A 1153433-nucleotide genomic window follows, 5' to 3' on the forward strand; every position below is an offset into this window, starting at 1 on the left:
GGAAAGACAGAATTGTCCTCAGGCAGTCGCTCAGAACCACTGTGTGTATAACACAGCTGATGATAGCAGCAGGACTCATGGACCTTGGTGAGAAATGACAGCTGACAGCAGAGGGAGGGGACAGAAGAACTCTTGAAAGCAGAATTATTTCTTTTGAATTCTCTCTGGTTCTTCAGCACAATGGTTTGAGGCCATTTCGTTCTGAGCAGTGCTGCATTAAATAGCACAATAATTAATAGCTGTAATGCCACTAGCTCCTATTTGCATAGCTTTAAAAAAATGCAATTCTTTACATTATATCATCTTATTGAATCAATGCAAAGTCCCTATGGCAGCATTCATCAGAATCACCTGAAAGTTGTTAAAACACTCATTGCTGCTTCCTTGTCCCTAACTCCCTCCAACTGGCGTTTCTAGTTCAGTAGGTCTGATGTGGGGCTCTGAATCAGTCTTCCTGACAATTTCCCACATGACTCTGCTGCTGCTCGCTAGGGCCACACTTTGAGAACCACTGCCCTTCGAGGTATGTGTGGCTTCCTGTATTATTATTGTCACTATTTTACATTGGAAAAATGAAGTTTCAGAGAAGTTGAATTACTTAACCAAAGTCACACAGGTGGCAGATTTTAGACTTCAGTTTGTCTTTGAAGAATAAGCCATATGTTTTTTCAACTATGTGCTGTTGTCTTCGATTTTTTTTCCTAAAAAAAGAGCGTTTAATACACACTAGATTTTCTTCAAAATACTTGAAATTAAAACCTTGTCATTCTAGTTTATTAGAAAATTTATGTATATAACATATATTCTTCCTCGACAATACTGGATGGGGTTCTTGCTATGGGGTCTAGGTTCTGGAGCACTTAAAACATTTAAATAAATGCTAAGACATTAGGGTGACTGGGTAGAAAAGGAACACATGGAGGAAGTAGGATTTGAAGTGACTGGGGCAGGTGCAAATCCTTTGGAAAAGAGCTATGAAGTGGAAAGGCATGACAGTTAGGAGATCAGAAGGAAGCTGGTATTCTAGGAGCATTTCCCTGCATGGATAATTTACCTAACCCAGGTATTGACTTTGATTTGATGTTGCTCTTCTCTAGAGGGAGTCTGTAAGGGTTTTCTCCAACTAAACAAGCATTCTGCTTCCATGTTTAGAATGCCTAAGAAAATATCCTATTATGTTTATGAAAAATATCCTATTATGTTCAAGGAAATATCCCTTATGTTCATGTTTATGTGTCTATTTTTCTTCTCTGTGAGTGATTTCCCGAGTCCTTTCTAAACCAATTACAGAATTATGAAGAAGCCTCTTAAAAAGCATCTCTAAAGGTATTTTAAAGAAAATTCTGAGATCACTATGTCCTTTCAAGACTGTGATAGATGCCATTAGTGCAGAGATGTGACATTTGTCTTTCATGATGTAACAAGGCTGGGTCATGTGGGGTTCAGTCAGGAAAACAAAACCCCTGTAATCATTTTAAATATGGAGAGATTTAATATAGGTATTGAGGTGCTTACAAAACTATGGGAAAGACTCAAAGAGTGAAAATTGTAGGGACTGCCATTGGCTTTGGGTTTACGGCCACAGAAAAGCAGAGGGTTATTGCCGCTCAGAATCAGGAACCTGCAGGAATGCTGACGGTGGCCTCACAGCTTTCCTTAGCCCTAAGGGGCTGAAATGGGAAAAAACAAAGAGGCCACTGAATAAACATTATCTGTGAAATTCACATATTTGTCTGCCAGTGCTGCCGGAGGAAGAAAAAATGTCTTCTTCATCTCTTTCACCTTACGAATCTTGCAGGAGTACAGTTTTAATGATGAAATCTAAGGCATTTCGTTTGCAGGATGGAGTAAAATTTATGTCACTGCACTGATGTGACTTTTTCTTCAAATTATCAAGTAGGGGTGGACACATGGAATTTTGCTGGAAGTAGATTTGTTCACATCTCATTACCAAACCTCTTGAAGAGGGAGACCCATGCTTCTCAGATCAACTTCCCCTTTGTCTATCCTGCTGCATTTCAATAGAAGAAAATGTTGACTGACTGGCACCTCTGGTTTTACCTTTCTATAGGTGACTGGTTGGGCCTTGGGGAAACTCTCCAGAAGGCACTATTTTTACTTAAAACAAGATCAAACCAGAAACCTTTCCACATGTGAGTCCTAAAACTGTAAACCAGAACCCTTTCATATGTGATTCCTGAAACTGTAAACCAAAACCTTTTCACATGTGAGTCCTAAAACTATGAACCTAAGATTCTTTCACCTGTAATATCTAAAGTATAAGCCTATATAAAGGTTGAACCTCCCTTTGTTAGACAAACTGGGTTTTGGACAAATTATTGCCCAGTCTCCTGGTTGTAATAATAAACATCTCTTCCTCCTGTGTTTGGCGTTCGAGAGATCTGTTTCCCATGGTTGCTTCTGCTACATTTTTGGTGCGTTGGCCGGGAAGTGAGCCTCGGATAGTGGATGGTGGGAAAAAGTCTCTTAGGTGGTTTGCCCAGCCCTGTGAAGCATCCCTGCAGGGGGACTCCTGCTCACTGGGGTGACACATCCTGAGAGTGCTCCTAGGAAGGTATTTACCTGGTGGAAGAGCCTTGCTGGAGCAGAGCAGGGAGGCCCTGCAGTGTGTATCCACCCAGTGACTGAACACCAAGGAGGAACAAGGATTTGGGGAAGTCTGGACACTGAATTTGGTAAGATTGAACCCGGAAAAGTAGCCCACCCCATTTTGGGTGGAAGCATGGCCTGATCACCCGCGGGTGCCAGATCGGCACTTTTGAAGGTAGCTGTCTCTGTAACTAACCTTGGAAGCTTTTTGCTTATAGTTTTGAATTGGAAGGAGAGCGATTGGATGTGTGTCTGTGTGTGTAGATGTGTCCAACTGGACTCATCAGTCGTAAAAGTTATCAGGCCCATTGGGAGGGGCCTCATGCATTGAGCAATTCTTAAGAATTAGAGACAGCCACATAAGCCTGCGTGGAGATGCCTCTGTCATCTGGGCATTGTGAAAGGATTGAAGTGAATGTAAATTGGAGAGTGTTCCGAGCTGCATTTTGCTGGGCGGGATCTGCTGTGAGTGAACTAGCACTCTTCTAGCTGTAGGAATTGTTTCTTTGAAGTGTTAATATGGGTCACTCCCATAGCAAGCCCATCCCTTTAGAAACCATGCTGAAAAATTTCAAGAAGGGATTTAGTGGAAACTATAAAGTAACTATGATACCAGAGAAATTTAGGGCTTTATGTAGGGAAGATTGGCCAGGATTTGGGGTCGGTTGGCCCCCAGAGGGGACCCTAGACAGGTCCTTTGTCTCCAAAATAAGGCATGAGGTTATATATAGCAAGCTAGAACACCTCAACAATTTCCATACATAAACTCATGGTTGCAGTTAGTTTTCTTTTATTTTTTATTTTTTTTTTATTTTTTATTTTTATTTTTATTTTTGGGGGGGAGGAAGGCAGGAAGGAAGGGAATAAGGACGGTAGGGAGGAAGGAAGGGATGAAGGAAGGAAGGAAGGGAGGAAGCGGGGAGGGAGGGAGGGAGGGAGGGAGGGAAGGGAAGAAAGGAAATCAAGCAATGAAGGAGACATTGCCGACCTGGATCTAGGGGTTTACAAGTTGATTTCTTTTTTTTTTTGAGAGAAGTAAAGAAAAAAAAATAAGTAAAGGAGAGGAAGAAAGAGGAAGAGAAAGAGGGAGAGTAAATGGAAATATTGCTTTATTTTGGAAAAAAATTGGGTATTAATAATGGCCAATGAATGTTTCATTTAAACTAATGGGTAGGTGTGATGTGGTATTGACAAGAATGTATATTTTGTGTATTTGAAGTGGAGAGCTCTATAAATATTTATTAAGTTTACTTGTTCTGGATCTGAGTTCAAGTCCTTGATATCCTTATTAATTTTCTGTCTCATTGAATATAAGTCTCCTATCTGGGTGTTAGGATCGTTAGCTCTTGTTGTTGCATTGATCCTTTTACCACTATATCTTTGTTGCTTTAAAATCTATTTTATCCGATACAAGAATTGCAACTCCTGCTTTTTATTTATTTATTATTTATTTTTGCTCTCCATTTGGTTGGTAAATCTTTCTCCATCCCTTTGTTTTGAGTCTTTGTGTATCCTTGCATGTGAAACAGGTCTGGATGTAACATGCCGTTGGGTTTTGGCTGTGTCTTTTGATTGGGAATTCAGTCAATTTAAATTTAGGGTTACTGCCATTTGATGTTGACTGGCTGTTTTATCCATTTGTTGGTGTAAATTCTTTATGTTGGTGCTCTTTACTTTTTGGTGTATTTTTAGAAAGGCTAATACTGGTTGTTTCTTTCTGTGTGTAATGCTTCTTTCAGAAGCTCTTGTAAAGCAGGCCTGGTGGTAATAAAATCTCTGAGTTCTTGCTTGTTCATAAAAGATTTTATTTTTCCTTCAGTTGTGAAGCTTAGTTTGGCTGGATATGAAATTCTGGGCTGAAGGTTCTGTTCTTTGAGGATGTTGAATATTGGCCCCCACTCTCTTCTGGCCTGTAGAGTTTCTGCCGAGAGATCTGCTGTAAGTCTGATAGGCTTGCCTTTGTGGGTAATCTGACCTTTCTCTCTGGCTGCCCTTAGTATCCTCTCCTTCATTTCAACCCTGGTGAATCTAACGATTATGTGCCTTGGGGTTGCTCTTCTTGAGGAATATCTTTGTGGTGTTCTCTGTATTACCTGGGGTTGAATTTTGACCTGCTTTGCTAGTTTAGGAAAATTTTCCTGAATAATATCCTGAAGGGTATTTTCCAGCTTGGATTCATTCTCTCCGTCGCATTCAGGTACACCTATCAAACGTAAATTTGGTCTTTTCACATAGTCCCACATTTCTTGGAGACTTTGCTCATTCCTATTTATCCTTTTTTCTCTAATCTTTTCTTCACGTTTTATTTCATTAAGTTGGACTTTGACCTCTGATATCCCTTCTTCTACTTGAACAATTCGAGTGTTTAAACCTGTGCATACTTCTCGGAGTTCCTGTATTGTATTCTTCAGTTCCATTAATTCACTCATACTCCTCTCTAAGTTGTCTATTCTCAATAGGATTTCATCAAACCTTTTTTCAAAGTTCCTAGTTTCTTTACGTTGGGCTACAACATGTTCTTTTAACTCACCGAAGTTTGTTATTATCCATTCCTTGAAGAGTGATTCTGTCATCAGGAGGCGCTCGTTCTCCATCAAGCCTTGTTCCATTGTTGATGTGGAACTGTGATCATCTTTAGAGGGAGAGGCGTTCTGACTTTGAGTATTCTCAGCTTTTTTACGCTGGTTTCTTCCCGTCATTGTAAATTTGTCCTCCTGTCGTCTTTGAAATTACCAACTTTCAGATTAGGTCTCTTGAGTGGACGTCCAGGTTGTTAGTTCCCAGGGCCAGAGCAGCGGCATTAAAACTGATGGTGCTTTTCTGCCCAGGATTCTCCTGTCGGGCTTCCTTCTTGTTTCCGTAGTAGGCGACTCTGCCTTCCCGGGGCTCCAAACCTCGGTCAGAAGGGGAACCGGTCCTGTTTACTCTGCGCCGAGCGCTGCCGCGTCAAGGTGCCGGCGGAACCGCTGCGCCGACCACGAGAGTCGCTCTGGCGACTCGTGTGTTTCCACCACTGGGGGATCTTCTGCTCCGTGAGCGACCAGACTTTGTCTGAAAGTGTGGCGTCCTCTAGTTCTCCGCACCTTCCCTGAGAGCTGCAATCCCGGGATGTTAGCGATCGGCCATCTTGGATCGTTCTCCTGCAGTTAGTTTTCAACCCTCCAGAGTGGCTAAGAGAGCAGGCAGCAACTGTTTTATTGGCCAAGGGACAGATTGCTAGAAACCACCATCCCCCTTGCCACCGAGAAATGTGGAATCTCAAGGTCCAGGCAGATTCAGTGGCAGAGACAACTCCCAAGGTATTGGTTAACCCAGCAGCAGAAGAGTTTTTGTCAATAAGTCCTCCTCCCCCTCAAGGATTCCCTGCCCTGGGCCGGAGGCCTTGGCATCCCCACCAGAGTGCACACCCCTAAATCCCCCAGAACAGACAAAAGAGAATGTGGAAAAACTCCACCCATTGCTGCCCACTTCCCAGAGGGAACTGCCCTTCTGGAAGCTCATCTGCAACCCAAGGCCGGGGTGCAGATGCCTTTGAGAGAGCAGAGGTACACGGGAGTGGACGAGGATGGCCACATGGTAGAAAAGCGTGTTTTCATTTACCTGCCATTCACTCGGCTGATCTTATCAATTGGAAAAATAACAACCCGTCTTATACTGAGAAACCCCAAGCTCTCACTGATCTACTGCAAACTATTATTCAGACTCATAACCCCATTTAAGCTGATTGCCATCAGCTGCTTATGCATCTTTTTAACATGGATGAAAGGTGGAGAATACTCCAAGCCACTTCTAATTGGCTGGAGAAGCATGTTCCCGCAGATTACCAGAACCCCCAAGAGTACATCAGGGTCCAGTTACTGGGAACTGACCCCCAGTGGGATCAAAACATCCTGGAGGGCATGCAAAGGCTAATTTGATACAGAGAAGCCTTGCTGGAAGGTTTTAAAAAAGGGGCCCAGAGAGTTACAAACATTAATAAAGTCTCAGGTTCTTCAAGGAAAAGAGGAAAGTGCTACCCAATTCTATGAAAGACTGTGTTAAGTTTACCGCATGTACACTCCTTTTGATCCTGAGAGCCCAGAAAATCAGCGTATGATAAATATGGCATTAGTCAGTCAGTGTGCAGAAGACATTAGATGAAAATTGCAGAAACAGGCAGGATTTGCATGCATGAATACCTCACGGTTATTGGAAATAGCTAACCAGGTGTTTGTAAACTGAGAAGCAGTGAGCCAGAGGGAAGGTCATAAAGAGGGAGCGCCAGGCTCAGAGGAATGCCGACCTGATAGCTGCCACTATTAAAGGAGCGCCCCCAAGAGGGCGGGAAAAGAGGGGTGCCCGGAAGGCCTACCGGTCTGCGCGCCCGCGCCTGCAACGTGACCAGTGTGCTTTTGTCAGGAAATAGGACACTGGAAGGAAAAATGTCCATGGTTAATGGGAAAACAGGGAGACCCTGAGCACAAGGCTTCAGACAAAAGTGAAGGGGCTCTGTTCAATCTAATGGAAGGACCACTGGACTGAAGGGGACTGGGCCCCATTGCCCCCAAGGAGCCCAAGTCAGTAGGGGCAAGGCCATTGACTTCCTCATTGACACAGGCTCTGAATATTCGGTGGTAACCACCTCTGTGGCCCCCCTATCAAAGAAGACAACTGATATTGTTGGAGCTACTGGGGTGTCAGAAAAACAGTCTTTCTGTTTGCCTCGGAGTTGTGATCTGGGGAGGCATGAGGTGATTCACCAGTTCCTATACATGCCTGATTGCCCTTTGCCCCTGCTAGGAAGGGATCTGCTCAGTAAACTATGGGCGACCCTAACCTTCACAAAGAATGGCAAATTACAGTTGGCACTGCCTAAAACTGGGGTCATAATTGCCCTCAGGGTGCCTTGTGAGGAAGAGTGGAGACTCTTCTTAACCAAGCCAGATCAGGAAATAGAGCCTGAGTTAGCAAAACAATGGCCTAATGTCTGGGCAGAGGACAATCTATCTGGATGGCAATTAACTTCCTGTGCTCATTGAAGTCAAGCCTGGGGCTCAACCAGTTAGACAAAAGAAATATCCAGTTCCATGAGAGGCGCTAGAAGGCATTCAGGTCCATCTAAAACCCTTAGAGGACTATGGAATTATAGTTCCTTGCCAGTCTCCATGGAAAACCCCCCTCTTGAACTTAAACCAGGGACCAAAAACTACAGGCCAGCACAAGACTTGCTCCTGGTCAATTAGGCCACGGTGACTTTACACCCAACTGTGCCTAATCCATACACACTGCTGAGATTGTTGCCAGCAGAGGATGGTTGGTTCACCTGCCTGGACTTAAAGGATGCTTTCTTTAGCATCAGGCTGGCTTTTGAAAGTCAGAAGCTATTTGCTTTTCAATGGGAGAATCCAGGAACAGGTGGGACCACCCAGTACACCTGGACCCAGCTCCCCCAATGGTTCAAGAACTCTCCTACCATCTTTGGGGAGGCACTGGCCTGTGACCTCCAATTCTGGCTAAAGACTTAGGCTGTGTCCTGCTTCAATATGCTGATGATCTTTTATTGGGGCACCCCATGGCAGTCAGGTGCGCAAAAGGAACCGATGTCTTACTTAGGCACCTGGAGGACTGTGGGTATAAAGTGTCTAAAAAGAAAGCCCAGATTTGCTGGCAGCAATGAAGTATCTGGGGTTTAACATCCAGAAGGGGGAATGCAGCCTAGGAACAGAAAGGAAGCAAGTAATTTGCGACCTGCCGGAACCCAAAACTAGAAGGCAGGTGTGGGAGTTCCTGGGAGCCATGGGCTTCTGTAGATTGTGGATTCCAAGCTTTGCAGTACTAGCCAAACCCTTCTATGATGTGACAAAGTGGGGAGACAAGGAGCCCTTTGAATGGGGATCCCAGCAGCGTCAGGCTTATCAGGAACTGATAATGAAACTAATGTCAGCTCCAGCTTTGGGGCTGCCTGATTTAACAAGGCCCTTTAAATTATATGTGGCAGAAAGAGAAAAAGTGGCAGTTAGGGTCCTAGTCCAAACAGTAGGACCTTGGCCCAGGTCTGTAGCTTACCTCTCCAAGCAGCTGGATGGAGTTTCCAAGGGATGGCCTCTGTGCTTAAGGGCCCTGGCAGCAACTGCTCTGCTAGCACAAGAAGCAGATAAGCTAACTCTGGGACAGAACCTAAATATCAAGGCACTCCATGCAGTAGTGACTCTAATGAATACCAGAGGGCATCACTGGTTATCAAATGTTAGGCTGACCAGATACCAGGGCCTGCTATGTGAAAATCCCCATATGGCCATTGAAGTCTGCAATACCTTAAACCCTGCCACTTTGCTCCCAATGTCAGAGGGTCCCGTTGAACACAACTGTGTTGAAGTCCTGGACACAGTCTATTCCAGCAGGCCTGATCTTTGGGATAAGCCATGGACAGTAGTAGACTGGGAGTTGTATGTGGATGGGAGCAGCTTTGTCAATTCATGAGGGGAAAGATGTGCAGGCTACGCCGTGGTAATTCTGGACACTGTAATCAAGGCCAAATCCCTGCCTCAGGGTACCTCGCTGAACTCATTGCTTCAGAGCCCTAGAGCTGAGTAAAGATAAGGTTGTAAACATTTACACTGACTCAATATGCCTTCCCGACTCTCCAAGTACATGGAGCACTGTACAAAGAGAGAGGCCTGTGAACTTCAGGGGGAAAAGAAATAAAGTATCAACATGAGATTTTGCAATTGCTAGAAGCAGTCTGGATGCCCCAGAAGGTAGCGGTCATGCATTGCCGAGGACATCAGCAGGCCCACACCTCTGTGGCCCTGGGAAATTCCCGAGCTGATTCAGTAGCTCGCAAGGCAGCATCTGCCCCCTACTGAACAGTAATTACAGCCCTGCTGATTCCCCAGATCCCTGATCTAATACCTACTTACTCGAAGGAGGAAAGAGACTTTCTCCAGACAGAAGGGGGCAACTGATTAAAGAAGGATGGATCCAACGGCCAGATGGAAGCATAGCAGTACCACAGCTGCTGGGGGCAGCAGATGTGCAAGCCATACATGAGGCCACTCATTTAGGTCAAGAGTCACTTGAAAAGATGCTGGGCCAGTACTTTTACACTTCACACTTATCAGCCTTGACCAAAACTGTGGCACAGCGATGCATTACATGTCGGCAACACAACGCGAGGCAGGGTCCAACTATTCCCCTTGGAATTCAAGCTTATGGAGCAGCTCCATTTGAAGATCTCCAGGTAGACTTTACTGAAATGCCCAAGTGTGGGGCACATATATATTTGTTGGTCCTGGTGTGCACATACTCTGGGTGGGTTGAGGGCTTCCCAACTAGGACTGAAAATGCCCATGAAGTAACCTGTGTGCTGCTTCGAGATCTTATCCCTAGGTTTGGACTGCCACTGTACATCGGATTAGATAATGGACCAGCATTTGTGGCGGATTTAGTCCAGAAAACAGCAACAGCCTTAGGTATCACCTGGAAACTGCATGCTGCCTACCAACCTCAGAGTTCCAGAAAAGTGGAAAGAATGAACCAGATCATCAAAAACAGCTTAGGGAAAGTGTGTCAGGAAACAAGATTAAAGTGAGTGCAGGCACTTCCCTTGGTGTTATTCAAAATTAGATGCACCCCCTCTATGAAGACCGGATATTCCCCTTATGAAATCTTATATCATAGGCCCCCTCCCATACTCCAGGCACTCCCAGGAACTCCCCGGGAGTCGGGGGAGATCGAGTTAGGACACCAATTATGAGCTCTAGGGAAAATCGCCCAAGATATTTCAATCTGGGTATATGACAGATGTCCTGTAAGCTTATTCTTACCAGGTGATTGTGTGTGGATAAAGAATTGGAGTGCAGCCCCTCTGAAACCACAGTGGAAAGGACCCCAAACCGTGATCCTGACCACCACCACGGCTGTGAAGGTAGAGGGAATCCCAGCCTGGATCCACCAAAACCATGTGAAACCAGCAGCTGCCAAGACTTGGAGAGCCATACAAACACAGATAACAACTGCAGAATCACCTTAAAAAGGACAATAAGCTCTGCTCCAGCCATATCCCGGAAGCTCGCTGGTCCATACACAGCCGAAGCATGAGGGAATTTATCGTGGGACTTGCTGTTCTTAAAATTTGGACTTGTACAATAGGGACGTTAACTGATTTTGAAGAATGCTCTCAATGTGTCCACCAGGTTACAAAGGTAGGGCAAAATGTCACTGCCATTCTTTTGTTTTACAGTTATTATGAGTGTACAGGGACACGAAAGGGAACCTGTTTATACAATCGTACTCAGTATAAGATATGTAGACTGGGGGATGGACAGCCTGATGTATGTTACAACCCATCAGAGCCCCCTATACATACCACTTTTGAAATTAGACTCCTGACAGGGCGATGGAATAGCCCTACTAAATTAATAGCCAGGACAGAAGAGAGAGGAAGCCTAAAACAGGTCACTCTAAAGTTTGATGTCTGTGCAGCCATCAATGCCTATCCTTCTGGTGGTGGGGGCTGTGGTTCCCTTGGGTGGGAGCAAAGTTATGCAACAGGGCATAAGTATCTCTGCCAGAAAACCTACTGGTGCTATGACTGCACTTATTGGTCCTGTGTCACCTGGGCCACTTGGAAAAATGATAAAAATGACCCTGTTTGCCTTGTGAAAGGGAGAGATACCAATCTAGGATGTAATGTCCCCTGTATCTCAGGACACTGTAACCCAGTAGAATTAATTATCACGAACCCCCAAGACCTCAAATGGGAAAAAGAGGAGAGTGTAGTGCTAGGAATTGATGGAAGAGGACATGACCTTGAAGTTAGTATCCAAATTTGGGAAAAGTCCAGAAACTCTCAGCCCGGCCAGTGTACCAACACTTTTATGATGTATTAAATGAACCGATACCAGAGCTTCCAAAAAGGATGAATAACTTATTCCTCCAACTGGCTGAAAATGTAGCCCATTCCCTCAATGTCACTTCTTGCTATGTATGTGGAGTTAACGACCATGGGTGACAGGTGGCTATGGGAAGCCTGTGAGTTATTACCTTCTTACCCTGTCCTGGACCTGACCTCAGTTCAAAGGGTTCAAACCAACAGTTTCTGGATTTTAAAGGTCTCAATTATTGGAAAATACTGTTTGGCCAGAGAGGGAGCAGGCTTCACTCTTCCAGTAGGGAAGCTTAGCTGCTTAGGGCAGCAATTGCATAATGGAACCATGGGCACAGTAACCTGGTGGAGCTCAAATTATACAGAGAAGAACCCCCTCCTAAAATTTCCAAAATTACAAGATGCTTGGGATCATCCTGAGTACCAGAGAGATTGGACAGCCCCACCTGGGTTGTACTGGGTATGTGGACATAGGGCATACATACAGCTGCCTAACAGGTGGACAGGTAGCTGTGTCATAGGCATCATTAAGCCCTCTTTCTTCCTATTATCTGTTAAGACAGGTGAGCTATTAGGGTATCCCGTCTACTCCACTAAGGAGAAAAGAGACCTAAAAATAGGGGATTGGACAGATGATGAATGGCCACCAGAGAGAATTATTGAGTATTATGGGCTGGCCACATGGGCTGAAGATGACTCATGGGGATACCGGACCCCTATTTACATGCTCAACTGGACCATCCAGTTGCAGGCTGTTTTGGAAATACTCACTAATGAAATGGGTAAAGTTCTGTCCTTCTTGGCCTGACAAGAAACTCAAATGAGAAACACAATTTGTCAGAACCTGCTGGCCCTAGATTATTTGCTAACAGCCAAAGGAGGAGTCTATGGAAAATTCAATCTATCCAACTGCTGTCTACACATAGATGACCAGGGGCAAGCAGTGGAAGATATTGTGTGAGACATGACCAAACTGGCACACGTGACTGTACAGGTGTGGCACAGATTTAACCCTGAGTCCTTATTTGGAGTTTGGTTTTCATCCTTGGGAGGATTCAAAACCCTCATTATAAGTGCTATAATAATAATAGGTGTGGGGGAATGATCCAAGATGGCCGATTGCTAACATCTCAGGATTGCAGCTCTCAGTGAAAGCGCAGAAAACTAGAGGATGCCACACTTTCAGACAAATTCTGGTCGCTCATGGAGCAGAAGATCGCCAGTGGAGGAGTCACATGGGTCGCCAGCACGACTTTTGTGGCCGGCGCAGCAGTTTCACTGGCACCTCAGCGCGGCAGCTCTCGGATCAGAGTAAATAGGGCTGGCTCCCCTTCCGACCGAAGTTTGGAGGACCCACACGGGTCCCCAGCATGACTCCTGAGGCTGGCACAGCGGCTGTGACGGCACCTCAGTGCGGCAGCTCTCGGCACAGAGTAAACGAGACTGGCTCCCCTTCTGACCAAGGTTTGGAGCCCTGGGAAGGCAGAGTCGTCTATTATGGACACAAGAAGGAAGCCAGACAGGAGAATCCTGGGAAGAAAAGCACCATCAGTCTTAACGCCACTGTTCTGGCCCTGGGAACTAACAACTTGGATGTCCACTCAAGAGACCTAATCTGAAAGTTGGTAATTTCAAAGACGACAGGAGGATAAATTTACAATGATGGGAAGAAACCAGCATAAAAAGGCTGAGAATACTCTAAATCAGAATGCCTCTCCCTCTAAAGATGATCACAGTTCCACATCAACAATGGAACAAGGCTTGATGGAGAACAAGCCCATCCCAATAACACAATCATGCTTCAGGGAATGGATAATAAGAAACTTCTGTGAGTTAAAAGAACATGTTGTAGTCCAACGTAAAGAAACTAAGAACTTTGAAAAAAGGTCTGATGAAATCCTATTGAGAATAGACAATTTAGAGAGAAATATAAGTGAATTAATGAGACTGAAGAATACAATACAGGAACTCTGAGAAGTATGCACAGGTTTAAACACTCGAATTGTTCAAGCAGGAGAAAGGATATCAGAGGTCAAAGTCCAACTTAAATAAAACAAGAAGAAAACAACAATGAAATGAAACAAGAAGACAAGATTAGAGAAAAAAGGATAAAAAGGAATGAGCAAAGTCTCCAAGAAATGTGGGACTATGTGAAAAGACCAAATTTACGTTTGATAGGTATACCTGAATGCGACAGAGAGAATGAATCCAAGCTGGAAAATACCCTTCAGGATATTATTCAGGAAAATTTTCCTAAACTAGCAAAGCAGGTCAACATTCAACCCCAGGTAATACAGAGAACACCACAAAGATGTTCCTCAAGAAGAGCAACCCCAAGGCACATAATCATTAGATTCACTGGGGTTGAAATGAAGGAGAAAATACTAAGGGCAGCCAGAGAGAATGGTCAGGTTACCCACAAAGGGAAGCCTATCAGACTTACAGCAGATCTCTCAGCAGAAACTCTACAAGCCAGAAGAGAGTGGGGGCCAATATTCAACATCCTCAAAGAACAGAACCTTCAGCCCAGAATTTCATATCCAGCCAAACTAAGCTTCACAACTGAAGGAAAAATAAAATCTTTTATGAACAAGCAAGTACTCAGAGATTTTATTACCCCTAGGCTTGCTTTACAAGAGCTTCTGAAAGAAGCATTACACACAGAAAGAAACAACCAGTATTAGCCTTTCTAAAAATATACCAAAAAGTAAATAAAGAGCACCAACATAAAGAAGAATCTACATCAGTGAATGGATAAAACAGCCAGTCAACATCAAATGGCAGTAACCCTAAATTTAAATCGACTAAATCCCTCAATCAAAAGACACAGCCAAAACCCAATGGCATGTTACATCCAGACGTGTTTCACATGCAAGGATACACAAAGACTCAAAACAAAGGGATGGAGAAAGATTTACCAACAAAATGGAGAGCAAAAATAAATAAATAAATAAAAAGCAGGAGTTGCAATTCTCGTATCGGATAAAATAGATTTTAAAGCAACAAAGATATAGTGGTAAAAGAATCAATGCAACAACAAGAGCTAACGATCCTAACACCCAGATACATAGAGACTTAGATTCAATGAGACAGAAAATTAATAAGAATATCAAGGACTCGAACTCAGATCCAGAAGAAGTAAACTTAATAAATATTTATAGAGCTCTCCACTTCAAATACACAAAATATACATTCTTGTCAATACCACATCACACCTACTCATTAGGTTTAAATGAAACATTGATTGGCCATTATTAATACCCTTTTTTTTTTTCAGAATAAAGCAATATTTCTGTTCATCCTCTTCTCTTCCTCTTTCTTCCTTTCCTTTACTCATTTTTTTTTTCTGTCCTTCTCTCAAAAAAAAGAAAAAAAAAAAAAAGAAATCAACTTGTAAACCTCTAGATCCAGGTTGGCAATGTCTCTCTCATTGCTTGATTTCCTTCCTTCCCTTCCCTCCCTCCCTCCCTCCCTCCCTTCCCTTCCTTCCTTTCTTCATCCCTTCCCTCCTCCCTCCCTTCCTCCTTCCCTCCCTTCCTGGCTTCCTCCCTTCCTCCTTCCCTCCCTTCCTGGCTTCCTCCCTTCCTCCCCCCCCCAAAAAAAATAACAATAATAATAACTGTTTGTTTGTTGCTCCCTTGTCTACTCCCCCTGTTCCTTCAGATGATTAGGGGCTTTATCACTACTGTAGTTAGCCAAAAAATGACATCACAAGTATATTATATGAAACATTATCAGTCGGTTTCTTCAGAAAGTCGGGAAAGTGAGAATGAAAGTGAGACCTCTCACTAATTATAAAGTGGTGAGGGTCTCAAAGCGGGGTGGGGGGGTGGGGGGGGTGAAGAGGGAGACCCAGGCTTCTCAGATCAACTTCCCCTTTGGCTATCATGCTGCATTTCAATAGAAGAAAAGGTTGACCGACTGGTGCCTCCGGTGTTACCTTCCTATAGATGACAGGCTAGGCCTTGGGGAAACTCTCCAGAAGGCACTATTTTTACTTAAAACAAGATCAAACCAGAAACCTTTTTACATGTGAGTCCTAAAACTGTAAACCAGAACCCTTTCATATGTGATTCCTGAAACTGTAAACCAAAACCTTTTCACATGTGAGTCCTAAAACTATGAACCTAAGATTCTTTCACCTGTAATATCTAAAGTATAAGCCTATATAAAGGCTGAACCTCCCTTTGTTAGATGAGCTGGGTTTTGGACAAATTATCACCCAGTCTCCCGGCCATAATAATAAACCCCTCTTCCTCCTGCATTCCATGTTCGAGAGATCCGTTTCCCATGGCTGCTGCTGCTACACTCTGAGCTATGAAGTTTCACTGCATTTGCAGTTTCTGTATTTGGTTTTGCTTCACAGGTATTAATGACTTACTAATTGTATTTTTATTTATAATAAAACTTTAATTCTTAGGAATCATGCTGAAGCAGAAGCTCTCATTAATTAGATTCCCTCTCCCATAGGCCTTCTTTGGAAAGAAGTTTTATCACTGGAAAACAGGAAAGTTTTAAAATTTACCCCCCAAATTTAACAATATATCGAATTACTCAATTAATACAAACCTGCCATGGTTTAAATGTGTCCCCCAAAGTTCATGTATTGGAAACAATCCCTAATGCAACAGTGTTGAGAAATGGGACCTTTAAGAAGTGATTAGGTCCTGAGGGCTCTGCCCTCATCAATGAATTAATGTCATTATTGCAGGAATGGGTTAATTATTGTGAGAGAGGCTTTATTGTGATGGCAAGTTTGGCCCCCTCTCACTCTTTGGCTCTTGAGCATGCTCTCTTGCTCTCCACCTGCTGCCCTGGGATGATACAGCAAGAAGGCCCTCACCAGCTGCAGGCCCCTCGACCTTGGACTTCTCAGACTCCAGAAATGTAAGAAACAAATTTCTTTTCTTTATAAATTACTCTTTGCCATTCTGTTATAGCCACATAAAATGGACCAAGACAATGTCTATTATACAAAAGTGGGAAAAAATAATATTTTATATATATATTTTTTTTATATAGTTATATATTTATATAACTAATATATATTTGTTTAATCTGTGCTCCTTTAGTGGAATTCTAATTGGTTTCAGGTTTTGTTTTTCACTTTAATTACCAAAGCTGATATAAATGCTCTGATTTATGTATCCTACAATAAGCAATATCCTTTGATAAATTCCTAGGAGATTTTTAGCATCTAAAATAATATACTTTTAGAAGATTTAAAAATACATATTTACAAGTTGACTCCCAGGGAGATTAGAACACTTTTAATCTACTAGCTGTGAATAATAGTTCCTGGTTCTCTGAACTCTTACCAATATTGGGTCTTATATTTTAAAAAGTTTTGCTAATCTTATATTTAAAATGTATTTAATTGTTTTAACTTGATTTTCTTTGGTAACTAGAGAGGATGAAGATTTGTTTATATGTTATTATTTTTTACATGTATTCTCCTAATAAAATTACATCTTTAGCCTAGTTTTCTATTGGGTTGTTAGACTTCTTTAAAAATTGACTTGTAGTAGCTCTTTATTAATTAAGGATAAAGTCACTTATTCCTTATTTATGTTGGAAATATTTTTCTCAAACTGCTGTTTCCCTTTTTATTTCATTTTTTTATTTCTGAAAAATTTAAATTTTTTAGTTAATCAAAATTTCTGTCTTTCAAGTAAATGTTGTCTACTCTTGGGTCACGCTTTGAAAGTCTTTCAGCACTCCAATGTTACGTAAATATTCAACTATATTTTCCCATGCTTTTAGAATGTTAGTATTTATTTTTATTTATTTATTTTTGAGAAGAGTCTCACTCTGTTGCCCAGGCTGGAATACAATGGCATGATCTCAGCTCATTGCAACCTCCACCTCCAGGGTTCAAGTGATTCATGCCTCAGCCTCCCTAGTAGCTAGAATTACAGGCATGCACCACCATGCCCAGCTTATTTTTATATTTTTAATAGAGATGGGGTTTTACCATATTGGCCAGGCTGGTCTTGAACTCCTGACCTCAAGTGATCTGCCACCCTCAGCCTCCCAAAGTGCTAGTAAATCAGACATGAGCCACCACGCCCAGCCTAGAATTTTATTTTTAACATTTACACTTTAATTTCATGAGGAATTTCTTTCATTATGGAGAGATCACACCAGGGACAATGTTCAAAGTATTTAACAACCATATGCTGTAGGTACTGGCCAGTCAGAATGAATGCCAGCCATAGAATCTGGGTGTGGCCAGATTTGTAGATCTTACCAAATATTAGCCCTGGATGAGATTTTTTTTTTCCCCAAATGGTCAGGGGTTACCCTGATACAGATTTCATCCTTTCCCCATTGACTAAAAATGTCTTCTTTATCCTATATTAAATATTTTTGTATTTGGATTTCTTTCTAGACTTCATGATTGACTTCTATTTGTAAAGTCAACACTGATTATTGTAGCTTTAGAATATATTTGAATATACGGTGCAACAATTCATTAATTCCAGGGTGGCAGGGAGACCATCAGAAAAAATAGCTAATGCATGCTGGGCTTAATACCTAGGTGATGGGTTGATAGGTGCAGCAAACCTCCATGGCACATGTTTCCCTATGTAAAAAACCTGCACATCCTGCAAATGTATCCCAGAACTTAAAATAGAATAAAAGAACATAATGTAATAACCAAGCAAGTTAGAAGGAAATGCCATGCTCTGAGTTCAAATTATGAGTCCTTTATTCAGCTGGCGACGGAGAGTCAGCTAACGCTCAAAATCTCTCGGCCCTGAGGAAGGGGCTTGATTTCCTTTTATACCTTGATTTAGGTAGGGGAGGGGGCAGCCTAGCTGAAGTGGAATTTTACAGAAACAGAACAAGCAAGTTAGTAGGAAAAGGCTGGTAACCAGGGGGCAGGAGGTTCCCAGGATTGTTGGTTGCTAAGGGTATTTCCATGCAATCACTCTGAGGGGTAGCAGGGGGAACTTTCCATACAATCAATCACAAGGAAGGTATTCACAATAGCAGGTAGACTTGCCAAGCAGTAGGCGGCTACAGTGGTTACAGGTGCTGTGAACAGTGTGAACCACTCAAGGGTTCAAAGCATTGAGTGCAGCGTGACCCAGTAATGCACTTGAGGGGCTGCAGCAGGGAGGGAGAGGCTCAAAAGAGCTTGACAGGTTTGTAGCTAAGATGGAGTCAATTAGGCTAACCCAGGTTAGGTTATCACAATAACATAAAAATTAAAACTGATAAAAGACAAACCAACATGCAAACAATTCATTAACCTTCTTTTCAAATCACTATGACTAGCAGGCAGGGAACAGTGTCGCCATACTGGTGACACCTAATCTTCAGGAGGTAATGGGGCTTCTGTGACACAATGAAGGCAAGAAAGAACATGTTTTGCTCTCCAGTGTCCCACTGGCACACCTTTTGATGCTGTCATCACCAGTGTCAAAGGTAAGTGGACAAATACAACAGCTATAGTCTTAGATGGACACCATAACAAAGGGCTTAGAGCCACAAGAGTGTGGATGTGAGCCACCTCACCAAGCAAGTGCCCAGACCAGAGGAGTTGCTAGTCTGTCCTCCCTCCCTCCCTCCCTCCCTCCCTTTTTCCTTCCTTCCTTCCTTCCTTCCTTCCTTCCTTCCTTCCTTCCTTCCTTCCTTCCTTCCTTCCTTCTGTCTGTATTTTTATCTCTCTCCTCTCCCTCCCTCTCTCTCACCCCTTCTCTCTTTCTCAAAAAAAGGCGAGATACTGGTTAAGTGGGCTCATACATTTTAGAAAGGCCCAAACAGAATTGCCAAGAATTGCATAAGAACATTCTGTTTCATAAAACCCACAGTTCTGTAAGAAGCTTCCACCTAGATAATGACATAATTAGGGATGATTATGTCATTAGGGATGATGTAGGCAAATATAAGCTCAGCAACCAAAGTCTACAATAAAACATGTGTGAAATGTTTAAAAATTACTGAACAAATGCCATGAAGGAATTGCTTCCTGTCTTTTGGAAGTTAAAAATAAACTAGATGTACGTTTCTCACCTATGAAAGTAATAACATAATTTTCGTAAAAAATTAAGAAAGTCATACAGAGGCCTTCTCACACAGCGAGACTTCTTCCAAATAGTTTCTTGTGTATTCTTTTAGAAAGTTTCTACATGTGCACAAAAATAAAGAATATCCCTTAAAATACCTCCAACATACAGACATGAGATAATGCTGAATGTAATATTCTGCAGTTAATTAACATCAAATTTTAGACCTCTTTTTACATCCCTATATAAAGACCTATTAGTCTTTATTGTATACAGTAGTATGCTCTATAAATAAATCATAGTTTATTTTACTAGGTGTTTTTAGATGCTCATTTGACAGGTTCCAGAATTTAAAATTTTATTATTATTTTTTACAGAGATGGGGTCTTGCTGTGTTGCTCAGGCTGGTCTTGAATTCCTGGCCTCAAGTGATCCTCCCACTTTGGCCTTCCAAAGTGCTAGTATTACAGCCATGAGCCACCACACCTGGCCCTGGTTCCATATTTTTGTTCTGAGAAAAGCTGCTGCAATGTGATTATTGTACAGTTAACCTTTTTTTTTTGAGATGAGGTGTCACTCTGTCACCCAGTTGGAGTATGGTGGCATGATCTCGATTGACTGCAACTTCTGTCTCCCAGGCTCAAGAGATCCTCCCACCTCAGCCTCTGAGTAGCTGAGACCACAAGCGTGTGCCACCATATCCTGCTAATTTTTTGTATTTTTTGGTAGGTGTGGGGTTTTGCCATGTTGCCCAAGCTGGTCTCAAATTCCTGAGCTCAAGCAATACACCTGCCTTGGCCTCCCAAAGTGCTGGGATTACAGGCATGAGCCACGACGCCTGGTCTATTGTATAGTTAACTCTTAAATAACACAGGTTTGAACACTGTGGGTCCACTTATAGGTAGATTGTCATCTACTTTTGCCACCTGTGAGACAGTAGACCTCCTCACCTTCCTTAGCCTACTCAACACGAAGATGATGATGATGAAGACCTTTATGATGATCCATTTCTACTTAATAAACAGTAAATATATTTTCTCTTTTTATGATTTTCTTAGTATTTTCTTTTCTCTAGCTTACTTTATTGTAAAAACATAGTGTATAATACATGTAAGAATCAAAATATGTTTTAATTAATTGTTAATGTTATCAGTAAGGCTCTGGTCAACAGTAGGCTTTATGGCAAGTCAAAACTTATGTATGAATTTTTGCATGGGGGAGTCAGCACCCCTAACTGCAAGGAGCAGTCAGCATTGCACTGTTCAAGGGTCAACTGTATTTATATTTATTGCGTATTCATCAAGAAATTTGTGGATAAAGTCTCTGAAGTAAATTCCTGCAATAGAAAGTATGTGCATGTAAAACTTTAGTAGATAGTGCCAAGAACCCTCAAAATATGGTGCCAATTCATTTCCTTACTGATAGTGTATACAAATATAGAGGAAAGGTTAACATACATATTTCAATTAAAAATTATTCACAGAATACATTGGATTTGCCTAGTTTCAAACAAGAGTACTACACCAGGCTCCTAGAGGCAGAGGTCTATGAGATGCTAATTCAGAAATTACTAAAAATCAGAATTATTTCAGAAAATAGGCTAAGTAGACATTAAGTCCCTCTGTTTTCCATTTTGGAGTCATAGTTCTTATATAATTTTCCTTAGGAGGTTATTAATATTTCTCTTTTTAATAATTTCAGCTTTTATTTTAGATTCAGGGAGGTACATGTTCAGGTTGTTACCTGGGTATATTGCATGATGCTGAGGTTTAGGGCACACTTGATCCCGTTGCCCAGGCACTGAGCATAGTACCCAATAGTTAGTCTTCCCATCCTTGCCTCCCTTCCCTTCCTTTCTGCTCTAGTAGTCCCCAGTGTTTATGGTTGCCATCTTTAAGTCCATGTATACTCAATGTTTATAACTTATAGGTGAGAACCTGTGGTATTTGATTTGCTCTGTTCCTGTGTGTATTCGCTTTGTTTCTAGTATTTTAATCACATATTTTGTTGGCTATTCATTTCCCTTCCTTTGAGTTCCTTCTGATTTCCCTGATTTAATTCCCTTTTAATCATATGGAATACTTTCTCTCATTTCCTTTAGAAGTTATTTGTTTTCTCCACTTCTCAGGTACTGCCTAATTATTTGCTGTGTGGATTGTGGGTGCCTGCATGCCTGCATGCTTTCGTATTTGCCTACTTTAGTTCAGTGATAGTGTCACTGATGTTATCTTCAAATGTTTCAGTATTTTCCTTGATCAGTAGAGCTTTATCCATGTGCGAGATTAGTGGTCAAAGTAATAATTATTTATAAGACAATGTGATTAATTTTATTATTTCTGTTATGAATGTAAATAATGTATCTCAAGTCAGATGTGATCTTATGTAACTCTTTTGTTTAATAAAACATAATCTGTATAAGTAATTAATATTCACATTATTTTTAAAAAATCACTTTATAAGAATACAGCTGTGGGGCCAGGGGCGATGGCTCATGTCTGTAGTCCCAGCACTTTGGGAGGTGAGGGTGGATCACTTGAAGTCGGGAGTTTGACACCAGCCTGGGCAACATGGTGAAACCCTGTCTCTACTGAAAAATACAAAAATTAGCTGGGCGTGGTGGTGCACGCCTGTAGTCACAGCTACTGGGGAGACTGAGGCACAAGAATTACATGAACCTGGGAGGTGGAGGTCATGTCAAGATCACATCACTGCACTCCAGCCTGGGTGACAGAGCGAGACTCTGTCTCATAAATAAATAAATAAATACACCTATGATATCATCACCACAATTTATGCCATATACATACCCATAACATACCCATATGTATCACCTCAAAAAGTTTCTTCCTACCCTCTTTATTATTTTTTTGTGATAAGAATACTTAATATAAGATCTACTCTCTTAGCAAATTTGTAAGTAGAAAATATAGTATTGTTAGTTTATATTCTTTATGAACATTCACCAATGATTTCTCAAAATAATTCTGACAGCTTTACATTTCATATATTATTGAGCAATCTGTATAATGAGCTTGTTTATTTGGATAAGACAGGTTCAAATTATGATTCATAGTTTTGTGGAAAATATTATATTGAGATCTGAGAGCAATGAAAATATGGTAACAAATATTAACAATCATTACCTCTGGATAGTGGGGAGTTCTTTATATTTTTTTGCTTACCTATATTTAAAAATTTATTAATAACCATGTATGGCTTTGTTTAAAAAATAAATAATATTTTAAACACAGTGTGTTTTTCAACTGAGCTCAGAGAATACCCATGGAAAGAGAAAGAAAAGAGTGCAGAGTGTATGAGATGCTGGCTCACAATTTATGATTCTGTTCCTTCACTTATTCTTAAGGGAGTTGGACAAAATTAATTGTATGTCCTTTATTCTTACTAGAAATGGATTATTTAAGCTGGCGAATATACTTAATTTTTCAAATTTTATGACCTTGTATATGAAAAAAAATCCTGTGAACACTGGAGACTTTCTACTTGCAAATAGTCTTTTCAGTTTTTCCTGAGCAGAATTCTTTGCATTCCAAAATGAATATATTAAGAATCTGTATTAATTTGCTGGGCTGCCATAATAAAGTACTACAAACTGAGTTGCTTATATGACAAATTTATTTTCTAACAGTTCTGGAGGCTAGAAGTCCAAGATCACGGTGTTGGCAGATTTGTTCTGAAGGCCATCTTCTTTTTAATTATTTCAGTAGTTTTTGGGGTACAGATAGTTTCTGATTACATGGATGAGTTCTTTAGTGGTGATTTCTGAGATTTTAGTGCACCCATAACCTTAGCAATGTACACTGTACCTAATATGGAGTCTCTTCTCACCCTCTTTAAACTTCTCCCTCCCCCAAGTTTCCAAAGTCCATATCATTCTTATGCTTTGTGTTCTCATAGCTTAGCTCCCATTTATAAGTGAGAACATACAATAATTTGGCTTTCCATTCCTGAGTTACTTCACTTAGAATAATGGCCTCCAGCTCCATCCAAGTTGCTGCAAAAGACATTATTTCATTCCTTTTTATGGCTGAGTAGTATTCCTTGGTGTATATATACCATATTTTCTTTATCTACTTTTTGGTCAATGGGCACTTAGTGGGTTCCATATTTCTGCAATTGTGAATTGTACTGCTATAAACCTGCATATACAGGAGTCTTTTTCATATAGTGACTTCTGTTCCTTTGGGTAGATACCCAGTAGTGGGATTGCTGGACTGAATGGTAGTTCTACTTTTAGTTCTTTAAAGAATCTCCATACTGTTTTCCATAGTGGTTGTACTAATTTACATTCCCATCAGCAGTGTAAAAGTGTTGCCTTTTCACCACAGCCACACCAGCATGTATTGTTTTTTGACTTTTTAATTATGGCCACTATGGCCAGGAGTAAGGTGGTATCTAATTGTGGGTTTAATTTGCATTTCCCTGATGATTAGTAATGTTGAGCATTTTTTTATATGATTGTTGGCTGTTTGTATATTGAAAGCCATCTTCTCTTTGTGTCTGTGTCTGTGTCAAATTTCCTCTTCTTAAAGAAACATTAGTCATACTGGGTTAGGACCCACCATAATGATCTAATTTTAGCTTAATTCTGTAAAGACCCTGTCTCCATATAAGGTCACATTCTGAAATACCGGGGTTAGTACTTCAATCTAGGAATTTGGGACTGGGGGAACACAATTCAACCCATAACAACATCTGAAAAACTTTCCTCTCTGTTGAGAAGCCTTTTGGTTCTATAACTACATAGTGGTTGTTATATAGTAGTATTTAACATTTTTTGAATTGGAAATTTTTTTGAAAATGAAAAGTAGGGGCATGGCACCCAGAAAAAAGCACATATATATTAAGTTTCACATCAAGGAGTTTGATAAACAGCTATCCCCATCCTCAACCTCTTTCTCTCTGTGGATCCCTAGGATCAAGAATCCTTGTACAAATGCTATTAAAACCATGGAGTCAGGGAATTCAATAATCAAATTTATCAACTAGCTCTTCGTAAGTCACACAACTTAGCAAGCAAAGTTCATTGGTACTAAGTTACAATTTTATATCTTTCACTTGAATATTGATAATTGAAGAAACTGAAAGCAGTCCTGTAAAACTCATCCTCAGTCCAGCAAAACCGAAGTCTAAGCACAGGTCAGCAGCTCTTCAAAATGACTGGAGCAGTTCTCTCAGTTTCTAAAGATGTCTCCTGTTGCCAGATTTTAAGCACAGATCAATTGTAAGGGATGACACTCCTGCTTTTAGGCATTCCCTGGATTTGAGCCTATTAAGAGTGAGATGCAGCTATGTGTGGCTACATCTGGAACTCCAATGAGGTGTGGTCCTGCTTTGGTTAGTAGTAGATAAGAGAAATGTTGGCTAACTGGGTAGATATTCCACTTGAGGCTTTTTTCCATATAGAACCCATCAATGCATGAGGCTCAAAAGGAATTTAATGTTACTTGAAGCTGCATCAGATTTCCTGGGGCTGGACCTCCAATCAGTTCCTGAAAATGAGAAGGATTAAGATATCGTTAGCTTTGCTATCATTTGTAAATAAAGAAGATGGAAAAATTAAAGTTAGCATTTATAGAAGTGAGCTTGAGATGGGCCCTGTACCATATCCATAGAGCTTTCTATAGAATATGTGGACTTGAATTAATGTTTGGACCTGGTGCCAAAAATATTTGAATGATTCTGTTTTTTTTTCTGGTACATTATATGACTGTGTCCATCTGAGGCCAGTTCCTCACTTTTTGTTTTGTTAGTACAACACCTTGGAAGGGTTTGCAAGGAAAAGTAATTAATATTTGGGTTCATTTTATTTCAGTGTTTTGAGACATTATGTAGTTCTAACTTTTGCTTTATAATTCATTTAGATTTGATTTAAGTCTATTGTCAAAACAAAATTTAAAATGCTTAGTCAAGAATACAGTGAAACTGGAAATCATATAAAATTCTGCAGTATATAGCTACATCAAAATTCTGTACACAGGCCAGAAATACAGTAAAACAAAAAAAGCTTGCAAATATACCAGAAAATTTTAAATTGAATTATAAACTTTTAATGGATCTGTAGTTTTATACCAACGTATTTCATTTTCTTTGTCTTTTTATTCATATGAAAATTTATGTACTTTTGAACCTATGTTGTTCTAATTTTTTTTTCTGGAAATTAATTGCTCACTAAAAATTATTAACAAAATCGAATTTTACTTAAAACAAATTGATTCATTATGTATGAAATAAACGAATGTATGTAATGCATAAAACGAACTTATTTAAAGAAGGGAATTATAGATCCTATACTGGATAAATTAAATCAGTATCAATATATTAATATTTTTATTTCTTTTCTTAAAAATGAAAACTCTTTCAATGTACTGGTTGATTTTTTTTTTTTACTTAATTAGCCTGCAATTGTCTGTGCTATTTAAGTTAAAAAAAACTCACAAATATACAAAATTAATGCTTTTCTCTTCCTAACAAGACTCTTAGGAAAAGGTTTATGGGTTTGACATTACATGAAATACTCAAAACAATGCTAAAAGACTAAACAATTATCAACTTTTAACCTTACTAATGGAAATAGTATTTACAGTTTTGCATAAAGATGTCAAGAGTTCCTTAGAATTAATTTTTTAAAAAAATCTGACTTAGAGTTTATTCAGATTTCCTCAGTTTTCCTAATGTCTTCTTTCTGTTCCAGGAGTTAAGCCAAGATACCTCATTGCATTTACAGTGCATTTTATTTTAGTCATTTGTATATTTCAGTCATTTCTATTGTTCCCATATTTTATTATAATTGCCAAGCAGCAGAAATCTTGACTGGGGTATGTGTGTGTGTGTGTGCATGCACGCATGCTTGGATTTTTTTTTCTTTCCTCCTGTATGGAACAATAGTAAAAGTCATCTTTTGGGATTTATGGGATTTAGAATCAAAGTGACCTAAATTTTTCTTAAGTGACCAGAATTTTAATCCCAATTTTGCTACTGAATTTTGGGGCATTGATTAAATCCCCCAAGCTCTCTAAATTTCAGTTTCTTTTCTGTAAAATAGAAATAAAAATGATAATACTTATCTCAGTGAGTTGTAAGGACTAAATATGAATATACAGTAAACTACAATAGTGATTGTTGCTATTATTATTACTTATTGTCTAGTAAAGATACTCAAGGAAAGAGAATTATCTAGCGAACAGATTGTCAAGGATGATTTTTAAAAATGGGGGTGGGGGAATGGTGCAGAAAAGCCACAACTTGAAAAATCAACTCTGAAATAATCAAGAATCAATTGCTTGGTAAAATTAAGAAGGTTTCCTATTTCCTGCCAGCATATTTATATCAGAGTGTATAACATGGAGCCTGTTTTGTTACTTGGCATGTTCCCGGCCATTTGTAAAGAAAATGTTCAGCAGCTGTTGCTCTGGGAGGCAGATGGATGGATGACATTTATGAATTGTATTTTTCTGATGGAAAAACTGAGGTACCAAGTGGTTAATTGTTTTTCCCAACCTTCCACATCCATGAAACATCAAATTTGAAATTATAGTTCATGAATATCTTCTGCCTTCCAGCTATGTGCTGCAGAAAGGAATTACCAGTGGATGAGATGGGAAACGTGGAGGGGCTTGCTCTCAGGGAGGCCAGCTGAAGAGTGGTGCTTTTGTGTTTGGTACAGATGGCCAACTGGTAGTGCTTACCAGGGCCTCCCTCCCCTGAAGCCCCCACCCTCAAGTGACAGCTTTCTGCATCTTCTTGTCTAATTAAACTACCAACAGAGAATGCCAGTTATCTGCTTGTGTGACACCTCTGAATATTAAGTAGCTTTTGTAATTAATTATTTTTTGAAAGCCTTGATCCTCCATAATTAAATAAATCTTTGAGAATTAATAATTAAATAAATCTTTGAGGTTAGCACAGAATATGGACTGAAAACCGCCATGAGTGACAACTTGGCTGCTAGGGAAGAATTTTGCATCCAATATAGTGTCTCTATTGATCAATCTTTGAGGCTCTGAAGGCTCCCAATACTAACATCACAATGTTTTGTCTTTCTCTATATTCCTGTGCACCCAAGTGGAACCAATAGTTCTGCACAGGATAAGATATAAAAATGCAGATTGGCTTAAATAACTTACTGCCCAACAAGGCAGGCTGTATAGTACATGAGAATATGCCATAAGCAGCTGTCTGGTTCATGTCACCCTTAGAGTTGTGACTGTGATGCTGTTCAGTAACGTTTGTGTCCTTTTGTACTGGCAGTGACATAGAGACCAGATAATGGATGCTGGCAAGATCTGGAAATCAAAGCCATGGAAATGATGCTGTTAGTCAGGTGGCTGTGTTCTCTGAAGAGCTTGTGGGGTTTTGCAGACAGGGCTGGCTCACCCCAGAGGGCAATCTAGTATGTCACCACTAGTAGATCTAGTTGGGGAGTTTGCTTTCTTTTTTTGCCTTGGTGGAGTCAGACAGCTGGGGAAGCAGGACAGACCTGCTGCTGCAGGGATATTCTGTCTCCAGGACCTGGCATCATATGATTCGGTTTGTTTGATGAATCTTACCCTTTAGGGGTCTAGGCTCTTTGCTGCTTAAATTGTATAGTGCACATGTTTAACCAGAAGCAGTGTGGTGGAAGGAACTGTGAGTGGAGTTAAGTGAGCAAAAGTGGAAAACAGGTCATACCCATGCATACATTTACGGACTATTTCCTGTCCGTTCCCTTCATCCTGTCTCCTTCTCTTTCTTCCTTCCTGCTTTCCAGTTCCCCATCTTTCCCCTTGTCTGTGTGTTCTGAGTTTGTATTCTTGTTTGGTTGGCATCTAATCATGTGCTTAGATTTCATCTTTGAGAGTAGTGGTGTAGCAGGAGCGGCAGCGGGAAAGGCTCTCTTGGACACCGAATGCAGGAGGAAGGAATTTATTTCAGCTGGGAGCAAGGTGGCATAGGTGCCTAACAGCCAAGCTCCTCTAACAAAGGGAGGTTCAGCCTTTATATAGACTTATACTTTAGATGTTACAGGTGGAAGAATCTTAGGTTTATGGTTTTAGGACTCACATGTGAAAAGGTTTTAGTTTACAGTTTCAGGAATTACATATGAAAGGGTTCCAGTTTACAGTTTTAGGACTCACATGTGAAAAGGTCTCTGTTTACAGTTTCAGAAATCACATATGAAAGGGTTCTGGTTTACAGTTGTAGGACTCACATGTGAAAAGGTTTCTGGTTTGATCTCTTTTTAAGTAAAAATAGTGCCTTTTGGAGAGTTTCCTCAAGGCCTAGCCTGTTGTTTTCAGGAAGGAGATTCAGGAGGTGCCAGCTGGCCTGCTCTCTCTTTTATTGAGATGCACAGTGGATGACAGAGGGGGAGGGAATCCCAAACGCCTGGGTCTCCCTCCTCAGTGGTATTGTACCTTAACATTACAGAATTTTACATGTAGATGATGTCTTAGGGGTTCTGGATAAGCCATGGAGACTCTTGAATCTTACATATTCTGAAAAGATTCCAGGGTTCCTCCTAGGGGTTTGACTTTTTGTTAGATAAACGAAGAGAACCTGTACAAATGCAAATCAGCAAGAACCTGGGAATTTCTTACCTGCTTAAGGGAGGCAGGATAGCCTAAAGACAAAGATCACAGCTGATTAAGTTAGAGGGGGATCAAAGCAGAGCTCCACCATCCTGCTTTGTTGCCCTGAATAAATTACTCAGCTAGAGCTGAATTCTAGTTGTAAAATGAGGTAATAACAACTATTCTACATAGGGCTGCTATTTACAATAGCAAAACCATAAAACCAACCTGAGTGTCCATATTTAAAAAAAATATGATGTGTGTATATTTATATGTATATACCATGGAATATTACACAACCACAAAAAAATGAAATCATGACCTTTGCAGCAGTGTGGATGGAGCTGGAGGCCATTATCCTGGTGAACTAACACCGAAGCAGAAAATCACATATCACATGTTTTCACTTATAAATGGGAGCTAAATAAGGGGTGCACATGGACATAAAGATGACAAAAATAGACTCTGAGGACTCCGAAAGGGGTAGAGTGGGAAGAAGGTAAGGGTTGAAAAATTACCTACTGGGTACAATGTTCAATATTTGGGTGATGGATACACTAGGAGCCCAACCCCCATCATTACACATGTGATATCCATGTAACAAAAAAGCACATGTGCCCCCCGAATCTAAAATTAAAACAAAAACCTAGGAGTGCTATCTGGCTCAGAAATTTAGGTGTAAGGATAATGGTTCTAATGATAATTATCATTATAATAATATACATTGAATGATATGTGCTCCCATATATCTTGTCTTTTGACATAGTTGTTTATTTTGAATAAGTACTTTATCTGTATGGCTTAAAATTAAAAAATTTTAAGAGATATTTAGTAAAAGTTTTCCTCCTTCCATCTATTAAGTTACCATCTCCCAGAGAAATAAGTAATGGCTGCTTTTCATTTCTTGTATAAACTCCCAGAGGTGTTTTATACATAGACAAGAAAATATTAATACACACACACACACACACACACACACACACACACACATCTATATCTTTTTCCCCTGCTTCATGGCACAAATAGTAACACATTCTATATTGTTCTCCACTTTGTGCTTTGTCTTTAGTTAATCCTCACAGCAGTCCTATGTGGAATAGCTGTTATTACCTCATTTTACAATTAGAATTCAGCTCTAGCTGAGTAATTTGCTCAGGGCAACATAGCAGGATGGTGGAGCTGGGATCACCCCTGCTGTCTAACTTGATCAGCTGTGATCTTCCTGCCTCACTCAGGCTGGTACAGGCTCCCTCGGGTTCCTCCTAATTTGCACAAGTTCTCCGGGGAACCCGTGCAGTACTGAGTCTAACCATATACTCCCGCCAATAGTTAGGAGCAGAAAGACTCATTCAGCTCTGCACCCATTGGCAGTTTTTCCCATGAAGTAATGATTTTTTAAAATTGCAGTGAAATACACATATCAAACATAAAATTTACCATTTTAACCATGTTTAAATGCACAGTTTTGTGTTAAGTACATTCCCATTGTGGTGAAACCTATCTCCAGAACCCTTTTCGTTTTGTGACACTGAATTTCTATACCCATTAAACAACTCCATTCTACCCTTCATCAACCCCTAGTAACCACTCTACTACTCTGTGTCACTAAGAATTTGACTACACTAGGTACTTCTTGTAAGTGGATTAACACTGCATTGTCTTTTTGTGACTGGCTTATTTCACTTAGTGTAATGTCTTTCAGATTCATCCATGCTGTAGAATGTGTGAGATTTTTCCTTTTAAAGACTGAATGCGATTTCAGTGTATATACCACATTCTCTTTATCCATTCATTCATTGATTACACTTGGGTAGATTTCACCTTTTGACTGTTGTGAATAATGCTGCTGTGAACATGGATATACTAATATCTGGGTCCCTGACTTCAATTCTTTTGGTTATATATACAGAAGTGGAATTTCTAGATCAGGTGACAATTCTCTTTTTACTTTTTGAGGAACAACCATACTGTTTCCACAGTGCCCACACTAGTTATATTCCTACTGTCAGTGCCTAAGGGTTCCAACTTCTCTATATCCTTGCTCACACTGTTATTTTCTATGTGTGTATGTGTGCTTGTGTATGTGTATTTTTTTGATAGCAATCATCCTAATGGGTATAAGGTGGCATTTTTACAGCATGCCATTAAACATACTTCTTAATTCTTGTATTGGGCACACCTGCCACAGAATTCAAAGTTCTTCTCATCTCCCCAAACTTTTTTTTTTTTTTTGTAGAGATGGGATCTCACCACATTGCCCAGGCTGGTCTTAAACTTCTGGGGTCAAGTGGTCCTCCTGCCTCAGCCTCCCAAAGCCTTGGGATTACAGGTATGAGCCACCGCACCTTCAAGAGGGAGCCTGGCCAGGCCCTCCATAGGAAAGGGCCTATGGTGGAACATCCAGGTCAAGGCCAGGCGAGGCTGGCAGCTCAGCCCCACATACCTGCTCAGACCCCTCCACCCACCTGGGGCCCTTGGTGGCCTCACAGTGACTTAGTGTGGTTGCATCTTTTTGCTTGTGATTCCCCAGCAGAAAGACTTTCCTGAGCTTTGCCAAAAAGAGATGGGCTTTCAAATGCAGAGGAGACTTTCCTGTCTCATAGGTAACCCACATTCTCCATCCTTCCTGGATGATTACTTGCTTTGTTAAATTTTTCATTCAGTAAGCAAAGTCATTGTGAGATATGTCCACACTCCACTTCACGGTGCCCTTTTTTGCTTTGAGACAGAGTCTCACTGTTGTCACCTAGGCTGGAGTGCAATGGTTCGATCTCAGCTCACTGCAACCTCTGCTTTCTGGGTTCAAGCAATTCTCCTGCCTCAGCCTCCCATGTAGCTGGGATTACAGGTGCCTGCCACCATGCCCAGCTCATTTTGTTATTTTTAGTAGAGACAGGGTCTCACCATGTTGGGCAGGCTGGTCTCGAACTACTGACCTCAGGTCATCCACTTGCCTTGGCCCCCCAAAGTGCTGGGATTACACACGTGAACCACCACAGTGGTTCTTTTAAAAAACCCTCCATGAAAGAAGATGGCAATATTTTTCTCCTTCTGGGTATGTCGAGTCTTATGCAGACTCCCTAGGTCAGTAACTCAGTTGGACAATTTATTTATTTGTTTTAAATTTATTTTATATTCCAATAGGTTTTTAGGGATTAGCTGGTGTTTGGTTGCTTGAATAACTTTTTTAATGGTGATTTCTGAGATTTTGGTGCACCCATTGCCTGAACACGATATACTGTACCCAATATGTAGTCTTTTTTTTTTATTTTTTATTTTTTATTGCATTTTAGGTTTGGGGGTACATGTGCAGAACATGCAAGACAGTTGCATAGGTACACACATGGCAGTGTGTTTTGCTTCCTTTCTCCCCTTCACCCACATTTGGCATTTCTCCCCAGGCGATCCCTCCCCACCACGCCCTCCTGCTGGCCTTCCCCTTTTCCCCCCAATAGACCCCAGTGTTTAGTACTCCCCTCCCTGTGTCCATATGTTCTCATTTTTCATCACCCGCCTATGAGTGAGAATATGCGGTGTTTCATTTTCTGTTCTTGTGTCAGTTTGCTGAGGATGATGTTCTCCAGATTCATCCATGTCCCTACAAAGGACATGAACTCATCGTTTCTGATTGCTGCATCATATTTCATAGTGTATATGTGCCACATTTTCTCAATCCAGTCTATCATCGATGGGCATTTTGGTTGATTCCAGGTCTTTGCTATTGTAAACAGTGCTGCAATGAACATTCGTGTGCATGTGTCCTTATAGTAGAACGATTTATAGTCCTTTGGATATATACCCAGTAATGGGATTGCTGGGTCAAATGGAATTTCTATTTCTAAGGCCTTGAGGAATCGCCACACTGTCTTCCACAATGGTTGAACTAATTTACACTCCCACCAACAGTGTAAAAGTGTTCCTATTTCTCCACATCCTCTCCAGCATCTGTTGTCTCCAGATTTTTTAATGATCGCCATTCTAACTGGCATGAGATGGTATCTCAGTGTGGTTTTGATTTGCATCTCTCTGATGACCAGTGACGATGAGCAGTTTTTCATATGATTGTTGGCCTCATTTATGTCTTTTTTCGTAAAGTGTCTGTTCATATCCTTTGCCCAATTTTGAATGGGCTTGTTTGTTTTTCTCCTGTAAATCTGTTTGAGTCCTTTGTAAATTCTGGATATCAGCCCTTTGTCAAATGGGTAAACTGCAAAAATTTTTTCCCATTCTGTTGGTTGCCGATTCACTCTAGTGACTGTTTCTTTTGCCATGCAGAAGCTGTGGAGTTTGATTAGGTCCCGTTTGTCTATTTTGGCCTTTGTTGCCAATGCTTTTGGTGTTTTGGTCATGAAGTCCTTGCCTACTCCTATGTCTTGGATGGTTTTACCTAGATTTTCCCCTAGGGTTTTTATGGTGCCAGGTCTTATGTTTAAGTCTTCAATCCATCTGGAGTTAATTTTAGTGTAAGGTGTGAGGAAGGGGTCCAGTTTCTGCTTTCTGCACATGGCTAGCCAGTTTTCCCAACACCATTTGTTGAACAGGGAATTTTTTCCCCATTGCTTGTTTTTGTCAAGTTTGTCAAAGATTGTATGGTTGTAGATTTGTTGTGTTGCCTCCAATGCCTCTGTTCTGTTCCATTGGTCTCTATCTCTGTTTTTGTACCAGTACCATGCTGTTTTGATTACTGTAGCCTTGTAGTATAGTTTGAAATCCAGTAGTGTGATGCCCCCCGCTGTGTTCTTTTTGCTTAGAATTGACTTGGCTATGCGGGCTCTCTTTTGGTTCCATATGAAGTTCATGGTGGTTTTTTCCAGTTCTGTGAAGAAAGTCAGTGGTAGCGTGATGGGTATAGCATTGATTCTGTAAATTACTTTGGGCAGTATAGCCATTTTCATGATATTAATTCTTCCTAACCATGAACATGGAATGTTTCTCCATCTGTTTGTGTCCTCTCTAATTTCGTTGAGAAGTGTAGTTTTCCTTGAAGAGGTCCCTTACGTTCCTTGTGAGTTGTATTCCAAGGTATTTTATTCTTTTTGTAGCAATTGTGAATGGCAGTTCGTTCTAGGTTTGGCTTTCTTTAAGTCTGTTATTGGTGTAGAGGAAGGCTTGTGATTTTTGCACATTGATTTTATATTCTGAGACTTTGCTGAAGTTGCTTATCAGTTTCAGGAGTTTTTGGGCTGAGGCGATGGGGTCTTCTAGGTATACTATCATGTCGTCTGCAAATAGAGACAATTTGGCTTCCTCCTTTCCTACTTGAATACCCTTTATTTCTTCTTCTTGCCTGATTGCTCTGGCTAGAACTTCCAGTACTATATTGAATAGGAGTGGTGAAAGAGGGCATCCTTGTCTAGTGCTGGATTTCAAAGGGAATGCTTCCAGTTTTTGCCCATTCAGTATGATATTGGCTGTAGGTTTGTCATAAATAGCTTTTATTATTTTGAGATAAGTTCCATCGATACCGAGTTTATTGAGGGTTTTTAGCATAAAGGGCTTTTGAATTTTGTCAAATGCCTTCTCTGCATCAATTGAGATAATCATGTGGTTTTTGTTTTTGGTTCTGTTTATGTGGTGAATTACGTTTATAGACTTGCGTATGTTGAACCAGCCTTGCATACCCGGGATGAATCCTACTTGATCATGATGAATAATTTTTTTGATTTGCTGTTGCAATCGGCTTCCCAATATTTTATTGAAGATTTTTGCATCTATGTTCATCATGGATATTGGCCTGAAGTTTTCTTTTCTTGTTGGGTCTCTGCCGGGTTTTGGTATCAGGATGATATTCGTCTCATAGAATGATTTGGGAAGGATTCCTTCTTTTTGGATTATTTGGAATAGTTTCAGAAGAAATGGTACCAGCTCCTCGTTGTGTGTCTGGTAGAATTCGGCTGTGAACCCGTCTGGACCTGGGCTTCTTTTGTGTGGTAGGCTCTTAAATGCTGCCTTGACTTCTGCCCTTGTTATTGGTCTATTCTTAGTTTCAACTTCCTCCTGGTTTTAGGCTTGGAAGGACACAGGAATCCAGGAATTTATCCATTTCTTCCAGGTTTACTAGTTTATGTGCATAGAGTTGTTTGTAATATTCTCTGATGATGGTTTGAATTTCTATGGAATCTGTGGTGATTTCCCCTTTATCATTTTTTATTGCATCTATTTGGTTGTTCTCTATTTTCTTTTTAATCAATCTGGCTAGTGGTCTGTCTATTTTGTTGATCTTTTCAAAAAACCAGCTCTTGGATTTATTGATTTTTTGGAGGGTTTTTTGTGTCTCAATCTTCTTCAGTTCAGCTCTGATCTTAGTTATTTCTTGTCTTCTGCTGGGTTTTGAGTTTTTTTTTATCTTGCTCTTCTAGCTCTTTCAATTTTGATGATAGGGTGTCAATTTTGGATCTCTCCATTCTTCTCATATGGGCACTTATTGCTATATACTTTCCTCTAGAGACTGCTTTAAATGTGTCCCAGAGATTCTGGCATGTTGTGTCTTCTTTCTCATTGGTTTCGAAGAACTTCTTTATTTCTGCCTTCATTTCGTTGTTTATCCAGTCAACATTCAAGAGCCAGTTGTTCAGTTTCCATGAAGCTGTGCGGTTCTGGGTTGGTTTCTGGATTCTGAGTTCTAACTTGATTGCACTATGGTTTGAGAGGCTGTTTGTTATGATTTCAGTTGTTTTGCATTTGCTGAGCAGTGCTTTACTTCCAATTATGTGGTCAATTTTAGAGTAGGTGTGATGTGGTGCTGAGAAGAATGTGTATTCTGTGGATTTGGGGTGGAGAGTTCTGTAAATGTCTATCAGGTTTGCTTGTTCCAGGTCTGAGTTCAAGCCCTGGATATTCTTGTTGATTTTCTGTCTGGTTGATCTGTCTAATATTGACAGTGGAGTGTTAAAGTCTGCCACTATTATTGTGTGGGAGTCTAAGTCTCTTTGTAAGTCATTAAGAACTTGCCTTATGTATCTGGGTGCTCCTGCATTGGGTCCATATATGTTTAGGATCGTTAGCTTTTCTTGTTGTATCGATCTTTTTACCATTATGTAATGGCCTTCTTTGTCTCTTTTGATCTCTGTTGCTTTAAAGTCTATTTTATCAGAGATGAGAATTGCAACTCCTGCTTTCTTTTGCTCTCCATTTGCTTGGCAAATCTTCCTCCATTCCTTTTTTTTCAGCCTTGGTGTATCCTTGCATGTGAGATGGGTTTCCTGGATACAGCACACTGATGGGTTTTGGCTTTTTATCCAATTTGCCAGTGTGTGTCTTTTGATTGGTGCATTTAGTCCATTTACATTTAGGGTTAATATTGTTATGTGTAAATTTGATACTGCCATTTTAATGCTAGCTGGCTGTTTTGCCCGTTAGTTGTTGTAGATTCTTCATTATGTTAATGCTCTTTAGCATTTAGTGTGATTTTGGAATGGCTGGTACTGGTTGTTTTTTTCTATGTGTAGTGCCTCTTTCAGGAGCTCTTGTAAAGCAGGCCTGGTGGTGACAAAATCTCTGAGTACTTGCTTGTTCGCAAAGGATTTTATTTTTCATTCAATTATGAAGCTCAGTTTGGCTGGATATGAAATTCTGGGTTGAAAGTTCTTTTCTTTAAGGATGTTGAATATTGGCGCCCACTCACTTCTGGCTTGTAGTGTTTCTGCTGAGAGATCTGCTGTGAGTCTGATGGGCTTCCCTTTGTAGGTGACCCGACCTTTCTCTCTGGCTGCCCTTAGTATTTTCTCCTTTATTTCAACCTTGTTGAATCTGATGATTATGTGCCTTGGGGTTGCTCTTCTTGCAGAATATCTTTGTGGTGTTCTCTGTATTTTGTGCATTTGAGTGTTGGTCTGTCTTTCTAGGTGGGGGAAATTTTCCTGGATAATGTCCTGAAGAGTATTTTCCAGCTTGGATTCATTCTCTTCGTCACATTCTGGTACGCCTATGAAACGTAGGTTAGGTCTCTTCACATAGTCCCACATTTCTTGGAGACTTTTTTCATTCCTTTTTGCGCTTTTTTCTCTGATCTTGGTTTCTCGTTTTATTTCATTGAGTTGATCTTTGACTTCTGATATTCTTTCTTCTGCTTGGTCAATTTGGCTATTGAAACTTGTGCATGCTTCGCGAAGTTCTCGTATTGTGTTTTTTAGCTCCTTTAATTCCTTCATATTCGTCTCTAAGGTATCCATTCTTGTTATCATTTCCTCAAATCTTTTTTCAAGGTTCTTAGTTTCTTTGCATTGATTTAAAACATGTTCTTTTAGCTCACAAAAGTTTCTCATTATCCACCTTCTGAAGTCTAATTTTGTCATTTCGTCACAGTCATTCTCCATCCAGCTTTGTTCCCTTGCTGGTGAGGAGTTTTGGTCCTTTCTAGGTGGCTAGGTGTTCTCGTTTTGGGTGTTTTCCTCCTTTTTGTACTGGTTTCTTCCCATCTTTGTGGATTTATCCACCTGTCATCTGTGTACTTTCTGACTTTTCAATTGGGTCTCTGAGTGGACATCCAGATTGTTGATGATGAAGTATTTCTGTTACTTGGTTTTCCTTCTACCAGTCTAGCCCCTTCGCTGTACGACTGCTGAGGTCCACTTCAGGCCCTGCTTGTCTGGGGTGCACCTATAGCAGCTGCGGAACAGTGAGGGATGCTAACAGTTTCTTTTTCTGCTATCTTTGTCCCAGAATGATGCCTGCCAAATGTCAGTCTTTTGGATATAGAGGGGTCAGGGAGCTGCTTGAGGAGACAGTCTGTACTTTATAGGAGCTCAATTGCTGAGCTGTGAGCTCTGTTGTTCATTCAGGGCTGTTAGGCTGCTATGTTTAATTCTGCTGCAACATAACTCATAAAAAAACCCTTTTTTTCTCAGATGCTCTGTCTGAGGGGGTTGGGGCTTTCCTTGTGAGTGTCTGCAGTGCTGTCCTTCCCAGCTAGGAGGCAGTCTAGTCACTATTTGCCTGCCTAGGCTCCGCCCTGCTGGTGTGAGGTTCTCCCTGTTGCTGCAGGCTCTGCCCTTCTGCTGCGGTCTCCGCCCTGCTGCCACTAGCTATGCCCTATGGTGGAGTCTCTCTGTTGTAGCGGGTTGCCTAGGCAACAGCAGGCTGCGTCAGCAATGGGTGTACCTCAGTAGGGGCGGTTTGCCTTGGTAATGGCGGATGCCCCTCCCTCACGGAGCTGAGGCCTCAGGGAACCCCTCCACGGGGAGCGTTTGGAATCACCATTTTGTTCGTCCCACTGTGCTACCCCAAACGCTGTGACCCTGAAATCTCCTGGGCTGGCTCACTGTCCAAGTCCTGTTCAGTCTCAAGTTCAGCCCTCCCAAGTCTCAGGTTGCTGGCCCAGCAGGGCACTTGGACGAGCGCACTTTGTGCAGAGTGCTGTGTAGCGCCGCCACAGCACAGACCGCCGCGGCACTGGCCGCCGGCTGCACCAGCCAAAACCTCTGCCTGGCGTCCCGTGTCTCCTCTATACCTAGGAATTTCCCCGTTCTGTGGGCAACAAAGATCCGTCTGGAAATGCGGCCCTGACTCACCCCCTCTGCGCAGTGACTGCGAGTTTCAATCCTGGGTTGTTCTCCCCCAGTATGTAGTCTTTTATCCCTCACACCTTTCCTACCCTTTCTCCTGAGTCCCCAAAGTCCATTGTATCATTTTTAAGCCTTTGTGTCTTCATAGATGAGCTCCCTCTTATGAGTGAGAACATACAATATTTGGTTTTTCTTCCTGAGTTACTTCACTTTGAATAATAGTCTTCAATTCCATTGAGTTGCTAAGAATGCCATCATTTCATTCCTTTATTAAGGCTGAGTAGTAGTTCATGGTATATGACACTTTCTTTACCAGCTCATTGATTGATGGGCATTTGGGTTGGTTTTATATTTTTGCAATTACAAATTGTGCTGCTATAAACAGACATGTGCAAGTATCTTTTTCATAGAATGATTTCTTTTCCTCTGGGTAGATAGCCAGGATTGCTGGATCAAATAGTAGATCTACTTTAAGTTCTTTAAGGAATCTCCATGCTGTTTTCATAGTGGTTGTACTAGTTTACATTCTCACCAGCAGTGTAAAAGTGTTCTCTTTCACTACATTCATGCCGTCAGTGGGGCAATTGAAGTGAGCCATTTTTTCTCATCTCTGGAGATGTTTCTTGGAATTGAGTAGGTGGCTTGAATCACTCAGGGACCAAGTGTGGCCTGTGCTCAGTACCACAGTGAGGTATTTGTCTGTATTCTGAGCCCTCGCCTCTACATCTCCTCCAAGACTGGAGGTTACTAGGAAGGAGGTGGGGCATGTTAGTATGTGGTGCAATCTATTCTCAATCTATCTCCTATATGTCCCTAAAAATGGCAATTAAAAATATATGACAATATCGAGATAAATGTTGGTAAGAGGTAGTGAAAAGAGAAAACCTTCCCTTTGAGTTAAAGTAAACAGTACCTGGGCACTGACACTAACTCCAGAGAACTCAACATCACTATTGCTTTGCCAATTTCATTTGTTACCCAGAGTTCTAAGATGTTTAAAATCCTCTGATTTCTCCTTCTCTGCTGTTGACAGTTCTGATTAGTGGAAGCCTTGGAAATATCTAAGAAATCCAAAAGCCTTTATATATTTTGTGAGATGGTAGATGATCTTAGCAGCCTGTTTTCTGAAGTAGACTGTGTTTCCTCTAGATGTCCCTTTAGTTCTTATTGTACTGACAAAGAGCATGATATTATTGTTATTCTCATCGTTACTCTGGCTGTGTCCTCTTCATTGGTAATGTACTACCAGAAGTTCTGGCTTTTTCCCCACAACATGTTCATGGACACTGTGTGCTCAAAAAGATTTAAGAAACTCCTAATTTCTAATGGAGTAACACCACAATTGAAGACCTATATATTCCTACCAATTGTCTTAAAATCAAATATATTGAAGGTATGATAAATAATATGTCATTAAAACAAGAAATATCTTTCTACAAATTTTTCCTTTGAATGCCCCCAAGTGGCTCCACTAATTCAGGTCATATAAAGTAAGCATAAATGTATGGCATGTGTTATTTATTTAAAAGGCCCCAAATATGCATAGGAAGTATAAATAGAGACTATAAAAACACATCTCTACAGTGTGAGAAATTTGGCCACATCTATACCTTTAGGGTTGAAGAAACTTGAGAAAGATCTATCCTGCCTCGTTTGATAGATAAGGGAAATGACCCTATAGCCTTAAGGTCACCATGCTTACATTAATTCAGAGGTAATTAATAACAGTTTTTTTTGGAGATGGAGTTTCGCTCTTGTTGCCCAGGCTAGAACCTCCACCTCCCGGGTTCAAGCGATTCTCCTGTCTCAGCCTCCCGAGTAGCTGGGATTACAGACATGTGCCATCAAGCCCAGCTAATTTTGTATTTTTAGTAGAGACAGGGTTTCTCCATGTTGGTCATTCTGGTCTCAAACTCCCAAACTCAGGTGATCCTCCCTCCTCGGCCTCCCAAAGTGCTGGGATTGCAGGCATGGGCCACTGCGCCTGGCCTAATTAATGACAGTTTTGCTACCTTTCTTAGAACTTAAGTGCAGTGTGGTATGCTTATCAGAAACCTTCTGTTATTATGTTATTATGGAGGGACTCATTACAGAAGAACTTATTACCCCAGCTGTAGGAGTCGTGGCCTTGGACAGCACCCAGCCAAGTCCCTCCCTGGGACTTGCCCTTGGCTGCAGACCCTTGCTGAACTTGTTGATTCTTTACTCAACGTCACCCTCCTATCCCCAAGGCAGTTTGTGTCTAATGACTAGGGTGTCTGGTTGATGCGGTGGTATAAATGCCTGGTGTCTTCAGCCCTAACAGGAACAACTCTGAAAAGTCAGTAGGATCAGCTGAAGCTGTAGTTGTCCCTGCATTGTGACCCAACTCCTCCTTCTGCCCAATGCTGCTCTCCTCCCTCCCCTCCAGGCATTGGTCCTGAGAGCACTGCCCAATAAATGTCCTGCATGCAACTTCCATTTCAGCCTGCTTCTCAGGGAGCTGAACTGGGGCATTAGACAAACCTTTGAAGGATATTCTGGATTAATTGGGTGTTTTAAAAATTGTACCAAGAAGTTTGAACTGATGTGTTAAACTCTTTGTAAATTTTCTTGGAGAGTAAACATGAAAGTGATAAGTTAACTCAAGTTTCAATATATATGTATATGAATAAATGTATTATATATATATATATATATATATATATATATATATATATATATATATATATATTACTATTGTTATTGCTTCTTTTTAGAGACAGGGTTCTGCTCTGCTACCCAGGGTGGACTGCAGTGGCTTGATCATAGCTCTCTGTAGCCTCTAACTCCTGGGCTCAAGCAATCCTTCTACTTCAGCCTCCCCAGTCACTAGGACTGCAGGTATGTGCCACTACACTCAGCTATTTTTGTTGTTGTTGTTGTTTTTGTAGAGACAGGGTCTCCCTGTATTGCACAGGCTGGTCTCAAACTCCTGGTCTCAAAAGGTCCTCCCATCTTGTCCTCCCAAAGCACTGGGATTACAGATATATGCCACTGCACCCAGCCTATAACATATTGTATACAAGATATGTTATCTACAAGTTTATATGCACACACATTTCTAGTAATACTGTAACATCTCAATAAGAACTTTAATTGGGACAGTTTAGAAATGATACATTCTCTAAATTTACTAGGTTTTTATTTTTTGGCAGTTTCCTTTCCTTATGCAACAAATTTACAGTAATCAAAGGGAGCAGGAAACTCCCCGGGTTTTGTGTTTGAGAGAAGGGCAGGATGATTGGTGGAAATAAGGAGATGGAAGATATTTATGAGCTGATTTTGTGAAAATTAAACCTGAGGATTAAAAAAAGAAATATAAAGAAAATAAATATTTGTGGATCCTATTATCTAGAATTAACAGTTTTAAAAAATTGTCATATTTGATCTTTAAACATGAAATAAGATATTACAGACACAATACTTAAGGTTTTCTCTTAACAACCCTTTGAAGCCCGTGTCCCTTCTGCTCCCAGAGCTTGGCTGAATCACTGGCCAGCACAGTAGCAGATCCTTGACATGAAGAGCACTGATGGGGAAATGCGGGCAGGAGCCAAGGCTGGGGGTTTACTATTTAGCATCAAATGAGCAGAGTGATGAAATCAGTGTTGAAAGCAAAACACACCTTTTCTGAATATGGACATTCAATAATAATGGAGTTAGGAAGGTACAAATCAAATTCCAGACAATGAAACTTCAGTGAACAAACCCTTTGGGAAAATAGCTCTTATATGATACTGCCGGCAACATTTTTAAAGTCGTCAAAATTTGCGGGGATTGCTTGGCTTGTGTAAAGGGGTTTGGAGTTCATAATGAATTCATGCATAACACATCCCCGAGTAAATACGTTCTCCTCTTTCCCTGTTCCAGTAAACCCACTGCTGAGTCACATGAGTCAGAAACCTGGGACTCTTCCTAGAATTCTTCTCTGGTATGCCCAATTGACTTAGCCTCTAAAGAGTTGTTCAAATTCCTTTCTTCATCTTTATGCTCACTTCTGTCTATTTGGACCCTCATTAGTTCTGGATTGTTCTATTGCAGAAGCTTCCAGATGGCCTTGATACTTTGGATCTTCCTCCCCTGCCATCTACCCCACCCCACCTCCACCTTACATGCAGGGTTTACACCCTCACCGTAGGTGCTTCCCAAAATGCAAATCTGGCAGAGCATACCTTAAACAAAACACTCCTTGGCAGTTCTCCACTGCTCATAAATTAAATCCTAGCCCTCCCCCATCCCCCCCAGGGAGGGCTCCAGCCCTCTGTCTCTGGTCTCCGCCTGGTCTTCAGGTTCATGCATCATCTATCCAGGCTCATACTTTATATTCCTGTAATGCTGAACTGATTGTATACCCCCACCCTCAAATATTTTACAGCTCCATGCTTTTCATCAGGCCTCTTTTTTTGTCTTGTAATATAACCCTAGATTTGACCACTTCAGTTGGCTAGCTCATGCTTCAAGACTCAATGCTGGTGATTCAGGAAATCTTCCATCATCTCTTTCAGTGGGGCTCTCTATTTGTTTTTATGTTTGTCCCTCCTACTCTACTGTAAGCTCTGAATCTTATTAAACTCTGCATCCCAGCATCAAAAACAGTACCTACATTTAGTTGTCCTTATAAGTGTTTATTGAGTGCCAGGTCAGGGTGGGTGGGAGAGAGGTTGAATCGCTCTTTAGAAACCATGAGTGTGGCCAGATCTAAGCAGTGTGTGAACTCCCTGTTGCTGGATGGAGCATCAGTGAGACAAGGGGAGCATGCCCAACATGGGCATGAGCAGAAGCCTTTGCCTTACCTGCAGTGGCCTCCTCTCTAAGAAGAAGGTGGATGGCTGGGCTCCAGATATGTCTGAGTATTTGCTAAATCTCTGAGAGCCTCTTGGAATCACATGGGCTAGATCACTGGAGTTGGGAGAGATAGTATGGACTTCATGTCATGGGGCAAGTGGAAGGGAAGTGTGAAGGTGGTAGATGGGACAAGATGTTATTGAGCGCTGATGGGGTACAGTTAGCAAATTTTGCATGGAAGGGACTGCTCAGATGACATATTCCTCCCTTTCTTTTTCTTCTTCCTCTTCTTTTCCCTTTTATTATTCTTTTCACTTCATCTTCCTCTGCCCTTTTCCTTTAGTTTTGCAGACATACTACATTTTGTGTTTCAAATGACCCTTTAATGGTAATGATATATAAAAAATGTAGAGAACATCCGTAGAAGTACAGAACAAATTTGGGCTCAAAAGGAGGTTTGAAATTAAAATGAAGGGAAATAAAGTAGTTCATTAAGTTTGGCATCGCCAGCTTTAAAATCAACTGTAAATTAAGTACTGTATTACACAAAGCACATTGCCTTGATGCATAAATCTAGTATTATTCTTGCTGCTAAAACAAAGTACATGTTCAAGATGATGAGTTATGAACCCAATGGGAAAATACATGTGGTTAGGTGATATGGTACAATGTTTAATTTCCCGCAGCCTCTGTCCCTCATATGTAAGGTATTGAGTTCCTTTGGTCATTTGTGGATCACAATTTGCATAAAATAGTTATGAATTTTTGTCAATGGTTTGAGAAGCTCAAGATGAATACTAGACTTTAGAACATTTATATTGCAGATCAAACCACCAGTGATCAGAGCACATAAATATCTGATGAAATTGAATTTATGGCAGTTTTTGCACTTTCTGTGTTTAGTTTAAAATATGTCCAAAGGCCAGGATATCATTTCAGACTCTTCACGGTATGGTCTTTTGACCTGCATTAGAATAACCTGAAATGTTGTTTTGATCCCTGGGCCCCACCTCAGAGCTACAAGATCAGAATAGCAGGGAGCAGGTCCTGGGCTCTGTGGTTTCTTTGAAAGCCCATCAGGGCCCATTTTCCACATATGCTCACTTAGAGTCTTCTGATTGTGCAGTATGAAAGTGGTGGCTGGTATCAGAGTAGCATGGACTGAAGCAATGAAACATACCTTAAGCTCCAAATGATTTTGGATGGAAGATACAGTTTGCTGCCAGAAATAGCTGAATTGGAGTTAGAAAGTATAAATGTGATACTCTTTGTGCCAGACAAATGGCAAAACTAGTGAGCTTTGAGGAGGTTGACTTAGTGGTGGGGAAGGGTTCCTGGGTGGCCCTGGGAAACTCTTAATATAGTGAGATGGCAAAGCAGTGGCTAAAACAGTGTCATAACCCAGAAGGTCAAGGTCTTAACCACTGTCAGAAAGTCTTAGCCACAGTTGTATTTGGTTGCCTGAATCATACACAGGAGGTTTTTTTCTGAGCACAGTCCTGACCTTCAACAAAACCGCACAGGGAAGAGGGCTGTTTTGTAGGCTGTGAATTGTATCTGAGCCACAGCCAATTTCATCTGCTGTTCTGTACAGCTCCTGGGCCTTCAGCTAGCCAGCCCTTCTGCCACTGTGGTGAGGCAAGCCTGCAGTAAAACTGCGGTGCCAGATGCATATGTAGTCGTCCCCTTTTTCTTTGTGCATGACACAGAAAGTCATATAATGATCCATGTTCATGGCTTCCAACCCATTTGGGGATATCTCAGAAGCATTTAAACACATTTTCCTGCTCTGATCCATTTCTTCTTCTGACAACTTGAACAGCACACTTTTATATAACTCCTGTATCTAGCAACATAATTCCTAATAAAGTCTATCAGTAAAAAGGGACACTCTATTTTATTTAATAGAAGCATCACTGTCCATGATATACTTATATGACATCTTAGAAAAAGATATTAGATTTATTGCAAAAATTTTTCAGGCTACTCTAGCATTGGGAGTATGTGAACACTCACTACTAACTTAGAAGCTGTTACTTCTCCACTGCTCTGCCCAGATTCATCATGAGCAGATCGAGAGGGTTCTGGCTCACTTGTTTAAGCTCTGGGTGTTTCTTTCTGGCTACAAGAGAAAACGTTTGGGCACCATGAGGTCTTGGACATGCCACCATCCTGATCTCATAGAGAACCCAGAAGCTCTGCTTCTGTGCCAATCAAAGCTAGAACATTCTTGCAGACCTCCAGATTGTGGTGCTTACAAAACTTTTAGGGGACACAGCAAAGCTGCCTACACTGAGCTGAGACGGAGGACAAAATAAGGCAGAGAGTAAAGGGCTTTTACCTTCAGGGTCTGTGACAGTGTTGCCCACTGGTTCCTGCCTTCTTGCTGAATCTCTCTGATAATTCTAGACTGTGGGCCTTGTCTGTCTAGAGCTATGACACCTATTAGTGCCTCCCAGCTTACCTGATCTCCCTAGGATGCACTTGTTTTTTAATTTAATTTTTAATTTTATGTATACATAGTAGGTGTATGTATTTATGGGGTATAAGTTGTTTTGATACAGGAATGCAATGAGTAATAATTGCATCATGGAAGGTAGAGTATCCATTCCTTCAAGGGTTTATCCTTTGTGTTACCAACAATCCGATTATACTCTTTCAGTTATTTTTAAAGGTACAATAAAATTATTATTGACTATAGTCACCTGGTTGTGCCATCAAACAGGAGACCTTATTAATTCTTTCTAACTAACTTTTTGTACCCATTAGCCATTCCCACTTCCTCTTCACCCCTCCCACTCCCCTTACCTGCCTCTGGTAACCATACTTCTACTCTCTGCCTCCATGGGTTCAATTGTTTTGATTTTTAGAACCCACAAATAAGTGTAGTGTTTGTCTTTCTGTGCCTGGCTTTTTTCATTTCACATAATGACCTCCAGTTCTATCCACATTGTCACAAATGACTGAATCGAGTTCTTTTTATGGCTGAATAGTACTCCATTGTGTATAAGCACCACATTGTCTTTATCCAATCATCTGTTGACAGACACTTAGGTTACTTCTAAATTTTGGTTATTGTGAATAGTACTGCAATAAACATGGGAGTACAGGCATCTCTTCCATATACTGATTTCCTTTCTTTTTAGCATATACTCAGACGTGGGATTGCTGGATTGTATGGCAGCTCTGTTTTTAGTTTTTTGAGGAACCTCCATACTATTCTGTATAGTGTTGTATTACTTTAAATTCCCACCATCAACGTATGAAGGTTCCCTTTTTTTTTTCCTCCATATTCTCGCAATTGTTATTGCCTGTCTTTTGGATAAAAGCCATTTTGATTGGGTGAAATGATATCTCACTGTAGGTTTGATTTACATTTCTCTGGCAACCAGTGGTATTGAGTACCTTTCATATATACCTGCTTGCCATTTGTATGTCTTCTTTTGAGAAATGTCTATTCAGATCTTTTGCCCACTTTTTTTTTTATTGCACTTTAGGTTCTGGGGTACATGTGTCAATCATGCAGGATTGTTGCACAGGTACATACATGGCAAGGTGGTTTGCTGCCTCTGTCCCCCTGTCACCTATATCTGGCATTTTTCCCCATGATATCTCTCCTCAACATCCCCACCCCCCACTGTCCCTCCCCTAGCCCCCCCAGTAGACCCCAGTGTGTGATGCTCACTTCACTGTGTCCATGTGTTCTCATTGTTCAACACCTGCTTACGAGTGTAACATGCGGTGTTTGATTTTCTGTTCTTGTGTCAGTTTGATGAGAATGGTGGTTTCCAGATTAATCCATGTGCCTACAAATGACACAAACTCATCATTTTTTATGGCTGCATAGTATTCCATGGTGTATATGTGCCACATTTTCCTTTTCCGGTCTATCATTGGTGGGCATTTGGGTTGGTTCCAGGTCTTTGCTATTATAAACAATGCCACAGTGAACATATGTGTGCTCGTGTCTTTACAATAGAATGATTTATAACCTTTTGGATATATACCCAGTAATGGGATTCCTGGGTCAAATGGAATTTCTATTTCTAGATCCTTGGGGAACCACCACACTGTCTTCCACAATGGTTGAACTAATATATACTCCCACCAACAGTGTAAAAGTGTTCCTATTTCTCCACATCCTCTCCAGCATCTGTTGTCTCCAGATTTTTTAATGATTGCCATCTAACTGGTGTGAGACAGTATCTCAGTGTGGTTTTGATTTGTGTTTCTCTAATGACCACAAATGATGAAAATTTTTTCATATGTTTGTTGGCTTCATAAATGTCTTCTTTTGAAAAGTGTCTGTTCATATCCTTTGCCCACTTTTGAATGTGTTTGTTTGTTTGTTTTCTTGTAAATCAGTTTTAGTTCTTTGTAGATTCTGGATATCAGCCCTTTGTCAGATAGGTAGATTACAAAAATGTTTTCCCATTCTGTTGGTTGCTGGTTCACTCTAATAATTATTTCTTTTTCTGTACAGGAGCTCTGGAGTTTAATTAGATCCCATTTGTCTATTTTGGATTTTGTTGCCATTGCTTTTGGTGTTTTAGTCATGAAGTCCTTGCCTATGCCTATGTCCTGAATGGTATTGCCGAGGGTTTCTTCTAGGGTTTTTATGGTATCAGGTCTTATGTTTAAGTCTTTAATCCATCTGGAGTTAATTTTAGTGTAAGTGTCAGGAAGGGGTCCAATTTCTGCTTTCTGCACATGGCTAGCCAGTTATCCCAACACGATTTATTAAATAGGGAATACTTTTCCCATTGCTTGTTTTTGTCAGGTTTGTCAAAGATCAGATGGTTGTAGATGTGTGGCATTGCCTCTGAGGCCTCTGTTCTGTTCCATTGGTGTATATCTCTGTTTTGGTACAAGTACCATGCTGTTTTGATTACTGTAGCCTTGTGGTATTGTTTGAAGTCAGGTAGTGTGATGCCTCCAGCTTTGTTCTTTTTCTTAGGATTGTCTTGGCTATGCAGGCTCTCTTTTGGTTCCATATGAAGTTTAATGTGGTTTTGTTCCAGTTCTGTGAAGAAGGTCATTGGTAGCTTGATGGGGATAGCATTGAATCTATGAACTTCTTAGGGCAGTATGGCCATTTTCAAGATATTGATTCTTTTTTCTTTTTTCTTGCTTTGTTGTCCAGTCTGGAGTGCAATGGTCTGATCTTGATTCACTGCAACCTCTGCCTCCTGGGTTCAGGCAATTCTTGTGCCTCAGCCTCCTGAGTAGCTGGGATTATAGGCATGCACTGCCACCATGCCTGGCTTTTTTTTTTTTCTTTTTTTTTTTTTTAAAGTATAGGTGGGGTTTTACCATATTGGCCAGGCTGGTCTTGAACTCCTCACCTCAAGTGATCCACCCTCCTCGGCCTCCCAAATTACTGAGATTATAGGCATGAGCCACGATGCCCAGTCTGGACTTTTTTTTTTTGAGACAGAGTTTCGCTCTTGTTACCCAGGCTGGAGTGCAATGGTGCGATCTCGGCTCACTGCAACCTCCGCCTCCTGGGTTCAAGCAATTCTCCTGCCTCAGCCTCCTGAGTAGCTGGGATTACAGGCATGCACCACCATGCCCAGCTGATTTTTTGTATTTTTAGTAAAGATGGGGTTTCACCATGTTGACCAGGATGGTTTCAATCTCTGGACCTCGTGATCCACCCGCCTCGGCCTCCAAAGTGCTAGGATTGCAGGCTTGAGCCACCGTGCCTGACCCCAGCCTGGACTTCTTATTTATTCTGGTTATTAATCTCTTGTCCGATGGGCTGTTTGCAAATATTTTTTCCCATTCCGTGGGTTGTCTCTTCACTTTTTTGACTGTTTCCTTTGCTCATGGGATGCCCTTTGTATTAAGGCTGAATCTTGCAGCCTTGCTCACCTGCCCTCACCTCTCTTGCTGGCAGTATCTATCAGATCCCCACCTAGGAAACCAGGCCTTGGGTACTGACTCCTCCTGGCTCTCCAGCTTCCATTTCCATCAGAACCTAGATCCTACTGAGACCTTGACTTAGGCCCTATGTGGGCAGGCATTATGTTGATTTGCTCATTCTCATATTTCCTGTGTAGTAGCTACTCAATTATTGTTGGTCAAGTGTGGAATGAAGCTGTGTACAGACTATGGCATTTTAAAAAGGAAATCTACATTTTAGGGTTTGGATCCTTGAAGGAAAACCATTTGAATAAAAGAACATGAAAGCAATGATTCAATTTCTGTACACAGTAATTCCTGTAGTTCCCTGCAGTCATCAAGAGATAGTTCCTACATCCTTTTCAGCTCTTAGGACTCACAAATAAAAATAGCTTTGCCCTTCCAAAATACTGACTTAATAGCATGATCCTTTCCACACCCTCTGTAATATGAACGTACACAGAAGGGTAAAAAAAACTCTCTAAATCAGAGACTTAAGTTGAATAGTACTGAAACTTAAAATCTAGAAGAGGCCACTGTAATTGATGATTCTGACTCCTAAAAAATCACTCTCATCCCTCCCCCCAGCTCAAATATTGTAAGAGCCACCTTTCCACCTAAAACTTCTTGGTAAATAAGATTGAAGAATGAAACCAGTGATACATGTTTTTTTAATCCCAGTTCTTATATATTGTAAAATGAGAGGAAAAATCACTTATCACCCTGCTGCCTTAACTCAATCCACTTCTTGCCACTATGTTCCTAATACTGGGATGTTAGTATCTCTTCTGAATTAAAGCCTGAGCTGAACTAACATAATTCATCCTTTTTTCTTTTGTGTTTTAAATTGATTGGATTTGACTTCTTGTTGGTTGTCACTGCAGCATGGCAAATGAACTGATGCTGATATCACAACCAAGTTTTTCATGAAATAAATTAGAAATTTTATTCTTCTTAAACAGAAGGAACTAAAGAAAGCAAACAGACTCTTCAGACAAACCAAACCTCAATAAGAACATATGGTTTTTACATCAATTTTAAAGGAGCAGAATGTACCTTAAGATAAGAGGAGCCCAGTGAATCCTTAAGTAGGTCTCTGTATGTGTTTATGTGGGAGAAAGATGGACAGAAAAGGGATTCTACTATCTTTCCCATGACAGTTTCAAGGAGCAACCATCGTCATAGTGATTAGTACTTGTAGGAAGCTGTAAGTTTGCAAATGTTTTCCCATCCCAGCCTCTCAACAATCTTGTGATGTAGTAGGATAGGCAATCTTGTTTCCTAATCTCATCTTATATGTAAGAAATGGGTGCTCAGGATGGAATAAATCTTAGCAGTAAGTAAGCAGTGGGATTGCGAATCATACATCTTGCTCATTTCCACACACCACCTCCTGAGATAGTGACTGCTATAGTTCTCTGGAGGCTAATTTCATTAGCTATGGTTGGCCTGAAGATTGGGGTTGGTATGAGGTATTTACTTTTCATGCAGTTTTTGGGGGAGTTTCTGTTTTCTTTGTTTTTGTTTTTTTTTTGTTTTTTTTGTTTTTTTTTGAGACTGAGTCTTGCTGTATCACCCAGGCTGGAGTGCAGTGGTGTGATCTCAGCTCAGTGCAATCTCCGCCTCCCAGGTTGAAGTGAGTCTCCTGCCTCAACCTCCCGAGTAGCTGGGATTACTAGGCACCCACCACCATATCCAGATCATTTTTTTGGTATTTTTAGTAGATGTAGGGTTTTACCATATTGGCCAGGCTGGTCTCGAACTCCTGGCCTCAAATGATCCACCCACCTTGGCCTCCCAAAGAGTTGGGATTACAGATGTGAGTCACTGTGCCTGGCTCTGAGTGGGCTTTTAAGGTGTAATTTTGTCAGGCTGCTTTCTACCCAGACCCCTTCCTGAGCTTCCCTTGCCTCAGGAATGATGACACTATACCATGTGGCCCCTGCTCCAGCCTCTGACCCTCCACCTTGGCTCCCTGCTCACAGCATGCACCTGCCTCGTTGAGTTTCTGGAGCAGGGTGATCTCTGCTGCCCAGCTGGTCATTCCTACTGAAAGCACAAAAGTCTGCTCCAGGAGAGACATCCTAACCATCCTTTCCTGAGCATGGGTTTTCACCATATTGACCAGGCTTGTCTCAAACTCCTGATCTAAAGTGATCTGCCAGTTTTGGCCTCCCAAAGTGCTGGGATTACAGGCATGAACCACTGCACCTGGCCAGGTTTCTTCTTTTAACATGTATTTAGGATGATTATCCTAGCATACCATTGCTTATTTGGTCCATATTCTGGAATGAACATTGGAATTTTGTCTACCTGGAGTTTATTCAAATAAACTATTATCTTTGTTATAAATTATGTAAAACCTACAATAAAAATAACTTTGAAGGATGTTCAAATTTGGTTTGATTTCCTTTGGATGCTTTGTTGTTGGGTTTAAGTGATGACATAATTCACAGTTCCTGACGGGAAGTATAATGAAAGTCTCATGGCACTGCCAAAATATGTCATTTTCCTTTAAAATTCCTTACTCACTTGAGTTTTGCTTTTTTTTCCTGTTGGAGAAAGAGACATTAAAGCAGATTTACTCTATAGCTAATTCTTGGTTATATTTGCCCTCAGTCCATTACCTGCAATTCTGAATTCCTGAAAGCATTGAAAATCCTCAATTTTTCTATAAGTTTGGTACAAACTTATTTGGTGGAAATATCAGACCTAAACTAAAATGAGGCTATTTCTAGTTACTATTTATTTCATTAATGTGGATATTTATGTATATTGCTACAGAAATACTAGTGCGAGGTGCTGTTCAAATCTTGTTTAGAGTATACCTAATTATGATTGTACCATAAAACCAAAAAATTCTGAATTCTGAAATGCATCTAGCCCCGAGGTTTTTGGGTAAGAGATTCTAGACTGGTTCTGAAGAAGAAGAGGGAGAATAGGTGTGGATAACACAGAACAGTGGAGAAGTGCAATAGGGTAGACTATGTTACCTTTCATCCACATGAGTGCCTTCCATTGTGGAAGATCACACATCTATGCCCTGTTGGACTCAGGTACACCCATATGACTTTCTTTGGCAAATAAATATGAACAGAAGAACCACTGCCATACAAATTTTTAAGAGGCAATACATAGCTCTCCATTCTCTCTTTTCCTTCTGCCAGGAGCTCAGCAGTGCTCCAGATGAAGGCTGGAGTCCTGCCTCCTGGGTCCCCAGTGATGCCTGACATGGAGCTCTGGCTGATCTGCACTGGAGATGTAGCAGGAATGAGAAAAACACCTGTGTTGTTTAAGTCTCCACAGAATAACTTAGACCATCTTCACTGACACATACAAAATCACATGCCCTGGGATGGAGACATTAATTCATGTAACATCTGTGGGTACTGACACAGTTAAGGTGACCAATGCAGTCATTGTCCTCTAGGGGTCTGCCACCTTGCTACACAAATGAATGGTTAAGAAGGAGATGCCGTATCAGGCCTGACCTGCAACACAGTCTTTTTTCTTTCCCAACCCCAGTTCTGGTTTCCATATGTAGGCCCAAGGCCAAATGCCCCCTAAGTATCCAAACACGTGCTTAGATTTTTTCTTTTTCTTTTTTTTTTTTTTGAGATGGAGTTTCACTCTTGTTACCCAGGCTGGAGTGCAATGGCACGATCTTGGCTCACCGCAACCTCCACCTCCTGGGTTCAGGCAATTCTCCCCCCTCAGCCTCCTGAGTAGCTGGGATTACAGGCATATGCCACCATGCCCAGCTAGTTTTTTGTATTTTTAATAGAGATGGGGTTTCACCACGTTGACCAGGATGGTCTCGTTCTCTTGACCTCGTGATTCACCCGCCTTGGCCTCCCAAAGTGCTGGGATTATAGGTGTGAGCCACCGTGCCCGGCCCCCTTTCATCTTCTTCGAAGGCAACCCCTAAGGTAACCAATGTTAATAATTTGTTGTGTACTGTTCCATACCTTTTTCTGTACAAGGCAAATATATGTAGATACATAGGGTTAGTTTTTCATATTATTCTACTTGGAACATTACTTTGCCAAGGACATCCATCCAATTCACTTATTGGATCTAATTAGGCTTAATTAAATCTTTTAATTATTAATAGCTTCCTTTATTGAATGTTTAGGCTGTCCAAATTACTCTTATAAAGACTTACATATATGGAATCCTTTCAGCAACTCTGTGAAGTAGATACTATTATTATTGGCATTTTCAGTTTGAGAATGAAAATTGAATAATTTGTGAGTCACCTAGCTTAGAAAGTGGTAGAGTGAGAAACAGGCAGTCTGGCTCTTAACCTCTGAGTTATGTTGCTTCTCTAATTGCATAATAATCCATGAATGAGGGGAAAATAATTTATTCAATCATTTCCCTACTGATTGGAGATTGAGGTGATTTCCTCTTTTTTTTTTTTTTTGCCACTGTCATTGATGTTGAAATAAACCACACTGAAATAAACAATGCCAAAATACATACTGATACCCTTATTTCTGTTGAAAAGAATATCACATTGATTTCTTCTTGTGCCTAAGTTGAGAGTATTCTACGCACTCTGGCAGTCTCAGTCCTGGTTAGGCAAGGGGTCCTGTTTCTCATAATTCCTACTCCAAGGACCAGTTAAGAATTCTTGTTTCACCAGATCCTCTGAACACTCTCTCCGATACAGGACAGAATAGAGTACACTGTTTAAGCCAATCCAGCCTACATTTAGAAGCAGGAAGTGAACTGTAAGGGATTATCTTCTCCTAGATGTGTCAGATGCAATCACACGACATGAATTTATGAAGTGAAGTGAAATATTTGTTTTGATTGTTCACTGATTAAGAATACACTCTAATGCACAATCTTGACAGACATCTAGGGCAGCTACTCTTACTGTAAGAATCTGGGTCAGGGTTGCCTAACTTCTAGTGTAGCAGTCTCATTTCATTAAGGAATTATGCAAAGAAACCTCAGTTGGGTCTGCACAATTGGCTGCTTCATCTTCAGTATTTAATATTGTGGAAGCCCCAGCAATTGCCATTGTTATTGTCCATTGATTTGTAATGTGTTCAGTATAGAGTTTGGAAAAGCAATTAGCTGGGTACTTTAAAAAAATGGACATACTATATTGAAAGTGGACAAATAATTTAATATTAAATAATTATTGAAGATATTTATGTCAGACAAACCCCACATGTTGAAGATGCTTAAATTGGGGTTTTGCAGAAACCTGAAAATGATTTAAATGGAAATCACTAAAAATTTCTAGAGGTATGTTTTAAAAATTTAATCTAGAAGCACTGCAGGGTAGGTATTTATCAACAGATTGCTACAATGTGTTACCATATGAAAATTGGACAGTGAAACAGACTCAGTTACTTTAAGGTAAATTATTCAGTGCAATGCAGAGAACAAAGTCATAGCATAAATTGAGAGATCTTCTATTTGTGGTTGGAAAGTGTATTTTTGTGTTGGATAGGGGTTGGGGGTAACATGTGTTCTCCTTTAAATTGGTTCTTTTAGTACGATGTAGGCGTTAGGATAACCAATAGTCTCTCCTACTGTATGTATTTGAAAGAAAATGCATTCAAAATCTTAAAAATTAAAGATTGCATAGTTAAGAAATTCTGCTGTCAAAAGCAAAGCAACACAGCATCTCTGTCCTGGAATGCCAGTTTGTTCATTTCTCCCCTCAGCACTTCCTTCCATTCTGTTTGCATTTCTATTAATATAGGGGAAGGGAACAGGACCATTTAGGTATGAAGCCTCACACAAGCATTCAGAATGGAGGCCTCAATCAGTTCTTCTCCTCTGTTCATGTGAGGGTAGGGAAGGTGATAAATATTTTAACCAATCTTACATTATCTTGAATACCACTATTTTCACTAGCAGGAGCCTATTTCTACATTCATGGTGCTGATTAAGATGCCCCCTAATTTAACCAAAAGAACTCTCTTTCTGGAATTCTTTATTGTAATTAGCAAAGGCCAGGTGATGGCCAAGATATGAATACATAAAGTGCAAGCAGTAGTCCCTCTGGTGTGTGGACTTTTATCCCATTAATGTGGGTTCCTGATTGGGACAACTACTGTCTTTGAGTAGAGCTTAAGTTAACTGATATGGTTTGGCTCTGTGTCCCTACCCAAATCTCATCTCAAGTTGTAATCTGCACATGTCAAGGGAATGACCTGGTGGGAGGTGACTGGATCATAGGGGCAGTTTCCCCCATGCTGTTCTCATGGAAGTGAGGTTCTCACAAGACCTGGTGGTTTTAAAAGTAGCAGTTTCCCTTGTGCTCTCTCTGTCTCCTGCTGCCCTGTGAAGAGGTGTCTGCTTCCTTTTCATATTCTGCCATGATTGTAAGTTTCCTGAGGCCTCCCCAGTCATATGGAACTGTGAGTCAATTAAACTTCTTTTCTTTATAAATTGCCCAGCCTCAGGTAATATCTTTATAGCAGTATTAAAACAGGCTAACACAGTAACACATTCTTGTGTTCCATTGCCTGCGCTGAAGACTTTTAAAGTAAATGATGGATACTGAACCATGATGGACTTATGCAAGCCCATAAACTCAGCTGCTCTCCATGTTGTTGCTATCTTTCCATATTCATGCAGATTTTGCCTTTGGCCACATACTCATTTCCATTTCTAGCACAGCTCCTGCCCCAGTTTTACTCATGACAACAGTTTTCCTTTTACACCTAAGTGGATGAAGAGCGGTAATCTGGTTACTTTTCTGAGTGATCATTTAAGTTACTTTATTTACTATTGCCATCATGCTAAATGTGGTTAGTTTTGGCCTGAAAGACTTAAAGATGTGCCAGAACAACAAAAATATTTACAAGTTTCCCTTTGGTGTGGAAAGGTTTCCGCCTAAGTATTTTGGGGTTCTTCTTCCTTTCACCTCTAAAATGAGGGGTTTGGACCAGAGCAGCTCTTCCTTCCCTGTAGCTTTGATAATCTGAGGAGGTCGTCCTTGCCCCAGCAGAGGCTTTCTTAGGCTAAGCTTGCAGCTGCCTGAGTAGTAAAGCCATGGAATGGGGCTTGCATTTTAAAAGGCCTGTTCACTTGGGTATGGGTCTTCTCCCTCACGATGGTGAATCAGAGAATTCTTGTCATCACTATTTGATAATTCAGCCAGCTCTGTTCTGGTAGTGACAAATGGATGTGTGCGGTAATAGCACCAAGACTCTGCTATTGGTGGGGCATCCTTTAGACTAGGAAGTACATGAAAGGGGAAATCTGTGGGATTCAACTCCCTTCCTTCAGTTTTTATGCAGCCATCAATCAAAAAAACACAAGTGTAGCACATCTCTCCATCTTTGCTTTTAAATAGAGTTCTGCTCTCTTAGCAGGTTGCATAATTTGTTCAAGGCAGCCAAATCTCTTTGCTTTTGAATATTGAGAGTGGTCTTAAAGGAATAATGGGGTTGGCATTGATGTCTGTATTTAATCTCAATTTAAATATTTTATAGTAAGCTTCTGCTTCAATGTCCATTTATTCTTTAATGATAGAGTTATTGCTCATTATACAGAAATTCATCATAGTGAAAATGGAAAGAAGAACTTATAGATATAGATATTTATTTGATACACAGTATCTGTTGATTAAATTCAAGGAATGTGCAGATTCCTTGTCTGATGTTCTAATAAAAGGACTCCATTTGTTCATTTGTTCTGTACTTTCTTTGTTGCTTTCCTGTCTGTTGTTTCTTCTTCAGTTCCTGAGATTTTGCTCATTTCAAAAAAGGGAGCAGCTTAGACCATGTGGTTGGGCATTGTCTGAGCCTACTAGTCATTAGAAAATATAGAAAAGAGAATTGGCAGAAATTGGCTACTTTCCAGTCCATTTTTTTTTCCTAGAGAGTTTAGTTTAACTCTCTCTGCCTTTCCTTTAAGTCATCAAGCCATGAGGTTAAGCAAGGACAAACCATATACACTAAAAGTCATATTTTGATTATTCTTAATTTATCAGATATTTACAATTCAAGGATGTAATATATTTTTTCTAGAATCTTAAATTGTAATTTTTATTATGTTTTAATGCAAACTTTCTCTCTCTCCACCTCCTGCTTGTATCTTTTGGAATAATATACTTTTCTTTGCCTTTTGTTGCTGACTCTGAAGACATTTCATGACACCCCAATTCTTACTTCAATTCATGTTTGGTCAATCTGTTTGCTTTCTCAGGCCTACTTTTTGTATTTTCCCAACATGTTCTGTACCCTGACAGTTGGACAATTTCAATAGGCTAACCTCACACCTTGGCTTTAGGTTGGCTTGGCCAATGGGAGTGTTGGCAGGGATTAGAGGGAGGAAGGAGCCTGAGGCCTGAAGGTGACCTCCCTTCTCTCTCTTTGTAGTGTTCCATGGGTTGGCTGTATTTCTGGACTGGGTTACAGTTTCTGAAAAATGCCCCTAGACACACACCTTCTTTGTCTCCAAATTATAGTAGCCACATTGCCCCTTTAGGTTTATGGGTATTAACAGGGACCACTGATACTAACTCTGCATTGTCTCTTAAGGGTTCCCTACCTGCTGGCAACCCTATTGTAGACAGGCCCTTTATTACACTTTCCAAATGGTGTTTGCCATCAGTTTCTTGCAGGGGTACTGATATGGTTTGGCTGTGTCCCCATCCAAATCTCACCTTGAATTGTAATAATCCCCATGTGTCAAGGGTGGGCCAGGTCAAGATAATTGATTCATGGGGGCAGTTTCTCCATGCTTTTCTCATAGGAGTGAATAAGTCTCATGAGATATGATGGTTTTATAAATGGGAGTTCCCTTGCACAAGCTCTCTTGCCTGTCTCCATGTAAGTCATGACTTTGTTCCTCATTCTATTTCTGCCATGATTGTGAGGCCTCCCCAGCCATGTGAAACTGTGAGTCAGTTAAACCTGCTTCCTGTATAAATTACCCAGTCTCAGGTATGTCTTTATTAGCAGCATGAGAACAGACTGATACAGGTCCTGATAGATAAGCTAATTCAATGATACTCATATTACTGAGAATTAGTAGGCTGTAGTGGTTACTTCCATTTGGAGAAAGACTCATCTAGGTTTGACTACATTCTCATCACTTACTAAGTACGAGCAGAAATCACTTAACCACCCTGAGCCTCAGTTTTCTCAAATTTAGAATGGGGATAATATTACCAACGTTGCAGAATTGTTACAAAAATATGTATGAGTTATCAAAAATGTTATTATATTAGTTTGGATATAATATATATAACATAGTGTAATTAATATAATATAGTATACTATAATAATATAATGGTTAATTTCCCCCTTAATATACACTGAATACCTTCCTACTGGTAAGGTCTGGTAAATTACCAAGCAGTTATTTATTTTTTTGATGGAGTCTCGCTCTGTCTTGCTCAGGCTAAAGTGCAGTGGCACGATCTCAGCTCATTGCAGTCTCCACCTCCTGGATTCAAGCAATTCTTCTGCCTCAGCCTCCCAAGTAGCTGGGACTACAGGCGTGTGCCAACACACCTGGCTAATTTTGTATTTTTATTACAGACAGGGTTTCATCATGCTGGCTGGGCTGGTTTGAACTCCTGACCTCAGGTAATCCACACATCTCAGCCTCCCAAAGTGCTGGGATTAGAGGCATGAGCCACCATGCCAGGCCCAAGCAGTCATTTTTATTTTTCTTTTTTAGCTCCCCCACACTTTGTGCTGCTGATGTTTGTGTTTCACATTATGTGGACCCCCTCCACCCACCATGCCCCACAAGTTCCTGCTTATCTAAATGGCACTATGTTTCCCATGGGTGGTGGCAACTGCTCTGATGATTTTACCTTAAGTCTGTGGGATTTTCAGATGAGTCTTCTTCAGATGGTGAGTGGTAGAAGCAGGGGTCCCTGGTGAAGTAGATGTCATTTACTGGTGTCTTCATTCTGAGCATTGGCTGCTGCTGACTGTTCAGATACTATGCATTATTGGGCAATCCAACTGCTTTAGAGGATAGCTTTTTTTTTCTCTCTGTCTCTAAAAAAAAAAATCTCTAAAATATTATGACACTGTTTGCCAAACCCTGAGAGGTGTTGCAAGGATCAGCTAACTGATGATTTTAAATGTTTGAAACTGGCAGAGTGTTAGTAAGAAAGGCGGGCTAAATAATTTTAGTAGGCTCAATGGGAGTACAAACTGTACAAAACAACTCTCTTAATTTGCTTTGGTATCTAATAGAATTTGCTTATTGTATAACATGCCCCATTAAAATGAGTTATGTGTGTTATTACATTAAAACATGACCTGGGAAAATGCTTTAAGATAAAAAAAGGTATTTGGGAAATATACAAAGCTTTTGTCAAAGGGAGTTGCAGCTTCAAAAACCACTTGGGTTTTTCTGACTCAAGGGAGGCTCTGTGAAGCATGATTCATTTGTTAAGAGCCTATTGTGTGTCAGGTGCTGGAGATCTGTTACCATAGTTCCCAGTCTCAAAGGCCCATGGAGTAGAAGAAGAGGCAGATACGCAAATAGTCAAAACTCTTTAAGTATGTGATTGGGTTACCATGGATGAATATACAAGGTACAGAGTGATAAAATCAAGTGGTAATTAGCTCAATCTAGGGGGAAATCAGGAAGGATTCATAAGAAAGAAAAAGCTTGAGTTGATCTTTAGGAATAAGAAAAGATTTGCCACCTGATAGAGGGGTGAAGAACATTCCAGACAGAGGGAACAACATATGAAACAAATTTCTCTTTGTGTCATTCAAATATCTTAAAGAATTTCAACTTCCTTTATATCCAGCTTCTATCTTATTCTTTGCACAAAGTAGATATTCAATTAATACTTGTAAATGAATGGTAGTGGGTGGTAGGATTATACATAGTGATTTCAATTTTATTCATTGAGTTGTCTATATTTTCTAGATTTTCTGCAATGAATATGTCTTTCTTTCATAATTAGAATATTTAAAAATATTTGGGGTAGGGTTGTCAGAGCCGGGCTGCAGTGGAGGTGAAGGTTATTGTGGTGAAAGAAGTCAGTAGATTTTGGGCTTTGGTGTTTGGGTACAGCGGTGGGGCAGAGGCTCGACTGTCAAGCATATTGTTGGAAATGATGCTAGAAGGATGGGTCAGGGCTCATATTTTTGGACTTTATGTTATAGATGGAAAACCATTGAAATTATTAGGCAGAGGGATCATAATAAGTGTACTCTGGCAACACTGAAAAGCATAATTTGGTTATGGGAAAGATTTGAGGGAGGAGGACCATTTGTGAAACTTTTATAATCCAGGTGAGAAGTATGGAAAGTTCCGTTTGGGTAGGGAAAGAAGATGATAATGCATTTGGTTTTAGACAGGATAAAGTTAAAGTGTTGGTGAGATCATCTGCAGGAAGGCTAAAAGGTCCTCAGAACTGCTTGAGGAGACAGATCAGCACCTAAAACATCACTGAGGCTGGAGACCTGGGAGAACTGGGGGAGGAGGACATCTGGGATGCCACAAAGGCAATCCTGCTTTTCTAAGCAGGATAAAACGGTCCTGTAAAAGCTGGGGGAAAGGAGGGGAAGGTGGTTTGGAAATGAGCAACTTTGTCAGGAATGAGGTTATTTTCTTTTCTTCAGACATTCCTCTTCCTCTCTGCTTTCAGGTTTCTGCTCAAAAGACCTTGCTTCAGAGATGTCTTCCCAGACCACCTACCTAAAACAGCACCTTCATTACTTCCTATCACCTTCCCTGAGCACTGTTTTAAGATGTAGATTTTAGTATTATTCAGATATGATGAGATCAACAGATTAGGAGAGAGCTGCCCTCAAAAAGGTAGTTTGTTACTCACAGTTCTGAAGAAGACAGGGCATGGCATGCCATGGGAGGCTGATGGCAGCAGGGTGTCACTCAGGGAAGGACCCAGAGTCAGTCAGGAGGAAGAGGGGAGTGAGCAACAAACATCAGCAGGAGACTTTATTGTGGTTTTTGTGGGAAGGAACAGGAGAAGCAGGGTAAGGAGATTTAGGATTGCCTAGTTTGAATAATTTCACTGCTTTGGGGAATAGGGCTTGTCCCTAGCTGTTTGGTACCTGGTTCTGGGATGACTAGGGCAGGGAAATAGTGACCTGAGTGTGAGAGCCCAATAAAGGAGGTAATTGGGATATGGGCTTCCAGTTGGCTGGTTTGCACATGAAAGACACACTCTAAGAATTGGCCAGCTCTAGGAGGAGCAGTCTCTCCAGATTCAGTACAGCCCCAGATGTCAAAGCATCACAATAAAAAGACAAACTTTCTGTTCCTGAATTAATTCATTTAGGTTGTTGGCCTCCAGCTATATCCATATTGCTGCTAAAGACATGATTTTGTTCTTTGTTTATGGCTGCATAGTATTCCATGGTGTATTATGAACCACATTTTCTTTATCTAATCCATCATTGATGGGCACCTAGGTTGATTCCATGTCTTTGTAGAAGCTAAACATTGAAAACATATTGACATAAGCATGGGAACAAGAAACACTGTAGACTACTAGAGGCAGCAGGGTAAGAGGGGAGTGTGGGTTGAAAAACTACTTATTGGGTACTATGCTTACTACATGGGTGACAGATTCTGTACCTCATATCAGCATCATGCAATATACCAATGTAACAAACCTGCATGTGTACCCCTTGTATCTAAGACAAAAGTCAAAATTAAGAAAAAATGAATAAAATAAAAAATCATGCTAAGTATGATCACCAGCTGTCATTATACTGCACGTTTATTTGCTTATATTAAGTGGTGCCAAGACTGGAACTAGGATAACTGAGTAAGGCACTCCCCTTGGGCACAAAATGTAAGGAGGGCCCCAAAACAATAGTCAAGATTAAAAAAAATCTATTTATTATAAGAAGCACAATTAACACAAAAATATGATAAACAAAATATTAAAATTTTATGTATGTATGTATTTATTTTTGAGTTGGAGTTTTGCTCTAGTTGCCCGGGCTGGAGTGCAGTGGTGTGATCTCAGCTCACTGTAACCTCCACCTCCTTGGTTCAAGCGATTCTCTTGCCTCAGCTACCCAAGTAGCTGGGACCATAGGTGTGTGCTACTATGCCTGGCTAATTTTATTTTTAGTAGAGATGGGGTTTTACTATGTTGGCCAGGCTTGTCTTAAACTCCTGACCTCAAGTGATCTGCCTGCCTCTGCCTCCCAAAGTGCTGGGATTACAGGCGTGAGTCTTCATGCCTGGCCAAAATATTAAAATTTTAAATAAACACAGGATTAGTAGCAGTGTTGTTCTGAGCCATGAAACAAAAGAGCCTGAAATAAAAAGAGAAATCATTATCTTTTGTTTTATAAGAACTATGGTGTTAAAATAGTGTTTATCTTGGTTACTGAGTTTTTCTTTGGCACACCCTTACCTTTTGCATGATGGGCAAGTGCCTTGCTTGCCTCACCCTCCTCCTGGGTCTGGGAAAGACCGTGGGAGACCCTGGGATGGGGTAGAAGGTGGGAGAGAAATCAGGAGCTGAGGTTTGGCTGTTCTTCAGAGGAGGTGTGCCTTTTACAATTATCATTGGTTTAGATCCATTTAGTTTTAATTAGAAGAACCATGTTAAGAATATGTTTGGCAGCAAATAACATAACACTTTGGCTTAAGCAAGTGATGATTTATTTTTCTCACATTGCAAAAAATCTGGAGGTGACCGCTGATGGCGTTGTTTCAGTGGCAGTATGGTCGGATCTGATGTCTTTCTGGGTTTAGTTTTTGTTTTTACAAGAAGGAGTACGGTCCACCTCTGTCCTTCACATCAAGAAAGCTCAATTCTTATAAGGAACATGATTGGGAAAAAAAAAATCAAAGAAAAACTAAAAGAGAAGTCAGTCCTTTTCAGAAACATTGTTCTTCTTCTTCTTTTTTTTTAAAATAGTACTTTAGGTTCTGGGGTACATGTACAGATCATGCAGGATTGTTGCATAGGTACATACATGGCAAGGTGGTTTGCTGCCTCCATCCCCCCATCACCTATATCTGGCATTTCTCCCCATGTTATCTCTCCCCAATGTCCCCACCCCCCGCTGTCCCTCCCCTAACCCTCCAACAGACCCCAGTGTGTGATGCTCCCCTCCCTGTGTCCATGTGTTCTCATTGTTCAACACCCGCCTATGAGTGAGAACATGCGGTGTTTGATTTTCTGTTCTTGGGTCAGTTTGCTGAGAATGACAGTTTCCAGATTCATCCAAGTCCCTACAAAGGACATGAACTCATTGTTTTTTATGGCTGCACAGTATTCCATGGTGTATATGTGCCACATTTTCCTTGTCCAGTCTATCATCGATGGGTATTTGGGTTGGTTCCAGGTCTTTGCTATTGTAAACAGTGCCACTATGAACATATGGTGCATGTGTTTTTATTATAGAATGATTTATAATCCTTTGGATATATACCCAGTAATGGAATTGCTGGGTCAAATGGAATTTCTGTTTCTAGATCCTTGAAGAATTGCCACACTGTCCTCCACAATGGTAGAACTAATGTACACTCACACCAACAGTGTAAAAGTGTTCCTATTTCTCCACATCCTCTCCAGCATCTGTTGTCTCCAGATTTTTTAATGATCGCCATTCTAACTGGCATGAGGTGGTATCTCAATGTGGTTTTGATTTGCATTTCTCTAATAATCAGCGATGATGAGCATTTTTTTCCTAAGTTTTTTGGCCTCATATATGTCTTCGTTTGAAAAGTGTCTGTTCATATCCTTTGCCCACTTTTGAAAGGGTTTGTTTTTTTCTTGTAAATCTGTTTTAGTTCTTTTTTTTTTTCTTTCTTTCTTTTTTTTTTAGGTAAGAGTTGGTGGCTTTATTCTTCCTGCTCTGTAAGCAGATCCAGGCCCTAGAAAGATGGGACCAGGGTATATAATTGTTTTTGAAAAGTGTGCTACAAAAATGGATGGCCTGTTATAAGCCAGGATACAAAGTAAGGACGGGGGTAATGGATGGACGTTTTCTTCCAGCAAAAAGACAGAATTTCTGAAGAGTCCCAGTCCATCATTTTCCCAAAATGGTTGGAAGAGGGGATAAAAATCTCAACATGAGTTTCAAAGTACTGTGTCTGTGAGGAGCCGGTAGGTGCCCTGCTGAGAAGAGTGACTGCCAAGGAGGGGATGGCTAAGTTTGACCATGCCCCATCCCCAGCTGGGAGAATGGAAATAGAAAATTTATTGCCCAGTGGGTGAGAAAGTGGGCTGAAGCTTGGTTGGTACTGAATTCTCTAAGAGGTTTCTTCTGGAAACAGACAACTCAGACTCTTCCTCTCACTTCAGCAAAGAAGTTATTTTTAAAAGCACTTGGGAAGTTCCTTCTCCACCCCACAGGTGGGAAGGCTCAGAGAAGGGTGTCATCAGTACAGCCACCTTCTAGGCCATAATGGAATTCCTGAAGATTGGAGACCCCATAGAAGTGGACCTAACTTCTGGTGGCTGCTGCCACCACCAGGACATGGAAAATCTGATGAGACTGGAACCATATGTCTAATTTTCCAGGAAAGAAGTGCTCAGGAATTCGAGTAGCATAAAGGCCAGCTCCAGTGATGTACATCACAGCCATGAGGAAGAACCAGCCCATCTGGCCCAGTGTGGTGGCCTTGACAAAGCCCTCAGCAATAGTAAAGTGTATGGTGGGCACGACACCACTCAAGCCAAGTCCCAGGAACACCCCTGCTCTTGTCAGCCGGTGCTTAGGAGTGGCAAACTGGTCCCACTGTGCCACAATGATGGCAGAAATGCCCAGGATGCAGATGATGGAGAAGTAGATGAGCCGTGGCTATGGGGAGCAGTAGAAGGAATAATAGAGCCAGGGGACAAAGCTCCTGATAATTAGAAGAGCAATCCCTGAATAGTTCAGTTTGGAAAAAGTCTGAGACACTTTCTCTAATGAGAATAAATGGAATGAAAGAGGCAGGAGAAACTGAGGCAGAGCACTACACCCAAGAAGAACATCCCAAAAAACACCTTCTCCTGTAGAGGGGCCACGAAGTACATATTTGGTCTGAGCATGGTCAAGATTCCTAAAAAGAGAAACAGCACAAAACCAAGCAGATGGGTCCAGATGTTGCCAGTTTCTATATGGATGCGGAAGATACTCTTGAAGCAAGCCCGAAAAGAGGGCATGGGTGGTCTATGGCCATGGAGCAGATAGTCATTGTCCTTTAGCCAGTCAGGGAGCACATTCTATGGGATGACCTTCCAACGTCCCTCCCAGAGCTTGTACACAAACTCTTCCATCTTCTCCATGGCGTGGTGGGCTTGCAGTGGAAGTGTCAGTACCCGCACCTCCTCCTCCTCTTCCTGGGGCACTGGGCATGTTTGCTCTTCTTCAGCTGTGGTAGTGTTGGAGATTACCCGTTTGCCCTTCTCTTCTAGCAGGGGTCTCAGTTCAGCCAGTTCCACCGTGTCAGTTTCCCTGTTACTGGCTGGAGCCCCATTCCCCTGCGCCACCACAGATCCTTTGTGGGAAGACATCTGGCTGGTACCTCAATACCCTGCAGCTTCAGCTTGGGGAAACGTTGGGGTCTCTCAGCCCCAGGGGGCAGAGATCTCCCTGTGATGGTTGACAAGAACTGCCGGGAGTCGGGGAACAGCCGGGGACAGCCGGTACGGGCGCCCACCGCGCCTAGGCCGCCTCGGAGGCTGCACGCAGTGGGAGGGGCCGGAAATGTTTACAACCTCCACCGCCTGGACGCCCGGAGGCCGGAGGCTCCGGCGCTGGGGCCTGGGACCTCGGCACGTCGGGGCGGGTTCCGCCAGTGGCTGTCCCCTCCGCAGGCCTGGGCGGGTTCCCCAGGGTCCCGCGCTCCCGCCGAGTCCCCGCCCACAGGGGGCCGGGGTCCCCCGCGCTTTGGAGGCGGCCTGCGGCCGAGCGGCCCCCTGTTTTAGTTCTTTACAGATTCTGGATATTAGCCGTTTGTCAGATGGATAAATTGCAAAATTTTTTTCTTATTCTGTTGGTTGCTGGTTCACTCTAATGATTGTTTCTTTTGCTGTACAGAAGCTCTGGAGTTTAATGAGATCCCATTGTCTGTTTTGGCTTTTGTTGCCAATGATTTTGGTGTTTTAGTCACGAAGTCCTTGCCTCTGCCTATGTTCGGGAAGGTTTTGCCTAGGTTTTCTTGTAGAGTTTTTATGGTGTTAGGTCTTATGTTTAAGTCTTTAATCCATCTGGAGTTAATTTGAGAGTAAGGTGTCAAGAAGGGGTCCAGTTTCTGCTTTCTGCACATGGCTAGCCAGTTTTCCCAACACCATTTATTAAACAGGGAATCCTTTCCCCATTGCTTGTTTTTGTCAGGTTTGTCAAAGATCAGATGGTTGTAGATGTGTGACATTGCATCCGAGGCCTCTGTTCTGTTCCATTGGTGTATATCTCTGTTTTGGTACCAGTACCATGCTGTTTTGATTACTGTAGCCGTCTAGTACAGTTTGAAGACAGGTAGTGTGATGCCTCCAGCTTTGTTCTTTTTGTTTAGGATTGTCTTGGCTATGCAGGCTCTCTTTTGGTTCCACATAAAGTTTAAGGTGGTTTTTTCCAGTTCTGTAATAAGGTCATTGGTAGCTTGATGGGGATAGCATTGAATCTATAAATTACTTTGGGCAGTATGGCCATTTTCACAATATTGATTCTTCCTAATCCTGAGCATGGAATATTTTGTGTCCTCTCTTATTTCCTTGAGCAGTGGTTTGTAGTTCTCCATGAAGAGGTCCTTTATGTCCTTTGTTAGTTGTATTCCAAAGTATTTTATTCTCTTAGTAGCAATTGGGAATGGGAGTTCACTCTTGATTTGCCTCTCTGTGAGTCTTATTGGTATATAGGAATGCTTGTGATTTTTGCACATTGATTTTGTATCCTGAGACTTTGCTGAAGTTGCTCATCAGTTTCAGGAGATTTTGGGCTGAGACAATGGGGTCTTCTAGATATACAATCATGTCATCTGCAAATAGAGACAATTTGACTTCCTCCTTTCCTAATTGAATATACTTTATTTCTTTTTCTTGCCCAATTGCTCTGGCTAGAACTTCCAGTACTATATTGAAAAGGCGTGGTGAGAGAGGGAATCCTTGTCTACTGCCAGATTTCAAAGGGAGTGCTTCCAGTTTTTGCCCATTCAGTATTATATTGGCTGTTGGTTTGTCATAAATAGCTTTTATTATTTTGAGATATGTTCCATTGATACCTAGTTTATTGAGATTTTAGCATGAAGGGCTGTTGAATTTTCTCAAAGGCATTCTCTGCATCTATTGAGATAATCAAGTGGTTTTTGTCTTTGGTTCTGTTTATGTGGTAGATTATGTTTATAGACTTTTGTATGTTGAACCAGCCTTGCATCCCCATGGAGAAGCCTACTTGATCATGATGGATAAGTTTCTTGATGTGCTGTTGCAATTGGTTTGCCAGTATCTTATTGTAGATTTTTGCATCTATGTTCATCACAGATATTGGCCTGAAGTTTTCTTTTTTTGTTGAGTCTATGCTTGGTTTTGGTATCAGGATGATGTTGGTCTCATAGAATGATTTGGGAAGGATTCCCCCTTTTTGTACTGTTTGGAATAGTTTCAGAAGGGATGGTACCAGCTCCTCTTTGTATATCTGGTAGAATTTGGCTGTGAACTCATCTCTACCTGGACTTTTTTTGGTTGGTAGGCTATTAATTGCTGCCTCAACTTCAGCCCTTGTTATTGGTCTATTCAGGGTTTCAACTTCTTCCTGGTTTAGCCTTGGGAGGGTGCAAGTGTCCAGGAATTTATCCATTTCTTTCAGGTTTACTGGTTTATGTGCATAGAGTTGTTTGTAGTAATCTCTGATGGTAGTTTGTATTTCTGTGGAATCTTTGTGATATTCCCTTTATCATTTTTTATTGCATCTAATTGGTTCTTCTTTCTTTTCTTTTTTACTAATCTGACTAGTAGTATGTCTGTGTTGTTGATCTTTTCAAAAAACCATCTCCTGGATTTATTGATTTTTTGACGGTTTTTTTATGTCTCTATCTCCTTCAGTCCTGCTCTGATCTAAGTTATTTCTTGTCTTCTGCTAGCTTTTGAGGTTTTTTTTGATCTTGCGCCTCTATCTCTTTCAATTTTGATGATTGGGTGTCAAATTTAGATCTTTCCTTGCTTCTCATATGGGCATTTATTGCTATAAATTTTCCTCTGGACACTGCTTTAAATGTGTCCCAGCTGAACGCGGTGGCTCACACCTGTAATCCCAGCACTTTGGGAGGCCAAGGCAGGTGGATCATGAGGTCAAGAGATCGAGACCATCCTGGTCAACATGGTGAAACCCCGTCTCCACTAAAAATACAAAAAATTAGCTGGGAATGGTGGCACGAGCCTGTAATCCCAGCTACTCAGGAGGCTGAGGCAGGGGAATTGCCTGAACCCAGGAGGTAGAACTTGCGGTGAACCGAGATTGCGCCATTGCACTCCAGCCTGGGTAAAAAGAGCGAAACTCCATCTCAAAAAAAAAAAAAATGTGTCCCAGATATTCTGATATGTTGTGTCTTCATTCTTGTTGGTTTTGAAGAACATCTTTATTTCTGCCTTCATTTCATTGTATATCCAGTTGACACTCAGGAGCCAGTTTTTCAGTTTCCATGAAGTTGTGCAGTTCTGAGTTAGTTTCTTAATCCTGCACTGTGGTCTGAGGGACTGTTTGTTATTATTTTCATTCTTTTGCATTTTCTGAGGAATGATTTACTTCCAGTTATGTGGTCACTTTTAGAGTAGGTATGATGTGGTGCTGAGAATAATGTATATTCTGTGGATTTGGGATGGAGAGGTTTGTAGATGTCTATTAGGTCTGCTTGGCCCAGATCTGAGTTGAAGTCCTGGATATCCTTGTTAATTTTCTGTCTCCTTGATGTGTCTAATATTGACAGTGGAGTGTTAAAGTCTCCCACTATTATTGTATGGGAGTATAAGTCTCTTTGTAGATCATTAAGAACTTGCTTTATGTATCTGGGTGCTCCTGTATTGGGTACATATATATTTAGGATCATTAGCTCTTCTTGTTGGATTGATCCTTTTACCATTATGTAATGCCCTTCTTTGTCCCTTTTGATCTTTGTTGGTTCAAAGTCCATTTTATTGGAGGCTGGGATTGCAACTCTGCTTTTTTTTGCTCTCCATTTGCTTGGTAAATCTTCCTCCATCCCTTTATTTTGAGCCTATGTGTGTCCTTGCATGTGAGATGGGTTTCCTGAATACAGCACACTGATGGTTCTTGACTTTTTATCCAATTTGCCAATCCGTGTCTTTTGTTTGGGGCATTTAAGCCATTAACATTTAAGGTTGATATTGTTATGTGCAAATTTGATCCTGCCATTTTGATTCTAGCTTGTCAGAAACATTCTTTTAAAACAAGTTCTTCTTAAACCTCTTGCTCAATGCTGAGTCAGATGATACCCTCACCTCTTCCCTCCAGCCACAAAGGAGGCTGAGAAAGTGAGGAACAGGACTGTCAAGACTGACTAGGACCAATCTTGCTCTGTTGCCTGTGGTTGGGCATTTTGTCCTTTTTACAGGGTTGGAATTCTTAGCCTGAAAGATTGTGAAAGCAATTAACGGTGTCTGCCACTGGACCTTTGACTGCTGACATCCTTCCACAAAAACAGGAATATTGGTACCTTGGCATAGTCACATATTTGTCTCCTTTCACGTATAGTAAACATCTTCCTTACTGTCCTGCATGGTATCCAGCCTACTGATTTTTATGGACTTAGAACCCTGTGGTATTAAAGGGTCAGTGTGTTGTACCCCTGGGGATCAAGCCCTCTGGCCCCGAGGAGAGGTGAACATGGAAAGCATTACAATCATGGCCTGCTTTCTCACAAATGACTCTGAATTGGCTGTGTGTTTAAATCTTTACTCCTGCTGGGCCTTCTGTCCAGGATCCTTACCTCAGCACTAGAGACAGATGCTGTTCCTGGGGTGAAGACCCAGGGAAATGGATCATTACTTTTTTCTCTTTAGCTGTACACTAAATAAGCAATCGCTATTTATTGATTTAGAAAAGTTCCTGTCTGGAATTTAAGATCCAGTAGAATGTGATAGAGGTATCTAGGATTCTTACAGCCTCTCATTAAAAAAAGAAGAGTATGCAAATTCTATGGTCTAGATGTCCAAAAGTCAAACCGATGTCTATCTACTCCCTATGTGGGAGTATTTTAATATGGAAGAAATGAGTTTTCTAACACTGTTTGGAAGGAGAAAATAAATGGAGAACACATCTGAAGAAGTAGCAACGAAGTTTAGATGTGTGTATGGAAAGCAGATCCTGCCTGGGTGAGTGTGGAAGAATCTGTGTTGATGATGGACGTGCACTGTGAGTCTCCGAATCAGCTTTGACTGCTACTTGCTTCTTTACCTTTTTTCTCTGCTCCCTGAGCCACGGTAAATCCATTGCTTGTTCACATGATTGCCTCCTCTGGTATATTTGCCGAGGAAAGTCTTCGTTTTATGCATACATAGCATACTTTTAAGTTGAACCATGTTTTACTCTAGATCCCCAAAGTTAGATGAGTCCTAACTGAGTAACTCAGTCTAGAATTTCTTTCCTTGCCCTTTGAAAGACTTTTCCAGAGATAGTGTCTTCATAGGAACAGTGAAAAAGACTTTGGCAGGGCCGATCCTAACTGCATTAGTTGCAAACCAAATGTGAAAGCCTTGATAAATATGTAACTGCACTTGGTTGTTTTCTAGGTAGTGTTCAAAGAAAGAGGCCCCTGTCCTGTCTTTTGGATACGTATTATCTAAAATTTTTTTAAAGTGTAGAATAATTGATGGAGGTGATTGTTCTACTTCTCTATCTATAGTGCAAGACTTTGTTATCTTTATTATTATTATTATTTTTCAATAGTGAGGATCAGAGGAACTGTCCTATCACCTCTAATTATAACCTTAGATTGCCTTGCTTCTTGCTCAGAACCTTTCCTTGCTTGCATTGACTCACTTTAAGAAATCAACCTTCCAAAGATGCACCTGCTTTTCATACCCTGTCTAAAAACTCTGAGCCTAATCTGTAAGCTGTGAAAAATGGACACTCACTTCCCCTAATGAGACAGTATTTCAGAACCTGTGTGGTGTTCTCTCTTGCTTTAGTAATTCAATAACATTCAAAATAATACTAAAAAAAATAAAACCCCAAATAAAAGTTAGTGTGTATTCTCATCAGGGATTTTCTATATAGCTAAAATAAATACATCTTTTGAGTTTGAGGGTGAAGACTGAGGAGCAAGTGCACTGAAGCTCAAATCCAGTCTAGATCTGCTGACTAGACAGTGTGATTGGGTGCTTTTGACTATTCCAGCCTTCCTCAGTAGGGGTACTAACTTTTCTAGGTTCTCTCTGATATCCCCAAGGGAGGTTCTTCCAGAATATTTTCAGTACAGTTTTATAATTCCTGTCTGAAAACCATGCCTTTCTGATCCTACAACGGACCCTTGACATTTCTGGTGACCGTCCCTGGAGACATTCAAGAATCCCCAGATTCGTGCATACCAAACGCTTCTGTGGCATATAATTACCTCACAAAAAGGATATTTTTCCCACTGGCTAGAGCAGTCACTGAAATTTCAGGATTTTCTACCCTATCTTCTTACAGAGCATACTGATTCTTTTAAGTCCTAGATCCAAGTCCATTGCCAAATTTGACTGTCTACTCTTTATTGTGTTAAAAATTCTAGTGGGAACTCAAACCTGGATTTCAATTTGAAATGCCCCTGAGATTTCCTCATTATGCTGCAGGTACTAGGTCTCTTTCATTCGTCTGGTGACATTTACTCTGGTATTACAAGATGGCACCTTGTCTGTCTCACAGCGATTACTCTGTCCCACTGTGGCAATGTTTCTGTTTGCTGTTTGTCCTGAGAGTGGTTCCTACATGGCTGATGCCACTGAAGGTGCTGCTGAAGCTGATGCCTCTGTTGCTAATGCCAGCCAGGTCCTGTGCCCAGGAAGCACAGGATGCCAATGTCTGATGTCAGGGCCCTGCTATCTGTCCTAGGAGCACTGGTTTCTGGGCCACAGAGCTGCCAGCATGAGGGCCTGGAGGCCCTGTGATGTTCTATCTCATAAAGGGCAAAAGATTATAATTTTGCTATTTTTCTGCTTCTTAGGCACCCATTCCTTCCTTATCCAAGCCAAAGTACAAAATAATTCAAGTTATAATTCAGAACTCCTTATAGTGTAAGAGTGTATAGGAGAAATGCAATTTTAAAAAGGTCAATTTAGGTAATGTGAAAAGTCTGGTAGTCTTTCTAATCACTGTGTCTGTAATATGCCAAACTTGGGAGTTTATTCTTTTTTTGATTCTGGGAAGGAATTGTATCCTGTATGTGACTAAATTCTCAAGTCAACATATGAAGAAAAATAATGAAAATAAGCAAGGAGTGCTCAAAATTCTCTTAAATTGCTCATAGACAAATATAGATGGCCATATTTAATGTCACAATGATGACTGACATACTATCTTTTAGTAAATCTAACATGGCTGGATTTTCCACCAGCATTGAAACAAACTACTATTTATTTGACTGCTAAAAGTAGTTATGTTTAGGGGCCATGTTATATCAGAAATATAGCTTTAGATTCTATAATCCTATGGAATCTAGCAAGATGTTCCTGCTGTGAGAGGTGAAAAACAGAAGCCAACTAAGGGAAAAAATGGGGCGTATTCACTCCTTCCATGAAATAAGAGTAAAAGTAATAAAATAAAATTAACATTTATCAGATACTTTAAAGCACATTACATACACAATCACTTAATCCTTATAAAAAACTAGAAAATGTCATCATTCTACCCATTTTATAGAAAGTAAAATTGAGGCACAGAGAGTTAGAGAAGTCAAGTGACTTGCATGATGAGAAGGTGGCAGAGGTGGAGCTCAAACTCAGGCCGTCTAGCTCCAGTGCTTTTGTTCTTAGCTGCTTTGCTCTACACTTTTCACCACGATTGCACTAGTTCACTGATCTTTTTCCCTTTTCTCTCTAGGGAGGATGGAATTTAACAACTTAAACTTTTTTAATGATGAGATTTTCTTGTTGTAGCAAAAATTCAAATGATACTAAAAGGCATAGAGTATACCATAAAGAGATGATCGCCCATATTCTTGTCCCCACATATAACAAATGTTAGTGATTTGTGTATTCTTCCCCCTGGGATTTCTTTTAGCATGCACTCAAACATATATTGTTGTTCAGTACATACTTTAATTTCTCTTTTCACTTATCACTGTCATAGGCCCCTTTTTGCATCTGCATATAGAATTCCACCTCCCCCTTTTAAAGAGCTATTTTTAGTCACACTATTCCACTAAGTGAATAAACTATCATTTATGTTTGTGTTTCCCTATTGATGAACAGTCAGGATTTACAATTTTTTGCCAGGATTTTACTATTATAAACTCTGTGGCAAACATGCTCATTTGTTCTCATAGTCTTCTGTGAATTTATTTTTTAGCTTCAAATCTTTAATCCACATGGAATTTATTTTGTGCAGGAGGTGAGGTGGGGATTACAGTGATTTCTTGATTTTCCTCATTCTAATGATTACTCACCTGAAGAGATCCAGTCTCCAGGCACCCAAGTAAACACATTGCATCTGTTACAAAAATACATCAAAAATTTTAATAAGGGGGAATCTCTGTGGTGGAAAATAGTAGGTAGTGTTTAGGGAAGAGACAGCAGAAACAGCAGGCTTGGCCAATATAGAACTGAGCAGAGAGCTCTGCTTTCAGGTTGGAATGCTGCATTCTAATTAGCAATATTACTCCCAAATGTTTAACTGCAATGGTGGGGGGATTAGAGACCCCTGCTTGCTCATCATAATTCAGAACCTGAACATCACAGTGTCTAATTAGATCTTCTCTCTTTTGAAAGGTCAGCCAATAAAATCGTCATGTTGTGTCATTCAAGGTCTAGAAGTTACTCTGCTAGAAGCTTGATGGATTTTTTTTTAAGTTAAACATTGTCCTGTTCCTGTCTAGTGTCTTTTAGTAACCTTTGCTAGGCTAAGATTCTGGCAGGCTATCATGCAAAAGATAACCGAAATCCTTCAGCCACTTAGAACAATTCTAGTCCTATACGTATTTTTTCTTTATCACTTTGGACATTATGCCAGAGAGAGCCTCTCTACCTTAAGCCTCGTGGTATGTTTTCCTGGGTGTTTACTCACAAATCGACATTCAATTCACTCTTTGTTTTGGATCTTGGATACTGTAATTGAATATTACTTTCAATTAATTTCCATGGGAAAAAAATTCTAAGAAAACTATGCTCTTCTGGAAGCATTATCTTTGTACAGAAATTAATGAAGCCAGATTTTTTCCCAATTTTATTGCTTGGCTGTGTCTAAGTTGGGGAGATACCTTGATTCTTTTACATCACAAGATTCTTAGTTAGAATTCTGTATGGGGTGACAAGTTCAGAGGAAAAAAACTGCAATTATGGACAACCCTTCTGTATGGCAGTTGCTGCTGCCTGGCTCCACTGACTTAGCCCCTCCTGTAGAGGCATCCTCTTGGTTCATTGGACCGCCCATCTCAGTGCTCAGAGCTGTTGAGCTAAAAAGTCTAAGGAGCTGATATATGGAGAGGGGTATTCAGGGCTGACATTATTACTATTTTACTACTTGTGATTGTCATCTAGACCACTAATTTCACACACAGGTAAGACCCAACTTTACATTCTAGGTTAAGTTTTGTGGGGTTATGAAGGAAATCTCATCACTACAAATACCAATATTTTCTAAAGTGCGGCTGCATCAGATTACCTGGGGATTTAGTCAAAATGCTGGTTGTTGCATTCTATCCCAGAACCAGAATCTGGTGGTAGACCTCAGGAATTTATTTATTTATTTATTTTTTTGAGACGGAGTTTCACTCGTTACCCAGGCTGGAGTGCAATGACGCGATCTCAGCTCACCGCAACCTCCGCCTCCTGGGTTCAGGCAATTCTCCTGCCTCAGCCTCCTGAGTAGCTGGGATTACAGGCACCCGCTACCATGCCCAGCTAATTTTTTTTGTATTTTTAGTAGAGACTGGGTTTCACCAGGTTGACCAAGATGGTCTCGATCTTTTGACCTCGTGATCCACCCGCCTCGGCCTCCCAAAGTGCTGGGATTACAGGCTTGAGCCACTGCGCCCGGCCAGGAATTTATTTTTAACAAGTCTCCTATGCTATGTACATTAACGTTTGAGTATCTGATTTATAACATTTCTTCTACAGGAAAAATGTACTCCTGGTTCTAACCAACTGGCTTCAAAGTATACCTTTGTGATTTTGTGTGTGGGTATGTTGGGTTTTGCCTGCATGTGAAATCAGTGGTCTGAATGACAATCACATTTCTAAAGTGTACAGTAAACAACTGGTGAATAGATTATGGCTCAGGATGTTTAAGATTTAGTTCTAAGGTAAGGTGCTGGGGACTACACTGAGAATTACCATGAGAATTAAAGCACAAAATGAATATTCAGCTGGAAGTTGAAACTGCAAGATTTTTGCAAATCCTGTGAGACTTAACCTTCCCAGGGTTACTTTTGGGGGATCCCTTTTTTTGTGCTCTGTGTCTAGAGATGACCCTTTATTTTCTCTTTCCCAGTGTGGTAGACTCCTTCTTCTCGATCTTTCCAGCCATAAACAGAATTTTTATAGAGGATTGAGGAATCAAAGGGAAGTAGTTGGTCACACTGCCGTATCACACAGTGTAGAATTCAACTTACAATCACGTACTAAACATTCCTGGACTTGACAGTGTTTTTGGCCATCTCATCACAGGATATGTCTCACTAGTCAAAGCCACTTCATATCATATCCTGGCTATTCTCTTTCTGGCTCCTTGGTCTCCTTCATTTCTGTCACCTCTCCAGGCTTGGTCTCAGGACTGCCAAGTCCTTATCATTCTTTAATTCAGAAAAGGTCAACTCATACTTGCTTGAGCTCCTACTTCCAAACTCCCCCCAGAGCAAACACCAAACAAGGTGCTTTGTTGCATAAAAGGGCTGCCTACCTTGTCTTTTCTTTAACAGAATCCATCCTCTTTAGAATATAATTTTGGGATTAAATGGCATTTTCCTAAGGTCTGTTATATATTTCTGTATAATATGTAGAATATATAATACATTTCTATATAACAAGGTCTACTTTATGTTTCTTCTGTGGAAAAATTAATTCTATGTTGGCTTTCCCAAATGCATAAAAGCTAAGAAGGAGTTTTTCCTTCCTACATTATCAAAGAATCTTTTTGCTGGGAGATGGTCATCTAGAAAAAGTTAAGCAGAATTTTTGTAAGGTTTTAAAAGGCTAGTACACATCAGGGCCTCTCAATTAATCTCATCAGCCTTTATGACACTTTTGCTAACATATTAAAAAATACATCATTTATATTTGTGGCTAAATAAAGGAAATAAGAATTCTTTCCCACTTGCTAGCAAAAAGAGTTCTTGTGATGCCAGGTCAGTGGCATCTACAAGGTCACTCAGTTCGTTCTGTGTGACAAATCACATTTTGAGAATAAAGCAACAGAATTAAATTGTTTTCAGTAGGATTTGCTTTCTTGCAATCTTCTCTTTTGTATCTGAGAGCTTTCTGTTTTGCCTGGAAAGTCATTTTCCAGACGAGAGATCATTTTATTTAGTGCTCTTATTTTCTTGGTAAGTATTCTAAATTTTTCCTAGTAATTCCTATTTTTATGCACAGTGATTCTCAATTGGTGAGAAAATTATGATCTCATAATCTCTTTCCTTGTACTTGCTGAATGATTAGCCTCATTTGCTGTGTGGGTTCCACTTCACGGTTTTGAAATGATGAGTCTCCCTGACTCTGGCTGAGCATGTTGTCTTGATGGCTTTGACCTTTTTCACGAAAACAAGGGAGATGAAAAGATGTGACATGTGTGTAAATTGTCACTCAAATGGGGTTATTTTGGCCAACAGTTCAAAATATATGCTTTGCTAAACTCCCAGAAGGTACCAGTAGGCATATTTTGTGTTTGGGGTTTCTAAGGCATATAAGAGTCTCATTATTTTTAAGCAATAAGGCTTTTAAAAAATCTGAATTGATCATTAAAAATAAACAGTGAATTTATATCCTGAATCACAAGATGTGTGAATAAATGCATTACAGATTCCCAAGGAAAATTCTGCTCTTGAGTGGTATGGTTAAATTTGCTTCATCTGGACTGTAATGGATATTACTTCCACTGCATTTAATTGGGGTAACTGATAAGTTTAGATTCAGAGCGTTTTGATGACTTCAAGGGGTGTATAAATATCTTACCAAATCCATCAAATGGTATTCTCGATTTGGTTAGGGGGCCTCACTGTAGTAATTTGCAGGTATGACTGATATTAACGTATAAATTTCCTATGACTAGTCCTTTATTGATTTCAGGCTTCCCCACATTCGGTAATGATTGCTCAGCAAGCATATTTCACCTTCCATCCCTGCAGGCCCTTTATTGCTTTGAGATTTGCCTCTGTGTGTGTATGTTTGTGTGTGTGTGCACTTATGTTTTTAATAGTGACACATGAGACAGTATTTCCCACCAGAGCATATTAATAGGAGCTTTTGAAACCACTTCTTACCTGACACATTTCTCTCTTCACTTGGCTGTGCTTTTAGTTAAGGGGACTTGGACTGTGTTTGACTGGCTGGCGATGACAAAACAATAATGACAGTGTTGAAATATACACATGCTCTAATAATCTGTTTAATATCACACCTGGTGGATGGTCCAGTACTGTGATATTATTTTTAGGAATCCCCATCAGGGTGGGTTTAAAGTCCAGCATCATAACTCTAATATGTTGCTGTCATGGAGTTGATAAATTAACATATGGGTGAAGTGATTAATCTTAAATTTTGTTTTTCATTTTCATAACTGAAAATGAGATTGTCATTCCCTGACATTAGAACATGATCTTTTTAAGTCATTTGCTCTTCTTTTCTATCACTAAAAATTTAACCCTATGCCATTATATTGCATAGGGTTAAATTTATCACCAGTTTTTGACTCATTTTGGAGACTTTAGAAATAACTGAAATTGTGCTACAAAGACGAGTATAAATTTATTTAATCATCATAGCAATTCTATGAGGTTGGTACTTTTGTTTTCCTCACTTTAAGAATGAGAGACTTAAGTACAGAGAGATGATCTAACTCGTCTGAGGTCAAACAATCAGGAAACTGCAGAACCGAGAATTGAACCTAGGAATGGTTTTGATGCTGGGGAAAAACACACAAAAACAGAACACTCATGTGGTACTTGTCCTCTTTTTGTAATATTTCAGACATACTAACACTAAAAAAGTTCATTGTTTATCTGACATTCCAATTTCAACATAAATGAGTTCCCTGTACTTTATCTGTAAATTCAAACCTAAGTTGTTTAAAATTCCATGTTCTTAACCTTTGTGCTAATTCTGCCTAAGACCCAGGCTTAATTGATTGGTGTTGACTTTGTACATCTTACGTAATGTTTTTCTGTATCTACCTAAGGTTTTTGGTTGTTGTTGTTGTTTGTTTTAGTTTTCTTTTTCCTATCCAAGTTTTTATTGTTCAAGAAGATTCTCCTTTAGAGGTATAGCTCACTATCCATGGTAGTGAGAAAGTTAGCAAAGCCTTTAATTTGCTCTATGACCAGCATTGTGTCAAAGATTAATGAGGGTTTGTTTTTACCCTAATGGAGCTCATAATCTAGGAGAAAAGATGGATATGTAAAAAGCTCATTCTATTAAAATAGAATAATAGTTTTTCTGTGTTATGAGCTGTTAACTTCCCTTAACAGCTTTGGGGATAGCATCAGAGAGTAGGGAACATTTGAAGTGAGCCTTGAAGGATGAATAGGAGTTCATCAGAGAAAGACATTACAGGTAGAAAGAAAACAATGTGAAAAAAGGCAAATATCTGTGAATGTGCATGGTGGAAACATGTTTTTGGTTTTGTTTTTGGTTTATTTTGAGACAGAGTCTCACTCTGTTGCCCAGGCTGGAGTGCAGTGGTACAATCTCAGTTCACTGCAACCTCCCCCTCTTAAGGTCAAGCGATTCTTGTTCCCCAGCCACCTAAGTAGCTGGAATTACAGGTGGTCATCCTCATGCCTGGCTAATTTTTGTACTTTTTGTAGAGATGAGGTTTCGCCACGTTGGCTGGACTGGTCTCAAACTCCTGGCCTCAAGTGATCCATCTGCTTCGGCCTCCCAAAGTGCTGGGATTATAAGTGTGAGCCAGTGTGCCTGGCCTGAGACTTTTTTTTTTTTTTTAACATAGGTATATGTGATCTGCTTAGTAGTGGATAATGAGAATTAGAGAGTGGGCTATGGATATGACTTCAAGGACTTCAACACTATACACAGAAACTTTATGCTAGACAATTGGGAGCCATTAAAGACTTTTAAACAGAGAAGTGATGTGATCATATATCTGCTTTAAAAATATAACTGTAGTAGCAGTGTGGCAGATAGGAAAAAGACTGTGGGTAGATTGGACAACTGAGCCATTTTAAAAGCTCTGTTGATCACTTCTTCTTTGTGGTGGGTTGGATGTTGCTATGAACTGAATTATGCCCCCCAAATTCATATGTTGAAGCTCTACCCCTCAAGGTATTTGAAGATGGTGCCTTTGGGGGATAGGCTTAGATGAGGGAATAAGGCAGGGTCCTCACAATGGAATTAGTGCCTTTTAAGAGAAGACATCAAAGATTGCTATCCCTAACCCCTCTCTGCCATCTGAGGACACAGTGAAAAGATGGCTATCTTCAAGCCAGGAAGAGAACCCTCTATGGAAACTGACCATACTGGCACCTTGATGTTGGACTTCTAGGCTCCAGAGCCATGAGAAGTAAATTTCTGCGGTTTAACCCACTCAGTCTATGGTATTTTGTTATGACAGGTCAAGCAGACTAAAACAGATGTACAATTTGTTACAGGCAAAACTTAAGTCAAATGCTCCAAAGTTGACTTTGAGGACATACTCTATAAGAATCCATTCATTTTATTTCTATGATGTCCCAACTTCTAAAATTCTTAATTATTGCATAGAAAACAAGAGAATAGTTTACATGGGAAAGTAATATGGTCCAATACTAATGCAGAGTATTAGTATAAAATAATTTGTCTAATTTTTAGTGCCATTAGAGAAAACATGCTATTTACCATTGATGAAATTTTGTTGGCTAATCCACTTTGTTGGCTAATCCACTTTTTGGCTCTCTTCCTGTTTGCCCTAAAGACAGGTTCTTGCTTTTTCTTCAACCTGATGAGTGACTGGGGAAGCTTGCCTATCAGGACTAGAGATCACTTGCCTTCTGGCTTCTGGTTGGGTTTTGCCAATGCAGGGAACTGAGAGGACATCTAAGAGAGGCAGGAGTATGCAGTCCTGTTCTTACTCTGCTGGACCACAGAGATTGGCTGCTTCTGTCTCTTGAAAGGCACAGCCTCAGACTCAGGCATGCCCCCTTTGAAAAAATTCTTCTCTCTGGCTTCTGATACTGCACGTCCTATTCAGGTCTTGGGTGGTAATCTTTTCCTTCCCACCCACCATCATCTTACTAGCCCCAGGTATGGTTCTGTTCCTTGCTGATTTCCTTCTTTTTTTCCCATTGAGAGGAGAGAGAAAATTGTCCTAAATCATGAAAGGAGCCCTGTTGGCTTCTAGATATTATATTGGAGAGGAGAACAGCTCTGTGCCAAGGTGCAAGTCCTTGGCTATTCCTGGAGTCTGCAAGAGGATGTGGCAGACCAAAAGCACGGTATTGGTCAAATTAACCAAATGCATAACACAGTTCCATGTGTCTTGGTCATACTACATTAGCTTGTAAATTTTATTTTTTTAGAGGTAAAGTAAAATTAGGGAAAAATTGAGAAACAAATGTACAGTTGCCTGGGCATGTATACTTCAGGGTATTACAAGTCTTGGAAGGAAAAACAAATTGCCTAGGCATGAATATGGAAGAAAGAGATCTGGATGTATGTTATCAAAAATGTAAAGGCATTTGGCTGGGTGCAGTGGCTCATGCCGATAATCCCAGCACTTTGGGAGGCCGGGGCAGGCAGATCACCTGGAGGCAGGCAGATCACCTAAGATCGGGAGTTCGGGACCAGTCTGGCCAAAATGGTGAAACCCTGTCTCTACTAAAAAGACAAAAAAATTAGCTGGGTGTAGTGGCACATGCCTGTAGTCCCAGCTACTAGGAAGGCTGAGGCAAAAGAGTTGCTTGAACCCAGGAGGCAGAGGTTGCTGTGAGCCAAGATCATGCCATCGTACTCCAGCCTGGGCAACAAGAGTGAAAGTTCATCTCACAATAAGTAAGTAAATAAATAAATTATATGAAAAGCAAAAACTCATTCATTTTATCATATGACATTAGAATATGCAGAGGGATTACATAAGATAGGCACTGAGTAGGAAACAAATATACAGTAAACACTTTGCAAATTGTACCATGCTACATAAATGAAAGTTACTACAATAGTAATCCTATTTTTCAATATTCTACCATTATTAGGATATTCTGTCCAGACCTACTACAGGACCATTGTTTTTTGTAAAGATGGCTTTAATTTAATCTCATCTGCTGCAAGTAATTTATGATCTCCTTAGTTATCTTACAACCTTGTGCATCTGTGAGATGTAAGACATAATGGGGGAAGATGCTTTAGCTCTCAAAAGGAAATCTGAAATGTATTCTACACATCACACTTTGATGATGATAATGTTAATCATTGAACGTTCTCATAAGAGGATCTGAATGCATTGTGAATAGAATAAGCAACAGGAAGTCTGAGCTAGGTAAAGATGGGAAGTGCAAATCATTCCACTAATGTCTTAAATCCATGTAGGTCTCAAAGGCATACAGGTTCCACTCCTGTGCATGGTCTTAATGGAGCTTCCACCTATTTTGTGGAAAAGGAAGTAGAAGCTGTTTGAATTTGGGACCCAAAGTGAATATGTACAAAACTGAGACTATAATCTAGGCCTTCTAACTTTTACGTTTATGATAGGTTGCCCCAGCTTCCACTCTTTAAAATGCTACAATTTTGATGGGAAATTTGTGAGCACATTGAGGGAGAATGAAACCAAACAGCCCTGTCAGTCTCTTAAAAATATGTGACTTGCCACCATAAGGTTCTATTCATCTGAACACTACATGGTTGGAATGCACCTTGTTATAATTAACAAGTCCTGCAGGACCTTGATAACAGAGGATAGACATTTAATTCAGAGAATAAATGCTGGTTCTTGGTAACTTTTGACATTGATTTGACTGTATCTGTATTTGATAAAGTTGCTTTTACTACTTTAAATACTTCAAATAGGAAAACATTTATTTTGACCTCCTTGGAAACCTTTTGTAAATAAACAGAACTCAAAGTCCCAAATGAATAATAGTGCTCAACTGTAAATTTAATGCAGCAAGACTTATAATTATATCAGTGCTGCCACCCAACTCAAGTAAATCAATAGCTTCCTAACTGCATTTGTACTTGAGGATTGTTGTGGCAGTGGCAAATTTATTGCTGCAAACTTGAACTGTGAGTAATTAATACCAATGGTGTAGTATCCTATCGAAGCAGCTCTGGTTGCCCAGTTGGAGTAGGGAAGGATGCTCTGGTGCACTTTTTATGGCTAATGCAAATTACCAGATACTTGTGGGAATAAAGTTCTCTCCTTGATCTATGGAAGGAGATAGCTAGTGTGCAGGAGTTCATTTCAGACTGTAATTAGTTTATTCATTAAGGTTTGGGAATTTAATGACACAGCTGCATGAGGTACCATTGAAAGCTACCTGAACATATGGCAGAAGGGTAATGCAAATTCAGTTCCTGAAAGAAAAAGGCAAAATGGTGCAGCTCTGTGCTCTTATTTTACATCCTGCAGTGATTCCTTGAAGCAGGGGTAGTGATTTGATTACATTCCAAATCTTCTAATATACATTGATTTTAGATGGGGGTGATATTTATTTTCCTTGACTGCTACACCAAGTACATATAAATGTATATAACACATCCCCACATGCATCCTTAGACATCTAGATACATAGACAAAAGACTGAACACTGTTCTTTGATTCCCAGCAAGAAAGGCTAACATCTATATCTACTAATAATAATTGTTGCCCTTTCCGTTTTTTAGATTTCATTATTAGTCTAACAAGATTTTATGTTTGATTAGAGGTGTTTATACGCAGGTGAGATAAAACTATTAGTTGTGTCTGACCTTTGTAAGACTTATAGGTATTCATACATATATGTAAAATTCAACCTTGCTTGTGCAATATAAGCATTTGGATAGAGAGCTTATCTGAAATCTGTTTGTATTGTAAAGACTAATCTAACTTCAGACTTAGCCATATTTATGTAAAGTTTAAAATCCATAGAGCACTTGACTTACAAAAACCAAGGATTGTAATTCACGTAGGTTATAGAAGGAATCAAATTTTCATTGTTAGGAAAGAAGCCCAGTAGGTTGAAAACATTGATTGAAAGGAAGCAGAACTCGATTTGAACCATTATGCCAAGCCATTCTTATGCCTCTCTCTATTCTTCGTATATCTCCTATAAACATTCTAAATGAAAATGTTATGAGCATCCAACCAGAGAAACGAACAGGTGCTGAATTGTGACAGATCCCTCATACTTTTGTTCTTGGCAATTGATTTACTCTACAATTAATGCCAAAAGCTATTTATTGACTACATTGTGTGCTTATAACACTGTGGTGTCTTCCTCTTGTGAGTCTCAATCCATATTGATGGATCATACAAATGAAACAAAATTCTTCTCCCATAACTAAGATGTTGAAACAGGAAGGATTTTGCAAGAATGCACAGTAAGATGATACTAGCGGCCATTCCTGAGAGTCTCAGTATAAGGAAGCTTTATATCCTATTTTGTGGTTTTCTGTATTGTCTAAGTTGTGTGTGTGCATGTTACTTTCATAATAATTCAAAGGTTTTCATTTTCAGAAATAGAGTTGTTCCTTTTTTTCTGGACAGAACTTAATATTTGTAGCTGTGGGAGGCAGGTGGTTGCAGGTACAACCACAGCTATAAGTGGTAGGCTACAGAGATGTTAGGCTTCAGAGTGAGAATGAGGTCTGAAACTATCCATATCAGAACAAGACTAGCAGCAAATTCAGCCAAGCAATGGGTTGAATTAAATGAACATAAAATTCTTTTAAGTGGTGATAAAATCAAGGACTCAGGCAGGTAGCATAATCCAAGATCTAGTCTGATGGTGGTCATGGAGCTGAAACAAAAGGAATCAGTAGTCAGATGAGACAGTGCTAGGATCAAGAGACTTTCCTAGATGTGGCAGCTTTTTACCTCATTCCCCCAAACTTTCATATCTGTAGGAAAAATAATCCCCATGACAGAGAAATAGCTACCCAACTGTATATAAGAAGAGGCCTGAGGACATACGTGATGGATGAGGGAGTGCGGGCAGACCTTTACTTCAATTGTATTCACATCCCTGGTGTTAACCTCATGATTATATTACCACAGAGAATAACAAGATATTTTTTCTTACAGTCTGTGAACAATTCTGCTATTAAAAAAGACAAAACAAAAACCTTTCACTGAGGCATGGCAAAGCTGCTTTGTAATCTCAAAGCAGCTTGTAATCAAAGCACTTGTAATCTCAGCATTTTGGGAGGCCCAGGCAGGCGGCTCACTTGAGGCCAGAAGTTCAAGACCAGCCTGGCCAACATGGCGAAACCCCGTCTCTATTAAAAATACAAAAATAACTGAGTGTGGTGGCACACTCCTGTAATCCCAGCTACTCAGGAGGCTGAGGCACAAGATCTCTTTATCCTGGAAGGCAGAGGTTGCAGTGAGCCAAGATTGCACTACTGCACTCCATTTTGGGCAACAGTGAGACTCTGACCCAAAACAAAACAAAACAAAAACCAACTTCCCTGTGTGAGTGAGGGGAGGAGCAGCAGAGTTACACTTCTAGGATCACACAAATTTGGCTGGATTATGTTTAGACTGTTTTGTTTTTTGCAAAGAGGGTTATTGAAAGCGGTTCCTCCCCAGAATATGTGTTTTCTAAGGAGTATCTGTTGAGACTAATTCCTAATTACTCAAACTTTTGCTGATGTTTTATGTGTGAAGAAGAAATAAAAGTTAAAATCTGCCATTGTGAATTTTATAATACTTTTGAGGAGACAAGAGGAACAATCATTTTTTCATTTTTATATTCCATCATTCAGCAATTATTAACTATACTAGATGTGATATCCAAAACAACAGAGTAGACACATTTATGCCTTCATGGACATTACAGTTAAATGAATTACTGAAATGTTGCAAAACTTCTGTTTTACTTGTCTGCTCCTAATGCCCTACCTTCTCACTTGAATCACTTTATTTTTTCTTTATTGCAAATGAAGAATAGTACAAAAATTAAACAAGGCCTTGTAATGTTAAAGCTTTGCTAATTTTACAAGATGATTTCAGCATATTTACTAGTAGCTGGTGAAGAATTGTGATAATTAAAATTCAGCTATACTAATTAAAACAAATGAAAAAAGTCTGTTTAATGTCCTTTTCCTTATAATTTTTAATTTCTGCTTTGCTTATCCTGACTTTGCAGAATTCTGTAGTTCTCACTGGGGTTTTCCTGCCATAAGGGAAATTTATGAAATTATGCAGCCCAGGAAACATGAAGGACTTCTACAACATAACATCTGAATAAATGTAGGGTCAGCTCCTTGAGACCAATAAATTTAAACTGATAAATATTCTAAAAGTCAACCTTTATGCAGTATGTTTATATGGTATGTTTTAAAATTCTGATCAATGTTTATTGTTTTAATATGCTGAAGTTAAAACTGAGTTCCTGTATGTTTACATTCCCCAAATCTCCTTGGGAATTAAAAGCTATATTTGTGATATGAAATCAACTAAATAAAAGCTACATAGAAAACAGACAGGAAGCAAGAAATTATAACAAAATGTTAACAAGTTTGCCTCTGGGTACTGGGGTCATGAGGTTTGTGTTTGTTTACATCTTTTCTATATTTCTAAGTTTTCAAAAATGAGCACATAAAATGTTTTAGAAACTAAGGTAATAGAAAATGCTAAGTAATTTCATGGGTTGAGATGTTTTCCATAGAGGATTTTTCTTTCAAAGCAGGTCTCAACTCTCTCTTTAAACAACCCATTCACATTCAAGATGGAGATATCTTTGGCTCATTTTATTCTATACGTTGGTGTTTCATATATTTCTTTAGAACCCTAACTCTTTAGGTCCTTTTAAGTGAGTTTAATCCAGTGGAAAACTTAGCTTGATCCTTTCCATTTAATCCAACTTTGACAGTATAGTGCTGCCCTGTCATTTAGTGTAATATCAACAATAATAATAATAACAATATCTTTGCAAAGTGCTAGATCAGAGTCATGAAGACTTATGAGGGAAATCAGATTCCCATCTGCAAATATGATTTCCACCCCAACTCCAGATCCCCAGAATAGGAGAAACTTAGTAAGTGGTTCCAAATAAAATGACAGAAAGTTGAGACTGGCTTCATGAGAGTGGGGTGAGGTTTTAGGATATATGTTTTACACCCAATAAAGATATGGGCTTTGAAGTCCAAGCGTTCATTTCAGTTCCTAACTCTGCCACTGGATAGCTGTATGAGCTTTGACAAATTAGTTAGCCTGTCTGAGTTTCTCATCTAAGAAGTATACTAACCTGGAAGGTAACTTCTACCTTTCAAGGTTATTGTAAATAGGTGATGTACATAAAACATTTACCCTCGTGCTTGGGACATGTAGTTATTATTCTAACAGGAGAAAGTTGCCTATGGGTGGAAAAGTCCTCAGATAAGTTAATATCCCTGACTACCTAATTTAGGAAAGCCAATCCTTTCCAAGAATAATTCCCAGCTCTGACAAGAAGTTATGAATTTCTGTGGCTGAACACTATTGGGGTTTAGAACCTTGTTAATGGCACTGAATGGTTCTGCAAGGAATCAGTATCATGGCCACATACCAATTAACTTCATCCCTCATTAGCAATGTGTGCCTGCAGACATTACGTCTTTGCTTATCTTACCTCACTAGGATGCCATCCAGGAGAACATGTACATAAAAATCCAGTTGTTGTGTCTTGCTGTTAGTGGAGCAAGTGTAGGGTAAGCACCATTAAGGTTAAATGTATTACACTAACCTCAGTTGAATGAGCCACAAAAAGTACTCCATATAGCTTGAGGAACAGCCAATTTTGAATGACAAAATGGCACTTTCTAAACTTAGACCTGAATTTTACTGGAGGTGTTAGGCATTCTTTCTTCATATCACAAGAGGAACACAGTTTAAAATTGAGCCTGCACTGGAGCCTGTTTGTTGCCTCTTCAAGATTACAGTTGAGCATATTTTACATCTCCTCCTTTTCCTTTTCATTCTTATCAAGAATTATTTACTGAGCTGCTATTATGGCCAACACACTAAGCCAAATTTAGAAATATCCAAAGATGTAAGACAGAATCTCTGCCCTCCATATCTGCTTGGGCAGTTTAGTTATATACAGGGGCTGGAAGAGCCATAATAGAAGGTAGTTTTTGATGATGAATGCCAGATGAATTTTTGTATAAAATATCCTGTATTGACAGTTTGGTAAAAGTAGAGACCATGCCTTTTGGTCCTCCAATAACAGTAGTTGAAAACATTTTCCTTGCCTTCAATTTTCTCAGATCACAGCAGGTGCTGCTGCCTGATCTACCTTTTCTGTGGGCAGTAAAAGTCTAAGGTGTCACTTGGAATTTGAGAGTCACGCTCCATTAACACTAATAAGTGACTTATGGTTAAATCTTCATGGATCAGCCTGAACATCTCCCTGTAGGTATTGGTTCACATTTCATTTCAATGGGCATCACATCAGCCTGCACTAAAATTGCTTGCATCATTTAACCTGTAAGGTTGTCCAACAAACCCATGATTTATAGTTGGGAAAGTATTCAGCTTAGTCCAGGCTGTTACTGAAAATTTCCTGATTTCTTGATTATAGTTTCATGTTCAGGTCAAATACAATTATAAATTTTCAGGACCTAATTGTTTCCTGTAGGACTTGGGTCAAGATACTCTATATGTGGAATAGTAGGACTTTTAAATGACTGTGCTAACAATATGGAATCATATAAATTTAGTTCTAAAAGCTAGAGGTTTAAGCTACACATCCTTGACAACTGAGTTGCCAAACTACATATATGTAATAAACTATACATAGTTGACTTTCTAATGATTTATAAAGTAATTTTCAAATTCACAGGCATGTAGGTGAGTAATTTTTAAAAATGCTTTCATGAACAAGATAAGAGACCCCCAAAATCCTATTTCTATTTCCTACACAACTCTGAATAGTGCTTATATTAATTGTATTTACATTGATTGCAAATTTAATGTCAGGACACATTGTTTGGATATATAATTCAAGGTCAATAAGAAGGTGTTTTGTTATATGATTTAGTCATGAGCCACAGCTTGAGGCATCACCCTCCTACCACTAATGAGTTGCCTCCAGATTTTCCTCTATTTCCTCAAGATTCTGAACCTTTGAACTGCTCCAGGGATGGGGGTGTCTTTGTGCCTGTGTGTTTGCTCTTTCGTTTGGGGAACTGGTTGTCTACAACCTTTTTGTAACAAATCAAGTGAGTCCCTGTTGCAGTCTGGCTATTACATTGGGAGCATTAATAATTGGCAATTTGTAGCTGTCATAATGATGCTGGGGATTTTCCAGATGGCTTTTCCCTTTCTCTTGAGAAGGACTAAGACTTGTGCTTATTCTCTTTGATGGGGTTTTAATCAACAGACATTGGTCATGGCCCTTGACTCACAGTAGAGACAGGAGTCACATGCTTGCCAGAACTTTGCTTTTCTGATGAAGGAACAAGGCTATAGGAGCTCAGGCGTGGAGTGTTTTAGGATAAAGATGGTGGAAATATTGGAGCCAGTGGGAGTGAGAATTTAAAAAACAATTGGCCAGTGGGTATAGTTAGTGGGTACAAAATATGTTTAGAAAGAACAAGACCTACTGTTTGATAGCACAACAGGATGACTATAGTGAATAAAAACTTAATTTTACATTTTAAATAACTAAAATGTACAAATAATTGGATTGTTTATAACACTGAAGATAAATGCTTGAGGAGTTGGATACCTCATTCTCCATGATGTGATTATTACACATTGCATGCCTGTATCAGAACATCTTATGTACTCCATAAATGGTACACGTATTTTATACCAACAGAAGTAAAAAATAAAAAAATTGCCTAATTAAACTTTAATAATAACTAAGTCAGTTTTAAAGGGAATAGAAACAGGAAGTTGAGAGCATTGCGTATCCTTTGGGCCTTGGTGCAAGTTGAGGTAGACACTTAAGTTTAAATTAGGAACAATATGGTAGTTTCTACTATTTTTATAGCAAAGAATTTTCTCACATTCAACTTCGTTCACCTTCTTGTCCCTCCACATCTCTCACCCAATCTTAAGAAGAAGAGGAAACAAAGTATTCTGTATGAAGTTTCACAGTTTAATGTTCCCTGAGGAACATTCTGCTTCAGCATAGGGACAGCGGTGGTTGGAAAGTCTCTTTCCTGTGGAGCAGATGCATGTCCCAGCATCAAGCTGCTTTCTGCCTTACAGTCATTGTGAACAGGCTTCCCTTGGTCTAAACTCCTGTTCCTAGACTGTCCTTTAGGACTCTGCTTAGACATTACCTCCTTACCTACATTCCTTGACCTGTCTATACAGCTCCCCTCCCTGTGTGACACCCTCAGCCTCCTGACTCTGCTCCATACTTCTTTGTGGTGCTCATTCCTCCTCTGTAACTGTGCATTGTCTGCCTCTCTCACCACAAAGGAAGCTCCATGAGGACAGGCACTGTGTCTCTTACTGCTGTACCCCTGGGTATTAGTACCTTATAGAGATTAAAAAACCATAAATTGGATGAGTGTATTCACTTTCCACCTTAGCCTCAGAATGTAGAACCTGAGCCTCTAAAACATGCAGCTCTCCTCTGCTTGTTGCATTATCATGGATCCTCCATTCACAGATGTGCAGTTTCCCACACTTTAACATTTCTAAAATCAGGGTACACATTAAAAACACACATTTAATGTGGCAGTGGTTCCCACCCCTCAAATCTGCTACAAAACTGTTATACAATTAAATGTGTCTTAGAATCAAGAACATTGTGGTAGATAGAAAAATTACTGCCTTTCCCCAAGATATTCATGTCCTAATCCCTGAAACCTGTAAATATGTCACCTTACATGTCAAAAGAGACTCTGCAGATGTGACTAAATTAAGGATCTTAAGAGAGTGAGCTTATCCTGGATTGTTCTAGTTGGCCCATGTATTCACAAAGGTCTTTATAAGAAGGAGGTCGGAAGGTCAGACTAGAGAAGATTTGATTACTGAAGTAGAATTTGGAGATATGTGGGGCCTCAAGCCAAGGAATATAGGCCTCTGGATGCCAGAAATAGCAAGAAAAAGATTTCTTTCTCCCTTAGTGTCTACATTAGGAACACAGCCCTGCTGATCCATTTTAGATTTCTGACCTCCAGAGCTATCAGATCACAAATCTGTAGTGTTTTAAGTTTGTAGAAATTTGTAACAGCAGCAATAGGAAATTAACACAAACATGCTATTACAAGCAATAGGATATATTGCATTCTGGAAATTTTAATGTCCAGTTTTATAATCTTTTTGTACATTGATAAGTTATTGATTTTATCTCTCTGGTAACAAAATGTCATTGATGTTTTAGGATCTAGACAGGTTATAATTGTGGAATCTTTTGATGCCATTTTGCAGATGCTGAAAATGCCCCATTCATATCCTCTTGATCTACATCAGAGGTCACCTGTAGTTATTTCCTATAATAGGGTGAACAATCATCTCAGTTTGCCTGGGACTTAAGAGTTCTCAGGATGCAGAACTTTCCGAACTAAAATTATGAAATTCCTGGGCAGACAGAGATGGGTTGTTCACTCTACTTGAACATGGGGTGGCTCATACATATGATGAGGATGTTCTTTGGCTGTAGCCCCTCCCCTTCAGATAGACATGGTGGGAGTTAACACTGCAGAAACATTTATCAAACAATGAAGAGTGAGAGTTGGTGCATATGTATCCAGTTTCCCTGCTGCCCAGTGGGAACATTCTGAGGCATGTTTCCTGTAATCTTCCAGACCGAACCCAATTGCCCATAGCACTCATCAGTGACCCTCTTATTGGCTCACCTTCCTTCCTTGTCTTACTTCTTCAAAACTCACCATGCTTCCTGGATTACTTCTCAAGTAAAGCATTTGCACTCAATCCTTGTCTCATGGTCTGTTTTTGGATGAACCCAAACTAGGACATCACCATACCCTCAAGAGTCTTACATAATGAAGTGCAAAATCCTTAACATAAGCCCAAACATATGAACCTTGTTTTCCCCTTGAGCTTCCCTCCTGCTACCCTTTTTCTTGCTCACCAGCATCAACTACACCAGCCACGATTCAGAAACTAATCTGTTCCCCATTCTTTCTTTGACATAGGCATTTTCACTTGTTGCCAGAATGCTCCTGTCACGGTCATCCTTTAGGTCCCCACTTGAATGTCACTTCCTCATAGAGACTTCCTCCCACCCTCCAGACTATGAATAACTTTCCATGATTCTCCTGTGCTCTCCTTCATGGTACATGCTCAAAATGACATGAGTCAACTAATTATAAGGATGATTATCTCTTTACATATGGGTCTTGCAAAGGGCCTGAACACACTGGTATCACATGGTTTAAAATAAGGTTTATTGGAAAAGTACAGGCAAAAGAATTATCATGGTGAATGTGTTCTTATGATCTGTACTCTGGCTGACTAGCTGAGATGCAAGCTGGGCTAGGCACATCTGGACATACTGTGGGAAGTGCTCCAAGAGAGGGATCCTGCTGTGTACCATTGTACAGATTTATAAGGAAACTGGAAGAGGCAGGGACATCTAGTCAATACGTAATAGTAGAAGCTTCCTGAACAGAGAGATGATGGCCTGATTAGATAAGTGCTTAGCCAGGAGATGTATCATCCCACATTTTTTTTTTTTTTTTTTTTTTTGGTGTGACAGAGTCTCACTCTGTTGCCCAGGCTGGAGAGAAGTGGCATGATCTCAGCTCACTGCAACCACGGCCTCCTGGGTTCAGGCTGAGGCCTCCTGCCTCAGCCTCCTGAGTAGCTGGGACTATAGTTTTGTGCCACCATGCCCAGCTAATATTTTGTATTTTTAGTAGAGACAAGGTTTCAGCATATTGGCCAGGCTGGTCTCAAATTCCTGACCTTTTGATACGCTGGTCTTGGCCTCCCAAAGTGCTGGGATTACAGACGTGAGCTACTGCACCCCGCCCATCCCAACTTTTAATGGAAAGTTCCATTAGTTAAAAAAATTTGAGTTTGTACTTCCAGTGTATGTATATTTATTTGTAAGTTTATACATGCACCACTATTAAGCTAAATGTTAAATTGCAGAGAAGGTGAATTTTTTTCTTCTTGAAGATAATAATAAAAATAAATAAATAAAAATAAATAGAAGTTGAACAATGTCTTTCCATACGGTAATAGACCACATATCACACTTTGAAGATTATTGCCCTCGAGCAGTGCTTTCATGAGCAGACAAATCACCTGGGGAGCTTGTAGTTTGTGAACCGGACTTTCAGTAGTCAGCCTTTAAAGCATCTTGCTTTCCAAATATTTATAAGCCACCGAGATGTGGATGCTCAGGTTAGACAGGCTGAAACGGTCTTTTCAGTTATTTTGGAATGATTTTCTTCTGTCTCATGCCTTGCTCTTACCTGGCCAAATCAGTGACATGTGTGCGACCTTCACTGTGTTGCCCACTGGAAAATACACAAAGTGAAGAGCAACTGGGCAGGGTGAAAGTTTGTTGACTCTTCATTTCTCCTGGCCTTTGAAATTGAATTATCTATTTTTATTCCTCTGAAGAGATTGCAAGAACACATGGACTCCCACAAACAGGCTCTACACTGGGTGCTTTTCCTGCTCCACTTCATTTCATATCTGGCCATAACAGCAGAAACCAGTCGGAATATAAAGAGATGCTATGTGTGTGTGTAAAGCTTGGCTTTCCCTTCTGACCCTCTATTTGACCTGCTGTGAGGGATGGGGCAAACCACTCAAGCTCCCTGTGCTTTGGGATGTGGGGAGGATTTCCCAGTCAGTGACAGAGTCTGAGTGATTTGTAGGCATTTGTGTGCTCATTGTCTTGCCCTCTAGGCATCAGCAGTGTTGTATCAGGAGGGCAACAGGGTTCCAAATAGATTTAATATTCCTTGTATGAGCTTCAACCATCTGCCCACCAGCTCACAGTGTGAGCATAATATATGTTTCCAGAATCAAACACAAAGAGCCTATTTTTTCCCTTTCATTTTCATTTTTTTTCAAAGCCTTTTAGTTGAGATCATTTGTGTTTTCTTTGTCTTTTGTAATAGGTTACTAGGGTCACCCTTTCTGCAATCATATTTACTCTCACTTTGTTTTCTGATGCCTCTGGCATATTTAAATAAAACATTTCCTTTTTCCTGATTTCCATCTTGCTCCTACAGAGTATATCCCTGAAATAAACATGTATAAAAATCTTGTGATGAGCCCATGAGGTGATTGGGATTAAATGACAGGTATTCCCGGTGGGGACAGATTAGACCATGGATACCTGAAAATTCTTCCCAGGCTAAATCTGAGTGCTGTTTTCCTGAGGGATGAAACTTTAGCTTTTTTCCTCCTTTGAGAGAAATCTTGTGATTGTTGATGGGCCTATTCTAGTAGCTGTAGCTCATTGTACGACTCCAGTTATTTGGTTATTGGGTCTTTGAACTAGAATCCTTCTCTCATTTTTTTAAAAAGGTAATTGACATGAGTGATCTTGAGCTCCTAAAGAGAAGAATATAAGCTGAACTAATCAAATGGAGTTCTTTTTTTTTTTTCACATTCAGTTCTTTTATTTAATTTTCTAGTGGACAATTTACATATCTCCCTTACCCTGTCTTTTAAGTTAGTGTGACAATTTTCCATAATAAACTACTTAAAGAAAAGCTTTGGTCAAGAATGGAATGAAACTGCAAAAAAAAAACAAAACAAAACAAAACAAAACAAAATCACTGCTTTTAAAAAACCAACACTTTCACCAATTTTATATTCAAACAAAACCACAAGGTATTGGCGTGATATGTGTTTTCAGTGTTTCCTCGGGGCTGGCTTCCTCACCATCGTGCCACGGCACAGCTGCGGTCAGCCACAGTTTGTCATGCTGGACGGCGGAGGCTCACTCAGCTTCACATTATCTGGAGGCCCTGGATGAAAGACTCGAGGGTCTTGAAATCCCAAATTGTCATGGCTCCATCGATGCCAGTAGTGCAAAATTTGCGACAATCTTGCTTGTCCACCTCATAAATAGAGATTTGAGTGATGCTATTCTGGTGCAGCGTTTCCAAGGCCGTGTTGCGGTCCTCAGTTGTGGCCCTCTTGTCCATGTGGCGGAAGCGTTCCATGGCAGACATGTTGCGTTGGATGCTCTGTTTTGGAATGTCTAACTTAGAGACGAAGGTCGGGCAGCCACGGTCATCATAGTTAAAGAGCATTGGGCAGCAGTCATGGCCAGCAGCCACAACACTGTTTTCCGAGACAAATGACACGCTCAGGAGTGGCAGGAACTCAGTCTTCAGAGTTGAGACCTGCACACTTTTTGAGGCATCAGCAACAGACACGGTGCTGTCGTGGCTGACCCAGGCCAGGCAGCTCCCACTGGCAGAGAAGTTGACCCCGTGGACCCAGCCGCCAGTGCCACTGCCACCAAACTCTGACATCAGCTGCCCAAAAGGCATTTTGCTACCCCAGGGCGTGCTGGCTGGCTTTTCATCCACTTCTTTAATGTACGCAGAAAACACTCTGCATTTGAAGTCACATGATCCTGCTGCCAGCAAAACGTTGTTGGTATGCCAATCCAAGCTGAGGACTGTGGAGCGAATCGGGTTTTTAATGTGCTTGCTCACCCACCAGTCATTTTCAGACTCAAAGTAACAAACGGAAATGAGTCGTGCTCCACTTCCCACAGCAAATTTGTTCTCTAGAGGGGACCACTTCACAAAAGTAGCTGCACGATTAATTCTCAGGATCACGAGGGTTGGCTTCCAGATACCATCTTTCTGACTCCAGACATAGGCATTTCGGTCTGCCGCACAAGTGACGATGCGGTCGCTCTTGGGAGCCCAGTCAATACCTGTGATGTGTCCATTGTGTTCCCTGAGTTCATGAGCTTTTACCCACTGGCTCCCGTTCTTCTTATAGATGTGTACTTCGTGATTATTGGGACTGAGGGCAATCTGGGTACGATCCTTGTTACAGGCATGACAGGTGATTGGCTCTAGTAAAAACTGATGCAGTGACATTATTCTTAGTGTTTTCAAAGGAGAAAAAGCTGGGGTCGGGAGAGTCCAGACAGGCTCGGAGCGGAGGATTCGCGGACTCTGGGCAGTTGACGCGAACAGGCTCCGGTGGGCGCGGGCGGAGGACCTCAAATGGAGTTATCTTAAAACCTCACTTAGGTTAGAAAAATGTGGTAGCAGAATTTGGAAAACTCTTTAATTTACATGAAAGTTGGGTGGGGATACCACTGCAACTCTCCCAGCATTATTCAGCAAGTGTGGGTAAAGTAAACTTGGAATGCTTTCTTGTGCAAGCTTAAAAGCATAGGGATCAAAATTCTTCAGGTCTGCTCATTTTTATTCTGTCAGCAAAATTGGCATTGTTTTGCATTAGACAGTGCATAATTAAAACTGCTTCCTCTTTAAACTCATTCCACATTCCCTTTTCACTCTATGGTGAGGCTTAGCAGGCCCAATCCTTGCTGCTCTTCTAGTTTAAGGATGATGGGATGCCAGGTGAGGATGTGGGTATGGAGGGCTGCCTGAATGCTTATTCAGGCTCCATCTCTTCCTAGCTCTGTGACCCTGGGAAGGTAATCAGCATCTCATGCAGTGTTTTCCTCAGTTGTAAAGGAGGGATTATGAAGGTGTCACCCAAAGGAGTTGATGACATGATCACATGTAATAATGCATAATAATATATGTAAAGGGCTTAGCACACGGCCTCCCAAATAGTAACATGCTGGCTATTGTTACTGTTATTATACTACAGAAATGAAACATGGAGAAAAATGGACCTGTTGATTCCAGATCATGACTTGTTCTGTTCAGCTCTGGAAGATGACTGAAACACACCTCGGTCCATGAAGAATTGAGAGGTTCTGAAGAACAAGAAAATAGAAATGGCATAAAAGAAAAAGCTTTGGTTTAAGTATGTGGCTGCTATAGAACTCATGGAGGTATGTGATTGGATGGAAACTGTCTCTCCTTTTCAGGCTGGTGCTGGATTAACCTTGCTTACTCCCCAATACCTTCAGGTGTTTAGATTTGGTCTGTCTCCAGTCATTTTTGACCTATATTGATTGTAAGACTGCAAGAGCCCTCTATCAATGGTGACAAAGGGGTGACCTTGTCTAGAACTTTTTAACCAAGTATCAAACACAGAGCAGATCTGGACCTTGGCAGATATGGAGAACTGAGCCAAAGTTTAGGGAATGGGGTGGATCTGGCCAGAGGCAAGAGTCTGTGCAGCACTTGCCCCAGTTGTCTCTCTTGTGGACTTCCACTGACACAGGCCACACCAATTAGGTGATGGACCAGTCCAAGAAGGGGTGGAAGCAATGAAATGCAAATAAAAATGATACTTGCCTCAAGTCCCTTTTGGGTGATTTTTTTGACCTTTAGGTTTCTGGCTCTGTTTCCCATAGAGGACCCAGGCTGGCTCACTGTTCAACACAATACCTCCTTCACCTCTGCTGTGTAACAGCTGGCTCCCTCTCTCTGTTCCATTGCCTGTGACCTTTATGCTCTTTGATCTCTGCAGCCACCATTACTGACTTGGCAGTGCACAGTCCTGGCTCAGATGCTTCCTTACCTGCTATCTAGCTATGATCCTACTTACTGCTGCCTACTGGGCTCCAGGGGCTCCAGACTGATGCTTCACTTCCCGCTCAAGTGAACACTGGCTCTCCACTCTTGAGCTGTGGGTCCTAAGGGGTGGCATAGCCTTGATGCCATTGTGGGTTTTGTGGTTGTCACACAGTACCAGTCTCCTCATTGTCATTAGTGTTGGCCCAGGCACTCCCATTATCACCATGGTGAACCGGGTCCTTTGCCACAGCACAATGACTCTTACATCAAATCCCATACTGAGGAGAGGGGTGGCTTATTCTTGTAGTTTATTATCACAGCTGTACTATTGTAAGTTTTCAATTTTCTCCAGGCTGTGCCTCTCCTGTGAGTCATAATACAAGTTCCCTTTAGGGCTGGATTAGGAGGGAACTGGCATCACATTGAATGGCTTAAGTCCTTAAACAGCCTAACCTCCGTTGGTGCTGACCATTAGCTGATTAGACTGACCTGAATCTTGAATCTTTCCCATGTTAGAGAATGTGTCCTTACCATCCAGGACAGCCAGGGCATGGGTTGGAAGGTTATGTGTATCTGTTTGCTCATTAAAGAATCTCTGGTCATCAGTTTCAAGATATAGTGCACAGATTCTTCCAGGGAGTCCCATTATAGTGTTTCAAATAAGGAATCGTAGGCTCACTGTGCCTGGACCTCAAATTGTTATATAAGAGGAGTAAACTTGGCTGTGATGTGGGAGTGGTACCCCAAATCCATGATGCTGAGTTCTCCCTTCCTTCATCTGTCATTCCCTTCCTTCTTCTTTTTTTTTCACCTTGCTCAGAGAAAAGTTCATTTTTCAGTCAAAGTCTCAGTCCAACATTGTGTTGGGGCAATGACTCAATGGAAACAGTATGTGCTATCTATCAGGAGATTTAGAATCTGGCCCAGCTCTACCAATATAATAGCCATGTAAACTTGGGCAGAAACCGTAACCTCTCTGTGCCTCTGATTCTTTAATTGTAAACTGGGATTTGAGAGAGACGGGGGGGGGGGGGGGGAGAGAGAGAGAGAGAGAATATGTATATGTAGTGAGGATGGGATGAAAGACTCTTTTGAATGGATATTGGCTTCTAACAACTAGTGATGGAAAATGCCTGGTATACACAGGCTTTGCCACTCCAGAATGGGGGCCCAGACAGACAGCACATGCTTGCTTACTGTACCAAGAAAGAAATGAAGCAAATATTAAATTCAAATCAATAGCATTATGTGAACACAGAAGACAAAACTATTTCCCCCCAAATTGTTTTGATTGCTGCTAGTAGCTGCTATTTGGTATGCAATCCATTCAGATCATCAAAAGCCAAAGCAACATACAGTGCATGAAAAGCTGTTTAATTGGCACCATTGTAACTCTATACGGTGTGTGATCTTAGCTGGGAGGAGGGAGAGTTGTAGGATAACTTGTAATCTAATTTTCTTTGTTGTAAAATAGAATGTTACCATTGAATTTCTGTAGAATAATAATTATAACATCTCACACAAATAGAGTGTCTTTCTCAGAAGGTGCTTAAAGAGCTCAATAGACATTCATTCAACCTTGTAAACATAGTAAAACCTGGCTTGCTTGCATTTCTCTCAACTGAAAATTCCTATTAACCAGCGTCTCTCCTCATCCATCCTACTAGGATAAATGATTGTTATGCTGGTGAACCTGACACCCTGAGAAACACTGAGGTGCCTTCTGAATCATCAAATAATTATGAAACCTTCAGTAGACTTTCAATGTTAATTGCAATTTAAGACAGCCTGATTTTTTGAAAAGTAGTAATTAATATGTTGCAGAGACAGTAATTGGTCAGAATAGTTGGTTAATCAGACTGCTCTATTTCCTGACCATACTGAAGCACAGAGTTTACAATAACTGTAACACAGGATCACCCTTTAAGAACCACAAAGGAAGTAGGGTAAATGAAAGTGTTCTTTGTGACTTGACAGGCATAAATTACCCAGAATTAATCATTCTGGAAAATGACAGTTTCCAAAGGTTGATTCTTCAACTTCAACATTTTCTTGTAAACTAAATGAGAAGAGAAAATAAGTATGTTTTAAACATAGATTATATTTACCTCTTAAGACTTTCACATTTCTAGTTATTAAGGCTATTGTTGATAACTGTTGGCTCTTAGCAGCAATGGTGAGTGTCTTTAAAATAAAATTTTGGATGATATTTAGTAGAGCCATTTCACAAACACTAGAGATTTCTTCAAGAGACTGTCAGTGCAGTAGATTTAGTTGTGTTAATTGGTCCATCCTAAATGATTTATTAAAGTGATAAGATCTTAATTAAGTTAAACTTGATTACTTAAAAAAAGTCTAAGTTCTTAATTATGAGATTGTAAAAAGTATTTAAATTGGTGTTACACTCAAGTTCATGGCAGAGAATCTAGAAAATTAAAGAATGTGTAAAGAAGAAAATAAAAATAATCCATAATTTCATCACTCACAGAGAACTACTATTGCCTTTTGGTGTATTTCCTTCTATTTTGCCCCTAATTTATACATATACGTGTAAGTACACATATACAAATTTAGGATATGCTTCATATATTGTATGCTGTCCCCTCTTGACATTACATAAAGACATTTTCTAGGTTATTATTCTTTTAAAACACACTGAGTTTTGACTATATGTACCACACTCTATTAAGCCACTAACCTGTTGTTTTTATGGTTTACAAATTTTAGCTTTATAATGCTGTAACAAGTCTCCTTGTTCATATGTTTGTTCACATATTCATTTATTTAATCAATTTTTATTGAGTATTGCATGCCAGGCTTTGGGCCATCAGCTGAGGATATATCATTAATCATCACCCTAGTAAGAGTTAACATATTACTATTATGTTAGGTCCCTCATTAGTATTAGTATAATAATTATATGAATATAATCATTCTAATAACTGAGTATAATAGTATTACCTAATTAAGTTCTTATGAGGTATTATTATCCCTGTTTTCCAGATGAGGAAATGGAAGCTTAGAAAATGGAAGTAACTTGCCCAAGATCACTCAGCTGGCAATTGGGAGAGCCAGAATTCAAGCCCATGAAGCCTGAGTTCAGTCCCAGTCTTTTAGCCATGGTGATTACTGTGTCAGTAGAAAAGATACTCACTTGCCCTTACAGACATGAAACAATTTTAAATGCCAAAATTTTTGAGTTATTCTCAGATTATTTTCTTAAGATAAACTCTAGAAATAGAAATACTGGGTAAAAGAGTATGAACAACACTTCTAGCAAACAATACTGCAGTCACAGTCCTAAATGGGGAAAGACTGTAGATGATAAGGTTATTTTTTGGTGTGCTTTCCTTCCTTTTCTTTTTTTGTCCTGGGTATCTGTCCTTGCTCTACCAGTGACAGGAAGAAATAGGCATGGTAGTGATTCAGGCCTGGGCATGCCCTGGAGAAAGTCTGGGCAATGCTTTTGCTGTTGAGGCAGGGTCAGTGGGTTGCTGCCTTTCATACATGTTTATTTCCTCTACAAGATGTGAGACATCACAGAGGAGGGGGCATAGGGAGGAAGAAGCCATCAAAGGAATGAGTCTAGATTACAAGTAATGTACACCCTCTTAAGATGAATGTCACCACAAGAAAATGCATCTGCTCAGTAAAAATCACCAGGTTCAGTTAAAGATTTTTTTTTTTTTAATAGCTGCTCCTTGTAGAGGAGGGCTGACTCCTAGGCAGTGTGCCCAGAGTCAGCCTAAAGACTTAAAAAATTTCAGTTAGGCTTTAGTACAGTCTCCCTTGCACCCACACCAAAGATTATTCATATACAGCAAGTGACTATTTGTAAATATTCCCTGTGCTCCTCATTATTGCACTCCCCTTCTCAAGTCCCTCTCTCTCAAATGAACATCATCTGTCCTTTGCCCTATCTCCTAGTGCTCAGCACAGACTTGATTGATGGCTGTTCTAGGTTTCATTCTGGGCTCTGCCATTAACCCTCTGTGTGGTCTTGGATTGGTTCTCAGTTTCTCCCCTTTAAAATAATACAGAATTATGTCAATCAAATGAAATTGCCATGTGTAGACAAATGCCATGTGTAGACAAATGAAATATTGAATTTTTATTGAGTTCTTATTATCAGTATCACAAAATAAAACACTGTTCTAAATGTTTTACATATACACCTTTACTTATTCCTCAAGATAATCATGCAGGAAGCAGGAGTCTATGTAGCTCTCATGATCTTCACCCTGGAATTACTTCTGTGATATTACATGGCAAAAGCAACTTTGAAGATGCAACTAAGGTGACTAATCGCTGACTTTAGATTAGAACAATTATCCAGGGAATCACATGAGACCTTTAAACGGTAAACGTTTTCTCTGGCTGTTGGCAAAAGAGGAAGTCAGAGATATTTGAAGCATGAGAAGGACTCAATGCGGTTTCTTCTTGAAGATGAAGGGGACTGCATAAGGAGGCCAGGCAGCTTCTAGAAGCAGAGAGTGGCTTTTGGGTGATAGCCAGCAAGGAAACAAGGACCTCAGACTTACAGCTGCAAGGAACTAGATTCTCCCAACAACCTGAATGAGTTTGGAAGTGGCTTCTTCCAGGAGACTCTAGATAAGAGCCCAGCCTGGTTGGCTTTAACCTTGTGAGACTCTAAGCACAGAACCCACTGGAACCCACAGACTTCTAATCTACAGAACTATGAGATAATAAATGGGCATTATCCTAAGCTGCTAAATAGTGGTGATTTGTTATGACAGCAATAGAAAACTAATATAAACCACTTGTGGTAGTGCCTTTTATTATTCAACCCATTTTGCAGATGAGAAAAGTGAAGTGCAGAGAAGCAAAGTCACTTTTCTAAGTGTCACATTTATTAATTATATCTTAGACAATTTTGTGCTGCTATAAAAGAATACCACAGACTGAGTAATTTCTTTTTTTTTTTTGAGACAGAGTTTCGCTCTTGTTACCCAGGCTGGAGTGCAATGGCGCCATCTCGGCTCACCGCAACCTCCACCTCCTGGGTTCAGGCAATTCTCCTGCCTCAACCTCCTGAGTAGCTGGGATTACAGGCATGCACCACTGTGACCAGCTAATTTTTTGTATTTTTAGTAGAGATGGGGTTTCACCATGTTGACCAGGATGGTCTCGATCTCTTGACCTCATTATCCACCCGCCTCGGCCTCCCAAAGTGCCGGGATGACAGGCGTGAGCCACCGCGCCCAGCCTTTTCTAAAAACAAACATTTATTTCTTACATTTCTAGAGGCTGGGAAGTCCAAGATCAAGGTTGGCATCTGGTGAGGGCTGCTATCTGCTTCCAAGATGGTGCCTTGAATGCTGTATGCTCTGGAAGGGAAAAATGCCACTGCATCCTTACATGGCAGAAGACGGGACAAGAGGGGTGAACTCCCTTCATGAACCCCTTTTATAAGGGCACCCAATCTCATTCATGAGGGTGGAGCCACCATGACTCACAAAGGCCACACCTCCAATACTGTTGCATTGGGGATTACATTTCAACATGAATTTTGGAGGGAATGAAAATGTTCAATCCATAGCAGTATCAGAAATGGGATTTAAATGGAGGTAGTCTGCACCCAGAGCCCATGACACAGTGCCTGAGACATTCATAGGTACTTATTACACATTAGTTTTCTTCTCTTTCCATTTTAGTATAGTCTGGAGGTACCTTGCTGCCACATTTCTTGATTTTGCTGCTGGGGGTTAGCTGGTGTTGTGGCAGTGTTCTGGAAAACAGAGAATAAATTAACATACTTAGAGCATTAGTTTTACTCATGGGGGGTAGGTCTTTTTGTTTCATAATAAGCCTGAATATTTCATAGGGTAGAATGCAGAAGATAAAACCAGATAGCCAAAAACGTTTGAGAAGCACTGAGATGGCATATTCAAATTAATTTAGTTTGACATCTTTCCTTCCTCTTTTATCCCTTAAATTCACAGTGAATTTGCCGCACCAGCTAGAATCCTGGAATGGCAATCAATGAAATCGGGACCCAGCTATTTATCAGCATCCATCTTCTGTTCATCCTGTCCAACAGGCATTTATAGAGTGTCCACTCCATGCCCTGGGTGTCACTGATACAGTATGACTTGGAGTAGTAAAAACTTTTCTAGTTCTGTTTCCTTGCAAATAAAATCAGGTGATTTGACACAACTATCTCTAGGGTCTTATCTGTCACCAAATCTAGTGTTTTCTCAGTCCTCATAAGTTTACGTCAGCATTTTTTTTTACACAGTAGGGCCATGTTTCTTAAAGTACAGCCTGGGGTACCATCTATATCCGAATCTCCTGAGATGGCCCAGGATCAGAATCAGAATCACTGGATCAGAAACATAGGTTGGGGGCCCAGAACCTCTCATTTTAAACATGCTCTATAGGTCATGTCATTCTTATGCGCGTTAAAGCTTGCGATGTACAGCTATGGGGGTGCAGAATAAATACATAATAGAGACCTGGCCCTAAAAATGTCTTTTTAAATGAAAAGACAAGACTTACACGTTTGAGACAAGCTCAGGAGCTGGGATTCTCGCTCCTGAACTTCAGTGAATCTTTTTCGGGTTTTTTTTCCCTCCCCAGTTTGGAGGGAAAAACAGGGCCACACCTGTCTGGGTCACCTGGCTGTGCCGGTCCTTGGCTTTTCTGGCCGGAGCTAAGGACAGGGAGGGAGCTGTGATCTTGGAGCATATCCGGCCCAGGCCTACAGTCACCTTTCCCTTTTGGGGGCTTACCTGGGCCTGCCAGATTTACAGGCTTAGGATAATGTGAGAACAGGAGGGGGAGTTCCTCCTCTGAGGCTTCGGGAGCCTTTTCCCTTTCCCAAAGGAAGGGCGGGGCGGCGCCGGCCGGTGCGGGAGCCCCTGCGGGCGGCTTGCTCCCCGCTGCAGCGACTCTCCCGGGTCAGTCAGCGGAGTGAGGCGGCCGCCTTTCCATCTCCGTGAGCGCTGCCGAGGGGAAAACTGGGGAAGTGGGTCAGCCCGGCGGCTCCCATCCACAGACCGTACCCTGCCCCGGCCGCCCGCTCTCCCCTGGAGCTTCAGGCGTCTGCTCCCGCCTGGCGGAGTCGCCCGAGTGGCCCTGCCCAGGGGCGGGGCAGGCCGGTCCCAGCGCCACGGCGCTGCGGCCGCCGGCGGCCCTTGCCCTTGCGCGCCGCCAGTCCTGCGGCGCGGTCGGCCCGCCCGCCACCCCCTCGGCGGGGCCCTTCTCTTTACTATGGTAATAGTGACATTCAGCGGGAAAGGCTAGCGAGGCGGCGGCGGCGCCTGGGTTCCCGCAGCGCGGAGGCTCTGGCTGCGGACCCGGCTGCTCGCACTCGCACCGTTGGACGCCGGGGGCGGGCGGCCGCGGCTCTCTCCCCGCCCCGCCCGGCCCCTCAGCCGCCGCTGCGGGGCAGCCCCCGAGCCACGGCCCCGGCGGGCTTGCGGACTGCGGGCAGGATCCCGGCGCTCGGGCTCTGGCGCGGGGATAGGACAGAAGCGGCGCGTCGGGAGGGACCCTGCCTCACCGCTCGTATATGGCAAAGTTTCTCGCCGAGCTCCTGGGCTGCACGTTGCCGAGCAAGGGCGCCTCTCCCATGTTTGAGGTAGGTGGAGGGTGTGTCCCCTGAGGGACCCCTGGCCGGCCAGGGGTCCCCGCGAGTTGACACGTGTACAGGTTCACCTGCCTGGTTTCTACCTGGCCATGGGGGCGGGGCGAGCAGGGGAGGAGGGCTAGGAGGAGACCCGGAGCTTAGGAGCCCGGATTCTGGCTCCTGAACCTCAGTGAATCTTTTTCGGGTTTTGTTTTTTTCCCCTCCCCAGTTGACAGGTGAACACGTTTTCTGTCAATCTGGCTGAGTTCTGCCAGTTGCTCTTTACCTAAAATGCCAGGATGTCTAAAAATGAGCAGTATCCTGCAGTCCTCTTTGCTGCCTACTTTGTTTTTTCCTTTTAGTCTGAAAAATAACAGAAAAATCTTCCGGTCAAAAAGGTTTCCACCTTACCTCCTCCAACTGCTCCCCTCCCCCAATCTCCCGCACAGCGCAAACTCCATTTAAGTTAACTTGTGTCTTCTGTGAGTGAGATACACTCACAGAAGTGAGGAGGGTTAAAAAGAGATTTGCCAAATCAGGTGAACAAACGGCAATTCCTAAGGCAGGTTCGTTTAATTGCTCACACCTGCTTGCGGTGGCAGTGCTGCTGCGGTGAGGCGACTCCGCCCGGAATCATTTAGGAGAGGGCTGGCTGGCTGGCTTTCCTATACTGACCACTCAGTAGGGAGAGTTTCATGCTGTGGAACCCCTCCCCGGCCTCCTTATCTCTGCGGTGAGAACAGAGGGTGTCCTTTGTCTCTTTACCCTGCCCTTCCTCAAGAGACTGCCTGACACGCTGGCCTGACGGACTCGGCCAGGTTAACCAGTGCTGCAGGCCGCGTTGCACTGTGCTCCTCTCTCAGTCACAGTCACGGTAGCCTGACGACTTTCCCGGCCAGCCACTCCAGGAGCTGCCCCAGCCTTCCATGTCTGCAGTTTCCTGACTGGCCAGAGAAACACAACTTGGTCTCTTCTCTGGTGAACGCAGCAGTTTGTCCTTCAGTAAGGCACCTCTTCAGGTTCCAGACTCTTAATATGTTCCCTGGCTGCTAGTGAGTCTCTTCTCACCTTTAGCACCTGTAGCTGTTCTTACCTTCTGAGATTTTATGGTCACATACCTTTGATTTTGAAGCTCAAATTACCCAACCCATAACCTCCACTGTGTGACAGAATGGCTTTTAAGCAGGGAGATCCCAATAGTAGGTAATAAGGAGGAGCTGGGAAAACAAGAGTAGGGTGGGAGAAACCAGGCTGAAAGGCCTGGGCAGTTGGTAGCCTGAAACCTATAAAATAATGAAGAACCTGGAAAAGTTGTTTTCCAGACCTGCTGGGAAAATTAGCTGTCACCTTTGGCATGCAACATCACTGCCCATTTGCTGGTCTGTGAAGTGTTATGTAGCATTTGGGGGTCACTCTGGAGACCTGAGATACTCCCTTAAATTGCTTTTCTCTTTGGCTTTCTCTTCACTTGTGTTTGGATTTTTGTTCTTAAATCACCAAACATGCCAAGCGATTTTGGTTGTGTATACTGCCTTTTGGTTATATATTTGGTTGTATATTCCTGCTGCTTTTATCCTCCAGCCAATAGATGCCCCATCTTGATTTTTCAGAATGATTGGCTCCCAATCATTTCAGAGAGGAGGCAGCCTATAAAAACTAGCCACAGACATATTTAGACAATTAAAAAAATTAGTGGCTGTTTTGTCTTTGAAGAGTTCCCAGGAAAGGGAATTCCCTCAGTCCTTTGTCACCCCTCATGTCTTGTTCTGTTATTTTCCACCATCTAGAGGCAGGAGCTATTTGTAGCATTTGCCCTCTCTGTCTTTCTACAAAGGATTGAGTCATTATTGGCTGACTTGACCTAACACATCCCACCTAGGTATTGTTCTTAATCGGTATTGCTGGACAATCTAGGTAATCATCCCTTTTCCACCTCTGGGGAAAATCAGTGGCCAGAGATGAAGAACTGAGTTAGGAATGTGCTTGAGGATGCTGGGTTCTCAGGCAATAGCACCTTCAACACACTCTGGCTTATACATGAAGAGGCAGTCATTTGGGAAGGAAGGAGAGAGAAATGTGTAAGAAAGATATTCTTAAACCTTTCTAAATATTCATTTCCAAAAGTGAAAGTGCTAGGACACTTGAGAGAAATTTAGGCAGTTTTTCATTTTCACCAAATGCTCCAATTCTAACTTTGGTTATCTTTAATTTCAGAGAGATCAGGAGAAGAGGGATGATTTTCTAATGAATGGCCTTTGGTTTCATTTTGGTTAGAATGTGGACAAGAATGTAGTTTCTTCCCACTCAGGCCACTTAGGTTTGCACAGAGGATATTCACCCTGAGAAGTGAATCTGGGACCTCTTACTGTGTTTGCAGTTGTCTGGCAAGAGGGAACGAATGACAGGTTATAGAGAAAACAGGGCCAAAAAAGTCACTGTGGTTGAAAAGCAGCTCCAGTGTGTGCCCTGCGGCACAGAGCATGTATACTGGAAACACAAAGTGTCTTAATGATCATTTTATTACCCTTTTGCTTTGTTTTATCTTAGTAAAGTATTTCAGTTTGCACACGAAGTTGTTGAGAACAATTAAATTTCTAGAAAAAAGCAAAGGATCTTAAGTTTACCCCAGGACCATGGATGGCTGTGCCCTGAGCACTGGTCTGGATATTTGGAATAATGATTGTGCTACACCAACGCAGAGCACCTACAGAAAGAGTGGGCTTGCTGTGTATTCTGATGTCCAGAAGCATGCAGGCAGGTGGGTTTCAGACCTCGCAGGTGCCTGTGTGCTTGAATGGATGGATAGATGTCTGGCCCTGGCATCCATTCCTCCCCCATGAAGTTCTGAATTATGAACCTGACCTCCCCCTTGAGCGAGCCCCAGTCTTGCTTTTCATGGTGCCTTAGTAGCATTTGGGGTGGTAGTTAGTCAGTGATGGGGTTTGAGTTCCAGGACAGGAAGTGGTGGGAAAATAATATAGTCAGAGGCTGTTACTTTTTAATCTTTTGTGCCCTTCTTCCCCCCAATCCACAAATCTGCATTTTTATTTTCTTGTGTGTGTGTGTGTGTTTTTTTTTTAGACAGAGTCTTGCTCTTTGCCATGCTGGAGTGCAGTGGCACAATCGTGGCTCACTGCAACCTCTGCCTCCCAGGTTCAAGTGATTCTCCTGCCTCAGACTCCCAAGTAGCTGGGACTACAGGTGTTTGCCACCACATCCAGCTGATTTATATATTTTTAGTAGAGACTTCTGACCTCATGATCTGCCTGCCTCGGCCTCCCAAAGTGCTGGGATTATAGGCGTGAGCCACCACGCCTGGCCAATTCTGCATTTTAAAATCCCTGTTATTCTTCATCATCTTACCTGGTGGTACACCTTTAAGAAGCCAAATTCATTGGGCTGAACACGTAGAAAAGGGATGTTTAATGTCATACCATCATTCATGATTATGGTCTCCAGAATTGACAAACTCATGTATACTGTATGTGTTTTTGCATTGTTTTCTGTCTCTACTTGTACTACTGCCTAACTGTGACAATACATAGTAACTATCAGTTATTGCCTACTCTAGGCTAGGCATTGTTCTGAAGGCATACTATACATGATCGCAGCTATCCTTTACATAGTCTTACAATAACAACCATGTGTTAACAACCGTGTGTTACAGATGAGAATATTAAGGTTTAGAGAGCTTCGTTTGCTTAAGATCACTCTTGTAATGTATGCTGGGGAGAGGATGCAAACGTAAGTCTGCTTTATCGCAAAGTTCACTCACCTTCTTCAACTATAGTTACTTGATATTCTGGAGTTTGTTTTGTTTTGCCTTTTGTTTTTTGGCTTCATTCTTATATATAATCTTTTTGGAAGAAGGAAAGTAATCCCCCATTCTCTCACTGCCCTGACTATGTTACCATTGAGATGTGTATTAGTCAGTTTTCACACTGCTATAAAGAAGTACCCAAAAACAAACAAAAAAAAAGAAAAAAAAAAAAAGGGAAAAGGAAAAACAAAAAGAAGTACTAAAAACTGGCAATTAATGAACAAAAATGTTTTAATTGACTCTGCATGGTTTGGGAGGCCTTAGGAAACTTACAATCATAGCAGAGGAGGAAGGGGAAGCAGGAAACTTCTTCACAAGGCGGCAGGAAAGAGAGAGAGACAGCAAAGAGGGAAGAGCCCCTTATAAAACTATCAGATCTCCTGAGAACTCACTATCATGAGAACAGCATGGGGGAAACTGCCCCCATGATCCAATCACCTCCCACCAGGACCCTCCCTTGACATGTAGGGATTACAATTTGAGATGAGATTTGAGTTGGGACACAGAGCCAAATCATATTAGGATGGCACAAATGTCTTATTCCCAGAGACATTTAATCAAAGGCTGATCGAACTTGAAGGGCAGTTTCAAGTTCAGTTGCCATGATGATTTATAGATAACTTCTATTTATTGAGCATTTCTGTGTATTGGCTTGTTTTATTGCCCCAATAATGTGGTAAGTGGTATTGTCATCCCTGTTTTGGAAATGAAGAAGTCAAGGCTCAGAGTGACTACATGAATTGTCCAAGGTCACTCACCTACTAAGTGTCTGATCTGGAAGGTAAATCCTGGATTCTGGTGCCACAGTGCTTTGCCAGCTATCTGTATTGACTTACCTGGTTTTGTAACCTCTGATTTGTTGTCTCATCTACTCTATCTTTAGTACTATTACTAAAATCATCTTTCTAAAAGCCCAACTCAACATGGTGTCCATATACTTTCCACAAATACTTAATTTTTTTAAGTCTGGCATGGTGGCTCATGCCTACAATTCTAGCACTTTGGGAGGCCAAGGCAGGAGGATTGCTTGAGGCCAGGCTGGGCAACATAGTGAGACCCTGTCTCTACCAAAAAAAAAAAATTAGCCAAGCATAGTGGCGTGTGCTTGTAGTCCTAGCTACTTGGGAGGCTAAGGCAGGAATATCGCTTGAATCCACGAGTTATTGAGCTTGCAGTGAGCTATGATAATGCAACTGCGCTGCACTTCAGCCTGGTGACATAGTGAGACCCTGCCTCAAACCCAGTTTTTTAAAGTTTTCTTTATTTATTTTTTAGGATGGGATCCAGCTATGTTGTTCAGGCTAGACTTAACCCGCTGGACTTAAGGGTTCCTCAAGCCTCAGTCTTTAGAGTAGCTGGGACTACAGGCATGCACCACTGTACCAGTTACTTACCCCAGTTCCATTAGTGGTTCACCACATGTGCAGATTCAACAGGGTGTGTAGATTTCCTCCAAAGTATGGTCACTGCCTGGTTAACTTGCCTAATCTTTCCCTCCTATCACTATATTCCTAATATTCCAGCAAATTTACTCCCATTTCTTGATTATGTTCTCTCGCGTACAAGCTGTTACTCTGCCCAGAATATTCTTCCCCTAATAGTCATCTATTGAAGTTGTATCTTTCTTCAAGGTTCAGCTCAAATCTTACTTCCAGATCCACCCATCTTGAACAATATCCAGCCTCTACCAGAGGCCCACTGAATATTATATGTGTGTGTGTGTGTGTGTTTTCTGGGACCTTGGACAACTTCCTCTTTGAATTTCTCTAAGCTCCAGTTATGTCTGCAATGGGGATAACAGTAGTGCTTAATGCAGGGTGGTGACTGTTAAACGAGTTATTGCCTGTGAAGCACTTACTTAGAATAGTGCTCAATACGTGTTAATTGTTGAGACTGTTGCATGTGTCTCTGTCCTCTTCAGTGTCAGGAACCATGTATTTCCTAGTCCTCTAGTACCTGCCATGTATTTTGGACACAGATTTGCATCAAATAAATGTCTGATGGATCAAAGTGATTTTCTAACCCTCAACGTTCATATTTTTTTTGCCTTTACATTATTTACTGTTTATCTGAAATCCAGATTTAACTGGGTACCCTGTATTTTTATTTGCCAAATCTGGGGACCCCATCTTATCTTCTCCCTCTTTCCTCTAGAACCCTGCTCCTAGAGTCCAATCCCACTTACCTGTGGAATCCTTGTTCTTATCCTTCTCTCTTTATAGCTCCTACTCTGCTCTAGATCTTGTCCCAAGCCAAGGGATCCACTTAGAGGGAATTGCAGCTGGGTCAACTGTCTGTTCACACTAGTATGAAAATGCGGGAGTGAGCAAGCCTCCTATTGCAGTGTCAGGGCTGTGACTGAGAAGTGTGTAACTAGCATTCTATTTATTCATTCTTAATGTGTTCACCAATTCAGTCATTCATTTATTCAACGAATCTTAAATGCTTTCTTTGTGCTAGGCACCCTACGGAAGCCTTGTTAAGAGACACTCAAACTGTTTTGACTGTGACTTATGGTAAGAAATATATTTTACATTGCAATCCTGGATGCACATAGCTATTTATAACAATGAAATTAATTTTCAAGAATAATACTTTTCCTTATGACATGGGATATCCTCTGATCTTTGCAGTTTTATTCTTTCGTTTTCATTCTATTAAAAAATAAACTGATAAAGACCCACTAAATTGATTTCATGGGTTATGACCCACAATTTGAAGAGCTCTACTATATAGAATAAGATTCTATTTTTACCAAACAATTTGTATTACCCCATTATCCCAGTACTACATTTATACATCATTACACTATACATTGGGAGATTCTTGTTGTCTGTCTTGGGAAACCAGTCACCATGGAATACCATTATTTTTTGGGGGAGAAAATGTTTTCAGAGTTTCAAACTACTGACTTGCCAAACAGCATTTGATAAATATCCTGTCTCTAAATGGGGGAGCATTTGGGTAAAAGATTTGGCATGTTACCCAAACATATTTTATGGTATGGTTTTAAAGTTAAACAATGTGCCTGAATTTCAATGATTTCTCTTTTAGCACCCACTAATGACAAACGTGTTCCACTGGTTGGATTGATTTCCAGGGCTACATTTTATAAATCTTTCAATTTTTATATTTCAGTTAACTCCATCCCTTCTCTCCTTAAAATGGATATACTTTCAAGCAGTTTTTTTCTTTCACTCTCATTTGCCTGTTAAAGACCTTAATTTTGCCCATTACAATTATAGCTGAGTTCCTTTGTCTAAGTGAATCTTGTACACTTTCATCCACTTGGTCATTCTGATGGGCTTCAAGCATCTAGAGGATGAAACATGTGATCAGACTGTTTTGAAAGCAAATAACTTGGACAAGTATGGCTGTAGCTTCTCTGATTAAATGCTTGTGGATGATCAGAAGAGAGAAGTTTACTTCGAGAATAATAGCTCCTATTGCCACAGCTGGGCTTTCTGTGAGGGTCATTTGAATTTTAAGCTAATAGATACTGGGTTTGTCTTGTAAATTCAGAATTCAGTTTGTTTGAGGGCCAATTGGATTGCTCTACCACATCTGAGCCATTGTATATGCAGGGACAACTCTACTTACCTTTTGTGTTAGCTGCTTTTAAACTCCACATGTGGTCCTAAATGCTCGCATTTCATTTATAAGAATATTTGGTCCCATTATGATTACATCTGTCTAATGGTTTCTTGCTGAGAAACTGTTACATGATTTTTTTTTCTTTTTATAGTTTGATAAGGAAAGGCTGGTGTTTCAAATCTGCCAAATGGCCAGTGCTGACAGGATGTCATGGGGGGAAGGAATAGGAGTTTAATTCTTTGATGTATTTCCCTTTGCTTAGTTCTTTTCAGTTTATAATGGTGTTCTTGTATATTATGAATTTCTTTACTTTGCATGTGTTTGATAAGATATAGTAGGTCCAGTAGTGACATTCACATTAGGAAAGTTCTACCTACCTAGAGTTGCCTACTGAGGTAGCCCATAAATAAAATGGGAACTTTTATTTATCTCAATTTGTGATGAGTAGAATCTGTGCTTTCTGCCCTTCGAGATTCTTAAATGTAGTCTAGGCTTCATTCTCCAAATACCTATAATATATCTAAGAGTATCTTATATTCCTTTCAAGCCCCTACATTTTCAAACCAAAATGGAAGCCTCATTTTCTTCCTGGCATCCACCTGAAACCCAGTTCTCCTTTCCAACTCCATTGTCAGCCAAAAGTGCCCATTTTCTTTTTGCCTTAAGTAGCACTTTGGTGCCATCTTTGCTTTTTCTTCCTTTTCCTCCATGGACAATTTGTCAGTGACTCCTGCAGATTCTTTCTTGGATTTATACCTTTCTTTTTATCCATATAACTCTCCATTCACTGATCTGACAAATGTTTATTGAATGTCTGCTATGACCTAGGAGCAGTAGGGCCCAGAGAGGATTTCACAATAAGTGACTAATTGTTTTTCTTTCCTCAAGTCTCACTTCTCTCGACTCTTCCTGAATAAACTGCTATTATACCACTGTGCCTTTTCATCATCAGTTTCCTACATAAGAGTCTACGTGACTTCCTATTTCCAAAGGGTCAAGTCCCTAAATTCTGCCTAGATTATTTCTAAGGTGTTCTAGTAAACGTCTCACCCTGCCTAGCCAACTTTATTTCCTGCCATTGATTTTCTTCAAGGATCCTCACATGTTCAAATACAGATTCTTGCCTTTGTTTATGCTATTTGGCAGTCCTCTAACACGAGTTATGTCTGTTCTTTCTGCTCTTCCTTAACTGAACCCTATGTAATCTTCAGGGCCATATCCAAGAGGCAACCCTCCATGAAGCATTCCCCAATATAGCAAAGAAACTCAGAACAGGCTGAGGAACATATATTTGCCTTCCAATCCTGTCTCCTCTACTTCTTAGCTATGTGAGCTTAATAAAGTAAGTTACTTCTTTGTGCCTCAGTTTTACTTTCTGAATAATAATAATAATAATAATGATAACTACTTCATTGAGTTGTCGTAAGAATTAAAGTAGTTCAAATAAATACTTAGCATAGTGTGTGGAATATAGTAATTGACAAATAATATGTATAATAATTATTATAAAATTTCCCCTTGACCCCAACCTCTGAATTATCCTCTTCTTTGACTATCTTAGAACATATTGTATACTTTTCTGAATGTTCTGAACTGCTGAGCAAAATGTAGGTGCTAAATCAATGCTTATTAATTTTGAAAACATTCCCTGTGCTGCTTTAGCAGAATCTAGGAACCAGTTTATTTCTGAATATATTTAATTGTCCTTCATGAAAATGTGACAGCCACTGTCCTTTAGTGATCCCATCTCTGATCTATGGGTTGTGTATTAATATTAACTTAGGCAGCAGTTGTGCAAATGATGATAATGTACTTTTACATACAACTGTGGCAGAAGCAGTACTTGAAAAATGTGCCAATTATAAATGCCACTTAAATGAAATTCAACCATAGATTGCAATATAATTAAATACAGAGTGTTTTTTATTTTTCAATTGGGTTGCAAACATGTATCCTCAATATAGGTCAAGTGAAGCGAATCCATGCCATAAGTCAAGAATTTATTAATCAGACTTTTATTTTCCATGCTGTTGGTGGAACATTCTGGGTGGAAGTCAGGTTAGATTACTCCAAAAGTAATTTGCTCCAAAGAATACTTTCCCAGTGGGTTTCCTTATCATATTTCCAGTGGGAAAGTAATGATGCCCTACTTCTCTGGAAGCTCTGTTGGGTGCCTAGAAACATGGGAATTTACTTTCATGGAGATTATCTGAACTTGACTGTAAGTCAAGTGAGGGTACCTACAGGGAGGCACAAGGGGCTGAAAACTAAAGAATGACAGTGTTACCAATTGCAAAGAACCTGCATGGGGAGTCCTAAGACCTGGACTCGGAGTCTAGACCATCTCCTCACTAGTTGTGAGCTATTGGGGGAAATCTCCTTACCTCTCTAGTGTCAACTTTCATAGCTTGAAAATCAAAGTATCAATATTCGATTTGCTTCACTCACAGAAATGATGTGAGGCTCTAGTGTGGTAATAAATGCAAACATCCTTTATAAAATATCAGGCATTATACAAATGTAAATTGTCATTACTGATTCAGTAATGATGAGAACAGAAACATAAGGTGTATATTTGGCATCCTGGGCATACAGGAGCTTGCTGGGGAATGGACTGTTAGGGGTGGTATAAAAGATGAAAGATGGAAATGTTTCTATTTGAAGGGTAGAGAAGGAAAGATGAAGCAGTCAGAATTTTCAACTAGAGCTCAAGGTTTATGAATCCAATGCTTAGGTCACCAAATAGGCGTCTTATCTTTCTTTGAAAAGGTATTTTGGAATGCTTGGGAACTTTGATGACAGGCTTCATTTCAGGCAGCCTTAAGATACTATGGTTTTATTTTATGGAGATTTCTTTTCCAGAATTATGTTATTCAGTTTAGAATATGATTGTGAAAGGATATGGTGGGAATTAATCTGACCATGATTAAGACCTCAGAGGAAGGCTGCAGGCTTGAATGCACTCCTAATGGTCAGTGGAGTTTATAGTTTGCCTTGGGCAGAGTCTAATTTTCTAGAGAAAGTACTTGATTTATTTTTAGTTTCTCACCATATCTAGTATATTTTACCTTAAGCAGTGTGTCCTGCCTTGGGGGAGCCCTGTGGAAGATACAAAGTAGGGTAAGATTAGCCCAGCCTTAAGCTCATAGACAGATGGGGAAGAGTGACTGCTTGAGTGTTTCCTTCCCCTTTTATATGTAGGTCCCCACAATGGCTGTAACCACTGAGGCATATGACAGGTTCATATGTCTCTTACTTTTTCCCTGAGAATCTTCATACTTAGCTTTTGTGAAACTGGGTTAGGCATAGACATCTCTGGGATTTAATTTCCTCTCTGTAAAGTTGATGTTTTAATAGATCCTACCTTAAGAGGTAGTAAGGTAGTGTACATAATATACTTAGCTCAGTGTCTGTGACATAGTTATTCATAACAACAATAATTTGTCTACTAAACTAGTCCTTGGTTTTAATTTTTTAAGCATCCCATGGTTTTAATTTTTAAAATTCTTATTAGTAATTATCTAGAATTGTGCTATTTACTTGCAATGGGCATGATTGTATTGTAGCCAGGGGGAAGGGAGGGAATAGAGAGTATAGAGAAAAGGAATAGTGAGCATTAAAAAAAAATCTGAATTGTTGGGTCAGAAATTCTATTTTTATTCTTTGTTCCAAGTGTAATGCCAACTTTGTTATTAGAACCATGTTAAAACTTAGTCTTCTAAGAGTTCAAAATACTTTCGCACTTACCCTTTTATATCTGTGACTACTGATGTCTAGAAGGAAAAATAACACACTCGACATTCTCCAGGCAGTCCCTATCTGGTAAATGAGAACTGTCTCAAGGATCAGTAAGTAGAAGTAACAGAGGCAATGTTCCTAGAAGGTATTAAAAAATTTCCCAGGGGTATATAATGCATTTATAATGGAGCCCCCCTTGCCGTGTCAGAGCTGAGATTTGGCTATGTCCATTGTGTGTCAACCTCTGGAGTCTATATGTAGCCAGGTAGGTACATAGATATTAAAGTACTTTCTGAGATCTCAACTTTAACTAGGTTTAAGAATAAAATTCTATCAACATAGGGGAGGAGAGATATCAGTGACAGAAGACCAATTGGAAGGGCTGCTGGGCTAGATTCAGAAAGAGGGTCTGAGGGTCTAGGATTATAGACTGCAGAAACAGATTGTGGCTGGTGTTTGAACTCCCTCCTCTTTCTCTTTGCCCCCTGAGTCTAGTGCCCTGTGCCAGGAAAAACAGCTTAACATATCATGACCCAAGCAACCCTGCCACAGTGTCCTTTCAGAGAGCAGAATCAAAGGAAGTAGCTTTTTCAATGCAAGGGAGCATTGGTGGCCTGGGCAGAGCAGTCATGGGTAGTTTGCTGCAGGGGTGGTAGGAGTGCACATACCATCTGGAGCCAGCCTGGTCCAGTGGACGCCTGGATTGTTTCAAGTGCTTACATGACATAATTCCCCCAGAGGACACCTCCTGACACCAGAGGAAGGAGGGATCCTTGGAAGAGAATTTTATATTCTTAGGGTGGGAGTGGGATTACGTGGCTAACAATATTTGGGTGTAAGTAATAAGGTGACTTCCTTTGTAATTGTATTTGTGTACATAAAATGGGTCCATATAATCCTGTCAACTTCCTTCTTTCCTGTTCCATTCTTGAATCAGTGTTTCCCACAGGTTACAGGTTGGTCTTTTGTGAAACTGAATCCTCCACTGATATGGTTTGGCTGTGTCCCAACCTAAGTCTCATCTTAAATTCAATTCTAGTTCCCACAATCCCCACATGTTGGGAGAAGGACCCCGTGGGGGGTAATTGAATCGTGGGGCTGTTACTGCTATGCTGTTCTCATGATAGTGGGTGAGTTCTCACAAGATCTGATAGTTTTATAAGGGGGGCTCCGCACCCCCACACCCCTATCCCTGCTCATTCTTCTTCCTGCTGCCATGTGAAGAAGGACTTGTTTGCTTCCCCTTCCACCATGATTATAAGCTTCCTGAGGCCTCCCTAGTCCTTGGAACTGTGAGTCATTTAAACCTCTTTCCTTTATAAATTACCCAGTTTGGGTATGTCCTTATAGCAGCAGGAGAACAGACTAATACATCCACCAAGCCATTTTGTTCTCACAGTGAGCTTTTGATGTTCATTTTAACCACAATTTATATGTGTTAAAAAGTATTGTTTGTCTGTTAGGAGAAAGTGGGGTGGTATGGAGAGGTCAGTCACACACACAGCCACATGCAGACAGGACAGACAGACAGACACACAATGATTTGCACCTGAAATGGCCATGATGATTAAACCACATCATGACCAGTAAAGTGACTCAAGACGTCTCACTGATTTTATTTACTAACTTTGCTCCAGACCTTAAACATGCTTGTATACCTGAGGCCAACCTCACAGGATACTTCTCAGAGGTTAACAAACTGAACTTACTTTCCTTTAGAAAGGGAGTTTCTCTTATGCCTTTTTCCTGTCCTCCAGCTTAGGGAGTTCCTTTCTAAGAATCTGTGACATAGCTATGTGCAACTTCATTTTTTCCATCTTACTCTGCAAATAGAAACTGATTTCATTTTTTCTCATGTCTAAAAAAATAGTGCATTTGATTTCACAGGCCAGAAAGAAATGATTGGAAAGCATCCAGTCAAGCCCTGGGGAACTCCCTAAAATTATCCTCTACCTTATGGACTATCCAGATTGTTTGTATGTGTGGTTGGAGAAGATGGAGGCAGGGAAGAGGGACTTGGGAAATACAATTTTCTCATGCCCAGATGCTGTGAGTATGTCAGATGGCTGGGTGAGCACTCCTGGTGCCTCCTGTGATTTTTAGGAGTCTATTTGCTTGGTGCCAGGTTTGCATGTCCAAGCAGCTGGGCAGACCCTTGGGATTTCTAGTCAATGCAGCTCCATCTCTCTGCATGTTGTGTGGACTTTCCTTACATGTGAATACTTCCTAGACGAATGGGGGGACTTTTCTTGGCCTACCTTAGGTTGCATTTTTGATTTGGAATTGCTGTGGGTTGGAGTGACTAAGAAATGCTCTCATTTTGCAGAGTTGATGGGCAATAAACAATATTAATGGTTCTTTAGAATTTACCAAAGCATCTTACATATATTATTTTACTAGAAACAGAAATATCAGGGAGCTATTTTATCCTATGTACAGATGGAAAATAAAAGAACAAGGAATCAAGAAATATTAGCAATTGGAAAAGAGCTTAAGTCTAAAATTGTTTGACCAGTTTTGCAGATAATTAATTTACCACCTTTTTCCATGTAAGCTTTCCTTCTTAATAGGGTAATGCTTATCAGGGATTGGAGTGGGAGTAGGAAATGGGAAGATGTAGGACAAAGGATGCAAACTTGCAGATATGTAGGATAAGTAAGTCTAGAGACTGAGTGTACAACATGCCATTATAGTTAATAATGGCATTTTTGTGAAGAGAGTAGATTTTACATGCTCTTACCCCCCTCCCCCCACACACAAAGGGTAACTGTATGAGATGATTGATATATTAATTTGATTGAAAGCAGTAACCATTTCACTATGTATATATACATCTAAACATCACGTTTTATACCTTACATATATTCAGTAAAAAGATAGCACTAGAAAATCATCACCAATTGAAATCATTAATATGAAATTTTTGAAAATCATGAAGTATTAAAATATATAAGGTTTTCATCTCAAATAGAGTTTAGGACAATGCAGGGTGCATCTAAATGCCATAAAATGTCATTGTTATGTAAATGAAAATTTTCATCATTAGTAAAGGGCCTTTACATTTCTGGCCTTACATATTTATGTGAATACAAATAGGAGCAGCTTTAATGATATGTTTCCAAAATCATTCCCAAGGCTTTTCTGTCTCACAACATTAGTATAAATCACATCTGTCGTTTCTGACCATCCGCATCTCTTCCTTTGATTTCATTATATCACTGGATAAAGAGTACCCAAGCTATGAACTGTAAAGAATAGTTATATTTTTCTCTCTGGACAAATCATTCCTAAGGTGCAGCTGGTTGGGGTGATGACCCAGGATTTTATGTTATGGAATCATCTGTTCTGCTGACTGAGAGGATTATCAGTGGTAGAGAATAATCAACACATTTCATGGCACATTGCTTTGTGGATTTTGAAGCACTTTCACCAAATCTCTCTTAACAGCTTTTGATACTTTATTATTCCCATTTGATAGATTTAGAAGCTGAGATCCAGAGAGGTAAGGTGAATGTACGGACATAACGACAGGCAGAAACTAATGGAGCTAGGACTTGAGCTCTAGGTCTTCTGATTCCAAGTTCTTCATTCCTTCCAGGGTAACCTAGGTGTTAACTGTGTTCTCTCACCAATATAAGGAGGCAAGCAAGACTCATATACATTAATCATCTCAGTGATGACTTCAACATCACCAAAGCAAAAAGGTGACACTTCCCACTTCTGTATCTAAGGCTGCCCTTTAGTGATTATCCTCTAGAGTTTAAGTTTGAATCATTATTCTCACCTGACACTTACTATCTTTGTGACCATAGGCAAGCTACCTAACATCTCTAAGCTTCAGTGTCTTCATCTGTAAGGTGAGGACAGTGGTTATTATGAGGGTTTAATGAAGAAATATATGCAAAGTGTTAAGCACTATGCTTGGCATGTTATTAACATTAGATGCTACCTCTCTTCTTATTTTTCTTGTTTTCTACTTTATGACTGGGCTTGATTTACAGTTTAGCCAGATTCCTAGTGTATTAGCATTTTTGGAGGGGCAGGTATTCAGTGGACATGTGATGGGAGTGAGAAAGGCCTAGGAGAAGACACCTACTATAGACTTTGTCCTCAGCCCACATGGAAACCAAATTAGACTCCAGAGCACTTGTGGTGATAGAAGATTGGTTTGATTTTCTTTTTCTTGGTAAATAAACCAGTGTTTGTTTTTCTTTGTGAAGTCTCTTGCCCACCACATACAATGTGCTATGCTGATTGTTCGTTGAACAAGTTTTACTTAATCCCAATTATGTGTTCCATATGTGTGCTTGTTGCTGTAAGGATTACAAATAGAACAAGATGCGGTTTCTGCCCCAAGTTTGCTTGAGGAGGCTTGATTTCTAAGCACAAAAATAGCATTCTATTCTGAGCTGAGGTGTGGTAGAAAACCACTATGTATGTTCTAGGGTAAAGATTTCATGAGCTAACTCTTCCCAACATACTTCCAAGTGCTGTGACACCACTTAAAATATTTCTTCAAAAGGAGTTCATTACAGAAGAAACAATGCTTTTCCAAATTGATGCTATAAATAGGCAGAATATATTATCATTTGTATCTCGCTACTTTACTTTCTAAGACACAAGTGATGAAAAATGGTAAAAAATCGAGATTATGTCTGAGGTTGTATCTGATTGTAAAACCTTTTTCAAATAACGGTTCTTTATTGGATTTTCTGATTTTGTTTTGTAGTGCCTTAGGCAAATTACTTTCCTCATATGTAAAATGCTCTAAATGAAAACACTCACTGGACTGTGCTGCACATTAAATGAGATATGATGTGAAAACACAGCTTTCACTCAGCCCCTGGCACATAGCAGCAATATGCAGTTAGCAATATTTTTCTTTCTATATTGATGAATGTGCTCCTTGTCTTTCCTAGACTAGAGGTTTAAATGAAACCTGCTTTTGGAGTCCCTCCTCCTATTGTTCACTTTTATTCTGCTATCCCCTAGAGCATTTTGATGTTGTTTACAGCTTGGCATGGCTCCTCATGCATAGCTCATCAAAGAGTTAATAATGCTGTGCTTCAAACTTTCTGGTTTGCTGGAGCTACTTAAACAGAGAAATCATTATAGCTCATTTTGTGCAACCCATTGATGTCCAGAGCAACTAATTAGAGACAGAGTATAGAAAATCAATCTTTACTATAGCGTTGACATTTCTTCCAACTTAAGCAGTTGGTATGCTTACATTCTTTGTGCAAACCTGTGGAGATCTAAAATTATCCCAGATGACTACCTTAAAGGGTTCTAATAGGCTCTTGGTGTTAGAATAAAGATTATTTGAACATTAAATACATAGTCAGAATTTGGAAGGGATCTAACACATTACATGAGCTCACTGGACAAGTAGTTTGCACTTATGACATCATTAAAGAAGCTCTTGGAGAATCTAGCCCATTTATAAGTAGAGGGAAGAGGATTGTGTTAGGTATTTCCTTTAGCACTGCAGTTCTTGACCTTCCCCACCACAAGTTCCAGGATGCTAACCTGCATGAAATACAGCAGTAGAGTTCTCTTGGCCTCAGTTTCTAATTGGGTTTGGCCAATGAGGAGTTTTGCTGAGAGAGACTGGAGGCAGTGAAGACTGGGCAGGCAAGACATTTGTTACCACTACTCCCTACATGTGGGATCTCCTTAGGCTGGCTGTGTCCCTCTACCTAAGATCACATCTCTTGTAAAGTGGTCCTCATCACATAGCCTCTCTCCAGTTTCCTGTTATTCTCCCTTCTCTTGCTACTTTAGGGTTGGTAAGCATGTTACTTGCCTTAAAATACTGCACGATGTCTTATGGTTTTCCTATGCCTTTCCTGTATCTTTGTAAAGAGTCAAAGTTTCATTGAATTTTCCTTAAGCTACCTAATTCAAATATAACATCTGTTTCCTACCAGAATACTGAATGATAGAGGAACAGTAGCAACTTCCTGAAAGATCTAAGTGACCATCTGAATGACTGGTTTGTCATCAATTCTGTCAATTCATTAAAATGCTGTGTGCTTCATTATATATGCATGTAAAAGTAGATAAATTCACAACATGAATTCACAAGAATGATATATAATGATGTAACTTGTTTGGGTTGCCGTTCGTAGTTAAATGAAAAGTGATTTGGGTTGAATGAATATATTATTAGAGCTTCTGTAAATGTCAGTTTTAAAACAGTAGAGTGTTTACAGATGTAGTAGAACACAAAATCATTGCATCCCTACTTCTTAACTTGCAAGTGAGGAATTTGAATCCCCAAGAAGTTAGATCTGAGTTGCCCAAGGTCAGACAACCAGTATATTGGTTCATTGTACTGCTACCACAAAATATACCATAACTTAGCATTATAATTAACTGAAATTTATTTCTCTCAGCTCTGGAGGCTGGGAAGTTCAAAATCAAGGTGCCAACAGATTCTGTGGGTCCTCACAGAAGCTGTCTTTCAGTTTAACCTCACTTGATGGAAAAGTTAAGGAGACTCTCTTAGGCCTTTTTTGTAAAAGCACAAATGCCACTCCTGAGAGCTCTGATCCCATGACCCAGTCACCTCCCAAAGTCCCAATTTCCTAACTCAATCAACTTGGGGTTGAAGATTTTAATGTATGAATTTCAGAAGGACTTACATATTCAGACCATAGTAACTAGTGTGTGGCAAATATGGGTCTTAAATCTCATCTCATGACTCTAAAGCTAGTGGTTATGGATTTCGATTTGTTTTTGAAAGGGGAATTAAGTGCAAGTGAGGAATTTAAGTTTACAATAAATCACCTGTCATGTCAACTTGGCCAAACAAAACAATGTTATGATGATATTGACACTGTTTAAATTTGTTTATTCATAAGAGAATTTTTTCCTGCATAGTACTTTTTGCTTTAGAAAATGTAACTTATACTTGTGGTGAGTGATAAATTATAAAAACATTTAGAAAGGAATCCCAGTTCCCAAATAGATTTTATTATTTAAAGAGTTTCCAGGGAACTAGTCTCACTTCACTCTTTCATATTAGAAAAATACTGTATTTTCTATTGTGTATGTGGTATGTGCACCCTGATAATTAGAGTGGCTATTACACAGAAAGTGTCAGTGTTTCTGCCCTTAACATAACAGCCTAATGCGAGGGAGATAGGGTAGAGACAATACTCAAAACTGATACAAGAACAGAAAACCAAACACCGCATGTTCTCACTCATAAGTGGATGTTGAACAATGAGAACACATGGACATAGGGAGGGGAGCATCACACATCAGGGCATGCTGGGGGATGGGAGAGCTAGGGGAGGGATAGCAGGGGGTGGGGGAATTGGGGAGAGATAACATTAGGAAAAATACCTAATGTAGATGACAGGGGCATGGATGCAGCAAACCACCCATGGCATGTGTATACCTATATAACAATCCTGCACAATCTGCACATGTACCCCAGAACTTAGAGTATAATAATAAAAAAAGATAAAAGAAAAGTAAACAGGGTAAAATTTTCTGTGTAAGCCAACTGTTAGGTCCTATAGATAACCCCTTCAATTAAAGGGTAGGGCCCTGAAGTCGAGGATGAAAATTTACATTTTTTAAACAGTCTCTTCTACCTTTTACATGTAGGCAGGGAAAATGATAATTGTTTAGTAAATGTTTGGCAAATAAATAAATGAAACCACAGTAAGTGTTATATCAGTATTTCAGGAATAAGAAAGGGAGTTTGGGCTGGGTATGGTGGCTCATGTCTGTAATCTTAGCACTTATGGAGGCTAAGGCAGGAGAACTGCTTGAGTCCAGGAGTGTGAGACCAGCCTGGGCAATGTAGTGAGACCCTATCTCTAAAAAAAAAAAATGTATATATATATATATATATATGTATATATATATATATAGTAAAAAAAATTAGCTGGACCTGGTGGTGCATGCCTGTAGCCCCAGCTATTCAGATGGCTGAGGTAATAGGATTGCTTGAGGCTGGGAGGTTGAGGCTGCAGTGAACCACTGCACCACTGCATTGCAGCCTGGGCAACAGGGTAAGAGAGACCCCGTGTCAAAAAAAAAAGGAAGGAAGGAAGGAGGAAAGGAGGGAGGGAGGGAGGGAAGGAAGGAAGGAAGTAGGAAAAAAGGATTTAGGAAGGAAGGAAGGAAGGAAGGAAGGAGAAAGTAGATTGGTAGGTAGGTTTGGTCTAATCTGTGTTTTATCCATCTCATAGTTGCTAGGCTAGATGGCTTATGCATCGGGACTATTATTTTGCTATATATTGTGTGAGAGTGTGGTGACAATTTTTTCTATTTGGGTTTGTATCTAGAAAACCCAATTGGATTATCAATTCAATATTATCTCTTTAATAAATTAAAAAGTGAAACTGTTTACATAAACAAATCGATAATATGATGATTTGAATCAATTTTACTATGAAACAATCACTTTTGTTGTGCATAAAACCTCAAAAATTAATTAACATAATCTGTATATTGGATTTAGTTTTTATACTTTTATACTGATGCATAACAACAGTCACTCACACCAGTCGATGTGCTAGTTTTCTCGCATTTTTATAATGTACTAAGATGAACTTTGCTCTAATTCTGCTTTCTATTGCAGAATTATATAGTAACATTAGAGTACACATTACTATATTAAATGCATATGTTAGAATTTTAAACTCTAAAGTTTGCTTCTGTGTAATGCAAATATATTCTATTTCCTTTAAAACATCATATATGAGTTCTTGTCTTTTTAATATCAGCACTGACTTGATTATATTTTGAATGGTGAAGCTTTCTAAGAAAGATCTGTAGAAAAGATAATGGGCAAGCATATGTTTACTCAAATGTAAAAATTATATTGTGATCATGGCATTTCCTTTAAAAAGAAAGTTGAATAGAAAGTTATACCATTATCCTGTAGGGAGGGTGACCAATGCCATTTCATCTTATCAAATTAGTTCTCTTCCCCCACTGGACCCAAAGGTGGAAGAACACAGACCTAACAGGTTGCAGGACTCAGACTGGGCCATATGTGAGAGTAGGTGAAGTCACTATATGCATATGTTTGTCTCTCTTTCTTCTTCCTTTCTTCCTTCTAAACTGATAAGGGCCAGGAAAAACTCCCACCTGTAAAAATGCACAGGTATTTCTTTTTCTTTTTTTACTCTTTTTCCTTTCTGTCTTTTAAGAGTAGAAAGCTCTTTCTCAGAAAAGATGTTGCAAGCTTTCTTGCTATCCCTAGATTCACTTTCTTCCTTCCACACTTCAACAAATGTGAAGTTACTGTCCAAGCAAAAATTTCAATGTTACAAAGTCATAACTGTATCTATTTTTTCATTGTTGGATCCCCAGCACATAGCAGTGTTTTCCAGAGAGCAAGCTTGTAAAATGAATGTATGAATGAATGAATGCATAAAACCATACCTTCTTTTTTCCACATGTCTTCCCTTCCACTGTCTCTTTCATCATCACTAAGAAAACTTGAATGATATTCTATTTCATGAGTGTACATACTTAAGGATATAAGAGTTTTTTTTTTTTGAGACAATCTTGCTTTGTTGCCTAGGCTGGAGTGTGATCTCAGCCCACTGCAACCTCTGCCTTCGAGGTTCCAGCGATTCTCCTGCCTCAGCCTTCCAAGTAGCTGAGATTACAGCGTGCACCACCACTCCTGGCTAATTTTTAGCAGAGACTGGGTTTCACCACATTGGCCAGGCTGGTCTTGAACTCCTGACCTAAAGTAATCTGCCCGCCTCAACGTCCCAAAGTGTTGGGATTACAGGTGTGAGGCACCAAGATGCTTTTTTTTTTTTTTTTTTTGATAGGCTCCTTCCCTCTTCCTCTTTGGCCTTGGAGGTTTTCAGATTTGACTCTCATGTTAACCTGATTACATTTGCTTTAAATATTGAGGGTGGATAGGAAGGAATGCTAGTATCCCTAATGTGATTTCCCCTTCTCTGGAGAAGCACTGGGCCCTCAAATAGTTTAGGGTGACAATGATTGTAAATTCTAAGATATATTGTGATAGCAACTTTAACATTGTTTAAATTGATTAAAAATATTTGTGTATATCTGACTTTTTAAGTTGATACAGTTAAAACTGATCAAGTTACTAGTAACATTCAACCAAGGAGTACAGAAACAAAATTTAATGCATTTACTTCACTTTTTTTGGGGAATTTTTTGTGTGTTCATTTTTATTTCCTGAGGCATTTTCTGTACAAATCTTTAATCATCATTAATTGAAACAGTTAGATAGTAAATACAGGAGGTTTTCTTCTCAAGGCAAATAGTTTGTTTTATTCCAATATGTTGATTATTTTGAAAGGTGTTACAAACAATCAAAATAGAAAAATTTTCTTATTACCATAAACATCACATTAAATTGAAATATTAGAGCTATCGGCCAGGTGTGGCTCATGCTTATAATCCCAGCACTTTGGGAGGCCGAGGTGGGTGGATCACTTGAGCCCAGGAGTTTGAGATCAGACTGGACAACATGGTGAAACTCTATCTCTACAAAAAATACAAAAAATAAGCTGAGTGTGGTGATGTGTGCCTGTAGTCCTAACTACTCCAGAGGCTGAGGTGGGAGGATCACTTGAGCCTGGGAGGCAGAAGTTTCAGTGAGCTGAGATCTTGCCTTTGCATTTCACCTGGATGACAGAGTTAGACCCTGTCTCAAAAAACAAAACCAAAGGCAAAACTATCCATAAACTTTTGCTACAATAACTTTTTAAACAACCCTTTTAGCTTTTCTCCTTTTCAGTGGCCTTTCCTACCCATGGTGACTGTCCATGGTGCTGAAATTACACTGTCTTTTTAGACATACTCACAAAATGATGGTGACATTAGAACATTTTATTCTAAGTCCCTCATTTTCAATGAATATTATGGAGTGCTTAACCTACAGCTTGTAATGCTTATCAGAAGAAGATTACATGTGCTTTTCCCGTTACTCAAGGCTGGCAAACTTGCCTTCAAACCTGGAGGATCCCAACTAGAGTTAGTTAAATGTGTAAAACTCTAGGGTTCAATTAAAAAATGAGTTGCTGAATTATGAGTCTTCATAAACTATTTGGATACAAGAAAATACAGAGAGACTTTTTTCTCTATTGGGTACACTGATGAAATATCACCAGCTTGTAACAATCATTTTGAGGGCTATAAATGCTGTTTGAATTAAAAAAAAAATCTGAATTATTTCTCACCTTTGAGTTTTTTGAAGGCCTTCTTAAAATTCTGATGGACTTTGAGGTACATTTCTTTTTTTTATTGCATTTTAGGTTTTCGGGTGCATGCGAAGAATGTGCAAGATTGTTGCATAGGTACACACATGGCAGTGTGATTTGTTGCCTTCCTCCCCATCACTTATATCTGGCATTTCTCCCCATGCTATATCTCCCCAACTCCCCACCCCCTGCTGTTACTCCCCTATTTCCCCCCTACAGACCCCAGTGTGAGATGCTCCCTTCCCTGGGTCCATGTGTTCTCATTGTTCAACACCCGCCTATGAGTGAGAACATGCAATGTTTGGTTTTCTGTCCTTATGTCAGTTTGCCGAGAATGATGGTTTCCAGGTTCATCCATGTTCCTACAAAGGACGTGAACTCATTGTTTTTGATGGCTGCATAGTATTCCATGGTGTATATGTGCCACATTTTCCCTAACCAGTCTATCATCGATGGGCATTTGGGTTGGTTCCAGGTCTTTGCGATTGTGAACAGTGCTGCAATAAACATTTGTGTGCATGTGTCCTTATAGTAGAAGAATTTATAATCCTTTGGATATATACCCAGTAATGGGATTGCTGGGTCAAATGGAATTTCTATATCTAGGCCCTTGAGGAATCGCCACACTGTCTTGCACAATGGTTCAACTAATTTACACTCCCATCAACAGTGTAAATGTGTTCCTATTCCTCCACATCCTCTCCAGCATCTGCTGTCTCCAGATTTTTTAATGATTGCATTCTAACTGGCGTGAGATGGTATCTCAATGTAGTTTTGATTTGCATTTCTTTAATGACCAGTGATGATGAGCATTTTTTCATATGTTTGTTGGCTTCATGTATGCCTTCTTTTGTAAAGTGTCTGTCCATATCCTTCACCCACTTTTGAATGGACTTGTTTTTTCTTGTAAATCTGTTTGAGTTCTTTGTAGATTCTGGATACCAGCCCTTTTTCAGATGGGTAGACTACAAAATTTTTTCACATTCTGTTTGTTGCTGATTCACACTAATGACTGTTTCTTTTGCTGTGCAGAAGCTGTGGAGTTTGATTAGGTTCCATTTGTCTATTTTGGCTTTTGTTGCCAATGCTTTTGGTGTTTTGGTCATGAAGTCCTTGCCTATGCCTATGTCCTGAATGGTTTTGCCTAGATTTTCTTCTAGGGTTTTTATGGTGTTAGGTCTTATGTTTAAGTCTTTAATCCACCTGGAGTTAATTTTAGTGTAAGGTGTCAGGAAGAGGTCCAGTTTCTGCTTTCTGCACATGGCCAGCCAGTTTTCCCAACACCATTTATTAAACAGGGAATCCTTTCCCCATTGCTTGTTTTTGTGAGGTTTGTCAAAGATCGAATGGTTGTAGATATGTTGTGTTGCCTCTGAGGCCTCTGTTCTGTTCCATTGGTCTATATCTCTGTTTTGGTACCAATACCATGCTGTTTTGATTACTGTAGACTTGTAGTATAATTTGAAGTCCTATAGAGTGATGCGTCCCACTTTGTTCTTTTTGCTTAGAATTGACTTGACTATGTGGGCTCCCTTTTGGTTGCTTATGAAGTTTAAGGTGGTTTTTTCCAATTCTGTGAAGGTCATTGTAGCTTGATGGGGATAGCATTGAATCTGTAAATTACGTTGGGAAATATGGACATTTTCACGATATTGATTCTTCCTAACCATGAACATGGAATGTTTCTCCATCTGTTTGTGTCCTCTCTTATTTTGTTGAGTAGTGGTTCGTAGTTCTCCTTGAAGAGGTCCTTTACTTTCCTTGTTACTTGTATTCCTAGGTATTTTATTCTCTTTGTAGCAATTGTGAATGGCAGTTCATTCTTGATTTGGCTCTCTTTAAGTCTGTTATTGGTGTATAGGAATGCTTGTGATTTTCGCACATTGATTTTTGTATCCTGAGACTGCTGAAGTTGCTTATTAGTTTCAGGAAATTTTGGGCTGAGACGATGGGGTCTTCTAGATATACAATCATGTTATCTGCAAATAGAGACAATTTGACTTCCTCCTTTCCTATTCGAATACCCTTTATTTCTCTCAATCCAGAACACTTCTGATTGCTGTTTTTTTGTGGGGGGTGTGACCAGCAAGCCTGATTACCTGGCTCCCTGCCTCAGAGCCCTTTTGTGATTGTTTTAGTGGAACAGTTGACTCTGTCTCCCAGGTGTTCCAGTTGCCTGTTGAAAAGGCACCGGGATCTGTGTGATTTTCCATGTGGCAATCCATTGCACCGGCTGAAACAGCCACACTCAGATTCATTGTGATTTTTTGCCTGGAACCTCCTGGCCTGGCTCTCTGTTTCAGTCCCCTTTTTAATCAGATGAATGGGGGACTCTGTCTCGCAGGAGCTCCAGTTGCCAGCTAATACGGCGCCCGGACCCTTGGATTTTGTTTGGAGAACTGCTGCGCTGGGGTGCTGGCAAAACAGCCACACCAGCCAAACAGCCACACCAGCCAAACCAGCCACAGTGGTGACCCGTGGGGCTTCTCTGCCTGGGAATCTCCTGGTCTGTGGGCAATAAAAATCCATCTGGAAATGCGGCATCCACTCACCCTCCATGCTTTCAGTGGGAGCTGTAATCCTGAGCTGCTCCTAATTGGCCATCTTGGATCCCTCCTCGAGGTATGTTTCAAATATAAACAATCACTTCATTATCTTGGAACCAGTATTTAATGTTGTCCCTGTCCACTCATGATTAAAAAAAAATTCGGGAAAGGATAAGATTTAGAAAAGTAAACCTTGAGACTCTTAGGTAAAAACTCTGAGATAAAATATAAATCATCCTTCTGAATTATGTTTAGCAAAATTTTATCTGGTAAAGCTTTATTTCACTTCAGGATTATTTGAAATACTATTTAGCTTATTCTTGCAAATAGAGTGCTAATTTTATTTTCTCTATTATTTTTGTCTCAGTTTGACTGTCTTTTGGAAACACTTGAAATCTCTTTTGGTACTGCCTTTTAAAAATTAAGATTACTTGTACCTTATTTAGAATATGAATCAAATTTTAGAAAAATGAAAACATTATGCCTTTCAAATGTATCTATTGGAAAAATAGCAAAAATCATCCCTTCAATTAAATCCATGTGTTCACTATACTATGTAAGTGCATACTATTTGTTTATAACTGTGGTAGGAAAAAATTAATTTATGACCTAGTCCTAGCTTTTTCTTCTTAGTTTGTTTTAACATCAACACTCATTATTTTATAAAAGCTTTATTGGAGCATAATTGACATACAATAAATTGCTGTAAAAGTATAAAATTGCTGGGAATTGTGCAACTTGATAGATTTTAATATTGGCGTATACATATAAATCTGTTACCACAATCAAGAAAATGAACTTGCCCATCACCCTCAGAAGTTTCCCCGGCTCAGTTATAATCTTTCCATGGGTACCTCAACTTTACCACCAAGAAGTCACTGATTTGTCCTCTGTCACTAGGAGTTTGTATTTTCCAGAATTTTCTATCAATGAAACCATGCAATTTATAGTCATTTTTTCTCGTTTCTTTCCCTCATTAGTTATTATTCACCCATGTTGTAATGTGTATAAGTATTTTATTCTTTATTTTGCTGAGAGTATTTTATTGTGTGAATGTGCCATAGTTGGCTTATCCATTTACCTACTGATGAACATTGGGTTATATATAGCTTTAGCTCTTACAAATAAAGTTGCTGTGAATATTCATGTACAAATGGACATATACTTTCATTTCTCTTTGGTAATACCTAGAAGTGGAATGGCCAGCTCATGTAATAGGTGTATGTTTGCTGTTTAAGATATCATCAAATTGTTTTCCAAAGTGGTAGTTTCATTATATATTTCTATTAGCAGTGTGTGAGCATTCCAGTTCCTTCGCATGCTTGGTAGCACTTGGGATGGTCAGATTTAAAAATTTTAGCCATTCTAATACGTATAGAGAGATATCTCATTGTGACTTTAATTTGTATTTCCTTAATGACTAATGATGTTGAGCATCCTATCGTGAGCTTATTTGTCATCCATCACTTCTTTGGTGAAGTACCTGTTCAAATTATTTGCCAAATTATTTCCCTGATTATTATTTTGAGAGTTAAAAAAATATGGCTAGGCACAGTGGCTCACGCCTGTAATCCCAACACTTTGGGGGGCCGAGGCTGGCAGATCACAAGGTCAAGAGATTGAGACCATCCTAGCCAATATGGTGAAACCTGTCTCTACTAAAAATACAAAAAATTAGCTGGGTGTGCCGGTGTGCATCTTTAGTACCAGCTATTCAGGAGGCTGAGAAAGGAGGATCGCTTGAACCTGGGAGGTGGAAATTGCAGTGAGCTGAGGTTGCGTCCCTTCACTCCAGCCTGGGTGACAGAGCGAGACTGTTTCAAAAAACCAAACCAAACCAAACCAAAACAAAACAAAACAAAACAAAACAAACCAACCCAAACCCTGAATACAAGTACTTTATCAGATAAGTGATTTGCAAGTATTTTTCCCAGTCTGTGGTTTGTCTTAATTCATTCTCTTAACAGAGTGTTTTGACAAATAAAAGTTTTGAGTTTTGATGAGGTTCAATTTATCGTTTTTTCTTTTTATATAATATCTAAGAAATTATTATTTAACCCAAGGCCTCAAAGATTTTCTCCTGTATTTTCTCATAAAAATTTCTCAGCTTTACATTTAGGTCAATGATCCATTTTGAGTTAATTATTACAGGCTATGTGAGGTATGAACTACTCCTCCTCCCTGTCCCCCCTCCCACTCCTCTTCCTCCTCCTTCTTTTTCTTCCTGCTCCTCCTCCTCTTCCTTAATCTGCTTTCTCCTCCTTTCTCCTTCTGCTCCTCCTCTTCTTCCTTCTTCTGCTCTTCCTTCTCCTCCTTCTCTTTCTTCTTCTGTCTTCTTTCTCATCTTTATTCTCCTTTTTCTTCTTCCTTCTTTCTCCTTTATTAAGCATAGCTGTTGGAATTAAGTAGAAGTAATTTCCAGATGATAGGAGAAAGATACATGAAAGAAGGAAATGAACTGAGGTTTGAAAGTTAAGTAGAGTCTGGATACACACAGCAGAGGTATCATATCCCTGTAGTGAGAAATAGTCCCCCTCCTGCCACAAAAGATCTATGGAGACATGAATGAAGACCTTTGTTGTCAACTATCTTATGGGACCAATTTACATATTTACTTCAAGGAATTTTGTTTGTTTAACCATGTCTTTTAGATAGAAACTATTAAGAGAGTCAGTGAAATGTAAAGTTTAGCCATTTGGGATATATTGTTTGTTAATACCAGGTTTTAGTTTTCAATTTGATGTTGTTTTATGACATGAATTTTTACTGAAAATAATAAATGAGTTTTGGAATCAAACAGATCTGGATTTGAATCTGGCTCTGACTTTATTAGCTGTGTTGCCTTAGACTAGTTACTTCTCTTAGTTTCAGTTTCCTCATCTTTAAAATCAGGATAATGATGGTATGATGATTAAATGAGATCACTCATATGAAGTAATGAACAGAGCCTGATACAGACTGAATGCTCAATAAATGTTAGTTGCCATTTATCTTAGTCTGTTTGTGCTGCAATAACAGAATACCACATATTAATTTCTAATGAATAGAAATTTATTTTCTCACAGTTCTGGAGGATGGGAAGTCCAAGATCAAGACACTGATGTTTGGTGAGGGCCTTCTTGCTGTGTCATCACATGGCAAAAGGTGGAAAGGCAAAGAGGCCAAAAGAGGACTGAATTTGTTTTTGCCCTTTTATAATGGCATTACTCTTACCCATAACATCAGAGGCTTCCTGTCCCTATCACTTCCCAAAGGTCCCGTTTCCTAACATTGCCACAATGACAGCCAAATTTTAACATGAGTTTTGGAGGACAAACATTCAGACCATAGCACTGTTATATGTTATACTATGAAGGTCGAAAGGCATACCTTGTTGTCGTCCTTGTGTGATTCCATCCTATGTGGCTGTTCTCTGGAACAGTTTTTATCGCTGTCTGCTTTCTCTCCCACCTGAGTGTATGCCATCACCAAGTGGACATGGCCACGACCCCACTGAGGCCCTACAACTATATTTTTGTCATGAGCTATAGGTCCACAAAGATTAGTACTTTAAAGTGGACAAGGAAGAAAATGAGCACCGGTTATCTTTAAGAATAGTCAGTTTACAATATCAGAAATTATTTTTCCTAACTGTAACTTTGTACCTTTTGACTAATCTCTCCCTATCCTGCCGTGCTCTCCTCTCCCCAGCTTCTGGTAACCATTACACTACTTTCTACCATTTTTATCATGAGTAATTAGATTATTTTTCTATTGTTCACTTCTAAATTTTTATTATTTATATTTTAAAAATATATTTTATTACACTTTAGGTTCTAGGGTACATGTGCAGAACATGCAGGATTGTTGCATAGATACATACATGGCAAAGTGGTTTGGTTTGCTGCCTCCATCCCCCAGTCACCTATATCTGGCATTTCTCCCCATGTTATCCCTCCCCAACCTCCCTACCCAACACTGTACCTCCCCTGTTCCCCCCATCAGACCCCAGTCTGTCATGCTTCCCTCCCTGTGTCCATGTATTCTCATTGTTCAAAGCCCATCTGTGAGTGAGAACATGCGGTGTTTGATTTTCTGTTCTTGTGTCAGTTTGCTGAGAATGACGGTTTCCAGATTCATCAATGTTCCTACAAAGGACATGAACTAATCGTTTTTGATGGCTGCATAGTATTCCATGGTGTATATGTGCCACATTCTCCCTGTCCAGTCTATTACTGATGGGCATTTGGGTTGGTTCCAGGTCTTTGCTATTGTGAACAGTGCTGCAATGAACATATGTGTGCATGTGTCTTTATAATAGAACAATTTATAATCTTCTGGATATATACCTAGTAATGGGATTGCTGGGTCACATGGAATTTCTGTTTCTAGGTTCTTGAGGAATGGCCACACTGCTTTCAACAGTGGTTGAACTAATTTACGCACCCACCAACAGTGTAAAAGTGTTCCTATTTCTCCACATCCTCTCCAGCATCTGTTGTCTCCAGATTTTTTAATGAAAGCCATCTAACTGGCATGAGGTGGTATCCCAATGTGGTTTTTATTTGCATTTCTCTAATGACCAGTGATGATGAGAATTTTTTCATATGTTCTTGGCTTCATATATGTCTTCTTTTGAAAAGTGTCTGTTCATATCCTTTGCCCACTTTTGAATGTGTTTCTTTGTTTTTTTTATTTTCTTGTAAATCTGTTTTAGTTCTTCATAGATATGGATATTAGCCCTTTGTCAGATGGGTAGATTGCAAACATTTTTTTCCATTCTGTTGGTTGCTGGTTCACTCTAATGATTATTTCTTTTGCTGTGCAGAAGCTCTTGAGTTTAATTAGATCCCATTTGTCTATTTTGGCTTTTGTTGCCAATACTTTTGGTGTTTTAGTCATGAAGTCCTTGTGTACTCCTATGTCCTGAATGGTTTTGCCTAGATTTACTTCGATGGTTTTTATGGTGTTAGGTCTTATGTTTAAGTCTTTAATCCATCTGGAGTTAATTTTAGTGTAAGGTGTCAGGATGAGGTCCAGTTTCTGCTTTCTGCACATAGCTAGCCAGTTTTCCCAGCATGATTTATTAAACAGGAAATCCTTTCCCCATTGCTTGTTTTTGTCAGGTTTGTCAAAGATCTGATGGTTGTAGATGTGTTGTGTTGCCTCCGAGGCCTCTGTTCTGTTCCATTGGTCAATATCTCTGTTTTGGTACCAGTCCCATGCTGTTTTGATTACTGTAGTCTTATAGTATAGTTTGAAGTCAAGTAGTGTGATGGCTCCAGCTTTGTTCTTTTTGCTTAGGATTGTCTTGGGTATGTGGGCTCTGTTTTGGTTTCATATGAAGTTTAAGTTGATTTTTTCCAGTTCTGTGAAGAGGGTCATAGCTTGATGGGGATAGCGTTGAATCTGTAAATTACTTTGGGTACTATGGTCATTTTCCCAATATTGATTCTTCCTAACCATCAGCATGGAATGTTTTTCCATCTCTTTGTTTCCTCTCTTATTTCCTTGAGCAGTGGTTTGTAGTTCTCATTGAAGAGGTCCTACACGTTCCTTGTTAGTTGTATTCCTAGGTATTTTATTCTCTTTGTAACAATCGTGAATGGCAGTTCATCCTTGATTTGTCTCTCTTTCAGTCTGTTTTTGGTGTATAGGAGTGGTTGTGATTTCTGCACATTGTTTTTGTTCCCTGAGACTTTGCTGAAGTTGCTTATCAGTTTCAGGATATTTTGGGCTGAGACGATGGGGTCTTCTAAATATACAATCATGTTGTCTGTAAATAGAGACAATTTGACTTCCTCCTTTCCTAACTGAATACCCTTCATTTCTTTTTCTTGCCTGATTGCTTTGGCTAGAACTTCCAATACTATATTGAATAGGAGTGGTGAGAGAGGGCATTCTTGTCTAGTGCCAGATTTCAAAGGGAATGCTTCCAGTTTTTGCCCATTCAGGATGATATTGGCTGTTGGTTTCTCATAAATAGCTTGTATCATTTTGAGAAACATTCTGTTGATACCTAGTTTATTGAGAATTTTAGCATAAAATGCTGTTGAATTTTGTCAAAGGCCTTCTCTGCATCAATTGAGATAATCATGTGGTTTTTGTCTTTGGTTCTGTTTATGTGGTGGATCATGTTTATATACTTGTGTATGTTGAACAAGCCTTGCATTCCTGGAATGAAGCCTACTTGATTGTGATGAATAACCTTCTTGATGTGTTGTTGCAGTCAGTTTGCCAGTATTTTATTGAAGATTTTTGCATCTTTGTTCTTCATGGATATTGGCCTGAAGTTTTCTGTTTTTTTTTTTTTGAGTCTCTCCCGGGTTTTGGTATCAGGATGATGTTGGTCTCATAAAATGATTTGGGAAGGATTCCCTGTTTTTGGATTGTTTGGAATAGTTTCAGAAGGAGTTATACCAACTCCTCTTTGTTTGTCTAGTAGAATTTGGCTATGAACCCATTTGGACCTGGGCTTTTTTTGGTTGGTAAGCTATTATTTCCTGCCTCAACTTCAGCCCTTGTTATTCATCTATTCAGGGTTTCAAATTCTTTCTGCTTTAGGCTTGGGAGGGTGCAAGTGTTCAGGAATTTTTCCATTTCTTCCAGGTTTACTGGTTTGTGTGCATAGAGTTGTTTGTAGCAATCTCTGCTAGTAGTTTGTATATCTGCGGAATCAGCGGTGATGTACACTTTATCATTTTTTTATTGCATCTATTTGATTATTCTCCTTTTAAAAAATTAATCTGGCTAATCGTCATCTATTTTGTTGATCCTTTCCAAAAACCAGCTCCTGAATTTATTGATTTTTTGAAGGGCTTTTTTTTTTTGTGTCTCTAGCTCCTTCGGTTCTGTTCTGATCTTAGTTATTTCTTGTCTTCTGCTAACTTTTGAGTTTTTTTGATTTTGCTCCTCTAGCTCTTTCAATTTTGATGATAGGGTGCCACATTTACATCTTTCCTTGCTGCTCATGTGAACTTTTTTTGCTATAAAATTTCCTGTAGACACTGCTTTAAATGTGTCCCAGAGATTCTGGTATGTTGTGTCTTCATTCTTCTTGGTTTTGAAGAACATCTTTATTTCTGCCTTCATTTCATTGTTTATACAGTCGACATTCAAGAGCCAGTTGTTCAGTTTCCATGAAGTTGTTCAGTTCTGAGTTAGTTTCTTAATCCTGATTTCTAATTTGATTGCATTGTGGTCTGAGAGACTGTTTGTTATGATTTCTATTCTTTTGCATTTGCTGAGGAGTGATTTACTTTCAATTATGTGATCAATTTTAGAGAAGGTGTGATGTGGTGCTGAGAAGAATGTATATCTGTGGATTTGGGGTGGAGAGTTCTGTATATGTCTTTTAGATTTGCTTGGTCCAGATCTGAGTTCAAGTCCTTGATATTCTTGTTAATATTCTATCTTGTTGATCTGTCTAATATTGGCAGTGGAGTTTTAAAGTCTCCCACTATTATTGTGTGGGAGTCTAAGTCCCTTTGTAGGTCATTAAGAACTTGCTTTATGTATCTGGTTGCTCCTGTATTGGGTGCATATATATTTAGGATCATTAGCTTTTCTTGTTGCATTGATCCTTTTACCATTATGTAATGCCCTTCTTTGTCTCTTTTGATCTTTATTGGTTTAAAATCTATTTTATCAGAGACTAGGATTGCAACTCCTGCTTTTTTTTTGCTCTCCATTTGCTTGGTAAATTTTTCTCCATCCCTTTATTTTGAACCTATGTGTGTCCTTGCATGTGAGATGGGTTTCCTGGATACAGCACACTTATGGGTTTTGACTTTTTATCCTGTTTGCTAGTCTATGACTTTTGATTGGGGCATTTTGCCCATTTACATTTAATGTTACTATTGTTATGTATGAATTTGATCCTGCTATTTTGATGCTAGCTGGTTGTTTTATCCATTACTTGATGCGGTTTCTTCATTATGTCGATGCTCTTTACCATTGGTACATTTTTGGAGTGGCTGGTTTTGGTTGTTCCTTTCTAGGGTTAGTGCTTCTTTCAGGAGCTCTTGTAAGGCATGTCTGGTGGTGACAAGATCTCTCAGCAATTGCTTTTTCATAAAGGATTTTATTTCTCCTTCGCTTATGAAGCTTAGTTCGGCTGGATATGAAATTCTAGGTTGAAAGTTTTTTTCTTTAAGGATGTTGAATATTGGCTCCCCCGCTCCCCCTTCTGGCTTGTAAGGTTTCTGCTGAGAGATCCAGTGTGTCTGATGGGTTTCCCTTTATGGGTAACCCGACCTTTCTCTCTGACTGACCTTAGCTTTTTTTTTCTTCATTTCAACCCTGGCGAATCTGACGATTATGTGCCTTGGGGTTGCTCTTCTTGAGGAATATCTTTGTGGTGTTCTGTGTATTTCCTGGACATGAGTATTGGTCTACCTTGCTAGGTTGGGGAAGATTTCCTGGATAATATCCTAAAGAATGTTTTTCAGCTTGGATTCATTCTCTCCATCACATTCAGGTACACTGATCAAATATAGACTAGGTGTTTTCACATAATCCCATATTTCTTGGAGGCTTTGTTTATTTCTTTTTACTCTTTTTTCCTCTAACCTTTCCTTCTCATTTTATTTCATTAAGTTGATTGTCAATCTCTGATATCCTTTCTTCTGCTTGTTCAGTTGTGCTATTGAAACTTGTGTATGCTTCACGAAGTTCTCATGTTGTGTTTTTCAGCTCCATCAATTCATTTATATTCTTCTCTAAGTTGTTTATTCTCATTAGCATTTCATCAAACCTTTTTTCAAGGTTCTTAGTTTCTTTGCATTGGGTTAGAATATGATCTTTTAGCTCCAAGAAGTTTGTTCTTACCCACCTTTTGAAGCCTGTTTCTGTCAATACATCAGACTCATTCTCCATGTGGCTTTGTTCCCTTGCTGGTGAGGTGTTGTGATCCCTTGGAGAAGGAGAAGCATTCTGTTTTTTTAGGTGTTTTCTTCCTTTTTGCACTGATTTCTTTCCATCTTTGTGGATTTATCTACCTGTGGTCTTTGTAGTTCGTGACTTTTGGTTGGGGTCGCTTAGTGGACATCCTTTTTCTTGATGATGAAGTAATTTCTTTCTGTTTTTTAGTTTTCATTCTAACAGGCCCCTCTGCTGCAGGACTGCTGGAGGTCCACTCCAGATCCTACTTGACTGGGGATCACCTGCAGTGTCTACAGAACAGTAAGGCTTGCTGCCAGTTTCTTCCTTGTTATCTTCATCCCAGAAGGATACCCACCAGATTTCAGCCTGAGCTCTCCTTTATGAGGTGTCTCTTTGGATATACGGGGGCCAGGGAGCTGCTTGAGGAGATAGTCTGCCCCTTATAGTAGCTTAAGTGCTGAGCTGTGAGCTCAGTTGTTCTGTTCAGAGCTGCTGGGCAGGTATGTTTAAGTTTGCTGCAGCAAAACTCATAACTGCCTTTTTTTCCCAGGTGCTCTGTCCTGGGAAGGTCAGGCTTTATTTATAAGTTCCTGATGTGCTGCTGCCTTTTTTCAGAGATACCCTGACCAGCACAGAGTTAGCCTATTCACAGTCTGCCAGCAGAGGTGTTGCTGAGCTGCCATGGGCTCTACCTGGCTGCTGGGTGAACTTCCTTGTGGTTTTGTTTATAGACGTTTAGTTAGAAGTGACTTGGTAATGGCAGTCTGCCTCAGTAATGGTGGACTGTCTCTGTGATGGTGGACAGCCTCAGTAATGGTGGACTGCCTTGGTAACGGCAGACTGCCTCTGTAATGATGGATTGCCTTGGTAATGATGGACTGCTTTGGTAATGGTGGACCCCCTTTCCCCCACAGAGCTGGACTGTCCTGGGTACAGCTGGGCTTGCTGTGAAACTCTCAGTCTAGAGCATTTCAGATAGCTGGTCTTTGTGGAGGTGGGGCTCACTGAGCCAGATTACCTGGCTCCCTGTTTCAGCCCCCTTTTTTTCAGTTGAATGGGTGACTCTTTCTCCCAGGCCTTCCAGACGCCAGTTGAAATGGCCACCCAGATTTGTGTGACTTTTGTGTAGAGACCTGTAGCTCTGGCTGAAACAGCCATGCTGGAAACTTGTGGCACTTTTCAGCCTGGGACTCTCCTGGTCTGTGGGCAGTAATAACTCGTTTGGAAACGCAGTGATCACTCACCCTCTATGTTATTCTCACTGGGAACTGCAGTCCGGAGCTGTTCCTATTCGACCATCTTGCTCCTTTCCATCTCCATATTTTTTAATGATCGCCATTCTAACTGGCATGAGGTGGTATCTCAATGTGGTTTTTATTTGCATTTCTCTAATGACCAGTGATGATGAGCATTTTTTCAGATTTGATTTTATTTTAAGTTCTGGGATACATGTGCAGAATGTATAGGTTTGTTACAGAGACTATAGCTAGTAGTGATGTATTGTATATTTCTGAGTAGCTAGAAGAAAGGAGTTTAATGTTATCACCACAAAGAAACAATAAATGATTAAAATAATAGATATGCTAAATACTTTGAGCATTTAGCATATATGATCATTTTACAATGTACGCATGCATTGAAACACACTGTACCCTATACATATGTACAATTATTATGTGAAAATTCCAAATAAAATAAAACTTTAAAAACTGGGTTGTTCACTTATTCACAAATTTGTCTGTAAATTAATATCAAATTTAATATTATAAACATATATTTGGATTCTAAAAAAAAAGAATAGTCAGTTTAGAGGCTGGTGCAAAGGATTAATTGTATGTTGTTGAAGCAGAGGCAATGAATGACGAAGGCTGGTTAATTAAAATAACATAGGCAACTTTGAAAATGTCTTCAGAGCCAATGGTTTCCTTTAAGGGCTTTTAAAATTTTTTATTTTAAGTTCTGGGGTACATGTGCAGGATGTGCAGGTTTGTTATATAGGTAAATGTGTTCCATGACAGTTTGCTGCACCTATCAATAAATCACCTATGTACTGAGCCTAGTATGTATGCCTTAGCTATTTTTCCTGATGCTGTTCCTCCCCCTGCCACCTCCACCCCTGGCAGGTCCCAGTGTGTGTTGTTTCCCTTCCTGTGTCCATGTTTTCTCATTGTTCAGCTCCCACTTATGAGTGAGAACATGTAGTGTTTGGTTTTCTGTTCCTGTGTTTGCTGAGAATGATGGTTTCCAGCTTCATCCATGTCCCTGCAGAGGACATGATCTAATTCCTTTCTATGACTGCATAGTATTCCATGGTGTATATTTACCACATTTTTCTTTATCCAGTCTATTGCTGATGAGTATTTGGGTTGATTTCATGTCTTTGCTATCGTGAATAGTCCTTTAGTGAACATACACATGCGTATATCTTTATAATAGAATGATTTATGTTTTTTTAGGTATGTACCCAGTAATGGGATTGCTGAATTAAATGGTATTTCTGAATCTAAGTCTTTGAGGAATCGTCACACTGTCTTCCACAATGGTTGAACTAATTTACATTTCCACCAACAGTGTAAAAGCATTCCTATCTCTCCACAGCCTTGCTAGCATCTGTTGTTTCTTGACTTTTTAATAATTGCCGTTCTGACTGGTGTGAGATGGTAACTCATTGTGTTTTTGATTTACATTTCTCTAATGATCAGTGATGTTGAACTTTTTTTTCATGTTCATTGGCTGCATAAATGTCTTCTTTTAAGAACTGTCTGATCCTGTCCTTTGGCCCCTTTTACTGGGTTGTTTGTTTTTCCTTGTAAACTTGTTTAAGTTCCTTGTAGACTCTGGATATTAGACCTTAGTAAGATAAATAGGTGGCAAAATTTTCCTCTCATTCTGTAGGTTGTCTATTCACTCTGATGATAGTTTCTTTTTCTGTGCAGAAGCTCTTTAATTTAATTAGATCCTTTTTGTCAGTTTTTGCTTTTGCCCCTTGAGGGCTTTGAAATACACCACCTGTGGTCTTCTGGTTGAAGTATAGTTCAGGGCCAGTGCCTATTAGTGGACAGCACTTAGTAGCTATGGAGGAAGATGCAGAGTCAGAAGATGAAGAGGAGGAGGATGTAAAACTTTTAAGTATATCTAGAAGGCAATTCACCTATGGAGGTGATAGCAAGCTTCCACAGAGAAAAGTAAAACTTGCTGCTGATGAAGATGAAGATGATGATTTTAATAATGAGGAAACTGAAGAAAAAGCTCCAGTAAGCAAATCTGTATGAGAAACTCCTGCCAAAATCAAACCAGAATGGAAAAAGACTAAAAACCATTAACTAGAAGATCTAAAGGTCAAGAATTCTTCAAAAAACAGGAAAAAAAACTTCCCCCTATTTTTCTTTTGTTTTTTGAGTTCTCATGAGATCTGAAGGAAAAAACTCTCAAAACCAAAAGGACATAGTTCTGTGGAAGACACCAAAGCCAAAATGCGAGTATAGAAAAAGGTGGTTCTCTTCCTAAAGTGGGAGCCCCATTCATCCGTTATGTAAATAATTGCTTCTTGATGAGTAACCAGGAAGCTATTCAAGATCTCTGGCAGTAGAGAAAGTCTCCTTAAGAAAATAGTTTAAACAGTTTGTTAAAAATTTCCCTTCTTAGGCTGGGTGTGGTGGCTCATACCTGTAATCCCAGCACTTTGGGAGGCTGAGGTGGGTGGATCACGAGGTCAGGAGTTCAAGACCAGCCTGACCAAGATGGTGAAGCCCCATCTCTACTAAAAATCCAAAAATTAGCAGGGTACAGTGGCAAGTGCCTGTAATCCCAGATACTTAGGAGGTCAAAACAGGAGAATTGCTTGAACCTGGGTGGCAGAGGTCGCAGTGAGCTGAGATCTTGCCACTGTACTCCAACCTGGGGGAAAGAGTGAGACTCTCTCTCAAAAAACAAAATTTTCCCTTTTTATTTGATTTCTATAACAGTTGATCTCTGGATGACTGTTTGATAACAAAGATTAAGAACTTTCCCTAGTATGTTTCATAAATGTCCAGGTTCCACTGCTAAGAATGTGTTTTCCAAAATGCCTGTTTGGTTTTTAAAGATGAAACTCCACCCTTTGCTTCGTTTTAAGTATGTATGAAATATATGCTAGGATATAGTAGTTGCAGTGGCCAGACATGGAAATGGTGGGAGACAAATATGTACATGTGAAATAAATTTATTGTTTTAATAAAGTAAGAAAAGAATTGTAATACTCAGCATTCTGACATCAAACTATTCATTTGTTTTTCTCACAGAATCTTATAACTGAAAAAACTATATTCGAGTATAATATTCCTGTATTCATTTATTTTGTAAGCTTTATTTTGTTTCATATTCTCAGTCTTTGCCCATATGATAACAAACTTCTTAATAAAAAAATGGAAAAAGCATTAGCTTTGGATGACTGTGTTCATTTTAATGGTCATGCTGAATTGACCAGACAACTTTGGCTAAATTAACTGTATTTATGTGTACTTCCATTCACAGTTTTTAATCTGGGTCTCCTCTCTCAACCTCTCTCCTTTTTTATCCCTGTTATTCCTGTCCTGCTCAAGTTGGCATCCACACCTAGCAGTTTCTCCATGGATTTTTGTCCTGGAAGGAAGCTTTTGTTTCTTAATTTTGAGATTTTATAAGAGCCACCCTCCTTCAGCCCCTTCAGCCCTTCCTTACCGAGAACCTTTTGCACTATAAATTGGAATGTGCACTTCTTTCAAGTCTCAGCCACTGTCCTCATTTGGCCTGCTGTGCCTCCCAGTGACCACTGGTTGATAATTTTTTAGTTTTCCTGTTCTCAGATCCCTTAGATATTCTGCTTCTTTCTCTTATCTTTTACATGGTAGCTGATACCCTATAGGTCTTGCAGCTGGCTGGTGGTTTATCTGCTCATATTTTCAGATTGCTGGGGAAATTTTAGCCCCTCATTGTTACCATGATGTAAATATTGGCTACGAGTTTTTGGTTTTAATATTATACTTGCTTTGTCTGTTTTTATGGAGTGGGGGTGGTGGGTTGGGGAGATTTAAAAACTATATTGTGGTTGCCATCATGTTCCCAGAATTACTCCCTGAGCAATCCCTTTTACACATTTATCTCTCTATTTGAGATATTGCCAACAGTTTTCTGGAAGTGCTGACCCACAGGTTAATTAAATGGAAACTAGATTGTGATAAAAGAAACTAGCCTCGCTGGAGGAGCCTTGCTGGTACAATTCTTTTAATGCAGGAGTTTAATTTTTCTGTTTGTGTCTGTCTGGGGCTTGGGATACATTACTTCCTTATTACTTAATTTGCAAATATGATGGCAGTGTATATATCATTTTTATGCATTTCAGATATGCCATGAGTCAATTTCTGTTCTCCTGTTCTATAAACATGAGAATTACTTTTAAAAAAAGATTTAGCACCATTAGCTTAAGATTCAGGTATTGGTTCTATTCTCCATCACCAGAATTGTAAAGGGATTTTACTTTTTGCCATGTTGAGTGCTTTTTAAAGTACAACATGAGAGAGGGTTGCTTTCTTTTCTTTCCCTGACCTCATGTTTTTCGTGGTCTTAAAAACCATTCAGGTTGGGAATAAAGGAGGTGAAAACGTTCTTAGGGTTTTCATTGGCTTCAAACATAGTGTCAATAATTTCTTTGGGAGCTTTGCCTCCTTTTTAAGGAAATTAGTCATTGCAGAAATAAACATGTCTTTTGATCATTTGAAACCTTATGAATTTTTATTCAAGTTTAAAATTGATGAGAAGTGGTGCTGGTAGTGATCTGGGGTGAGTGAGAAAGGAAGGAAGCAGAATTCATTATCCCCCCAGGTCTATCACACTCCAAGGGCATTTCCTGAAGAATGATTATTGTGAGTGTGTTGTTAGACTTTAGCATGAAAGGTGAGTATATTAGCAATTTTACCTAATTCACAGGAGAGGAAAATGGGAGTCTGAGAAATTTCCAAAAGACCAAGAAGATATAATTAATTCTCAAACTTCTTCCTTGTGTCAGCTATAGAAATGCCTGAATTTTCAATAGCAATAATTATTGATTACCTACAGTTTCTCTTATAATACCAATTTTTACTTAATTTTCAGAGAGCTGCAGAAAATCCTCATTTTGGGAACTATAGAAATTACTACTGGTTAGACACATTTTTGGGGGGTGCATAAATGGACTTTGAAGTACTGGAGTTGGATGATTTACAACAGGAGAGGTTTTCTCCTTATTTGACCTCACTTCTTGTCCCAGCACAGCCCATCTGCTCTGCTCTGGAGTCTTGCTGTGTGTGCCCAGTTCATGACTACTTAATGCCCAGTTCTTCACCCTTGCCAGGCTATTTTCCACCATCTGAAAAGCCTCCCACATCAACTATATTACTAAGGGTTAATGTGTCGATTCTTATCTCGATCAAAACTCTATTCCTGCAGGAAATCTTCTATAAATGCTATTATTCCCTCTGAGTGTGCCACTGGGGCAACATCCCTCTGGCACGTGTATATTCAGTTTGAATAATAATGCTTCTTACTGCATTTAATGTAGCTTTCAGTGCAAGCTGAGATCTTAATAAATAATTCTTAACTAACTAACCTATCACCTTTCCTTGTGGGAAAACCAGTAGGTTAGCTTCATGTATCAAAAGTTTTTATTCCAGATTTGAGTGTTTTATCACAAAACAAATATTCTATGAAAACTAGAGAAGGATGAGTTTAGGTGAATTAGGCTTCATAGTAGAACTTAGTTATTTGCATCTCTCAACTTAAATATAGCATGTCGTAATAACTCTATAAATGTTTTTTGAATTATAAAAGTAACAATTATATATTACTGTGTGCCAGGCACTCTGCCAAGGAATCTAGACCATCCTGTTTAATCCTCACAATACTTGGAACTATGTACTATTGCACTTACTTTATAAATGGTGATCTTGATACTTAAAGAAGTTGGGTAACTTGTGGAAGATTACTCAGGGAATAAATGGTATGTGTTTTCTTTATAGGCAATCTGAATTTAGAGTTTACATTAACTACTTCATTCAATTTTAATTCCAAGAATAAGAACACCATGATAAATCATCTCTTTTTCCTGCCCATTTTACCATACCTAGGCAGATTTCAATAGCCCAGAACAGTGTTTCACAAAAACTTTCTCTTGATAAATAGCATCAGAATCACTATATTGTATAACTCATTCATTGAATAAACATTGCCAAGTGGGATGGAATCTAAGTGCAGCTTTGGTTTTACTCTCTCACTATCCTAGTTTTGTTTGAAGATCCACTCCACACTGACTCGTGCTTTAGGAAGTTCTCTGCAGCAGAATCTACAACAATTTAAGTCCTGCTCACTGTTCTATAACACCGATCTGGTATAGAGTAAACATGCATATATCCATTACCCCCATAAATTCTGGGAGCACAGACTAAGCTGGTGGGGCTGCGTTCAGTCTGTGTTCCCTGAATTTATGGGGGTAAGGGATATATTCAAGTTTTCATATGTATATATCCTCAGACATTGTCACTTTTTTAGCAGTAAGTTGAGCCTGCTGTCTTTCAATAGCCAGGAACACATTTCAGGCTCTATGAATGATCTTGTGGAGATCCCCTCTCTTTTCATACTCTGACCCTTTTTTATATCCTCGTTTAGATGAAGCATCCAATGTTATTGAACTAGTTTTAATAATTTCTTTTATGGATTCTGCACATGGGAGGAGTGAGTGAGGGGTGTGAGTCACACTTACTTTGGTATCTGCCATATTGGTGCCAGTGCAGGACATTTAATTTTGTCCCTCCAGAATCTCCCTCAAGTCCTCTCTGTCCTCTTGTGCAGCCCAAGAGGCTGAGCTGCATAGACTGTATCAATGTGCTCCCAAGGGAACCCTCTGACTTCCTGTTGAGATTTGTCAATTGAGAGTATTAGAAGAAGCAGGAAGAATTGGGGAGAGTAAGGTGGGGGTGTTCTTTCCCTGGGTTCCCTCTCTGGGTTTCCTTGGGCTGCCTGGCTCCCTCAACAAACAACACAGCTTTTGTCAAGTAGTTCTCTTCACCCACTGCCTGTACCCTCTGATTATGGTAACCAGTCTCTTTCCTTGCCCTTTTGGGTCTAAGGAAGTTAATAGATGCCTTACTGTTACTAGTCTTAGGGTGCTGCATTACCCCTTGTGGTTTCCCTATATCCTGCTCACACCTTTCGTGAATTCTGCCTTCGTGAAACATCCCTCAGTTATGTTGTTTCAGTGTGTCATCTCTTTCCTGATGGGGTCCTATTTGATATGACATCTCAGTTGACACTGACAGAGAGATGCTGCCCTTTTAGCATCCTGTTACACATGTTAAAAATATGGTTTCCTTAGATCCCCATCAGACCTACCTGAACACAATCTCTGGTGGTGGCATTTGGGATCCTGCATTTTAAATAAGCATCTGAGATGATTCTAATGCTCACTAGAGATTCAGATTTAATAGAAGCTATATTAATCTGGCCTTGCACTGCTGTAAAGAAATACCTGAGACTGGGTAATTCATAAAGAAAATAGGTTTAATTGGCTCATGGTTCCACAGGCTGTACAGGAAGCATGGCTGGGGAGTCCTCAGGAAACTTTCAACCATGGCAGAAGATGAAGGAGAAACAGACACATCTTACATGGCTGGATCAGGAGGAAAACAGTGAAGGTGCTACACACTTTTAAACAACCAGATCTCATGAGATCTCACTGTTATAAAGAACAGCAAAAAGGAAATCTGGCCCCATGATCCAGTCACCTCCGACCAGGCCTCTCCTACTACATTGGGGATGACAATTTGACATGAGATTTGGGTTGTGGACACAAATCTAAACCATATAATTCCGTATCTGAACCTCTCCCAAATCTTATGCCCTCCCACATTGCAAAATACAATAATCAACTGGGTGCAGTGGCTCATGTCTGTACTCCCAGCACTTGGGAGGGTGAAGCAGGTGGATCACCTGAGGCCAGGAGTTTGAGACCAGCCTGGCCCACATGGTGAAACACCATCTCTACTAAAAATAAACAAAAATTAGCTGAATGTGGTGGCACGTGCCTGTAGTTCCGGCTACTCAGGAGGCTGAGGCAGGAGAATTGCTTGAATCCAGGAAGTGGAAGTTGCAGTGAGCCAAGATCACGCCACTGTACTCCAGCCTGGATGACAGTGAGATTCTGTCTCAAGGAAAATAAAACTAATCATCTGTTTTCAGTAGCTTCCCAAATCTTAACTCATTTCAGCACTACACTAACTCAAAAGTCTACAGTCCAAAGTCTCATCTGAGACAAAGCAAGTTTCTTCTGCTTATAAGCCTGTAAAATGAAAAACAAGTTAGTTACTTTCAAGATACAGTGGGGGTACAGGCATTGGATAAATATGCCCATCCCAAAAGGGAGAAATCAGCTAAAAGAGAGGGGCTATGGGCCCTGTGCAAGTCCAAAACCCAGCAGGGCAGTCATTAAATCTTCAAGCTCCCAAATAATCTCCTTTGACTCCATGTCCCATATCCAGGCCACACTAATGCAAGGGGTGGGTTCCCAAGGCCTTGTGCAGTTCCATGGCTATGGCTCTGCAGAGCTCAGCTCCCATGGCTGCTCTCACAGCTGGCATTGAGTGCCTGCGGCTTTTCTAGATGCACAGTGCAAGCTGTCAGATTTAACATTCTGGGGTCTGGAAGACAGTAGCCCTCTTCTCACAGTAGCTATTTCATGGTAGCTGTGAGAAGAGGACTACCATGCATGGTAGCTCTGTGTGGGGCTCCAACCCCACATTTCCCCTCTGTACTGGCCTAGTAGATTCTCCATGAGGGCTCTGCCCCTGCAGCAGACTTTTGCCTGGACATCCAGGTGTTTTCACACAACCTCTGAAAGCTCCAAGTGTCAGAGGCTCCCAAGTGTCAACTCTTACCCTCTGTGTACCTGCAGGCTTAACACAGTGTGGAAGTGCCAAGAGTTAGGGCTTGCACACTGTGGAACAGAAGCCTGAGGCATATCTGGGGCCCTTTTATCCATGGCTGGAGCTGAAGTAACTTGGATGCAGGGAGAAGTGTCCTGAGGTTGTGCAGGGCAGTGGGGCCCTGGGACTGGTCCATGAAATCACTCTTTCCTCCAAGACCTCTGGGCCTATGATGGGAAGGGCTACCAGGAAGGTCTCTGAAGTGCCTTGGAGGTATTTTCCCATTTTCTTGGCTATTAACATTTGGATTCTCTTTGCTTATGGAAGTTTCTGCAGCAGGCTTAAATTCCTCACCAGAAAATGGGTTTTTGTTTTTTACCACATGGTTAAGTTGCAAAGTTTTCAAGAGCTTCTTGAAAACTTTTATGTCTTTTATGTTCTACTTCCATTTTAAATAGAAGTTCCAGTTTTGAAACATCTCTTTGCTCACACATACACTACTGGAAGCAGCTAGGCTATATCTTGAAAGCTTTGCTGCTTAGAAATTTCTTTTGCCAGATACCTTGAATCATTGTTCTCAAGTTCAAAGTTCCACAGATCCCTAGAGCAGGGATACACTGCTGCCAGTCTCTTTGCTAAAGCATAGCAAGAGTGACTTTTACTTCAATTCCCAATAAGTTTCTCATTTCCATCTGAGATTACTTCAGAGTGGACTTTATTGTCCATATCACTATCAGCATTTTGGTCATAAAAATTAAGTCCTTAGGAAGTTCCAAACTTTCCCTTATCTTCCTGTATTCTTCTGAGCCCTCCATGCTGTTGGGAGGGTGTATGTGTCCAGGAATTTATCTGTTTCTTCTAGATTTTTTAGTTTATTTGCATAGAGGTGTTTATAGTATTCTCTGATGGTAGTTTGTATTTCTGTGGGATCAGTGGTGATATTCCCTTTATCATTTTTTATTGTCTGTTTGAGTCTTCTCTCTTTTATTCTTTATTAGTCTAGCTATCAATTTTGTTGATTTTTTTCAGAAACCCAGCTCCTGGATTCATTGATTTTTGAAGGGTTTTTTTTTTTTTTGGTGTCTTTGTCTCCTTCAGATCTGTTCTGATCTGAGTTATTTCTTGTCTTCCGCTAGCTTTTGAATTTGTTTGCTCTTGCTTTTCTAGTTCTCTTAATTGTGACATTAGGGTGTTGATTTTAGATCTTTCTTGCTTTCCCTGGGCATTTAGTGCTATAAATTTCCCTCTAGACATTCCTTTATATGTGTCCCAGAGATTCTGGCATGTTGTGTCTTTGTTCTCATTGGTTTCAAAGAACTTCTTTATTTCTACCTTAATTTTGTTATTTACCTAGTAGTCATTCAGGAGCAAGTTGTTTAGTTTCCGTGTAGTTGTGTGGCTTTGAGTGAGTTTCTTAGTTCCAAGTTCTAATTTGATTGCACTGTGGTCTGAAAGATGGTTTGCTATGATTTCTGTTCTTTTGCATTTGCTGAGGAGTGTTTTACGTTCATTTATGTGGTCAATTTTAGAATAAGTATGACACAGTTCTGAGAAGAATGTATATTCTGTTCATTTGGGGTGGAGAGTTCTGTTGATGTCTATTAGGTCCACTTGATTCAGAGCTGAGTTTCAGTCCTGAATATCCTTGTTAATATTCTGTCTCATTGATCTGTCTAATATTGACAGTGGGATGTTAAAGTCTCCCAGTATTACTGTGTGGGAGTCTAAGTCTCTTTGTAGGTGTCTAAGAACTTGCTTTATGAATCTGGGTGCCCTTGTATTAGGTGCATATATATTTAGGATAGTTAGCTCTTCTTGTTGAATTGATCCCTTTACCATTATGTAATATCCTTTTTTGTCTCTTCTGATCGTTGTTGTCTGTCTTATCAGAGAGCAGGATTGCAACCTCTGCTTTTTTTTTTTTTGCTTTAAATTTGCTTGGTACACATTCCTCCATCCCTTTATTTTGAGCCTATGTGTGTCTTTGCATGTGACATGGGTCTCCTGAATACAGCACAGCATTGGGTCTTGACTCTTTGTCCAATTTGCCAGTGTGTGTCTTTTAATTGGGGCATTTAGCCTGTTTACATTTAAGGTTAATATTGTTATATGTGAATTTGATCTGTCATTATGATGCTAGCTGGTTATTTTGCCCATTAGTTGATGCAGTTTTTTCATAATGTCAATGGGCTTTTCAATTTGGTATGTTTTTGCAGTGGCTGGTACCTGTTTTTTCTTTCCATGTTTAGTGCTTCCTTTAGAACTTGTAAGATAGGCCTGGTGGTGACAAAATCTGTCAGCATTTGCTTGTCTGTAAAAGATTTTGTTTCTCCTTGGCTTATGAAGCTTAGTTTGGCTGGATATGAAATTCTGGGTTGAAAATTCTTTTCTTTAAGAATGTTGAATATTGGTTCCCAATCTCTTTTGGCTTGTATGGTTTCTGCTGAGAGATCTGCTGTGAGTCTGATGGGCTTCCCTTTGTAGGTAACCCAACCTTTCTCTCTGGCTTCCCTTAACATTTTTTCCTTCATTTCAACCTTGGTGAATCTGACAATTATGTGTCTTGGGGTTGCTCTTCTCAAGGAGTATCTTTGTGGTGGTCTCTGTATTTCCTGAATTTGAATGTTGGCCTACCTTGCTGGGTTGGGGAAATTCTCCTGGATAATATTTTAAAGAGGGTTTTCCAACTTGGTTTCTTTCTCCCCGTCACTTTCAGCTACACCAATCAAACATAGATTTGATCTTTTTGCATAGTCCCATATTTCTTGGAGGCTTTGTTTCTTTTCACTCTTTTTTCTCTAATCTTGTCTTCTCTCTTTATTTCATTGAGTTGATCTTCAATCTCTGTTATCTTTTCATCCATTTGATCAATTCAGCTATTGATATTTGTGTATGCTTCACAAAGTTCTCATGCTATGTTTCCCAGCTTCATCAGGTCATTTATATTCGGATGGAGCTCTAGCAATTCATCTAACTTATTCTAGTTAGCAATTCATCTAACCTTTTTTTAAGGCTCTTAGCTTCCTTGCATTGGGTTAGAACATGCTCCTTTAGCTTGGAGGAGTTTGTTATTACCCACCTTCTGAAGCCTGCTTCTGTCAATTCATCAAACACATTCTTCGTCCAGTTTTATTCCCTTGCTGGTGAGGAGTTGTGATCGGAGAAGAGGCATTCTGGTTTCAGCCTTTTTGCACTGGTTTCTCCCCATCTTCATGACTTTATCTACCTTTGGTCTATGATGTTTGTGGCCTCCTGATGCAGTCTCTGAGTGGACGTCCTTTTTGTTGACATTGATGCTCTTTTTTTCTGTTTATTAGTTTTCCTTCTATAGTCAAGCCCCTCTGCTGCAGGTCTGCTGGAGTTTGCTGGAGGTTCACTCTAGACCCTGTTTTCCTGGGTATCACCAGTGCAAGCTGCAGAACAGCAAAGATTGCTGCCTGTTCCTTCCTTTGGAAGCTTTGTCCCAGAGTGGCACCCACCAGATGCCAGCCAGAGCTCTCCTATATGAGGTTCCTGTCAGCTCCTATTGGGAGATGTCTCCCAATCAGGATTCATGGGGGCCAGGAACCTACTTGAGGAGGCAGTCTGACCCTTAGCAGAGCTTGACCTCTGTGCTGGGAGATCCACTGCTCTCTTCAGAGCTATCAGGCAGGGATGTTTAAGTTTGCTGGAGGTGCACCCACAGCCACCTCTTTCCTCAGGTGCTCTGTCCTAGGAGAAGGGGGTTTTATCTATAAGCCCTTGACTGGGGCTGCTGCATTTTTTTTCAGAGATGCCCTGCCCAGAGAGGAGGCATCTAGAGAGACAGTCCGGCCACAGTGGCCTTGCTGAGCTGCAGTAGGCTCCACTCAGTTTGATCTTCCAGGTGCATTTGTTTACACTATCAGGTTAAATGCCTACTTAAGCCTCAGAATTGGCAGTTGCCCCTTCCCCACACCAAGTGTGCCAGGTTAAACTGAGACTGCCTTGTTGGCAGTGAGAATTTCAAGCCAGTGGATTTTAGCTTGCTGGGTTTGTGTGTGTGGGACCCACAAAGCCAGACCACTTGGCTTCCTGGCTTTAGTCCCTTTCCAGGGGAGTGAACAGTTCTGTCTTGCTGGTGTTCCAGGCACCACTGGGTTATGAAAAAACAAACAAACAAACTTCTACAGTTACCTTGGTGTCTGCCCAAATGGCCGCTCAGTTTTGTGTTTGAAACCCAGGGCCCTGGTGGTGTAGGCACCAGAGGGAATCTCCTGGTCTGCAGGTTGTGAAGACTGTATGAAAAGTGCCATATCTGGGCTGGAATGTACCATTCCTCATGACACAGCCCCTCATGGCTTCCCTTATCTAAGAGAGGGAGCTCCCCAACCCCTTATCTTCCTTGGTGAGGTGACACTCCACCATGCTTTGGCTTGCCCTCTGTGGGCTGCGCCCAGTGTCCAATCAGTCCCAGTGAGAGGAACCAGTACTTCAGGTGGAAATGCAGACATCACCCACCTTCTGCATTGATCTCACTGGGAGCTGCAGACCGGAGCTGTTGCTATTTGACCATCTTGCCAGCAACCCTCCCCTCAACCCACCACAGCATTCTTAATATCCAATCAAGTTCCTCATTCTCCCAGGCTTGATTCCCAACAAAGTTTCTCTTAGTCATTTTCCATCCAATGACTCACTCATTCTGCCCATTGGATATACATCTCCAACTGTCTTTGTTGTATTTAGAGTTGAGTTCAACCTGTTTCTTCTAAAATAGTCTTGACCCTATTGCAATGATCTTGAATAAAGTCTTTCTTGTTGCTTAACTAGTCTGGCGCAATTTCTCTTTGATGGTGTTTCTTTGTATAAATTCTTTTTCTTATTTTTGTCATTGTAGTATCTTCTTCTATGAACCAGACAATATTAGTGGCTTTTAAAAAACTTTTTTCTGCTTTGTTTCTACAGATTTGGAGAGGTTTTTTTTAATCCCTAGGAAATGTCTTTTTCTCTGCTTTTTATATTTAAGAATGGGGCAATATTCGGATTGGAACTTCTATGCGTGAATACTTATCAGTTGGTAGCCTTTACTTCAGGATGATTGGGCTAAGCCATTTCATTGCCTCTGCCTCCTTCTTCATTCCTCCATGAATACTTGCTCCTACTTTCTGAGGGTCTGTTTAGTTTCTCCAGAAATAAATTTCCCAACCTTCTGCTTGTTGGGGGAGACAAGTGCAAAGTTAAGTGAGTTCTGGAAGCAAGGGTGGATAAGAATCTGGGAATCACACTTTTAAATGTGTGGTTTTGTATAATAGCCCTATTATAGTAGTCTCCCTGTACCCATAGGAGATACATTCTGGGACCCCCCCCCCACCCCGCCCAGTGTATGCCTGAAACTGCACATCATGCCAAACTCCACATATACTGTTTTTTCTTCTACATGCATACCTTGATAAAGTTTAATACACAGTAAGAGATTAATAAGGACTAATACTAAAATTGGACATAAAACATACTATAATAAAAGTTATGTAGGTATGATCTCACTATCTTTTTCTCTCAAAATATCTTATTGTATCTTACTTATTTTTGGACCTGTTTGACAGCAGGTAACTGAAACCACAGAAAGTGAAATTTCTGATAAGAGGAGACTACTGTATCAGTTCACATATTCCTTACTTTCTGTGCCCCTGGCATCCCCAGCCCACAATGCCTCCTATTCACTAGATTTAGTGAATCTAGTCTCCTGCAGGTTGGGAAGGATGTTTAGAGGTCAAAGGGCTTTTCATGCAGATGCCCAGTCAGTCTTCCTGTTTTCAGCCCTGCACAATTTTCTACTCTATGTAGAGTAGAAAGTACAGAGTAATTCTAATTACTGAACATTTTCATGATTCTGAAGGCATAATCAACTGGTTTCTTTCACTGCTGATTTAGGATTAAACTTTCTTAGGTCTGCTCAATCAAGATCACCTGTCTGTCTGTTGTCTCCTTTCCCTCCTCCAATACTTTGTTTCTGTCTTCTAATTTTTTTGGTTGGCCTTTCCCAAAAGTGGAGTATCAGAGGTGTTCAATGTATCATGTTTAACAGGACGTAAATGCATACATTTTAGAAAGTTTTTCAAGATCTTTCTTAGCTTATTATCTTCTCATTTCCTTTCAGTCAATGAGAAATTCAATTCACCTTAACATCCCAGTCCCTCCCAACAAACTTAGAATTAATAAATGATGATGGAACTATTGATTTATTATGTAAATAGATACACTGTGTTTCCTTAGTACTTTTTAAAGGTTGTTAAGCAGTACTATATTAAATAAATCCAATGAAGGAAAATATTTCACAATATAGAGAATAAATTACCTAAGTGAAAAACTACCTCACCCATCATATTGCATTTAGGCTGAGAATTGTCTTAGTAATCACCTAACAATAGGGATCCATATTGATTTTTACTGCAAATTACATCAGGGCTGTGCCCTGGAGTTAGATTTTAAATCTAATTCAACATTGTCTGAAAGTGCTTTCTGAACTATAAGTGAGTTGCAATTTAAACAGAAAAAAATTACAGACCATGGCAAAACAACATAAGTGATTAGCTTATCCCACATGAACTGAGTTGAGAGCTTTTTCATCATCCTTTATCATAGCATGGTCTGACCTTGCATTTTGGATCAAGGAGTTATAAATTGGAATATTTAAGACCAACCCCAGTGGAATAAAACTTCCAACAAATTAAGAATTAATAAATGATGATGGAACTATTCAGACATCAAGATTGGATATTTCTTTTGTTTGTCAAAGCCATTTCAGTGAAAAATGAAAATCTGATTAGAATTTAAAGAGATGTAAATGAAGTAAAGAAGTAGCAGGATTAAACTCCTGTTTGCAAAAATCCAGGCCTTATCTTTCTTTGGGCTAATGCCTCAAATATCTACCTTCCTTTTAAAGGATATAGAAGTAAACACTGACAACAGCTTTTTCTAAAAGTTAAGAATAATTCTTGGATCAACTTGATCATGTTTATCATTTATGAAAATTACATTTGATAATGTCTGAGATTTTTGAGAAATGTTTTAATTCATTGATCAATTCAGCCACCCAAAGGACCCTGTTTAGAGTAGGGTCCTGAAGTGTCCACAAAGAGTACATTTTCTTGGATGTTTGGATCCAACACAGCGTTTTAAATACCTTGTAAGTAGACAGATATGAATTTTTGGTTGTGAAGGAAAGGATGTAGAAGATTAGCTCAATTGACTCCCTCTACATTCTATTCCAAACTCATGATATAATGTTACAGAACACTCTCCCACATTTAAAAATACTTGACACCTGGTGTTGAGGCAAATCAATTACTGAAGAATCCTCTGGCATGTTTCTGTTTTGATAAGTAATCCTTAACAATATCCTTGCAATAAACCTCTTTTACCAGTAAAATGAGATTTATTTTCAGATACTCTTTCAACAAAGTCAAATGGTCTTCCATATAAGGAAAGATATAGTTAGACTATTGTCAATAGTCTACAGATATATGTTAATTATATATCTTAATATGTCCTGGACTATAAAAAAACAAGTTTTCTTGTTTAATTTTATGAATGCACCTACCATAGTGCCAGTCATATATTAGATAACTAATAAACTTTTTTTGTATTTCATTAATGATTGCCTACCATAAAATAAGTCTTAAGAAATAAAATATCAAATAAGACTTCAGCCTTTTAGGCAAATGAAGAGATAGTCAAATAATAATCTTAAAGTAGATAATAGTTACCTATCACTTTTAGGCAGGGTTGATATTTAATTAGTATTGCACATAAACTATATCAGTTGGTGTATAGCCACTGCTCTGAACACCTACCCATTCCACTGCCCTCAGTACCCTGGCTGTCTACAGTCCAGCAAGTAAATAATGGAAGCCTGGCACAACAGGATGTCTGCAGGGCTGAGGGTCCATTTTGATTAGTCAATGTCTAGGATATATTGTTGTTAAATATCTTGACTATTGCCCCTGTCAGTATCACCTTTCCCCACTCACCAGGTGATAATTGCTTAGGGAATGTAAATAAATTTTAACAGTAGCTGGATGTAGATTTTTTTTTTTTCAAGATGGGGTTTCACCATGTTGGTCAGGCTGGTCTTGAACTCCTGACCTCAGGTGATCCGCCCCCCCTTGGCCTCCAAAGTGCTTGGATTACAGGTGTGAGCCATCACGCCTGGCCCAGATGTAGATTTTATTAATGTGCAAATCAGGTCTTTTTGGGTGGGGAGAATAGAATGCATTATTTCCCAAGATCTCTTTCTTGGAAATGTTGATGATTTGCTTGAAAAATGCTGGATCTCAGAGCCTCTAACACGTGACTTTACATTTAAAATCTTTAGGAAGGGATATCATATCTCTGTTTCCCAAACTTACTCAATTGTGGAGCCCTTTTTTGCCTTGAACACCAATTAATATCAATGGATATAATGCTAACTAAAATTCTAAATATTTAGGATACTTCTTTGCTTATCCTCATATGTGTAAAAGATTAGGCTTATTTTTCAATCATCATTTTTTGTTGTTGTCGTATTAAGAGAAAGAAAAGTTGTCGAATGTTGTTTTAGTTCAGCTACGCTAGTTCATTTTGTGGGAACACGTAATCCCTAAATGTTAGTGTTTTGACATAAAAGAAGCTGATTAACACAAAAGTTGCTGTGAGTGGGGACACTGTTCTTCAAGTAGTGACCCAGTGATGGGGCAGTTTTTTCTTATGTTGGGGAGCAGTGGGAATGTTTGGTGAGCCCTACTGTCTCTACCACGAATATATTGAAAAGTCCGGAATATTGTCTAATATGTTGATTGTCCTTTGGTTTTATTTTAATAAATAAATAACAAGATACGTATTTTTGTCTCCCTCCAAAAGATTTTTACAATTCTGCAAATTAGCCATTGAAAACTATCAGTAGGCTCTGCCTAGCTCATTCTTAGAATGTATGTCAGTACTACATGTTCAGACATTTCGTTCAATCTGTGCTATAGGCAGACAGGGTTGAGTTGGGTTATCAGATTTCTGTGCTTTTTGGCATCTTGTTTACATATCATTGTTGTTCATTTCAGTGTTTCTTATTCTTTGTGTCCATTTGGTTAATGTGTATCTAGATACTCAAAGAACAACTCTATTTTTTTTCTACACATCTAAAATACTGTATTTTACCATGATTATTTTCCTAAGAGGTAAGAAATCTTCCCTAATTTTGGCACAACTGACTGTCTCTGTTGAAGAGATATGCTTGTCTTTGTTATCAAGGAGATAGTGCAAAAGGATATGAATATTGACAGAAGTTGAACACATTAATTCCTGCAGTGCCTGGTCTAACCTAATTGCTGTTAATTTTTCAGTTTTTTAAGTAGTACATTCACTCACATTTATTCAGATGTTGGTAAAGCCTCCATTATTACCTCCCACCTCTCAGGCTCTTGGATGTCGTCTACCTGAGTCTGAACATTTTTATTGGGAGGAAAGAAGCTACCTTAATGTGGTGTAGACCAATGCTGAAGGATGCTTTAGTAATGCAAAGGATGAGTCCCTTCTTCTGATGACTTAAAATTTTTCCAAAGTGATTTGGACTTAACAAGGTTCACTAGTATAGTTTTGGTGTTTTGTTTTGTTTTTTGCTTTTTTGAGACAGTATCTTGCTGTGTCACCCAGGCTGGAGTACAGTGGCATGATTTCAACTCACTGCAATCTTCACCTCCCCGGTTCAAGTGATTCTAGTGCCTCAGCCTCCTGAGTAGTTGAGATTACAGGTGAACACCACCATGCCCGGCTAATTTTTGGTATTATTAGTAGAGACAGGTTTCACTGTGTTGGCCAGGCTGGTTCAAACTCCTGGCCCATTAGTGTAAGTTTTCATCATGATGCTGTGAGTAAATATTCAGGAAAGCTCAGCGGCCACCACTGTACCTGACACTTTCCTTCTTGGGTTCTCTTACTCTTTCTTTTTCTTCCTAAATTCTCCTGAGTGGGTATGGCCTTTGTTTTAAAAATTCATAATTTAAAAAATTCTGCATGTACTGGTTTGCAGCCATATTATACTAAGCCCCTATTGGCAGTCTTTTCTCCTGGCTTTGAGAATTCAGTGTTTTGAGAAAATAGTTTTCTTTACCAAAAATTTTGGGACCCAGTTTAGAGTATAGAAAAGGAGAAATAATTTCCCTTCTACCCTCTGTAGTTCTCAGTTGGAATAGACCACTGTAATGACAGACAGATTAACAAGAGAAAACAAGCAGAAGTTTAATAACGTGTATGCCTCCTGTCTGCATGGGGGGTAACCAAGAGAAATAAGTAAATGTCTAGAGTAGATCTTAAAGAGTTGTCAGGCTTAAATACCATTATTTTCTTTTTCTTTCTTTCTTTCTTTCTTTTTTTCTTGAGATGGAGACTCTCTCTATCACCCAGGCTGGAGTGCAGTGGCATGATCTCGGCTCACTGCAACCTCTGCCTCCCGGGTTCAAGCGATTCTTCTTCCTCAGCCTCCTGAGTAGCTGGATTACAGGCGTATGCCACTATGCCTGGCTAATTTTTGTATTTTTAGTAGAGATGGGGTTTCACCATCTTGATAAGGCTGGGCTCGAATTCCTGACTTTGTGATCCACCCACCTTGGCCTCTCAAAGTGCTGGGATTACAGGTGTGAGCCAGTGTGCCCGGCCAAATACCATTATTTTCTGAACTCATCATCAGAGAGGGAAATGGCCTTACAAATGAAGATTTCCTTTTGTAAGATGTAAAGTTTTTTTTTTTAAATCAAATAAAAAGACAACTGTTTAGAGATATGCCTATGTCTGTAGTTTCTCAAAATAACCAGCCCAACATAATCGTTATATAAAAGAGGCATATTTTGGGGTGGCATATTCTGGTCTACAGTCATATTTTGGGGCGGAGTTTTCTTGAAACCCATCAAGAGTTTTCAGCCTCTTGGATCTTTTTTTATTTTTTTCTGAGACAGAGTTTCGCTTTTTTTGCCCAGGCTAGAGTGCAATGGCATGATCTCGGCTCACTGCAATCTCTGCTTCCCGGGTTCAAGTGATTCTCCTGCCTTAGCCTCCTGAGTGGCTGGGATTACAGGCATCTTCTACCACGCCCGGCTAATTTTGTATTTTTAGTAGAGATGGTATTTCACCATGTTGATCAGGCAGGTTTCAAACTCCTGACCTCAGGTGATTGCCTGCCTTGGCCTCCCAAAGTGCTGGAATTACAGGTGTGAACTGCCATGCCTGGCTGGATCTTTAAAATAAAAAACAGAATTTAAATTTAAATTAAGAAGCAATATATGCTTACTGTAAAATATTAGAAATAGCAGGAAAATAAAAAGAAAAAAATTTGCCCTTAACTACCACTCTGCCCCAAAAATAACTATTGTCATCATATTTGTGTATAATGTGGTTTTTGTGAACTTCTATTGGTATAATTTCTCATAGTTGCAATAATAGCATAAATACATTCCATGTTTTTTTATTTGCATTTTGTAGACTCTTTTTTTTTGCATAGTCTTCCTATTTATCATTTTAGTGGCTGTTTACTGCTTTACTAGGATGAAGTGATGATGGCAAAATGAGTTACAGTTAGAAGAAATTGATTCTTTGAGAAGCATTTCTGCTTTTGTTTTGTTTGTGGTTTGAGCAGGGTTCTGGGATACAAAGGTCATTCTTCTCTTCATCTGGGCCATGTGCACACCTATTTCTTTATTGCTCTTATTTTCCCCTTTTTGCTAATACTTGGAATAATTTTTCATGTATACATGAATAATATTGGAAACTTATTTAGAATGAAATAATGAGTGAAAGAAGTGGTCTCTGAAGATGATCTTTTTGGATAGTGTCAAAGGTAGAGGTTTTCATTTTTATCTGACATTTCATTCCAAGTGAAAATAAGACACTGAAGCTGTATTTTGTTAACTGCAAGATTATGCATATATGTCTGAGGAACTTTATCAAACATCTTATCAAATGATCATCAATGCTTCTAATTGATTGATTACAAGATGTGTACGTATTTGAGCATATTCTTAGGTCCTCTGCATTCAGATGGCCTGATTTGTAATATATGCCATTCTTTTCCATGGTTTGCACATCACAGATAATGCTTCCCCCTGTCCCGCCCCCACTACTGCTGCTGCCTCTACCTGGGATTATGCAGATTCTGGTTTAAACCTCTTTATTCTTTTCTGCGAGTGCACAGCATGATGGACTTCATTTCTGCGAGTAAATGATAATGGATTTCAGTTCTTACCAGTGACATTTGGAAACTACATATCTTAAATGGTATGTGTGCCACATAATAAAAATGATTACCCCGTTCTAACAATGTGAAAATGTAAATAAAAATGAATGCTGTAAATATGTAGAGGCTAAATCTTAAAATGAAAGTAAGGAGTCCTAATTATTTTAATGGAGCCAATTTTATGATTTTTTTTCAAGCTGGATGTAAAATACAATCTTATCTATAGTGGGTACTTTGGATAATCAAGGGAAGGCCGCTAGGAAGGGCTTAATTTATTCTGTCAGATGTTCAGGGCTCTAAAACATTTCAACAAATCAAAGCCATTACTTGAGAAATAACAAAGATTAAAAGCCAGCGTTGGATACCACAAGCCTGCATCCTTCCTGCCCTTTAATAGCAGTTTTACATTAAATAAAGCATACTTATCATTGATTAGCACTTATTTTGATTTCACTGGGTGTACAGTGCTTTTTGAAGCTCTAGATGTCAGAAGATTCAGTTTCTTGCCTAGAGTAACTGGGTTTCTTTTGTTTATAAAGATAAGCATAATGTGTGAAGGGTGCTGAAAGAGTTCTAATAAATTTGTCAGACCTGGGCTTTACGGCTGGGATCTAGAGGAGGAGGAGAATCGGAGCAACAGGAAAGGGCCGGTGGAGCAAGGGTATTTGGAAAGAGCAGGGGTGTTTCCCTAAAGAGTGGTGACCTTGAGAGATGAGATTATTGGAACCTCAGATTCCAGTGATGCTTCTTGAGGCAAAGAAACCTTTGCCTTCTTCCTTTATTCCCATTTACTACTAGCAGAGAGTGGGAATCAGTTTCTTGCCTTTACGAAAACATTGTAATGAGCTTCTTTTTCTCATGCTGCTATTCTGTAAGAGGAAGAGGAGGCTTTTCTGTTCCAAATGCCTGGGGAGGACCCTTCCTCATTTTATATTCCTGAATCATCTGGGCCTTTGCACTTGGAGTATTGACTTGTAGCAGTGACACCTCTACCTCTGCGTGATATGTCTTTCAAGTGAGAAGGGTTTCCTGATCAATACTGAATCAATTTGTGCTGGCAGTCTAATTGAATGCCTACCTCAGACAAATAGGTCACTGGGGGAAAGGGTAAAACCTTGATATGCAGATCCGAATCGAAGCCCCCAGAGAAAGATGTTTTAAAAATATATATCCCTCTTGACAAGTAGACTATGTAACAAATGTAGTGCTAGTTATTTGCTCAGCAAAATGAGCGTAAGTCAATCTTTTATATCCTTGTTTTTATTTGATTACTCTTCTACTTTAACTTCATCTCTGCAGAGAGAGTGCATAAAACTCTAGAACGACCCCTAGGATGAGAAATTGCTTGCCTTAAAGTTTTGGGTATGTGGGTATCTCTTTATTAAATGGCATACCATTTCCATTTAGCAAATTATTTTGATGATATTTAAATTATTTGACATTTTTAATGTTCACAAATTACAGCTTTTCTAAAGATGAGCTTGGTTTTTGTCAGTGTTCTCTTGGGAACTGATGACAAGAAAGGGTCAGGAGACTCTCAGCTGAGTGCTCAGCATTGTGTTTGCTTCTTCCTGAAACCTCTCTTTTAGTCCTTCTGTAGCACTATATCCAGTTTACAGCAGGAAACACAGAAAGCTTGACTAACTTACTGGTATGAACCAAACTCTGGTGTTTCCAAGGCCCAAATACTTTTTTTCCCTACGGGGTTAAATAAATTTTGATATCACTTATTAAGATGGTATTGGGGATAACCCATTTTATTAATCTTTCATCTACTGAAGGAAGCCAGAATATATTACTTCAAAGATGCCTCTTTGACATAAAACTCATTTTGAGCTGAGGGCTAATGGAAGGGTGCAGTCATAGGAAAGGCTCTCTGCTCTTCCTCCACCCCATCAACCCCCTTTTTGCCCTTGTATGTATGTTTACAGCAGGACCTATATTTGCAAAGGCAAAAGTGTCTGGCCTCCCTTCTTTACCAGGGAGAACAAAGGTTAACTGCTGAAGACAACTGTAGACCCTTATCAGCCTGGAGAGGACACCAGAGTTATCTATATAACACACTTTACTAACTAGTCTTTACCATTTATTTGCCTTACCACAATTAGCTGCCCCTAGAGACTCAAATGTTCTTTTCCTTTGTCTTGACACTTTTCTAAAAATTTGCTGTTCTTTTTTGAAGATGCTATATAAGCTGGAATTCAAAACCTCCTCTTAGATAATTACTCATTCCCTGAGTGTCTCCCATGTATGCATATGAAAGATGCATTTTAATAAACTGCTTGTTTTTCTCTTGTTAATCTGTCTTTTGTTATGGGGTCTGTCCCACCAGTGAACGTAAAAAGTGAGCTGAGACTGTGGCCACAGCACTCCAGGCTGGGTGACAGAGTGTGACTCTGTCTCAAACACCACCACCATCACCACCAAAACAAATTTATTATTTTTCACTGTTGAGGTCAGAAGTTCAAAAATGGGTCTCACTGGGCTAAAATTAAGGTGCCAGCATGCCTGCATTCTTTTTTAGAGGATGTAGTGTAGAATCTGTTTTCTTGCCTTTTCCAGCTTCTAGAAGCTGCCCCAGTTCCCTGGCTCATGGTCCCTTTCTTCATCTTCAAAGCCAGCCACGACTGGTTTAGTCTTTTACACATTGTATCACCCTGACCTCTGCTTCTGCCATCATGTCTCTTGTCTCTGACTCTGTCTGTTTCTTCTACTTTTTGCCCACTTTATAATCCAGGATAATTTTCTCATCTCAAGGTTGGCTGATTAACAACCTTAATTCTTTCTGCCACCTGAATTCCCCCTTGCCACGTAATCTGACATATACACAAGTGCAGGAAACTAGGACGTGTACATCTTTGGGGGGATAATTATTCTACTTCCCATACTCTGTGAAGTCTTTTAGCCAATAATACAGTGGCAAGAGGCTCACTGAAGTCACACTGCCTGAGTTCAAGTCCTAACCTTCTGTTTCCTGACTGTATGATTTGGGGCAAGTCAATTAAATTACCTGCCTCTTGGCATCTGTGTCTGTAATATGGAAATAATAATTTATGGTGGATGTTGAGATACTGTATACAAAGTGCTCAGCATATGCCAGTTTATGACATAGGGTAGATGTTCAATAAATATCAAACATGGGGCTCTGTGCTCCATAAGGTTTCACAGATATTATAATGTTTATATTCACAGTATGGCTCTTACTATTAATACATCTCTAGTTGATTTTAAACTTCTTTTAAATCAAAGTTGTAATTGTAGAAAACAATATGGCTTACAGTTAAAGGAAACCTAATGGAGGAATCTACCATACTAATTTTAACATAATCATTTGATTTGTAAATACTTCTAAGTCTTTGCCTACAAACATTCTAGAGTTATTTGCAAGTTTCTAGAGAGTAGGGACAACGTCTTTGTTCATTTTGTAGGCACTGGATAGAACATAAATAGCAGGCATTGATTGTAGGTGAATTACTGAATGAATCCAAGGAGGCTGAAGTGGCCAGGGGTGAGGGCAGAGGCTGGGAAGTGGTAAGGCTTTGCATTCTCACAGTCCTTTTGCTGCACCAAAAGTACTCTGGCAGGCCACTTAACCTTGCTGTGTTTAAATCTTCTTAACCCAGCAAAGACATAGCAACTTTTTTAGAGCAGCCTTGATCAATTCAGTCAATTTGGCTTTAGTCATGTGCAAGTAACAGAAAACTGGGCTCAAATAGGCTAAAGCAATAAGATGTTTATCAGCTTTTGTAACTGAGAAGTCATGGAGGTAGGTCAGGCTTGGGGCCAGCAGTTCACCAGTGCCATCATTTTGTCTCTACGTTTCTCTTCTCTGTTTTCACTATGTCTGCTTTAGTCTAAGGCTGGCCTCTCTTAGACTAGCAGTTTCTAGGGCTCTTTTCTTCCTTGCTTCTGTCCTGCAGGAGAAAAAAAACTCAGTGGAAGTCACAGAGGAGTAAAGAACTAGCTTTCCTAAAAACTAAGAAGCATCTCTTCACATCTCATTAGGTTGAGTCTCAGACTCTGACATCCCTGGACCAATCATAGTGGTCAAGGAAAAGTGGTTGCTGAACAACTTAAGTCAATTAGAGTTCACCTTTGGCTGTGTGTGTGTGTGTGTGTGTGTGTGTGTCCGCACGCACATGTACGTGTTCAGTTTTTTCCTAAAGTGAAGTTACCAAATAAAATGTAGGATGGCCAAAATACTCAAGCTGCATGGCGGGAGAGGTTTATTCCGAGCATCAAACCCAACAAAAATGTAAACAGCTCAGCCCGTCTTGGGTATAAAAGAGGAAACTTCTCCCAGGCAATGAGATCTGGCAGAGTGGAGTCAGGGTTTCTTACACCTTTATAAGCAAGTTCCTTTAATCATCCTTCTTGCTCATCATCTTGTTAATTTATGGAGTATTTCCTAAGGCTTTCAGTGCAGAGATTTGCTTTTAAAGCGTCAAGCACTTCATTTATTCACTTGCAAGGATTTATTAAACACCTTCTCATGCAGGCTGTTCTGCTGAGCACTGGGGATTCAGAACTGAATAAAAGAACAGCCCCCAAGTTTAAAGATCCTACTATCAAATAGAGCCCCTGAAATGCTAGGATTCTTGGTTGGTTTCAAGGATAAATTCTTGTCAGATTCTCAGTCAGACTGTAATTGGGTCAAGAAAGTGAAGTCTTTGTGTCTGTACCTGAGTAGAAAGAACTCACCCACTTATATCAGAGAGATCAATGTTGGGGGACAGAGCTGATGCATTTTGGAAAGGTCTCAAGTAGTTTGGAAGACAGGTCCATAATTAGTAACAGAGATTGACACAACTTAAACTTCTTGTGTTAAGGTCGTAAACATAGGACAGCAGGGAGATGGGACAGAGCAATTGAAATTGGGATATAGAATGTTGTTGCTACCTGAAATGCATTCCACAGGGATCTAGGGTGAACTGAATTGAAAGTGGTTTGAAACTAGGCAGTTGCATCACAGTTCATGACCTCTACTGGGAAGCCCTTGGGAGGAACCTGGGATCGAATCTGTCAATTAGAATCCTTCTTTCTATCCTAGAAGTAGGCCATCTGGGTCATCCTGAGAGTTTCTACTGTTGATGAACTTCACATCCTAACTGCTTTCTCTTTAAATTACTACCTCCCTAGGGTAGAAGTTCTAGATCCCTAGATACATATGAAACTTACTTAAGCAATGAAGTGACTTCCTGCAGGTCACCACAGGAAATCCTGAAGGATAAGGGTCTAGGCTGGTGGCAAAACCTAGGGTTAAGCCAAGTTACTTAAACTGTATTCACTCATGTGGTTGCCATTCCCTCTCAATTTTGTAATGTTTGAGTGCTAGATGGATAGAGGAAGCCTAAGTATATTAAGACACATTTAGTCTTATAATCAAATAAAATTTCAAAGAAAACTAAGAAGACCCACATTTATTACATTTTTGTCATTATTATGTGACAGTAGTCATGGTGATATTTTCTGCCAGTTATTCTAGTTCGTATTACTTTGATATCGCCAGACCAGTTTTAAGTTCTCCATTCTTTTTGGTAGTTTTCCAGAATCCATAAAACCAATTAAGACAAATTGTCAAGATCCCTAAAGGAGGCCTGTCAGATAAAACCTGCTGTTCAACTGAGTGCTAAGGAAGGTAAGAATTAAAGCAAGAAAGTAAAGATGAGAGTTCAAAATGCCAACTTTATGACTCCTAAAGGATCACTTGGAGTATGTGTTTAATCAGAAATTCCTATCTAGACATGGGCTGTGCTAGACCAAGACCCATTCTCTTTGGGTTGGGTGACAGATGTCAGTGTTGCTCTTAGAAGACTACAAAAGAACCAGGAGATAAAAGAGAAGAGCTGAGCATGTCCAGTTTACTCCTTTAAATTTATTCTTTTTTTAAAATTTATTTATTTTTTTTTCTTTTTAAGGCTAGTCAAGTGAAGCAGTGGGAGTGTAGAAGGAACAAAGAAATCTGTAACTGGTTGTGATCCTTTAGGCAAGTCACTCCCTTAGCTCATGGGTGTTACATTAAATAAGCTCCCTCCATGTGGAAAACTTCATCAAAAGCAGAGGACTGTTCCTTTTAATGCATAAACAGTTCTTTTCATATTTTATACAGTTTAATCATCTGTTTATATGCTGATTTAACCACACTATCATCCAAGGACATGATCTTAGATTTAAAACAACTGTGGACCTCCTCTATCCACTATTATCCCCTCTTCTACCTCTGTTCCTCCTCCGCATGCACTAAATCTGGTCACTGGGCTCATGCTTCTGGAGGTTTTCTTCTGTATTTATTTTAAATTATTTGATTATATTAAATCTCATTATTTAATGCTACTCATTGGGATTATAGCTTGTCATATGCTAGTCATTTTATATACATTATCCCAATTCATCCATAACAAGCATTAGGAGAAGGATTTATTCTCATTTATAGAAGCCAAAATTGTCTTTTAGAGAGGGTAATTTATCCACAGTTAAAGAGATAGTAAGTAGTAAAAATAGAATTCTAACTTGTGTTTCTTCACTCCAAAAGCCTATACAAGGGCTGTGACCAAAAGAAGCTGGTAACCGCAAGTACTTATTTCTGTGGTTTTGGTAATGTTGAAGGCTGGGTCTGAAACAGGTGAAATGCATCTGCCATGTTCTATAAAGTGAGCAAGGCTACGTCAGTTATTCTTTCCTAGGAGAGGAATGGTGAAGAGCATAGTTGGGTATTGAGCTCTCTGGAAAGGGAGAGGAAAGGTAAGAGAAAAGGCACTTAATATAGGCATCTGTCCTTCTAATCCCACACTCTACATAGAGAGAAGTTAAAAGCTAGAAGGCTACAGAGTTAAGTTTTCTAGCTTTCCTGCGCATAGTAGGATGTGGACTTGGAAGAGGCTTGATTTACCTTTGGGTGGGAGCCCTGAGGCAGAGAGAGTTAGGTGTGTAAACAGTGAGTTGCGTAGCTTCTTGACCTACTGTTTTCAGGCGTGGTTCTCAGTCACTGACTCCAAAAGGCCTCCTCCCTTTTAGGCTCCTCTTTCCTTTCCATCCTCCAGGAAGGACAGAGGGTTTTATTTAACAGGCCCCCTTCAAGGATCCTGACAACTTATCTTAACGGTATTTATGGATGCTGGAAAACAAACAGAGTGGAGAACTTAAAACTGGTCTGGCTATATCTAAGTAATACTAATTAGAATAACTGGCAGAAAATATCACCATGACTACTGTCACATGTATAATAATGACCAAAAATGTCATAAATGTGGATCCTCTTAGTTTTCTTTGAAATTTTATTTGATTATAAGAGTAAATGTGTGTGTTTTTTTTTTTTTTTTTTTGAGACAGAGTCTCATTCTGTCACCAGGCACCAGGCTGCAGTGCAGTGGTGCAATCTCGGCTCACTGCAAACTTCGCCTCCCGGGTTCAAGCAATTCTCCTGCCTCAGCCTCCTGGGTAGCTGGGACTACAGGTGCACGCCACCATGCCCAGCTAATTTTTTTTGTATTTTTAGTAGAGATGGGGTTTCACCATGTTGGCCAGGATGGTCTTGATGTCTTGACCTCATGATCTGCCCGCCTCAGCCTCCCAAAGTGCTGGGATTACACGCTTGAGCCACTGCGCACGAATATACTTGGGCTTCCTCTGTCCATCTAGTACTTAAACATTATGAAATTGTGAGGGAATGGCAACCTCATGAATGGATAAAGTTTAAGCAACTTGGCTTAATTCTAGGTTTTGCCATCAGCCTAGACCCTTGCCCTGTGAGATTTCCTAAGCTGACCTGCAGGAAGTTACTTCATTGCTTAAGTAAGTTTCATATGCTTCAAGGGATCTGAACTTGCACTGCTAAGAACCCATCGCCCCATGGTCAACAAGGGATTCTCTGGTGTTACTGAAGGAGGAGAAGGACAATAAAGTGAGTATTCTATGTTTCTTTCTGGGGAGTAGACAGCTGTGCACATGTATATCTGTTTCTGAGGATACATGATTTCCTGATTATCTTTGTCTCTGGAGCAGAATGCTTTCCTTCACTTTCTTCCTGGTGAATAATGCTATAAACATCTATTACTTTCATCTCTGGAAGCCTTGTGTGTTCCACTCCATCTACGGCCGTGTCCCAAACCTCTAATCAAAATATTAAGGCAACCTGTCATTCAAATCCCATCTACCTGCCGCAATGCCCTAGACAAAGTCATCATGTTGACTACCATGTGCACAGCAAGTTGCTTTTTTATTTAAGAGACACTTAAAATTATTATAGCTCAGGAATAGTGTGCTGGTAATGACTACTTTTCTTCTTTTCTGATTATCTGGATGTCTAAGAAGAATAATGAACATCTCACCCAGAACTATAGGCAAAAACCTACACCTCTGGTGTGTGACTAAATATTTGCTGGAGACTTGTGGGATACAGTGGTGAGTTATTGGCTTGTTCTGTATGGGCCTGCGTTACACAATCAAATTCTGAATTGAAGAGAGATGGCAAAAGGAGATTTTAGAATATTATTAACAATGTTTCTGAAACACTTAGGATTTCTCATGACAGGGAAATATTCCCAGGTTTCACATTCATTGGTAATTTGAGTTTGCCTTTATAGATTTGCTCATTTTTAAAAATTAACACTAAAAAGTAAAATAAAATTAAGGCTGCAAAACTCATTATCTTTGTTTCTGTACTGCCCAAGAATGCTATGGAGTAAAAACTCCAGGAACCTAAACTTGATTTTAAATTCTATCAATAAATGTAAAAAAGGAAAAGAGAACCATGTTTATTCATTTTTCTCACTCTCTGTCCATCTTGTTTAAAACAAAAGTGGAACTGCTGACAAGATTTTGTTCCACTGGTTTCATTCTTAGTTGGGGGAAAGAAGGAGTCTATCAGTCCTTTCTTTAAAATTGTACCTTTGAGACACTCATGTTGTTCATGAAGTACTTAAGAGTTTTGCCCTTGAACTGATTCCAAAGCAGGAACTCATTTACAGGCTTCAGTATGAATATGTAATCCACATGTCCTTGAGTTTGGGAGGACTATTGAAAAAGAACCAACATGTTATCTGTGATATATTTTTTATAAGATACATTAGTGCCATGTATTAGATTGAAATGGGCAGGTGATTCCAGCCTAAAATATACTGTTTGATGAATCTTGCTAATCAAATGTGGCAATTTGGTTTGTGTTTAAGTTTCCCTATCACTAAAGAATCGTTTGACTCAATTTTCTTTGTGTAATTGCAAAGAATTGTTTGTGGTAGGGGAAAATCCTTGAACTTGCCAGAGGGTTTTTTTTACCTTTTCTATTAATAGCTCACATTTCTTGAGAGCTAATATTGGCCAGCCCTTGTGCTACATACATTGGTGCACTGGTAAATGTTTAGGAACTGGCTCTCAAAAATAGTTCCAATCTGTGGCCTTTGCCAGTTTCTGTGGTGTAAATACTCCCACCATCGTCAGTTTCAAGCCACAAATGTGCTGTCACTGAAGGGAGTTGGGAAGTTAGGAAGACATGCTACCAGAAGGCTCTGTGGACAAATAGGAGTCAACTTCAAAACAACACTGGCTAGATGGGTACATGTGCTAACTCTCAATGCAGCTCTATGATTTAGATACTGTAACTGCCACATTTCAAAGATGAGAAAGCTGAAGCACTGAGAGAATGAACTTATCCAAGTGACAAAACTGGTAAGTGGGGCATCCAGGATGGGCACACAAATAAACTGGCTTCAGAGTTCATGCTGGTAAACACTTCACAATCACCTTCAGCCTTAGTAGTGGTTTCACCTCCAGTTCAGAAGTTCGGTGGACATATTGTTTATTGATATGAGGTCAATGAGTGTGGAAATTATAAAGTAGAAAATTGTATTAATCTGTAATTCATCTATATTTTTATATCTTTGTATGTAAGTTCATCTTTGTAAATTATTTAAGATAATGGTTATAAGTGGTCCTCATATGGGGGCTAAGATTGTGTCCATTTGGGGAATGTGTCTTAGGGTAAGTAAAAACCATCTCAAGAGTGAGAGTTCTAGTAAAGAATGGAGGGTGGAGAGCCCCTGTGGACAGATGAGGGATGATGGGTAGGGTCTGCCAGCAGGGACTGAGAGCCCAGGTTCCTGGCTGTGAGTCACATGTTACCTAACTGGAGCAGCTTTCTGGACCACTTCTACCTCGATTTCCTAGGAGTGCCTCTATGTGTCTGCTCATCTGCCCATGAGCCCCAGAGAGTAGCTTGAACTCAGCATCTCATAAGTGTGGGTGTCTCCATCATTTGAGCTATGAACCCCAAGTAAAGGTAATATGCCCCTCAGTAACCTCTTGATGTTGAAATTTTGTTCTTTGGGTAGAGACTTAAGTATATAGGAATGAATGATCTTTTTTAAGGAAGCCTTGACTCTGATTTAGGTATAAGATTCTGTTACCAAGAAAATTATAACTAACTGTAATTACTATTTATTTAACATTCAAACTCAGGGCACCCACAATGGTATCTATTAGGTTGCTGCAAAAGTAATTGCAGTTTGCCATTACTTATTTCTATTCTCTATTGCTTTCTTTCTTTTTTATCTTTTTTTTGGTCGTTTTTTTTGCCATTCCTTTTACTGACAAAAACCATGACCACTTTTGGACCAACCTAAATATATATTTATGTAAATATATATTAATATATAAGTATAATTCATATGTAATGTATGTAATATGTAATTCATATATGCCCTGAAGGAATTTGCTTCCCATCACCTCTAGTACTGTTTATAAATCATCACACTATTTCATATGTGCTATTCGAGCATTGCATAGTCTACACAAACAGAAAAAAATAACCTTTTCTTGATAGCTCCACACCTCTACTGCTGTGCGCCTTCCCTCCTTCACCTCATGCCAAACAAACACCCAAACCACTCACCTAAGATCTTTCTGTTTGGATCAGACTTCATTGTGAGTCAAAGGGACTTACATTCTTCAATAACATTAGTAACTTGAAATTGAAATTTAATTTTTGGTATTATCATTCACAAAACAGGCTTGTTGAAATTTCCTCCAACCTAAACTCTAGTTTACTTTCATTTTCTTTCAGTTTCTCTTTTCTGTCCCCAGAAAGTTCTTCTATTTCATTGTCTGTTTTTCTCTATTCAACTGCTGCCAAAGTCAGCTCCAGGCACCATTCTCTTCAAACTAAAGTCCCATTAATGTGTTCTGAAAAATACTGACCTTTTCCACCCTCCTCCACTTGCGTTTAAAGGGGGAAGGGCCATGCAGAGCATTCGTCCTCACTGATGTGAGATATGCCCATGTGCACACACCCCCAACCTGTGCTCACTTTGATTCTGGTAACAATTTGATTTGATTTTTCCTTTTCACACAGGAAACATGTAATTCTAGGATTTTCTCAAATGCAGTGTGGTTATAGATGTAGTGATGATATAGCATGTGAAATTATTGCTTAGTATGATTGTTCGACCATGCAGTCTGTTTTGTCCTTCAGAGGTTCCATCTTGTTTATATCTTTTAATTTCAATATCAGTTTTATTGCTTAAATTAATCCCATTAGTGTAAGGATGGATTTTATGGAATAGAGATTATAAAATTATCTGGTAACAAGAACCTGTGTTCAGAGGGTGGGTGCCTTTTGTAAACAGGCCCAAACAAACTTGGATAGGCTTTTGGGTAGATCTTAGTAGCCCCCTAATAATTAGAGGGAATAATGATTAGCTATCCACTCCTCACCCCCAAACATGCACATCCTTGGCACCAGGTTGTAATGAAAGCAAGTCTTAGATTAAATTTTTCCACTCATGCAGGTGCTTATTAGCAAGCAGTTATAACACTTGTTCTGCAGTGAATGAAGCCACAATTCTGTCCTTTTTGGTCTCCCAAAATGTCTTGCAGGTAAGGTTTACTTGAGTCAGTGCAGCCCTATTTCAGTGTCAGGATCAGTAAACTATTGGGAAACCAAAAATCTGCCAACCCACTGGCTGGGCACAAGATGTTTAATGATTAAACTATAGCTATAAGGCTCATTATATTTTGATACTGTTTTCATGTAGGGGAGTATCCCAATCCACCTGTTTGGAATCCCTCTAATTTCATCTATGGTAACCCATTTCTAGAATCTGTTATACTAATTACAGGCCACTAATTGCACCCTGAAAACCCTTTTCAGCCTTTATTAAGCCACTTGTCAAAGCCTCTGGTGTTGATCAGAGGTAACAATAGCTGAAGGCTTGGAGTAGTTGCCTGTGATTACATGGTGGTTAACTATCCCTGGAGTATAAATTTCCAATAATGGTAAATATAGTTAGATTGTAGTTTAACAGTTATATAATACCATGTTGTAACCAAACAGGAGTTTAGAAGAAAATATCCTTTGTCCCAAGATATTTAAGATTTTGAATGTTCTTTTTAATCATAGGATATCATTATTCCTCCCCTCCAAAGGATGTCTCCAAGACTGCAGAGACAACATGATAGTGTTCCTTTTTCTGCAGCACCAGATTATAAACAGAAATAGAATGCACAGTTGGAAATGAACATGAATGAAGCCAGTCTGCTTTTATAGAGATATTTCTTGGATTCATTGTGATGGGTTAGATCTTAGAACTTTCTAAAGGGATAGATACTCACTTTTTTGGTCTATTAACTTTGTTTCCCTAAAAAATGAACTAAAAAGAATGCTAAAAAAAAATGTAGAAAATGAATCCCTAGAAACTTCTATGTGGTTCCTCTGTATTTTATTTCTTTTAAATTCAGTGTGGTAAATACTGTTTATGACATGCAGACCAAATAAAATTCACAGCAATTTGAAACTCTGCCCACCATTAAGTGTGGATTTTTTTTTTCCTGGTAATTTTGTGTCTTAATTCAGACAAACTGATGGCTTTTTCCATTAAGGAGAAAAAGACAAATAAGGGGAGTAGGCAATTAACCCTCCTAACCAACCTGCAAAATAAAATATACATGGAAACTATGGTTCTTAATTAGCCAAGGACAATGCGAAAACAAGTTTATGCGAGGCCACTTGAAAATTGGTTACAAATATGTCTGCATTTTTACATTATTTAAGTTAGGTGGCAAATTAATATTTCTAATTAGGAGCTCAGCTCAATGGTAAAAATCTTATATTGAATTCCTTTGGATGAGTTAGAAATGAGTTAATTTTGTTGATACTTGTGTTCTAGAGAAGTGAGTTCAAATTGTGATGTATAATATTTTAAAGGTAGATTTGAATAAATGGCTTCTTGTCAGTCATGGTGGACTGCTTATGCTTGCATTTTCTGGCTGCCACATCTTTGAACATAATTCCCCTTGTCCTCATTGTCCTTTTTTCTTACTGCTCTTTCCCTGACCTCTCCAATCAGAACTATACAACTTTTATTGTGCTGAGCCTGTGATTGCTTCAGCAATAGGATGGTGAAGCCAGGGAGGGTATTTGCATTTGGATCTGGATTCATTTGGGATCTTGGTAGTAGGATGGGAAGGACATACCCAGTTGCTAGTGCTGGGAAGTCAGTAAGTATGGCATGGTAAATGTGGTACCTAGTAAGGGGGGAATTTAAAGTAACTCATGATGTAGGGCTAGAAAGGATATAGCCTTTGTGCTCACCAGCCCTAGCCTTCTACACCATTGAAAGGCATCACTAATTGATCATGATATTCCTTTTTTTTTGAACCTGAACGTGGCCTTGGACTTCTTTTCAACAAAGTGCTCTAGTCAGCCAGTACACTTAAATGAATTGATCCTTGTAGTTTAATTGGACAACTGAGATAGCAGACAGATCTAGGTGTTAAGAAATCACAGAGCAGGCAATATCTGGAACAGCAGTCAGACAGTTAATAGGCATCATTGCTAAGAGCAAGCTCTTAGTCACTAACTAGCCTGGAATTCTAGTCTTTTGGAGAGTGACAAGCAAAAGCAAGACATGATGTACCTGTTAAGGTAACAGGATGTGGGAAGGTTACCAAGACGGGAAGCAGGACAGAGTTCCAGAAATGGGCTATCAAGTGGAGACTGGCACTCAAGAAGAAAGAAAAGTCATCTTTATCAGGCCTGGGGACGGTAGCTGCAAGGAAAGCTTGATGTTATTCCCTAGAGTGATTGGGGCAAAGAGGGAAGGGAGGGAAAACAGTCTTCACTGGGTATCTGCTGCATGCCAGAGACTGTTTAGTGCTTTACAGACTTGATCTGATTTCAGAGGCAGCTTCTGTAACCCCTTCTGCCTAGAGTAGGTTCATTCCTGGTCTAGATCCAGGCCAACCTGTAGAGACATAGCACCAGGCCAGAGCCATCACCTGCCACTTACTCTCTTATTAGTTGTCTTTTAAAATCCTCAACTGTATTTTAAGCTCTCAAGGAAAGACACCAGGCCTGCTGCTTCTTTGTATTCTCCTTAGGGCCTTACTTGTCTTAGGTACTTGATAAATATTTAATTGATTGCTATTTCCTGGTACATGTGGCATCTGCTTTAGAAGAAAAGTATTTCTGAGGATTGTGTCTCAAAGCATATCTTTGCGAGATGAAATCCTGACTGTCCTTGCACATCAGTCTCATATAGTCATTGTCTAAGTAGATAACACCAGTAAGAAGTAAACTGCAGATCTCAATATGTCATATGTAATTAGACAGAATTCAACCAATGGGATGTTTTTCATACTGAAACTCTACGTGAAGAAGAGTCTGGGCTGCCAGCTATGAGGCCTAAGAAAGGAAACACAGTACCAAATTCTCACTACCTCTGTAGGATGAGATGCCAAGAATCCCAGGTATGTCCCCACAAACCCCCCGTTCACCTCAATGTGCCTTTTGTTTTGTCTGAAACTCCTGTAGTACTTACCTGCACCTTTGAGCTAAGTCCATAAGGGTATATGTTAAAATATAGTTATCCTCTGGAGGATTTACATTAGACCATTATCAGTCTTCTGTTTTGCAAGATAAAAATGATGATTCTTGGCCAGTTGTAGTGGCTCACGCCAGTAATTTCAGCATTTTGGGAGGCTAAGGTGGGTGAACTGCTTGAGCCCAGGAGTTCAAGACCAACCTGGGCAACATGGCGAAACCCCATCTCTACAAAAAAATACAAATATTAGTTGGGTGTAGTGGTGTGCACCTGTGGTCCCAGCCTCTCAGCAGGCTGAACTAGGAGGATCTCTTGAGCTTAGGAGGTGGAGATTGCAGTGAGCCAAGATTGTACCACTACACTCCAACCCAGGTAACAGAGTGAGACCCCATCTTGAAAAAAAAAAAAGTGACACTCTTTCTCTAAGGTCTGTCCAGTTAAGCTTTGCATTGCAAAATAATTTGAGAGGAGAATTGTGTCCAAATGAAAAATGTTAACCCTAAAAAGTCAAGCCCAATTGTAACTGGGTTTTTTCTTGGGTGCTGATGAGGCACAGCTTCCCCAAGAGAATGCTGTGGGTTCTTGGCCTCCAATCTCTTAAAGAATAAGTAATGGAACCACTGCAGGCATGCTATATGCTTATAAAAGTAAATGTCGGACCCAAGAAGTGTTGCAGAAAGGTGATTTTATTTAGGTAGAGAAAAGAGAAGGAAAGGAGAAGAAGACAAAGACTTCCACGAAGAGTGTGGAAGGGGATTCCAGAGGGGAAATCCCAGAGGGGAAAGGGAGTTCCCACCATGTGGGAGGGGATTCCAGAGAGCTGGAAATCCAGTGTGGGTGAAGGAGCAGGGGGATTTATCCTGGGAGACATTCCCACCTTCCCAAGTTCCTCTGGCCAATGAAAGGAGTTCCTTTAAACTTCTGCTGGGGTGACTGACTCTTAGTTTCTTCCTGCAACCGTGAAATTCAAACATAAACCGTTAAATTTCCAGGATGGAGACAGATGGGAGGGGGCCATGGCACTGGGAAATCCTTGCCCTTAAAACCATGCCCCCTCTTGGACCTGAAGAGAGAACACATTCTCTCACAATCGCCATTTATCCATAGGGCCATCACCCTTCAGATATTCATGTTGGATGCTGACACATGCAAGTGAAATAGCATGTGCTTTGGAGTTAAATGGTATGTTTACTAGGTCACTGACTTCTTTGGACAAGGTCATAAACCTCTTTAATTCTCAGTTTATTCATCTCTAAAATGAAAATAACAATGCCTGCATACATGTTTTCATAGGGATCTAAGACAATGCTTATAAACTACATAGTATGTAGTAGATGCCCAGTGAAATATGGATGTTATTACTACATTTTTAAATTTGTTTTTGGGGAGTAGGAGATGAACTGTTTCTTACCCATCTTTATTATTTTCTGACCTTTTCGTTATCCAAATAAAAAAAAAAAAAGAACCAACAAACAGAACATAAAATGAAACATAAAATCACTGTGATGCATTATATTTTTAGTATCTTTATTCATTGATTATGCAAGTATTTATTATTTATTATTTTATCACTGAGGTAACATATACTATCAGCGTAAATGCAAATATTGAGGCATATGCTATAGGGGTTACAGCATTTTACCCAAGCTGTCAGGGAATTTAGTTGATAGACAAGGGCAAAATTAGCCTTTGATGGACAGATGCTATTGAAAGAAGCAAACCTGTGTCTTACGAGACACAAGAAATCCAAAATGCAAATATTGAGGATGTCTTCCTACAACACCCCCATCCCTGCCATGTTCTTCAACATTATAGTTTTAAGTATTTGTTCTAGCTTTCAGTGACCTTTCAATCCTAACTGATATTCTTATTTAGATATTTAAATATTCTTATTTATCTCATATCTGTTACACAGCCATGACCAATCACAGTGAGAGGTACAAAGACAATCCTAATCCAACAGTATCTTGGCACAATTAGCTTCAGGAAAGATACTAATTCATGATAAAAGCCTGCTGTGTTGTATGTAAGTGTGTGTGGCCCTAGTCACTACAGAACTGATTAATATTCTGCAAAAATATTTTTACAAGCTCAGTTTCAGTTACTATAATCATGGCAATAATTTTTCACACTCTGGCATCTATTGAATTAGCAACCAAGTTCTTTTCTTGAGCCATTATTCAAATGGATTCCATCTGCATTCAAATTAATCTTAAGATCATAGAAATTAACAATGGGAAAGGTACATTAAATCACGTCCATTTCTCTGCTATGGGAGAATTGATCTGTTCATTATAGTCTCTAGTGCTTTGTCTGGTGTGTTTTAAATGTCTCAAATAAGTGTTATTCTGATTCTGGGTGGTCATCTCATAAAATTTCAGGGGAAATTCTTTTTCGTAGCCTACTGGTGTGTGTGTGTGTGTGTGTGTGTGTGTGTGTGTGTGTGTGTGTGTAGTATATATGCATGCAATGAAGGGGTTTAGGTGAATCATGGTGAGAGGGAGAGAAAGAAAAAAATCAGGGCAACTTGAGAAGGATGGTATGTTTGATTGTATTTGAGATTGGATAGTTTTTGCTTTCATTTAGAAATACCCTGGGTGGTTTGGGGAAGGGAAGGGGAAAAGTAGGCATAGTAACTAAGCCAAGAGAGGGGCACTGAAAAATGTGGATGAGTCTGACGCCAATTTGAGTAGTAATTATGACATTTTTAATGAGGTCAGATATCTAGAAGCCAAGTGAAAAATTCTTTAGCTTAGGGTATATATTCTTAATCTTACATATGGATGCTGTGTAAGTTATTGACTCTGAAGTAAAAAGTCAGAGTCTAGGCATTCTAATGTTAGTTGTTTTTCTTTCTAATTCAGTTGCAGCCTTTCAGTTAGATAGTCAGATAAAGAGATAGATAGACAGAATAGTCATCCATACTTACCGTAAAGCTTGAGAATCAAAGCATTATTAGCATAGTATAAACTCCGCCTTGATTGTTGTTTAACAAATGTTCTCAGTTTTCTTATTTATAAAATAAGATCAACAGAAGTGAACCAAACACTTCAAAAATGTTAGGGCATAGCACAAATGTTAGGGCATAAAATATAAATAACAGCAAAAATGTTAGGAGATAACCCAAATTATATGATTAATAACATTCATTATTAAAATTAAATGAATTTAATAGAAGAGGGAGAAAGAATTGTCCCTAGAAGTGACATGAAAAGCACAAGGATTCCTTCTTTCAGAATCTCATGGAATATAAAGATCATAAAGGACTTTAAATTTGTTCACCATCTGTTGTTGTTGCTTGAATTTCAACTTTAACATCCAGGACAAGTAGCTGTTCAACTCTTGCTTGAACACCTTCTGTGATGAAAAAGTTATTAGTACTCAAAGCTTCAGTTAATAGTGGTTTGAAAGTTCTTATTTCGATTGAGACTCAAACTCTGCCTCCTCAACACTTTCACCCGTGGTCCTATACTTAAGGGTCATACAAAACTAATTGAATCTCTTAGAACAACTCTTCACGTTGTTGAACACAGTTGTCATTGCTCCTTGCCTCCACTCTCTGAGTGCTTCCATCTCCAGTTTCTTAAACTGATTCACTCTTTCCCAGACACCATTGCTCCCTCTGCTTGTTTTGCACATGACTGTCTTAAGTGGTGGTTCCAGGCAAGCCTATTCTTCACAGTCTTTATGAAATGCATTCCTTCAGTGTCTGGAACATAGCAGAGACTTGATATATATTTATTACATAGAAGAGCATATTCTAGCTAACCCCATAGAATATGCATCTAGTATTATAAACCTCAGTTTAGAAAAGCAATTTCTTCAATACCTCTCATGTCATTTTCTTCCCAAGTCTCAGTCCTCATTAGAAGAGGTGAACACATCACTTTTGCTTCTAACTCCTTCAGTCTCTCACAAAGTGATCTACCTTTTTTGATAAGTCAAAAGCACATCAAGAATTACTTCAATTAATTCCTCTCCTCCTACTCTTCCAAAAAGGGAAACCAGTTTGCATTTCATACATACAGAACTCTCTCAATTGCTAACTAAAATGTATTGAGCCTTTACTTTGCACCGACTACACAGCCCTCCTGTGACCTCTGAGAGGCCATGAGCTGCTGCGTCATCTATATAAAGTCTTTGTGCAAAGTATGAAAATGTTCCCTTTGTGGTAGACTCCTAGAAAAGTCCTCTCTGCTCTCCAGGAAGCCCTTGCCCTTCTCTATCAAATGCCTTAGTGGAATCACTCTTAGACAAGCCAGCAAACCAGGCCTGATAACAGAAAAGCTCTTGGAAATGCTTGTTGGTTTAAGAATGATGCTATGAAAAGAAACAAACCAAAGGCTAACTAGCTACTTCAAGGGGAATAAGCCAAAATAAATTTAGCCCTGCCTGCAAAGTAAGGCAACTTTGCTCAGGCATGTACAATTTTACATAGAAAAATATTAACAAAGTCCTCAAGGGTGAGGAAGGTTAGTAATTTGAAACTGGACCTGCTGTGGTTCCTGATGCTGTTGAGTCCGCTGACTACAGATTGCTAACCTTGCCTTTTCAGTTAAGTGTTGTTGTGCAGACAGAAGGTGGAGAAACCACCCCAGCAGGTTGCCTGCTGCATGATGGTCCCAGCTCTCCATCCCAGATATTTGTTTGGTGATGAAAAGCTGAGCTCGTAAAGAAGTGGGGAGTGCTGGAAGAAAGAGTTAACACATCCCTCCTAGGGAGGGCAAATATTAGATCAATCATGTCTTCCAGCCACTGCAGTGATTGCAGGGAATGAGATGTTAATTTATGCACAGTGCCATCAGGAGCCTGGGAAGCAAGTTCTATAATCTGTCTGATTCTTCAGCCAATGTAGCTGCCTCTCTGTAACCTTTGGGCTCTTGGCAACTGTAGCCCCCATGACTACAGTGGCCACCTATAGGATCTGCAGACCATCTCTTAACTTTCTTGTCCCTTTCCACACTCTCCAATGTTTCTTCCTCCTTCCCTGTCCAAGTCTGAGGTGCTCTGGTGGTAGGACAATAAGGAAAACTTTACAGTGACATGGAACAATTGCTGACCAACTGAAATACATTTCTACAACCTGCAGGGAAACACTGGTATGTATAAAAATGAAATAGGTTTATTTCATGTGGTTTTGAAGAGGCTGTTTGGAGCTATGGAAAATAGTACCCAGTTTTGCAGTACTGGGAAGTTGACCTTGCAGTTTGTATATGGCTATCTAACCCCTCCCCAACCCACCCCCAAAAGTCTACAATCTGTCTTTTTTTGTGAAGGCGGATGGGGAAGAGGTAATGGAACCATCAGCAAGAAAGCCAGAATTCACCCCCTAGCAATATGAATAATTGGATGTTCTTAAATGGAAATTGGCATGGTTACAGATAATGTAACATTTGTTGGTGTAAAATGGAATGTCCCCAGCAGCATAGATAGCTTTAATTATTCCTATCCCAGAGCTTTTATAAAGCCAGTGATAAACTATATTTTGTAGTATTTTTGTGGCAGATGCCCTGGATGGCTAAAAAAAATATGTAAAGTTACCTTTCTAGACAGAGTGAGAAGGCTCAAAGAGCAGTGCTTTGTGCTCCATTGCAAGTGTAATAAGCCAAAGGTAATTTTCATTTGCTTTTTGTTTGTGTTCTAATTCACAAGATATAGGACATTTTGTAGGACTGAGCCCTGTGCTTGATCTTGATGAAGTGCCCTCTTCATTTTGTTACTCATTTCCTCATCTCTGCAGTGTCTCTTATTCAGAGGGACTGGGAGGGAGGATGACCTGATAGGAGTTTGGAGAAGAGGATGAGAGAGTTTCTTGGTCTGGTGTGTGGAAAGGTCAGATTGAATGAGGGGACCTTTCTGGTAGACCTCTTATGCTGATGGCTCCTGTCACCCTATGAGAGCTTGGACAAGTGTCATGGCTCTGGGTCATGGAGATGTTTGTGCCATTGTTTCCAAGGCTGGTTGATTCTTGATGTGAACCTGCCATCATGGTTCAGTGATTATTCACAGACTCACAGATGGAAAAGCCCAACTTCCAGGGGCCGTCTCTGCAATGTGTCCAAGTTCATATTCTCTAATTTCTAAGCCACATTTCAGTAGAAGCTATCTTTGAACATACCTAATCCATTTTAATGCACTACACTCACTTGTCTTCTCACTAAGGAGTTTTACACAGTACTCTGGTACAGCAGTACAAACATCTGTGGATTGTAAGAAGTACAACCCACTTCCAAGGCTCCAACCTGGCTGCAGCTAGGACTGGTTCATCACTGAGGCCTAGACACTGTGCATTTCAGTTTCACTCTCTTCCTTTGTGTTGCTCTAAATCTCCTTGTATTGCCTCTCTGTCTCACTGTGGTGTCTATGCTCTGGACTTTCCTCTGGGTCTTTCTACCACTCTGGTCTCCACTGCTTGTGCATTTCATGGCTTATCCCTTCATTCGACCCTGTTCTAAAAACAGGAAAAGAAATCCTTGTCTTATGGAGCTTACATTCTAGTTAGAGAGAGCAAGTTAAAAAGAAAATAAGTGAAAAGCCCCCAAAACATACATATCTGTATATAGAGGAGAGTGCTGGTGGCAGGGTTAACTTTGTGATACAGTCAGTGCTGCTCCTGTTTCCATGCTGAAAAACTCTTCTAGGTACCTACCACCTTCTTTCTGGGTAGCCATGGAGTCCACCTTCCTCATCATTTTTGGGTTTACTATTTATTTTTATTTTTTGATGTCTTTATTGAGCTATCACGGACACACACACACAAATACACACACAGATATCAGTTTATCATATAAATCATTTTTATATATGCTATATCATATATATTATTTTTATATATGCTATATCATGATATATATCATATATATTTTATATTCCTATCATATATATCATTTATATATGGTGTGCAACTTGATGTTTTGATAGACATATACATTGTAAAATGTTCACTGCACTCTAATTAATATATCTATCACATCTAGTTACCATCTAGGTACCATTAGTGTGTGTATGTGTGTCAAGAAAATTGAAGATCTCTTCTTTAAGCAAATTTCAAGTATGCACTATAGTATTTTTAACTATTGTCCCTGTGTTGTTTATTAGACCTCCAGAACTTATTCCTCCTGTCTGACTGAACCTTTGTACTCTCTGGCCAACATCGTCCCATTTCCCCTTGTCCCCTAACCCCTCTCTTCTCTTTCTGTGCCTTTTTAATTTCACTTAGCATAAATCCTCCAGCTCCATCCATGTTGTCACAAATGGCAGGATTTTCTTCTTTTTTAAGGCTGAATAATATTCCACTGTATAAATAAATAAATAAATATATGGATGTATGTATACTAGATTTTCTTTATCCATTTGTCTGTCAAAGGACATTTAAATTGTTTCTTTATCTTGGCGATTGTGAATACTGCTGCAGTGAACATGGGAGTGCAGATATCTCTTTGACACAGTGATTTCATTTCCTTTTGGATATATACCCAGAAGTGAGATTGCTGGATCATATGGTAGTCTATTTTTGATTTTTTAAAAGAAGCTTCATACTGTTTTTCATAATGGCTCTACTAATTTACATTCCCACCAACAGGGTACAAAGGTTTCTTTTTCTCCACATCTTCACCAACACTTGTTTTCTTTTGTCTTTTTTGATAATAGACATCCTAATAGGTATGAGGTGATAGCTTGTGGTTTTAATTTGCATTTCGCTGATGGTTAGAGATACTGAGCACCTTGTTGTATGCTGTTGAACATCTGATTTGTTTTTTTCAGAGAAGTGTCTATTTAGGTCCTTTGCCCATTTTTAAATTGGGTTTTTGTGTTTGTTGACACTGAGTTGTGTGAGTTCCTTATATGTATTGAATGTTAATCTTTTATTAGATATGTGGCTTGCAAATATTTTTTTCCATACTATGGGTTGCCTTTCATTTTGTTGATTGTTTCGTTTGCGGTGCTGAAGCTTTCCCCATTTGCCTATTTTTGCTTTTGTTGCCTGTGCTTTTGGTGGATGTTCAAAATGTTATTGCTAAGACTAACATCAAGAAGGGTTTTCTCTATGTTTTCAGTTATAGTTTCAAGTTTTATGCTTAAGTCTTTAATTCATTTTGAGTTGATTTTGTGTGTGGTGTGAGATAAGGTTCAATTTCATTTCTTTTTTTTTGAAGAGATAATTTCCCTATTATGTGTTCTTGGAATTCATGTTAAAGATCAGTTGACTGTAAATGCATCTGTTTATTTCTGGGTTCTCTATTCTATTGCATTGGTCTGTATGCCTGTTTTTATGCCAGAACTATATTGTTTTTATTACTATATCTTTGTAAGGAATTTTCAGAAAGTGTGATGCTGGCAGCTTTGTTATTTGCTCAAGATTGCTTTGACTGGGGTCTTTTGGGGTTCCATATCCTTCTTGGATTTCTATTGCCTACCTCATTGAAATGTGATAAAAGGGGAAATTTTGCTGAAGATGGAGAGCTGCTTCATTAACACTGTGGAAATAGACTCAGTGTAATAATCTGAAAATCTAGGCTTTTTCCTTTGTCAGAATCTAGGTATTTGATTTGGGCTGATTGAATTAATTAATTGCAGCACTGAAACGTTTTGCTCATTACTTGTCACTTCCAAATGGATATACATTTCATACTTATGGTGCTTTTCCATTTTAGTAAAATTTCTTTACAAACACAGTTTCATTTCAGTTTCACAACAGTTTAGGGAGGCAGGCAGATCAGATAGCATCTTCCCCATGACAATATCACACCCATGAATTCTGGTCCTACTGTGTTTCCCTGAGCATATTACTTAAATTCATAAAGCTTGTTTCTTTACCTCCAAAGAGTAGGGATACTAATACTTACCTTGCACAGTTCTGGGTGAGGGTTGAATGAAAAAATATAGATAGAGGTACCTGTTAATAGATAGTGCCTGACACATCATAGGAATGCTAAATGACAGCTATTGTTATAATCATTATTATTTGCAGTTGAGAAACAGGCTCACAGAGGGAAGCAACTTGGCTGCTATGGACCAAATGTGTGAGTTCCCCCAAAATGCATACTGAAAGCCCTATTCTCTACTGCAATGATATTTGTAAGTGGGCTTTGGGAAGTAATTAGGCTTAGAGGAGATTGTGAGGTGAAATCCCAATGATGGAATCAGTGCCTTTATGAAAAGAGGAAGTGTCCAGAACAAGAGGCGGCTCTCTGCAAACCAGGGAGAGGACCCTCACCTGATACAGAATCTGCCACTACTTTGATCTTAGACCTCCCAGCCTCTAGAACTGTGAGAAGTAAGTGTTTGTTACTTAAACCTCCCAGTCTACAGTATTCTTGTTATAGCAGCCCAACCTGAGGTTTTTAATGATGGACTAAAACCCAGATTCAGAGTTTGTTGCTTTTTCCATGGCAACACCAAGTTTCTGTGACACTGTTGTGTTGTTGTTAATAAACTCTGTGAGACATCCTTATTACATTTTAGACACGTAGCCTTTTAATACTATAAAAGTATTAAGGCTCAACAAATAATTAATGTAACATCGTGTGATGTGGTGCTCATTTCACAGAGAAATGAAAACTATAATCAGAGACCAAATGATTTTTTTAGTATTTGGATAGTCTCTTCAGATCCCAAAATGTTATCTATGAACTGGAGAGAAGAAAACACTGGGATAATGTAAAAGAGTGAGAAAGCTTCTGGTGAACCTGGGCAGATGAGTAAAGAGGTATCAATGCCTTTCTAATTCACTGGGGAGCTTCATTTTCCTGCTCTCAGAGGATATTTTTCTAAGCGATAGATAGGATTTTCCCACCCTGAGGCATCTAGATGAATTAATTTCCTAATTGTGAATGATTGAGACATATTCCCTGGGTTCCTCCCTGAAAGGATTATTGGGATGGATATATTGCTTGAACAAAATTGGCACTAAGAAGTGTTTAAAAACAACTACAGCACCCACCAGCTTTCATGTACCTTCAATCAAGACTATTTTCTACAATATAGAAATGTAATGCTGAAAATGTCCTGCGTTTCAAATAAGCAGCCCCATTTGCGTAGTGCTTTATGATGATGAAGTACTTTTACATACATAATCTCATTTTAGCCAAATGACAATTTTGCTAAGTAGAAGAGCAGGTGTTCTCCCTGTTTTCGTGGTTGGGAATGAAACCCGTGGAGGGTGATCAGTGTTGCAAACTCAAACCCTATCAGTTATGAGACAATAGGGAGTGGGAGATAATTGCAAAGAAACTGCCTGGTCTGAAAATGCTTAGATCTAAAAATGTGAAAAACCTTGAGCTGGCCTCTGAAAACATGTCTGTGGGTCAGCATGGCCTCTTATTTATAATGTTTCTAAAGTCATAAAGCTTGTAAGTGGCAGAGTCAGGCCTAGCTCCCAGGTTTCTGTCTCTATATTCAGTACTCTTTCAACAACATTTTTACATTAAGTCCCTTGGATTTCTATGAATAATAACAACAGCTAATATTTATTGATCAGTTTACCATTGTCACTTTGTTCTTCCACACCCTAAGTCTTGCAACAACCCAATGAGGTGGGTACTGTATTGCACCCATAATGCAGATGAGGATAGTGAAGCCTCAAGAGAGGAAGTGGCCTGCCCATCAATATGTCACATAGTTCAGAAGCAGAGGAGCCAGCATTGGAAGGTGTGCAAGCTGGTTCTAGAATGTATGACATATGCATAGTATTAGAGTAATGATTTATTCTCTGAAAAATAAAAATTAAAAAAAATCTGTCAGCCAGAATCACAGATGCATTGTCTTCTTGATAAAAATATTGTTTTTCTACTCCGAAGATTTCTCAAAAAACTAAAATTAGGATCACCATATGATCCAGCAATCCCACTACTATTTATTTATCCAAAGGAAAGGAAACCAGCATGTAAAAGGGATACCTGCACCCCCATGTTTGTTGTAGCACTATTCGCAAAGATGGGGAATCAACCTAAGTGACCATCAACAAATGAATGGATAAAGAAAACGTGGTACTTATATACAATTCAGCCACAGAAAATAATGAAATCCTGTCATTTGCAGCAATGTGAATGGAACTAGAAGTCATTATATTAAGTGAAATAACAAATATCACATGTTTTCATATGTGGAGGCTGAAAACATTGATCTCATGGAGGCAGAGAATAGAATGATAGTTACCAGAGGCTGGGAAGGGCATTTACGTGTGTGAGGGTGGTGAAGAGAGGTAGATTGATGAACATAAACATACAGTTAGATAGAATCAATACGTTCTAGTGTTCAATAGCATAGTAGTTAATACACTGTATATATTGTATACTTTGGGGTAGATAGAAGATTTAAAATGATCCCAACACAAAGAAATGATAAATGTTCAAGGTGTTGGATATCCTAAATACCCCAACTTGATCATTATACATTCTGTGCATGTATCAAAATGTCACATATACCCCATAAATAAGTACGAATATTATCTATCAATAAAATATACTGTTTTTGAGAAATATCTTTATGATCTAAAAAGCAAAGACTAAACAAGCACGTTTTTTTAGAGTACCAGCTGATTCTTCCAGCATTGTCAAGGCTGGTGCCTGGAATTCAGGGCCCTGCAACAGCCAGAGAAGCCTTAACAGTAGCAGGGATGGAAGGAAAATCAACAGCCCTGGGAGGGGCATGCTTCTCTCTGTGGAAGGAGATGTGATGAGAGTATAAAGAATATGTGTCCTCAAAGTAATTTGAATATTTTTTCATATCTTTTCTCTCCTGATCAAATTTTCTACTTTGCTTTTTAAATAAAAATTATAAGAAACGCTTCCATTGCTTATGAGCTATAAGACTTTGGAAGTGTGGTTGAACTTCCCTGCACTCTCATTTCCTCAACTATAATAATAGACCTATTATTATAATGTGAGGAATACATGTGTATATTTAAAGCACTTAGCATAGTTCCTGGCATCTCCTTTATAAATGCTCAGAAAGTGTTAGCTGCCATCATTGTTAGTTATTTAAAAAGTGATGGTAAAATCTTAGGACTGGTATATTTCATCATTGTCCAAATTAGAAACACACAAGCTGATCACCTGGGTTAGTGATTTATTTTGTGCTAACTTAAAAATACAAGCAAAACATTTTATTGCATTTCACTGTACATCAGGCCCTCTGCTGAGAGTTTACATAACCCATGACTGATTTGATCCTAATGCCAAGTTTAAGAGATAGCTTGGGCAGAAACTAATATTATTTCCGTTTGATACATGTGGAAACTGAGGCTGGAGAGGATAAATGATTCTCAAAATCACTTAGCTAATAAAAGGAAAATCAAGACTGTTAATGAAATCCAGGCTTTCTGACTTAAAACCCAATACTTTCTCCCAGTTCCCACCCTGTAACTCCCCTCTGCCTCACTTTAATTTTCTCTGCTGATTACCCTGCTGTTCCAGAATTCTGGCTGAACACAATGGCAATCCAAATGCCTTTGCCTGAGGCCTTCAGGCTCTGCTTTTAGCTTTCTTGCTTTACAAATATCTTTTTTAATGCTTAAAAAAGTTTTTCTTTCACATTTAAAATTTTCTGTCTTGCAATTTTCCAAATCGGTGAATTCAATGTCCTACATTCTGTATCTCATTAAAGAGCTGAATGATGGCTATATTGAATACTCTTTAAGGTTTATACTGAGTAACTTGAAAAATGATCATATTCAAAGGCAGATAAATTGAGAACTGGTGGCTATTCAATCTATGAGAAAGACTTACAGCACCATGGTATCTATGTGTGTGTCTCAATTAGTGAATGAAAATTTGCCAAATTATGCAGTTGATTAAAAGAGTCAATGGGGTAATTTTTCTTTATGAAAAGAGTCAATGGGGTAATTTTTCTTTATGAAAAGAAAAATTCACTTATTTTTAAAAGTAACTTTTGCTTAATCTTTGGACTCCTTTTAGTTTTGTCTTTGCCTTGCCCCTCTCCGGGATATGTCGCCCCTCTCCGGGATATGTCTCCCTTCTCCAGTCATCCCATTGTCTTAGTCTGACAGTCCACTTGATGGACACTGCAGACCACTGAACAGATCTAGCAATAGTCGAGGCTTGTGTGCACTGGGCTAGTGCTTTGTGCTGCATACTTAGCTGCTGCAAAATAAGTGTGGCAGCTCAGAAGGAAGTCCATGTCAACTGGGTCCAGAGTGGGATGGGGTTAACCTGTTTACATCCTCTTGGTGTAGGCTAAAGTAATTTTGCCTATTATTTAGTAATGTGCATGTTTTCTTATCTGTTCCAGTGGGGAGAAAATGCTAAGGATCAGATATATGGGTGAGTCACTCATATACATACATTCGTCAGAAAGTTATCAAGGCCTCCTGTGTGTTTCTCTCTAGAATGTAAGCTCTCAAAACCTAGCACAGTGCCTTCTACAGTTTTCTGCTGAATGGATTAATTAATGACCAAGGAGAGGAAAAACACTGCTATATGGGAGCATGTAATAGGGAGGCTTGATTGCTCAGAGAAGACTCCAGGAGGAAGAGACATGTAAGAGGGAACTCGATGGATGAGTATGTGTTAGTTATGAAGTAAAGAGGTATGTGAGGATCTGACACTAACAGGACAGTATTCTCTAGAATCCTCACCATAAGGGCCTCTGAAGGAGGTCAGGATGGGCACAGACAAGCACAGGGAGACAATCCAGAATAGGAGCTACTGGCTACATGAGAATAGAGCTGGACATGGGTAAGAGGTGACTTGATCTGTTTGTTATGTGCTTGTTTATTTAACAAATACTAGTTATGTAGTGGACACTATACCATATGTTTTATATGTTCATTCTCATAACAAAACTCTTTTTACTTCCATGGGAAACTGAAGCACAAATAAATAACTTACCCAAGGACCCATGGTAAGTGGTAGATAGGGCCAGAATGGAAACCCAGACAGCTCAGTTGCATTTTCTTAATCCCTTCACTGTGCTAACTCTTGTTGATGAGCAAAAGAGAGGATGAGGGACTTGGGCTTTCAAGATAGGAAAGGCACAGCTACACCTGGACTCCTAGGGGCTATCTTTATACAAACGCAAGGAAGCTTCTACAAAAGCAGATAGGCACCTTGCTTTGTGATAATACAGTAACTTATGTTCCTGTTGCATTTACATAAAGAGAAAAAGGTTCATTTTAACTTTTTCTGACCTTTACTGTTGTGTCTGAAAAGGGGGGGGGAGAGAGAGAGAGAGAGAAACTGGGTATATAAATGGGAATTTTTGTTGAGTGTTATGGGAATTCAGCCAGCTTTTTGTTCATTCCTGGAGGGTGATCACTGCCAAAGCCTGGTCCTGTGTTCCTGAAGCTGCCCATTATGAAATCTGGAGTGTTACTTTTGATTTCTATTGCTTCAGACACAATTAGAAACCCCAAGTAAACCTTGAAATGGTGGTAGACGAAATTGTGGTAGACAGAGAGCCTGGTACAGAGATTAATTCGAGACTCCCTTCCCCAAATTACCTAGATGAAATCTGGATGGACATATCTGGAAAGTTTTAACAAATACAGTTGTAATTATTACCCCAAATAAAGAGTTTGTCTACTTCTGAAATTTCTGGAAATATTTTAAAACCATTTGTGTTTAGATTTAAAAACTGACCTCTTATTTTTCTTATAATCTTTACATGGAGCTCTTCTGCTGTCGGTGAATATGATCATATGATGGAGTCAGGAGGAATTCCATGAAAGGCCAATTTCATAAAATTCATGAAATGAGCCAGTTGATGGAGCATCGGTAATTCAGATTTGCTAGGCTGGATTGATAGAATGACCTTTGGTGAAAACAGCATGTAGCTATTGTTTACAATAGATTTTGCTTCTAACCAGTATTTAGTGAGTAGTCCCCACAGCCAATTGTATATTGGCTGCTGAACCCAGGAACTCAAGCTCATTTTTCTCTCCCTAAAAGCACTATCATTTCCAGAGGCCAATGTGTGTTAGAAACCTATTCCTGGGGTTGCTTTGTCGGGAGAGGGAGATACAGTAAGAGGTTGTCGGGAACAAACAAAGACATCCTTGACAATAGTGATTTATCTTGCTACCTGCAACATGCCCTTTGGTTTGATAGCTGCATGGGCTGGCTGGGATTATTTATCTTGAGCTTACATTGATATATGGAAGTGTGCTCCTGGCAGGCTTCCTTCCTTTCTTCCTCTGCCTGGCCAGTTTCCTTCGTTCATTCTGCCATATCAGAGGGCTGTCTGCCAGTGTTGTCCTGGGGAATTAGAGGGGAGGGCAAATGCCTAGAAATATCTTAGGAGAAATGATCTTCTTTGCAAGAAGGACTTTATCTAGTTTCTTTTTCCCTGTCAGTTAAGCCTTAGGAAATCAGAGATACCTAGGAGCATATCCAGCATGTGCAAGGAAAGCTGGACTGTGCTTCTCTCTAGCAGTGGATCTCCTTCAAGCAGACTGTCTCTCATCTTTTACATTCTCAAAAAACAGCTTCCTTTATGTTTCCTTCTGCTGCCTGGGCTTGTTCCAGGTGATGTTAACATGTGACAGGTACAAGAAAACCTTGGGCAGCAGCTCTTCTATGTTTGAGCCTAGGAAAATGCTGCTCCCTCTCTTAAGAATCTTGTCTCCAGCTTACTCCGGACTTCCCCTGGCTATCTCTTGCTGGCTATTTACACATTCAACTCAGGGATGACTTTTTCTCAACAGCCCTTGCCTGGCTTCCCATCTTAGACTGTGAGTTTAAAGTCTTAGAGTTTTTCAGGGTAGTTGAAGGCTGGAGAAAGTTATCGTTCACAGGTCCCTGGGCACTGACTCTGATATCTTCTGCCCCATTTCAACACAAATACACGTGAGTGTACACACACACACACACACACACACACACACACACTTGCACCCTATCCCAAAAGAGAATGTGACCATATCCTTGCTGGTTTAGTCCACAAATCAGGTGAGCCCAGTGTTTGTAAATCGAATCAGGTTGGCAAGACTGGATGTTGTTCTTTGAAGACTTACCTGGCAAGAGTTTAATGAAGGGACAATTTCTGGCAGTGTGGGTGAGTTTAAGAACCATCAGGAGGAATATGCAGGGACTGTTGATGGCAAGAATGGGCAAGGCCCAGGAACAGAGCTACTGATGCTTTGAGAGAGATGTCACTGAGAGAGAGAGAGCTGTCAAAATGCAGCTGTCTACTGGAAGCCCAGAGAGTTAGGGAATTTCGTCCAACTGCCATTTTTCTGCTATTGTATCTCCCCAGGGCCACTCCCAACCAGAAGCTGAGGCAAGGGGCAAGAAAGCTCAGGTGATGATTCCATCAGGGTCACACTCTGGAACACAGAGCAAGGCAGAGAAGCATAGAGTGTGCATGGCCCAAGGGCAGGGATGCAGGGTGGGCAGTGGTGAGGACAAATAGAAAATAGCATATAAACATCTATTTTGTTGTTCCATGAACCCCCTTTGGGCAGTCTGGAAAACTCTCAGGTCCATTTTCAAAATAATCTTAATAAATATTTAAAAAAATAGGACACAGAGGATTACAAAGGAAACCAATTACATTGAAATAGTTATCAAAATACTAAAAATATGAAATTGGGATTAAGTAGTATAGATGCTTGTTTATTAACACATGAAACTGTAAAATCTAACAATGACAAAATGTCCTAAATAACTGTAAGTGATATTTCAAGATACCTGCAATGCGGAAATGCCTGTGAAAATATCTCCTGTGTTTATTGGTGATAAAGTCTTAGGTGCTTCTGGCACTATTATGTTTTGTTGCCTACATTCCTAACTGAAGTAAATTCTAATTTGCGGTTAGGGTTTATGATGTAAAGACATAACTTCCCCTCATCTAGGTACAGGGACCACTGAATTCTATCCAGGGGCTCAATAGGAGTCTGAGAATCTCACATTAAGAATGCTCGCTTTAAATATAAGTGCAGGGATTGTTAAATTGTAGGGCAATGGTAATATAAGCTTGAGTATGAAGGGACAGAAGTGTAGCCAGAGTACAGTTTAACAGTGGTAGGATGCTTGCTGTGCATGTCCCAGGAACCTGGAAAATTCAGGTTAGGAAATGATACATTTGCCCAATTCAGTGGTAACCCTCTGCTTCCATTAAGTACAATATCATTGGCTGTGCTAGAATATAAACTTCATGAGGACATGATTTTAAAAACATTTGTTTTGAGGTTTTTTATGCATATATCCTACATTTATGGCTTGATGAATTTTCATGAACTGAACTCATTGGTGGAAGCAGAACACAGATCATTACCAGCATTCCTGGAGCCTCCCTCAGGTCTCTTTCCTGCAAGGGTAGGCACCCCATCTCCCCCAAGGGTAGCTAGTATTCTGATTTCTATCAACACAATGAAGTTATGCCTGTTTTTGTTATTTATTTAAATAGAACAATGCAGTCTGTATTCTTTTGTGTCTGGCTTCTTCCTCTCAAATTATATTCATGAGATTTGTCCATATTGTTCCATGTAGTTGTGGGTTAATCATTCTCATTGCTGTATAGCATCCCATTGTATGAATGTACCATGATTTATCTGTTCTGGTATTAATACAAATTTGGGTTGTTTTGAGTTTTGGGCTATTATAAGTAATAATTTTTATAAACATTCTAGTATATGATTTTATATTGACTTATTTTTGTTGAATACATGCTTGGGAGTAGAATTGCAAGGTCATAGGGTCTGAATATATATATTAAACCTCAGAAGATACTGTCAGTTTTCCAAAGAGGTTGCATTGATTTATACTTTCACCAGTTCCAGTTACTCGAAATCTTCACCAACACATAGCATTTGCTATCTTTTAAATTCTAGTCATTCTGATGGTTGTGTAGTCATAGTTCCTTGTGGTTTTCTTTTAAAAATGTATTATTAATATTATTTTTGATTGCTAAATAATATATATTTATGGGGTATTTTGTTATGTTTTGATGTATTAGATCAAGCTAACTCATATCCATTGCCTCACTTACCTATCTTTTTTATGGTGTGACATTTAAAATTTACTCAATTATTTTGAAATACATAATACATTACTATTGACTGTAGTTACCCTGCTATGCAATGTATCTCAAAACCTGTTCTTCCTGTCAGTCTGAAACTTTTTACCCTTTGATCAGGAACTCCTCCATTCCCTTTCTTTCTACCCTCCCAGCCTCCTGTAACTATCTTTCTACCCTCTACTTTCATGAGTTTAACTTTATTAGGTTCCACATATGAGTGAGATCATGTGGTATTTGTCTTTCTGTGCCTGGCACATTTTGCTTAGCATAATACCCTCCAGATTCATCCATGTTGTTGTAAATGACAGGATTTCTTTCTTTTTGAGACTGAATAACTTTGGGAGGCTGAGGTGGGTGGATTGCCTGAGATCAGGAGTTTGAGAACAGCCTGACCAATGTGGTGAAACCCCCTCTCTACTAAAAATATAAAAATTAGCTGGGTATGATGGCGGGCGCCTGTATTCCTAGCTCCTCGGAAGGCTGAAGCAGGAGAATTGCTTGAACTGGGGGCGCAAATGTTGCAGTGAGCTGAGATCACGTTACTTTACTCCCACCTGGGCATAAGAGTGAAACTTCATCTAGAAAAAAAAAAAGACTGAATAATATTCCATTTTATATATCACACTTTCTTATCCATCTGTTGAAGAGCCCTTAGATTGTTTCCATATTTTGGCTTTTGTGAATAATTCTGCAATGAACATGGAAGTACAGATATCTCTTCAACATATGGATTTCAATTCCTATGGATATCTTACCCAGAAGTGGAATTACTGGATCATATGGTAATTCTACTTTTAGTTTTTTAAAGAAACTCTATACCATTTTCCATAAAGACTTACTAATTTACAATCTCACCAACAGTGTACAAGAGTTTCCTCTTCTCCATATCCCCTCTAACACTTGTTATCTGTCATCTTTTTGATAAAAGCCATTTTAACAAGTGTGAAGTGATACCTTATAGCGGAAAATTTTAATTTGTGTTTTCCTAATGATTAGTGAGGCTGAGCATTTTTTCACGTACCCATTGGCCATTTGTGTGTCTTGTTTTGAGGAATGTCTGTTTAGATCCTTTGCCCATTTTTTAATTGAGTTGTTTGAGTTCCTTATATATTTTGGATATATAATTGCTTATCAAATGTATAGTTTTAACATATTTTGTCTAATTCTTTGAGTTGTATTTTTACTTTGTTAATAGTTTTCTTTGCTGTGCACTTTTTTAGTTTGATACTATGTAATTTGTTTATTTTCATTGTTGCTGCCTGTGTCCTTGTGGTTTTAATTGGAATCTTTCTGATATCTAGGGAAGTTGAGCACCTCTGAGTTCATGCAGGTATTGGCTATTTGGATATCCTCTTTTATGAAATGCTGTGTAAGTCTGTTGCCTATTTTCCTAATAAATTTTTTGTGAATTTATGTTGTTTTTATCCAAGGTAAGCCACCTTTGAGCAATCCAGAAGGAGAAAAATTATTATATTATTATTAACAATAATGGTCATAAATATGTAATGCTTTATGAAGCTTACCAAGTGCTATTCAATGTATGCTCTGATTTGCCCTTCACACTATCTCCTGAGAAGAATAGATATTGCCATCTATGTATCATAGGTGCAAGACCTGAGGCTCAGAGGGGCTAAGGGAAACAAGTCAGGAGTAGACACTAGTTTATTGCTGGGAAAAATTCAAAGCATCGTCTATATGATGACTATTACATCTGTGCTACTTACGAGATGGAGATGAAAAGGAGTGTTGATGAGATGTTTGAATGAAAAATAATGAATGGAGATGTTTGGAATGGAGAGTCCAGTTGTGGCCACCACCCTCTGGCTGGCACACCATGACAGGCAGTCTTATGATTTGCCTCTAGATTGTGTCAATTTTGAGTTCTGATGAGGTCCTAAGACACCTAAGACAGGAACTTGGTATCAGTATTCAATGTAATGACTTTTAAAATGATTATATATGCTGTATAGATAGTATTTTTGAGTGTGTTGTTATTCTTTAAATCCACCATTTTAATCACTGCATATCCTGGAATCTTCTGTTTCTTTTGAATTCCTTCAATTATAACTTCTCCCATTAAAAGAGCACCATATTCCATACCACTTGATTCCTGAGACCATTTACTTAGATTCATTGAATGGTAGACTTGGGAAACTATATCAAGGTGACCAAAACAACCCTCTCAGAATTTTGCAAATAAGGGATTTCATTAGACCCCGAGAGGCAAAGTGATGTTTTCGACATCAAAGAGCCAGTTAATGTGGAGGATGATGTAAAATAAGCTTGGGGAGAGTGGAACGGCAGAGATAACTTTAAATAGGAAAGATTTTTAACAGGAATTGATTTTTTAAAGGTTTTTTGAGGTATATATTTAATATACATGATTTGATGAGTTTGGACACATGCATACACCTATGATAAAGTTGATTAAGCTGAGTTTTAAGGGAGGTGAAAAATTCTGGTAGTTCTATGGACAGAGGATTGTTTTCAGAACCAACAAGAATTTTATGTATCTGGATACTGCTTTCCTGGAATGTCCCCACGTTCAGGAGCATAAATTTAGGCAAGAACAAGCCCTTTGAGGATTTCTAGTTTCCTCTTGGGGTTCCTGGCTGATATGTTTATTCGTAGTCTAACCAATGAATTATGCAGGCTGCAAGCAGCAGCATTTTCAGAGGACTGGCTCACAATCTATGTGAGTTATTTTGCAGAGAATTAATTTTCCAGTGAGTCAAATCAAGCTTTATTAGAAGCTTTACTTGAGGGAAGATAATATTCGTGGAAACCTCTCAGAGATTCAAGGTAGATCTTCCTGTACTGGATTGAATACTTTTTATTTTAAGCAAAGTCTTTGCTTGCTTGAAGAAAAAATAAGCCTTTCTGATATATAAGGGAGCACACTGGTGTTTTCCTGCTTTGTTACAATGTTTTCCGGGCTATCTCTTAATTCTTTCCTGATCAGATGTACTGAAAAAACAGCATTCCTTTTTGTTTGGAGAGGAGGACTTAGACCTTTGAAAGGGGCAAGGCTTTTTCTTCTCTAATGACCTTGTCCCTTTGTGGAGTGGGGAAGTGGTACTTCTTAACTGCATTTCTGGTGGCTCCCCTGCTGCAAACCTCTGCTCCATAGTGCTGAGCCCTCTCATTGTGTGGGGGGAAAAGTGGGGTTGGCAAAATTCTAGCTCAGGAAAACAGCTGGTGGCTTTTATTTGTGACATTTTTAGTATACAAATTCAGAAATGTAATTATTTATTTCAACCCTCAGTCACGGAGGAACACTTCGTAAAGAAACAGTTGTTCTACTAATCCTCAGCTATATCCTCCTGATTAATCTAGATTTTGTGCATATTTAGCCCAAATCAAAATGATTGACAAACTCTGACTTTGTGGGTGGCATAGAATTGTGCTTTCAGAACTCATGTCTAATCAAGGTGCCCTAAGAGGTGGGAGCATAATAGGTTTCCATGGTGCAGTGTCCAGGTTCACTTGCTAGCTGTAACCCAGGAGGAGGAAAGGGATGAAATGAGAACAGTGCCTTCGGGGAAACATCCGAGATCAGGGCAAGTACATTCAAATTTAGAAAGAAATCTGTAACTGAGAGTTACTACAAGTGACTCCATTCTTTATTACCAATCAATTGTGTAACCTCTGCCAATACATAGAACTGTTTGAGCCTCAGTGTTCTCATGTGAAAAAGAGGGTATTTCTGTTAGAGTTTGTCTCTAAGCAGCACAAACTAACTCTCACCACCTTAAGTAGAAGAGCATGTTTTGGAAATTGCTGCAATGCCCATAGAATATGCAGGAGGCTTAAGATTCAGGCTTGAGAAAGGGCAAGAAACCCAGCAGATCCAGGAGCTGGGAACAGAACACCTGCCTTGGTAATGAATGGGCTCACCTTCTCAGGCTCTTAGTTAGAGGTGTACTTCTGTTCTATGTAAATATAGAGAGACCATGGCTGGTACAGTCTTCACAATCATTGGGGATCCTGCTGATTGAGTCCCTGGTTTTTGATTTCTCAGTGAAGAGCTGTGGATTTGTAATACCAGTACTTAAGTTTACAAGAAAAAAAGTGATGGACATTTCCAGTCTTTTCACTTCTGATACAGTTTCTCTTCTGGAATATATGTATTTATTCAGCAGAATTTTGATTTCCTTGAGGATAGTATACTTACTACCAAGCTGAAGCTTGAAACATTTGATACAATTTTAATTTTATTATGTAATTACATAAATAAGATGGAGAAGGCTCTGGAGTCTAACATACTTGGCATTTAAATCTAACTTTGCAAAACCATTTACTGGGCTGGAAAACAATTCACTGTGCTTTCTCAGCTCTACCTGGAGATGCTGTCATAGGAAATAAAGGGCATCCCTAGAACGGGCAAAAGGTATAATTGAAGTTGATTTTTATTTTCTTTTCATTGAAATAGATTATCTCGGTTAGGCCTTTCTTTGTGCTGGCCATACATTTAGCAGTAGTTACCATAACCATTACATCCTTGGGAAATATTTTTGTGAAAATACACTGTCATTGAATACATCAAAGCCTTTTTTCCTGCTATTCTGAAAGTCATTTGGAGCTCAATTTAGGGAATTGCTGGTTTTAAGGAGCTGAAATTCATGCTATTTGTTTAGTTTAGTGTGTTTTAATCACTTAAGAGTTTATTTCAGGTCTTTTTCTTCATCTAAAAAATACTGAGGATATTTGTATATTGCTGCCAGATATTTTCAATCAGCAAGAGTTATGTAAACACAGGTATTGATTTCCGCTTTTTTTCTTTCATACTAGGGGATGGGTAGGGATTACAAGAAAGAGCCTCAATCTTGGTTTTACAGTCATATTTAGGAAAGGTGGTCTGTCTATGTATCTAGCATTCTCAAGGAGCACTGCCCTTGCAGCCATCAGTGACATGGATGAGCTGTGGAAATAGTGTCCTATTATTTTCCCATCAGTTTCCCTGGTAGAGTCCCCCATAGGCATAGACTGTTGTGTATATCTGAGTGGTAGAGTCCACACAATCTCCATGGGATGAATGTGGCAGAGGTGGCCAGACATACCCCCAAATTCATCCTCCATTTTATAGTAGACAGTCATCTCTGATAAGTAGCTACCCAGCAGGAGCTAAACTTCCCAATCTTTCTTACATCTAGGTGTGGCCATGTAACTTTTTCTCACTAATGGAACAGTCATGGAAATGATGTGTGTTGTATCTAGGCCATAGCATTTAAGAGGCAGGGATGCCACTGTTTTGTTCTGTTTCCTCTTCTACTGGCTGCACACAGATGATTCCACCTGGGCATGGTGGGGCTATTGTGAATGCCACCTGTCAATTCATAACACCCACCTTTTATTCTTACCTGAGCAAGAAATAAATTTTTATTATGTTTAAACTGTTACACATTTGTAGGTCTATTTGTTGCAGCAGCTAACATTACCCTATCGTAGAGAAGGAAATAGACTCCCTTGAGTCTCCTCTGACCTTGTTACTCTATATTTACTGTGTCTGAAAAATCATTTGTCCATCTGAACTCATAGTAAAAAGGGAAGACTAGGCTAAATTTCCTGTGCTTGTAACATCTATAGGTGGGCACAGATGTATGAATGAAACTAGTGTTCCTTAGATTTATAAGTCCCAAATTATTCTCTCAAATGCTTAGGTCATTGAGAGAAAGCATGGCATAGTGGTTGTGTGTAGTCTATGGAGCCGGATGGGTGTAAATCTTGCCTCTGCTGTTTACTGTCTTTGTGAACTTGGGCAAGTTGCTTAACCTTTCGATGTCTTTGTCTCTCCACCTACAAAATACTGGTGATAACACTACCTATCTCAGAGGAATGTTAGGAGATTTACATGAAATAATAAATCTAAGTGCTTAAGATGTTTTTGGCTTGCAGTAAGCACATAATAAATGTCATTTCTTGAAATTATTCAAGGGCTTTGTTGAGATTTAGCTTAGGACTTCTAAAGACCTTTGCATTTGTGCTTATTTTCACATAGCATAAGAATGCAGCAAAGCTCTTTTTTTGATATTTATTTTTTTTTACTGCATTTTAGATTTTGGGGTACATGTGAAGAACATGCAAGATTGTTGCATAGGGACACAGATGGCAGTGTGATTTGCTGGCTTCCTCCTCATCTATATCTGGCATTTCTCCCCATGCTATCTCTCCCCAACTCCCCACCCCCTGTTGTCCCTCCCCTATTCCCCCTCTACAGACCCCAGTGTGTGATGCTCCCCTCCCTGTGTCCATGTGTTCTCCTTGTTCAACACCCACCTATGAGTGAGAACATGTGGTATTTGATTTTCTGTTCTTGTGTCAGTTTGCTGAGAATGTTGGTTTCTAGGTTCATCCATGTCCCCACAAAGGACACAAACTCATCGTTGTTGATGGCTACATAATATTCCATGGTGTATATGAGCCACATTTTCCCTGTCCAGTCTATCACCGATGGGCATTTGGGTTGGTTCCAGGTCTTTGCTATTGTAAACTGTGCTGCAGTGAACATTCGTGTGCATGTGTCCTTATAGTAGAACGATTTATAATCCCTTGGATATATACTCAGTAATGGGATTGCTGGATCAAATGGAATTTCTATGTTTAGGTCCTTGAGGAATCACCACACTGTCTTCCACAATGGTTGAACTAATTTACACACCCACCAACAGTGTAAAAGAGTTCCTATTTCTCCACATCCTCTCCAGCATCTGTTGTCTCCAGATTTTTTAATGATTGCCATTCTAACTGGTGTGAGATGGTATCTCAATGTAGTTTTGATTTGCATTTCCTTAATGACCAGTGATGATGAGCATTTTTTCATGTTTGTTGGCCTCATGTATGTCTTCTTTTGTAAAGTGTATGTTCATATCCTTTGCCCACTTTTGAATGGGCTTGTTTATTTTTTTCTTGTAAATCTGTTTTAGTTCTTTGTAGATTCTGTATATCAGCCCTTTGTCAGATGGGTAGATTGCAGAAGTTTTTTCCCATTCTGTTGGTTGCTGATTCACTCTAATGACTGTTTCTTTAGCCATGCAGAATCTGTGGAGTTTGATTAGGTCCCTTTGGTCTATTTTGGCTTTTGTTGCTAATGCTTTTGGGGTTTTGGTCATGAAGTCCTTGCCTACTCTTATGTCCTGAATGGTTTTGACTAGATTGTCTTCTAGAGTTTTTTATGGTGCCAGGTCTTATGTTTAAGTCTTTAATCCATCTGGAGTTAATTTTAGTATAAGGTGTCAGGAAGGGGTCCAGTTTCTGCTTTCTGCACATGGCTAGCCAGTCTTCCCAACACTAATTATTAAATAGGGACTCCTTTCCCCAATGCTTATTTTTGTCAGGTTTGTCAAAGATTGGATGGTTGTAGATGTGTTGTGTTGCCTCTGAGGCCTCTGTTCTATCCCATTGGTTTGTATCTCTGTTTTGGTACCAGTACCATGCTGTTTTGATTACTGTAGCCTTGTATAGTTTGAAGTCCAGTACTGTGATGCCTCCCGCTTTGTTCTTTTTGCTTAGAATTGACTTGGCTATGCAGGCTCTCTTTTGGTTCCGTATGAATTTTAAGGTGGTTTTTCCAATTCTGTGAAGAAGGTCATTGGTATCTTGATAGGGACAGTATTGAAGCTGTAAATTACTTTGGGCAGTATGGCCATTTTCATGATATTGATTCTTCCTGACCATGAACATGGAATGTTCTGTTTGTGTCCTCTCTTATTTCCTTGAGCAGTGGTTTGTAGATCTCCTTGAAGAGGTCCTTTACATTCCTTGTTAGTTGTATTCCTAGGTATTTTATTCTCTTTGTAGCAATTGTGAATGGCAGTTCGTTCTTGATTTGGCTCTCTTTAAGTCTGTTATTGGTGTATAGGAATACTTGTTATTTTTCCACATTGATTTTGTATCCTGAGACTTTGCTGAAGTTGCTTATCAGTTTCAGGAGATTTTGGGCTGAGGCGATGGGGTCTTTGAGATAATCAATCATGTCATCTGCAAATAGAGACAATTTGACTTCCTCCTTTCCTATTTGAATACCCTTTATTTCTTTTTCTTGCCTGATTGCTCTGGCTAGAACTTCCAATACTATATTGAATAGAAGTGGTGAGAGAGGGCATCCTTGTGTAGTGCCGGATTTCAAAGGGAATGCTTACAGTTCTTACTCATTCAAGATGATATTGGCTGTGGATTTGTCGTAAATAGCTTTTAATATTTTGAAATACGTTCCGTCAATACCTAGTTTATTGAGGGTTTTTAGCATAAAGGGCTGTTGAATTTTGTCAAAGGTCTTCTCTGCATCAATTGAGATAATCATGTGGTTTTTGTCTTTGGTTCTGTTTATGTGGTGAACTACGTTTTTAGACTTGCGTATGTTGAACCAGCCTTGCATCCCGGGGATGAATCCCACTTGATCATGGTGGATAAGCTTTTTGATGTGCTGTTGCTATCGGTTTGCCAATATTTTAATGCAGATTTTTGCATCTTTGTTCATCATGGATATTGGACTGAAGTTTTCTTTTCTTGCTGAGTCTCTGCCGGGTTTTGCTATCAGGATGATGTTGGTCTTGTAAAATGATTTGGGAAGGATTCCATCTTTTTGGATTGTTTGGAATAGTTTCAGAAGAAATGGTACCAGCTCCTCTTTGTATGTCTGGTAGAATTCGGCTGTGAACCCATTTGGATCTGGGCTTTTTTTTGGGTGGTAGGCTCTTAATTGCTGCCTCAACTTCAGACCTTGTTATTGGTCTATTCAGGGTTTTGACTTCTTCCTGGTTTAGGCTTGAGAGGATGCAAGTCTCCAGGAATTTATCCATTTCTTCCAGGTTTACTAGTTTATGTGCATAGAAATGTTTCTAATAATCTCTGATGATGGTTTGTATTTCTGTGGATCTGTGGTGATATCCCCTTTATTATTTTTTATTGCATCTATTTCTTTTCTCTCTGTTTTTTTTAATTAATCTGGCTAGTGGTCTATTTTGTTGATCTTTTTGAAAAACCAGCTGCTGGATTTATTGATTTTTTGAAGGGTTTTTTTTGTATCTCTATCTCCTTCAGTTCTGTTCTGATCTTAGTTATTTCTTGTCTTCTGCTAGCTTTTGAGTGTTTTTGATCTTGCTCCTCTAGCTTTTTAAATTTTGACAATAGGGTATCGATTTTAGATCTTTCCTTGCTTCTCATGTGGGCATCAATCGCTCTATATTTTCCTCTAGACACTGCTTTAAATGTGTCCCAGAGATTCTGGTATGTTGTGTCTTCGTTCTCATTGATTTTGAAGAACATCTTTATTTCTGCCTTCATTTCATTGTTTAACCAGTCAATATTCAAGAGCCAGTTGTTCAGTTTCCATGAGGCTGTGTGGTTCTGGGTTAGTTTCTGAATTCTGAGTTCTAGCTTGATTGCACTGTGGTCTGAGACTGTTTATTATGATTTCTATTCTTTTGCATTTGCTGAGGAGTGATTTACTTCCAATTATGTGGACAATTTTAGAGTAGGTGCAATGTGGTGCTGAGAAGAATGTATATTCTGTGTATTTCGGGTGGAGAGTTCTGTAGATGGCTATTAGGTTTGCTTGTTCCAAGTCTGAGTTCAAGTCCTGGATATCCTTGTTAATTATCTGTCTAATACGGACAACAGGGTGTTAAAGTGTCCCACTATTATTGTGTGGGAGTTTAAGTTTCTTTGTAAGTCATTAAGAACTTGCCTTATGTATCTGGGTGCTCCTGTATTTGGTGCGTATATATTTAGGATCATTAGCTCTTCTTGTTGCATCGATCCTTTTACCATTATGTAATGTCCTTCTTTATCTCTTTTGATCTTTGTTGGTTTGAAATCTATTTTATCAGAGATGAGAATTGCAACTCCTGCTTTTTGTTGCTCTCCATTTGCTTGGTAAATCTTCCTCCTTTCCTTTATTTTGAGCCTTTGTGTATCCTTGGATGTGAGATGGGTTTCCTGGATAAAGCACACCGATGGGTTTTGGCTTTTTATCCAATTTGCCCATCTGTGTCTTTTGATTGGGGCATTTAGCCCATGTATATTTAGGGTTCATATTGTTATGTGTGAATTTGATCCTGCCATTTTGATGCTAGCTGGCTGTTTTGCCCATTAGTTGATGCAGTTTTTTCATTGTGTCGATGCTCTTTACCATTTGGTTTGTTTTTGGAGTGGCTGGTGCTGGTTGTTCCTTTCTATGTGTAGTGCTTCTTTCAGGAGCTCTTGTAAAGCAGGCCTCATGGTGATGAAATCTCTGAGTATTTGCTTGTTCGCAAAGGATTTTATTTTTACTTCACTTATGAAGCTTAGTTTGGCTGGATATGATATTCTAGGTTGAAAGTCCTTTTCTTTAAGGATTTTGAATATTGCCCCCACTCTCTTCTGGCTTGTAGGGTTTCTGCCAAGAGATCTTCTGTGAGTCTGATGGGCTTCCCTTTGTGGGTGACCCAACCTTTCTCTCTGGCTGCCCTTAGCATTTTCTCCTTCATTTCACCCTGGTGAATCTGACAATTATGTGCCTTGGGGTTGCTCTTCTTGAGGAATGTCTTCGTGGTGTTCTCTGCATCCTGGACTTGAATATTGGCCTGTCTTGCTAGGTTGGGGAAGTTTCCTGAATAATATCCTGAAGAGTATTTTCCAGCTTGGATTCGTTCTCTCTGTCACATTCAAACGTAGATTAGGTCTTTTCACATAGTCCCATATTTCTTGGAGACTTTGTTCATTTCTTTTTATGCTTTTTTTCCTCATCTTCCCTTCTCGTTTTATTTCAGTGAGGTGATCTTCGACCTCTGATATCCTTCCTTCTGCTTGGTCAATTTGGCTGTTGAAACTTGTGTATGCTTTGCAAAGTTCTTGTGTTGTGATTTTTAGCTCCATCAATTCACTTATATTCTGCTCTAAGTTGTTTATTCTTGTTATCATTTCCTCAAATCTTTTTTTCAAGGTTCTTAGTTTCTTTGCATTGGGTTAGAACATGTTCTTTTAGCTCACAGAAGTTACTTATTACCCACTTTCTAAAGCCTGATTCTGTCAATTCATCACATGCATCCTCCATCTAACCTTGTTCCCTTGCTGGTGAGGAGTTGTGATCCCTTGTAGAAGGAGAGGCGTTCTGGTTTTGGGTGTTTTCATCCTTTTTGCTCTGGTTTCTTCCCATCTTTGTGGGTTTATCCACTTGTCATCTTTGCTGTTGTTGACTTTCAGATTGGGTCTCTGAGTGGACTTCTAGTTTGTTGATTATTAAGTTATTCCTTTCTGTTTCTTAGTTTTCCTTCTAACACTCAGGCCCCTCTGTTGTAGGACTGCTGAGGTCCACCCCAGTCCCTGCTTGCCTGGGGAATCACCTGCAGCAGCTGCAGAACATTAAGGGTTGCTGCCAGTTTCTTCTTCTGCTATCTTTGTCCCAAAGGGATACCTGCCAGATGTCAGTCAGAGCTCTCCTTTTTGGGGTGACTCTTTGGATATACAGGGGTCAGGGAGCTGCTTGAGGAGACAGTCTGTCCTTTATAGGAGCTCAAGTGCTGAACTGTGAGCTCCATTGTTCATTCAGAGCTGCTGGGCAGGTACGTTTGAGTCTGCTGCAGCAGACCTCATAAACCCCGTTTTTTTTCACCAGGTGCTCTGTCACAGGGAGTTAGGGCTTTATTTATGAGTTTCTATTGTGCTGCTACCTTTTTTCATGGCTTCCCTGCCCAGCGAGGAGGCAGACTGGTCACTGCCTGCAGAGGCTTTGTTGAGTTGCCATGGGCTCCACCCAGCTGCTCTGTGAAATTTCCTGCCGTCCTGTTCATACGGGTGTAGTTAGAACTCCCTCTGCAATGGTGGCCCACCTCTGTAATGGTGGACTGTCTCTGTAATGGTGTGCTTCCTCGGCAATGGCAGGCTTCCTCAGCAATGGCGGGCTTCCTCAGCAATGGCGGGCTTCCTCAGCAATGGCGGACTACTTCTGTAGTGGTGTACTGCCTCAGTAATGGCAGACGCCCCTCCCCCACAGAGCTGGACCATCCCGGCTTCTGCTGTGCTTGCTGTGAAACTCTCAATCCAGAGCGTTTCTGACTGCTGTTTTTTTCATGAGGGCAAGACTAGCTGAGCCTGATCACCTGGCTCCCTGCCTCAGAGCCCTTTTGTTTATTTATTTTTTTAGTTGAACAGTTGACTCTGTCTCCCAGGTGTTCCAATCACCTGTTGAAAAGGCACTGGTATCTGTATGATTTCCTATATGGTGACCCACTGTGCTGGCTGAAACAGCCGTGCTGAGATTCCTGGCACTTTTTTGCCCAGGAATCTCCTGGCCTGGCTACCTGTTTCAGTCCCCCTTTTATCAGTTGAATGGGTGACTCTGTCTCCTTGGAGCTCCAATCGCCAGCTAAAATGGTGCCCGGACCTGCGTATTTTGTATGGGGAACCACTGCACCGGGGCGCTTGCCAAAACAGCCACATCAGTGAAAACAGCCGTGCCAGCCAAAACAGCTGCACTGTCGACCCTTGGGGCTTCTCTGCCTGGGAATCTCCTGTTCTGTGGGCAATAAAAGTCCATCTGGAAATGCGGTGTCCACTCACCCTCCGTGCTTTTGCTGGGAGCCACAATCCTGAGCTGCTCCTAATTGGCCATCTTGTATCCGTCTCCAGCAAAGCTCTTACATGAAGGGGAATGCCATTGTTAGTGGGTCAGAAGCAAATCTAACATAAAAAAACAAATTAGAAGCACTAACTTCTGGTGGATTAGAAGACAGTGGTGATAATAGTTTATAGTGCTTAGTATGTGTCAGGCATTGTTTTAATTTTACATATGTTAGCTTATGTAATCATCACAATAATCCTATATATTAGACATTACTATTTCCTTCATTTTACAGATGGGAAAATTGAGGCACAGTGAGTTTCAATTGCCCTGGCCACACAGCTAGTAAAGTGGCAGAGTTACTGCTTCATGTCCAGACAGTCTGGCTGCAGAGGCTGTACATGGGCAACCCCTGCTCTTTTTTAGCACCTACCTGAGGGGCCTCTCTTTTGTGGTATCTTCTGTGAAGTCTTTTGTGCTATGTTTGGGTTGGTTCTGTTTCTCTAGATAGCCCTAATCTAGTAGGTCTGGAGTGGGGCCTGAGATTGAACATTTCTAACCAGTTTCCAGGTGATGCTGATGCTCCTCTGCCATGGGCCACATTATAAGGAGGGAGGACGAGACTGTCTCATTCACCTTCATATCCTTGGTCTCTAGCAGAGTGGGCACCCTGGCACTTTCTATTGAAGATTTTGGATAAAGTTTTGTTTTGTTCTTTTTTTTTTTGCCAAGTGAAAGATTCCTTTAAAAAAAACTCAAGGAAATAATAATAAGAATAAATAATTCTGAATACTGGAACTCCACCTTTAATATAGTCCAAATTTGACCTAAATAAAGGAAAGAAAAGAGAATGTTAAATCAGAAAAGTGACAGACTGTAAGAGCTAAACACAGCAAATGGAAAGCAAGATTAATGGGAATGATTGGGATGTACTGAAATCTACCCATGGTTAAGCATAGAAAAGATGAAATTAGCTTTAGTATTTGTGGTTTTAATAGCATGGATTTGAAACTAGCACTGATGTTGTATCTTAATATTATGTAAAACTTGGTTTCATGCATTCATGCATTGAAAAGTCATTTTAATCATTGGTAAGTATGATAAGGTATCCATAAAGTTTAAGCCTGATAACCTTCAGTTAGTTTCATGGGTCATTATTTTCTCTGCTGTGGAAATGGTGCAGCTCACTTGCTGTGTTTTCTCTTGAAACTTTGTTCCTCAAGTTTGGTTACACTATAATAAGCTTAACAAATTCAAGCTTTAATTTCTCTGTGGTGAGTGTTGATGTGCTGTTTCATCATTGGCTTTACTCATTTTCTCTTAGTAACTAGTGTTTATTTACCAGATTTATAAACCTGTGAGTTTAAGCTTAAAATTAATATAGGAAACACATAAAAGATGAAATGCCAAAATAATAACAGAAGACATCAATAAGAGTAAGACATATACACAGACCACACACACATACAATCCAAGATGCCATTGATTATAAGATGGTGTCATCTTTCAATGCATATGTCCTATAATATATACTGCTGCTAAAATTGAAAACATGCAGCACCAAAATACATTATTATGATTATATAATATATATTATGTATTACATATATATGATGCATCCCATTTTCAGAGATATTAACATGTGAAAAAAATATTGCACTTTAGAATTGCTGAAATACATTGTATGTTTATTTATACATGTATGTGTGTGTAAATATGTGACTAAATTAATGCATAGATTTATTTGTACATACCCATTCAGATGCACAGACAATGTTAAAAGCTATTTTTCTATATATTAGAAGTCAGACTCTGTCTGGAAGGCTGTAGATACTCTATATAGAATAAAGTACAGAAAATTGTTTTTCTTCTGGCACTGTACAGCTGGAATCTGAGACTGCTATACTTTTAGACTTACTTTAAATGTTGGAAATTACTGAAACAGAAGTCCATTGTAATGTTCTTAGTGCTTAAGCTATTTCAGGCTTTAAAAAAAATACTTATTTTGACTTCTGAAATTGAGGCTCTTTAGTAAAATAAATAATTTTAGTAAAAGTGATTTGGTTTTTCTTGCAAAATATGTGTTCTGTGATATGTCCTTCTGTTACCTTTTTTTTTTTTTGTAGACATTTTAGTACAGATCTGCCACTTTAACAAAATCTTTTTTAATCTGGGGTCTCACTTAAATTGACCCTGTTAATCAAACCAAATTGCCAAGGCTTTCACTTGTATGACCTGGTTAAAATTGCAGGGCAAGTTCAGAATTGCTTTGTACATACAGATCTCCCAAAAGTTCAAGAATGATTTTTAGTATATGTGGACTTTCTGACAAGTAGCAGTGGACTTTATGTGAGAAACAATTAAAATAGCATCAATACTCAATAATGCTGTGCACCAAGGTACTGGAATTGTGAAAAGGCTATGGTCTCCAGGAGCGTGATGGATACGGTAGGCAAAACACAATTGTCATGGAAAAGCTAATGATCATTATTTTTCATGGATGGAATTTTTACACTGCCAATAAAACCTTTCAAATGGGTGGGCATGTGTCCCTCAGGAAACATGTTTAGGCATTGTTAAAATCTTTTTTCTCCTTTCCTTATTCCCAGAGCATCTTTAACAGATAGATTATTTAATGTTGAACCTTGTTTTATTTCTTGTTGTTTTCTGTTTATATCTTGTATTTGGACTAAAAAGTCTAGTTTATTCACTACAAAAAGCAGGAGATAAAAGATGAACATTAAGGGGCTACCAAGATAGCAAGACTACAGCAATCAATAGCAATAAAAATCTGATTTTTAAACAGAAGAATCATGGACATTTTGCAAAATAGTATTATTAGGCAAAATAAATTGCATTTCTCCCTTGATAAAAAATCCACACTGTTTGAATAATGACAGGAGATGTAATATACTTGGAGTAAGTGAGTAATTGCTGTGTGCTAGGCACCTACAACAACCGTAAAAGCAGTACTCTGACTAGACTGATTTTATGGATGCAGACACCAAAGCTCAAAGAAGTTAGATAACTTGATCAGTCAAGGTCCTATGAAGAAACAGATTCAAATTGAGTATTTGGAGGAGAGTTTACTTAAGAGATTATTTATGAGGGTGTTAGCAAGGTTTAAGGAACAGCAAGGAGTTAGCAACATCGTGAGTAAGTTCTACCCATACAGTTAAGGGGACAAGGAGAATGAACAGTTCCTGGATCCAAAGCTCTACAAAGAGGACTCCCTGATGGGGTCTGTGGATTTGGAGAGAGGTATGCTGCCATGCTTAGAGACTCTGCAGGGAGCTGGAGTAATAATAAATATCTAGCCTCACTCTCCTACCCTCTGGCATCCTGCTGGTGCCTTTCGTTGGCAGAATCCCACTGGAAGTTAAAGGGCAAAAGAACCACTGATGCAGTCACTATGGTTTAGCCTCCAGGACACAGAATAAAGTGGCACATGGATGTGGAGGAACATCAGGGCGACAACGAACTGCCAGCTGTCTAGGTGTTAAGAGTTAGTAATTGGCAGGGAATAAATGCAGGTAGTGCTGGTTGCTCTTAACTGCCTGCTGCCAGATGCCTTCAGTTTTCCTTCAGAGTTAATCTACGATTCACAAACATTCAGTGAAATGTCTTAGCAACCCCAAACATTGGTTATTTATTCTTTATTACTCACTTCAAATGTAATCGAACCTTCATTTCTAGTATTACTGGAAGAACATCTTGTCTTTCTTCCCTGGGTTCCATGAATGCAGGTCTGTTTCTGGCTCTTGACTGTTTTGTTACTTCACCATCCCTCTCTGGGGTGTTCTTTTAGTTTTGGGAGTGCTTTTCCAATAATTATTATAGTTGAGAAGAAATCAGTCCTAATCTTAAGCCAGGTAGATTTGGGAGTATTTTGCAGTGTCAAGAAAGTAACTGTTTCCAAAAAAAAAAAAAAGACAAGAAAATTGCCTTTTAGTGTATGTGTCAAGGAGCCAAAATTCTTGAAGAAAAATGAATCTCTTTGTGAACAGGGAGTTAAATGAATAAATGATGGTCTTTTTATGTTAAAATGTAGTTATTTCCATAGATACCTGATTCATAAGGAATAGTTATGTGGTAATATTTGTCAAAAAGACTCATACACTCACGTATTCATCAAAGCACTATTCACAGTAGCAAAGACATGGAATCAACTCAGGTGCCCATCAAAGGTGGATTGGTTAAGAAAATATAGTGTATATACATCATGGAATACTATGCAGCCATACAAAAGAAAGGAATTATGTCCTTTGCAGCAACATAGATACAGTTGGAAGCCAGTGTCCTAAGCAAATTAATGCAGGAACAGAGAACCAAATACTATATATTTTCACTTATAAGTGAAAGCTAAACATTGAGTATTCATGGACATAAAGATGGGAATAATAGAAACTGGGGGCTACTGGAGGGAGGTGGGATGGGGGCAAGCATCAAAAAACTATCGGGTACTATGCTTACTATGAAATCATTCCTAATCCAAATTCAGCATCACATAATATACCCAAGAATAAACCTGCATTTGTACCCTTTGAGTCTAAAATAAAAGTTGAAAAAAAAAGAGAAAAGAAGTATCAAAACTCTTAGAACTCCTCATCTTGCTGTTTCTACCAATCCTGAATTGTTATGTTGCCATTCTTTTTTTTTTTTTAAAATGTAGTCTTGCTCTGTTGCCCAGGCAGGAGTGCAGTGGTGCGATCTTGGCTCACTGCAACCTCCACCTCCTGGGTTCAAGTGATTCTCCTGCCTCAGCCTTGCGGGTAGCTAGGATTGCAGGTGTATACCAACACGCCCAGATAATTTTTGTATTTTTAGTAGAGATGAAGTTTCATCATGTTAACCAGGCTAGTCTCAAACTCCTGACCTCAAGTGATCCACCTGCCTTGGCCTCCCAGACTGTTGGGATTACAGGCATGAACCACTGTGCTTGGCCTTGTGTAACCTTAATTACCTCCTTAAAGGTCCCGTCTCCAAATACAACCTCATTGGAGGTTAGGGCTCCAATATATGAATTTGAAGGGGGAACACAATTCACTTCCTAATATCTTCTATTTCTAGTTTGTTGTGTGTATTTGTTTTTATCAGGGAAGAGTATTGTATTTTGTCAAGTGCTTTTTCTGTATCTGTTAAGGTTAGCATGTGTTTTTTTTTTATATTAATATGATGTGGTATATTTGTTTTCAGACGTTAAACAAACTTTGCATTCCTGGGATAAATCCCATCTGATCATAGTGTATAAACCTTTTCATATGTTGCTGGATTCAGTTTCCTAAGTTTTAGGGTTTTTTTCTTTTGTTTTTGTTGAGACAGAGTCTCACTCTGTCACCTAGACTGGAGGGCAGTGGCACGATTTTGGCTCACTGCAACTTCCACCTCCTGGGTTTAAACAATTATTGTTTCTCAGCCTTCTGAGTAGCTGGGATTACAGGCATGCACCGACATGCCTGGCTAACTTTTGTATATTTAGTAGAGACATGAGTTTTATCATGTTGGCCAGGCTGGTCTCGAACTGCTGACCTCAAGTAATCCACCTGCCTCAGCCTCCCAAAGTGCTAAAATTACAGTGTTGATACTTCTTATTGAAGAGTTAATGGTCTTTTGGGAAATTCTCGTGATGAACAATCAAGTACATTCCTCAGCAAGAGTGTTCTGGAGTGGCAAAGTAATGCAAATTACAGTCATGTTGATGTAGACAGTTAGCTCTGTGTGTGTGTGTGTGTGTGTGTGTGTGTGTGTGTGTGAGAGAGAGAGAGAGAGAGAGAGAGAGGGAGAGAGAGAGAGAGAGAGAGAGAGAGAGAGAAGGTGGTTCCAGGGTAGATCCTTGTTGTCTAAGCTATGTATGGAGGTAGATGGTCTAGGTTCCCAGTGTCCCCCAATGGCCCCACGTGTGCTGAATGATAGATCATTTATATTCAGGGGTGTGATAGGTCAATCCAGATCTTCACCAGTGTCTGAGGTGTCACAATTGCATGTAAGTGTCTAGGTGTGGTTGTTTCTACCTCTGTAAGTTCAAATTTTCTTGCTCTTTCTGTTTGATGATAATTTGTTAGATCACATCACGGGACAGAGACTACACAGCAGCATTTAAAACTCTAGAGATCCCGCATCTGAACATTGTGATAAAAATACTAAGAGAAGGATTATGATCAGAGTTTGTAGTGACCTCCTCAGCTAGGAGTCAAGACAGCCCATATTAAACTAAGAGATGAGATCTCATACCAAATGGAAAGCTCCCACAGCATTACATGTGGGGTTATTAGCCACATTACCCAATTTTCTTTATTTGCTTCTGAGTCTTGTTCAGGCTATTAAAGATCCAAGACAGGCCAGCATGGATGTAACTAAAATATTCTTTCTCTAAAATTGCACATCCCCCCTCGAGAGGCCAATATTATATCTGAAGCAGCTCTATTTGGAACCACTGTCTGACCAATTTGGTCTATACTCTTGGTGTCATGGTCTGACTCAACTAGGAGTCTTTGAACCATGGCATCTGGGATTCTTCCTACTTAAAAAAATAATTAATTAATTTCATTATCCATAATAGATATACATATTTTGGGGGTACATGTGATATTTTGACATGTTTATATAATGCATATTAATCAGATCAGGGTATTTGGAATATCTAACATCTTAAACAATTTTGTTTATGTTGGGAACATTTGAATTAATATCGTCTAGCTATTGAGCAATATAAAATAGATTATTGTTTAGTGCTGCTACTTATTTATTGAACAGTAGTCTTATTTGTTCTATCTAACTGTATTTCTGTAACCATTAACCAACCTCTCTTCATACTCACCTCACCCCTACCCTCCAAGCCTCTGTTAACCACCAGTGTAATCTCTGTTTTCATGAGGTCCATTTCTTAACTCCCAAATCTGAGTTAGAGCATGTGAAACTTAGCTTTCTGTGCCTGTCTAATTTCACTTAACATAATCACCTCAGTTGCATGGAAATGACAGGATTTCATTCTTTTTATCGCTGAATAACATTCACTGTTCACATATATCACATTTCAAAATTTTTCATTCATCTATTGATAGGCACTTTCATTTATCTATTGATGGGCACTTAGATATAAAAAGTACACACACAGACACACACACCATTTAAAAATTTTTCATTTATCTATTAATGGGCACTTAAGTCCATATTTTGGCTATTGTGAGTAGTGCTAAACACTGGAGTGCAGATATCTCTTCAATATATTAATTTCCTGCTTGAGGGGATAAGTCCTCACTAGAGGGATTGCTAGTCATAGAGTAATAATATTTTTAGTTTTGAAGGAACCTCTGTAATGTTCTTCATAATGGCTGTACTAATTTACATTGCCACCAACAATGTATGAGTGTTCTTTCTCTCCATCCACACCAGCGTCCGATTTTCCCTGTCTTTTTGATAAAAGTCGTTTTAACTGGGGTGAGATGATATCTGTGTGTGTATGTGTGTATATGTGTGTATGTGCATGTCTGTGTGTGTATGTGTGTCTCACCCTGTCACCCAGGCTGGAGTGCAGTGGCATGATCACAGCCTACTGCAACCTTGACCTCCTGGGATCAAGAGATACTCTTGCCTCAGCTTCCAGACAGACTGGCTGAGATAGACATGAGCTACCACACCCAGCTAATTTTTAATTTTTTTTGTAAAGATGGAGTTCCGCTCTATTGCCTAGGCTAATCTTGAGCTCCTGGGCTCAAGCAGTCCTCCCGCTTTGGTTTCCCAAAGTGCTAGGATTATAGGCATGAAGCACTATACCTGGCCTCATGTTGGTTTTGATTTGCATTTCCTTGATGATTAGTGATATTGAACATTTTTTGTTACTTGTTGGTCACTTATATGTCTTTTGAGAAATGTCTATTCAGATCTTTCCCCCATTTTTAAATTAGTTTCTCTCTCTCTCTTTCTTTTGCTATTGGGTTGTTTGTATATTCTGATTATTAATCCCTTGTTAGATGGATAATTTACAAATAGTGTCTTCCATTTGGTGGCTTGTTTCTTCATTTTCTTGATTGTTTCCTTTGCCATGCAGGAGCTTTTTAGTTGGATGTAATGCCATTTGTCCATTCTTCCTTTGGTTCCCTATGCTTTTGAAGTGTTACTAAAAAATTCCTTGCCCAGACCAATGCTGTGGAGCATTTTCCCAATGTTTCCTTGTAGTAGTTTCAGAGTTTGAGGTATTTTAATTAAGTCTTTAATCCATGTTTATTTGATTTTCGTAAATGGTGTGAGATAGGGTCTAGTTTAATTCCTCTTCATATGGTTATCTTGTTTTCCCAGCACCATTTTTTGAAAAGACTGTCTTTTTCCCAATGTATGTTCTTGGTGTCTTTGTTGAAAATCAGTTCACTATAAATGCACGTATTTATTTCTGGATTCTCTATCCTGTTCCATTGGTCCACATACCTATTTTTATACTAATATTGTGCTGTTTCAGTTACTATAACTCTGTAATATATTTTGAAGTCAGGTAGTGTGATATGTCCAGCTTTGTTATTTTTTGTCAGGATTGCTTTAGCTATTCAGAGTTTTTGTAAGTCTATATAAATTTTAGGATTGTCTTTTCTATTTCTGTGAAGAATGTCATTGTTATTTTGTTAGGTAGTGCATTGAGACTATAGATCAGTTTGGGTATTACAGACATTTTAACAATACTTATTCTTCCTATTCATGAACATGGAATGGCTTTCCCATTTTTCATGTCGTCTTCAGTTTCTTTCATCAGAGTTTTATAGTTTTTCTTATAAAGATATTTTACTTATTTGGTTAACTTTATTCCTAGGTATTTTATATGTCTTGTACCTATTTTAAATGGAATTTCTTTCTTGATTTGTTTTTAAAATTGCTAATTGCTGGCATATATAAATGCTATTAGTTTTTGTATGTTGATTTTGTATCCTGAAACTTTACTGAATTTATTTGTCAGTTCTAAGAATTTTTTGGTGGATTCTTTACGGTTTTCTAAATATAAGATCATATCATCTGCTAACAAGGGTGATTTGACTTCCTTCTTATTTGGATCCCTTTTATTTTTTTCTCTTGTCTGGTTATTCTGGCATAAACGTCCAGTGTTATGTTGAATAAAAGAGAAAGTAAGCATTGTTTTCTTGTTCCAGATCTTAGAGAAAAGGCTTTCAGGTTCTTCTTGTTCAGTATGGCTTTACATTAGGTCCATCATATATGGCCTTTGTTGTTTTGAGGTTATGTTTTTTCTTTACCCAATGTATGAACATTTTGATCATAAAGGGATACAAAATTTTATTAAATTTCTTTTCAGCATTTATGAAAATGATAATATGGTTTCTGTTCTTGGTTCTGTTAATGTTATGTATCATTTTAATTGATTTATGTATGTTGAATCATCCTTACATCCTAGGGATGAATCCTACTGGATCAAGGTGAGTGATCTTTTTAATGTGTTGTTGAATTTGGTTTGCTAGTATTTTGTTGAGGATTTTTACATCTGTGTTGTTTAGGAATTTGCCCTGTAGTTTTTTTTGTTGTTGTGTCCCTTTTTTTTTGCTTTGGTATCAGGGTGATGCTGAACTCATAAAATGAGTTTGGAAGTATTCTCACCTCTGCAATTTTTTTGCAGAGTTTGAGTAGAATTGGTGTTCGTTCTTTAAATGTTTGGTAGAATTCAGCAGTGAAGCCATCAGGCCCTGTGCTTTTCTTTGATGAGAGACTTTAAATTACGGTTTTGTTCTCATTACTCATTATTGGTTTGTTCTGATTTTTTATTTCTTCAAGACTCAATCTTAGTAAGTTGTATTTGTCCAGGAATTTATCCATTTCTTCGAGGTTTTCCAATTTTTTGCCCTATAGTTGTTCATAATAGTCTCTAACGATTATTTGGACTTCTGTGGTATCAGTTGTTCTGTCTCCATTTTTGCTTCTGATTTTATTTATTTGAGTTTTCTTACCTTTCTCTTAGCCTAGCTAAAGGTTTTGCATTTTGTTTATTTTTTCAAAAAGCCAATTTTTTGTTTTGTTGATCTTTCATATTTTTAAAGTCTCAATTTGACTTATATTTGCTCTAATCTTTATTATTCCTTTCCTTCCACTAAATTTGGGTTTAGTTTGTTCTTGTTTTTCTAGTTCTTTAAGGTCCATAATTAGGTTGGCAAGTTGAAATCTTTCTGCTTTTTTTTTTGATGTAGGCATTTATTGCTATAAACTTCCCCCTCATTAGTGCTTTTGCTGTATCTTATAAATTTTAGTATGTTGTATTTCTACTTTATTTGTTTCAAGATATTTTTTAATTCCCTTCTTAATTTCTTTGTTGACTCATTAACCATTCAGGAGCATGTTGTTTAATTTCCATGTGTTCGTGTAGTTTCTAAGGTGCCTCTTATTGTAATTTTCAGTTTTATTCCATTGTGGTCAGAAAAGGTACTTCATATAATTTCATATATTTTTTTGAATTTTTTGAGACTTGTTTGGTGACTTGACATGTGGTCCATTATGGAGAAAAAGATTCCATGTGCTGATGAGAAAAATGTATATTCTGCAGCAGTTGGGTGAAATGTTCTGTAAATGTGAGTTAGGCCCATATCTGTAGTATAGTGTGTAGTTTAACTTTGTTATTTCTTTGTTGATTTTCTGAGCAGGTGAGATCACCTGCTCTATTACTGAGAGTGTGTGTTGAAGTCCCCTATTATTAAATTGCAGTGTATCTCTCCCATTAGATACATTAGTGTTTGCTTTATATACTTGGGTGCTCCTATGTTGGGTGCATAGATATTTAAAATTGTTTTATCCTACTGCCAGATGGACTGCATTATCATTCTATAGTGATCCTCTTTGGTACTTTATAGTCTTTGACTTGTAGTCTATCTTATCTTATATAAGTATAGCTACTTCTACTCTTTTTTGGTTTCTGTTTGCATGGAATATCTTCACCTTCAGTCTATATGTATCTTTATAGATGAAGTGAATTTCTTGTAGGTAGCATATAGTTGGGTCTTTTTTCTTCATTCAGCGACACTATTTTTTTAATTGGATAATCTAGTTCATTTAATTCAATGTTACTATTGATAGGTAAGGACTTACTAATGCCATTTTGTTACTTGTCTTCTGCTTATTTTGTAACTCCTCTCTTTCTTCCTGTCTCCTTTTGTGGTTAAGTGATTTTCTCTGGTAGTATGTTTTAATGTGTTTCTTTTCATTTTTAGCATGTGTATTACAGGTTTTTACTCTGTGGTTGAAATTTAGAAAAAACATCTTACAACAAGCTATTTTAAAGAGATAACAATTTATCTTTGACCATAAAGAATATAAACAAGCAGGCCGGGTGCACTGGCTCAAGCCTGTAATCCCAGCACTTTGAGAGGCCGAGGCAGGTGGATCACGAGGTCAAGAGATCAAGACCATCCTGGTCAACATGGTGAAACCCCGTCTCTACTAAACATACAAAAAGTTAGCTGGGCATGGTGGTGCGCACCTGTAATCCCAGCTACTTAGGAGGCTGAGGCAGGAGAATTGCCTGAACCCAGGAAGTGGAGGTTACGGTGAGCCGAGATCACGCCATTGCACTCCAGTCTGGGTAACAACAGCGAAACTCCGTCTCAAAAGAAAAGAATATAAACAAGCAAACAGGAAAAACTAAAAAGACTCTACAGTTTAACTTCACCCCTTCCACATTTTTAAGTTTTTTGTTGTCTCAGTTAACATATTTTTTTATATTGCCTATCTCTTAACAGGCTGCTGCTATGGCTATTGCTATTTTTGATAGCTTTGTCATTTAGTCTTCATGGTAGAGTTATGAGTGGATTGTATATCACAATTCTAGTGATAGAGTATTCTGAGTTTGCCTGTTTACTTATTTTTACCAGTGGTTTTTATACTTTCAGATATTTTCTTTTTGCAAGTTAGTGTTGTTTTTCCTTCCAGATTGAGCAGTTCTCTTTAGAGCTTCTTGTAAGATGGGTCTGGTGGTGATGAATTCCCTGAGCTTATTTATTTATTTATTTGAGAGGTGGACGTGTGCTTTCAGGTAGTTTTGTTGAGTATAGAATATTCGATAAACAGTTTGGTACCTGCCACCAACTCCCTACCCCAGCGCTTTGGATATGTCATCCTGGCCTGCATGATTTTTGTTGAGAAGTCTATTGTTTGACAAATTGAAGCTCCTTTATATATTATTTGTTTATTTTTTCTTGTGGCTTTTCTCTTTGCTTTTGACCTTGAAAGTTTTGTTATTATATGCCTTGGAATAGTTTTTATCTGGGTTTCATCTATTTAATGATCTCTGACCTAAATGTATGTGAATATTTATGTCTTTCTTATGTGTTGGAAAGTTTTTTGTTATTGTTTATTTGAATAAGCTTTCTATCCCTTGCTTAGCTCCCTCTTGAACACCAGTGATTCTTGGATTTGGTCTTTTGAGGTAATTTTCTATATCTTGTAGGTATTATTTATTCTTTTTTATTCTATTTTTTCCTTTGATGTATATTTTCAGACAGTCTATTTTCAAGCTCATTGATCTTTCCTCTGCTTGGTTCAGTCTGCTCTTGAGAGCCTCTAATAAAATTTTCAGTTCAGAAAATATATTTTTTGGTTCTAGGATTTCTGTTTGATTTTTATAAATTATTTTAATCTCTGTTAAAATTATCTGATAAATTTTTGAGTTGCCTTCTGTCCCATTTTGAAGATCACTGAGTTTTCTTATAACTGCTATTTTGAAGCTTTTATCAGAGAGCTCACCTATTATTGTCTCATTTGGGCTGATCACTGATTCCTGGCTTTTTCTTTTTGGTGTGGTCATGTTTCCCTGTTTGCTATTGTTTCTTGTGAATGTACATCTTGGTATTCACATTTAAGGATTAGTTATTTCAGTCTTCCCTACATGGCTTGTTTTGTTTTTTATTTATTATGTTTGCTTAGAGTTTTCTTTGCAACATATCTGTTTAATAGCTTTTTGGCTAGGTCACTGCCTCCTTTTAAGAACTTGATGGTGCCTTAGGCCCAGGTTTGTTTTGGCTCTGGCAAACTTTGGAGCCCTGTCTGTCCCGGATGGGGGATGTCCCAAAAGTTATATCCCTGCATTGTAGGAAGAATAGGTAGGGGTTCATACCCAGAGAATCCACAGAATGACTCCCTACAGTGTGCTGCTAAACAGCCACTCTGATGTGATGTCTCATTTGGTCCAGATACAGAGTAGCATTTTCTGGGCTGGTGATGGTGTACCACTTCCCTCTCTTGGTCTCTGGCTGTCCTCAGAAGTTTTTCTCCTTTCAGGCACTCATGATGTTTTCTACTGGTTGATGCAGGAGCAGGTCTCATACATCAACCATCAAAATGGTGGGGAAACTGGTTGACCACTGCAATCTCATTTTTCCGTATAGTAACCATGATCCAAAACAATTCTGAAGGTAGGTATTAGTTTACCAAAGTAAGAAGTTTCTGTTCAGTTATGGGTAGTAATCAGTATGCTTTTCTTCCATAAATACAGTATATTCATTAGGGGTTACATAATACTCAACTTTTGGTGAAAATACTTCTATTTAATTGTCAAATAGCACTGCAACATTTTGGCGCCATTGGAAGTGTTTAGCATCACACAATGAAACTTGTGTTGAGATCATTAGATAGGTATAAAGCAAAAAACTAACAAAACACAAACAAAAAACTAAAACCAAAAACCAAAACTCAAAAAACTCCACAAAAGCAAGCTAACAAACAACCCCCACAAAGTAATGTGTCAAAATTGTGTGAAAAGAAGACGGCTTCCATATACTCACCATATTAATAAACCACAACTACCTGTTCAAATAGTGAATACTTTCTTAGAAATGAAATAATTTTTCTCTTGAGAATTCATTAATGTTTCCAATTAATTAAGGGTTTTTTGAAATGTGTCAAGGGGTTGCATATGCTGCAAAAATAATTGTCTAAAACCTTTTTCCTTTTTATCATACTGGAGACAAGTTGTATATCTAGTGAAGATTGTACCTAATGCAAGGTCCCTCATGGTTTCTTCTCTTGTTTCTGTGCCCTTGATGCAAGCACCTTTCCCAAATCTTTTTGTTTCCCATGGCAGGAGTGGCAGTCCAGGTACTCCAGAATCTTGCAAAATATTTGTATTGGCCTGTGACATCTGAAGCTGTGTGGATTTTCATATGCCCATTGATAGTAATTTAGAAAATTTAGTTGACAGTTGGGGAAAGAGCAGAGAAATCAAATGAAGAGCAAAGAAAGGTATATGATGTCTTCACAATGCAACGTTGAATTATACAAAATTAACTAATGTCTTGGGACAGCATTTCTGTCATTTAGAACATAGCACACATGAGTTACGATTGTGGAACCTTGTGTCTTCAAGAACTGGCTAAAGAAACAACGCAATGGCATGTGAAAATTACACCTTAGCTAACCATTACTGCCACCACCACCACTACTATCACTGCTATAACACTATACCGTCTCCTCTGTTTTTTACTGGGTCAGAAATTGTGCTAAATGATTTATGCCATTTTCTCATAACCTTATGGAAACTTTCTGAAGTAGCTATTATTAGTACTCCCATTTCATAGCCAAAGAAACCAAGGCTTAGAAAGCTTATGTAGTGGCCAGGCATGGTGGCTCATGCTTGCAATCCCAGCACTTTAGGAGACCGAGGTGGGTGGATCATGAGGTCAGGAGTTGAAGACCAGCCTGGCCAAGATGGTGAAAGCCCGTCTCTACTAAAAATATAAAAATTAGCTGGGCATGGCAGCAGGTGCCTGTAATCCTAGCTACTTAGGAGGCTGAGCAGAGAATTGCTTGAACCTGGGAGGCGGAGGTTGCAGTGAGCTGAGATTGCATACTGCACTCCAGCCTGGGTGACAGAGCTAGACTCTGTCTCAAAAAAAAAAAAAAAAAAAAATTAAGTGTATGTGGGAACAGCCCGTATAAGACCTAAAAGCAAATGAGCATCACTAAACTTATAACCTGTCTACAGTGGTGTCGTGGAAGTACCAAGTGGGATGTCTGGGAAAAGGGAGCATATAAATATGCAATTGGGAAAATTTCTGGTTAGTGGCTACAGTTCCTCTAAGAGCCTAGGTCTTAGATAGGGATGGATAAGGGACAGTTGTGACCCTAGAACCAAGTCAAAGTATTTTTAATCCAGGAAAAGTAGAATAATCTTTTAGGCCTTTGTAATAGACTAACAAACAGAATTTGGAGGGAGTGGTGGATATACATCAGACTCTCAGAAATTGCCTTTTGGGTAGGAGTGTTGGTCTCTTGACACTGAGACTTATGATTGGAGAACTCCAATTTGAAGTTCTATAACAGAGTAGGTAATGTGGAGGGGGTATACTTCATATCAAGAGGAATTTATTCTACTTCTGGGTCTCTAAGACTTTCTTGTGAAGTAATGGGGACTACTCTAACTTAGGAAAAGAACCTCTTGTAAATGATAGATATATGATGTATAATAGAATGTTGTAAAGAACAACACAGCTTTTACTAGATACTTTTAAAGTGTAGGCTTTCTGCATATTTTTCTCCATTATCTTGAAAGTTGAAAGGAGGGACTAATAATAGTGAGAGCATGGAAATAATGGCCATAGCCTTTATGTCTTCTTACATTTTAAGAAAACATAGGGTCTTTTTTTGCTATTCATATTACATTGTCCAACTAAATGTTTTAAACTTAAATTTTGGATTCTTCTTTGGAGGAAAGCAGGCTCTTCGCTGTTTACAAGGTTGGTTTTGAGTTGCAAAATTCTGTTTCTTCCCCATATTCCCACATTCAGTTTTGGCTGTCACAATCAGAAAGGTTGAGGACACTCTTTTCTTTCTTTCTCTCTCTCTTTTTTTTATTGTACTTTAGGTTCTGGGGTACATGTGCTGATAATGCAGAATTGTTGCATAGGTACAAACATGACAATGTGATTTGCTGCCTCTATCCCCCCGTCACATACATCTGGCATTTCTCCTTATGTTATCTCTCCCGACCTTCCCACTCCCTACACTGTCCCTCCCTTGGCTCCCCACAGCAGACCCCAGTGTGTGATGCTCCCTTCTCTGTGTCCATGTGTTCTCATTGTTCAACACCCACCTATGAGTGAGAACATGTGGTGTTTTGATTTTCTGTTCTTATATCAGTTTGCTGGGAATGATGGTTTCTAGATTCATCCATGTCCCCACGAAGGACACAAACTCATCGCTTTTTTTTGTTGGGGGGGGAGGAAGGCAGGAAGGGAGGGAAGAAGGACGGTAGGGAGGAAGGAAGGGATGAAGGAAGGAAGGAAGGAAGAAAGGGAGGAAGCGGGGAGGGAGGGAGTGACGGAGGGAAGGGAAAGAAGGAAATCAAGCAATGAGAGAGACATTGCCGACCTGGATCTAGAGGTTTACAAGTTGATTTCTTTTTTTTTGAGAGAAGGAAAGAAAAAAAATAATAAGTAAAGGAGAGAAAGAAAGAGGAAGAGAAAGAGGGAGAGTAAATGGAAATATTGCTTTATTTTGAAAAAAACTGGGTATTAATGATGGCCAATCAATGTTCATTTAAGCTTATGGGTAGGTGTGATGTGGTATTGACAAGAATGTATATTTTGTGTATTTGAAGTGGAGAGCTCTATAAATATTTATTAAGTTTACTTGTTCCGGATCTGAGTTCGAGTCCTTGATATCCTTATTAATTTTCTGTCTCATTGAATCTAAGTCTCGTATCTGGGTGTTAGGATCGTTAGCTCTTGTTGTTGCATTGATCCTTTTACCACTATATCTTTGTTGCTTTAAAATCTATTTTCTCCGATACGAGAATTGCAACTCCTGCTTTTTATTTATTTATTATTTATTTTTGCTCTCCATTTGGTTGGTAAATCTTTCTCCATCCCTTTGAGTCTTTGTATATCCTTGCATGTGAAACAGGTCTGGATGTAACATGCCATTGGGTTTTGGCTGTGTTTTTTGATTGGGGGATTTAGTCAATTTAAATTTAGGGTTACTGCCATTTGATGTTGACTGGCTGTTTTATCCATTCGTTGGTTGTAAATTCTTCTTTATGTTGGTGCTCTTTACTTTTTGGTGTATTTTTAGAAAGGCTAATACTGGTTGTTTCTTTCTGTGTGTAATGCTTCTTTCAGAAGCTCTTGTAAAGCAGGCCTGGTGCTAATAAAATCTCTGAGTTCTTGCTTGTTCATAAAAGATTTTATTTTTTCTTCAGTTGTGAAGCTTAGTTTGGCTGGATATGAAATTCTGGGCTGAAGGTTCTGTTCTTTGAGGATGTTGAATATTGGCCGCCACTCTCTTCTGGCTTGTAGAGTTTCTGCTGAGACATCTGCTGTAAGTCTGATAGGCTTGCCTTTGTGGGTAACCTGACCTTTCTCTCTGGCTGCCCTTAGTATTTTCTCCTTCATTTCAACCCTGGTGAATCTAACGATTATGTGCCTTGGGGTTACTCTTCTTGAGGATTATCTTTGTGGTGTTCTCTGTATTACCTGGGGTTGAATGTTGACCTGCTTTGCTAGTTTAGGAAAATTTTCCTGAATAATATCCTGAAGGGTATTTTCCAGCTTGGATTCATTCTCTCCGTCGCATTCAGGTACACCTATCAAACATAAATTTGGTCTTTTCACATAGTCTCACATTTCTTGGAGACTTTGCTCATTCCTTTTTATCCTTTTTTCTCTAATCTTTTCTTCAAGTTTTATTTCATTAAGTTGGACTTTGACCTCTGATATCCCTTCTTCTGCTTGAACAATTTGAGTGTTTAAACCTGTGCATACTTCTCGGAGTTCCGGTATTGTATTCTTCAGTTCCATTAATTCACTCATACTCCGCTCTAAGTTGTCTATTCTCAATAGGATTTCATCAAACCTTTTTTCAAAGTTCCTAGTTTCTTTATGTTGGGCTACAACATGGTCTTTTAACTCACCGAAGTTTGTTATTATCCATTCCTTGAAGAGTGATTCTGTCATCAGGATGTGCTCATTCTCCATCAAGCCTTGTTCCATTGTTGATGTGGAACTGTGATCATCTTTGGAGGGAGAGGCGTTCTGACTTTGAGTATTCTCAGCTTTTTTACGCTGGTTTCTTCCTGTCATTGTAAATTTATCGTCCTGTAGTCTTTGAAATTACCAACTTTCAGATTAGGTCTCTTGAGTGGATGTCCAGGTTGTTAGTTCCCAGGGCCAGAGCAGCGGCGTTAAAACTGATGGTGCTTTTCTGCCCAGGATTCTCCTGTCTGGCTTCCTTCTTGTGTCCGTAGTAGGCGACTCTGCCTTCCCGGGGCTCCAAACCTCGGTCAGAAGGGGAACCAGTCCTGTTTACTCTGCGCCGAGTGCTGCCGCACCGAGGTGCCGTCACAGCCGCTGCGCTGGGCTGCTGGGGACCCGTGCGGGTCCTCTGAACCTGTTTACTCTGCTCAGAGAGCTGCCGCGCTGAGGTGCCGGCGGGACCGCTGTGCCTGCCACGAGAGTCGCGCTGGCCACCCATGTGTTTCCTCCATTGGGGGATCTTCTGCTCCGTGAGCGACCAGAATTTGTCTGAAAGTGTGGTATCCTCTAGTTCTCTGCGCCTTCCCTGAGAGCTGCAATCCTGGGATGTTAGTGATCGGCCATCTTGGATCGTTCCAAAACTCATCATTTTTTATGGCTGCATGGTATTCCATGTGTATATGTGCCACATTTTCCTTGTCTAGTCTATTGTTGATGGGCCTTTGGGTTGGTTCCAGGTCTTTACTATTGTAAACAGTGCCACTATGAACATACGTGTGCATACTTCTTTATAATAGAATGATCTATAATCCTTTGGATATATACCCAGTAATGGGATTGCTGGGTCAAATGGAATTTCTATTTCTAGGTCCTTGAGGAATTGCCACACTGTCTTCCACAATGGTTGAACTAGTTTACACTCCCCTGAACAGTGTAAAAATGTTCCTATTTCTCCACATCTTCTCCAGCATCTCGTCTCCAGATTTTTTAATCATCACCATTCTAACTGGCATGAGGTGGTATCTCAATGTGGTTTTGATTTGCATTTCTCTAATAATCAGTGATGATGAGCATTTTTTCATACGTTTGTTGGCCTCATGTATGTCTTCTTTTGAAAAGGGGAGGTCACTTTTTTCTTGCATCTGTAATGGAAACCATAGTAGTAGATAATAACTGCCCCAGGTCTCTCAAATAGATGCATTCTCTAATCGATATTTTTATTTCAAAGAATCTTGCATTTTAAGGAAAAGATTTACTGTAGAATTTTTAAGTACAGTTATTAAAGTATACATTTATACATCACAAATTATTTTGAAGTGGGTAAAGATAAAAGGGATATACATGTTAAGAGTTAGAAGCCACTTTAATTGGCTGTCAATTGGAGAGCAATCAGAAATATGAGTCAATTGGAAAACTGGATTTGTTTTATAAATGTTCTCACAGACATAACATATCAAGCATACTCCTGTTGTGTAATGTTGTTGATCACTTCTCTTTGTCTTGGTGTTTTTACGTAGTTGATTCCACAGCTATTGTTGTCAACAGTGGGAAGGCAGCTTTCGGTGACAATTCATATGATGAGGATCCCCTCCTTGGGTAAGAAGGCTGCCCCAAAGATAGTCATCTAGCATTTGTTTTTGTAATTTCAAATCAGTGTTCAATATTGGCAATCTATCAAGTAGAAAAATAATGGTAACTTACCTTTATATAATGTATGTTTTATGAAATTTTTACGTGTTTCTTTATAGGTGAGTTCAGTGTTGTATTTGGAACTTTGTGTTTCTTATATTTTAGTCATTTATAAATAATACAGAGGCTATCCATGACCTTATTTTTTAAATTACAAGTATCCCTGTTTAGACTGGTATAATATGTATTTGGCTATGGAATGAGAAATGGGATTTAGTTTCCACACTTTTTGAACATTGTTTGTTATTAAGTGAAAGAAAAAAGAAATAAAAGATGAAAGAAAGATAAAGGCCCCAACTTAAAGCCTGCTTTCATGATCCATAGGTTCCTACTCTTTATGTCTAGTCAAAACCCTTTACATAAATGGAGTGGTATGATCCTCATGTGTCTGGAACTGTGCTAGTCACTTAAGATACAAAATGGAATAGAATATGGTCCCTACTTTTAGGGAGTTTGCTATCTAGTTCAGGAGATGGACCAGTTCACCATCAATTATTTTTCAGTTTGCTCAATGCTGTTACAGATTGGTTTAGATGAAGTGCATTTTCAGAGTCTAGTAGTGTGGGTGAGCAATTCTGCTTGAGTAGAAAGAGAGAGCTGGATAATACTTCACAGAAGCCCTAACCTTGGAGGTGGGTTCGGAAGGTGAACTGGTGTTGAAAAGGGGATGAAGAAATTAGTAAAGCCTACATTGGACCTATAAGCCACAGCCTATCAGACAACTGCTATGCCTGGCACATGAAGTAGGTGGGAGCCAGCCTTCTGCTGATATGCCGTCTGCAAAGTTAGAGTGGAACTTACTTATTAATCATGGGGCAGCCATAGGTGGACAGAAATTCATGCAATAATGGAGGAAAGGTGTGTGAGAGAGAGACATGGGAGAGATGACCTAGACAGAGACACATTCCCTGTACAGTCTAATTTAATTTCATATTAGAAGCACATAACTGTTTTTTTTTGTTATATTCAACTTCACAGTTATTTGCTGAGCGTTTAGCATGTGTTGAAAAAAGAGGTAATACAGGGCTATATTTATGTGGCATCACCATGGATGTGAATGATATCTCTCAGGAAGACCATGCAGAGAAAAAACAAACTGTATCAGGGTGGGGAGGGGAGGAACTGACATAAGAGATGGCCAAAATAGCATGATTGACAAGGTAGGAAGAGACCCAGGGGAGAATAGCTGTGGAGGTCAAGGGTAGAGATTGAGGAAACTAGGAGTGGTTAACAGTGTCAAAAGCTGCAAAGCAGTCAAATAAGAAGAAAACTGCAAGTTGACACTTAGATAGTTATGAATGCAATACAGAGCAAGGAGGCAGTGAGGGTTCGAAGGGTGGAGGGTAGCAAATAGCCATCTCCCAATTTCACCTAGAGCTGACCCTGTCCAGAGGAGTCTTACTTAAGGCAATTTGAATACTTTGTTAACAGCTCTTAGAAAAGGTTGGTTGAGGAAGGAGATTGAAGCTCTTGGCTTAAATTAAGGTTCTGGATTATTTATGGATTTAATTTATCCCTGTGATCCATGTCCCCAGTTGACACAAGCTATCAAGAGTTGGCTGCGTTCTTTCTTCTTGAAAAAGTAGAAAGACTATTTAATCATAACTGAGTTGCACTAATAGAAATTTTAATAAAACTGGGCTGAGCTAGGACTGGGAGGTTGCATAAGCAATCAGAGAGTGTTAATGTTCCTCTGGGTGCACTTTGTGCACTGGCATAATTCTTAGGACTGAAATATAGTATTTAATCCAAAAAGCTCACAGGGTTTTTATAAATGCAGTTTAATTTAAAGTCTGTGCAAGCACATGCAGTACATAAAGCACAATTTTCTGGGACTTTTAAGCCTCTCTACAACTTAGATAAAACTTAAAAGAATAAAATCTTTGATAAATTTGATAGCACTCTCATTTAAACTGTTTACCTTCAATAAAAGTCAAAGTAAAGTTGAAACTACACCTACCTTTCTTTCTACATACTCAGTTTTTCCTTGATGATAAGGAAGAAGGCCTGAAGAATTATTGCCATCTGGAGCTTAGAGGTTATCTAGTACAGTGTCTTCATTTCGCAGTGAGGAAACTTAGAGCCACAGAGGAGAAATGACTTTTCCAAGGTGCATTACTGTTAGTGTCAGTGCTGGGAAAAGAACTAAAGTACTTGCAACAGGGTGAAACCCCACATTGCTACTATTGCTTGCAATAAAAAAAAGCAATATGACTAAAATACTACCAATTTGTCTAACTCCTCCTTCAGATCTCTTTAATCCTGCTAGAGTTTTCTTTCTAAAAGCAAATCTGATTGCATCATTCCTTCCATGTTAAAGTCTTCAATGACTCCTCTGAATAGTAGCCAGACCCCTACCTATTTCTCTGGTCATATGTACCCAACCACTGATCCTCATGCTCTACTTGACCATGTGCAGTATTGGGACCCATCTTTCATGACTTTTTATGATCTCTTCTTGGGATTCATGTTCACCTCCCTGGTGCTTAACTCCTGTTTATCCTCCAAAATTTAGCCTCATACTGCCGCCTCCCAGAAGCCTTCCTGCACCTTCTCCCTTTGTGTTCCCATATTCTATGCAGTTGCATTTCTGTTATAATACCTGAGACACTGCTTGACAGTCACTTGCTTATATGTTTGACTATTCAACTAGGAGATCCTTGAGTACAGAGAGAGGTTTTACCCATTTTGGTATCCTGAGTGTACGATGCCTGGTATGTATAGTATTTAGTAAGTGCTTATAGAATTGAATTGACCACTAATAACAAATCCAGAGAACTGCGAGTCTCTAATAGAATATTTAGATAAGAGTATATCCTATAAGCCCTTACCAGTTTGAAATGAGCCTAGTTTGTCCACCTCTTCTGCCTGTTTTCCATAACCTTTTGAGAAGCTGGTCAACTTGTTATTCCCTAGGGGCATCATAGGCATTTATTCTTTCCACTATGCCTTTGTCCATGGCATTGCTTCTGTCTGGCAAGCCTCTCCTTGTTTATTTAGCAGTTATTGATTACCTTTGTGTCTGACATTGTGTTGGGCTCTTATCTTTTCCTTCCTAAACAGGACTCCACTGTTTGAGGCCTCCTCAAGTCCTACTGACACTTGCATCTTCTAATTAATGGTCTCAGTTCTCATCACTTTAGTACTTCCTATAGGTATGGCACATTTGATATTTAATAAATGTTACCTTTATGGTTATTTTTCCTTCTGGGCATATTAGATACCTATTCAACTAAATTATTAAGTATCTTAAGGGCAGAGCTATATTTTCAGCTCTAAACTTTATGTAGCGTCTTAATGCATGTTGGTCTATGATTGAGAGGATGTGGGGGACACATTTTTATGCTGAGGCTCTGTCATTGTGCGGCGGGTTTGTGAGAATCCTATTCATGTAGACAGGTCAGGATGGCTGTGGTCAGGGATTCTGGAATTGAAGGGCAACTTTGGGAAGCGTAATTGTCCAAGTTCATTAAAAGTAAATATCTCCCAGATGGAAAGATTAGATCATGTAGAGATTTCCCCAAATTGCAGTGATTTGTAGGCTTAATATAATAGCAATTAAAATCTGATTCGGATGGGGAGAAATTTATCAGAAAAAATAAATAGGATTTACAGAGGAAATTCTGAAAAAGTATACTGTGAGAGGCTACTTTATTTGGACTTTAAAAAGCTACAATTATTAAAATATTTTAGTACTCATTCACAAATAAAAAATATATATTTCTTTTATGTATGCATGCATGTTTTATATTATACTATAATGCAAGTTTAAAAAATGCCTGTAAACAATCTCATCTTGATCTGAGTCTTCATTTGAAGCAATGGCAGAAAAAAGCTTTATTATGCTTTCCCTGCCTTCCCAAACACAACAGGACAAGAAGCTGGATTACTCTGAAAGAAAAGGCATTGGGAAGTATTTTTTTGAAAAATTATGGTCCCTTCACATAAAAAATAATTATATTATTCCAGACATAACACAAAACAGAGACAAAGGGCAGAATTTTTCTATAGATATTGTTAGGATGTCTGGTTAGCATTTTTGGGGGCAGATGGGGGAATCTAGTAAAATAAATACCAAATAGATTAAGTAATTAAGTGTAAAAATCAAACACAGCCCAGTGTGAAAAAAAACAAATTGAAGATTTGTCAAACTCTGGAGGGGGTACGCTTTATATATGTGGGGTTCAGAAAGGGCTTAGTGATGGCTTCATTGCATATGAAGGTCTACAGTACTTGTACTGACCCTGTCCAGCACTGCGTCCCCAACAGCAACTGGCATAGATCGGGTTCCATGGTTACTTGTAAGAACGTGGGGATGGGCCGGGCGCGGTGGCTCAAGCCTGTAATCCCAGCACTTTGGGAGGCCGAGGCGGGTGGATCACGAGGTCAAGAGATCGAGACCATCCTGGTCAAAATGGTGAAACCCCATCTCTACTAAAGATACAAAAAATTAGCTGGGCATGGTGGCGCGTACCTGTAATCCCAGCTACTCAGGAGGCTGAGGCAGGAGAATTGCCTGAACCCAGGAGGCAGAGGTTGCGGTGAGCCGAGATCGCGCCATTGCACTCCAGCCTGGGTAACAAGAGCGAAACTCTGTCTCAAAAAAAAAAAAAAAAGAACGTGGGGATGCATGGATGTGTAAATGAACGTGTAGACCTTCAGACTGACCAGCTTTGAGTGTTCGCCGTGTGCATGTGTATGTTTTGGTTCCCTCTGAACTCTAGAAAGAGGAGAGAAGAGGAAAAGGCCTTGACTCTGCTTCTGACACTTCTGGGCTGTGTCATTCTTCATGTGTTGCAAGGAGGTGCAAAGGAGGACAAGATCTCAGAACCAAAAGAGAGAGAGAGAAAAAAATGAAGTTCTTTTAAGGATGTAAGATGGGGAGTGGGGCATGGTGGGAGTGTATTTCTAAATGCTTTTTAATCAATTTTAATAATCTTTCTATTTCTGTAGTGGCAAATAAAATGTCTGCCTCTCAGGCTTTGTGTCTTTTTCTCTAGCTAAAAAGTAGTTGAAAAGTAATAAGGTGGAAAAGAAGCTCCTTCATCTGGATTTTTGTTAATTTCATAACTGCTTTGTTACAGGCATCAACATGCCTATCACACTGAGTCATAGCTGGCTTATTTGGCTTTCTGAGGGCAGGGCTGTATCTACCTGGCTCATCATTGCATCCTCTGCATTTATCTGTCACCTGTTTTAGAGTAGAAACTTGAAAACATTTGTGGAATGAATAAATAAATAAGTACCTATTAAGTGTCTTCAGAGAGTGGTAGAGACCTCTAAGACATAACCCTTGATTTGGAGTTTATCATGTGAAAATATCTGGTCTTTATTAATACTTTCTTTGTGGCACTGTGTTTTGAGAGAACACTCAGTATTAGACTTTCCTACATTAATTAGCCTTAGAGACATATGAATCCAGAATACATTGTAGTCATTTGTCTTGGACTTGTTCATGTATTGAGTTCATTGTTTTATTTTGAGCACAGCTCCTTCTTGCCCTCTGTACTATAGAGTTATTAATAGAAATGGGAGCTTCCCAGCTTCAGTGACATGCCTGAGAGGGATGTTCAAAAGAGATAGATGGATTCATCTCCTAAGTAATTTGTATGCTTGGAGTACCACTCCTTAGAAACCCTGCTCTTTGTTGCTGACGTGTTCATGATATGGCTGGCATTCAGGAATGAATCAAGGCAACCAGGGAAGACAGGGAGAAACTGGAGCCTAGAACTAAAGCCCTCCTATCCACACCCCAGGGTTAGACAGAGGCTAAGGGTGGGTCAGGCAGAGGCATGAGCTGGTGGTGAGAAGAAAGAACAAGGCAAGTAGGCAGACCACAGCACCCAAGCAGTCATGAGGCAGTTACAGAAGAGGGTGTAAATGTAGACAGCAGGCAGAAAGGCATCTGGGAGATGATTAAGTGTAGTGGTTAAGAACAGCAGGTTTTGGAAGCAACTCAAGTGTCCATCACTAGATGAACTACAGACCGTAACTCCTTCGTCCTCTGTCTTCCACTTTGGTTTGGCCAGTGGGCACTGGCAGCAGGTGATAGGAGGATGACAGGAGAGAATCCTCCAGCTCCTTGCCTGCTGGGCTGCATCCTGGCAGCCACTGTGCCCCTGCAGTACTTTCTCCTATGGCTAAAGCTCTCTCAGAGATTGCCTGTGTGGGGTTAGCGATGATAATCAATTTCTACTGTTGTTAGCCTGGAGTGCCTCCCCATCTCTTACTGGTTTCATTAAACCTATTTGGACCTCTGTACAACATTGCTTGATTAAACTCTCTCCAGAGAGCCCTGTGTTTCCTGCTGGGTTCCTGGCTGTTGCAGTGATACAGTGCTGTTACCAGAAAGAAGGGGATGGATGCAGGGTAAGTGTTAACAACAGATGTCTGGCAGCAACGGATGCTGACCCACCATGGCTCCCTGGATTATAACTCTCCAGTCATCCCCTGAAGACAAGATTGCGTCCACAGCTGTCCAGTTACCCCAGATGTGGAAAGAGGACAAAATTGGAAAAAGAGAATCTAGAAGGGCCTGATAGCAGCCCAGAATGACCAGAGAGGAGTTTTTCCCTAAACATTTATACAGATAATCCTCTAAAAGGAAGAACTCCTTACATTTCTGTTGGTAAGTCAGATACTTTCTCTTTCCCTAGTGTGGACAAGGAGATGGTGGTCTTACATTCTAAAAGAATTGCAGTTCAGAGTGTCATAGGACTTTTTAATTTAAAGTATCTTCAAGATTTCTTTTAAAGAAGACTGGATTGAAAAACAACTACCAAATCAAAGGAGTATCTTCTGTCAATGCTGTATAGTCAGTCTTGACTGCATTGTTAGTATCCTGCAAATCCTTAAGTGGCAAACACTCTTGTTTTTGAACTTTCCATTTTAGCCATTTCTTCTTGTATCATTCTAGAAAACAAGCAACACATGGATGTGAAGTGGGAGGCTTTCTTAATGTCCTATCAGCTCAGAGGTGTCCCTTGTGCTACTCTCTGAGCATGGGGTGACACTTTAAAACAGGGTATCACTCCCATGAGTAATTGGGTTGCTAATCACCCCATTTACAGAGCGATCCCATTACATTACCCTGCAGTGTTCAATTAAGGGAGCTTAGACCAAAGCCCATATTTAAGAGTGCTGGCTTGTCTGTTTCATCTTGGAGTTTGAATTGAATAATGTTGGTAGAGCAACCTGAATCATTTCCTAATTCAGCTAAAAATAGCAGAGGGATCAGAAAGGTGGGCCACTTTCTCCATGTGAGTATCACTGGTGGGGAAAATGCGTGGTATTTGCTGGCAGAGGCCACTTAAATTCCCTTTTGGTTTCCATTAAAGACTGCATGCATTACACTCAAACACAGCTGCAGGTTTAGATGTCAGAATACTCATTTTCATAAAGAAGCCTGGAAAACATAATCACATTCAACCCTTGCTGTTTTAAACTCTGGAGTAACCTTAGAGAACACAGTATTTTAATTAATACTTATAAAAGTTAAGGTCAAAATTCTAGACAGCTTGTTATGATTCAATTATAGAAGGAAATCGGGAATTTCTTTTATAAGGTTCTCTTCTGCTGCTGTTCCTTCCTCTTTTGAGTATGTGTGTGTATGTGGGAGTCAAGGTAAGCTTTGTTAGATAGGCTACGTTTATTTAAATGTGTTAAAGTCTGCAATAAAACATTACACAGACATTCCGCAAGTTGCCTTCAAGGTTACTTTGCGGAGCTAGAGCACTGGCCGTGCAGGCCCTGAGGGCCTGTGGTCCCAATGGGGAGGCTGTGGTGTGCTCCATGACATCTGGAGGTGGCATTTCTAGTGATGATGAGCAGATGACTGGATTGGAGAGGGAGGTCATGATGGTTGCAAGGAAGGGACTGAATCTATATATTACCTCCAAAGACAGTTTTAGGCAGCAAGGAAGACCCTAATTTAGTTTCCTCCATCATCAACAAGAGTATAGTGGGCTGCATGTGTGAAGAGGACAATGGTACTGTCATCTGGCTTCAGCTAAACGAAGGCAGGACCCATCAGTGCCCTAGCTGTGAACCCATTATAAGCTGGTACCCCACCAGGTGGCCCACTGAGCCCATGCACTAAGTTTCTCAAAATGTGCCATAGGGTTTCTTCTTTCCAATTAAGACTAGCTGTTGCATAGGCTCCTTCTCCCATAAAAAGTTTTTTACATATGTGGTGCCAGTTACCACATAATAACTCCTCCTACTTTCCCCACTGCCAAGCTATTCTGCTCTCCTTTACTTCTTGACATTCACTGGTTCCAGAGAGCAATCTTGGGGTTCTTGGCTACTAATGCCAGTTAAAGTCTGACTTAGACAGATTTCTGACCTACTTACCTCTTCTTCATGACTTTCCTTCTTTCTTTTGAGGCGGTTATTCATGTAGCATAGTTTTTGTTGCCTTATCTTTCCTTTCTTTTCAAATTTTTACTCAATTTCTTGAGAAAAGCAAATTGTTTTTCTTTTCATGTCCTCTTCCCATTTCTGCATTTTCCAAGCTAGGGCACCAGTGAAAGCAGGCAATAGTCCACTTCTGGTGAGAGCTGGCCTGGGCCAGTGTGCCTGCCTCAGGGAACCATCTAATAGCCTTTTGAGTTCCCTTGCTGCTCCTTACCACTAGGCTTCCTGAGTGACCATATTCATTGCTGCTAAAGATCACAGCAATGCTGGTGATGCACTTGAATGGGGAAAAGCAAAACCATCTACTTGGGAGGGGAGGGCCAGGGACATCGGACACATTACTGTGAATACCGTGTCTTCAAATTTCTATAAAGGCCTCTACAGAATTTCAGAATTTCTACCTGGGTTTTCATCTTCTTCAAATTAAATATACATTTTGATTTACACTATTGTTCAAGATATATGGAAAAAGTTAAACAGGTTCGTGATTGATTTTTATTATTTTCTGCTTTAATTGTCAGTAGTGTGGTAGTTTACTGCTTTTTACTGCAATCATATAGCATTTCAGTTATGTTAGTGATTAAAGAGACCTTTGTGGTGTAGCCTATAAAATTATCTCTATGGAGAAAATAAACTCTAGTCTTTAACACCTAACTTATGAAAGAAATATTTAGAAGGCCACCAGATTGTAAATAGGAAACACATTCTATAGCATGATATGTGCAACGTGGGTGATCTTTATTAAGTCCACCCTCCATTCTGTCAAGACCCAAGAGCTCATTTAATGTCAAATAAAAAAAGGTATTTCTTTAGAACTAAATTGGCTTTTAATCCCCTATAGAAATTGAGGGCTTTTCCTTTAAGTCTTGGTGACTGTCATGACTTTCAGTTGTATACAAAGGCCATATTCATAGATATTTGTGGGATTTAATATGGTATAGAAGCCCAGCTAAATTTCTAAAAAATATAAATAAACACACAATTTGTGTGCTTATTATTTTTTTTTAATTGGAGAGGTTAAAGAACTGTCGTAGATCTGCTTTTGGGGTAGTGTGAATAATTTGCCAACATTTACCCTGTTTCAATTCTCCTAGCCCAAGTTACCACTGTCCTTGGCAGGCAAGTAGTTCTCAAATTGTTCTTTGTAGACCATATATCTATTTCAGTTCTCTGGGGTGCTTGTTAAAATGCACATTCCAGGGAGACAGCCTACACCTGCATCTTCTTACTTGGAATTTTTGGAGTTGGAGTTGGGGAAATTGAATGGTTGACAGCCCCCTAACTGATCTTTATGAACTCTAGAGTTTGAGAAGCATTGATCTAGACTTTCTTTCTCAGGATTTACAGTTGACAATGAATGTAATGATAACAGTCTATTTTGATTCAGGGCTTAGTTTTGCTGGACCTCCATTTTCTGGATTTTTGACTTCTTCTTTGGACTAGATTTGTTAGGGTCTATGTATTAGTTTTCTAGGGCTACCATAACAAAATACCACAGGTTATATAGCTTAAATAGCAGAAATTAATTTTCTCACAGTTCTCAGAGAGACTAGAAGTCCAAGAACAAGCTGTCAGCAGGGTTGCTTTCCTTTGGAGGCCTCCTCTGTGTATTGTCTGTGTCTTAATCTCCTCCTCTTATAAGGATGCCGGTCTTATAAGGATGCTAGATCATATGACCTCATTTTACCTTATTCATCTCGAAAGCCTCTATCTCCAAATACAATTGCATTGTCAGGTACTGGGGTTAGAACTTCCACATAGAAATTTTAGTAGGAAATACTTCACCTCATAACAGTCTAGATGGATCTCAAAACGTGATATGAATAAGTAAAAGATGAACACTTGATATCATCTCAAGTTTCTTTCCCCATCCTGGCTTCTGTCCATTAGAAGGAAATCTACTACTGATTTGTTTCTCTTGTCTAAGGCAGCAGAAGGGAAGTAGGGACAATAATAACTTGCTTTTCATTGGCCTGTTTCTCAAAAGTTTTATTTCTTTGCTTTAGGCTCAACTGTTAGGACTCAGGGTGGCAATTCTCAAAGGGAATCTCAGAAGTAAAAACTCTTGTCAAGGCCAGGCTTGGTGGCTCATGCCTATAATTCCAGCACTTTGGGAGGCTGAGGAGGGCAGATCACCTGAGGTTAGGAGTTTAAGACTAGCCTCACTAACATGGTGAAACCCTGTCTCTAAAATAAAAATAAGAATTAAAAAAACTCGTAGCATTAAGAGGACATTCTTTGCCTTTTTTACTGGGTGACATTTGCACTGACTGTGTAGAAGCAATGGCAGCTAAAACTGTTGGTGCTTTAGCATGACCTAATGGAGTAGCACCAAACTGTATAGTAATCTTTATAATTTCACCTCTGGCATTTGCACTGCAGGAAAAAAAATTGCCTCTTTCATTTAAGACTGTCCTTGATGAAATACCAAAAATTATTAAGTTTGTTAAATCTCAACCCTTGAGTACATATCTCTTTAGTATTCTGTGTGATAAAATGGACAGTATGCATATAGCACTTTTGCCGCTTTCAAAGGTTCAGTGACTGTTTTGAGGAGGAGCACTGTGCAATTGAATTGTGAGCTGAACTAGCCTCTTTTTTCATAAAATTTCTTTTTCTTTTTCTTTTTTTTTTTTTTTGAGACGGAGTTTCACTATTGTTACCCAGGCTGGAGTGCAATGGCGCCACCTCGGCTCACCACAACCTCTGCCTCCTGGGTTCAAGCTATTCTCCTACCTCAGCCTCCTGAGTAACTGGGACTACAGGCACGTGCCACCATGCCCAGCTAATTTTTTTTTGTATTTTTAGTAGAGACAGGGTTTCACCATTTTATCTTAAAAGAACAAGAGATGAACTACGATTATTTAGATTCAGTTGGCTGGCAGACATGTTTGCAAAAATGAATGAAATAAGTGTATTACTTCAAGGAAGCAACTAAAAGTATTTGTTGTCTGTGATAAAATTCAAGCTTTCCAGAGAAAATTAGAATTTTAGAAAGCTTGTATCTGTTACTATGAGCTTAATAGCTTACAAGGAGTTGAAGATTTTTTCAGGGAGGTTGGTTAACAAATGTGATTTTTGGGATCTTATGTAATGAAATGGGTCAACATTTGTAAATTCTGCATAAGCCACTGAAATGTTTTCAAAATGACCAATACAGGATGCTACAAAAGATCTATTCAAAGTGTAAGATAGAGCAACACATTTTAATGTAACGGAGTATAAAATGTTCATGATATGATTTCAGATTATATATTGCAACTAACCCTTAAGAAATGACGACTTGTCAAATTTTGCTATATTATCAGAGAAGAATATTCACAGTTTTCTGAAAGGATCATTACAAATACTTGTTCCTTTTCCAACCTCACATCTGAGTGAAGCTGGATTTTCTTCATTTACTGAAAGCAAAAACCTACCAAAATAGATGAAATCAAAAGCAAGTGTGAGAATCTAGCTATCTTCTTTTAAAACTAAACATTAAATAAATTTGCAAAAATGTTAAGTGTCATCTTCTCACTAGTTTTTTCTGTTTTGGTGTATACATAAATATGTTTTTTTTAACATGTAATGAACTTATTTTTGCTATTTTAAGATGAATTAATAAATATATGTTTAAAAATTTCTCAACTCCAATTACTAATGAGGTGAATATCAGTAGATATAACTCATATAAACAAAACCTCTTTGGGAACTTCAGTATTTTTAAACAGTATAAATGGACTCTAAGACCAAAACATTTGAGGACTGCTGACTTAGGAAGACATTTTTCTTTTTCTTTTTTTTTTTTTTTGGAGACGGAGTTTCACTATTGTTACCCAGGCTGGAGTGCAATGGCGCAACCTCGGCTCACCGCAACCTCCGACTCCTGGGTTCAAGCTATTCTCCTACCTCAGCCTCCTGAATAGCTGGGACTACAGGCACGTGTCACCATGCCCAGCTAATTTTTTTTTGTATTTTTAGTAGAGACAGGGTTTCACCGTTTTGACCAGGATGGTCTCGATCTCTTGACCTTGTGATCCACCTGCCTCGGCCTCCCAAAGTGCTGGGATTATAGGAGTGAGCCACCACGCCCAGCCAGGAAGACATTTTTCTAGCTATGTTGCCACAAATGGTTTAGAGTTAACTTTGATTCATATTATGCTTAAAAATGTATATATTCACTATGTGAATACTAAATATAGTAAGCTTGACTTGCATTTTTTCTCATTGGGAGAAAAATCATAATGCTCTACATAGAAATAATCTCATGTATGGCTTAATGCCAGGTTTACCTTTGCTAATCCCAGATCAGTTTAGAGAATCATGAACAAACTGGGGGAAACAAAGCCCTGTATAAGAACTAATGTTTTTGAGAGCTTTTTTCAATGTAACGAAAATTTATTTGAATTAACAGATTAAAATCTGCCCTTGGAAATCTTGCATAAGCATGCTGTTTTCTTCACTCTGCCTGTTTTATTGTGTTCCAATTTATGGGACATTTGTTTCTTTCATTTCCTTCTCTTTTTTCTTTCTTGCCTCTCTTTTCACCCATTTTATTCCTTCTTTCCCTTTCCTTTATTAGAGCTGTGGGCATTTCTTCATGTGCTGCAGTTTTTAGTTTCTGCCAATGTCCTCTAAGAAAAGATGCTGACTTGGTAAATATGAACAAGGAATTGCCAAAGTGTAGGTCAGTCTTTGCATTTTCAGCTCTAGGACTTAAATAGTATGTAAATTTCAAGTTTTAACACTGGAGCCTGTGCTGTGTTTCTAGTCTTAGATTTATAGAGGCTGTTAAGGAAGTTTAGGGGAAAGGATTTTAACTTAAAACTTACACCTATAATAGAAGAAATGACTTCAAAATAAGTTCTACTGTTATACTGTGTTTTTCATAGATTTCTTTCTCATTCTTTCTTATAGTCCAAAAGTCATTCCCGAGTTGGCCTGAAATCAAGCACCAAGCAAAAGGTATGTTTTTTCTTCCGTATTGTTCATTATTTTTGGTTTTTCTGCTGAAAAGAATGACTTGTCTTTGGGTGGCCGGGACATACCCAGAAACAAAGTCATTCTTATTCTCATCTGCTTTGCCTTCATAATAGCAAAACTGAAATTGGAGAGAAATCCTTGAAATGAAATATAATTTGAGGGAGACTCTTGAAACCCAGTGACAGAACCTGAGAATTTTCCCATGGCTTACAAGCAATTCTGAAAGCAAGGTCAGAAGATACAGTACTATATTCAGCTCTTTTATTTTCTAAGCACTTCACAGCGAAGGAATGTGTTCCTATCTCAGTTCATATTTTTACTCAACTTTATTGTCTCAGCATCTGTTGTGGAGAATGACCCTCACTTAATGACCTGTGATGAATTGGTTAAAACATGAACTCTGTGAGTCAGAAAGAATTGGTTTCAATTCTTGGTTCTGCCACAACCTTGCTATGTGACCTTGAACGTATTTGTACAGAGAAGATGATCATGCCCACTAGGGTAGTATATATTAATAATAAAATGAGATAATATATGTGAAAATACTTATATTCCAGTACCTGGTACAAAGTAGCCTTTTAATAATTTTTAGATTTTATATTTCATTGATAGTTTAGAAATTCAAACAACAGAAAATTTGAAATTTCAAGATATTCTCAAACACACATGAATACACACATACACACTTAAATTATGTTAATTCCTGGTGATACATGGGGCAAGTTTGGAGAAGTTCATGTTTAATTTTAGAGAGGTTCATGTTTGCATATTATTCTTCCAGTAGAAGTTTGCACTGATGGGAGTACTTGCCTAGCCTTTCAGGATAATAGACATAGTAACTCAGAATACCTTTCTTGATGCCACTTTGTCAGAGAAAGAAACACTGCAGAAATTCAAAGCATCTAAGAGTTGATGAAGAGAATTAAGAGAGGCAACATATGTGGAAGCACTAAACCTGTGCCTGTGTAAACAGTAGCTGTTTTTGTTCAAGAAACATATTGATTAGGAATATGGACAGACCCAGGTACCCACCCAGCTCCAACACTTATCGCATAATAAGAGCTAACATTGATATAGCAAGCCCTATGCTCCAGGTACAATAGGAGCATTTTTCTCAGTGACCTAATGAGGTAGTTGTTCTTGTTTCTCAGGGCTTATCATGAGAATATTACACCAATAATTGGAACAGGGAATCTAACTGGTTAACTGGTTGTAATGTTTTAACTAGGTAATGAAAAGGAAAGAAAGAGAGCTGTAAGGTGTCAGGTAGGTAGCAAGCAATTCCAGGGAGAGCTGCCATCTCCAGGGCTGAGGGAGCAAAGGAAAGAGCTTGGATTACTAACACTTTCTGGACACTTAGAGGAAGGGCCCTACACAGCTGAAAGTCAGACCTCTGAGGAGGAGGCAGGTGCCAGTGTCCCAGGGGCACATAATGAAGCTGATTCTGGAAAAACCAGAAACTGGTTAGTGGCACCGTAGGAAGGAAAGGATAGTATTGCTAAGGGGAAGCTCACAGGAAGCACACAGGAACGAGCAAGTCCCATCTTCCTCCCTCAGGCTTTGCCCCTCTAGCTAGCACCCCCCACTCGCAGATATAAGAAGAAACAGCTGACTCTGGAAATTTGGTTATGTGGTTCACAGAGTTCCAGACCCAGCATCACAAAGCCGATTATAGAAAGGTGGGCTTGGAGATGAGTGACTAATTTAGTAACCAGCACAATTATTAGCTCCATTTTTTTAGATGCAGAAACCAAGGCACACATGTGTTAAGCTGTGTTTGCCCAGAGTCACACTGCTAGGAAGAGGCAGAAGCCGAATTTAAATCTAGTCAGTCTGGATCCAAAAGTTTATGCCTTTAACCCCTTAAACAAGTGACTGTGGACAGAAACAGTGACTGTCTGAGTCTTTTTAAAAATCTGCAAAATGGAAATAGTACTTAATGTGTAGGGCTGTTGTAAGGGTTAAACAAAACAATATACATGATGTACCGATTATACCGCTTGGCATGTAGTAGGTTCTCAGTAAATACTAATTCTTGTTAAATATATTTTTCTTGTTTTAAGTGTGAGAAGTTCATTTTGCCTTGGTGACTTCATGGGTATTTATGAAAGTATATTGCCTTTGCCTTAGAGTGGTTCCATCACCAGTGGGCTGTTTATTTAGCTGATTATTATTCCTCCAGCTTAACATATTTTAAAGTTTTTTGTGTTGGAAAGTAAACAGCAGAGAGAAGTTAATCCTGGAGCTTGGTCAATGGAGGCTTTGTTGAGGATGTCTTTAAAAACTCAAAATTTATCAGGGGCTATGTCAGAGCACAGAATTAGTCTTTCACTTCAGATTTTAAGCAGTGGGAGAAATCATTAAACTTATTCATTATTTAATGCAACGATTATTTATTGTGTGCTAATTGTACTGGATGCCCTGCTGGCCATCGGGGTGATATAAACACTGACAGACGGACCCTGCTTTCAAGACTGTTTCTTACAATTTAGTGGTGAATATGATGCAACACCTCAGCTGCATATAATCTCTCACTCTTTTTCATCTTGGCAGGTGTGTTATGTGTGTGTATGTCTCAGTACATAGATGTAATGCTCTCTTGTGAGTAAAATACTATTAGGCCTATGACTGAGTTGACTTATGTCCAAGGGAGATTAATGGGTGTAGGGAGGTATGAGGGGAGGGCAGCTGCCTCCGCTGAAGGACAGTGATCATTAACTGGGGAAGAGACAAGTGTCAAACTAGACACAGGGAATTAGTGGGAAGGGCTGGGAGGCCAGGCACACTGGAAATCTCTTGGGTCCCTGGTGGTAAGTGATAAGAAGTTTGTATGCAGGGATGTGAGAGTTAAAGGATCCAGGCTAGATGCCATGATGCTTAATGGGCCTTTTTGCTCTAATGTGGTTGATAGCTTGGAGACAGGGCCTAGGATAGCCAAGATCTTAGAGTCCTGGTATTAGGTAAATGTGATAAGCTCAGGAACCTCTTTTATGTAACTCAGACTTCTTAAAAACTGTTTATTCCCCTCTACGTTTACTTTTCTTTTGTCTAAAAGTGCCAGCTGCTTGAGTAGCCCTAAGTAAATTAATGGAAAAGCTTTGTGTAGGCACTTCGGTCAGAACTTTAAGGTGAAGCTGGCCTTGGAGGCCAGCAAGGTGTAATGGTGGTGTCCAGGATCATCATGAGAAAATTCCAAGGTCATAGTCATGTGTTCAAGGTCTTGTAGTGTTTTCTGGAAATGCTGGGAAAATTAAAGAGATTAGATTTTTGTGGAGATATAGTCTGTAGGATACGGTAATATCCAAAACCAGTTCTTGATCCCTGTGGCTCAAGATAATCAGAAGAAAATAAATAAATACAGGACAAAAACTTGCACATGAATATTGCCTTCTTAATGTAGAACTTCAGTGAGCTAGCCTGAGAGAAAGAGAAGACTCTTTGTCTCCTTTCCATAAAATCTACTCACTGCTCCCTAAGTATCTTTTCAAGAGTAATAACAATAGTAAAATAATATTCAGTCAATGCTCTGGTTGCTTTGCATTGAGTGGTTGCATTGTTTTCATTAAAAAAATTTTCAGATTATACTTTATTTTTTAAGAGCAGTTTTAGATTCACAGTAAAATTGAGTGGAAGGTACAGAGATTTTCTGTACACCCTCTGCTCCTTACCTATGCAAAACCTCCTGCATTGTCAGTATCCTCTACCAGAGTAGTACCATTTATTACAATTGATGGGCCTGCATGGACACATCATTATCACTCAAAGACTATACCTTACATTAAGGTTCATTCTTGGTGTGTTAGGTCATTCTTGTGTTGCTATGAAGAAATACCTGAGACTGGATAATTTATAAGGAAAAAGGTTTTAATTGGCTTATAGTTTTGCAGGCTGTACTAGTGTGGTGCTGGTATCTGCTTGACTTCTGGGGAGGTCTTAGTGAGCTTGGCAGAAGGCAAAGTGGGTCAGGCATGTCACATGGTAACAGCAGGAGCAAGAGAGAGAGCAAGGGGGAAGATGTCACACACTTTTCATTAGTTCTTGTGAGAACTCACTTTTATGAGAACAGCACCAACATGCTGGGGCTTAACCATTCATGAGAAATCTGCCCCCATGATGCAGTAGCCTCCTGCCAGACCTCACCACCAACACTAGGGATTACAATTCAACATGAGATTTAAAGGGGATAACATCCAATCTATATAATGTGGTGCATTACATTATATTGTTTTGACAAATGCATAATGATGTGTGTTATTACAGTATTGCATAGAATAGTTTCATTGTCCTAAAATCCTCTGTGCTCTGCCTTTCATCCTTCTCTTCCCTCCACCACTGGCAACCACTGATCGTTTCACTGTCTTCATAGTTTGCTTTTCCTAGAGTGTCACATAGTTGGAATGATACAGTATGTAGCCTTCTCAGATTGCTTTCTTTCACTAAGTAATATGCATTGAAGTTTCCTTCATGTCTTTTCATGGCTTGATAGCTCTGACCCTTTCAGCACTGAATAATATTCCATTGTCTGGATGTACCACAGTTTATCTATCGATCCAATGAAGGACATCTTGGTTGTTTTCAAGTTTTGGCAGTTATGTCCATTCCTGTTGGATGGACATAAGTTTTCAACTCTTTTTTGGTAAATACGAAGGAGTGTAATTGCTGGGTTGTATGGTAAGAGTATGTTTAATTTTGTTAGAAACTGCCAACTGTCTTTTGCATTGTCACCAGACAATTGTTCTGGACATTGACAATATGGGCATTTTGATAGGTATACTGTGGTAACTCATTGTTTTAATTTGCATTTGCCTGATAACATGTAATATGGAACATCTTTTCATATGATTATTTGCCATCTATATATCCTTTTTGGTGAGGTGTCCACTAATGTCTTTGGCCAATTTTTAATCTGGTTGTTTTCTTTCTCATTGTTGAGTTTTGAGAGTTCTTTGTATATTCTGGATAATAGTTTTTTTAAATCAGATCTATCTTTTGCAAGTTCTTTCTCCCTGTCTGTGGCTTATCTTTGGATTCTTTTGAAGTGTCTTTTACAGAGGAGAAAATTTTATTTGTAATCAAGTCCAGCTTATCAATTCTTTCATGGACCATGCCTTCGTGTTTTCATTCCATTTTTTTCTGAAAGAAAATTGATTTGCTAAAGCCTATAGTTAATAGAGTGTTTTGAATATCCTCAGTCCCCCAGTCAAACATTTCACCATGCCATGGTGTTCAGTGATCTTGAATTTACTATATCCTTTTTCCTATCAAAGCCATCTTCTCAGATCAAGTAAATACACTCACAGTAAGTTACACTTGGTTTATATGACCTCAAGTCTAGTACTTCCTAAGGGTATTTGCATTTTAATAGGTTGCAGAAGGGTACATGTTAGTAAGCAGGATACATGTTTTGGTTGGTAGAAAGGCCTTATCTTTCTACCTGCTCTTAAAATTACATTGTTTACCTTCAAGATTAATTTGGCAGGAAACATTAACTGGTTATATGACCTAGGGTCACAATACATATCATTTGTAGGGAGCCAATACTCCAGTTTGGAGCACTGAGGCTAGCACTTTCGGATGCAGTCCATGATCTTCCTCCCACCCTAATTCCCCATGAACCTCCTCACTTAGGAGTGTAGTGTCTTTCATACCCACTCAACTGCAAGCTCTCCTCCAAAGAGAGGTTGTATTTTGTTAATATTTGTAATTTTCCCCAACTTCCTTCTCTCTAGTATCTGAGAGCTTCATAAATTGTGATAAGAACACCCTGTGCCCCACTTTACAGCAGAGCAAACCATGCCATGGACAGTGGTGATGCCTAATGTTAGTCCCAGGTCCCTGGAGAAGTAGCTTTTGATTTTTCCTGCTAAGGACTAAAAAAGGCTCTTGAACATTTCTAATGTTATTCTTGTTTTCTCATTTGATTCTAATGCTCCAATAGCAGTGTTCTTTTGCCCTTCTAATCCCTCCACTCATTTCTCCCTCCCTTGCCACCATGCACAGCCTCCTTCACTTTCAGCATCCTGCACCAGAGTGGTACGTTTGTTATCATCAATTAAGTCATGGTGATGCTTCATTATCACCCAGAGTCCATAGTAGTTTACATTAGAATTCACTTTTAGTGAACATTCCAGGGTTTTAATAAATGTATAATGGCATGTATCTATCTAATATTATAGTATCAAACAGAGTAGTTTCACTGCCCAAATACTCTTGTGCTCTGCTTATTAATCTCCCCTCCCCTCAACTCCTGACAACCACTGAACTTTTTACTGTCTCCATCGTTTTTTTTTTTTCTTTGAGATGAAGTCTTGCACTGTTACTCAGGCTGGAGTGAAGTGGTGTGGTATTGGCTCACTGCACCTACCACCTCCTGGGTTCAAGTGATTCTTCTGCCTCAGCCTCCTGAGTAGCTGGCATTACAGGCACCTGCCACCACTCGTGGCTAATTTTTGTATTTTTAATAGAGACAGCATTTCACCTTGATGGCCAGGCTGTTCTTGAACTCCCAACCTCAAATGATCTGCCTGCCTTAGCCTCCCAAAGTGCTAACATTACAGGTGTGAGCCACTGCACCCAGCTGTCTCCATTGTTTGGTCTGCTCCAGAATGTCACATAGTTGGAATAATGCAGTATATAGCCTTTTCAGATTGGCTTCTTTTTTTTAGTAATATACATTTAAATTTCCTCCATGTATTTTCAAGGATTAATGGCTCATTTGTTTATAGCACTGAATAATGTTCTGTTTTCTGGATGCATCACACTTTATTCATTCACCTACTGAAGGACGTCTCAGTGTCTTTCAAGTTTTGGCAGTTATGAATAAAGCTACTATAAACATCTATGTGCAGGTTTTTGTGTGGATGTGTTTTAAACTCATTTGGGTAAAAACCAAGGAGCACAATTACCGAATCAATTTTCATTTACCTTTCCTGCCCACAAATGACTCAGAGCCTTAGCTCTAATTCTAAGTATCTGATCTAACTTTCATGCTTTCTCACTTGTGCTTCCTTGTCTTTGGCCATGTGTTCCTTGCATTAAGCCTCCAGAGTCCCCAAGAATAATCTATGTTCCCTTGGAGGAATGTAAGAAAGAGTCAGATGCTATATAACAGTAAGGCAGGCAAGTATTTTTGTTTTTGTTTTTGAGATGGAGTCTCACTCCTGGAGACACTGTCTCCAGGCTGGAGTGCAGTGTCGTGATATTGGCTGACTGCAGCCTCTGCCTCCTGGGTTCAAGCGATTGTCCTGCCTCAGACTCCTGAGTAGCTGGGACTACAGGCATGTACCATCACACCTAGCTATTTTTTTTGTATTTTTAGTAGAGACAGGGTTTCACCATGTTGGCCAGGATGGTCTCTATCTCTTGACCTCGTGATCCGCCCGCCTCAGCCTCCCAAAGTGCTGGGATTATAGGGATGAACCACTATGTCTGGCCCATGCAGGGAAGTTTTTAATGTGGCAACTAGATTTGGACAAGTCAAGAAGTAGAAACCAGAGGATGAATTTATAGCACCCAAGAGTTAAATTCCAGTCCTGCCTTAGAGTTCCTACTGGCATCAGAAAGAATGATTTGGGTCTTTTACATCACTATGAGGGTCTGAACACTGAATCTACCTTAAGGGAAAATAAAAGTCACAGCTTACTGGTGATGACAATCGCTCTTGAAGGTCCTGACAGGAGATGGAAAGGGAAACAGGCTCCCTAGAGCAGAGCCTGTATTATCTTTAGAACAATGTTATCTTTCCCCGGCTTGTGAAAGGTGCCCAGTGGCTTTCTGGAAGATGCTGCCTGAATAAAAGGACAAAACAAGCAAGCTGAATTTAAAAGTTAGAGATTCTCTCTACAGACTCACAACAATAGGGACCTTAGGAGAGTCTATGATTTCTATTTTTTTTCCAGAAAAAATGCTGACTTAATGTTAATATTTTTGTTAATTAAAAAATACTAATTAACTTTTCTAGATAGAGGGAAATTTTTGAGGCAAGTATTATTCAAAAGATCAAAGGCTATGTGTTAGATAGACTGACACTAACTTTTACAGTCATCTCCTCGAATTTTAGCCATAAAAAGACCCAAAAGGACAAACTTGGCATTTTAGCAATGTAGGTCAAATTCTATTGCCATGAGCTCCAGGGGACAGGCTGTCCAGTGCTTTTATTCTTCTTGAACTTGTGTTATACTGGCTAGTGTTTGGAGACTATGAGCCTGGGTCTGAGGCTTTGAGAGTACATCACAGATTTTTAAATAATTTCGTTTGTAATTGACAAATAATAATTGTATATCTTTATAGGGTCCAATGTGCCATAGATTTTTAATGTGATAGCATGTGTTAAATGGGAATTGAAGTCATTTCACTTTTTGTCTTATACCTTTTCTCTTCCCTTTCCTTGGTAAAGAGCAACCTACGTCTTACCGAGGTGTGTATTCCCCCCGTATCCCACTGGCTCCCGTCAAGGATCTCCTTCACTTCGGTCTTCTCTCCCTTAATTTTCAAATATCCTGAGACTTCCCAAAGATAGACTGCATGCTCAGATTTGCTTAAGTTACAGTGAGGCATCTCAAGCTCAGAAGAGTGGGCTTCAGGAAGGGTGTAGGCCAGTGGCTTTAGGAGCCCTCTTCTGCAAAAAACAGGCGTATTCTCGTCAATTCTGTGAGAAGGCCCAAGTTGGATTGCTCAAAGCATTTACCTTGTGTTTCTGGAGTAAAGGAAAAATAATAGTACCTCAGAGTACAGCTCACCTTGTTAAATGTTCAGCATGGTCCCCTGTGGTTCCCTGAGTTTCAGCAGGTTTCTTCAAGCTCATCCTCTAGAATGCATTTCTAACCTGTAAGTTAAACCCAGTGTTTTGGAATGACGGTCACTCTTGGAGGTGGAGCTAGGTGAGGTTTTGCTGGGAAATGTTGGAAAGGAGCTGCAAAGCCACCCAAATGTGATACAACCTTTTTCTCTTCTTGAAGGGACTAACAACTGGAAAACTCATGGCACAACTCAGAAAAGCTAGTCAGACTGTTATGAGGTCAAAATTTTAATTTTGTGTCTCTACGTTCTTTATTTTAAGTTAATTAAGACAAAGGTTTTCATAAAGAAAGTCTTCAATTCTTCATAAATGTTCAAGATAAGATTTAAGAAATAAAGAATGAAAATCCATCTAATTTCTCCCACTTCTTATAACAAATATCATTTTCTGTGCAGAGATTAGAAAATCAGCCTGGGCGCAGTGGCTCACGTTTGTAATCTCAGCACTTTGGATAGCCAAAGTGGGAAGACTACTAGACTACTTGAGGTCAGGAGCTCAAGATTAGCCTAGGCAACATAGCCAAGACCCCTTTTCTACAATAAAACTTAAAAAATTAGTCAGGCACACCTATAGTCCTAGCTACTTGAGAGACTGAGGTGGGAGGATTGCTTGAGTCCAAGAGTTAGAGGTTACAGTAAGCTGTGATCATGCCACTGCACTCTAGCCTGGGTGACAGAGTGAGACCCTGTCTCAGAAAAAAAAAAAATTCACAAGTTAGTTATGTTTTATTTTGCCCATTTGAGTGATTTTAAAAAATACTGAGCCAATATTTTAAATGTGAGTGTTTTCACATTAATACCTGTATTTCTGGCTTGTTTAAAAAAATTGGAATATCTGAAAAGTTATCATGGATTTTCAAATGCTAATGATCAACCATGATGAGGGACACCCACTCCCTCTAAACAGGGCAAGGCACCTGCAGTTAACCACGGTCCTCACATTTTCCTGTTATGTTCCTGATCCTCTCCAACTCAAGCCTTTCACTACCTTCCCAGTCCTTCGTAGCACTGAAGTCTTTGACTTCTAATCTATGGGATACGATGCTACTATTTTCCCTAAGGAGTTTGAAGTCCTTATGTTTTACCTGAGCTCAACCCTGGGCTGTCTTGCAAACATATTGTATTTGGCAAGTTCATTAATTATGGTTCAGATTTTCTTTGAAACATGTTAGGCTCCAACAAAATTAATTTGAACAAATATTCTTTGTTTTAAACTTATTTTCTTGCAATGCATTATGACACTAATACTTTTTAGTAAATGATAATTCCATTTCATACAATCTTGCATTTCCGAAGAGTCCCTGGACTTACAGAATGACAGTTCTACATTCTATTTAAGCTAAGAATAATTTTCTATTAAGATGAAATTAAGGATAGATATTAACACATGAATATGTTGGCTTCCTACATAATTACATTAGTCCAAGTTCATATATTATTCCAAACATGAATCTTTCAGGCCAAAATATATTCTCTAACATCCATACCTAATCATAAAACAACCAATGTATGGATTAAATAGGAGGGAGAAATATTAATATATTCACAAAAGGGAGAACTAGCAAGGAAAATCTGGACTTTAAAATGCAAATGACAGGATTCTGTATTGATGGGTCCAGACCATGACCAGGTCCAAGTTTAAGGTAAGGTGAGTGAGGAAGGCACAGAATTTCAGAGGGTTCCAGCAATCTCAGTTACCTCCGTAAATAGTTTATTAATAAGATCTATTATTTCCCATCCTCCCCATTTTACAGCTGAACAAACTAAGGCTTAAAGATATTGAATAACTTGTCCAAGGTAACAGCTAATAATCAACAGAGGCAGGATCCAAACAGCTTGACTCCAGAACCATGAACTATAAAATCTAATACTGCTTGGCTGACTCAGCCCACAGTTAGATCGTCACGCTCATTGGATGTTGACATGACTCCACCATCCTGATGGTACTTATAAGGTTCATGACCTCAGCGCAGCTGTACATAGACTGGCTGGGGAGCTGAATTAATTTAGTGGGAAGATGTGACCTGTTGGTTTGCTTGTACGTCACGCCTTCTGTTCAATGCAGTGTTAGGGAGGAGAGGGAGGAGAAGGATGCAGGGAGAGAAGGAATGGGAAAGAATCAGGAAATACATAGACACAGAGAGAGACTGGAACCTAAAGACCAAAATGATGAACAGATACCTGTGGTTGCTGGAGGCAAGCGCAGTGAAGGGACTGTTTCACCATAAACTTTGAGCCCAGAATGGAGAGTACAGGGGCATCCTGCAGCTGAAGAAAATTCACATAACTCATACTAGAGCTGTATTGAAATGACCTCCAGTCTCTGGGAGTGTGTCTGAGGTCACTTGAGGTTGTTTTCTGGCTTCCTTGCTCTGTTCTCCTATCCTTCCCTAAACATCCATTTTGAATTAAAAAATTTTTTTAATTGACAGTCCATATATATTAATAAAAATAGCCTAAGGTGTTTAATGCAACTCCGAAGAGCCCAGTGGGCCCCATTCTTGCTTTCAGTACTCCCTATTCCCCATCTGAGGTATCTGTCCTCCTGTCTTTTCACTGACCTCCCCTTTTTCCTGGCCTCTGCCTCCCTAGCCATCATTACGCTAATGTAAGAGCCTTTATCAGTGGAACCATGTTTTTCCTTTGCCATGCTTCATGAAATAGTAAAGAACCTAGTTAGTTGTCTGTGCTCCTGCAGCTGGGAGTGCTTCATTATCTGTCAGTTTCTCCATGCCTTCAGGGCCTGAAGCAGAGGGTGAGGAGGAGAGGGATGGCAGTGTCTAAGAGGGAGGGCATGCAGAGTTAAGACGGAAGTTCTGTTACATGCAGTACACTGGAAGCATGTCTGTCTATTTTACAGGAATATTTCCTATAGAATATTTACCTTCAATTTCAGACTTGCTGCTACTACCATAACCAGATTTAAAATACATTTGGTATTTTCCAGCACCACTTAGCTAATTAAAAATATTTAACTCTCTAACTCAGTGATTCTCAGTCCTGTCACACTCAATAACCCATTTGGCAATAAATATTTAACATTTTGTAATGATGACTCCTTTATTACTTGTATGGATAATATAACCTATTTATGCATATTTTTAAAAATTCTCTAACTGTACAAGAAACAATAAGAGGAAATTAAGTAAATATCAATATTGGGCAGGACTCTACCAGAGAAACATAAGTCCTTCAGGTACTTTTACCTCTTTTTAGCTGGGACTGTGAATAATGCAGTCTGATAAGGTGTTTTATAGTAGCCCCTCAGAGCAACATGAGTAGTTAATATGTGAGTACTGTTATATTCCATGACATGGTTGCCTGAAAGGGTGACTGTGGCAAGCGGAATAATGGTTCCTCTCAAAATGTCCATGTCCCAAATACTGGAACCTGTGAATACATTGCCTTACATGGTCAAAGGTACTTTTCGGATATGATTAAGTTAAGGATCTTCAGATAGGGAGGTTATACTGCATTGTCTCATGGGCCTAATGAATCACAAGGGTCCTTATAAGAGAGAGGCAGGAGTGTTAGAGACAGAGAAGGGAGTGCGACAGCAGAAAGAGGCTGGAGTGAACCAGGGCCATGAGCCAGTGTATGCCAGCAGCCACTAGAAGCTACAAAAGGCAAGAGAAGGGGTTATCCTTAAAAGTTCCTGAAGGACAGCCCAGTAGGTCACTTTAGACTTCTGATCTCTAAAATTGTAAGAGAATAAATTTGTGTTGTTTGAAGCCCCTACGTTTGTGGTGATGGTGATTTCTTACAGCAACAATAGGATGCTAATACAGCCATGAACTCTGGGAAAATTCTGAACTATCGAAGTACAGTCTTTATAAAATTTATATGATAGCTTCCTTCTTGAAAATTCATTATGTATTCAAAGTATGCAAAAATATGTTGTAATTATATGTAAAACAGAGCTTGATTCTAGACTCAAATAATTATCAGGTGTTTCCTTCCATTGCCTACCAAGTCTTCTGTTTTCTCATTCTTGTGTCCCCTCTCTTCTCTACTCTCACCCACTTGCAGTTTTTGGTTTATATTTCATGCCAAGCAATTTAGCTTTTTTTTGAGGTCTTCTTGCAGACAATGGCCTTGTGGCTTTGCCTTGCCTTTGCAGAGCAGCCCTTTAAGATGTTTTCCACAAGCATGGTTCCTTCCTCAAGGATGCCAGCTGCTAAAATTATTGTATGAGGAAGTTGTTCTTCCTTCAGCCTAAAATGATCTTCAGCTTCCAGTTCCCGAGTTTGGCTGATGCTCAGTGGTCCTTCAAAACTCACCTCAAGTGCCTTATTTTCCAAGTAGCATCTTCCACCTCCGTTTTATGGAGGTGAAACTTACATATCTTTTATCTACTTTGTTTTTTCTGTGTGCAAACACTATGCTAAGTGCTTTAGATATATTTTGTCATTTATCTTCTTTATCAATCCTATGAATTATTATTTATCTTCATTTTATAATGAAGAAACTGGGACCCAAAGAGTAAATATTTAAGATTTATGGATTAAAAAATAAAGGAATCTTGTTATTAGAATCCTTGATGTTTATAAAAGATTAGGTTTCAAAGGATTTCCTTTAAAAGGATTAGATGTTTACAATCTTTACCCATTAGTTATCATTTATTATGTTTGTATATACATAGAGAAAAGTTTTCAGAGTATGCCCCAAACTCTTCAGGATGGCTGGGCTTACTTTATGCCTTTGTATCATTTGAACTTTTTACAATAGTCAGTTAGTGGGGTCTAACTTATTTGACCTTCATGTATAAAATTTAAAGAAAATAATTAAAGGTTTTAGTGGTATTTTAAATATTTTCTAGGCCAATTCCTTGCTTTTATGTTTTCAAATATAATTTTTCATGTGCAAATAACAAATTTCATTCATTCACATACTGATTTGCTCCATACATACTTATTTGAGTGTCACTATGAACAAGGTTCGGTTCTAGGCATAGGATATGACAGTGAATAAGAAAGATGAGGGCTTTGGCTCTGTGATCTCATATTCCAATGGGGAATGTGTTCAACACTCTAGCAGGCAGCCATAGTATTATGAAGAGAAAGAAAGCAAGGTAAGGGCTGGAGAATGGTGGGGAGTTCTCTGATATATAGCCAAAGGAGGTCTCTCCAGGGATCTGGTGTGTAAGCATGGGCCTGGGTAAAATCAGGAAAAAAGCCATGTAAACATCCAGTGAAGTGTGTTGCAGAGTGTCATTTGTAATTTTTATGTAATAATTTGGGTTTTATTTTGAAATTAGAGTTACTCATATCAAAGGTCTCTATTGAGCATGTACTGGGTGCTTGGTGGGTGGGGTCGGGGTGGACAACAGGGGAATCTGAGACCTGACCTTGGCCACCTTGTTTATAGTCTTGATGAGAATTGAGAAAAAATACGCATGTAAAAACAGAATAGTAAAACATTATGGAATTATTTGACACTAAATTATATGACATGGATTCTAGGTTTTGAGGGACCCCTTTGAGTCTTTCATGTTTTAGAAGTAATTTTGTTAGATTCAAACATTTTTAAGGACAAGGCAGGAGAACTAAAGTAAGAAGGTGAGAAAGATTTTCTTTAATGGAACTTTAGTTCTCATTCCCGTAGGGATCTCCTTCTCTTAGGAGGCTACTTAGGGAGCTTGTGAAGTCTGATTCTGATTGGAGATAGGAATCTCTGTTGGAAACCAGACAGTTGATTTACAGTATATGGCATCCACAGATGTGGTAGGTTTTCTTGGACCCAGACTCTTGTGTCACTGAAGTATGGTGGGAAGGGGAGCAAATATGTTTTTCTTGCTTCTCTTCCCTATGGCTCCCATGTGCCATCAACAACTGAGATTTTAATTTAGACTTAAAATCAAATTGAGACTATGCATTGTCTTGCACCAGACCTAGTTCATTTGGAGATGTCAATAAATGATTTGTGACTAGAACATGAATATGCTACAGTATTTGTGCTAGTGGGATTATGACAGTTGCTGTATTTTTCAGGTTTTCTGCTTTCCACAAATCCTGATTGTTCATAACACAGTTTCTAATTACACTTCTGTTTCTGATTATATTACCTATGAAATAAAAACAGGTAAAATTAATTTGAAAAAGTATTAGATTTATTATGCTAATGAGTACATTTCCAGTTTGCACAATAGACTTTTCCCTACTAAATTTAATCTTTTACTTCAAAGATTGATACTTGAAGCAACTCTCTTTTATTTTAATAAGGAGCATCATTGTAAGCATTAATTATAATATGTAGTGTTCACACTATGATTTTCACCCAAAAAATGTAGAAACGTATTTTTAAGATCAGTAATCCTTTAAATAAGCCTACCATAGCAGATAGGCAGCAAATATTTACATTTTTATGGAAGGGCTTGGAGGTTAGCTGACAAGAAAAAGAACGCAGTGATATAAAAAAACTGGTTAAGTTTTTCTTCTGCTTGATAGGAAATACACCTTTATGCGAAGCTGCCTAGACTGTTCCTCAGGCTGATCCTAATGATGCTGGTGAGGTTTCCTGAAATACTCATGAGTGCTGCTACAAACCTGAGTAGGAAGGCTTGCCCTGTGGTTTTGATTTATAATTTCATTAGCTGCAAAGTCAAAGACAAGACTCCCCCTTGTTTTGTTCTCTGGTGCTAGAATTCCAGGCAATGATCTCTACGTATGCTGCTTCTCCCATGGGGGCCTTTTATTGTTTCTGATGTTCTTTCTTGCAATTGCACCTTGGCAATGTGCTAATCCTGGTCCTGTTTGCCTGCACATGCCTGCCTTGCCTTTCCTCTTCTCTGCCCCTGTAACAGTAGGATCAAACCTTGCAGGTTAGATTGATTCTCACGCTCCTCCTTGTCAGTTGATTTCTGGCAAGAGTTAACCAATAGAAGGTTCTGGAAGGTTGGAGGGTGACAGAAGCCAGGGCCCCCCAGCTTCCTCCAGGTGACCTCAATGTCTGCCACCTCCCTTTATGCCTGTAGCTTGGGAGGAGGGTAGGGGCTTTCTGCTACTGATACTCTCTAGCTGACTTTCCTATTTGGCTCTCAGCAGCTCTCCCATTGCCTGTACCACCAATTCTCTGTTGTTAAAGTCTTTGTTTTAGATGTAAACTGGTTTCTGATTTCCTACTTAGACCTTGGCTGATATACGTATTATTTCCCAGGGATACTTGCTAACAGAATAAACTGTGGTTTTTGTGAAAATATTTGGAAAATTAAAGTTTATAAAATTTATTTCATTTTAGACCTGAAGGAAGAGAATAGTATGGGAAAACTACTAATAATGATATCATTTTGTAGGCAGCTATTTCTGAGCTGATGAATTATTTTATATACTGCCATAAAATGAGACATTAATTTCAGAGACCTTTGAGTTTCTTTAATATGCACTTTGGATTTATAACATTTTTTGTAATTAGCAAATGATCTAATGTGAAATAAAATGATCCCACTACAACATATTAATTGAAATACTTAAATGTTTATATATAACAGCATAACATCATTGTCCTTATTTGAGACAGACATAACCATAAGATAGACTGAGAAACACGTTTACATGATTTTTCTGTGGTAGAGAAAAAATGTCTATCCTGAATCAGGTTACCAGCATTGATAATTAAGGGACTAGTATCCAGCATCTTCCACATCTTGTTAGCCACACAGCACTCTGCAGTGGGAAAGCCACTGGACTTGGAATCATAAAATGTAGTTCTTATCTGAGGTTAGGATTGATAGAGACAGAAATGTGCAAGAACTTGTAAGGAAGTGAGGGAACAGGATGGGGAGGGAACCAAGATAAGCAATGATGTGTTTCAGCTGAAGTCTAGTCTCAGACTGATTGCACAGGGAACTTCAGTGCTTGATTGTCACCAAGGTGGCTGGGCTTTGGTACCCCTGTATCAGCCAGTCATTCACTGTGGGAGGCCCCTGGGGTAGATGTATATAATCTCCAAGCATTAACATAGAGGGAAATTCTCTGGAGAAAGGTGCAGCTATGAGCTGTTAGCAGCAACAGCCACAGGTTGCTGAGAGAAGGATAAACTGACCTCATAAAGGAGAGATGTGTGAGACAGCCACAGCATCTGCTGTAGATACCAAGAAACATAGTGCCATGCACTATCACTTACAAAGCTCTTGGTACCAGTCAACCCCTCCAAGCCTCAGGTTTTTAATCTGTTTTAAAAATAAAAAAGTCGGAGAATGGTGAAGATGGCGCTGTTAGGAGCAGCTCAGGATTGCAGCTACCAGTGAAAGTGCAGAGGGTGAGTGGATGCCATATTTCCAGATGGATCTTCATTGCCCACATATCAGGAGATTCCCAGGTGGAGGAGCCCCACGGGTCACCAGAGCGGCTATATCAGCTGGCGCTGCAGCGCAGCGGCTCTCCGTACAAAACACACTGGTCTGGTTGCCCTGTTAAATTGGCAATTCGAGATCCGGGAAGGCAGATTAGCCCATTCATCTGATTAAATGGGACTCAAACATAAAGCAGGCCAGGAAATTCCTGGGCAGCCACGTTGTTTCAGCCGGCGCAGTGGGTTGCCGCACAAGAAATCACACAGATCCCGGTGCCCTTTCAGCAGGTGACTGGAACATCTGGGAGAGAGCCAACCATTCAGCTTTAAAAAAAGGGGGCTCTGAGGCAGGGAGCCAGGTGATCAGGCTCGGCAGGTCCGACGCCCACAAAAACAAACAAACAGCAATTGGAAACGCTCGGAGTTGAGAGCTTCACGGCAAGCACAGCTAAAACCGGGATGACCCAACTCTGTGGGGGAGGGGTGTCTGCCATTACTGATGCACTCCACCCCTACGGAGGTAGTCTGCCGTTGCTGACGCAGCCTGCTGTTGCCGAGGCAACCGGCCATAACAGAGAGAGTCTGCCATTACAGAGGTGGGCCAACATTACCTTGGCAGTTCTAACCACACCCATATAAACAGGACTGCAGCGAAATACAAAACAGCAGCAGGGCAGAGCCAGCCTACCACACAAAAAAAGTCCAGGTCCAGATGGGTTCACAGCCAAATTCTACCAGACACACAAAGAGGAACTGTTACCATTGCTCCTGAAACTATTCCAAATAATCCAAAAAGAGGGAATCCTTCCCAAATCATTTTACGAGACCAACATCATCCTGATACCAAAACCCGGCAGAGACACAAGGAAAGAAAACTTCAGGCCAATATCCATGATGAACATAGATGCAAAAATTTTCAATAAAATACTGGCAAGCTGATTGCAACAGCACATCCAAAAGCTTATCCACCATGATCAAGTAGGATTCATCCTGGGGATGCAAGGTGGGTTCAACATATGCAAGTCTATAAATGTAATTCACCACATAAACAGAACCAAAAACAAAAATCACATGATTATCTCAATTGATGCAGAGAAGGCCTTTGACAAAATTCAACAGCCCTTTATGCTAAAAACCCTCAATAAACTCGGTATTGATGGAACGTATCTCAAAATAATAAAAGCTATTTACAACAAACCAACAGCCATTATCATACTGAATGGGCAAAAACTGGAAGCATTCCCTTTGAAATCTGGCACTAGACAAGGATGCCCTCTCTCACCACTCCTATTCAATATAGTACTGGAAGTTCTAGCCAGAGCAATCAGGCAAGAAAAAGAAATAAAGGGTATTCAGATAGGAAAGGAGGAAGCCAAACTGTCTCTATTTGCAGACAACATGATAGTATATCTAGAAGACCCCATCGCCTCAGCCCAAAAACTCCTGAAACTGATAAGCAACTTCAGCAAAGTCTCAGGATACAAAAGCAATGTGTAAAAATCACAAGCATTCCTATACAACAATAACAGACGTAAAGAGAGCCAAATCAAGAACAAACAGCCATTTGCAATTGCTACAGAGAGAATAAAATACCTAGGACTACAACTAACAAGGAATGTAAAGGACCTCTTCAAGGTCAATGAAATAAGAGAGTACACAAACAGATGGAGAAACATTCCATGTTCATGCTTAGGAAGAATCAATATCGTGAAAATGACCATACTGCCCAAAGCAATTTACAGATTCAATGCTATCTCCATCACGCTACCAATGACCTTCTTCACAGAACTGGAAAAAACCACCTTAAACTTCATATGGAACCAAAAGAGAGCCTGCATAGCCAAGTCAATTCTAAGCAAAAAGAACACAGCAGGAGGCATCACACTACCAGATTTCAAACTATACTACAAGGCTACAGTAATCAAAACAGCATGGTACTGGTACCAAAACAGATATAGATCAATGGAACAGAACAGAGGCATCGGAGGCAACACAACATATCTACAACCATACAATCTTTGATAAACCTGACAAAAACAAGCAGTAGGGAAAGGATTCCCTGTTTAATAAATGGTGTTGGGAAAACTGGCTAGCCATGTGCAGAAAGCAGAAACTGAACCCCTTCCTGACACCTTACACCAAAATTAACTCCAGATGGATTAAAGACTTAAACATAAGACCTGGCACCATAAAAACCTTAGAAGAAAATCTAGGCAAAACCATTCAGGACATAGGAGTAGGCAAGGACTTCATGACTAAAACACCAAAAGCATTGGCAACAAAGGCCAAAATAGACAAATGGGACCTAATCAAACTCCACAGCTTCTGCACGGCAACAGAAACAGTCACTAGAGTGAATCGGCAACCAACAGAATGGGAAAAAATTTTTGCAATTTACCCATCTGACAAAGGGCTGATATCCAGAATTTACAAAGAACTCAAACAGATTTACAAGAAAAAAACAAACAAGCCCATTCAAAAATGGGCATCGGATATGAACAGACACTTTACAAAAGAAGACATACATGAGGCCAGCAAACATATAAAAAAATGCTCATCATCACTGGCCATTAGAGAAATGCAAATCAAAACTATGTTGAGATACCAGCTCATGTCAGTTAGAATGGAGATCATTAAAAAATCTGGAGACAGCAGATGCTGGAGAGGATGTGGAGAAATAGGAACACTTTTACACTGCTGGTGGGAGTGTAAACTAGTTCAACCATTGTGGAAGATAGTGTGGCGATTCCTCAAGGACCTAGAAATAGAAATTCCATTTGACCCAGCAATCCCATTACTGGGTATATATCCAAAGGACTATAAATTGTTCTACTATAAGGACACATGCACACGAATGTTCATTGCAGCACTGTTTACAATAGCAAAGACCTGGAACCAACCCAAATGCCCATCAATGATAGACTGGACTGGGAAATTGTGGCACATATACACCATGGAATATTATGCAGCAATCAAAAACAATGAGTTTGTGTCCTTTGTAGGGACATGGATGAATCTGGAGAACATCATTCTCAGCAAACTGACACAAGAGCAGAAAATGAAATACTGCATGTTCTCACTCATAGGCGGGTGATGAACAATGAGAACACATGGACACAAGGAGGGGAACACTACACACTGGGGTCTGCTCGGGGGAATAGGGGATGGACAGCGGCAGGGGGAGGTTGGGGAGGGATAGCATGGGGAGAAATGTCAGATGTGGATGAAGGGGAGGAAGGCAGCAAATCACACTGCCACGTGTGTGTACCTATGCAACTGTCTTGCATGTTCTGCACATGTACCCCAAAACCTAAAACGCAATAAAAAAAAAAGTCAGGGAGTTGGTAGTAATAACTACTTTGATTATCACTCATAAATATGCTTTGAAGCTGGAGACTGTTAACCTAAGTGAATTAAAGTAGAAACAAAATCAAATACTTCATATTCTCACTTGTAAGTGGGAGCTGAACATGAGGTACTCATGAATATAAAGATGGGAACAATAGATGCTGGGGACTGGTAGAAGCAGGGAGAGAAAGAGGAAGGGGCACAAGGACTGAAAACTACCTACTGGTACTGGGTTCACTACCTGGATGATGGGACCCTAGGTGATGACATCAAACCTCAGCATCATGGAATCTACCCATGTAACAAACCTTCCCACGTACTCCCCGAATCTAAATTAGAATAGGAAATAGATATATAAGCAGTGAACTATGTTTTATAATTGATTTTAGTATAGAGAGTACAAAAACAAGAGTAATTAATTCTGCCAGGAGAAATCAGAAAAGTCTTCATATATAGGAAGTGATATTTGGGTTGACCATTAAAAGATGAGTATGTTTTCAAAATGGACATTGGTAGCCGGAAGGCATGCTGAGTAGAAAAAAACAGCATCAGCAGAGGCATAGAGACATGAAATAACCTGGAATGATGAGCTAATGCCAGGTGCTTTAGTGACTAATGCAAAGGGTATGTTGTGAGGTGGGGTGGGGATAATTAGATGGGGTAGAATGTGCAGAGAAAGGTTGAACCAGGCTGGATAGCAATGCCCTGTATTATATTCTAAGGAATCAGAGCAGACAGACATCTCTAACATAGACGTAAGTGTATAGACCATGCAGTAGCCTAGGGGAAACATTAAGCCAAGGGGTGACTGGTTGACAAGCAGTGTTGGAGTGAAGGTCTTGCTGGAGTTGAAAGGCTCCTTACCTGCCATTTTCAAGGGCATTTCAGATGCAGTCTTACAGTGGAAGTTAGTATGGTCTAAAAGTCAGTTATTCTGATGGAATCATTGAGGGTAAAGGGTAAGAAGGGGCCTGTAGAGAAGGGGGCCAGAGACCTATCTGAGTATCCCTTTGCTATTTTTGTTTTGCAGGTGAAAAAACAAAAAGCTATGTGAAATTGTGTATGATTTACCTTAGGCTAGAACACGAATCTGTGAAAGTGTTGGAAAACCTTTCACCTTATGTTTGTGTTCTTCATATATCTAAATGTTATGAACAAAATCTCAAATGACATGTGAAATTTTGTTTCACAAAATGTTGAGTCGTAGTAAGAGTCTAGTCAATGTTGGCTTTTATTATTACTATTTTAATAATTAACCAAAGCACTCAAGTATGTTTAGGAAGCAGGTATGGGAGGGGTGAGGGGGAGAGAGTGAGAAAGTGCTGAGTTCCTTGTTGGATCCGGGCTGGGGAAGGGAAATGGAAGTCCTGTGTCTGGGCTGATGATGGGACAACTGTCAGAAGTTGTCTCCTGCAGGCTACAGTCCCTCTTTTTGTAATCATTCCATGGTCTCAACATCATTCTTGGCATGAGGTGGTGGAGGCGGGTTGTAAAATGTTTTGTGTCCTAGTTGCTCTGAGCTCTTATCTTCTGCTCTGTGGTGACACATACCTTCTTCTTAATTTGATTTCTAAATGAGTTATCTCAGTTGGATGACAGGAGCAAAGTGCAGAGGGAAGGTGAGCAAAGGAAACACAGCTATGAGTGGAGGGCAGCAAGACACAGGGCCTGCTAGAATTACCTGTGGGGGGTTTTTCAAGCTACTTAGCTCTCTTCTTCCGCTAGAAGAGAGGCTGTTATGCCCCACTTGGGTAAGGGGAGGTGACTGGTGAGTCTCTGAGTCATGGAGAGTGCTCTATCCCTTAGCCATACTGGGGAGAAAAGTGGTTCAGGACCCCCGATTTAAACTTTACTTTTTTTTTTGTCCTTCTGATAAATTCTTGGGAGAATCCTTTCTAACTTCATGTTAGCCCTGATACCTAGCAAATTGCTAGCTCCCAGTATTTATTTGTCACAGTTCTTAAGGTGTATAATTAATCCTAATGATAGTATGATAAAAATGATAAGCATCACTGCTGAAAGTTTTAAGGTCATATGGTAGATGGTTCTGGACAAATGCCGACATTTCTTTCCTGATTTAGCAATGGGGAGTGGAATAAGAGGAAGGAGATTTCATATGTGATTTCTGTGATCCTCTGTCTTAAAGATACTCTGTATTCTGTGTCACTTCTAAACACCTAGAGTCATGAGTGAATAATAATGATATAAAAAATAAAGATGGCTGTAAAGAGCTTTGGACTTTGGTAATTTATAGGTAGAAAGGATAGGTGAGGGGAGGAATTAATAATTTATAACTAAATCTTTTAAATGAAGTAAGCTTAGTACAAATGCATAGCTTAGTTCCAATGGAGAGTGTTTCAAAAAATTTCCCCAGTGCATTTTAGAAATTTTCAAGTAGCAGAAAAGAAATGGTACAAGGTTTAACTATACTATAATTTTATCCAATTTTTTTACTTAAATTTAAAAATTTATCACACAAAGACATGCACATGGTTATAAAAGCCAAAAAGTATTAAAAAATATATATACAAAAATAGCAGTCACCTTCTTCCTTGCCCCAACTCAAGACCATTCTCCAACAGTAATAAACTGCTTGCAGCCTATTTCTTGTTCTTTGACTTCCTGTATTATGCAGTTGGAATCTTTAGTGTCATACCCTATCCCTCACCTCCTATATCCTTTAAATATAGTTATTTTATAATATTTGGTTAAATCCATATTCATTGGGATTTTGTTTTGTTTTGTTTTTGCTAGGTAAATAATAGGCTATAATCTCATAGCTTTATTTTATAACGTTCTGTTTTTTCTGGATGTAATAACTGCCTTATTTTTTTAAATCTGCTTCACTGCCTTTAAATCTCTGGCCCAACTCTTCCCATACCCTACAACAGCTTTGTCAAATGTCTTTCTTAAAATTTTTCTGATAATCAAACCTGTCAAATAATCTATCATATCCACTTTTTTTTGAGACACCTGTACCTTTCAGCTACTCTTTCATCCTAGATTGGTTTCTCCTGGATCCTGTTACAGACTGGTGTTTGCCTAATTCACTTTGCTTCTCTCTCTTGTGTTGCCACGCTGAGTTTTTAGGGTTTTTTTTTTTTTTTTTAGTATGTATGTATGTGTGTACTGTATTCATCCTTCTTTAGCTTCCTGAGAAGTCATGAGAGGTAAATGTTCCGAGACTCCAGTGTTTGAAAGAGTATTTATTCTACCTTTATACCTGATTAATAGTTTGGTTAAATTGAGAATCCTTGGTTGCACGTAATTTTCTCTCAGAATTTTGAAGATATGACTGCATTGACATCTAGCTTGTAATGTTGCCTTTAAGAAGACGGATGTTTTTCTTATTCCTGGTCCTTTGCTTGTGACCTGTTTTTCCTTGCTGGAAAGCTTTAAGGTCTCTTTATCTCTGATAATCCTGAATTTCACAATGCTATCCTAAGTATGGATTACCTTTTCATTCATTTGTTTCATCTTTTAATCAAGAAGTTAATGTCTTTCAGTTCTGTAAATTGCCTTGGATTGTTTATTTCAGAATTTTTCCATCAATGATTTCTCTGTTCTCTCTTCTGGAACTTTTATTAGTTGGATTGAACCTCTAACTTTCTTAAGTTTTCTGCCCTATTTTCTATTACTTTGTCATTTTGTTGTTCTTTCTGGGTAAATTCCTTGACCTAATCTTGCTCCCTTTTTGCTATTTATTTTTAAATTTTAGCACTATTTTAAAGACAGTACCTAAAATAACTTGATTAAAAATGTTTTTTTATAGCATCATGTTTTAATTTCATAGATGCAAGTTTTAAAAAAATTACTTTTAAACTACTTACTTTTTTCCTTTCCCAGTAGACATGCTAATACATCCTCCATGCAGGAGTGGACTAGTACCAAGAGTGTGTCTATCCCTACACATGATGGGGAGAAAGTCAGAATTCCTGAGACTTCTGATTAGAGTGTCTTGGAAGTTTTCTTTTTTTCTTGCATTGTATCTGTTTCTTGTGAGTTTCTTTTATTTTCTCAATTATCGATTTGCTTGTCTCACTTTAATATTGCTGACTTTACCAATATCTGGAGTCCTTGACTGTCTATTCATATTTAAGAAAAAGTCTTTGGAAAGCTGAGGGGGAGGTTTTGTGTCTATTCATTGAACTTTTCACCTGGCGGGCTTCACTGTAGGGCCATTAGGATGACATGGCTTTTTCAGCGGGGACCTTCAAATGTCAGAATCTGTAGTATTTTGGCTGAAGGGTGCTCTGTGTTGCTAGAGAAGTTTCCTCCAATCATCTGGCAGTTCATTCTTTGCAGTCTGCTGACTTTCATTTCATCTCCCTGTTTTCACTCATATGTGTCACCTCCACTTGACCTTCTACCTCTTGTCTCTGAGTTTGGACCCTTACCTCCTCCTGCAGGGCTAAGAGAGCAGGAGCCAGACCCAGCCTCTTCCCGCCTTCAGAGGCATTTGTGCTCCTAGCCTGTCTGGATTCAGTGGGCATTTCCACAGCTCACTTCTCCTCAGTGCCTCCCTTTGCAAACACTTAACTGTGTCTCTACTCCTCTCTGGTGAGCCATCTATTTTTCTATTGCTTTCTGCCACGTTATGATTTAGTTCACAATTAAAACTGTCTCCAAAATGGATGAAAGTTGACTTTCTATTTCTGATTCTTATTTCCTTAAGTGTTTGGGTGATGTTTAAGATGAGAGAGGTTGGGCTGGGTGGAGTGCCTCATGCCTGAAGTCTCAGCACTTTGAGGAGCCTAGACAGGAGAATGGCTGGAACCCAGGAGTCCGAGGCCAACTTGGGAACCATAGCGAGATCCTGTCTCCACAAAAACATTTAAAAATTAGCTGGGTTTGATGGTACACACCTGTAGTCCCAGTTACTCAGGAGGCTGAAGTGGGAAGATGGCTTGTGCCTAGAAGATTGAGGCTATGGAGAGTCATGATCATACCACTGCACTCTAGCCTGGGCAACAGAGCAAGACTGTCTTGAAATGAAATATATTAGAAATATCTATTGTTTTGAAACTGTAAATCCAGTAGTTATCACTTTAATTATAATGGGAATTAATTGGTAGTGGCTAAGTAAATTGCTGTGTAGAAGGAAATTTTTTTCTTCTTAAATTTTGTTTCTGCTAAAAGCAGATGAAAGTATCCTTTTTTCTTAAATTTGTGAAGACAGGTGGGAAACAATGGAATTGATTGATTGTGGCTGCAAATTGCATTGCAGCATTTTTTCCCCCATCATTTATAGAGTGGGGATTTTTTCCCTGATTTTCATACAAATTTATACTTTCAGATCACATCAAGGTTAGAATACAATGGAAGGTAGTGAATTTTCCAAGTGGTCTGTAGTACTCTGAATTTTTGCACAAAAGTCCCAACTACAATCTTGACCTGTGGAAAGAGTGCTCAGTATTCGAGTGTCATGTAAATTGATACCTCATGGTTAAAAGCAGCAGAGGGAATAGGAGAAGGGTCAAATGGTAGGATTAGGATGGGAAGAGGATATGGAAGTATTTTCTGAGAGAGAATGGTTTTATGGGATTGTTATGAACAGAAACCAGATTATAGGTGATCAAAGAGGATAGTTGATGATACTAAGTACTTATTTTACATGGCAGGGCCTGTGCTTGGAAGTGCTTTACATATATTACGTTATTTAATTATCATAATAACCCTGTGTGGAAGATGCTGTTACTTTGGATTTATAGGTCAGGAGGCAGAAAATGCAGTAACTTGCCCAAATTTACACAGGACCAGGGTTCAATTCTTGGCAGGCTTACTCTGGAGCTTCTGTTACTAACCCACTCTGCAGTGATGAAGAGACCATGGAGATACTGAATATAAAAGGAGGCAGCCAGTATTAATGCACATCCAAGGAAACTGTGCCCTAGGGGTCTTGTGTGCATTGCTGAGAAGAGGGGTAAGGAAAGGAACTATGTCAACATTTGCTTCTGCTTGAATGTGTACCTCCCAGCGCTCCTCCATCAATTAGAACTGTCTTGAAGAATGCTGCCTCAGCTTCTGAAGAGAAGACCCCAGGACATGCATTAATGAGAGGAGGGGGACTCACAGATGACAGAAGAATAAAGCTCTCTGAGGGAGCCTAGGGCCCCCAGTGAGGCCTGGAGCTTGTTGACAGAGCAGCAGGAGACCCCTGCTACTGGGCTCCCCCTGCCTCTGTAGCCTCCCTGCTGCATCTTGGAAGAGCTCACTCTTCCCCCCATGACTCCCCTTATATGGGACAATTAATGAGCAATGCCGTGGCAGGAGATACTTCTCCATGTTGTTCGTAGCTTGGGCTTGTGACCAGACAATTCACCATTGCCCTCCTGGTTCCCTTAGAGGGGTGCCTTTTCAGCAGTTTGCAGAATCAGGTTGCAAAAGCAAAGGGCACAAATTTAAATGCATCACATCTTTCATTTATTTAGTCAATTGCTTTTGGGAGAAATACAGATTTAGAAGGGAGTGCTCTTTTGTTCTGAGAGGTAATCCCTCTTTGGTCATTCATTACTAGTATGCTTATTAGAATTATTTTGGACAAGAATGACTGGATTCTGTTACTCACTAATTCAATGCAGAAGGAAATCCCTTAAACAAAGCCAAAGTTTTGAAGGGCTTTCCTCTGTTAAACCTGTTTTGATTCTCAGAGGAAGGTATTATTATTCCCTTTTTAAAGACTAAGAAACTGAGGCTCAGAGATTTTTATGTAAATTCTATACCCAAGACCACACAGGTGTTGAAATGGAAGTAGAAGTAAGATTGCCTTGCTCTTAATTAGCATGGTGCTCTTTCTTCAGCCCTTGTCATCATCATTGGTCCTGTTGCTAAACATTTGCTAAAAACAGCATATTATTTAAACACTTCTTTTCACATGGCCCCATGAGATCACTGAGGAATGGTCAGTTAATCAGCTGGTTGCTCATTAGGCATTTCTTTTTTGGTTATATATTGCTCAGTATATTCCTAGGCACATGGAGAAAAAAAGTCAGGTCACATTTTCTGTCTTTAAGGAGTCTGCAGTCACGTTGGAAGATGTAAATGTAAAAAAAAAAAAAATGCTTAGAGAACAATTAAGTTCTTAATCACAGCTGTGTGGTAAATGTAGAACTGCCAGGAATAAAAGAAAAAGAAAACATAGCACAGGCTGGAATACTTGGAGCATAGGCAGAGTTGTATGCAGGTGGATGTAGAGGGTTGGATAGAGGTAGAAAGATGGATGAGACATAGGAGGATGAAAAAGGGTTTTCTATCAGTGGCAACAATTAGAACAGGAAAGGGGAGTATTCTGGGCCAGCTTCAGAGATTGGAGAAGTGGTGAAATGGTGGAGGGAGTGAGGAATGCATTCATAAATATATATACATTTCTTTTGTCTCTTTTGTTCTATTTGGCTTTTCCCTTTGACAAGAAGGTATAATTTAAAGTGAGATTAAGAAAAAAAATGCCGCTTTTTCTTGAGCCTACACTTAATGTATTTTTTAACCTATTTATTTTACCACCAGTTTTTGAAGGCATAGGATGAAAGTAACCAACTCTCAAAATATTATTTTTAGGACAGTTACTAATAATTACTGAATACACTGCCTGACTTTACATTTTAAGCAAAACCTCTCCAGAACTGATTTCAGGGATTTTTTTTTTCTTAAATAGGTCTTTCTGTCAGAAAATCCACATGAGAAGAATTTGTATTAATACAATAAATTTAGAAAAATAAGTACAAATAAGATTACTACATGAATGTCAGCCGATGAATGTCTACATAGGGGAGAAATGAGACCAAATGTTTCCATAATGTTGTGAATAATCTCTTTCCTTTACTATTTCGTGAACCTCTAGAAGAAAGTGACTATGTTATTATGTGCATTTTTACATCCCCAATGTTGAATATATACTTAATTGGTAGAGGTTACTCAAATAATGTTTAGTTGAATTGTGACATGGTAAAAGCCCCATAAAACTGCATACCTCAACTATACCTTTCTGTTGAAACTGCTCTCTATAACCCAAATGTGAATAAGTAATTAAGGACTGTAATTTCCCCCCTACCCAGACAATGTGTAGACAAATGCTAATCTTGACTTTTGTGAGTCACTTAAGTAACAATCAGAATGTCAAAAAGTCCCCTGGCCCTCGGAAAGTCCAGAGCCCCTCACCCTCATCTCCTCCCAGCAGGTGATTTACAGAATCCACTAGCCCTCAGAAAGTCTGAAGCCCCTCACCCCCACCCCTTCCCCTCACCCTCACTCCCGAGGTGGTTTTATGGTATAAAAGGTCTTGACACCCTCCTTTCAGGGCCATGGGTTGGAGAGAGGCAAGTCCTTCATGGCTGCTGGCAATAAAGACCCTGCAATTTGGCATACTTTTGTCTTGGTGTTGACTTCCTATGCTCGGGCCAGTACAACAGAATGAATAAATGACTATATAGATGGAAGTCTAGGCTTCATCCTGTACTAATTAGGGTAATTCTAGTTGCTACAACAAGTAAGCCGCAAAATTAAAGTGACTTTGCATAGCAAAAGTATAGTTATCACTTTAAATAGTCTAATGTAATGTTCATGGTTGATGCTGGCTTTCCTCTACTTGGCGATTCACAGATCTGGACTCCTGTCTCATGGCTGTGCCTTCCCCTAAGTCTTGAGACCACTGCATATGGTTCGCAGGCAGAGAATGGAGAATGCTGATTGCCCAAGTGACATATATCACTTCTGTTCACATTCATTTAACTGGAACTAGCCGCATGACCTACCTAGGAACAAAGATGACAGGAACATATGGCCCTTGACTGGACAGTTTTCTCAAAGAGATCACTCAACATATGGATGAGATAAATGGATCTTAGTGACAGCTAATCATTTCTTCCATATCCAGCCTTTAGCACTTCCTACCTGTGTCATCTCAGGCAAGTTCTTAGCATCTCTAAGTTTCTGTTTCCTTACTTATAAATGGGGATAATATAATCCTGTTAAGGATATTGTAAATATTAGATGATACAGTATATTAGGAGTATCCAGCAATAGAGCTTAGCATATGCTTAATATATAAGACCTGTTATAATATTGTTACTTTTCATATTTTGATTTAGTTAAGATACTTAAGACACTTAATGTGTTAACACTTATTTTTCTTCAACCACGATCATGGCACATGCAAAGTTAGGGCAACTCAAAGAGGACATGTAGTTTCTTGTCTTAAGGTGGAAGAATTGGAGACTTTGAGATTAATAACTCCTACTGGGCCCATGGCACATACTAAGGCTAAGGTAATGTATGGTACCCATTTGGTAGTGTGGACTTTAGATAAAAATTACAGTTTTCTTTTTAAAACATTTTTAAAATAAATTAAAAAATTTAGTTTGATGAGGTACATGTGCAGGTTAGTTACGTGGGTATATTGTATAGCATTGAGGGTTGGGGTACAAATGATCCCCTCAGCCAGGTAGTGAGCTTACTACACAATGGATAGTTTTTCAGCCCTTCCATCTCCTCCTTCTCTCTCCCATCTAGTAGTCCCCCCTGTCTATTATTCCCATCTTTATGCTAATGAGTACCTAGTGTTTAGCTTCCACTCCTAAGTGATAACATGCAGTATTTTTTTTTTTGATGCTGCATTAATTTTCTTAGAATAATGGCCTCTAGCTGCATCCAAATTGCGTAAAGGACATGATTTTATTCTTTTTTGTGACTATATAGTATTCCATGGTTATATGTACCATATTTTCTTTATCCAGTTTATCACTGATGGGCACCTAGGTTGATTCCATCCATGTCTGCCATTATGAATACTGCTTGATGAACATACAAGAGCATAGTCTTCTAGGTAGAATGATTTATTTTCTTTTGGATATTTACTCAGTAATGGGATTGCTGGGCCAAATGGTAGTTCTGTTTTAAGTACTTTGAAAAATCTCCAAACTTCTTTCCACAGTGGATAAACTAATTTACATAACTGCCATTCTGACCGGTGTGAGATGGCATCTCATTGTGTTTTTGCTTTACATTTCTTTGATGGTTACTGATGTGGATCATTTTGTCATATGATTGTTAGTAGCTTGTATGTCTTCTATTGAGATATGTTTGTTACTGTCTTTTGTCCATATTTTAATGGGGTTGTTTGTTTTTTGCTTGTTGAATTAAGTCCCTTATAGGTTATGGATATTAGATCTTTGTCAGATGTATAGTTTGCTACAATTTTCTCCCATTTTGTAGGTTGTCTGTTTATACCGTTGGTAGGTTTTTTGTTTTTTTGTTATGTTTTGTTTTGTTTTTTCTGTGCAGAAACTCTTTAGTTTAATTAGGTACCAGTTGTCTGTTTTTGTTTCTGTTGCAATTGCTTTGGAGGACTGAGTCATAAGTTCCTTCCCAAGGCCAATGTCAGAATGATGTTTTCTATGTTTTCTTCTAGGATTCATACAGTTTGAGATTTTACATTTAACTCTTCAATTCATCTTGAGTTAATTTCTGTTTGTGGTAAAAGGTTGGGGTCCAGTTTCATTCTTCTGCATATGGCTAGCCAGGCATCCCAGCACCATTTATAAATTATGAAGTTCTTTCTCCATTGCTTATTTATTTTTGTTGATGTTGTTAAAGATCAGATGGGTGTAGGTGTGCAGCTTTAATTCTGGGTTCTCTATTCTATTCCATTGGTCTATGTGTCTATTTTTTTAACCAGTACTCTGCTGTTTTGTTTACTGTAGCCTTATAGTGTAGTTTGAAGTCAGATAATGTGATTCCTCCAGCCTTGTTCTTTTTGCTTAGAAATTCTTTGGCTATTCGGGCTCTCTTTTGTTCTGTATGAATTTTAGAATTTTTTTTTTCTAATTCTTTGAAAATTGACGTTGATAGTTTGGTAAGAAGGGCATTGAATGTGTTGATTGCTTTGGGCAGCAGGGACATTTTAATGATATTGGTTCTTCTAGTCTATGAGCATATAATGGTTTTCCATTATGTCGTCTATGATTTCTTTCAGCAGTGATTTGTAGTTTTTGTAGAGGTCTTTCACTTCCTTGGTTAAATGTATTCTTAGATATTTTATTTTTTGTGTGCCTATTATAAATTGGATTACATTCTTGATTTGGCTCTCAGCTTCAACATTATTGATGTATAGAAATGCTGCTGATTTTTGTACATTGTTTTTGTATCCTGAAATTTTATAGAAGTCAGCTTTCAGTTCAAGGAGGCTTTTGGTAGAGTCGTTAGAGTTTTTTTAGGTATAGAATCATACTGTCAGTGAAGAGAAATAGTTTGACTTCATTTTTGTATTCGGATGCCTTTTATTTCCTTCTCTTGCATGATTGCTCTGGCTGGAACTTCTAAGATCATGTCAAATAGGAGTTATGAGAGTGAATATTCTTGTAAAAAGAGAAATTACATATTATCACTGTGAAAGGTTGATTGTGCTGTAGGCTTACTCCATCCTAGTGGAGCTAGATGGATTGGAATTATTACAAACTTGTCCCATAAACCAAAGGGAATAAGAACCAGGACACTGGGGAAAGGAGATCAAAGGAATGCAAGGGCTCAAGATCATGGGAAAAAGAAGAGAAGGGAAGAAAAGGGAAGGGAAAAGTAAAGAAAGCAAATGGAGCTGTTATGGGCCACTGAGTTTTTCCCTTCAGAATGGAATTATTCTGTCTCTAGCTGCTGAAGGCTCACAGCTGAGTCCTCTCTTAGAAGTTGCCCTTACTTGAAGGGAGCGGCTTAGCCCAAGGTTACAACCCTTCTCTAATCAAGTTGGCACTGCCAGGACTCACTGGAGGCATTACTGAAGGGCCATCTGGCTTGGTAGTTCCTTGTGGAGTTGTCTGAGGCTTCTGTCGCTCGAGTTCAACTTCTCCTTCTGCCAAGGCCTGTTTCTCTTACCCTTTACAGCTGTGATTCTTCAAGCACTTCCCAATAAAGTTCCTGAATGCAAATCTCCATCTTAGAGTCTTTTTCCTGGAGAGCTGGACCTATGAGAATAGAGGAGGGAAGGGAAAGGAAGAGAAGGGAAAGTAAGGAAAGTGAAAGGAAAGGGTGAGAACCCAAAGGAGAGGGAGTTTTTCCCTGTGAACCATCATATGCCGTCATTCTTGAAGGCCTCTAAATTGAAAGACCCCTTTCTGTTAACCTCCAGAAAAACTCAGTATAGTTAGGCAAATGACTCAAACTTGAAGTAAAGGGCTCTTTGTACCTTCTTCTGGATTCCCTTGATGTGCTTGCTCAGCAAACGCTGAGATTATTTAATAATGGATTATTCTGCTCACCTTCCACTATAATGGCCAGTACTGGGGTTAGGTAGTAATTCCGTATACAGAGTCTGTTTTATTACAAAACCTGGTTTCTCTATTCTCTCCCTGCTCTGCATCACCATCTTCAAACTTAACCAGCTCTTCTCTGAACAGAAAAACATTGGATGCACAGAAGAAAATGTATGTGTTAGAAGAAAAGGGGAAAATCTACTTACGGCTTCTATAGTGAGGACCTTTCACCAAGAGAGCTATGCTTCTCTTTCCTGCTAGTAGGATATGGAAGTGGGTTTCATGGTCTTTTATGCCAAGTATGCAGTGGGCCTGCAAAGGTTACTTTTTAAAACAAATTATATTGGCACTGTAATCAGTGTGGTCTTACTAGCTGGGGTGGGAGGGATTTGTCAGAAACACGACTCTGAGATGGCTGTTCCCCTTTAGGCATTATCAGTTAGCTTTATCTATTTGCTGCCATTTATGGACTTGTTTCCTAACAAGAGGTCCCACTTGAAGTATACCATTCATATTCTATGATTTCCTTCTATTTCAAGAAGTTCTGTTTTCTTTGTGGCTTTGCCACTGTGAGATTCAATTTCCCTGATAGATGTGTGTTTTCTGGCCTCCCTTGTGTGATTAATTCAGAGGAAGCATTTATCTGTTGTGATCTAAATGTGTATTTGTTTTACCCTGAGCCAACAAGACAATTACAAATGTTGTCTTGCCTGCAACCCTAGGCTTAGAAATGCAGTTGTTAAATGAAAGCCACGAAGCATATGACTTCTGGGCTCTATGCTGACACGTGACTAGCTGAATACATGCAGAAGCCAGAAAGTAGGAAATTTTTTACAGGCGATGATGAATGATTTTCTGCCCTGAAGAATTGGCAATGGACTTTGCTTGAACCTTAATTTGACCCAGAGTTGTTCCTATAAGTATGTAGAGTAACATGACTGCCTCATGTCCCTACAATACTGTATGCTTGAGGAAACTCCAGTAATACAGTTGTGTGGAAATACCCTGACTTCTTCCACCTGCCTCAGGGTTCTCACAGACTCTAAAAGCTCTCATTAGCCCCAGAATCTGGGACAGACTCTGACACTGAATGGAACTTGAGCAAGTAGCTCATCCTGTGTTCAAGAACTGGGATAGGGCTGTTGCTTACACAGGAAAATTCAGGGATGGAGCAGCTCCATTGGTATCTCGGAGGAGGTGGGGCTCCATGGACTGCAAATCCATGTCCTCATATGTATCTGCTTGAAACCCAGTAGTCCTCTACTATCATGTGCTTAACATTCATAACAGATTCTTTTCTGCTCTCAGGGCCAGGCCAAATAAAGTTCTGAAGGCAAAGATGATAATGAAAAATACTGGTAACTGTGCCATCTTTGTTACTAAAGCTGAAAAAAATATGACTTAGATGGTACCCTTCATAGTGACAACCCTGAGAATCTAATGCTGTCTTGAGATGGTTCCTCAGGGAGCAGTTTTATGTCATTTTCTTGTAACTGTCACTCTAATGTGCAGAAGGGAAGTTTTATTGTCATTTGCATATTCTGAAAGTTTACTGAATTTTAAAAATGTGTGCCTGAGAAATAACTTGTCTTGATTATATTTAGGAATTTGGAGTTTTTTTTCCCCTGGTTGGAAATGCCACAAACCTGGCTGGTACTCTGATAATTTATTTAGTATAGCTTTATGTGGAGTTAGTCCAAAGACTTACGATTCAAAAAGGTATGCTTTTAAAAGTCATGATTCCCATTTACAGTGAAATGAAGGAGTCATACGTGCAAGAAAATACTTGGAGTCTAGAATTCCCAGTACAACACTAAGTATTAAGTGCTCTAAGAGTAGGGAAGAAAGTGAAAGGGAGCCTTAAGCATGTCAACTTGAGGTACTTTAACAGTGGGAGTGGCATTTAAAGTACTTTTTGAAAAATAAGTAGGAGTTTGGAAAATGAAGAAGATAGCAAAGATCACTCCAGACAAGGGACAAAGTATGAAAAGGCAGGAGATGCAACACAGAGGGGGATGTTTGTGGATTTGAAAAGTGTTCTGTAGCCAAGAAGTATATAGAGATTGTATAGAAGCTGTAAATGATTGCCTAAGGAATTTACAACAGGCATGTGGGGCCATCGGAGGCTTTTAGGCAGGAGAACGACAGTGGGCAATAGTCAGAACTACAAATAATAAGATGACTGCTCCTATAAGAACCACCAGTCAGGGACTTGATCTATTACTGGAGCTAGAAGGGAGGTGAGAGGTCCTAACTTCCTGATTTGCTGGCTCCCTGCAGTCTCCAGTGCTCTTCCTGTCCTGATGCAGGAGATATGGTTCTACTTTCAGCATTGGAGAGAGGAGGTTTTTAGATCACAGGAAAGGATGTATGATAATGGGAGCTGTTCCTGGAAGCTTAGCTTAGTTTATTCCGCCTTTTTCTTGAGTGATTGTTTTAAGCACTTAATACCTGGCAATAAAATATTGTTTTGCTTAAACCAGCTACTATAGTGTCTGTCATTTACAAGTGGACCCAAACTGATATAGCATCCTGCCAGGCCTGCAGGCTGAGCTAGGAAGTCAAGAAAGAGACAACTGAGTTTTGTCAGACTTGATGAGTAGGAGAGTAGATTCAATGGGGAGTAGGAACCAGGGCACAAATGCAAGTGGAGATGGCTCATAGGCAGGCAGGAAGACACGTGAAACTAGGTGGAGACAGAACTGGGGAGGGTGGAAATGCTTCCTGGCACTGGGAGTCTTTGTGAAGATAAGGATTGCTTTCACGGAATGCCAATAGGTGAGGTATACCTTGGCTTAATAAGGAAAACATGCGAATAATTTTGTGAATCCCCCAATATGCTATTACTGTGGTAAAATTTAAATCTGATCACAGAGGGCAGTAAAGCATGACAGAAAAATTTAATGAACCTGTTTTATTTTGAGACAGGGTCTCACTCTGTCACCCAGGCTGGGGTATAGTGGCACAATCATGGCTCACCGCAGCCTAGAGCTGCCCAGACTCAGGTGATCCTCCCACCTTAGCATCCCGAGTAGCTGGGAGTACAGGTGCATGTCATCATGCCCGGATAATTTTTTTTTTAAGTTTTAAAATTTTTTCTAGAGACAGGGTTTTGCCATGTTGCCCAGCTGTTCTTCAACTCTTGAACTTAAGTGATCTGCCTACCTTGGCCTCCTAATCCAAAATGCTAGGATTGCAGGCATGAGCCACGATGCTTGGCCCCTCTTTTAGACATTTAGTAAAAAAATTTTTGATATGTGATGAGGAATAGAAAACAACAAAGCTGCAGAGAGATGCTAGTTTGCTAGCATGCTAGGCAGTTGCTAGATTCACTCACCAAGTCCATCCTCAACAAGCTGAGTGATCTTTGCAAGATAAGGCCCTTTAGGGTTCACTTGCATTTGAAAGCACAGATGTTAAATTCATCAATACTAATGGTCTGTGATTTGTATGTTAATTGTAGGCTTGTTTTTTAGTTAAACTAATAGATTAGAAAGTAAATCTGCCAGACAAATATTTGCTTTTCTTTTTAAGTACTTCATGTGTTGATTGAAAGCTTGTTATTTAACAAATACCTGATAACTAAATTATCAGTCATGTAACCTTAGTAGTCTATGCACAAAATTGAAGCCATTTCGTTATTAATTTTCATTTATAAAGCCCTTAATGGCTATCTTTTGCCTTGAGTATTTCAGATTTTCCTCAGTTTGCCTCATTTAAAGCTAACAAAGATCTGGATTTGTGTAGATAGCAAATATTTTTTTCTGGAATTTGGTCAGATAATTAGAAAGTAGATATACTGCTTCTGGCGTTCCAGTTGGATTTTATATTTGAGCAGTTTATCAGAAATTACAAACTGAAGACTAGGTGGCTGCAAATGTGTTTTGTTTGTATGGCTTCTCTAAAATGCTTGAATTCGCTGCCAACAGTAAAAATTGAGAGATCTTACCAGAAAGCCCAGTTTTCCCAGCAATGCGAGTGCTCATCTGGCTGGAGCTGAGTAGCCTTGATACCACTGGAAGGGACATGGCACACCACCTCCAGGTGGCCTCAGCCTGTGCGCTGGCCATTTCTCTCATTTACATTGCCTGCCTGACTGCTATGGGGATTAAAGTTTATGACCCAAGTTATGGCTTATAATTGAATAAATAAAAATTATCACCTATAACTGGAAATACAGGGTCCTCTGAAAAATCATGATGTTAATATCCAACTATTGGTTATTAAAATTATATTTATAATGTAATCTTCCTTTTGAAAAAAAATTTTTTTCAATTTATGGTCTGAGCTATACAGAGTTTGAAGATTCACCAAGTATAACCTATACTACATTATCATTACCCTCTTTATTCAGCATTTATTGAGCACCAACGTGGAAAATAATTTTGTAATTAGGGCATTTATTTGTCTCGTCCCTCCTGTGATCATCCAAATTGTTTATTTACTCCATCATGTAGGCTTCTTTATCTTCTCCTTGTTCTTGGGGGACCTGGTTCTGCTCTAGTTCCTTCTTTTCCTCCAGTGTGTTGTTTGATGCACTAATATCTGTATCATCTTTTTTCTCTCTCTTTTGGCTTGAAAATGTATCCTTTAGTAACAAAGTGCATGCCTACAAAATAAACATAAACCTATAGTCACTATTTTTGTAAAATATTCAAAGAAAGCCAACATAGCTCCTCTAATTTATATTAAAAAATTATATGTGTCTATGTATTCATTTGTTCAGCAGGTACTTGTTGAACACCTAATGTGGGCCTGATGTTTTTAGTCTGAAGGGTGCCATGATGAATAAAAGAGAACAAGATCCAGCCACATCCTAGTGGGGTGACAGGCACTGAATGAGCATATTGCAGTGTCATTTCAGGCAGTGGCAGTGCCATGAAGAACCATGATGCAGGATAAGGTGGTGGAGTCACATGGGTGCCCCGCTAGCTGGGCTAGGGAAGTAAGGTAACATTTGAGCAGAGACCTGAGTAAGGTATGGGGATGAAGCATGTGGATGTTTGTTGGATGCTTTCCTGGTTGTGGGAACAGATCTTACAAGGGCCCTGAGAAAGGATGTTCATGGTGTTTTCTGGAAGATCCTGAAGGTCATTGTGGCTGGAATGGAGTAACAGAAGTCAAGTAGGATATGTAGGCTTTGTAGGCCATGAAAATGACTGGATTTTACTTTAATTGTGATGAAAAATCATATAGAGTATGTTTGTTTGTTCATTTAAAAAGTAGGATATGTTGAGGAGCAGAGCAGGCCATGGAGAATGCCTGACCAATGGTGGGGTTATTCCTGAAATCATGTTGAGGTCCCATATGATTGAGGTGGTACACAGCTTGACTGTAACTATGGCCAGTTGTTCTGCTCTTGCCCTGCCAGTGCCTCCAAGCTCCTTCCCTTCTCCTTGACCACCCTTAACTCCCTCCTGCTGGTGCAGGGTATTCCTTAGAGAGCGTAACACAGTGCAAAAGCATTGTATGCAGCCTTGTCATAAACTTGTGATTTGTGGTCTACTTGCATTGGTGCTCATTTGAAGCTTCTGAGAGAACATGGCTTCTAGGAACAATGAATGCGTAATCTAAGCAATATGACTATCTGAATATTCACTCAGGGACGCATCTGCATTTATTGGAACTGACAGCAGAAGTCCTGGCTTGGCAGCATTCTGTTTAAAATCCTCTAGGTGCACATTTGGATGGGTATGCATTTATTTAGGTGCATCCATTAGGAAAGGTAATTTTGATAGAAAAACTAATTTGTGATACCCCATTGACCAAATGGCAAAGCATTTACTTTCCTGTACTCTAACGCATCTCAGTAATGATGTAACTGTTTGGAATGATCATTGTCATGTTAAGGACATTATTATTTTTTCTCTTGTAATGCCTTATCAGAAGGACACTGATTTACCTGTTTTTCTAGTAGAGAAGGTGGTCCACCGTGAATTTCTAACTAAAGCCCAGTGATAAGTGTTCCCATGTCAAGTGTTCATTTTCATCTTGTTAGATTATCTGATTTGTTCCTGTTTTCACTTTGGCATGATTTTAACTCCAAGTAATTCTGCAGCACAGTTCAGAACGTTACCTCATCTCCTGTTTCTCTGCCCCTTAGTCACAGGACTCCACGCATCCTGGCTTTCTTGTTCCCAGTCTCCATTTTTGAACTTGGTGTTTGCCTTGAACACTCTTTTACAACATGTCCGCATGGTTCTGTCCCTCACTTCCTACAAGTTTCTGACCATGTTTTGTTAAATACTCCACTTATCTCAAATCCAAGGCCTGATGCTGACCTCTTTTATTCTGCATTACTTTTCTCCGTAGCATTTATCACCCCCAGCATGCTGTTTATCTGCTTGGTTACTTGCTTATTGCCTCCTTCAGTGGAGTATAAGCTTCATGAGAGCAAGAACTTTGTTGTGATCATTGCTCTCTCCCTAGTTCCTAGAACACTGTTGCTCACAGAGGAGTCACTCAACAGTCTTAAAAATGAACTATGAGGCCGGGTGCAATGGCCAACACCTGTAACCCTAGCACTTTGGGAAGCCAAGCTGGGTGGATCAACTGAGATCAGGAGTTCGAGACCATCCTGGTCAACATGGTGAAATCTGGTCTCTACTAAAAATACAAAAATTAGCCAGGTGTGGTGGTGCATGCCTGTAATCCCAGCTTCTTGGGAGGCTGAGGCAGGGGAATCACTTGAACCCAGGAGACAGAGGTTGCAGTGAGCTGAGATCGTGCCATTGCACTCCAGCCTGGGTGATAGAGCAAGACTCTGTCTCAAAAATAAAATAAAATAAAATAAGTAAGTCAATAAATAATGAACTATGCTGATAAATGGCTGATGAAGTCAAGGCCAAGTTCTAGATCTCTGTTAGTAGCATATTTTTACCAAATGAGCTACTTTCCATGGAATATCTCCATCAAAAGCCCAAAGTAAGTAATCCTTCTAGCCAGTGTTTGTACAGGCCAATTTTCTTTGGATATTGGGCTGATTTTTCTTAGAAAAGAGGAATTTGCAAGTGTTGTTCTTTACTAACAGACTGTATTGGAGTGGGTCTCTGAATCCTTGTTCTTCAATGTGTGGTCCATGGGAGCCATCTAATTGCCATTGCCTGGGAACAGAATTTCAAGCCCACCCAACCTACTTAATCTGAAATTGCACTTTAATGCAGGTGATTTCTATGTATAAAGTTTGAGAAGGACAGCACTAAATCACCTGACTTTTACCTAGCAATCAGAAGAGATCTTCTTTTTCACTTAATTCTGTTTTGGAAATCATCATTAGTAAATGGGCTTACGTACTTGATGATATTCTTTTTTTTTTTTTTTTTTTTTTTTTTTGCTTTTTAAGTTGAAAGTGAATATGGATTTTGAGTTAGCCACTTAATCTCTCCTTAAATTCCATTTCTCTATGAGGAGGCAGTGGTCTAAAGTATTTGTATGTGCATGTATGTGTGGGGTGTGCCTTCTAGACCCAAGCCAGAGCAGATCTGTGGATATCTTCAGTCCTACTTTCCCTTCCATTTCCTAACCAGAGTTTTCCAGTACCCTGTAGAGCCACAGATGGAGAAATTGACCTTCTCAGGAAGATGGTGATAACATTCTATTTGAAGAAAGTCGTCCATTGCCCTCATTCCCAGAAGGAATCTCAACTGATATGTTGGTTGGATTGGGAAAAAAATTTAATTTTTAAGCCCCTACTCTTGTGTCAGATACTATTCTATGTGGTTATAAATTTTTCTAACAATAATTTGGTAAGATGAAAGCGATGCTATTTTCATCCTTGTTTAAAAGTTATGGAGCTCTTAAAAGGGATCAATCATTTGTCAAGTTCACACAGTTACTAAGTAAAGAAGCTGAGATTGCAACCCAGGTGGTCTGGTCCCAGAGCCTGAGGCTTCACTATTTTTGAGGGAGGATCTTGCAATTTTACTGCTACCTGTTAGAGAAAAGTATGGATTAAATGTTGGTAAAAGGCAATTGCAGGCACTTCAGTGGGACTCAATTTGAAAGGCAAAAGTATAAAATACTGAATTTTGATCTGAATTATCAAGCATTATTCCCTTCAAGGCTCATAGTTTAATCTTTTGTTATGCAAAGCTGCCAGTGTGATTTTTCCAATGCAGAAACTGTCCAGAATGATTAACAAGTTGTATTTATTATTCACTGTAACTACACTAACAAGTAGAATAACTTGAGATTGTTAAAATTGCTCTCAAACCACCTTCAGGCAATCATTAGCATGCATGCAAGAGGAGGCCGCCCAAAATAGTAATTCCAGTGACTTGATGAGGGGAAGGGGAGGAGGGTGGGAAAAGGAACCAATGTGTGTTTAACACCTTTTATGTGTGAGGCCTGTGCTGTGTGTCTTACATACATTATCTTATTTAATTTTCACAACACATGAATTAGGTAGTATTTCCTCTGCTTTACAAAAGAGGAAAGAACAAGGTTTGGAGCTAAATACTAACCGATGGAGGCAGGATTCTATATGGGATTACCTAATCTTAAAGCCCATCCTTTTCCCAATTTAGCATTTTGAAGAAAAACAGGGAGGGACAGATGGTGATATTCAAAAAATATTAGAAATATTTTAATAGAAAGAGATAAACATATTTATTTTTAAAGTAAATATTTCCCCACCCTAGTTAAAATAATGCTATTCTCTTTCTCTCCAAGCTCAGGTTAGTTGACAGTGGTAAATAGAAGTTAAAAAAAGAGAAAAAGATTATTGGTTTCCAAAGATATCACTGGCTTTCTAAAAAATAAAAGAGTAGTGAAAAATTGATCTATCTGTATTCAGATACATTATCTATTACGTGTCCAGGTTTAAGAAATTACCTGTTTGTCCACTTTATTTGAAGGAGGGGTTGGCTTTGCTTGGAGGTATAAATATATACATGGCTTTGGCTGCTTCCCTAGCTTCGTACTCCATGGCTTGTGTGCATTGATCTGTGTGGTAAACACAGGTGGCAAGAAGTCTACCCTGTCTTCATTGTAGTGATTTCCTTTGCTGGATGCAAATGCCCTAATGCTGGTGAATTCTCCAAATTAAAAACCCATGCTGATTTTACCTGTCCTTGTTCTCATTTCCTACGAAGACAAAACAGACTTTGATTCAAATAGCCTAGTCATCCCTATAAGGCAGAATTTTTTGACATTATTTCCAGGCGTGTTGAAAGTCTGCAAAGGAGAGGAGAATCTCTTTTCATTTCAAAATGCATACTGTTTTTCACATTCCAAAAGGAAGGCAGCTGGGCCTCTCAGTCACCGTGGAAGCAGGCTGGCTTTCTGCATTTTTGCAAAGTGGCTTTTATTGCCTTTAATGAGGCAGCAGCCCCAGAAATTGCTAGAGAATCAGCATATTGAATGTCTTTCCCCTGTTCCCAGTTCAAGTGGCTTCTCCACTTTAAAATTAAGGACTTCCTGAAAGTCCTCAAGACAACTCATTCTTATGCTGCATTTTGTGTGGACTTTCTTATATAGAGATCTTACATTCTAGTAATTTGGGGCATCATTTTTGAATGTGGAGTTATCAAAGCTTACAGACTGATCATTTTAATTTGAATAACCCTTGCAGTGTCTGGTGCAGAATGAAAAGGAAGGGCAATCATGTCTCCTGTGCCTTTTCCCTATCCTGGGCTTCTTAAAATCTGTCCAGTTATTCTCTAGTGATAGTATTTTTTAGCTTCCCGAGGCAGCCAGCAAAACTCTGATGTGAAAGAATTTGTCATTTTGATTCTAGTCGAAATGAAGCATTTTGTACAGTACATGAAAAAATATAGAAGTCTTTTCAGTGGATAAACAGCCTATTATCCATAGCAAAACTACAGTGTTTTATGTCTGCCTGAGAATTACTGATTATAGCAACAGCCCAGGCAGGAAGCAACTAAGCTGCTGCTGAATTGTTGTGGCCTGAAATTAGATGGGAGCTTTATTTATTTTTTTTTTTTTAGGACACTTTCAATTGGTGCCATGGTCTTCATTTTCTAAAGTATGAATAAGATAATTTGGTTAGAAATCCTGAGGGTAAAAGGCAGCTACATAAATGCAGGAGACATTCTCTGACTGCCTGGTCAGTTTTGGGGTTGGAAGAGAATGGTGGATAACTGATTCATTTCACTAATGACAAAGCTTGCCTCTTTGAAACCTGTTTACCTTCATAGGATGATCTATCAGCATTTCCCAGCTGTGTCTGTGACAACCAGTTTGAAAGGAAGATCAATGCCATTTATGACTAATATGTCTTGATTTGGGGGAAGGAAGAAAACAAACACGTCTTTTACGGAGACTTACTACAGCTTTGGTATTCAGACATCATGACCACCAAGGTTCGAGCTTGGTCTTTTTGTTTCTTGGTACAAAAATGCTAAGTATAGGAGAGGAAGACAAGAAAAAAGATGTAATCACAGAAAGGGTTGTTTGATATTCTGAGAAATTTGTGGTAATCATAAGCACATGGAGCACTTCATGTTCTTGAATTCAGGATCTGCTTCATGGGCTTATGACCTGTGTGGTCACACAGAGCTGGCTGTCAGAAGGTTGCACTTGGTTTAATGCTCTACTGTTGTCTTCTTACAATAGTTGATCATTTTTGAACAAGGGATGCTCCATGTTTATTTTGCACTAAGCTCCACAGATTATGTAGATAGTCCTTCTTGTAGTTTAGAATTAAAAGATGGGTGATGTGAGGACTCTGACCAAATATTCCAGTCTCTAGTTTATTACCAATTGAGATTACTTTCCTATTTCATTCTTATTCTGTTTTTCTCCTTTTGTTCTTTCCATACAGATAGAAAATTTGTATAATGTATAGTTGAGACAGTCTGAGCTGAGGTCATTCCTCATTTACTTGCTGTGTGACTTGAGCAAGTAACTTTATTTCCCCAAGCCTTTGCTCAATTACTAATAAACTGGAATGATAATAGCATCTGACTCACAGCCTGGTTGTGAGGAGTAAATTAGGCAATGCTTATAAAACGTTTAGGATAGTACCTGACCATGGTAAGCACTCACTCAGTAAGTAAGAGCTATGAATTTTCTTCTACTCCAATATTTGGAGACATTCACATACCTCTAACATTTTAATATAAAAATTTTCAAATATACAGAAAAATTGAAGAATTTTATAATGAACACTAATACCCATGTCCTAGATTCTGCCATGAACATTATACTATACTTGCTTTATTGATACTTGTTCATCTACTCATCTCCCTGTCCATACACAAATTCATCTTATTTTTTGATATAGTTCAAAGTAAATTGCAGACATGAGTACATTTCCCCTAACCATTTAAGCATGAAAATCTTTAAAGTTCAATTTTTTTTTTTAATTTTTTTGAGACAGAGTTTCACTTGCATTGCCCAGGCTGTAGTGCAATGGCATGATCTTAGCTCACCATGATCTCTGCCTCCCGGGTTCAAGTGAGTCTCCTGCCTCAGCCTCCCGAGCAGCTGGGATTATAGGCATGCGCTACCACGGCTGGCTAATTTCATATTTTTTAGTAGAGACAGGGTTTCTTCATGTTGGTCAGGCTGGTCTCCAACTCCTGACCTCAGGTGATCCATCTGCCTCGGGCTCCCAAAGTGCTGGGATTACAGGCATGAGCCACCACACCAAGCAATATTTATTACAATTTTTTCTTTTGTGGTAAGGCAGTGAAATCCCCAAATCTTAAGTGTATTTTTTTTGAGCTTGGACAAATGCTCGTACTCATTTAACCCAAATTCCTGTTAACTTACAGTCTTAGCTTGGGGTGCTATCACAAAGTATCATAGACTAGGAGGCTGATAAACAACCGAAATTTATTTCTCACAGTTGTGGAGGCTGGAAATCTGAGATCAGGGTGTCAGCATGGTCAGATGCTGGTGAGGGCTCATTTCCTGGTTGCAGACTGCAGATTCCTTGTTTCATCTTCAAATGATAGAGAGAGAGAAAATTAGCTACCTTTCTTCTTATAAGGCCACTAATCCCATTCATGAGTGCTTCACCCTCATGACTTAATTACTTCCCAAATTACCACCTCCAAATGCCATCTGTTAATGAAACCACTGAACAGGATTTTTTTTTTAAAGAGTCGTTATTCCAGCAAGCAGTTTATAAACCAGGGAGAGGCCACCTTTGGTACAAAACAAAGACAAAGAGAAGAGTTGTCCTTTATGGAAAGAGTTCCCACCCAGTTTCTTGTTCCAGTTGGCTATGCAAATGAGAGATGCGAACTTGCTTAGTTCTGATTGGTTGACATTAAGATTGAATGCAGGTAATAGTCTATTGATTAAGTTAAGGTGGCCAAATGAGACTTTCCAGCAGCTATTGTGTCACAGGATCCTTAGGGTGTCACTTTCACAGCAAGAAACCTCTGTGGCTGGTCCTCTGCTTTTCAGGTTCAAGTAAGTCTCATGCCTCAGCCTTCCAAGTAGCTGGGATTACAGGTGCTCACCAGCACGCCTGGCTAATTTTTGTATTTTTAGTAGAGACAGGATTTCACCATACTGGCCAGGCTGGTCTTGAACTCCTGACCTCAAGTAATCTACCTGCCTTAGCCTCCCAAAGTGCTGGGATCACAGGTGTGAACCACCATGCCTGGCCTGTCTTTGCCTGAGTTTTGCTTGGGCCTGGTGGGCTCGTTCCACTGCTTGGCTCATACTACTTGTACGGATCCCATGCCTGCCAAGGGTGAGCCAGGCATGGAGTAGCAAGGGGTGCGTAATTGAGTGAGTATGGGGTCTAGCCACTGCATACAGCCAGGTGCACCAGCTAGACCTGGGAGGGCAGCTCCAGCTGCCAGCACAGGGGCTGGCTCCCTGCAAGGCTGTAGCTGGACCAGATGTATTGCAAGTGGCTTCCGCTGCAGATACCAATGTCTGGACAAGGACACTGGTGGTATTCAAAAGCTTGGAGACACCAGGAATCACAGAGTCCCAAAGAGAGTGTTTCAAAATGTCACAGCCCTGGTCCCAGACCTTGGGGCTCCTAGAAGGACCATAGCTCTTCTCTCCTTCTTGTGCCTGCAATGTGGTGAGCAGCAGCTGTGTTTCAGCCCTGTTTGTGTTACACCTCTTTCAGTCCTGCCATTTGGCAGCTCCTGAGTTCATGTCTCATGTCCAAGAAGAATGAGATAAGTGGATAACTGAAGGGTGGGAGAGGAGCTTCACTGAGCAATGAAACAGCTTTCAGGAGACCTGAAGTTGATAGCTTCTTTCTGCAGGCAGGTTGTTCTGACAAGTGTCCAGTTCTCAGTGGAGTGGAGACCCATGGTGGGCACCTCCTTTCTGTGAGCACATTGTCCTGAAGAGTTAAGGAGACCGAAAGTGTTAGCTCCTTCCTGTAGCTGGTAGTCCTGACATCTGTCCAAGCCTGGCTGTGACCAGAGTTTTTATGGGCTCACAAGGAGGAGGTGCATGGGCGGCATGGGCATGCCTGGAGAAAGCACTATAAGTTTTCAGTCCAGGCTGTGGACTCCACCCAGAACTGGCAGCCTGTCCCTCAGGCTTCAGGCCATCCCTGGCTAGAAGGTAGAGTTTCACCAGGGACCCGTCCCTTTTCACCCAGGAACCTGTCTGCCTCCTGCCATAAACATGCTGTCCATGGCCCTCAGGCTGTTTGTCCTGAGTGTGCCTGCAGGCCTGCACTGTGCTGCCCTCAGCATGCCCTATCTGGCCTCCCTCCCATGCTCACTGGTGCCCAAGGTCTGGAGGGGGCTATGGTGCCAGGGGGCTGGTGTGTCAGTGCTGCCCTGAGTGTATGCACACCTGGCTGGATTGTGACACTTCCTGGTTCTGGCCACAACCTTGTTCCATACCAGAATGGGCACTGGAAGCAGGCATCTCTGAGCCTGCAGGGGCCAGGGGCTTCCTGGGCCCCCAAGAAAGCAGGGATGCCCAGGTCTGGAGCTGGGGCTGGGCAGCTGCAGCTGCACCCAGGAGCATGGGGCTCCCACTCCACCAACTCAGTAGGTGGTGGGGCTCCCATCTGTTCCCGGTCCGTACCAGCTCCATGGAGTGCATAGCCCTGGCTGTACCTCCCCTGCTACAGCTGGCATCCCTGTAGCAGCTGCTCCATGTGGGCCACCACCACCATCAATTGGTTCAGGTGGTATAAACAGGAACACACAGCTATAAAAGTTCTTAAGTTACACAAGTGTGTGGTTTTCTGAGGAATGCAGAGAATGCGTATGACATCTAGTCAGCAGATGGCCACTTGCTTCCATTCTGAATTTAGGCCAGGTTAGCCACTCAGGGTTCATCTGGAAGAACGGCCATTTCAGGATTCATATATCACATTGGGGATTAGATTTCAACGTACAAATTCTGGGAAGACAGAGACACACAGTTCCTAACAGTTACAGAGCTTTATTATTACCCCCAGATACCCTCATGCTCCTTCCCAGTCAGTCCCACCCCCACTCTTCACCCACAGAGGCACTTTTTTGTTTTAACTTAGGTTAGTTGCTTGGTCTATGACTTCATATAAATGTAACCATATACTATATACTCTTGTGTGCAGCTTGTTTTACTCAGCATGTTTTTGAGATTCATTCTTATTAGTGAGTGTTCAGCAGTACATTTGGCTTTATGTCTGAAAACTACTTCATGCATAACAATGCCATGGTATGTTTTATCATTCCTCTATTGATGGACACCTGGACTCTTAAGATTTCAGCTATTAGGAATAAAACTGCTATGAACATTCTTGCAGAATTCTTTCTGCAAAAATCCTGGATGAGAGAGTATGTAGTTTTAAAGAAACAATCACAAATTGTCCCAAAGTGGCTGTGTCCAGTGGTGTATTAGTAAATGCTTATCAACAGACTCCCCCCAAAAGAAGACCAAGAAGGAGGAGGAGGAGGCAGTGGTGTCAATAATGATCACCATCAGCAATGCCAAATGCCAAATTGCCAATTCTATCATGTAACTCCCACCATGGACAATTTCAAACTTCCAGTGTGGAGTCATTGAGGGCTGAGATGGGAAAACATGTATGCAATTTTCTCTTGTAAACCAGGTGGATTCTGCACACCACTGCTTGTACTAATTTATATTCCTACTGACAGTATGTGAGAGTTCCAATTGCTCTACATTCTTGCCAACACTTGGTTCTGCCAGTGTTTTTCATTTTAGCTATCTTGGTAGATGTTAGTAAATTTTAGATTTGGATTTCTATGGTCACTAGTGATGTTGAGCACTTTTTCATGTGAGCATTGGCCATTCATAGCTCTTTGATAGTGAAAAGATCTGTTGAAATCTTGCCCATTTTTTACTGGGCAGGTTTGTCTAAGAAACATTTGTCTATCTCCAAGTACTGAAGATATTCTCCTCTCCTACCTTTTCTTCTAAAAGCCTTATTATTTAACTTTTAAGATATATGTATAATCCATTTCAAATTAATATTTGTATTTGGTGTGAAGTAGAGGTCAAAGTTGATTTTCTGGCCTATGGATGACCAATTTTTATAGCAACATTTGTTGTGACTTTTCTGTACCTGTTGGATTATCTTTGTTGAAAACTAAAGTCATGGGAGTGTAAATTAGTTCAATTGTGGAAGACAGTGTGGTGATTCCTCAAGGACCTAGATATAGAAATTCCGTTTGACCCAGCAATCCCATTACTGGGTATATATGCAAAGGATTATAAATCATTCTGTTACAAGGACACATGCACACGAATGTTCACTGGGGCACTATTTACAATGGAAAAAACCTGGAACCAACCCAAATGCCCATTGATGATAGACTGGATAAAGAAAATGTGGCACATATACACCATGGAGTACTATGCAGCCATAAAAAAACGATGAGTTTGTGTCCTTTGCAGGGACATGGATGAACCTGGAAACCATCATTCTCAGCAAACTGACACAAGAACAGAAAATCAAACACTGCATGTTCTCACTCATAGATGGGTGTGGAACAGTGAGAACACATGGACACAGGGACGGGAGCATCACACACTGGGGTTTGTGAGGGGGAAATAGGGGAGGGACAGTAGGGGGTGGGGAGTTAGGGAGGGATAACATGGGGAGAAATGCCAGATATAGGTGATGGGAAGGAAGGCAGCAAATCACACTGTTATGTATGTACCTATGCAACAATCTTACATGTTCTTCACATGTGCCCCAAAACCTAAAATGCAATTAAAAAAAAGAAAACTAAAGTTGCGTTTGTCTTTTTTTTTGTATTTTTTGTCTCCCTACTCTGTTGTATTGACTTTTTTGTTGTTGATAATAGCAACACATTATCTTGATTACTGCAGCTTAATAGTTTTGAAGTCAGGTAGTGTGAGTCCTCTCGCTTTGTTCTTTTCCAAGAATGCTTTGGATATTCTAGGTCCATTGCTTGCAGTTTCCCATATTTTCTACTAATTTTGGTCTGAGAATGTAGCAGATCTTGTAATGACATGTCTACTTTTGAAAGTTAAAAGTTCTTTTTAGCATTTAGCATATTATGAATACTTTATAAATACTAAGAAAATTTCCAACATTGTGGCAAAATCTTATTTTATTTTATACAAAGAGTAACTGGATCAGACGGGTTAATTGGTAGATGCCATGTGATTATTTGGTGAAGTAGGAATTGGGTTTTCTGCTTTTAGGGACAGTGAATTCCATTAGAAAATGCTGCCTGAGGCAATCGGTATCAGTTCTCAATACAAGCAGGGTGCTAGATTTTCTAGTGGTTTGCCATCAGGTGAAAATCTCAGGTTATTTCTGAAGTGTGAATATGTGCCAATAGTAACCGGCTGTTGTCAGTGGTCTTTGTTGCTTTATCTAACTTGTATCATAGGTTGGGAAGAATGTTAGTGGACTATTCCAAACAACATTTCCATTCCAAACATGCTGTTTGTATTCCCATGTTGGAATTCCTTCTAAAAAATGTTCGTGCCTAAGGAAGCCAATTAATCACTATCTCTCTTCCTTTTAAATTGTGATCCACTTGGGATATACATAGACAAGTTAGGTCAGAATGAAACATTGACTGTAATGCAGGCAAAGTTGATTTAGAATCTTATGTTCAAAGTGGGCTTCTGGTTTCTTATGTCCTAGATTGAGCCCACTCACTTAGGTGTAGGCTATACAGCTAAATAATGACAAGTTTTTCTATGCCTGTAAGACCAGGACCTGTCCTGAGGAGCATTCCTACAAAGAGGAGACACAAATGGGGGAGAATGGATGTGATCTGTGTGCAGGCAGCTCTGAAAAGGAGCCTCAAGATAACCTTGTCTAAACATGGTATGGAATCTCTCCCCTTCCCATAGGGTGGAGCATATAAGGGTGAGAAGAGAAGGCAGAGGAGAAGGTCTCCTCTTAAAATGAGAGAGGTGGGTGCAAGGCAGAAGTGTTGAAAGAAGAATCTCTGCTTTCAGTCATGGGGAACTGACACCTTGCCAGGGCAACCTATTTATTTTCAAACATCTCCTTTTGTGATAAAGTTCTTTCTTGTTGTAAGTTGAAGCTGCTTTTTAAATATTCTACCTTTGGTCCTAGTTCTGTTTTTCTGACACTCATGGAATAAATCTACAAATTATTCTGGCAGAGTTGAAGTACTTGAGTATGTTGTTGTATCTTTATTCTCTGGCCTACATTTAGCAGTTCCTAACTTTCTTGCATCTGAAATATAAAGTTTATATTTTTATCTGCCCAGGGTCCATTCCCTGATTCTTGAACTCCTGAGCTCAGGTAATCTGCTGCCTCAGCCTCCCAAAGTGCTGGGATTATAGGCATAAACCACAATGCCCACCCCATTCCCCCATTCTCTTTTATTTTAACAGCATCCAATTTTTCTTTAGGGAATCTCTTCTTTCATTCCTGAACTGTTCAATTGGCTGGTGCTATGGTTTTAATGTTTACATTCACTCCAAAATTCATGTTGAAACTTAATCCTCAATACAACAATACTGTGAGGTGAGGCCTTTAGGAAGTGATTAGGCCATCGAGGGTTCCAATTCAAGAATGGGATTAACACTTGATAGAAGGACGAGGGAGACCTAGGTCAACCTCTTTTTTGTCTTCTCACCACTTCTCCTATGTGAGGATAAAGTGTTCAAGGTGCCATCTTGGAAGCAAAGACTGGGCCCTCACTAGACACTAAATCTGCCAGTGCCTCGGACCTTAGACTTCCCAGCCTCCATACTGTGAGAGATAAATTTGTGTTGTTTATAAATTACCCCGTGTCAGGTATTTTTAAATTATAGCAGCACAAACAGACTAAGACAAGATTAAACATTGCCTTTCTCATCTCCCTTTTCTCTGCCTCTGGGAGCAGGTACTTGATTTCATAGCCAGTCAGTAGATTTGAAACACCAGGGTCAGGAACTCACATGAACTTTGACTTCCAGGGAACGATTTGCATGCTTAGAATATTTATCTTCTGCCACACTGCAACATCAAAGCCTTAAGGAAACTCCAAATATTTTATTGATGCCAGGTTTAGCATTCAGTCAATTTTCAGGAAGAATTAGACACTAGCCAAATAATTTTTTAGTTGTATCGACTTGCTATCATTGGAATGACCTCTAGAATTACTGGAGAGAAATTTCTTGGCAGTTTATATCTGGATCCTCTGCCCCTTGGTTGCACACATACTGCTATGAACAAACAGGCGGTCCTTTCTGCTGGGTGTGATTGCCTCAGTGAAGCTGAACTGTTCTACTCAATAAAATAAAATGAAGTAATCTATACTCCCCTTTGGATTCCTACAAATTACAATGAATAATGAAGTTTTTATTTTGCTGTCCTTATTTTCTATAATTAAGAATGAAATTTATTTAGTGAACTGTACTGGCTACTTAGCGTTTCTGCATTACCCAAGGTAATTGTTACTTAGAGCCAGTTCTTTATTGCCTGCATTTAAAGGTTTATTTTTCTTTTGTTGTGGTTTCTTGGCTTTGCTCCTGGCAAGGCTGACAATTTAATAGGCATAAGTTACTAAAAGTATTTGCAATTAAAGCAAAGTGGTAATAAAGGTCACCTGTTCCAAGAAAGCTTTTCTTTCAAAAATCCTGCTGAAATCAATGCACATTGTGTATAGATTGTTCTCTGTGCTGCAGCTCCTTTTCCAAAATCAGGTTCAAACATTTTTCTGCTATTTCCAAATAAGTAATAATTGCAAGTGGTAATCTTTCAGTTTAGTGCATTTCTTTGATTGTTGTCAACTGTATTTTGAAGCGATCTCTCTCATATAAACAAAGGGAGACAGAAATAACTGCAGTTTTAGCTCCCACCCACTCATTTAATTCAACAGATATTTACTGAATACTTCTTATGTGGTCAAAGCTGGTAATGTAGAGACGTAAAGCTAGACTTCAAGAGTCACAGTCTAATAGACAGAGATAGAGATAGTTGCTGAGTGATGTGATTAGTTAACAGCAGAGCAATGTTGAACGTACAAGGGAAGCTGCGATTAATTTCATCCTGAAAGGTAGAATGGGGAAGGTACTTTGGGAAAGTACTTCTTCACTGAATTGAAGTTCTTTCTGAAAATAAGTGGGAGAATAGTTTGTCAGGTGGAGGGAGGAAACTGCAAAGCAAGACAGTGTCAAACCATCTCATTTTGGAAACTTCAAGCAGTGTGGTGTTCCTGGAATGTAAGATATGAAGTGGAAGATCTTGAAGTCTAGGCTGAGTGATTATGTTAATAAAGAACCTGTGTTGGAATTTATCTGCAGGGAATGAAAGGATTTTTAAAGCAGACAAGTGACATGATTACCAATATATTTGGGAAGACTGGTCTGGAAGTAATCTATGAGTAGATATTACTTGCTAATTTTAAGGGTATGGGAATATGTGGTCAGTAGCCAATTATTTGTAAATTGGGTCTAGGAAAGCATAAATAATTGGAATCCTTGGATGAAAATTGTTTGGCATAATAAGTAAAAAATTGGTATCAGGTTGGGTCCCTATTCCATTGTCTCAGGTAACTGACAAAAATAACTTCTGTTGGCCTCCTTCCTCTTGTTTCCTTATCTGACCAATAAGGCAGTTGAATAAATTATATGAAGTCTCTTACAATGGTAATTTTTTTTTTTTTTTGAGACGGAGTTTTGCTCTTGTTACCCAGGCTGGAGTGCAATGGTGCAATCTCGGCTCACCGCAACCTCTGCCTCCTGGGTTCAGGCAATTCTCCTGCCTCAGCCTCCTGAGTAGCTGGGATTACAGGCACATGCCACTACGCCCAGCTAATTTTCTTGTATTTTTAGTAGAGACGGGGTTTCACCATGTTGACCAGGATGGTCTCGATCTCTTGACCTCGTGATCCACCTGCCTTGGCCTCCCAAAGTGCTGGGATTACAGGCTTGAGCCACCACGCCCGGCCACAATGGTAATATTTTATAGATGTCATCCAGTGGATTCAGTTTCCTTCCCTACCATATATATATATATATATATATTGAGACAGATTCTTGCTCTGTCACCAGGCACCAGGCTGGAGTGCAGTGGTTGGCTCACTGCAACCACTGCCTCCTGGGTTCAGGCAATTCTCCTGCCTCAAGTCCCAAGTAGCTGGGACTACAGGCGTGCACCACCACATCCAGCTAATTTTTGTATTTTTTTAGCAGAGTTGGGGTTTCACCATGTTGGGGTTTCACCTCATGGTCCGCCCACCTTGGCCTCTTCAAAGTGCTGGGATTACAGGTGTGAGCCACCGTGTCTGGCCTCCCTACCATATTTTTTAAGAGAGCTTGACGGGAAAGCAGGATTTTCTCCTGTCGATAAAGAATAGGACATATTATATTCCCTAAGAATAGGATAGTTTATTTACTCTGATTAATAAAGAATTGCTGGGCCTCTTTTAAGTATCTCCCTCCCTACTCCTCACCCCCAACTGATACTATTATGCTTTGATAAATCTAAAATTTCCTGTCTTGGATTCCAACTGAAAGTTTAAAAATCTGAGAAGATTTAAGGCAGAAATCATATTTTATTTATCTATGCAGCTTCATTATCCTTAGTAGATTTTCTTTCTAAAGAGGTAAGTAGCAGATATCTTTTTAGACCCTTTTAATTGGCTTTCTCCATGCTTACCATATTTTCTATGCATCTACTTTTCTACTTAGTTTGAGGAGTTCTTTTTCATTTATCTCAAGGACTACAGGCTCAACAGAAATGGCAGTGAAACAGCTGTTCTGTGTTACCAGAATAGGTTGAAGAGTGGGCTTTTTCCTATAATGGTTTTCATCTGAAGTAAGAATAAAGTAGTGTCGAAATAGTTGTTCCTCAGTAAAGGAGTTAGTCAATGCAAATTAACTCAGATAATCAAATACTTGGAAATTTTTTTATCCTGTGCACTAGAGTTTGTTGTAAATCAGAGATTAGTATATGCTCATGGTTAGACTGAGTCTTTTGAATTTAATGATACCAATTCTGATATAACATGCTTAACTTTTGATGTAAATAATACTTTTGCCTTTTAGCACCAATGCAAAAGAGCAATGGCATATTGTATAAGGACTGGAGATTTGGAAGTAGAGAGTCCTAGAAGGCACATAAAACCCATTTTTAAATTACCATAGTGATAAAGGGATTACAAAGTCTTTTTTAAAATTTAATTTAAATTTTATGGGTACATAGTTGTACATATTTATATAGTACATGAGCTATTTTGATGCAGACATATAATATATAATGATCACATCAGGGTAAATGGGGTGTCCATCAGCTCAAGCATTTTTCCTTTCCTTGTGTTACACTCCAATTATACTCTTTTAGTTATTTTAAAATGTACAATAAATTATTTACTGTAGTCACCCTATTGTGCTATCAAATAGTAGATCTTACTTATTTTATCTAACTATTTTCATACCCATTAACCATCTTCACTTCCCCTGCCCAGCTCCCATTATCCTTTCCAGCCTCCTCCCACTCTCTACTCCATGAGTTCAGTTGTTTTCATTTTTGCCTCCCATGGATGAGTGAGAATATGTGAAGTTTGTCTTTCTGTGCCTGGCTTATTTCACTTAACATAATGCCCTCTAATTCCATCCATGTTGTTGCAAATGACAGGATCTCAGTTTTTTATGGCTAAGTAGGACTCCACTGTGTTTATCACATTTTCTTTATCCATTCTTTTGTTGATGAATGCTTAGGTTGCTTCCAAATCTTGGCTATTGTAAATAGTACTGCAATAAACATGGGAGTGCTGATATCTCTTCCATATACTGATTTCTTTTGGGTTTATACCTAGCAGTGGGATTGCTGGATCATATGATAGCTCTGTTTTTAGTTTTTTGAGGAACCTCCAAACTCCTCTTCATAGTGCTTTTACTAATTTACATTCCCAGCAACAGTGTACAAGGGCTCCCTTTTCTCCCATTCTCGCCAGCATTCATTATATCCTGTCTTTTGGACATTTTAACTGGGGTGAGATGATATCTAATTATAGTTTTGGTTTGCATTTATCTGATGATTCATTATGTTGAGCATTTTTTTCAGGTACCCATTGAACATTCATGTGTCTTCTTTTGAGAAATGACTATTCAGGTGTCCATTAAAAAATTGGATTATTAGATTTTTTTTCTATGGAGTTGTTTGAGCTCTTTATATATTTTGGTTATTAATCCCTTGTCATGGATAGTTTGCACATATTCTCTCCTATTCTGTGGGTTTTCTCTTTGTTTATTCTTTCCTTTGTTGTACAGAAGCTTTTTAACTAGATATAATCCCATTTGTCTCTTTGTGCTTTGGTTGTCTGTGCTTATGGGGTATTATTCAAGAAATCTTTGCCCAGACCAATGTCCTGGAGAGTTTCCCCAATGTATTCTTGTAATAGTTTCATAGTTTGAGGTCTTAGATTTAAGTCTTTAATCCATTTTGATTTGATTTTTATATATGATGAGAGATATTGGGTCTAGTTTCATTCTACATATGGATATACAGTTTTCCCCAGCATCGTTTATTAGAGACTGTCTTTTTTCCAATGTATGTTCTTGGCTTATTTGTCCAAAATAAGTTGACTGTAAATGTATGTATTTATTTCTTGGTTTTCTATTATGTTCCATTGGTCTACGTGTCTGTTTTTATGCCAGCCAGTACCATGCTGTCTTGTTACTGTAGTTCAAATTATACTATAGTATAATTTGAATCCAGGCAATGTGATTCCTCTAATTTTGTTCTTTTTGCTCAGGATAGTTTTGGTTATTGTGAGTGTTTTGTGGTTTCATATAAATTTTAGTATTGTTCTTCTATTTATTTGAAAAATGTCGTTGGTATTTTGATAGGAATTGCATTGAATCTGTAAATTGCTTTGGGTAGTATGGATATTTTAATAATACTGTTTCTTCTAACCCATGAACATGGAATACCTTTCCCTTTTTTTGGTGTGTCCTCTTCAGTTTCTTTCATGGATGTTTTATAGTTTTTACTGTAGAGATCTGTCACTGTTTTTTTTTTTTTTGAGACGGAGTTTCACTGTTGTTGTCCAGACTGGAGTGCAATGGCAGGATCTTGGCTCACTGCAACCTCCGCCTTCTGGGTTCAAGCAATTCTCCTGCCTCAGCCTCCCAAGTAGCTGGGAACTACAAGTGTGCACCACCATGCCCAGCTAATTTTTGTATTTTTAGTAGAGACGGGGTTTCACCTTGTTGTCCAGGATGGTCTCGATCTCTTGACCTCGTGATCCACCCGCCTTGGCCTCCCAAAGTGCTGGGATTATAGGTGTAAGCCACAGCGCCCGGCGATCTGTCACTTCTTTAAGCTTATTCCTAGGTATTTTATTTTATTCGTAGCTATTGTAAATTGAATTACTTACTTGGTTTATTTTTCACATTGTTTGCTGCTGGCATATAGAAATGCTGCTGATTTATGTACATTGATTTTTGTATTCTGCAACTTTACTAAATTTTTTTTACCTGGAATAATAGTTTTTTTGTGTGGAATCTTTAGTTTTTTCCAAATATAAGATTATATTATCTACAAAGAAGGATAATTTGATTTCTTCCTTTTCAATTTAAATGTGCTTTATTTATTTTTCTTGTCTGATTGCTCTAGCTAGGGCTTCCAGTACTGTGTTGAGTAACAGTGATGCAAGTGAGGATCCTTGCCTTGTTCCAGATCTTAGAGGAAAGACTTTCAGTTTTCTCCCATTCAATATGATACTAGTTAGGGGATCTGTAATATATGACTTTTATTATGTTGAAGTATATTCCTTGTATACTCAGTTTTTTTTTTTTTTTTGAGATGGAGTCTCACTCTGTTGCTCAGGCTGGAGTGCAGTGGCATGATCTTGGCTCACTGCAATATCTGCTGCTTCAGTTCAAGTGATTCTCCTGCATCAGCCTCCCGAGTAGCTGGGATTACAGGCACCTGTCACTGTGCCTGACTAATTTTTGTATTTTTAGTAGAGATGGGGTTTCACCAACTTGACTGATCAAGTTGACTGATCAAGTTGACTCCTGACCTCATGATCCACCCACTTCAGCCTCCCAAAGTGCTGGGATTACAGGTGTGAGCCACTGTGCCCAGCCCTTTTAGGGTTTTTGTCATAAAGGGATGTTGAATTTTATCAAATGCTTTTTCAGCATCAATTGAAATGAATTTTTTATCCTTTATTCTGTCAATATATCACATTGATTTGCATATGTTGAACCATCTTTACATTGTTGGGATAAATCCCACTTGGTCATAATGAATAATCTTTCTAATGTGTTGCTGAATTCTGTTTGCTATTATTTGTTGAGGATTTTTTATATCAATGTTCAGCAGGAATATTGGCCTGTAGTTTTCTTTTTTTGATGTGTTTTTGATTTTCGTATCAGGGCAATACTAGCCTTGTAGAATGAGTTTGGGAGTATTCTGTCCTACTTTCTCTCTCTATATATATATTTTAATAGTTTGAGTAGGATTGGTATTAGTTCTTTAAATATTTGCTAACATTCAGCCATGAAGTCATTGGGTCCTAGACTTTTCTTTGCTGGGAAACTTTATATTACAGCTTTGATATTGGTCTCTTGCTTGTCATTGGTCTATTCAGGTTTTGGATTTCTTCATGGTTCAATCTTAGTAGCTTGTATGTGTTTAGGAATTCATCTGCTTCTTGTAGGTTTCCCACTTTATTAGCATGTAGTTGCTCATAGTAACCTCTAATGACCCTTTGAATTTCTGTTTCAGTTGTAATATTTCCTTTTTATCTCTGATTTTATATTTTTGTATTGTTCCCCCTCCCTTATTCTTTTGCTAGTCTGGTTAAAGGTTTGTCAGTTTTCCTTCTTAGATGCCAAACTGCTCTGGATGAATATCAGCATGGGGACATCCCTATCGGTTGGTAATCTCTAGCTAACTTATCAGTAGTGTACGGACTCCATGTTCAGTCAAAATGGCTGGTGTCTGTTCCCAACCAACAGAAAACCAGTCCTGAGTTTCTCCCTTCAGGGAAGTGTGTTCCCCTCTAGCCCAGGACAGGACCAAAAATGGTGTCCAGGAGCTAAGGCCTGGAATCAGGGACCCCAGAGCCCCCTTGGTACTCTTTTCCTCTGTGGCTGAGCTGGTTCCAAAGGTATAAACAGAGTCCCTTTTATTCGGCCTTCTTCTTTGCTCAAGATGAAGGGACCTCTCCCATAGTCATTAGTGGGAGTGTGCTGGGTCACGCCTGAAGCCAGCACAGCTCTGAGTCTTACCCAAGGCCCATAACAAGTACTGTCTGGCTACCACTGCTGATTATTCAGAACTTAAGGGCTCTTTAGTTAGCAGGTGATAGATTCTGCCAAAACTGAGTCCTTCCCTTCAAGGCAGTGGGTTCCCTTCTGAGCCAGGGTGTCTAGAAATATTGTTCAAGAACTGGGGCCTGGAATGGGGGCCACAGGACACAACCCTATTCTGTGCCCTATTCTACTGTAACTGAGCTGGTATCCAAGTTGCAAAACCAAGTCTTCTTTACTTCACCCTCTCTTCTCATCAAGTGGATGGAAGGAATCGTTCCCAGAGCTGTAAGCTGCACTGCCTGGAGCTGGGGGAAGAGTGGTGCAGGCACTCCCTTGGCCACCCAATCTGGTGTCTCAGTAGGTCATATGCATCCCAAATCTACTGGCTCTGAGACCATGACAGCACCAGAACTTGCCCAGGAATTGCAGTTTGTGTGGCCTAGACTGCCGTCTGAGTTTATTTAGGACCCCAGAGTACATTAGGCTCTAGTGGTGGGGCTTGCCAGAACTCAGGTTCCAACTGCTAGGATGGATGATTCACCTCTGGGTAGGGCTGATCTAAATGCTTCCTTTGTTGGTGCCAGTTGAGTTCTGCCTCATGTTGCTTTTGGCTGTGACAGGGCAGCACTGAGTTCCAGTGCAAAGTCCCACAATTACTGCACTTTCCCTACCCCAAGTACACAGATTCTCTCTGCACCACACTGCTACAGCAGAAGGTAGTGGGGAGGGGAGGTGTTGGCAATTCAAGACTGTCTTTCCTACCCTCTTCAATGCCCCTTTAATGTAATGTTAAGGCCAGGCACTGTGATTCCTCACCTTATTTGTGGTTCTTACGAAGGTGCTCTTTTGTGTGGATAGTTGTTCAGTGTGGTGTTCCTGTGAAGGGGGTGATCGCTGGAGACCTTTATATGGCCATCTTGCTCTGCCTTCCCCTTAAAGTTTTCTATAGCATTTACATTTTTTGACTATGTAGCTATTTCAGTTTTCTATGGGCTAGATTTTAATGTACCTGGAACATCATGTCATTGTGAAATTCATATTCAGTACCCTCACTCTTCATTTTGGAAGGTGTTTACATAAGGCTTAATGAAAGAAAAAACAATCACAGATTCTTCCTATTTTCATGCAGATTTGCATAGTTTGCATGTGATTTGCATAATTTAATGTCAAAATGAAGAGAATCTTCAGTCTTTGCAACTTTCTTACCGGTGTCTTTTAGTCTTTATTTTTTCCTCCAAATAAATTGAAATGTGCTTCTTGATTTACTTGCTCTTTAGTTTCTAGGATAACACAACTATAATTGCAGGAAATCCCATCTTGACTTTGTCTAATAATATTCTTTTTATCTGTGCATATTTCAATGATCAGTTGGCTTAAAAGTTGCTGTTTTTCTTATTACACTAGGCTTTTGGGTGTATACCTGCTTACAGAAGTATAATGGCATAAAGTCATAGTACGATTGACTTTATTTACGTGGAAGAGGATTAAGTGGCTTCCTTTTAGGGAAAATGTGCTGCATTTTAAAAGTGTGAGTCAGTAGAATATGGCAATGAAGAACATGAACACTAGATCCAGAATAACTGGATATGAACCCCAGGTTTGTCCCTTATTGGTTATATAAGTTTGGGCAATTACTCAGCTCTCTATGTTCAATAGTGATAATTAAGTCGATCTTTTTACAGAGTTCTTGTAAAAATTAAATGAGCTTATTAATTAAAAAAATTTTAAAGTTTTTTTTTTTAAATTTTTTATTGCATTTTAGGTTGTGGGGTACATGTGCAGAATGTGCAAGACAGTTGCATAGGTACACACATGGCAGTGTGTTTTGTTTCCTTTCTCCCATCACCCACATTTGTCATTTTTCTCCAGGCTATCCCTCCCCAGCTCCCCCCGCCACTGGCCCTCCTGTTTTCCCCCCAATAGACCCCAGTGTTTAGTACTCCCCTCCCAGTGTCCATGTGTTCTCATTTTTCATCACCTGCCTATGAGTGAGAATATGCGGTATTTCATTTTCTGTTCTTGTGTCAGTTTGCTGAGAATGATGTTCTCCAGATTCATCCATGTCCCTACAAACGACACAAACTCATCATTTCTGATTGCTGCATAATATTCCATGGTGTATATGTGCCACATTTTCCCAGTCTATCATCGATGGGCATTTGGATTGGTTCCAGGTCTTTGCTATTGTAAACAGTGCTGCAATGAACATTCGTGTGCATGTGTCCTTATAGTAGAACGATTTATAGTCCTTTGGATATATACCCAGTAATGGGATTGCTGGGTCAAATGGAATTTCTATTTCTAAGGCCTTGAGGAATCGCCACACTGTCTTCCACAATGGCTGAACTAATTTACACTCCCACCAACAGTGTAAAAGTGTTCCTTTTTCTCCACATCCTCTCCAGCATCTGTTGTCTGATTTTTTAATGACTGCCATTCTAACTGGCGTGAGATGGTATCTCAATGTGGTTTTGATTTGCATCTCCCTAATGACCAGTGACGATGAGCATTTTTTCATATGATTGTTGGCCTCATAAATATCTTCTTTTGTAAAGTATCTGTTCATATCCTTTGCCCATTTTTGAATGGGCTTGTTTTTTTCCTGTAAATCTGTTTGAGTTCTTTGTAAATTCTGGATATCAGTCCTTTGTCAGATAGGTAAACTGCAAAAATTTTTTCCCATTCTGTTGGTTGCCGATTCACTCTAGTGACTGTCTCTTTTGCCGTGAAGAAGCTGTGGAGTTTCATTAGGTCCCATTTGTCCATTTTGGCTTTTGTTGCCAATGCTTTTGGTGTTTTGGTCATGAAGTCCTTGCCTACTCCTATGTCCTGGATAGTTTTGCCTAGATTTTCTTCTAGAGTTTTTATGGTGCCAGGTCTTATGTTTAAATCTTTAATCCATCTGGAGTTAATTTTAGTGTCAGGTGTCAGGAAGGGGTCCAGTTTCTCCTTTCTGCACATGGCTAGCCAGTTTTCCCAACACCATTTATTAAACAGGGAATCCTTTCCCCATTGCTTGTTTTTGTCAGGTTTACCAAAGATTGTATGGTTGTAGATATGTTGTGTTGCCTCCGATGCCTGTGTTTTGTTCCATTGGTCTATATCTCTGTTTTGGTACCAGTAGCATGCTGTTTTGATTACTGTAGCCTTGTAGTATAGTTTGAAATCTGGTAGTGTGATGCCCCCCGCTGTGTACTTTTTGCTTAGAATTGACTTGGCTATGCGGGCTCTCTTTTGGTTCCATATGTAAGTTCATGTTGGTTTTTTCCAATTCTGTGAAGAAAGTTAATGGTAGCTTGATGGGGATAGCATTGATTCTGTTAATTACTTTGGGCAGTATAGCCATTTTCACCATGTTAATTCTTCCTAACCATGAACATGGAATGTTTCTTCATCTGTTTGTGTCCTCTCTGATTTCATTGAGCAGTGGTTTGTAGTTCTCCTTGAAGAGGTCCCTTACGTTCCTTGTGAGTTGTATTCCTAAGTATTTTATTCTTTTTGTAGCAATTGTGAAGCGCAGTTCGTTCTTGATTTGGCTTTCTTTAAGTCTGTTATTGGTGTAGAGGAATGCTTGTGATTTTTACACATTGATTTTATATCCTGAGACTTTGCTGAAGTTGTTTATCAGTTTCAGGAGTTTTTGGGCTGAGGCGATGGGGTCTTCTAGGTATACTATCATGTCGTCTGCAAATAGAGACAATTTGGCTTCCACCTTTCCTATTTGAATACCCTTTATTTCTTTTTCTTGCCTGATTGCTCTGGCTAGAACTTCCAGTACTATATTGAATAGGAGTGGTGACAGAGGGCATCCTTGTCTAGTGCCGGATTTCAAAGGGAATGCTTCCAGTTTTTGCCCATTCAGTATGATATTGGCTGTTGGTTTGTCGTAAATAGCTTTTATTACTTTGAGATATGTTCCATCGATACCGAGTTTATTGAGGGTTTTTAGCATAAAGGGCTGTTGAATTTTGTCGAACGCCTTCTCTGCATCAATTGAGATAATCATGTGGTTTTTGTTTTTGGTTCTGTTTATGTGGTGAATTAGGTTTATAGACTTGCGTATGTTGAACCAGCCTTGCATCCCCGGGATGAATCCTACTTGATCATGATGGATAAGTTTTTTGATTTGCTGTTGCAATCGGCTTGCCAATATTTTATTGAAGATTTTTGCATCTATGTTCATTATGGATATTGGCCTGAAGTTTTCTTTTCCTGTTGGGTCTCTGCTGGGTTTTGGTATCAGAATGATGTTGGTCTCATAAAATGATTTGGAAAGGATTCCCTCATTTTGGATTATTTGGAATAGTTTCAGAAGGAATGGTACCAGCTCCTCTTTGTGTGTCTGGTAGAATTTGGCTGTGAACCCATATGGACCTGGGTTTTTTTGTGTGGTAGGCTCTTAATTGCTGCCTCGACTTCTGCCCTTGTTATTGGTCTATTCATAGATTCAGCTTCCTCCTGGTTTAGGCTTGGGAGGACACAGGAGTCCAGGAATTTATCCATTCCTTCCAGGTTTACTAGTTTATGTGCATAGAGTTGTTTGTAATATTCTCTGATGATAGTTTGAATTTCTGTGGAATCTGTGGTGATTTCCCCTTTATCATTTTTTATTGCATCTATTTGGTTGTTCTCTCTTTTCTTTTTAATCAATCTGGCTAGTGGTCTGTCTATTTTGTTGATCTTTTCAAAAAACCAGCTCTTGGATTTATTGATTTTTTGAAGGGTTTTTTATGTCTCTATCTCCTTCAGTTCAGCTCTGATCTTAGTTATTTCTTGTCTTCTGCTAGGTTTTGCGTTTTTTTCATCTTGCTCCTCTAGCTCTTTCAATTTTGACAATAGGGTGTCAATTTTGGATCTCTCCATTCTCCTCATATGGGCACTTATTGCTATATATTTTCCTCTAGAGACTGCTTTAAATGTGTCCCAGAGATTCTGGCATGTTGTGTCTTCGTTCTCATTGGTTTTGAATAACTTCTTTATTTCTGCCTTCATTTCATTGTTTATTCAGTCAACATTCCAGTTGTTCAGTTTCCATGAAGCTGTGCGGTTCTGCGTTGGTTTCTGAATTCTGAGTTCTAACTTGATTGCACTATGGTTTGAGAGGCTGTTTGTTATGATTTCAGTTGTTTTGTATTTGCTGAGCAGTGCTTTACTTCCAATTATGTGGTCAATTTTAGAGTAGGTGTGATGTAGTGCTGAGAAGAATGTATATTCTGTTGATTTGGGGTGGAGAGTTCTGTAAATGTTTATCAGGTTTGCTTGTTCCAGGTCTGAGTTCAAGCCCTGGATATCTTTGTTGATTTTCTGTCTGGTTGATCTAACATTGACAGTGGAGTGTTAAGGTATCCCACTATTATTGTGTGGGAGTCTAAGTCTCTTTGTAAGTAATTAAGAACTTGCCTTATGTATCTGGGTACTCCTGTATTGGGTCCATATATGTTTAGGGTCGTTAGCTCTTCTTGTTGTATCGATCCTTTTACCATTATGTAATGACCTTCTTTGTCTCTTTTGATCTTTGTTGCCTTAAAGTCTATTTTATCAGAGATGAGAATTTCAAGTCCTGCTTTTTTTTGCTCACCATTTGCTTGGTAAATCTTCCTCCATCTCTTTATTTTTAGCCTTTGTGTATCCTTACATGTGAGATGGGTTTCCTGGATATAGCACCCTGATGGGTTTTGTTTTTTTATCCAGTTTGCCAGTCTGTGTCTTTTGATTGGTGCATTTAGCCCATTTATATTTAGGGTTAATATTGTTATGTGTGAATTGGATACTTTTTTTTGATTCTAGCTGGCTGTTTTGCCCATTAGTTGATCTAGATTCTTCATTATGTTGATGCTCTTTAGCATTTAGTGTGATTTTGGAATGGCTGGTACTGGTTGTTCCTTTCTATGTGTAGTGCCTCTTTCAGGAGCTCTTGTAAAGCAGGCCTGGTGGTGACAAAATCTCTGAGTACTTGCTTGTTCGCAAAGGATTTTATTTTTCCTTCACTTATGAAGCTTAGTTTGACTGGATATGAATTTCTTGGTTGAAAGTTCTTTTCTTTAAGGATGTTGAATATTGGCCCCCACTTTATTCTGGCTTGTAGAGTTTCTGCCGAGAGATCTGCTGTGGGTCTGATGGGCTTCCCTTTGTGGGTGACCCAACCTTTCTCTCTGGCTGCCCTTAGTATTTTCTCCTTTATTTCAACCTTGTTGAATCTGACGATTATGTGCCTTGGGGTTGCTCTTCTTGCGGAATATCTTTGTGGTGTTCTCTGTATTTCCTGAATTTGAGAGTTGGCCTGCCTTGCTAGGTGGGGGAAATTTTCCTTGATAATATCCTGAAGAGTATTTTCCAGCTTGGATTCATTCTTTTCGTCCCCTTCTGGTACACCTATCAAACATAGGTTAGGTCTCTTCACATAGTCCCACATTTCTTGGAGACTTTGTTCATTCCTTTTTGCGCTTTTTTCTCTAATCTTGGTTTCTTGTTTTATTTCATTGAGTTGATCTTCGACTTCTGATATTCTTTCTTCTGCTTGGTCAATTCGGCTATTGAAACTTGTGCATGCTTCGCGAAGTTCTCGTATTGTGTTTTTCAGCTCCTTTAATTCATTCATATTCTTCTCTAAATTATCCATTCTTGTTATCATTTCCTCGAATCTTTTTTTAAGGTTCTTAGTTTCTTTGCATTGATTTAGAACATGTTCTTTTAGCTCACAGAAGTTTCTCATTACCTACTTTCTGAAGTCTAATTCCGTCATTTTGTCACAGTCATTCTTTGTCCAGCTTTCTTCCCTTGCTGGTGAGGAGTTTTGGTTTTTTGTAGGAGCCGAGGTGTTCTGGTTTTGGGTGTTTTCCTCCTTTTTGCGCTGTTTCTTCCCATCTTTGTGGATTTATCCACCTGTCATCTGAGTAGTTGCTGACTTTTCGATTGGGTCTCTGAGTAGACACCCAGATTCTTGATGATGAGGTCTTTCTGTCACTTGGTTTTCCTTCTACCAGTCTAGCCCCTCTGCTGTATGACTGCTGAGGTCCACTCCAGGCCCTGCTTGTCTGGGGTACACCTGTAGCAGCTGTAGAACGGTGAGGGATGCTACCAGTTTCTTCTTCTGCTATCTTTGTCCCAGTATGATGCCCGCCAAATGTCAGTTTGATCAGTTCTTTCAGAGGTGACTCTGGATATACAGGGGTCAGGGAGCTGCTTGAGGAGACAGTCTGTACTTTATAGGAGCTCAAGTGATGAGCTGTGAGCTCTATTGTTCATTCAGGGCTGTTAGGCAGGTGCGTTTAATTTTGTTGCAGCACAACTCTTAGAACCCCTTTTTTTCCTCAGATGCTCTGTCTTGGGGGGGGTTGGGCTTTCTTTATGAGTGTCCGTGGCACTATCCTGCCCAGCTAGGAGGCAGTCTAGTCACTATTTGCCTGCCGAGGCTCTGCCCTGCTGATGTGGTGTGGGCCCTGTTGCTGCCGGGTCTGCCCTGAAGTTGCGGGCTCTGCGGCAGGCTCCGCCCTGCTGCCACCAGCTCCGCCCTGCAGTGGAGTCTCTCTGTTATGGCGTGTTGCCTTGGCAATGGCAGGCTGCGTCAGCAATGGGAGTGTACCTCCGTAGGGGCGGATATCCTCGGTAATGGCGAACGCTCCTTTCCCACCGAGCTGCACCATCCTGGGTTCAGCTGTGCTGGTAGTGAAACTCTCCACCCGGAGCGTTTCGAGTTGCCATTTTGTTTGTCCCTGTGGGTGTGAAACCTGCCGAGCCCACTCACCTGGCTCCCTGCCTCAGAGCGCCTTTCTACCTTTTTTTTTTTTTTTTAAGTTGAACGGATGGCTCTCTCCCAGGTGTGTCGGTCGCCCGTTGTTATAGCACCGGGATCTGTGTGATTTCCCGTGCAGCTAGCCACTGCGCTGGCTCAAACGCCACTTCCCAGGAATCTTCTGGTATGGTTCACTGTCCAAGTCCTGTTTAATTAGTTGGATATGCTAATCTGCCCTCCCAAATCTCAGATTGCCAGTTTAGCAGGGCGCCCGGGCCCGTGTGTTTTGTGCGGATTGTTGGGGAGTGCCTGCCCTGTGGCGGTGCGGCCTAAGCGGCTGCAACAGCCAAACTGGCTGTGCTTGCGTCCCCTGTCTTTCCTACACCTAGGACTTTCCCCATGTTGTGGGCAACAAAGATCCATTTGGAAATGCGGCTTTGACTCACCCTCTGAGCATTCGCTGAGACTGCGATCCTGAGTTGTTCTTACTGCGCAATCTTGAAAACCCCCCTTCAAAATCTTAAAGTTTTAAAAAATTATAGGTATTATCATTATTGGGGTCCCCACCAATGCTTTTTCAACTTGATACCAGAAAGGGAGATAGGGTGAGGCATCTGAAAAATCTGTATTTTTTAATGTTGAAAAAAGCTCTAGAGAGTTAAATAGAACTATGTAAAATTGAACTGCCTTTAAGTTAACCTCTGCACTTAGTCACTTAAAAACAAGCAAAAAACACAAAGCAAAACCCTGAAACACCTGTCTAATATCCCATTAAAAAGTGCTACAAGTAATAAAAAAATTACAAGTTTCTTAAAAATTCCTTTAAAATGCCTGTAGTGTAGCCTCTTCTATGCAGTACAAAGCAGGAAATAAAAAGCTTTTCCCCATCACTTTTTGTCTCAATTCTGTATTTTATCAATAAATAAAATAATAATGTCCCTTATGAGAAATGGCATCCTAGATTCAGTGAAATAGGATATGTCATGTGACACACTGAGGGGGACTTCTCACATGCCCTGCTCATGAAGGGCACTGAGGAATTGCAAAGCATCCACCTCAAAGGACTCCTCCACCACCAAATGTCCCAACTGGCTCTTGTCTCTCACACTGTCTTCTCTGCATTTCTGGATCTCTTTTCTCCTTTTTTTTACCTACCTCCTGTTCTTTTTTCTTCTCCTAGTACAGATCACATTAGATGTTACGAGTCTTCTTGTTCTTCAACTCATCCTGTACCTCAAATCAATGCAACATAAGATCCAGGCCTGGTGACTGTCCTAGTCACAAAGACCTATTTCTCTGGCAAAGTAGAAGGAGGAGGAAAGCTGTGATTACATTAATGTGGGGGTCACTGTTTTGCAAGGATAGCTGCAGAGGCATATTTTCAATACAATGCTCACCTCTCTACCTTATTTATCTGAGCCCGACATTACCATCTTTACTCCCACATTTCCTAGGCCTCACCAAATTAGAGACTGTATGTATATTTCCATTTACTATTGATGGGCAGGGTGACTCAAGAGGTTAATTTGATGATAGACCTCAGAGTTCCTGAGATTTCTTTTGAAGTTGAAAATGGCTTGTGGTTTTCTAAAGTCTTTTAACCCATATAGGTATAATAATAACCTCTGCTTCATTGCAGAAGTGTTTGGAACATGTAGAAATCAGTGGAAACTCAAAAGAAAAGCAGCCAAGCTACCTTGGTGTGGAAGGGATTGAAATATAATCATGAAGAGCTAGTAAGAAGTAATACTTGAAATGTGTCTTAAGAGAGAGTAAGTGTTGAGTAGGCATGTTTCTGGGGTAGAACTGGGAAGGAATTGGATAGAAATGTGGGATATAAGTTCAGGAAAAGATATTAGCAAATACATAGGAGACATTCAGAAGAACCCATTCAGTGGACACTAGTTTGGTCTGTGTGAAGCACGGGGTTCAAGGAGAAGGCAGCGTTTGTAGGAAGATATAAATTTAATTTAGACATACTGAGTTTGTATGTCTGTAAATCATTCTAATGAAGAGATCTAAGAGGATTGTGTATGGGTTTGGAATAATAGGAAGTTTATGAATGGAAATATGAATTTGGGAGTTTAAAATATAGAACAGGAACAGTTAGGAGAAATGGAATACCAAAGCTGGAAGGGTAGATGGTAGTCGACTATTATATTACAATTTAGGGTTTTAGAAGTAGAGCAGTCCTGAGTTATAACAAAGTGTAGCATAAAAAGTTCATATTAAGGTGATGCAAAATTGTATACATTGTAGCATTTATAATCACATTTAAAAATGACTTTGGGCTGGTGTGGTAGCTCATGCCTATAATCCTACCACTTCAGGAAGGCAAGGCAAAAAGATTGCTTAAGCCCAGGAGTTCGAGATTAGCCTGGGCAACATAATGAGACCCCATCTTTGTGAAAAATTTAAAAATTAGCCTGGAATGGCGGCATGTGCCTGTACTAGCTATTTGGTGGGCTGAGGCAGGAGGATCACTTAAGCCCAGGAATTAGAGGTTGCAGTGAGCTATGATTGCAACAGTGCACTCCAGCCTGGGTGACAGCAAGGCCTTATCTCAAAAAAAGAAAAAAAAAAAAGAGAGAGAAGAAAGAAAATGACTTTACTGTTAGCAGAATTCTTTTCAAATAAAATAATAATGAAGTGCATCATGAGAACATGATTAGTAGTTTGATTGTCTTCACTTCCATCTCCCCTGTCTAATTTCACATGTAGCTTAGACTGTGATGGAAAGGAACCACTACTGGATTCTATAAGCTTTGACTTTTCTTAGACTTCTCCAAAAGATGGAATAGAGTTAAATAATTTGGCAACTATAAATCTTCTTTACATGGAAAGTTAGTTGCCAGTAGTGTTATAATGAAAATATTAGAGATTAGCTGTTATAATAAATACTAATTTATCCCCAAGAAAGAAGGATAATAATGAACCAAGGGAGGTCTGAAGGGGCTGTAGCTATAGATGAGGTTGAGGCATTTTGAGGACAGCTTCTAGACTGTTCTCCTACTTATAGGTCACTTGGATATGTTTTTATCATTCTACTGAGCATGCGAATGAACTTTATGTTATTGCTTCTTCAGAGGCTATATGTGTTACTGTTTTGTTCTTGGCCTTTGAGAGGGACTGAATCCTGCCCTCTCCCCCATTTCACCCCATATAGTTTTACAGTGATGCCCTATAGATATTATATTGTATATACCACTCTGAAATCTTTGGGGGAGGTCATGGATTAATTTCATTTATTGAAGGCAGTTCTTGCTGATCTATTTATGTGTTGATTATGTCAAGATGATTTTTACTATGATCAAGCTCTATACATTTAACCAGCCATTTACCAAAAATTAAGCTTTTGTTTTCTAAAGTGATACATGTATAAAAGGCAAGGTCTTTTTGGAACAGTTTGGAAGGCTCAGGAGAAGACAGGAAAATGTGGGACAGTTTGGAACTTCCTAGAGACTTGTTGAATGGCTTTGACCAAAATGCTGATGATATGGACAATAAAATCCAGGCTGAGATGGTGTCAGATAGAGATGAAGAACTTGTTGGGAACTGGAGCAAAGGTGACTCTTGTTACGTTTTAGCAAAGCAACTGGCAGCACTTTGCCCCTTCCCTAGAGATTTGTGGAACTTTAAACTTGAGGGGGATGATTTAGGATATCGAGTAGAAGAAATTTCTAAGCAACAAAGCATTCAAGAGGTGATTTGGGTGCTGTTACAGGCATTTAATTTTAAAAGGGAAAGAGAGCATAGAAGTTTGAAAATTTTGCAGGCTGACAATGTGATAGAAAAGAAAATCTCATTTTTTGAGGCGAAATTAAAGCTGGCTGCAGAAATTTGCATAAGTAACGAGGAGCTGAATGTTAATCACTAAGACAAGGGAGGAAATGTCTTCAGGGCTTGTCAGAGGCCTTTGTGGCAAGCCCTGTTATCACAGGCTTAGAGGTTTAGGAGGAAAAAATGGTTTTGTGAGCTGGGTCCAGGGTCCCTCTGCTGTGTACAGTCTAGGGACTTGGTGGCCTGCATCCCAGCTGCTCTAGCCATGACTAAAAGGGGTCAAGGTACAGCTTGGTCTGTTGCTTCAGATGTGGAAGCCCCACGCCTTGGCAGCTTCCATATAATGTTGAGCCTGTGGGGGCACAGAAGTTAAGAACTGAGGTTTGAGAACCTCCACCTATATTTCAGAGGATGTATGGAAATGCCCTGGATGCCTAGGCAGAAGTTTGCTGCAGGGGCAGGGCCCTCATGGAGAACCTCTGCTAGGGCAGTGTGGAAGGGAAATGTGGGGTTGGAGCCCCCACACAGAGTCCCTACTAGGGCCCTGCCTACTGGAGCTGTGAGAAGAGGGCCACAGTCCTCCAGACACCAGAATGGTAGATCCACCATGCTTGCACCATGCACCTGGAATGTAGCAGACATTCAACACCAGCCTGTGAAAGCAGCCAGGAGGGCTGCTATACCCTGCAAAGCCATGAGGGAGAAGATACCCAAGGCCCTGGGAGCTCACCTCTTACATGAATGTGAGACATGAAGTCAATGGAGCTTTAAGATTTGACTGCCCCACTGGATTTTGGACTTGCATGGGGTCTATAGTCCCTTTGTTTTGGCTAATTTCTCCCATTTGGAATGGCTATATTTACCCAATGCTTGCACCCCTATTGTATCCAGGAAGTAACTAATTTGCTTTTGATTTTACAGGCTCATAGGCTGAAGGGACTTGCTTTGTCTCAGATGAGACTTTGGACTATGGATTTTTGAGTTAATGCTGAAATGAGTTAGGATTTTGGGGGACTGTTGGGAAGGCATTATTGGTTTTGAAATGGGAGGACATGAAATTTGGGAGGGGCTGGGGCAGAATGATATGTTTTGCATATGTCCCCATTCAAATCTCATCTTGAATTACCATGTCTTGTGCCGGGGGGGACCTGGAGGGAGGTAATTGAGTCATGGGGGCAGGTGTTTCCCACACTGTTCTCATGAAAATGAATAAGTCTCCTGAGATCTGATGGTTTTAAAAATGGGAGTTTCCCTGCACAGGCTCTCTCTCTTCTCTTGTCTGCCGCCATGTGAGATGTGCCTTTCACCTTCTGCCATGATTGTGAGACCTCCCAACCAAGTGGTACTTTAAGAACATTAAACCTTTTTTGTAAATTGCCAAGTTTAGGATATGTCTTTATCAGCAGTGTGAAGAGGGACTAATACACCTGGTTTCTGCTTGCCTTTCTATGGAGGCAGTGAAGGAAAGGAGAAAAATGAGAAGGAGAATGACAGTGGCATTTTCTCCTGCTGTGGGTAGGGCAGGAGTTGGGGGAGTGGAGTACAGGGGAGATAATTCAAAAGGAAGTCAAGATTCCAATGATTAAACCCAAAATAAATGCTATGGCCCCAGATCTTTAATCTTTATCACACCAAAAATGTGACCCAATATTTTTCTTGTTCCCATGATACCCACCATATACATTCTCCTTAGGAGTGGGTATAGGAGAATGGTGGAGAGCCTTGAGCTCCTTCTAGAGATTAATGTTTGTGTTTTTTTGCTTATTTAATATATATTCATATGTATTGAGTATTGTTTAGATATTGTTCTAGTCACTGTGTACAAATATATGAAATGTGAGAGGGAGAAATTTAGAGAGAAACTGAAATTTTTGTGGTTAGATCTGGATTTAAACAGAATAAAAACACTCTTTATACTCTGATATATATAATCTACCTTAAGAACACCTGTCATAGAGCATATGGGTGGGCAGTTTCTACACCGTCACCTGAGAGATTTTTAACTTTTTCACTCCTTGCCTTCAATATATTTGTTAAAAATGTGATATTACTGAAGATTGAGAAATTATCCAAGTCCACTTTCATCTTGAGTGAAGAAATTGTTTGGGAGATGTACCAATTTATTGTCTTGGCAGGTTGCTTACCATGGCTTTATAGTTTTGGGTCTTCCGAAAGTCAGAATGAAGAGTTCCAGGTTATTTGGCAAGATTTCTGTCCCACTGTGCAGTCAGACAGACATATGCTGAAGTGTGGAATAAACCCAAACCTTTTTTTGAACTAGGGACCAATCAACTTTCTGCAGATGTGGGTCATGATCATTTATGTATAACTTTACATTGAAGACTTTCCTGGAGATAAAGAAGATGGTATGTTTGTGACTCTCTGTTGGTTGGAATCAGACATGAGCCATTTTGACTGAATATGGAGTCTCTGGCTGCTGGTAAATTAGTTAGAGATTACCAACATGTAAGGATGTCCTCATGCTGATACTTGGCCTGAGAAGCTTGGCACCTAAGAAGGCTTTCCTAGCCAACTCCTATGAAGAAACTGGCCCTGAGTCTGGCATTGGGAGTTGAAAATAATCCCAAATCCAAGGCTAAGGTACATCTTTTGTAGAAGGTATAAAGTTCTGTTTTTACCCATCTTGTTCTTATATATTTTTGTAATTAATTTCTCTATAAATAGGTACAACCAAAAGCTAATTTGAATTCAGCCAAACTGCTCTTCTGTAATACTTTGCAAGTGAATTTCAGTTATTTCTAAAGAAAGAATTGGTAGAGTCTCTCTATGTTTTCAGTTAAGTTTAAGAAGTTAAAGTCTGGCCATGTGTGGTGGTGGCTCACACCTGTAATCCCAGCACTTTGGGAGGTGGAGGTGGGCAGTCATGAGGTCAAGAGATCAAGATCCTTCTGGCCAACGTGGTTGAAACCCATCTGTAGTAAAACTACAAAAAAAAATTATTAGTTTGGTGTGATGACGTGTGCCTGTAGTCCCAGCTATTTGCGAGGCAGAAGCAGGAGAATTGCCTGAACTCAGGAGGTGGAGGTTGCAGTTAGCTGAGATCAAGTGACTGCACTCCAGCCTGGTGACCTGGCAAGACTCCGTCTCAAAAAAAAAAAAAGTTAAGCTCTGTATTTTGGGGGCAATTTAGAAGGTTCTATGCACTTCTGATGATGGGGTTTGGAAACTTCTTCCTAAGTATTGGGAGTAAAGAGTCTGATAGGAATAACTGGATGTGAAAATATAAAATTAATGAGCATTTTATCGTCTCATAAATTTCTTACTCCCAATGGGAACCTCTGTAAAGTCAGAAAACTTGAACAGCAGCAGGTTGTTCTCTTCACTTGCACAATTAATTAAAAGCCCTTGATTCTTCCTTGGTGAAAAATGAGGAAGATTTCCTTCAGGAGAGCAAATTTTGTAATGTTGGCATGGAGTGCTGTAAGCTGAATAGCTCTGTCATTCAGACCAAATCTGGTCCAATCTTTGTGCTATCTGCTTCATGTTTTGAATGGATTAGTGCCCCTCTTGAGTGCATATCTTGAGTGTGTATGTATTTAATCATTCACTCACATTTGACTTTCTTTCTCTAGGTCCTCATTTTTTCTTGATTATTTCAGGTTTTCATAGAACTGCATTATATGGAGGCATGATTCATATGTCTTGTTTATTTTTCCTCCAGTTATAAAATTCTGTTTAGCAGAGATAATGAATCTGCTCTAAGTTTCAAATAATGTAGCTTTTGTTTTTTGGTAATTAGTTATGAGCTGTATAACATAGATGTTTTCTTATAAATAATGTCCTTATTTGAATACCTGCCTACACTGCTATGTTGAAATAAGATTAGCTCTGAATTAGCATGTTTGCCAATTTCCAGGAAATCTTGAAAATGTGCATGAAAGGTGAATGCATAAGAGATGATCAACAGATTGAAAATTTCAAGGTGCCATAGGGTGGGATAGAGAGCTAGTGCCAGAGAGCTAAAAATATATTCTAAAATCCTAATTACTCCTTTTAGATATCTTCTTCATTGATATATTTGCCTCATTTCATACACATTCTTTAATTTTTTTCTTTCCAATTAAACACATAATTGACAAGCTTAAGTTCCATCATGTCTTGATTGAAAGTTAGAAGTTTCCACTTTTGGGAGAGCTAAGAATTTGCTTCTTTGTCTCTCTTTTGTATGATTTTGATGAGATCCTTATTTCTTATCATTAATTTTGCATGTGAATTTATTTTTGTCTCATTTTGGTTTTACGAAAAAAGGACAAAAGAAAATAAAATATCCAAAAAATTGCCCACAGAAGGTATTGTGACACAGGCAAAGAAGGCATCACTGCTGGAACTGAACAGTTAGCCAGTGGGTAGCATTACTATGCAGTGGTCTGAAATGCTCACTGGGCAGTTTATGTTCAGAAGTTTAGGATGAAAAAATTTTGTTTCAGGTATATTTATGCAAGTGTGAATTTATCTAAGCCTAAAATTATAAAACTATGACGTCTTCATATAATAAATATGGCTGTGATTTAAAAATGGTCAGATATCTAAGAAAAATGTAGAACACTGATTGATTGCTAATTAGACCACTAATTATCAGGAAGGGAAGAGAGTCTGACTCCCTCCTCCACACTGCCTGGTAAATAAAAGGTGGAACGTGTTTTTCCTATAGTGGGTGGATTTGGGCTGAAGTTGATAGAAGTGTAAAATTAAAAGGAGGGCACTGAATGAGAAGAATATTCATTAACAGTGAATTAAACAGCTTTTGTTTAGTTAAATTACAGAGATCTTTACAAAAGAGTGCATTTAGAAATATAGATAATCAAGCATCAAAATATTCTAAGAGAAAATTATCTTATGATAGCAGGTACTAAAAGGTACTTTGTCGAAATTTGGCTGATGAAGTTTAAAACTTTTTTTTTTTTTTCCTGGAGAGGTGTTGTGTTTAACAACTATTAACCTCAATAGGAAAGGCACCAGGTTCAAGAGGCTGAAGAAGAGACCTGGAAACAGCAAAGGAGACATGGAGTTTTGCTAAGGGATGACATACAGGGGAGAGAGTTCAGTGGTGGCGGGCTGGACAGGAGAATCTCCCTTACACACAGAAACAGTCCAATGGTGGTGGACTGGACAACATATCCACTTGACCCAATGGTAGTGGGCTGGATAGGAAAACCACGACACTTGAAAACAGCATGCCATTCATATAGCATTTTCACTGATCACTCCTGCTAATGACCTCCACCTGGCAACTTTCATCAAGCCCAAAATTCAGGGCCTCAATTCTCTGTATGGTCTGTGTTACACAGAATGGGGTTTGGGGGCTGCAGTGTTCTTCATAGACAGGAACCTAATGTCCAGGATGGCCACTCCCTAATTCCCTAATTCCCTAGCTTGGAACACACATTCAGGTGCATCTATCATACACGGTCATTCTAAAAGTATGCTTCAGTTATTGCTGTCAGGTGCATTTACCCTACAAGAGGCTCTAGTTTTAAAATTATAATGTAATAGGCCGGGCACGGTGGCTCAAGCCTGTAATCCCAGCACTTTGGGAGGCCGAGGCGGGTGGATCACGAGGTCAAGAGAATGAGACCATCCTGGTCAACATGGTGAAACCCCGTCTCTACTAAAAATACAAAAAATTAGCTGGGCATGGTGGCACGTGCCTGTAATCCCAGCTACTTGGGAGGCTGAGGCAGGAGAATTGCCTGAACCCAGGAGGCGGAGGTTGCGGTGAGCTGAGATCGCGCCATTGCACTCCAGCCTGGGTAGTAAAAGCGAAACTCCATCTCAAAAAAAAAAAAAAAAAAAAAAAAAAAAAAAGGGCAATTATTTGTAAATGAATTGAAAATCCCTCTCTTTGAATGAGAATCCCCCTGGGACTTCACCAGTGGCTCCATGGAAAAGCAAATGCATCTGTAGTAGGCAGGGGCCTCTTGGCTGCTCAGTTGACCTGGAGCCCAGAGGGCAGTCCCCATCATTCCTAATGACACATGAAATGTGATGATCTTTGGCTTGGCCACTGGTCCTGTCCTAGAGTGTCTAATTGGCTGGGTACGACAGAAGTGTTGTCTGATTTGGTGGGTGTAACAGAAGAATAGGATGCATTTCTGGGCAGATTCTCCCTTCTAGCATTCACTGCACTTATCTGTTTTGTACCTACAGTGCTCCAGTCAAATTCTGTTGTATAATAGTTACTCCCTAAACACCACCACCTTTTATACCTCTGAGGCTTTACACGTGTCTGTTACATCTGCCTCAAATCACTTTCCTACCTTTTCATCCACCAAACGCCAATCCAGTGTTGAAAGTCTAGTTGATGTCAAGTAGGTTAAGAAGGGAAATTATGGCTGGGAGCAGTGGCTTATGCCTGTAATCCCAGCATTTTGGGAGGCTGAGGCGGGTGGATCACCTGAGGTCAGGCGTTCGAGACCAGCGGGGCCAACATGGCGAAACCCTGTCTCTACTAAAAAAAATACAAAAATTAGCCGGGCGTGGTGGCAGGCATCTGTAATTTCAGCTACTCAGGAGGCTGAGGCAGGAGAATTGCTTGAACCTGGGAAGCAGAAGTTGCAGTGAGCCAAGATGGCACCACTGGACAACAGAGCCAGACTCCGTCTCAAAAAAAAAAAAAAAAAAGGAAAAGAAGTTTTAACAACACTTCACTTCTCCCACCCCAACCAAATACAAAACTAACAAAATTATTTTCTCTCTGAACATCTATAGCACTTTTTACTTCTTTGTTACATTCCAGTGATTACAGTTATTAGTGTACATTTTAATCTTTTCTACCAAATTATAAACTCATCAAGGAGGAAAAGAACCCACATTTGAGTTATTTGCCTACTAATTATGGATTCTCTTCTGCCCTCCCCCTCCTCACTTTTCACTATATTTGGTTTAAAGTAGACATTCAAATAATTATCTTAAATATTAAATAAGGTTAATATTTATTAATATTTAATAAATATTAAATAAGTTTAATATTTATCTTAAACATTAAAGATAAATTTCACTCTGCTATGTAAGATAAGATTAATGCACATGGCATGTGCCATTTTAAACTCTCTGAAAAGGGAAGTTAAAGAAAGGTAAACAAGTCAAGAGACTTTGTCTTTAGTATCTCTTAAACTAAAATAATGATATTATTGTACCTAGTGGAACAGTAAAAAGGCTCTTACTGGACTATCTTACTTCAGATTTCCTGAAAACACACACTGACATGGGGATTTGTGTGCAAGAAGTTTCTAGGGGAGTGCTCTGAGGCTGGGATCAACACCTGTAGAAGAGAGGGAGCGGGAAGCAGGCAGAACAGCTCCAACATAGGTCCCAGCTGATCTGTGGGAGAGTTCTGAAACTGGCCGGCACCTCAGAGTTGCTCTGCCTTGGGTCAAGAAGACCAAGTCATTATACTACCACATTGACTATTATTGGAAAGGCCTGATGACCTTGGGCGAGGCAGCACTCTGGCTAAGGGCAATCACTGGAGAATAACTCAGCTGAGAGCCATCTTCTGCTAACAGTCCCAGCAGCTGGAGAAGTGAGTGCTCCAGTCCTTAGGAGGAGATGTGGGCAGGGCACCGCAGCAGCCAAAACTACACTAATGCCACTGGGGTGTTGGTAGTTGAATTCAAAAAGTCAAAGAGGAGAACCATAAAAAAATATATACAGCCACAAATGCTCTATTTCAACTTAAAATATAGGAATATGAATTGATTCTTCTTTTACTTATAGGAAGAAGGGCTTCAAGTATGGGCCACTGGTTGATGTTTTACATCTTGTGCAGATAACATAAGTAGATCATTGTGTAAAATGTTCTATTTCAGCTTACAAAACATCGTTGTCTTCTTACACATAATTTGAAAGCAGTATTTTTATTGCTTTCAGTTATTCAATATAAACAATATTATTGCTTTTTACACATAATTTGAAAGCAATATTTTTATTGGTTTCAATTATTGAATATAAACAATATTATTGTTTCTTACACATAATTAGAAAGCAGTATTTTTAGTGATTTGCCTGTATTATGTTTTAGTTTTTAAATTTGATTTTATATTTTCTCATATTATAAAAGTACATATTTTAAAGCATCAAACAGTCCTACAAACCTTATAATTAAAAACAGTCATTTTTAATTTCTCCCTGCTCTTAATACTTGCTATTCTCTGTAGGCAATCACGTCAACTCCCTTTTCCATTTTTCATTTGGATTCATCTCTATACAAATGTCTCTATGCTTATATGTCAGTTTTTTAATTTTGGACATTTTCTTATTTTGAGACAGAGTCTTGCTCTGTCACACAGGCTGGAGTATGTGGCACGAGCATGGCTCACTGCAGCCTCAACCTCCTGGGCTTAAACAATCCTCTCACCTCAGCCTCCTGAGTAGTTGGGATTACATATGTGCCACAATGCCTGGCTAAGTTTTTAGTTTTTTATTGAGTTGAGGGTCTTGCTGTGTGGCCCAGGCTGGTTTCAAACTCCTGGGCTCAAGTGATTCTTCCACCTGGACCTCCTAAAGTGCTGGGATTACAGGGATGAGCCACCATGTCCAGCTAATATTAGATGTGTATTCATGCCTTCTACAGAAACTGCTGAGTTTTTTTACATCCCCTGACTCTGTCCTCCTCACCCAGTTCTTCAACACACACTTCCTTCCTGTCTTCCAAATAAGATTGAAAGCTGTGGCTTCTATCATTGAGCCTGTGTTACTATCATTTACAGCTGAGCCACATAGTATAATATGATTGCATTTACTTTTCTATGTAAAGTTTATAGTTTTTTTTTTTTTGAACTTAGTAATTACCAAGAATTATTTGTCTCAATTTCTTGAACTGTAAAATAAGCATAATAACTGTACCTATCTCATAGGGTAGTCAAAATTATATACGTTTAATTGTTAGTTATCATGGACTTTGTTTCTTATGTACCAATCTCTAATTCATCTCAAACTTTCTCATAGAGCTGTAAATATTTTTTTAATATACTTGATTTTATATTAAGTGCTCAATGAATAAGTGTTGAAAACAGTAGCCAATACTCTAATCTGCACTGTATGAATAACAAAGCCATTTAATTGCAAGAGCAATGCATTTAGAATTCTTGGCAAGGCCTGGAACTGCCCCTGCCTGGCTTGGATATGCTGAACTAGCATATTTAAGTCACAGCTTTAACATCTGCAAATGGGTGAATTGGATTAGATAGTCACTAGCATCTCTTCCAGCACTATGATTCTATTATGAAGAAAAGCATATGCAGAATATACCAAACGATATAAAATATGTCAATGAAAAGAGTCAGACTCTAAAATATTTTGAAGGAATTTATTCTGAACCAAATATCCAAGACCAATGACACAGCCCTCAGGAGATCCTGAGAACATGTACAGTTCTCAGGTCAGTATACAGTTTGGTTTTATACATTTTAGGGAGACATAAGGCATCAGCCAATATATGTAAGATGTACATTGGTTTGGTCTGGAAAGGCAGGACAACTGGAAGGGAGGGCTTCCAGGTCATAAGTAGATTCAAAGATTTTCTGATTGGCAATTTCTACCTATGACCTGGAAGCCCTCCCTTCCAGTTGTCCTGCCTTGATGAAACAAACCAATATGGGAGGCCGAGATGGGTGGATCATGAGGTCAGGAGTTCGAGTCCAGCCTGACCAACATGGTGAAACCCCAGTCTCTACTAAAAATATAAAAATTAGCTGGGCATGATGGTGCATACCTGTAATCCCAGCAATTTAGGAGGCTGAGGCAGAAGAATCACTTGAACCCAGGAGGCAGAGGTTGTGGTGAGCTGAGATCATGCCCTTGCATTCCAGCCTGGGTGACAGAGCAAGACTCCATCTAAAAATAAAAATAATAATTAAAAAAAAAAGAGTTAAATTATTGCCTGAAGACCTTGACTCAATAGAAAGGAATGTCTGGGTGAGATAAGGGGTTGTGGAGACCAGGGTTCCCATTATGCAGATAAAATCAATAGAAGGGGATGTCTGGGTTAAGATAAGGGGTTGTGGAGACCAACCAACACTTATCTTATGCAGAGGAGGTCTCCAGGTAGCAGATTTCAGAGAGAATAGATTGTAAATATTTATGAGAGTGATTACTTTCTCCTAGACTAGAAAAGGGAAGGAAAAGGAAGGGGATACACTTCAGAATGTAGCTTTTTCCCACAATAGTCAGCTTTGCAGGACTATTTCAGGACATGACAAAGAAAACATACTTGGGCTTAAACTATTTTGATTTCTTTCTTTATCTGTCACGTGATGTTATGCCAGAGTCAGGTTGGAAAGTGAACCACATTATATAGGGTTAAATAAAACCCCTTTTGATGGGACATTTTGGATTGTAGGGTGTAACTTCCCAGGCCCCTTAGATATGGATTTGGGCAAGAAAAGAAAAGGTCAGAGTTTAGTTCTCAATGTAAGATTGCGATGACATTAGCTGCTACCACCTCTGGCACCACCTCCAAAAGACTGGATTCTGTCATATCACACTATGATAAAGGAAAATTTTGCTGAGTCATTTTATCCAAACCATTGTCCTACCCCTTTGGGACACCTAGTTGTAATTTGCGGGCACCACCACTAAATGTCGCTATAGATTACATAACTAAGTGGTCAGGAGTGCTCTATGTTAGTGTCTACAAGCTTTGAAAACTACCATTTAATCTCCTTATAGATTTAGAAATACATACCTTAGGTACTTAAACTCAAGTATTAAAAAACCTTAAAATTGAAATTAAGATTTTTACAGAAGGCTGTAAAACACAAAATGCTCTTTATTTCTTCCTTCCTTATGCCTTTTCCCCCAAATTCTGTTTCTACATATCTAGTCACTGATATAAACCAAGTAAACTGGTATTTAAAGGAACTCTCAAGTGAGCAATTGCTTGACTCTCAGGCCTGGACCTTAATGATTTTTTTTTCCTCCAAACATAAGAGATTAAGCAATAGGGGGAAAATGGGTCTCTTTGTTTTCTGTTTCTTGTGTCTATTTCCAAGCTTATCTAGAATCCTAGACATTTTATTTTATTGATTTTATAAAAATATGCACTTATTTTCATATTTTAACATTTCTGAAATTATGCTTTATATAATTAATAGCAACATACAATTATTGGTAGCACTTCTCTTTCTTAATATCTTATAATCAACTTTTAATTTGATAAAATATTGCATCTGATATTATAATGTATTCATCTAAATTAGAGCTCAGGGATGTCTTAAAGAATTGTTTGACAGATGAACTTCCTTTTCTAATCAATTATTAAAAATTATTTTATTTTTAGATAGAGTCTCACTCTGTTACGCAGGCTGGAATGCATTGGTGTGATCTCAGCTTACTGCAACCTCGATCTCCTGGGTTCAAGTGATTCTTGTGCCTCAGCCTCCTGAGTAGCTAGGATTACAGCTGTGTGTCATCACTAATGATATATTTTTTGTATTTTTAGTAAAACAGGGTTTTGTCATGTTGGCCAGGCTGGTTTTGAACTCCTGGCCTCAAGTGATGTACCTGTCTCAGCCTCCCAAAGTGCTGGTATTACAGACATGACCTAACATGCCTGACCTCTAATAAAATTTTTTAGGGAGTTAAGAATGGAAGAGAGTAACATTTATTGAATGTTCAATAGATGTCTGACCTATACACTTTGCTAATATGTTATATTTAATACTCATGTGCTGGAAAATGGGCTTTTTTTGTTTCTATTTTATGGATGAGAAAATCAAGTCCTAGAAAGGTCAGTAACTTGTACAATTTGTAACTTGTGATACTACTAGTGTGGGTCACTGTTTGGAATGGTGTATTTCTGACTACAAATCTCACATTTTTCCTACTGTGTTCCATTGATATTTTAGGATATACTACTTCCCTTTAACATCAGAACATTTTTCTAACGTAGAACTCAGCCCTCTATGAATAATGTAGTTTTCTGACAATCCTTTAAAAATGTCAATTAAAAATCTTTGATTAAACAACCTAGAAATGATTTTTCTGAATTCCAGTTGCAATCTTTGTGATCAAAAAGATGGAACAAGACTCGATGTCTCTGAGAGGTGAATTGCTTTTCCAGAGAGTAAATGGTGCTTTGCAAGAGACAGCATGGGGTGTGTCAAACTCATGTAGAGCGTTTGGATCCCTTTAATCTTTTGGTAGACCACTTTAGGAAACAGTTTTCAAAATGCCTTGAATTGAAACATACAAACACCCCCCACCCCCATCCCCTAACCAGAAAAAAAAAAGAGTCCAAGAAGTATTTCCTCCAGGTCTCTTCCTTACAGAAAGCTAGTTTATCAGCTCTATGGTACGGTTTCCATAAGAGTCCATAAGTGTCCTGGAGATCTAGCCTATAGGCCAGATGCAGTTGATAGGAAACACTTAGTCAATGTCCCTTTACTTTCCAAGGGGCAAGGCTGAGAAGAAATGAAGAGCAACTTCCTTTTGTACATCTTCTTTGCTTTGACAGTTCTCTGTGTGCAAATGGCACTGACTGGTAAAGACAAGAAGGGCAGAGAGAGAAGAAAGCAGTTTACTGATCATCAGTATGTTTGCACAGGCCAGAGGTAGCTCAATTTCAATTCCCAGCAACTCTGAGAAATTGCTGAAATGCATTGCCTTTTAATTCCCTACCACATGTTCTGAAGGGCATTTGTTGTCTACAGGATGTACTGATGTTTTCCATTTTCAATCCTCCTCTTTCAAGTTCCCCTCATTTGTAAATCTAAAAATGAAACATTAGCAATCTGTCAGAGGTTCTGTTCCATTCATTTGTCTAGGGATTTATTATCAAAATACTTTTTATATCAGCAACTTGGGATTTTATGATGATAAATATTCTGTTGTCCCATTTCACAATTATTTCTCAAATAGTGGGCATATGATTACAACACATATGGGAAATAATAGCTAAAAATTCAAGATCACTAAGGCATGAGTTGATTGCCATTGTTTAAAGTTTCTTTGGCTTAAAGATGATACTATATATGCTGAAGGAATTTTGAAATGATATATTTAACTTTCAGTCACTTAAGGGACATAATGACTCTATTATGTGTTATCTGGTTGAAAACGATTGAATGAAAACTGCTTGAACCTATTCAGAGCCATCCATCCCTCTTCAAAGTGATCACTCTGGGAAGGATGGCCAAGTGACAAGCCCTGAGGCTTTTTATTTCATTTTAAATTGTTGTACATTCCAGTGTGAAACCAATGAGAGTATGGGTATATGTGGCAAAACGTAAGACCAGAGTTACCCAATATTTTTCTGAATACTAAAATTGGGGACCTCTTTTAGTTCTTACCTTATGCGATTTCTTAGTTGCATCTCATTTATTTAATAATTTATCCCTTCAATCATTCTACAAATATTTATTGAACACTGGCTATGTGTCATGTATTTATTTATATGTCAAATATTATTTATATGAACACTGGCTATGTGTCATGTACTATGCAAGTACGGAATATATTCTGTGAATATGACAGAGTCCCTGTCTTTGAGCAACTAATATTCTATCAGAGTTACACATAAATAGGCAGTTAAATATATGGTGATAAACACTATGATAGGGATAAGTATGGTGTGAGGTGAGAAGAGATAGAAGATTTTAGTCCTGATATGGGAGACTGGGAGGGATTGTTTCTGCAAGTACTCTCCTGGGCTTGTTCTGTGATAAGATTCTCGTCTGGCTCTTCTCCTACTCCTCCAACTACTTTTTCTCAATTTCCTCGGCTGGTTCTTTTTTCTCTTCGTCTTAATAAATATCAGTGCTTTCTGGGGCTTGCTTCAGTTCCTTATTTCTTAAAATTAAAACACTTTCCTAGGCATTCTCAGTCATATCTGTGGCTTTGACTATCCTTATACACATAACTCTATCTCTAATCAGCTTTACACTATTAAACTATTACAGTGATTTATTCAGTGTTTGATCAAACATCCATTGGCTATATATCATGTACTTGGAGTGACAGAGATGAATAAAGTTGCCTTCATTAGCACTCACTGAGTTTTCAGTCTAGCTAGCAAGAACTGCATAAGATATTACAAAATATATGAGAATGAAGGACTTTAGGAACACGGAGAGGGAAACCACTAACTAACTACTCTTGGGGGAATCAGAGAAATTCAGAGGGAAATGGCCGTTGACCAGTTGATTAGGGGAAGGGATTTTTAGGGAGAGGAAATGCAATAGTATGTGCAAGGAGTTGGCAGTCTCCTTGGCTTGTCCAGAGAACAGTCTATGGGTTTGTGGCTAGTTTATAGGATTCTTACACTGTAAAGATCTAGTGTAAGAATATAGCCTGACAAAATAAGGTGTAGTTAGATTGTCAACAGATACCATCTTTAGATGCAAGTACATTAGGCATCGTGAAGCCAGCAGAGATAGTTAAACTGGCAAAGTGCAGAATCACATTTGATTTAGGTAGACATTGCGGTAGGTATATAGAGGATGGACTGGTAGCATGGAAATCTGGTAGAAAATTAAATAGGAGGTGACTAGGGTCCAAACTAGGGCAGTGGCAAGGGCAATGAGAAAAGAAAGCTTTATGATTTGAGAATCTTCTATGGTAGCATTATTAGGATGTGATGATTTGAGAGAAAGGTAAGGAAAGGAGAAGAGTCAAAAAAGACACTGGTTGAAAGAGTGAATAGATGGTCTCACCAGTAACCAAGATATGAGCAATTGGAGACAGATTTGGAGTAGAGGACTATAATATGTTCAGTTCTGGATAAACTGACTTATAGATGCTTATGGGACATTTGAGTGGAGATATGTAATAGGCAATAAGAAATAATAAATTTGAAGCTTGGGAGGGGGACCAGGGATGGACAAACACATTTAAAATGAATATTATTTAGTGAGTAATGGAAGCCATAAAAGTGGATGGTTATGTTTATATTCAACAAATCTTTAGAAATATCTACTATTTAAATATATTTTAAAAATATCAGTTGTAGGGCTATGGGCCCCACAGGGTCGTGGGATATCCCTTATGCTATGCAGAGGCACAGGATCCTAGAAATAACGAGGCAGGACACAGAAGTATAAGGAGAATGCAGCTGGGCTTGGTGGGGGGGAGGGGGGGAGCATGCCACCTATAAGCAGAGTCAGGTGAGGCCCTGAATATTCAGAAGTGCCTGTATTTATTGGGTATAGGTCAGGAGGCAGGGTAGTGAATGAAGTCATCTTTAAGGATAGTGATAGGGTCATGAGCAATAAAACAAGGGGTCCACCCCCCATTAGGTCACCTAGGCTAGGAGGTGGACAGTGCGCAGCAACGGGTTCACCCTCATTAGGTCATCGAGGCAAGGAGGTGGGCTGTGTGTAGTAAGGGATCCACCCCCATTAGGTCACCGAGGCATGGAGGTGAGCCGTGCACAGTGAAGAGGGTGCAGTGTGCAATCCCGCTATCTATGGACATGCTACTCCTAAGAAGATCTGTAGGAGGATGCTTAAGTCACACAGCAGTGACAGAGCTGTCAGGGTCTACCGCCACCTGCTGGCAGCTTCCAGTGAGTTCTATAGGAGGATGTTTTTGAGCTAGCACAGTAGCAAGAGCTGATAAAGTTCACAGTCACCAAGGTGCAATTATCCGGAGGGGTTTTGAGCCCTCGGATGCTCCAGAGATTGCCGGTCTGAGGGCAGCCTTCCACAAGAACTGGAGCAAGGTCCTACAACTCCTTTATCAAGAGGAGTGACTCTTGTCCCACGCCTGCCATACAGTGGATATCTTTACAATACTGAACGCTGCTGCCTGGGCCGTGGATTCTCATCCTGGTATAACTGTTTTCCCCTTAAACCATACTCTGCACTGTGTCTGCTCCAGACATTCCTCTGACTATAAGCTGCTTATTCCTTAATTCATGCTCTGTACCGTGTCTACTCTAGTCATTCCTCCGATTATGAACTAAGATATAGTTATGTATATATAAAGGGAAATAACTGAGTGGTATGATATTCTTTAGGGACTCATTCTATGAACTAATATATGATTATGTAGAAAGGATTATATAAAGGAAAATAACTGAGTAGTAACACTATAAACTGAGATATTCTTCAAGCCCTAATTCTATAAACTAACATATGATTATATATAAAGGATTATATCAAAGGAAATAACTGAGTAGTAACACTATAAATGGAGATGTTCTTCGGGCACGAATTGTGCCAGGATTCTGCTTAGCTCTCCTTCCTCAGTACCTATATGGGGGTGTTACCCACAATCAACACATTTTAAAAAATCTATAGCCATTGTGTCATTTAGAGTAGAAGAGTATGGTTGGGTATAGTAGCTCACGCTTGTAATCCCAGCACTTTGGGAGGCTGAGGTGGGCAGATTGCTTGAGTCCAGGAATTTCAGACTAGCCTGGCCAACATGGCAAGACCCAATCTCTACAAAAAATACAAACAAATTAGCTGGGTGAAGTGGTGTGCGCCTATAGTCCAGCTACTTGGGAGGCTGTGGTAAAAGGATCACCTGAGCCCAGGGAGGTTAAGGCTACAGTGAGGTGGGATCATGCCACTGCCAATCCTTCCTGAGTGACAGAGTGAGACCCAGTCTCAAAAAGAAAAAAACAAAAAGAATAGGAGAGTATGGTGTATGGCATGGTCACTGATTCCAAAGAGTTCTATTGAGACAAGGAACATAACAAATGCAATATAAAATGAAATGGTTATTATAAAAGTGTGTACAAGTATAGAATTGGCACAAAGAAAAATGAGATCACAGGAAGGACGGGGAAGATAAGGAAGAGAAAAGGGAAGAATACCAAAAGAGAACCTAGTCAGACTTCTCAAAGAATAAGCTTCACAGCTTCCTCATCTCTTGAAGGCACACATGTATCTCATTCGTCTCTATCCTCCCAGCAGTACCCAGCCTAATCCTGGAATATGAATGCTCAGTATTGTTTGCTTAATAAATGGGCCCAGGGTAGTTAGAAGAGAATGAAAAAGACAAAAAGAAGCATGGGATTTCCCCAAGCCCTGGGGAACACGTGAATCATGTCTTGTTAGCCTTTCATTTGGAAAGCTTGTGCAGGTGGAACTCAAAATGAACTCTGAAGAAATGAAGATTCAGCAATTTAGAACCAGAATAAGGACTGCATCTGTCAGAGCTCTAATTATGAAATGTGCTTATGGCAAACAAAACCTTTTTATTTTTATTTCTGGTGTGCAGTAAAATTGTGTAGCCATCGATTTTCTGTCAAACCATCACTTAGAAAGTCTGAGATAATGCCACATCACCATTCATTTACTAATGACAGTGCCGAGCTTTTAAACAGCAACCCATCATACTGGGCCTTGCAACGTCCATTCTTGTTGTTTAAATGATTTCTAATAGCTAGTAATTATGAAAATGTCTTTCTTTCTTGACCTTCTCCCTCCTTTCTTCTCCACCTGCCAAATTTGCACATTAGTATTTCATCAGCTTGGATTACAAATGAACATGGTTTGGTGTTTTTGTTTTTTTTTAAAGATGGATCTATTTAGGTATATGTTAATATGCAGAATTACTATGAAAAAGAAAAAGGAAGAAAACCATTGTGGTAAAAACCTTATGATAAAATATATTCCCCTACTCCACTCCCTCACTCCAACATCAAGGATCTTTCTCAGGGTTTAGCACCTTCAACTTCATTACCTGAGGTTGGTCATCTGTTTCATTCTCATTTTTTTTTTTTTTGAGAATTTTGAAGGAAGAAATCTTATCATCAAGCACACACAGCTAGGTTTGAGACTAATGTACGTTTTAACCTTCCCACCCCCAACCCCACAAATAACTGCGATTATTGTATAATGTTTTTCATTTTTTCTATCTAGTTGACATTTAGTTTTTCAAGTTAAAAAGTATATTTTTCTGATTATATTCTATTTCTTGCTGCAGAAAAGATCATGGCTTTCTGGAGGGTGAGCTGTGGGAGGTCCTTGAGTGTTTTTCACAATAACTCAAACTTGCAAGCATAACCACATGTGCATGGGTATATGTGTATGTGTGTGAATGCACAGGTATGTGTTGAAAATGATCATCCACAGCACTTTTCTTTCCTCTCAGGCACTGCATGGTATTCACTGTTATTCAGGTAGCTTAACCAAGAGCTGAGAATTTACCAGTATATACTAATTCAAAGATCAGGCTGGGCAAGATGGCTTACACTTCTAATCCCAGCACTTTGGGAGGCTGAGGTGGGTGGATCACTTGAGGTCAGGAGTTCAAGACCAGCCTGGTCAACATGGTGAAACCCCGTCTCTACTAAAAATATGAAAATTAGCATGGTGTGGTGGTGTATGCCTGTAACCCCAGCTACTTGAGTGGTTGAGGCATGATAATCACTTGAATCTGGGAGGCAGAAGTTGCAGTGAGCCAAGATCACTCCACTGCACTCCTGCCTGGAAGATAGAGTGAGACCTCGTCTCAAACACACACACGCAAAAACCCCCACAAAGATCATTTGAGGAAGAGAATGATCCTGCTGTCATCTGGTTGCTCTAGAGCTTGAGCTTTAAGTAAGTATGTAGCTGTTTCCTTGCTTCCCAAGCCACCATTGTGTGCTTTAGTGGCACAGATATATCCCTATAAATAGGCATTTGTGAACTCTGTAGGGCAAATATGGTTGGAGATGGAGATGTAGAAGATATCCAGAATTCTGAGAAATTCTTATTATGAGAATCACTATTATTTATATAATACACATCATCTTAAACTCTTACAAAATACTCTAAAGTAGATGATCTTGTTCCTATTTTACAGACAGTAAATTCAGGCTCAGAGATTTCAATGATAAATCCCAGTCCATATAACAAGCAGCAGAGCTGGGCTTGCTCCATTTCCCTTTCATTAGAGGGACTGTTCCCTAGAGGGACTCTGCCCACCCCACACTTTTATGTGAGCATCTTTGAGAAGGATGTCAAATTGCTAAGAGACATTCAGCATCCATGGCTTTTTTCTCAGTTCTTTGAAAGTAGGTGGTGGTGATGTGCTAGGGTGGAGGGAATGGGGAAGTAGGTGATGGAGGATGAGACTCTGGAGAGAGTAGCAGCCAAGATTTGGGTAAGACTGTGGATTTTCCCTGTTCACTTAAAACTTGACTATGAAGAGTCAGGAATTGAGAATAAGGTTAGTGCGACACTTCTGTGTACATCAAAGAAACACAGTCTTAAGGATGAAGGGGAATTGGGATAATTAATTTGGAGAAAAAGCCCTTTTTTCTAAGAACTTATGACCATGGTGGATTATACCAGTAATTTGGAAGAATCTACTCTCCTCAGGGGCATTAACTTTAGTTCCAGGGAGTCTATAACCCCAAGCAGTGTTAGCAAATGAGTTTTTCCTGTGAACCATTTTCTTTATTCCTTGCTGCTTTCTTTGGCTTTACCTTGTGCCAGACCTGAACATCTGGAGCTGTTCCAATTCCTTATGGCGGTGAGTGTGAAGACGTTTCTGCATGCAGGGTAATATTTATGGCTTTATCAGCTGTTGGCACTATAGACATGAGCTCAAGATGGTCGAAGAAGCTTTAGCGGAAGATGAATGTTTATTTAGAATGATGATCTAAGGACCCAAGTTACAGTACAGCCTCTGGGAAGTAGTCCCCTTCTAGTCCGGAACATTGCCTGAGAGAAGGAATGTTTGGTTCAGCAGGACCCAAGGGCCAAATGTGACCAAAGATAGTGACCATTTGCCCTTGTTTACCTCAGAAGGCCCTCTGGCTGCTCACAGTTTTGTGTGCAGTATGCATCTTCTTGTCCTCTTTACTGATTCCATCTGAAGATGTGATTGTCAGGCTTAGGTGTTTGTTTCCACCCCATCACGGATTCCATGACTCAGAGTCAGTTGATCATCATCCTGGCCTTAGTGTTAATATTTATTTCTGGAAGAGTAAGAGCTAAATCTTTCAAGTTTTCAATACTATTACTTTATGCAATGTATTTAAAATTTATGATATTTATCTCATCCTCATAATAAACTTCCAGATGGGCAGAAAAAAAAATATTATGCCCCTTTGAAGACCAAATGTGGTGATTCAATCAAATTTGTGAGAATAGTTGGTGGAGCCAGGACTATAGCGAGGTTTTTCTGCTTCCTAAATCTGTACCCAGGGGTAGACAAACTAAAGCTTGCAGGCCAAATCTGGCCCATTGCCTGTGTGTTTTTTTTTTTTTTTTTTTAGTGGTCTGTCAGCTAAGAGTGGTTTTCTCATTTTTAAATAGTTGTAAAAGAAAACAAAAAAAAGTGTATAATATTTCATTACACATGAAAATTATATGAAATTCAAATATCAGTGTCTGTAAGGCTTTATCAGAACATGACCAAGATTATTCATTCACATATTGTCTATACATCCTTTCAAGCTACAGAGACAGAGTTGAGTAGTTGTGACAGAGACCTTATGGACCTCAAAGTCTAAATTATTTACTACCTGGCCCTTTACAGCAAAGGTTTACCAACCACTGAAATAGATCAATAGAGAACTCAGTACTGTACTCTCTGTATTAGTTTGCTAGGATTGCTGGAAAATGTACTGCAAACTGGGTGGCTTAAAATACCAGAAACTTATCATCTCATAGTTCTGGGGTCTAGATGTCCAAAATCAAGGTGCCAGCAGGGCTGGGCTTTCTCTGAGACCCTGGACATATTCTCCCTTGCCTCCGTCCTGGCTCCTGGTGGTGGCCACAGTCCTTGGCCTCCTTTGTTTGTAGTTGCATCTGTCTAATCTCTGCTTCTGTCCCAACATGGTTGTCTTCACCTCATTTTCCCTCTGTGTGTGTGTGTGTTCAAGTTCCCCCTTTCTGTAAGGATGCCAGTGTTATTGAATTAGGACTCACCCTAATTACTTTAACTGGGTCGTCTGCCAAGATCCTGTTTCCCTATAAGGTCACATTCATAGGTTCCAGGGGTTAGGACATCGGCTTCTGTTTTTTAGGGGACACAAATCAACCATAAGACCTTTTCCACTGCAGTGTGTTGTCCCCTTGTTATCATTTGTCTTTTTCTGCCTTCCTTCCTCTGTTCCTCCTTTTTCCTTCTCACTTTCTCCTTCCTCTTGCCTCCCTTGCCCTATTCACTGTACATTTGACAAATGTTTATGACATCCCTACTGTGTTCTCATTCCTATGCCCAACACTGTGCTGAATGAGGTAGAGGGTAGAAAGATGACTAACAGTTGGTCTCTGGTCCTGGTGAGCTTATAGTGCAGTGCACAAGATAAATCACCTGTGGTGAGTTTTGTAAAAGGGGTTTGTATAAAGTACATTGGAAATTTGAAGGGATCTTAAAGATTTAAGTTCCTAAATATTGAGTATTAATATTTTGAAATCATTGATAATCCTATTATTTAATGTACCACAGCTGTGACTTAAAAAATTATAGATGCTAATATACATTGAATTTTAATTTTTATAGATTTAGGGGGTGTAAGTGCAGTTTTCTTATGTGTATGTATTGCACAGTGGTGATGTCTGAGGTTTTATTGTATACCCATCACCCAAATTGTGTGCATGGTACTAATAGGTAGTATTTCATCCTTTAACCCCATCCCTCCCACATTTTGGAGTCTCCAGTGTCTATTATTTCACTCTGTATGTCTAAATGTACCTATTGTTTAGCTCCCACTTGTAGGTGGGAACATGCAGTTTTTGGCTGTTTTTGAGTCATTTCACTTGGGATAATGGCCTCCAGTTCCAGTACAGTTTCCTTACTATTCTTTTAAAGTCAAAATGCATAGAAATGTTCTACTCTCTTCTTAGCTTCAATTCTTTCAACCCTTCTTCCTTGCAGCATTTACAGTGTCAGACTAGGATACCCTGCATTGAGATAAGAGCCTGAGTAGAGGTCTTGTGCCTGGCTTGTTATATTAATGTTGATGGCTTTAGAGAGACTTGGTCTGCAGCTTTGTGAGATAGAGCCTATTACCATTCAGTGCCTTTTGTTCAATATGTTGCTTTTTACTGTGTCTTCTTTGAGGATCTTTGTTGCTCTGCTCTCTCCTCCTGGCACTAATTGGCCACATTCAAACACTGTTGTGAAGTGCAAGAAATGTGTTTTGACAGCTTCCCGTCTTCTAGCCCCAGAGCTTGGTGTCCTGCTGGTCTCACAGGAACCTCCTTGCCAGGGTCAGGGATACTTATTAGTTAAGAAAATGTGGGCAAGTCACTTAATCTGTTTCTTAGTGTCCTAAAATGAGATTAATAACTACTTTATAAGATTTTTTGGAAGTTCAAGTTTAACAATGTGTGTTTGGCTGGCATGGTGGCTCATGCCTGTAATCTCAACACATTGGGAAGCTGAGGTGGTTAGATCACCTGAGGTCAGGAGTTCGAGACCAGCCTGGACAATATAGTGAAACCCATCTCTACTAAAAATACAAAAATTAGCCAGACATGGTGGCTGGCGGCTGTAATTCCAACTACTCCAGAGGCTGAGGCAAAAGAAGTGCTTGAACCTAGGAGGCAGAGGTTACAGTGAGCCAAGATCACGCCATTGCACTCCAGACTGGGTGACAAGAGCAAGACTCTGTCTCACAAAAAAAAGGGGGGTGTCAAGGGGCTTTAGAAATGGAAATTATTATAAAAATGTCAGGAGGTGTCATTGGGATTGTTACTAATTAAAAGTATGCTCTGGAAATTCCAGAGACATTTTCTTGTTTTGTGAGTCATAAAAAGCATAGTTATCATCAGTGTTAACTTGCTTTAGGTATAGCTTAGACTACTGGCTCTCAAAGTAAGGTTCCAAGACTGGAAGTATCAGCCATACCTAGGAATGTGTTAGAAACACATATTCTTTGGCCTCACCCCATTCCTTCTAAGTTGAAACCTCCAGGGGAGGAGCTTAGCAATCTGATTTAATAAGCTCTCCAGGTGATTCTTATGCCTCTAAAGTTTGAGCTCCATTGGCTTAGATAAAGCTGTGCCCAGTTGGGTATGGGTAGGCTCTGATGTGCTGATGTTTTTCCAAGTGAGCTTCCTTTCCTATAAGGAAGGAGTTCTGTAGGCATAAATGTGTGCCCCTAGGATTGAGCTGTCATAACATGCCTGCCACCGATGTTTGGCATTTTTCAGCATAGGAATAGATTCTAGGATTGTAGGTTCTTGAAGCAACACCTTTGCTAAACATAAATGAATCAGAGATTATGATAGGGTTTTAGAGAGGGGGTTTTAAGGTGCTCCCTAAGTGAGAAAATAACAGTTGGATGAGATGGCTCATAAACTATTCTGTGAAATTCAACAGAGCTGCTCTGAGCTTGGTTCCTGTTCTGGCTACTTCTGAACACCAGGCTTTTGTCTTTTTTTTTTTTTTAAACACCTTTAGTCTTCCTCACATGAACACCCATCTATTAATCAGACTGGGGCCTGCCCCTGCTCTGCCAGGTCTGTGAAAAAGCTGGGTGTTCACTGCACATGCTGTATTTCCCATCATGCCCCTGGATTGCAGCCATGCCATGTCTGTTATGATAGGTGGACAGTAGTTACTAGATGAAGTGAAAACCAGAGTGGTACATTTAATGAAGGTGGAAAGGGGAAGTTGTGGGAAAAACAGTAGGAGGATCATGGTGCTGTCATGTTGATTCATAAGGGCAGGGACGTGGTAGGCATTCAATAGTTGGGTATGGAATGAATGAAGGAGGAATGAATTTGGAGTTTGGGGAGCTAACCAAGCTACTTAACTTCTGAACATCTATCTTATCCCAGATGAACAGACATTATGCCTTGATTGAGTGAACTATTAGATATGTTAAGTTTTAAATGCAGACATAAATAGATTTGATCTTTCCGTAGTTTGAATTTCCTCCCATCAGCTTGTCCTTAATTATCCACAAGTGTTCCAAGCCTTCATTAGCTAAATAGGATGCAGATGATGGTCATTAGTCTGGGATATAAATCCTGTTGGCACATTCAATGGCTTTTCACTTGGTTAATTGAAATTTTCAGTATTGATGGACCACAAGAAAACACTGTAATTTTATCATTTATTTGGTGGTATGTTTTTTCTTTTGGCTGGTGTTTTATAATTATGCATATTTTTTTTTTTTTAAATGTGAGGCTGGGTGATGTGGCTCATGCCTGTAATCCCAGCACTTTGGGAGGCTAAGGTGGGCCGATCACGAGGTCAGGAGATCAACACGATCCTGGCCAACATGGTGAAACCCCGTCTCTACTAAAAACAAAAAAAAAATCAGCTGGGCGTGGTGGCACATGCCTGTAGTCCCAGCTCCTCGGGAGGCTGAGGCGGGAGAGTTGCTTGAACCCAGGAGGCAGAGATTTCAGTGAGCCAAGATTGCCCCATTGCACTACAGCCTGGGCGACAGCGTGAGACTGTCTCAAAAAAAAAAAAAAAAAAGTGAATGCCACACTTTGCCTGCAGGGAATACCACTGTATCCAGTGTATATATATTAATACTAGTCTACTAAAGCATGAAGACCTAATGGAAATTCATATTTTGTCTAGAAATCCTACAGTTGGCTGGCTAAACTAAGAAAGCATCCAAGTAGTGTGCACTTTGGAAACTCACTGATTCAAGTGTAAGAGACTTCCAAATTGTTAGTAAAGTGATAGATCTAGTCTTGACATCTACCAATGAGTAAGAAATCATCCATTGCGTCTGTGAGGTGCAAGTGGCAGGTATCAAGTGGAGATGCTTTATGCAGACATCATTCCTTTAAATAGCTCTTAGCTTTCAACTGTATTTGACCTTTCATCAGACCTGCTGGGCCTCTGTCTGGTGGTATATGGCTGAGAGTGAAAAACACAGCCAAACACATACATACATAAAGGAACAAATAATACTTGAGATACATACCTTGAAATAAAATTTCATAATATTGCTGTCTTAGAGATTCAATTTCTGAATTTCTTAAATTTTATAATTCAATACTTAAGCAATTCTCTTGCACATGGCTGTTCCAGTTTAATCAAGTGTCAGATATTTGTTTTAAAAATGTAAATCTTAGTTATAAGTATTACATAACAGAAATTGACTCAGTCGAGATAGATTTATTTCTGTTTCTTTCTCTAAATAGAATTTAATGGGAATAAACAGCATTATAATAACTCTCAGAGGTAAACTCTCCCCTAGAAAGGAGTATGGGACATATGAATTTGGCTGGTTGCAGTGGCTCACACTGGCAATCAAAAGTGCTCAGCACTTTGGAAGTCTGAGCTGAGAGGATCACTTAGCCCAGGAGTTGTAGACTAGCCTGGGCAACATAGTGAGACTCCATCTCTACAAAAAAATTTTTTTTTTTAATTAGCCAGGCATGGTGCTGCATGCCTCTGGTTTCAGCTACTTGGGAGGCTGAGGTGGGAGGATTGCTTGAGCTTGGGAGATCAAGGGTGCAGTGAGCCATGATTGAGCCGCTGCACTTCATTCTGGATGACAGAATGAGACTCTGTCTCAAAATAAACAAATTAATTAATTCATATTTAGAAAGAATATATGAGATCTCTTTTCAGTGCTCAATCACTTTGCAAAAACATTCCTATCAGTGAGAATTGGGTAAGCAGTACACCTTCTGGAAGTCTCTTTTTGTAGGCTGGACTAAATGAACCACCAATTGCTGATCTCCTATCTGTGGGCTCTCTGGCCAAGGACTTATTAGGGACAGTTTTTTTGTTTGTTTGTTTTTAATCCAAGTTCACTTTTTGTTTTAGGTCAGTTTTCCCTTTCAGCCCACTTGGAATATTTCTACAAACAGATATTAATGTTAATTTAGGGAAGATATGTTGAAGTACCTGCCTTCTAAATTAACCACTAATGTGTCTCAAAGTCAAAGATAAAGGCATTTTATAAATTAGCCTTTTGTGAATCACCGGTTGTGATGGTTAACTTTATGTGTCAACCTAACTGGGCTAAGGGATGCCCTGATAGCTGGTAAAATGTTATTTCTAGCTGTATCTGTGAAGTTGTTTCTGGAAGATATGAACATTTGAATCAGAAGATTGCATGAAGAAGGTGAGTGGGCATCCTTCAATCCATTGAAGGCCCAAATAGAATACAAATGGAGAGGAAGGGGGAATTGGTTTCTGTTTGGGCTGGGACATCTGTCTTCTCCAGCCCTCAGACATTGGAGCTCTTGATTTTGGGCCTTCAGACTTTATGCCAGTGGTTTGTCTCCCTCTGTCTCTGGGTTCTCAGGCCTCCAGGCTGGGGCTGAATTACACCACTGACTTTCCTGTGTCTCTAGCCTGCAGATGGCAGATTGTAGGACTTCTCAGCTGCCCTGATCACACAAAAAAATTCTCATAATAAATCTCCTCTTATATATCTCTATATATATCCTATTGGTTCCGTTTCTCTGGAGAACCCAAATACATCTGTGAAATTCTCTTCACCTCTGTAGATAATCAGGAGACGACCATGTTATTTAGTCAGATATGTTCTTTTATCAGAGGACGGAGGAAGTAGGTAGTATGATCATTGATTTCCAGACAATGTGTCTGATAAAATCAGGCCCATTTTCTTCAAATTAGCTGAGGCTCTCATGACCTAAAAGGAAGTGAATATGGGTTTTCTCATTTCATGGTGAAGAATTCAAGACCCCAGTGCCAGTGATCCACCTTAAGCTCACAAGGAGGTCTGTTAAGAAGGGATAGGAATTAGGTCCTAGACTCCTGAGCAAATTTGCTTTTCTGTCCAAAGGTTCTGTCATAAAAGGCCAGCAAGATTTTAGCTATAATATGGGGTCATGTTCAACTAGCGTAAATCAGCCACAGCCAGGATCTGCCCTTGGTAAAATTGTGTCAAAGTAAAGTAGACTATAGTAGGCTTGGTGATGCTGTGCACAGAGCTCCCTGCTACCAGGAGTCCTGCCAGCTCCTGCCCTCAGTTCTCAGCCCTCCCAGGAAATTGCTCTTGGTTGGAAACAGTCATGTTGCCCAGGAACATGCTGCTTTCCCAGGGCAGCCCTCTGTCTCACTCCAGCTTGGGATGAGTTTACCCAGCTTCTGAGCTCTCCATTTTGTTGGATGAGATCTTTGTTGAGTCTGCACCATGGTCCAACTTGTTTATCTTCTCCATCCCACATCCTTTCGTATCCTTCTATAAACAGTGATCCCAGGAATACTTTCTAATAAACCTTCTGCTTGCTAATTTCCAACTTACAGTCTGCTTTTTAGGGAACCTAACCTGTGACCTGTGTTAGATCGCTTACCATCACTATGAGTGTCCAATATCCTCATGACCTAAATCTTCATTTCTCACCTATCAAAATCTGCTTTTGAAATTATTTAAAAAACAGGCTGGGTGTGGTGGCTCACGCCTGTAATCCCAATACTGGGGAGGCCTAGGCAGGCGGGTCACCTGAGGTCAGGAGTTCAAGACCAGCCTGACCAACATAGTGAAACCCTGTCTGTACTAAAAATACAAACATTAGCCAGACATGGTGGCAGGTGCCTGTAATCCCAGCTATGTGAGAGGCTGAGGCAGAAGAATCACTTGAACCCAGGAGATGGAGGTTGCAGTGAGCCAAGATCATGCCCCTGCACTCCAGCCTGGGCAACAGAGCGAGACTCCATCTAAAATAAAAAATAAAAAAAATCATTTAAAAAACCCTCAAAAAACTCCAAGGTATAAAAATATGCTTTTGGGAGCATTTTTGATTTGATAAACTCATTTACTTTCAGGTGTAATAGACCAATGAACTATAATACGTGAAGTAACCAATTTTCCTTCCCCTCAATATACCTTAACATCCCTCATGAGTTTGTCTATTATGAATCAAAGTCTTATGCTAAAAACAGAGCTCTAATAGGTGAAATTCCAGGTATTAGTATATAAATGGTCAAAAGAGAGGTCTCACCTATCTAAATTCTTTTTGGGAAATTGCTAAACTGTCTGTATATAATACTGTTCACTTCATGCTAGTCACTCCACTAACAGGGTTAGGAGTCAATGCTCTAAAAAAGTCACTGTGCTTTATTGTGTTTGTGCTCCTGTGACAAACCCAGCATCATGCCAACTTTGGTGGAGGTAACTCATTAGGAGTTTCCTCTTTAGTAGAAAAATATTGATGCAATCATCAAGAAAGTCACATCATGGCCAAGTCACCGTGTTTTGAGTCTTTCATTTTCAGTAATTAAAGTGAACATGTTATTGGAAGGTTTAGAAAGCCCACCCAGAGTCACTCACAATAGCTGCAATTAGTAAACTGGAGTGCCAGTTAAAGTCTTTTGAAGCAGAGAATGAAATGAGACTGACCAAGCGTATACGTAAATTCCCCTTAGAAAATGGCTCAAATAAGGAGATGGACTCTCATTGACCTGTACCATCCCTCTTTCACATTCATTCCAAGTATTGAGATTTTGCATATTTTGCCCTTTGGTTAAAGTGTTTTCTCTCTACAAATGTAACATTTAAAATTACTTACACTAATTTTTTTTTAACTGACGCTAATTTCACCCATCTCTGACTCTAAATTTTCCTCCAAACATGTTTCTTACGTTACCTGAGACTGTTCTCAAAGGTTGAATGGTACTGTTTAATTGAAGATCATTTCCCCTGGGGCTATGGCACTGTCTGAATTTTTAGACATGTTCCTTAATTTACTCTCCCCAGGGTGGCAGTGCTGGTGTGTTTAAGCTTACTTAAAAATGCAGTTATGGTCTTTTGAGTTGCCCCCACATGGAGTCTTCAGTAGCTGGAGATTGGGTCCTACCTATGTTCTGAGTCCCATTTCAGACAGAGAACGAAATTTGAATTCGGGGTTGAGAAGATAAATTTTCACCACTGGACTTGTGTTTTCTAGAAAAAATTTTAGTTGCATTAGCCAGGGAATCAGGGTCATTTCTATGACTAGCCCCATATAAACTATAACGGGTTTAGACCAGTTTCCTCAAATGTGGGCAGTTTTACCCCCTAGAGAACATTTAGCAAGGTCTGGAGACATTTTTGTTTGTCACAGCTGAGGTAGGTGGAGATTGTCACTAGCAATCTCAATGGGTCTTTACCTTCCTGGAGAAGAAACCTGGGAATTAGCACTGAGGCCTCTCTCATGACACAGCGCTCATGTGTACAAATGAGTAAAGATGATGAAAAGTCATCTGATGGGAAGGTTATGGATGGGGTGGTTCATGGTGGCATGTGGAGAGCTGCCTGGTTCTTTGGCTTTTCCTCTTCATCCTGGCCTAATCTGTGAACAGTCAGCAAGAATACTACTTCTTACATCCCCATGCAATACAGAAATGAGAGAAACTAAGATATGCCTGGCAGCACAAAGAGCAAGAGGATGTGAAATTTGCAGGGCTATGCCTGTCCTTTCACCACCTGTGTGTCAGGGCTGAAATTAGGTCAACAGGATAGATCATAATAACAAGAATGCGTCATGTGCCTTCATTTTCTTTCAGCGAAGATGACTGCCTCTTGATGGAAACCATTTTCTTCTTTTTAATTTTTTTGACAATTCTGCTATTTGTGCCTGTTTTTTGTGGACTTTTCGTCTTGTCCTTTTTGCCTTTTGCCTTTGCTCTTTTCTTCTGTCACCAGAATTCTTCCCTTCTGTTTTTCCTTTTTAATTCAAACTTTCTCAGTAACATTTATCCCTTCCTCTCAAATGAAATAAAAATGATCAGCAAACCAAACTTGAGGATTACATTTGAACCTAATTTTTTAAATTAAAGATCCTTTTTTGTATCTGTGTTCACATTCTGTCTTTTCTGTCAACTGCATGTTGTTTTGAACCGGAATATGTGCTGACTTAGATTCTTAGCTTTCTCATATGCTGATTGCAAAGCAAACTAACTAACTAACAAAAACCAAAGCAAACCAAACCCTAGGTGAGGTGGTAAATATTTTTAAGATGTTATATGAGCAGAGAGTGGGAGAAAGTTTATATACATTAGATTTTTCCAGCCATATGCTAGCATGTTTATTGCAGCATACTTTGTAATAGCAAACAAAAGAAAACAAACAAAAAACAGCAACATAAAAGAACCAAAACCTGTTGATCAATAAAGGAAAGCATAAAAATATGATATATTATGAAATGTTGTATAGGTATTAACAAGAATGAGTCAATCTGCACGGGCTGAACTGGAAAGATGTTAATGTATTCTTAATTAAGATTGTATGATCATAAGAATGAGACTTCTATGAAGTATGTACACACATATTTGCATGGGAATAGAGAAAGTGTGGAAGGATGAATACAAATGTGTATTATTGGTTACCTCAGGAGGATAAGGGTATAAAAGAGACTAACTCATTAAGAATAAGTATTTGTTTTATAATTAAAGGAAATGTAGAAAAGGTTTATTGAAAAAAATCTCAATACTGTTTGTATGGCTGACCATGGCTATGGATTTATTCATAGGATTGTCCAAAGGGAACACATTTGCATATAAATCCCTATAGCCTTGAATGCTGAAGTGCCTTTTGAGTAGTTCATCAGGCCAAGCAAGTATACATAGAAATGTGCAAGAAGTCAACCACAGGGAGAGTGAGTGCATTAAAGAAGGTAAAAAGGAGATAGCAAGCCCTGGTATTGTTCAGACTCACAAATCTCTTACTTAGGCAGAAGCTCCACTCTCCCACTTGGGCTCATAACAGGTGTCATTTGAAAGACTGGGCACAGCTGACTCTAACATTATGCACATATCTCTTCAAGATAGAAGATCATGTGTGGTTGGAGGTGGGTTCTGGAGCCAGATGGCTTTGCTTCCTGACCTAACTATGTCCAAGGTATATAGCGATTAACCTAATTGCGCTTTCATTACGTTGTTTGTAAAATGAAGATAACTAAGAGTCCTTACCTCACTGAATGCTTGTTGGTCCATAATGAATGTTTCAAGTTGCATGGAGTAGCTTTGGAAATAGTAAAGTGCAGACAGATTTTAAAATTCAGAGAAATCAGCTGGGGGCACAGAAGGTAGTGCCTACCTTGGATTGGAAATGAACAGGGAAGGGTCAATATCATTATATGTTGACAATTCTAAAGTGTTTTCCATCTTCCTGTTTTGTAGACCACCATTTTCAGTGCATTGGCCAGTGAGAAGTCCTTATCTGACTGCAAAAAGGTAAGTCAGCATCCAAGAATTCCAGCATGCTGTCAGAGTAATAAAGGCTTCACAGTTGGTGATACTTGAATGAAAAGCTGTGATATCAGTGGGAATGTTCTGATGGAATATTATGGCTCTCATTTTTTAGAGATGGAAATGTGAATGATTCACTTTAAGGATGTGAGAAACTCCATTATTGTTCGACACCATTTGTTATAGAGGAGCTCTGATTCCGTATATTTCTATCTCACTATTATCTGACATTTTATCCTGCCAGACGAACATCAGGGGAGTTCAGGGAATGCTGTATAAACTGCATTGCAGGCTTTTATATATTTGTTTGCAAGCTTAAATCTAATAAATGTAAACCTAATAACAATGTAAAAATAATTTTGTATTTTGAAACCTGATCATATAGCATAAAAATCTGGTTTGGATTCACCACAGTTAAGCTTGAGAAGCTGTCATGCTTTGCAAAAGGATTAGCTTCACTAGCATTTGATGGAAGACATCCCTGTAATAGATCAGGTTTGAAGACTGCCTGCTATAGCCTCATGTCTAGTTCCTGGCTTTTGCAGGCCAGGGGTCATGTTTATCCACGTCTTTAATCTCAGATTTAGCTAGATATTCTCCTTTTGAGGTGAAGAGAAGTAGTTTCATAGTCCAAACAACTCAAATTCTTTAACACTATCTATTGATACAGAAAACCAGGTGCATATAGAGTTGACCTGTGCATAATATATGATTCCTTGGCATTTATTAGAATTTTACATTATGGCACTGTCTGCTATGCAGTTTCTGTTTCTAATGTTGCTTGATATGGAAGTAGGTAGCAGGGTTACCTTTAAAGGTAGCGTGAGGGCCTATTGCTCTAAGTACCATTCATTTCATTATTTTGATCATTTTAAAATCTGTTTTATTAAATCTCCATCTTAGTTGAATTATGCTACATTTGCCTTGTTCTATGAAATGGGTTGTGTGCTGCCTGAGAATGGAGACCGTGTATTTTTTTTAGAATTATAGATCTTAAAGAATGAAGGAATTCTCTGGGATCTCTAAACTCACCTTTCTACTGGGGTGGGATTGCCGTTGACATTATTTACAGATGGACCCCTACCCCTCAACTGAATATTCTACTGACAGAGAACCCAATGACACATAGTCAATCTCACTATGTGCACTAGTGAGACAATCCAAAGTATCAGAAAGTTCTTAATTCTACTGAACCAATAGCTGCCTCCTTTAGATTTCTTCCTATATATTTAAGTATGAAGCCAGTTAAAATATTTTTCTGAATCTCCTTTTCACCTCATCTCTAGGCTAACAATTTTCCTTTTTTCACTTCAATGGGACATTGATATGATTGATTTCCAAAGAACATGGACTATGAGATCATGTTGTCTGGTTTTGAAACCTGGCTCTGCCACTCACTACTTATGTGATTTTGGGTTGGTTGTATAGCCTATTGTTTCCTTATTTTTATCATCTGCAAAATGGGCATAATAACTGTGCCTGTCTTATATAGTATATAAATTTATATATATATATATAATGATTACAGAATTATCTGACACATAGTAAATGTTACATTGCCAATATTATTATTGCTTCTAGACAAGGTTATCCTTTTTGTTTTGTTTTTTTGCTCACATAATCTTTGTTATTGATGTCAAGAATTGTGTGTTATCTCTGGATGGGGTCTGTCTGGCATAAAGCATCATGGGACCTCTCACTCTACATTCGGCGAGCTCTGTTTACTCACCTGGTGTATGCCAGGTACATTGTAAGGTATGGGCTATGATGCGAAGCAAGCTATAGCTTTTCTTAAGTGAGCACTACTGCAGTGTAAGATGGCATCAGTTTCTACAATATGAGTCATATCTTTCTCTTGACTATGTGAAGTTTGAAGTCCTTGCCTTAAGGCATTTTCACACAAGGTGCTTTCTTTTATATTTTAACAGGACTTTTTTATATTTATGTAAATGATTCCTTGAATATGAACATAGGACATTTAGCTATTCCTATTAGTTTTTAAAATTTTGATCAGGGGGCTGGGCATGGTGGCTTACTTCTGTAATCCCAGTACTTTTGGAGGCCAAGGTGGGCAGATCACCTGATGTTGGGAGTTTGAGACCAGCCTGACCAACATGGAGAAACCCAGTCTCTACTAAAAATGCAAAATTAGTTGGGCATAGTGGTGCATGCCTGTAATCCCAGCTACTCAGAAGGCTGAGATAGGAGAATCATTTGAACCTGGGAGGCAGAGGTTGTGGTGAGCTGGGATAGTGCCTTCGCACTCCAGCCTGGGCAACAAGAGCCAAACTCCGTCTTAAAAAAAGAACATTTTTTTTGATCAATCAGTTTTCTGAATTACCTAGAAATTTTTACCCAAATTATTCACTATTTCTCCCAGTTCGATATCATGCACAAATCAGCATAGCATAGTCAGTTTCTATGACTTCAATTTTATCCATCTATTCAGTTAACAAGTATTCACAGAACATCTGCTATGTGACATGCATCAGACTATCATGATGAACAAGTCTCATATGCATGATCTTTACCTGCATAGAACTTATTGGTATTCATTAATAAAGTTGAGAGTTCATGGGATCCCAGGAGACCCTAATCTAGGGGTCAGGGAAAATCTCCCTGAAGAAATGATGATCAAGCAGTGATCCAAAGAATAAATGAGATTTGGCTGCATGAGCACAAAATGGTGACAGAACAGCAGGTGTGAATATCTACAGGTGAGGGGAAGAACTATACAAAGTTCAGAGTGCCTGAAAAATTACAACTTGAATTGAAAAGATGAGCAATCAAGGCCTGATACAACAATATTAAGAGTCTAAATTATTCTAAGGGTAATGAGACATTTTTTAAGGGCTTGAATTTGGGAAAGTAGGTGTGTGTGACATATGATTTTTAAGATCACTTGGTTACTGAAGGACAGAAGAAGCAGGATTTAGACGTGATGTCTAAGTATAAGGCTGTGCTATAATCTAGGCAAGAGATGGTAGTAGCCAGACCAGAATAATAGCGGAGGGGAATCAACAAACATTTGAATGTTTCTTAAAATCAATAGTATATGATAGTTTGGATATATGGGAGAGGAAGTAGCTAAGGTCAGTTCTTAGATTTCTGTCATGGGCCAGTGTGAGAATATTGGTGCTATTTTCTGAGACAGGAACTACTAGCAGAGGACCATATTTAGGGAAGAAGTTGAGAGTTCACATTGGTATATATCAATTTGTTGGTGTGTGTAAGATCTAGTAAGGATGACTAGCAGACAGCTGGACACTTTGATTTATAATTGAGGAAAGCATTATGGGCTGGACATATGGCCATGAGAGGAATATGCATAGAGAGAATGATTGAAAGAGTGGAAATGGATGAGATTTCTCAGAGAGGGTATGTAAAGTGGAAAGGAGGAGTGTTTTCAAGAGTATTGAGGAAAGTTAACATGTAAGAGCTGGGAGAAAACTATGGATATTGGAGGGAAGAAAGAAGCTGAGAAGCTACAGAGGTTGGAAGACGCCAAGAATGTGATGTCTGAGAAATCAAGTCAATAGTTGTCAATAAAAAAAGAGGTAGTCGTAAGTCTCAAAACTGTTGCTAAGTGATTAAGTAAAATAAAGACTGAAAAGTAGCCACTGGCTTTCTTAATACCATAGGCTTGATGGTTTTACTGAGATGGAAGTGATGGATGCAAGCCAGATTGTAGTAGGATTGGGACTTAGCTGGGATAAACAAATAAAAATGTCTCCCTGCTTTGATAACTTTCACCCACATGAATTCTATCCCTTCTTTCTTCCTTCCTATTTCAGGGAAAGATGGACTCAGTGGGGATAAAGAAATAATAATGGTAAAATAGAGTCTTCTAAAAGCAATTTGTTATAAGAGGAAGGAGAGAATTGAGTATTTGGGTAGGTTTATGGGTCGAGGTAGAGTATTTTACAGTGATGAGGCATTTGAGTGTGTTTAAATGCTCTTAGAAAGAAAACAATAGGAAGGGAAAGGGGGTTAAGGATCCACAAGGAAGGAGGGGAATATTCTTTGACTGAGATCATTGAGAACATTGAAGACTTCAGATTCTAAAGCACAGAATTACCCCTTTGATGGGGGGACATATTTTGCCCTGCAATAGGAAAGAAGGAAAAAGGGCTAGAATTTATGTGTTAAGAGTTATGAAAAAGGCCAGGTGCGGTGGCTCATGCCTGTAATCCCAGCACTTTGGGAGGCCAAGGTGGGCAGATCACCTGAGGTCGGGAGTTCAAGACCAGCCTGACTGACATGGAGAAACCCCGTCTCTACTAAAAATACAAAATTAGCTGGGTGTGGTGGTGCATGCCTGTAATTCCAGCTACTCGGGAGGCTGAGGCTTGAACCTGGGAGGCGGAGGTGGCAGTAAGCCAAGATGGCACCATTGCACCCCAGCCTGGGAAACAAGAGCAAAACTCCATCTCAAAAAAACAAACAAAAAAAAGGAGTTATGGAAACAGGAAGCTAGAATGTGGCCATACCATCAGATAACTTTGGTCACTTATTCTTTTTTTCCAGGGAAGTAGGATATTGTTCAACTTCTTTGAGTCTGTACAACTATATTATCCATTCATGAGGTAGAACATTTACAAAAGAAACATTTAAAGGTGTTTACAGAAATATTATTTGTCTATTTTATGGGCAGAAAAATAAAGAGGGACTTTGGTAAATATATTATTAATGTCAAGTTATACTATTTTCACAGTATTTATTTAGTCTATAGCTACTCTCCCATAATATTTTACATAGATAGCATCATTCACATAATCAACAATCTCTGGGCAATCTAGTTTGTTCAGATGAGATCTATCTTAAGAAAATTGTTATTGAAACTGTGTCCTAGATAATGAAATATCTTTTGAGCCAAGGATCCATGCTGCTGACTAACTAGAGGTCTTTTCCACTTGATATCCCACAGACCATGTCCAATGTACATGATTTTTTTCTACATTCTGAACACACTTCTCTTATATTCACCACCTTGGTTAAGTTGGAATTTATTTTGAATAAAATTGAAATCCCTCAGATGTTTGTTAAGTACAGGTTTGTAAACACAGAAAATCTGAGAGAGGTCTTAGTTAACTTAGAAAGCTAATTTTCCCAAGGTTGAGGAAGTGCACCTGTGAAGTATGGCTTCACCATACTTCAATATCATTCCTGGTCTCTCCCTTTCCCTTGCTTCTCACATCCAGCTAACTATCAAATCCTGTAAATTCCATTTTGAAACACTCCTGGAATCTCCCTGTCATCTCTTCCCTTTCCTCCTTACCCCCCATTTAGAAGGTTCCGACAACTCTCTCCTCACTCTTTCCTTATACCAAGTTTCCTATATCCACTCCATTTTCCAAAACACTATGAAGGTTACTTTCTGGAAAACAAATAAACAACAAACACATCTGTTTATATCAAATCTGTAAACGAAAAATAAAATTCTAAGGCCTTCCAACCATCTAAAGGGACTTCCTCCTCAGCCAGGGCTTTTAAAACTTAACCTGAAAGAGTGGTTCAGGCCACGAAGGGAAGTGGTGTGGGACAGGCCTCATTATACCTCTCTGCATTAATATCAACACAGACTTTAAGTCTGATAAGAAACATTTTACAGCATGTTTCCTCTGAAGCCTGCTAGCCTAAAAGCTTCATCTGGATGATAAAACTTTGGCCTCTGCCACCTCTTATCGCAACCCAAACATTCCTTTCTATTGATCCCAGGTCTTCAGACAAACTCAACCAATTTTCTGTCAACCAGAAAATGTTTAAATATAAATTTAATCATTTTATTATAGATAACTATAACCTGGAAGCCCTCCTACCCCTTAAATTGTCCCAGCCTTTCTGGATCAAACCAATGTGTTTCTTAAATGTACTTGACTGAGGTCTCATGTCTCCCTGACATGTATAAAATCAAGCTGCATCCCAACCACCTTGGGCACATGTCTTTAGGACTTCCTGAGGCTGTGTGTCACAGGTGCACTTCCTCAACCTTGGGAAAATAAGCTTTCTAAGTTAACTAAGCCCTCTCTCAGATTTTCTGTGTTTACAAACCTGTACTTAACAAATATCTGAAGGATTTCAATTTTATTCAAAATAAATTCCAACTCCTCTTGCAAAGTTGTTCCTATTCCTGTTTTCTCCAGTCTCAACTTAACTTGAGAAGTCATTCCCATTCTCTCCACCCTCATCTCCTGGTGCAATCCTGGATGTTGAAGTCTAAAGGCCTTGGGCAGACTGCTCCAGAATGTGAAACTCTTGGATAACTGTGCCTGGTGCATAAACTGTTTATGCTTTCCTCTTCCTCTTGTCTGTCTGGAAAACTTTAATTTTTTCTGGAGAGGTTCCTTACGTTGTCACTTTCTTTGCAAAGACTATTTCTTCAGGAAAGACTAGAGGTTTTACCTACTGGATTCATAATATTTTTCACTTAATATAAAATCTAACAACAATCACATACCTTGTCCAAAGTTTACCAGGTCCCCAGCCCTGTGAGAAGTGCTTTACATGGATGATTTCGTTTGATTTTTATCACAACCCTTTAAGGTAGGCAATTACTATTGCTATTTTACAGATAAAGCAGTTGGGGCTTCCAAACATTAAGGAACTTGCTTGAGGACACTCCAGTGTAAGTGTTGGTGCTACCATGTGAATTCAGAGTCTGACGCCAGAAACATTGCTTTTAGTGTTTTATTATTTCCTTTCTCATTGGATTTTAATGCTTATTTATGAGTCTGGCCTCCCCCTAAACTATCAACTCTTAGAGGAAAGGAACAATGACTGGTTCTGTTAGGTATAGTAAAACAATACCTCACAGGTAGTAAGAACTCAGTTAACATTTATTCAATGAATGGCTTTGCTATACACATGATTATCAATTGGTGGGAGATTATTCTAGTGTCATTTTGTTTGTTATTAGAAATAATTTTTATTCCCTTTTTTATAGGAGTTGAGAAAAGAATATTTATACTCTGGATTTACTCATGAAGAGAATTTCCACACTAACATAAGTGGTTAATGGATAGCTGGGAAGATAGAAGTGTTTTCTTTAGCCTGAGGTAGCAAATCCCCCAAGGCCTACCTCCAAACACCACTTTATAGAGTTATAAGAACCTTGTTGTTATTTTCAGCCAAAGACCAGTTTATTCCTTAATTTGGAAAACCTAGGAACATCTAAGGGACATTAATGAATTCACTCCTTCATTAAGAATCATTTACTGAATGCCTTCTATTGCAAGACAGTTACTGTTAACAGGTTGCAAAGGAAAAAACTAATGTGCTGAAACATGAAATGACTTACTCCAGGGCACATATTAAGCTTCAGTCAGACTCTTAGAGGACAGGCCTAATGCATATTTTCTCATTTATTCCCTGTACAACCTCTGCATCTTACACTATTTAAAGTTCCCATCTAGGAGATGCATGTTGCTTTGATGAGCCACCAGAGAATGCTCATCAAGCCTACTCCATAGTGTCTCATGCCCTGTTCTATTACTGATGTTTATATCTTTGTATCTTGATATTTTTACATCTCTTGGTGCGGGATGTTTGGACCTAGTTATTTTGATTTGGCGATTTTTGTGCAGGGACATTCTAACATAGCACTATTAAACCTCCAACGTTTTAATTATTTGAAAGTACAGGGAAGCTGCAAAAGGGATATCCTCACCCCTTCTCCGAGGTCTTGTGACTGCCACCCCAGGGGCATAGGTTAGAGGTAGGATAGGATTGATAGACAGGTATGTGTGATAGATGGGGTGAGGGTCATGGAAAAGTGAATCCCAGGGATGGGTTAAAGTTTAGGGATATCTGATTCACAAATTACTCGAAATAAAAAAATAGTGATGTTTCCAGTTTGGCATCAAAATGCCGTGCTTCATCCTGCTATAATTTCTATCTACATATGGTAACCTAGAATTCCATCTGGAGTCCTGTATGTAGTCATAGAAATAGGTTCCTGATGTTGGAAGCTTATTTTTAAAATTCAGCTACCATTTTGATGGTTTATTATATCTTTTCTGGGGGGAGAGGGGTCTGTTTCTCTCTCTGTGTGTCTACCCCTGCTGTCTCTCCCTGGACTTCTGGTATCTTAATCCGTATAAATGACAACTTTTTAAAAATAGCTTAAAATTTTATTTAAAAGCCTATTTTAAAAAATAGTTGAAAAACAACATTTAGAAAATGTATTCCTATCATATAAAAAAGTATTGGTTTTAGAATATCTGGGACTTCCTAAAGGAAATCTGTCCATTGGCCATGGTAATTTTGTGGAATTATTGGTGATTGTGTTATCTCTTCCTTTCAACTGTTGGCTTTCACTTGGGTTCTCTTCGATATTACTAATGATGCGAGTGTGTGAGTTTGTGGAGAATGTGCTCATGTGGTCCCTTGGCCCATTGGATGAAGTTTTTATTTTTACTAGACATCAGTAATGCTTCGTTCACATAGACAAAGTAATTTTCCTTCAGGAAGAGATAACTAAGAGTAAAGAATGTAATGGGCTGTTGAAAGATTCAACCTTTTCATCAATGTTGATGAATAGGTCTCTAGGTAATCACAACTCAAGGTAATAATATCAGTGATTAAGACATTTACTCTCGTAGTCCTTTGAAACTGTATTGCGTCTGACTTCCTATTTTAATGTCTAGATGGTGTTCAGTGACCTCCACAAAGCTGGTTGGTCAGATTCCCATGACTCCCAGCCTCTTGGCAGAATTTTCATGCTGGTAGGTCACAGAGGCTTCTTCCCATGCCCTGAGAAAAGGCATGAAGACAAAGTCAACCCTGTCAGCGTGGAGGAAATTCCTCAGTTCTCCTCTGGAATGACAGAATGCCATGTTCTGGAGCAGTCACAGCAAAGAATATCATTTCCAACAAATTTAAACACTATTTACTTCTAAAATAGATTTTTGGAAGCAGTGAAGTTTCATTTTTGGCAGAGTGCTGTTTTTGCTGACTTGCTGTAAAGCTCTCTGTTAGATACAGGATGATATATACACATTGCAAAGTTCCTATCTTTTTTCATATGTGCCAACACAGGCCACTAATTTATGGGAAGCTGCATCACTGTTGAAAGAAGGGAGTTGCTGCAATCTTCTCCCCTTCCCTCACCCCCCGCCACATCCCTCCTTCTCTCTCTCTTTTGCTGTCACTCTTCCTGCAAAGAAAGAGCTCCCAGCAGTGTTCTGGAAAAGAATTTGTGGTTTTGGATTCCATGCACTGTCCTTTTAGGCCTTATTGCCTGGCTTTGGTTTTTATCATTGCACTTCTCCATCCTCCTCTCCTGAGAGGGGTTAAGAGCGCAGGCTTGAGGGCTTTATTTCTGTGACTCTACTATTGATGAGCTCTACAACTTCTTCCAAATTACTTCTGTATTCCTCACTTGTTTCATCTATAAAATGAGACAAAGAATGATATTGACCTGTAGAATTGTTGTAAGAATTGAATTTTTTTTGGATCCATATAGTACTCTTGGAACAGTCTCAGTAGGTGTTGGTTGTTATTATTTCATCTCTGCTCACAGAGAATAATTTGAGCCTTGGTAGCTTTGAGGGTCCCACTGTCTTTTTTGCTTGAACAGAGCAACAATATCAAGGAAAGTACATCAGTAGACTTGGCCCAACATTAGCACTTGGAAAACCTTGGACCACAGTTGCACTGGAGAAATACCCTTAAATCTTAAGATAATTCTAAATAATTGAAATAGACTCAAGTTCAGTATTGTTATAAGTTCCAGTTCTGTAGAAGCAATGCATTTCTTAATAAATGAAGCATAAAACCTTCCAAACAGTGCTATAAATGAATGTACATTTCTGTATCTCCAACACCGAACACAATTTTGAGCACATAGTAGACATTCAATAATGCTTGTTAATTTTAAACTTTGGCATGATATTATTTCACTGAAGTCTTCCAGAGTAAGGTTTGAGGTAGAAGAGAAAGGAAGCGGAAGAGTCCCCTTTTGGCATGTCTTTGTGTGCCAGCACCTGGAACATTCACAGGTAGGAAAAAAGTACCTTATTACCTGCTTAGAAATATAGAATAAATTACAAAATATCTCTTCCACAAATAAATAAATATTCATTGCTTTTTCTAAATGTTAATCTCTTTTGACCATTGGTATTATAATATGTTAGAGGAGGTATTATTTATTAATGTGGAATGGGCCAGGTAGAGTCAATACTGTGGGTGGAGTGGACTTGTGGGCTTTTCTTTTCATTGAAAGGAAGCATTTCAACATATGGAGGATTTGGGTTGATAAATATGAAGTACTATGGAAATGTGCACTTCTTTGCTTGCAGTGTAGTAGCTATGGAGATAATTGAGTACAGTGAATACTGGTGAGTTCCTCCATGTTATAGTGTTATCCCTAGGCTAAGAATTTTTTATTCCTAGGCTTATGATAATGAAATTTTCATATGGAAAGTCACATATACCCAAGGTCAAACCAAGTAGTCATAGTTTATAGGATTAAAATTGGTTGTGGAAAATAGTCTCATAGCCAGAAAAAATGCAATGCCTGCTTTTGTTTAACACCCTGAGCAAGAATTAAGAAATAAAAAATAATCCTATTTTTGTTAAGGTAAAATTTACATCGAGTAAAATGTAGTGATCTTAAGTTTACAGTTTAACAACTTCAATTTTTAAAATTTAGCCACAGAATCACATCAGCAGCATTACCTGGTGCCTTTTGGGGCGTGGTTTTTTTTGTGAATTGGCCTTACTGCTAACCATATCACTGCCAATGCTCGGTATACCCGTTATTCCTTCCTGGCAGCTGCTATAGCTGTCACTGTCACTTCAGAATTAACAGCATATTTACATCTATGGATGTATAATATAGTCATTGTCTGTAGCAGTATCATTGCTAATAAGAAGAAAGGTAGTTAAGGGCGAATGTCATGGAATATGTTGCTCTGATCCTCTTTGAGCTATAATTATTGTGGCTGCATCTGCATGAAAACAAGTTTCAAGATTATGACCTTTGTAGTCTCTGGTTCAGGGATATACTGGAAACAGTAATAATTAGCAGTACAACCCCCTCTTCCCCACACATGAGCTACAAATAAAACATGGATTTTTCTCATAGCAATTCCAGACAGCCAAATAGTTTAAAGGGGGAGCAGAAATAAAGGAGTGTTGCTAATCTTGCAAACAGTGCATGAAAAGGGCACTTAACAATAGTACTTTTTCTTGCAATTTTTTGTGAGCAAATGCTACAAACTGTTTAGTTCAGCTGCATAATCACTAACTTGATTTCCCTAATTTCTTTGTTAAGTGCTAAAGATATTATGCTGTGCTTTGGCTGTAAATTGTGTTTCCCTTGAGTTTTTCTGCTTGGTTGCTGTATTATTGAGCTTCAAGGGCACTGTAGCAACTTTTTCTCCTTCCTTTCACCTATTTTTTTTTTTTTTTAGACTTTCCAGAATCTTACATAATCAAGACTGGGCAGTAGTTATTAAAGTGCATGTACATATACACACACATGCATTTAATTTAACATAATGTATTCTGGAGGATGAGCTTTCATAGACATACAGTCATCCCGCAGTATTGGTTCCAGGACCTCCGTAGATGTCAAAATTCACTGAGGTTCAAGTCCCACAGTCTACCCTGAAGAAACCATGGCTATGAAAATTGATCCTTAGCATCCAGGGTTCTACATCCCTCAGATACTGTGTTTTCAATCCACTGTTAGTAAAATCTGTGGATGCAGAACCCATGGAGGAGGCCCAACTGTATTTTATCTTATTTTCTTAGTCTACAGCAAAATGTGCTAGATGTGAAAAGAAGCAGAAAAAAATTAAAATATGAGTCAATATGAGAAATGGAGTAGAGTTCATGTAAATTGGATCTCTGTACTGGCTCACAACTCTTTTCGTAAAAGAGTAGTCGGAATACTTAATTTACCTCAATTAAGAGTGATCACTCTAGCTATTGTTGCTCAAAAATTAACTCTTCTACAATTAAGCTAATTGCAACCTCTGATTCAGTGGCTTAGCTTTGTGATTTTTCTTTTGTTTACCTAGATGATCTATAGAGTCAAAAGCAATCTCTCCTTCTCTCCTCCTGTTTACTGTTTTTCTTTATTATTTCAATTCCACCCTTTTTGATTGCTATAATCTCCTCAATCATTGCTCAAGCCAACCACTAGATAGAACAGTTATGTAATGGTGACCTCAGAGATGCTAGACTAAGGAGCCAGTATGGTGGCTGCACCATGTAACCCGGGCATACCTGCCACGGACTGTGCACCTGGACCCGTGAATTCTCCTGCAGGCTCAGGCAAGGCAGAGTCAACAGAATGCAGTGTCTCAGAGAGAGGGCTATTTCTGTGTTTACAAAAGGAGTTGTCCTAGAGATGACCTCTGTGGTCATGTCTAGTTCTAAAACTCTATGGTTTCATTAACTTGCTGTGATGGAAAATAGTGGCGGTGGTAACAATAGTGCCAGTAATTCCTTTAACAGTGTGTGTGTGTGTGTGTGTGTGTGTGTGTTTAAGAGATGGAGTATGTTGTCCAGGCTGGCCTCAAACTCCTTGGCTTAAGCCATCCTCCAGTCTTAGCTTCCTGAGTAGCTGAGTCTACAAGCATGACACCGAGCTGGCTTTCAGTGTGTATTTTTTGAGGAGCTACTGTGTTCAAGTACCAGTTTACATCAGTGACTAAAATAGATACCAAAAGTCCTGTCACCTCAGCATAAATTCTACTGGCAGGAGAGACATAATTTACAAAACACAAATTAATTAATTGCATAGTATCTTTGAATGTAAAGGAAAGAAATAGGAGATTTGGAGGCTCTTCGTGAGGCACATGTTACAATTTTAAATAGGATGGTTGTTCAGAAGCTTTCATTTGACCAAATGAGATGTGGGAGTTAGTTACACAGATCTTTGGAGGAAGAGCACTCCAGGCAGTGGGAACAGCCAGTGCAGAACACTAAGATCAGAATGTGCCTGGGGCATATACAGAAGGGTAAGGAGGCCAGTGTGACTGGGTGGATAAAAATAATAAAGGCTTACATTTATTGAAGGTTTATTATGTGCCACTGACTATAATAAACCCTTTTTTGGGATGAATGCATTTCATACTCACAACAGCCTTATGAGGCATGTTCTGTTCCCATCTTTATTTTCTGATAATGGAATGGAGGCACAGAGAGGTTAATTAACCTGTTAACGGTCACCCAGTAGTCAGATGCAGATTGCCCAGATTCAAATCTATGCTCTCTGACTCTAGAGTTCAAGTTATTTTTTAAACCACTTATAAAGAACACAAGAGAGTAACAAAAGTAGTTTTCACTTATGGTTAATAGCATTCCAGGTCAATGTGAGAGCTCTTCGTTATTGATCAACTCATTAATGAATGCTAATTAATTATATTAATATTCTTTATTAATTCATTTTGAAATATGTATTATGTGGCAGGAGTTGAATTAAACACCACCTGGCAGAGGTTTCCTCAGGTTATTCTCTTTTCTTTTTTCTTTTGCTCAGACAAATTGAGGGAAGTGCCTGCTATTGGGAGACAGGATTTGCTTACTGGAAACCAAATGTCCAGCTTCATGGCTGAATCTGGTGAAAGTGGTGAGGGCTGAGATTTTTGCCTGTCATGGCATTATTTTATTTCGTTGGTTCATGCATTTTATGTGGAGTTTTAACTTTCCTCTTGAATGGAAAGACAATGTAGGCAAATTGAATGGGCCAAGCACTGTGACCCTTAAAGGTGGCTTAGCCCTTGCCCAAGAAATGGCTTTTAATTTTATTTATTTGTTACCAGTGAAATGGAGCTACACATACTTGCTCTTTTTCAGAAGGGTTGGTATGAATCTACTCACATGGGGGCACTTGCACTGTGGGAATTTCAACTCTATGTTGTTGAAATGGCGTAAGCCAACTCAACCTGGCCTAAGAAAAGTGACCTAAATAATTGAAAAACTCCAGGAATAATTGACTCAGGTATGATTGGATCCAGATTCTTAAGTGATGTCATTTGGAATCTCTCTGCCTTTCTTTGGTTTTATACTTTATACTTTTGTCACATTCTGTTCTCCAATAGGATCTTTCCATGAAGTAGTAAAATAGCTACTGATTGGAAGGAGAACTTATAATTCAAAGCAAAATCTCGGAATTGACCCTTGTTGCCCTGATTTGGGCAAATCAGCACTGATGAATAAATCACAATATCTGGAGAGTTGGAATATATTGATTGACTAGGCCTGGGTTACGTATCCACCTCTGAGTTGCGGTTCTGGTCAGGGCCACTCAAACCTCTGGACCGAAAGTAGGAATTGCTGGTTCTCCAGAGGAAAATCAAGGGAGATGAACTGACACTAAGCAGGCAAAAGCAACAGCTGTCCACTACTTGCCATAGGAATGGCATTTTGTCACCCTGTTTCCTTTCTAATTTTTTCTTATGTCCTTTGATTCTTAACCTTTACATTTTCTCATATATTCTTAGTTTTTCTTCTTTTACTTGATAAGGCAAGAATTATAAGCATGAAAAAAAAGTCACAAGTGATATTAGAGTTGAGATGGTAGAAAACAATTTTTTTTTTTTTTTTTTTTTTAGACGGAGTCTTGCTCTGTCTCCCAGGCTGGACTGCAGTGGAGCAATCTCGGCTCACTGCAACCTCTACCTCCAGGGCTCAAGCGATTCTCCTGCCTCAGCCTCCTGAGTAGCTGGGATTACAGGCATGTGTCACCACACCTGGCTAATTTTTTGTATTTTTAGTAGAGACGGGGTTTTGCCATGTTGGCCAGGCTAGTCTTGAACTTCTGGCCTCAAATGATCCACCCGTCTTGGCCTCCCAAAGTGTTGGGATTATAGGTGTCTGGCACTGCGCCTGGCCTGAAAACAATTTTTGAAGAAAAATATACAGTATTTTATAGATTGCCATTTCAACATATCGTCTTTCAAAACTCCAATAGAGACTGGGCCTTTGCTATGGAAAAGCATGAAAAGTATTTAACATAGATTGCATTCTGCGTACTGTTGGTCTTCAAATATTGATAATAAATTGGGTAAGGGGCAATTGCAAAGTGCTTGAGAATATGGGATTGCTGAAATATGTATAGAAAATGGGCCCTGTTAGATTCCATAATGATATTTTAAAAGTGTTATTTGACTCTGGTAAAAGGCATTGGTGAAAGTGTACTCTGAACTGAATCCGTGATGTTTCCCACTTGGGCTATGTTTCATGTTGCCTTTTCTTAATTCTGTCAGTAACATTAACGGTATCAAAAAGGTAGAGGATTTCAGGACATACCCTAAAGTCACAAAAGTATTGCTAATTTTACTATTTTATTTTAAACGTATGGGCGTCTAGAGGTATATTTTGTGACATTTCATGAAGTTTGAAGCCTCCAGAGATCCTGAAGTTCTACCCTTTGTTTGGACAAGCTCCAAACCTATTACCAAATTCTTAAACTGTTTTTGATAGTTTAAGGTTTATGTTTCTACTCAGCCCAAGCAAATGTAAGTGTCAGATTAGGCAAATTTAGTGTGATGCCAGAAGTCTGCTTATATTTATGGGGATTGTAGTTGCTTAAATACATTCATTTCAAGGATTAATAAAAAGATTCAGCATTTTATCATTTCACTATTACTGAGGCTTTGACCACAAAATGTTCATTATGTTGGGGAAAGAGCCTCTATTTGGCTTTTTAAAATAGGTATAACCTACTATAAGGTATTTGTGCAATTATGATTTCTAGGTTGTGCATCTCAATAGCTTTAATCTCTTTTTTCTCCTTTGCTTTTTTTCATTTCTCTATTGAGCTTTTTCTACTTGCTCCTTCCTTTCTTCTTTTGTTTTTGATTTAATACATCAAGTAATAAAGTATAAGTTGTTTTCATGTCCCCACCCTACCTTTACCCTCACAGATACACCAAATTTATTAGGCCTTGGCTGAGAGAATGGTTTGGATTCACCTAGACTCAATAAATTAATTATTTAATACATATTCAAGGCCTCTCATGGATTATTTGGAAGACAAAAGACGAATGACTCCCTGTCATAAATGAGCTCATGGTTTAGTTTGGGGGAGATAAAATTACTTGGATCAATGTATCACAATAGGGTAAACTCTATAATAGATGTACAAATGAAATACTTTGATAGCAGAGAAAAAGTTGTGAATAACCCTCCCTGGGAGAGTCACTAACTTGTTCTACCTGTTTCATTTTATACTCTTACTGGGGCAACATCTAAATGCATTTCTGGGTTACTGAGTAAGTTTTGGCTGCTTGGTGGACTATTTCTGAGCCAGGGGCTTGAGGGAGGTCTTCTTAAAGCCTTGCCTGCCCCATGGAAATGTGTGGAATAATTTCCCGAGTTGCTAGTGCTTTAAATATTGTCACAAAAGCTCTTGAGCTGTGTCCTGCTCTGTTTGGGGTTGAGCCTCAATTTAATGCTTTCTTTTAAAACCACAGACCATGCAGACTTGCAGAACTCCCTATGTATGTTGAAAAAAAAATGGTGCTGTTGGTATAGAATTGCAAGATAAGCAGAGAACCCAGTAAATGACTCAGTGGGAGTTTTCCTCAAGGGAAGGATAAAGAAAAGAGTGCACTGTTTTTTTGGCAAAGGAAACTGGTACTTAACATGATTATTGCAACTCTGGGCACTTAGCTTTTCCCACTGGGGAGATCAAACGTGATAAAGGCAGAGCTGCTCTTCCAAAGCTGAGCCTTTGTGAGCTCAAGTGTCAAACTGAGATGTCAAAATGGCCACTATCTCTGGCAATGAGAGCCCTTCAATTAATTAGCCCTTTGGGCTGGCAGCTTGCCACAAAAGCACCTGAACACAGTTGCCTGTGAAAAGAACTGCAAAGGCCCTTGCCAGCAACCTGCTGCTTCCCCAAATCCTGCCACAAGCATCCACCTGACTCCATGGGAAAGACAGGTGCCATGTTCTTTTGATGAGGAATCTGTTTCCAGTTGGTGTTCTTTTGCAAAGATGTTCCTGGCACAGTCTTTTCTTCCACGCAATCCTAGAGGAGGAGCAAGGATGAAAAGAAAAGTACTGTTTTCTTTTGGAGAGTCACGAAAGTCAGCACCTAGAGCAAGCAGAAGGTGTTTAACAAGGCAGCACTCCTTGCTGAATCAGAGTTTGTTATTGTGCATTGGCTCTGGAAATCTCAAGATTGTTCAAGTGTTATCAAGGTGATCTGGTGTTTTGAGGGAGATCTCCTCTTGTTACCTCTTAAGGTGATTGGGGACTGAGTTGTGACAAGTGCTGTTGCCGGGTGTCTCAGAGGAAGCATCCTGTAGATTTGCAATGTTTTGTGTGCCCTTGTTGTGCTTCCATACAGCACCCTCTGCTCATGTTGCTGTAAAGAATGCCCTTTGCAAGATGTGCTTTGGTTTACTCAGAAAGGACAGAGAACATGCCCACTTTCCTTTACAGAGTCATACTGGGAAAGAAGTCATATAACTGCAAGGAGGGCGATCGCCTGTGAAGTTTCTAGTCCTACCACCCCAGGGCATCTGGCTTCCTTCCTCTGGCTTTAATCCTGGACCACTCTTCATCTTGATGGACAAAATTCTTTTTATGATTATTTCCTCAATGATCCTCCTGGCTCTCTCAAGTATTTCTAAAAATTTTTGATGTGTCTTAAGAACACGATGATATACTTTCACACATCAAATGGGGTTATTAGTTATGTACTTACTGATGAACATGAGCTATGTAATATTTATTAATATTATTTAATGGTCATAACATGTAATATTTATTAAATAATTTAATATTATTTGTTATTAAATATGTAATATTTATTAAATAATCTTATTTAAAGCACCAGATGGTAGAATTTCCAGTTCATCAATAACCACTAGATGACCCTGCAGCCAAATTGTCTGTATCAAATTCTGCCTCCAGCACTCATTAGCTCTGTAATGCTGGGTGAAATTGCTAAACCTCTCTGAGCCTCCATCTCTTCATTTTTAAAATGGAGATAATAACAGTATTCACTTCATAGAGTTACTATCCAGTCATGACATTGAATCCAAAGATGAGGACCTTATGAGAGTATCTACATCATTTCTGGATGTAGCTTCTCTTGATTTGGAGATAGATCTACCTAACCTCTCCATGGTAAATTATCTAACCTGCATACATGCCACATATAATGGTGGAATTACTCCCATCAGAAAGGGGAAATTTAGACACTTGCAGCAGCTACTGGTTGTACAGTCCTGATAACCTGTGCAGGCCATTGACCCTTGATTAGGTCTCACTTCTGTTTCCAGGGGACAATTTCCCAGGCCACTCATTCTTCCTCTGAGAGGGTTTGCTCTCATTGTTCTTCTCCTTGGCCACATGTGAAGATGGCACTGGAGAATATGCCCTTTCTAGGGGAGGAGCTACTCTCCCAGCCTACTACCTGCTCACTGAACAGCCACAGTCCCTTTTTGTCTTAGGCTGTCTAGTGCTCTCAAAAACTTAGTTGGTATTCTCCTTTGGTCTCCAATCAGTTTCATATGTTAATAAGCATACTCATAATTGCCTTGTTTTAAAAAATTACTTCTCTTTTTTATTTAAAGTATAACCTACATATCGAAAATACACACCTTTTAAATATACTAGTTCAATACATTTTGTATATTCCCATGCATCTACCATCCATATCTGATCTAGAACTTTCCAAGTACCCTGGCAGACTCTTTCATGCCCTCCAGTAAGACAACCACTTTTCAGACCTCTATCACCATAGATTAGTTTTGCCTGTTTTCGAACTTTAAATAAATGGAATCATGCCATATATACTTTTTTGCTTCTGACTTCTTTTGCCTAACATTGTGCCTGTGGGAGTCTCTGTGGCATTGCATGCAGCAATGGTTCTTTTCTTTCTGGGCTGTTCAGTATTCTTTTGCCAGAACATACCACAATTATTAATCCATTCAACTGTTGGTGCACTTTTTAGTTGCTACTCATGTTGGACTATTGTGAATAACACCACTATTATTATTCTTGTACTTTTTTTGTGTGGCCACAAGCACTCTTTCACTTGGGCATTTGTACAGGAGTGGAATTTCTAGGCCATAGGTGTAGATATTTATTTTTAGCTTTAGTACAGCCTTTCTAATTTTTTCATGATACTGTTTTACTTCTTTTCATAGCCTGTAAGAGATAAGTACTATAATCTAGAGCTCTATGAGGTTGCAAGCTCTATACCAGTTATAATAAGTTTTGCCCCATTCTCCACTGTGGTTCATAGAACCTGAATAAAGAATGTTTTTGACCAGAGCCCCTTGTTGGCATGAGCTATTTCCATTTCTAGGATACTCTCCTCCCTTCAGGGAAGGGGAAAGCAAAGTCTGCTGACGGTTCTGTGAGGTGTGTTGGCTCCCTGGTCCTTTTTCTTGGGGATTTTGATTGAGCTGCCCCTCTTCAATGGCTACTAGTACCTCTTGGACTGGATCTGCCCTCAGCTCTTTGAAGGACCACCAGCTCCCCTTGCATTCCCTAGACATTACCAGTGACAGCCTTGGAGTCCCTGCCCTAACTGAACAGTGATTCTAGAACTTCTACAAGAACACTCCTGACAGATAAGCTCCCTCTTTGTTCAGAGACCCCTTGGGAGAAAGCAGGTCACTGCATTCCCTCTTCTTTGGAGCTGGCTTCTTCATAAGTTCTAGGAGCCAGCAACACTGTCCTTGTGCCCAGGCAGGGTGGCTGGAATTTCACCTCATCCTTTGACTCATTCAAGGATTTCTTTGGGGAAGGAAGCAGTCAGAGCATCATATCTGTCTTCCAGTTTATTCTCATTAAGCACTGGATTGATTGGATTTGCTCCAAGGTCAAAGTATCTGAGGAATCATGGCTGGGATTCTCATCTTCTTCCTGTGCCAAGGGCCTGGGAGTCCTGGGGATGGAGCTATACAAGGGAAGGAAGCAGATGGTACTGGTCTATCAAGTGACTTCTGCTGAAGTGTGGTCTACCTGGAGCTTTTACAAATGCAGCTTCAGTTTTGTATGCTACAGTTGGGTTGATCTTACTTAAAGGCAGAAAGGGTGGACACATGTGTCCAAGGAAATTTTGAGGAGTGACTTTAATTTCTTAAGGCAGCCTGGTTGAGAGGAAGGTTGGAACCCAGAATCTTTGTGCTATTAAGCAGGACTACATTTACTTCTTTCATTTGCTGTTCTTTTATTTGAGCTGAATTCTTCCTATTAAATTGTAGAAAAATCATCTATGGAATTTCTGGCTTTATCCAGTGTGTTTTGCCTGCGTGCCCCAAGTCTCTTCAGGCTGTGAAGAATGAATACTATCTTTTGCCAATTCCTAGCGCCCACCTGCTGATGTAATCAACTTAGTTCTTGGCCAGTTTTCTCACATCATGTATTTCTGGAAGTCTCCAAGAGTTTTTCATAGATACTTCTCAGGTTTCCTTATGAAAATCTGCCAACTAGAATTACTTGAAGGAAGATTGTCACTGCCTTGGCCTTCAGAGTTCTGTGAAAATACTGCTCCCCTGTTGGTCTGGTGGGTGGTGCCACACTGCTGCTTGGCTGTGCTCTGTAATCCTGCAAAGTGCTGCTGTCCTTCAGTGATGAGATGGGAGAACGTGTTGCTCCCCCAAGCCCTACCAAGAACTTGGGCCTTTAGGCCTCAAACCAGCTTGTGCTCAAGAGTTTCACAAACTCCTTCATGAACACAGTGCTGTCAGCATCTGTTCTTATCATCCATCCCAGTGGGTCTCAAGACACATTTTCAAATCTAAGAGGAAGGATTTTTGCTACAGTATTCCCCTCTATTGTGCTTGTCTACCCCTTCTTTGTCTATATTGTTCTTTGCTCTTGAACTCTCTTGCACCAAAATTTCTACCTTCTCTTTCATCCAAGAACAGCTGTTAGGTATCTTAGTTTATAAATATATATACTCAGATGGTCAGTGGTCCAGTTTCATAAACAGGGAGCCTGGGAATCCTAATCTTGACTAGCTAGGATGTTCTGATAACCTGTCCAAAGTCGGTGCTCACAAGACTTCTAGTTCTAGAAAAGGGTGAGGGTAAATTAAGTAAAATTTTGGTCTTTTTGTTCCTCTAGACACTAATGAGTTGGTAGAGGAAATCATTCTATGTTTTCAGTGCTCTTTATCTCTGTTCAGTTGTTCATTTCAACAGTGTCTGGATTGAAAGGATCGAGAGAGCCAGAGTGTCTATAGATTCTTATCTTTACCTCCATTCATAAAAAAGGAAGCTAGTTCACTTATCGAACAATCCTTGAAACCAAGCTTGCTACCTCAGGATTGAAAAAGTTGCCTTTTGTCTGCAAATTCCTTCTAGTGGAATCAGCAAATACCAGGTAAATTCATGACCTGGTCAGGAAAACCTGCCAGTTTGGCTTAATGTTTTACTGCTATTTGTAGCAGAATTTTAAAAATATATATACTTTATGTGAAGGAATAGGGAAAACACAGAGAAAAAGAAAAACTGAAATCAGGTTGGTCCTATGAAAATTAGCAACTTATAACTATGTATGCTCTCTCAAACTAATATTGATTGATTCAAAGGAAATCATGTTCCAGTCATCATGATGTAGTTAAAAGATCAAGATCAAGACCTTGGGTCTAGTTTCATCATGGACTTGTGTGGTTTGGAGGAAGTATCTTAATTTCAGGATCTATTTTCTTATTTGACAAATGATTGTAATAGTATTAAGGCCCAATGTACAGTTTTCCTCTAGTAAGGTTGGGAAAGAGGAGAAAAAAAAGGAGGCTAAAAGGTCTATGGGAGGACAGGACAGGAAGATTTAAAAGTTTCTGGTTTTGTGAAGGGAGAAACAGAGCAGAAAGAGTGAATTGGGGAAAATTTATTGTGCTGTTCCATTCCTTTCTAATGAGGCAAGCTGGGGCAGTGTCCATCTTCACAAATTACACTATGATGAACCCTATATACTGCTAACTCTTCAACAGCAGGAATGGCAATACTGTTATTTCTGTCTTCCCAGCACACCCAGACCAGACCCTGGAACAGAGCAGGTTTTTGATGAATGCTTGTTAAATGATGAATAAACGAATGAATGGATCCAAGGTATGAAATAACCATGTGGGGATACAAAGCAATCTCTAGATGAATGATTGCTGAATGAATAAGTGAGTGCACAATTTCTATCAGATGATTGTACAGTTTAGATTAATTTGAAGACCATAGGGTACACCAATAGGAGGGTTCAAAATACAAAGTGCAAAACACTGGTGAAACAGCAGGCAGACTGTTTTGAACCCCTGCTGCTGCAGCTGCAACGGATGGTTAGGAATTTGTTTATGTGATAAAGTAAATGACCATGTAAATACAGTTTTGGGACTTCCAAGTAATAAAGGTATCTCTTACATTTTTAGTCTCAAGATTTGTGTTCCAAAAACGAGGCAATGGAAAACCCCGTTGCTGCCATACAGACAATGTTATGCAAAATGTGCATTGGAAAAGAAGAGCAGCCCCTGTAAAAGTGGGTGAATTTGTGGAAATACAGCTGTGTTAATAAATTATTTAAAAGTCTGACTTTGAAGCATTTGCTGAAAATTTAGACACTAAAGAACTGTAAACCCACTGGGGCCTTCTTTGCACGCTGTCAACACTCTGTTTATGTTTGTTGCATGCATGAGTGAATCAAGGGAAATTGGATCAGGACTTTTAGAACCTTCTATTCTATTCTTCTGTTTTGCTTACTAAAATACTAGCTTCTAGAGAGACTGGAAAAATAGTGGGTCACATAGATGGAAGAAAATGTGTTGTTTAAACAGATTTATTCACAGATAGGGTTAGGACTTGGCATGGGAGAATGAGGTTATCTGTAGGCCTATATTTTTCATTTAAGAACAAAGAATTGTATCAGGCGTAGGAAACAGCCAAAGATAAACAAGATATAAAAATGACTCTGAAAATTATTTAAGCAAGAATATTCAGTCATGAAATGTGTTTTAGGGGTAAAGAATGAGAATAGTTGAATTTCTTGAATCACCTCTGGGGGAGGATATTTTTATGCAAAAAAAGTTTGACACTGTAAGGTAGACAAATACAAAAACTTAGCTAGTTTTAGGAGATTAGAGTAAAGGAGCAAGAGGAGCCCTAATACTGGTAATGCCAAGCCACTTGAATTAGTTGAGATCTCTTACCGCTCTGTGTCTTTCAATATGCGGTTTCTTCTACCTTTCCCTCCTACTTTGCCAGGAAGCGCTTCAGCAGGCCCCTATCACACGTTACCTCAGTGGCAGAGACTTCCACCACTTGCCGAGCTGCTTTCTGTCCTTTGTTTCCCAGAACACTGGATATGTACTTCATTTCTGCAGCACTGATTCACTGGACATGTACTCCGTTTCTGCAGCACTCATTCACTGGACATGTACTTCATTTCTGCAGCACTCATTCACTGGACATGTACTCTGTTTCTGCAGCACTCATTCACTGGACATGTACTTCATTTCTGCAGCACTCATTCACTGGACATGTACTCTGTTTCTGCAGCACTCATTCACTGGACATGTACTCCGTTTCTGCAGCACTCATTCATTGGACATGTACTCTGTTTCTGCAGCACTCATTCACTGGACATGTACTCCGTTTCTGCAGCACTCATTCACTGGACATGTACTCCGTTTCTGCAGCACTCATTCACTGGACATGTACTCTGTTTCTGCAGCACTCATTCACTGGACATGTACTCTGTTTCTGCAGCACTCATTCACTGGACATGTACTCCGTTTCTGCAGCACTCATTCGCTGGACATGTATTCTGTTTCTGCAGCACTCATTCCCTGGACATGTATTCCGTTTCTGCAGCGCTCATTCACTGGACATGTACTCCGTTTCTGTAGCACTCATTCACTGGACATGTATTCTGTTTCTGCAGCACTCATTCACTGGCCATGTACTCCGTTTCTGTAGCACTCATTCACTGGACATGTATTCTGTTTCTGCAACACTCATTCACTGGACATGTACTCCGTTTCTGTAGCACTCATTCACTGGACATGTACTCCGTTTCTGCAGCACTCATTCACTGGACATGTACTCCGTTTCTGCAGCACTCATTCACTGGACATGTATTCCGTTTCTGCAGCGCTCATTCACTGGACACGTACTCCGTTTCTGCAGCGCTCATTCACTGGACATGTACTCCGTTTCTGCAGCGCTCATTCACTGGACACGTACTCCGTTTCTGCAGCGCTCATTCACTGGACATGTATTCCGTTTCTGCAGCGCTCATTCACTGGACATGTACTCCGTTTCTGCAGCGCTCATTCACTGGACATGTACTCCGTTTCTGCAGCGCTCATTCACTGGACATGTATTCCATTTCTGCAGCACTCATTCACTGGACATGTACTCCGTTTCTGCAGCGCTCATTCACTGGACATGTACTCCGTTTCTGTAGCGCTCATTCACTGGACATGTATTCCGTTTCTGCAGCACTCATTCACTGGACATGTATTCTGTTTCTGCAGCACTCATTCACTGGATATGTACTCCGTTTCTGCAGCACTCATTCACTGGACATGTACTCTGTTTCTGCAGCGCTCATTCACTGGACATGTATTCCGTTTCTGCAGCGCTCATTCACTGGACATGTACTCCGTTTCTGCAGCACTCATTCACTGGACATGTACTCCGTTTCTGCAGCACTCATTCACTGGACATGTACTCCGTTTCTGCAGCACTCATTCACATATACTTCATGAGCAATGGTCATGTACCAAGCACTGTGAACTCAAATATGCATAAGACAAAATTGCTGTCTGCAAGGGTCTCACAGTCCAGTAAAGGAAGTAACGTTTGCAGCAAATAAACTACCCAAAGGGTGTGGAAGATGTTCTGTGGAAGGTGACTTGGTGGAGAGAGGAAATACTGACCATTTCACATGGAAAGAACAGCTCAGGTAAGCCTGAGGTGACTTGAGATGCCTGTGGATGCATTTCTAGAATCACTGGTGGTTCAATGTGTAACTGTCAACCTCATTTTCAGTTCTTGGAATTAAACTGATTCATCTGTAATATAAACCAGGGGTCCTGAACCCCCAGGCCATGGACTGGTATTGATCTGTGGCCTGTTAGGAACTGGACCACAAAGTAGGAAGTAGCAATGGGTGAGTGAATGAAGCTTCATCTGTATTATAGCTAATCCCTGCTCAGGTTACCACCTAAGCACTGCCTTCTGTTACATCAGCAGCAGCATTACATTCTTAGAGTGTTACATTCTTACAAACCCTGTTCTGAACTGTGCATGCGAGGGATCTAGGTTGTGAGCTCCTTAGGAGAATCTAAGGGTATGAAAGATGTTCTGTGGAGAGTGACTTGGTGGGGAGAGGAAATACTATTTATTTATTTATTTATTTATTATACTTTAAGTTCTGAGTTACATGTGCAGAACACGCCGGTTTGTTACATAGGTAAACACATGCCGTGGTGTTTTGCTGCACCCATCAACCCATCATCTACGTTAGGTATTTGTCCTAATGATATCCGTCCCCCAGTCCCTGACCCCCAACAGGTCCCAGTATGTGATGTTCCCCTCTTGTGTCCATGTGTTCTCATTGTTCAACTCCCACTTATGAGTGAGAACATATGCTGTTTGGTTTTCTGTTCCTGTGTTAGTTTGCTGAGTATGATGTTTTCCAGGTTTGTCCATGTCCCTGCAAAGGACATGGACTCATCCTTTTTATGGCTGCATAGTATTCCATGGTGTATATGTGACAAATTTTCTTTATCCAGTCTATCACTGATGGACATTTGGGTTGGTACCAAGTCTTTGCTATTGTGAACAGTGCCGCAGTAAACATTTATGTACATGTATCTTTATACTAGAATGATTTATAATCCTTTGGGTACATATCCAGTGATGGGATTGCTGAGTCAAATGGAATTTCTATTTCTAGGTCCTTGAGGAATTGCCACACTGTCTTCCACAACGGTTGAACTAGTTTACACTTCCACCAACAGTGTAAAAGCGTTCCTGTTTCTCCACATTCTCTCCAGCATTTGTTGTTTCCTGAGTTTTTAATGATGGCCATTCTAACTAACGTGAGCTGGTATCTCATTGTAGTTCTGATTTGCATTTCTCTAATGACCAGTGATGATGAGCTTTATTTGAATATGTTTGTTGGCCACGTAAATGTCTTCTTTTGAGACATTTATTTTTTTGAGACCAGCTCAGGTAAGCCTGGGGAGACTTGGTTTGCATTTCTAGCATCACTGGGAGTTCAGTGTGTCAACCTCATTTTCAGTTCTTGGAATTAAACTGATTCATCTGTAATATAAACCAGGGATCTCCCAGCCCCCAGGCCATGGACTGGTATTGGTCTGTGGCCTGTTAGGAACCGGGCCATGTGGTAGGAAGTGAGCAGTGGGTAAGCGAATGAAGCTTCATCTGATGATCTGAGATAAAGCTGAGGTGGTGATGCTAGCACTGGGGAGTGGCTGCAAATACAGACTAACATTAGCAAAGAGGTTTGACTGTACAGAGACCATCATAAATCAAGCACTTGCAAACTCATATCAAAATGCTATCAGTGAGTGGCAAATGACAATTAAGTTGGTGGCAGGCTTTATAGTGGCAAGTAAGTTGATGCATTTCAACTGTAGAGCTGCATTTGGTGACTTAAAAGTATGTTTGAGACAGTTTCAAATCTCCATACATTCTGAATTAAAGTCAAGGTGGAATATCTTGAGATTGCCACAAAAAGTACTGAAAAGGCTGCTTCCATTTTCAACATTCTATCTTTGTAAAGCAGGGTTTTCTGCAGGGAGAGCAACCAAAATGAGTTTAGAGAGTAGACTGGACATAAGCAACACACGTCGGGTGCCACTGTCTCCCGTCACCTCCAGATGGGACCATCTAGTTGCAGGAAAACAAGCTCAGGGCTCCCACCGATTCTATATGATGGTGAGTTGTGTAACTATTTCATTTTATATTACCATACAATAAATGTAATGCACTTGAATCATCCTGAAATCATTCCTCCTCATGCCCTGGTCCATGGAAAAATTGTCCTCCATGAAACTGGTCCCTGGTGCCAAAGAGGTTGGAGACTGCTGATCTAAACCATACATACTAAATGGCATTCAAGAAAATCATGTGGAACCCTGGCCAACCCTGTCCCAACTCAGTTCTGTTTGATCCAGATCCATTTGCTTTACTCATTGCTCTCATCTTCTAGATTTAAATTCCTGACTCTGTATCCACTAAAATAAATGTCCTCCTCTGGTGTCTCTCTTGGATCATCAGCACTTCCTGACCCTCCTTTCATATGCTGCTACTGGCTTTGCTTTCTCTTCAGGCCCTGGTCTCTTTCAGGTGAACTGATTCCCCTTTAGGTCCTAACATGACAGGTGGCCACCCTTGCCTTGTTCCTCAGGTGGCATCACAATCCTCCTAAGAGATTGGGCTTCCCATCACCTACTTGGATGGAGCTCCTGCCACCATCTTTTACGGCCCGGACCTGGGAAACACAGACCTGGGCGAGAACACAGACTTAGGCACAGAGCAGCATATGGCTCTGCTGATGGCCGTGGAGGCTGAGAGGTCAAGTAAAGAGGCAGAATGGTATGTGTTTCTGCTCCTGAGGTTAGAAGCTAAGGCAACGGTTTAAAGTCCTTATTGTGCCTCAGAAACACCTGAGGAAATTGAATAAACTGGAGATTCCCAAGTTTACACCTTCTCCCTGAGATTCTAATTTGTTTATTCTGACATGAGGTTTGGGCAGTGGCAAATTTGAGAGCTCTTTGGAGGATTCTCACTTGCAGCCAGAGTTGAGAACCAGTGAACTAAAGGGAGTGAGTGGTTTCCCATTATGAAGTACATTTTCTGATGCACTGACCCTGCTTAAGTGGATCCAGTTTGCTACCAACCTGATCTGCTCCATGGCATCAGTACTGCTTCCAGGCCCTCACTGCTGAGGGATCTGGAAAGCTGTGGCACTTCCCTCATTGATCTTTGTTTGACACCACCTCTAATATGGCCTCACTGTTGTAACTGTCTGAGATTCTTTAAACTAGACTCACATCTCTTAGATCTGCTCATTAGAAAGCTCAAGTCATGAAGTTGTCTCTCTCAAACTAGCTCATTTGGGCTTCAGAGACTGCCAACTTGAAGTCATCTATTTGGTTCACAATACCCTGGGGAATACTGTCTAAATGCACATCAAAATACACATATCCATCCTTACTTAAACTCTCAAGAAAAATATAGGGTCTGTCATTGTATCTGGTCAGATTCGTGCATTTGTGGTTAGGAAGAACTTCCCAAATGATTGTAATAGGTCAGACTCTGATTGAGATCCATTGCTAAATGATCTGAATTTTACCTGGAGGACATCAGTAAGTATTTGAACTTCTGTCATGTATTCAGTCTGTGATAGAAACTGCTAGGCTATCTGCCCACCAAACCTCTTCATCCCTTTTTCCATAGAATTGGGTATGCTGGGTACATGTCTACCTAGACAGGAGTTGAATTTCCACTCCTCCTGCAATTAGCTGTGGTTCACGAGACTAAGCTTTCACTAATAAAAAGTAGAAGTGGGCCGGGCGCGGTGCCTCACACCTGTAATCCCAGCACTTTGGGAGGCTGAGGCGGGCAGATCATGAGGTCAAGAGATTGAGACCATCCTGGCCAACATGGTGAAACCCCCGTCTCTACTAAAAATACAAAAATTAGCTGGGCATGGTGGCATGTGCCTGTAGTCCCAGCTACTCGGGAGGCTGAGGCAGGAGAATTGCTTGAACCTGGGAGGTGGAGGTTGCAGTGAGCCGTTATCGCACCACTGCACTCCAGCCTGGTGCCTGGTGCCTGGCAACAGAGCAAGACTCTGTCTCATAAAAGAAAAAAAAAAAAAAAAGTAGAAGTGATGTTTACTGCTTTTGGACTGGGACTCTCAGGGTAGTGAACAGCCTTCTCTGTGGCCTCCCTACACCCTTCCTGCTAGCTGACCAGGGCAGCTTTGGTAACCACATGTTGAAGCTGTCAGCCCAGGGATCTGAAAGAACACACGAAGCACAGCTGACAGCCAACCTGAAACACTCACCCCAGACTGGTACACGAGAGAAAAATGACCTTCTGTTCCTAAATAATATACAATTTTTTTCTGATCTTGTTTTACCTTGATTGTTTTGATTGAGGTTCATGCTGCCAACAATGCAGTGCCAACATTTTTGTCCCCAAAGCAAATAGTTCCAGGTTGTGTTAACAGTCCCAAAGGTTGTAGACACTACCTTAGAGAAGCCTATCTAATATGACTATTCCAGGATACCAATAGAGCATGGAGCAGACAGGTGACTTGACTAAGCTGGGCCAGAAGGGCTTCAGTCATCCAGCATGGAGCTTTACATCCATTCTATATCTGACACTGGAGTAGTCAACTACCTTTGCTCATAAACCAGAATATCAGGGAGTGTCAGAAGTTTCAAACTCGGAGTAAGCCACTGAAGATCAAAAATGTAACTTACGTCTTTGAATTCATTAGGCAGCTGCAAAATCTACCATTAATCATATATTTATTATGTGTAACATGATGTTTTGAAGTATATATACATTGAAGAATAGTTAAATCTAGCTAACAAATGCATTACCTTACATACTCATTACTAACTCTGCTTTTTTATTCAAGAATTCAATATATAATCAACTTATCATCACCAGGCTTTACAATACAGCTCTTGAACTTATTCCTCCTATCTAACTGTAATTATATGTCCCTTGACCAACATCTCCCCATTCTCCTCTCCTGAAGTACCCTGGCCTGTGATAACCACCATTCTGCTCTCCACTTCCATGAGACCAACTTTTTCAGATTCCACATATGAGTGAGATCATGTAGTAGTTGTCTTTCTGTATGTATCTGGCTTAGTTCCCTTACCAGAATGTACTCCAGGCTCATTCATGTTGTTGAAAATGACAAGATTTTGTTCTTTATTATGGTGGAGTAGTATTCTATATATGTGTGTGTGTATATATATATATATACCACATTTTCAGTATCCATTCATCTGCTGATGGACTCTTAGGTTGATTCCATATTTTGGCTATTGTGAATAGTTCGACAATAAATGCGGGAGTGCAGCTGTCTCTTCAACATATTGATTTCATTCATTTCCTTTGGTTATATACCCAGAAATAGGATTGCTAGATCATATGGTAGTTCTATTTTTAATATTTTGAGGAACCTCCATACTGTTTTCTGTAATGGCTGTACTAATTTACATTCCCACTAACAAGAATGTGCAAGAGTTCCCTTTCTCCACATCCTCACCAACACTTGTTATCTTTTCTGTTTTTCATAGTAGCCATTCTGACAGGAGTGTGTAATATCTCATTGTGGTTTAGATTTGCATTTCCCTGATGGTTATTGATGCTGAGCAGTTTTTTCACAAACCTATTGGCTATTTGTGTGTCTTCTTTTAAGAAGTATCTGTTTGGGCCTTTTGCACATTTTAAAATTGGGTTGTTTTCTTATTGAGTTGTTTGAGTTCCTTATATATTTGCATATTAATCCCTTATCAGATATATGGTTTGCAAATACTTTCTTTCATTCTGTAGTTGTCTCTTCACTCTGCTGATTGTTTCCTTTTGCTGTACAAAAGCTTTTTAGTTTGATGTAATCCCATTTGTCTATTTTTGCTTTTGTTGTCTGTGCTTTTGGAGTTATAGCCCCAAAATCATTGCCCAGATCAATGTTATTTCCCCTATATTTTCTTCTAGTAGTTTCATGGTTTCAGTTCTTATGTTTAAGTCTTTAATCTATGTTAAGTTGATTTTTGTATGTGATGAGAAATGAGGGTCTAATTTCATTTTCCTGCCTGGGGATATCTAATTTTCTTAATACTGTTTATTGAAGAGACTGTCCTTTTTCCCATTGTATTTTCTTGGTGTCCTTGTTGAAAATCAGTTGACTGTAAATGCATGGATCTACTTTTGTGGTCTCTATTCTGTTCCCTGGGTGTGTGTGTTTGTTTTTATAGCAGATTTTTGTTTTTAGAGGAAATGGGGTAGATTTTCCAGCAGCCAGAAGATGCATAGAATTTGTTGAAATTCAAACTTACCCAAGAATTGCCCCCAAAAGATATTAAATACAGAAATGGGAGGATCTTGTCTAATGAATTATTTTTCACTTAGTTATTTGTACATATGAGCAGGAAACTCAAATACTACAGGTCTGCCTTGTTGCCCTATTACCATTGGCTGACCTTTAATAGCCATTCAAGACCCTGAGCATACTATAGGGACTTTTGATAGCCCTATTAATGATAAGACCAATTCCTACACACCAGTTATTGGAACAAATATGCATGAACCAGATACACCCAAAATCCCAAAGTGGAGAATAGATTTGCCCTTAATCCACAAGGACTGATAGATTGCCATTATGATGGACACCATGAACCTGACCCTATCCTACAGCTACGGTGGGTCTGCCCTTACTAAGATGGCAGAACACAGAGGAAAATATAATAGTTACAGAGTTTTCCTACTCTGTTCTTTAGGGAAATTCCTCCCTTGATAATTAATGTTTGAACTCTGATTCCAGGTATCAATTTATATGGTGAATCTAGAAGGCATGGTTCAAAATTTTGTGTGTCCATAATCACCCATCTTGGGATCCTCATCTTCATGCTGATGATCCAAAGTAACATATTAGTGGAATCCTGGCCCCTTCTACATACAAACTGCCATTCCATGTATCTCAACACTGCTAAACCTAACATATAATGATTTAAAACCCTCCTCAATGAAGAAAACCCTACAGTTTCTCTCTCTATTTTTTATTGCACTTCTAAATACTACAACTTCAATATCTGGCAAATACCTGGAAAAACTGCCAGTTACTCAAGAAGATCTGCAAGATACCCTTTTTATATCAAGAGGCAGTTTGGTGATAATTCTTATAGACCTGATTATTAGGAAAGCAGTCTGAATAGAAGAAACCTTTTTTTCCAAGCCCAAATACCAGAATCTGTCCCATAAAAGAATCTGGGACCTCTCTTTTGAGCCATTTTAAAACAAGCAAACAAAAATGATGGCATTCCGTTTCTAATATCTGGTGCTTTTTTGCTCATTCTGGCTTTCACTGCTCGCTATCACATCCACCCCTCAGAAATTCTGCCCTCACATCCATTCTCAGCCTAGCTCTCAGAGCCTTAGGCAGACACAGAGTATATAGAAGTAGACTTCACCATCCCAGAGGGCAAAAATCCTTTCCAACACCTGATTCAAGGGAAACTATGGGCCTCAGCCTACCCCTCACCTGAACGATTATTTGGCTATGTTGGTGTCTACCATCTGATAAATCCAGAATAGCCTTGAGACCCACTGTCCAGGGAAGGATTACAGCAGAAGGCCATGTACCGACCTTCACCTTATTCTAGTCTTTTAAAATGAAGACAATTGTGAACACAAGCTGCCAAGGTTAGCTGATAGAGTTCAGGGCTTCTACTTGTACTCTACTCTTTGATTCTGACCCAATTGCCTTCACTCTGTCTCCAAAATCTGACTCATACTTGATTTCAAAAACCACCTGCACCCATTTCTAAATTTGGTCATGTTTTCTACCTCTCTCACTAGGCTTTCAGACTTGTATTTTCCTTTGAGTCTTCTGGCCTAGCTCTCCCACCCCACTTCCCACCTGTACCTGAACATGCAGGCACAGATATGCACATGTATACACAGAGACACAGGCCAATGGAAGTATGATGCAAGATGAGGCACATGTAGTAGTCGAAGACCGGATGATGAATGACCTCCTAAGTAGTTTGAATTCCATCCTTCAGACTGAATATTCACTGAAGAATTTTAAGCAGGGGAATGACATTTGAAAAAGATATTTTCTCTAATAAATGCCGCATGCAATATATTTAGAACTGGTTAGCACCAAAAGCAAGATGCTACTCTATTAGCTCAAGCCAGAACTGAAAGCATGCTTTGTAACTTAGCTGTTTTTAGGCCTTTCCTTTCTCTTGGCTCTTTAACTAACGAGACACTCTTTATCTACCTCTGTGTTCTGTCTGCCATATACTGATTACTTGATCAACATTTCAAAAATTAAGCTAAGCCGGCAAGCTGGATCTGCACAATAAGTGCAAACTGAAACTACTAGAAGAGGCAGCAAAAGGGAACCAAGGAAGAGAGAGGCAAAATATAATAGTAGAAAAGTAAGCTTTTACCTAGGACATGGAGAGATGTGAGTGGATAAAACATGTTCTTAGGAAAAAATATATATGCACTAGTAACAGTAGGCACATATCACACAAAAATAATAAAGTATGTGGCTTTTCTAGAATGTAAGGGGGGAAAAGAATAGATTGTAGAAGACTAACAGTGTAGTTTATGTGGCTGCAGAGAAAATGACATAGTTTGGATATTTGTTCCTGCCCAAATCTCATGTTGAATTGTAATTCCCAGTGTTGGAGGTGGGGCCTGGTGGAAGGTGGTTGGTCATGGGAGCAGACCCCTCATAGCTTGGTGCTAAACACATGATAGTGAGTTCTCATGAGATCTGCTTATTTAAAAGTGTGCAGCAATTTCCTGCCACCCACCTCACCATGTGATGTGTCTGCTCCCCCTTCGTCTTCCACCATGATTATAAGATCCTTGAGGTTTTCACCACAAGTGGATGCTGGCACGATGCTTCTTGGACTGTCTGCAGAACCATAAGCCAATTAAAACTCTTCATTATAAATTACTCAGCCTCAGGTATTTCTTTATAACAATGCAAGAATGGCCTAATACAGAAGAGCAACGATATAATTTTAGTTCCAACAATGAAGCTGGATACAAAGTTGAAACCCACCGTCATGAAGGAGGAAAGGAGAGCTGTACACAGGTGAGATTTCTCTTGCATGGAATCTGAGTTGGAAGATGTTCATAAAAAAGTGTGAATGCGCATCCTCCTCAAAAGATATGTGGAATGGAAAAATTATTTAAGAATATACATCTTACTGCATTATAAGAATGACAGTTTGAGGGAATAATTTAATTTATATTTTGAGAAAAAATGGTTGAGCCCACAGCAACCGATTTCTGATATATGAAGCCAGCTACTTGAAATAAATCAGCCAGAAGATAAGATTGAAGCACAACATGCAGATCAAGTTTACAATATGGATATAGAATGAGGAAGCTGGTAAATGGTATTAACAATAGTTAAGTACCACAAAAGTGACAATATATGTGAAGTGTAATGTGAATAAAATACCCGTTGAAAATTCAGCTACAGCAACAACTGAGTGGTCTAACCTTCTTGCAATAAATCTCTTAATCTGAGTCTCCTACTAATTCTGCTTTCTTTAGGTAAACCCTGACTGATACAGAGATTAGCAGTAGGCTATATATAGAATCAAGCATTGTCTTGCCTGCTATGTTCTATTCCTTATACATTCACGGGTCTGCCTGGTCAATTCTGAAATCCATAGGTCAGGCTGTCCAGAAAGGAAAGCTAGAACTCTCATGCATGGGGTGAAGCTGCTACCCACAGTAGGAATCTCTTCTTTTTTTCAGTCCTGCTCTTAAAGACTTTCAGCAGATTGAATTGGTCCTACCCAGATCATCTGGAAAAATCGCTGTTAAAGTCAACTGATTATGACCTTTAATCACAACTACAAAATACCTTCACAGCAACAACTAGATTAATGTTAATTGAATGACTGGGACTGTGGCCTGGCCAGATTGACACATCAAAAGATCATCATACTTTCTTAAGAAAACTTGGAGTGTTAATGAAAAAGGATATAATTATACAATCTCAGTCAGAGAGCATGCTGGTCATTTATTCTGATAAAAAAGAAAGGGAGAAGACATTTAAAATATAGGACTGGACTATTAGAAATGTTAGATGGAGCAAAGCCATTTTTTCATTCACTTATGCATACACTCATCCATTCATCAAACATGTTTCTAGTCAATGTATGAGATAGTGAAATTATAGCAATTAAGGCACAGCCTTTTCTAGTAAGTAGCTCCCAGCCTGGTGGGAGAGATAAGGGAATTAAAAATACATACAAACTTGTGTGTTTTAGAATCCAATATCATAGAAGTATATATATTGTGGGAACAGTAAGGAAGAGCCATGACGATGGTAGAAAAATGGAAATGAGCCATTTATTAAAGGTATAGAAACAGATGATGGATCAATGAGAATTTTTGGCATGTATGAGAAGATTGACAAAGACAAGAAGAATAAAAATAAAGTTTAGAAGTAGGCAAGCATGGGAGGGTAACCTTTTCTATGCTTGTTTCCTCTTCCATATTCATGATGGGTGGCTTCCCTCAGGAGTATATGTGATCCCACCATCAGTAATGAATATTTTGTTATGATCTATAAAAAATAGCACAGTCTCAGAGGGAAACTGTGCATCTACTAGGCTAAAGGAAAAAGAACATGCTGTATCGAATTTATGCACACTTCCGGGTTACTGTATTCCAGCTTTAAGAAGCCTGAAGATGACAGTGATGGGTTGGGTATATGGTTAACTAAAGTACCAGATGCCTGAGTTGGCTCAGAAGGCTCCACTGAAAAGAAATAATTTTTATTATAAATTTATCTGTCCAAAAACGTACTAGGTTATGTTTTCTGTTTTCTTCTTTTCCCCTTTGCCTTCCAGAGTCGATCCCCATTATATTAACTTGGACTCTTGGTTGTAATAAACAGAAATCAATACAAACTGACTGAACAAAAAGTAATGTATTTGTAAAAAGGCTTGAATGAATCATAGGCCCAAAGGCTGGAAGGTAAGCAGAACTCAGAAAGGGGCTGAGCCTAGGCACAAGGATTTTCATCATATCTCTCCTTTTCTCCTTTCTGCCCAGTAGCTTCATTCTCACTGGGACCAGCTTTCTTTGCTCACCAATACACCTGGAGGAATATCTGCTGCATTGTGGAATGTTGGTCTCAGAGTTAATTATTGCTGCAGACATACAGAGAGACCATCCCAGTTTCAAATCTGATTGCCTATTTTAAATCAAGTGTCTTCCCTATTCACTTGGCTATGGCTCAGGGCTTGGGGTAGAAGGCTTTCAAGTCCTTAGTGGGAGAGATGGGTCGTGGGCTAGTTAGAGCGCCCCATGGAAGCGCACAGAAAGAGAAGGGGGATGTGGAGCATATCATAAACCTGTGGCCGCACATGTGAAATTCTCAATTGTCTTCCTTTTTTTCCTAACCTGTGAAGTGGGTGTTAGAATATTATGATGGCTGAGGTCCATAGTGAAATATTCGATAAAAAACAGGCAGTATGCTTCATTGGTTTTTCCACTTTAGTAAAACCACCCAGCCTCTTGGGAGGCTGAGGCAGGAGAATTACTTGAGCTCGGGAGTTTGAAACTAGCCTGAGCAACATAGCAAGATATCATCTCTACTAAACATAAAAAAATAAAAAATTAGACAGTGATGGTGGCTTGCACCTACAGTTCCAGCTACTTGGGAGGCTGGGGTGAAAGGATTGCTTGAGCTCAGGTGGTCAAGGTGCAGTAAGCGGCGACTGTGCCACTGCACTCCAGCATGGGTGACAGAGTGAGACCCCAGCTCTAAAAACAATTCCAAGAAACCCCAAACCAATCAACCATACAAAAACCATAATAACACATTGAATTAAGCATCCACCTTTCCTCTTTCACTTCAATCTGCCTACCCCAGAAATTTAGAAAACAAAAAACAAGTTATTACATGTTCATTTAGTTCTCCTGTGTGCTCAGCTTTGTGGAAATCAATATTGAGGAAACAAAGGAAGCATAAGGATCAAAAGTGCTTGTTATCTGTTGCCAGAATTAAATGCAAGATTGAAGATAAGACTATATCAGGTTAGTTTTTTAATGCAACATATCAGTGTGATACATATAGTATCACAAGGTTCCTGATGAGTAAAATACTTGGGGTGCTGTTCTCTCCTGGGCCTCTTGTGCACCTGCTGAGTCAGTCCTCCAGATGTGGAGGGGGGACAAGATTCACACTATATAACTCCTCTCCTTCCCCAGAGAGACAGGAGAAAGGCCAGTGAGACTGGTGCAGAAACCCTAAGAAATGCCTGGCTGGGAGGAAGGTGGATGTGGTTTTTGAAATCAAATTTATTGTACTTCTTTCTCCATTATGCCATACTGCTCTCCATGAATCTATGAGTGATGATAATTGCTCTATTTTTCTGAGCTTTAGCCTTTGTAATAGTCCTATAATGATAATATATTTTACATGTTAATACCCTAATAAGACTACTACATATAAGATTAGGCGAATTGTATTTGACAAATTTAATTTTAAAAAGCCAACAGGAAAAACCACATCCCAATGAGATTAAATGCTGACTTAAGTCCTCAAACGGGAAATTGCTAGAAGGTTAATTTTGCCTTTATCTCTGCCCTGCTCCCTACTCCCGGAGGGCTTTGTGGCTGCTCTTAGAGCCTCCACCCTCTGAAGCACTGTGAGCTCCAGGGTGAGGGCAGATGAACTTCAAAGTGAGTTTTTTCCTAGTTACTGTTATTACTCATCTCTCAATGGGCCCTATAAAGATCAGTTAAGCAGATGGAATCTAAATGAATGAGTTTAGAGGTTTGTGGGGAAAGCTGATCAATAGGTTTAAAAATAATTTCGTGTTTCCTGGCTCTGGATCATTGTCTCCTTCTTTTATATGTAGCTCAACAGAGTAAAATCTCTATTGGTTTTTGACAGGAAGAGGCTGTGTGATTTTTTTCAGTGTATTGGTGGTTTCCAAGCTTCGTTATGTAAGAAAACTTATCTCAAGATGTTTGATACAATTCTCAAAGCTGAATTTGAATGTTGAAGGTAAACACCTCACATCCAGCTTTTGAGGAGGTGGAATGGAGTCTCCTTCAGAAATATTACCAGAATGGGTGATAATTCTGCTTGCTGTCTGCCTGCAATACTTCTTAAGAGTGTGAATGAAGTAACTTCTGTTTTAAAGATTCATTGAAAAAACAGCCATAATTTTATTATATAATAAGGTACATATAAAATATAAATTTAATGCTAATAGGAAATATATTATTATTTTAGCCTGTATTATACAAAGAATATCTTGTCTGTAATTTTAGCCTGTATTGTACATAGAATATCCTGTCTGAGGTTAGAATGATTAATTTTATGTGTCAATTTGTCTGGGCCATCATGCCCATATATTTGGTTAAATACTACTCTGGATGTTTCTGTGAGGGTGCATTTGAATAAGATAAAAATTTAAATTAGTGGGATCTTGAGTAAATCAGATTGTCTTCCATAATGTGGGTGGGCCTTAGCCAAGCAATGAAGAACTGAGTAGAACAAAAGACTGACTTCTTCCAAACAGGAGGGAATTCTAGAGCAAAGGGCCTCTGGGCTTGAACTTCAGTTCCTCCTTGGGACTCCAGCAGGATGGCCTCCCTTGCAGATTCTGGACATGCCAGCCTCCATAATAGAATAACCAATTAATGAAATCTCTCTCTCTCTCTCCCTATCCCTCTTTCTGTCTCTGTCTCTGTGTGTGTGTGTTTGGAAAAAGAGATATTTAATATATATATATTTATATAGAGAGATTTCATTTCACATATATATTGACATGTGTGTGTATATATATATGTGTGTGTGTGTATATATATATGTGTGTACATACACACACCTCCTATTGGTGGGTGTGTGTGTGTGTGTGTATACCTCCTATTGGTCTGTTTCTCTGGAGAACCCTGACAAATAGAAAGATTGAGTTCCATTATTTAAAGGAAAATATGTAGAAGGAGAAAATGAAAAAAAAGAGGCAGCTTCCTTTAAGATAGCTTCCTGTAAAAATTTATTTAAATGGTAGAGACTGTATTTTTTTAAAATACTGTCTTGAGTGTACAAGTTTATAAATAATTTAAAAGGTGCTTTATTTAAGCAAGCACTTAATGACTTAGAACAAAAGCTGTGATAAGAAGTAGATTATATGGGACATATTTTAATAAGTATTAGATTGTAAATTTGTGGAAGACAAGGTCCCTTGTACCATATTTAGTTCAATCTCTGATCTGTCAGACTGAACCATATGAAATTGCTGGTATTTGAGTGTGTATGACTTATTAAAAAGGGCCATTTTCATATGGTTCAATCTAATAGGAATATATTGCATTTTTATAATAGTCAAGAAAGGGCATTTTAAGATTATTTCCCACACAAATAGTTTCCTTGATCTGGAATCAGTCATTCTAGGCCCAGTAAGGTAACTATAAGTTGGCGGTAATAAAATACTTTATGTGAAGGATATACACACTTGGGCAGGGTGATTGATTTTATTTTTCATCAAATCTTGAAGTTTCAACTCTTCTTTTGAGCACAAGGAAACAACCCGAAATCACAGACACCCTCTCTTTTCCATTTTAATTCCATGCTGTGGCTATGGGCCAAGTGTTTACATTGATTCCATTGAGGTGCCAGTTGATGTTCAGTATGTCTCTGAGGTGGTATTGATAAACCTGCATAAGAACAATTTATGACATCCCTAGTGATTCATAGTAGAGTAAGATCTATAACTATGTAACAGTTCCTGACATTTGGATAGCATTTCACTGTTTAGAAAACTCATTCTCCTTTCATCTTTGCACAAACACCATAGAATACATTGTCTTTCCCATATTTATAATGGAGAAGATTCAGTCCAGAGAGCTGAACTTACTTGCTAAGATAACGTAACTTAATGGCGGGGGCCAGAACTAGAAACCTCTCCAGAAATTGCTGCTTACCCCCTTGGAATTGATTGCCAGCTTTCCTACAACTTGCCCTTCTTCTTCCAATTCAGCTCTACCCATTATGTGGATCAATTCATTACCGGGCCACAAGTTGCGGAGGTTACCAGGATTCTGTGAATGTTTTCAGGGCTGTGTTTCTAAAGAAAATTTCAGCAGCTCACTGCTGTGTTCTAGTGAATGAGCTTGGCTGACTCTGGGCTTGTTCTTTTTCCAAAACACAGTGCTGACTTTGCAAACTGCCCATAACATATAGGCACTTTGAAAACCCAGCCATCTGCACGCATCTGAGCTGGCACCAGGGCATCACCACAGCCAGCTGTTTGTGATGCCACCTCACTTGCCAAGTGCATTCAAAGAGGAAGCAACATCAGGACACCCCTGTAGCTGTTGTATAGAAAGCTGTATTTGGAAACCGGAAAATGTGAGATTTGTGAGGGCCTTCCTAAAGCTCTGCCTCAAGTGCTGAAGAACTACAGAGAGTAAGTGGGCAATATGTGGCCATTGACCAGCCTGGCTCTTAACTAATAGGGATGGAAGAGGCCTTTACCTGCAAAGGTGCAGACTGACTCTAAGTCTCAGAGAACAAGCAGTGGAGTGCAAGGGCTGTTTCTGATTCTGCTATGTGCCTGCCTGAGGGCTATGCATAGAGCTCAGCACATAGATGAGAGGAAAAGAGAGGAAAAATGGTCAATGTCAGCAGAATGTTCTTTGTGGTCACAGAATAACATTTCCTCTATAGTTAAAGAAAAATTACTAACCTCTTCCTTTCAGTATGATTCAGCACTCTTCCTGGTGTCTTTCTTTGAAGGAAAAAAACGCAATTCTTCTTTGCTATTTGGTATCTGAATCTCTCTTCATACTGCAAACACTCACAGAGCTTGTGAATATCTTCAAATTTTAAGTTTCCTACTTGTATATTTTCTTTCTTGTTATTTATTTTTTAGGCTTCTGCCTAGACATTTATAGCTGCTTCATTCTTTTTGGCTCAATGCCACAGGGACAATTCTGGCAGAGAAGAAACATTAGCAGACTAGAATACAAGATCAATCTCTTATCTTACTAATTACCACCCATATCTGCTGACAGAATCTTCAGGTCTTAAAGAGAAAACAAACAATTTACCTGAAAAGCAGAGGAAAGATATGTGTGTAATTTTTCCTCGCTGGGTTTGCACTATCAGGAGAATTTTTAGCACTAACTGTTTGGTGTACACTTTAACCAGCAGTTGTGATAACAAAGTTATCTCTGGACTTCTGTCTCTTAGCTAATGCACTAAGCTTTGATTTCCCCATCTGTAAGGTTGGAATAATCATAGCTACCTCAGTGTTAAAAGATCAACTGAGATAATATATGAGAACACGCTTTATAAGCTGCAAAGTGCCATATGAGCTTTAGCTATGATGATGGTGAGTATAATTTTTTTTTTTTTTTTTTTTTTTTAATTTTTTATTGGATTATAGGTTTTGGGGTACATGAGCAGAGCATGCAAGACAGTTGCGTAGGTACACACATGGCAGTGTGCTTTGCTTTTCTTCTCCCCTTCACCCACATTTGGCATTTCTCCCCAGGCTATCCCTCCCCACCTCCCCCTCCCACTGGCCCTCCCCTTTTCCCCCCAATAGACCCCACTGTTTAGTACTCCCCTTTCTGTGTCCATGTGTTCTCATTTTTCATCACCCACCTATGAGAGAGTATATGCAGTGTTTCATTTTCTGTTCTTGTGTCAGTTTGCTGAGGATGATGTTTTCCAGATTCATCCATGTCCCTACAAACGACACGAACTCATCATTTCTGATTGCTGCATAATATTCCATGGTGTATATGTGCCACATTTTTCCAATCCAGTCTATTATCAATGGGCATTTGGGTTGATTCCAGGTCTTTGCTATTGTAAACAGTGCTGCAATGAACATTCGTGTACATGTGTCCTTATAGTAGAACGATTTATAGTCTTTTGGATATATACCCAGTAATGGGATTGCTGGGTCAAATGGAATTTCTATTTCTAAGGCCTTGAGGAATCGCCACACTGTCTTCCACAATGGTTGAACTAATTTACACTCCCACCAACAGTGTAAAAGTGTTCCTTTTTCTCCACATCCTCTCCAGCATCTGTTGTCTCCAGATTTTTTAATGATCGCCATTCTAACTGGCGTGAGATGGTATCTCAATGTGGTTTTGATTTGCATCTCTCTGATGACCAGTGACGATGAGCATTTTTTCATATGATTGTTGGCCTCATATATGTCTTCTTTCGTAAAGTATCTGTTCATATCCTTTGCCCACTTTTGAATGGGCTTGTTTGTTTTTTTCCTGTAAATCTGCTTGAGTTGTTTGTAAATTCTGGATATCAGCCCTTTGTCAGATGGGTAGACTGCGAAAATTTTTTCCCATTCTGTTGGTTGCCGATCCACTCTAGTGACTGTTTCTTTTGCCGTGCAGAAGCTGTGGAGTTTCATTAGGTCCCATTTGTCTATTTTGGCTTTTGTTGCCAATGCTCTTGGTGTTTTGTTCATGAAGTCCTTACCTACTCCTATGTCCTGGATAGTTTTGCCTAGATTTCCTTCTAGGGTTTTTATGGTGCCAGGTCTTATGTTTAAGTCTTTAATCCATCTGGAGTTAATTTTAGTGTAAGGTGTCAGGAAGGGGTCCAGTTTCTGCTTTCTGCACATGGCTAGCCAGTTTTCCCAACACCATTTGTTAAACATGGAATCCTTGCCCCATTGCTTGTTTTTGTCAGGTTTATCAAAGATTGTATAGTTGTATGTATGTTGTGTTGCCTCCGGTGCCTCTGTTTTGTTCCATTGGTCTATATCTCTGTTTTGGTACCAGTACCATGCTGTTTTGATTACTGTAGCCTTGTAGTATAGTTTGAAATCCGGTAGTGTGATGCCCCCCGCTGTGTTCTTTTTGCTTAGAATTGACTTGGCTATGCGGGCTCTCTTTTGGTTCCATATGAAGTTCATGGTGGTTTTTTCCAGTTCTGTGAAGAAAGTCAATGGTAGCTTGATGGGGATAGCGTTGATTCTGTAAAGTACTTTGGGCAGTATAGCCATTTTCACGATATTAATTCTTCCTAACCATGAACATGGAATGTTTCTCCATCTGTTTGTGTCCTCTCTGATTTCGTTGAGCAGTGGTTTGTAGTTCTCCTTGAAGAGGTCCCTTACGTTCCTTGTGAGTTGTATTCCAAGGTATTTTATTCTTTTTGTAGCAATTGCGAATGGCAGTTCGCTCTTGATTTGGCTTTCTTTAAGTCTGTTATTGGTGTAGACGAATGCTTGTGATTTTTGCACATTGATTTTATATCCTGAGACTTTGCTGAAGTTGCTTATCAGTTTCAGGAGTTTTTGGGCTGAGGCGATGGGGTCTTCTAGGTATACTATCATGTCGTCTGCAAATAGAGACAATTTGGCTTCCTCCTTTCCTATTTGAATACCCTTTATTTCTTTTTCTTGCCTGATTGCTCTGGCTAGAACTTCCAGTACCATATTGAATAGGAGAGGTGAGAGAGGGCATCCTTGTCTAGTACCAGATTTCAAAGGGAATGCTTCCAGTTTTTGCCCATTCAGTATGATATTGGCTGTTGGTTTGTCATAAATAGCTTTTATTACTTTGAGATACGTTCCATCGATACCGAGTTTATGGAGGGTTTTTAGCATAAAGGGCTGTTGAATTTTGTCAAATGCCTTCTCTGCGTCAATTGAGATAATCATGTGGTTTTTGTTTTTGGTTCTGTTTATGTGGTGAATTACGTTGATAGACTTGCGTATGTTGAACCGGCCTTGCATCCCTGGGATGAATCCTACTTGATCATGATGAATAAGTTTTTTGATTTGCTGTTGCAATCGGCTTGCCAATATTTTATTGAAGATTTTTGCATCTATGTTCATCATGGATATTGGCCTGAAGTTTTCTTTTCTCGTTGGGTCTCTGCCGGGTTTTGGTATCAGGATGATGTTGGTCTCATAAAATGATTTGGGAAGGATTCCCTCTTTTTGGATTGTTTGAAATAGTTTTAGAAGGAATGGTACCAGCTCCTCCTTGTGTGTCTGGTAGAATTCGGCTGTGAACCCATCTGGACCTGGGCTTTTTTTGTGAGGTAGGCTCTTAATTGCTGCCTCAACTTCAGACCTTGTTATTGGTCTATTCATAGTTTCAGCTTCCTTCTGGTTTAGGCTTGGGAGGACACAGGAGTCCAGGAATTTATCCATTTCTTCCAGGTTTACTAGTTTATGTGCATAGAGTTGTTTGTAATATTCTCTGATGATGGTTTGAATTTCTGTGGAATCTGTGGTGATTTCCCCTTTATCATTTTTTATTGCATCTATTTGGTTGTTCTCTCTTTTATTTTTAATCAATCTGGCTAGTGGTCTGTCTATTTTGTTGATCTTTTCAAAAAACCAGCTCTTGGATTTATTGATTTTTAGAAGGGTTTTTCGTGTCTCAATCTCCTTCAGCTCAGCTCTGATCTTAGTAATTTCTTGTCTTCTGCTGGGTTTTGAGTTTTGTTGATCTTGCTCCTCTAGCTCTTTCAATTTTGACGATAGGGTGTCAATTTTGGATCTCTCCATTCTCCTCATATGGGCACTTATTGCTATATACTTTCCTCTAGAGACTGCTTTAAATGTGTCCCAGAGGTTCTGGCACGTTGTGTCTTCATTCTCATTGGTTTCGAAGAACTTCTTTATTTCTGCCTTCATTTCGTTGTTTACCCAGTCAACATTCAAGAGCCAGTTGTTCAGTTTCCATGAAGCTGTGCGGTTCTGGGTCGGTTTCTGAATTCTGAGTTCTAACTTGATTGCACTATGGTCTGAGAGGCTGTTTGTTATGATTTCAGTTGTTTTGCATTTGTTGAGCAGTGCTTTACTTCCAATTATGTGGTCAATTTTAGAGTAGGTGTGATGTGGTGCTGAGAAGAATGTGTAATCTGTGGATTTGGGGTGGAGAGTTCTGTAAATGTCCACCAGGTTTGCTTGCTCCAGGTCTGAGTTCAAGCCCTGGGTATCCTTGTTGATTTTCTGTCTGGTTGATCTGTCTAGTATTGACAGTGGAGTGTTAAAGTCTCCCGCTATTATTGTGTGGGAGTCTAAGTCCTTCTGTAAGTCATTAAGAACTTGCCTTATGTATCTGGGTGCTCCTGTGTTGGGTCCATATATGTTTAGGATCGTTAGCTCTTCTTGTTGTATCGATCCTTTTACCATTATGTAATGGCCTTCTTTGTCTCTTTTGATCTTTGTTGCTTTAAAGTCTATTTTATCAGAGATGAGAATTGCAACTCCTGCTTTTTTTTGCTTTCCATTAGCTTGGTAAATCTTCCTCCATCCCTTTATTTTGAGCCTTTGTGTATCCTTGCATGTGAGATGGGTTTCCTGGATACAGCACACTGATGGGTTTTGGCTTTTTATCCAATTTGCCAGTCTGTGTCTTTTGATTGGTGCATTTAGTCCATTTACATTTAGGGTTAATATTGTTATGTGTGAATTTGATACTGCCATTTTGATTCTAAGTGGCTGTTTTGCCTGTTAGTTGTTGTAGATTCTTCATTATGTTGAAGCTCTTTAGCATTCAGTGTGATTTTGGAATGGCTGGTACTGATTGATCCTTTCTATGTGTAGTGCCTCTTTTAGGAGCTCTTGTAAAGCAGGCCTGGTGGTGACAAAATCTCTGAGTACTTGCTTGTTCACAAAGGATTTTATTCTTCCTTCACTTCTGAAGCTCAGTTTGGCTGGATATGAAATTCTGGGTTGAAAGTTCTTTTCTTTAAGAATGTTGAATATTGGCCCCCACTCTCTTCTGGCTTGTAGTGTTTCTGCCGAGAGATCTGCTGTGAGTCTGATGGGCTTCCCTTTGTGGGTGACCTGACCTTTCTCTCTGGCTGCCCTTAGTATTCTCTCCTTTATTTCAACCCTGTTGAATCTGACGATTATGTGCCTTGGGGTTGCTCTTCTTGCGGAATATCTTTGTGGTGTTCTCTGTATTTCCTGCAATTGAGTGTTGGCTTGTCTTGCTAGGTGGGGGAAATTTTCCTGGATGATGTCCTGAAGAGTATTTTCCAGCTGGGATTCATTCTCTTCGTCCCCTTCTGGTACACCTATCAAACATAGGTTAGGTCTTTTCACATAGTCCCACATTTCTTGGAGACTTTGTTCATTTCTTTTTGCGCTTTTTTCTCTGATCTTGGTTTCTCGTTTTATTTCATTGAGTTGGTCTTCGACTTCAGATATTCTTTCTTCTGCTTGGTCAATTCGGCTATTGAAACTTGTGTTTGCTTCGCGAAGTTCTCGTATTGTGTTTTTCAGCTCCTTTAATTCATTCATATTCCTCTCTAAGGTATCCATTCTTGTTATCATTTCCTCGAATCTTTTTTCAAATCTTTTTTCAAGGTTCTTAGTTTCTTTGCATTGATTTAATACATGATCTTTTAGCTCACAAAAGTTTCTCATTATCCATCTTCTGAAGTCTAATTCCGTCATTTCGTCACAGTCATTCTCCGTCCAGCTTTGTTCCCTTGCTGGTGAGGAGTTTTGGTCCTTTCTAGGAGGCGATGTGTTCTGGTTTCGGGTGTTTTCCTCCTTTTTGCGCTGGTTTCTTCCCATCTTTGTGGATTTGTCCGCTGGTCGTCTGCGTAGTTGCTGACTTTTCGTTTGGGTCTCTGAGTGGACACCCAGAATGTTGATGATGAAGTATTTCTGTTGCTTGGTTTTCCTTCTACCAGTCTAGCCCCTTCACTGTACGACTGTTGAGGTCCGCTCCAGACCCTGCTTGTCTGGGGTGCACCTCTAGTAGCCGTGGCACAGCGAGGGATGCTACCAGTTTCTTTTTTTGCTCTCTTTGTCCCAGGATGATGCCTGCCTAATGACAGTCTTTTGGATATAGAGGGGTCAGGGAGCTGCTTGAGGAGACAGTTTGTACTTTATAGGGGTTTAATTGCTGAGCTGTGCACTCTGTTGTTCATTCAGGGCTGTTAGGCTGCTATGTTTGATTCTGCTGCAACACAGCTCATTAAACAACCCTTTTTTTTTCTCAAATGCTCTGTGTTGAGGGGTTTGGGCTTTATTTTTGGATGTCCGATCAGGTGTCCTGCCCAGCTCAAAGGCAGACTAGCCACTGTTTGGCTGCCGAGGCTCCGCCCTGCTGTTGTGTGATTCGCGCTGTTCCTGCCGGCTCTGCTGTGGTCTCCGCCACGCCCTGCGGCGGAGTCTCTTCGTTGTAGCGTGTTGCCTCAGCAACGGCAGGCTGCGTCAGCAGTGGGCGTGTATCTCAGTAGGGACGGGTTGCCTCGGCAACGGCTGGCTGCGTCAGCAGTGGGCGTGTATCTCAGTTGGGGCGGGTTGCCTCGGTAACGGCTGGCTGCCTCAGCAGTGGGCGTGTATATCAGTTGGGGTAGGTTGCCTCCGTAGTGGTGGACGCCCCTCCCCCACAGAGCGTCTCGGACCGTCTGCCCGGGATAGTTTGAAATCGCGGTTTTGTTCGTCCCACTGGGTATCCCAAGCGATCTGTCCCTGCAATCCCCTGGGCTGGGCTTCTGTGCAAGTCTCGTTCAGTCTCAAGTCCAGCCCTCTCAAGTCTCAGGTTGCCAGTTCAACAAGGCACCCGGACAGGCGCGCCCTGTGGGGATTGCTGGGTAGGGCCGGCCGCCGCCGCCCCGGCTGCCGGCTTCGCCAGGCAGACCTACTGCCTGGCGTCCCGTGTCTTTTTATACTTGGGAGTTTCCCCGTTCTGTGGGCAACAAAGATCAGTCTGGAAATGCAGCACTGACTCACCGTTTGCGAATTCAACGCGGGCTCCAATCCTGGGTTGTTCTCACAGCGCCATCTTGAGTCCCCTCCGGTGAGTATAATTTTTAAAGAGTCTCTGTACTGTCAGTTTTAAGTTGCCCTTTCCTTTTTTGCTCACTTTTAATGCATAAATTTGTTTGCAGGTTTTACAACAAGAACACACACATGATTCTTTGTAGATTTCTAAGAATGTGAAAATATTCATTTTTAAAATTGTAAGATTATATAGTCCTGAGAGGTTTTGGCAAACTATAGCCCATGGACAAAATGTGACCAGCTGCCTGTTTTTATAAATAAAGTTTTATTAGAACACAGTTTTTTGAATAAGTATACCCACTTGTTTACTTCTTGTCTATAGCTGCTTTCAATGTGCAGTGGCAAGATTTGATTACTTGCAATAAAAACTGGCTGGTGGTTGGGTGCAGTGGCGCATGCTGTAATCCCAGCACTTTCAGAGGCCAAGGTGGGCAGATTGCTTGAGCTCAGGAGTTCAAGACCAGCCTGGGCAACATGGTAAAACCCCATCTCCACAAAAAATAAAAATAAAAAATTAGCCAGACATGTTGATATGCGCCACCAGCTACTTGGGAGGTGGAAGGATCACTTAAGCCAGGGAGGTTGAGGCTGCAGTGAGCTGCGATCTTATCACTGTACCTCAGCCTGAGAGACAGACAGAAGGAGACCCTGTCTTAAAAAAAAAAAAATTAGATCAAAGGATTTTGGTAAACTAAAAGGGTTCAATGAAATGGACATTTTGACACACTGGCAGTATGAAAGGTATAGCCTTTCTAAAGGGCAATGTGGAAATATGTGTCAAGAGTTTGGAACATTTATAACCATTTTTAGTCACTAAATACAAGTACAATGAATGTTAACAGTGTTTACTTCTGAGATATAGACTTCAAATGCTTTTGAAACACACACACTCACACACACACACACACACGCACACCAGCACACTTCCCATAGACTCAAAAGGACAATTCAATAATAGTACCAATTTTTTTTTAAATCTGTACTGTCAACTTTCTTTTTCTGGAGCAATTCATTTCATGTTGAAAGTCCTGATGTTTAACTAACAGTCTTTTCTTTGGTAGACAGGAATTATGGTGGCTGGATGAGGTATTTTAAAGAATCAGCAAAATTGTTTCTGATAAACAGCTACAATTGCAATAGCAAAACTTTGCCCTCAAAAGGAAAAAAGAAATTAGAAAAAGAAATAGAATGAAAAAAGAAATGAAAGTTAAGAGCCCTTGCTATGGCTTAAAAATGACTTCACACTGGAATCTATTTGCATGTATTATTCTTTTGTAGTCAGTATACACTATAGTCAGTGTAGTCAGTGATAGATCCCTTCGTTGGTATCTTACATTCTTCCTCCAGAGATAAATGCATCTGGGAAGGTGGTAACCCATAGCAACCAGGCACTATGTGAGAGTGGCAAACTAACTTGGAGGTGTGCTTAATATTTTCTTGGTGAGGAAACCTTATGTAAATGACTTCTAATTTTTTTTTTTAAATAATTCTCTGGGAATGCACTGTGTCAAGTATCATAATGAATGCACTGTGAGAAATGCTACTAGTTGATGGCACTTAACAACCTTTGAAGTTCAGTTTCAAGTCTGCACAACTGTGTTAGAAGGTCTGGGGGCTTCTAAATACAAAATGTGAAGTGAGTGCTATGCAAAAACTGTGTTTTTCTCACATTTAGAGGGGCAATTTTTGTGATTACGAAGTGACTTTTGGTTCAAGAGTCAGGAACTAGGCTCATTAAAAAAACTTTGTGTATGTACTGATGGAGATAAGCACACATGCATAACATGATTTATAAACAAATATGACCTGAATAGTGACTGAGTGTTACTTTCTTGGCAGGATTGGATATCTTAATGAAAAATTTTGAGAAAGGCCTGTCTTTCTCACATACAACAAAAGCACAGCACAAGATGTTATTTGCCTCCGTATAGACATGTAATGGGTATTGTTTCTTTTTTGACTGTTAAATTTTTCTGCAAAATAGGAAAGTTCACTAAACGAATGATTAAATCAGAGAATATAGACAAAGCATGAAATAATTAGGATGTAGGAGAAAGGTCTCATTGTACTTCATTCTCTAGAACAAAACTCAGTGGCAGTTCTTCTCAAATAAAATAAAACCATTTGATTTTTAAAGGATAAAACATTAATGGTGACTCTTCCCATTTGCAAAATGTACCACCTTCATTCCAAGGATCATAACACATGGTGCCTTTTTGTTAATTATACCTTGCCCTGTGAATTAAATAACAGCAGATTTTACCAGATGGGGGAAAATGTCATTATAATACCTAAAAGATATTATACAAAAGGGTGTACTTGGTGTGTGTGTGTGTGAGAGAGAGAGATGTAGATACTTATACTTGTGTGTGTGGTTGTGATATACATATATGTGTGTATTTTGAGATCTCTGTGTATGTGTGCTTGTAATATATATGTATGTTTACATATATGCATATATATCATACACATGTAAACATACATGCTACATAATTATTTGCAATAGTAGAAAACCCTAGATACAAATGTTTATTACTAAGAAATGGGCTGAATAAATGATGAGACTATATAGCTTTTAAAAAGAATAAAATCCTTGTGTTAATATGAATATTTTATAAGATACAAAATTAAGTAAAAAGAAAAATTACTGAATAGTATGAATGATTCCATTGATATCGATAAAAAGATATATACACAGACACACATATACTAGCCAATTTCAGCTTCTTGGTTTTGGAAGGATACATAAAAATTTTTGTTCATAGTTAAATGTGGAGAGAGGGAGTGGGGTTTGGAGAAGAGAGAAATCTACATTTCATCTTATGTCTTTCTAAATACATGGGTTTCTATGATGTGGTGTAAGTATTTTGTCATTTAAGAACGTTAAGGCTTATCTAAGGGTAGAACTCACGTTTTGCTCTATACACTTCTCAGCATTTGAAAATAACGTGTTATTAAAAACCAAGTTTGTGAGGTATAGTGACAATTGATAGCCTTTTTAGCTGTATGGAATAGGAAGAGAATTTTAGTTTTTGTCCCTTTTTGTTCTACAGTTAATAATGAAGTCAAGGGAAATGTAGTACCATCCTGAGCCATGCAGTCATTTCTGTTATCCATGCTGCCTGCCTGTAGAGAGTAAATCCAGTGGAGAATGCTCTCTGCAGTTATATTGACAAATGTATTTAACCACCACAGTCTCTGGTTATAATTTCACATCCTGACAATGCACAAAGTTGAACAGATCTAATACCCAGTAGTCTGATAATTGAAGGCTTATAGTTCAGGGCTTAAATTTTCTAGTGGCTTCAAATTCCATAATTAAGATAGCCCAGATTTCTAAGCTGTGACTTCTGTCACAATAGAAGAAAACCTAGGCAAAACCATTCAGGACATAGGTATAGGCAAGGACTTCATGGCCAAAACACCAAAAGCATTGGCAACAAAAGCCAAAATAGACAGATGGGATCTAATTAAACTCCAGAGCTTCTATACAGCAAAATAAGCAATCATTAGAGTGAACCAGCAACCAACAGAATGGGAAAAAATTTTTGCAATCTACCCACTGACAAAAGGTTAATATCCAGAATCTACAAAGAACTAAAACAGATTTACAAGAAAAAAACAAACCCATTCAAAAGTGGGCGAAGGACATGAACAGACACTTTTCAATAGAAGACATATATGATGCCAACAAACATATGAAAAAATGCTCATCAAAATGCAAATCAAAACCACATTGAATACCATCTCATGCCAGTTAGAATGGCGATCATTAAAAAGTCTGGAGACAACAGATGCTGGAGAGGATGTGGAGAAATAGGAACACTTTTACACTGCTGGTGGGAGTGTAAATTAGTTCAACCATTGTGGAAGGCAATTCATCAAGGACCTAGAAATAGAAATTTCATTTGACCTAGCAATCCCCCTCCTGGGTATATACCCAAAGGATTATAAATCATTCTATTATAAAGACACATGCACATGTATGTTCACTGTGGCACTGTTTACAATAGCAAAGACCTGGAACCAACCCAAATGCTCATTGATGATAGACTGGACAAGGAAAACATGGCATATATACACCATGGAATACTATGCAGCCATACCAAACGATGAGTTCATATCCTTTGTAGGGACATGGATGAATCTGGAAACCATCATTCTCAGCAAACTGACACAAGAACAGAAAATCAAATACCACATGTTCTCACTCATAGGTGGGTGTTGAACAATGAGAACACATGGACACAGGGAGGGGAGCATCACACACGGGGGTCTACTGGGGGGGAACTAAGGGAGGGACAGCAGAGGGTAGGGAGGTTGGGGAGGGATAACATGGGAGAAATGCCAGATATAGGTAACAGGGGGATGGAGGCAGCAAACCACATTGCCATATATGTACCTATGCAGCAATCCTACATGATCTGCACATGTACCCCAGAACCTAAAGTACGATAATAAATACACACACACACACACACACACACACACACACACACACATATATATGAAGGAATGAAAAGATTGATGTAAGATCCAGTTTCAAGTAGGGAGCATATAGTACTATTGTCACCTATAACATTGGATTTCCAAATTTCATGTAGATAGTATATCTCTAATAAGTATATCAGTACAGGACTAACCAATATACAAATGTTTATTTTAAGTCATGTTGTGAGACCAATCAGAAGAAAATATTACTAATACTGCTAACTTAGGGGCTTGTGATTTAGATAACTTTGGTGTTAGCTTATGTTTAGCTTATCCATAGAATCAATATTTTGAGAGAATTTAACCCCAAATCCACTTACATTAAACAAAAGGAGGGAAATTTTTGAACTCCCCTATCTGGGAATGCAGTGGTGGACTGGAGATATGTCAAATGGCTAAAACTAGAGGCCCAAACAATATTGTCTTTATTGACTTATTTCTTTCTCACTTTGCATATTTGTGTAATTCTCTCTTAGAGCAGACATGCCTTTTTTCTATGTAATATAAAATATAGTTCCTGCAAAGTCTCAGCTCATAGAGTTATACTTTTCTGTCAAATAGGTGAGGAGAGCCTTTTCCACAATGGGCATTATTAGAATGCTCCAGGGAGGACTCCTTTTGGGTTCCTGAGGATCATGCGCCAGTTCCATAGCCAATCATCGGTTTTAGAGCACATGGTTCTGTAACTAGCCTGTCTTGGCTGCCCTCACTGTAACTGAGACTAGTGACTGAGACTAGTGAGTGCCAATCATGATTGGCAGCCCAATCAAGTTCTGGGGAAACAAGAATAACTATCTCTGTGAAGAAACAGTGTTTAGGAAATGAAAAAACTACAGCTTGATAGTCTAATATTGGTGACATCAGGAGCCATTGTTTTCCTGTCATGCTTATCTTACATGTAACTCTGTCCAATCCTGCTTATATCTACAAGTGGACTGAGGCAAGGATTAACAGGGAATTTGACAACTCCAGTTTTCTAGTATCTCTTGTTAATATAATACATTCTTAAATATGTTGCCTACTCTGAGAAGTTTCTCTCATATTTTGAAGTATTGATAATCTTCAAAGCCATGACTATTCTGTAGTAATTATTTATAAAAGGTCTTCGTTCTCCTAACCCTGATATTAATAAAGTTTGTTAAGAAACCTAATTAAAACAAAAAGAGGTTTAATAAGTTACTTAGATGGCACATCAAGCAAAAGCCAGAGCTTATATCATGAACATAGAATTTATATCTTACAGGTGTACTTTTATTATTTTAAGAAGGTGAAGGGAAACCTCAAACTCAAGTAGAACAAATCCCAGTGGGAGATTTGGCTTTTATGACCAATTGTTATATAATCAGAGACCGCCATTACTTTGTGGCATGACATTGGTTAGAGATGAATGGAAGACATCTGAAAAGTCTATTTCTTTTCTTTTTTGAGGCGGTCTCACTCTGCTGCTCAGGCTGGAATGCAGTGGCACAATCTCAGCTCACTGCAATCTCTACCTCCTGGGTTCAACAATTCTTCTGTCTCAGCCTCCTAAGTAGCTGGGACTACAGGTCTGTGCCACCACTTCCAGCTCATTTTTGTATTTTTAGTCAAGATGGGGTTTCACTATGTTGACCAGGCTGGTCTTGAACTCCTGGCCTCAAGTGATCCACTCATCTTGGCCTCCCAGTGTGCTGGGAATACAGGCATGAGCCACCACACCCAGCCTGAAAGTCTTTTTCTTATCAGCGAAATTATTAAAATTTTAGCAACACTGAGTTCTCTTTTGAATGAGATATTGTAATCAACCCTTTGTGTAGCAATTCAGCTAATAATACTGCCTAGAACTCTAGATGCATATTTGCTATTTCCAGAATTGTTTCAAGGATCATTCTAACTAGAAAGCTCGGATACAGGAAAAATTCCTTGAAGTCATTCTTCAGGTACAGTGCCATCTAAATGGCCTCAAAGCATAGGTTAGTCAATAAATTATAGAATATCAAAGCTATAGAATCATCATTTTTTAAAATATACTTTCAATAGTTTATTTTATCTTTCTTCTAAAAAAATGCATATTTGAGTCTCTTGGTCCAATATTTACGAGAAGAAACAAATGGGTTTCAGGCATCATTATGCTACTTCAGGACGTAGTGGTTAAGATCATACTAGTTAGAAGTTAGAGAATCCTACCATTTAATTCTGACTTCGCTGTGTGACATGATTATCTCAATAGATGCAGAAAAGGCCTTTGATAAAATTCAACATTTCTTCATGCTGAAAACTCTCATTAAACTAGGTATTGATGGAACATATCTCAAAATAATAAGAGCTGTTTATGACAAACCCACAGGCAGTATCATACTGAATGGGCAAAAGCTGGAAGCATTCCCTTTGAAAACCGGCACAAGATAAGGATGCCCTCTCTCACCACTCCTAGTTAATGTAGTATTGGAAGTTCTGGCCAGGGCAATCAGGCAAGATAAATAAATAAAGGGAATTCACATAGGAAGAGGGGAAGTCGAATTGTCTCTGTTTGCAGATGACATGATTCTATATTTAGAAAAACCCATCGTTTCAGCCCAAAAACTCCTTAAGCTGATAAGCAACTTCAGCAAATTCTCAGGATACAAAATCAGTGTGCAAAAATCACAAGCATTCCTAAACACCAACAACAGACAAGCAGAGAGCCAAATCATGAGTGAACCCCCATTCACAACTGCTACAAAGAGAATTAAATACTTACGAATACAGCTAACAAGGGACTTGAAGAACCTCTTAAGGATAACTACAAACCACTGATCAAGGAAATAAGAGAAGACACAAACAAATGGAAGAACCTTCCATCCTCATGGATAGGAAGAATCAATATTGTGAAAATGGCCATATTGCCCAAAGTAATGTATAGATTCAATGCCATTCCCATCAAACTACCATTGACATTCTTCACAGAATTAGTAAAAAAAAAAGAAAAAAAAACTACTTTAAATTTCATATGGAACTAAGAAAGAGCCCATATATCCAAGACAGTCCTAAGCAAAAAGAACAAAGCTGGAGGCATCATTCTACCTGATTTCATTCCTACAAGGCTGCAGTAACCAAAACAGCATGTCACTGGTACCAAAACAGACATATAGACTAATGGAACAGAACACATGCCTCAGAAATAACTCCACACATCTACCATTATCTGATCTTTGACAAACCTGACAAAAACAAGCAACAGGGAAAGGATTCCCTGTTTAATAAATGGTGTTGGGACAACTGGCTAGCCCTATGCAGAAAACTGAAACTGGACCCTTCCTTATACTTTATACAAAAGTTAACTCAAGATAGATTAAAGACTTAAATGTAAAACACCAAACCATAAAAATCCTAGAAGAAAACCTAGGCAATACCATTCAGGACACAGGCATGGCAAAGATCTCATGATAAAAGTGTCAAAAGCTATTGCAACAAAAGCTAAAATTGACAAATGGGATCGAATTAAGCTAAAGAGCTTCCGCACAGCAAAAGAAACTATCATCAGAGTGAGTAGGCAACCTACACAATGAGAAAAAATTTTTGCAATCTACACATCTGACAAAGGTCTAATATCTAGAATCTACAAGGACCTTAAATTCGAAAGAAAAAAACAACCTCATCAAAAAGTGGGCAAAGGATATAAACAGACGCTTCTCAAAAGAAGACATTTATGTGACCAATAAATATATGAAAAAAAAGCTCAACATCACTGATCATTAGAGAAATGCAAATTGAAACCACAATGTGATACCATCTCATGCAGTTAGAATGGCGATTATTAAAAAGTCAAGAAACCACAGTTACTGGTGAGGCTGTGGAAAAATAGGAACACTTGTACATTGTTGGTGGGAATGTAAATTAGTTCAATCATTGTGGAAGACAGTGTGGTGATTCCTCAAGGATCTAGAACCAGAAATACCATTTGACCCAGCATTCCCATTACTGGATATATGCCCAAAGAAATATAAATCATTCTACTATAAAGACACATGCACATGTATGTTTATTGCAGCACTATTCACAAAGAATTGGAATCAACACAAGTGTCCATCAATGATAGACTGGATAAAGAAAATGGGGGACAAAAACATGGTGGAATACCATGCAGCCATAAAAAAGAATAAGTTCATGTTCTTTGCAGCGACATGGATGAAGCTAGAAGCCATCATCCTCAGCCAACTAATAGGAACAGGAAACCAAACATTGGCATGTTTCCACTCATAAGTGGAAGTTGAACAATGAGAACACATGGACACAGAGAGGGTAACAACACATACCTGGGCCTATCGGATGGGAGGAGGGGAGGGAGAGCACCAGTATAAATAGCTAACACATGCAGAACTTAAAACCTAGATGATGGGTTGATAGGTGCAGCAAATAACCGTGGCACATATATACCTATGCAGCCAACTTGCATGTTCTACACATGTATCCCGGAACTTAAACAAACAAAAAAATAATAAAAGATTATACTAGTTAGAAGTCAGAGAATCCTATGATTTATTTCTGACTTTGCTGTGTGATAAGTTTCTTGGACAAAGTTTCTTTACCTTTCTGAGTCTGTTTAGTTTTCAGTAAACAACAGATGATACTGCTTAGATAGTATTGTTGCAAATGCTAATGAGTAATATTTGTAAAGGAATTATGTAAGAACCAGGTAAATGCTCATATATGTACATTTGTTTAAATTGTTACTTTGGCCATTATTATACGTTTTTATGTTGTAGGAAAAAAATCTTTGAAAAATCTATGTAGGATTGTGTTGTCTTCTTTATTAACTTCTCGTTCTATATACTTATTTATGGAACAAACTATGTGAACCTGTCTGGACTCACTAATTATAGAAAATTTTTCTTGGTATGTAAGGTGACCACTCTGTTGTTTAAACCTCATCAGGTATCATCTTTTCATATGTTTCGGTACTTTCTCTGAAATTGTAAATATGTTGTCATTATGTCATTGTGTGATCCCTGCTACCCCCTCGCCTGGGAAATTTTTATCAGAGCTTAGTTCTAGGAAAAGCTTTATCTCCCTTGGGAAGGTAGTGGGTTTCCTCTTCTCAGATCAAAATGACTTATACAGCTTATCACATTTTACATAGTCTTGCTTGTCAGGAATATTGTAGTTGGTCTTTTCAATCAATCACCAACCACCTGACTCGTTATATTTTGAATATTTACCTTTTTCTTCTTCTTTCCAATTAAAAATCTTATTATAATAATTTATTTTTCCTTACTTTTTCTGTGCCTCATATAGTTTTGGGAAAGAGGTGAGGCAGAAAAAAATATGTGTATGCATATGCATACACATCCTCAAATAGAACTGTTTTGTTAATTTTTATTTGAAATTTTGACCCACAACTTTAAATTTTGATGTCGGCAACCCCCTTAACCCAACTAGCTCTCTTTTGCCTTTGTTCATTTCTTTCACATTTGTTCAACAAATTTTTATTGTGTCCAAATTGATGGCCTATTTATTTTTATTTTTAAATTTTGTTTTATTGTTTAAGTGACACATAAAAATTTTTATGGGGTAAATAGTCATACTTCAATACCTATAATGAATAGTGATCCACTGGGGTAATTAGCATATTACCCTGGATTTCACCACCTGGCACATGTATTATTTCTTTGTGTTGGGAACATTCAGTATGCTGCTTCTAGCTGTTTGAAACTATATAATACGTTCTTGTTAACTATAGTCATCTCACAGTACGATAAAACACTAGAACTTATTCCTCCTATCTGGCTATGGTTTTGTATCCTTTAACAAATCTCTTCCCATCCTCACCTTCTCCCTTCCCTTCCCAGACTCTAGTATCCTCTGTTCATTTTACTTCTATGTGATCAACTTTCCTTTTTAGCTTTTACATATGAGTGAGAACATGTGATGTTTAACTTTCTGTTGTTGGCTTGTTTTACTTAACAAAATGTCTGCCACGTCTATCCATGTTGCTGCAAATGACAGCATTTCAGTCTTTTTAGTGGATGAATAGTTTCCTTTGTAAATACATACCACATTTTCTTCATCATTCATCTATTCTTGGACACCCAGGTTGATTCTGTATGTTGGCTATTGTGAATAGTATTGCAGTAAATATGGGGGTGCAGATGTCTCTTCCATGTATTGATTTCTTCCTTTTCTTTAGAGAAATACTTAGTAGTGGGAAAGCTTCTGGACAGCAAAGTAAATAATCAATGGAGTGAAAAGGGAACCTGAGGCTGGGCATGGTGGCTCACGCCTGTAATCCCAACACTTTGGGAGGCTGAGGTGGGCAGATCACCTGAGGGTGGGAGTTCGAGACCAGCCTGACCAACATGGTGAAAAAACCCTGTCTCTACTAAAAAAATACAAAATTATCTGTGTGTGGTGATGCATGGCTGTAATTCCAGCTACTCAGGAGGCTGAGGCAGGAGAATCTCTTGAACCCAGGAGGCGAAGGTTTCGGTGAGCCAAGATCACACTGTTGCATTCCAGCCTGGAGCAAAACTCCATCTCAAACAAAACAAAACAGAACAAACAAACAAACAAACAAAAAAAAAAAAAGAAAAGAAAAGAAAAAAGAAAAGGCAACCTATGGAATGGGAGAAAATGTTTGTAAACGATTCATCCAACAGGGAATTAATATCCAGAAGATACTAGGAACTCAAAAGTCTCAACAGCAAAAAACCAAACAGCTTGATTAAAACATGGGGAAAAAATCTAAACAGAAAATTCTTGAAAGAAGACATACAAATGGCCAACAAATGTTTGAAAAAAATTCTGAATATTTTAATTCTAATCATTAGGGAAATGCAAATCAAAACCACAGTGAGATATTATCTGACTCCAGCTGAGGATGGCTAATATCAAAAAAGACAAAAAGTCACAAGTTCTGGCTAGGCTGGGGAGAAAGGGCGGCTCTTACACACAATTGGTGGGAATGTAAACTAGTACGGCCATCGTGAGAACAGTATGAAGTTTCCTCAAAAAAGCTACAAATGAGCTGGATTTTAGGTAGGCAAGGTTTCCATAAAAATGAATCAAGTTATCATCAGTAAGCTTATGCCCTCTTGGGGGATATAGACTCTTGAGAGGAAGTACAGACCTAATGAGATCAGAGTTGCTTTCCATTTAAAAAGTTTAAAATTTGATAACTATGCTGTTAATTTTGATGGAAACATGATAGCTTAGGAGAAAGATCTGGGCTTTGTTGTTGACATTATTGCTAAATCTGATGGGATTCCACTAGCCTGCCCACAGCCTCAGGCGCAATTAGTTTTTCTGTTTGTTATCTTGGTGCCTTTTCTACAATAGGTACAAATAAGATATCCTTTCATATCTGTGAGGAAAGAGATTGAATTTTATCTTGTCACATCCCTGATTATGCTCTTAAAGACAGGGAGTCAATATAGCTTAAGAACCTCTGGTTGCTGAATCCCATTTTCTTGTCATTTTGTACCACACTTTTGGGATGTTTCTCAGGGCAACTTACAATCAGTGCTTAATGTTGTCCAGTTTTCCTCCCTGTGTTTTTTTTAAAGACAGCATGAGGCCTTTTATCCTATTTCATGAGAAAATGCAATGTATTATTAATCATGATTATTTTATTTGTAAGCCAACACTGCTTTGGAAGGGCCTGGGCTCCGCTAAGGATAACTCTTGCTGCTTTCAGATCAGGAGCCTCTTCAGAGATGTTCCTTTCACTTCAGAGAACGTTTCTTTACTTGAACATAATAGTATATTTCATTTAGGAAAACTGTTCTTTTTATGTTAAGGATAATGGTACTCATTTGGATTATTTTCTCAATGTCTGTTGAACTACCACTGTGAATTTTATGCCATGTTAGGCCCTGGACTGAATATAGCTGCCTTAGTCTGTGCAGCAAAGTCTAGAAGAAAGACTATATGGTAGTTAAGGAAGTTATATCATTTTTGTTGATCTCTCAAACTTTGAGTCTAAGAACAGGTACTACATATGGGAGGGAATTTAGCATTTGGTATTGATCCTGATTATTAAAGTTGGGGTGACAAGTGATCTTGGTTTTAACACAGAAAGTCCTTGGTCCCAGGAAACTGCTCTGTCTTGGACAGACTAGAATATTTAGTCACCCTAACTTCAAAGCTTAAACAGAACCTGTGTAATCAAATAGCCATAATGTGGTTTTAGATGATAGGATCTTAATTTCTAGTGAGGCTATATTAAGCATAGCATTTTACTTGCAAGAAATAGGCGCCTACTTATTAGCTTAAGAAAAGAGAGTTTATTATAAGAAGTCTTACAGAAACCAAAGAAAAATTGAGCAATCACACTCTAGGAAAGGTGAAACTCAGGGTGACTCTGAGGATCTCAGCAGCTCAAATTCAAGGAATTTTAATATAGTATTCTGTCATTAATATGAGCTAGCTCCAAACTTTCTCAGGTTCTATGTCCCTTAGTTCAGATTTTAGAAAACAAGAATCTCATTGACTCAAATGTGCCTGTGGGTTGGTTCCTCTGAAGTTTTTATCCAAATTTCGTTTATTGGGCTGGGGGCCCAAGTAGGAATCATTGCAATTGACTGCCCAGCATCTAACTACCCCAGGTATCGTGGTAATTCCATTCCCTTTGCCTGTAGTTGGTTTGGGAATGGACCTGTGACCCAATTCTGGCCAATGACGCCTGAGGGGGGATTTTCTGGAAAACTTCTGGAAATAGTTCCTCAGTTCTCAGATTGAGACACAATGTCCTCTTGGATACTGCTATGTCTACTTGTATTGTCTGGAATTATGGCACCTGTTGGCTATTGTGAATAGTGCTGCAGCCTGAGGATGCAAGCAACACCGGAAGGGCAGAACAGAGAGAGAAAGAGAGAGAGAGAGAGAGAGAGAGAGAGAGAGAGAGAAAAATCTTGAGTCCTGAATGATATCTTTGAGCCACTGAATCAACCCAGTCTGCCTCATCTCTGGATTCCTTGTAATTAGAAAAATTTAGAAAATTTATTATTTAAGTCATTTTAAGACATGTTTAATGTATCCTGTGTCCTAAAATATATAATGCATCCTAACAAGCACCAGCTGGATCATGGATTGTTATGGCTCCTCCTTTGGATGGAATGTATTTGTTAGGAAAGCAGGAGAAGAAAGAAAATGAGAGGTACAATTTCTACATGGATATACCAGAGATGTACTACAACTCTTCTTCTCAATCTCTGCTTTAATGACTTAATGCTTTTTTTGAATGTGCTGGGTACATCCCCTCTCTCCCTAAAGAGAGCAGAAGATCCTATGTCCTTTTACCACAAATATCTTGGCTCTAGTAATAACCTAAGAAGGACCTAATAGGCAATGAGCCCTGCTACCTGTTAGCTGCTAAAAGGAAAGACCTCAAAAATATGATAGATTTGACATCTAATATTTACTGAATTATAATTAACCCCATTCAGGAATGTAACTTATCTGGTTACATTCCTGATACACTTAGCAAGCAGTTCATTTTGGCACATATACAAATAAGTTTGTTAATCAAGGGTAAGTATTTTGCTGGTGTTTTACTGATATATATATATTTAAATGGCCAAGTCGTCATTTGATAATATCTATTTTTATAACTGTCCAGGCTTAAAATACTGGGGCTATGTTTTCATGTTTGTGTCATTGAGATTGTTGATTCATCTGTGAGTTAGAATGGGAGAATCTTGGACTTCCCCAAGGGAGCAGGGAAGCTCTATCTAAGGAGGATATTCTTTCCAGATCATCCAAGAGCATGTCTAAGAAAACTATGACTGGCTGTTAAAGCATATGATCAATGCTGGCTTCACAGATGTGTGATCTATGCAGTCATGCACACCCCCACTCTCAGAGGGTCCTCTCTGGGTTAAATATTCTTCTATAGCCATTTTGAAATTCTTCATGACTTTGAGCAAGGAGTCCCACAGTTTCATTTTACACAAGATCCCACACATTGTATAGCTGGTTCTGTGTAAGATTCTGTAGTTTTCTGGATCTGGTGTCATCAAGTAGTTATATTCTTGGTCCAGATCAAGAAATCGAATTTTGAACATATGAGTTCTTATCAAAAGCTCATACAAAGCATTTGAAGAGACTGTCTGAAGGATTTGTGGCTTCTCCAAACTCTTCTAAACATGCTAAAATCAATTTCTGGATTAAGCCAGACTGGGTACTGATAGTGTTAGGACCTCATCATTTGCTGCTCTCATTCTCTATTTCCCATTGCTTCATTGAATTGCTTTTGGCAAGCAGCCCTCATATTGAAGGATATCTAAAAAAGACTGTGTGACACTCGTAAGTATATTTGGAAAGATCTTGAGGGTATTGTTTATAAAATTATCCACTATTCTGACTATGAAGGTCAATAGAAGATATTTTTGTTTGTTCTTGTACCAAACATGGCTGTGTTTTCTTGACTAGTTTACCTGGTTTATCTCTCAGAATCATTTGATTGTGTCACCCTCTTTGTCCTGGTTGTAGGAAGCTTGGGAACATGACTAACTACTGAACCTCAATTTTGTATTTTGAGTAATAACTTAACTTTGCTTTCATCTTCTACACCTCATTTCCCTCCACCTTCAGTTTCTCACCCACTTATTGTTTTTAAATAGCATTCTATTTTTTGTCCTAATGTACAATTTTGTAAGCTTCCTTAAGTTTTTTTCTGGAATATAGTAATACCCATATATTACCTAATTAAAAAGTTACTTCTTCTTTATATCATGTTCCCACCTGGGAACATATAAGGGAGGCATTTTTAAAGTAATGGCAAGATTGGAGAAATGAAGAACAATGATGGTGTTTTCATTATGCAGAGATACAAAAGAGTACTTTTACCATTGTGGAATACAATGTGGCGATTCCTCAAGGACCTAGAAATAGAAATTCCATTTGACCCAGCAATCCCATACTGGGTATATATCCAAAGGATTATAAATCGTTCTACTATAAGGACATATACACGCAAATGTTCATTGCAGCACTGTTTACAATAGCAAAGACCTGGAACGAACCCAAATGCCCATCGATGATAGACTGGACTGGGAAAATGTGGCACATATCTACCATGGAATATTATACAGCCATCAAAAACAAGGAGTTCGTGTCTTTGTAGGGACTTGGATGAACCTAGAGACCATCATTCTCAGCAAACTGACACAAGAACAGAAAATGAAATACTGTATGTTCTCACTCATAGGTGGTGTTGAACAATGAGAACACACGGACACAGGGAGGGGAGCACTACACACTGGGGTCTGTTAGGGGGAATAGGGGAGGGACAGCGGGGGGTGGGGAGTTGGGGAGAGATAGCATGGGAGAAATACCAGATATAGGTGAAGGGGAGGAAGGCAGCAAATCACACTGCCACGTGTGTACTTATGCAACTATCTTGCATGTTCTTCACATGTACCCCAAAACCTAAAATGCAATTAAAAAAAATATATATATATATACACACACATATATATGAGTACTTTTACAATGGTGTTAATGTGAAATATGAGAAGGAAAATATTTTGTAATAATAAAATATGACTTGAAATGGATAGATTCTTACTCTGTATAATCAATTGTATTTGAGTTTCAATTCTCAATGACTCTAGAAAAAAGTTCTCCACCTCTTTGTGTCTCCTTCTCATCTCTGGAGTGGATTTTGACATAAGATATGTCTCCAAATATTTATGAGAGGGTGTTTAATATTACTACCGTTAAAAACAGAATTGCCTTCAGTTCTGTTAGCTGTTTCTGTTAACACAAATAATTAGTTGATTTTTAATATGGCTATTATTTCAATGTTTCTTCTATTTTTTTGGGTAAAGAATGGAAGATTTTTAGCATAGTGAATATAGAATAACTTTAGGAAGAAATACATGAAATTGTGATATGTAGCTGTGTTTTCTTAGTTTGAAACCTGCATTATCTTGTTTTTCTCATGACATTTTTGTTCTTATAATTCATTCAGTATTCATTGAAAAATATTTATTCAGTATTATGTTCCAGACATTGTTCTAGGTAATAGAAATACATCAGTAAACAAAAAACACCCTGCCTTCATAGTGCTCACATTCTAATAATTTCCTCCCAAGTCATCTCCATTTATTTGAGTGTATATCCTTTTTTCAGTGCTATAGTTTCTTATTAGTCTGTTAAAATCATCATGACCTGAGATAAAACAGTTGTCTATGTTTGGGGTTTTCCTCCTCCTCCTTTACTCACCAGATAGTTAGAAGTTTCACCTAATTTGCTAGTGAACTACATATTTTACTGATTATGGGGGTTATGTGATGTGCTTTATTTATGCTAATTAACATAAATTTCTGATTAATCTACATATTAGCCTTTTGACCTTTGCACTTCAAATGTAGAGGATAATTAGCCTGTGCAATTTTATAGAAAGAATCCACATCTGCTATTTTTTTACTTTTGCCTCAATTAACACACTTCTGATAATACATAGATTTTCTTCCAGGCAAAAATAGGAATAAGTTATTTTCATTCTGGTAGGCACTATACCATGGAGCATTGTCCATATTAAAACTATGCCACTTTTTGTTCAAAGCAAGTACAAAAATATTTCAAGGAGTCTGTTAAGGGAAGATAGAAATTTCTTAGCCACAATAGCTTCCTTGTTTAACTATTTAAAGGGAAACAAGAGGGTGATGCAATTTGCAAAAACTCATGAGTTTGCAGTTAGGGCTCAAATGAATATGTAGCACAATGCCTGGTTAGATGAGGATTTGAAATTTCTTTCCTTGGAGCAATGCTATTTAACTATGTAAGTCACTTCTCTGACTAGATGGAGAAAAGCCACCTGGAAATAGCTTTCTTTGAGGATAATTATGCTGGAGGAAAGGAATTACGACCTTTCTTTGGATGGCCTGACAAAGGCCAAGGAGATGTTAAGCTTCAACTCTGTACTTTCTGAGGCTCACTGTTCTGGGAAGCTCTCTGGTGGATTAAGATGGCCTAGGATGCCACTTTCTTTTCCCAGCCTAAAGGAAACTCATGAGTAAAAGAGAAGTCTTAGTTGGCAAAATGGGCTCAACAGCTGGACTTTTAGGTCTGGGTGGAGAGCTGACATTAACTAACAGGTTTACTCTACCTATTACCCTGACATTGCTTTAGGAACAATGGCTGGCTGCGTTACTGTAGCTAGAGAACAAAGACCCTGGACTTCAAGGAGTTAACCTGAATGGAGCAGAATCTCATTCCTTGGGAAAACTGGCTTGGCCTGTGCAAGGATCTGAGCTAGCTGGTGTAGCCCTCAAACAATGGGGAAGGGCCTGTGGGCTGTGAGAATTTTCAATATCAATGTCGTGTGGTCACCACTATAGCAACTTTAACTGAGAAATGAAAATGACTACTGGGCTGAATGGACTGAGCAGAGTTTCGGATTTTCTTGAAGCAAGACATTTAGAATATGAATTTTTAGTAAACTGTTTGAGTGGGTGGTGGGTGCTAGAGATAGATGTTTTTAAATTTGAAAAAGAAAAGAAATGAAGTCATTTAATCTGATTATATGTATATTAGTGCATGTCAAGATGTTTGCAAGTGCATTGGCTGCAACAGGTTTTCTCAGGCAGCAAAACATAGTGGTGGAGACTGTAACAAGGAACATTTCATCTAAGCAGCATTTGCAGATCAATTGGTAAAATAGCTAATCAGGTCTTCCCATAATTAATGTGAGTGGTATCATTTTGAATTAAATTGTTACCACTGATTGTGTCTATAAATCTTTGTGTAGTTCTCCTTATTGTCAGAGAATGTCTGTGTATAGTTTTAAATCCAAACAGTTCTATAATTTTACAATTCCTCATGAGCTGTGGGAAAAAATATTTGGTCTCTTCAAAAACTACCTCAAACCATTTCAGTCTATGACCTTTTCCTATTCTTTTCTGTACATAGAAATAGTTTCCTTAGAATCTAAGAAGGGCTTTATTTGGTTCTCTTGGCCTAAGTCATCTCATCATAGGGCTTAAGTGTAGAGCTCTTGTTTTTCTGTGCCCTTAATGCTCCATTAGACATTATGAATTTTTTTTTTTAATCTTCGTTAAGATTGGTTGTAATGCCCACGGGCCCAGCAAACTTCCCAAGGATATGTTACACATTAGTGGTTCAGCAGAGTGTGAGAACTGGTTTCCTATGGAGCTGAAGGGTGAACTAGAACACATTTCTCTTTTCTGTTTCAAGAAATATATAAAATATTTTTAAAACTAAACATTTAATGGCCTTAAGAAATTCTGGTGATAGGGTAGATTAGATTATCAGAAAAAACTTCCCTGAAACACATTTAAAAATATGAAATAAGATATTAAAACTTACATACATTTATGTTATATATGTAATTGAGTTAGAAGAAGAATAATGGAATCCTTTGGATTAAGGTATGATACAGAAGTTTGACTCCATACAATTAAGCCAAGTTTCAATGCTGTCCCTGATCCGGGGTATATGCTGATCACAGGTGGTCCAAATCTTGGGGTTTTTTTTTTTTTTTCCAGTGGAAAATAACTTTTGTTGAGACCCCACCGGCTGCAAAATCTGTTCCTGGCATTAAGCTCCTTCTTCCTAACAATTCAGTCTTTCTTAAGTGGTCCCATGAATGCTTTCTTCTCCTCCATGGTCTGGAAGCGGCCATGGCCAAACTTGGAGGTGGTGTCAGTGAATTTAAGGTCAATCTTCTCCAGAGCCCGCCACTTGGTCTGCACCAGCAAGGACTTGTGGAGGGTGAGCACTCACTTCTTGGTTCCCGCCACACAGCCTTTCAGCATGACAAAGTCATTGGTCACTTCACCATAGTGGAAAAAGCCACCCAAAGGGTTGATCCTCTTGTCAGACAGGTCATAGTCAGTGGAAGCATTGTTCTTGATCAGCTTGCTATCCTTGATAAAGTAGCCCTGGCCAACCTTACAGATCTTCTTGTTGACCTCAGTGTGGTGATTGTAGCCTTTCTGCCCAGCATGTGCCACAGGGAAGGCCACACGGGCAGGATGCCATACCCCAATACAGGCCACCTTGCTAAGGCCTTGGTGGGTCTTGTGGGGCAGTTTCTTGGTGTGCCAATGACTGGTGACTCCTTTCTAGCCTTTGCTCTTGGTCACCCCAATGATGTTGATCATCTCGTCCTCCCCAAACACTTGGTTTACAGGTACCTGCTGCTCCAGCCTCTCACGAGCCCAGTCCAGCTTCTCGGCCACAGTGCCTCCATTCACCTGGATCTCCATCAGATGGGCCTTCTTCTGTGTAGAGGAAGCAGGCACACCTGGGTGTGGGCAATGATGTGGGTGACTTGGCAGTACTTCTTCATGCTGCTGAAAGTCCTTCTCCAGCTGCTTCTTGCCATCCTCATCCTGCCATTTATTGCAGTACTTGGTGAAGGCCTTCTTCTTAGATTTACACCAGTTCTTATAGAAACACCTCTTGCACTCATCACTGATGTGCTCAGCAAAGATGGTCTCGAAGGTCTGGAGGCCTCGAGGGGTTTCCACGTAGCCCACAATGCCCACAACCACCATAGGTGCTGTCTCCACAATGGTCACAGACTCCACCACCTCCTTGTTCATCTTGGATCCTGGCCAGTCGACTTCCTGCACGGTATGGGTCATGCCAGCCTTGTATCCCATGAAGGCTGTGAGGTGGACTGGCTTGGAAGGGTCATCCTTGGGGAAGCTTTTCACCTTCCCACGATGTCTGCTGCTGCGCTTCCAAGGCAGGAAGCCGAGGGACCCATGCCTGGGAGTGGAGAACTTTCTATGAGACATCATGCCATCAAATCCAGCTGGTCAAAGCTTGGGTTTTAATAGGCCACACGTACATTGAAGTGGGAAGCAGCCTAGGGGCCCAGGCAGTTTGGAAGGTAAGATCAGAGTTTGAATATAAACCCACAACGCCCCAAAGGCAATATGCTTAGTGGATGTGCCAGAAATTTTTCTGCCCCAGAGATGATGTGAATATGCACCTGTTTTAGTTTTGGCTCGGGTTTGGAACAAAAAAATAAAAATTGCCTCCTCTGATAATTCCTTAGCACAAGCTTCCACTCACATAGGATTGGGACTTGAATACACAGTATCTTAGAGGTGCCAAAACACTCCAAACTGTGTATTTAATGTGAGATGGCCCTGGCTGGTATGGCCTCTGGATGGCAAGTAGAAGCAAAATGAATTCTCCCTGAAGGTATGCACTTTAAACAGGGCCTCAAGTATTCCCACAGATGATGTTCCAAGTAAGATGAACTCATTCATAATATAAAAAATCCTTATAGACATGAGAAAATAAGCCACTGTGCCCTGAAATGATCAGATGTTAAATATATATATAATTTAAAAGTTGAGGATATTCATTTTACTCTCAACAGTAAGACAAAGATGACCACTATCATGGCTTTGTATTCTCCCCTGGGGCAAGAATGAATCAATCAACAGTGGTGTATGTTTGTATATCTCTAACTAATAAATAATTTAAAACACAATATGTCTGCATTTGTTTTTAGGGCCTCCATGACAAAGTACCAGAGAATTGGTGGCTTAAAGAACAGAAATCTATTTCCCCATGGTTCTGAAGGCTAAGTCTGAGATCAAGGTATTGACAGGGTTGGTTTCTTCTGAGGCCTTTCTGCTTGTCAGATGGTCATTTTCTTTCTGTGTCTTCACATGATTTCCCTCTGTGGGTCTCTGTCCAAATGTCTTCTTATAAGGACATCAGTCAATTGGATTAGGGCCTACCCTATTAACCTCATTTTTATCTAATTATCTTTAAAAAGAACTTGCCTACAAGTACGGTCACATTCTGAATCATGAGGAATGAGGGCTTCAATACGTAAATTTGGGGGCTGGGTGGTCATAACTCATCCCATAACAATGTCCAAAGGTGATAAGAGCTGTAGGAAAAATAAAGTGAGAAAGGGGATTAGAAATATCTAGGGGCTGCAATTTTAATTTGGGTTGTTAGGAAAGATCTCAGTGAGAAAGTGACACAAGCACAGACTTCAGGGAGGTGAAGAAGCAGTCCCTACAGAGGTCAGGGGGTTTCTGGTGTGTTCCAGAAAAGCAACAAGATACATTTCACATCCACAATACCAGCAATAACTAACAGATCTGAGGATACCAATTTTTGGCAAGAATATGAAGAAATGGGAACTCATACACTGTTGGTGGGATGGTTATAAACTGCTATAAATGCTTTGGAAATATTTAGGCATTTCTAAGTCAGATTGAAGATGATAACATAACAGTTCCATTTTTAGGTATACAAACAAGGAAATTGTATCTAAATATCAGGAGAAAAGTATAAGAATATTCATGGCAACCTGGCAACAATTCACAGCAGCAAAAAATTGAAAACAACCCAAATGTCAATCAATAGAAGAATAAATAAATAAATTTGGTAATTAATAAACTACCATATAGCAGTAGAGGTAAGTGAAATATACTTACATATATCAACATGGATGATGATCAAAAACATGTCAAGCATATATACTATGAGGTTCTAGTAAGTAAAGCTCAAAAACAAGCCAAGCTAAACAATGTCATTTAGGGACACACACACACACACACACACACACACACACACACGTACATATACACACACACGTACATACACACACACACACACACACACCCCTCTCTGTGGCAAAAGCCCCCTCAAAAGCAAGGGAATGATTAACAAAATTCAAGATGGAGTTCTCTCTAATGAGGAGGGAGGGAGGTGGGTTGAGAAAGAGTATACAGGGAAACTTAAAGGGGTTCTTATTCTATTTCTTAAGCTGGTTCGTTACTAAGTAGTTACTTAGCTATTCAAATATGAAAATCTTTGGCATGTTAAAGTTAGTATAGCTAAGGTATATCAATCAAGAATTACAGGAATCAACACGTAGAAGATGAGTAAAGAACAGATTTTTGTTTTCTACATCTGGTGTTTGGGAAAGTACATCCTCTTTAAATCAGTGTGAGAAAATAGTGTTTTCTTTAAATACAGTCTGATGTCTGCATGGTATTTTGTTTTGTTTTTTTATTTAAGCAGATATTTTCTATGAGAATTGGGGAAATAGTACATAATTCCCTTTTGCAATATTAATGCTATATTTATTAGTGTACTTTTTCATACATTAAAATAAACTAATATTTTATGTCTGAAAAATGGAGAAGCAGATTCAGCACTAGGCAGAATCCAGAGCACAGCCTATTTCAATGCAGATAAAGTCTCAAGCACTGGGCGAGCATGATGAACCCTTATTTAGACATTAGTTTCTTTCTTTTTTTTTTTTTTTTGAGACAGAGTCTCGCTTAGTCAGCTCACCAGGCTGGAGGGCACTGGCAGGATCTTGACTCACTGTAACCTCTGCCTCCCGGGTTCAAATGATTCTCCTGCCTCAGACTCCTGAGTAGCTGGGATTACAGGCATGCACCACCATGCCCAGCTAATTTTTGTATTTTTAGTAGAGATGGAGTTTCGACATATTAGCCAGGCTGGTCTTGAACTCCTGACCCCAGATGATTCACCTGCGTAGGTCTCCCAAAGTGCTGGGGTTACAGGAATGAACTATTGTGCCTAGCAGACATCCATTTCTTTTCTTTCAGCTAACAGGGATGTTTAGCTTCTCTGACTAGCTGTACCTGTTGAAGACCCAATAATACGCTACCAAAAAAAGATGAAATAAATGCATATTTCCTCACAACAGAGTATTGCAAATGTGTGATTAAAAATTGAAATCCTTTTCCTTGGTGGCATGTGTTCAATCATAGTTCTACATAAGCTTTATACTTCATCTGTGAGCATATTCACATTTGTTTCCTGACTTGAGTCTTAAATAACCCTTAGAGGTAGGTAAACACTTGGAATGAAGAGGAGGCAAATGATCTTAATGCCATTAAGTCCTCTTGTTGATAAATGGAAGGGTCAGAGTTTGAGTTCAGATCTTTTCATGTCTAGTCCTGCACCCTTTCTCTTACAACGTGTTGCCTTTCCCTAGTTCCCCAGTTTGCTGTTTTGGGAATACATCATTTAGGAAGGATTTTTGTTAGAAGTAAGTAAGAAAAAACACAAACAGTGGCTTATATAAAGAGTGGTTTATTCTTCACACATCAAGTCCAGGGCAGAGGTAGGCACTGCTGGTGTTGGTTTAGATTAAAGGCTCTGAATGATTCTGACTGATGTCTCTGTTCTCTTGTGATCACTATAGTTGTGGCAGCTTGATATACTGTGTCTGTATTCAGGGCAAAAAGATAAGAATTGGAAAGGTGATGCCAATAGCTTTTCATTTGCATCCTTTTGTCCAGAATTGTGACATATAAATATATCTTATTCAAAGAGATGCTGGAAAATTATATTGTGTTGTTTGTTTTCTATTCTCTATAGCAAAGGCAGGAAAAGGAGAATAAAATTGAAATGAAGCTGAGGTTTATGTGATCCAGCCTACAGTGTGCACCAGAAGAAACTGGAGACACAGCTGAGATGCTGATGTTGAAGGCTTTGATTAGTTAATATCTGTGTAACCATTTTGTTTTTGAGCTTCAGAAATTCTTTGTAAACCCTTTTTCTATGGGTTGTTCCACCAGTGGACCATAAGTAATTACCGCGATTCTGTCAATTTAAAACACGGATTGCTAGGATCGTTAACACAACCATCAGCAGTTCCTCTGTGTCAGGTGACTTCCTGATCAGCCTTGTGTAGGTGTAGCAGCTCCTCTTATCTTTGGCACTTTTGCTCTTACGTAACGTCAGACAACTTGAGGCCTAAGAGATCAAACCAGGGTTCAGATGCTAAGGTCTATATGTAGGGTTTCTGTTGGTTTGTTTTTAAATTCAGCAAGACATAAAGAGCCATCTTTGCTCTCTTTATATATACATCAATATAAACTTCTGGGATATACTATAAAACAATGGTTGGCAAACCTTTTCTGTAAAGTGACACATAGTACACATTTTAAGTACTACTGTTGTCTTTCTGTTTCAATAAAATTCTTTTTTTTTTTTTTTTTGAGACAAGGTTTCACTATGTTGGCCAGGGCTCAAATGATTCTTCCACCCCAGCCTCCCAAGTAGCTGGTCCTAGGCGTGCACCATCATGCCCAGCCTATCAACTCTGCTATTATCAAGAAAAAATAACCATGAAAATTATATAAATGAATGAATGTGACTGTAATCCAACAACATTTTATTTACAAAAACAGGTGGAGGGCCGGATTTGACACCTGGGTAATAATTTACCCACTCCTGCTCTAGAGAGGGACTCTGGAATAATAATCAGAGAATATGAAAAAATAGTAAAACCTAGACAGTGTTCGTTGTGTGCTAGACCTTGCTCTAAGGCCCTCTGAAATATTATTTCACTTAGTTCTCATAGTAATTCTGTGAGGTAGATGCTATTAGTAATTCAGTTCACAGATGAGAAGTAGACACAGGAAAGTTGTTTTGTCCACAGCCCCCGACTGGTAGAATCCTAGTGGGTCTTCCAACTCAGAGAGTCAGCTCCACTGTGTGCGTGCTTCTAAGATGGTTTTTGTAAATGTCTTTCAGCAAAATTAAAGAGTTAATAAAGCCAAAGAGTGCTTCTCCATAAGCCATCTGTCCACCCGTAGATCCGTTCATTCATTCATTCAACCAAGTTAACAAATATTTACTTATCGCCTCCCCTGTGGTAAGCAGTGCTCTAGGAAGTGGTGACTCAGCAGTAAACAAGGCTGATATGACCCTGCCCTCGTGGGACTTGTCATCTAGTGAGCACAGCCAGCTGGGTAAGTAAGAAAGTAAACAAAGGCCACACCAGCAAGTGAAGGAGGTCAGATGAGACAATGAGACAATGACTGGGTTGGCCCATGAAGGACTCCCTGAAGAGGTGATGCTCAATTTGAGATACAAATAATGGGAGAAACCAGCCAAAGAAAGTTTTGGAAGGACGGGAGTTCCTGGCAGTGAGGAAAACAAGTGTGGCACCCTGAGGTGGGAATGAGCCTGGCCGGAGGGATATGCAGCCCAGTGCAGAGAGAGCCAAGCAGGCAGCTGCAGAGTCAGCCAATATGCTGAGCACAGAGAACCTTTTAGGCCAAGACCTAGGATTTAAGTCTTATTCTAGGTTTGGTGAGAGATGCTTGGGGGTTTTAAACAGGAAAGCTAGTAATCTGTTTGACATAATTACTCCAGCTGCTCTGAGGAGATTACAGGAGGGACTAGAGGGGAGGCAGGAGGGTGGTTTGAAGGCCAATGCATGAGTCCAAGTGAGAGAACGTGGTAGTTTGGCCTGGAAGTTAAGAGTAGAGAGAAAAGGAGTGTGAAGTTGTGGGTTTTTATTTTTGTAGGTAGGGTAGACAGAAGTGGTGGGTAGCTTGAATATGGCTGAAAGGAAGAGGGTAGTCAAGAGAACCCCCATGGCTTGGCTTGAGCATATGGTAACATTTACAGAGATGGGGAAGTACAGGAGCGAAGCAGATTTGGGAGGAAAAGGGGCAATCAGGGGCTCTTTTTTGGAAAAGTTAGTTTTGCCTGAACATTATATAATCAGGTGGAGATGTCAAGTAGACAGATATCTAAATCTGGATTATAAGGTGGAAGTTACAACTGAGATAAAAATTTCGGTTACATGCATGTAGGTAATTATGTCAATTAGGTTATTTCCTGCTACATGTAACAGGAAGCCCAAGTTGAACTAGGTTAAATGATAAGGGCATTTATTATTTCATGTAAGAGGAAATCTGGACATACGTAAGCTTCTGGATGAGTTCATCTACTCCTTTTTTTTTTTTTGAAACATAGTCTTGCTTTGTCACCCAGGCTGGAGTGGAGTACAGTGACATGATCTCAGCTCACTGCAACCTCTGCCTCCCAGGTTGAAGTGATTCTCCTGCCTCAGCCTCCAGAGTAGCTGGGATTACAGGCACACACCATCAAGCCCAGCTAATTTTTATATTTTTAGTAGAGACAGGGTTTCACCATGTTGGCCAGGCTGGTCCCAAACTCCTCACCTCAAGTGATCCATCCGCCTCAGCCTCCCAAAGTACTAGGATTTACGGGCATGAGCCACTGCACCCAGCCTCATGCAGTACTTCAATGAGATCTTCAAAGACCCAAATATTCCCTCTCTTCAATATACTGCAGTAGTGTCTTCTGTATCCCAAAGTTTGTTGCTTCATAGCTGAAGTCAGAGCTACAGAGTTCCTTATTCATATTGGAAGGGAGGGAGAGGAGGAGGAGGAAAAGAGAAAGAGAGAGAGACGGGCTAACTATGACTTTCTCTTAAGAACAAAAAAGGCTAACCATGGACTTCCTCATTCAGATCAAAAGGGAGGGAGAAGAGGAGGAATAAGGGGGTGAACTGGCTAACTAGGGCTCTCCTTTAAGATCAAGAAAAGCTGATTTTCCAAAAACCCCCAGCAAGCCTTTGCTCATGTCTTATTGATCCAAATTGGTTTAGGCCTGACCACTCCTGAATCAGTCACTGACAATGATCATAGGATTTCCACTATTGACGTAGATAATGTATTTTGTACCTGGAGTACAACCAATTTGGGAAGCCAACCTCAATGTCCATTATGTAAACCCATGAAATCATATGGGGAAAGGTAGAGATACAGAATAAGAAAAAGCCCAGGCCTGTGCCCTAAAGAATTCTAATAAAGCAAAATTAAAATCTGATCTTTTTATCCTTCTTCTTGGATTCTTTTTTATACCCACAGGCTGAGTAGAGCACAGCTGTACAGAGCACAGGTGGGTCAAAATCTATCCATGACTATACATGTGAAATTTGCATAGTCACCAATGACAATTCCATATTCCATATGCTGAGAAATAAAATCATGGATGATGGATGGATAGAATGCTGAATTTTCAAAACTTCTGAATAGTCCGAAGTTTAGGTTGGTACCCAAAGGGAAGCAATATGGAGGAATGATAACAGAGCAAGTTTGGCAGGGCACTTGGGCCTTCTTGTATTTATTTGTTTAGAATTCTGTTTCTTCCTCGAATTTCTGAACTCCTTTGGTGAAGGGATTGTATTTTATTCACTTTTCTGTTCTCAGGGCTTAAATGGCATGCTCTGTCTATAAAAACGTTAAGTAAATGTAAGAAGGAAAGGTAGGGAGGAACATTAGATGGAATGAAATAGGTTGACCTAGGACTGTAGTTATATAAGGGAAATGAATAGTTTTGTATTTTTGTTTGAGCCTGTTAGCTATGTTATAAAACCTGGCTAGAGGAACCCTATGTTAAAAAATAAAAAAGTTTCCTAAAAGGCCGCAGTAGTCTTCTTAAGCCAGTGGTTCAAGGAGGGGTGATTTTGCTTCCAGGGTATATTTGACAACATCTAGAGACATTTGGGGTTGTCACAACTTGGGTATGGGGGTGTGCTATTGGCATCTAGTGTGTAGAAGCCAGGGATGTTACAGAAACATCCTGCAATGCATGGGACAGCCCCAACAACCAAATATTATCCAGCCCCCAAAATGTTAACAGGGCTAAGGCTGAGAAACCCTGTCTCAATTACGCATTGATTTTTGCTTAATAATTGTGCATTTACTTTCCATTTCCTTTTAGAATAGAGCTTATAGTCATCCAGGGAATGATCCCTGGAGAAGAGCAGAACCAATCCTGAATTTCAGGGTCATGTGGAACTTTTAATCAGCCCTCTATATCTATGGGTTCCACATTCGAGGATTCAACCAAGTGAGGATGGAAGATATTCAATCAATCAATTAATCAATCAAATAAAAATAAAAATAATACATATAAAAAGCAATAGAGTATAACAATTATTTACATAGCATTGACATTGTAGTAGGTATTCTAAGATGATTTAAAGTGTGCCAGGGGATGTGCATAGGTTATATGCAAATACTACATCATTTTATATGAGGGACTTGAGTATCTGCAGATTTTGTTATCTGTGTGGTCCTGGAGCCAATCACTTATGGATGCTGAGGGACTACTCACTTGTGGTGTGTTTGTGTAGAATTTACAAAGACACCTTTGTTATAAATAAGTTGAGCTCTACCTGCTTATATCCATTTCTCTCGATAGAGACTTCACCATTCTTTCTGTGAGGGCCTAATGGGGCACACCCAGAGTGCACAGCATATATTAAGCAATAAGCAGGCGAATGAAAAGCTGTGTAATGAAATGTGCCCTGTTTTCCATCTCCCCACTCCCCAAATGAGGAGTACTCAATGGCACAGCACTAAAGCGTGTAACAATGCTGTCCTGTCCACTAGAGTTTTCTATTTGGAAATGATTAGTAGGCTGGTGTCCCACCAGCTGAAGGATGCTTAAAGAGGGCTCCACACAGCTGTAAATATTCTGGGAGATCCCCAGGATAAGGCAGGGAGTGTTTGGATAGTTCCAAATCTGGCAGACTTCTGTGCAATCACATCTGCGTGCATACTTGTGATGTCTCTCATTACAATTTTAAATGATGAGCTTGTTTTTTAATGAACATAAATTGCCTTCAATAGACTTGGTGATTGAACACAGTAAATATTTTTCTGTGACACTAAAAATAGTAATAACTCTAGAAAGCACTTCTCCTTTCTGTTCTTTGAATGCTTATCTTTCTATAGCACATAACCTCTTGACTGTGGTCACTTACACACATACATCCTTCTCACTGCCTCTGTGGCCATCTTCTTTGTTAGAGAGAGTTCTTTCTGGGCCTAGTCAGATCCCACTGCCTTTAGTAAGGCTGAGCTGGCCAGGGGGATCTGTTGCCCTTGGTGTGTGCCAGCATGTTGGGGGTTGAAGAATGCCTTTGGGAAAAGCTGCTGGATTTGGGACAGAAAGGGCCCTTTTATAACAGCCTGCCTTGTCACATGTCTGGGCTCCTGCACCTCTGTTCCTTATAGCAAACAAACAGCTTGTTCTTTCCACACATTTTCCAGAGCCTACCATCCCCTCAGGAGCTGCTCATGCAAATTATGTGTGGCAAAGGTTGCCCTTCTCTGTCTTATTGTCCTTCTCTGTCATATTTTCTGTGAGCTCTGCATTGCTGTGTCAGCAGTCTTGGCATAAGAAATAAAGATTCCCCACCATCTAGGCAGCAAGAATGTATTCCTGTACCATGCCCTTGGTGGGGGAGAGGGGACTTATGTTTAAAAAAAAAAAATCTATGCTTGTGGTTCCAGGTGTGATGATCTGTAGTAGCACTGAAAAAGTAACTTTTTTTTTTTTTCAAATTCATATTGAGGACAAGTGGATTAGAAATGGAAAACAAAAATCAACAGCTCAGAATAAAGTTCACAGATATTCAAAAGGACAGCTTTTAGACTTTTTCCTTTAAGGTCACTCCATATTTCCAGAATACTAGTGCATTTCTATCTTGCCTGATTGTTTCAGAAAAATAAAGTGTTATTGTGCAGGAAGAACGGGTTTCTGTTGATCCCGCCACTTCGTTTTCTCACATTATCCCCTTAAAGTCAGTATGTTCGTATTTTGGTAATCTCAAAGAGAAAATGTAGAAAATATTGCTAACGTCTTTCCTTACCATTAAAGGTAGTTTTCATGATATAGATAAATCTCCCTTTGTGGGAGTGTGGTAGGAAGGGGGCTGAAGCAGGAAAAGGGCTTCAGGGCTTCCTAGCTCTAAGATATGGCTTTCTTCACTGCTGTTACAGTGTCACAGGAAAGGGCTTACCCTCAAATAGGCTGCTTAGGAGCAAAGAGAGTTCTTGTCAGAGAGGCTGCTGCTGCTTTGGAAGAAAAGGAGAAGAGCTGTGAGTCCATCAGCCTGTTGGCAGTGAGCCTGGTGGTTACAAAGGGGAAGGCTCCATACACAAAGCACAGGGGCTACACTTTGATTTCTGAATGGAACACTTCTGGCAGCTCTTCCCTGAAGCTAGATCCTCAGGAGCTAATGACATAGACTTTCAAGTGTTTTGTGAAAACAGGCATGCTATTAATGCATTCAAGTAAAATAAATTTATTATTCAGATTGCTAAGAAAATGACATCCCCATAATTATCTTTCATTTTCCTGTAAATGTGCAAAACACTCTATGGTGTTTTAAAAATTTTCAACCTTTGTATAATGCTAAATGAAGGCCCCAGGCTTACTAACTAGCTCATTGAAAAATGTGTTCTTCAGGCATTATTGTGAGGAATGCAAATAAGGATGCATCTCAAGGAAAAGAAAAGGATGGAATAGACCAAATCCTACTACACAGCTCTGCTACATATTTACCTACCAGTTCGGTGAGAGTGATAGGAACTGGACTAACAATAAACCTAAAGAGTCTCCTCTCACCCGGTATGTGGAAGAAAACATGATTAGAGTGGGTTCTTTCCAACTACATCCAACCAGAACAGTAAAGAAGCAGGTCTGAGAAATACTAGCCAAAGATAGTATAGTATTTACTCTCAGTAAAGAACAGAATCTAAAGGAGAGTTTCACAAGGAAGGAGATACAAACTGTTGTGACACTGGGTGCAGCAAGGCCCCATGAAATTAGGGCTTAGAAATGTCATTGGATTGGTTGATGAAGAGGCCCTTGGTTGACCTTGGAAAGACTGTTTCAGGAAAGTGGTTAAAGTACTAGAAGAGTTTTAAGTGAATGGAGAAATGAATTTGTGATAAAGGTATAGAGATAGTACCTATGGATTATTCTATTTCTAGTGGTTGCTCAGGAGAAGAGGAGCAAGCTAGGGAAATTGGCCGGAGGAAGACATTGAATTAAAGGAAAGTTTTTATTAATTGAAAAGAAATGAGAAAATGTGGAGGTTGAGAGGAAGGAGCTATTGAAAAATAATGGTTCAAATACAGGAAGAAAATGTATGGAGAAGCCCCAAAGAATATGGGAAAAGATGAAAATTGATGCACAGAAAGAGAATGCCTAGTCCTTAGTGATGACAGGGAATGAGGTTGGGAAGAAGCAGTACTATGGATAAATTTGGTGATGGTGAGGAGGAGGAAGTTGAGAATAGTCATTATGGATTATCTCTATTTTTCTGTTATGTCAGAGGCAAACTCATCTCCTGAAAGCAGCAAATAAGGAGTGGGGTAAAGGGCTCTAAGATAGGGTTGAAATATCCCCTTTGTGAAATACAAGAGGAAATTCACCAGCTCAGGACAAGGAATTGATAGGTGGTCTAGCACTTGATATGATAGTAAACTTTTGCAAAGGTGATTTATGATCTGGCAAGAGGAACACAGAAAGTAGGTGGAGAAGGGGTTAAAGAATTTGAAAAATAGATATCAGCAAAAAGGTTAAGTGGGTGAAGAAGTTAAATATTCCAGCTGGCGAGGAGTTGAAGTAATGACTTTTTGGCTTAGTCCTGGAAGAAGGAGCTGATGCTAAGAGGAGAAAAATCACAAGTCAAGCCACATGAGATCTGAAAGAAATAGAAAAGCAAAAGGATTCAGATTTAGGAATTTGAGAGCTGGTGAGATCACATTTTGTGTTTAGAAAGTAAAAGTTTTGCATTTAAGATTTTGGAAATGAAGCATTCCAGGTGAAGAAAAGATCATGGCCACAAGAAATGCCTACTCCAGCCAAATGTGGGTAAAAGCAATTGATTTTTTTTTAAAGGCAAAGTTTCATTTTTATCACAATTTATGTGGAAAATGAAGTGAAATCTCTATGAGAAGTGACCAGCCAGGACTGAAGTTGCAGAAGATCTGCTTAATGATGATTAATTATGAAAGGCTTTTCCAATAGGAAAGAGTGTTTTCTTATTTGCTTATTTTTGTCATGGTTACTTAAATAAAGGAAATAGAGAGTCTGGTTTTTCTTTCACTTTTAATATCAAATCTGTAGGAGCTGAAGAAAAAGCAACACTCATGTGATTGCTGCTCTGAATAATAAATTCTCCCTCAGTGCTACCAAATTTCAAATAAGTCATGTTGTACTTAGGATTATTCTTTTAATAAAAATGTGTTTATTAACATATTCTCGTCAACATAGTAAATGTTTGTTTGCTGATATACCAGGCCTTTTATTAGCCTCTTCATGCATGTCATAGGATCCATTTTCTGCTCATCAAAGCTTTATGCTTGAATCCCTCATAAATGTCATAAGATATGACATTTATATTTATAATACATTTAGAGAGTTTTGCCTTCCAGCACTGAGGGAAGAGAGTAGGAGGCTCTACCTTTCAGTTCTACAAGCACCAAAGCCACTAAAAGCAAGATTGATGACTAGAACAAATTGAAATTTTGGATGACAGTTGTCATGGAAAATTTTAAAATCTGTAAAGAGGTCTCTCAGTGAAATGCTGTTACCTAACTAGCTCAGATTTAGTCTTCGTTGTAGTCTGTTTCGTGCTGCTATAATAGAAAACCTGAAATGGGGTCATTTGTAAAGAATAGAAATTTATTTCTTACAGTTCTGGGGGCTGGGAAGTCCATGATCAAGGCACTGGCAGATTAGGGCCTGGTCTGTCTGCTTCCAAAATGGAGCCTTGAATGGTAGATCTTCCAGAGGGGAGGAACATGTCCTTACATGGCAGAAGAGCAGATGAACAGAAGAAGGGGATCCCACTCCCACAAGCCCTTTTTATAGCAGCATTAATCCATTCATGAGGGCAGAGCCCTTGTGACCTAAACACCTCTACCATCTACCAACACCATTGCATTGGAGATTAAGTTTCTAACACATGAATTTTTAAATTTTACATTCAAACCATAGCAGTCTTTACATTTTGTGTTACTTTCTATTTACTTAGTTTGAGAACAAAGTTGATAGGAACATAGAAAAGAGATAAGACAGCTTACAACATAATTTATGTAAGTTAAAAAAAGTCTGTAAGGCTGATCTATTTGGTTTCTAAGACTCAGTTACTTCACTTTTAAGTGATTTGTTAAGCATGTTAGGTCTTAGATTGTGCCCTAGAAATCGTGCATTAAGAACTTTCCAAATTATTTATGGTGCAGTTTTATTCCTCATAGTTTTGTCTTAAACGCTGTATGGAAAAAGCCATAGCAACTTTACCTGAGCATGGCTTAGGTTGGCTGATGAGGAAATGAGACTGCCAGAGTACCATGAAACATCAGTGTCTCAGAGTTAACTTTAAAGGGCTAGAAAATAGCCTGCTATTGTTTACTTTTGCCTGATTTCATGTTATACATTGCCAATGATGCCACTGTCAGAATTTTTTTTTTTCTTTCCTGAGACAGAGTCTCGTTCTATTGCCCAGGCTGGAGTGCAATGGCACGATCCTTCAGCTCACTGCAACTTTCTCCTTCCGGGTTCAGGTGATTCTCATATACTGGTCTAGATTACAGAGTTTAGTCAAACAGGATGCACAGAGGAAACACTGGAAAGCCTATGCAATGTTGTTCGATGGAGCCAGAAATGAGTGGTGAGCAGCAAGCGTGACTGTGCAGCAAGCATGATTGTGCAGCTGACTCATGGGCTGCCAAGGGGACAAGTTGGGCCAGCACATGTTGGCCTGCAAGCTGTGTGGTACTCTCTTCCCTCTAATCCTGCAGGTATCTTGGAATCTGGAATCTTTTCAAATAGATTGATATTCCATATGGCTGATGCTATGGTCTGAATGTTTGCATCCCTGCAAAATTCGTATGTTGAAATACTAACCACTGAGGTGATAGAATTTGGAGGTGGGGTCTTTGGGAGCGGTTTCTGCCTCCATGAATGGGATTAGGGCCTTTATAAAAGGGAACCCAGAGAGCCTGCTAGACCCTTCCACCAAGGGAAGACATAGTGAGAAGGTGCCTTGTATGTTTCTCACCAGTTGCTGAACCTGCCTGCCTTTTAATCTTGGATTTTTCAGTTTCCAAACCTGGGAGAAAGAAATTTCTGTTGGTTTTAATGTCCTCAGTTATGGTATTTTATTATAGCAGCCCAAACAGACCAAGACAGGTGCACCAATATTTCTTAAAACTGGCTATTCTCACCTCTCCCGCAGACCACCGTTCAATATCAAAGCATATGAATCTGCTCTTAACCAACAATACTGATGATCTAATCTCTAGTCCCTGATTTCTTTCCATCCAATCCCTATCAAAATCTTCATTGCAAAAATAATTATGAAGTAGCATTTGTGAATGTTACAGTCCATACACTCCTCTAGATAGAAAAGTTTTTCTGTTGGATTAAGAAGACCATCAGAGAACTGTCTACCTCTATGGAAGTGCTTTAGCTTCATTGCACTTTGAACTGCTCTTGGTTTTTAGCACAGGCTTTCCTAAACAACCTGGGCATCCTTTGCAATTGATTTTACTGTGGGATGTGTTTAATGGCTTTGTCCACCACACCCCTAATGTCCCACAAGAGATATTGGTCTGATATCTCAGTACCATGTTACTGTTAGGAACACCCATGTTACTGTTAGTGGTTGGTTTGTCTTCCTTTTAAGGATATGATGTATCTTTGTAACATTTTTTTTTTCCAGCTTTGCTTTAGCCATTAGAAAGTTAGAGCTGAACTGGGGACATAGCTCTAAAAACCCTAATGCGAATTTTACCCTTTATTATATTCTCATCCACTTTAACTTTTACACCAACTCCTTTAAGGATTGCATGTCCTTTTGTGATCCATATAGTAAGAAACCAATAACATTTCTCTCTAACATAAAAAAATTATGATACAAAGTCTCAAAGCTTTGCAAGTAAAATAGTGAAAATACAGCTCCTGGTGCTCAAAGACAATGAAAGTAATGAGCTCATGACTAAGGAACCCCTGAGTGGCACTGGCTCAGTTCAAAGTATATGTACATGGCAAAAAATGTCAGCTGTGAAGCTTTGTGCCATTTATTTTAAGCCAAAAAGACATGGCTAAAATCAGTGTTCCCTGGAGTGTGCTCTACGGAACATTAGTTCTTTGTAAAGGGTTCTATGATCAAATACGTTTGAGATATTCGAGGAATATATGTAGTTTTTTTTTCAAACCTAAACTGCAGGATATCTAGAACTTTTTTAACATACTTGCATTATGAATTTCCAGGACACAGACTCTATGGTACAGGGTTTCCAAATTTATTTGACCATTTATTTTTCCTGGAGCATCCCCAAGAGCTAGTTTTCTTTGAGAAATGCTGGGGTAGAATAATGCCATAATAATATTTATTATTATTAGAAAGGACTATTTCCTCTTAAAATATACAGGGCAAAGACCTCGATATTTATTGTTGGTTTTTTTTTTTTTTTTTTTTTTTTTTTGCCCAGGCTAGAATGCAGTCTAAAAATGGGTATTAAAACCCTCTTTTATTCCAATAAATGTGCTTAACAATGGAGACAGGAAGGAATAAGGGAGGAAAATAACAAACAAGCAGCCAAGCAATATTTCATTTAAACCTGTGAAATGCTGTGCTGTTACTGAGGAGTGATTTACTTCCAATTTTGTGATCACTTTTAGAATAGATGTGATGTGATACTGAGAAAAATGTATGTTTTGTGGATTTGGGGTGGAGAGTTCTGTAAATGTTTATTAAGTTTACTTATTTCAGGTCTGAGTTCAAGTCCTGGATATCCTTGTTAATTTTCTGTCTCGTTGATCTGTCTAATATTGACAATGTGATGTTAAAGTCTCCTACTATTATTGTGTGGGAGTCTAAGTCTCTTTGTAAGTCATCAAGAACTTGCCTTATGTATCCGGGTGCTCCTGTATTGGGTACATATATTTTTAGGATTGTTAGCTCTTCTTGTTGCATTGATACTTTTACCATTATGTAATGTCCTTTGTCTCTCTTGATCTTTGTTACTTTAAAGTCTATTTTATCAGAGACTAGAATTGCAACTCCTGCTTTTTTTTGGTCTCCATTTGCATGGTAAATCTTCCTCCATCCCTTTGTTTTGAGTCTTTGTGTATCCTTGCATGTGATATGGGTCTGGATACAGCATACAGATGGATTTTGGCTTTTTATCCAATTTGCCTGTCTGTGTCTTTTGATTGGGGCATTTAGTCCATTTAAATTTGGGATTGATATTGATATGTATGAGTTTAATACTGCCATTTAATGCTGGCTGGCTGTTTGCCCATTAGTTGATGTAAATTCTTCATTATGCTGATGATCTTTACTTTTTGGTGTGTTTTTGGAATGGCTGATACTAGTTGTTCCTTTCTATGTGTAATGCTTCTTTCAGAAGTTCTTGTAAAGCAGGCCTGGTGGTGATGAAATCTCTGAATACTTGCTTGTTTGTAAAAAAATTTATTTTTTTTCACTTATGAAGCTTAGTTTGACTGGATATGAAATTCTGGGTTGAAAGTTCTTTTCTTTAAGGATATTGAATATTGGCCCCACTCTCTTCTGGCTTGTAGGATTTCTGCTGAGAGATCTGCTGTGAGTCTGATAGGCTTCCCTTTGTGGGTAACCTGACCTTTTTCTCTGGCTGCCCTTAGTATTTTCTCCTTCATTTCAGCTCTGGTGAATCTAACAATTATGTGCCTTGGGGTGGCTCTTCTTGAGGAATATCTTTGTGGTGTTCTCTGTGTTACCTGGAGTTGAGTATTGTCCTGCCTTGCTAGGTTGGGAAAGTTTTCCTGGATAATATCCTGAAGAATACTTTCCAGCTTGATTGGAGGAAGACTCACCAATCAAATGGAGAGAAGAAAAGTAAAAACAGGAGTTGTAACTTTCATCTCTGACAAAATAGACTTTAATAGTAACAAAGACTAAAAGAAACAAAGAAGGACATTACATAATGATAAAAGGATCAATGCAAGAATAGGAGTCAATGATCATAAATATATATGCACCCAATATAGGAGCACCCAGATACATAAGACAAGTTTTCAATAACTTATAAAGAGACTTGGACTCCCACACAATAATAGCGGGAAACTTTGACACCACATTGTTAATATTCGATGGATCAATGAGATAGAAAATTAACAGGGACATTTATGATTTGCACTCAGACCTGTAACAAGTAAACTCAGTGAATATTTATAGAATTCTTCAACCCAGGTCCACAGAATATACATTTTTTTAGTATCACATTACACCTATTTTGAAAGTGACCACATAAATGGAAGTAAATCACTCTTCAGCATTTGCTTAGCATTTCACAGACTTAAATGAAATATTGGTTGGCTGTGTGCTTGTTATTTTCTTTCCTTATTCCTTCCTGTCTCTGCTGTTAAGCACAATTATTGGCATAAAAGAGGTTTTTAATACCTACTTTTAGATTGCATTCCAGCCTGGGCAATAGAACAAGACTCCTGTTCTCTCTCCCCCTTTTCTCTTTCTGTTTCTTTCTTTCTTTCTTTCATGGAAAAAAAATGCCCATACCTATGGACTGCATACACTGCATGTACTTAAAAAAAAAAAAGAAGTTAATACCTTGTGGGACATTGAGGGTGACAGCTGAAAGGCAAACATATAATAATAATAATGATGATGTCCATACAATTCAGTCCAGAAATATTTATCAAGTTCCCAGTATGTGTTAGACACTGCACTAGTTGCAGGGGATAGTTCCTCTTCTCTTGGTACTTATCATCTAATAGGAATGTCAGACATTCATCAAATATTATACATGCTTAAAATTGTAAAAAGAAGAAATATCCTGAAGAATATTTTCCAGCTTGGATTCATTCTCTTTGTCACATTCAGGTACACCTATCAAATGTAGATTAGGTCTTTTTACATAGTCCCATATTTCTTGGAGACTTTGCTCATTCCTTTTTAGCCTTTTTTCTCTAACCTTGTCTTCTTGTTTTATTTCATTAAGTTGGTCTTCAACCTTCTCATTTTATTTCATTAAGTTGGTCTTCAACCTTCTCGTTTTATTTCATTAAGTTGGTCTTCAACTTTCTTCTGCTTGATCAATTCAACTGTTAAAACTTGTGCATACTACGCGAAGTTCTCGTGTTGTGTTTTTCAGCTCTATTAATTCATTTATATTCCTCTCTAAATTGTCTATTCTCATTAGCATTTTGTCAAACCTTTTTTCAAGGTTCTTAGTTTCTTTGCATTGGGTTAGAACATGTTCTTTTAGCTCATAGAAGTTTTTTATTCTCCACCTTCTGAAGCCTGATGCTGTCAATTCATCATGCTCATTCTCCATCAGGCCTTGTTCCGTTGCTGATGAGGAGCTGCGATCCCCTGTAGGAGTAGAGACATTCTGATTTTGGGTATTTTTAGCCTTTTTGTGCTGGTTTCTTCCCATCTTTATGGATTTACCCACCTTTCATCTTTGTAATTGCTGGCTTTCAGATTGAGTGTCTAAGTGGACATCCAGCTTGTTGGTGATGAAGGTTTTTCTGTTTCTTAGTTTTCCTTCGGCGGATGCCCCTCCTTCACAGAGCTGGACCTTCCTGGGTTCAGCTGTGCTTGCTGTGAAACTCTCAATCTTCAGTGCTTTCAATTGCTGGGTTTTTTTGTGGGGGCACTGGGCTGGCTGAAACAGCGGCGCTGAGATTTGTGGCTCTTTTCTGCCTGGGAATCTCCCGGTCTGGCTCCCCACCTCAGTCCTCCCTTCAATCAGCTGAATGGGCGACTCTGCCTTCCTGGAGCTCCAAACGCCAACCAAAAGGGCCCCCAGTCCCGTACACCCTGCACTGAGAACTGCCATGCTGGGGCACCAGCAAAACAGCCACACAGGCCAAAAGAGTCATGCTGGTGACCCATGGGGCTCCTCCACCAGGAATTTCCTGGTCCGTGGGCAACAAAAATTCATCTGGAGGTGTGGTGTCCACTCACTCTCTGAGCTTTCACTGGGAGCTACAATCCTGAGCTGCTGCTAATCAGCCATCTTGGATCTCTCTCCTATTGCTGGTGTTCTTAATTTCTTATTTTAAAATCCAAAGTGTCAATGCACTAGGAACAAAAGCAATGAATGTTTTCATAAGCCAATGCAATGGTGTTTTATGGATTTATTTAGTGGAGTCTTCTATGCTTTGATTATTTCTTCTTAATTTAATGTTTAAGGTTCTTAACTATAGAACAATATGTTGCCAAGGTGGAATCCTTGGCAGCATGCTGATTTGATGACCTAGTTGCACTTTAGGAGGGCATAGTGTTGAAGTGATTGGAGTCTAAAATCAGATGACTTTAATTTATGGCTCTATTACTTACTAGATATGTGATTTACTAGATATGTGCCTTCCAGAAAAGTTTCTTAAATTCTAGAAGCCTTGATTTACTTTCCTGTAACATGGGGATTATAATATATGTACTCCTAAAGTTGTCGTGAGGATTAAATGAATTTATATGTATATATTATGTGTGTATAAGTATGTACAGTGTTTAGCACAGTGATTTTCATATTGTAAATACCTAATGAATTTGTATCTATGATGATATTTGTTCATTCAGCATTTGAGCACCTGCTAGGTAAAGGGTACTACATTGTGTATGCAGATACAAATATGAATGAGTTATAATCCTGTCCTTGAATAGCATGTAGTTTCCAAGTAGACAAATAGCAGACAGTTACATAAGTGTGTAAAGTGAAGTATTTATGGATTAATAATAAATATATATATAAGTACTCAAATAGTGCAATTGCAAAAAAGAGGATTGTCAGTTTTAGGGGGATGAAGCTGGGAGGTGGCTTACACAAGGATTCACTGTGGATGCTATTTTTGAAGTGAGTTTGAAAAGGTGATTAGATATTTGCCAGGAAGAGGACAGTGAGGCCAGGGGTGCTGGCAAGAGATTTATGAGCATGAACAAAGGCAGCTTCCTAAATTTAGGAAGCTGCACGTAGCTCAGAAGAGCTGCAAATGGCACATGCAGGTCAGGGGCGTGATGAGAAATCCTGTGGCAGGGCTTGGCAGTGGCTAGATAATGGAGGGTCTTAAATCCCAGTCAAGCCTTTGAAGTTCACTAAGCAACAGAGAATGATTGAGGAATTTAAGCAGTAGAGTAACTGTATCAGATTGTTTTAGATCAGCACTGCTCCAGGTGTGGCTTGTGTATTTGCTGTGTTGGCATCTCCTGGGAGTTCTATTAGAAGTATAAATTCTCAGAGCCCACCCAGAGATACTGAATAAGAGTCTCCAGGAAAGGGGCCCATGTTTTCACAAATCAGGTGACCTTTTTGAGTAGTATTAAGGTTGAAGAAGCACTGTTTTAGAATCATCACTCAGTGCATTTTATAGAGGGTAGACTGGAGGCTCTCCAGTTACATGCAGGGAGATTAATTAGTAAAGGGCCATTGTCCAGGTGAGGAATGATGACAGAATCCAAAATAAATTAGCATAAGTGAAGGAAAAAAGGAGACATAATAAAAATATAATAAAGTTTACTTTATAGAAACTTAGTCCCCACCTGGATATTGTATTAGATAAAGGGATGATTCTCAGGTTTCTTGCTTTAGTAATATAATGCAGTATATGCATTAAAATAGGGAATACAGAAAGAGTACAAGGCATTTTGTTTTGTTTTTAGACAGTGGGAGAGCTAGATTATGAATTTTGTTTCTAACATATTAGAAGTTCCTGTGGGACATCCAGATGGAAATGTGCTTATTATTGACTGCTGGACCTATGGACCCAGTGCTCGGCAATGACGTCCTGACCAGTGTTATGGATTCAGTAGTCATGAACATCCAGCAGGGAGGTGAAGCTGCCAAAATGGATGAAATTGGAAAGAGATCTGAGTATAGAAATGTGGGTAACAGCAGATATTTTCATGGGCCTTTATTATTGTCATCTCTTCGATCTTACCTTATACCATTTCCTCTCAGCAGTACATACACCAGTCAACCTAACCCACTTGAGATTCTCTGGATACATGTTCTGTCTTAACCGCCAGCTTTTCCCCAAGATTTTGTTCTGCCAGAAACATTCCTTGTTTACTCTGAGCCTAGCAGACTCCTGTTGATCCTTCAAAACCCACCTCTAAAGCAATCCCCTCCTTAGGAATAGCACCGCTTCTGGACGCTTTCTTAGAGTTATCGTATTAAATAAAATGGACTGTTTGTCTTTCTGTTCCCTTTGTGCTTAGTTCCTGCTGGTAAGGTCTGTGTCTAGTTCAACCTTTCACCTCCATCCTGGAAAGGTGCTTGACACATAGCAGATGATCAATTACTAATTGCTGAATGAATGGTCAGAGGAAGAAGGGTTGCTAAAGGAGCAATTAGAAAGCATGGTAGTAGAAGTAGAAGGAATATAAAGAGAGAGGGGTAGTATGGAAACCAGTAAAGGAAGTTTCTAGAAAGAAACAGTAATATTGAGAGCTTCCAAGCAATCCTGTGAGATAAAGAATTAAAATACTTATAGGATTTGAATATTAGGTCAGTGATGCCTTTTATCAGGGTGGCTTCAGTGGAGTGAGCTCAAAATAGAAATCAGACTGTAGAGTTTGAAGAACACCTGGGAGGTGAAAGAGTGGAACCTAAAACTATGAGGAACTGTCCCATGACAGGATGGTTGGAAGAAGGAGATGTCATTCAGGAGAGCGTTCTCTGAAGTGAGAGATGACTTAAAATGCATGTGCTATGCTGTTTAATATAATAAAAAATCCAATGTAAAGAAGGAGGGAGAAGCAATGATAACTGAACAAGCTTCCAGCATAGAGGAAATGGATCAAGCTTCACGAAGAAGGATTAAGCTTGAAATGGAAGAGGGCCTGGAAGGGGCAGAGTTGAGTTGGATATAGACAAGTTTGTAGGGGTGGGAGGAGGAAGCTTATTTAGGGAGTTGAATATTGATAGCTTAATTTTCTGAGTGAAATAGTGAGCATGTTTACCTGAAATGAAGCTGTGTGTGTAGCAGGTGGCTCAGACAGGGAGAGAGGTCTGGGGAATTTACACCTGGAGGGGAGTGACGTGACTTGGAAGACCCAGCAGATGGAGCTGAGGAAAAATACATTATTATTTTTCTAAAGGAAGTCCCATCATTTTAAAATTAGTGTCCCTTATGAATTGTAAAGGTATATTGATTTTGATGAGAACTTTTTATTGAATATATAGGAAGTGCTATGAGGTCATTATTGATTTATAGTATTATGCTTCAGTATCTCTCACTGAGGACAAATTATTTTTAAAGGACAGTCCTTCCAGAATTCAATGAATGTTATTTGTCTCATCTTCTAGCTATTTATACACTATGTAAACAACCTGAACTTCTAATAACAATGCAATCCATGTGAGATGCCCATATTACAGAAAGAAGGGAGAAGAACCCAACCATGTTATTACTTTGGTTGAGTGTGTTACATTGTTTAGTTAAATGCTCGAGCAAACCATGCTGTGCTGTCTTGAATTAACTATTAATCAGTATTACATATAAAGATATGCACCTTAAAATTATGGTTTTATGTCTCAAGTGGCACCACAGTATTAAACACTAACACTTACTGAGTTCTTGTAAAATAGTATAATATTTTGCTGCAAGCTTTTCTAATATAATCTAATTTAATCTTTACAATAATTCTTGGAAGTAGTAAATATTTAGATCTTATTTATAGATGAAGAAATTGAGGCTTAAACTGTGTACTTTAATAGAACTGGAAGACTTTATGTTAAGTGAAATAAGTAAGTCACAGAAGACAAACTTCACAGATTATCACTTATTTGTGGGAGATAAAATTAAAATAATTAAACTCAGGGAGATAGAGAGTAGGATGATGGTTACCAGAGACTGGGAAGGGTGGTGGTGGTGGTGGGGTGGAGATGGGGGAAGTGGGGATGGTTAATAGGTACAAAAATATATTATACCTAAATAGAATGAGTAAGATCTAGTATTTGATAGCACAACAGGGTGACTGCAATAAACAATAATTATAAAAATAACAGAGTGTAACTGGATTGTTTATAACACAAAGAAATCATAAATGCTTGAGGTGATGGATATCCATTTACCTTGATGTGATTATTATACATTGTATGCCTGTATCAAAATTCTACTGTGTACCCACAAAATTAAAAAATAAAAAAGAATAACATGTATCTTGCTTTACTTTTAGCTTGCCATTCAAAAAGATGTCAAGTTTAGAGGTGCTGATATTTAGCTTAGGGTTCTGCATTTTAACAGCAATTTTACAACGTTTTGAGTTTTAAAATTTAACAACACTGAATAACTAGATAGGAAGGTTAAAAGTCTAGGCTAGCATGGCCTACTACTGTGTTCATGATGGACCAAAAAAAGGCATGTGTGCTTTTCTATTCCCTTCTATGCCCATTGTAGACATTGATAATCAATTGTAGCACACATTCTCAGAGACTTTCACAAGAGAGTGCTCCAGGCAGTCACTACCAATTGATTTTCCACTCAGAGGCTAATATACCCAATTATTTCACGAATCACATCTGGTGGACAGAATGCCACTTCAAATCCTCCAAGAAGCAGCCAAGATGGGATAAGACTTACAAGAGTTTTATTGGAGGAAATGCCTGGGAAGATAAAGAGGAAGGGAGCAATTATAGGCACAGAGAGTTTTCAGACTACAAGGCAGATCTGACACCTATAAAAGGAGAGAGAGAAGGAAGAATTGGGAAGATAGGGTCCCAGACTATAGCACAGCTCTAAGAAAGTTTCAACTAGGATGATGGGTTCCCTGAGCAAAAGTGTCTCTTAGAAGAATTCTCACTGGGCAACAATGGGCTGGTGCTCATATCTGCCCTCTTACCATGCTCACTTGCTGGCTGTGAGTAGTCTGGGGGAAGCATGGCTTTAGAGCGGTAAATTCAAAGGATGGCAGCTGGAACCTACACGCCAGTCATGTTCCCCCTGAAGACAATTTGACCTTACACTTCCATGATAACCACAAGAATCCTTGGAAGTGTCTTCATGGATCTGCTAAAGATCAAATATGAATTGTGATTGTGCTATCAAAGCTGGCCATTCACAGAGCCACTGAATATTCCTCAGCAGCTAGAAGATTGGAATGACAGTTCTCTTTCCTAGAATTGTGGCTCACTTTCCTGAGTGGTTTGTGGAGGACTTGATCTTCTTATCATCAATCCCTGAGGAAGAGGAGGAAGTACCAGCCACCCTTTTTTTGTTTGCCAGCTGACCCCTGCTCTTATCTCTTCATCTAGTAGGAAACTGTTTCACTTTCACTTAGTAAGATCTGTCCTCTTTGTTACAAGGATTGTAAAAATAAAATATGATTAAAACAATAGTATCTACAAGAAATACATTCAAGATGTTCAAATATTCCTTGAAATTATAAATATAGAAATGTCTATACAGCTGACTGGCATTCTCCTAAATCATATCTCCATTTATCTTTTTCATGTGATGCATTTTTTTCTTAATAAAGAAACAAAGATTTTGCCACTCAAGGGTTACTAAAAATAAGTAGCAACTCAGAAAAGTTGTTTGAGCTGGTAACTAAATTTATTTACTAACTGAGTTCCTCCTGTACACCCCTCTCAGAGCATGTGCAATTCAAAATGTACTTGGGTAAGATGACATGTCATCACACATTGTAATGATGACAACAGTCACAGCTACTAACTACCTCTAGTGATTGCCCAGTGAGTGCCAGGGCACTGTATCTGAAAAATATTAATATCAGATATTTATAATGACTCTGTAATTCCTTTTTTTTCCCTTCTCTCTGAAAGGCACTATTGCACTATTGCCTTTCAGAGAGAAGGAATAAAAGAGGAATTAGAGAGATTAATAAGGAATAAGTTTGCCAAAGTCAGCAAGTGTCAAAAGAAGGATTTAAAGCCACACACGGTTTGGCTCCAACTCCTAAGTTGTTAATTACTATTTGGAGTTACTCAAAGAGTCAAAAGCTGTAGGTCCAATCAGTTTACACCAGGTGTCTGTTGGATGTAATATTATGCCTCATAAATTTGAAGCATCAGATTTGCCTTTTAGGCTAGACACATATATAATTCAATACACATAGTACACATATGGCTAAGGCAACCCTTACCTAAAATTGTAGTTGTGCTCCACACCTCAAGGCTAGCCTCAGAAAAAAAAGTGTTTTTTTTTTAAACGAGACTTATCTAATGCAGGTTAGAAATAGAGAACAATTTCTTCTCCTCCTCCGCCTTCTTCTTCTTCTTCTTCTTCTTCTTCTTCTTCTTCTTCTTCTTCTTCTTCTTCTTCTTTTTTTTTTTGAGGCGGAGTCTTGCTCTGTCACCAGGCTGGAGCGCAGTGGCATGATCTCAGCTCACTGCCTGCAATCTCTGCTTCCCAGGTTTAAGCAGTTTGTAGAGAACAATTTCCATATTTATCTCTTATCAAAGTTATCCTTAGGCCAAAGATAGTGTTCTAAGTTACAGGTATGCAGAGACTGTGTCTAGGTTATCTCCAGCTCCTAGGTACCATTCCTGGAACATACAGGAAGCTCCATGTTGACATTGCATGAGAGATTGCTGGCACATTCAACAGCTGAGAAAAATGTGATATTCATTTAATTGGTGATCATAGGCAAGAAATAATGTAGCAACTTCACTTAAATTAAGCTGGAAAAAAATCTAGAATGTCATGTGTCCCAAATCTTCTCAGTAGTCTGCTCGTTTGGGGTTGAGGGTTGTTCTTTGTGGATCTGATTTTCCTAAAAACAGCAAGAGGCAATGGGCTTAGCCACTGAGAAGAGGAAATGAAAAGGAACATTTGACCGCTATTTTTTTTTTTTTAAGCTTTACTGTAAGGCCTGGAAAAATGTGTGTGGCAGATCAAAACAGAGTTTGGGTAACAGCCCTCTGTGGCCACCTGGCTGTGGGCAGCTGGTCATCAGATTAGATGAGAAAAACATCTTCCAAAAAATGAAGAGTTAGCCTACAGCAGGTCACAGGAAAGTACTCGATGTGTGGGAGGCTGCAGACAGACCATAAATTATGTGCATGAAGAAAGAATTAAAGGAGCACATTTTAAATGTTGTCAGGGTCTAATGAAAGATCTCTTTAATCAAGAAAGGCAGACATCCCTCTAGGGATTCAGTTGACCCTTCAGACACTGGTAGCTCAGAAAACACATTAAGCATTAAAGATATGGAGAAACCTACTTCAATGCATAACCTGATGACATTGAGCACCTCCAGAAAATGAAACACCAAACTTAGGGGGTTGAGTTACAAGGCAAGTCTCTCCAGATTAAGTGTAAGGAGTGAAAGCTGCTAAAATTTGGATAAATACAATGTAATGGCCCTTTGGGAAAGTAATCTAAAATATATGATATGGTTTGGATTTGTGTCCCCACCCAAATCTCATGTTGAATTCAAGGAGGGGCCTGGTGGGAGGTGATTGGATCCTGGGGGCAGATTTTCCCTTTGGTGTTCTTGTGTTAGTGACTTCCCCCTTCTCTGTCTCTCTCCTGCTCTGCCATGGTAACATGTGCTTGCTTCCCCTCTACCTTCCCCCATGATTGTAAATTTCCTGAAGCCTCCCAGTCATGCTTTCTCTTAAGCCTGCACAACTGTGAGTCAGTTAAAACTATTTTCTTCATAAAGTACACGGTCTCAGGTAGTTTTTATAGCAGTGTGAAAAGAGTCTAATAATGTGTCTTGAATTTTGAACTTCTTATCCAGTAAAATTACATAAGAATCACTATGGACTATATTTATCAGGTAGACATTCAAAGTGTTCCTGTTTGCTCCTTATTTTCCACTCCTTCCACTCACCCCCGACCCCTCCTTGTATTTCCAAGCCAACAACTTACTGTAAATAACAATGCCAACAGCAAACGTTGTTTGGCACTTACTGCATACAGGCACTGTTCTAAGTGTCTTACAAAAGTTAACTTGTTCATCCTTACGATAGCTCTTTATTATTATCCCTATTTTACAGATAAGGAAACTGAGTCGCAGAGAGGGAATTGACGAATAAAAAATAAAAAGAACAACAACAATAAAGTACCCAGCACCTAACACCTAATAGGGGAACAAGGAAATAGCACCACTGTTGTGAAAATACTGCTGATGGTTACAATAACCAAGAGCTGGAGACAAAAGGTAGGAAGGGAAACAGAAGTGGGAAGAAACTAGACTAGAGGAACAAATTAAAGGGGATTAAAAGAGACGAGTCTTGAAAGAAGATAAGAACTGGACCTAAAGTTTGTCAAATTCGGTGAAGATTTGCTTACCAAAGGGTCTTTAGAACAGAAGACACTCTCTAAATCCTGAAAATAAAATAAAATACCTTTGTGCTACATAGCCTGATTATTATAAACCTTGAACAAGCCCTGGGAATAAAAGGAAGGAAAGACAGGGGGAAGAGACCACAGATGAGGAGGCACAGGAGGACACAGAATGTTGCTGCGGACTGACTGTATGGGGATGGCCATCTGTCATGGTCCATAGACCCTCAGGGCTTTGGCTCCCAAACCATCTTCTGTGGGGCACTTAGAGAAAAATTAACCAGGCTCCCACTCCCCTGGCACAGCAGTCTGTTGTTACACATATGTTCAAATTGAGACCCTGTTTTCCATGGGAAGCTGTTTTTCATTTCTGCATATGCAAGCTGAATCAGCCAACCACAAGAGGCCCAAGACCACTCCTAGCCTGTCCCTTTCCTTGTCACTGCATTTGCTTGTCTCTCTCCCCAGCTCTGCTTGCTGCCTCTGAAGCAGGTGCCTTCACCTGGAAGTCCGTGTGCCAGGCAAAAGGCTTTTTCTGCTTCACTGTTCTCAACCCCAGTCACGGAGGAGACTCTGTTACCAAGCACTGGGCCAGAGAAAATACAAAGATGGTTTTCAACCAGGCAAAAATATGCAAACAAACTGGTTTGAAGGGAGGTGTCAAGCAAATCCACAGTCTTAGTTTCTGAACTAGAGCAGAGACAGGGAAGTCAGGGATTATCTGTGGTTGTCCATGGCTTGGAAATGGAAGTGAAGGGGATTTATTGCTTTCTGTGTCCTTGCTAAGTCTGAAAGCTGGAAAACAAAACATGAATATTCTCAACTTTATCTAGCTGGATTCCTTAAAATACAAGTTAGGTTAAAATTTATCTTCTCTCTTATGAAATATAAGATGGCTGATGTAGCTTATCTTTTGAGCGCTTTGCATAGCAAATACAGAAGGTGGGGTTATTGCTGCTAATTTCCTCTCTGCTCTGATGTGACTTTGAAACTACCCAGATCTGCTTATTCTACCCCTCATCTACAGGAGGAAGGAAAAAAGGTCCTTACCTGCTTATTTTCCTGTATCTCAAAGGTTATCATCTCTTTAGTGAGGAGTTAGTCTCCTAAATCATCATGTTGAGGGTATGAGATGTGTACAGACAGTAATCTTGCTGAGAAGAAAGAGGGGCAGAAATACCTCTCCCAGATGGTAATCATAGCAAACTGGGGCAGGCAGAAGGAAGGGTGTGTGTGTGTGTGTGTGTGTGTGTGTGTGTGTGCCCATCAACTTGATTGACAGCAACATCTGACTTGTCAATTTATTGGATAAATCTTCAGCATTAACTGATTACCAACCTCTATTTGGGCTTGTCTTTGTTTTCTCAATGTATTGTGAGACATAATGATATCTACATTGTTTAGCTTAACTGTGGTTCTCAATATTGTCTGCACACTGTTATTATCTGGGGAGCTTTACAACTTCCGGATGGGTGGATTCCTCCTCCAGAGAGTCAGGTTCGATTGGTCTGGGTGTGGCCTGTGCATCAGGAATTTCAAAAGCTCCTCAGGTGATTTTAATTTGCAGATGGGGCTAAGAACCAGGGCTAAGAACTGAAGGTTTAGCTGGGCGCAGTGGCTCAAGCCTGTAATCCCAGCACTTTGGGAGGCCGAGGCGGGTGGATCACGAGGTCAAGAGATTGAGACCATCCTGGTCAACATGGTGAAACCCCATCTCTACTAAAAATACAAAAAATTAGCTGGGCATGGTGGCACATGCCTGTAATCCCAGCTACTCAGGAGGCTGAGGCAGGAGAATTGCCTAAACCCAGGAGGCGGAGGTTGCAGTGAGCTGAGATCTCGCCATTGCACTCCAGCCTGGGTAGCAAGAGCGAAACTCCACCTCAAAACAAAACAAACAAACAAACAAACAAAAAACCAAAAAACAGAACTGAAGGTTTAGAGTTACTTTCTAATGAGAAATTTAGGAAGATTCCTCAGACTATTGGGTCAGATGAAAGGATATGTTATAGGGACATCATTAGTTAAAAGGAGAAGACACTGAAAATAAATATCTAAATGTAAGTATTTCTGTTTACAAAACAGTAGCATCCATGGCTAGGAGTCTGTTAGAGGAGGCCAGAGAAAACACTTGATCTCTCCCAAGTTTTCATCTTGTCATTAATCTGTTTGTATCCATGAAAGTTATAGTCCCCTTCTCTTAAACTTTAATACCCATTGATACTCAGGAAGCCTGCAGGCCAGAGGTACAGCTTTATTAGCAATGTGTCCATTGGTTTTCCCTGGAGTTCAAGCAACAAAATAATCTCTACAAACAAAAACTCACTGTTTTCAGTAAACAGCAAATAGACACCAAAGCCAAGAGTTTAGATCGGTCACCTCCAATCTCCAGGTGAATATACTGGGAAGCCAGAAAATTATGACACTGGGGACTTGGAAGAGAGAATGTCGGTCAGATTCACATTGTGTTTCAGCATCTTAGGACACTCAGGTAACTGTCAAGTCATCTCTTGATTGTAGTTAAAAAATTCCCTTCCTTGTAAATCTATCAAATGCTATCAGCGGTAATACATAGCCTTTGCTGAGCACTTGCTATGTACTAGGCATTCTACTGAGGGTTATGTGTAGATTATTTTATTTAATCCTCACATTAATTGTAGGAATTAGATGCTGTTTTCTCTGTTTTACAGGTGAAGAAATTGAGGCTTTGTGTGGCCCTATGATGTGGTTATTATGTTGCTATTGGTAAATGTAAGGGCGATGATTTAAGCTTAGATCTGTGACTTCAAAATTCAAATTCTTATTACTGTTCCCCTTGCTTTGTAGACCTCCAGGATAAGATAATTCAATTTTGCTTATTTCTCAGACCCTAAGATTATCCCTCCCTAAAAATTTAATTGAATTTTAATACAATTTTTTGGTTGATTTATTTAAAAATTACGGTTTTTTTGTAAGAGTTTGCCAGAGCATACATGACCCTCAAACAGAAGCTGAGTTTATGACTGGGGACTGAGATGTTTCTTTATGCAATTTAATAAATCCCAAGAAGGAAACAACAACAATAAAATCCAGAGTAATAAACAGTTCTGGGGCTGGGCACAGTGGCACACGCTAGTAATCCCAGCATTTTGGGAGGTTAAGGCAGGATTGCTTGACGCCAGGAGTTTGAGACCAGCTTGGACAACGAAGTGAGATCCTGTCTCTACCAAAAAAAACAAAACAAAACAAACAAACAAAAAAACTAAAAGAATTGCTCAATATGCTCATGTGTTGACTCATATTATTGGTGCTGTTCTTTTGTCCACATCAAAGACCAAATTTAATACTTTATAAAATTTATTTTTCTGCTTTAGTTAATGGTTGTTATAACATTTTGCTCATGTGCCAGAGATACCTGAAAATCTTCCCAAAGCTATCATTAGCAAGCAATATAAAACAGGGCCAGGGTTTCTCTGCCTATTAATATTTGGGTATATTGGATGAAGACATGAGACATGATGGTGTGAGGTTTTTTAACACTGACTATGTTGCTACAACGCAAATAAACAGTTACAGAGGACAGGAAGTCAGTAAATGAAGGTTTTGTTAATCTGCATTTGGCTGTGTGTGTGTGTGTATGTATGTATAGAGAGGTCCCAGTGTACATGGCTTTCACTAATTTCTGTCCTGCACATTTAGTGTGATGCTCTTACCTCTGAGAAGTCCTGTCATTTCAGCGCACTCTGAGTGCATGGCTTGCACTTCACTGCTGTCTGAGCTTCCTGTTCTTCTGAGGGTCCTGATTTGACAGGGATGTTTATCTGGCCACTATAGAGCTATCAGGGGCTTTTCTTGCTTGGGGCTCTGCACTTGAACTCAGTGTTAGTGGGTAAAGGCCATTCATGTGGATTTATGGAATCTCTAGCACCTCTCAAATATGTTGCAGCTTCTCAGTCTTATGAGACCAGTAAGCCTAGAGTAAATCAATGTCAAGGATAGGTTTATTTTCTTTTAAAGCTTTTTCTCCTCTGAGGCCAAGACTGCATTTTCACTTCTCCAAATAGAGCATTCAGCAACCTATCTTTTAATGCCGTGGGTTCCTCTGACTTCTGATCTCAAGGACAGAACAGAGTTGAGGAGATGATGGGAGGAGGAGATGCTCCTCCTCCTTTGTTGGCAGAGCAGCCCATGAATTCACTGTCCTTGAACTTCGGGAAGATGCACGTGGCAGAATGCTGGGAATGTCCTTTGATGGTGGGACCAGGTTTTGTTTCTTTCTGATTATAATATATATTATAATTTATATCATTGCATATGTATAATTATATATAGGTGTACTATAGTATAAACTATAACTAAAATAAACTTCATCAAAGTGCAATGATAGGTATAAAACCTAGAGAGAGGCTAGAGTGGTCAGAAAGACATTGTGGGATTCACAAGGGCACGCCACAGCTCGCTCTCCTTCCAGGTGTGCAGTGCAATGTAGAACTGCATCCCACACTCCCTTGAATTAGGTGTGGCCTTATGACTGTTGGGCCAATGAAGTAAGCATGGAAAAGAAACAGGGCTTTTCTGGGCAGAAGCTTTAAGAACCAGTGTGCTTTGCAACACTCTCCTTTTCTGCTAGCATGATGAATGGGGCTGCTCCATCAGCCCAGGTCCCTGATAGAATTTCCTTGGTGACCTGCCATGGACATGTAGAGAGAGAACAAGAAATAATCTGTTATTTGAAGCTAGTGAATTTTGGGGTTATCCACATAGTCTGATTGGTAAGGAAATCATGTTAAAACTCCTGTATTGAAGTGTAATAGCAATGTTGACAAAGGAAATCCCTCAAGAGGAAAGGACTTGAAGATTTCTTGTATGTTTGTTTGAATCTTAACAACTGTTGGGGCCAGTAAATGTATAGGACCTTTAAAAAAGTGTTAAAATGCCCAGGACAAGCTCCATAAAGCCTCTGTTTTATTTTGTTTTTAATTATGGTAAATGTACGTAACATAACATTTACTATTTAAACTATTGTATTTTAAACTTTTACTTAATGCTCAGTGGCATTAAGTACATTCACACTGTTGTGCAATCACCATCACCACCCATCTCCAAAACAGAACAATGCCTCATTCCCTCTTCGCACTCTCTACCCCAACCCTGCCCCTGGCTCTTCTTTCAGTCTGTACGATTTTGACTACTCTATATAACTCATATAAGTGGAATGATACAATATTTGTTCTTTTGTGTCTGGCTAATTTAAATCCTCTTTTTTTCATTTTTGGTATAAAAGATTAGATTTCAGTTTTTGCTGGCAACTCCTATATCTATCTAACTATTTCAAAGACAGTCTTTGCTCTAAGAAGAGGGATGACAAGAATCATAAGGACTGACTCTGGCTGTGGGTTGAGGTGGCTTCATGCTTTCCAGGCCAGAGGTCAGCAACCCTTCCCAGCTAAAATGCAAGTTCCAAGCCCTGTGCTTTCCTTGGGTCAGGGATTAAGGGTGCTTTCAAACCCAGCATGATGAGGTTCTGCCTTCTGCTCATATGAGGAAAGGATTGCGATAGTCTTCAAATTGAGGGAGAGAGGCAGTTTTGATTTCTTTTAGTAGCAAAGGTTGGCCCAGTGTCAGCAGATAGTTCTAGCTTTCAGAAGGGGTTGTGACAATGGGCACAGATTCTGAAGTCATATTCAGTCATCCTGTGGACCATCAAAGACAGAGGGAGTCTTGTTTATCATTCTTTTTGCTTGAAGAAAAGTAACTTGTCAGAAGTTGTCTGGGGTGTTATTACCCTTTTTGGTGACTTCTTTTCTTTCCCTTTCTTTTCTATTCTATGGAAATATCATATCAATAGATACACCAGGATTAACATGCACAAAGCTATGAAAACCAGTGATGCCACATGGCACTAACTTTTGTTTTTCTTTTCTTTTCTTTAGAATTGCACTTGTTAGAAGCACATGTGTAGTCTAAGATGGACATCAAAGAGGTGAAGGATGGTGGTGGGAGTGGGATCAGAGGATGACAGGTAGAGGTACAAACCCAACTGCACTGATGTAGTCCTTGAATTCCTGTTCAGGAAGGTAGGCAGCCTGTGGAGGAGAAGGGTGAGTCCTGGAGGTCCCTGCTGAAATCTAGCTTTTGCGTGTTCTGTCAGATTTGGCCACCTGGAGATAATGTTGAAATCCCTGCCTTCTGTTCATATGGGAGTTTTTGTTTGGCAATGAAAAGAATCAAAGTTTATTTTTTTAAAGTGTCCTGAGAAATAATTCTCATCCAGGTAACAAAACTGTGCTCTGCTTTAGACATTTACTCAATAGATATTATGTTATGTGTCAGGCGTTTTACTGGGTGCTGAGAACACAGTGAAAGAATAAACATGGTTTCCTTCTTCATGAGGTTCATAGTTCAATGAGGTGACAAGTATTATTTACTCAATCAATAAGTCAATCAATAAGTATTTATTGAATGATAATTATGTTCTAGGCACAGGGGATACTACAGGAAGCTAATTAGACACGAGTTATGTAAAACAAATGTCAAATTGTAACTGTAATGAGGGCTAGGAAAGAAAGGTGCCCTGGACCACAAGAGCTATTATGAGGGTTCACCATGGCCAGGGAGAGCTTGTTCGGTGATCTGGGGGACAGAAGAGTTCAACCAGGCGAGGGGGGATTAGAGCATTCCAGGCAGAGGGAGCAGCTTGTGCAAAGGCCCTGTAGAAGAATGGATATTGGTGATAATGAGGGATGAATGGAGACCTTTGTGGTTCAAGTGGGGAGAGAGGGGATTGGAAGACAAGTTAATTTTGGAGGAGTAGGCAGTGGTCAATCATAAAAGCCATCCTTATGAAAATGAGAGGAGCCTGGCTTATCATTGTCTTTGTTAGAATGTATACATCCTCTTTTCCTCCTCAGCTTATTACCATAGTTAAGAGCCTGAATTCTGGAGTCAGGCTGCCGGGGTTAAATACCAGCTCTCCCACTTGCAAGCGTTGTGACCATAAGCAAGTTACTTAACCTCTCTGTGGCTCAGTTGCCTTATCTGTAAAATAAGGACTATAATAGTACCTATCTCATAAACTTGAAATTAAATGAGTTTATATATGTAAAGTATAAGCACCATATAAATATGATGTAGTGTGATGATGTTTTTGATAATAAAGAGCATCACTATTCAGGAGATATTTCCCAATTAGTTTATGAATAAGAAATCCATACCAAATCATATACAGAATATATAAATGTTTGCATTATGAGCAGAGAAAACCTAAAACAAATTGTAGATCTCTTTGGTGTTCATTTATGGTATAGAAAAATGTGTTTATCAAGTAAATAATCTTGGAAAAGTCCTCTCCAAAGCTGAGAACATTAAAATAAATTCTACTCTGCCTCGCGTGTATTTGAGATATTTGAAAGACAATGTATTGTTGATACTGATGCAGATAATACTCTGGACTGAGGAATGGCAGAACTCAAAACCTTTCATCATTTTATCATTGACACAACTGAACAATCAGAGTGGTAGAGCCAGAAGCAGCCTTAGAGATCAGTTAGTCATTTGTTCTGATTTAATTGGTTTTTGGTTTCTGCATGAAGTGATCACATTAGACAAAAAGAGCTGCCAGCTTAAACACTTAATAGATAAGTAATTAATTTAACTGAGACAATTTTGTGAAAGTCACAAATACCATCTGCAGCTTCTTTGGAAGCTGGTAATGTGTTTTTGCTAAAGGGCTTTTTGTTTTTATTTTTCACTATTCCTGAAAAAGTAATAGCAGCCTTACTTTGTACCAACAGATTTGGTAACATTGTGACTTATCAGTTCTCCATTTGGGTGGCACTATATAATCAAATGAACAACATTTTATTGGAAGCTCACTATGCATGAGGCCTTGTGGTGGATACTTTTATATGATGTCATCTTTAATTCTCACAGTAATTTTATGGAGTCTTGGACAGGCCTTGGGCCCACTATTCTTGTATCCCACCTCACCCTCCCTCTGCTCTGTCAGTGTTGCAGGGAGACTGCAGCCTCTCCTGACCACTGGTTCCAGGCTGGGTCTGGGCATTCAGGCACTGTTGGAGGTAAGGGTGGAGAGAGGAGCCAGTCTATTTCTCTGCTTCCTCTCTGCCTTGGGCTGCATCTTCTCTATGGCTTCAGCTCCCATAGGACTGGCAGGCCATGGTTCAAGCTTCTACTTCATGGTTCCAGTGGAGGTTCCAAAATAACTAAGGTTATCTCTTCCCTTAATCTCTCCATTCAAGGGATGGTGAAACTTCCTGCTCTTGCTCATGACTGGATTAGCTCACTGTCTGCTATTTGGCTTATAATCTCCATCACCGGTATAACCAGTTTCCTGCACTACCCTCCCTCTATTAAAAATATTCAAGTAATGTCTGTGTTCTTGTTCAGACCCTAATTTATAAAGTTTCATATACTTAATTATAGCTGCTTTTTTAATGGAAGAGGAAACTGAGGATTATACTGGCTACATGTCACAATATTAAGCCCAATATCACAAATCTACCATTTAAATCAAAGTCCTCATACTCCTAAACTCGAACATACTTTTTCTACATGCTTTAGTGTCTTTATAACTATCTAGAAAGGAGAAATCTTATTATAGGGAAATCCCTCTTGGATCATTAGTATCATGATGGGTTTTCCTACAGTCCTGTGTTAGTCCCACAGGATTGAAGACCTGGAGGATGGATTTGAAGGTCAATATCTGACATGACTCCGGAGAAAGAATTATTAGACCCTCAGGCAGCAGATCAGTAAGGTGCTCTTTTGTATGTCTACTGAAATTTGATCTTTCAGGAAATCCTCCACAGATCCATGGAGCCACCAAGTTCTGGCCACTCATTTAGGACAGATGATGAATTTCTGATAAAGTTTGGATGTTTGTCCCCTCCAAATCTTATGATAAACCCCCAGTGTTGGAGCTGGGGCTTGGTGATAGGTATTTTGGTCATGGGAGTGTTCCGCTTGTGAATGGCTTGGTGCTGTCCTTGTGATTTTGAGTTCCTGTGAGATCTGGTTGTTTAAAAGTGTATGGCACTTCCTTCCTTCCTCCCTTGCTTCCACTTTCACCACGTGACATTCTGGCACCCCTTCACCCTCTACCTTGATTGTAAACTTCTTGAGGCCTCACCAGAAGCAGATGCCAGCAGTATGCTTTGTGTACAGCCTGCAGGACCATGAGCCAATTAAACCTCTTTATAAATTACCCAGCCTCAGTATTTCTTTTTAGGAATGCAAAAATGGCTGGATGCAATTCCCTTTGTTCCAATGTGAATAGAAAATTGAGATGTTTCTGACCGTGAATTTACTCAAAATCTGGACAGAGATACTTTTTTGTGGTGGGGGTGGGGGGTAGGGGGGAGTCTCACCCAGTTGCCCAGGCTGGAGTGCAATGGCGTGATCTCGGCTCACTGCAACCTCCACCTCCTGGATTCAAATGATTCCTCTGCCTCAGCCTCCTGAGTAGCTGGGATTACAGGTGCCTACTACCACACTCAGCTAATTTTTGTAATTTTAGTAGAGACTGGGTTTTATCATGTTGACCAGGCTGGTCTCAAACTCCTGACCTTGTGATCTGCCCACCTCAGTCTCCCAAGGTGCTGGGATTACAGACATGAGCCACGGCGGCTGGTGAGATACTCTTAAATTATCATTAAATCCCACCCACGATCAAATATTTTGGACTTTAACATAATTTTAGGCTTAATTTTTAGACTCCTCTTATAAGAATAAATCATAGGCTAAAATGTTTTTGGACTACACAAGTGAAGCAATCCAACATAGCATTAATTTACTTATAGGGACTCTTGTGAAGAAGTTGGCAGTCGAAGAAGAACAAATAAAATGTTGAACCAGAAGTAAAAGAATAATCTCCATTTCTCTCTTTTTGTTAAGTAGCAAGAATAACAGTGGAGAGTGTTGAGGTTTAGGTGAAGGGGTGTGTGTTTGTGTGTGTGTGTGTGTGTATGTGTGTGTACATGTGTGCAGGGGGAGGGATGCAATCAGAATCCATCGAAGAGTGAAGGACTTAATCATGTGTTAGGGAACATAGGTAAAAATGTGTTGGTGGAATATAGCGATAAGGAAGAGGGTCTGGATGAAGGATGCTTTTATTATGCTATTATATATTTTGTATACATAGCATATATAATATACAATATATATATTGTAATGCTATTATACGGTCCAGAAGAAAAGTAACAAAAAGTTAAACTACCTGACTTTGGAATAGCAGCTACAATTGGATGCACAAGGTGATGAAGATGTAGGATTGGTAAGATTTGATAATGGATTGGGATAGGAACGAGGGAGGACAAAAAAATTGAAGATGATTCTGAGGCTTGAAGCCTTCATGACTTTTCTTTTTTTATACAGTTTTCAATCCAAGTAACTTTTTATACTGTTATGGAATTTTCATATTGCTTTGGGAACCTGGTTGGTATTCAGTCTTCCTTTTGTTGAGCAAAGAGCCCAGTGCTGTAGTTTCATGTGTAGTAAAAAGGGTACCCAAGAACTTCTGAAGTCATCAGGATACTGACCCTGTGCGGAGACCACAGGATGGCAAGTAAATGGGGTGTTTTACCTGGTATATTCCTCCACTTCAGTCAGACTCGTCCATGCACCACCCTGAGGGCAGACCATACTCTTTCTGCCCTTTGAGTCTTTTCCTCAGTCACACACGTCTGTCAGGATATAAACTATGGCTAAATAATTTGGTATCTGTATGCCAACGAGGCTTCAATATCCTTTATCTGCCTATGTTTACATGTAGAATGAAGTCTATATTATGGATCCTACACCTTCCTAGAAACTTGAAACATTGATAACATTCTAAGAGCAACAGTGTTCATAGGTTTTGTCCTTCCATGGGGTGAAATATCTTTCTGAGAAACAACAGTAATTACAAACCTGCTATCAGCTATTCTGTACGTTGGAACCAACCTAGTACAATGGATCTGGGATGGCTTTTCAGTGACAAAGCCACCCTCACACAATTCTTCATTTTCCATTGTATTCTACCTTTCCATTATTACAGCCCTAGTGGCTGTTCACCTCCCACTCCTACATGAATGGGATCCAACAACCCTTTGGAAATTTCATCAGACTCTGATAAAACCCCATTCACCCTTATTGCATGATTAAAGATATTTTAGGCCTAGTCCTACTTCTCCTGCCCCTCCTAATACTAGTGTATTATCACCCGACCTCCTAGGAGACCCAGGCAACTGCATCCCAGCAAACCCTCTCAACACTCCACCCCATCTTAAACCAGAATAATACTTCTTATTTGCTTACTTATCACACAGTGAATGGCTACAAATCCATGGGAGCTTACAGATATATTTAGATTTCTGGTACATCCTTATAAGGTAAGAATTTTCTACAGGGTCAGGCAAGGGATGAGGAAATTGCCTACCTCAGAGTCACCTTAGGTGATGGCTAAGCCTTGAAGGATGGTATTCATACCTAGCATACTCCTCCACTTCAGTCAGACTGGGCTGTGCACCACCACCCTGAGGGCAGATCATGCTCTTTCTGTCATTTGAGTCTTAGTCCTATCACCTGCTCCTCCCTGCCAATCAAATCTCCCCAAGCCTGCAGAGCCTGAGTGCCTCCTACTTGCTGCCCCACACCCTCTTAAATAATTTATTTTCCTTTAAACAATCACAGTGTACATATTTCACATTGTTTTATGCTTTATGGTATATTACATTTTATTATCCTTTAATTTCTCCAATTGTGTTAGTCTTATCTTTCAAACTAGATCACAAACTCTTTGAAGGAAGAACTATTTCTTACTCTTCATTGTCCTCCTTGATGCCTTGTATGGAGTGAATACTTGTTGAATAATTAAGTTAGTGTGAAAAATTTGCCCCATCTTCTCCTAGCCCCTTGATCTATTTGTTGGTTACCTTTCTTCTTTAGCTTTTGGATTGCCATCAAGAATATGGACATGCAGTACAGGTTCTGAATACTGAAACATTTCTTCCAGGCAAAAGAATGCTGTGACCAAAAAGAATTCCAGATATGCAGTAAGGAGGGAGGGGAAAGAAAGAAAACTGCATTTAGAAACACAGCTTCTTCTTTGACCTGGGTGAACCTGTTTGCTAGAAGTCACTGAAACCACAATGCAATACCATTCTGAAAGGTATTCAGAACAACGATCAGTTCATCTTCAGATTCTGGGTTTTAGAACAGTAGAAAATGACTTAGGCCAAGAAATTATTGGTGGGACATTTGGGTAAAAAGTGTTTTCTGCTTTAAGAATTTAGATTTAAGAATGTTAGTTTCTGTATTAGTACAAGAGACCAGCAGATTTATTGATCTGGAAATGTTAGGGCAACTTCTACCTACATGTTGAATTTTTTCATCATAAATGTAGATGTAGGTATTTTTAAATTATACTACAAAAATGGTGAAACTGAGACCTACAGAGTTTAAGTAACTTAACATCAATAAATAACATCCTTCAAGAAGTCTTCTCTAAACTTCAGGATAAATTAAGCATTGTTATATCTCCCATAGCAATTTGTGACTATCTTTATTATACTACATTGTATATTTTAAAATTATTTTTAATATAGATAAATAGTAGCTATACATACTGATGAGATACATGTTATTTTGATACAAGCATATAAGGTGTAATGATCAGATCAGAGTTATTGGGGTATCTATCACCTCAAGTATTTGGCATTTCTTTGGATTAGGAACATTCCAATTCTATACTTTTTGTTATTTTGAAATATACAATGAATTATTAACCTGTAATAATTCATTGTATATTATTATTGTAGTCATCCTATTGTGCTACCTAACACTAGATATATCTTCTATCTAACTATATTTTTGTACTTATTAACCAACTCCTTTTTACAACACCTCCCTTCCAACTACCCTTCCCAGACTCTGGTAAGCATTATTCTACTCTCTATTTCCATGAGTTTAATTTGTTTTTTAGCACCCACATACTAGTGAGAACATGGGATATTTGTCTTTTAGTGCCTGGCTTATTTCACCTAACATAATGTCTCTAGTTCCATCCATGTTGTTACAAATGACAAGATTTTATTCTCTCCAGCAACTGCAAAATATTAGATTGTGTATATATAACAGATTTTTTCTATCCATTCATCTGTCAATGTACACTTAGATTGATTATGTACCTTGACTATTGTGAATAGTGTGCAATAAACATAAGAGTACAAATATCTCTTCCATATAATAATTTTCTTTCTTTTGGATGTATACCTAGTAGTGGAATTGCTGGGTCACATGATAGTTATATTTTTAGCTTTTTGAGGAACCTGCATACAGTTCTCTATAGTGGCTCTACGAATTTATGTTTCCAACAGTATATGAGGGTTCTCCTTTCTCTACATCCTCACAAGTATTCATTATTGCCTATGTTTTGGATAAAAGCCATTTAAACTGGGATGAGATGATATCTCAGTATAGTTTTAATTTGCATTTCTCTGATAAGTAGTGCTATTGAATATTTTTTTCATATAACAGTTGGTCATGTGTATGTCTGCTTTTGAGAAATATCTATTCAGATCTTTTGCCGATTTTTTTAAAATGTGGCAAAAGAATCTTCGTTTTTTATCTTCAATTTTTATTTCAAGGTCAGGGGTACTTGTGCAGGATGTGAAGGTTTGTTCCATAGGTAAACGTGTGCTATGGTGGTTTGCTGCACAAATCATCCCATCAGCTAGGTATTAAGTTCCACATGCATTAGCTATTGTTCCTGATGCTCTCTTTCTTCTTTGACCAACTGTATGTTGTTCTCCTACATGTGTTCTCATCATTCATCTTCCACTTATAAGTGAGAACATATGGTGTTTAGTTTCTGTTCCTGCATTAGTTTGCTGAGGACAATGGCTTCCAGCTACAAGCACATCTCTGCAAGGACATGATCTTATTTTGTTTTATGACTGTGTAGTATTCCATGGTGTATATGTGCTATATTCTCTTTATCCAGTATATTATTGATGGGCATTTGAGTTGAGACCATGTCTTTGCTATTTTAAATAGTGTCACAGTGAATATACACATGCATGTATCTTTTTAATAGAATGATTCATATCCTTTGGGGTATATACCCAATAGTGGGATTGCTGGGTCAAATGGTATTTCTGCCTCTAGATACTTGAGGAATTGCCACACTGCCTTCCATGATGATTGAACTAATTTAGACTCCCACCAACAGTGTAAAAGTATTCCTTTTTCTTCACAACCTCACCAGCATCTATTGTTTTTTGACTTTTGATAATTGCCATTCTGACTGGTATGAGATGGTATCACATTGTGATTTTGATTTGCATTTCTCTAATGATCAGTGGTGTTAAGCTTTTTATTACATGTGTGTTGGCTGCATAAAAGTCTTCCTTTGATAAGTGTCTGTTCATGTCCTTTGCCCACTTTTTTATGGGGTTGGATTTTTGGAAATCCATTTGAGTTCCTTGAGGACTCCGCTTAGACCTTTGTCAGATGGATAGACTGCAAAAATTTTCTCCCATTCTGTAGGTTGTCTGTTTACTCTGATGATAGTTTCTTTTGCTGTGCAGAAGCTCTTTACTTTAATTAGATCCTATTCAACAGTTTTTGCTTTTGTTGCCATTGCTTTTGGTGTTTTCATCATGAAATCTTTGCCCATGCCTATGTCCTGAATGGTATTGCCTGGATTTTCTTCTGAGGTTTTTATAGTTTTGGATTTTACATTTAAGTCTTTAGTCCATTTTGAGTTAATTTTTATATAAGGTGTGAGGAAGAGGTCCATCTTCAATTTTCTGTATATTTGCCCATGTTTCATTGGATTTTTTTCTATTGAGTTCTTTATATATTCTGCTTATTAATCCCTTGTCAGATGGGTAGTTTGCAAATATTAATATTTTCTCCCATTCTGTAGGTTGTCTCCTCACCTCACTGATGTCTTCTTTTGCTGCATAAAAGCTTTTTAGCTTGATGTAATCTCATTTGTCCATTTTTTGCTTTGGTTGCCTGTGCTTTTGAGTTCTCATTTCAGTAATCTCTGAACAGAGTAGTGTCCTGGAAAGTTTCCCCAATGTTTTCTTTTAGTAGTTTTATAGTTTGAGGTCTTAGATTAAGATATTTACTCCACTTCTATTTGCTTTTTGTAAATGGTGAGGGATAAGGATCTAGTTTTATTCTTCTACATATGGATATTCAATTTTCTCAGCATCATTTATTATGAGGCTGTCCTTTCCCCAGTGTATGTTCTTTGTCAAAAATTAATTGACAGTAATGCATGGATTTACTTCTGGATTCTCTATTCTGTTCCATTTGTCTGCATGTCTGTTTTTATGCCAGTACCATGCTATTTTGGTTACTATAGCTTTATAATAGTATTTGAAGTGTGGAAATTGATGTGATTCCCCCAGTTTTGTTCTTTTTGCTCAGATTGCTTTGGCTGTTCTGGATCTTTATGGTTCTATATACATTTTAGGATTTTTTCCCTTCTATTTCTGTGAATAATGTGATTGATATTTTGATAGGGATTGCATTGAATCAGTAGATTATGTTGGGTAGTATGGACATTTTAACAATATTGATTCTTCCAATCGATGAACATGGAATATCTTTCCTATTTTGTGCCTTCATTAATTTATTTCATCGAGGTTTCTAGTTTTTGTTGTAGAGAACTTACTTCTTTGGTTAAATTTATTCCTAGGTATAGCCGGGCACAGTGGCTGATACCTGTAATCCCAGCACTTTCGGAGGCTAAGGTGGGTGGATCACCTGAGGTCAGGAGTTCACTAGCCTGGCCAACATGATAAACACTGTCTCTTCTAAAATTACAAAAAATTAGCCAGGCATGGTGGCAGGCACCTGTAATCCCAGCTACTCAGGAGGCTAAGGCAGGAGAATAGCTTGAACCTGGGAAGGTGGAGGTTAGAGTGAGCCAGATTGTGCTACTGCTCTCCAGCCTGGGCAACTAGAGTGAAACTCTGTCTCAAAAAAAAAAAAATTAATTATTTTTTTTGATGATTTTAATTAATCATCAAAAAAATAATTTTTTGATGTGCCATCATGCCTGGCTAATTTTTGTAGTATTATTATTTTTTTTTTCTAGAGACAAAGTTTCACTGTGTTTTCCAAGCTGGTTTCTGACTCCTGGTCTCAAATGATCTGCCCAATTTGGATCCCCTAGAGTGCTGATACTATAGGCATGAGTCATCACACCTGGTAGATCATATGGTGTTTGTTCATTATCATGTTGATTTTATGTATCACATTGATTGATTTGCTTATGTTGAACCATCCTTACATCCGTGGCATGAATCCCACTTGATTATGATGAATGCTGTTTTTACTGTCTTGTTCAATAGTTTGCTAGTACTTTGTTGAGGATATTTACATCTATGTTCATCAGGTTTATTGGCCTCTAGTTTTCTTTTATTGTTGTGCTTTGGTCTGGTTTTGGTATTAAGGTAATATCAACCTCATAGGATGAGTTTGGATGGATTCCCTCTTCTTCAATTTTTTTTTTTTTTAATAGTTTGAGTAGTACTGGTATAAGCATTTCTTTAAATGTTTGTTAAATTCAGTGGTGAAGCCATCAGGTCTTGGGCTTTACTTTGATGGGAGACTTTTTATTATTGCTTGCTATTTGTCTATTCAGGTTTTGGATTTCTTTACGGTTCAATCTTGGTAGGTTGTATGTGTCTAGGAATCTATCCATTTCTTATAGGCTTTCCCATGTAATAGCATATAGTTACTCATAATAGTCTGTAATGATCCTTTAAATTTCTGAGGTATCAGTTGTAATGTCTTCTTTTTCATCTTATTTTTATTTACTTGGGTCTGCTCTCTTTTTTTTTCTTAGTAAATCTTGCTAGAGGTTTGTCAAGTTTGGTTATGCTTTCAGAAAAACAATTTTTCATTTTGTGGGTGTTTAGTATTTTTTTAGTCTCAATTTTATTTATTTGTACTTTGATCTTTATTTCTAATAATTTTGAATTTGGTTTGCACTTGCTTTTCTATTTCTTTATTAAGGTGCATTATTAGGTTGTTTATTTAAAGCTTTTCTCCCTTTTTGATGTAGATGTTTATTATTATAAACTTCCCTCTTACCATTGCTTTTGCTGTATCCCATAGATTTTGGTACATTGTGTTTTCATTTTCATTTGATTCCAAACATTTTCTAAATTTTTATTTTAATGTCTTCATTGACCTAATGGTTGTTCAGGAGCACATTGATTGATTTCCATGTGTTTATACAGTTTCCAAAGTTCCTCTTATTATTGATTTCTAGTTTTATTTTATCATGTTCAGAAAAGATACCTGATGTGATTTTCTTTGTTTTGGATTTTTTGAGACTTATTTTATGGCTTAACATATGATCTATACTTGAGAATGTTCAATGCACCAAAGAGAAGAATGCATATTTTGTAGCTATTGGATGAAATATTCTGTAGATATCTATTAGGTAAATTTGGTCAATAGTGTAGATAAAGTTCAATGTTTCTTTATTGATTTTCTGTGTATATGATCTGCCCAATGCTGAAAGTGGGGTGTTGAAATTCCCAGCTAATTTTGTATTGGGGTATATGTCTCTATTTAGCTCTAATAATATTTGCTTTATGTATCTGAGTGCTCCAGCATTAGGCTCATATATAATTATAATTGTTATATCTTCTTGCTGAATTGACCCCTTTATCACTTAATAATGACCTTATTTGTCTTTTTTTTTAACAGCTTTTGTCTTGAAATATATTTTATCTGATATAAATGCAGAGCTACTCATGATCTGTTTTGGTTTACATTTGTATGAAATATTTTTTCCCACCTTTTATTTTCAGTCTATGCATGACTTTATAGGTGGAGTGAGTTTCTTGTAGGCAATAGATGATTGAGTCTTGTTTTTATCCATTCAGGCACTCTGTCTTTAGATGGGAAAATTTACTTAATTTACATTCAGTGTTATCATTGAGGGTAAGGACTTCACTACTGCCATTTTCTTTTCTGTTTGTTGGTTTTTGGGTTTTTTTTGGTCCTCTTTCCTTTCTCTCTCTCTCCTTCCTTCCTTCCTTCCTTCCTTCCTTCCTTCCTTCTTTCTCTCTCTTTCTCTCTCTTTCTTGCTTTCTTTCCCTTTGTGTAAAACTGATTTTTCTCTGGTAGTAGTTTTTCAATTTCTTGCATTTTATTTTCTGTGTATCTACTATAGGTTTCCGTCTTGTGGTTACCATGAGGCTTACAAATAACATCTTATAATCAATTATTTATTTATTTATTTATTTTGAGATGCAGTCTTGCTCTGTTGCCCAGGCTAGAGTACAGTGGGGTGATCTTAGCTCACTGCAATCTCTGCTTCCTGAGTTCAAACAATTCTCCTGCCTTGGCCTCCAGAGTAGTTGGGATTACAGGTGTGTGCCACAACGCCTGGCTAAATTTTTTTTTTTAGTAGAGATGAGGTTTCACCGTGTTGGCAAGGCTGGTCTCAAACTCTTGACCTCGTGATCCACCCGCCTTGGCCTCCCAAAGTGCTGAGATTATAGGTGTGAGCCAATGCACCTGACCAACTAATCAATTATTTTAAAATGATGACAACTTAACTCTGGTTACAAATGAGCAAAGAGAAAACTGAAATACTCTCCATTTTAATTCCTATCCTGCTTTTAGACTTTTTCTTGTCTCTTTTAATGTCTTTTAAATTGTCTGTCTCTTAAAAAGCAGTCATAATTATTATTTTTGGTAGGGTTATCTTTTAGTCTTTTTGCTAAAGTGCTTTCTTGTATGGATAATTTTTCAATTTGGTGTTTTTGTGTGAAGACAATTGCTAAAGAGTATTATTCAGTCATCATGTTCCACCCTTACATATTATTTTATATAATAAATATAATAATATAATTGCTTTAATTTTTGCCTCATCTGTTTGATCACAGCCTCCCTGGGGTAAGTTTTGTAAGTCTAGTGGTTTTTTCTATATTACATTTGTACTACCATTTCACATATATCATGGACCTTGGATTTTAAAACACAGACTGTCCTCAGTTATTGATAATAATTACCAGCTTTATTATATAGTAAATGTTACTTTATATTTCCTTCTTCTCTATGAAAGGGAATATTTATAGTTTTTTTTTTAATGAGATACCCGCCTCATTCCATTTTAGTTGCCAGGGATCCTTTGTTTGTAGAAGTCAACATCAAAAGAAGCTTGCTTATGGTTGTAATTCCTCCTTGGCAGAAAGGTTACCACGGATGCTGAAGAACATTCATGGTTAATTTTGTAAAACCATGGCTAATGGGACAAATCACCCAGCCACGGAGACTTTGCAAGCTGAAAGAGTATAAAGAGATGCAAAGGGAGAAGCAGGTCATGGGCTCTGTTCCTGGGTTTTTGAGAGGTTCATGTCAAAGAAAAAGCAGGCAGATGTGACTCACTCAGTCAGCTGTGGGTCGTGGTGGCCTCAGCTGTCACAGCTAGGCTGACATCAGCAACATGTGATTGATAATCAGTGCAAAGACAGCTCCCAGCCAGGAGTATGTGGCAGGGGAAACCAGGGCTTGAATCCTATAACAAGAAAATCTTCTGTTGGGGACACCCAGTAGCAGCAGTGAGCCCTCTCTTGCCACCCAAAGTGTAACTAGCCATAGGGACTTGGAGAGTTCATCTCAGACGTGTTGTGACTTGTCTTAGATCACACAGAACATTAGAGGTCAGGCTGGGACTAGTGGCTGGATCATCAAACTCCCAGGCCACTGCTGTCTTCAGAGACTGCACAGAAAAGGGAGACGTGAGCAGATTTTTAAGAAGTTGTAAAATCAGGTTAAAATCAACCTGACACTTGAACAGCTTGCTTCTTCAAAACAAAAAAGGTCTTTCAGGTATTCAGTAACTGCAGTGATTTGACACAGCAGCTTGTCATTATTTCCTAGAGGTGATTCTTACAGTTTAACCCAGAGAAATATTTCAGTAGTGCAGTCATCATGTATTTGCTGATCTTTATTGATGTATAAGAAACAACAGTGATGCATGCAAAAAGGAGATTTAATTGGGGAATCTTTTCCCATGTAGGCAACACTGTGCCATTCAAACAAGAAGCAGTAGTGCATAATTAAATCTATAATCATTAAAAGAATCATTTTAAAAGATAATTAACTGCTTGAACTTACTAAACACTTAGCTTATTCCAAGTATTTTAATGAATCCTATCTCATTTGATCTTCACAGCTACTTCTGCTTAACTTAGGAGAAAGCAGTAGTCACCCATTTTGTAGATGACGAATCTAAAACAAGAGCAGCTTGGCAACTTGCCCATGCTACACAGTGGTTCCTACCAGAGAGGGGACTAGAATCTCAGTTCTTTAATTAGTGATTTTGTGTGATAAAGTTCACAATGTCCTATCTGAAAGTCTGAAATATAAACAATAGCTTAAGTTTATTTTTCTTTTCTTTCCTAACTCATTTGATGGCAAAACTACCTGTTCTGAATGACTTTTGGTAACAAAACCTGTTTTGAGTTGACAGGAAGCTCTTTGTTGTCCTCTTGAGGGAGAAGATTCATGTTTTAGAGTAGAGATGTTAATGTGTTCAATTACAGGATGCTGCCCCAGACCAGTGTGTTCTATTTGTTATATGAACCATATTGTCTTTCTAAAGTCCAAAAATTTTATGTATTCAAAATCACATCTGAATCAAAGAGTTTTGGATAAAAATTGAGGTAGACTGCCTGTGTCTTCTTTTAGCCAGGAAGTGAGGTATTTACATTAATCAGAAATTCTCGTTTATAGTCACCATAGGTACAATATATGCATTGCTAATATTGAAAAAATTAAATGTGATGAAATGCCTTTAATATTGACTCAGCAGTTGTTGTGAAGGTTGAATAAAATAATTCAGGCAAATCAATTGGCATAGTGTCTGGTTCATAGGACATATTTCATAACTAGAGTGTTAACCATTATCTTTCTTAATAGATTTTATATCCCTGTATCACAGATGAGGAAATGGTAATAGGCAGAGAGGTTAAATAACCTGCCTGAAACCACATGGCTAGGAAGTGGCACCACCAGAACTGGACATCCAGACTACCTCTCACACTCAAAGCATATGTATAACCAGTAGGGTATATATATTCTTGGATCTTTCAAAAGGCTCTAGAAATCCTTCCAGATCATCATTATGAAAATTAATTACTGAATCATTGGACTGTAGCATGTGGAAGTGCTGTTTAATAGCCTGCTGGTTAGGCCAGATTTTGCTGGCTAAGGAGAGAGAGGGGGAGAGGAAGAGAGGAGAAAAGGAAGAGTAAGGGAGAAAGAGAGAATGATTAAACTACTAGAAAATACGTTACAAATTAACAAGTTGAATGAGCATAGAGCAATTGAGAAACCTCTATTCTAGAGAATTATTACCAGTTCAGCCACTCCCTTGGATGGACTGGATGAAGTATTTCTGGGAATTAAAGAGGAAGCACTCTCAGGGCTTTCCCCAAAGTTCTGTGGATCAAGTTGATGAAACTTATGGTTGGGGAAAAATAATTTTGTGTTTAGATAATAAGAATTTCCTCCACTCCCACATACTCCTGGCTTCTCTCCCCATGGTTTTTTATGCCTACTTGGTTTTCTTACTCTGAACCTACGAGCTCTTATTTTTTAACCATGCCTTTGGAGGGGAGTATCTGCTCCCTGAAGGTGGGGGAGGCAGGTGGACCCAGAGAGGAGAGGGCAAGCACAGAAGGCAGCAACACGGGAGATGAGAGGATGGCAACATTTGCCTCAGAAATGGATTCTGATCCTGAAGCTGCTTTCCTGCCACAACCCCCCTCCCAGATGGTGAGAGGAGAACTGGAACACGTGGTGCTTGTGGTCTGTCAGAACAGGCTGGCAAGAAAGTGAGCCCCTGGGAAGCTAAGCCTGAGATTAGGAAGACTTGGTGCCATCCTGTTGGCAGCTGCTCCAGCTCACCCTGTGCGGTGCGGCCTCAGCGCATGTCTGGCTTTATTTGTTATTTGGGGCGCGGCACTTGAAAGGTGCCCCCTCCCCCAGACTCCTTGACATTTGTCCAGAGATTAATTGAGCTAATCCCCTTCTTGGAAGAATAGGTTGGGAAGTTTGTGTTCAGGGAGGGGAGGGAGGCGGGCTGGGATTGAAGAGGCATGCATTAATGAGGGTGCTGGGGCTTGCTGGACCCTTTGAAGAAAGAAAAGAGCAAATTTCTCTGCTGTTCCTGGACGAGGCTGACAGGTGGGCAGGGAGACTGCAGTTTCTCTGTTGCGCCTGGCTTTGCCAGAAGGTCTGTGCACACCAGCAATAACGACTCTTGACAGCACCAGCTGTCACTCAGGGATGAAGTACTCCCAGGACACCTTGGCCTGCCATTCTCGTCTCTTGTACTAAGGGCAGAAGGTGAGAGCCCCAAGACAGGCGGTCCTGACAGGGGAGACACATATTACTTGAATACTTGTCTGGGATACTTAGAAAAAGTGGATTTAAATTTTGTTTTGAATTAGGCATTAAAATTAAACATCATTTATTATTTTAGATTTTTGATGGAGGGATGAAAACAGGGGAACATGGACATTATTTTTTTAAGTTGTGTGCAACTGTGCATATTTTGGGAGGGGACACAAAGCTTTTCAGCTTACCATCTAACAATCATGGCTAGAATTGGCAGGGAATAGTGGCTTCTGCCTATAATCACAGCACTTTGGGAGGCCAAGGAAGAAGGATCATTGAAAGCCAGGCGTTTAAGACCAACATGGGCAACATAGTGAGAGTCTGTCTCTACAAAAAATGAAATAAAATAAAATTAGCCAGTTATGGTGGCATGCGCTTATAGTCCTAGTTACTTGGAAGGCTGAGGTGAGAGGTTCACTTAAGCACAGGAATTCGAGGCTGCAGTGAGCAGAGATTGTGTTACTACACTCTGGCCTGGGTGACAGAGTGAGAGTTTGTCTCCACAAAATAATAGTAACAACTAGCATTTATTGGGTTATGGTGTTCTAAGCATTTTATTTGTATTCTTTTTTTATTATACTTTAAGTTCTGGGGTACATGTGCAGAATGTGCAGGTTTGTTACATAGGTATACAAGTGCCATGGTGTTTTGCTGCACCCATCAACCCATCATCTACATTAGATATTTCTCCTAATGCTGTCCCTCTGCAGCCCCTCACCCCCTGACAGGCCCCAGTGTACGATGTTCCCCTCCCTGGGTCCCTGTGTTTTCATTGTTCAACTCCTACTTATGAGTGAGAACATGCAGTGTTTGGTTTCTTCTTCCTGTGTTAGTTTGCTGAGAATGATAGTTTCCAGCTTCACTCATGTCCCTGCAAAGGACATCATTTCATCCTTTTTTTATGGCTCCATAGTATTCCATAGTGTATATGTGCCACATTTTCTTTATGGAGTCTATCATTGATGAGCATTTGGGCTGGCTCCAGTCTTTGCTATTGTGAACAGTGCTGCAGTAAACATGTGTGTGCATGTGTCTTTATAGTAGAATGATTTATAATCATTTGGGTATATACCCAGTAATGGGATTACTGGGTCAAATGGTATTTCTGGTTCTAGATCCTTGAGGAATCATCAGACTGTCTTCCACAATGGTTGAACTAGTATACACTCCCACCAATTGTGTAAAAGCTTTCCTATTTCTCTACATCCTCTCCAGCATCTGTTGTTTCCTGATTTTTTAATGATCGCCATTCTAACTGGTGTGAAATGGTATCTTATTGTGTTTTTGATTTGCATTTCTCTGACCAGTGATGATGAGCTTTTCTTCATATGTTTGTTGGCCACATAAATGTCTTCTTTTGAGAAGTGTCTGTTCATATCCTTCACCTATTTTTTGATGGGGTTGTTTTTTTCTTGTATATTTATTTAAGTTCCTTTTAGATTCTGGATATTAGCCCTTTGTCAGATGAATAGATTAAAAAAATTTTCTTCCATTCTGTAGGTTGCCTTTTCACTCTGATGAGAGTTTCTTTTCCTGCTTAGAAGCTCTTTAGTTTTAATTAGATCCCATTAGTCAATTTTGGCTTCTGTTGCCATTGCTTTCGGTGTTTTAGTCATGGAGTCTTTGCCCATGACTATGTCCTGAATGGTATTGCCTAGGTTTTCTTCTAGGTTTTTTTTATGGTTTTAGGTTTTATGTTTAAGCCTTTACTCCATCTGGAGTTAATTTTTGTATAAGGTGTAAGGAAGGGGTCCAGTTTCAGTTTTCTGCATATAGCTAGCCAGTTTTCCCAACATTGTTTATTAAATAGGGAATCCTTTTCCTATTGCTTGTTTTTGTCAAGTTTGTCAAAGATCAGATGATTGTAGATGTGTGGTGTTATTTCTGAGGCCTCTGTTCTGTTTCATTGGTCTATATGTTGGTTTTGGTACCAGTACCATGCTGTTTTGGTTACGGTAGCCTGTAGGTTTGAAGTCAGGTAGCGTGATGCCTCCAGCTTTGTTCTTTTGCTTAAGACTGTCTTGACTATATGGGTTCTTTATGAAATTTAAAGTAGTTTTTTTCTAGATCTGTGAAGAATGTCAATGGTAGTTTGATGAGGGTAGCATTGAATCTATAAATTGCTTTGGGCAGTATGGCCATTTTCATGATATTGATTCTTCCTATACATGAGAATGGAAAGTTTTTCTATTCGTTTGTGTCATCTCTTATTTTTTTGAGTGGTGGTTTGTAATTATCATCAAAGAGGTTCTTCAAGTCCCTTGTTAGTTATATTTCTAGGTATTTTATTCTCTTTGCAGCAGTTGTGAATGGGAGTTCATTCATGATTTGGCTCTCTGCTTGTCTGTTGGCATATAGGAATGTTTGTGATTTTTGCACATTGATTTTATATCCTGAGACTGGGGAAGTTGCTTATCAGGTTAAGGAGTTTTGGGGCTGAGATGATGGGGTTTTCTAAACATAGAATCATGTCGTCTGCAAACAGAGACAATTTGACTTTCTGTCTTCCTATGTGAATACCCTTTATTTTTTTCTCTTGCCTGATTGCCCTGGCCAGAACTTCCAATACTATGTTGAGTAGAAGTGGTAAGAGAGGGCATCCTTATCTTGTACCAGTTTTCAAAGGGAATGTTTCCAGCTTTTGCCCATTCACTATGATATTGGCTGTGTGTTTGTCATAAAGAATTATTATTTTGAGGTACGTTCCATGAATACCTAGTTTATTGAGAGTTTTTAGCATGAAGGGATGTTGAATATTATTGAAGGCCTTACTGCATCTATTGAGATAATCATGTAGTTTTTGTCATTGGTTCTGTTTGTGTGATGGATTATGTTTATTGATTTGCATATGTTAAACAAGCCTTGCATCCTAGGGATGAAGATGACTTGGTCATGGTAAATAAGCTTTTTCATGTGCTGCTGGGTTTGGTTTGCCAATATTTCACTGAGGATTTTTCTATGATGTTCATCAGGGATATTGGCCCGAAATTTATTTTTTTAGTTGTGTCTCTGCCAGGTTTTGTATCAGGATGATGCTGGCCTTATTAAATTAGTAAGGGAGGATTCCCTGTTTTTTATTGTTTGGAATAGTTTCATAAGGAATGGTACCAGCTCCTCCTGGTACCTCTGGTAGAATCTGGCTCTGAATCCTTCTGGTCCTGGGCTTTTTTTGGTTGGTAGGCTATTAATTACTGCCTCAATTTCAGAACTTGTTATTGGTCTATTCAGGGATTCGGCTTCTTCTTGGTTTAGTCTTGGGAGGATGTATTTGTCTAGGAATTTGTCAATTTCTTCTAGATTTTCTGGTTTATTTGTGTAGAGGTGTTTATAGTATTCTCTGATGGTATTTTGTATTGTATGGGATCAGTGGTGATACCCTCTTTATCATTTTTTATTGTGTCTATTTGATTCTTCTGTCTTTTCTTCTCTGTTAGTCTGGCCAGCAGTCTCTTTATTCTGTTAATATTTTCAAAAAACCAGCTTCTGGATTCATTGACTTTTTTGAAGGGTTTTTCATGACTCTATCACCTTCAGTCCTTCTCTGATCTGAATTATTTCTTGACTTCTGCTAGCTTTTGAATTTGTTTGCTCTTGCCTCTCTAGTTGCTTTAATTGTAATGTTAGGGTGTCAGTTTTAGACCTTTTTCACTTTCTCCTGTGGGCATTTACTGCTATAAATTTCCCTCTAAACACTGCTATAGCTGTGTCCCAGAGATTCTGGTGTGTTGTATCTTTGCTTTCATTGGTTTCAAATTATTTATTTCTACCTTCATTTTGTTATTTCCCGAGTAGTCATTCAGGAGCAGTCTGTTCAGTTTCCATTTAGTTTTGAGTGAGTTTCTTAATCCTGAGTTCTAATGTGATTGCACTGTGGCCTGAGAGAAGGTTATGATTATCATTTTTTGTTATGATTATCATTATTTTGCATTTGCTCAGGAGTGTTTTACTTCCAATTTTGTGGTCAATTTTTGAATAAGTATGACTTGGTGCAGAAAAGAATGTATATTCTGTTGTTTTTGGGTGGCAAGTTCTATAGATTTCTATTATGTTCACTTGATCCAGAGCTGAGTTCAAGTCCTGAATATAATTTTAATTATCTGTCTCATTGATCTGTCTAATGTTGACAGTGGGGTGTTAAAGTCTCCCACTATTATTGTGTGGGAGTCTAAGACTCTTTATAGGTCTCTAAAAACTTGCTTTATGAATCTGGGTGCTCCTGTATTGGGTACATATATATTTAGGATAGTTAGTTTTTCTTGTTGCATTGATCCCTTTACCATTATGTAATGGCTGTGTCTCTTTTGATCTTTGTTGGTTTAAAGTCTGAGTTTTATTGGTGTATCAGAGACTAGGATTGCAACGTCTGCTTTTTTTTTTGTTTTGTTTTCATTTGCTTGGTAAATCTTCCTCCATCCCTTTATTTTGAGCCTATGTGTGTCTTTCCATGTGACATGGGTCTCCTGAATACAGCACACCAATGGGTCTTGACTCTTTATCCAATTTGGCCACCTGTGCTTTTTAACTGGGGCACTTAGCCAACTTACCTTTAAGGTTAATATTGTTATGTGTGAATTTGAGCCTGTCATTATGATTCTAGCTGGTTATTTTGCCCATTAGTTGATGCAGTTTCTTCATAGTGCTTATGTACTTTATAATTTGGTATGTTTTTGCAGGGGCTGGTACTGGTTTTTCCTTTCCACATTTAGTGCTTCCTTTAGGAGCTCTTGTGCAGCAGGCCTGGTGGTGACAAAATCTCTCAGCATTTGCTTGTCTAAAAAGAATTTTATTTCTCCTTTACTTATGGAGCTTAGTTTGGCTGGATATGAAATTTGGGGTTGACAATTCTTGTCTTTAAGAATGTGAATATTGACCCCCACTCTCTTCTAGCTTATAGAGTTTCTGCTGAGAGATCCACTGTGAGTCTGATGGGTTTCCCTTTGTGGATAACCCAACCTTTCTCTTTGGCTGTCTTTAATATTTACCCCTTCATTTCAACCTTGGTGAATCTGACAATTATGTGTCTTGATATTGCTCTTCTCGAGGAGTATCTTTGTGGTGTTTTTTGTATTTCCTGAATTGGAATGTTGGCCTGTCTTTCTTGGTTGCAGAAGTTCTCCTGAATAATATCCTGAAAAGTGTTTTCCAAGTTGGTTCCATTCTCCCCATCAGTTTCAGGTACACCAATCAAAAGTAGATTTGGTCCCTTTATATAGTCCCATATTTCTTAGAGGCTTTGTTAGTTCCTTTTCATTCTTTTTTCTCTAATCTTGTCTTTCTGCTTTATTTAATTAAGTTGATTTTTAATCTCTGATATTCTTTCTTCTGCTTGATTGACTCAGCTATTGATACTTGTATATGCTTCACGAAGTTCTTGTGCTGTGTTTTTCAACTCCCATCACATCATTTATGTTCTTCTCTACACTGGTTATTCTAGTTAGCAATTCCTCTAACCCATTTTCCAGGTTCTTAGCTTCCTTGCATTGGATTAGAACATGCTCCTTTAGCTCAGAGGAATTTGTTATTACCCACCTTCTGAAGTCTGCTTCTGTCAGTTTGTCAAACTCATTCTTTGTTCAGTTTTGTTCCCTTGCTGGCAAGAAGTTGTGATCCTTTAGAGGAGAAGAGGCATTCTGGTTTTTGGAATTTTCAGCCTTTTTTTGTGCTGGTTTTTCCTCATCTTTGTGGATTTGTCTAGCTTTGGTCTCTGATGTCGGCGACCTTTGGATAGAGTTTTTTGTTGATATTGGTGCTATTCCTTTCTGTTTTTTAGTTTTCCTTCTAACAGTCAGGCCTCTCCACTGCAGGTCTGCTGGAGTTTGCTGGGGTTCCACTCCAGACCCTGTTTGCCTGGTTATCTCCAGTGGAGGCTGCAGAGCAATGAAGATTGCTGCCTGTTTCTTCCTCGAGAAGTTTTGTCCTAGAGAGGTACTTGCCAGATGACAGCCAGAGCTCCTGTATGAGATGTCTATCGACCCCTACTGGGAGGTGTCTCCCAGTCAGGAGGCATCGGGGTCAGGGACCCATTTGCTCAGGCAGTTTGTCCCTTAACAGAGCTCAAGCACTGTGCTGGGAAATCTGCTGCTCTCTTCAGAGACAGCAGGCAGGAACATTTAAGTCTGCTGAAGCTGCTCCCATAGCTGCCCCTTCCCCCAGGTTCTTTGTTCCAGGGAGATGGGAGTTTTATCTATAAGCCCCTGACTGGGCTGCTTTTCTTTTAGAGATGCTCTGCCCAGAGAGGAGGAATCTAGAGAGGGAGTCTGATTACAGTGGCTTTGCCAAGCTGTGGTAGGCTCTGCCCAGTTCGAACTTATTGATGGCTGTGTTTATACTACGAGAGGAAAACCTCCTACTCAAGCCTCATTTATGGTGGATGCCAATTCTCCCACCAAGCTTGAGCATCCCAGGTTGATTTCACACTGCTGTGCTTGAGAGAATTTCAAGCCAGCAGATGTTAGCTTGCTGGGCTCCGTGAGGGTGGCATCCTGTGAGCTAGACCACTTGGCTTCCTGGTTTCAGCCCTTTTTCCAGGTGAGTGAACAGTTCTGTCTTGCTGGCATTCCAGGCACCACTGGGGTATTAAAAAAAAAAAACTCCTGCAGCTAACTTGGTGGCTGTCTAAAGGGTCGCCCAGTTTTGTGCTTAAACCCAGGGCCCTGGTGGTATAGGCACCTGAGCGAATCTTCTGTTATGCAGGTTGCGAAGACCATGGGAAAGGCATAGTATCTGGGCTGGAATGCACCATTCCTCATGGCACAGTCTCTCATGGCTTCCCTTGGCTAAGGAAGGGAGTTCCCTGACCCCTTGCTCTTCCTGGGTGAGGTGATGCCCCACCCTCCTTCAGCTTGCCCTCCAATGACTGCACCTATTGTCTAACCAGATCCATTGAGATGAGCCAGGTACCTCAGTTGGAAATGCACAAATCACCCGCCTTCTGCATTGATCTTGCTGGGAGCTGCAGACTGGCGCTGTTCTTATTTGGCCATCTTTCCGGTCACCAGTTATTCTTCTTAACCCACAGAGTAGGTTAAAATTGTCTCCATTTTACAGAGTTAGTAAAAATCTCCCAATAAATGCTACCTGTTGTTGTTATTATTATTACTGGAGATAAGGTCTCACTCTGCCCCCCAGGCCAGAGAGCAGTGGCACAATCTCAGCTCACGGCAGCCTCAAACTCCTGGGCTTAGTTGATCTCCCCATTTCAGCCTCCTGAGCACCTAGGAATATATGCATATGACCTGCCTAATGTCATTTGTAAATGTGGTACCAAGACTCAAACTCAGTCAGTTCAGTTTGTGGCTCTACCCTCTTAACCATTGTTCTAGGCTGTATCACTAGCAGAGAGAAGAGAATAGGCATTTTGCCTGGGCTGATCCCAGGTTAGAACATGATTTCAGTTAGATTGAAAAATTAATTGAAGATAGTGCATCCCAAGGGTACTGATGATAAAGAGCCACAGTAATACTTTGAGGCCCCTGGGAACCTCTGAAAGTTATGTGCCTAATTGTACATATCTTTGTGGAAAACGTAGACAATGTCCTCAAGCTCACAGAATTCCAATCTTGTGCTGTGTTTCCTTGTGAATTATAGTAGATACTATTATAAGAAATATGGAAGGACTGGTGGCCAATGAAATAAACTTATCAGAAGGGAGTTCTTACAAGTGGAGTTTCTATTGATGCCTGCTATAAAAACTATTAATAACTAGGAGTTTAAAAACTGTCATTGCAAGGTGAAAGGAAATCTGCAAAAGTGTGACTATCAGTTCATTCTTTGTCAGAGGTAAGAGAACTAGGTCACAGAGATTGCTTTGCGGGAGGGGCTGAAATGACAGATGCTAATGTCAGAACAATGACTGGAGAGTTTTTGGCATATCTTTATGGATTTTGAACACAGTGAGCAATCTTTGATTTTGGAGCAGCTGACTTGTCCCTTCTTTGTAACCACTGTTCCAGCAGGAAACACACATGCAGCCTCTCTTCTAGCCATTTTTTTCCTGTTGTGAGGATGGGTCTCTCCCAGTTTGAGACACCGATAGCTGTTTTCAAGTGGGTTAATTAAAAGAAGGGAGAGTAGATGAAGAATCAACTCACTTCCTGTTTGATTTCAAAACAATCCTAAGTAGGAGTTTTATTTTCACTTTATTATGGGGAAACAAACTAAAGTTCTAAAAAGTTGGTAACTCAGGAGCGCACAACAAGTGTCAAAACTGGATTTATAGACAAGCTGTGACATCCAGAGTGGTGTTTTCCACAGTGCATTTCCATTGTCACTATATCTCTAGCACCAGGTGGCAATGAAGATGAAGAAAGGGAAGGAAAACCTTCATCCCTCTGCCTGGCTAAAGCCCCCTTCCCTCCTTTGCTTTTCTGCCGTACTCAGTGCCAGTCTCTTTGACACAGGAGGGGGTGAGGGCAGCAGGGTGGGTGGAGGGGGTGGGTACCCTTGTTTCCAAATTCCCTATTCTAGATCCTTATCTTATGACACAGTTCCCTCTCTTACCTCCTTCCTGTGCTTTTCATCCTGCAGAGATCCTTATTGCTCACTTGAACCTGAAAGCACCTACGCCACTGTTGACTCCTTAAGATCGAAAATGCCTTTGGTAATCTGCATTAAGCTCCACAGCATGACAGACCTGAGGGGTAAATTTTCCTAAGTACTAAGGGAGGTGTTTTTGTTTTTGTTTTTTTCCTGGTATCCCAGTTGAGACATCACTACACCCAGAGAAACTTGATCCTAGAATTTGTCTGAAGAAAACGTATTCTAAACCAAAGACTTCTGATTTACCTGTTGAAATAGGCTCTTTTTATAAACTAGGGATCACTAGCAAAATCTCATGTTTCTCCATAGATAGTCTTCAGTTTCTGATCAAATATTCAGTGGTTTTCCAGTTGTACCGTATTTTTTGCATGAAGATCAATCAACATCTTAATTATACCAGGTAAAGTCATCTACATACATCTGACTTTATTTTAACATGGTTTCATTTGATAGGTGGAAGGAGATCAAACCAAGTTGTCCCTTCTTTGTACTACCCTGGTGCCTGGAGCACATGCACTCCGCTGCACACATCCCACTACAGTCACGTATTCACTCACCTGTCTCACATCAGACTGTGAACGTCTCTGTTGCATGGACCATGTTTTAACTCATTTTGACTCTTAGTGCAATATTCTTCTATTCTTACCCCATCCAATCCATTTTCCACAGAGCAACCAAAGAGAGCTTTTGAAAACATAAATCAGATTTTGTCATTTTCTTGCTTAAAATCCTTCAAAGCCTTCCCACTGTCTTAAAATAAACTGGGGTGCATGCCTGACCAGGGCTCACTACCCTCTGTAGGCTCTGGCTCCCATCTGCTCTCAGCCTTGCTCCAGGCCTGCTGGCCTTTGCTCAGTGCCCAGTGCCGTGCTGCCCCAGGGCCTTGAGCTTGTTCCTCCCTTTGTCTGGAATGCACCTCTCTTGGCTTTTACATGGTTGGCGTCTTCTCATGCCCCAAGTCTTAGATGCTTAAATGTCACCTTTAATGTCAGAGAGATCTTTCCCTGAACACTCCATATGAACTATGTCTACCCTGTTACTTTTTGTCTCTGTACCCTGCTTCATTCCTTTAAAGAAAGTCTTCATTTAACATGTCATGAAAACTACATCTTTAAGCAAAACAATGTATAATGAAACCAGTTTTACCATAGGCTAATTGATGGAAACAAGAGTTAAGTTCCCACAATGTATTTCTAGTTACAAAAACATCACTAAACTCCTAAAGACCCAAAACACTTCTAATATTGAATATTGAAATATACACGAGCTATACATATGATTTTAAAAATTAATCAAAACAGCTAAGATAGTTATTTATCCGAATTTGGTTCAGCATTGCGAGTGGCCAGAGCTGATCCTGCAGATCAGCTGGAAACGAGCCCGTTGTAGGGCACACTCATGCACACCCACATTCACTCACACTGGGACCATGTAGTCATGCCCATTCACCTAATATGCACATCTCTGGGATGTGGGAGGAAACCTGAGTACCTGGAGAAAACATACGCAGACATGGAGAGAATGTGTAAACCCCACACAGACAGTGGTCCTGACAAGAATTGATTTTTTTCCCCTCAATGTTATAATGAAACAACGTTGAATAAAATGATGTTATTCAAGGGTCTGCTGTACGTATCACAATCAGCAAGTACTTTGTTCATTGACTTTGGGGGTTCTCAATTTCTCTTACTGAAATGTAAGCACCATGAGGACAGGGTCCTCATCTGTTCACAGCTGTATCCTTGGCACAGAGTGGTGCTTAGCATTTCACATGTGGCTGTGCTCCATATGCATATGCTGACTAAATGAATACATGAATGAACATATAAACAATCACAGAGATTTCCTTGTAATCATTACCTAATAGAAACGATGTATCAACAAGATTCTACCAATGGTTTATAGCTTTTCTGTTTACCCAAGTGAATAGTGTGGCCCCTCACATTGGCAAACACACCAGCCACCAGTTCCCAAGAGAAAGACAGTTCTTATTTGTAAGAGAGCCCTGCCTGAGAGCAGAGGTGAGGTCTAAAGGTCCCAATGCTACTCTACATATGCTGCCACCTCCACCCAGTCTGCCTCCCCTTTACTGCCAAGTTCTATAGCTTTTCCAAGCCGGAGATGGCTAGACTAACTTTGAATGCTCTAAGTATAATGAGAATGAGCTTGGGAGATTCTCACTCCTGAATCTGGAGATTGTCATTCATAGCTTTTTTTAAAATCTGCTCTTACAAGAGGCTTGTGAATGAATAGGGGTGGATAATTGGGATGTAGCCCTTCTTAAGGCTGTCACCCAGATGGCAGCATCACTGTTTCCCAGACCCGACCATATTTAGAAACATATCACCATATCTAAAGCCCTTTTGGGGGGCTCATTTCTAGATTTTGTCGTAGTAACCTTAGAAGCAAAGGAGTAGTCTCACCAAGTCTACAAACATTTAGGATAACTTATAGTTTGGCTTAGCCTGATAATCCTCCAATTCCCCTTAAAACAAAGGAAAGATGATCAAGATGCCAACCGACTAGGTGTTCCCAGTACCTTGATTTCCCCTCGGTTTATGCAATAATGCCATGGGAGCACACTATGGAAAATAACCCCTCCAAAATATTCATGTTCTATTGATCACTTAAAATGTGTTTTCTTAGGCTAATGTGCTACTTTGTTTCTAATTTTGTATGTATTTATATTCAAAAAGCTTGCTAGAATTTCCAGTGTGGCCCTTTAGTTAAGTTCTTTTAGCACCGTGTTACTAAAAACCAACATGGAATCAGAATAGAAAATGGCAGAAAATTTTCTAATAATATTAAGGAAAGTTTTGTATTACCTTTACATTATTAGCTTTTTTGGGATTAGAAAATAATTTTCGAAATTGTAGCCTAAGGTGATAATCTTCTAACTACAGTCTCCTTTCTCAGTGAAAGGGTTGGAGTCTTTGTTTTGTTTATTGCTTTTGAATCATTTATAGATTTAAAGCCACCCCACTGAGCACCGACTCATCTGCCAGATGCACTGGGCCTCAATGGGTTGGAAGTGAAATGAGGGGTCCCAAGCAGGGAAAAAGATGGAAACCATATTCACAGTTTATTTGCTCACAGATGTTCACATAATAGAAGCTGAAATTTAAGAAGTAGTTTCTTTGTATTTGACAAGAGACAAAGGAAAACAGTTGTGTGTGTGTTGGGGGGTGGAGAGGTGGGAAAGCAATGAAATCCTGAGAAGAATTGGGAATATCCATGTTCACCAACCCAGGAAGGGGAAGCTCATTGACAAGGGTACAGATCTTCATTCCCAGGAACACTGACTGGCATGTGACTCTTGACGAAGTCTCAGTGAATGACTTTTATGCAAGGAAGGGACCAGGGTTTGATCCTGGATGAAGACTCAAAGACCTGCCCATTGATTCCTTCCCTCTCCCCATATCCTGAGGGGATATGTAAGGAAACCATGTAAGGAAACCATGATGCGGTGGCAGGGTCCTGACAACTCCTGATGCTTTGTGATACTGCTAAGATGGTGCCTACAGACTTTCTCTCTGCTGGTGTCAGTACAGTCAGTTTTTGTCTGTGTTTACCACAGTGACCTGTCACCCTTGTGGTATTGACATCTCTGTTCACTCATGCAAGATAGGGTAGGACAATATAAGTGAAAAAGGGACATTGCTGTGGGGACATTATAGGTTTAGACTTTTTAGACTAGAAGGTTAGGAGCTGTGTTATTTCCTCCCTGTGTTGTGTTCCCATAATCATCGTCAATGACCAAATGAATAACGGGGTCTGAATTACGATCTTTATGGCCTGAACAGCTGGATTTCTTTTAGGCTTGGCTAACTGAGTAAAAGATTAAGATGCTTTTCCAATATACTGATGATTCTTCTAAAAATTACATGTATAACATAGATGTAAATATAACATATGTAAATATACATACATATTTATGTTACTATATAACATATGTGTAAATTAATATAATTAATTATATTTCAAGTTAATGTTACCCTGAGTTCTCAGATCGGGAAGTATCTCCCTTCTCCCTTGCCCTGGCAAACAGTGACTGTCTCTATTAAAACTGCAATACAGACAGGTCCATGCCAGATTTTCCAGACATTGTTCTATTAATATCTACAAATATCTTATTTTCACTGGAATGAAACTTAAAGTAAACATATATTTATAATTTAAATCCCATTCCTTACGTTATTAAAACTTTGGTTTTGGGTGGTGATAATAATACTCATTAGCCAAGCAGGCTAACTACAGTATAAAAAACCTCTACATTTTAGTAGCTTGATACAATACAAATTTATATTCTTGTTCAGATGGGAGGGAGAGATGTTTCATTCAGAGACCCAAGTTCCTTCCATCTTATGGTTCTACCCTCTTTTAAATCCTTAGTGTCTTGTCCATTCAGCTGGAGAATGAAAAAACAGAGAATTTTTGTTTTTAAGTTCAAAAACTCTTGGGGTGTAAGTGGTTTTTGGCTAACTGGATGAATTGAATAGTAATGAAGTCTGATATTTTAGTATACTGGTCACCCAAGCAGTATACATTGTATCCAATATGTAGTTTTTTCTCTCCTACCCTCTTCCACCCTCCACTTCTGAGTCTTCAAAGTCCATTATACCATTCTGTCTGCCTTTGCATATCCATAGCTTAGCTCCCACTTAAATGGGAGAACTTATGGTATTAGGTTTTTCATTCCTGAGTTTCTTCACTTAGAGTCATGGTCTCCAACTCCATGCAAGTTTCTGCAAAAGACATTATTTTATTCTTTTATTATGGCTGAGTAGTATTCCACATGTATATATGCTACATTTTCTTTATCCACTGGTATGATGGGCGGGCACTTAGGTTGGTTACCTGTCTTTGTAATTATGAATTGTGAATTGTGCTGCAATAAATGTATGTGTGCAGGTTTTTAAAAAATATATATTTACTTCATTTTCCTTTATCAAATGGTATTTCAACTTTTAATTCTTTAAGAAATTTCCATGCTGTTTTTCATAAATATTATATTAGTTTACATTCCCACCAGTGGTGTATCAGCATTCAAAAAGGAGAGAATTTTATGCACCGAGATTTTTATGGGTCAGGCCAGGAGGAGCCCACTTACATCCACTTAACTTTATTGATTATAATTTGGTCACACAAACACACCCTTGTAAGAGGGAAGTGTAGTTTAGGCATCATGGCCAGAAGGAAAAGGAGAACCCATATACTGGTATATCATAGCAAACTTTAAACTAGTCAGCTACATAGGCCATTAGAACATTAGTTGCAAGGTCAAATAGTGTAGAGTAAATATCTGTTGAATGACTGAATGCTTGTGAGCACACTCATCAACATTGTCTTCAACAATATCTTCATCAAGGTTGACACAGGAGCATCTGAAGTTGAAGCAGTAGCTGGTACAGATGTAGGAGGGGGTTTGATGCCTTCTTGATCATGTTTCTGATATTTTATTTCCGGCATAGAGTAACGGCTGACTCATAACATTGAGTAATTCTGTTTTATAACAGTAGTTGGTGACAGATTAATTTACTTAGGGTTTTCTTCTTACTTTTCTATTTTTTAGAAGATATCTGAGTTAATAATAGATTCACTTGTCCAGTTAAGGAAATTCGCCCTAACAATCTGCATGTGTGATCATCAAGATTGTAAAACATAAAGATATTCTAATAACTTTACCTCTGACTGAAGTTGAACTGTTGGAGTATCTGGGGTACTGAATACTAGATCATCAGACATCTACTGCAGATTAAAATGAGCTTGTGACATGTCTTCTTTGCCCATTAGGCTTTCAAGGCTATTAGCTCCTGGAGCCCTGGGACTTGTTTTACACATTTTGCTCCACTGGTGCCTACCTTGTTGTTTCTGATGTGATAGGCCCTCAGATATGTTACCTGCAGTGGTTCCCAGAGTTTGGCCTCAGGACAGCCACATTAGCTAACACTGCATGGAAACTTGTTGAATATGTACTTTTGGGCACATCACAGACCTACTGAATTAAAAATCTCTGAGGGTAAAGCCGAGCAACCTGTGTATTAACAATCCCTATAGGGATTGAAATGTGTAAAAGTCCGAGAACCACTCCTTTCACAAACTGAAATGGACAGATCTTAACTGCAGACTTCAACACTATTTTGTAATTCATTGTTGTTCATTGTTCTCATCTGTTTAATCTTAGGTTTTAACTCAAGTTTAAATAAAGCATATTGAGAAGTTTTTGTAGAATCAGATATTTTTAGGATTTACCCATAATAATGAAACTTTCTTCAATTTCACCATATGTCCCATAAAATCTCTGTTAATATCAAAGCCCAGCTTTAAGAACCACTTTTAAACATTCAAGATAATTAGAGATTTGGAGGGAGATATTTTTATAGTTTTAAATACCATTTTCATACTGTACTGAAACTTCATTTGGAAGACTCTTAAAACAGGTAACAAAAGTTAAGAAGTGTGGTTTTTAAGATGGTAAAATAGCTTTTTGGCCAGTGAAGACAGACACTGGTGCAAATTTAGACTCTTAGGATATGTAGCTATGTGACCCGGGACAAATTGTTTAACACTAGGTGCTTCAGTTTCCTCTGTAAAATGGGAATAATAATAGTGACTACTTCACCGGGTGATTAGGAGAATTAAATGAGTTAATATTTGTAAGTAACTCAGAATAGTGCCATGGTAAGAGCTATGTAAGTGTGTGTTAGGGGAAATAATCATCTTTTTTAAGAAATTAAAAGCACATTATGAATACCTTATTATTCCAAATGTGGTGAATTGAGAGACAGTTAAGAATGGGGAACAGTGTACTTTTAAAGGACTATTTCTCTCACCTCAAAATTTTTCACCAAAATCGGCTGGTGTTTCAAAAATGCAATTTATTAGATGCATCCACACTCCCAGTCTTACTCAGAATCTCTCAGTGAGCCACACTTATCTATATTTTTAGCAAGCTTCTCAGGTGATTCTTATTTCTAGTAGAGCTTGAGGAACTTTGCAATAAAGCTGCGAGGCAGGCTGAAAAAATGGCTTCCCCCTCAAAGATATTTACATCCTAATCTTGAAACCAGTGACTGTTAACTTATGTGGCAAAGAAAAAAAGCTGAGGGAAGGAGTCTTTGCAGAAGTGACTAATATAAGACTCTTGAAATGGGGAGGTTTACTTTGATTGCCTGCCTGGGCCCTATTGAAATTACTTGTATTCTTATTAGAAGGAAGTCGGGGGGGATTTTCTTTTCTCTTAATTTTTATTTTTATTTTAAGTTCCAGAGTACATGTGCTAGGTGTGCAGGCTTGTTACACATATAAACATGTGCCATAGTGGCAGATTTTCACACACACTGAGAAGCAAATAGGAGATGGAGCAGAGGGAAATTTAAAGATACTGGCCTTGAAGATTGGAATGATGCAGTGGAAAGCCAAGGAATGCCACTAAAGGCTGAAAGAGGTGGGGGGGAGGGGCAGGCAGTTCTCCCCAGAGACTCTGGGAGGAGCGAGTTCTTGTCAATGCCTGGATTTTGGGCTGGTGATACTGATTTTGCACTTTTGGCCTTTAGAACTGTGAAAGAATAAATTTCTGTTATTTAATGTCACCAAATAATGATAATTTGTTGCAGCAGCCCCAGGCAACTAATACAAGCAGCATGCTTCAAATTGTTTGGTTTTAAAAATATAAATGGAATATTTTGAGCACATTATCCAAAATATGCTGAATCATAAATATTTTTACATAACATTGTACCAATTTATACATTATAAGACACAAAACAAAAATTTTAAATGAAGCACTAAGAGGGGAAATTAATATCTAAAGATAATTTTATATTGCTAATGGTATAAAAAATCTTTTACTCCTAAAAATTATTGTTTTACAGTGAAAGCAGTGTGATCAAATATGCTACATAGTTTGAAAATCTTTGTTTAACACTTTCTTAAAGATATGCTTCAAAGTTTGGCTCATTTAGATATTTCATTCTAATGATTATGTGACTAAAAAAGATACATTATGAGGATATGCAGATTCAAAAAGAAGTAGTTACATCTTTGACTATCTTTACTAAATCAGGAAATTATTTTATTTTCTAATTCCATTTGCAAATTATGCAGATAAATTTTAAAATCACAGTCAGCTAATAAATTTTCACCTTAACCATCTTGTCAATCAGTTGCTTTTATGAACTAATCAGATGATATTAAGTCAATAAACTTTTTTTTTGAGACAGGGTCTCACTCTGTTGCCCAGGATGAAGTGCAGTGGCATGGCCACGGCTGGCTGCAACCTCACCCTCCCAGGCTCCAGTGATCCTCCCACCTCAACCCTTGCCAAGTAGCTGGGATGACAAATGCGTGCCACCATGCTCAGCTAATTTTTAAACTTTTGTAGAGACAGAGTTTTGCCATATTGCCCAGGCTAAGTCCATATGCTTTTAACAAATAGATTCAAACCCCATTGAATGTCTTTATCTGAAATATTTAAAAATAGCTCCAAGTGTCTAAAGAAAGCAGATAAGAGAATATTTTCAGTGAGACATAGTGTTTTCTGGCAACAAGATCACATAATCATGGAAATATTTGCAGACATCTGTTTTCAAAATGTTCTCCTTTTTAAGTGATTTTTAAAATTCATTGTAAAAAATACTCCCCTCTCATGGAAGAATATATTAAAAAGGAAAAAAAGAATCAAATCTTTAGAAAGTTAATCAGTGGATTTATTGTTTCCAAAAATATATATTCTAGATACCTTCTAGCGTTGGTAATCTGTTATATTACATAAAGCTTCATAAAATTTGAACATATGTATTTTTGTAAAACAATATGAAACTCATCTTTAAGTTTGACAGCTCTTCAATACTGTCATGAGATAGCCGATGAAACTCTTTGGAGTACATGAGTTTCGTATTTCATATTTCATGCAACCATTCCATTATACTATAAGTATTCTATTACTTAAGATAAAATAATTTATAAATCTACTTAATGTGATAGATACTTGCAGTATGTTGAAAGAAAATCAGTGATTAAAGATGCCACTGTCAGCTCCTCTGAGCCTGGGACTTCCTTGATTCTTGAGATACCTCATGCACCATGCCCCATATTTAACTTTTGGATATGCAGCCAATTGTGAGACTATGCTACAGCCATTCTGTATATATAGTATCCAACAAGCTTAATTTCTTTTTTTGTGTTTGGATAAAAATGAATAGACATTGAAATTCTAATATTTTTCTTTCATAAAGTGATGAATACTTTTCAAACTTTCTGGGATGCTGACTACTTTGAAGACTATAGCTTTAAAATGAGAAGAGTTTGATTTATAGATTATAGAAAATAGAATGGGATTTGGCAGGATGGGACAGAAAAGAAGGACCTGAGAAAATAAAGGGAAAGGCTCAGGAGAATGGATGACAGAAAGGGATGTGAACTAACATGGGAAAATAGAAGTGGCTGTGCAAATGTCCTGGTTAGCTTTCCCCAAAAATACTCTGAGATGGAGATTGGTATGCAGCAAGTTTATTAGGAAGGGCTCTTGAGGTAAAAACCTTGGACAGTGGGAAAAGTTGGGTGGTTGCTTGGCCTCAGCAAACCACATAGGGTTCTCTGGAAATGGGATAGTTCTTGAGACTTGTTTCAAGTTGGTATGGCAGGGGGTGAGCTTTTATAGCCCACATTGACCAGTCATTGGATACAGGCTGCCTTGGAAAGAATGTGGCCTTGGGTGAGGCAGCAGTTCTCTGCGAGTGTTGGGAGATGAAGGCATCCAGAGCCAAGAGCATCAATGAACACCCTTCCCTGTTGCTAGAACAGTGAGCCCTTCAGTTCTCTAGCACAGGCTTTCCTGCAGCAAATGTTCATTCTACCAACAAAGACTCTGAGTCTGAGGGAACTGAATAACATTCTAATAAATCAAATAAATATTGAATTAAGATATGCAAAAAGTAAAATTTAGTTTTAAAATATTACATTGATTAATTGCCCTCTCTAGGCCATAAAATCTCACTGAGGGCCATATCACCTTCTAGAGGCTGAAAATTGTTTCTAAGGAGTAAAATATATACACACACACACATACACATATGTATATATATACATACCCATATATATACACACATATAGATGTATAAAACACAGGCATGCAGTGTATAACAGTACCACCATGTCTTTGTGGAATTAAAATGGCTGAGAAACACTGCTTTAGACAATTAATGGATAGTAATTGTGTGAGTGTATGTGTTGGGGAGGGAGGAGGGAACTCTGAGTATTTTAAATAAAATATTTAGAACTCCGGTCAAGAAAGACATATGTAGGAAGAGGAGGATCCTTCTTTCCCCACAGAAAACCAAGAGGTCTTTACAGAAAAGCCATTTTTCTCTCATAATCTTTAGATCCTTTCAAAGTCCTGGGCATTTGTAAACCAAGCCCTTGAATCTTCTCCCTGATGCAAGTGATTGGTCTAAAGGGCAGGTGGCCCCTTGTTTGTAGCCCTGGGGTGGGAATATCAATTACCTATTAGGGAGAAGGCCCAGAGGAGACACTTGATCCAGCAAAGGTCACAGGAGTCAATGACAGCTTAGGACCTAGAACATCAACTGAAGCTTTATTCACTTGAAAACTCAATTTTCCAGGACAGAAGGCAAGCTGGTTTTCCCTCAAAGATGGATACTTCTCTGTGGCATCTGACGCTTTATTTTTCTTAATTACCTAGTTGTGGTGCTCAGGAAGATATGATTGTCTTTGTGGGACTGAAACAGAAAAGTCAGACTGTTCAATATGAAGCATTGTGTGATATATTATGAAAGGGATGTATTATGATCAACAAACTGTTAGAAGAAATAACAAGGAAAAATTCCATTTGAAGAAAACAAATTCTTTATCAGAAAGAACCAGAGTTTCCAAATACCATGCTGTGCTGTGTGTAAACGAGACTGAGCTTTAACCCATACCTTCCACAGGGGTATAAATGGCACCCCCTTGAGCTGTACAGTGCAGAAGTCCTGATCTCCCGTGACAGCAGTGCCAGGTGATAGCAGGTGTTAAATAAATATTTTCTGATTGGGTAAATGTGCTGGCAACTCCCTTCAGCTTCCATAATCATTTCCTTGCTAGACTCTAGCAAACCTTCCTCTAGTTGTCCTGGTTGTGACATTGAAACAGGGGTGGAGTTGTGTGACCTAATGTTACATGATAGGTGCAATTATTATCCTCCTTTTACACAGAGGGTATGAATGAACAGTATATGGAAGCTTTAGGAACCAAATATCTCTGGTTTAATTTTTGCCCTCTGGCCTAATTTGCTCTGTTGTCAGAATATAGTGAATTGGCCTGGACCTACAGAATGCATAGTGGCCATCCAAGTAGCTGTTCAAGAAGCATTTTTTGAAAGCCTCCTACATGCCAGGCCCTGAGCTATATTGGAGAGGTACAAAGATAAATGATACAGATTCTGCCCTTAGTTAGTTCATTGTTTAGTAGATGGCAGCCCCTAGAAGATTGGGGTTGTGAGAAGAGGGCAAATTCACTAGTACAGAAGTATCCCAAGATATCTGTACTTGAAAGAAGGCTATGCTGTTGGCATGTTTTGTGAGCCTCTTGGGATACCCCCATCCTGGGACCTATGCTTGAAGATACCCCCACCCCTGTTCCCCAAGCATAAGCCCAGGGCAGTACCCAGTTTCGCTACCTAGGGATGCTCCTAGACAGATCACTGTGGCAGCAATCTGAGAACAACAAGGAGGAAGATGCGGTTGAAGTTTGAATTTTGAAAGACGGGCTTGGAGGCTATGGAGTAGTGGTAGTGAGGCTGGAGAGGAAAAGCTGTGTGTAAATGATGCAGTTCATAGTAACCAATGTTTATTGAGTGCTCACAATTTGTTAGGCACAGTTCTCAGCACTCTGCACGTGCAGATTTCATTGAATCTTCACAACCATATGTGGTTGATATTTATTATTGTTATTATTATTATTATTGTGTTTTTCAGATGAAGAAAATGTGGCATAGAATAATTAAGCTACTTGCCCAAGGACACACAGTAAGTGGCAGAGATAGTTTTTGAATTCTTAACCACCACTCTATCCTGTACTGTACTTGATAGACTGGAGGTGAGAAGTGCATTGAAGGGAGGAAACAAACCACTCCTTATGATGTACTCACTATGGTGGGGAACACCAGAGGGAGAAAAAAAATCAGGAGGTTAGGAAGAGTGTGGTTTAGGACAATTTGGGATTTGTAGGTAGAGATGTTCAGTTAGCTGATGGTATGTGGTTCTGGAATTTAGGAGAGAAATCTGAGCCTAAAAGAAATTAAACTAGATTGAAACCAGTCAATCCACATGTAGCAGGGAACTAAACAGTTTAAATAATATTTGAAAACCTGATCTTATACTTTGAGAAGCTGATATCTAGAGTCACCAGATATTCTCATCCCTAGCATTTATACAAAATAAGCTTTTATACATAAAGTTGATTTCTCTGGCCTTTCTCATTGAGAGGCCAAGCTCTGAATAGTAGCAGTGATGGATTTACAACTATTCATTTACAGTCTTTCACCCAGAATTTGTGACATCACTGATTGGCATTGTTGGTTTAGTTTGTGTCCATGGGACAATTTTCTGTGTGAAACTAATTGACATACATGGAACGTCAGATGGACGGCATTGGTCCCATTGGCATCATGTACCAATCAAAGGAGCTGACTGATAGTGACATCAAGAGAGAGGGGAGATGCTGCTGACATTTTTACGAGTCTACAGAACGAATGTTTCAAAGCTTATGTATTAAGTAAATCTACTTGCAGAACTGATGGGGAAGATAAATTATGCCTGTGCAGTTCTTTGTTCCCTGTTCACCAAAAGGGGGCTACCCACATGCAGCTGCTCTCAACAGGAAATTGCTCTTCAGTCTTTAATGAAGGATGTTCTTCAAGTGAAACAGGTGCACCCTCTCCAACCCCAAATCAGAATAGGCCCCCATTTTCTGCCCTTTCATGGAATGGGCAGAAATGCCTATCATGGAATCTGTTATATGGAGATCTTAGGTGATGAGTGGTTTAAAACCAAAGATCTTTAGGTTTAGTTTAGTGATGGCTTCCTGGGGCAGAAGTTATTCCTGTAAATTCACAAAGCTTCTTCTCTCTATCCTGTCCCACTTCTGGGGATGGTAGTGGGACAGGGTGCTAGTGCTACTGCACAGGGGAACTTGGAGTCTGCTGGGTTCTCACTAGTCAGAAAACGGACAGAAACTTGAAAAGGAGAAAGAAAAATAGCAACCAATGCACAGTCACTCTAAAGAAAAGATGGGCCTGCAGTTTTCTGAATAAGCAGAATGATCGGTGCCTCTAATTTTCTGTCTCTAATAGCAATTGCCTAAAGGATTGTTCCTTCTCTTCTCTGTGTAGCCAGTACTAAGTGAGTCCCCTATGTGAGAAATGAGTGTTTCTTAAAACAAGTTAGCATTATTCTCACACTCTCTTGTTAAACCACTAGTCTTTAAACTTTCAAAATTGTTTTCCCCTACCAATACTTAAAAACCTCAGTAAGACTCTTAATAAATGCATGTATTCTTAAATTATGTGTATGCACATGTATGTAATAACTCTGCTTATAATAAAAACATTATAAAATTCTATCCCTTGCCATGCAATTTAAGCATACTGGAATGCACTTGCTTGCAAATAGCATTATTTCCATAATTGGTTATTAGTAATTACTGGTAAAAAGAAAAATTGCTTGTGCTACAATATGTCCACATGTGCCTCACTATCCAAGCCAAGAAAGAGGAAAAGACTGAAGAGAGTTCTGCTAGAATCTAGCAGGGAAGGGATTATAAAAGTCAGGATGTTTGTTTAATAAATATCCACTGAATACCTATTTTGTGCCTTTAAACAAGACAGGCCCCTGCCCTAACAAGCCAGTGTTTTCCTGAGAGAGTCCAGCTGCCCCATTACATGACTCAAGAGGGTACATTTACAAAGGCTTCATGGCTGCCCTGTGAGATGAGGTGTTGATGAGAGAAACTGGTGAACATATGCTGTATCAGATAGAGGTAAATACTATGAGGAAGAACCAGGCAGGGTGAAGGGATAAAGTATGAGAGAGGCTGATCTTTCCCTTGGGGGAAATCTTCTGAGAAAGGGGATTTGAGCCTTGACCTGAATGCAGGGAGGCAGCTAGTCCTGTGAATACTGGAGGCAGAGCATTCTGGGCATTTATTTTGGGTCTCATCCTTGCATCTTCGGTTATAGGTGACCCAAGCAGCAGGCCTGCGAATGACCTCTTGAAGGCCTGGCTGGCTCCTGGGGAACAGGAGGGCCCATCCTTGGCAGCTGTGAACTGCCACATAAATAAGGCACAGGGCTTTGTTACATCCAGTCTGCTCCCTGTCAGGCCTGACAAGGCAGCACCCTTTGTGTTTGCTAATAATGGATTTCCTTTCTGAGGCGCCATCGGGCTCTGAAAACACTAACCGAGTTGGTAAGCTGGGCTCCTCTTTTCCTACTTCTCCCTGTAGAAGGCTGCATCCTTAGAAGCTCTTGAAGCCATTTATGAACATAGATAGCCATTGTCTTGTGCAAAATGAGTTTCTAAGCTATGCAAGCAGTTAAATTACCAGCTGGCTAGACCCTAGACTTCAGTTACCAAGTATTTTAGAAAAATGGCCTTTTATGGCACCACATGTAGGGAAGTATGAAGTTTTGATGTAAAGGCAATGGGGAGTTTTGGGAGTCTCTTTTCCCAGTATTTCTACTGAATATCTTTTTAATTATAGAAGTAACACATTTTAAAAACAAGTCCAATAAGACAATGATTTTTAAAAAATTGACTATCCCCAATCCTGCTTTTCTCTAGTAACATGTATGGCAGAGGCCAAGCGTGCAAGCTCTATGCCAGACTGCCTGATATAAATCCTGCTTGCCACTTGCTGCCTGTGTGACTTTGCACAAGTTATTTAACCAATTTTGTTCTCAATTTCCTTATCTGTAAAATGAGACTGTAAAATGGAACATTCTTTTACTCCCCTTATGCAGTTGTTATAGTAAATGGGTAGTACATAATACACTTAAAATATTATCTGGTACAAAGTTAGTACTATTCTCATATTAACTATTACTAACATAGCTATAATGAGATGCTATATTTTTCTTTGTTTTCTCTTATATCATTTATAGAACTTGGCAACTTATTTTTTTTCCCCCACTGTATCCTTCAACAGGCATCCTTCTAGATTCAAATCCAAGTATATGTAGGTATCATTAATTTTTAACAGCTGCCTAATGCTGCTTAATATGGATCACCAGTTGTTTGAATACTACATTTTTAGTAGGCATTTGATTGTGTCTAAGCTTTTACTCTTACAAATAATATAGCAATAGACCATTGTACATATATTCTTTTTTATGTTGCTCTGTTTCTAAATGATACATTCTTAAAAGTGGGATTGCTGGATCAAAAGTCAGGAGATTTTAAAATGGTAGTAGATATCCTGAAATATCATAGCAATTTGCACTCATACCAGAACTATATGAGTGTTCATTTCCCCATGTGCTTACCAGAAGTGGATATTTTTAATCTTCAATTTTTTTCCAGTCCAACAGGCAAAAAATAGAATCTCATTGTCCTTTCAATTGACATTTCTCTGACTGCCAGCGAGCTTGGGTACATTGAAAAGTTCTGAGTAGGGGCATTAAATAGCAAAATTTCTAGTTTGAAAGATCAGTAGGGCTACAACAGGGAAAGCTGAGAAGGGTGGGAGTGAGAAGGTTGATCTGGAACTAGGGAGGATCCTTAGGAGACTGTTTCTGTTCTTCTGCCTTTACCACTATTTTGAAAATGACCTCTATTCCCGAATGTCAACCTCTAACCCTTGATCTTTGTCCTGGATTTCAGCATCATGTTTATTTTTCTGTATTAGAAATGGAAAGTCAGTTGTGGAGGCAGCTCAAACTCCACATGCCCTGAATTCCTATTTTTTATGTCCTCTGTCTCCCAAATCTACCCTTTCTCTTATTTACTGTATTTATTTAACGACCTCACTAAATATAGGGATGTTTAGTTAATCTTGCCTATACTACAAAACTTGGGGTTACTTTTCAGTCCTTTGCTTTCTACAACCAATCAATCCCTAAGTCCTGTGATTTTACCACTTGCCATTCAAGTCCTCCCTGCCTGTCATTCTTTCTTTTGCTGTTATTGATCACAGCCTCATCTTTTTCTAGATTACTATAGTAGCCTGATCTTGTTTTTTTCTTCTATTCTCTCTGCTTAGAATTTTCTTCCCACTTTCGTCCCCTGATAGTGAAATAAACTTTCTCCTAAGCTCAGCCTTGAGTGTTCATTTTTCCAGTACATCTCCTGTTATTCACATTCTTGCTCCAGGAAGAGCTAATACTTCCTTCTCTTTTGCTCCTGTTGCATTCTGCACATTCTTAGGTTTCAAAACGCTTATTATCATCACTTGAATGCATAGCACTTCTTTTTCCTTCAAGTATCTGTGACTTCCTTGTGAACATGGCCCATTTTATTTTTAATTGACACATAATAATTATACATATTTATGGAGTACAAAGTGATATTTTAATATATTGATATTTAATATATACAGCATATAATGATCAAATCAGAGTAATTAACATATCTATCACCTCAAACATTTATCACTTTTTTGGGCTGTTGGGAACATTGAAGGTCCCTCATCTTTTATCCAGCACAGTACCTGCTGATTAACAGTTTGTTGAAACAAGAAAAGCAGATTGTCTTAAATTTTTGCTACTAAGAATTAGATTAATTAAAAATGTATTTTCTTCTAAATTTTAAAAATTGTAAAATAGCACTGTCTCCTTATAGAAAATTTGGGAAATAAAATTGAAAAGTAAATATAAAAAAAGATAAAGAGTCATCCATGTTCCCATTTATAATTTTATCTTGATTTTTCCTTCTCAGTTTAATGACCACATAACAATCTGTAGTGGGATGAGTTTATTCCCCTCTCTTACTAGTTCTCCTTCCTATAATTTGGGAACCCTATATTAAACTAAAAAGAAAGGAGCCTGCTGTAATGTCAATTAATAGTGAGAAAGAGAGGGGTAATCCGTTAATATAAGAAAACATGAAAATATCTTAACAGAAGGTTATCCCTTACTGCGTTTTGATAGATGTAATATTTTTCCCCACTGAAGCCGGTATGGTGTCCCAGGGGTCTACAGTTAAGTCTTTGTGGGGATTGAATTTGAGGGTGAATGGAATAGACTGTGAGCACTCATCTCGAATCCCACCACTTGATATGTGTGCTTTGTCACTCACTCATCGTGTATTTTTTTTCCTTAATAGTAAAGTTTCTCTCATGAGATTCTGCTTCTCTACCTTATTCATTTTCACTGACCACCTAAAGCAATCAACAAACCAGTATTTGTTGTCTACTTTGTGTTAGAGCTTGAAAAAGATGAGGTGGAATAAATCTTATCCCACTGTATCTTTATATCATTAGAGTCACAAAAATCCTTTGGGATTTCAGATGTGTGCTTCATCAACTAGGACAGTAAATCTGTTTTGCATACTGACTCTTCTTCTCTTTTCTATGATAAGAGATGTGGTTACAATTTTCCTCTGTTACTTATAACAGCATACTTTACATACTCAGTTCTATGCTGAGTTTATATATTGAACATATAAATTTTGGGGGAGGACTCAAGATGGCGCTGTGAGAACAACCCAGGATTGAAGCTCTCACTGGATGCGCGGAGAGGGTGAGTCGGGGACGCATTTCCAGATGGATCTTAGTTGCCCACAGAACAGGGAAATTCCCAGGTATAAAAGAGACACGGGACACCAGGCAGAGGTCTCGGCTGGTGTAGCTGGCAGCCGGTGCGGCTCCGGCCCGTGCCTGAGCGCAGAGGCGCTCCACAGCGCTCCATACAAAAGCGCACTGTTACGGGTGCCCTGTTGAACCAGCAAACTGAGACCTGGGAGGGCTAAACTTGAGACTGAATGGAACTTGGGCAGTGAGCCAGCCCAGGAAATCCCAGGGACAAAGCGTTTGGGCTAGCGCAGTGCGACAAACAAAACAGCGATTCCAAACACTCCCGGTGAGGAGGTTTTCTTAAAGCGCAGTTGCGTGGGGGAGGGACTTCCGCCATTACCGAGGCAATCAGCCCCCACTGAGGTACACGCCCATTGCTGATGTAGCCTGCCGTTGCCGAAGCAACCCGGTACAACAGAGAGACTCCGCTACAGGGCGTAGCCAGTGGCAACAGGGCGGAGACCGTGGCAACAGGGCAGAGACTGCAGCAGAAGGGCAGAGCCTGCAGCAACAGGGTGAACCTCACACCAGCAGGGTGGAGCCTCGGCAGGCAAATAGTGATTTGACTGCCTCCTAGCTGGGCAGGACAGCAAGGCGGACACTCACAAGGAAAGCCTCAACACCCCCCCCCCACCGCCAGACAGAGTATCTGAGAAAAAAAGGGGTTTTTTCAGCCTATCAGCCCTGAATGAACAACAGAGATCACAGCTCAGCAATTGAGCTCCTACAAAGTACAGACTGTCTCCTCAAGCAGCTCCTTGACCCCTCTATATCCAAAAGACTAACATTTGGCAGGCATCATTCTGGGACAAAGATAGCAGAAAAAGAAACTGGTAGCATCCCTCGCTTTTCTGCAGCTACTATAGGTGCACCCCAGACAAGCAGGGCCTGGAGTGGACCTCAGCAGTCATACAGCAAAGGGGATAGACTGGTAGAAGGAAAACCAAGTAACAGAAATACTTCATCACCAACAATCTGGGTGTCCACTCAGAGACCCAATCGAAAAGTCAGCAACTACGCAGACCACAAGTGGATAAATCCACAAAGATGGGAAGAAACCAGCACAAAAAGGAGGAAAACACCCAAAACCAGAACACCTCGCCTCCTACAAAGGACCAAAACTCCTCACCAGCAAGGGAACAAAGCTGGACGGAGAATGACTGTGATGAAATGATGGAATTAGACTTCAGAAGGTGGATAATGAGAAACTTTTGTGAGCAAAAAGAACATGTATTAAATCAATGCAAAGAAACTAAGAACCTTGAAAAAAGATTTGAAAAAAGATTTGAGGAAATGAAACAAGAATGGATAACTTAGAGAGGAATATGAATGAATTAAAGGAGCTGAAAAACACAATACGAGAACTTCACGAAGCATGCACAAGTTTCAATAGCCGAATTGACCAAGCAGAAGAAAGAATATCTGAAGTCGAAGATCAACTCAATGAAATAAAACGAGAAACCAAGATCAGAGAAAAAAGCGCAAAAAGGAATGAACAAAGTCTCCAAGAAATGTGGGACTATGTGAAAAGACCTAACCTACATTTGATAGGTGTACCAGAAGGGGACGAAGAGAATGAATCCAAGCAGGAAAATACTCTTCAGGACATCATCCAGGAAAATTTCCCCCACCTAGCAAGACAGGCCAACACTCAAATGCAGGAAATACAGAGAACATCACAAAGATATTCTGCAAGAAGAGCAACCCCAAGGCACATAATCGTCAGATTCAACAAGGTTGAAATAAAGGATAAAATAGTAAGGGCAGCCAGAGAGAAAGGTCGGGTCACCCACAAAGGGAAGCCCATCAGACTCACAGCAGATCTCTCGGCAGAAACACTACAAGCCAGAAGAGAGTGGGGGCCAATATTCAAAGAACTTTCAACCCAGAATTTCATATCCAGCCAAACTGAGCTTCATAAGTGAAGGAAAAATAAAATCCTTTGCAAACAAGCAAGTACTCAGAGATTTTGTCACCACCAGGCCTGCTTTACAAGAGCTCCTGAAAGAGGCACTACACATAGAAAGGAACAACCAGCACCAGCCATTCCAAAATCACACTAAATGCTAAAGAGCATCAACATAATGAAGAATCTACAACAACTAAAGAGCAAAACAGCCACTTAGCATCAAAATGGCAGTATCAAATTCACACATAACAATATTAACCCTAAATGTAAATGGACTAAATGCACCAATCAAAAGACACAGACTGGCAAATTGGATAAAAAGCCAAAACCCATCAGTGTGCTGTATCCAGGAAACCCATCTCACATGCAAGGATACACAAAGGCTCAAAATAAAGGGTTGGAGGAAGATTTACCAAGCAAATGGAGAGCAAAAAAAGCAGGAGTTGCAATTCTCATCTCTGATAAAATAGACTTTAAAGCAACAAAGATCAAAAGAGACAAAGAAGGCCATTACATAATGGTAAAAGGATCGATACAACAAGAAGAGCTAACGATCCTGAACATATATGGGCCCAATGCAGGAGCACCGAGATACATAAGGCAAGTTCTTAATGACTTACAAAGAGACTTAGACTCCCACACAATAATAGTGGGAGACTTTAACACTCCACTGTCAATATTAGACAGATCAACCAGACAGAAAATCAACAAGGATATCCAGGGCTTGAACTCAGACCTGGAGCAAGCAAACCTGATAGACATTTACAGAACTCTCCACCCCAAATCCACAGAATATACATTCTTCTCAGCACCACATCACACCTACTCTAAAATTGACCACATAATTGGAAGTAAAGCACTGCTCAGCAAATGCAAAACAACTGAAATCATAAAAAACAGCCTCTCAGACCACAGTGCAATCAAGTTAGAACTCAGAATTCAGAAACCAACCCAGAACCACACAGCTTCATGGAAACTGAACAACTGGCTCTTGAACGTTGACTGGGTAAACAATGAAATGAAGGCAGAAATAAAGAAGTTCTTCGAAACCAATGAGAATGAAGACACAACATGCCAGAATCTCTGGGACACATTTAAAGCAGTCTCTAGAGGAAAGTATATAGCAATAAGTGCCCATATGAGGAGAATGAAGAGATCCAAAATTGACACCCTATCGTCAAAATTGAAAGAGCTAGAGGAGCAAGATCAAAAAAACTCAAAACCCAGCAGAAGACAAGAAATAACTAAGCTCAGAGCTGAACTGAAGGAGATTGAGACACGAAAAACCCTTCAAAAAATCAATAAATCCAAGAGCTGGTTTTTTGAAAAGATCAACAAAATAGACAGACCACTAGCCAGATTGATTATAAAGAAAAGAGAGAACAACCAAATAGATGCAATAAAAAATGATAAAGGGGAAATCACCACAGATTCCACAGAAATTCAAACCATCATCAGAGAATATTACAAACAACTCTATGCACATAAACTAGTAAACCTGGAAGAAATGGATAAATTCCTGGACTCCTGTGTCCTCCCAAGCCTAAACCAAGAGGAAGCTGAAACTATGAATAGACCAATAACAAGGGCAGAAGTCGAGGCAGCAATTAAGAGCCTACCACACAAAAAAAGCCCAGGTCCAGACGGGTTCACAGCTGAATTCTACCAGACACACAAAGAGGAGCTGGTACCATTTTTTCTAAAAGTATTCCAAATAATCCAAAAAGAGGGAATCCTTCCCAAATCATTTTATGAGACCAACATCATCCTGATACCAAAACCCGGCAGAGACCCAACAAGAAAAGAAAACTTCAGGCCAATATCCATGATGAACGTAGATGCAAAAATTTTCAATAAAATATTGGCAGGCCGATTGCAACAGCAAATCAAAAAACTTATTCATCATGATCAAGTAGGATTCATCCCGGGGATGCAAGGCTGGTTCAACATACACAAGTCTATAAACGTAATTCACCACATAAACAGAACCACCACATGATTATCTCAATTGATGCAGAGAAGGCATTCGACAAAATTCAACAGCCCTTTATGCTAAAAACCCTCAATAAACTCGGTATCGATGGAACATATCTCAAAGTAATAAAAGCTATTTACGACAAACCAACAGCCAATATCATACTGAATGGGCAAAAACTGGAAGCATTCCCTTTGAAATCCGGCACTAGACAAGGATGCCCTCTTTCACCACTCCTATTCAATATAGTACTGGAAGTTCTAGCCATAGCAATTAGGCAAGAAAAAGAAATAAAGGGTATTCAAATAGGAAAGGTGGACGCCAAATTGTCTCTATTTGCAGACAACATGATAGTATACCTAGAAGACCCCATTGCCTCAGCCCAAAAACTCCTGAAACTGATAAGCAACTTCAGCAAAATCTCAGGATATAAAATCAATGTGCAAAAATCACAAGCATTCCTCTACACCAATAACAGACTTAAAGAAAGCCAAATCAAGAACGAACTGCCATTCACAATTGCTACAAAAAGAATAAAATACCTCGGAATACAACTCACAAGCAACCTCTTCAAGGAGAACTACAAACCACTGCTCAATGAAATCAGAGAGGACACAAACAGATGGAGAAATATTCCATGTTCATGGTTAGGAAGAATTAATATCGTGAAAATGGCTATACTGCCCAAAGTAATTTACAGAATCAACGCTATCCCCATCAAGCTACCATTGACTTTCTTCACAGAACTGGAAAAAAACCACTATGAACTTCATATGGAACCAAAAGAGAGCCCACATAGCCAAGTCAATTCTAAGCAAAAAGAACACAGCAGGGGGCATCACACTACCGGATTTCAACCTATACTACAAGGCTACAGTAATAAAAACAGCATGGTACGGGTACCAAAACAGAGATATAGACCAATGGAACAAAACAGAGGCACCGGAGGCAACACAACATATCTACAACTGTACAATCTTTGATAGATCTGACAAAAACAAGCAATGGGGAAAGGATTCCCTGTTTAACAAATGGTGTTGGGAAAACTGGCTAGCCATGTGCAGAAAGCAGAAACTGGACCCCTTCCTGACACCTTACACTAAAATTAACTCCAGATGGATTAAAGACTTAAACATAAGACCTGGCACCATAAAAACCCTAGAAGGAAATCTAGGCAAAACTATCCAGGACATAGGAGTAGGCAAGGACTTCATGAACAAAACACCAAAAGCATTGGCAACAAAAGCCAAAATAGACAAATGGGACCTAATGAAACTCCACAGCTTCTGCACGGCAAAAGAAACAGTCACTAGAGTGAATCGGCAACCAACAGAATGGGAAAAAAATTTTGCAGTTTACCCATCTGACAAAGGGCTGATATCCAGAATTTACAGAGAACTCAAACAGATTTACAGGAAAAAAACAAGCCCATTCAAAAGTGAGCAAAGGATATGAACAGACACTTTACGAAAGAAGACATATATGAGGCCAACAGTCCATATGAAAAAATGCTCATCGTCACTGGTCATCAGAGAGATGCAAATCAAAACCACATTGAGATACCATCTCACGCCAGTTAGAATGGCGATCATTAAAACATCTGAAGACAACAGATGCTGGAGAGGATGTGGAGAAAAAGCGACACTTTTACACTGTTGGTGGGAGTGTAAATTAGTTCAACCATTGTGGAAGACAGTGTGGCGATTCCTCAGGGCCTTAGAAATAGAAATTCCATTTGACCCAGCAATCCCATTACTGGGTATATATACAAAGGACTATAAATCGTTCTACTATAAGGACACATGTACACGAATGTTCATTGCAGCACTGTTTACAATAGCAAAGACCTGGAATCAACCCAAATGCCCATTGATAATAGAGTGGATTGGAAAAATGTGGCACATATACACCATGGAATATTATGCCGCAATCAGAAATGATGAGTTTGTGTCGTTTGTAGGGACATGGATGAATCTGGAGAACATCATTCTCAGCAAACTGACACAAGAACAGAAATGAAACACCGCATATTCTCACTCATAGGCGGGTGATGAAAAATGAGAACACATGGACACAGGGAGGGGAGTACTAAACATTGGGGTCTATTGGGGGGAAAAGTGGAGGGCCAGTGGGAGGGGGAGGTGGGGAGGGATAGCCTGAGGAGAGATGCCAAATGTGGGTGAAGGGGAGAAAGGAAGCAAAACACACTGCCATGTGTGTACCTACGCAACTGTCTTGCATGTTCTGCTCATGTACCCCAAAACCTAAAATGCAATAAAAAATTAGAAAAAAAATTTTTTTTTAATTTTTAACTGTTATAATTATTGTAATTAATAAATATTTGCAGCATTAAACATCTGTCCTCTTCCTTTTGGACAAAGCATGAAAAAAAAGAAAAAAAAAACAACAACATTTTTCCTGTATTTTAGTTCTATATCCTTAAGCCATTTCTAGATGTAGAATTCAAAGTATACGAATAATTGGAGGCTCTTCAAATATTTTGCCAAGAGTTTTGCAAATTTATACTCCTTCCTGTTATGTATGAAAGTGACCATTTTATTACACCATTTCCAACAGTGAAGATTAACAAAAAATAAGTCCCGACTAATTTGCTAAGGTGATAGGCAGTTATAGAAGTTTTGCAAATTGTTTCCTCACATCTTTACGAAATCAAGACTGACAGAGACTTCATCTGCTTGGAAAGGTTCTAAGTGTATTAAAGTCTGTTATGAATGGCTTTAAATGTTCTGATAGTTCTGTAATTCTAGGCTACCCTGAGTATTATTCCCATCTACAAGGTGCAGGATTGTGTTTCAAAAATGGACAGTTATAAATAATATGGGATGTGTCATCTTTATGTGGAAGGAATGACAGACATCTTAGAAGAGAGATGGCAGTAGCGTGCCCCAGGGAGAAAGGAAAGGAAAGATTTAATTAAGGAGCAGGTTGGGTGGTCTAGAGAAGGAGGCGTTCACTGAAGTTTGCTAACTATGCATTATAGTTTTATGAGCAAAGGACTGTTAGAGAGTGTTGCTAGGAGCTTACTCTCTTTTTCAGCTAACACACACACACAAACGCAGAGAGAGAGAGAGAGAGGTGTGCATACTCCTCTAGGTTAAGGCAGAAGATCAAAAACATATGGAAAGGTGCAACAAAAACTTTAGGAGTCTCAACTACCTTTAAATCAGAACATTCTGCCCATTGAGAGTTCCTGTCTTTCATGACATTTTGTTGCCTGTGTATAACCATGTGCCTTTCTTGAGCTTATAAACTGCAAAATGCAAGATTTGGATTTCAAATAACTATTTGGAAATCATAATTTCAAATGCTCCTCGAACTATTTCTAGCACTTCACAGATATTTTCTCACTAGTCATCATATATTTTTATTGTTGTTCCTTAATAGAGAAATGGGACTGGTGAGATGAGCTTCTGCTGTCACCCTTATTCATTCTCAATGCTCAACTAAAGAAACTGACAAATATATATTTGTCATCTACTTCATATAGAGTCTTGAAAAAGACAAAGAAAGGTAGCTAAATCTCATCCCACCAAATATTTCTGTTTAGAAAAAAAGGCTTGAGGTGATTAGTGATGAAATGTAGATATGTTTTCAAATATATTGCAGTCAGGTTTGGTGGAGATACATGTTTATCAATAGTTGAATGATTTCAGTGGGTAGTGATTGGGGTGAATGCAAGACCAAGGTTAATAAATAGCTGAACTTCTTTAGAGTCTAACAATTTAGAAAGAACTTGCAAATGAGTTATTCTTCCTTGAGCCTCACCAAAGCCCCATTTAGGACCAGAGCCCTCATTTTATAGCTAAGGAAATTGAGGCCCTGAAATGTTAGATAAATAACTTAAGCAGAACTGTTTATGTTGGTCAGAACATAACCAGTGAAAGACATCACAATTCATGATTTGATGAGGAGATTCGCCTGCTTGGATCAGAAGATTCTACAAAATAATTTGCAAGTAATAAGATTTCAGAGGTAGCATAGAGCCTTTGGAACAAAATTAGATGATTTGATTTTTTTAAGTTGTGAGCAACAATGTGATACATTAAAAGTGATGCCTGGCCTAGGATGGATGTTGAACTGGGATTGAGAGTTTAGAGAGGCTGACTAAATTGTGTTGTAATAGCCAATGTGTGAATTTAAATGTTGGGTAAGAGGATGATGTACAAGGAAAGATAAGGGTCCAAATGAAGGACATATCAATAATCCCAGCAAGTGGGGAGGCTGAGGCAGGAAGATCACTTGACCCAGGAATTTAAGACCAGCGTTGACAAGATGGTAAAACCCCGTCTGTACAGAATAATCTTTAAAAGTTTAGCTGAGCATGGTGGTACATGCTTGTAGTCCTAGCTACTCAGGAAGCTAAGGCAGGAAAATAACTTGAGCCCAGGAGTTTGAGGCTGCAGTGGGTTGTGATCATGCCATTGCACTCCAGCCTGGGAGACAGAGTGAGACCCCATCTCTTTCTTTTTTTCAATTGTACTTTAAGTTCTGGGGTACATGTGCAGATCTTGCAGGATTGTTGCTTAGGTACACACATGCCATGGTGGTTTGCTTTCTCCATCCCTCCATCACCTACCTCCATCACCTACATCAGGCATTTCTCCCAATGTTATCCCTTCTCAACCTCCCTGACCCCCGCTGTCCCTCCCCTAACCCCCTACCCCTCAACAGACCCTGGTGTGTGATGTTCCCCTCCCTGTGCCCATGTGTTCTCATTGTTCATCACCCACCTATGAGTGAGAACATGTGGTGTTTGGTTTTCTCTTCTTGTGTCAGTTGCTGAAAATGATGGTTTCCAGATTCATCTTTGTTCCTACAAATGAAACAAACTCATCGTTTTTGATGGCTGCATAATATTCCATGGTGTTTATGTGCCACATTTCTTTGTCCAGTCTATCATTGATGGGCATTTGGGTTGGTTCCAGGTCTTTGCTATTGTAAACAGTGCTGCAGTGGACATTCATGTGCATGTGTCTTTATAATAGAACGATTTATAATCCTTTGGGCATATACCCAGTAATGGGATTGCTGGGTCAAATGGAATTTCTATTTCTAGGTCCTTGAGGAATCGCCACACTGTCTTCCACAATGGTTGAACTAATTTACACTCCCACCAGCAGTGTAAAATTGTTCCTTTTTCTCCACATCCTTTCCAGCATCTGTTGTCTCCAGATTTTTTAGTGACAGCCATTCATTCTAACTGGTGTGAGATGGTATCTCAATGTGGTTTTGATTTGCATTTCTCTAATGACCAGCGATGATGAGCATTTTTTCATATGTTTTTTGACCTCGTATATGTCTTCTTTTGAAAAGTGTCTGTTCACATCCTTTGCCCACTTTTGAATGGGTTTGCTTGTTTGTTTTTCTTGTAAATTTGCTTTAGTTCTTTGTGGATTCTGGATATTAGCCCTTTGTCTGATGGGTGCAAGTGTCCAGGAGTTTATCCATTTATTCCAGGTTTACTGGTTTATGCGCATAGAGTTGTGTGTAGTAATCTCGGATGGTAGTTTGTATTTCTGTGGAATCGGTAGTGATATCCCCTTTATCATTTTTTATTACATCTCTTTGATTCTTCTCTCTTTTCTTTTTTATTAATCTGGCTAGTGGTCTATTTTGTTGATCTTTTAAAAAAAAACAGCTCCTGGATTTATTGATTTTCTGAAGGGTTTTTTGTGTCTCTATCTCCTTCAGTTCTGCTCTGATCTTAGTTATTTCTTGTCTTCTGCTAGCTTTTGAGTTTTTTTGATCTTGCTCCTCTGGCTCTTTCAATTCTGACAATAGGGTGTCGATTTTAGATGTTTCCTCACTTCTCATATGGGTATTTATTCCTATAAATTTTCCTCTAGACCCTGCTTTAAATGTGTCCCAGAGATTCTGGTATGTTGTGCCTTCGTTCCATTGGCTTTGAAGAACGTCTTTATTTCTGCCTTGATTTAATTGTTTATCCAGTGGTCATTCAGGAGCAAGTTGTTCAGTTTCCATGTAGTTGTGCAGAGACCCCGTCTTTAAAAAACAACAACAACAAAAAAGAAAAACACAGAGTTCTTAGTAATGAAATGGACATGGCTGATGATAAAGAAAGGGAGAATGCAAAGTGATTCAGTTTTGAGGCTGGATGGCAGTTTAGTTAACACAGATTTGGCTCCTTGAATTTTCAGACAGCCAGATAATTCTCTGAAGGCATTTGCAATGCTGGAGGAACACAGAACTAGAGGGTAGTCACATAGTAGACGTTTTCTGGCTTGTGTATAATCATCCAGTTAATTTGATGAGGTGAGCTATTAAATAAGAGATAGGGAGACTACACACCTGATGAGTGGCTTTTATCTAAGTGATATTTCCAGTGTTGATCAGTGTGTTTCTCTGCTATAAGAATAGCAGCACCAAACCACTCGATCTAGTTTTCTGCCTTGTTTGGTGATGGTATTTTTTCAAGCCATGGCGTGGGATAGGTAGGGACTAGAGTTCTTTAGTCATGGAGGTTTCTATTATGAGGATGTATAAAGTTTTCAATCATTTTGCAGAAAAATAGATATCACTATTATGACAATTTGTACTGCTCCATCATAGCCTGACTAGCACCATTTCTGAAGGTACCTCACAAACCTATTACTGCTATTGTAGAAATGCAAGGTTTGACTGTGTGTGTGTGTGTGTGTGTGTGTGTGTGTCTCACACACACTGTTAAAGAGACAGAGACAGGATGTAGTGAAGGGTCCTGAACTTTGGATTTCCACCAGGATTTTCCCAGCCTACTATGAGGCTTTGTCCTGGTTGTTTGACTTTGGGCAAATCTTTTGGTTTCTCTATACCTATTTTCCCATCTATGAATTAACACATTGGGCTAGAGACTGCTTATAAGCTATGCCCTTCCCCCCGGTTCCAGCATTCTATTGTTATATTCTATTTAACTTTTGCTAGGAAAACATGGTAACTCCTATATCTTCAGTGTGCATAATACATTGATGTAACTATATTAAATTTACTTGCTTGCCATTCAGAAACACACTTTTCCCCATCATTGGAAAATAAATAAACTTGAATAGATTATTTGTGTAATATTCCCTTCATACCTCTTTTATCTTGGGAGTTTCATGTGTGGAAAATAAGCGTAACTTTTTTCAAAAGGAATGAAACTCCAGAGTTTGACTGTTTTATTGCCTCTGCTATCTGGAGGCAAAAGAATTTTTTAAAAAAAGTTTTATGGAAAAATGATGTCTTTTATTCAATAGGTTAATATGGGCACCAAATTTTCCATGATGGGAATGGGGTGGTTAGGTTGGGCTGCAGAGTTGAAGGAATACAGTGCAGAGAGAACCAAGTAAAAGCAAAAAGGATACTAATCAAGTCCATGTTTCTTTTAGGGGGAAAAAAAGACGCAGTTGCTCTTATGAATCTGAAGTTAATAAAGAATTGTTTAATTATTCAGCTACAGTCTCCCTGTAAGTGATCAGAGTGAAGGGAACTGCATAATCTATGTCAATTACACTGTCACCCTGCATTTTTGGGGGCCTTGGCTACTTCATCTCACCCTGGAAAGTTTACTTTCTGGATTGGCATCAGTCCACTCCTCAGGATCACATTGTCCTTGATGGTGTAGTACACTTCAGGGGTAGGCAGTGAGTGTGGGGTGGCGAGGGATAGAGGAAGACTTGAGATACCTGTGTGTATCCTCCCAGACTCCATCAGGGAAGCACATGCCTTCCCCTGTAATATATTGTGCGCCGTAATTCTAGGGCAAAATCACAACTCCTTTGGTTAATTTTGAGACCTGAGCTTTTGAGACAAATTCGGACTGTTCCGTAAGATTCCCTACCCAGAGTTTAAAGCTCGCTCTGATCTATCCCCAGTTCCCTGCAATCTTTTGTTCCATTGCTTGGTTCTGTAGCCTTCAGTTACAGGATGCAGGTGCAATTTTGCTAGCAGCTAAATCTGGTCCCTTGATAACTACCAAAGGCAGTGGCTTACAACAGGGGCCGTAATTGGCCTTGGGCATGCTGCGTGGTCATACTGCTAATTACTGCATCTAATATTTGTCACAAATGCCCAGGAATGAAGATATTCTAGCCTAACCTTCTTTTTTTACCTCTCATGTGAATTTGAAGTTGTTCATAGCTGGTATAAAGAAGAACAAATGAGTTGCCTGCTGTTAAGCCGGTTGCAGTTCCTCCCTGGTCTCACTTTCCTTATCTGATAAATGAGAGTTGTCTGAGGTCATTGTCAACTCTGACACACCAAGATATCACAATATCCACATTTTATTACTGTTTTCCTATCAGGTTCCTGCTGAAATCCTATCCACTGCAAGAGACCTCTGTGGTCAGACTACCCTGCCCCCATAAACATTAATTTCTTTGTGATACTGTCTCATTTTGTGTCCTATGGTAACCCTTACCACAGCCTGCTTTGTATTTTAGGCCTTGGATCTCCCTGACTAGACTGTTAACTCCTGGGTGTCAGGGCTGCTCATGTCTTATTTATCTTTTCACTTCTCATAGTGCTTTCTGCATTGCAGGCAGGCACTCAGGAAGTGTCTGAGTCAAACAGAACTCCTCACTTGCAGTCATAAAGAAACAATATGTAATCAAGTCCTTGGGAATACAACAGGTAGAATCTCAATTCCTATTAACCTCTTTAGATGCTTAGCAATAGAGGAGGTCGTTAGTTTCTTCTCCCAGACCAAAGTTAATTAAAAGGACAGCTGGCTCCAAGAATTCTAGTTCCCTAATGCATTTTTAAAGTTCTTTAGCAAACAAGGTTATTTCAATTCCTGCCAGATTAATGACCCTACAGAGAAGCAGCCTATACAAATATGCTAGAGATGGCAAGTCTTGGGCTCCATTGAGAACAGAGACCAATTTGTGCTCTTTTTCTGCCCTGTTGGGCCGGAAATTCAAAATGGTATCATTTAGTTTATTCATCAAGTGTTTATTGAACTCGTAGGATGTTCATGGTATGGCAGGACATACCAAGCTGATGAGAACACAGCCACAGCTATTAAGAAGCTTGGGGTTTTGTAGGTTCTAAGAATTCACTTAGATGACTCTAATGTGAGGCTGAGTTTAGTAAGTGCCATTAGCAAATGAGAAAATGCCTGTTTGGGGTTCAGAGAAGAAAAAGCTCCCATCCAACAGAAAAAAGCCAAAAAAACTTCTTGGACAATGTAGATTTTGAGAATGGCATTGAAGGATAAACAAGATTTTAGTAGATAGAGGAACTGCGTGAACAAAGGTAAAGAAATAGGAAATCCTGGAGCATAGCTGTAAGAGTCCAGTTTATTCAGAGTAGAGATTACCTATGTGGTTATGAGAAATAAGAGGGGAGGTGGGGAGGGCTCAGGCCGTGGAGAATATTGGATTCCAAATGTGTGGCTTGTCCTGAAATCTGTAGGCATTAGGGTGCTAGGAAAAGGTTTTGATCAAGGGAGTGAATATTTTAAACCAGGGGTTGGCAAACTATGGTAGGTGGCCCAAATTTGAATTGCCATAAAGTTTTACTGGAGTGCAGCATGGCCTATTCATGTATGTATTGTCTATGGCTTCTTTTGGACCACATGAGACAGTTGAGTAGTTGTGACAGAAACATCTGTCCAAATGGCCTGCAAAGCTTTAACTATTTACTCTCTGACCTTTTTACCAAAAAATATTTACAGCCCCTGATATAAACATCATTCATTCATATAACCATTTATTCATTTATTCCTGATTAATTTAACAAACATTCAGCATTTGCAAAATGTTAGCAATATGTTCTGGTTTTCTTTTGCCTGTTATTTAAAGTGGTGTGTTTATTCAAATTATCCTAGAATCATTAAGAAAATTTATATCTTATGTAATTTGTTGTTTGACAGGTAGCTTCTTCAAATGGTATGGGAAATGTTCCTTTTTCTAACACTCTTGGCTAATCGTATTAGGGCTAAAGTTCCTATATAAAGTAATGTTTATATCAATGATTCAGGTACAAGGTGAAGTTCCTATATTGTCAATTAAAGACAGAGAGATCAATTATGCTGTATACGTAAAAGTTAACTTGGCCTCTTTATCAATAATTGCTTGCCTTACCTTTCATAAGATAAGATGACAACATCAGAGACGAGTGTGGGCAGGTCTTCCCACACCCTATCCCCACCATCACCTCTACCACTGCTCCCATTCCTGTGGTGTTCAGCTATGGAGCATAAAAGTTTTCCTTATTATGACTATATTAGATTGTTAGGGCTGCCAAGACAAATATCACAGACTGGGGCTTAAACATAGAAATTAATTTTCTTGCAGTTTTGGAGGCTGGTGATCTGAGATCAATGTGTGGGCAGGGCTGGTTTCTTCTGAAGCTTCACTCCTTGTCTCGTAAATGACCATCTTCTCCATTTGTCTTCACATGGTCTTTCCTCTGTGCATCTGTGGAGTCAGCTCTTTTCACAAGGACACCAATCATATTGGATTAGGACACCCCCATATGACTATATTTTACCTTAATTACTCCTTTAAAGGTTCTATTTCCAAATACAGAAGTGTGTATTTAAAGTGGTGTGTTGATTCAAATTATCCTAGAATCATTAAGAAAATTTATATTTTATGTAATTTGTTGTTTGACAGGTAGCTTCTTCAAATGGTATGGGAAACTTTCCCATACCGTTTGAAGTACCAAGGGTTCTGAAGTACCAAGGGTTGGACTTAGACATACAGATTCGGCACAGGTAACAGAATTTAGCTCAAAACAATAAACAATTTGTAGAATATGTGTTTTATTTTTTTATTTGAATTTAATTTAAATGATATCTCTTTATGAGAACCTCTCACATTTTAAGAACCACACTTATCTTAGTCGCATTTATGAGCAAAAAATTGTGACACTGTGGCTATGAAACAGAGAGCAAGCAGTCCACATATATATCAGGCTAGGGCTTCCATCTGTTTACCACCATCCTCTATCCAGCAGAGGGAGATCTCCAATCTCCTCACATTAGTGCTGTTGAATTCATCTTTCTGAAGCATAACTCATCATGTCTCTTCTACTATGATGGACATTTTAAGGGAAGGGACTGTGTTTGATTTACCTATAAACCTTAGGAGCCTAGCTCATTGCCTGGTGAAGAGCAGATATTCATTAAATGTTTATGGAAATGAGAGTGAGATGCCTATACATAAAGCTGGTGCTATTTCAGTTAATAACTTTCATAATAAATGATCTCCAAATGTAGTCATGCAAAGCAATAACTATTTTCTTATTCACGAGTTCTGTGGGTCAGAAATCCCAGCAAGGCACAAAGAAGATGCTTTACATTTGCTGCACATACCCAGAACTATGGCTGAAAAGATTTGCAAGGTTGGAATGACTTGACAGTTGGAATTTTTTCACTCACATACCTTGCAGCTGGTCAAGGCTGCCTCAGCAATACCAACTGGAGCACCTATGTGCAGGGTCATTAGATTTCTTTGCATCTGTCTTAAGGCTCCATCCATGACTATTCCAATGAACAGAGCAGAAGCTGCATCACATTTTATTACCCAGCCTCAGACATAACACCGCATAAAAACCTATTGTATAGGCTCTAACAGCATATTATACTGATCAAGGTTTCACAGCCCTGCCCAAATCCAAGAAGAAAAGAATTAAATTCCTTCACTTGATGAGGAGTGGTACCCATACCTATTATGTGAAAAGTGTGGGATGGGAGTTATTGTTGTGGCTCTCTCTGAAGAATAAAAGCTGCCATTAAAAAAATCAAACCAACCCAATCAATAGATATTATACAGAATTATTTTTGGTCATGGAGTGTCAAAGAGGCTTGAAGATGAATACTATTATTCATCTGATGCCAACAGAGAAATGGTTAAATAAACTCTCTTCTTGGTCTTATCCAGCCATTGAAAAAGCTATTTACAATGATGTGTAATAACATGGAAATGTCAGTTACATTACTGTTTAAGCTAGATTAGAGGAAGCAGCTTGATGTATGGGCTACCATCAGGCTTCCTATTAATTCCCTTCCTAAATTAAACTATACTACCTGGAATTATAGGCCATCCTCTTCCAGCAGGCTTTCTTCAGAGAGGAGCCAGCATGCATGCTTATGTAGGCAAATAGACCCCAGAGAAAGGCCACTGTGTGATAAGGTTATTAACCGATTAATTTTACCCAAATGGATATGTGGACCAGTGAAACAGTGGATGTCAGATTCACAATCTCCACAATCATATATATTACCCTTTCTGCCTCAGAAATGTAGAGTGATGCTAGAAGTGTTTCTCCTATATTCTCCCATCAGGAAGAACTTCTCTCTTAAGAGAAGTATGAGTGGTGTAAGTATGTTCCTCAACCTTTTGTGAAAAAGCATGTTACAAAAATATGTGATTATAACTATATACACGTATAACACACACACACACACACACACACGCTTAAACCTTATGTATAGAAAAAAAGAGACTGAAAGAAAATATGCCAAAATAAATAATGCTACTTATCTTTTGGTTGTGGGATTATGGATATCTTTTTCTTTTCTCTATATTTAATATTTATTGAAAAGTAATTAACATGAATTACCCTTTAATGAAAAAACTGGGCTTACTAAAATTAAAAAAATAAATTATTAAATTATTTATCTACAAATGATTCGTTACAGATAAGTGGACACTTCCTCATACCTCTTTTGGAATAAGCCCTGCCATAGGATTACAAGATTTAGTAAAGCACTTTGAGAAGAAACATCCTAAGAACAGATTTCTCTTTCTGGAAACTGGAAAAAAAAGTCAAAATCTAAAACTTAACTAGTTCATGAAGAAGTGAAAGAAAGATGGTAGTATAAACCAAAAATAAAATTCTTTCTTTCTTTCTTTTTTTTTTAATTGAGACGGAGTTTCACTCTTGTTACCCAGGCTGGAGTGCAATGGCGCGATCTTGGCTCACCGCAAGCTCCGCCTCCTGGGTTCAAGCAATTCTCCTGCCTCAGCCTCCTGAGTAGCTGGGATTACAGGTACATGCCACCGTGCCCAGCTAATTTTTTGTATTTTTAGTAGAGATGGGTTTTCACCATGTTGACCAGGATGGTCTCAATCTTTTGCCCTTGTAATCCACCTGCCTCGGCCTCCCAAAGTGCTGGGATTACAGACATGAGCCACCGTGCCCGGCCCCAAAAATAAAATTCGAAGGCCCCTCCAACCATTTAAATGGACCCCTCCTGTCAGCCAAGGGCATTCCAAAGTTAACCTGAAAAACTTGTTCAGGCCTTAATAGAAGCAGGTGTGAACATTCCTCATTATACTTTCCTCCCTTTCAGAACGCAGAGAAATACAACCAGTATTAACATCAACACAGATCCTGAGTCTGATAAGAAACATTGACAGGCTATTGTCTCTGATGCCTGATACATGGAGGCTTCATCTGTGTGATAAAACCTAGATCTCCACAACCCCTTATTGTAATCCAGACAGCCCTTTCTATTGATAATAATTCTTTCAACCATTTGCCAACCAGAAAACATTAAAACCTACCTATGAACCAGACCTCTGCTCCTTTGAGTTGTCCTGCCCTTCCAGATCAAACCCATATAAATCTTATTTGTATTTTATTGATGTCTCATGTCTTCTTACATATATAAAACTAGGCTATCCCCAAACCACCTTGGGCACATGTTCTCAGGATCTCCTGAGGCCTGTGTCATGGGTCATTGGTCATTCATATTTGGCTTAGAATAAATCTCTTCAAATATTTTACAGAGTTTGACCCTTTTTGCAGACAGCAATAAAAATATCAGAGTTCTAAGCATAAATATATTTCAAATGTTATTTATTACCAGAAGGATTATGCTAATATGGCAACATAAATTGTCTTTGGGTCATGGACTTATATGAGTATTTTTTGTTCTTTTATTAACACTTTGCTGGATTTTCAGTTGTGGGTATGAATTACTTTAATAATCTGATAAAAGAGAGACAGAGGGAGTTAAAGAGCTGGTAAGTCAGTGAAACTAACAGACATGTCAGATCAGGGTATTGACTTGACTTGGGCTTGGAAAGCTTCATTTTTGCTGGCAAGGTAAGGACATTTCTTCCAGAAGAAGAGAGGCACTGACAATTTTTCCTCAGCTTTGAGTTTTGTTCTGGTCTGGATTTTGGCTCAACCATCTAGAGCTTCTTGAAAGTGGGTGACAGTCATTGTCCCCACAAAGGTATAAAGCAAGGTTCACCAGCAGATGCCTGTGGAATGCAGACAGTGGGCCTGAGCAATGAATTCAGCCCACTTGTGTTTTCTTTGGCATGGATAGTAGGAGACTTAGAATAAAAATCTTCAATTTTGGCTACTAAAAAATGTGAAAACATTTGATATTCATTCCAGTATGGACACCAGATACCAGAAATGGGTTGTAGCTGCCCTTGGTCCCGATTATTTCCCCAACACTGGTATAGAGTTGTGTTAACAATTCATTGCCACACCTGTGCTGCTCCTTTGACTAGAAGAGAATGCCAGGTCACAAGGACCTAGTGTTTCAAGAAAGGTATATTCTTGAGGAAGAGGTGAGAAGTTAAGAAGTGTCTGATATGCAAGCATTGGTCTGCGTATTCATTTAGGTCACCTGCCTGGGCTGGTCATCATTTGAAGTGGTGACCTTGCTAGGGACTTAAGAGAGTAGTACTGAGAGTCTCTCTGGGGGTCACAGAGTGCAAAGGAAATGGATCTCACAGCCTAGGACCAGTCTGTGTGAGTCTGAGGGGAGGGTGCAATTTTAAGAATAACATGCACCCTTTGACATCCTCCTAGAAGTTCTAAGGGGATCTTTACCCTGGTAAAAATCTGAATCAAAGAAGCTTAGTTATATAATAGTTTCCATAACAGACCCCAAATCTCAGTGTCTTAAGGCAGTGGGTTTTATTTCTTCCTTACACTATGTGTATGTCCATTGTGTGTGAGCCAGGAGCCCTGCTTCATGGTATTATCACTGTAGCACTTCAGCCAACAAAGTAGATGCCACCTGGAACATTGCCAGTAGCTGTAGTATAGCAAAAGAACCATGGCACACCGCTCACTGGCTCTTCAAACTTGTGTTCAGAAATAGCATACGTTATTTCTGCTCACATTTTGTTGGACGAAGCAAGTCACAGGGCCATGCCTAACTACAAAGATTATACTTTTTATAATTAAATCATGCCCAGATGTCAGAGTTGGAAATGTTTGGTAGATGGCTCTAAGGACTACAATATAAACTTCTAGAATCTCTCTTAATTTATTGGTCCTATAGAAGGAATTTGAATCAGTCTGCCTTGAATTGAGCTCATACTAACTTGACTGTTCATGTTAGCTGTATTAGGGTTCTCCAGAGAACAGAGTCAACAGGAGAGAGAGAGAGATGTGTGTGTGTGTGTGTGTGTGTGTGTGTGTGTGTGTGTGTATGACATAATAAATCTCTTTATATGTGCGTATATTCTATATACATCACTAACTCAGCACACTTGACTGGTTTGTATTTTCCTAAGGGAATGCATCAGTATTGTTCCCTGAAAGATTTTAATGGTTACTCAAAGGTATTCAAACAGACATTTTAGTCTTTCAGGGGAATTTTAGCTACTGAAAAGTCACATCTGTTGTCAACAAAAATTTACACTGCTTTTTATTTTTAAAGTACCTCTATATGACTTGTCTTTGTGGAGAGAAGAAGGTTATTTATTAAAATTTTTTATACAGATACTTCCATGTTTGTATTGCCCCAAAATGTGACCTGCAGCTTGGAGTTGTCTGGTCTGACTGGATATTTATTTACTTTTATTGAAATGGAGTAGGGTGGTAAGAAATATTTCTATATTTTACTTAAATGTCTGTATCTCAGCCCTTTGGGAGGCTGAGGTGGGCAGATCATTTGAGGCCAGGAGTTTGAAACTAGTCTGGCCAATATGGAGAATCCCCGTCTCTACTAGAATTACAAAAATTAGCTGGACATGGTGGTGCATACCTGCAATTCCAGCTACTTGAGGGGGTGAGGCACAAGAATCACTGGAACCTGGGATGCAGAAGTTGCAGTGAGCCAAGATCACACCACTACACTCCTGCATGACACAGTAAGACTGTCTCAAAAAAAAAGATACACATTACTAAAGTCCACATGTTGGGGGGAAAAATGCTAGAAAAGCTCTATATTGTTAATTAATCTATGATTTGAAGTTTTTAAAAATTTTCATCAAGAAATTCAAAACCTTTTTGTGGGTCTCTTTATGTTTTAGACTGTTAAGTAGGAGAAATGAAAAATATTGTTGGAATTTCTTCCTTACAAGTGCCTTCTGTTCTAAAATATGGAATCCATAGTGACATAATTGTTTGCTCTCTCCAAGTCAGGATCCATAAAAGACCCCAGGCTCAGGGCTTAGAAAAGCAAGATCACAGCTCAATTTGGTTGGTCATCTCATAATACAAGAAGGGTATTTGTATTATGTACTTACCAGTGGATTTCTAATGTCTAGTTTTGTGTACATATAAACTGTTTGGATTAAGAGTATAAATAAAGATAGCCTCAGCAAAAGAGAAGGTAGAATCAACTGTCTCTGAGAAAATAAAATATAACCCCCGAATGCCACAAACTGTCTTCCAAAAGTCCAAGGCTGTTCTCAGCCTTGCCTTCTGTGGGGCCATCCTTCAGCGGCCTCTATGCAGGACAGCTGGCACTTTATTTCTCCCCAGAGAAAAGCAATTCCATTCTCCCCAGGTGGGAGGAGGCTTCATTTCTTCTTGTACCAGTACATGCCTTGTTTTTAACTAAGGATCACTTAATGGTTTGCAAAGAATGAAGAAATACTTGTAGATAACAGAAAGCATGTTACCCCATTTTACAGATAGAGAAGCCAAGAAAGAAAGACTTAAAAAGCAAATGAACAAAAAGCCATTTCTCAAGCATAGCAGGTGATATTTTCAGTCAGAAGACAGAAATTATGGCCGTAGTTCTAATGGAGTGATCAGATTAAATTACTATTCATAGGCACATTTTATTGGCGTCTTCAAAATTAGACCTGCAATTAAAACATAATTATACTTTGCTCTTTAGAGGTACCTTTCACCCAGGGAACAGAAAGTGCTTTACAAACATTAATTAAGCAGCGCAACACCCTATGAGAAAGGTAGGAATTATCCTGCTCTTAGATATGGTTTCATTGAAACTGAAGAATTTAGTAATTTATCTATGATCGCCATGGGAAGTGTCATTCAGTATTCCATATGGCTGAAGTCTTTCTGTGGTCTTATCCTTCATTTGGAGTCTTTTAAATGCCTTGATAACCTTTGATGAAAAGTATTTTCAACAACTTATCAGCATTTTGTGTTTTTAAAATTTTTTTATCTGTGCTTTTGTGAATCTTTTTCATTATATGTCTGTTGTAAATTTTAAGTCAGAGCTTAAACATAGGGAACTTTTTGATATTTGTATTCATTAGTGTCCTCTAAATATCTTAAGATCTCTATGTTATCTTTTAAATTTTTTATTGAACTATATTAAAGTAATACAGAAAAGTGCACAAATCACAAATAGAAGGCCTGATACATATTCACAAAGTGAACTCTCCTATGTACCAGCACAGAGCATTACAAGCACCTAGAACGCTTTCATCCTGTGTCCCCACTTCCAGTCAGTGCCCTCTCAAAGGTAATCACTAGTCTGCATTCTAGCAGCGTAGATTAGTTTTGCCTGGTTTTTACTTTAGATACATGGAATTACACTATAGATAATGGTTTTCGTCTCTCTTCTTTCATTGAGCATTGTTTATGAGATTCATTCATGTTGTTGTCTGCAGTTTTACTAAGTTCATTCTCATTGCTATAGAGTAGTCAATTGCTTAAATATTTCACATCTTTTTCTTCTACTGTAGATGAACAACTGGGTTGTTTCCAATTTGGGGCAATTTAAATATCATTTTTAATGGTATGTTGCTACACACGCTCTTCATCAATTAGGTTGAAATAAATCAAGGGTATCCTTTTTTACATGCATTATCATTAAAACCAAAGTCTCAATTGTTCACTGAGAAAAATGAATGATGTATAATAAGAGGTTACTAGATGTCATTTATGCTTCTTTTTTTTTTTGAGACGGAGTTTTGCTCTTGTTACCCAGCCTGGAGTGCAATGGTGTGATCTCGGCTCACCGCAACCTCTGCCTCCTGGGTTCAGGCAATTCTCCTGCCTCAGCCTCCTGAGGAGCTGGGATTACAGGCATGTGCCACCATGCCCAGCTAATTTTTTTGTATTTTTAGTAGAGATGGTGTTTCACCATGTTGACCAGGATGGTCTCGATCTCTTGAGCTCGTGATCCACCTGCCTCAGCCTCCCAAAGTGCTGGGATTACAGGCTTGAACCACTGCGCCCGGCCCATTTATGCTTCTAATAAAGAGGACTAAGTCTTAAGAACCTGTTTCCCAATTGCAGGTTTGGGAAGAATCCCAAACATTTTTCTCAAAACCTGAAAATATCATCTGACTTTATTGGTTGGTTCAATTCACAAAAGACAGCTCTGAGAAGTGGGAAGAGAACAGGCACCAGGTAGGCCTGGGTATGAATTCAGCTCCAAAACCTGCTAGCTGTGTGACCTTGGGCAGCTCAGCCTTACCCAACTCCACTTTTCACAACCATCAAATGTTCTCTAGGGTTGTTGAAAGACATGAAACTAAACACATTGCACTAAATAGAAACTCAGTACATAGCATATATTACTAGATATTTTCTGACTCAGTTTAACTCGAAATCCTACTGGATTATAGTTTGGATTATTAAGAATATTTATTTGAAAAATCCAATGAATATCTATACAGTAAGTGTAGAAATATTTATATTCAAAGAGACCCCCAATAGTAAAGGGACCTCCAATAGTGTTTTCCTTATTTCTTTTTGAGATATTTTAATGATGAGTATACAGTGGTCAATTAATTCAATTTTGGCCTCTCTGAAAGAGTTTATCATAGATGGAATAAAAATGCAATCAAGTATCATTACAGACAGGCTCCTTAAACCATTTGACTTAAAGTATGGTTTAGCTTAGAAAATTGTTGGTTTAAAGCTCAGAATTCTGTGTAAGTGAAAGATTGGGCAGGAAATTGCTGTGAGACTTTCATTTATTGGATGTTACATCAAGAGCTTCATCTTAAATGACATTTTAGAGATGATAATGATTGGAGTAAACTGAATAGGAGGGGTGGATATTCTTTTGTTTGATTCTCATGGGGCTACTTACCAATTAACTACATTTCCCATATTCCTGAATTGACATTACAGAGTAATTTGTCTAAATGATCCCTTTGTCACCATCTTTTCCTATTCTGCCTTCGCCTATCTCAGGAAATGGTATACAATTGCTCAGACTGATGAACAACACTCAGGCCTAAGCATTCTTGACTCTATTTTCCCCACATCCAATCTCTCCAAAAATTTCTGCTGATTCTGTCTCCTAAATATTGTGTGACTCCACCTGTTTCTTCCCATCCCATTGCCACTATCATGCTTGTGTCCACCAATATTATCCACTGGATCACTTCAGGAGCCTTTGACCTGATCTGGTCAAAGATCTGGACAAAGGACTGGACAGGAGTTTTTGCCCAGTGTGTTGTAGCTGAAAGTTTTAGAATCTTCTAAAACAGCCAATCAGATCTATTTTGTTTTGCTTAGAACCCTTCAATGGTTTCACATTGAATTTGAGGTAAAGTCTATAACCCTTAACCGAACCTTAATAATGACCCTTTTCTCTTTTGTCTCTGCCTTGATGGTTTCATGCTTTACCACTCAGAGCTCCTTGCTGGTCCTTGAGTGCATATTTCTTTTTATCACACGATTTTCTCTTTACCTTCTCTTCCCTAACAAACTCTTTCTAATTCTTCAAGTCTCCAATTTAACATATATTTTTTTTTTGAGATGGAGTTTCACTCTTGTTGCCCAGGCTGGAGTGCAATGGTGCGATCTCGGCTCTCTGCAACCTCCGCCTCCCAGGTTCAAGCAATTCTTCTGTCTCAGCCTCCTGAGTGGCTGAGATTACAGGCATGCACCACCACATCCAGCTAAGTTTTTGTAATTTTAGTAGTCTCGAACTCCCGACCTCAGATGATCTGCCTGCCTCGGCCTCCCAAAGTACTGGGATTACAGGCAAGGTTTAACGTATTTCTTCAGGAAAACATGATCTCATGAGTTCATACATTGGATAGTTGGGTTTCACCACTGTATCCTCTCATCACATCATCTCCTTATATTTATAATACTGTTCATACTTCACATTTTACATTTAATGATTACTTTCTCTAGTAGTCTGCAAGCTTTATGAGAGCAGTGCTTTTGTCTCTTTTGTTAACTTATATATCTCTACTACTAAGTGATCAATAAATATTGTTGACTGATTGAATCATATATTTCTACAGGATAGGATTAAGTTAACATATCTCCAAAAGAAACAGTGGACAAATTTTATCTCTTGAGAAATGCTAACATAGTATTTTAAAATAGTGAAGTCAGTGAAGGAAATTGTATGTTGTTTGTAAAACTAAGGATGACAAGCCTCTCAAAAGAGACTATAAAAGTTTCATGCTGATACTTATTTATTACATTTATTTGATTTATTTTGTTATCAATAAATAGAGCTTAACTTCACAATATATTTTAAGAAAAAGCAACAACAGAATACAATATATGTGGTCTTTGATAACTTAGTAATGACATCCAGCAGAAAAATATACCCAAAGGAACTCCTTTCCCATACTACCTATTCTAACCTCATAATGACTTTTCTTCTTTATATATTGAGCAGTTGCAAGATGAGAGCTTTCACTCCTCTGCTACATCAGCTGTGTGCAATGTTTGTTCCTTATAGTAGTACACAGGAACCACTTCATTTAGAATCTCCAGGGGTTTTTAGTACAAGTGCAGATTCCTGCTCCCATCAAACATTTAGTGAATTAAAATCTCTCAGGGATGAGGACTAGGAAACCATGTTTTTAATGAGAACCCAACGTTTGAAAGTTGTCAGCTTAGTGCCTGATATTTACAGGTATAGGACCTGACAACAGGCAAAATTATGTTAACTTTGGGGAATACAGAATTACAACATTCTCATGCCTTCATCTGTAAAATCACAGTGTCAGCCCTAACCTTGGAATAAGCCTACATCTCTCGCATGGTAGGAGTCATAGAAATAATGCTAAAAGGACTTTGAAAGATCATTTGGTTAAGCTTTGAGCTTCAGACACATTTATACCCAAACCACACATGACTGCTAACGGTCTGTTTCCTTACTGAAGATGTTTGAGGACAGAAAACCCATTAATATATCTGGATTTTATCACTGAGACAGTCAGATAATCCCTAGCTGATCTTCTTTCAAGTCAACTAAAACCTTTGGGCTTTACATAGGATCTATTTCTTTTGCTTGGTACTTAGTAAACATGGAGGACAACTAACACAGTCATGATCTAAAAATACTTATGTGTAGACGTCCTATCCTCTCTCAGGACTGATGGCAAACAGTACTTCCAAACTCACACTCTCTGAATTAGAAGAAACCTTAGACACTACTTAAATTGAACTTTCTCATTTTACAGATAACTAAACAAATACATGGATTAGCATCATTCAGTTATAAATCGGATAGATTTATAGGTATATTTCAACACCCCAAATTAAGTTTAATCCTGGGTTATAGTTTTTCCATGGTGCAGTTGGAAAGCATTTGGTTCAAATTCTTCTCTACCACTTACTGCCAGTATGATTTCAACACGATTGGATACACTTGAGCTTCATTTTATCATATGGTAGATGAAGATAAAATCTATTTGGTACAACTGTATTGAGAATAAAGTGAGATATAGCACAGTGCTCAGAACATAATGGGTGCTCAGTTGAAAAATGCATGTGTTTGTTGTTGGTATAATTTTTTGGAAGGCAGTTTGGCAACATATATCAAAATGTACGATATGCATTCCCTCTGACTTGGCAATTTCACTTATTGTAAACCAGATTACACATACAAAGTTCAGAAGCCACCTATAGAGTAGCTCACTATTAGTTACATGTGGGACAGAACTTATTTACTCAGGAAGAACACAGAGCAATGTCTTGATATAACCTAAATATTGTAGAACAGTGATACTGTCCTTTGACAACCTTCTAGCAGAATTTAGCTACATCTAATTTAGTCATAAGAAGAAAAGTAGTAATGATAAATAGTGACAGGTAGGTAATAGTTTATTTAATGCATATTATGTGCCAACCATAAGCTTATTAATCTCTACAGTAACTCTTTGATGCAAGTATATTAAACATATTTTAATGAAGCAACTTGTACATCTTGTGGGGAACAGTGGAGTGGCAGGGATTGTTGTAATTAGTGATTGAACAGATGTTGGTTTGATTCTGCAGCCAAGTTCTCAAATTTGTAACTCTATTCTGTGGGGATTTAAAATAAATATGTTTGTGCCAAGGCCCGATCCCAGACTTTCTGAGCTAAAAAGGTGAAAGACAAGCAGGGTTGAGAACAGCTGTCACAACTATGAACTTCCTCTCTCTCTGTGCCCTTATTGTGGCTTGTTTATTAAAAAGATACAGTCAGCCCTCCACATTCATAGGTTCTTTCTTCATCAAGTCAACCAATGGCAAATTGAAAATTTGCCACATGCCATCTACTACACTGAAGCCACAGAAATGAATTCATGCATAGACATTGTATAAGGCATTATCAGTAATGTAGAGATTATTTAAAGTGTGTGGAAGGGCTAGACATGGTTGCTTACTTCTGTAATCCCAGCACTTTGGGAGGCTGAGGCAGGTGGATTACATGAGGCCCAAAGTTTGAGACTAGCCTGGCCAACATGGTGAAACCCCATCTCTACTAAAAATACAAAAATTAGCCAGGTGTGCACATCTATAATCCCAGCTTCTCAGGCAGCTGAGGCACAAGAATTGCTTGAACCTGGGAGGTGGAGGTTGCAGTGAGCCAAGATTATACCACCACACTCCAGCCTGGGTGACAGAGCAAGACTCTGTTTTGATCAATCGATCAATCAATCAATAAAGTATATGGAAAGATGTACATAGGTTATATGCAAATACTACGCCATTTTATATAACGACTTGAGCATCCATGGGTTTTGGTATCTGCAAGGGGTCTTGGAACCAGTTCCCCATGAATAGCATGAGAGTAGTGTACACTACTATACACATGATGACCATCAGTTATTCTTGCTCTATTTTCACCCATTGAATACAGCATCTTCGAATTGCCTCAGAGAGTGAGGTCCCCATGTGAAAGACCTTGATGAAGAGACCTAATTAAGTACAAATGCACTTGAATATTTGTTTTACTTACTAATGATTGGGTATAGGTTTTCTTTTTTCTCCTCTTCAAGAAAGCTGGGGTTTTGAGGCAGCCACAGACTGCAATATAAATGCAAGGAGGAAGGGAGGGAAAATCTTGGAAAACTCAAAGGCCTGACATTTCCCAGACATGTCATAATCTGCTTTTGACCTTGCTCCAAAAGGCGTGGTTTCCATAACAGAATGTGCGTAACATAATGTGACCCTATTGGTGCAGTTCTGCATTAGGCTTCAGCCTTTCCTTTTTTACCGCCTGGGACTGTATCTGTTAGTTCTACCTTGCTGACTGCTAAGAGAGGATCTGGGATCTGGTGCCTGGACCCTGCAGTCTCCACATACTACCTGTCTTCATGACAGCTCTGAGTCTCAACGCTGCATCCTTCTCTACCATCAGATTGGGTGGAAATAATGTGTGCCCCAGGTTATATGTGTAGATTACAAAATGTTCATGAATTATATCCTTCTCCTTCTAACCAGTTCTGGCCGGTAAGGAATCAGGGACCTAGAATAGTTTCTTTACATTTGGTAGCAGAAAAGATTGAGCAAGATTTGGGAGGTGAAAGAATCACCCAAAGCAGCATGGGGATGCTCACAAAGCTAGACAGAACTCAACTCTAAACTTTTCCAATCTTTCAGGCATGATTACCTCCCTGTTTGCCTGGCAGGCAGTCTCACTCCACATGTGTCTTCTGACCTGAGCTTCCCTCCTAAAACAGACAACAAGGTTGGAAGTGGGGTCAGTCGTCTGGGTGACTTGGCAGTGGCTTCCATTAGGACTGCGTCTTTCTCCATAATGATGAAATTTAATCTCACAGTTTAAATGCTTGTTCCAAAATATTTCAAAATGTGAAATACATATGAGCCAAATGACAAAAATGTTTTTTTAAAAAACAAAAACATGGGCTTCCTGTCACCCACCACACTAGCTGTTTCAGTGTCTGTTCAGTCAGTACATTATTCTTTCTGATCTTCATTTGTGATGATATCCAGATGGTCTAAAAGTCTATCTTTTCTGTGAGAGAGAAATTCTCTGTGAATTTAAAAGTGAATAGCCGTCATGTTCAGAGGGTATGGATAGGAATTAAGTGGAATGACACAAAGATTGTCTGTATTCAATTAATAGTAATTGATATTTAAATAATTACAGTGACTATATATTCACGTTGGAGTTAGGCTTTATCATTAATGTTCTTAACCCTTAAATGGAAACTATATCTTCCTCTTTAAATTATAGGATACTTGTAAAAGCTAAAATTGCTAATGTTAACATTTCTTCCTATTTCCCCTAAATCTTTTAGAATTAAAATATTGTTTCGACGGGTTTGAAGACATTTTGTAGGAAGCCTACCACAGGTGGATTCTGAGGGCTTGAAATGCGTCACATTGTCAATTATGGTGTTTAAGGTTTATTCTGTTTTCTTTTAAATGTAACATTAAAATGGCTAATTAATAATAATTTATAATAATTTTTGTTTGTCATCACATCAATTTTTTAAAAGAAAATGACTTTCATTTTTAAAATGAAAATATCAATGTTAGCCTCTATCTGTTCAGCGTCTATCCTGTGCTAGGCACTATAATAGACACTTTCATGTATTATTTCATTTAGTTTTTTTTAGAACCTATAAGATGGAACATAATTATCTATATTTTATAGATGCAAAAGTAGAGGCTGAGAGAGTTTCAGTAATTTTCCTAAAGCTACACAAATTGTGAGGGTGGAAACCCAGAAAAGTTGGACTTCAAATCCAGGCTCTTTCCACTTTGTTGCATAGCTTACCAGATTAAAAAATTTCCATGACTACGTTCATGTGCAGTGAATGAAAGGTAAGAAACTTTCTTACACCAGTTGCTCCTTAACTGCTAGAAGCCAAATGGAAATAGCTGCTGCTGCACTTCCCCTTCCCATACACAGATACGTTCACACCATGTTCTAGAGGGGGATCCCCAACCCCGGGCCATGGACCAGTCCTTGGCCCATGAGGAACCATGCCACACAGCAGGAGGTGAGCAGCAGGCGAGTGAGTATTCCCACCTGAGCTCTGTCTCCTGTCAGATCAGTGGCAGCATTAGATCCTCATAGGAGCATGAATCCTGTTGTGAACTGCACATGTGAGGGATCTAGGCTGCACGCTCCTTATGGGAACCTAATGCCTGTTGATCTGTCACTGCCTCCCATCACCTCCAGATGGGACTGTCTAGTTGCAGACAAACAAGCTCACGACTCCTACAGATTCTACATTATGATGAGTTGTATAATTATTTCATTATATATTGCAATGTAATAATAATAGAAATAAAGTACAAAATAATTGTAGTGCATTTGAATTGCAACCTCAGGGAAAAATTGTCTTCCATGAAACCAGTCCCTGCTGCCAAAAAAGGTTGGGGACCACAGTTCTACAGAACAGGTATTAAATAAAATGCTAGGAGGTGTTTTTTTTTTTTTTTTTAATTTTACTGAGCTCCTGTACCATGGCCCAAAGACCAAACCAAATGGAGTCACTCATGCTAAGTGCTATATGACTAAACTGAAATTTCAAGGAAGAAGGAAAATCCTTCAACAGACTAGTTTTTCCTAAAAACAGGAGATTCACAGGAAACAATTGGAAACGGCCCAGTTAACCTGAGCCAGCAGAGTATGGATGTCCTCTCTGCTTTAACCCTTATAAGAAAGTAACCTGCTATTAACCAGTCCCCTTTTACTATTAGTCTGTTTCTTTGTTCCTGCTTAAACTGTCTTGTAAAAACCAACTGTTCTGCCATGCTCAATGGAGCACTGACTTTTTTATGGATGAAGTGTTGCCCATAAAAACAAATTAGATCTTTAATCTCAGTTTGTTGAAATTTTATCTTGATATAGGTTAGTAGTTGTTGATTTTCTTAGTGGCTAGGGTTTGGGGAGAGAACCTTATATAATTGTCTATTGTATGACGGATACTTAGAAACAGAATTTCAGAAATGCACTTAGTTACGAAAATTGTAATATCAGGATTTGAAAAATACTTTTGGGGGAAGAAAACTGCAAAACAGATGTTGTCGTATAAGAACTGACTATGAATGCCTCTAAAGACCTAAAAAGTTGCACTTTCCCTTTGCTATCTTCCTTCTTCTACTCTCCTCTTTTCTCCCTCTCTCCTGTTTTTATTTCTCACTCCAACTCTATGCCTTTCTCAATATAAGTAATTTTCTTTTCTAACTTGCCAGAAGGATTTAACACACTCCACCGGTATGAGAACTCATGACTGCAGGGAAAGGAGGTGGCCTTGGGCAGCAATACAGAGTTTGCAGTTGCTTCCTAGATCCTTGCTGCAGTACTCACAGTGTGGTCTATGAACCAGCAGCATTTGTCATTATGTGGAAGCCAGTTAGAAATGCAGAATCTCAGACCCCATCTTAGACCTAAAAAATTAGAACTTGCCTTTTCACAACACCCTCAAGGAATTTACATGCATATTAAGTTTGTAAATTACTTAATTTACTGAGTCTAATGGGTCTTTCCCTCCAGAGAAGAATCACTACTCTAAAGGGAGAGGGGATTTCTCTGATGACATTGGTTCCAAGGTCCTTCTATAGTTTTCTATGGTTAGAACTGGGGCTGGTCTGTGAGTGGGGAGACTTGTGTTACTACAGGTTCTAGAACAGGACTGACAACACACAAGGAAAGTGTCTGATTCGGATTCTGGTTACCATTTTACTACAGCCACTGATAGGGTAGCCGTAAGGTAGTTCCTTTGGGGTCTGGGCTTTTGTGGCAGCCATATCGTTAATTCTCCATCAGTAGATACACACCCATACACATGCACATGTACATACTATCATACACACATGCTCCTGCCTGTGTCAAAAATAGCCATGTGTGCTATTAAGGGAAAAGGAAGAGAGAAATCCAAATCCATTATGTGTCTGCTACATGCCAAGCATTGCAGTAGGTGCTTTCACTATAAAACTGCAGAGAAAATATAAGGTTATTGTGAGCATGCACTCAATTACTAGACAAACTTCATTAACCAGAACCTCTGCATATTTAATAGATCTATAACTGGTATTTTTAATGATACCCTCATTAAATGATTAAATTAAATGATGAGATCCTAAAAATCTAAGTCATAAAAAAGTAATTAAATTATATTAATTAGAACATTCACATTTATAATGTCATCTTAAAAGTCAGTTTCTAAGCAACTTCAAATGCAAAAAATATATTCTAGCCTAAACATTATACATTTAACCCAGTATTAGTGGCTTGAAAGGGACCCTCTTTCCCAAGAGTGGTTTTCTGGAGTTGGAGACTGTGCTCTGTGCTCTGAGTACTATAATTTAAACAGTTGTTCCCTTATCAATCTCTAGGAAGTCTATCTTTTACAGTATTTTTTTCTTTCATAACAAGTAGAAGTTTCCCAGAACTTACCCTCTACAAGGACCAGTGTTCCTAGCATGGGATTGAGTAATTCTCATCCTCTAGTTCTTTTACTGCTCTGACTGGCTAGGTGATTGGGGCTGTCACTGAAATCCCTTTGGGTCTCAGTTTTGCTTTCTGTAAAATGTTAAAGCAGTGGGTTTGACAGGGCTCTAACTTTCTTTTCATCTCACACATATATTCTGGAGTATGTGGACAGAATATTTTAAAATAGAATATGTTAAAGATTTAAATGGATTCAACTGGGTCTTCCCACATGCTTCCAGGCCTTCCATGCACCCAGAGTCTTCATTTCCTATACCCCTTCTCTTAGAGGCTTGGCTTGTGTTAAACATCAGCTTAGCTACTGGACAGGAGCAAATCAGCCAGCGGGTGGTGAGGTACTAATTGGTGATCACTGAATAAAGAATCCTGTTCTCCTGATGACACCATGGCTTCATACACAGATTTGAGTCTTTGTAGTCAATGAATAGGTGGTGCATTTAACATATATTTTTGCTTTTAGAATGCTTACCATATATTCAGGATACAGTGTGTTCTAATTATTTGAAAATTATAAACCCATTGATGATATAGGAGGTAACTCTCTGCAATACCAAAGTTTTGATTGGTGACATATGCAAGAGAAAGAACATAAGCGTTGAAGTTAGGATTTGTGTTTAGATAGCACTGCTTACTAGGTGGACAGCACTGGTCATTATCATTAAATTCTCTGAAGAACAGATTCCCAATCTCTTAAGCGGATTTTGTAGAGTTATGATAGGGATTCATCATAATGTATACAATGCTCCTGTTATGTGGAAGCTGGGGTTTGCAATTAGAACCATGGTTCTCAATCATGAGTTTGTGAGCCAGTGCGATCTTTGGTATCATCTTCACCATTCCAATAGTGTAAAATAATTGCAGGGTAAGTAGTTTTTCACAAATTTAAATTTGTGTTATGTTTCATTTATAAAATGATATTGAGAGTAGCAATTATTGTTTTTAACTTATTTAGCAAAAAACGGTAGTTTTTAAGACAGCTACCCATATTTTGCTTGTCTAATTTGTGTGATGTATGAATCCAAAATAATAAGACTCGTTGTATTAAAACATCTTAATCATAGTGAATATTAAGGTCTACTGAGTCACATGATTTTTCACAATGGAATCATTTTAATGAAGGCAATAGAATTCCCTAGCTACTTCATGCTGCAGTCAGTTACTGTCTTCTGATTTCCTATTATACCTATCATCAGGATAACAGTCCACACTCCATGTGTGCCTGCGTGCGTGTGTGTGTGTGTGTGTGTGTGTGTGTGTGTGTGTGTTGTTAGCACCAATGCTCAGTGTAGTCTCAGCATCTTGTTCTCAAAAATACTTTGGAGTCAGACACAACAATGCCAAAAAGGCAGATACTGTTATGATAGAGTATGAGCCCTGCAATTAAACTGCCTGGACTCAAGTCATAGATCCACCACTGGCTAGCTGTGTGACCTCTCATAAGTAACGCACCTTTTCTATGCCTCAGTTCTATCATCTATCAAGTTCTGAAATAAACAGTACCTATGTAATAGGGTTTTTGTGAAGGTTTACTAATATAATCCATGTAAGCATTTAGTATTGTTGAGAACTGACTTGCCCCACGTTGGGCGCCAGCTGTTGTGTTTATCAAAGATTGTATGGTCGTAGATATGTTGTGTTGCCTCTGAGGCCTCTGTTCTGTTCCATTGGTCTATGTCTCTGTTTTGGTAACAGTACCATCCTCTTTTAATTACTGTAGCTTTGTAGTATAGTTTGAAGTCCGGTAGTGTGATGTCTCCTGCTGTGTTCTTTTTTCTTAGAATTGACTTGGCTATGCAGCTCTCTTTTGGTTCCATATGAAGTTTAAGGTAGTTTTTTCCAGTTCCATGAAGAAGGTCATTGGTAGCTTGATGGGGATACTGTTGAATCTATAAATTACTTTGGGCAGTATGGCCATTTTCACAATATTGATTCTTCCTAACCATGAACATGGAATGTTTCTCCATCTGTTTATGTCCTCTCTTATTTCGTTGAGCAGTGGTTTGTAGTTCTCCTTGAAGAGGTCCTTTACATTCCTTGTGAGTTATATTCCTAGGTATTTTATTGACTTTGTAGCAATTGTGAATGGCAGTTCATTCTTGATTTGGCTCTCTTTAAGTCTGTTATTGGTGTATAGGAATGCTTGTGATTTTTGCACATTGATTTTGTATCCTGAGACTTTGCTGAAGTTGCTTATCAGTTTCAAAAGATTTTGGGCTGAGACGATGGGATCTTCTAGATATACAATCATGTCGTCTGCAAATAGAGAGAATTTGGCTTCCTCCTTTCCTATTTGAATACCCTTTATTTCTTTTTCTTGCCTGATTGCTCTGGCTAGAACTTCCAGTACTATATTGAATAGGAGTGGTGAGAGAGGGCATCCTTGTCTAGTGCCAGATTTCAAAGGGAATGCTTCCAGTTTTTGCCCATTCAGTATGATATTGGCTGTTGGTTTGTCATAAATAGCTTTTATTATTTTGAGATACATTCCATCGATATTGAGTTTATTGAGGGTTTTTAGCATAAAGAGCTTTTGAATTTTGTCAAAGGCCTTCTCTGCATCAATTGAGATAATCATGTGGTTTTTGGTTTTGGTTCTTTTTATCTGATGAATTACGTTTATAGACTTGCATATGTTGAACCAGCCTTGCATCCCCAGGGTGAATCCTACTTGATCATGGTGGATAAGCTTTTTGATTTGCTGTTGCAATCGGCTTGCCAGTATTTTATTGAAGATTTTTGCGTCTATGTTAATCATGGATATTGGCCTGAAGTTTTCTTTTCTTGTTGAGTCTCTGCCGATCTTTGGTATCAGGATGATGTTGGTCTCATAAAATGATTTGGGAAAAATTCCCTCTTTTTGGATTATTTGGAATAGTTTCTGGAGGAATGGTAACAGTTCCTCTTTGTGTGTCTGGTAGAATTCGGCTGTGAACCCATCTGGACCAGGGCTTTTTCTGTATGGTAGACTCTTAATTGCTGCCTCAACATCAGATCTTTTTATTGGTCTATTCCTGGTTTTGACTTCTTCCTGTTTTAAGCTTGGGAGAATGCAAGTGTCCAGAAATTCATCCATTTCTTTCAGGTTTACTAGTTTATGTGCATAGAGTTGTTGGTAATATTCTCTGATGATGGTTTTAATTTCTGTGGAATCTGTGATGATTTCCCCTTTATCGTTTTTTATTGCATCTATTTGGTTATTCTCTCTTTTCTTTTTACATTAATCTGGCTAGTGGTCTGTCTATTTTGTTGATCTTATTGAAAAACCAGCTCCTGGATTTATTGATTTTTTTGAAGGGGTTTTCGTGTCTCTGTCTCCTTCAGTTCTGCTCTGATCTTAGTTATTTCTTGTCTTCTGCTAGGTTTTGAGTTTTTTTGATCTTGCTCCTCTAGCTCTTTCAATTTTGATGATATGGTGTCAATTTTGGGTCTCTCCACTCTTCTCATGTGGGCACTTATTGCTATTTATTTTCCTCTAGAGACTGCTTTAAATGTGTCCCAGACATTCTGGTATATTGTGTCTTCATTCTCATTGGTTTCAAAGAATTTCTTTATTTCTGCCTTCATTTCATTGTTTATCCAGTCAACATTCAAGAGCCAGTTGTTCAGTTTCCATGAAGCTGTGTGATTCTGAGTTAGTTTCTGAATTCTGAGTTGTAACTTCATTGCCGTATTGTCTGAGAGATGGTTTGTTATGATTTCAGTTGTTTTGCATTTGCTGAGGAGTGATTTACTTTGAATTATGTGGTCAATTTTAGAGTAGGTGTGATGTGGTGCTGAGAAGAATGTATATTCTGTGGATTTCGGGTGGAGAGTTCTGTAAATGTCTATCATGTTTGCTTGTTCCAGGTCTGAGTTCAAGTCCTGGATATCCTTGTTAATTTTCTGTCTGGTTGATCTGTCTAACACTGACAGTGGAGTGTTAAAGTCTCCCACTATTACTGTGTGGGAGTCTAAGTCTCTTTGTAAGTCATTAAGAACCTGCCTTATGTATCTGGGTGCTCCTGTATTGGGTCCATATATATTTAGGATCGTTAGCTCTTCTTGTTATATTGATCCTTTTACCATTATATAATGTCCTTCTTTGTCTCTTTTGATCTTTGTTGCTTTAAAGTCTATTTTATCAGAGGCGAGAATTGCAACTCCTGCTTTTTTTTGCTCTCCATTTGCTTGGTATATCTTCCTCCATTTCTTTATTTTGAGCCTTTGTGTGTCCTTGCATGTGAGATGGGTTTCCTGGATACAGCACACTGATGGGTTTTGGCTTTTTATCCAATTTGCCAGTCTGTGTCTTTTGATTGGTGCATTTAGCCTATTTACATTTAGGGTTAATATTGTTATGTGTGAATTTGATACTGCCATTTTGATGCCAGCTGGCTTTTGCCCCTTAGTTGATGCAGATTCTTCATTTTGTTGATGCTCTTTACCATTGGTATGTTTTTGGAGTGGCTGGTACTGGTTGTTCCTATCTGTAGTGCCTCTTCCAGGAGCTCTTATAAAGCAGGCCTCGTGGTGACAAAATCTCAAAATTACTTGCTTGTTCGCAAAGGATTTTATTTTTCCTTCACTTATGAAGCTTAGTTTGGCTGGACATGAAATTCTGGGTTGAAAGTTCTTTTCTTTAAGAATGTTGAATATTGGCCCCCACTCTCTTCTGGCTTGTAGGGTTTCTGCTGAGAGATCTGCTGTGAGTCTGATGGGCTTCCCTTTGTGGGTGACCCGACCTTTCTCTCTGGCTGCCCTTAGCATTTTCTCCTTCATTTCAACCCTGGTGAATCTGACATTATGTGCCTTGGGATTGCTCTTCTTGAAGAATATCTTTGTGGTGTTCTCTGTATTTCCTGGACTTGAATATTGGCCTACCTTGCTAGGTTTGGGAAGTTTTCCTGGATAATATTCTGAAGAGTATTTTCCAGCTTGGATCCATTCTCTTCGTCACATTCAGGTACACCTATCAAACGTAGATTAGGTCTCTTCACATAGTCCCACATTTCTTGGAGACTTTGTTCATTCCTTTTTGCGCTTTTTTTCTCTAATCTTGCCTTCTCATTTTATTTCATTGAGTTGATTTTCGACCTCTGATATCCTTTCTTCTGCTTGGTCAATTTGGCTGTTGAAACTTGTGCATGCTTCGCGAAGTTCTCGTGTTGTTGTTTCAGCTCTATCAATTCACTCATATTCCTCTCTAAGTTGTCCATTCTTGTTATCATTTCATCAAATATTTTTTCAAGGTTCTTAGTTTCTTTGCATTGAGTTAGAACATGTTCTTTTAGCTCACAGAAGTTTCTCATTACCTACCTTCTGAAGTCTGATTCTGTCATTTCATCACACTCATTCTCCGTCCAGCTTTGTTCCCTTGCCAGTGAGGAGTTGTGATCCCTTGTAGGAGGAGAGGTGTTCTGGTTTCGGGTGTTTTCCTCCTTTTTGCACTGGTTTCTTTCCATCTTTGTGGATTTATCCACCTGTCGTCTGTGTAGTTTCTGATTTTCAGATTGGGTCTCTGAGTGGATGTCCAGATTGTTGATGATGAAGTTATTTCTGTTTCTTAGTTTTCCTTCTAACAGTCTGGCCCCTCTGCTGTAGGACTGCTGAGGTCCACTCCAGGTCCTGCTTGCCTGGGGATCACCTGCTGCACCTGCAAAACAGTAAGGGTTGCTACCAGTTTCTTCTTCGGCTATTTTTGTCCCAGAATGCTGCCTGCCAAATGTCAGTCTGATCAGTCCTTTGTGAGGTGACTCTTTGGATATACAGGGGTCAGGGAGCTGCTTGAGGAGACTGTCTGTTTTTTATAGGAGCTCAAGTGCTGAGCTGTGAGCTCCATTTTTGATTCAGAGCTGCTATGCAGGTACGTTTAAGTCTGCTGCAGCAGAACTCATAAACCCTCTTTTTTTCCCCAGGTGCTCTGTCCCAGGGAATTAGGGCTTTATTTATGAATATCCGTTGTGCTGCTGCCCCCTTTTTTTTTTCAGGGCTGCCCTGCCCAGCAAGGAGGCAGCCTAGTCACTGTCTGCCTGCAGAGGCTTTGCTGAGCTGCTATGGGCTCTGCCCACTGCCCTGTGAACTTCCCTGCAGTCCTGTTTGTATGGGAGTGGTTAGAACTGCCTTGACAATGGTGGCCCACCTCTATAATGGCGGACTCTCTCTGTTATGGGAGGTTGCCTCGCCAACGGCAGGCTGCATCAGCAGTGGCGGACTACCTCCTTAGGGGTGGAGTGCCTCGGTAATGGCAGACGCCCCTCCCTCACTGAGCTGCACTGTCCTGGGTTTAGCTGTGCTTGCCGTGAAACTCTCAACCCCGAGCATTTCCAATTGCTGGGTTTTTTTTTTGTTTGTTTGTTTTTGTGGGGGTAGGACCCGCTGAGCCTGATCACCTGGCTCCCTGCCTCAGAGCCTTTTTTTTTTTTTAAGTTGAACGGTTGACTCTCTCCCAGGTGTTCCAGTCGCCTGCTGAAAGGGTGCTGGGATTTGTGTGATTTCCTGTGTGGCGACCCACTGCGCCAGGTGAAACAGCAGCACTGCCTGGGAATCTCCAGGCCTGGCTCCCTGTTTCAGAGCCGTTTAATCAGATGAATGAGTGAATCTACCTTCTTGGAGCTCCAATTGCCAGCTTAAAAGGGCAACCAGACCAGTGTATTTTGTACGGAGAGCCCCTGCACCGGGGCACCGGCAAAACAGCCACTCTGGTGACCTGTGGGACTCCTCCACCTGGGAATCTCCCAGTCTGTGGGCAATAAAGATCCGTCTGGAAATGTGGCGTTTACTCATCCTCTGTGTTTTCACTGGGAGCTGCAATCCTGAGTTGCTCCTAAAGGGCCATCTTGGATCTTCTCTCACAGCAATTATTTCTTACTCACTCCCAACTTTCCTCACTCCAGGCATTATTCTTTTTTGTTTAGCTCTCCTACCACTGTTGGTTAAGAGTCATCAGTTTGAAGCCAAACCTGGACATGTGTAGCTGACTCTGATTGGAATATAGAAGCCATGTTAAGGGCAACAGCATTTCTAACGATGTTTCCCAATGTCAACCCAGGTGTCCAGAGAAGATCCTGCCAATGCCAATCTTACTGTTTTCACCTTTTCCTTTTCTTAACCTCTTGTAACTTGGTACCTGTTTCTTTTCCTTTTTCTTTTTAATGAAAGCAGCATTTTAGGAGAGATTCTTTCCAAATACAAGAATGTGAAGGAACAGTTCTCTGAGTCTTTGTGAATTATACTATAAATTCTTGACTCTCTACTATAAAAATTATGGGCTGAAAAAGTAGAAAACATTTTCTGTAGAGGGGCAAAGCAGTGGTGAGCTTCCAATCAGGCAGCAGATGACATCTTGCCAGAAACAGGAAAGGAGCAAGCACTTGTGACTCCCATATTCTCTTGGGCACTTTTGCTGCAGTGTGTCACACCTCAGGATCCCTGCTCAGAATAGAACATAGAGACACAAAGAGGAGCAAGAAAAAAAACATTTGTTAATATCAGCCACACGACCTCAGCTTTTCTCAAATCTAACTTACTCCAAGACCATTTATGATTTGTTTCTGTGTCTATATACTACCTCTTCTATTACTTCCAGGATTTCTTCTTTAAATGAATGTACCTTAAAAAAACATATTGTAGTTTTGTCTTAAAAAAGAAGTTACAGGTTTTATGTTCTACTCTTTTTTTCTTTTCCGATTCGGAGTTTCGCTCGTTACCCAGGCTAGAGTGCAATGGCATGATCTTGGCTCACTGCAACCTCTGCCTCCTGGGTTCAGGCAATTCTCCTGCCTCAGCCTCCTGAGTAGCTGGGATTACAGGCACGTGCCACCATGCCCAGCTAGTTTTTTGTACTTTTAGTAGAGACGGGGTTTCACCATGTTGACCAGGATGGTCTCGATCTCTTGACCTCGTGATCCACCCGCCTCGGCCTCCCAAAATGCTGGGATTACAGGCTTGAGCCACTGCGCCCGGCTTGTTCTACTCTTCTAACACATAAAAAAGAAACCCATGACAACCAAAATTAAAATTTTAAATATGTGTATTACTTAAAATCATCTTGTGTAACACTAGTGATAAGCATACTGAACTTTGGGAAACATTGAACTGGATTGTCCTGCTGTTGAAGTTGCAATCAGGAATCTTGGCACTGTTTTTTTGGACAGAGTCTCGCTCCATCACTAAGGCTGGAGTGCAGTAGCGTGATCTTGGCTCACTGCAACTGCCACCTACCGGGTTCAAGCAATTCTTATGCCTCTGACTCCCATTAGCTGAGACTACAGGCACATGCCACCATGCCCAGCTAATTTTTGTATTTTTTTTTAGAGACAGGGTTTTACCATGTTGGCCAGGCTGGTCTCCAGCTCCTGACCTCAGTTGATCGTCCAGGCTTGGCTTCCCAAAATGTTGGGATTACAGGGGTGAGCCAGTGTGCCCAGTCTGGCCACATTTCTAATGTGGTATTAGGAATGTAGAAGATAGGTTGCAAAGTCAAGATTGGTAGAAATATCTGTAGATGTGCCCAGACATTCAAACCCTCCTTCCCTTTATGTCTGCTTTCAACTCCTCCATTCTAATCAGCTATGCCTGAAAGTCAGGACTTCTCTGTCATTTGCTTTCTTGATCTTCATTCTTAATTGCCACTTCTGCTTCATACCGATTGTGGTCTGGGGGTTGTCAACCTCAGGCTGATGATGCCCTCAGGTAGAGATTTTCTTTGCATTGGTTTCCTTTTAGCATTTTTGACTGTGGGCATTTCCTAATTTTTATTACTATAAAACTAGTAACAGTAAATTAGTACAAAGGGGCTAAATAGCTCTTGGAAGAACATTGTTTAGAAGGATTTTTTGTCACCAGGAATGAAGCTATTATCAGTTAAAAAGAAATCTTGTAAGAAGACAATTTCTGAGAAGTTTGAAATAAAACACTGTGTCTGCCTATATTCCTCATAAACATTTGATGTCTTAAATGTGAAAAATGCGGACCACCCTCACTGGTCCTCTTATTATCTTCTGAGCCAAAGTAGTGTTCAATGTTGTAAGAGAGTAATTATTTCCAAATATTCTTAAACATGATTTCACTATTCTTCACATGCATCCCCAGAGGTCATGGACAGTTTTAGGACTGGGTAAATATAAGTTCAAAGACACTGAGGAAGTTTACTAGTCTAAAACTCAATCTTCTGCCTCCTGGTTTAGTACTGTCTGTGGTGATCTGTGTTCTCTCTCTCTCTCTCTCTCTCTCTCTCTCTCTCTCTCTCTCTCTCCCCCCCCCCTCCCCCGCCTCTGTCTTTTTGGAGATGAAGTTTCACTCTTGTCGCCCAGGCTGCAGTGCAACAGCATGATCCTGGCTCATTGCAACCTCTGCCTCCCAGGTTCAAGTGATTCTCCTTCCTCAGCCTTCCGAGTTGTGACTACAGGCATGTGCTACTACACCTGCTAATTTTGTATTTTTGGTAGAGAGGGGGTTTCACCATGTCGGCCAGGCTAGTGTAGAACTCCTGACCTCTGGTTATTTGCCCCCCTCAGCCTCAGAAAGTGCTGGATTACAGGTGTGAGCCACTGTGCCTGGACTCATTTTTTTTTAGCTGAAAATAATATACATAATCTGACACAAAATAAAAATATCTAAGATAGAAGGAGACAATGAGAAGGCCAGAGAGGCTGATCCACCTTTACCAAAATATTCTATGAATGAAATGTGGATATTTTTTTTAGGGACAAGATTTGTAAAATAGCACTAGTAAGTTATACTACTACCATAGTTGGTTTATAAAATTCACAATAATTTAATTGATAAAAATATCAACTGAATGTTGTATTTCTAATAAACGAGATTAATCTGGGGCCATGAGGCTGTATGTCTACATTCATAGTTTTAACCAAGAGTCTAATACAACTCTTCAAGTCACCTGTTGGGTAAAGAAGGTCACACCATCTGCTAAAGTATTAAAATGGAAGAACATGTAGAGACCTCAATGCTTTTGAATTCTTCTTGGTCTAGAATGTCTCAATTTCAACTAGGTTTTAGAAATATGAAATTTCTAAGTCATATTTACCCACATAAGCAAGTATCAAACCAAAATGGCACTTTCAAAATAGGTTTATTGCCAAGGGTGGAGGTAGAAACCAGATCAGTCAGTGTCTCTGAGGCTGAACAGGATATTATTTACATTGTGTAGGCAGCTGTTATATTGAAACTCTTCTCAGAGTATTGCTGTGCCTGCAATACTGACTCCTTGTCTCTGTCCCAATCACTTAGTTGAATGCATCTGGTAGTTGCAAACCTTTTACAATGATATCTAAAATTATTGCTCTTGGATTTGCTGGATGCATGGAACTAGTCCCTCCTTGTCACATATGCATGTCTTGAAACCTAAAACAGGCAAAAAAAAAACATGTTACAGGAGAAGTAGAAATAGTAATTTCACACCAAGTGTTTCTAATGATTGTTTTAGAATTGTTAGACATATTGAAAGTGTTTACTAACATAGCTGAATCTCAACTTTAGACTGAGAATAACAGAAAAACAGAGGCCTGAACTTTGCTGATGAAACCTACCCCAAACTGAACACAGATAGTGCTTCCAACAAAAGCAAGGCCAAATTTCCCTCTTTACTACTCTGCATTTCTATATCCTATGATTTCTTCCAATTCTCTATGTATCTACCTTGTGTCTTCACAACTTGTAAGGCAAGGATAAGCCTGTAAGATGTAAAATGATTTTTTATTTGTGATTAAATTCATAGCTCTTCTTAAGTAAGTACACTAACAAATAATTGCAGAGTTTCTTAATTCTAGAGCTCTGTCTTTGGCACATTTAATTTCTCCACTTGACTTTTATATCATAAACACTGATAATTCATGTATGGAAGGAAAAGGATGTTGTTTGACTCAAGTTTTTTGCTGAGCAGCAACTCATTACCAGTTCCATCTACTAGATATCTGGCATTGCCTTTCAGAAAGAGTCTGCCCTGGTATTTTCCACAGATACTTAGATCTATGGCTGGGAATTCAACTTGCATCAGCCCACAGACCAAACCTACTGTGCCATAAATAAGGTAGTGCATTATAATAGAAAGAGCACTGGAAACCTTATTTTTCAAATCTTGATTTGCCACTGTGACATGAAGCAAACTATTTAACCTCTCTTGCCCTCATTTTCAATGGTATAAAATCAGATCAGATCTGGACTTGTGTCAAGTGCCAATTCAGATTCATTGATGGTGGTATGCTGGAGAGTGTGGAGAAAGATTATAAGACTGAATGCAGGCACAGTAGGAATGAAGAGCCCAATCTATTGATTCAGATCCAGGCTTATCCTAATTGATTAGCTATGTCTGTGCTGGATAGGCAGTGACAGGAATGCCTTTTCTTAACCTTAGCTAGAAATATACTCTATGGTGCATTTCATCTCTATTTTCGAGAAGTGTAATGCATCTTTCTGAAGAAGCTGCAAGAGTATTCGGTAATTTTCAAAAGCAGAAATAGAAGTTCTCTTGACCAAGGTAGGTTTTTAGAAACTTGATTCTTTCTAATGCTTTGGCCCAGCCTCTCATGATCTGCTTTTGATTATCCATAACCATTTGGAACAAATGGCCAGAGAATGTACCCTGCCTGGGGAATGAATGAAAGTACCCAGACATTTCTTCCTCATTCTCATTAGACAGGACTTGGAAGTTTTACTTTGTTTACTAGTCAATCAACTTGTAATACATTGGTATGAAGGGCTTAGATCTAGCTGTAAGCTGGAAACTTTATAATTTTCATTTGATGGAATGAGCTCTGAGAGTTCCTTAAATCAGACAGAAGTCATACAATTATTCAAGGCTATACAATCTTAAGGAGAAAGTTTGCCATATAAGTATAATGTTGACTTCTATGCCTTGGGATTTGTAAGTGCCCTGAAGAGCTTCAGATATACAAATCTGTCTTTTGTCTGCTAACTTAATAAAGAATTCCAAGGTCCTAAGAACCTCAGAAGGTTCTTTGAAGATTTGAACCATTGTCTACCTACCTGTGAGGCTAATTTGCTTGAATTAAAGCTGGGGCTTTGGAATCACTGTTCATTACCATCTGGCAGTGTACTTTATATTTGAGTAGGAGTTGAAATTTGGGGTTCTGGACCTATTTTACTTAACTGGATCTATTCCTAAATTTAGACAAGTTGCTAAAGCATCATATATCTAATTTGCTTCTCAAACAATGGGATATTTAGTTCTGCCCTTTGACTCTACCTCAAGAATATTCCAGGAATCATAGACATTCCAGGAGGTCCTTCAAGGCTATCTGGTGAAACTCACTCATGTTATTAGCATTTCTGATGTCAGCGAGGTTGTTACCTAACCTGTGCTTTTATGTTAAAGAGCCCTAGGTATTCTCTTAAGCTCAAAGATATCAGTAATAGTGCCCAAAATCAGAGGAAGTCATTTTGGATGTAAAATACTAATGTGATTTTTACATAAATCCACAAAACAAGTTCATCCATTTTGGGATTTCTCAAGTATCTGGAATAATTTAAGCAACAAAAGCTGCTGCCAGGGCATAAGCATGTGCTGGCAGGTGACCAAAGCAGACTTTATATCCTTCGGCCTTCTGTATTCTCTTCTCCGACATTCACTTGTTTTGTAAAAGGCAAAAACAAACAAAAACAGGAGTCATGTGTCATGGTTGCACTATCCTGAAAATCTGTTAACTTTCACAGGCCAGATCCGCACATCTTCAGAGAGAATACGATTTTATTTTAACTGATCCTCTCCTGAACTATGAACTTAGTGGACTTTCTTCATATTACTGGAACTGGTTACTGTTTTTTTGCCAATGTCTGTTTTTTCTCCTTCTCAACCAATTTTCCTTCCTTTTTTTCATAAGAGCAAAGGTGTGAAGGTATAGCTTTAACAATTAGATCTCTAAAGAAAAAAAGAGCCCGAATTTGTGGGATTTTCCAGTTTTTGCGGGGTGAATACTCCCACCATGGCTGTTTTTAAGGTAGCAACATGGCATCATTAAATACAAGGTTGAGAAGAGAAGTCCAGCAGCACACCATTCTGTGGTGTTACCATCACACAAAAGCAGTACATGTAAGTAAACTTAAGAAAATAGATAATGGTCAGGTGCAGTAGCTCACGCCTGTAATCCCAGCACTTTGGGAGGCCACGGCGGGAGGATCATGAAGTTAGGAGTTTGAGACCAGCCTGGCTAAGATGGTGAAGCCCCATCTCTACTAAAAATACAAAAATTAGCTGGACATGGTGGCACACGCCTATAATCCCAGCTACTGAGGAGGCTGAGGCAGAAGAATTTCTTGAACCTAGAGGTGGAGGTTGCAGTGAGCTGAGATCATTCAACTGGACTCCAGCCTGGGTGACAAAGTGAGACTCTGTTTCAAAAAAAAAAGAAAATAGATAATAGATCATAGTAAAATGTAGCAAAATAACTAGAAAGTGATGAGTTTTGAGTATATGTTACCTGTTTTACACATAATTCATTTGTTCATTCATATAGTTTAATTTTTAGTAACAGTTATGTTTAGCAACTGGGTCACAAAATTTCTGAAAATTTAACAGTTGGTTCTTATGAGCTAGTATGGACTGGTTCCAGCACACCATTACACAAGATTTTCAGGACTAAAGTTTATTAATTCCCTGGGAACTCTTGAAAAAGTAGACAGGGAAATGTAAGTGATTATAAACTCATACCCTGTGCAAAATAAATTAAAGAGCATGGATATGTCCATTTAACGTGCTTTATTTAGTGCCAGGTGAAAGCCCTGGCATTTGAGCACTTAATGCTTAGATCATATCAAGAGCAAAGAGTGAGGAGACCAGGCTTGCCAGATAGGCCACTCCTGAAAACATCGAATAGATTCTAAAATGTTTGAAAAGAAAATAAACACAAGTGAATATGAAACCAGAAGAATTTGGAGAGATACATTTTTACAAAGTTAATCTAGACAATGTAAACACAGAGAGATAGTATTAAGTCTATCTGGGAAGGCAATACTGTAGGTATCATTGTTCATTGTGTGTGAAATGAAAGAAGTAAAGAAGAAAGGCCAAATGGAAACAGAGCCTTAGGGTTTGATATATGTAGGTAGATTAAGAAAATATAATTTGTATTTACCTTGGCTGCAAGTAAATGAATCCAAGACTACCATAAGTCAGTCTTCAAAGCTTGACTGATTGATGGGAACAGCTCGAGGTGCCAGGAAGGAATATGAATTTTACTGTGTCTAGCAACAGTGGGATAAAAAAGTAAAAACCTTTTTCCATTCTACAGATCTTTCTTCTGTTTCTGCAGAAAATGCCTCCAATCGGTATACTTCCTTACTTCCCATGTCTTTGTTGATCCTACTTTCTCTATTATAAGCAAGCATTTACCTGGAAATATCCTTTTCCATTTCTTACATAATCCCCTTCACTGTGTCCTCTCAACTTCTGCTACCCTTGGAATTATAGCTTATCAGTTCCAGGAAACCTTCCTTAACCCCCACGTCCTACCTGGAAGACATACTGAGTTGAAATTACTAGCTCACTAGTTTGTCTCAGTAGACTTAAACTCATTGTAGATGGAAGTGTCTTATTCTGTTGCATTCTGTGTGCCTAGGAAAATCCCAGTTATGTAAAAGGTGCTCGATAAATGCTTTTTCTAAATTAGTAAAATAATGAATTTATGCCCACATTGACAACAGGATCTAATACAAGCCCAAGATGTAACATTTAAATTTATAGTGCACCTGGTAACTGGGCAGAACAACTTGGGTGCTTCTGCTAGATCTTTCTGAAACAGACCTCAAGGAACCTGAGCGTCTTTCCATTGCTTAATGTACATGGTAACATTTACATTACTAGATGATAATATTGCCTTTGCTGCTCTTTTTGAATAAATTAGAGGGACAAAGTCAATTGAGGACATTCTTTTGATGAACATACCTTCTGTTGGCCTTCTTTATGCCAGTCCCTGTTATTCTTTTATTAGCTACATTAATATCCTTTTTTCTCCTTTCTCTAATTGGCTTTTGGGGATTCTTGCTTACCATACCAACTATAATAGATAGTCGTTAATTATCTGGGGTGAAATGAAGAAGGACAGTTGATCCCAATGCTAGCACTCACCACCTTTGAGCACCTCCCTTCACCTCCACCTAAATAATTAAATGCATGTTGATTTGTACTGCACTTTAGCACTCTGGCAATCACTGTGATCTGCATATTCATGGAGACAAAATAAAATGGAGTAAGAAAAAATAACAGGTTAGACAGCTGTCTGGCAAGAGCCTAAATTATTATCTGTGCAGAAAGCAAAATGTTGACATAGGCCTCTTATACATTTCCAAAGACGTGAAATTCAGGTTCTAAATTAGAGGCAGAATTCCATTATGTAGCTTAATAATGCATTCTCGGGTGTGTGGGAAGTGTTTGGAACAAAATGGCTTTAGTACCTATAGAGTGGAGCTATTTAAGTTGAAAGATGTGTCACATGTATGATTTTAAATGAGCAGTATGCCTCGTGCTTTGAGTTTTCAGAGCTTTACTCCCTTCAGTCTATTAAACTTATTAAACTAAACATGGGTGTTCGTCATTGCCCTCTTGAAGCAATTCAGGCACAACTGATGACAGTCTGTCAAGAGTGAGAACTTCTGCTTCTTCTGTGACTCCACATTCCATATGGAATGTCCCATTGGCATGGGTGAGATGATCGTCTTGACTGCACTTTCTCTGCTTAACCTTATTACCTCTACCAAGTATGAGACTCTCAGGTGCCCTCATTACTCCTTCAAAGCCTTTCAGAACAACACGAGCAAGCCTTCAGTATTATATTATGTGTTATGTCCTTAGTCATTGGAAATGGCCATTTTGGAGGCCCAGGTATTTGTTAATGGTGTCTTCTTTCTTTGTTGAATTAAATAGCAACTTTTATAATAGTCAATAATTTAATACCTTGAGGTTCCAAAAGAAATTTATATCCAAATTCTTAAAAATATAAAAAATCTTAACTCTCTCTCCTATTTTGCTTAATGTAGAATTCTATCTCTGTCCGTCCTTTAGGACTCCACTGAGAAGTTCAAAACAGTTTACACATATTGTGTCCACTTAAATCTCAGGAGTGTTGGTTCAAAATATTTTATTTGAATGAAAGTCATTAAGAAAATCTGTGGTAATTATTTTCATTGTAAACTTAAAACATTGTTTCCCAAAGCATGGGCCAGTCTTTTTGTATCTTACCTGGAGAACTTGCTGAAAATGCAGATCCTTGGACCTCATACTAGATATTCTGAATAAAATATGTAAAGGTAGGATCCAGGAATCTACATATTTAATAGGTTCCTAGATGACACTGATATACTTTGTAGAATAAGGACCACACATTTAGAACATTAAAAAAAAGTAAAATGCAAGAAATACCCTGTCATTCCTCTGTAAACAGCATAGAAACACGGCTTTCCCCATTGCTGCTATGAGTTGTGAAAAGTGTATTATTGGGCAGCCATGTAGGTGGCTATGTGTGGCAGAACGTGGGATGTGGTACAGAAATTTGGTACAATCTCTGAACATTGGCAGACTTATGAATCAATAGCAGAATGGCCTAAAATTGAACCTTTGTATTGTATAGGAAATGACCTATTGTGGAATAATCAGACTCAATAATAGAGATGGGACTGAACAAATAAGTTTCCTGGGCCCCAAGTAATGTGTGCATTTCTTCTCATGATGTCTGTTGAGTAGGTAATCTAAGGACCAGAATTTCTCAGGCCCATCCATACATTCATTAATTAACAGATAGTTATTGGCCACTTACTTTGTCTCAGGTGCTATGCTAGAATTTGGTAATATAGATGTGAACAAAACATATGTGTTTCTTGCCTTTATGGGGCTTACAGAAGCATGAGGAGGAAGATATTACATTATAATCTTCGAGCCCTGGAATCCTAATAGACAATCTATCTACTAAATAGATAATCTTAGAATAAGTGACAACTTGTGGTAAATGCTTTGAAGGAAAAGTACATGGTGCTAAGAGCTTATGACAACCTGATCTAATACAAACCAAGATATAACATGTAAATTTATAGTGCAACTAAAAGCTCAGCAGAATAACTTAGATGCTTCTCCTACATCTCTTTTTATATATAATAATGTCATCAAAATAATAGCCACCATTATTGAGTGCCAAATATCTGTCATGGTACCATGGAAGATTTTTACAAATGTTTTCTCAGTTATCCTTCGCAATGAACTTATAAGGCTTCTAGGGCTATTAAATGCCTCAACTGGGATTCAAATTGCTGTCTATCTGATTCCAGTGCCTGTATTCTATTCACTGTAATACGTTAGACAAATATCATAGATTCATAGAGTGTTCACATTGGATTGCACATTGGAAATCATCTAGCCCACTACTCAACCCATTTTATAGAAACCAAAACAAGGGTTATGTAAATGGACTGACTCTTCAGTCAAAAGACATAGACTGGCTGAAGGGATGAAAAAACAAAACCCATGATCTTTTGCCTACAAGAAGCACACTTTACCTATAAAGACACTCATAGAATGAAAATAAAGGGATGGAAAAAGATATTCCATGCCAATAGAAGACAGAAAAGAGCAGGAGTCACTATAGTTATATCAGAAAAAATAGATTTTAATATAAAAACTATAAGAAGGGACAAAGAAGGTAACTATATAATGATAAAGGGGTCAATTCAGCAAGAGGGTATAACAATTTAAATACACATGCACTCCATACTGGCATAACCAGACATATAGAGGAAATATTACTAGAGCTAAAAAGAGAGATAGGCCCTAATAAAGTAATAGCTGAAGTCTTTAAAATCCCACTCTCAGCACTGGACAGATCTTCCAGATAGAAAATCAACAAAGAAACATCAGACTTAATTTGCACTGTACATCAAATGGATCTAATAGATATTTACAGAATGTTTCATCTAAGAGCTGCAGATACTCATTCTTTTCCTTGACACATAGATCATTCTCAAGGATAGACTGCATGTTACATCACAAAAAAAATAAAACATTCAAAAAAAACTTAAATAATATCAAGTATTTTCTCTGACCACAAGGGAATAAAGCTAGAAATTAATACCAAGAGGAATTTTGGAAAATATACAAATACATGTAAACTAAACAATATGCCCCTGAATGACCAGTGGGTCAATTAAGAAATTAAGGAAACTGAAAAAGTTCTTCAAACAAATGATAATGGAAACACAACATACTAAAACCTATAGGATATAGCAAAAGCCATACTAAGAGGGAAGCTGGTAGGGAACCAGTGCCTGTATCAAAAAAGAGGAGAAACTTCAAATAAACAATCTAGCAGTGCATCTTAAAGAACTGGAACATCAAGAGTAAACTGAACCCAAGATTAGTAGAAGAAAAATAATAAAGATCAGAACAGAAATAAATGACATTGAAATAAAAAAAAACAAAATAATCAATGAAACAAAAAGTTGGTTTTTTGAAAAGTTAAACAAAATGGACAAACCTTTCGCTAGACTAAGAAAAAAAGAAGATCCAAATAAAATAAAAAATGAAAAAGGAGACATTACAACTGAGAACTGCAGGCATTCACAGGATCATTAGTAGCTAGTATGAGCAACTATATGCCAATAAATTGGAAAATCTAGAAGAAATGGACAAATTCCTAGACACATACAACCTTCCAAACTTGAATCAGGAAGCAATCCAAAACCTGAACGACCAATCATAAGTAATGAGATTGAAGCCATAATAAAAAGTCTTCCAGTAAAGAAAAGCCCAGGACCTGATAACTTCATTGCTAAATTTCACAAAACATTTAAAGAACAAATGCCAGTCCTACTCAAACTATTTCAAAAGATAGAGGAGGAAGGAATCCCTCCAAACTCATTCTATGAAGCCTGTATTACCATGATACCAAAACCAGACCAAAGACACATCAAAAAAGAAAACTAGGCCAGGTGTGGTGGATCCCACCTGTAATCCCAGCACTTTGGAAGACCGATGTGGGTCACCTTGAGGTCAGGAGTTTGAGACCAGCCTGGCCAACATATTGAAATTCCATCTATACTAAAAACACAAAAATTAACTGCGTGTGGTGGCACACGTCTGTAATCCTAGCTAGTCAGGAAGCTGAGGCATGAGAATCACTTGAACCTGAAAGGAGGAGGTTGCATTGAGCTGAGATCATGCCACTGGACTCCAGCCTGGGTAAGACAGAAAGACTCTGTCTCATCAGTATCTCTGATGAATATTGATGCAAAAATCCTAAACAAAATACTAGCAAACCAGATTCTACAATGCATTAGAAAGATAATTCATCATGACCAAGTAGGATTTATCACTGGAATGCAAGAATGGTTCAACATAGGCAAATAAATCAACATGATACATTATATGAACAGAATGAAGGATAACTCTATGATCATTTCAATAGATGTTGAAAAATAACCTTCAACATTCCTTCATGATGAAAAAAAGATTACCCTCAAAAAACTGGGTATAGGTTGAGTGCAATGGCTCATGCCTGTAAATATCAGCTCTTTGGGAGGCCAAGGTGGGCAGATCACTTGAGGTCAGGAGTTTGAGACCAGCATGAGTAACATGGTGAAACCCTATTTGCCTCTATTAAAAATACAAAAATTAGCTGGGTGTGGTGGTGCATGCCTGCAATCCCAGATATTTAGAAGGCTGAGGCTAGAGAATCACTTGAACCCAGGAGACAAAGGTTGCAGTGAGCTGAGATAATGCCACTGCACTCCAGCCTGAGTCGAGTGAGAGTTTGTCTTAGAAAAATAACTGGGTATAGAAGGAACATATGTCCACATAATAAAAGCTATATATGACAGCTAATATACTGAATGGGGAAAAGCTGAAAGCCTTTCCTCTATGATCTGGTACATGACAGGATGTCCACTGTCACCATTGTTATCCAACATAGTATTGAATGACCTAGCTAAAGCAGTCAGACAAGAGAAAGATATAAAGGGACATCTTGGAAAGGATGAAGCTAAATTATTGTTATTTGCTGATATGATCTTATATTTGGAGAAAATCTAAAGAATCCAAAAGAAAAATAATAGAACTGAAAAACAAATTCAGTAAAGTTGTAGTATACAAAATAAACATGCAAAAATCAGTAGCATTTTTTTTAAATTTTTTAATTTTTTTTTTGAGATGGAGTTTCGCTCATTACCCAGGCTGGAGTGCAATGGCGTGATCTCGACTCACCGCAACCTCCGCCTCCTGGGTTCAGCCAATTCTCCTGCCTCCGCCTCCTGAGTAGCTGGGATTATAGGCATGCACCACCATGCCCAGCTAATTTTTTGTATTTTTAGTAGAGATGGGGTTTCACCATGTTGACCAGGATGGTCTCAATCTCTTGACCTCATGATCCACCCTCCTCGGCCTCCCAAAGTGCTGGGATTACAGGCTTGAGCCACTGTGCCCAGCCAAATCAGTAGCATTTTTATATGCTAGCAGCAAACAATGTAAAAAAGAAATTTAAAAAGTAATCCTATATACAATAGCTACACATAAAATTAAATACCTAGGAATTAATCAAAGAAGTGAAAGATCTCTATAATGGAAACTATAAAACACTAATGAAGGAAATTGAAGAGGACACCAAAAACGGAAAGATATTTTCAACCTATAGATTCAATACAATCTCTATCAAAATACCAATGACATTCACCGGAATGGAGAAAACAATTCTAAAATGTATATGGAACCACAAAACACCCAGAATAACCAATGCTGCCCTAAGCAAAAAGAACAAAACTGGAAGAGTGACATTGCCAGCCTTCAGATTATACTATAGAGCTATAGTAACCAAAACCGCAGGGTACTGGCATAACAACAGACATAGAGACCAATTGAACAGAATCTAGAACCCAGAAATAAATCAGCACACCTACAGTGAAGACATTTTTGACAAAGGTGCCAAGAACATACACTGACAAAAGACAGTCTCTTCAATAAATGGTGCTGGGAAAACTGGATATCCATATTCAGAAGAATGAAACTAGACCCCTATCTTTCGTTATATACAAAAATCAAATCAAAACAGATTAAAAACTTTAAGGTCTCAAATTGTGAAACTACTACTAAAAAAACCATTGTGGAAAATCTCTAGGACACTGGTCTGGGCAAAGATTTCTTGAGCAATACCCCACAAGCACAGGCAACCAAAGCAAACCTGGACAAATGGGGTCACATCAAGTTCTGCACATCAAAGGAAACAATCAATAGATTTAAGAGACAAATCACAGAATGGAAGAAAACATTTGCAAACTATCCCTCAGATAAGGAATGAATAACCGGAGTATACAAGGAGTTCAAACAACTCTACAGGAAAAAAATCTAATAATCTAATCAAACAATTAGCAAAAGATTTGAATATGAAAGAAGACATACAAATGGCAAACAGGCATATGAAAAGGTGCTTAACATCACGATCATCAGAGAAATGCAGACCAAAACTACAATGAGATATCATCTCACCTGAGTTAAAATGGCTTATATCCAAAAGATAGGCAATAAGGAATACTAGCGAGAGTATGAGGAAAAAAGGAACCTTTGTACACTATTGGTGGGAATGTAAATTAATACAACCACTACAGGGAATGGTATGGAGGTTCCTCAAAAAACTAAAACTAGAGCTACCATATGATCCAGCAATCTTACTGCAGGGTATGTACCCCAAAGAAAGGAAATCAGTATATTGAAGAGATAACTGTACTCCTATGTTTGTTGCAGCACTGTTTACAATAACTAAGGTTTGGAAGCAACCTAAGTATTCACAAACAGATGAATGGATAAAGAAAATATGGCACATATACACAATGACGTACATTCAGCCATAAAAAAGAATGAGATCCAGTCATTTGCAACAACAGGGATGGAACTGGAGATCATTAAGTGAAATAAGCCAGGCACAGAAAGACAAATATTGCATGTTCTTACTTATTTGTGGGATCTGAAAGGCGAGTTGATTGAATTCATGGACATATAGAGTAGAAGAATGTTTACCAGAGGCTGGGAAGGAGAGTGGGGGTTTCAGGGAGGGTGGTGGGGATGGTTAATGGATACAAAATAAAGAAAGAATGAATAAGACCTACTGTTTGATAGCACAATAGGGTAACTATAGTCAATAATAACATAATTGTATATTTTTAAATAACTTAGAGTGTAATTGGATTGTTCGTAACTCAAAGGATAAATGCTTGAGGAGACAGATACTCCATTCTCCAGGATGTGCTTATTTCACATTGCATGCTTGTATGAAAACATCTCATGTACCCCATACATATACACACCTACTATTTACCCACAAATATTTAAAAAAACAAATACTGTTAATATATAATGAGGGAAAAAGCATAAGGGCTAAGCACCTACCAAAATGCATATCCAGACTAGCTGGTAGCACATCTGGGTCTAGAACTCAGGTCTCGAGTTCCATTCCAGTTCCCCTCCCCTGCTACCTTGTTGCCTCTGTATATCTTAATTATTTGTGTCTTGCTGGGAATTGAACATTTAACTGAGTCTCTGTCCTAGGTTTTAAAAACTGATTTAAGTTGCAGAAATAATTCTCTGTCATCAACATTTTTGCTCTACTGCTCTTATTTACCATTGTATCTAGTCACCTTCTAAGTATTCAAAATCTACCTTATGATCCTAATAGTCATGAACTGCATTTTAGGTGCAAATATTACCCTATTGGCACACCTGTTATAAGGAAGGTACTTTTTAGTTATATTTTCCTTAGTGGAAATGGATTTATTTTTTCTCTTTTTCACCCTGGCGTACTGTAATCCCAAGGGCAATGGCAAGGTGCCTAGCACCCATAGACTAGCAGGATAAACATGACACATCTTCCTAGACCACTAATTTAGTCAGTGGCAAGCATTTTTAACCTTTTTTTTAAACGTTATAGCAAACATCAATATTTATAGAGTAGAATGCAAAATTAGAATAAAATTGTTAAAGAGAAGTCTTCAAAGAAATCATGTGCTTGCAACCGAGTGCTTCAGACTAACATCCTCAAAATCATGCTATATCTTTTCCATTTCCAACATATTCATTCACCCACTCTACCACATACATTCACTCTTCTCTGCCATTACAGATAACTTGATGAAAACAGTTAGATAAAATGTGCCTTAATGTTACAGTCTCAGGCCTTTTCTCTTCCTAAAGGTGTCATGTAGAGGAAACATCTTGGAGTTTGGAATCACTGAGACATGAGTTTGACAACTTAAAACCAAATCTTTCTAGATGCAGGACTTCCATACTGTGATCCTCAGGTTGTTTAGCTGTATAATGGAGATGTTATTGTGTATACCATAAGCCTACATTTATGATTAAATGGGTGACATGTAAAGTACCAAGTGCAGTATCAGGGGCATAGGCAGCACTCGAGACACTACAGTCGATTATGATCACATAAATCATAGTTACTCATTTGTGAGATGGCAGGCAGAAGGCAGGGGAATGGGGGCTGGCCAGGGAAAAGAGAAATTTATTGGTTCAAGAAGGGTTGCCACAATGTCTTGGCTTCTGGAACACTGAAATAAGAGTGAAGGACACATATGTACACACACACAAACACATGCATGCACACGCACTCACATACCTGCACTTGTGGGAAGAGGAGAGAAGCAAATAATAGGTGGGAAAGATTGGATCGTGGGAAAGAGGCTAGAGAAGCTTGAAGCTTTTGAGATGAGGGAAGTATGAATCAACCTGTCATAAGAAGACCAAGAGTCACCTTTCCATCTTGTTTTTTCCCATCAAACACTAGTTTATGTATAAAAACGTTAAGAAAACAATTGAGATATGATGTTTTTCTCCCACAGACATTTTTATTTTGACTCTAGCCTTTATTTCTTCTCAAAACAACTGCTGCAGAGCTAATATTATTCATGATGTCAAGATCAGAAAATACATAGTGCCAGAATTTTCATGACTCTTGGATTTTGCCCTAAATTTGAATTTTTTTATTTTCCAGTTTGGTTTCCCACTTCCTGTTTCCATGACCATGATCTTTAAAAAGCTCAGAAAATAATTATCACATAATATTAAGCTCATAGAAAAAGTGATTTTGTGAGTCAGGTGCAAATTAATCAGAATTATATGTCTTAAAATATTTTCAGGAGCTATATATAAACTTTCAGGCAAAAAAAATTGGATTCGTTCATCTGAGCTGTAGAAACTACTGTCAGTTGATGAAACCAGCCAACTAATTCCTATAATCTGTGTGCATTATGTTTGTAAGTGCCTCCCACACACACCCACAGTACATGGAGGCCCAAACAACAGTTCTATGTGGATCCCCCTTCAGTCTGCCTCTTTCAGGGAAGAATTGAAGAGAGGCCAATTGTTCTGAAGATCAGAAGAGGGTTGTGCTTGGCTGCTGGCTTGTGGAGGAGAAAGCATGAATTCCATACCCTCCTCCAGAGAAGATATTCCACCCACCTCTCTTCAGCTGCCCCCTGCAGCTCATGCCACTGACCTCACCACACTTTAGGAATGCGAAGATAAACGTCCCAGTATCACCTCCTCTAACTATGGAGAAAATGACTTCATTCTATCTTTTGGTAACATCTTCATGTGTTTCTTGATTAAGCCTATAAGGAGTTTTAACATCTTTATACTTAAAACAATTTTAATGTTATTTCTAAAAATAAAAATATCAAAGATAAATGAACCTCCCTGAACTGCATTCCCTCATGGCTGTATCCTACTTTTCACTCAAATATACTTCTCTGGGCCTCTCTTCATTGTACTTTTTGAGAATATTCAGAGATATCTACCCCTTTAAGCAACTGTAACTGGGTGGAGGTGACAAACCTCCCAGAAATGCTTACTTTTGATCTTCCCTGCTAAACATCTCTGAACATTGCATCACACCCAGACCCGCCATCGTACATTCTTACCTAGTTAAAGGCATCATTGCTGGTCTGCCTTGGGGAGAAGACCCACTGATCTTCTCTACAGAGTGTGACTAACGCATAGAGGAAGGAAAATGCTGACAGTTGTGATCAAAGACAGGGGTGGTCTAAATGGGATGCGGGTAATTGTCAGGGCTAAAACGTTAGGCCCAATGAATCATGCTTGCCCCAAAGAGAAATCATGAATTATGGGCCTTTTTCTACTTTGTGGCACCAGGATAAGGTGAAAAGAGAGGTATGGAAGGGAAACCAGTAAGTACCTTTTAAGCATTAGCTTACAAAGAAACTGGGTATTTGGTTTTGCAGAGTAAAGAGGTTAGATAAATTTGCTTCTCAACTGAATTGACTGTCATTTTATAGATACAACCGTAATGAGGAACATTTGTTTTCATAATATGTACTTTTAGATGACGGTTGTCAGTGCAGAGGGTCAATAACTGAGGCCAAGAGCACTTGGCATGTCGAATGAGTCATTGGTGCCTGTCTCCTTTTTAGCAGGATAGTTAAGTTGAGGATTTGAGGCTAAGTTCAGGACTTCCCAAAACTCTTCGTAGCCATGGGCAGTTGCTTACAGAATGTGCTAAGTAGAGCGTTTCCCCATTCAACAAGTATTTACCAAGTTGGGCACTGTGCTAGATGCTGGGAGTAAACAGAAGAGGCAAATCTCTGACCTCATAGAGTCTATAGATCAGCAGGAGGGCGGCACAACAAATATTTACCCTGGCAGCTGGACACCAGACTTTCCATGGTCCCCCACCAGCTTCAGTAAGAACTCTGGTTTCTCAACTGTCTGTCAAGAGTGTGTTCAAAGTCTGGCCCACTGGCAGGCTGTATCATTATCTCCTGGGAAACTTGTTTACAATGCATGTTTCTAGGACTAATCCCAGTTTTAAAGAATAAAAATCTCTGGATTTTTAGAAGGCTTCCCAAAATATTTCTGATGCCATAAATTCTATCTTTGCACATTTTAATGGTGATATGGCTTTACAATGTTTCTGCAAGAGGAAACTCATGAGAAAGCATGTTGGTTTGTGGTGAACACCAGATTTGTGGTTTTCAAACACAGCTTTAAATGTTGGTTCCTCTAGTTACAACTTTGTTTTTGAGTCTTAATTTTTTCATCTTTTAGCTTATTGAAGGATTCATGTGATAGTGCCAAGTCCAGAGCCTGTGCTCACTACGTTTCCCTTCTGTAATTAGCAACTAGTTACTCATAAACGATGTTAAAACGCAAGCCATTGACAGGGAGAAGAAATTTGTAATACTTATAAATAATAGATAAAGTACTGTAGTTCACAATATATTTTAAAAGAATTTCTACAAATCAGTAAGCAAAGACAACCACCTAGAAAAATGTGCAAAGGATGTGAACAGGCAAGTCATAAAGAAGGCAATCTGAACCAGGACGAACTCAATAATTTACAAGGAGATGAAAATTAAAACAACACAGGACATCTTTTATTGTAATATGTCAGGTTGGCAAAAATTAAGACGTCAGACAATATTGAGAGTTTTCGGGATGTGGGCACAATGGTAGTCACCTGCATTACTCTTGGGAATGTAATTTGATAGACCCACTTTCAAGATATATTGAACATCATCTAGTAAAAATCAAGATTTAATATTAAAGTCTCCATAATTCTACTTCTATGTACATATCCAACAGAAACTCTGGTGTATGTGCACATAGTCATATAATACAATGGGTATTGTAGCATTGTTTGTAAGAATAAAGAATTGGAAACAATCTAAGTGTCCATTTTTAGAGGAGTGGTTAAATAAAATGAGCAGTTGAAAGTAAAGACCTACATCAACTGATTACATTTCAAGAATATTATATTGAGTGAAAATAAGGTGAAAAAACACTCAGAATGAATCATTTATAGAAACAAAAAAGAATAAAAATAACATTGTTTTCTGATGCATGTTATAGATGTATAATTTTTAAAACATAGAATTATACAAAGTTTATGATATTTGTTGTCAGAGAAAGATAATGGAAAAGGGATGGGCTAAAAATGTTGTTGGACTATATCTGTCATTCATTCCATTTAAAAAAAATACCAAAACCTGGAGTAAATGCAATCAAATGTTAACAGTTGTTATATATGGACCACAGAACTACAACTGTTTGTTATATTTTTCTTTATAGTTTTCTGCAACATTCATGCTTTTGAAAATTTTAAAAAGGAAATCAATGACCCTTCATTGCTGCATACCTGAAGAAACCCTATTTGGGTAGATGAGGTGGTGGTTGCTAACAGGAGTGCAATGAGTGGTACTGGTATATCTACTGGCTGGGGGTTCTGGGGTTGGCTGGGGAGTATTGGAGGTTCTCAAAAGACTTTCAGGACTCACCCATGGAGAGGAGACCCCAAGAATATGAACCATGTTGGTAGTATAATTGTATTTGTTTTTAATGCTCTCAGCTACTGTTTATGTAGACAGTGAAATTACCAGTCAGAGACTGAGAGAATAAATAGCTCTTTTTCTTCTCTTCCACATCCCCCTTCTCACCCTACGCCTGCCTGTGGTTTGGCAGCAACACTTGACTGCTTTACAGTTGGCTGCTCCTCTCGGTTTCTATTTTATCTTCCTGTCTGGTAGGTGGTTGCCGTGGGAGTATGAAGGAGGCAAGCAAAGAAGAAAAGAAAGAAAATGTAATTGATTCTAGATAAAGAAGAGTATTTCTTGGCTTTTTGTTCAAAAGATCAAGTTTTATGATCTGAAGGAAACGTGATTTTAGAGATGAAGGTACTGGGCATTCTAACTTCCAGGAGCCTGAGCAGTTTTGTAGAGATCTTTAAGTTCTTTGCAGCCCGTCCTCCAGAAATGCTGTGCATGCACGCACACACACGCACACACACACACACGCACACACACACGCACACACATGCACACACACAGACACACGCACGCACGCACACACACGAACACACAGACACACGCACGCACGCATGCAAAATTCCACTCCTGCCTCCTACACTTTGGTAAAGCCCCCAGCTAGTTTGAACAGCATCTCTATCTGTGAATAGAAACCAATGTGTTCAAGAGAGTGAAGTAGAGGCACCACATTCATTTCAAAGTGCTTCCTCACGTGTGCATTTAACTTCCAAACTCCAAATAATACCACTCAAAGAAAAAAAAGGGCTTAGCTATTTGTCTTGACAATTAATGTGTTGTCAAAAGACTTTGGCATTGATATACTACATAGGTTTTTCTTTTCTTCCAAAGACGGTAGGTGTTTCTAAATTCTGTCCTGCTAGGAAATAGATGCCTTGGTATAGTAGAAAGCCGTGGTTTCCAAAAAGCGTGGTTCTAGGACCAGCAGCATCCATATCACCTGTAAACTTGTAAGAAATGCATATTATTGGGCCCTGTCTCATACTACTCCTAGTTGAAGGTACAATAATCTGTATTTTTAACAAGTCCTGTGGGTGATTCTGATGCATATTAAAGTTTAAGAACCTCTGCTATTAAGAACCAGCAGTAAGCCAGAAACCAGAAGAGAAAAATTCAGGTCTCCTATACTTAGTGGAGAAAGTGCCACCTTGAACAAATAGCTTGTTAGGATTAAGTGTCTTTTATTCAGCATAAGCCCAGCAACTGTTTAGTGAATAATTAATGCCAATGAATGTTCTCTGAAAATTGGCTGGACGTGTTGTAATCCCAGCACTTTGGGAGGCCAAGAGGGGGCAGATCACGAGGTCAGGAGATCGAGACCATCCTGCCCAACATGGTGAAACCCTGTCTCTACTAAAAATACAAAAAATTAGCCGTGTGTGGTGGATCAAGACCATCCTGGCCAACATGGTGAAACCCCATCTCTACTCAAGCTACAAAAAATTAGCTGGTGTAGTCCCAGCTACTCAGGAGGCTAAGGCAGGAGAGTTGCTTGAAACTGGAAAATGGAAGTTGAAGTGAGACAGGATTGCTCCACTGCACTCCAGCCTGGTGATACCTTTGTCTCAAAAAAAAAAAAAAGGTTTTCTGAAAATCATTGAGTCCAATACAATTTAAGTTATTATTGTTGTTATCTCATCTGGAAAGCAGTTTTGTTTGCCAAATCATATGTTCCAATTGAAGCCTCTTTTCTGCTTCTCTTAGAAGGTGTCTTTTTTAACATCCAGGAAGAGTTGCCAGCTTTAGTAAATACAAATAAAGGATATATAATTAAATTTATATTTTAGATATAACGTTAAGTATTGGTTTAAACATACATGTCCCAAATATTGAATGGACATTGTTGTTCTAAGAAAAACAATGACTTGTTGTTTTGATAAATCCTATATTTAATCTGGAAAGTGTATCTCTGAGGTCTTTTGTTAAGGTTAGGGACCAGGTTTTATTGATTTCAAAATGCTTAAGCAACCAGCAACAAGAAATCTCACAGCGGTTTTAACGAACAGAATTTCTTTGTCTTACACAGCAGGTAGTCTTGCAGAGAGGTGATTCTAGGAAGGACTCAGTGGCTCAAAGACAACAAGGATCTTGTCTTGGGTTCCTGTGATTCTCTTGGTCTTTCTTTCATTGTTACAAAATGGCTGCAGTGACTCTAAGCATCAAATTATAACAGAACTTTCTTGTCAAACAACTTATAATTTAGTTAGAAAGAATAGTTTATTTCCAAGAGTCTTTCCAGCAAACTGGAAAAATACCCAGTTTTCCCAGTCTCTAGATTGGAGTTAACCAAGGTGGGAAGGCTTGGAAAGCATCTGGAGTAGCTAATTGAAAATGTCTTTCAGTGTTGAGCAAGCATCTATTAAATGCCTACTTTATGCCAACCCCTGTGCTTAGTGTTAGAGGGATAGAGATGTGTAAGACAAAGTTCTTATCCTTTAGGAGCTTATATTCTATTCAGGGAGGCAGATATGAGTCAAATGAATTGATATTACTAGGCACATGTTTTGTTAGAAATAAGCTCCCTGTTTAATGGAAACTCTCAGGAGACCACTTTTCTTAAAGGAGTTTAGGAAAGATCCCTTGAAGAAATGCTACCTAGCATGCAGTTTATGCTTCAGATTCTGTGATAATTAAATCAGCTTATGTGTAGTTTCTGGCACATAGTAAAGAGCAATGGATGTTAGCTCTTGTAATGATTAGTATCCTTATGGGAGTCAGTGGTTGATGTGTCACATGGGTGTTCATGTTTTATTGGCTGATCTAAATTAGGGAGTATAACCACTGTTACCTGTCACAAGATTAGGAAGTTGGAAAAGGAGTAGTGAAAATGAGTAGAAAATAATCAGATGGCAGAACCAGGGAAACTAAAATCCATAGATCTAAAGAGCCATGGAATCAGTGCTTCTCAATACTTGTATAGCCTATGTTCCTTTACATATATGTGTGTGATCCTCATATGATTGTTAATGCATTAATGCTAGTTGAAATCTAAAATAAAAGCAAGAGTGTAACTAAAACAAATTAAAACAATGGGAAAATATGCTGCTTTGTTTTCAACCTGTAACACATCTTTTTTCTCTCCCTTCACAAAACCCATTTAGATACCCTCCCTTCTGCCTACTCTATACATAAATTATTGCTTTGGTTATCAGGTGAATTAGTAGTTTTTTATTCTGTGATTTTCCAGGTCCCTGGAGGGTGCCATAAAGTCCACTGAAAGGAAGGCCTAATTTTCTGTAATGTGGTGTCTAAACAACCTCATACGCCTCCTCCCCAAGTACACACACACACACACACCCACACACACACACACACCCTGAAACAGGACTTTTATTTAGCCAAGGCAAGAGAGTCAGATTATCTGTCGTCTTCTAGCTGTGTGGCCTTGGCCAAGATTCTTAACTTCTTTGTGCCTCAGTATATTTATTTGTAAAGTGGGAATGACAATAAGATGTCCTATTTTATAATATTATTAAGAATAACAATTAAATGAGGTAATTCACCTAGAGCACTTAGCACAAAGCCTGGCAGATTCTATTTATATAACAGCTTTGAATCATTAGTAGTACCATTTTTATTATTAGATATTAGAGGTTTGAGTATGATTTATCTCAACAATGAAGAGTTCCACTGTGGGGGGAAAATTAAAGGCTCTGGTTGTAGTCAAATTTCCTTCTATTGCCGAAGCCATTGAGGTTAGAGACGTGAAATGACTTGTCTAAGGTCTTTGGTTAGTGGTAGATTTAGGCCCAGACATCAGATCCCAGACTATCACTGCAAAGCTTGTATAAACTCATAGTTCCCAATGCTTCACTGAATTATTGAATTATTATAAACTAGCACCAGATAGCAACAGCTCATAAAAATATATTTCTAGCACTCATTTCTATGCTTTGGGGTCTGATGTAAACAATAGATATACCTACTTTAACAGCATATATTAATATCTACCTAACAGGCCCACTGATAGGATACCCATCCAAGTCTCTTTTCAATTGCTAACCCATTCTCAGTTTCACTGTCATCATCTTAGAGATAATCTCTCCTCCCAATAGACCAAACTCTTGCTAATAAACACATTTTGAGAAGTGGATAATATGGTTTGGCTGTGTCCCCACCCAAATCTCATGTTGAATTGTAGCTCCCATAATTCCCATGTATTGTGGCAGGGACCTGGTAGGACGTAATTGAATCATGAGGGCAGTTTTTTCTCATGCTTTTCTAGTGATAGTGAATAAGCCTCACAAGATCTGATGGTTTTATAAATGGGAGTTCCCCTGCACAAGCTCTCTTGCCTGCCACCGTGTAAGATGTGACTTTGCTCCTCAGTTGCCTTCCCACTTGATTATGAGGCCTCTCCAGCCACTTGTAACTGTGAGTCAATTAAACCTCTTTCCTTTATGAATTACCCAGTCTTGGATATGTCTTTATTGGCAATATGAGAGCAGATTAATACAATGGGCTTATAAAACTAATAAATTCTCTCCAAAGGAGAAAGTCACCATACTCCTCATAGGTCTTTCCATTCTCATCGGCTCCAAGTTTAGAAACCCAGAATTTATTTTCAACTCTTCTTTCTCTTGCCCACATTCCTGTATTACTTTCTGTAGAATGTTCAAAGATTATTTTCTAGACCTGGCTCTACTCAGTTTTACTAACTTAATCTCTTCCATTAGTCAGGTCATTCTTCTTGCTGGACCTAGCATGTAATAAATCCATCCAAACTGGGCTTTGACAATATGCACTATTGTGTCACATGACAGGAATCCCAAGGAAGGCAGTTATAGAGTTGATTCAATGGTTCAATATCATTAATGGTACTGGGGCAGCTTCTCTATAATTTTTGTGTATCTCCTTCATGATACAAAGTGGCTACCATAACTCCAAGGATTATATCCTTTCAGAATAGGGACCTAGTCCTAGGGAGGACAGATCCATATATGTCATTTCTTATTCATGATGGAGGAAAACCTTTCCCAGAATCCATCAGTAGCCTTACCCTTTTGTGTCAGGATGGGTGCAGTTGGTTATGCCCTGGCTTCAAAGGCAATTGGGAGACTTTGTGGTAGGGAAGGGGCTTTGCCAGGTAGAATAAAGGAAGGGAGGAATGGTTGTTTGGTAGGTATATTAGTTTACTAGGGCTACCCTAGCAAAATGGCTTAAACAACAGAAATGTATTTTCTCACAGTTCTGGAGGCTGAAAGTCCAAGATCAAGATGCCAGCAGGGTTGGTTTCTTCTGAGACTTTTCTCCTTGGCTTGTGGGTGTTCCTCATTTCATGTGGTCTTTTCTTTTTATACAGACACAAGTCATATTGAATTAGGGCTCATGGCCTCATTTTAACTTAATCACCCATTTAAAGACAATATCTTCATGCAAAGCCACATTCTGAGGTATCAAGCATTAGAACTTCAGTGTATGAATTTTGAGAGGAGACATATCAGCCCATAACAATAGACAAACAGCTTTGCTTGTCATACAGAGGCAGGTTTCCTTCTACCCACCCTTGAACTCTTGTGTGTGCTTTCCTTCCTGTAGGGAATCTTCATCTCCTCTCTAGGCATTTAAAATACATTCACTGTCCAAAATGGATCCAAATGGGACTCCGAGAGTCTTCACCATAACCTTTCCTCATCTTCCCCACCCACTTCAGTTGAACTCTGCCTCCATTCATATGCATGCATCTTAATCATTGAAGATTTTTCAGCCTAGGAAAACTTGATTAGAGCTGGACAAATATTATAGACAAATCACACAGTATGAATGCTTATTTAGACAAAACTGGGTTTTTAATTTTAATGAACTTTGGCTGAAGTGGGGGAAAGCTTCATCATGCTGAGATGGGAATGTGATCTGAAGTCTACTAAAACCTTCACGTTAATTCATCCATGTTACATGTCAAAGGGGGAACTTGAGGAGAACTTTGAGTTCAGTCTGGGATCTCCTAAGGGGACTTTAGAATATGAAGCTGGAAAATGAGTCTTTAGTTCAAAGGAAGAATTGATTGGACACTTTTTTGTATAATGTTGGATTCCTGATCAGGGAATTCTCAACAGGCTGGGCTTGGTGGCTCATGCCTGTAATATCAGCATTTTGAGAGGCTGAGGTGCAGGGATCACTTAAGCTCAGGAATTTGACACCAGCCTGGGCAACATGATGAAACCCCATCTCTACAAAAAATAAAAAATAAACTGGGCTTGGTGGCACCCGCCTGTAGTCCCAGCTACTTGGGAGGCTAAGGCAGGAGGATCACCTGAACCCAGGAGGTTGAGGCTACAGTGAGCCATGTTTGCACCACTGCAATCTAGCTTGGGTAGCAGAGCAAGACCTTATCTAAACAAGAAAATAGAAAAATATTTTCAACAGAATTATGGTCACATGCTATGTGTTTTCTCGTCTCTGCCTATCATCCTTATATTGTGCTAGTATGGAGATGGAAGAGTGGCAAATTCAAGATTAAAAAAAGCTCTTTTACTTTTATAGTGGCAGCCATGCCTCAATTTGATTTTGAACTGTGTATTTAACTTCTTAGTCTTCTATAAAAAAAGTATATTTCTCAGAGGCAAGATCTAGAGTCCCTTATTGATATAATCCTCTTGAGTATGGAATTCTTATTTTTCACAGCTTCTCTTGTTGACTTTTAAAAATTGACTATTGCAAGGTTATTTTGAATCTGGAATTTAAAAAAAAATAATAAGAGACTGTGACTATGTGAACCTGCTTATTAAGGCATCATGGTTTCAGGTCTCCTCTGCCGTACAAAGGGTTTTTTTAATCTCTTATCAGTGGTGAACTTCAAAGAGAGGGACACATTTCGCACATCTTCCTTTTCTGCCAGTTCCTTTCTATGTATGTTTCAGTGAAAGGAAGCCAGCACACACCTACACACACGAAATGAACACAACATAACAGGCTTCCTGGACCAGAGCCTTCCAAAGGCTAGCCCCAACCCAGTGATGTTCTGATTTGTGAAAATGGTCCACATCAACAGCACTTTGTTGTCAGGCTGATAAGGAAAACAAAGTGTCAGAAGTTGTTTTTTTATGTTTGAATGATCCACTATTTTATAACATGCACATTTATGCTTTTTAAATTTAAAATCAGCACGGAGGCCTATCAACTCTAATACATTGTGATAAGCTCTAAATGACTGGTATGAATAATGGGTAATAGAAGCATGAAGTGAGACACCATCAGTTCTACCTGATAAGGGAATAATCATAGATGAGGGTGAGAAAGAAGGAAGCCTTGAAAGATGAATAGAGCAGAATCTTGCCAGATTGAAGGGTAGGGAAATCGGGGCAAAGGCAACAACACAGAGGAGTGAAAATGAAAGTCTGTTGAAAGAATGACCTGTCTAGTGGCAACAAGTTAGAGGCACCAGGACAAAGGTGAGTAGACAAGATTTCAGAGAAAGGAAACACACTCACAAGTTAGGTCTTACAGGTTGCAAGGTACTGAGAAGTCAGAAATGGGAACATATATGGGATAACAAAGTATACAGGAAAAGATCTTGGCACTAATACTTTATACAATTGGAGGAACTGTAGACCAATACTTGTAAAGTAGTTAGAGAACAAGAAAAAGTATTGTAATATCATGTGCCCAGCTCAACTGTCTGGACTGTAAATGCATACTTAGTTGCAGAGTTTGTTTTGAGGTTGGCATGTTTAAAGAAGTCTTCCTGGAGTAGGGAGAGATGGGGCAAGATCTGACAGGTTAGGAGACTTAACTAGTAGAGGAAAGGAGAAGGCATTCTCCCTGAGCAAAATCTTAACAGAAGGATTAACATTGTGGAAAGAGAGGTGGTAGATATGAAGGACAATAGAGATTAGCCCAGTAGTTATGAGAAAGGTTTAAGTTGTAGTCAGTTGGTTTATTTCAGTGCTTCTCAATCTTGACTGCACATTGGAATCATTTAGGGAGGTTTAAAAAATACTGATGCCTGGGTCCCACCCCTAAGGATTCTAACTTAACTTATTTGGAATGTGGCTTGGCAATGGGATTTTCAAAAGCTCTAGTGTACAGCTAGATTTATAGGGTATATTGGGGAGACCCACATATTCAAAGCTGAGGAATTTAGATTTGGTTCCATAGGCATTGCATATTCTTAAGTGATGGAGACATAGAATGGAAGTGATCTGTAAGAGAGAGCAAGCAGGTAATGGAAAGTGGATTGGAGAAAGGGTGGAGCTCCTGGAAATGAGTGGGAATAGAAATCCATAGAGAAATCCTGGCATGAGTTTTCAGAGCAACAGGATAACATTTTGCCCATGATAAAGGAAAAAGGAGGGCAGGTCCCAGAGATGCATTAAAGAATCATCCCAAGATCCTGATAAAACAGACAGCAAGATTTAGCAGGAAGAATGGGGATTCTGGAGGTGGATAGAATTGGGTTTGAATTTCAGCTCTGCCCAGCTTCCAGCATTATAACCTGGGCAAGCACTCTAACTCCTTCTTTAAATGGCATCTCCATGCTGGAAATAGAGATAATAATCCTGACCTTGCAGAGGTATGGTGAAGAATAAATGAGATTATGTATAAAAGTACCGAATGGCACGGAGCAAGTATTCAGCAAAAGCAATCTATGTTTTCATTCCTATAGAAATTTTTAAAAAGCTGACTGATTAATAACATCCTCTTTGCAGACTGACTAGTGATCTAAGCCTAGCTCAGCTCCTTGATAATTACAGACTTTGGATAAGGGGCACAATTTCTCTAAACGTAAATTTTCCCATGGGAGTAATATTCTCTACCTCATGGGGCTCCTAGGATTGTGCTTGGTACATAATACAGGCTCCTTAAATGTTTGTCAAACAAAATATTTAATGAATTAAGAGTTTTGAGAATAATAGAAAACATGCAGTGCTTATTATATGCCAGCCAATGTTCTTAGTGGTCTCCATATATTAGCTCCTTTAATCATCACAAACCCATTAATATGGTTCTCCAACCATCCCCATTTTATAGATACAGAAACTGGTTCAGTAACTTGTGCAAGGTCACACAACTGGTTTATAGCAGGCCAAGACTGTTTGGCTTCACTTCCTCCTGTTAACCACTGCTTTACACATAGTGTCTAGCTTATAGTAAGCACTAAATTTGTTATTAACACATTTCATATACAGAATTACTATTATTGCTCTTTAGGGAACAAAGGAGAAACAGAAGCCTGGTGGTGCCATCTATAGAAATAGGAGAAAGAGATTACAGGACAGAAAATCATAATTCTTCAGGAAATTTTCCCATATTAGGCCTTGCTCAAGAGCATTCTTATTTCCCTTAAGCCCATTCTAGAACTAGACTTCAAAGTCAAAGAACTCCTCAGACTCCGGATTTTCTAAGCTAGAGTTCCCCTTGAGAATCTGTGTTAACCTAACCTCAGTAGGACAGAGTCACTGAGATAGGGCTGTCATGTGTAGCTGTTCATATTGTTCACTATGCAACTCTACGCACCATCCACATTATGATCTCTGGCAAACCCTGAAGTTTTGCTGTGGGCAATTTGCAAGATCATACTCTCCTTGGGCAGGGCCAACTACATAATTTGGACCCTCACAGGTGCCCAGGGATCCCACCCTGCAACTCTGCTCACCAGCTTCAAGGTTTCTTCTCTTTCCAGATGCCAGGCCTGCCAACAGCTGTGCCCTGGCAGGAGGCCAGGGGTTGAGGGGTGGGAGGAGTCAATCTTCCCTTCCCATGGGCCTGCTATCTCAAGGTACAGTGACTGGTGGCCCAAGGGAATTGCATCCTCCAAACCAGGTACGTGGATCCAGGTGGGTGAGAGACTTACCTACCCTCCCCTCTCCTCACTTCCTGGCCCATCCCCACCCCACCCCCTGCAGCCACCCACTAAGCATGCATGGTCCTGCCAGTCTGGAGAGGAGACAGCAATAGCCATGCCCTGTCCTGAGATGCCAAGGCCTGCATGCTCGATCTGGATCCTCCCTATACCCATGCCTAGTCCCTGCAGGAACAAATGGTGGCAGCAGTCACTGGGCAAGGTGGGGAGAGGCAGCCAGAATGGCTTGCGCAGAGATTGACATTGGCAGTTAGTTTGGAGTCCCTTTAAAATAACATGTATATATACAGCCAGCCTGTATGCTCTCCCAATATAAACCTATAATTGATATGTTCAAGTTTGCATATATTTTCAAACTAAGATCCTGGTACATTAGCAATCCCTTCCTATTTTCCCAGCAGTCTCCCCCAATCCCAGCCCTAGGAAACCTTGAAGCCAGTTTCCATTTCTATGAATTTTTCTATTCTGGACATTTCATATAAATGGAGTCATATAGTATGTGGTCGGTTGTGTCTTATGTCTTTCTGGCAGCGTGTTTGCAAGGTTCATCCATGTTATCGCATGTGTCAGTGCTGCCTTCATTTTTATAGTGGAGTATTCCACTGAATATACAACATTTCATTATCCATTCCTCAGCCGATGGATATTTGGGTTGTTTCCACTTTTTGGCTCCTAAAATTATACTGCCATGAACAGTTGTGTTTAAGTTTTTGAGTGCTATTTGTCAATTAAAAATTAACTGGTAAATTTTTTAAAGATGGTAATCTCCTTAATGGTGGAGGCTATGGTGTTTCATCCTTCCCTTGCAGGAAGGAGCAGGGTGGACTTTGGAAATGGACCCAGGAGGGGCACTGAATAGACAAAACAAAATCTGATCAGACTTGAATCATTTTTGTGAGATGATGTAAGAAATTAGGTGTTGTTTTTTTCTGACACTAGGTCTGAAAAACTTTAAATTGCCAGAGAAATTTATGTATAGGCATTTCTGAAAGACCTATAATTATTCCGTGTACATAATTTGTGTCAGCTTCTGCTTCATTCTGGGTATGTGCCAGAGATGTAGAATGGGCTTATCCCTACTTCGAAAATCAGAACTTCCTATCCTTATGGAGGTTACTTCTTTACAATTGAATATAGGATAGAAGGCACAAGTAACATGAGGATTGTCTATTTAGGATTTTCCTTTGAAGAACTGTGTATGTATCAATTTGAACTTGTAATGTGGATGTATTCTAGAGCACTTATCATCACTGGAGCCTAGTACTTTGAGGTTCTAGATCCCTTTCCACCTGCTAGGCTGAGAGTTTGCAATCTTCCTAGGAGATGCTTTCAAATTCAAAATATATGTGGATAAAAAGCTGTTGTAGTGGTTCCTAATGATGAGCAGAATTACACCTGGAGGATGTTTAGAACGGTGTTGCTGTCACAAAGACTGAGGGGACTACTGGTATCTGATGGATGTGCAAGAGATGCTAAATGGCTTTCAACGTGAGACACTGCACAACAAAGAGTTTTCCCACCCAGAATGTGAAGAGGACCCCCTGCACTGAGAAACTGATCATTTGCCTGAGCCTGAGTCTCATCTCTGTGCTCTTGAGAGGGTCTGGTAACCAATAATGAGGAATCACAGGATGGTCTAATGCAGTCATATTATCACCTGGGTCTTTGGTGCTCATTTCCCTTCCTGCTTCCCTGAGGATCTACATTCAGCTTAGCTCTGTCTCTTGATGTCATCTTCTTCCCATAGCCTCATTCCTGCCAGCTGAACCTAATGTCCATCTGGTTGTTCCTATGAATAATTCCTATTAATATAATAATTGATCCCTCATCCCCGACTGCTTTGCCTGGCTAACTCCTACTACATCTTTCACCTCACTTCCTTGGGAAACCCATTCTGGGTTAGGAGACTCATCTCGGTGCACCCTCTCTTTCCTCAATCACTAGGAATAATGACAATGTTATAAGTACTGTTTATGTGTCTATGCCCCTGATAAGGTGCTAAGGGACTGTGACTTATTGGGCACTGTGTCCTTGATGCCTAGCTGTGGCCTGGCATTATTCAGTTGTTATACAGATGCTTCTGGGTGTGGAGAAGGCACCTGGTCTCACCCCTCTGGCTCTCCCCATTCCAAGAGTGGCTCCTGTGGATACCTTCCTCTAGCCCCAGCCCTCTGGTTACAACCCGCCTTCTTGATTTAGACCCTCTGCCAGGCCAGCTCTCAGTGGGGAACTTGAGCAGAGCCTGAAGGGGGGAACAGCACTAGTGGAGAAAGGAGGCAGGAGTTTCCATGAGAAAGCCGGCAGGAAATTTGTGATCCCACAGCAGGATCTATAGGACACGATGAGCTGTGGTGGTGTGGACTTCCTGGGGCCACATATGGAATTAGAAATAGCTTCCTAAATCATTTATTCTTTTCTAGCCTTAATGCAATTAAATTAGAACAAAACCTGGATCCAGTGGGGTTCCCAACTTTGAAAACCCTCCAGCCAACTTGATAGGAAAGAATGTTGTGGGTTTTATGAGAAAAAAAAACAAACAAGAAAGAATATGTCTTGAGTAATGCTTTTGGCATTTAACATTAAAGAAAACTAGTTTATTACTTCAAATTCAACAGCTCGGGCAAATTTTTATAGGATTTTATGGATTCTCCACATAATCATTACATTGTAATGGTGCCTACAATATGCCAGGGACACTAAACATGTGCATGCCTGGATCCATGTATTTACATATTAATTTTCCCCTCCAACCCTTACCACAATCCTAAGAAGTGAATATTCTTTTTCCTTTCTTTATACATAAGGAAACAAATGTTATGTAGCTTTCCCACGGTCATGCACCTTGTAAGTAGCTGAGATGGATTTGAACTCAGATCTGTCCAAATTTCAAGTTTAATGCATTGTGGTTTGCCTCCTGCAGACCTAGCACCAGCCTTTTTATGTATCAGCCTTTCTTTTGCACAGTCCTTTTACCTCCTCATTCTTACAGAGGCTGTGTTCTTTGTTATGCGGGGTGAGCTAATGGGCTAAAGAAGCATGAGGAAAAGGAGACTCAGGTATAGTGGGTGGCTATGTGGACAGGAGGACACTTGGTAAGACCGCTGCCAAGTTGCAGGTGTAAATGATCTGTGAGATAAATGAGAAACCTTCCCCTGAATGACTGCTTTTCATCAAGCAGAAATGATTGAAAAGATTCTGGGTCAAATAATTTACCTAAGTTTATTTTTATAGAAATTTTGTTTTAGATCCTGAAAAATATTTAATCTGACTCAACTAGGAAACCTGTACTCACAAATACATTCTCCTGAACATAATCAAAATGATAATTTCCTCCTCTGGGCTCGGCCAGCCCTGGTTGCCCCACTGCAATTATCATCTCTCTCTCAGTCTACTATGCTATTTCATTTTGTCAATCCATACTAATTTTCAGGCAGTGCAAGGAGTTGGGTGTTTTTTTTTTCCCCTGCAGCTCAAATCCTCTCAGTCTCCAGAGGCAAGCATGACTGCTGTAAGTCAAATCGAATTTGCAATTCCCATGGTAGCCTTTATCACTGTTGTGCAAACACTGTCCTCTTTAAAACCTGTCTGAGGAATAGTACTTGATACCTGTGCATCACCTGACTCCATGAGGCCAGTGTTGAAAAGCTTGCTGTCCTTCTCATCAGACAAGTGCAGATATGGCCTAGTCATAGGGTAAAATGGCTGTTCTTTTCCTCTGGAGCATTTCCTACATACTGCTTATCAATAGGAGTGGGCCATCATTAAGCAAAAGAAATGAGCAGGTAGAGGGAGGAGATTGTCAGTGTTCCCTGGAGGTTAAACATTTTAAGTGTGTATGTAAGTTATGATAGAGTCACTTCCTGTCCTGAATTCCCTCCACAAACACAGGACAATGTCACGAGGCATACAAGGTAGATAATCACATGGTGTGTTGCAGCAACATATTTAGATCTTGTCATCAAGAGGACTTTTGAAATAGGCAGGTGAAGACTCCATTTCCATTGTCCAGAGAGAGCTGAGAGTGAAATTTCAGCATTATAGCCTATGTGCCGTCAACATGGATGCAATCAGCTTTTGATAATTTATAGGCTGTTTTTCTGCTCAGTGAATGATTTAGGGCTTTTTATTCTGTGACTGCCAGCACTTCTTTCAAAGGGTGGGCATGGGGAGGGGAAATGAGATAAAACTCAAACATGACCATTTTCCAACTCATTTCCAGTGTTGCTGAAAAACTTCCTGTGGGGTGTAGCATCTAATCCCTAATAGCTGGGATGCCCTGGGATGATTTTGGATGAAATTGTATTTAAAGTGTCAGTATTTCCCTATTCCTTACAGCTGGCACAGATAGATTTTTTTAAAAAAATATGAAATAGGAATTTCCATTTCTGTGCCCTAAATATGAGATATAGTAGCGACATCCAGGTCAGTGTGATTAAAGATCTCACCCCACGTTAGATGCCATAGTCCATGCTCTGCTTTTTGAGACTGGCTCTTCTTCTGTTTCCCTTAGTTTGCACTCTTTCTGCTTCCTTCGACCTCTCAGACACACCCACAGCCTCCTTTGCTAATTCTGAATTTTTCCACTCAGCTTCATTATGGAGGAGTTACCTTAAGATCTGTAGTCACCCTGCTTCTCTTCTCTATTCTCTTCCTTAGAGCTATTCCATCCACTCCTTTGCCCTCACTTACATGTAAATCCATTAGTGCCAGAGCTGAATAGCTCACTGCCTACTGGTTATGAACCTATAAACACCTAGCAGACATCTTAGACGTAGCTAGTTGAAAATAAAACTAAATACTGTTCCCTTCTTTTTTCTGCTGTACTCAGGACTCCAGTTCTCAGAGTTGCTCATCATCAGTGAGAATTTCCATTTATCACATAAATTGCTTCACCTTCTTTGAAAAGAAATCTGAAAGACTTAGTTATAATTAAAAGTACATATACTGTCTGGGCACAGTAACTCATACCTGTAATTCCAGCACTTTGGGAAGCCGAAGTAGGTTGATCATTTGATCAGGAGTTTGAGACCAGCCTGGCCAACATGGTGAACGCTGTCTCTACTAAAAATACAAAAATTAGCTGGGCATGGTGGCAGGCACCTATAATCACAGTTAGTCGGGAGACTAAGGCAGGAAAATCATTTGAACCCAGGAGGCAGGGATTGCAGTGAGCTGAGATCATGCCACTGCACTCCAGCCTGGGCGACGGAGTGAGACTGTCTCAAAAAAAAAAAAATAGGTATACCTTTTAACCCAGCAATCTCACTTTTAGACACTATCTTATAAAATTCAAAACACCTCTCTATATAAGGCTATATTTTTAAGGATGTTCATTGTTAGTAGTAATAGAAAACTGGGAACAAGCTGAATTCCCATCAGAAAAGAATAGATGACAATTATGGCCATTTTGTAGCTCTTCAGAGTGAAAACGTATCTATATGTTCTGAACTGAAAAAGCAGCTTGCAAATTAATATGTACATCATCTCATTATCATAAAACCAAAAATAACAAAAAACTCTGCCTGCATATATGTGTTTGTGTGTCTGAATGGACATGGGATGTGGAAGGATAGTCATCTGACTTAATGTTGTTTCCTGGAGTGGGGTGTGGTGGGGATGAATGAGTATGTGTTGTCTTTGTAATATTTGAAAAAAATGTTTCATTGCTCATCCTTCCATATTTCTTGCTAGTCATTCAAGTAGGAACCTTAGCATAGTGTTAGACTTCCCCTTCCCCTTCCTTTTGACAATGATTCATTGTTTCTGTGTCTCAATCCTCCACTGGACTGTAAAGGCATTGAGGGCAAGGCCTGTGTATGGTAATGTTGTCTCCTGCATAGTACCTTGCACATTTCTTTCAACATATGGTTATTGACTTGAAAGAAAGATTTTAGTGTGTGATTTATCCAGCTTTCTATATGCATGTCTCTTAGTTTTTATTTATAATACAGAAGGATGCCTTTGCTTTTGCCAAAATCCTTAAATCATATACCACCCTCACCCACCTGCCATACGTCATGTACTCACTCTTCCATCCCAGGTTTAGCTGCTTAGTTTTCTTCTACAGATATTTTTACCTACCTCTGCATCCTGCTTTCAGTATGACTTAGAATCCTTTGGATAAGAGGCAGGCAAATGGGGTAAATGGGGTAACCGGTCTCTGAAGGACTGTGTGGCTATATGCTCTGAAGTAAACATAGAACAGTACCTATGTCAAATATGGGATGAAGGTTGGTCAAACATCCAGGTATTTCCTGATGTCAAATATTTGGCAGTGTGAAACATTTAGACATTTTAAAACCAATTTCTAAATTTTATTTCCTTTATATTAGAGATTGAATAGAGAACCCAATCTAGGGAAACTTTCCTCACATCTGTGGCCTTCTTCATACACGTATACCCACACACATGCACAAACATGCTGCTTCATTGCACTTTACTTCAACCTCAGTTTGCTGAATCGTGATTTAACTGGCTTTGCTCCCATGGCTACCCAGGACTGGTAGTTAATGTCTGAGTTGACTAAAAGGGGAGTGGCAGCTGTTTGGTCAGAATTGAAGGATTAATTGCTCCACCAATCTTTCTACCAGTTCTGCATGCACTATTTCGTCCTGCATTCCAGACCTTTGACCAAAATCTGATGCAACGATCTGTGATTGGCCATCCTCAGTTTGTTGGATTGCATAGCACATTGAATAACCAGGCATGATGTCATTTTCATGCAAAGTAACAGCAACACATGATCTCTTAAACCAGAGTGAGTTAAATCATCAAGGTGCTATTTATATTCCTAACACTTCTCAGGCTGAGAGTACAGCAGCCTAACAGCAGGTATCAATCACAATCCTCATTTGTTCTTGGAAGTTGCTAATAGGGGAAGTAAGACACTGTTCCTTATCCACAAGATCCCTGCTTATAAGAGAATTTTCCATCCCATTAGGGAATATAAACTTCACAAACAGTGAGAAATGAGTAGTTAAAAATAATTGATTGGAAACATATTGTGGTTCCTAAAAAATGGAAACCTTTGGGATGATCCCTAAACATAGTTATGAGGTTCCAGGCTGAAATAGTCAACAGATAGAATTTTATGCAGGAGTTATGCTTCTTGCTTGAAACTGCTCTCTGTGTATTTTGCATTTTTAAGAGTTGATGTCAAGATAGTAACTCTTAAGGGGCTTCCTTTTCCTATATTGGAAGTGAGTTCTGAATATGGGCTTCTCACTTCAATCAGTTGGCTATTCTGATTTAAGTCAAACCATTGGAAAGGTATTCATATTACATCTTTCCTCTTTACCCTTCTCTCCTACCACCCTTCTCTCCAAATAAACAGGAAATGCAACCCCAAGCAACAACATCTCTTTTGAATGAGCATCAGAAGTTACTGGTAGCTTTGCCCAGGGAGAGGAATTAGAAATCAGCCCATAAAAATAAATGAATCTGTTTCCATAGCGACAGGAATCTTTCTCTCCATAGTTTTTATCCTGTGTTCCCCCACAGATCCCTTAGGCGGAATAACAATAAAGTCGAAGACAACATTTTATTATCTTAATGGATTCTTAATTTAGAGCCAAAAGTCTTTAAATTTTCTTCCCAAAGATACCATTGGCCATAACTTTTGGAATTGAATACCTGAACATAGTTGCAGGAGAAATATCATCTCCTAGAACCCTAGCCTAGCAGGAGGGATGAGATGAGGAAGACCTCGTGGGTTACACATGCATTTTGTATGCAGCCTTTCCTGATGAGTAACACACCTGTCATGTTTAATATTTCATTGGTGAAGAAAATGTGCATCTGTCTGTGTTCATCTGCTGAGTGAAATTTCACACTGATGAAGCCTATGTGTGGCAAACACGACAGGGTTCCCTCATTACTTCCCTAAATTGTATTCCACAGTAAACAGGAGAAATCTATACCAGCAACAAAGCCTAAGCCACTGCTCTTTACCCAGCAGCCAGCAGCCAGCTTCAGGGGGTCTTTTACCTTTGTTTCTGCAGCTGCGACTAGGCCTCCCTCTGCCATCACATGAAGGAGTCTCAGAGAGGCCCAGCAGCTATAGTTTCAGAAGCATGGATGTAGAGACAAAGGACCCGGAAGAATAAACTCCTGGGCAGAATTGTCCTAGGATGCAGGTGAGGAACTGGGAGCCCCATTAGGAAGACTGAGCTGGCAGAAATGTCCTGTAAATACATGGCAAACTCTTTTTTTTCTTTTTAATTAATTTATTTTTTTATTGTACTTTAGGTTCTGGGGTACATGTGCAGACCATGCAGGATTTTTGCATAGGTACACATAAGGCAATATGGTTTGCTGCCTCCATCCCCCCATCACCCACATCTGGCATTTCTCCCCATGTTATCCTCCCCAACCTCCCTACACTCCCCAATGTGTAGTGCTCCCCTCCCTGTGTCCATGTGTTCTCGTTGTTCATCACCTGCCTATGAGTGAGAACATTTGGTGTTTCATTTTCTGTTCTTGTTTCAGTTTTTTGAGAATTATGGTTTCCAAATTTATCTGTGTTCCTACAAAGGACACAAACTCATCATTTTTTATGGCTACATAGTATTCCATGGTGTATATTTGCCATATTTTCCTTGTCCAGTCTATTATCGATGGGTGTTTGGGTTGGTTCCAGGTCTTTGCTATCATAAACTGTCACAATGAACATACATGTGCATGTATCTTTATAATAGAATGATTTATAATCCTTTATAAATCTTTATTAAGGTTTATAAAGATTTATAAAGGGATTGCTGGGTCAAATGGAATTTCTATTTCTAGGTCCTTGAAGAAGTGCCACACTGTCTTCCACAATGGTTGAACTAGTTTACACTCCTACCAACAGTGTAAAAGTGTTCCTATATCTCCAGATCCTCTCCAGCATCTGGTGTCTTCAGATTTTTTAATGATCACCATTCTAACTGGCATGAGGTGGTATTCATTGTGGTTTTGATTTGCATTTCTCTAATAATCAGTGATGATGAGCATTTTTTTATATGTTTGCTAGTCTCATATATCTCTTCTTTTGAAAAGTATCTGTTAATATCCTTTGCCCACTTTTGGATGGGTTTGTTTGTTTTTTTCTTGTAAATCTGTTTTAGTTCTTTGTAGATTCTGGATATTAGCCCTTTGTCAGATGGGTAGATTGCAAATATTTTTTCTCATTCTGTTGGTTGTCAGTTCATTCTGATGATTGTTTCTTTTGCTGTGCAGGAGCTCTGGAGTTTAATTATATCCCGTTTGTCTATTTTGGCTTTTGCTGCCAATGTTTTTGGTGTTTTAGTCATGAAGTCCTTGCCTATGCCTATGTCCTGAATGGTTTTGCCTAGATTTTCTTCTAGGGTTTTTATGGTGTTAGGTTTTGTGTTTAAGTCTTTAATCCATCTGGAGTTAATTTTAGTGTAAGCTATGATAGGAAGGGGTCCAGTTTCTGCTTTCTGCACACTGCTAGCCAGTTTGCCCAACACCATTTATTAAACAGGGAATCCTTTCCCCATAGCTTGTTTTTGTCAATTTTGTCAAAGAGGAGATGGTTATAGATGTGTGGTTTTGGCTCCAGGGACTCTGTTCTGTTCCATTGGTCTATATTTCTGTTTTGGTACCAGTACCATACTGTTTTGATTACTGTAGCCCTGTAGTATAGTTTCAAGTCAGGTAACGTGATGCCTCCAGCTTTGTTCTTTTGGCTTAGGATTATCTTGGCTTTGTGGGCTGTCTTTTGGTTCCATATGAGGTTCAAGGTGGCTTTTTTCCAGTTCTATGAAGAGGGTCATGGGTAGCTTGATGGGGATAACATTGAATCTATAAATTACTTTGGGCAGTATGGCCATTTTCACAATGTTGATTTTTCCTAACCATGAGCATGGAATGTTTTTCCATCTGTTTGTGTCCTCTCTTATTTCCTTGAGCAGTGGTTTGTAGTTCCTTGAAGAAGTCCTTATACACTGTATTAGTTGTATTCCTAGGTATTTTATTCTCTTTGTAGCAATTGTGAATGGAAGTTCACTCATTTGGCTTTCTGTTAGTCTGTTATTGGTGTATAGAAATGCTTGTGGTTTCTGCACATTGATTTTGTATCCTGAGACTTTGCTGAAGTTGCTTATCAGTTTAAGGAGATTTTGGGCTGAGATGATAGGGTCTTCTAAGTATACAACCATGTCATCTGCAAATAGAGACAATTTGACTTCCTCTTTTCCTAATTGAATACCTTTTATTTTTTTCTTCTTGCCTAATTGCTCTGGCTAGAACTTCCAATACTGTATTGAATAGGAGTAGTGAGAGAGGGCATTCTTTAGTGCCAGATTTCAAAGGGAATGCTTCCAGTTTTTGCCCATTCAGTATATTTTCTATAGGTTTGTAATAAATAGCTTTTATTGTTTTGAGATATGTTCCTTTGATACCTAGTTTATTGAGAGTTTTTTTTTTTAGCATAATGGGCTGATGAATTTTGTTGAAGGCCTTCTTTGCATCTATTGAGATAATCATGTGGTTTTTGTCTTTGGTTCTGTTTATGTGGTGGATTACATTTATACACTTGCATATGTTGAACCAGCCTTGCATTCCTGAGATAAAGTCTACTTGATTGTGATAGATAGGCTCTTTGATGTGTTGTTGCAATCGGTTTGGCAATATTTTATTAAAGATTTTTGCATCTATGTTCATCATGGATATTGGCCTGATGTTTTATTTTTTTGTTGAGTCTCTGCTGGGTTTTGGTATCAGGATGATGTTGGTTTCATAAAATGATTTGGGAAGGATTCCCTTTTTTTGTATTGTTTGGAATAGTTTCAGAAGGAATGGTACCAGTTCCTCTTTGTACGTCTGGTATAATTCAGCTGTGAACCCATCTGCACCTGGACTTTTTTTGGTTGGTAGACTAGTAACTGCTGCCTCAACTTCAGCCCAAACTCTTAAAGCAGGTGGTCCAAGTGTGGAATGAGGCAAATGATATGAATGGGAATTATCTCAGGATTGCTGCAAAACTAAATGTGAAAGGGCTAGTAAATGTCCTTGACTTTCCACAAGAAGTCACCTCAATGGGGAGGAAACAAAAGGCTTGACTCTCTTAATCCTTTATAAGCATGAATTTATGCCCCAGTTTTCTTGGAAAAATTGAGAGTTTGATGCCGGTTTCTGAGGATAACTTTGTTTTTTGAGATGGAGTCTTACTCTGTCACCCAGGCTGGAGAACAATGGTACAATCTCAGCTTACTGAAACCTCTGACCCCCAGGTTCATATGATTCTCCTGCCTCAGCCTCCTGAGTAGCTGGCATTACAGGCATGTACTACAATGCCTGGCTTTTTTTTTTTTTTTTTTTTTTTTGGAACAGAGTCTCTCTCTGTTGCCCAGACTAGAGTACAGTAGCATGATTTGGCTCACTGCAACCTCTGCCTTCCAGATTCATGCAATTTTCCTGCCTCAGCCTCCTGAGTAGCTGGGATTACATGTACGTACCACCACACCAGCTAATTTTCATATTTTTAGTAGAGACAGGATTTCACCATGTTGGCCAGACTAGTCTTGAACTCCTGACTTCAGATGATCTACCCACTGTGGCCTCCCAAAGTGCTGTGATTACAGATGTGAGCCACCACACTCAGACTATGTTTCGCATTTTTTAGTAGAGATGAAGTTTTATAATGTTGGCCAAATTTGTCTGGAGCTCCTTACCTCAAGTGATCTGCCCACCTTGGCCTCCGAAAGTGCTGAGATTACAGGTGTGAGCCACCATGTCTAGCCCCCAGGATAACTCGTAATGCCACCCTTTTCCATTCTCACAAGCATCTCAAAGGTTTGAATGATAAATGCTAAGGCACCCTACTTAGAGTCCAGATTGTAGGTCTAGTCTTCCATCACTGATATTTTCTCTTTCTGTGTCTTTCTATAAATACACATGCTGTTTCTAGGCTGATTTGTATGACTTTCCGATAATGGAGCTGCTGCCAGGTATAGATCCTTTCAAACTAAAGATAAGTGGAACCATGAAGACATTTTTCTCAAGATGAAAAGTAGAGAATGAAGGAGTTTCTTCTTTCTTATAGTGTAATACTGAAGTTATGTAATAATAACCCATCAATTTCTTGGCCACCCTAGATGTGAGGTTCTTGTGGACAAAGGGAGAATATGTATCTTTCTAGTGCCATGGGCAGTATATAAGTACTCAGCAGTAAGTGTAGCTGCAATTGAAAGTGAATGAATATAGCAATATATAAGGAGAGAGTTAATTGAGCCTAATACCAAATAAACTTTGGGGGAAGGGGGTTAGGTACTAATACATAGCAATGGGATGGATGAGGCAGGAAAAAGGAATTTTGGAGACTCATTTTTTTCTCTTCTTATCATTTAACTCTTTCCTAATTACAAAATGTTACATTTTCATTGTGAAAACTTTAGAAAGAGAAATGGAAGAAGAAGAGGAGGAGGAGAAGGGAGAGGGAGAAGAAAGAGAAAGTGAAGGAAAAACATTGCTCACTTCCTAGAATAATCATGATTCACTTTCTGTGGCATAGATGTCTTGTGTTTCTCACTCATATTCACATATGTGTAAATGTGTGACTGTATGGTCACATGATTTTTAGAATATAGTGTCTTATTAGGATCACTGTAATCATCAGCAAGCTTTTTCTTTTTTTTTCTTTTTTTTTTTTTTTTTTGAGACGGAGTTTCGCGCTTATTACCCAGGCTGGAGTGCAATGGTGCAATCTCGGCTCACGGCAACCTCCGCCTCCTGGGTTCAGGCAATTCTCCTGCCTCAGCCTCCTGAGTAGCTGGGATTACAGGCACGCACCACCATGCCCAGCTAATTTTTTGTATATTTTTTAGTAGAGACAGGGTTTCACCATGTTGACCAGGATGGTCTCGATCTCCTGACCTCGTGTTCCACCCGCCTCGGCCTCCCAAAGTGCTGGGATTACAGGCTTGAGCCACCGCACCCAGCCAGCAAGCTTTTTCATAAAGCACAGTCTTAGAATCAAGTGGAGATTTATGTGAGTACCCCAAGTGGTGGGGGAGAAATGTGAAGAAATAGTAGGGATTATTTTCATTTTATTTGGGCTGAAGAGTGTTCTTTCCAAGGATATTCTGCCTTTGCCAAAGTGGTTCGTCTCTAGGATCAAGTGAGTACAGTAGGAACAGTGAACTTGGAATCAGAAGGTTGGTATGTATATTCTGAATTAATCATTCCATTGTTGTCTGACCCTGAGTTAGTTCTTTAACCACTTCACACCTCAGTTTTATCACCATGGAAGTATTTATTCTCACCACATAACATCAATGTGAGAATCAAATGAAATCTAAAACATACTTGACAGTATCTAGATGGTGGCTGATATAAAGAGAGATCTATCTGTTCTTTACAGTTCTTTATGGAATGGTGTTGGTGGGGAAAACATAGGGTTGGGGACATGAAGATGGTTTGAGATTGGGCTTAGCCCACAAATGATGTGATTGGGCAATTCATTTAACTTTTTTTGAGCCTTAGTTTCCTTATCAACTGCTCGAAATCATTTCTATAATAAAATGTTAATTTAACAAATTTTACGTAATAATGATGATGATAGTTTTCTTACTGGGAAATTTGGAAGCAGAAGGAAGAAGAGAAGAGGGAGGAGAAAAGAGAATATCTATTCTATAATGCTATTCTGAAGATAGATGAGAAAATGACATTTTATTATTAAATATTATTTCTCAAATCCTGTACCTTCAAATTGAAGCTATATTTCAGTTGTTTCCAACCAGGACTAAACACTACAATCACTGAAAGAGTTAAAACAAATGAACAAACAAACAAACAATGCCTGAGACCCAGTTGAATGAGAATCTCTGAGGGATTGGGCTGGATATCATGTTTTTAAAACCTCTCAAGATCATTTTCATGGGCTACCAAGGTTGAAAATTGCTATGTGTCCATGCCGCCAAAGGATGCTATTGGTGAGAAGCATGACTGATATTCATAACTCAGGGGTCTTGGACAGGAAACTTGTTGATACCCAGTACTGCATGTTGGCAGGAAGATGGAAAAGCTGGGAGTAGACTGATTAGAGCTGGTGGAGCCAACCTATCAATGGAAAGTAGCTTCCTCCAAAGTTACAAGCTGCTTTAAAGTGTAGAGTTCAAAGGCAGTGATGCGCTCACTTCACCAGGGAAGGAAGGCCCCTATGAATTTCGGAGGTATATGTTCATTGCAATTCTGGGCATTCCTCTTGTGTCTGGATGACTGCAGCACCCCCCTCCCTGACTCCATCTCCAGTTTTAACCCTTTCCAAGCTGTTTTCCACACAGCCTAGCAGTTTTTCTATTCTATTCTAGTATAACGAATTACCACAAGCACAGTGTCATAAAGAAATACCCATTTATTAGCTCACATTTCTGTAGGCAAAGAGTCACTGGATCTCTGCTAGGGTCTCACTAGGTTGAAATCATGGTGTTGCTTGACTGTGTTCTATCTGGAACTTGGGATTCACTTCCAGGCTTATTCAGGCTGCTGGCAGAATTCAATTTCTTTCCATTGTAGGACTGAGGTGCCATTTCCTTGCTGGCTGTTAACCAAGGGCCCTCTCATTTCTTACAGGCCATTCCCATTCCTTGTCACATGGCCCCAGCCAGCAATGGTGAATCGTCCTTACATCCAACTTATCAAAAGAGCTCAGGCTGGGTGCAGTGGCTCACACCTGGAATTCCAGGACTTTTGGAGGCCAAGGCAGGTGGATCCCTTGAGATCAGGAGCTTGAGACCAGCCTGGCCAACATGTTGAAACTCCGTCTCTACTAAAAACACAAAAATTAACTGGGTGTGGTGGCACACATCTGTAACCCCAGCATCCCAGCTACTCAGGAGGCTGAAGCAGAAGACTCACTTGAACCCAGGAGGTGAGGTGGAGATTGCAGTGAGCTGAGATTGTGCCACTGCACTCCAGCTTGGGTGATACAGAGTGAGACTCCATCTCAAAAAAAAAAACAAAAAAGAAAAAAGAAAAAGAAAGCTGAGCCCCTTTTAAGGGCTCACCTGATTAGGTCAGGCTCACCAAGAATAATCTCCCTATCTTAAAGTCATCTGATTTGTGACCTTAATTACATCTGCAAAATCTCTTTACTATATGCATATATATATATATATATATATCAATTATATAATATATACTAATATGTACTATATGTAATATACACTAATATATAATGTGTATTAATATCCTTATATATGATATATATACTAATATACTATACTAATTGATATATATTACATATATCAATTTTAATATATCATTATATATGTTATGTTATATATTAGTGTTTACTTCAACAACAGAGAAAATATGGATGCCACTTGGGCTGGGAATTTGGGGAACCATCTTAGAATTTTGCCTACCATATAATCCTAATATATGCTTAAAATATTTCAGTGGCTACACTTCGCCTACTGGATGAAGCCCATGTTTCTTAGCATGGCATCTAAGACTGCATAATCTGGCCTATCTATCTAGACTTGTCTCTAACTACTGTGTCCCTGCACCTATTTCAATTATGCTGCATCTGCACAAATTTATTCATATTTTTGTGGCTTTGTATACTATTGTGTTTCTTGATTCTGAGCTTTAGTTAAGGCTATTTCCTGTGCTTAGAATGCCTTTCCTATCTATATTCACATGAAAAACTGTTTGTGACCCAGCACAGCTTCATCTTCTCTAGCACCTATCTCTGGATGGATTAATTCACTAAGTGAATATTTATTGAGCCCCTACTATGTACTGTCCTAGGCACTGGAGATACAGTAGTTAATCTGACAGCGTTACTCTGTCTTGTTGAGTTCACCTTTTCCTTGGGGAAACAGGTGAAACACAAAAATAACTATACAATTTTTCAAGTGGGATAGTGCTATGAAAAAGAATAAAACAAAACGAAGACAGAGGGAAAAAGTGACAGGCAAGATGTCATTTTCTAAACCATCAACTTGTAAGGCTTCTGTCATAGGTGACATTTAAGCAGAGACCTGAAGGAAGGCAGGGAGGAAACAGCACAGAAACAGGAGGCACAGCCTCAGGGGCTTTAACCTTGCTGTTTCTTTGTGTCTCCATTATTTGCTGAAGGGATGAATGGGAAAGGGGGTGCGAGAATGTTCTAGGCAGAAGGAACAGGAAGGGCAAAGGCTCTGAGGTAGGAAGTTCTTCGATGCTCACCTAATAAACATTAGGGACATATATTGATTTAGTATCATAATTAGAAAGCTCTTGTGATACAACTCTAGGGAATAATAAAGTACACTCATCCATCATCTTTCTCTCTTTTCTTTTCTTTCTGGTTCTAACACCCAGTGTCAGATTTGTTTTCCTTTCTTTGCTTTGAGGCTTTTTCTGCTGTTGCTTCATGATTTTGGATTTCATGTGCCTGGCTGTGAACCCAATTCTGCTTCATGGTGCTTTTCCTTCAGCTCTAATTTATACCAGCAAGTGGTATAGTCTGCTTGCATAATTTAATTCAAATTTAGGAGATAGAGAACTTAGTTGTCCAAGCTCTTCTTTTTTTTTTTTTTTTTGAGATGGAGTTTTGCTCTTGTTGCCCACTGCCCAGGCTGGAGTGCAATGGCATGATCTTGGCTCACTGCAACCTCCACCTGCCAGGTTGAAGCGATTCTCCTGCCTCAGCCTCCCAAGTAGACGGAATTACAGGCATGTGCCACCACACCTGGCTAATTTTGTATTTTTAGTAGATATGGGGTTTCACTATGTTGGTCAGGCTCAAATTTAGGTGATCCGTCTGCCTCAACTGCCCCAAAGTGCTGGGATTACAGGCCTGAGCCACCATGCCTGATCCTTATCTTTTTTCAATACCAGCAAGCCAAGGATTAGCTAGGCTCAGATGGTGACATTAGTGTAATTACCTGAAGCCTGGATGAGTGTGGGAAGAGGGAAGAAAGGAAAAGGATTGTGTGTTTAAAATGTGGCTGCTTAGCTATTGGGAGTTAGAGTGGACAAAAGTTATCTCAAAAGACAGCCTGGGTTAGCAGATACCAAATGACTTCTCTAATTTGGGAAATGAGACACATTCTTGAGGGAGAGTGAAAATTAATTGAGGAGTTTTACTATCAGCACTAAGTTCAAAGAATCAACAGTAGCTTGGGAAACAAAAATGGAACCAATATTCAAGAGTGCAGCAAAGACAAGTTTGGAAGACAGGAGGAGGCAGGGAGCGGTAGGGGAAGGAGTCTAAGAAACATCGCCAATGGAGGCTGATCTGTTTATTTTCAGAGACTAGTATCTGCCACTACTTTACTGGGCAATGAAGGAAATAGGGAAATTCTCAAGGTCATGTACTTATGAAGAGATGTGTTAGACGAATCCTAGAGAAAAACTGCAAAGAAGCCAAGCATTTGCACAAAGACAGTATGTTCTAGCCCTCATTCTCTGAAGACTTGGTGCCAGGCACTGTCATAGATATCAGGAATATGGCAACCCTTCTCTGCCCTTGACATTCCCTCTCCCCCTTGCCTGATTTATCTTTGTTGCTAGCACTTTTAACTTTCTGAAATGCTACCGATTACACTTACTGATGTTTCATTTCACCCACAGAATCTAAGTTCCATGGACTCTAAGCTCAATGAGGGCAAAACGTTTTCTGTTTTGTTCAGTGTTGTATTTGCAGCATCTAGAGAATGCCTAGTTCAGTAATTACTTGTTGAACAAATGAATGAATTGCATAATTTATTTGAGCTACTTGGACAGGAATGAAGAGTGATCACATGTACGTCAAAGCTGTCTGAAAACTAAATAATGATAATTACATGAATGTTACTGCACATGTATGAACAGTACTTAAGGCAATTTTTTTTCGGTAAATTAAAGGAAAACAACTGCACTCAAAGGTAAAGATGTAGTCACTGGCCCACTCAGGTGATTCCGTCAAGACTTACTGGCCTACCATGAAAATTTGTACCTGAACCAATACCTTTCAGTACTCATCTCCTTTTCCCTTATTGAAAGGGAATTTGTTTTTAGCCCTAAAATCTCAGTGGCTTAAGTCAGTACAACATATGCAATGCTGGGTTGCAGGAGGTCCTGTTTCTGTGAAGTTGCTCCAGCAGAGTCCATCTTTCGAATAGAGATGTCCATGAGGACCTGACCCGCTAAGTCCCATTAAGGAAGACAAGCAAGTGTCCCTATCTTCTAAAGACAACAGATTCTGGCTTTTTTATCTTATTGTGAAGGGAATTCTATCATATCAGCCCAGTCACTGACCTTGAACACCCAGGCCTGGCAGGAGAAGCTGTGCACAGTGTCAACAAGCCCAGTTTTTATCATGGTGAATTTATAAATTCCTCATGGAACAGATTGAATTTATAAAATGTTTGCAGGCAGTGGTTGTAAAAGTAGGCAGTGCCAGGAAACAATTAGACATTTTCTATTTCTCTCAAATTTTTAAAATTGTAATTTCTGGTTAGACTAATAGACAAATTGCTCATATAAGGAAAAGAAGTTTACTTATAGGAGAATATTAAGAAAGAATGTTAAGCATTATGAAATACCATTCTTTTCATTTTTAAAATATAGGTTATAAATTTTTTAAAGAAAATACAGAAATAAATTTATTTTTATCTTCCTAAGTATACACATATGTGTATATAATTTTAAATGAGCACAAGTTTATACTACATAATCTTTCATTTTTTAGCATGGCAGTGCATATGGCACTACTTTAATTTTTTTTTTCAATGGATAACATTTTATTGTATCTTCTAAACCTTTTATTGGAATTTTTAAATATTATCTGGCTAATTTTATTATAAATACTTTATTATGTCTTTACAAATCTTCTTTTTTTAAAGCTACATGTGCCTCTGAAATAGTGGGCACCTTAGTTTATTTAAAGAAAAATATGTTAAGATGCCCTAATTTGGGATTTTGATCCAAGATGGCCGATCGCTAACATTCCAGGATTGCAGCTCTCAAGGAAGGCGCGGAGAACTAGAGGACGCCACACTTTCAGACAAATTCTGGTCGCTCACGGAGCAGGAGATCCCCCAGTGGAGGAAACACACGGGTGGCCAGCGCGGCTCTCGTGGCTGGTGCAGCAGTTCCGCCGGCACCTCAGCACGGCAGCTCTCGGAGCAGAGTAAACACCAGAGCCCGGCGCAGCCGCTGTGACAGCACCTTGGTGCGAGAGCGCTCGGCGCAGAGTAAACAGGACCGGTTTCTCGTCTGACCGAGGTTTGGAGCCCCGGGAAGGCAGAGTCGCCTACTAACGACACAACAAGGAAGCCCGACAGGAGAATCCTGGGCAGAAAAGCACCATCAGTTTTAACGCCGCTGCTCTGGCCCTGGGAACTAACAACCTGGATGCCCACTCAAGAGACCTAATCTGAAAGTTGGTAATTTCAAAGAGACAGGAGGATAAATTTACAATGACAGGAAGAAACCAGCGTAAAAAACTGAGAATACTCAAAATCAGAATGCCTCTCCCTCTAAAGATGATCACAGTTCCACATCAACAATGGAACAAGGCTTGATGGAGAACAAGTGCATCCCAATGACAGAATCACTCTTCAAGGAATGGATAACAAGAAACTTCGGTGAGTTAAAAGACCATGTTGTAGCCCAACGTAAAGAAACTAGGAACTTTGAAAAAAGGTTTGATGAAATCCTATTGAGAATAGACAACTTAGAGCGGAGTATGAGTGAATTAATGGAACTAAAGAATACAATACAGGAACTCCGAGAAGTATGCATAGGTTTAAACACTCGAATTGTTCAAGCAGAAGAAGGGATATCAGAGGTCAAAGTCCAACTTAATGAAATAAAATGTGAAGAAAAGATTAGAGAAAAAAGGATAAAAAGGAATGAGCAAAGTCTCCAAGAAATGTGGGACTATGTGAAAAGACCAAATTTACGTTTGATAGGTGTACCTGAATGCAACGGAGAGAATGAATCCAAGCTGGAAAATACCCTTCAGGATATTATTCAGGAAAATTTTCCTAAACTAGCAAAGCAGGTCAAAATTCAACCCCAGGAAATACAGAGAACACCACAAAGATATTCCTCAAGAAGAGCAACCCCAAGGCACATAATCATTAGATTCACCAGGGTTGAAACGAAGGAGAAAATACTAAGGGCAGCCAGAGAGAAAGGTCATGTTACCCACAAAGGCAAGCTTATCAGACTTACAGCAGATCTCTCAGCAGAAACTCTACAAGCCAGAAGAGAGTGGGGGCCAATATTCAACATCCTCAAAGAACAGAACCTTCAGCCCAGAATTTCATATCCAGCCAAACTAAGCTTCACAACTGAAGGAAAAATAAAATCTTTTATGAACAAGCAAGAACTCAGAGATTTTATTACCACCAGGCCTGCTTTACAAGAGCTTCTGAAAGAAGCATTACACACAGAAAGAAACAACCGGTATTAGCCTCTCTAAAAATACACCAAAAAGTAAAGACCACCAACATAAAGAAGAATTTACACCAACAAATGGATAAAACAGCCAGTCAACATCAAATGGCAGTAACCCTAAATTTAAATTGACTAAATCCCCCAATCAAAAGACACAGCCAAAACCCAATGGCATGTTACATCCAGACCTGTTTCACATGCAAGGATACACAAAGACTCAAAACAAAGGGATGGAGAAAGATTTACCAACCAAATGGAGAGCAAAAATAAATAATAAATAAATAAAAAGCAGGAGTTGCAATTCTCGTAGCAGAGAAAATAGATTTTAAAGCAACAATGATATAGTGGTAAAAGGATCAATGCAACAACAAGAGCTAACGATCCTAACACCCAGATAGGAGACTTAGATTCAATGAGACAGAAAATTAATAAGGATATCAAGGACTCGAACTCAGATCCAGAACAAGTAAACTTAATAAATATTCATAGAGCTCTCCACTTCAAATACACAAAATATACATTCTTGTCAATACCACATCACACCTACCCATAAGTTTAAATGAAACATTGATTGGCCATTATTAATACTCAATTTTTTTTCAAAATAAAGCAATATTTCCATTTACTCTCCCTCTTTCTCTTCCTCTTTCTTCCTCTCCTTTACTTATTTTTTTTTCTTTCCTTCTCTCAAAAAAAAAAAAAAGAAATCAACTTGTAAACCTATAGATCCAGGTCGGCAATGTCTCTCTCATTGCTTGATTTCCTTCCTTCCCTTCCCTCCCTCCCTCCCTCCCTCCCCGCTTCCTCCCTTCCTTTCTTCCTTCCTCCCTAACGTCCTTCTTCCCTCCCTCCCCGCTTCCTCCCTTCCTTCCTTCCTTCATCCCTTCCTTCCTCCCTACCATCCTTCTTCCCTCCCTTCCTGCCTTCCTCCCCCCCCCAAAAAAAAAGATGCCCTAAGTTATATTTATATTTTACTGTATTTTAGGTTTTTGGGGTACATGTGCAGATCATGCAGGATTGTTGCACAGGTACATACATGGGAAGGTAGTTTGCTGCCTCCATCACCCCATCACCTATATCTGGCATTTCTCCCCATGTTATCCCTCCCCAACCTTCCTACCCCCTGCTGCCCCTCCCTTAGTCCACCCCCTACAGATCCCAGTGTGTGATGCTCCCCTCCCTGTGCCCATGTGTTCTCATTGTTCAATACCTGCCTGTGAGTGAGAACATGCGGTGTTTGATTTTCTGCTCTTGTGTCTGTTTGCTGAGAATGATGGTTTCCAGGTTCATCCATGTCCCTACAAAGGACGCAAACTTATCTTTTTTATGGCTGCATAGTATTCCATGGTGTATATGTGCCACATTTTCCTATCCAGTCTATTGTCTATGAGCATTTGGGTTCATTCCAGGTCTTTGCTATTGTAAACAGTGCCACAATGAACATACATGTTCATGTGTCTTTATAGTAGAATGATTTATAATCCTTTAGATCTATATGTAGTAATGGGATTGCTGGGTCAAATGGAATTTCTATTTCTAGGTCCTTGGGGAAGTGCCACACTGTCTTCCACAAGGTTTGAACTGATTTATACTCCCACCAACAGTGTAAAAGTGTTCCTATTTCTCTTCATCTTCTCCAGCATCTGTTGTCTATAGATTTTTTAATGATCGCCATTCTAAGTGGCGTGAGAAATGCACACAGAACACAACTCACCAACAAGGACTCAAAAAATATTTTCACTGCCACTTGTGTTTTGCAAGGCAGACTAGTAGGTGCGAGGGATATAGCAGTGAGGAAAGCAGACTTCTTGCCCCCATGGCATACTATTCAGAGATAATAACTTAAACACTTAAAGATGAAATTGAAATCAGTGTTTTTTGACTTGACTCCTGATTGTAAAGAAGAGGGACCTTCTTTTATTTGCAAACACATTTACCTTTAAGACACTGAAGCAAATGGGCACAGCCATAGCCTACGGCTGCTTTGGGTGTAGCCTATTCTCTAATCAAAGTCCCTCTCAGAGTGCATCAGACCTTCCAAATCAAGACACATGCATTAGTCTGATATCATAGGTTATGAAAAGCAAATAAACAGCTGCTTCTGCACCATAATTTTTACTAAATTAACAAAATCCATAGCTACATTTCAAATGTGTGGATGACACCCATAGAAAATAAGCAGGCAAGTGAATCCTCTCAGTTTATTATAAAATTTAATATTAAGCTTAATTCTTGACTAATGGTAAAGCTAACATTGACATTAGCTAGATTCCAACTTTCAGCCAAAACAAATAGGTTTCACAGAGACCAGAGTTCAAGTTCTGTCAAAAGCAGGGACATCTCCTATATAAAAGTTGGTAAAGTAACTTTTTCTTACTCTATGAATTCTGTCATAATGCTTTCTGTTACACTTTCATTTATTTTGTGATTGGTACTAGAACTTCTCAATTCTTATCAGGTCAAGTAGAGTCCAGATAGAGACCAAATGTGATAATAAAGTGGATCAACTCATGTTTTTGTTTTTTTAATTATTTATACGCACATACTATTATTAACAGATAAATTGTAAAGTTAGAAAGAGAATGCTAAGAAGAATATAATGGCTGTGTTGTCATGTCTTATTTGTATTTTTACCTTTCTCTAAGAGTTTAAGACAAGAAAATCACTAAATATGTTGGGGAATGGGAATTAAAAGGTAGGTGATTCAGAGAAACTAAATACCAGGTTGGGGACACCTTTGGCGGTAAGGACACCTAAATACTAGGTTCCAGATCTGCAGTGTTGACTTGTCCTCGGAGTTCCTTAGCTGAGTTCTTGAAAAAATTTCAGGACCAAAATGGATTGTTCTCCATCAAAGCTGAATTATACCTCAGTCTGTCTTTAGCTATCAAGTGAATTTTCATGGTTCAGAAATCATCTTTTAAAAATTATGATTATAAATTAAATGCTAGGGACACTCAAAAAGAGTAGACTGTCCATTCAGAACTTGAATTACTGGGATGTCCATTTTCCTGGTGTTGCACAACGGGGCTTTGCATCCGATGAGTGTCTGCCCTTCTCCAGAAGAGGCTGCATTTCTCTGACAGTAGGAAGACATTTCCTTGCCTGTGAATGTGACTGAGGATGAAGTATATTAAAATGTTGAGGCTCACCTGGTGTTATTCCTGAAGGAGTCAGCTGCCCACATTGGGAATACTTAAAGTGGCACTCCTTGAAGTAGCAGCTGGTATACATGTGGCTGCTAAACACTCACATCAGCCTAAACTGCAAAACTAGAAAGTACCAACACTGAAAGTTAGCTTTGCATTTGAATGGGGGACACAGACATCACTTCTCTTTAAGGCTGATTAATTGTACAATTTACATGTAGCAATCACTTGTAAATTATAAGCAGCAGGCAACAGATGATACTGTAACTGTCTGTTCAATAGTAATTTTTAGAGAGAGGCTTTCAAAATAGAATTGGTTTATCAAACAATGTAATTAAATAGACTTCAAAGAGAAAATATTTAAACTCTTCTTCTTGCCCTACTTTACCCTTTCCTATTTGGCCAAGGGAAGTCCTTTCTTAGGGGTTGTAATTATTGATTTCCAAGTAGATTCCAATGCTGCCCTTTGATGTAACTTGACTTTATAGGTGCTACATGATATGCAAAATTGACCTTAGTGTGCTAAATCTAGTCAGTTTTTAAATTTTTCTTTTTTATGTCACATGTGTTTTAAAAACCCTAGAAACTTAAAAAGAGAATTGAGGGAAATCTCATCCAACAAAGGGAACCTCTTTATTTGAATAAAGTGTCCCTGAGGCATTTTTCAGGGGTCATGTACCAGTAAAACTTCATGCCAATCACACATCAAATAACATTACCAACATAACAACAACAAGGTCAAGCACCTTTCCGCATCAGCCAACCAACCAAAACGCGTCAATACTATAACATGTAAAATTCCTACAGGTGAAACGTATACAGTATTTTGATAAGCTGATTCAAATTTTGTATTTCACTATGAGAATGAAATAAAAACATAACAGTAAACAAAATTATATTTCCTCTCTACATTCACCCTCTGAAAAGCAGCATCTTTTAAAAAAAGACTTGAGTGTAGAGAGTAAAGAAATGTATGTTTTTTTGTGACTTAGCAGTATTCTGACCTGTAATGTGTTAGAGATGCAAAATATTTTATGATTATGAGTTACCATTATTACCTAAGACTCTGTTTTGAGTTATATTGGAATGTAGCATCAGTAGCTGGCAGTGAATGAAGAATATTCATAAACAGTCTGTCATGCACTCCACTCCCTGGAATGTTCTGTTTTTCTCATGACACATCTACTCTCTTGCCTAGGTTGCTCTACACAGACCCTGGAAACAATGAAAGGTGGAACATGGCTAGTGATGTTTGAGGTTATTAAGAGTTAACAGAATCTGCTCTAAATACCCTTTATAAATAAATCAACTCTTTTTTTTTTTTTTTTTGAGACATAGTTTCACTCTTGTTGCCCAGGCTGGAGTGCAGTAGCGTGATTTCGGCTCACTGCAAAACCTCTGCCTTCTGGGTTCAAGCAATTCTCTTGCCTCAGCCTCTGGAGTAGCTGGGATTACAGGCATGCGCCACCACACCCAGCTAATTTTGTATTTTTAATAGAGACGGGGTTTCTCCAGGTTGGTCAGGCTGGTCTCAAACTCCCGACCTTAGGTGATCCACCTGCCTTGGCCTCTCAAAGTGCTGGGATTACAGGCATGAGCCTGTACTGGGCCTGAATCAACTCTCTCTTGGGGTTAAAACTAATTGATATCAATGTGGTATATTTGTGAACAGCAGAGTCTTTGTAGACTCTAGTCTTATTCTAAAAACAGTCCGGGGAAGACTCCCCTGTTATCAAGAGCACAACTATTAATAGGTCAATAACTACTCTTATAAAACACTATTTTCACTCCTAAAAAATACCTAAAATAATGTCAATTATATAGACAATACTTTTAGGAGTATTTACTTGTTTGCCCTATTAGATTGGAGATTAAAATGGAAAGCTCTGCTTTTGGCTTATAAATCACTGTGGTATAGAACATGCAATCAGGGAATACCAAGACCCAGTCATAGAGCAGATGAAGTCTTGGGTTCCCCACTGCACCTGCCCTCTCAATTGTAGTCACTGGTTACTCCCCTCTGCTCTCTTTCCTACCAAAACCTGATTATGAGAGTTTATTCTCCCTCAGCTACTTTCTCCTTACTGTGAACAAAAACCAATGTGCTATCTCTCTCAGGGAATTTTGCACATTATGCCTTTTGCTAATTATTAATCACAGAATGAGTGTCTCCTCCTGTCTAGAAAGTTCAGGTGCAGGTAATCAGTGGGTGGGGCATCTTTAACCTTTACACTTATAATTGCCCCACCTCTCTACTTGCTGGGTGAATTAGGCCAAAGGATTATTACTCCATTTGGCATGTCATCTGCCAACTTGCCCCACTTAATTTCTAGTAACACAGAAATTTTTAGGAAGACTAGTTAAGGTCTATTTTTTTTAATAAATATTACTGCTATATATGCTTCTTAGAAATATTAGAGTCATTTTGAGCAATCTTTTAGCTTCAAGGAAATTAAGGTATCTTCCACACTACTATATTCAGAGCTATTTGTCTTATAAGAAGAGTTAGTTAAAAAATGAATCCAAGAGTCACCATAAGAAAGATTTAAGATTATCAGCCAAAATGCTTCTGTTTGTGAAACAGAGAAAGCCTTGAAAATGTTAGAACAAAGCAATTTTCTCTTTTCCTTAAAAGTTGCATGTAACTAAAAGATGCATGTATATATTTCTTGTTTTTTTATTATTTTAGCATTTCTTAAAATTTATGCTAATACTGATTGATTTAATCTTTGAGAACAGAAATTCTGTGTGTCCATATAGTCTCAGAATCCAAAGCTTAACTTCAGCCTATAGAGTATTCACAGGTGCATAGACCACATAAAGCTCCTGAGTTTTTAAACAGATTGTTTTCGGTGATTTTGGGATCAAATTTGACTATCTCTGTCACTTGTATTCTACCTGAGCTCCTGATTTGGGAAAAGTGCTGCAATGTGTCAAGTACAGTTTGTCATAGGACTCTAACATTAATATGCATGTCACTTGGTAGACCATGAATGCCAATGCAGTTTATATAGACAAACCAGTTTTTAAAACTGAATTTTGTCAGTAACTTTTCTAACTGCTCACCAACAGGATTGGTGATGGTCTTGTCTGTGCTTTGGTATCTGGAAATGCTTTCCTTTTCAGCAGGGCTGGTTTCATTAAACAGGGCTGGCTTCATTCATTGCAGGGCCCCTTGCAAAATGCAAATGCAGAGTCCTTTGTCAAAGAAGAAGGGAAAAAATGTTCAACATACTGAAACGTAAACTGTTTTTTATTCTTCTGTAGTCTCTCTTAGGATGTCATGTTTTGTTTTTTTTATTTGTGATTTGTTGTCATTCTAAGAAATAAATTATTAATGTGAATTTTATCATTCATCTTTACATTGTACAATGTCAGCTGTGAATGTAAACATATTTAATTCACATCCAGAATCACCGAAATTATACAATTTGTATTTTGTAGCTTACACATGCATATATATTTCCTGCTCACGGAACAGTAGACATGCTATCCAACTGACTCAACAGTGTTTGTTCCACTTCTTGATACACATACATTCTACCAACACTTTCTACTTCTGCCTAATATTGATGAGTAAGGAAGGACTAAAAGGAAAAGGACTATAGATTGCCTTATCTTTTTTTTAACCTTCAATGCCATTGTTTTCAGCATAAGCAGCTAATACAGGAAAATAACATGAATAAAAAAGTATATAAGGTTTATTATAACACCACTGCCTTCATGTTGCATATGAAGCCAGTTCTGGTTCAAGTGGAAAGCATGATCGCTTGGGGCTGTCAGTGTCCTTGTTTACTCAGTTGAAGATACAACCTTGTACTTGCTTTGAGTCTTCCTGAACTCCCTCACATTGTGAGTTCACTGGAATTCTATGCTTACAGGACACTGCACACATTATATGCACATGGGTGGCAAGGAGCAACAGACATGCATGTGGTACTCATCTCCCCTGCTGGTGTGCATCTGCCATTGTTCCATCCACCTTCACTTATAACACTAAGTTTAAGAATACAGTTATTAAGAATTTTTAAATGGCAATAGCGTAGCATTATACCAAGTGGGGGCCCTTCTGAGGACCAAGTTCAGTGCTACTATGCAGATCAAACATTCACAGAGTTGGCCTTGAATGAACTATCGCAAAGATAACTTGTTGCCAAAATGTCATCCAGAAGGACATACTACCATGATTTATTTATATCTGGATTATTTATTCATACCACCTGTGCACATTTTGTTCTTTTGGCATGGAACAAAAGCAGCACACCTTATTCTAAAAGATGAAACTCTGCATCTCCAAGCAATATACCGGTTTCTGTGCCTTTGACTAGTACCTTTCCTTGCCCATTCTCTACCCAAACTCTAAAGGCACCTTCATGCTCTTCTTTTATTTTTTTGGACCACAAAGACACAAGACTGACATGGATCTGAATACATGTAGAAGATGAAGTGAGGGCATTCACTAAGCACAGGCACAGAGACAAGTCATATAAAAGAAAACTTTAATGTTGTTCTACAGTGATCTGTGGGAAACAGACTGATTCTCCTGAATCTGATCTCTTTGTAAACTCAGATTCCATCATCGTATTTTAGCTCCCAGGATCCTGCCTGATCCCTGGGCCTCCAGCCTCAGACTCTATTTTTTGTCTCATTTTTGTTTTATTGAGACGGAGTTTTGCACTTTCTGCCTAGGCTGGAGTGCAATGGCACAATCTCGGCTCACTGCAGCCTCCACCTCCTGGGTTCAAGCAATTTTCCTGCCTTAGCCTCTCAAGTAGCTGGGATTACAGGCATGCACCACCATGCCCAACTAATTTTTTTACATATATATATATATATATATATATATATATATATTTGTTTTATTATATTTTAAGTTCTGGGATACATGTACAGAATATGCAGGTTTGTTACATAGGTATACATGTGCCATGGTGGTTTGCTGCACACATCGACCCATCATCTACATTAGGTATTTCTCCTAATGCTTTCCCTCCCCTAGTCTCCCACCCACTGACAGGCTCCAATGTATGATGTTCCCCTCCCTGTGTCCATGTGTTCTCATTGTTCAGTTCCCACTTAAGAGTGACAATAGGCGGTATTTGGTTTCCTATTCCTTTGCTAGTTTGCTGAGAATGATGATTTCCAGGTTTATCCCTGTCCTTGCAAGGGACATAAACTCATCCTTTTTATGGCTGCATAGTATTCAATGATGTACATGTCCAACTAATTTTTATATTTTTAGTAGAGACGATGTTTCACCATGTTGGTCAGATAGCCTAGAACTCCTGACCTCCAGTGATCTGCCCACCTCTGCCTCCCAAAGTGCTGGGATTGCAGGTGTGAGCCACCACACACAGCCTCCAGCTCTTCTAATGCATTCTTCACTATCACACCAATGAGAAGGGGGAATGAAGGCATGAGAAGGAACAGAAGGATAAATAAGTATAGTGTATGCGTGAGAGACAGTGGAAAATTTTAGCTATAACAAAAAGTTAAAGTTGAGATAGGAAGACAGGTTAAGGCCAAAATACAGTGCAAAATTTACACCAAATAACAATACATTTAAAAGCAGAGCTTAAAAGTGGTGAATGCTCTTTGTGGCTTTTGGTACTGAGCCATACCTTAACCTAAATTAACAACAGTCTGTCACCTGCCTGTCACCTGCACTCTTACCATGTCCTTCCCTTTTCTTGTAATCCTAGCAAGATTCTGAACTATTTGGCATACTTCCTCACTCCTCCACTTCTAGAAACCTGCCAGTAATCCTGTTTAGCTCAAACTCCATTTCCAACCAATGGGTAAATTCCACTGATTTCTTCAGACTGCCTGCTCTTCTGTAGTCTTTCTGCTATTCACTAGTGCCAATATCCAGACATCAGCCTACCTTTCCTGGTTGTGGTACCAGCAGCCTAAATAGTTGCCTGATTTCTAGTCCTTTTTCCCTTCAAATGCATCCTCCTCTCCACTGAGGAGATCCACGGAAACATTGTTAAAAAGAATCTTATGGTTCTTGCCTTGTAGTTCTTTCCTGCACCATGTCTCACCATCCCAGACTCACTTGGAAAGATCAAGCACCAGAGATATTTGCAGTTCACAGAAAAACTCAGCATTTCTTTTTATTCCATACCTTTTTTCTTGCACTCACGAGATTTCCTCCTTCTCAAACACCATAGATCTCTTTTCATATCCTCAGACATACTCTCTTCTCCCACCCCACACCACTTCTTTGTCACCTACTTTTATTCTGTCCCCTTGTGCTCAGCTCTGGGGGCCACCTCCTCCTGGAAGCCTCCCAGCAACAGGGGGTTTCTCTCCCAGGTGTGTTAGATGCTCCTCTTTTTGCTCCCCCTGCATTCTGCATACCTCTAGCCCTAATATGCACCACCTCTTTTAAATAGAATTTGTTCATCTCTTTCCCCAACTACACTGTGGGAAGCTCCTTGAGGGTAAGGCATATGATGTCCCAAGTGCCTGCTCAGCACTGCCATGCAGATCCCCACCCCTTCACATGTCTGCATCTGCTTTGTCACTGGTCACTGCAACATCCTCTCCCCAGTTCATTGGAAAATCTTTCCCATGCTGACTACCTTCTGCCCTGAGTCCTTTTTACCAATACTGAGGCTTTTTTCCCCCATAGGATGCCTTGTGTTTGTTGACTAGGGCTACTATAATACAGTACTACAGGCTGGGGGTGTTAAGCAATAGAATTATTCCCCTCACATTTCTGAGGTCTTAAAGTCTGAGATCAAGGCATGGGCTCTATTGGTTCCTCCTGAAGCCTTGCAGATGGCTGTCTTCCCCAAGTCTTCACATGGTCTTTCCTCTGTACATATCTGTACCCTAATCTCCCCTTCTTAGGAGGACACCAGTCAGATTGGATTAGGGCCCACACTAATGACCTCATTTTAAGTAATTGCCTATTTAGAAACCCTATGTCCAAATACAGTCCTATTAATATTTATCATATTCTGAGGTGCTGAGAGTTAAGACATATAAACTTGGAGGAAAAATAACCTGTAAAGTGCCTCTTACCCATTAATACCTTTCCCCAGATTTGCTGCCAGTCTCAAGCAGCTCCCACCTTTGGAGATGCAGGTTACGGCATCCCTGCCTCCCTCTTTCCCACTTGTTGAAAGCACTGTTATGAGCTGTTTGCATTTGGACCCCCTTGGACCTCATAGTTCTGGGATTTCATATATGAAGTTGACCTCCAGTGATATATGGGAACTATGGAAAATTATTTCTTCCTCTATGTGATACTTTCACATGTCTGAAAAAATGACTTGCTATTTTCATTTCCCTTCTTATTTTTTCCGAACGCCTATAGAATCTAGAGTTTATATCATACAAGTGAATGGACTGTCAAACACTGTAATATCACCTGTCATGGTTTGACATTCCAAAGAGATGTATAAAAGATTGTTGCTTGTTTTCAGACAAAGAAGATTTTCATATATATATGTATATGAAAGCAAATTATATACTATACTTTTTTTTGCTAAAGAAATGAGCCCCAAAGAGGTTACGTATCAAGTAAGTGTCAAAGCCAATTTTCAAAGACCAATTTTCAGGTCTTCAGACTACAAGGCCAACAATGTGCTTTTCACTGTATCATTACCTTATTTATAAGGTTCTTAGAAGCAGACATAAATGTATTTCATAAGGACTTACTTTTATAAACCTATGCTTATTTTATTAACTTGATTGATTACTTCTAAAAATATTTAAAGTATTTGTTCATTGTAGAAACTTTAACTGTATGTTTTATTTTAAATGAGTTTAAAATTTATAATTATGGCTTATAATAGAAAATTACTGGATATGTTTACAATTTAAAAGTAAACATACTCACTTAAACTTATTTAATAAACGAATCTATTTTGTACCTTTTATAATTTTTATAATTGTTATGCTTTTTATTTAGGTATTTTAAAGATAATTTTAACTTTTATTTTAGATTCAAGGTACATGTGCAGGTTTGATATGTGGGTGTAAGGCATGATGCTGAAGTTTGCGGTAAGAATGACCTCATCATTACCCAGGTATAAGCATAGTACTCCATAGGTAGTTTTCCAGCCTCTGCCCTTCTGCCCTCTCCACTCTAGTAGTCCCCAGTGTCGTTTGTTTCCATCTTTATTTCCATGAGTACCTAATGTTTAGCTCCCACTTGTAAGTGAGAACATGTAATATTTGGTTTTCTCTTCATGTATTAATTTGTTTAGGATAATAGCCTCTAGCTGCAACCTGGTTGCTGCAAAGGACATGATTTCATTCTTTTTATGGCTGTGTAGTATTCCATGGTATATTCGTACCACATTTTCTTTATCCAGGCAGTTGTTAATGGGCACCTAAGTTGATTTCACATTTTTACTATTGTGAGTAATGCTGCAATGAACATATGTATTAATGTGTCTTTTTTAGTAGAATGATTTATTTTCCTTTGAAAATACTGAGGATTTTCCTATACTCAGTAAAGGATAAGTAGGTCGAATGGTAGTTCTGTTTTAAGTTCTTTGAGAAATCTCTAATCTGGTTTCCACAGTGGCTGAACTAATTCACATTTCCACCAACGGTATGTAAGTGTTCCCTTTTCCCACAGCCCTGTCAGCACTTGTTTATTGACTTATTAATAATCGCCATCTGACTGGTGTGAGATAGTATCTCCTTGTGGTTTTGATTTACATTTCTCTGATGATTAGTGATGCTAAACCTTTTGTCACATGTTTGTTGGTCACTTTTTGTCTCTTTTGAGAAGTGTCTGTTCATGTCTTTTGTCTACTTTTTAATGGGGTTATTCAGTTTTTGATTATTAAGTTTTTTAAAGATTCTGGATATTAGACCTTTGTCAGATAGTTCATGAGTCTTTTCTCTCAGTCTGTAGGTTGTCTGTTTACTCTGTTGATAGTTTCATTTGCTGTGCAGTTCTTTAGTTTAATTAGGCCCCACTTGTCAATTTTTGCTTTTGTTGCAATTGCTTTTAAGGACTTAGTCATGAAGTTTTTGCCAAAGTCAAAGTCCAGAATGGTGTTTACTAGGTTTTCTTCTAGGATTCTTATAGTTTGATGTCTTATAAGTAAATATTTAAGCCATTTTGAGTTTTGTATATGGGGAAATGCAGGGGGTCCAGTTTCATTCTTCTGCATATCCCAGCACCATTTATTGAATAATGAATCCTTTCTCTGCTTATTTTTGTCAACTTTATCGAAGACCAGATGTTCATAGGTGTGCAGCTTTATTTCTGAGTTCTCTATTCTGTTCCACTGGTCTGCTAATGTTTCTGTTTTTGTACAAATACCATGCTCTTTTGTTTACCGTAGCCATACATCATAGTTTGAAGTTAGGTAAGGTGATACCTCCAGCTTTGCTCTTTTTGCTTAGAATTTTCTCGGCTATTCAGGCTCTTTGGTTCTGTATGAAGTTTAGAATAATTTTTTTCTAATCCTGCAAAAAATGACATTGGTAAGTTTGATAGGAATAACATTAAATCTGTAGATTGCTTTGGGCAGTATGGCCATTTTAATAATATTGATTCTTGAAATCCATAAGCATAGAATGTTTTTCCATTTGTTTGTGCCATCTGTGATTTATTTCAGCAGTGTTTTGTAGTTCTCCTTGTAGAGATCTTTCACCACCTTGGTTAGATGTATTTCTAGGTATTTTATTATTTTTCAGTGGCTATTGTAAATAGGATGGTTTTCTTGATCTTGCTCTCAGCTTGAACATTATTGGTATATAGAAATAGTACTGATTTTTGTACATTCATTTTGTAGCCTAAAGCTTTACTGAAGTCACTTATCAGTTGTAGAAGCATTTGGTAGAGTCCTTAGGTTTTTCTAAGCATAGAACCATATTGTCAGCAAAGAGAAATAATTTGACTTGTTCTTTTCCTCTTTGTATGCCTTTTATTTATTTATATTGCCTGATTTCTCTGGTTAGGACTTCCAGTACTATGTTGAAAAAGAGTGGTTAGAGTAAGTAAGCATCCTTGTCCTGTTCCTGTTCCTAAGGGGAATGTGTCTAGCTTATTTACATTTCTATAAATTTTTTTACTTATAAATAAATATTTTTATATAAAATTTTTATAATATTAACAAAGAGCTAAGTTATGGTACTTAGAAAGTATTTGCTGATTAATGATAGGGGAGGAAATCTATTTTTAAATTATAATAGAGATCAACTGATACCTGCTATTTTACTCTGAAGAAGGCACCAGAGAAGACTTACAAGAAAACATTTTTTATTAACATGAAATATAATAGTAGCACTTATTACATAAGTTCATTTGCTGGACTGAATTTTAAAGTCCTTCAAACAAGCCTATGATATAGGTATCATCCCATTTTACACTTGAGAAAACTGAGGCTTAACAAAGCTCATTAACTTATGCATGGTCTCAAAGGTATTAAGCTATGGAGCCAATGTATTTCTGACTCAATGCTCACTGTTTCACTGTGACACAAGCTGAAGAAATTACAGGATGGAGACATAGTCAGCAATTACTCATTGAAACCAGGAACATATTGGGTACAGGCACTTGAAGCCAGTGAAGCCCATAAAAGGGACATTGGTCATCTGACACTGAGTTATTTAACCGCTGTGGTGTTTAGTGTCCTAACTTATAAATATGAGGTTGATGATGGCAGTTCCTCAGGGATTTGCTGTTAAGTAAAAAAGAGTTGGGTGTGTGTGTGTGTGTACATACATGAGTACTGTATCTCTACTACATATATATAGTACATAAATATGTACTATACCTCTAATAGATATACATATATAGTATGTATGTACATATATATAAATATAGTACATGTGCGTATATATTTAAGATAGCTGTATTAACCAGTTCAATCCTTTTGAAAAGCAATAATTGGATAGTAAATAAAAAGAGCCATAAAAATATCGATATTTTTGGCCCAGAAATCCTACTTTTAGAAATATATTCTAAATAAATGTCTCAAAAGACAAAAATAAGAGCATATGTAATTACAGGGAGAAAATGGAAATGATAAAAATATGTATCAAGATACCAAATACGCTGTAGTCTATGTTGATGGAACATTTTATGATTACTAAATATTGTAACTCTAGAGACCGTAGGCAACAACACAAAATATGTGATACGTGATGCTAAGTGGATACAAGAGGGTAATACGAAGTAATGGTCTAGCTTAATACATATGCATTTGGATAAAGCCTGGCAGAAAACTCCAAGATACGTGAGTATGGTGAAGGGAAGGTGCCTTCTTCTTTCAGAAGTCCCATCAATGTGGAGTGTTTCTTGTTGTAATATTCTTTGTAATTGTAGCCTTGTGGTGAGCACAGGTGGTGCTGAAGATGCATGAAACATGGGGAAGGAAGGTAACCACACAAGGGACATTTTAAAAATCAGCATGTAAAACATCCAGGAAATAAAAATGTAAATGCAAAAGTTTAGCAGAGCATTCAAGGGAAGTGGATACTGAGGGAGGTGCTGAAGAACACATTAGCAGGTCAGACTCTAGCAATATCCTGCCAAAAAAAAACTGAAAACCCAGAATGCTTGTGAGTTTGTTCTCCGCTGTGACCTTCTTTCTGCTGGCAAGCCTGTGATAATAGCCCAAATGGAAGGAAGAAAATGTAGCAGTATGCACAGTTTACTTAAGTTCACCAAAATTTTCGAGTGTAGAAAGGGAGGAAGTCTGGTCAAGCCTGAGTGAGTCAACATTTAATCGCCCTCCACCCAGTTCTCCTCCCTTCCCAAGGCCACCTCAGCTTTATGTCTGTGAGATTGACCCTTCCAAGGAAGGAACTCCAGCTGCAATGGGAGGGGCCAGGCCAAATGCCTATTGGTTGGTCTCAACAGCCAGGTTGAGAGGCCAGAGAGAGCAGGGGCCAGGGCATTTGTGATTATCTACGTTATATCCTCCTTTAGCAACTTTATTTTTCTTCTGTTCCCTCTGTGCAGTTATTTTTGCTCCTTAAATAATGAGTGACAGGGTGAGGGTGGAGACAGGAATGGCAATCTTTAAGGTAGCATCTGCTTCCATCGCAAAACAGAACACACTGTTACTAGTGATGAAGTGTGGGGAGGAGGGACAGGCATTAGATGGACGTGAACATCCTTGTTTTATATGGAATATAAAATTAAGACTTCTGCGAGAGGAGGCATTCTTTCTCTCAGAATTACTAGGATCGTTTGGGCTGCCTGGTGACTGAATCTTAAGCAGATGTTACTTGGTTTGATCCCACCACTCGGTCAACTAGCTGAGCTTGCCAGATGATCCTCACATCTTTATTCCTTAAAAATCTAGATTATCTCTTTCCTTTTGCACCAGAAGTTGCTCTTTATATTTCAGGCATCAGGATAAACATTGAAGGTAGTAATTACAGTTCAAGGCCATCACAACTTCTTTGGTCTCCTTTTAGGGCTCCAATCTGGAAAGTTAACACCAGATACCTTTCATGTGGAGATTTTCTGAGCAGTTCTGTAGCTCTTTGGAGTTCTGTAGCTCCGAAGTTATTATGGGAAGAAGATAAGTGGGCAACTACCCTCATTTCCCAGAGATCTGGAAAGGATGGCTGGTTTGCCAGAGGCTTCAACAACTTTTCTCTAATTCTCTGCTAGTCTCCTTATTCCAAGTCCATCCTCAGCACCCACACTCCCACGTTCAGCAAATAGTGAGTTAGTGTGAAAGACTTTCAAGCATCAGTCACTCAGACTGTGTGTGTGTACATACATATCTCGCATACATATAATACATACATACATAGTACATACAAAACCCTGCAGGTGGGAAAATCCTGAAATGAGGGTGGGGATAGGAAAAGTGACATGCTATTTAATAATAACTATATGTCCATCACTGCTCTGTGTTTTGCACATGAACCCACTGTTTCAGAAGTTCCCTTTTAGATTTTCTGACCAAATAAATAATTTATAGGTAAGAAATCTATGCTTTGCAACTGCTAAGTTGTTTTGGTCTTAGGTATACCCAGTATAAATGTTTCAGGGGAATGTTTGGTCTAAAGAAAATTAGGCTGCGTAACACCCTAAGAAAGCTAGTTATATGTTGCCATAGCAACTGGAGAAGCCTCTGAGTGAAGGGCAGAGTTCTTCAAATTCATCTACTGCCTCTGCAGATTGACTTCCTTGAAACAATCATGTTTCACAGTCATCAATACTGAACAATTATTTTCATTTTTAAAATGTTACACTCTTAAGTTTATATATTTTGGCTTTTTCTCTGGTGCCATTCAGTATCTTTTTATCTTTGGAAGGTGGGAGTTGGTAACTGTATCCTTTGAAACTTACATGCATGCATTCACTAATATTGTTGGGAGCTATGCCAGTGGGGTTTGATGGTGATTACTCTTTGATGGCTGGAACATGACCTGTGAAATGAGTTGCTGGTCTCACTTTAACTCCTAATGGACAGGAATCCACATCTCTCAGAATCCAACTATAACCCTTGTTTTCAGACCCCGGGAAGAAGTTAGCGGTTTGAATGGCTTCTCCTGAGGGTAAACTATAGGGCCTGTTCCCCAGGGATTATACTTTGCCTTTCTAAACCACAGATATCTTTGCAATTAGTCTCAAAATACCCTGCGAGATGTGTGTAAATAACACAAACCACATTTGCAGACAGGGCCACCCTGGTTGAGAGTACAAATAATTTGCCTTAGGGAAAGAGGGTAAAATAATTAGTAACAGCAGGGATAGAGATTCCAGAGGGTCATACTCCATTCCTTGCTAAGTCCACAGGAAAAAAATCTTCCATTTACTCAAGAAACACAGCCAATTAATGGACAGTAAGGTGGGGATGGGTCAATATTTGTTTATTAATTTTTGAAGTTCATTTTTATTTTATGGGGTTTATTAGTACCTACTATTATTATTATTTTTTTTTTTTACTAATAGCAAGTCTCTTTTCTTCTTTACTAAGTCTGGAAAAAGTGGTTGAAAAATATGTGTAGTGAGAATTGGGGCTGGAGGTTGGAGAGAGCTGGATCTAGTGGGGTGTTTTAGAAATTAGTAAAGATATAAAGAAAAAAATTTGGCTGACAAAAGAAAAAATTAATTGAAAAAAAAAAGAGCACAGGCCGGGCGTGGTGGCTCAAGCCTGTAATCCCAGCACTTTGGGAGGCTGAGGTGGGTGGATCACGAGGTCAAGAGATCAAGACCATCCTGGTCATCATGGTGAAACCCCGTCTCTACTAAAGATACAAAAAATGAGCTGGGCATGGTGGCGCGTGCCTGTAATCCCAGCTACTCAGGAGGTTGAGGCAGGAGAATTGCCTGAACCCAGGAGGTGGAGGTTATGGTGAGCCGAGATCGCGCCATTGCACTCCAGCCTGGGTAACAAAAGCGAAACTCCATCTCAAAAAAAAAAAAAAAAAAGAAAAAAGAAAAAGAAAAAAAAGAGCATCTACATTGTATAAGACCTGTTTTAGATATAAAGGATACAAGATAACTAAAGCATGAGTTCTGTCCTCTGTATCTCACATTCACAGCAGATCGTGACAAGCACTCTGTCTTAGTTGATTTTCTGCTGCTATAACAGAATACCACAGACTGGGTAATTTATACAGAGAAGCTATTTATTTGGCTCATGGTTCTGGAGGCTAGAAAGTCCAACAGCATAGCACCAGTATCTGATGAGGGCCCTCCCATGATGGAAGGTGAGAGAAAGTGAGCAGATGACACAGAGAGAAAATGAAAGTTGAACTTATTCTTTTATCAGGAGCCTACTCCAAAGATAACTTAACACATCCCCATGATAACAGCATTAATCTATTTAGGCGGGGAGAGCCCAGATAGCCTAGTTACCTCTTAAAGGCTTCATCTCTTAATACTTTTGCAATGGCAATTATGTTTCTGACATAAGAACTTAAAGGGGACACATTCAAACTATAGCACATTCTAATAATAGTACCATGGGACTTGGTAGAGAGAAATTTATTCTAACGCTAGTAAGAGGTAGAGGAAAATAGTGAATGTTTCCTAGGGAATTGGAGCTGGGCTTTGTAGAACAAATAGGAATTCACAGGCAGATAAAATTGCAGAAAGGCTATTTTAGGAATCAGGAGCAGCATAAAAAGGCATACATTGGAGGCATTTGTGAAAATCACATGGACCAATGTGACTTGAGATTTAGGGTAAACTGTAAGGCAGAGTTGGAGTCAAAACTGAAAAAACAAAGGCTCTTTGAGAAGGCTCTGAATAGCAGGTAGAGGACTCTGGAAATTATCCAATATGGAATTAAAGATTTGAAAAACAGAGGGTTACATGGGGTCATTTTTTTTCTTTTTCTTTTTTTTTTTTTTGAGATGGAATCTCACTCTATCACCCAGGCTGGAGTGCAGTGGCACAGTCTTGACTCACTGCAACCTCTGCCTCCCAGGTGCAAGCAATTTTCTTGCTTCCGCCTCCCAAGTAGCTGGGATTACAGACATGCACCACCACATCTGGCTAATTTTTATATTTTTAGTGGAGACAGGGTTTTGCCATGTTGGCCAGGCTGGTTGTGAACTCCTGACTTCAAGTGATCTACCCTCCTCGGCCTCTGAAAGCACTGGGATTACATGCGTAGGCCACCAGGCACAGCCAAGTCATTGTTTTTATGCAATGATATTTTAGTAAAGTTATTTTTAAGAAGATTCACTTAGTCTGATCCATGTTCTAGGAAGATGCCTTGAAGAGGTGAACATATTCTGAATTTATGTCAACATGTGTGTATTAATTCCCTCAAAATATCATAAATGCTGTGCCTGCACAAGGTTAAATGGATTTGCACAGGCTGCAAACTAAGGAGACCAGGCAAAAATGCTGACTCAATATTTTCAAGTGACAGCCATCAAAGTTAAATGCTTGAGGGGCACTGTTGTGAGTAAGAGGAAAATGGCTCCATGCAGCAGGAAAGCCAGTCTCATCCCTGAAATTTGCCTCTCTCTGTTTCCTTTCTTGCAGGAACAGCAATGGAAACCTTCCATGTACAGCAACATAACTCCAGTTTGCTTTCCAAGCCCTCTGATTGAGAAGCCAATAGGCAAAGTAAGAATGAACCTACTTTTATCAGACAGTGTGATTCAAGCCAATTGACTGTTATTTCTTTTTGTCTTGAGCTATTTGGGTGAAAGAATAAAATTGATCTCATATAAGTAACTGATATAATCCAAAATCTGCACTATTTGATTGGCCTTAGTAGGACTTTCTCAGGCAAAATGTTGAGGCTGAGGAACTTTGATCTAAGAGTCGCTGGCCTCAGCAACTGCCTCCATACCTATCCCTATGACATCCTCCCCATCTTCCTTCACCCCTCTGATCTCTCCACTCTAATTCACCTTCTTTCTTATAAACTTATAAGAAAGAGGGTGCATTTAGTCACTGACATCTTCATCTGGAAATCAGCCACAATACTAACTGTACAATATTTGTCATTTTAACTATCTTGTGCACATAAAGACTGCCTCTAGAAACTGTAGGTATATGGCTGAACTACTCCTGTTTTGGACCTGCAGTCACAGCCATCAGTCCCATTGGGGAGTGTAGAGCCCTTTAGGTATGAATCTGGGGCTCCCTAAATCCAGCTTACCTGGGCTCAAATCACAGGTCTGCCATTGACTGGCTGTGTGACTTGAGCAAGTCCCTTGTGAAAAAAAAAAAAAAAAGAAATAAAAACTCATCATAATGGTACCTGCATTATGGGGCTATCACAAAAATTAAATAATATATATATATATATTTGGAGACAGAGTCTGACTCTGTGGCCCAGGCTGGAGTGCAGTGGTGTGATCTTGGTTTACCGCAACCTATTCCTCCTAGGTTTAAAGAATTCTTGTGCCTCAGCCTCCCGAGTAGCTACAGGCATGTGCCATCATGCCCAGCTAATTTTTTGGTATTTTTAGTAGAGTGGGGGTTTTGCCATGTTGCCCAGGCTGCCCTCAAACTACTGAGCTCAGGCAACCCACCCCTGTCAGCCTTCCAAAGTGCTAGGATTATAGGCGTGAGCCACCACACCCTACCTAAATAATGTAAATCCACAAAAGTAAGGAATCCTTTTTTTTAAATTTATTTTTACCTATTTTATTCACTATGTATTCAAGCACTCAAGGACTTATGCAAATGAATTGAATACATGAATAAATTAAAAGCTAACTAGTCAGCTTAGAGAGACTACATCCCCTATTTACTTATCTCAAGAAATCGAAGGAGGTATTGTATTTCAGAAAGAGAAACCAAACTCTGGCTAGTAGATCAAGCACACCTTCCAGGTATACCTTAACAAAAGGACCACAGTGTCCCTGGGATTCCCACCACCTTCCTGTCTTTTGCTACTGGCAGTGCATTTCCGGACCACACACAATTCAGCATCTAGTATGAAACATCATCACTGCCAGGAAAAGCCAAAAACAAACAAATAAAAATTTTTTAAATAAGGTTCTTATAGATATGTGTGGGTAGAACCAGAGGGGGATTTTTGCAGTTTTTAAAGGAAATGAATCTGTTTTCCTAGCTAATTCCTGGTAATTTTGCCTTGGCCACAAGTCCTGCCAAGGCAGCTGTATGGGGAGTGTGAAATCCCGGGTGAAGCAGAAGCCTCCTGTCGTTGCTGTCAGAGGGGCTGATGTTTTGCAGGAGTAGCAGGGGAGCAACCCAAGTTTCTTGGGACTGTGTTTCTGTACTTTGTGTTTGGTGAGGTCTGCACTTCCCCTTTGCTGACATCAGTTCCAAGTAAGAGGAATATTCATTCACCCATAGATTAAACCAATCAACCAACAACAAAACACACCCTGGGTACACAGAATGTATTGTTAACTATTCCAGTGTTCACGGCCCGGCCTCCATGGCTGTCCTCTCTAGCCCCACATATTTTGACATTGTTTATATGGCCTCTAAATAGATCATCAGTTTGTCTGTGGAGACACAGAGAAGCCATTTCAAAGGCTAAGGTCAGAAGTCAGTGAACCCCTCAGGAGTCGCTTGACTAAATTTTGTTTCAATTCAGGAAGTGGTCCTGACTTTACTCACTGGTTTCCTAGGCATGATGAAGAACAGAAGCAGCAGTATACAAATGTTAGAGAGTGACTTTTTGAAATGCTTTTCAGAGGGTGGAAGTGAAGTTAGCACAGTATGACCATCCATGGTTCTGTGATATTGTCTCTTCGTGTGATTCTCGGGTCTTCCTTCCCCACTGGGGCAGAGTTAGAAGGTGGGTCTTCTGTATGGGGTCACCAGGACTGTTCTGGGTCGAGTGAGATCGCTCCCAAAGGACGCTCTTGCTCTCTTTTCTCTTTTCTCATAGCTCTGGCTTCTGGGCTTAATATACTTGCTATAATTACTCTATTGAATTTATTTTGCAGTCAGCTCTGATATTCAGCTACCTGGAGGTGAGAAATGATTACTATAAAATGTAAGCAGAGTCAACCTATAATTATAGGGGTCCATGGAAGGCAGCATTTGGGGTGGATAGTTGAAACCTATGGTTAATCTGCCCAGAATCCAAACTATCTTCCTCACTATCAAGAAATTTTGAGTATAAGACTGAAAGCTGGCTCAGGGTGGGATTTTCACCATCCAAACAATGATTCTCCAAGCTGAATCAGGGGCCAGGATTTTTTTTGTTGTTGGGGAAGGGAGGGTCTTGTGAAAACCCATAATTGGAAAACAGAGGATTTCAGTGTGAACTCATAATACAAAACAATATTTTGGAGCCAACTCAAATCTTACAACTAAATGATAATTCTTTTCCTTAATGGTTATGATTTTGGTAGGCATAAGCGAGGGAAACTCTTGGAGCAGAGAGGAAGAAACCAACTCTGGGCAACAGGCAAACAAGACTAGAATATGTGGTTATCTACCCGTCAGATAAAGAGAAATTGAATGTTTTATTTTACATAATTGGAGTCAGCGCCTTTTGAATGGAATATACAAATTTATGTAAATAAGAATGCAAATGTTAAAAATATGTGTCTTGGGATTTCCTGGGGATAACCTGGCAGCTTTGTCTTCCTTTCCTTTGCAGCTGCTAAATATTGTGTTGTGAAATCTCCAGCTGTACTTATCCCATCAAATCCCACAATGTTACAACTAGAAGACTTTTCTTTGTAATTTATAGGAGATACTGTGGAGGATGAATTAAGACAGTAAACTTTAAGATATTTGACAGTTAACATGTTACTCCCAAGAGGTTGAACAGGCCAAAATAAATGCAAAAAGAAAAGCAGGATTTTAATAAATTAATGAAAAATCCAAAGTAGACTACTGAAAGGGAATTGGACAATGATGATGAAGACAAAAGCAGAGATTTAGGGAGATGGATAGCATTAGAGGATAACATAAAAAACTACCAGGCTCTTCACTAAGTTCTCATTGGTGCTACTGGCGAGGCATTGTGAATATTATGCAAAGTTAAAGCAACCCAGTAAAATGCCATGACCTCAGCAAACTGTGCAGATTTCTCCAGATACACAAGCAGATAGAACTGTTTTGAATAAGGAGCTGCCCATGACCATAACTGCCGACCTGCCTTTCTCAAAAGAATTTAGGAGACAGCTTAATCTGATTGACTTGTCCTCAATAAAAAAAGTAATAAATAAAATTATTTCATTTGACCAGAAGGAAATGTAGAGATAAACTGCTTTGAAGGATAGCAGTACTATTAAATGAAAGAGTGTCTAAGAAAGTAAACAAAACTCCTTAAGCGTTCTGTATTTCTGAGTGAGTGAAAGGGAAACTGAAGAAGCCAGGTGGAAGCAACTGGATAAACAACAGATTAAAAAGAAAGGAACTGGTGAACTTTGCATAAACAAAACATAGAGCTGCTTTATTTCAAAGTAGGGAGGCATCCCTGGGAAGAAAAAAATAGAAGTATATTTTTCATAGATTAATCTTTAGCTTCCATTACCACTACACAATTTTTCCTAGCAAAGGAATGAATAGCTTAACTAATGGGGACCATTTAAAGAGTTGTCCTGTAAGTCACAGGCTATTCAAAATCACTGAATATTATATGATTATATTATGGCTAGATCTGGATGGACATCACTAATTCTATCCTGGGGATAACCTTAGGACATAATATTCATTATTAAGGGCTGTCAGTGACCCAAGAAGATGGAGAAGCCAACTCAAAAACTAGGGTATAGACTGCTGCTGCTTCCAAAAAATACTGAAACTTGTGTGTGGAATAATTGGAAGATTATGATTTTTAGCAAATCAAGTCATTACTATAGTTGTAGAAAAACATGATCTTAGTTTTTCTGTGTGAGTACCCCTGATTTGGCTGGAACTTTTTCTCTATACATTTAGCTTCTGGTCACTGAGGCAAAATGTATTAAGTGAACTAATTTTCTTCTGGAGCTTTTTGTGATGAGGTGAAGAAAACCTTCCAGTTAAAGAGTTTATTTTTTTTTTTTCTAAAATAATGGAAGTTTCAGTTGGGCATATGTCCACCCAAGTAAAAAGCACATTTTTTCCCACCTCCCTTGCAGCTAGATGTGGCTATGTGGCTAGATTATGTCCAATGGGATGTGAGTGGACATGATGTATGTAATGTATAAGTCCTGGCCTTTATAAGAAAGCCCTGCCCCTCTTGTCAGCTGGAATACAGATCTGATAACAGAGGCTAGACTGGCCACCTGAGACCAAGAGAGGAGGGCAGAGAGACAACGTTGAAAAGCTGGGGTCTCTGATTCCAGAGAACCCTTGGCTGCTTGTGCTCTGTCTATAATTGTCTAAGACAGAAATCCACTTCCATTTGGTTTACGCCACTACTATTTTGGTCATTATTACTGTGGCAGCAATAATATCTTATTGCACATTTACACAGAGCAGAGAGTAGGCTGCCTGCTCTGTGGGAAGTCACTGAGAGAAACTGGTACAATAAATACCAGCTAAAGGAATGGAGATGCTAACTTGTTAGCACCCACTTCCCAAATTCAGAAGAGATAAAGAAGCTAACTTCTGACTTGAAGAACATGGTGGTGAGCAGGACTCTGCTTAGCAGAGAACCCTGTCTTTGAGTTCTGAAGGTAGTAAACCTAGGTATCTGGTCTCAAATTCCCCTTAGAACTGAGGCAAACAGATTCTACTGAAACTACTCAAACTCGAGTCCATTGTCTATCAAATAATGTTTCCATTGATACTTACTGTACATCTACTGTAGTGGAGTCCATTGTCTATCAAATAATGTTTCCATTGATAATTACTGTATGTAGGAGGTGTCATTAGTTTGGAGATATTCACAAATATCTTCATGTCTGTATTTCACATGATATTCTGCTCTTTCATTTTCTGAAGCAGGTTTGGATTCTCTACCATGAAATGTACATAGTAGGCAGGTAGTGCATGTCTACTGATGGTGAAATGAATGCCCAATTTTAGTTTGTTATTTAGTCAGGTCTTTTCATCTTCTTCTCCTCTTTCATAATGATTGTTGAAGTAGTAGTTTATGTTAGTAGCTTACTATTTTGAATAAAGACAAAGATTTTTTAAAATCAGTATTATAAGTACTATCTTATAAATATTAAATAGTCAGAGGGGAGAATATAGTTCTCTTAAATTTAGAGTCCTGGGTTCTCACTAACTCTACTAACCAAGTGTAACCTAGACTGAAGTTTACTGCATTAGTTCCATCCGTAAGAGTTCAACTGGGTAAAAAAATGCAGTCTGATGCGTAAAGGTGAGAAGTTTATCCACCCTAACATTCCTAACAGGCAAGACAGCACTATAAATAGACTCACTAAACTCAGAAGAGTTGTAATAAAATTTAACAAATGAGCTTAAGCCACTGGCAATTCATTTTATTTCCTCCTGTAAGGATAAAAATATTTAATATTGGCTCTCAAAAGCGACAGAAAATAAATGAAACGTGAACAACTAATATCTGTAGAGTATTTATTAGGCTTATAAATTGATTAATTTTAGAAGTGCATAGATGCCTCCTCCCTATAAAACTGAGAAACAGTAAACATGAGAAACAAATATCATTCTTGTTCTTCTGATCCTGCTTTACTGCTTTCCATAAAGGTTAAAATGTATAGTACAACATGTATGGACTAAATGCACACACACATCACCATATACTCAGGTTCAAATATTAATAAATGTTTGTTAACAGCATACACACACAAACACAGCATACATCATCCCCAGATCCTTGCTGATATGGAATATGCTACCATCAAAGGGCACAGAGTCACATTTGTATTACAGAGATATCGTTTGTTTTTTCCTTTTTGCAATGTCCTGATATTTCCCATTAACACCACCCTAATGTCTCTTCCAAAACCCAGCTTAAAAATATCAAGTGGAACTTCTGATGGAAAAATGCTAAGTAGACAGCCTGCTGTATTACTGAAGGAAAAAGAAACCTTAATTTGTAACACCTGAGAAAATGAAAAAAACATGACCTAAGGCTGCCATAGGATGCTAATACCCTCTTTTCCACTACCTCATAGATAGGAAAAAACATGTGTCATTGAGCTCTGTGAGGCTGCACCACTGAATTATCAGCAGGATTAATATAGAATTAAGTCAGTTTTGCTACCTACCCAGTCTCCTTGCCCTTGAGTTTCTTTTGTTATCTTCTTGGTACACTTGAGAAAGCCAAGGAAGCACTCCTTGGAAATACTGCACTCTCAGCTAAAAGCTAGCCAAGCATCCACTAAGAAACAGACATTGAATACCTACCATGTGTGAGACAGTGTGCTACAAAATGTAATCCAGGGCAGTTTGGCATAAATAATAACAGCAATAATAATTATTACAACAATTACCATTGTTTGAGGACTCTGTACCAAACACTAACATAAGTTCTTTATAAGCAGTATCTCATTTAATCAGCTTACAGATGAAGCCTAGCTGATAAGCAACTTGTTCAAAGTCACATAGGTAATAAATGGCAAGTTGACATTCAGACCCAGGCATGCTGACTCAAGGACCTATGTCTTAACCACCTGCTAGAGAATTTTTTTTATTTTATTTGGACAATCTCTTTCCTATTGCTAGTTGAAATATAATCAAAGTTTCCTGAGAGGACACAAAATGATGCCAAAAAAAGTCTGACCTGGCTTATATTATGGGTCACTTTGGCTACAGTTAACCAACCTTAGATTTTCATTTTCTAAAGGCCCCAGTTATAAATAGCAACTGTGCACAAATGGGAAATAATGTGTGAGCATGCAGCCTCAGGCTGATCCTTTAAAAGCAGTTACTTTACAAAGAACTTTAAAAGGGGTATGAGCTGCAAAGATGTCACCATGAGGTTACTCAGATCAAAACAGTATTCTTCAGAAGCCATTTCATATATTTCGGTGTCCCAGTTAATCTCCCCTGGGAGAAGAAGACTTAGTATTCACCTAATCCATGAGGTTATGCATTTAATTTTCAGAACTTTAACACTCTCAATGAAAAGACTCAAAGTGATATTAAATATCATTAAAGTTCAGTTTAATGACAGGATCACAACAAAGTCAAGGTTGGAGCTAAAATCTCCACTCACCACTAATGCCTGTAAAGTTTTTGCATATAGGCAGTTTGGATGCCTGTTAAAATAAATGAGTACAAATGAGGTGAACAGAGAGCAGATCGCATAAAAGTTTATGGTCTGAACAGTAGGGAGGTATTAGTGGAGCAACGAACTCCCTAGTTGCGTCTGTGTTTTTAAAGGTCACTTCCTGTATTTCATAAAAGACGGGGGATTACATGTGGACCCTCATAGAACTTTGCTTGCACTGCTGTGACCATTTATTTCAGCCCACCTTATTTTAAGATTGGTTGATTGCACATCTGTTTTTTGCACTGGCTTGTAATCTCCTTGACTAGGGGCTGAGGTATGGAAGGCTCATGTCCTATTCATTAATGTCCCCAAAGCACCAAGCACAATCCTTTACACATAGTAGCTGCTTGTTAAGGCGAGAGAGTGGCAGAAAAAGGAAAGAAAATGCATTTAGGCAGTCACCAAATTTAGATGGTGCTGGGTCCTTAACATCTTGCTCTCTTCTTCATTATGAATTTGCAGCCCTCATCATCTCTCATCTGGACACTGCATACAAATTGTAAATATGATCAACTTAATTTCTCCACTAAGATGTGGAAAGAAACTCTCAAACTGACAAGTCTGAGATCTATGTTTTCTGATTAACTGGGTTCAGGTTGCTTTGTATTACATGTCTTCTAAAATCTCTCTAATGAATTCCTTACTCGAAAATTTAACTTTATCTTAAAAGAGAGTTGCTTACAGAATGATAAGTCTTAAAAGGCTCTATTCATTTGCAAACGTCAAAAACTACAATTTTTACACTAAGGAGTTTCTAAAGGAATCAGCCATAAGCGACGTTATGTTGAGATTAAAACAAAATAGAACCTGAGCCCTGTGATGTGTGCCTGTAATCCCAGCTGTTCAGGAGGCTGGGGTGGGAGGATCGTTTGAAAGCAGCCACTGCACTCCAGAGTCTGGGCAACATGGTGAGACCCCATCTCAGAAGAAGAAGAAGAAGAAGAGGAAGAGGAAGAGGAAGAAGAAGAAGAAGAGGAGGAAGAGGAAGAGGGAGGAAGAGGAAGGTGGAGGAGGAGGAGGAGGAGGAGGAGGAGGAGGAGGAGGAGGAGGAGGAGGAGGAGGAGGAAAGAGAGAGAAAGGAGAAAATGAAAATGTTCTCATGCTTTGTGAAAGGAAGTTGTTTCCTTCATTCACAGCACCAGTGAAAGTGATCTTGCCAGGATCAGTAGGAAACCCCTAACTGCCAAACCCAAAGAAGACATTCCATTCTTCTCTGACTTGATCTTCACAGCTTTTGACTCAACTGCACTCTTCTTGAAAGTTGTTCCTCTCTTGGCTTTTATGAGAGCAGACTATTCTAATTATTGTCTGACCTTCTTGTTCTCTCTTACCGCAATACCTTCAATTTTGCATTAGTCAGCATTCCATCCCTTGTGCACTGTGTTTTTTCTTAAATCATCTCTCTCTCTTTGAGCAGTTGTCTTTATTCTGTTGGTTCATTTACTCAACATGTTCAGAACTAAACTAGTTAGCTTCTCTTTCCCTTCTGCTTCTCCTGCTTTACAAATGTTCCGTTTCTCCCTTAGTAAATAGCCCTATCTTGTACCCAGTAATTCAGCCCAGGTGTCTGGGTATCATCCACAATTCCTCCTTCTCATGCATTCAGTCAGTCACCAAATTTAGATGGTGCTGGGTCCTTAACATCTTGCTCTCTTCATCCTCATTAAGAATTTACAGCCCTCATCATCTCTCATCCGGACACTGCATAAAAGTTGTAAATATGATCAACTTCATTTCTCCACTAAGATGTGGAATGACATCCCATTGGCTACTGAGTTGGTCTGTGTCACTGGATGGTAGAGGGAGGCATGTGGGACGTATCTACCCCTCTGGCCTCAGTGCCCATTGCCCATTCCCTCCAATACTGTACCCCACTCTTAACTTTACAACTTGGTGCCATTGTTCATCCTGCTCCTTCTGCTTGTTCTTGCCTAGTGTCTTTCTCTTTAAAAATAAAAAAAGTCTAACAATTCACTTCCGCTCCTTTTCCTCCCCTGCTAGAACCTCTATTCTGGGTTAAAACTGTACCTTGCACTTTCTTTTATTACAGCATTGCTCTCACTCGGTTGAAATAGCATGTAATTGTCTCCTCTGAGTAATGAGTGTGTCTCTAATCTTTGTCTTGAATGTGCGGCACATGCTAGGCACAGTATGGTCCAGAAATTCTGTTTGTACCTGTGAATACCTTGTCTATTCACATCACCACATACTCAGAATGCAGAGCTCATTCAAACGTAGAATTCAGAACTCTTCTTCTCACTTACATGTTTTTGCATTCTCCAGCCAGAGTACCAGAGTCTTAACTTCATTAATGAGGAAAACGAAGCACTTATTTTCCTTAAAGATGATTAATGCCTATTACTATGCTGAAACTCATCTTAGGAAAGGAAAGATTTTTATCAGTTGACACCATAAAGACTCAAGCCTTGGCCAGTGTGAATTCCTCTCTATTAACTAGTAACAATGAGATAAGAGAGGAAGATGGGCGTATGAAACAATTTAGATGATTCTACCCAATCTATTCTATTAAAGAGAATTGCAATGGGAGTTCGAACTGCCTGTTGTGCCTTTAGTAGGCAAGAATGATAAATGCGATTAGCACTTCCAGATGCTGCATATATAAAGAGAAGGAAAAATGGTTACTGACTCTAGCTTGGACTTTTGATAGGAGACTAATCACAGAAGAAACCTAGGCTTCCTGTACCTTGAAAATATCTGACCTGTTTATAGTTACGCATTCTGATGGGGAAAGCCAAGTATAAAGAGATAAGAGCTTTGCATCTATGAATTTAAACATCACACAAGGAAGAGCTTATTGCATTAAAATTTGTAGTTTTTGGTTTTAGTCAAAATTGATAATTACCAAAACAAACGTTAATGGTATACTTCTAGAGGATATGAGATACAAACAAATCAAAATCCTCACAAACTTTAATTTCAGCATGGAACAACTCTTACTATGGGGAAACCACATTTATAATGATATAACCAACAAAGTTTTATCAAATGTATTAGATGAATATCATTTGATCAATAGGGCTAGGTTTTCTGAAACATACTAAAGAAGTTATTCCATTCTTAAGGGATACAGACAGACTTATTCAGTGCTGGAAGGTCATTTAAATGCCACTGACTCCAGCTCCCCATCTGTTGCTTAAATCTGTTCGACAAACATCTGCCAATCCTCTTGCAAATACCTACAGTGATAGAGAACTTTCTGCCTTGTGAGGCAGCTCATTTTACATTTATGCAGATCTTATTATGAATAAAAATAAAATTTATTGAGTGCTTATTATGTGTCAGACCCCAAGTTAAGTGCATCTTCAAAACTGCTATTTAATCTTTATCACAACCTTATAAGGTGGTACAGTTATTAATTCCATTTAATAAAGGATAAAACTGATACTTAGCAAGGTTGGGCAGCTTACCCAAGAACACATAGCTGGTAAATAGGGGACCTGGTTTTGACTACATGGTCTTCATTCATAAACAGTCTACCAATGTGGCCTCTCTAACTCAACTTCCTTCCTATGTTGACCTTAAACTTGCCTTCTTATAGCTTCTATTCATGGGTCCTAATTTTTGGTGGGTTGACACTAAACATGTCCAATCTCTTTTCTACATGGCAACTGTTAAATGAGTTGAAGGTAACTGTCTAACCCACTAGACCCTTTCAGTCTTTCTACTGAATTTACAGTTCATTGCCTTCCAATTTTCCTTATGTAAGATGGTTTCTGGACCCTTCACCATCGTGGAACTGCCCTCTGGACTGACTATATTTTAGCCTCTTATACAGTTAACACTAAATAAAATTAATTTTTATGTAGAATTAGCTTTGTTGGAAGAATGGAAACATAAGGTTGAGTCAGATGCTTGTGGTCAATCCAAGTGACTAAATGTTTTGCATATATGTTGGTAAGCTCTAGCTCTGCTTTCCTATATTCACAAGTTGATTTTTTAATTGGAATTTAGAGTTTTGCACTTATCACAGTTAATTTTGTCTTAAGTGTGTGGTTTATTATTTTAGAATGCTGAAATCTTTTGGGATTGAGGTTCTGCCATGTGACATTTTTATATTCCTTTTGTATCCATCAACATTTGCCATATATTAAGCCACCCAAGACTTAGTGAATTTTAAAAAACTGCAACTTTGCTTGTTCTTTTAGACTTGACTGAGCTTACTCATACATCTGTGGTCAGATGGGAGCTGGTTTAGAAGAACCTTAGCTGGGATGGCTAGTCTCAGCTCAATATGACCTTTCATCCTCCATCCTCCAACAGGCTAGCCTGGGAAAGGGAGGGGTCCCATAACAGCAAATGAAGTAAGAAGGCCCCCTGAGTCCTCAGCTCAGGACAGACATATCATCACCTGCCCCACATTCTATTGGCCAAAACAAATCTCAAGGCCAGCAACATTCAAGGCTGGAAAAATAAACTCTATCTTTTGATGGAAGAATATGCAAAAATCACTTTCAAAGATCCTACACATAGGAAGACATGGCAGATTGTCATTTTTGAAATCTGCCAGCCTCTTAGAATCATGTCATTTGTGGATTTGATAAGCATACCATCAAATTACCCCTTTAAAACTTCATAGCAATTTCAATTTAATAATGTCTAAAAGTCCTATATCATATCACTTTTGCTTATACAATCTAGTTAGACAACCTTTACCAATACACTGTAACAATAAAAGGAAAAAATGTATGTTAATGGTAACATTCTGTTCCTAAGAGGCATAATTCAAAGGACAGAAAGATCTGCAAGGGTCACCATCAGGGAAATCCTTCTAGATGAGATTAAACTTGGTCTGGATTTTTTAAAAGGCTAAAATCTGAATTGGAAGAAAGGTGTTTAGGTTAGGGATTAGCAAGTTTAAAAGCACACAGGATCAGAGAACGGACTAGAGTGACAAGATCAGAGAGTTAATTCAAAAATGAGTGGGAGAAGAAAGCATGGCTAGGTGAGTGGTAACGGATCTACAGTGAGAGAACATGGATTTCAATCTGATTTGGTAAGTAGTGAACTATAGATAGTTCTTGAGCAAAAACATAATGTGATTAAAATTTTTGCAAGACTAACCTAGCATTAATTTGAATAAAAATTTTTGGAGACAGGAAAACTATTCTTAATAAGGCTCACAGCTTTTTTTTAATTGAAACCAAACATCTGATACTGTTTTTCCCTAAGGTAGAAAAGAAATGGCCCAAATAATTGCTTTTACAATAAGTTTCATTTCGATCAACTTAAGGAGCAGGCACAAAGTGCCAACATTTGGAAAGAGTTGAATGTGTTCCTTTTCTTAAAGAAGGGGGAAAAAAATGTAACTACTTCTGCTTAAATTTGAGTTGTATGTCATGTGGACAGATTTTTCAAGGTTATTTTCCTCCATGGCAAAATGATGGTTTGCAAAAATAAAAAGCTGACAGTTTCAAGATTCAAAAGCTTAGTGATTCAACAAATCCCTGAGTAATCACAAAAGTGTTAGTTTTCCATTCTGGTATAGAAGTACCACTCACTGTAAGAGAACACAACAGACACCCAACCTTTTCAGATAGTCGCTGAAACTGAGTCTTAGTGTAGGGTCTCTGAAAATAATGAAACCTCTTTCTACTCAATGTTCTAATGCCAGAACGCTGAGAGCATTGGAAAGGTTTTTAAATGCTTAGAAAACAGTTTAGGATTCCCCCTAGAAAAATACTACAGCTAGTTAGAATTCCATGACTAGATGGATGGTGTGATAAAGGCCATTTTGACTACTTGTCCTCAGACTTTCCTAGGACACATCCTTTCTAGAAGACATCAAATTAAATCTTAATTTACCTTGTACACCAAACGAATTCCAAGAATTGAATGTTAATAAATAAATAAGTAAAATTCTGGAAAAAAATACTAGTGATTGTTTAATGATCTGATATTAGAGTAAGATTTTCTTAGCTCAAAAATGTTGGAGCCACATCATTATTGGTCATTAGAGAAATGCAAATCAAAACCACATTGAGATACCATCTCACGCCAGTTAGAATGGTGATCATTAAAAAATCTGGAGCCAACAGATGTTGGAGAGGATGTGGAGAAATAGGAACACTTTTACACTGTTGGTGGGAGTGTAAACTAATTCAATCATTGTGAAAGACAGAGTAGCGATTCCTCAAGGATCTAGAAATAGAAATTCCTTTCAACCCAGCAATCCCATTACTGGGTATATACCCAAAAGATTATAAATCATTCTATTATAAAGACACATGCACATGTATGTTCATTGCGGCACTGTTTATGATAGCAAAAACCTGGAACCAATCCAAATGCCCATCAATGGTAGACTGGACAAAGAAAATGTGGCACATATACACCATGGAATACTATGCAGCCGTAAAGAACGAAGAGTTCATGTCCTTTGTAGAGACATGGATGTATCTGGAAACCATCATTCTCAGCAAACTGACAAAAGAACAGAAAACCAAACACCACATGTTTTCACTCATAGGCAGGTGATGAACAATGAGAACACCTGGGTACAGGGAAGAGAACAACACTCACTGGGCTAGGTGAGGGGTGGGGGGGATGGGAGGGGAGGGACAGCAGGGGGCAGGGAGGATGGGAAGGAATAACACCAGGAGAAATGCCTGATGTAGTGGAGGGTGAGGCGGGAGTGGAGACAGCAAACCACCATGGCATTTATGTACCTTGCAACAACCCTGCAGGATGCAGGATGTGCACGTGTACCCCAGAGCCCAAAGTACAATAAAAAAAAATGTTGGAGCCCTAGTATGCTAATGGATCTCAGCAACAATTATCAATGACCGTTAAAACCATTAGCTCTTTGGGAATTTTATAAAGGATACATCAGAGTTACAATACCTGAAATCACTAATTAATTTTAATGTTGCTGAAAGTGGGACACTCAGAAATTATGTGTTTCATGACATGATGCAGGAGGAAGTTTATGGTACCACCTATGCTTTATTCTACCTAAACATATTCAACCTGAAGTTTATCAGATCTGTAAATCTGACTACCACTTGATTGAAAATTTAGTGATAAAGGAATATAGTAAATGACATCACGAGGATACGATCATCCAAACCCAGAAAGTGGGATATTCTTTTGGACAAATGACCCAGTTTCCTCAACAACTAAATGGCCTGTAATAGAAAAAGGAGGGAGGACTTAAATAACATACCAACCAAATATAGCACATGGATCCTGTTTGAATCAGGATTCAAAAATCCAATTCTAAAATGACATTGTTTAAAAATCAGGAAAAACTGAGCCTGATTGGATATCTGACATGAAGGAATTAATGTTGATGAGTGTGTTTATTGTATTTTAAAAGTTATTATCCACTAGAGACATATTCTGAAGTATTTATATGTGACCCGACATTATATCTGAGATTTACTTTAAAATGCTTTAGCAAACGAACCCTGGGGAAAGGGGATAGAACTGATGAAACAAGAATTGCAGAGATAATTATTGTGTCAACTAGTAAGAAATGTAGGTTTATTATAATGTTCCCACTACTTTTGTATATGTTTGGAAATGTCCATTCAAATTATTTCAGTAATTGGAAAAAATCACAAAGGAAAAGGTTAACGTATTTTATTTAAATGACATTAATAACTTCTGTGCCTTCTTAAACAGCAAGCTAGGGAAAATATTAGTCACAAATGTGGCAGACAAAGAATTAACATCTGTTTTTATACACATACATGCATACATACATACATGCAGATTGATAAAAAAATGCTAAGCATCCAATAGCTAAGTGATATAAACAATTCAGAAGAGGAAAAGTAAATTGTTTAAAATATCCTTTTAGAAACAATCATTAAAAAGCAAGCTGAATTATTTAAAACTGCTAAAGCAAGCTGTCCTCCAGAACATCTATGCCTATAATGTCCTGGAGAATAGTTATTTCCTATGATCAATGAGACATTTTTGAAAATAGTAGCAGCCTTCTTATTAAATTCCAAAAAAGTGTCATGTGCTACACAGTAAGGACTATTTTGGGAAAGTCTTTCTAACACTTCTTCAGTAGTGATAAAATCTCAGCCAAGAATCTCTGCTGGGTGGGAGAGGTGGTGTTTCAAATGAACTTCGGGAGTGGGTTGTGACAAGAAAGGGCTTCACAGGGTGTTTCTAGGGGTGTTGACAATGTTCTTAATTTGGTTGATAGCCATATGGGTGTTCCTTTATAACTACTTATTAAACTGTATATACAGATTTTATGCCCTTTTAGGTAAATGCATTATATTTTATAATACAGAATTTTTTTTTTAAACTTCAGCAAGTGTGGTCACCCTTGAGTTGAGTTGCTTTATGTGGTGGTTGGCTCCAAATCACCCTGAGTGACCAAAGTGGACATAACTGCTTTAGAATGGAGGCCAGCGTAACAGTAGGGTGAGGGCTCTATATGGTAGAAGCTGTTTCCAAGAGGAACTCCTAACTCATGTTTGGCTATTAGGGTTCCCCAGAGGCATTATTGGCTGTTGTGCAGGTATTCAATTCTGGAACCACTCTAAAATATGTTACTCCAGGAAAATTAGTACTGGTATATAGTACTCCAAGAATTCCCTGAGATGTTGTTTTTTCCTTTTTTAAATCCCATCCATATGGGATGTTTTTAATGATAAGAACTCCCTATATGTGATAAATTAAGATACTGTCCTCAGCACTTTCTATGAATAGGCAAACTCTGAGATGGCTTTCTAAGATAGATTTATTCTTAATTATTTTAATCTTCCTCTTCAAGATGGGAGGCTTGAATAAAACAATGGATGATTGGATTAAGCTGTGATATTAAAAAATCAATCAAGTTCCTTCTCTAACATTAACTTTCAGCTCTATGATGTTGTGTGCAATTTGTAATTGACATGTCCAGAAGGTTTATGTGCTAAGCAATCATATCTGGTCAAAATCAAATCCTATTCTTAGTATCAGGTGCTCAAAAATTTGTTGTGCATTGTTATGCAAAATCAAAGATTAAAAATGACCCAAAAATATGAAAGAAAGATCTAACCATTTATTGACAAAATTGTGGAGATAATCTATTTTAAAGTTATTTTTAGAAAACCTATTAAATGTCTCAGACAAATGGGAAATATAAGTATAATAATAATTCATCTAAATTGGCTTCAAATAATTAAGTGCCTTTGTCATTTAGAATAAATAACTCAGTTTTTCCTGAAACTATACAACTCTTATTATAGTCTATAATTTTCTCTTCCCACCTCTTTCCCTAGTCTCTACCAACTTTGTCAAATTATCTGGGACCAGAGTGGTATCTTTTATCTTCAAGAAAGTCTCTTCCAGGGACAAGAAATGTAACCTTTAAGTTTTACCTATGAGTTTGGAAAAATAGTAATGTTATTTGATTATTTACAATACAATTTGGATGTCTTTTCTTGGTTTAAAAAAAAACAAAACTCTTTTTCTGATTATGGGAGTAATACTTTATTTTTCCTCATTATGAGTAATTTGGAAAATTTAGGAAAGGTCAAAAAGGAAATGAAAATTTCTACAATTCGAAGATAACCATACTTAATATTTTGCTGTATTTTCTTTCTATGTATGCATTTATTTGTGTTACATAACTTAGATAATTCAGCATATGTAGTTTTCTAACTAATTCATTTTAGCTCATATTATAAGCATATTCATATTCATAAACATTTTACATCATTAAGTAGATTTCAAAGATCTCAATTTTAATAACCAATATTTGAGTGTATTACTATTGTTTAAGTTATTTTTTCACTTTTTTATTATTAAACTTTAAGTTTCAGGGTACATGTGCAGAACCTGCAGGTTTGTTACATAGGTATACACGTACATGGTGGTTTGCTGCATCCATTACCCCATCATCTACATTAGGTATTTCTCTTAATGCTATCCCTCCCCTATCCCTCCACCCCCTGCTCTCTCTCTCCTAGTCCCCCACCACCTGACAGGCCCCAGTGTGTGATGTTCCCCTCCCTGTGTCCATGTGTTCTCGTTGTTCAAAACCTACTTATAAGTGAGAACATGTGGTATTTGGTTTTCTGTTCTTGTGTCAGTTTGCCGAGAATGATGGTCTGCATCATTCTCCATGTCCCTGCAAAAGACATAAACTCATCCTTTTTTATGGCTTCATAGTATTCCATGGTGAATATGTGCCACATTTTCTTTATCCAGTCTATCATTGATGGGCATTTGGGTTGGTTCCAAGTCTTTGCTATTGTGAAGAATGCCACAATAAACATCTGTGTGCATGTGTCTCTCTAACAGAATGATTTGTAATCCTTTGGGTATATACCCAGTAATGGGACTGCTGAGTCAAATGGTATTTCTAGATCTAGATCCTTGAGGAATCCCCCACACTGTCTTCCACAGTGGTTGAACTAATTTACACTCCCACCAACAGTGTAAAAGCATTCCTATTTCTCCACATCTTCTCCAGCATCTGTTGTCTCCTGATTTTTTAATGATCGCCATTCTAACTGGCATGAGATAGTATCTCAATGTGGTTTTGATTTGCATTTCTCTAATGTCCAGTGATGATGAGCTCTTTTTCATACATGTGTTAGCTGCATAAATGTCCTCTTTTGAGAGGTATCTGTTCATATCCTTTGCCCACTTTTTGATGGGGTTGTTTTTTTCTTGTAAATTTGTTTAAGTTATTTTACCAAAAACCAATTCTGGTAGTTTCTAATTTTTGTCATTATAAATAATGTTAAAATAAATGATAAGCATACTTATACATAGATCTGTGTATGTTTCTATAATTACTTCCTTATTATTCCTAGAAATGAATAACAAAGATCAGAAACAAAATTTTACAATATGTATTACCTGATTAGTTTTTAAAAATATGTTCAGTCTGTGTTTTTACTAGTGATATGTAAGAATGTCAGTCTCACTATACCTCCATCAGAATTGAATAATATAGTTTTTTTTTTTTTTTTTTTTTGAGACAGAGAAGTCTCACTTTGTCACCCAGGCTAGAGTACAATGGCATGATCTTGGCTCACTGCAACCTGTGTCTCTTGGGTTCAAGTGATTCTTCTGCCTCAGCCTCCCTAGTAGCTGGGATTAAAGGCACGGGCCACCACACCTAGCTAATTTTTGTATTTTTAGCAGAGACGAGTTTTTGCAGTGTTTGTCATGCTGGTCTCGAACTCCTGACCTCAAGTAATCCACACGTCTTGGCCTCCAAAAGTGCTGGGATTACAGGTGTGAGCCACTGTGCCCAACCTGAATATTATAATTTTTAATCTTTACTGATTCAATAAATTAAATCCCACTGTTTTTATCTACTATTTTTTATTTACTAGTGAGGTTTATTTTTTCCCATGACTTTTTTATTTCTGCATCTGTATAATACATGTTCATTTCCTTGATCCAATCTTCTATTCGAACTTTATACTAACTTTTAAAAAATACATGTAACAGGGGTAAAAGAAAAATATATTAAATCACGTATTTGTTTAATTGTGGAATTGTTGTGTGATCTCTCCACCTTTCCCCTTCTCTCTTTTCTGTTGCTCATTTCTCTGCTCATAGGGAGGAATGTTGAACTCTGCTGATTGGAGTGAGGTGGGATTTGGAGAGTATATATTGAAAAACATAAGAAAAGGCATGGACATATATTTTTTAAAATAAGATGTGGAAATATAGAGATACCTCATTGCGGGGGTGGGGGGGACTTATGAAAACAGTAAGAGGTTGGAGCTACTTGGCAGAAGGGATAAGAGGAAGATAAGAAAAAAGCCAGAAGGGGCTACAGTTTGGGGACAAGCTGATAAAGAATATCAGCAGCTGCTCTGATTAATGAGGCTTTGATGAAAGGAATGGGAAAATAGGATTTTTAATAAATTTTACTGTGTCTCATGAAGTGAAACCTCTTGTTTCCTGCTATTAATACCTCTACTTCTCCAAACAAAACAAAACAGTCTTTAATAAAGTGTCTACAGTGCTCTTCAAGGTCATAGAATTTGATTTGTGCTTTGTTTGCAAGTGTCCTTGGGCTAGGATTAGCCTTAATAGGAGTTTGAAAAGCCCAGGTTTATTATTTAGGTTAAACTCACATAATAAATATAAATAATCCTATTATATTTTTAAACAAATATGTCCCCTATTGTCTGTTTCATCTTTTAAGGCTTTCATAAAACTTTATGAAGATGATATACATGCAAATGTTTTTAACTTGGTGTAAAAGACGAATTGGTTGAGATTTTAAAAATAAGTTTTCTTTTATGCTGCTTTAGAGTTAGAATTGGCATGGACATTCTAGGAGGTAGATATAGAAATTTATAAAACTTAGACTGAAAAACAGGTCTCTTCTATCTAGGAAATAAATTTTCTTTAACCAAATATATAGCATTAGACACACATATAATACAGTGACGTTTGAGGAACCTTCCCCTGGGCCCTTCCAGTGAAGCAGGTAACTTGGGTCAGTTGTGTCACAGTCATACCTCAGTATCAGCAGAGACTGATAAGAGGACCCCTGCAGATGCTAAAATCTGAGGTCCCTGCTCTATGCTTAAATGCCTGATACAAAATGGTGTAATACAGTTGGCTTCCATGTTCCTGAAAAAAGATAAGGCAAAACACTCAAAAAAGAGGATTTCCTATTCAGGGATGCCTCTGCTGCTTTCAATAAATGGAGGGCTGAGTACATTATGCTTCTACTGTATTATATTTCTGACTCCTAAATCATATATATCAAATTATAGATATATTCATATATTATCAAACTATAGATAAATGTATATGTGTATTATATGTGTGTCTATTATATGCATTAGACACACATATGCATTAGATACTCATATAACACTGTCTCTATATGGTTAAATCTACAGGAGTATGTATGTGTTCATTGGAGTGACCCAATCTCATTACCTTTCTTTACTTCCAATTTATCTGTAATGTCAGTAATGGCATTTAACACTGAAACAATGATGGGATGAATGATTTTGATGATGTATAGGATGAGGTAAGAATCAAGGTTAATTTTTTTCTCCAGCTTATACCATTTTCTCTAATGTCAATGGAAAGTTAATTAATTCCCTGTTAATATATGATACTGAGAAAAGGAAAATAGCTCAGAGCAGTCTGAGCTGTGATATATAAAATTTATTAGGCTCAGAGACATGAGTATGGGAATTCAGCCCCATATTCATCCCTCGGGACAGTTATTTAAAGTCATTTTTTCTCCTAACTGCCTCACCCATTATCTTCATGTTCCTGCAAATTGTGATACAACAACCAATATATAGTCAATTAATAGTTTATATTAACCTCATATAAATTCTTGGTAAACACCTTAAGAACTACCTCTTCTATTTTCCCAAAAAAAACACCTATAACTAACACTAATGAGAGTATATATTGAAGACAACTTATCTATGCCGTCAGGTGGCCATTCTCAAGCTTTGGGTGATGGTTGAGTATTGAGTTTTTTATAAACTCTGTATTTAGGGACATAAGACAGGAATGCCCATTAAGACATAGAGTTTATTATAAAAATATTAAAATAAACATAGAGTTTATTATAAACTCAATATTTCGTCGCTTCTCGGCCTTTTGGCTGAGATCAAGTGTAAACTCAACATTTAATCATATTTTCTAGACTGGGCACAGTGGCTCATGTCTGTAATCCCAGCACTTTGGGAGGCCTAGGTGGGTGGGGATCACTTGAGCTTAGGAGTTTGAGCCCAGCTGGGCAACAGGGTGAAACCTCATCTCTACCAAAAATACAAAAAATATCAGCCCAGTGTGGTGGTATGCATCTGTGGTCCCAGCAACTTGGGAGGCTGAGGTGGGAGGATCACTTGAGCCCAGGAGGCGGAGGTTGCAGTGGGCCAAGATAGCACCACTGCACTCTTGTGTGGGTGAAACTTCTACTTTTTCTAAAAAAAAAAAAAATCATGTTTTCTACATCTCATTATTTAAGGTTCACTGTACATAGAAAAACTTGTGAATTTTAAATATCCATTTTGACTTTGATCACACTGAACCTTTAAAAGATTAATTCTAATGTTTTATTCACTCTCCTGGGCTTTCTAAAGAGATGTATACTCTATATAGCTAGAAATAAAATATCTAGAAAAGAGATAAAATCAATTTCACCTTTTATATTTTGATTGTAAGATTTTCCAGGAAAGTTTTTATAATATTGGAAAGCAATAGTCAGCCCATAGCTAATAATGCAACACCAGAGACACTCCTATCTAATTCTGATGCCATTAAGACCACTTTTTATGGCAGACACATTACAAATATCGTTTAATATTCTCATTAACTTAGTAAGGGAGGCATCACTAATACAGAATACATTTAACCTTGATTAAATACATAATGCATCAATGATACTACATTATAGATGAGAAAATCTTTTATTTTATTTATTTATTTATGTATTCAAAAAGACAGGGTTTCACCATACTGGTCAAGCTGGTCTCAAACTCCTGACCTTGTGATCCACCTGCCTCAGCCTCCCAAAGTGCTGGGATTACAGGCATGAGCCACCGCACCTGGCTATAGATGAGAAAATCAAAACATGGAGTGGTGAGGACCTTGCCAAGGGTCAAACAGGTAGTGGGATTTGAAGCCAAGTCTGTGATGTTCCAGTCTGATGTGTTCAAAAGACCTCATTGCCTATTTGTCCTTCCAGCAAAAGCAAAGCACTCCATTTGGAGGGTAAGTAGATTTAAATTTTATAAAATGCTTGTACATACTTTATTTTACATTTTCTCAGAAGTAATGTTTAAGTAGACCCACAATAAATTCTAAATCATATAAATAAACACAAACACTTTATATCCCTTACCTTATAGGCAGTTTAGCGACATCACAGTGTCTATCATTCACTCCCTGAAAACACAAAGCAAAGCACTCAAAGACTACTTTCTATTCAGAGATCCTTTGCCTCTTTAATTAAAACTGTGAGTGTCTCTCTGCTGTATTCAATAATATTGAATAGGTGTAATTTTATGAAAGAATTAGTGTGAGTTCAGGGGTTTGGGAGAAACCCAGATTAGAAAGACTAATTGTCCTATTATGTTGGAAAAGAAGAGCTAGTGGAGAATTTTCAAGTTACCATGTGGATAAAATTTGTGTAAGGGAAGGGGACAAATTTTTTCTCAAGCAATATCCAAGTTTGCGCAACATTTGATATCATAGTTTGAATAGAGCCTAAATTCCTGATAGCTTGCTGGAGGCTTTGCCAAGCATTGGTGCCATCTATGAGCTGATACCATTTCAACTTTTCTTATAAAGGTAATTATAGCATTTTATATTCTTTTTATCTTTCTATTAGAAAGAAAATGTAAATTTATCATTAAGTGCATATATTGTTCCTGTGTGCCTAACCTGCTCATCTGAACTTCACAGTGGCCTTTGTCCCAGATTTTCTTGTTCCATGACTAAGATCAGGTTAGGGTGGGGCTATGTCTGAATTATGATGGCATGGGGAAGCTGGAAAATACCCACTGTGCCCTTATAAAAACATTCGTAATGGGTTAAGTTGGGAAAACAGCACTCAAGAGATTTTTTGAAGTCAGGCCGAATTCCTCCATGTTAAATGCTACTGATTAAGCTGTGTGTGTGTGTGTGTGTGTGTGTGTGTGCATGTGTGTGTGTGGTGTTGCCTCTTCTGGCAGGTGAAAGGATTCTTGAAAGAATGTTGGAGCTTTTCCAGAATCCTTTGGGTAACTGCAGGTCTTAGATTTCTTAATACCTAGGGAATAATTCTAACAGCATTAACAGTAATCAGCTTCACTGTCATTCAGGTTCTTTATACAATGTATCCACACTATAAATTATTATTTAGCCATTAAAAACTATGCATCTAAAGCATATGTAATAACTTGGGGAAGTAGTTTATAATCATCAATAAAATATCTCAAGTCAAATTTAAATTGAGTCAGGTCTCTTTTGGTTGCCAGTGACATTGACCCAGCTCAGAGAAAAGGACTTTTAAGTATGTTTCAGGAGCCTTATGAGAATCAAAGCATAGGCGTCAACAACAGATGGACCTCTTGGAAACTGAATCTGGAAAATTACTGAGTACAAAAGTCTTCTCTCAGGCTACTAGACTTTCCTCTCGGGACTTCTCTCTGCATGCCTGCTCCATATTTCTCTCTCTATCACTTCAGCCTCCTCCCCTTAAATATAATTTTGCTGTCTTCATAACTAGAGCATGCACGTTGTCCAAAATGTTTTCCTTAGCTTCTGTTACACCATGCATCTGCTCATCTCAGTCTCATTACTAATTGATTTCATCTCTTTCTCAGTATCCCAATTCCAAATTCCTAAATCAAGTTGTCTAACTCATTTTGTTTTGTTTTAGTCAAACCACAACTCCTAAGTTCTTCGTTAGAGTGGACTGTGGTTGTATCCAGTGGCCAGAGAGATCAGGTCACATTGGTGTAAGGTATTACACTCAGGCTGGAGGAACCCTAGATGAACAAACTTTATACATGTGTCTAGTACTTAATTATTGTGTAGAAATATGCATAAAAATAGAATTAGAAAAATAAAAATATTAACAGCAGTAATTTTACAAAGATTTTTCTCTTTGTCTAAGTTTTCTTTAATGAATCATTCTATAATCGCAAACATTATAAACTTAATGCACAAAAACATGTTTAGAAGATTGATAATGTTAAAACTAAAAGAGACTTCAGGATGATGTAATTCAGCACCATCTCGATTTATAAAAGTTGAAACAAGCCCACATAGATTAAATGACTTGCCCAAAATCACAGAGCAAGCGAGTGGCCAAGCTATTTTCCAATGCTATTCTTAAAGGATCTCAGCTGCACATGATACTGCCTTGCCTGAACCAAGTGAGATAAATGCCTCTGATTGCAAGTCAGAGCCTGTAGGTAGCACGTCTTTGAGTGTGCCGTATACCTGTAAACTCTGCTCTACATCTTTAGAGCTTGGAAGTTTGTTAAAATAACTCCTTGTTGACCTAAAGCAGAACTCTAATCTGTAGGTTTCATTATACCATCATTTTGCTATGAGCTACATTTTAAGGGCTTCTATTTATACACTTCAAATTGTTAGCTTCATTTCATGTTAAAATAATACCAACAGTAGAGAAACAAAAGAGGAATGAGGGAATTTCCAGATGTGAAGTACAGTCTCACTCTATGCTTGTGTCTGTCTCTCTACTCGGGTGGTTTTGGCTTCCTACTCTCCAGTGTTGTTTCCTCTTGATGGATTAACATAATCTCTTAAGAAGAGAGTAAAGTCTTTTGTGGTCAAGGTGAAGTAGAGATTGGGAGGAGTGTAAAATGAGATCTACACTATGGAAAAAAAGGAAAGGAAAGGTAGAAGTCTCTTAAGCTTCCATTCGAAAACAGGACTTCAAGCTGGCAAAAAAAAAAAAAGATTCTTACACAGTTTGAAACTTCTCCAGCTTAACCTAAAGCAAACAAAAGCCCTGAGGCATTCAGTCATTTCTGGGCATCAATATGCTCAAAGATAGTTCTGGCTCAAAAGCACTTAGAACAGGTAAATTTCCCCTGCATCGAGCCTTAGAGAAGCTGAAAATAGGATTCAGACAGAAGTTCCTGGACTTGATTTTCAGTTTATTTAGTATTTATTTCACCATTGGTTTAGGAGAGGTTAAGCTAATACAATGTATGTCACATGAATGACAGGCTCAAGACTGAAAAAGTTTCAGTAGTCTATAACGATAGCTTGAAATATGCAAAAAAATTGAGATGAAAAAATTAAAATATAAATAAATTTAAACTCTAAACTCAGAAACAAACATGGAAAAGACATGGTTTTCAGGTATATTTGAGGCTATAACCCAAATGATGTGCAGGATGATATATTCTTAATACTAAAATGAACTTCCATTTTAAACTTTTCTTGATTTAATGCTCCTCCATCTTATTAGATGCTTTGATATCCTTAGGAGAATATGTATATGTACATATGTACCTTAGTGAACCATTTGTAATGTTTTAGTAACTTTCCTGCCAAACCCTTTAATGTATGCCAGTTAAGAAAAATGGTTTTACTACATTCTTTTCAAGTGAAGTGAAAAACAAGTGAACAGTATTTGTTACAGGCATCTTCCTCTGTGCTGCCATCTTTGAATATCTAGCAGGTTTATTCAGGTGCTTATGCCTAAGATATCTTTTTATCTTACTAAAATAGTGAGATTTAAGTTCTGAAGAAATCTCAGATAATTAGGGGCCCTTTGATCTGGAGTATTCCACAGTTAATCTGTGAGCAGATGCTGGCCTGCATTAAGCACTAAGATCAAAAAAGAGTTAAATGGGAGGTTAACTTTGCAGGCTTCAGTGGGATCCAACTGGTTCTGGACTTCCACTTAGACATGAGGCAATTGGCAAGTTAGGTTCCAGTGTTTTTTGCTCTTTGATTACTTTGCAGCTAGCTGCTTTCTTTCTTTCTTTTTATGTATGTATGTGTGTGTATGTATGTATGTGTATCTCTCTCTCTCTTTCTTTTTTTTTTGCAAATTACACCAAGTAGTTGTTTTTTGTTGTTTAAAGCAACCTCTGAACTCACATTCAATTTGCCAGACCACCACATTCCCATCTGGGTGTGTAGACTTGGTGGGGGGTGGAGCTAGGGGAGAAGTCCTTGACCAAGTCTATGTTGCTACTTTTTTTTTTTAACTAAAAAAGTCTTTATTTAAAACAAAAATTTACCCAGACATTGTGTATTTAATCTGGACACCCTCTTTGGACAATTGTACTTTACAGCAAAACAGTGGGTAACAGCATGTCAGTCAGGACACTCAGTTTTTCGTTATACAATATTGAAAACTAATAAGACGATTGTTTATTGAAAGAACAGCAATACAAACCAAAATAAACCTATAAGAAAACAACAGACATAATGAAACAGAAAGCAAAACTCACTGGGGAGGATACATATTTACTCAAATATCCTTGGAATTTATATCAAAGGCACCCCTTCTGTGTGCCAGGCATCCTTGCCCATCATATGTCATTTGATAACATTGGAGAAAAATCATCATTCATCTCTTCTTGGTGCAAAAGACATAGACCTGATTATGGAATCACTAGGAAGTGGTTTCTGGATGTGTTTTCTGGCGGCATCTTAATGATTTCAGCCACCTGTAGGCTCTTGGACACTTGGAGCATTTATAGGGTTTCTCTCTGAAGTAGATGCGCTGGTGCTCCTTCAGGTTCTTCCTGTAGGTGAAAACTTTTCTTGCAGACTTTACATTTGTATGGCTTCTCCCCTGTGTGCCCTCTCTTGTGACATTTCAAGGAGAATCTCCTGGTAAACCACTTCAGGCAGACGTCACACGTGTAGGGCTTCTCACCAGTGTGGGTTCACTGGTGAAGTTGGAGGCCTATGGGCTGCATGAAGCACTTTCCAGAGAGATTACATTGAAAGTGTCTCTCTCCTGTGTGTGATCTCTTATGGATGACTAGATTGCCGTGATACTTAAACCTCTTACTGTACACGTCACATGCAAAGGGCCGCAGTACCATGGCTTCTTGGCCATTGGGGTGACTGCCTGCGTCCGCAGGGCCTGGGGAGTTAACTGGATTTATCCCAGCTGGTTCCTGGGAGTCTCTGTTGCCCACAGGTGTGGCTACTCCTTGAGGCCTTCTTGGGAAACAGAGATGGAACCTAGTTTGCTTCTTTTGGGACTTCTTGAATTCAGAAAGTATCCTCTTTTCTTGTGGTGAGTCGAAGCTTCTCTCTCCACCATGCAGGCACAAGCTGTGTCAGCATCCACATTTTACACAGAGGCTCTTTTTTGGTGTTCCTTCCCCTCCGTTGCTCTCACCAGATCTGTGGGACCCTCCGGAATCTGAGGCTCTGGAGATGTAAGTCCTGGGTTCTCTTCCCTGTCTACATTCAGATCCTTCTCCAAGGTCTACTTGGGTCCTGGAGACTTTGGGTCACCTTTCATGACAGTACTCTCTGGCAGCAGGAAGTCCTCTCCTTGCCTCCTGGATGGTGTACTTTTGAGATGAAATTTGATCTTTTCAGCAAAAGACAAGACAGACTAATTCCCCTATGGAGAAAAGCCAGGCTGCTTAACAGGCTGGCCACATCTTCATCATTGCTTGTTGCTTAGGGTTGGCTTTCTAATGAATCTGTGTTCTGAGGACTCAAGTATGAGACCCATTTTCTTAGAAAGATTTATAACCACTTTTCTAAATATCTGTCCCTTTAAATGCAAAAGACAACACAGTTGTGTGTTGGTTTACTCCAGAATGTCCAATGGCTATTTTAAAATAATCATTATAACAAAATACTACTTTTGTTTGAACAACGTGTATCAGCACTGAAACGAGTCACCATTGATTAAACTCACACTCTGTCACCAATGGCAGGCAAAACTATGGGAAATCAGATAGATTGCAGTAATAATGGTGAACTACAGTGTCCCCAGATTATATGATACCTTCCTGCTTACCTAATGCAATCTTTTAAAATGTGAGAAGGATCCCTTTTCAAAGCTGTCTCTGTATATTAGTCATAGTAGAAATACTAGATGTCTCCAGCAGTGGCTGGGATCCAGAAAGAAGCACTGATTTATATCTTTCCAGTCCTGGCGATCCCCAGGCAGGGGTTGGCTGAAATATCCATGCCAAGTAGTGTTAGGGAAGTTCCTTCTAGTGTTACTACTCTTGCCTGGTTATGCTGGAAAGACTGCCTTCATAGTCCCCCCTGATGTTACATCTGGACTCTGGCTCTCGTGGAAGACAGGCTTGTGACTATGCACTGTAGCAGAGGTCACATCAATCTACTCACGTTTCCTTGCAGTACTCAACAGTTCTGTCAAAATGAGCAGAATAAGAGCACACTCAAAAAGATCCATTTGACTTTTATTTGTTTTAAGTTTTCATCTCAAGCAGGACAGGGAGGGTCCAGGTAAATAACTCTCCAAGAATGACTCCACTCTTCTAGTATGTAATGGAACATCTTCAGTACTGCTATCCCTACCAGATGATCCCATCCTTTCAGCTGAGCCCTTGCTCATATCATCCAGCATGATACTATCAACACAGATAAGTTTCAAGGCCACAGTTTCTGAAAGCCAACTGAGGGAACTACAAAATTTTTTGGAGAAATTCCCAGGTACCACTCCTGTATGTACAGCGCTGTGATTATTAATGTGAGGATGGAGCAAGAAGCAGTGATGCTATTTTGCAAAATTATTAAAGAAGTTATAAAGACTTGAAAGAGCCAGGTAGGTTCTGGTCTAAAGATTGTTAATCACTTTCTATGACTACTACGGTACTATAGTGCTGTACCTTTATATTTTTCTCAAATTATACTCCAGACTATTAGTCATAAATTCTGACAAAAACATTTTCTTCTTTTACATAGTTTTCAGAAGTCTTGCATATAGTATGGCCAAGATAGAATATGCACATCTGAGGAATTAAAACTGTTCACAAGCCATTAGTATAAATGTCTTGCTCATAAACGACAAATTCTAGGGAGGAAATCATGCTGTTATTTCAAGGGACTCTGATTGTTGTCTTCTCGTAGTTTGACATGCATGAGTTTGAGCTCCTACCAATTAAATGTACATTCTTATTATCATAAGAAGATGAACCAGAGGCTTTCAAAGTCAAAATGTCTGTTGGAGCTGGCATACAATAAACTAAAGTCCACCTTTCCAGGTGGTTCTGGATGTCAACTTTGTGTATAATACCCCTTTCAACCTCAATAAAGCATTCAACAAAAGACTCCAAAATTTACCATACTTAATGATGAATCTAAGTAGGACATTAATAACCCAAAGGCACTAGCCAGCGAGAATGTATTAAAACATGCCAATGAATTTATAGCTATTAATGATGGTAGTATCTCCAAGTTTAGACCAGCCAAAGCCACAGGCCAATGAGAACCAAACAGGTTTTTGCATTAGGGCTGCTCCCCATCTCCTTTCACTTGCAAGTGGCATCTCGAAGCAGTGTTTCCTCTACATTGCTAGGTGAGCAGAAGCCTAGCACCCATATAAACCCTGAGCTACAGCCTCCCCTAACCTTTGTGACATGGCAATTCAGCCTGCCTGGCTTACCTACTAGGCCTACCCCCTTTAACTCTTCAGCCCTATATTACTTTCTCAGCTAGTTTCTATGGGACCATTTTTCATTGAATTAGGACTTCCTCACTGTTTTCACCTTGGGCATCCAGGCTTACTGGATAATCCTACCATAGCTACTGAGGGCAAATACCTCAAAATCTGGACTAGCAAGATGACTTCCTGACACCTCTAAGATTTGCTTTTTACTCTGACCACTGAGTCTGGCCCAGATTTGATTAGAGTTTCTCACACCCTCCTTCAATATTTGTTTTGATCTAACAGTGCTACCCTGCTGTCTAGTGGGCTTTTCCAAGGGCCCTGACTTGGTGCTGCTTCAGTCTTCCCTCTCAGGCAAAAGCTTCTATCAGAGCATGACCTAGGCTAAGCTATATATGAAATCTAGAAATGCATATTATAACACACAGGTAGAGGGTACTTTCCAAGAACATCAATGATCTGGAGCAGTTTAGATATTATTACAGATAAGAGACTGCAGAAGGTAGCCATTAACATTCTGTTTGTAGATTCAAGGGCATGTCAAGCTTGAACAAATATGCCTTGCAAAATTTATTAAATTGTAAGCCAGGAGTGTGTTATAAAAGCCACATCACATGGACTTAGTTAATCTTTATTATTCTGTAATGTAAAATATATGAATTGGATGTATTCACTGGGCACAGAGCGATAGGTCTCAAAAAAATTCAGTAATAGCTGTTAAATGATTCTGCTGCAATAAGTATCAGGAAAAGTTGATTCTTGTTATAGTTTTTCAACAATCAGAAAAATAATATATCCCAAGGTCCTTTGCTAAAGTTGGAAGACTATATAGCCATAATTGGCATTGCTCAAGCATCAGTATAAACATAGAGAATTGGCTTTCTCAGAGAAAAGCTTCCACTTAACCTTGTGAGGGGTCTATGAAAAAATCTCTTGGAAAGAGAAACAGTTTACAGGGAGAATGAATGTTTAGTTAAATCACCAGAAGAGATCAATTGTACAAAGTTGCCAACAGATATACTACCTGGTTATTATTTCAGAAAACTGGAGCATCCAACTAGGATCTATGCTATTACTTTTGGAACCCACCAATTTTTGAATATTAGAAAAAATGTCTTTTGTTTGAAGAAATAATTGGTGGCTGAGGTCTAGAGATAGTATCATTTTTAAGAAGAGGTCCTCAAGCATTCCAGTGCATGAGAATCATCTAATGCACTTATTGCAAATGCAGATATCAGGCCCTACCGTGAGACATTCTGGTTCAGTAGGTTTGAAGTGAGTTCCTATAATCTGCCTTCAAAGTAAGTAGCCAGGTGATTTTGATGCCAGCTCCATGAAACACCTTTGAAAAATTGAGGAAAGAGCATGGATTTTGATAGTGGACAGAAGTAGACAAATCCTAATTTAGACACTTATTTGTTGGTAGTCTTAGGCAACTTCCTGCACTTTCTGAGTCTCAGTGTCCTTATCTGTAAAATGAGGATATAATACTCCCATAGGGTTGTTGTAAATATAGAATAAAACTTGCATAGAACGGACATGCAGCATATAGTAGGTATTCAGTAAATGTTAGTTTTCTTCCAAAGTTTTCTACCAGGGTTATATAAAAAGTAGAGTGATAAAATGAGACTTGGAGAGGAACTGTAAGTCTGTTATTAGTACATGACTGTGTAGTGTATTGTCCAAAGTGGGACACTTTTGAGAATTGAAGGGAGGTTCTAATAATACTTGTTTTTAGAGATGGAGTCTCCTTCTGCTGCCCAGGCTGGAGCTCAGTGGCATAATCACAGCTCACTGCAGGCTTGAACTTGTTGGCTCAAGCAACCCTCCTGCCTCAGCATCCCAAGCATCTGGGACTGCTGGAGCACCACTACCATGTCCACTTTGCTATTAATAATCATGCTAAGGCAGCCAGTGTAAGCCCAAGACTCTATAGTCATCTTAATTATCAGGAAGATAAAAGATCATATATTTGCATTGCCTAAGCTTAACCTACTTGATATAGTTTGGATGCTTCCCCACTCCAACTCTCATGTTGAAATGTGATCCCCAATGTTGGAGGTGGGGCCTGGTGGGAGAGGTTTGGGTCATGGGGGTGGATCTCTCAGGAATGGCATGGTGCCACCTTTGTGGTATAAGTGAGTTTTCATCTTATTAGTTCACATGAGATCTGATTATGTAAAAGAGCCTGGCCTCTCTCTTGCTCTGCCTTTGCTTTCTGCCATGAGTAAAAGCTTCCTGAGGCCCCACCAGAAGCAGATTCTGGTGCCATGCTTCTTTTACATTCTGCAGAACTCTGAACCAAATAACCTCTTGATAAATTATGTGGCTTCAGATATTCCTTTATAGACACACAAAATGGACTAATACATTACTCTCCATGATTCTTAAACTGAAAGAAGTGGATGTGATCTTTTCAGTTGACTTTGCAAAAGCTTTTCAACTCTTGGTAAGCTCCTTGCTGTCTGGGCCTGTCCCTAATGCAGTTTTACTGTCTCTGCAATGGCTAGCATTAGTACAATGTACTTAACATAGTAGATTCCTAAGAAAAGATTTTCGAATGCCTAAATGGATTATTATCAGCAATTTAGTTTCTGTATCAATCCAATTATTCTCAAATAACAGATATTCTAAATCAGTAACTTCCAGTTTCTGTTTTGTCTGAAAATTTCCAAAAGTACCAGAATGATGAGGCTCATAGCACAGTTCTGTTCAAATTTCTCTCTTTTTTTCTATAAAGAATTATATGGAATAAAACCCACTCATCCCATGAATCTCTAAATGCAGGCCAACTGACATCTTCATATACCAAAGGATGCTATTTTAATAACAGAAGCTGGTTGGTCTTTCTTTTTAACAGGATATCATACTTGCTGTCAATAGATACTTTAGTAGTTGTGAGAAGGATGACAGAAAATAAAAGATTTTTTACATCTTTTAATACCCTTGAATTTGAAAATAATTTAAAATAAAAAGAAAATGAAATATCAAGAAATGTTGATTTAAGGGTATTTATTGTAGAAATGTTTGTATCAGCAAAGGACCAGAAACAGTTTATGTTCAACAAGGTGGGACAGGTGAAATAAATAATGGTAGCAGTTCTTAAAGTGTGGCCCATAGACTTCTGGGGTTGACTATAGCAAAGCTATTTTCTTAGTAATACAAAAACATTCCTCACCTTTTTCATTGTTTTGACATTTCCACTGCAAATGCAAAAGCAATGGAGGGTAAAACTTACAGTGCTTACCATGAATCAAGGTAGTGGCTCCAACTATCCTAGTAGTTGTCATATTCTTCACCACCACAGTTTCGTTTGAAAAAAATAAAAGGCCAATTTTACTTAAGAATATCCTGGCTGGGCACGGTGGCTCATACCTGTAATCCCAGCACTTTGGGAGGCTGAGGCAGGTGGATCACGAGGTCAAGAGATCGAGACCATCCTGGTCAACGTGGTGAAACCCTGTCTCTACTAAAAATACAAAAAATTAGCTGGGCATGGTGGCACACGCCTGTAATCCCAGCTACTCGGGAGGCTGAGGCAGGAGAATTGCCTGAACCCAGGAGGCAGAGGTTGCAGTGAGCCGAGATCATGCCATTGCACTCCAGCCTAGGTAACAAATAAGAGCAAAACTCCGTCTCAAAAAAAAAGTAAATAAATAACAGAGGAACATGAATAATAAATTCACAGAAATTTCCTCAAAAAAAAAAAAAAAAGAATATCCTTAATGAAGCAGTATAGATAATGACCAATTTCATTAAATCTTGACTCTACTCTTGAGTACTTGTGCTTTAATATTCCATGTGACAAAATGGGAAGTATGCAAAAAGCATTTTTGCTGCGTATCAAAGTGCAGGGGTTGTCTCAGGAAAAAGCACTCTGCAGTTGTTTCTGTTGGACGTTAAACTATAGTGGAGTAACATTTTACTTGAAGAAAATGACTGACAGACAAAATGACAGCACGGAGTATTTGAAAGATACTTTCTCAAAAGTAAATGAAGTGAACTTGTCACTTCAAGGAAAGCAGTGGACCATATTTCTTGACAATGGTACAATTTGAGCTTTCAAAGGAAAATTAGCAACTTTGAAAAGCAGGCCAGCACAGTGGCTCACTGTAGTCCCGGCACTTTGGGAGGCTGAGGCAGGCAGATCACTTGAGGTCACAAGTTCCAGATCAGCCTGGCCAACATGGCAAAACCCTATCTTTACTAAAAATACAAAAATTAGCTGGGTGTAGTGGTATCACTTGTAGTTGCAGCTACTCAGGAGGCTGAGGCAGGAGAATCACCGGAACCTGGGAGGCAAAGGTTGCTGTGAGCTGAGACTGTGTCATTGCACGCCAGCCTAGGTGAAGAGCCAGTCATCTCAAAATATTTTTTGAAAAGCATATATCTGCCCTATAAACTTGAAAAAGTCCCTATATTTAATAACTTTCTAGGAAGATTGGTGTTGATGTCAATGTATATAATTTTATAATATGATACAGTAAAATATGTCAACATTTGAAATAAATAGTTAATTCATGATGCTACAAAATTAGGTATGGGTAAATGATTGGTTCAAAGTGTAAGATGGCTCGATAGATTTTAATGTAACAAAGTAGGAAAAGTTTATTGAAGTAACTTCAAATTCTGTAATGCAACTAACTTTTAAGAAACTACTGGCTGGGCGCCATGGCTCATGCCTGTAATCCCAGCAGTTTGGGAGTCAATGGTGGGTGGACCACAAGATCAGGAGTTTGAGACCATCCTGGCCAATATGGTGAAACCCTGTCTCTACTAAAAGTACAAAAATTAGCCAGGTGTGGTGGCCTGCATTTGTACCAACTACTCAGGAGGCTGAGGCAGGAGAATAGCTTGAACCAGGGAGGCGGAGGTTATAGTGCACCAAGATCACGCCACTGCACTCCAGCCTGGGCAACAGAGTGAGTGAGACTCCCTCTCAAAAAAAAAAAAAAGAAAGAAAAAGAAAGAAGCTAACACTTTGGCTGGGCTCGGTGGTTCATGTCTATTATCTTAGCACTTTGGGAGGCTGAGGCAGGAGGATCACTTTAATTCAAGACTAGTCTGGTTAATATACTGAGAACCTGCCTGTAAAAAAGTTTTTAAAAAAATTATTCAGGCATGGTAGCATCCACTTGTAATCACAGCTACTTGGGAAGCTCGAGGCAGAAGGATTGCTTGAGCCCAGGAGTTCCAGGCTACAATGAGCTATGATGACACTACTGCACTCCAGCCTGGGAGGCAGAGTGAGATCTGTCTCTAAAAACAAACAAACAAAAAAACTACCACTTTGAATTTCAGTGTAGTTGGAGAAGAACATTTGCAATTATCTGAAAAGCCTATTAAAATACTCCTCTGGCAGGGTGCGGTGGCTCACCCCTGTAAATCCTAGCACTTTGGGAGGCCAAGGCAGGCAGATCATTTGAGGTCAGGAGTTTGAAACCACCCTGACTGACATGGTGAAACCCTGTCTCTACAGAAAATACAAAAATTAGCTGGGTGTGGTGGCATGCCTTAATTGAAGCTATTCAGGAGGCTGAAACAGGAGAATCCCTTGAACCCAGGAGGTGGGGCTTGCAGTGAGCCAAAACCGTGCCACTGCACTCCAACCTGGGTGAGACTATGTCTCAAAAAAAAAAAAAAATACTCCTCCTTTTTCCACTTCCGTATCTGTGTTAGGCCAGATTTGCTGCAACTAAAACATCATCTTGCTACAGATTTAATGCAGAAGCAAATATAAGAATCCAGTTGTCTTCAATAGGTCAAACATTAAAGAGAGTTACAAATTTTATAAAGTAATGCCATTTGTTCTCACTTAATCTTTTTATTTTGAAAAATACGTTAATTTTAATTTTCACCAAAAAGTGAAATTCATTTATATAAATATGCAATGGATTTATGAATTAACTTATAAGAATTTTTCTAAATATATCAGGATTAATTTCTGATATGTAGATGTTTAGATAGTTGGATAGATAAATAGATGGATAGATAGATAGAAAAAGAACTCTTTGAAATTTGTAGTAATTTTTAAGAGTATAAAGTTTTCACAGACCAAAAATGTTTAAAATTGCTGAGTTATGGTATATTGATAGTATAGAGTTTTCTAAAGGGGGAATGGTGGAAGGGTGGTGAGGGTTAAAAACATCACCTATTGGGTACAGTGTTTACTTTTGGGTGATGGGTACACTAGGAACCCAAACCTCACCATTATGCATTATATCCATGTAAGAAACCTGCACATGAACCCCCTGAATCTACAAAAAAGTGGGGGTGCTATGCAATAGTGAAAAAGAGTGAAGTAGATTTATATGTATGTATGTGAAATTTATTCCATCCTATATTGTTACGTGAATGAAGCAAGTTGCATTATAATATGTATGTGCTTCCATTTGTATAAAAAGGGGAAAATAAACATGTAGAGAAACATAGTTATATATACGTATTATTATTTATGTGTGTGTTATATAAACATACACAGATACATTATTATTATGAATGAGCTCTGTTTACATTTGGAAAAGTGGCCTGGGAATCGGGTACAGGGTAAAATAACTTTTCGTGGTACATCTTTTTCTATTTTTAATTGTTTTTACAATGGATTTATGCTATTAAAATTAATACTTTTTAAAACAAGAATTATACAAAGAAGTAATAAATTGTCCAATATTGATTAAAATGCCCAATAAGACAGAATTGGTAATAAACCCTAGAAATATTAACACCGAGTTTCCCAACTTTGTCTCATTAACTATTAAAACAATGTCTGCTTTTTAGTTCACAGTTTCAAATTTTAAATTCAACCATAGCAAATAAGTACTTTTTGTCCTGCTCCCTATCTTTCTACAAACATTTATTTTTCATTAGTGTTAAGCAATTTTATTGGCAGTGCTTATTTTTGTTAAAATGGAATGGGACAATTTCACAAGCAGGAAGTGTCTTTCCTTCTCACTGGATTCAGTTTATATCGGAAGAGGGAAAGAAAGACAAACAGAGCATGAAGGACAGAAAAGATAAGGATTGTGGGGAGGGAAATTACCAAAAGAATAAGGGGAACAAATGAGAATGAGGAAGGAATGGGTGACAGTGGGAGGGGCGTGAGGCCAGAATGTGAAATGGGACAGAGGGAAGAACAATCTGGAAAGAAATCGGGAGAGGAGGAGGTGGAATTAGTGCAGGGTCAGAGAGCAACTGGCTAGGGAGGAGTGAAAAGAGGAAAGAAAAACAGAAACTGAAACAAGAAACTGGGCTGAAAACAAAACAAAACAGTTGGTTGAAGAAAAGTAGCAGCCCCTCGGCAAGTGGCTGAGGGATTGCTAACCTTGGCTCCAAGAAAAATGGGAATAAAAATCTCCATAGGGAAATTCAGTGGGAATTGAGGGGGACATGACATTTGATAAGAGAGCAAGTATTTTGATTTAGATGAGACTCTTTCCTTTTAGATATGAATTCTGGGTAGTTTCCAGGTGCCAATGATGGGTCTCTCTAACTTTCTGTCCCCATGTTCCATCTACGAGGCAGAAGGCTAGGGAAGGGGATGCTGTGCCAGGCAGGTAAAGAGCAAGAAAGGAAAAAGAGGCTCCTGTGATCCCATATCTGTGAGGAGAAGAGAGGGTGCTGAAAGGGTCCTTTATGCACTAGCTGTGCAGCTGGACACTGTGTCTGTCCCTCCAGCTGAGCAGCAGCCCAGCCACTTCTGACCCAGACAGTCTCTGACAAAGAGTGTTCTACCCACCAGTCTCAGATTGTGGCCAAAGAGCTGTGGGAGGCAGGGACTCAGCAGAGCAACCTCCAGACTAGAAGATGAGGGAAATGGAAATGTTGAGAGAGAAAGGCAAAGAGGGGACTGACAATCACAAAAGTGACACTTTTACATGAGAAAAACTTGAGTACCTAAATGCAGGAACAAGGGTAGGAAGAGGAGCCCTCACTCAAAGGAACAAGTCAAAAATACACCCAACTGGATTTTGACCTAAGGTTTTGCCTATGATTCATTTTAAGGAGTGTTATTTATTCTGTGATGATAAAGAATTTGGGGGTTCTCTGTCAGCAGTTTGTCATTGTTGTTATCATCACCCGGACACTAGATCCCCCAATTTTAGGGCTAAGCTCTGGGAACTGGAACCCAGTTCTCCAGGTTTAGAACTGTGTCTAACCCTGATCTGCTCTTTGCAAGCAGCTGTCTGTGCCATAGAAAGGACACCAGCAAGTTCCACCAGGCAACAAGAGAACTAGCTGCACAGGAACAATGAATTTACTGGTCTGCCAGTGTAAGACATGTATTAGTCTACGGTGAATGCTGGGATGAACATCCACAGAAAGGACAGGACAAGCTAGTCCCATTCTTGTCTTTTGGTAACATTATGACCTGCCTATACAGTTTCAGTTGGGCAGAAATATTAACATAATAGCCCTAATATTGGGCCAACACTAAGAAAGAAGCAGATGTTCTCAAGTGACGCAAAAAGTAAGCAAAAGGTTTTTTTTTTAATTACCATAAAAATAAGAGATCCTAAAACAGCTGGGGATGGGTCATTCAACATAGTTGATTATTTGTCCTTTGAAACACTAGATTAATTTTATTGTAAGCTTTTTATGTGGAATTACATTAAGCAAGGTAATTCATTTTTCAGCATCTTAAAAAGTATATTCTGGTTATATTTTTGCCTTTCCTTTATTACTCAGTGTTAACTGTTGTTAAAATGAAGTTATTTTTCTCTACGATTGTGTATTGATGATCTGGGACCTACTGAAGAATGTAGACTTGTTTGCCCCTATGCACGATCTGTATATTAACCTTCAAGGTTTTCTTTTTATAGCTTTCTGTTCCTTTCCTTGTTGCCACACTATCAGTAACTACTCCACCCCTTCTTAACCCCCTTTCAACTTGTTGGATCTAATCTACTAGAGGCTTGGAAATCAAGTAGCTACGTGTACAAAAATTATGGATAAGGTAACAGGAAATAGGTTCTAAATCAGGATGTGAGCAAAATACCTTAACTTCAGTGTGTCAGATTTGTCAGTCTGTTGGTTTCAGTGTGTGAACTTCATGGCATTATTTGGATGCCTATAGTTATTTTGTTTTGTTTTATTTTCTGATCTCTGATGTCATTAAAAGATACTTCCAGGTGAATTCAGGAAAAATGGAGTACTTTTAACCTAAACTGAGGAAATCCAAGCCAGTTGTTGAGCTTTATTGAACACAAACTTGACAGTGGAAATAATATTCTGCAGAAAGGGAGGGCAGATTATTTTCTCCAAAATCAGAACACATTTATTAATCTAAAAATGTTAATTCCTGGCTATTTTACTAAGTTTTTAAAATACAAATTTTTTAGATCTCAAAAATTTTACCAAAGATACCCGCTATTAATATATGGCCTTTCAGAAACTACCATTTAAATGACTACTGGTTTTCTTTTAAATGGGAGTACTAAGACGGAATTATAGAGCTCATCATTTTGTATATATGGTATATATTTTGTATACAAGTTTGTAACATCTCTACATATCATAAATATTTTTGCTTTGTGACATAATCTCCATGAACAGCTCAATTATTGCAGAGTATATTGAATGGGTGTACTTCAATGTGTATATTTATTGGCCATTGTACATACCAGTGTATTTAGATTTTTCCACTTATTTTATAAATTTATGTAGTTGATATTTGAACATAATTGTTTTTTACCAGATTATTTTAATTTTGCCTTAATACTTTATTTTCTTTTGTCAGTTTTAACCACGCTGTATAAATTATACAAGAGAAATTAAATTTTCTAGCAAGATGTATTTTACAAAGATATGAACTAAAAAGTAGAATTTATTTAGACGGAAACTTTCTTGACAGCAACCTCTGTGAAAACACTAATCAAAGACATCTGAGGTTATTTTGCTTAGATGTCATAAAGTTTTTTCTCTCTTGCTCATCTTGCTTATTTTAAACTTGGTCTTCCTTTTCTCATTTAAAATAATGATTTTTAAAAGGCTACTCCTCTTCTGAATTTTCTGTATTCTTTAACCTATAAATAAAATCCTTTGACTCCTTTTGAAGTAGCAGTGATTCAAGCCTTATATTTAAACCAGGTGTATTGTTTTTATATTTATTGATAATATGTTACTTCATAGCATCCAAATGGATAAAGAGAATTTTGATAACAGAATGTCCATGCTAGAGGGAAACCTACTCACAATTGATCTTCCTCACAGATATCTCGAGACAGAAAATATAGGTTTTATTCCTCTGTTTCTGAAGTACATGGAAACTTTAGCAAGGAATTTAAAATCAGATTATATCGCTTATCAAATTTATTAGGATTTATGAGTTGTACCCGTCTAGCATGATTTTCAATAAGAGGAGAAACTTCCATGTGGAAACTCAATAATAGATTTAAAATACCTGAGTCAGGCATTATACTTTTCTCAAGGTTTTAAGGTATCCTTGAAAAAGAGTCTAAATGCAGTAAGTTAACGTAACATAACCAGTCTGCTATGGGACATTTTTACCATGTCAGATCTCCCAGTAACAGGCTTTCTGAACTTGGGCTAGTGACAAGCTTATCTAGGCCTCAACTTCTTCATTTGTAAAATGAAATGATTTGGTTATATGAGGAGATTGCAGATAAGCACATGGTGCTACTCCTGGATAGAATCTCAGAGAGAGTCAACATTAGAATGTTGATCTGCTAAAGCTAAGGGGTAGGAAAAATATTCTTCAGCTATGACATAGACTCCACCACCTATACAGGTTGGAAGGAAAAAATACTTTCTCATTTTCATGATTACAGCTGCTGGTTTCATTTCCTCCTTTGTAGGAACCCCCTGTTTTGACGTACAGGAAGGATGCTTGAAATAGAAGTGAAAGCAGGAACTCCAGGCAATATAGGAAACACCAAGTGAATGTATATGCCTGCAAGCAGACCTAGCTTTTTATCATTTTGAGAAATTTGGAAGGAAAGGTATTTAACAATGTCTGCTTCCTCAAATAATACCTTCCTTAGGTGAATGTACTGCCTAAAAGATATTAAAGATCTGAGTCCAAATTTCAAAGTAGAATTTCCCAAGGAATTTTCTTACAATAGAAATAAATATTTCACCAACTATCAGAGGTCAATTGAAATTTTTTGTTATAAATTCCTATCAATTTACTATTAGTAATTAGATAGTTAGGGTCCATCAAGTAGAAAAGTTGTCAAATGAGACTGGAGATGTAGATGGCTTGTAAAGAGAACAGATTCTCCAAAGATTTCTTAATGAGTGGCTAGTTCAAGGCAATCCAAAGTACCCCTTTATTTTGCCAAGCATGTTTTTGGTTTGGTTATGGACATGGTGCTCCTGGAAAGACATTGCCCTAAATTCAGCATCTTTCTGCCTGGTTGCTTATGCTTCAAGCTGTTTAGTAGCCACAGCCTCCTCCAAGGCTGAGCCTAGAGTAGCATTTTAAAATTGTTTTGATCACAATCCACAAAAGAAATGCACCTAAACCATGATCCAGGACTCCCATATGTGAATGTATGCTTGTACGTATATCCATGCCAGTCAGAATGGGGATTCTTAAAAAGTCAAGAAACAACAGATGCTGGCAAGTTTGTGGAGAAATAGGAATTTTCCCATTGATGGGAATGTAAATTAGTTTATACTGCTGGTGGGAATGTAAATTAGTCCAAACATTGTGGAAGATAATGTGGTGATTCCTCAAAGATCTAGAACCAGAAATGCCATTTGACCCAACAATCCCATTATTCGGTATATACCCAAAGAAACATAATTCATTCTATTATGAAGATACATGCATGTGTATGTTCATTGCAGCACTATTCACAATAGCAAAGACATGGAATCAACAGAAATGCCTATGGATAACCTGGATCAAGAAAATGTGGTAGATATACAACATGGAATACTATGCAGCCATAAAAAGGAATGAGACCATGTCCTTTTCAGGGAGGGACATGGATGAAGCTGGAAGCCATTATCCTCAGCAAACTAACATAGGAACAGAAAACCAAACATGGCATGTTCTAACTTATAAGTGGGAGCTGAACAATGAGAACACATGGACACAGGGAGGAAAACAACACATACTGGGGCCTGTCGGGTAGGGGGGTTTGGAGGAGGGAGAGCATTGGGAAAAATAGCAAATGCATGCTGGGCTTAAAACTTAGATGACGGGTTGATAGGTGCAGCAGACCACCATGGCACATGTTTATGTAACAAATTGCACATCATGCACATGTACTCCAGAACTAAAAATTAAAATTAAAAGGAAAAAAAGAAAGTAGATCTGGAAAGAGTCGCATGAAACGATACTCTTACCAGATAGTATGAGATTTCCTGTTTTAGCATATGTTGCTTTATTTATTAAAATGCTGTGATGACCCACTATGCTGACAATACAATCCACAAATAGGTTTCAGTCTACAGTTTAAAAAAACATTGATCTAAATTAATAATGATAAATATAACAACAGTGAATAATAATTAAAAGACTTCATCCAACAGAACCCTGGATCTTCTTTAGAAAAGTTAGTTATTTATGAGTGACCTTAAGTAGGAGATATAGAGGGACTATTTTGTAGTGTATGAGGATTTTCTGAAAATTAATAAAATTGTGAAAACCACTTTGGAGACTCTTTGTCTCATTCCACCTGTGTTCCTGATTTATCTAAATACTGTTGCATTGGATGTTGAAAGATCTGCTTCTATATATGCTCTGATCTTAACTGGACTTGAGAGTTAAAAGAGAATTTAAATGTATAACACACCATAATTTTCTGAGCTGCTAGGAAAGAAAAAAAATGCTGCTAATTATTGTTATAAAATCCCATGAATTCTGCTACATTTAATAGACATGTTAAAATATGAAAAATACATACTTTCTTTAAAAGTGTTGCTTTTAAAATGAACACTGAACTAAGTCTCACTGGGTGGCTCATCTCAGGCTTTCTGGGTCCCATGGTCTTCCCTTGGTAAGACAAATTGGAGTTTTCTTAACTGGGAAAAATTAGGATTGTATTTTTGTTAATTTTATGGAATTTTTTAGAATTTTAAATTTGAAAGCCATCCTTAGTGACAATCTGGAACCTACCTCCTCATGTTACAGTTGAAGAATCTGATACCCAGAGAGCTAATGTGACTTGCCCCAGATAACATAACAAAGTAATGACAAAAATAAGTTTAAAAGAGAAAATAAAAAATAAATCTAGTCAGACTGGAAAGGAGAAGTGGTAGCCCAGGGAAAATCAGGGATAGAACTTAAAGCCTCTGGTCTATTTGTTATATCTGGTCCAGCTTTTTATATGGAATTGGTCATATTAAAACCAAATCTTTTTTTTTTTTTGAAAGAAACTTTCATTCTTTTAATTCAGTATTTCCATTCTGTAAAGAGATATAAATTGTTGCTGGAAAGTCTTCCTCAAACATTATTATAATAGTGATACTAATATGTTTTCCTTCCTAAGACTCAGGAGCTGCTTTGGTTTCAAACCAATTATTTACTTTCTGTCAGGTGATCAGGATCTTCCACTATCGTCTTAATTTGTTTATTTGTGGTTTATACCCTACACACTTTTTATAAGAATTAGCTGGATCAGCCTTTCCACCTACTTAACTTAATCCAGTCACACTATCCTATCTACCGTTTCAGTGAATTCACCTGCCATCACCCACAAGCGGTGTGAGACTTCCCAGTCCTGTGACTTTACAAACGCTCCTCATTGTTAACTTCTATCCATGTTTTCCTGTAAATCCAGCATGTGTCTCCTTTGGAAAACAGTCTTTAATTGACATTGTTTTGTGATCCATACATATTTAAAATATAGTCTGCATTCCTTTCATTTTTACTCAACAATTGACTTGAAAAATGCTTTCTAACTGGTTTCAGCTTTTGTGTATCATGTTCCCTTAAGGGTACCACTTTTGTACTGCCCTGACTTCAAGGATGATGCTCAGTCTAAAATGTTTCCTGACTTATGTGGTCTCTGTCCTCAAGGAGCTAACAACTTAGTAGGCAAGAATATTCACACACACACACACGCACACACTCCCCACTGAGTTACAGGAAGGAACACAGGCACAAAACAGCCAAAGGACTTATTCATAAATGGTTGGTTTATCACCTTGTGAATAGCAGAAGGTACAGAATATTTGGCTAAAGAGAGACTCTGACCTCACCTCCCAACACTCACTATCTGCATCTTAACATTGATCCTATACTTAATTATCTCCAGTTCCTCAAGGATGCTTTGTCACACCTTTGTTCCTTCATTCATAAGCTTATTAGCCTAGAGCAACCCTCACCCCCTTGTTCACCTGGACCACACATGTCCTTTACAAAATCTCCCAAGAAACTTTCTTTCCCACCAGCACTCTGCCCCTGCTCCCCTTCACCATGCAGCCATGAAATTTGAACACCTGTGGCCCATCACAGCACTTGTCACTGTATCCTAATTGCTGACATTTCCCTTCTCAGCCAGCCTGAGAGGTACTTGTGGTACTGTAGGATGGTGCTGACAACTATAATCTGTGGTCAATCCCATTGTCCTTCCCCCACCCCCCCAAAAAAGCAGAAAGAAAATAAATTTGATCAAAATGTCAAATCTACTCCTAAAGGAAATGACACTGTGAGGTTAGTGAGCAAACAGAACCGCAGTTGCTCATCCTAGATATTAGAAGTTATTCTTAGAGTCAGGTTGCTCTTCAGAGTTCATTTTTGGTGGGAAATAAGTCATATAAGCTTGTTAGCCATATTTTAGAAAAAATGCCATCTTCTAAAAGGTTAGAGCCAGCTGGATTTCTGTTTCAAAGACTGATCAGGTAGCCTTAGAAATGCTCTCTCTCTCTCTCTTCAATGCTGCAGTAGTTTTATCACTGTCATAATATTTTCCAGGTTGGGTAACTCCTAATATATTGCTGAGCTCATTTTCCATTGTTTCTTTACCTTTTAAAACTAGTTATATGCATATTAGCTTTAATAAAGTTCTATTAATTCATTTCAGTTCACTTTATCCTCTTCTATTGCATATACCCCATTGACAATGTTTTCAGAGCCAGGTAAGGTTCTTCTTAAGGAATGAGAAGGCAGTTGAAATTTATTTTCATGTACTCAATGAAAAACCTGAATATCAGTTGATTTGCATTCTGAGATTCATAATCTAGAGGTTTCCCTGTGCCTTGAACCACACAAAAAGTACATCTCTGGACAGATCTTTGGTGGGACCCAAATATGAATCATATTAGAGTATCTAACTGTCTTGCTTTGCTAGAGGTCAGAAAGTTTAACCTAGTAGAAACTAAATGGACTCTTGAGTCATATAAATATCTGCAGAATGCCACATGCATTGTAAGGATGATGCAAAGGGCATCTGAGTCACACAAAGCTTGATTTATCCTCTTCTGCAACTTGTCACTTGGGCAGTGTCATATATATTTAATGTAAGGTACATATTAAGTGCCTTAAAATGTTGATTATTGCTAATGTTCTAGCCTATTTTATAAAATTGCTACAATATTAAATAATTTTTCATTAGCATCTCTTAAATTTAAAAAGCAATAGCCTATTGGGCTTCAACACCAGCACAGATACTGTAGATTTGGGATTTCTTTTGTTACTTATTTCATTTTGTTTTGATTTTCATTCAGGAGTGACTGCTGGCTTACCCGGTGCCAGACATTGGTATTGTTAAGAGGTTGAATCACACATGAATCTAGAATACTATTATTGATTTTCAATTGAGTTCCTTGTATGTGGAATCCTTTGTAAAGCTCTCTAGTGGCTTCTTTTGGCTGAATCAATTACTTTTGAAAACTTTATTGATCTAGGAAACACGCGAGCAGGGGAGATTACTTTATTAAATGACTCATAAATCCAAGAAGCAGCTTCCAAACTATTTTGTCCATGATATGTAGGAAGAGAGCGCTTATAAAGTCAACAGGAAACAAGAGGAATTTATTCTAAAAAATATAACCTTAGGCTACTTAAGCTATGAGAGATTACCTCAAGATTCTGCTTATACATTCAAAGTTGTGGAGGCAGATTCTGTAAGCAGGATGTCTATTTAAAAGAGCACAACATTTTGGAAAGTTCTTCATAATTTAAGGGTAAAGACAGATTACTAAATAAAGAAAATCTAGATATGTAAATATTAAAATGTGAAGAGGGATTGCTGGGATTGCAGGTAGACTTTTTAAATTTATAATTCCTTCTAACTTTAATGATAAAAATCACATAAAAAAGAAATCAAATGCAGTTCAAAATTTATCAGAATGAAATTCACATCTTTATATCAGTTCCTATCACCTGATATCAAGTCATCTTAGCTACTGATATAACTGTGAAATGAGAATTGGATCATATTTAAAGGATCTGGGCTGAAGTGCCCCTAGAAATTGCAGTGTTTGCTGCAATACTCATATATACCTGGGAGAACAAGATAGATGTCTATGACTTTTTTTTTCCTATTCATGTGGATAAGAGCATCTTCCATAGAATATTTTCAAAGGTACTTTAGCCTGGATCACTGAGACCCACATGCATCCTTTAATACTTCAGTTAAAACAGTGGTTAGAAACTGTGTTGCTTATTCATTAAAAAAAAATAAAAGAAGTGTTTGCTTGTTATTGCAAGGAAGTGGCACAGAAGCCTCTTACTAAATAATTGACTTATCCCAAAGGATTAAGAAGAACTGGACAAATAGAATTTCACAAAAACAAACATGCAAGCAAACAAACATATTTATAAAAATTAAGATACATCATATGAAGTAAAAACTTTAAAACAATAAGTAAGTTTGCTTGCCTTCCAAAGTTAAAATGTTAGAATTAGAATTCAGAAAGCAAACAATACAATGACTTGCTGAATAATTCTTACCACCAAAGAACAAAGCATGCCAAATGTCAGCTCACAGAATCACACAGAACTCAACTTTCTAAACCAGGAAAGATGATGGAAATCATATAATAAAAAATGCTTTAAAGTCTCTTTCCCAAAATGAAGCCAAGCAATCTTAAAGGCAATCTTGAAGGTCTGTTGGCTAGAAGTCATTCAACATTGAACTTTCAGTTAGACTTCAGTTAAACAAAAACTCCAAGTGAAGAAAGAAAACCCAGAGTCAACTACCTTGAGAGACTGGAACAATTCCACACCTACTGATGGCTGAGCCTCACCCTTTGTTGAGTAAAAGTTTGTATTGATTGTGGAAAGGGGATCTGCTGGATATTCCAGGGAAGTGTATGCTTGTTCATTTTTGTATAGTTATTCCTTTGAGGCATGAGTCCTTCATGATAGAGGAAGTAGAGTATAGGTTTATTATAGGTATTGGGTATATTTTTGAAATTGTGTTTGGTGCACTTAATGCAACTGGTAATTGCAAAATCCACCTCGCCTGTGTAAGTGAAAAATACAGACTGTTACCCTGTTGGCCCTATGAAATTCTGCACTTGATATTTAGTATATACTCTACATTCATTAGTTGCTTTTCACAAGATGTTCTGCCTTAGCACTCAGTTGCATTATTTTCCTTTTCTTTCCTGTTCATTACGCTTTAATTCAGAGGACCATAGGAAGGTAGAATATGCTATCTTTTAAAAGTTCCAAAAATTTGTATAGGCAAACCATTTTCTTAAAGTTGATGAACAAATGTTAGATTGCTATTTTTCATATCATTTATAATCTTGTCACAATCCACTTAATGAATTTTGGTTAGATTTCGGTGAAAATTATCTTCAGAGTAGTTACCCCCACCTCCCACCTCAGGAAGGGTATAATTTCACTATAATGAGTAAGTATGGTGCAGATTTCATGCAAATGATGTGTCAGAGTGTACTAATTTAAATGTATTCAAGCAAACAACAACAACAAAAAATGCACAAAGTCACTGTCACTTAGATCACTGGAGCTTCTAGGACCAGTTTCTTTTACTGATTTAAAAACAGAAAAAACCTATAATATTCAAATGAAGAACTCCTCACTCAAATAAAGTTTTTTGATTAGACTCTACCTCTACCTGCCACTCTAAACACTGCTTATCATGAATGGCAAATTATGTTTTGTGAATTACTGATCTTAGTTATTAATCCTTATTTACCCGGAAATTTCATAGATAAATAGACCCCACCAACAGGTAGTTCAAGCAGTGACAGGTAATAATATTTCTAGTCTTCTCTTTAAAGACTTTTCAGGGTGGGACACAAAAGGAAACTCTCCGAATGGTTAAATATACATTTAGTTGAATGAAGTGTGATTTCTACAATTATCCCAACAGAGATAGAGTCAAGTGAAATTGTATACTGGAGTTGTTACATATTATATAACTTTGCCATTCATTTGTTAGAGTAGTAATAGGGTTTGGCTCTGTGTCCCCACCCAAATCTCATGTTGAATTGTAATTCCCAGTGTTGGGGGAGGTACTGGTGGGAGGTGATTGGATCCCAGGGACAGATTTCCCTATGCTGTTCTCATGCTAGTGAGTCAGTTCTCACAAGATCTGCAGGTTTAAAAGTGTGTGGCGCCCCCACAACTTCTCTCCTTTTCCAGCCCTCTCTCCTGCTCTGCCATGGTAAGATGAGCTTGCTTCCCCTTCACCTTCCACCATGATTGTAATTTTCCTGAGACCTCCCGGTTATACTTTTTGTTGAGCCTATGGCACTGTGAGTCAATCTTTATAAATTACCCAGTCACAGGTAGTTCTTTATAGCAGTGTGAGAATGGACTAATACAAGTAAGCAGAGTAGAAACTAGATTGTGAGACTTCATGTAGGTACCCTGTTGGTCAGTATTTACAATACCAGTAACTTTAATTATAATGAAAGGTGTGATTTTTCTCCACATATCTTTTATTTTTGAAATTTTATTAGCAGAATTTTTATTGGTGCAGTCTTTCGCAGGTATTTTTAAGCCAAGTAGTATTCCATTTTTCCCCCACAAATATGATAATTTGATCAATATAAAATCTAGCCCTTATTGAAAAATGTTAATATATATTATCAATGTTGCTAAATATCTAGCTGTGTGATTTTCATTTTAAGGATAGATTCTTAATTGTTTGTCAAAGAAATATTTATTGAGTATCTGTTATTTGCCAGCTAGTGGGAATTCTGATCTCAAGGCATTTCAAATCTAGTAGGGGAAACAAATAAGAGACAATTAAAAAAATCAATATGATAAAGGTGAACTTGAAGCATAAAGATAATATTCTATAATAAACTTAGCAATTTATTGGCTCACTTTTCCGAAATATATAAGATTACGCTAGCCTCAGAACCAGCTATATCTAGGGGCTCAAACAATATTATCAGGACCAGGATGTCTTTCTCTTTCCAGCTCTTGACTTTGCTTTCTTTGTGCTGGTCTTATTCTTAGGCAGCAGATTGGTTCAAACAGCTCCAAGCTTACTCTGACAAAACAGAAACCCCAACTCATTAGTTCCTGCAGAAGTCTCAGGGCTGGCTCTAATGAACCCTTCTTGGCTCATGTGACCACTTCTGGTACACACACTGTGGTTCCTGTGATACACCATTGTCATTGGCTGTCTGGTAATATGAACTGAGTTAGGAATGGATAAGTCTACAAGGAAAAACCAGGGTGCTACTGGCAGAAGAAACCATAGATGTTTTACCATACGTGATCACTAATTATATGAAACATGAATTCCCATAAACATTAGATTCATTTACTTTTTTGTTTGTATCAATTTCTACTTTATACTAAGTGTGTCTATTCTATACGTGAATATTGTCTGTAAGGAGGGGTGTATACCAGGTTTCCGAAGAGAGAGACACAGAATCACTTACTGAAACTGATGTCCACCAAAGAGTTAAACAAGATTCCAGTGTACCACTGAAGAGCCCAAGGCATGAACAGACAAGGCTGGAAAAAGGCGACTGAAATGAAAAGTAAGACTGAATAAAGAAAAGCAAGGTAAAAACTAAAGCAACATGATACAATCAGTAAACCATATTCCCAAATCCTTCAATTCATTGATATTTAGAAGCTGTCTGTATGGATGTAGAGATTTGTCCCACCAGTTCAGAAAAATAATATAGATCAAATGAGCTATAGTGACTTCTAAGTAATTTAAAACTTGTTAACTGTAAGTAATATTTTTAATTCTTTAATTTTTATCTCAGAAAACTAAAAGCAAGAAACAAACAAATTAAAAACCTTTAAATGATCCTTTCTATTTGTAGAAAGATATTTGTTTGATTTTCCAAAATGTTATTTTAATGCTTTAACATAGCAGATCAGTTACATAAGCAGGACATAATTTATCAATAAATAATAACTGTGTTTTTCCACAAGTCCAAGATGTTCTGATGACTTCTCAATAAATGAGCTTACTTTATAAAATCTCCATTGGCATAACCCAAAGGTCATCACTAGTCATCTCTACCACAATTATTTCATAAATAAACTTAAAAATATAAGTACCTTCAGGAAATACTATACTAGAAATTCAGGCCTAGAATAGTCATGTATGAAAAAGTTAAGCCTAAGTACTTATCACTTTTTATATGTTCACAAATCTTTCCAATTTAGGGACTGCCTAATGATTCTAGTAAAAATAGTAAAAATTATAGCAAAAATTAGTTTCTTCTTGTACTTTAAAGCACTTCGTGTGTCTGTTATAGCATTTATCATGTTTCATTTTTATAAAATGTATTATGCCCACATTTTGTGGAAAAGGATTTATGGTAGGTATCATTTTCCTGTTTACATGTCTGCCTTTATATCTAGACTGTAAGATCCTTAAGGACAGGAAGTAAATATTATTTTTTTTTACCTTTACACACTGTATTTAGCAGTTACAAAAGTACTAAATAAATGCTGAGTAAAATAATGAATAGATGAATTAATAGACTCTTCCATTTAAATGACTTCTTGAACTTCTCTATCTTCTTTGTTAGTTTCACATTTTAAGTGTCTCAAAGGTCAGTTCTCCTTAAGTAAACCAGCTCTTGTTGCTGTACCTGCTTACAAAATGAGATTATGATATAAGCAGAGTTGGGAATGACAACTTGGGCCTGGGTCAGATTCACTGTTTAAGTGTAGACACGGCTGGCAAAGTCTAGTTAACTTGCAGGACAGACCCACAAGTTGTCTTTGTATTGAGTGAGGAAGAGACTCTTGGTGAAAATACACTAATGATAATTATTGCTGACTATATATATATATATATATATATATATATAGTGTGTGTGTGTGTGTTTGGTAAATTCTTGGTCTGCTGCAAAGATTTTCAGGGAGGATGGGGACTGGAAGAGAATTAATTCTAAGGGAAAATAGCCAAGTGTGGCAGGTCAGTGAATGCACCAATGGCATTTTCTTTCTTTGGAAGGAAAGAGGGCTCTCTGCACTAGTGGCTGCCACTTGGATTGTCTTCTCTGCCAGTTCATTAGACCAGCAAGGCAGGAAGATGATAAGCCAAAGCTGAAAGAACTCTCTTAATAAACTTTCTAACACTTGGGAGGCAAAGACTAGAGTGCTTTGGGATCCCTCAAATAGAGTATAACACGAAGCAGGCTCAGCCATTTTCCCTCTGCTCTTTCCTCAGCAGCACTTCATCAACTGCCTAGTCTCAAAGGAAGAAATTTAATCTACCATCGTCATGTTTTTACAGAGGAGGAAACTTCTTCCCCTCAGGGCTGTGGCTTTGAAAGAAAGCTTCTAGCTTCCCTGCCAACCCCATCCCTGCTTCCCTACAAAGGAGAAGGGTAGCTCCTTGGACTGGTGACAGCCTCCTGTTAAGAAGAATGTCCCTGTGTTAAAAGTCACTGCTCCTGTACAAGTTTCTTGCTCTTTATGACTTTTGTGCTAGCAGTGGCGCTCACATTCTGCAGCCCTCTGCTTCCATGGGATAAAGCACAGTGAGAGAGAGTCAACCTTTTACTCTTTCCTCTTTACACTCTGGCCAGCCAGTAAGGGGGTCAAATGGGACAGGACTGTGATGTTTCCTGCACCTGGCTTGATGGCAAGTTTGCTCTGAAGATCTATTTCTTCCTTACCCTCCCAGTCCACCCAGGCTCCAGATGACTCCAGGGCCTGAATGTGAGTGGGGATGCAATGACACACTTTGGCTTTGGATCCAAATTGCATTGTCCAATCCAAGTTACTGTGGTTCAGGCCTCTTGGGCACTTGCCCAGATTGCTAATAAATCTGGTTTACTAATAAACCCACAAGTCATCATAAACTAGCTTTCAGTTCCTAGAGTCTGTACCTTATCCATTGTAACCAGGTGGGAGTCAGGGTGGATCGTAATCCCTTTTCCTATACAACCCAGATACTGCTCATACACTGTTGAGGCCCAGGAAATCAGTGTGCCTAACAGGGTGAGGCAGAGGAGTGTCATGCACCCTGGAAAACCAGCACAGTGGTGTGATATAGTATTAGTGAAGCACACCAGCCAGAGCTGGGCCTTGTGGAGCAGCAGGAGAGGCTGTGGTGCTTTGCTGAGCATTGTCAGAGGAGCCGCAATGCCCAGCAGGCATCTACTCATGATTACATATGAGAGCACGAGATAGTGTCTCGGGACTCCCAGAAATGTTTGACACTGGGGAAGCTTCACATGGCTATTGAGAAACTGCCTCATGTAGGTGAAGCCAGTGAAAATTAGATTATTAAGTGATCTCATTCATATGCTTAAGCTTATGGCCCTTGGGAAAATTATAGTTACCCTCATTTTACTTTCAATCTGAGCATGTGTTCATCAGCACCTTGTCCAAAATGGATGATTATATTAGGGATATCAACTGATTAATCCACTTGAAACGCTGACATTTTGCATGTTGCTATTTAAATGAATATCAGTTAAAATAAACAAGCTACTGTTGTCACGAGGTATTAATGTGCTAGTTCAAGCATTTAAAATTATTTTTTGTTAATTTCTGTGAGCTCTGAGTTTGGAATATAGTGAAGAGTAAGCCTGCAGCTAGAAATGAAGATTACTCCTGAAATTATTTTTCAAAGCCAATGCCATTATCTTAAGCTGATTCTGTGTATCCCCAAAAAATTCTCTTTCTTGCCACCTCAAAATCACCTTGAAGATCAAACTGTTTGGTCTCAAAGAGAATTTATTTCAGCTAAGTTGTTATTTCAAAAGGTAATGCAAAATCTGTGTACAGTTTACATTTAAAGTCTGTTCCAATAAATAGATGCTACTTGATACATTTTTTATTTGATTTTTGACTCAGCACCTAAAAATAATATATGCTTAAACATACCTACACAATTTTTATTTTACTATAAAATGTAGCTTTTCATTTATAAATATTATCATTATAATTTTAGACATTTCCCAAATTTTATGATTCATTTCAATTTTTCTGTCATAAACAGTTATTCTCTTACAGATGGTAGTAATATTTGTCACCTATTTTCAATGAAATAAAATATACTGTAATCCTGCAACTATGGAAATACTTTTATATGCATTAGAATATTCATATGTTTTCTATTCTTTTGCCTCTCAAGAATCAGATTTAGAACTGGACACAGTGGTTTATGCCTGTAATCTCAGCGCTTTGGGAGAATTGCTTGATCCCAGAAGCTCCAGACCAGCTGCCTGGGAAGCACAGTGAGATCCCATTCTAAAAAAAATTTTTTTAGTTAGCCAGATGTGCTGGTGCATGCCTGTAGTCCTAGCTACTTAGGAGGCTAAAGTGGGAGGATTGCTTTAGCCTAGGAGGTCGAGGCTACAGTGGGCTCTGAGATCATGCTACTGCACTCCAGCCTGGGTGATGGACTGAGACCCTTTCTCAAACAAATAAGATTTAATTTCTTACTCTCCGTAGCCTGGATCAGTATTAGAGCTTGGGGTTTCTCAACTGGAAAATTCACATCTAAATTGAATTTGATCAGCATTCATATCAATAATCTATTCCATATATTTAAGGAAGTCATTTCAAAATGACATATGTTCTCAATATTTTTTATCAGTTGGGCAGTCCTTAGGGTGTTTTTCTAGCTGTATTGACAAATTGACAAACAAAAAGATTTTTTTCTGTAATTCTGCCCAGTAGCTATTCCTAAAAGGTAATGATAATATTTTGACCATAGTATGGTAATTTGGCAGAGGTTAGGGAGTAGACTTTGAAGAAAAGGAGATGTGGCTGCAAATCTCAGCTCCACTACGTACTGACTGTGTCATTTTGAATAAGTCACTGCAGCCTTCTGAACCTCAATTTCTGCATATGTGAAATAGGAATTGTGTATGTGTCCGGGAAGATTAAATGAGACAAGGTTTGTTGGTTACCTGTAACATGTTGGGCACTAAAATAATGATGGTTTAATATTTAATAACATATTTCTCTGGAAGTTCAGCTATTTATGGGTTTAATTTATTTTTTAATAATTGTAAAGTTAAACTTTGAAGCTAGAAGTTACCTTAGAGATCAATTCATTAAGTGGTATTTCACATATGGGGAAACCAAGGCACTGCAAAGTTAAATGACATAGAGTCTTTGTTTAATGCTTTGTATAATAAACTGGAGGTGGAATCTTACTTGTTTATTTCCATCTTCAAATGGCAGGAGAAACCAGCCTTCAGAGCAGTAGTAACAGGTATGAAGCAAATCCCAATGACAGTGTTCATATCTAAAGTAAGGTAAATCCAACCTATTCAAAAGGAGGGAGAAGTTATTTTACTTTACTATTAGAATGCATCTGAATGCTTTGGAGAATCCTGAATAATATGAGCTATATGCATATAATCAATTGTCTAAAATCTGGGGAAGTAGACATTCATTGTGATTGATGACTTCTATATCTTAAAGATATTTTAGACACACTTAAGGTATTTTTATCTGAGTCTATTATAGGGATTTAAATTTGATTCTGAGAAGTAAAAATTGCTGGGCCCTAATCCCATTAACTTCCATGTATGGAGGGCTTCATTTCCATTTGCAGAACAAAAGGATTGGCTTAGAGGGGTATTTCCCACGTTGCAGTCCTTACATTACCACAGTCCTAATTTTTATTGTATACACACCTCTAATGTTATTTGCTTTCTAAAATGGCCTCACTTTTTGAACTTAACCTCATTCTAAATGATAATATCTAGGAAGTGACACATAGGCTGTACTGATTATATCTTTTCTCACGTAAATTCGTGACCGTTATAATAAAATATCTGCCTATACCACCTGAAATGATCTCATCTACCACGCTTTCTTACAGCCGTAGCATGGCTTCACTCTTATTCCTGCTCATTCCTAAGGTTGTGTAGAATAAAGTGAGATCGGCAATGACAAAGCCCTTTCTATTCTCAAGCTTTTGGTCTCTGAAATAAAAAGAGCTACCATCTTATATCCATGTGCTTTTTTTGGGTGAAAGGGGTGAAATTCTTGTGCATTTCAATAGACACTAAGAGAATATAAAGGCAAAGTATAATTTCCTGTTTGAAATATTGGCTTAAATGATTGAACCACCACCACTCAGAAGGATTGTTATCTTCAGATTACTTCCAATAACATCAAATTAAGTCCAAATCCTTATCATCAGTTTGAACTTGTCCAAGGAAGCTTCACATAAAAACTAACATTCTTAAAAGCCTTGGAAATGTTAACGGCCCCCAAAGCAACATATTTGCCTTCTAAGAATAACATATTTGAATAGGAACAAGTGGAAGAAAGTACATAAAAATTAGTCCCTATTAAGAATGAATGTTTTGGAAAAGATCTTGAAAAGCAAAGGAAATCCTAGCCCCACAGAAATGTACCCCAGTAGACACTGATGTCTTGACTGACTTTTCACAAAATTTCTTCTCTTAACCAGGAACTTAATATTACATTCCACCATTTTTCTCAAATCTAATAAATCCATTTTCCTTTTATGTTTTATTAAATGTGTACACAGAATTATGACTACTTTTACTAGATATATAGATAATAGTTTAATTGATATATATCTATATATACCTATGTGTGTGTGTATGCCCATGTGTGTGTGTGTGTGTACGCCCATGTGTGTGTGTATGTGTGTGTGTGTGTATCTATGTCTATGTAGTTAACACAGGCATAACATGCTTTCTTTGGAAGAACTTTAGTTATTACCTCAACATCACTCAAACTGTTCCACAATTTCTATGCAATGTTAAATGAGTATTCTATTAAAAAAAAGAATGTATGATCAAATAACATTGGTTAACATTGAATTAAACAAAATTAAACAATACATAACACTACATACATTTTGAATTTTTATGAAGAACATCTAGTAGTACTCTCAAACTAAAATGTGCATATAAAAATGCATTTTACTGAGTATAGAATGGCACCTGAGGTTCTGCATTTCCAACATGATGCTGATCCAGTTGGTCCAAAGCCCACATTTTGAATAGCAGGGGTGTTTTTCTTAAAACCTTATTTCAGTGGTGAATTGTGCCCCCTTACATACAGTCATTTTTTAAGGTTTTTGGTTGACTGTTTGGGTGAGTAATGAATTGGTTGGTATTTGTTGGTTTTGAAAATAAACTTCTTTTGCTGAGAAGAAGCTCTTTAGTTTAATTAGATCCCATTTGTCAATTTTGACTTTTGTTGCCATTGCCTTTGGTGTTTTAGTCATGAAGTCTTTGCCCATGCCTGTCTGGAATGGTAGTGCCTAGGTTTCTTCTAGGGTTTTTATGGTTTTAGAACTTACATTTAAATCTTTAATTCATCTTGAGTTAATTTTTGTATAAGATGTAAGGAAGGGGTCTAGTTTCAGTTTTCTGCATATGGCTAGCCTGTTTTCCCAGCACCATTTATTAAATAGGCAATCCTTTCCCCATTGTTTGTTTTTGTCAGTTTTGTCAAAGATCAGATGGTTGTAGATGTGTGTCATTATTTCTGAGGCCTCTGTTCTGTTCCATTGGCTTATATGTCTGTTTTGGTACCAGTATCATGCTGTTTTGGTTACTGTAGCCTTGTAGTCTAGCTTGAAGTCAGGTAGCATGATGACTCCAGCTTTGTTCTTTTTGCTTAGGATTGCCTTAGCTATACAGTTCTTTTTTGGTTCCTTGTGAAATTTAAAGTGATTTTTTTCTAATTCTGTGAAGAAAGTCAATGGTAGCTTGATGGAATAGCACTGAATCTATAAATTACTTTGGGCATTATGGCCATTTTCACAATGTTGATTCTTCCTATCTATGAGCATGGAATGTTTTTCCATCTGTTTGTGTCCTCTCTTATTTCCTTGAGCAGTGGTTTGTAGTTCTCCTTGAAGAGGTTCCTCACATCCTTTGTAAGTTGTATTCCTAGATATTTTATTCTCTTTGTAGCACTTGTGAATGGGAATTTGCTCATGATTTGGCTCTCTGTCTATTCTTGGTGTATAGGAATGCTTGTGATTTTTGCACATTGATTTTGTATCCTGAGACTTTGCTGAAATGTCTTACCAGCTTAAGATTTTGGGCTGAGATGACTGGGGTTTTCTAAATGTACAATCATGTTATCTGCAAACAAAGATAATTTGACTTCCTGCCTTCCTATTTGAATATGCTTTATTTCTTTCTGTTGCCTGATTGCTCTGGTGAGAACTTCCAATATTATGCTGAATAGGAGTAGTGAGAGAGGCATCCTTGTCCTGTGCTGGTTTTCAAAGGGAATGCTTCCAGCTTTTGCCTATTCAGTATGATACTGGCTGAGGGTTTGTCATAAATAGCTTTTATTATTTTGAGAGATATTCCTTCAATACCTAGTTTATTGAATGTTTTTAGCATGAAGAGGTGTTGAATTTTATCAAAGGCCTTTTCTGCATCTATTGAGAGAGTCATGTGGTTTGGTCTTTGGTTCTGTTTATGTGATGGATTACATTTATTGATTTGAGTATATTGAACCAGCCTTGTATTCCAGGGATGAAGCCAATTTGATCATGGTGGATAAGCTTTTTAATGTACTAATGGATTCAGTTTGCTGTTATTGTATTGAGGATTTTTGCATTAATGTTCATCAGGGATATTGGCCTGAAATTTTCCTTTTTTGTTGCATCTCTGCCAGGTTTTGGTATCAGGATAATGCTGGCCTCACAAAATGAGTTGAGTAGCAGTCCCTCTTTTTCTATTGTTTGGAATTGTTTCAGAAAGAATGGTACCAGCTATTCCTTGTACCTCTGGTAGACTTCAGCTATGAATCCATCTGGTCCTGGGCTTTTTTTTTTGGTTGGTAGGCTATTAATTACTGCTTCAATTTCAGAACTTGTTATTGGTCTATTCAGGGATTTGACTTCTTCCTAGTTTAGTCTAGAGAGGGTATATGTGTCCAAGAATTTATCCATTTCTTGTAGATTTTCTAGTTTACTTGCATAGAGGTGTTTATACTGTCCTCTGATGGTAGTTTGTATTTCTGTGGGATCAGTGGTGATATCCTTTTAATCATTTTTTATTTTGTGTCTATTTGATTCTTTTATCTTTTCTTCTTTATTAGTCTGGCTAGTGGTCTATTTTGTTAATCTTTTCAAAACACCAGCCACTGGATTCATTGATTTTTTAAAGGGCTTTTCGTGTCTCTATCTCTTTCAGTCCTGCTCTTAGTTATTTCTTATCTTCTGCTAGCTTTTGAATTTGTTTGCCATTTCTTCTCTAGTTCTTTCAATTGTGATGATAGAGTGTTGATTTTAGATCTTTCCTGTTTTCTTTAGTGGGCATTTAGCTGTAAATTTTCCTCTAAACACTGCTTTAGCTGTGTCCCAGAGATTCTGGTACATTGTGTCTTTGTTCTCATTGGTTTCAAAGAACTTACTTATTTCTGCCTTAATTTCATTATTTCCCCAGTCATCATGCAGAAGCAGGTTGTTCAGTTTCCCTGTAGTTGTACGATTTTGAGTGAGTTTCTTAATCCTCAATTCTAATTTGATTGCACTGTGGTCTTAGAAACCTTTGTTATTATTTCTGTTCTTTTGCATTTGCCGAGGAGTGTTTTACTTTCAATTATGTGGTTGGCTTTAGGATAAGTGCTATGTGGTGCTGAAAATAATGTATATTCTGTTGATCTGGGGTGGAGAGTGAACAGGCAACCTACAGAATGAGAGAAAACTGTTGCAATCTGTCCATCTGACAAAGGCTAATATCTAGAATCTACAATGAACTTAAACAAATTTACAAGAAAAAAACAAAAAGTGTACAAAAGATATGAATAGATACTTTTCAAAATAAGACATTTATGTGGCTAACAAACTTATATTTAAAAAGGTCATGATCACTGGTCATTAGAGAAATGCAAATTAAAACCACAGTGAGATACTATCTCATGCCAATTAGAATGGCAATTTTTAAAATGTCAGGAAACAACAGATGCTGGATAGAATCTGGAGAAGTAAAATCACTTTTATACTGTTGGTGGGAGTGTAAATTAGTTCAATCATTGCGGAAGACAGTATGGCAATTCCTCAAGGTTCTAGAACTAGAAGTATCACTTGATCCAGCAATCCCATTACTGGGTATATATCCAAAAAAATAAGTCATTCTATTATAAAGACACATGCACACATGTTTATTGCAGCACTATTCACAATAGCAAAGACTTGGAATCAACCCAAATGCCCATCAATGATAGACTACATAAAGAAAATGTGGCACAAATATACCACAAAATACTATGCAGTCATGAAAAAGAATGAATTCATGTCCTTTGCTGGGACATGGATGAAGCTGGAAACCATCATTCTCAGGAAACTAAAACAGGAACAGAACACCAAACACCCAGATATTCTCACTAATAAGTGAGAGTTGAACAATTAGAACATGTGGGCACAGGGAGGGGAGCATCACACAATGGGGTCTGTTGGGGGATGGGAGGCAAGGGGAGTGTTAGCTTTAGAGAAATACCTAATGTAGATTACAGGGTGATGGGTACAGCAAACCACCATGGCACATGTATACTTATGTAACAAACCTGCACATTGGGCACATGTATCTCAGAACTTAAAATATAATTTAAAAAAAAGAAGAAAATAAAATAAACTTCATTTTCTACAATTTTTGAGACTGTTAATATAGCTGAATCTCCTCATTCTATAGGATGGTGAATATCACTTTTAAAAATCACTAAATCTAAAAGGTAAATTTACTTTACCTTTGCAGTGGTTTGGGCTTCTTTCACTTAGGTTGTTTTTAGGAAAACTTTAATTCCTATACTATTTCAGGAAGGGATAAATGGCTTGGGAAATGAAGGACCTGTGTCTTTTAAGTTCTGTTATAATGTACAGTGAAGGATGTGCTCACTTCATAAGCGTACTTTAAAAGATCCTGGGCTCCTATAGCCAGACTAAAATTTTACTAGCAAATAATTATATATTATTGACCTTTTTTTGATTTGTTATTGACTACCTAATTATAGGATCATAGAAAAATCACCCAACTGCTTTAGGTACCGAGTAAGCCAGACACTCAGCATTCATCCACCTACTTATCTGCTTACTACCATTCACCTGTCCATTCACCTGTCCACCTATACGCTCAGCCACTCACAGGTCCAACCCTCCATGCACCCATTCAATTACAGCTCCATCACATATCCGCCTACCCATTCATCCACACACTCATTCTTTTTTTTTTTAATTTTTTATTGCATTTTAGGTCACACTCATTCTTTTATATATTATTTTGTTCAACCATATTTATGTGATGTTATTTCTTTGTAAACATACAGCAAAAGAAAATAACACATTATGTGTGTTACTCTACAACCTACCTTAAACTCATAGGTTCATGTCCTAATATACTTCCTTATGTACTAAAGTCTCAATCTGTAAAGAAGAGTTAGATGTTAAACAATGGCCAGGATGAGGTACATGTAGGGAAAGAAGTGTGTCACCTGTGAGCCAGGATCTAAGCTGTTCAACTTGTCTCCTCAATCTGATGTTCTTAATCCTTCTTTCCATGAAGGATTCATTGAGTCCTTTCCTATAATATTTCTTGGTTTTCCCTTTCATGCCAGTGAATCTGAGCTGCTTGCAGTTGCCTAAATTATAGCTTTGTTTATACTTTTCCTCTGTCTGGATTGCACTTCCTGTCCAACCTATATGTCTAGTTCTTAGCCAGTCTGTTTCTTTCCTGTCTAAAGTTTATCACATCTGCTTGTCCCTGATTTGTCACCCATCCTTCTCTTGTGATGCTCAGCTCCTTTTGCTTGTGGCCCAGTTATTTATGGGGATTTCTGATTTCCCCCATTAGACACAAAGTCCCTAGAAAAATGAGGTCTGCACCTGATTTATCATTGCCTCCTTCACAGAACCTCATGCAGGGCCATTTAGTACATATTTCTGGAATGAATCAATCAACTCATCTATATGTCTGATTGAATGAAGACTTTGAGTGTGTTGATTTCATGAGTAACTAAGGATTTTGAGGTTAAAAACATCCAGTGCCTATAAAATACTTATCTAACGGTATGAGTGGATTATAATTCATGAATCTTTTGTAAAGTATTTTGCATTGCCTTTACCTGGGGATGTTAGTGTGTTTAGAAGTGATGGTTTAGTCTTGATTTATTTAAAGGATTGACTTTCTGGAGTGTAAGCTAATAAAATGTCTTTACTCTTAGATACACTAATTCTTACACTACTGTTTCTCTCTAAAACTTTGCTTCTACTAATCATGAACTCAGTGTCAAACTTGTAAAGAATCACCTAGATTTGTCATTTGGAACTTATGATCCAATGACAATTTTCTCTCTTTTTTTTTTTTTTTTTTTAGATGGAGTCCTATTCTATCTCCCAGGCTGGAGTGCAATGTGCAATCTCAGCTCACCACAACCTCTGCCTCCCAGGTTCAAGCAATTTTTCTGCCTTAGCCTCCCAAGTAGCTGGGTTTACAGGCATACACTACCATGCCCAGCTAATTTTTGTATTTTTAGTAGAGCCAGGGTTTTGCCATGTTGCTCAGGCTAGTCTTGAACTCCTGACCTCAGGTGATGTGCCCACCTCAGCCTCCCAAAGTGCTGGGGTTATAGGCATGAGCCACCAGGCCTGGCCAGTTTTCACTCTTACATTTGGCTTTTAGATCATGTTGGAGATGCATCAGCAAAATTCTTGCCTACCTTTTTTTATTTAAGAAAATGATTATAGCTCTTGCTGTTGCTGTTCATTCCTTTACATCATCCCAAACACTACATTAATTCTCAGTAATTATTATATGAAATAGAAGGGAAAAGATGAGGGGAGAGGGGAGGGAAGGGGGAAGGAGGGAAGGAGAGACTGACTTGGTTGGTAGTTCAGAATAAGAACCTAGAGAATTGTCTCAAGGCTGAAGACAAGAATGAATTTGTAAAAACATGTTTTCACCATAACATATTTTTTAAAGATGTAATCTAATAGTTTTCAGGTTCTCATCATAGTGCCTTTGCTAATTTGCATAATTGTATTGAGGTAGACCTAAATTTTATCTTAGTTCATTCTTCCCCATCAAAATCTTAGTATTTTAAAATGACAACTTTGAAAACTATTGAGTAACCACAGTTTTACTCTGAATCATTACAAGGAAATATAAAAAGCATGTTGTTAATATTTATTCAGTTGTCCGTGTAAATTTACCTGGACCATTTCACCAAAAGTGGAACTGACAAGCTCTTAGGCATAGAGCTGCTTCCACAAATGCCCAGGATCTCCTGGGCAGCCTTACGCAGCCACGTGACTGATACTCAGCATCTTAAATATGCTTAGTCAGTGCTGTCAACTGAATGGACCTTTTTTATGCTAGAGAGAATTTCATGTTGGTGACAATGAATAATAGTATTTAACACATAAATAGAATCTTACCATGACCTGCAGGTCCTCTCCCGTCAGTATCACTCTTGTTTCTCTGCTATGGCCATGCTTTCATTGCTTTTAGTTTAGGTCTGTGGTGTTGGGCTGGCTGACCACCAGGATTGAGTTGTAGCTGTAGGTACCAGGGATTTTTACCACCTTATTAAAAAGGAGCAAAAGAAAACAACAACAAAATAAGTTCATGTCAGCTAAACATAGTAGTTTTCCCTCTCTGGGAACTTTGATCAGTTTAGTAGACAAAGGTTTGAACATACTTTTTAATTTCCAACACCCCTGGAGGTTACTTTTTCTTCAGTACTTTCAAAGAGGTCCTGCAGACACCCACTGAAGTCCCATCTGGTCTGCCTGCCTTTGAAAGTCTCTCTTGACACTGGCATCCTGCAGTGAAAGGCCCTCCTTTTCATATTCTCCCTATTCTCACTGTCGGCTGCCCAGGACTGAGTGCCACTGAGCAGTATCCCCGGAGGGACATGCCCCAACCTTGCATATAATAGCTTTTCTTTATAGGACATTTCTGCTGACTGTAGATTCTTGCCCCTTTGTCTTCCCCACCAAATCCTTTTACCCTGCTGAGGCCCTAGAGGCAAGAAGGACTAGGGCAACTATCAGCGCTTTCCCCTTTAGAGACCTGTTCCATCATTTCTAACGTCATCTCCTTTGGAAAAGATAATTTGCATCCCAAATAACTAACTCTCCAATAAATTTGGAACACAGACTGTTTGATTTGAGAATTGTGTGTAGTTACATTGAGGAAGAGAGGTTGCATGTACATAAGACTCTCTGCTTAAAAAACATTTTTAATGTTAACTTAACATTTAAAAAAATTTAATTCTATGAGGACAGCAAACTGCAGACAGCTTTTCTACACATTCAAGAATCGCTTTGCTCCATTATAGCAAAAGAGCTGAACTATGAAATGAGCTGGGGGTTTGGATTGGAGCTAGGTATTTTGGTAGCCATTTAAGAGTCCTTTGATGGTAGGTCCAACAAATAGCAAGTTTGTGAAGCACTGCTATAGAAATGCTTAGCCTTTTTTTTTCTTTTTTCTTTTTGTGAAGATTAGAGGAGGAGAGAGAGAGAGAGAGAGAGAGCAAGAATCCAGTTACATGTAATTTTTCCTTGCAGCTGGAGAAACTGAGGCAATGAAAAGAAGAACATTATGCAAAGTCATAGAGGAGGGTCTGCAATTTTGAGAAAATGCTCTTTATTTATTCTGTTATTTCCAGGAAGCTAGTTGAAAGCCAATCTTACTTTTAGGTGAGTTATCTGGGATATTTCTTATTGATCACTCCATCATAGGGAAAGGTGCTGTGTTTTAGGAATAAAACACAGTTAGTTTTATTAACAGTTAGTCTAGTTACCAGACTTTTTTTTTTTTTTTAAAGTGGATTTATTTTCTTATCAAGTTCAACAAGTTCACTTCTTATTGTTGGATACAATCAAAACAATATAACACAAAATTAAGAATATATTTAAGTTTTGAAACAATAAAACCCATCTTCTAGCTCAAGAAATAGAATATTAACAACACTATGGAAACCTCTTGTGTGCTCTTTCCTTATCTCCTCCACTTTCTCCCCGATCTCCACACAAAGGTAACTACAATTCCAGATTTTATGTTTGTCTACTCTATGGCTTAATTTTAATAGTTTATCATATAAGCATGTATCACTAGTCAATAAAATATTAAATTTTGGCTAGGGTAGTGACTCACACTTGTCATCCTGGCACTTTAGGATCCTGAGCTGGTAGAATTCCTTGAGGCAAGGAATTTGAGACCAGGTAGACCCAACCTCTAGCAAAAAAAAAAAAAAAAAAAAAAAAAAGAAAGAAAATTAGCTGGGCCTAATGGCACACGTATATAGTCCTAGCTACTTGAGAGGTTCAGGTGGGAAGAGCACTTGAGCCCAGGAGTTTGAAATTATAGTGTGCTATGATCATGCCAGTGCCTTCTAGGCTGAACAACAGAATGAGACCCTATTTCAGAAAAAATGAAAAAAAAGGTTTGCTTGTTTTTTGAGTAGCATAGCAATGATATCTTAGTGTATGCATTTTTCTGTATTTGGGTTTTTCATTCCAATATTATGCTTCTAAGACTCATCTATACTGTTGTTTAAGCTGTAATTTACTCATATTCACTGCTATATAATATTCCATTATGTGACTACATCAAAATTTATTAGTGAATCTTGACAGTGGCATTTTGAATTTGTGAAGGAAAAATAATCAGGACTAGGCTGATGCACTTGTCCAGGAATTTTTCTAGGACAGTGGATTTCAATTTGTTTTTACTGTTATAAAAAACAAATATATTTTGGCTGGCGTAGTGGCTCATGTCTATAATCCCAGCACTTTGGGAGGGTGAGGCCAGCCAATCACCTGACGTCCGGAGTTCCAGATCAGCTTCTTGAAACCCTGTCTCTACTAAAAATACAAAAATTACCTGGGCATGGTGGTGGGCACCTGTAATCCCAGAGGCTGAGGCAGGAGAATGACTTGAACGTGGGAGGCAAAGGTTGCTGTGAGCTGAGATCGCACCTTTGCACACCAGTCTAGGTGACAAGAGTGAAACTCCATCTTAAAAAAAAAACAAAACATTTTATGTTGTATCCCAATACACATACAAACATAAATAATTTTAACAAAGTTTAATAAAATAATATTCTTACTGTATATGAAATACTCTAATATTTCTATTCTTGTCCATTCTATTTCATTTTTACTTTGTAGTGTTTAACTGGCATTTGGTGAGAGGCTCACCATACTGATTTCTTTCCCTCTGTATTGCAAATCACAATTTGAAAAACACTACTTTAAGTCTTACAGTCAGAAATGAATTACAAGGTCAGAAAATATAGCATGCTGGCCAGGTTTATGCCTGTAATCACAATGCTTTAAAAGGCCAAGGTGGACAGATCCCTTGACAGACCACTAGCCTGGGCAATATGGCAAAACCCCATCTCTACCAAAAAAAAAAAAATACAAAAATTAGCTAGGTGTGGTGGTGCATGCCTGTAGTCCCAGCTAAGGAGGAGGCTGAGCAGGCAGGATCACTTGAGCCTGGGAGGCAGAGGGTTGTAGTGAGCTGAGATTGCACCACTGCACTCCAGGCAGGTTAAAAAAAATATATGGCATGCTTATTTTTAATATTATGAATTTTATTCGGACTAGAAGTAAACTGTGTAGTAAAATCCACAAAATATTTATGCACAGTGTTTTTTATTTGTTACAATCACTATGATTATAAGATTTTGTCTTCCATATTAGTGAAGCTCCTCAATGAGAAAAAAAAAGTTCCACATATTTAGGAGTCTTTTATCTCTGAATTTTGAAGAAGTCCAGCACAAGATAAATAATTCTTCAAATTACTTTGGAAAGTAATTAAATTTTGTCATCATAATGAGAAAAATAAATTTTACTTTCTTTGTAATAGGAAATAGTAGGTGACTTTCTAGATTAGGAGTAAGAAAGCTAAACACCCACAGACCTTACACCTGAGCATCACCTCCCCTGTGACTTTCTAACTCTAAATAGCAGACAAAAATACCGATAACAGATCTGCGCCCACCTATCTTTGACTGCATGAAGATAATTTAGGAGAAAATTCCATATTCTAGCTTCTTGAGGGGAACATTGGAGAAAAGTCTCTTTCATCTAACCTCAAAAGCAAAGAAGTCCTAAGAGTTCCTTTTTAGATTTTATCAGAGCTGATGGAGGTTGATCATTTTCTACCTCAAAATACTGGTACCTTCAAGCCTCAAGGGACAACATTCCTTCCTGTTGTGAAAGAATTCTCCAAAGCTGGGGGCATCTGGGTACTAGGTATCCTCACTTCAAAGAGAGTAGAGTTAAAAGAACCTATTCTGCTGCTGCTTTCCCCTTGCTCGTCTCACACCTAGTATGATCAATAAATTTAGAACCCTCAATGAGGTGCCTGAGATCTTAGAATATTCTGTTTGTCTCTAGACCCTCTCTCTCTTGCTTAGGAAATGGAATTATTCTATATTAAAAGAACTTCTAGTTTCCTCTCTAAGTAAAGCTGGAAATATTTTTAGGATTAAAAAGAATTTTATAATTATGATAACATTGAGTTAGACTTACATCATAAATTAATCACCTTTTTAACCTTCCTTTCTCTTTTTGAAGACTAGTCAAAAAGCTAGAAATATTTCAATTGCTAAATCTTTTAACAGATTTTTGATTGTTCATTATCTTCCTCCCTTTTATATGATTTTATTAAGCAGTTTTGATCAATGTTTACATTTTCCTTTATTTTTGTTAGTAAATTATTGGCAGTCTTACAATTTTTACTTAAGAAACAATGTTTATATAAGAGACAATTTACATTTTGGAAAGAGCAGCAATTAACTGTGAGAGCTCTGAAGCCAGACTTCTTGGGTTCAAAGCCCAGGTCTGTCATTTACTAGTTATGTGACCTCAGGCAATTTAGACATTTGTGCCTAAATTTCCTAATCTATAATATGGAAATAATTTTATCTTCTTCATGGGATTTTTATAGTATTAAGCAGTTTGACACATGTAAGTACATGGACTAGTACCAGATGAATAGGAAAGGCTCAATCCATGTTAATTATTCTTACAACTGTCATCATTTCTACATAACGACATAGTTACACAATATCACAACAATGGCCTCCCTCTTACTGCCTAAGTACCTAAGACTGATTATTTGTTTATAAATGTGTTGAAAACCAACACGTTATTTTTTCCTCTGTGGGGAAGTATGTAAGTATGTTATCCAGTATAACATTCCGGCGAAAATTCGGCTTTGCTTAGTTGTCAAATAAGATAAAGCATATTAAGTACCTTGCCAAACATAAGGTACCATACAAATGTCACTTATTATTCAATATGCAGATCAACGTTCAATTGCTGGATGTTGTTTTCTTAGACCATCAACACGTCATCAATTTCTCCCTGTCATCAATTTCCTTTTGTATATACAATGGAACGCTCCCCTAAATAAGACTTTATCATAATATATACTATCCTTTCTCAAGGTGTCAGTCCTACTGTCTGTCTTTTTGTTATATCAGCACATAATGTTATCACATCTAAGAGTGTTTTCTGTGTATATATTTGCTTCCCCAACTAAATTTTAAGCCACTGAATCAAGAATCATCTTATCTTACTTATAATCTCTTTACAATAGCCAACAAAGTGATAGGTATATAATAATTGCTCAGTGAGTACTGATTTGATTGATTAATTGAAATTCACATGAGCCTACTTTAGAATTCAGTGAGAGAAGGCCTACATTCTCCCCAATATGAAACAAGATCTCATTACAGAAATCCTTTCACTTTTTCTCAACCTTTCTACAGGATTCTCTGATGGATCCATTACTTGCAGATATAGCAGTACAAAGAACTCCAGCTGGAGTTAAAATGTCTGGGTTTCAGTAATGAACTTAAGCAGATAATTTTATATCTCTGAGCTTCAGTTTTCTTCTCCATAAAGTGAGAAAAATAAAATCTCTGCCTCTGTTTGAAGATTGGAGGAAATATACAAGATGCCTAACACAGAGCCTTGTTGGGTGTAATATAAGGTAGGCTGTTAAATACCTACTTAAGTGTAGGTGCTGATTTAATTTATAGCTGATTATCTTAAGGACTCACTGTGTCCAAAACCAAGTTCATGACCTTTTCCAACTCTCAAACCTGGCCTTTCTTCAGGAAATGGCACCATTATCCATCTAGTTATACAAACCCAAATCTAGAATTCTCTGACACTTCTCATACCCTCTTTCACATTTCCCATTTGCAAACCAGTGCAAACTCTTTATCTACTCACCTTCCACAACCACCAGATTAATTAATTCTACCACCTTCTCTCACTGGGTCCATCACTATACCTCCATTTGAGCTTCCTGTATCCTCCATGAGTGGCTCCAGTCTGCTTATATGTGAGAATAGCCTTCCTTTATGAATAGCAAATCTGATCACATTATTCCCTGGCTGCCTATCACTTTCAGAAAAACCAGTACCTCAATCCTTTAATTGGCCAGTAAGATGGTATGATCTGCTTCATACTCTGCAAGGTATTTTCCATTTACTCCTTCAGATGTACTTTATCCTTCTTCACCTTGTGCTGTGCCCTGGGAGCTGATCTTTCTAGCCTGCATCAAGGAGCTCCCTCACTCTCTGACTTCCAATTAGTTTGATTAAAGAACAGTGGGAGATGGGGAGGTGGCTGAGATTACAGTATGGTGTTTATTCCCTTGAATTTCCCCTTGCTGCCTAGCCTCAGCTTGACTGCATCTCTTTACAGAAGGTCACAGCTACTGTGTGGTGTTGATGGCAGTGGCAGCCTGTCTGGTGCAGTCACTGCCATGATGCAGCTGCAGTAAGAGAGGTGCTGCTGAAGCTGCAGGTTCCATGGAGCTAGCAGGAGCCAGGAACAGGCAGAAGCCCCAACCCATTCCAAGTTAGAGGGGCAGGAGCCCTGCCCTCCTGGTGCAGCTGCAGCCACCTAGCTGGACTTGGGCTTCTGTCTCGGGCATCTCTGCACTCTCAGGGACCTAGGCCCCACTTCCACTGCAGGCTTGGAAGTGCCTGCTCCCATTGTTTGGCCTCTCCCTGCTCCCAGTACCAGCTCTGATTTCTAAGCAAAGTTGTGGCCAAGCCCAGATGTTGTCACAATCTGGCTGGCTGTGCACACACTTGGGGCAGCACTGATATGACACCCCTCTGCTGCTTCAGCCACCTTTGGACTTTGGGTACTGATGAGCACAGGAGGGAAGCTGAGGAGGCCTAAGGGCAGCTTGGCATGGCCTTGTAAACAACTCTGTGCACAAACAGCCTGGGTGTTGTGGGCACCATGGATGGCTGGTTAATGGTGGCAGGAGGCAGACAGGCTCCTGGGTAGAAAGGAGCAGATCCCTGGTGAAACCCCACCTTCAGGCCAGGGATGGCCTGAGGCCTGGGGGCCAGGCTGCCAGTTCCAAGGACCAGAGTGAGAAATTATGGTGCTTTTTCCTCGGCTCCCTCATGGCTGCCCAATAAGCACGTACCTTCCCTTCTGAAGCCCATAAAACCCCAGACTCAGCCAGACTTGGGCAGATGATGGGGCAACCTGCCTGCAAAGAGGAGTTGCCCACTGGTTAGCTCCTCTCTGCTGAGAGCTGAACACTGGTCAGGAGGCCCTGTCTGCAGAGAGGAGCTTAGCCACTGTGGGTCTCCTCTGAACTGTTCTGTCTCTCAATAAAACACCTTTTCACCTTGTTCACCTTCCAATTGGCTGTGTGCCTCATTCTTCCTGGAAACAGGACAAGAACTCAGGACCTGCAGAATGGTGGGGCTGAAAGAGCTGTTACACAAATAGGGCTGAAACAGTCTCCTTGCTCACCATGTTGCGGGTGATGAGAAGGAGAGAAGGAGAGAATTGCTGTGGCCCTTTGGAAAGCCCAGATCTAAGAGCTCCCTTTGCCAAAACTGTGACACCTTCTTTGGAGCTCTGTGGTTCCTAGCATCTCCAAGCTTCTGGGAGCTACTGCCTTCCCTGGTGCCAGCCATAGAAGATGCTTGCCATATGCTTGGTCCAGTCATAGCCTCACAGGGAGCCAGCATCCCTGCCCACCCCACTGCAGCCAGCATCCGTGACTGAGCAAAGTGGCTGGACCCCATGCTCACACACCCCTTGCTGCTCTGTGTCTGCCTTGCCCTTGACAGGCATGGGATCCAGGCAAGTAGTGCTAGCTGAGTGCAGCTCCTGCCATGCTGAGTGGTGGAATGAACTGAGCAGGTCCAAGCTAAACTTGGGCAAAAGCACCATGGGCCACAGAGGTTTCCAGCTGGAAAAGCAATACCCCAAAGATCTGTATAACTGGCTTTCTCAAATACTCACTATGCCCAAAACCAAGTGCATTTCTAGTCCAAAAACTGGAAATATTCAAATTTCTAATTCTTTAAATAGATTTTTAATTTTTATTATATTTTTTCCCTTTTATATAATTGTATTCAGTAGTTTTGATCAGTATTCATATTTCCCTTTATCTTTGTTTGTAAATGATTAACAGCTTAACAATATTTACTTAAGAAACAATGTTTATGTAAGAGACAATTTACATTTTGGAAAGCGCCTTCTTACATTTTGGCTGCACCTCTTTATGGAAGGTCACAGCTACCATGTGATGTCTCTTTCCTATTACCATTTTCTCTGATAAATGCTCCCACCTTCCATTTTGATGCCTAGGCATAGAAGTAGCTTTCCATTCTTGTTCATCCTGGAGTACTGTTCATTCCTTGTTCCTTTCCCTTAACCATTCAGACATCATTGTAAAGAGCCCCTTTATTAAAGTGTCCTCAATTGCCCCAGTCGAGTGTGCCCTCTGTTTTCTGCCAGCTCCTGATGGATTGAGCCATTCTTCTCTCCTGGAGCCACTGACCTTTCAGTTCTTCAAATATTCTGTGTTACCTTCTATCTCGACCTAGATGAATCTTTCTCTTTTCCTAGTTAATGCTAACTCATCCCTCAAATCTCAGCTCAAATATCACTTTCTAGTGGAAGCTTTTCCTGACTCTCAAAGTAGGTCAGGTAACTTAGTAATATGCTTCTCTACTTCTATGTAATTTTCCACAGCCCTTTTAATAGATAAATACATCATTTAATTGAAGTAGGTCTCTGCTATGAATGGGGGAATCATGTCCGTTTTGCTCAGCACCACACCACAGTCCTTAACATAGTGTCTGGTATATATGGTACTCAGAACATAAATGGTAAAAGAATGAATACATTCAATTTGTTAGTCCCTAGCTAGAGGTACAGGTGTATACAAGTTGACCACATTTATCTATTTATTTTGTATGACCATGTCACATACGCTAATCACATTTTGAGCAAAGAGATTATTTTTTACTATTTCATCCAATCACAGTTTCTAAAGCCAAGCATTTTAAATTTCCATAATATTAAGAATTTTCTGGCCACCTCCTTGCTGTAAATGACTCTTCCTGTCTTCTTCCCATACTCTGCTATTTTTATTCTTCTCAGCCAATAATTTCCTCCTTTCTATTATCTCTTTATTTGTAGCCTGGAATGACTTCCTCCCATTCCATATCCATTGGGCTGAATCTTCTCCTTCAAGGTTTTGCTCAACAGTTTCCTCAATGAAGTCTACTAAAATTATTTAAAATTTTAGAAGCAACCCTCTCTCCTAATCCCCTGGGCCTTGCTGTGTTTTTTTGATAACTGTTATCATCCTCTAATATTATTTGTATACTGACAATGCTTATAGTTTATTGTCTTTCTCCCTTAGTAAAATCTATGTACTGCAAACACCTACAGCAGTGCCTGGCACAGAGTGGGAATTCAGACATCTTTGATGAATGAATTATTTAGGTATCCTTTTCTCCCTCTTGATCTGCCCATACAGGTTCATTCTCCCACAAGGCAGAAGGCAATTATATATGTAAGGAGTCTCCCTTGCTCCTTCCTCCACCTAGGAAAAACTTTATAATCCAAAAATTTTAAAAGAAGTCTCATGTGATTTAAAGGAAATACCCTTACCACACATAATTCTTAAATTTGTAATTAAGCAATGTGAACACAGTAATTATGCTTTTTGGATTAAATGTCCTGTACTCAGTAAATACTTTGTTATGAGAGCAATAAAATGAAGGCAAGTGGTAATGAACGTCCATAAAGGTGTAAGTGGAGTGCTTAATCTCTACTTCCCGAGCAATTAATTTCTATCTCCATTCTATCTCCAAGTCACTTTAGAAATATCATATAAAAAGCAGATTTGTCATGTAATCTAGCAAAGGGAACTCCTTATGAATTTGTACTTTGGCCATTCTCTGTTATTTTCATCATTGATATACAACATGATTAGTCAAGGCACTACAAAACTAAAAGAACCTTCTGAATCATTACATGTTAGATTTTCAAAAGCATTTCAGGCCACATCTTATTTATTGAATATTGGTTATCCATGCTCTGTATACATGGTTACTCTGTTGTAACCATAATATTCCAGTCAGTCAATCCAACAGGAAATGTCTTTTAAACGACTAGCATTTGCTCATCCTAGCATTGCTTTATTAACCAGAACGCTGCACCTCTGAGCATGCTAAATGCTGAGAACTTGCTGTCTTACTGACAACTATGAAATATCTGTTAGTCTGAAATTACTTTTATGCAGATGCCACTAAATGGCTGAAGAAAAGAGAGTGAAGTCTGGCTAGCATGCATATCAGTTCTCATCCCTTCACAACACTGCCTCTTCTCAGAGGCTTATACCTCCTATCTGTGCATGATTATTCTTGTTAAAACTCTAATTGTTTTTTCCTCTTTTAAGTGAAACATGGTAGGAAATTTTTCTGAAATAATGTGTGTTTTTTCCTCTTGTTTACATTGTGTGTTAGTAAAAGAGCAATTAGGAAGTATCAGGTTGAATGGAGAAAAATTAAGTCCCAATTTTTTGGTTTATTTCATCACTAAAGGTAACCACTATTAATTTTAGAACTTATATTTTTTCATGTTTTTTTTTAAACACACAATCACACACCACACAACAGTGATCTGAAACTGTCAATAGTGGTAACTAGAAAAAGAACAGACTAAGCCTATAAAAGTGACATCTATAAAAATCATACCAAAAAAAAAGAAAGAAAGAAAAAAAAAAACCTAGCCTCTAGGGTAAAGGTTAACAACTGAACTGTCACTTAGTGCTGATGACTTGCTTTCCCCTAAGCTTAGAACTTTCGGGGAATTAGTTTATGATCCCAAGCAGCTTTCTCGGCTTGGGGGAGGGTGCCTAGTTAGCCCTAATTATTACATTTTGTTTCACATTCCCACTTAAACAGCTAACCTTTTTTTCTAATAGGTCTGGACTCTGGCAGCCATAGCTTGAACTGACTGCACTGTTCTTTCTCTAAATGGCCTTTTGTGTGTGGATAATGACCCCACTCTCTTGAGTAGGGTTTCTCTCTACATGCTGTAGCTAAATGCATCCTTGGAAAAAACAAAGCAAAGAGAAACTGCAGTAAAATGGTCCATAATGGCCTCCTGTGTTGGGGTTAGGCTAGACACGCAGACTTACACAATTTCCTTCTTCTAAATTTCACACAGAATAATGCTGTACCTCAGAGAAGGGAGACTGCACCTTATGGGATTTTGGCTGTGTTCTGGTTTGTGGTTTGAAAGACAAGCTGTCATGAAATTAAAGGCTGCCTGGGTATTCTGGGTGGAAATACTGCTCTGCTTCTTCATCCAGTTGATTGAATCAAAGCCTGCCTCAGAATAAGTGCTGAGAAGTAGGATTTTCTTCTTGGTCAGCCCCAGGCTTTGGAGGGCATTTGGTCATTTTTACCTTATGCTACAATTCTGCTCTGATAATCTGAGTTTGCCGTGTTCGTGGTACAGGGAAATCTTGTGAAACAGATGAACGAAAGCTCTTAGAAACCTGTCTCCTGACTCTATGTATGAAGATTTAGAATTAGAGCAGAACATGGTGGCTTGCACCTGTAGTCCAAGCTACTTGGGAAGCTGAGGCGGGAGGATCACTTGAGTCCAGGGTTTAAGGCTACAATAAGCTGCAGTTATTTCACTGCTCTCCACCCTATCTCCATCTCTTAAAAAAAAAAAAAAAGGTAGAATTCAGAATGAACTTTTTGTTCAGTTGAATAACAGGAGCCATGGTGTCAAAGCTTACAAAACTTTAAGCCAGATTTTGACTCAGCTATTTTTTACATTTCAATATAATTAAAAGCATATGTAAGTATCCCTATAGTCCCCATGAATTCCATTATCTCTATGGAACTTAAAATAAGGTAATTTTAAGGTCTAAAGAAAATGTTAGTGAAGTCTCCCTACCTAGTCTAATTCACTACCCTCTCCTCCACTGTGTCTTTTTGTTCTCCTCCTTTATATAAGAGGACTTTATAAATTATTAGACCTTATATAAATATTAGTCAGTGTGAGCTAGTCACTCGCACTCTCTCATGTACTAAATTCCCTCTGTTACACCATATGTACGAATTCTATCCAACCCATTTCTTCCACCTCATCCCCTGGGTATTTTAATAGTTCCATTTAATGAAGTAATAACCCATAATGGGTTAATAAAGGGCAGTTAGGGATGCTAAGGTCCAGCCCTTTGAAGAGCTGGAAGGTACTTTGCCAAGGTGATTTATTCACTCCTTTTGGGTGCCTGATCTTAGAAAAGGAATATGATAATACATGTCTCTTTTACTCAAACTAGTAAAGATATAGGTGTGGCATTTGTGTATGTGTGTGTGTGTGTGTGCATACGTGCGTGTGTGTGTGTGTGTTTAGTGTTTTTTTTTTTTTTTAGATGGAGTCTCTTACTGTCACCCAGGCTGGAGTACCATGGTGTGATCTTGGCTCACTGCAGTCTCCACCTCCTGGGTTCACACGATTCTCCTGCCTCAGCCTCCTGAGCAGCTAGGAGTACAGGTGCACACCACCACACTCGTCTAATTTTTTGTATTTTTAGTTGAGACGGGGTTTCACTATGTTGGCCAGACTGATCTCAAACTCCTGACCTTGTGATCCACCCACCTCAGCCTCCCAAAGTGCTGGGATTACAGGCGTGAGCCACTGCACCCAGCCTGTATTTAGTATTTTTTAATGACAGCCTCTGCATAAGCAAGAGAGGAAGAACTGGAGTGGAAATGTGCACAGAGGAAGCTGAGGAGATTGTTTCCTATTATTGAGTAACCTTGAAAGGAAAGACAAATATTAACTATTACCCTATATTAATTGAACATTAATTGAATATGACAATTTTTGTTTCATCACAAAAAATTCAGAATAGGTCTTCAGCTTATTACAATTTTACAAAATGCTATTTGATTTAAAAATCAATGAAAAATGAAGTTTGAAGAAAATTCAGAAGAGCAAATTCATTCTCTATGAAGGTGTACTCCAGCCATTTATGTAGACTCCTAGTCTTCCCAGAAGATTTTTTGAGGCACGTACAGCTTTGCCCAATAGCTTTGGGCTGCAGCTGCTGAAGAGGAGAGTGGTACCAGAGAAAAATACTGACTGCCTTATAAACCTTGGTTTTTACACATAGATGAAGCGCCTTTTGACTCTATCGAACTGGTATGATCTAGTGTTTATGATCCATACGAGAATCTGGAAGGTGATTAAAGTTTCTAACACTATAGGTTGATATATTTTAGAGCAACACTCTTCCTCTGAAGTGCTTTTTGTTGGTCTGTAGATATGTCATCATGAGTTGAACCATTTGCTAGTGGCCTGGATCAGTGTAGATAGGCTTGGAACACTTTCAGAGCAGAAGCTAAGTTTGGTGAAGGCTAAGAGAAAGAAGGGTCAGAGACTAGGGGCAGGCAACTACCATTAGATCATTACGGATGAAATAGTCAGTGAAACTCTCTATCACTTTGCCTGGGGAAATCATTTATTAATGTAGTCACAACTTTTTATTGAGCATTTTTTATTTGCTAGACATGGTCTTAGGGTCCAGGGCTACAGAAGATAAATAAATAGGTGATTACTACCCTCAAGAGGTCACATTCAACTGGTAGAGTTGAAATGGTAAGCAGATTCATCACAAATAACAAAATAATAGCTCTCACTTATTTCAAGTGAGTTCCTGCCACTGTTCTAAGTAATTTGCATTCATTAGTTCATTTAATCTCACAACTCTGCAAAGTAAGTATTGTTATGATCTCTTTTCTACAGACAATTGAACCAGGGCACAAGGAGACTTTTGTACTTGTTCAAGGTCAAACAGTAAGTGATGGAACAGCATTACCACCTGCTCTTCCTTATAACCTGTGACACCATATTGTGAAATAGAGGTATAAGAAAAGGGATCAGGAATTTCTTAGGAGAGATTAGCATTGTTTTAAAACCTTTGTTTTATTCCCGTCTCTCATATATAACTATTATTAAGAGTTTGGTGAATTTCTTCTCATCTTTCTTTGCAATGGGTTTTGCTGCTTTTTAAAAAAGAGCATAGTTGTAATTATATACAGTTTGCATATACAGGTTGAACATCCCTAATCTGAAAATGCAATCCAAAATGCTCCAAAATTCAGAACTTTTTGAGTGCCAACATAATGCTTCAAGCGGAAAACTCTATGCCTGATCTTATATGATGGGTCACAGTCCAAACAACGTCAAAACTGTTTCAGGCACAAAATTGTTTTAAAATGTTGTATAAAATTACCTTCAGACTATGTGTATGAGGTGTATCTAAGACATAAATAAATTTTGTGTTTATTGTAGAATTGGGTCCCATCCTTGAGATATCTCATTATGTATATGCAAATATTCCAAAATCTGAAAAAAATTAAAAAATCTGAAACACTTCTTTTCTGAAGTATTTCAGATAAGGGATATTCAACATGTACAATTTTTAACATGTAATTCTGAAGTTTGTCTACAGGTTTTGAATATTATTAAGCAATGATGGAAGTCCTTGAAAATCATTGTTTAAGGGCTTTCATAACCCAAAAGATGCTATTTTTAAGATACATTAAAAGAACTAAGTCACTAGAGACATATTTACTAGATAAAGTATATAGTATTATAATAACTTACCTTTAGGAACCATCATGAAGGCTCACTTTAAGTTCAGGTATCAAAATATTTTAGACTTTGGTATCTTCTTGTTACTTTACCTACTCAAGTTGAATTGGTTTGTCAGAATTGTAAATGCATTTAAAGTTGTAGACATTTTCAGCAAATACTCAACAAGAACTCAGAATGTTTCTCATATAGCAGTTTTATTTAAAAATTAGAAATGGGGGAGGGGGATAAAAATTATGATTAGAGCCAGTCTTTCCATAAAGTGTATGTCTGTTAAAATTTTAGTAACGAAACAAGCAGGAATACCCTGCATTCCATGGGTTGCACATCTCACCTATTAAAAAGGCATGTGAAACTCCTGTTAAAAAAATAAGGGAGTGAGTGGGGAAAATGTGCTTCTGACTGTTAAACTGTAGCTACTGGCTTTTGTATCAGAAGCCAATTCTTACATTTGAAACCCCAACTGATCTAAGCAAATTTTTCTAAGCTTGCCAAGTAATGAGTTTAAAAACAAGGGCCTCCTGTTGTTGCTTGATTTTCTTTCTATTTCAGTTGTTCTTTCAAATAACGTGCTTAAATGCCAAGGAAGCAATTTTCAGAAATGCACTGGTAGCTAAATCACAGCTGAAGGTTGAGATCACATGTAGGTGGACCTCGCCAGTGTTACCTAAACCCTGTATGATATTCTAGTATTACTTAAAGGAGAAAGAAATCAATGCCTAAGAAAGGGAACTGCTTAGCCTGGGTGGACCAAAGAAGAGTGAAATTGCGTGGCTGTGTACTCAGGAGAAGACTCTAGTCTTTATGATTGTCAGATTCAGTAAAACCTCGCTCTAACATTGATTTGATAGTAAGTTCTTTAATATAAGACAAATTTGCTTAAATCTTTATTCAAGATAAGCTTTTAAAAAAGAAACTCTGTCAGACCTAAGCACTTTCCTTAGATTATCTTATTTGACTTGTATAATCAATGCTAGGAGGTGGCTACCCTAACTTCCCTCATTTTGTAGAAAAGAAAATTGAGGCACAGAAATTAAGTAACTAGCCTATGTTTATAGTTAAGGAGTAGCAGGGCTGGAATGTGAACATAGGCAAAGCTTTCCAAAGCTTTATAGTTTGCCACTATATTGCTTATCAAAGCAATTGACAAGAGATGAATGGACCAGAGCATATCTTTGGAGAGTAGGGAATGAATGAAGGCATAGGGAAGTGAAAGCAGAAATATTTTTTTAAACCAGCTTTACATTCCAGTTCACCCCGTGGGCTAGTGATTTTCTTTGCTCCCATTCCCAGATCCATCCTCCAATCTTCTCTGCCCCACTCCCAAGCTTTCTGGATTCTAGATGGATTTGGTCATTGGAAGGCACTGGCAGGGAAATGAAGGGCAAGAGAAGAAAGGTCAGGGGGTCTTTTCCTCATGCTCTCTCTACTTCAGTTCACTTCTATGGATCTTTTTTGGCCAAGGAGCTGCATCTTTTTTGGCCAAGGAACTGCTCCTGCCCTTTCAGGCTTAGCAGTGGTATTAGCCTCCTGTTGCTGGCATCTGGGTGCTTCAGCATCTCTTATTTCTTCCCTTAACCCTGTTCTACCTCTTTAAGTCATCCTCTCATTAAAGTCTCTTCTTTTGAATTATCTGGGGGAAATTCTGTTTTCTGCTGGGACCTGACTGATAGGCCATGTTTTCTAATTTCTCTCTCTACATGCATTCACTAAACAAACATTCTCTGAGCCAGGTACTCTTCCAAGGGCTGGTGGTGAAGAACATCAAGGGGAATAAGATAGACAGGTTCTTGCTTTTCTGGAGCTTAAAATGTCTCATGCCTTCACTTCTTTATGCTTTGGTTCATTCCATACTTCCCACTCATCTCTTGCCAATTGTAATCCTTTAACCCCAAGTTCTCCTTCAGCAAAATTCTAACATTTATATATTTTTTGAGCACTGTAAAAGACTAGTTTCTGTGCTAACAATAAAGATTCTAAAATGAATTCAGAAGTACTCCCTTGTATTCCAGGTCGTGTTTCAAAGACTCCGTAACTCTGAAAAACCCACGGGAGCAGATGGAATTTTCCTGAGTGAACTGGAGCTGATTATTTGCCTCTTTAGAATGGCCAGGTTCCCAGATGATGAGATACTTGTGTTGTAGGATAATGTATGAAATTATTAATTTCAAGCAATTAGCAAGGTTTGGGGCTCCTTTGTCTCAGGAGAGAGATGTCTGAAGAAAGCAAAATTTTTCCACTTGCCTTCCTGACTTTTGTTTCTTGAGGACTGTGCTTTTAAGGAAATCATGGTAGTGAGGAAGGGAGAGATGAAGGTGGTTGGAGGCAGGCCATGAAGATGACAACGCTGAAGATTTAGGAGCAGGCAGAGGCTGCATGCGGCCTGGCATTTCAGAGAGGTGGCAGTAGCTGTCTGTGTCCCCAACAAGTCTGACCTCTAAGCTCTGAGCCAATGTAGAGCCCCCATGGAGGCCAAACCAAGGTGTTTCTGAGATCCCTGCAGCATTGAGGATTTCCTTGTGTGTTCAATGGCATGAACCCCCCTGCCTTTAAGGGATACCAGTAGCAAGAATACCTTAACTTATTCTGAAGTTTGGTTTTCAAATGAAATTATTACATGCTTTCAGATTCCAATGTTGCTTGATTTCCTAGCAGCTGGAAATATTTTCTACTATTTTTTCAGCACCAAGGTCATTTAGTTGATTCAATGCAACTCAAATTTGTATATGAATCATTTACTCATATTTATAAAACTCTAAGCTGCATTTAAAAGAAAGAAAATTGTAGCTCCCTGGGTAAGTAGGAATATTCCTTCCAAACAGGCCTTTAGTTTTCCCTCTCTGCTTGCTCATGATAGTTGGGGAATTGGGGCTTGTGGGGAGAGAGTGAGTTGATTGACCAGATTATCAAATTATCATTTGGAGTAGGAATTGGTAAACTATGACCCAGAGGCCAAACCCAGCCCACCACCTTTTGTATGCCCCATGAGCTAAGAATTATTTTTATATTTCTTTATAATTGGGGGAAAAAATCAAAAGAATAATAATATTTTGTGACACTATATTAGTCAGTTTTGTATTTGCTATAAAATAATATCTGAGACTGAGTAATTTATAAAGAAAAGAGGTTTCATTGGCTCACATTTCTACAGGCTGTATGTACATGAAGCACAGTGCTAGCATCTGCTTCTGGTGAGGCCTCGGGAAGCTTCCAGTCAGGACAGAAGGTGAAGGGGAGCCAGCATGTTACATGGTGAGAATGGGAGCAAAAGAGGAAGGAGAGAGGTGCCACATATTTTTAAACAACCAGATCTCACAAGAACTCACTATCATGAGGACAGCAGTAAGCCATTCATGAGGGATTCACCCTCATGATCCAAACACCTCCTCTTGGACCCTACTTTCAATATTGAGGATCATATTTCAACCTGAGATTTGGAAGGGACAGATATCCAAACCATATCAGACACATGTAAGTTATATGAAATTCAAATGTCAGTGTCCGTCATAAAATTGCATTGGAACATGGCCACACTTGTTTGTTTATGTGGCTGCTTGGTGCTATATAAACAATGCAACGTAAGCAATTCAACATAATTGTGCTACATAAACAATTCAACAATGCAAGGTTGAATTGTTTTGACAAAGACCCACAAAGCCTAAAATATTTCTATCTGGCCTTTATAGAAGCTTTCTGACCCTTGAGATAGGGTGAAAGTGGTCATTTTTGTTCCTAGGCCTTAAACTTGGCTGTCCAAAAGAGTATCTAGTCACCTAATACCTAGATTTATTTCTATTTATATGGTTGTTACTCAACCAAGAGTAAAGTTGGCATCAGAATAGACTAAATCAAAAAAGGTAGGGGGCGGGCGCGGTGGCTCAAGCCTGTAATCCCAGCACTTTGGGAGGCCAAGGCAGGTGGATCACAAGGTCAAGAGATCGAGACCATCCTGGTCAACATGGTGAAACCCCGTCTCTACTAAAAATACAAAAAATTAGCTGGGCATGGTGGCACGTGCCTGTAATCCCAGCTACTCAGGAGGCTGAGGCAGGAGAATTGCCTGAACCCAGGAGGCGGAGGTTGCGGTGAGCTGAGATCGCGCCATTGCACTCCAGCCTGGGTAACAAGAGTGAAACTCCGTCTCAGAAAAAAAAGGGGGGGGCATCCCCGTGAGTTAAACAGAAATCAACACATATTAAATGAGCTTAGCCTGACATAGGAAGTTCCCCCAGAGGCATTATAATAATGATAGCTTCCATGTATAGAACTCTTACTATATGCCATATACTTAGCAACTCAATCCTCAAAACAGCCCTGAAAGGTGGATATTTTAAAGCTCTTGTGAAAGTGGTGCAATTAGTTAAAATACAGAAATCAAAAGGTCTATCCAGTGTGACTCTAGAGGAAGGAAATGTAGAGGAAGTACTACTTCAAACACACAGTGCAAAGAGGGAGTTTTTTCGCCCACCTGCCATGACATTTCATCTTGTGGTAGATCAACTTTACAGAGTTGCTGTAAGAAATCAGTGATCTAACTTGCGGGAAAACACCTTACAGCATCTGGCAGGTAGTGGTTGCCCAGTGAATGTTGATTTGCTTCCTTCTCTTTTTTTATTCCAAATTAAATTTCATATTTACCAAAAACATATTTGGGGTATACACAAAGATCAGAATAGCAAAGCAATAATTAATAAAATGTTAGCAAAAAGGCTGGGGATGGGTGGGAGCTTGGCTTCACCATTCATACTTTTCATGTTGTTTTGATTTTGAATCCTGGAAATGTATTAGCTATCAAAAAATGAAATTGCAAATTTATAATCAGGCTTAATTTGGAATCTATAAACTTTAGAGCCTCTCTAGTAATATGTTTACTCAATTTTTTGATGATGATTCCTCTAATATTTATTTTATTTGATTTCATTCTTTTTTTGCCTCTAGTCTGGAATTAATTTATTCCTTGACTTGGAAACATAACAATCCAATTCTTTATTTATATAAATAACTCCTATGGATGTTAGTGATATCAGCCTTTAGTTCATTTTTGTAACCAAAACTTAACTTTCTAGAGGTTGTTATATCTGGCTTTCATGTGTTTTCTATATACATTTACTTCAAACCAGTAGCATTATTGGGGCAAACACATGTATTCTGTGGTGGGTAAAATACTGACTATTTAGTCAATGCTATATCAAGTTAAATAGTAACATATTTATAAGTTAAAACAGGCCAGTCTCAGTGGCTCGAGCCTGTAATCCCAGTATTTTGGGAGGCCAAGATGGATGGATCACTTGAGGTCAGGAATTCAAGACCATCCTGGCCAACATGGTAAAACCCATCTCTACCAAAAAATAGAAAAATTAGCTGGGTGTGATGGTGCATGCCTATAGTTCCAGCTACAAGAGGCTGAAGTGGGAGAATTGTTTGAACGACAGAGTGAGACTCTGTCTCAAAAAAAAAAAGTTAAAATATATTTATTTGTTTTCTAAATGTACCAAGACATTTCACTGGCTTGTGTCAGTAAGAGAAACACATCCAAGTTCCCTCATTAGGAAACCCATGGCCTTCTGTGTCCTCTGATGAGGGCTCCTACCCTCCCCTCTGTACCCACTCCCTAAAGCCATTCCTTCCCTCTCCAGCATCACTAAACCACTTGCTGGTCTTAGTACCCCCATGCTGTTTGTCACTTAGTAGGTGCTTAGTTAATATTTGATAAATTGATGATAAAAATGAATGACCAATAACCAATAAACTGGAATGTCCCATGAACTTTCTGACATTGGTTTAATTTTCCAGAAAGTGTTCTTATTGCAGAAACAAGATAGGCTAAATTCTCTAACATATGCACACTCCTCTTAATAATACTTTCTATATTATTAATAATATAGAAATTCCTCTTAATAATATTTTCTATATTATTAAATTAGCTTTTATAGGCCAGTCTCTCCTGAGTTTAGTGAACATGGATTGAACCATCTATATAGGAAAATTGGTCAAACAATGAGCCTATGGCTTGGAACACACACTCTAGAAAGAAGCATCCAAGTAGCACAAAGCAGCTTAACTCACCTCCACACACATGCCCCTAGTAGAGTTTCTGGCCCCAGACTTTGCCTCCAGTCCATCCTAGATAGCAATAACCTCTCTAGAATTATGCTTGCATTCGTTTTCTGAAGGGCTCTTAGATCAGATGTTATTAGTTAGGATAATATTCAAGGCTTTTTGTCAACTCGTTCCAATATACTGTTTTTGAGCCATTTCACCCAATGAAGCTCTCTGTTCCAAGTAGATCAGTTTCTCGAAGGCAAATCCTTTATTTCTACCTTCAAATTTTAACCTATATTCTTTCCATTAAAGAAGTCTCCTGAGTTTATTTGTTTTTAAAGTAGCCTGTTTTGCTTATGCCAATTAAAATTCTATGTATCAAAAGAGCCTATATAAAACCCATCTCTTTCCCATAATCTTTCTTGGCATCTGCTGTTTATACTATAACATCTAATAACTTGTCTACATATGCTCTACTTACTTCCTACTTGCATTTTATTCATACATCTTGTCTGCTCAAACACATGACTGTTGTTTTGAGACCTAGGTTTGGTTATTTCCTTATTTATCATTTCTCATAATGCCTACCACAAACCTGGCTGGACTGAGTAGGTGTTCTAAGGACACCAATTAAACTGAATCTTCAGAATGCATTTTCAAATTGGGAGGCAGAGAATGAATGAAATGGATACATAATACCTGCCATGACAGGTGTTTGTTATCTAAAGTAATCCTCACAAAATGCTGCCAAATATTTATTATTAACCTTACCTTTTAGCGATGAACAAGCAGATATTCACAAAAGCTTAGTGACTTGCCAGTGCCACATTGCTAGTGTGCAGCAGAGCTGGAATTTGAAAACAGATCTGTTTGATGTCAAAGCTTTTCCTTTTTTTCCTCTTTTCACTCAATATTTTGCAATGGTAGCAATGTTTAAGACTGAGGAGTATAAAATGTTATTATGCAGAGAAGGGATCCAAGATGGCTGAATAGGAACAGCTCTGGAGTGCAGTTCCCAGTGAGAATGCAGAGGGTGAGTGATCACCACATTTCCAAACAAGTTTTTACTGCCCACAGACCAGGAAATTCCCAGAGAGAAAAGGGCCATGAGTCTCCAGCATGGCTGTTTCAGCTGGTGTAGTGGGTCTCCACACAAAAACTCACACAAATCCGGACACTGTTTTCAACTGGTGCCTGGAATGCCTGGGAGACAGAGCCACCCATTCAACTGAAAAAAAGGGGGCTGAAACAGGGAGCCAAGTGATCTGGCTCAGCAGGTGCCACCCCCACAAAGACCAGCAATCTGAAATGCTCTGGTTTGAGAGTTTCACAGGAAGCACAGCTGGACCTGGGATGATCCAGCTTTGTAGGGGGAAGGGTGTCCATGATTACTGAGGCAGTCCACCACTACCGAGGCAGTCCACCATTACCAAGGCAGTCTACCATTACTGAGGCAGACTGCCATTACTGAGGGAGTCTGCCATTACTGAGACAGACTGCCATGACCAAGGCAGTTATAACTACACCTCTGTAAACAAAACCACAAGGAAGTTCACACAGCAGCTAGGCAGAGCCCACAGTAGCTCAGCAACACCTTTGCTGGCAGACTGGGACTAGTCCACCTCCTCCCTGGGAAGAGCATCTCTGAAAAAAGGCACCAGCATGTCGGGAACTTATAAATAAAGCCCCACCTTCCCAGGACAGAGCACATGGGAAATAAAGGCAGTTATGAGTTCCACTGCAGCACACTTAAATGTACATGCCCAGCAGCTCTGAACAGAACAATGGTACTCACAGCTCAGCACTTGAGCTCCTATAAGGCACAGACTCTCTCCACAAGCAGCTCCCCAACCCCCATTTCTCCAAAGAGTCACCTCATAAAGGAGAGCTCAGGCTGACATCTGGCAGGTATCCTTCTGGGACAAAGATAACAGAAGAAGAAACTGGGAGAAACCCTTACTGTTCTGTAGCCACTGCAGGTGATCCCCAGGCAAGCAGGGTCTGGAGTGGACCTCCAACAGTCCTATAGCAGAGGCCTGTGACTATTACAAGGAATACTAAAAAACAGAAAGTAATAACTTCATCACCAACAAAAAGGACATCCACTCAGAGACCACATCTGAAAGACACCAACTAAAAAGACCACAGGTACATAAATCCACAAAGATGTGAAGAAACCAGTGAAAAAAGGATGAAAACACCCCAAATCAGACCACCTCTCCTCCTCCAAGGGATCACAACTCCTCACCAGTATGGGAACAAGGCTGAATGGAGAATGAGTCTGATAAATTGACAGAAACAGGCTTCAGAAAGTGGGTAATAAACTTCTCTAAGCTAAAAGAACATGTTCTAACCCAATGCAAAGAAACAAAGAACCTTGAAAAAACATTTGACAACATGCTAATGAGAATAAACAGCTTAGAGAAGAATATAAATGAATTGATGGAGCTGAAAAACACAACATGAGAACTTTATGAAGCATAAACAAGTTTCAATAGCTGAATCGACCAAGCAGAAGAGAGGATATCAGAGATTGAAGATCAACTCAATGAAATAAAATGAGAAGGCAAGATTAGAGAAAAAAGAGTAAAAAGAAATGAACAAAGTCTCCAAGAAATATGGGATTATGTGAAAAGACCTAATCTACATTTGATAGGTATAACTGAATGTGATGGAAAGAATAAATCCAGGCTGGAAAACACTCTTCAGGATATTATCCAGGAGAACTTCCTCAGCCTAGAAAGGCAGGCCAATATTCAAATCCAGGAAATACAGAGCACACCACAAAGATATTCCTCAAGAAGAACAACCCCAAGGCACATAATCATCAGATTTACCATGTTTGGAAATGAAGGAAAAAATGCTAAGGGAACCAGAGAGAAAGGTCTGGTTACCCACAAAGGGAAGCCCATCAGATTCACAGTGGATCTCTTGGCAGAAAACCTACAAGTCAGAAGAGAATAGGGGCCAATATTCAATATCCTTAAAGAAAAGAACTTTCAACCTAGAATTTCATATCCAGCCAAACCAAGCTTCATAAGTAAAGGAGAAATAAAATCCGTTATGAACAAGCAATTGCTCAGAGATTTCATCACCACAGCCCTGCCTTACAAGAGCTCATGAAAGAAGCAGTAAACATAGAAAGGAACAACCAGTACCAGCCACTCCAAAAATGTACCAAATGCTAAAGAGCATTGACACAATGAAGAAACTGCGTCAATTAATGGGCAAAACAACCAGCTAGCATCAAAATGGCAGGGTCAGATTCACACATAACAATATTAACCTTAAATGTAAATGGGCTAAATGCCCCAATCAGAAGACACAGACTGGCAAATTGGATCAAAAATCAAGACCCATCAGTGTGCTGTATTCAGGAAACCCATCTCACATGCAAGGATACACACAGGCTCAAAATGAAGGGATGGAGGAAGATTTACCGAGCAAATGGAGAGCTAAAATAAGCAGGACTTACAATCCTAGTCTCTGGTACATAAATTTTAAACCAACAAAGATCAAAAGAGACAAAGAAGGGCATTACATGATGGTAAAAGTATCAATGCAACAAGAAGAGCTAACGATCCTAAATATGTATGCACCCAATACAGGTGTGCCCAGTTACATAAAGCAAGTTCTTAATGACCTGCAAAGAGACTTAGACTCCCATACAATAATAGTGGTAGACTTTAACACTCCACTGCCAATATTAGACATATCAACAAGAGAGAAAATTAACAAGTGTATTCAGGACTTGAACTCAGATCTGGACCAAGCAAACCTAATAGACATTTACAGAACTCTCCACCCCAAATCCACAGATATATATTCTTCTCAGCACCACATTGCACCTACTCTAAAATTTACCACATAATTGGAAGTAAATCACTCCTCAGCAAATGCAAAAGAATGGAAATCATAACAAACAGTCTCTCAGACCACAGTACAATCAAAATAGAACTCAGGATTAAGAAACTAACTCAGAACCATACAACTTCATGGAAACCAAAAAACTGGTTCCTGAATGTTGACTGGATAAACAATGAAATGAAGGCAGAAATAAAGATGTTCTTTTAAACCAATGAGAATGAAGACACAATGTACCAGAATCTCTGGGACATATTTAAAGCAGTCTCCAGAGGAAAATATATAACAATAAGTGCCCACATGTGAAGCAAGGAAAGATCTAGAATTGACAACCTATCATCAAAATTGAAAGAGCTAGAGGAGCAAGATTAAAAAAAAAAACTCAAAAGCTAGCAGAAGACAAGAAATAAGATCAGAGCAGAACTAAAGGAGATAGAGACACAAAAGGCCCTTCAAAAAATCAATAAATCCAAGAGCTGGTTTTTTGAAAAGATCAACAAAATAGACAGACCACTAGCCAGATTAATAAAAAAGAAAAGAGAGAATAATCAATAGATGCAATAAAATATGATAAAGGGGATATCACCACAGATTCCACAGAAATACAAACTACCATCAGAGATTACTACAAAAAACACTATGCACATAAACCAGTAAACCTGAAAGAAATGGATAAATTCATGGACACTTGCATCCTCCCAAGCCTAAACCAGGAAGAAGTCAAAACCCTGAATAGACCAATAACAAGGGCTGAAGTTGAGGCAGCAATTAATAGCCTACCAACCAAAAAAAGTCCAGGTCCAGATGGGTTCACAGCCAAATTCTACCAGACATACAAAGAGGAGCTGGTAACCACTCCTTCTGAAACTATTCCAAACAATCCAAAAAGAGGGAATCCTTCCCAAATCATTTTAGGAGACCAATACCATTCTGATACCAAAACCCAGCAGAGACTCAACAAGAAAAGAAAACTTCAGGCCAATATCCATGATGAACATAGATGCAAAAATCTTCAATAAAATACTGGCAAACCAAAACAGCACATCAAAAAGCTAATCCATCATGATCAAGTAGGCTTCATCCCGGGGATGCGAGGCTGGTTCAACATACACAAGTCTATAAACGTAATTAACTACATAAACAGAACCAAAGATAAAAACCACACGATTATCTCAATACATGCAGAGAAGGCCTTGAAAAAAATTCAAAAGCCCTTTATGCTAAAAACTCTCAATAAACTAGGTATTGAAGGAATGTATCTCAAAACAATAAAAGCTATTTATGACAAACCCACAGACAATATCATACTGAATGGTCAAAAACTCGCAGCATTCCCTTTGAAATCTGGCACTAGACAAGGATGCCCTCTCTCACCACTCCTATTCAATATAGTACTGGAAGTTCTACCCAGAGCAATCAGGCAAGAAAAAGAAATAAAGGGTATTCAATTAGGAAAGGAGGAAGTCAAACTGTCTCTATTTGCAGATGACATGATTGTACATTTAGAAGACCCCAGTGTCTCAGCCCAAAATCTCCTGAAAGTGATAAGCAACTTCAGCAAAGTCTCAGATAAAAAAATCAATGTGCATAAATCACAAGCATTGCTATACAGAAATAACAAACTTAAAGACAGCCAAATCAAGAATGAACTGCCATTCACAATTGCTTCAAAGAGAATAAAATACCTAGGAATACAACTAACAAAGGATGTAAAGGACCTCTTCAAGGAGAACTACAAACCACTGCTCAAGGAAATAAAAGAGGACATAAACAGATGGAAAAACATTCCATGCTCATGGTTAGGAAGAATCAGTATCGTGAAAATGGCCATAGTGCCCAAAGTATAGATTCAATGCTATCCCCATCAAGCTACCTTCACAGAACTGGAAAAAGCCACCTTAAACCTATGGAACCAAAAGAGTGCCTGCATAGCCACATCAATTCTAAGCATAAAGAACAAAGCTGGAGGCATCATGCTACCTGACTTCAAACTATACTACAAGGCTACAGTAATCAAAACAGCATGGTACTGGTACCAAACAGGGATATAAACCAATGGAACAGAACAGAGGCCTCAGAGGCAATGCTACACATGTACAACCATCTGATCTTTCACAAACCTGACAAAAACAAGCAATTGGGGAAGGATTTTGTGTTAAATAAATTCTGTTGGGAAAACTGGCTAGCAGTGTGCAGAAGGCAGAAACTGGACCCTTTCCTGATACCTTAGACCAAAATTAACTCGAGATGGATTAAAGACTTAAACATGAGATGTAACACCATCAAAACCCTAGAAGAAAACCTAGTTAAAACCATTCAGGACATAGGCATAGGCAAGGACTTCATGACTAAAACACTGAAAGTATTGGCAACAAAAGCCAAAATAGACTATTGGGATCTATCTAAACTCCAGAGCTTCTGCACGGCAAAAGAAACAATCATTAGAGTGAACTGACAACCAACAGAATGGGAAAAAAATTTTGCAATCTACCCATCTGACAAAGGGCTAATATCAGCATCTACAAAGAACTAAAACAGATTTACAAGAAAATAACAAACAAACAAACCCACTCAAAAGTTGGTGAAGGGCATGAACTTTTCAAAAAAAGATATATATGAGGCCAACAAACATGAAAAAATGCTCATGATCACTGGTCGTTAGAGAAATGCAAATCAAAACTACACTGAGATACCATCTCATGCCAGTTAGAATGGCAATCATTAAAAAATCTGGAGACAACAGATGCTGGAGTGGATGTGGAGAAATAGGAACACTTTTACATTGTTGATGGGAGTGTAAATTAGTTCAACCATTGTGGAAGACAGTGTAGCGGTTCCTCAAGTACCTAGAAATAGAACTTCCAATTGACCCAGCAATCCCATTACTGGGTATATACCCAAAAGATTATAAATTGTTCTATTATAAAGACACATGCACACATATGCTCATTGCGGCACTGTTTACAATAGGAAAGACCTGGAACAAAACCAAATGCCCATTGATGATAGACTGGACAGGGAAAATGTGGCACATATACACCATGGAATACTATGCAGCCATAAAAATGATGAGTTTTTATGGGACATGGATGAATCTGGAAACCATCATTCTCAGCAATCTGACACAAGAACAGAAAATCAAGCACCATATGTTCTCACTCATAGGCAGGTGTTGAACAATGAGAACACATGGACACAGGGAGGGGAGCATCACACACTGAGGTCTGTTGGGGGTGACTAGGGGTGGGATAGCTGGGAGTAAGGAGTTGGGGAGGGATAACATGGGGAGAAATGCCAGATGTAGGTGACAGGGATGGAGGCAGCAAACCACATTGACATGTATGTACCTATGCAACAATCATGCATGTTCTGCACATGTACCTGGAACCTAAAGTACAGTATAATATAAAAAAAAGAAATTTTTTTTCAAAAAATAAAATAAAATGCTACTATGTATTCTTAATGGGTAATTTGATGAAAAAAATTAGTTTTGCCTATAAAATGGCATTATTGTCCTTCTTTTAAAATAAAATTAAAATTGCATGGAAGACAGCTTATCATTATCAAATAAAATATGGAAATATACAGGAAATCATTAGGGAAATGAATTCAAAAGTTAGGGAAATAAAACCTTGCCCAGCTTAGGTAAGTAAGAAATCCTGAGTTTAGACAAACTTCAGGCTCCCAGACATTTTGGAGAAGCAGCAAGAATATCAAGGTATTTTTCTATTGCCTGGAAAGATGTCTTTCAAAGATCCATATTGTTCTTCTTCATTTCTCTCTTGCTTAACTTTAGAAGACAAAGTAAGTTAATGCAAGTTTGATTTCTAATACTTTTCAAAACAAAATCTAGGCCCAATATACTAAGAAGTCAAAATAGCAAAAAAGCAAATTTTAATAAAAATTTTCATTAAAATCCAGTTCCCTTTTCTATCTATAAACCTCAGCCACATTACCCAATTTCCCTGTTCCTGTGCCCCTAGCTGCCCTGGGAACAGAATATTTGTTTTATCTCTTTTTCTCAGTTAAGCTTTCTCTTTCTCTTCAGTTTGTCACTGAATGGGATACACCTGTGTTGTGTAGCTCGCATGCTGGGGGAGGCCAACTTCATCTCCTGAGCTATGGGAGACGAAGGGAGGGTTCAGCCTGTCTCACAGCAGGAAAACTCCCCCTGAGGAACTTTCAAGGCCCTTTTGTGAGATGACTACAGAAAAATACATTTTATTGACATTTTCGTCGTTTCCAGTTATTCCCATGATTTCTCCTGCCTGTGATATCTGGAAACTCACATGCAAAGTCACACACATGAATTCCTCTAGCTGACAGACATCATTCAGAGGCTGCATAATAAGAGGAAAGGAAAGGGCGAAGAGGAGGAGGGTGCTTTCCAAGGAGGCTGAAGCTTTCCTTACATAGAAAAACCATTTCCCTTTATTCTAACCCTAGGCTTGATTTAATTTCAAGCTATTAATTTGAAATAGCTAATCAGTTGCTACAGGCATACACACACTGCCAGGATTGCAAAATACCTGCCCTTTTCTAATCAACCCCAAAGTGATAATGATTTATATGTATAATGTGCACTTAGTCTGTAAAGCCCAGGCACTTTCCACAAGATGATTTGTAGAGATTATTCAGTAGGATTTTCTAATTCATACTAATGGCTGGGAGGCCCATGGAGGATATTCTTACATTTTCATGATTGAACAAGAGAGTGAACACACACATTTTTTAAAAAACATAAACTCTAGGAAGACGTTTCACAAAGCTTATTTTATACATTTCCTTGGAGAAGTGTCATTTTATTTGGAATGTTCATCAGTTTCAATGGGTACTAGTGGAAATGCCCTAAGAGTCCCTAAAGAGAAGTAAGGTTTACATGGCATGAGTTCTCATTGCTGCTTCAATACCAAATAGTTACTGAGAAGCAGGATGGGTTTCTTCATTTAAATGAGAATTATTTGGTTTGGCTTAATGAAGCAAGGATTAACTGCTGGCCGTATCGCTTAACCCACTGCTGTGATGTATCTGTCTTTATTAAGGAAATCTAATACATTCTTGGCAGGTTGCAGCAACCTACACATTTGAGGGAATTGGTAAGAAAGAAGACTATTGATTTTAATTGAAATGACAGCAGGAATTTGAGCAGAATGCAGTAATCTATGCTGAAATGAAGGTTAACACTATCCTAGTTAGAGTTAGTGTCCTGTCTTCCACCCGAATGGCCAATCAAATCTTCACTGACATTGCAAAATGATATCTTGACTATCCCCTTAAATCCCACTCTGGAGATTCCATTCCCATAATGGGGCACTCTCTCAAGGGAAAACATAACTGCAGCATCATTAAGTGCCAAATCCAGCATGGCAACTTCCCTTGGAGTTCTATCATTCAAGTCAATTGTAGTATTGACCCAGTTGAGATTACTAAATATCTTGGGAACATTATAATCCCAATAAACATGGTGGCCAAAAAACCAATTTATTTACTTAAATTTGACTCATCTTTTCCAGAAAGCCTTTCTCAAACTAAAGTGTATTCAATACCATAACTGAAATATATTCACCATTCATATGAGTAGATTCCTGAGGTCAAATACTTTAATTATTGGGGTCATTATAACATTAGAGACAGTGAGTCATGAGAAAGAAAAAGACTGGCAAACAAGGGAAGCAACTGAGGATTTGTTTTTCAAATAGAAATTCTAGTTGCATGATGCTTCACGGAAGTGCCATTTTATTTTTGTGCCTGCCTCTCAATGATCTCAATATACTTTACCAGTAACACCTTTTTATCATTTATGTGTCTCAGGTTCTGAATTTTGTAACTTCCAAAATATGCCTTTTGCCAGTAATAAGTGAGAATTTTTAAAAAATTACAGCATATTCCTGAAACATCAATTGGGTAGAATAATTTTTTGTTCTTTTCCATAGATCCTTATTGTTGGTTCCTAACCTAATATTTTAAGAGGGAAAGAAATCCCATCATGCCTAGAATAGATGTAAACATGAACATCTTCAGGCCCCTCTTTATGGACTTTGTTTACTACTCAGTATTGGGTATATGGAAAAATAAGCAGAAAAATACTGAATTATCTTGTGTTGCATTTCGCTAAGGTTGCAAATTTGAAGTTTGCCTTCAGATTCAATACTTGCCCAATACTGTCTGGACAGTTATATTTTGAGCAATTATTTGCTAAAGATATGTCTGTAGAATACATGGATACCTTGGGGAGAGGTATTGATTATTTCAACTCCCCCCAGCCAATTCTGAACACAGTGCTGTACATGTTGTTAAGGGAACTGAGCGTGTTCCCTAAAGATGCCCTGTAGTTTTTCTGGTCCAGTGTTTCTCTATTCCTGTTATCACAGTCATATTCCAGCTGAGGTAATTCCATCTTAATGTGCCTGTTACCTATCAAAATGGATGTCACAGTACATTTCCCCCACAGGAGACCGCTTCTGTGGGTAAACGAGGCACATATATCTGGATTGTCACACACTCTAGAAATCCCTTGGGTCTTACAAATGCTCCAAATTTATAGCTGCTAATTTTAGTGTATGTGGGTGTGCGGGTGACTGTCAATCAAACATGGAGCTTAACATTTACTGTGACTATTTATATTGAAATACAATTTCTTTTCTTCCTCTGTGGTAAGCTCAGAAATGGAGTGGAACAAGTTAATTAAAATACTGGTGGCTTAATACTTTTCAGCCACGGATAGTTTCCAGTCAGCTCTTCTCTGGAGCATTCTTTGTCATTGTGAAGCTAATCTGGAGCCAATAGGAAGATTTTTCTAACACAAAATAATTTCTTTTTTGCCCTCTCTCATAAATCTGAAGGAAACAGTCTCATGGACTATTCATTAATGCTTTGACACCTCTGTGCTACCATAGAATGTGGGGGTCGGGGGGACATCACATTTTATGAGCACCTACCTGGAAAACAGCTTTATCAGCAGGGATCAATTTGTCTTTTCCTATGCATTACTATTGAACTGTCTTCCCATCAGCAATCAGCTGACTCCGGAGGAATAAATACCAGCACACTGTAGGTTTTAAAGATTATTTTGGGTCCTTGATGTCCTAGAAATAGAAATATACAAGAAGAAATTTATTTGTATGTTGACTTCCTTGCTCTGGGTGAAATTATTTGAAGAATTATTTTTAAACTAAAATATTTTATTATACAGAGAACGAAAATGTAATCATGAAGTGTTCCTCTTCTAGAAGTTGCAAACTGGCAACCCACACACGCCTGCAGGGTTATTTTTTGTGGTCTGCCTGTTTTGGGCTTCTATTCTTCTTCTTCTTTTTTTTTTAGACAGGATTCCATTCTGTCACCCAGGCTGGAGTACAGTGGCATGATTATAGCTCAACTTCCTGGGCACAAGTGATCCTCCTGCCTCACCCTCACCAGCAGCTGGGACTACAGGCATGTGCAACCACACCCAGCAATTTTTTTTTCCAATAGAGTTGCTATATTGCCCCGGGTGGTCTTGAACTCCTAGCCTCAATTGATTATCTCACCTCAGCCTCCCAAAGCACTGGAATAACAGGAGAGAGCAGCCATACCCAGTTACATGTTTTTAATAATTGAATTAGGAACCATTGTATGTGACTTGGAAATTTCACATGGAAATATGGATTTGGAGATTCTTTTTTTTTTCAATTTTTTAAAATTGCATTTTAGAAAATCTCCCAATATGGGGTCTGTACTGTTCCCAGGAGGAGCTAGCAGCAACTGTCCCCTCTATATGAGGCAAGGCTTCCAGCAGCCACCTTTAGGAGAGACGGGACCCCCTTTTATGAGGCATAAATCCTTTAGTTGCCCTCTTTGGATAGATGTGGCCCTCCAGTTTGCCACAGCTGTTCCGTCCCAATACAAATCACAAATTCTACCATAGACTTACCAAAGACACTTGATTTTTTAATCCCTATTCTTGATGAGCAACTGTAAGGAATGCTCATTTGAGTTTCTTAAGTAACTTCCTTCCCAAGAAAACAAATTGTTCATTGAGCACCTATCATGTGCCAGGTACTTTTCTTGCCCTGTCTCATGTGATCATCATGACAACTCCAGTAGCTATTTTACAGACAAGAGAAGTGGAGCTTGAGAGACTCAATAACTTGCCTGAGGCTATACAGCTCATAAGTGGCAGAAATAAATTGTATTTCTGTTGTCTGGCTCCAAAGCCCAGACTCTTCCACTAAACCTCTCAAGCACTTCAGATCACTCTACACAAAATGTTACTCCTTTTACCACATCCCTGTTGAGAGTAAGGAATTGAATAGGGAGGTATAAGAGGGAAGGGAATATTTTGATTTTTTCCCCCTCACTTGCTACATCATCATTTTCTTCCTAGACTTGTAATAACATCACCTACTTTGGTTTTTGAAATTACGCATGACAAGCCATAAAACCTAACGTGTGGCTTCTATAGGCTACTAGAAGGTTGGCATCCACACGGCTGTCATTCCTTCGCTGTCTGCTTAGTCTCCTCTTCAACTGCTGCACAGCTGTATGGAGCTCAATTTGTAATAAAAGTGGTTTAGTACAAACCATACATACATAATGGTCTTTGATTTCCCTCTTGGCTTTGAAAATCTCTCTTAATTATCTGCCTGTAGGCTTGGAATTTCTTTGCCAAGTCTATCTTCATTTACTGAAGTGTCTCCAGAGTACTACTTTTAGAGGAATTTCTTCAGAAGTGGAAACTGGTCCTAAGTCCTCATGTTGAGGAAGGTCAATGTAGCAATAACATTGACGTAAAACTTACTTCAGTAAAGAAGTCCCTTTTAAAAGGCACTCTATACCTACTCTGTTAAAAAGGGAAAGAAGTTATGAAAATAGGAGTGAGGAAGGCAAAGAAGAACACTATAAAGCCACAGCTGGGAGAAAGAACAATTTAGTTGAGCTGATTCCCTGGTATGAGGAGGATGCCTTTCTTCTGTTCTTTGTGCCTCCAGATTCTGCTTACACACATGCACAACCTTCCCATACCTTCATTCATAAATTCTGTCATCTATTCAGTTATTCATTCAAGCCTTCTCTGAACACCTATGTAAAATGATACTTCTCTATTCTTCTCTCTCCCCTTGCCAGGCTTTATTCTCCTCTTGTCATGCTTATCAGCAGTCCATTATATTGTATGTTCAATTGTTTTATATTTGTTTATGTCTGTTACCTAAATGTAAGGTCTCTGAGGACAAGAACCTAGCTTGTTTTGTTTATTGCCATACCCCTAGCACCTTGTGCATACAGTAGGAACTCCCTAAGTGTAAGTTATTGAACTCCTATGTATTTAGGATCTAAAAATGAATAACACATGATTTCCACCTTCAAGGCATTCATAGACTTTTTAGAGACAGATATAAACATAAATGCATCTTGCAGTATGAGAACTTGACTGGTATGCATGACTTCAGCAAAAGTGATTTAACCGATTAACTGTTGCACTATGTGAGTGTGATGATTAATTGTATTCATTACCTTGAATGGGGCCTGGGGTTCCCAGATATCTGGCCAACACTATTCTGGATGTGAATGTTCTGGGGATGAGATTAACATTTAAACTGATTGATAGACTGAGGGAATCAGATTGTCATCCCTGATGTGGGTGGGCCTCATTCAATCAGTTGAAGGCCTGACTATAACAAAAAGCCTGACCCTCCCAGGAGTGAGAGGGAACTCCTCTTGCCTGACTGCCTTGAGCTGGAACATTAGCCTATTCTGACTTTCAGAATTAGACTGAAACACAAGCTCCTTTTGGGTCTTGAGCGTGGTGGACTTACACATTGGCCCTCCTGGGTCTCCAGCTTACTGAAAGCAGATCTAGGGAGTTTTCAGCTTCTATGATTGCATGAGCCAATTCCTTATTGTGTGTGTGTGTGTGTGTGTGTGTGTGTGTGTGGTGTCTCTATATGTATGTCGGTGTATACATATATATATATATATATCCAAATGACAGTCATAGACAGTCCTGTAGACTGATAGGCTATCTCTACATATCTACATATATAGATATGTGAATATATCTATAGGCTATATCTACATATATAGATATATCATATTGCTTATATTTCTCTGAACCCTCAATAATACAATGGGCCAGGCATACAGACTTTGAAAAACATCATACCCTGCTTCTCTAAGAGACAGGTGCCAAGTGGAATTAGATGTGCAAGAGGTTTACTAAGGAAAGAACCTTAGTAAGATAGATAAGATAAAGGGTAAAGTGGAGAGAACTGGAGGAGGTGGAGGAAGCCTGCAGACTATGATGCAGCTCTGAGACCTATGAAAGGAGAAACAAGAAAGGATTGAGTAGGAAGTGCTTCGGGCCAAAGTGCAGTTCTGGGAGTTGTGGCCGGATGGAGAGTCCCTGAACAAAAAATGCCCATTTGAGGAATCCCCCTTTAGGCAGGAGTGGCCCAGCTCTAGCACCCACCACTGTACCCAGTCATTGACTGGGGCCACCTGGGGAAGTGTGGCCTGGAAGTCAACGCTGCAGTCAATCCAAGGTACAACAGCTGGAGACTATCAATCAGCTAGGTCCCACACAACAGGCCCTCCCACAGGGAGATTCAAACAGGGCACCTTTGTGACCCATTCTTCTGGCATGCCCTTCTGAGGCTGGGGGTGGGCTTCCACAAAGTTCTGACAGTCATAGAATTGTGGGAAAGATAATATGTTCTTTTTTTTTTTTTTTTTTTTTTTTTTTTTTGAGACGGAGTTTCGCTGTTATTACCCAGGCTGGAGTGCAATGGCGCGATCTCGGCTCGTCGCAACCTCCGCCTCCTGGGTTCAGGCAATTAATTCTCCTGCCTCAGCCTCCTGAGTAGCTGGGATTACAGGCACACGCCACCATGCCCAGCTAATTTTTTGTATCTTTAGTAGAGACGGGGTTTCACCATTTTGACCAGGATGGTCTCGATCTCTTGACCTCGTGATCCACCCGCCTCGGCCTCTCAAAGTGCTGGGATTACAGGCTTGAGCCACCGCGCCCGGCCTAATATGTTCTTAAAGTGGGGGAAGGGCTCCCTAGGAACTTGTCTTGAAGCATATGTTTTTATTTAGATTGTATATTTACCATAGCCAATCTTGGAGCCACCTCTGCTCACATGCAAGAGTGGGCCAGGCTGAGGAAGCATGATGGTGGAAATCTAGGAAAAGAAGGGGCCTGAAATCTGGACTCTTTGTCAATTCTGATGAAGCCAGAGACTTTGGAACAGCAGGAACCTGCCATCCCAAGGTTCTGGGAAGGGAGGAGGACCTGGTTTTGAAACCAGTAATACGTCAATCCATGGGCCAGCTTTGGTACCCACACTCTATTTGGCAGACCTCTGGCTGATCTCAGCCATGCTTTGGATACATTGCAATGGAGCTGGGAGAAATATGGCAGACATCAGCTCTCTTTAGTTGAAGTAGAAAATCCCTCAAGGATGGGCAGGAAAAGATACTAGACTACCTGTTCTTCTGATAAATCATATAACACTTGTTTGTTAAATGATTATAAATCTAGTTCTTTATTTTATTCCTCCTTTAGGATCAAAATTTATTACCAATTCAGAAGATTAGTGTGGGCTGGGCTTCCCCTGTAAACATTTCCCTCTTTATTATATTTTCCCTACTCTGCAAATTAAGAGAACTGCCACTTAATGCCTGTAAAAAACAACCCTGTCAATTAACTCTGATGGAGTCATAGTGATGAAATATTACCTAGTGCTTGGCAGGAATCTGGAGATCCTTCATTATTACACGTAGGGAGAAATGAGTGATTACCCAAGGTCACCTGGCCGACCAACCGCAGAAAGAGGCTCGCACCCAAGGTTTTGGTTCTCAGGCCGGAGCTCTGCTCACCATGGCAGCCTTGCTTTCTTCTCTGATTGTATCCTGTTTTTAAAATTTTATTTTAAGTACTTTTAAGGTAGAGAATACTTGGTTAGCCAAAGATTTTTTCATAACTCCTGTAGAACATGAATTTCTCTTTTCTAAGGAACCACCTTTTTCCTCTGGCTGAGAATTTTGTTTCCCAAATTAATGAAAAAAAAAAAAAAAACACTGTCCTGCTGCAGGAGCCTATAAAAATGCCACTGACTTGCAAACTGGCAATGGCTAAAGACTAGTGTGCAAACCTCTGAAGAGAGAAAAGGATAGAGAAGCTGAGGTGCCCAAATCGCTCAGCTTTGTGACTGGTAGAACTAACACATTTTCTGATGTGGACGGTTCTAACAGCCACTTGTCTCTAGATTCAGAAACTTCTTGAACTACAAGGAACTTTGACAATCATCTATGAGGAAACAGAACCCCAGAAAGAACATGTCCCGTGAGCACTGTCACAGGGCAGAGTCAGAACAGGAACCCACGCCTTCCAACTGCAAGTCAGATGATTGTCTGTGACAGAGTATTTGGAAGACTCCAAGGATAAGGCTTTTAATTTAAGACAAGCAAGTGCAAATTAAGAAGTATGTCAAAAGTCAGTGCATTTACCATGATAATCATTGTTGACCCCTTATCATGTTCCAGGTGCTGTCCTAAGGGCTTTACATGGATTCAGTACTTCTTTACATTGGGCTGTTAGTCAGCTTTCGCCAGGCTGTGTTATAGCCATACCCCCAAATCTTAGTGGTTTACAATAACAGTGGTTGTAGGTGGTTGTGATAGGTGAGACTTCTTCAAATGGCTTCTTCAATGCAGGATCAGGGTGAATGAGAAGATCCTGTTTGAGATACCTCATTCTGTGGCAGAGAGAAAAGGGCACAATGGCCCAGAAAGCCTTTGCTCAGTCAGGGCATATGTCATTTCCACTCAAATGCCACTGGTCATGGCAAGTCACATGGCCAAGCCTGATGTCAATGAAAGGAACACAGCAAGTCACATGACAGGGATAACGCAGCAGACTAAATATTTCTGTTCACCTAGAACTCATATGTTGAAAGCCTAACCCCTAATATGATAGTATTAGAAGGTGGGACCTTTGGGAAGTGATCAGGTCATGAGGGTGGGGGCTTAATCAATGGGATTAGTGCTCTTATTAAAGAGACCCAAGAAATCTCTCTCATCCTCTTTGCCATATGAGGATACAAGGAGAAGTCAGCAGTATACAGCCTAGAAGAGGGCCCTCATCAGATCCCAAGTATGCTGGCATCATGATCTCAGACTTCCAGCTTCCAGAACTTTAAAGAATGAATGTTTGTTGTTTAAGCCATCCAGTCTATGGAAATTTTCTATAGCAGCGAGAACAGCAGCTAAGACACATGTATACGTGTGTGTGTATGTTTTAACATGAAAAGTAGCAAAACGTTTGAAACAGTATTGCAATCTACCATGATGGGACTCACCACTTAACATTTATTAGCTCATCTGATCTTCATAACAGCACAACAAAACCAATTAGATAGGTAAAAATATCATCTGGTATCTAAAGCTTATACAACAAATGAGAGACAAAGCTAGTATCTGAGCCCAGGCCTCAATCCTGACCCTTAATCAATAGGCCATGCTGCTTTTCATGATTTGCTGCCTTTCATCTGCTAACCCTCTGTCAGACACAGTTCCCTTCTCCCCAACTCCCTCCACCAACTGGTAAAGTCAGCCAAATGCCTAATGCTGAGACTTCAGCCATCTGTTATTTTTACCTGCATTGCCATATTCATTTATTTATTTAAAAATATATATTGAGCATCTGTGGACATGACGTGATACAAAGCAGTAGGCAGAGAGTGGGTACAAAGATACATCAGAAATAGATGATGGGTTCTGTTCCCATGTACCTAGTGAAGATATATATAACTAAAAGAATAAGTCATAAACACATATGAACCTACAATTAAATTGCTGTGGGAAAGCCAGAAGAATAAGAGAATTATTTTGGTAAAAGAGCCCTAGAAAAAGAAGGGAGAGAGATATTTGGTTTAGTCTTTGAAGGATAGATGGAGTATGAAACTGGGCAGATGGAAGGAAAGGAAAGGAATGCATGAAGATAGGGCATAAGGACACGTGGTGGGGCCACAGAGACATTAGTTCCAGGCCACACATTCAGGAAGGCCCACAGGAGAGTTTATGCCCTGACTCAGTAATGCATACACTGGCAATGCTAAAGAAGTCCTCCATCACCCTATTTTAAACTGTTCCAGTACTGGATCACACTGCCTGTGCTGACTAGGAATGAATATTTTTACAGACCCTGTAATTATCTTTGAATAGCACAATTATGTTACATTGTGTTTTGTAGACACTAAAAGCATTAATTTGATAAATGTTATCTTTGAAAATATATCAAATTTTAAAAATCTTGTTTTGGCTGTTCTTCATTTCTAAAAAAACATACCAGCAGCTTCAAAAAAAAGACAGCGGATTCCATGTCTTTCAGTGTCTTCACAGTAAAACACAGTGGGAAGAAAATACAATAATTTTGCCTGTGAAAAATCATTCAATTCATACTTTGACAAATATTTAACGAGCACTTACTATAAACAAGGCCTTATCCTAGGTGTTGGGGTGTAGCAGTGAAGAAAGGGTACACATTTCTGTCGTCATGGGATCTGCATTCTACTGAGTATGCCAGAGAAGCAGTGAGAACCGAAAAGCTAAATTGCGCATTTGTGGAGGAAGCAGACCTTGATTAACAGGCTAACTAGTATCATTTTTCTTCTGCAGACAGTGGGGTGTCATTGAAGGTTTTCTGCAGGGACATGATGAAAGCTAGGCTTTGGGGGTTAATCAGGCAGCACTGTGGTAAGTGGAGGTGAACTAGAAAGGGACTTGGGTGGAAGAAGGGCCATTCAGAAAGCAGTTCCTGCCATGCAGAAGCAGTTCATGGTTTCCAGCAGATGCAAAACTGGTCCTGAAGCAGGGTAGGGAGAGGGAATGCAAAGGTTGGACAAGATGTAAAAGATCCCCATGAGATAGAACAGCAGGGGAAGAATTCCTCATTGTGTGAATGTGAAACCAAGGGTAAAAAGAAAATCAAAGTTCCAGTGAATGCAGCCTCGTCTCTGGTAAGGGCAAAGTGGTTTAGCCCAGAGTGAGCTTTGTCATCAGATGACCCTAGCTTCAAACTCTGGTCTGACATTTAAAAGCTGTGAAATTTTGAGCAGGTTGGCTAATCTCTCTGAGCTTCAGTTACCCCATCTGTAAAAGCAAAAAATAATTCCTAACTGCAGGATTAAATAGATAATAAGTGTAATGCATAGACAGCTTCCAGAAGCTTTTTATTGTGATTATTATGGTTACATGGAAGATGAACTGCCTTGGGACGTGCATTTGGAGTAACTGCAGGACATCCAGAGAGAGATGTTGAGCATTTTCTGTGCTGAACATTTGACAAGCCTCATATCAGTTTGTCCCCACAACAAGCCTATGAGGAAGATATGGTTGTCATTACTATTTTACAAATGAAGAGAATGAGAATTAGTTAACTAAACTTAGCCCAGCCTAAGGCTAGTGAGGTGCAGAACTCAGGTCTCCCTGACTCCAAAGCCCATACTCTTAAAACATTCAAGGTTTGGAGCAAATCCAGAAGAGGCACTTAATTTAGTTTAAGAACTCCAACTCTCTCTGCCCACCCGTCTTCAAACACGTCCCACACCCAGCACTTGGCTGGCCCTGATTCTCCTGCATGAGTTCAGTCTGAAGGAGGCCACCCTGCCCATCTCAGCAGCCTCTTTTGGTGGATTAGGACTGATTTTTGCTGCTTCTGCTCAGATACTTATCAGTCAGCACAATCGAGGTCATAGACAGCTCTTTTGGCCCTGGACAGGTATCTTGTACTATTCACCAAGTTTTCTGGGGCTGGGAGTTTAACATGACTGAAACACACCAACCCAGGAGTCAAGACCTGGGTTCATTTTAGGCCTTTACCACTTACTACCTGTTTGATTTGGGGAAAGTTTCTTGTCCTTTTTGAGCTTCTTTTTCTTCTTCATTTGCAAAGCAGCGATAACGACCCCAGGTTCAAACCAATCAACAGGGAGATGAAGACAATCTGCAGAAGGCATCACTGTGCAGTTAGCAACCATTCGCTGTGACACCTCCCTGTCCTCGGTGTCTAGTGAGAAAGATGTGGGCTCTCACCCCAGAAGATGTCGGGAGATTCATGAGCCACAGAATGTGCCCAATGGAAACATCTTTCCTGACCCTTTCATCAGACTACCTTGAACTTCTGTTATACCTATTTCAATTCTTCTTTCGTTTCCCAAGTGCAGTCACAGTGACTTGTTTTTCACTCAAGAAAAAGTGTGACATTCACAGGAACAGCTCTGTCCCTCTTATTTTGATGTTAACTTCAGCATTACCTGTGTAGATTACAGGTTTCTGATCCAAAACAAGCTCTACTTAAAACAGAATGGAAGCAAGTCTCTGACTCACTTGTTAATGTCAAGCATGTTAATAGCTTTGCCATTGCTCAGTGAACAGATTCCAGCAACAAAGAGTACTATGGTGTTCTTTCCTAATAATTTTCTGTATGTAGATCCACAAATTGGCTTTCAGAAATTCATTTCTGAAAGGCTTTCTTCAAAAAGATGACATTTGCCGGCCAGTATTTGGAAAAAATCTGATATTCTCAGAAGAAAGTATGATGCAAATTGTTCTGTGATGTTAGAGGAGCTTAACTTTACTCCTATTCAAAGTCAATCACTTTAACATATTGGCAGGTGTGGTGGCTCATGACTGTAATCCTAGCACTTTGGGAGGCCGAGGTGGGCAGATTGCTAGAGGTCAGAAGTTCAAGGCCAGCCTGGCCAACATGGTGAAACCCCATTTCTACTAAAAATACAAAAATTAGCCAAGTGTGGTGGCAGATGCCTGTAATCCCAGCTACTTGGGAGGCTGATGCAGGAGAATTGCTTGACCCTGAGAGGTGGAGGTTGCAGTGAGCCAAGATTGCGCCACTGCACCCCAGCCTGGGCAACAGAGCAAGACTCCATCTCAAAAAATAAATCAATAAATAATATATTAACTCATCTCACTGAGCAAAGAAAGACCTGCCTTTTTATTAACATTCCCTTTTCATGCTGCCTCACAAGCAGGCGTTTTCGTGTTTTCCCTTTCTTTTCCTTTAATGTACGATCTGGCCTGTCTAAGGAGACACCGAAATGCCAGAGCAGTCGAGCGAATAATCGGCATTTACTGTGGGCTCTGCCACATTTTCCAACCAGAAGGACGGCAGAGTTGAATGAGTGGGGGTCTCTTTGCATGTGGCTTTGTGCAGCAGGCCTGCCAAGCATTACTATTCCAGCCCTTAAACCTGTGCCAGACTGTTAATGTCTTAATGCTTATTCAAGTGTCAGGGAGTGCTGGCAGATGTCAGAGAGAATGGGAGGCTGTCAATAAGGAAATTACTTACATTCACAGGGTGATTGCAGCAGTCTGTCAGGTAGCGTTTGAGAGGATGTCATGCTGAAAGAAGGAAGCCAAGGAAAAAAAGAGGGTGGCAGCAAACAGCACTGGGGGAGGGTCTTTTAAAAAATTGTTTAGAGATTTTTTTTTTTAAATTTCTAGAGCTGAACCTCAGATACAGCAGTCACAGGTCAAAAAATAAACAAGAAGGTATTTACCTTAAACATAAGAGCTTGGTGACAAAGGGGCTTTTGTTGCTTGACACCGACACATAATTCAAGCTCTTTTCTGAGATGGCAGCAGGAATTAGCAATGCATAGGCGTTCCATACGTTATATATGTCATCCCACAATGCTCCACCTACCTACTATGTGCTAGGTGTGGTCAGTAATGCAGTGACTAAATGTACACAGGAAATAAATTTTTAAAACACATTTTTAAAATTCTAGGTGGGTAAAGACATCCTCTTTGCTGTGCAGTTTTAAGATGAAGAATTTGAATGAAGCAGTATCTCACCCATGTAACTTTCACAGCGCCTGTCTGTCTTTGCATGGGGAAGGGACTTGAAGAATGAGCTTCTGGAAGCCTCTCTTAGTTCTAGGCTCGCCATGTTGATTCTGTTTATTACCTCCTTATACCTGGAAAGTTCTATTTCTGTCTCTTTTTTTGTTGTTGGTCTTTATACTCTCTACCTCATCCCTCCAGGGAGAGTCTCCTCAGGAGCTTATGATGGTGTTATATCTCAATTAACCCATCATAAGTCAAAAATGTCATAAATAGAAAATACACTGATACTCTGCCAAACTCGTTGTAAAGTTGAAAACTTTTAAGTTGAACCATCCTTAAGCTGGAGTCTGTGTGTCTGTGGGTTAGCTTGGAAGAGGAGGGAGCAAAAATACGGTTGTCATTAGTCAGTAGTCAGAAGCAGTTGTCTAATTACATGGGAAAAGATGCAATCGTAGTTACAAAACTTAGCTTTTAAATGAAGTCAGCCCCTCAGAATTGCCCTGGAAACATGAGACATCTCCAGTACTCATCCCTGATGATGAGAAAAACACCCTTGCATTTAGAGAGAACATGGCGATTCCATTCATAGTTAATGGTGGTTTTTAGGGCTGTCATTACTTAATGTCCCACTTCTATTGCAACATAGTTCCCTTTCATAGCTCAGAATTTATCCCAGAAGGAATAAAAGAGAGGATGTTAGTCACATTTGTTAGTTAGCTTTAGACTGACTAGTCAAGGAAAAGCAAATATTGTACTGATGGAATATCCAGAGCTCATGGTGTTCAAGAGTACAAGAATCAAGGACAGCGAACTTTTTTTTGTTGTTGTTTGGTTTTCTTTGAGGCAGAGTATCACACTGTCACCTGGGCTGGAGTGCAATGGCACGATCTCGGCTTACTGCAACTTCCGCCTCCCAGGTTCAAGTGATTCTCCGGCTTCAGCCTCCTGAGTAGCTAGAATTGCCAGCCAACATGCCCAGGGAATTTTTTGTATTTTTAATAGAGACAGGGTTTCACCAGGTTGGCCAGGCTGGTGTTGAACTCCTGACCTTGTGATCCACCCACCTTGGCCTCCCAAAGTGCTGGGATTACAGGTGTGAACGACCATGCCTAGCAGACAGGGAATTTCTTTACAGAGTACTCCGTCAAGCAGAATCCTGAAAGATGCCACTGCTGTGATTGTCTCTTTGGGGACAAAACCAGCTGGGTGAAATAGGGGGTAAAAGCTAAAGTCCATAAGTGGCCTGGACAGATTCCTGTGGCTTCACTCTCTACTGCCCTTCCTGTCCACAGTTGCTCTCTCCTTCCCTAGATCAACAGGTGTGGAGTTTGGATGCTGGATAAGAATGTGCTCAAGTCCACGTCGGCACAGCCCTCTCCCCAGGAGCTTCCTGCCTACCTGCTGGCCTGCCTGTGTACTCATGGAATTTGCAGGGGGCATACCTCTATCAGTTTACACCAGTCATGGATGAGGCTCCGGGCCTTTTGAAGTGTCCTCTGTACCTTTGAAGTGCCCTCCCCAAGGGGGCATAACCAAATTTCTGGGAGAAAAATGTAGCAGGACTCAACCTATCCCCAGGGAAATTCTTCCAGAGATACCTCACATTTCAGGAAAGAGTAAATACGTTTTTATAAAGACACAAAAGGCTTTCCATCTTTTTCTCGCTAAACTGAAGCAGAGAACAATCAGATTGGAAACCCTCTGTGATCCACATATTAGCTCTGAAATAGCTTCCTTCCTTAGAGCTATAGCTTCTCAGTGCCCACCTCCACTGCCATTTACACCAACTACAGATGACCTAACCTTTTCCCCTACATGCTGTAGTATTAAGCTGTGGGTAGAAGGCAGAGCATATTAATCAGTCAATCCAGGAATAACACTGAAAGAAATACTTAAAAACGCAGAAACCCGTGCTATCTGTAGACATAATCAATATCATGGTAAAATTCTGAAAATTCCAGAAAAATCTTAATGAAGAATTACATTTCCCATATGCATTTATTTTCCCACTTGGTTACTGCTTATTTTACTAACTCTATTAAAAACGTAAAACCCATTGGAATCACTCTATTTTTTTACAAATTAAAATCCGTAGTATTCTAAAAATATTTTCTTCCTATCCCCATCCTTTCTAATGTTATGATAGCTATTATGCTCAATTTTCATGTTTCTCATATCCTATTCTTCAATTGGATACCTGTCAAGGGGCAAAGAGAAAAATAATATCACAAAGCCAATGACTATAATTTATTAAGCACTTACAAAGTGCTGGGATAACCTATTTGCATTTATTATGTTACTAAGACTTTACGACAATCCGTTTCCCTTATTTCATAGGTGGGGGTTAGGGTTTAGTAATGTCACCTCAAGAGCCCTAAGAACAGGAGTGTTGGCTTACACCCGGAATCCAGCACTTTGGGAGGCTGAGGTGGGCAGATCGCTTGAGGCCAGGAGTTTAAGACCAGCCTGGCCAACATTGTGAAACCCCATCTCTCCAAAAAAAAAAAAAAAATTAGCTGGGCCTGATGGTGAGCACCTGTAATCCCAGCTACTCTAGAGGTTGAGGCATAAGAATCGCTTGAACCCAGAAGAAAGAGGTTGCAGTGAGCCAAGATCATACCAGTGCACTCCAGCCTGGGCTACTGAGTGACACTCTGTCTCAAAACAAAAATAAAAAAAAACATAAAAATGCTAAATTAGTAATTCTAGTTAAAAGGTCATTTCCTCAGAACCACCACCCTCAACTAGAACATACACCTCTTACATGTTTTTTTTTTAATCTTATCATAACTTTTTGTATCTTTCCTTCATAGTTGTTTTAAGAGTTTTGTAATTTTATATTTATTTGCAATTATTTGATTTAAGTATATTTCCTAGTTAGACTTTAAATTTTAAGATAGCAGAAACTGTCTCTACTTTTGCTATTACTTAGCCCATTACATAGTAGGATTATAATACATACTGAATGAATGAATAGTAGAATGGCTTAATTAATTAATAAGTGAAGCTGCATCTGTCTAACTTCCGAATTTGAAAGTTTTACTTTCGATAAAGAAGTTCCTTTTTAAATTAAATCTTAGGTGAAGAAATATACAAAGTGATACACAATGTGCAACACTGAGTAGTGCTAATCAAGCTACCTGGGTTTGAATCCCAGCTCCACTACTATGTAGCTGTTTGGTCTTGGACATGTTCTTTAACCTCTCTGTGTCTCAGTTTCTTCATTTGCAGAATAAAGGTAATAAGAGAACCACCTTATACAGACATGAGGGTTAAATGAATGTGCAACTTCTCAGAATAGTACACAGTATTTAGAATGTTCTGTGTATGTGCAGGATATTATTATTACTCCGTAACTTACTTGGTATAGAGAAATAAAACATCCCAGGCTAATTTCATTCAAAGACACCTATGTGATAGCATTTTCTTTTTCTTTTCTTTTTTTTTTTTTGAGATAAAGTTTCGCTCTTGTTGCCCAGGCTGTAGTGCAATGGTGCGATCTTGACTCACTGCAACCTATACCTCCCGGGTTCAAGCAATTCTCCTGTCTCAGACTCCTGAGTAGCTGGGATTATAAGCGCTGGCCACTACGCCCACCTAATTTTTGGTATTTTTAGTAGAGATGGCCAGGTTGGTCTCGCATTCCTGATCTCAGGTGATCTGCCCGCCTTGGCCTCCCAAAGTGCTGAAATTACAGATGTGAGCCACCGTGCCCAGCCATTATAGCATTTATTCATTGACTCAAACCACCTGTTCTGGTCCGTCTGGTTGGAGGGTCCTAAAGGTGTGAATCTTAAAGAAGGTCTTTTCTTTTTAAAGATGAAAACACTTGGCCAGGCAGGGTGGCTCACGCCTGTAATCCCAGCAGTTTGGGAGGCCAAAGTGGGGAGATCATGAGGTCAGGAGTTGGAGACCAGCCTGGTCAACATGGTGAAACCCTGTCTCTACTAAAAATACAAAAATTAGCCTGGCATGGTGGTGGGTGTCTGTAACCCCAGCTATTCGGGAGGCTGAGGCAGAAGAAAAATTGCTTGAACTCAGGAGGTGGAGGTTGCAGTGAGCTGAGGTCATGCCACTGCACTCCAGCCTAGGTGACAGAGCAAGGATCTGTCTTACCAAAAAAAAAAAAAGAAAAGAAAAGAAAAGAAAGAAAACACCCAGCATAAATCCATCTTGAGATTTTTACTAATATTTTACTCTACAAGTTTAGAAAGGAAATATTTAGTGAAGATAAATAATGTTTACATTTTGAGCATATATTCCCTAAAAAAGTCTCTAATACTCTCCCATTGGGCCCACATCCTCTACGATCTTTATCAATAGTTGTGGAATGAGGCATAGTGATAAGGGGCCTGAACGGATTTATGCAGTTCCAGATTCATCACAGCTCAGCCACCTAGTAGCTGCTTCTTGTCCCACTTCCTCAATTATTATTATTCCTCAAAATGGAAATTACATTGACTGGATTGTTGTGATGGTTACATGAGATAAAGCCCTAAAGACCTTGGTAGGTCAGATATGCTTAGTAAAAGTTTTCTGTAACATCCCTCCACCCGTATACTCTTTCTTATAACCATCCCAGCCAAGACATGATCACTCCTCTCCTATTCCTTTTGTGCTTTCTCTGATCACTTCTTTAATGTTTCTCCAGGCTTCCTCTGACTGGCGTCACCAGGTGATCCCTCTCCTTCTTCACATTTTCCATGAGCTCTCAAGGCTGAGTAGTAGAATTATAGTAGTACAAACATGAGTCATTCAGTCAAAACATGTGAATAAGAATTTGTCTTCACTTCTACTTCTGACTGGCTACTTGATTTTGAACGAGTTACTTAACCTACCTAGGTTTCCTTTTGCTCTTCTGTAGGAGTCAGACTCCATGAAACATGTTATAGAATCACTTTTTTTTCTCCCTCTGCCCTATCTGTTTATATCTGTGTCATAATCACAGTAACAGTAGTATTACTTTCATTTATACTTTCCAAAATCTTTTACATTTATTGTATTATTTGGCCACTGAATCAACATTGTGAGGTATTCCAAGTTAGGCACTCCACCTCCAGATAAAGAAATTGAGAGCTAAGCTAGGGAAAGGATGTTTGATTCGGCAAGGCCACAGAGATACGAGAACCCATATATTTTACTGTGGTAGATCAGACTTTTATGGTGCCCCTATTGTATGCATTGCAGTGGGCAAAGTGCTAATGATAACAGTCCCATACTTTTTGGTAATAGAACACATGCACAGAGATAAGTGGGACCCAAAGTAGTAAATGCTTAGAGGCAAATGAGTAAACCACAGTCACTTTTTGTGTTATTGATTTGTCTGTGAAAAAAAATAATTTCTTCTTAGATGAAATTTTCTCCATCGTAGTGTGAGATAGCATTCCCCTTTCTTGTGGATTCCATGGAGAGCTTGACGGGAGAAAAAGATTAATTTTACTTTGATGCCATTACTTCAGTGTTACATAAGCACATGTCTTGGGTATCTTTCAACAGTGGTCTGTTTGGACTTTAAATAGTGCATATTTAAGTGTAACATAAAGCTTTGAAATTCTGTAGAGCAACAAAAATCAAGATTGGAAATTATCATGAGAAGGTTTTTTTCTGAGTTTTTTTCCCGGAGTCCATTTTCAGGACGGAGTATATGAGAAGTATGCAGTGTTTCTGTTTCAATTTTAGAAAAACTGGAAAGTAATAGAATTGATTCTGAAACTCCACAACAAGAATAAGGGATATAAGAATGTCTGGAATACTTTCTACTTAAAAACATACATTTTCCAGAACTTTTGATAGGGCTTTTCCAAAATATTTAATTTTTGAATATGTGCTATATTCATGCAATTCAAACACAGTAAAATATGACAAAGTGTCTTGTGAAAAGTTTCCTTCCTGTTTCTCCCACCCATTGTCTTACACTCACCAAGTTCCCATACCCCTCCTCAATAGCTAACTACTTGCCAGTTCCTTATTTATCTGCCCTCAAATTTTTATGTATAAAATAATTCAATATAAATATATATTTTTTCATGTTTCCTTTCTTTAAAAAACAAAACAAAAACAAAAAAAAAATTAAAAACAACAGGGTTTTGCTCGGTTAATTTTTGTTGTTTGTTTGTTTTCTTTTCTTTTTCTGAGACAGTCTCACTCTGTTGCCCAGGCTGGAGTGCAATTGCATGATGGTGTGATCTCGGCTCACTGCAACCTCCACCTCCTGGACCCAAGCGATTCTCCTGCCTCAGCCTCCTGAGTAGCTGGGATTACAGTGCCCACCACCACGCCCAGCTAATTTTTTGTATTTTTATTAGAGATGGGGTTTTGCCATGTTGGCCAGGCTGGTCTTGAACTCCTGACCTCAGGTGATCCACCCGCCTTGGACTCCCAAAATGCTGAGATTACAGGTGTAAGTCACCACACCCGGCCTTCAGTTAATTTTTTAAAACATTATTTTCTTGCTGTGTTGCCCAGCTGTTCTCTAACTACTGGCCTCAACTGATCCTCCTGCTTCAGCCTCCCAACATGTTGGCATTACATATGTGAGCATCATACCTGGTCTCTTTCTTTTGTATATATTGTAGGATACTCTACATAATGATTCTCTATCTGTTTTCACTAAACAATATATTAGCATTCCATATCAATACGTAGTGTCCTTGTGGTTTCCTATTACACTGCAAAGTGTTTGATTCTGTTACTATATTTATTTATTAAATGAATAAAATTGCTTCATCAGTTCACTAATGGTGGGTATTTAGTTGCTTCTAATCTTTTCTCATGATGAAATGAGTAATGTTCTTCATGTGTTATTTCACATAATGAATGGAGTGCATCTATACAATATTTTTCCTTAGCTGGTATTATTTGATGAAAACATATATGCATTTGAAAAGATACAAACTATATGTCTGTATCTTTTTCTTATTTTCTGTTGGATTATTAATGATTTTTCACTTAGTAACAGTACAGTAAATAAGTGCACATTTATCATTTCCTAAATTTGCTATGGTTCTCTCTCTTTTTTTTTTAAAGAAGCTAGTCATTCTTGACTCCTCTTTATCTGAAGCTACAGGTGTAAAATTGTGGCAATCACTTATGAGTCATACACATTTTTTCATTCTCCTAGGATTTGGCCAAAGTTGAATTGGAACAAATAGAAGCATACCTATACCCCAAATCCTTCTCTTTTTATAGCATTCCTCAACATGGTATAAAATTTGCTCAGTATCTTTGAAACAACAATTACAACTAAGACAAACTCCTGATCTTTCTTTCACCTTAAGTAATTTTGGAATCATTCTACCCATCATTAAAATAAGAACAGGAAGACCTGGTAATGTGAAACAAAACAAAACAAAACAAAACAAAACAGAGTGAATTGTCTGCAGCAAAACTAATCTAACATTATAACTAAATGATTGTTTGCTCTTTTTCCTTTCTCAGAAGTTTTAAAATGATTCTTTTCCCACTGATACATAGTTTTCAGAAATTTGCAGAGTAGTGGCCTATTGCATTTCAATAAAGATGCTGTAAAATTAACCTGTTGGCTTCATAGTATGCCATGTAGTTAAAAAGAGAAAAGTCAGAGTATGAAAGGAGAAAGATGAGGTTGCCTGTATGCTGAATGTTAATTAACAATTAATTAATTCAGCATGTATTATTTAGTAGTAATTATGAGCCAGGCCATCTGCTCAACTCTGAGAATATGTAGTAGTAAATAAGAAAGGTATATCCCTTGCCTTTCAGAACTTATATTCGAAACCAGTTTAACACATGAAAATCACTTGGGAAGCTTTACAAAAATACCAATCCCTTTGTCCAAGTCAAGAATTTCTAGGGGTATAACTTGGGAACAAATATTTTTAAAAATCTCCCTGATGATTTCTAAGTGAAGCCAGAGTTGAAAGCACCAGTCTAGCCAGACCTCAGAGATAGCTAGGAAACCACACAATATTTTGAAGAGGAAGTGGTGGTGGAAATTTTGATGTGAAGTAATATGAACTATGTAGCATTAACTTGGAAAGATTCTTGTCACAATGTTTCACTTAAAAGCAATAGAGGCAAAAGACCTGCATTTCAATGAATAGATAACATAGAGGATAGAAGAACAAGTTAAGTGGCACTTTGAGGAAAACTATCAAACAAGTTTAGAAACTGGTACTAAGCCAAATGGTCTGGCTTCTTCAAAAAAGACAATGTCAAGAAAAACAAGAAAAGGTTGGAAGTGAGGTAAGAACATATGTAAATTAAAAGAGAATAAAGAAACACCAACCAAATGTAACAGATGAACCTTGAGTGCATCCTGGTTCAAAATGTCCATGGGGGCAATTTAGGAAATTTAAATATGTATTAGAAATGAGATCATATTAAGGATATTAGGAGATATTGTTGCTTTATCTTAGGTGACAATTATGTCATTATGTATGCACAAGAATGACCTTTTTGAAAAAAATTTTTTTCAAAATAGAGTCTTGCCCCAGGCTGGAGTGTAGTGGCATGATCTCAGCTCAGAGCAACCTCCACCACCTGGGTTCAAGCAATTTTCCTGCCTCAGCCTCCTGAGTAGCTAGGATCACAGGCACTCACCACAATACCCAGCTGATTTTTATATTTTTAGTAGAGATGGGGTTTCACTATGTTGGCCAGGCTTGTCTTGAACTCCTGACCTCATGACCTGCTCAACTCTGCTTCCCAAAGTGCTGGGATTACAGGCATTGAGTCACGGCACCTGGCCAAGAATGTCCTTATTTTTAAAAGATTCACACTAAAGTATTTTTATGGGTGTCTGCAGTTTTCAAATGGTGTTTTAGCAACACAAAATGAAATCACACATATAGATAAGCAAACACTTGTTAAAGGAGTTTGGAAGAGGCCAAGGTGTTAAAGATGAAAGAGGCTACTAAATAGTGATGTTAATTATATTTAATTAACTACAATTTATTCAGTGAGTTCTGTGTTCCAGATAATGTGCTGACATTATATACATGATTTAATTTTGTTTTTAAAATAAGCTTGATTATTTTAATCTTATGAATAAGAAAACTGAAGCTTGGAATGATTAAACCACTTGTTCAAGTTCATCCCGAGCTAGGATTTGAACCAAGTTCTTCCTGTTTCCATTGTGGGTGATCTTGATCATCCGGCAGCATTGCCTCCACCCTAAACTGTAACATAAGCACTGAGGTAATGGAAAGTCCATGTGCTTTGGATTTACTTCAGTTACAGCACTTACTGCAATGCACATTCACCTAATTATTTATGTGTCTGCTCTATAGACTGTGTCCTCCTTATTGTACAAAGAACATAATCTTTGGAATCAGGCCCAGCTGGGTCCAAATCTTGGCTTTGTAATTTATTAGATATCTGTTCTTAAGCAATTTATAAACACTTTTCTGAGCTTCGGGTTTTCTCTTCTATGAAGATAGAAATAATACTAGGTGCTGTATATGCAGATGACATAAATATATGTGGAAAGCACTTAGTATAATCCCTGGCATATATATATATAAGTGTTCAATAAATGTTAGTCATTCCCCACCCACCCCACCTTCCCCGAAATTTAATTTGGATGGCTATAAATAATTCCTGCTTATACAGAAAATCCCCCGATATTCAACATGATTGCCAATGCCAGATCCTGCAGTCACTTGAAGCAACCATTAACTGTCAACTTGGCATCAGAGACTATGACTTCAAATATCTGAAAGCTGCAATGGAACTTAACTAGTATTCAAAAAATATCTGTGTTTATTAGTGTTAAACCATCAATATGATTGTCATTATGATTTATTTATTAAGGCTGTGCCAGTAAATTTTCCCTCTAGGAACTTGAAATTAGGATATTTTCGAAGAGTTTCTAAAACTTGGGCAGAAATACTTATTAGTAATCTATTTGGGGACTATGCAAGTTCATTCCAGATAAGTGGAATAGTATGAGAAAAGTCACAGACATGGGAAAATTTAGGATTTGTTTTCCCCAAAGACACGAAGTGCACTCAGTTGAATTACTGTGTATCTAAAAGTCTAATAAGAGAGGCCAGGTGAAGTGGCTCATGCCTGTAATCCCGGCACTTTGGGAAGCCAAGGTGGGTGGATCACCTGAGGTCAGGAGTTCGAGACCAGCCTGACCAACATGGTGAAACCCTTTCTCTACTAAAGGCAAAAAATTTGCTAGGTGTGGTGGCACATGCCTGTAATCCCAGCTACTTGGGAGGCTGAAGCAGTAGGATCACTTGAACCCAGGAGGCAGAAGTTGCAGTGAGCCAAGATTACTCGATTGCACTCCAGTCTGGGCAACAAGAGTGAAACTCTGTTTCAGAAAAAAAAGGTGTAAATAATAAATAAGGTTGGGAAGTTTGGTTAAGAATCTTGATTTCTTAAATATAGCAAACCACTGTCAGTTTGGCAATAATGAGCAGTGGTAGTCTAAAAGAGCAGTATATTAATATGTGAGTCTGTGTATGTGGTGGGGTGTGGTAATCAAGTAGGTGGTCATTTCTCTAATTTCCACATGCAATGGGACCCGGAATAGCAAAATAAAGTAGGGGGACTTTGTAGGGTACAAAATAAGAGAATATAGCCACTGACTGGAGAATATAGACAAGCAGCTTGAGACAGGAGGTCAAGCTGACTTTGAAGTTTCAAGCATGTGTGTCCAGGAGAATAAAAGTATCATGATCAGAAATGAGAAAATCATTAGGGGGACCTGGCTTGGGGGAGGTGAGAAATTTCCTAACGGAAATGATGAGTTTGTTAGATCTTACCTCTGTGCCTTTTTAAAATGAGTCACACTAAAACCCACCTTCAGAGGCAGGTCATCATAAGGCTGAGGGCTTAAAACAGTGAGATGTATCTTTTCTTAGGTAGCAGAGCAGGGCATCTAACATCTTTAGGAGCCAATAAATGGATCCAAAACAAAGGAAAGGGCTTTCAAAGTTTCTCTTTGAGTCAGTAAGTACAGACTAGCCCAGAATACACCTACCCTAAAACTTAAGGGTGTTCCATGGCCCATAGGGCCTATAACGCAATCTTTTTATGGATAGGGTAGTTGCAAAGAAGGGGAATAAGTTCAGTTGTGGTGACTCATGCCTGTAATCCCAGCACTTTGGGAGGCCAAGGCAGGCAGACCCCTTGAGCCCAGGAGCTTGAGACCACCCTGGGCATTGTGGCCAAATCCTGTCTATACCAAAAAATACAAAAATTAGCCAGACATGATGGCACATGTCTGTAGTCCCATCTACTCAGAAGGCTGAGGCAGGAGAACCACCTGATCCCAGGGAGGTCAATCTTGTAGTGAGCCATGATCGTGTCACTGCACCACAGACTGGGAAACAGAGTGAAACGCTGTCTCAAAAACAAAACAAAAGAAAAAGAGGGAGTAATTCTGGAAAGTGAGTTTTGGGGAGTTATGTAGTAGATTTTAAAATGCAAAATATTTTGTCTCACTAGGATTTAGACAAAATTATTGTTAGCATGTACTTTTAATTCTAATTGTCCTATTAGAATTTGTATTCTTTTTCATTGTGGTTTTGATTTTCATTTCTCTAATGACCAGTGATGATGAGCTTTTTTTATGTTTGTTGGCTGTAAAAATGTCTTCTTTTGAGAAGTGTCTGTTCATATTCTTTGCCTTCTTTTTGATGGGGTTGTTTTTTCTTGTAAATTTAAGTTCTTTGTAGATTCTGGATATTAGCCCTTTGTCAAATGGATAGATTGCAAAAAATGTCTCCCATTCTGTAGGTTGCCTGTTCGCTCTGATGATAGTTTCTTTTGCTGTGCAGAAGCTCTTTAGTTTAATTAGATCCCATTTGTCAATTTTGGCTTTTGTTGCCATTGTTTTTAGTCATGAAGTCTTTGTCCATGCCTGTGTCCTGAATGGTATTGCCTAGGTTTTCTTCTGGGGTTTTTATGGTTTTAGGTCTTAAGTTTAAGTCTTTAATCCATCTTGAGTTAATTTTTGTATAAGGTATAAAGAAGGGTTCAGTTTCAGTTTTCTGCATATGGCTAGCCAGTTTTCCCAACACCATTTAGAGAAATGCAAATCAAAACCACAATGAGATACCATCTCACACCAGTTAGAATGGCAATCAGTAAAAAGTCAGGAAACAACAGATGCTAGAGAGGATGTGGAGAAATAGGTACGCTTTTACACTGTGGGTGAGAGTGTAAATTAGTTCAACCACTGTGGAAGACAGTGTGGCAATTCCTCGAGGATCTAGAACCAGAAATACCATTTGACCCAGAATTACTGGATATATATATATTCTAATGATTATAAATCATTCTACTATAAAGACACATGCACATGTGTGTTTACTGCAGCACTGTTTACAATAGCAAAGACTTGGAACCAACCCAAATGCCCATCAATGATTGACAGGATAAAGAAAATGTGGCAATATACACCATGGAATACTATGTAGCCATAAAAATGGATGAGTTCATGTCCTTTGCAGGGACATGGATGAAGCTGGAAACTGTCATTCTCAGCAAACTAACACAGGAACAGAAAACCAAACACTGCATGTTCTCATTCATAAGTGGAAGTTGAACTGTGAGAACTCATGGACACAGGGAGGGGAATATCACAAACTGGGGACTGTCAGGGGTTGGGGGGCTAGGGGAGGGATAGGATTAGGAGAATACCTAATGTAGATGATGGGTTGATGGGTGCAGCAAACCATCATGGCACTCGTATACCTATGTAACAAACCTGCACATTCTGTACATATATCCCAGAACTTAAAATAATAATTTTAAAAAGAATTTGTATTCTAAGTGTATAAGTATATAAATAACATAATTTGCAAGAGTGTTAATGTCCTCCTTAGCTCCTGAGGTACCACTTCATTCTTAGAAATGACCTAGAACTAATCTGTCCTGGCAATACTCATGGCTGACCCCTTCTCTTACTTCATGTCTTTTTTTTTGTCCATGAGGCATTTTATTTGTAAATATATGTATTACATCCCTAGAAAAAGAATCCGGGATTTTCCCTTCTGTGTGTTTTGTCTTGCTTCTTCATGGTCCATGATGCCAGCTGAGGTTGTCAGTACAATGAAACCAAACTGGCGGGACAGAAGCAGATTATTCTGCCATTTTTCTAGATCTTTGAGTTGCACATCAAATCTGGGGCTGATCACGCCACACTTGTTTAGCCTGCCTGTGAGGTTCACAACTTTCCCACTCTGTGATCATCAATTATTTCAAATTTGCCAATGTAACCATGCTTCATCATCACAGTGAGAAACTGGATGATGACTTTGGAGCACGGCCTAATAAGCACCTGGCGTTTGCCTCTCTTTTCGGCATTGTTGATGCTCTTGAGAGCATCAGCCAGGACATTCATGCACACCATTGTGGCAGCGCAGAAAGAGCACTTCATGTCTTACTATAAGAGAAGCCTTCCTTGACTCCCTCTAAGCAAAGCAGGTCCTCACAGCTGTTTTTCACCCCGTTCCATCCCGGTAACGGTCATCATATGTAATGACTGGCCGTTTATTTATTCCTTTGTATAATGTCTGTCTTGACCTCCTGGATGGCTGTTTTGTTGGGTTCTCAATACCATTTTTTAGAGCCTGGCTCATGGAAGGTTCTTAAGAAATATTTGTAATTAGAGTGATTTAGGCATCCCAGTTTGCCTGAACTGAGGATTTGCCTAAGACATAAAGCATTCAGTACTAAAACCAGACCAGTCCTAAGCAGATCAAGACAGTTAGTTTCTCTGTATGAAATGCACCTGTGAGATAAAAATATTAATCCAAAAGTAGAACTTCTGTCATTGAAGGTGAATCTCAAGTCTGTTTAAATCACGCCATGGTTCACTTAATTGCAGCCACTGCCTTTAGTACAGGCTGGAGCCTTAGGGAAAAGTCAAAGCAGATGCACAGGGGATCTTTCGGGCATCATAAAGATTAGAATAATGCAGGCATTGAGCTTCAGAGAAAAGATATGCCTGCAATCCCTAATATCAGTGTGGTTAGGTCAAGTCTATCACTTCTGGGGCTCTGCAAAGTTCTAGGCTGCTAAGGTATCCAGAAGGATCCAGCCTAATCCCCTCATTTTACAGTTGAGAACACCAAGAATCTGAAATGTTAGCTTCTCCCACAGCAAAGCCAGTATGACAGGTTCCTGTATTTGTTTCTACACTGACTAGAGTCTCTTTGAAATGTCGGCCAAAGGTTCTTGCTCCCCAGGTGAGACAAGGAGTCTCTTCCACTGTTTGCTCTCAACAGGTTGTCCTGTTTTGCATTTCCTCCCTCCTCCTGTGTGCTCTGGAATGAGTTCTGCCAGCCTTTGTGCAAATGACTCATTTCGATATGCTGGTTGTTTCTTCCTAAAATAATTGTTTAACAGGTTCAAACATTCCCCCCTTGAAGCATGAGTTGTTACTGTTAAATTTGAAGTGAAAAATTTCTACTGCTATGTAGTTTGCTGATCTTAGAAGAAAAAGGATGGAAGGAAGGAAAAAAATAATTAAGAAAGGATCCCAAAACTCCCGTATTCATGTATGAAGTCTACTAGGTACCTTGTCAGGTGAGATATGCCTCAGGTTTGTCATTGCGATAAACTTTGAAGGGTTTGTTATGGCAGGATATATGCTTTTTTTCTCACCATTGTAAAGACACAGAACAAAATTCATGTTCATTTTGTTGTTGTTGTTGTGTGTTCTGAATCAAAAGATGGCAATATATCTGCCATTAGCCTCAATGCAAGAGCAAGAATAGGACTAACCAAAATTGTATCTATTTAGTGATGTTTTCAAAGAGTATGTCTTAGTTCTGCTATTTGGAGAAAAATAAAACTTCTTAGCATTTTGGAATTTAGGCATTTGGGTTCATGACTGCCTTTTGTAAACAGCTGGTGTTTGACTTTTTAACTTAAGAAGGCAGGACACAGAAGAGTTTGTTGTGAGTTCTTAAAGAAATAACAAACAGACTAAAGTCACATGTTTTATTTGTCTGTGGAATCTTACCCAGATTAAGAGATTTTATTTTGCTCTTGGCTATGAATTTCTTACTGTGAGAGGTGTTAAATTCAAACCTTAGTCTTTCTTAGACTTATTTCCTGACATACTTCCTTTGACTCTCGTAAGTCAAATTATTGAGCAGTAGTCTAGGTCAGAAAATGCCTCATCCCTTCAACACTTTCCAAACTCCACTTTAAGCAACAGTCATATTCTTCCATCACGTCTCCTCTCCCAAATACATTCCAAACACACTCCTTGACTGTCATGAAAGACCTAAAGTAAATGCATCATCCCCCTAATAGGAAGACATATCCTTACATTCAACCTCCATTTCACTTTGGTTCTTGACCACTCTTCAGAGACAGCTAATTGGAGACAATTATGTGGATAACTGTAGTTTCTAAAATTATCACTGGTTAAATCCAGGTCCTGGAAACATTAATCATGTGCTAATGGTGTTAGTCTGTGGGAGATTTGACTTTAAAGCAGGTTTAAGTCACGAATCAAAGCTCATTTGTGTGTTAACCATGTGTTACAGTGTACACCTGTTTCAGAGGTGACACACACAATCACATCAAAAAGCAGGAGGGGGCTAATCTGATAGGCTATGTGAGATATACAACATGCTTTAACAAACTTTATATCACAGAGTATAATTTTGTACAGCAAGGCCAAATAAAATTCTCTGGACTGTTGATTGACAGTTGTGCTTTATGTGATCAATCAATGAGAAGAAAAAGGCAAAGCAATAACATTATCAGTATATATTACCTTAAAATGTAAGTTTTAAATATAGAAGTTTAAGGTTATATAGTATAGGTACATTAAAATATCCAACTGTTGTTATAAAATTCTTTAATTTTTTAAAGAAATTTACAAAATAAAAAAGTATAAATACCCATCTACCTATGATGCACAAAAGATAATAATGAACATTTTGTCGTATCAGCTTTATGTTGTTCTTTAGGAAAGAAATCAAATACTACAGGTAAAATTGAAGTTCCATTGCCATTCCCAGAGATAGCCATGCTCTCTCTCTAGTGAAATACAATTAAATTACATAATGTTCCTTTTATTTTTGTGTAGAAAATAGATTTAGCATTATGCTTTTCTATAACAATGCCTAAATATATTGTACAAAAATTCGGGCTTTACTACTGAAATAATCTGTGTGTCAAAATGAATGTTTAGACATTTTACAAGTTTAAACTTCATAGAATCATTTAGAAATCATACGAAGACTTTAGGGAAATGCTCTAATGGTCTTGTGAAAATTATTTTGTTATACAAAATAGAAAATATCTTAGGCATATGCTTTCCTGGTGACAATAATAAATGCTAATTAGAGAAGCTTTTTTGATTGACATATTTTTTGAATTTACTTTATAAAGTCTAATTCATAGTCTAGAGTGTGGTTACTTTAATGAAAAAGCCACTAAAGAGCTTACTATTTTACTACCTTGAATATTAAATAAGATAACAAATGGCATTAGCAACATTTAGAACATTCTAATAAAATGTAATATCTAGAGAATTTATTGTATCAAAATATATTTAATAGAGAATAGTTGTGATCAATATTTGAAAACAAATTATACTTCTATACTGTGAAAGTAGCTCTATAGATCTACCCCTGCAGAAATAATTAGGAAGTAAAATCATGTAGCATTCAAAGTCCTGGGATTATCTGTGCTCTTTGACTAGCATAACTTTGCTATTATCTTGTTGGCCTAGGAGAGATCATATAATCTCTCTGGGACTCAGACTCCTCATTCAAAAATCCCTTGGTTGGTGGCACAGGGATGGGGAAACATTAAAAGAGATGATCAATAGTACTTTCCCAGCTCTAAATTTTTATTATTCTATTACTCATTTTCTCCCTTGTTACTTCCTACACAATGTGCTAGACATAGATAGGCAATTAGTTAAAACCAAGGGGATCTTCTAGCAAAATAATCAGAGTTAACATTAAAGGCTACAAGAATCTGACTTAGGAAAACCTATTATTAATTCATTATAAGACCAACTCATTCAGAATCCAAAAACTGCTAGAGAGAGAAATTACACACAGAGAAATATGCATATTTACTGTAAAGATGTTTAGGATGAATATTTATCTAAATAGATTCGTGTTAAACATATTTGAATTTCTACATAAAACAGTAACATATCTAATCAAAATGATGCATGTTTAAGATCATTAAACATTTCTTTGTCAGTACAGAGAAGATAATTTACTATGTATTATATAATCAGTGAAGAGGATAACTGTCTCATGACCTTGTGATCAGGCCAAGTTATGTTACTTCTCATTATCAATAACCTTCCTGAGGGTGTTACAAATAATTACTTTGTAAGAGAAAATAAGTATTGGCAAATGAGCAAAATAATGATGCTTATTAAAGAAAAAATAGTAAAGTTGCCTTCAACAGTTTTTGTCTATAAATAAAGATAGAGTAGTTTTTTACATCTTATTAGGAGACTTGAAAACCTACTGTCTGTTGTGGGATTTTCCATGTGGTTGTTACATTCTTTCATACAACTTTAGGACCTGGGAGATAAAAAGTGGCAGTGATGAATCACTTGGATATGTGAACTAGACCTCCTGAAGTTATCTTTTTTAGCCAGTTCTCTTCTGTTGAGGAGTGGCTTCTTAGCAAGTTTAAATGATGGCTATCTATAATATTTTTAGTGATCCCAGAAGAGAAAAGTATATGTCTTCTATAATGACCACTGTCAGAATTGAATGACCCTCACAGACCTAAATAAGATAATGTTCTTCCTAAATAAGATAATGGATGTGAAAGAACACTGTAAACTATAACAAATGTTGGAAATTATTATTGAAATGACCATTCAAAGGCTGACCCAGTCATTTGTTTCATCACAGGAATTCCTTGTAAGTATCAGAGGTCATTTTATTTTATTATTTATTTATTTATTTTTGAGACGGAGTCTCACTCTGTCACTAGGCTGAAGTGCAGTGCATTTTCTCCCTTGTCCCTTCCTACTCAATATGCTAGACATAGATTGACAATTAGTCAAAACTAAGGGGATCTTTTAGTAAAATAATCAGACTTAATATTAAAGGCTGTAAGAATCTGAGTTAGAAAACCTGTTCTTAATTCATTATAAGACCAACTCATTCAGAAGAAACCAAAAAGTCTGACCCACGGACAGCCTTCCTTTTACTTACGCTAGCAGCAGGAAGAGGGCATGAAACCAAAACACACCAAGCAGCCTCCTTCCCCTTTTTCTCTAGGCCCTCAGATGATGAGGAAAGGGAAGTCAAGGAAAAGCGTACTTAAATAGCAAGGGGAAAGTAAGGGATTTTCTCTAAAGTGTGTAGCTGGATTGGTCTAATTGGCCTAAGACCCCATAATCTTTTGTCATCTTTTGTTTTCTTCCATTTACAATATGAGGCTTGAACTGCCCATCTCAGTGTTTTTGGGAGTTACATGGCCATTTCACAATGCCCTTTAATATGCAGAGAGCAGGAATTTAATCCTGAAAAAGGATACCATTCTGCTTTGGACATTTTTAATGTTTTCCTTACACTGAAGCCACAATCCATTCCCTTATACCGTTCCCTTTTAAATCGGATCTGGTGCTCTGGTGCCTCATTCTTCTTTAAAATGATAAATTTTAAATATTTGAAGACAATAGTACTTTGTGAGATTTTCATGGAAGGTTCAAGCATTCCATAAACTACAAATAATAGTGATAAACTCATGTCTATGAAGAAAAGTAAACTTGTGTCTTTAAGACAAGTACTATTGCTTTGCAAAAAAATAACAGGCTTCTAGTTTAATTTAAATACATATATCTAGTAGTTTTAAACACTATTTCATAAGTTCCACAGTAATTGAATGAATTTTATGAATTGGGAAGGCAGGAGGATTAAATCAGAGATATATAGGTTTAATTCATGGCCTTTCCAGATGACTGGCCTTGGTCAGTGACTCACCTTCCCAAGCCTCATTACTTCATCTCAGAAATGGAAATAATAGTACTTATCTCTCAGAGTTTTGATGAGGATTGATGATAATGCAAATAAAAAATAGCTCCCTGCTAACAGGATTTATTTTAGTCTTCTCAACATCCTATGAAAAAGTTACTTTGATTAACCATGATGCTATTTTTCAGATGAGTAAACTGGTCCAGAGTCCTTCAGTGCCTTTTCTAAGGCTTTATAGGTGGCTCTGTAAGAGAGATAGGATTAGGGTTCAAGATGCCTGGCTCCAGAACTGTCTCCTTAATTAATACTTGGCATACAGTAAGCTAGAAGGAACCCAGAGGGATCTGCCAGAATAGGGAGTAGAAATGCTATTTGGAAAGCAATGCATTAATATTATCATGGTATCCATTTTGCATCTTAAGAATCTAAACATCTTTGTTGGGGGATACTTTAGAAAGTAAAACTGGGCAAAATTTTCTGGTCTAGTGTGCATATCCAGAGGTTACAAAGGATATGTCAGATATTTCCGTTAAGAAATCCTGATTTTGTCCAACTCTTAATTTCTTGCTACAGGACAAGTAATGTCAAGAGCATAAGTGACTGGCCCAATGTCATATGGCTCGTTTGTTACAAAATCAGGGAAAACTAAGCTTCAAAAATCAACCAAGCAGCACAACCACAACAGCAGGGCAGGGCCACCCAGCCTCTGTGTTTCACTCTGCATGGCTGGTCCACCAAGCTCCCTTAGCTTTATGGCTTCTCGTTTAAACTGCAGAGAAGTGATGGTTAAATCAAAGGCTCAGCTAGGTTAGAGTTAATTACTGAATCAGGGGAGTCATATTTACAGAAGGGAGGGAAGGAGCATGTTAAAGAGGAAGAAAAGTAAAAGGAGGCATAAATGAAGGAAATGAAGGAGGAATTAACTAAGAATAAACAAAATGTGCTTCGAGGCGACTCCACCCCAGGAAGGAGAGTGGGAGGGTCCCATGGAGCAGGAGGGAAATGATTCCTCCTCTGTCAGTAATCTTAATTATAGCAGTATAGGACAGGTATGAATAGTGTTGTTTTACATAGGAGAAAACCGAAGCTCAGAAAAGCTTAATCACTTACTCAAGGACATATAGTTGTTAGTCTTTTAATTCTGTAATTTTTTTCTTTCCATAGGTCTCTTTCTTCCTGTGTTTCTATCATTACTACCCTCTGGCCTCCTTTATGTACAAAGTGAAGTACTGAGGTGTTTACATTTTTTTTTTTTTTTAAATAGTTATCAAGTATCCCGTTCTGGAATGAGTACGTGGTTACCATGACAACACAGCCCTCATTGAGGACTAGCCTTCCAGCCTTGCCTCCGGAATCATGTTTCAGGGAACAAGCTCCTCTCCGTGCAACTTCTAGGGGCCGTAATTTCACATTTTGTTTGGGTGATTATTTGCTGAATGTATGTCCTCCACTAGACTACGTAAGCTTCACGATGGCAGAGACCAGCCAACTTTGCCAACAGTGTGCCTCCAGCGTTTTGCACAGTGCTTAGCACCAGGATCTAAGTGGTATTTGCTAAGTAAATGTTCTATGGTTCCTCTCCGCTCTCTTCTGAAAGTTACATGAACAGTAACCTTTTAGCTCACAGTTATGTTAACAGATACTGTGTAACGAGTCGGGCCGGTATTTACAGATAGCATACACGTGAATGAACACGAACATACACACACGCACACTCACGACTGCACAACAGCCGCCGGCAGGCAGGTGCACTCCGGAGGAAACGTGTACACTCGGAGCCTGCCCAACCAGCGCCACTAAAAACCCTGCGTGGGAGGGCGCCCGGACCGATGCGCTGCGGGAGTCCCAGGCCCACCGGGACTTGCCAGCCGGGCCCGGGCGGTGGCAGCGTGGGCGGTGAGCTGCGCGGTGATTGGCCCGCGCTTGCCTGGGGGGCGGGGCTGGCGGCAGGAGGCGGTGCCCGAGCGCAGGGGGCGTGCGCGGCCGCGGCGGCCGTAGTTTCGGTATAAACAAGGAACCCGACTGGTTAGGCAGATTTTGTTTTTCTTCTTCCCGCGCGCTTTCCTTCCGTGTCCTTTGGTCGCATTTGTGGGCCCGCGGGAAGCAGCCGGGAGGCGGAGGATCCGGAGTCCACCTGCGGGTAGGCTGTACACGGGCTGGGTTGTTCTCCCGGCGGGGGGAACCACAGCCCGGCGGCGGGAACTCGGGACCCTGCGGGAACTCGGGACCCTGCTGCGCGCTGCGCTCTCCCCGGAGACCCCGCGGCCGCGCGGGGAACGAGCGGGGCTCTGAGACTGCACCGGCTGCTAGGTGCGCTCCGAGGCCGCCGGAGATCCCGAGGCGAGGGAGCGCGAACGCCGGTGCCAGGAGCCCGGCTACAGCCCGGGACCGGGGGAAGAGGGCCCCTGCCGGCCGCTGCGGACTCCCCGGACCGTCGCAGCCCCAACAGGTGCGAGGCCGAGCCACTGGGACCCGGGCGGGGACGGGCGGGTCGGGTTGTGCCGTGCCTCTTTCTCCCCGATCCCGCAGCCAGGCCTTCTGTCTCGAGATCCGTGGTTTTTGAGGATTTGTCTTGAGTTGTAGTCGGCGTCCGTCATTTTTTTCATCCCTTCTTTCCTTGGTGTCTATGTCACTTCTTGACTAGTTTTGTGTGCGTGTGTGTGTGTGTAGGGGAGCTGTTTATTTTTGTTGTCAGTGTCATATAATCTAAAGTCTGACTTTTAGGGAGGGACACGGGAACAGAAGCCACATACTCCCCTCCGACGAGGCGATGTGCTGTCATCCCTCGGTGTTCACCTGGCAAACTTGGGAGACCCGGAGTCGCCTTGCTTTTGCCAGAGCTCAGTGGAGTAGTCTCGAGTCACCTGTCGGGGAACACTAAGAAGCTAGAGGTATCTGGGAGCCTCCCGGGAGTTCAACTTGAGGAGGGGCTCTTTCTAGGGGAGCTGTGAAAACAACTTCAGTGCTGCACCAGGGAAAAGGGCGAGACGGGGGCTGGGGTGCGCGGGCCTTTGTGTGTGTGTATGGACACACACATTTGAGTACTGCTTGCTGTCTTGCCCCAGCCAGATCGGCGCAGTTCAGGCAAAAGCAGCGTAGCTTAGTCCTCTGACACTGCCGAGGGTGCACAAGTGTGGCAGATTGCACGAGGAGATTGTCTAGACAGCGATTTTTTCTTCGGAACGTAGATGTGTCCATCATCCCTGATTAATTCGGTGGATATGGTGTATATAGCTGAATATGCACACAAATTTTGTGTATGTTTGGGTCGAACGCGTCTCCAAGGAGTCCTTCGTCAGCAGCACCATGTGATGATGATCAGGAACTGTGTGTGTAGATCTATATTTAGCTCAGATGGTCTAATGGCCGAGGGAGGGTCTCTGAACTGGGTGCATAAAGGGGAAGAGTCCAGGGATCAGGGTGGTGCCCTCTTGAATGATGTCTGACACAGTCACACTCAGATGGGGTGAATAATTGCCCTTTCCTCATGAAAACAGTAGCTAGAGCTTGGCATGTGATGGCTGTGGCTTAATTTAACAAATAGTTAGACCATGGCGATAAGCCTCTGCTAAGAAACAAGGAGGTTTACGGTTAAGCAGAGTATATATACCTGCTTGGCGATTTGGATGAAAATAACTGGTCACATGAGATTTAAAACAAATACAGAATGGAGATCTTTAAAAAAAATGAAAATAAAAATTCTTTGCTGTTGAGGTTTTCATAACAGAAAAAAAGAATGGCAGCTTGTTAAACCCTATCATTAAAGGTAATTTTATTTTTTTAAATGAGGGGCAGTGGTTGAGCTAGAGAGGAGGACCTTGGGGCACTTTTGACAGACATCAGGGTTTACAAGCGGTGTTATATTATGCCTCTCCAGCAGATTTTCTAGTGAAGATGAGATCAGCCACTGATTAACAAGTTTCTTGTTGGCATCCTTCCACTGCATGTCGGCTAATCCTTTGTTTTCTTGGAGGTGGCAACATTTCTGACTACTAAGCATACTGGCCTTGTACTTTCCAGTTGTCTAATGAAGTGTTAAATTCTTAGCATTTATTTCTCCTATGGTGCATTTTCTGCCTTGCTTCATTTTATGTGCTCCTCTAGATATTTTATCAGATACTACCACACCTGGTATTTGGGAATCATACTGTCTTTTGGAGAAGAGAATCACCAGAAAACATTCACATGTATTGCTCCTGCTAACCCCCTCCAGCTTAGCGTCTAGATAGATTATGTATATATGTGTGTATATACATATGTATATGTACATATATGTGTATGTGTTTATACATGTCTAAATCAAAGTATTAGAATAACACATAGTTCTTATATAACATTTTATTCTTAGAATCTAAAATTAACTACTGGTTAATAGAGTACAAAAGACGAAATAAAAACAATTTAATACACCTTTCTAAGGGAAAAAGAAATAGTAAGAAGATTGAAGGGGAGAAGCTGGGATCCCTAGTATGGCCTATGGCTCAGGAAGTGTTGGGATCAGCTTTGTCAATACCCACAGAGTACCTCCCCAGAAGAATTGGACTGGGGAGGAACATTGTGGTGGCCCCAGGAGAGCACCTCCTTGGAAAGGAGATGGGGGAAAAGAGTGTCTTTTCCTTTGCTTGGGAGAAGATTCTAGAATCTTTGTAGCAGGATTGGGAAACTTGATTCTGATGCCACACATAATAAATGAAAAAGCTATGGAAACATTTTGTGACTCTTTAAAGAGGCCAATTGCACTGTTGAAAATACTGTTTAAGATTTGGATTTTTATTAGTAGTAGTTGAAGTTAGGTATTGCCACTCCACCCCCCCTCACTCTTTCAGACCTATAGTTGTCCTTTTTGGTTCTCCAGTTAAAACTACTAAAAAGATCCATGCAACCTTTGTTTATCCTAAAGTGATAGATGTAGCCTAGTGCTGTGGGCATATTTCTGCCTTGAAAATAAGGAGACTTGGGTTCTGGCCGATCTGGAACCCTAACCAGTAACTTATTTTTTTCTCTGTACCTACAGTATCTGTAAAGCGACTGTGGGAGTTGAATGGAATGATTTATGAGTTTCTTTAGGTCTGTCATAACTGCATTATTTTGTTGTACTATCACTTCATGCAATTACACCCTGTCTTAGGGATGGACTAGTGAAGGGGAAGTGATTGGCAGTTAAATGTTCACCTACTTTCTGTGTACATGAAAATGAAAAGAGGAGAGTGAAATATCATTTTATTGATGAATGTATATAGAAATTTGATATTAAACTGCTTTTTGTTTTTGTTTTTCTCTAAGTATGAATATTTAAAATGACTAATTATCAAAAAGGTTGGTGTCAGAAGATTTTTTTCCCTATTAAATCAGTATTACTTGTAATCCACTAAGTTTTTAAATTTCTTTTGAACAATCATTTTTTCTTAGGTTTATATATTATTTCATTTTAGGGTATGCCTATGTCTGGAAATCATTCAGTTGATTCAAATTTTATTAGGAAATGCTGCTTAGAAAATTAGTTTAACCAAGAGAAAGTACAAATTAGCCTGGACTACTAGTATCTTTCTATTGATCTAAAAGAGAAAAATGTAGATGGATGAATATAGCTTTTCAAAAACTTGCAGCTGGAAGATGATCCCAGTTAACTATGTTGCATACCAAATATAAATAGAAAACTCTACTTTTTAATAAACATCCTCATTAGATTTCAGATTATTTTCCAGAGATGAATTAGGTGTAGAAAAATAAAACCTTTTATTAAAGAATGTTCTCCACATGATGTTATTTATATAATTTGTCTTGAGATCTACCGTGTATAACGGGTGATTCAGCTACTCGTATCTGTGCTGTTCAGTATGGTAGCCACTAGTCATATGAGGATATTTAAACTTAAGTTTATTTAAATTAAACAAAATTTAATATTTAGTTTTTCAGTTGCAATAAGATACATTTTAATTGTAGCTGTATTGGAGAGTGCCAAAAAAGAACATTTTCAGTATTCCAGAAAGTTCTTTTTGATGGCACTCAATTAGATAATGATGATTTTGATTATCCAGAGATCATTTTTATTCTTCTAGGCAAATATTTAATTCTCATTATAGATGAACACCTATAACGTAAGGCATTATGACCAAACGGCATTATTAGCCAGTACGTCTTCACCTGCACAACATGAGATGCATAGTTCAATAATATGCCAAGATCACAAACACCAGTTTTTCAATATATTTTTCCCATCAGTCTAGTTGTCCCTTTGCTTTTCTAAATCAGCACTGTTACTGCTGGTGTCAACCCTTTCAAAGACAAGGGATGAGGAGCCATCTACCGTCCAGTTTAGGAACTGCATGGAAGATGTAGATGATCAGAAAGTTAATGCATAAAGAATGTATGCATTGCATTCTTTACATTCAATATGTCCTGTGTTCGGTTCCCACACGGTAAAGATTTATTTCAGAGAAGAGTTTTAATTGGCTGTTCACAGCATGTACTGAAATGTCATTTGTGTTTTAACAAACTGCTAATAACATATCCCCAAGATGAAAGATGACAAATCTTAGCTTTGTTTTTCTTCCAAAGAGACCAAAGATAGTAAACTATTCGAGTCAGAATCCCCTTCCTCCATCAATTAGGAATTAGGAAATTTTTAAGTAGAATCCAGAACAAATCAAGCAGAATGTAAATTCACTTTTTGTGTAGATGCCAATAAGTCAAGTCAGGAAATAATATCACTGTTTCATTGCAGAGAGAAATAGGATCTTCCTTCCTCAAAAAATGCTAAATATTTTTTTCCCTCAACTTTGAAATCTACTAAGTATTTGGGACTCAGTTTCAAAGAAGGCACTTATCTTGGAGTCTTGGAATTTCTTTCTGTTCACATACCAAAGAAGTGAGTTGACTCTGAGTCGTCTTCTCTGTGTTGTTTGCCCTCTCAATACAATACTTCTTTTTTTTTTTTTAAAGGAGGTAAGCAGAGGTGTAGCATTTCTGCATTTTTCAGAGATGCTGTTAGAAACCTCTGATTTTGGACTTCCTCTGACTGAGGACAGAAATGAGAAGATAATCTAGACTTTTTCAAACTTAAATTAAGTCATGTTTTAGATAGTGTCAGAAACTTGACTTTTGCCTTTCATCCTGGCTCAAAACCATAGTTAGATACACCCTGTGGAAGGTGCAGTCAATCTTTGTGTTCTAGCAGACCAAAAGGAGGCAGGCTGCAAGTACTTAAGGTAACAGCTGGAGTGAAACTGATATGTGAACTCCTAATTCAGATCTATGCAACTTCAAGGGAGAAAAGGAAGAAACAAGTTGTTGAAGATGAATCTCACCAAAGGGCAAAGTTTCTCTGGCATCTAGATGGGAATTCAGGAACCAGTAATTCCGGAATATTACATTAAACCTCTCCCAACTAAACAAATATGCTTTCATAGTTCAGCTGTGATACGGAGGCCTTCATCTACTTAAGTGGTTTTTTTCCTTCCTAAATTGGGACACATGCCCAACATTCGAACAGAAGCTAAAATATTATGACCAACATCAAGGCATTAGATATACTAAATATTTCAGTGAAGCACTCTATATGTGATGAAATAGGGATTGAAAAAAATATACCTTTTTTATCTGTGACTCTTACATTTTCTGTCTCATTCCAAGTCTAGAGGAAATGCTGACTTGACATTCTGGTAGAGATTTACAGAGCACCTATTACAGACACTGAGGGATAGCTTTTGATTTCGTTCCCATACTCATCTTTTCCTCAACCTGTTTTCCAATTCGAATTGTCACCTGAAACCACCTTATCCTGGTGCACCTGCTTCATCGTAAATAACATTGTGCAAAAGCAGTCGCTAATTCAAACACAGTCTGCTGTTTAGAAAAAGGCAGCTTTTCATCTGGTGCTTTAGTGGGTTTGAAACCATTAGGCATGCCTTTCAAATCCATTCATCTCGTAAATCACCCAGAGCTTGCTTTCTTGCTGCTGGATCAATGTCAGGCTGAACTTTTTCAGGGTCCTTGGAAGAACATGATCTATCTTTGTGACCAAATTAGCTGCCCCTGTAAGATGTCTTGTCTGTCAACTAACTTTTCAGCTTCCCAAATTAATTTTAAGAAAGAACATTCATCTTGTATACCTGAGTTGGGTATATCTTGACTTCCTGTTGGAAGATTTTCCAGCATAACATGTAATCTATATGCTAATTTTGCTGGCTCTATACTTTCTTTTCACCTGGTTCATTTTTTTAAAACTAGGATCTGTTTCCCATTATCTCCCTGCATCTCCTCACATCCTAAAGTGCTGCCTCAATTTACGCAGAAAGAAAAAAGAAAAGGCCCATTTCAATAGCTGTACCAAAACCAAAAGAATTATGATTATTTTATTCTCTTAACTAATTTGATTTGTACTTGCTGAAAATACAAGAATTCCTTGATTTCTAAGGAGCCAGTCTTGAAAGTGTTAGACCAAGGTTACTGTCAGAGCCACAATGTTCTCCTTCCTAGGGGAAGAGAAATCATATCTAGGTTCTGTATAAGCCAGCACATGGATTTCTTAATCTCAGGTCTGTAAACTCCCTGAAAGTATATGAAAACTGGTTTGTAAATTTCTCTGGGGGTGGTGATGGGGAGAGGTTTGTGAATCTCCCTAAAAAGTTAAGAGTCACTAACTGAATTGAATTTATTTTGAGTTGTAAGAAACTGGCTTACAAATGAAACTTTGTAAGGTGAGAATAGCTTTTGAGATTAACTTGCTCTCCGCTCTATGTTTATTGGTAGGATTTGCATAAAGCCAGCAGCTTTTTCTGGTATCTCATACAAAGCTCTTATTTTCTGAAGGAATTAGCTACTTTGAAATTGGACTTTGTGATAAATTAATGCCAGTATTTAACTTGCTGTTCCATCCACATATTCTAATTTTGGAGAAGAGTCAGTTTTTCCTAAACAAATTTTTTTGTTAACTGGTTCCCATTGATAGGTATATTGAGCTAGGCAAAATTTGTACTGACGACAGATGGCAGACATTGGAGAGGCTGGTTTTGAGACCGTGTTGCAAAGTGTTGAGAGGAGTAAGTTCAGAGTTTATAGGATCCCAGAAACAGAAAATATTAGTTGTGGACTGAAAGGAAAAGATTTGCTGCAAATAAGGAAGGTATGAGGACTACACTGACTGAATGAAATAAATGGAAGTTATGGGTTAAGAGTAGCCTCACACTGAGCCTTTCTTCCCCTGGAGAAATCATTAGGAAGTGATTCCTGGAGTTAATAGTGCCCAGGGATAAATACTTGTCTGGATTCTCATGTCCAGTACTTTGGATATTGGATTTATTTTCTTAACAAGAACTAAACCAATATTTAATCTTTTGGGCCCCTCTTTTCAATTCCAGAACTGAAGCAGTTAAGACTCAAACATCAAGTCTGATTAACACCGAACAAACAGTAGCTCTTGGTGTGGTTAATAAGAGAAAAGATACTTCAGGGAAAACAAACTATTATGTTTGTCTTTGTAGGTGTTTAAAATTCTGTTTCACAATCAGTACTTTCTGTACCATTATGCTGATTTTTCCTTGGGGTTATCAAACGCCTCTGTTACACAGGCAGTTGATTCTTCTGAAACAGCTAGACTGGCCACTTGTTAGACATTGTCCAGGAATGAGTGATGAATACTGTGAGCCATGATTTTTCTCTTGGTCATTTCTCTCATTAAAATTTTTTACTGGAAATCTATAAAGTACACACAAGCAAATATTACTGTATTTCATTGAATCTAAGAGGTGATCCATTGTTAGATGTTCTGTCATTGCATATATCACTTAAAAAGACTGTTAAGTAAGCATATTTTCTTACCTCTCAACTATTTACATGAATCCCAGTTTGAAGATACTGTAATGTTTTTTAACGTCCGTATTAGAATCTTTGGAATCTCTATGTCTCAATGAGATTATGTTTTGATGGCAAAGGCCAGTAGCTTAAATACTGCTGTTGACAGGCGGACTTTTTATTAAGAGTAATTAATGGTATTAATATGTCTTTGGAGCAAGGATTTGTGTAGAACATGTAAAACATTTGAATTATTCTAATAGCCTATAATTCCAGACAGACTGACAGGATTTTCATTTTATGATTAAACATTAGAAGTTCAAAGAATACAATTTGCAGCACATCATGATGTAATGTAATAAATTTTGAACCTAGAATCTGAAGACCTATCTCTGAAACCCTACCCTATCTGTCCCTTACTCCGTGTCTAACGCCAAGTGAATTATTACAGTTTTTCTGAACCTCAGCATCGTGGTCAAAAACAGATGAGGATGCCTGCCAGACGAGGTGGTTGTAGAATCTAGGAAGGCTTTTGTTGTCAGTAAAACATTACACAAATGGAGCCAGTGAAATTCTGAGAGCCTTCCATATCACAGATGTCATAAGAGAGACCTTGACGGGGGATTCAGAGAGGGAAAGATCTGTGAAATGTGAAGATATTTTCCAGCACACAGTATCCCATAGTGAGAAGAACTATGACTAATGAAGGGAGAAGGGATTAAGGTATTGAAAAGATTCTGTCTGGAGTATATAGGGAGGTAGCAAAATAAGACTATTGTGCATAATAAATAAGGGGCTGAAGTGACTTGAATATCAGTAGTTGGTTATTGCTCTGTGCAAGTTCAACAATCAAGGTGGTTTCATGGGAAAAGGAAATCAGCTAATTAGCAGCATAACTTCAGGATAGTTAGAAGACAGAAAATAGCCTTTGACATAACTTTACTTACAGTTGATTTTTATGTACAGTAAGCCATAACCCTTATTCATTTACCTCAATTTGGTTTCTGTCGCTATTTGCATTATTTTCTTTTGGTGCCTTGTTAAAGGAAGTTTTCCAAGTATTGATATTATTCACCTCTTCAAAGAAATACTCTGAGTGATATAGTTCCAAAGAACAGTACACAAGCCTTTGCCGTTGCTCTAATCATAATGCTTTAAGAAGATCCTTGTACAAAAGAATATAAGTAGTTTCGTTAATATTTAGGATTTTGAAAGGGATAAGCAAAATTGGAAATAACAGATGGAAAACATACCTGGTAGTGTTGAGGGTTTGAAGATTTCACAGCCATTAAGTGTCAGAATTAGGACTTAATTCTGAATCTTTAAATCTGAATCTTTGTCCATATCTGAGTCCTTGCCTACTCTAAGATAGGAGTAAATCAATAAAAGTACAAATATTTGGTGGCTTTTGGTGCTGATTCCTTGAAAGTGAAATCTGAGTGACCCATAATCATTCTGTGGGTTGGTGCTTAGGCTAATTAGCCCATGAGGGGAGAGTAGTTGATGCAGGGAAGTTCCATCCAGCAAGAGTGCAGCAATGTTCTGTAGCCTCCTTGCTGGGTCATCTTAGCCTGCTCATCTTACCCCCTTGGTCTCAGTGTGCACATTTATAAGAAGAGGAGGTTGGACTAGATTGCCATGGCACATAGGCTGTGGCTCCCTCCATGACTGCCTGAGAGTCATTGCTAATCACTTAGAACCCACATTCTCCCATGGAGTTACAGCTTCCAAATCCTCCTTGCTAATCCGTACTTTAGACGACCACTTTAATTGATTGCAGTTGGAAATGAAATGTTTTCTAGATCCTTGGCCAGGTGATTTCTATGTTCCTTCGAATATTTATCATTTTCAGATTTTCTGGAATTCCTGAATCCTGGCCAACCATCTTTCAAAAGCATTTTGTTAGAATGGTTGCACTAGCAATGAGTAAATGCGACTATGAAAGAAAGTGTGTGATTCCTGAAAGAAAAAAAAAAATCCCAATTCCAAGAGCATGACACTCCTCATGCTGCATGTGAAGGACACTGTGGTTACAACCATCTAAAGCTTTTTTACGCCAGAGGCAACCAAATCCAGACAAAGCGTTTTCTCTCCGTTAGCCAAAGGAAGGAATGTTTAGGTGCTTCTCATCTCAGGTCCTTGCCTACTACTTTGAGGATATTATGAGTTTCTCAGGGCAAGGGTAGACTGGCTCTTCTTCTTCCCACCAAGGACGGTCAGTTTGCAATGATTGTGTTGCACAGGAATTGTACTCACAGAAACCTGGCAATTTGTAGAGGAAAAAAACATACCTTGTCTATTGCCTTATAAAATGTTGACAATGAATAATTTATTTAACTGCATTTCCTACATGTGAAATCTTGCCAACTAAGGGATTGTGCAGACCATTGTGTTAAAGTTATATCCCATAGTGTCTGACACTTTGGCTCTTATGACCATCTGCTACCTAAAGGAGAGCCATGGGGCCGCTGACCCTGGTAGTGACAAATCCCTCTGGATAGAGTCGTTCTTAGTCATCACCTTCTTCCCATTTGTGGCGTTTTCATGGATCCCTTTAAATTGTCCTTCAGCACTGGTTTGTGGATGGGACAAAGTACACAGAAATGAAGTTGGTTTTTTATTTCCTATTTATTTTTCTTGTTGTGTCTTTTCTCTAATGCTGTTTTCATCTGCCAGGTTGGCTTTATAATGGATGTTTTCTCTTAATGCCCCACCCCTGGCCCACCCCTGCTGAGGCACGTGCACAGGTTGTGATGCTCTGTGTCCCCCTCTCAGCTGTAGCTGGAACAGATGCTCAAGGAGTGATGGTTGTGACCCTCAGAGAGGGCTCCACGCCCCTCCCACATTGAGATGCAAATATCCTTTGGCATCTTGAAAAGAAAGATTAGTCCAGGTTGTGTCCTCCTGCTGCCTCCACACACTCTGTCTCTGTCAGTCCACGGCCTGGAGTGTGGCTTCCCCTCATTGTTTGCCTTCTGAAGCCCCTAGACTCTGCAGCTCTTCAATGCCTCCATTGTGCAGACGTGGTGCCAGAGACTGGGAATCTGTTCTCAGGGCCGGGTGCTCTGTCCCTAGGAATCCAAGTAATAACTTAATAGCCTCTGGCCTCTGCAAAGCACCCTCTGACAAGGCCTTTGTGAATTACAAAGTATGCAGATGGAGAGAAGCAGCTTATCTCAGGACTGTCACAGTACTCCTTGTTTCCCAAATCAGGTGCCTTCTCAGCCTGCATGTTTATTGAGAACTGAGGCTTTACAGATAACTATCCAACATCCCCAGGAGAATTTAACACCAAGGAGTGAACATCAACATCTGACTTTTCAGTCCTTTCAGTGAAAACCGAGGAGTCTGCATGAAACCTTGTGTGTACACACATACATATATAAACATGCACACAGTGTAATTTGATTCTAGGCCTATTTTGCAATTTAGTGTTTTCAGCTTCAATTTTGGTTATCTTCCAGTACTTTGGATAGCTCTTCAGTGTTAGGTAACTTTTCCCACCCAAATTTTACAGTGTACCCATTTTCGCCTTAGGAAAATACTTGACTGTGCAATAAAGCAATCCAAGTTCAGTTTCCTTGCCCAATTCCACAATCTGCTGTGAAGGAGTGACATCTAAATATGACAGCCAGAGACTTGACTTTTAAGTCCAGATGGGGCCCTTGGTCTAAGCGTTGTCTGATATTTGATTGAATGAGAGTGGTACTCAAAAGTGTGCATAGATGTGGTACTCAGAGAGCAATTTGGTTCTTGATGGGCTCTGATACTGTGTTAGAACCTGAACCATTATTTTAATTGCCTATTCTCTCATTGCTATTAAATCTTAGTGCCTATTAAAGCTTACCTTTATTTTCATACTGCATATTGCTGACATGATTTTTCATCTTTTTTATTCCTTTTAGGAAAGCATGCCTCAGACTCCTCCCTTTTCAGCAATGTTTGACAGCAGTGGTTACAATCGAAACCTCTATCAGTCTGCAGAGGACAGCTGTGGAGGATTGTATTACCATGACAACAACCTCCTCTCTGGATCCCTGGAAGCACTCATCCAGCACTTAGTACCTAATGTGGATTACTATCCAGATGTAGGTATTCATGTTTCTCTGAAACACATCCTTGGCAGTGAGTAGAAATTGCAGTACAGTAGGCAGGGACCATAGATGATACAGAATTATATCTAGGTTGTCAAGAGTTTTTCTAATAAGAAATTGCATATTGATTATCAATTGCTTTGAAATCAAATTGAGCCTGGATAAGGATCAGATTTTGGAGTACTGTGCATATCAGTTTCTTTTCAGGTTAGGTACCACATTGTAAGCAGTCTGATACTATCTAAATGAAGTATCTGTAGAGTTGATTCATGCATATAGCTTCATCCTTAAATAGAAATGTCAGAGAACGTTGGATGCTCCCAGAATATGTAATGCCATTTTTTGTTGTTGTTTCCAAGACCATCACTGTGCTAAGAAAAGTGAATGTAACAAAGGAAAGTATATGGAAGAGAAAACAAGATTTATGACTAAAATGTAATTCTTTATAGATTTGACATCAGATGACATGTTTGCTTTGTTTTACCTAGATTTATATAGATTTATATAGATAGCGTTTTCTAATCTAGGGAATTTGTTGTATATTTTCTCAGTCTTTGCAGTAATTCCAAGAGGGAAGAGAGGCGAAAACTAATTCAGAGTGTTGAGTATTTGCTCATGGTCTCACTCCCAGCATCAGTAATCAAACACAGGTTTTCTTTCTGGGATAAGTGATTTTTCCCCCTTCCCTTGTGCTACAGTTGCCTCTATGGAATTGAGCTTAGTAGTAGGAGATTTACTGAGCAGCTGGTTATTGATAAAGATCTCATAAAAATATCCAGAGACTGCATTCATTTGTTTTTATAAGTTTAATGATAACCTTGGTGTGCAAAGGATAGTTTGTGCTTGCCACAGTAATTCACCATAGTGTTTCTTACTGAGTTATCTCTCTTTGTGTATTTCGTTACATGGCATTTTCAGATGTGTTGCCATACAGGGAAAACTTGTAATCAAAAGTAAAAGGAACCCCTTGTTCTGCCCTCTAAGTGTTTATGAGCTAGTAAAGGCGCCTAAGGAAAAAAAGAAAAGTCCCATGGAATTTCTCTTTTCACTGGGAGTCTGAAATTATTATAACAAATAAGCACTACTTCATTACTGGCGTCCTTGAAGACAATGTGGTTATAGAAAAGCATATAGTGTTATATTGTGCTTTATTAAATTGCTTTGCCTTTAAGCAAATAAATAGGTTACTTGAAAGCCTGCCTTTGAATGTTCTGACACAAACACTTCAGTGTGACGTGCTAGACACACTGGAGAATTCTTGAGTGTTATGTGCATTGGGTAGGTTGGGTTTTTTGTTGTTATTTTTTGTTTGGTTTTCATTGAGTTACAACATATTTGGACATACAACCATGTTCTGTATGGGTAGGATATTCAAGTAAGATTTATCTCTCTGGGCTGAATTTCATTCTTCTTTATTAAGGTGAGTTATGTGTCTTGGTATCCTGGCTTCCTGAGGAGGGATGTGAAAATGTGCTCTGAATAATTCCAGGAGCCAAACTTATCCTGTACTTCTGTTATTTTTAGTATGGTTTAAGGGAAAACATAATCAGAGGGTAAAGGAGAAATCTAGCTTACACTGTTTTACCACTAGTAGGCGTTACTTTTGAAACTGCAGCATATAAACACGATCAGGAGAACTTAATGACATAAGATTTATAGTATAAAGGAAAGATATTAATTGCAGAGAGAATGTAACCATGATGACTCTTTTTCTCTTGCTGCAGAGAACATACATATTTACCTTCCTACTCAGTTCTCGGTTATTTATGCATCCATATGAGCTAATGGCCAAAGTTTGCCACTTATGTGTTGAGCACCAGCAACTAAGTGATCCTGACAGTGATAAGGTAATGGTACATTTAGAATATTGTAATATTCCAGTTTGTTTTATTAGGAATGTTAACTCTATAGCTTAGATTCTGTGGAATTGTTTTTTAAGTATCCCTGGCTTATCCTCAGGCTGAATTGCATAAATGGCATTGGGGCTATGTAAGGGGAATAGTGAATGGTATAAAGAAAAAAGAACACAGTATAAATCAAATGCAGGCAGGGCATGGTGGCTCACACCTGTAATCCCAGCACTTTTGGAGGCCGAGGTGGGCAGATCACCTGAGGTCAGGAGTTTGAGATCAGCCTGGCCAACATGGTGAAACTCTGTCTCTACTAAAAATACAAAAATTATCTAGGTGTGGTGGCACATGCCTGTAATCCCAGCTACTGCAGAGGCTGACACAGGAAAACTGCTTGAACCTGGGAGGCAGAGGTTGCAGTGAGCAGAGATCGCACCATTGCACTCCAGCCTGGGTGACAGAGCAAGACTCTGTCTCAAAAGTAATAATAATAATAAGCACAGAAAAAAAATCTAAAAAAAAAATCAAATGCCATGGAGGAACCCTAGGTCCTGCCTTAAGTTGGTGGTACTTGGCATTGATATGGAGGGAGGAGGGTTGGAGCTTCTTCATCCCTAAAGACTTTACACTGGAAGTTTATCAGTGAAACCATTTGTGACTATTTATTTGATGTCGTCCGTAGTGATAAATATCACTGAATTAGATTTGCTTTTTCTTCCTAGAACCAGATGAGAAAAATTGCACCCAAAATCCTTCAGCTCCTCACGGAATGGACAGAAACATTTCCCTATGATTTTCGGGATGAAAGAATGATGAGAAACTTAAAAGATCTGGCTCACCGAATAGCCAGTGGCGAAGAGGTTGGTAACCTGAATTTAGCACAGCCCACAGCCACTGGAATTCCCAGGCAGAGCCTGGGTGGGAAATGGTGCTGAATTATGCATCCTAATCTCCACTGCTTTCTTTTTGTTTTGCCTTTGGGCAAGCCCTTCACATCACATATTGGTCTATTTAGTATATCAAGTGGGAGTGATTATACCATCCCACTTCAAAGGGATATGATCTAGAGTTTTATGTGATTAATTTGGGGCTATGTTCATGCCACCTCATGCACAGGATTTATGTTGCAAGTGTGATTTAATTTTACTTATACCTTTTTTCCTTCCAAAAAGGTTTGACACAGCTGGTTGATAATAATAAATGGCATGTTAATAGATGTAAACACTAGTAGATACAAAGTAAATAACATTAATATATTAATAGATAATAAATAGTAGACTAATAAATCATAAATAGAAATAGACATTCTGGGCCATGGCAGGAAGAAACCAAATATGCTCATGTTGAAAACCAGTAGAGGATGACAGGACTGCTGTGGCATGAGTTTAAGTTCCAGATGAAAGGGAAATAGAACTGGTCATGTGATAGTCACTGTCAGAAAAGGGAAAGTATACTAATTCTTGAGGGAATTAAATGAAAAATTGAGTAACTGTCTTCTGAAGAACTTCGTATGGGGGCATAGAATGAGATCCTGGAGACTGCTCTTTATGGTGTTTATAACACACTTTCCTGTATAGAAGCTGAGTTCATAGATTCATGTACAAATTAGCAAAGGTAATTCTTGAGGGAGGAGAAGACTGAGAAAATGAGGCAAGTCTTCCAGTGCCCAGATGTTGATTTAAGGATAGAATCTAGTATAGGTGGAGATTAAAAGTAAGTCTCTGAGATAGTCTTTCATAAATATCACTTCCCTCAGTTGAGCCTTTGATAAGCACCAACTACTAGCTGTGAAAAATTCAAGGTTATCTTTTCTGAAGCAGGCCCAGAGGGCTAGTATTCTGTGTTGAGACTTGTTGGGCAAGGATGTTTTTGTAGTTTCTGTGTTGCAGGTCGGCTTCTGGGAACAAGTTGTTTAGGCACAGATACACTTTCACCTGGAAAAAGTAGATGAAGCATTTGGCATTTGTAGTGATGTTGCATTTCATTTGTCTTAAAATCTGTTTTCCATTATGAGTAATCGTTCTCGAGCACTCTTTCAGTGGTATGCTGCAACATATAACAAGATACCCTATCCTTTTTTTTTTTGAGACAGCCTTGCTCTGTTCCTCAGGCTGGAGTGTAGTGGTGCAATCATGGCTCACTGCAACCTTGACTTAACTGGCTTAATCAATCCTCCCACCTCAGCTTTTCTAGTAGCTGGGACTCCAGGTGCATAAAATTGTGCTGCTAGTTTTCAGTTTTTTCTATTTTTTTGTAGAGACAAAGCCTTACTATGTTGCCCAGGCTGGTCTTGAACTTTTGGGCTCAAGCAATCCACTGGCCTTGGCTTCTCAAAGTGCAGAAATTATAGGTGTGAGTCACTGCACCCAGCCATAAATTTGTGAGTACATTTTAATGCCATTTCTCCCAATTTAAAGAAATCAGACTAAAATTATATAAGGGTAGCTCTTGAAAAATTTGTATGGGCTTTCCTGTATTACCTTCTCCTGAAAATGGGATTAACCATTTTGCTGTTACTTTATGACATTATATTATTATGAACCCACGTGCTTGAGACAGCCATTATTTCTGCCAGGCTGAATGAGTCATTTCCTGAGTCACTGTGCAAGTTATGATGATTATAATCATTTTGCCAGTTTGCCTGTTACAGGTTCTAGCCAGGTCTGAATTGATAGGTTTCTTCCTTACAAAGGCAAAAGTTAAGCATCACAGTGCAGTTTTGTAGTAAATCTTATATTAGAGGGGTTAACTGTTGAGTTCTTTGGAAGGGTCAATACTGGCTCAGTGACCTCGGTTTATGTATGTGAAGCTGCTCAAAAGATTAGGGACATCATAAGGGCTTTTTCTTCTATGAAGGCTGAGACCTAAGTCAGACAGTTTTCATTTCAACCAAGTTTTCTTTAGCTACTTAGCATTATGTGTCAGTCATCTTATTTTCCCTCTATTGCCTTTACAACTTAGTTCTTCTAAGAAAAAAAAACCTTAACAATCTTTTTCTTTTTAGATAAAATGGTGGTGTTTTGAAAATACCAAATGGATGGTCTTTCTTGTTGTGGGAGTCAAAGGGGAGATCATTTCTGTCTGTGTTTACCAGATGGGAATCGGTCTTTGCGTTTAACAGAATCAAGCCATTCGAGAGCTGGGTAGAACAGAGAGGAGGGCCAAACAGCCTCTGACCCTGGCTTCTTTGCAGCAGTCCTGTGTTAATAACATATTCTTGATGGAAACCTTGAGAAGTTCAGATGGTTTTGAGCATGAAAAGAGGAGATAAGAAGACAAGCCAGTTCTAACTGAGGAATTGAGTAAACTAAGGGTTGAGTGGAGAGGTGTCACCTGCCTTGATCAGGTTGGGTTTCACAGGGAGTTGTTGTTTCTTTAGCTGCTTCTATTCAGTATTCAGAATTCAAATCCACACTTGCCAGCTGTTTTATCTGAGTGTGTTTTGGCAAGTCTTCTAAATCCTTACTCCTTTCTCATCTCTATATATCATAGAAGTAACTGCCTTGTGTTAATGCCCTTTCAGCTCTGAAACTGTGTGATTGATGTCGTTCCTCCAGCTCTTTGCCTGTAAGGCTCCCTATCAGTCATGTGCTTCGGTGTTTCTCTCAGAGAGACCCTCCTTCAGCACCCCACCTATGATCATACCCCCTCCCGTTATTGGCTGTCACTGCTCTTCCCTTCACAGTGCTTCCTAGCACTCTGTGATGAGGAATTATAGCTTGGCCCTCTATATTTATGGGGTCTCCATCTGTGGGTTCAACCAACCTCAGTTTGAACATATTCAAAAAATATTAAGTCTGTACTGAACATATACAGACTTTTTTCCTTGTCATTATTCCCTAAACAATATAGTATCACAGTGATTTACATAGCATTTAGATTACATTAGGTATTGTAAATAACATAGTGATGGTTTAAAGTATACAGGAGGATGTGCAGAAGTTGTATGAAAATACCATACCATCTTATAAGAGACTTGAGCAGATTTTGCTGTCTGAGGGAAGTCCTGGAACCATCTCGATGATACTGAGGGATGACCGTACTTGCATTTTTATTGCTTGTTTTCCCCTCTAGACCCCATGCTATGCCACCTTTCTTCACCACTGAATCCTCAACTCCTAGCTCAGAACCTGGCACCTAGTAGTCTCTCAGTAGTGTTTGAATGAATGAGTGAATCAATGAATAGATGAACAAATGAATTATTGGAATAGGGAAAAATTATTTCCCTCTACTGGAAGCAGTGCGGGCCTGAGTTGGGATTTGTTGCTTCTTGCCTGGGACTTATTTTTTTTTCCTGTTGGCAGTCAGTGAACCCAGGTGTGCCCTATATATAATTTAGTCAGGTTCTTCTGAATCTGCCAGGACAGTTCTACATAATTTGGCTTAATATGTTTCCCCCCTGGTGATTTGCCCAAAATGAAGTGGTTTATTAGGACTTGCCTGCAAGAAACATGAAATGAAACTAATGATTGAATTACATGACAAATGACTGTAGTGGGTAAAATGCAATTTTCTCTTCCTTAAGGGAAGAGTTCTTTATAATAAGAACTTCTGTCTTTATTTGCCAGGTAATTACTGTCACTGGCATTTGAAGTTATAAGAAAGAATAAGTGCGTATTTAGTAATTCATGACTCAGGAACCATGCTTAACAACACAAAGCTTGATTTCTCAAATGGAATCAAATGGCAGCAGGAAACTTTTAAAAGAGGTCACATACATATCCTCTCTCACATGCTCACACACCAGTTGTTGAATAGCTTTCTCCATACTCTATTGCATACATTTTTCCCTTATATTTTGATGCAGTTTTTTGCTAACAACCTGACTGTACATTTCTCTCCCTCTTCCCCCAATAATTTTTTTTAAATTGCAGAATAAAAGTTTTCAGCAGATATGCAGACAGAGCATTGCTTCTTACACTTGGCTTATACAAGGATCAGCTGAGGAGCATCTACATCATGTGACCCAAGTGCACTACAGACCAAGTCAATCAAGATCTCTGGGGTGGAACCCAGGCTGCCCCCATTCAGCTATTTGTTCTGTTCATTGCTTCTCAGTGGGTACCCTTGGTGGTACCCTGAAAAGAGAAGTGATCATTTCTGAATAAAGTATTTTTTGTGGGGATCCTGGGAAGGGGCAAGGAGAAGGTGCATGATGTAGGAATGATAACATGCATGGAATAGCAGCTGAGGCATAGAATAATCAATATTTTTAAATGAGTTCTTGGCTTTTTTAAGTGAAAAGACCTTTCTTGCACATGTCTCATAACATAGTAAGTAATATAGGAATATATTCACTTGGATTTTTTAAAAAAAGAAATAATTCACACAAAGCAAAAGAAGCCAAAAACTTCCATCAATCCTACTTCTGTCTTAAAATAACAGCTGTTGTCAGTTTTGTGTGTATCCTTCTAGAGCTGCTCCAGTGTATACAGGTGTTCATAGAAAGTAGTGTGTATGGCTTTTGCTTCCGTATGTGTTTACCTAGTATTCTTGATCCTGCTTGCTGTCTCAGTGGTATGGCTTGGAAATTTTTCCACGCCAGTACAGATAGCTGTATCTTCTTTCAGCTGCTTCACAGTAGTCCAGTATGTGATTGGGCCATGCTTCTTTTTCTTTTTAAAAACTATTCTATTGGACACAAGTTAAATTTGTTTATACAGAAATCTCAGGCATTTTCTGAGAAAGACTTAGCATAGAAGGTAAGTCCCTTCTTCATATCAAACTGTGTTTAGTAAAGTAGTAACATATAGTTGTGGGTTGCTCTTTTAAACAGGCTTTACTGACTGTGAAGCTTCAACTTTGTAAATGTATTTTCTACTCTGCACTTGATCTTCGCCAAATGGCTGAGAAGCGATTCTATCCTGGATAGCACATGCAGTAACTAAAGTATCTCCAAGAAGTTGTTTATTAACCATTCTGTATAATACACTGTGAAGTATTTGCATAATTATTACAAGTAGTATCTAACTCTCACGTAGGCATTTTTATGACATTTGGGACAATGGACTGAAGAAAACATTTTAAGTTGGTAGATTTGTTTGTTTTGTTTTTTGAGACAGGTTCTCACTTTGTTATCCAGGCTGGAGTGCCTGGATACACTGGTACAATCAGGGCTCACTATAGCCTCAGCCTCCCTGGCTCAAGCAGTCCTTCCACCTCAGTCTCCCCGAAGTAACTGGGACTGCAGGTGCCCAGCTAATTTTTAAATTTTTGTAGAGTCTGAACATGGTGCCTCATACCTGTAATCCCAGCATCTTTGGAGGCCAAGGTGGGCAATCACTTGAGGTCAGGAGTCTGAGACCATCCTGGCCAACAAGGCAAAACCCTGTCTCAACAACAGCAATAAAAATTAGCTGGGTGTGGTGGCACACACTTGAAATCTAGCTACTTAGGAGGCTGAGGCACGAAAATCGCTTGAACCCAGAAGGTAGAGGTAGCAGTGAGCTGAGATTGCACCACTGCACTTAAGCCAGGGCGACACAGCAAGACTCTGTCTCAATCAATCAACCAATCAATATATAAATAAATTTTTGTAGAGACAGAGAGAGTCTCACTATGTTGTCTCAATCACTTGGGCAAGAGATCCTCCTGCCTCAGCCTCCCAAAGTTCTGGGATTACAGATCTGAGCCACTATGCCTGGCCATAGATTTTTAATATAACTCAAGTTTATAAAAGTAAAAGAGGAGAGTGAAATTGGAACGAGAGATTTAAGGTAACCCTCAACTTAGCCTTGAACAGCTTTGAATTCCAAAAAGAGACATTTCCCTTGAGTGACAAACATATTACCAAACAGAATTTTCTTAACTGATAACCTTAATGCTATATGGAAGGTAGGCTGTTTGATGGTTCCATTTTTAAATACGCACGTGTTTCAGTCGTGATTTTAGGGTGGTCCGTCACTGTAGAGAAAAATAGAGGTCATTTAATGGACCAGTTGAAAGAACTCAGCAGAATGTGCACTAACAAAAGGAGAAGAAGAGAAGGAAAAGAAGGCTGTGTATGCTTTTTATGCCTTGACTATGTGAGAATTAACCATTTCCAGATATGTTGTCATTCTCATAAGCAAATATCTTTTCATTAGGGTTTTTGTAATATGCTCTGATAAATTGCCTCTATAAAAAACAAAACAAAACTATGGCTTTTATACCTGCAGGTAAATGCCACTTAATATGCAGATAATCTCAGCAAATGATATTGTGGTATTTTTATTAAAGGCAATGGAGTTATAAACATAGGCCTTTCTACATTTCTAGGTTTACTGGGGCCATCCTGCTTTGGAGATTTAACCTAAGGATCCTGTTAGCATTGAATCAGCCTGTGTGACTTTTTCTGATACAGGCATCATCATTTACCTAGAAGAATATTGTTTTGGCAATTTTTGGCTAGAAAAGGAACACTAAATGGACTCCAACTTATATCATGATAACTGTGCCCTGGGATTGATGGACTGTGAAGTCGTTTCTTGATTTAACAAATGTTTTAAGAACCAGGAGATCGACAGTTATCTAAACTACATGCAATGCTTTCTTAAACCAGTTTCTCTTAAGCATGTGGCTATAGCATTATGAAGTAGCAAAGAAGGTGGCCCCTGAGAATAGTGTTACAGGGAGAATTGCCATGTGGAGGAGTTTGGTTGTGAACATTAATAGTCATGAATGCCAAAGAAATGAATATGAGCCAAGTAGAGGTCAAATGCCAGAAATGAATATCTGCCTCTTCCTCATGGTGATCTGTGTTTTATGTGTAAGTCAAGAAGGTAGTTTGAAGGGTGAGTGGGAAGTAATGGTGTGTTTCTGTTAGGTAGCCACTGATGAGATTGGGGATGATAGGACTAGAGAAATCAAGAGGGTAGCCCTAAAGAAAGTGTTAGGAAAAGGATGCATTAACTTGTGATCAATGTATTCCAAGCCACCAGAAGTAAACTGGTAGGTGTATTTCTTTGCTGGAACAGAGGATATTTAGTTATAGTTAGTACTTGTCATAGTGGATTCCCTCAAGAGGTAATCTAAATTGTCACTGTAGTGTTTTCATGGCCCAAACTGAATTATACTCTCAATGGCAACCCCAAAGAAGAAATAAACCTTACAGGTTTGAAAAAATGCCTTATGCACATGTCTTAAACTGTTAGAGCCAGCTGAATCTTCCTGTAACTGCCGTTAACCAAATTTATTCTCCAATGTCCAGGTACACTCATCTGAGGACATAGTCTCTTGAGTTTGCGTAGTAGCAAAGCCAGACATGGCGGAGCACAGATGTAATTCTTTGCTTATTCCCTAGCAGACATACAGAAAGAATGTCCAGCAGATGATGCAGTGTCTGATCCGCAAACTTGCTACACTTAGCCAGTACGAAGAAGTCCTGGCAAAAATCAGCTCGACATCCACAGATCGGCTCACAGTTCTCAAGACCAAGCCACAGTCCATACAAAGGGATATCATTACCATCTGCAACGACCCTTACACGTTGGCCCAGCAGCTGACTCATATAGAGCTGGTAAGGCTCGTATCATGCTTGCCCTTTACAGCCACAACTGTGCTTTCCTTTGGCAACCAGACAATATGTTTGTCAGCAGTAGTGTCACAGGAGAGGTTGGAAAAATCCAAATGGGAAATCATTTGAGATAGCCGAAACATACTTTGTTTATGGATTTGAATATGAAGGCTTCTGATATTCTGGGAATTCACTTGTAAATAATACTAAAGAAGGCCGAAGAGCAAAGAGTTTATTGATCTCCTTAACCTTCTGCCTCTAATCAGTTTTTCCAAAACCCACTCAGTCTTTCACTATTTTGTGGAACATTGACCTAAGCAGAAAATTGCCTCTGCTCCGATCTTGAAGGTGATGAAAGTATTTAGGGTTAAAGGCTTATTTTATAATCTTCATTAAAAAATGGGGAAAGGTACCATCATAGAGAGAGGTGACAGTCCTTTTCATTTTCTTTAGTACTGTTGACCTGCTGCATTTGTGTTTCAGGAGAGGCTCAATTATATTGGGCCAGAAGAATTTGTTCAGGCATTCGTGCAGAAGGACCCTTTGGATAATGACAAGGTAATCAGTCTACCCAAAGGTCAGCCCTGAAACCAGAAATGGAGTTTCTCAGTCTGTGATAGTGGGTATAAGGGACAGAAGTTAGAACTATATTCTGTTGTAGATTTCAAAATCAGGAAGTTTATTTATTTATTTATTTTTTCCATCAGCCATGTCTGATTAATTACAGTTTTCTTGAGTGAAATCTCCAGGCTCCTGTATGATATTGCCCTGTCATTGACTTGCAGCCTCTTCTTCCTCCTTATTGGGAAATTTAGTAAGACCTTTACAGCAAGTAGATGTAGGCATTTGTGGTGATTAAAGTAGGAGATGAAAGCATAATGGTTTTAGCAGATGAAGTCAGAAAGAAAATAAGAGAGAAGGTTCTGCCCATGATTCAACAATAGCAGGGGCAGGAAAGACAGGATGCACATCCAGCTTGCTGAGCAAGGGGCTTGACTGCTGTGCCTCTTGTTTTAAGGTGAATCTCTCGTGAGAGGTTTATTGCCTAGGTGCAGCCTACTATTAAAGAAAATAATGCTGGGCATGGACTGTCAAATCAATGTATACAGATAAGAATGCTTTTCTCCTGGTGACCTGGAAGCATTTGAATTGTTAGGCAAAGACTAGAACGCCCGCAGATGAAAGCCCCCTTCTGGGAATAGGGGCAACAGCTGTTTTCCAGCCTTAGAATAGTTTCTCCTAATACAGGAAGTGAAGATTTGTTTTGCAGTAGAAAGCCAGTGGACTTTTTGTTTGTTTCTTTTGGAAGAAAGGAAAGAGGGCTGTAATTAGCCTCTTCAAGCTGCCCTTGAACTTCAAGTTAAGATTAACTTTTTTGCCTTTGAACAATGCGTTACTCACCCTACTAAAGACCATAATGGTGTAGACTTCTGTTTATGTACTTGGAAGATAATTTAGTTTGTTGCGACATCATGTTCTAAAATTTTGTCCTATGCTCAATTTTAAGAGAAAGTTTTCTGCTCTGTACTCTTAGCCACTTTTTGCTGTGTTAATAACAGTTGGTATTTGCACTCTTATCTACTGGGTCAAGATTGTTTTGGAATGCAGCCAGAACTCTTCCTCTGAACTGTGTTTCTGAAGACACAATCCAGACTAACTTAGTTTTTTGGGAAGGGAGTTAAGGACACTTTTATAAATGCAGAGTACATTTCTAGACCTCAGGTGTTTCACTGGACTATCCTAAATGACTTCGATATTTCTGTAAGAATATTGAAGAATGCTAGTGCTTGTCTTTCTCTTTCTCTTGTTCTAAAAAGCTTTCCTAATCTATAAACTGAGAATAAAGGTTCATATTTTACAAAATGAGAGCCTAATGCATTCTTTTTTTCTCTGACTCATCTGTTTACTTTGTTTTCTCTAAAGAGTTGCTACAGTGAACGGAAGAAAACACGAAACTTAGAAGCTTACGTGGAATGGTTTAACCGCCTCAGCTACTTGGTTGCTACAGAAATCTGTATGGTGAGGAAATGAGTTTTCTGTCTCCTAGCTCTTAGTATTATATTTTCATACTTACTTTAGAACTGTTGGGACTTTGTATTGGGTAACTGCCCTCTATTGTCTTTTTCTGTATAGCCCGTTAAGAAAAAGCACCGAGCAAGAATGATTGAGTATTTCATTGATGTAGCTCGGGAGTGTTTTAACATTGGCAACTTCAATTCCTTGATGGCGATAATCTGTGAGTATTTTGTGGAGGATACATGTCCTTTATCTTTACAGATCCTGTGAAATGACCCATGGAAAATTGCAAATAATATGGTTTTGTTAATACAGACTGTAGTTTTTAATCCTGAGTTATTTCAGAATGTCTAAAATGTTTTAAATAGTCAAGGGGGTAAAAGTATTTGTATAATCTTTATTAAGTATGCAAGAATTAGTGGAATGTTTTAAGTTAACATCAGCTAAATATTCATCATCTACAAAGGCTTATAGGTAAGATATTTGTCTAAGCAAATAGTTTTAAAAAGTATTTGGGCAGCTTGCATATCAAGTATTATAGAAATAATGATCCAAGACAAAATTACCTGATTCCTTGGACAAGGGGGTGGCCTAAGAAACTAGCACATTTTCTAACTGTTCAGGCTTCTAGTACTTATCACCCACAGACCTTATACTCTAGTATACAGACTCACTCCTCTGTGTCATGGAGGTTTTAAATCAGAGGCCGTGTTTCTTTCCTTTCATTCTATAAATACAAGATGTGTTGTAACAATATGTCTTGGTTGTCCCAATTTATACCTATTGTCTTGCCATAATTATTGATAATAGCCTTTGATAATACCTCTTTCATTAAAAAGTGTCCTAGTTTGTGTGATCAATTATATGGCCATCTTACAAATTGTAGGTGCCCAGTATACATTGGAATGCAAGAATAGGCCGGGCGTGGTGGCTCATGCCTGTAATGGCAGCACTTTGGGAGGCCTAGGCGGGCAGATCACTTTATCCTGGCCAACATGGTGAAACCCTGTCTCTACTAAAAATACAAAAATTAGCTGGACATGGTGGTATGTGCCTGTAATCCCAGGTACTCAGGAGACTGAGGCAGGAGAATCGCTTGAACCAGGGAGTTGGAGGTTGCAGTGAGCCAGGATTGTGCCACTGCACTCCAGCCTGGTGACAGAGTGAGAGTCAGTCTACAAAAAGAAGGGAGTTGAGATCTTTTTGAAGGATCAATTTGAAGCTAGAGAGTCTACCAAATTTAATTCAAGAATCTTGACCTGATAAATCATCCCTTCTAAAATTTATTTTTCCATTTTTAAATATATATCATTTTCCTTTTCTCTCCCCCCATAAAAATACTGGCCAAGTCTCAGCTCATTTTCTCATTATTTATCTGACTAGCTTCATGAAAATAGCAAGCAGAAAGATTCTCTGAATCAGGGACTGAAAGGCCCACAGTCTAGATTAATAGATTACTTAATTTCCCTCTTATACTAGTAAGAAAATGTCAAGGCAAGCCATAGCATTGGAGAAAATACTTGTAATACATAGAGCTGACAAATAACTTGTATCCAGAATCTTCAAAGAATCCTGCAAATCAATAAAAAGACAAATAACCCAGTGAAAAAAAGGCAAAAGACTGAAACAGATATGCCATGCAAGAAGATACTGTAAATAATGGCTAATGAGTATCTGAAATGGAGTTCCACACCATTAGTCATCAGAGAAATACAAATTAAAGCAAAATATTAACATCATTTCACACGCTTGAATGAAGGAAATTTTATAAACTGGTTACACCAAGTAGTGTTGAAGACGTGGAACAAGTGGGGCTTTTATTACACATTACTGGCAAGAGTGTAAAATGGTACTACTTCTTTGGAAAACTGTTCAGTGGTTTCTTACAAGGTTAAACATTTCTACCTTGTAATGCAGATACTGCACACACCTATTTACTCCATAAAAATGCAAACACATGTCCACAGGAAGATTTGTAACAGAACTGAGCTTTATTCATGATTGCCCAAAATTGGAAACAATCCAAATGCCCATTTACAAATGAATGGCTAAATAAATTGTGGCATATTAATATAACGAAATACTATTCAGCAATAAAAATGAACAATTGATACATATAAGAAACATGGATGAATTTCAGAATCATGTTGTGCAAAATAAGCCAGACACAAGAGTAGGTACAGTATGATTTCATGGATCCGAAGTTCTAGGATAGACAAAAAGAATTGGTGGTTTTAGGCAGCCACTGATTTCTGTGGTGGTGGGGAGGTGTGGAGCTTGACCAGAAGAGGGTCCAAATAAGCTTTCTGGGATTATGAAATGTGCTACTGTATCTTGATTGGAGTGGTGATACACGGTCTTACACATTAGTCAAAATTCATCCAATTATGTGTTTAAGATCTGTATATTTTTTGTATGTAAATTGTACCTCAGGAAGAAATCTTCCAATTCTAGTCCTTAAAATATGAATGTTGGGTGGCATGGAATTGGTATATGTACTCATTTAGGCTAGTGTGGGTTCCTTTTCTATACAACAGCCCCTGTAATATTTTTCTGAATAGTTATAGTACATAAAGTATCATTCAGGAGAGGCAGCATGGCGTGTTGGAGTGAGTGTGGATTATGGTGTTAGCTCCATGTGAGCTTCCATCTCTGTTACCTGTTAACTGGATATCCTTGGGAAAATTTCTTACTCCCTGAAACTTTAGCATATTCTTGTAGGAATGTTGAGGGGATATATGAGATAATGTACACAAAGCATGGTTGACACATTAGTTTCTAGGTCAAGGGTCAGCAAACTACAATCTGTGGGTCAAATATGGCCCAGCACTGATTTCTTTATGGCCAGTAAGCTAAGAATGGTTTTTATCTTTTTGAATGATCAAAAAAAATTAAAAGAATAGTATTAAGGTTTCTAATGTGACTGTAAGATTAATTCAGATTTCAGTGCACATTAATAAAGTTTCATCGGAACACAGCCATAACCATTTGTTTGTGTAGTTACCTACATAACTGAACTGTGGATATTTTTGCACCACAGTGATAGTGTCTTGTAGCGATGACAGACTATATGGACTGCAAAGTCTGAAATGCTTACTATCTTTCCCTTTATAGAGAAAATCTGTTCACCTCTGTACAGAGTAAATGATAGCATTTATGCTGTTTCTCGACTCAGGGAGAATTTGCAAAAAAAAAAAGTTATAAAATTGGAGTTTGTTACTTACTAATTTTAGAATTCTCACTTAGTAATGAATGCTTTTTAGAAGTATATGTTTATGGTTTTTCTTATTTCTCTCTTTCAATTTTCCTTTTTTCTCCCCCTCCATTTCAAATGGGAAGCTGGTATGAATATGAGCCCAGTTTCTCGACTAAAAAAAACTTGGGCCAAAGTGAAGACTGCAAAATTTGACATTCTTGAGGTATGTAAAGCTGATGTTTTTCTGTAAGTAACACTTTATACTTGGAAAGTGGGATTCTTTTATGTGTCTTGCCTCTCCATCAGAGGAAAAAGCCCATCTATCCTTACAGACCAAGGGAAAGGAAAGTGGGTAGAATTGGAGGGGAAAATTGATCAGGTTTTGTACTAGTTGTTTTATAGATAGAGATGTCCATTCTGAAGGTTAATCGACTGGGGAAATAGTGACCTGTCAGTCACATCACCTTAAATGCCAGAATGGAATTTTGGTCCTAAGCAGTTGAGAGTTTTACTTCACTGTGAGCCTATTAGCTTCATTATCTTCAAGAGTTCCCTATCCCTATAGTAACATTTATTCATCATCTTTTTAGCAAATTTAGCTGACCTGTGAAGAAAAGCCCTTCCCTTATAATTCTGAGGATAGTAAGAATTTTGGGCCAGGTGCAGTGGCTTATGCCTGTAATCCTAGCACTTTGGGAGACTGAGGCAGGAGGATCACCTGAGCTCAGGAGTTCAAGACCAGCCTGGGCAACATGGCAAAACCCCATCTCTATGAAAATACAAAAAAATTAGTCAGGCGTGGTGGCACATGCCTGTAGTCCCAGCTACTTGCAGGGCTGAGGCAGGAGAATTACTTGAGGCTGGAAGGTGGAAGCTGCAGTGAGCCAAGATCACACCACTGCACTACAGCCTGGGTGACAAAGTGAGACCCTGTCTCAAAAAAAAAACAAAATTGTATACAAGAATTTGTGTATTTGAATCACATTCATCTCAGCACTACTTCGGTGTGTCAGTGCTTTGAATCACTAGCTTTGGAGATAATAAGGAAGTGTACTTTCCCAAATTTTCTCCCAAATTGGAAATTATCATTATATATATTATATATGAGCTATTCATACTACCTAATTCATTTATTTTCCTTCTTGCAAACCTGTGTGCTTCGATTTTTTTGTGTATGATTTGTCACTACAGAGGGTTGGGTCACCATACATGGCTAACCATCAACGGGCCCCTTGACCTTCAGATGCAACCAGGAAATGTTTCTGATGCTGGTGTTTGACTCTTATAAGTTTTACATCTAAGCTCAACAATTAGCCTAGAAGAATGTGGTTTAGGTTTAACATTAATGAAGCTGACATCAGCTTGCATAATTACACCAAAACTCAGGAAAGAAAACACTTGTGTAATGTGTGTCATTTGCATTTGTGTATATGAGAAGGATAAATCATATTCCTACTGAGTTTCCTAACTTATTTTGAATTTTATATACAGCTAAATGTGTGATACAGAAGTTTACAATAAATAAAGAAGTTAATATTCTTCTCTCTTTTATCTGTAGCATCAGATGGACCCTTCAAGCAATTTCTATAATTATCGAACGGCTCTTCGTGGAGCCGCCCAAAGGTCTTTAACTGCTCATAGTAGCAGAGAAAAGGTATGCACTTAAGGTAGTGTCTTTCTTATGGTAGAGTTGCTGTGTTTTATGGTGAAATGCTGTGTGAACTATACGGAAGGAAGTTTTTTTACTTGTTGAGATTTAAGAGAGAGACATGTATATTCTAGATATGATAACACTTGCCACACAGAGGAGAATGCTACCAGAAAGTTTGTTAGACTGGATATTGCTGTCTTATTATTACAATACTTAAATAATTACTCTGTAGTGCCTCTTAATTGTGTTTCAAGCAATACATTAAGTCATATGTTAAGATGACTAATAGCATTAGAGAGTAATTTAGTTTAATGGAAAATAGACATTTCAGCTCTGCAAGGTAGCTGACTTAATGTAACCTTTTCTCTTAAAAGAATTAGCTTACCTCCCATGGTTAAGTCATTTATTTTCAGAAAGTAGGTTAGTTGCTATAGCATTAGGCGTGCAGTTACTAATTGGATTACGGGGGTAGCAGAAAAAGTACAGGGGTAATGTCTGAGAAATTAATGGTCCTTTCTCACTCTATCCTGCTCTTAAACAAGTTAGTACCATCTTGCATCTACCATATTCTTGATTCTGAGGGTTGTTTCTTGGCACTTTTTTTTGTCAAATTTCCTTACAGAGGAAGGATAAGCTGTTTCAACATCTGTCATGTTATTTGAGAAGTGAATACTTGGTTATGGTAACTGGGTTGATGAAGGTTGCTTGATGGAGGTTATTTTTGGTTTAGATTCCATCCATCTTTTAACTTAAACTATATCTTCCACAAATAAAATAAAATGAGGTAAAAAAACATTTCACAGCTTCCCAATCACTTCCCCTGAAAAAGCTTCAGCCTCAATGATCTAAAGAAAAATAAACACAAAACCCCACCTTCAGCAAATGCTAGTGTGGTTTTCAATCAGATTTGAAATAGCGGTTCTAATAATGTTTGAGGGATATTGTAAATACTTCAACTTTTTTTCTTTAAATAAAGAAACTTACAGGATCAGAGAGGGTATGAAGCAGAGGTGATAGTCTTACTGTAGCCGTATAGCGTTTGCCAGCTTTTAAGTTTTACTTGCCCAATCCCAGTACTTTTGTGATTAGACTGAGAAAAAAATCTAATACGAGGTCTTTAAAGCTTCAGACAATGAGCACATGTGGGAGGATCGCAGCACACTGATGAGTAAGTCCACTGAAGGGGCTGTACGTGGCCTCATTCCCCTTCTCTGTGATGCAGAGCAGGCAAGGCTTTCTCTGCATGGGCTTCAAGTGAGGGCTTGGTGGGCTCTGCCTCAGTGAGGAGGCTGTGCAGTCATATCTGTGAGTAGGGAGCTGCACCGTTGGCCAAAGAAATTTTTAAGTGCAACCCCTCCAAAATATCTCAGTTGTGGAATTCCAAGATTTTTTTTTTCTAGAAAAAGTCCCAAGTATTCACCCTTTACATCATTTAATAAATTGTATCTGCTTTAGTTTAGTTTTGTTTTAAACAGATTCTACATGAACATATAAATTTTCTTCTGTAGTTCATAAAACAAATGAAATCACAACCATTCAATTATTAAAAAGTCAAGAAACAATAGATGCTGGTGAGGCTGTGGAGAAAAAGAAATACTTTTACACTATTGGTGGGAATGTAAATAAGTTCAACATAATTACATAATTGTGGAAGACAGTGTGGCTATTTCTCAACGATCTAGATTTAGAAATACTATTTGACTCAGCAATCTCATTACTGAGTATCTACCCAAAGGGATATAAATCATTCTGCTATAAAGACACATGCCCATATATGTTTACTGTAGCAGTATTTACAATAGCAAACACATGGAACCAGTTGAAATGCCCATCAATAATAGACTGAATAAAGAAAATGTGGTACATATATACCATGGAATACTATGCAGCCATAAAATGGAATGAGATCATGTCCTTTGCGGGAACATGGATGAAGCTAGAAGCCATCATCCTCAGCAAACTAGCACAGGAATGGAAAACCAAACACCACATGTTCTCACTTATAAGTGGGAGCTGAACAATGAGAACACATGGACACAGGGAGGAGAACAGCACATAACTGTGGCCAGTAGGAGGCTGAGGGAAAGAGGAGGGAGAGCATTAGGATAAATACCTAATGCAGATGGGGTTTAAAACCTAGATGACGGGTTGATAGGTGCAGCAAACCACCATGACACATGTATACCTATGTAACCAACCTGCACATTTTGTACATGTATCCCGGAACTTAAAGTAAAATAAAAAAAAAAAAAATCACAGCTATTTTAAAAAAAGCCATCTCTTTATGCAGTTGGTCTCAAAGGCTAAGAATGAAAGCATTTCTAGTTAAATCCATCTTTTATTCGAGAAAATTGAGATTCTTTTTTCTCTTTCAAGTTAAAGGAGGACTTACTTTATTCCAAAGTAATTTACTATTTTGCAGGGTTGCTGGCTACCTAACTAGAGTAATAGAATCTTTGGTATTCTTTTAAATCTCAAGTTGTGTGGTCAAAGTGGCACAACTCTGGGTACCTAATATAGAACAAATCAAATATGTTTTCCACACAGCAGTGCTTAAATGTTCTTTAAATAGCTGGGGGTTTTTTTGTGGGTACTCGTGTCTCCAGATTTTTAACCATTCCTCATATGATTACATGGCTTTCAATCCTCTTGCCATTTCAGTTCTGCTCCTGTGAACTTACTCGGTCCTGTTTACCAGCATTCAATTCTAGGTGTGGGACTGGTAAAACCCTTATGGTATGGTAGCTGGGTTTCCAAATTAAGAATATTTTGAAAGGAAATTCGAAAATATTATTACTTGAGGAGTTCTCTCCCACTAAAAACATCATTGACAAGATCTTCAGGAAAATAAACTTCTGTTTTCTCCTACTAATAATGTGTACATTCACTTAGCTCATGAAAATTTGAAGTCCTTAAAATCTGATTTTTCACCATATTAGATTTGTATAGGGGCTACAGATCTGAAGGCAGTTATCCATGAATAAATGACAAGTTGAAACTTGTGAGACTTCTTTCTTGCATATGGGCATAAGGAACAGAACAGTAAACACAATATTTTAGAAGTTATAACTAAGTAAGATTATTTTATTTCTATTTCAATGAACGAGTGATTGAGATAGTCAATAGTGGAGCATCTTGCAGGCACCCTGAATGCAAAAATCATGTAAGGTATCCCTCTGCCACCTAGAATTTATAATCCAGCTCTAGGCACATGGTGTGATTTTATGAGAAGTTTAAATATCAGTAAGAAACACCACATGATCTCACAGCTCAGCACCAAAGAATGGAATACAGAAATAAAGTTCTTGTTTAAAAGCTGCTACAATATACAGATATTACATCTTGATTATAATTTTCTATTTCCCTGGGGCTGTCTTATGATGATGTATCCTTATTATCCTACAAGTGCATATTCACCTTGGATACAGTAGCACGGAGGCAGACGTAGATAGTATGGAGATGAATGAGTATGGCTGTCTTCCAGTAAAGCTCTATGGCCGCTGTCATTTGAATTTCATATAATTTTCATGCATCTTGAAATACTTTTTAGACTTTTTAGCTACTTACGAATGTAAAATGTGTAGTTCCTAGGTCATAAAACAGGGGCCTGAGGGCCACAGTTTGCCAGCTCCTAGCTTCTACCACCAGTAAATTCTGAAGCCAAATTTTTTGCTGTTGTCTGGCAGCATCCAAAGTCCAGCATTCCCATTCACAAATAGTCTTTCACGGAGGCAAGGTTCAATTGTACTTTTATTATTGTTACTATGCTGTTTAGTTCTAACATAATGGAAAATAGACAATCATATTAGAAGGACAGGTAATAAGATCTTTACTAATGTGCCTTTAGAGACTTTCAAAGATAATAAATGATTAAAAGTATATTTACGTGAGGTGTAGAAACTGAAGATGCATTTTGGTTGTTTTCAGAAATCAATGAAATGAAAGTAATCAAAACTTGTTTTTTAAACGACTTTGGGGAAAATCTGATTTTTCCCTTAGAAGGGAATAGGTACTTAATATTTTTGTTTGGGAGCCCAAATGTATGATTTCCTGTTCACTTTATATAGAAGTGTACCACCTGAGTCATAAGCTTAGGAAACTTCAAAGATCTGACCTTGGGAAAACAAGATAGGCACACGATCAGTGTTTAGTGCATTTTTACATTGTAGGAAATTTAGAGTCTTCAAAAATATGCTGAAATTTGAGAGAAAATGAAAATTACTGTATGTAAGCCTTTATCTCTGTTTCTTATGGGTTTAGTATGATTTGGGGTACTTACTGAGAGATTATTCCTTTAGGTTAATTAATTAAATGCCATCTCATCAAGCCAAAGAATTCAGATGGGAAAGTATTTTTAAAGGTTTATTGTTTTTAAACAACCATTAATTTTAATTTATACATTCATATTTCCTCCTTCACCTAGGGCACATTTGTCTCAAAACATATTGTGCAAGGTACTTCTTAGGTGATTTCCCATGAGAGCAGGTGCTAACTTGTTCTGTCATACACAGGACAGGTTTACAGTAGAAAGTTTGTAGCAACTATTCTAAAACCTTGAGCTCTCACATTATCTTGAGGAACATCTTCAAGAATAAATAAAATATCCATCTAAAAAGAAGTTTATCTTAAATGTAGACATGTAATAATAAGTAGTACAGCTTCTAGCAGGGAGATAGGTCATGCATCTTAAAATACTGGTACATGGATGGGCTTGGTGGCTCATGCCTGTAATCTGGGCACTTTGGGAGGTGAGATGAGGATTGCTTGACCCCAGGAGTTCAAGACTAGCCTGGGCAACATAATGAGACTCTTTCTCTACAGAAAATTTAAAAAAATTAGCTGGGTGTGGTGGTACATGTCTGTAGTCCCAGCTGCTTAGGCTGAGACTAGAGGATCACTTGAGCCCAAGAGTTCAAGGCTCCAGTGAGGCGTAATTGCACCAACGCCCTCCAACCAGGGTGACAGAGCAAGACCTTGTCTCTAAAAAAATAAAAATTGGTGCCTGCAGTGATAGATATTCCATAACATTTTGCTGAGGGGTTGCTAAATGAAGGCCAGAGTTCTTTTAGGTATATTTTTTCTTTTATAAGAGCTAGAGCTTTCAGATTTTATTGCATACTACTGCATTAAGAAAAATTAAGAAAAATTGTAATAGAAGTACTAACCTATTCACTTCTCAATGAATACTTGTCCTTGCTGTCCTTTGGTTAAAAATAGCAGTTGTATTGTAAGCAAAATAATGTAAGGGAAGAAACTGCAGTTGTGTAAGAAACAAAACACTGACCCTTAATTATTTGTGGCCTATCGTATAATCAGAAGTTAATGTTGTTCATTTATCTCATGTATTCTTTTATGTGAGGCTAAATATTTGTTTGCACAGACAAACCAGTATCTTTTGTTTCCTCTAGATTGTGATACCATTCTTCAGTCTCTTAATCAAAGATATTTATTTCCTCAATGAGGGTTGTGCCAACCGCCTTCCCAATGGCCATGTCAATTTTGAGGTGAGTGTGATAAAGTAGGATACAAAAATTCGAGCACAAGGATGGGGCAGCTTTTCCAACACTGCATTCCAGGCCAGGCAGCCAAAGCCAGTTCTGCAGTTTCAGTACAAATTATCTATTTTTATATTATTTTGCAGGAAATTAACAATAGCAAGTAGAAGAGAACAGCTGCACCATTATGATGATGATTATTACTATTTGGGGGAATTTGAGTAAATATTTATACCTCACAAATATACTTTTATTAAATTTAAAAAAACATATAATTCAGAAGATTAAATACCAGAAAGGAACTGGCTGCAGTGACTCACCCTGTATACCAGTGCTTGAGGCCAGGAGTTTGAAACCAGCCTGGGTAATAGTGAGACCCTATCTCTACAAAAAATTGAAATATTAGCTAGTTGTGGTGGTTTGCACCTGTAGTCCCTGCTGCTTGGGAGGCTAAGGCTGGAGGACTGCTTGAGCCCAGGAGTTTGAGGTTGCAGTGAGCTATATTCCAGCTTTGGTGACAGAATGAAACACTGTCTCTTTACGGAAAAAAAAAAAAAAAAAGGAATCATTTCAAATGAAATTGCCTCTCCCAAGTTCATAATTTTTTTATGATCACCTTTATATTCTTCTTTATAATTACCTTCCAGAAATTTTGGGAACTGGCCAAACAAGTGAGTGAATTTATGACATGGAAACAAGTGGAGTGTCCATTTGAGAGAGACCGGAAGATCTTGCAGTATCTACTCACAGTACCAGTCTTCAGTGAAGATGGTAAGGCCATTCAATGGGAGCTACCATTAACATCCCCAAATCCTTTATTTAGGAAATTAGTATAGAAATACTTGGTTACTCATATATTAATTAGGCCTGTTCTCCGATCTGTTCCATGTTAAGAATTTTCTATTTCACAGAAAATGTATGATTTGTCCCTAAAATATTTGTACTTAATATTCACCTATGAACAGTATGTTTCTGTGTTTAAGCATTCTTTATAATACCACATCTACAAAGTTATGGGCACAAATGGGGTTATCAAAGATTTTTTTTTTTCTTGTTTGGGCTTACTTGAATAGACAAGGTATTTTGTGTTATGTTGATAGTCAATGTAATTTGAAGAAAAAAAAAAACAAAGATAGTAAATTGCTATACCCTGCTGTTGAAAAAAGTACTGGAACGTTTTGACCTGTTAAAACAGTAGGGAGTTGAAGCAGAAAAAGTGATTGAATAGATACAGAAAAAAATCATCAGAAGTCTCCTCATAAAATAGATTTTGATTTATAATATATCCTAATATTATAGAAATTAATAGCACCTATTAACAATTTCTCATAGTAGATTGATAGTGTTTACAATAATGACTGAAGAACTTTTTTTTTTGAGACAGCAACTCACTCTGTCACCCAGGCTGGAATGCAATGGCACAATCACAGCTCGCTGCAGCCTAAACGTCCTGGGCTCAAGTAGTCCTCCCACTTTAGCCTTCCAGATAGCTGGGAGTACAGGCATGCACCACCATGCTCAGTTGATTTTTTTTTTTCTTTTTTTGAGATGGAGTTTTGCCCTTGTTGCCCAGGCTTGGAGTGCAATGGTGCAATCTCAGCTCACCACAACCTCCACACCCCCGGGGTCAAGTGATTCTCCTGCCTCAGCCTCCCAAGTAGCTGGGATTACAAGTGCATGTCACCATGCCCAGCTAATTTTGTACTTTTAGTAGAGATGGGGTTTCCCCATGTTGGTCAGGCTGGTCTCCAACTCCTGACCTCAGGTGATCTGCTTGCCTTGGCCTCCCAAAGTGCTGGAATCACAGGCATGAGCCACAGTGCTTGGCCTTTTTTTTTTTTTAATGTCTTGTAGAGACAGGGTTTCACCATGTTTCCCAGGCTGGTCTCCAACTACTGGGCTCATGCAGTTTGCCCAACTTAGCCTCTCAAAGTGCTGAGATTATGCCACTACACCCAGCCAGGAGGACATTTTGAATTTATATCACCTATGCCAGAGGGGATTTGATTGTTTTTAATCTCTGTGTAAAAAGGATTAATAACAAACATTTGAATTTTTAAATGAAGAGTCTTTCTGCTTTAAATAGGAAGGAAAATATTAGAATGATAGAAAATTGGCCTAGAGAACCTGGCTTTTTACCCAGTAAAGGGTTTAAAAAACAAAAGAGCAAAACAACTCAGACTATCAGGAAACAACTCCCACCCCTTTCTTTGTAAAGAACATAAGTCTGAGTGTATGATAGTATCATATTACTTGCATTTTATAAGCTCTTTTTGCCTCATACATTCTTAGGTAATTAAGTGCCTTTTAGCCTAAAAGCCCTTGGGATTTCATTGAGATAGTCCATCAGAGGCAAAGTGATATTCTGTGTTAAAGCTTCTTGGTCATGATTTGATATTTTGAAAAGTATTTTGCTATGGGGTTTGGCTCAAGTTGAACAAGGGATGGATGGTGGTAGATAATATGTCAGGAGAAAGCTTTAATGTTAATGCACTTTCTTTTGGTTGATTGTAGCTCTCTACTTGGCTTCTTATGAAAGTGAAGGACCTGAAAATCATATAGAGAAAGACAGATGGAAGTCTTTAAGGTGGGTCTCGTTCTTCTCATTGCTGCCCAAGTCTGAAGGAAATTGGCTTTACTTGAAGAAAGCCACATGCGTTATATGGAAAGCCGCTGTCATCTGTTCCAAGTCCTCTGTACTTCATCTCTTGTACACCAAATCTTTGTGGCTCAGAATTCTCACTACCGTCATTCTGCTTTATTGCCTTTCATTTTTTATACTGGCAGATATATAGTGACTGTTCTTTTTCTCTCCCATTATTTAATAGAATAAGGAACTGAACCATAGTATGGTTAAAAAAAATGCATTAAAATAAAAGAAGCACCGGTAGGCTTTATATAGTTAGTTGGGTTTGCCACCTTCCAGGTGGATCTCAGTCCCCTCTTTGAGAGAGTTGGGACTTTAAACATGATCTAGAGATTTTTCAGATTTACAACTTTTGCTATTCTATGAGTATTTTTGAACAAAACTAGAATAGGATTAGATTTGTATTTTAAGCATTTGAGATACTTTAATAGGCAAAAAGCAGCCCAAGAAATAGTATAATACAATCAAAATTGTTAACAAGGTATTTTTAATGAGAAATGCGGAATGTATACCTTTTTGTTCTGGGGTTTGCAAGCACATTTTTCTCTTCCTTTTATGGTCCAAGAATCATTTGAGACCCTTCATTATACTTGATATTAGGCTAGATTTTACAAACCAGGATATCTGAGATATGCTTGGTTTTGTGTGGTTGGGTTTGTTTCAGAGGAAAGCTTAGGCCTTCTTTGTACCTTCCCATGATGAGGGATAAGGTATAAAGGCATTGGAATTCTTATCATTAGGACATCATGGTTATTGGTAAAGGACTGAAGATGTTTCTTGTGTCCCCAGACAAACATAAAGAAGGTTTGGCCGACGCCTAGAGCCATGGGAATGTAACGGGTTTGTTGGGCTGATGCATATAATATATTCCTACATATACAGGCTGATGCCTAATTATATGAATAAAATAGATAATTTTGTGCCTAGCAGTGGCACATTTCAATTAAAATTTTCTATTACTTTGTGTTCGTATTAAAATATTTCACTGTGCTATTTCATATTATTCATGTGCAAAACACGAGCTGAGCTCAGAATGCGTATCTTGCTCTATAAAGGACTTGAGAATTACTCCTTTTAGTTATCCTTTTTTTATATATTTTGCCTTCCATATGTCTTCTTTTTAATCCTTTATATATTTTTAAAAACATTAAGTTTTGTGGGGCCCCTGGGTGTATAACTTAGCTTTGTTACTTTTCTTGCAGATTTTTTTAAAAATTGGTAAGCAGACAGATTGGCTACAAGTAAATGATATCTGGTGTCGAATAACTGCATTACCTGTGGTCTCCAGACATTTTAAATTAATTCATTACCTACCAACAAAATTATTTTCTAGTTCTTGTTATTTTATGACATTATTATTAAGTAGTGATTAGATTGGAAAGGTTCATAGGTCAGAGGTTTGACATTAAAAGCTAAACATTGAATTATATAATATCTTCCCACATCTGTACTGTTAACATAATATATGCTCTCCTCAGTGTCTTCTCCACCACCAGCTGCTTGCATCTTCTGCTGCCAATGTGTTCCTCACAATGTCCAGCTACTTGTGTGTCTGCCTGCTAGGGTCTCGGGTTTTTACAGGCCCAGGGTGGGGGTGTGGTGGTCCAGGGTGGTGTTGGGAAATGCAACATTTGGGCAGGAAATGCCTGTCTAGGTCCTTGGGGGTGGAGCCCTAGCCAGGGACCTGCCTTTCTCTACCCAGCACTTCCTTCCCTCATTCCATATTATTTAAAGGGACTATGCTCTTCCTCCCCAGCACTCCCGTATCAGTTGGTTGAAATGAAAGTTATATTCCTTGGTATAAAACACAGTTTCCACGTTAAAATTGTTTTTTAAGGAGTCTTGAAGAATAGCTTCCATCGCTGTTGGTGTTCAAGCCACACACTCTGCCTTTTCCATATCCTGTTTGTTCTCATGGCCCAGCTCCAATGCCTCCCCCATCCCTGGCCTGTTTTTTCCCTAGAAAGAATTTCTCCAGAACTCATACACTCAGGAGGCAATCTTCTTCTCTGTTACCAGCCATGTGGTTTGTGTAGTATTTGTGGTTCTTTTCCCGATTGCTGAGTAAGCCCCTTGAGGGCAAGCACAGGTCCTTCCCCTAATGTTTGCCCCAGCTCTGGACACAGTGTCTTGCTCTCCAGCCCATGCTCCTGTAGTGTCATTGAATGGTACTGGGTTACTGCAGGTGTTGGCCAAGGCATAGCAACCACAAAGAAGTTAAAACAAAATCAAACAGCCTATTATAATTTACAAGATACATATGTTAAGTGGGTACTAAGATGAAGCATAATCATCCCTTAGCATTCATGGGGGATTGGTTCCAGGACCTCCTGCAGATACCAAAATCTGAGGATGCTCAAGTCCCTGGTATAACAAAATGGAACTTTTTGTTGCTGTTGTTTTAAGAAATATTCTTTTCGTATGGCCATCAATCTTACTGAGTCAATACAACATGACCAGTTAGGGTAAATTCAAAATAACAAATAAATAGATAGATAGTACTTAAATATAACCATACACATCCTCCCTTATATTTTAAATCATCTCTAGATTACTTATAATACCTAATATAACGTAAATGCTATGTAAATAGTTGTCATACCATAAATCTACTTACTTACAATATCTAATGTAACGTAAATACTATATATGTAGTTGTTATAGCATATTACTTGGGGAATAATGACAAGGAAAAAGCCTATAAATATTCAGTACAGACACTTGTTTTTTGTTACAAATATTTTTGATTTGCAGTTGATTGAATCCACAGGTGCAAAACCCACAGATAGAGAGGGCTGGCTGTATTCTGGAATCATTGTACTGACCTGAAAACGTTTATACATTAGCTTTAAAGGCAGTAATTTACATAGATGCTTTCCTTGGTGGACCTAGAGGCATTCATTGCAGACACATAGATTGATCGGTAGTAATGACAAATACACATCTGATGGCAGTCACCCTTACTGTCACCTGTTAAACTCTCCCGATGTTCATGGAATGTTTCGTGAAGATGCTTATATCCAGCAAGTAAAGCCATCTGTGATAACCCGTACCTAAAAGCTCTTTATCATCAATCATCTTTGCTTTTTTTTTGTTGTTGTTATAATATAAACCTACTCAAGATACAGATTGATCTGTTAAACCTTTTGCCATCTCCCTTAATAAATGTTTGTTTTTTTAAGTGACTAGCAGTTTTCCCAGAGACCCAATAGGACTTAAAAGCTTGAATTTTTTTTCTTCCTGGTTTGACTTTGTAAAATCAAACTTAAAATACAAGAAAGATAAAATTAGTATCACAGAAGACATTTTCATCCTAGTTCAAGTAGTCTGCTACATTCTGTCTTAGGCTGTGTTGTTTTTATTACTCAGGTCGACCCTCTTAGGCAGAGTTTAACACGTGGGAGCTGCCTGTCTGCTGCTGCTGCTGCTGCTTCCTGCAGATCACTGAAGGGCTGGCCTTTGTTTTCTGGTATCTAGTACTACGAACACTTATGAAGACCCCGCAGTCATTGGAGTGCCGCGGTCAGCAAAGCAAGCAAACTCGCTCAAGACCAGATGGAGAACTTCCTGCAGCTGACAGATAGACTCCGATTTTGTGAGACTGAAATGTTCAGTGAAGACACTTGAGAAAGAATCCTCTAAAAATCCCGGCTCTGCACATGATTCATCTCTTGGAATTTCCATGTGAATCACAGCTCTGCACCTGGATGGGGTTTTCTTTTGTGTGTGTTTTTTTAATTTGGTTGAACATTTGCTGCTAATGGGACTTGCCCAGCTGAGTGCTGGCTCTGAGAAAGCCCATGTTTCTTTTGTTAATTTAAATGAAGAAGGGAGTGGAGGGAGGGGCTCAAAAACCCCCTAACACCCATCCCCCAGTTTAGATTCCAAACCTCAGCTCAATCAGTATTGCCAGGGGAGTAGGACTGGTTGGAAGCTGACTGTGGACTTTGTTTCCCTTTAGTGTGTGCTGTGTTGTAAATTTTTCTCCTCCTTCCCCCTACAAGGTTTTGAGTTGGCTGCTGGTTAGCAAACTCCTTTTTACCCATATAAGTTATTTAATATAATAATGAAGCTCAACACTGTGGTAGGAAAATAGCCACTAGGAAGAAAAAAAAGCAGAGTTTGTCATTGGACTGCTTAACACACTAGAAGGACTTTTTTTTTTTTTTTTTTTTTGCCCTTCCAAGCTGTTTACAACTGACCTCTGTCTTCTACAGATGTATTTTTCAGTAACTTTTTGTTCCTTAGTTTTCCATGATGCCTATCTTTTTTTCTCTTGTAAATTTAAATGAGCTGATTTTAAGGATCTTGGGAAAACCCATGGTTTAATAACAATTTAATTTTTTTTAACTGACTTATTTTTCATTACTTTTAGGAGTTTGTGTTGGTAACTAAAGATGTCAACAAAGAATAAATTGGAAAAGTTTCCACCCATCCCCCACTATAGCAGTAAACAAAACAGATGAAAAACACCTTGCTGTTAACTCAGTGGTTATCTAATTGTGAAATCGTTCACTTGTTAAACATCTAAGTAAGTCTGTAGTCGCTCTGCAAACAGCCATTATATTTATTTACTCTAGGAGAAACTGTAGAGTAGTAATTTGTGCTAATGAAAAAAACAAAATGCCATGTTCAAAACAGATGTATTGGAAAACTTAACGACATGGTTCCAAAAACTAGAGCATGTATGTATGCTGTGCATCATGTCAGCACACCTAAAATATCCCCAAGTTGTCCCTTTACAACCATCAATATATTTTACACTCTGCAGCCAGGAGTTGTGGCGTCTTTCTTTTCTTTTATGGATAGAATTGTTGGAGGTGGGCATGGGCACTATAATCACAGTGGATCAGTTCAAGAAACTGGCTAAGAATGTATCTGAGGAAGTTGCCTTAACAGTGTGTGCATGGGCATTTGTTTTCTAAAAATGAATGATTGTATCATTTGCCAGGCATTTTCTAAGTGTTTAGCATAGATTCATCTCTACTTATTAGGGGTGGAAAGGGTTATACATTAGTAATTACTTGTGCAAGGCCACTTAGCTAATGAGAGGCACAAATATTTGAAATGGACCTTCTAACTCCAAACCCTAAGCTTTAAATCACACCATCACAGCATCTCAAACTTCAATATCCTTGCAAATAACCCAGGAATCTTTTTTACATGCAGATGCAGATTCTGTTGGTCTGAGATGGGGCCCAGGGGATGCTAATGCTACTGGTCCTGGGATCTGCTGAGAGTAGGAAGGCACTTCCGTCTCATGATACCTGTTGAGATTTTAATTTATTGGGGTAGCTGAGTGGTGACACAGGACAATGCCACTGAAAGCTTTATATTACTCAATTTCCTGAGAGGGAAGGGCACATGCCATGTCATGCCAGGCCACAGGGGAAGCACTGGTGTCAGTTGGGGACAGAAGCAGGAGCAAAGAGAAAGGATAGGCCTTGACAGGTTTCTGTAGGGAGGCAAGGCAGAGCAAAGCCAACAGTTTCAGATGGCAAGTCTGAGTAATTCCAGCAGGGTCTGTGCTGGAGGGGTGGTCTCCATTTGCGGGTACCTGGTGCCTGGGGTGAGTTAGGACAATTTCTATATTGGCTTGGTGTGTGTGAGTTAGCCATAGGGGAAGGTTGGGGCTATGTTCTTGGCAATAGTTGGGTATGCTCAGGGGCCCAGTCCTTTGCTGTCTGCAAGAATTAACTAGTCCTGGAGTCTCTTCCCTGCCAGCAAGATTTATAAGATATTAGAACATCATAAGATACAGAAAAAAAACCATGATTAATGCAACTTCACAATATTGCCTCCTTGCACTGCCTTTCCCTGATCCCTCTACCACTTCGGTTATTGCTGTGACAGCAACAGGGTTTATCTTTGAACCGTCTACTATGGTTCAAACAATTGGCTAGATCTGGCCCACAAGGTAACAATGGTTGAAAAAAAATCAAAATATTTCATGATGTCAAAATTATCTGAAATTCAAATTTCTGTGTCCTTATGTAAAGTTCTATTGGAACGTGGCCACATATTTGTTTATATGTTTTCTTGTGGCTGTTTTCTGCTACAACTGCAGTGTCTTATACTTGTAACAGACTGCATGGCTCATAAAGCCTCAAATATTTATTTAATGGACTTAATGGAAAGTTTACTGACCCCTGATCCGTTTTTTTAAGCATTGCAGAAATTGTTGGCAAAAATGCTATGAGAGCTCTATTATGACATTAGATACCTAAATGTAGCCGTTGAAAACATTTCCTAAAGTGGTATTAGACCTAAAAAAAAAGAAGTGATTCTAAGGCAATACGTTTTTACAGAAAGAGTTACATCCTTGTATTCATTTAAATGTCCAGGTAAGCCAGATCTTTATTTAAATCCTGTGTTTACCCGTGGAAATATTTCATATTCTCCCTTTCGTGCAATGTGTGCATTGGATTCCCCAGCGGGTGTATAGATGAATTTATAATTTATGTGGCTGGGTGGAAGCCTGGGTAAATACAAGCATAAACAGCATTGGGCAATGCCAGTCGATAGACTGTGATTCAGGATGTGTTCTGTCCAGGCATGCCATTCATTTCAAAGCTTTGCATTTCAAAGCTGCAGGCTTGGAGCTAGGACTGCAGGGAGGGTTGGGGGCAGGGTTCAGAACTGGTTGGGCTTAGGAAAATACCAGGAGAATGTACCTTCTAGTACTTGAAATGTCCCTTCATTTTGAGGACACAGGAGTGGCCCACCTTTCATCTAACAGACTACAGAATTGAAAGCTGATTGTCTTTGTCTTCGAAGGATTTTTGCTTTACTTCTTCATTTCACCTGGCTCTGGCTCCTCTGTCATTTTCTCATTTTTTTGTCTAGCATACTTTTAACCTCTTTTTGTACTTTCTTTTTCCAACTGCTGTTCACATGGCACCTGTGTGTAGAATCCCAAGAAAACATAGCCCACTGTTAGAATTTTAGTTGTTGAACTATATAAGAATTTTGAGCTGTAGATTAATGTCCTCTACCTTCCTTTGGTGCCTTTTGTTTACCCCTTAACCTGAACAAAAGACAGTACCTGCCCCTGTTCCAAAGGTGTCTTACTATTCCGATAAAGAATGCATGCCTGGGAATAAAAAAAAAGCTTAGACTAATTTTCCACTGGAGCTAAGTGTTCAAAGAAATTCCTGAATTCATTTCCTGGGGGAAAAAATGTAGTAAGTGACCTGGAAACTACTAACAACATATAAAACTCAATACTCTGGTGGCGACTTCATTAGCTTTACCCTTAAGACATTTTAAAAGGAAAGACTTTTGTCAGAGTTGGTCTTCTAAAGTTTTAATAGGAAATTGGGGCACTTTCTGTACAATTCAAGCCAAAGATTTTTTTTTCCTGGACTTGAATGATTGGATAATTGCCTCAATTCTCTGTTCCATGTAATTGAGATCACTCGACTCTTTCAGCGCTAATAAAGAGATGTTGGGGTTTACGGTTTATTAACCAAACCTTTCAGTTTGTGGACTTGTCATTCAAAACTGCAAACAAGGCTGATCCCATGCAAAATAAGAACACTGCCTTAACTTTGTACTAAGAAGTCCTCTTAAAAGATGCATTTTTAAATTTTATGCAGGGAGGAAATTCCCAGGTAGCCAATTTTCTTTATACTGTTAGTAGCCTTAGCAAAATTAAACTCTGCTCTGCAAGGCTGAAACCCTGCTTTACTTTTCTAAGATTCTACATAACAGGAGATCAAACATCCAAATATGTATAATCACATTCTGGACAGTATGAAGAAACTGTCTTGGAATATTGTTAACTATTAGAATACTTAAAGTGTGCACATCACCCAGTTCAGGATTTCTAGGTAATAGTAGCTTATACTTAAGAAAATTAAAGAGGAAGAAGGGGCTGGGCACAGTGTCTCACGCCTGTAATCCCAACACTTTGGGAGGCCGAGGTGGGCGGATCACTTGAAGTCAGGAGTTTGAGACCAGCCTGGCCAACCTGGTGAAACCCCCTCTCTACTAAAAATACAAAAAAAAAAAAATTAGCCAGGTGTGTTGGCGCACGACTGTAATCCCAGTTACTTGGGAGGCTGAGGTAGATTGCAGTGAGCCAAGATTGCCCCACTGCACTCCAGCCAGGGTTACAGAGTGTGACTCTGTCCAAAAAAAAAAAGGAATAGGAATAAGGAAACTGATATTTCTGAAAATAAAAAGTAAAGTTACTTCTTGATGGGTGTCAAACCAGTGAGTTTTCTACAATAAAACAAAGTTTGCTCTCTTTCTCTTCACCCACACTGGAGAAAATGAAAGTTATCCTAAAATCACCTTTCTCCAGATGAATCATAGTGGGAAAGTAAGTTTAGCAGAATGTGCTGTTAACATGATTGAGATAAGGCAGTTGGAAGACTGGCATTGTTACAGTTTCTGCAGCGCAATTGGGAGTACTCCTAAGTGCAGGTGAGCTGTGGTGAGGAGCTCAGTAAATATGTGTTGAATGCATGAGCAAGGCAATTATTAATCTGGTTATCATTGCGGATTCACAGATTTCACTTTATATGTTGTAACAAATCTCAAATGTACCTGTGAAACATCTGGATTTTGAAAATAAGTATAAATGTAAGTGATTCCAATCCGTTGTCATGGGTGGCACTATTCCCAGAAATCAAAGAAAATCCGAGCCACTGAGGGTTTTTTAAAAATTATAATTATTAACTAGATTGTTATACTCTTCTGTGTTTATAATTAGTACCAGTGATCAAGAGAATAAATCCAACCTTAACAATAACATAAAAAGCCATCATTTAAAAAAACCTGGGACCAACATGGTTTAAGGTCATGGGATAAATCTGAAACATACCCAGTGAGAACTGTTGTCTAAGAATGTGAGAATGAAGCGCTAAACCTCACTCTCCCTTGATTTCTGGGATTTTGTGGAAGCCTTCCCACCTTTCTGAATTTCTGGGTCCTCATCTGTGAGTAATGTGTCTGGACTAATTGAGATGGAATGGGCCTTCAGGGGTATGTGGTTTGGGAAAGCACTTTCTCAGCTTGCTGGATTAAAAGGTAAATTAGCAAGTAAATGCAGCATCCTGCATGTGTGACTCCAACCTCTTCCTGTCTCACTCTTCTGTTTTGTTTAATTCTGTTTGAAGAAAAAAGGAATAAGAGGCTAATTGCTACTCGGTAGGACACAAAGGAGTGATAAAGGCTTAACTCACCCCTACCCCTTCAGTTGCAGGCAGTTACACAAAATACACAGTTTTTCATGATAAAGAGTGATTGTAACCCAGACCAGGAATTAGAAAATATCCTTTGTGAAAAGTCAGTTGTATGATTTCAAAGATGCTAGATTAAGAACACATAGTCTCTGAAGACTGCAAAAATAGCTTTGTTGTGTAGACTACATCTTTGTCATAGCAGCTGTTGTAATTGTGCTTGTTGACATAGATAAAATATCACATAACTTGCCTGTTCACACCTAGTCATTTGCAAATGAGTCACTAGTTGGCTCAAAGGACCAAGACTTAGAGTAGTGATGGTCAGAGCCAACTTCTGCATTTTGTCAACTTTCACTCCTTAGACCAGTGAGGGGACCTCCTTGAAGGCTGTCCAGACAGGGTAAGCTGTTGAATTTGACATACATGTTAGGGAAAGTCCTCCAGTGAAGGAAACCAGGGCATGTATCAGTCCCAAGAGAGTGAATACCTTCTTTCCTTGGACTGTACTCTCTGAATCCTACTCCAGGTAGGCCTTTTCTGCAAAAGAGAAATGATCAAAGAAAAAGACAAAAATTAATGAGGAAGAAAAATGTTGAGGGAGACGTAAATAACAAATTAAATAGCTTTTGACAAGGGAAAGTTTAAGAAGAGGTATGACATTAGTAGTATTCAAGCATCTGATACATTTGAACTCATTTAAAATCTAATAAGAAAACAATGAAGCTAGGAAATATATTCTCTTGGGAGATCACAAATTATTCACTAATAAAATATATATTAGGTAAATGAACTGAACTAGATAACTGGGGGGGTTATATTCAAGTACAGTAAGTCATTGAACTGACTCAATAAAATGAATTTCATAAAATTCTGGAAACTAGGTGTCAGCAACCCCTTTCTACCTATTCTAAAATGAGCAAGGTATTTGTGAAGGGCAAAGAGGAACTAGATGGAATGCTTGCTCTCTCAACCAGTTCAGACTTAGAACAAAGTGTCCAACCTACCCTCTGCGGGAGGACAGAGCTCGTTAGGAAAAAAACCGGATCGCAGGTTAGAAGAAAGTCTCAAGTTCAGGCTTTATTGAGAGGAAAGAGCCTCCGGACGGACCAACCGGGAAGAATAGGAAAATGGCCGCGCGGGCTCAGAGGAGCAGGGTTCTTTTATAGGGGGCTGAAGGGCAGAGGGAGTGGGAAGGCCGGGAGAGCCGAGGTGGTGGGCAACGGTTGGTCAGTTTAAACCGCTGGGCGGGAAGCCGGGCGGCGGGAAGCTGGGGAGTGCTGATGAGGCAGGCGGTGATTGGTCAGCCGGTTGCCGGGCGGGAGGTGGCTGCGGCCAGGCGGGAAGGCTAGAGCGGTATGTAGAGTGAGAGATACGGGAGCCTCTTTGTGGGGGAGGGAAAGAGCTATCACGATAGGGGCAGTTTTCCAAACACAAAGAATAACGGAGGAGGTTCTTAGCACTTCCCCTAAAAGGCTCCGGAACTATAAAATGCTCTTTTCTTTAGGATATTTTTACAAAGTTTTCTTAAAGATTAATCCAACCTACAATGACCCAGGTTTATAGTGGAATAAATGTGATCCCTTAGCTCTGCTCTTACGTTTTATGAGAGCAGGTGAGAGTGAGGTCCATTACTAAATTTTATAAGAAGGTGTAGAGAGTCCTTCAGCTGTGTACAGAATGCAGGTCTGTTACCAAAATATTCTTAATAGTAGAACTTCTTGTGTTCAGGGAGTTCACAGCACAGTGAAGGCAGTTCTTTGGTTTTTCTCCTCAAGGTTGACTGTCAATCTTTTTTTTTTTTGGGTGGAGTTTCACTCTTGTCGCCCAGGCTGGAGTGCAGTGGTGTGATCTTGGCTTACTGCAACCTCTGCCTCCTGGCTTCAAGCAATTCTCCTGTCTCAGTCTCTTGAGTAGCTGGGATTACAGGTGCCCACCACCACGCCTGGCTAATTTTTTGTATTTTTAGTAAAGATGGGGTTGCACCATGTTGGGCAGGCTGATGTCGAACTCCTGACACCGGTAATCCATCCTTCTTGGCCTCCGAAAGTGCTGGGATTACAGGTGTGAGCCACTGAGCCTGGCTGACTCTTTCAATCTTGAATGAACCTGAAGAGGTCGCTACTCGGTTTTCCTGCAGGCCCAGGTGTAGGCTGTTGGAACTTCAATTTCCAAGCTCTTGCTAGTTCCGTGGTTCTACAAGAGATGAAAGGAATGGAGGAGGAGAGTTCTGCTTCTGACTGGCTACTCCTTATAGCGAGACTCCCAAGTGATATGATGACTAGAGAGCCTCTCTCTTTTTGGCTTTAACAAAGGGTCCTATCTATTATACTTGCTTCCTGGGTCTGGGCCCCAGGAGGTCAGTGGGCATGTACCCATCCGCATCTGCAGAGGATTGGGGGATAAAGAGAGAAAACTCAGCCCTGCCAATAACTGATGACAGCATTTCCAGTGAGGCTGGTAAGTACCCAGCTATCATCCCACTTCCTAACATGCTCTATGTTTTGAAGTTTCCCATCAGTCTTCTCTCCAAATCAAGATGTCTGTTTCTTCATGGCAAGGAATTTTTAAAAATTGGTGATTTAAAATTTTTAACCTAATTCATACTGTAATGTGATTGACAATGCTTTCATGTTAGCTTTCTAACTGCTAGAGTTTTAGGGCATATAATAGAGTGAAATTTAAAATTCAGGCAGCAAGGGGAGAAATGTGTATGGAAGGACCCTCTAAAGCCCTAAATTATGAGAGGTTTAAAGGTATTACCAAGTGATTGGATTTAGCCATCAAGCTGGTTGGTGACTGGCTTGGGACTAGAACCACGATCTAGGACTGATCTTTCGCACTAAGCAGATTGATTCCCTACAAAGTAGGCCAGCCTGCCTGGGATTCTGTCCAGTTTCACTCTCCTAAGCAATTCTTAGTGTTTTCATCTATTCCAGCATTTTGAATTCTCTAATTATCAAGAAAAAATGGAATTCGTTTGAGATTAACTGAGTTCCTACGTATACTACATACAATGCATAGCGTCAGAGCTATTGAAACGTGATGAACACCCAGCTCCTGGAGGAACTCACCTTCTCCTGAGGAAATTGCCCTTGCAGTGCAGCAGGTGTTCAGAATCAATCTCTCCTTTGTGCTGCCGCTGAATCCTCTCAGCTTCCTCAGCTTAGAAGATCAGGGATTTCTCATGATGGAGGCAGACCTGAGACTTTACAAATGTTTGCCTGGCAACACGCAAACATGTGAGTACTCCTACCGCATGTGAGTACAGGGCCAGGCAGCCACATGTTGGCATATTGTTTTATCCTGTACAAGGTGGAGGAGGCCGACTAGGGACTGAAATCCAACCAGTCCCCTAGTCCTCCAGCTGTATACTGAGCCTGCACCAAGGCAGCCTCCACCAGAGGGAGGGTACTTTATTGTAATTCATCCTCCTTGAGGGGACTTTTTTCCTAATTGGCACAAATACTTTTGATATGCTAGCAGCAGCCCTGCAAAAGGACACCAACAAAATGCTCTACTGAAAGAACTTCTGTTGTGATGGCTGAGAACACGGTAAAGTTGAGGCTTAAGAGGTGGTTAGTAGCCAGATTTGGACCCTCTGCTGAGGAGCTGCACTTTATTTTAAAGATCAATGTAAAACCACTCAAGGATTTTTAGCAGTAAAGTGGCAAAGTCAGAGGTACATTTTAGCAAGATAGCACTGGCTGCTCAGTAGAGGATGAGTGGTAGCTGGGGAAGGAGGGTCGTGGAATAAGTTAGAGAAACTGGACATGAGAGTCTTATCTTAGACCAGAAAATAAACTAGGAGGGTCTGAGCTAAAGCGGGGAGGATGAAGAGGGGCAAATGGATTTATAAAATCTTCAGACAGTAGAGATAAAAGCCCCGGGTGAAGGTGATGGACTGGACCGTGTGGGCACCCTGTGGATGAAGAGGAATTGAGGCTGGGCGGAAGTCGTTGTAGGTAGATTTATGTTGTAGGGCACAAAGCAGGTGATCTCTTCCCTCCTCACCACAAGGGCCACAACTTACACCCCCATAACAAAGACAGGTTAACAAGGGAAAAGCATAACAAATTACCTGATTATAGTTTCACATGACACAGGAGCCTTCAGAATGAAAACTCAAAGTTACGAGGGAAGATTCTGATTTTGCGCTTCAGTTCAATGAAGCAGGGAGGGTGGTGTAGAAAGGGGATTAGACAAAAGAGAACAATCCAATAGACTGGGCCTGGAAACCTAGCAAAGCCTGTCTGTTTAGGTTCTTACCTCTCTGTGCCACGTTTCTTCCTCTCGGGTATGGGGTAGGAGGACTTCTCTGAAATGCGAGTCTGAATTTCTTTATGGTCAGCTCTTGCACAGGAAGGCAAGGGGAAGGTTAGAGTAGTATTTTTAGGTTTTATGGCTGGCTTTGGGGAACAGGATTCTAGTTTCTATGGCTTGCCTTGGTGGGGGGCTGGGAGTTGAGATATAAGAGGCCAGGAGGTCAGAGGGAAACTGCATCTGAGGACTTCAGCTTGCAATGCCATTTTCTCAGTCCTGTGGGTTGAATTGTGTCCTCACAAAAAAAGGTATGTGGGTGTCCTAAACCCTCACCTCCGAATGTGACCTTATTTGGAGGTAGAGTCTTTTACAGAGGTAATGAAATTAAAATGAGGATTATTAGCGTGGGCATTAAAACCACACAACTGGTATCCTTAACAAAGGGGAACATGTGGACACAAACACACACACAGGGAGAACCCATGTGAAAATTGGACTTATGCTGCCACAGGTCAAAGAACTACCAAAAGTTAGAAGAGGGACTAGGACAGATCATTTCCTAGCCCTTTCAGAGGGAGTATGGCCCTGCAGACACCTTCAGGGACAGCTGGCCTCCAGAACTTGGAGATGGGGCCTTTCTGTTGTTTAAGCCACTTAACTTGTAATACTTTGCTATGGCAGCCCTAAAAAGCTAATCCAGTTTGTTTTTTATGAATAAATTATGTATTAGCTAACATCTTTGATTAATGAAATCCCTTTAATAAAGAGGAGATTTATAAGGGAATTCAACAATACTTTCCACACTTGACCTTGAACTGCTCAACTACAGTCATTCCATGTTATTGCCAAACATCCTTTGAAGGTTTCATATTTCATTTATTTATTACCTTCAATTGTTTCACATCTTAATCAATGTAAAGCAAATAGGGAATTTGAAATGTATACTTAAATCAATGAATGCGATTAAACATATTTCCTGGAAACTGATGTGATCTAGTCCCGAGGCCCAGCCCACCTCACGATGGAATGCCTAGGCCAAATGGCAGAGTCAGAAAGGACTCTCGAGAAAACAGTGGATTTCTTCATTTTATTGATGCATACAAAAAGGTCTTGAGAATTTATGTGACCTTGAGCAAGTGATTTAACAAACTGGTGACAGGGCTAGAAGTTAAGATTTAATCTTCTGACCTGGAGACAGTTTTTTCTCCTTATATTGCTGATTTAATGTTGAATTTCATTCTGAACTGAGTTAGTTTGGTACTATGCCCAGTTTTTAAATCCAGAAGCTGAAAGTCAAAGATTAGAGACTCCCCATCCTGCAGCCGATTAAAAGGTGCAATAAAAATAAATAGCAGTCTATAGGAGAGCAAGCATGAGGTAAATGTAAAGAGAAAATAAAATTATCTTATCAAATACATCTCATTGGTCATTTCTCAATCTCCATTTCTGATTATACCTCAATCTCAAAACATAGGATTCTCCCAGGATTCAGAAGCTCTTTTATTTATACCTACTTTATAGATGACTTCATTCATTCCTGTGACTTTAAAATCCTCCACTACCTGATGACTTCTCATTTACAGAACTAGGCCTTCTCACTCAGAGTTGAATTCACCTTTAAATGTATGGAGCTTAAACTTTAGGGCCTCTCATTTGCACAACCTCTTTTTTGTTTGTTTCCGTAGGTATTGGGGGAACAGGTGGTGTTTCATTATATGGGTAAGTTCTTTAGCGGTGATTTGACATTTTGGTGCACCCACTGCCTAAGCAGTGAAACAGTATACACTGTATCCAATGTGTAGTCTTTTATCTTTCACCCCCACCCCCGCCATTCTTCCCCATCACCCCAAATCTCCAAAGTCCACTGTATCATTCTTATGCCTTTGCATCCTCATAGCTTAGCTCCCACTTGTAAGTGAGGACCTGTGATGTTGATTTTCCATTCCTGAGTTACCTCACTTAGAATAATGGTCTCCAATTCCATCCAGTTTGCTGTGAATGCCATTATTTTATTCCTTTTTATGGTTGAGTAGTATTTCATGGTATATTTATGCCATATTTTCTTTATCTACTCACTGATTGATGAGTATTTGGGCTTGCTCCATATTTTTGCAATTGCGAATTGTGCTGCTATAAACATGCATGTACAAGTGTCTTTTTCATTTAATGGCTTCTTTTCCTCTGGGTAGATACCCAGGAGTGGATTACTGGATCAGATGATAGATCTACTTTTAGTTTCTTAAGGAATCTCCACGTTGTTGTCCATAGTGGTGGCACTAGTTTACATTCCCACCAGCAGTGTAAATCTGTTCCCTTTTCACCACATCCACACCAACATCTATTATTTTTTTATTTTTTAATTATGCTATTCTTGCAGGAGTGAGGTGGTATCACATTGTGGTTTTGATTTGCATTTCCCTGATCATTAGTGATGTTGAGCATTTTTTTTCCATATGTTTGTTGGCCATTTGTATATCTTCTTTTGAGAATTGTCTATCATGCCCTTTGCCCACTTAATGATGGGTTCGTTTGTTTTTTTTCTTGCTGATTTGTTTAAGTTCCTTGTAGATTCTGGATATTAGTCCTTGGTTGGACACATAGTTTGAGAAGATTTTCTCCTACTCTGTGGGTTGTCTGTTTGCTGATTATTTCTTTTGCTGCACAAAGCTTTTTAGTTTAAGTCCATCTTTGTTTTGTTGCATTTGCTTTTGGGTTCTTGGTCATGAAGTCTTTGCCTAAGCCAATGTCTAGAAGGGTTTTTCCAAAATTATCTTCTAGAATGTTGACGTTTTCAGGTCTTAGATTTAAGTCTTTGATCCATCTTGAGTTGATTTTTTTAAAAGGTGAGAGATGAGGGTTCAGTTTCATTATTCTACATGTGGCTTGCCAATTATCCCAGCACTATTTGTTGAATAGGGTGTCCTTCCCCACTTTGTGTTTTTGTTTGCTTTGTCAAGGATCAGTTGGCTATAAGTATTTGGCTTTACTTCTGGATTCTTTATTGGGTTCCATTGGTCTATGTGCCTGGTTTTATGCCAGTGCCATGCTGTTTTGGTTATTATAGCTTTATAATATAGGTTGAAGTTGGGTAATGTGATGCCTCCAGATTTGTTTTTTTTGTTTAGTCTTGCTTTGGCCATGAGATCTCTTTTGTGGTTCTAGATGAATTCTAGGATTTTTTTTTCCAGTTCTGTGAAGAATGATGATGGCATTTTGATGGAAATTGCATTGAATTTATAGATTGCTTTTGACAATATGGTCATTTTCACAGTATTGATTCTTGCCATCCATGAGCATGGGGTGTGTTTCCATTCATTTGTGTCATCTATAATTTCCTTCAGCAGTGTTTTATAGTTTTCTTTGTATAGGTTTTTTACCTCCTAGACTAGGTATGTTTCTTAGTATAATATTTTATTTTTCATTTGCATATGCTCTTCTAAGAATGCATTTAATTTTGTACATGGTCTGGCATTCCTTATCTTAAAGGTACTTCCCCCCAGAATATATACACTCCAAGTTCCACAAGCCTGGATGTACCCTTTGTCCTCCCTTGAACTTCAGACAAGTACACTGCACCTCCACGAGAATTGCCATGTCCAAAACACAAAAAGGAAACTTCTGGTTTTCTCACCGGTGGCAGTCATTAGTGCTATTCACCAAATATTTCCAACTTTATTATGCGCAGGCCTGTAGTAGGTTGTGCTTCCATTTAACCCCTTTGAAGTTAGGCAGTGCTCTGTGATTGCTTTGTTTGATGAAATGTGAGTGGAAGCAACTTCACTTCCGAGCAGACGCTTTGGGAACCAGAGTGCAATTTTATATGCTCCTTCCTGCTGCTACAGTGGTGAAGGCAACCAGTGTCAAAGTGAAGTCTCAGACCCCTTGGGTTCCTAAGTGGATCCTCTGAGTGGAGGCCCCTGCCCAACTGGCAATGGACAAGTCCTATAAGCAAGAAAGAGATTTTTGGGGGTTAAGCCATTGAGATGTTAGAGTTGTTTGTTACCACAGCATAACCTAGCTTATCCTGTTAGCTTATACCTCCCAAATCTGTGTCTCTTCCTGGCTTTCTAGCTCAGTAAACACAAATTCAATCTTCTGAGTTGCTCAGGACAAATCACATGATTTCATCCTTGATTTATGTTTCTTTCATTGCACATCAATAGTCCCAGAGACTGTGCCTTCAAATGTTTCTAGAAACCGACTACTTCTCACCACTTCCATGTCAAGTCACTGTCATCTTCTGCTGAATTATCACAAAAGTCTTCCAAAGCCTTGCCTTCCTTATGCTCTAGTTGTCACATGTCAGCTAGGACAGCTAGGACACCTGTTCAGAACACAAATCCACTTGTGTCACTCATCCTATTACTCATATTTTTTTCTTTCCTTTCCTTTTCCTTTTTTCCCCTTCCTTCCTTTCTTCCCCGCCCCACGCCCCACCCCCACCCCGCCTTCAACAGAATTTCACTCCTGTTGCCCAGGCTGGAGTGCAATAGCGTAATTTCAACTCACTGCAACCTCCGCCTCCCAGATTCAAGCAACTCTCCTGCCTCAGTCTGCAGAGTAGCTAGGATTACAGGCTCCCACCACCATGGCCAGCTAATTTTTTGTATTTTTAGTAGGGACAGTTTCACCATGTTGGCCAGGCTGTCTTGAAGTCCTGACCTCAAGTGATCTGCCTGCCTCAGCCTCCCAAAGTGCTGGGATGACAGGCATGAGCCACCGTGCCTGGCCTACTCATATTTCTGCAATGGTTTCTCATCTCCCTTCAAGAGAAACCCAAGGCTCTGTAAGATCCAACCTTGCTGCCTCTTCAACCTCATCTCCTGCAATCCTGCTTTGTGATCATTTGGGTGTAGCCACACTCTCCTCACTAGATCATGCACATGCTCGGCCCTTTCCTTGCCATTTCCTTGGCCTGGAACATCTGTCCAAGGCAGCTCTGTGGCTCATTCCCGCTTCATCATTTCTCTGCTCACGTGTTTCCTTCTTCATGAGGCCTTTGGTCTCCTCTAAATCAGCTACTCTCTTTTCAACATTCCCATTAGTTTGGAATAATAAGAGAAAACGTTACTATTACATGTTAGGTTCTCTGTTGAACTCTTGATATACAATAAATAACCTCATTTACTTACAGCTAACCCGTGAAATGGAAACTATTATTTTTATTTAAAACGTATAGCAACTGTGGCTTAGGGATATTAAAATGAGCTTAAGTTCACAAAGCTGGTAAGCGGCAGAACTTGGATGGATCCATCTGTCAGACTCTTAATGCTATCTTCTTAATTGCTATGTAAGTCTGCTCCATAGATTAGGAGGATTCCAAAGACATAATAAAACTGGATTTTGGCAATTTAAAAAATAATTATTTATATCATCCTATTGGCAAACAAAACTGGACTGTATGAGAGCATAGGTGAATTCAGAGCTTGCTGAGCAATGGCCCCCACAGAGTGTGGATTAATGTCAGTGCCCAATTCGATACAGGTCTGTAATAGTGTTGCAGTGTTCTGGCTCTGCCCTGGTCTTGCTCTCATTTCTATTATTGAACAGGATCAAGACTGGAGAGGCCAAAAAAGATGTGGCATCATTATTCAAAAAATGTTTTGATGCAATAATGAATTAAATCAAACCAGATAAATCTCTACAGACTGAAGTTAAACTTTGCTAGGTTCAAAACTCAATCTTGTAAATTCAGGTGGGGAGAAAACATTTCTTTGTTTCTGTCTTTTCTTTTTTTTGAGACAGAGTCTCACTTTGTTGCCCAGGCCGGAGTGCAGTGGTGCGATCTCAGCTTACTGCAGCCTCTGCCTCCCAGGTTCAAGTGATCCTCCCACCTCAACCTCTGGAGTAGCTGGGACTACAGGTGTATGCCACCATGCCTGGTTAGTTTTTGTATTTTTTGTAGAGATCGGGTTTTGCTATGTTGTCCAGGCTGGCCCCAAACTCCTGACGTCCAGTCTTGGCCCCAAGCTCCTGACGTCCAGTCTTGGCCCCAAGCTCCTGACGTCCAGTCTTGGCCCCAAGCTCCTGATGTCAAGTCTTGGCCTCTCAAAGTGCTGGGATTGCAGGCATAAGCCACCATGCCTGGCCAGGAAAGAACATTTCTTACCAAAGTTCATGTAAAGAAACGTAGTGATTTTAACTGAGCTTTCTCTTCATGTGGACCCAGAGTGTGACACCAACCACACAGGTGTTTTTAGAAACCATCATAGTCTCATTAAGAAAAACCCCTCATCCAGATTGAGGAAGAATAGAGGTGAATTGGGCTGCTAAACCATCTCTTGTATTTAATCCTATTGTTTTTTCATCCTATTGTTTTCATTTATGAATCACAAGCTTTAAAGGAAATATTTACAAACTCAAGAGCACAAAGAAGACTGTGATAAGGGTGGCGAATTGGGGGAATTAAAACCATATGAGAGACTCTTCCTGGATTCTGAGTTGTTCAATCTGAAGGGAAGATGTTGGAAAATTAATTGTTGTCTCATTTAGGCTTACTCTACTATGTAAAAGGGAATAATTGGGGCCAATATATGAAAACTACAAGGGAGCAGATTTCAAGTAAATGTAAATATTTTTAATCAACAATTATGTCCTGTATCCCTAATGATTACAGAAGATATTCCAGTGGATAGTTGTATCACTCTACCCCTACCTTCAAAGTGCTCACTGACCAGTAAGAGAGACAGCTCAATTATAAATGTTGACCTGCTTAAATGCAATCACTGAAGTTGCTGTAAGAGTCTGTAGTTGCACAGAGGAAGGAGTGATTAATTCTCTCTCTGTAGGTGGTCAGGGATATTTCACAGAAGTGATAATTAAACATAACTTAGAAGCATAGGTAAGAATTTTTCAGGGGGATAAGTGGTACAGAAAGCTCCCTGGAGAAACTAGTAAAATAGTTAAGTATATCATATAAGGATGTGAAGAAGCCAAGTAAGGGTATGTTAGTTTGTTCTGACACTGCTATAAAGAAATAACTGGAACTGGGTAATTTTTAAAGAGAAAAGGTTTAATTGGCTCACAGTTCTGCAGGCTATACAGGAAGCATGGCTGGGAAGGCCTCAGGAAACTTTTAATCATGGCAGAATGCAAAAGGGAAGCAGACACGTCTTACATGGCTAGAGCAGGAGGAAGAGAGAGAAGGGGAAGGTGCTACACACTTGTAAACAACCAGATCTTGTGATAACTCACTCACTATCACAAGAGCATCACTCAAGGAAAACCTGCCCACATGAGCCAGTCACTTCCCACCAGGCCCCACCTCCAACATTGGGGATTACAATTTGACATGAGATTTCAGTGGGGACACAGACCCAAATTATATCAGGGTACAATTTCAAATGAAGTCCCAGACTCAGCCTGATCCCATGGGGAAATCTGCAGCATAATTTACACCTCAGAGTTTGTTCCCCTTGAAGCAAAGGAGCTGAGCTTTTGTACTGCCACACTAGTCTATCCATGGTTATGGGCTACCCTGAAGGAGGGGGTTGGAATACAAAACCCCCAGGCATGCGAGGGGCAGGGCATCTCCAGAGCAATGCTCTGAAGGTCGTAGGTATAAGATGTGAGCCATTAGCAGCAAGGCATGAAGAAGTTGGAGGGTGAGTACATGACATGCTTAAAGGGATCTGGTGAAAGCACCATAAGTGTCCTTTACTAGGGACATAAAAAAGAGGGTTTTGGCTGGGTGTGGTGGTGCATGCCTCTAATTTCAGCACTTTGGGGGAAAAAATGTGCTGTGTGGAAGGTGGAAGGATTGCTTGAGCCAGGAGCAGAAGACTAGCCTGGGCAACATGGCAAGACTCTGTCTCTTAAAAAAATACAAAATTAGGTAGCTGTAGTGGCATGTAACTGTGGCCCCAGCTACTCGTGAAGCTGAGGTGGGAAAATCTCTTGAGCCCAGGAGGCAGTGAGCTATGATTACACCACTGCACTCCAGACTGAGTGACAATGCAAAACCCTGTCTTAGAGAAAGAAGAGAAGAGGAGAAGAGAATAGAAGAGAAGAGAGAGAAGAGAAGAGAAGGAGGGAAGGAAGGAAGGGAGGGAGGGAGGAAGGAAGGAAAAAGAAAGAAAAAGGAAGGAAAGAAGAAAAGAAGAAGGAAAGAAAGAGAGGTCTTCTAGTAAAAGAACCAGCCAAGTAAGGGTGTGGAATATGATGTGTGCTTAGAGGGACTGGTGCAATTTTACTGGAATAAAAGGGTGAATAGGAAGAAAAAGACTAAAGAGCTAAGGTGGTCAACTTTTGTGGTACTAAGGAAAAACTCCTTCAGTAGGTTGTCTCAGGAGAGAAGGGAATCCCATGGATATCTTAGGGAAAAATCTATAGTACATTGATACTTCATGGAGCTTTTCTGGATGGCAATTCAGGGTCCAGGTCATATAGGTATCTCATTGGAGGATTAATGGGTTATCATTTTAGTTCTCTACAAGATTTTTTCTTCTACCTTTCCTGATTCAAAATCTGAGGTTGACCTAGCAAACCATCACTGACCTAGTCTGAGAAGAACATTTTGTATCAGCATATTTCTTAACTTGCTGCAAAGCCTGGGCCTGCTAGCTATCAGCTGACACTGGGAATATAGATCACTACATTATTGGGCATGACGGAGATTAAAGTAAGAAAGGGAGTAGTGGCCATAGTCCATGTGCCATGATTGACCAGAATAAGCCTTTCTGGAGCCAGGTGAAGAAAATCCTTGTATCAGTCATTCATGGCGTGGAACCAACTTCTCAGGGCCATGCACGTGGTAAGTGAGTCAAGTGAGGCCACTGAGGTGAGTGTGGCAACAGGGGCACACAATTTAAAGAGGTGCTCACTCTTATGGCTGTGGAGGTGCAAATGAGGCCTCCTTAAGTTTTGCACCCTAGGTGCTTCACTTCCCTCAACTTAGTCCCAGACTTAGAACTTAACAGTTTAGCTTATGTACTGTGGGTTAGTACTTTGGGATGAACTCAGCTGGTCGGTTCTTCTCACTCCCAGTGCAGCCCCGTAAGCTCTAACTCTGCTGCTTCTTCAGCCTCATCTTCTGGTTTGCACTAGGCTTGTTTATGTGTCTGTGCTCAGCTGAGTTTAACTCATTGATGATGGCACTGGCTGCAATATTTGGTTGTGAAAATTGTCACTCCAGCAGCCAGAGGAAGAAGCACTGGTGAGGTGAGACTGGAGGTAACGACAAATCAGATGCAGACAAAAAATGACACCTGTTACAAGAAAGAAGGAGGATGTAGAAAAGAAGAGGACTGAGAATATTTAACAGAACGAATATGTATTGATAACATAACTGGCATGCTGGAAAAAAGCAAAAACAAACAAACAAAAATAAACCACTAGAATTTTAGATTAAATCCACTCCAAAGGGAGGGCTTCCAGTTTCAGTTAAGTCCTAAATTCTTCCCTCTGTCCATGGCTATTCCAACATTCGCTTTCTTCAACTCTTTCCAATTTCATTGCTACTCACTCTCAGCCAACAATCTTGCTTCCTTATTCACAAAGAAAATTGACGTCAATGATGGCAAATTAACTCATCTTCCATCTGTCTCCATCTACTCCCCACCTTCCTTTCCACCTTATCTCTGGCCGCCCCCACCATGACTATTTCCTAGGGTTCTCAGAGGGCAGTCTCTTCCTGTTCAAGCTTAAGGCCTCTTCCTGTGATCACCATCTCATTTCCCTTCCTCTTCTTGGATCTTGCTCCAACTCCTTTTACCAAAGGTTATGGTCCCTGTTTCAGTATTATGGGGGAGAAAGGCATTAAATGTACCATAATATATAATAGAAGCATACTTTCAAAAATTCTGTTTGGTTGTAACTAGCAAATAACCAAGTACTTAAAAACAGTTTGTACATCTTATATAAATGAGCCAGTCATGAAGTTTCTTTGTTTCGGATTCGGAACTATGGAACTATGTAAAAAGTGTTAACTCTCTCCTGAATTCACACAGCACATTATTTTTTAGTTCTGGGTAACTCTGGTATTTTACCTGAAACAATCAGTAGTCAGTGAGATGCTCGGGGGCTTGAAGGAGATAGAACTACTGGAAGGAGATCAGAGAGTAAGGACAGACATGACTGAGGGAGTGGGAGGGATTCATTTATGTGGAAACATGAAAGCAGAATTAACTAGGCAATGACTAATGATATGATAACTGTCTACAAACACCAAACGTGTATGATGTGAATGCCAAAACGTCAGATTGCTTCACTTGGCACAAAGATACAATCTGCAGATAAAATGGAGCATCCTGAATTACCGTCACAGAAAATCCCCCAAAATAAGTAGATATCAAAATGATTTCATGAAGACAACTTCCTTTCTTAGGACAACTCCCATCCATCCATCCATCCTCCATCCCTTTCTTCAGTAAACTTTAAGTACTTCAGGAGTTATAAAGCAACCAGCTCTTTCGCTTTCCCCATTCATACCTCAGGGGCCTCAGCCTCTATCCTTTCCTTTCTTCATTGCCTGAGTGGCCTTCTGGAATAATCTTTATTGCTACTTTCCAATAATAGCAAAAATAAATTATTGCTAAAAAGGCCAAAGCAATGCATCTTGATATATAAGTTAACTCAGGAAAAAAAAAATCCACAGCAGCCTTGACATTGCATTCAAAGCTACTGTTAATCCCGGAGGAGGTAGACCAGCCTAGAGAGTGAATGTGGTTCGGTACAGTCCATCACCACTACTCTAAAAGCACACCAACCGTTGTGTCATTGACTCCCCATTACTTACAAATTCTCCCTTTCTCCTGTGTGATACTGACTCACCCCTCCTGTCATCATCTTCACAGATCACCAGGGCAGTGGTAAGCCCATTTCTAAGTAGAGGTACTCAAAGTATCCCTTTGCTTGGAAAATTTACCATCATCATCACTGACACTAAGGATTAAATAATAATCCCACAATCACACATTTATTCAATAAACTCACATCGAGTGCTGGCATCATGCTAAGTTCTTGGCTGCAGCCTAAAAGCTGGTGTCACACAGAATGCCAAGACAGTCTCATTTTCAAGGAAATGTTTGGGTGCTGCTTGCACCAGTAAAGACAATCAGTTCGGAGCTGTATTTATGTATGTATGTATGTATTTATTTTTTGAGACAGAGTCTTGCTCTTTCACCCAGGCTGGAGTGCAATGGTGTGATCTTCACTCATTGCAACCTCTGCCTCCAGGGTTCAAGCGATTCTCCTGCTTCAGCCTCCTGAGTAGTTGGGATTATAGGGACCTACCACCATGCCTGGCTAATTTTTCGATTTTTAATAGAGACTGGGTTTTGCCATGTTGGTCTGGCTGGTCTCGAACTCCTGACCTCAGGTGATCCACCAACCTTGGCCTCCCAGTGTTGGGATCACAAGTGTGAGCCACCGCCCCCACTGGAGCTGCATTTTACAAAGTATCGGTGTCTCAAGCCCTGTGGTGGACTGTAGGTACAGATATAGGAGTTACATGTGTGAATGGGGTAGGGCCAAACAGCAATGAGTTGGTAGAGATATTTTAAGAAAGAATCCAAGGAGGTTTAGTTTATTGTGGAAGGTTGGGAATTGGAGGTAGAAAATTACTAAATTCTTTAGAACAACCAAGGAGAAAATATGATTCTGTGAATTCCTGCAAAGGCGATGGACCCAGGAAATGGTTGGGGCATTCTACTTCCAGACTTGAACAGGATGAAACTGGAAAGTATTGATAAAGGACTAGACTGCTGAACTTTTGAAACAGGCCTTCCAACTTTCCAAAAAGGAAATGAACATTAGATATTTAAGTGGTCTTTATTGCCATCAAGTGGTGGAAACAAGGATAGCGCTAAAAGAATTTAATATGATTTTTTTTTTTCTAAGTGGCAAGGAGGCTGGAAGTTAAACGTCAAGTAATTATTGGGTTTAAAAGCCTTTATTTAATTTGGTACCATCACAGATTTGGAACCTTTCCTGTATTTATAAGTTCTGTATTAATGATTCTCCCGATTTCTGCTTCTGGCTCTATCCAGTTCCTATCGCGTTAGTTGATGATGACTATATCATTGGAGAAATGCTGCCACCTGCGGGAGACGTGAAAAAAAGAACCGAGAGCAAGTGAGAAATCCTGTATTCATTTTGCGAAGAGAAATTTAGACTCTTTATAGTAGGAATTTATCCCTGAGCAAAATTGCCAAGCCAGCAGAATTAAACTTTAATATTTCGCAGAATGAATCTTTACTATTTCTGTCCTCTTTTTTTTTGTAGGCAAAGGGCATATATTATTTTAGAATTGTTGTTTGGTCACTTCTGTGTGACTGGGTAAATTAATTAGTCTCAGTTCTTATCTGGAAAATGTGCAAATGGACATAATAATATGTATAAGACAAAGTAAGTGTCATTTTCCTTTATTATTTGCCACCTTTTTCACACCAAACTGTGTATGACTGCTGTGCTGTTTCTCTTTTTCTTCCCCCCACCCCTTTTCTTTTTTTTGAGATGGAATTTTGCTCTTGTTGCCCAAGCTGGAGTGCAATGGCATGATCTCAGCTCACTGCAACCTCCACCTCCCAGGTTCAAGCAATTCTCTTGCCTCAGCCTCCTGAGTAGCCTGGATTACAGGCATGTGCCACCACACCTGGCTAATTTTTTGTATTTTTAGTAGAGACAGAGTTTCACCATGTTGGCCAGGTTGGTCTCGAACTCCTGATCTCAGGTGACTCATCCATCTCAGCCTCTCAGAGTGCTGGGATTATAGGCTTGAGCCACTGAGCCATACCGTTTTCTTTTCTTTTCTTTCTTCTTTTTTTTTTGAGATGGGGTCTCACTCTGTCACCCAGGCTGGGGTGCAGTAGTATGATCTCAGCTCACTGCAGCCTCAGCCTCCCCAGGCACAAGTGATTCTTCCACCTTAGCCTCCAGAGTAGCTGTGGCTACAGGTGCGTGCCACCATGTACAGATCTTTTTTTTTGTATTTTTCTTAAAGATGTTACCCATGTTATCCATGTTGGTCTCAAACTCCTGGGCTCAAACAAGCCGCCCGCCTGGCCTTGAAGAGTTAGGATTACAGGTGTGAGCCACCGTGCCGGGCCTTGTGCTGTTTCATATAGTCATGGCAGGGCAGCAAAAATACATTTTTATTTTTGTAAAGGAGCATACTTTTCTAGACCTTGAATACTCCTCATCCCTCTCTGACAATTTCTAGGTTTTTTTTTTGAACCGAGAAGTTCAGTCAAATTAAAGATTCATTTAACTCAGCTCCTGTTTAAAGCCTCCACTGCTACTTCCTCCCTGCAGGCTGCATTTTGCAGGTCGCCACTTTCTTTGATGCTTGCCATACACACAAGGTAGATCCTGAATGCAGGGGAGGCCATGAGAGCCACAAAACACAGATTTCCCATAAAGATGCCAAGGATCCGGTCCAAATCTTACTTACTTAAGAAGAATATGGAACTCCTGCTTACATTACTTTTCATCCTGTTTCTTTACAGTGATAAAGGGACCAATAGATTGTCAAACTGGATAAATATCTCCCATGAAATTTTAGGTTTTTGACAACAAATAAGAAACAGGGCCATTGATTTCAATTTTCTAAAGTTCACACCTCTAAAGATGATAACCCCGAACTCACAACCCAGAAATCTCTCCAGGACTGAACTTTCCCAAAAGATTGCCCTCATTTTCCACAGGTCTCAAGTGCTGCCTTCTTTCATCATTAGGTTGTTAAGAAAAAACACAGTTCCCCACATCGGCCCTGTCTGGTGGGTACTGGGGGACTCTGGAGGTCCTGGGAGATGTCCCTTCTTCACTTCACCCAAATATCCAGCAGAGGCCTGTGCTTCCTCGGGAGCCAGTGCTGCCATCAGCTTGGGATCTCCCCAGACCCACCCCCACTTCCGTTTTCACAGTATCTTTCCTCCTTGTGATTCTTAGCCTTGCTTCTCTTCAACTGACAACACCTAAGAACTATACAGTCATAGACCTTTCATATATATATATATATATATATATATAGAATGCATAGAAAGTAGAAAGCCTTAGCCTTGCGTTTTAGGTAAGTACCGAAGAAAAAGCAGTTACATGTTAAAGCCATTTCCCTATCAAGTATAGGAATTTCTCTGAGGTAAGGAAAGTGTCTAAGTGGAAATCTCAGAAAATTACTTTACAAAGGTTAGAACATTCTCTGGGCAAGGCGAGTGGATATTGTGGTCCTGCTTTGTCACCTGTTACCTGGTAGTGCTTTGTTAGAATATAGAGGGCATGGCCTTTGGGGAGAGGTGGTCTCCTCCTCAGGGAAACCTGGTCTCCATTACTGCCTCAGTTTCCTGCTTTCTTCCTGCATGATATTCCAAGTATCACAGTGTGCCTACCCATGAGCCCAGCACCCCCTCTGTCCCAGGCACTCACAAGTCCCATAGGGAAGCATTCCTCAGATCACTGTCACTTAGTGACAAATGCAGTTTGCCTCCTACTCAATTCCATTTCTGCAGCCTGTGGTCTTCTGGCCTCCTGGAAACATTTCAATCAGAATTAGATCATTTAAGAAGGAGGTATGCACAATTTCCTTTGCAGGACATTGGGTCCAGGACAAGTCAGCCTGCATGAGCAAGGCACATGTAACACATATGCTCGCACATTTCCCAGATTTTAATCTCATAATCTGGGTCTGTTGTCATGAACATGAGAGACCAATTGCCGTGTGCTTACTGTTTTCCAGTGTGCTGGAACAGAATTACTGTAAACCAGCAATCCTGACCTGGAATTCATGGATGGGCTTCAGAGGACCTGGGACCTTCTGAAATGGTATGTAAACTCTGCGTGCGTGTGTATGTTTTGCTATGTTTATATTTTGGAGGAGAAAGTCTACATATTTCATAGGGTACTTAAAAAGATTTGTAATCCCTCAAAATGTTTGAGGTCTACTAAATGGCTTTCCAGAGTGTAAGAATTTGGTTCTCTTGGGACCCAACTATCTCATCTATCAAAGGAAAAAATGAAACATAGCCAACATCTATGAAGCATCGAGTATATGCCAGGCATGCCCATTTAGTATATCTCATCTGACAGTCTTACAAGGAAAGCATCATTCCCCTGCTCTCAGACAAGAAAGTGGAAGCCCACAGAGGTCAAGTAGCATGCCCAGCAAAAGCTGGCATTCAAACTAGCATTGCCAGGCTCCAACACTCATGTTCCAGCCACCACCACAGCGCTCTGATGGTCTTTTGTCCTGCTTGGCTCCTTTTTTTTCTTTTTCTTAACAACTGTCTCTTCATTCTTGTTTTTTAGCCACCCTTCTGCTTTGTGAAAATCAAATCAATCCATTCCCCTCTGACGGGTGCCTGCCCCTTCCTTCACTCTTTCTTCGCTCACTACTGTGCATGCCATAAGTATTCAGCTCATAAAGGAAGAGTGAGCCTGTTGGTTAGAGAGCTTTGACCCTGGTGGCCCTTGGGTCAAATCAGCCCTGCAGATATTTTCTTTATGATGAACAACGTTTTGTTAATATTTAGAAACTGGAAAAAGATCACATAAAAGTTTGGATTTCAAACTGACCTTGAGAAAATCAGAAGATCTAGCAACCCCAAGTCCACAATCTCTCTGGATGAACGGACACTGGGGTGAGTGGATGGGGCATGGGTTCTCCAGTTCCCTGCAGTCCTTACCACTCTCTCTCTGGCCCCTGCGTTGCTATCTTGTGTCATCTGCTGGGGGACTTTGGCATCTGAATTTTAACTCCTGGCATCTCCCTTTTTTTTTTCTTTCCTCTTTCCCCTCTTTCTGCCTTGCATATTCACCCAATTATGGGATCTCTCTCCTTGGAATAAACACCTTTTATTTCTCCTTTATTTATTTGCCTTCTCTCTCAGGCTAATCTCCTCTGTCTTCCTCCTTTCTCCTGGTATAGAACTAAAGACAAAGATAGACAATTGGAGTATGCTGTCTATTACGTGTCTGAATGCTGTGGGACCAGAGTACTAAATAGGGCAAACCTGGCCGGGGCTTCCCTTGTCTGTTAGTATTGCCTTTCCTGTGCTTCCCTTAAAAAGAAAAAGAACAACCTGATGCACATAAAAATGTGTTGCCAGTTTTACCTCAATTGTATTGAATCGCAAAACAAAAAACCCATAAATAAATTTAAAAAAAGCAAAACACGCAAGTTGGAGGAATTGAAAATGCAGACCTGGGACCTTGATTTATCTATGCCTGCCCCATCTTCTTGACACTGTAAGACACATGGACATTGTGGTGCTTCTGCTGTGGCAGGCTTTTTCTGTGACATGGGGCATCTAATTCTTTGATTTCCAATATCCTGCTCTCTGAGTTAAGGTTTTTGAGCCTAAAATGATTGGAAGATCCATTTGTTTTACAAATAATTTATTTAAGAAAAATTATGGTAAACTTCTAACATGTCACCTTTTCTATTTTACCAATCTGGAGAGGCAGGCAATGAGAGGACAAGATGGCCTTAGAGAGATACAGTAATATTAAGGGTTCCTGTCCGTGACTCCAGAAGTGCATTTACCAAGTTCTCTAGGATTACCGTGCCCACTCATCACAGTGGTGTTAAAAGGAGAAAGTCAAGCTTAGCCAGGGAGGAGGTGGCACATATCTGAAAAGAAATCTGCAAAACCCTGGAAGTGGCCACCATTCCTGCATGTTTAACTTTACACACAGGTGGTCTCAATTCTCACTTTTTGTTCAACAAATGTGTCCTAAATCATATGTCATACCAGTGAATTTGGTGAATGAAAACATATCTTCTCATTGGAAACAAATGTCTCACTTCAGAGATATTTAATTGGAATATCTGGTTGACCTTTAGTTGATAGTGACTCTCATCTGTATGTTATTTATCTAGACAAATTTCTTCATTACATTTTCCATAATGGATATAATTTAATACATGTAAAGAAATCACCTAGTCCAATAATCTTAAACTTTAGGACCAGAGGTCACCGAGGGCAGCGAAGGTAAAGCACGGGACCAGAATGCTAGCACTGTCTGGATCAGTGTGTCCACAGACACACCGGCTACTTGAAGTATCACATTTTAGGTTCCAAAGGGGCTGAGAACCACTGGGATAGACTCTTTCATATATGGGAGCTCCCAGATGGGTTAATCTTGTTGGACAAGAAGACAGCAAGGGAGCAGTGGGGCTCGTTGCTCCCAGACTGGAGCTCCTCCTGTCATAATCTGTCACCTAAATAGAAGTCCTTGTGGGGGAATCCTTTGGCTGTACCCCCTCAGTCGTCCTGTAGTAATATCATTTGTGGGGGAATCCTTTGGCTGTACCCCCTCAGTCGTCCTGTAGTGATATCATTTGTGGGGGAATCCTTTGGCTGTACCCCCTCAGTCATCCTGCAGTGATATCATTTGTGGGGGAATCCTTTGGCTGTCCCCCCTCAGTCGTCCTGCAGTAATATCATTTGTGGGGGAATCCTTTGGCTGTACCCCCTCAGTCGTCCTGCAGTGATATCATTTGTGGGGGAATCCTTTGGCTGTACCCCCTCAGTCGTCCTGCAGTGATATCATTTGTGGGGGAATCCTTTGGCTGTACCCCCTCAGTCGTCCTGCAGTGATATCATTTGTGGGGGAATCCTTTGGCTGTACCCCCTCAGTCGTCCTGCAGTGATATCATTTGTGGGGGAATCCTTTGGCTGTACCCCCTCAGTCGTCCTGCAGTGATATCATTTGTGGGGGAATCCTTTGGCTGTTCCCCCTCAGTCGTCCTGCAGTGATATCATTTGTGGTATTGGTCTGAAAGCATTTGTTGTTCTCCTTTTGATTTTCCAGGGTGGTATGGAAATGGAAGACTGATGAATGGATGAATAGATATGGATGGGAAATTATCTGTACTATAATTTCTTCTTGCTGATCTTAACCCATTTCCCTTTGCCTGCAGTGGCAAAGGGAATATGTGGATATTGTCCCCTTAGCCAAGAAAATGTTCCTTTTAGGCATTCCTGGGCCTGTCTCTGTTATCCTAATGCCTTTGACTGAGGCTACAAAGCTGATGTGTGGAACATCCAGGAAGTGCACTCTCTTCGATAGGATTCCCAGAAGACCTGCCACCTGCCAGTTCTGTTCTGTTTTCCTGATGAAACATTGCTCACTGTGAAATCAAACATTTGCAGAAGGCCTCAGATCTCCTTGAAGAGCTCACTAAGATTCAGGAGCCTTGATTTTATTCTGGAATCTGACACCAGTGTGCTCTACAGTTCATTGAGTTCTTCTAGTTATCTCTCCCTCTCACTCATTCATGTGTAGGATTAAGTAAGACGTTTTCCCCTTCTTTGAAAATGTTAGTACTTATTTTCAGGAATTCAATTCAGATATTCCAAATGTCTCCAACATGCATATAAAACACTATAGTAGACACTTTGGGGCAGAATGTAAAGAAAAAACTAAGAACTTTATGATGATGATGACGTTATTTCTATTTTATGTATGAGTAAACTGAGGCTTGGTGAAGCTAATTATATTGCACAAGGTCACCAACCTAGGAAGAGCCGGAATTCAAACCCATGCCAGTTTGATTTCAAAGGCTATGTCCTTCTCATTGTCTCATGTTTGCTACAAAGATGATTGGAATATGGCTTCTTTCTCCAAGGGGCTTTAAGCCTGGAAAAGATGAGAGAGAAACTATAACTCGTAGGGTGTTCTGTAAATTCTGCAAAATATACAAAAATACAGAGCTATGCAAGAATGATAAATGTGAAAATTATTTAAAGTTATGTATGGTTCTTTGTTATTGGTTATGTTGTTACCACGGCTACAGCTTGAACCTCTCTTACAGTTTTGAATTAAAAGCTACACAGATGTATATGCAGATATGCTGACATTAACGGACAAAGTCATGCCACAGATGACAGCAAATGCCAATGTCAGAGATGTTCAGGGAACTTTAAACTTTCCAGTAGCTGTGAGGAGCAGGTACTGGTGTAATCCCTGACTCGACACCATCCTCTCCAACTGTAGTTTGCAACTGAGCCCTCTCCATGGTTCAGTGACACAGCTGGCTCCTCAAGAAATCAATGCTGATCTGAGCTTGTCCTGCTGCTGCTACCTAAGGGCAAGTTAACACCATTCCCCAAATGTGGGAACGAAGGATTTCAGAAGTCCCAGGGCAACATTCTGTAAGGAATCAAACACTCATGCTCTGCAAAGGTTAAACCCCAGGCCAGATTCCAGATTCTTATCCTCCAAAGCTCTATGAGAGAACTGTTACTGCCTTCAGAGACTATGGCTCTGGCTCAATAAAAACAAACCAATTTATAACTGTGTTACAGACACAGTCCACTTGTAACTCCATTAAGAGGCATTACATGCTAGATGTGCAGCCCCGTGACCATTGTAGCTGCCAGACCCAAAGCAAAGATTCATTTGCTTTTAAGATATGACCTTCCTGGGATCAGACCCACCAAGCTCTGGATGCCCAGAAGGCTGCTCAGGTTGGAACATCTGTAGCCCCTGCCTTGGAGATTAAGAAACACTTGTTCCAGCTGTAAGCCTCGCCAAATGTCTCTGCATCACAGAAATGAGATCTGGCCAGCGTGGAATGCAGGGGGCCCCCAGCTTGCATCACATTCTTCCAGGCTTAATCTACTCAACAACAAAAGTGGAAACAGCTTTCTAGCCCCGCTTAGCCAACTGAATGTACAGTATAATCTAACATTGCTATATGGCAGCCTTAACTGTAGTGAACTCTATACCATGTTCCCCTAGAGAGCTATGCAGTGCTTCCTTCCCTGAAGGCACGAGTTTTGGAACAACAGTTTTTCAATAGGAAAAAGAATAACCTAACATACACTTAGAAAAAGGTGAAGCTTTAAATGGCAATGACAGTTTAGTGAATGTGTGTCTTTAAATTGTTTCCTTTATTTAACTGAACAGATAAGAAGTTCTGTATGTGGCACAATAAAACAGAACAAGTGGTTCTGGGACTTCTATGTAGGAGACTATACCTTGTGTAAGTGTGGACCAAATACTTAGTGTACATGACCTTTTTAGTGTATCTCTCCATAACATTATTCCTAGGAGCAGGAACTGAGAAAGCCAACTTGGAGCTGCCTTCACAAAGCACGGCAAAGTGAGTGCTCCGAACTGGTTCCAGGAGAGCTGGAGCCCTGATTGTGGTCGAAGATACTTAGACTTTCTTGACTGTCTCAGCCACCCCCCTGGAGGAGGACTTTTCATCTAGTGTGTGTTTAGTAGTTTCTTGACACTAAAGCCGTAATTTAAAATATTATTTCTAACAAGGGCCCTCTTGCCACTTGAGTTGTCTCATTTTAATTTCTTCTGTCCTGTTTCTTTATTCAGAGATAATATAATAGGGTATTCTGGAAAAGACTTGGAGCTCAGAAGGTTTTTTTCTTGTTTTGTTTTTAAGAAACTCTGGGCCAGGCTCAGTGGCTCAAGCCTATAATCCCAGCACTTTGGGAGGCCGAGGTGGGTGGATCACAAGGTCATGAGATTGAGACCATCCTGGACAACATGGTGAAACCCCATCTCTACTAAAAATACAAAAATCAGCTGAGCATGGTGGCACACGCCTGTCATCCCAGCTACTCAGGAGGCCGAGGCAGGAGAATTGCTTGAACCCAGGAGTCAGAGGTTGCGGTGAGCCGAGATCATGCCACTGCACTCCAGTCTGGATAACAAGAGCAAAACTTCATCTCAAAAAAAAGAAACTCTGAAGAAAAACCAAGAATAATGTCATTTAAAAATTGTATATTTAGAAGACCCTATCATCTCAGCCCAACATCTCCTTAAACTGTTAAGCAAATTCAGCAAAGTCTCAGGATACAAAATCAATGTGCAGAAATCACAAGCATTTCTATACACCAATAACAAACAGAGAGCCTAATCAAGAGTGAACTCCCATTCACAATTGCTACAAGAAAACAAAATACCTAGGAAAACAACTAACAAAAATGTAAAGGACCTTTTCAAGGAGAACTACAAACCACTGCTCAATGAAATAGGAGAGGACACAAACAGATGGAAAAACATTCCATGCTCATGGTTAGGAAGAATGAATATCATGAAAATGGTCATACTGCCCAAAGTATTTTATAGATTCAATGCTATCCCCATCAAACTACCATGGATCTTCTTCACAGAACTGGAAAAAAAAAACACCTTAAACTTCATGTGAAACCAAAAAGAGCCTGCATAGCCAAGACAATCCTAAGCAAAAGAACAAAGCTGGAGGCATCACGCTACCTGACTTCAAACTATTCTACAAACCTACAGTAATCAAAACAGCATGGTACTGGTACCAAAACAGAGATACAGACTAATGGAGCAGAACAGAGGCCCTGGAGGCAACGCCACACATCTACAACCATCTGATCTTTGACAAACCTGACAAAAGCAATGGGGAAAGGATTCCCTGTTTAATAAATGGTGTTGGGAAAACCATTTGTTTCTGGCCATGTGCAGAAAGCGGAAACCTGACCCCTTCCTGACACCTTACACTAAAATTAACTCCAGATGGATTAAAGACTTAAACATAAGATCTAAGGCCATAAAAACCCTAGAAGAAAATCTCGGCAAAACCATTCAGGACATAGGCATAGGCAAGGACTTCATGACTAAAACACAAAAAGCACTGGCAACAAAAGCCAAAATAGACAAATGGTATCTAATTAAACTTAAAAGCTTCTGTACAGGAAAAGAAACAATCATTAGAGTGAACTGGCAACCAATAGAATGAGAAAAAATTTTTGTAATCTACCCATTTGACAAAGGACTAATATCCAGAATCTATAAGGGACTGAAACAGATTTACAAGAAAAAAACAAACCCATCCAAAAGTGGGCAAAGGACACGAACAGACAGTTTTCAAAAGAAACATATATGAGGCCAACAAACATGAAAAAATGCTCATCATCACTGGTCATTAGAGAGATGCAAATCAAAACCACATTGAGATACCACCTCACGCCAGTTAGAATGGCGATCATTGAAAAATCTGGAGACAGCAGATGCTGGAGAGGATGTGGAGAAATAGGAACACTTTTACACGGTTGGTGGGAGTGTAAACTAGTTCAACCATTGTGGAAGACAGTGTGGCGCTTCCTCAAGGACCTATAAATAGAAATTCCATTTGACCCAGCAATCCCATTACTGGGTATATATCCAAAGGATTATAAATCATTTTGTTATAAAGACACATTCACATGTATGTTCATAGCGGCACTGTTTACAATAGTAAAGACCTGGGACCAATCCAAATGCCCATCAACAATAGACTGGACATGGAAAATATGGTACATATACACCATGGAATACTATGCAGCCATAAAAAAGATGATTTTGTGTCCTTTGTAGGGATATGGATGAATCTGGAAACCATAATTCTCATCAAACTGACATAAGAACAGAAAACCAAACACTGCATGTTCTCACTCATTAAGTGAGTGTTGAACAATGAGAATACGTGGACACAGGGAGGGAGCCTCACACACTGGGGTCTGTTGGGAGGGGCAAGGGAGGGACAGTGGGGGTGGTTGGGGAGGTCAGGGAGGGATAACATGGGGAGAAATGCCAAATGTGGGTGACGGGGGGATGGAGGCAACAAACCACATTGCCATGTGTGTACCTATGCAACAATCCTGCATGATCTGCCCATGTACCCCAGAACCTAAAGTACAATTAAAAAAAAAAAAGAAAATAAAAAAAATTCTTTTAGTTATTTCCTGCCTTAATAGAAATGGAGGGTTGAGTTTACTTTTGGGGTATATTATCTTATTAATTCTAAATATTTTTTATGAGGTAGGGTCTCACTATGTTGTCCAGGCTGGTCTGAAACATTGGGCTCAAGCAATCTTCCCACCTCAGTCTCTTCTCAAGTAGCTGTGATTACAGGTCTATGCCTCCATGCCTCCTATTCTTTTTATTCTGGTTTTATTCTATTCTAGTTTTATTCAAAACTAAAAACCAAACAGAAGTATTTTAATGGTAGACCCATTTCATTAAACACAAATATATACCATTGGTTCTTGGAAGAAAAATTAAACACAGTAAAACAAACCCAAAATGAGAAATTAAATGTTCTATTGGTAATGTAGCCACTGATTTAAACTTGAGATTAGTAATATTGTCTTCTCCTTCTTATATTTATTCTGTATCCATAACACAGAGGTGTCCAGCATAGAGCAGGCACTCAGCACTTATATGTTGACTGCCTGACTTGTCTCTACCACTTTTGTAGTTGTACAGGTTTCTTTGTTCCAGATTGGGTTCATCTCTCATCTTATACTGCAGTTGGGTGGGCCTCATCTTAGCAAATGTTATATGTTTCTCAAATTGTGTGTAATTTAAATTCTTAAAAAAATAATCATTTAAAATGCACCAAGGGAAAACCATTTTGAGAGCCCTACTGTGAATTATTTTTGGTGATCATCTTAGGAAGAAAGGGCTACTACCATTGATGTAATTGATAGTCTTTGCTGCCCCCACCCCAGAAAGGTCTGTGTTGTTTTTGTTACATATGTACTTACTAGAAATAATTTCTCACAATACTAATTTCCGCTGAATATTTCTGCTGAGATTTTACAGGAAAGTCTTTTCTGGTTTTATGTAGCTTTTGTTTACTGGTAGGATGAGATCTTCTTCTCATTGGAAGCTTAAGAGGGGAAGAATCTGGAAGGAGTGAAATTTGTTTTGTTGTTTCTCAACTAACCACTATATGAGTATAGTAAGAAGCAGAGGGCAAATGGGTAGAGAACAAATGTAAGTTGGAAAATTCATGCAGAACCCCAAGAAAGAGGACAAGTGAAGATAAAGCCCAAACAGGACTAAAGTTACCATATACATTCAAAAAAGAATCCTATTCATGCCTGCAAGATATAATATATTACTGAGGAGACAAACTACTGTCAAATATATGTCATGCCAATAAAGAAAGGAGAAGAGCCGAGCATGATGATTCACACCTGTAATCCAAGCCAAGGAGGCCAAGGCAGGCAGATCACAAGGTCAGGAGTTCGAGACCAGCCTGACCAACATGTTGAAACCCTGTCTCTACTAAAAATACAAAAGTTGGCCAGGCATGGTGGCATGTATCTATAATCCCAGCTACTCAGGAGGCTGAGGAAAAAGAATTACTTGAACCTGGGAGGCAGAGGCTGAAGTGAGCCAAAATCATGCTACTGTACTCCAGCCTCGGCAACAGAGTGAGACTCTGTCTCAAAAAAAAAAAAAAAAAAAATGGAGAAGAAATCCCAAAATCAATAAAAATGTTTGATTACATTGTATTATGGTTGCCTAAATGCATTTTAAAATATTATTTTCTCAGATACTGAAGAATCTTCTCATAATACCTATTGATTACATGGGTTCAATGCCCTGTAAGTCTAATAATGTTCCCAGAATTGCTGCAACTATAGATTATAACAGCCTAATGAATCACAGTTGTTGAGCTCCTAAGGCAAGTGTGAATCCAGTCCCTTTTTCCTGCAGAATAAAGGTTCACTGCTGTGCATGTCATTTAAAAGTATTCAGCTCACAAAAAGCTATAGCTAACAAAAGGTCCAACAAGGTGGAAGAAAAATAGATCGATTTAATTCCTCTGAGCTCAACATCAACATGTTTTGGGCTGACAGGTAAATATTGACTGAAACAGATGTGAGGGCTTCAGGACATGCAGAAAAAAAATCCTTGCCCTATTCCTGGACAAAAGCCACAGTTGTCATTTTTCTAAATGATAAGAAAAGGTTATTGGAAGTCAGGCATTTCATGGCATAGTCACATAGAACTTCCTTTTACCTCTTTAGGAAAGGTAGAAAATCCTGTCACCTGCCTAAGGAGATGACAAAAACTTCTAAAGAGGGAGAGAGAGAGAGAAATCAGGAGTGTGGTGCAGTGATTACATGATGTGTTACAATATGGAACTAGTGCTGAATAACTGGCCAGAGGTGACTAGAGATTCAGGTTAGAGTAACTTCTTTAAGCCAAGAATGTGTGAAGTTAGTTCCAAAATGAACCATTCTGTACTCGCTCTGAACAAATTTGGTTTTTACAAATTCTACTGCAATATAGCAAATTGTCTCTGTAACTTGTACCTGAATATGAATTAATTTTGTGGTCTACAGTAGGTTCAATATTAAGTAGGGGCAGTAAGTGGGGCCATAACATTTTACGGCAAATTACTTTATGCTTCTTATGGAGGTTAAGACATAATTCCCTGACTGAATAATGAATACCAGTAATAGCATTATCCAGACACGAAGGCAAACTGCAGTACAATGTAAATGTAATTTTCATTTACACCTAATATTTATTGTATCACTTTTATGTAACAGGCACTATTCTAGGTGTGTTTCATGTATCAGCTCACTTAATCCACATTCGATCCTATGGTGTAGTAGAGTGGCCAAGGTTAGTCAGTCCTCCATGATATTTCTACTGTGTTCCATGCCCTGGGTTCTATGCTAGTTCAGGCCTCACCATTTCTCTCCTGGAGCTCTGTGGTGCTATCCAATGGGTCCTCTTGCCTACAGTGTATACGCTGCACCCACGTTGATTTTCCTGAGGTCAACCCAGTTCTTAGCTAAATTAGAAGCAGATGTTTACTTAGAACAGGTGAAGAATCTGCACTTTTCTGGAAAAGCTACTTACTGTAGACACTTTCAGGCAAATGAGCAGCATGAGAGAAAAGGATTAATGGGCAGAGACAGCGGAGCAGGCCAGAGTCAGAGCTGTGTTATGAAGAGTGAAGAAGGCAGATTCAAAGGCAAGTCAGGATGGTTGCTGTAGGCTAGATCAAAATGTGCTTTTCTCAGTCAGGAGATAAAGGGGGAATATGCTGGAGGTTGGCAGATGGAATATACAGGGACCAAGCTTGGCAGAGCCCACAGCCCCAGGTTCCTTGAGGTCTAATGTAAGGGAGAGCGAGCCTATTGGTTAGAGGAGAATGTAGGTAAAATGTACCATCCTTTGTCTCCCTTTGCTCACAGGTCTTACTTTTCCTTCTCTCATGCCTTTTCATTGTTGACTTAAGAATATCACATCAATATATTTCCTTAAAAAGATTTGTGAAGAAGGCCTCACTTTGGACAGGTGCTACCCCATATCCCCAAACTCAGCCTCAATTCTGATGCCTGGAGCCAACCCAGAAAAAACAGCTTTGTAAATAGTCCACGAACCTGTCTAGATCCTGTTTGACACTGGTGCCAAATGCAAACCACTGTGGCTGAGCAGTGTGGCCCATCCCTGGCCCTGACGGGGCTGATAAGGAGGAACTAGAATCTGGTGAGCTAACTACTTTGGGCTTCATTAGCTTAGAACCCATGCTCTATGAACTCATCCATGTCTCTGCTTTTGTGTTTTCCTTGCTTTGCTTTGGTTGTTCTTCCACTGTTGTAGTTGCCTACATCTAAACTCAACCTCCAGGACCCTGAATTCAAATTTCAGGTTCCTTAACCAGTTTACTAAGTAGAACATCCTGAGGAGTGGAAAGAGGATGACAAAGAGGTTAGGAGCACACACTTAGAGTCAGAACTAGGTAAGAATCCTACCCTTTAGTATCTATGTGGCCCTGAAAAAGTTCCTTTTCCTTGTTTCTTTCCATGACAAATGAAGATAGTAAGTCACTAATAAAACATTATAACAATTATATAATATAGGTAAAATGCTTAGTACAAACCCTAGTCCATAGTATAATAAAATCTCATAAATGAAATTTTTTTTTCTTTTTTTTTAAATTTTACTTTAAGTTCTGGGGTATATGTGCAGATCTTGCAGGATTGTTACATATGTATACACATGCCATGGTGGTTTGCTGTCTCCATCCTCCCATCACCTACATTAGGTATTTCTCCTAATCCTATCCCTCCCCAATCTCCCCAACTGCTGCTGTATCTCCCTAGCCCCCCCACCCCAACAGACTCCAGTGTGTGATGTTCCCCTCCCTGTATCTATGTATTCTCATTGTTCAACACTCACTTAATGAATGAGAACATGCAATGTTTGGTTTTCTGTTCTTGTGTCAGTTTGCTGAGAATGATGGTTTCCAGCTTCATCCATGTCCCTGAAAAGGACATGAACTCATCCTTTTTTATGGCTGCATAGTATTCCATGGTATATATGTGCCACATTTTCTTTATCCAGGCTATCTTTGATGGGCATTTGGGTTGGTTTAAAGTCTTTGCTATTGTAAACAGTGTCACAATGAACATATGTGTGCCTGTGTCTTTATAATAGATTGATTTATAATCCTTTGGGTATATACCCAGTAATTGGATTGCTGGGTCAAATAGTATTCTATTTTAGATCCTTGAGGAATTGCCACATTGTCTTCCACAATCGTTGAACTGATTTACACTCCTACTAACAGTGTAAAAGCGTTCCTGTTTCTCCAAATCCTCTCCAGCATCTGTTGTCTCCAGATTTTTTAATGATCGCCATTCTAACTGGCATGAGATGGTATCTCAATGTCGTTTTGATTTGCATTTCTCTAATGACCAATGATAATGAGCATTTTTTCATATATTTGTTGGCCATATAAAGTTATTCTTTTGAAAAGTGTCTGTTCATATCCTTCACCCACTTTTTGATGAAGCTGTTTGTTTTTTTCTTGTATATTTGTTTTTAGTTCCTTATAGATTCTGGATATTAGTCTGTTGTCACATGGGTAGCTTGCAAAAATTTTTTCTCATTCTGTTGGTTGCCAGTTCACTCTAATGATTTTTTCTTTTGCTGTGCAGAAGCTTTTAAATTTAATTAGATACGATTTGTCTATTTTGGCTTTTGTAGACATTGCTTTTGGTGTTTTAGTCAATAAGTCCTTGCTTATGCCTATGTCCTGAATAGTACTGCCTAGGTTTTCTTCTAGGGTTTTTATGGTCTTAGGTTTTATGTTTAAATCTTTAATCCATCTGGAGTTAATTTTTGTATAAGGTGTAAGGAAGGGCTTCAGGTTCAGCTTTATGCACAAGGCTAGTGAGTTTTCCCAACACCATTTATTAACAGGAATCCTTTCCCCATTGCTTGTTTTTGTCAGGTTTGTCAAAGATCAGATGGTTGTAGATGTGTGGCTTTACTTCCAAGGCCTCTGTTTTATTCCATTGATCTATATCTCTGTTTTGGTACCAGTACCATGCTGTTTTGATTACTGTAGAATTGTAGAATAGTTTGAAGTCAGGTAGCGTAGTGCCTCCAGCTTTGTTCTTTTGCTTAGGATTGTCTTGGCTATGCAGGCTCTTTTTTGGTTTCACATGAAGTTTAAGGTGTATTTTTTTTCCAGTTCTATGAAGAAGATCCATGGTAGTTTGATGGGGATTGCATTGAATCTATAAATTACTTTGGACGGTATGGTCATTTTCACAATATTCATTCTTCCTAACCATGAGCATGGAATGTTTTTCCATCTGTTTGTGTCCTCTCTTATTTCCTTGAGCAGTGGTTTGTAAGAAAGACCTTGAAGAGGTCTTTCACACCCTTTGTTAGTTGTATACCTGGGTATTTTATTCTCTTTGTAGCAATTGTGAATGGGAGTCTGCTCATGATTTAGCTCTCTGTTTGTTGGTGTATAGGAACGCTTGTGATTTTTGCACACTGCTTTTTATATCCTGATACTATGCTGATATTACTTATCATCTTAAGGAGATTTTGGGCTAAGATGATGGGGTTTTCTAAATATATTATTATGTTATCTTCAGATAGAGACAATTTGACTTACTCTTTTCCTAATTGAATGCTCATTATTTCTTTTTCTTGCCTGATTACTCTGGATAGAACCTCCAATATTTTGTTGAATAGGAATAGTGAGAGAGGGCACCCTTGTCTAGTGTCAGTTTTCAAAAGGAATGCTTCCAGTTTTTGCCCATGCAGTATTATATTGGCTGTGGCTTTGTCATAAATAGCTTTCTATTATTTTAAGATATGATCCATCGATACCTAGTTTATTAAGCCCTTGATTTTTAGCATAAAGGGATGTTGAATTTTGTCAAAGGCCTTCTCTGCATCTATTGAGTTAATCATGTGGTTTTTGTCTTTGGTTCTGTTTATGTGATGGATTACATTTATAGATTTGCATATGTTGAACCAGCCTTGCATCTCCAGGTTGAAACCTACCTGATAGTGTTGGATAAGCTTTTTGATGTGCTGTTGCATTTGGCTTGCCAATGTTTTATTGAAGATTTTTGCATCGATGTTCATCATGGATATTGGCCTGAAATTTTCTTTTTTAGTTGTATCTCTGCCAGGTTTTGGTATCAGGATGATGTTGGTCTCATAAAATGAGTTAGGGAGGATTCCCTTTTTTTGTATTGTTTTGAATAATTTCAGAAGGAATGATACCAGTTCCTCTGTGTACGTCTGGTAGAATTTGGCTGTGAACCCGTCTGGATCTGGACTTTTTTTCATTGGTAGACTATTAATTGCTGTCTCAACCTCAGACCTTGTTCTTGGTCTATTCAGGGATTCAGCTTCTTCCTGGTTTAGTCTTGGGAGGCTGTAAGTGTCCAGGAATGTATCTATTTCTTCTAGATTTACTGGTTTATGTGCATAGAGTTGTTTGTAGTAATCTCTGATAGTAGTTTGTATTTCTGTGGAATCGGTGGTGAGATCCCCTTTATCATTTTTATTGCATCTATTTGATTATTCTCTCTTCTCTTTTTTATTAATCTGGCTAGTGGTCTATCTATTTTGTTGATGTTTTCAAAAAACCAGCTCCTGGATTTATTGATTTTTTTGAAGTGTTTTTTGTGTCTCTATCTCCTTCATTTTGGCTCTGATCTAAGTTATGTCTTGTCTTCTGTTGGCTTTGAATTTGTTTGATCTTGCTCCTTCAGCTCTTTTAATTTCGATAATAGGATGTCAATTTTAGATCTTTCCTCACTTCTCATATGGACATTTATTGCTTTAAATTTCCCTCTAGACACTGCTTTAAATGTGTCCCAGAAATTTTGGTATGTTGTGTCTTCATTCTCATTGGTTTTGAAGAACATCTTTATTTCTGCCTTCATTTCATTGTTTATCTAGTAGTCATTCAGGAGCAGGTTGTTCAGTTTCCACGTAGTTGTGCAGTTTTGAGTAAGTTTCATAATCCTGAGTTCTAATTTGATTGCACTGTGGTCTGAGAGACTGGTTGTTATAATTTATGTTCTTTTGCATTTGCGGATGAGTGATTTATGTCCAATTATGTGGTCAGTTTTAGAGTAAGTGCAATGTGGTGCTGAGAGGAATGTATATTCTGTGGATTTGGGGTGGAGAGTTCTGTAGATATCTGTTAGGTTTGCTTGGTCCAAATCTGAGTCCAAGTCCTAGATATCCTTGTTAATTTTCTGTCTGGTTGATCTGTCTACTATTGACAGTGGAGTGTTAAAGTCTCCCACTATTCTTGTGTGGGAGTCTAAGTCTCTTTGTAGGCCATTAAGAATTTGCTTTATGTATCTGGGTGCTCCTGTATTGGGTGCGTATATATTTAGGATAGTTAGCTCTTCTTGTTGCATTGATCCTTTTACCGTTATATAATGTCCTTCTTTGTCTCTTTTGATCTTTGTTGGTTTAGAGTCTATTTTATCAGAGACTATGATTGCAACCCCTGCTTTTTTCTGCTCTCTATTTGCTTCATAAATATTCCTCCATTCCTTTATTTTGAGTCTATATGTGTCTTTGCACATGAGATGGGTCTCCTGAATACAGCAAAATGACAGGTCTTGACTTTTTATCCAATTTGCCAGTTGGTGTCTTTTGATTGGGGCATTTAGCTCATTTACATTTAAGATTAATATTGCTATGTGTGAATTTGTTCCTGCCATTTTGATACTAGCTGATTGCATTGTCTGTTAGTTGATGCATTTTCTTCATTGTATTGATGGTCTTTACAATTTGGTACATTTTTGGAGTGGTTAGTACTGGCTATTCCTTTCCATGTTTAGTGCTTCCTTCAGGAGCTCTTGCAAGGCAGGCCTGGTGGTGATGAAATCTCTCAGCAATTGCTTGTCTGTAAAGGGTTTTATTTCTCCTTCACTTATGAAGCTTGGTTTGGCTGGATATGAAATTCTGGGTTGAAAGTTATTTCCTTTAAGGTTGTTGACTATTGGTCCTGACTCTCTTCTGGTTTGTAGGATTTCCAAGAGATCCACTATGTCTGATGGGCTTCCCTTTGTGGGTAACCCAACTTTTCTCTCTGGCTGCCCTTAGCACTTTTTCCTTTATTTCAACCCTAGTTAGTCTGATGATTATGAGCCTTGGGGTTGCTCTTCTTGAGGAATATCTTTGTGGTGTTTTCTGTATTTCCTGGACTTGTATGGTGGCCTGCCTTGCTAGGTTGGTGAAGTTTTCCTGAATAATAACCTGAAGAGTGTTTTCCAGCCTGGATTTATTCTCCCCATCATATTCAGGTACATGTATCAAACGTAGATTAGGTTTTTCACATAATCCCATATTTCTTGGAGGCTTTGTTCATTTCTTTTCACTATTTTTTTCTCTAATCTTGACTTCTCATTTTATTTCATTGAGTTGATCTTTAATCTCTAATATCCTTTCTTCTACTTGATCAATTCAGCTATTGAAACTTGTGTATGCTTCATGAAGTTCTCCTGTTGTGTTTTTAGCTCCATCAAGTCATTTATATTCTTCTCTAAGCTGGTTATTCTAGTTAGCATTTTCTCTAACCTTTTTTCAATGCTTTCAGTTTCTTTGCATTGGGTTAGAACATGTTCCTTTAGCTCAGAGAAGTTTGTTATTACCCACCTTCTGAAGCCTGCTTCTGTCAATTTGTCAAACTCATTCTCCATCCAGTTTTGTTCCCTTGCTGGTGAGGAGTTGTGATCCCTTGGAGGAGGAAAGGCAATCTTGTTTTTGGTGATTTTATCCTTTTTACTCTGGTTTCTTCCCATCTTCATGGATTTATCTACCTTTTGTCTTTGAAGTTGATGACTTTCGGTTGGGGTCTTTTAGTGGATGTCCTTTCTGTTGATGTTGAAGCTATTTCTTTCTGTTTTTAGTTTTCCTTCTAACAGTCAGGCCTCTCTGCTGCAAGACTGCTGAAGATCCACTCCAGAACTTGCTTGCCTAGGAATCACCCACCCAGGCTGCAGAACAGTAAGGGTTGCTGCCTATTCTTTCTGGCATCTTCGTCCCAGAGGGTAACTGCGAGATGTCAGCCAGAGCTGTCCTTTATGATCTGCCTCTTTGGATATACAGGGGTCAGGGAGCCACTTGAGGAGGCAGTCTGTCCCTTGTCAGAGCTCAAGTGCTGTGCTGGGAACTCCATTGCTCTCTTCTGAGCTACTGGGCAGGGACATTTAAGTCTGCTGCAGCAGAACTCACTATCACCTCCTTTTTCAGGTGCTCTGTCCCAGGAAGGTAGGGCTTTATTTATAAGTCCCTGATGAGCTGCTGCCTTTTTTCAGAGATGCTCTGCCCAGCAAGGAGAGACTCTTATCATAGTCTGCCTGCAGTGGCATTGCTGAGCTGAAGCGGGCTCTGCCCAGCTGCTGTGTAAACATCCTTATAGCTTTGTTTACACAGGTAAGGTTATAACTACCTCGGTAATGATGGACTGCCTTGGTAATGGTGGAATGCTTCGGTAATGGCGGACTGCTTCGGTAATGGCAGACTGCCTCAGTAATGGCAAACACCATTCTCCCCATGGAGCTCGACCTTCCAGGGTCAGGGAGCTCAAGCTGCTATGCTGGCTGCAAAACTCATTTCAGATTGCTGATCTTTGTTAAGATGGGACCTGCCGAGCCAGATCACCTGCCTCCCTGCTTTCAGCTACCTCTTTTTCAGGGTAATGTGTGGCTCTCTCTTGCAGGCATTGTAGGCGCCAGTTAAAAGGGCCACCCAGATTTGTGCTGGTTTTTGTGCTGGAATCCCATGGCACTTGTCAGCCAGTGGGAATCTCCTGGTCTGTGGGCCATAAAGACCACAGGAGAAGTGCAGTATCTGAACCAGAGTGCTGGAGTGGCTGGAAAAGCCCCTGATGACCTCTGTAGGGTAGAAGGGGTTGTCATCCAGTCTGCTGCACTTCTGGGGTGAGGCAATTCACCACCCTGAATAGGCTTGCCATCCTTGGCCTACACCCACTGTCCAACCAGTCCCATGGAGATGCACCTGGTTGGAAATGTGGTGATCACTAGCTCTCTGCATTACTCTTGCTGGGAACTGCAGTCAGGAGCTGTTCCTATTCGGCCATCTTGGTGGAGCTCCAATGAAAATACTTTTAATTTATCTGGTACCTAATAGTGTTTGGAATATTGGAAATATATAATAATTGGAGATATATAATAATACGTTCATTGGATTTAACTGCATTTTGTTTTTTTTAGTGGACATATTCAGTAAGTGTAGTGATGTGGTAGGAATTTACTACAAAGTTCTAGACATTTTCAGGACCCATCTAGAATCATGAAGAGCTGTCACTTGGTCCATGAAACAAGCTCACTAATGACCCATGTGTCTTCAGGTTTTAGTATGTTTGCTTTTAGACAGATACATGGACCTTTGAACTGAAAGCAAAAGTAGCACCAGGGCACTATGGCCAGGATCAGTTGCTGCTTGTGCTCCCACTTTTATGCACATCCTTATAGTTCACCAGAAAGTGAATTGCAACTCCTTGCTTAGTCACCAAAGACCATAGCTATACTAGGTCCACATGTGGCTCAGTTCCCCAACCCTAAAAAGAATTCTCTATCTTTTTGAAATATTCCTTCCTTTGATTTTAAAATAGTAAAATGAGCTATTTAATGAAATTATTTCTTTTGAGGAAAGCTCTACAATTTGAAATGACACAATAAGCTGCCAATGAAAAGAAGAATTGATACAAGAAATCACTTGAAAGGGGTTTTCCTAGGAGACAGACAGATCAGTCACCCAATCAATGATACTTATTGACTTCTGTGTGCTAAAAATGATGAATATGCAAACCATAGGACCCAAGATTAAGAGAAAAATGACTGAAGTACATAGCATGTTCTATGAATTTAGAGAAAGGAAAGATTGGTAGAATATGATGTGAACTTAGAGAATTATCTAAATATTCCCGCTTCCCTGCCTCCTTTTGCACCCCAATGAACTCACAAACTTTGGCCCAGAGAGCCAGGATGGTAAGGGGAAACCTCCAAGCCACAGCCAGTGAGTGAAAGAACTGCTGACCCCTGTCCAGAGCTTATAGTCTTGGATGTCTTCTCTGTGCCTTTGAGGCAAAATGGGGAGGTGGGGGCAGGCTCTTTGGATAAAGAGGACCTACATGGGTTTTGATGGATGGACGGATTTTGGAAAAGTAGAAAGGCGGGGAAAGTTATTACAGCTAGGGGAAATGATGAAAGTATGCAAAATTGGAAAAGTGGGACAATAAAAGATACATCCCCAGAACACTGCATGAATGAGTTTTATTGGTGGGTGGGATTCAGTTATGGGATTTAACAATCAATATAGGGCAGGTCCTTGAAATATGAGCATCTGCTTTTCTCGTTCTTGCTTTAAAATTTTTGAAGACTACTCATTGCCTAGAGAATAAAGTCCAAATTCCTTAATAGAGAATTAAGAGTCTTTCACACTTTTGGCTTAATCTACTTTCTCTGTTTCTCCTCTGCCACTTGAGATTAACATTCCCCAATCAGGTCTTGGTTACTATTATGACCCCATCATGTATTTATTAGGTTGGTGTAAACGTAATTGTGGTTTTTGCCATTACTCTCAAGGTAAAAACCGCAATTATGTTTGCACCAGCCTAATGTAATGTTCTTTCATAGGAAATGCCTTTTTTCTTTTTTGCCTAGCCTCTGTGAAGCCTTCCTCCAGCCTCACTTCCTCTGCTTTGAAGGTAGAATCAGTCATTTTCTCCTTTGCTGCCCCAATATCAGAGTTCCTCCCCCACGATGGCACTCTGTGTGATCAGGACTTTTTTATCTATACTGTGAGTGACTTGAGTAGAGAGACCTTCTACAATGCCTGAAATTTTATAAGCATATGTCATTCATAAATGTATCCTGAACTAATATGAAGCCTGAGTGAAGATTTGCCTATTAATTCCCAATGTATTAGAATTCATAAGGCAACTCCTCCAGAATGGTCAGTTTTGTGCTACAGCCTGTAGGAGGCTTGAACCAAAGAGTATACAAGTATGTTTTGGAGTGAGGAGAGTGGTTGCTTGATTGGGAGAGTTTTAATGATTAGATAGTTGTATACAAAGTCAAATGTGGGTGACAACACATAGCAGATATTTCAAGGTGGAGCAGACTTCTTACTGAGGAACATGAGGGCTATCTAACCTCCTAAATATTACCCTGTGTAAGGGGAACTGTAGACAAGAGAAACTGGATCTCAGTGCTTCCTAAAGTTTCTATAAATTGTTTCATGGATGGGGAATGGCTTGGAATTCCCAGTCACTGAATACTTGGCCATAGTATAGATTTAGAATACTCAAAACTAATGCACTCTCTTTACTAAAATCTGACAATTTGGTATACAGAAGAGGGTTGACTTGGTTGAGGACATGTTTTTCCTCTCTCTCTTTAGGTATAAGCCAAGACAGTTGTAAGCAGGGGACTCCCTGATTGCTTTTGCTTATGTTTGCCTATGTCCACCAGATGCTTCTATTCTTACCATAAAAGGGACACATGAGATCTGCATTATCTTCATGCCTGCTTTCCTCTGGGATCTGTGTTAGTCTCCTTCTTGCCTCCTGAGTTTCGGGAACCCCTGATTGTAAAAAGTCCCTAGGTCTCATCTTACCAGGCCAAAATAGGAATTAAGACATGAGGAAAGCTCACTGTGCAGAAGGAAAAGGAGAGAGCTAAAGGAATAGATGTCTGATAAGAACGCTTTTTTGCCTCACTAACATATCCATCCTGTAATTGATGGCTTTGTGTCTCCATGAGTCTCTGACTTTAGTTCTGTGTTGAGTAGATTTGGGAGAAGCCTAATGTGTCCAGGTCAAACATGTAGGATTCCATGAACTAAGAAATAAATTACTCCTCAAATTATTTTATTATAGCCTACTTGGCCATCATGAAGCCATTGATGAGCTTCTTTCTACTTGGGTGATCTGCTTAGTTATGAATATCTACATGGATACAAAGTAGAAGCAACTCCTTAAAATAAATATAGGTAATATTTTAAGGCTGGTTTCCAAGAAATCATCAGATCAAAATCTCATTCTAATTTCTCCAATCAACTGTGGTTATTTGCATTTTAACTGTACTGTATTTTAACTTGTGTGTCAAAATAACTTTAGCTTTTTCTTAAGAAAAAAGCTGACCTAAGGAAAGGAATTGCAGAGATAAATTGTCTCAGACATAGAAAATAATACTATGTCATACATGCTTCATTGTCTTAATATGTTTTTGTGCGAAGCATTTAAAAAAATTAAACCTCATATAATTTTACTCATACATACTTAGGGATGTGCCCTAGAAATTTACATATTTTCTGACATCCTTCCAATGATCATACCTAACACTGTTAATAATTCCTTGGTATCAATCTAATACCAATAACATTTTCACATTTTTCTGATTATCTAAAACAATTTTTTTTAGAATTAGCTGACTTAGGGTTCAAAGTCCACACATTGTATTTGAATGTTAATCACTTCAGCTGGATGCAATAGCTAACACCTGTAATCCTAGCCGCTCTGAAGAGAGGCTGAAGGCAGTGGATTGCTTGAGGCCAGGAGCTCAAGACCAGCCTGGGCAACACAGGGAGAACCCATATCTATCAAAGAAAAAAAAGAAAAATTATCTGGGCATGGTGGTGAGTCTATGCTCCTAGCTTCTAGGGATGCTGAGATAGGGGAATCATCTGAGCCAGAATCAAGGCTGCAGGGAGCTATAATGATGCCACTGCACTCCAGCATGAGTGACAATGTGAGAATCTCTTGAAAAAACAGAAACCCACTAAATCTAGAGCAGTTCCTAGCCCACCTCAAGGTCTCATATTCTTGATTTGTGCATTTTCTCACTGCATCATTTGATGTGGTTTTTTCTGTCTCCTATAAACTGGATCTTAGTTTTGATTACATTAGGTTCAACCTTTATAGAGGGTGGATGGGTGCACAAATAATTTATAGATGGTCCTGTGTCATTCCTATTGCATCACATCAGGAGGTATGTGATATTTGGTTGTTCCACCTACATGGTAGTTCAAGACAGTTCACACAAACTATAGCTCATGCACCAAGTCCGGCCTGCTGCCAGTTTTTGTAAATAAGGTGTTATGGGAACACAGCTACACTCATGTGGTCTATGGTAATGGTAGAGTTGAGTAGTTGCTACAGAGATGGTATAGGCTGCCAAGCCTAAAATATTCATCTGGTCCTTTACAAAAAATATTTGTTAACCCTTGGTTTAGTGTATACATTTCATAACAAACTTATCCTCCAAATGTGGAACCAAGGGCTCCAACTGAGAAATTGAACCTGCCTAATATCACACAGTGAGTAAGTGGAGTAAGCAGGGTCCACTAAGCCTTCTTTCTGTAGATCCTGTCTTTGCTCCTTCCCTGATCTTGTTGCCTTCCACTAAGCCATTCTGCTTCCTAAGTATCAAGTAGGCAGGTATCAGCAAAAGTTTTATTCTATCCCTACCCTGGCCCACTAGCATTCCAACAAAGCTAGAATTCAGACACTTGAATGATGCACAGAGAAGTAGTTGTAATCTGATGCTTTTAGGTGTTAAGTGACAGCAAATTAGACTCAAACTAACTTGAACAGTAATTTATTAACCATCTTAACCTGAAGCCAATGGTGCTCTCAAGGTCATGTGTTCATTCTGTTCCTCTGTTCTGTCTGCTTAGTGTTGATTTCACTTTTTTAAGTTAGTTCCAATCCTGATCTCAGATGGTGGCCAAGGGGCTACATGCATTCTTGCCACACCCAGCAGGAGAAAGGGAAGAGAAACCATACTTTCAAAGATGGCATATTATCCAGGTGTAGTCCTCACACTTGAAACTTCAGCACTTTGGGAGACCAAAGCAGATAGATTGCTTGAGCCCAGGAGCTCAAGAACAGCTTGGACAACATGGCAAAACCCCATCTCTACAAAACAAACAAACAAAGAAAAACAAAATTGATTGGGCATAGTGACTGCTCCTGTAGTCTATCAGCTACTTGGAGGCTGAGGTGGGAGGATTCCTTGAGCCCAGGAGATTGAGGCTGCAGTGAGCTGTGATTGCACAAGTGCACTCCAGCCTGGGTGATAGAGCAAGACCTTGTCTCAAAAACAAGAACAAAGAAAAGCCAGATGGCATATGAGTGTTTTTACCTTTAGTCTAATTAGGCCCCCATCTCCATCACCAGAGTACTAATTGTAGCCAAGAGAACCACATACATTAATTGGCTGGGAGTAATCAAGTCTCCTTCTGGGGCTAGAAGTGGAGTGGATACTTGAACAGCAATTAGGATTTTGTTAGAAAGGAGTGTGGGCAGGGGCAGGCAGGGAATGAAGGGGAGAATCAAGTTTTGGGAAAACTGTGGTTCCCAGTCTTTATGGGGGCTAATTTAGACATTGGATTCTTTATGGGCTAATAAGACCCCTATGTTCCTGCTGGGGAGAAAGAAATTCGGACGAAAGCTGCTATCTCTAATCAACTGTGTCTATCGTTCGTACACTAGGATGAGACTTGGTCTCAGGATGGAACATTTGTATGAGGTTTATATTTTATTAACTTTTAAATCCAAGGTTATCTTCATAGAAAAACTACAAATTTCCATCAATATACGACAAATTTACATATTTTTTTCAAAGATTTAAAACAAATTTGAAGAGAATAGCGCTTAAATGATAATGAACTATCAATTCGTTTCAGAAACTTGTAGCAGTAGATCTGCAGTAATGAAGGACAAAACAATCAGTAAGACCCAGAACTATATGAAGCATGGGCTTATTAGCCTAAGAAAAAAATGTTAAAAAAGCAACTGTAATTTATTTCTGTACTAACAACTTCTGGACATAATTATCTGACATAATTTGGATAATGCCAAGAACATTACATTTTTTGTATACTCTGTGTTATGAAGTTTGGAATGAGATAATGTAAAGGATGGATTTTTGGAAGATGTAGTTAAGTAGTTCTAAAATGTAACTGTCTGTTATAATCACCTGGAAAGTTTTTGTTAAATTCAGAAATTTTATTTTAATTGAGGTGGTGATGATTTTTAAAAAACTCCCCAGGTGATTCTAGTGTATAGTCAGCTTTAGTTGAATCTAAGGACAGCCCAAAAACCCTACCTCTGAGGCCTGGACCTCAGAGCTCAAGTCTAAGCCTGAGAGACTAATTATCATATTTAATTGATTCTGAGATATGCTCCATAGCTTCTGCCCACCTCTGCCAAATGCATCTCTGAAATTGGGTCATGATCAACCAAGGCAGGCACATAGACAGCTTGAGCACATGAGCACGTGCATCATCACCTGCAGGCAGAGTGACAGCAGATTGGAGGAAAATGCTGAGGCTAGTGTTCTCCTTTAAGAAATGCAGCATCACTCTCACTCACCATACATAGGTACTCAGAAGAGAAATATATGAGAAAATCTGTCTAAATAGATCTAGAAGATATTTCAAAAAATATAAAGAGAATAATTCTAAGTGAGAAGAAAACTTTGAGTTATAATTTAATTGGTAGCAATTTTGTTTTATTTCTTTGTGGAATATAATATTATCAGTGTTATCTTAGATTTGATGAAATATGGTAGCAATCACCTAGTGTTACAATAAATAAATAGAAACCACTGTTGATTATAAGTGGACCAACAATGACAAAAAAATCTTTGCTTATTATCACCTTTCTCTGTGGTAACTACTTAGTTATTTGAAAATTAGCTTCTCTCTCTTCTCATGATAAAGTTATCAATGTACTCCAATCAATTTTGAGCCCTCTATCCAGGTAGTTGTTTTTTTCCAGCCCCGCTTTTAACATCCATTGTCAACATTGATTTTAAGCCGTCATTAGCTGCCTTTATAGTATGACATGAAGGGTGCTGAGAAGCTTGTCCTGGACAAATACACTATCTTTCATCAATGCCCAGACTTTAATTGATAGAAATCTTTTTACTTTGAGTTATTATCATTGGATGCTGTTCAATAAATGCCTGAGAGAGGTGGTACATTAAACACCTCTTTCCCCACTAATAACGTAGTAAATTAGTTTATCACAACATTTTAATTGAGTGTGGCTATATGAGGATAGTATTTGATACAGAAGGGGGAAGAAAAAAGAGTAGAGAGATCTGTCCCAGGCAGTGGTATGTTGGTATGTGATTAAAAATGGACTAGACTTCAGGAAGAAAAAAAGCCCTGATATGTAAAACTTGCTAAATTCCATGGTGTAAATATCTCCACCATGACTGATTTCAAGGTACCAACCTCCTGTTACTGAATGTGAAGTTGAGAGTGAAACAAAGTGAAACCTGGGGAAATTCTTGGAGCAAATAAAAATATTAGAAGGCAGGTGGGAGAAGAAAAGACTGTTGCTTCCCCAGGTCTGTGAAGAGTAGCCATGTTAAAAGGATGTACCTCCTGATTCAGGATGGATCCTTAACCTACTCCTATTTCCCAGTTTTTCAAGTATAATGGAACAGAATTGTCCCACTCTTCTTCATATTTTTTTAATTAAAAAATTTATGGGGTGATTTTATGACTTCATAGTTAAATGAAGAGGGTTTATTTCTCCAACTAACATCTGTGGAATCAAGCTGTAAATCTGTGTATCTGCTGTGTTTAGTTGCCTCTGTGCACATGGAAGACATACACATATTTTTGCCTTTTGATTTAATAAATTAGAAGATTCTAATATTTATGGTCTTCTTGAATACGTGTATGTACACAGACATATATGTTCCCCATTATTTGTGGAAAAAAGGCAGATGCCCAATTAAAATTACATGCAAAGAAAACTATTTTGTCATTTAAATTTTATTATTGATTACTCTTTAAAAAAGAAAATCTATCATGCTTTGCTCTCTGAAAAGAAATCATTGAGAGCCTTATGTGGCCCTAAACATTTCACATTTTTGAGAAAAATAATAAAATAGTACTTGAAATAGGCATTTCAGATTTTAAATAAAGAGTAAACTGTTCCTAGAAAGTGACGTGGGTTAAAGGCTGCCTTTGTGATTTTTTCCCCTTCTAATTAGTTATGTGTTGATGTTGTGTGTCTCATGCTAATTACTTAATTTCTTTCCTGAGATCAAGATCTCAGTAATCAAAAATCAGGACTCTGCTCAGGAAGAGACTGAAACAGTTTTATTTATAATGATACAGTGGATATAAAAGATGTAATGAAATAGAAATCTTAAGATGTAGAGAAGGATAATATAATCTCTTTACCATTTTTATCCAAAAAAAGGATATTTTTCAATCTACAAATTTATGATTCTACATGAAACTCACATATGGGATTATATTCAGAAAATAAATAGTCAGGTTTTTCTCCCTTAATACTTTCCCCCATCCTACTCTCCTCCTCTTTCCCAGCCTTCTCTGTCTCAGGAGAGGCTCATGGATGGTAAGTAAATGAATGCTCTTCTGCACTTTTGCTTTAACTGTTTGGGTCTGTTTATGGAACTCTCACTTAGGGATGGTAGCCTATAAAGTGTTTGTTGAACTTGGAACAGTGTCAACATTCTTCGATGGGTCTCAAAAATAATTGTAATAGTTTCCCCTACTCTCTTGTTTTTGTTTTTTAAACAAAAATGTCATACTCCAGCAGCTATGTAATGGAAAAGAAAACCAAAAGCAAACAAAACCCCCAGGTTTGGTACCTGAAATATAAATTCTGGAAGAATTTCTAATTTGCAGGCTGTATTTCTTTGTTGAACAAATCTTTGTTTAGCTAATCAAGGGGAGAAAATTGGACTAGGAGTTTTCTGAAGACGATTTATAAATAAATAACACTGGTAGTATCAGAGACAGATGGATATCTTTCTCTAAACATATCCTCTAAGGATATATTTAAATATATACATGTATGGCTGGGCACGGTGGCTCATGCCTGTAATCTCAGGACTGTGGGAGGCCGAGGTGGGTGGATCATGAAGTCAGGAGTTTGAGACTGGGTTTCACCAACATGGTGAAACCCTGTCTCTAGAAAAAATAAAAAAAATTAGCTGGCATGGTGGTGTACACGTGAAATTCCACCTACGCAGAAGGCTGAGGCAGGAGAATCGCTTGAATCCAAGAGGCGGAGGTTGCAGTGAGCTGAGATCATACCACTGCACTCCAGCCTTGGTGACAGAGTGAAACTCCATCTCAAATAAATAAATGCATGTACACACATATATTTCAGAAATATCAGTATTTTTCTATGAAATATTCTCATTGATTAGGTTTTAGCAAGCGTTCCATAGCCTTGATTTACAAACAGGATGACTTCCTTGTCCTCCATTTGCTATATTTTGGTCATTTTTTCCTAAATTTAAATAAGTTATTTGTAACTATATGAATATGCATACTTTATGACTATGAAGCAAAACCTTCCACATGCTGACTGACTTCTAAATTCCCAAGGTTTCCTGGCACTATGGTATGTGAGAAATACACAAACTTCACAGAAAGGGTAAAATTGAATATTTGGGTTTACTTTTTTGAGCTAGAGTGGGTGTTATATATTTTTCTTTCTTCCCAGGCCACCTCTTGCTGTTTTGTGTAGTTAATAGCCATCTCAGCCACAAGGTCCATATGCCTCCAAAGTGTTTATGGGGCACCTGCACCTGAGAATTTGATAAGGAATTCCTGCTGTGATAAAAAGTGCTCTTAGGTCAAATGTGTAGTGGTAAAATTAATTGTTTTGAGACTATGTGTCTCAAACCATCTATAAAAGTTGTATTATTTACTGCCTAGGATACCATCTGTGTAATGCAGCTGTCTCAACCATTTTATGCACACATACACACCCATACACACATACACAGAAAGAAAGAGAAAGGGAGGAAGACAGAAATTATATTCAAGGAGTGGTTTTCTTTGGGTTAAAGCCATACTCTCTAGAGGTTTTGCTTTTCACCTAATTGAAAACATCTACAATACTCCTGCCAAAGAACTCCCAACGCAGGCCAACCTGGAGATGGCAGCCTTCCCGTCTCCAAGCCATGAATCATTGATGATCTTGCCCCAAATCTAGGCCCAAGTATAAGGTTTTACTTATCAAACAAAAATAGTAGCAAACAGCAGGATCACTGAAGTGACAGCTAGTTGATTCTCGGCCAGAGATTTGTCATTAGGCTTTTAGTCCCCAAATGTTTCATGGAAGTAGCCGAAGTGAGGCTAATTTTAAATTCTCAGGGAATTTAAACTCTCAGTGAAAGATCTTTCCTACTTGTACTCCCTGGAGCATACTTTATATGGCCATTTGACATTTTCTTGCCCTCCATTTGTTAAAATAGATTCGACAGTGACAAAGCCCTGTTTGGTTAATGTATCACTGTTAATTTATCAGTCTCAGTTAATTTACCTCTGAGGTCAAGTTTCTTTCACGGGACACAGATGAGGAGAGCAAAGATCATTTTGAGGCCAAAAGAAAGGAGACTGAGGGGCCTAGCACAGTGGCTCATGCTGTAATGCTAGCACTTTGGGACGCCGAAGTGGTCAGATCACTTAAGATCAGGACTTCGAGACCAGCCTAGACAACATGGTGAAACCCCATCCCTACTACAAATACAAAATAAAATAAAATTAGCTGTGTGTGGTGGTGGGCACCTGTAATCCCAGCTACTTGGGAGCCTGAGGCAGAAGAAACACTTGAACCCAGGAGGCTGAGGTTGCAGTAAGCTGAGATAACACCATTGCACTTCAGCCTGGGCAACAGAGGGGTGAGACTTCCTCTCAAAGAAAAAGAAAAGGATACTGAAGAGGCTGCTGATTTTTTAGCTTAGATCAGGGAGGGCTTGGTGAACTACAGTCCATAGGACAGATCCTATCCTTTGCTTATTTTTCTAAATAAACTTTTTTTTTTTTCTGTGAAATTTATTTTTATTTATTTATTTATTTTTTATTTTTTATTGGGTTATAGGTTTTGGGGTACATGAGCAGAGCATGCAAGACAGTTGCGTAGGTACACACATGGCAGTGTGCTTTCTTTTCTTCTCCCCTTCACCCACATTTGGCTTTTCTCCCCAGGCTATCCCTCCCCACCTCCCCCTCCCACTGGCCCTCCCCTTTTCCCCCCAATAGACCCCAGTGTTTAGTACTCCCCTTTCTAAATAAACTTTTATTAGAAGACAGCTGTACTTATTTATTAACCTGGTGCCTTTAGCTGGTTTCACAGTATAAGAGCAAAATTGAGAAATCGTGACAGAGCTAATGTAGTTCACAAAACCAAAGGTATTTACTTTCTGTGCCACTATACAAAGTGCCAGTCCCTCACCACCAGAGGTTAGTGTTTAAGGACTTTCCTGGGTTTTGCTATCAAGCAAGCAAGTGGCCAAGGCCCCTGAGCCTGTGGATTAAAGCATGAAGCAAAGCTCTTGGAAATGATGGTAACAGGGCAAATTTGGCCTTTGCACACATCAATGGTGAGAACTCACATCGGTCAGAACTCGCAAACCGGGATGTACAGCTGACCCTTGAACAATACAGTTTGAACTGCACAGCTCTACCTATATGTGAATGTTTTCAAGAAATATATTGAGAAATGTTTTGGAGATTTGTCAGAATTTGAAAAGCCTTGCAAACCAACATAATGGAGGAATATTGAAAAAAATGAGAAAAAGTTATATCATAATAATTTCCTAGTCACCTCCTGTTGCTATTGCAGTGAGCTCAAGTGTTGCAAGTATCTGCTTACAACACCATGTGATGCTAATTATCTCTGAGTGAGCAGTTCATCTCTTCAGTAAATTGCATATCATGTAAAAAATGATTCTCAAGATTCTTGCGTATTTTCCACTGTGTTTAGTGCAATACCATAAACATTGAATAACACTGTAAAACCCATATGAAGTGCCACTAGTGATTCTGGAAGTGCTCCCAAGAGGCAGAGAAAAGTCATAGCATTACAAGAAAAAGTTGAATTGCTTGATATGTACTGTAGATTGAGGATGGCAGCTGCAGTCGCCTGCCATTTCAGACATAATTCATCTTGTAAGTAGATGACTTAAACTTTCCATATCAATAAACACAGTACAGTATTGTAAAGGTATTTTCTCTTCTTTATGACTTTCTTCATAATTGTTTCTTTTCCCTGGCTCACTTTAAGAATACAATGTAGAGTAATGTGTTATGAAATAGAACATGCAAAATACATGTTAGTTAACTGTGTATGTTATGGTAGGACTTTTTGTCAGCAGTAGGCTATTAGTAGTTAAGTTTTTGGAGAGCCAAAAGATATACACAGATTTTTGATTGTGTGTGGGGTCAGTGTCCCTAATCCCAGAGATTTTCAAAGTTGATAATTTGGGCAAAATTTTATTTTCTTCTTTTCTTTCTTTCTTTCCTTCTTTTTTGTTTTGAGACAGAGTCTCCCACTGTTGCCCAGGCTAGAGTGCAGTGCACAATCTCTGCTCACTGCAACCTCCTCCTCCCAGATTCAAGCAATTTCCTGCCTCAGCTCCCCGAGTGGCTGGGATTACAGGCACCCACCACCACGCCCAGCTAATTTTTTGTATTTTTAGTAAAGATGGGGTTTCACTATGTTGGCCAGGCTGGTCTTGAACGCCTGACCTTGTGATCCACCTACCTTGGCCTCCCAAAGTGCTAGGATTACAGGCATGAGCCAGCATGCCCGGCCAATTTGGGTGAAATTTTCTAAACATTATTGCAAAGAACATTAGTGTCATAAGAAAGATTGATAATTTTCTGACAAAGTGATTGCTTGGGGGAAATAAATTTATTATATGCTTGGTCTAAGTAAAGTTTGAGAGTTTCTTCACTCTATGTCTTATTTACTAATATGTAATTATTATACATTAATATATAATTATAATTCACTAATGTGGAATATAAGAGGAGTGTAATATGCATGTTATAGTATTTCTCAATCTTACTTAACCATAGACACATATTCTCTTGGATCATCTAGAAATATCTTATGAGCTACTGTCTAGAAATCCGCTCCAGGGTCTCAGCACACCTGAAATCTGTTTCCTTTTTTCAATATTAATTGCTTCAGTTCTCTTTTCCAGCTGGCAATGCTGATATCTGCTGGGTACACAACAGTATAGCCTGTCCAGTTGTAAAATGTCTTGAAATACTTCTGTACCGGTTTGCAAACAATAACTTCTCTGAACCCTTAAATGCACCCTGTATCCCTTGCTATCCTGGTTTCTTTGCTGAGATCTTCCAGACCTCTACATATTCTAATGAATAAAGGTTATCACTTGGCAGGGGTGTGGGGATGGGAGGAAGAGGTTCAGGATCCTGCTCCAGCACTACCAGGGTGTGTGTGTCCTGTCTGGTCACTGCTCATACCCTACAGGTTTTTAAATATTTTGAATAAAACTCTTCAAATTCTAGAATGAGTGCATCTATTTTCTAGCCCACTATAAATGTCTGGCCTGTCATAATATAGATGCCACAGCATCACTGAAGCCAAATAGATTGTGGTGGCACAACAAGTTTAGAAACATCAGGACTACTGTGCAAGTACAAATGGGGAATTGGAAGGTTAGAAGAAAGGCCTAAATTCTCACACAAGCACCTTATCCCTCCCAGCTGAGTAAATATAGCTTAGTACAAGTGAGTAGTGAAGATATCAGGTATATCTTGAATATTCTCTAAAAGGCAATAAAAAAGAGAAGACATTAGTATTTCAATGATTATTAGTAACAAATTTGTGATGTATTTGAGGAACATTTGATCCATATTAATATGTTAAGAAGTGTTGGTCTAATGGGGGACTCAGATAAATAAACAGTCATGGTAATATAATGGATAAATGCTGCGATGGGGAAAAGCACAGAGCTGAGCACCTCAATCAGACTGGGGCAGAGCAAATTAATCAGAAAATATATTCTAGAGGAGGAGACATATGAGCTAAGTCTGAAAGTATGAGCTTGTTAGGATGGGAAGGGAATGGAAGAGGGCATTTCTGATAGAGGAAACAGGGTATTCTGACTTCAGCTTTGCTTCTCATGTTTTCTCCTGTTAAATTCCTGCCTCAGAACTCAGCTCAAATTATTATACTTGTATACCTGTCTTATCTCTTCTATCAGAGACACTACGACTTTGTTGAGGGCAGAATGTTGATCATCTTTTTATACAGTCACCAAATACCTTGTCCATTATATAAGCTTAACATAAGTTTGTAAAATTAAGTTGGGAAAGTGTGCATTTGTATTAAGTTAGGGTTCTCTGGAGAAAAAGAATAGGAAGACGGCTGAATAGAAGCCATTATCAATAGTCCCTCAAAACAGGAACACTAATTTAATAACCACCTGCACAAAAAGCACACCTTCATGAGATCCAGAAAATCAGGTGAACAATCGTGGTACCCAAGTTTAACTTCATATCACTGAAAGAGGCACTGAAGAGGGTAGGAAAGGCAGTCTTTAATCACCAATGCCATTCCTCTCCCATACCCTTGCAGTAGCTGCATAACATAGCAAATCTGTGTGTTTGAGGAAGCGAGGGCACAGTGATTATGGGACCCTGCATTGAACTCAGTGCTGCCCAATCACAGTGGAAGACAAAATTGCACTAAACTCAACCAACACCCACCCAAGGAGGGAACACTTAGACCAGCCCTAGCCAGAGGGAAGTTGCCCATCCTAGTGGTCAGAACTTGAGTTCCAGCAAGCCTTGCCACTGTGGGCTAACATGCTGTGGGGCCCTAAATAAACTTGAAAGGTTGTGCGGCTACAAGGACTGCAGTTTCTAGGCAAGTCCTACTGCTGTGCTGGGCTCAAAGACAGTGGATGTGGACACCAACTGGGGTGGCTAAGGAAGTGCTCGTGTCACCCTCCCCCAGCCATGGGCAGTGAAGCTCACAGCTGTGGGAGATTAATCATTAATAGTTCTATTGTGACTCCTCCAGTAAGGTGTATTAATGGGTGACAGGCTGTGATGTTGGCTATTAATCGTACTGCTAGTGCTATTGGTTGGATAAATAGGCTAATAGTTTTGATAATTACTGATATAGGAATAAGTGGTGTAGGTGTGCCTTGTGGTAGAAAGTGAGCTAGGGATATTTTTGTTTTAAAATAGAATCCTGTAAGCATGCTCATAAGAGAATTGCTATGTCTAGATTTATTGATAGTTGAGTGATTGGTGTAAATGAATGAGGTATGAGTCCAAGGAGGTTGGTTAAGGCAATGAAGGAAATTAGGAACATTAGTATAAGGGATCAAGGAATTATTACAAAAGTAATTATTTCCTTCTGTTTGAGGAGAGGAGAGGGAAGAGGAAAGAGGACTTTGTCTTACATCATGGATACAAGATCAGCCACAGTCGTATAGGGCACTGGGAAGAGTTTTCAGGCCCCTATCCCAGGTCCTAGCTCCCAGACAACATGTCTAGAACACACTGGGCCAAAAGAGAACATGCTGCCATGAAAGAAAGGCTCCAGTCCTGGCAGTGTTCATCACCTGCTGACTAAAGAGACCCTGGGCCCTGAAAAACCGGCAGCAATCCCAAGGTAGTATGCAATGGGCCTTGGTTGGCACTTGATATGTGCTGGCTCTAGGCACCAGCTCAGCCACAATGGGGTAGGGCATCAAATGGGCTCTTGGGGTCACTGATTCCAGGCCTCGGCTATTGGATGGCATTCTGGACCTTCCCTGTGCCAGAAGAATGCCCACTACCCAGGAGGATGCATCCCAGGCCTGGGATGCAGCATTTACCACAAGCCTACTGAAGAGCCCTTAGGCCTTAAAGAAACATCAGCAGTTGCCTGGAAGTACCCTCTGTGGATCTGTGGTGGTGGTAATGGCCATGGTGGGGTGCTCCTCTGCCTGTGAAAAGAAGAGGGAAGAATGGGCAGAACCTTGTCTCCTGGCTTGAGTGCCAGCTTCACTGCAATAGAATAGAGCACCAGGTAGACTCCTAGGTTTTTGACTCCAGTCTCTGGCTCCTGGACAGCATCTTTGGACCTGCTCAGGGCTTGAGAATCTTGCCATTCTGAAGAGAAAGACACAAGCCTGGCTTGCTTAGCCACTTGCTGGTTATAGTGCCTAAAGGCTTTAAGTGAAGATAGTTGGTAGACAGGTAGTGGTTACACTGGTACTTGGGTGAGACCTGGTGCTATGCTGGCTTCAGGTATGAGTCAGTGCAGTGCAATCCCAGTGGTGGTGGACATAGAAGTGCTTGTGTTCCCCTAGTCCCAGCTCCAGGTGGCTCAGCACAGAGAGACTGCTTGTCTGCAAGAAATTAAGGGAGGAGAACAAGAGTCTCTGCCTGGTAAACAAAATAATTCTCTTGGATCTTATCCAAGACCACCAAGATAGTACCTATATAAGTCTGCAGGAACCACAGCATTACTGGGTTTGGAGTTCCTCTAATGCAGATACAGGTTAGATCACAACACTCAAGACTCTTTGAATACCTGGAAAGCCTTCCCAAGAAAGATGGGTACAAACAAGCCCAGACTGTGAAGATGGCAATAAATTTCCAACTCTTCAATGTCCAGACACTGAGGAACATCTATAACATTAATACCATCCAGGAAAACATGACCTCACCAAATGAACTAAATAAGGCACAAGGGGCCAATACTGCAGAAACAGAGATATGTGAGCTTTCAGACAGAGAATTCAAAACACCTGCTGTGGGGAAACTCAAAGAAATTCAAGATAACATAGAGGAGGAATGCAGAATTCTATCAGGTAAATTTAGCAAGAAGATTGAAATAATTAAAAGGAGGCAGGCAGAAAATCTGGATTTGATAAATAAAACTAACATACTCAAGAATGCATCAGTCTCCTAATAGTAGAATTGAATAGCAGAAGAAAGGATTAGTGAGACTGAAGGTAAACTACTTGAAAATACATGGCTAAAGGAGACAAAAAAAAGAATAGAAAAGAATGAAGCATGCCTACAAGATCTAGAAAATAGCCTTAAAAGGGCAAATCTAAGAGTAATTGGCCTTAAATAGGAGGTAGAGAAAGATATAGGGGTAGAATGTTTGTTCAAAGGGATAATAGCAGAATTTCCCAAAACTAGAGAAAGTTATCAATATTGAATGAAGTACAAGAAGTTTATAGAACATCAAGCAGATTTAACCCAAAGAAGAGTATCTCAAGTCATTTAATAATCAAACTCCTAAAGGTCAAGGGTAAGAGGATCCTAAAAGTAGTAAGAGAAAAGAAATAAATAACATACCATGGAGTTCCGATACATCAGGCAGGATATTTTTCACTGGAATTCTTACATGCCAGAAGAGAGTGGCATGACATATTTAGAGTGCTGAAGAAAAAAAACGTACCCTAGAATAGTATATCTGATGAAAAATCTAATGAAAAATATCATTCAAACTTTAAGGAGAAAGAAAGACTTCCCAAACAAACAAAAGCTGAAGGGTTTCATCAACACCAGGCCTATCTTGCAATTAATTCTAAAGTGAGTACTTCAATCAGAGAGAAAAGGATGTTAATGAACAATAAGAAAGCATCTCCAAGTACAAAACTCACTGTCCAATACCCACAAAAACACAGAATATTATAACACTGTAACTGTGGTGTGCAAACTATCCTTATTTTAAAAAGAAAGTCTAAACAATCAACCAATCAGAAACAGTAAGTATAACTTTTCAAGACATATTCAGTACATTATGAAATAAATAGAAACAACAGAAAATTAAAAAGTAGGGATGAGGTTAACATGCACAGTTTTTATTAGTTTTCTCTTTGCTCATTTATTCAACATTTTCTTCAGTTTTAAATAATGAGCTAGAAGATAGTATTTGCAAGCCTCATAGTAACCTCAGAAAACATACAAAAAATACACAATAAGTGAAAAGCAAGATATTAAATCATACCACCAGCGAAAATCACCTTCACTAAAAGAAACATGGAAGGGGAGGAAAGAAGGAAAAGAATACCACAGAATAACCAGAAAACAAATGACAAAGTGGCAGGAGTAAGTCTGTACTTACCAATAATAACATTGAATGTAAATGGGCTAAATTTTCCAATAAAAATATAATAAAGTAGTTGAATGGATAAATAAACAAGACCCAGTGATCTGTTGCCTATAAGAAACACACTTCACCTACAAAGACATGCATAGAATGAAAATAAAGGAATGGAAAAAGATATTCCATGTCAATGGAAACCAAAAAAGAATAGGAGTCACTATACTCATATCAGAAAAAAGAGATTTCAAGATAACAACTATGAGAAGAGACAAAGAAGGTTATTGTATAATGACAAAGGGGTCAATTTGGCAAAAAGATGTAACAATTGTAAATATATATGCATGCAATGCTGGTGCACCAAGATATATAAAGGAAATATTATTAGAGCTAAAGAGAGAGATAAGTTCCAATGCAATAATAGTTGGAGACATCAAGACCCCACAATTAGCATTGGAAATATCTTCTCAGTAGAAAATCAACAAAGAAACATCAGATTTAATCTGCACTATAGACCAAATGGACCTAATAAATATTACAGAATGCAGAAAATGCATTCTCCTTCTCAGCACATAAAGTATTCTCAAGGGTAGACCATATTTTAGGTCACAAAGCAAGTCTTAAAACATTTAACAAAATTAAAATAATATCAAGTATCTTCTCTGACCACAGTGGAAAAAACTAGAAGTTAATAATGAGAGGAATTTTGGAAACTGTACGAACACATGGAAATTAAACAATATGCACCTGAATGACCGGTAAGTCAATGAAGAAATTATGAAGGAAATTGAAAAAGTTTTTGAAACAAATGGTAATGGAAACACAATCTACCAAAAACTATGGGATGCAATAATGGGATTGCTGGGTCAAATGGAATTTCTATTTCTAAGGCCTTGAGGAATCGCCACACTGTCTTCCACAATGGTTGAACTAATTTACACTCCCACCAACAGTGTAAAAGTGTTCCTTTTTCTCCACATCCTCTCCAGCATCTGTTGTCTCCAGATTTTTTAATGATCGCCATTCTAACTGGTGTGAGATGGTATCTCAATGTGGTTTTGATTTGCATCTCTCTAATGACCAGTGATGATGAGCATTTTTTCATATATTTGTTGGCCTCATGTATGTCTTCTTTTGTAAAGTGTCTGTTCATATCCTTTGCCCATTTTTGAATGGGCTTGTTTGTTTTTTCCTGTAAATCTGCTTGAGTTCTTTGTAAATTCTGGATATCAGCCCTTTGTCAGATGGGTAGACTGCGAAAATTTTTTCCCATTCTGTTGGTTGCCGATCCACTCTAGTGACTGTTTCTTTTGCCATGCAGAAGCTGTGGAGTTTCATTAGGTCCCATTTGTCTATTTTGGCTTTTGTTGCCAAGGCTCTTGGTGTTTTGTTCATGAAGTCCTTGCCTACTCCTATGTCCTGGATAGTTTTGCCTAGATTTCCTTCTAGGGTTTTTATGGTGCCAGGTCTTATGTTTAAGTCTTTAATCCATCTGGAGTTAATTTTAGTGTAAGGTGTCAGGAAGGGGTCCAGTTTCTGCTTTCTGCACATGGCTAGCCAGTTTTCCCAACACCATTTGTTAAACATGGAATCCTTGCCCCATTGCTTGTTTTTGTCAGGTTTATCATAGATTGTATAGTTGTATGTATGTTGTGTTGCCTCCGGTGCCTCTGTTTTGTTCCATTGGTCTATATCTCTGTTTTGGTACCAGTACCATGCTGTTTTTATTACTGTAGCCTTGTAGTATAGTTTGAAATCCGGTAGTGTGATGCCCCCCGCTGTGTTCTTTTTGCTTAGAATTGACTTGGCTATGCGGGCTCTCTTTTGGTTCCATATGAAGTTCATGGTGGTTTTTTCCAGTTCTGTGAAGAAAGTCAATGGTAGCTTGATGGGGATAGCGTTGATTCTGTAAATTACTTTGGGCAGTATAGCCATTTTCATGATATTAATTCTTCCTAACCATGAACATGGAATGTTTCTCCATCTGTTTGTGTCCTCTCTGATTTCGTTGAGCAGCGGTTTGTAGTTCTCCTTGAAGAGGTCCCTTACGTTCCTTGTGAGTTGTATTCCAAGGTATTTTATTCTTTTTGTAGCAATTGCGAATGGCAGTTCGCTCTTGATTTGGCTTTCTTTAAGTCTGTTATTGGTGTAGACGAATGCTTGTGATTTTTGCACATTGATTTTATATCCTGAGACTTTGCTGAAGTTGTTTATCAGTTTCAGGAGTTTTTGGGCTGAGGCGATGGGTTCTTCTAGGTATACTATCATGTCGTCTGCAAATAGAGACAATTTGGCTTCCACCTTTCCTATTTGAATACCCTTTATTTCTTTTTCTTGCCTGATTGCTCTGGCTAGAACTTCCAGTACTATATTGAATAGGAGTGGTGAGAGAGGGCATCCTTGTCTAGTACCAGATTTCAAAGGGAATGCTTCCAGTTTTTGCCCATTCAGTATGATATTGGCTGTTGGTTTGTCATAAACAGCTTTTATTACTTTGAGATACGTTCCATCGATACCGAGTTTATTGAGGGTTTTTAGCATAAAGGGCTGTTGAATTTTGTCAAATGCCTTCTCTGCGTCAATTGAGATAATCATGTGGTTTTTGTTTTTGGTTCTGTTTATGTGGTGAATTACGTTGATAGACTTGCGTATGTTGAACCAGCCTTGCATCCCTGGGATGAATCCTACTTGATCATGATGAATAAGTTTTTTGATTTGCTGTTGCAATCGGCTTGCCAATATTTTATTGAAGATTTTTGCATCTATGTTCATCATGGATATTGGCCTGAAGTTTTCTTTTCTCGTTGGGTCTCTGCCGGGTTTTGGTATCAGGATGATGTTGGTCTCATAAAATGATTTGGGAAGGATTCCCTCTTTTTGGATTGTTTGAAATAGTTTTAGAAGGAATGGTACCAGCTCCTCCTTGTGTGTCTGGTAGAATTCGGCTGTGAACCCATCTGGACCTGGGCTTTTTTTGTGAGGTAGGCTCTTAATTGCTGCCTCAACTTCAGACCTTGTTATTGGTCTATTCATAGTTTCAGCTTCCTCCTGGTTTAGGCTTGGGAGGACACAGGAGTCCAGGAATTTATCCATTTCTTCCAGGTTTACTAGTTTATGTGCATAGAGTTGTTTGTAATATTCTCTGATGATGGTTTGAATTTCTGTGGAATCTGTGGTGATTTCCCCTTTATCATTTTTTATTGCATCTATTTGGTTGTTCTCTCTTTTATTTTTAATCAATCTGGCTAGTGGTCTGTCTATTTTGTTGATCTTTTCAAAAAACCAGCTCTTGGATTTATTGATTTTTTGAAGGGTTTTTCGTGTCTCAATCTCCTTCAGCTCAGCTCTGATCTTAGTAATTTCTTGTCTTCTGCTGGGTTTTGAGTTTTTTTGATCTTGCTCCTCTAGCTCTTTCAATTTTGATGATAGGGTGTCAATTTTGGATCTCTCCATTCTCCTCATATGGGCACTTATTGCTATATACTTTCCTCTAGAGACTGCTTTAAATGTGTCCCAGAGGTTCTGGCACGTTGTGTCTTCATTCTCATTGGTTTTGAAGAACTTCTTTATTTCTGCCTTCATTTCGTTGTTTACCCAGTCAACATTCAAGAGCCAGTTGTTCAGTTTCCATGAAGCTGTGCGGTTCTGGGTCGGTTTCTGAATTCTGAGTTCTAACTTGATTGCACTATGGTCTGAGAGGCTGTTTGTTATGATTTCAGTTGTTTTGCATTTGTTGAGCAGTGCTTTACTTCCAATTATGTGGTCAATTTTAGAGTAGGTGTGATGTGGTGCTGAGAAGAATGTGTATTCTGTGGATTTGGGGTGGAGAGTTCTGTAAATGTCCACCAGGTTTGCTTGCTCCAGGTCTGAGTTCAAGCCCTGGGTATCCTTGTTGATTTTCTGTCTGGTTGATCTGTCTAGTATTGACAGTGGAGTGTTAAAGTCTCCCACTATTATTGTGTGGGAGTCTAAGTCCTTCTGTAAGTCATTAAGAACTTGCCTTATGTATCTGGGTGCTCCTGTGTTGGGTCCATATATGTTTAGGATCGTTAGCTCTTCTTGTTGTATCGATCCTTTTACCATTATGTAATGGCCTTCTTTGTCTCTTTTGATCTTTGTTGCTTTAAAGTCTATTTTATCAGAGATGAGAATTGCAACTCCTGCTTTTTTTTGCTTTCCATTAGCTTGGTAAATCTTCCTCCATCCCTTTATTTTGAGCCTTTGTGTATCCTTGCATGTGAGATGGGTTTCCTGGATACAGCACACTGATGGGTTTTGGATTTTTATCCAATTTGCCAGTCTGTGTCTTTTGATTGGTGCATTTAGTCCATTTACATTTAGGGTTAATATTGTTATGTGTGAATTTGATACTGCCATTTTGATTCTAAGTGGCTGTTTTGCCTGTTAATTGTTGTAGATTCTTCATTATGTTGAAGCTCTTTAGCATTCAGTGTGATTTTGGAATGGCTGGTACTGATTGATCCTTTCTATGTGTATTGCCTCTTTTAGGAGCTCTTGTAAAGCAGGCCTTGTGGTGACAAAATCTCTGAGTACTTGCTTGTTCGCAAAGGATTTTATTCTTCCTTCACTTCTGAAGCTCAGTTTGGCCGGATATGAAATTCTGGGTTGAAAGTTCTTTTCTTTAAGAATGTTGAATTTTGGCCCCCACTCTCTTCTGGCTTGTAGTGTTTCTGCCGAGAGATCTGCTGTGAGTCTGATGGGCTTCCCTTTGTGGGTGACCTGACCTTTCTCTCTGGCTGCCCTTAGTATTCTCTCCTTTATTTCAACCCTGTTGAATCTGACGATTATGTGCCTTGGGGTTGCTCTTCTTGCGGAATATCTTTGTGGTGTTCTCTGTATTTCCTGCAATTGAGTGTTGGCTTGTCTTGCTAGGTGGGGGAAATTTTCCTGGATGATGTCCTGAAGAGTATTTTCCAGCTGGGATTCATTCTCTTCGTCCCCTTCTGGTACACCTATCAAACGTAGGTTAGGTCTTTTCACGTAGTCCCACATTTCTTGGAGACTTTGTTCATTCCTTTTTGCGCTTTTTTCTCTGATCTTGGTTTCTCGTTTTATTTCATTGAGTTGGTCTTCGACTTCAGATATTCTTTCTTCTGCTTGGTCAATTCGGCTATTGAAACTTGCGTTTGCTTCGCGAAGTTCTCGTATTGTGTTTTTCAGCTCCTTTAATTCATTCATATTCCTCTCTAAGGTATCCATTCTTGTTATCATTTCCTCGAATCTTTTTTCAAGGTTCTTAGTTTCTTTGCATTGATTTAATACATGATCTTTTAGCTCACAAAAGTTTCTCATTATCCATCTTCTGAAGTCTAATTCCGTCATTTTGTCACAGTCATTCTCCGTCCAGCTTTGTTCCCTTGCTGGTGAGGAGTCTTGGTCCTTTCTAGGAGGCGATGTGTTCTGGTTTCGGGTGTTTTCCTCCTTTTTGCGCTGGTTTCTTCCCATCTTTGTGGATTTGTCCGCTGGTCGTCTGCGTAGTTGCTGACTTTTCGTTTGGGTCTCTGAGTGGACACCCAGAATGTTGATGATGAAGTAATTCTGTTGCTTGGTTTTCCTTCTACCAGTCTAGCCCCTTCGCTGTACGACTGTTGAGGTCCGCTCCAGACCCTGCTTGTCTGGGGTGCACCTCTAGTAGCCGTGGCACAGCGAGGGATGCTACCAGTTTCTTTTTCTGCTCTCTTTGTCCCAGGATGATGCCTGCCTAATGACAGTCTTTTGGATATAGAGGGGTCAGGGAGCTGCTTGAGGAGACAGTTTGTACTTTATAGGGGTTTAATTGCTGAGCTGTGCACTCTGTTGTTCATTCAGGGCTGTTAGGCTGCTATGTTTGATTCTGCTGCAACACAGCTCATTAAACAACCCTTTTTTTTTTTCTCAAATGCTCTGTGTTGAGGGGTTTGGGCTTTATTTTTGGATGTCCGATCAGGTGTCCTGCCCAGCTCAAAGGCAGACTAGCCACTGTTTGGCTGCCGAGGCTCCGCCCTGCTGTTGTGTGATTCGCGCAGTTCCTGCCGGCTCTGCTGTGGTCTCCGCCACGCCCTGCGGCGGAGTCTCTTCGTTGTAGCGTGTTGCCTCAGCAACGGCAGGCTGCGTCAGCAGTGGGCGTGTATCTCAGTAGGGACGGGTTGCCTCGGCAATGGCTGGCTGCATCAGCAGTGGGCGTGTATCTCAGTTGGGGCGGATTGCCTCGGCAACGGCTGGCTGCCTCAGCAGTGGGTGTGTATATCAGTTGGGGCAGGTTGCCTCCGTAGTGGTGGACGCCCCTCCCCCACAGAGCGTCTCGGACCGTCTGCCCGGGATAGTTTGAAATCGCGGTTTTGTTCGTCCCACTGGGTATCCCAAACGATCTGTCCCTGCAATCCCCTGGGCTGGGCTACTGTGCAAGTCTCGTTCAGTCTCAAGTCCAGCCCTCTCAAGTCTCAGGTTGCCGGTTCAACAAGGCACCCGGACAAGCGCGCCCTGTGGGGATTGCTGGGTAGGGCCGGCTGCCGCCGCCCCGGCTGCCGGCTTCGCCAGGCAGACCTACCGCCTGGCGTCCCGTGTCTTTTTATACTTGGGAGTTTCCCCGTTCTGTGGGCAACAAAGATCAGTCTGGAAATGCAGCACTGACTCACCGTTTGCGAATTCAATGCGGGCTCCAATCCTGGGTTGTTCTCACAGCACCATCTTGAGTCCCCTCCTCTAAACCTCTTTTTTTTTGTAAATTATCCAGTCTTGGGAAGATCGTTATAGTACAAAAATGGACTAATATATTCTTCTTCAGTCTTTCCCTCTTTCTCTTCCTCTTCAGGCAGCTTTTCTTGCTTTGGCAATCATATGGCTAAATACCCACCACACGCATTTCTATCTCATCAAGTAGGCAATCTAGATTGCCTGGTGTTTCTTAGTTCTAGGCCAAGATTGTGGAAAGATTTGTTTGGTTCACTTACATTCCATTCAGTAATGAATATGGGAGAATGTCACACAGTATAGACATTGCTACTTTGATTTTCTTTGCTCTTCTGTGTCGACGGAATTGTCAGAGAAGCACAAACCTTTATTATGTTTGTGCCATTTAGTATAACAGCAATCTTGGTAGGCAGGAATTATTATTTCCATTTTATTCACCAGGCAACTGAGGTTCAGAGGGAAATAATTCCTCTAGATCATAAAGTTAAAACCCCAAACTGAGCCTGACTCCAAAGCTGTGACCTGTTCTTCTCAGTTTCTGGCTAGTAAACGATTTGCTGCAGAGAGAAGATGATAACATATGTGGACAAAGTAGATCAACTACTTGCCTGATATTGCAGGAATTGTGATGGCAGGATTGCCATTCCCTACCCAAAGTAGAACCAGAGGAAAACATTTTCCTGGGCTTGTCTCAAAGGGAGGTGGCAGAACCCTTGGTTCAAAGTGCCATGGACTTGGGTAATACTTCTGAGGTATCCACAGCACCTTCTCATTTCAGAATTTACTTGTATCTCTCTCTCTCTCTCTCTCTCTCTCTCTCTCTCTCTCTCTCTCTGTGTGTGTATAAATTTAAAAAGGCATTAGCTAGAAGTCAAGGTTCAGAAATCATCCTTATTTTTTTCTTTTCCACTTTTAACAGAACATATATTCATATATAAAGTAGAACTACTTTATATTATTGACCAATGCAAATGAGATCCTAAGATTGTCTTCATGGTATATTCACTATTCAGTCCCTGAAAAGTCTGAAAATCAGGGATGCATATGGTCTCACTTATGGATCTCACTCATTCCAAGGTTTTGCTTTTTCACATAAGCAGGATTTTTTAGCGGATTTATGACACTCAATTAGACAAAGAGCTACACTGCCTTGCCTGACTGCACCTTTCCTGCATTTCCCCCCGAGGAACTTCTAATCATTTTTTTCTCTCAACAGGCAGTTTTTTCCTCAGTCTGTTTCTCATCTTTTCAATGTTTTGCTCTTCATCCTTTTTTATTCCAAGGGGTACTAATGCATTAGCTTCCCTGTAAATGTTACATGCATTTATTTACCCTCATTTAGTCTGAGTTTGTGTGAAGAGACCTGGGGATGTGCTTTGGTGGTGCTGTTGTCAGGCACATTTCTGTGGTTCCTCCCACTAAGCTCCTAGCCTTTCTCTGGAGGTGTATTTTTTTTAAACATATGTCCCCCAAGTTGACATTGATAAATCCTTCAGTGAACCCCACCATTTCTGTGACATTCCAGACACCCCATCTGCCTTTTGCAAAGTAGGCAGCAAATCAAAACTACCCAACAAATACAAAATGCAGCTTTTTTTATCTGTGTGATCTGGGAATTATTGATTAAGCACTGATCTACACTGTCCTCAGCACTGCGTGGAAAGTCCCAAATGTCCCCTGCTGCTCATGAAAGAAGAAAACACAATTCTTGTTCTGGAAAAAATTAATATAATAAAGACACCATGTCACAAGAAGACAACAAACAATAAAAGAAGACAGAGCAAGTGCCAAAAGAATATGTGGGTCATGAGGTACTTTTTGAGCCCCAAGGAGGAGGAGAGCGCTTCTGCTCTGGGTGGGCTGTGCCAGCCAGCCTGGGAAGGAATCAGTAAGAGTAAAGATGAGAAAAGCTTGGACCTTGTTTAATACAACATGCTAAATGCTTTGTCTAAGATGGAGGGATTTGGGAGAGGCTGGTGAGAGGCAAGAGTACAACAGTATTTGGGACAATTTGGAAATAGGACTTAGATTAAAAAGATTAAAGTCGCTTTCCAGCCCCAGCCCTGGATCCTACAGCTGCCGAGATGTGAGCCTAAGAAGAACTGGATTGCCAGGTATGAAATGCCTTACAAGGAGGAAGTCATGGTGGCCAAAAGGATGTCCACATGCCTAAGCACCCGGAGCTGGCAGACAAGAAAGTGTGCAACATTCATGTCGCGAAGGCCGTGTAGTCTCTCAATCCTGAGGCGCCGTGAAGGAATAGTTTGTCTGGAGAGGTTCCTACCTTTACCTTACCAATGAAAATATCCAATATCTCCGTGACTAACTTCATCTGCCCCTGGAGACTGTGCCTGCCGCCCTATGCCACAGCCGTCCAGAGTGGCAGGCCTCGGCCTAAAGGTCTGGAGGGTGAGCAACCCGCAAGACTCCCAAGAGGAGAAGCCGAGAGAGACACCTGCAGACAAGAAAACCAAGGCTGGGGCTGGGTCAGCAACTGAATTCCAGTTTAGAGGTGGGATTTGGTCACGGTCATGGTCAACCACCTCCGTAAAATTGGAGAGGATTATTTTGCATTGAATGAACTTACAGCCAAAAAAAAATTTAAAAAAAGGAAGATTAAAATCAAGATTTATCCTAAAGACAGCAATTCTAAGTGTAAATTCATTCATATTTATAGTATGACCTCTCATTCTCCCTCTCTCTCCATTTATTTCATATATCTAGAGAATGAGATCTGGAACATATTAGAAATTTCTTTCTAATATGTACTTTAATATATAATATTTTAATATTTTTCTAATATATTTCTAATCAAATATTCGACTTTTTTAGGTGGTAAGGTTTGGGATTTTGTGTGGTTTTCTTTTTTGTATTTTTCTTATTTCTTAACTTTTTGCTTTGTTTTGTTTTTCATTTTTGTTCAGGTAATTCTCCTGCCTCAGCCTCCCAAATAGCTGGGATTACAGGCATGTGTCATCACGCCTGGCTATTTTTTGTTTTTGTTTTTTTTTTGTATTTTTTAATAGAGACGGGGTTTCACTATGTTGGCCAGGCTGGTCTCGAATTCCTGACCTCAGGTAATCCTCCTGCCTTGGCCTTTCAAAGTGCTGAGATTACAGGCGTTAGCCACCACGCCTGGCCTATTGCTTAACTTTTAGAAATATTGAATGTGCACCATTTTTATGAAAACAATGAAGTCATCACTATAAAAAAATCATACATGTGAAGTCACTTGGAAGGAAGTTGCAAAATGATGTTCTAAGTCATATTGCCACTTAGAGGGCAGGTCACAAACAGGCAGTGCACCCTTCCGTTACCCACAGTGATGTGGGGAGTAGAAAAAAGTCTTCCCATTGAATATTTTGTAAGGACTGAAATGGCTGAAAAGTGAAAACTGAAGTCTAATTTTTTAACATCATGGAAGTCAAGTAGGTGTCAATTGTTATATGAATTTTCTAATTTATTAAAAACAGGTTTTGGGTTTACACACCCAACAACTTTCCACTCAGCTAGCTGTTTCTATCAAAGAGAAAAATATGAAATAGCCAAACATTAAACAAGCACATTTAAAACGCTTTTTAACTATACCATTTAAAACACTTTTTAACTATACCACTTATTTGGGATTTCTCTGTTTACTCACCCACATTCTAGAGGTCCTGGAAGCCTTGCCAGTGTGGTCCAAGCAGACATTGAGTGTATGCCTAACTTTAGCGGTAGTGAACAACTGTAATAGCATTCATCTCCAAACTAAGGGTTATTGAAGACCTTATAATGTTCACTGATGGATTCAGGTCAAAGAAAGACAGAGTTAACATAGATTCATATATATGTTAAGTCAGAAAAACCTTAGGATATTGTTCTAATTATAAGGCATTTGGTTGGTTTTTGAGAAAGTATTTGAGAGATTAATTTTTGAAAAAATGTTTATTGGTTTATAACAAATTCTGTAAATTGCAATTTCAGCTACATTGTCAGTCAAACATTTAACCAAAACATGGCTTCACAGATTGCTACATAGTGAAGATTTGTTCTGTTTTTTGATAATATTTAGATTTATGTTAGTAAAACAGCACTTATATGATTATATGATTGAGAAGGGATAAAAACTGACACACTTCTGGAAAACATACAAGATTGTAAAATTTAATTCCCAAAGGACCAATATATAGAATGTTGAGCAAGTGAAAACAGTGGGTATTACATACGTCTCATAAGGACATTGTTCACTCACTGAAGACTTAATACAAAGAAAAACTCTACTCAACTTTTAAATAATTATCTGGATAGTAGCTTCAATTCTTTGGTATGCTTTGTTAGTGAAAACTGTCCCATTTATAGAATAATTTCATTCTGGAGCTAAAAAGGCCTTAGAAATGATTTCATCCAGCTTTGCAAAGACTAGAGGAAATGAAAACATCTATGAAAAATTTTCAAATTCTCCAGTTAAAATTAATTTTTTAAAAAAACTTTACTTATTTATGATGATAAAACTTATATTTAGTAAAAAATTTGATGAATACAGGCAAAATCTCATTTCAACCTCTTCTATTTTTTTCCAGAATTTTCCCACATACCTATTACATAAAGGTTTATTTTTAATTTTTTTATTTTTTAAAGTATTTTTGAATTGCCTTTGTAGTTTTTTGACATCACTTATTTGGAAGCATATTACTGAATTTTATATATTTGATATTTTTTAGATACTTTACTGACTTCTTACATAATTGTGGTCAGACAATTTTTATTAAACACTTCATTTTATTAAAATTCTCTTAAACTTTTAGACTAGTTTTATGGCCCAGGATATCGTCTATTTTGGTGAACAAATTTTATTTACTTCAAAATGATATATATTCTGTGATGTATTTAATTTTCTATAAATAACAACAGATTAAGGTGTATGCTACAGTTGTTCAGATAATCTGTATCTTCACTGGCTTCATATATTTACTTTTTCATTCTCACATTTCCATTTGGCTATTTTTCACAGATTTCATTTCTCTGCCAATATTTTAAGTATTTTCATTCATAGAAGCATAATTCTTTTTCTTCATTCAGTGTAATTAAAATAGCTACTTGAAAGACTCCTTTACTAATTCCAACATCTGAGGCTTGTCTCTTGATACTGGGACACATCTTCTTGGCTCTTTATATGTTGAGTAATTTTGGATTATAGCTGTGACATTGTGATTGTCTTATATTGACAACTTTGAATTCTATTAGATTCCTTCAAATGGAGTTGATAATTTTACCTTAGCAAGAAATTAACTTGCATGGGCTCAAACTGCAAACACCATCAGTTTGACTGGTGTCTTTGTGGTCTGTCCTACACTTTTATCGTTCAGGGGTCAAAGATAGATTCAGGCACAGTTTATATATAGAAGTTAGGTTGGCAGTCATTGGAGCTGATCTTTTCAGGAAGACTCACACTATTCAGTGGCCATAATTCCCTTGAACCCTCTCCTCAAGTTCTTTCATCTAGCAAGAATATGTATGGATTTTTTCCTCATAACATATAGCTTTGAGCTGATGCCAGTGGGCTAGGGGAGGTCCCCAAACACCAGCAGAACCTTGACCCTAGCCATTGTTGAGGCTCTTGACACTATTGTGAGAAGGAACTCAAGGATGAGTCAGAAAATAGTGAAGGCATGAAGATTTATTGCAAAGCAAAAAATACACACTCAAGAAAAGGGAGTGTGAGCAAACTCAAGAGAGTGAGTCGCTTGCAGTGGGGCTTGGGGCTTCAATCTTTATGGGTTCCTTTAACCACAGGGTGAAATATTCATGAAGAATACTGGAAAAAGAAAGGTGAACGTTTCTCAGAACTGTGGTTTCACCTGTTTTTATACCAAATATGGGTGTTCTTAGAAATGTTATGGTGCTGATGAGTGTGCAATTTAGTATTTTAATGAGTGTACAGCAAGGTCATAGGTGAAACTGAGGCCAAATCCAGCACCATGTTGGTATATTTGGTCCTATCTGGATGGGCCAACATTCTGTTTTTCAGGGTTTATTGGCTGCTAGCTTATGCAGCTATTTCAAGAACTTCTTTTTGCCAAGTCATGTGAAATTGTTACTTGGAATTCTCTTCTGCAAGCACCCTGTATTATTCCTGTCTCAAAGCCACAAAAGGAGGGAATTCTCCCTCTTCCAGTCCCTTCTGACAAGTATTTATACTTTTTCATAAAGTTCCTAATTTTGTTCATCCTTCAAAGCCTTCAGAATTTTGTATTTGTTTTGTTTTCTCTTTTATTTATTCATTTATTTTTTGGAGAGAAGGAAAGAAAAAAAGGAGTGAAGGAGAGGAAGAAAGAGGAAGAAAAAGAGGGAGAGAGAACGGAAATGTTGCTTTATTCTAAAAAATGGGTATTAATAATGGCCAATCAATATTTCATTTAAACCTATGAGTAGGTGTGATGTGGTATTGACAAGAATGTATATTTTGTGTATTTGAAGTGGAGAGCTCTGTAAATATTTATTAAGTTTACTTGTTCCGGATCTGAGTTCGAGTCCTGGATATCCTTATTAATTTTCTGTCTCATTGAGTTTAAGTCTCTATGTATCTGGGTGTTAGGATCGTTAGCTCTTATTGTTGCACTGATCCTTTTACCACTATATCTTTGTTGCTTTAAAATCTATTTTATCAGATGTGAGAATTGCAACTCCTGCTTTTTATTTATTGATTTATTTATTTATGCTCTCCATTTGGTTGGTAAATCTTTCTCCATCCCTTGGTTTTGAGTCTTTGTGTATCTTTGGATGTGAAATGGGTCTGGATGTAGCATACCGTTGGGTTTTGGCTGTATCTTTTGATTGGGGGATTTAGTCGATTTAAATTTAGGATTACTGCCATTTGATGTTAACTGGCTGTTTTATCCACTTGTTGATGTAAATTCTTCTTCATGTTAATGCTCTTTACTTTTTGGTATATTCTTAGAAAGGCTAATACTGGTTGTTTCTTTCTATTTGTAATGCTTCTTTCAGAAGCTCTTGTAAAGCAGGCCTGGTGGTAATAAAATCTCTGAGTACTTGCTTGTTCATAAAAGATTTCATTTTTCCTTCAGTTGTGAAGCTTAGTTTGGCTGGATATAAAATTCTGGTCTGAAAGTTCTGTTCTTTAAGGATGTTGAATATTGGCCCCCACTCTCTTTGGGCTTGTAGAGTTTCTGCTGAGAGATCTGCTGTAAGTCTGATAGGCTTCCCTTTGAGGGTAACCTGACCTTTCTCTCTGGCTGCCCTTAGTATTTTCTCCTTCGTTTCAACCCTGGTGACTCTAACGATTATGTGCCTTGGGGTTGCTCTTCTTGAGGAATATCTTCGTGGTGTTCTCTGTATTACCTGGGGTTGAATATTGTCCTGCTTTGCTACATTAGGAAAATTTTCCTGAATAATATCCTGAAGAATATTTTCCAGCTTGGATTCATTCTCTCCGTCAAATTCAGGTACACCTATCAAACGTAAATTTGGTCTTTTCACATAGTCCCACAATTCTTGGAGACTTTGCTTATGCCTTTCTATCCTTTTTTCTCGAATCTTGTCTTCTCGTTTTATTTAAGTTGGTTTTCGACTCTGATATCCTTTCTTTTGCTTGATCAATTTGAGTGTTTAAACCTGTGCATACTTCTCGCAGTTCCTGCATTGTATTCTTCAGTTCCATTAATTCACTTATATTCCTCTCTAAATCGTCTATTCTCATTAGGATTTCATCAAACCTTTTTTCAAAGTTCTTAGTTTCTTTACATTGGGCTAGAACATGTTCTTTTAACTCACAGAAGTTTTTTATTATCCAACTTCTGAAGCCTGATTCTGTTAATGGGATGCACTCGTTCTCCATCAAGCCTTGTTCCCTTGTTGATGAGGAACTGTGATCCTCTTTAGAGGAAGAGGCATTCTCATTTAGAGTATTCTCAGCCTTTTTATGCTGGTTTCTTCCCATCAGTGTAAACTTATCCACCTGTCGTCTTTTTAATTACCAACTTTCAAATTAGGTCTCTGAGTGGACGTCCAAGTTGTTAATTCCCAGGGCCGAAATATGAGCAACCCACTGTGCCAGCCAAAACAGCGGCCTTAAGACTGATGGTGCTTTTCTGCCTGGGAATCTGCAGTCTGGTTTCCTACTTGAGTCCATAATAGGCGACTCTGCCTTCCTGGAGCTCCAAACGTCGGTCAGAAGGGGAACCAGTCATGTTCGCTCTGCACCAAGAGCTGCTGTGCTGAGGTGCTGGCAAAACCGCTGCACCAGCCACAAGAGTTGTGCTGGCGACCCATGGGGCTCCTCCACTGGGAATCTTCTGCTCCATGAGTGACAAAAATTTGTCTGAAAATGTGGTGTCCTCTAGTTCTCTGCACTTTCACTGGGAGCTGCAATCCCGAGACATTAGCAATCAGCCATCTTGGATCGTTCTCCTACATAAAGTTTTATAACAAAAACACTTAAAAAATTTTAATGACAGTATGGCATTTTTTAAAATTGCATTTTAGGTTTTGGGGTGCATGTGCAGAACATGCAAGATAGTTGCATAGGTACACATGTGGCAGTGTGATGTGCTGTCTTCCTCCCTTCACCCACATCTGGCATTTCTCCCCATGCTATACCTCACCAGCTCCCCCATCCCACTGTCCCTCCCCTATTCCCCCCAATAGACCCCAGTGTGTAGTGCTCCCCACCCTGTGTCCATGTGTTCTCATTGTTCATCACCTGCCTATGAGTGAGAAAATGTGGTATTTCATTTTCTGTTCTTGTGTCAGTTTGCTGAGAATGATGTTCTCCGGATTCATCTATGTCCCTACAAAGGACACAAACTCATCATTTTTGATTGCTGCATAATATTCCATGGTGTATATGTGCCACATTTTCCCAGTCCAGTCTATCATTGATGAGCATTTGGGTTGGTTCCAGGTCTTTGCTATTGTAAACAATGCTGCAATGAACATTCGTGTGCATGTGGCCTTATAGTAGAATGATTTATAGTCCTTTGGATATACACCCAGTAATGGGATTGCTGGGTCAAGTGGAATTTTTATTTCTAGGTCCTTGAGGAATCGCCACACTGTCTTCCACAATGGTTGAACTAATTTACACTCCCACCAACAGTGTAAAACTGTTCCTACTTCTCCACATTCTCTCCAGCATCTATCTGTTGTTTCCAGATTTTTTTTTTGTTTCATAAATTTGATTTAATTTCTTTTTTTCTATTGCATTTTAGGTTTTGGGGTACATGTGCAGAACATGCAAGATAGTTGCATAGGTACACACATGGCAGTGTGTTTTGCTGCCTTCCTCCCCTTCACCCACATTTGGCATTTCTCCCCAGGCTATACCTCCCCAGCTGCCCCCACCCCCACTGTCCCTCCCCTCTTCCCCCCAGTAGACCCCAGTGTTTAGTACTCCCTTCCCTGTGTCCATGTGTTCTCATTTTTCATCACCCACCTATGAGTGAGAATATGAGGTATTTCATTTTCTGTTCTTGTGTCAGTTTGCTGAGAATGATGTTCTCCAGATTCATTCATGTCCCTACAAAGGACACGAACTCACCATTTTTGATTGCTGCATAATATTCCATGGTGTATATGTGCCACATTTTCCCAATCCAGTCTATCATTGATGGGCATTTGGGTTGGTTCCAGGTCTTTGCTAATGTAAACAGTGCTGCAATGAACATTCGTGTGCATGTGTCCTTATAGTAGAATGATTTATAGTCCTTTGGATATATACCCAATAATGGGATTGCTGGGTCAATTGGAATTTCTATTTCTAAGGCCTTGAGGAATCACCACACTGTCTTCCACAATGGTTGAATTAGTTTACACTCCCACCAACAGTGTAAAAGTGTTCCTATTTCTCCACATCCTCTCCAGCATCTGTTGTCTCCAGATTTTTTAATGATCACCATTCTAACTGGCGTGAGATGGTATCTCAATGTGGTTTTGATTTGCATCTCTCTAATGACCAGTGATGATGAGCATTTTTTCATATGTTTGTTGGCCTCATGTATGTCTTCTTTTGTAAAGTGTCTGTTCATATCCTTTGCCCATTTTTGAATGGGCTTGTTTGTTTTTTTCCTGTAAATCTGTTTGAGTTCTTTGTAAATTCTGGATATCAGCCCTTTGTCAGTTGGGTAGACTGCAAAAATTTTTTCCCATTCTGTTGGTTGCCAATTCACTCTAGTGACTGTTTCTTTTGCCGTGCAGAAGCTGTGGAGTTTGATTAGGTCCCATCTGTCTATTTTGGCTTTTGTTGCCAATGGTTTTGGTGTTTTGGTCATGAAGTCCTTGCCTACTCCTATGTCCTGAATGGTTTGGCCTTCTAGGGTTTTTATGGTGCCAGGTCTTATGTTTAAGTCTTTAATCCATCTGGAGTTAATTTTAGTGTAAGGTGTCAGGAAGGGGTCCAGTTTCTGCTTTCTGCACATGGCTAGCCAGTTTTCCCAACACCATTTATTAAACAGTAAATTCTTTCCCTATTGCTTATTTTTGTCAGGTTTATCAAAGATTGTATGGTTGTAGATATGTTGTATTGCCTCCGATGCCTCTGTTCTGTTCCATTGGTCTATATCTCTGTTTTGATAGCAGTATCATGCTGTTTTGATTACTGTAGCCTTGTAGTATAGTTTGAAGTCTGGTAGTGTGATGCCCCCTGCTGTGTTATTTTTGCTTAGAATTGACTTGGCTATGCGGGCTCTCTTTTGGTTTCATATGAAGTTCATGGTGTTTTTTTCCAGTTCTGTGAAGAAAGTCAATGGTAGCTTGATGGGGATAGTGTTGATTCTGTAAATTACTTTGGGCAGTATAGCCATTTTCATGATATTAATTCTTCCTAACCATGAACATGGAATGTTTCTCCATCTGTTTGTGTCCTCTCTTATTTCATTGAGCAGTGGTTTGTAGTTTTCCATGAAGAGGTCCCTTACGTTTCTTGTGAGTTGTATTCCAAGGTATTTTATTCTTTTTGTAGCAATTGTGAATGGCAGTTCGTTCTAGGTTTGGCTTTCTTTAAGTCTGTTATTGGTGTAGAGGAATGCTTGTGATTTTTGCACATTGATTTTATATCCTGAGACTTTGCTGAAGTTGCTTATTAGTTTCAGGAGTTTTTGGGCTGAGACAATGGGGTCTTCTAGGTATACTATCATGTCGTCTGCAAATAGAGACAATTTGGCTTCCTCCTTTCGTATTTGAATACACTTTATTTCTTTTTCTTGCCTGATTGCTCTGACTAGAACTTCCAGTACTACATTGAATAGGAGTGGTGAAAGAGGGCATACTTGTCTAGTGCCGGATTTCAAAGGGAATGTTTCCAGTTTTTGCCCATTCAGTACAATATTGGCTGTTGGTTTGTCATAAATAGCTTTTATTACTTTGAGATACGTTCCACCAATACCGAGTTTATTGAGGGTTTTTAGCATAAAGGGCTGTTGAATTTTGTCAAATGCCTTCTCTGCATCAACTGTGATAATCATGTTGTTTTTGTTTTTGGTTCTGTTTATGTGGTGAATTACGTTGATAGACTTGCGTATGTTGAACCAGCCTTGCATCCCTGGGATGAATCCTACTTGATCATGATGGATAAGTTTTTTGATGTGCTGTTGCAATCAGCTTGCCAGTATTTTATTGAACATTTTTGCATCTATGTTCATCATGGATGTTGGCCTGAAGTTTTCTTTTCTTGTTGGGTCTCTGCCAGGTTTTGGTAACAGGATGATGTTGGTCTCATAAAATGATTTGGGAAGGATTCCCTCTTTTTGGATTATTTGGAATAGTTTCAGAAGGAATGGTACCAGCTCCTTTTGTGTGTCTGGTAGAATTTGGCTGTGAACCCATCTGGACCTGGGCTTTTTTTGTGTGGTAGGCTCTTAATTGCTGCCTCGACTTCAGACCTTGTTACTGGTCTATTCATAGTTTCAGCCTCCTTCTTGTTTAGGCTTGGGAGGACACAGGTGTCCAGGAATTTATCCATTTCTTCCAGGTTTACTAGTTTATGTGCATAGAGTTGTTTGTAATACTCTCTGATGATGGTTTGAATTTCTGTGGAATTTGTGGTGATTTCCCCTTTATCATTTTTTATTGCATCTATTTGGTTATTCTCTCTTTTCTTTTTTATCAATCTGGCTAGTGGTCTGTCTATTTTGTTGATCTTTTAAAAAAACCAGCTCTTGGATTTATTGATTTTCTGAAGATATTTTTTATATCTCTATCTCCTTTAGTCTTGCTCTGATCTTAGTTATTTCTTGTCTTCTGCTAGGTTTTGAGTTTTTTTGATCTTGCTCCTCTAGCTCTTTCAATTTTGATGATAGCATGTCAATTTTGGATCTCTCCACTCTTCTCATATGGGCAGTTATTGCTATATATTTTTCCTCTGGAGACTGCTTTTAATGTGTCCCAGAGATTCTGGTATGTTGTGTCTTCGTTCTCATTGGTTTCGAAGAACTTCTTTATTTCTGCCTCATTTCATTGTTTATCCAGTCAACATTCAAGAGCCAGTTGTTCAGTTTCCATGAAGCTGTGCGATTCTGGGTTAGTTTCTGAATTCTGAGTTCTAACTTGATTGCACTATGGTCTGAGAGACTGTTTGTTATGATTTCAGTTGTTTTGCATTTGCTGAGGAGTGCTTTACTTCCAATTATGTGGTCAATTTTAGAGTAGGTGTGATGTGGTGCTGAGAAGAATGTATATTCTGTGAATTTGGGGTGGAGAGTTCTGTAAATATCTATCAGGTTTGCTTGCTCCAGGTCTGAGTTCAAGCCCTGAATATCCTTGTTGATTTTCTGTCTGGTTGATCTGTCTAATATTGACAGTGGATTGTTAAAGTCTCCCACTATTATTGTGTGGGAGTCTAAGTCTCTTTGTAAGTCATTAAGAACTTGCCTTATATATCTGGGTGCTCCTGTATTGGGTTCATATATGTTTAGGATCGTAAGCTCTTCTTGTTGTATCGATTTTTTTACCATTATGTAATGACCTTCTTTGTGTCTTTTGATCTTTGTTGCTTTAAAGTCTATTTTATCAGAGACGAGAATGGCAACTCCTGCTTGTTTTTGCTCTCCATTTGCTTGGTAAATTTTACTCCATCTCTTTATTTTGAGCCTTTGTGTATCCTTGCATGTGAGATGGGTTTTCTGGATACAGCACACCGATGGGTTTTAGCTTTTTATCCAATTTGCCAGTCTGTGTCTTTTGATTGGTGCATTTAGCCCATTTACATTTAGGGTTAATATTGTTATGTGTGAATTTGATACTGTCATTTTGATGCTAGGTTACTGTTTTGCCCGTTAGTTGATGCAGATTCTTCATTATGTTGATGCTCTTTAGCATTTGGTATGTTTCTGGAATGGCTGGTACTGGTTGTTCCTTTCTATGGGTAGTGCCTCTTTCAGGAGCTCTTGTAAAGCAGGCCTGGCAGTGACAAAATCTCTGAGTACTTGCTTGTTCGCAAAGGATTTTATTTTTTCTTCACTTATGAAGCACAGTTTGGCTGGAGATGAAATTCTGGGTTGAAAGTTCTTTTCTTTAAGGATGTTGAATATCGGCCCCCACTCTCTTCTGGCTTGTAGGGTTTCTGCCGAGAGATCTTCTGTGAGTCTGATGGGCTTCCCTTCGTGGTTGGCCCAACCTTTCTCTCTGGCTGCCCTTAGCATTTTGTCCTTCATTTCAACCCTGATGAATCTGACGATTATGTGCCTTGGGGTTGCTCTTCTTGCAGAATATCTCTGTGGTGTTCTCTGTATTTCCTGGACTTGAATATTGGCTTGCCTTGCTAGGTTGGAGAAATTTTCCTGGATAATATCCTGAAGAGTATTTTCCAGCTTGGATTCATTCTCTTCATCACATTCAGGTACCCCTATCAAACATAGATTAGGTATCTTCACATAGTCCCACATTTCTTGGAGACTTTGTTCATTCCTTTTTGCACTTTTTCTTTAATCTTGGCTTCTTGTTTTATTTCATTGAGTTGATCTTCGACTTCTGATATTTTTTCTTCTGCTTGGTCAACTCAGCTGTTGAAACTTGTTCATGCTTCGCGAAGTTCTCGTATTGTGTTTTTCAGCTCCTTTAATTCATTCATATTCCTCTCTAAGTTGTCCATTCTTGTTATCATTTCCTCAAATCTTTTTTCAAGGTTCTTAGTTTCTTTGCATTGAGTTAGAACATGTTCTTTTAGCTCATGGAAGTTCCTCATTACCCACATTCTGAAGTCTGATTCTGTCATTTCATCACACTCATTCTCCATCCAGCTTTGTTCCCTTGCTGGTGAGGAGTTGTGTTTTTTTGTATGAGGTGAGGTGTTCTGGTTTCAGGTGTTTTCCTCCTTTTTGTGCTGGTTTCTTTTTATCTTTGTGGATTTATCCACCTGTCGTCTGAGTGGTTGCTGATTTTCCAATTGGGTCCAGATTATTGATGATGAAGTATTTCTCTTTCTTAGTTTTCCTTCTAACAGTCTGCCCCCTCTGTTGTAGGACTACTGAGGTCCACTCCATTCCCTGCTTGTCTGGGGTACACCTATAGCAGCTGTGGAACCTTGAGGGTTGCTACCCGTTTCTTCTTCTGCTATCTTTGTCCCTGAATGATGCCCGCCAAATGTCAGTCTGATCAGTTTTTTGTGAGGTGACTATTTGGATACACAGGGGTCAGGGAGCTCCTTGAGGAGACTGTGTGTACTCTATACTTGAGGAGACAGTCTTTTTTTAATAGGAGCTCAAGTGCTGAGCTGTGAGCTCCATTGTTCATTCAGGGCTGCTAGGCAGGTACGTTTAAGTCTGCTGCAGCAGAACTCATAAAGCCCCTTTTATTCCTCAGGTGCTCTGTCCTGGGGACTTAGGGCTTTATTTATGAGTATCTGTTGCACTGTCCTGCCCAGCAAGGAGGCAGTCTAATCACTGCCTGCCTGTAGTTGCTATGCTGAGCTGTGGTGGGCTCTGCCCTGTTGCCATGGGCTCTGCCCTGTTGCCATGGTCTCCGCCCTGCTGTCTTGGGATCCGCTTTGCTGCCATGGGCTCCACCCTTCTGTTGTGGGCTCTGCCCTGCTGCTGTGTGTAATTCCCTGTAGTCTTGTTTATACGGGTGTGGTTAGAGCTGCCGTGGTGATGGTGGCCTGCCTCTGTCATGGCAGACTCTCTCTGTTATTGCAGGTTTTTTCAGCAATTGTGAGTTGCCTCGGCAATGGCAGGCTGTGTCAGCAATGGCAGAGTACCTTCATAGGGGTCAGGTGCCTCAGTAATGGCGGACACCCCTCCCCCTCCAAGCTGCACCATCTTGGGTTCAGCTGTGCTTGCTGTGAAACTCTCAACCCCGAGCATTTCCAATTGCTATTTTGTTTGTTTTTTGTGGGGGTGGGACCCACCGAGCCTGATCACCTGGCTCCCTGCCTCAGAGCCCCCTTTTTTTTTTTTTAAGTTGAATGGTTGACTCTCTCCCAGATGTTCCAGTTGCCTGCTGAGAGGGTGCCAGGATCTGTGTGATTTTCCATGCAGCGACCCAGTGCACCGGCTGGGACAATGTTGCTGCCTGGGAATCTCCTGGCCTGGCTTTCTGTTTAAGTCCTATTTAATCAGATGAATGTGCTAATCTGCCTTCCGAAATTTTCAATTGTTGCTTTAACAGGGCAACCAAACCAGTGTATTTTGTATGGAGTGCCACTGCACTGTGGCCCTGGCCCAAACAGCCACGCCGGCCCAAACAGCTGCGCTGGCGGACCGTGGGGCTCCTACACCTGGGAATCTCCTGGTCTGTGGGCAATAAAGATTTGTCTGGAAATGCAGGCATCCACTCACCATCTGCGCTTTCACTGTGAGCTGCAATCCCGAGTTGGTCCTACATCACTATCTTCTACCCTCTCAAAACATTTTTAAAAGCCCGGCAGTATGGCATTTCATTATGTGGATGAACCATAATGAATATAATAGTTGTATTATCCTTTTGGAAATATAGATTTTCTTTCTGTGTTTTTATTATGACAAATGAAGCTGTGATGCCCTCTGTATGTATGCAGTTCTGATTATATTTTAGGATTAATTTTTAAAGGTGGAATTATTGTTGAATGGTAGAGATTGTTAATATGCTTTCCAGAAAATATCCCCCATAGCAGCCTATGAGAATGGCAAGTTGTCTTTCTTGACTGTAGCACTTTATACTTTCATGAACACACTAATCATGTTGTTTGTGGTGCTATACTTATCTAGGGACATGTCTACATCATTAGAGAGATAAGGAAACCAAAATTCAGACCATGTATCTGAATTGCCCATGTTCACATAATTAGTTGCAGAGCTAAAGTTAGAACCAGGTTATCTTGACTTCCAATCTGGTGCTCTTTTGCTATAATTTTTAATGCATTCCTTAACTATGTGTATTATCATTATGACTTTAATTATACTTTAAAATCCATTTTCTTTTAAGATATATCTAGATGGCTACTTAGATACCAAAGTGTTTAGGGTTTTATGCTGTGCTTTCTTATTTCTTTAGGACCTTTCTTGTTTCCCCTGCCCCAGTTCAAGTATTAGGAATTCTAATATCTTGCAATATCAACATCATTATGTGTGCTTGTTAGAAATGCAGAATCTCAGCTCCATTCAAGCCTACTGAGTCAGAATCTGCATTTTAATAAGATCCCTAGGTAATTTATAGACATTAAAATTTGAAAAGTGTAGTTCTAACGTTTGGGTGGGTCATCTTTTCTGCAACATGGTAGCCAATTAAAAATAAGTAATGGTATTAGAAAAAAATGAAAACATATATCAATACCACAAATTGATGAATAATAATACCTTTCCCCAAAATATGACTAAATAATTTCTAGATAGTCATTACATGTTAGGTCATACATAATAAATAAGACTCTTACTTCTTATGGCACAATAATAAAAGATTGTGTGGCTGGAAACTCATCTTTACCATAAAAATCACAATTTTGATCATAAAATGAAAGATCATGCTATAAAACAAATAAAATGTAAACTAATAGGAAAAGCAATTATTTGGTAAAATAAAGCATTTTTGTTGTCTTTAGCAGATATTTCTTCTGTAGGGACTAAATTGAAGGATCCTTCATGAAACACAGATCCAGTGAAGTCAGTAATATAATATAAATTTTTTTCTTCTGGCAAAGCTTTGTGTTGCAAATGGAGGGATTTGTTGTTGCTCTCAAGTTCTACATTTTATTCCAAACTTTGATAATCTCTTCTTAAACTATTGTTACCAATTAGATGCATGTGAGTGTTGGGTAAAATGTTTACAGGGTACATTTAAAGATTTAGGGGAGCCATGGTATTCTTGGTTACTTGGGTAGCCTCCTTCATTCTACTCCTTGGTGATTCCAGCCTAGTTTTGCCTTTCCTTTGAAAGGCTTATGTGTAAGAGGAAAAGTTGTAAATGGTTCTTGGGGTTTTTATAGATTCAGATCTATGTGTTGAGCCACCTCTCAGGGAGGTACGATGCCCACTGACTTTAAAGGAAGTTCTCTGAGAAGACCAATCTGTTGACTGTGATGGAGGAAGTGGAGCAGCTGTAGAGAGTACACATCCGTGGACTGAGGACTCTTCAGGACTTTCAGTAATCAGAAAAATATGCTACATACCAAGTTTTAGGCTTTCAAACAGTGTAAAAAGACCCTTGAAATTTCAGGAAGAAAAAGGAAACATTAGTAATATGAAAAGTATAGCCACTCCTAAAATTAAAAAAAAAGTTACTTTGCAGAATTTAATGAAAACTTGCTGTTTGAGACAAAAAATATTTTGTTTCCAAAGATAAGATTCATTAATTTGGACTCTATGAAACCAAATAATTCATTTGATTATAAGCAATCCCTTCCCCATAAAAATGTACTCCTGGACATTTATTGATTCAACCTTAGTTCCCTTCTAGAGGAAAGCAAGTTTCACTGCTTACTCACAAAAGCTGTATCTCTTCTATTGCAGCCCAAACTTCTTTAACTTATGGTATAATATCGCCACTTTTCAAAATGCTCTCAGAAAAGAAAAGGAATAATTCTAACATAAAAAATTCTAGCCAAAGGGGATTTTCTTTTTCAAACACAGTCTTTGTAAAAATTGATTTCTTATTTATAATGTTGATAATCAATAAAAGCCTCTACTCAAACTCCCCAAAGTGCCCGTGGTAACCCAGCCCTTCGATAAATCTAGGGACTCTCCCAGGGGTCTCCAGCCCAAACCACCCCACCACTTTTATGATGATATATGAGGGTCATATGCAGGGACTTACCGAACATCCTCTAAATTAAAAGTCACTGGAGCAGGTAGTTTAAGGAACAGATTTATAACAGGTTTCAAATGAAACAAAGGTATTCCTTACAGCTGTGAGCCATCTGCAACCAATTTCCCCATACTCAGGGTATATTGAAGATAAATATTCTCCCCATACCCACCCACCCGCTCAGTACACTCAGAGACTCATATAATATGCCACCCAGAGGAACCTTAACATTTCCAAAGCGTACAGCTGCTCAGCCTTGCTTTGGCCTTTCTCTTGTAGTTCATCCTGGTTTCAAATCATTGCTGCATTCACTACCTAGATCCTTACATTGTTGTTTAATCTGAAAATGCTGGTTAAAAGAGTCAGGATCATTTTAACTGCCAGAAGGTTCACAGCTATGAGTGATTATTCACTGTGATTGTAAGTAATATTAGAATCAGAGTGTGAATAATTTCCCATAAGAGTGCAGAGAAAAATAGGAATATAGCAGTATATCCTAGTGGTCCATAGAAGGCTTAGATCTGACAGATGTGGGTTTAAGGATTTCTACTAGCAATGAGACCTTAGGCTCCATTTTTTTCAACTGTAACCTAGGAATATAAATAGTATCTACCTCATAGGGCTCTTGGGAAGATTAAATATGATAATGCATGTAATAAAATGCTTTAGAAAATCTTCAGAAGGAATGTAGCACCAATAAAGATTAGTTTTTAAAAATAAATAATATACTCAGTTACTTTTATTAGCCATGATAATAAATATTAATAAGATATTAAGATAAGACTACAACAGGTAATCTCTTTGATCTGTCACCTCATATTGCATCGTATAATACACAATGAAAACTATTGATTGTGTTTATCCCTGCATTTATTTACCAAACTGTTCTTCATAGAACATTAGCATTGCAAAAGATATAATAGGACACACTCTCTCTCATTCTCTCTCTCTCTCTCTCTCTGTGGATAAACAAGATAGAAAAATCCTGGGTTGATATATTTAAATAGTCTTTCCTGAGAACTTCCCAGACTGTTTAGTACACTGATTGTCATCGTCAATTTCCACATGGTGGGTGGTAGTGATGGCAAGGACTATAGGTTATGTTGTTTTCTAATCTTGTTTGATGAAAGAACACACCACGTCACCACCCAGAACACCTATATATGTGGTTTATTTAATGGTATGGACTTGGTGTGATATAAACATGAAATGCTTAATTATTTTCCATTACTGCCTTCAACTGCATACTTGGTGTCATAATGATAAGGCTGGACCTCATAGTTTTCTGGTCATTGTAATGAAATAGTCCAGTTAACAACTTCAGTCTCCTTTTCTACGTAGTACTATAGACCATTCTCTTCTCCAGCATGGGCATTCACAATAGGGAGTGAACTTGGTCTGATCCTTCACCTTTTCTGTCCTCCTTCTTCTGGGTTATTTTTTATTTGTGTTGGGATAGGAAAGAAGAATTAATGGTTAGACAGAGTAAATGTCCTTTTGAAAAAATAGATGGGAGTGCATATTAATATACTATTGTATATCATGACTTTTTTTTGAAAACTAGTGAGCTGTGAAGCCCTATTTGTGATTTGGCATTTGGCATGACCAACATCCAAATGCTAATTCTCTCAGAGGGCCCTTGCTTACATGCTGTGGGAGATGAATCTTCACTACATAACGCCCTGATGATCTGCTGGATTGACCTCTTCCAACATCTCTCAGTTCCCACCTGCATGGTACTCTTGCTTCTAGGGACCCCTCACTAGCTGGCTGCCCTCTTAGGTGCAATACTGGTACCATGGCTCAAATCCAACAATCTTCCATGGGATCCTAGGTTGTTCTGCTACTAAGCCTTGCCACCTTGCCTTGCCTCTCTGATTCTCTTCAACTCAACTCAGATAGCCACAGATGGTAGACTAGCAAGTCTGCTGCATGAGTAAGCCTTTAACTAGGGAATTAGATATCCATTGCCCTTTCTTAAAGGCACTGCCAATTTCTGAGGGGATCTTTACTAGCCCTTTCTTCACTTGATATTTGAAGTGAGTAAGCGACTTCTCTTTTCATAGGGAGGAGAAGGCAGGGCTATGGTCCTATCCACTTCAGGCCCAAAACTCTTGAACTAATTTTTTTTGTCTCCCCCCATCTCCCTTCTTATTCTTCATGCATAAAAGATGGGGTTAGGCTTATGTGATGATGGCAGTTCTTAGAGGTAGTTTAGCTGCCACTTACTAAGCCTGAGAGATAGTGAGCATCTGATCTCCAGTTGCAACAATTCTCTTTACTCTTCAGAATGCAGACTGTTTCTGGTTTGGGTTAGTTAGAAGAAAATTCTGCTCAACACTTTGTAACAACTTTTAAGGTCTGGCAGGGCACTGAGGTCTGTGGAAGCCAGTTCAGCAAATGCTGGATTCAAAGTTTCATGAAAACAGGAACTGTAATTGTCTTGTTAATTTTTGTTTCCCTCAGTTCTTAACAGGAGCTCAGTAAATATTTGTTGAATGGACAAATAAATGAATGGATGTTCTAACCTATTCATTCTTTAAACTGTAGTATAAATAAGAATCATTTGGGTAACTTGTTTTTAAATACAGATGCCCAGATTTCAATGGCAGATATTCTCACTTAATAGATATGAGGAGGGGTAGAATATGCTTTGAGAAATATTACCTAATCCATGGATAGATTAACCTTATATGATTGAATAACTACTGGTTAATGATTGCTTAAATACACGTTTCAAATGCATTTTTCAGCAACTCTATGTCACATAAATAAATGTCGACAGACATGTTCAGGCACAAACACACACATGCCATTTAGGTAAGAGTGAAGAGGAAATAAGGCATGGGATTCATAGATGAGTCAATGCTTTGGGACTAATGAATATATAGCTTCATGGAAATTGTCTTTAGGAAACCCTGTAACCATTTCCGACTTTTACATGTGGGTAAAAGTTCCTTTCTTTATTGTGATTAAATTATATGTTTATATGTTAGAAATCAAGATTCTTTCATTCCCTAGGTCCTTGTCTGTGGCAAAAACCAGGAAGGAGCCATGAATGAGAGTTGTGGTGCTTCCATTTAGCAGGTGCTACCTGTTATGAAAATAAATCATGGATTTGATTCTCTGGGGTTTTCAGTACAATGTATTTTACAAGCACAGAATGCAAATTGTAACCCCAGTACTTCCCCATAATGGTCATCCTCATTGCAGGTGAAGAAAATACTTTTAAACTATACACCAGGGGTATGTGAACCCACAGAACTTGATTTAATTAGGAAAGATTTGAATAAACAAGGATAATATTTTTAACAGAAATGAACTCAAATAGCCACAACTTACTCTATTCCATTAAAATATGTTTTTTAAAATATCTTTTTATTGAAATAAATGTATATGTAAAATGCATTTCACATATTTGTGTTTATTCTCAATTGCATAACTGAAGTTCTTTTAGGCACATAGAATACTTTAAAATATATTTCTTATTTATAATGAAGTTTCAGTATGACTGTCTAATAAACAGTTATAGAGGCTGATCTTACCAGATCAGGTTATATCTTATAGATCATGCCATTTTCTTTTTTTTTTTTTAATTTTAGATTCAGGGGTACATGTGCAGGTTTGTTGCATGGATATTTATTGCACGATCCTGAGGGTTGAGCTTCAGTTGAACTCATCATCCAGACAGTGAATACAGTACCCAACAGGTATTATAGTTTTTCAACCAGTGCCTCCCTCCCTGCTTCTCCTGTTGTGGGGTCCACAGTGTCTATTGTTTCCATCTGTATGTCCATGTGTACTTAGTGTTTAGCTCCCACTTGCAGTAAAAACATGTGATATTTGGTTTTCTGTTTCTGCATTAATTTTCTTAGGATAATGGCCTCCTGCTGCTTCCATTTTACTGTGAAGGACAGGAGACAGAATTTCATTCTGTTTTTATGGCTATATAGTATTACATTGTGTATATGCACCACATTTTCTTTATCCAATCCACTGTGGATGGGCACCTGGGTTGATCATTGTGGTTTTGATTTTCATTTCTCTGATGATTAGTGATGTTGAGCATTTTTTCATGTTTATTGGCCACTAGTCATGCCATTTACTCATATTTTCTAGAAAGGTAGAGCACATTATTTGGTATTTTACTATCTGATAAAGCTCAGAGAACAATCAGGCTAGATGTAAGTAAAGGTAGTCACAATTTCGAGGGTATGAAGTGATAAACATCTCAGAGCAAAAGTCAGGAAGAGCCCACAGCTTTCAAACTTGTAAGTGATGAATAGAGCTGCAACAACTCCTTTACCTCACGGTTAAGCCTTAGAGTGAGATCTATTACTACAAGACAGAAATCTAGGGCAACCAAGGCCAAAGTGTTCTTAAATAAAAGTAGAGACTCAAAGACTCATGGCATATGTGAACTGTGAGATGAATAAACATGTCTTCTCATGAAGAAATAAGTCAGAAAAATTGAAACCTTCTATCATGAAATGCAGTAAGTCACTTGGAGTAAATAGTTGGCTGTGCCCCCTCTCCTTTCCTTTCATTCTCTTTCCTTCCCTCCCTTCTTTCTTTCCTTGTTTTTTCTCTCACTTCTTCTTTCCTACCGCCTTCATCCATTCCTTCCCTTTTTTTCACCTCAGATTATTAATTTCTATGTGAACAACCTTAAACCACTTATAAGGGAGAGACTATAGTCTAGATAAGCAAAGCAAATCATGATCTAATCACAAATCCTATCAGAGTGGCCTTTTTAGAGCCTATATTATCTCTGGCCCCTCAGGGATATGTGTGGGAGTGAGAGGGATTACAGGAGAGAGGGAACTTGGGAAAAGGATGGGGCCAAGCATTGTCAATCATCTTATGATGTCTACTCAGAGCTGGCTTATTTACCTGTCCTAAGGGTTCCCAAAGTTTTTATTCCTTTCGGCACAGAGCTCCACATACTTCCAGAGTGATCACAGAAAACTTGATTTGATGTAGATTCTAAAGACAGCCTTCAGATATCAATAGGAAATCTACACAATCTCTGTAATGCTTCAGAGTTGGTGCTGGGACAGGTGTAGGAATCTGCATAGGGGAAGACATGAATTCTCAGGTCACTTAACTCTGTAAACCCCAGTGGCTCACTGGTATTGTCCAAAGCATTGCATTGTTTATTGGCTGCAAGGGGGTGGGATTTGGGACACCTATATGTGGCATATTTCAATTTAACCACCTCCCAAATATTTTACCATAAAAATTGTTTTTTTCTTTTTTTTTTTTTTTAAAGAGAAAAGATACCTAAGTGTTGTTAATCCTAAAATAGCCATATCTCTGCCTGGACATAATTTCTGACACTGAAGCTGGGCCTATTCCCTATTCACCAACCAATCATTACCTTACACTGTGTTCCAATCCCCACCAGGACCCCAGCTGGAGCAGCAGAAAGGGATTAACTTACTGACTAAGGGAAAAAAACATAACATTCTGTGAGACATAAACCCATAGGTTTCAAACCTAGAGGATTCTTATATAATGCTGAGTGATTTGTGGATACAAAGGGGAAATTTTAAAATGTATTCCGTCTTTAGTGCTCCTTATAACCGTTATGAATGAAAAAAAATTCAGGAGTCCAGTGAAATGTTTTAAAATGTTCTCACTGGTTTCTTTGCATTGATTACTTAATGGAAATAAATACTCATGCAATGGAATAAAAACACATAATAATGCAAGGCATAATTATGACTTATAATTGCAATTATGAATCACTATTATACATACATTTATGTGTCCCATGTGCAGCTAATGGCTCTCTTTCAATGATATTCAGATACTTTTCTGCTGAATTAACACAAAGACATCTTGTATTTTTGCGTTGAATTTCTTTTTCAAGTGTACTAAAATGCAATATTTTAAAATGTAATTAATTAACAGTTATAGGTGAGTTCCTAAAGGTCAGCTGCAGACGGACAATTTTATTATTATTCACAATCTGTACTATTCCTCCTCATGACTCCTCAGATGAGTCTATGCCTTTAGGGACAAGTGGAGCTAGAAATAGCCTGTACACTAAAATGAAGTTAGTATATTTAAATGTCTATGTCATATATGTCATTTTAAAACTGATATACATCTCTAAAGTTAATAACTAAATATAAATTAATTAAATGGAGCTTTTTATCAAACTATTTTCTATCTCTTTAAGTGGGCCTACCCTAGTAAGAGAGATTTTACAAAATTTTCAAATGCGTCAAATGCTAACCTTTGATTCTGGGCCCCTAGAATAGCTTTACCAATGTACTTGCTCTGCATATTAGGACTGATTAGGTAGCTTTGCATATGTTAAGTAAAAACACAGGGCAGTTAGGGGAATATTGGTAAACTTATAAAACTTATATGTTGATTCATAGATGTATCTGCATTATCAGCTGAAAGTCTGTATTCCCCCAAATTCCTATGTTGTGGCCCTAGTCCCCACTGTGATATTATTTGGAGATGGGGCTTTTAGAAGGGAATTAGGTTTAGATGAGGTCATTAGAGTGGGATCTTCATGGTGGGATTAGTGCCCTAAGAAGAAGAGAAAAGGTTGGGGAGCTCTTTCTCCATAAGTCCACACTGAGGAAAGGCGATAGGAGCACACCAGCTATCTTCAAGCCAAGAAGAGAGCCCTCACCAGGAACAGAATATGCTGGTACCCTGATCTTGGACTTCTAGCCTGCAGAAATGTGAGAGATATATTTCTGTTGTTTAAGCCACCCAATCTGGTATTTTGTTATAGCAACCTGAGCTCAGACAATCTGTTAGGAATATATTCAGTTATAAATAACAGAAAACTCTATGACAGCAGATTCAACATTAGGATTTACTTGTATTAGTCTGTTCTCACACTGCTGTAAAGAACTGCTTGAGACTGGGTAATGTATGAAGAAAAGAGGTTTAATTGCCGATACAGTTCTGCAGGCTGTACAGGAAGCATGGCTAGGAGACTTCAGGAAACATAATCATGGCAGAAGGCAAAGGTGAGGCAAGTACATCTTTCCATGGCAAAGCAGGAGAGAGAGAGTGAAGGGGGATGTACCACACACTTTCACACAGCCAAATCTCATGAGAACTCACGCTCACAAGAACATCAAGGGGGAAGTCTGTCCCCATGATTCAATCACCTCCCACCAGGCCCCTCCCCAGTCAAAGGGGGTTGCAATTCAAGATGAGATTTGGGTGGGAACACAGAGCCAAACCATATTACTTATCTTACAAAAAAATGCAGGGAGGAGTAGTCAGTGCTAAACACATGTGGTGGTTCAGTAGTGCCACTCTGACTCACTCCCCGGTCTTTGACACTTAGGCCTTCATTTCCATGCCTGTTGCCTTAAAGTCACAGAATGCTGGCAACACCCCCACACTTCCAATGTCTCAAATATATACAAGAAAGTTGAAGTCTGTCCAGTTTTACCCATGAGAACTTATCTTTTTACTTGGGAAAGGTTGCCTTCACTAGGGATGTCTGTCTCTCATTGGCTGGAATTATGTCATATGACCACTTTGAACTGCAAACAAACAAACAAATAAAAAAACAAAAACCTATAGGTTCAGGGATCTTTTAGTAGAGAAAAGATACCAGAAACCTTGTACCCCTTGGACCATCCACCATCCATTCATATCTTTCTTTATATAAATATTCTTTTTGTTCTTTTAAATTTTACTTTAGGTTCTGGGTTACATATGCAGGTCATGCAGGGTTGTTGCATAGGTGCATACATAACCAGGTGGTTTGCTGCCTCTATTTCCCCTTTGACTATATCCAGTATTTCTCCCCATTTTATCCCTACCCACCCTCCCCACACCCCACTGTCCCTCCCCTACCCCTACCAGATGCCCCCAGTGTGTGATGCTCCTCTACCTGAGTCCACGTGTTCTCATTGTTCAACACCCACCTATAAGTGAGAACATGTGGTGTTTGGTTTTCTGTTCTTGTGTCAGTTTGCTGAGAATGATGGTTTCCAGATTCATCCAAGTCCCTACAAAGGACACGAACTCATCATTTTTTATGGCTGTGTAGTATTCCATAGTGTGTATGTACCACATTTTCTTTGTCCAGTTTATTATTGATGGGCATTTTGATTGGTTCCACATCTTTGCTATTGTACACAGGGCTGCAATGAATATACGCATGCATGTGTCTTTATAGTAGAATGATTTATAGTTCTTTGAATGTATATCCAGTAATGAGATTGCTGGGTCAAATGGAATTTCTATTTTTAGATCCTTGAGAAATCACCACACTATCTTCCACAGTGGTTGAACTAATTCACACTCCCACCAACTGTGTAAGAGTGTTCCTATTTCTCCACATCCTCTCCAGTATCTATTGTCTCCAGATTTTTTAATGATCACCATTCTAACTGGCATGAGATGGTATCTCAGTGTGGTTTTGATTTGCATTTCTCTAATGATCAGTGATGATGAGCTTTTTTTCATATGTTTGTTAGCCTCATATATGTCTTCTTTTTAAAAGTGTCTGTTCATGTCTGTATGTGAGATGGGTCTTGACCTTTTATTCAGTTTGCCAGTCTGTGTCTTTTGATTGAGGCATTTAGGCCATTTACATTCAATGTTAATACTGTTATGTGGACTTCGATCCTGCCATTTTGCTTCTGGCTGGTTTTCTTGCTCATTAGTTGACTCATTTGTTTCATTTTTGCATTTTTGGTCTTTTCCATTTGGTGTGCTTTTGCAGTGGCTGGTACTTGTTCCTTTCTGTGCTTAGTGTATCTTTCAGGAGCTCTTGTAGGGCAGGTCTGGTGGTGATGAAATCTCTCAGTAAGTGCTTGTCCATAAAGGATATTATTTCTCCTTCACTTATGAAGCTTAGTTTGGCTGGATATGAGATTCTGGGTTGAAAGTTCTTTTCTTTAAGGGTGTTGAATATTGGCCTCCACTCTCTTCTGGCTTGTAGGGTTTCTATGGAGAGATCCACTGTGAGTCTGCTTGGCTTCCCTCTGTGGGTGACCTGACCTTTCTCTCTGGCTACTCTTATCATTTTTTTCCTTCATTTCAACCCTGGTGAATCTGACAATTATGTGCCTTGGGGTTGCTTTTCTTGAGGAATACCTTTGCGGAGTTCTCTGTATTTCTTGAATTTGAAATTTGGACTGCCTTGCTAGGCTTGGGAAGTTCTCCTGGATAATATCCTGGAGCATGTTTTCCAGCTTGGATTCATTCTCCCTGTCATATTCAGGTACACCGATCAAGCATAGATTAGGTCTTTTCTCATAATCCCAAATTTCTTGGAGGCTTTGTTCATTTCTTTTCACTCTTTTTTCTATTGTCTTGCCTTCTCTTTTTATTTCATTGAGTTGAGCTTCAATCTCTGATATCCTTTCTTCTGCTTGATTGATTTGGCTATTAAAACTTGTGTTTGCTTTACATAGTTCTCATGCTGTGTTTTTCAACTCCATCAAGTTGTTTATATTCTTCTCTAAGCTGGTTATTCTAGTTAGCGTTTCTGTATAATCTTTTACAAGGTTTTGGTTTCTTTGCACTGACTTAGAACGTGTTCTTTTAGCTCAGAAAAGTTTATTATTATCCACCTTCTGAAGTCTGCTTCTGTCAATTAGTCACACTCTTTCTTGGTCATGTTGTGTTCCCACGTTGATGAGGAATTGTGATCCCTTGAAGGAGAAGAGGTGTTCTGGTCTTTGATGGTTTCATCCTATTTGCACTGTTTTTTCCCCATCTTCTTGGATTTACCTGGCTGTGATCTCAGGGAGCTGCTTGATGAAGTCACTTGTCTGCCTGTCAAGGCACTACTGGATTTCTAGGTTGCTACTCCTTCAGGTAAGCTTCCTGTGTCTTTTTTGTTTACACTGGGAAGTTAGGCACACCTCTTCTACTGACCTGGAGGCACTGCCGGGTGGTCAAGAACACCATCCCATTGCTACTTAGGCTTCCTGTGTTTTTTGTTAAAACATGTAGCCAAGTCCCACCCATCTAATGGTGGGTTGTGCCCTTACAAGTCAAAATTCTTATAAACTTAGATTCTGCAAACTTTGTGGTCTGGGCTAATTCATTGGGCTAGTTGTGCCATGCCTCTGAATCATCAAAACAACTGGTGGACTCAATGAAGAAAAATAGAATCCTGGGTTAATTCAGTCAGTATGGTCAATCTTGCAGTTTTATGTAGACACAGCTTTCAAGTTTTTGTTTTCTAATATACAAGCTCTAAAAAGAGCCACACCAAACAAACAAATAAATCTTAGATAGACTTACAACTTTCACCTGTACCTGCTTATAACATTTGGCATTTTAGAGAATTATTCCCAGCTTCTCCAGTCTTCTTGCAAAGTCCCTACTTTCTTCAAATTTGAAGAAAATGTCAGAATTCCTAATAAGGGCCCTGCATTCCACATTCCATTTCATTGTAAAAACAGCAGTGCCCTCTGATTTATGCTCCCTCTATGACACGTAAAAGGAAGGCACTGCTTGTACAGCACACTTTAATTGCCACCACTGTCTTCTCTATGCACGTTCAAGCTTTCTCTTGTTTCTGATCAAAGGAAAAAGAAACAACAAGAAATGATTTGAAAGCTGAAGCCCAGGAAATGAAGCATGTTTCGTTTGCCTCACACAGTCATTTTGAATCCAAGCCCCAGACCTGGATTACTGGGCAGTGATAGACTGTGGTTGTTCCTGTGCCATTAAGTAAATGCAGGCAAATATTTTAAAGAATCGACTGTGACTGACTGTTGGTTTGGCCTTAAATGTGGATATGGGGGAACCTTAAGAACATGTAGTTTCTGGGCCCTTAAGAATATGTAAATGAGGCTTGAGCCAAAGCCGCATTTACTTTAGCCACTAGAGGGCAGCACGGCCCAGAAAGTGTGGGCAGGTAGATGCCACTTCTCTGCTTTAAAGGGTTTGTGGAAGGTTTCCAGGGCTAGGGCAGTTGAGGAGGGAGTACTGAAAAACCAGACCAGCTAAAAAATAATCCCTATAATTACCCCTATGGAAAAAGTTAAACAGATGTGCAAAGATAGCTTTGGAAATCATGGTTACTAAACAGAGTAAATTAGATGAATATACAGCACTTAGATATTTATCCCCAACACTGATAATGGAGGAAAAGGGAATCAGCTACTTGGCTAAGAAAGCAAGGTACCAAAGACAAGAAGAAAGTCAAAGCAGAGTTTTACTCTTTGAAGGTAATGACACTTAAAAGCATTTAGAAGCAGACTGGCCTATGTTTATATGTCAGTTCTAGCATCTACTCGGCTTTGTGATGTTGAGCAGTTGTTTAATTCCCTTAGCTTCAGATTGCTCAGCTGAGAAATGTGGATACTAGTGGCTGCCTTCTGGAGGGGTGGTGAGGCTTACGTGGAGTAAGGCATATGAAGAACTCAGCTTGTTAGCCCTCAGTAAATACAGGCCAGGATTATGGATAAGGTGACCTCACAGTTCATTGTTGGGAATACACATTGCCTTTCCATAGCCTTTTAAGCCTGAGACTCAGATTCCTAAGTAGGAGACAAAGGCCAGGCCTACTTGACCCTGGCAGAAGGATGAAGAGGTGCCAGTGCAAACATGCTGGTCCTCCTGGGGGCTTAAGCAAGCTGACATGTTCCAGGCAGGACACTGTGGCTGGCCAGGTGGCTGCGTCCTGCAGGCTTCTCACAGAGAACAAGCAGGCTGGGAACCCAGCATAAAGGTGGGCTGAAGTGAGCAGTAACGGCTGATTCCTGCCCCTCATGCTTTTACCTTTAAAATGCTCTGCTCATCTTGAAGCTGCTTTGGCAGGAGAGTTAACAGAGTGTATGGTTGAGCAGGACTGCCTGGCTGAGAAGGATTGGCCTGACTCCTGTTTTTGTTCTTTCTACTATTTTGGACTCTTCTTTTTGGCTCCTCCCATTCTTGCTTCTAAGATGATCAAACTTTGTTTTTTTCTGCTTACAGAAGTATTTTTTCTTTATTCATCCCTTCCGACAGGTATTTATTAAGAACTTACTGTATGCCACGTGCTGGGGACACAGTAACAAATTGCGATCAGGGCCCTGCTCTAAGGAAATATTTTCTAGTGGAAAACAGAAAGTAATCAAGTGAACGAATCTCTTTTAGTGAGATTTTTTTCCAAGAAACTAAATTAAATTCAATATTCTTTATTAGTCAATCAGTACTAATAGGATAAGGGCTGCATGAGGGAGACTAGGGGAGAAATCTGTGCTTCCTGGCATCTGGAGACACGTCAACCACTTGCTCACATCTCAAGTGGTTGCATTTTTTAAATAAGGTACAGACTGTCACTTTCCCCTCATTAATAATGTAATATGGGATGTGGAAGCGGGAACAGTTCTGGGAGTCTCTCTCAGTAAACTCAGCTCACCATCACTTTGGTCACTCCATCCTGTAACCCCTCTGCATGCTGCTGGTAACTTTGGTCCAGAGCCAAGAGAGCGCAGCTGAAGAGTAGGCAAAATTACTGGCAACTGGGACGTAAAATTTTACCATGCTGAAAGAAATATAATTTTTATAACTAAGTATCTTTTCTTGCTAAAGACTCAATTTATCCTTCCCTTCATTTATTTAACTCATATTCATTAAGCACTTACTATATGATTGGTACTAGATAAATAAGGATAGACAAACCTATATTCTGTCCTGTAACTTTCAGTATATACCAAACCAGAATTTCCAATCATCCAGAGCCTAGGCCACTCATGCAAACACATGAATGTGTTTGAGTACTATTGCAAGCACAGTGGTAACTAACACTGGGCCTTAGTGTTGGGTGAACAACAGAGAGTAACGAGGTCAATGGCAGATTAGAGAGTACCCTCCCGATCTAAAGGAGTCAATGTTAATCACTCTAACATATCAATGCTACGTGGGAATGAGTGTCCACTGTTGCTTAATTTTTAGCTTTGTGTGTGTGTGTGTGTGTGTGTGTGTGTGTGTGTGTGTGTGTGTTTCTAAGAGATTTCAGTTTATTTGTAAGACTGTGCAGTTAGTGAGGATTTTCAGGAGTTTTTATCTTTAAGTAGACACCTTCTTGGGCGACAGCCATTTCCTAATATTGTACAACTAGGTCTCTGTGAGCCAGAAACTTCAGAAGTTTATCAGCAAGCTAAGCTGCAGGCGAAGCAGGAGGTCGATAATGGAACACTTTACCTGGAATGGATATAAGTAGATTAGGAGAGAAACCAACGGGAGTGGTGTGCTAACTATATCACTATTTTTCAGGTGGTGAATATGTTCACTCCAGGAAGATTTACCTACTTTCAAAAGGGCTGGAACTTTTTTTTTCTATCTCTCCCCTACTCCCCACCCTCCGCTGTCCCTCCCTTATTTCCCCCCAACAACCCCTAGTGTGTGGTGCTCTTCTCCCTGTGTCCATGTGTTCTCATTGTTCAACACCTGCCTATGAGTGAGAACATGTGGTGTTTGATTTTCTGTTCTTGTGTCAGTTTGCTGAGAATGATGGTTTCCAGATTCATCCATGTCCCTACAAAAAACACCAACTCATCGTTTTTGATGGCCGCATAATACTTCACAGTGTGTATGTGCCACATTTTCCATTTTCTCTGTCCAGTCTATCATTGATGGGCATTTCGGTTGGTTCCAGGTCTTTGCTATTGTAAATTGTGCTGCAATGAACATTTGTGTGCATGTGTCCTTATAGTAGAATGATTTATAATCCTTTGGATATATACCCAGTAATGGGATTACTGGGTCAAATGGAATTTCTATTTCTAGGTCCTTGAGGAATTGCCACACTGTCTTCCACAATGGTTGAACTAATTTACACTCCCACCAACAGTGTAAAAGTGTTCCTATTTCTCCACATCCTCTCCATCATCTATTGTCTCCAGATTTTTTAATGATCGCCATTCTGACTGGAGTGAGATGATATCTCAATGTAGTTTTGATTTGCATTTCTCTAATGGCCAGTGATGAGCATTTTTTCATATGTTTGTTGGCCTCATGTATGTCTTCTTTTGTAAAGTGTCTGTTCATATCCTTCCCCCACTTTTGAATGGGCTTGTTTGTTTTTTTTCTTGTGAATCTGTTTTAGTTCTTTGTAAATTCTGAATATCATCCCTTTGTCAGATGGGTAGATTGCAAAAATTTTTTCCCATTCTGTTGGTTGCTGATTCACTCTAATGACTGTTTCTTTTACCATGCAGAAACTGTGGAGTTTGATTAGGTCCCATTTGTCTATTTTGGCTTTCGTTGCCAATGCTTTTGGTGTTTTGGTCATGAAATCCTTGCCTACTCCTATGTCCTGAATGGTTTTGCCTAGATATTCTTCTAGGGTTTTTATGGTGTTAGGTTTATGTTGAAGTCTTTAATCCATCTGGAGTTAATTTTAGTGTAAGGTGTCAGGAAGGGGTCTAGTTTCTGCCTTCTGCACATGGCTAACCAGTTTTCCCAACACCATTTATTAAACAGGAAATCCTTTCCCCATTGCTTCTTTTTGTCAGGTTTGTCAAAGATCAGATGTCTGTAGATATGTTGTGTTGCCTCTGAGGACTCTGTTCTGTTCCATTGGTCTATATCTGTTTTGGTACCAGTACCATGCTGTTTTGATTACTGTAGCCTTGTAGTATACTTTGAAGTCTAGTAGTGTGATGCCTCCTGCTTTGTTCTTTTTGCTTAGAATTGACTTGGCTATGCGGGCTCTCTTTTGGTTCCATATGAAGTTTAAGGTGGTTTTGTCCAGTTCTGTGAAGAAGGTCATTGGTAGCTTAATGGGGATAGTGTTGAATCTGTAAATCACTTTGGGCAGTATGGTCATTTTCACAATATTGATTCTTCCTAACCATGAACAAGGAATGTTTCTCCATCTGTTTGTGTCCTCTCTTATTTTGTTGAGCAGTGGTTTGTAGTTCTCCTTGAAGAGGTCCAGTGCGTTCCTTGTTAGTTGTATTCCTAGGTATTTTATTCTCTTTGTAGCAATTGCAAATGGCAGTTCATTCTTGATTTGGCTCTCTTTAAGTCTGTTATTGGAGTACAGGAATGCTTGTGTTTTTTGCACATTGATTTTATATCCTGAGACTTTACTGAAGTTGCTTATCAGTTTCAGGAGATTTTGGACTGAGACGATGGGGTCTTCTAGATATTCATTCATGTTATCTGCAAATAGAGACAATTTGACTTCCTTTTTAGCTTTTTAAAAGAAGTAGGAAATTTATGCTATTACATAAAATATACTGTTTAAAAAACATACTCATTTAAATTTTTGTGAGGAACAAAGTGCAATTATTTTAATTAATGCCTATATTAAAATTAACATATTACATAATATATTTCATATAGATTATTCAGGTTTTTGCTAAAATCACACTGAACATATCTATATATGTGCACTCTGATTATGGAATACACATATACATATGGACAGATATAAATATTTATAAAAATGTTGATTGTATGTATCTTTAAATCTGTCTGTATCTAGATATCTATATCTACTCAGTAAATTTGACCAGTAAGCTTCTAGCTTGCATCCTCTATTTAGAGGCATAAAATTTAATAATGCTATCTACTTTCATAAAAACATACTCTATCTTTTATTGATGGCTTGTATGAACTTAAAGGGCTTCAATTCAAAGGGCAAGGCAAATGGTGGTAGATCAAGGGAAGAAAAGCTAAATAGACACATTCATAAGAAGCCTGTGTGAAGTGTCTCTAGTGTAAAAACGGCATAAGGAGAAATAAAATTTCACCTCCTTAAGTGTCAGTGTCTGTGGGATCTTCACAAATATGATCTTGATACCACAGCTTTACATTCCTTAAATAGAAATGGTCCAGAAAGAAAACAGGTTTCTTGTTGGAGAGAAAAATGCTACATACTTAGTAAGTTGGTTAAATTTATGAACCAAAGAAATGTAACTGAAATAATTGGGACCTCCTCCCATGTCACCTCCTGGGTGAATAATGATGAGATAATTGTTTTTCACTCTAGGCAGAAGCCTTGTCATTAAAACTCATTAGTTGCCTTGCAATTTGCTTGCCTTCTGAAGAGAATTAATGTGAAAATAGTAGCTGAAGGGTCATCTGAGCAGCACAGGGCCTGGCTTAGAGACATGGTGGAACAACAGGAAAGAACATTAGGAAATATGAAGCCAGCACATGTGTTATCACTGGCAATTTAGATCATAGCCTTCCAAACAATGACTCCAAACACTACCCAAAAGTGCAAAACCAGCTGAGAGAAATAGCCCAGATGCTTTCCTCTGCTTGTAAAAGAAAATACCACACAATAAATTGGGAGAGATGACATCAAAGTTGTCTGCAAAGCCAGGGTCTTAATGGAGTCAAAGACATCGATACAGCTTTTGTGCATTTTCTGCTGTACCATGGCATGAGCTCCTCTGGATGTGGCCATCTCATATTGGACAGTACACATCTGAAAACATGTCACAAGTGCTCCAAAAGCTAATTCTTTCATTGATAAGTAGTTGCTTCTTTAGGAAAAATGAAATAGCACAACAAAAGCACATTTTCAGTTAGGCAGATTATTTACCTCCAAGAAAGGTAAGGAGTTCCATGTGTAATCTAATCTAAAACAACACAACATAGAGTAATCAAAGCAGAGTTTTACTCTTTTGAGGGTAATGACATAAAAGCATTTAGAAGCAGACTGGTCTAGGTTTATATGCCAGTTCTGGCATTTACTTGGCCCTATGATGTTGAGCAGGTTAAGGAACCAGTTTGAATGTCTGATATGTAAGAGTCCTTGGCCTGACTTTTCTTCAGTGAAGCCAGAGTGCTGATGTGAGATCTTCTGACATTTTGTGGGTGTGTTCTGCTTATATCCTCTTAGATCCTTAACCATTTCCAAGCACACCAGCCAGGTTTACAATGGCCAATATCTGCTTTTGGGCTACTGGAATCCACTTTGCCTGTTGAAATACCTAGGAATTATCTACCCTCTAGGAGCATCTTTACAGATTACTGGAGAGGATAGGAATATGAATACTCCAGCTCTGCTTCCCCTTAGCAGGATAACTTGGATATGTGTGTTTTATTTCCTTTCCCAGAGCTTCCCAGTTGCCCACTGAGTTAGCTGGCTTAATAATGTGCCTGTATTGACTGCCTTATTTTCTCCATCTCATCTATCCCTGGATCTCCCAAATAAACTATGTGTATTCAGTCCTTATTTCAGTGTCTGCTTCTCAAGGGTACCCCACTAACACACACCCCTACTGAAATAATTGCCCTTCTTTAACATTTATATGGAAAGGAAGCACATCTCAAAAGGGAAGGATACTGCCAATAAAAATCAGCTGCAGTTTTTTTTTTTAAATCAGAATGCAGCTGCTTACTGGATGCATATCCATAATGACTTTAGAATTATTAACTCTTCACTTGCTCAGTGCCTTTCACATTCTCCTGTGCTCTGCTCTGTATGTAGTGTGAGAGGAATTCGAGTTCAGAATGAACTATTTGGCACTATACCCTCCCCTCAAACAAAACATGGTGATTGTGGGATATCACAAAATACTCTTGGCTAAAGCAATATAGTAAAGTTGGAACTTTATGTTAAGTGGGAGGTTGTAAGATGATATGTAAATCAAATTTTGGTCTAAGAAAAATTTGGGATTATTTATTAAAACTATATTTCCAACCTCAAGCCTCAGAAAAATGGATTAATAGGTCTAAGGTAAAACCCAAGTATTTGCATTTTGAATAGCTATATCAGTTTTAAAATCTAGTCCAGACATTCATTGATGCTCCCTGTATAGAGAGCTGGGTTTTGTCTTCTCTCCTTGACTCTGGGTAAAGTCACAGTTTAACCAAGAGAACGCAGTGGAAGGGATGCTGTGCAGGTTTCTGGGCCTAGAATTGGAGCAGTAGCTTCCACCTCTTGTCTCTTGGGATACTTACTGATGAAACCAAGCCACAGTGCTTAAGGAAGCCAAGCAGCCGTATGGTGAGGCCCTACATAGGTTTCAGCCAGCCACCCCAGCGAACACCCAGCAACAAGCCCAAGACACGTGAGTGAGAGAGTGGGTGTTCTCTGGTTTCCAGCCCCTGGATGTGAATCACCTTCAAGCAGCACCTGCTGACACTGTGTGGAGTAGAGATAAGCCAAGCTTACCATGCCCTGCCCTAAATTGATGAATGAATAACTCTTGTTTTAAGCCACCGTATTTTGGTCCATTTTGTTAAACAGTAATAACAACCAGAATAACAACTTATCCAGTTAACTCTTAAGTTTATGGCCCATGTACTTTGAAAAATACTCTTTCTCATAATCAAACATCAGGAGATTATGCAAAATGTGTGGGTAAAAACTATTAAAGAAAATAATGTGTTCTTTTCAAGATGTCTGACATAGTGACATCAGATGCCAGTTCTAGTCAGAAAGAAGATCGAAGTTAATGGTGAATGGACAAGTTTCAAATGGAAAACTGAGGGAAGAGAGCCAAGATCTGATAGAGAGTGCAAAGGAAGAAGCTGGGCTGCAGAAAAGGAAAGTAGCAAGAATCTGGCAGAGATCAATCCCTGAGGAACTTGGAGCCCTGCAGAAAGAGAGGTGGGAGTGCTTTTCTGCTCCCTTCACTCCTCTGACCATCTGCTGACCACCAACTATCGGAGAGCCCCTCTCCCTTGGTGACCCTGAGCAAGGCTGTTGGTGGCAATTTTGGAAACTTTCCAGGGATGAAAACTTGGGTGGCCAGCTCAAGCAGGAGTGCCCACATGCTCTCATACCGGAACTGAGACAGCAGGTGCCATACTGTTTGTGCAGCCATACTGGGCCACTGCCCTGGTCAGAGATTCTCTGCCATTGAGTCACCACACCACCATACCTCAGAACCCGCTCAGACTATGGCAATCATAGGGGACAGTGGGTTCCCAGGAAGCTGCAGAATCCCTGGAAATCTAATGGTTGGCTTGGGCCACCCCTAAGGGAAGGGGGAGTGCAGCCCACCAGGGCCTCCCTTGGGAAAAAGGAAACACACATGTGGAGGCAATCACTGAAGGGGGCAGCACTAATGCCTGGAAATGGATGTGAAGTAGGGGTCATCTCCTGCCCACCCACCCCCGCTCCCATCCTCTGTTGCAGACACAGCAGTAGGATCTTCTCACTGTAGGAGTGAGTGTGTGTGCATGTGGAGTAAGCCTTTTTTCTAGTTTTCATGCCAGCTCCACTTGCACTGAAATTGAGCCAATGGCACTTGGATGCCAAAGGGCTGGACCCAACTACTCCTCCCTATGCAGAGTGGCAAAGTCTTGGCAACGGAAGACAGAAAAGTTATGGAGCTGCCTGCTCTGGACTTGGGGAAGAAGCTTTGCCCCAAACTCATTTTGGTGGTAGCCATCAGAGGGACATATCCATGGTCTGCAGCCACACTGTGGTCAGGAATCAAAGGGGTCAAAGTTGTTACAGACTGAAGTTCACAAGACCTGTGACAGGGGCATGAGAGTGAAGTGCATTGCTTTCCTGCCTGCTTTGAATGAGGAGCTGGTGAATCCCTCCTGCTCCATCCTCAGAGACCTGCTCCTTCCTCAACACAATCTCTTCCTACCTTATGACCCTCCATTAGAGAAGGTGTTTTCAATATTCATCAGCTTACCTAAGGATGAGCTGGCTTTTACTCTAAGCACCACCAGTGTGGCTGCAGGCCATGGATAATGTTTCAGTTCAGTAAGTCTGAACTGCACTACCAAATACAAATCCTGACATCAAGGTCTTAGTGCTAGTCCAGAGAAAAGTTTCTTGATTCCCCACACCCTCAGCCCTGCAGGAGATAGTTAATAAACTCATACGATACATAACTATAACAAACAGCACCTGAGAAGGCACACAGAAGCTATCCACAATCAAGGGCCCTGAACAGAGCCGTAGGCCTCTGAAAGCGTCCAGAAACAAAGTCAAATGACCATATACAACGTATTCCATATTCATATCCTCAAGGAAAAAAAGAATAAAGAAGGCCGAGTGCAGTGGCTCACGCCTGTAATCCCAGCACTTTGGGAGGCCGAGGCGGGTGGATCACAAGGTCAAGAGATCGAGACCATCCTGGTCAACATGGTGAAACCCCTTCTCTACTAAAAATTGAAAAAATTAGCTGGGCACAGTGGTGCATGCCTGTAATCCTGGCTACTCAGGAGCCTGAGGCAGGAGAATTGCTTGAACCCAGGAGGCGGAAGTTGTGGTGAGCCGAGATCGCGCCATTGCACTCCAGCCTGGATAACAAGAGCAAAACTCTGCCTCAAAAAAAAAAAAAAAAAAAAAAAAAGAATAAAGAAATTTACAAGTTTCATCCAAATGATTGCAAATTCAAAAATAAGAAGGGGCAGCTCCCTCAGATGAGAATCAGTGCAAGAACTCCAATAATACAAAAAGCCAGAGTGTCTTGACACCTAGAATTGCATTATCTCGCTAGCAACGGATTTTAATTAAATTTAAAAGTCTAGAATGACAAAGAATTTAAAATATAGATTTCAAAGTAACTCAGTGAGATCCAAGGGAAAGTTGAAATTTAACACACACACACACACAATGAAAAAATAAAATAGGCCATCTGGAATTTAAAAATTTACTATGGAATTTCAAAGTACAATTGGAAGCTTTAACAATAGACTAGAAAAAGCAGAAGAAAGAATTTAAGAACTTGAAGACCAGTCTTTTGTATTAGCCCAATCAGACAAAAACAAAAACAAAGAGATTGAAAGAATGAACAAAGCCATCAAGCACAGGGGAGAGTGGGGATTATGTAAAGTGACCAAACGTACACCTGATTGGCATTTCTGAGATAGAAGATAAAAAAGTAAGAAAATAATCAAAGGAACACTTCAGAAAAATGTGGATCAACATTCAGATAGGAGAAATTCAGAAAATACCTTCAAGATACTATGAAAGACAACCATTCCCAAGCATTAGTCAACTGACTGTCCAAGGTCAATGCAAAAGAAAAAAATCATAAAGGCAGCTAAAGAAAAGGATCAGATTACCTGTAAAGGAAATCCTGTAAGACTGACAACAGAATTCTCAGCAGAAACCTTACAAGCCAGAAGAGACTGTGGACCTAATTTTAGCCTTTTTAAAGAAAAAAAAAATGCCAGCCAAGAATTTCATATCCTGCCAAACTAAGCTTCATAAATGAAGGATGAATAAAATCTTTCTCAGGCAAACAAATGATAAGGAAGTTGATCGCCACCAGAATGGGCCTACAAGAGATGCTGAAAGAAATTCTATGGTACTATACTTGGTACCATAACAGCACACATAAGTACAAGCTCACAGATCCTATAAAGCAATTACACAATTCAGACTACAAAGCAATTAGGTAACAAAAATATGACGGGAACAAAACCTCACATATCATTTTTTTTTTTTTGAGATGGAGTTTCACTCTTGTTACCCAGGCTGGAGTGCAATGGCGCGATCTCGGCTCACCACAGCCTCCGCCTCCTGGGTTCAAGAAATTCTCCTGCCTCAGCCTCCCGAGTAGCGGGGACTACAGGTGTGCTCCACCATGCCCAGCTAATTTTTGTATTTTTAGTAGAGACAGGGTTTCACCATGTTGACCAGGATGGTCTCAATCTCTTGACCTCATGATCCACCCGCCTCGGCCTCCCAAAGACATATCAATATTGACCTTGAACACAAGTGGCCTAAATGCTCCACTTAGAAGACATAGAGTGGCAAGTGGGATTAAAAACAAAACAAAAAAAAACAAGGTCCAACCTTCTGCTACCTTAGGCTCAAAGTAAAGGAATGGAGAAAGATCTATCATGCAAACAAAAACAAAAAAGAACAGTGGTTGCTATTCTTGTATCAGATAAAACATACTGTAAAGCAGCAACAGTAAAAAAAAGGTCATGTAATGATAAAAGGTTCAATTCAACAAGATTTTACTATCTTCATTATATATGCACCCAGCATTGGAGCACTTAGGTTCATAAAACAAATACTGCTAGACCTCAGAAAAGAGACAGACATACTATAATACTGGGATATATCAACATCCCACTGATAGCACTAGGCAAATCATGAAGGCAGAAAACTAACAAAAAAACTCTATACTTAAATTGGACTCTTGACTAAATAGTCTTACAGACAGTACAGAATACAACACGCAACAACCACAGCATATACAGTTTTTCTCATCTGTGCATAGGAAATTCTCTAAAATTAACTACATGCTCAGTCATAAAGCAAGTCTCAATAAATTAAAAAAAAATCAAAACCATACCAAGCATTTTCTTATACAACAGTAGAATACAATTAGAAATCAAAAGAGGAACTCTCAAAACCACACAAGTACGTGGAAACTAAACAAATTACTCCTGAATGACTTTTGGGTCAACAACAAAATTAAGACAGAAGTCAACAAAAATGAAACTAACGAAAATAGAGACACGACATATCATAACCTCTGGGATACAGCAAAATCCGGGCTAAAAAGGAAGTTTATAATGCTAAATGTATATATAAGAAAGATAGAAAAATCTCAAAATAACAGCCTAATGTCACATCTAAAGGAACTGGAAAAATAGGAACAAACCAAACCCAAAGCTAGCAGAAGGAAAGAAATAACAAAGGCCAGAGCAGAACCAAATGAAACTGAGACCAAAATACCCCACACAAAATGAAAAGTTGGTTTTTTGAAGGAATAAACAAAATGGATAGATTACCAGCTAGATTAATCAGAAATAAGATAGAAGATTCAAATAAGCACAATCAGAAATGACAATGTATAATGACGTGACATTATTACTGATACCACAGAAATACAAAAAATCCTCAGAGACTGTTATGAACATCTCTATGCATATGAACTACAAAACCTAGAGGAAATGGATAAGTTCCTGGAAACACACAACCTCCCAAGGTTGAAGTAGAAAGAAATTGAAATCTAGAGCAGATCAATAATGAGTTATGGAATTGAATCAGTAATTAAAAAAATCTATCCCCCCCCCCACCACACAAAAAAAGCCCTTGACCAGCTGGATTTGCAGCCACATTCTACCAGATGTACAAAAAAGAGCTGGTACCAATCTTACTGAAACCATCCCAAAAAAATCAAAGAGGAGGGCTTCCTACCTAACTCATTCTGCAAAACCAGTATCAAATTGATACCAAAATCTGGCAAGGACACAACAAAAGAAAACTACAGGCCAATATTCCTGGTGAATATAGATGTAAAAATCCTTCATAAAATACTAGCAAAACAAATTCAGCAGCACATCAAAAAGATAATTCATCATGAGCAAGTGGGATTTATTCCTGAGATGCAAGGATGGTTGAACAAATGCAAATCAATAAATGTGATTCACCATATAAACAGAATTAAAAACAAAAACCATATGATCATCTCATAGAAACAGAAAAAGCACTTGTTAAAATCCAACATCTCTTCATGATAAAGATTTTCAACAAAATGAAATCATATCCTCTGCAGCAACACAAATGCAGCTGGAGGCCATTATCCTAAGCAAATTGATGCAGAAACAGAAAACCAAATACCACTTGTTCTCACTTACAAGTAAGACCTAAACATTGGATACTCACAGACATAGAGATGGCAACCACAGACACTGGAGACTACTGGTGGGGGGAGAGAGGGGAGGGGCAAGAGTTGAAAAACTAACTGTGAACTATACTCAGTACCTGAGTTGACAGGATTATTTGTACCCCAAACCTTTACACCCAGGTAACAAACCTGCACATGAACCCCTTGAATCTGCAATGAAAGTTGAAAAAAAGATCTTCAACAAACTAGGCATCAAAGGGACATACTTCAAAATAATAAGAGCCATATATGACAGACTCACAGGCAACATCATCCTGAATGAGCAAAAGTTGAAAGCATCCCCCTAAGAACTTGAAAAAGACAGGGATGTCCACTGTTACCATTTCTATTCAACATAGTACTGGAAGCGCTAGCCAGAGCAATCAGACAAGAGAAAGAAATAAAAGGCATTCAAGTAGGAAAAGAGGAAATCAAATGATCTCTTCACTGATGACATAATCCTATGCCTAGAAAACTGTGAAGATTCCTCCAAAATACTCCCAGACCTAATAAATGACTTCAATAACGTTTCAGGATACAAAGTCAACATACAAAAATCATTAACATTCCTATATAACAATTATGTTCAAATGAGAAACAAATCAAGAACTAATCCTATTTATGATAGCCACACCCCAAAAAATAACAAAAAATACATTTAACCAAGAATATGAAAGATCTCTGCAAGGAGAGCTACAAAATACTGATGAAAGTAATCATAGATGACACAAAGTAATGTAAAAACATTCTGTGGTCATAAATTGAAAGAATCAGTATCAAAAAAAAAAAAAAAAAGAATCAGTATCATTAAAATGACCATACTCCCCAAAGCCATCTATGGTTTCAATGCTATTCCTATCAAATTACCAACATAATGTTTCACAGAAGAAGAAAAAACAATTTTAAAATTAATATGAACCAAAACAGAGCCCACCTAGTCAAAGCAATCTTCAGCAAAAAGAACAAAGCCAAAGGCATCACATTATCCAACTTCAAACTGTACTACAAGTCTATAGTAACCAAAACATCATGGTGCTGGTATAAAAACAGATACATGGATCAATGAAACAGAATGGAGAACTCAGAAACAAAGCCACACGTCTACAAACAACTGATCTTTGACAAAGTCAACAAAAATAAACAATGGGTAAAGGACATCCTATTCAGTAAATGGTGCTGGAAATACTGGCTAGCCATATTCAGAAGAATGAAGCTGGACCCTGTACAAGAATTAGCTCAAGATAGATTAAGACTTAAATGGTAGATTGAAACTATAAAAACACTAGAAAGAGCATAGAAAAATCTCTTCTGGACATTGGCCTCTGCAAAGAATTTATGACTTAAGACCTTAAAAGCCAATCCTACAAAAACAAAAACAGATAAATATGACTTAAATTATAGAGCTTCTGCACAAAGAAACTATCAATAGAGTAAACAACCAGGAGAATATTTTTGCAATCTACCCATCTGACAAAGGTCTACTATCCAGCATTTATAAGAAACTTAAAACGAATTTATGAGAAAAACACAACCCAATTAGAAAGTGGACAAAGGACATGAACAGAGACTTTTCAAAAGAAGACATACATTTGGCCACAAGCATGTGAAAAAATGCTCAACGTCAATGATCATTAGAGAAATGCAAATCAAAACCACAATGAGGTACCATCTCATGCCAGTCGGAATGGCTACTACTAAAAAATAAACAAAAAGAACAACAACAACAAGATGTTGGTGAGGTTGCAGAGAAAAAGGAATGCTTGCTTATACACTGTTGGTGGGAGTGTAAATTAGTTCAACCATTGTGGAAGGCAGTGGCAATTCCTCGAAGACCTAAAAACAGGACTGCCATTCGACCCAGCAATCCCATCACTGGGAATATATCCAAAGGAATATAAATTGTTCTGTTATAAAGACATACATGCACATGTATGTTCACTGTAGCACTATTCACAGTCTTAATGCCCATTAATGGTAGGCTGGATAAAGAAAATGTGGTACATGCACCCAATGGAATAATATGGTACTATAAAAAAAGAACAAGATCATGTCCTTTGTAGGAATAAGGGTGAAGCTGGAGGCCATTATCCTTAGCAAACTAATGCAGGGACAGAAAACCAAATATCACATTGTATTAGTCCATTCTCATGCTGCTATAAAGAAATACCTGAAACTGGGCAATTTATAAAGAAAAGACGTTTAATTGACTCATAGTTCCACATGACTTGGGAGGGCTCAGGAAACTTACAATAATGGCAGAAGGCACCCCTTCACAGGGCAGCAGGAAAGAGAATGAATGTAAATAGGAGAAATGCCAGATGCTTATAAAACCATCAAATCTCATGAGACTCATTCAGTATCATGAGAACAGCTCGAGGGAGGAAACTGCCCCCATGATCCATTACCTCCACCTAGTCCGGCCCTTGACACATGGGAATTATTACAATTCAAGGTGAGATTTGGGTGGTGACATAGAGCCAAGCCATATCATGTATGTTTTCCCTTATAAGTGAGAGATAAATGATGGGAACATGTGGACACATAGAGGGGAACTGGGACCTATAGGAGGGTGAAGGGTTGGAGTTGTAAGAGGATCAGAAAAACTAATTGGACTAGGGTTAAAACTTGATGACAAAATATCTGTACAACAAACCCCCGTGACATAAGTTTGCCTATACAACAAACCTGCACATGTACCCTGGAACTTAAAAGTTAAATTAAAAGCAAAGAAGACATACATGTGGCCAAAAAACATATGAAAAAATGCTCAATGTCACTAATCATCAGAGAAATGCAAATTAAAACCACAATGAAATATCATCTCAGAACAGTCAGAATGGCTATTATTTAAAAGTCCAAAAACAACAGATGATGGCAAGGTTGCAGAGAAAGGGGAATGCTTATACACTGTTTGTAGAAGTGCAAATTAGTTCCAACTATATGGCAAACAGTCTGGAGATTTCTCAAAGAACTTAAAGCAGCACTACCATTCAACCCAGCAATCCCACTATTGGATATCTACCTAAAGGAAAAGAAACAATTTATTCAAAAAGACGGCATGCACCTTTATGTTTATTGCAGCCCTACTTACAACAGCAAAGTCATGGAATCAACCTAAGTGTCAAGAGTAGATTGGATAAAGAAAATATGGTGTTTAATTTTTAAGAAAATGTGATGTTTAATGTTTAAAAGAAAATGTGGTATTAATACATACCATGGACTACCACACGACCATAAAAAAGCAACATGGATGCAGGTGGAAGCCATTATCCTAAGTGAAATAACTCAGAAACAGAAAACACAATGCCACATGTTCTCCCTTATAAGTGGGAGCTAAACAGTGGGTACTCCTGAACGTTAAGATGGCAACAGTAGACACTGAAGACTCCGAAAGTGGGGAGGTTTAGAGGGGGACAAGGGTGAAAGACTACCTATTGAGTGCTATGTTCACTACTTGGGTGATAGGTTCACTAGAAGTCCAAACCCCTATGCAATATATTTGTGTATCAAACATTCACGTGTATCCCTTGAGCCTATAATTTAAGAAAAAAATAAGAAAAAGAGAAAATGTGGTCAGTGTTTCTATGCAGAGAAAATAAGTATTTTAATATGAGGTCTCAATCAATGGTATGGAGAGCATGAATCTCAGTATATGTATTCAGATATATAGAATAAATAATTTTTAAAATTCTGATAAGGTAACATAATTTATTTTTTTCATCATTCCATTTTTCTGCAATGCTGAGGCATAGGGTTTCTAGTCCCTGACTGCAAGAACAAGGCTCTTTGAAGTCCTGCATTCTGAGCTGCTTCTGTCCCTGCTCAGCACAACAGGACACCATGCTGGTGCAGGGAAGTCCATGGGCTGCCCAAGCCCAGGGGTCACACTTTGCAGCTGTTTCTACTCTGCACCAGGCTGCCTTTCTGCAGCCCCAAGTGGGAGAATGAAGTGGATAAATGAGTGAAGTGGACCAGCTGTAAGATAAAAGGTGCTGTTGCTATTTAGTTCTATCTAATTGTTGCTGTAAAGGAATTTGGGTTCAGGGTGCCAGATATTCTGACATTTCAAGAAAATCCTGAAGTAATTACTGTTATGTGGCATCTCCTAATATTAACTACATATAACAAAGACAAAAATTTAAAATATATTAAGGTGAAATGAAACATATCTGTGGGCTAGCTTTACAGCCTGCCAGTTTGTAAGCTCTTACTTATTTAATTTTATGCGTGTGTGGGTTGAGGGGAGGGGATATAAAGAGCAAGGCAGAACAAAGAATAAAAAGAAATACTGGAACCAAAGCTCGATCCAGGAGTTTTTCAAAAATATTATCCCAGTGAAAAAGAAGGAATAAAGGATAGTATAAAGCTGAAAGAAAAAGACATTTTTCAGTATAGTTGCAAATGAGGACAGTTTCTGTGTGTCAAATAATCAGCCAATCGGTAAATCGTGCCCTGCCTAGAGTTCAAAGCTCAGAGCGTGGGGCCTGGGATAGTACAGGAGATGGGAATGGAAAGAGAACTCAAGAGGATAGGGCCATGAGGCTCAGAGAAGTCAGTTTACAGAGATGTAAACAAGCAGGGTTTCTTCTCTGTCTGATGGTAGTTTTGAATGTTAGGTTTATCTTCAGACTGAAAAGAAAAAGCAATTGAAATTCACAAGCATTTCTTTACTTACTTTGAATATGATACCATTCAGAGAGTAATCACGAACCTTCCCACTCAGATATAATTACTGCTCTCTGAGTTTAGCTCTTAAAATGTTAATTAAAACAATATGTTAAACTTAGGGTCTAAAATGTGAGCAAGGGACAGAGGAATGCAAGGTTTGCTAGATGAATATAGGTCACTGGGGAGCCAATGAAGAAGGATATTTCTGCACAGCTGTCCCATATGCTGTCAGTCAGCCTTCTAGAGCAATGCTATAGCTTTACTGGGAAAGGGCCATATTCAAGATCATAACACTTTAGGAGATAGGCCAGGGGGTTGGTCTAAAGCTCGCCATACTATTAGATCTACCTTTCCTTTTGGATGACATGCAAGAGGGCATCTGGGGACTGCACAAAAGTGAAGAAATATTTATAGTTAAGGATCTTGTTGAAGGTGGGAAAACAAAACAAAGCCAAAACCAACTCTAACAGATCTGAAGCAAGAGCAGAAATATTTTCTCACATAACAGAACAGTCAAGGATAGGATTGTTGTGGCTCTCAAATGATCTTAACAGGACTTCTCTCTTGATTACATCTAGAGACCAGTCTAGAAGTTCTAGGTTAACATTGAAGTTTCAGGTTCAAGTTCAATGGAAAAGGGAGCATTACATCCCAGTGGTTCAATACTAACCTCCAAGATTAGTTCTGATTGCACCCAAACAAATTACATGCCAACTTTAGATTCAATCCTGTGACTAAGGGAGTATTAGCACCTTGACTGGCTGGGACTAGGTCAGGCCACACAATTCAACATTGGATCTTTTCTACGTTTTAAAAAAGTCTATCAGTTATTTTTCTCTCTATACTTTGAGTCCTTTGCATTGATCTGTCTTTCACTTAATGGAAATTGTGTCCCATCTGCTGTTAAACCAATCTGTTGCAGTTTTACTTTCATATACTACATTTAAAATGTCTTTAATGTTCATTTGATTATTTTGTTATAGATTCACACCAGACATGTACAAGTATGTTCAAAGAAGCATTATTCAGAATAGATAAAATTGGAACATAATTTTTAAAAATTATGTTAATAATTTTAATTGTTTATGTATATTAATGTATATTATATAGAGACCCTTGCCAAAATAAGGTTTCAAAAATTGATTTAAGACTCAGAGTTGTTCCCCTTCATGAAAATCTTCAGTAAAAGGAGAAAAATTTATAGGATTTGAAATGAAACCAGAGAATCAAAGTAATTTCTATAAAAGTAGAATACATAAATTATCTATGTTATGTTCATGGAATGGGATACCATACAGTAATGAAAATGAATTAGCCCTAACTATATCCAACATCATGGATGAAAGTTAAAAACATAAAATTAAGACAAAGCAGTCAGATATAAAATAATGTGTGATTATATTTATGAAACTAGAATAGCTAGGGACCAATATTAAGATAGCAAAAATATAAATAAAAGCAAGGAAACAATTATGAACAAAGTCAGAATATATGCTTTTAGATAGATATATTATAATTTGCAATAAAGAAAGTATAAGATAAAGGAAAGAGGTAATCCTGGGTTTTGGCAGAATCATGAGAACATAAGCAGTTTACCTCCGCCATTTACCTCTGTAGTCTCTTCTGCTGCCTCCTTTAAACACTATTACAAACTTACCGTAGTGATGCTCTCTCTTTCCTCTGGCCTGAACTCTCTCCACTCCTGTCCTAGAAAAGTGGTAAGTAATGGTATCTCCTGAAGTCCTCTGTCAGTGGACAGAAAAGTCAGTGTGTACTCTAGAAAGAGTTGACCATGTCTCTCTAATCAGTATGATGGATAGGTTCCAGGAGTAAATATGAGATAAACCATAGCTGCAAGGAAGTTGGAAATAAGACAAATAAGATAGTGCCTGGTAGTATAAAATCAGGTAATGAAGATAAACAGATTTGTAAATTCCCACATTAGGTAAGATTTGTTTAGTATTTACTAAGGCTAATTTGTGAAAAATATTGCATTCATAATTCTTACAACCATTTTGCAAATTAAATGAGATTATTTTCTTAATATTGCAATGGAGGAGACTGATGTTTAGGACATTTTCAACGAAGTCCTCTAGGTCACATGATCATAAAGTGCCAGAACTGAGATTGTCTGGCTCTTGAGCCCTTGCCCTGAACTCTCACATTATAATATCTTTACTAAGGAGGTGCAGCGGCTCCCAGGCCTTAGCAAGACTAGAGAATTTCATAATCCATGGCATAATGTAGCAGCAGAAGTCTGGCAAATCAGAGTGACTTGGGAGGCCCAATCTGGGTACACTTCAGAAAGAGAAGGTCCTGCCAATCGACTGTTTCTCATGATCCTTTAGGTTTAAGGCTATTTCTACAGTGAGGGTGAACAGATCAGACTTGCTTAACCTCATAACACTAGACATTTTAATTATGAAGATAATCTCTTGTCCTCTGAATTATTGTTTAGCAAGCAGCTTTCTGATCATAAGTTGACTTTCCAAGAAGAACACATTGGAATTTGGAGTCTGTGTCAATGTGAATACTCTGGTGTGTTTGAGAGATTTTATTTATCATTGTCTATAAATTTATTGGCATTCTTATTTGTACATAAGTTTCATGAGCTATGTAAATGTGAATTTTCTCGTTAGAGGTTGGGTTTTGAAAGCTGGATTTACAAAGACTGATTTCTGAGTCTGGAAGACTGAAGACAGATATTCAGAGAATATTGGCAAATTCATCAAAGTAAAGTTATTATGTAAAACTCTTTTGAACAATAAGCCATTGGCACTTTTGTATTCAGACTTTAAACTTGGTGTGGGTTTAAATTTCTACTTAACTTCCACAAGTGTATCAGTTCACTTCATTTGGTGACTGTCACACTATAAGGCAGAATAAACCATGAAGCGATTACATTTTAGTAAAGTGATATGGTAGGAAGAGGTTTAAAGGAGTGCTATAGACTAAACTGTTTTTGCCTCCAGATTCCCATCAGTGGACATAGATAAGCGAGGACATCTATAATGTCCTCACTAGAACTTGACATGCTGACACCCTGATCATGGGTCTCTAGCCTCAACAACTGTGAGAAAATAAATTTTTTTGGTTTCAGCCACCCAGGGTATAATATTTTGTTCTAGCAGCCCTAGCAGACTAATATGAGAGGTCAAAGGAAAATAAAGAATCAATTTTCCTTTGAGTGACTGAGGTGCTGTGGCAGGGGTAGGACAGGCTTGAGAAACCTGAAAGGCCAGCCCAAGAGCATAAAGCAGCTGGGGACATCACCAAAAAAATAAGAAAATTTAAAAACTCCCTTTGCTTCATGTAGGACTGTCATATTTGATATTCTGCACCAGGCCTCTCCTCTTAGATTTTTCTCTTTTCTGCATCTGTTTTATTCAGTGGAAGCGTTGCACTAGTGTCATCAACACTCAGAGCACTTTTAGAAAGTAAAAAATTTGACTCACTAAAAATGCTTCATTACATGGTATTCCTTTCACAGATCATTCTTTCCTTTCTGGAAAAGAATCAGGTTATAAAACCCAGGGAATGCAGTTAGCAGGACTTTTAAATGGTGTTTGATTTTTTAAAAGCCTGAGCATCTGACCATGGTTTTTCCAAGTCAAACAGCAGTTTAAAAACTAAGAGGTTTTGAAGTCAGAAGCCTGTAATGCTGTGAGCTACTCTGTCTCTCTCTTCCTCTCTCTCCTGAAATAGTGGGTGAGATCAGATGAGAAAATTCATACAGATACTATTTGTGTTTCTCCACATAGAAGGTCATTTCTAAGAGTCTGCCCTATAAACCTTACTTAGGTTCCTTAATGCACTGAGACACTTTTTTGAAATATATAAGAGAAAAAAATTCAGTGGGCTGAAGTAAACTTATGTAACCACACTGTTATTACTTTTAAACATGAAAAATGTCACTTTCCCTTTACATTTCAAATAATGAACAGAAAGACCCAGACTTTATGAAGTTCACCTAGCAAGCCAAGACCAATACTAATTTTAAACTCACAAAGATAGAGGCCTCTTTAAAGAATGCAAAGGTCCCAATAATAATAGCTATCTTTTATATTGTACCTACAACATACCAATTACTTTGCTTGCTATCTTGCTTTATTTTTCACTGCTGCAGGACACCCTCAATGTGATATTTTTAATGGATAAAGAAAGTGAAGTTCAGAGTGGTTAAGTAACTAGACCAAGACATATTACTCCTAAGAGGCCATGTCATAATATATAACTAACTCTCTGATTCTGGAATCATATTCTCTTCACTATGCCATGTGAGATCAAGAATAATATCCACATTTCTGGACACACTCAGTAAATCTGTTAATATTTATATGTTAATTTTAGAATAGCAGAAAACTTTCAGTGAGAGTAAGAATGGTCCAGTGACTTGAATGTTTTTTATAACTACAGACATTTTTTCCCAAGCAAAGTTGATTTTTTAAAATGGTAGTATGTGTTTGCCAGGAAGACAGAAAACTAAGAGACATTGAGGACTGTTTTACCAGAAGGTTCTAATCATGCCCTGGTAACCAAGCATTAAGGTATTGATCTGCATAACTAACAGTGATCATAATAATTCACACTTGTAGAGTACTTTTCATGTTGGAGATAGTTGTTTGGGAGAAGACAAGACACTGGATCGGAAAAGAAGCCATACCATGTAGCGAGAAGAGCTTTCTCTGGGAAATGCTTAGATCAAAGTTTTTATAGAAAGTGAGGAATTGTACTTCACAAATTGTCACCAGGAAAGCAGTCTTCCACAAAAGGCAATAAATACAAAAGGAATCGGAAATTGGGAATTGGCTTGTTATAACAATGTGTGGAATGAAGAGTGCCGAGTGGAGGTAGTTATAAATAATCAGAGTGGGAGAAATATTACCTGGAAAAATGGAGGTGTAAGGGTATATTTGTCACCAGTCTACTGCATTAAAGAAGGAAGGGTCTTTGATCTGTTGGACAGCTCTATCCCCATAGAGGAGGAAAGAGATCCATTAGTTTGCTTTATCTTCATAATGCTTCCAAGATAATCCAACTCTGTGGCCCTGATTCCACACTCTCTAAGCAACCTTCTGATGGTAACTGGGTTTCTCAAATAGATTTCTTTCCTTGGAAGGAAATGAGTGAACAGACTGACATTATTCTGTCTGCTTGGCAGTGCGATTTCTCACTGTAGATTAAGATTTTGGCTCAGGCGATGGGTGCACCAAAATCTCACAGATCACCACTGAGAAACTTACTCATGCAACCAAATGCCAGCTGTACCCCAATAACTTATGGAAAGAAAAGATTTTGGCTCTTGAATTTGGTATAATTGAGTGATTCCAGTCAAGTCTCTTTAGGCCTGACTTCTCAAGGCCCTGAGCCCAGAGAACTGACAACAGCAACCACTTACATTTGTATAGTAATTTATAGTTTATAAGCCTTCTGACTGATGTCATCTTATTTAGTCATAATGTGTTTTGTAAGGTAGTTATTATGATCTATATTAATAAGACTTGGAGAAGTTAAGCAAATTTCTCAAGGTCATCTAGTAAGAGGAATACAGGACATGAAACCTCATACTTCTGAGGCTAAATTCAGAGCTTCTCCACTACCAGGGACAGGTGAGCACACAAATGTGTAAGAATTCATGAGATTGAGTTTGCAACAACTGGTAGGCTTGCCAATATCTTGCTGCAAGGGAGCTTCCTCTTTCTAGATAAAGGAATTATTTTTTTGAAAGCTTATTTAGCTGTCACTCCCAATCTCCCCATTCCCCATCCAGCCACAGGAAACCCACTAACCTGAAACCTACTTTCTGACTCTATAGATTTGCCTGTTTTTGACATTCCACATAAATAGAGCCATACAATGTGTGGTCCTTTGTGTCTGGCTTCTTTCACTTAGTATAATGTTTTCAAGGTTCATCCAAGTTGCAGTATGTATCAGTGTTTTAATCCTTTTTTATTGTCAAAGAATATTCCATCATATGGATCTACCACAGTTGGTTACCCAGTCATCAATTGGTAGACATTTTGGTTGTTTCCACTTTTTGACTATTGTGAATAGTGCTGCTATAAACACTTATGTACAAATCGTTTTGCAAGCATGTGTTTTCATTTCTTTTGGGTATATAACTAGGAGTGGAATTGCTGAATTGTATAACTGTACATTTAACCACTGGAGAATTGCCATATTGTTTTCCAAAGTGGCTCTTAATCTAATATTCCTACCAACAGTATGTGGCAGTTTCAGTTTTCCATAGGTTTGCCAACACATGTTGTTATCTGACTTTTTGAGAATAGCTATCCTAGTGGGTATGAAGTGGTGTCTCATTATGATTTTGATTTACATTTCCCTGATGGCTAATGATGCTGAACATCTTTTTTTGTGCTTACTGGTCCTTTGTGTATCTTCTTTGGGGAAATGTGTATCCAAATCCTTCCATTTTTAAAGTGAGGTTATTTGTCTTTTTATTATTGAGTTGTAATAGTTCTTTGTATATTCTGGATACAAGTCCCTTATCAAATACATAATTTGAAAAAACCTTTGTGTCATGCCATAGGTTGTCTTTCATTCTCTTGACTGTGTCCTTTGTATTACAATAGTTTTTAATTTTGATGACAAATTTATCTTTTTTTCTTTTATTATTGTGCTTTTGGTGTAAGGAGGGATATTTTTGAATAAGGAAAAAAGTTGATTAGATGTCTAAATGGCACTAATTATTACTTCAAGGTTAAAGTAAAAGGAAAGCACAGTTTCTGAGGATAAGTGTCTGCTTTTATAGAGTTTGCACTGTGATGAAATAAAAAGTAAAGAAAGAAAAAATAGAACATAAAAAAATAATAGAAAAACTGTTAAGACTAAATATTACAACAAATTTCAATCATATCTTATTACTAGCAATGTTTATTGTCCCATTTCTTTGTAGAACAAACATCATATCAGCAAAGTAAATCTATCAAATATTTTCATTTTGAGTTTTTCACATTTTTCTAGACATGGAAACAACCATGACTATATTGCAAATTTTTCTTTAAAACTAGTATAGATCAGATGAGTTGCCAAATACATTTGTATGTGATTTAATGATTGATTTTATATTACTTTACTTAATGTATATATAATTACTAAAACAGCACCTTGGTTTACACAAAGTTCTTAAAACTTCTGAACATTAGTCTCTTTTTACAAAACAAGATATATGTATCTTTTACCCATTACACAAATAGATTTCTTTCCTCATCTGTTGACAGGTATTTTATGAATCACATCTGCTATAAGAAATAGTGATTTCATTAGAAAATAATTTGCCTTTAAAACACTTCTGCAATACTCTAAACAGTCTCTAATAATATAACTTAATAATATATAATCAAAGAAAATGCTAGGTACAGCCAAGGAAAAATAAACAAATTTAGTTCAATGTTAAATGAAGACACTGTCCCTGAGTTTTTCCTCAAGTGAAGAAGTGGAGAAGCAGTTTTAATCTATGAATTTGTGTATGTATATACACATATATGTGTGTGTAATTATGATGTTTATGGTTGCTGTGTACCTAGGTTTATATCTATGTTTAGTTTTATTTACTCATCAAAATAAAATTCTGAAATGTTGATGGGCTACATAGTCTAGGAATACTAGGATGGTTACAGAATTCAAACAATAAGGCTAGGGTCTTAATCAAGGTTTTAACTAAACTTATTTTTTTTGGGGAAAAATATTTATCAAACCATTTAAACTTAAGCATGCAAACACTATATTTAAGATGGAAGTTCAAGAGTAATTTAGACATAAGTCAAACTCAAGTTATGATTTCTGATGATTTCTGACCTCCTGGTTTTCTTTTCTTCTCTTCTCTTTTCTTTTCTTCCTTCCTTTCTTCTTTCTCTCTCTCTTTCTTTCTTGTTCATTCATTCTTTTTTTTGATGGAGTCTTGCTTTATAGCCCAGGTTGGAGTGCAATGGCATGATCTTGGCTCACCGCAACCTCCACCTCCCAGATTCAAGTGATTCTCCTGCTTCAGTTTCCTGAGTAGCTGGGATTATAGGCACTCACCACCAAGCCCAGCTAATTTTTGTATTTTCAGTAGAGATGGGGTTTCACCATGTTGGTCAGGCTGGTCTTGAACTCCTGACCTCAGGTGATTTACTTACTTTGGCCTCCCAAAGTACTGTGATTACAGGCATAAGCCACCATGCCCAGCCCTCCCTGTTTATTTTCAATTTTTTTCTCTTTCAAATAATTCCAGTTTTTTTTCTATGCACACTTTTTTACTAGAAAGTTCTTCTGTGGCTGATGCTGCTTGTCTAATATGAAATCCAAATCTTGCTAGATTTTGGGCCAGTTTCCCAGAATGTAGGATATTTTTGTAACAAAGTGACTGGAAGTTTTTTTCCCCTCTTACATCTAATTGATTTATTTTTCCAAAATTTAACTCTTTCAGTGCCAGAAACACACACACACACACACACACACACACACACACACACACATGCTGAACAGACAATTTGAGCTCTTATTTCTTTGTTTAGTTTTGTTGATTCTGTTTCTTGTTTTTCGGCCATTTCATTTTGCTTCCAAAAAGCAGGAGCAAATGCTCATGATGCACAGAGTGCTGGTGCCCTCAAAAGAATCCTGTAGGCAAAGCAGGTGGCCTGATGCAAGCAACTCAGACCTCTTTTAACTGAACTCCGCTTAGCTTACTTGCTCCAGTTTTTTTTAAAGCCACACAAATGTCCCTTGCATGCTGAAGTATCACTGCCCTTGTACCACTTTCTAGTTCTCTCCCTCGCTTCTTCCACACTTGAGTGTCTGCTGTTTTGAAACTTAGCTTATTCATGCCAGTTGAACTCGATATTTTTAACTATATAATTTAATAGAATACTAGGGAAACCAATGAAAAAATGATTACAAAAAAGTTTTGTTTTTATGAAAGTAAAATTAAATGTTTTGGAAAAAGTTTAAAATTTTACTTAAAATTAGTACAGAAAATGAACTGGTGAGCTTGGGGAAAAGGCAACAAAAGTAGAGTTATTTAGCTAGGTCTGAATTTTAAAATGGCCTAGCTGCATTTACTCATATATGTATTCTCATGTCCTACAAACATTTACTAAGCATTTACTATGTATACTAAATAGCTGAGTAGATAGGAATATAAAAGCAGGTAAATCACATATTGTAAGATAATAAATTCTAGTGGGGAAAGGAGTTGTGTGAACATGCATATTGCAAGAAAATATCATGACTATATTAAAGGAGTGTTTTTTAAAGCCTGGAAATGTTTAAATAAACATGTCTTATTGGCTCACAAGGGACATTTAAAAATAATGATTTGTCACCTCTGACAATATGCAGTGTTTTATCAATGTAAAACATTTGAAAAGCAAAGAAAAAGGTAAAGAAGAAAATAAAAACCATCTCCAACTCTACTCCCCAGAGAATTACTATAATTTTTTTGTGGATTTTTTTCTTAATCTTCTTTTTCTCTTTCTTTAAACATTGTGTGTGTGTGTGTGTGTGTGTGTGTGTGTGTGTGTGTGCATGCGCACTCATGTGTGTGTGTGTGACATGCTATATATCATTTTATTGTATTATATCATTTAACATTAAAATTATATAACAATATGCATTATATATAAGTACTCATGTACAAAACATTTTCTTTTTACAATATTGGGATAATTTTGTCTCTCTTTAACAGGTTTTAAAACATATTAGTGACATAGTATTTAAACACAATTTTACATATCTATGTTGAGAACAATTAAATAAATAAACAATATTAGACTTAAACAAAGGTGTTAGTCCAGGAGAAATTTCTTTTTAATTTTAAGTTCAGGGTACATGTGCAGGATGTTCAGGTTTATTAAATACGTAAATGTGTGCCATTGTGGTTTGCTGCACCTATCAACCTAAGCCCAGCATCCATTAGCTATCTTTTCTAATGTTCTTTTCTCTTCCTATCCCACCCCTGACAGGCCCCGTGGTGTTTGGTTTTCTGTTTCTGCATTAGTTTGCTGAGGATAATGGCTTCCAGCTCCATCCATGTTCCTGCAAAAAACATGATCTTGTTTCTTTGTATGGCTGCATAGTATTCTATGATATATATGTATTACATTTTCTTCATTCAGTATATCATTGATGGGCTTTGGGTTGATTCCTTGTCTTTTACCATTGTGAATAGTGCTTCAATGAACATACGCGTTTGTTCGTTTGTAATGGAATGATTTATATTCCTTTAGGTGTATACCCAATAATAGAATTGCTGGGTCAAAAAGTATTTCTGGTGTTAGATCTTTCAGGAATCACCGCACTGTCTTCTACAATGGTTGAATTAGTTTACACTACCACCAATAGTGTAAAAGCTTTCCTATTTCTCTATAACTTTGCCAGCATCTGCTCTTTCTTGACTTTTTAATAAATGCCATTCTGACTGGTGTGAGATGGAACCTCATTATGGTTTTGATTTGCATTTCTCTAATGATCAGCCATGTTGAGCTTTTCTTCAAATGTTTGTTGGCCACATGAATGTCTTCTTTTGAGAAGTGTCTGTTCATGTCCTTTGCCTGCTTTTTAATGGGGTCATTTGTTTTTTTTTCTTGTAAATTTGTTTAAGTTCTTTGTAGATTCTGGATATTAGACCTATGTCAGATGGGTAAATTGCAAAAATTTTCTCCCTCTCTATAGGTTGCCTGTTCGCTCTGATGATAGTTTCTTTTGCTGTGCAGAAGCTCTTTAGTTTAATTAGATCCAATTGGTCAATTTTTGCTTCTGTTGCAATTGCTTTTGGCAATGTTGTCATGAAATCTTTGCCAGTGCTTATGTCCTGAATGGTATTGCCCTAGATGTCTTAATCCATTTTTGAGTTAATTTTTGTATAAAGTGCAAGGAAGGAGTCCAGAGTTTGAGACCAGCCTGGCTAACATGGTGACATCTTGTCTCTATAAAAAATACAAAAATTAACTAGGTGTGGTGGCACATACCTGTAATCCCAGCTACTCAGGAAGCTGAGGTGGGAGAATGGCTTGAACCCAGAGGTGGAGGTTGTAGTGAGCTGAGCTTGCACCACTGCATTCCAGTCTGGGTGACGGAGTGACACTGTCTCAAAAAAAAATTTATAAGTGACAAGTATTTGGATTACATTGTAGAGAAGCCACTGATTTTTTTTTTCTCACATCAATTGACCATTTTGAAGTAATCTGAGCCACAGTGACATGGCAGGACATTGCAGATCAAAGCAACTCACATATAATATTTTAGTATTTAGGAAGGCATTTTCATGTCTATGAAATAGGTAATATCTATTTTTGAGAGAAGGGTCTCACTAATCTTTGCAGAACAATGTCCATCCCCTTCCTTGCACTTTCTCCTCCTGGCTAAGAAATAGCATCAAGAAGAGGAAAGCCAAGCTTTCCTCCTGGTGAGGAAGAGGTGAAGCTGAAGGTCAGCAGTGAGACAAGGTCAGCTCTGGGCCCTACCCTGTCTGGGACCCACAGGGTGGGGTGGGGCCCAGAGCTGATTCCAGGCTCAGGGAGGTTGTGGTGGTCAGTGGTCAGTCTTCTCACATTTTGTCTTTCAGAAAGAGGGCTCTGATGGCCTCATCTAACAGGGATGTTTTTACTGAAACTCAACCTTGTGATTCTATGAACACGGATATCATGTCCATGAAACCATAGATGCAGACTTGCTTTGAAAGTCTGACATTCAATGAATGCATTATGATCTGCTGACTATTCTTAAGGAATAGGTGCTTCTGGGACCTTTCTTTCTGTACTGCTATGTCAGTCTTTCAACATTGAACACTGTCATCCACCACATGAAAATTTGCTGGGGCTTTGATGAAGGACCTGAAGGGAGACCCTGCACAGACAGGAAAATAGTGTGAGGCACAGCCAGGTCTAGAGGAAGGCTGCCCATCACTCTGTGCACTAGGAGCTCTTAGAGCTTTGTACAGTTGCCTCACTCAGGTACCCTGCACAGTGGTGTAAATAACACCACATGTTTATGGCTTTATAAACCAGCCAGTGCCCTCAGGTCTCTTTCTGGGAATCCTACAGGCTCTTCCTGAATCACCTCCTTTTATTGCTTCAGTTGTGGACTTTGTTTTTAGTCTCCACTCCTGCCTGGGAACAGAACCCTAATTCTTCACTTGATTTCCTGTCACAAGTTCCTCTTGGATTTGCTTAATGATTAAAGATGATTCCCTCTAGCTATGGGTACAGTTCAGAGCCATGTGACCTGTCTGGAGCTTAGCTTAATGCTCTCCTGTTGCTGTCTTAAAATTCTTAATAATTTTTGAACAAGGATCCCGCATTTTAATTTTGCACAGGACTCCACAAATTATGTAGCCTGCCCTGTCTGTGACACATAGCCACAACAAGCCAACCCAGCCCGTTGCCATGGACACCCCCAAATACCAGCCTGGCTAAGACCCTGTGCAGAGGGGAGTCAGACCGATGAGGCTGAGGTCCCTCGTCTTTCTCTCCTTGCCAAAATGTGCACAACTGTACCCATACTTAAAGGGAATCAGTGATGTTCACTGAGGCTGCCATGGGGAAGTAAGGAGTTGAGAGCTAATTTAATAACTTAATTTGAATTGAGATGTTGGGAGCTAACACTAGTTCGATCTTTTCTTCTTGCAGACAGGCTTTAATAAAGAACAAAGAAAGGAAATAAAGCAGCAGCCAGCAGCCATTCTCCACCTCCACAGCTTGGAAACCTAAAGGAGACCTGAACTGGTGTGAGGGAGATTTAAATTGAATGAATTTAGATTTATGTAATTTTTGAATAAGATTAGGTTTTAACTTATTTAATAGTGCCTTATTACTTAATAGTATCATGTGAACTATGAGTTCTGTCCAATATTCACTCAGAGGTAGAGAAAAAACAAGTTGGGAGTGTAGATTCAAAGAGACAGTGGCAAGAGGAAAAGTTGTTTTCTTTTCTTTTTTTAATCTTGTACTCTATTGAATCCAGCTTATTTAATAAACTAGATTCAAGAGCCTTACTTCCTGAAGGCCAGTGGGAGGATGAGCAAGCGGATCATGAGGGCGTAACTCAAATTAGACCATGAAGCCTACTCTTGTTATTCATGAGGCTAGCCCCAAAATAATGCAAGGATTTATCTAGTTTCTACTAAAATAATGACTACTCTTTTTTTAGGTGTTTACTATGTTTTATGTATTATATAATTTCCACCTCACAATGAGATATTTTAATAAATTGTGTGTGAAAAAGACTAAGTCACTAAGTCATAGAAGTATGTATAGAAGGTAAGTATAGAAGCCAGCACTGAAAGCCAGGCTTGTCCAACTCCGGAGCTTATGCTCTCAACCATTACCTTATTCTGACCTTAAAGGAGCTAAAAAACCGAGTTCTTCTGATTTTTCGGCATGCCTTTTTAGGCAGTCTTTTTTGTGATACTCATATATAATAACCACGAAATTGCATCATTTCCAACCAAACAAACAAAAGCAATAAAATACCTTTCTCATGTCCCTTCACCTATTATCTTGCTCTTTCACATTTATACATAGGAGCCATAAAACAAACAACTCACTCAAACTGATTACACTAAAATTAAAATTTGAGAATATGTGTAGTTGTTGAAAACCCATTCAGCTGAAAAAAAAGAAAGAAAAAGTATTTTAACCTAGCCTGTTGTCTGTATCAAGTTTCATATGGTGAAGGAAACCCTGAAGAGAATTACTGTTCTAGAGAAAATTTGATCAGCAAGGAAGAAGTTCTTGGTAAAGAAGGGCAGGTCTACACTAGCTAGAAAAGAAGGCTTCCCCCAGTCAGATGTAACCCCAGAGTTCTCGGAAATGGCATAAAGCTAAGAGAATAGGATTAGGATCTCAGAAATGCAAATGACCATGAGAATAAGAGGACTGCATCTGAGAAACAGATGTAGCTACCCAGAACTCTCTCCATCAATTTTGGTTTACACAAGAACAGGCAAATAATGTGAAAGAATACATACTTGAACCAGGAATTACATGGACCTGGATGAATGATATGAAATAGGCTAATATTCAGAATAAACAAAGGTTTATACAGTTTCTCCTTAATCCCAGCTCAAGCACCTTACACACTCAGCATTTTCAAAGATGAGGGCACACTTCTCATTGCTGGATGAAGCTTAGAGAAAGGCTATCTATAGATTTTGGGGAATGGAAGAGGCCAGGCTCACTTTCCCAGTCTCATGGGTGACAGGGACAGCAGAGAGACCAGGTGACTCAGTAACTGTCTCCCACTCAGGGAACCTTGATTTGGTCGTTTGGTGATTCTCCTACAAGTTTCAGGTTGTCTGGATCATAGAAAAGAAGCACATTCAGAACACAGAATAGGATTTTCATAATAATTTTAATAGAGAAGAAGCCTATTTCCCTCCACCCCACCCCTATCCTTTACGATATGTGGTGGAAAAGTGTTGTACTAATCAGAATTATTTTCTAGCAGAAGAATGTGATTTTGAGAGAAAATCTTTAGCCCATTTGGAGAAGGTGAGACTCTAAGCAAGGGAGCAGCACAGTGAGAACCTCAGATGTACCTACCTCAGAAGGCCATTGTGGACATAAAATGTTAAGATCTGTAAAGCACGGGGCACAATGCCTGGCATGCAGTATAGTATCACAATGTTCTATTGTTGTTGTCTATAGAATCTTGCTCAGAATGAATCTCAAGAAGTTTTTTATTTGCTATAACTACATTCTTTTCTTTTTGAACATGAAAACATTTGCCCATCTGTAGACTCTTCATATCTGTCTTCTTTGTCTCTAAAATCAGAAAATGAAAACCCAGGTCTCCTGTGGGTATTCCATGCTCTTTGCAAGCAGGATGATACAATTCATGAGGACTAAGGAGAGTTGCGTACAATTTGCAGTTCCCTTATCTTTTTGAACTTCAGTTGTTTTCCTCTTAAATTTGGATTTAATACCACTTTTATTGATAGAGAAACTTGAATGGAATGGGCATTTGGTAGTTCATTTTTTATATTGTCCACAATACTAAGTCTATTCTTTTATTGTTGTTGTTCCTTCTTCAGAGTTTAAATGACCTTTTAATAGATCTTAATATCTTATATAAAGGTGTCTAGGGATGCACTGCTCTGCCTGCCATGCCATTCCAACTCCTCACCCCGAGGGGGAGTGAGGACTTCTGAGAGGTGGCATGGAGAATGAGTTTGGGCAATAGCCCTTCATACAAATCCTGAAAGGCAGCCCATTTGCTAAAACAAGGGGTTGGAGAGAGAGCACAGGAAGCCGCTCAGATCCTAATGTCAGTCAGTTCTTTCCTCACATACTCCTCTGCCTCTTTAGAACCTGAGTCTTCTCTAGTAGAAGATTAGCAATATCACATGATTGCTTAACTCAGTCCAATCATGGATGAAACACTGAAATCCACCAAGGAAATAAAATTTGTGAAAATCAGTATAGAATGTGTAATAGTACAAGTTATATAAATACTGAATACATAACATCAAAGCTTATTTGAATATGCATGGAGAAAATTCCTTGAGAACACACCTTGTGATAGCACAAATGCAACTGACACACAGTTGGCAACTGGTACTTGTTCTGGGCTAAATTTCCCATGTGCTGTCACAACTCATTGCTGGGAGAATTAATCCCATCCTATGTGACTCCTCTGGAAGAAGACTCTTGAAGTCTGCTCCTGGTTTCCTCCAGACTTAGCTGCTTGAATCTTTTTCTTGTATTGATTATGCTTGGTATCTTTTAGTTGTAATAAGTCATGACTATGAAGTTCACTATAGGTTGAGTCCTGTGAGTCCTCATAGGGAATCATCAAACCTGAAGGTTGTCTTGGTAACCCCCAACTCAGTATCCTTGAAAAGTTTCCTATTCCCTGCATCATATTGGGGCCAGTTCACTGCAGAAATGTTTCTGGTGGGGACAGAGAACTGTTTCCACACTATGTATCAATTTCTGGCCCTGCATAGACTAAACGAGAGGAGTGGCCGTGTTCATTGACCCATGGTGTAAAGTTAATAATTTTTTACCCAAGTCTTTTTAACACAAATATTATAGAAGAATGACTTTTGAACTTAATTTTTCAGCTATGGACATTTATGTTTATGTATAGAAAAACCTTATGGGAAGGCCAGTGCATGAACTATTTCAAAGGCTGCTCTGGTTGGGGAAGCCCTCAGAATCTTACCTGTTCACTATCCTTCCCACTTTCTGACATCAAGCTGGAAAATTCGACTTGGAGCTTACTTTAAAAAAAACTGTATACCATAAATAAAAGCATTCTTCAAGTGTATGTCCTCATGGAGGGAAATAGATGTTAAAGTAACTGCATTATTTACTAGCTAACTTACAAATGAATACCAAAATTAGGTTATGATAACATCATGTTCATTTCTTTAATCAGAAAGGAAACTCTGAACATGAGAAAGTCATGTATGGCATGGCTAAGGGTATAACTAAAGTCCCACTTCTATGTCTGACTGTTTTCCCTTAGTACATAAAAGAGAGAGTAGGGAACTAACTGTTTTTAAAGTATCTATTATGAGCACACTATGCATTATTTCTCATAATACTTAGAAAGCCCTGAGAGGTACTTTCTCGCCATTTTAATGGCCAGGAGGAAAATCATCACATTGTTGCAGAATTGGGATTTGAATCTAGCTCTAAATCATTGGTACAACATACTGAACTCCTCAGCCTCAGTCTGTCAGATCATTCACTGTTTGACCCAAATCTCTGGCTTACTAACCTCATGTGCTGTGTTTCTTTTTCTTCTAGTTGCTGAAGTCATTTTATCTCAATAAAGAATGGCTGGAAGGCCCTACTTCTATATGCCCTGCAAAACAGATAGATTAGGGGAAAGACATCTGATCGTCCCTCTTCAAATAGAAGGCATTGAAATCTGGATGAGCATGTAGCCAAAAATATCCTCAATGGTTCGGCAGTCCTTGCTAAACTGAGCACACAGGAAATGTGCTTTAATTACCACTGGCCACGTCTATCTGAAAGATATTTTGCGGTTTGTGACTGTTTCTTAGTTAGCCTGATGCTTTTGTTTAAAAAGTTGGTTCCTGATAGCTGCTTGTCAGCCTGAGTTTCCTAATTGGCTCCAGTTTTTCTGTGTTTCTTAAAGTTGCGCTTCAGTGAATCCTGAAAGCATTTCCTCTTTCCTCCCAGCTCATGATTATCCCACTTCAGCTAGTCATACTACAGCTGCTTGGGATCCAGCTGTCACCCTCCAGTGCACGTGAGCAGTCCAGCAGAACGACATTACTGTGTACCCTGGCTTCACTCCAAGACGGGGGACGGGGGTGACATTACTCCCCTTGGATGATGGAGGATTGAAGAATGAAGGAAGTTAGGACAAAGTCAATAGCTATAAACACCCCATCAATCAGCAAGGTGTAGTTCCAACAGGTGACAGATATTTGAACAGCAGAGATAACATGTACTTTCGTTTTTGTTTACTCACTCCCTCAAGGATTAAAGACAGCAGTGAGATAGTATGTGCTTCTCAACACTCTCTATGAAACATGTTGGGAATAAGGAGGTTCAACTCTAGATGGAAAAATGGTAGGCCACCAGGAAACCAGCCAGCATGGCATAAAGGTGAGAGTAGTCAACAGAAAGAAGTGCACCACTCATTAGCAAAGACCAAGACCAAAAAAGAGGAGCAAAATAGATTCAGTTTGGGTTCACACCAGGCTCAAGAGGTTATTTTAAAGAATTATTAAAAGGATTATCAATTTTATTGGTATTGTACATTTTAACCCTTGTAGCCTAAGTATGTATCATTAATTCTGTTTTATAGGTGAGAAAACCATGGCCCTGAGAATTTAAGACCTTTGCCCAAGGTAATGTCATTAGTAAGTGGTAGAGATGGGATATGAACTTGGTTCAGCTGACCTGAAAGCAGGTGCCAATCAGCTATGCCATACTGTGATCAAAACCAAGGCAGCATTATCAAGGTGCAATTATCAAATGGAACTGTTTATGGTCTCCCAGAAATGAGTCCTTTTTTGTTCCTTCTTTATCTTAGTTACTGGCACCAGGATTGACGAGTGCCAAGTCTGAAAGCTGGGACTCATCTTGATGCCTGCTTCTCCCTCACTCTTCAAGACTCAGCTCATACATTGCTTCCTTTACAAGTCTTCCTTTACCTCCAGGTTAAATACAACCCCCATTATAAGCCCATACCATCTACAGCATCCTGTTAATATATTATGTGCTTATCTTTCTCTTCCACTTTATCTGGGCATCTCTAGAGGTTTAAGATGCATTCCACACATCTTTGTATCTACAGCACATAGCAAATGACTGTCACATAGTTCGTACTTTAAGACAATAATTGAAATAATAGAAAGGATGGATGACTGACTGAATGAATGAATGAGTGGATATCAGAATATAAAGAAAAGCATATTTCCTTTCAAATTTTTTTCTTTTTAGCATTAACTGAAAGATAATTTTTCACCCAGGAATGTTGAATATTTTAGTGGACATTGTCTTTGGTGGCAGTTTTATAAGATGTATGGTAGGGAAATGACAAGTACACAATATGTTTATAGTTTTAATAAACACTAAATAAGCACTTTGGATGGCCATAGGCCATCAGATATTATTAAGGAAAACAAGGGCTTCTTCAGGATACTTAATAAACAATTCAATTATGGAAAGCCACTTTGGGCATTAAGGATGCCAAAATTCATACTGAAGATTTGTCAAGGGCTGCATTTATTTTTTCCTGGCATAGACACTGGATACACGTGCTTTCTGAATTCTCTTCCTTCAGTTGTATGAAGCTTAGCAGAAGTCACTTGGCAAGTTTAGGACTAACTGTGGCTGATCAGCTCCAGCTGTTTGTTTCAATGTGGTGACTGAGCTCCATGGAATTGTTACTACTTGCTTCATACACCTGGGGAATAAATATTGTTGCATTTCTTGCATTTTTCCAAATAATTGTTTGAGAAGACCACTTTTATTATTAACAAAGTCCAGAATCACTCTCTTAATGCCTTCTCCACAACACTAATTTCCCACAACCTTCAGGGTTTGATTAATTTGAGAAGGGGCCTGGGATTAGCACAGCTTTCAAATGCCAAGTACAAAGCAAACCAGGATAGTGGATGAGTCTACTTCTGCCCTTGCTTCTTGCTGTTGCAGTCAGTTGTCAGATGGTTAGTGAATAGCTCCCTGTCTATCCAGTGCTCACTGGTGCCCTCTTAGAATCCTAGGCTGAAACTCTTTTCATTTCACACCCATGTGGTCAAAGGTTTTTCTGAAAGTGCAGCCACTGAGCTAAGATACATGGTGATTCTGGCTTCAGTTACCCACTGGGCTGGAACCAGTCCTCCCACCAATTCTTAAGACCTTGTGTAGAATGAAGGTCATCAAAACGGACTTCCCTTGAATAATGTGAAGTTTTTGATGATCTTTCCTGCCAGTGAAGTCTTGTCAAAGCCACTTGGCCCACTGGATTCTTTAACTTACAGTTTTGGAGATGTAGGGGTTAAGGCTCCGTTCTTGCTTCCAAATCCTTAGGTTCCTATATAAATAAATCCTCTTTTCAGAAATCATTGCTTTTCAGAATATTTTGAGGAAGAACTTGCCTCTCTCCCTTCATCTGGAGCAGTGAGTATTATACAATGAAAGGTCAGTTCCAGTGCTCTAAATAAATATATATATTTAAAATTCTATGTTCCTCTCTATTTCTATATTGCTATGTCTATCTCTATTTCTATCTCACTCTCTTTTTCTAAATCCTTGTAACAATTGTTCATTACCCACAGAGAGAATCACCAGAATTTCATTAACATTTATTTTTGTCACAGATTTTATCACCAATATCATTGGCTACAAAAGGAATGGTGATAGAGCTCAATGGTAGACTACCCTATGCTATTGTAATTACGAGTGAAGCCTATGAACTGATTAAACTGCAGATTGTCTGATGATGAGCTGAACATCCATGAGAAGACTATCTCTCGAACATTTGTATTTAATAATAACTGTACTTCTTCTTAACTGGGTACTATTTATCCTACAAAAATTGTGAATGTAACATTTGATTGATTTCTTGGCTTAAAAATTCAGAATTAAATGAATAGGACCTCACAGTAAGCATGTGTTTTTTCTAATATTTCCCCTGATTTACCAAAAAGTTTTTTTTTGTTCTATCGAGTGGTTGCATTTTCTCAATATAACTTTAAAATGTTAAATTTAAAATATTTTTGGATAAAAATTATGTTACAAAAACAAGGAGGAAGTTTCTAGTATCTTTGTATACAAGCAACATTTCTTTTTTTTTCCAACTTTTATAGGTTCAAGGGATATATATGCAGGTTTGTTACATGAGTAAATTGCAGGTCAAGGGGGTTTGCTGTACAGATAGTTTCATCACCTCAGTAATGAGCATAATATCCAATATGTAGTTTTTCAATTTTCTCTCCTCTACCCTCGAAAAAACTCCATTGTCTATCATTCCCTTCTTTGTGCCCATGTGTACTCAATGCATAGCTTAAAAGTAAAAACATGTTGTATTGTGTTTTCTGTTTTTGAATTAGTTTGCTTAGGCTAATGGCCTCCAGCTCCATCCATGTTTCTGCACAGGACATGATTTCATTGTTTTTTATGGCTGCCTAGTATTCCATGGTGTATATCTACCACACATGCTTTATCCAATCCAGCATTGATGAGCATCTAGATTGATTCTATGTTTTGTTGTTGTTAATAGTGCTGCAGTAAACATATATGTTCATGTGTCTTTATGGTAGAAGGATTTATATCCCTTTGGTTATATACCCAGTAATGAGATTGCTAGGTTAAATGGTAGTTCTATTTTAAGTTTTTTGAGAAATCTCTAGACTGTTTTCTGCAATGGTTGAACTAATTTACATTCTCACCAGTGGTGTATAAGCATTCCCTTTTCTCTGCAATCTAACCAGCATCTATTATTTTTTTGAGTTTTTAGTAATAGCCATTCTGACTGGTGTGAGATGGTATCTCACTGTAGTTTTCATATGCATTTCCCTAGTAATTAGTGATATTGAACATTTTTTTCCATATGCTTGTTGGCTCCATGTATGACTTCCTTTAATAAGTGTTTGTTCACGTCCTTTCTTGTTGATTTGTGTAAGTTTCTTATAGAGTCTGGATATTAGACCTTTGTCAGATGCATAGTTTGCAAATATTTTCTCCCATTCTGCAGACCGTTTGTTTACTATGTTGGTAGTTTCTTTTGCTGTACAGGAGATCTTTAGTGTAATTAGGTTTCACTTTTAATTTTTATTTTCATTATAATTGCTTTTGAAGTCTTCATCATGAAGCCTTTGCCAGGACTGATATCCAGAATGGTATTTCCTAGGTTTTCTTCCATACTTTTTATAGTTATGGATTTTATACTGAAGTCTTTAATTCTTCTTGAGTTGATTTTTGTATGTGGTGTAAGGAAGGGATCCAGTTTCAATCTTCTGCGTATGGCTAGCCAGCTATCCCGGCACCACGAACAAGGAATCCCTTAACCATTGCCTGTTATTGTCGACTTTATCAAAGAACAGATCATTGTAGGTGTGCAGCTCTTTTTTTTCTGGGTTCTCTGACCTATTCTATTGGTCTATGTGCCTGCTTTTGTACCAATTCAATGCTGGTTTTTTTTTTGGGGGGGAGGAAGGGAGGGAAGGAGGAAGGGAGGAAGGCAGGAAGGGAGGGAAGGAGGAAGGGAGGGAGGAAGGAAGGGATGAAGGAAGGAAGGAAGGGAGGAAGGGGGGAGGGAGGAGGGAGGGAGGGAGGAAAGGGAAGGAAGGAAATCAAGCAATGAGAGAGACTCAATGCTGTTTTAATTACTGTGGCCTTGTAGTATAGATTCAAGTCCAGTAGTGTGATACTTCCAGTTTTGTTCTTTTTTGCTTAGGATTGATTTGACTATTTAGGCTTTTTTTTTTATGGTTCTAAGTGGATTTTAGAATAGTTATTTCTAGTTCTGTGAAAAATGTCATTGGTACTTTGATAGGAATAATATTTAATCTGTAAATTGCTTTGGGCAGTATGGAAGGAGCAATTGTTAGCATTATCTAGGGAAGATGCCTTTCAGAAAAAAATTAGTGTAATTTACAGCCTGTGCTGCTTTTAAATATGCATAGTGTAATGATATACCTTTATGGAAAAATTTCGTTAACAAGATAGTAAACTTTATTTACATGTTTGAGGGAAGCAGATAATGTCAATTGGATTTTAATATAAAAACTCTTTTGCATTCACTAAAGAATGTATTCTTAGGATTTTAAAGCGTATTAATGCATTAATCAGAAATGATACCTAGTATATAATGAAGTTATTTGCTTAAGCATTTTCTTGAACTGTTCATGAAGTCATCTTTATGGACAGTCAAAATTAAAAACAATTTTTCTTCTAGATAACATCGCTCACATGCCATATTCAGGTTCTATCTTATACCACTAATGGAGTGTTCACTAACTAGTTTAAGGGATAAAAGGACCCTTGGTATTCTATCTGCTACTATTAAGTTAAGCAATGTTAAATAAAGAATTGATAAATTGCCGCAATAATTCAATACAAATTTTCCTCCCAATCCAAATCTTAAATTCTGATTAGCTCATTTGGTTAGAATACATTTCATTTAATATCAAAAATCAGGTTCATTCACTTCAACAGTCAGATAACCATATGGAAAGAAATGTCCAGTGCCACAGCCACAGTCTACATCCTTAAAACCAACAAGCAATCTCACAAATAATTTCCCAGGATCTGAAAGAGGTAACTTTGAGAAAGGTAGGCTCCAAGCTCTTTGGCATAGACTTGTGTTAATCAGATCATATTTGAAGGGCAAAATGTTCCCTATGTTCATTATTTAAGTGCACACCCAAGAAGCAGAGTTTGCCTATATCATGTCTAAACTTTACCTTGCTTTTGGGAGGAGCTCATTTTATCACCCCAAGAGGTCTTCTCTTCTTCTTGTGGGTATCTTATTTTTTCACTCCCAACTTTGTGCCATCCGAAAGTGTGATAAGCAAATATCTTGCATCTTCTCTTATGTCAGATGGCTAAGCAGCCTAGGGACAAGTAAAAAGACACATGCCTGGCACTAAGAACCTCCCTCTGAATTCACCGAGACCCTTTTTATCACAGAATCCTGGCATCTTTCTCCCTTAGTCATAAATCCCCCTTAACGTACTGTCCTTCTGCTCACATCTCTTCATCTGCTTCATAGACACAGCTTGCCTGCAAAGAACTTATGAGGCCTTCTCACATTCTACATTGCCCCCATCCCAGCCTAAACTGCTAACATACATTGCATTTGTGTTCTACTCTAGTATTTGCCACTCTATTTTTATTTCATTTCATTTTTATTGTATGATTTTGTGGTGTACAACATGATATTTTGATACACATATCCAAGGTAAAATGATCATTGTAATCAAGCAAATAAACATGTCCGTCTCCTCACATAGTTGCCTTCATTTCATAGTAAGAGCACCTAAAATCCACCCTCTAAGCAAATTTTCAGAATGCAATACAATATTATTAGTTGTAGTCATGTTGTACATTAGTTCTCTAGACTTGCATTTCTTTTTTTTTGTTTTTTGAGACAAGGTCTCACTCTTGCCCAGGCTTCAGTGCAGTGGCACAATCTCAGCTCAATGCAGTCTCGAACTCCTGGGTTCAAGCAGTCCTCCCACCTCTGCCTCCTGAATAGCTGAGACTACAGATGAGCACTATCACATCTTGCTAATATTTTTGTATTTTTTGTAGAGACAGGGTTTCACCATGTTGTCCAAGCAGGCTGGTCTCAAATTCCTGGGCTCAAGTGATCCTCCTGCCTCAGCCTTCCTAAGTACTGGGATTATAGGTGTGAGCTGCCATCGTGCCTGGCCAGATCTATAGACTTGTTCATTCTACGTATCTGTATCTGCTACTTGATACCATTTAACCAGCATCTCCCCATTTTTCCCTATCTGCACTCCTGTTAATCCCCATTTCACTCTTTGTTTCTATGTATTTGGCTTTTTAAGATTTTGCATATTAGGAACATCACACATTATTTTTAATTCTATGTCTGGCTTATTTATGTGGCATAATGTCCCCGAGGTTCATCTGTGTGTTTGTAAATGGCAGGGTCCCCTTCTTTTTAAAGGATTAATAATATTCCATTATGTGTAATATGCATATACCACATCTTCTTTATCCTTTCAACTGTCAATGGACACTTGGATTGTTTCCACGTCTTAGCTATTGTGAATAGTGCTACAATAAACATGGTCGTGCCGATATCTCTTCAACATAATAATTTCATTTTCATTGTGTGTATTCCCAACAGTGGGATTACTGGATTGTAGGGTAGTTCTATTTTTAATTTTTTGAGAAACTTATATATTGTTTTCCATAACAGTCTACACCAAAGTATATTTTCACCAACATTGTACAAGTGATCCCTTTCCTTCACATCTTTGCCAACACATGTTATCATTTATCTTCTTAGTAATGGCCATCCTAACAAGTGTGAGATCACATCTCATTGTGGTTTTCATTTGCATTTCCCTTATGGTTAGTGATGTTGACCACTTTTTTATGTACCTGTTGATCATTTTTATGTCTTCTTTGGCAGAATATCTATTTCAATCCTTTTCCCATTTAAAAATCAATTTATTTGTCTTATTGAGATTCAATTGTATGAGTTCCTTACATATTCTATTAATCCCTTATCAAATATATAGTTTGCAAACATTGTCTTCCGATTCATAGGCTGAATTTTTAAAAATCGTCTTCTTTGCTATGCAGAAGCCTTTCAGTTTGATGTGGTCCCACTTGTTTATTGCTGCTTTGTTGCCTGAGCTTCTGCTGTGATATCCAAAAACATCATTGCCAAGACCAATGTCAAGGGGCTTTTCTTCTGTTTTCTTCTAGGAGTTTTAGTTTCAGGTCTTACTTGGCTTAAGCCTTTAATTCATTCTGAGTTGATTTTTGGGTACTGTGTAAACTAAGGGTCCGATTTTATTATTTGGCATGTGGATATCTAGTTTTCTCAAAACCATTTCCACTTTATTTTCAACTATGTTTATTGACAAGAAAATTCTGTGGAACAGTGTGTGTTAGGAGGGGGCATCTTTATGGGGATTAGAGTCCCTGTATAAGACCAGGCTCCAGTCTAAGTATAGTTAGGGATGTTTAAAAAAAAGGGAATCAGAAAATCAGGATATATTTTGTTCCATATTAATTGCTTCAGGCTTCTTTTTTTCTTACAAGGAAACTTCCAGGAAGATAGCTCTTCACCTGAGGAAAGAGGGCTTATCAGGAGGACTGTTGTTTTCCAACCTCAGCCCCACAAAGGCCAAGGACTGGATACCAGATATATTTCTGTTTATTAATACTATAATTACAGTGACTACCTTTATTGAGTATAATCTTATGTGCTAAACAGTGTACTGGGAGCTTTAGATACATTGTCTTATTTATTCACAAACTCAGTGGAGAACTAGGAAAGAAACTTAAGGTCAGGATGGTACAATGTAAACTATAGAAATCTTTGTAACTTTCTCGTGTACATATTTAATTATTTTTACCTCTATAATAGCCTCAGTTTCCTTAAAATGATAGGATCATCATTTTAAGAGTCACAGGAAAACGTAGGAAGCCCTCCTTTTACTCCAAATCCTGCTTTTAGGGAAAACAGAGTCATGGGCTGGAGAAGATTACTGCCAGCAACAAGAATGAAATGCAGGAGAGTCCCTGAGGCAGTCATGTACCAGTAAATGCTGAAAAAAATTGTCGCAGGGTGAGGAAAGCTCAGATTTGTAGTGTTGCTGGTTTCCTTAGTGTAAATATTCCCACCACTGCCAGTTTCAGTATACCAATATAATATCACTGAACACAGAATTGGGAAGCAATGACGCAAATGGCTTTTGTGAGCTGGTTACAGGCCAGCTCCAGGATACCCCTTTGAAGGAAATTGACAGGATTTCCCCTGGGCCTAGAGACTGAAGCTAACTGGGGTTTATTTAATGTCCCTGACTTATCTTTGAGCTGTGTAAAGCTAGGATTGTTACTTATCCATCTTTACATCACAACTTCTAGCCTAGGTTGCAACAGAGAGCATGCTTGCAAAGGGTTTGAGAGACTCAAGAGCCCAGATTTCAAGTTTGCTCTTCATTACCATGTGACAGATTCACCTTGAAGATGTCAACCTCTCTGAGCCTCATGTTTCTCACTAGAATTATGGGAGTTTGAAGTAATTCTCCTATGTCATTTGTCTTTGAGACGCTATAAAAAATATATTATTTTTCTTCAGTCAAGACACAGTTTTATGGGTTTTTTGATTTCTCAAATTAAAAATACATAAGTTAATTAATGAGTACAACATACATTTGGATAGAATAAATAAGTTCTCATCTTAGATAGAAGAGTACAGTATCTATAGTTAACAACAATTTGTACTTTTAAAATAGCTAGAAGAGAAGACTTGAAATGCATCCAACACATAGAAATGATAAATACTCAGATGGTAGATACCCTAAATAACCTTAGTTCATCATTACACATTCTATGTGTGTATCAAAATTTAGCATGTAACCCATGAATATATACAAATATAAGTATCAGAAAAAGGAGCAGTTAGTTTAATGAGCCTTATTATTTGTAAGCCCATGTGGGCTCTTAGTGATAAATGTCTCCTTTACTTAGTGCTTAAAAGACAGTATTATATTGATAAGCCATGAATTTTATAGGCTACCAGCTTAGTTGTGCAAAAATAGGACTTTTTAAAAAACTAAGCTTCACTTTATTTTTGAACCTTCATTCTGCTCCCTAGTGGACAGGGTAATCTTCCAAAATCAAAGAAAACGATTGCATTCTGCTGTTTCTCAGGCAATTCAGGTGTTTGTACTCAGGTTGGAATACCAAAGTCTGTGCCTTGTAAGTTTTACCTCTGCAAATGGAAGATCATTGCGAATTCATAGGAGGAGCATAAATCTGCTGTGAGGGGTGTTTACAAACACAAACTGAAATGGAGTAGTTTGTCTTTTTTTTTGAGACGGAGTTTCGCTCTTGTTACCCAGGCTGGAGTGCAATGGCGCGATCTCGGCTCACCACAACCTCCGCCCCCTGGGTTCAGGCAATTCTCCTGCCTCAGCCTCCTGAGTAGCTGGGATTACAGGCACGTGCCACCATGCCCAGCGAATTTTTTGTATTTTTAGTAGAGACGGGGTTTCACCATGTTGACCAGGATGGTCTGGATCTCTTGACCTCGTGATCCACCCGCCTCGGCCTCCCAAAGGGCTGGGATTACAGGCGTGAGCCACCGCGCCCGGCCCAGGTTGTCTTGAAGCAATTGAGTTGGCAACTAATGAGGCTTCTCAGAAAAGAGAGCCTGGACCTTTGGTTCGTGTGAGGCTGAAATTGATTTCCTAGGCACTAGTGGCAGCCAACTCACTCTATGTAGACCCACTAGGCTGCTGTTGGAGGGGCCGTGTCTGTTGTCCCCTAGTGGACCTTCTGTGGATGTGGAGCAGGAGGCTCACACAGGATATAGGCAGAAAGAGGAAACTCAAAATGAAATCAGCTTTCTCTGTACCAGGAGAGGAGAAAATGAGGGCATGTATTATATTATATGCCCCTCCCCTAGAGTTTAGAATCAGCCTCACGGAGGAAAGGAAAGGGAAAAAAGCCCTGAGAGATGCTTTTAAATCCGTTCTGAACTATAAACTTGAATAATTGAGAAAATGGTGGAATTTAATAGAATTTGGATTATTTTTTGTCAGATGAAATTGGGCCTGGTAGCCAGATATCAGATTTAACTATGAGTTGTTGATTGTGAAATTCCTAACTGAGAAAATCATTATATATTTTAGCATTTTGTTAGAAATTGACTCCAAGATTTTTGGTCTTGTGTTTTTCAAATACATTTCTCTCCTCTTCTTTGGAATGGGCAACTATTCCATTTTTATATTCTCAACATCTCCTCTGTTTTCTGTAATTATGCAAAAGTTATGAAAGTGAGCAATGTTCACATTTGCAGATTCTTTCAGTACTTTGAGAGGGAAATCATCTCTGTCTGGAGATTTTAGTTTATTTAAAGTAATGAAGAGCTTTTTTTCTCCCCAACTGCTTTCCACTTAATCCTGGGTTTCTGTTCCCTTGCCATCATGTTCATTCAAACCTTTCCAGCTTGAAGATTGCTCCTCTTTGTTTATTATGATGTACTTTTTATACTGAATAGAAAGATAACGCTTATTTACCGGTAACATCAGTGATGGTTGATAAATAAGGGTTTGTGCTATAATTAAATGCAGCTTTTAAATTACATAATCCAAGTGAAGTGGAGAACTAATATAAACATGCAAATGAAGTTAGTCAAGAACATTTTTAATTGATCTAAATGAAGTGGTTTTGCATCTTAAATTATTTGAAAACGCTAGGTGCCTCGTTTTGCCCTATTACAGCCCAGCAGTTTTCTTTGCAGTTCTGGCAAAGAAAAAACACTGTGGGAAAATCCTTAGACAATTACAATTTGACTCTCTCGGCTAATTAAAGAAAGTCAAAGTCAGACACGCAATGGAAGCTTTTGAGCTCTTAAAAAATTTTACATCTCTTTGTAAGACTCTTCTCTATCACTCTTTTTTTTCAGGAAGACAGAGGTAGCTCACCATGACACCATTGAAGCTTAAACTTCAAGGTCCCTCCCAGTACCTTGGAGCGTGGTTCAAGCAATGTTTCCCTATGGACATGGGTTTTTGTAAGATTTGAAACACTATAATATCTAACTGCAACCCCTTTAGGCTGTAGTTTTTTTACTCTTTGATTTCCTCTCAGTCATATTTACTCTTCAGTCAGGTGGCCTTTGAGGGGCTATGAACATTTTTTGGACTCTTTTTCCCAAGTAAGGTATATATTTATGTTTACTGTCAGTTAAATTGTTGCCAGTTTTTTTCTCTGTGTGAGTGGTTTTCAGGTGGTGGTGTGCCACAGGAAGGTACAGGGCCCGTGGTGGCTTGTGATACACCAGTGCCCAGTACTGGAAGCATGTGGGTAGTGGAGGAGAAACAAGGCTTGAAGTATGGAGACTCAAAACCCAATTTGTGAAAAAGTATTCCAGTCATTGGATGCATACAATTGTAAGCACTATAGAGGACTATGTTCTTATTGATTCCTAGTCAAAACAAACATTCTTTCATGCTGGGAATAGAATCAACAATGCAACATATACAATTATCAACCCCCCATACTCTGGACAGGAACTGGCAAAATAGAACTATCTAAGTTCCTGTGTTTGTAGGACATAAACTTGTAGCAATTGACAAACAGTGAACTCTATGTGTAACGTCATGGGTTTAAGTCCTCTCAATTGCCAATAATAAAGGACAGATTTTAATCAATCATATTAGAAGAAAGAATGAATTACCTTTTTGTTTTCTTTTCATAATATGTCAAAAAATCATTGCCATATAAAGAGGTCATCCAGGAGTATGAAACCAAAAATGTAGGGGAAAGCTATTGCCAAGCCACGTTATCAGTTATTTTATAAAACTCCTTTTTCTATTTTCAAGACTTATGCAGTGTTAGAGATATTTTCAGCTTTTTAAGATTTGTAATTTATGATGACTCATTTTCTCATTCTGAACAAATTTTGTAATTGTAATTCTGTATTCTTTTCCATAAATGGTCCCCCACAAAACCAAAATGTGTTTTTTCATGAGGTATCATATTTTCAAGGTGATACATTCTTTGTTTTTGTCATAGTTGAACACATTTCAAGTCTTTCTTACTGAGAAGCTGTGATATATAAACGTATTTCACACCTATGGTTTTCCTTGGGGAAATTTGCTCAGCTTCCCAGAGCTGATAAGTCTTTATCTATAAAATAGACAGAACAGACTGGCTCACAGGGTCACTTTTGGGATTCAAAGAGGATAAAGGATGCATGTGCAAGTATGTTTTGAATTATCAGGTGCTATGTAGACAGGCACCCTGGCCCATAGGCATTAAAATAGGCTACGCTCTGTTTCATTCTTGTTCTGCCTTATGAATAATATATCTCTGGGCCTACTCATTTCCTCACCTTTAAAAAGAGGGGAAAGATACTTAATTCATAAGATTGCTGTAAGCATTACATGGATGATGTCACCTAATTTTACTGAATTATGACTGTTAGTCATTACTAAGACCAATGTTAAATGATGCCTTTGAAGAACTAAAGGGAGTTATGGGGACTTTTTAAAAATTAACTTATTGACCAGGAGAAGTAGCTCACACCTGTAATCCTAGCACTTTGGGAGGCCAAGGTGTGCAGATCACCTGAGGCCAAGAGTTCAAGACTAACCTGCCCAACATGGTGGAACACCGTCTTTGCTAAAAGACAAAAATTAGCTGGGCATGATGCGGCGGGGGGTGCCTGCAATCCTAGCCATTTGGGAGACAGAGACAGGAGAATTGCCTGAACCCGGGAGACAGTGGTTGCAGTGAGTTGAGATCGCACCAGTATACTCCAGCCTGGGGGGCTGAGCGAGACTCCATCTAAAGAAAATTTATTGCTTTTTAGTAAAATACATTTTAGTATTTTTTGTACATTCATTTGTATGAGATTTACTTATTTCACAGCCATGAATATTATACTTTTAGTTTTGTAATTGATGGTGTTTTTACTTTTTAGCTTGAGCATTATAAAAAAGAAATACTGCATGTAGCTAAGTCTTAATGATTTTGTCACATTTATAGTGTGAAGGCACATCAGGTCAGAGAAGCAATAGCAGACACTAATAAACGTCCAGTACCTTGTAGGCATCATAAGATTTTGAGCATGATTTGGTAAGATGAATTAATGAAGCATATTTTTTTCTACTAGGTTTTAAAAAAGTCTATGCATTTCTTATTATTTAATGCCTTATTATTTATCCCCAGAGAACAGGGTCAGATAACAACCTTTAGAAAAAGAGTCTTTCCCAAACTCATGATCTTTTATTTTCTTACTTTCAGCAGGAGACATTTCTTCTTTTCTTATATTTGAAAAATTTCTTTCTATGCATAGCTGCATTTCACATAGAGTTAATCAGAGATATTGCCTTGATGCCTATATTTTGGTGATACTTGGCATAGCTTCAGAGATCTGACAACAGGATAGAGGCTAGGAATTAGTAAGAAAATGACAGCATTCATTGGAACCAAAAAAAAGATAGGAGATGCTATATATATATGTGTCCAGTGAACACTTGAGTCTAGTTTCCTGGCAACAATGTCCTTTCATGCACTTCCCAGTGTTTCCTGTTTTCTGTGAATTTCCATTTCAATGGCTTTCCTTGTGGTTCATGTTAAATGTTCCAGTTACCACTGATGCATAATAAACCAGTTCTAATTTAGTGGTAAAGAACAACAATTATTTTATTATGATCACAGATTCTGAGGGTCAGAAATGTTGACAGAGCATGTTAGGGACTCCTTTTCTCTGCTTCATGTCTGGGGCCTTAGCTGGCAATAATGGAACAGCTAGTGGATGGTGACTTGAATTGCTGAAGGCTGGAGTCCTCTGGAGGTTTCTCCACTCACATATCTGACTTTTGGATTGGGATGACTAAAATTTGGCTTCCCCTGGAACTATAGACCAGAGGGTCTACTTGTGGTCATGTGGCTTGGGCTTCCTCTTAATATGGCATGCCTATAGCAGTTGAGTACTTCAAAAGCAAGTGCTGTGGTGAACAAGGTGGAAGATGCATGGCCTTTTATGACACAGCCTCAGAAGTAACAGTGGCATTTCTGTCATACTCTACTGATTGAAGGAATTACAAGCTTATACAGATTCCAGAAAGGGAACCTAGATCTCATGTCTGAATTTAAGAAATGCCTGTAATGTTCATTCTCACAATGCTTTGAAGAAATACTTGAGACTGGGTAATTTATAAAGGAAAGAGGTTTAATTGAGTCACAATACCATATTGCTGGGGAAATTCAGAAAAATTACAGTTATGGTGGAAGGCAAAGGAGAAGCAAAGCACCTTCTTCACAGGGCAGCAGGATGGAGTGAATGAGCGAAAACAAGGGAAATACCAAATGCTCATATAACCATCATCTGGTGAGAACTCACTATCATGAGGGCAGCCTGGGGGATACCACCTCTATGATCCAATTACCTCCACCTGGTCCTGCCCTTGACACGTGGGATTATGGGGATTATAATTCAATGTGAGATTTGGGTGGGGACACAGAGCCAAACCATATCATTCTACCCCTAGCTCCTCCCAAATCTCATGTCTTTTCACATTTCAAAACAAATCATGCCTTCCCAATAGTTCCCCAAAGTCTTAACTCATTTTAATATTACCTCAAAAGTCCACAGACCAAAGTCTCCTCTGAGATAAGGCAAGTCCCTTCTGCCTAAGAGGCTATAAAATCTAAAGCAAGCTAGTTACTTCCTAGTTACAATAGGGGTACAGGCATTGGATAAATGCTCCCATTTCAAATGGGAGAAATTGGCCAAAACAGAGGGGCTACCAGTCCCATGCAAGTCTGAGATCCGACAGGTTAGTCATTAAATCTTAAAGTTCCAAAATAATTTCCTTTGACTCTATGTCCCACATCCACATCACCCTGATGCAAAAGGTGGGCTCCCAAGGCCTTGGGCAGCTCTGCTCCTATCCTGGCTGCTTTCACGGGTTGGTGTTGAGTGTTTTTGGTTTTTCCAGTTGCACAGTGAAATCTGTTGGTGGATCTACCATTCTGGAGTCTGGAGGATGGTGGCCCTCTTCTCATAGCTACCCTAGGCAGTGTCCCAGTGGGAACTCTGTGTGGGGACTCCAACCCCAAATTTTTGTTCCACACTTCCCTAGAGGAGGTTCTCTATGAGGGCTCCACCTCTGTACCCCTAAACATCCAAGCATTCCCATACATCCTCTGAAATCTAGGCAGAAGCTCCCAAACCTCAATTCTTGATTTCTGTGCACCCAAAGGCCCCAAACCATGTGTAAGCTGCCAAAGCTTGGGGCTTGCACCCTCTGAAGCAATGGTCTGAGCTGTCCATTAGGCCCTTTTAGCCATGGCTGAGATGTAGGGCACCAAGTCCTGAAACTTCACAAAGCAGCAAGGCCCTGGGCCCAGCACAAGAAACCATTTTTTTTTTCTCATAGGCCTCTTGTGTCTGTGATGGAAGGGGCTGCTGTGAAGACCTGTGACATGCCCTGGAGACATTATCCCCATTGTCTTGGTGATTAAGATTTGGCTCCTCATTACATATGCAAATTTCTGCAGCTGGCTTGAATGTTTCCTCAGAAAATGGGTTTTTCTTTTCTATTGCATTGCCAGGCTGCAAATTCTCCAAACTTTTATGCTCTGCTTCCCTTTTAAACATATGTTCGAATTCCAAGCCATATATTTGTGAATGCATAAAATTAAATGTTTTTAAGAGCACCTAACTCACTTCTTTAATGCATTACTGCTTAGAAATTTCTTCTGCCAGATACCCTAAATAATTTCTCTCAAGTTCAAAGTTCCACAAATCTCTAGGGTAGGGGCAAAATTATTCCAGTCTCTTTGCTAAAGCATAGCAAGAGTCATCTTTATTCTAGTTCCCAATAAGTTCCTCATCTCCATGTTAGGCCACCTCAGCCTGGACTTCATTGCCTATATCACTATCAACATTTTGGTTAAAACCATTCAACAAGTCTCTAGGAAGTTCCAAACTTTCCCATGTCTTCCTGTCTTCTTCTGAGCCTTCTAAATGCTTCCAACCTCTACTTGTTACCCAGTTCCAAAGTCACTTCCACATTCTCAGGTATCTTATAGCAATGTCCCATTGCCTCAGTATCAATTTACTGTATTAGTCCATTCTTACATTGCTATAAGGAAATACCTGAGACTGGATAATATATGAAAGAAAGAGGTTTAATTGATTCACAGTTCAACATGGCTGGGTAGGCCTCAGGAAACTTACAATTATGGTGGAAGGTGAAAAAGAAGCAAGGCACCTTCTTCACAGATCAGCAGGACGGATTGAATGAGTGCAAGCAGGGGAAATGCAAGATGCTCGTAAAACTATCAGATCTGGTGAGAACTCACTTAATATCAGAGAAAAAGGATGGGGGAGGTCACCCCATGATCCAGTTACCTCCACCTGGTCCAATCCTTGACATGTGGGATTATGGGAATTAAAATTTGAGGTGAGATATGTGTGCAGACACATTGCCAAACCATATCAATGTTAAAGGATTTTCAGCTATGTTTTAAACTTGCCTCAGTATACAACTTTATGTTAACAATTGAGGATCATGAATGAACACACATAATTGATTTCTCTGGATGGCACATCTCAGGGGAGAAGTCTTGGTAAGAAAAGTGAGATGAGGTATGTAATCTTTGAGAGACAGTGTTCTGTCCTAGAAAGAGCTTTGTGTAGTGGGAATTGATGGGTCAATATCCTGTGTTCTCTGCTTGAGACTTTTGACTTAGAGAATCAGTTTTCCTATGAGAACTAATAAAACCCATCAGTCTTCATGGTTGGCATGAAATCCAATAAGAAAGCATGAAGACCAATATAAATATACCAGCTTCTATTAATATGCCAGATCATCAAGGTAAAACTAAGGCAAGAAAAAACCAAAAGTCAATAGTCACTTGATACTCGGTCTTGATTTAGCTTAATGAATCATAGGTTCCCTTTCTAGAAGGGAAACTATGACAATCTGATGGCATTGTGAAGTTCAATTTTGTGAGAAGCGCCATGATGGGCAATTGCAAATGTGTCACTTTTAAAGACCTAGGTCACCCTTCAGGCAAATCACATATTATGACCACATTTCAGATTTATCTATAACATAAAAGATAGCACTGTAACAGCAAACATTTATTTAGAGCTTACTATGTGCCAGGTATTATGCTAAGCACTTTATATCAATTTAATCCTTAACAACCGTATAATTATCTACTTGTTAGAATGGACAAACTGAGGTTTATGGAGATTATGTACTTGATTAGGATCTGGAAGCTTATAAGAAATAGAGCTGGAATTTGAATCCACCTTGAATACATTATACTGCCTAATGACACAAAACTTTGTCTGTTTGATAGCCTTTTTAGTATTATGCTAACATGGCATCAAATTAAATTCTGATCCATTCTAATTAATTTAATTGGACAGCTTTTCAATCTAACCAAACTAATATTTAGTAAGAAGTTAATATAAACTAGGTACTGGTATATAAATTTGACAAGACGAAATTTTCACCTTCAAGGAAAACAGTTAATTAGAAGACAAAACACATAAATAACTATAATATTGGGAGACAAATTCCAACTTAGTATTAAACATTGTATTGGTGATAAGGAGTGTAGAAAAACAAACCAGACACAAAATCTTCCCTGAAATACTTGTAATTTACTTGAAGGATTTAATTCTAATATAGTTTCATCAGATAATTTAGGTAAATATCTACTCTAGGCCCAGATTTATGGTGACTGATAATTATCGATAATTTCTTTAGATTTGAAGATGGTACTACTTGATGAAACATTTAAATTTTCTTTTATGTGAATGTGGCCAAAACTGTCAGAAAATAACCAATGGTGTTTTTTATAAAAGAACTATTAACAACATTTGACTAAAGCAGCCACACAGAGTGACTGTCATTGTGGATACATTGTCTTTTAATTGTGAAGTATTAATCATAGAAGAGGAAACAGCCCTGAGAATGGTCTGTTGGTTGGTTAATCACTTCTGTTAGTTACATTTTGACCCACCAGGCCATCCATCCATCCATCCATCCATCCATCCATCCATCCATCCATCCAATTCATCTAATATCCATCCCACTCTACAGGAGTATGATGGGCATTTTAATGTTAGCTGTCAGTTGTGTGCTGAATCTGGCTCATACAGGCTTGTGAGTGATGATTGTTAAATTTCTAAAAATTTTACATTCCTTCCATACAACCATTATAAATCAAATTTATAAATTTAAAATTAGATAAATTATACTAAAAATAAAGTTAATAGACACAAAAAACTCATCAGTTCCTAATTATTTTACTACACTTTAGTGTTACCTGTGTTCTTAAGGTTATGTACATTTACTGTATCTGTATGATGGAGATACTACATAATAGTGTATTACTTTGCATCTCTTCTCAACTCCACATTCAGTGATGTTATGTTAGTAACCTGAAATCAACTGCAGTGGGAATATCTATATCTTAGGAATTAGCAAACACACGTTGGTATATGCCATGGAGTAAAAATGGCTGGAGTATTTTAAGTAATGGAGATCTTTGAAAGTACCACTTTGTTCTTTATTTCATAATGCATATTTTTTACTTTAATAAACATTTTAAATAAACCAAGTACATTTGATAATTTTAAAAAGTAATTTATCTCTGGAGGCTTTATAATTTAAAAGATTCCAGTCTGATACACAGTCATACTCTGTGTGGCAACCCATTTAGCACTTAACTTTTTCTGCCGGTAGTTATTTTTGTGTTTAGAAAGAATATTCTTACATTGCTTTTATATGAATTACCAATTCTGGACATTAGATATTAACATTCTATTGTAATAGATGAAAACATTGCTCTTTCAAACTCCATTATTTTCTCCATACAATCTTCCTAAGTCAGTGACATCAGCATTTTTAATTAAATCTATCATTATTCATCTTATTATTACTATATGTATCTTGGTAAATGTACATACAACTAGTGTCTGTGAATTTTTCCCTTTTTATAAAGCATTTTCCCTAAATTTAATAATTGAGTACTTGTATAATGTTTTTAGTTATATGAGTATCTTTACCCCCATAACATTTAGTTCACTGTATATTAGCCATTATCACTGTTTTTGATTCTCTTATTGTTCTCCATATATACTTACACTGAAATGTTTGATTACATCATCTATTTTAGTAATTCTTGAAGTCTTCTCTGCTGAAGTCTTCCACCCTTCTCCAATTTGTACTGGTTTCTCTCTAGACATCCTAGGATGTAGTTAGGCTCTGGGGTTGAAGCTATTATGTTTGGAAAACATGTCTTCCTCTTTCTTAGTTTAAGCCATTGCTATACTGTATTACACCTACTAGTAGCTTTCTAAGAAAGGGTATATAAGAGATAGATATTATAACACATCAAAATACTCCATTCTACCACATTTGATTCTAGACATTAAAATTGAAATTATTTGCTTTAAAATTTTGAAGGCAATTCTTTGTATTCTAGCAGCCCATGCTGCTATTGGGATATCTGTGGTCCGGTACCTTTTATTTGACCTTCTTTTAGTCACTGGAAACTTTGTGGATTTTCTGCTTATTCCTGATATTCTAACATTTTAAAATAATATTCCTCTGTGTGTGTATGTTTTAATTGAATGAGCTGGGCATTGATTGAGCAGTTTTATTTTCCTTTAGTTTACCATGGAAGAGTTCCTTGACTTTATCTTCCAACTGTGTTATTAATTATTACCATTTTTTAATTGCAGGAACCATATCTTTCAATTCCTAAAAGGTCTTTACAAATCATTTTTTTGTAAATGTCCCATATGCTATATTTATTTATATTTTACTCTATGTCCATTCTTAGAGTTTTTGTGTTATAATAGTTGGCTTCTATATAATTTATTAATATGGCATACATTGATAGTTAAATTTACCCTTTTATTTTATATTATGCTCTTTACTTTTCATTCATTTTGCTAGGCACTTAATGGGATTCTTCAATCTGCACGTGATGCCTTTAAAAAATACAGCATGGTATTCAAGTTTGTTAATTTCATAATCTAAGGATTCAATCATCTTTTATTTCCCTATACTTCTTCCACCAACCCTACAGTCTTAGAATAATACTGAATTTATATTGTCTGTTTAATAAATATTGTTTATTAGACATTCCACTGTGTGTTTGCTATATAGACATGGTCAGGAACCTAACTTATTTAATTTCCTCCAGTACACACTGTTATTAAATATAATACAAATATTTACTGAATGAATCAATGGGAGGATTAGCTCATCCAGAGAATAGCTTTAAAAGAATAACTTATTGCTCCAAATTAATTTTTACTTGTGCAATAGCTGGTGGAAACACACTAGAAAACACTACCTCTTAGAATGTAACATTATGATCTAGGAGAAAGATAGTTGCAAGCACTTCTTTAGTTATATATTTTGGAAGGAGATGCTATTCCCACTTACTATTGTACTATTATTTTTCCCTGGGAATACTTTATAGTAGAGGTCAGTGGGAGAAAATAGTATTTCCTTCATAGAAATTTATTTTATGATCAAAATCAATAGAGCCCATCTGTTCAATAAAAGCATTTGCCTACAAAAAGACAATAGAAAAATATCCATTACACAATTTTCATTCTTATTATTACATTTCTTTTAAACAAGGGATGGTTAAATAACACAGTTTAATTTAGTCCTAGTTTGCTTTTTTTCCCCAGCCTCTCTGAGTTTGAGATCATAAGTCTCATAGGAGTCTGAGCCAAGTTCCCAATTCATCAATGTCTCAGTATTTCCAGATTTCTCTTTATGTTCTTTAAATGTAATACAGGTCCATATATCAAACATTTTAGAAAGAAGAGATTTAAGACAGTTCAGATTTAGAATTTAGTAGATACAAAATAATATGCGGTGTAGAGTTTATTAAGGCTTTTTATGTGAACGTGATTAGCATTGTAACTAAGCGGATACTTGGCAAAGTTCTGCACAATAATCTCCAGGATTGATCTAGAGATTTCTTTCACTTGTCTACCTCTTATTTTCTTCTTTCACATTTCCTTCCTTCATGTTTAAATGAGAAGAGACAAATTAACCCCTAACTCAGTTTTTGACAAAGTTTTCATCACTTTTCCTGGTTTTCCTGAGATTGGGTGTAGTTTGAGTAATTAGGCAAGATAGGAAAGTTGGTAAGGAGGTAAGAGTAAGGTGTATGCCAGTCCTCAAAAGAATCATTGATAGCCTATGCCAGCCCTGGCATACTGTTTACTGTGGACTTAAATGGGCATTACAGTTTTGCGATTGCCATCTGGTTCTAACACTGGACTCTAAGGGCTTTGAGAAGATCACATTGCCAATCACCCTGTCTGCCTTCCTTTCTTCCCTGCAAGCATCACTGTGTGCCAGACACCTTTTTAGTGAACAAAATAGATGGGAAGATACTGACAGAGACAACATACACATTAGATAATTTATATGTTTAATATCTTAGAAAGTGATAGGTACTGTGAAGAAAAGTAAAGTTGAGAAGGGCATAGGGAATGCTGGGAACAGAGAGTGAGACCACAGGTTTATATAAACCTACTGAATTGGAACATCCAAGGATGTGAGGAGCAGGTATCTAAATTATAAATGATCTCCCCAGGGCATTATGATATCTTCTGAAGTTTGAGAATTACTGATGTAAATAAAATTCCTTGTGTTGCACTGCATCTCAGAAGTAGAAAAGAGTATTCTTCTTCAAAAGTTTCATAGTTTTTTGTTCATTGAGGCTGTTTTTCTCTATTTGAGTTTCCTTTGAATATATATTGAAGGCTTCTTAGAATCTACATGCTGATTTCCATGGCTCCAATGCTGATAGCTGAAGGGTGGCTTTCAGAGGAAATGGGGAAGTCAAGAATACCAGAAATCTCAGTCTGTAGGAAAGACACAGTGATTGGTTTCAGTAAAATTAATCAGAGAAGATACTTAAACAATGAGTTATCATAACAAAATAATTAACTGTAATATTACTTTATTGATTTACACAGGAGTGCTTTCGTTTGACATGAGGATGCCATTCAATTTCCTTTTGCTAAAAAGCATGCAGTGTTATAAATTTTTATTATCTTTATCTGTGGAAACAGACTACTCTGCATGACTCTAACATAATACAACCAGTTGACTAAACTTTTGGACACAGCAGTAAATCTCAATGAACTTTGTCCAGTGGTCTTACTAGTGAAAGATTAAAAACTAACATATAAAGCAAATGATTTAATAAGTAACCCCTGCTCTTCAGAGGCAGAATGACTGGGGCTTTAGGAAATAGCAATGGAAGCACCAATTTTTTCTTTTAACCTGTCTTAGCAACCTCAGTTTTCTGTCTTAGTGGATTCTGTAGTCCTCCCATGAGCTAGATGTTTGTGCAAGGACATAAGAAAATGGTTTTTCTGCTGACGTCTAGGTGAGCCATGGGAAACAGGATTGAAATGAAGGCAGGAAATGAATAAGACATTTCCCACTAAATTTACAGTAAGAGTAGGTTATTAATTTGCTCTTTTAAAATAATTGCTATAGGCCAACACTGTTTTTGTATTTTAAGCATGCAAGTTGAACACCCTCCAATTTAGCTTCGGCTCCAAGCAAAAGAACATACTGGGTTTTAAACTGATGAGGCAAATATATTCTCTTTTTGCTCTAGAGACCCTGGTCCTTTTTGAATGATCCCTAACTTTGAAATTGATGGTATTTTGTTACCAAAATGATGTTGTTATCAAAAAGATGTCGAGGAGCTAAATAAGCGAGAAACATCTTGAATGGTGAAAAAAGTTCTTAAGTTGGGTTCAGAAAACCTGAGTTTGAATTACCAATTACTTGTATTGTCTTTCTGAGCCTCCATTTTTCATTGGCAAAAACTAGAGTAATACATAAGTCCAAGGACTGTTGGAAGAATTAAATAAAACAACGTGCAAAATTTTCTGGCACAGTATCTAGCACATATAACATACTAAAGGAATGCTGGTTCATATAATATTGGTATGACATGGTGTAAAGCTTTATCCAAGGATCAGTGCACATTTCTCAGTTGGTGAAGATTTCTATGCCTAAAGTAGGAGTTTTATATGAGAGAATTTATTATCAATGATTTTGGTAGAAATTCTACACATACTGGGAACTTTGGATACTGTATTTGCTGCATTTAATTATACCAACAAACTCCCAAGACCCCTGGAGCAATATGCCTCAAGATAGTATCAACACATTTTAATAATTCTCTTTATAAAGTGAAGATATCCTTCAAAAAATAACCTCAAGACTATATTCTTGATTCTGTTAGTTCCTAAGATAAAATAAAATACTGGTTAGTGTGTATGGATAGGTAGCAGAAGAGGCTGATCATGTGTGGGAAGGGATGGAACATTTCTCAGGATTCTAGTTTTAAAGGTTTATTGACGATGTGAAGAACCAGAGGAAGATACAATGCTGACTGTGAGAATATAATTGTTCTATGTGAACTTACTTTTTTAAGCCTGAGAGGCTGTTAACAACTTGGGACTCTGTCTTGGACAGCAGCAGGTTTACTGTTAGGAGATCCTGCTAGTCTCTGGCTGCCAGAGTCTGTGTGACCACAGACTGAAATTGATCTCCATCTTTGTAGACAAGGACAAGCCTTATGGACTTGAGCCAGGACTTCTCAAGAACATGGGATGGACATACTCTCTTGCTCTTTCTTATAATTGAGGAAATATTATTGTCCCTGGGGCAAAACATTGGCTTAATTGTGGGACAAAAATATGAAACTCTTGCTTTCCAAACCAGCAGAACCTTCACGTCACTATGACTATCCAGCTACAACACTTGCCTTTCCATGCTATGAATCACTAAGCTTGGCACCCACATGTCAGACTATGAAGACAAAGAGTTTATAATGTGAGGACAATTTACAAATTGTTTCTTTGACAAAGAAGAGTCTCAGAGGGTATTTCATAAAATATTTTATTATTCGCTTTCCTTACATGCTCTTCTTATATAGAATCGAGTCAGCAAAGCTCTTTCAAAATTAGTCTTTATTTATGAAACATTTTATTAACCCTTTTTCGATGAGAGAGATACAAACACTAAATTATTAGAAGTAGGAAGTGATTTAGTACAACTCTAAAACAACACATTATTCCCAAATATGCTAACTTCACAAGAGTCACTACTATGCTTTCCACAGTCCATTGACAAGACAGTATTGTCCATTCAGATTTGGTTTTTAATCCATTTTTGGGAGAAATGTTTACTACAGTTGGGATCTTTTTTGAAAAAATTGCCTATAGGGGTAAAATATAAACTTATAAAGAGTCACAGAACCAATTTGTCTTAAAGTATATTTTCTTATAAAGGATGATGGTCCTATTCAGTAAAGCAATTTACTCAAAATGTACACAGGTTAAAGCACTGTGGGAGGGGTGAAAGGAAGGAGGGGAAAACCACCAACATAAGCTGAGGTCTGACTTCACACTTGACAGGCCCTCAGACTCCCTGAGGAGGTTCATGCATGAATAGGACACAATTACATGGTAAAGCAAGGCAATGTTGTAGGATTTCCTGTCAGAGAAATTGTGGAGGCAGAAAGAGTTATAGGAATAGTTGCCAGCCAGCCAAATCAGCCTCTTGGTAAAAGTGGAGTTAAAAATACCTCTTCCTGAGGCCTTTGGGATTGTCTGAAAACTAAAGGTGAATGGACTCAAACAAGTGGAAAGTGGTATGAGTTTTATGGACTTGAACTTGGCATAGCAACACCTCTAAGGACTTGCAGATCCTAAGCACCACGGTGGAGATTTCCCTCAAGCTGTGCTTAACACTTTTGTGTTTCTTAGGTGACTGACACAGTCCCTTCATATACCTAAGTGGGGATCTTCTTCTCTGTAACTAAAGCCAAGTTTGTATCAATGATGAACTGAATAGTATAGTGACTGTTTCTCTGCTGAATACTACTAATGGGGTGCAGTGAATAACTCTGAGTCTAACTCATGAAAGCAAGCATTGTGGGACATACCAGAGTGAGATAACAGGACTGATTCTCATTTTCTTTCATCCTGCACCTAATGCCAAATGTGCAAATCCCTGCATGGCAATAAAATGTGTGCTCTTTAAAAATAAATTAATCTGAATTACTCTGAAAGTCAAACTGAAACCTCACTGACTTGACCTCTTATTAAAAGAAATTGCCCTAAACCAAATCTGGAAGAAATGCTTCATTTTCCTTGAGTCTAGAGTCAGTAAAAGGTGACCTTTTCAGAGACTGTTAGAGGTTAAAAAAATCTATAGAGCACATTGTATCTCAACAAATTCAAGATTTGGTGGCTCTAACACTTGTGGTTCTTAAAATATTGCTACTGAGCATACCCTTTAACAAGGTAAGGCACAAAAATTTATTTTTTAAGTTGTGGGAAGTTCGTTCTTCTTGGCATGCCTATCTATATCTCAGGGCTCAGTGATAAAAAAAAAAAAACCAATAAATGAAAACATATATTGTCAGCTGGAGTCCTCCTTTATAGGGCTCCCTGAAACCACATGAAGCTATATGTCTATGTGTCCTTCCTGTGTGACTTAGTTATGTACTATAGAGGTTGATTTCATGTCAAGACACTATGGAGCCATGGCACACAGCCCAGCCTGAATGATGTAAAGAGGAACCATTAATGCCTTCTTGGCTTTTCCTTGTCACCAGCTCTCAGTGCAGAGCCTGGTTTTCTATTAGAGAGCTAGGCCATCTTGCCTGATATTTTTGATTCCAGAGTTTATTTATTATTTATATCCCATCTCTTAAAAAAATTGAGATGCTTTTGAGACTCTTTAGGTCCTTGTAAAGGTGTTTTTTGCTTAAAGGAGTAGGCAGTAACCCTTTTCCTTTCAGACTTTGACCTTGACTCAGAAAAAAGGCCAGAGATTTTTGTTAATATAAGGGAACACGTTGGCAGCATTATTCTGAAATAACAAAACAAGGTGATAGTTCTCATAGTCAACCACTAAAACTAATAGAGAGTCCTTTTCAATAAGCTACCCCTTACATTAACATGAAACTTTTAATAGAGAAGTTATTAATATATGCTTTGTTATTGTTTGGAATTTGGAAGTTTCTTTTAAACTTTTTTTTCTAGACATGATTTCTACTGTTAAGAGAGTAGCCCTCTCCAATTTGTATTCATGCAGTACTTACTACAGCAGATAGTTAAAAATGTAGAACTTTCCTGTATTCAAATAAAAATTTCTTCATTCCTCTAAAGGAAGAAAACTAAAGGGAATTCAGTTTTTTATTGAAATGAAAATGTATATTAAAGTTTAGAAAAAGTTTATCCTTAAGTAAATATCATTGCAAAGTTCTAGACATTTTATTTTGTTCACAAAATTTTGTGTCACCCTACAAGATTTAAAAGACATAAAAGCAAAGAAAAGAGGAGAGAGAGAAAATGTATGTCAGTAAATTGCTCAAAGAAAAATCCACATTTCACATCTGGTTATGTGAAGAAACACCTATTCTTCCCCGTGGACCATTGAAACAAATTGTTGAGAACAGACCCTTGTCTTGGTAGGAGGAAAATATATATTCCATACTTTAGGTATAAGTTGAAAATGATAAACAATGTATCTGGGGAAGAAGTGGGAGAAGTTTTGTTGCTTTCATATGAAGGGACTGCATGTACATGCCATACAGACTGGGGACCTTGGGGGAGGTACAGAAGGAAAGAATTTTATCTGGTATCAGGGGCATGACAGCACCCAGGGTCAGAGCCAAGGTCTTCTTCTAAAGACACTTGATGATGAATATGTTGACTTTATCAACTCTGCTTTTTTGGGAGCATGACAAATGCAGTATTTCTCTATGTATTCATCCCTCAGTTTCTGGAAATGTTATATTCAGAGATTAATAATCCATTACATAATTTATCACGCCAATGGATTTATTTCTTTAAAAGACTTTCTAGATGATCCTAATTTAAATCATCCACCTAAAAGTCCAATTCACAGCCTCAGTTTGATCATTAAGCTATAACCACTGCATCCCCAAATAGGTTTACCGGTCATTTCCATAGTGAAGGCTGGTAAGATTCTTTCTTTTTTATTGCTTTCATGTCTGGCAATATCTCTGACTGTTCTAACCAGGCCCATGAGAACCCTGCCTATGGAATTGATGCTCAGTCAACAAACTCAAAGGGATGTGTGTCTACCATGGAAACCCATGACACTTCAAATGCTTACCTGTCTATATTAGATTAGTGCTATATTAGAAGATTAGACTAACAAGTAATTATTAGTGTATTAGGATTTTGTTTTTGCCAGACACTCTTTTAGTCCTATGAACAACACCATTAACAAAAAAGACACAAATCTTTGTAAGTGTAGGTTATATTCTACTGGAGGAAAGCCAAATAAACCATAACCATAATAAATAAGAGAGTTCACTAGGTGCTAAGTGCTATGGGGAAAAAAAGTGGAACAGGACAAGTAAATCAGTAGTGCTGGAGGGGTTGGTTATAGGAGGGAGGTGACAGTTTAAAATAAGGTAATCATCATTGAGAAGTTGAGTTTTGAGCTAAGTCTTGAAGAAGATGAGGGAGTTACCTGGGAGACAAAAGATCCAAGTAGAGGGAACAGCCCATGCAAAGATCTTAAGGCAAAGAGCTATTTGGCATATTTAACAAACAGCTAGGATGCTCTGGAACTGGAACAGAGGGAGCTGGGGGAGACTGATGGAAGATGAAGTCAAGAACTAGCAGAGAGGAGGTGCAAGATGCGGGGAGGTGATCATGAGTGCCTGGTAGGGCAGAGTAAGGATAGAGGCTCTTACTGTAAGTGAAACTGGGGGCTATGGTTAGATTTTAATCAAGAGAATGGCATGATTTGTGTTGTCATCTGAATGTGTGCCTCCAAAATTCGTGTTGAAATTGAATCCCCATTTTGGTGGTATTAAGATGTGGGGTATTTTAAGGAGGGCTCCAGTCTCATGAGTACCCTTATAAAAGAAGTTGACGGGGTCTGCCTTCTCCTTCTGCCATGTGAAACACAGAGAAGGTGCCATTGGTGAGGAAAAGCAGACATCCAATCTGCTGGAGCCTTTATCTTAGACGTTCCAGCCTCCAGAACTGTGAGAAACAAATTTCTATTGTTTTGATTATTTATAAGTGTACCCAGTTTAAGATTTTTAAAATAGCAGCCTGAACAGATAAAGGCAATCTCACAATTTAAAAGAATCACTCTGCCCATGTAGGAATAGAGTGCAGAGGGTGGGGGAGAGGCTGGAAAATAGTCAAGAGATGACTTCAGTAACCCAGCTAGCAGATGATGTAATCTGGACCTGGCAATAACAGTGGTGGCAGCAAGACCTATTCTAAAGTCACCGTCCAGGGGATTTCCTAATGGATTTGGTTACATAGACCCTGCAGGGATTTACGTAATGAGTAGTGCTGGAAGAGGTAGTTATAGGAGGTAGGTGACAGTTTAAAATAAGGTAATCATCATTGAGAAGTTGAGTTTTGAGCAAAGGCTTGAAGAAGATGAGGGAGTTACCTGGGGGACAAAAGATCCAAGTGGCGGGAATAGCCGTTGCAAAGATCTGAAGGCAAAGAGTTATTTGGCTTTGGGCAGTAATCTTCTAATACTTTTTGCTTTTGGTTATGTCTGTTTGTAGTTCAGATTAGATAAACCTATAGTCCCATTCCTTCACTCTTTTTTGGTTCATTTATTGCTAATTACATATTTGTTGTATATGTTCTTTCTTGTTAATGATTCTCTTATTTTGACACTTAGAAAAAAAGAATGAAAAATAACATCTGTTACAATTATACAAACCAGTTCTTGTTCTGGGTATTAAATGCATATAATGGATTAACTAATATTTATTAAGAACTTACTACATGTCAGGCACTGTGTTAAATACTTATATACAAATCTTCTTTAATCCTCTCAACAATCATGAGAAGCTACTATTACCTCTTCTTACAAATGAAGATACTGAGGCTTAATGAAAGGTAAATCAGCTGTCTGAGGTTATCTCATAAGAAGAAATGCAGGGAATCAAACTCAAGTTTATCTGGAGCCTTTAAGTATTTTACTTTTCATTTAATCCTCATTCCTGATCACCCAAAATGCTATGAGGTTAAGAATTATTGTCTTCATGTAAGTTAAACAGCTTTCTAGTAAATTATTGTTATTTTCTATTGCAAATCATCTATTTGTATGTATGTGCAGACTCTCTCCAATTGGATTATTAGTTCCCTGAATCTAGAAAAATTGAATATGAACCATAGCACCAAGTATGATGCTTTGAGCATAAGTTAGGGTTGAGTAAATATGAGTTGATTGATTTTGTGCTGTGTTGTTTCATAAGATCACCTTACACCATATGTAGGATCAGATTTTACCTCTTTGAGTTCCCCAGAGTGCACATTGCATAGTTTGTGTTCCAGAAATATTATTCACAGCACATATTTGTTACTTAATCTATCTCTGTGATTCTACAATGACTCCTTCAGCTCTCACCCAGCTATTTTGTCTGCTATGTCTCTTATGAAAAGAAACAAACAAACACTATTTTTTTAACAGAACATTTTAATTGTACTCCCACTTGGGAATATAAAAATGAATCTGACATCAGACCTCAAACAACAGCAATGTTCATGTAGACCTACTTTTGCTATCTTTACCAATCTCATGAGATCTGTAAATTTATAGTATTTTTAGCCCCTTCAACAGGTCCTTCAGGGTAGTCGGTGAGAACTAGATAGTAATTCTATCCAGGTCAAGAAAATATGGACAGGTGTCATGGCTGATAGAAGAGGCATAAGCCTATCTGCTAATCGGGGAGTTGGAAGCTCAGGTTGGTTTCCTGAAAAGCACAGAAAGAGCTTGTGAAGAATTATATGTCATGTACATACTAGCTTTCTGCCCTTTCTTGAATGTTTTCTTTATTTCATGGACCATATTGGGAATCTCCACTTCTGCAAAACAAAGAAACAAGCAAATAATAACTGCAAGAAGACATTAAAAACCACATTCATCTTTTACTTAATGGATTATTCATCTTCTCTTTTCCTATCTTAATATTGATTTTCTTCTCCCATCGTAGCATTTGTATTAGTCCACATGGGCTGCCAAAACAAAATACCACAGGCTGTATACTTTAAAGAACAAAATGTATTTCTTACAGTTCTGGTGGCTGGATGTCCAAGATCAAGGGACCGGCCTATTCAGTTGCAGGTGAGGGCTCTCTTCCTGGCTTGCAGAGAGCTGTCTTCTTGCTGTGTTCTCACATGGTCCTTCCTTGGTCGTTGGAGTGAAGAGAAGAAGAAGAAAGCTCTGGTCTCACTTTCTCTTCTTATAAGGACACAAAGCCTGTCTGATCAGAGCTTCACCCTATCACCTCCATTATCTCTAATTACTTCAGTAACAGTCATAGCTCCAAATGAGTCAGGGCTTCAATCTATGAATTTTGTGGTGGTGAGGGGATGGGGAGAACAGGCAGAATTTAGTCTATGGCAGGTTCTGTTTTTGTGATTTATCTTAAAACTGGGATATGTCTATTTAGTGAATAATTGAGTATAACTTTTCTTTATCTGTAATATAATGCTCTTACTAGTACTTATTTAGGAATGATAGATCTATTTCTGGAATAGCTGAGTGCTGTATTATTCCCATTTCAAGAGGAAGTAAACAATAACTTTAATGATGAAAGCAGACATTTAAAATTAGCCTTGGCGGACTGACTGCTACAGTTCAGGGTGTTATTAGCAAATCTTATTAACAATTTAGAAGGTGCTTTAAAAAATAAGTTAAATCTATTCTACTATTAGCTCTAGAATAGAGATAGTTGTTTTCATGTATACCAATTTCCTTGATTGAACACACATTATACAATACTAATAGAGAAAACTGGCTTATAATAACAATTTCATCAAAACTAGCATATTCTTTGCTTTATAATGTAGTCAAAATTAAGTCACGTTACTAAGTCAGCAATGTTAGGAGGGAAAAAAGTACTGTTGATTCCTATTTAGACATTAACTTATTAGAATCATCTTCACCTCATCTAATCTATGTCTATATGACTTTTTAAACAACAGATTGGTTTTAGCTGATTTAAGGAAGTAGGTGGCTAGTACAATAAAAGGGAAAAATAAGGGTAAATAGTTTTTTGATTAAATACATGTGGTAATGACTGTACTCTTTATTATTCTAGTTGAGTCAGACACATAAATTGTAATTTTAAAGGCACATTTGGAATATGAACTGCCTAAATCAGATGCTTTGATATAATCCTGGAAAAGGAAGGAACTATAGAATCTTCAGGCTCAACCCTTTTTTTGGTGATTAAGCCCATTACTCCAGAGGGACAGTAGAAATGTAGGAGCTCACGCCTTGCAGAATCTTGACTAGAATCATAGTCTAAGTCTTTTCAAGTTATATCAAGCTTCTCACCTATATCACCCCATTGTAGATTTGGATTATATCCAAAATATACTGCAATGTTTTCTACCTAATGAAACATTGCCAAACAGGATAACCTGAAATATTTCTTGACTAAAAGGTCCTAAAATTCATGAAAATATTCTTCAAAGAATATGAGAAGTAACCTTCCTTTGTTGTCCTAAGAAGTGGTTAGGCACAATGCTAAAAATTGCTATATTAATTTTTTTAGGAACTTATAGTTACAAAAAGTTATAATTTTTAAGTTTAAAGAATTTTCTTTAAAGAGTATCCTATGTTTTATTTACTAGGTCCATTCTTTCATCTTAACTATTTTGCTTTACATTTCTTTCCTGAATTTGTGAAATTTCCCTTCCTTCTCTCACTAGCCATAAAAAGTTTACTCTTGGAGGGGTCCAAGATGGCACGGTAGGAACAACTCAGGATTGCAGCTCTCAGTGAATGCGCAGAGGGTGAGTCCGGGCTGCATTTCCAGACTGATCTTTGTTGCCCACAGAACGGGGAAATTCCCAGGTGTAGGAGAGACACGGGATGCCAGCTCAGCCCTTTTGGCTGGCGTGGCCGTATCGGCCAGCACCGCAGCACAGCAGCACCCCACACAAAACGCACTGGTCTGGGTGCCCTGTTAAACTGGCAATCTGAGATTTGGGAGGGCAGATTAACATATCCATCTGATTAAACAGGACTTGGACAGTGAGCCAGACCAGGAGATTCCCAGGAAGCGACATTTGAGCTGGTGCAGTGGGTCACTGCACAGGAAATCACACAGATCCCGGTGCCCTATCAGCAGGTGACTGAAACACCTGGGAGAGAGTCAACCGTTCAACTTAAAAAAAAAAGAAAGAGAAAAAGGGCTCTGAGGCAGGGAGCCAGGTGATCAGGCTCGGCGGGTCCCACCCCCACAGAGACAAACAAAATGGCAATTCAAAACACTCGGGGTGGGAGTTTCACTGTGGGCACAGCTGAATCCAGGGTGGTGCAGCTCGGTGAGGGAGGGGTGTCTGCCATTACCAAGGCATTCTGCCCCTGCTGAGATACACTCCCATTGCTGATGCAGCCTGCCATTGCCAAGGCAACCCACCATAACAGAGAGTCTCTGCCAACAGGGTGGAGCCCATGACAGCAGGGTAGAGACCATGGGCAACAGGGCGGAGCCCAGGGAAGCAGGGTGGAGCCCATGGCAACAGGGCGGACCCCGTGGTAGCAAGGCGGAGCCTCGGCAGGCAAAGAGTGACTAGACTGCCTCCTAGCTGGGCAGGACAGTGCAATGGATACTCATAAAGAAAGCTCTAACTCCCCAAGACAGAGCATCTGAGGAAAAAAAGGTGTTTTATAAGTTCTGCTGCAGCAGACTTAAACACACCTGCCTAACAGCTCTGAATGAACAATGGAGCTCACAGCTCAGCACTTGAGCTCCTATAAAGTACAGACCATCTCCTCAAGCAGCTCCCTGACCCCTGTATATCCAAAGAGTCACCTCAAAAAGGAATGATCAGACTGACATTTTGCGGGCATCATTCTGGGACAAAGATAGCAGAAGAAGAAACTGGTAGCATCCCTCACTGTTCTGCAGCTGCTACAGGTATACCCCAGACAAGCAGGGCCTGGAGTGGACCTCAGCAGTCGTACAGCAGAGGGGCTAGACTGTTAGAAGGAAAACAAAGTAATAGAAATACTTCATCATCAACAATCTGGGCGTCCACTCAGAGACCCAATCGAAAAGTCAGCAACTACTCAGACGACAGGTGGATAAATCCACAAAGATGGGAAGAAACCAGCACAAAAAGGAGGAAAACACCCGAAACCAAAACACCTCACCTCCTACAAAGGATCAAAACTCCTCACCAGCAAGGGAACAAAGCTGGACGGAGAATGAGTGTGACGAAATGACGGAATCATACTTCAGAAGGTGGGTAATGAGAAACTTCCGTGAGCTAAAAGAACATGTTCTAAATCAATGCAAAGAAACCAAGAACCTTGAAAAAAGATTTGAGGAAATGATAACAAGAATGGACAACTTAGAGAAGAATATGAATGAATTGAAGGAGCTGAAAAATACAACACGAGAGCTTCACGAAGCATGCACAAGTTTCAACAGCTGAATTGACCAAGCACAAGAAAGAATATCAGAAGTCGAAGATCAACTCAATGAAATAAAATGAGAAACCAAGGTTAGAGAAAAAAGCACAAAAAGGAATGAACAGTCTCCAAGAAATGTGGGACTATGTGAAGAGACTAACCTACGTTTGATAGGTGTACCAGAAGGAGACAAAGAGAATGAATCCAAGCTGGAAAATACTCTTCAGCATATTATCCAGGAAAATTTCCCCAACCTAGCAAGACAGGCCAATATCCAAGTCCAGGAAATACAGAGAACACCACAAAGATATTCCATAAGAAGAGCAACCCCAAGGCATATAATCATCAGATTCACCAGGGTTGAAATGAAGGAGAAAATACTAAGGACAGCCAGAGAGAAAGGTTGGGTCACCCACAAAGGGAAGCCCATCAGACTCACAGTAGATCTCTTGGCAGAAACTCTACAAGCAAGAAGAGAGTGGGGGGGGCAATATTCAACATCCTTAAAGAAAAAACTTTCAACCCAGAATTTTATATCTAGCCAAACTAAGCTTCATAAGTGAAGGAAAAATAAAATCCTTTGCAAACAATCAAGTACTCAGAGATTTTGTCACCACCAGGCCTGCTTTACAAGACCTCCTGAAAGAGGCACGGCACATAGAAAGGAACAACCAGTACCAGCCATTCCAAAACCATACCAAATGCTAAAGAGCATCAACAAAATGAAGAATCTGCATCAACTAACAGGCAAAACAGCCAGCTAGCATCAAAATGGCAGTATCAAATTCACACATAACAATATTAACCCTAAATGTAAATGGGCTAAATGCACAATCAAAAGACAGAGACTGGCAAATTGGATAAAAAGCCAAAACCTATCGGTGTGCTGTTTCCAGGAAACCCATCTCACATGCAAGGATACACAAAGGCTCAAAATAAAGGGATGGAGGAAGATTTACCAAGCAAATGGAGAGCAAAAAAAAAAAGCAGGAGTTGCAATTCTCATCTCTGATAAAATAGACTTTAAAACAACAAAGATCAAAAGAGACAAAGAAGGTCATTACATAATGGTAAAAGGATTGATACAACAAGAACTAATGATCCTAAATATATATGGACCCAATACAGGAGCACCCAGATATATAAGGCAAGTTCTTTTTTTTTTTTTTTTTAGTTGACCATCAGGTATATTGGGGAAGGGAGAGATGGAGGCACCTTAATGATTACCTCCCATGGGCAGCAGCCACTCCAACTTGCTGGGGGTTTGGGGGAAGCAGGGAGTTCATGGGGCTCCTCCAGCAAAGATGAGCTCCCGGGCCACTTGGATGTCCCCCCTGGTGGCCTGCAGGGCCTGCAGGCTCAGCTCATCATCCTGGTTGCCCATGTCACATAGCTGCTGCAGCTGGGGCTGCCACTGGTTCTGGAGGCTGGGCTGCATAGAGGCCTGAAGGGCATGCTGTAGTGCTTGGCTGAAGAGATCATTGGTGACGGGCGTCCCTGACTGGACACCAGAGGACATTGGAGAGGTCCCTGAGGAATGGCCCTGGGTGCTAGGAGTCGGTGTGTGAGAACTGCTCTCCAGAGTGCTGGCCAGGGCCAGGATGGTTGCCAGCTCACTCAGGGTGATGGGCCAGGGCCCAGCAGCTCTGCTGTACCCCAGGGAGGCTGGGTGGGAGCTGGGGGTGCTGCTGGAAGGTGTGGACCTGGTGCTTGGGTGAAAGTCATCCTTATCATCTGAGAGCCCTTCAAACACGAAGCCACCTGGCATATCCCTATATGGGCTGGAGGTCATGCTCTGGGATGAGGAGTCAGTTCCTGGCATTGGGGCACTGCCTGCTACCGAGTGCAGAACCAGGACAATGGCATTGATGAGGGCTGGGTGAGCAGGCACCAACGTGTCAAGCATATTGGGATCAGCGAAGACAGAAAAGGTCCTTGTCTTGGAGAACCCCAAGAGAAATGGGGTCACTGCTGAGGCCTGGGGTGGCCACAATGATCTGATCCAGAGATTCCTTATTGCTGAGCATCTTAAAGACTGCCTCCCTGTAAGAGGAGCTGCTGTGCAGGGCAGTGTGCAGTACCCGGAACTCTCTCATGGCAGCCACTTTGTCCACAGGTTCCGGTTTTTGATCAGGTTCGGGCCAGGACTTTCGCAGAATGTGTGGACAGTGGACCCAGGTTGAATGCCATAGAAGTCAAGTGTCTGGTCATCTTTTAGCTTCCAACCACAGTAGATCAGATCAATCAGTTCAGGGTCTGGAACAGACTCCTGCAGTTTGCCAGCAATAAGCTGCTTCAGAAATGAAATATTATAGCTCCCTATCAAGTATTCTCCCAGTTCTGTCTCTGGCAATCGAAGAATAGACTTTGGAGCAAGTGGCTGGTCAGCCAGCTTCACCACCAGGTGCCAGTCTGAGAGAGACATCCTCTCTTTCGTGCTCTCTCTTTCTCCCTTCCACCTCAGGTTTATGCCAGAAGAAGTTTGTTTTATATACCATGTCTCACTTAATCCTCATGATGGTTCCCTGTGGCAGGCATTATCATCCACATTTTACAGATAAGGGAACCAAGACTGTCACTAGACCAAGGTCAGAGATAGCTAGTAATAGGGCAGAGACACTATCCGGTGGCGACCTCACCACTCAAGTGGGGCCAGCTAATTAGCTGACATACATCGAGCCCATGCAGCCCAGGTGCCCAGCACCCTCACCTGTCCCACGGAAGGCATAAGGCAAGTTCTTAACGACTTACAAAGAGACTTAGACTCCCACATAATAATAGTGGGAGACTTTAACACTCCACTGTCAATATTAGACAAATCAACCAGACAGAAAATTAACAAGGATATCCAGGACTTGAACTCAGACCTGGAACAAGCAAACCTGATAGACATTTACAGAACTCTCCACCCCAAATGCACAGAATGTACACTCTTCTCAGCATCACATCACACCTACCCTAAAATTGACCACATAATTGGAAGTAAATCACTCTTCAGCAAATGCAAAAGAATGGAAATTATAACAAACAGTCTCTCAGACCACAGTGTAATCAAGTTAGAACTCAGAATTCAGAAACGAACTCAGAACCACACAGCTTCATGGAAACTGAACAACTGGCTCTTGAATGTTGACTGGATAAACAATGAAATGAAGGCAGAAATAAAGAAGTTCTTCGAAACCAATAAGAACGAAGACACAACATACCAGAATGTATGGGACACATTTAAAGCAGTCTCTAGAGGAGAATATATAGCAATAAGTGCCCACATGAGAAGAGTGGAGAGATCCAAACTTGACACCCTAACATCAAAATTGAAAGAGCTTGAGGAGCAAGATCAAAAAAACTCAAAACCCAGCAGAAGACAAGAAATAACTAAGATCAGAGCAAAACTGAAGGAGATAGAGACACAAAAACCCTTCAAAAAATCAATAAATCCAAGAGCTGTTTTTTTGAAAAGATCAACAAAATAGACCACTAGCCAGACTGATAAAAAAGAAAAGAGAGAACAACCAAATAGATGCAAGAAAAAACGATAAAGGGGAAATCACCACAGAGTTCACAGAAATTCAAACCATCATCAGAGAATACTACAAACAACTCTATGCACATAACTAGTAAACCTGGAAGAAATGGATAAATTCCTCAACACTTGCATCCTCCCAAGCCTAAACCAGGAGGAAGCCAAAACTATGAATAGACCAATAACAAGGTCTGAAGTTGAGGCAGCAATTAAGAGTCTACCACACAAAAAAAGCCCAGGTCCAGATGGGTTCACAGCTGAATTCTACAAGACATACTAAGAGGAATTGTTACCATTCCTTCTGAAACTATTCCAAATAATCCAAAAAGAGGGAATCCTTCCCAAATCATTTTATGAGACCAACATCATCCTGATACCAAAACCCGGGAGAGACTCAACAAGAAAAGAAAACTTCAGGCCAATATCCATGATGAACATAGATGCCAAAATCTTCAATAAAATACTGGCAAACCGATTGCAACAGCATATCAAAAAACTTATCCATCATGATCAAGTATGATTCATCCCAGAGATGCAAGGCTGGTTCAACATAGGGAAGTCTATCAACGTAATTCACCACATAAACAGAACCAAAAACAAAAACCACATGATTATCTCAATTGATGCAGAGAAGGCATTTGACAAAATTCAACAGCCCTTTATGCTTTATCATACCGAATGGGCAAAAGCTGGAAGCATTCCCTTTGAAATCTGGCACTAGACAAGGATGCCCTCTCTCACCACTCCTATCAATGTAGTACCGGAAGTTCTAGCCAGAGCAATCAGGCAAGATAAAGAAATAAAGGGTATTCAAATAGGAAAGCTGGAAGCCAAATTGTCGCTATTTGCAGACGACATGATAGTATATCGAGAAGACCCCATGGTTTCAGCCCCAAAACTCCTGAAACTGATAAGCAACTTCAGCAAAGTCTCAGGATATAAAATCAATGTGCAAAAATCACAAGCATTCCTCTACACCAATAACAGACTTAAAGAGAGCCAAATCAAGAACGAACTGCCATTCACAATTGCTACAAAGAGAATAAAATACCTAGGAATACAACTTACAAGGAACGTAAGGGACCTCTTCATGGAAAACTACCAACCACTGCTCAACAAAATAAGAGAGGACACAAACAGATGGAGAAACATTCCATGTTCATGGTTAGGAAGAATTAATATCATGAAAATGGCCATACTGCCCAAAGTGATTTACAGATTCAACAGTATCCCCATTAAGCTACCAATGACCTTCTTCACAGAACTGGACAAAACCACCTTAAACTTCATATAAAACCAAAAGAGAGCCCACATAGCCAAGTCAATTCTAAGCAAAAAGAACACAGTGGGAGGCATCACACTACTGGACTTCAAACTAAACTACAAGGCTACAGTAATCAGAACAGCGTGGTACTGGTACCAAAACAGAGATATAGACCAATGGAACAGAACAGAGGCATGGGAGGCAACACAACATATCTACAACCATACAATATTTGATAAACCTGACAAAAACAAGCAATGGGGAAAGGATTCCCTGTTTAATAAACGGTGTGCAGAAAACTGGCTAGCCATGTGCAGAAAGCAGAAGCTGGACCCCTTCCTGACACCTTACACTAAAATTAACTCCAGATGGATTGAAGACTTAAACATAAGACCTGGCACCATAAAAACCCTAGAAGACAATCTAGGCAAAACCATTCAGGACTTCATGACCAAAACACCAAAAGCTTTGGCAACAAAAGAAAAAATAGACAAATGGGACCTAATCAAACTCCACACCTTCTGCATGGCAAAAGAAACAGTCATTAGAGTGAATCGGCAACCAGCAGAATGGGAAAAAATGTTTGCAGTTTACCCATCTGACAAAGGGCTGATATCCTGAATTTACAAAGAACTCAAACAGATTTACAGGAAAAAACAAACAAGCCCATTCAAAAATGGGCAAAGGATATGAACAGACACTTTACAAAAGAAGACATACATGAGGCCAACAAATATATGAAAAAATGCTCATCATCACTGGTCATTAGAGAGATGCAAATCAAAACCACATTGAGATACCATCTCACACCAGTTAGAATGGCGATCATTAAAAAATCTGGAGACAACAGATGCTGGAGAGGATGTGGAGAAAAAGGAACACTTTTACACTGTTGGTGGGAGTGTAAATTAGTTCAACCATTGTGGAAGACAGTGTGGCGATTCCTCAAGGCCTTAGAAATAGAAATTCCATTTGACCCAGCAATCCCATTACTGGGTATATTTCCAAAGGACTATAAATCGTTCTACTATAAGGACATGTGCACACGAATGTTCATTGCAGCACTGTTTACAATAGCAAAGACCTGGAACCAACCGAAATGCTCATCAATGATAGACTGGACAAGGAAAATGTGGCACATATACACCATGGAATATTATGCAGCAATCAGAAATGATGAGTTCATGTCATTTGTAGAAACATGGATGAATCTGGAGAACATCATTCTCAGCAAACTGACACAAGAACAGAAAATGAAATACCACATATTCTCAATCATAGGCAGGTGTGGAAAAATGAGAACACATGGACACAGGGAAGGGGGTACTACACACTGGGGTCTATTGGGGGGAATAGGGAAGGGACAGTGAGGTGGGGGAGCTGGGGAGGGATAGCCTGGGGAGAAATGCCAATTGTGGTTGAAGGGGAGGGAGGCAGCAAAACACACTGCCACGTGTGTACCTATGCAACTATCTTGCATGTTCTGCACATGTACCCCAAAAACTAAAATGCAATAAAAAAAAAGTTTACTCTTGCTAACCAGGTACCATGATTAGTGCAGGTAAGAAAACCATGTGTGCCTTTGCACAGGTCATCAGCAAGGAATTGGTGAATTGTCATCATTTTTTTTGAAGTCTATAGAAATATTACCAGAACATACCTGTGTATTATATATATTTTTTAAATTTTAAAAATAGACTTTATTTATGGAGAGCAGTTATATTTTTAAAACCATATTGCAATCATTTCCTACTTGTAAGTAGCATGTGATGTGAAACAGCTGAGTTTCAAAAATGGGGCAGATATATTAGAAAACACATGGACATGAAACACTTAAATTTTGTATTGAGTTTGATAAATAGCATGAGACCTTGGGAAAGTCAGAATGTTTACTAATCTGTGATATGTCAAGAGTGCTGTCATATTTATGTGGTTGCACTGTCAAATTTTAGCATGTGAAATGGCTTGGTTTTCTCATACAGAATGGGAGAGTCAAAACATTGTGTTATTGAAAAAGTAAGACATGGTATATATTAAATGTATATATATCCTCACACATGTATATATATATATATGCATGCAACTTTACATATTTATATAACAATACACATATAAACATATATAACCTACTATGTATAAATAAGAATACTAAATTCTGTGAGGGCTACAAAGACAAATAAGGCAGTGTCCTGGGGAACATAGCATGTATATATTTAAATAACATTGGTTCAAAAATGTTCAGGCCTTTGTCAGGTTTGTCGAAGATCAGATGGATGTAGATGTGTGGTATTATTTCTGAGGCCAAAACAAGCAATGGGAAAAGGATTTCCTATTTAATAAATGGTGCTCAGAAAACTGGCTAGCCACATGCACAAAACTGAAACTGGGTCCCTTCCTTACATGTTATACAAAAGTTAACTCAAGTTGGATTAAAGACTTAAATGTAAAACCTAAAACTATAAAAATCCTAGAAGGAAATCTAGTCAATACCATTCAGGACATAGGCATGGACAAACACTTTATGACTAAAACACCAAAAGCAATTGCAACAGAAGCCAAAATTGACAAATGGGATCTAATAAAACTAAAGAAAAGAACAGCAAAACTCTCATCAGCGTGAGCAGGCAACCTACAAAATGGCAGAACATTTTTGCAATCTATTCACCTGACAAAGGTTTAATATCTTGAATCTACAAGGAACTTAAACAAATTGACAAGAAAAAAACAATCCCATCAAAGAGTGGGCAAAGTATATGAACAGCCACTTCTCAAAAAAAGACATTTACGTGGCCAAGAAACATTTGAAAAAAAAAAAAAAGCTCATTATCACTGGTCATTAGAGAAATACAAATCAAAACTGCAATAAATTACTACCTCACACCAGTCATCAAATGGCAGAAAATCAAATGGCAGTCATCAAAAATGGCCATCATCAAAACGTTAGAATGACAGTCATCAAAAAGTCAGGAAACAACAGATGCTGGAGAGGATGTGGAGAAATAGGAACATTTTTACACTGCTGGTGGAAGTGTAAGTTAGTTCAACCATTGTGGAAGACAGTATGGCAATTCCTCAAGAATCTAGAACCAGAAATACCATTAGACCCAGCAATCCCTTTAGTAGATATATATCCAGAGGATTATAAATAATTCTGCTATAAAGACACATGTACACGTATGTTTATTGCAGCACTATTTACAATACAAAGACTTACTTAGAACCAACCCAAATGCCCATCAATAATAGAATGGATAAAGAAAATGTGGTACATATACACCACGGAATAATATGCAGCCATAAAAATGGATGAGTTCATGTCATTTGCAGGGATATGTATGAAGCTGGAAACCATCATTCTTGGCAAACTAACATGGGAACAGAAAACCAAACGCTGCATGTTTTCACTCATAAGAGAGAGTTGAACAATGAGAACACATGGGCACAGGAAGGGGAACAATACACACCAGGGACTGTTGGGAGGTAGGGGGGCAAAGGGAGGAAGAGCATGAGGACATATACCTAATGTATGCAGGGCTTAAAACATAGATGATGGGTTGATGGGTGCAGCAAACCACCATAGCACATGCATACCTATGTAACAAACCTGCATATTATGCACATGTATTCCATAACTTAGAGTAAAAAAAAAAAAAAAAAAGAAAAAGAAAATGTTCAGGCCTGTGACAAGAGGCCAGGAGACTTTAGATGATGATAAGAAAATTCTGGAAAGGGTAAGGAGACATGAAAATCAATGTTATTAAACAACAAACAAATCCTCAAAACAAACAAAGCAAACCAAAATCCACTGCACCTCCTGGACAATTCCTAAGAGTCATGATCACAAACTGTAGAACAGGGCTGCCTGAAATCAAATTCTTGCTCTACTCTTACTACCTATGAGACCAGGAAAAAGTCCTTCACTTCACTTTGCTGCTTTCTTTATTTATACAATGAAGTTGATGACAGTGCATACTTAACAGGATTGTCATATGGACAAAGTGGATGAATATATGTAAAATACTCCAAAGCACAGAAGTGACACAACTCAGAAGTTTGCTCTAGGCCTAAATACAGGGGAGAGGATACGAGTGGACATATCTTGTTTTCACTGATTGGTATTTCCCTGGGAAATCCAGTGGGAGTAGGAAAGGACTGTAGAGGAACTGGCCAGGCCTGAGCAATAGTGCAGGTAAGTTTTCCTAAAATATCAAGTTGACTAGTGAGCTTCACACTATTCTAGAATAGTTCACTCACTAATTTGGTACTATAGAAATTAGGAGATGAGCCTTTGCATTTTGAAAGAGAGAGTCACCTGAAAAGACAGAAATCAACTCTTGTAGTAAACAAGTTACCATTTCAGGTCGACTGCAAACTGTTAGCACTTCTGATTTTTTTTTTTTTCTGAAGTCTTTTTGACTGCTAGGGAGGCTGGAAGTAAAGGGAAATTGCTGCCCTCCAGGAAAGGAGTCACTGAATCAGTCACTGATGTGGGCTGGTGGAAACATGCCCACCTACTTCAACTTGAGTAATAACTCTGAGGTGAGTGGTCTACACCAGTTCCTGGAGCTTCAATTGCCTATGATGGAAACCGACATGATCATGCCCTCTTAATTGGCTTCCTTCTCTTCCTTGCCTCTCTTCACTACACCCACACCAGTGTTTTCCTATATCACCTCCCAAGTAAACTATTTGCAATTGAATCTTGTCTCAAGGTTGGTTTCTGGGGGAACCCAGGTGAAGGCAACTCAATCCACCAAAATACTTGGAGAAGAAAGCATTTTATGTCAGAAGATAGAAAATGACAATGTTTCCAAGTCTCCTTCTTTCTCTCTAAATAAACAACCAATGGGTATGGATGGGAGAAAATTGATAGCATAAAATTCTATTTTTTTCCACTGTTATTGAAGAATAATTGACAAATTAAAATGGTATACATTTATGGTATACGATGTGAAGATTTAATATACATACGCATTGTGAAATAATCATCACAATCAAGTTGATTCTCATATCTGTTACCTCATACGGTTGCCCCCCTTTTTCATTTGATAACACTTAAGATCTACTTTGTTAGCAAATTTCAATTATACATTACTATTAACTATAGTTGTTATGCTGTACATTAGATCACCAGAACTTATTTCCCTTATAACTGAAAATTTGTATCCTTAGACCAATGTCTCTCCATTTCCCACATCCCTGGTCTCTGATAACCATCATTCTAATACCTGTTTTTACCACATGTAAGTGAGATCCTGAAGTATATGTCTTTCTGCATCTGGCTGTTTCACTTAGGATAATGCCCTTCAGGTTTATGCATGTTGTCCTAGCTAGCAGGATCTCCTTCTTTTTAAGGTGAAATAATATTCCATTGTATATATACATACCACCCCCTTCATCTGTCAACAGACACTTAGGTTAATTCCATATCTTGATTATTGTGTACAATGCTGCAGTGAACATGGGAGTGGAGCCATTTCTTCACCACACTGATTTCCTTTCCTTTGGTGTATACTCAATAGCAGAATGGGTGCATCCTATGATATTTCTATTTTTAGTTTTCTGAAAAACCTTCATGCTATTTTCTGTAATGACTACACCAATTTACATTGCCACTGATGTGTGGAAGTGCTCCCTTTTCTCCATAACCTTCCTAACTCACGAAGAAGGAAAGAGAGTGAAATTTATATAGGCCTGTGATGATACTACATGTAGTATCATCACAGGCCTTTCATGCTCTTTGATCTTAAGCATAGCATGAAAATATTGTTTGAAAGGCACTGATGGCTTCATGTGATTGTGTTTGGTCATATGGTTTCACTAGTTATTGATACTGTTAGAGCACAAAGAGAATTGTGACATTTCACTATTATATACTTGATGTCGTTTAATTTGACAATTCTTTCAAGTAGATAGAGAAAAGAAAATTTCTTTTGGAACTATGGGTGGGTGGGGATCAGGAGGCATATTGGGGGTATGCTCTTCTCTCCTCATTATGTTTAAGTTACAGCCACTCCTTGTTGTACTCTCTCACCTCACATCCCCTGGAAAACTTTATTTATAGACTGCTCCACATCCATATAGACTCCACCTTTTGGTGTTCTATGCAAGGAAGCAATCTCCTAGCCCTGCCTAATACTTAGGATTTTGAGTGTTAGCAGGAGATGAGCAGATAGCCAAGGGCATGACATAAGCCACAGGGCTGCTTTAGGGTCCTATAGGGGAGTGGAGGGCAGATGGAGTAAATTAGGCATACTGAAACCCTGCAGGGGCTGGGGAGATAAGGATATGGGTTCAGTAGGGCACCAAGCAAGTCAGAGCCCCAAACAGGAAGACTCTTCAGGAATGAAAGGAAAGTTATTTTGTAGTGTTGAGACTGTAAGGCACTCTAGCAAATAGCAGCTCTACTTCCTGCCCAGGTCCTAAACAAGTTGTAAAATAAAAGACAAATGAGAAAGGCCAACAATATCACTTTCATTTCTGATAGAATTTGATGGCCAACTTCCCTGCCATATTAGAAGTCTGGTTACACTGAAGACTCCATGCTGGAAAGCCCATATGAGAGACCACATAGGGCTAGAGAAAGAGGCTGCAGGTGCCCTGTTCAGACATGTGAGTGAGTGAGACTGCAGATGATTTCAGTCCTGGACACTATTTGACTGCATCCAGAACCACCTATCCAAACCCTTTCCACAATTTTAACCGGCAGAGATTATATCATGTTAAATAATTGTTTTAAGCCATTGAATTTTGTAATTTTTGTTACACAGAAATGGGTAACTGAAATCCTACTTTCTCATTTTGAAAAACTTTGGTTATCATCATTTATTGGATAAAATATTTTTGCAATTACCATTAGCAAGCCCTGTTTTTGTGTGTGCACCTGTGTGTAGATGCATCTTTAATTATTTTTCAGTTTAATGCATCTTTATGAATTATTATTATTATACATTTTATAGGCTAGCTAAAAAGTAACATCTACAAAAGGCTTGAAATCGTGCATTTCTAACAAGTTTCCAAGAGATGCTGATACTACCAGACCAGGGATGATATTGTTTTTTTTTGAGACGGAGTTTCGCTCTTGTTACCCAGGCTGGAGTGCAATGGCGCGATCTCGGCTCACCACAACCTCCGCCTCCTGGGTTCAGGCAATTCTCCTGCCTCAGCCTCCTGAGTAGCTGGGATTACAGGCATGCGCCACCATGCCCAGCTAATTTTTTGTATTTTTAGTAGAGATGGGGTTTCACCATGTTGACCAGGATGGTCTCGATCTCTTGACCTCGTGATCCACCCACCTCGGCCTCCCAAAGTGTTTGTTTTCTTAAAGCTAACATCTAAATAGTCATGCATCCTGGACTTAGGTGTCAGCTAGATAGTGGAGAGAAGCTAGGCAAAGATTGAAAAATATGGTAGTGTGGTAGGCCAGGTCTTACTAACGCAGGCCTCCATGACAACTGTTTCAGTACTGACTGAGTTGTAAAGTTAAACATTAAAAGCTGAAAGAGCAGGGTCCTTATACAAAGGCTGGAATGTAACAAAAGCTTACCAAGAGTTTTGCCTAGGCCTCAAAGCATGACAAGATAACAAAGGAATTGTTAGGAGGACCCATTTAGGATTGAACAAGTTTTATTGGACTGTCTGAAGAAACTCTCCAGGACTCCACAAACAAGTTTACTGCGGGTCTGAAGGAATTCCCTGAACTTCCATGATTTAGAAGCAGACAAAATAAGGGTAATCACCTCAGCACCTGGGCCCATTTAGATTAAGTAAGTTTACTGAGGCTCCAGTCCAGAGGAAGGTCTTTAAGACTCAGATCTTAGTTATAGATTAAAAGAAGTTAATCACTTATGTCTTTAGTTGAATGCACACTTACACCTAGACATATAACTTAGAAAGTATATAAGCTCTGGAAAACTTTGTGATTTTGAGTTAGTCTGATGATAATTTCCAGGCCTTCTCCCTGTAAATGGTTGTAGAAATAAAAACTCTCTTTCTCCCCAGTTCATCTGCATCTCATTATTGGTCTGTGAGAAATAGCAGCCCAATCTTCAGTTTGGTCTGAGAATAGCAGCAATTTAATGCTTGAAGACTGACTCTCCTATACACTCATATTTGGAAATGGATTTTAATAAGTAAAGCAGGCAAGGGAAACTTCTAAGACCCTAGGCTAGGGAGGACTCTAGCTAATAATTTAAATTTACAAAAGAACCAATATTTCAATTCGTCTCTCTGTTAGCCCAACATAGACGATGTTGCAAACCTTGCAATTTTAGCAGCTTTGTCAATTGATATTCTTGAAGTCTCCCACACTATAATAATAGTTATTATTCTATAATGAATAAAAGTTAAAAAGGAAATAGAAGGTAATTGACTAGGCACTGAAGTGCAAATAATTATTACTGATGCTGAATGCAGCTGAACAAGTTGCACAGACCCATATAGAAACAGAGTCACCAATCAGCATACTAAAACCCAAATGCAGGTGAAAGTCATTCTCTACGAAATCTACTTTAGAATGATTGGAAGAGGTGATTGTCTCAACAGATGCACAGACATCAATGCAGGGATACAAGAAATATGAAAAAGCAAGGAAATATGATACCACCAAAGGAACATAGTAACTCTTCAGTAACAGATCCCAAATGAAAAGAAAATCAATAAATTTCCAGAAAAGAAAAACGAAATAATGATCTTAAGGAAACTCAATGAAATAGAGAAAAATATTCACAATTCAATAAAGTCAGGAAAACAAGTAATGATATAAGCAAGAATTTTAACAAAGAGATAGAAATCACAAGAAAGGAATCAAAAGGACATTCTGCAGCTGAAGAATTAAATGAATAAATTAAAAAATACAATGAAGAGCTTCAGTGGCAGGCTTGATTAAGCAGAGGAAAGAATCTTTGAACTTAAAGATAGGTCATTTGAAATTACTCAATCAGAGAAAAAATATAAGAATGAAAAAGAGTGAGGAAATCCTGTAAAACTTATGGGACACAATTAAGCAAATAAATGTTTGCATATGGGAATTCTAGAAGAAGAGGAGGAGAAAAGAATAGAAAACCAATTACACGAAATAATAACTGAAAACTTTCCAAGTCTGGAGAGAGATGGACATCAAGATTCAGAGACTGCAAAGATTTACAAATAGTTTCAACCCAAAATGTCTTTCATAAGGCACATTATCATCAAATTGTCAAAAATAAAAGACAAAAATAATTTTTAAAACAGCAGGAAAAAAGTGTCAAGTTAATATAAGGGAATTCCCATCAGACTAATAGCAGATTTCTCCACAGAAATCTTACAGGCCAGGAGAGAATGGGATGACATATTCAAAGTACCAAAAGAAATTAATATGCAGCCAATAATACAATAGCCAGCAAAGCTATCCTTCACAAATGAGGGAGAAATAAATTTTTTTCCAGATAAACAAAAACTGAGGGAATTTATCACAACTTAGACTAGCCTTACAAGACATGTTCAAGTAGGTCCTATATCAGGAAGTGAAAAGATAGGAATCACTATCATGGAAACATGCCAAAGTATAAAACTCACTGATAGAGTAGATACACAAAGGAGAAGGAGAAAATACCAAACTGTATTACTATAGAAAACCAACAAGTCTTGATGATAAACAAAAAGAGAGGAAAAAAAAGAACAAAGTATATACAAAAACCTAGAAAACAAAATGGTAGAAGTAAGTACTTATCTATCAATAATAACCTTGAACATGAACAGATTAAATTACTGAATTCAAAGATAAAGACTGACTGAATGGATTAAAAAAGTAACTCAACTATATGCTGCCTACAAAAACTCTCTTTATCTGTACAGACACATATAGACTGAAAGTGATGGCATGGAAAAAGAAATTCCAGGCAAATGACTATTGAAAGTATGCAAGAGTAGCTATACTTATATCAGATAAAATTAATTTTAAGTTAAAAATTTTACAAAAAGACAAAGAAGGTCATTATATAATGAAAAAGTAATCAATTCAGAAAGCAGAAAAGTAATTGTAAATAATATCCACCCAATAATACAGCCAATAATACAATAGCCAGCAAAGCTATCCTTCACAAATGAGGGAGAAATAAACTCAGATCAACAAAGCAAATATTATTAGATCTAAAAAGAGAGGTGGATCCAATACAATTATAGTTCAGGACCCTACACTTAACATTGGACAGCTCATCTGAACAGAAAATCAACAAATAAATGTTGAATTTAAACTGCATTTCAGACAAAATAAACCTAACAAATGTTTAGAGAACATTTTATATAACGCCTTCAGAAAACATTCTTTTCATCAGCTCATTGAAAATTCTCGAGGATAGACCACATACAACAACAACAATAAAACTATAGGCCAATCTCCCCAATGAACATAAAATGCAGAAATCCTCAACAAAATACTAGAAAATTGATTCCAGCAGCACATTAAAAAGATCATTCACCATGAATAAGTCGGGTTTATCCCAGGAATGCAAGGATGTTTCCACATGTGAAAACCAATAAATGTTATATATCACATCAATAGAATAAAGGATTAAAAAATCTTTTCACCTCAATATGCACACAGAAAAATTTTGATATTTTAAACAACTCTTCATGAGAAAATCTCTCAACAAGTTAGGTATAGAAGGAATGTACCTCAACATGATAAAGTCTATATATAACAAATTCAAAGTCAACATCACACTGAATAGGGAAAAGCTGAACGTTTTTCTTCTAAGATATAGGACCACAGAAAATGTCTACTTTCATCATTTTTATTTTACATAGTACTGAAAGTCCTAGCTAGAGCAATTGGCAGGAGAAAGAAGTAAAGAGCATCCAAATTGGAAAGAAGGAAGTCAAATTACCTCTGCTTGCACAACATAATCTTATTTATAGAAAATGCTAAAAGCCCTGCCAAAACTCTTAGCTCTTAGAATTGAAAAACAAATTCAATAAAGTTTCATGATTACAAAATTAGCATACAAAAAATAATCGAGAAGGCAGTTTCATCTACAATACCTAAAAAAAATACCTAGGAATAAATTTAGCCCAGGAGGTGAAAGGTTTTTACAAGGAAAACTTTAAAACATTAATTAAAAAAAACTTAAGAGGACACACAAAAAATGACAAGGCATCCCATGTTCATAGATTGGAAGAAGTAACATTGTGAAAGTAACTATACTATCAGAAGTGATCTACAGATTCAATGCAATTCTCATCAAAATACCAATGACATTCTTAATAGAAACAGAAAGAAAATCCTAAAATTTGTGTGGAACCACAAATGACCCTTAATAGTTAAGGAAATTCTCAGCAAAAATAATAAAGCTGAAAGCATTGAACTACCTTACTTCAAAATATATTATAAAGTGATATTAATCAAAGCAGCATGGCACTAGGATAAGAAGAGACACATAGACCAATGGAACAGAATAAAAAGTCTGTAAATAAATCCATGAATTTACAGTCAACTGATTTTCAGCAAAGATTCCAAGAACATTCATTGGTGAAGGGACAGTCTCTTTAATAAAATATGCTGGGAAAACTTGATATTCATACACAGAAAAATGAAACTAGGTCTCTATCTCTCATCATACAAAAGCCAACTCAAAGTGGATTAAAGACTTAAGTGTAAGACCTGAAACTATGAAACTGCTAGAAAAAAAAAAACATGTGGGAAACACTTAAGAACATTGGTCTGGGCAAAGATTTTATGAAGAAAATCTGAAAAGTGTAGACGAAACAGAGTGCAATTAACATCTTCACAATGTAAAGATAGACAAATAGGATTATACCAAACTAAAAAACTTCTGCACAGCCTGAGAAATAATCAACAGAATAAAGAGACAACCTGTAGAATGAGGGAAAATCTTTGCAAACGGCTCATTTGACAAGGTATTAATGTCTAGAATATACAGAATACTCAACAACAAACAAGCAAGTAATGGGATCAAAAGATGGGCCAGTGAGCTAAATAGACATTTTTCAAAATAAGATGTACAAATGGCCAGCAGGTATGTAAACAATTCTCAACACCACTAATCATCAGGGAAAAGCAAATTAAAACTACAATGAGATATAATCTCATGCCATTTAAAATGGCTGTTATCAAGAAGACAAAAAATAGATGCTGGTGAGGATGTGGAAAAAGAGGAAACTTTACATGCTCTTTGTGGGAATGTAAATTAGTACAACCATTATGGAAAATACTATGAAGTTTCCTCAAAAAAACTAAATATATAACTGCCATATGATCCAGCAATCCCACTAGTGGGTATACAGTCAAAGGAAAGGAAACAGTATATAAAAGAGATATCTGCATTCACATGTTTACTGCAGCACTACTCATAATAGCCAAGACATGGTATCAATCTAAGTGTCCATCAGCAAATGAATGGATAAAGAAAATATGGTATACATACACAATGGAATACTATTTAGCCATAAAAGAACTAAATTCTGTCATTTGTAGCAACATGGATAATATTGAAGAACATTACGTTAGGTGAATTAAGACAAGCACAGAAAGATAAATACTACAGGCTCCTACTCATATGTAGAAGCTAAAAAATTTATTCATAGAAGTAGAGAGTAGAATAATGGTTACTAGAGTCAAGAAAAGGAGGGGGAGGGAGACTAGCCAAAGGTTGGTTAACATCTAGAAAAGTAGAGTTAGATAGGAGAGAGAAGTTCTAGTGTTTTATAGCACTATAGGGTGAATATAACTAACAATAATTTTTTTTATATTTTCAAATATAAAAGAATGAGTTTCAGATGTTCTTAACACAAAGAAACAATACATATTTGAGCTAATTTGATTATATACATTTACATATATATATCACACATTATATACATTTATCAAAATTTCACACTTACCCCATAAACATACATAGTTATTATGTGTTAAATAAAAATAACAAGAGTGCAATTAAAGATCTTCACAATGCAATATTTTTAGAAATATTATTTCTTTAACATGTGTTTTCAGAGGTAAAATTGCTTTACACTTCCGCCATGAATGAAATGCTATCTCCTTTGAGAGGCCCTCTCCCACATGTATAAAATGGACCCCTCTTCTGTTATTGTTTCTACAATTACCATATTTTACTTTCTATAGGATTATCACTGTCTGAACTTATTTTAATAATTTATTTATATCTCTTATAGAATGTAAGGTCCACGAAGACAAAGATGGTGCTTCATTTGATCTTTACCATATTTCTAGCATCTGAAATGGTGGTATACCATATTTCTAGCATCTGGAATGGTATATGATCAATAAATATTAAAGAAATAAATATATATAAATCTCTGTTTTCCTACCATATTCCTGGCACTGGCTATTATCATTTAAGAAGTCTTCAAAGGGGAAAAAATTAACATCTTGTTAATGGTATAATTTTTATGTCTGTTCAATATTTAGATTGAACTTTTTTCATATATTTACTGAGTACTGTAGATCTACTTTAAGAAATCTGTATATTCTTTGTATATTGACTCATTGCCTGCTATGTATGTTACTGGGACAAATTATTCCAAATGGATTTCTCTGTCCAGATCACATCACTTGCCTATAGCCTTTTCAATCCCAAGAACACAGTGAAAGAGACTGACAGTGAATAAGCATGGCAGAAAGAACTCATTCTGTTCTTGGAAGTGTGGTTGCAGCTGCTAGTTGCAGAATTGGAGCCGTTTGCTTGCTATGAGTTTCCTGAGTCAGCCTAAGGTCTTTAAAAGCATAGCCTCATCATGCCAATGTGACAAAGCTGAGCCTCATCGTTTGAAGTTGTGCTTCAGGGAATCCTTAAAATAGTCCTTGTGTCCCATCCTGCTTGTGGCTGCCCTATTTAGCTCACAATTATGAAATTTCTTGAGTGTCTGGTGGTCATCTGTTTTCCAAATGGGGCCAGTTCCTTAAAGCCATGACAGTATGAATGCTACTTTACTGTTGGAGTCTCTGGCTGGCCATTTCCTGTTCAACAGGTTCACTGAGAATGCTGTTGGAAATGCCCAAGCAAGAAGTGATTTCCGAGGTAGGTATCACTTTCACCATGTTCAGACTTGGGCTTTAGGCTCTGAAGTCACATTCTGCCTGCTGGCATTTCAAAGACGTTTGCCTTCTTGGTTAGGTTTTCTTCTTTGTCCATCTGTGCAATATTGGATTGACAATTTCCTGACACATTGCAGGTATTGCTTCTACCTCTCCATGACTGAAGAAACTCTTTAAATATGGGAAGATTCCCCTGAAGCAGTATAAGCAGTATAGTAGTATAAGCACCTTGATCCCTTCCTTCCTTCCTTCCTTCCTCCCTCCCCCCCTCCCTCCCTCCCTCCTTCCTTCCTTCCTTCCATCCTTCTTCCTTCCTTCCTTTATTCCTTCCTTTTCCCTCCTTCCTTCCTTCCCTCCCTCTTTCTCCCCTTTTATTTTCTTTCTTTCTTTCCTTCTTTCTTTTTTCTTTTTCTTTCTTTCTTTCTTTCATTCTTTTTTCTTTCATTCTTTCTTTCATTCTCTTTCTTCCTTCCTTCCTTCCTTTCTTTCTTTTTCTTTCTTTCCTCTTTCTCTCATGACAAAAAAGAGAATGGATTGTGACAAGTGAAAAATTTAAGTACATATGATAATATAACTTTGACCTATTCATTTGGTGATAAGAAAGTATATTATATATACCTAGAATGGGTTTAAAATAAACCATTATGCCAGCCTCTTCCTCTACTTAATATATTAGAGAAATCGTAAGACCTCTAAATTTCAGCTTTATATTAAGGTTTTAGTTATTATAAAATTAGATTATTGGAGCTGGACAGGAATGGACATGGGAGTGAAAGAAGGTCTTCCTGCTGCCATTTAACTGGGTTGATCTCATGCTGCTCACTGAGCTTTATAAAGGCATAAATTGGAGTGTGTAAATGTAGCACATCAAAATCAAAATGAACCTTCTATAAAAGTTCTGTGTGAAAATTCAGAAACTTTTTTTATGAACCTGGCCTTAGTTAAACGTAATTGAATTGGGCCAGTGATAGAATCTTCTACTCACAGATGATTGCAAAATTGCTCTTCTTGAATTGTTAATGCAGATGTGAAATTGAGGTCATGCTGTTAATTATTTTTTTGTTTTTTATTGAAAACAGTATGACTTTTTGGAGTTTTCCTCTAAGAAAGGACAGTGCTAGCAGTCATAATTTTTTCATTTCAATTTTTGAGAGTGGACATTAATGATCATTTTTATCTCCACTTGGCTATAGCTGAGGATATGAATTCATGCAGAACAACTTCAGAGGCCCAGGTAGAAACCTTATTTCGGAAACTACAGCTGTACACAATCTCTGGTCTTCTTTGGCATGCCACTGGTACACCCTGCTATCAGGTTAGGACAACACCTTTTTCTTTAGAATAAAACCTCCACCAGGTTTTTACTCTGGTCTTCTCTCCTTTGCAGAGGTGTAAAGAACTGTGCTTCCCTGTGTGACTGATAAGCTTACTTCCCATACAAAAGGAAAAGCAAGTTCCATGAATACCACATACTGTCTAGGTACTTTAGAAGCCACAGTCAGCAAACTCACCCCAAAGCCCTATGCTTTAAGATATGTTAGAGTAGGCATCAATATGGTATGAATCTAAAACTGAGGGACTATTGCTTTACCTTATTAAAAACATGACATTTATCTACAATATTGTGAACAATTAGCTACTTCATCTATCAAGACCTCTCTGAAAAATGACATTTTTTATTTTCTCTATTTTATTTTTCTTCTTGTTTATATTTGGTTTCCATATTTGTTCTTTCTGTGCCATTTGGAATTGTTTGAGGAAGGGCATATAGCACCAAATAAAAAGTAATAGTTCAACAACGGCTTTAAGTGAAGTGATGGTGAAGATGGAGCGGCTCTTAAGATCACATTTCAGGTCAGCGCTGTGCTAGAGATGGTTTGCTCTGGCTCTTGAGAGCTGATTGTGCTCACCTGTTCCTAACTTCACATTTAGTGGGCTTACAATGGTAGCTTGAAGTTAGTGTGGTGGGAGTAATTTTACCACAGTAACTGGCAATCTTTACATATCTGGTGTGATTTTTCTCCCACAAGACACCGTTGTTAAATATTTCTCAAAACGTCACTGCCTGTGGCTGGTCAATGAATGGAGAGTGGGAGGGCAAAAGTTAATCAAGAGAATTCACCTTTAGAAAGGTTCCTGATTGGAGAGAAGAGTAGAGCTACTTCAGTTACGTAACAATCCAGGTAAACTGAGACTATAAAGTATGGACAGAAATTCTTTTCAACAGATGCAAGAAAATAGGTGTATCTAAATGGATTTTCTTTCAAAATTACCACTATGAAAAATAATGCGCCATTCCACTTAGTTGTCATTACTCAAATCCGTTTTGAAGTCCCTTCTTGAAAATAGTTTCAGAGAAATATTTGTGAAGCACATACATGTTTTACTACTTCAGTGTGATATGTAATGATATATAAAGGCTAAAATATTTTCATTCTTACCACATATGTGACTGATGGCACTACCTAGTATTTCTCTTAAGAAGTTCTCTTTGCCCCCATGTTGCTGTGGTTCCCAGCAAGACTGCATGCCCTGTGCACTGGCTTCAGTCCCAACCTCTGGGATCTATCTCCTATGACATCTCAGGGGCAAGGATCTGGTGGATGGGGACAGATACTAGAACTGGCTCCCTCCATTCGCCCTTGCCACCACACCACCTTCCCCAGTGTCCAGTGTCTGGACTTGAGAAGCACCAGGCAGACAAACCAGCTCAGATCCTCTGCAGAACTGTAACCAGGGAATGAAACATCAATCTCCACTTCCTGCTGTCACCCTAAATCTTACAAGAAATCTTGAGGGGCTACTCTCCCTTGCATTCAGGGAGGAAAAAATCCCCTTTTTCCAGTAGGGGGAGCTGCAGAAAGGAAACAGTTTCTTTTTATTAAAAACACCACTGTTCTCCCCTAAAAGGGAAATCTATCTGGTTCCCATTTCTCTTTTATAGTGTTGCCCGATGGGAGGAGAGACATAGAAATGCCTTGTATTCACCTAACGCCCTGGAAAGGTAGTCTGGACTCAACTTCTCACAGTTCTTTCGGGAACTTAGCACTCTTTTGTCCCCTCAGCTATGGCCATAGTTGTTTTACAAGGCAGGGCCTGATCCAGCACCTATTATCAGCAATCCTATTGCAAAAATAGAGTATTTTTTCTTTACAGCTTTTATGCTTAGGAATTCAGTGTGTGAAAAATGGAGGCAATGCAACACATTAGACTTTTAAATGCTGCCTAAGAAGAGTAAATGGTAAATTTGTGGGTGGGTTTGTGTGTGCAGAAGCTTGTACACAGGGAAATCATTACTCTCCTCTTTTTTCAGCAGCTCACGGAGGACTCCTCAGCACCGCTTACATCACTATTCATTTTTATCTTTACTCCCTAATCTTTTGAGGAATACTCTATCATATGTTGAAACCTTATCTTTTAGTACTCCTCTTGCTACTTAGAAGGAAAATGTGGAATGTCAAGAAGAGGAGAAAAGCTTTGAAAAATTGTGTGATGGGTAACATGTACTCATTTTTATCATGTTGGAAGAAGAATCACATTCATTTAATACATGACATGGATTCAAAACAGGTGGACATGGTTTCAGAAAAATGATATGAATGTTTGATATTTGGTTCCTATTATAATTTCTTCCTCTCTGTGAGGTCAGTACTGATATCTGAGGGGATACATGCATTTTGCTTAGAGCTGGCTTGACATTGGGGCTGGGGTCTGAGCTTCACTGTAGAAAGTTGGAAACAAAAGAACAGGAAAGCAGGGAGGCAGGACTGAAGTGGTTTCTGAGGATGGCAGTGGTGAAAGCAAGGGCAGAGGAGATGCCATTTGAGAGTCACCTGGATTAAAAGGCAGGTTGAGTGGGAGAGAGGACATTGCTGAATGGAAGGTACTTAATTAAGCTGAATTCTGCTGTAGCAAGTCCCTGGGAAGTGCTGACATAGACTGAAGTATGATTGGCTCTGGGACACAAACCTCTGTATAAATTATATGAAATAAATAACACATGGGAAAGATCTTAGAAACGTATGTAACACTAATGGAAATTCAATTAGTGTTTGTTTTCCTTCCCTTCTCGCTCTTGATGGTGCTACCAGGTGGGACCTAAAACAGATTGTGTGAGTTGGGGTCAAAGCATCACTGTGACAATATTGTCTCAGTAGCTCTTTCAATGCAGGTAAAAGTTAACTTCAATTCAATGTGTGAAATGGCTGAGTGATAAAAACAGCAAAGTCACAGATCAGGATAGGAATAAAGCTATAGCCTTACCTGGCCTTGAGAAGGAAATAATATGGGTCTAGCTTCTCTTGGGAAAGTAGGAATAAATAGAAATCCAAACCTAGCATCCCTGGGGACCAATCCATGAGCTAGCGACCATGACTGTGGGAGGCAAACTAAGCCCAGGAAAGAATGTTGGGAAGTCATGAAAAAAATCATATGATGTGAAAGTCCATGGATCATGAACCTTAGCGTTTGGAACATGTTCAGGAGTTAAATTGAGTTTCTATCTAAGGAGGTCAGAATGCATAGGACAATTAAAATGGTGGTGATAGGCAGCTGCTTGCTTCTGTGTGTCTTCTGGGTATGGACTCTTGGAATCTCCTGCTAGCTAACCTGAATCTACAGTGTCTTAATTGTTTGCTATGCCTTTTTAAAAGTTCCTTCTGACTGAAATATACAACTACTAATGAGAGAAAAGCTCAAAATGAAACTTTCCATTTTACTAGTTTATCAACTCTTCAATCTTTATTTAGATACTCAACACACATGTGTGTAAGCACGTGTGCACACACACATACAGGCACAGAGCACAAATTAAGTCATTGATTTCTCACTACCTAGAAAGACCTTCATATTTCTTTGAGTCTTAAGACAGATCAGATGTCTCTTTCTGAGATGTTCCCTGACTCTTTCCCTTGAGGTAGTTAAGCTTTCATAATGTATTGTAATATTTCAGGACTTCAGAAAACTTTGCTTTGTGTAATGGGCCTACAAGACACTCCGAAAATGATATTGATTAGTTATCTTTGTATTTATTTACAGGATAGCTGGTAGTTATTTTCTGCCACAATCGTTCCCCCCCCCTTTTTTTTATAAGGGCATCTTATTTTCTTCTGGGGGAATTATCCCTCTTCCATTGTGTGAAATCTTGGTAGGGCTGCCAATCAGCCCCACCAAGGGGTAGGCATATGAGTCATAATAGCAAATTGGACTGAAATGGAACTATTTACCTGTTTAAGCAGAAGTGGATTTCTTATAGAGAATCGAGTCTCCAGTAATTATTTTCAGAACGAATAATTGTTATATTACAGACAATTACTATATAACAGATAACAGTCTGCAAAGACAACTGGTAACATCAGGAAGCTGAGGAAGTAGGAACCACAATGTCAACCTGTGATTGTCGTTGCAACCATTGATATCAGAAATATGCACGTTAGCTGTGACTGACAGATTAGAAACCATGGCCACAATTGTTGGCTCCAGAGTCATAACATGCCTGCTAGGTAGGACTGCACCAAAACAACGGATGACCCATGCCATCCTCTCAATATGTAATAAGTGACTAGCTACTAGGAACTTAGCTAAAGCTGTTGCAGAAAAATCAAACACCTTGCCATCTATGTTCTGCACCAAATATTGCAGAACCAGCACAAATGTGGCCTCTACCTCACTTCTGCCTTTCTGATCTCACACAAATGCATGCAACTAAGAACACTGTCTGTAAACTAGACTATGGAATGTAGTATTTAGCTTTCTAGACTTAACAATGACTGAAAGGACCCTAGAATGAGGGCAGAATAAATACTGAATGTTAATCCACCATGTAAACAATGGACTCTCTCCCTAGGCTCTTGAGCCAGTGGTTAAAGAACAGAAGAAAATGGTTGGAGCCAGTGCATCCTCTTGCAGAGTCCTGAAGACTAGCTACTTAGATCCTCCAAACGCCCTGATTCCTGTCCTTTTAGGCTTCTGCTTTTGTAGATTTCCCTCAGGGTCTGGGAACCCCCACCATGACCTTATAATTATTTCTCTTTTACCTGTAGTTAGTCAGATTTGAGTTTTTTTTTTTTTCTTTATTTTATTTGAGGAAAGAAGGCTCACAGGGTGTTTTAGTGTTCCAAGGCAGCAGGGATCAGCAAACATGCTCTATAAAGGGCTAGATAGTAAATGTTTTGGCTTCTGCGGCCCAGATGGTCGCTATCTCACCTACTCAGCTCTCCCGATGGAGCTCGAAAGCAGATGTAGACGACATGTGAGCGCTTGGGCATGGCTGTGTGCCAGTCAAACTTTATTTATGGACTCTGAAATGTGAATTTCATATAATTTTCATGCATCACAAAATATTTTGATTTTAGTTTTTTTTTTTTGAAGGAGAAGCTGGTAAGGGTGGCAGAGGCAGTACAAGGAAGAAGGAGAAGGCAACAGGGTGGGATTGGTGGGGGCTGGGCTCGGCTTGCTCGCACGAGGTGCAGTGGGCATGGATTGTCCCCTCAGCTTTGCCCCATCCCAAGACCAGGAGCTGGGCTTCTTCTTTTTTTTTTTTTTTTGAGGGAAAAAGAGAAAAAGAAGGGGAGAAAAAGAAAAAGAGGGAAAAAGGAATATTACTTCATTCCTAAAATGGGTTTCAATAATGGCCGATCAATATTTTGAGTGTTTAAAGTGGTTAATGCATATTTTATGTGTTTAAAATGGAGAACTCTATTGTGTTTATTTGTTCTGGCTCTGAGTTCAAGTCCTGGATATCGTTATCAATTTGTTGTCTCGTTGAATCTAAATCTCATTATGTGTCTTATATATCTGGGTGTTAAGATCTCTTATTGTTGCATTAATCCTTTTACCCTTGCATCCTTGTAGCTTTGAAATCTATTTTATTAAGTGTGAGAATTGCAACTCCTGCTTTTTATTTATTTATTTTTACTCTTCATTTTGTTGGTGAGATTTTTTTCCATCCCCTTGTTTTGAGTCTTTGTATATCTTTAGATATATCGTTAGATTTTGTGGATAATGTATATTTTGTGTGTTTAAAATGGAGAGCTCTATTGAGTTTATTTGTTCTGGATCTTAGTTCTAGTCCCAGATATCATTATCAATTTTCTGTCTCGTTGAATCTAAATCTCATTATGGGTCTTATGTATCTGGGTGTTAAGATCTCTTATTATTACATTAATCCTTTTACCCTTGTAACCTTGTAGCTTTGAATTCTATTTTGTCAAATGTGAAAATTGCAACTCCTGCTTTTTATTTATTTATTTTTGCTCTCAATTTGGTTGGTACTTTTTTTTTTTTTCCAACCCTTTATTTTGAGTCTATGTATATCTTTGGATATACCGTTAGATTTTGTCTGTATCTTTTGATTGGGAGATTTGGTCGATTTAAATTTAGGGTTGCTGCCGTTTGATATTAACTGGCTATTTTGTCCTTTCGTTGATAAAAATTCTTCTTTATGTTAATACTCTTTACTTTTTGGTGTATTTTTAGAAAGGGTCATACCGGTTGTTCCTTTCTGTGTATAATGCTTCTTTTAGAAGTTCTTGTAAAGCAGGCCTGGTGGTAATAAAATCTCTGAGTACTTGCTTGTTCCTAAAAGATTTTATTTTTCCTTCAAATGTAAAGCTTAAATTGGCAGGATATGAAATTCTGGGCTGAAAGTTCTGTTGATTAAGTATATTGAATATTGGCCCCCACTCTCTTCTAGCTTGTAGGGTTTCCGTTGAGAGATCTGCTGTAAGCCTGATAGGCTTACCTTTATAGGTAACTTGATCTTTCTCTCTGGCTGCCCTTAATATTTTCTCCTTCGTTTTGATCTTGGTGAATCTAAGGATTATGTGCCTTGGGGTTGGTCTTCTTGAGGAATATCTTTGTGGTGTTCTCTGTATTGCCTGGGGTTGAATAGTGTCCTGCTTTGCTAAATTAGGAAAATTTTCCTGGATAATGTCCTGGAGAGTATTTTCCAGCTTGAATTCATTCTCTCCGTCACATTCAGGTACTCCAATTAAGCGTATATTAGGTCTTTTCACATAGTCCCATATTGCTTGGAGACTTTGCTCATTCCTTTTTATCCTTTTTTCTGTATTCTTGTCATTTTGTTTCATTAAGTTGGTCTTCGAACTCTGATACCCTTTCTTCTGCTTCATCCATTCGGCTGTTTAAGCTTGTACATATTTCACTAAGTTCTCGTGTTGTATTTTTCAACTCCATAAGTTCATTTGTATTCCTCTCTATATTGACTATTCTTTTCAACATTTCATCTAACCTTTTTTCCAAGTTCTTAGTTTCTTTACATTGGGTTAGAACAAGTTCCTTTAACTCCCAGAAGTTTCTTATCATCCACCTTTTAAAGCCTACTTCAGATAATGGAACACAGTCCTTTTCCATCAGGGCTTGTTCCATTACTGATGAGTCCTTTTCCATCAGGGATTGTTCGGTTGCTGATGAATCCTTTTCCATCAGGGCTTGTTCCGTTGCTGATGGTTTCTGATTTTGAGTATACTCGGCCTTCTTAGGCTGTTTTTTTTCCCTTCATTGTCGATGACCCGCCTTTCCAATTAGGTTTCTGAGTCAACGTCCAACTTATTGATTCCCAGTGCTGGGATCCGAGAAACCCACTGTGGCAGCCTAAATAGCAGCGATAAGACTGATGGTGCTCTTCTGCCCAGGAATCTCTGGTCTGGCTTCCCTCTTGAGTCCGCAACAGGCAGCTCTGACTTCCTGGAGCTCCAAACTCTGGTCAGTAGGGGAAGCAGTCCTGTTGGCTCTGCGTGAAGAGCTGCTGCGCCGAGACGCCGGAAAAACCGCTGCGGCAGCCACAAGAGTTGCGCTGGTGACCCGTGGGTCTCCTCCACTGGGAATCGGCTGATCGCTGAGTGACGAAAATTTGTCTAAAAGTGTGGCGTCGTCTCGTTCTCTGAGTTTTCACTGGGAGCTACAATCCTGAGCTGTTAGTGGTCGGCCATCTTGGATCGATCTCAGATTTGAGTTTTGATATTTGAAATCAAACAACCTTAATGGATACATTTATGAATTTGGTTTTCCAGTGTTGGCATCCTCAATTTTTGCAGAATGAATTTGGTTGGTCTTAATTCTGCATATAGAGAGCTGGCTGCTACTGATGTAAACAGCACCCTTCAAACTCTAGTTTCTAGAATCAAAAGTCAAAGAAGTCCTTGGACATTATCCAATCCAAACTCTACTTCTTCTTCTTCTTCTTTTTTTTAAGATGATGAATTTTGAAGGATGGAGAGCAGCTAAGTTAATTTTTTTGTTTGTTTGTTTTCAGACACAGTCCTTTATTATTAACATTATATAAATTCTTAAGACCCATCAAAAATAGACTGGACAAAAAAAATGTGGCACATATACACCATGGAATACTATGCAGCCATAAAAAATGATGAGTTTGTGTCCTTTGTAGGGACTTGGATGAATCTGGAAACCATCATTCTCAGCAAAATGATGCAAGAACAGAAAACCAAACACAGCATGTTCTCACTCATAGGCAGGTGTTGAACAATGAGAACACGTGGACTCAGGAAGAGGAGCATCACACACTGGGGGCAGTTGTCAGGGGCTAGGGGAGGGACAGGGGTATGGGGGGAGGGATAGCATGGGGAGAAATGCCAGAGATAGTCAAAGGGGGAATAGAGGCAGCAAACCATCTGGCTATGTATGCACCTGTGCAACAACCCTGCATAACCTGCCCATGTACCTCAGAACCTAAAGTGAAATAAAATAAAAAAATTAATAAATTTACATTATAAAACTTTTAAAAAAGATAATTCATGTAGATAAAAAGTACAATTATTTTAACAGCATAGAAATACCTTTGGAGGTAAAAAAAAGTATATAAACAACTCGTGCAAAATTTTTAAAAAAATAACATGGGTTTTAAATGATTGTCATTATTACCTAAATTTTGTTGTAGAATTTGTAGCCAGACTTGTAAAATTCTGTAAACATCTTATAGAAAGTCTATAATAAGGAAATTTATACTCAGTGGAAATGCTCCTGGGATTTTTAATGCAGCAATTGATCTCTTCTTAAATTTTCAAACTACAACAGGCTTGTGGATCAAAGCTTATTGAAATACAAACTTTGCCAATGATCCAGCCACAATCTTACATCCTATGCAAATTTCCAAATGCATTCCATGTCCTTCCACAAAAACACTTCCTGATGAATAATGTTTAACTTGGTCTTTTATAGTAGTGGTCCAAAGACTTTAAAAAACATTCTTAAGAAGCTACTACAGGAACTTCCAATTTAATGAATTTTAACAGCTGTTTCTGCCACTAGGCCTATAAGTGGAACTTGATTTCCCTTGAGTCATTTCCATTAATTTGTTTTTATTATTTTAGGATAGCGAATATGCTTTAGCTGGCTTCATTTAGACACTAGAATTGGTGTGGGTGGCACAGCAACTCTGGTTTCAATCAGTCCTCCTCTGAGGGCTTCCCCTGAAGACCACCCAGATGGATGGATGATGCAAGATCAAGCAGGCCACAATGGGAGTGGGGGTACATGGCCCCATTCTGCACTCAAGGGTGGCATTTCTGCCAAGCACTCGGGAGGATTTCTCAGGAGATCAGGGCACTCAGCAGTTTTCCGAGGTGGTAGAGCAATATTATTTCCTCTCAGCTTGCGACGTGCACAGACCATCCCTCGGGTGTTTAAACCCATACCTGCTGGAATGAACTTGGAATACAAGGTCAAAAGGGCTGTGCTCAAAATGCAGCGTGGCTTCAAGAGGACTGAACGTGGCTTGAGATTCTATCTTAGTAAATTAAGGATAATGATATCTGCCCTACCAATTTCTCAGTGCTATTACATGTATAATATGTGCTTATAAAGATGAATATATTTTTAAAAAAGAATTATTGCTATGCATTTACAATAATTTTAGACAGAGGCTAATACTGAGCTTACCTAAAAATGCTGTGATTTATAGACCATCTCTCTCTCCATAAGGTGAGGTTGAGGTGAGGTTTATTTTTTTTTTAATTATTTTATTGCCAAAGGTGAATTTCTAAGGGCAAAAAGTTAGGATATTTCCTTGAGAAATCTGAGCAATTGGGTCAGCAGAGATTCTCTGAATGATTTATTTCTGATCATCAGTGCCTTTTATCATCACGTCATGGGCTTTATGAGAGTGCTAAGGAAAGAATCAAGTTGTGCAATCATCTTGGTTCCACATGGTTTCTATTTGGTTACATCTTTATCATAACAGCTTAGTGCGTGGGTTTGCCTGACTCATAAGATCAAGCTCTGAGAAGCTGATTACTCTATAATGGATTGAACTGTAAATGATACCTCAATGAGTAAAATAACTGTTATTTTCACTTTTATTCCCTCGTATCCAAACCTAAGTTTTTGATTGATTAGTGTTGCTGATTTTTGGTGTAGGCAGAGCTGGAAGATGTGGTTGTGGCTAGAGGCTTAAAAATATTATTTCTCCTGGTTTCAAATATTGTATATATTCACTGTAGAAAACATGGAAAAAGCTAACAAATTATGATGAAGTTAATAGAAACATTCAAAAATCTCACCACTCAGAGTCAGTCATTTGTAAGATTCTCGTTTATTTTTTCTTTTATTTAACATATATCTATATAATTCATTTTTTAAAAAAAGCACTGCTCTGTGACCTGTTTTATTGCTTGTGTTTAAATATTATTTATTTGTTCATCTGACAGGTATTTATTGAGTGTTTTCAACTATTCATTTCTAAGTCACTACAAGATAATCGACATGGTCCATGTTTTATTAGTTTTACTAACTTGTGTTCAACAAAGGATGGGAGGGGTATGGCTTTTTTCTTTCCTTTGTATGTGTATCACTGATTCAGTCTGATAATACATCTGAGTTATCCCTAATTGGGTTTCTAAAGACTCTTAAATTTGAAGAACTCATAAAAATAAAAAAGTATGATCATTGTTTTCGTCAGTGAGTATGAATCACTTTTATATTATTTTTTCAACTTAAAGAATGACTAGTCATCACTACTGAATGTGTAAAGAATCTGTAGTATAATAGATAAATACCTCATGGCAATAAACTCTGTTTTCTACAACTTTAATACTTTTAAATCCTAAAATGTTTTTTACAAAAAATGATCAGAAAAGCCATTATGTCCACTTTTTTCTTTATAGTCAATACATTCAAAAAATATTTTGAAGGACATTTACTATACAAGACAATGAACAGGAGAATAGAGGGATGACTATGGTATGAATTTTTTTTTTTAATTTTTATTGCATTTTAGGTTTGGGGGTACATGAACAGAACATGCAAGACAGTTGCATAGGTACACACATGGCAGTGTGTTTTGCTTCCTTTCTCCCCTTCACCCACATTTGGCATTTCTCCCCAGGCTATCCCTCCCCACCTCCCCCTCCCACTGGTCCTCCCCTTTTCCCCCCAATAGACCCCACTGTTTAGTACTCCCCTCCCTGTGTCCATGTGTTCTCATTTGTCATCACCCGCCTATGAGTGAGAATATGCGGTGTTTCATTTTCTGTTCTTGTGTCAGTTTGCTGAGGATGATGTTCTCCAGATTCATCCATATCCCTACAAACGACACAAACTCATCATTTCTGATTGCTGCATCATATTCCATGGTGTATATGTGCCACATTTTTCCAATCCAGTCTATTATCAATGGGCATTTGGGTTGATTCCAGGTCTTTGCTATTGTAAACAGTGCTGCAATGAACATTCGTGTACATGTGTCCTTATAGTAGAATGATTTATAGTCCTTTGGATATATATCCAGTAATGGAATTGCTGGGTCAAATGGAATTTCTATTTCTAAGGCCTTGAGGAATCGCCACACTGTCTTCCACAATGGTTGAACTAATTTACACTCCCACCAACAGTGTAGAAGTGTTCCTTTTTCTCCACATCCTCTCCAGCATCTGTTGTCTCCAGATTTTTTAATGATCGCCATTCTAACTGGCATAAGATGGTATCTCAATGTGGTTTTGATTTGCATCTCTCTAATGACCAGTGACGATGAGCATTTTTTCATATGATTGTTGGCCTCATATATGTCTTCTTTCATAAAGTATCTGTTCATGTCCTTTGCCCACATTTGAATGGGCTTGTTTGTTTTTTTCCTGTAAATCTCTTTGAGTTCTTTGTAAATTCTGGATATCAGCCCTTTGTCAGATGGGTAAACTGCAAAAGTGTTTTCCCATTCTGTTGGTTGCCGATTCACTCTAGTGACTGTTTTTTTTGCCATGCAGAAGCTGTGGAGTTTCATTAGGTCCCATTTGTCTATTTTGGCTTTTGTTGCCAATGCTTTTGGTGTTTTGTTCATGAAGTCCTTGCCTACTCCTATGTCCTGAATAGTGTTGCCTAGATTTCCTTCTAGGGTTTTTATGGTGCCAGGTCTTATGTTTAAGTCTTTAATCCATCTGGAGTTAATTTTAGTGTAAGGTGTCAGGAAGGGGTCCAGTTTCTGCTTTCTGCACATGGCTAGCCAGTTTTCCCAACATCATTTGTTAAACAGGGAATTCTTTCCCCATTGCTTGTTTTTGTCAGGTTTATCAAAGATTGTATAGTTGTAGATATGTTGTGTTGCCTCCGGTGCCTCTGTTTTGTTCCATTGGTCTATATCTCTGTTTTGGTACCAGTACCATGCTGTTTTTATTACTGTAGCCTTGTAGTATAGTTTGAAATCCGGTAGTGTGATGCCCCCCGCTGTGTTCTTTTTGCTTAGAATTGACTTGGCTATGCGGGCTCTCTTTTGGTTCCATATGAAGTTCATTGTGGTTTTTTTGCAGTTCTGTGAAGAAAGTCAATGGTAGCTTGATGGGGATAGTGTTGATTCTGTAAATTACTTTGGGCAATATAGCCATTTTCACGATATTAATTCTTCCTAACCATGAACATGGAATGTTTCCCCATCTGTTTGTGTCCTCTCTGATTTTGTTGAGCAGTGGTTTGTAGTTCTCCTTGAAGAGGTCCCATACGTTCCTTGTGAGATGTATTCCAAGGTATTTTATTCTTTTTGTAGCAATTGTGAATGGCAGTTCGTTCTTGATTTGGCTTTCTTTAAGTCTGTTATTGGTGTAGACGAATGCTTGTGATTTTTACACATTGATTTTATATCCTGAGACTTTGCTGAAGTTGTTTATCAGTTTCAGGAGTTTTTGGGCTGAGGTGATGGGGTCTTCTAGGTATACTATCATGTAGTCCGCAAATAGAGACAATTTGGCTTCCTATTTGAATACCCTTTATTTCTTTTTCTTGCCTGATTGCTCTGGCTAGAACTTCCAGTACTATATTGAATAGGAGTGGTAAAAGAGGGCATCCTTGTCTAGTGCCGAATTTCAAAGGGAATGCTTCCAGTTTTTGCCCATTCAGTATGATATTGGCTGTTGGTTTGTCATAAATAGTTTTTATTACTTTGAGATACGTTCCATCGATACCGAGTTTATTGAGGGTTTTTAGCATAAAGCGCTTTTGAATTTTGTCAAATGCCTTCTCTGCGTCAATTGAGATAATCATGTGGTTTTTGTTTTTGGTTCTGTTTATGTGGTGAATTACGTTGATAGACTTGCGTATGTTGAACCAGCCTTGCATCCCCGGGATGAATCCTACTTGATCATGATGAATAAGTTTTTTAATTTGATGTTGCAATCGGCTTGCCAATATTTTATTGAAGATTTTTGCATCTATGTTCATCATGGATATTGGCCTGAAGTTTTCTTTTCTTGTTGGGTCTCTGCCGGGTTTTGGTATCAGGATGATGTTGGTCTCATAAAATGATTTGGGAAGGATTCCCTCTTTTTGGATTATTTGGAATAGTTTTAGAAGGAATGGTACCAGCTCCTCCTTGTGTGTCTGGTAGAATTCAGCTGTGAACCCGTCTGGGCCTGGGCTTTTTTTGTGTGGTAGGCTCTTGGTTGCTGCCTCGACTTCTGACCTTGTTATTGGTCTATTCATAGTTTCAGCTTCTTCCTGGTTTAGGCTTGGGAGGACACAGGAGTCCAGGAATGTATCCATTTCTTCCAGGTTTACTAGTTTATGTGCATAGAGTTGTTTGTAATATTCTCTGATGATGGTTTGAATTTCTGTGGAATCTGTGGTGATTTCTCCTTTATCATTTTTTATTGCATCTATTTGGTTGTTCTCTCTTTTACTGTTAATCAATCTGGCTTGTGGTCTGCCTATTTTGTTGATGTTTTCAAAAAACCAGCTCTGGGATTTATTGATTTTTGAAGGGTTTTTCGTGTCTCAATCTCCTTCAGTTCAGCTCTGATCTTAGTTATTTCTTGTCTTCTGCTGGGTTTTGAGTTTTTTTGATCTTGGTCCTCTAGCTCTTTCAATGTTGGATCTCTCCCTTCTCCTCATATGGGCACTTATTGTTGAGTTCTCGTCTGAGTTCTAGCCCTGGATATCCTTGTTAATTTTATGTCTTGTTGATGTGTCTAATATTGACAGTGGAGTGTTAAAGTCTCCCACTATTATTGTGTGGGAGTCTAAGTCTCTTTGTAAGTCATTAGGAACTTGCCTTATGTATCTGGGTGCTCCTGTATTGGGTCCATATATGTTTAGGATCGTTAGCTCTCCTTGGTGTATCGATTCTTTTACCATTATGTAATGGCCTTCTTTGTCTCTTTTGATCTTTTTTGCTTTGACGTCCATTTTATCAGAGATGAGAATTGCAACTCCTGCTTGTTTTTGCTCTCCATTTGCTTGATAAATCTTCCTCCATCCCTTTATTTTGAGCCTTTGTGTATCCTTGCATGTGAGATGGGTTTCCTGGATACAGCACACTGATGGGTTTTAGATTTTTATCCAATTTGCCAGTCTGTGTCTTTTAATTGGTGCATTTAGTCCATTTACATTCAGGGTTAATATTGTCATGTGTGAATTTGATACTGCCATTTTGATGCTAAGTGGCTGTTTTGCCTGTTAGTTGTTGTAGATTCTTCATTATGTTGATGCTCTTTAGCATTTAGTGTGATTTTGGAATGGCTGGTACTGGTTGTTCCTTTCTATGTGTAGTGCCTCTTTTAGGAGCTCTTGTAAAGCAGGCCTGGTGGTGACAAAATCTCTGAGTATTTGCTTGTTCGCAAAGGATTTTATTTTTCCTTCACTTCTGAAGCTCAGTTTGGCTGGATATGAAATTCTGGGTTGAAAGTTCTTTTCTTTAAGAATGTTGAATATTGGCCCCCACTCTCTTCTGGCTTGTAGAGTTTCTGCCGAGAGATCTGCTGTGAGTCTGATGGGCTTCCCTTTGTGGGTGACCCGACCTTTCTCTATGGCTGCCCTTAGTATTTTCTTCTTCATTTCAACCTTGTTGAATCTGACGATTATGTGCCTTGGGGTTGCTCTTCTTGCAGAATATCTTTGTGGTGTTCTCTGTATTTCCTGCATTTGAGTGTTGGCCTGTCTTGCTAGGTGGGGGAAATTTTCCTGGATGATGTCCTGAAGAGTATTTTCAGGCTTGGATTCATTCTCTTCGTCCCCTTCTGGTACACCTATCAAACGTAGGTTAGGTCTTTTCACATAGTCCCTCATTTCTTGGAGACTTTGTTTATTCCTTTTTTTGCTTTTTTTCTCTGATCTTGGTTTCTCATTTTATTTCATTGAGTTGATCTTCGACTTCAGATATTCTTTCTTCTGCTTGGTCAATTCGGCTATTTAAACTTGTGCATGCTTCGCGAAGTTCTCGTATTGTGTTTTTCAGCTCCTTTAATTCATTCATATTCCTCTCTAAGTTATCCATTCTTGTTATCATTTTCTCAAATCTTTTTTCATATCTTTTTTCAAGGTTCTTAGTTTCTTTGCATTGATTTAATACATGTTCTTTCAGCTCACAAAAGTTTCTCATTATCCACCTTCTGAAGTCTAATTCTGTCATTTCATCACAGTCATTCTCTGTCAAGCTTTGTTCCCTTGCTGGTGAGGAGTTTTGGTTATTTCTGGGAGGCGAGGTTTTCTGGTTTTGGGTGTTTTCCTTTTTTTTTGCGCTGGTTTCTTCCCATCTCTGTGGATTTATCCACTTGTCGTCTGCGTAGTTGCTGACTTTTCGATTGGGTCTCTGATTGGACACCCAGATTGTTGGTGATGAAGTATTTCTGTTACTTGGTTTTCCTTCTACCAGTCTAACCCCTTCGCTGTATGACTGCTGAGGTCCACTCCAGGCCCTGCTTGTCTGGGGTGCACCTATAGCAGCTGCGGAACAGTGAGGGATGCTACCAGTTTCTTTTTCTGCTATCTTTGTCCCAGGATGAAGCCTGCCAAATGTCAGTCTTTTGGATATAGAGGGGTCAGGGAGCTGCTTGAGGAGACAGTCTATACTTTATAGGAGCTCAATTGCTGAGCTGTGAGCTCTGTTGTTCATTCAGGGCTGTTGGGCTGCTATGTTTGATTCTGCTGCAACAGAGCTCATTAAAAAACCCTTTTTTTCCTCAAATGCTCTGTCTTGGGGGGTTTGGGCTTTGTTTTTGGATGTCCGTTGAGGTGTCCTGCCCAGCTAGGAGGCAGTCTAGACACTATTTGCCTGCCGAGGCTCCGTCCTGCTGTTGTGAGGTTTGCCCTGTTGCTGCAGGCTCTGCCCTGCTGCTGCGGTCTCCACCACGGGCTACACCCTGCAGCGGAGTCTCTCTGTTGTAGCTGGTTGCCTCGGCAACAGCAGGCTGCATCAGCAGTGGACATGTATCTCAGTCGGGGCGGGTTGCCTTGGTAATGGTGGATGCCTCTTCCTTGTGGAGTGCCTCAGGGACTGTCTCCATGGCGAGTGTTTGGAATCGCTGTTTTTTCTGTCCCACTGCGCTACCCCAAACGCTGTGTTTCTGCAATCCCCTGGGCTTGCCCACTGTTCAAGTCTCCTTCAGTCTCAAGTTCAGCCCTCTCAAGTCTCAGGTTGCCGGTTCAACAGGGCACCCAGACAAGCGTGCCCTGTTGGGAGCGCTGGGTTGGGCCAGCTGCCACCACCCCGGCTGCCGGCTTCTCCAGGCAGAGCCTCTGCCTGGTGTCCTACGTCTCCTTTATACTTGGGAATTTCCTCTTTCTGTGGGCAACAAAGATCAGTCTGAAAATGCAGCTGTGACTCACCTCTCCACGGATTCACCGAACGCTTCAATCCTGGGTTGTTCTCACAGCGCCATCTTGAGTCCTCTACCGACATGATTCTTAATCATTGAGAGCTTACATTCTAGTTGGGAGCTGTATTAGTCTGCGCAGGCTGCCATAACAGAACACCACAGACTGAGTGACTTGAAGAACAGAAATTGATTTCTCACAGTTCTGAAGGCCAGAAGTCCCAGATCAAGGTGCTGGCAGATTCAGTTTCTGGCGAGGCCTCTCTTTCTGGCTTGTAGATGGCCTCCTTCTTACTGTGTCCTCATATGGCCTTTTCTTTGGGTACATATAGACAGGAAAGGAGAGCGGGGTGGGGAAGGGAGAGAGACAGAGATCTCTGGTGTCTCTTCTTCTTTTAGGAACACTAGTGTTATCAGATTTGGGCCCCATGCTTATGACCTCATTTAATCTTAATCTTAATACTTCCTTAAATGTCTTATATCCAAATATAATCATTAGGGGTTAGGACAAAATATGAATTTTAGGGGAATACAGTTTACAGTGAACCAGTTATGAATATAATTATCTAACTTTTATCTGGTACCATATGAAGATATAAATAAAGTGCTATATTTAATTTTAATTGGAGACTGGGGTCCCCAATCAAATCTTCATAGAGGAATTAGCATTTTAGTTTGTCTTAGACACAGATCCTGATATGAAGATTCATGTGAAAGTGATAAAGTGCTCCCAGGAGAAACTAGTAAGGAAAAGGGTGAAGCAGAACAGGGGAAGGAAAGAAGCCAGAAGCCAAGAATAAGTGTGAGATTTCAGGCAAAGTCCTGCAGAGGTAGTTTTGGTCTGATATTGCAGGGGCACCTGAGAGTTTGAGGTTGACCCTGAGTCAAAGGGAAGTGAGCTGGATATTCATGCTCCTGTACCAGTCAATCAGGGGCTAAAGGCTGCCCTGGGGTGAGGTTGGGGAGAGGGGGCAGGACATAAACTCTCAGGCCCTCTGAGCTCTGCTTCTGTGTGCACAATGGCTCCAGTAGTTTCAGGATAGTCCTCTGAAGTGAGTTACAGGTACAAGCTATTATAAGCATAAGCTGAGAGGCCAGGAGAAAAACAAACAGCAGTGGTAAAAGAGATCTGAGAGGCTATAGGTGGAACGTTGACTGTGTTCCCTACAGTGATGGACATTGAAAGAGTAGAATTTCAACATATGAAAATAGGAAAGAAGATTCTAGACCTGTGCTGTCCAATATATTATTCTCTAGTCATATATGACTAGTGGCCTCTGTACTGGACCATGTAGATATAGAACACGTCCATCAACAAAAAATGATCTATTAGACAACACTCTATCTAGATCAAGGATAGTACGAATAAAATTACAGAAAGGTGAAGGAGGAAGTAGTTTACTGGGAATATATGACCAAGATGGGCAGCCAAAATAGAGACTGTGATTAAATTACAAAAAGCTTTAGAAGCATTGCTCCATTAATTGTAGCATTTAAAAAACAGCCATTGTTCAATGGGAACTTACTGTTTTAAGGACTCACCCTGAAAGCATATGTAAAAGTTGGCAGTACTTTGTTTGCAATCCTGTATGGGCTTCGTACCTGGCCCTATACTAGGCCTCTTTTTACCTTTAGTTGGAGACCTTGTCCCTTATTTGGTCTTCTGACCACTCTTTTCCTTTACCTGGCCCCTTCTTCAGCCTATACTCCAGCACTCACTCCATTGCCTCCTCTCTCAGATCTAGGCTTGAATCTTTAATGCTGATTCCACAGAGTTTAGATTTCCCACCTAGCATTTTCAATTTCCTACTCTCTTATCAACTTTCTCCCACCTAGTCCCAATGGTATATAAAGCCCCAGTTGTATGTATAAAGGACTAGAAAATGATAGGAGGTAGAATGAGGCAAAATCAAGTTAGTGGATTCTGGAGTCTTGAGCATGTAGATAGACTATGGGCAAAGAGTCAGAGGAGATAGAGAAATGAAAGAAACCAAATAGAGGGGAGATAAATGGAATTAGAAAATGTTAGGGAACAAGCTTTTCTGTATTCTTGAAAATAATCTCTTCATTGATTTCTAGGGGAAAGATTGTATTTCCCATCAACACTGTCTGCATTAAAAGGGAAATGAAGGCTACTGATAATTGTATTCTTGTTGTTCCCCACGCTTCTTGTAGAGTAAAATCTCTATAAACATCCCTTAGCCAATCTACATTTTTTTCTCATAAATTTATGTGAAGGAAGTGACAGACTTGCAAGCTTAAATCATGGACATTTTAAATTAAAAGATAATAATATTACTTGAAAAATCCTAAAATTTATATAGAACCAAAAATGAACCTAAGTAGCCAAAGTATTCCTGAGAAAAAAGAACAAAGCTGGAGGCATCACATCACCTGACTTCAAATTACACTCCAAGGCTACAGTAACCAAAAGAGCATGGTACTGGTATAAAAATACACACATAGATTAATGGAAGGGAATAGAGAACCGAGAAAGAAAGCCACATATCTATAGCCAATTAATCTTTGATAAAGTCAACAAGAGCATACACTTGGGAAAGGACACACTTTTCAATAAATGATGCTGGGAAAATTGGCTTGCTATATGCAGAAGAATGACCCATGACCCCTGTGTCTCACTATATACAAACAACTACCTAAGAAAAAAGTCTGATAATCCAATTTAAAAATGGGTAAAAGACTTGAATAGACATTTCTCAAAAGAAGACATACAAATGGAACTTACATAAAATGTGTTCAATATCATTTATCATAAAAAAAATGCAAATCAAAACTATAATGAGATATCATCTCATCCCAGTTAAAAAAATCAGTTTCATTCAAAAGACAGGCAATGATGAATGCTGGTGAGGATGTGGGAAAAAGGGGATGCTTGTACACTGTTGATGGGAATGTAAATTAGTACAGCCACTATGAAGAACAGTATGGTGGTTCCTCAGAAAACAAAAAATAGAGCTTCTATACAATCCAGCAATTCCACTTCTAGGTATATATCCAAATGAAATGAAATCAATATATCAAAGAGATATCCATGCTCCAATATATACTGCAGCACTATACCGAACAGCCAAGATTTGGAAGCAACTTTAGTGTCCTTCAACAGACAAATGTATAAGAAAATATGGCACATATACACAATGGAGTACAATTCAGTCTTAAAAAAGAATGAGATCTTGTCATTTGCAACAATATGGATGGAACTGAAGGACATTATGTTAAGTGAAATAAGCCAGGCACAGAAAGACAAACTTCACATGTTCTGACTCGTTTGTGGGAACTAAAATGAAAACAAATTGAACTCATGGAGATAGAGAGTAGAATGGTGGTCACCAGAGGCCAGAAAGGATAAAGGAGTTTGGGAGGGAGAAGTGGGGGTGATTAGTGAGTATAAAAATGTACTTAGAAAGGGGGAGGATTCAAGATGGCGCTGTGAGAACAACCCAGGATTGGAGCTCGCGTTGAATCTACAAACGGTGAGTCCGAGCTGCATTTCCAAACTGATCGTTGTTGCCCACAGAACAGGGAAACTCCCAAGTATAAAAAAGACACGGGACGCCAGGCAGTACGTCTGCCTGGCGAAGCCGGCAGCCGGGGCGGCGGCAGCCGGCCCTACCCAGCAATCCCCACAGGGCGCGCTTGTCTGGGTGCCCTGTTGAACCGGCAACCTGAGACTTGAGAGGGCTGGACTTGAGACTGAACGAGACTTGGACAGTAGGCCAGCCCAGGGGATTGCAGGATCAGATCGTTTGGGATACCCAGTGGGACGAACAAAACCGCGATTGCAAACTATCCCGAGCAGACGGTCCAAGACGCTCTGTGGGGGAGGGGCGTCCACCACTACAGAGGCAACCCGCCCCAACTGAGATACACGCCCACTGCTGACGCAGCCAGCCGTTGGCGAGGCAACCCGTCCCTACTGATACACGCCCACTGCTGACGCAGCCTGCCGTTGCCAAGGCAACACGCTACAATGAAAAGACTCCGCCGTAGGGCATGGCGGAGAGCACAACAGAGCCTGCAGGAAAAGGGCGAATCACACAACAGCAGGGCGGAGCCTCGGCAGCCAAACAGTGGCTAGTCTGCCTTCTTGCTGGGCAGGACACCTCATCGAACATCCAAAAATAAAGCCCAAACCCCTCAACACAGAGCATTTGAGAAAAAAAAAAAAAAAGGGTTTTTTAATGAGCTCTGTTGCAGCAGAATCAAACATAGCAGCCTAACAGCCCTGAATGAACAACAGAGCTCACAGCTCAGCAATTAAGCCCATATAAAGTACAAACTGTCTCCTCAAGCAGCTACCTGACCCCTCTATATCCAAAAGACTGACATTAGGCAGGCATCATCCTGGGACAAACATAGCAGAAAAAGAAACATAGCATCCCTTGCTGTGCCACAGCTGCTAGAGGTGCACCCCAGACAGGCAGGGTCTGGAGCGGACCTCAGCAGTCATACAGCGAAGGGGCTAGACTTGTAGAAGGAAAACCAAGCAACAGAAATACTTCATCATCAACATTCTGGGTGTCCACTCAGAGACCCAATCGAAAAGTCAGCAACTACGCAGACGACCAGCGGACAAATCCACAAAGATGGGAAAAAACCAGCGCAAAAAGGAGGAAAACACCCAAAACCAGAACACCTCGCCTCCTAGAAAGGACCAAAACTCCTCACCAGCAAGGGAACAAAGCTGGACGGAGAATGACTGTGACGAAATGACGGAATTAGACTTCAGAAGATGGATAATGAGAAACTTTTGTGAGCTAAAAGATCATGTATTAAATCAATGCAAAGAAACTAAGAACCTTGAAAAAAGATTTGAAAAAAGATTCGAGGAAATGATAACAAGAATGGATAACTTAGAGAGGAATATGAATGAATTAAAGGAGCTGAAAAACACAATACGAGAACTTCATGAAGCAAACGCAAGTTTCAATAGCCGAATTGACCAAGCAGAAGAAAGAATATCTGAAGTCGAAGATCAACTCAATGAAATAAAACGAGAAACCAAGATCAGAGAAAAAAGCGCAAAAAGGAATGAACAAAGTCTCCAAGAAATGTGGGACTATGTGAAAAGACCTAACCTACATTTGATAGGTGTACCAGAAGGGGACGAAGAGAATGAATCCAAGCTGGAAAATACTCTTCAGGACATCATCCAGGAAAATTTCCCCCACCTAGCAAGACAGGCCAACACTCAATTGCAGGAAATACAGAGAACACCACAAAGATATTCTGGAAGAAGAGCAACCCCAAGGCACATAATCGTCAGATTCAACAGGGTTGAAATAAAGGAGAGAATACTAAGGGCAGCCAGAGAGAAAGGTCGGGTCACCCACAAAGGGAAGCCCATCAGACTCACAGCAGATCTCTCGGCAGAAACACTACAAGCCAGAAGAGAGTGGGGGCCAATATTCAACATTCTTAAAGAAAAGAACTTTCAACCCAGAATTTCATATCCAGCCAAACTGAGCTTCAGAAGTGAAGGAAAAATAAAATCCTTTGCAAACAAGGAAGTACTCAGAGATTTTGTCACCACCAGGCCTGCTTTACAAGAGCTCCTAAAAGAGGCACTACACATAGAAAGGATCAACCAGTACCAGCCATTCCAAAATCACACTGAATGCTAAAGAGCTTCAACATAATGAAGAATCTACAACAACTAACAGGCAAAACAGCCACTTAGCATCAAAATGGCAGTATCAAATTCACACATAACAATATTAACCCTAAATGTAAATGGACTATAAGCACCAATCAAAAGACACAGACTGGCAAATTGGATAAAAATCTAAAACCCATCAGTGTGCTGTATCCAGGAAACCCATCTCACATGCAAGGATACACAAAGGCTCAAAATAAAGGGATGGAGGAAGATTTACCAAGCTAATGGAAAGCAAAAAAAAGCAGGAGTTGAAATTCTCATCTCTGATAAAATAGACTTTAAAGCAACAAAGATCAAAAGACACAAAGAAGGCCATTACATAATGCTAAAAGGATCAATAAAACAAGAAGAGCTAACGATCCTAAACATATATGGACCCAATGCAGGAGCAACCAGATACATAAGGCAAGTTCTTAATGACTTACAAAAGGACTTAGACTCCCACACAATAATAGTGGGAGACTTTAACACTCCACTGTCAATACTAGACAGATCAACCAGACAGAAAATCAACAAGGATATCCAGGGCTTGAACTCAGACCTGGAGCAAGCAAACCTGATAGACATTTACAGAACTCTCCACCAAATCCATAGAATACACATTCTTCTCAGCACCACATCACACCTACTCTAAAATTGACCACATAATTGGAAGTAAAGCACTGCTCAACAAATGCAAAACAACTGAAATCATAACAAACAGCCTCTCAGACCATAGTGCAATCAAGTTAGAACTCAGAATTCAGAAACCGACCCAGAACCGCACAGCTTCATGGAAACTGAACAACTGGCTCTTGAATGTTGACTGGGTAAACAATGAAATGAAGGCAGAAATAAAGAAGTTCTTTGAAACCAATGAGAACGAAGACACAACGTGCCAGAACCTCTGGGACACATTTAAAGCAGTCTCTAGAGGAAAGTATATAGCAATAAGTGCCCATATGAGGAGAATGGAGAGATCCAAAATTGACACCCTATCATCAAAATTGAAAGAGCTAGAGGAGCAAGATCAAAAAAACTCAAAACCCAGCAGAAGACAAGAAATAACTAAGATCAGAGCTGAGCTGAAGGAGATTGAGACACGAAAAACCCTTCAAAAAATCAATAAATCCAAGAGCTGGTTTTTTGAAAAGATCAACAAAATAGACAGACCACTAGCCAGATTGATTAAAAATAAAAGAGAGAACAACCAAATAGATGCAATAAAAAATGATAAAGGAGAAATCACCACAGATTCCACAGAAATTCAAACCATCATCAGAGAATATTACAAACAACTCTATGCACATAAACTAGTAAACCTGGAAGAAATGGATACATTCCTGGACTCCTGTGTCCTCCCAAGCCTAAACCAGGAGGAAGCTGAAACTATGAATAGACCAATAACAAGGTCTGAAGTCGAGGCAGCAATTAAGAGCCTACCTCACAAAAAAAGCCCAGGTCCAGACGGGTTCACAGCCGAATTCTACGAGACACACAAGGAGGAGCTGGTACCATTCCTTCTAAAACTATTTCAAACAATCCAAAAAGAGGGAATCCTTCCCAAATCATTTTATGAGACCAACATCATCCTGATACCAAAACCCGGCAGAGACCCAACGAGAAAAGAAATCTTCACGCCAATATCCATGATGAACATAGATGCAAAAATCTTCAATAAAATTTTGGCAAGCTGATTGCAACAGCAAATCAAAAAATTTATTCATCATGATCAAGTAGGATTCATCCCGGGGATGCAAGGCTGGTTCAACATACGCAAGTCTATCAACGTAATTCACCACATAAACAGAACCAAAAACAAAAACCACATGATTATCTCAATTGACGCAGAGAAGGCATTTGACAAAATTCAACAGCCCTTTATGCTAAAAACCCTCAATAAACTCGGTATCGATGGAACGTATCTCAAAGTAATAAAAGCTATTTACGACAAACCAACAGCCAATATCATACTGAATGGGCAAAAACTGGAAGCATTCCCTTTGAAATCTGGCACTAGACAAGGATGCCCTCTCTCATCACTCCTATTCAATATAGTACTGGAAGTGCTAGCCAGAGCAATCAGGCAAGAAAAAGAAATAAAGGGTATTCAAATAGGAAAGGTGGAAGCCAAATTGTCTCTATTTGCAGACGACATGATAGTATACCTAGAAGACCCCATTGCCTCAGCCCAAAAACTCCTGAAACTGATAAGCAACTTCAGCAAAGTCTCAGGATATAAAATCAATGTGCAAAAATCACAAGCATTCGTCTACACCAATAACAGACTTAAAGAAAGCCAAATCAAGAGCGAACTGCCATTTGCAATTGCTACAAAAAGAATAAAATACCTTGGAATAAACTCACAAGGAACGTAAGAGACCTCTTCAAGGAGAACTACAAACCACTGCTCAACGAAATCAGAGAGGACACAAACAGATGGAGAAACATTCCATGTTCATGGTTAGGAAGAATTAATATCGTGAAAATGGCTATAGTGCCCAAAGTAATTTACAGAATCAATGCTATCCCCATCAAGCTACCATTGACTTTCTTCACAGAACTGGAAAAAACCACCATGAACTTCATATGGAACCAAAAGAGAGCCCGCATAGCCAAGTCAATTCTAAGCAAAAAGAACACAGCAGGGGGAATCACACTACCGGATTTCAAAGTATACTACAAGGCTACAGTAATAAAAACAGCATGGTACTGGTACCAAAACAGAGATATAGACCAATGGAACAAAACAGAGGCACCGGAGGCAACACAACATACATACAACTATACAATCTTTGATAAACCTGACAAAAACATGCAATGGGGACAGGATTCCATGTTTAACAAATGGTGTTGGGAAAACTGGCTAGCCACGTGCAGAAAGCAGAAACTGGACCCCTTCCTGACACCTTACACTAAAATTAACTCCAGATGGATTAAAGACTTAAACATAAGACCTGGCACCATAAAAACCCTAGAAGGAAATCTAGGCAAAACTATCCAGGACATAGGAGTAGGCAAGGACTTCATGAACAAAACACCAAAAGCATTGGCAACAAAAGCCAAAATAGACAAATGGGACCTAATGAAACTCCACAGCTTCTGCACGGCAAAAGAAACCGTCACTAGAGTGGATCGGCAACCAACAGAATGGGAAAAAATCTTCGCAGTCTACCCATCTGACAAAGGGCTGATATCCAGAATTTACAAAGAACTCAAACTGATTTACAGGAAAAAAACAAACAAGCCCATTCAAAAGTGGGCAAAGGTCATGAACAGATACTTTATGAAAGAAGACATATATGAGGCCAACAATCATATGAAAAAATGCTCATCGTCACTGGTCATCAGAGAGTTGCAAATCAAAACCACATTGAGATACCATCTCACGCCAGTTAGAATGGCGATCATTAAAAAATCTGGAGACAACAGATGCTGGAGAGGATGTGGAGAAAAAGGAACACTTTTACACTGTTGGTGGGAGTGTAAATTAGTTCAAGCATTGTGGAAGACAGTGTGGCGATTCCTCAAGGCCTTAGAAATAGAAATTCCATTTGACCCAGCAATCCCATTACTGGGTATATATCCAAAAGACTATAAATCGTTCTACTATAAGGACACATGTACACGAATGTTCATTGCAGCACTGTTTACAATAGCAAAGACCTGGAATCAACCCAAATGCCCATTGATAATAGACTGGATTGGAAAAATGTGGCACATATACACCATGGAATATTATGCAGCAATCAGAAATGATGAGTTTGTGTCCTTTGTAGGGACATGGATGAATCTGGAGAACATCATCCTCAGCAAACTGACACAAGAACAGAAATGAAACACCGTATATTCTCACTCACAGGTGGGTGATGAAAAATGAGAACACATGGACATAGAAAGGGGAGTACTAAACACTGGGGTCTATTGGGGGAAAAAGGGGAGGGCCAGTGGGAGGGGGAGGTGGGGAGGGATAGCCTGGGGAGAAATGCCAAATGTGGGTGAAGGGGAGAAGAAAAGCAAAGCACACTGCCATGTGTGTACCTATGCAACTGTCTTGCATGCTCTGCTCATGTACCCCAAAACCTATAATCCAATAAAAAATTTAAAAAAAAATGTACTTAGAAATAATAAATAAAATTTAGTATTTGATAGCACAAGTTGACTACAGTCAACAATAATTTATTGTACATTTAAAAATAACTAAAACAGTATAATTAGAATGTTTGTAATACAAAGAAATAATAAATACCTGAGGCAGTGGATACCCCATTTACCCTAATGGGCTTATAACACCTTGTATGCTTTTATCAAAATATCTCATGTATCCCATAAATATATATACCTATGTATTCAAAAAAATTTTTAAAAACTTTAAAAATCAACTCAAGTTGAATTAAAGCCTTAAATGTAAGACATGAAGCTATAAAAATAGTAGAAGAAAACTCTTCTAGACATTGGTGTAGGCAATAAATTTATGACTAAGACCTTAAAAGCACAAGAATAAAAAACAAAAATAGACAAATGGAATTTAATTAAACTAAAATCTTCCACACAGTGAAAGAAATAATCAGCAGAGTGAACAGACAGCCTGCAGAATGGGAGAAACTATTTACAAACTATGCAAGGGGTAATACCCGGATCATGCAATGAACACAAACAACCCAACACAACAACAACAACAACAACAAAAACACAAATAACCCCATTAAAAAGTGGGCAAGATACATGAATAGATATTTTTCAAAAGAAGATGTACAAATGGCCAATAAGCTCATGCAAAAATGTTCAACTTAACTAATCATCAGAGAAATGCAAATTAAAACCACAATGAAATATCATCTTACACCAATCAGAATGGCTATTATAAAAAAGAAAAAATAATAGATGTTGGCAAGGATGTGAAGAAAAGGGAACTCTTATACACTGTTAGTGGGAATGTAAATTAGTACAACCTCTATGGAAAACAGTATGGAGAGTTCTTGAAGAACTAAAACGAGATCTACCATTTGATCCACCAATCCCATTACTGTATATCTATGCAAAGGAAAAGAAATCATAATATTAAAAAGATACCTGCACTTGTATGCTTATCACAGCACTGTTCACAATTGCAAAGATATGGAATCAATTTAAGTGTCTATCAACAGATTATTAGATAAATAAAATGTGGCATACATACATAATAGAATACTATTCAGCCATGAAAAGAAAACATATCTTTTGCAGCAATATGAATGGAAATGGAAGCCATTATTTTGAGTGAAACAACTCGGAAACAGAAAGTCAAATAACATGTGTTCTCCCATGAGTGGGAGCTAAATTTTGTGTACACATGGACATGGGAGTATGGAATAATAGGCATGGAAGGTGGCAATGAGAAATTTCTTAATGGGTGTAATACAAATTATTCAATTGATGAATATACTAAAAGCCTAGACTGCCACTGCTCAATATATTCGTATAACAAAATCATACTTGTACTTTTAAAATTTGTACAAACTAAAAAATTAATCATAGTAAAATACACATAACATCAAAGTTAGAATTTTGACAATTTTTAGGTGTACATAAACTTTAGTGTTAAGAATGTTGACATTGTTGTACAACCAATCTCTGGAACTTTTTTATCTTGCAAAACTGAAACTCTATAACAATAAAACAACAATTTTGTATGCCCCCCAGCCCCTGGCAACCAATGTTCTATTTTCTCTTTCTGTGATTTTAGAGTAGCTAAATACACTGTATGAGTAGACTCATACAGTATTTAGAGTCATACAGTATTTTTTTGTGTGTGTGACTGGCTTATTTCACTTAACATAATCTCATCATGATTCATCCATATTGTAGTATATGTCATAATTTCCATCATTTTAAAGGCTGAATAATATTTTCTCATGTGTATATACACATTTTGCTTATTAATTCATTAAACAATGGGCACCTGGGTTGTTTCCATCTTTTAACTATTGGGAATAATGCTGCTACGAATACAAATCACGTAATTTTTACAAATAATGTTTGCGAATACATCTTTAGTTGGTAAGTCAAGATCTTTTAAACATCATTTAGGATATGTGTTTAATAATCATAATGGTAACCCGAAAGCACACCAAGATATTTAAAGCAAATATTTGTTTGAAGGCAGAATTTCTTGTTCAGATATTTTATTATTCGTGTTCTTTGTCCTGGGCCATAGAGTCATGGTGATCAGTTCAGAAGACTGTTTTTAGGATATTTATTATCTTTCTTTGCTTGTAGGTTACCATCATTTAAGAAGTATTAAATTACATCAGTGCACTATCATTTCTAAAGCAGAAAACTAGTCTAACACGTATTAGCATGACTTTCAATAAACATTGAAAGAAAAATTGATTATGAATAACATTTTATCTAGGCAGAAAATTCTCTTCATCAGAATGTAATAAGCCTTCATATTTTTATTGACCATATGAAAACTATAAAGAATTGTGCTTCAAAGGATGCAAACCCTTGATTTAATAAAATGTTGAAAGACTAAAAATGGCATTTGCGTGTAGTTAATTTGGTGTAGTTTGTCCTCAACCAGATGCAAGAACAAGATGATTTCAAATAGGTCCTTTCAGGGCTCAACTTAACCCCAATACATAAAGCGAATCTTTTTAGAAAGATGATTTTCTTAGCCAGTTCAGCCAACTTTCACCAACCATAATTTTTACTCCCATGAATGCCTTCTCTTAAGGTTTTTGTTCCTTTTTTTGGAATCTGCTAAATTGCATGGTGAGGTCTATTTTTCACCACACACTCACCTGTGGTCACAAGCCCACTGAAGGCTTTGCAGTGCGTCTGTGCAGCTGATAAATAAGCTCACAAAACAGTTATAGTCAACAACAAAATTACTGATTTTTCTAAGTAACAGTGGTCTCTTCAGTGTAGGAGAAGGAATGTGTGATATTGGGCGAAATAGCAAATATTCAGGCTTTTAAATGTATCATTCTGGGAAAAATGTTTTTAAAAAATACAGTCAAACCTGTTCTCTTTATTAACCCAAAGTGGATCTCAGTATAGCTTGATTCACAATTTTATTTCTTCAGTCCTTTTAGTCTTGTCAAGCTATTTATATTTGACCTGTAACTACTCCTCTTCAAGGAGTGATTATTATAATATCCTGACCTTATGTCTGTTTAAACGTCTCAATGTGAAAATCAGCAGGGCTAGCTTCCTGGATAAAAGTACTTGCTCTTATATTTTCTATATTCTCAGCAACCTCGAAAAGGGACTGTGACAGATACAAGAGACTGAAACACAAATATCTGAGCCTGCAGGCAAAGCTGTGTCATGGCCATAGGTTTCCTGCATTAAAACCCATCCATGAGTGGGTAATATCTGTTCTCTGTCATTCCAATTCCTTTCAGAGGGATATAATTTTGTCACATGGGCACTGTCCACTAAACCAGCCAGAACAGACAGTGAGTTGTATGATTGTGTACATGGGCAAGAGACTTGGGAGGAATTTGAGGCTGTGGTACACACTGACCCCAAATGGGGAGAGATTTCCTGGAAACTGAACTTCAGCTGAAACCCAGAAGTTTAAAAAAGGTAAGAAAGTAAATGTCAGTTTATACCACTGGAATAAGTTATTGACAGTGAATTAAGGCAAAAAAAAAAATCATAGTAATTATTTCTATATCCCTCTCAACTGTTTTTTAAAATACCCTAATAATGTCACTATTAGGTTTTAGAACAGTTTATCAATGTTTATTTTTGGGTGTGCATGGAAATAGAATATTTTAAAAAGTGAAAACATAAAATATTTGGTTGTCTATCTGTTTTCCTGCCTACGTTTTTTGGGTTCATTAATCTCAATGGGAACTCTGTAAACTTGTCACATGATTCTTAACTGACTTGAGAGCTGAAAGTGAAAGATATTTGCAAAACATGAAGCATATCATCTCGTTTCTTTTTCATTTTATCTACTTTAAAACTGGATACTTTTTTTTTTTTTTTTTTTTTTTTTTGCTTCACTTTGGCCAATGTAATGCATGATAGGTGCAGGTATGAGTCCTTTCCTACATATCCTCAAATATTTCTTTCTCCGGAGAACATTCAGAAGAAGGTAGGAAAACATGAAAAACTATTACAGAAATCTTAATTCAGAAGATCTGGATTCAAGTTCTAACTCTATTTATCAACTTTGTGATTTTGATAAAACTCTCCACCTTTCTCTGCAACCTAAGAGTAATGATACTTGTCTCAAAAATTAGGTTATGTATTAAATGATATGATGGGTATGGAACAGTGAAGAAGTTGTAACAAACCACACAAGTCTAAGAGCTTATCAAGGTTAGGCGTGATGGCTCACATCCGCAAACCCAGCACTTTGGGAGGCTGAAGCTGAAAGATGGCTTGAGGCGAGGAGTTTGAAACCAGCCTGGATGGCAAAGTGAAACCCCATGTCAAAAAAATAAATAATTAAAGATGATATGATCGATGTAAGATTTATGGTTGGTAAACTCAGAAGATAAACAAATAATTTCCTAAATAATTAACTGATATGATGAATATATTGATAAATAATTTACTAAGAGTCTCTAGATACTCTTCAAAGCATGATATTATTAAACAACTATAGATCTGTGAGGTAGTTACTATTCTTCTATTTTACAGATGGAAAACACTAAGCTAGGACACCCTGGTTATATTTCTAGTAGGAACAAACCGATTGATGATCTGCAGTTTTAACCAGTGTTCTATACTGGTTCTCTACTATTAACAGATTACTATATATATTGTAGATTATGCTCCCAAGAACTCTGTGATATATCTTGAGAACTTCAAAGACAGTCTAATGATACTACCATTAGTTCTGATGGCTAATGTTTGTGATAGAGATTTATAATATTTTTGAGATTTAGTGCATAAGATAATAAGAGGAAGCATGTTTTAAGTGCTTACTGTAAGCCAGACAGACGCTACTCTAAATAACATTTACATATTGCACATTTAATCCTTTTTTTTGAGACGGAGTTTCACTCTTGTTACCCAGGCTGGAGTGCAATGGCGCAATCTCGGCTCACCGCAACCTCCGCCTCCTGGGCTCAGGCAATTCTCCTGCCTCAGCCTCCTGAGTAGCTGGGATTACAGGCATGCGCCACCATGCCCAGCTAATTTTTTGTATTTTTAGTAGAGACAGGGTTTCACTATGTTTACCTGGATGGTCTCAATCTCTTGACCTTGTGATCCACCCGCCTCGGCCTCCCAAAGTGCTGGGATTACAGGCGTGAGCCACCGCGCCCAGCCCCATTTAATCCTTTTAACCCAGCAAGGTAAGCTGCTCTTTAAAACCACACTCGTTTTACAGACGAGGAAACTATTGCACAAAGAGGCGAAGTAACTTGCTCAGAGTTATACAGTCAATAAAAAGAACATGTCCAGTCTGGCTCCCGAGACCCATGTTCTTTCTTTCCCTTTTGTTTTTACTTGACACCTAGTATGCAAGACAGAGTGATATTTCAGTCCACGTATACAATGTGTGATGATCAAATTGGGGTAATTAGCATATATATAATCTCAAACATTACTTCTTTGTTTTGGGAACATTCAAAATCCCCTCTTCCAGCTTTTTGAAAATATACGAGAAATTATTGTCACCTATATTCACCCAACAGTGGTATAGCACTCTGGAATTTATTGCTGCTCTCTAGCTGTAATTTTGCATCCATTAACCAAGCTCTCCCTATCCTGCCCTCCTCCTCTCTTCCTCCAGAAGCCCATGTTTTAAACCACTATACTAAATCCCTGATCATCTGTGAATATGAAAACATATCCACAGAGTACCTGATTCATATTATTTGATCCTAAATAACAGACTTCAATGCTGATGTCAGTCTTTTCAATCATCAGTTGCCTATGCAGAAAACATATATATTCACTATGTCCCACGACATTTACATCATTTTCCTAAGCTTCTAGTATATGGGAAAAATAGATCATTTAGTAAATGTGACTAAGATGAATAAATCCTATCTCTTTGCCTTTTCCCTTAGTTCTGCTTCTTAGGAAGCCATATGATTAGAGGGCAATAAGCATAGTCTTTATAATCCTGGCTCTAGCCCACCAGCCAGGGCAGAGTGTGACCTCACACAGGATGCTTGATGTCTCCAAGTCTTAGTTTTTTCATTTGTAAAATAGAGATAGGTACTTAAAGGATTATTGGAAAGAATAAAGAGACCATTATGTCAACTGTCTCCTTTACAGTATAAACCTAATAAATATTGATTTCTTCTTTTTTTGCTCTTATGGGAATTCATTTGTCATCTAATCACTTTAACATTCTGCTTTCAAAACTCCTAAATCCATTAATTCATCTGACTTTCTCAGAAAATCTGATATCTAGAAAAGCTTTTAAGGACATTCCAAAATTAGTGATTTTCACATACCTAGCAATGCGGATAGTCTCAGGGAGAATCTGATGCCCTAAAAGGAGGCCTCATGAGAAAACCTACCTGAAGAATATTCCAGCCATCTCAGTGTCTGATTACATTATCTGATATGAGTTACATTTATCATAAAAACCATCAAAATAATTTGTTTGGAATAATGTTCTAAGTCCTGGCCCTTACAGTCATAGTGATCATAAGCTCAGAAGGCTATTTTTTAAATAGAGAAGCAGGGAAATGTTAAGGAACAATTCTGGCTATTGCAATTGGCTGTACCTTTAATTTGGTTTTGTTTGTTAGGAACTGATATTCCTAAACAGAGAAAGATAATCTTCATATTTGTGGAAAATTTGTTGAATAAGGAAGAGTACATTCCAAAGACAGGAAGCTCCTGGAAACCTTAAGAAAGGGGATTCTAAAGGTTGTTGTTTTCCCAAGAATATAGACATCAATGTATCCTCAATTTTAAGAGGTTTTTGAGAAAATTTTTCTAATATGGCCTGATACACAGACTTTCTGCTCAAGAGAGACTATAGCAAAAAGTACTTCCTTGTTGGATCTGGTAAAATCAAGGAAATTAGGTTATCAAAGGGACCCCTGAGGGAGTTAGAGTATCTCCAAAAAGAGGAGAAAAACAAAAAAAAATTGGAGAATGATTTTCAACCTTCAAAGATTAAAAAATAATTTAAAAAGAAAGAAAACTACAATGATCTTCTTGCATTACCAGAGAGGAAGAAAGAAAAGATCTCCAGCCAAAGAAGTGATGATTATATGCCAAACCAACTTTTTCCAGCTACAAACTACTAAAATAAAAGGTCAAAGCACAAAAGGCTGTCTGGACAACCTCACATAGAGGTTAAGGCTCTTATCTGAAGGGGACAATTTGCAAACATAGATGAAATTATCTATAAATCAATCTATGTTCATAAACAAGGTAAATTTTACATCTTAACAAACTGATGTAGAGTCAAGCCAAAGCATCAGCCTTCCTGAAACATTGGAAACGGCAGAAGCTCAGTTAAAGCCAATGCAAAAAGGAAAGCAGTGTGAAGATCAAGCAGTGGAAAGCCCTGTCCAATTCCCAGACAACCGCAAGGGGAAAATGTTGACACTTGCAAGCAAGACAGTAACAGACCCTTAATACAGTGAGAAACTGTGGTGGTGGTGCTGGTGGTGGTAATGGACGATATGGGTACAGTGACATTTTCGAGAGTAGAATTGTCCATGATTTTTAGTGGATTATCCTAAGTAAACTAAATTTTTACAAAAATGTCTTTGAAAGAAAATTGTAACCACATAAAACATTGACTTAGGTCTAAATTTTGCTCTAGGATGTGAATAGTGATCCTTTAAAAGTAGAAAACATCTTAATTTACAGCATTTTAAATAGTTACCAAATTCTTCATGAAGTTGGGTAGTGCCATAGTTTGAATATTTGTCCCCTCCAAATCTCATGTTACAGTATGATCCCATGTGTTGAAGGGGGGCCTAGTGGGAGGTGTTTGGGTCATAGGGGTAGGTCCCTCACAAATTGGTTGGCGCTACCCTTGGGGCATTGAGTTCTTGCTCTATTAGTTCACACAATGGAACTAATTGTTTTTTTAAAAAGAGTGTGACAACTCCTTCCCTCTCTCTTGCTCCCTTTCTTAACCTGTGACGTGCCTGCTCCCCCTTTACCTTCCATCATGATTAAACCCTTGCCGAGGTCTCACCAGAAGCAAATGCTGTGCCATGCTTTCTGTATTGTCTGCAGAACACTGAGCCAAATACACCTCTTTATATACCCAGTCTCAGGTTTTCCTTTACAACAATACATAATGGACTAACATAGGTAATAAGATGTGTAATATGCAGGATAGGATTTTAAATGAGACTAATCCAGTTAGAATTGTGAGTTATCAGTTTCCCAATAAGGGAACCAGGAGGCCACTTAACCAGGCAGGACTTTCCAAAGCATCTGTGGGTCACAGTCTAACTGTGCTTAAATATGTAAGAAAAATGAAAGAGGAAAATACAGAACTTGAAGTAAAGGTGAATTAACTAGAAAAACTTCCTGCCAGGTGAAGAAATTGCCCATCAAAGCAATGGTTGGCTGGGAGATTCATAAGAAATTTGAGACTGCCAAAAATATTTGAATACTCTTGGGAATACTAAGTCAAATTTGATGACCAAACACATTCAACACTTTCTGTCAAAAAGTAGAATTGCTCCTTTCAATATTTACTCAGTTGAAATACTTCTGACATGCATGAAATTTAACTTCACAAGACTAAGCTTATTTTGGTGAAAATATTGGTATTTGGAGATGCAGCATTATGCCTAAAAATAAATAAACCATGGTTTCTATCTGAGTGAAGGTGCTATGAGGTGCACTTATTTGATTTTTTTTAGAAAATGGGTCATGTTAAACCTGGACAAGAAGATACTTTGAAGACCATATGTTTGGCAGAGGTATTAAGGGCAATATATTAACTTTAAATTTAAGGCCACAGTGTGATCAGTGCTGTTGGACTTCCCAAAGGGCAACCTGAAAGAAGAAATGAAATATTTACGTGAAATTACAGCTAGCTTATCCTTGAAGTGCTAGAGAGACTATATTGTCAGGAAATGTTGATCTCAGCATTTCCAGTATAACCAACACAGCTCTGGAAACTCTCTTAGTAATACGCAAATAGCCTGCAGTTTTAAAACCAAATAAACAAACCAAAATCAATTAAATATGGCTGTAATCAGTTAACCTTTGCTGTGTAACAAACTACCTTAAAACTTAGTAACTTAAAAAACAGCATTTACTGGGCTTTCTTCATGGGCCACTATTGTGGGATAGGCTTAGCTGAGCAGTTCTCGTCTTGCTAGTCTTGCTAGTGTTACGGCCCAAATTACATCTCTTCCCCTTCCAAAAAATGTATATGCCGGAATCCTAATCCCTAGTACCTCAGATTGATAAGAGTATTTGAAATAGCCTCTCTACAGAAGAAATTAAGTGAACGTAAAGTCATTAGGGTGAGTCCTAATCAATGTGACTGTTGTTCTTATAACAAGAGGAAATTTGAACACAGACTTGTACAGAGGAAGATAATATGAAGATAAGGAGAAAATGCCACCCAAAAACAGATGTTTACAGGCCCAGGAGAGAGAACTGGAACAGATTCTTCTTTCACAGTCCTCAAAAACACACAAACAAAAAACCCAAGAAAACACACAAAACACAATACTGCCTAATCTTGATTTCAGATTTCTAACTTTCAGAACTGTGAGAAAGTAAGTTTTTATTGGTTGAGCTCCCCAGTGTGTGGTGTTACAGTCTTTGTTACAGCAGCCCTCTCAAACAAATACAGCGGGGTTACTCTCTCAGGCACCTGCAGATACCAGTGGGTTGGCCAGCCTGGCTCATTGTGATGGCATCAGCTGGGATATCTGAAAGAATTGGGGCCTGTCTCCATGTGGTCTCTCATCCTTCAGCATGCTAGCCAGGTGCATTCATATGGCATTGGCAAATTTCTAAGAATGCAAGAGCAAAAGGTGTAAAGCCTTTTAAATCTTAGATCAGGAACAACATCACTCTTGCCATAATTCATTGATCAAAGCAAGTCCCAGGGCCAGCACAGCAACAGCTGGGAAAATAGACTCCACCTTTTGGTAGAAGACATATGTTGTGGTGATTATTACCATTTACCACAATGGGTGTTTAACATTATAGCACTAAACCCCTTCCAGAGATCAGAAATATGGGACTACATTATGCTCCAATATCAATTATACAAACCTCTTAAAGGGAACCTTTTGTCAAAACTATACTGAGGCTAAGTTGGGCATGGGGACGCATGCCTATATTTCCAGCCACTCTGGAGGCTGAGGAGGGAGAAGGATCCCTTAAGCCTAAGAGTTAGAGGCCAGCTCAGGCAACATAGTGAGACTCACCTTCTCTCTGAAAAAAAGAACAGAAAAGAAAAGAAAATTATACTGGGGCTAATATCTAAATAACACAGACTAGATTGTCAAACATCATAGGTGATTTTAAGTGTATTCCATTTCCATAATCAACTAGTATTTCATGCAGATACTAACCTAAAAGGACTGAATCACTATAAAAAGAAGGCAAAATCTCTACCTTACAGGTTGATTATCAGATACAAGTTTTATAGACAGAATTAAACAATTAAAGGCATCATAGTAAATTATTACTTGTTGAAACTGCCTTTCCCAAGTTCTGGTCAATCAAAGCAGTGTTCACCTACTTTAAACACAAAATACTGTCTAGAATCATCAATCTTACCTTGTAAGTTATCTCCCTTGGATTGATAATTATTTAATTCACTTACTGAATAAATACTATGTGGAGGGCCTTATTACTTGCAAGGTTCTAGTAATACAGCAGTGAACAAAATGGACCTGATCCTTACTCTAAGAGAACTTTAGCAAAGAAAATATTAAGTCAATAAGAGCACACATAAAAATATAGTTAAAATTGTAAAAAGTTCTAATTATAACATAAAGCGTGCAATAAAATCTCATTCATTCAACAAGCATATCTTGAATAGCTTATGATGAGGTAGTTAATGTGCTGGGCACTGGGAATGCCAAGGTGAATGAATCAGACCCATCCTTTTCTTTATTCTAGGATGAGAGAAAGACCAAAAACCAATTAGTTAACTAATTAAAAATAAACAAATACTTAATCATTCTTATAACTTGTGGTAAGTGTTATGAGAAAACAAACAAGAAAAGGACAAAGTGGGCTGTCTTTGGAGGCTGTGATCTGATAAGAACTTGCAGAGAAGGTGATATCTAAGCTGAAATCTACAGATGAAAGGGTAGACAATTTCCAGGCAGAAGAAACAAGAAATGCAAAGCTCAGAGGGGTAAATAATTTTGATATGATGCAACCTGCATCTTAACTGAAGACCAGTGATCACCATGGTTGGAGGATAGTGAACCAGATGGGTCAGGAGCCAGATCTTGTTTGATTTTACGCAAATAAAGTGAGAAGTAATGGGAGGATTTCAAGCAGAAACTGACATGACCTGTTACTGCTGCTGTGTGGAGATTAGATTGAGAAGATTAGAAATAGGACTAGTGGAACCACTTTTAAAAAAAATTATACTTTAGGTTCTGGGGTACATGTGCAGACTATGCGGGATTGTTGCATAGGTACATACATGGCAAGGTGGTTTGCTGCCTCCATCCCCCCAACACCTATATCTGGCATTTTTTCCCATGTTATCTCTCTCTAACCTCTCCACCCCCAACTGTCCCTCCCCTAGCACCCGAAACAGACCCCAGTGTGTGATGTTCCCCTCTCTGTGTCCACATGTTCTCATTGTTCAACATCCACCTATGCGTGAGAACATTCAGTGTTTGATTTTCTGTTCTGAGAATGATGGTTTCCAGATTCATCCATGTCCCTACAAAGGGTACGAACTCATAGTTTTTTTATAGCTGCATAGTAGTCCATGGTGTATATGTGCCACATTTTCCTTGTCCAGTCTATCATTGATGGGTATTTGGGTTGGTTCTAGGTCTTTGCTATTGTAAACAGTGCTGCAATGAACATTCGTGCACATGTGTCTTTATAACAGAACTATTTATAATCCTTTGGGTATATACCCAGTAATGGGATCACTGGATCAAATGGTGTTCCTATTTCTAGATCCTTGAGGAATTGCCACACTGTCTTCCACAATGGCTGAACTAATTAACCCTCCCACTAACAGTGTAAAAGTGTTCCTATTTCTCCATATCCTTTCCAGCATCTGTTGTCTCCAGATTTTTTAACGATCGCCATTCTAACTGGTGTGAGATGGTAACTCAATGTGGTTTTGATTTGCATTTCTCTAATGACCAGTGATGATGAGCATTTTTCATATATTCGTTGGCTTCATGTATGTGTTCTTTTGAAAAGTGTCTGTTCATATTCTTTGCACACTTTTGGATGGGTTTATTTATTTTTCTTGTAAATCTGTTTCAGTTCTTTGTAGATTCTGGTTATTAGCCCTTTGTCAGATGGGTAGATTGTAAAAATTTTTCCCATGCTGTTGGTTGCTGATTCACTCTAATGATTGTTTCTTTTGCCATGCAGAAGCTGTGGAGTTTGATTAGATCCCATTTGTTTATTTTGGCTTTTGTTGCCATTGCTTTTGTTGTTTTTGTCGTGAAGTCCTTGTCTATGCCTATGTCCTGAATGATTTTGCCTAGGTTTTATTCTACGGTTTTTATGGTGTTAGGTCTTATATTTAAGTCTTTAATCCATCTGGAGTTAATTTTAGTGTAAGGTGTCAGGAAGGGGTCCAGCTTCTGCTTTCTGCACATGATTAGCCAGTTTTCCCAACACCATTTATTAAACAGGGAATCCTTTCCCCATTGTTTGTTTTTGTCAGGTTTGTCAAAGATCAGATGGTTGTAGATGTGTAGCATTGCCTCTGAGGCCTCTGTTCTGTTCCATTGGTCTATATTTCTGTTTTGGTATCAGTACCATGCTGTTTTGATTACTGTAGCCTTGTAGTATAATTTGAAGTCAGGTAGCATGATGCCTCCAGTTTTGTTCTTTTTGCTTAGGATTGTCTTGGCTATGCTGGCTCTCTGTTGTGGAACCACTTTTAAAGTTGCTGAAGTAGTTGAAGTCAAGAAGCCAGACAGTGGCTTAGCCTAGGGCCATGTGATGGAGAAATAGACAGACAAATGCAGGCTTATAACGAGAAGGCATGATGTGGAGTAGAAAGATAAGGGAGGGCCTCTCTAAATAAGTAAATTTTATTTAAGGTGAGAACAGTTAGTGGAGGGATGAGAAAAATCTTTATTCACATTATAACAGCAAGATTGAATTAAGATGGAAAGAAGTCTTAAGTTCTGAAAAAGTATTGCTCTTCCTTTTCCCAGAAATACACACATCCTTAAGTAATTCAAAATTAAAACTATGCTAAACCACAAAGTAGATGTAAGCAAGTTCCCCAAGATTCAGATTTTTTCCACCACAACCGTGTTCATGCTTTCACTTTTAAAATGTTACATATCAAATTATCTCAAGATAGTTTTGTTATGAAATCCTCAGCATTTGCTGAGTCTGTTTGTTGAAATGTGGCATTTTACAAATTCCCTGAAAAAAAGAAAGTGTTTGAAGCTGAAAGCCATGTGGGAGTGCCGGGAAGGGAAGAGCTTGGCCCCTTTAAATGATATGGGAATAGAGCCAGAGAAGTGCTGTCTAGGGAAAGGCAGGTGGTCCCCTAGGGCTCTACTCCCTCACCTATGTCCTAGGTGAGGACGGGCACTTCCGCCTTTGTTCCCAAATATTGCAATTTTTAAGACCACCCTCACCTGCCATGACCCACATCCTGGGCCTGTAAAAACCAAAGACCTTAGCAAGGCAGAGACAGATGCTGGATGCTGAGAGGAACACATTGGCAGAAGAAGACAAATACTGGAAATCAAAAGGACATCAAGGGGAGCATGTGGGTGGAACAGGAGCACAGGGACAAATGCTGGCAAGCTGGCAGGCCACTGAGCGACAGAACAAGGCAGAGTTTGGCCAGGGCAGTCAGAAGAGAGCCGGGACATTGAGCCGCCTGACTCCAGAGGAAAGCCATTTCCGTCTGGGTCCCCCATCTGCTGAGAGCTACTGAATAAAATCTTGCACTCATTCTCCAAGTTCATGTCATCCAATTCTTTTGGTACACCAAGGGAATAAACACTGGGATATAGAAAGCCTTCTGTCCTTGCAATAAGGAAGAGGGTCTAATTGAGCTAATAACCCCAGGAAACACCATGCAAAGAAGCAAGGTCCGCAATCCTTAAATGTGCTGGAAAATCCTACAGTACTGGGAAAGTAGTCCTATAGAAGGAGACAAAGCTTAGAAATAAGCAGATGCAAAACATAGGGTTTGTAGGTCACGTTATGCAGTTTGAAGTTTTTTTGACAGGCAGTCAGGCAGGGGACAGTGAAATGTCTTGAGGTGGAAGCAATATGATCAGATTTGCCTTCTGCAAAGAGCACTTTGGCTGCAATGTTGAAATGAGGACAAGGACACTGGCAGATTGAGGTGGTAAGGTGCTATGGCAATAGAGCAGGGGAAGGAAGACTGTGACCTTAAGTAAAGCAGAGGTAGTGGAAATGGAGAGAGAGATGGGGTAGGTTTATGAGATTCATAAGATAAAATAGATAAGACTTGATAACTAGATATGAGGGTTCAATGATAGGGAAACATTGAGGAAGTTTCCAGTTCTATGGGTTTGGAGATAAGTAAATGGTGGTGCTATCCATCAGAGTAGAAAACACAAGACTGGCTGTGGGAGAGGGGAGAAAGTTGAGAACAAAAAGGGAAAATTCGCCCTTTGGGACATTTTGACTGTGGAGGGACTGCAGTCCTTTTGATTAGAGAACACTGCAATGCAGTGTCCTTGTATAACTTCCCCAGGTAAAGGTAGTTTTTCATAAATGTCTTTTATAGAACTCATGCCTTTGTGATCCCTGTTTAATATTTTGTATATTATTATTCTCTCTATCCCATAGAAAATGTGCATTTCCTGTTGCCATTGCTTTTGGTGTTTTAGTCACGAAGTCTTTCCCCATGACTGTGTCCTGAATGGTATTGTCTAGGTTTTCTTCTAGGGTTTTTCTGGTTTTAGGTCTTATGTTTAAGTCTTTAATCTATCTTGAGTTAATTTTCGTATATGTGTAAGGAAAGAGTCCAGTTTCAGTTTTCTGCACATAGCTAGCCAGTTTTCCCAACGTCATTTATTAAATAGGGAATTCTTTCCCCATTGCCTGTTTTTGTCAGGTTTGTGGAAGATCAGATGGTTGTAGACAAATGGAATCGAATTAAAATAAAGAGCATATGCACAGCAAAAGAAACTATCATTAGAATGAACAGGCAACCTACAGAATGGGAAAAAGTTCTGCTATCTATCCATCTGACAAAGAGCTCATATCCAGAATCTGCAAGGAACATAAACAAATTTACAAGAAAAAAAAAACCATCAAAAACTGGGTGAAGGATATGAAAAGACACATCTCAAAAGAAGACATTTATGTGGCCAAAAAACATATGGCCAAAAAAGTCCATTATCACTGGTCATTAGAGAAATGCAAATCAAAACCACAATGAGATACCATCCCCTGCCAGTTAGAATGGTGATTATTAAAAAATCAGGAAACAACAGATGCTGGAGAGGATATGGAGAAATAGGAACTTTTTACACTGTTGTTGGGAATGTAAATTAGTTCAACCATTGTGGAAGATAGTGTGGCAATTCCTCAAGGATCTGGAATCAGAAATACTATTTGACCCAGCAATTCCATTATTGGATATATACCCAAAGAATTATTAATTATTCTACTAAAAAGGCACATGCACACATATGTTTATTGCAGCACTATTCACAATAGGAAAGACTTGAAACCAACCCAAACACCCATCAATAACAGACTAGATAAAGAAAATGTGGCACATACACACCATGGAATATTATGCAGCTATAAAAAAGGATGAGTTTATGTCCTTTGCAGGACAATGGATGAAGCTGGAAACCATCATTCTCAGCAAATTAACATGGGAACAGAAAACAAACACTGCATGTTCTCATTCATAAGTAGGACTTGAACAATGAGAACACGTGGACACAGGGAGGGGAACGTCACACACCAGGGCCTGTTGTGGGGTGGGAGGTTAGGGGAGGGATAGCATTAGGATAAATATCTAATGAAGATGATGGGATAATGGGTGTAGCAAACCACCATGGCACATGTATACCTGTATAACAAACCTGCAGGTTCTGCTCATGTATCCCAGAATTTAAAGTATAATAATAATAATAAAAGGAATAAAAAAAGAAATTCTGCATTTTCTCCTGTGGTTTCTGTGACAGTTAATGGTGACACATTCTATCCACTTACCCAAGCCCAACAACTCAGAGTCAATATCAATTCCTCTGCCTTTCTTACTAGTCATACCTGATAGTCACTCAGAGTGTTCTCTAATCATTCCCCTCCATTTTAAGGCTTTCTCTTTATAGTCACTGTTTCAACCAACATACCTGCCCACTGCCATATACACACATATCTCAGCCCTATCCCACTAATTTATTTCTCCAAGACCTTGTAGAGGTTTCCTAATTATTGATTCTGCCTCTAATTTTTTCCCTGAACTATGTGTTATTCACACTATTGCTGGAATAATTTTTCTTATAACATGTTTGATCACATTGTTTTGGTACTTTGAAACATCAATAGGTCCTTAATGCCTCAATGGTCATGAACAAACACCTTGGTTTATCATCATGTGTCCAAAATCTATTTTTTGACACAGGTGATACAGCAAATTACTCCTCACTTCATTAATAATGCTTCAGTTGAGTTTGAACATTCAAAGGCCCTCTGTTACATTTGTTTTATGACTCTATCATTTCAGGTAGGTTTTGGACAGATGGAAAGAGTTCATCGGACCCACTCTCACCATCACATACACTGTTAGATTCAGTTTCACAAGGATTGTTATGGGTTGATTTGTTTTCTTCTTCTTCATTTTTCTGTTGTACTTTAGGTTCTGGGGTACATGTGCAGATCATGCAGGATTGTTGCATAGGTACATACATGGGAAGATGGTTTGTTGCCTTCATCCCCCCCATCACCTATATCACCACGTTATCCCTCCCCACACCCCACTGTAACTCACCTAGCCCCCACAACTGACCACAGTGTGTGATGCTCCCATCCCTGTGCCCACGTGTTCTCATTGTTCAATACCCTCCTATGAGTGAGAACATGTGGTGTTTAGTTTTCTCTTTTTGCATCAGTTTGCTGAGAATGATGGTTTCCAGATTCAACCATGTCCCTACAAAGGGCATGAACTCATCGTTTTTTATGGCTGCATAGTATTCCGTGGTGTATATGTACCACATTTTCTTTACTCAGTCTATTGTTGATAGATATTTGGGTAGGTTCCAGGTCTTTGCTATTGTAAACAGTGCTACAATGAACATACTTGTGCATGTGTCTTTATAAAAGAACAATTTATAATCCTTAGGGTATATACCCAGTAATGAAATTGCTGGGTCAAAGGTATTTCTATTTTTGGTACTTGAGGAATTGCCACACTGTCTTCCACAATGGTTGCACTAATTTGCACTCCCAACAACAGTGAAAAAGTGCTCCTATTTCTCCAGATCCTTTCCAGCATCTGTTCCCTCCAGATTTTTTGTTTAAATTGCGTTTTAGGTTTTAGGGTACAAGTGCAGAACATGCAAGATAGTTGCACAGGTACACACATGGCAGTGTGTTTTGCTACCTTCCTCCCCTTCACCCACATCTAGCATTTCTCCCCATGCTATCCCTCCCCAGCTCCCCCACTCCGCTGACCCTCAACTATTCCCCCCAATAGACCCCAATGTGTAGTACTCCCTTCCCTGTGTCCATGTGTTCTCATTGTTCATCACCCGACTATGAGTGAGAATATGCGGTATTTCATCTTCTGTTCTTGTTTCAGTTTGCTGAGAATGATGTTCTCCAGATTCATCCATGTCCCTACAAAGGACACAAACTCATCGTTTTTGATTGCTGCATAATATTCCATGGTGTATATGTGCCACATTTTCCCAGTCTAGTCTATCATCGATGGGCATTTGGGTTGGTTCCAGGTCTTTGCTATTGTAAAGAGTGCTGCAATGAACATTCGTGTGCATGTGTCCTTATAGTAGAATGATTTATAGTCCTTTGGGTATATACCCAGTAATGGGATTGCTGGGTCAAATGGAATTTCTATTTCTAGGTCCTTGAGGAATTGCCACACTGTCTTCCACAATGGTTGAACTAATTTACACTCCCACCAACAGTGTGCAAGTGTTCCTATTTCTCCACATCCTCTCCAGCATCTGTTGTCTCCAGATTTTTTAATGATCGCCATTCTAACTGGCGTGAGATGGTATCTCAATGTGGTTTTGATTTGCATCTCTCTAATGACCAGTGATGATGAGCACTTTTTTATATGTTTGTTGGCCTCATGTATGTCTTCTTTTGTAAAATGTCTGTTCATATCCTTTGCCCATTTTTGGATGGGCTTGTTTGTTTTTTTCCTGTAAATCTGTTTGAGTTCTTTGTAAATTCGGGATATCAGCCCTTTGTCAGATGGGTAAACTGCAAACATTTTTCCCATTCTGTTGGTTGTCAATTCACTCTAGTGACTGTTTCTTTTGCCATGCAGAAGCTGTGGAGTTTGATTAGGTCCCATTTGTCTATTTTGTCTTTTGTTGCCAAAGCGTTTGGTGTTTTGGTCATGAAGTCCTTGCCTACTCCTATGTCCTGAATGGTTTTGCCTAGATTTTCTTCTGGGGTTTTTATGGTGTTATGTCTTATGTTTAAGTCTTTAATCCATCTGGAGTTAAGTTTAGTGTAAGGTGTCAGGAAGGGGTCCAGTTTCTGCTTTCTGCACGTGGCTAGCCAGTTTTCCCAACACCATTTATTAAACAGGGATTCCTTTCCCCGTTGCTTGTTTTTGTCAGGTTTATCCAAGATAGTATGCTGGTAGATATGTTGTGTTGCCTCTGACGCCTCTGTTCTTTTCCATTGGTCTATATCTCTGTTTTGGTATGAGCACCATGCTGTTTTGATTACTGTAGCCTTGTAGTATAGTTTGAAGTCTGGTAGTGTGATGCCCCCCGCTGTGTTCTTTTTGCTTAGAATTGACTTGGCTATGCGGACTCTCTTTTCATTCCATATGAAGTTCATGGTGGTTTTTTCCAGTTCTGTGAAGAAAGTCAATGGTAGCTTAATGGGGATAATGTTGATTCTATAAATTACTTTGGGCAGTATGGCCATTTTCACGATATTTATTCTTCCTAACCATGAAAATGGAATGTTTCTCCATCTGTTTGTGTCCTCTCTTATTTCGTTGAGCAGTGGTTTGTAGTTTTCCTTGAAGAGGTCCTTTCCGTTCCTTGTTAGTTGTATTCCTAGGCATTTTATTCTCTTTGTAGCAATTGTGAATGGCAGTTCATTCTTGATTTGGCTCTCTTTAAGTCTGTTATTGGTGTATAGGAATCCTTATGATTTTTGCACATTGAATTTATATCCTGAGACTTTGCTGAAGTTGCTTATCAGTTTCAGGAGTTTTTGGGCTGAGGCGATGGGGTCTTCTAGGTATACTATCATGTCATCTGCAAATAGAGACAATTTGGCTTCCACGTTTCCTATTTGAATACCCTTTACTTCTTTATCTTGCCTGATTGCTGTGGCTAGAACTTTGTTCATCATGGATATTAGCCTGAAGTTTTCTTTTCTTGTTGGGTCTCTGCCACGTTTTGGTATCAGGATGATGTTGTTCTCATAAAATGGTTTGGAAAGGATTCCCTCTGTGGATTATTGGGAATAGTTCGAAGAGGAATGGTAACAGTTCCTCTTAGTGTGTCTTGTAGAATTCGGCTCTGAACCCATCTGGACCTGGGCTTTTTTTTGTGTGGTAGGCTCTTAATTGCTGCCTCAACTTCAGACCTTGTAATTGGTCTATTCATGGTTTCAACTTCTTCCTGGTGTAGGCTTTGGAGGATGCAAGTGTACAGGAATTTATCCATTTCTTCCAGGTTTACTTGTTTATGTGCATAGAGTTGTTTGTCATATTCTCTGATGACGGTCTGAATTTCTGTGGGTTCTGTGGTGATTTCCCCTTTATTGTTATTTATTGCATCTATTTGGTTTTTCTCTCTTTTCTTTTTTATCAGTCTGGCTAGTGGTCTGTCTATTTTGTTGATGTTTTCAAAAAACCAGCTCTTGAATTTACTGATTTTTTGAAGGGTTTTTGTGTCTCTATCTCCTTCAGTTTCGCTCTGATCTTAGTTATTTCTTGTCTTCTGCTAGGTTTTGAGCTTTTTTTTTTATCTTGCTCCTCTAGCTCTTTCAATTTTGATGTTAGGGTGTCAAATTTGGATCTCGTCACTTTTCTCATGTGGGCACTTATTGCTATATATTTTCCTCCAGAGACTGCTTTAAATGTCCCAGAGATTCTGGTATGTTGTGTCTTCATTCTCATTGGTTTTGAAGAACTTCTTTATTTCTGCCTTCATTTCATTTTTTTTCCAGGCGACATTCAAGAGCCAGTTGTTCAGTTTCCATGAATCTGTGCAGTTCTGAGTTAGTTTCTCAATTCTGAGTTCTAACTTGGTAGCACTGTGATCTGAGAGACTGTTTGCTATGATTTCCATTCTTTTGCATTTGCTGAGGAGTGCTTTACTTCCACTTATGTGGTCAAGTTTAGAGTAGCTGTGATGTGATGCTGAGAAGAATTTATATTCTATGGATTTGGGGCAGAGAGTTCTGTAAATGTCTATCAGGTTTGCTTGTTCCAGGTCTGAGTTCAAGTCCTGGATATCCTTGTTAATTTTCTGTCTGGTTGATCTGTCAAATATTGGCAGTGGAATGTTAAAGTCTCCCACTATTATTGTGTGGGAGTCTAAGTCTCTTTGTAAGTCATTAAGAACTTGCCTTATGTATCTGGGTGCTCCTGTTTTGGGTGTGTATATATTTAGGATCATTAGCTCTTCTTTTTGTATCAATCCTTTTACCATTATGTAATGGCCTTCTTTGTCTCTTTTGATCTTTGTTGCTTTAATGTCTATTTTATCAGAGACGAGAATTGCAACTCCTGCTTTTTTTTTTCACTCCATTTGCTTGCTAAATCTTCCTCTATTCCTTTATTTTGAGCCTTTGTGTATCCTTGCATGTGAGATGGGTTTCCTGGATACAGCACACCGATGGGTTTTGGCTTTTTATCCAATTTGCCAGTCTGTGTCTTTTGATTGGTGCATTTAGCCCATTTACAAGTAGAGTTAATATTGTTATGTGTGAACTTGATCCTGCCATTTTGATGCTAGCTGGCTCTTTTGCCCATTAGTTGATGCAGATTCTTCATTTTGTTGATGCTCTTTAGCATTTGGTATGTTTTGGAGTGGCTTGTACTGGTTGTTCCTTTCTATGTGTCGTGCCTCTTTCAGGAGGTCTTGTAAAGCAGGCCTGGTGGTGACAAAATCTCTGAGTACTTGCTTGTTCACAAAGGATTTTATTTTTCCTTCACTTATGAAGCTCAGTTTGGCTGGATATGAAATTCTGGGTTGAAAATTCTTTTCTTTAAGGATATTGAATGTTGGCCCCCACTCTCTTCTGGCTTGTAGGGTTTCTGCCGAGAGATCTGCTGTGAGTCTGATGGGTTTCCCTTTGTGGGTGACCCGACCTTTCTCTCTGGCTGCCCATAGTATTTTCTCCTTCATTTCAACCCTGGTGAATCTGATGATTATGTGCCTTGGGTTGCTTTTCTTGAGGAATATCTTTGTGGTGTTCTCTGTATTTCCTAGACTTGAATATTGGCTTGCTTTGCTAGGTTGGGGAAGTTTTTCTGGATAATGTCCTGAAGAGTATTTTCCAGCTTGGATTCATTCTCTTCATCACATTCAGGTACACCTATCAAACATAGATTAGGTCTCTTCACATATTCCCACATTTCTTGGAGACTTTGTTCATTTTTTTTTGCACCTTTTTCTCTAATCTTGCCTTCTTGTTTTATTTCATTAAGTTGGTCTTCAGCCTCTGATATCCTTTCTTCTGCTTGGTCAATTCGGCTGTTTAAACTTGTGCATGCTTCACGAAGTTCTCGTGTTGTATTTTTCAGCTCCTTCAATTCATTCATATTCTTCTCTAAGTTGTCCATTCTTGTTATCATTTCCTCACATCTTTTTTCAAGGTTCTTAGTTTCTTTGCATTAGTTAGAACATGTTCTTTTAGCTCACAGAAGTTTCTCATTACCCACCTTCTGAAATCTGATTCTGTCATTTCATCACACCCATTCTCCATCCAGCTTTGTTTCCTTGCTGGTGAGGAGTTGGGATCCCTTGAAGGAGGAGAGTTTTTCTGGTTTCAGTTGTTTTTCTCCTTTTTGCACTGGTTTCTTCCCATCTTTGTGGATTTATCCACCTGTCGTCTGTGTAGTTGCTGATTTTCAGATTGCGTCTCTGAGTGGATGTCCCGATTGTTGATGATGAATTTATTTCTTTTTCTTAGTTTGCCTTCTAACAGTCTGGCCCCTCCGCTGCAGGATTGCTGAGGTCTGCTCCTGGCCCTGCTTGCCTGGGGATCATCTGCAGCAGCTGCCGAACAGTAAGGATTGCTACCAGTTTCTTCTTTTGCTATCTTCATCCCAGAATGATGCCTGCCAAATGTCTGTCTGATCAGTCCTTTGTGAGGTAAGAGACCTGCTTGAGGAGACAGTGTGTTCTTTATAGGAGCCCAAATGCTGAGCTGTGGGCTCTGTTGTTCATTCAGAACTGCTAGGCAGGTACGTTTAAGTCTGCTAGAGCAGAACTCAAAAACCCCCTTATTTCCCCCAGGTGCTCTGTCCTGGTGAATTAGGGCTTTATTTATGAGTATCCATTGTGCTGCTGCCTTTTTTTTTTCACGGCTGCCCTGCCCAGCAAGGAGGCAGCCTAGTCACTGTGTGCCTGCAGAGGCTTTGCTGAGCTGCTGCTGGCTTCGCCCTGCTGCCGTGTGAGCTTCCCTGCAGTCCTGTTTATATGGGTGTGGTTAGAACTGCCTTGGCAATGATGGCCCACCTCTGTAATAGTGGACTCTCTCTGTTATGGCAGGTTGCCACGGCAATGGCAGGGTGCCTCAGCAATGGCAGACTACCTCCATAGGGGTGGAATGCTTTGGTAATGGTGGACACTCCTCCCCCACTGAGCTGCACCATCCTGGGTTCAGCTGTGCTTGCCATGAAACTCTCAACCCTGTGTGTTTCCAATTGCTGGGTTTTTTTGTTTGTTTGTTTTTGTGGAGATGGTACTCGCCAAGCCTGATCACCTGGCTTCCTGCCTCAGAGCCTTCTTTTTAAGTTGAATGGTTGACTCTCTCCCAGGTGTTCCAGTCACCTGCTGAAAGGATGCCGGGATCTGTTTGATTTCCTGTGTGGTGACCCACTGTGCTGGCTGAAACAATGGCACTGCCCAGGCATCTCCTGGACTGTCTTTCTGTTTCAGTCCCATTTAATCAGATGAATGGGCTAATCTGCCTTCCTGGAGCTCCAATTGCCAGCTTAGAAGGGCAACCAGACCATTGTATTTTGTATGGAGAGCCGCTGTGCCAGGGTGCCAGCAAAACAGCCGTGCTGGCAGAAACAGCCATGCTGGCCGAAACAGCTGTGCTGGCCAAAACAGCCATGCTGGCAACCTGTGGGGCTCCTCTGCCTGGGAGTCTCCTGGTTTGTGGGCAATAAAGATCCATCTGGAAATGTGACATCCACTCACCCTCTACGCTTTCACTGGGAGCTGCAATCCTGAGCGGCTCCTAAAGGGCCATCTTGGATTTCTCACCTATATCACCTACTTTTAAATGCAGAAACTCAGTCCTTTTTATCTTTTTCCCCCAGCATTGTGCTATACTGTATCAAAGGCTTTCTTTCTTGGTTTATTCTTTCTCTGTAGGTGTTTCACAGTGTGACATTTAAACAAAAATAATGAAATTCTGACTTTACCTCAATAAGGACTTTGTGATATTTTACTATATACACTTATCAAGTTTACTTTATTTCATTTGTTTCCTGGATATGCTATGCTATTTCAAATGTCTAGTATGTTAAGTTACACATGAAATGTTTATTTAGTTGCATTTGCTTTAGTAACAGTATATAGTAGGTGCCTAATAAATATTTGTTGAAAAGATTAGTGTATGTTGAATAAATGCATGCATGGATTATAGAATGAAAATAGCATTTTGTATTACATTGTGAACTTCTGGGAGACCTTGCATTTTTCAATTTCTACTCCACAGAGTTGAATAAAAGTCTGCTGGTTGAATGAATAAATTGGAAGAATGAATACTTAAACGAATAATTACAGCAGACTAGAAGCCTTGCATGTGACAATTTTCCTTTTGTATTTTACAAGGGTTGAGAACAAGTGATAAAACATGATACAACTGCCCAAAAGTTTGTCTCATCTCCATTAACTGTAGATTGAATGTAGTTAATCTAATTACAAGATCAAGGAACTGAAAAATATTAAAATCTAGGAACAATTTTATTATATCACTTTTTATTCATTCATTCATTTGCTCACTTACACTTAGAAATTGAGAAGGCATCTCACAACAGAGTAATTACTCTACTTTTTTTGGGTAATTACTGGAAGTGTGATCTTGGGGAAGCTAATTGGGCTATTGGCTGAATCTCAAAGGCAGCCCGAGTAGAAACTGCCTTTGGGACCATCCATGACATATGAAGTACTGTGTGATGCATAAATTAGAGTCTTGGTTCTCAAAATGTGGTCCAGGGACACCTGGGAGTCCCCAAAACCTTTTCAGAGTCACAGTTCAGAATGATTATATGACAGTACCGAGATCTTATTCACCTTTTTGGTTTTCATTAGGTAGAGTTTCCCAGACACTATGGATGTAACAACAGATTGAATGTCAATATCAGTATGCAAATCTACCTAACATCTATTCAGCCAAATATTAAAGAAATTTGGAAAAAATATAAAACAATGCTTCTCTTCACTATTTTTTTGGGAAACAGTTTTTATAAAATGATGTCATTTGTGCTAATATGTAATGGTCTTATAGTTATTTTAGAATGAGTAAATGTTTATTAAAACTTCTCAGTTTTAAGTTAGAAAATGATAAATATTGATAGATATAACTCACATAAACAAAAGTATGTTGAGATCCTCAATAATTTTATGACTATAAAACTCTTCTGAGACCAAAAATCTGAGAACCACTAAATTAGATAAATATGGACTCACAAGAAGTTTCAAAACACACTGTTCTTTCAGAAACTATTGCCTAGAGAATGTTTCATTCTTGCTGCTGTGTAGGGTGGGCATAAAAGGCAGAAGGTGAATCATTTACATAGTTTAGGATGTCCATCTTTTTCTCTGCTTTATTGCTCTTAACTTAGTCTTTCTATAAGAGTAACTCTATATTTTTCCCAAAAATCTGCAACTAGAATTGAATGTATTCTTATTTATTTATTTTTGAGATGGGATGTCACCCGAGGTGTAGTGCAGTGGCACAATCCCAGTTCACTGCAGTCTCGACCTTCTGGGCTCAAGTGATCTTCCCACCTCCTGGGCTCAAGTGATCTTCCCACCTCAGCCTCCTGAGTAGCTGGAACTACAAGTGGTTGCCACCATGCCTGGCTAATTTTAAATTTTTTTGTAGAGACAAGTTCTTGCTATGTTGCTTAGGCTGGTCTCAAACTCTTGGGCTCAAGCAATCCTCACATCTCAGCCTCCCAAAGTTCTGGCATTATAGAAGTGAGCCACCACACCCAGCCTAGAATTGAATATTTAATCTCTGGCCTGAGGCCAAACTCTAGTGTGCCTTCTTCCTAATGCAAATCCCTCAAAGTGTCTCCCAGCACCATGGACCCTCAGCTCCTTCACAAAATCTGTTCAAGAGCAAGTCATTATAGTAAGCTACTGGGAGTTGTGATAATTATATAGTTCTGAAATGTTCTCTCAATAAAGTAGCCATTCAGTAATGGGGAAAAATAAAGTAACCTTTAATCACAGCCACAGAATTTCTAATAAGAATCTATAATTAAAAATTGATCCAAAAACATTTTTACTTTTATTAAATTGCCAAAAGCATTAAGACGTTACCTCTGGTCCTATAGCTAAGTAGCCTAGCACATGCATACATTCATTTAAGAAATGGTTATTGACTCCCCATTATGTGTTAGGTACACTTTGTGAAATGTTTGTAAATAACCAGCCTAGAAGCTGGTGTGTACCCTGTGACTGGCCTCATAAATAGTCATTGAACCTTGCATTTTATAAAATGAAGTAACTGAAGAGCAGGACAAACTATGCATGAAATTTTTATTATGCTTCATTAGCATGGAAGCCTGTTTTAAATGCACCACATTGGACAACTAAATTGGTAGATTATTCCCAATTAGGATCTCCTAAGGGAAGTGAGATGCATAAATTGAGAAGTCAATAACAAATAAAATAGAAGAAAGGAGAACCTCATGTAACTCAGGCTAATCTATAGTTACTCCCATTGGAGAGATGATAAAATGGAAATAAATAGTGGCATGTGACAATATGCTAAGACAGAAGACTATGTAGTTGCGTCCGTCAGAGACTTCTTCATGTGACATGCTGGCTAGTTACAGGTCCAGGGACGATTTATTATTTGCTGTCTTTGAGCAGATGGTTCTGCTTGGTGTTATGGCATCAAATATGCTCACGTAGTTGTACACTGTTTACACAGACCAAACACAATCTGAAAAACAATTTGACCCAATGAAAGACTGGATATAAATAGTATTCTTGATTACCTTTATTTCAAGGAAATATTCTTGCTAACTGATTAAATAAAACGTTTGGTATCTGGAGGACTTTCTGGGATGAAGGATCAGTTATGGACTGTCTGGGTTTAGGAAATGCGACTGCATCTCCAATGAGGTCCTAATAGATTTAGTTCCTCTTGAAAGGTTATGTGAAAAGATAAATCTAACATAGTTCAAGCCAGGTTTCTTCTATTTAAATGCCAGGATGGACAGATAATAGCCTATATCTTTATGGTATAATACTTGAATCTAAAAAAAAAAAGCCTAGTGAATAAAAGAACGGCTAAGTTATTTTCATTTATCTTTCATTACGTTGAAGGTGAAAGTGTCACTGCTGCAAACATAAATTAGTACATAAACAATGTGAACAACAAATGACACAAACCAAAACTAAGCAGCAAAAATTAGCTACTATTAAAAAAGCAGCTTATGCTACCCTAGTTGTTGCTAGCTAGGCATGGATTTCTTGAAAACAATTATAGATAGGGCTGCCATTTATAGACCAGTTGCTACGTGCTATTTCTATTTGTTGGGACACATGGCATCTGCATGCTAAAATGGCTAACTTCTCTCTGGTTACTCTATGTGAGTTGTGCTGTCAGATGGAATTATTTCCCAGCATTCCAGAGCTATATTGCCTTCTGGCTGGAAGTTATACATGAGTAGGTTTTTAACATCATTCTTTTATTCACTGATCTTAACTAAGTGATTACCATGAAGAAGACATTGTCTTGGCTGCACTGGAGATTACAGTTCAATTCTAAATAAGGCAAATGAACATATAATTATAAAACTGCTTAATAAAAGCAGTGATACCACCAAAGACACCATCAGGTTCTAGCACTGGGGAAACAGTGTGTACACACACACACACACACACACACACACACACACACACATGCATACATAAAATCATACACACACCAGAATTGCTAGTTGGCATAATATTGTTTTGTATATAATTAAACATTTTATAATTTCAATTTTATAATGTTCTTATAGCATGGGAGCCCCATACAATTCTACAGGTTATTGATAACCTATAGCCCTAAGCACTGTGGCTATTTCTGCTAGATTAAGGAACTTGCAGCAGGGAAGTAACAAAGGCAGCTTTGGATTCTAAAAAGATCAATTTAACAGCAGTGTTGGAGTGAGCATAGGAGTGGCTACAGAGAGATGGTAAAGAGACTCTCTTGGCATCCCAGCAAAAAAAATGCTGCTGACAGTGACACTGAAGAGACTCCTAGGAATATTATAGATATATGTGGGCAGAATTTCCAGGGCTTTGTGATAGATTATTTATGGAGGGTGAGGGAGAAAAGAATACAAAGACAACTTTCTAAATTTAAAATGAAAAAATCTAATTAGAGGATGACTTATTTGTATAAGACACTGGATGAAGAATTAGTCCTTAGGGAAAAGATATTCCTTTGCTTTTGGACATGTTGATATTGAGGGGACAAGCATTTTAATTCTAGAGTAGAAATATTGAAAAGGTAGCCAAATAATCTGTTCTTGATCACGGAACTCAGAAATGAAAATACAGATTACAGAATCGTAAATATATAGATGGTAATTAAAACAAGGATGTTTCTAGGCTTCTTTTTCTTTATAGCAACTGAAAAAGGGTACTACTTTGAAGAGGATGGCTGCCCACAGAAAGGAAGGACAACCTTGCTCAACACTGCAAGGATTTTGAACAATTATGGCTCAAGGCAAAGTCATTTGCAAGGGAGCCTTGAGAAGGTGCAGCCAGTGAAGAAGAGAAAGTGGAGATTATGTGGTCACTGCAACAACTTCTATGAGAAGTGAGGTAACTGCACTCAATGCTGCTGAAGACAAGTAAGACAACATTTCTCATGAAACTAGAAAGATGGAAGTCATTAATCACCTTAGGGAAAATGCTTTTGGTAGAATGTTTTGGAAGCCAAATCACTGAGTCTAGTAGACAAAATAATAGCTCCCCTAAGATGCCCATGTCCTAATCCTAAGAACCTATGAAGATATGACTTTACACAGCAGAGAACCCTGCAGATGTGATTAAGGATCTTGAAATGGGGAGATCATACTGGATTATCTGGGTGTGTCAAATGTAATCACAGCAGTTTTTAGGTGTGAAAGAGGGTGGCAGGAGAGACAGAGTCAAAGAACTTCAAAAATGCCAAGCTGTTGGCTTTGAAGATGGAGGAAGGGGCCACAAGCTAAGGAATGTGGACAGCATCTAGAAACTGGAAAAAGCAAGTCAATGGATTCTTCCCTAGAGTCCCCAGAAGGAAAACAGTCCTGATATTATTATTATTATTATTATTATTATTGTTATTTTGAAAAAGAATCTTGCTCTGTCACCCAGGCTGGAGTGCAGTAGTGTGATTTGGCTTCACTGTAACCTCACCTCCTGGGTTCAAGCTATTCTCTCATCTCAGCCTGCCTAATCGCCAGATTACAGGCACCCACCACCATGACTGGCTCATTTTTGTATTTTTGGTAGAGATGGGGTTTCATCATGTTGGCCAGGTTGATCTTGAACTCCTGACCTCAAGTGATCCACCCACCTCAGCCTTCCAAAGTGTTGGCATTACAGGTATAAGCCACCATGCCCACCCTCTGATACCATCTTGATTTTAGCTCAGTGAGACCCATTTCAAAGTCTGACTCTATGAACTGTAAGAAAATAAATTTGTGTTGCTTTAAGCCACTAAATTTGTGATAATTTGTTATGGCAGCATTAGGAAACATACCTATACTGATAGTCAAAAGAATGACAGAGGAAATGAAGACAGTGAGTGTGGATGTTGGAAAATTTGTGAAGGAGCAGTATATGATATTATAAGATATAAAGGAAGAAGCTCTTGCTTCATGTGGGGGAAACTTAAGGAAGCAAAGTTCCTTAGGGACAGGCAGGTGATCAAGAGCACAGGTAGAAGCACTGATGTTGGAGAGAGTAATGGACACATCATCCTAAGGGGAAACAAGCGAAAAAAGGCTATATCTTGGTGCAGACAAGTTTCTAGGTTTTGTGTAGGGACACTGAGGTAGTTCTTATTGATGAGTTGTACTTAATCTCTCTGTGCCTAAGTTTTCTTATTTAATAAATGGCTATAATAATGATATCTCATAGGATCTTCCTGGGGATTAACCACATTCATGCATGTCACGTGCAGTGCTCACAAGCATTGAAAGTGCTCAACACATACTATTGTTATTGTATGAGTTTTTAGGGCTGCTGTAACAAAGTGCCATAAACCAAGCGTTTTAATGACAAATTTTATTGTTTTCCAATTCTAGAGGCTAGATGTCCACAATCAAATTGTTGACAGCATTGGTTCCTTCTGAGGGCTTCTGGAAAGAATTTGTTCCAAACTTTTCTCCTCAGCTTGCAGATGGTTGTCTTCACATTATCCTTTGCTTTGCCTGTCTGTCTCTGTGTCCAATTTCTCCTTTTTAATAAAGATACAAATCATATCAGATTAATGTCCTCCCTAATGTTCTCATCTTAATTAATTACATCTGTAATAATACTATATCCAAAAAAGTTCACATTTCTGAGGTACAGGGAGTTGAGATTTCAACATATGAATTTTAGGAGGAACACAATTCAATCCATAGTAATTATTTTCTGTGAAAAGCCAGTGAGACCAATGATCATGAGTAAGAATGGCTAGATAAAGGTTTGAAGAAAGAGGAAAAAGGTTTACCACTTTCATTGTAGTAGAGAGAAATATAGCTGACCACGTAAATTTAGCAAGATTACCAGGGAGTATTCAGTACCCAGAGGAGACTGATATCAAGAATTCAGAGTGCTGTGAAACCCAGACTCCTTACCGTTGCCTACAGGGCCCTATGTAATTTGGCCCCACTGTATCCTCTCTGATCTACGCTGTATCACAGTCCTCCATGTTCTTAGGTTCCAGCCACAATAGCTTTCTTTCTATCCCTGAAACTCACCAAGGTCTTTTGGCCTTGAGATAGTTTGGCTGTGATCCCACCCAAGTGTCATCTTGAATTATAATCCCAGTAATTCCCACTTGTTTAGGGAGAAACCTAGTTGGAGATGATTGGATCATGAGGGTGATTTCCTTTATGCTTTTTCATGACAGTGAGTGAGTTCCCATGAGATGCAATAATTTTATAAGGGGCTTTTCCTGTTTTGCTCCTCCCGATCTCTCCATTCCCTAACATTATAATGTGCTTTTTTGGGTATCTTTTTATTTGTATGTGTTTATGCAAAATGAATAATGTACTTTTTGCATATTATTCTTAATTTATGCAAAGGATATTGTGATATATATATCATTTTACTTCTGTTTTCTACTAGATACTGTTATTTTTAAGATATGTCATTTTGTTTTTGTGAACATCTAATTTGTTGTTTCTAAGTATTTTTTGATAACCTATGGCATATAGCCATAGGAACTTAACTTATTCACCCTCCCAGATGCATACCAGGTGCCCTCTAGCCTTTAATCATAACAATAAAAAGGGAGTGGTAGTAAACATCCCAGTAAATGTTCCCTTATGGACTCATATGGGAATTCCTCTAGGATGTATAATATACTCAGAAGTGGAATTGCCAATGGGCTGTATATATTCTTAATCTGAGTAAATCCTGCCAGATGGTTCTCTAGAATGGTGTTACCAGTCAAATCTCCTACTGTTGACCCAGAATTTAAGTTTACAAGAACAGGACCTATCTCCACCTTGTTTCACTAGTGCTTATTGTTTAAGTACAAGAAGAAGAAGTGAAATTCCTTCATAATGGGGGCTTCTCCTGGCTATTGTAAGACATAAGTCTGGGGCAAGGTACCAGTAGTGTGAGATAATGCATTCCATATGAAACTGTAAGGAGGACAGTAAAAACAGCGAGGAAGTAAATAGAGGTCACTATGGGGCCAGAAACACATGAAGAGAATATAATTGAGCAATTAAGCTTGAAGAATGGAAAGTTGTTGTCATAGAGTATATTGTCTTATTTTAGTCTGGTTTCTTTAGGAAATAGAACCTAAGGTAAAGTTCATATGTGACATTCTATTTAGAATGTTATCATAGGGAAGCAAGAATGAGCAGAAAAAAGCAGAAATAAAAGAGAAGGAGAAAAAGCAGATTCCAAGTTGTGCATTACCAATTTGCCTACAGCTTCTCTAGAAAACAAAGCTCGTTGCTGAGTCATGTCAGAGCAGCCAGAAATACAGAACCATTGCATCTTTGAACAGCTCCTGGGTGGGCAGGAAGGGTGAACAATTTATTTGTTGTCTTCTTCCTGGCTCCTGTCTCTCAGTGGTCAAAGTCGGCTCCACAGGGCATTAATTCCACTGTATTTCTGGGTTGTGTTTTGGGCCTCTCCAGTCAGCAGCGAGGGAAGCCAGAGCTTCTGTGGGTTCAGTCAGGTCAGCCCAGGGGCCTGGAGCTGCTGATGTTCCCTCTACAGTGGGTGTTATGAAGGTCATGCTGGTCTGGCCCTCGATCCAAGGGAGGCCGAGGTCAGTGACAGCATTAGACTGGACCTTACAACCATGGGGACAACACCAGCCATTGCCTGGGTCATTCTGGCTGAGAAGCAAGGCAAAGGACTGATGCCCTGGAGGCAGGCAGGGCCATGTGGATCTGGGGTGCATATGCATTAGCAGAATCATCGATTTTAGAGAGATTTCTAGGTGTGACTATGGGAGCGATGGCTGAAGCTGAGATGGAGCTATTAGATATGGGAAGACTAAGGAGCTGAGAGGTTAAAGTGTTGAAGGGTAGTCTGGGTTGACTCTAAAATAGCACAAGATGGTGGGATGCTAAATACTATGAACCTAGTACATAGTTAGTGTACACTAACTATATTATTTAATGACTACTTATACCTAGAAAAAAAAATCACTATTTAGGAAAGTAAGTGCACCCTGGTCTGAAGCTTATTATGTATAGATAAAACCAGAAAACCAAATTTATTTATATTTTGTACTTTTAAAGTAATATGTACCATTACCTGATTGTTAATTGGGCAGACTATTAATTTCTAATTTATATAAATATTCTAAACAATTGTCTTTATTCTAGAAGGAAAATCAAGAACGTGCTTCAAATTCTTTCTATAGAACTTCAGAAACATAAGCAAAGTTCTTCTGGATAACAAATCATGGCTTTCTATCAACTCTAGAATTGGACCTCCTATGTGTGGTACTGACAGAGATACAGCAAAGGTAATCAAATGTGAACCATGCCCTCCAGGTGTTTACAGTTCCTAGAAGAGATAAATGTAGTTGGGCACCAATAATACAAAGTAGAAAGTGATAAATACCATAAGAAGGGCTGAGACAAAGTACAGTGCTAGCAAGTTCTGGAAAGGGTGGATACCTAGAAATAATCAGTGAAGCTATGAGATGAGAGAGAGAGAGAGAGAGAGAGAGAGAGAGAGAGAGAGAGAGAGAGAGAGAGAGAGAGAGGCAGTGACAGAGAGAAGAAAGAAACTAAGGTCAGAATCAGAATCCTGGGAAAATTTGGACTAGGTGTGAGTGGGAATAGATGAGGGGGGACATTCATAGAGAGAATGGGCAAGAGACAGGTTAATTCTAGATTGGGATCACATGAAACCTTGGTTGCTGCTTGGAGGAGCTTGGAAATGGCCCAGATGTGCCAGGAGTTAATGCCCGTAACATTCTCAACCCCATTTGGGATCATTGGGAAGGCATTGGTAAATGATAGGTCACTGTCCCACTGAAAAAAGGAGTGGAAAAAAGAGTGATGCTTCCAATGCTAAGCCTGGAAGATTGTATGACACTATTGATGAGCTCCCACAAAGTAAGTAGAGGCATCACTTGAAAGTCTCTAGTATCTTGATAGACAGTTTTTTTTTTTTCAAAGAAGATAGTAGACTAAAGAGTGAAAATTTTAAATTGCTTTTTAAATAATGAAGAGACTTGAGCTTAGTATGTTCTGGAGATATAAGCATGGATACAACAAAGTCCCTGCTCTGAAGTCTAATGAGGGAGATTGACAAGTCAACAAGGATTTTTAACTTGGAGCAGCACCATGTTGCTGTAGGGTATTGGGAAAGAAGCACTATCCTGCGTGGTCTGCAAGACTTCATGGAAGAGATAAATGGCATTGAGGTCAATGAAAGCATTGAGGGTTGCAGGGAGCTTAGATAACATCAAAATTGGGGTGGAATCAATTGGCCCAGTTTTATAACCATATTGAATGGTGCTGGAACCTGGACAGCAAAAGCATCAAAGGCAAATAGGATTTTTTTTTTTTTTTTTCTGGGTTAGGGTTTGGCAAAACCAATCAGAAAGAAGGGCATTATGACCTGAGGTTCTAGCCTTAGCAACTGAAATGGCTGCTGATGAAGTCACTGTGGTAGGATAAGCAAGCCTGAAGATAAATGAAAGAATAAAGAAGGGAAGGAAACAAAACCAAAGAAATGGCAAGAAGATGGAGTGTGAATCACCAGCATGGCAGTTTTGTCCCTCTTATGCCCCCAGGAGATTTTCTGCTGATACATAGAAGGGACCTCATTTGGGTGTTGGAGGGCTCTAAGCTGGAGTTTAAAGGTTATGAGCACAAGGCTGATCTGATGAGGTGCCCTGACAGGAGTCTGTTTACAAAGGATGATCTTGAACCAGAATTTAGTCATCTAGGGGCTTGTGTGTCTGAATTCAGTATGGAAACATTACTGGATCACTTCCTAGTCAAGCCTCTTGAATGCAGGTCCCCCCAAGAAACAGAAAGCAGGCAAAACTGGGAGATTTCTGTAAAACACTAGGGCTGCTTGGGGACTTAGCTGTGTATAAAACAAGGAAAGACAGGCCTTTCATTGTCCCCATCTCCATAGGCTACCTCGGAACTTTGACATCATCAGAACACTAGTGCTTCCGTGACAGGGCTTAGCAGAGACCAGGACACCTAGTGGAGCAGAGGCTTACCCAGCAGGAGAAGGATTAGTCGTGAACATGTCCCACATTGCCAATATGCTCAATTTAACATTGCAGATGGGGCTCTGAGGCACTGCGTTCCTGAGTCAATGGCAGAGAAAGGCCAGTGGATTATGATTTCTCGTTGTCTTTGTAGAGTTAGAAGAAGTCAAGATTTTAGGGTCTGGAGTTACAAAAATTGGCTCTGCAACTTATTAGCTCTGTGAATGAGATCGAAGTTATTTAACCCTCTGAGCTTCCTTCCTAGGGTGCGCTTACCTCCACAGGTCAATAGAGTAAATGAGACATTACATGGAAGCCTTTAACACATAACACAGAGTCCGACACCACAGGTCAAAAACCTGCCTGAAAGTGCTTCTTCCTCACTCCCTGTCTCACTCTTACCAACCTTAAGTTTAAATGTCTCCCACTTTTTTTCCAAGAGACATTATCCCTGAGTCCCTGTAGCAGACAGGAACTATCTTGCCTATCCAGACTAGATTGCCTATCCAGCATCCATTGTCATCTTCTCCTTTTTATTCTGGTATGCACTTCTCAAAGAATGCTATCTGGAAAAGCTAAGAACCAATCCTGCAGGGCCTAAGAGCCTGGGAATGGTGATTCCCCACTCCACCTCCAGCATTTTGGGGTGGGAACATGCTCAGTTTGGACTTATGGCAGGTGAGAAGTCTCCTAGAAGCTTCCAAGAATGATTTCCTGACTCTGGAAAAGAGACTCTCTGCAACCTTTGGACACTGTTGGGATTGCCCATAATATTGAGCTGTTGCAGTCATCCTAGGGTTATGGGTGGTATAGTGCCAGGGACAAAGCTGCCACACTGGGGATTGGCAGGGAGAATAACGGGAACAGCTCAGGGCCTTCCTGGACACAACTGTCTCCCTGAATTCACCAATTAGAGCCTCCTGACCTTGGGACTTCTTGCCTTGTGAAACAGTAAGTTTCCTTATCATTTAAGACATTCCAAATTAGGTTAATTATTAATTGCAGGCTCTCACATCTAAATTATAACCCCATATTTTTTCTCTCATTTTCCTTCACAGTATTTCTCCCATATATGCTTACTTTTGTGTTTACTTGTTTAACGTCCATTTCTCTCAGTGGATTGTACACTCTTAAGTTGGGAGATCACAAGTTAATTTTGTTCACCATTGAATTCCCAGCATTTATCACTGGGCCTAATACGCAGCAGCTGTTGAAAGCACATTTGTTGAAAGCCTGATTAAAAGGCTTGAAAAGTGGTCACTTTCTTTCTCTTCCTCCTTTTCCTTGCTGAGCATAGCAGAGTTGACGGAGCGCAGGATTGCTAGGAGGGAACTTCAGTTTCTCCTCAGACTCTTCCTAGCTGGGTGACCCTGGGCAGCAGCCTGCATTGCATTCCCAGCTTTCAAGCATTTACTTCAATGAACATTAAGAAAGTACGTATGACCCAGTTGACCCAGTGTGCACACAGACTCTGCTATTTTTTATTCTATTCTGTATCATTTTTAAAATGCTGGCTTTGACCCAGTACCTCAATTTTATGATCCATTAATTAGCAACCCATTGTTGAAAAAAGCCCGAGACTAAATGAGACGTAAGGACTTTGCAGCATTATTCACTATAGCAAAGTCATGGAGCCAACCTCCTTGTCCATTAAAGAGTGACTGGATTTATAAATGTGGTAATATACATACTATGGTGGTACACACACACACACACGCACAGTGTGTACCTATCACTTGAAAAATTAAAAAAAATTCAGATTTGGAGGTACTATATATGTATATATGTACACATATGTATATATATGTGTGTGTGTGTATATATATATATATATATATATATATATATATATACACACACACACACACTATGGAATACTACCCAGTCACAAAAAGAATGAAATCATATCTTTTGCAACAACATGGATGGGAATAGAGGCCATTATCCTAAGTGAAATGACTCAGAAACAAAGTCAAAAACTGCACAATTTCTTATTAGTGGGAGCTAAACAATGGGTAGGCATGGGCACCCAGAATGGAATAACAGACATTGGGGACACCAATAGGTGGAAGTGTGGGAGGTGGGTGAGGTAGGAAATACAACGTATTGGGTGCAGTGCACATTATTAGGATGGTAGGTATGCTAAAAGCCCAGACCTCACCACTATGTGTTATGTCTGTGTAATGCAACTGCACTGGTACCCCGGAATCTAAAAAATGTTTCCTTTAAAGACTTTGAAAATTTGTTTATCTCCTTTTTGTCGTTAAATTCTTTATAAAAATTCAGCAGATTGACTTAAAAGCCCATGATTACAGTGACATACAGTGACTGGTTTTCTCTTTTCTTGTGGAATTCTTCCTCACTCCTTTCTCCTCTAATTTTTTTTTTGGTGGTCTGAATAAAATGCACAGATTCTGGGATAACTTCATGAAACAGTACCTTGTGTGCTTTTGCTTATTTTCCTCTGCTTAGCACAAAAACAAGCACGACTATATTCCTCCTCCTCTGAAACTTAATGGCCTCATTCAACATATTTCACACGGGCCTCATTTTTTATATAAGTTTATGTATGTAACAGTGTATACAAATTACATGAGCCCCACTGCCACCATGTGGTTTAAAAACCCAAGAGAGTTGGTTCTAACATTCTCTAGATGCACAGAGGAATAGACCCTCACTGTACTCTCCATCTCTCAACACAGAAACTGCCCTTGTCCTCAACGGATTTGCTAGTGAAATTCCTCTGGGGGCAGGAGGAAAGGAAAAAGCCACACGGAGATCTCACAACTCCAGAGCACAGCAAATAATGCGGTGGGGTGTACATATATATTTAGAAAATTATAATGCACCCTTCAAGAAAAAAAATGTACTCAAAAGGCGACGGGAGAGCATTATCTGCTTGGGTGCTCAAGAAAGCTCCCTGCCCAAAGACCTGCAGATTCGGAAGGTATAATTTCTGTCCCTCGAAACTCGATTCAACCCCTGCCCCCAGCATCACGTGAACTAGATGTAAGTTATGGCCCTATAGTCTGGGAGGGGCGCGTCGCCGAGCTGCTTCGGGGTCACATGTCTTTGTAGAAGGGTATTGGTGTGATAGAGGAGGGCTTGCCCAGGGTACGTGCGCCTGTTTGAGATCTGGGAGGGAAGCCGAAGTGGTGAAAGCCTGCAGTGAACACAGACTGGAAGGATGGAGGAAAGGGAAGGGAAGGGAAAAACGAACACCTCTGAACTTTCCTCTTTCCTGTTCCCACACACTTGAAATAGAAATAATAACACGAACAAAAAATGCCTACAACCACGATGTTATCGCCCTACTAATGTTGCCTCACTCTGGAGGGTATGGGGTATAAAGTGCAGACTGCGGCGGTGTCGGGAGTAAAGGTTCCGGCTAGTGTGGGTGCGGGCGCGGGTGACCCCACCTTTAGGGAAGCCTACTCTCCACGCAGTAGCCCCGGCTGACCCCCTCCCTCCTCCTTCCCTCCTCCTTTCCTCCTCTCTTCCCTCCCTCCCTGCGTGTCGCCTCTGCACCGGCCCCCGCCGCGGAGACAGGCGGCAGTACCGACGCCGCCGCAGCTCCTGCCCGCATCGCGCTCGCTCGCGCCCCCGGCTCGCACGTAGCCGGAGCCGCTGCGCCGGCAGCCCCGGGCCCGCGCTGCGCACCGTGCGCACGGCGGGGCTGGCTGAGCTGACCTGCGCGGGGCTCGGGCGCCGCCGGCAGCTGGGGAGGGCGACGTGGGAGAGGACGCCGAGACGCAGGGGCGGCCGCGCCGAGGTGACAAGCTGCGCACCTGGAAAGTTACCCGGCTGTCTGTCTGGTGAGGTTCGCGGGCTGGGGAGCTTGGGCGCCGGGATGTTCAGGGCGCGTGTGGAGGGACGGGGTCGGGGTGCGAGCATGTGCATGCTGTGCTTGCGTTGCGGGATGCGCGCCTCTGTTCCACACCCAGCCGGTCTCTTGCTTGTGCTGTTCGAGTGTAGACGTGTGCACGCGTTGCATTCTCTCGGTGTGGCAGCGTTTCGTGAGCCCCTGGAGGCAGGGAAAGGCTACTGGTGTTTAGAGGCTCTACTGAGGGCGGGAGGGGCTCAGCCCCAGTGGGGAGTCCTCAGTGTTCTCCAGGCTTTAGCGAGGAGCGGCGGTGGAGGCTGTTGCTCCGAGCTAGGGGCTTGGCGGTGCTGTCAGGGAGTGCGCTCCCAGCTTTGCTCGTGGAGCTCAGGGTAGTTGCTAGGGGACAGTACTCAGGCTAGGACTTCTAGGAGTCCTGGTAAACTTGTGTGGATGTCCTTTTGTCACTCTCGGCACCGTGAGGCGCTTTCCCATATTTATATTTCTTGGTGATGAAGAAACAAGAGCAAGCAAATAAAGCCCAGAAATCAGCCACTTTGGGGATGAGAGAAAAAGAAATGGGTTCAGTTGTGAGAACTACGGTGCAAGCACAAAGCAGTTGAGGCCAGAGCTGACAATAGAAACTGTGCATGGAGAATGAGTAGGTAGAAAAGGATGACGCTGAGACAAATGTCTTGGTTTCCTGATCTTCATCTTGTTTCCCAAGTTCCGGGGGGCTGCTGCTTTTTTTTTTTTTTTTTTTTTTTTTTTAAAGGAAAAGAGCAGCATACACCTGCCTCCACCCCGCCACACCCCCATACTTACAGTTTTTTGGAAATTGTCTCTTTTCTTTGCAAGTTTCTATTTAACTCATGGAGAAGGCGATCATCCCACATAACATACAGTAGCTGTTTTCAGTACTCCTGTTCAGTTTTGCACAGGAGGGTATGAGCTAGTATGGTAGAGAATTCTCTTTGGAGAATTAGAGGGCATCCTCTCTGTCAAAACACTGTGTAACTAAGAATAAACGACCTGAAAAGATGATACCCAGGGATCTTTCTCTTTTACATGAAATCCTTAACTTCGGTTCTATGAAGTGAGGGTAATAAGAATTCACCTCACAGTGAAGGCATATGTTGCCCGGCTGTTGCCCAAGTCCTGTGTGATCCCTTATTGTCTTGCTTCCTCTAGGCTATTTTTCCTATAAATTATTTCTTCTTCTCCCATATTTTCATTTTTCCTATCTCCTGTGCTTCATTATCCTGGAGCTACAGACACTTTGAAGTTTTCATTATTTAAAAAATATCTCGCATGAACCACGATGCCATCTTGCAGGCCCTACTCTTAGCGCCAATTCTTTTCGTGGTCCTTTGTAATTGGATGTCTATCCCCACTCGTTGACAAGTTAGATTCAGTACTTTTCCCTCTGATCTCATTTGCTGTGACAAGTCTGTGGGATGTGAGGCACAGCCTGCTCACCTCTTAAAGATCTTATCTGCATGACTCTCTGATGCTTCTCCTAAATCTCTTACCGGTACACTTGATAATTTCTCCTTTTTTGTTGTTTGTTCTCCTCCTCCTCTCCCTCAGATAATATCCACAGATATTACCTATATGTTCATGGGTAACAATAGAGACATTCCTTTCTTATCTCCCTTAGTGATCTCATCTACAAATGGGACTTCAAGTCTTATTTCTATGGAGCAGTCTCTTCCCCTGACTTTTTTTTTTGCTTCTACCTGCTAGACATTTGCATCATGATGACCCACAAGCATCTCAAGCTTAGTAAATGTAAATCCAGACTCATTACTGTCTTTACAAAGCATGCTAATTCTCCTGACTTCTGTCAGTGTCAGTGCCTAGCCCATACACGGTGCCCTATGTGTTCTTTTTGAATGACTGAATGAATGAAACGTAGGTAGTACTACTTTTCTTCAAGCATCCTAAGATCAAAACATTGAAATCATTTTGATTGCCCTCCCATGCACATCCACTTAATTACTACATTAGAGACGCTACCCTGCAGTGTTCCTCCCACTCATCCTCTTCTTTTAATATTAATCTCTTCACATCCTTTCTCACTGTAATCAAAGCAGTAGTAGCTTCTTACCATATCTTACAGTTTTCTTTCCAACCTCATATAGACCTAGACCCTCTTCCTCTCCTCATCATCAGTAACCTGGGCACTTGCATCCATGCCTTCAAATTCAGCCTCTATTTATATAACAACAACTTCTGAGTATTTTCAGTTTTCCTTTTTCTTTAACTTTTCTTATCCCTCATTTCTTACTGCTCACTAAACTTCTCTATCTTAAAGTTTCCACAGGTGCTTTAAACTGAGTATGTCCAAAATTAAACCCACTGTCCTGTCCCTCAAATGTGCTCCCCATTTTGGTCAATGACATCACTTTTTACTCAGTTGCTACAATGTAAACTTTCAAATCCTTATCCTCTTTCTTCTTGCCACCACTCAAAAATTCTGTCAGCTATAATCTTCTGACCTAGACTTACAGACCTACCTTTCTGTGTGTTTGCTTGTTTATCTGTTAATGTAGCCCCCAAAATAGATGAATTTGGCAGTCACATATAGGATATGTGGCATTCACAAAATTACTGCGAACATTCTACTGGAGAGAGGGGCACTTCAAAGATACAGTCAACCTACAGAGTAGCTGCAACTTTGGTACAATAAGCTTACATGATTGCCTGTCAAGAGAAAGTTTTTCTCCAACCAAGATGCTGTAGACAGACAAAACAAGCAGTAGATTCCAAACTGAGCCTCAGGTCAACAGTTGCAAGGTCAGACAGACAGATGCTTTGAATTGTGTCATTGATGTGAAAGTGAGCTGATTCCCACATGGACAACTTGGTGTGGTTTGCTTCAGGGAGAAGAATCGGGGATTTATATATTCAATTATTTTCTAAAGGAACTTTAGGGAGACAAGCTAACGGTAAACCAAATGTATCAGTTTCCTATCCACCTAGAATATTATCTATAAATGTCTGTATAATTCATTCCTCTGATTTCAAACTGAACGGCCCATTATCATTAAACAATCAGTTCTGCTTTTCATGATTTATTGAACGGAAGGACATTGCAGTGTTACCTGTAGCTGTAACTTTTATTAAGTCTCCTATGACAATGTTTTTCTCTCTGGCTGCCATGGAGATGGTCCATTTTTTTCTCGAGTTCAAGAAGTTCAAGTCGTTAAATAGTGTTGGGACTCTGAGCTTTAATCCTGAAACTATCACCTCCTATTTGGATTGGTGCAATAGTATCTTTCCTTGTCTCACTTCCTCTAAGCTCCTTTTACTCCATTTCTTATTTATTAGAATATTATTTTCCTAAAGGACAAATCTGACCACATAACTAGAAAACTTAGTGTATCTTAAAATTCAGATACCCTAGCAAATTTTTCAGAATTTTTTTTTTTTTTGAGGCGAAGTCTTGCTCTGTCACCCAGTCTGGAGTGCAGTAGCACGATCTCTGCTCACTGAAACTTCCACCTCCCAGGTTCAAGCGATTCTCCTGCCTCAGCCTCCTGAGTAGCTGGGATTACAAGGCAGGTGCCACCACACCTGGCTAATTTTTTGAATTTTTAGTAGAGATGGGGTTTCACCACGTTTGTCAGGCTGGTCTCTAACTCCTGATCTCGTGATCTGCCTGCCTTGGCCTCCCAGAGTGCTGGGATTACAGGCATGAGCCACTGTGCCTGGCCCAGTATCTTACTTTTTCAGTTTCATTATTCATTATTCTCCTTCCATCTATCACACATTTTAGCCGTCCCTTGAATGTACTATCAGCTTTCTTAAATTCATTTCTTAATACATATTCTTTTCTTAAACTCATAGACTATTTTAGAGAAATTTTAGGTTTATAGAAAAATTGAGTAAAAAGCACAGAGTTCCTATATTCCCATCTCACAGGATTTTCCCCTGCTCTTAACATCCTTCATCAGTATGGTACATGTGTTACAAGTGATGGAACTGTTATTGATGCATTATTATTAAAGTTCATAGTTTACATTAGGGTTCCTTCCTTTTGTATATTCTATGGATTTTGACAAGTATATAATGAAATGTATATATCATTACAGTATCATATTGAGTAGTTTACTGCCCTAAAAAATTATTTTATACATATTCCTTTCTATCTTTCCCCAAGCTCCTGGCAACCACTGATCTTTTTATAGTCTCCAAGTTTTGTCTTTTTCAGAATGCTACACAGTTGAAATCATATGATGCATAGATTTTTCAGATTGGCTTCTTTCACCTAGCAATATGCATTTAAAGTTTCTTCATATCTTCTCATTCGTTGACATTGCTTTTATTATTGAATAGTATTCTATATGGATGTAACACAGTTTGTTTATCCATTTACCTAATGAAGGACATCTTGATTTCTTCCAGATTTTGGGAATTACAAACAAAACTGCCATAAACATTCATGTGCAGGTTTTAGTGAAAACATATGTCTCATATCAGTTGGGTAGATACCAAGAAGCATGATTGCTGGATTGTAGAGCAAGAGTACATTTAGCTTTGTAAGAAGCTGCCAAATTGTCCTCTAATGTAATTATATCATTTTTATTCCCACCAGCAATGAATGAGCATTCCTGTTGCTCCCTATTCACACTAGCATTTGGTGTTGTCAGTGTTTTGGATTGTAGTTATCCTAAAAGGTGTGTAGTGGGATCTCATTATTGTTTAAATTTAAGATTCCCTAATGAAGTATGATGTTGAGTATCTTTTTATATGCTTATTTACCAACCGTGTGTCTTCTTTGGTGAGGTGTCTGCTCAGATCTTGTGCCCATTTTTCAGGTGGGATATTTGTTTTCCTATTATTGAGTGTTCAGAATTCCTCCTTTATTAGACATATATTTTAGAAGTATGTTCTCTCAGTATGGCTTCTCTTCTTTTTTTTCAGAACAGAAGTTTTAAATTTTAATCAAGTCAAAATTATCAATTTTTTTCTATGTACGAATCAGGCTTTTTGGTCTTTTATCTAAAAAGTCATCACAAAACTCAGAATCACCTAGAATTTCTCCTATGTTCTTTGGGTGTTTTGTAATTTTGTGTCTTACATCTAGGGCTGTGATCCATTTTAAGGTAACTTTTGTGAAAGCTATAAGGTCTGTATTTAGATTTTACTTTTTCTTAAATTAATGCCTAGTTGTTCCACTACAAGTTGTTAAAAAAGATTATCCTTACTCCATTGATTTGTCTTTGCTTTCTTTTGTATTCTTTAATCTTTGGATCTGTTGACTCTATTGTTTGGGTCTACTTCTGGGATCTCTGTTATGTCCCATTGATCTACTTGTCTATTCTTTCACCAGTACAACACTATATTGACTACTGTTACTTTATTAGTAAGCCTTAAAGTTGGATAGTATCAGTTCTCCTTCAATATTATGGTGGTTTAGTACATATTTTCTGATCAGTAAGTTTTTCTTTTAAGATAAATTGTCCTGTTGGATAAATAATGTTAACTGTAATAATAATAGTAATATTTAATATTTATTAAGCAAGTACTATATGGTGATATCTGTGCTAAATTTTCTTCATGTTTATCCCATTTAATCCTCTAAAAACTCTTAATGACAGGCAGTATTATTTTGTCTATCTATTAATGTTTCTTTCTTTTTCTTCCATTATTGACACTCAAGTATCTCACCTGAGGGCATATAGACCACTAAATGCAAGTACTTCGACTAAGACTCTGGCTCCATAACCTTAGCTAGCACCATACCATCTCCCATATTGACGGATATACAAGTAGCTATACACACGCATCTATATATGTGTGTGTTTGTCTGTGTATATTTATAACAGACTCCAGATGGGTAGAGAGAGAAATAGTTATTATCTAGACCACAGCCAAGATTCTGGTTTCAAACTGCTATAGGGCTGGAGGAAAAACAGAAAACAAAGCTTAATTCCTCCCACATTGACTGCCAGGTGTTAATTCTCCTGCAAGTGCCTTCACAGTCACTTTTGGTTATCTTATGTCTCTTCTGATTTCCTCTTGGTGGACAGCTTTTCCTAAATGTCGATTACATTAATATAATAATTTATAGTCTTAGTTTTCCTCTGCTCTAGCTAAATGCCACTACTCATTTGATTGCAGTCTTTCATACCTAACTGCGGAAGAGTATTGCCTCCACAGTGAGCTATAGTTTTTTGTTGTCTTCGAAGATAACTGGGTGTGCCTTTGTGTTTTAAGGATTTCACTGCAATGTGCGACAATAAATAGGGACTACACGAGGGAATTACAGAGCTTCAGTTACGAAGTCTTTGTAGTCATGAACTGGCTCCGTGTCATTCATAATTATTTTTTTGTCTCTGTCTTTTGGTAGGGAACTTGTTTTCCAGGCTGTTTGTTGCCAAATGACTTCTTTTCTCAATGGACGATATAATCCAGGCAAAGTAAGAGTCCCTTACTCCCTGCCACCACCTCTAAAAGGAATAATGTGCATCATTTTGAAACTTGATAGACTGAGGCAGAAGTATCACTTGAACCCAGGGTTTCGAGACCAGTTTGAGCAACATAGTGCAAGACCCCATCTCAACAACAAAATTTAAAAAATCAGCCGAGCATGGCAGAGTGCCTGTGTAGTCTTAGCTACTCTGAAGGCTGAGGCAGGAGGATCACTTGAGCCCAGAAGTTTCAGGTTACCATGATTACACCACTGGCCACTGCATCTCCTGGTGTGAGTGAGACCCTATCACTTAAGAAAAAAACCACAAAAGACTCTTGTTGGAAGATGTCCAGTTTACTAGACTTCTGTCCCACCCCAAAATGATCCTATCTGAGTTTTCTTCACACCAAGACATTAATTGCCTGTTTCTAGTTACATATTCTTTTTTATTGCATTTTAGGTTTTGGGGTACATGTGCAGAACATGCAAAATAGTTGCATAGGTACACACATGGCAGTGTGTTTTGCTGCCTTCCTGCCCTTCATCCACATTTGGCATTTCTCCCCAGGCTATCCCTCCCCAGCTCCACCCCCCCCGCTGTCCCTCCCCATTCCCCCCAATAGACCCTGATGTGTAGTACTCCCTTCCCTGTGTCCATGTGTTCTCATTTTTCCTCACCCATCTATGAGTGAGAATAGGTGGTATTTCATTTTCTGTTCTTGTGTCAGTTTGCTGAGAATGATGTTCTCCAGTTTCATCCATGTTCTTACAAAGGACACGAACTTCTAGTTACATATTGTAATAAGAGCAGCTTGTCTACTTCATGTCTGTTACCTACCAATAATTGCATGGATTACTTTACAAATTTAATAATCATAGTAACCCTATGAGGTGGCTATAAATATATTCCCTTTTATAGATAAGAAAGTAAGACTTAAAGATTTTAAGGAATATATAGAAGGTTGAGAAAGAACAGATTGTTTTATAACCCTAATTGGCCTGACTCTATTGCTCATGTTAAATTCTGATCTTTACCTCCAAACTCATTTCTTATTACATCATATACTGCCCTCTTACTGTAGGAATGATTTTAATAACGTGCAGTTGCCAGATTGATGGAGCAACATCCTATGGTTCAATTCTCCTTGTGGCTAGCAATACATATTTGAGAAATAGCTTATCTTAGTCACCGATACAGGAAGCAGAGTGAACCTAATTAGGTTTTATGAAGCCAGAGACTTGAAACCTTGGCTTCAGGGACAACAATAGTTAAATGGATGAACTAAGTAAGAAATCAGACTAGTATTGAGCCATTTAGTAACTCACTTATGTATCCTGTATTAGTGACTTCAGAGATCAGTTGGTTACTCTCATTTCACCCATCTTTAAAATTCTAAATAGCTTCAAAGATTTACATAGCTTCCAAGGAAACCAAAGGATAGTTGGTGTTTTGGGAGAATTTAACATCCTCTACCTAACTGTGCTACAGGTTTGTAAAATTATTGGATTAGTACAGGATTTTTTTGAATACCATTCATAGAGCAAAAAGGATTCTAAACCTTTTAATATTTGGAATGCTAAAACTATTTTCTGTGTCAAATTTGACTGCAAATCCATGATGGGTTATGCCCCTGATATAGTATGTGATACTTAGGTCTTCATAAACAATTTTTCCAGGAACAAAAATGAAGTAGTTGTTAGTTTAATATTAGATTTGAAATATTTTGTGCTTGCTTTTTTCTTTTTTTTTTCTTTTTTAATTCTACTTTAGATTTTGGGGTACATGTGCAGATCATGCAGGACTGTTGCACAGGTACATACATGGCAATGTGGTTTGCTGCCTCCATCCCCCCATCACCTATATCTGGCATTTCTCCCCTTGTTATCCCTCTTGCTCTTTTCTTTAGAAGGCAAATCATTTTCCTCCTATCATCCCATTTCCCTTCTTTCTCTACTGAACTAAGAATACTTGTCTGTGAAGCAAGAAGGCTATCTAGACAATGGCTTACTGATGCATGTTAAAAATGTATGTACACATTAATTTAAGATATTTCTGGAGTACTTTTCTTATGCTTGTAATTCATAATCTCATTCAGGTTTATTCTCAGATTTCAATCTAACATATTCTGAATTGCTTATTTGGGATACAAGTATGTCCAGGGCTACTTCTTTGAATTCTAATCTCTTCATGCTTCTTATGTATTTATAATATGTAAGATCAGTAAATGCTGCTAAGTCAACAGAAACTTAAAGGTTAAACCTGCCAAATCTCTGCAACATATTAAGGCAATTCTCCAAAGGCTAATGTTTATTAATGACTATTTGGAACCTGAATTCTATGAGAAATATCTAGGTGCTTCAAGATTGCCTTTATAAACACATTTATTTTCTGTTTGTACCATCTATCATAGGCAATTTGCACTGAGTATTTGGTTGCATGTGTTTGAAAGCTAGAAGCTGTGTTACATCTTTGCATCTGTGCCTTTATTGTTGTAGAGGTCACAATTTTGGTAGAACTAGGGAAAAGCTCTAAGTATTTTGTTTCTATTTAAGTTTGAAGTTTAGAGAGAGAAAGGGGCAGACGTGTGGGTTATAAAACTGCAAAGGTTGACTTCTTTTGACTTGAGATAATCAGAAATAACTCAAGCTTAGTTTATAAGTGTTATAATGCTTTTTGGGCTGTGGCTGTTGAATTAGTTGTTCTCATGCTGCTATTATAATAAAGACATACCTAAGATTGGATAATTTATAAAGGAAAGAGGTTTAATGGACTCACGGTTCCACATGTCTAGGTAGGCCTCATAATTATTGCAGAAGGTGAAGGAAGAGCAAAGGCAAGTCTTACATGGTGGCAGGTAAGAGAGCATGTGCAGGGAAACTCCCCTTTATAAAATCATTAGATCTTGTGAAATTTATTCAATATCATGAGAACAGCATGGGAAAAGACCCTACCCCATGATTCAATTAACTCTCATTGGGTCCCTCCCATGTCATGTGGGGATTTATGGGAGCTACAATTCAGGTGAGATTTGGGCGGGGATACAGCCAAACAATATTAATTGTCAAAAAATTCATGTGCAAAAGTATGAAGTTTAAATAGGTAATCTAAAAAGCCTTTAAACATTATAATAAATAATCAGAGCAGTATTTCCCAAACTTCACTCATTCAAGTTCTACTTTTATGATTATGCACATATGTGCTTATTATCTGCAGGTGACTCAGTAAACCTAAATACCTAGTTTAGTCTTCACAAGCAATAATATCAATGAGATTACGACTCTGGTGATAGTTATTTATATTTCAAATAAATGTTAAATATATAGCTATTAGACTAAAACAAATTCTGAATCAACTAAGTCAACTCTCTTAACCCCTGATCTGCATATCACATCCTGAGACTCACTAGATTCTTGATTACTTTGGGGCCTGAACTCAGGATATTAATTTTTTCAATTTTTGAAATTTTCATAACTTCCCACACTACACCAATATAGGAGGATATTCTTAATAGGAAAGGAATAGAGCCTTGCAGCATGGGAAATAAATTTTGGAGATTCTCAGCCTTTGACACAAAGTAGAGGATGTAGAACAATCTTCAAACTCTTCTTTCTGTTGGCGACCACCATTCAGAAGTTTTTAGCAGTGAGTGTTATCAGAAATGCAAAACTTAATAGAAACATATAGCAGGAGAAAAATGCTAATCAGGCATCACCAACTCTGCTTCCGTCTTCTGAGAAATGCAGATGTATAATTTTCTAAATCTGGGGAAGGTTTCTTACTGTTGCCACATGGGGAGCCGTGAAAGTTGGGACATTTCCATGCCTCTATTGTTTTAGCTGCTCATTTGCGTTTTCTCTTTGCCCTGCTGACATCCAAATCGCAGTTTTGTTGTAATGCTTTTGACAGCTGTTCAGAGAGAGTGTCCTGAGAAAACAGCAGGTAACTCAGGCCATTTGTACAAAATGCTTAGGTGTGATACTTGCCCTCTCAAAGGGACAGGTAAGAATGAACACAAATGCCAACTCCTCTTCATAGAGGAAATAAAGGAATCAATAGATAGCTTCTCTTCTGGAAACATGAGGAAATTTATTGCTTTTCAAACAATGATGATTGCTGTGTTCCTATTTATGAACCAAGATCGGAATGAGAGGAATGGTGGGGATTGCTGGGAAGTGAAACTCCATTTGATACTTACCAATTCTGTGCCCTTTCTCAGGTCCCTGAGCAAAATGGGTAATGGTTCAGTGAAACCTAAACATTCCAAGCACCCAGATGGACACTCTGGGAACCTCACCACTGATGCTCTGCGGAACAAGGTGACAGAGCTAGAGAGAGAGTTGAGGAGGAAGGATGCTGAGATCCAGGAGCGGGAGTACCACTTGAAGGAGCTGCGGGAGCAGCTGTCGAAGCAGACTGTGGCCATTGCTGAGCTCACAGAGGAGCTTCAGAACAAGTGCATCCAGCTGAACAAGCTGCAGGATGTGGTGCATATGCAGGGAGGAAGCCCGCTTCAGGCTTCTCCAGATAAAGTGCCTCTTGAGGTCCACCGGAAGACCTCCGGATTGGTCTCTCTCCATAGCAGGAGGGGAGCAAAGGCTGGCGTGTCTGCTGAGCCAACAACCCGGACCTATGACCTCAACAAACCGCCTGAATTTTCCTTTGAGAAAGCAAGAGTCAGAAAGGACTCCAGGTAAGAAGTTTCTGCACCATTTAAACTCAGATGGTCTTAATATTGTAAAATATGAGAGTCATATTTATTAAGCCTCCTCAATGATAATGAACATATTAACCCTTTCAGCTTTGGGGATAGAGGGGCTTTTGAAGTGATTTTGTTTTCTCCCATTGGGCAGAAGTTTAAAGCAGAAATGGCACTATGTATCTCTGTGAGGAACTCAGTTTACTGACAGTTCTATTACCTTGAAAACCCTAGGGGAGTAAAGAAATAGTATTAGGAAGTGTACACTTCTCTTTCTAGAGTAATGAACTTAAAAATGTACACACATCACAATGAATTGTGGCTAAAAAAAGTCACATTTTCAAGTATCATGAAAAGGAACATGCTGGAGCTACAAAGAAAGATGATATAATTTATTCATTCCAGTTTATGTGATTGCTACTCTCTGCCAGTCACTGTGTTAGATGCTAGGTATGTATCAGTGAATACACACAGAGACTTTCTAGTGGGGGCGGTAAACAGTATACATGAAAACAAGTCAGCAATGTGTAATTATTAATTGGAATCAATAATATGATAAAACCAACACTGTAGCAGGTGGTGTCTGGAGTGAGGGGAAAGGAGGGCAAAGAGACAACAGAAGTAGGCTTGTAATGAAGGCTTCGCTGAGGAAGTGACCTTTAACCAGACCTCAGTGATGAAAAGGAGCATGAACCAGGCAGAAAAAGGATTTCAGGAAGAGGAAACAATTAAAAGCTAGAATTACTTTTGACTTTTTGAAAGAACATATAAATATTTGCCACTGCATTTGTGTGTGTGTGTGTGTGTGTGTGTGTGTGTGTGTGTGTGTACATTTCTTTATGAGCAAAAGTTTGATTTTCTGGGCCAGGAAAGATTTATTAGAAACATCATGAGTTAAGATCCCCTTTCTTCACTATTTTTAACTGAGTATTTATTAATTGAAATTCTATCTTTTGCCTTGATAATGCCTTGGCTGAGCCTGAACCACTACTGTAAAATGCAAGATTTGTGAAATTAAAACAAATTTTAACTTATTCATGAACGAAGTAATATGAATTAAGATAAAACATCTGACCTAGACAAACAAATGATTAATTTTAACAACAGAATTATAAAGGGAGGTTTAATTAATCAATTTGTTGACAGTACTTGGCTCATAGTGAATGATCAATAAATATTTGTGAAGGAAGCTTGTGATGCCAGATTATTAATCGTAATATCCTGTGGCTGAAAGAGATCTGATTAATATTGGATTTCAGCAGAATTTTATTAAGTCAAAAGTTTTATTAGGAAATTTCTCATCTATTTCCTTTCAAAGTAATAATTATTTTTAGTGGTATGAATTCTGACGTTTTAGATGGCATGAGCTTCTATTTCTTTTCAAAAACAACATCATCCAGTGTTCTCTTTTGCTATATCAGAGATATATGAACTCTATATAGTATATGTATATATGCACTATATATAATAACAATATTATAAAATATGCTTTACATTACTATATGTGCACACATAAGTATAATCTCCTATTTACCCACAAGAATGTTACAGATAGCAATGTGCTTTTTTATGTAGAATGACATGTAAGAAATTTTAGTAGCAATTCATCGGTGACCTCCTCCCTATGTACGACACCAGATGTATTCTCCTGAACCAAGATTATGTTCAATTACTTTGTTAAAAGACTTATGCTCATCTTGAGGCAAAACACCATTCTCCTGGTGTTGAGCAATCTGAGATAAGCATACTTCCTTGAATGTATTTAAGGATGAATTATTAGCTCCATGATAACCAGGAAAAGAAATCAGTAGTTATACAAAATTTTTGTGCCAAACCAGACTTCGTTCTGTCTGTCTATAGTAAATGGGACAAAGGAAGGATATTCTCTCTCCTGTATATGGATTATTGCTGATTTGCCTCACCACGAAGGCCTGTCAGATTGAGGTCTGCACCATGTGGAATCACTGGTCAGCTGCAACCAACCTGCAGTATATCATAGTCCTTTGTAGGGACGTGGTTTTGTGCCTACTGATCATTTTAGATCTTCAAAAGCATGCACCATGCAGTGGGCATATAGCCTGTTTCTATAACAGGCACTCAGCTTTATTGAAATATTATAAATTTCATGATGAGTCAGAGTACTACATGGTATCAAATACTCTGATCTCTGATTTAAATTTAATATGCTGAACATCAGAAGACCGTAGAGCCATATGAACCTTAGAGATTGTTTGATGCTACCCCGCTTAGTAGAGAAGTAGTCACAGATGCTGGGGAGTTACAGAATATACCATGGTTGGTGGCAGAGCTAATATTAGAATCCAAGACTGTTGACATTGACATCAGTTCTTTCCCTCTTGAGTCCTACTCTTGTGTTCTAAGAACTACCCATAAGTGTGAAAGGCCTTGATTAGACCAGCCTGGACACTAGTCTGCCTTGTTATAATATGTCCCATTGACTGATATTGAGAATGGTGGTGCTTCCTGGAGTTCCCTAGCTCATCCATGTGGAATTGAGCAGAGGCTGTTCATTGCATCAATGCCTCCCAAGTTCTGGATCCTTAGAGCTGAGGTCTGTGAGAAAAGGACATTGAGAATGAGTTTTATCCATCTGATGGCACCAACTGTGGCATATATGAAGGGTCACATATGGGTTTCTGAATAAGTACAGTGCTTCTCAAGGCTGAGAACTGAATATCACTGGCAGAGAGGGCAGAGAAGAGCTAACAGCATTTCTGCCCATGTCTGATCTGCCTTGAGCACCAAGACAACCATGTATTCAGATGTCAGACCTTTTACTGAGATTAAGTTTTTCTTTTCTGTTTATGTAGATATTGTTTAGCAAACTTCATCATAGCAAAATTAGTAGCTCATTCTGAATGTCTGGGGGAACACAGGCAAATTAATCAGAGACATCTGGCAAGTTGGTATGACTGCATTTTGCTAGGGATGCTTAAACTATCATTTGAAACTATTGTTCTTTCATGAAAAGGAAAGATAACACAAAGACTTGCCATCTGACTTCAGATGTTGACTCCAGTTTAGGAAGGACAATTAGTTTTATCTGTCACTCCTACCACAGGAGCAGAATAGGTAAAAGAAGAAAATGCCAGTGAGTCATATGATTAAATAAGATGTGGAAAAGGACTGTGAAAGAATATGTTTGTTTTTAATTTGCTTCCTTTCTAAAGCAGTACTGAGCATTTGAGGATGTGCACTACAGAAAATGTTGTCTTTATTGGAGAGGAATGTTTCCATGGAAAAAATATTTATATACCACTAATTATGTGCCAGTCACCACTCTGAATGTCTCACAAATACTGAATCATTTAATCCTCACAAACCTGTAAGATAGATATTATTTATCACTCCTATTTTATATATGAGAAAACGAAGCCATACAGAATTATATAACCTACCAATGGTTACATAGATTTTAATATGGGAAATAGAATTCAAGATCAGAAAACTCGCTGTCTACAGTCTGCTCTAATAATTCCTATAGATGATGTCTTTTAAGATAACAATCAGAGGCGGACTCGAGCTTTTTGTTGGAAAGCCTTATTTTAAAATTAAATATATAGTCAGAGTTAAAAATTTTAAAAAATGCAATGATTATAAAAATCTACCCACAATTGTTATTTTTCCCTGAAAATAATTCTTCCAGAAAGAAACTGCTGTTTGCAGTAGTGAGAAATTTGGTTGGGGTGGAAACACCCCTTTTTTCCCTTCCATGAAATAGTGACTTACATGTTGCCATATGAGAAGTTCTATATCTAGATTTTATATAGATAATTAAAGATTTTTAAGAATGTATATACAGGTTCTTATTAGTCGGATAGTTAAAAAATTGGTACATATTCTTATAAATGCTATTGCCTTAACCTGGGTCTTCAGAAAAGCAAAAATTGAAGCTGTCTATATACAATAAGGCATGGAAAAAGAAAAGTAGTCCAGTTGTGTGGTGATCTGAGACTCAGAATCTACGGGTGAAAGTAGTTGGGTGATGTGTCTGGTGAAAGTTGTCAGTATGCTTGAAAACAAAAGGTTGTATTTCATAGTGATAGATAATGTACATGTAGACACTCAGATCAAAATGAGCTACTCAGTGATGCAATGATAAAACTAATTTTTGGTTGGCTGTTACATGTCTGTCGTTCTCCATAATTAACTCATGGAGCTCTTAGACTTGCCTAATGAGGCATCAGTTTTTTTGTTTTACTGAAGGTGAAATTAAAGCTCAAGGTCATTCCACTTGCTCCAGGTTGTAATGTTTGTCTTATTTTGGAAGTAGCTTTCCAATTTGAGTATGTCTGATGTCAAATGTGTATTCTCTACCACAATGTGCACAACATTTATAGCCCATGCAGCCTACAGTGTAAGTGGCTTCTCTTGGGGTTGTGTAACCAGGCTGGGGGCTTTTGTTGTGGGGGTGAGGTAGGGTGGGTGGTACTGTTAAGCTGCAAAAAACGGAAGAGGTAAAAAGCATGGAGGAATTTAGGAGCCTGACTGGAATCAAGTGGCAGCTTCCTTGACATCTAGATGAAGTTAAATAAGCTTTGGCAGCGGGTCTGAGTCCTGGCACCCAGCCACTTTCCCTTTGTGTCTCTCTTTTCTTCTCTCTAAGGATCCAAAAGGCTCTGGGCTTTACTCACCCTGCTTCCCCACCTCAGCCCTCTCAGCTTCTCAAATGGTTTTCTGCTTAGTTGGTATCTGCCCTTTAGTCCTTATTACTTTATCCTTAAAACTTCTGATTTGTTAGTTGCTAGGCATTATGAAAAATGTTTAATGAAGCCTTGGAAAACACTGAGGATTTGAAGGCTAATTGTTTTGAGTAGTCAAAGTTCTAAGTGCTCATTGTAAGCACTGTGCTGACTCTCAGGAGCCTACCCTTGCCTTGTGGGCTACATTCCTAAGGGGATGCGCCATGCTATTTTTACACTACACAAAAAACATGGCACTTTTGGACCCAGTACCTAGCCTTGGCTTAACAGCTATAATGTCCAAGGTTCCCTTTACTCCTTCAGATTAATACATTCAATGCAACAAATATTTACTGAATATTGAATCAATGCATCTAATTCTTTAGTATTTTCTTCCACATTTGCTTCTCTTTTCCTTATTTCTTACTGTCTTCCCTAGTCATTTTTTTCACTAATTCTTTAATTTGGTTTCTTCCTAATCTTCTCTCATTCTCAGTATCTAACTAGTCAATGGCCAACGGTATGAATTTTGAATATCTATTATTGGTTACACTCTGCTATGACCTATCTATAGTTATCTCACTTATTTTCACAGTAAACCTATCAGGTAAGTAGTTTTATATGAGGCTTATCAAGAATAAGTAACTAGCCCATGGTTATCTCTAGTAGTGGCTAAGGCTTGTATAAACTCACCTAGATGTTAAAACATCTGACACTTAATCACAATAACTCTGAAATCTATTCTCATTTTATTTCACCTGCCATCGTTTTAATTTATACAGGATATTTATAGCAGTTTCGGATCTTCTTGGTTCCAAATAGGTTATTTCAGGTGAGTTGGAGCAGTGCTGGCTTTTAACAAGGGTCCTGGATGCCTGGGCTGGAGCCTCCACCTCTTCTCCCTTATGTCTTCTAAATGTCCTCTGGAATGGGCAGGTCTTTTTGACCCATTGTTTTTTCTCAGAAACACTCTGGATGCTGCCCATTCCTTGCTAGATACCCAGGAAGGACTGTAGTAGAAATAGTATCATTGAGAAGACACTGGTCTTTCTTTTCCTTGCTTGCTGGATAAGAGACGAACATCACCACTGGCCTTTGACTCCCAATGAGCAGTACCCAGTTTCCACAGAGCCCCCTTTTGTTTTCTGTAAGAGTGAGCAGCTCAGCTCCTGTCGCCTTTTTCTAGAGTTTAAATTGCAATACAATTCTCAAAAAGAGGAACAGATCTGAAGACAAGAATGAAATTTTTCAATTTTCAAACTCTTTGGAAGTCCCTTCTTTGTGAAAGATACATTACTTATATCTATCCTTTAACTAAAACTGTTTCTTTCTATTAAAGTCTCATTTTAGAATGATTTGTCTTCTCTTTCTGCTGATTCTCCTTAAAGGTATTTGTTAGTTGTAGATTTTTCAGTGTAGTTATGTGTGACAGTTTTTTTTTTTAAATCAGAGGACATTTTATATTTTATATATATTTTATAATGTGTGAATGATCAGGATCCCCCAAAATCTGTTTAATCCTTCTTTGGTGATTTGTGATGCCAAAACAATTTTAATTGGTAAATTTGAAGCAGCTGTTTAAATGGTCTTTTGGGGGCTTGCAGATGAAGCTATGGGAAATATGAAAGAAAGACTTGGAACTTCAAGTTCCCTCTTTCCAGGTGAGATTAGGAAGGAGGAAAAACAAGTGACAAGAACAAGACACAACTTGAAATTTCTTGGCAACAGAAACTCAGGAAACCCAAGCATATTAGTTTTCTATTGCTGTGTAATTACTGAAAACTAAGTAGCTTAAACAACACATATTTGCTATCTCAGTTTCCAGTGGGCCAAGAGTCCAAGCATGGCTTATTTAAGTCATCTTCTCTGATGTCAGCATTGTACATCCATGCTCACAGCAATTCGCAGTAGCCAAAAGGTAAAAACAACCCAGTGTCCATCAACGAGTGAATGGAAAAACAAAATGTAGTATAAATATGCAATGGGATATTATTCAGCCTTACAAATGAACTTCTGATACATACTGCAACAGGAATGAAGCTTGCAGACATTCGCCAGACTTAAAAAGACAAATGCTAGGAGGAGGGAGACGAGAGTAAGGGTTTTCTCATTTGTTCATTATATTGCAGAAAAGAACAAGCTATGCCAAAGTCTTGTGACAAACATTAATTGATCATTAATGCAAGTTAATCAATACTTGTAATTACCTAATTAATTGCTTACTTGATGAGCCCTCAGTAGAGCATGTTGCCAGTGCCGTGGAAATATAGAGGGAAGGGACAGCTTCAACTCCCTTGCATGCTCTTGTTTACAGCTATAATCCTTTATCTTAAGTGCACATTGTAATCACCTGTAATAAGCAGTACTGATGCCTGGGTCTAACCCCCAGGTATTCTAACTAAAGTGATTTGAGGCAAGAGCCCTGGGCATATGGATTTTAATACATATATGTATTAAAAGCTCCTCTGCTGATTCTCATATGAAGCCACCACTGAGAAGCATTTTGTTATAGAAGCGGGTTTTCCTGCTGCTGATGTCTCGAATACTTGGTTTGAAGACTTAAGAGCAGTAGTAATCACAGACATGTAATGGAACTGTTTGCCATTTATACCTAATTACCCTGCCAGGCAGTGATGATTATGCTTGTCATTTAGTGTGTCAGACATACTTCTTTGTAAGTTTTGGCTGTTTTCAACATTTCATTGTTAAACCCTGTTCTTTAATGCTCATGGGAATAGCATCATCTACACAAACTTAAGTAAGAGAGAGAGAAATGTTTTGTTCTGAGCATGAAATAACAGCAAACAGAATTAATGTACAACTGTATTTAATTATATGGACAATAAGTAAAAGAACTGACAGAAGAAAGTCATGCTTATTTTATGATTTCCATGGGATGACCTCATTTTTCTCATGTTAATTTCTTAATTTATAAACTTATGCATTTATTAGTTTTTTTTGTTTTTGGTTCATCAAAACAAAATTATCAAAAATAATTATCAGGGAATGGAGAAGAAAATAGAGATGTGTATCCTGTTTATTAAATGTGCATTATTTATTAGGGTGAATTTATTATAGTGGAATTGATGTTTTCCAATTCCACTTTTGTCCTTGTACCCATAATTTTTAAATTGGGAGAAAGAATTTGAATGTCCTTTGGGTTTCTTAATTTTGTCAAGTTTCTAATGTGTGCAAAATAGAGTTCCAAATGTTAAGTAATAAGAAAATGAAGAATGCATAGTCAAACTTTTGAAGTCAGAGTCTCTTTGGGGAAATTATAATTTATTTTATATTTTTATGGGATTAATATTCTAAGAGATACGCATACAAAGGAAGGTGGGCACATTCTTTACTTGGTGGGGTAGAAGAGAAAATCTTTAGCTGAGTTTTTAAGGAGGAATAGATTGTAGGAGACAAAGAGGCCTGGCACTGTGTGGTTTGGTGGGCCTGAAGTACCTCAAGTATGCGGAACCTGGGCAGGCAGAGGGGATCGATTGTCAGGAGCATTGCCATTTTAAAGTGGCCTCCTTCAATAAGTAAAGATAGATCTTAAGTATAAAATTTTGTTTTTCTGTGCATGTATGTGCTTTTGTTTGTTTTTTGGGTTTTTAAAAAACTATTTTTGAGATGGAGTCTTGCTCTGTCTGTTTCCCAGGCTGGAGTGCAGTAGTGTGATCTCAGCTCATTGCAACCTCTGCCTCCCAAGCTCAAGAAGTTCTCCTGCCTCAGCCTTCTGAGTAACTGGGATTACAGTTGCCCACTGCCATGTCCGGCTAATTTTTGTATTTTTAGTAGAGTTGGTGATTCACCACGTTGGCCAGACTGGTTTAGAACTCCTGACCTCAGGTGATCTGCCTGCCTCGGCCTCCCAAAGTGCTGAGATTACAGGCGTGAACCACCGCACCTGTCCAGCATAGTTTTAAAATCTGTTCCAACATAGCATTTAAGGGGTTGGTAACTTGCCTATTTATTATAGTGATAGCTAACCCTTATTCAGTATATTTTATGTACCAGGCACTGTTCTTAGTGCTTTATTTTGTTAACTAATTTAATTCTCATAGAAATCCTGTGACCTGTGCACTGCGTTTATTATTGTTTTACAGCTGAGGAAACTTAGAGGCTAAGTGACTTGCCTAAGGTTCTGCAGTTACTAAGTGGCAGAAGTTGGAATAAAATCCTGGCATTCCAGCTCAACTAGATTTTGTGAACTTCACAAAGATGCCTTGCCATATGTTTTCTAATTGCATGTGGATATAATTAAGCTATCAAATGAAATACAAGTAAAGTTGCTGCCTCTTATGCTCACAAAAAATCCTTGATAGATAAGGATGAAGGGAGGTGAAGGCTACTGGTCCCAGCTTTGCACTGAGCCTTATTCAAAGAAGGTTGCAAGATACATGCTTTGACTTGAAAAAACAACAGTGAGAACACAGGCCTCTAATATACAAGCCTGGAGAAGGAAGATTGAGAGCCTAATACAACAACTATAGGTGAACTTTGCCAAGTTAAACTTCCTGAAGCAACTTAGAGGATGAAAATTTACTGCTTCAAGAAATGCTGACTCTGTAAGTTAGGGTTCCCAAAATGGTTATGAAGGGATTACTGCTGCCACCTCAAATGGGTAAGAATTCAAGATCCAGCCCCAGTGGAGGAACTTTGAACTGAGCAGAAGATCTTGTCATTGCCTTCTTGTTGTTCAATGGTTTCTGTAACTTTTCTCATTCCACTCTTTCCGCCAGAAAAACTTCTACTATTTCCTGCTCCTACTACTGCCATTTAATGAGTTACTAGCACATTATTTAAGTTAATGTGCATAATATTCCTATGAAGTAGGCATAATTACTGTGTCCTATTCACAGATGAGAAATCCGAGATTCAGAAAGGCGAAGTTACTTGTCCAACGTAATGAACTGAGGATGGTGTTGCTTACTCTGGCAGCACGTATGCTAAAATTGAAGCTAGGAACTGCCAGAGTTGATATTTCAACCTAAGATTTTCTGATTCCAAAGTCATACACACATTTTGTAAAGTTAATTTTTAATTGGAGTACACAAAAAATAAAGTGAACATACCCAGTGACCACCAAAATGATCAGAAAATAGAACATTATCAGCACCTTGGAAGCCCTTCATGCCTCTTTCAATTTCTACCCATTATCTACCTTAAAGGGAGCTATTATTTGCACTACTCTTATCAGCGGCACTACTTTTTACCTATTGTTAAAATGTATTTAATGGAAGTATGGAGTATATACTCTAAAGACTGGCTTCTTTTGTTTCTATAGTGAGATTCATTTATGTTATTGTATATAACAGAGGTTCACTAATTGTCATTTCTGTATAGTATTTATTATATGACTATACACAATCTGTTCATTCTATGATTTATAGGCATTTGGTTAATTCTGGTATTTAGCAGTTATAAATAATGCCATGATGAACATTTTTGTACATGTATTATAGTGCATATGAATTATGATGGGTATAAGCCTGGGGTGAAGTTACTGAGTAGTACATTATATCCAAGTTTAAGATAGATTGCCAAATAATTTGCAATATATATTTGGTTAAACAAATATATATTCCCACCAACGCATATTTGTATTACTTCACATGTTCAATAGCATTCAGTCAGTATTTTTCATTTTGGGCCATTCCACTGGATATTTTGTGGTATCTCAGCGTCCTTTTAGTTTTCTTTTCCTTAATAATTAACAATGGTGAGCACTTTTCAATGTATATATATTCTGTTGAGGTCCGTTTATCTCTCATAGCTCTGCAGTATAACTGTTGTCAAAAATTAGGAATCTGCACGTGTACATCAATTTTAAAGTTTATTTTCTGTTCCAGAAGTCTTTTTTTAAAATTATTTTAATTTTTTAAATTATTATTATACTTTAAGTTCTAGGATACATGTGTAGCTCATGCAGGTTTGTTACATAGGTATACACATGGTTGTTTGCTGTACCCATCAACCCATCATCTACACTAGGTATTTCTCCTAATGCTATCCCTCCCCTAGTTCCCCACCCTCCAACAGGCCCCAGTGTGTGATGTTATCCACCCTGTGTCCATGTGTTCTCATTGCTTGGTTCCCACTTATGAGTAAGAACTTGCAGTGTTTGATTTTCTGTTCTTTTGTTAGTTTGCTGAGAATGACAGTTTCCAGCTTCATCCATGTCTCTACAAAGGACATGAACTCATCCTTTTTTATGGCTACATAGTACTCCATGGTGTATATGTGCCACATTTTCTTTATCCAGTCTGTCATCAATGAGCATTTGGGTTGGTTCCAAGTCTTTGCTGTTGTGAACAGTGCTGCAATAAATACATACATGTGCATGCATCTTTATAGTAGAATGATTTATAATCCTTTGGGTATATATCCAGTAATGGGATTGCTGGGTCCAATGGTGTTTCTGGTTCTAGATCCTTAAGGAATTGCCACACTGTCTTCCATAATGGTTGAACTAACTTACACTCCCACCAACAGTGTAAAAGTGTTTCTATTTCTCCACATCACCTCCAGCATCTGTTGTTTCCTGATTTTTTAATGATTGCCATTCTAACTGGCATGAAATGGCGTCTGATTGTGATTTTGATTTGCATTTCTCTAATGACCAGTGATAACGAGCTTTTTTTCATATGTTTGTTGGCTGCATAAATGACTTCTGTTGAGAAGTGCCTGTTCATATCCTTGACCACTTTTTGATGGGGTTGTTGTTTATTTCTTGTAAATTTGTTTAAGTTCTTTTTCTGGATAGTAGCCCTTTGTCAGATGGACAGATTGCAAAAATGTTCGGCCATTCTGTAGGCTGTCTGTTTATTCTGATGCTAGTTTCTGTTGCTGTGCATAAGCTCTTTAGTTTAATTAGATCCCATTTGTCAATTTTGGCTTTTGTTGCCATTGCTTTTGGTGTTTTAGTCATAAAGTCTTTGCCCATGCCTATGTCCTGAATTGTATTGCCTATGTTTTCTTCTAGGGGTTTTTATGGTTTTAGATCTTACAGTTAAGTCTTTAATTGATCTTGAGTTAATTTTTGTATAAGGTGCCAGAAAGTGATCCAGTTTCAGTTGTCTGCATATGGCTAGCCAGTTTTCCCAACAACATTTATTAAATAGTGAATCCTTTCCCCATTGCTTGTTGTTTTCAGGTTTGTCAAAGATCAGATGGTTGTAGATGAGCAGCGTTATTTCTGAGGCCTCTATTCTGTTCCATTAGTTTATATATCTGTTGTGGCACCTGTACCATGCTGTTTTGGTTACTGTAGCCTTGTAGTATAGTTTGAAGTCAGGTAGCATTATGTTTCCAGCTTTGTTATTTTTGCTTAGGATTATCTTGGCTATATAGGCTCTTTTTTGGTTTCATATAAAATTTAAAGATGATTTTTCTAATTGTGTGAAGAAAGTCAATGGTAGCTTGATGGGGATAGCATCGAATCTATAAATTTCTTTGAACAGTATGGCCATTTTCACAATATTAGTTCTATCTATGAGCATGGAATGTTTTTCCATTTGTTTGTGTCCTCTCTTATTTCCTTGAGCAGTGGTTTGTAGTTCTCCTTGAAGAGGTCCTTCACATCTCTTGTAAGTTGTATTCCTAGGTATTTTATTTTCTTTGTAGCAATTGTGAATGGGAGTTCACTCATGATTTGGCTCACTATATTTTATTGGTGTATAGAAATGCTTGTGATTTTTGCACATTGATTTTGTATCCTGAGACTTTGCTGAAGTTGCTTATCAGCTTAAGGAGATTTTGGGCTGGGACAATAGGGTTTTCTAAATATGCAGTCATGTCATCTGCAGACTGAGACAATTTGACTGCTTCTCTTCCTATTTGAATCCCCTTTATTTCTTTCTCTTGGCTAATTGCCCTGACCAGAACTTTCAATACTATGTTGAACAGGAGTGGTAAGACAGGGCATCCTTGTCTTGTGCCAGTTTTCAAAGGGAATGCTTCCAGCTTTTGCCCATTTAGTATGATATTGGCTGTGGGTTTGTCATAAATAGGTCTTATACTTTTGAGATAAGTTCCATGAAAACCTAGTTTATTAAGAGTTTTTAACATGAAGGGCTGTTGAATTTTATTGAAGGCCTTTTCTGAATCTATTGATATAATCATGTGGTTTTTGTCATTGGTTCTGTTTATGCAATGGATTACATTTATTGATTTGTGTATGTTGAACTAGCCTTGCAGCCCAGGGATGAAACTGACTTGCTCATGGTGGATAAGCTTGTTGATGTGCTGCTGGATTTGGTTTACCAGTATTTTATTAAGTATTTTTGCATTGATGATCATCAGGGATATTGGTCTGAAATTGCCTTTTTTTTTTTTTTTTTTAGTATCTCTGTCAGGTTTTGTATCAGGTTGTCACTGGCCTCATCAAATGGGTTAGGAAAGAGTCCCTCTATTGCTATTGTTTGGAATAGTTTCACAGGGAATGGTCCCAGCTCGTCTTTGTACCTCTGGTGGAATTCTGGCTGTGAATCCATCTGTTCTCAGCTTTTTCTTGGTTGGTAGGCTATTAATTACTGCCTCAATTTCAGAACTTGTTATTGGTCTATTCAAGGATTCAATTTCATCCTGGTTTAGTCTTGGAGGATGTATGTGTCCAGGAATTTATCCATTCCTTCTAGATTTTCTAGTTTATTTGCATACAGGTATTTATAGTATTCTCTGATGGTAGTTTGTATTTCTATGGGATCAGTGGTGATATCCCCTTTATCATATTTCATTGTGTCTATTTGATTCTTCCCTCTTTTCTTTTTTATTAATTTGGCTAGTGGTGTATCTATTTTGTTAATCTTTTCAAACAACCAGCTTTTGGATTCATTGATTTTTTTTGAAGGGTTTTCATGTCTCTGTCTCCTTCAGTTCTGCTCTGGTCTTATTTATTTCTTGTCTTCTGCTAGCTTTTGAATTTGTTTGCTCTTGCTTCTTGAGTTCTACATAATCATAGCTTTCTGGGCTCCATGGGGTATGTATGATATGTATTTTTCACATGCATAATCATAGTTTCCTGGGCTCCAGCTGGCTTATTCTATTTATTAGAGAATAAGTGGGAGATATTAGATTGAAACCCAAATGTTAAAATCTTTCAAAATCATTGTGGGAGACTTTTTCTTCTTTTAATTTTGCCAAATTTGCTCCATGTATTTTGATGCTATCTTATTAAGTGCATATATATTAGAATATTTAGATATTTCTCATGATATAAATATGTAATATTCCTCTTTATTTCTAGAAATGTGTTTTTCATTAAGGTCTACTTTCCTGTATCAGAGAAAAATTTATTTTTAGTTGATGTTTACATAGTATGTCTTTTTCCACCTTTTTATTTTCAGCCTTTCTATATATTATCTTCAAGGGATGAATCTTATAGCAGTATACACTTATCATTTCCTTTTAAATTTTATTTTACTAGTTTGATAATCTTGTCTTTATTTTGGGTATTTGCTATATTTATCTCTGATGTAAATGTAAAATATTTGGGTTTAAATCTAATATCTCCCACTTATTCAGTTTCTTTACCTGTTTGCCATGTTTCGAGGATTAATTAATTATATATTTTAATTCCATTTTATCCTTGTTAGCTTTTATTTACTTATTTATTTTATTTAATCTTTAAGATGGAGTTTTTCTCTTGTTGCTCAAGCTGGAGTGCAGTGGCACAATCTCGGCTCACTGCAAACTCCAGCTTCTGGGATCAAGTGATTCTCCTGCCTCAGCTTCTCGAGTAGCTGGGATTACAGGGGCCCACCACAATGCCTGGCTAATTTTTGTATTTTCAGTAGAGATGGGGTTTGCCAGGCTGGTCTCAAAATCCTGACCTCAAGTGATTCACCCACCTTGGCCTCCCAAAGTGCTGGGATTACAGGTGTGAGCCACCGTGCCTGGCCTATCCTTGTTAGCTTCTAGTTAAACATTCTTTGACTAATCTTTCAGGCCTCACTAGAAATTATGGCATGCATCCTTAATTAACTAAATTTTTAACATAGGTTAGTACTTTTATCAATTGGTGGACCTTACATTATGATAACTCCATTTATTGTTCCTACAGTTTTGGCTGTTTTCTACATTTATTTATTACGTATTTTACACTGCACATGGTATTATTATTGCTTTTTGATAAATACAAGCTTTTTTAAGTCACCCACAGATTTATGTTTTCCATTGCTCTTTCTTCCTTCTAACATCTGCCAGTTTCCATCTGAGATCATGTTTCTTCTGGCTGAAGCTCTTCACTGTTATGAATCTGTTGCCAATGAAAAAACATTTTGAAAATATCTTCCTTTTGCCTTCATTTTTGAAGGTGATTTCAACTGGGTAAAGATACTGAAACAGGCTCTTTGGAGCACTTTGAAGGTATGCTACTGTGTTCTGGCTTCCGTTATTTCTGCTGAAGAGTAAGTTAGTCATTTAAAAATAATGCCCTTTTTTTAGAGTTTTCTCATTGTATTCGGTTTTCAGCAGATTGACTACGGCAGGCTTAGATATGGTTTTCTTTTTAGTTATTTTATGCAGAGTTTATAATGAATCTTTTCTGTGCTTGATGTCTTTTAATTGATTTAAGCTAACTCTTTGTTTGTTGAGATGGAGTATCGCTCTGTTGCCAGGCTGGAGTGCAGTGGTACGATCCTAGTTCACTGCAACCTCGCCTCCTGCGTTCAAGTGATTCTTCTGCCTCAGTCTCCTGAGTAGCTGGGACTACAGACATGTACCACCATGCGCAGCTAATTTTTGCATTTTTAGTAGAGATGGGGTTTCACCATGTTGGCCAGGATGATCTCAATCACTTCACCTCACAATCTGCCCACCTCAGCCTCCCAAAATGCTGAGATTACAGGTGTAAGCCACTGTACCCAGCCTCATTTAAGCTAACTCTTGAATATGATTCCTTTATGTATTGTTTCGGCTCAATTATTTCTCTTTCTTCAGTATCCCAGATTATACATATGTTCAACTTCTCTATTATGCCTCACAGATCTCTTGTTTTGATTTTTACTTTTATATTTTGCTTTGTTTTCCATCCTAGATTCTCTCTAATCTTCTATAAATATATTCTACCTGCCTATATCTAGTTTATAATTATTTTCAGCTGCATTTTATCAGATTTTAAACAGATCTTTTGAGTTTCAAGCTTCAGATATTATGTTTTTCAGTTTTAGAGTTTCCATTTGACTTCTTTAAAGATATATGTTTTTACTGACATTTCTGTTTGTCCTTAGAGCATAGTGCTTATAGTTAAACTCTGCATCTGATAGCTGCAATATACTGATCTACTAGGGTTCTGTTTCTATTGTCTTTCTTTTCTTTGTCCTTAGTCATTTGGCCTTTTCTCTTAGTACGCCTGGTAACTTCTAATGTCATGACAGATATTTCTTATTAAAACAACTGGAGAAACTTTGAGTGTCTAGATTTTGTGAACTTCCTATAGAGAATATTTACTTTTACTTCTGGTAGGCAGTTAGGCTAGTGGCTGATAGCTGTAACCAAACTAGTGTTTTGTTTATTTGGTAGCTGTTTCCAGTGTTTTTGAAAGCTAGCCTGTTTTTCTTAGTTCTTACTCCTAGGCTGCAGCCCTTCAGATGTCCCATCTGAAATCCTGGGTGTTTACCTGAGATTCTGGTTTACCTGGGATTCTGGTAAACACCAAGATTTCAGATGGGACATCTGAAGGGCTGCATCCTAGGAGTAAGAACTAACCATCACATCATCCCATTTCATGGTGTGCTTTAAACGCTAACTTTTTTCTTTGAGATAGCCAAGACTGTGTTAAGTAGCTGCCTGCAAAGCAGCAAATGCCTTGAAGGAAATGCAGAGGAGAATGTCAGCCTCATGTTCCCTTGAGGATCATGACTCTAAGTTGTTGCTATGTTGATAGATCTTCAATACTTCCAACATATTTTCTATCTAATCACCTTTTGGTTGTTTTGTTGGATAATAGCTGGCCTGTCACAGTTGTAATGTTTATGTTTTTAATCACTGCCGCATGCTGCTCTTAAACAGAAAGCTCAAGAAAAGATACTTCTTCATAAATTTATAATCTTCTTTTGAGAAAAATTCATAGAGAATAATTTTACTAATTAAAGACCGTTACAGTATGTTTACACACTCAGTTATAAAAGTATGGGAACTTTTTGAGGCCCTGAATCATGTTTAATTTTTATGTCCTAAGTAAGTGCTTAATGACATTTTTAAAACAGAATGTGAATACAAGTACTCTAGGAGTTCAAAGAAAAAGAAAGGATTGTATAAGTTACAGCATCCATTTAAAATTATGAGGGGTTTCTTGGTGGATCTATAAGATTTGGAAAGGTTGAGGGGTTAAAAGTAAGTTAAGTCAAAAAAGAAAACATGTTCCATTTCTTAAGGTAAAGTTCAAAGTAAAGAATACCAACTTATCTGTAATAGAAAATTTGCTTGAGGGACTAAGTAATGGGTAGATAGAGTGGAGCCGTGTTGTAGAAAATGGTGAATACTGGGTTGTAGGATATTGATGTTTTTTTCCTGTGGGCAAAGAGTCTTTTTGAGTACTTCCATGGAATGTTGGCAGAAGGTAAACCAAAAAAGAAATAAATAAAAAAGACATTGAAGCATGCAAAATACTGGTAAAGAGATTTGTTTATTGCAAGACTTCTTTGAATCTTTAAAGTGTGCATTGTAAATTTCCAAAGTTGCTTAAACTTAGCACACTTTGCTTTTAGAGAAACAGTGTTTCTTGGAACATACTTTGGAAAATTGGGATGTGTGGGCATTGAGGAAACACTGACTGGAATATTATACTAACATATAAACTTTGTGAAAGCTGGAGCTTCTTGATATTGTTCAGTTCTGCTAGTTATACTAAGAGGATTACCTAGCAAAGATATGTTCTCAATATATATTAAGTGAGTTGACTTTAGTGGATAAAAATGAATGGGATGAGCATGAAATCCATGTTTTGATTTTTTAAAGTGAGAATAATCTGATAATACAGTAAAGATGGATTTTAAGGGAAATAGGCTAGAAGCTTAATCCAAGAAAAGAAACTTTGACAGTTGTTGAGACCTAATATTTGTTCTTGGACTGTGGTGGCACCCTTGAAAATGGGAAATAAAATGGGTAACAGTGATACTTTGTAAAGAGAATTGATAAGATTTGGTAGTAGATTAGATGAAAGTTCTGGAGGCACTCAAAGAATTTAAATAGCTTTGAGTCACTGGAGGGAAGAAGAAATTTCTTTGTACAAGACTTCGTACTGTTTTCTTCATGTAGCCTCATGATCTGATGGATAGAGCCGTAAAAGAATTATTTAATTTCATCAAGTCTTACTTTTTGTTTGAAAACTTTTTGTGTAGAAAAGATCACCAGTTTCCAAACAGTAATTAAGAGAGAGCTTGAATGAAAAATACAGAAAAAAATTATTTACAAAACCATGCTGAGTTTTTTGATCAAGATTAAATATATTGCACAGATTCTGACATAGCCCATAGAGCATCTTTTCCTTTGGTGCAATAATTTTATGATATCTATATATAAAGAATTTTAATTAAAACATTTTAAATTTATGTTAGTGAAGATTGGGTAAATATTTTGAGCTGCACCTTTTCCAAAATAAAGCAGAGAGTTATAAAAATATCAACAAGTAGAACTTGGATTTGAGGAATGAATGGGGCTGTGAGATTGGAAATGTTAGTTCTGTCTAGTTCACACATATCTAGAGTAAGACCTAGTCAAACCTAGACTATCAGCATCACCACCTATGGCTGATCAAACCTACAAGCCCCAAGAGCTTTCTCCCTTAGAAGAGAAAATGAGATGGAATGAAAGCAGCTCAGACTTCAGACTGACCTATTTAGTTTTAAATCCCATGAAAAATAAGTTTCTTTTTACTTCTTAGTCTACTTCTTCATAAAATAGGAATAGTAATTATCTCATAATATGGTAATGAGGATTAAATAAAATATAAATAACTAGTATTATAGGCTCTATGCATGCATGAATACATCAATGAGTGAAGACTGTGTTCTCTCTTAAATACAACTCCTTTATATCCACAAGATTTGCTTTCCATCTAAAAAATCATGTGTCCATTAGTAGTGCATCTATGGCTCTTGAGTAATCCTACATTTTTGGTGATGTCAGTTAAGCATGATAATAATATTGGTGTCATAATGACTACCAGAATAATATTCAAAATATTTTCATAGGTTTTTCATGTAAGTTATGGTCTTTATAAGGGTGAAGTGTTTGGTGGGGTTAGAAAAAAATGTCCTTGCTAGAAAGTTAAAATTTTGTAGGTAATATTATAAAGAATGAGAATAAAGTGAATCTAAATAGTAAAACATGATTTTCATTAATTGTAACTAACATCTCCTTTCCATTATACCAGTGAGAAGAAGCTCATTACAGATGCCCTTAATAAAAATCAGTTTCTGAAAAGACTGGATCCTCAGCAGATCAAAGACATGGTGGAATGCATGTATGGGAGAAACTATCAGCAAGGGAGTTACATTATTAAGCAGGGAGAACCAGGAAACCATATCTTTGTGCTGGCAGGTGGGTTCCAGAGATTTTTCCAATTATTATATAATAAATATTTTGCCTATTATGATTTTTTGCAAACATTTATAAAAATGTGAAACTAGTTGCTCTATTTGTAGAAAGTGTAACATATTGAATTCATGAAGTAGCAAAATTATTGATCTAATCATGATGATGGTAATGCTTGATATATGCTGAATGATTTTTATGTATCAGTTATCCTACTGAACACTTGGTATCAGTTATCCTACTGAACACTTGTTAGAGAGAGCTCATTTTATCTTCTCACCAACGTTGTAAGGCAAGTTCTCTTTTTTCCATGTTACTAACATGAACTATGTCTCAGAGAGAGTAATGTCACACAGCTTATAAGCAGTGGAGGTAAAATGCACATGTAGTCGATTTGACTGAAAAATTCTTCTAATCACAATACCACTCACTCAGAAAGTATTTTTATTCAAAATACTTCTGTTTAAGTTAACATTTTAAGATAATACACCAGGAAAAAAGAAAACAATTATTATTTTGATTCTGGAAAAATTTTTTTTTTATACCAATGATTTAAAAACATAATTTGGGTACATTTGACCAACACACAAATCAAATGAAATGTCTTACAATTAAAACTGGTGTTTTTAGAATCATTTAAATGGTTTCCTTTATCTGTGATAATATGAACATGCTTACATTTTGGGAAGATTATAATGATTAGATAGGCAAAAGATTTATTTTTGTGGTGTATAGATCTTAAAATGACTATTCAGTGTTTATATTTTTTATACATCAAAGCAAAAAGATTATCTTAACAGGGATTAAAGTTATAGAACATTTTGTCACATTCTGGCACAACTTTTTGAGTTTTGTGGAAAAAAGTTAAAACTGGCTTACGCAGAAGGAGTAATAAACAGAGGTATGCTTTTTATTTTGCAGTATAGTTCCTGATAATCTAAATAATGCTTTTATTCTTGTTCCTTTGGGGCCTTAAATGTGAGACAGAAGTTGTCTATCTAAACAAATTAATAAACATGTATTATTCTATTTCTATATAAAAGGTTGTTTTCATATACTTGGATTATTTGAACATGCTAATTTTATGATTATTTATCACCTGCCATATATATCTTTGTAGGTACCTTTAAAATTATGCAGTTATTCACAAGTAATCATTCTACTTAACTAATAAGTTATAGTCTTAATTTAGCCAGCCTTCAATTTTCTAGCGACAAATTTTCTCTCTTGCAACTTTTCTCTTAGCCATTTTAACTTATGTTTTAGCAACACTAGAGTATTGCAGCAAGAGAAGATGGGTCATTAAGTCAACGAATACTTATGGAACTTCCTAGGAGAGGATAAGAAACTGATGTTAGCCTATCTTGTCTCTTCCCAAGGAGTTCTAATGAAAGGCCCAGGGAGAGAAGAGGTTGAACACAAGTCAGTATCAAAACAGCTATTGAGATCAGGACTATGGCACATATGGAAATAAAAATTAGAAGCTTTTTTATTTGAACTAATTACAGTGTCACCTAAGGACTGAATTGCCTGGTTTAATTATCTGGTTGAGCAAATTAATTTTATAATTAAAAATATTTCCTTTATGAAACATAGCATGAATAGCAAATAGTAAAAGCATATTTAGCTTAAACTTTTGATATTCCGTATAATCCTTCAGCATTGCTCAGGTACCATGAGCTGTAACCAATTTCAAGAAAAAAACTTGAAATACATTAAGATTCATGATATCAACTGCACAATACCACTAAGTGGCCTTGATAGAATAGAATTTAGATAATGAGAAATTTTAAATTGCATGTCTAACCTGTAGGATTTGGAGCCACAACTGAGTGTTTTTGTTTTCCTTGCTAAAACAAATTATATCAGACTAAGTATGTTTTCTCCTTTGTCCTCTCAATGGCTTTGACACTTAGAACAGTTTTCAGCACAACATAGGTAGTCAGATCAGTTTTGCTGAATGAGTGGATGGAGATGACCCAGAGCTACTTAGTGGTGAATTAGGAAAAGGAAAGACTAATTCTTTAAGGAAAGGAGACATTGCCCCACCATTTTTTCTCCTCTGAGAACTTACATCTTTTTCGCTTATGCTTTTAGTTGGTTAAAGTTTTGTTTGTATTTGTTCAAAGCCAAAGAAGAGTCAAGCTGCCAAAGCAAAAAGATAGTGAAGGGGTTGCACAGTGCTGCCTCTCACTTCCTCTAGTCTTTGCCTAGGTAAAGATAAGTGCCAAATGCTCTTCTTAGTGATTTTCATTTGTAACTATTATGTATTACATTTAAATAAATGAGAGGTTAGATAACAATTGAGGTACTACGAAGCAACTCGCCCAAGGTCACATAGGCAAAAACGAGTTGAATTAAGACACAGCCAGGCAGTCTGATTCCAGGGCTGATCTACTTACTGGTTATGACAGATAGTCATTCCATCAGTATGAATAAGTGCTCTGTGTTTTTAAGACATGCAGTGATTGATGAGCTCCTCATAAAAAAGAAATAGTTTCATGTATTACATTTCTCATAGGTTATAATGAATTTTAAACAAAACACTTGCCATTCACTGCTTCAGGAAAAGAACATGTAAAAATAATAATATTAATTATGGCTAACACTTACAGAGCATTTACTATGCGCTAGTCATTGTTCTAAGTTCCTTACCTATGTTAACTTATTTCATTCTCACCACTGCCAAATAATAATAACAATAATAATTATTGTCCTCATTGTCAATGAGGAACTTCAGGCAGATAGAGTCAGTTTCTCAAGATGACCCAGCTAATAGTAAGTGGCAGAGGTTGTTTCATTCTGCTCTTTTAACTGGTATATCATACATAATGAGAATCATAAAATATCTTACCTATATACTTTGTGTGCTTTATGATTGTTTTATTTTTCTATTTTATGGTATCTACATGGATTTTGATTATTTGTGTGGGTGTTTTAAAAATTCTACTTGATAGAGGGTCGACTAGAGGTGTTCCAGGGGGAGAAGTTGCTGTCATCCATCCCTATGTGGACCACATTTGGGGAGCTTGCCATTTTATACAACTGTACAAGGACTGCCTCTGTTAAAGGTAATAAAAGAGGAAATGATCCATCTTTGAATTGTTGTGCCATGTTAAAGATAATCTAGTTCAGTCACATTTGCACCCTGATCCAGAGTCTTTTTTTTCTCCTCTTTTACCCCATATGTTCTTATAATAATGCTATACCTATTAAGGGATTTATATGGAAGCATTTACCTATATAATTTAAGATTACAAGAACTTTTCTGGATACCTGTGTATAAAATGTAAAATGACTTTTAACTATTTACAATAGTAAAGACATGGAGTCAACCCAAATGACAGCAATAGACTGGGTAAAGAAAATGTGGTACATATACATTATGGAATGCTACACAGCCTTAAAAAGGAAAGAGATTATGTTCTTTGCAGGGACATGGATGGATCTGAAAGCCATTATCCTTAGCAAACTAACATAGGAACAGAGAACCAAACACTGTGTGTTCTCACTTATAAGTGGGAGTTGAACAACGAAAACACATGGACACAGGGAAGGGAGCGACACACATTGGAGCCTGATGGGGAGGGATGGCGGGTAGGGCATCATGATAAATAGCTAATGTATGCGGGACTAAATACCTAGGTGATGGGTTATTAGGCACAGCAAACCACCATGGCACACATTTATCCATGAAACAAACCTGTATGCCCCGCACATGTATCCCAGAACTTTAAATTAAATTAAATAAAAAATATAAAAAGGTTTTTTCTGCCAAAAACAATGGCTTTAAGCTGACTGATTCCAATATTTGCTTTAATTGCCACTTCACATTTTACTATGTAGACTTATGTGTTTGGCTCATCAAGAATGTTTGCTTTCTAGCCAGTCTCAATGAGATTCTGACCATATTATAAGCCAGAAAAATTAATTAAACCAATGAAAATGTATATATAGCAAAAGGAATAAGAATTAGAGCAATTAGAATTTTCATGAATGACTTTGGGATTGGATTACTTTATTTGCTTTTCTTTAGATTTCTATTTTATTGACTTTACAGCAATCTAGACCCTTGTAATTAAGGACTGAATCTGAGGGTGAGAAGGAACATGGGAATTGACATTGAAATGATCTTGGAAACACATAAAAATGATGTTTTTCGGTGTTTGGGACTGGGTTATATGTGTTAGCTTTGCTGAGGTATTTGATAAAAATGTAGATTCTGGGACTCTACTCCCAACCTGAATCAGAGTCTCTGGCAATGGAGATCAGGGATCTTGTATTTCTAACAAGAATATCAGGATGATTCCAATTAAAAGTTTGGTAATCCAGAACTTTGGGTTTTAACCTATTTTGTAGACTTTGATTATTCTTTTGTTAAAAAAATATACAACCAGAATTTCATCTAGATTTTAAGAGCCACCACTTCTGCCCCTCTTTCTTTTTACATTTTATATTTGCCTTTAGGTCTTTCCTGTAAAAAAAATTGTCTCAAAAACTTTCTTTTATAGTCTCTTTCAAGTAATTTGTATGCATTTTACACAAAAATAACCGTAGAGAATCTTAAATAATATGTAGCTTCTTTAGCAATGGTGTCTGAACAACATAAAAAGACACATTAAAAACACACATACACACCGGTCTCTTTAGCTTTCAATCACCTGTTTGTGATTTCACTCTCCTATTATGCTACAAATTGACTGGCTTTCTCTTGTATCCCAGCAGGAATTCTAGAGTACATCCTGATGATCTGGTGCATAATCGAGAATTGCAAACTAATTTGAGTATCATTCTAACTATAACACAATTAGAAAGGACATTTTTTGCTAGTCATTTCCAAAGAATGGTGTATTTCAAGGCCAAAATGATTTATAAAATTGCTCACTATTTATTTTGCCGTCTCCTTCATTTGTATGTTTAAATAATGCATTTTCCAAAAAATGTCATTTTGTAAGAACAAATTTATTGATTTATATTTTGGAATGTTTTCACAATGTGGTACTAAATGCTTTATTGTTTTCTTGATTTTTCTAAAGCTATTACCAATGTTAAAACGTGGACACTAGATCGAGAGGTATTCCAGAATATAATGAGGAGAACAGCCCAAGCTAGAGATGAACAATACAGAAACTTTCTCAGAAGGTAAGAATAATACATTGGGACAAAGTGCAGACAGTGGAATTGCCATATTGTGAATATGTTGGTTTTATCAGAATAATTACTTTACTACAGCTTTTCTCATGTAAGTATTTTCCACATGACTAAACCAAAGTAATGTTGCTTGCAGTAAATGCCTGTGCATACCAAAAACTATATTTAATTTCCATTAGTGTTGTACACCCATTTACATCTGCTGCTTGTTTTTGCCCTTGTATTGATGGAGCCGTAGTGCACAGCATAGAAAAATGTGCAAAAAACCAAAACTATTCATTGGGTTGCTCAGTTGGCTTTGAAAGGCATTTGAAATTTGAAAGTGGTTAGCTGAAAGACAAGCTTTCTAAAAATTCGTTGCTTAGAATAGTAGTAAAATTAATTTTATTACCCTTATTTGCTTTACCTGAGACTTTCTTATTTGCGTAGTCACACCATCTCCCAAATTATTATTATTTGTAGCAAACTGACTTGCTAAAAATGTTACTATACTTGTCATGACGACAGGGACTTAGAACATACTCATTTTGTGAATTATTCTGTACCTCAATAACTTGGATGCATCAATTTATAAGGAAACTAGTATCTATGTAAGTGAAAAAACTAGTCCCATATTAACACTTTATTTAGAAGTGTAAGTTATTTATTTAAATAATTTCTCTATCTTTAGTGGGAGTTTTGCAAGTTTCTGAAGCTGTAATACATTCTATAATGAAATGTTACCTGTAATATGTAATCATAATAAAAATAATGTATCACATGATTTCCAAAAATAAATTGTAAGTTCCTCTTATGGTGATTTTTTTTCTAGCATGAGAACCCTTCAAAGCCAGTGATTTTAGAGCTGTATAGTGCTTAGCTTATAGTGTAGGCTCAATTAAACATGAATAAGATTTCTCATATAGAGTCTTACTGATTTGTCCTCCTAGAGACAATAATGTCTCCTGGCAGAGAGCTGCAATAATGACAAGCAGGTTCTCTACCTATATGCCAGCCAATACCTTAGCTATCATATCGTGGGGTCCACTTGATTCTAGGTGATCTCAAAATCTACCAACTGAGCAGCACAGGTTAGCATTTAATACTGATAAGCCACACTTACACAAGGGCAAAAAAGAGGTACATAAATAAACCAGTGTGCCTGGGTTGTGTTTGAATGTCTGAGATAAAACCTGAACTAGGCATAGCAGTTAATTCCCTTGGAGTCTACCACCTTCTTAGTGAAAAAAAGCTCAGATAATCTACTAGTAATATTTTTTCCTTCCCTCCTTTTGTTATTTCATTTATCTAACTAATACTTATTAGCAGGCACTAAATATTGTAGTGAATAGGATAAACCCGATTCTTGCCTTCATAGAGAGGAGACAGAGAAAAGATATTTTCTTGTATCTCTTTTTCCCACCAACCTCCAAAGGTGCTAGTTAATAACAGTTAATTTTCACTGATGTTAGAGATCCCTGTTTGGACTAGAAGTAAAACTTTTATGATAGCCTGTGTTAATGACAAGTTCTGACTGACTCTATTGCCATTTCATCTATAGTGATATATAATTAGGGGAATACGGTAATCTTTGTTTCATAATATACAGTATGTTATTTTTTCCATTTACATTTTTATTATGAAGTATGTGATATTCTATGTGATACATAGCACATATGTAAGTTATGTCAACAAAATGAACACCTGTGAAGTTACTGCCCGGCCTAAGGAAGAGAAAGCAGATGTTGAAGTTCTTATGTACTTCCCCATGTTATTTCTGTCTCTTCCTCCTCCTCTCCTTGGGGATATCTGCATTCTGAAGTTTAGTGATCATTCCCTTGGTGTTCTTTACAATTTTGCTTGTAGCTTGATTTAGCCTATTTCTGAAGTTCATCTATGCCTCTGGCTGTCATTAATTTTCAAAGACAGTACAGTATAACTAATAATCGGAGGTCATTTCAATGTCAGTTCCCATGTTCCTTCACACCCCCGGATTCAGTCCTTATTTAATTACAAGGATTTAGACAAAAATCGGATTCTCCACTGGAAGCAGAGCTCCTTGCATAAACTAATAAAAGATATATTGAGATGTGGAGAGCAAGAAATTTCCAAATGCAATTCACTTTGAAAACCAGCAACAAATGTAAATTTTTGTTTCACCAAATAGACAAAATGTAATTCTTTTCCTCCTGTCTAGTATCTTACTATTTTCATTTACTTGCCTGTGGCACATGTCTGTGATTACATATCTATAATTTCCAATGTATGTGAAATTCAGTTATTGCTGTGTTTTCAGTTATTTGGACATTTTCTTTGGAAGAATCAAAGTGCACTATATTTTTTAAATGTATATAAAGATTTTTGAATTTACATAAACGTGTGTATTTACAGTTTAATTCAGGAAGATAATTGAAGGTTTCTTTTTATATTTGAAGTGTGTCCTTGCTGAAGAATTTACCTGAAGATAAATTAACCAAGATTATTGACTGCTTGGAAGTGGTAAGAAATTTTGAAGTAGAAAATAAATTTCATTAGAAGGTGTTAGAATTTAGTTATATTATTAACACTGTAAATAAAAAAGAAAAAGACGCCAGAGCACCAGTTTACAAAGACCAAGAGTCTTTTTCTGTGGTGAAAAATCTTAAGCCAACTCATGCTGCATTAAGGGGCAGAGAAAGGTTTAAACTCTTTAGATGTACAAACGGAAATTGGATTTGCATGTGTAAAGTGAAATTTGATTTACATATTTTAATCTTTTTAGTATATCTTATAAAACAAAGCTGCCTTACTCAAGGAGCATTTGATTTTCTACAACTAACATCACAATCCCTTACAGAGTTTTCATAGTATAAAGCAGTCACTGATGCATAATTAGGAAATGGAGCAGAGAAAGGGTATGTTGGTCCTTTTGGTGGCAAGCCTCTGAGTCAGGCTGTGAAACACTTTCTGCTTGAACACTCTAGACCACAAAAACACATTTTAAAAACTGTACTTAAGAAGCACTTTATCTATTTTAACATCTAGGGGGAAACAGCATATTGGAATGTGTTCAAAAACTCATTTTAGGCATCACCCAGATGGTTGGTTCTGGTCCAAGACTAGTCAAGTCTTTTTATGAATAATGCTTTTACGACATGTACCTTGGATTCCAACGATATGCATTTTGTGAAAACTTCTTCAGATTTCAGAGATTAAAATTCAAAGCAAATAAGTCCTTTAACTTTTTTGGGGGGGGTCAATTTCATTGAAACCCAGATGGCTTTTATGGAATTTAAAAGAGGTAAGGAATAGTAAAGGAGTCACATATAGAATTTAAGCTTTTATAAAGCTGTTCTCAGTGGGAGGAAAAGAACCACAGAAAACCCTACAAGGCTGATTGTTGACAGATTCATGCCTCTGTCAATCACAATATACAACGTAACTAATATCTGTCAAGCAGGGAGTAGGGACCTTTTTATCCTTAAGTGTAAGTGACACCAGCAATGTTTCTATTTACAATTCATGGAACCCATCCATCAGTTTATCAAGGACAGACCACGATGACACAGTGCCTGCCCTTGTGGCCCCAGGGGGTTCAGATATGAAGTCATTTTCAAAAAGATTTCTTACCCTGCATCTCTTGGGAGTCTCCCATCGTAACATAACCAAATCACAGATGTTACAAATTAATAATTCATCCTAATTTCTAAGGGCTTTTTTTTTTTTTAATTTTAAGCTGGAGAGGACCCAGGGTTTTTATTTTATTTATTTATTTATTTATTTATTTTGGTTAACCACAGAAATATGCTTTTAATATAATACTAATAGAGTAGATTCACTAGAAGGGAATTCTATGTTGACAGTAAATACAAAAATTTTGTATCATTAAAAATAAATGGTAAATTAGACATGTTTATAGCAGCCACGGCAATTGCTACAGAATATATAGATGGGGGTTCAAATCCAGTAATATTTAATACACACTTCAAATTTGAAAATCTCATCTTTTCAAAACCCTGGAAAGGATTTGCTGTATCTCAGCATTTGCAGACAGTAGCACAGTTTATAAAGGGCTCTTTATTCATACCTGGCAAACAAATGTGTCTCTGTGATGTGTGAAAATTCTCAAATGCGAAAGTGATTAACAAGGGAATAATGTGATCTATTTAGCTCTAAGAAAAGCATATGATTTACCAGCATAGCTTGAACTAATGATCCATCAGCTTGGTCCTGACAACAGCCAATCACTAATCCGTCAGTTTTGACAGTGTCCAGAGTTCTAGGACCAGCTATCCCACAAACTGGCCTGATAATCTTTGGAAAAAATAAAGGCTAAATTTGTCATGCAGTTTAGGAGTTGATTTAGGAGGTTTGATGTAGCAGGGGGTAGGGAAAGGAGAATCAAAATTTCCCATTACCAAGCAGTTGATCTGATGTGGTTGTTGAAACTTAGATGGTTGAACTCCTATAACAAATGGCCCTGATTGTGCAATGTTCCAATAGCATTTCTTGCTTTAGCTTAAATCACTCAGATTAATTAGTTATAAAGGCAGCCATTGCCTTTAAGCTTCTTCTTGTGTTCTGATAGGAAACAAGGGTGGGAATAACACCAACATACTAGAGTTCATTAAGAGTTAACTAATGATAACAGAAAAGCATGATACAGATTCAGAATGGAGTGTAAAGATTAATGACAATGGAAATAATAATGGGACTTATGCACCTGGCAGTTGTGCAGTATGGAAGACAAGAGTGGAAGTAGTTTCTGCTCCCACACATGGTGATGAATCCACTAAGCATGAGATTTGACCGTGCCATCCTTCTGAGCCACAAACATTGTGATTCATTGTAAAGTCGCCTGTTAGTTACAGTGCTTTGGAATTTGACCCAGTGGCCTTTTGCACCATGACACTGACCTGCCATCTTACAGAAAGCTGGAGGTATGTAGTGTGGAACACCCTTGCCCTTTGCCCTTAGTCATATCGCCCATGGTGCTGATGAGAAGGCATATTCCCAAGCACCACCCCACACTTACTGAATCAGAAACTCAAGTTGGGGCCCTCAAATCCACACGTAACACTCAAATGGTGGGATTTTTATGCATATTAAAGTCTAAGAGGCACTGGTTTAGTTATAAATGTTTAGAGTTTGCAACCATCTGCCTCTTTGTTTGAGAATTTTCCATTTTTAATCACTTTTGAAAAGTCTAATTTTTCTTGTAGTCCTTACCAACGCTTGCATAAACCAGGATGTTTTTTCCCTTCATCTTAATGGGTAAATCCAGAGCTATAAGAAAGTTGAAATAGTTGTAGATTTTGCTACAGTTTATGAACCATTGAGCAAAAGGTGGGGCAGCCAGATGTAGAAAGTTCACTAGTCCAAAGTCTGGAGATTAGGGCTTGTGGTTCTGCCTCTGTTGCTCTACCAGCTGTCAATTAATTGTGGGGAGCTTTAGTATATCATCTCCACATCTACAAAATAATGGAGTGGTGGGCCATATCTCTATGACCTCTTTCAACATTGAAATCACAGAATTCTATATGATTGGCTTACCCAAATAGGAATAACTTCTGTTTGTTTTCATTTTGTAGTATCTGGTCCTTTGTAAATAACCAGTCAGGCACTGCATGCCCAAATGGCTGACTGGGCCCACCTGATGCAATTGTGCTTGCTTCGAAACTTCTGAGGTGTTCTAAACTGTCATCTATGGCAAACAAAGATTACTAACAACATAACTAACTGTAAACAATTTTTAAAATAATAAACTTGAGTACATAGTCACACAATGCACAGAGGGGTGTGTGTGTGTGTGTGTGTGTATTATACATCTGGTTGTATATCATCAGTACTTTCAATACTTCTTTTTAATGAAGATTTTATTTTCTTTTTGCAAGATACTTGTAAAGAAGATTTCTAGCTGCAAATTAAAGACTCTAGGGAAGTCATCATCTTCCTTCTTTGTCTTCATGCTTTGTCACTTTGGAATTCACTTTGGTCTCATATATTGTATTTATACATATGCAGCCTATAGCATTTTGCTAGATAATCACAGAATGAACATTTTGTTTACAGTAAAAATGGGTTACAACTTGTTATCAGGTTATGAAACCAATTTAGAGGAATATTTTAAAAATCAGTAAGTAGAAGTATTATTTTGAAAACTGTTTCGATTTTGTGTAAATATGTCTACATGCTCTTGTATGTGTATTGGGTGTTCATGCAGAATGTATTTCTTACTGTTGGTCAGAGTAAAAAATGCTTGAAAACCATTTCTCTGTAGGATAGAGTCTATGGCTTCTTGGTCCTCTAAGGGACACCTTTGCAGTGTAACCACAGGGACAACAACCACGCTATTTGCATTTCTCTTTTTGGTCTCAGTGAATACCCTGGTTTGACTGGTTGCACTCCCCAGTTGACAAACACTGGGCAGTCTAGCATCACAGTCAGTAATTACCACTATATATTTTTGGTCTGACCTATTTCCACAGCCTTTTCTGATCTATGAAATTACTGTCAACATACTGGGAGGTATTATTTATCTTCCTCCCATGGTTTTGGGTGACAAAGAATCATCCATGGAAAAAAAATACTACTAGGAAGGTTGTCCCTTGAAAAATAACAAAGCTCTTCCTTAGTGCCCCCTTTCGAGCTTTCCCTGCTTTGAATTTATCCAGTTGTCAAGAATTTATCCAGTTGTCTGCACACATCAAAGGTTTATAATAACTGAAGAACACCCTAACAACACTTGACAAATACTTCATGTTTCTTCTGCTCCATGTGGTTAATAAGGACTAAAATTGTGATGGGAACAGGAAAGCCTGAGAAGCAGACTGTCTGAAATAGGAACAGCTAACACAGTCCCAGTAGTTACAGCAAAGAACATTGAATGTTAGCTACATGGTGAAGACAGCTGGACTGTGGGAGCAGGATCATCTCATAAGGGTCATAGTCATCTCCACCTCAAAATCACACTTGCATATAGTCAAGGTATGTGATAAAGGTAAAATTGAGAAGGGATGAAGAGTTTGAATAAGCAAACTATGAGGCAAAGAGACTCCAAAACATCATTGCTTAAATGAAATAGAAGTTTCTCTTTCGTTCACATAACATCTTCTGTCCAGGGAAGATGGTCACAATTGGCTCGACACAGTCATTCAGGAACCCAGGCTGATGACTACTCTGCCACTGTCTTTTTTTTTTTTTAATTTTTTATTGCATTTTAGGTTTTGGGGTACAAGTGCAGAACATGCAAGACAGTTGCATAGGTACAAACATGGCAGTGTATTTTGCTTCCTTTCTCCCCTTCACCCACATTTGGCATCTCTCCCCAGGCTATCCCTCCTCAGCTACCCCCACCCCGCTGGCCCTCCCCTTTTCCCCTCAATAGACCCCAGTGTTTAGTACTCCCCTCCCTGTGTCCATGTGTTCTCATTTTTCATGACCCACCTATGAGTGAGAATATGCGGTATTTCATTTTCTGTTCTTGTGTCAGTTTGCTGGGAATGATGTTCTCCAGATTCATCCATGTTTCTACAAATGACATGAACTCATCATTTCTGATTGCTGCATAATATTCCATGGTGTATATGTGCCACATTTTCCCAATCCAGTCTATCATCAATGGGCATTTGGGTTGGTTCCAGGTCTTTGCTATTGTAAACAGTGCTGCAATGAACATTCGTGTGCATGTGTCCTTATAGTAGAACGATTTATAGTCCTTTGGGTATATACCCAGTAATGGGATTGCTGGGTCAAATGGAATTTCTATTTCTAAGGCCTTGAGGAATCGCCAGACTGTCTTCCACAATGGTTGAACTAATTTACACTCCCACCAACAGTGTAAAAGTGTTCCTTTTTCTCCACATCCTCTCCAGCATCTGTTATCTCCAGATTTTTTAATGATTGCCATTCTAACTGGCGTGAGATGGTATCTCAATGTGGTTTTGATTTGCATCTCTCTGATGACCAGTGATGATGACCATTTTTTCATATGACTGCTGGCCTCATATATGTCTTCTTTTGTAAAGTGTCTGCTCATATCCTTTGCCCATTTTTGGATGGGCTTGTTTGTTTTTTTCTTGTAAATCTGTTTGAGTTCTTTGTAAATTCAGGATATCAGCCCTTTGTCAGATGGGTAAACTGCAAAAATTTTTTCCCATTCTGTTGGTTGCCGATTCACTCTAGTGACTGTTTCTTTTGCCTTGCAGAAGCTATGGAGTTTCTTTAGGTCCCATTTGTCTATTTTCGCTTTTGTTGCCAGTGCTTTTGGTGTTTGTTTCATGAAGTCCTTGCCTACTCCTATGTCCTGGACGGTTTTGCCTAGATTTTCTTCTAGGGTTTTTATGGTGCCAGGTCTTATGTTTAAGTCTTTAATCCATCTGGAGTTAATTTTAGTGTAAGGTGTCAGGAAGGGGTCCAGTTTCTGCTTTCTGCACATGGCTAGCCAGTTTTCCCAGCACCATTTATTAAACAGGGAATCCTTTCCCCATTGCTTGTTTTTGTCAGGTTTATCAAAGATTGTATGATTGTAAATATGTTGTGTTGCCTCCAATTCCTCTGTTTTTTTCCATTGGTCAATATCTCTGTTTTGGTACCAGTACCATGCTGTTTTGATTACTGTAGCCTTGTAGTATAGTTTGAAATCCGGTAGTGTGATGCCCCCGCTGTGTTCTTTTTGCTTAGAATTGACTTGGCTATGCAGGCTCTCTTTTGGTTCCATATGAAGTTTAAGGTAGTTTTTTCCAGTTCTGTGAAGAAAGTCAATGGTAGCTTGATGGGGATAGCATTGATTCTGTAAATGACTTTGGGCAGTATAGCCATTTTCACGATATTAATTCTTCCTAACCATGAACATGGAGTGTTTTTCCATCTGTTTGTGTCCTCTCTGATTTCGTTGAGCAGTGGTTTGTAGTTTTCCTTGAAGAGGTCCCTTACGTTCCTTGTGAGTTGTATTCCTAGGTATTTTATTCTTTTTGTAGCAACTATGATTGGCAGTTCGTTCTTGATTTGGCTTACTTTAAGTCTGTTATTGGTGTAGAGGAATGCTTGTGATTTTTGCACATTGATTTTATATCCTGAGACTTTGCTGAAGTTGCTTATCAGTTTCAGGAGTTTTTGGGCTGAGGCGATGGGGTCTTCTAGGTATACTATCATATCATCTGCAAATAGAGACAATTTGGCTTCCACCTTTCCTATTTGAATACCCTTTATTTCTTTTTCTTGCCTGATTGCTCTGGCTAGAACTTCCAGTACTATATTGAATAGGAGTGGTGAGAGAGGGCATCCTTGTCTAGTGCCGAATTTCAAAGGGAATGCTTCCAGTTTTACCCATTCAGTATGATATTGGCTGTTGGTTTGTCGTAAATAGTTTTCATTACTTTGAGATACATTCCATCGATACCGAGTTTATTGAGGGTTTTTAGCATAAAGGGCTGTCGAATTTTGTTGAATGCCTTCTCTGCATCAATTGAGATAATCATGTGGTTTTTGTTTTTGGTTCTGTTTATGTGGTGAATTACATTTATAGACTTGAGTATGTTGAACCAGCCTTGCATCCCTGGGATGAATCCTGCTTGATCATGATGGATACGTTTTTTGATTTGCTGTTGCAATTGGTTTGCCAATATTTTATTGAAGATTTTTGCATCTATGTTCATCATGGATATTGGCCTGAAGTTTTCTTTTCTCGTTGGGTCTCTGCCGGGTTTTGGTATCAGGATGATGTTGGTCTCATAAAATGATTTGGGAAGGATTCTCTCTTTTTGGATTATTTGGAAGAGTTTTAGAAGGAATGGTACCAGCTCCTCTTTGTGTGTCTGGTAGAATTCGGCTGTGAACCTGTCTGGACCTGGGCTTTTTTTGTGTGGTAGGCTCTTAATTGCTGCCTCGACTTCTGACCTTGTTATTGGTCTATTCATAGTTTCAGCTTCCTCTTGGTTTAGACTTGGGAGGACACAGGAGTCCAGGAATGTATCCATTTCTTCCAGGTTTACTAGTTTATGTGCATAGAGTTGTTTGTAATATTCTCTGATGATGGTTTGAATTTCTGTGGAATCTGTGGTGATTTCCCCTTTATCATTTTTTATTGCATCTGTTTGGTTGTTCTCTCTTTTCTTTTTTATCAATCTGGCTAGTGGTCTGTCTATTTTGTTGATCTTTTAAAAAAACCAGCTCTTGGATTTATTGATTTTTGAAGGGTTTTTCGTGTCTCTATCTCCTTCAGTTCAGCTCTGATCTTAGTTATTTCTTGTCTTCTGCTAGGTTTTGAGTTTTTTGGGTCTTGCTCCTCTAGCTCTTTCAATTTTGATGATAGGGTGTCAATTTTGGATCTCTCCATTCTCTTCATATGGGCACTTATTGCTATATATTTTCCTCTAGAGACTGCTTTAAATGTGTCCCAGAGATTCTGGCATGTTGTGTCTTCATTCTCATTGATTTTGAAGAACTTCTTTATTTCTGCCTTCATTTCATTGTTTATCCAGTCAACATTCAAGAGCCAGTTGTTCAGTTTCCATGAAGCTGTGCGGTTCTGGGTCTGTTTCTGAATTCTGAGTTCTAACTTGATTGCACTATGGTCTGAGAGGCTGTTTGTTATGATTTCAGTTGTTTTGCATTTGTTGAGCAGTGCTTTACTTCCAATTATGTGGTCAATTTTAGAGTAGGTGTGATGTGGTGCTGAGAAGAATGTGTATTCTGTGGATTTGGGGTGGAGAGTTCTGTAAATGTCTATCAGGTTTGCTTGTTCCAGGTCTGAGTTCAAGCCCTGGATATCCTTGTTGATTTTCTGTCTGGTTGATCTGTCTATTATTGACAGTGAAGTGTTAAAGTCTCCCACTATTATTGTGTGGTAGTCTGTCTTTTTGTAAGTCATTAAGAACTTGCCTTATGTATCTGGATGCTCCTGTATTGGGTCCATATATGTTTAGGATTGTTAGCTCTTCTTGTTGTATCGATCCTTTTACCATTATGTAATGACCTTCTTTGTGTCTTTTGATCCTTGTTGCTTAAAATCTATTTTATCAGAGATGAGAATTGCAACTCCTGCTTTTTTTTGCTCTCCATTTGCTTAGTAAATATTCCTCCATCCCTTTATTTTGAGTCTTTGTGTATCCTTGCATGTGAGATGGGATTCCTGGATACAGCACACTGATGGGTTTTGGTTTTTTATCCAATTTGCCAGTCTGTGTCTTTTGATTGGTGCATTTAGTCCATTTACATTTAGGGTTAATATTGTTATGTGTGAATTTGATACTGCCATTTTGATGCTAGTTGGCTGTTTTGCCTGTTAGTTGATGTAGATTCTTCATTATGTTGATGCTCTTTAGCATTTAGTTTGATTTTTTAATGGCTGGTACTGGTTGTTCCTTTCTATGTGTAGTGCCTCTTTCAGCAGCTGTTGTAAAGCAGGCCTGGTGGTGACAAAATCTCTGAGTACTTGCTTGTTCGCAAAGGATTTTATTTTTCCTTCACTTCTGAAGCTCAGTTTGGCTGGATATGAAATTCTGGGTTGAAAGTTCTTTTCTTTAAGAATGTTGAATATTGGCCCCCACTCTCTTCTGGCTTGTATAGTTTCTGCCAAGAGATCTGCTGTGAGTCTGATGGGCTTCTCTTTGTGGGTGACCCGACCTTTTTCTCTGGCAGCCCTTCATATTTTCTCCTTTATTTCAACCCTGGTGAATCTGACGATTATGTGCCTTGGGGATGCTCTTCTTGTGGAATATCTTTGAGGTGTTCTCTGTATTTCCTGCATTTGAGTGTTGGCCTGCCTTGCTAGGTGTGGGAAATTTTCCTGGATAATATCCTGAAGAGTATTTTCCAGCTTGGACTCATTCTCTTCGTCACATTCTGGTACACCTTTCAAACATAGGTTAGGTCTCTTCACATAGTCCCATATTTCTTGGAGACTTTTTTCATTCCTTTTTGCACTTTTTTCTTTAATCTTGGTTTCTCATTTTATTTCATTGAGTTGATTTTCGAATTCTGATATTCTGTCTTCTGGTTGGTCAATTGCACTGTTGAAACTTGTGCATGGTTTTTGAAGTTCTCATATTGTGTTTTTCAGCTCCTTCAATTCATTTATATTCCTCTCTAAGTTATCCATTCTTGTTATCATTTCCTTGAATCTTTTTTCAAATATTTTTTCAAGGTTCTTAGTTGCTTCGCATTGATTTAAAACATGTTCTTTTAGCTCACAAAAGTTTTTCATTATCCACCTTCTGAAGTCTAATTCCATCATTTCGTCACAGTCATTCTCCGTCCAGCTTTGTTCTCTTGCTGGTGAGGAGTTTGGTCCTTTGTAGGAGTCGAGGTGTTCTGGTTTCAGGTGTTTTCCTCCTTTTTGTGCTGGTTTCTTCCCATCTTTGTGGATTTATCCACCTGTCATCTGAGTAGTTGCCGACTTTTCAATGGGGTCACTGAGTGGATGCCCAGATTGTTGATGATGAAGTATTTCTGTTACTTGGTTTTCCTTCTACCAGTCTAGCCCCTCCACTGTATGACTGCTGAGGTCCACTCCAGGCCCTGCTTGTCTGGGGTGCACCTATAGTGGCTGCGGAACAGTGAGGGATGCTACCAGTTTCTTTTTCTGCTATCTTTGTCCCAGAATGATGCCTGCCAAATGTCAGTCTTCTGGATATAGAGGGGTCAGGGAGCTGCTTGAGGAGACAGTCTGTACTTTATAGGAGCTCAAGTGCTGATCTGTGAGCTCTGTTGTTCATTCAGGGCTGTTAGGCTGCTACATTTAATTCTGCTGCAGCAGAACTCATAAAAAAAACCCCTTTTTTTCTCAGATGCTCTGTCTTGGGGTGTTGGGGTTTTCTTCGTGAGTGTCCGTTGCTCTGTTCTGCCCAGCTAGGAGGCAGTCTAGTCACTAGCTGCCTAGTGAGGCTCCACCCTGTTGGTGTGAGGTCCGCCTTGTTGCTGCAGGCTCTGCCCTTCTGCTGTGGTCTCCACCCTGCTGCCACAGGCTATACCCTGTAGCAGAGTCTCTCTGTTGTGGCGGGTTGCCTCGGCAATGGCAGGCTGCATCAGTAATGGGCGTGTACCTCAGTAGGGGTGGGTTGCCTCGGTAATGGCAAACGCCCCTCCCCCACCAAGCTGCACCGTCCTGTATTCAGCTGTGCCCACAGTGAAACTCTCCACCCAGAGCATTTGGAATTGCCATTTTGTTTGTCCCACTGCCCTGGCCCAAACGCCATTTTTCTGGAATCTCCTTGCCTGGCTCACTGTCCAAGTCCCGTTCAATCAGATGGATATGCCAATCTGCCCTCTCAAGTCTCAGATTGCCAGTTCAACAGGGCAACTGGACCAGTGCACTTTGTGCAGAGCGCCGTGGAGCACCGCTGTGCTGCAGCGCCGGCTGCCAGCTGCACCGGCAGTCGGCTGCACCAGCGAAAACCACTGTGCTGGCATTTTGCGTCTCTTTTATACCTGGGAATTTCCCCGTTCTGTGGGCAACAAAGATCCGTCTGGAAATGCGGCCCTGACTTACCCTCCGTGCATTCACCGTGAGCTTCAATCCTGGGTTGTTCTCACCGCGCCATCTTGAGTCGCTCTACTCTGCCATTTTCAACATGTGGTTTTCCAGGTTTGTGTGGGCCATGCCATTATAATTGGGGAAACAGTGTAAAGACACATACATAAATTGTGCATGGGCTTGGTGTGGAAGTGTTGCAGATTCCTTCCACTTGGATACTTTTCGGTAAAAGTTCATCACATGGCCATAGCTAATAGCAGAAGGCTGGCAAGTGTAAGTTACTTGGACAGTCCTATATTCCTCTGGAAGACTGTCATGACCAGTTCATAGCCTCTTTCACAAGATTACAAGTCACTGGGTATCTGGGGTGTACTAAATGTTCCATCAGGTACTTTAGATACACCATCTTAATTAGTCCTCAAACAACATTAGGTGTAGTAGTAAATACAATCTTAATTTTACAGAAAAGGAAACAGAGGTCCAGAAGATGTAAGAAACAGTGAAGCAAATCATTGTCATACTCCTTAACACAGCAACTATTGATTTTGCATTTACTATGTTTTAGATGCTTCTAATATTTCAGACAACATTACCTTTCATTGGCTTATTGTGGTAGGCAGAATGGTCCCCCGCCCCACCCAACCCCCTTCCAGATACCCAGATCTGAATCCCTGGAATTTATGAATATATTATATTACTTTGCAAAAGGGACTTTAATGGTATGCTTAAAGTTTGGGACTTTAAAATGGATTATCGTGATTGGCTAGGTGGTCTGAATATAGCTACATGAGCATAGAATTAGCTTTGGTTGGAGACAGAGAGATGCAGCAGAGGTGGAATCCAGAGAGACTCTGAGGATAAGAATTAGACGTGCCATCACTGGTTCTGAGATGGAGAAGGCCCTCTGCAGGGTGGGAGAGACCTCAAGGGCAGTTCCCACAGTCAGTCAGTAAGGAAATGGGATCTTATCCTGCAGGTGAATCCTACCAGCAACCTGAATGAGCTTGAAAGTGAATTTTCCCCTTAGCCTCCAGAATGATATAAAGCCCTATTGATACCTTGAGCTCAGTCCTGAGAGACCCTAATTGAGAAATCTAACTGAGCAACACTGTGACTAGACTTTCTGACTCATAGGAACTGTAAATAATAAAAGCGTGTGGCTCTAAGCCACCAAGTCTGTGGTTGTTACAGCAGCAATACAAAACTAATACACTTTCCTAAATCTTTGAAGATAAGTGTTGTTATTTTAATTTTATGGGTTAAGGAAAGTAAAAATTTTTGTAAACTGAGATTTGAATATAAATCTGTTTGGCTTCAAAGTACTTTCACTCCAAAAATATTATACTTCCTTTCATGAGATGTTGACATGTCTTATAAAATGTACATAGTGTTATGAAAATAAAAGACATGTTTATTAGTATTAGGAGTAATATTGATTCCAGAAATGTCAATGATCAAGAAAGTATTGAAAAGCAAACAGACACAAAAGTAGTTTGGAATTTATTTTCAAATCTAAATGAAAAACAAGAGAGAGAGTAATAATGTGGTTAGTTATGCCATTTTTTAAAATTAAAGAAGCCATTTTTCTTTGTATGAATAATTAAGAGATCCATTTTGGTTCTGTGACTTTAAGACAAGGCCAAATTAAACCAAAGTAGAGGTGGACAGTTTAATCTATCTTTTGTTTTATAAGATATTTAGTTGCTTTTTTGGTCTGACAGATAAATAGATTATTTTCCACCCCTCAAGGATCACACAAACATATACGAGAGAAAAAGATGTTAATAAATAAAAAGAAATATGTAATAATATGAGATTTCAAGAGGATGCATTTACATTAAATTATAGAATTTACATTAAAAAATCTCTAATGTCAATGTTTTATGATGACAAATCTTTGGATATAGTATGATGACAGAGCTACCTACTGTGAATGTAGAATCTTCCTAGAAGTTGCTTTTCAAGGAATTAGAAATTAATGGTAATGTTCCTAATATCCATTGGGGATGTTATATAATCACTTGTTCTTTTTCTAGACCCCAGACTTAATTTTTAGAATGTTGCTGATCACCAAACAGTTTATATTTAGATTATACAGGTGATAGCCAGTGATTGTTGCCAGGTTATCATTTCTCTTTATATCTTTGGACTTCATGCCTGAAATTCAGTATTCCAGGTTAATTTACTCTATGAAAGAAAAAAAAGAACATAAGTGCAGATAATAAAGGAAAAGTCTCATTACTTTTCTAGAGTTTATGACTGCAATGTAAGAAAAGCTCACAGTTACAATAGGCAACAACAACAACCAAATGAAAAAAACACGTGGAATACTCATTTCAAAGATGAAAGGAGTTCTGCTTTATGTCTTCAGTTGCATATCTCCACTTGATCTAACATTTCTCTCTCATTTCAATAGGAATATTATGACAAAGGAGATTACATCATTAGAGAGGGCGAAGAAGGAAGTACCTTTTTCATTTTGGCAAAAGGAAAGGTAACTACTAATTAAAGCTTCCTAAATCAAAAAGATTATTTTAAATCAGTTTCCATACGCTCAACTATGCTTTGCATTGCAAAGTAAGTCCTGCACTTTGGACAGTTAAAAAAGCTTCTACCAGTAGAGTCCCATGCAGTTCTATTTGAACACTGGGTTTGGAATGGAAGCCACAGGACCCCCTAAGAGATCATAACTTCTTAGTAATGTTACATAGGTTACTTGATTTTTTGGGGGGAAGACCTAGCTTAATTGTGTATGAGATGGCTGGATTATTTATAAGGTCCCTTCTAGCTATGAGTAAGTGATTCTCAATCATCCCCAGATTCCAGATCAGTACTAGAATATTTTCTCATCCAACAGATATGACACGTAGCAGGTGGAGAATGAATTCAGCAATTGAAGACAGTAACAATTATGTATCAAGTTTATAGAACCAATATGGCTCAGGATTTCAACTGATACAAAAAAACTCAAGTGAATTTAGATGCTGATGCAAAATTTATACTAACATGTACAATAAGTCTTTTTCTTTATCTAGATATTGAATGGATAACATGTAACCAGTTGTTCCAATGTTGACTCAACAGTGTTCCTCAGAGATGAAAAGCATTTGTGAAATATTGAAGGAAAGGGTCAATCCTTGAGCACCTGTGTGTATAAAATGTCAGATTTTTACATATATTTTCTCTTCTATGGAACAGCTTATCATCAGGGAGTGAGGCACTGCCATTTGTGAACTGGATTGTGGTTGAACTTTGAATTTTGCTCCAAGTAAAGGAAAAACATGAACAAAATAGTTTCAAACCTCTGAAACTCTTCAACACTTAGAACTACTTCTTGTCATTTTTTCCCAACCTAGACACCATACTTTGAAATAATTCTTACTAATAAAAAATTGCATTTATTATTTTTGAAATTTTAATTCATCATGACATACACAAGTGCCAAACAGAATTTCTATTCAGCCTGAAGCAGCACTTGTTGAATTGGAATAGCTCTAGCCACAAACAAGGCTTTGCTGTTTGGCCCTGCTGGGTGGGGCGTTCTTAAGCCTTACTGGGCAAGAGATGCCCATGAAAGTTGTAGACCCTTCTTCAGTCAACATTTTGCATTCAGTTTTAGGGGGTACACCGGATTCAGCCAGTCAATCTATTGCTACCAGACATAGATCTACTGATACCCTTATTTTCGATTAATTTTTGTCAACTCTATTAGACTTTTTGAAATAGAAATAGTTTCACAGGACCGTTATTATTTGCTTTGTGGATCTCTCAGAAGGATTCACTGGATTCATATTTAAAATTTAACTTTAGAAGGTGGGGTTTAGGTGGTGAATTTTCCTCTTACAGTGGGTAGAGTTATTTGATCATATTAGACCATAGGATTTCCCACATCCATCAAAATGGGCTGAGTGTAGGTAAATTATCCTAATTACTGTAAAATCAAAACAAAGTTGTTGTCTTTTTCCTTGATCAAGTTTATATAGGTCTGGAGGGTTTGGTTGAATAAATGTGTATTCAGGTTCCCATTTTTCTTCTGTCTCTTTCTCTTTGTATTGTTTAACATTGTTTAGGTAAAAGTAACACAGAGTACAGAAGGCCATGATCAACCACAGCTGATAAAAACACTGCAGAAAGGAGAATACTTTGGAGAAAAAGCTCTTATCAGGTGAATTAATGAATTTGTATGTCATATTTTAGATAAAATGCTTGGATTATTTTGCATATAAAATCATTTAGAGTTGTTAAATTGAGCAACTAAGTTAAGGGCAACATATATCCTAATATTAAATATTTTGAAGTGATTTTTTTAAAAAGTTATGCAGGAAAAAAGTATACTAATTTGCAGAGGAAATAATTGGAAAATCTTAAGTTTGCTCGTGAAAATGAAATTGTCGTTTTATTAAATGTTTGAGTTTCAAAATGGGTCTGAGAAAATATTAAAAAGGTAAAAATTATATTTTCCCTTGTGAACAGGTTTTTATATTTCCAACATTTAAAATATTGTCTACTTTAGAGGTTTTACCTTTTTAAAAATTAGGAAACAATGGCTTTATATATTTTGTGTGCTTTTAAATCATCAGGTCAAAAGTAGTATTTTCTTAAGATTTTTTTTTTATTGCACTTTAGGTTTTGGGGTACATGTGAAGAACATGCAAGATAGTTGCATAGGTACACACATGGCAGTGTGATTTGCTGCCTTCCTCCCCATCACCTATATCTGGCATTTCTCCCCATGGTATCTCTCCCAACACCCCACCCCCAACTGTCCCTCTCCTATTTCCCCCCAACAGACCCCAGTGTGTGATGCTCCCCTCTCTGTGTCCATATGTTCTCATTGTTCAACACCTGCCTGTAAGTGAGAACATGCGGTGTTTGATTTTCTGTTCTTGTGTCAGTTTGCTGAGAATGATGGTTTCCAGGTTCATCCATGTCCCTACAAAGGACATGAAGTCATTGTTTTTTATGGCTGCATAATATTCCATGGTGTATATGTGCCACATTTTCCCTGTCCAATCTATCATCGATGGGCATTTGAGTTGTTTCTGGGCCTTTGCTATTGTGAATAGTGCTGCAATGAACATTTGTGTGCATGTGTCCTTATAGTAGAACAATTTATAATCCTTTGGATATATACCCAGTAATGGGATTGCTGGGTCAAAGAGAATTTCTATTTCTAGGTCCTTGAGGAATCTTCACACTGTCTTCCACACTGGTTGAACTAATTTACACTCCCACCAACAGTGTAAAAGTGATCCTATTTCTGCACATCCTCTCCAGCATCTGTTGTCTCCAGATTTTTTTTTTTTTTTAATTTTTTATTGGATTATAGGTTTTGGGGTACATGAGCAGAGCATGCAAGACAGTTGCGTAGGTACACACATGGCAGTGTGCTTTGCTTTTCTTCTCCCCTTCACCCACATTTGGCATTTCTCCCCAGGCTATCCCTCCCCACCTCCCCCTCCCACTGGCCATCCCCTTTTCCCCCCAATAGACCCCAGTGTTTAGTACTCCCCTTTCTGTGTCCATGTGTTCTCATTTTTCATCACCCACCTATGAGTGAGAATATGCGGTGTTTCATTTTCTGTTCTTGTGTCAGTTTGCTGAGGATGATGTTTTCCAGATTCATCCATGTCCCTACAAACGACACGAACTCATCATTTCTGATTGCTGCATAATATTCCATGGTGTATATGTGCCACATTTTTCCAATCCAGTCTATTATCAATGGGCATTTGGGTTGATTCCAGGTCTTTGCTATTGTAAACAGTGCTGCAATGAACATTCGTGTACATGTGTCCTTATAGTAGAACGATTTATAGTCTTTTGGATATATACCCAGTAATGGGATTGCTGGGTCAAATGGAATTTCTATTTCTAAGGCCTTGAGGAATCGCCAGACTGTCTTCCACAATGGTTGAACTAATTTACACTCCCACCAACAGTGTAAAAGTGTTCCTTTTTCTCCACATCCTCTCCAGCATCTGTTGTCTCCAGATTTTTTAATGATCGCCATTCTAACTGGCGTGAGATGGTATCTCAATGTGGTTTTGATTTGCATCTCTCTGATGACCAGTGACGATGAGCATTTTTTCATATGATTGTTGGCCTCATATATGTCTTCTTTCGTAAAGTATCTGTTCATATCCTTTGCCCACTTTTGAATGGGCTTGTTTGTTTTTTTCCTGTAAATCTGCTTGAGTTGTTTGTAAATTCTGGATATCAGCCCTTTGTCAGATGGGTAGACTGCGAAAATTTTTTCCCATTCTGTTGGTTGCCGATCCACTCTAGTGACTGTTTCTTTTGCCGTGCAGAAGCTGTGGAGTTTCATTAGGTCCCATTTGTCTATTTTGGCTTTTGTTGCCAATGCTCTTGGTGTTTTGTTCATGAAGTCCTTGCCTACTCCTATGTCCTGGATAGTTTTGCCTAGATTTCCTTCTAGGGTTTTTATGGTGCCAGGTCTTATGTTTAAGTCTTTAATCCATCTGGAGTTAATTTTAGTGTAAGGTGTCAGGAAGGGGTCCAGTTTCTGCTTTCTGCACATGACTAGCCAGTTTTCCCAACACCATTTGTTAAACATGGAATCCTTGCCCCATTGCTTGTTTTTGTCAGGTTTATCAAAGATTGTATAGTTGTATGTATGTTGTGTTGCCTCCGGTGCCTCTGTTTTGTTCCATTGGTCTATATCTCTGATTTGGTACCAGTACCATGCTGTTTTTATTACTGTAGCCTTGTAGTATAGTTTGAAATCCGGTAGTGTGATGCCCCCCGCTGTGTTCTTTTTGCTTAGAATTGACTTGGCTATGCGGGCTCTCTTTTGGTTCCATATGAAGTTCATGGTGGTTTTTTCCAGTTCTGTGAAGAAAGTCAATGGTAGCTTGATGGGGATAGCGTTGATTCTGTAAATTACTTTGGGCAGTATAGCCATTTTCACGATATTAATTCTTCCTAACCATGAACATGGAATGTTTCTCCATCTGTTTGTGTCGTCTCTGATTTCGTTGAGCAGTGGTTTGTAGTTCTCCTTGAAGAGGTCCCTTACGTTCCTTGTGAGTTGTATTCCAAGGTATTTTATTCTTTTTGTAGCAATTGCGAATGGCAGTTCGCTCTTGATTTGGCTTTCTTTAAGTCTGTTATTGGTGTAGACGAATGCTTGTGATTTTTGCACATTGATTTTATATCCTGAGACTTTGCTGAAGTTGTTTATCAGTTTCAGGAGTTTTTGGGCTGAGGCGATGGGGTCTTCTAGGTATACTATCATGTCGTCTGCAAATAGAGACAATTTGGCTTCTACCTTTCCTATTTGAATACCCTTTATTTCTTTTTCTTGCCTGATTGCTCTGGCTAGAACTTCCAGTACTATATTGAATAGGAGTGGTGAGAGAGGGCATCCTTGTCTAGTACCAGATTTCAAAGGGATTGCTTCCAGTTTTTGCCCATTCAGTATGATATTGGCTGTTGGTTTGTCATAAATAGCTTTTATTACTTTGAGATACGTTCCATCGATACCGAGTTTATTGAGGGTTTTTAGCATAAAGGGCTGTTGAATTTTATCAAATGCCTTCTCTGCGTCAATTGAGATAATCATGTGGTTTTTGTTTTTGGTTCTGTTTATGTGGTGAATTACGTTGATAGACTTGCGTATGTTGAACCAGCCTTGCATCCCTGGGATGAATCCTACTTGATCATGATGAATAAGTTTTTTGATTTGCTGTTGCAATCGGCTTGCCAATATTTTATTGAAGATTTTTGCATCTATGTTCATCATGGATATTGGCCTGAAGTTTTCTTTTCTCGTTGGGTCTCTGCCGGGTTTTGGTATCAGGATGATGTTGGTCTCATAAAATGATTTGGGAAGGATTCCCTCTTTTTGGATTGTTTGAAATAGTTTTAGAAGGAATGGTACCAGCTCCTCCTTGTGTGTCTGGTAGAATTCGGCTGTGAACCCATCTGGACCTGGGCTTTTTTTGTGAGGTAGGCTCTTAATTGCTGCCTCAACTTCAGACCTTGTTATTGGTCTATTCTTAGTTTCAGCTTCCTCCTGGTTTAGGCTTGGGAGGACACAGGAGTCCAGGAATGTATCCATTTCTTCCAGGTTTACTAGTTTATGTGCATAGAGTTGTTTGTAATATTCTCTGATGATGGTTTGAATTTCTGTGGAATCTGTGGTGATTTCCCCTTTATCATTTTTTATTGCATCTATTTGATTGTTCTCTCTTTTATTTTTAATCAATCTGGCTAGTGGTCTGTCTATTTTGTTGATCTTTTCAAAAAACCAGCTCTTGGATTTATTGATTTTTTGAAGGGTTTTTCGTGTCTCAATCTCCTTCAGCTCAGCTCTGATCTTAGTAATTTCTTGTCTTCTGCTGGGTTTTGAGTTTTTTTTATCTTGCTCCTCTAGCTCTTTCAATTTTGACGATAGGGTGTCAATTTTGGATCTCTCCATTCTCCTCATATGGGCACTTATTGCTATATACTTTCCTTTAGAGACTGCTTTAAATGTGTCCCAGAGGTTCTGGCACGTTGTGTCTTCATTCTCATTGGTTTCGAAGAACTTCTTTATTTCTGCCTTCATTTCGTTGTTTACCCAGTCAACATTCAAGAGCCAGTTGTTCAGTTTCCATGAAGCTGTGCGGTTCTGGGTCGGTTTCTGAATTCTGAGTTCTAACTTGATTGCACTATGGTCTGAGAGGCTGTTTGTTATGATTTCAGTTGTTTTGCATTTGTTGAGCAGTGCTTTACTTCCAATTATGTGGTCAATTTTAGAGTAGGTGTGATGTGGTGCGGAGAAGAATGTGTATTCTGTGGATTTGGGGTGGAGAGTTCTGTAAATGTCCACCAGGTTTGCTTGCTCCAGGTCTGAGTTCAAGCCCTGGGTATCCTTGTTGATTTTCTGTCTGGTTGATCTGTCTAGTATTGACAGTGGAGTGTTAAAGTCTCCCACTATTATTGTGTAGGAGTCTAAGTCCTTCTGTAAGTCATTAAGAACTTGCCTTATGTATCTGGGTGCTCCTGTGTTGGGTCCATATATGTTTAGGATCGTTAGCTCTTCTTGTTGTATCGATCCTTTTACAATTATGTAATGGCCTTCTTTGTCTCTTTTGATCTTTGTTGCTTTAAAGTCTATTTTATCAGAGATGAGAATTGCAACTCCTGCTTTTTTTTGCTTTCCATTAGCTTGGTAAATCTTCCTCCATCCCTTTATTTTGAGCCTTTGTGTATCCTTGCATGTGAGATGGGTTTCCTGGATACAGCACACTGATGGGTTTTGGATTTTTATCCAATTTGCCAGTCTGTGTCTTTTGATTGGTGCATTTAGTCCATTTACATTTAGGGTTAATATTGTTATGTGTGAATTTGATACTGCCATTTTGATTCTAAGTGGCTGTTTTGCCTGTTAGTTGTTGTAGATTCTTCATTATGTTGAAGCTCTTTAGCATTCAGTGTGATTTTGGAATGGCTGGTACTGATTGATCCTTTCTATGTGTAGTGCCTCTTTTAGGAGCTCTTGTAAAGCAGGCCTGGTGGTGACAAAATCTCTGAGTACTTGCTTGTTCGCAAAGGATTTTATTCTTCCTTCACTTCTGAAGCTCAGTTTGGCTGGATATGAAATTCTGGGTTGAAAGTTCTTTTCTTTAAGAATGTTGAATATTGGCCCCCACTCTCTTCTGGCTTGTAGTGTTTCTGCCGAGAGATCTGCTGTGAGTCTGATGGGCTTCCCTTTGTGGGTGACCTGACCTTTCTCTCTGGCTGCCCTTAGTATTCTCTCCTTTATTTCAACCCTGTTGAATCTGACGATTATGTGCCTTGGGGTTGCTCTTCTTGCGGAATATCTTTGTGGTGTTCTCTGTATTTCCTGTAATTGAGTGTTGGCTTGTCTTGCTAGGTGGGGGAAATTTTCCTGGATGATGTCCTGAAGAGTATTTTCCAGCTGGGATTCATTCTCTTCGTCCCCTTCTGGTACACCTATCAAACGTAGGTTAGGTCTTTTCACATAGTCCCACATTTCTTGGAGACTTTGTTCATTCCTTTTTGCGCTTTTTTCTCTGATCTTGGTTTCTCGTTTTATTTCATTGAGTTGATCTTCGACTTCAGATATTCTTTCTTCTGCTTGGTCAATTCGGCTATTGAAACTTGCGTTTGCTTCGCGAAGTTCTCGTATTGTGTTTTTCAGCTCCTTTAATTCATTCATATTCCTCTCTAAGGTATTCATTCTTGTTATCATTTCCTCGAATCTTTTTTCAAATCTTTTTTCAAGGTTCTTAGTTTCTTTGCATTGATTTAATACATGATCTTTTAGCTCACAAAAGTTTCTCATTATCCATCTTCTGAAGTCTAATTCCGTCATTTCGTCACAGTCATTCTCCGTCCAGCTTTGTTCCCTTGCTGGTGAGGAGTTTTGGTCCTTTCTAGGAGGCGATGTGTTCTGGTTTTGGGTGTTTTCCTCCTTTTTGCGCTGGTTTCTTCCCATCTTTGTGGATTTGTCCGCTGGTCGTCTGCGTAGTTGCTGACTTTTCGTTTGGGTCTCTGAGTGGACACCCAGAATGTTGATGATGAAGTATTTCTGTTGCTTGGTTTTCCTTCTACCAGTCTAGCCCCTTCGCTGTACGACTGTTGAGGTCTGCTCCAGAGCCTGCTTGTCTGGGGTGCACCTCTAGTAGCCGTGGCACAGCGAGGGATGCTACCAGTTTCTTTTTCTGCTCTCTTTGTCCCAGGATGATGCCTGCCTAATGACAGTCTTTTGGATATAGAGGGGTCAGGGAGCTGCTTGAGGAGACAGTTTGTACTTTATAGGGGTTTAATTGCTGAGCTGTGCACTCTGTTGTTCATTCAGGGCTGTTAGGCTGCTATGTTTGATTCTGCTGCAACACAGCTCATTAAACAACCCTTTTTTTTTTCTCAAATGCTCTGTGTTGAGGGGTTTGGGCTTTATTTTTGGATGTCCGATCAGGTGTCCTACCCAGCTCAAAGGCAGACTAGCCACTGTTTGGCTGCCAAGGCTCCGCCCTGCTGTTGTGTGATTCGCGCTGTTCCTGCCGGCTCTGCTGTGGTCTCCGCCACACCCTGCGGCGGAGTCTCTTCGTTGTAGCGTGTTGCCTCAGCAACGGCAGGCTGCGTCAGCAGTGGGCGTGTATCTCAGTAGGGACGGGTTGCCTCGGCAACGGCTGGCTGCCTCAGCAGTGGGCGTGTATATCAGTTGGGGCAGGTTACCTCCGTAGTGGTGGACGCCCCTCCCCCACAGAGCGTCTCGGACCGTCTGCCCGGGATAGTTTGAAATCGCGGTTTTGTTCGTCCCACTGGGTATCCCAAGCGATCTGTCCCTGCAATCCCCTGGGCTGGGCTACTGTGCAAGTCTCGTTCAGTCTCAAGTCCAGCCCTCTCAAGTCTCAGGTTGCCGGTTCAACAAGGCACCCGGACAAGCGCGCCCTGTGGGGATTGCTGGGTAGGGCCGGCCGCCGCCGCCCCGGCTGCCGGCTTTGCCAGGCAGACCTACTGCCTGGCGTCCCGTGTCTTTTTATACTTGGGAGTTTCCCCGTTCTGTGGGCAACAAAGATCAGTCTGGAAATGCAGCACTGACTCACCGTTTGCGAATTCAACGCGGGCTCCAATCCTGGGTTGTTTTCACAGCGCCATCTTGAGTCCCCTCCGAAAATGTCTCTCCAGATTTTTTAATGATCACCATTCTAACTGGCGTGAGATGGTATCTCAATGTAGTTTTGATTTCCAGGGATGATGAGCATTTTTTCATATATTTGTTGGCCTCGTGTATGTCTTCTTTTCTAAAGTGTCTGTTCATATTCTTTGTCCACTTTTGAATGGGCTTGTTTGTTTTTTTTTTTTCTTGTAAATCTGTTTCAGTTCTTTGTAAATTCTGGATATCAGCCCTTTGTCAGATGGGTAGATTGCAAAAATTTTTTCCCATTCTGTTGGTTGCCGGTTCACTCTAATGACTGTTTCTTTTGCCGTGCAGAAGCAGTGGAGTTTGATTAGGTCCCATTTGTCTAGTTTGGCTTTTGTTGCCAATGCTTTTGGTGTTTTGGTCATGAAGTCCTTGCCTATGCCTATGTCCTGAATGGCTTTGCCTAGATTTTCTTATAGGGTTTTTAGGGTGTTATGTCTTATGTTTAAGTCTTTAATCCATCTGTAGTTAATTTTAGTGTAAGGTGTCAGGAAGGGGTCCAGTTTCTGCTTTCTGCACATGGCTGCCCAGTTTTCCCAACACCATTTATTAAACAGGGAATCCTTTCCCCATTGCTTGTTTTTGTCAGGTTTGTCAAAGATCAGATGGCTGTAGATGTGTGGTGTTGCCTTCATGGCCTCTGTTCTGTTCCATTGGTCTATATCTTTGTTTTGGTACCAGTACCAGGTTGTTTGATTACTGTAGCCTTGTAGTATAATTTAAAATCTGGTAGTGTGATGCCTCCCACTTTGTTCTTTCTGCTGAGAATTGACTTGGCTATGCAGGCTCTCTTTTGGTTCCATATAACGTTTAAGGTGTTTTTTTTTTAAGTTCTGTGAAGAATATCATTGGTAGCTTGATGGGGATAGCATTGAATATGTAAATTACTTTGGGCCGTATGGCCATTTTCACGATATTGATTCTTCCTAACCATGAACATGGAATGTTTCTCCATCTGTTTGTGTCCTCTCTTATTTCATTGAGCAGTGGTTTGTAGTTCTCTTTGAAGAGGTCCTTTACCTTCCTTGTTGGTTGTATTCCTAGGTATTTTATTTTTGTGGTAGCAATTGTGAATGGCAGTTTTTCCTTGATTTGGCTCTCTTTAAGTCTGCTATTGGTGTATAGGAATGCTTGTGATTTTTGCACATTGATTTTTGTATCCTGAGACTTTGCTGAAGTTGCTTATCAGTTTCAGGAGATTTTGGGCTGAGACAATGAGGTCTTCTAGATATACAATCATGTCCTCTGCAAATAGAGACAATTTGACTTCCTTTCCTATTTGAGAACCCTTTATTTCTTTTTCTTGCCTGATCTCTGCCTAGAACTTCCAGTACTATATTGAATAGCAGTGATGAGAGAGGGCATCCTTGTCTAGCGCCAGATTTCAAAGGGAATGCTGCCAGTTTTTGCCCATTCAGTATGATATTGGCTGTTGGTTTGTCATAAATAGCTTTTATTATTTTGAGATATGTTCCATCAATACCTAGTTTATTGAGTGCTTATCGCATAAAGGGCTGTTGAATTTTGTCAAATGCCTTCTCTGCATCAATTGAGATAATCATGTGGTTTTTGTCTTTGGTTCTATTTATGTGGTGAATTACATGTACAGACTTGCATATGTTGAACCAGCCCTGTATCCCCAGGATGAATCCTATCTGATCATGGTGGATAAGATTTTTGATGTGCTGTTGCCGTCAGCTTGCGAGTATTTTATTGAAGATTTTTACGTCTATGTTCATCATGGATATTGTCCTGAAATTTTCTTTTCTTGCCAGGTTTTGGTATCAGGATGATGTTGGTCTCATAAAATGATTTGGGAAGCATTCACTCTTTTTGGATTATTTGGAATAGTTTCAGAGGAATGGTACCAGCTCCTCTTTGTATGTCTGGCAGAATTCAGCTATGAACCCATATGGACCTGGGCTTTTTTTGTGTGGTAGGCTCTTAATTGCTTGCTCTTAACAAGGTCTGTCTCAATTTCAGACTTTGTTATTGGTCTATTCATGGTTTTGACTTCTTCCCGGCTTAGGCTTGGGAGGATGCAAGTGTCCAGCAATGTATCCATTTCTTCCAGGTTTACTAGTTTATGTGCATAGAGCTGTTTGTAATAATCTCTGCTGATGGTTTGTATTTCTGTGGAATCTGTGGTGACATCTCCTTTATCGTTTTTTATTGACTCTATTTGATGATTCTCTCTTTTCTTTTTTATTAATCTGGCTAGTGGTCTGTCTATTTTGTTGATCTTTTCAAAAAACCAGCTCTTTTAAAAATATTTCTTTCATAAATTAGATCAACAGTAAATAAACTCATACCTTAAAACTGAAGATTGTGGAAGAAATTTCAAATACACTATTTTGAGTTCTTTTTTTAACCTTGCAAAATGAGCTCATGGTTAGGAAGAATGAGTATTGTGAAAATGGCCATACTGCCAAAAGTAATTTACAGATTCAATTCTATCCCCATCAAGCTACCAACGATCTTCTTCACAGAACTGGAAAAAACCACCTTAAACTTCATATAGAACCAAAAGCGAGCCCTCGTAGTCAAGTCAATTCTAAGCAAAAAGAACAAAGGTGGAGGCATCACAGTACCAGACTTCAAACTATACTACAAGGCTACAGTAATCTAAACAGCATGGTAATGGTACCAAAACAGAGATATAGACCAATGGAACAGAACAGAGGCCTCGAAGGCAACACCACACATCTACAGCCATCTGATCTTTGACAAACCTGACAAAAACAAGCAATGGGGAAAGGATTCCCTGTTTAATAAATGGTGTTGAGAAAACTGGGCAGCCATGTGCAGAAAGCAGAAACTGGACCCCTTCCTGACACCTTACACTAAAATTAACTACAGATGGATTAAAGACTTAAACATAAGATGTAACACCATAAAAACCCTAGAAGAAAATCTAGGCAAAGCCATTCAGGACATAGGCATAGGCAAGGACTTCATGACCAAAAACACCAGAAGCATTGGCAACAAAAGCCAAACTAGACAAATGGGACCTAATCAAACTCCACTGCTTCTGCACAGCAAAAGAAACAGTCATTAGAGTGAACTGGCAACCAACAGAATGGGAAAACATTTTTGCAATCTACCCATCTGACAAAGGGCTAGTATCCAGAATTTACAAAGAACTAAAACAGATTTACAAGAAAAAAACAAGCCCATTCAAAAGTGGGTGAAGCATATGAACAGACACTTTACAAAAGAGGACATACATGAGGCCAACAAACATATGAAAAAAATGCTCACCATCTCTGGTTATTAGAGAAATGCAAATCAAAACCACATTGAGATACCATCTCATTGCCAGTTAGAATGGTGATCATTAAAAAATCTGGAGACAACAGATGCTGGAGAGGATGGGCAGAAATAGGAACACTTTACACTGTTGGTGGGAGTGTAAATTAGTTCAACCATTGTGGAAGACAGTGTGGCGATTCCTCAAGGACCTAGAAATTAAAATTCCATTTGACCCAGCAATGCAATTACTGGGTATATATCCAGAGGATTATAAATCTTTCTGCCATAAGGACACATGCACAGGAATGTTCATTGCAGCACTATTTACAGTAGCAAAAACCTGGAACCACCCCCAGTGCCCAGTGATGATAGACTGGACAGGGAAAATGTGGCACATATATACTATGGAATATTATGCAGCCATAAAAAAGATCCTTTTGTGTTCATGTCCTTTGTAGGGACATAGATGAACCTGGAAACCATCATTCTCAGCAAACTGACACAAGAGCAGAAAATCAAACACCACATATTTTCATTGGTAGGTGGGTGTTGAACAATTAAAACACATGGACACAGTGAGGGTGGCATCACACACTGGGTTCTGTTGGGGGGAAATAGGGGAGTGACAGTGGTGGGTGGGTATTTTCGGAGAGATAGCATCAAGAGAAATGCTAGATATAAGTGATGGGGAGGAAGGCAGCAAATCACACTGACATGTGTGTACCTATGCAACAATCTTGCATGTTCTTCATAGGTACCCCAAAACCTAAAATGCAATTTAAATAAAAAAGCTGATTAAATGGCTCAAGGCATACTTTGCACCTCCTGGAAAGCATAAAACCTCAAGTCTGATCAAATACATTTTCCTAAATATAAATAACTTTTTCAAATACTAAGTTAAGTTAGGGCAATACACTTTACTGGAAATCTCTGTTTTTAAATGAATACTTGGAATTACTTAAGAAATCAGTTAAAATTTATGTATAACTAAATCCATTTGTTTCAACAGTATACTTTTAGAAAGGAACAGTATTTTGGATTTCCTGAGGTATGTTTCTCAGCATCAGGACAGCTGTGATTTATTTTGTAAGCAGACAAGGCCAATCATTACTGTTTTAATTATTATAAACAAAATAGTAAATGTTAAAATGTTCACTTGATAGAGCCACTAGTAGGGCTTTTATACACAAAATAAAGTCTGAGCCAAAATGTGAAACACAACAAAACAGGAATAGTATTTCTGTTCATTTATCTTCTTAATCTTTGCCTATGAATCCCCACTTCTGCTGATTTGTAGATCAGGTTTACCTAAGTACAGAGCAAAGCAAATGTGTTCAGAAATTAAGTGAAGACAAATTTCAGTCTTTAAAAATCATAAATCTCTTAGTTTTTAAAGAAAATCATCTGGTAAAAATAAAGTTTTAGCTATTATGTAAACAATTTAAAAGTGGAATTTAAAGACAAGGTGAGTTCTTCTTTACCACTTTACAACTGGTAATGAACTTGTTTCAATATTAGATAAATTATACTTTTTGTTTATTTGTAACAGAATATTAACACACTCATGCAATATAATAATGTAATATCATTATCCAGGACTTAAATGTATTTGTTCTTAACACTTATAGCTCTTCTCATACTTTCAAGCAAAACAACTGAAGCTTGAAAATGCACATAACTCTATAAATGCAGTATAGAATCAAAATAGCTCTTGAAAGAAAACATGTTGTTTAATTTTGCTGGGCCTGAAATAATTTTTTATGCTATTTGTTACAGCTAGCCAATTATAGTATTTCCCATAAGAAACATGGGAATTTATGTTTAATATAGACTCTCAACTCCTAAAGGTGTTTGAAAGCATTAAGCTAAAATCAATGAGAAGGAAAGTTAGAAACAAATATTTTTATATTTTTGTGCATTTTAATGCTATCACTTTTTAGGGCCACTGACTGTGATTCAGTATTTCTTATATTCTGTATCTTTCCATGACTTGACATTAAATAATCCCTGGAGTTCTTTCAGAATTTTATGTGCAAAAAAAAATCTATGGCACTTACACAGTTACTATGAAAGAAAAATAAGTGTATTTACATACATCTAATACTTGTAAAGTGTTTGCAGAGAATATTCTTAGTCAAAATCATGATACTGACATGCAGAAGGAGTACCATATGCCTTTCCTGTCTCTAAGCTGACAAATCAAATGGTTAGCCCACAGTCAGGATCATGTCTATGTTTATGTCTATATTTATGTCTATTTCTAGATCTGTCTGGCTCTACATCCACCATCTCTATCTCTATCTCTACCTCTACATATACAAGTACAAACTATCCTGCTTCTGTCCCAAAAGTCCATGAAACGGAAGTGTTTTCACTAATACCTCTAACAAGGACCCTGTAAACTTGGGAGGGACTGTGAGTTATGTCAGAAGGTCTCAGAATGTGAGCTAGATAGATGAGGGTCTTCTTTGAAATGGTAGAGATAGGCTGCCAGTGTTTTTCCTGTCCTATTACTAAGGGAAGGTAAAGGAAATACACTTTGTATGATAACATTTTTGATGAAGTTGACTAGAAGAGTCCCAAAGCATACTCCAGGGTCTGCTTGTTACTCCCAAGTCAGCTTAAATTAATCTCAGAGCACTGCGTGCATTGTGAATGTATCTTTTTTTTGTGTGTCTTTGCGTTTATAACTAACAGAGGGAGGAAGCTAATACAAGTAAAGAGGTCTCTAAAGAAGTACTTTAAGTGGGACTTGACCCATTAGCATTCATTAGGTTATTAAATTTGCTGCAATTAGATCATATACAACTGCAAGATGTCAGTTATAAGATGCACTGCTATATTATGCACACCTAAGAAAAAGGAAGTGTTGCTAAATATACTATAATTTATCAATTTTAAGATATGCTCTAATTTCAGAGATTTTTGTGGAAAATTACAATTTATGCTTTGAAATGAAAGTATTTTGGTATTAATTGGGTGATTTGACACCGAAACTTTATTTTATTTTATTATTGATTGGTTTATCTTATGCTAATTACTTGACTTTTCCCAAAATATTTCTTCGATCAATTAATTTCAGTTTTGTCTTCTTGTTAATGAATAGTTCTCCTTTGATCAGAGGAGAGCTATTTCATTTTGACTTTCACAAAGCTCAGAATGAAACAGTTTAGTCAGTAGTTATTCTGTTTCCAGTGCAATTATCTTCTTCTCCTCTGAATTCTTTCTGTACATAACTTTGTTGGGGTACATTTCAAATCTTTTTTTTGGGATATAAATTATGATGTTTAAAATAAGCAGTCTTTGGAAGGTTTACGTGATGGTTGTGTTTTCATACAAAGTTAGTAAATTCCCTAATAAAGGTGGATGTTTAATTTCTAACTAGTGAAAATTGACTTTCTATTTTTGTTTGCAGTGATGATGTCAGGTCAGCTAACATTATTGCTGAAGAAAATGATGTTGCGTGCCTGGTTATAGACCGAGAGTGAGTATACTGATGTTGGAGGAGGCAGGCCACTGCCACCTTTGAAGACTTGGCCTTCTGTTACTCCAAGGCCGATCTGTTTTCTCATTCATCACCACTTGGAAATACTGGCCAATCTCAGCTGCAAGTACATTCTATTAAAATTCATGGGGAGGAACAGGGCCTTCTTAGCTGAATGGGTCTGTGGCAGTGGCAGATCTGTTGGCAGGCTAAATATTTTGTGTGTAGGGTTTGTACATAAATATCAGCAACAGACTGATTTAAATTCTGCATCTTCTAGCAAAGTAAGTTTATTAGTTCTCTGATGGATTTCTTCCATATAATATAGTGAACAATATAGTGAACCATTTCTAAAATGCCTTTAGTAGTCAAAAAATTTTTGAACAAAATCTCTCTCAAAGCATAAAATATTTATTAGCTTATATTTTCCAGAGAGGCTTTAATTGAACATTTGTAGTAGTTTATAAGTGATGTTTATCAATATTAATCTCAAAATGTCTTAGGTCATTCCTCAAAATAGGTCTCATTTTATAACCATCACTCATTTTAAACCATGTTTGAATCAGCCCCCTTGGGTTTCTCATTTATTAATTCATTATATATTGATTATCTGCTTGACAAAATAAAGGAAATTCAGTGATACCAAAGGCAGGCCATTGTCAAAAAAGTCATAGTGTAGTCAAAGAAATTGAGCATACTCATATGAAATATTAACAAAAATTATAAAATGACAACAGATATCACAAGGAAGTATAAAGTTGACTGCTAAATAAACACAACATTTACTGAACATGGATTCTAGAGATATGGAGCTAGAAAAAAGTTAGAGCATTTAAAATATGTTTTTATTATGGAAAATTTTAAACATATCCAAAAATAGGCAGAATGGTATCATAAACCCATAATGCAAATTAACAATCATCACTTCATGCCTGATATATACCCCTTTACCACTCTTTGCTATCTCCACACTATTTTAAAGCAAATTCCAAGCATAAAATTATTTTATCTACACATTTGAGTTGCATTTATAAAAGCTAAGTATTATATGTAATGCATGACTGCAATAATGCTAACATGCCTGAAAAATTAACAAGAATATTTTATTTAATACTGAATCTGGCTCTGTTGCCAGTGGCGCGATTCTGCTCACAGTAACCTCCAACTCCCGGGTTCAAGCAATTCTCCTGCCTCAGCCTCCCAGGTAGCTGGGACTGCAGGTGCATGCCACCATGCCCAGCCTTTTGATCTCCTGACTTCGTGCTCTGCCTGCCTTGGCCTCCCAGAGTGCTGGGATTACAGATGTGAGCCTCCATGCCTGGCTAACAATAATTCTTAATATCACTTAGAGTTATTTTGATTCTCTCCTCTACAGATACAAAATGAGTCCCAGGCAGGTTAAATAATTTTCCCAACAGCGCTCCCTGTGTGGGAGCCGTCTCTGGCCAGGCTTCCTGACTCACTTCCGCATGCTTTCCATCCTGCCAGTTGGTTCCCAAGCACACATTCAAAAAGAGAAGCAATCACTATGCAGTAAAGTGGTTAATTTTTTTATTTTTTTATTTTATTTTATTTTATTTTTTTTTTAAAGTGGTTAATTTTTATGTGTGGAAATGGGACTTAAAGTATTAACAGGATTTTTCTAGGCAAAGAGAAAATGTCTAAGTCACCGTAGGTGAAATAAAACTCTCAAGCAAAAGCATGGGGCTAGAAAAGTGCCAAGTGTTTTCAGATAAAGGTAATCTTTGGATGCCAACTCTCAAATGGAAAATATATTGGTACAGCATTATATCTATAATGCATCATCTTGTATATATGTTCCTTAAAATGTGTGCAAACACTGAGTGGCATTAGCTGTGTGGTAAAATATTACAAATTGATGCAAAATGCTAGGACTAAAAATAGAAGTATAGAAAGGAAGAAGTCATTTCCTTTTTATTCATCATAATCACATATATCACATATTTATACAATATTTCATGTATTCATAATCTATAAAGAGGATGCAGTACTTTTATATAGCTTTCAAGTTACTTGCCAGTTTATAGTTTTAAAATGTTTTGTTTACATGTGTATAATTTAGAGTCTGCAATGTATAAAGTATTGCATTAGACACAATGAGACAAAAATTATGTGAATTTTTTCTGTAGGTGAAACAAGCTGATTATCAGATATGACTAGGTTTACTTACATCTTGGATTTACTGAGACTGTCCGGACTACACAGCATATTTAATATTGACACATCATTTCACTCTGAAATGTATTCCAGTTTGGATGATAAATTATATGGTCATGCTAGCTATGACTTATAGACTAGAATAAGATCCCACAATAATGCTATCCTAACAGCCTTTATACCCTTATTATATCATTATAACACTTTGATTGCTTTATTTAACATCTGTCTTTCCATGCTTCTGTAAGCTTCATGAATACAGAATCATGTAACTTGTTCACTGCAGTTGTAGTGCCCAGCCTTTGACATAGTCTTTGGCATACGGGAAGTGCTCACCAGATCGTGGTTAAATATAGGGCACCATCCTTGCAATAAAGTATAGTGACTGAAAGCCAATGACTTTCTACTTCTTCTTTCTTAATTCATGATTTTTACAAATGGTTAGATTGAATACAGTGCAAGAAGGAGAGTTAACATTTGAGTTATATTTCATATTTTTAAATGCAATAAAATGTTAAATAATCCTTTTGTAGGACAAGAGCTCTACACACATGGGAAATGCTATTTGTCACATCTCTACCATTGATTGTTTGGACAAATTTCAAAAAAAGGAGATTAGTTATTACTCAGGCTATAGGATCTGAATTAATATGGGCTATTTGTATATCACAGCAACAATGTTGTAGCTGTTTGAACTTGGCTTTAGGATTATCTAGTGGAGAATTTCTAGAGACCTATAGCACTAGTCTCACCTCTATTTAAAAAATAAGATTTTTTATTTTTTATTACAACAATTCTGCAGTTAGTTCAATAGCAAGCAAAATAATGGTGAAGTATACAATAAATAAAAGTAAAACAAAATAAGAATGTTTCCTTTATAACAGAAAATTTCAACTATTGGAAATCAGAAAATTCATAGCCATCTTATTTTATGTCTTGCTACTCTACAGTCGACAAAGGTCAGTCCATAGAACAGGCTAGAGAAGAATAGAGAATAGATATGGAGGGGAAAAGAAAAAATACTCTACACAGTATGTAATATGTGCTTAATAAAGTAAATATAGATTGGTTGTCAGGTAAATGGGTAGAGGCAGTAAGTTGAGATAGCACAATACTGAGGTGGCTCTGGCTTGTTAGTTTTAGGTATTTTGAGGTAAACTCACTCTTTTGGTTCTACTGTGTACCAGGTACTTCAAATGTTACAAAGATAATTAAAGCATGGTTTTTACTTTTAAGAAGGATACTATTTTGTAGTGTGGAAAAGAAGCACCTTAATAATCACAAGTCAAGGTGGATTATTGGATATAGAAACAGGGAAGCATTGGAAGTAATCAAGAAAGTTGACCTTTCACTGGTGAGGAAAGGGATTATTTTTTTTTCATGGGCATAGGACTATGTTAGAATTCCCAAGGATCATGGACTGGAGACAGAGATTAGATCAGACCCACGAGAAACCTGTGATCCAGGAAGGGTAAGAAAGGTGAAGAGATGTTGGCTGAATCTAAGACAGAGAACTACTAAGTTAAGAAAAAACATATTGGATTTAATTATGAAGGAATATGAAATGGAGTTATCTTGAAACAAGAGATAAATGTTATCCTTGATTTAAAATACACACACACACACACACACACACACACACACATGCACGCACACATATAGCTTAACTTAATTAAGCAAAGTTAAAAGAATCTGTAAGCCCTGTAACCTGATTCAGTAAACAGATCATGTAAGGCTGTTTCCTTTCCACCATCTTCTTTAAAAAAACTTGTTGGTAAACCTTAAATACAAGGCAGAAACCTATTTTTAAAAGTTTTCTGTTCTCACTAGTAGCCCTTTTGCTTTTATAAATTCAAAGGATCAACTACATATAGCTTTTAATAACCATTCTATATATTACGTCAACCTTAACATTTCATAAATTATTTAAAAATGATTTATAAAGTCATGAATAACCAGCTAGTGTTTTATGAGCTTAGAAGAATGTCAAATTGCCTTGGTAACTATTAGCACAGAGCATTTTATTTTATTTTATCTGTTCAGAACATTCAACCAAACTGTTGGTACATTTGAAGAGCTGCAAAAGTACCTTGAGGGATATGTGGCAAACCTGAACCGTGATGATGAAAAAAGACATGCCAAGTAAGTGAAGGAATGTTTTCCTGAGCCAGAGCTGACTTCCAGCAGCTGATAAAGAAGGGAACAAAGGGTGTGACTTGCTGTGGGGTAATTTTTAATGTGCCTTCACTAGAAAATTCTGGAGAGTTCTTTTTAATTTTTCTTCCACAAAACAGCACCACTGTAGTCTACTCCTTTTTTGGGGGGGTAATGAGTAGGAATGTTAAGGAGAAATGTTCTAATCCAGGGCTTTGCAAAAGGGATATTTTATGTTGCCTGTTGACTTAGCTCAAAAAACATTAACACTTGATTACAAGTAAAGAGCAGGGTTACCATTAGAATTTTTTCAAAATATAAGGAAACCATTATCCAGGGATATATGGAGGATGGGGTTGAGTAGGTCTCTAAATGTAGTAATAGTGATTAAATGTAGTAATAGTGATTAATTTTTTTAAATTTACTAGAAATTTTTACTTTTGTTAAATGAAAATTATTTGAAAACTGTTTGCTGAAACATTTTTAGAATGAATGCTTAAACATGTTCATTAGATAGTGCTATCAAACCCATATAGTCAAAATTCTTAGAAAACTTAAATTTGAATTAAATTAGAATATTCCATCAGTACTTCATATGTTTTTTGTAAGCAATACATTTGCAATTTTTATGCTGAAGCCCTCTTGTGGTAACAATTTATGAATATATAACCCAGAGCAGTAAATCTTAATTAAAAGACAAAAAAATGGGTATTTCCAAACAAGAGTACTTAGATATAAAGTAAAAAATGTACTTGTCATATTTCACCAAGCAGTTCTTTTGGTTCAGCCATGCAAAGCTTCAAGATCTGATAGAAGAAGAAAAACATAGGAAAGATTCTCAGTGGGACATTCTCCTGTATATGACGCAAATGAAGTGGCTCTCTGGTTTTATTCCCTTTCATTGACCGCTTTTTATGGTGTTTTTAAAAATAGCTTTATTGAAGTTTATGTATTTTAAATTTCGTTTTGTTTTGTTTGAGATGGAGTCTCGCTCTGTCACCCAGGCTGGAGTGCAGTGGTGTGATCGAGACTCACTGCAACCTCCATCTCCCAGGTTCAAGCAATTCTCCTGCCTCAACCTCCCGAGTAGCTTGGACTACAGGCACCTTGCCACCACACCTGGCTAATTTTTGCATTTTTTAAAATTAGAGATGGGGTTTCACTATATTGGCCAGGCTGGTCTCGAACTCCTGACCTTGTGATCCACCCACCTCAGCCTCCCAAAGTGCTAGAATTACAGGCATGAGCCACGGTGCCTGGCCATATTTCTAATTAAAAAATTTTTTTTTCACACTGAGGAGAAATCTAAGAGGTATATGTTGAATACCACAAACGATACCTATTTTATCTCTCATTGATTCAATTTGGCATTTGTCTGTTTCTTGGTGTATATGTATGTGTTAATTTCATGTTTGTTTATTCTATTGTTTTCTCCCTGCTTGGGACTGAATCTGATCCATAAAAGTTAGCCTTTGTGGCAACTGTAAATCATAGTTACAGCAGAAATCAGACTGTCATAGGAGTGAAATTTATGTATGGCATGACACCTGCTTGATTATGGGTGTGTGTGTGTAAAGTTTCACTTCTCTTGTCCAGGCGGTCCATGTCTAACTGGAAGCTGTCTAAAGCGCTCTCTTTGGAAATGATTCAGCTGAAGGAGAAGGTGGCCAGATTTTCCTCATCATCCCCATTCCAGAACCTTGAGATTATTGCAACACTGGGCGTTGGTGGGTTCGGAAGAGTTGAGCTTGTAAGGGGTTTACGTTTCAAGCATCTGAGAGAAGCCTTTTGACTTTTTTTTGTTTTATGTTCCAGCATATCTCGGAGGAATATATGAATTGTTACTGCTATCTTAAATGTTGCTTTGAACTGAAATTGAGAAAGTAAACTTTTCATTCTGTATATTGTATAGTAACAGGTCTGTCCTAGTAAGTAACTTGTAATAATCAGCTGCTAGTTCAAGCTTACATCACATCTGTTGTGAATTTTGTTCTTGATAATTATCAATGTACCAAGTAAGCACTTCCAAAAGGAAACATAAAAAATGTATTTTTCTAACAGTAAATATGTGTCTATATACACATTTATGACATATTTAATCTCTATTCACCAAAGAAAATAAGAATGTGTCAAACGAAAATGCCACAGAAATGAAATATTCAGTGTTATAGTTCTGTTCCTTAAACAACTCCACTACCATGTCTGTATTTCTCCTTTTTTACCTTATTTTTGGGCTGCTCAAAATTTCATATGTGAGAAAAGACAAGATTAATGCAAAAGAACATTTGAAGAGCAGCCTTTTGTAGTGTTGATCAGGATATCTGGGAACTTCCAGCCTAATTTCAGTTGTGCTTTCCACATCACCCCCTCTCTGAGCTATCAGCTTCCAAGGAGTAGCGAAAGTAGTAGTCAAATCTAGTGTTCTGAGGAAACTGTGGAGTAGAGATTTGTGACCTTATTGGGTACAGATGGCTCTGAGGCCTTGGCAATTACCAAGTCCTTTTGCCCATCAGATTTTTAAGGATTCATTAAAGATTCACCATAACTTAACTTCTGGGAACTCTGTTGACCCCTTGGTCTGCTGGCTGGCCCTGGACATGATAGATTTCAAATGCTGTTAGGGGAGTCTGGACAGTATGCTTCACACCTAGTCCTTACTTAATCTCTGATGGGAGTTGGGGACAAATGGTTCCTTAGGGCAAAGAATGTGTGTAATGTATCATGCCTTATGGACAAAGATAATACCCATCTGCAGTGGTATTTTTCATCAAAGTTTGTGGCAAAAGGATTGAATTAACAAAGCTGAAATCTGTTTATCTAATAATAATTGAAGTGGTAAATCCACCATTGGTTTAAAAGTCATGGGCAGCACTAATGGCAAACGTGAGCAAAATATGGAACGCAGCCATTTCTGCATAATATAGTTATTTGTCTAGAATAGTCTGCTTATGGAGTTTTAAATCTATCAAAAAAGTATTTAAAAATCTTTATTTCCTTTAAGGAAATACTCAACTGTGCGTCTAGAGTAGTACTCTTTAATAAAACTGTGCTGAGGGAAATGTCCTGTATCTGTGCTGTTGAATAACGTAGCCACTAACTAGACATGACTGTTGAGCTTTTGAAATGTGACTAATATAACTCAGGAACTGAATTTTTAACTTGAATTAATTTAACTTTAAGTAACCTCATGTGATTTGCAGTTATCATATTGGATGGTACAGATACAGAGCTTGATTTCACATAGCTTGCTTTAGGCTGGGTGCAGTGGCTCAAGTTTGTAATCCCAGCCCTCTGGGGAGTCAAGGTGGAAGGATTGCTTGGGCTCAGGATTTTCAGACTAGCCTGAGCAACAATAGTGAGACCCCATCTTTATAAAAATTACAAAAATTAGTCCCAGCTACTCAGGAAGCGGAGCCTGGAGGATAGCTTGAGCCCAGGAGGTCAAGGCTGCAGTGAGCCCTGATTGTGCTACTGCACTCCAGGTGACAGAGTGAAACTGTGTTTTAAAATAATAATAATAATAATAATATATCGTTTTTGAAAGCAAAGTGAATAATAAGAAAAAAACGTCTGGCAATTCTGGTCAAAATTTTTTATGTCACCCAGTTAAAAACAGAATAGCTATCTAAGTATTAAGTCTAACAGAATTTGTTTTAATACAAAAATTTTAGAGCCACATCCCAGATAGATGAACTATTTTAGAAATTATGATGAAAGAGAAGGGTGTACATTTGGATGAAAGTTCTCAGAGGGATAAGTGTTAAGGGCTTCCATAGACATGGAACAATTTTAACTCTTGTCAATTCGCATGTTTATATAGCTATAAGTTAATTTTGATGTATCTTTCCATTTTTTACATAGGTTAAAGTAAAAAATGAGAATGTCGCTTTTGCTATGAAGTGTATAAGGAAGAAGCACATCGTTGACACTAAGCAACAGGAGCATGTCTACTCAGAGAAGAGGATCTTAGAGGAACTGTGCTCTCCATTCATTGTGAAGTAAGTGAGCCCTTCGCTTCCTAGGACTTAGGATTTTCATGCTCTTTATTTATTTACATTATTTTTATTTTTTCTGGGTACATAGTATGCATATATATTTATCAGGTGTGTGAAATATTTTGATACAGGCATGCAATGTATAATAATCACAGCATGGAAAATTGGGTATTCATACCCTCAAGCATTTATCCTTTGTGTTACAAACAATGCACTTATACTCTTACAGTTATTTTACAATGTCCAACTAAATTGTTGTTGACTGCAATCCCCCTTTGTATTATCAATTGCTAGATCTTATTAATTATTTCTGTTTTATTTTGTACCCATTAACCATCTCCCCCTCCACCCCAGTTTCCCTACTACCTTTCCCAGCCTCTGGTAACCATCCGTCTATTCTCTATTTCCATGAATTAAATTGCTTTGATTTTTAGATCCCACAAATAAGTGAGATCATGTGATGTTTGTCTTCGTATGTCTGGCTTATTTCACTTAACATAATGACCTCCAGTTCCATCCATCTTGTTGCAAATGACAGAATCTCATTTTTTTGTATGACTCTTCTGTTAAACTTTCCATGAAAGAGGGCAGAAAGAAGAGGGGGAGGTCTCCCTCTGGATTCTCCATCCCAGTCACAGCAACAGTACTAAAAATGTTTGAGATCTGGGGTCAGATGTTTTCCAGTTGTTTTTATTCTTGAGTAAACATCACAAAAGTATGTGTGTATATATATGTGTTTGAGTATGTATATATGTAAATATAAAATTATTGGGGAATAATTTGAACTGGTTATTTTATTCAGACCTGATGCAGAATTGGGGACTAGGGAAGGAAGGACTTTTAAGAAACTCCTCAGAAAGCATCCTGATGTTGAATTTCTGTAGGGGTGGCATTTGGGCATAAGTGGGATGTCAAGGTAGAATGTACCCTGGTCTTAGCAGTACTGTAAGAACCAAAACATCCATGTCCTAATAGTTATTCTTTCCATAACTGTCATTAGAGTTTGCAGAAGAAATACTAATTATTATAGGCCACAGCTCTCCATCCTTGTCAATTCATGGGTAGTGGCATAAGCCAATTTATGCTTTCGTATATGTCTTAATGCCCCAGAGCATAGTTTTAGTGATCCAGGCAATGTAAAGTGTCCCTATAATGACTAGAATTTATGCTTTTTGATCAAATGCTTTAAAAGACTCTTTCTGCCTATCCATCTTTCCAGACCCATTTTATTCCCCTCATGATTAACAAAGAAGTTTGAACCCAGGCAGTGCTGGCAATAGAGAGTCATACAATTATCTTTATATTAATTATGTTCCTAGAATGGATGCCCTTTTAAAATTAATATTTCATTAATAAGCTATGATGAGCAGCTTCAGGGCATGGATTAGATTGCATTCATTGTCTTATTTTCAACTCTTTCCAAAGTGTCTGGCATGTAGTAGGGCAAAAATATGAAGAATAAATATTAATGACAACATTTATTGAGAAATTAACATACCAGATGCTGTTATAAGCTATATCTTCTGTATGTATTGATAACACATTTATCTCACTGATCAATTAGAATCAAATGGATATATATATTTCAATGAATATATATATATCAATAATATGCATATTAATAATATGTGATCAGTATAGAGTAAAATGAAAATATATGTTCATTGAGAAACAGTGAGAAAACAGAGGTTGCATAGCTGATAAATGTCTGATCTGGATTCAAGCCTTGGCAGCTTGGTTCAGAGCCCACACTTTGAATCATTTTCCTGATTGCTTCTTCTATCTGTACATGATATGGCTGCTCTACTGTCTGCTTTGGTTTGGGTGCAGTGCTAGGGAGAAAAGCTGGGGGGGAGGGGATCTCTTGATGATTAAGACCCCAAAACTGCTTTTACACAATGTTGAAATTGATGCCCTGCTCAGGTTCCATTTCGGAACTGAGGCCCCCATTCTCCCACCTTCTAGGAGTGTGGTTGTCTGCTGAAGACTCTAGCTCACTTCCTCTCTGGACATTGGTGTTTGATTATTTTTGTTGAAGAGAACCACCTTGCCCAAGATCATATGCTGCCTTCAGGGACATCCATCTAACGACTGCAGAGCCCCTTGAAGCTGAGGCTCTTGTCGAAACTAAAACATAGCCCAATTCTACTTCCTTCCTCCCTGGCAGACGTTGTTTCCAATTGCACTCCCCACTAAACTGACTGCTTGCAAATCTGTCTCAGAGTCTATTTCTAGGGGAATCCAACATCAATTAACCAACTAGGGAACATAAGACATGGACATGAATAACTACTATGCAAGGCAGATCTTAAAGGTGACATACTCAGAGGTCTCTGAGTTTTTGGAAAAAGGAGAGGCCATATTTGGTAGTTAGGATAATGTGTTTAAAAGATGGCCTTGGAGATTGACCCTGAAGAGTGTATAAAATTTTTACAGTAAAACTGAAGTTAAGAAGCTCAGTCTGTGGTTAGGGAAAGGGCAGTCTAAATAAAGAGATCCACAAAAGCAGAAGAAGACAGTGGGGAAATCAGAGAATTTGGTCAGTGTAGTTGTGGGATATTTATATGGAGATAAGGATTATTGTTCATAATGTTATGGTGATAGTTCTAAGCAGCTTAAAAAGGTTTTTAAACTAGATTTATAAAAATAATCATGTTTTTATCTGTCTTCACAGATTATATCGTACTTTCAAGGACAATAAGTATGTATACATGCTTCTGGAGGCCTGCTTAGGTGGGGAGCTATGGAGTATATTAAGGGACAGGTAATGAAAAAGTTTGTGGACTCACATCTGGTCTAAGGGGTTCTGTATTTATGATCATTTAAAAAGGCATAGAGGAAATCATTAGGAAATTATTATAAGCAAATATCATGTGATAAAGCAGTAATAGTGATATTTTATTAGCTAACACTACAGTAGTGCTGTAACACCCCACAAGGTAGTTGTTGTCATCTCCGTTTTAGGGATTCAAGAATCCCAGACTAGAAAGAAGGTGAACTATCCCAGATTACACAAACAAAGCAAAGTCAGGGTAAAAACCCAGATGTTTCTGATTTCAAATCTCCTAGCAGAATTAGGATGGTAAACAAAGGTGGGGGTGGAGAGTATGTAATCCCTCACTGAAAAGTGGAGCAAGATGCCTGCAAAGATTCAGTTTTACACAAGGGGTGGTTCTCACACAATTAAAACCACAGATACTTACTAAGCACCACCTATGTAAAAGGCTCCATACTGCACAGTAGGGGTCAGGAGGAGAAGCTCTAGACAGTGTGGACTTTTCTAACCAAAAGAGTAAAAGTAAAAACTTTTTCTCCAACAAGTTTGGAGTTTCCTTGGGAGATTATGTATACAGTTTTAAAACATTTCATTGTTTAGTGAGAAAACTAAATGATGACAAGTTGAAAATTTGTAGTTAAATGGCAAATAGTGTTGTAGATGGTAAGCTCCAGGGAGGGGAGAGAGAGAGAGAATGTGATGGTAGAGGAAGGATTTGAATTAAGCTCTAAACATGACCAAAATTTGGAAAGGCGGAGAGGCAGGGAAACTGCTTTAAGAGAAAGCAGGGAAGTTGGGGTAGTATTAGGTCTCTTTGTGGATGAACAGAAGAATTTGGGTGGAAGATAAGGTCAACAGAAGAAGGCATGAGAATGTAGATTGGATTAGATTGTGGGAGTTGATGCAAGGCCACATATTTAGAATGATACCTGGGCCAGTGTTTTTCAAAGTTGGCCACACAATGCATTCACCTAGAAAGCTTTTACAAAGTAAAAATACTGGGCCCTAATGCCAGAGGTTATGGTTTATTTAATCTTGGATGGGGTTCAGTAAATGATTTTTTAAATGCTTCTCAGGCAATTTTAATGTGCATTTATGGTTGAGAATCACTGACTTAGGCAAGAAAATAACATTGAGCATCTGAGTAGAAGATGAATGTGTTGTGTCAGGAATATTTTGTTGGACAGATTTGAATGGGGAGAACCTGGAAGGAAGAGGAGACTTTCATGACACTTGCAAATGCATTAGCCTCTTCTATCTTTCCTTCAATAGGCAAATTTGTTGAGAAAACCTAAATCATTTTAGGAAAGGGAGTTATCCCTCCCTGTTAAGCACTGTGCTTAATCCTGAAAACACTTTTAATTTAGGATCAAACCCTTTTACTGATATGGATTCTGAGCCTCTGAACAGTTAAATGTCTTGATCAAGGATAATAGTGAGTAAACAGGTGTCAAATTTAGTTTCTATCACTCCAAAGCCACATTCCTCTGTGAGACCATTTGGCAAATCACCACCACATTAAAAAAAATTCAGTCTGTAAAACTACACATAGTGCTGAAAGAGGGGACTCTAATAAAAGATCAAGGGGCACCAAAAAGAAAACAGTTATGTCCCCATTTCTAACTGGGTTACTCTTACGTACTATGCAAACAGGAAATGAAAACAGTCATTTGAGTCATTTTTAAGTCAGGTAATAAAGCGCAAAAGTCTGGTTTAAGCTCTCCACTGAAATAGTTGCAGTTTCTCCAGAGTTTGTGATGGGTGTTTAAAGAAGGTTTTTTGTTTTGGATATTTCTGTTTCACATGTTCATGTGTGATTACTAGAAACAGTTATTGGTATTTTAATTTTAGTGAAATAGTTCTTGTTTGTATCACATATCTCCCTGAATTGCCTCATGATTTGCAAACAGCTTAATAACAATTTTATTTAAAAATGTATTATTTTATGCAATGTATAAAATGCATTTTATTGTTTATACCCTGCAAAATATTCATATTGCATAAATTTGCCAATCCAGTAATTGATTTGACACCTAGAACAGCACCAAAGATGTGTATCCAGAGTATTAAAGGGGAAAATGATCTCGTTTCAGAGGCAGCTTTGATGAACCCACCTCCAAATTCTGCGTTGCTTGTGTGACAGAAGCATTTGATTACCTGCATCGACTAGGTATTATCTACAGAGACCTGAAACCAGAAAACTTAATTCTAGATGCTGAGGGTTACCTTAAATTGGTAAGACTAGTTTTCTCACTTACAGTCTCATATGAAATTTTTTCCTCTGGCAAATGTTGTCTTATAGTTGCAATTTCCTTTTTAATTTTAGTGCAGCTGTTGTTCTCTCTTTGGGGGATATGGCCTTTAAAATTTTGAGACAATACAGGGAGCAATGTTACATGTACATTATTTTTGACCTAAGAATGTATTTGTAACTCCCACAGAAGATTCATATAATAGATTGCCTTTAAAATTGGATTTTGTCAGTAGTTTCGTTTAATTTTTAATAATTTTAACTATTTTTAAATTGATAATTGCTACACTTAGGGAGTGGCTGTAAGGAATAAGAAAAGATGATAAGATGATTTCTGCCCCACGATATCAACTGTCTGTATAAAAAGAGAAGATAAACATAGAGATGTTAGTGCTTTTCTTGGAATCTTTGGAGGTGATTATAATGGGCCCCCAGGGTTTAACATCACAACCCTGGAGTACAGACTTCTTGAGGATAGAGACTTTCCCTGCTGTCCATCTTTGTAACTCACCAATCCCTAATATGAACTCCTTTGAACATCACACTAAAGAAATAAATGACTACCAGTCACATAAACTGCTTTCAGTGAGAAACTGTAATAGACTGGATAGTCATAACTGAGGGGAAAGCAAAGCATTTTGGACCTCAGGAAGGAGCCCCACTAGAATGGGGAACCCAAGCTTTTTCTTGAATCCATTTTTACTTCAAGGATGTTAAAGGATTTCTGAACTTAACATTTAAAAAGATATGAAAAGTTTCTCACGTCAGAACTTGTATAAGAGGAAATAAAAATAGCTACCATTTAATGGGCAGTTACTATGTTTAAAGCTACTATGCTAAACCTTTTACAGTTAACCTATTTAACAATCTATAAGATAGGTTCGATAGGTTTTATCACCCACATGTTATAGTTGTATCCTTAGAAATTAAATGTATTATGTGTAATTGCTAAGATATTGTTCTCCATGGTAAAAGAGTAAATAGAAGCCCTTTCATGTGAAATCTGGCTAACTTCCAAGAAACATTCTTATTCAGTCAAGCTTTATTTTATCCATGAAAGATAGCTTTGAGAACTGGTGAGTTACTAACACCAGCCCCCAATCACTTCTGTTTTTCACAGTTCCTTGGTTACGCCCTCTACATTGCTTTACAGAAATCCTTTGGAGTATTGTAAAAGTAAAACCAACATGAGGGATGCAGACAATTCAGTAGCTCCATCTCTTCTTTCTCATAACTGATTTTCTTAAAAAGCTGTTTTTAAAAAAACATTTCCCATGTATAGGCATAGATGTCAATAAATAACTGCTGTTACCATTCTGCTAATTCATTTGCCAATCAGCTAAACAAAGAATAAGAACTACATTTTTCAGTGATTAAAAAGTAAATATTGAATATTTCAGTTTCTAGCTATATATTAAACTAGATATCTTGAAATCTTCTCACTACAAAATGTCTACTGGATGAAACATGAAAACAGCATGAAATATATGGCTGAGTTTATAAGACAGCATGAGAAGTCCTCTGGGACTCGAGCAGTGGTATCTGATGGAAGTCACACATTGAAGTTGCCATCCTACATGCACCTAGCAATCCTCGGTGGTCTAGAGTTTTGATTTTAGTAGCTGTGCTCCTTGGGCACAGGGGACCAAGCTTTGGACCTATGTAATGTGGGTAGGTGAATAAAAGAACATTGCATGACACTAGGAATCATACAGATTAAACTCTCACAGAAATAGAAAACAAGAAAAAATATCAAATTTATATTGACAGGTTACATGCAAAGAAACATGCTTTACTCATTTTGGCTCTTGGTAGAGGAATAAAGACCTCTCCTCTAAGAATTCTTGGCCACAGGTTGGTCTTAATGGAGGTTGGGTACCCAGTTTTCAAGGATGGAAAAATCTAAGCAAGAATTTAAATGAAATGAATCTATGTTTGTGGCATGCCCAATGTCCCAAGAATCAATGTATATTCCTTCTGGGAGATACTCTGAACTCAGGACACAAAGAACAACTGGATCTAAAGTTCTAGGGAATATAGCCAACATTAAAAAAAAATGTATGAGGAAAAAAGCTATTATAAGCATTAGATTTCAGAAACAAAAAGAGGAGAAGGAGACACATAAGTGCCTCATATATTGGAATAATCAGATATAGACTATAAAATAAATACATCTAATATGTTTTAAAACTAAGAGAGGGATAAAAAATGAGCAAAGATCAGACACTCGAAAAAGATCCAGCAGGTTTGGAAGGAAACTAACAAATAGAGCATCTAATAAGAAATTAAGAGTATAATGATTGAAACTATATATGCAATGAAAGCTTTTATTAATGGTGGAGTAGCTTGCATTGGACTACCCTCTTGGTAAGAGTAATCGTAATTGAAGGCACTGAAAAGAAACAAAAAGTAGATATGCAAGCTTTGTATAAAGGAAAACATACTGAGTGAGATTCACATTCAAACAATTGTTATGCAGCTGTTCACTTCAGAACACTCTTCAATTTATAAGGAATGGGGAATAAGCCTTTAGTTAAAATTGCACCACCTTATGGTAAGATAGCATCTTTTATCAGGTCATGAACAAGGCAAGAATATCTGCACTTACCTCTTTTATTTAACATTGTAATAGAGGTCTTAGCAAATTAAATAAACCAAGAAAGAAAAATGAAAGCCCTAAGATTATAAAGGAAGACATTATGTGTGTTTATTTGCAGACAACATGAATTTTTATGTAGAAAAGTCTGAAAAATCTACCAAAGAGGTACTAGAAACAATAAGTTAAGCATGATTATAGGTACAAAGTCAATATACAAATATAAATTCCACTTTTATATATTAGCAATAAAAATTCATAAATGAAATAAAATAACCTTCATAACACTAAAAATTATAAAACAATCTTGAGTAAATTTAATATGTAAAAAATATTAGACCTCTACATTAAAACCCACAAAATATCACTGAGAAAAAATAACTAAATGGCAAGAAATACTATGTTCATGGATTAGATAATTTAATATTTGATAAGCTACTCTTCCCAAATTGAGCTAAGATTCAATATTACTGCATTAAAAATTTGAGCAGCCATTTTTTGAAAAAAATAGAGGCATTTATTATAAAATTTACATAGAAATGCAAAATTATTAGAAGGGTCAATAAACACTTTGAAAAAGAACAAAACTTAAAAATGTGTACTATCAATATCAAGAGTATAAAGCTACAGTAATCAAGGCAGTGTGATATGAGTAGAGAAATAGGCAAATAACTCAGTCTAATAGAATAAAGTCCAAAAATAAACATGCACAGTCAGCAAAAAATCTTTTCAGAAAGCATTGCTGAAACAATGGGATATCCATATGTGGAAATAAATTAACCTAAACCCCACCACAAACCATATGCAAAAGTTAATTCTAGATGAATCTTAGACCTGTGAATCACCTAGACATAAACATAGGGTAATATTTTTACAATTTGAAGTAGGCCAATATTTCTTATAATAAAAATAATATTAATTTTAAAAGAAAAAAGACAAATTGGACTCCATCAAAGTTAAAAATTTCTGATCATCAAAATACATTGTTAAAAAAATGAATAGTCATGCCATAATCTGGATTAAAATATTTGCAGTATATGTTTACCTGACAAAAGGCTTGTATCTAGAATCTATAAAGAACTCTGACAAATCACTAATAAAAAGACAACTTTTAAAAATGATCAACAGCTTAAAAAACCACTTCACAGTGGCTGGCAAGACGGATGAATAGGAAGAGATCTGGTCTGCAGCTCCCAATGAGATAAACCCAGAAGGCAGGTGATTTCTATATTTCCAACTGAGGTACCTGGCTCATATCACTGGGACTAGTTAGACATGGGGTGCAGCCCATGGAGGGTGAGCAGAAGCTGGGTGGGGCATCACCTCACCCAGGAAGCACAAGGGGTTAGGGAACACCCTCCCCAGCCAAGGAAAGCCATAATACACTTTTCCTATGGTCTTCACAATGTACAGACCAGGAGATTCCTTCAGGTGCCTTCACCACCAGGGCCTTGGGTTGCAAACACAAAACTGGGTGGCCATTTGGGCAGACAATGAGCTAGCTGCAGGAATTTTTTTTTCATACCCCCTTGGTGCCTGGAACACCAGAGAGACAGAACCATTCACTCCCCTGGAAAGGGGGCTGAAGCCAGGGAGCCAAGTGGTCTAGCTCATTGGATCCCATCCTCACAGAGCCCAGCAAACTGAGATCCACTGGCTTGAAATTCTTGCTGTCATCACAGCAGTCTGAAGTTGACCTGGGTTGCTGGAGCTTGGTGGGGGAAGGGCATCCACCATTACTGAGGCTTGAGTAGGTGGTTTTCCCCTCACAGTGTAAACAAAGCAGCCAGGAAGTTGGGACTGGGTGGAGCCCACCACAGCTCAGCAAAGCCGCAGTAGCCAGATGTCTCTCTAAATTCCTCCACTCTGGGCAGGGCATCTCTGAAAGAAAGGCAGCAGCCCTAGTCAGGGCTTATAGATAAAACTTGCATCTCCCTGGGACAGAGTGCCTGGGGGAAGGCCAGTGGTGAGTGCAGCTTCAGCAGACTTAAACATCTCTGCCTGGCAGCTCTGAATTGAGAAGCAGATCTCCCAGCACAGTGCTCGAGCTCTGCTAAGGGACAGACTGCCTCCTCAAGTGGATCCCTGACCTCCATGCATCCTGACTAGGAGATACGTCTGAGCAGGGGTTGACAGACACCTCATACAAGAGAGCTGCAGCTGGCATCTGATGGATGCCCCTCTGAGACAAAGCTTACAGAGGAAAAGCAAGCAGCAAACTTTGCTGTTCTGCAGCCTCTTCAGGTGATACCCAAGCACACAGGGCCTGGAATGGACCTCCAGCAAACTCCAGTAGACCTACAGCAGAGGGTCCTGATTGTTAGAAGGAAAACTAACAAACAGAAAGGAATAGCATCAACATCAACAAAAAAGACATCCACACAAAAACCCCATAGGAAGGTCACCAACATCAAAGACGAAAGGTAAGTAAATCCATGAAGTTGAGGAAAAACCAGCTCAAAAAGGCTCAAAATTCCCAAAATCATAAAGCCTCTTCTCCTCCAAAGGATCACAACTCCTCAGCAGCAAGGGAACAAAACAGGGTGGAGAGTGAATTTGAATTGACAGAAGTAGGCTTCAGAAGTGGTTAATAACAAACTTAACACACTTCTCTGAGCTAAAGGAGAATGTTCCAACTGATGCAAGGAATCTAAGAACCTTGAAAAAAGGTTAGAGGAACTGCTAACTAGAATAACCAGTTTAGAAAAGAACATAAATGACTGACGGAGCTGAAAAACAGCAGGAGAACTTAGTGAAGCACACACAATTATCAATAGCTGAGTTGATCATGTAGAAGAAAGGATATCAGAGACTAAAGATCAACTTAATGAAATAAAGCATGAAGACAAGATTAGAGAAAAAAAATGAAAAGAAATGAACAAAGCCTCCAAGAAATCCGCAACTATGAGAAAAGATCAAACCTATGTTTGATTGGTATACCTGAAAGTGATGGGGAGAATGGAACCAAGTAGGAAAACACTCTTTAGGATATTATCCAGGAGAACTTCTTCAACCTAGCAAGACAGGCCAACATTCATATTCAGGAAACACAGAGGGCATCACAAAGATACTCCTTGAGAAAAGCAACCCCAAGACACACAATTGTCAGATTCACCAAGGTTGAAATGAAGGGAAAAATGTTAAGGGCAGCCAGAGATAAAGGTTGGGTTACCCACAATGGGAAGCCCATCAGACTACCAGTGGATCTCTCTGCAAAAACCCTACAAGCCAGAATAGAGTGAGGACTAATATTCAAAATTCTTAAAGAAAAGAATTGTCAACCAGAATTTCATGTCCAGCCAAACTAAGCTTCATAAGCAAAGGAGAAATAAAATCCTTACAGATAAGCAAATGCTGAAATATTTTGTCACCACCAGGACTGCCCAACAAGAGCTCCTGAAGAAAGCACTAAAGATGGAAAGGAAAAACTGGTACCAGTCACTGCAAAAACATACCAAATTGTAAAGACCATCGACACTATGAAGAAACTGCATCAACTAACAGGCAAAATAACCAGCTAGCATCACAATGACAACATCAAATCCATACATAATAATATTAACCTTAAAGGTGAACAGGCTAAATGCCCAAATTAAAAGGCACAGACTGGCAAACTGGATAAAGAGTTCAGACATGTCAGTGTGCTGTATTCAAGACATCATCTCACATGCAAAGACACCTGCTCCTGAATGACTACTGGGTAAATAATGAAATTAAGGCAGAAATAAATAGGTTCTTGGAAACCAATAAGAAAAAGACACAATGGACCAGAATCTCTGGGATACTCCTAAGGCAGTGTTTAGAGGGAAGTTTATAGCACTAAATGCCCACAGGAGAAAGTGGGAAAGATATAAAATCAACAACCTAACATCACAATAAAAAGAACTAGAGAAGCAAGAGTAAACAAACTCAAAAGCTAGCAGAAGACAAGAAATAACTAAGAATAGAGCAGAACTGAAGGAGACGGTGACACAAAATCCCATTCAAAAAATTAATGAATCCTGGAGCTGGTTTTTTGAAAGATTAACAAAATAGTTAGACCACTAGCCAGACTAATAAAGAAGAAAAGAGAGAAGAATCAAATACATACAATAAAAAATGATAAAGGGGATATTACCACTGATCCCACAGAAATACAAACTACTATCAGAGAATATTATAAACACCTCTATGCAAATAAACTAGAAAATCTAGAAGGAATGGATAAATTCCTGGACCCTTACACCCTCCCAAGACAAACCAGGTAGAAGTCAAATCCACGAATAGACCAATACAAGTTCTGAAATTGAGGAAGTAATGAATAGTCTACCAACCAAAAAAAGCCCAGGACCAGATGGATTCACAGGTGAATTCTGCCAGAGGTACAAAGATGAGCTCATACCATTTCTTCTGAAACAATTCCAAACAATAGAAATAGAGGGACTCTTCCCTAACTCATGTTATGAGGCCAGTGCCATCCTGATATAAAAACCTGGCAGATACACAACCAAAACAAAATATCTTAGGCCAATATCCCTGATGAACATCAATGCAAAAATCCTCAATAAAATACTGGCAAGCTGAATCCAGCAGCACATCAAAAAGCTTATCCACCATGATCAAGTCGGCTTCATCCCTGGGATGTAAGGCTGTTTCAGCATAAGCAAATCAATAAACATAATCCATCACATAAACAGAACCAATGACAAAAACCACATGATTATCTCAATAAATGCAGGAAAAGCCTTCAATAAAATTTAACACCCCTTCATGCTAAAAACTCTCAATTAACTAGGTATTCATGGAACATATCTCAAAATAATAAGAGCTATTTATGACAAGCCCACAGTAAATATCATACTGAATGGGCAAAAGTTGGAAGCATTCCTTTTGAAAACTGGTACAAGACAAGGATGCCCTCTCTTACCACTCCTATTCAACATAGAATTGGAAATTATGACTGGGGCAATCAGGCAAGAGAAAGAAAGGGATTTAAATAGGAAGAGAAGAAGCCACATTGTTTTGGTTTGCAGAGACATGATCGTATATTTAGAAAATTCCACCATCTCAGCCCAAAATCTCCGTAAGCTGATAAGCAACTTCAGCAAAGTCTCAGGATACAAAATAAAAGTGCAAAAATCACAAGCATTCCTATACACCAATAATAAACAAACAGAGAGCCAAATCATGAGTGAACTTCCATTTACAATTGCTACAAAGAGAATAAAATACCTAGGAATACAACTTGGGGATGTGATGGGGATGTGAAGGACCTCTTTAAGGAGAACTACAAGGAAGTAAGAGAGGACACAAACAAGTGGAAAAACACTCCATGCTCATGTATAAGAAGAATCAATATTATGAAAATGGCTATACTGCCCAAAGTAATTTATAGATTCGATGCTATCCCCATCAAGCTACCATTGACTTTCCTCACAGAATTAGAAAAAACAACTTTAAATATGGAACCAAAAAAGCCTGTATAGCCAAGACAATTCTAAGCAAAAAGAACAAAAAAGTCAGGTAGCATCATGCTATGTGACTTCAAACTATACCACAGAGTACAGTAACCAAAACAGCATGATACTGGTACCAAAACAGATATAGAGACCATTGGGACAGGACAAAGGCTTCAGAAATAACCCACACATCTACAACCATCTGATTTTTACAAACCTGACCACAACAAGCACTGGGGAAAGAATACCCTATTTAGTAAATGGTGTTGGGAAAACTGGCTAGCCATATGCAGAAGACTGAAACTGGACCCCTTCCTTACACCTTTACAAAAATTAACTCAAGATGGATTAAATATTTAAACATAATATCTAAAAACATAAAAACCCTAAAAGAAAACCTAGGCAATACCATTTATAACATAGGCATGGGCAAAGATTTTATGACTAAAACAGCAAAGGCAATGGCAACAAAAGATCCAATGGGATCTAATTAAATGAAAGACCTTCTGCACAGCAAAAGAAACTATCAGCAGAGTGAGCAAGCAACCTACAGAATGGGATAAAATTCTTGCAATCTATCCATCTGACAAAGGACTAATATCCAGAATCTACAAAAAACTTAAACAAATTTACAAGACAAAAACGACCCCCATCAGAAAGTGGGTAAAGTATCTGAACAGACATTTCTCAAAAGAAGACATTTATGGAGGCAACAAACATATGGAAAAAAACTCATCATCACTGGTCATTAGAGAAATGCAAATGAAAACCACAAGGTGATACCATCTCACATCGATCATTAAAAGTCAGGCAACATTAAAAGTCAGGCAACAACAGATGCTGGAGAGGATGTGGAGAAATAGGAATGCTTTTACGCCATTGGTGGGAGCTTAAATTAGTTAAAAAATCAGTGTGGCAATTCCTCAAGGATCTAGAAAGAGAAATACCACTTAACCTAGAAATACTATTATTAGGTATAAACCCAAAAGATTGTAAATTATTCTACTATAAAGAAACATGCACATGTACATTTATTGCAGCATTGTTCACAATAGCAAAGACTTGGATCCAACCCAAATGCCCATCAACGATAGACTGGATAAAGAATATGTGGCACATATACTTCATGGAGTACTATACAGCCCCAAAAAGGATGAGTTCATGTCCCTTGCAGGGACGTGGATGAAGCTGGAAACCATCATTCTCAGCAAACTAACACAGGAACAGAAAACCAAACACCACATGTTCTCATTCATAAGTCGGAGTTGGACAATGAGAACTCATGGACACCAGTAGTGGGGCATCACACACTGGGGCCTGTCAGGGAATGGAGGTCTAGGGGAGGGATAGCATTAGGAGAAATATCTAATGTAGATGATGGGTTGTTGGGTGCAGCAAACCACCATTGCACGTTTGTAACTATGTAACAAATTTGCATATTCTGCACATGTATCCCAGTACTTATTATAATGATAATAATAAGACTTCACAAAAGAAACTGTAGAAATGGTAATTAAGCCATGTCAGTAGCCATCAAGGAAACACAAATTAAAACCACATAGGTGTCATTTCATATCTACTTAAAAAGATTTATAATACTGAGTGTTGGTGAGGATGTTTCTCTACATTTCTGTTAGGAAAAGAAAATCTGTTTCAAAGAATATCTAGTCAGTTTTTCATAGAGTGAAACATATACATAGTCTGTGACAAGAAATTCCACTTTTTAGGTATTTATTCAGGAAAACTGAAGTCATATCTTCAAATATCTTGGCCACAAGTTCTATAACGACTTTATTCCCAATAGCCCCCAAATTGGAAACAGCCAAAATACCCATCATCAACTGAATGTATAAACATATAGCAATGGAATGCTGCTCACCAATAAAAGGGAACAACATGAATGCATTTTTTAAACTGACAAGCAAAGGAAGCCACACACAGAAGAGAACCTTCTTCATGATTCCATGTATCGAAGTTCTAGAGCAGGTGGCAGAAATCAATACGATGGTTATCTCTGGGAAAAACATTTGACTGGAAAGGAGCATGAGGGAATTTTTTGAAATAATGGGAATGCTTACATCTTGACAGTACAGTGACTGTGGCTACATCAGTATAATATGCATTAAAATTCAATGAACAGTACACAAAATCAATAACTTTTATTGCTTATAAATCAGTTTTAAAAACTGTAGCATAAAGGTTAAATAGCAGATGATTGACCCAAAAAAGAACACAATCTGTTAACTGAAAGATAAATTTAAGTAATTTACAGAGAATAGAGACATGAAAACATGGAACCCAAGAACGAGAAATTAAAAGAGTTGGAGAACAGAGTGTCAAAATCATATAGAGAATGAGGGAAAAGCAATATTTAAGAAATAAAAAATGAAATTTTTTCAGAAATTAAAAAAGATGCCAATCATCAAGTAAAGGGACCCCAGCAAATCTAAACTGGGATAAACAAGTTCCTATTTTGCATAACAAATCACTCCAAAATATAATGGCTTGAAACAACAATAATCATTTATGGTCTCAGGTTTCTGTGAGTAAGGAATTTGGAAGTGATTTTGCTTGAGATCTCTCAGGAAGTTATAGTCAGGTGCTATCGGGGGCTGCAGTCACTGGGAGGCTCACAGACCCATTAGACTAGAGGAATTGAGTCCAAGGTGACTCCCTCATTTGCTGCAAGCTAATGCTGGCTGTTAATTGGGTGCCTTAATTTTTCTCCAGGTGGGCCTCTTCCTGGGACTGGTTGAATGTTCTCAGGGCATGGCAGCTGGCTTCCCTCAAAATGAGTCATTCAAGAGAAAATGAAAAAGCTACAAAGCTTTTGGAAGACCTGCTCTTGAAAGTCACACAATAGCACTTCCAATGTATTCTTTTGACTACACAGGGCCTGCTATTATTCATTGTGGGATGAGGCACGTCAGAGTACCAAAAGGATATCATGGATGTTAGCTCATGTAGTAGTGAAAGTACAAAATGAAAACAAAGATAAAGTCTTAAAAGCTATCCCAAGGAGAAAAGATAGTTTACATATAAAGGAATAAAAATTGTGCTTTCAGTTGACATCTCAACAGCAACAATTGAAGCTAAAATACAGTAGAATTTAAAGTTCTGAAAAAAAGTAAATGAAGAACTTGTATTATATGTCCAGGAAAACTGTCTTTCAGGAAGGGTTAAAGACATTTTCAGAAAAAGATAAAGGATGTTTACTTCTAAATACAAAGGATATGCTAAAGGGAGAAAAAAAAAGATCCCTAATGAAGGATCTGATATGCCACAAAAAGTGGTGACCATAAATAAATAGTAAACATATTAACTTTTTAAAGATTATGGCATAAAGTAATAATTGTCATTCCCATATGTAGTATTAAAATTAAAAACATGTGAAATAACCGAACATGCAAACTGAGAGTAGGTATAATTGGAATTAAAATAAAGGATAGAATTTTTTTGAGAAAATATTATTATTATTATTATTATTTTTTTTAGAGACGGAGTTTCGCTCTTGTTACCTAGGCTGGAGTGCAATGGCGCAATCTCGGCTCACCGCAGCCTCCGCCTCCTGGGTTCAGGCAATTCTCCTGCCTCAGCCTCCCGAGTAGCTGGGATTATAGGCATGCGCCACCATGCCCAGCTAATTTTTTTTTTGTATCTTTAGTAGAGACGGGGTTTCACCATGTTGACCAGGATGGTCTCGATCTCATGACCTCGTGATTCACCCGCCTCGGCCTCCCAAAGTTCTGGGATTACAGGCTTGAGCCACCGCGCCCGGCCCAAAAATATTACTTTTTTAAAAAGCTGTAAAAGAGAAACAGAAAATCTAAAAAATAATCAAAGAGAAAGCATAAATTAAGAATATAGAAAAAAAATACAGTATATGTAAGTGGATTTTACTTAACTCTCCATGTAAAAAACAATTATCAAATACATTTAAAAAATAAAAATCACCTATGTGATGTTTACAAGAGATATGCTTAAAATATGAGGATGCACACAGGTTGAAATTAAAAGGGTGGGATTCCTGGAGATAAGTGGGGTTACCACATGATCATGAAAGACCAATTTCACCAAAGTGATATAAAAATAATAATCTTTTATTTACCCAATGAAATGCTTCAAAAATAAAAATAAAAGAAACTCAGCAAATAAGAACATAAGAGCAATTGCATAAATTTTAATATATGGTCCTCAGAAATTGGTAGAACATTTAGATCCCAAATCACTAAAGCTTTAGAAGATGTATACAACACAAATAATACACTTCATCTAATGGGCTTGTATAATATTGTTCCCTGTAGGTGGAGAATACACATTAACAAAATGTGATCATATACTGGGACATAAGGGAAGTTTCATCAGGTAGAAAAGATGGGAACTGATTGGGTCAGCAGCCCAGCAAAGCTGTTTTAGCTGAGGTTCTTGAGCAGACTACAGTGGGACGGAGGCTGGAAAAGGTGGACTGGGGTGGGTGTTCCCTGTAGCAGTACAACAGGACTTCCATCTGGGTGATGGACTCTGTGGGCAGTCCAGTTTTGGATACAATGTCTTATAAGAGTGACTTTGGTCTCATTCTACAAATTCTGATAATTGGCACTTTTATCCTACTTCATTAATTCTTGGCAATATCTGTGACAGTTTAGATACCTAAGGAAGGCAAGTAAGGGAAAGTTTGCTTGTCTGTTTGTTTTTCAGCAGAGGAAACACCAGGGAAATTCAGAAAAAAAGACCTAAATAAGAGGAGAAAAGTCTGGAGTTTGGAAGTGTGTCTTGGAAGACTGTAATGGTGTGTCCTTTCTTAATAATTACAGATGATGAGTTTGTGTTGAGGGATTAGGACCTCATTCTACTCTTAATCCTTACTCATGATTGAGATTGTCAGCCTGATTTTTTTCTAAAATGAATTTCTCCTGGGTTCAAGCTGTTTTCACCAGAAAACACACTAAGTGGAAATTAAAGAACTAAAGGATCATGAAAACTCTCACATCATTATATCTTACCTGCGCATCACAGAATTTCCTATATCTTACTTCACTTTTCAGGCCAAGAAGAACTGATGAAGGCAAAAGTGGTTAAGAACCTTTCTTCTGGTTGTAGTGAATGAATCAATAACAATATTAAGATGTAGGGCAATACTTAAAGAATTTAAAGGAAAACCCACTTTGTTCTCAACCTACGGAGCATTTATATAATATCTAGCCTTTTTGCAATTTTTCAGGAGAAAACTTGGTTTTACTCTAACAAATAATAATCCAATAAATCTCAGCTGCTGCTCATCAATAAATGTCCCATATGAGTGTATTGTTAACTCAGGTGAAGTAATACACCTCAGCTAAAATTCGGAGCCTGCCTACATGCTTTTGCACAGGATGTGTTAACAGAGCAATTTAATCTTATACAGAGTATAAGAAAATATAATACAAGACATATTAAATGTTGATATCATTGCCTGACTCTTGATCACCTATCTGTCTCTCTATGCTGATAGCCCTGTAATGGCAAACTATGCTAGGGTGTTTACTGCTGAACTTAGCATGTTGCTTAGCATATAAGAATGAATGAAACCAAAAGTTATTTGAAAAGATCAACAAAAGCAGTAAGTCTCTATCCAGATTAACTAAGAAAAAAAGAGAGAAAGAGTGAAGACATAAATTACTTCATTCTGAAGTAATTTTTATTCAATATTATATGAGCTACGAAATGAAAGTGGACACATGGATTTCATAGATTTCATGGATATGGATTCTACGTATTCCATGGATATTAAAATGATAAGAATACTATGAACAGCTGTGTCTACAAATTTGATAACTTAGATGAAATGGACTAATTCCTTGAAAGACACAATCTGTCAAAAGTCACACAAGAGGAATAGACAATTCAAATAGGCCTACATCTCTTAAAGAAGTTAAATCAGTAATTAATAACCTTCTGGAGCACAAAGAACGAGGCTCAGATAGGTTTAGAGGTGAATTCTAGCCAACATTTAAGGAAAAAATAATACTGATTCTCTACCATGTCTTTCAGAAGATAAAGCAGAGGGAATACTCCATAACTGATTCTATGAGGCCATCATTAATACCAAAAGCAGACATAGACATTCTAGGAAAAGAAAACTACAGTCCAATATCTCCCATGAATATAGATGCAGAAGCTTCCAGGAAAATATTAACAAATAGAATATGTATAAAAAAGATTATATACCACAACCAAGTAAAATTTATTCTAGGTATTCAAGACTGGTTCAATATTTGAAAATCAGTGAATGCAATCCATTACATCACAGGTTGACAAAAAAAGAAGAATCAAATTATTATATAATAAATGCAGAAAAGCCATTTAACAAAATCCAACACTCATCCATAATAAAACTCTCAGTAAACTGTTAACAGAGCAGAACTTTCTCAACATGATAAGAATGTCTACAAAAAGCCTACAGCTCACGTCATCATACTTAATGATGAGAAACTAGAAACTTTTCCACTAAGATCACAAACAAGGCAAGGGTGTCTCCTCTTACCAATCCTTTTCAGTATCACACTGGAAGTCCTAGTTAATGCAGCAAGACAGGGAAATACAGGGTATAAGGATTTGGAAGGAAGAAATAAAAGTGCTTTCTCACAGATGTTGTGATTGTCTATGTAGGAAATCTTACAGAATCAGCAACAAAACATCTCATGGAACTAAAAGGCACTTATAGCAAGGTTGCAGGATACAAGGCTAACATGCAAAAATCAATCACTTTTCTGTATACTAGAAATGAACGAGTAGAATTTGAAATTAAAAACACTATACCATTTACATTAGTACTCACTAAAATAAAATGTTTATAACAAAATATACATAAGATCTATGTGAAGAAAACAACAAAAATTTGATGAAAGAAATGTAAAAAAAGTAAAATAAATGGGGAGTATTCCATATTTATGGATTGAAAGACTCAGTATTGTTAAAAGAAAAACTTCAGTCAAATTAAATTTAAAAGAATTAAATTGATCAATGAATAATTCATGAATCAGGCAGCCCCAGAATCACAGCAGATTCAGGGAGTGTCCAGGGGTGCCTCATGGTCAGAATAAGTTGTTAGACAAAAAAGGAAAGTAACATATGGAAATCAGAAGTAAGATACAGATACAGCTGGGGATTGGCTACAGGTTGGTGTTTTCCTTATTTGAACACCGTTTGAACACTCAGCAGTGTATGAGTGGTTGAAGTATGGCTGCTGGGATTGGCCAAGACTCAGCTATTGTTACGGGTGCATACTCCAAAGTTAAGTTTTCAATCTTGTCTACCTACTTGGTTAGGTTGCAGTTTGTCCACAAGGACTCAAATATAGAAGTGTGGAGTCCTTCTCAGGCCATATTTAGTTCACTTTGACAGTATCCTTAATATGTCATTTCTTCCCAACTTGATCTGTTAATTCAATTTAATTTCTATCAAACTCTCAGCAAGATATTTTGTGTATAGTGATAAATGAATTCTAAGTTTATATGTGGAAGCAAGAGACCTAGAGTAGCTCATATAATGTTGAAGGAGAACAAAGCTGGAGGACTGACATTTCCCAATGTCAAGACATACTATAGAGCTACCATACTGAAGACAGTGTGGAATTGACAAAAGGAAAGACAAATAGATCAATGGAACAGAATATAGAGCTCAGAAATAGATTCATGGAAACATAGTCAATTGATGCTTGACAGATAAGAAAAGGCAATACATGGAGCAAAGATGGGTTTTTCAACAAATACTGCTGGAACAATTATACATCCAGATGCAAAAAAGGTAAATCTAGTTACAGAACCTGTATGCTTCATGAACATTAACTCAAAATGGATCAAAGACCTAAATGTATAGTAAAAAACTATAAAACATTTAGAAGACAACATAGGAGGAAATCTAGAGGACTTTGGATATGGCAATTACTTTTCAGATTCAACACCAAAGGCATGATCCATGAGAGAAACAATTGATAAACTGGACTTCATTACAATCAAAAGCTTCTTGGCTGGGCCCAGTGGCAGAGATCTGTAATCCCAGCACTTTGAGAAGCCAAGATGGGTGGACCACTTGAGCTCAGGAGTTTGAGAATAGCCTGAGCAACATGGTGAAACCCCATCTCTACAAAAATCACAAAAAAGTAGTGGGCATGGTGGCTCACACCTGTAATTTCAGTTACTTGGTAGGCTGAGGTAGGAGGATTGACTGAGCCCAGGAGGAGGAGGCTGCATTGAGCAGAGATCACACCACCGCACTCCAGCCTGGGTGACAGAGTGAGACCCTGTCTCAAAACAAATAAAAAAAAAACCTAACACTTCTGTTCTGTGAAACACTGTTTAGAGGATGAGAAGGCAAGCCACTGGCTGGGAGAAAATATTGGTAAAAAACATACTTGATAAAGGATTGTTATAAAAGTATATAAAGAATGCTTTAAATCATAAGAAAGCAAACAACATGATTAAATAATGGGCAAAAGACCCGAAGAGACATCTCACCACAGAAGATATACAAGTTTCAAATAAGCATATGAAACATGTTCAAAATCATAAGTCTTTAGGGAATTGCAAATTGAAGCAACGAGATACCACTCCACACCTTTTAGAGTGGCTAAATTCTAGAATCCTGGCAACACCAAATGTTGATGGGAATACAAATGGTACAGCCACTTTGGCAGGCAGTTTGAAGGTTTCTTGCATAACTGAACATACCTTTACCATGTGATCCAACAATCATGTTTCTTGATATTTATGGAAAGCAGTTGAAAATTTCTGTTTACACAAAAAACTATACACGGAAGTTCATAGCAGCTTTAATCATAACTGCCAAAACTTGGAAGCAGCCACAGTATCCTTCAGTAGGTGAATGGATAAACAGTGCTAAATCCAGACAATGGAGTATTTTTTTCAGTGCTAAAAAGAAATGAGTTATCAAGCCATGAAAAGCCATGGAAAAACGAAATGCATATTATTAAGTGAAGGAAGCCAATCTAAAAAACGGTTACATACTTTAACAACTAAATTACATTTTGTAAAAGGCAAAACTATTGGAGATAGCAAAAGATTAGTGGTTGCTGGGGTTTGGGGCAGGGGGAATAAATGAATAGGCTGGACACAGAGGATTTTTTGGACAGTAAAAATACTCTGTATGATACTGTAACAGTGGAAACATGTCATTAAACATTTGTCCAAATCCATAAAATATGCAAAACCAAGAGTGAATTCTTATGTAACAGGTGGACTTCGGGTGTTTATGATGTGTTAATATAGGATCATCAGTGGTAACAACTGTTTCACTCTGGTGAGGGATGTTGATAATGGGGAAAACTACTTACATATGGGAGCAGGAATTACACAGGAAATCTCTGTATCATTCTGTTTTACTGATTGCTCTAAAAAAATGAAGTCTTAAAATTTTTTTAAATGTTATTAAATTGCCACTTTACCAGATTAAATGAGAAAAACAATTATATAACTACCTTAATGGATACTGAGAAAAATGTTAACATATTTCTACACTCAGTTATGAAAAAATATCTTAGCAAACTGTGAAGAACAATAATTTTATTAATCTAATGAACAATATCATACAAAATGTAGGGCAAACACTGTACATAATGTGAAGAATTAGAAGTGTACCATTGACTCTCAAAAGTCAGTGGTATAAGCACTTCTATTCACTATTTTACGGGAATCCCAATGCAGCAAACTATGAATAAAATTAAAAGATGGATTGGAAAGTGAACAATAAAACCTTCCAGGTGATATGATTAAATCTATGCAAAATCCAGAATATAACAAGAGGCTGGGCACAGTGCCTGTAATCTCAGCACTTTGAGACACCGAGGTGGGAGGATTGCTTGAGTTTAGGAGTTTGAGACCAGCCTGGGCAACGTGAAACCCCATCTTTACAAAAAATATAAAAATTTGCTGGGTGCAGTAGTGTGCACCTGTAGTTTTGCTTACTTGGGAGGCTGAGGTGGGAGGATTGCTTGAGCCCAGGAGTTGAGGTTGCAGTGAGCCAAAATCATCCCACTGCCCTCCAGCCTGGGTGACACATTGAAACCCTGTCTCAAAAAAAAAAAAAAAAAAAAAAAAAGAACGAAAAGAAAAGTAACAACAGGGTAAATAAATAACATACGGAATGGGAGAAAATTTTCGCAAACTTGGCATCTGACAAAAGTCTAATATCCAGAATCTATAAGAAATTTAAACAAATTTACAAGAAAAAACAACCCCATTTAAAAATCGAAAAGGGGTGTGAACAGACATTTCTCAAAAGAAGACATACATGTGGCCAACAAGCATACAAAAAAAAAACAATGCTCAACATCACTAGTCATTGGAGAAGTGCAAATAAAAACCACAGTAAGATACTAATCTCACACAAGTCATAATGGCTAACAAAATAAAAAAAATGACAGATACTGGAAAGGTTGCAGAGAAAAGGGAACACTTACACTGCTGAAGGAATTGTAAATTAGTTCAGTTATTGTGGAAAGCAGTGTGGTGATTTCTCAGAACTTAAAATTACTATACAACCCAACAGTCTCATTATTGGGTATATGCCCAAAGGTATATAAATCATTCTACTATAAAGACATATGCACACATATGTTCATTACAGCACTATTCACAATAACAAAAACATGGAATCAACCTAAATCCCCATCAACAGTAAAGAAAATGTTGTACATATACAACAAGAAATACTACTCTGCCATAAAAAATAATGAAATCATGTCCTCTGTTGCAACATGGTTGGAGCTGGAGACCGTTATTCTAAGAGAACTAACACAGGAACAGAAAACCAAACACTGCATGTTCTCACTTATTAGTGGAAGCTAAACATTGAGTACATATGGACACAAAGAAGGGATAATAGACATCAGGACCTACTTAAGGGTGGAAGATAGCAGGAGGGAGAGGATCAAAAAACTACCTATCAAATACTATGCTTATCACCTGGGTGATGAGATAATCTGTACACAGAACCCCTGTGACACACAATTTGCTTATATAATAAACCTGCATATATGCCCATGGAACTAAAATAAAAGTTAGAAAAAAACAAGAATCAAGTAGAGAGTTTAGTATGGTTGTGGGAATAAGATTAATAATACAGTAACTTAGTGTATTTTTAAATACCAGAAACATAGTTGATACATAGGAATAAAAATGCCACTTACAAAAAGCATGATAATATGTATCTAGAGCTAACTCTAATAAAAGTGTATAAAAGCTTTATTGAGAATCATAAAGAAGTATGGAAAGATGTTTAAAAGACCTAAATTAATAGGTAATATGGCTTTTTCTCTCTTCTGGGTACAGAGCTAGACAATATATCTCAGCCTTCTTTCTAGTTAGTTGTGACCTTGTGGCATAGTTCCAGATAATGAAATGTGAACAAAAGTGACGTTCACCACTATCAGACCTGAACTATAAAAATTGTTTGCAGCTGATCTTTATGCGTTCTTTCTGGCTTGTTACTGAACATAGCCAGTTGGAAGTTGACAGAGCCGTAAGGTGGAAGAAGCCTGCACTTCTGAATCACTCTTCAGCTACAGACTAAATACACTTCCAATGGAAATTCTAGCAGAGCTTTCTGTAAACTCGGCATTCTGATTCTAAAACTTATGTAGAATAACCAAGGGCCAAAAATAGCCAAGAATTTCTGATGATAAACAAGGAGAACACTGTGGGAATAAATTGCTCCCTTAGATATGAGAACTAATTATAATGCTGTAGCTCAAACTAATTATTAGTGGAGGAAAGGCAAGTTAAAACCATAGTGATTTTATACTCACAGGTGGCAAAAACTAAAAAGTTTATATTACTAAATGATGGTGAAAATGTAGAGCAGTCAGAACTCTTATACAAAGGGGTGACAATGTCGTACAATCTCTGGAAAATAATTTGCCAATATCTAGTAAAGTTGAAGAAACCATGTCTTTGACCCAGCATTTTTACTCTTGTGTACATTTCTACTACATAACGTAGAAAGTTATGTTACTAGAAGCATTTTTGCAATAATATACAATTGGAAATAACACACATGTACGTCAACAGCAAAATGGACCAAAAAAAACATGCTGTGTTAATCCAATGGTGTTAAAATACAGCCGTAAAAATAAATGGACTATATACAGTCTGGATTAAATTGACAATATAATTTTTCAGTAAAAAAGACTATTTGCCCAAGATCAAATATGTTAAGATTTACCTAAAATTAAACAAAAAAGAAAAAAATTTAAATATATAAAGATGTTAGATTTGTAGCTAAATGAGAAATCAATGCAAACAGTGATGAACACATAAGTCAGGGTAGTGGGATCTTTGGGCAATGAGCAAGAGGGTACTGTGGAAGGAACACAGAGGCTTCTGTGGTTGGTTCTGTGTAGTTATTAAACTGGTGGTATGTGTAGGGGTGTTTTTATTCTCATGCTTTATAATTTGTTTATATGTCATTTATATGTATCAATTATTTTCTAAATTGAAAATTAAAAATAATCACTAACTTGAACTATATTTTTATTGCCAGACCATTATTAGCCAGATTATTATTAGCTATACTTGACAGTTAAGCTTTTCCTACCAATGTGCTTAACACATGCTGTGGCTTCTCACTTAAACACCTTCTACTTCCTCATCAATTTATATAATAAGAAGCGCCCCTTTGGAACATGGATACAGACGAGTATCCATGACCTTGCTAAACCTCATTATGTCTTACTGAAACTGACATTAATGATTATCTCTTCATTCCATTTTTTTTCACGAAACACAGGTTGAACATCTATCTATGTTGTAAATGCTGTAGAGGTACAAAATGTATAGGATGAATTGCCTTTTCAAAGGAGCTAGATTTATTCACAACTTGACACTGCTGCTATCAGGGATGCAATTAGGAATATAAAAAGTGTTACAGAGCCTCATAGAAGAAAGGAATTGGTTCTGTAAATTCAAGTAAGACTTCAAAGAAATGGTGGCATATGAGATGAGCCTCAGAAAATATACCCAGTTTGTCCTTGGGTATGCAAGAGTTCCCTTCATCTCGCCCACCTTCTACTAAATACTCTTAGGTATTTCAGCTGAATTTGTACACCAAACATAAAGAATGGGCCATTACTTGGAAAGACTCATTCATCCCATATCTTAGCCTCTTTCACTTTCACTTCCACTCAATCGAAACCATCCATTGTTGCCTCTTTTAGTGGATGGATGTTAGTAGCAGAAAGACATTACATCAACTTTGGTTGTTGGTGGACAGGATAAACGGATTTCATTTTACCCTTGTGTAGACTTGGATAAAAGAAGTACACTAAAATTGCCACGTAAATATTTTTTTGGAATGGTATGTCACCATGAGTCATCTGGTTTAATTACACTGGTCATTTTGTGTCCATTTTTATGTGACCAAGAGAACTAATGTCTGACAAATTTGCTGACCCAGAGAGCAACTTCTGGGAAAGAGTTCATATTTATTGGATACCAGTTCCAGCAAGCCACAATGCAGTTTTTTCTATTTCTGAATGATGCAATCATCACTGCAGATTTAGAATCATTTAAAAACCTTCTAGTTTATTAAAATCTTTGGAGATGATGGTTTCAGCACGATGTAAGCCATCATTAATAATGAGAATTTAATAGAGACAAGGTCAAACCTGTGTATAGCTCCCTCAGATAGTCTTCTTGAAACCTCTACTAGTTTTGCTAGTAGAGTTTGAAAAAAAAGTGGGGGGTGTCTATTTTCGTGTCTCCTAGATAGATCCCTTTAAAATATGTCAGACCATGCCATGCCCCTTCTGTTAATCTTACTGTGATTTCTTAGAGAAGAAAAAAAATCTGAAGTTGTTTCTGTGGTTTACAAACCCACAATGCTCTCACTCTTGCCTCTCTTCCCCTCATCCATTTTTGCCCAGTCATGCTGGTCTTCTTGCCAGTTCTTGAACCTACCATGCATAATTCCATCTCAGGCCTTTGCATGGCTCTTCTTTGCATGACTGCTGCTCAGATACTTACAGAGCTCTCTTTCTTATATCACTGAGATTTCTACTCAAATTTGTTCAAATGCTACCTCCTCAGTGAATCTTTTTGGTATATCGTGGTACTCGATAAATAGTCATTGAATGAATACAGAAACTTAACCTTTCTGTTGTCTAGAAGAGCTGGGGTGAAAAAAAATGACTGAGGCTTTCTGGTGGTATCCATGGTGGTACAAGACAGACATAGCATGATTTTTGTAGAAAATACACAGAATGTGATGTGGAAGATTTGGGGCCTTCTGTATTAGGCACGTGTTTTGGATAGGTCTGAGTGTCAGTTTCCTCTGACAAAATGGATTAGATCAATGTTGATATGATCAAAGGAGATAAAGAAAGTGATACATTTACATAAATCTTACAATTTTAATGTAACTATTGCCTTCTCTTTGGGCCAATATTCAAATACTGCAAAAGCGAACCCAGCAATTGCAATGGAAATACACCGCTTTTAGAGCTAGAGAAATTCTCCTACATAGCTAGCAAGCTTCCAGTGATCCTTACTAGAAAAACTTAAATGTAATTTTTTAAAAATGAGTCCAAAGGCTGTTATAAACAAACAAAATAGAATATTTTCATATATATGTGCATGCAAATGCAGTTATAAACATCACTTTTTTGCCTTTTGAATTTTGGTCTTTATAAAATTAGCTAGGATTTTCATATTGGTTCTTTCTCTGGGGAGTATGTTGCTATGCTAATCTCAGCTGGTTACAAATTTTAATTTTGTAATATCCCCAGCCACCTAGTAGATATAATCACTGTGAGTCATTCTGTGTGGATGAAAAAATCAACAAACGCCCACTTCAAATTAGATTGTTTAAATTTCTTTTTTTCCCAGTACGAAAATCCTTTCTGTTGTGTGATAAATACTAAAAGTAACCAGTAAAATGGTAAATTTCTAAGGGGCTTATTTAGGGTAAATGAAGATTTTAAATATCAATATTTGAAAGAATAAATAGGGGCTGGATTTTATAGTTCACTGACTCCTATTTTTTTAGGTGAGAGCTTATTTTGATATGTAAACTTTGTTTATCTTTCAGCCAAGATTGTTGCTGTATTATTGAGAGAGTCTATGTGAAATGTTCATGTTGAAGCCCAGGAACAATTTGTGTGACTATTTATTTGAGGAAAGTGGAGGACAGTTTTATTAAAATAATATCTGTACATGCTGGAGATGAAAATTATGTGCTAAATACCCCTGTGAAAGGAAACCAACTGTTTGTTTTGCAGGGAGGGATTTCAGTCATATACACTGCCTCAATTCAATGAGAGGCCCTTCTGTAGCTCCCATTTTTTTTCTGTCTATTCTGTGCATGGAGTTCTTTGAATAGGGCCTCAGAGAAGAGGAAAGGTCTATTTTGCCAAAACGGAAGAGGATGGCACTGATTCATTACCCTGGGAGAGTTCCTAATCCTCAGTCAGGGCTAAGCTTGGATGTCACCTCCCAATAACATCTTCCCAAACCATCGTCTCCCTAATAGTTCTCAACATGCATGTTTTTTGCACTCTAAGTTTATACTTTGTTTAATTATATCACATGACATGACATAATACTAATCATGTATGTGCACATTTTGCTAACATACTGAATGTCTGAGTTAACTCTGTATTTGTAAGCCTAGCACAAAGCCTGACCTTGACTGGGTGCGAAATGTATGTTTTCAGAATAAATAAGTTAATGTAGATGCTACTCATCCCTTGCCTTCCTGAGAGAGGCAAAAAGTGTATAGAGCTCAGACAAAGATGGCATGAGATTACCCTGGCTTTGCTTTGGACTGCCAAAATATGTAGGGTGCAGACATTGCGTATAATGGTTTTTAAAGAATTTTAAGCCCTTCTTCTTAGCAATAGTCCATTTCTCAAACCCTCGATTTTGTTATTGTTTTTACATTCATGATGGAGCTTTACTTACACAGATGTCCATCACTTCTTCCTTGTCTCTTCTTCCCAAAGAATACCACTGTTGAATTAAACATGTGTTTATTCCTGCTTGCCCTGAGCCTCAAAGGTGTTGTTATGGCTCCCCTTTGCTAAGCCATTCCTCTTATCCTCTAGGGGTCCTGGGCAGAAGGGTGTGTGCATGGAACATTCCCTAGCACAACTAGATACACATCTGACCCTGCAAAGGAATACATGAGATGGTTTCTCTCTCTCTCTCTCTCTCTCTCTCTCTCTGTGTGTGTGTGTGTGTGTGTGTGTGTGTGTAAAAGGAAGGGTTGAGTGTAGAAAGCAGATTTCAGAGGTAAGATGGAGACTTAAAGATGAGCTTGAGTTTTATAGTTTCTGTAAAATTTCTTTGCTGTTCTTTACCAGGTTGACTTCGGATTTGCAAAGAAAATAGGGTCTGGACAGAAAACATGGACATTCTGTGGAACTCCAGAATATGTAGCTCCTGAAGTCATTCTCAATAAAGGACATGACTTCAGTGTGGATTTCTGGTCACTTGGAATTCTAGTGTATGAACTCCTAACGGGCAAGTATGTACCTTCAAGTTTTGTGCAGCTGCCTCTTCCAAGAAATGCAAAAATAACCTTACTAATGATAAAGTGTATATGCTTTAAGAGCATAACATTTTGAAAATGTTTTTGATTACATATGTTACCTTTTTCTCATGACATTTTTTCACATACAGTGAACTTGCTGGTTTATAACACAAAGATTCCAGAAGGCAAAGGAAAGGAATATAGAATTGCTGTGGTTTACCTAGCATGACAAGACTTACTACTGCAGATAACAAATTAAGTACGAAGGCTTTAATAATTCAGCATAAGAATAAGAGAAGGGATGAAAGTTGTGGGCTGTGTTATTTCCTCTTTTTTTGTGAAAGGGAGAAAACAGCAATCTTAGTTTAGTTAAATCCATTGATCAATTAAACTAAATTTATCCATCTTCCCAACATATCATTAACCAGAAATGCTAGAGCAAAGCCCCATTTCAGGATTTAAATTTTAATCCTCTCACAGCTGCTTTCTAGAGGTGCTAATGAACAAAGACAAGACACTGAAGGGGTTTTAGCAGTGAAAATTGAATTGTCATTCCCAAAGAGATTAAAGGACTGTATTAATGAATCCTGGATCTCAAATATTTAACATATATACACACATTACACACCTGTGCACACATACATACACAGGCTATATGTGATATTACCTCACATTTGTAAAGTACTTTACATTTTACAAAGCCCTTACATGTATATTATAGAGTTTAGTTTTCACAAACTTGTGTGGAAGATAAGTTAGGAATTTTTATTATGGTTATTTTATGACTTAAATTTTATAGATTAGAAAACAAGGTGAGAGTGCTACCTGTCCGAGATCAATAATGTGATACTAAGTCTTCTGACTAAATATGACATACTTTCCTTTGATATGCGTTTGTGATATAATGCATGGGCATACACACAGATGACTCAAGGTGATTTTCTTTCTGGTTTTCTAGCTCCATTTCTGATTAACTGACTTTATCATCCTTAAAATTTTTTTATAACCAAATAATCTCAGTCTTAATTTCAGAGAGGATTTGCATCTGGAATGTTTTAAGAAATACTAGAAAGGGTGTAGTGATGAGGATACAAGTCTTTTTTTGTTGTTGTACTTTAGGTTCTGGGGTACATGTGCATAGGTATATACATGGCAAGGTGGTTTGCTGCCTCCATGTCCCCATCACCTATATCTGGCATTTCTCCCCATGTTATCTCTTCTCAACCTTCCCACCCCTTGCTATCCCTCTCCTCGCCCCCCGCAACAGACCCCAGTATGTGATGCTCCCCTCCCTGTAACCATGTTTTTTCATTGTTCAGCACCCACCTATGAGTGAGAACATGTGCTTGATTTTCTGTTCTTGTGTCAGTTTGCTGAGAATGATGGTTTTCAGATTCATCCATGTACCTACACAGGACACGAACTCATCATTTTTATGGCTGCACAGTATTCCATATGTGCATGTGCCACATTTTCCTTGTCCAGTCTATCATCGATGGGCACTTGGGTTGATTTCAGGTCTTTGTTATTGTAAACAGTTCTGCTGTGAACATATATGTGCATGTTTCTTTATAATAGAATGATTTATAATCCTTTGGGTATATACCCAGTAATGGGATTGCTGGTTCTAATGGAATTTCTATTTTTAAATCCTTGAGGAATCACCACACTGTCTCCCACAATGGCTGAGCTAATTTACACTCCCACCAACAGTGTAAAAGTGTTCCCATTTCTCCAGATCCTCTCCAGCATCTGTTGTCTCCAGATTTTTTATCATAACCACATTGAGATACCATCTCATGCCAGTTAGAATAGTAATCATTAAAAAATCTGAAGGATACAAGTCTTAACACATTTTATTAAAGGACTTTCATAGTATCTTCTTGAACTTTTTACATTACAACTTTCAGTGTTAGACTATTTGTGGCTACATTATACAACTTTGTCCACATGTATTGAGAAACAAATATGAAAGATCATTTTATATTGTCTGTAATCATTTTCAAGTATTCATTGCTTATGATTCTGGAGGAAGGAAGAGAAAATAGCCAGTGTCATTCAGAGAAAAGTTGTTTAAGGGCTTGGGCACAATGAATTCTATTTCAAAAATTTTGTTTCTTCCTCTCTGGGAAATTTGTCAGCTGCATTTGTAAGAGATACATGATGTTTCCTGTAGTTAATTATATATATATATATTTTTTTTTTTTTTCACCAGCTGGAGTAACATGTTAGAAGGAGTAGGTCATAAAGAAGTTGAGAAATTGTTGTGTCTTGTTTGTTGAGACACAGGCTTACTCTGTCACCCAGGCTGCAATGCAGTGGTGTGATCACTGGTCACTGCAGCCTCCAACTTCTGGGCTTAAGCAATCCTCCTGCCTCAGCCTCTAGAATAGCTGGGACTACAAGCATATGCCACCATGCCCAGCTAATTTTAATTTTTTTTTTTTTTTTTTGGTAGAAATGGGGTCTTATGCTGCCCAGGCTGGTCTCAAACTCCAGGGCTCAAGCAGTCATCTACTCACTTTAACTTCCAAAAATGCTGAGATTACAGGTGTGAGCCATCACACTAGGCCAAGAAAATTTTTTTGGTAACAGTTGTGTTTTTTTTCCACCCTGTAAATGATTTTCTGGGTAGGGCATGAGAAAGGTTAACTTTAAATGCCCTGAACTCTAGAGCATAGGAGGGAAATTAAAATAAAAAACAAAAAAAAACCCAATAGTGTAAATATATAAATAAATTGAAAAATATCATAACAAGGTTTTGGTTTCCTGCTTCATTTTCTTTACAAGTGAAACATAGTTTAATAAAAAGTTGGTGCACTGAATGTCTCATATATTACCTACAGTTGGAAGGCTCAGTAGCACAAGGTCTCCGGTGTTGACTGAGATACAGCAAAGTAGTTCATGAAAGTCATCTTTAATTTTCAAAATTTAAATGACATAATAGAATAAATACGAAAGTGTTTCTATTATTTATTTATTTATTTATTTATTTATTTTTGAGACAGATTCTCACTCTGTTACCCAGGCTAGAGTGCAGTGAGGCAATCTCAACCCATTTCAACCTCTGCCTCCTGAGTTCAAGCGATTCTCCTACCTCAGCCTCCCGAGTACCTGGGATTACAGATTCCCACCATCATGACTGGCTACATTTTACACTTTTAGTAGAGACGGGGGTTTCACCATATTGGCCAGCTAGTCTGGAACTCTGGACCCCATGTGATCCTCCCGCCTTGTCTTCCCAAAGTGCTAGGATTACAGGTGTGAGCCACCGCACCTGGCCTTGAAAGTATTTTTATTTTTTATCGTACTTTTTAGGTTCTGGGGTACATGTGCAGATCATGCAGGATTGTTGCATAGGTACATACATGGCAATGTGGTTTCCTTAGAATGCCACCAGTCCCATTCATGAGGGCTCCACTTTCCTGATTTAATTACCTCCCACAGGCCTCACCTCCAAATACCACCACATTGGGATTAGGGTTTCAACAAATGAATTTGGAGGAACACAGACATTCATCCTATTGCACAGTCTAAATAGATCTAGAATGCAGTAATATCTCACTACTTTCAACATTACTGTCCTAGGCAATGCTACTGGGGCTCCTTTCCCCTGACTTTCTCACTACCACCATCATAGTTTATCCGCCATGCATTAGGAAAAGCTCAACTCTGGCTGCTGTAATTGAGATCATTCCTCTCAGAATATAGCCCCGGGTCCTTCTGATAGCCACTTCATCTATACAATATTGCCCTCATCTCTGTACTCCCCTCTTGCTTCCTCACTCCACCAGCCACACTGCCCACCTCACTATGCAGGACCACCCAGACCCACTCCTGACTCACGGCCTTTGTTCTCCCTGTCTTAGAACCTTCTGCCGCAGGTAGTGGTGCATTGCATTCACTTCCTTCTCTCTCTTTATTCATACCTCTGCTCAGTTGTCAGCTTTTAAAAGGCTTTTCTTATTCACTCTATCTCAAAAAATCACACCTCTGTCCCTTTCTTTTTCTTTTAGTGTTCATTCCCACATGACCGATTACCTTTATATGTATGTGTGTGTGTGTGATGTGCTAAGCAATATTAAATTAGTGAGATGATTTTATAGGATATATCCAGATTTGTTATAAAACAACTTATGAAAGAGAGAGGAATAATGGAAAGAAGGGAGGGAAGGAAAGATATAAGGAAGAAAATTAATTCCAAAAGACCCTGTTATTAATGTGTCCCATTTTGGATTTCCTCTAGCCCACCGTTTTCTGGGATTGACCAAATGATGACTTACAATTTGATTCTCAAAGGAATTGAAAAAATTGATTTTCCCAGAAAGATAACACGACGACCTGAGGATTTGATTCGAAGGCTTTGCAGGTAAGAATGACAGTCAGTAATCCCTTGTCTTGAAGAAAGTGTAAAGGCTTTGTTTTCTGTTTCTACACATTTTAAAATAAGGTGCATATTTACTTTTTGTGCTTTTTTTATATGGGTAAATTATATTTAAAGAAAGTCATTTTCTGTTTTGCAGTATAGGGAGTTTTAACTGACCTCACATTACAGAATCACAGTACCTACTTATAAAGTAGTTTAAAAGAGATCTAATTTTTTTCAGGCAACCTTGGGGGATCATCTTTATCTGTTATAGGGCAAAATAAACCAAGGAATAATTTACTATCTTAGCAATAAAAAAGAATGAAGCCATGTCATTTAAGCAACATAGAAGGAACTGAAGGTCATTATCATAAGTGAAATAAGCCAAACACAAAGAGACAAATACTCAATGTTCTCGTTTCTATGTAAGAGCTAAAACATTTTGAACACGTGGAGACAGAGAATGGAAAGGTAGTTTACAGAGACTGGGTGAGTGAAAGGGAGCAGGGAGGATGAAGGGAAGTGGGTTAAATACATAATTTTACAGTAAAAGGAATAAATTCAGTGTTTGAAGAGGACAGTTGAATACTTAACAAAAATGTATTGTACTCAGGCAACGGACGTCCTTGACACCCTGACTTGATCATTAGGCTTTATATACACATTACAAATTTTTCATGTGCCACATAAACTTTGACAATATAAAAAACGAGTAATTTATTTATAATCTTGTTATTTTGAAAGAAAATTAGTCGTGATAATGAAGTGTCATTATATGACCTCTTTCAATGCCAAATGTGGGTGAAGGGGAGGAAGGCAGCAGAACACACTGCCATGTGTGTACCTATGCAACTATCTTGCAGGTTCTGCACATGTACCCCGAAACCTAAAATTCAATAAAAAAAAAAAAAAAGAAAAGAAAATCTTTTTAAATGGTAAAAAAAAAAAAAAGAAGTGCTCCTCTGTTCTTATCTTAAATTACCACCATTTCTACTTACCATTAAAAATAATTTATCAGAAAATAGGAGACTTCTAGATTTTTGTTTAAAATTTCATTTTGCTGCTTTTTTCTACCTGAACTTTAAGAAAAGCATTAAAATTTAGTAAATTTAGAACTAAAAATCTAGCTATGGGTTGCCAGTAGGAATTTCTGCATGCTTCTCAGATTCCAGTTTAGATGTAAATGATTCTCTAAAGCTTGCCCTGGTTTTCTCAGCAGAGTTAGCAAGATAGTGCCGCCTGTTCTTTAAAGTATTTATTCGTATCTTATTTAAAGCATTGCTATATGTTATAATATAAATGCATATTAGTTAAATTGTAGATATATATTTATTATAAATAATACACACACACACACACACACACACACTCACACTCTAAACTCTCATTTACCTGTGGCTTCTCCAGGAGGAGGTCACATCCTTTCACCTCCCTAAACTCAGATGTCTGGTCTACAGTAGGAACTTAATGCATGTTATTTAATGAATGAATTAATTAAAAAATAAATGTTAAATTTTAATTTATAATTTTCTTAATTATATTATTATAAATTTCCTTTTACAAATTATTATTTTAGGCAAAATCCAACAGAAAGGCTGGGAAATCTGAAGAATGGAATAAATGACATTAAGAAACACAGGTATATAATTATTTATTTGCCAGAAAAATATAGAAATTAGGAGAACAATGTGGTACTTCCTAAAGCTTCTCTCAGGAAGCCACAAGGGTTCCTTTGTAGACTTTCAATTTTTTCTTTATGGTGCTTTGCTTTTTATCTATGTTTTAGTAGATGTAGGTACAATAATTAATCTTAAAGTAATTTGTCTCATGCTGGAAGTTCATATCAGAATGACTGACGTTACAAAAGAAAAGTTACAAAATCACATCTTCAAGTCATAGCAAATTAGCTTTTAATCCACTTCTGTCTTTATTATTCTTTAGTGTGTATTTTTATTGATCTATACTAGTTGTATATATTTATTATACTTTGAAATATCAACTTGGAGTCTGTGAAGGAATTACGTTCTAATTTTGGCATTTAATTTGTAAGTAAAGGAGGATACCATTGTTGTCGTCAGTATTCAAGAGGATGAGTCACCTAAATCAACTGTGAAAAAGTATTTGATTTCAGGTTTAATTAACAATACATATTTATTTTAAATATAATTTTTCTTTGAATATCCTCAAATTCTCCCTCATGATGTATTTTATTTTTTGGGTAAAGGACACTGATTTCACTGCTTTCCACAGAACCTCAAACCATGCTTTATCCTTGTAAAGTAATCTGACATGTACTTTTTTAGTCCTGTGAATTTTTAAAGCTGGTCTTCAGAGCCACTGATAACCTTCATAAGTCACCCTCTCTGATTTATTAAATATTCAAATGTGGCAGTTCAAACCTTCAAGATTTTGATTTGTTAAATCAGTGCTTGGCTAACTCCTGTCATCTTTAAGATGTTTTCATTTTGCTTGTGATTCACAGATATAAAACATTAATTTCTAAGAGTATGTAGATAGTGCAAAATACACTTGAGAATGTCATGATTGAAATCATTTGACTACACTGATATGTTCACTTTTAGAAATGAAAACACGTCATTGCCTTATGAATCTTTTCACTGAAGAATTAGGGGCACATCAACATGGTATGAAAATAAAGGGAGAGGGGCTACTGATGAATAGAAATGCTATTCACGTTTCTTAACAATAGCAGTACAGCTTCAAAACAAATACAAAAAATTAGGCTGCCAACCCTACTCTATATATTTATGAACTTACTTGAAATAAAGTTGTGTATTCAATATTGTACATTCATATTGAGCTCGGCCTTAAGGGTGTTTTTAGGAAGAAAGGGAGGAAGGAAACATAGGAAGGAAAGGAAGATAAAGACATTAGATTTTATAAAATCAAAATGCTTGTAGTATCCTAATGTTCTGTGTTATCTTTTGGATTGCCTTCACTTGTAAAGCTCATTATTTGTCTTAGATTTTAATTTATTTTTTTCTAGCACTACATGCTGTTATCATCATTTCTTTTCTCATTATAAAATGACAGATAAACACACCACTCAAATTAAGGAAACAAGTGCTCTGTCAATTAAAGCCTTTCTTCCAATATGCATTCTCTCTTACTCTCATTATAGAAGGGTCTTCATGTTTTGCTCTGGCACAGCTGGGATATAGAATTGATATATTTGTTAATAGTCTCCAGCTTTAGCTTTTAATTCTTCTTTACCTGAGGCTCATTTAAATGTAGCTGTCAAATTGTCATTATATGCACGTGCAAATTGATGCTAAAGGATTTTCTCACCTCAGCATAGTAACACAGAATTTTCAATTTTCTTCCCTGTAGGGGTTAATTTGCCTATTCCTTCTTAATGGGCAAGATTGTCTTTGCTATATGTAATGCAGAGTTGGGGTGCAGAGCATAGAGGTGATTAATAAGATATACCAAATTTACACAGTGTCTTCTTGTGTGTAAATGCTCAAAAGCATTTTTTATTCCATTTTCATAGTGTTTTTTAAGCTATAAAGCTGAAGGTGGGGAACATCAGAAAACTTGGTCTCTCTCTGTAAATATGAGTATTTAAAAACCTTCCACAAGTCTTTAAGCTGTGTAGTTTTTCTACTCAGTATATTCTTAGAATTAATACAAAATTTCCCAGTCTCTTCTAAGGTAAAACTTTTTTTTTTCTTAGAGAACTAGTCACTTTAATTTTGTATTTAAAAACAATACAGTTGTATGTACCTCTCCATTCTATAGTGAAAAACCTTTCCTCAAAATAGTTATAGAACTCTACTCTCTTGTTTCTGAGAGCTAGTTCAAAACTAGGCACCAGTCATGTCTCCCAACACATATCTTAAAAGAACGTTGATATACTTGTAGGGTACATTGTATCTTTCCTGACAGGAAAAGAAAACATTTTTTTCAGGTACAGGCATACCTTGTTTCATTGCACTTTGCTTTATTTACTGCACCTTGCAGATAGATACTTTATTTTTACAAACTGAAGGTTTGTAATAACCCTACATCAAGCAAGTCTATCAGGGCCATTTTTTGAACAGCATATGCTCACTTTGTGTCTCTGCGTTAAATTTTGGTAATTCTTACAGTATTTTAAGCTTTTCATTATTATTATATCTATTAGAGTAATCTGTGATCAGTGATCTTTGATGTTAGTATTTTAATTTTGAGGGTACCACAAACCACAGCCGTATAAGATGCCAAACTTCATCAATGCATGTTGTGTGTTCTGATGACTTTATCGATGGACCATTTCCCACCTCTCCCTCTCCTCAGACCTCCCTATTTCCTGAGACACAACAGTATTGAAATCGAGCCAGTTAATAACCCTACAATGGCCTCTAAGTAGTGAAGGGAAAGAAAGAGTCTCATGTCTCTCACTTGAAATTAAAAAGCTAGAAATTATTAAGCTTAGTGAAGAAGACTTATCAAAAGTTGAGAAAGACTGAAAGCTAGGCCTCCTGTGCCAATTAGACAAGTTTTGAATTCAAAGGAAAGTTTTCTAAAGGAAATTAAAAGTGTTACTCCAGCAAACACTCGTATTAGTCAGGGTTCTCTGGAGGTTTAGAACTAATGGAATAGATATATAAAGGGGAGTTTATTAAGTATTAACTCATGCTATCACAAGGTCCCACAATAGGCCATCTGCAGACCGAGGAGTAGGGAGAGCCAGTCTGAGTTCCAAAACTGAAGAACTTGAAGTACAATGTCGGAGGGCAGGAAGGATCCAGCACGGGAGAAAGATGTAGGCTGGGAGGCTAAGCAGTCTCTCTTTTCACATTTTTCTGCCCGCTTATATTCTAGCTACACTGGAAGCTAATTAGATTGTGCCCACTGAGATTAAGGGTGGCTTTGCCTTTCCCAGCCCACTAACTCAAATGTTTTTCTCTTTTGGCAACACCTTCACAGACACACCCAGAGTCAATACTTTGTATCCTTCAACCCAATCAAGTTGACACTCAGTATTAACCAACACGACACACATGGGCACATGGTAAGAAAGCAAAACTGCCTTATTGCTGATATGGACACATTTTAGTAGTCTGTATAGAGATCAAGCCAGCCACAGCAGTTCCTTAACCCAAAGTCTAATTTAGAGCAAAGTTCTAACTCTCTTCAACTCTATGAAGTCTGAGAGAGGTGAGGTAGCTAAAGAAGAAAAGTCAGAAGCTGTCAGAAATTGGTTCATGAAGTTTAAGGACAGAAGCCGTCTCCATAACTTAAGACGGCAAGGTGAAGCAGCAAGCACTGATACAGAAGCTGCTGCAAGTTGTCCAGAACATTCAGCTAAGATCATTGATGAAGCATCTACAGAAACAACAGATTTTCAGTGAAGAATAAATTGCCTTACATCAAAAGAAGATGCTATCTAGGATTTTCCTAGCTAGAGAGGAGAAGTTAATGTCTAGCTTCAAAGAACAGACTGACTCTCTTGTGAGGAATGCAGCTGGTGACTTGAAGTTCAGTGCTCATTTGCCATTCTAAAAATCCTAAGGCCCTTAAGAATGGTGCTAAATCTGTTCTGCCTGTGCTTTACAGATTGAACAAAGCCTGAATGACAGCATATCTGAGTACAGAATGGTTTACTGGATATTTTAAGCATACTCTTGAGACCCACTTCTCAGAATAAAATGTTTTTTCACAATATTACTGTTCATTGACAATACACCTAGTCACCCAAAAGCTCTGATGGAAATGTACAAGGAGATTAATACATCTTCATGCCTCTTAACGTAACATCCATTCTGTAGCCCATGAACCAAGGAGCATTTTTTTTTATTTTAAATTTTTTTGAGGGTCTCATTCTGTTACTCAGGCTGAAGTGCAGTGGCACAAACTTGGCTCACTTCAACCTAGACCTCAAGGAATAATTTTGATGAATTTAAAGTCTTGTTATTAAGAAATACATTTAGGCCGGGTACGGTGGCTCACACCTGTAATCCCAGCACTTTGGGAGGCTGAAGTGGGTGGATCACGAGGTCAAGAGATTGAGACCATCCTGGCCAACATGGTGAAACCCCATCTCTACTAAAAATACAAAAACCACTCAGGCGTGGTGGCATGTGCCTATGGTCCAGCTACTTGGGAGGCTGAGGCAGAAGAATTGCTTGAACCTAGGAGGCAGATGTTGCAGTGAGTTGAGACTGCTCCACTGCACTCCAGCCTGGCAACAGAGCAAGATTCCATCTCAAAAAAAAAAAAAGACAAAAAAATACATTTAGTAAGGCTATAGCTGCAATAGTGATTCTTTTGACGACTGGGCAAAGTGAACTGAAAACCTTCTGGAAATGATTCACCATTTTAAATGCCATTAAAAACATTTGCGATTTATCAGAGGAGGTTAAAATAGCAAATAATAGGAATCTGGAAAAAGTTGATTCTAACCCTTATAAATGACTTTGAGAAGTTGAAGACTTAATTGGAGGAAGTAAATGCAGATGTGCTAGAAATAGCAATAGAACTAGAATTTGAAGTGATGCCTGAACATAGAACTGAATTGTTGTAATCTAATGATGAAACTTGAACAGATGGGGAGTTGCTTTTTATGGATAAGCAAAGAAAGTGGTTTCTTGAAATACAATCTACATCTGGCAAAAGTGCTGTAAACATTGTTGAAATGACAACAAAAGATTTAAATATTACATAAACTTAGTTGATAATGTAGTAACAGAGTTTGAAAAAATGGACCTCAGTTTCTTTTTCTTTTTCTTTTTTTGGGGGGTTTTTTGTTTGTTTGTTTGTTTTCAGACAGAGCCTCACTGTCATCCAGGCTGGAGTGCAGTGGTGTGATCATGGCTCACTGCAGCGTTGAACTCCTGAGCTCAAATTATCCTACTGCCCTTAGCCTCCTGAGTAGCTGGGACTATGGGCACATGCCACCGTGCCTAGCTAATTTTTTAACAACTTTTTTTGTAGATTTGGTTGTCTTGCCGTGTTACCCAAACTTCAGGCCTCAAGAGATCCTCCCACCTTAGCCTCCCAGAGTGCTAGGATTATAGGCGTGAGCCACTATGCCCAGTGCGACCTCAGTTTTAAAAGAAGTTCTGCTGTGCATAAAATGCTATCAAACAGTATCACATGCCATAAAGAACTTTTTTGAAATAAAAAGTTAATGCAGCAAACTTCATCAATGTCTTATTTTAAGAAATTACCACAGCCACCCCACCCTTCAACAACCTTTACCCTGGTCAGTCAGTAGCCATCAACATCAAGGCACGACCTCCCACCAGCCAAAAGACTATGACTCATTGAAGGCTGAGATGATTGTTAGCATTTTTAGCAATAAAGTATTTTTAAATTGTGTACATTTTTAGGCATAATGCTGTTGTACACTTAATACATATCCGTTTAGTTTAAACATAACTTTTACATGCACTGGAACCACAAAATTTGTGTGATTTGCCTTATTGCAGTGGTTTAGAACTGAACCTTCAATATCTTCAAGGTATGCCTGTATTTTAACTTTTAAAAAAAATTTCTAGTCTTTGAAATTACCTTCAAGAATAGTCTCTATGAGTCTTCTGAAATGAAGAAGCAATTTATGTGCTGTTGCTGCTAATATTTCTCTGGTGAATATTTTTACACACCAGTGCTTGCTGGCGCTTGCATTACTTAAAATGTGGTTAGTGTCAAAAGGCCAAATGTTAAGTGAATAGCCACTCATGTTAAGTAAATATTGCCATAAGTCAGATTGTAACAAATTCTCTGCAAGAAACACAAGGGCTGTTTGATTCAGTAGAGTAATGGTAATGATTTTTATTAATATTTATGAAGTACCTCTGAGTAGAGAGCATTGTAAAATATGTTAAAAGGAATTGTTGCCATAGTTGGTGACAAATGAAAGAATCCATAGAACTCTGTACCTAGAAATCCCTAAAAGTGGAGGCTCAGTCTATGTAAAAAAGCAATTGGTAGAACAAAGAGAGGACTTCTGTGGTTTCACAGCAAGGGCAGAGGAGGGATATAAAACAACTGGGTTGCTGTCTGACTCTCACACTTTGAATAAAGTTCCAGCAGCTTGTAGCAAAATGATATTTTGGTTTAGAATAGCACCTGCAATGGAATGCACTAGAGTCTGCCCTCTGTCTTTGGTTCCTTTCCTATTGCTAAGCTTAGACTTGGAATAGGAAATCCAGTCAAGCAGTGAACCAAACCCAAGTCTGGATATGAGAAGAGATTGAAAAAGGTGGAAGGGCCTAACTTCTGGTATGGCCAACAGACAGAGGAATGTGACAGCCTCCTGAAAGTCTCCCTACCTTTGATCACATGCCCACATCGCCATCCCATTCTAGACCCCTATGGTCATTCTCTCTAAAGCAACCGGAAGTATCTTTTGAAAACTAGCTTGTGTCATTTACTTAGAACTTTCTGATTCTTTAACTGCATGTGGAAATCTTGATTTCTTACTGTGCCTGCAAAACTCTACATGACCTAGCCTCTGGCTCTTTCTCAGACATCATTTTTTTTTTTCTAATTTCCTCTGCATTTACTACACTTCAGCTCACTCCTTCCATCTGGAAGGACTTTGCCACAGATCTTCCCATGGTTCCCCTTCTCTTCATTCTGGCTTTTTCAAATATAACTTCTTCAAATACCACCCTAGCAATAAGTAGCCCCTCCCAACCTATCCTTATTCCCGCCGTCATCTACCACTTTATTCTCTTTTATTTTCCTTGTACTTATCACTATCAGAAATGAATTGAAGAATTTATATTGTTTATTTCTCTTGTTTCTAGAACCTCCCAGCAAAACAAAAGCATCTTAAAAGCAGGGTGCTTGTCTTTTATGATGCCTGAGACAAAGTTGACTTTCCATAAATATTGGTTGGCTGGCTGAGCTGACCTCAGTGTGCAGGTAGAAAAGATTAGTGGCTATAGAACAGCATGATTTCGTGTCCTTGATATAAGATCCTGAGAGACAGAGTAGGTTGTTTCTATTCAAGAGAAATGAGGTCTCCTGACTCCTGGTGTTATATTTCTAGACCATCAAGCTTGACATATATGCTTGAAAATACGAAGATCAGATCAGCCCTTTTAGATTAATGATGTGTAAGCAATGATAAAAGAACTTCAGCTTAATCCCATATATTCAGATTACTATAAAATGCTTTTTCTGTGTAAGTGTGTTCCTTTTCAGAATCATTCAATCACTCTACAAAAATTTATTGAGCCCCTGTCCTATATCAAGCATTTCTCCAAGTGTTGGGGCACAGAGAAAAGGAAATAGATAAAAATCCCTGCCCACATGGAGCTTGCTTTCTAGTGGGGAGATAGAAAGTAAACATGATAACCAAGTCAAGTGATATATCAGATAGCTGTAGACGCTAAGCAGGTAAAATAAAGTAGAGAAGGAGGATAAGAAGCCTGTGTGTGTGTGTCGTTGAGGGGGGGGGGTGTTGCAATTTTAGATTGGATGGCCAAAGAAGATCTCACTGAGACGATGACCTTTGAGAAAACACATGAAGGTATTGAAAGAGTAAGACATGGAAATCTAGAGAAAGAACAATCCAGCCTTGAGTACAAAGGCCTTAAACTGGGAACATCCTTAGCTTGTTAGAGAATAGTGAGAAGATAAATGAGTTAAGGGAGAAAGAAAGAGAAAAGTAAAACAGTGGTAAGGTAATAAAAGGATGGTGGTAGAAACAGTGATTTTATAAAGCCTTGTAGATTATAGCAAAGACATGGAATAGACTTTGCCTTTTACACTGGGTAAGTTGGAAACGGTGGGGGAGTATTGAACAGAGCCAAGATGTGGCCTGATTTATGCTATAAATGATCAATCTTGCTGTTGAGTTATTTCCCCAGCACAAAAGTGGAGCTTGGTCCATGCTAGTAGAGTGAAGGTACTGAAGACTGGCCAGATACTGAATATAGATAGAATTTGAAGCTAGCACTGACAGGATTTGCTCATGGACTCAGGTAGGATGTAAGAGGAAAGAAAACTACAAGAGGTTTTGTTTGAGCAACTGGAAGAATTGAGATAAGGTTGGCGGAGAAAATTTGAAGCTTCTATTCAGACCTGATACATGCCAGGTGCCTGTTAGACATCCAAGTGTGAGAGGATTTGTTGCCATAGTTGTGAGAAGACAATTAGAGAAGACAAATTGTGAGAAGACAAATAGTAGTTGTAGACTTTAGCCTGTAAGCTGATGGAAGAGTCTCGGTAGGGAATAATTAGAATATGAGTGCTATTTAAAGCCATGACAGGTAATTTGGCATGTTAATAGTTTATCAGCCAAGTAATATTCCTTTCTTTCTTTCTCATTTCTCAGGTGGTTAAATGGTTTTAATTGGGAGGGACTGAAAGCACGCAACCTTCCATCACCTTTACAAAGAGAGGTATGGTATTTACTATATTACTCTTTTGATTTGTTTTCCTAAGAATTTGTTTCTGTACACAAATTGTAGGTGTATGTATATGTCCATAACAGATTTTAGGTGGGTTATCTTTAAAACAGTTTTTTAAATTAAGTGAATTTGCCTTAGTAATTGTGATTATAGGGACTAAATAGTACTGCCTAGTTGATGGACACTGACTTACCTATCAGGAACCAAATATATGTCAGTGCCACTTAAATCCCAAAGTAGTCAGTGTTGCTCAGGCTGACAAATGACTGTAGAAATATGCTGTAAACAATGTATGTAACATAAAATTGTTTAATAGGCATGTTAAAATGGTGAAAAAAAGGTGAAAATATTTTAGTTATTTATCATAATACCTCCGAAATATTATTTCAATACGTAATCAACATAAAATACTAGTGAGATGTGTTTATTTTTACATACTAAATTTTCTAAATCCCAAGCGAATTTTACTGTAAAAGCACATCTCAGTTCAGATGAGCCACATTCCAAGTGCTCAGTCACTTCCTGTTGCTAATGGTTATGTTATTGGATAGCACAGCTCTGGAGAAAGCAGAACTTCAGCTAACCTGGGAGGAAGAATGACTCAGGAATGATCTAGGTTAACATACCACTAAGTTTATGTTAGAGATTTTTCCAAAAGATTGCAGAGATCTGTGTTTTCTCTTATACATTTGTAGATTGACATCTGAATTTTCATCAAAGTATAGTTGTGGAAAATATGATTTCTAATATGTTATAAATATTGACATTTTAAAATAAAACACTACTGTTACTTCATTCCTTTAAATGTTTACTTAATCTAAATATGATTGAGATTTACCAGCCACTTATAAATTATCAACAGAAATATTGCATCACTCCTTTTCCCTATATTTTCATTATATGTTCCCTATAAGATTTCTTCCTAAAGTGCTTCTATAGTTTTAAAATTTATGGTAACATCAATATTTCTTCTGAATTCAGTTATAATTACATTTTTATGGCATGCAGTGTCCATGACATAAAATATTATGAATTTCTAAAGGTGATTATTAAATAAAATTTTTTTGAGAAGAGATTATTTCATGTACCTATGGATAAATATTATTTATTAAGAATGGAGCTTTGAGCTCCTTCTGAATGATCTCTACCTCTGTTCCTCCACCACATTATGATTTATCATAAATAATATTTTTAATAACTTTTCAGCTAATCATTCAATTAGGTACTATTTACATTTGTTTGAAGGCAGAGTTAGAAACCATTTTATTTGTGACATAATTTAAGAACAGCATCATTTCACTCTTTCAACAGGGTCACTAATATTTTGAATTGCTCCTTTTTCAGCATTCTGAATACTTTATATGGATCAATTAACCATAAAAATGTCAGGATTGGTGAGAAACTTATACAATGGAAGAAGAATGAAGGCAGATTTTGATTTTAAAATAGTTTTCAATTAAAAAATAAATAGATATAATTTCTGTCCCCTTTTTTTTGTTTGAGACAGAGTCTCGCTCTGTCACCCAGACTGGAGTGCAGTGGTGTGATCTCAGCTTACTGCAAACTTCACCTCTCAGGTTCAAGCGATTTGCCTGACTCAGCCTTCCAAGTAGCTGAGATCAAGGTGTGCACCACCATGCTTGACTAACTTTTGTATTTTTAGTAAAGATGGAGTTTTGCAGTGTTGGCCAGGCTGGTCTCCAACTCTGGACCTCAGGTGATCCTCCCGTCTCAGCCTCCCAAAGTGCTAGGATTACAGGCGTGAGCCACAATGCCCGGCTTATTTCTGTAACCTTTGCTTTACAAAAACTCCTCATGTCAGGTAGTTACTATTGAATGTTATCTGGTGACCAAATCTATTAGGTTGTAAAGAGAAGATCTCATGAAGCTGAGACGAGGATTCAAGAATGATAATTAGTCATCTTTTCCTTGTATATGACTTCCAAGTGGTTGCAGTATAAAATCAGCATTCTAATATAAAAAGCATTACACATGTGTGTAATAGCATGCCTTGTCAACATTATTCTTCCCTTTGTTTTAATTCTGTCTGCGTTAGCTCAATGGACCCATAGATCACAGCTACTTTGACAAGTATCCTCCTGAAAAGGGAATGCCTCCAGATGAGCTCTCAGGCTGGGATAAAGACTTCTGACAGAAGAAAAGATGATTACTGCCTGTACATTACAGAAGAGGACCTCAAGGATCAATAATCCAACACATTATTTTCTTTTTAGAGTACTATAATATCTTTGGAAGGCCATTAGGGAAAAGAAATCCCTGCACAAGGGGAAGAGGAGAGCGGTATGGATGTGATTTTGAAATATAATGTCTCGTTTAGATGCTGTGAATTATTGATGTATTCTGTTTTTGCTTTTATCAACCGCTAGAGGCTACCCTATTTCCTTTCCACAATCAGAGCCATTTTTGTTAAAGCCACAGTTTTCTCTACAATCTATTGTTCTATCCCAATCATATCCTTCTCGTTTGAGTATTACTAAGGTTTAAAAAGGGTCTTGCCCTTGAATAACTAAGTCATACAAATAGAAGGAAAAACAATGGTGAATTTTGGAGAGATTCCCCACTCTCAGAAACTTCATATAAGCAAGAGGTCATCTTAAAATGGGGGTTTGCAGAAAGCATGGTAGTCAAAGGAACCTCCTGACTTTCACCTGCTTTTAAACTGGAAATATACTAATATGCCTCTGACATGAGTCCAGGGAAAGGTAAGATTGAGCATTAGTCAGTGGTACCTTTTCCTAAAGTAATTGAATCAATCAATCCAGTTAGGTAATCATTTTCTATTGGGGAACTTAGAAACGAAGTAAATAAAGCAAGAATTATTTTCTTTCCTTTATGATCAGCTGTGAAACTTCAGAGACTTTTCAAAAGCCCTTGGTAAAGGTAGTTACAATCTGTGGTTAAATGATGATAAAATATTTTCACAACCAAAGTAGAAAACATGCTGGAACAAAATTATGAAGGCTTTTGCTTCTCAGCAAATGTAGAGGAAAATATATTCAAATAGGTAAGACTTCTAACTCTTTGAAACTCTGAGGTATTTTGAAAAGTTCTGTGATTATTGCTATTAATAAACCAAAATTGCACACAATAACCATCATTAATTTTTAATGAAAATCTCATTGACAAATGTTAATGCACTGTAATCATTTCTGAGTTAATAGCTCTTTTTAAAGACATCTGAGTCATGGAGGTGTTTATAAATTTAAATTGTTAAGAGACAAGCCACTGGAAAAGTGATAGTGTTTCAGAAGTAGAAGGGACAACTCCCTGCCTCCTAGCCCTTCCTTGCAATTTTCCAAATAATAAATAGGATTGTTTCAATAGCATGGAACCCTAGTACCTAAGAACTTTACTGGTGAATAGTTGTATGTATTGACCATGGTGACTCCCTTGCCCTCCTTCCAAAATGAATGAGGAGCAGAGACTTTGCTGTATTTTTTTTAAATTTAGCAGAGTAAAAATACCGTATAAGTTCCAGGATTATTTGAGCTTCTGGTTATATTTTCATATGGTAATGTTCTATGTGAAAAGCAACCTCTACCCAGTCCCCACTTATAATTTCATAATTCAGAGAAAGCCAGCTATATGCTTTCTTGGAGGGTTAAGCCAGATAAGTGAAACCCAACCCAGAAAGGTGCATCTTTAACAAATTAGATTTCCACATTTATAATCCTTTTGCTGAACCAAAGAGTTTTTGTTTCCTGGAGCTGTATTTTTTAAAGATTATGTATTGTACATAGAATAATCATTTTTAATAGGATTGACATAACCTGCTTAAAGAATTTCTAAGAGTTTTAAAGGATTTTTATTTGAATTTGGTTTGTTTGTACTGTATGTTTTTCCATATATATATTTTTAAATTACCAACCTATAAAAATAGAAATTTATGTATTGGGTGGATATTAGAACTGTACAGTTATAATAGCAATGATATTCTCAAAGGAGATCAATAGTTGTAATTTTTAAAACCTTACATATATATAGAAATAAAAACCAAGTTAGAGTACTGCAGTTTTATTTTTCCTGTGATTGGCCATGTCAATATGTTATTCTCCCCTGTAATTTTTATTGTTTTCTTAGAATACTTTAAAAGATGAAGAAATGAGAGATTGAACCATTAAATAATCCCAACTCCACTATGTCCTAACTGAGTGACTGTGGGAAAATGGTTTAGCTTTTTTGAGTACTAGCTTCTTATTGGTAGAAAAAGGCAGAGTAAAGTAACGTTTACTTTAGAGCCTTGTTTCAGGAATCAATTCAGTTATGCAGAGAGTCTTTGGCCTGGTATCTGTGAAATAACCATAGATGGGAGCTACTGTTACTGTCTCTATTAAAATTAAAGGGGCCTTAATAACCATTTAGTCCTGAATCTTATGTATCATTGGTATCTGTATCCAGAATTGTACTTCTCAAATCTGTCTTTTTTTTTTGTTTGTTTAAACCATGAAGTAAAAATGATTGATCAAAAACATCGGTGTATGAGATGAAGGGTTAACTTACTACAATGAAGTGCTTCATTAAGATAACCTAAATTTTAATTTTTATGAATTAAAGATACACACATACAAGGAGATACAGAAAATTACCCTCACATAGGCAAACCCATCATTTTTCTAACCATTAAATCATTCCTAATCTCTCTTGTTAGGATGTAAACTGCGTTTTTCATCCTTGAGCTTCTTCTGGTGGGACCAACTTTTCATAATTATACATTCTTAATATTTTCTTTAAATATAAACATATCTGAAGAAAGGAGAGTATAATAGTGAAAAGTAAGCGATTTAGAGTAAAAAACAAACAAACAAAAACCTGGGCTTGAATTCCAGCTCTGCCCAGATTAGTTAACCCTGATCATGAAACCACATCTTTACTCTTCTGTGACTTGGATACACACATTGAAAGCTTTAAAATCTCGGGTCAGAATATTATTACTGGTAGGTAATAAAAACATTTGAAAATAAGTATATATGCATATTTCTTTGGGCACAATAATAAATCCTTGTTCTTTACTGCTAGGCATTATACTAGGAGTACTTATGTCTATCGATTTCTTCACACAAGATTGTAAAATAATTATAAATACACTGAGAGTTGACTTTCTTCACAATTTTTTTATTTATTGGCCTTAAATATGCATTACAAACAGATGCTCATTTTATTTTATTTTAAAATTATCTGAGGGATCTAGGATGATGATGATGATGATGATTTTATATCTCCATCTTCTTTAAAAAATTTTACATTTGGGGTGCACATGCGTGTTTGTTATGTGTGTATATTGCATAATGGTGGAGATTTGATTTTTGGTGTATCTGTCACCGAAATTTAAATACACATTTCATTCACAATGTAGCTCTGATGATTTTGCATGGCTTAGTTACAGTTGTTGTAATTATGCGACAAATTACCCAAAAATTTAGTTGCTTAGAATAACCATTTTGTTACTCTCCTAGATTCCGTGGGTCAGGAATTCAGACAACTCAAGACAAGGATGTCTTGTCTCTGCACCACAATATCTGGGGAACCAGGTGGAAAGACTCTAAGACTAAAGGTGACTCAGTGGCTAGGAGCTAGAATTACCTGAAGCCTTGTTCACTCACACATATGCTACCTGACTGTGTCATCTCAAAGACAGGGCTTAGGACCAGGTGGCCTACACAATGCCTTTTCCATAGCTTGGATTCCTCACATCATGGCATCCTTACATTAGTCAGACTCTTCTCGTAGGAGCCCAGGGCTCCTAGAGTGAGTTTTCTAGCTAACAAAACAGAAGCTATCCTTTATGAATTAGCTTTGTAAGTCAAATAACATCACTTCTGCCATTCTGCCATTGTGCCATACTCTGCTGGTGGAAACACAAACCCACCCAGATTTGAGAGGAGAGAACATAGACTTAGCTTCTTTTCTTTTCTTTTTCCTTTGAGATGGAGTCTCACTCTGTTACCCAGGCTGGAGTGCAGAGGTGGGATCTCAGCCCACGGCAACCACTGTCTCCTGGTTTCAAGTGATTCTCCTGCCTCAGCCTCCTGAGTAGCTGGGACTGTAGGCACCTACCACCATGCTTGGTTAATTTTTGTATTTTTAGTAGAGACAAGGTTTCACCATCTTCGTCAGGCTGGTCTCGAGCTCCTGTCCTTGTGATCCACCTCTCTCGGCCTCCCAAAGGGTTGGGATTACAGGTGTGAGCCACTATGCCCTGCCAGCTTAACTTCTTAATGAAGAGAGTTTTAAAGAATTTGTGAGAAAGTTTTAAAACTGCCACAATTCACTTTCTGGCCACAGATTTCTTATATTACTCTTATATGAAAAACCAATTTATTCTCTCCCAAGAGCCTCCCTAAAAATATCATCAGGCTCTGGCTCATGGTCCCAGGCCATTTCATCTAAATCTAATTCAGGTTTAGATGATACTCTTCAGGTGTAATTCCTTCCATATGTTATTTTAAGTTTAAAATCCTATGAAATAAGTAAACAAGTAATCTGCCTGGACGCTCACACATTGAGCAGTAAAACGCAAAGGATGACCACAGTAGATACTTGGTTTAGGAGGAGAGAATGAAAGGCACAAAGCAGTCACTGATCTATGATAATCCTGAAATTTGACTAAACACATGTGAGCTTTTCTCTACTTAGGACCCACTCCTACTCTCTGTGAGTCATTCTTTATAGCTCATGGTGCCACCATTTAGAATCTTGGTTCTGTCTTCTGAGCCATCCTTCCTCTTCCATAAGATACAGCTGATTTATCAACTGGGTAGACATCTTAATTACATTGCTGCATGCGAAAATTTGATGGTAGAAATGCCTATTTCAGCTTGTCTATCTCTGCCTCTTTATTTCAAGCTGATACACTTGTTTTAAAAACTTCATGACTTTTCCATATCTGAATTCCTAATGCAGTCCTTTGTACAATAGCCAGTCACAAATCTTTTCTCTAAAGATGCTCTGAGAAAATGCCCTTAAGATTCTTAGAAGTTTTACTTTTTAAAAGGGAAGTTCTGTACAGCACATGCAAGATGCCTCAAAGGTCTGTTCGAAGGGGTGTGGTGGGTACCATCAAAGATAGCTTCCAACAATCCCTGCTTATGGTAGTTATGGCCTTTTATAATCCCCTCCTCTCGAATATTGGCTGAACCTAGTGACTTCCTTCTAACAAACAAATATAAACAAAGTGAAGGGATGTCACTTCTGAGATTGGATTACAAGGTGACTGCGTATATTCTCCTGAGCCTCTCTTCTCATTTGCTTGCTCTGATGGAAGCCAGCTGCTGCAATTTGAACAAACATGGCAAATAACTGAGAGAACCTCTGACTAACAGTCAGTGAGAAAATGAGGCCTTCAGTCCAGCAACCTAGCATGAGCTGACTCCTGTCAACAACCACATGCCTGAACATAGAGCAGATCCTCCACTGAGTTGAGCCTTTAGATGGAACTGCAGCCCCAACTGATATTTGGATTGTCGCCTAGTGAGAGCCCATGCACCAGAGGACTCAGACAAGTGACTCTGGAGTTCTTGACCCACAGAATGTGTGAGGTAATAAGTGTTCATCGTTTTAAACTACTAATTTGGGAAGGGAAGATTGGCATAAAATGGAGGAAGAAGGACAAAATGCACAGAAGAGAAGGAAATGGAATCCTTGAGGAAAAAAGAAATTTGTAGTGACAAGCTATAACACATGAGGACAAACTGGAACCTGCACCTATCTTTCCTGGTTGCCAACCTTGGTTATATAGGCGACCTACAGGATGAACTGGCACCTTTAACACATTCCTGCTTTAGGATTTGAAGATGCTGAAAGAACAATCTGGCTGGAGCTGGAAGGGCCAGAGGCCTGGCTGTGCTCTATACCAACAAGATGAGTCAACCGATGAAACAATGTGTATGAGCTGCAGCAGTACTTGGTCTTATACTGTCCCCTGGAGTGCAAATATAGCTGTTTCTCATGTCTGCCTTTCAGATCTTACGTAAATTTCTCTTGTGAAAAGGCTTAACGCAGAACCATACTGAGAAGGGAATTCTGGGAAACATATTTCTGGCTTAGCTAAATTGGCACAGTACAAAGTCTCTCAGTTTTAAAACTAGCAAAATGTGTATTATTATTCTTATGTAATTTATTCAGTTAGATTAAGTAATGAGATTTGCTTTCCCTCTTTCTACCCAATAATCTTTGAAATATATTTAGGGCATGGGACACATGACTCAATCAAAACCAGTGATAACAATTTGTCTCAAGTGATTTACAAGCAGGCTGTAAACTGAATTGGAGCTGGAGCATTTTCAATTCTGAAAAACATAAAACAAGATATTTTTGTTTATTTAATTGTTGGTTGCTAAATTAAAAGTGGTACAATGAAAAGTAACGTGAAATTTGTTTTGATAAGTATAAACTTCCTCAGTAAGGAAAATACAAATAGACATGCATTTTGGGGGGAAAAGCAGAAGATGATGTGATAATAGAACAAATGGGGCTTACTTTTCAGGAAAATGAAAGAAAGCTAGGAGTCATACTGGAACACAAGCTGATATGAGCCAACCACCCAATCCTGCTGCTTAAAATTCAGGAGGATCCTCAGATTGCTAAATGGATCCTAAAATGCAAAAGCTCTAACATTGCTCTTTTCTGCATTCTGCTTGTTCAGCCTCTTTTCCTTTGAGACAGGGTCTTGCTCTGTAACCCAGGCTGGAGTGCAGTGGCACAATCACAGCTCACTGCAGCCTTGACCTCCCTGGCTCCAGCAATTCTCCCACCTCAACTTCCCTGGTTACTGGCACTACAGCTGCACACAATGACCAAAGGAAAAAACAAAACAAAACAACCAAACACAACTTTATTTTGTATGTTTTGTAGAGATTGAGTTTCACCATATTTTTCAGGCTGGTCTTGAACTCCTAGGCTCAAGCAATCCACCCACCTCAGCCTCCCAAAGTGCTGGGACTACAGATGTGAGCCATTGCACCTGGCCTTGGTCAGCCTCCCTTAATGTCTTGTGCTCAACTTTGTTTTTGAGAAAGATAGTCAAAATATTAGAGAATGCCTTTTCTCTTTGAGTGCTCATAAGGATTAAGGAGAGTAAGGGAGACCTCTCATTCAAATGGGTGGTGAGTGCTAAGAAAATTATTGAATACAGTCTTAACTGTTTCACTCAGCAGTTGTGAATTTAAGCACTTATGTTCCAGGCATTGTTCTAGGTGTTGAGGACACAGCAGAAGGATAAAAATTACAGTTCAAATATATACTTATATTTATTATATAACTATGTTAACAGCGATGATCTCCAGGTGATATAATCATGCATATTTTTTCTATCATCTCTATTTTATATGTTTTATCAATTGAACTCATATTTTATAATAAAAACACTTCATTTAAAAAAAGAAATTTGAATCAGAAATGGAGGTTAAATATCAGAATGATTATTTTTAAAAAGTGGGGACTGGGCCAGGCAGAGTGGCTCATGCCTGTAATCCCAGCACTATGGGAGGTTGAGGCGGGTGTATCACGCGGTCGGGAGTTCAAGACCAGCCTGGCCAAGATGGTGAAACCCCACCTCTACTGAAAATATAAAAGTTAGCTGGGCGTGGTGGTGGGTGCCTGCAATCTCAGCTACTTGGGACGCTGAGGCAGAGGATTACTTGAACCTGGGAGGCAGAGGTTGCAGTGATCCAAGATTGCCCCACTGCACTCCAGCCTGGGCAACACAGTGAGATTCCAACTCAAAACAAAACAAACAAAACACACACACACAAGAAAACGGGGTTGGAGGGAGACTGCTGAATATCTATAAATTTTACTACATCAGTTTATTGGCAGCAGACTTGCTTAGCCTCTCTCAGGTCTCTACAGCATTCAGCACCTTTATTTACTTGAATCTTTGTGTTGAACCTTTACAGACTTCCTGGTGTTGCTCTCTATTACCCCATTTTCATGCAGCTGATAAAGACAGACCTGAGACTGGGTTTATACAGGAAAAAGCATGTAATGGACTTACAGTTCTAAGTGGCTGGGGAAGCCTCACAATCATGGTGGAAGGCAAGGTCTCACAAACATGGCAGAAGACAAGGAAGGTCAAGTCATGTCTTTCATGGATGGCAGCAGGCAAAGACAGAGCTTGTGTAAGAAAACCCTACCTTATAAAGCCATCAGATCTCATGAGACTTATTCACTATCATGAGAACAGCATGGGAAAGACCTGACCCCCTGATTCAATTGCCTCCCACCAGGTCCCTCCAACAACATGTGAGAGTCAAAATGAGATTTGGGTGGGAACATAGCCATACCACGTGATTCCACCCCTGACCCCTCCCAAGTCTTATGTCCTCACATTTCAAAACCAATCATGCTTTCCTAACAGTTCCCCAAAGTCTTAACTCATTTCAGCTTTAACTCAATAGTCCACAGTCCAATGTCTCATCTGAGACAAGGCAAGTCCCTTCTACCTGTGAGCCTGTAAATTCAAAAGGAAATTAGTTACTTCCCAGACACAATGAGGGTACAAGCCTTGGGTACAAGCCACTTCAAATGGGAGAAATTGACCAAAACAAAGGGGATATAGGCCCCATGCAAGTCTGAAATCCAGCAGGGCAGTCAAATCTTAAAGCTCCAAAATGATCATTTTTTATTCCATGTCTCATATCCAAGTCATGCTGATGCAAGTGGCTTCCCATGGTCTTTGGCAGCTCTGGCCCTGTGGCTTTGCATGGCACAGTCTCCCTCCAAGCTGCCTTCATGGTCTGCCATTGAGTATCTGCAGCTTTTCCAGGTGTATGGTGCAAGCTGTTAGTGGATGTACTTTCCAGGTGGATGGTGCAAGCTGTTAGTGGATGTACCATTCCGGGGTCTGGAGGACGGTGGCCCTCTTCTCACAGCTCCACTAGGCAGTGCCCCAGTAGGGACTCTGTGTGGGGGCTCCAACCCCACATTTTCCTTCTGCACTGCCTTAGCAGGCAGAGGTTCTCCATGAGAGCTCCGCCCCTGCAGCAAACTTCCTCCTGGACTTCCAGACATTCCTATACATCCTCCGAAATCTAGGTGAAGGTTCCCAAACCTCAATTCTTTATTTCTGTGCACTTGCAGGCTCAACACCATGTGGAAGCTGCCAGGGTTTGGGTCTTTCATCCTCTTAAGTGATGGTCTGAGCTGTACTTTGGTCTCTTTTAGTCACTGCTAGAGTGGCTGGAACACAAGGCACCATGTTCCTAGAGTGCAAAGAGCATGGGGATCCTGCACCAGGCCCATGAAACCATCTTTTCTTCCTAGGCCTCCATGCCTGTGATGGGAGGGGCTGCTGTGAAGAACTCTGATATGCCTTAGAGACATTTTCCCCACTGTCTTGGGGATAAATATTCAGCTCCATGTTACTTATGTAAATTTCTATAGTCTCTTGAATTTTTCCTTTGAAACTGGAATTTTGTTTTCTATCACATTGTCAGTCTGCAAATTTTCCAAACTTTTATGCTGTTTCCCTTTTAAAACTGAATGCCATCAACAGCACGTGAGTCTCCTCTTGAATGCTTTCCTGCTTTGAAAAATTTTTCACCAGATATCCTAAATTATATCTCTTAAGTTCAAAGATCCACAAATCTCTACAGCAGAGGCAAAATTCTGCCAGTCTCTTTGCTAAAACATAACAAGAGTCACCTTTGCTCCAGTTCCCAAAAAGTTCCTTATTTCCATTGAGACCACCTCAGCCTGGGCTTTATTGTCCCATTTTTCTATTAGCATTTTGGGCAAAGCCTTTCAACAAGTATCTAGGAAGTTCCAAACTTTCCCACATTTTCTTGTCTTCTTCTGAGCCCTCCAAACTGTTCCAACCTCTGCCTGTTACCCAGTTCCAAAGTCGCTTTTCAGATGTCTTTTCAGCAGCACCCTACTCTACTGTTACCAATTCAATGTATTAGTCTGTTTTCCTCCTGCTGATAAAGACATACCCTGACTGGTCAATTTATACAGGGAAAAGCTTTTATTTTTTTATTTTTTATTTTTTTTTTTAAATTTTTTATTGGATTTTAGGTTTTGGGGTACATGAGCAGAGCATGCAAGACAGTTGCGTAGGTACACACATGGCAGTGTGCTTTGCTTTTCTTCTCCCCTTCACCCGTATTTGGCATTTCTCCCCAGGCTATCCCTCCCCACCTCCCCCTCCCACTGGCCCTCCCCTTTTCCCCCCAATAGACCCCAGTGTTTAGTACTCCCCTTTCTGTGTCCATGTGTTCTCATTTTTCATCACCCACCTATGAGTGAGAATATGCGGTGTTTCATTTTCTGTTCTTGTGTCAGTTTGCTGAGGATGATGTTCTCCAGATTCATCCATGTCCCTACAAATGAACACACTCATCATTTCTGATTGCTGCATAACATTCCATGGTGTATATGTGCCACATTTTTCCAATCCAGTCTATTATCAATGGGCATTTGGGTTGATTCCAGGTCTTTGCTATTGTAAACAGTGCTGCAATGAACATTCGTGTACATGTGTCCTTATAGTAGAACGATTTATAGTCTTTTGGATATATACCCAGTAATGGGATTGCTGGGTCAAATGGAATTTCTATTTCTAAGGCCTTGAGGAATCGCCACACTGTCTTCCACGACGGTTGAACTAATTTACACTCCCACCAACAGTGTAAAAGTGTTCCTTTTTCTCCACATCCTCTCCAGCATCTGTTGTCGCCAGATTTTTTAATGATCGCCATTCTAACTGGCGTGAGATGGTATCTCAATGTGGTTTTGATTTGCATCTCTCTGATGACCAGTGACGATGAGCATTTTTTCATATGATTGTTGGCCTCATATATGTCTTCTTTCGTAAAGTATCTGTTCATATCCTTTGCCCACTTTTGAATGGGCTTGTTTGTTTTTTTCCTGTAAATCTGCTTGAGTTGTTTGTAAATTCTGGATATCAGCCCTTTGTCAGATGGGTAGACTGCGAAAATTTTTTCCCATTCTGTTGGTTGCCGATCCACTCTAGTGACTGTTTCTTTTGCCATGCAGAAGCTGTGGAGTTTCATTACGTCCCATTTGTCTATTTTGGCTTTTGTTGCCAATGCTTTTGGTGTTTTGTTCATGAAGTCCTTGCCTACTCCTATGTCCTGGATAGTTTTGCCTAGATTTCCTTCTAGGGTTTTTATGGTGCCAGGTCTTATGTTTAAGTCTTTAATCCATCTGGAGTTAATTTTAGTGTAAGGTGTCAAGAAGGGGTCCAGTTTCTGCTTTCTGCACATGGCTAGCCAGTTTTCCCAACACCATTTGTTAAACAGGGAATCCTTTCCCCATTGCTTGTTTTTGTCAGGTTTATCAAAGATTGTATAGTTGTATGTATGTTGTGCTGCCTCCGGTGCCTCTGTTTTGTTCCATTGGTCTATATCTCTGTTTTGTTACCAGTACCATGCTGTTTTGATTACTGTAGCTTTGTAGTATAGTTTGAAATCCGGTAGTGTGATGCCCCCCGCTGTGTTCTTTTTGCTTAGAATTGACTTGGCTATGCGGGCTCTCTTTTGGTTCCATATGAAGTTCATGGTGGTTTTTTCCAGTTCTGTGAAGAAAGTCAATGGTAGCTTGATGGGGATAGCATTGATTCTGTAAATTACTTTGGGCAGTATAGCCATTTTCACAATATTAATTCTTCCTAACCATGAACATGGAATGTTTCTCCATCTGTTTGTGTCCTCTCTGATTTCGTTGAGCAGTGGTTTGTAGTTCTCCTTGAAGAGGTCTCTTATGTTCCTTGTGAGTTGTATTCCAAGGTATTTTATTCTTTTTGTAGCAATTGCGAATGGCAGTTCGCTCTTGATTTGGCTTTCTTTAAGTCTGTTATTGGTGTAGACGAATGCTTGTGATTTTTGCACATTGATTTTATATCCTGAGACTTTGCTGAAGTTGCTTATCAGTTTCAGGAGTTTTTGGGCAGAGGCAATGGGGTCTTCTAGGTATACTATCATGTCATCTGCAAATAGAGACAATTTGGCTTCCACCTTTCCTATTTGAATACCCTTTATTTCTTTTTGTTGCCTGATTGCTCTGGCTAGAACTTCCAGTACTATATTGAATAGGAGTGGTGAGAGAGGGCATCCTTGTCTAGTACCAGATTTCAAAGGGAATGCTTCCAGGTTTTGCCCATTCAGTATGATATTGGCTGTTGGTTTGTCATAAATAGCTTTTATTACATTGAGATACGTTCCATCGATACCGAGTTTATTGAGGGTTTTTAGCATAAAGGGCTGTTGAATTTTGTCAAATGCCTTCTCTGCGTCAATTGAGATAATCATGTGGTTTTTGTTTTTGGTTCTGTTTATGTGGTGAATTACGTTGATAGACTTGCATATGTTGAATCAGCCTTGCATCCCTGGGATGAATCCTACTTGATCATGATGAATAAGTTTTTTGATTTGCTGTTGCAATCGGCTTGCCAATATTTTATTGAAGATTTTTGCATCTATGTTCATCATGGATATTGGCCTGAAGTTTTCTTTTCTCGTTGGGTCTCTGCCGGGTTTTGGTATCAGGATGATGTTGGTCTCATAAAATGATTTGGGAAGGATTCCCTCTTTTTGGATTATTTGGAATAGTTTTAGAAGGAATGGTACCAGCTCCTCCTTGTGTGTCTGGTAGAATTCGGCTGTGAACCCGTCTGGACCTGGGCTTTTTTTGTGTGGTAGGCTGTTAATTGCTGCCTCTACTTCAGACCTTGTTATTGGTCTATTCATAGTTTCAGCTTCCTCTTGGTTTAGGCTTGGGAGGACACAGGAGTCCAGGAATGTATCCATTTCTTCCAGGTTTACTAGTTTATGTGCATATAGTTGTTTGTAATATTCTCTGATGATGGTTTGAATTTCTGTGGAATCTGTGGTGATTTCCCCTTTATCATTTTTTATTGCATCTATTTGGTTGTTCTCTCTTTTATTTTTAATCAGTCTGGCTAGTGGTCTGTCTATTTTGTTGATCTTTTCAAAAAACCACCTCTTGGATTTATTGATTTTTTGAAGGGTTTTTCGTGTCTCAATCTCCTTCAGCTCAGCTCTGATCTTAGTTATTTCTTGTCTTCTGCTTGGTTTTGAGTTTTTTTGATCTTGCTCCTCTAGCTCTTTCAATTTTGACGATAGGGTGTCAATTTTGGATCTCTCCATTCTCCTCATATGGGCACTTATTGCTATATACTTTCCTCTAGAGACTGCTTTAAGTGTGTCCCAGAGGTTCTGGCACGTTGTGTCTTCGTTCTCATTGGTTTCAAAGAACTTCTTTATTTCTGCCTTCATTTCATTGTTTACCCAATCAACATTCAAGAGCCAGTTGTTCAGTTTCCATGAAGCTGTGCGGTTCTGGGTCGGTTTCTGAATTCTGAGTTCTAACTTGATTGCACTATGGTCTGAGAGGCTGTTTGTTATGATTTCAGTTGTTTTGCATTTGTTGAGCAGTGCTTTACTTCCAATTATGTGGTCAATTTTAGAGTAGGTGTGATGTGGTGCTGAGAAGAATGTGTATTCTGTGGATTTGGGGTGGAGAGTTCTGTAAATGTCTATCAGGTTTGCTTGCTCCAGGTCTGAGTTCAAGCCCTGGATATCCTTGTTGATTTTCTGTCTGGTTGATCTGTCTAGTATTGACAGTGGAGTGTTAAAGTCTCCCACTATTATTGTGTGCGAGTCTAAGTCCTTTTGTAAGTCATTAAGAACTTGCCTTATGTATCTGGTGCTCCTGCATTGGGTCCATATATGTTTAGGATCGTTAGCTCTTCTTGTTGTATCGATCCTTTTAGCATTATGTAATGGCCTTCTTTGTGTCTTTTGATCTTTGTTACTTTAAAGTCTATTTTATCAGAGATGAGTATTGCAACTCCTGCTTTTTTTTGCTTTCCGTTAGCTTGGTAAATCTTCCTCCATCCCTTTATTTTGAGCCTTTGTGTATCCTTGCATGTGAGATGGGTTTCCTGGATACAGCACACTGATGGGTTTTGGCTTTTTATCCAATTTGCCAGTCTGTGTCTTTTGATTGGTGCATTTAGTCCATTTACATTTAGGGTTAATATTGTTATGTGTGAATTTGATACTGCCATTTTGATGCTAAGTGGCTGTTTTGCCTGTTAGTTGTTGTAGATTCTTCATTATGTTGATGCTCTTTAGCATTCAGTGTGATTTTGGAATGGCTGGTACTGGTTGATCCTTTCTATGGGTAGTGCCTCTTTTAGGAGCTCTTGTAAAGCAGGCCTGGTGGTGACAAAATCTCTGAGTACTTGCTTGTTCGCAAAGGATTTTATTTTTCCTTCACTTCTGAAGCTCAGTTTGGCTGGATATGAAATTCTGTGTAGAAAGTTCTTTTCTTTAAGAATGTTGAATATTGGCCCTCACTCTCTTCTGGCTTGTAGTGTTTCTGCTGAGAGATCTGCTGTGAGTCTTTGTGGGTGACCCAACCTTTCTCTCTGGCTGCCCTTAGCATTCTCTCCTTTATTTCAACCCTGTTGAATCTGACAATTATGTGCCTTGGGGTTGCTCTTCTTGCGGAATATCTTTGTGGTGTTCTCTGTATTTTCTGCAATTGAGTGTTGGCCTGTCTTGCTAGGTGGGGTAAATTTTCCTGGATGATGTCCTGAAGAGTATTTTCCAGCTTGGATTCATTCTCTTCGTCTTCTTCTGTTACACCTATCAAACGTAGGTTAGGTCTTTTCACATAGTCCCACATTTCTTGGAGACTTTGTTCATTCCTTTTTGTGCTTTTTTCTCTGATCTTGGTTTCTCGTTTTATTTCATTGAGTTGATCTTCGACTTCAGATATTCTTTCTTCTGCTTGGTCAATTCGGCTATTGAAACTTGTTTTTGCTTCGCGAAGTTCTCGTATTGTGTTTTTCAGCTCCTTTAATTCATTCATATTCCTCTCTAAGTTATCCATTCTTGTTATCATTTCCTCGAATCTTTTTTCAAATCTTTTTTCAAGGTTCTTAGTTTCTTTGCATTGATTTAATACATGATCTTTTAGCTCACAAAAGTTTCTCATTATCCATCTTCTGAAGTCTAATTCCGTCATTTCGTCACAGTCATTTTCCGTCCAGCTTTGTTCCCTTGCTGGTGAGGAGTTTTGGTCCTTTCTAGGAGGTGAGGTGTTCTGGTTTTGGGTGTTTTCCTCCTTTTTGTGCTGGTTTCTTCCCATCTTTGTGGATTTGTCCGCTGGTCGTCTGCGTAGTTGCTGACTTTTCGATTGGGTCTCTGAGTGGACACCCAGAATGTTGATGATGAAATATTTCTGTTGCTTGGTTTTCCTTCTACCAGTCTAGCCTCTTCACTGTACGACTGCTGAGGTCCGCTGCAGACCCTGCTTGTCTGGGGTGCACCTCTAGCAGCTGTGGCACAGCGAGGGATGCTACCAGTTTCTTTTTCTGCTATCTTTGTCCCAGGATGATGCCTGCCTAATGTCAGTCTTTTGGATATAGAGGGGTCAGGGAGCTGCTTGAGGAGACAATTTGTACTTTATATGGGCTTAATTTCTGAGCTGTGAGCTCTGTTGTTCATTCAGGGCTGTTAGGCTTCTATGTTTGATTCTGCTGCAACAGAGCTCATTAAAAAACCCTTTTTTTTCTCAAATGCTCTGTGTTGAGGGGTTTGGGCTTTATTTTTGGATGTCTGTTGAGGTCCTGCCCAGCCAGGACACAGACTAGCTGCTGTTTGGCTGCCGAGGCTCCGCCCTGCTGTTGTGTGATTAGCCCTGTTCCTGCAGGCTCTGCTGTGGTCTCTGCCACACCCTGCGGCGGAGTCTCTCTGTTGTAGCGGGTTGCCTCGGCAATGGCAGGCTGCGTCAGCAGTGGGCGTGTATCTCAGTAGGGACAGGTTGCCTCAGCACTGGCTGGCTGTGTCAGCAATGGGCGTGTATCTCAGTTGGGGCGGGCTGCCTCAGTAATGGTGGACGCCCCTCCCCCTCAGAGCATCTCGGGCCGTCTGCCCGTGGCTTGTTTGAAATCGCGGTTTTGTTCGTCCCACTGGGCCAACCCTAACGCTCTGTCCCTGCGATCCCCTGGCTGGCCCACTGTCCAAGTCTAGCTCAGTCTCAAGTCCAGTCCTCTCACGTCTCCTGTTGCCAGTTCAATGGGGCACCCGGACAAGCGCGCCCTGTGGGGAGCGCTGGGTAGGGCCGGCCGCTGCCACCCCGGCTGCCAGCTTCGCCAGGTGGAGGTTCTGCCTGGCGTCCCGTGTCTCCTCTTCACTTGGGAATTTCCCCGTTCCGTGGGCAACAAAGATCAGTCTGGAAATGCAGCTCAGACTCACCTTTCCGCGGACACAATGCAAGCTCCAATCCTGGGTTGTTCTCACAGCGCCATCTTGAGTTCTCCCCCCGGGAAAAGCTTTTAATGGACTTACAGTTCCACGTGGCTGGGGAGGTCTCACAAACATGGCAGAAGACAAGGAAGGTCAAGTCATGTCTTACATGGATGGCAGTAGGAAAAGAGAGAGCTTGTGCAGGGAAACTCTGCCCTTTAAAGCCATCAGATCTGCCGAGCCATATTCACTATCATGAGAACAGCATAGGAAAGACCTGCTCCCATGATTCATTTTCCTCCCATTGGGTCCCTCCAACAATATGTGGGAATTCTACAGTATTTGGTTTTCTGTTCCCACCTTAATTTACTTAGGATAATGGCCTCTAGTTCCAACCATGTTACTGCAAACATGGATGGACATGATACCACTCTTTTTAATGGCTGCATGGTATTCCATTATGTATATGTGCCACATTTCCTTTATCCAGTCCACCATTGCTGGGAATTTAGGGTGACTCCATGTCTTTGCTATATATAGTGCAGTGATGAACATACATCTATCTGCATGTGTCTTTATGGTAGAATAATTTGTATTTCTTTGGGTATATACCACATAATGAGATTGCTGGATCAAATAGTAACTCTGTTCTAAGTTCTTTGATAAATCTCTAAATTGCTTTCCACAGTGGCCAAACTCATTTACATCGCCATCAACAGTGTCTAAGTATTCCCTTTTCTCCTCAACCTTGCTAATATCTGTTATTTTTTTGCCTTTTTAATAATAACTATTCTGGTTGGTGTGAGATGGCATCTCATTGTGGTTTTGATTTGTATTTCTCTAATGATTAGTGATGTTGAACATTTTTTTATATGCTATTTGGCTGCAAGTATATCTTCTTTTGAGAAGTGTGTGTTCATATTTTTTGCCCATTTTAATAAAAGCTTTCTTCTTCTGGATAGGGTTTTACTCTGTCACCCAGGCTGGAGGGCAGTGGTACAATCTCAGCTCACTGCAACCTCAGCCTCCCAGGTTCAAATGATTCTCCCACCTTAGTCTCTTGACTAGCTGGTACTGCCGGTGTGTGCCACCACGCCTAGCTAATTTTTGTATTTTAGTAGAGATGGGGTTTCACCATTTTGGCCAGGCTCCTCACCTCAAGTGATCTACCCTCCTTGGCCTCCCAAAGTGTTGGAGTTACATGTGTGAGCCACCATGCCTGTCCTGCCCATTTTTTAATGGGGTTGTTTTTCACTTGTTAATTTGTTTAAGTTCCTTATAGATTCTGGATATTAGACCTTTGTCAGTTGTGTAGTTTACAGATATATTCTCCTATTGTGACACTTTGTTTCCTTTTTTGATAGTTTATTTTGCTGTGCAGAAGTTCTTTAGTTAAATTTTTGGCTGTTTTAAAAAAATGTTTAGTCCTACTTCTATCAGACTCCCTATGCCTTGTTCCTTCACCTTTTCCCTCACCTCCAGGCAGAGTATTTTCTGACAATAAATTCTCTGTGCTAAACCCATATATATTAATTAATTAATTACTTGACTGATTCATTCTCTCAACTAACATTTGTGTGACTACTCTTTTCCAGTCACAATTCCAAGCACTGGTGTTCAGCAGTAAACAATATACACTTTCATCATAAAACACATATTCTAATTGCATGACAATTATAGAAAATAGTTTAAAAAAGGAGGTATTAAAAATTTTAACTCAAAGTAAAACTTGTCCATAAAAAATTTAAAAGTAGTGACTGTAGCTTATCTCATCTCTTTTGAGTTTTCACATACTAGTTAGTGGGTAGGGAGAAGAAATGAAAAGTTTCATTCAGTTTAAAGTTGATCTAATCAAATACTTTAAGCAGTCCCTCTAGGCAGTGGTTCTCAGATTTTGGTGTGTAAGTTGATACATGCATTAAGACTCAGGTCACACCCTTCAAGGAGCCTGGTTCTCTCTTAACAACCCAGGTGGATCTGACAAACGATAAAGTATGAGAACCTTTGCTTTATGAAAATTTCAGTCCCTCTTAAACAAAAATGCTTAGATCGTCATTCTGATCTCTTCTAAACGTGGTTCTTACCAAGATGGAGCAAAGACCAGTGCTCTAAGGCAGGATGTCTACTTGGTTGTTGTCTGGCTGATACTCATGGTCAAAGTCTATGGCTAGAGAAGCTCATCATTTGTCTCTCTGGACTGGGACAGGGCCCAAAGCCTCCTTTATTGACTCAGATTCCCATTGCTTATGCTAGCACTAGAGACCTTTAGGGTTTGACTGTAGTCTCTTGCAGTTCTAGGCAAGATCTGCTCTGCAGAATTCACTACAAACCCACCTCCTCCCTACTAAGGGAATCCCCTCTGATCAGTTCCCTAGCTAGACATTCAGAGTTGTAGATTATGTTTTCACAATGTAAAGCCCAAAAGGATTCATGAAAATTATAGCTCAGGGCCTCCCGCTGCCCAGCTATGCTGTACTCTCAATATTATTATGCTACAGTCTGCCCCAGGGAAGCCTATGAGGAGCTACAAACACAGGGAAGTAGGGATTTTTTTTTTTCCCTTTCTCTTTCTTTCCAGTTTCCCAAGGGTGGAAAAGTGCAGGTTTTCTCCTCTTTCTGCTATGTCTGGACATCCCTTACATACATAAAACTCTCTTGTCTCTTCCACAAAGCCTGATCCTTTATAAGCTGAAGGAGGAGCTACAGGAATTTATATAATCCTTTCTGAAGACCAAAGCTTGTCCTTTGAATTTCAAAAGCTTAGTGTTTCCTAGGACTTTCTTAGCGCAATCCTACTGGAACTAATCCTGTCGGCAGGTGGATGATTCCAGAAAAGAGCTAAGATTTATTTTTCAGTAAGCCAAGGCAAGATCACATTAATAATTTAAAAAGAGAATTATTTCCCCTTTACAAAAATAAATACACCAGAAACGTTCATCGTTGTGATAAATGCTATTAATATAATTAAACAGGATCATGGGATAGGGTGCTGCTGAGAAGAGGTGAGAATGGCTTTGAATAAGTAGTAAGGAAATGCCTTCCTGAATTGGTGACATTCGAGCTGAAACCTGAACAATGAAAAGGAAACAGGCTTGAGACAGTCTAGGATAAAGTGTTCTGGGCAGAGAAATCAAATGCAAAAGCTGTGGGGTATTAATGAATTTGGCATGTTTCAGAAACAGAAAGCAGTCCTGTAAGTTTCCAGAATTGTGAGAGCCTAGAGAGGTAGAAAGGCCCGGATTGTGAGTCTCATAGGCCTCACAATCTGGATGAGTATGGTTTTATCCCAAATGGAATATGAAGCCATTTGGTCTTTTTTTTTTTTTCCTTTTGGAGCAAAAGAGGGTTCTGATTTATGGTTCTGAATGATCACTCTGGTGGCTATGCTAGAATGAAACATAGACTGAAGAATAAAGGAAGCAGGCAGTTGAATTGTTTAATTCAGGGGAAAACTGATGGAGGCTGGCTCAGACTAAAGTGTCAAGTGGGTCATGGACAAACAATACTGGGTGGACTGGAACTGTGTTTCCAGAGAGAGAGGTGATGAGATCGAATGTGAGAGTGAGGGAGAGAGAAGAAATAAGCAAGGACGATCCTTGGGGTTTTCAAGACCCTAAGTTGGTAATGGAATGTTCACAAATATGTGTGTATGTATATGAGTGTGTAAAATATCCCTTCTTTGAGTAACGTTTGCAGACTGTGGTATCAGTTATTTTTCAAGTAGAGTTGCGAATATCAGTGATTACAATTGTATGAGGTAAAAGAAAAAGAGAGAGTCACATTTTAAGTACTTCTGTGACAGGCAGTGTGCTAAGTACTTTATACATGTTATCTCACTTGAAATTTTTGCCTCCATTTTATGTTGTTATTATTATTACCATTTATTAGGTTGGTGCAAAAGTAATTGCTATTTCTGTCATTTGTTTTTTCAATAGCAAAGACTGCAATTACTTTTGCACCAACTTAATAATAGATGTGGAAGCTTGACCCAGGTTGGAAAAGAAATTAGCACACTTGAAAGACTTATTCAATGAACAATTTTAAAGGACCTACTATGTACATGATATTTATTGTTGTTACTCAGAATGGATAACACCGTTACTATCACTCTGACCATTTATGGAGAATAAAAGAGTTTTAAATTCTCATTGTTGTATTGTGCATTTTCAATATTTTGAAATGCACAATTCATTGTTGTATTGTGCATTTGGTTTTCAAGCTCAAATGGCTTAAAACCAAAGACCTTGTGTTTCATGCACTAACTATAATATGTGTTAGCTATGGTGGAAAATATTCTTAAGTATTCATCATACCAGGGTGTCAGTCAAAATATCTATATTATGTACAAGCAGTGTTGTGAAGGTTTTAGATGATGAAATGTGACCACAGTGGGAGAATTTTAAACTTAACTTTTTATTTGTCTTCATTCAAAGTTCAACCTCTGCTACTTTTTAAGTTTAACAGAGTTGGAAATACTAGCTCTTTCTTTTTGTCCTTTGGCCTATTTTTATTTAATTTTTTCTTACATTAAAATTCAACATTCATTCAATAAACATGTTTAAGCACCTATAGTGCATACAATAATCCATAAGGCAACTGAAGTCAAACACCCCAAAGAATTTCTTGGTTATGGATGTGATTTCATATTACATATTAATGTCTTGGCCTCGGTTCAGTACACTTTTTATATTACAGAGGAATATTGGATATCATATAAAAAGAATCATTGTTTAATATTAAGGGGAATAAAATAAAGTTTAAACTTTATGGTTGCTACAAATGTTAAATGTATTTGCATACAAAGAGAGAAAGAAAAGAACAAAAGAAAATAACAAATAATACTGACAAACATATTTTGAGTCCATCATTACTCTGACACCAAAGCCAAACAAAGACATCACAAAAAAAAAATTACTACAAGTCCAAATGTTCTCGATTAGCAAAATGCTGACCTCGGAGTTTCAGAATAATAGATCATTTTCCATGCTTCCTACCTTCTAAATATTTCTCTAAATTAATGAAAATTATGCAATAAAAATTTTGGTCATGAACAGATTTTTTTTTTTTTTTGGCAAGAACACTTAACCTAAGATCTACCCACTCAAATGGTTAAGTTATTACAGCAGATCTCTGAATGTATTCATGTTGCATAACTGAAACTTTATATTTGTTGAATAGCAATGCTCATTTCCATTGTGCTCTAGTTCATGTAACCATTCTACTGCTCCTTTGATTTAAACTATTTTAGATACCTCCTGTGAGTGGAACCATGCAGCTTTTGTCCATCTGTGACTCTTATTTAACTTACTGTTGTGTCTTCCAGATTCATCTGTGTTGTCACATGTAGCAAGCATTTCTTCTTTTATAAGGCTGAATGATTTCCCATTATATGTACATACCACATTTTCTTTATCCATCCATTTCTCGATGGAAAGTTAGGTTGTTTCCCTATCTTAGCTATTGTGAATTATGCTGCAATGAACATGGAAATGGAGAAAACTCTTTCAGATGCTGATTTTAATTCTTTTGGAGACATACATGGAAGGGGGATTGTTGGATCATATAGTAGTTCTATTTTTAATTTTTTGAGAAATCTCTAAACTGTTTTTCATAGAAACAGCACCATTTTACATTCCAAACAATGGTATACAAAGGTTAAAATTTCTCCACATCCTCACTGACAATGGTTATTATTATGTTTTGATAATAGCTATCCTAACAGGTATGAGGTGATTTCTCACTGTGGTTTTGATTTGCATTTCTCTGATGATTAATGATGTTGAGCATCTTTTCATATACCTGTTAGCCATTTGTATGTCTTCCTTAGAGAACTATCAATTCAAGTCTTGCTCACTTTTCATTGGATTATTTGTTTTTTTCCTATTGAGTTGTAGGACTCAAATAAATAAAATCAGAAATAAAAGTGGACATTACAATTTATGCCACAGAAATAAAAAGGACTGCAAGAGACTATTATAAACAATTATACACCAACAAACTGGATAATCTAGAAGAAACAGATAAATTCCTAGACTGATACAGCTTGCTGACACTGAATCATGAAGAAACAGAACATCTGAGCAGACTAATAACAAGCAAGAAGATTGAAGCAACAATCAAACTTCTAAACAAAGAAAAACACAGAAACACATGTCTTCACTGGTGATTCTACCAAACATTTAAAGAAGAGCAAACACCAATGTTTTCCAACTATTACAAAATAATTGAAGAAAAAGGAACACTTACAAACACATTTTGAGTCCATCATTACTTTGATACCAAAGCAAAACAAAGACATCACAAAAAAAAAATTAATAGAGGTCCAAATGTTCTCAATTAGCAAAAGTCCTCAACAGACTACTAGCAAACCAAATTCAACAGTACATTAAAAGGACCATACATCATGCACCACACATCATGGGATTCATCTTTGCAGTGCAAGGATGGTATTGCATGCTAATCAATTCATGTGAAAGAGTACACTAACAGAATGAAGAATAAAAATCACATTATCACTTTAATGATGTAGAAAATATGTTTGACAAAGCTCAACAATCTTTCACTATAAAAACTCAAAAGGAGGACTCAAGATGGCGCTGTGAGAACAACCCAGGATTGAAGCTCTCGGTCAATCCGCAGAGAGGTGAGTTGGAGCTGCATTTTTAGACTGATCTTTGTTGCCCACAGAACGGGGAAATTCCCAAGTATAAAGGAGACGCGGGATGCCAGACAGAGGCTCTGCCTGGTGAAGCCGGCAGCTGGGGTGGCAGTGGCCGGCCCTACCCAGTGCTCCCCACAGGGCGCGTTGTCCAGGTGCCCTGTTGAACTGGCAACCTGAGATTTCAGAGGGCTGAACTTCAGACTGAACAGGACTTGGACAGTAGGCCAGCCCAGGGGA

At 38.8% G+C, this 1153433-nt stretch overlaps 2 protein-coding genes, 3 long non-coding RNA genes, 1 other non-coding gene and 5 pseudogenes across 45 annotated transcripts; 3 read left to right on the forward strand and 8 right to left on the reverse strand.

Annotated features, from left to right (window-relative positions):
• Positions 1-63317: 63317 nt before the first annotated feature.
• Positions 63318-65853, reverse strand: LOC100413762 (adiponectin receptor protein 1 pseudogene; annotated as a pseudogene).
• Positions 65854-94223: 28370 nt separating this feature from the next.
• Positions 94224-95797, reverse strand: LOC100402441 (actin-related protein 2/3 complex subunit 1A pseudogene; annotated as a pseudogene). The gene has a single exon (XR_013533047.1). The product of XR_013533047.1 is annotated as an actin-related protein 2/3 complex subunit 1A pseudogene (transcript).
• A 5549-nt stretch (positions 95798-101346) lies between these two features.
• LOC118152257 (uncharacterized) lies at positions 101347-104329 on the reverse strand. Of its 2 annotated transcripts, XR_008480171.2 has the most exons (4): positions 104015-104329; positions 102954-103011; positions 102520-102610; positions 101347-101742 (listed from the first exon to the last, which is right to left on the reverse strand). It is a non-coding gene; the product is annotated as an uncharacterized LOC118152257 (long non-coding RNA). The 2 variants fall into 2 exon arrangements; XR_013533052.1 differs by having other exon boundaries at positions 101347-103011.
• A 48-nt stretch (positions 104330-104377) lies between these two features.
• RASGEF1B (RasGEF domain family member 1B) lies at positions 104378-759406 on the forward strand. Of its 34 annotated transcripts, XM_078366994.1 has the most exons (20): positions 129706-129846; positions 239030-239077; positions 239209-239325; positions 339860-339913; positions 477698-477748; positions 591802-591885; positions 667877-667927; positions 729099-729281; positions 731012-731134; positions 731860-731997; positions 739419-739634; positions 740115-740189; positions 741555-741650; positions 741765-741867; positions 744987-745066; positions 746402-746497; positions 751903-751998; positions 752637-752760; positions 754504-754576; positions 758006-759406. In XM_078366994.1, exons 5-20 carry the CDS (start codon positions 477698-477700, stop codon positions 758028-758030), a joined length of 1614 nt encoding a protein of 537 aa, XP_078223120.1. In that variant the 5' UTR covers positions 129706-129846; positions 239030-239077; positions 239209-239325; positions 339860-339913; the 3' UTR covers positions 758031-759406. The 34 variants fall into 34 exon arrangements, with proteins under 34 accessions (XP_078223105.1, XP_078223112.1, XP_078223113.1 ...); XM_078366979.1 differs by lacking the exons at positions 129706-129846; positions 239209-239325 and adding an exon at positions 104378-104865; XM_078366997.1 differs by lacking the exon at positions 477698-477748.
• On the reverse strand, positions 406466-407708 carry LOC118152256 (large ribosomal subunit protein uL3 pseudogene; annotated as a pseudogene).
• LOC108590730 (zinc finger and SCAN domain-containing protein 5C pseudogene) lies at positions 618392-624639 on the reverse strand (annotated as a pseudogene).
• LOC144581804 (uncharacterized) lies at positions 641149-660102 on the reverse strand. The gene is made up of 5 exons (XR_013533053.1): positions 659999-660102; positions 656628-656761; positions 654176-654322; positions 645949-646060; positions 641149-641330 (listed from the first exon to the last, which is right to left on the reverse strand). It is a non-coding gene; the product is annotated as an uncharacterized LOC144581804 (long non-coding RNA).
• Positions 758482-893689, forward strand: LOC118152259 (uncharacterized). 2 transcript variants are annotated; one of them, XR_013533051.1, is made up of 5 exons: positions 758482-766284; positions 780075-780159; positions 782759-782844; positions 884700-884795; positions 888828-893689. It is a non-coding gene; the product is annotated as an uncharacterized LOC118152259 (long non-coding RNA). The 2 variants fall into 2 exon arrangements; XR_013533050.1 differs by lacking the exons at positions 884700-884795; positions 888828-893689 and having other exon boundaries at positions 782759-784191.
• On the reverse strand, positions 873183-873297 carry LOC118152456 (U5 spliceosomal RNA). The gene has a single exon (XR_004741220.1). It is a non-coding gene; the product is annotated as a U5 spliceosomal RNA (small nuclear RNA).
• A 30868-nt stretch (positions 893690-924557) lies between the features above and the next one.
• On the reverse strand, positions 924558-925855 carry LOC100403518 (ubiquitin-like protein 7 pseudogene; annotated as a pseudogene).
• A 79439-nt stretch (positions 925856-1005294) lies between these two features.
• On the forward strand, positions 1005295-1132768 carry PRKG2 (protein kinase cGMP-dependent 2). Of its 4 annotated transcripts, none has more exons than XM_035293447.3 (19): positions 1005295-1005409; positions 1018917-1019390; positions 1038474-1038640; positions 1041592-1041705; positions 1043671-1043776; positions 1046200-1046263; positions 1059634-1059711; positions 1061288-1061382; positions 1075562-1075630; positions 1079852-1079950; positions 1081559-1081712; positions 1083824-1083960; positions 1086632-1086721; positions 1088827-1088968; positions 1113373-1113536; positions 1117789-1117911; positions 1119485-1119547; positions 1128203-1128269; positions 1130335-1132768. In XM_035293447.3, the coding sequence occupies exons 2-19, from the start codon at positions 1018930-1018932 to the stop codon at positions 1130428-1130430; spliced, it is 2289 nt and encodes a 762-aa protein (XP_035149338.1). In that variant the 5' UTR covers positions 1005295-1005409; positions 1018917-1018929; the 3' UTR covers positions 1130431-1132768. The 4 variants fall into 4 exon arrangements, with proteins under 4 accessions (XP_035149338.1, XP_017825956.2, XP_035149339.1 ...); XM_017970467.4 differs by lacking the exon at positions 1005295-1005409 and adding an exon at positions 1008013-1008273; XM_035293448.3 differs by lacking the exon at positions 1005295-1005409 and adding an exon at positions 1008013-1008273 and having other exon boundaries at positions 1081559-1081625.
• Positions 1132769-1153433: the final 20665 nt, after the last annotated feature.

The sequence above is a fragment of the Callithrix jacchus genome, chromosome 3, assembly GCF_049354715.1.
Source record: "Callithrix jacchus isolate 240 chromosome 3, calJac240_pri, whole genome shotgun sequence".
NCBI lineage: Eukaryota > Metazoa > Chordata > Mammalia > Primates > Cebidae > Callithrix > Callithrix jacchus.

Coding starts and splice junctions, on each gene's coding strand:
- RASGEF1B (XM_078366977.1), top strand. CDS start 129,760: ATGCGGCATCCACTCACCCTCCATGCTTTCAGTGGGAGCTGTAATCCT. Junction 477,749..591,801: donor TACTTGCCCAAGGACACACA/GTAAGTGGCAGA, acceptor CCTTTCTTGCAG/GAACAGCAATGGAAACCTTC. Junction 731,998..739,418: donor GAATAGCCAGTGGCGAAGAG/GTTGGTAACCTG, acceptor CTTATTCCCTAG/CAGACATACAGAAAGAATGT.
- PRKG2 (XM_035293447.3), top strand. CDS start 1,018,930: ATGGGTAATGGTTCAGTGAAACCTAAACATTCCAAGCACCCAGATGGA. Junction 1,019,391..1,038,473: donor AGAGTCAGAAAGGACTCCAG/GTAAGAAGTTTC, acceptor CCATTATACCAG/TGAGAAGAAGCTCATTACAG. Junction 1,081,713..1,083,823: donor GGTTCGGAAGAGTTGAGCTT/GTAAGGGGTTTA, acceptor TTTTTTACATAG/GTTAAAGTAAAAAATGAGAA.